General features: G+C 44.3%; 5 protein-coding genes and 3 long non-coding RNA genes across 19 annotated transcripts; 4 read left to right on the plus strand and 4 right to left on the minus strand.

The window, feature by feature from the left end:
- Positions 1–6,880: 6,880 nt before the first annotated feature.
- abhd17c (abhydrolase domain containing 17C, depalmitoylase) lies at positions 6,881–83,672 on the minus strand. The gene is made up of 3 exons (XM_043677618.2): positions 82,663–83,672; positions 43,275–43,454; positions 6,881–8,530 (listed from the first exon to the last, which is right to left on the minus strand). The coding sequence occupies exons 1-3, from the start codon at positions 83,223–83,225 to the stop codon at positions 8,311–8,313; spliced, it is 963 nt and encodes a 320-aa protein (XP_043533553.1). The 5' UTR covers positions 83,226–83,672; the 3' UTR covers positions 6,881–8,310.
- A 32,501-nt stretch (positions 83,673–116,173) lies between these two features.
- On the plus strand, positions 116,174–123,023 carry LOC122540863 (uncharacterized). 2 transcript variants are annotated; one of them, XR_006309434.2, is made up of 3 exons: positions 116,174–116,692; positions 117,591–117,744; positions 122,961–123,023. It is a non-coding gene; the product is annotated as an uncharacterized LOC122540863 (long non-coding RNA). The 2 variants fall into 2 exon arrangements; XR_015753796.1 differs by lacking the exon at positions 122,961–123,023 and adding an exon at positions 121,365–121,508.
- Positions 123,024–123,187: 164 nt separating this feature from the next.
- Positions 123,188–147,327, plus strand: LOC148138667 (uncharacterized). Its single transcript, XR_015753798.1, has 3 exons — positions 123,188–123,347; positions 146,155–146,371; positions 146,968–147,327. It is a non-coding gene; the product is annotated as an uncharacterized LOC148138667 (long non-coding RNA).
- An 87,498-nt stretch (positions 147,328–234,825) lies between these two features.
- Positions 234,826–254,447, minus strand: LOC122541091 (uncharacterized). 2 transcript variants are annotated; one of them, XR_015753822.1, is made up of 4 exons: positions 254,322–254,447; positions 240,646–240,711; positions 239,197–239,367; positions 234,826–235,247 (listed from the first exon to the last, which is right to left on the minus strand). It is a non-coding gene; the product is annotated as an uncharacterized LOC122541091 (long non-coding RNA). The 2 variants fall into 2 exon arrangements; XR_015753821.1 differs by lacking the exon at positions 240,646–240,711 and having other exon boundaries at positions 254,322–254,440.
- An 11,562-nt stretch (positions 254,448–266,009) lies between these two features.
- Positions 266,010–742,842, minus strand: arnt2 (aryl hydrocarbon receptor nuclear translocator 2). 9 transcript variants are annotated; one of them, XM_087981306.1, is made up of 20 exons: positions 742,699–742,842; positions 703,737–703,784; positions 691,646–691,663; positions 686,083–686,296; positions 680,589–680,802; positions 604,010–604,112; positions 573,265–573,330; positions 567,067–567,152; positions 514,403–514,479; positions 486,101–486,235; positions 482,935–483,009; positions 452,189–452,340; positions 424,439–424,514; positions 424,107–424,230; positions 369,296–369,395; positions 359,338–359,479; positions 336,031–336,199; positions 278,462–278,607; positions 272,914–273,045; positions 266,010–271,104 (listed from the first exon to the last, which is right to left on the minus strand). In XM_087981306.1, the coding sequence occupies exons 1-19, from the start codon at positions 742,830–742,832 to the stop codon at positions 272,947–272,949; spliced, it is 2,178 nt and encodes a 725-aa protein (XP_087837432.1). In that variant the 5' UTR covers positions 742,833–742,842; the 3' UTR covers positions 266,010–271,104; positions 272,914–272,946. The 9 variants fall into 9 exon arrangements, with proteins under 9 accessions (XP_087837432.1, XP_043533556.1, XP_043533557.1 ...); XM_043677621.2 differs by having other exon boundaries at positions 266,010–272,313; XM_043677622.2 differs by having other exon boundaries at positions 266,010–272,335.
- On the plus strand, positions 428,556–452,096 carry LOC148138668 (uncharacterized). Its single transcript, XM_087981198.1, has 15 exons — positions 428,556–428,647; positions 435,779–436,080; positions 440,725–440,923; positions 445,136–445,248; positions 448,064–448,293; positions 448,340–448,525; positions 448,558–448,875; positions 448,925–449,148; positions 449,190–449,333; positions 449,435–449,620; positions 449,770–450,004; positions 450,174–450,667; positions 450,807–450,987; positions 451,293–451,439; positions 452,037–452,096. Exons 1-15 carry the CDS (start codon positions 428,556–428,558, stop codon positions 452,094–452,096), a joined length of 3,111 nt encoding a protein of 1,036 aa, XP_087837324.1.
- A 239,493-nt stretch (positions 742,843–982,335) lies between the features above and the next one.
- On the plus strand, positions 982,336–1,035,488 carry ctxnd1 (cortexin domain containing 1). Of its 2 annotated transcripts, XM_087981174.1 has the most exons (4): positions 982,336–982,436; positions 982,580–983,111; positions 985,343–985,416; positions 1,034,658–1,035,488. In XM_087981174.1, exon 4 carries the CDS (start codon positions 1,034,712–1,034,714, stop codon positions 1,034,889–1,034,891), a length of 180 nt encoding a protein of 59 aa, XP_087837300.1. In that variant the 5' UTR covers positions 982,336–982,436; positions 982,580–983,111; positions 985,343–985,416; positions 1,034,658–1,034,711; the 3' UTR covers positions 1,034,892–1,035,488. The 2 variants fall into 2 exon arrangements, with proteins under 2 accessions (XP_087837300.1, XP_087837301.1); XM_087981175.1 differs by lacking the exon at positions 985,343–985,416.
- A 33,656-nt stretch (positions 1,035,489–1,069,144) lies between these two features.
- fah (fumarylacetoacetate hydrolase (fumarylacetoacetase)) lies at positions 1,069,145–1,127,125 on the minus strand. Its single transcript, XM_043677625.2, has 14 exons — positions 1,126,976–1,127,125; positions 1,122,560–1,122,670; positions 1,110,008–1,110,129; positions 1,108,226–1,108,275; positions 1,104,455–1,104,545; positions 1,101,786–1,101,883; positions 1,100,228–1,100,280; positions 1,097,326–1,097,425; positions 1,095,000–1,095,130; positions 1,088,642–1,088,717; positions 1,082,542–1,082,588; positions 1,075,799–1,075,900; positions 1,072,721–1,072,838; positions 1,069,145–1,070,652 (listed from the first exon to the last, which is right to left on the minus strand). The coding sequence occupies exons 1-14, from the start codon at positions 1,127,054–1,127,056 to the stop codon at positions 1,070,579–1,070,581; spliced, it is 1,254 nt and encodes a 417-aa protein (XP_043533560.2). The 5' UTR covers positions 1,127,057–1,127,125; the 3' UTR covers positions 1,069,145–1,070,578.
- Positions 1,127,126–1,144,799: the final 17,674 nt, after the last annotated feature.

The following is a 1,144,799-nucleotide window of genomic DNA, read 5'->3' on the forward strand; positions in this document are numbered from 1 at the left end:
GGAGTTCTGGTTTGAATGCAATGCCTCTAAGAATTCTTGTGCATGTCTTTGTTTCACCTAACTGAGAATGTGTGTGTTGTCCCAGTCAAAGTGGTGTCCTTCTTTGTCTGCATGTATAGTCACTAGTTTCTATACATACAGACAAAGAAGGATACCACTTTGGGAGCACATACACATCCTAGGACAGGCGAAGCAAAGACACGCACGAGAATTCTTAGACGCATCAGATTCTAACCAGAACTCCATCAGTAAACACATCGATTTAGACCCTATCTACCTTCCCCTGAAAAAAAAGAACTGGAAATGACATCACCCACCTTGAGAAACCAAGACCTATAAATAGAGAGACGGGATATACCGCCAGCACTCGGAGACTCTCACTGATGATGTTACCTAGTATGGTGATGAAACCTCTGGAAAAAAAGCCTTCCAGCTCAGCAAGCTAACTTACATACTTATCATCAACCTGAGCTACAAATCTTCTCAAAAATCGCAAAGAACATACTATCTCTCAACTCTCGTTATCTCATTTTTGAAGGCTTCCCATTTTCCAGCTGTCCCTTTACCTACAAAGTAGATTTTTTTTGAATTATCATTAACTTCATCCGCCAAGGACATCTCATATCCCCTCTTTGCCTTCCTGATTTCCTTCTTAAAGAGCCCTACACTCTTTATACTCTGAGCAGTTCAGTTGATCTCAGTTGTTTATATCCAATATGTGATCCTTTTATTTTTGACTAGAACATCAATATCTTTATTCATCCATTGTGCCCTACTCTTACCAGCCTTGCTTTTCACTCTAACAAAAACACAATGCCTCTGAATTCTCATTATCACATTTTTGAAGGCATCGCACTTGGCAGTCATCCTTTTCCCTGCGAACAGATACTCCAATCAACTTTTGAAAATTTCATGTGTCATACCCTTAAAATTTGCCTTATTCCAATTAAGAAGTTTAACTTTTATGGAAGACTTATCCTTTTCCATAACTATTTTAAAACTAATAAAAATCTGATCACTCATCCCAAAGTATTCCCCTATTAACACTTCAGTCACTTGTCCTGCCTTATTTCCCAAGAGAAGATCACCTTTTGACCTTTCTCTAGTAGGAACACTTACATATTGATAAAGAAAATTTTCTTGAACATATTTAACAAATTCTTGGCCATTTAAAGCTTTAACACTATGGCAGTCCCAGTCAATGTTTGGAAAATTAAAATTCCTTATTACAACTTTATTTTTCTTACATATATTTGAGATCTCCTAGATACTTGCTTCTCAATTTCCTTCTGACTATTGGGGGCCTACAATACAATCTCATCCCTTTATTTTAATCCATATAATTTCACTAAATGATCCCCCAGAAACATCTTCTCTAATTACAGTAGTAATGTTTGCCTTAATCAAAAATGTAACTCCTCACCCTCTCTTCCCTTAATTGTTTAGAGAAGGGAGGTGGGAGCTTCCTAAAAGTTTACAGGCTCCCAAAATAGAACTAGCAAATCTCCCCACCAATATATTACGAATATTCCAACAATTCAACCAATGGAATCACAGAATTCCTACACTGGAAAGAGGTCATTCAGCCCATTGAGTTTGCACCAACCTTCTGAACAGGATTCCACCCGGACCCAGCTTCCCACTCTATCCTGGCACATCTTTGGATTGTGGGATGAAACCGGAGGAAACCCACAAACACGGGGAGAATTTGTAAACTCCACGTAGACAGTCACCCATGGCTGGAATCAAACCCAGGTCCCTGATGCTCAGGCAGTAATACTAACCACTGAGCAACTGTACCACTCAGTGCGTTGAAAGAGAAATAAAGGTTGTACGCTTAAGTATTAGATCTGAAAGACATTAATTAATATAAAATATACTCATGAGAAACAGAATAGAGAGTTGAAGAATGGAGAATTGGAAACATTAATTTGAAGAAAGAACAGGAGAGGGGGGGGAACTGACCTGCATGCTGACAAATTGGGAGGAACGATAGGTTAATCAACTCCTTGAATTTATTCCAACATTTCATTAAGATCACGGCTGACCTAATTATGGGTCTCAATTCTACTTTCCAGCCTACCCGTTATACTCATGACACTCTTGTTAATCGAGGAGGTATCTTAGTCTACTATCAAGATTTTCAACCACCTCCACTGTTTTTTGAAGAGAGTTCCATATACTGTCAACACCCAGAGAAAAGAATTCTTCTACTCCTTCGTCTTAAAGGCCTTATTCTTACCTTATTTGTAAACTTTGTCACTTTGTTGTTCGAGTCGCTCCCATAGGAGGAAGCATACTTTCAGCATCAGCTCTGTCAAGTCCCTTCAGGACTTTAGGTTTGTCAGTAACATTTTGAATAATGTAGGGTTATCCTGAGCTTAGAAAATTAATTGAGGGTAATCAGTGAATCAGTTAAAGCTCAGAAAGTAACATGAGGGGAAATTGGATCACTACAATTATGATGAAATATCATATGATGGTGAAAAATTAAGTATATGAAGCAGAACTTGCCAAATGCAAGATGTCCTAAACACTGACTAACAATGCAGATGTTATGAATAAAATACCAGACTTGAGCAAAAATGAGAAGTTTAGGTTGCCAAGATCAGGTTTTCAATGAGGAAATTAAAACTTAATAGGTTTACTCATGCATGACTGAAAGTTGAAAAGTTAGACAGAGTTATCAAGTTTAGAGGGTTATATCGATATCAAATGAACTTAATGAAATTAGAGAAATTCTGAGCTACTGGAGATCAAAATTCATTAATTCAAGGAGTTATATTTGAGCAAAATGGATACAAACCACTGGATTTAGTTTTGGAAATTGGCACAGAAATCATTGGAGAGGAATTAGCAGTGAAGAGTTAGAAAAAGATGAACATTTGGTTTTGGTGAGAGTAATGAACAATCATGAACTTCGGTTTGAATAAACAGTGAGGAATGGGAGCAAATGAATACTGACAGAATTAGATTCAAGAAAGCAAATGATGTAGTGGACACAGTTTTAAGTGTCTTGATGTTTTCTTGCTGTAAGAGAAACCTTGGCTCAGTGTTACCACCCATGTCTCATAATCAGATAGTACAAACTCAAATCCCATCCCGATCGGTTATATGCCCTGCATTAAAATAAATACATTTCAGACCCACTATGTTTATTAACTTGGCCCTGCCTGTTCTCATTAAACTTACTTGATTTAACCTCTCCCTTCCTCTCAATCACTCCACATATTGACATCCTGCTCTAGATCTCCAACACACACCAATCTCCACCTGTCTATCTCACACACGCAAACATATACTATATTCAGGATTAAAGTAATCGACAAGTCCCTAGAATTCTACAAATTCACAACCCTCTGAGTGAAGAAATTTCTCATTTCATTCCTAAATATTTAAAATCCTCGATCTAGAGACAAAGTCCCCAGTTTCAGTCACTTTGTTCGGTCATTATCTTGTAGCTATTTGTGGGACCTTGCTGTACACATATTGGTTGCCATATTTTACTGACAACAATAGCTGAAAACTACTTCAATGCCTGCATTTTTGGGATGCTCAGGATTGTGAAAAGCGATATTTAATGTAAAGAAAACACATTGATTATTTGCACAAGTGTCCAAACCTTGCAGCTATTGATAGAACCACTTCCTAAAGTGAACAGGGTACAGCTCCTAACAAATGTGTGTGACTAAACCATAACAAATGATGCAGCTGGAAAAAAAATCTTAAATGTCACAGGAATTACATTGAATACAAGTCAATCAGATTTTCAAATCTTGTAGAGGCTAATAGTTTCCATCTCAGTTGTGTTTCAAACTTGCTCACCATAAACTACCCAGACAGTTTTTTTTGTGGATTATGGCACTGGACTTTGGCAGGAAACTATCAAAATTTTGGGAACTCTACATAACCCTCAAGAACACAACGACACAGTTATGAAGAGTTACAAATTTAGTTATGAGGATAGATTGGATGGACTGGGGTTATTTTCCTTGGAGCAGAGGAAACTGATGGGGCACATGATTGAGATATGTAAAAATATGAGGGGCACAGAGACAGTAGACAAAGAGGAACTTTTTCCCTTAGTGACTAGGGACATAGATTTAAGGAGCAAGAGGTTTAGAAGAGACACGAAGATATTTTTTCCACCCAGAGGGTATCTGTGAGGGTAGTAGAGGCAGAAATGCTTATAATATTAGTAGATTTTGATATGTATTTGTGGTGTCAAAGTGTGCCAGGCTATAGGCCAAGTGCCACTGGCATGGGCTCAATGAGCCTTTTTCTGTGCTGCAGACCTCTACAACTGTAATTCTCATCAAAACACTAACTAGGTTTTACCTGCCCTAGACAATCAGCTGCTTTATATTTCCAAAGATAGTGATTACTTGTGCCAACTAGTGAATCTCACCAAACATTTTAAACAAAAACTCCAGCCTTGAAATTACACGAAGGGATTATTCCTCTACCATTTTGATAAGGCCCTAAACCATTTAAGATCAACAGGCTGAAACTCCTGAAAAGGAACTTGTAATTTCAAATGAAACATTTCTAACTGGTATCCTACAGAGCAATTTGAAAGCACCAGTGTCTGTCACATTTCCAGGTCCTGGTAGCTTCACTTAGTTAGGAACTGATATGGAGGCTTGTCTTTTAGCTGGATACATAATGTAAGGCAAGTGACAGCTGTACTGTGAGAAATCTGAATTGGAATCACTTGATGACTGAATAACATGCTTTGAAGGACGTATATGTAATTTCTGGCTGTCTTCAAGTCTGAATAGCAGTAAGGAAAGGAAATTAAAATGTTGTAAGTCATTATTCATTTTCTACCAATGTATTAAGACAGCACCATTTTATTTGACTGTTGACTTAAAAAGTTTCACATCAAAAAGGCAATCCACTGGGATAACCAGAAAGATCTTAGCTAATAGACATCAATTCTGGCTAACAGACAAGTTCTGTTCATTACTTTTAGTTTGTACATTCTACTTGCAACATTATAATCCTAGAAGATTGTGAATTATACACGAATACAGGGAGTAATGAATTTGTTTAAAGAATTTCTAACTAAGACAACATTGGCACAAGTTTGGAAAATACTAATGTTGAAAAGCCATTCCAAACATTAGCTGTTTTTGTTTTTAGGTCATCATATGTCAAACAATTGCTATCGAAATGGCCACTTAACATCTACATAAGGATGACTTTTTAAATAGGTTTTCAAAAAAAACCATAAAAGACTTATTGGAAATTGTCATTCATTATTTTGTTACTGGCCAATAGTCATGAGATACAAGCAGTGTAGACAATCAGTACATGTACACACTGTTACAGGGATTTTGTTATTCAAGCAATGGGTTGCTGGATCACATCAGCATAACCAATATAGTAGTTTAACTTTGTTCATTAAAGCAGGCAAGTCCAAGTTCTCAATCAGATTCAAGCTTAATCCCTGAACACTTCCAGTTTGACAAGGAACACAGCTATGAATAAGCTGTTTTCAGGTCACCCAGAGTTAATGAAGATTTAACATTGAGCAGCCCACTCTAAGATTTAAAGGAAGCTGCAACTTGGTGAAAGTTCAATTCAGATTCACTGAAGACTCACTCGAAACTTCACATTTAGGGGCCAATTTTCCACCCATATTTCTGGATTCAGATTTTAAGTCGAGACAAATACATTTTTATTGCAGGTACTCTAGCTGTGGGAATATAGTTACAGCTGCAATTTGGAAGAAAGGTTTAGCACTGACAAAAAGCAGCAGCTAAAAAGCCTACAATGATCCTATCTAAGAAAGAAAAAAATAATTTATCTCCTTTGATCTTCTGGCTTTTACTGACTCGCTTGCTTGAATCCTTCTTGAAATGGATGCTCTTCCTAACATTTGGAAGGATTGGAATAGGAAAGTGCAAAGGAAATGCTGGTTCCACCAAGCCCCATACTGTGTAATTACCATGGCTTGCCCCTACATTGAATGTACCACAGGATCAAATGGAATCATGGGGAAGTAGGTCTATTTTCCTCATCAACCCCTATCACTTTTGCAAACTGGAGGAGAGTATTCAGTGAGCATGTGAAAATAGCTCATTATTTAAATGTCAGGGATTTTAGTTAATCATAAAATAGAATCATAGAATCTCTACAGTGTGGAGACAGGCCTTTCAGCCCAACATGTCCACAAGAACCATCCGAAGAGTATCCCACCCAAACACATTTCCCATTACTCCACTTTTACCCCTGACGAATGCACCTAACCTACACATCCCTGGCCACTATGGGCAATTTACCTAACCTACACAACTTTGGACTATGGGAGGAAACTGGAGAACCTGGAGCAAACCCACGCAGACACAGGGAGAATGTGCAAACTCCACACAGACAGTCGCCTGAGAATGGAATCGAACCTGGGTCACTGGCACTGTGAGGCAGCAGTGCTAACCACTGAGCCACCGTACCGCCCTAAAAGGGACCAGTTAGTTAGAACATGGATCAGATTACCAAGGGGTTCTGTCCAAAGTAGATATGAGACCTGTCTCTGTATTCAAACTGTTGCAAAGACAAAATCTCAGTACTTTGTCATTGGCCAGTGAGTAATCATTAAGGACCTGCCTTTGCACAGAGAACTGGGGAAGACAGTACAGTACAGACAGCTATTCAGCCCATTACAATTAAAGTAGGTCTTGAAAAGAAACCCTGCTCTTTGCCGACAACTGTGCAAATCTTTCCCCGAGGTACTCCTCCACCTGTGGATACATCAGAGCTCAAATGTAAAAGAAAAAAAGTTACACAAGAAAATTAGTACAATAAGTACAATTTTCTTGCTTTTCTAAAGAAATCAAAGAAATTGAAAAAAGAACTGTGCAATTAATAAAAAGACAACTTTTGACAGTATATTCAATGTTTAATCAGGTTTTAAAGTCACATTTTTTGACTGATCACACCACATGACATTTTGAAATTGTGTGACATTGTTTCTTCTGGCTTTTTACTGTACGCAAACAGTTCTAATTTAAATTCCAAACCTAGATTCCATGCATCCTTTATTCCATTGCTACGTATTGTCGCCTACCTGCAACTTACAACAATGAACTACTGAAACCAAATATACAGCAGAGGCTTACAGTACATTTAAGGCTTTGATTTGTTTGTCCAGTTACGTTATTCCTCATGTCTTGCATTATTTATATACATTTCAATGTAATTCCAGTGTCACAATCATAACGTCAAATCACTGGTTATTGCAACTAAAATTAAATTACATCTGTTACTGTACAAAATACAGATGTGTAAATTTATGAAATTTAAATGGTAACAGATTTTTTAAGAAGTTGTTAAGTAATCAAGAATAAAAATAGTTATACTCACAAATAAAACACATTTCACCATTTAAAACATACAAATTAGGCAGTTATCACATCTAATCTCACCATTTTTGAAACAAAAAATATTTCTATAACCTTGCAAGACACCATATACAAACACTGCAATTTATGAAGATATAACAGTTATTTTAGGAATTGCAATTGAAAAGTATTATATTACCTACCCTGAAAACAATATACATTGAAACTTTAAAACAGTCAAAATAGTTCATAAATGTACACATTGGTGAAAAATAGTTTATGGCTACATGCCATATTCTGCACCATCAGGGATGTACTTGAGGTATTGTATCACATTTTTAACATGGAAAAAAAAACTCCACGCATATTGGAATATTAAGAACATTTACAAAAGAACTGTGTTCTTTAGCAAATAAGTGGAAAATGTATTTCCAAACTCACTGAGTTCTACAAATACTGAACAGTACTTTGAGGCAATGTTAGAAATACTAAGAATGCAACAAACATTTTGATCACTTTCTTAACATTGGGTTGGTCCTTCAAATGAAGGGCTGTTTCATCTACAAAGCCACAACCAATATGACATGTCATGCTGCATCAAACAAAAAATCCATTTTATGAGCTAGTTACAATACTCAAAACAGATAATTGTGGCAAATATTAAAACAAAATTCTATATCTCTGATGAATCAAGAAATGGAACAAACAAAACAGAATGACAGGATTGATAACCATTCAAAACTGCTTGAAAGTTACAGTAGATGAACATTATTTCATGTGCAAGGTATATGAATCACATGAATTTTTCTGGTATAAAAAGAAGTTTTGTTCATAGTTTTAAATAACTCAGCCTGAAAGTTGGTAGCTTCTGTAATGTTGAAAATTAGTTATCCAGTTAAAACCATGTGCAAATTACGTCACAGTTCTTCCATTCACATTTACTGAGAAAACATCCTTACAATAGTTTTCAGGAGATGGATATCTCGTGATCTATGAACTGTTTCAGTCTTTCCACATACTGTGCATAAAGCTCAATGTCATTGTGTCCTGCTCCCTCGACCCAGAGAGGTTCCACTGCTCTTGGACATTGCTCATACATTGCAAGGCCATGGGAAAAATCAATCACCTCATCTGCGGTGCCATGAATTACCAGCACAGGAGAAGATACCTTGGTGATCTTGTCAATGCTGAAAGAGATTTAAAAAATGAGAAATAAAAGGAATAATGCACTATTAAAACAGTAAAGGGGACTAGATTTCATTATAGATTTGTTAGACAGTCAAGTGTTAATGATGAATATTGCCTCTAGGCTGTGCTGGTACATGATTACAAAGTAATGCACAGCACACCATGCAGGGGACAAACAGGCTGTATATAAAGCAGTGGTCCCTTAAAAATGCACACATGGTGTGACAATTTCTAAGAAACCATACTGAGCAATAAACTGACTGGGTGCAGCAAAGGGAAATTAGAGGGAACAATAGTTAAGGTCAGGACAAACTAAAAAAAAAATTAAACATAATTTTAATTAGAAAATATACTTCTTAAACATCACTCAGTCACATCACTCTTGCAGGGGTCTGAGTTGTATGTTTATGCCTCAACTCAAACACTTGAGCAAATAATCCAGGTTGATATTTTCAATACAGTACCAAACACAACTCAAGACACTCTCAAGGCAATACTTATTGCTTAACCAACACCATCAATTACCTTGGTTATCTGTTTCAGTGCTGATTTTGGAATCTTATTGGGTGAAAATGACCTGTCTCGATTCTCTACATTTCAACGACTAAACTTCAAAGCTGCTTCATTTGCTGTGAGATTACAATGTCCTGCGGAGAGGTGCTACTTAATTGCAGTTTATTTGCTTTTGTTTTTGGATTCAAAAAGCTAATAGTTGGACAAAGCAAGGTATGCTTAATTTTGCAGAAAGCCTCAACAGATTTGCTCACTGAGCTGGAAGGTTTGTTTTCAGATGTTTTGTCATCATACTAGGTATCAACAGTGAGCTTCCGGATGAAGCACTGGTAAAGCCTGCTTTCTATTTGTGTGTTTGGGTTTCCTGGAGTTGGTGAGGTCATTTTCTATGGTGACATCATTTCCGGTTCCTTTTCTCAGGGAATGGTAAATGGGATCCAAGTCAATGTGTTTGTTGATAGAGTTCCAGTTAGAATGCCATGCTTCTACGAATTCTCATGCGTGTCTCTGTTTGGCTTGTGCTAGGATGGATGTATTGTCCCAGTCGAAGTGGTGTCCTTCCTCATCTGTATATAAGGATACTAGTCAGAGTGGGTCATGTCATTTTGTGGCTAGTTGATTTAATTTATCCTAGTGCCTAGTTTTCTGCCTGTTTGTCCAATGTAGTGTTTGTTACAGTCCCTGCATGGTATTTTGTAGATGTTAGTTTTGCTTGTTGTCTGTATGGGGTCTTTCAAGTTCATTAGCTGCTGTTTTAATGTGTTGGTGGGTTTGTGGACTAGCATGATGCCAAGAGGTCTGAGTAGTCTGGCAGTCATTTTCTGAGATGTCTTTGATGTAGGGGAGAGTGGCTAGGGTTTCTGGACGTGTTTTGTCTGCTTGTTTGGATTTGTTGCTGAGAAATTGGTGGACAGTGTTCATTGGGTACCCGTTCTTTTTGAATACACTGTATAGGTGATTTTACTCTGCTCATCACAGTTCCTCTGTGCAGTGTGTGTTGGCTCGTTGAAATAATGTTCTAATGCAGCTTTGTTTGTGGATGTTGGGATGATTGCTTCTGTAGTTCAATACTTAGTCCGTATATGTTGTTTTCCTCTAGCCACTGGTTTGAAGTTCCCCATTGGCTGTTCGCTCTACTGTGACATCTAGGAATGGCAGTTTGTTGTTGTGCTCCTCCTCTTTAGTGAATTTTACGCCAGTAAGGGTATTATTGTTGGTCTTGAAGATTTCCTCTAATGTGTTTCGTTTAGTGATGACAAACGTGTCATCTACATAGCAGACCCAAAATTTGGGTTGGATGATTGGCAGAGCTGTTTGTTCGAGTTTCTGCATTACTGCCTCTGCTAAGAACCCTGATATCAGAGACCCCTTGGGTGTTCCGTTTGTTTGTTTGTAGGTTTTATTGTTGAAAGGTGAATGGGTGGTAAGGTATAGGTCCACTAGCCCCACCCCCACCCCCCACCCTCCTCTAGCTTACCTCTCCATGCTTCAGGCTCACTGCCTTTATTCCTGATGAAGGGCTTTTGCCCGAAACGTCGATTTCGAAGCTCCTTGGATGCTGCCTGAACTGCTGTGCTCTTCCAGCACCACTAATCCAGAATCCACTAGCTTGACGATACTGTCCTTGCTGATGAAGTTAGTGGTGTTTGGTGTATGTGTCTTTGATTCTTCTAATAGTGTAGTCAGTGTTACATTGTGAGTAAAGATTTTTGGCGCAAAGTTTCCTGGTTGTATTTATGGAGCTGTTGTGGGTATCATTAATCATTTCTCGAAGCATTCTGCGGCCGTTTTGCTCTGTTATTCTTTTAGCCAGTGCGGTGTTAGGGGGAGGTTTATATTTAAGACATTTAGGTAGTACCCATTTCCTTAGGCATCATACAGGAAGTACAGCTGTTCACCGGTGGCACTCTGTCGGATGGCATTGGTTTCCCATTTTCGGGCCAGTTTTAGCGTATTGCGTCAATAGGTGTTAGCGAGTTTTGAGATTTGTAGTTCAAGTTGAGGTCCTGGATGTAGGTTTGCTTGCTGAGCTGGAAGATTCTTTTTCAGACGTTTCGTCACCATACTAGGTATCATCAGTGACCCTCCGGATGAAGCACTGGTGTTATGGCCCGCTTTCTTTTTGTGTGTTTGGGTTTCCTTGAGTTGGTGATGTCATTTCCTGTTCTTTGTCTCAGGCGGTGGTAAATGGAATCCAAGTCAATGTGTTTGTTCATCCGGAGGTTCACTGATGATGTTACTTAGTATGGTGACAAAATGTCTGAAAAACGAACCTTCCAGTTCAGCAAGCAAACCGACATTCAGAACCTCAATCCGAGTGACAAGTCTTCTCAAAATTCGCTAGCCTCACCAGAGTTAAATTACCTAATTTTTCAATGTTGTTAATACAAATTTCTATTTTATACCAGAGGGTGTATAATATCACCAATGGAAAAATGTAAAACACCAAATTCATTAAATATTGACATCCAATAAAGAACCCACTAGCTACATATTGAGTCCAACTTTTATTTTCTCTGTTTGCATGCTATGTTTGACATTCTGTTGTGACGCATTCCCTCCAGGACACCTTGGTTCACTCCTCCTCCATCTCCTCACACCCTCATGGCACCTTCCATGTTACAGCTGACCATTTACCTGCTGACTCCTAATCATCTAAGGCCCCAAATGTACCTTTCAGGTGAAGCAGCGACTTACCTGGACTTCATTCAATCTAATCTACTGCGTTTGCTGTTCAGTGTCATCTTCCCTTCATTGGGTGGGACATAGTAAAGGCTGGGTGAGCGCTTTGCAGAACACCTACATTCTGTCTGCAAAAATGACTCCGAGCTTCAAATTGCCTGCCACTTCAACACACCAGCATGTTGCACGTCAACATTTCTGTTGCAGGCCTGCTGCAATATTCCAGTGAGCCTCACTGCAAGCTCAAAAAACATCTCATTTTCCACTTGAAGATCCTGCAGCCTCTAGGATTCAACATCGAATTCAAAACTTTAGAGCCTGAATCCATCCTTCCATTTTTTTTTACTCACCCCACACCCGGTCATGCATGGGTTGCTTTTAGCACGTGACCCATTCTCACGTACTCCTAGGCCTATTATCACATTATAAGGGTTGCATTCGGTACATCTCATCCACTTTATCCTACTCAACTCTTATTATGACTTATTCAGCTTTTCTTCTGTCCTGACCAGGTATCCATAATCTCATTTACCTATCCCTTTCATGTCTCTCTCAGCTCCATCTTCAACTATCCCCCTGTCTCCCGCCATTCCAAACTTCAGATTCAGCATAAATACTACTGTTTCCTACTTACTAACAGTTCTGATGAAGAGTCACTGGACTCAAAGTATTAACTCTGCTTTCTTCCCATAGATGCTGCCAGACCTGCTGAGCTTCTCCAGCAATTTGTTTTTGTGACCCTTCCACAACTGTGCTTTTCTTCCCAGTTCAGATCATGAAGTTTGAATTCCAGCGCAATTATATACTGAATTCTCCCAGTTCAGTTTGTTTTTTGGCATCAACCTTTTGTTTTCATTGCAAAATGCTTAATTAACTTAATGCTGAACAGAGATTTTAGTGCTCCTGCCAGAGTTAGTTAATCTCTATTCTTCCACTACATAACCCACCAGCTCAGGATTTGAAAATAATGCATTACTGGAGTGCTCAATATCTATTGTCTCAACTTTTTAGGTCATTACTAATGACTGAAAGGGATTATCTTTACTGCATAAAATTCAATCCAAATTTCACACAAACATGGAAATGTAGAGGTCTTTGCGCACATCAAATGAAGAAGGAGGCTTATATCTGGCATGTACAATGTTTTCTTGTGTTACAAAGATGAAGCTAGGTTCCTTTAAGGTCAGAAAATTAACCTTAAGTCATTGGTTAATGAAGAAATGACAAATTAGAAGTGTTTCTAATTTTCAGGCTCTGGGCTAAATGCATTAAGTGAATGTCATTTTTTTATGATGTGGAGGTGCCAGTGTTGGACTGGGGTGGACAATGTTAAAAATCTCAACGCCAGGTTATAGTCCAACAGATTTATTTGGAAGTACTAGCTTTTGGAACACTAGCTGATGAAGGAGCAGCGCTCTGAAAACCTGTTCTTCCAAATAAACTTGTTGGACTATAACCTGGTGTTGTGAGAATTTTAACTTTGTCAATTTTTAAATAATTTATTTTGTGTCTGTGATACTGGACATAAAAGTACATACTGGATGCAAAACACGCCCAAATTTTCTGCAGCATAAGCAATATTTCACATTTCTTGGATTGTCACAATAAAGGTTATAGTTCCTCACGACCACGGTACTGGTTCAGCATCCCGCGGCAACAGTTTAAATTTTTGACCATGAAATGCTTCCTGTTTAGTGAACCAATTATTGATTTGTTACAATAATGACCTGAAGCAAAGAGTCTTACAACCACTACCTGTTCTTGTTTACAAAAACTAAAGTAACTGAGGTGGCTGCAAACCATTACATAGAAATAGAAAAAAAAATAGAATCACAGAATCTCTACAATGTAGAGAGGCCATTCAGCCCATCAAATCAGCACCAACCTTCCAAAGAGCAATCCACCTAGACCCCAGCCCCTACCCTGTCCCCATAATCCACATTTACCACCTAGTCTGCATATCCCTAGACACTACTGCGTAATTTAGCATGGCTAATCTACCTAGCATTATTTCATTTGACTGTGTGAGGAAACCAGAGCACATGGAGGTAACCCATGCACACACAGGGAAAACATGAAAACGCCACACTGCCAGTCACCCAAGGCTGGAATCAAACCCAGGTCCTTGGGGATATGAGGCAGCAGAGCTAACCACTGAGCTACTATGCCTCCCAGCAGAGCACGTAAAGAACTTAGTGGGCTGGATAGTAGCAGAAGGAACCATTTTATTAGGAGAAAGTGAGGACTGCAGATGCTGGAGATCAGAGTCAAGAGTGTGGTGCTGGAAAAGCACAGCAGATCAGGGCAGCATCCGAGGAGCAGGAGAATCGACACTTTGGGCAAACACCCTTCATCATGCTTATGCCTGAAATGTTGATTCTCCTACTCCTCAGATGCTGTCTGACTTGCTGTGCTTTTCCAGCAACACACTCGTGACATTTTATTTATTAGCAGACTTATAGAGGATTAGAGTAATATAAATCGTATGTTTATAATGCATGTTTATCACAGGGGTGTAACGTTGCAAAAGGAAGCCGATCACCCCATCACGTCTGCACCAACGCTCCAAATGAACCAAGTGTGGGGAATAAAATTTGTGAGGTACAAACTCAATTCTCCCTGTGAAAGTATGATAGAGTGGCAATAATAAAAATGTGGCTTCAAAATAGTGAGAGCGGAGTGTTTAGTATTCACATATACTAAGAGTACACTAAGCTAGGGAAAGAAAAAGACAAGTTGATCAGCAGTACTGAATAAGGAAGATATGGTAATGTTGGAAAGAGAGGATATCCTTGAACAGGCAAAAATGAAAGCCACTTGGCTGGAGTCGTAGAACAAAAAGGACACGATCGCATTACTCAGGTATTGTGTGTTGTGAATTGAGAGAGAGAAAAAAAGATAGAGCATCACATATCTAAGAAATCATAGATGTGCAAGATCTGAGCAGTATCTGGCTGAATATGGTATCCACAAACACAACGGAAGTCAATAGGAATCAAGGGTTGATAGGTGTGATTCCAACCAATCCTAAAGGAAGATGGTTGCAGTTGTTGGAAGGCAATCATCTCAGTCTAAGAAATCATAGCAGTAGTGCATCAAGATAATATTCTAAGACCTACCTTCATCTGCTTCAATAATGACCTTCCCTCCATCAGGTCAGAAATGGGATGTTTGCTGATGATTGCACAATGATTAGCACTACTCATGACTCAGTAGACACTGAAGCAGTCTGGTTCCATATGCTGCAAGCTGTGGACAACTCCCAGGGTTGGGCAGATAAGTGGCTGTTTCCTCCCACAGTCAAATGAAATAATATTCATGCCATAAAAGTGCTAGGCAATGATCATCAACAACAGAGAATCTAACCATTGCCCACTTTCAATGGCATTACTATTGCTAAATGCCTGACTGTCAATATCCTGGGGGTTGCCATTGAGCAGAAGCTGAACTGGACCAAACAAAATTCGTCCTATTCTTGGGAAATAGGGTAGGGTAGGTGACCAAAGTGACATTGGGGGAGCACTTTGGGATCAGTGACCATAGTTGTATTAATTTTAAAATAGTTATGGAGAGGGACAAAACGGTCCGCAGGTTCAAGTTCTGAATTGGGGCTAGGCGAATATTAGACAGGAGCCTCCAGGCTTTGATTGGAGTAGTTTGTTTGCAGGCAAAGAGATCTCTGGCAAGTGGGAGGCCTTAAAAAGTGAGATAGCTAGAGTTCAAAGTCTATGCATTCCTGTGAGGGTGAAGGGCCAGGAATAGAGAACCCTGGAGGACAAGAGATATTGAGGCTTTGACCAGGGACAAAAAAAAAAGGTGTGGCTCAGGTACCGGGAACTGGGATCAAGGGAATCCTTGGAGATATAAAGGAATTTACTGAAGGAAGAAATCAGGAGGGTAAAAAGGAGGCGCGAGATAGCCTTGGCTGAGAAGATTAAGGTGAATCCAGAGGTACTTTAAGTATATTAAAGGAAAAAGAATGACTAGAGAGAGAATAGGGCCGCTCACGGACCAAAGTGGACATGTGTAGAACCGCAGGAGATGGGCGAGGTTCTCAAAGAACATCTCTTCTCAAAGACAAAGACTTGGGAAAGTTAGTGGTGATATCTTGGGAACAGTCCATATCACAGTAGAGGTGGTATTAGATGTATTCAAATGTATGAAAGTGGATTAATCTCCTGGTCCTGACCAGATATATCCAAAAACACTGCAAGAGGCTAAAGAAGAAATTGCAGGGGCCCCCGCTGATATTTTTGCATCATCATTAGCCACAGGTGAGGTCCCGTAAGATTGGAGGGTAGCGACAGCTGTGCCATTATTCAAGAAGGGCTTCAAAGAAAAGTCTGGGAACTATAGACCAGTAAGCTTAGCATCTGTGGTGGTAAGTGACTTGAAAAGATTCTGAGGGATAAGATGCACATGCATTTGGAAAGGCAGGGTTTGATGAGGAGTAGTCAGCATGGCTTTGAGAGTGGGAGATCATGACTCATAACTTTGTTAGAGTTCTTTGATAAAGTAACCAGGAAGGTTCGAGGGCAGAGCAGTACACATAGGCCTTACTAAAATCCATGTAGACTTTGTTAGGGCTCCACGTGGTAGGCTGTTCTGCAAGGTTAGATCATATGGAATCCAAGGGGAGCTGGCAAATTGGTTACAAAATAGACGGTGGTAGGAAGCAGAGGGTTTCAGTGGAAGGGTGCTTGTCAGACTGGAGGCCTGTGACTAGTGGAGTGCCTCAGGGGTTGGTGCTGGGCCCATTACTGTTTGTTATCTAGATCAATGCTTTGGATGAGAATGTACAAGACATGATTAGTAAATTTGTTGATACACCAAAATAGGCAGTATAGTGGGCAGTGAGGAAGGTTATCAGAAATTGCAGGAGGACCCTGATCAGCTGGGGATGTGGACCAAGAAATGGCAAATGGAGTTTAAAATAGATAGTGTCGGAAAAGATCTGCCACCCTGCCAACCCACAATAGGCCCACAAAAGCAAAATTGGCCAAACTGTACCAAAGCTGAAAATGTGTTGCTGGAAAAGCGCAGCAGGTCAGGTAGCATCTTAGCCGGCTGGACAAACTTTCCTCATTCCTGAAGAAGGGCTTATGCCCGAAACGTCGATTCTCCTGTTCCCTGGATGCTGCCTGACCTGCTGCGCTTTTCCAGCAACACATTTTCAGCTCTGATCTCCAGCATCTGCAGACCTCACTTTCTCCTCAAACTGAACCAAAAAACACCCAGAATGCCTCAGCATGGACCAAGCAGGCTGACAAACGAAACTAGACAGTACTCGTAGACAAATGAATACACCTCAAGCACCCACTAACAACGACAGAGCACCACAGCTATCCCAAAGCCCAGAGGGCAGTTTCACAACCCAGCAACACCAAAGCCACACAAAGAACAGGTCAGACAGAGAGGCACCAGCAACAGCACTACACCAGGACAGGACAATGGAAGCACCTCACCGCTTCAGAGGAGACATTAGTACCTACCTACGAAGAGGAATGGGAGCTCTGGACCCATCGACACAGCCAGAATGTTGTTTTGTGTAGAGAATTAGGACATTCCTCTGCTAACAGTTTTCCGATTAGCATCATTGTAACTAGATTACTCCACTTCCAGATACGTTATATTTTGCCCCATTTCTAATTGGCCCTATTGTACAGGATTGTTATAAAAACTGGTTTCTTCCTCAGCTCGAGGAAGAGAAATTCTCGGCTACCTGGGCAGACTGTCTGTGCTGTTTCAGATTAGTCAATTTCTCTTCAGCGATATCGCTTGTAATAAGCAGCATGTCAATTTCACCTGGTCTGGTTTGTGTGGTCTCTACTTTTTTGGGCAAATTTATCTGACATAGTGTGAGGTCTTGCATTTTGGAAAGTCAAATCAAGGTGAGAGTTTCATGGTGAATGGTAGGGCCTTAAGGAGTGTAGTGGAACCAAGGGATCTTGTAGTTCAGGTGCAAGGTTCTCTGAAAGTGGAGTCACAGGTATACAGGGCAGTGAAGGAGGCTTTTGGCACACTGGCCTTCATCAGTCAGGGCTTTGAGTATAGAAGTTGGGAAGTTATGTTGCAGTTATACAAGACGTTGGTGAGTCCGCACTTAGAGTATTATGTTCAGTTTTGGTCACCTTGTAATAGGAAAAATGTTATTAAACTGGAAAGAATGCAGAAGAAATTTACAAGGATGTTGCCTAGACTCAATGACCTGAGCCATATAGTGAGGTTGGACAAGGTAGGACTTTTGTTTAGAGCATAGGAGACTGAGAGGGGACCTTATAGAGGTGTACACGGTCATGAGAGGCATCCATAGGATGAATGCACACAGTCTTTCTCCCAGGATTGGGGAATCAAGGACATCAGTTTAAGGTAAGATGTTAATGATTAATAGGGAACCTAAGGAGCACCTTTTTTTACATAGAAAGTGGTACATATATGGAATGAGCTGCCAGTGGAAGTGGTTAAGGTGGGTACATTAACAACATTTAAAAGGCAACTGGACAAATACATGGATAGGAAAGGATAAGGATATGGACCAAGTGCTGGGAAACGAGGTTAGCATGGATGGACATTTTGGGCCAAAGGGCCTGTCTCCATGCTGTAAGACTGACTCTATACAAACACTGCAGCACAAAAATCAGTTCGAAGCTAGAAATTCCGTAACTAGTAACTCACTTCCTGTTTCCCTAATGTCCACCATTTACAAGGCACACATCAAGTGTGGTGGAATAATTCCCACTTGCCTGGATGAGGGCAGCTCCAATAACACAAGAAATTCAACACAATCCAGGACAAAGCATTCTATGTGATTATTTGGCACCTCATCCACTTCCTTCAACATTCATTCCTTTCATCATCAATGCAAACCATGTGCAAATTCACTGCACAAACTTACTGAGATTCCATCCCAATCAACGAACACGATTAATTGCAAGTTCCTCTTCAAGTCACACACCATCCAGACGTGGAACCATATGACCATTCTTTCACTGTCACCAAATCAAAATCCTGGAATTTCCTTCCAGCAGCACAGAGGATTTCTCCCAAGCACTGCAGCAGCTCATGAAGGTTGCTCAACACAACATTCAAAAGGAATTAAGGATAGGCAACTAATGTTAACCTAACCAATGTTGCACAGTTTCATGAATTCAAAAATGGAGAAAGAGCTGGTTTCATATACAAGATAAACTCAAAGGGAAATTAAAGCAAATAGGAGTGAAACTAGTGGAACTCTAATTCGGGACTGGGTCAGGGTGGCTGGGGAAAAACAAGAGAATCAGCAAACACAGCTGAACATATGACTTCAATTAGGCCCTTGCACTTCTTTGTGAAAATAGATAAAGTATTAATAATAGTGGGAAAAAGCTGAGCACTGTCTCTAGCATGCCCTTACAACACAGGGTGGTTTTAGCAACAGTGTTAAAGGTGAGCTATTTGGATTTTAGATTAGATTAGATTACTTACAGTGTGGAAACAGGCCACACTGACCCATTCCCCTACATTTACCCGTGCACCTAACACTACAGGCAATTTAGCGTGGCCAATTCACCTAACCTGCACATTTTTGGACTGTGGGAGGAAACCAGACCACCCGGAGGAAACCCACGCAGACACAGGGAGAATGTGCAAACTCCACACAGTCAGTCGCCTGAGGCGGGAATTGAACCCGGGTCTCTGGCGCTGTGAGGCAGCAGTGCTAGCCACTGTGCACAGTGCACACTGTAATGTAATCTAATCTAACCAAAAGGTGGTGAGTCACTTGACTAGAAATGTTACTTAAATGTCAAAAAGCATGCAATTATAATGCAAGAAATACATGTCTCAAGGTGCATTGCATGGTTCTTCATGGTGCGTCATTTTCTAAAATGAATTATACAGAAAGGAGCTCAGTGTTATGCCCTGTAATACACATTATCTTACTTTTAACTTATGTAGTTTAATTATCATCTTAAGTAAACTCAGACTGTGGTAAATAAGAGTTCAATTATTTGGTGAAGAAATCACGTAGGAGTAGTAGCTTTTCTGGTTGCAGGACAGAGTACAAGAGGAATTGTCTGGCTTTCATTTTTCTTTTCTCTTCCCTCCCACCACCCCTCAGAGTTATTGTTATCATCAACATTTAACAAATGGATCCTGATTGCCTGCATTCTTTTAATAAATTATCTTCGGTAGGTGGGAGAACGTCTCTGTTCATTTTAAGCAACTATCTTGCAGAAGAAAAACACCCATTAGAAGAATTGTTTGCATTTGATTCAAACAATGGAACAAGAATGCCTAGAATAGATTTGTGTGCCTATAATTTTGACTCAGAGGGCAAGACCAAGTGCATGCTATGATGGAAAGAACATCATTTCGTGTAACCAAATAGAAAGAGAAATGGACATAAAGCTGTAACAAATGTTACATTACAGAGTTTAACCTCACAAGTTCACGGTTAGTTGGACACTTTAGGAGATGGTTGTTTTTGTAAAGTAGCATTAACAGGCACAAGACTCTCAGCACTGGGCCAGCCATAAGATCAGAGAACACTGGAGTCCCCACCTAAATCAGAAGGCCTGGATTCAAGTCTCACCTGTTCCACAGGTGTGTCGTAACATAGGTTGGTTAAAATATCTCAAAGCACTGGCAATTTGGCACAGCATCTGGTAATATTGGGATGCAGCTTCTGATTGTCAAGCTGTGGTAGTTATTTTAGCAAATAGCAAAATTGGGAGCTGGGAACCATGATTTGAGATTTTTGGAATGAATGATCTGCTGTTAGCCCAATTCAAACCATCGGGTCCCAAACCACAAACTTTATGGTCAGTCAGTCAATCTCTGGACATCTTCAATCCTCAAAACAATCACCCTAAACTTCCTTCCCCAATGTCTGCTGATGCCTGACATGATATTCCTGGTAAAGCATTAAAACACAAATTTCATATGACTAAAAATTATAAATTGGGCAGGCTCAACTTCCATAACCTGGACCATAAGAAATAGAAATAGATTTCTTAGATTCCCTACAGTGTGGAAACAGGCCCTTCAGCCCAACAAATCCACACCGACCCTCCAAAGAGCAACCCACCCAGACCCATTCCCTTACATTTACCCCTGCACCTAACACTACGGGCAATTTACCATGGTCAGTTCACCTAACCTGCACATCTTTGGATTGAGGGAGGAAACCAGAGCACCCGGGGGAAACCCATGCAGACACGGGGAGAATGTGCAAACTCCACACAGACAGCTGCTCGAGGTGGGAATTGAACCCGGGTCCCTGGCACTGTGAGGCAGCACTACTAACCACTGAGCCACCGTGTCGCCCCAATAGGAGAAGGCTGTTCTGCCCTTTTGAGCCTGCTCTGCCCATTCAATAGGATCATGGCTGATCAGACACTTCTCATGTCCATTTTCCTGCCCTTTTCCTCAATCTTGATTCTCTTCCTGATCAAGAATCTATGTCAGCCTTAAATACACAAAGAGGAGAAAGTGAGGACTGCAGACTGGAGATCAGTCAAAAAGTGTGGTGCTGGAAAAGCACAGCTGGTCAGGCAGCATCCGAGGATCAGGAGGGTTGATGTTTCAAGCATAAGCTCTTTATCAGGAATGAGGGAATGCCCAAGGGGGCTGAGACATAAATGCGAGGGGGTGGGGGGGGGGGGGGGGCTGGGGCTGGGAAGGAAATGTAGCTGGGAATGCATTAGGAAGATGAAGGTGGGGGGTGGTGGTGGTGATAGGTCAGAGCGGAGGGTGGAACAGATAGGTGGGAAGGGAGATGGACAGGTAGGACAATTCAAGAGTGCGGTGCTGATTTGGAGGGTTGGATCTGGCATAAGATGGGGGAAGGGGAGATCAGGAAACTGGTGAAATTGACATTGATTCAGTGTAGTTGGAGGGTCCCAAGGCGGAGGATGAGGTGGTCTTCCTCCAGATGTTGGGTGGCTAGAACTTAGCGATAGAGGAAACCCAGGACTTACATGTCGTTGGTGCAGTGGGAGGGGGAGTTAAAAAGTGTTCAGCCACAGGACAGTGGGGTTGATTGGTGCATGTATCCTGACGGTCATCTACCAATCGCATTCCCAGCTCACCTTCCCCCAGCCCCATCCCCTCCCCTCTTAGCCCCTTTGGGCACACACCCCACATTCCTGATGAAGAGATTTATGCTCAAAACGTTGACTCTCTTGCTCCTCAGATGCTGCCTGACCAGCTGTGCTTTCCCAACACCACACTTTTTGACTTAAATACACAAAGACTCTGCCCTCAAAGCTCTCTATGGCAAGGAGTGCCAAAGGCTCCCAACCCTCAGAAATTCCTCATCTCAATTTTAAGTTGATGCTCTTTAATTCTGAGACTATGCCTTTGATCCTAGACTTACCCATAAGAAACACCCTCAGCATTTACCCTGTCAAGCCCCTTAGAATCCTGTACATTTCAACTCAATCACCTCTTATGTTTCTACACCCCAGTGAGTACAGTCCCAAACTGTTTAACCTTTGCGCATAAGACAATCCCTCCAAACTGGAAATAACCCATGCAAATGTTCTTTTAACTGCTTCCACTGAAATTGTATCTTTCCTCAAATAAAGGGATCAAAACTGCTCTCAGTACTCCAGATGTTGAGTGATCAGCACCTTATACAGTTGCAATAAGACTGTCCCTACTGTTATACTCCAACCCCATTGAAATATGAGCCAAACTTCCACTAGCCTTTCTGATTACTTGCTGCACCTGCGTGCTAGTTTTCTTTTTGTGCACGACTACCCCCAAATTGCAGCTTTCTACAGTTTTTCTCCATTTAAGTAATACTGTTCTCTTGTTCTCCCTTCCAAAATGAACAACTTCATCTCTTCTCACATTATACTTCATATGCCAACTTTTGGCCCACTTTCTTAACCTAGCAATATCTCTAAATTGTATCCTTCTTGCAACCTGCCATCCCACCAGCTTTTGTGTTTCATCTGCAAAATTTGGCTACAGTCCATTCACTTCCTTCCCCCAAATCATTAACATGTATTGTAAATAGTTGCAGTCTCAGTGCTGGTCCCTGTGGAACCCCACTGGTCACAGGTTGTCAACCTGAAAAAGGAATCTTCATCCCAACTCATTGGTTTGTGCCCATTAGCCAATTCTCTATCTATGCCAATATACTACTGCCAACACCATGGAGTCTTACCTTGAGTTACCCTTTTGTGAGGAACCTTTTGGATGCCTTCTGGAAGTCCAAATACAACACATCTACTGACTCCTATCTATCCACATTGGATGAGACTTCCTCGAAAATAATAAATTAATCAGATATGATTTCCCTTTCATAAAGCCGTGCTAACTCTGCTTGATCAGATCATGATTTTCCAAATGTTCCACTATTATTTCCTTAATAACAGATTCCAATTATTTTTAACAATAGATTTTAGACTAATAATGTTTAGGCTATTTTAGGCCTATAGATACCTGCATTGTTCTCCACTCCCTTTTTGAATCAGGATGTCACATTGGCAGTTTTTTTTAATCCTCTGGTACTTCAAGAATGGGGATTTTTGGAAACCTATAAATAATGCATCCATTATAGAACATAGAACATAGAAGAATACAGCGCAGTACAGGCCCTTTGGCCCTCGATGTTGCGCCGATCCAAGCCCACCTAACCTATACTAACCCACTATCCTCCATATACCTATCCAATGCCCGCTTAAATGCCCATAAAGAGGGAGAGTCCACCACTGCTACTGGCAGGGCATTCCATGAACTTACGACTCGCTGAGTGAAGAACCTACCCCTAACTTCTGTCCTATATCTACCCCCCCTTAATTTAAAGCTATGCCCCCTTGTAATACCCGACTCCATACGCGGGAAAATGTTCACACTGTCAACCCTATCTAACCCCCTAATCATCTTGTACACCTCAATCAAGTCACCCCTAAACCTTCTTTTCTCTAATGAAAACAGCCCCAAGTGTCTCAGTCTTTCCTCATACAATCTTCCTTCCATACCAGGCAACATCCTGGTAAACCTCCTCTGCACCCGTTCCAGTGCCTCCACATCCTTCCTATAGTATGGCGACCAAAACTGCACACAATATTCCAGATGCGGCCGCACCAGAGTCTTATACAACTGCATCATGACCTCAGGACTCCGGAACTCAATTCCTCTACCAATAAAAGCCAGTACGCCATATGCCTTCCTCACCGCACTATTTACCTGGGTGGCAACTTTCAAAGATCTGTGTACATGGACACCAAGATCCCTCTGCTCATCCACATTACCAAGTATCCGACCATTAGCCCAGTACCCCATCTTTTTGTTATTCTTCCCAAAGTGAATCACCTCACACTTAGCTACATTGAATTCCATTTGCCACCTTTCTGCCCAGCTCTGCAGCTTCTCTATATCCTGCTGTAACCTGCCACATCCTTCCTCACTGTCAACAACTCCTCCGACTTTCGTATCATCCGCAAACTTGCTCACCCAACCTTCTAACCCCTCTTCCAGGTCATTTATAAAAATGACAAACAGCAATGGTCCCAAAACAGATCCTTGCGGAACACCGCTAGTGACGGCACTCCATGAAGAAACTCTGCCATCAACTATTACCCTCTGTCTTCTTCCATCCAGCCAATTCCTAATCCAAACCTCCAACTCACCCTCAATGCCATATCTCCGTATTTTCTGCAGTAGCCTACCATGGGGAACCTTATCAAACGCCTTACTAAAATCCATATATACCACATCTACCGCTTTCCCCTCATCAACCTCCTTCGTCACCTTTTCAAAGAATTCAATAAGGTTTGTGAGGCACGACCTGCCCTTCACAAAACCATGCTGACTATCCTTGATCACATTATTCCTACCCAGATGTGCATAAATCCTATCCCTTACAATTCTCTCTAAGACTTTGCCCACAACAGAAGTGAGACTCACCGGCCTATAGTTACTAGGGTTATCCCTACTCCCCTTTTTGAACAAGGGAACCACATTTGCTATCCTCCAGTCTTCTGGCACTACTCCAGTAGACAAAGAGGACATAAAAATCAAGGCCAATGGCTCTGCAATCTCCTCCCTTGCTTCCCAGAGAATCCTAGGATAAATGCCATCAGGCCCAGGGGACTTATCTATTTTCACCTTTTCCAGGATTTCCAACACCTCTTCTCTACATACCTCAAAGCCAGCCATTCTACTTATCTCTTCAGCTTCCTCTTTTAGGATCCTAGGATGCAAGCCATCATATCCAGGGGATTTATCTGCCTTTAGTCTAATTTTTTTGTCTCATATAACGTCTCCAGTGACGGTGATGGTACTTAATTTCTCCTGTGTATTCAAGTATTAATGGGCTATTTGAAGCATCTTCCACTGTCAAGACTAATACAATATATTTGTTTAACTCTGTTCCATTTCCTTGTTCCCCAAAACTGTCTACCTAGATTAATTTTCTAAGGGAACTATGCTCACAGTTTTCTTTTTAGGAAATAGCTTCCTTTTTAGCTATTTACAAAGAAGTTCTTAAAGTCAGTTCTTATATTCATCACTAATTTGCCCTCAGTTTATTTTCTGTCTTTATTACCTTTTTAGTTCTCCTTTGTTGGATTCTGAATTTATCCTGGTCTTTGGGGCTATCACTGACTTTTGTCTCTATTCTGCTTTTTCTCTCAACTTAATACTATCCTTAACTTGCTTGGTTAGCCATAAATGATTTATTCCTCTCTTAAAATCTTTCCTTCTTACTGGGATATATATCTTGCTGTGAGAGACAAATTCCCTCCTTAAACATCTGCCAGTGCTTGTTTACTGCCATTCCTGCTAATCTATCCCACCCAGTTCATTTTAGCCTAAAGATTTTTCCTTATTTCATTATAATTCCCTTTGATCAAAGTAAACACAGTTGATTCTGACCTAAATTTATCACTCTCAAACTGAATATTAAATTCTATCATGTTATGATCATGACTTCTTGGGGAGCTTTTACCATTTATGAAACTTGCTTTATCCAAGATAATCTGCTCTGTGGCTAACTCCATGACATATTGCTCAAGGAAACTGGTTCATGTTCCTGGTATGTACCAAGCTTGTGGCCTGTGAAACATTCTGCGCTATTAGTACAAATGTTAGCTGATGTAGTCTTTAATAAAATCATTTCTGTGATCAAAAATGACCATTTATAATCAAGTAATGATCGATCTCCTGAATTTTAGAGAAAGAAAATCATCATTTTTCATACATCTCACATTTACATCGAGCCCTGATTTTCAGCTAAACTCAAGCTCTTTATGCTTACCAACTACTCAGTGAAGTCAAGAATTGCCCTGGTGCAAACTTACTCATTGATGGAATCATAGATCATCATTAAATGTTTAGCTCCTTCCTTTGTGTACATCAACAAGATGTCAAGGATACCACCTCACTGGTATGTGCTGTGTTCCCACCAATCCTGCCTTTCAACATGGCAACATGGTTCAAGAAGGAACAGGGCGAGGTATCTATTGTTCAAGATTGCAGAGCACAAATACTTATGCAGCAAGAGAATCTAGATGCTGGAGACTGGAGAAAATTTGTTACACAGCTTAGAGTTAAATGTGTAGGCAGAGAAAAGCTGAGCACATTGCTGCCACTGCAAGACAAAGTTGCAAAATATATCAAGGAAAATTGACAGAAAGGGCTCTCTGTTCCTTGACAAGCTGCTTGAATCTTTACCTTAAGAAAAGGAAAAAAATTAGTATTTCAAATTTTAAAGCCCACTTGAATGCTGCATGCGGTATCTAAAGAGTAATAATTTGTACTGTGTCAGAAGACTCAGCTTTCACAGCAAATAAAAACCAAGTATTAAGACACAGGGAAGCCAAACTAAATCAGCCTCATTATCACTGGATTCACAACACCATGAAATTCAAACAGTGATCCTTCAAACTGCCCAACTGTTTCTAACCAGTCTTTATGGATAACAAATTTTGGACACCAAGTTTAAAACTCAAAAATTAACAACTAATTATTAGTAATTAACTTTAACAGAACACAGATGACAAGGTAATCAAATTAATATCCATGAACTCAAGCCAAATCTTCTTCAATTAGAACCCCCACTCAGAAGTCACAAAGAGACGGACAGTTAAGGGATAATTAAAAAGTAAAAGAATTATAATTTGCCAATTCAATAAACAGCTTCCAACAATTGATAGCAGCAAAATAGCACTTCAGCACAATCTGCAACCTCATTGCCCAACATATCCCCAACTCAGCAATAACCATCAAGTCATGGGATCAACCCTGGTTCAATGGAGTATACAAGAAGATTTGTCAAGAACAACGCGAGGCATGTCGAAAAATGATGTATCACCCTGGTGAAGTGACCAAACAGGACCACCTGCATAAATAGCAGGTGGTGTACACAGCTAAATGATCTCACAACCAACAGCTCAGATTTTCAGTCCTGCTTCATCCAGTTGTGAATGGTGGTGGACAATTAAACAAGTCATTGGAGGAGGTGACTGCTCCACAAATAACCTCATTCTCAAACATTAGGACAAAATATAAGGCTAAAAGCATTCACCACATTGTTCAGCTAAAAGTGCTGAGTGGATGTTCCATCTCATCCTTCCCCAGTGGTCCCCAGCTTTACAGATACCAGTCATCAGTCAATGCAATTCACTCCATATTATACCAAGAAATAGCTGGCATGGTGGCTCAATGGTTACTGTGGTCAGCACCAGGGATCCCAGGTTCAATTCCATCCTTGGGTGACTGTCTATGTGGAGTCTGCGCACATTCTCCCTGTATATGCATGGATTTCCTCCGGAGGCTCTGGTTTCCTCCCACAGTTCATAGATGCGCAGGTTAGGTGGATTAGCCATAGTGTCCAGGGATGTGCCAGCTATATGGATTACCGATGGGAAATGCAGGGTGAGGGGATGGAGGTGTGTGTCTGGGCATGATGCTCTTCAGAGTTTTAGTGTGGACTTGATGGGCTGATAGGCCTGCTTTTACACTAGGAATTCTAAAATTCTATGAACAGAATTGCCAGAATGCCAAAGTCACCAGTTAATACAAATAAATCTGGCAGATTAGATTACTTACAGTGTGGAAACAGGCCCTTCGGCCCAACAAGTCCACACTGACCCGCCGAAGCGTAATCCACCCATTCCCCTACATTTACCCCTTTACCTAACACTACGGGCAATTTAGCATGGCCAATTCACCTGATCTGCACATCTTTGGAGTGTGGGAGGAAACCAGAGCACCCGGAGGAAACCCACGCAGACACGGGGAGAACATGCAAACTCCACACAGTCAGTCGCCTGAGTCGGGAATTGAACCCAGGTCTCTGGCGCTGTGAGGCAGCAGTGCTAACCACTGTGCCACCGTGCCGCCCAAATCTGGCAGACTTGAGAAATATTTACTTACTTCTTACTGACTTGGGATCTTTTCTCAGAACCTTCAACAATTCAGTGACTAGAGAGAAATTGGAGAGAAACTAATAAGAGAGCAAAACCAAGCAGCATAACTCTCTGGAAGGCTCCAGAAAATCTCACTGCTTCTTGTCAAAGCCTAGTCAGAACGGATTCTCTCTGACTGACCAATTCAACATCCAACCAGCTTCCAGCACTAAGCACAGGAACAGCTCAATACTGATTTGTCTGCAGTACCCTTACATAATACAACTTAATTGATTATCTTTTCAGGCCAGTTACCAACGGAAAACATCTTTGTTCTCTTTTAAAATCAGTTGTTGTTCCAAGTTCAGAGTTCATTTCTTAACTTCAACTCAGTTCCAAACCATAAAATGTTTTTTAAAAAAAATAGCGGTGGCCTCTTCAAAAGTACTGCACATGCTGGAGATCCGAAATAAAAACAGAAACTTAGCAGCTGTGGCATCATCTGTAGATAGGAACACAAAGTTAAAATTTCAAGTCCGACTTGAATTCTTTGGACTGTAAAATAATAGTTTTTACCCTGTTGACAAAAAGGGACGAGAAAGAGTAGAATGAATGAGGGTGCGCAGAGCCAAATCAAAGGGAAGCCAAATGGTAGGCGATCTACACAGATGCAAAATAGATGCTAATCAGGTTATAAAAAATAGAAAAAAGTCAACCTCAGAGTTGTGTTCACCAGCTCTCATGCCTCCTGACAGCACTGTTGAAGTGGGGTCCTCATTTTCAGGTACTCAGTATCTGATAGAGGAATCCAACAGGAGGAAAAGGTGCAACATTTACCTCCAAATCCTCTCTCCCATTATCTCCATTCTGCCTCAATCACCATTCATATGGTGTTCCTTGACAATCCTAGGCCTCTTGTGGACACAATGCCAATTTGTACCCGCTTTGTGGTTTAGAGTCAGAGATGTACAGCATGGAAAAAGACCCTTCAGTCCAACCTGTCCATGCCGACCAGATATCCCAACCCAATCTAGTCCCACCTGCCAGCACCTGGCCTGTATCCCTCCAAACCCTTCCTATTCATATACCCATCCAAATGCCTTTTAAATGTTGCAATTGTACCAACCTCCACCACTTCCTCTGGCAGCTCATTCCATACACGTACCACTCTGTGAAAAAGTTGCCCCGTAGGTCTCTTTTATATCTTTCCTTTCTCACCATAAACCTACGCCCACTAGTTCTGGATTCCCCGACCCCAGGGAAAAGATTTTGTCCATTTATCCTATCCATGCCTTTCATAATTTTATAAACCTCTATAAGGTCACCCCTCAGCCTCCGACGCTCCAGGGAAAACAGCCCCAGCCTGTTCAGCCTCTCCCTGTAGCTCAAATCCTCCAATCCTGGCAACATCCTTGTAAATCGTTTTTGAACCCTTTCAAGTTTTACAACATCTTTCCAATAGGAAGGAGACCAGAATTGCACACAATATTCCAACAGTGGCCTGGACTTCAACAGTTTCCCCTTCCCCCACCTCACCCTAGTTCTAAACTTCCAGCTCAGCACTGTCCCCATGACTTGTCCGGACTTGTCCTACCTGCCTATCTCCTTTTCCACCTATCCACTCCACCCTCTCCTCCCTGATCTATCACCTTCATCCCCTCCCCCACTCACCCATTGAACTCTATGCTACTTTCTCCCCACACCCACCCTCCTCTAGCTTATCTCTCCACGCTCCAGGCTCACTGCCTTTATTCCTGATGAAGGGCTTTTGCCTGAAACGTCGATTTCGAAGCTCCTTGGATGCTGCCTGAACTGCTGTGCTCTTCCAGCATCACTAACCTAGACAATGTGCTGTATAGGCGCAACATGACCTCCCAACTTCTGTACTCAATACTCTGACCAATAAAGGAAAGCATACCAAACGCCTTCTTCACTATCCTATCTACCTGCGACTCTACTTTCAAGGAGCTATGAACCTGCACTCCAAGATCAGCAACACTCCCTAGGACCTTACCATTAAGTGTATAAGTCCTGCTAAGATTTGCTTTCCCAAAATGCAGCACCTCGCATTTATCTGAATTAAACTCCATCTGCCACTTTTCAGCCCATTGACCCATCTGGTCAAGAATATTGAAGGTTTAAGGAGTGTCTCTAGTAAAATCACTCACTGAGATACTAAGAGACAAAATAAATTAAGGTTATTTCTCATACCACACAAGGTAATTTGGGAAACTGACTGTGTGGAGTTTGCACATTCTCCCAGTGTCTGCGTGGGTTTCCTCCGGGTGCTCCAGTTTCCTCCCACAGTCCAAAAATGTGCAGGTTAGGTGAATTGGCCATGCTATAATTGCCCATAGTATTAGGGGCAGGGGTAAATGTAGGGGAATGGGTCTGGGTGGGTTGCGCTTCGGCGTGTCGGTGTGGACTTGTTGGGCCGAAGGGCCTGTTTCCACACTAAGTAATGTAATCTAATCTAATTTTATCTGTAAGGGATAAATATAAATGCAATTTGGCCAGTAACGTAGAAACAAATTTTAAGATCAATGAAGAGACAGCCAGTGAAGTCAGTGACAAAGATTTTGATTATTTATGATAAATTTAGATGGTGATCATTTTCTAAAAGTTACATGATGTATGATGTGAGTATAACAGACCACATGATTGTGCTGTTTACTGGGAGTTTCTGGAATTCATTGTATTTTATATGTCCAAAAGAAGATAATATCGGAGGCGGTGAGGAGAGAGAGTACTGTATTTTGAATATTTTGTAAATATGCTCCAATAGAACATGTCATTTTAATTCAGGCAATTTGGCTGAAACTTTTATAGCTGAAAGAAAATGTGTAAAATTTGTGTACCCATGCTGCATAATTAATTTTGTCCTGTTCTTAAAAAAGAAGTGTAATATTACCATATAAAGTAGACTTTATAAAGTTGGAGTAAGGAATTGCTCCATTAGGAATTTCAAAATTGAAGGTCAGCACATCCTGTATCTTTTTCTCCTGGTGCATCACAAAGGCTACCCTTCTATCTTTCATTCTAAAGATTTGTTTCCCGAAAATATTTTTAAAGCAGCTGTAATTTTTTAAAAATCTCATAACTCAAGCAACTGAGGTTATCAGGTGACACAGTGTGATTGACATTAGCAAGACGTTATCACAATGAAACTCACAGCTGCATCAAAAATAACAACAGTGTGAAAACCCCAAAAGTATTTCCATGCCAGACAGGTAGAAGAGGTTTGAGACTTGTGGAAATGGGCTCCCAACTCTTTGAACGTCCACAATGTTTTTAGAGCAACAGGTTTCATTTTGGAAGAGCCTCTCACCATTTATGTAGCACGTTTTTAGCATATTTAAATTATGCTGCCACATGCATTAGGAAGGAGAAAGTAAGGACTGTAGATGTTGGAGATCAGAGTTGAGTGTGTGGTGCTGGAAAAGCTCCAATGAAGGGCTTATGTCCGAAACGTCGATTCTCCTGCTCATCGGATGCTGTCGAACCTGCTGTTTTTTTCCAGCACAACACTCTCGATATACATTTGGAAGGCTGATTTTAATAATAGTTGCCAAGCAGGTTCCCAAAGATTCAGAAAATCCAGCAATGTAAAGGACACAGGGGCCTCCTGTATTGAAGGTTGCTCATTGCTCCAATTCATGTGGGAGCAAAGAGAAGCATGGTTGTTCCACCAACCAAGGAAACCTTCAACTTTCATTCTGCATTCACATCCAAACAATTTCCATCCTCAAGAACACCCTGGCACTGATGTCTCACTCTCTCCCATCATGGCTCATTTTTGCCATTCACCGCCAACTATTCCCACCTACCTCACCCAATTTATCGTTCCTTCCCTGTCCTATTTGGAACCATTCCTTGGGTCCCTATTTTAGATTCCGGTTGTCAGTTTTCCCTTCCAACAATTTATTCAGATGTTAACCAGGGAATTTAGAAAATAAATCGAAAGTTTTCCTTTATATTAAAAAAGGCAGGGCCTCCATGTTCCTGACTTTGTTGGTTTGCCCTCATGCTGTCGTAATTCTCTGCACCAACCCCACCTCTGCATAAACATCAGACCAAAGTATTTTTTTCCAAATTGCTTCTTTGGCTGCTTGGATATACAGTAAGTTAGCTTTTGCATCCAATTATGAGATACAAATGGACTGAATTTCAAAAATATTTATGGACCAAAGTGTCAGAGTGACATTTAGAGGACCTACTTATAAGTTGACATATTTGGACCTGCACTTTAAACAGATATCATAATGTAAGTAACTACTAATTCAAGTTTGAACTCCAGTCTTTAAAACAAATAGATAATAGAATTCCTTTCACTGAAGCTGTCGAGCTATGAATAATGGCCACTTCTGACTGGAAACATTAGCTGTGCTGAAGAATCTCCATTTGTGCACAGAAAATTAGAAATAGGACTTCAATACATGACACAGCCATTATTCCCAGATAACTCTAAAAGAAAAGATAATACATATTTGTAGACAGTCACCTAGAGTAGAGGAAAGAAAGGAATGGTGTAACTTATCATTCAACAGTATGCTGTATCCACAGAGAAGGAAGAATGCATATAAAGTATACTGGACCTCTACACAATAATTACTGATTGCTTCTATTTAAAACTGCATGCAATGGAGAAAAGAAATTATGATTATGATAGTCATGACTAACTATGATTCGGAGATGCCGGTGTTGGACTGGGGTGTACAAAGTTAAAAATCACACAACACCAGGCTATAGTCCAACAGGTTTAATTGGAAGCACACTAGCTTTCGAAGCGACTAACTATGTTCTCCTTAACCAAAGGGAATAGGTCCTTCCTATCCACTTTATCTCTACTCCTGATAATTCTGTACATTTGCTTTGTTACGCACTTCAACTAGGTCTCCCCTCAGCTTGGTCTGTTTCAAAGAAATAAATTTATCTGATTTTTCCTCATAACTACAAATCATAAATATACTCTGTACCCTCTCCACCACAATTGTATCCTTAGAGTGTGACAATCAGTACTACACAGATATTCTAGGTGTGACTCATGTTTTACATCAGCAAAACTTCCCAGCTCTTATATTTGATATCAAGACAGACAGTTGAATACCTGCTTGACCATGTTATCTACTGGACTTGCATCACCTCAAGGAATCAATGGAGAGATTTCCAAAGTCCCTCTGTTCCTTTAAGTTAATTAAATCTAACAAAAAGAAACTAAAAAACCTATTTTCTTTGCAGACTGTTTATTGACCATACCAATCTAGTGGTTCTCTATATTAGTGCCAGATGTTCTTCCCTTCCCCGGATTAAAAAAAAAACTTTCTTTTATATAAAATCTGTTTAGATATTTTACAACATATTTCAATGGTAGGTGGGATTTGAACAAGGGGATTTTGGTCCAAAGGTAGGGGCACTATCACTATCATATGACCCTTAAAAGGTGAATTTTAACAGTGGGCTATATTCACAATATACATTCCTAGTATTCTACAGACCATGTAGTCACTTGCCTGGTTAGTCTTCTGCAAATGCATTAATGCATACTTCACTGAACACCATTGTCACTGTCAATCCATCTAATTTGCCCATTGAAACAGTTTTCAGTTTTCTTCTTTGACAACCAGAGTAATTTTTTGTATCATCTACAAATCCTTGCAGTGTGGAAGAGGGGGCATTCGGCCCATCGAATTCCAACTGATCTTCTGAACAGCATCCTGCCTAGACCTAACTCCCTACCCTATTCCTGTAACCCTACATTATCTACGGCTAATTCCCAGTCTGCATATCTTTGGACTATGGGAGGAAGCCCACCCAGACATGGGGAGAACGTGCAAATTTCACACAGACAATTACCAGAGACTGGAATCAAACCCGGATCTTTGGTACTGAGACAGCAGTGCTTCCCACTGAGCAACTATGCCTCCCCAAATGTCTTAGTCATTCCCCCAAATTCATGTCCAAAATAACCCCATTCAAAAAAACTTTTCGTCATGTTACCCTTTGTATATGGTGTGTCTGCACTAACTTTGACTTGCCACTTCACTTTAGATCCCATGAATTCTTCCTTTTGTGACAGTCTGTCATGAGGAACTTTATCAACAGCCTTGCTAAAATTCATAAAATCCACTACATCAAATGCAATACCCTAATCAACTCTTCTTGTCACCTCATGAAACAATTCAACTATATCAGTCAGACATAACATACTCATAGCAAATCCAAGCTGTCTGTATTTGATTATCTGTAACTTTCTAAATACTTATCGTGTCCCTCAGTTTTTCCAATAATGCTTCCAAAGTTAGGCTGATATGTTGCAATTATCAGATCTTGATCAGATGGGCCAGTCGGCTGAGTGCCAGATGGAGTTTAATTTAGATAAATGAGGTGCTGCGTTTTGGAAAGACAAATCAGAGCAGGACTTACACCCTTAATGGTAAGGTCCTAGGTAGTTTTGCTAAACAAAGAGACCTTGGAGTGCAGGTTCATAGTTCCTGGAAAGTGGAGTTGCAGGTAGATAGAATAGTGAAGAAGGCGTTTGGTATGCTTTCCTTTATTGGACAGAGCATTGAGAAAAGGAGTTACGAGGTCATATTGTGGCTGTACAGGACATTGGTTAGGCAACTTTTGGAATATTGTGCGCAATTCTGGTCTCCTTCCTGTAGAGAGGATGTTGTGAAAAGATTTACAAGGATGTTGCCAGGGTTCGAGGCTTTGAGCTATAGGGAGAGGCTGAAATGGGCTAGGACTGTTTTCTCTGGAGCGTCAGAGGCTGAGGGGTGACCCTATAGAGGTTTAAAAAATCATGAAGGGCATGGATAGGGTAAAGAGACAAAGTCTTTTCCCTGGGGCAGGGGAGTCTAAAACTAGAGGGTATAGGTTTGAGGTGAGATGGGAAAAATTTAAAAGGGACCTAAGGGGCAACTTTTTCATGCAGAGGATGGTGCGTGAATGGAAAGAGGTACCAGAGGAAGTGGTGGAGGCTGGTACAATTACAACATTTAAAAGGCATCTGGATGGGTATATGAATAGGAACGGTTTCAAGGGATATGGGCCAAGTGGTGGCAATGGGAATAGCTGGTCCGCATGGATGAGTTGGACCGGAGGGTCTGTTCCCTGCTGTACACCTCTATGACTCTCAGTTTCTTGCTTTTGAAATAGAGAAATAGAAAATAACAGGCAGAGCCTCTGGTAGTTCTTCTCTTACTTCCCTTGAAATATATTTGATCTAGTACCTGGGAATGAACACATTTTCAAGTATGTTAAATCCATTAATATTTCTTCTCACTGTTAATTTCAAATAATAATTGACAGTCCGCCTCTGTATACCATCCCATTTTTTTTGTGAAACAGGCATAATGTATCCATGTCACCATCCTCTGCCTTCATATATGTTCTCCTTATGGTACCAAATAGATTGTTTTGGGGTTTCCCTTGATTTTACTTGCCAAATTCCTTCATCCCCAATGCTTTCTTAAAAATGATGCTTGAACTCCATGTTCAAAAATTACTTTCTCATCTCTTTTTTTAAAAAGAATCACCTTCTCAAAATTGAACCAAAAACCTATTTACCTTGATTTTAGAATTCCAAATTCATAAACTATCGTATTGCATATCAAAAATTAAGATTCAACCATTTTACCTTCAAAAACAATTTTACAGAAGCCAAACCTCAGTGAAAGGACACTGTGCTTTCACTTAGAAGTGCCTTCTTCAGTTGATACAGCTGTACTTGGTTTCTTTTTGGCACACTTCTGTACTCACCTGATGCTAGTTTCTTCTTCTTGAGATCCTGAAACAAACTGCTGACACAGCTCATTTATTTCTTACGACCAATCCCTTGAACTCTTCTTCTGCAGTTTGCTTCTGGAAGTTCAGACATTCCCTCTCCTGCACTAATCATTGTTGAAGACTGCTAAGCTGCACTGCTGTTAGCTTAGGTTTTTTTCTAAAAGAAGCATGCGTATTTGGGAGGCAACAGCCTAGTGGTATTATCACTGGTCTATTAATCCAGAGACCCAGGTAATGTTCTGGGCACCCAGGTTCAAATCCAGATGGTAGAATCTGAATCCAATAAATATCAGGAATTAAAGAGACTGATGATGACTATGAATCCATTGCTGTTTGTCGAAAAAACCCATCTGATTCGCCAATAACATTTGGGGAAGGAAACTCCCTTCCTTACCTGGTCTGGCCTACATGTGACTCTAGATCCAAAGCAATGTCGTTGACTCTTAACTACCCTCTAGGCAATTAGGGTAATAAATGCTGGCCTAGCCAGCGACACCCTCATAAATTTTTAAAAGTTCCCTGAAAAGAAACCTACCCACACAGGCCTTCTTAGATTAGATTAGATTAGATTAGATTAGATTAGATTACTTAGTGTGGAAACAGGCCCTTCGGCCCAACAAGTCCACACCGACCCGCCGAAGCGCAACCCACCCATACCCCTACATTTACCCCTTACCTAACACTACGGGCAATTTAGCATGGCCAATTCACCTGACCCGCACATCTTTGTAACTGTGGGAGGAAACCAGAGCACCCGGAGGAAACCCACGCAGACACGGGGAGAATGTGCAAACTCCACACAGTCAGTCGCCTGAGTCGGGATTTGAACCCGGGTCTCTGGCGCTGTGAGGCAGCAGTGCTAACCACTGTGCCACCGTGCCACCCACCTTGTTGGTTCTCTCTTTAAAGAATAATTTTCTTGTGTCATAGGACCTCTTGTTGCTGTACAACTATTTTTTTTCCCCTCTTCTACTCTTGTTGCTAAGCCACTGAACAAATCATTTCAACTGTTTTAAAAGCCTCATGTAAACAAATTTCAGACACTGTGGTGCCATTCATAGAACTAAACAATAAAATGTACATTAGGTCCTTCTCTTTTTACCCATGCTACATAGAACTACAATCAAATGTTAAGCTATGCATGGCAATACCATCTTTAGGACACATAAATTATAACAAATCATGAAATTTACTGCACTCTGAATACTCACCATCTCGGACTACCCACTGACCTAAAACTGATTTACCTTCAAGTAGCTGTTTCCAGTCTACTTTAGCTAAATTATATTCCAGCTCAGTAAAAGTTATTTTTCAAATTTGTCAGCGAATTGAGAATTATTATTCTTGGTCTCTTGCCTAGTCAACAACTAAATTAGGTCTAAAAGCGTATCTCAGCTGATAGTTTTGAGAGTTAAAATTGGGCAGATGAAAGTAGGTTCAGAAACACCCCCTTTCTTGCTGGACTTGCTAAAAAGATTCTGTCTGATGCATTTTAAGAATTCTGTTGCCCCAGTGCCTTCACACCAATTTATCCCAGTTACTAGAAGGGCAGTTGCAATCCTCCACACACTGCCTTACTGTTTTCATACTTCTGAAAAAGGCTACACATTTGTTCGTAAGAACGCAGGAACAATAAAAAGAATAGGTCATTTTGTCCTGTCATACAATTATATCATGCTTGATCTGTATCTTATTTTCATCAATCCACTTGGATTCTGTAACCTTTAACATCCTATCAAAAACTAACAATCTGTTTTGAAATTTAATTGGCCTAACCTCAACAACCTTTCGGGCAAAAGAAACCCATATTCCTACTTTTTATTTTTACACACATGTTTACCAACTCTGAACAGCCTACGTCCTGATGGATAAGGTTATATCTTCTTGTTCTGGATTCTCCCATCAGAGGAATTTTTTTCTTCTCATCAAACCTCCACAACAAATCTCATTGGTGTAATCTATTCTCATTATTTTATCCCTTATTGTCAAGGCCTAACCATTACAGATCCAGGCTGGCTTTCGCAATTACTCATTTGTCCAACTGTTCAGATACCATGTCTCCAGTAATAGATTGGAATAAATCCCCAATAATAGGTGTTAAACTACTAGGTCTATAAACCTTTCTTATGGTGAAATGACATTGACAATGTTTCACATCAAGGTCACTTCATGACATGCTTTGTCAAGCCAGGATTAACAATTTTCTTACCACTTCTTTTTATTACAGGGTAGAAAGTCCTCAAACTGCCATTACCATTTTTAAAAAAGTTATACAGAATCAAGTTAGTTCACCTTGATTTATTTTTTTCTCCAGCATATTTAGTTTCTACTGTGAGGATTAATATAAATAAATTAGTTAAGTGGCTGTCATTTTTTGGGAAAAACCAGTCAAAATCAGTTGATTATCTGCTGAAGAAAACAAAAGATTTATGCTTCAGAATCAATGGAAAAAAGGAACTTATACATTATATAAACTCTGGACAATTGAACGTGATTTGCATTGCCCAGAAAAGGGAAGAAATAACATTCGTACTCAGAAAATGTTTCTTACATTCATTTGCAACAGATGCCAACAACAAAATGATAAAGCATCTTTAGGCAATGCTACAGAAAGTTCACTATGAAGGTTTAGAAAGATGATATAGCTACTGGAATTAGTAGTGTGTCATCGTCCATTTGAATGTTATTTGCACCACATTTTTAAAAAGTTGTTTAAGGCAAACCACAATGAAAGACCTAAGATCACAGTAAAATAGCAACAGGGCTAAACAAATAGGATGTACATTTTATAATAGGATGTACATTTTATAAAATGTGCAAAGATATTTTAATGCGAGCTTTTGTGAATGAAGTGGGAGAATAATGACATAACTGAAGAGCCTCAAAACCTAATCCTCTTGGTTCGAGCTATCCAACTCATTAAACAACAGTTCACCTAAAGCAAACAGAACTGTTGTTCCATACAGGAGCTAGTTCATCAAATCTGAGCCAACAGAAACTTGCATCCCAAAATTTATCATGAGTTTTAGGAAGTTCTCACTAAAGGGAGCCTTTATTAAATGATGAACGAATAGATTAAAAAACACCTATACAGCATTGACATTTTCGCTGCCATACAATGAGGCCAATGAAAGAAATATAAATTACTAGGACAACTCAAGAGGTCTGGCAGCATGTGTGGAAAGAAAGCAGGGCTAATATTTCAGGTGCAGCAAAGGAAAGGGTCTTAGGAGCACTTGTACGTGAAACAAAAACTATCACACAGGTTCAGCAAGGAATCAGTTCAATATTAATTTTTTAGTTACTGATCAGAAATACAATTAGTCACATTTGCATTCCCAATTAGTCAAAAGTGGCTAGTGATCAACAGTTTTGACAATGAGCTTGTTGACTTGCTCACTGAGCTGGTTAGTTTGTTCGCAGACGAATCGTCACCACGCTAGGTAACATCATCAGTGTGCCTCCGGTGAAGCATTGGTGTTCTGTCACACTTGCTATTTCTGACCCTGATTCTGCTAGGGTTTGTGGTGTCATTTCCAGTTTTGTTGTTGGTGAAGTTAGCCAGTCGGGTACAAGAACACCAACTAGCCACCAAGAGACATGACCACCCATCACTTGTATCACTTAACACTTCAGACAATGAAGGACACCAATTTGTTTGAATCAATGCATCCATCCTAGGTCAAGCCAATTTGGTCCCCATTTGGACATGGGGTCCAAATCTACTTGTTTGTTAATGGAGTCCATGTCAAGTGCCAGGATTCCAGGAAAATTCCCAACTTCACACTTTCCAAAATTATACTCCATTTGCCAACTATCCTTAGTAACCACACACGCAGATGACAAGCAACATGAGTTGGACTGGGACAACGCTACTATTATAGGACAAGCCAAACAGAGAACAGCCAGGGAATTCCTAGAGGCATGGCACTCATCCACAGATTCTATCAACAAACAATCGACCTGGACCCAATATATCGGCCACTGCAGCGGACAGCTGGAACTGACAACCGGAAGCGGCAGAGACAAACCACTATAAATGCCGAAAGAAACAACACAGAAGCGCTTCACAGGAGGCTCCCAAGCACTGAGGATGTCACCTAGATAGGGGACGAAACGTCTGCAACACAAATTCCCAGCTCGGCGAACAGAACCACAACAATGAGCACCCGAGCTACAAATCTTCTCTCAAACCTTGCCAACGTTTTGCCTACTACTTAACCTATCTCTAAACCACCTGTATCCTTCTCGTAAACTGCCTTTCCACCTATTTTTGTGTCACCTTCAAATTTGGCTATTGTACATTCACACCCTTACTCCAAGTTTATTAATATATATTGTCAATAGTTGCAGTTCCAGCACTGATCGCTGTGGAACACTACTGGCCACAGGTCATGGGTGTGGCTTGTCAATTGTGAAAAATCGAGTGAGATCAGCAGAAACTAGATTCTCAACATCAAGTGCAAAACATTGGATTCTGCAATGAAGTGTTGAACAGTGAGACCGAACTTATGAGTGAATGGTGAGCGACTATTTGCATGCAAAAACATGTCATTATTACCAAGCTTATACACTGTTTCCTTTTTTCCACCTGCTGGACAGAAACTAGGTGGTTCCAGTTAAGATAGCTCTTGACATTGAAGTCAGTGAGGGTAGCTAATGAATCCAGTTCACTACTTGCATCTCCCGGCTTTCAACTTGAAATGCCCAGCAGCAACACCTCAGGACGCGCTCCACAGACAGTGACCACCTGCACCCTCTGTCAACAGACACTGGCAGTGAACATGTACCAGACTCAACATATCCTCAAGGCACAAATCCAACATACTTACAGTATGTTTCTACACTTCAAACATTGTACTTTGGGGTACACTGGAATCTTTCATTCTAAGACTGCTGCCAGGCCATGTTGAGTGCAGTTTCAGGCACCCAACTCATTGGTTCGACTAGGATACATCTCAGGGCTGCTCACTTGCTCTCATGATGCTCACTCACTTTGCAGTTACAGTAGATCTACCAGACTTGCCTTGCCTTTGTATACTTTCTCCCCTCAGCTAGAGTGTAAAGTCTCGTGTCTTGCTTTGCTTTAAGTGCAGACAAAAAGACAGACAGCTTGTCATAGCTGTCAGAGTCAGCAATCATGGGAATAGACATGCTGCGATAATGAGTTGAAAAATGTGATGCTGGAAAAACACAGCAGGCCAGGCATCATCCGAGGAGCAGGAGAATCGACGTTTTGGGCATAAGCCCTTCTTCAGGGCTTATGCCCGAAACGTCGATTCTCCTGCTCCTCGGATGCAGCCTGGCCTGCTGTGTTTTTCCAGCATCACATTTTTCAACTCTGGTCTCCAGCATCTGCAGTCCTCACTTTCTCCATGCTGCTATAATGAACCAATTTCAATCCTGCAACATGTGACAGCAGTGTAAGCTACAAACAAATTGCATGCTTTTCAACCAAATGCCCAACTCTCAAAGCACAGTATGTCAAGGGCAACATAGCAAGCAAGAATGATTCAGAGCAAGAAAGAGAGAGTAAGAAAGATGTGCATTTGTGTTTACAACGAAGCATCACTTGTGAAGTGTTGTGTTTTGGTTCCCCTCCCACTCCACTGTGCACAGTGAAGTGAAACTCTTGGCTTGACCTGGCGCAGGCTGAGCTTTAAAAATGCTTCAGCACAAGGAATCCCAAGGGTCCGATGAGTGGCAATATTTCCACCTCTGACAAGAGGGAAAATAGGACAAGAGAGGAGCTATAGGACATGGTGCATAGCTAATAATGTGACTTTCGGGGAATAGTGAGAGAAACCTCGCTACAGTTGACAGAGAGGAACCCTCCATAAAACTGGCTGAAGTTGGCAACCAGTCAATTGCTGACAAAATTCAGCCAAACATTACCAGTTCACTGGTGCCTTTAAATCAAGCAACATTTACTACCAAAAGAAAGTTTATGGCACATTCAACATAAAATATAATATTTACAAAAAGAGAGACCATTGTGTGCTTGAATAGCAAATAATATCGCTTGTGTGCAAAAACTTTAACTTGGAGCTCATGGGGTTTCTCCCTATCATCATAATCAGTTGAACTCAAAAGGCTGCGACAGGAAAATGTCCCACAATTGCACTTTTTTTTGGAAGCACCAACATGGACGATTGATAGAACATTTATCAAATCCTACAAGTAGGAACCAATTATTTCAAGGAGTTATGGTTATTTGACTATTTATATGAAAATTAAGGGAAAGAAAAAATAATCTTGTATTTATAAAGTGGCACTGATGCCTTCTGAAACAGTAATGAGTTAAATGCTGAAGTATGTCATCACACTTGATACAATGACAGCTTGTCTGTGACTTTGTTTCCCAGGATGACAGTGGTATAATATTTTGACTGATTAATGGTAAATTTGTTGCCAATGAAACATCCTAGGTACGGTCATGACACTTCAAGATTTTCCATTTCATTAAGCTTAATGGCAGCTATGACCTGAATAAAACACTCAATTCTGTGTTCAAATTAACTAGCTGTTGAATATTGTACATGATCCTCATAAATGATTTTAAGCAGTAAAAAAATTAATTTTTGCTAATAACTAACTTCACATTAATGCTCAAAAATCCAGGTTTAGAGGGGACATAAATCCTTTATTTTAAAAATTCAAACTAATTATTTCACAAAAACCTGAGCCGCAAACCTTTTTGGTCAACATGGGAGAAAGAGGAAAGCTGACAAACTAGAAATGAGAACAATTTGAAATCACTGAAGTAATGGATTCCTTACAAACGGACATGGTCTGTCAAGCTTAATTGACTCGTGTCATGAAACTTGAAAGGGTTCAGAAAAGATTTACAAGGATTTTGCCAGGGTTGGAGGATTTGAGCAATGGGGAGAGGCTGAATAGGCTGGGACTGTTTTCCCCGGAGCGCAAAGGCTGAGGGGTGACCCCATAGAAGTTTATAAAATCATGAGGAGCATGGATAGGCTAAATAGACAAAGTCTTTTCCTTGGAGTGGGGGAATCCAGAACTAGAGGGCATAGGTTTAAGGTGAGAAGGGAAAGATATAAAAGGGACCTAACGGGCAACTTTTTCACGCAGAGGGTGTGGCATGTATGGAATGAGCTGCCAGAGGAAGTGGTGGAGGCTGGTACAATTGCATCATTTAAAAGGCATCTGGATGGGTATATGAATAGGAAGGGTTTAGAGGGATATGGGCCAAGTGCTGGCAAATGGGACTAAATTAGGTTGGGATATCTAGTTGGCATGGACAAGTTGGACCGAAGGGTCTGTTTCCGTGCTGTACACCTCAATGGCTATAACTCTAAACGCAACTTTTCAGTACTTTAATTGTTACCAATTTACATCGTGCACAAATTATAAAGTTTCACTACTTCAAGATGTCAACATCAATTACACTTACCTTGGAAATGCATCAAAACAGTAAGTTTTCCTGGTATCAGGGAACGCCACTCGCAAGCCAGACATAAGAGGGGAATGAAGAATAACAGCTGCACATTCATAGCGTGATGCAAGATCTACCGTTGGGACAGTACCGATGCTTTGACCATACAGGATGATGTTCTCTGGACTAACAGCATATCTGAAAAAAAAATACAAGACACAGGCATTTGAATAAAATAATAAAACACGACAATACAGTTATTTAAAATACAGTGCTGAATTTCACACCACTCCTGGATGGTACTGATACATGGTTATACAGATAGTGGTCATCTTCAATGAGTTGTTCAAGTTTCTGTTTTTCCAAGAATGAGATATTCAAAATATTACTTTTTTCTTTTAAACTGAAGGCGCAGTCTCGTTCAATTCAGGGGTCCCTCAAGTTTTGCTTGTTTTTCACACGAATAAACACCGCATATATACATGTACATGTAAAATACCACTAATTTGTTATTTACTCGATGTGAACATCTTTCAAATTGCACATGTTCAGAACATAGAGGTTTCATTCACCTTCATGTAAATATTTATTTTCAAGATTTCGTTAATTTTTTTGTAAATCGGTTAAGTATAATGTTGTTTCTTTAAAATTATTTAAATACTTCATGTCTTTTAGAAGTACAAATACTTTTCTTTGATGATTCAACATAAGCCATTTATTGACAATCTTGAACATCCAAGCTCATAGAGAACACCAAACATCTCTACTGTGTTCTCAAAGTTACTCACATTTGAGATAACCATTATTTTTCTTTAACTCCTATTGCATAATACTTCAATGCTGTCCACAAAACCTCAAGGTAGTTGTATATTTTAAACAGGGCCAAAACAAAATTCAGTGGCAGCTGTATCTTCTCACCTTTAGTGTGCACAACCTTCTAGCCTATATTTATTAAGAAAAACTTATATGCCTTTTCAGGGGGTTGGAAAAGATCTCATGACATTCTGATAAACATTCAATCCTCAATGCCACTAAAAGTGGACTAACTGATTGATCATGAATGCTTGGAGGAACTTGCAGCATACAACTGATAGCAATTTCCTTTTAAAGTGACAAAACCTCAAAAGCTGATCATTTATTCTCAAGTTTTTTGTGGATTCAGAAGATACAAATGTCATTACGTGAACCCAAGTTCTTTATTACTAGAGTCAACCTTACACAGAAATCCTCCCTTTCATTTGAAATGGAAAATGTGCCAATCCATGTGCTTTTCCACCAAGAGATCCCCATTCACAATTCGAGTACCTGGTGGCATTTTTAAACAAAGAAAATTATTATAACTCCACCAAATTAAGACTGACAATTTTTTAATTTTAGATTGAATTTTTCACAACAAGGTTATAATGTCGACTATAAAGAATATAACTGGCAATGATTTGGAGATGCCGGTATTGGTCAGGGGTGTACAAAGTTAACAATCACACAACACCAGGTTATATTCTAATAGGCTTTGGAGTGCCACTCCTTCACAACCATCTGGTGAAGGAGCAGCGCTCCAAAAGCTAGTGTGCTTCCAATTAAACCTGTTGGACTATAACCTGGTGTTGTGTGATTTATAGCTGGCAATGTTTTTAATTGTACCCCTGGACTAGATAAAAGGTTCTTGAACATAGGAGCTGTGCGGCAAATAGCTTTCTTAATAATCTCTGAGGAAAATTTGTATCTGGAAAGACACTGCTTGATTAGGGACAGCCAGCACGGATTTGTGAAGGGTAGGTCTTGCCTTACAAGTCTTATTGAATTCTTTGAGGAGGTGACCAAGCATGTGGATGAGGGTAGAGCAGTGGATGTAGTATACATGGATTTTAGTAAGGCATTTGATAAGGTTCCCCATGGTAGGCTTATGCGGAAAGTCAGGAGGCATGGGATAGAGGGAAATTTGGCCAATTGAATAAAAAACTGGCTAACCGGTCGAAGTCAGAGAGTGGTGGTAGATGGCAAATATTCAGCCTGGAGCCCAGTTGCAAGTGGAGTTCTGCAGGGATCAGTTCTGGATCCTCTGCTGTTTGTAATTTTTATTAATGACTTGGATGAGGGAGTCGAAGGGTGGGTCAGTAAATTTGCAGATGATACGAAGATTGGTGGAGTTGTGGATAGTGAGGAGGGCTGTTGTCGGCTGCAAAGAGACTTAGATATGATGCAGAGCTGGGCTGAGGAGTGGCAGATGGAGTTCAACCCTGCCAAGTGTAGGTTGTCCATTTTGGAAAGACAAATAAGAATGCGGAATACAGGGTTATTGAGGAACAGAGGGATCTTGGGGTCTATGTTCATAGATCTTTGAAAGTTGCCACTCAGGTGGATAGAGCTTGTAAGAAGGCCTATGGTGTATTAGCGTTCATTAGCAGAGGGATTGAATTCAAGAGTCGTGAAGTGATGTTGCAACTGTACTGGACTTTGGTTAGGCCACATTTGGAGTACTGTGTGCAGTTCTGGTCGCCTCACTTTAGGAAGGATGTGGAAGCTTTGGAGAGGGTGCAGAGAAGATTTACCAGGATGTTGCCTGGAATGGAGAATAGGTCGTACGAGGATAGGTTGAGAGTGCTAGGACTTTTCTCGTTGGAACGGCGAAGGATGAGGGTGACTTGATAGAGGTTTATAAGCTGATCAGAGGAATAGATAGAGTAGACAGTCAGAAACTTTTTCCCCGGGTGCAACAGAGTGTTACAAGGGGACATAAATTTAAGGTGAAGGGTGGAAGGTATAGGGGAGATGTCAGGGGTGGGTTCTTTACCCAGAGAGTGGTGGGGGCATGGAATGCGCTGCCTGTGGGAGTGGTAGAGTCAGAATCTTTGGTGACCTTTAAGCAGCAATTGGATAGGTGCATGGATGGGTGCTTAAGCTAGGTCAAATGTTCAGCACAACATCGTGGGCCGAAGGGCCTGTTCTGTGCTGTATTGTTCTATGTTCTAAAAGGTAAATAGTCATTTTTTCACTTGAAGACATGTGTTAAATTAATATCAATTTGTACTCAAAGAAAAACCTGGTGGAAGCCAAAGATGATTAATTTGTACCAAGAAACTGCAGCTTTCTGAACTGACATGGAGACAGCCATTTTGAGGTCAATGATAAATTAGCAGTACCATATACAAGTAGTCTCTGTATAATGTTAAGCAAGGTTCCACATGTTCAGAAATGTGTTCCAAGTTCCTCCAACTGGCCTTCAGCTTACTTTGTAATACAAGCTTGGTCTCAACTCTGCACTTAGAATTTAAGCAAACATTGTATGAAAAACAGTCAGCCCCATATACTGAAGAAAGTGCTACTGAAAATTTCTCCTGCACTCACAAAAATAACTGATGCAAGCAGTGAAGATAAACTGATGAAAATAAACTGGTAAGAGCCAACTCTTGATAGTTATATACAGTACACAAATATTTATATCCCAAAAGCAAAAATAATCTAAATGTTTACATACATGACGGTGAATAGAAAGGCATAAGAAAAATAGACTGTACAGTTTAACCACTTTAGACAACTTCATTGCCAAGAAAATATTGTAAAGAAACTATACAAATGAAAATTGAAGAGTGAATTTTAAGAAAATACCTTTTCCAATCATATTATTCATGGAACAAATTCATTTGGTGCATGATTTTACACTAAAAACAAAGACAAACATTTGAAACGTGAACAAGGAACAAAGCAGTCACATTCCAATAGGATACAAAACGTATTTTTCAAACTTGTCTGATAAATTTGGTATATCTGTCACTTCAGCAATGAATCAGAATATGAACAAAAAGCTTATGTTGAGACTTATTTAAAATTCTGTTGCTGATCTGATATTCAGTGGAAATATTTTGCCGACATGCACTGTTTGCATGGATTCCAATCCAAACCGCATTTTCCTTCAGTAAATACTGGAGGAATTGGATTAGTAGCATGCTTTATTAAATATCAAATTCAATTAATACTAAACACAGTGAAGGAATCACAAACCACATTACAGCAGGTAACTTGAAGTTACACAAATGACTAAAATATCTTTAAAACAGAGTAAAAATGCAGCTTCAGAGACAGAAGACACCAAATGTGTTGCAATGGACTAACTGAGGAAGGCAGTAGCATAGTGCTGATGTCATTGGATTAGTAATGCAGAGACCCATTCAAATGCTCTGGGTACATGCATTCAAATCTCACCATAGCAAATGGTAAAATGAATTCAATAAAAATCTGAGATTAAAAAGCTGCTCTCATGGCAACTTTGCAACCATTGTTACAAAATCTAAAGTCCTTGAGGGAATAAAATATGCCACCATTAGCTGGTCTGGCTTGCATATGACTCCAGACCCACAACAATGTGGTCAACTCCTAGCCACCTCCTAGGCAATTAGGGTAGGGCTATATCAGCTTCACCAGCAATGCCCACATCTCAGGAAAAAAGAAAGAACAATTCATTAAGTGCATCTCTTCTTGATGCCAAAAGACATCAACTTACTCACGTCTCTACTTCTGGCAGTTCAGAGATGTAGAAAATTAAGTAACTAACAAGTTTTACTCAAAAAAGATAACAATCCAAAAGAATATCATTCATTTCAAATTGAGCAAAAAAAGCTACGAAAAACCCCAACAAGGTTCACAATGTATAGGGACAGTGGATGAATTCAACCTCAAAAGCACAAAATATAGCATGGAAAAACAAAATAAAACCAAAACTGGGTGAAAAAGGAAAGTCACCCTGATGTATATATTTGTTTCCAGTATAATTTCCCTGTAGTCGAAACGGAGCTGAACACTTAAAAGTGGAGTCTTCATTCTAAGTGGAAAAATAATGCACTGCTTGGAATGTAGTAGCAGTGCAGGACAGATAAAATCTGAGTGGTGAGCTATTCAATTACACTTTGTTTCTCCCCTACTCACTATTGCCATCTTCTAATCACAGGTTCTGTCTTTGCTGCACACCCTGAGCCAAAAAACATGATTGGAAGGACAGCAAATCCTGAAGAAGGGGTAACTTTGAATGAAGAGCAGGAGCAATTATTTTAGCTCATCTGCTAAGCAAGAGACACATGTGCATCTTTACACATCATGACAAGGCTAGGGAAATGCTGCTATAAACAAAACAAAAAACAACAACATTGGTGGCCAGAATCTTTTAATGAAGCTGGGACAGACAAGATCTGGTTATTAGCTGAGTTATCACCATTTTGCAGTGGCACAGCCCAGAGAGATTTTCTTTTAATGGAGATAAGAAATAGTGAAAATTTGCAGAAGCAGGTTAATGAGGGGGTGAGAACTCCAGATGTGGTTCAAGGTCTGGTGTTATTCGTTATTTGATAGTCAGCTTGGAGTTTCAGCATCCATTTATATGAATTCCTCTTGTTGCAGTTAGAGCTGGCGAGAATGAGAAATGAACAAGGAACAGCAAGGAAAAGACTGGAGAGTTTCAGTTATTAAGAATGACTGGATAGAGGGAGTTGTTTCTCTTTGAGCAGAGGAGACTGAGGCAGGACATGACTGAAATGTATATAAGTATGAGGGTGCTGGGAATCTGGAGCTCACTGCCTGTTAAGATGATAGAGGCAAAAATCTTCATACCATTTGCGGAATACTTAGTTGTGCACTTGCTATGCATGGTATTGAAGGTTATGGGCCAAGTGCTGGAAAAGGGAATTAGAATAGTTAGGTGGCTGTTTTTGCTTGGCACAGTCTCAATGGGCCAAATGGCCTTTCTCTGTGCTGTAGACTCCTACGACTCCATGTCTAGAAAATGCTGTTATTTAACGGATTGACGTAGGTGGATATTGTTAGCAATTAGAAGCTTGATTTCTTGCAGTGGTTCTTATTTGAAAGAAGAGCAAAAGAATAAGTTCTGCATAAATCACAACATATTTCAGGTGAACAGTGAAACATGAGACAGGAAAGGAAAACATTGTACTGGAATCATAATACTGTTCGGATCTCATTTCAACAGCAGTAATAGGCTCTTGACAGGTGTATAAATAGACTTTAAACAGTCTTAAAGAGCTTTGCAATTTCTTAAATTGCATTTTTATGGAACTTACATACAGAAAAATGGAACAGCACAGAATAGGAATTGGATAAGATTAAAAACACATTATACCTTTCTATGTGGCATCTAATTGATAGTCACTGCTTTTTCTCCACTTTTTAAGTGTATGGTGCTTTCTGGTCTCATAAACCCACTTGTATCACAAACCAGCTACCATAGAGAATTCGGAAACAGAGGGCCTCTCAGTCTGTAGCAAAGGTAAATTGCTAACAAATCAGTCATTTTATTTTGTAGTACTCTCACTTTCAGTTGAAGACTTTTTGCTAAATTAACTGACCAATATCAGTTATCCCTCTCGCCTCAACAACTAACACATGGTATTCATTTCAGAAGTGTTTCCAATGGTGCATTCTGGCCCTTGGACGTCATCAAAATGGACTTTTTGGTAAACTGATAGTAACATTCTGGAGTTGGTCATTCCCATTCGAGTGAAAATCGACAAAGCTTGGGTGGCTGTGGAGAAAACTGGTCGCCTCCTGTATGGGGCAGTGGTTAACCTTTCCCTTTACTTTCATTTTAAGCACCATACTAAATCAGATGGTACTAAAGTATTAATACCTTGCAAGTCATTTAACACAACAGCTGCATGCTCTCACTTGCAAGAAACTGAAGTTTGACAGAAATCAAATGAAATCAAATCAGTCATCCAAACAAAAAGAAACTGCATATTGTTCTATAGATCAATCCAAAAGCCTGAAGCAGGATTTGGGGTAAAGCAAATTCAGATCTGTAATCCAAAGCAAGTTATACACCAATGATACATCACAATTTAAAAATGCACAGTAAAAATTCGAATCTTCAGGAACATTTCTGTAACAGTCAAACTCTCGCAGCAAGTGCTGGATTAGAAGTAATTTGTCCAGAGTCAAATATCTTACAGAAGGTAAATCTACACCCTAATAGAACTCCAACATGATTTTTTTTATTAACCCACTTTTCTAAATGAACCTGTTCAGAGATGTTATTACACACTTCTGGAGCAAGTGAGACTTGAACCTGGTCTCTCAGTTTAGGGGTAGGGACATTGCCACTGCACCACAAGGTCTAACTCCAACATTATTAAAGTAGTCATTCAGATCAAGTGGTATTCATTACCTTCACAAAGTATTGAAAATTAAACTTGACTTAAAAGTATATAAAATGTCTGTTAGTCTACTACACCAAATGAGACCAACGTGAATAGAACCAGCCTAAATCTGCAAAGTTTTCTTTCACTAATCATTGATTTATAAAGAAGGTACAAGTGCTCAGATCATAGACGCCAACCGGTTAAACGTTACACAAGTGAGAAGATTGCGGGTTCAAATTTCAGGCCAGTTATTTGAGTACAGAATCTGTGTTGATATCAGGGAGAGAGTAGTTAATCAAATATATCATTAAAATGAGATCTAACTAGCACATTCAGGTGGTAAAGATCCATGAACTAATAAAAGGAGGTGATGAAATTTCTCCAAGTATCTGCTATTCGTTATGTTGCATCTGAGGCTTCAATGTATACAAATTGGCTGCTGCATTTTTCTACATTGTAACACTGATTATAGTTGACAAGTTGTAAAAAGCACAAAACTCTTTACAGTCTTCAATACTTGGGAGTTTTTTTCTCAGTCCAATCCAAGAATTTTCCTAAATAGGTGAGCACAAAACACAAGAAACAATGAATAGACACTATGCTGGGTTCCAAAATGATTCTGTTAAGCTCCTGATCACATTGCAGTTGTACCTTAAAAGGTAGCTACCGTGAACATAAGATCACTGATTTCAACCTGATTTATAAAGCACTCCTTCAAAAGTATCACACATAGCACAGCAGCAAAGGAAAGGCTGGTAAAAAGAGGACACATAGGATATCTGGCAAAAGAAATAGAGGTCAAACGAAGAAAAGCTAGTTATGATGGTCTGGAATCCATTTCCTGAGTGGATGAAGGAACATTCCATAATAATTTTTAAAGTGAATTGGATATATATATATATATATATATATATATATATATTCGAACAGGGATTTTTTTTCCCCAGGGTAAGAGAAGGGAATAGAACTATCTGGATAGTTCTTTGAAAGAGCTTGCGCAAAGATGATGGGCAGAATGTACGCGCTGCGTCATTATATAGTTCCAAGCAATTTGTGTTAAAACATTTGGCTATAATAATTTTTAGCTACAAAAGTGCAAGGAGATAATAATAGCCGGTATGTCACCCATTTATTCAAATTAAAGTAATATCGCACTGTGAAAACACTCTATAAAAAGATCATTTCAAAAATATGGAATACCTAGACACAACTGAGGACAGGTACTTCTGTAATGATCCTAAGTCATTACTGGAAATCCACATGATGATATTATACAACCAGGCTCTTGGGGTGATTTAGGCAAAAGTGAGGACTGCAGATGCTGGAGATTAGAGTAGAGTGTGGTGCTGGAAAAGCACAGCAGGTCAGGCAGCATCCGAGGAGCAGGAGAATTGACATTTCTGGCAAAAGCCTGATGAAGGGCTCTGGCCCAAAACTTCGATTCTGCTTCTCGGATGCTGCCTGACCTGCTGTGCTTTTCCAGCACCACTCTTGACTCTTGGGGTGATTTACTTGATAATCACTATCTGAATTGTTGTAGGATTTCAAATGAAATGCTGTAGTTAATTAATTAGAGTATATGTTTATGTTGTACTGGATGAAATGTATATAGTTTGTAATGCTACGAAACAAATAAATGGTTAAAGAATTAGGATGAATTCTTGAGTGTTATTGGTTTTTACTTTATTCCACTGAGATGACTTTTTTTGTGGGGATGGGTGGAATTAAGTTTGCATGTTAATCCCTCAAAAACACCACCTGTGTAAAAAACACACTGACCACCTGACTTCTTTGCCCCCACGGGGGCGGCACGGTGGCACAGTGGTTAGCACTGTTGCCTCACAGCGCCAGAGACCCGGGTTCAATTCCCGCCTCAGGCGACTGACTGTGTGGAGTTTGCACATTCTCCCCGTGTCTGCGTGGGTTTCCTCCGGGTGCTCCGGTTTCCTCCCACAGTCCAAAGATGTGCAGGTAAGGTGAATTGGCCATGCTAAATTGCCCGTAGTGTTAGGTAAGGGGTAAATGTAGGGGTATGGGTGGGTTGCGCTTTGGCGGGTCGGTGTGGACTTGTTGGGCTGAAGGGCCTGTTTCCACACTGTAACGTAATCTGTAAATGTCTCCAAAAAATGCCATTTACACAGTATATGTTCTTGCATGTGATGTGATTAGTCATTTGTTGTATAGATGGTGTTCTAGAATTCAACAGGCTGTTTTCCTGAAAATTGTCAGTCAAGTGTTTGCCAAAAGAAACTGACAATCTTGGAATTTATTAAACTAACTATTTTGTAGTGTGATTATACTATACAGCATATTGCACATTTATACTTCTTTTGGCACTGGCTCACTAAACACTTTGGCTTGTTAAGTATCTAACCTTAAAATCATTATATTTAAGAGTCTCTCCATAAAGCCAGAGAGAAATCAAAGCCTGTAGAATATGATTGCACTTCCTTAGGATCCTACCCAATTTTACTTAAATCCTCTGGATTTGTATAAGTCAGCATTGTTTTAAAATCAGAATTTCTAAGTATGCACACAGTACCGCTTTAACTCAGCTACCCAAAATCAAACAGTTCCTCAGTACTGCAATGCAAATTTCCCATAACTGGTATTTGACCAAAGTGAGTCACTCCTCCTACTAGGGCTTCCTAGGTTTTCTGGAGAAAAGTTATTCTGCCATGTACTATTAGTGAGCCAGTGCCAAAGGAAGCATAAATGTACAAGGTGCTGTATAGTATAATCACACTACAAAATAGACAGTTTAATAAATTCCAAGATTGTCAGTTTCTTTTGGCAAACACTTGACTGACAATTTTCAGGAAAACAGCCTGTTGAGTTCTAGAACACCCTCCATACAACAAATGACTAATCACATCACATGCAAGAACATATCATCTCATGTAAATTGCATTTTTTTGAAATACTTTGGGGCAAAAAGTCAGATGGTCAGTCTTTATTTGCTCGCATGTCAAAGTTCAGTGTTTCATCCATTCTTCCAACACAGGCCAATTGATGGGCACTCCTCTCTTAATAGTGATAGAAAAATGGTAAAATTTGATGAGTTTAATCTCAAGTTCAAGTGGCCGACAGAGAAATTTGCATTTACTGATTGAATAAATCGTACTTTTAGTAAATTTTGTACGTGACCTTGAATTCCAAAATATCTTTCTTTATCTCAGTCTGTTTGTTCTGTTAGTGATAATATGACTATATTGCTGATGCTTATTAACACACTGCCATCTTTTTCTACAGTTTAAATTGAACTATGTACTTATGACTCTTTCTTAAAGACATTGTGATAAATCATGTGGTACATATTACTTTTGTGGACTGGTGAAGGAAAATCTAAAAAGGTCCCCATGTGTCCCTTTAAATTAACAAATGGTAGTACATAAGTGGGCAATTAATACTCAATGTTTGATGTGTGGAAAAACAAGGGGCAACTTCTCTAGTGGGGGATGTGAAAAATAGGGCCAAGTCTCGACTTTTACAAAAGAGCATATATGAACTTACTAAATATAAATTACACACCAAGGAGCACTGTTTACAAGGATGGTTTCACTGTGAAAGTAAGAGATCCCTTTGAAGTAGTCAAGCAGCCAATGTTAACACTTGCCACTATGATAGACAATGTGGTAATCGCACATAATAATTACATTTCCTTTCAGTATTTTCCACTAATGTTGTCAGAAATGATAAACCAAAATTACAGACCTTCGTCAAAATGCAGCATTAGGATTTTAAACTTCTTCCCTCCCAAAGATAACATTTTATCAGGAAATTTATGGGTATAAACTGTAATTGATGAAGAAGTGGTATCTATGGCCTGTATTTTGTACAAATTAGAAAGGCAGACAGTATCCTAAGCATTCTGAGTTTCACAAAAACAAAAAAAAAAGTTTTAACCTTATCTTGAAAGATTTATAGACTCTGGAAGGAAAGTTCATCACGAGAACAGAATCAGAGTCAAGCATTTTGCAAAATGTGCCCTTTGGCACATCATGCCCATGCCAATCATCAAGCTTCTACTTTAATCCAATTTTCCAACATTTCACCTTTAGTTTTTTGTTACTGCAATTCAACTTTCCGCCTAAATACTTCTTAAAATGCCACGAGGGCTTCGGCCCCCAACACCTTTCCAGGCAGTGAATTTCAGGTATTCCCCACCCTTTCGATGAAAAAAAATAGCATTTTACTCAAATCCCCTCTAAACCTCCTGGCCTCCTCAAGTCTTTGCACCCTGATTACTGATTGCACTACTCAGTGGCAAAATTTCTTCCTATCCACCCAAACTATTCCCCTCATAAAACCGTACACCTCAATCAGATCCTCGCTCAGTCTGCTCTATGAAAAACAACCCCAGCCTATTCAGTTCTCTTCATAGCTTTAAAAACACCTGCCCAGGCAGTATCATAGTGAATCTCCTTAGCATGCTCTCTGGAGTGATCACTTCGTTCCTGTAGTGCGACGAACCAAACTGTACCCAGTCCTCCAGTTGTGCTTGAGCTAACATTTTATACAGCTCTTGTTCTTATATTAATGGCCTCAACTAACAAAGGCAAGTATTCCAGATACTTGTCCTGCTGCCTTTGAAGATCTATGGACATGCACACCAAGTTTCTTCTGATCATCTGTAATTCATTGTGTATTCCCCTGCCTTACAAGTCCTCCCAAAAGTGTCTCTCATTTTTCAGAATTAAAGTCTATTTGTCACTCCTCTAACCACTTGACCAGCCAGTCTACACCCATTCTCTTTTCCAAGGCTTTCTACTTCATTATTGATCACATTTTTGTGTGTATCATCTGTGGACTCACTGATCATATCTCCTATGTTTTTTTTTTAAGAATAGCTGCTCCTGGGACGTGGCATCATTGGCTTGGCAAACATTCATTTTCCATCCCTAAGAAGGTGGTGATGAGCTGCAATTTTAACTTACCGCAGTCCATGTGCTGTAGGTTGACCCACAATGCCCTTAGGAAGGGATTTCCAGAACTTTGACACAGCGACAGTGGAGAAATGGTAATATTTTTCAAGTCAAAAAAAAACATGCAATCACGCTTCATCTATATCAATTTTAAATACAATGAAATAAAAATGCAAAATGATGCCAGAACAAAACTCCTGCTGCAGGCAAAGAAGTTTGTTTCATGAGTCGAGTTGTTAAACTAATACTAAGCTGATCACTGAAATAAATAGTTAAGATACAAGGAGGAAGGCAGGAGTTGGGACATTTTCTGACATTATAATCCTGCCCCCAACCCACTCACACTATCTTTGTGGTGGGGAAGTAAGGTGGGCTGGAAAATAAGCTGCTGCCTCCAGAAACAGGCCTTTGACAGGAGTGGAAATTGGTTGATGCAGAGGGACAATGGCCCACATCAGTAAATCGGTGCAAGGCTCCATAACACTGAAAAACCACTTTAAAAAATTACCCTATTAATTGGTGATAAGACTCCATGACCATGTGCTCAGTCCTCTTGACAACAATTTCAATAACCCAGCTGAACTAAATTCCTGAGTTTCACCATACATTTGCAAAGAGCAAAATATGTTAAATGTTTTGAAGGCAGCTTGAGGTTTAGCCATCTGTCAAAACTTGGATATAGTGAAAGATGTGGCTGAACTAAAATTAACTGGTAGGTTTAAAGCCACAGGGGACAACTGGCAGACAATTCTGAAGACCATTTTATCCAGTGGGTAAAGTATTCTAATGCACATGAAAACTTGATAAAATTGCAGAACTCTGGTCAACTTAATGACCACTGATCTTTTAAAAACAATCATGTATTAAAAAATAATTTATCATACAGTACTATATTTCATTATGACATGTGTGAAGTCCTCAACATTTAACTTCACTGCCAAAAGGTTCCCAGATTCAGAACATGGTCCAAGACACCTTGGACGTAGTGTGAACCAACAGCATCTTCAAAAGCCTATGACCATGTTGTGGATCTGAAATGCCTACTCCTGCAATTGAACTGGAATCATTAAGACAGCTGAAAGTGAGTTAGTAATTCATTGCCTTGTGCCAAGCATTTCAAAATTACAGGCAGATAGAGATGCCAAAATCAGGTGTCACCCCACATGGGTTGGCCTCCTGTCAGAAAAAGTAAACTCAGACTGAAGAATCTTACCAGCTTTCTTCCAGTTTATTCATTCCAATACTGTTTTTATCTTTTGTGGTCAACCTAATTTCTTGTGCTTTGTATAGAGAAGCTGCAACAGATTTGCAGATTCTCATAATACATTATTTGATAACAACATATAGTTGTGAACTTACCCCTCTGAAAGACTACGAATCTATATTGAGACGTCCTTAATTCAACTGGTATGTAGCCTAGGTGTCAATGCTAGAAGAGATTCAGATTAAAAATCAACAACCAAAGCTACTGACAATTTATAACTACTAAATTTAAGCCGCCTTTGCTGGTTAGATTTTGATTTCTTCACTGAAGATGAAAGAATGAGATCTCCAGTACACAATACTGGAGATACTCCACTGTTTAAAGCAATGGAGAAAAATGGTCAAGCAAATCAAATGGGAGATTAAATTTAGGGGCTCTGTGGTAATTCCATAAATAAAGAGATTGCGAATTGAAACTGACAGCCAAATTCGAGAAAAGTTTAGGGTGTTGCATTTTAGAGGGGATTGCAAACCAAGGCCCCATATACTTTATCTGCTGAATGTGAAAGATTGCATGATATCATCTGAAGGATAGCAAGAAGTTATTCTGATGTCCAGACCAACAATCTTCCCTGAAGCAAACTATCAAAAACAGACTATTTGATTCGTCAGTCATCGACTTTGTTACTTGTGGGGCCTTGTACAAATATGGATAGCTGCAACTGGCAACTAATAGTAAACGCACTCCAAACATTAAAGAGACTAACAAGTAAAATCCAGGCCTAGACATCATATTTTACAGCTGCAAAACCATACTTTAAGATGCTGAAAATGTCTGGTTAAGACAAAAAAAATCTATTAATTGCTTACAGAAGACAATGAAAGTGAGAGCATGACAATGTGAAAAGATAAGCATTTAATGTACATTCCCATTATTGTAACTCTAAAGGGCTGACATTAAGGGGTATGTAAAGATTTTTTTTCCACTGTTTCAACTGTTCTAACTGTTGAACAGTATATATTATATATTAGTGTGTGAGAGAGACAGTGTGAGTGTGAGAGAGAGAGGGAGAGAGAGAGAAAACGTACGTACGTACACACAGACACACAGAGAATGAATACTCAATCTATGCCAGTTAAATTTAGTACCACTGAATGAAAGGAAGCTCAGTTAGCTGCTATGGGAAACTACCTAGGAAAGAAGGGCAAATGTTGAATATTTGCTCACTTCATTACTTGATGATGATGATAAAATTACAACAGAATCAAATAAGTGAAATTGTTAACCTGAACTTTAATCAAAACAGAGGCAGCTGAAGACTGCAGTAGTCTCTAGTGCTTATGCAATATACCAGTTACAACCTTCATTATAGCCACTAAAATGATAAGCTGAAAAATAGATCTCTCAAAATGGGCAAGAACCCTATAACTAGAATCTTAAGACATATATTGAAAAATTAGTGTTCCAGGTTCAGAGCCATCAAAACACAACGATCCTAAAACAAAACTCTCTTCATCTTGATTCGGAGATGCCGGTGTTGGACTGGGGTGTACAAAGTTAAAAATCACACAACACCAGGTTATAGTCCAACAGGTTTAATTGGAAGCACACAAGCTTTCGGAGCGACGCTCCTTCATCAGGTGATTGTGGAGGGCTCGATCGTAACACAGAATTTATAGCAAAAATTTGCAGTGTGATGTAACTGAAATTATACATTGAAGAATTGATTGTCTGTTAAGCCTTTCATCTGTTAGAATACAGTGATAGTTTCACTTCTTTCATGTGTAAATCACAAACCCTTTTTTTAAAATGTTGCATTCTCGAGTTAGCTGTTAACAATGGTGATAGCTAGACAATATGTTGAATATGCTAGACAATATTGTCTAGCTATCACCATTGTTAACAGCTATCACTGTTAACAGCTATAACAGCTATCAGTGACAATCACCTGATGAAGGAGCGTCGCTCCGAAAGCTAGTGTGCTTCCAATTAACCTGTTGGACTATAACCTGGTGTTGTGTGATTTTTATCTCTTTATCTTGGTACTAAAGTGATTATGGAGCTTTCCCTTTATTATTTGGAAGAGTGCTCATGATTCTGTATGCAAAACTCAAGACCTCTTAAATTTTCATATACAACTTCAGGACTGTCCTCTGTCTGAAAATATAATTCCATACATTGTGATAGTCAATTTTCTTTTTCATTCTGACCTCTTACACATCTTTTAATAAAGTGAAGGATTCAAACTCCATGGGATCAGCAGGATGATCACAGGGGTTGGTAAGATCAACTGTCATTAGTTTGATCTTTCAATTTGTTGATGTGTTAGCATTTGACTGTCATTGCCATATATTTTTGGCTTTTGTTTAAATAACAAAGTCATCTGTTGGCATGAATAATGATGAATCACTATACTCTTCTGCATGGTCAAAGGTTGGGACTAACAGATCTTGAGTGTCCTCTGATTGAATGAGAACAACTACATTGCACTCCAGGGTACCTGTGTCTAGAAAGGCAGTTTTTTGGGGGGGGGGGGGGGGGGGGTGGTGGTGACTGAAGGCAAAAGTCCAAATGTTGCTTACACTTGATACTTGTCTTAATTGCAAAGGTTTCAGGTTTATTGGCTATTAGCTAAATATTAAGTAGAAGGCCTTTGACTCTCATATTTTACCCCCTAAACCTGCAAAGGAAATTACTTCATTTTACTTATGAAAGACAGATCACAGTCAGACTTTGCTCTACGTATTCAGAAACTCCTCCAAATGGATGCCTTCATCAATGTACAAAATTAGACAGGTCCTTATGTCATTCTATCTCATTTATGTACAATTTAAGTCTGATTTGGGAGCAATTTCATAGGAAATGATCAAATTTGATCGTACAGCCACAATGTGCTTGTTGCTTTGTTACAAGTACTTTATTTGGCATAAACATGAGATATATTGTCTATTATCCTTCCCTTCTCAAATGTCTTCAAACTTTTCCCTTTCATTTATATTTAAATAGTGGCTTTTCAAATGCCAAAATATGCTAAAGCATTTCACATGGGCAGAAGGGAACTGTTCCTACTGACAGAAAAGATTAAACAAAGGATTGTAGATTTAGGATTATCAAACAAAGAATAAACATTAGAGGAGTGAAAGTTGTTTTTAATACTATGAGTTACTAACATCTTGAATGTTCCTATCTTCCTAATGTTTAATGAAAGGAAGTTGCAAGTCTCCCAACAAGTAATGACAAACAAGTAATCTGACAGCTCATGTGAACCTGTTGAGTCACATGACAGAGCTCTCAATCAACGGCATGTGGAGGTTGAGCCCTTGGCTGTTATGTTGCAAGAGAGCACATGTAGAAGCAGAGGTAAGGATGAACTCCCTGGGAGATGCCAGATATCACAGAAGTGGGAACACAGTTGACTTGTTCGCTTTATCCACCTTTATCAATAGACATGATGTGCTAGTAACAATGTTCAGTTATCTATTCTTTCTAAATTAATGTATTTTTCTCCATTTAGACTGAACTGTTACCCTTATTATTACATTATTCAACATTCAGCATCTACTCTTTACAAGTCTTTACTAATTTTTTGCACTTGAAGAGTGAAAATGTTAGGATAGACATGTTCTTCTTTTAAACGAGCAAGTGGCTTTTTCTTAGCTTGACAAATTTGCCAGTTTATGGACTCTGGATCAAATCAGCCAACAACACCCAGAAGCCCAAACCTGGATGAAAAACTCAGAACAGAATGACCAATACAAACAGAAAACAAAGGAGTCTTACAAGAGTAAACAAGTTTTATCAGAATATTTTTAAAAACACAATATTTATAGCAAGAATATGTAGCATAGGCACTAAATAAATACTCTTCACTACATTTTTGGAAGAGCTAACATTTAAATTGTACCCTTCGCAACCTCAGAATGCTCCATTTTACATTGCAGCTTACTCACTCTTGTAATGAGCAGAAATACAACAGGCAACTTGCACACAATAAAGTCTGAAGAACAGTAATGAAAGGATTGATTTGATCATCAGTTAAGTTTGAATTTAGGAACAAAAATTGGCCAAGACACAAGGAGAACTCCTTTGCTTATATTTGTATACTGCTGAGAGATCTTCTATGTCCAGTTGTTAAACTAAATTTGCATCTGTTTTCATTTAATTCAACTGATAGCACTTCCAACAGTGCTGCATTCCCTCAATGTTGCACCAGTTTGTCAGTATAGAGCAGAGGTGGGAATCTTTTCATGTTGGAAAGCCGCATTATGTTAGTTGTAATTCTAAAGTTAAACTAACCTTTTAATGACTTTGTTGTGACTGCTTTTTGTAGGAAAGCATTTGAATATTTGGTTGCAGCATGGAGGTCTGTGGTTTTAGCTGATCCTCGAGATGGGTATCCGTCATTTGTGACCTTAAGGGTGTCTTGATTTTGGTTAAGTAGGAGAATGTAGATTCGCAGCAATAAGTGGTTGAAAAGCAAGAAAGCATTTCTTGTGCATGTTGCCGAAGGCATGGGGATTCATTCAAAAGGCCACACACAATGGCCTAGAAGGCCACAGGTTCCCCATCTCTGGTATAGAGTATGAACTCAAGTCTCCAGAAACAGTTTTTAATGTACAACCCCCCCACTTGAGAGGTGATAATTCTATCACTGAGCTAAGGCAGACACCTTAAATCAGGAAAACTTGCTCAATACGTTGAATCCTCAGCTCATCAACACAACCCCCATCCGACCCAGCCCTCAGGTTGCCACTGTGCTTAATGTTCAGCCCGCTATCCCACTTGGCTATGAAAACTATAATGCTGAACAATATTATGAGGCTAAAAGAAATAGTTCAAACTCAAGAAGCTGCACAGAGAAATATTAGAAGAGTCTTGCTGAACAAAGAGATCTTGGAGTGCAGGTTCATAGCTCCTTGAAAGTGGAGTCACAGGTAGATAGGATAGTGAAGACGACATTTGGTTTGCTTTCCTTTATTGGTCAGAGTATGGAGTACAGGAGTTGGGAGGTCATATTACAGCTATACAGGACATTGGTTAGGCCACTGTTGGAATATTGCGTGCAATTCTGGTCTCCTTCCTATTGGAAAGATGTTGTGAAACTTGAAAGAGTTCAGAAAAGATTTACAAGGATATTGTCAGGGTTGGAGGATTTGAGTTATAGGGAGAGGCTGAGCAGGCTGGGGCTGTTTTCCCTGGAGCATCAGAGGCTGAGGGGTGACCTTATAGAGATTTACAAAATTATGAGGGGCATGGATAGGGTAAATAGGCAAAGTCTTATCCCTGGGGTCAAGGAGTCCAGAACTAGAGGGCATAGGTTTAGGGTGAGGGGGGAAAGATATAAAAGAGACCTACGGGGCAACATTTTCACAGAGGGTGGCATGTGTATGGAATGAACTGCCAGAGGAAGAGGAGGCGGCTGGTACAATTGCAACATTTAAGAGGCATTTGGATGGGTATATGAATAGGAAGGTTTGGAGGGATATGGGCTGGGTGCTGGCAGGTGGGACTAGATTGGGTTGGGATATCTGGTCGGTATGGACAGGTTGGATCGAAGGGTCTGTTTCTATGCTGTACAGCTCTCTGACTCTAATCATCCTGCAGTTGTTATATCTTTGAGCTGCTCAATGCCATGGTCAGTCCCAAACTTTGATATATGCAGCTACCTTCACCTCTGGCAGTGATGGTGTCGGCACTGTGACTGCTTGGCAGTGAGTGCACCCCTTCAATTGTAGCTGCAGCAAATGCAGTCTTCTGGAAAATTTTGCACATAAGACTCCTTTACCCAAAGGCGATGAGAATCAACTGGATTTTATTGGTGCCATACCAAAACTAGCAAATTTTATAAGAATCAACTGAATGACTTACCGTGATAGAATTTTAAATTTGAATTATGAGCAAGTTCAAATGCACACATTTTACCAATTAAAAAATGAAAACTATAAAGAAATATGTGAAATATTAATATTTCCAGAAATTAAATTTAATGCCTGGTTACATGAAGATACTTCATAATGCATACAGCACAATGTAAAATTCTAAAATAACCTGGGCCTCCAATCTAATAAGTTAAAAAATTCAATTAATTAATCTTCCAAACATTCCACATTGAAAGAGAGAATAGGAGGAGTAGGCCATTTTGCCCTCAACATGATCATGGCTGATCCTATATCTCAACACTCTCCGCAGTCTCCCCATACCCTTTGAACTTCTGGAAATCTATCTTTTTCTTAAGTGCATTCAGTGACTTTGCCTCCATAGCATCCAATGGTTGTGGATTCCACAGGTTCAGCACACGGAGTGAAGCAGGTTCTCCTCATCTCAATCCAAAATGGCCTATCACTTATAAAGTTCTAAACTGGAAGGCGGCTAAGTTTGAAACTATTGGGCAAGAACTTTCAAAAGTTGACTTGGGGTAGATGTTCGCAGGTAAAGGGACAGCTAGAAAATGGGAAGCCTTCAAAAGTGAGATAGCAAGAGTCCAGAGACAGTATGTTCCTGTTAGGGTCAAGGGCAAGGCTCGTGGGTGTAGGGAGTGCTATATGACTAGAGAAATTGAGGTTTTGGTAAAGAAAAAAAAGGAAGCATACATCATGTATAGACAGCAGGGATCGAGTGAATCCCTAGAACAGTACAAAAGGCAGTAGGAGAATACTAAAGAGGTAAATCAGAAGGGCAAAAAGGGGACATGAAATAACTTTGATAAATAGGGTTAAGGAGAATCCAAAAGAATTTACAAGTACATTAAAGACAAAATGGTAACTAGGGAGAGAATACAGCTCCTTAAAGATTAGAAGGTCACCTATATGTGGAACCGCAGGAGATGGGGGAAGATACTAATTAAGTATTTTGCATCAGTGTTTACTGTTGAGAAAGACATCGAAGATATAGATGAAAACAATGACTGCATACGCGGGAAACCAGATTCTGGATTAGTGGTGCTGGAAAAGCACAGCAGTTCAGGCAGCATCTGAGGAGCTCCTCGGATGCTGTCTGAACGGCTGTGCTTTTCCAGCACCACTAATCCAGAATCGAAGATATAGAACATGGGGAAACAAACAGCGACATCATGAAGAAGGTCTACATCACAGAGGTGGTGATGCTGGATGTTTTAGCATGCATAAAGGTGGATAAATCCCTGGGATCTGATCAGGTGGATAAATCCCTGGAACTCTGTGGGAAGCTACAGAAATGAGCTCAGGGCCCCTAGCCAAGATATTTGGATCATCGATAGTCACAGGTGAGGTGCCAGAAGACTGGAGGTTGGCTATTTACAAAAGGTGGTCAGGAAAAGCCAGGGAACCATAGACCGGTGAGCCTGACATCAGTGGTGGGCAAGTTGTTGGGGTCAATCCTGAGGCACAAGGTTTAAATGTATTTGGATAGGACAAGGACTGATTAGGAACAGTCAATATGGCTTTGCGCATGGGAAATTATGTCTAACTTGAAAGAGGTTTTTGAAGTAGTAATGAAAAGAACTGGTGAGGGCAGAGTGACAGATGTGATCTATATGGACTTCAGTAAGGCATCCAACAAGGTTCCTTAAGTTAGGCTGGTTAGCAAGGTGAGATCATAAGTAATACAGGGAGAACGAGCCATTTAGATACAGAACCGGCTTGAAGGAAGAAGACAGAAAGTGGTGGTAGCGGGTTGCTTTCCAGACTGAAGGCCTATGACCAGTGGTGTGCTACAAGGATTGGTGCTGGGTCCACTGCTTTTTAATAAATGATTTGGATGTGAACATAAGAGGTGCGGTTTGTAAGTTTGCAGATGACATCTAAATTGGAGGTGTAGTGGACAGCAAAGAAGGTTATCTCAGAGTACAACAGGATCTTGATCAGATGGGTAAATGGGCCAAGGAGCTGCAGATAGAGTTTAATTTAGATAAATGTGAAGTTCTGCATTTTGGAAAGGCAAATCAGGGCAAGATGTATACACTAAATGGTAGGGTCAGGGGGGGTGTTGCTAAACAAAGAGACCTTGGAGTGCAAGTTCATAGTTCCTCGACATTGGAGTTGCAAGTAGATAGGATAGTGTAGATTGTGTTTGGCATGCTTTCCTTTATAGGCATTGAGTGTAAGAGTTGGGAGGTCATGCTGAGGCTGTACAGGACATTGGTTAGGCCACTTTTGGAGTCTTGCATGTATTTCTGGTCTCCCTCCTATAGGAAGGATGTTGTAAAACTTGAAAGGGTTCAGAAACGATTTACAAGAATGTTACCAGGGTTGGAGGATTTGAACTATAGAGAGAGAGGCTGAATAGGCCTCTGGAGTGTCAGAGGCTGAGAGGTGTCCTTACAGAGGTTTATAAAATCATGAGGGGCATGGATAAGATGAACAGGCAAGGCCTTTTCCCTGGGGTGGAGGGGGAGTCCAAAACTGGATGGCATAAGTTTAAAGTGAGGGGAGAAAGATATAAAAGGAACCTAATGGCCAACTTTTTCTCAGAGTGTGGTGCATGAAATCAGCTGTCAGAGGAAGTGGAGGCTGGTACAACTACAACATTTAAAAAGGCACCTGGGTATACAAATAGGAAGGGTTTAGGCAGAGATGGGCCAAATAGGTGAATTGGCCATGCTAAATTGCTCGTTGTGTTAGGCGAAGGGGTAAATGTAGGGGAATGGGTCTGGATGGGTTGGTCTTCGGAGGGTCAGTGTGGACTTGTTGGGCCGAAGGGCCCGTTTCACACTGTAAGTAATCTAATCTAAATGCTACAAATGGGACTAGACTAATATAGGATATCTGATCAGCACGGATGAGTCGGACGAGAAGGACCTGTTTCCGTGCTGTACATCTTCCTGACTCTATATCCTGAGACTGTGATACCTTGTGCTGGACTCCCACCTCCACCCCCTGACAAGGGAAACATTATCTCTGCGTTCAGTCTGACCAGCCTTGTCAAAATCTTTTAAGTTTCAATGAGATCCCCTCATTTTTCTGAACTCTAATACAGGCCTAGGCAACCAGACCTCACCTTGGACAACAAATCTACCTTGTCAGGAATCAGTTTGTTAAGACTTCACTGTAATCCCTCTATGGCAAGCATTGCTTAGGTAGGCAAACCAAAACTACATACAATACTCCAGTTGTGGTTGCACCAAGGACCTGTACAGCTCCACTAAGACTTCATTGCACTTACTCAAACCGTCTTGCAATGAAGGCAAACATATCATTTGTCTTTTAACTGCTTTCTGCACCCACACTTACTTTGAAGGACCACAGTATAATGACACTTTGGTCCTTTTGTACATCAAGCTCTCCCAAGTTATTACCATTTAACAAATTCTCTGTCATTCTGTATTACCTACCAAAGTGAACTTCATAATTATTCATACCCTTGAATGTGCGGTTCCCAGCCTTGGTCACTCCACAGCAATCACAATCATATTATGCAGGTGTACAATTAATTTTGCACCAATGCGTCTTATTGCAAATGCTCCTTGCATTCAGTCATAGTTAGTCTTTGACATGTTTTACACTTTTTTTTGGCCTGCAGTCCTACATACTGCTAGCCCTTGCTTCCTTTACCTTTTATGTCTGTTTTCTACTTACCAATTTTTATTTCCATCTTTGTTTTCCTTATTCTTATCTCTCCACTCAGGTTCCCATTCTGTTTGTTGTCAATGTTCCTGAGAGAACATTGGCCCCCAGCCCTGCTGGTTCAACTTGTGCAGGGTACATCTCCCTTTAAATTAGTCCAAGTACCTCAAGAAACTAACACTGTTCCTCTAGCCATGCCTTAATTCAGTCTGTTCTCCCATTTCTGAGGCAAAAGTGAGGACTGCAGATGCTGGAAATCAGAGTCTAGATTAGAGTGGTGCTGGAAAAGCACAGGCCAGGCAGCATCCGAAAAGCAGGAAAATCGACGTTTCGGGCAAAAGCCCTTCATCAGGAATGAGGCCTGTGTCTTACAATTGTGTACTCCACAACCACCTGATGATGGTGCGGCGCTCCGAAAGCTAATGCTTCCAATTAAACCTGTTGGACTATAACCTGGTGTTGTGGGATTTTTAACTTTGTACACCCCAGTCCAACACAGGTATCGCCAAATCACAAAGATCTCAGCCTTGCAGATACTCCACAGTGACTCTAGCTGTCATTGTCGATCTGAAATGCAGATTTACAGTAGCTGCAGACGCCTTCTGCACATATCACCCCAGGTACTGATTTTCCACAATAAACAGGAGCAGCATTCTGCCAGACCTTTTTGCTTGCCATAACTGATCTCAAATTATTCTGTGTGTTATTTTCTCTAGTTTAAAAAATATTAAATATATAGTCAGGGCCTTAACATATTTGCTTTGCATTAAACATTAAATCGAAAGACCAATTCTTACTTTAAAGACTGGACAGTAGAAATACTTACTGGGTCTTGCTTGCTAAGATCATCACTTGGCCTGCACTGGCTCCCGCTCTGGATTGTTAAGGTTATGTTTTCTTTATGATGCCACTTGAATATTTTCAAAACTCACCCACCTTATTTAGCTTTCTCTGATCTCCTTAAGTTTCCCAGTGATGTCACACTACTGATTTTATGACGACTCCCAAATCTGAAATCTCCACCATTCTCTTGCCTTGTTTTAAACCTCTCTGATCTAATTCTGGTTCCTATTCTTTTCTTATTATGTTTGCCTCTTGCATATTTTGTTACCTTTACCACCACCTCCTAAACACGTAAAATTTAACAATACAGAAGTCTTTAATCATTTACCAGAGACTCAAACAAATAGCTCCTTTCTGAAGTTCTGAAGAAGGGTAACTGGGCCCAAAACATTAACTCTGCTTCCTCTCCACAGATGCTGCCAAACCTGCTGAGTTTTTCCAGCAATTCATGGTTTTGAGATAATTACTTTCTCTGGAGTGGAGCAAAAACCAATTTCAATCAGTTCATCAAGCTATACATCATACTGCATGGCAGAGTCTTCATCTCACCTGCTCCTTTCAGTGATGCTAACTGCCTATCTCAGGATCCTCACCTTAATTACATCTCGATGATGCTAACTGCCAAACCCAGTCCCTTACCTGTCCTATTTACAGAATATATTACGGGGAACAAAGAAATGGCAGAGGAATTAAATGGATACTTCAGATCTGTGTTCATTGGGGAAGACGCAAGCAATCTCCCTGAGGTAACAGTGGCTGAAGGACCTGAATTTAAGGGAATTTATATTTGCCAGGATTTGGTGTTGGAGACACTGTTAGGTCTGAAGGTTGATAAGTCTCCGGGGCCTGATGGTGTCAATGGTGAGCACCAGTAAACCTGCTGCCTCAGGTCTCTTTCTCTTTTTACACACCCCCAATATGAACAGAGTTTTGCTCCTTGATTCAGAAGCAAAAACAAACTAGTATTCTAGCAATGATTGAATACGGAATTTTAAGAAACAAGTTTTTTGTTTTTGCAGTGATGAAAACACTTTTGGCTGACAAGTTACCTTCGTTCTTCGTAGTGGTAGTATACAAAGAATTAATAATTGTTTACTAGAAATTGATGTAAACTGCAAAGCATATATATTTTAATCTGGCACATTGAATGCATTCTTTTGCAGATGTTTACCTTGTTTTCATTGAACAATATTTAGAACATTACAACACAGGATCAAGCCCTTCAGTCCAGCATGTTTGTGCCAACCATGATGCACTAAATAAATCCAACTCCCTGCACGTAATCTGTATCCCTCTATTCCATGCCTGTTCTTATGAATTGTTGCTAAAGTAAAATGTTGGTACGAGAGCCTGTCTTATCGTTGTCCTTTTTGGAAAAGAACAATAGATTACAACACTCAACTGAAATACTTTACAATTGCACAAATGCGTTTATGTGGAAAAATGTAATTTTTAAGACCAACAATATTAAAATCATAGTCGAAATATGGCATAATTTGGTCATTAACATATTTGAATGTATTTAGAGTCAGAGAGTCATAGAGATGCACAGCATGGAAGCAGACCCTTCGGTCCAACACGTCCATGCCGACCAGATATCCCTCAATCTGGTCCCACCTGCCAGCATCCAGCCCATATCCCTCCAAACCCTTCCTATTCATATACCCATCCAAATGCCTCTTAAATGTTGCAATTGTACCAGCCTCCACCACTCCCTCTGGCAGCTTATTCCATACACGTACCACCCTCTGTCTGAAAAAGTTGCCCCTTAGGACCCTTTTCTATCTTTCCCATCTCACCCTAAACCTATGCCCTCTAGTTTTGGACTCCCCGACCCCAAGGAAAAGACTTTGTCTATTTATCCTATCCATGCCCCTCATATTTTGTAAACCTCTACAAGGTCACCCCTCAGCTTCCGACACTCCAGGGAAAACAGCCCCAGCCTGTTCAGCTTCTCCCTATAGCTCAAATCCTCCAACCCTGGCAACATCCTTGTAAATCTTTTCTGAACCCTTTCAAGTTTCACAACATCTTTCCAATAGGAAGGAGACCAGAATTGCATGCAATATTCCAAAAGTGGCCTAACCAATGGCCCGGACAGCCACAACATGACACCCCAACTCCTGTACTCAATACTCTGACCAATAAAAGAAAGCATACCAAACACCTTCCTCACTATCCTATCTACCTGTGACTCCACTTTCAAGGAGCTATGAACCTGCACTCCAAGGTCTCTTTGTTCAGCAACACTCTCTAGGACCTTACCACTAAGTGTATAAGTCCTGCTAAGATTTGATTTCCCAAAATGCAGCACCTCACATTTATCGGAATTAAATTCCATTTGCTGCTTCTCAGCCCATTGGCCCATCTGATCAAGATCCTGTTGTAATCGGAGGTGACCTTCTTCGCTGTCCACTACACCTCCAATTTTGGTGTCATCTGCAAACTTACAAACTGTACCTCTTATGCTCACATCCAAATCATTTATGTAAATGACAAAATGACAACACCGATCCTTGTGGCACTCCACTGGTCACAGGCCTCCAGTCTGAAAAACAACCCTCCACCACCACCCTCTGTCTTCTACCTTTGAGCCAGTTCTGTATCCAAATGGCTAATTCTCCCTGTACTCCATGAGATCTAACCTTGCTAACCAGTCTCCCATGGGGAACCTTGTCAAACGCCTTACTGAAGTCCATATAGATCACATCAACCACTCTACCCTCATCAATCTTCTTTGTTACTTCTCCAAAAAACTCAATCAAGTTTGAGAGACATGATTTCCCACACACAAAGCCATGTTGACTATCCCTAATCAGTCCTTGCCTTTCCAAATGCATGTACATCCTGTCCCTCAGGATTCCCTCCAAAAACTTGCCCACCACCAACATCAGGCTCAATGGTCTATAGTTCCCTGGCTTGTCCTTAATACCCTTAAAGAGTGGCACCACATTAGTCAACCTCCAGTCTTCCGGCACCTCACCTGTGACTATCGATGATACAAATATCTCAGCAAGAGGCCCAGCAATCACTTCTATAGCTTCCCACAGAGTTCTAGGGTACACCTCATCAAGTCCTGGGAATTTATTCACCTTTATGCGTTTCAAGACATCCAACACTTTCTCCTCTGTAATATGGATATTTTGGAAAGTGTCACCAACTATTTCGCTACTTTCTATATCTTTCATTTCCTTTTCCACAGTAAATACTGATGCAAAATACATGTTTTGTATCTGCCCCATCTCCTGCAGCTCCACACAAAGACCGCCTTGCTGACTCTCTCCCCTAGTCTCTCCCTAGTTACCCTTTTGTCTTTAATGTATTTGTAAAAACCCTTGGGATTCTCCTTAATTCTATTTGCCAAAGCTATCTCATGTCCCCTTTTTACCCTTCTGATGTCCCTCTTAAGTAAACTCCTACTGCCTTTATACTCTTCTAAGGATTCACTCGATCTATCCTGTCTATACCTTACATATGCTTCCTTCTTTTTCTTAACCAAACCCTCAATTTCTTTAGTCATCAGCATTCCCAATACCTATCAGCCTTTCCTTTCACCCTAACAGGGATATACTTTCTCTGGATTCTTGTTATTTCATTTCTGAGTGCTTCCCATTTTCCTGTTGTCCCTTTACCTGCGAACATCTGCCCCCAATCAGTTTTTGAAAGTTCTTGCCTAATACCATCAAAACTAAAGTAACATACTAACAAAAGTAGGGATGCAGCTCACTAATAGTCATCATTGTAAAGACAGAAATAATCAGAGCAAGTGAGAAACTGTACAGTAATGTAGATCATGAAAGAAACAAAAGAACAGTGCTTGAAGGATCAGTTTTATATTAAGGTTGATACAGAAGAGGCTACTGTTTAAAACATTAACTTACATTTGTCTAGTATCTTCAATATATTAAATCATCCCATTGCGCTTTTCAGGAGCAAAATTAGACAAAAATAATGAGTGCAATGAGTCCAAACTTAAAAGGGACAGATTTTATAGAGTGGCTCAAAGGAAAGGTGGGGTTAAGAGGTTTAGGAAGGGGTTTCCAAAGTTTAAGATTAAAAATCAGAACAACAACAGTGAAACTTGAAAGAATGCAGCGTTCTTTGAGGGTTGCAAGACAACAGATCAACTTGAACACAAAGATAATTTTTTTTTAAATTGAGAGCCAGTGTAAGTCAGCTAGCACTAGCAAATGTGTGAAAGCAATTAGAAGAGGTTTGGGTGAGTTCAAAGTAGCCACTCAGGAGCATACTTGATAGGTCAGATCTGAAAGTCACAAAAAGTGAATTAGTGCTTTAGCTACTTGTGAACATCGGGAGCACCAATTACCATTGGCTTCTTTTCATCCTATCAACGGATGTCCAAAAGAGTAGGATAGTTAAGATTTGAGTCAGAATTGCATATTTATTAGAATGTTGCCTATAGAGTCAGAGAGTCATAGAGATGTACAGCACGGAAACATACCCTTCGGCCCAACCTGTCCATACCAACCAGATATCCAAAACTAATCTAGCCCATTTGCCAACACACGGCCCATATTCCTCCAAACCCTTCCTATTCATATACTCATCCAGATGCCTTTTAAATATAGCAATTGTACCAGCCTCCACCGCTTCCTCTGGCAGCTCATTCCATACACCTACTACCCTCTGCATGAAAAAGTTGCCTCTTAGTCCTTTTATATCTTTCTCCTCTCACCCTAAATCTATACCCTCTAGTTCTGGACTCCCCCACCCCAGGGAAAAGACTTTGTCTATTTATCCTATCCATGCCCCTCATGATTTTGTAAATCTCTATGAGGTCACCGCTTAGCCTTCGATGTTGCAGGGAAAATAGCCCCAGCCTATTCAACCTCTCCCTACTGCTCAAATCCTCCAACCCTGGCAACATCCTTATAAATCCTGATGAAGGGTATTCCTGATGAAGGGCTTTTGCCCGAAACGTCGATTTTACTGCTCCTCGGATGCTGCCTGAACTGCTGTGCTCTTCCAGCACCACTAATCCAGAATCTGGTTTCCAGTATCTGCAATCATTGTTTTTATCTAACATAAACCTTTTCTGAAACCTTTCAAGTTTCACAACATCCTTCTCAATATATATATGCACACAGGTGGGAGGATAAGAGTGTGTGGGAGGGACTGGGAAGTTTTGTAATGTCAAATTGCTGTTTAAGATTAAAGAGGCCACAGAATTTTTTCATGACAAAAGGAGGAAGGATTTATGTAATTTTAGAGAGAACTGAGCACAGCAGGTCAGTGTGTGGCTTTTTCATCAGGGCCCTGGGTTTCAATGCAATCCTGACATGGGATAAATAGAATGGAACAGATTTAAGTTGCCTTTGGGCAACTCTCCAACCACTGCTTATTGGAACAAATTTGGAATACTGGCATTGACTAACATTAAATCATCAGTCTCATTCAAAAGAGAAATGATATGGATGACAGGTATGATCACTGGAGAAAAAGAAAAATCACACACACTTGTAAAAGTTGAGTAGTGTAACTTTGGACTGCATCTGCTTACTGCTACATTAGACCTGGAAATACTTACTCCTTCCAATGTCCCTGGTGAGAAATGATAAAAGCTCATTTTCTAGACATCTCACAGCACCTTACAGCTAACAAAGTACAGTATTTCTGCAGTGTATGGCTGGTAGCTGGGTGGCCAATTTGGTCATGGTGAGACGACCAAACTACAAACATGATAAAAAGCCATTTTTCTTTGTGGTAACACAGGCAAAATACTTCAGATGCTAGAAATCTGATATAAAAACAAAGTGCTGGAGAAATTCAGCAGGACTAGAAGCATCTGTGAAATGAGAAACATTTCATATTTTTTGTCCAATACGACTCTTCTTTAGAATTGTTCCTGCAATTTGATTTTTAACATCTTGGATTCTTAAAGACTTACAAGTCTACAGCATAGAAACAGACCCTTCGACCCAATTTGCCCATGCTACGCAGTTTTCACAATATAAAACTTATCCCATTGGCCTGCATTTGGTCCATTTCCCTCCATACCTATCCAACTTATGTACCTGTCTACATAGTTCTTAAATGATTAATTTGTATTCGCTTTCACCACTAATTCTGCAGCCCATTCCAGACACTTACCACCCTCTGCAAAATAAAAAATTGCCCCTCTGGACTCACATTAAACAAGAGAACAATAGTTGTGCTAAGAATTTATCTTAATCTAAGATCAATCTAACCTACACACCCTTCAATTTACTGCCGCCCATGTGCTTGTCCAGCAGTTGCTTAAATGTCCCTAATGTCTATAATTCTATGCCCTCTAGTTTTAGACTCTCCTACCATGGGGAAAAGCTGTCAGCTATCTACCTTACCCATGCATCTCATGATTTTATACACCCCCACAAATGTCATCCCTCAGTCTCCTAAGCTCCAGTAAAAGAAAAGTCCCAGCATATCCAACATAATCGTATAACTCAAACCAAGCCACAGTAGCATCCTAGTACATCTTTTCTGCACTCTTTCTAGTTCAATACTTTCCTTTCTACAGTAGGACAACAAGAACTGCACGCAGTACTCCAATTGTGGCTTCACCAACGTCTTGTACAGCTGCAACAAGATATCTCAACTCCTATAGTCAATACTCTGACCAATGAAAGTTACATGTTGAAAGCCTTCTTCACTGCCCTATTTATCTGTGACTCCATTTTCAAGATGCTGTGAACTTTCACCCCTAGATCTCTTTGTTCTACAACACTCCCTAGTGCTATACCACTGACTAGTCCTGCTCTGTTTTGCCTTATCAAAATGGAATATCTTGCATTTATCTAAATTAAACTCCATCTGCCATTCCTCAGCCCACTGGCACAGTTGATCAAGATCTCGCTGCATTCCCAGATAACCCTCTTCATTATCCAGTATACTCATCATTCTGCTGTAGTGCTTGTTTCATTAATGCAAATTCAGTAATGTGATTGACAAATTGGGAACACAGTTTCAAAAGTGCTAACTTTTTAAACATGTTTGGCTGTAATGCGATTACATCACCAACTCTAAGCACTGTTTCTAAAGCACGAGTTTTCTACAATGCAGGGTTGGACAAGAGGATTTAACCTTATTCAACAATCTACCATGCAGTACCTTGTGAAAAGCTTTGCTAAAGTCTATGTAGACAATGTCTACTGCACTGCCCTCACTGACTTTCTTGGTCATCTCTTCAAAAAAGACTCAAACAAATTTATAAGATATGACTTCCCCCACACAAAGCCATGCTAACTATCCCAAATGAGTCCGTGCCTCTCCAAATGCCTATAGATCCTATCTCTCAGAATCTCCTTAAACAGCTTACCCACGACAGACGTTAGGCTCACCGATCTGTAATTCCCAGACATTTCCCTGCAGCCTTAAATAGCGGCACAACATTGGCCACTCTCTAATCTTCCAGCATTTCACCTGTGACTGTCGATATTAGTTTAGGGAGAAAGTCAATTCTTTTCAAATACTGCTAGAGCATTTTTTCACCCAACAGATTGGAATGCACGGTTTCTGTTCAAATTCATTGAAAGATGGCATTAGCAATAATAAAACATACTCTCAAGATTTGCATTATTGTGCCAGCAAAATTATATGCTTAAGACTCAGAATGACGCTTAAACCAACAAAATCGGATTCAAACATGAAAGAAACCAGGTGAGCTTAGCTGTTATTTCTTATATTTTGATGCCCAGTATTTAATGTACAAAAGAAATCTTTAAAACTGAGTACCAAGGAAAGTTATATAATCACAAAGAACTTGATAATCAAGTGGTACGAAGTATGACTTATTTCAACATGCAAGTCTTCTTTTTAACCAGAATGTTATGGACCAGGCCAGGCCCTTTAAAACATTTCAACAAGGTTGCCCTGTCCCTAACTTTGCTAGTTGTTTTAAGCAGGTGTAAAGTGGATATTCCAGGAGAGAATCAGCTGGTCAAACCATATAGTTTTAAACAAAACAGAATTTATTTACAAAATTATTGAATGAAACACAAACAATAGAAAACAGAATATCGAATAACTTAATCACTCCGAAAATCCAACTTAATGATGCTGTTCCAAATACTTGTAACAATCCCCATAAACATCCCTTGGCACAAAACATAAAATCAAACACAGGTTCTTAGATGATTCAAGCCAGCTTCTTTGGTCCAGCAGCTTTTTTCCACGCTACTGTTTAAAACCAAACCAAACCAGAGAAAAGCGGAGTTGGGTGAACTGGCCAGTCCCCTTTCATTGTACTACTTTTTTTTTAACTTGAAAGGCTTCTGCCTGAGTCAGTAACTGTTAGCAATTAACAATTTGGCCCTAAAACCTTTCAACCCCAGACTTTTCACAGACCGTCATTCATGACCTCTCTGAAAACAAAAAGCCAAGGACAACATAACCTTGTTAAAGAAGCAGCTATGTCACAAGATTAATAAAATTCCTGTACCTTATAGCGTGATTTGCAGCTGCAATTGTAATTTTATTTTTCTCCAATTAAGGATTTTGTTAGATCTTCCTAATCTGTCAAGAGTCAATAAGTCATTGCATTTCAAGCAGCTGGAATTTGAATCTGTCTGTCTGATTTTAGTTTCCCACATGAAAAACTTATTTTGCAAAAAATATGCTGATCAAACCTCAAAACATTGCAAATGAAATGCAACATTCAATGTTCTGAAGCTTAAACACTAACATTTGTATGAAACAGATTTAGGAACTGAATTTTATTCTGCCTATTAGGTTACAGAAGGTGCTTGGAGAAGGCAGACTGAAGGAGGTTGTTACACAACTCTGTTAATATCTTTGTCACACATATTACTTCTGCCCAACCATTCACTTGGTTCCTGCACTGCTATTTCCAAGCAATATAAATGATGCAAAAATAGAAACGAGTTACCTTACTGATGCCACAGAACTATGTCGCAAATCTAAAAGGGGTGGTTGGGCTTCATGCAATTCTTCTTCTTAAAAAGATGCTAGCTCATTCCAGTAATTATGGAGGGTACCTCTTTAGCTGAAATTGAAAACCTCTCCTGAAGGCAGACCACTGTCCTCTTTCTAGCTTTCGAAGCGACAGACTACAGCCAAGCTATTACTAGCTTTCAATTTGATGAAATTTCTGTACAGTGTCAAAAGTTTTGATGTTCAGTACAGGATAATATGCAAAATTTAGTTAAGGTTGTGTTTCTGAAGATGTTTTAGGCTCTGAATATAATACAATAATCTTATTAGATAAATCTGCCACATTAGAACTGAATTTGAATTTACTGTTCATCTACAACTCCAAGTGAAACAGTACAACTATTCAAACATTGTTTTCATTCACATTCATAAAGTGAAATGTCTAAATGTGACACGGTTGCCTTGAGTAGTGAGTAATATACAAAGACAGTGGGATGTTACTAACGTATCAAGGCATCCAATCCAGAAGTTATACACTTCCACTATTTATTCAATGCAAGATGTGAGAATCTCCCAACTCCATTTCTTATTTACTTCCAAAATAAGTTACAAGTTGGACATTTTCTAATCAAAACAAATTCTAGTCAAACTGGACACCTAGTATCACTGTCGGAAGTTATATTTTCTGTCTTCCTTGAGATTAATATATGATCTCTCTCAGGGCCAATTTTACTGTATATTTATTTATGAGAAAGTGATTCACCTCAGACTAACCCTAATCAAAATGGATGACATGTTCGGAAGAAATTTAGGTTAAGAAATTGTGAAGCACCTTGTAGGGAATGAAATAGCCTTAATATTGTCAGCGCATGGTAAAGGAAACAGAAACCAGCTATCTTGAAGGTAAGTCTGGCCAGGTCAAGGAAAAGATACTGAGTGTTCAGAACAGAGTGAGTGTATTCCATTAAATACCATAAGACCATAAGACCATAAGACATAGGAGTGGAAGTAAGGCCATTCGGCCCATCGAGTCCACTCCGCCATTCAATCATGGCTGATGCGCATTTCAGCTCCACTTACCAGCGTTCTCCCCGTAGCCCTTAATTCCTCGAGACAACAAGAATCTATCAATCTCGGCCTTGAAGACATTTAGCGTCTTACAAAGGATAAAGGAACGAAATAACCTCATGTCTGAAACTGAGGGATCAATACTATGGAAAGTCTAAGGGGAATATTACAAATGCAGTAATTAGTTTTTAAAAAAATAATTTAAACAGAAATGAGGAAAGGAAAGAGTGGGCATGAAAAAATAACATCAAGTAAAATAAAAAAAATCCCGATTTCTTTGATAATTTCAGAGAGGAAATAACTAAAGAATGAATAGGGTTTATAAGGTATCATAAGGGCTACCTCAGTGTGGAGAATTGGGTACGATTCTTAATGTTCTTATTGGTTCTTGTATCTGGGGACAATATAGACATAGGGATCAAGGAGGAATTTAAAATGTTATTAGCTTATTGAAGGAGGAAGAATTAAGTGGCTTAAACATTTGAAACTTGTTAAGTCCCCTAGCCCTGTCAGAATGCATCCTGAGCTGCTAAAGGAAGCATGAGGAGAAATAATTAACACTCTAATTACCAACTTTACACAATGAGCATGGTGCCAGAGGACCAGAGAATAGCTAACATTGTACCATTGATTTAAAAAGGTAGAAAGGGATCAGCTGAGTTATTACGCTCCTGGTGGTAGGAAACTTATTGGGAAGAATTCTGAGAGATACCCTTTCATGTCGATAGACACAGATTAATCAAAGACAATCAGAAGCATTCATCACAAAAATGTTGCGAATTACTAACAATAGAATTTTTGAGAGGCAACAAGGTAAGTTGATGTCACATACATGGATTCCAGCAAGGCTTTTAATCAAGGTCCCACGAGACATTGATCTCAAAAGTAAAATTCCATGGGATTCAAGACAAAGTGGCAAGTTGGGTCTAAAATTGGCTGGGATGGGTATTTCTGTGACTGGAAAATAGTTTCTAGTGGAGTACTACATGGCTTTGATATATACACCTTGATAAATTACAAAGGTTTGGACTTGAAGGTGTGGGGAACAATGAAAAAGGTTGTAGATAGCAAAATAAAATTGGCAGGGTGGCTTGTTCTGAAGAAAACTGTCGACTACATGAATAGATCAATGGACTGGTGAGATGGCCAAATGGAACACATGGAATTTAATCCAGAGAAGTGAGAGGTAATGCTCTTTGGGAAGGCTAACAACGCAAGTGAATACATGCTAAATGTTAGAATACACGGTAGCCCAGTGGTTAGCACTGCTGTATCACAGTGCTAGGGGCCAGGATTCAATTCCAGTCTCGGGCAATGGTCTGCATGGAGTTTGCACATTCCCCCCTTGTCTGCGTGGGTTTCTTCGGGGCTACCGTCAGTCCAAAGATGTGTAGGTTAGGTGAATTGGCCATACAAATTGCCCATAGCATTCCAGGATGTGTAGATTAGGTGCATTAGTCAGGGGAAATGTAGGTTCATAGGGTAGGGGAATGGGCTGGGTGGGATACTCTTCAGAGTGTTGGTGTGGTCTTGTTGGGCCCAATGGCCTGTTTCTATATTGTAGGGATTCTGCAGATCACTAAAGGTTGCCACAAAGGATAAGGTGGTCAAGAAGGCATATGGGATAACTTATTAACTGAGGCACAGCATATAAGAGCTGGGATATCATGCAGAATATGTATAAACCATTAATTAGACCAGAGCAGAAGTATGTGTAGTTCTGGTCACTGCACTTTACAAAAGATGTCATTGCACTAGATACAGCACAGAGAAAATGTCCAAGAATGTTGTCTAGACAGGAGAATTTTAGTTATGAGGAAAGATTAGTTAAACCAAGATTGATTTTCTTTGGAATAACTGAGGCTGAAAGTTGACTTCTTTGAAGAACATAAATTAAGATGTCTGGATAGAATGAATAGACTTGCCCAATTCTCCTTGGTTTAGAGGTTTATTGCTAAGGATTTAAGCTAAGAGGTTGGAAGCTATAGAAGGGTTTTGATGAAAACTTTGTCACCCAGAGCGTGGAGGAGATCTGGATGCCATTCACTGAAAGGGTTTTAAAAACTGTAATAAGATTTAAAAAGGACCTGGATGTGCACTTGAAATAGAATAAGCTACAAGGTTATGCATCAACAGCCTGGAAGGTGAGATTAAGTTGGATAGCTACTTAGCCACAATACACAGAGTCATAGAGATGTACAGCATGGAAACAGACCCTTCGGTCTAACCCGTCCATGCCGACCAGATATCCCAACCCAATCTAGTCCCACCTGCCAGCACCCAGCCCATATCCCTCCAAATCCTTCCTATTCATATATCCATCCAAATGCCTTTTAAATGTTGTAATTGTACCAGCCTCCACCACTTCCTCATCATCTGGAAGGATAAGGGCAGCAGATATATGGGAACACCTTCACCCACAAGTTCCCCTCCAAGTCAGATACTACCCTGGCTCGGGAATATATCATCGTTCCTTCACTGTCATTGGGTTAAAATACTGGAATTCCCTGCCTAACAGCTTTGTGGGTGACCCTGAACCAAGAGGACCACAGCGGTTCAAGTAGGCAGCTCATCACCACCTTCTCAGGGGTAACCAGGGCTATGCAATAAATGCTGGCCAGCCAGTGACACCCACATTTCTTGAATGAATAAATAATGAATTAAATGTCCACCTGTGCTGCAAAGGTCTATAACTCTCAGCCAAAAAAAAAAGTGTTGGTCTGCCATAGAATGGACAAGTACCCTTCACATGTGCAACATTGTTTAATCATGTTTCACTTTTGTACTGTGCACCATCAGACAAGCATTGGGAAGAATCCTAATATGAAGCTTTCATCAAGATGCTACAACTTTGCGTCAGAATCTATTCAGCCATAAAATAGCGAGGAACTAGAGACAGTGTAATATGGAGTTCAGGAAAATGAAACACGTAGAGCAAATTCCCAACATAATTCAAGTGGTAGCACTTCAAAAAATATATCAATCAGGAAGCCACTTTTATTAAGCCTTGTAATGTTATTCCTTTACACTCAGAATATCCAAATCACTTCATAATCAACTAATTGTTCAAACAAAGTTCTAAACCATGTTGGCAAACGCAGCAGCCAGTTTGTACGCAGCACAATTCCACAAAAGCAAACAATGTAGATGATCGTTTAATCTGTTTTTGGTGGGGCTTGAGGAAAGTTTGTTGACCAGAATACACAATTCTCCCTGAATTAAAGCTCAAAATCTTTTACATTCCAATGGAACCACCTTGTGATTCACCCAAAAGGTGGAGTTTTTGACAAGGCAGCAGTTCCACTGTGGGGGTTAGTTAGCTGGATGTTGGCTTGCACTGCACAGTAATGGCAACAGCTTGGGTTCAATTCTCACACTAGCAGAGGTTACCATGAAGGGCTCTTCTCAACCTTTCGCTTCACTTGAGGTGTGGTGACTCTCAGGTCAAACCATCACCAATCTCTCTCTAATGAGTAGCCTATGGTCTGTTGCACTCCCACTGTACATTTCGCAAAGATGCATCAGATGGAGTAGGATTGCAACCTTCAACTCTCAAGAGAAGAATGCTAGGTATTTGTTCAGCTACTTGTTTGTAGTTGAAAAGGAATTAGGAAATACTAATTTAAAATAAAATTGAACCAGACCACTTTCTATTATCTTGGTAGTTGCACAATGCAACCATAATGAAGTTCTTAATTCTGGCAGTTAATCTCAAAGTAATCCAAAACAAGCCAACACAAGGTGAGAAAATTTTGGAAAACATTAAGATTGGTAAGTCCCCAGGGCCAGACCAGATTTATCCTAGGCTGCTCCAGGAAGCGAGAAAAGAGGTTGCTAAGCCCCTAGCGAGGATATTTGCCTCCTCACTCTCCAGGGGAGTCGTACCGGAGGATTGGAAGGAGGTGAATGTTGTTCCTCTTTTCAAGAAAGGTAATAGAGAAATCCCTGGCAATTACAGACCAGTCAGTCTTATGTCTGTGGTCAGCAAAGTTTTGGAAAGAATTCTGAGGGATAGGATTTATGACTATTTGACAAAGTATGATTAAAAGCAGTCAGCATTGCTTTGAGAGGGGCAGGTCATGCCTCACAAATCTTGAGTTCTTTGAGAAGGTGATGAGGCAGGTTGACGAAGGTCAAGCAGTGGATGTGGTATATATGGATTTCAGCAAGGCATTTGATAAGGTTGCCCATGAAAGGCTCATTCATAAAGTCAGGAAGTATGGGATACAGGGAGATTTGGCTATCTGGATTCAGAATTGGCTGGCTGACAGAAGGCAGAGAGTGGTTGTAGATGGAAAGTATTCTGCCTGGAGGTCAGTGTGGAGTGGGATCCCACAGGGCTCTGTTCTTGGGCCTCTGCTCTTTGTAGTTTTTATAAATGACTTGGATGAGGAGGTTGAGGGGTGGATTAGTAAATTTACAGACGACACAAAAGGTTGGTGTTGTCGATAGTATAGAGGGCTAATACAGGCTGCAGCATGACATAGACAGGATGCAGAGCTGGGCTGAGAAATGGCAGATGGAGTTCAACCTGGATAAATGCGAAGTGATGCATTTTGGAAGGTCAAACTCAAATTCTGAACATAAGCTTAAAAGACAGGATTCTTGGCAGTGTGGAGAAACAGAGGGATTTGGGTGTGCAAGTACATAGATCCCTCAAAGTTGCCACCTTAGTGGATAGGGTTGGTAAGAAAGTATATGGTGTTTTGGCTTTCATTAACAGGGAGATAGAGTTTAAGAGCCACGAGGTTTCACTGCAGCTCTACAAGTCCCTGGTGAGACCACACTTGGAATATCGTGTCCAGTTCTGGTCGCCCTACTATAGGAAAGATACAGAGGCTTTGGAGAGGTTTACCAGAATGCTGCCTGGACTGGAGAACTTGCCTTAAGAAAGGTTGAATAAGCTCAGACTTTTCTCTCTGATCGAGGTATACAAAATAATGAGTGGCATAGAAAGAGTCAATAGCCAGAGACTTTTCCCCAGGGCAGGGTTGACTAGTACGAGGAGTCATAGTTTGAAGATATTAGGAGATGGAAATGTGTTGCTGGAAAAGCGCAGCAGGTCAGGCAGCATCTAGGGAACAGGAGAATCGACGTTTCGGGCATTAGCCCTTCTTCCTGAAGAAGGGCTAATGCCCAAAACGTCCATTCTCCTGTTCCCTAGATGCTGCCTGACCTGCTGCGCTTTTCCAGCAACACATTTCCATCTCTGATCTCCAGCATCTGCAGACCTCACTTTCTCCTTGAAGATATTAGGAGGAAGGTATAAAGGAGACGTCAGAGGTAGGTTCTTTACGCAGAGAGTTGTGAATGCATGGAATGTGTTGCCAGCTGTGGTGGTGGAAGCAGAGTCATTGGGGACATTTAAGCGACTGCTGGACATGCACATGGATAGCAGTGAGTTGAGGGGTGTGTAGGTTAAGTTACTATATTTTACGTTAGGGTTAAACCTCGGCACAACATTGTGGGCCAAAGGGCCTGTTCTGTGTTGTACTTTTCTATGTTCTAAAATTCCAGTGGTAAGCATCTTTGGGTACCATAGGTCCAAAGTCACTTATTTCCTTCCTTGCAGATTACTATATACCAATAAGTGTTTGAAATGACACATATATTGTACCATTTTCTGAAAGCTTAATTAAATTGAACAAATCAATAGTAGCTGTTGGAATTTAGATCTCCTTAAACCCACTGGGCAAGCAACAGTGTGATAAGTATTCAGAGATGCAGTCTCTTCAGTGGCACACTGCAGTCAGTAGAGATCGGACCCTCCAGTTCTGACCCTGCTCCACTGACCTTGTCCTGAGTGCCGTCCACGCCGCCTCAATGTCCGAGTAAAGGTTTCTCTCGGACGGTTTCCCATTGCTGGCCCCGTAGCCCGAGTAGTCATAGGAGAAGATGTTGCACCTAATGCGGTTGCCGAGGCCGATGTAGAAGCTGCACATCTGGCCCAAGTCCACTGCGTTGCCATGGGAGAAGAGCAGTGTATAGCGGCTATCGGGCACGCAGCGGGCGAACATGCAGGCCAGGCGGTTGCCGCGCCCGCTGCGCACGAAGAACACCTCGAGCAGCTCCAGCTCCCGCTCCGAGAACTGCCAGTCGGCCCGCTCCGACAGGTGTAGGCTGCACAGGCTGCTCGACTCTTCCGTCAGCACCGTGTAGGTGGGCTCGGGCGGCAGGAAGGCCAACTTGGCCGCGATCCGGCTTGGGCAAGGGGGGCAGCAGAAGAGCCAACACAGCTCACCGAGCGAGAAGCCATTCATCCTGGGGGAAGGGGTGGGGTTGGGAGAGGGAGAGGAGGAGGAGGAGGAGGACGAGGAATGCTCCTCGTCTCCCTGCTCCCCGGCCACAGTCGGCATGGGAGACGGTTGCCAGGAAACAGGCGCGAGCGAGATGGGCGGGACCTACGAGGGGGATGTAGAGCCCGGGAAGAAGCCGGAGATGTGGAGGGCGTGACAATACGGGGGTGGGCGGGGTCTAAGCGGCGGTGTCGCTCGGTGGGCGGGGCGTGGTCCAGTCGGCGGTTTGCTGAATGGGTGTGAAACAGGAGCAGAGTGGCGAGATAGGGAGGGGGCGGAGCCGGGGTGAAGTGGGCGGGGCTTTAGCGTGAGACGTTTTGCCGGGTCCAAGAGGAGGAGGCGGTTCTCGAATGGTGAGAGGGCGGTTGAGAGTAGGCGGGGTTTAGCTGGAGGGGCGGGGCGGTTCAATGCGCAGGATGGGCCGACCTCGCTGTGGGCGGTGACTAGGAGGAGGGTCGGGGTGTATGGAACAGGCGGGTCGAGTGTTGGGCGTGGTTAGGGCGGGTACGGATGCAGCTCCTGAGCATCGGTCAATGGTTGGGTCGCCCCATGTTGGTAGCCGTGGCGAGAGCTTCTTGTCGGGTATCGTCTGTCCGGTAACGACGGGTGTGTGGCTGAAATTAACATCGAGAGGCGTTGAGGCACTGCTGAAGCGGAGCCTTCCACATAACGGCGGCCATCAACGAAGCTTCTCCTGCCAAGTAGGCCGGCCAGCCAGCCAGCACTTCCGGGTCACTCGGGGGTCAGCGTCACCCCAGCACTAACAAAGGGACATGTGGATGTGAGTCTATCATCCAAAAAAGGACAATTATTACATTTATACAGCAACTTTCACGATCTCTGGATGTCCCAAAGTATTTTAAATATTCATAATGTAAAACAGCAGGAAATGTTGAAAATGCTCAGTAGGCTTGTGGAGAGAGAAGCAGATCCAATGACCTATCATCAGAACTTGGAGTTCTTACAACGTAGAAAGAGGTCATTTTGTTCCATTATGTCTGAACCAGTGCTCAAGCAGCTATCTACTCTCTACCCATTTACTAGAACTTGGCCCATGGCCTTATTTGGTATGGCATTTCAAGTATTCATGTCAGTACTTCTCAAATATGATGGTTCCAGCTGTTTTCACCCGTTCATGCAATGAGTTTCATCTATCTACCATCATCTGGGTTTAAAACATTTTCCTTAAATCCTCTTGAAACTTCCATCATAGAATCCCTACAGTGTGGAAGCAGACCATTTAGCCCACTCCATCCTCTGTAGAGCATCCCACCCAGCCCCATCCCCCTACCCTATCCCAAATTTCCCATGGCTAATGCACCTAGCCAGCACGTCCTTGGGCACTGCGGACAATTTAGCATAGCTAATTCTCCTAATCTGCACATCTTTAGACTGTGGGAGGAAATCTGTGCAGATACAGGGAGAATGTGTGAACTCCTTACACACCTGAGGCTGGAATCAAATCCAGATCCCTGGCACTGTGAGGTAGCAGTGCTAACCACTGAGCCACCATGTCTTAAACCTCTTATCTTAACTGTTTGCACCTTTGTTATTGATTCCTATACTAAGGGAAAATGTTTCTTTCTATCTACCTTCTCTACGCCCCTCATAATATCGTACTCAATCAAGTCCTGTCTGCTGTAAGGAAAATATCCCCAGTTGTCTAGTCTCTCTTCAGCCCAGGCAACATTCTGATGAATCTCCTCTGCACCCTCCCTTCCTATAGTGTGGCCACCAGAGCTGCACATGGTGCCCCAACTGTGGCTCTTCTATTTGATGCCTTGAGTAATAAAACATGCGTCCTTGCACTTGAGGTGTAACCTTTGTTCAGTTCAGAAGGTACCAGATTCAGTGCAGAAGCAAGTTTTAATCCTGTCCTTGGTTTATTCAATGGGAAAAACAAAATGTGTCTTGGGCATAATCCACATAGGAAGTCTTTCTATTGAGCAGAGATAGTCAATCCCTTGTGTGTAGTTACAAGAGATCACAGTCCAGTCTGGTTGAAGCTTCTTAGTCACCTTTAGATGTTACATCCCATTGGTCCCACACAAGTTTTGCCAGCCAGCCACTGAATTTATACCTACAGTTATTTTATCTCTGTAGCAATCATTTTGGGATTAATTTTGGGATTAAGGATTAAGAACACCTGTAATAATTTGGAATTCTGATCCATCATTGTGGTACCTTTCATTCAGGAGAAAGTGAGGTCTGCAGATGCTGGAGATCAGAGATGGAAATGTGTTGCTGGAAAAGCGCAGCAGGTCAGGCAGCATCTAGGGAACAGGAGAATCGACGTTTCGGGCATTAGCCCTTCTTCAGCCCTTCTTCTACCTTTCATTCAAACAATCAAATATTTTATTGACAAAGAGATAAAAGCTGAACCCACAAAACGAAAAGCAACTATACATATCAAGAAGATACAGTGACAGAAAACTTGAAGAATAATAAATATGATGAGGAATTCCAAAAGGACATTGAGAAGTTGGTGGATTGGTCAGGTAAATGCAGATGAGTTTCAATGCAGAGATGTACATTTTGAAAGTAAGAACATTGAATGACAATATAAATTAGGGGGTATAATCCTTAATGGGAGGGAGACATAAGCAGATGGATCTGGGTGTTTAAGTGTACAGATTATTGAAGGTGACAGGGCAGGTAGAGAAGTATGTAAAGCATACAGTATCCTCAGGTTCATTAATAGGAACATACAGAATGAGAGCAAGGTGACAATATTATTGAACTTGCATAAGAGACTTAGACTCAGGGATGTACAGAACAGAAACAGATCCTTCATTCCAACTCGATCATGATGACCAGATATCCTAAACTAATCTAGGCCCATTTGCCAGCATTTGGCCCTTCTATTCAAATGCCTGCTCAGATGCCTTTTAAATGTTGGAGCCTCCACCACTTCCAGACATGCATCACTCTCTGCAGGAAAAAGCTGCCCCTTAGGTCCCTTTTATATCTTTCTCCTCTTACCTTAAACCTAGTTTTGGACTTCCCTACCCTTGACTATTCACTCTACCCATGCCCCTCGTGATTTTACAAACCTTTATAAGGACACCCCTCAGCATCTGACGCTTGGGAGAAATAGCCTCAGCCTATTCAGCTTCTCCTGAGCTCAAACCTTTCGGCCCTGGCAACATCCTTGAAAATCTTTTCTGAATCCTTTCAAGTTTAAAAACACCTTTCCTAAAGCAAGGAGACCAATATCGAATGCAATATTCCAATTGTGACCTAACCAATGACCTATACAGCCCCAACATGACATCCCGATTCCTAAACTCACCAGCAATTTGCATGGAATCTCCACATTGTGGAAACAGGCCATTCAACCTAGCAAATCCACACCGACCCTCCAAACAGCATCCCATCCAGACCCATTCCCCGAACCTTTCCCTGTAACCATGGTTAATGCACCTAACCCACACATCCCTGAATACGGACAATTCAGCATGGACAATCCACCTAACTTGCTAATCTTTGGACTGTGGGAGGAAACTAGAGCAACTGACAGAAACCCACACAGAAACAGGAAGAACGTGCAAACTCCACACAGACAGTCGCCTGAGGTTGGGATCGAATATGGGTCCCTGGTGCTGTGAGGCTGTTTGGTGTCATCTGAAAACTTAATAACCATTCGTCTTCTATTCACATCCAAATCAATTATACAATTGACAAAAAGCAGTGGACTCAACACTGATCCTTGCGACACACAGCTGGTCTAGTCCGAAAAACAGCCCTCCACTACCACACTCTGTCTCCTACCTTCAAGCCAATTTCGTATCCAAGTGGCCAGCTCTCCCTGTATTCCATGTGATCTAAACTGGTCAACCAATCTACCATGAGGAATTTTGTTGAACACCTTACTGAAATCCATATAAATAACGCCCACTGCTCTGTCTTCAGTCTTCTTTGTAACTTCAAAAAATTCAAACGAAGCCACGCTGACTCTTCCTGATCATAACTTGCCTTTCCAAATATATGTAAATCCTCTCCCTCAGTGTCCCCTCCAACAACTTGCCACCACTGACATCAGGCTCACCAGCGTATAGTTCACTCACTTTTCCTTACCACCTTTCTTACATGTTGGCACTACATTAGCCACCCTCCAGTCTTCCAATGCCTCACCTGTGGTTATCGATGATACAAAACAGCCCAGCAATCACTTCCCAGCTTCCCACAAAGTTCTGGAATACAGTTGATTAGGTCCTGGGGATTTATCCACTTTTATGCATTTTAATATGTCCAGCATCTCATCCTCTGTCATATGGACACTTTTTGAGATATAATTGTTTATTTCTCCAAGTTCTCTAGCTGCCACGTTCTTCTCCACAATAAATGCTGATGCAAAATACTCATTTAGTATCTTATTAGAATTCAGCTGGAGTATTGTATACAGTTCTGGATGCCACATTATAGAAAGTGTATGATGCATTAGAGAAGGTGAAGAAGCAGTTTACAAGAATGGTTCCAAGGATGAGGTTATGAGGGCAGAGGTTCTGATAAAAGAGTTTAAAAATCATGACCAGACTGGATAAAGTAACTGGGGAAACACTATCCTGCTTTTAAAATGAATAAGAAGAGGACGTAAATTTAAAATGTTCTGCCGATGAAGCACAGCTGAATTGAGGAAATACTTTTTCACTCAATGAGTCATTAGGATATGGAATGTACTACCTGGAAATGTAGTAGAGAGAGGTTCATTTGAAGCATTGAAAAGGGCATTAAATGATTATTTAGATAAAAATAATGTGCAAGGGTATAGGGAAAAGGCAGGAGATTGGCAGTAAGTAATGATGTTCATTTAATGAGCTGGTGCAGGCACAATAGGCTAAATGGCCCCCTTTTGTGCACTTCTACAATTCTGCTATAATCCTGAGTCTCTTCAAGTAATAAGGTTCAAAAGTAACTATTTAATAATCATATATACTTCAACAAAATGACAAGATTAATTGATTATTAATTACTAAATAATTAATTTACTAAATATAGTACTATTATATTTGAGCTATACTCCTTTATATCTAAATACAAACACCAATAAAACACCAAAGACAGTTTTATACAATGATTATACTTTTCCCTATCCATAGTATAAGAAGACATTTCTGCATCACCTGTCTAGACCACAGAAGTATACTGGGTGAAAGTGTGGACTGTAGATGTTGGAGATTAGGGTCGAGAGTGTGGTGCTGGAAAAGCACAGCAGGTCAGGCAGCAAATGAGGGACAGGAAAATCAACATTTCAGGCAAAAGCCTTTCATCAGTAATGAGGTTGGGAGCCTCAGGAGTGGAGAGATAAATGGGAGGGGGTTGGGGCTGGAGGGAAGGTAGCTGAGAGTGCAATAGGTGGATGGAGGTGGGGGTAATGGTGGTAGGTCCGAGGGGAGGGTGGAGTGGCTAGGTGGAAAGGAAGATGGACAGATGGAATATGAAGGCGGAGCTGAGTTGGAAGGTTGGAACTGGGATAAGGTGGGGGGAGGGGAAATGAGGAAACTGGTGAAGTCCACATTTATGCTATGGGGTTGGAGGGTCCCGAGGAGGAAGATGAGGCATTCTTCCTCCAGGTGTCGGGTGATGAGGGAGCAGCGATGGAGGTGGGCCAGGACCTGCATGTCCTTGGCAGAGTGGGAGGGGGAGTTGAAATTTTTGGCCATAAGGCGGCACCTGCACCATCCAACCCCACTGCCCTGTGGCTGAACACTGACGCCTGGAGGAAGAACGCCTCATCTTCCTCCTTGGGACCCTCTAACCCCATGGCATCAATGTGGATTTCACCCGTTTCCTCATTTCCCCTCCCCCCAACCTTTATCAGTTCCAACCTTCCAGCTCAACACCGCCTTCATGTCCCATCTGTCCATCCTCCCTCTGACCTATCACCATTACCTCCACCCACTGCACTCTCAGCTACCTTCCCCCCAGCCCCACCCCCTCCCATTTATCTCTCCATCTCCAAGGCTCCCAGCCTCATTCCTGATGAAGGGCTTTTGCCTGAAACGACACATTTCCTGCTCCTCGTTTGCTGCCTAACCTGTTGTGCTTTTGCAGCACCACACTCTCCACACAGAAGTATACTGGGTTGTTCTCACAATCCTCTTTATTCCTATTGATGTTTTCACAATGTAATCTGCAAAGCAACGAACTGTCTTTACTTCACTGGCTAATCAGTTGGACATGGAGATCTTTCCTTTCCCTTTTAGAATTATTTCCTTAAGTGTTTCTGAATGTCAGGTTTTGTTTTGCCTCTCTTTTGACAGTGAAAGAGAACACACAACAAAGGAGTCAGAGGGCTGTGTTGGAGCTGTCTCCTGATGGTTTCAGTTTGATTGTCACTCTCAGGGTTTGTGCTAAGCTGCAGCCAGACTCTTCAAAAAATTGTTAATACGCTAAGGATCCCTAAACGTACAACAGATGGTGTCGATGTTTCTGTATTCACTGTGCAAAAGAAAGAACATTGTCTCACATGCATCACTTGCTTTATTTTTACAAGTTGTAAACAAACTCCTTGATTTTTAAAAAAAATTGTCAATTTTCCCCATTTACAATCCAGAATCCAAAATAAAAAGATGGAGTAATATGTGCACATACAACTTGTATTCTAAGATTCTGAATTAACCTGAAATTATATGGGTAATAGATAAAAATATTGTTGAGCTCCCCATAAAGAATATCAATAAAGAATATTAAATACATTAAGTTCTGCTGTAACCTGGTAGTTCCGTTCTCATGCGATCCTGTGTTATAAGAAAATCATGTAATAGCAGCACCATTTTCACGTTATAACCAATACATGCTTTAAAGGTTCGCGCTAGAGAAACAGTGTCCCCAATTCGTCAATCGCATTATAGTGAATTTGCGATAACGAAACACACGTTATAGCAGAATGACCTGTAGTAAATGTAGTCAAAACAGATCGCACTGATTTGTTTTCCTTATTTTTCTGCTTTGTACCTAAAATTCTATATCTTTGTACCTAAGGTAGTGCTGTAAGTGGTGACTTGTAAACTTTTGACTGTGCATATGTGAGTATGTGACAATAAAGCTCATTCAATTCAAATCCAGACATTAGTGACACTGGAAGTCATCAAATCAAATTAATACTTTACAAGAGTTTCCAATTTATTTCAAATATTTCATTTTGAAATTCTTTCAAAAGCCACTGTGTCACAGTATACCTTAACAAATGCTTATGTTCAATCCCCATTCTCAGCAGTTCTGAACTGCTAGTGGTGCACAGCTTCTTACGAGCCCAACTATAACATTTAGCTGCCTCCAGACTCCTAGAATGTCTCCCAAATTTCTCATTGCGCACATTTACCCAATTGATCTTAACATCTAACTTGGCCCCAGCTAATAAAACTAGTGTTACTCAGTTGCTTTCTGAACAGTTCAGCTAAACTGTTCTTATCCGAATGGAGTCTGCTTTCACGTTTTTCAGTCTTCTAATTCCAATTAACTGACTTTTGAACTACTCTTTGAACTGTTTTAAATGACTTTTTAAAAATGTTGCAACAAGCCCCACCCTTATAGGCAGAATTGAATGTAACTAATATATTTTAGAACACCAATTTCTCTTACATCATTCGCATATTGTTGGCATAAATAGTACAAAACAGAGACCAATTGAAGGAGTGAATCATGGATATTAAACTAAGCATTGATTTGAGATCTGATTGCAGATGTTACATATGAAATCATTGTTGGTGACGTGAGTGACAGCACTGGATTTGGAGAGTGCTTGCGTGTCCTGTAAATAAGTGACTTTGTTCTTCTCAAATGTTGAGTTCACAGAGACTTATCAATTTGTCCAGGATTGTATTTCTCTCCCCATGTAGTAATGTCCAACTTATGCATCCTGAGATTATTTTTCAGAATGCCTTGCCTCTGTATGTAAATCTTATTTGGATGTCCTCTGGGTGGTTTCCTATGCACATTTGGTTATGTAATAGCACTTTGGTATGTGGGAATCCTCCATGTGAAGGACATCCCAATCCAGCAAAGCTGAGCTCTGGTGAGCATGGTCTGTATACCAGGTATGTGGCACCTTGCAAGAATTTTGTGTTTTATCCTGTCACTTGATATTGCACTGAAAGTGGGTTGCATCTGGCTGCTTTATGTGACACCATGAACTTGGTTGTCCATGCCTCATAGCCATAGTGAAATGATGTGAGAAACTCTGTCTGATGGACTTTGATCTTTGATTTTAGGTAAACTGCATGTTCTCACCAAAACCTGTGGGTGAGTCTGCTGAACACTGTGATCTGAACTTGCTTTTGACAGGTGATGGGCAACTTAATGTTCCAACATGGTTATTTTAGAGAGAATATTCCCAATGTAGCAGAACTGAGTTGTGGCATTGCAGTCTTGGCATTTGTGGTGAGGAGCAGGTTTTTATGAGATCTATCTTTTTTAGACTTATAAAACTGAAACATTCTGAATTTTGGCCAAAGCATTGAACAAGCAACTGGATGTCCTTCAGAGCATGTGATGAAAGCTTCAATATTGGCAAGCAACAGTTCTGTTAGTAGCTACTGTTGGACCTTTATTTAAAAAAAGCTAAAATAAAGCAGAAAAGTGTGAATGCTGGAAATCTGAAACAAAAACAGAAGTTGCTGAAGAAATTCAGCAACACCAACGTTCCATCTACAAAATGACTTCCTGCTCCCTGCCATTTTAACTCAGCAGTGTGTTCCCTGGCCAACATTTCTGTGTCAGGCCTGCTGCAGTGCTGCAGCAAAGCTCAGCGCAAACTGGAAGAACAGCACCTCATGTTCCATTTGGAAACCCTGCAGCCTTGAGGACTTCAATATTGAGTTCAATAATTTTCGGCCTGAGTACTTTCTTCCATGTCCTTTACCCACCCCCACATCCCAGTATGGGCTGCTTTCAGAACAGCAAACCTATTTTCACTGACATTTGGTCCCTATTATCAGCTTGTTCCCTGGCACACCATTATCCATCCTTTTTTCAGTCAATTCTTTTTCTCTCCATGTGGGCTCCATCTCTCATCCCTTTATCCCCATATCCCTACCCCATGTTTTCAGCATGCATACCACCTATTCCTTGCTACTACTAGTTCTGATGAAGGGTCACTGGAAACATTGACTCTGCCCTTTCTCCACAGATGCTGCCAGACCTACTGAGTTTCTCCATGAAGTTCTGTTTTTGTTTGATCTTCGTACCTTGAGCCTTTGAAGACTGAAGATTCCTATCTATCCTGAACTGAATGTGCACTCCTATGTCAGAATCTTCGAGTGCATGCAAAACATGGCCAAGAAAAATAGATGGCACATAGATCAGAAGCCAATATATGGCCTGGCTTGTTGCCAGGAAAGACCAGTGATAAGGCACCATTGTGCACCATTCATATCATCGTGAAATGAATGGGTGGCCCTGCTGATCTTTTCATGGAAGCCATGTTTAGACAGTACCTTCAACAGGCCTTTAATGTTTGCTGAGTCAAAAGGATTGGTTAGCTCATTGAATATCATGCAGCCATTACTGGGTCCTTGTCCACGTTGGAGGGTAGACTTGATTTAATGCAGTGATCTTTAACTTTTTTAAGCACGGTATCACTTTTTGGATTTAACTGCACCCAAGATCTACCTGAAGAAAATGTAAAATAAAAAATTTATTCTTAGTGCTATATAAATGTATATGTACAACAGTGATTGCAAGTTATCTGCTAGTGACTTTAACTCTTGGTTGGACTGTTAAGACTGCTAGTCATATACAGTCATCAAATAGCCCTTGATTATCTCATTTTGGGAGAATATTATCTTACAGAGGTATGTAGAGTTAAAGTAAACTTTCACTTCAAAAGCTCAGGATGATAGGAGTAGGTATTTTTTTCTGTTTACTAGTCCCCAAAGATTGCTGTACCTTGATCTGACTTTCCAATCTAGATCAGAAGTCCATATAGACAAGTAATGTTGTGATTATTTTCAGCAATAAACTAGACTAAATTGATCTACACTTCAAACCACAGTGAATGGAATTGTGTCACTCCACTCCACTCTTGAAGAGACCCTGAACCTTACTCCAAAGAATTTGAGAATTTGGCTAAATTTTCCAAATGCATCTCCTCAGTGCAGAGCCTCACGTGTCTTCCATCTTTGAATAAAAAAAGGATGATGGGGACCATGCACAAAAGAGTGGAATTACATAATTTACTCTGGTTTGAAATGTAAATCAATTTAGTCTAATGCTGAAAACAACTCTTGCTGCATATTCCAACTTCAGAAGAGTACAATTAGAAACATTATTTATTGTATATTAAGTTCTTCCAATTTTCTGACCAGCATGTATCTTTCAACCAATACTCAAAACAAGTTTCCTGCTCGTTTACATGGTTGCTGTTTGTGGGAAGTATATGCATTGACTGCTGTGTTTTCTGCATTATAACAGTGATTAAAGTTAAAAATAGTTAATTGATCTGAAGAGCTCTGGGAAGTACCAAGACTCCGAAAGATGCTGTATAAATAAGTCTACTTGAAGGAGAATTTTATAAAATTTATTTTACAATTGGTGTGCACTCTTAAAAGTGCATTTTCAACATTTTCAAATCTACTATAGATTCCAAAGATATTTTTAAACAATGACAATTTTTTCTTAATGTGCAATTTCTGGATTAAAAGTCATCACGACAAACCAAATTCAGCATCCTAAGTCAATACTCCCTGTTACTGAAGTGTTGCCTACCTAGGTCATATACAGTGTCGAGTGCCATTTTGAACTCAACCTGTAGAGAGGCACTGAGATAATCCAATACCAATAAAAGAAAAGCATCATTACAAATGCCCCCAGGAGGAAAGGAACACTGGTATAAATGGCCCATTGAAAGAGCTGTGTACATTTTTTTTAAAAAACAAAACACTCATAACCTATTTTGCATTAATAATATAGTTGAGCTCCTGCAGTGCCCACTGATTCAATAGTTTTCTGTTCCAATCTCGGCTCAATGTTCTTTTTGCTTGTCTAATTTAGCTTCAATTATTTCTCTGTCAATGTGTGTTCTTACTCATTAGCCTTCTTACTCATGATCATGGAAAAAACAACTTTCACTGACAGCCCATATTCCCTAAGATTAGATATTTATGCTCTGTGCCTCCTTGCCCTTTACTGTGATATTTTATTCAGGAGGTAGAGTAGATTATTAACTATGCTGTTTTGTACCTTCCAAATGGCAGAACATATCATGCCAGATCACATCATTCAAACTAAAGCCAGTCACTGAACTTACTTACATGATTAACACATGAAAGAGACTGTTTACAACCGTGAAACAACATGGGGTTGGAAGTAACATAGTATAATTTCTCCTGTCTGACTTAATTTACTTTTGCTAATCTTTTCCTTTTCACATTTTTGTAAAAGATGCAATGTTGGTATCGTGGGAAGATGACTGGCCTAGTACTCCAGATACCAGAGCTAATACTCAGGGGATGAGAGGTCAAATCCCACGAGGCAGAGTATGGAATTTCCATTCAATTAATTAATTAATCTGGAGTCAATCAAGCAACAAACTGAGGTATCCATACTCTCGAAAAACAACGCTGATTCTAAACTCAAAGAAATCTCACAGTATCAGATAAAATATAAGTAAGAAAATTCCTTCGTGATTATTATCCACCACACGCTCCCACTGATACGTTAGTATGACCTCACCTTGAACAACACTTGAAAAAACCTCTGAGGGCAATAAGAATGCACTTTGGGTGGGGACTTCAATTTCCACTACCAAACATAGATGGCAGCGCCACCTTGAACGAGCTGGCCAAATCCTGAAGGACATCTTGCAAAATGATCCCAGGCAGGTAGTGAATGAACCAAATAGAAGGAAAATCCTATTTGACCATATGATCATCAATTTCTCCCAGAAGCATTGATTCATTGATGAGGAGTACCCACTTCAATCCTTGCGTGAACAAAGTCCCATATTTACTCTGCTGGCATCCTATATCAAGTGGTGTAGCACTATCACTGCTGACTGGGACAGTCTTTGAATACATATAGCAGCTCAAAGGTGGACATCTATGAAGTTGCTTTGGATCAGCAGCAGCAAAATTATATTCAACCACAATCTGTAACCACATGGCCAGGTATATCCTTTACTCTATCATTACCATCAAGCCAGTGTGACAGCTCTGGGTATGAGAGACCATTCCAGGAGTATCACAAGGACATACTAAAAAAATGAGATGCCAAATTGGTAAAACAAAGGTAAAGAATCATGTGTCTGCTAAAAAGTGAAAGTGGCCCCATGATCTATGAATTGGATAATAATTCTGCAATCTTGCCACATCCAGACACAATTGTTGGTTGACAACTAACAACTAAGAAGGCACAAAATGGCCAAATAAAATATATAAATGACATATTGTGCAGAATAACAAAATAATAAATTTCTAGTTTGTGTACATTAAGTTACAAATGTCTTTTTCCAATATTTATACTAGTTTGTTAGAGTTTGTTCCTTTGTAAAGTAATCAGGCACCTGACTGCTGCTACCCACCTATCTTTAGATGAGATTACTCCATTTTCCAGCATCTCTTTTAAAATGCCAATGTCAATCCTCAATCTTTTGTCATCCATGCAATTTATTTAATGTATTTTATTCTATTGTGACTTATTATCATTATAGCACTCATTGATGCTGCCGTTAAATCCCTTTTTAGATATTATTCCAATATTTTCACTAAAAAAGGCACATGTCCTACCAAGAATTTCTGCTGCAAAGATACTTTTTTCTACTCTTCTGATCCATTTAGCTTTCCAAGCTAAAGGCAACATGTAGCTTGCTTTCTCAAAAGAAAAATAATAAATCCCTCTGCAGTACAGAAATCACCATCACTAAAACCAATAAGTTTCATGTTCCTGGCGCCTTCTAATGTTGGAAATTTCAAAAACACCCAATTTTGAATTCTGCTTTCAGCCCATTTATGATAGTGTTTTTAAATTCAATGTTCCCACCCCACTAAAAAATCAGTAACGTGCATCATAAAGATGGCTGCTGCCCCTCCTCCCCACCCCTGCCACTGTAAAACAGCAGGGTCTGCTTTCAACTGGAAACAACTGAATGTTGATATGACAGACCTTACTGAGAAGTACCAAATTCTAGAGTACCAAATTGGGTATCAGGTTTCTGGATTGGAAATCAGGCAGAATTGATCTAGTGTCATTTTGCAAAAATGACCTTATTTAGAAAACAGTAGCTACATTGCAATCAATCAAAGTAGGATCGAATGAAAAGATGCAGTGGTCTCAAAATCTGAAATGAACTGAAATTTCAAAGTCTAATTGGACAGCTGACTTGGCTGGACACCTGAAATGAGGCCAGATGCCAGTTTTGAGGTCTTAGAGTGGAGGATGACCACGAAAAAGCCCAAGATGGAAGATATTATTCAGGCAAACAAGCCAATGAACTGTTTAAAATGGAACATGTGTTTTTGAAATTTCCAACATTAGAAGGTGCCAGGAACATGAAACTTATTGGTTTTAGTGATGGTGATTTCTGTACTGCAGGAGGATTTATTATTTTTCTTTTGAGAAAGCAAGCTACATGTTGCCTTTAGCTTGGAAAGCTAAATGCATCCATGTATTTATCTTCCAGACTGCCCCCAATCCATTTGGTTCCTCTATTGGAGAACAAAAGAAACACTTCATTTTGAGCTGATCTCCATCCAAAAATGCAGTTTGAATATCAATTGATCTACATTCCCAAGTATTTGTTGCTTACAATACCGGGAACATTTAAAAAAAATACTTTTTGCAGGCGATAAATCTATTCTTATGTTTCAATCCACAAGTTTTTTAAAAAATCTAATTCCAATAGTCTTGAATGAGAAGTCCTTCAGAAGACATCTTATCTGATCATATCAATCTGTATGATAGGACAGGTGTACAACCCAAAATCTCTCGCCATTCTTGCTCTTTGACAGCTTCTAGTATCTTGCATCTAATTTTACATCACTGCCACAAAGAATTGTAGATCACATGGACTTCTCCTCCTGGTGGTGTTCCTGGTCTGAACTATATTCCTTGACCTTGTTAAGCTGTGTTGTCTAATTTCCTGCTGTCTCTTCTGTACTTTTGCTGTTGGATGCTGCCTCTTACTAATGGGATATATTTCAATGATTCATAATGGTTTATAGGTGGCACAGTGGTTAGCACTGCTACCTGACAGCGCCAGAGATCCAGGTTCAATTCCTGCCTCAGGCGACTGACTGTGTGGAGTTTGCACGTTCTCCCTGTGTCTGCGTGGGTTTCCTCCGGGTGCTCCGTTTCTTCCCAACTCCAAATAATGCGCAGGTTAAGTGTATTGGCCATGCTAAATTGTCTATAGTGTTAGGTGAAAGGGTAAATGTAAGGGAATCGGTCTGGGTGGGTTGCACTTCGGCGGGTCGGTGTGGACTTGTTGGGACGAAGGGCCTGTTTCCACACTGTAAGTAATCTAATCTAAAAAAATCTTTCTGACACAGGTTTCCTCTTGGACCCACTCTTTGAGCTTACACTGCATTTTCTTGCCTTTCATCTTTGTACTTCATGCTCCCAAACCATGGACCTAACCTCCAATCCCTCATTCTTCCCTTATCCAGCTTTACAGTGGCCTTCCTTGCTCTACTGGAATCTCCATTTCTCCATTGACTAGCCCCTTCTGGGAAATATTTGACTTCAGCCTCCACTTTTGGTCATTGTCCTTAGAGACCATTGAGTCCACCTTTGCAGAGCGTGCCACCAAGACTCCCCCCTCCAGTTTTGTCCCTGTAACCCTGAATTTCTCATGACTAATCCATCTAGCCTGCACATCCCTAGACTCTATGGGCAATTTAGCATTGCCAATCCACTTAACCCGCACATCTTTGGATTGTGGAAGGAAACCCACACAGACAAGGAGAGAACATACGAACTCTACACAGGCAGTTGCCCAAGGCTGGCATTGAACACCAGTTCCTGGTGCTGTGAGGCACCAATGCTAATCACTGCCCACAATTATCTCCTTCTGTTATCAGTAGGAAATTTGGCTGATGGTCTAAATTCAATCCCTGTTAACTTTTCCTTGACTTTATCCACAATTATTTTCTTGTCTATACTATACATGATTGTCAACTGACTAAATCTAGTAGCCAAATCTACAAAACGTAATGTGAAGGTTTTTTTTAATCCCCACTTTTAAATCCTCAGCCACTATCTCACTGAATTCCTTCACTAAGGGTAGTCTTAGTGTAGGCCATGACAATGCCCTGTAGTAAACTTTTGCAAATCTCACATCTATCACTTATCGCTTCTATGTGCTTATTGTAATCCTCATCTCTTTTTCTTGCAACCCCTACCAAAATGTTTAACCCTTTGGGGATAGCTAAGTAAGTTGCCCACATAGTTTTCGTAAGACTCCCCACAGTGTGGAAGAGGACATTCAGCCCATCAAGTCTGCACAGACTCTCGAAAGAGCATCCTATCCAAACCTAGACCCCCTCCGTATTCCCGTAACTCTGCATTTACCATAGCTAATCCACTGAATCTGCATAACCCCAGATGTTACAGGGCATTTACCATGGCCAATCCACCTAACCTGCACATCTTTGGACTTTGTGAGGAAATTGGAGCACCCAGCAGAAACCACACAGAGATGGGTAGAATGTGCAATCTCCACACAGCCAGTCACCCAAGGTGAGAATGAAACCCCATCACTAACACTTAGAGGCAGCAGTGCTAACCACTAAGCCACCACGCCATCCATTTTAACACAATTATATTTTTGTCTTTTAAATTTCTGCCTTTTGAGTTTAATAAAACGTCATTAATTTTTTTTAGTGCAGACTTATGGTTCTATTAAAGAGATTAAATAGTATCCTGATTGTGTAAGTTGCAAATTCACAGATTTTCCATTTACAATAGTTTTGTTATTTTCTCCATCGAGTTTCATCTGCAATTTTGTCATTGATGGCCTCCTTAGGGTAGCACGGTGGCTCAATGATAGGGCAGCACAGTGGCTTAGTGGTTACACTGCTGCCTCACAGTGCCAGGGAGCTGGGTTTGATTCCAGCCTTGGGCCAGTGTCTGTGTGGAGTTTGCATATTTTTCTCTTGTCTGCATGGGTTTCTTCTGGGTGCTCTGGTTTCCTCCCACAGTCCAAAGATATGCAGGTTAGGTGAATTAGCCATGCTCAATTGCCCATAGTGTTCAGGGATGTATAGGTTGAGTTCATTAGTCATGGGAAATGTAGGGTTATAGAGTAGGGAATGGGTCTGGGTGAGATACTCAGCGGAGGATCGTTGTGGACTTGTTGGGCCTAATGGCCTGTATCCACACTGTTGGGATTACAGGGTAACCTCGGTTATCCGAGTGATATGGGTGGGGATTATTTTGTTCGGATAATCGAATGTTTGGTTAACACAGTTTACCCAAGCATCAGGACCTTGAGATCTTGTTCAAATTATCCGAAATTTGGATAATTGGTGTTTGGATAACCGAGGTTGCACTGTATATGGTAATTACATTTCACTGGATATTACGTAGTGCAAATGAAATGATTGATTCTGGCTAGTTTACTCTTTTTAATAATTTTAATATGTTACCATCTCCAAATCTGGAATGGTGGAACGCTCACATTTCCTAAAATTGTTCTAATCCTTTTACTTCAAGTCAGTCTATCTCCCACATAAATAGATGCACATCCATTGTCCCATATGGCACAATTTAAAGACTCTGACACCAACATATTCATATCTAGCTGAAACTTCTAACCAATACAATGCCATCACTTTGAACCACATGTCCGTTTTCTTCTGGTGAATTTTCCATTTCATGTTGAGTTTAGTATATTCAGTGAGTACATTTGGGACAGTTCAGGCGTAATGTTACTTTGAATCACATCTGAAACATTGATTGACTTCACCCTGGGTATTTCTGGAGTTCATTCTTTCATTGTAAGTCTCAAGTTATCTTTTATTTTTAAAATTGTAAAACATTTCTGTCCTCCTTTCTGTTAGTCAAAACATTTCTTTCATACTGTCACCTATGGACTGTATCTAATTGGTCTCATCATCTTATTACCATTGTGTCATTCATATTTTGATGCCTGGTCACTCTTGGAGTGGAATGCCTTTCATAGATCATTTAAGTGCTTCTTATATATTTTACAGCAATGTGTGTTTCTCTGCAAAATTAACTCCCATTAAAATTTAAAGTCTGCCTAAACTTTACATTTTGGCACAGTTTAATAACTTAAATGCCAGCACAGATTGGGGAATTTCCAAATAAAATTTCTTGATTAGTCTTGATTACAATCTATGAGATTCCATTCTTCTAAGGAAATCTTCACTGATTCTGAATTTGTCAATATCTGACAATGCCTCATAAGCATTTTTCAGAATAATCTTCAATAATCTTAAATAATCTGCAATTCTGGGGAAAAAAAATTGCTTCTTATACTACTTTAGTAAAATAGCGATAGAGCCAAGACCATACCTTGTTTCCTATGCAGTAAGGAAGTGTCTTGAGTGCACATGGTTATTTCACTCTTCCACTGGTTATAAGTCTTGCATTCCAAAAGCCAGAGTGGGTAATCACATTTGATTCAGCCATCTCTGTAAAGTTTTCTCCAAATCACTGTTTGGTTTGGGTAATGCTTATATTTCAATCTTTGACTTGCAAACAGCTGACTGTCCTCTGCTACCACTGTTAAATATTAAAGGTTGGTGAGATAGAGCCCAGACTATAATTTTCTAGTCAGAATTTTGTTTCAACTTACACAGCACAAAAATCCATATCCCATACCCCCAAACAAGTTCTCACCCAGTTATCTAATTCATTAATATCTAATAAAATTTTTCCTTATTCCATTTGGTGTCAAACATCTCTTTGAGACTCAACTGGATGTTAACAAGAAGTGGGTTGTTTATTGCCGATTATACATTATTGAATACTATTTTGTACTCCTGATATACTGAAGCATACTGTGTCTCCATGCAGAAAAATATGGGTGACATTCTTCCTAGGACTAATAAGTGGTAAAGTGACATTTGCATCACACAAATGCCGGGTTATCAGAGGAATCTAATCATCTTCCCTTGATTTTCAATCACCTCTTGATTCCACAAATCCTGCCCACCATCTACAAGACACAAGTCAGGAGTATGAAGGAATACTGCCCCAATCAACCCCCACCCTTTCCTGAATGAGTGCAGCTTCAACAACATTCAAGAAGACCAACACCATTAAGAACAAAGGGGTCCATTTGATGGATAGCTCATCCAACACTTTAAACATTTACTTACTTCACCAACAATAGATGTGGCAATAGATCATACCATCTGCAAAAAGCACACCAAACCTCTTTCAACATACTTTCCAAGTCCAGAACCATCTATTTTCGAGAACAACAAAAGCAGCAGCCCTACAGAAACACCACCATTTGCAAGTGCTAATTCATGGCACAAACATTATGACTTGAAAGGATATTGCCTTTCCGTCGTTGTGTTGGACCATAATCTTGGAATTCTCTCTCCCTAACAATACAGTGGCAGTACAGTATATTATTCAGTACAGTATATGTTTTTATTATTCTGAATTCCCTAGATTATAGAAAGATTCCTGCATATTGGAATGTGATACTGCTTCCTCCACCATACAAACAAATGACCGGGTTGGTGGGGAGATGGGGGAGGAAGAAAGAAGTACAAACTGGTTAGTCTGAAATCAGTGACTGTGAAAACACTACAAACCACTATTGAGGATACCAACAGGATTAGATAGAGTCAGCACAGTTTTGTGAAAGAGAACACATGCTAAACAAAGCTATTTGAGGTAACTAGTGAGGTGAATAAAGGGTATGAATGAATGTAGTATACTTGAAGAAGGAAGAAAGTAAAAGGAGTAGGTCATTCAGCCCCTCAAACTTGTCCCACCATTTGGCTTGGATGCAGAGACTAGTTCTCATAAAAAGCACACTGGAAAGAGCCCTTTCACCCATTAGTTAAAAATTTATAAAAGAGAAGTGTCTGGTCCCACAACAATCAAAACTTATCAAATAAACCTATATAGGTATACTGAAATTATAAATGCAACTAACAAACTACCATGAAGAAATTTAGCTGAATTCCTTTAAACAAATGGCTGTTGGTAGTAGAGAGAAGCCCCCATCCCATCAGAAAGGAGAATTAAATGACCATTAATGTAAACACCAAGGACTGGACGCCATATGACAACTCGTATAAACATCATGGACCGGATGATGTATAACAAAGGGTATAAACAGGTAATCTTGTGAAAGGACACCAGAAAACAGAAAGTATTGTAAGGGGGAAATTGCAAAACATTACTTAGTCATTATAATCTCAGGAAAATACACAACTGTGACTTCATAAGATACCAGACAGCACCCACTCAGTATGATGCAGCTGGCAAATGTCTGGGGAGGGGCATAACAGTCAGAGGGAAGGTGGCAAGCAGTGATGTCAATGTTACATGTAATCTTTGTAATGTGAAATATATAAATATCCTGTACTTTACTGGGAGAGTGGAGAGTGTCTTCAGAGACCTCTCCAGGCTGCATTGGTAAGGAGCTCCAAATAAAGATCAATTCATGCTGCTGAACATGGAACTCAAGACTCCTCTTTGAAATCTCTCCCCAGCAGTGACCAAACTCCATCGTCAAATTTTGTTTCAATGTACCTTCACACTTTTGGCAATCAAAAACCTATTAGTTTTAGTTTTAAGATTAACAATTAATCTAGCATTGTTAATGCTTGTGGAGGACCATTGCAAACTTTTATCACCTTTTAAGTGAGGAAAAGTTTCCTAATTTCACCCCCGAATGTTCTGGCCCTAATTTTTGGAATATACCCTCTGGACCAGGGCTCCTAAGCTACAGAAATTATTTATTATACACTATCAAGTTTATTTGTCTTAATACATTGATTACTTTGATTTAATGAACATTTTCTAAATCATTGGTTTGTTTAGTATTACCTCATAGTTTAACTCTTGGAATCCATTTTGGGAAAGATTTACAGCAATCTTTCTGAGGCCAATGTATCTTTCCTCAAATATAATGCCCAGATCTGCTTACAGTACTCCAGGTGTTGTGTTACCAGGATTTCTGTAACTGAAGCATGGCCTCTGCTAATCTAAATAATCTAAATCACTGGTGCAATCTCTGGATATGGGACCAATCACTTAGAATTGAGATGAAACCTCTTCACTCAAATGATTGTGAATCTTTGGAATTCTACACTTCAAAGAGTTATGGATACTCTATCATTGAATAGATTTAGGGCTGAGTTGGAGTGAGATTTGGTCTCTCAGGGACTCGAGATATAAGGGGAGTAGGTGGAAGAATGGAATTGAAGCCCATGATCATATTAAATGGTGGACAAGCCGTTAAATCTACTCCTGCTGGTATTTTTTGTGTGTTCCATTCCTGTTACTAGTTCTTATGTTGTTTAATGCATCCATCATTGATCATTTAGAGATGACTATTGCAACACAGAGAAAACTTCTAAAAAGCTGCATCAGTGGTCCTCTCACCTTAGTTCTCAGCTTTCACACTCTCTGCATTTAGCACTGCCTTTAATGTGTTTTTAATGATGTGATCCTAATTAGCATTATTCACCATGGCAATCCTACCAGAGGGAATCTCTAATTTCCTTTTGTATACTTCCTGTATTTGATTGATTATGGACACACATAAGACAACAATTTCCTCGGTGCCTATGTATGGTGTTTTATTTCTTCCATCGTACTTTCAACACATTAATTTAATTCTATCCAGAGGAGAGTAAACCATGTATGTCCAGTTCTCCTCCAGCTTGGAAACAGTTTTCCCCTGCAGCTCTAGCTCTGCAACTGAGCATCTAGCTCCAATTTTCTGTATTAAACAAAGAACAGTGGAAGCTGGAGATCTGAAATATAAATAGAAATTGCTGGAGCAATTGTGAACAGAAAGCAGAGAGGATCACTGGACTCAAAACATTAAGTATTTTTTCTCTCTCCACAGATACTGCCAGACCTGCTGAGTTTCTCCAGCAATATCTACTTTTGTTACAGACCTCCAGCATCTGCAGTTCTTTGTTTTATTTATAGATAATTTGAGTTAGATGCTGAGCTGCTGAGCAATTTCAGTTTTGTTTCAATTGTCTATCATTGATGTGGATCCACCTGAAGACACCTCGGTGAAATGGAAGCTCTTAACAAAAAGATTTTTATTCAGTTTGTCATGATGGAGCATCAACCAGGAAAGGAAAAGCCCCAGTGAAGAGTTGTGGATGGTATGTACTCAACTGAGTGTCCTCTTCATTTGTTCATGTGTGACTGAGAAAGTAAAAAAAGTGGCTGCTGATATAATGAACTAAGTATTCAATTTTACCACCTGGATGTAAAGCATTGCCTGATTGCAATTTAGGGAGAACAAACTTTGACAATGAGGATATCACGCCCCTGTCAGTGCCTACACCATTTTCCTTCTGATGTCTAAATTTAAATTAATCCTGTAGGAATTTAGAAAGTATAACATATTACCTACTGTATCTATCTGCGCAGAAAAATTTCACAAATGCCAGTAGACAGCTTGTCTAATGGTAATATTAATTCAAAAACAGTCACTAAGAAGACACAATGTTTATTGATGTGTTGCTGATTTCTTTTTAATGGAAATTTTAATATGAATGAAGGAGGTTTTTTCTGGCCATCAGAGATGTCAAACAGTAGTTGATGACATTCCAAGAATATCAAGTTTGCTAAACATCCATCTTAGAAGAATAACTTGTTCCTTCCAAGACTACCACATTTTTAATGTACTGTGTATATTAAATATTGCACATTTTCTGGCAGCTTTAGCAAAATATTTCTTACCTGTGTATTTGGCCATCCTCATTTTTTTTTTGATTTTCTCAGATCAGTGTCCCTGTGATTGTTACAAACGACTGTATGAAAGAAGATTTTGCAATTACACCTCTGCTCCATCGTTTTACGGTTCTGGGAAGAGCAGTTGCCATACCAGGCTGTGATGCATCCAGATAGAATGCTCTCTATGATGCATCTATAAAAATTGGGAAAGGTCTTTACATTATGAATCAGTTCCAGTCTAAGGAATGGATAGTCAACAGTAAATAGCGTAGAAGCTCAATAGTGCCAATTGCATCCAACAAGCAGACATAAAGGGTGAAGAGCAAGGGAATGCCGGGGCAGGGAGGAAATGTGTTTTGGATGGTTTTTGAACTTAATTTGGGAGGCACACATAAAGTATACCGCAGAATCTGAAGGTCAAAGATTTACAAAACCCTGGACCTCATTAGTATATTGCTGGAGATCTGCACACACTGTCTGAGACAGCTGGCTAGTCCCACAAGGCTGAAACTGGGGGTTTGGCCACCTACAATCACAGCCTACATTAATTAGTGAGTGGCACACCTCTTGTTACAGATTGTGTACAACACCCACCACATTGAACATAAAGGCACCACTTTTGCCTGTGTAAGCGGTGCAGCATCAACTAATTTCAATGCCAGGGAGCTGGACCTGAGATTTGTTAGCTTATATTTAAATAATTTGGAACTGAGCTAAAATGAAGTTGACCAGACTGCCCTGAAGAAAATTTCCAGAAATGTGCAACCTTATTGGAAGTGCATTGCCATTTGCACTTAGTGTTATCTATTCATTTTCATGCTGTTGGCCCACTGATCACAGTAACAGCACCTCATGCAACTGTCAGAAACTAGCCCTCAGATGCCAACTGAGAGCTGACCAGTGCTCTGTTGGATTTTAGTTATGCTTCCTCGCTTTTGTGTTCTGAATCACTTAGATCATAGAATCCCTACAGTGTGAAAACAGGCCATTGGCCCAACAGGTCCATACTGACCCTCCAAAAAGTAATCCTCCCAGACCCATCCCTATTAATCTACATTTCCCCTGACTAATGCATCTAACTTACATATCCCTGAACACTATGGGCAATTTAACATGGTCAATTCATCTAACCTACAGATTTTTGGATTGTGGGAGGAAGCAGGAATACCCGGAGGAAACATGCAGAGAGGGGGAGAATGTGCAAACCTCACAAAGAGGTTGGAATCAAACATGGGTCCTTGGTGCTATGAGGCAGCAGTGCTTACCACTGGGCCACCATGCCACCCTGTGATGAACCCTGAGCTAGAATTTTGTCAGTTCATTGAAGATAGGCTCAAAGATAGGAACAGTGTTAAAATGGCTGCAAAAGGCATCAGGTAGGGAGCACAATACATTCCTGTCACCAAGGGATGATCTCAGCAACACAAATGGTGGAGGTAGGGGGTATTTAATCAGGCAAGAAGGTGGAAGGTAGGGATCCTACGACCTTCCCACCTCCACTTCAGGCATTTCAGGGCCCCTAGAGGGAAGGCCTTTGAAAGGCCTTGCTGCTCTGCCACCAATTGGCAACTGAGACCTGTATTTTTACCAGTAGGTGCCCACAGTAAGATTCGGACCATTTATGAATATTTCAACTTTATCAAAATGTTTTAGCATTATGCATTCATCTCGAAGTGTTTCATATTATTTAAGTGTTTATGTTTTATTTAGACTTATCTTTTGTGTTTTTAATGTCAGCAATTCCCTCTAGGTCCTTGTCAGGCGATGATTTGTCTCATTTGTCCCTTTTTGTATTGTCAGATCAGGTAGGTTTCTTTGCTGAGTCACAACATAATGAACAGTCTCTAGACATTAAGACAGTCAGAAGCTAAGGCAGAGACACTGAGAAACGAGTCACAATTTACATATTCAATTAAATGATAACAGCCTTCTATATAGTTAGATTATATTTTTTGCCAAGCTTGACCATGTATCTGCCAGAAATACAGCTGTTAACACCTGTACAATTCCTCTTCAAAATATGTTCTTCTGCCTACACTCAGCCTTTTCTTTTGCCCACTTGACACTGAAGATGATTTTAGGATAACTTCCCTTTGTCGCAACAGGAAGTGGACCCAGCAGATGGAAGCTTTCGTGATCACACAGTTGATGAAGATGCGCCATTTCTCCATGCAAGCATCGTCATTACAGTCTTGGAAAATATCATGTGAAGGGAACCTTTGCAGTTAGGCAGGGACTTTCTGGGGAATGTCCATGTGAATGTCCATGTCACCTTGTTTCCATTTTGAAGTTCCTTGTTCAGTGCACAGCTGTACTTGGTTTCCTTCCAGCAAACTTCTGTAGTTGTCCGATGCTATCTTCTTTAGTGAATGTCCATTCATTACACCTTTAAAGAAACTTCTAACATGTGTTCCTTGAACTCATCCATACAACAGCTTTGTTTCCTCCTGTTTCTTGACCTTTTCTCTTACTAGCATCAGTGCCACTCAGGACTTTTTTCCATCTGCCCTGACAGTTCTGAAGACTGTTAAACATTTATTTCTGAATGACATGCTACTTTCTGAAGGAAACATGCATACTCACCGAAGGGTTCTGTTTTTCTAAAATAACTTTTCTCTGCCTCTGCCCCCCGCAATGGGATAGGACACATAGTTGCAACTGTCTTCCTTTCTTCTGCCCTTGTTTTCCAAAGCACTAAGCTATTCACTTTAATGCTTTCTAAAATAAAACGTAATTTAAGTACACAAACACGTTTCCATGCAACCCAGTACCAGTCAGAGAACTCCATAATGAAAATAAAACTTTGGGGGCGGCTAAGTGGCTCAGTGGTTAGCACTGCTGCCTCACAGCATGAGGGACCCAAGTTTGATTCCAGTCTCGGACAACTGTCTGTGTGGAGTTTGCACATTCTCCCTGTGTCTGCGTGGGTTTCCTTCGGGTGCTGTGGCTTCCTCCCAGACCAAAAATGTGCAGGTCAGGTGAATTGGCCATGCTAAGTTGCCCATAGCGTTCAGGGATGTGTAGGTTAGGTGCACTAGTCAGGGGTAAATGTAGGGGAATGGGTCTGGGTGGGTTACTCTTTAGAGGGTGTGGAATTTTTGGGCCAAAGGGCCTGTTTCCACACAGTAGGAAATCTATTCTATTCTGTTCCATAAGTATATTCTTCCCTTCTTCACATACATAATATAGAAATAGAAATCAAAGTTGTAAGTGGTTCTGTCCTCTTTAGAATCCAAGTTTCCAAATAATAATATACAATGAACCTTCATCAACCACTGTTGATTGGAATGTAAGTTGAAAGCAGCTGGAGATCCTATTCAGGAGATCTAATTTTCATCAGGATCTCTAGAGTAGGTTTTGTGTGAGAAATCCAGGCTCAACTACCATAACTGATATCTATGATAACGTTCTGTACCAATGGCATTTCAAGCCTGGGGGTTCTGTACCAACCTTAATCATATTTCTTTCATGTGGTTATGTTGATGGAAGACAACTGTTCACTGAGCAAAGCGAGCTTATGCATTGTTTTTTTTATCAATGATCTGCATTCAGAGATTGAGTGCAAACAATACCATCCTTAGCGATCTCTGGTTTATTGGAAGAAAGCTATGCATAACTTCTTACCTGAAGCCATTTAGTGGAACACTTCGAAAGTTGAACACATTTGATTCCGTTTGGAGCAAAGAAGGAATCAGTGTAAAGGTAGTCCCCCTGTGGAACTGTGGTTTACTGCAAAAGTTAGCATCATGAACGTTGCACATCTTAATGGTAGTTTGGTTGTGCTAATTGCAAACATGCAGTACAATTTATAGAAGCTGATAGGTGTTACATCAGGGCCTTGAGAATGTTAATGGGTCTCACAGGAATCATAGGGAAACCCTTCAATCTGCAACAGCAACTGAAACAGGTGGAAAACCAGTGAAGAGAATAAAGAGGCCTTTGTGGTTTTTCACTGGAAAACTATGATTTAAGGAAGGAGCTGTTATTGGCGACGTGTATGGTGTTCCTCTAAGAGTAGTTAGGCAGCTCTCCAGGTTTTACTTTGAGTTGAAGTATCTGCTAAATCCTTACAGCATTAGTAGATATGAATACATAGTTTATCAGAGGATATGATTTGGAGATGCCGGTGTTGGACTGGGGTGTACAAAGTTAAAAATCACACAACACCAGGGTCTAGTCCTACAGGTTTAATTGGAAGCACTAACTTTCGGAGCGTCGCTTCTTCATCATGTGATAGTGGAGGGCTCAATCACCACCACCTGATGAAGGAGCGACGCTCCGAAAGCTAGTGCTTCCAATTAAACCCGTTGGACTATAACCTGGTGTTGTGTGATTTTTAACTTTATCAGAGGATATTTATTGTAAAGCGACAAAACTTTATCATCTTCCTTCCATGGTCCATCAAACAGTATATGGTATACTAACTGCAGAGTAAGGCTTTTATATTACTCTGTCTCTGTGTTGTGTGGCATTCTACCTGAGTTCTACCAGTACAATGTGTCTGCGAGTTGGGTGTCTGGCTTCAGCGGTGTACAGGTCAGTGTGCCCCCCCACCCCCTTGTCCGCTGATTTGATAGTGAGGTTGGGGTTGGAGCAGAGGGAGTGAAGGGCTACGCGTTGTGAGGGTGAGAGGTTGGAGTAGGTGGGGGGGGGTGATGGACAGGTTGAGGCAGTCAATGTCGCAGCAGCAGTTAGAAATGAAGGGATCGAGGGTGGGGCAACAGACCAGCATGGGTTGTCCAAGTGGGTGGACTATGTTGGAGGCGGAGGAAGAAAAATTCAATGTCACGACATGTGTTGAATTCATTGATGTGGGAACATAGCAGGACAAAGGTGAGGCCTTTACTGAGGATTGATCGTTCATCTTCAGTGAGGGAGAGGTCTGTGGGGGATGGTAAAAACACAGCAGGGCTGGGAGCCAGACCCTGGTGTAGAGCTGGAGTTGGGAGTATGGGTGGAGACTGTCCCTGAAGCGGGCGTGGTCATGGTATCGTAGGTGACATCACCAAAGGAAGTGATGCACACCATGGGGGTCAGGGGGTGGAAGTGGTGCATTCGGTGGCATTCGCGGGGGCAGAAGTGATGTTCTGTGTGACGTTCGCGATGTCTTCGGCGGCAGCTGCGTGTTCGCTGGCAGTGTTCCGGTGAGTGACGTCAATGGGGGCGGAAGTGGCTGAGGTGGTGCCAACTACAGGGATGGAAATGACGTGATGGGCAGTTTTTGTGGTGATTTTGGTGGCGGCAGCAGATGCAGTGGTCTTGATGGTGATCGCAGAGGTGGTATAATCGGTGGTGGCTGCGGCCTGTGGGGCAGCGGGACCGGAAGTGATGGTCACGTTTGCTGTGGTGGCGGTGGCTGTAGCGGCTGCGTGGCTAACGGCATCCGTGTGGTTCCGGAGGCCGGAAGAAGGTTCTGGAATGATCAAGAAATCCCGGGTTTGGAGGTAAGTACGTGAAAGTTTGGTATACCTGTGTTCCTTGATGTCTGATAAGCTGGAGACAAAGCAATTGTTGAGTGTGGATTCTTCTAAGGATGAAGAACAGCAGAGGTCCTTTGCAGTTTGGGGAGAGTGTGCCCCTGAGCTAGGGCAGGGCTGACTGCAGGGAGAGTAGGTGGTAGTGCATGGCTGTGAGCATAGAGCGGAGGATCCAGAGGGAGAACTGTTTCTGGAGGCTTTGGATTTGTTGGAGGTAGTGTTTGTCCTGTTCTGGTCCAAATTGTGATGGTCTGAATGTAGTCTGGAGTCCATGTGGGATCAGTCGGTTGCAAAGGCAGGCACTGAGGAAGGAGGTGTGGCTGTAGTTGTGACTCTGTTTCAGGACGTGGCTGAAGAGCTTCAGGCAGAGGAGACGACCTGAGGAGTGCAGTGAGAATGAGACTCACTGAGATCCTTGTAGATGGAGGAAAACTTATTCAAGGTAGGCATCCTTGGAAGAGGCTTCGCAGTAAGGTTATAATCGACTAGGAGAAAGTGAGGACTACAGATCAGAGTCAAAATGTGTGGCGTTGGGAAAGCTCAGCCAGTCAGGCAGCATCCAAGGAGCAGGAAAGTCAACATTTTGAGCATAAGCTCTTCATCAGGAATGTGGGGGAGGGGGCCCAAGGGGGCTGAGAGATAAATGGGAGTGGAGTGGAGTGGGGCTGGGGGGAAGGTAGCTAGGAATGCGATAGATAGATGAAGGTGGGAGGTGATGGTGATTGGTCAGAGCAGAGGGTGGAGCAGATAAGTGGGAAGGAAGATAGACCAGTAAGACAGTTCAAGAGAGCGGTGCTGAGTTGGCAGGTCCTTGCCCCCCCCCCACCAACCCCACCTCCACTCCCGGCTCCTTCTCTTGGCACCTACGCTCACAGCTCCCCCCTCACCTCCATCCAAGCCCACAATGGATCCTTCCAAATTCGGCAGAGATTTTCCTGCACCTTCACACATGTCATCTACTGTGTCCGTTGCTCTCAATATGGTCTCCTCTATATTGAGGAGACAGGGCGTCAATTTGCAGAATGTTTCAGAGAACATCTCCAGGACACATGCACTAAACAACCCCTTCACATTCTGAATGACCACTTCAATTCCCCCTTCTGGATTAGTGGTGCTGGAAGAGCACAGCAGTTCAGGCAGCATCCAAGGAGGTTCAAAATCGACGTTTCGGGCAAAAGCCCCAATTCCCCCTCCCACTCTATCAAGGACATGCAAGTCCTGGGCCTCCTCCATCACCAAATCCTAGCTACACGGCGACTGGAGGAAGAATACCTCATCTTCTGCCTTGGGACCCTGCAACCACATGGAATCAATGTCGATTTCACCAGTTTCCTCATCTCCTCTCAACCCCACCTTATTCCAGATCCAACTCTCCAACTCGGCACCGCCCTCTTGAATTGTCCTACCTGTCCATCTTCCATCCCACCTATCCGCTCCAACCCATTGCCATCACCTCCCACCTTCATCTACCTATCGCATTCCTAGCTACCTTACCCCCTCAAACTCTCTCCCATTTATCTCTCAGCCCCCTTGCCGCACCCACATCCCCCTCCACATTCCCGATGAAGAGCTTATGCTCGAAACGTCGACTCACCTGCTCCTCGAATGCTGCTTGACCCGCTATGCTTTTCCAGCATCACACTTTTTGCCATTATTGGAATGGCCAGGGATAACTTGCCGGATCTTGAATTTGTATTTGTTGCCTCTAACCATGTTGAAGCTGATTAAAAATGTATTAAGACAGCACTAGTTTTGCTAAGTTCAGCTGTCAAACATCCACCTTTGAAGTTGTCACCTTGCAGATGAAGATGTATAAAATCCTAGGCGTGAGAAATTTCAATCTATTTTGTCTTTTTTATATTCCTATAACTCTATAATAAATGGGAACAGGAGTAGGTCCCTTGTGCCTGTCCTGCCATTCAATAGGATCTTGTATGATCCAACATTTGTCATGTCCACCTTCCTGCATTTTCCCTGAAACCCTCCATTCCCCGACTGATCAAGAATCTGTTTATCTCAGCCTTAAGTATACACAAGGATGCTGTCTGACAGATCTCCGTGGCAAGGAATTCGAACAATTCACAGAGAGAAGAAATTCCTCCTCACCTTGGTCTTTAATTGGTGCCCCTTTCTTCTGAGACTGTGCCCTTTGGTCCAGGAGTTTCTCATGTGGAAACATTCCCTCAGCATTTACCCTGTCAAGCCCCTTAAGAATCCTGTATCCCTTCCTATTATATTTCAATACTGATTTCCCTTGCCTGATGTTGGTGTGTTGGGAGAAAGTGAGGAGTGCAGATGCTGGAGATCAGAGTAAGATCATGTGGTACTGGAAAAGCACAGCCGGTCAGGCAGCATCTGGGCAGGATTAGAGCCAAATTGCCCATAGTGTTCAGGGATGTGTAGGTTATGTGCATTAGTCACAGGAAATGTACAGTAAAAGGGTAGGGGAATGAGTCTGGGTGGGTTACTCTTTGGTAGGTCGGTGTGGACTTGTTGAGCCGATTGGCCTGTTTTCACACTATAGGGATTCTATTCTAATGAAGAAAGAATTCAAAATGCAAATTCACCATGGAAAGTACATTGAGAGATTTGCTGCTTTTGAGGGCTGCAATAGTACTGCACATTCCAGAAAGCTCAGGTATACTGGGACATGGAAATTGTGGTGTTTTGAAGGGAATTGGGGAAGGCTAGGCTGTAGGTCCCAACAAGACTGATTAGTGCATAAATTTGGGCCGTTTACCTGAGACTTGCAATATTACTAAAGCTTATTTATTTAGGGCCACTCTGAGCAGTGTAAAGCCTGCTCAGTATTGCAGCCCTTCAATTTAGTAAAGATCTCTGAACAATCTTGCAACCCTAGTTTCTCTGGCACTGCTTGCTGCACTATCACCCCTTTGCCTCAGCTTTGCTGCACTTCTCCTACCCCATTGTCCCAGACCTGCTCACTGCCCATACCTCCTTCTTCCCTCATCCCCACGCTCTCCTCCACTATACCCTCAGCTCCCCAGTGCTCTGACATCAGACTCAAACCAAAGGGGGAATTGGTTATGAGCTGTACCAGGGACAGCTGCGGGGCTGGTGGCAGGGGTGTTCCAGGGTTGCTGAGTCTAGAATTAAAAGTTGAATGAAAGCAACCTTGAAAGTCCTAGTAAACACCCATGAGCACTTGTAAATACTGGAAACCACTGGTAAACACTGGAAACCCACCGGTAAACACTTAGAAACACTTAAAACCAGACTTGTAAGAGTAATTGAAAGTGTTTACAATTTTGAATTAGTAAACAAAAACTGCTTTAAAGCTTTTTTTTTAAATAGAACCTACCAAAACACTGAAACATTGTATAACATCAATAACCTGCATTCCTCCAATGAGGTGAAAGAGTGCTTTGCTTCGTTGCTACTGCCCTTTGCCACTGAGCCTCAGGAATCTCCTGTCACCCCGACTGCAGCCAGGTGTGAAAAGATCCAACTGCAGTGTTTGCAAAAGGTAAAAATATGCTTTTAAATTTCAAAAAATACTGTGAACAAAACAAATCAAAGAACTGCAGGTGCTGAAAATCAGAAGCAAAAGCAGAAACTCAGCAGGTCCAGCAACATCTGTGGAGAGAAAGCAGAGTTAATGTTTTGGGTCCAGTGACCCTTCAGAGCTTTAGAAAATATAGTGGATACCTTCAGAAGCTTGATAAACGAAAACAATGAACTCAACAATATGAGGAGCGTAATTACATGGCAATAAAGTGGCCAATTTATCAATGCACTGACAGATGATTTTCAGACTTCAAAATTTAGATTCACAATTTTATTCTCTAAGAAAATTATTGTCAATGTCAGGTACAACGTCCATTGTGATGATGCCGTCTTTCACAGTCAAGCATGGAGTGTGACATTTTTACTTTAAAATCAAACTGCTTTGGAGATTTGATGCTTAATATTAGATTAAGCAAACACAGCTGTATTAATACATTATACAGCGTGCCTTGCCAGGCAGAAATATGGATCTGAATCTGAATTATATTGTATCTATCCCAGCTCCTGTAGAATTAAGATCAACTTTCATGCAGCAATTTTCTATTAACATTTAGTTAAATGTAGGGCTGGGGCTACTCATTCTGGTAAGTACAATATCATGTTGTACCTTAACCCATTTAAAGTAAACATGTTATAGTCAATATTTATGTATATTACGTGTACATACACAAACAATGCACATTTCAAATTGGAAACCGATCACAAAAATCTTAAGAATTGTAAAAACAACCTTTGCACAGGATCAAAAGGGTTAAAATTGCAAACCAGTTAACTGTGAGTATAATTGCTGGAAGCAGAGAAGGATAAGGGCTTTTTCCTCTATTTTCCATTACAAGGGTCACTGACGTAAAAAGGATCTTGGAAGTGTGGAATTATTGTTTTGGACAGGATATAAAGTTCCAACATGACAATTCCTCATGCAGGCTGTTGTAGTTGAAAATATTGTAAGTTGAATTCAGTGATCTTGTGTTCGCAGGTTGAGACTCATTCTAAAAGAGCTGGGATAGATAGAGGACCACAACATAAATCCTGATAATCAGATCATATTTTAGTCCAGGCGGGCTGTCTGCTGGGAGCTGGGTGAAGTGGTGTTTATGACCATGCTGCCACTTTAAAAAGATTATTTTGTCCTTGTTTTCTTTTGAGGTGAGGTCGTAAAGGCAGAGGTGACAAAGAGTCTAGGGGTTAACAGCTAAACAATGGAAGGGACGTGGCCAGTACTCCCAGTTCAGATATTTTCTAGTTTTGTTTAGCTGTAGAAGTCAGAAGATGTTGGAATCCAGAAGTGTTGCAAGCTTCAGTAAAGGATTCCTCTGACTTTCTCTGAGACCTCTTTCTGGATACTGTTCCCTCCTGCCTGTGAGAATCTGAACATGAGTTTACATTTTGCCAAGGGGTGTTTATGGGATGTCACTGTATTGGAACAGTTAATGAGTAAAGTTGCTGTATCGGGTCAGTTAAGTTTTCCAATAGTTAAGGTATCCTAAGTTCCACTTCTTTTTGTTTATGTTTTAACTGTAATGTTTAAATACATTCTGTTTCATTTAAAGCCGTATGGTTGGCCAGTTGCATCACACGTGGAACACCTACTTCACACCTGCCTTTAAAATAAGGCTTAAAATGTTTTGAAGGGGTTTAGCCTAGCCCATAACATGGTATAGTGGTAATGCCACAGGCCTAGTAATCCAGAACCGTGGGCTGCTATTCTGGGGTTGTGGGTTTGAATCCCATCATTGTAAAATTTAATCAAAATCTGGAATTAAAGTAGTTAACTTAATTGTGATCATTTAACCATTATCATAAAACCCATCGGATTCATCCATATCCTTTAGAGAACAAAATCTGTTGTCTTTACCTGGTCTAGCCTACTGACTCCAGATTCGTAGCAACATCTTTGACTCTTAACTGCCCCATTGGGCAATTAGGAGTGGGCAAGAAATGCTGGACTAGCCAGTAATGCCCTTACACAATGAATGACTGAAAAACCTACATGGCTGAATGGAGCCTTTTCTCCATATCATAACTGAAAATTATAAATGATGATTTCTCTCATTGTACATGACTGTCGTTTGGATATAGGATTGAAATTTCCAAACAATATTAAAACAGGCAGAATACGTAATTCCTTAGAAAAGCAACAAATCTGCAGATAAATGTTTGTAATTTAGAGAAATGGGTTAAAAGTAGAAAATCCAATGAAGTAACAATTAGTATGTGTTATGGGGGTGTACAACATGAACGCAAAGCAACAGTATGGCCTGTGCCAGGTTTGTTGCCATCATTTTTAACTGATGCCTAAATCAGGTGTTTGGCTCCTTGAATATATACATTAGGGACCGACTACCTGGGAACTGAACTCCTCAACAAAATTATCCCAGCTTAACATCTTAATTGAAAGATGGCACCTTTGACAGTGCACAACTCTTTCAATATTTTACGGAACTTCAGCCTAAAATATGTACAAACGTCTTTGGAGTTGTCAAAGGTCACGTTAATTCTGTTTTCTCTCCACAGGGAAACCCGAGCTGTTGAGTATTTCCTGTTTTTATTTTGATTTCTCAAATGCATAACTTTCTGACCCAGAAGCTAATGTGAGAGCTTCAGTGTGTTGAGAAGAGCACCCAACTTTGTCTAATCAACTTCAACTCGATTTCTTGGCTTCCCAACACAGTGAGTACACCAGCTACATCCTTGTGATGCAGGCATTATTCCAGTGGTAATGTAGGTAAGTCTTCCTGACTGCCTATCCAAAAGTGTGTGGCAAATCTTGAGTATTGATGGGAGAAAATTATTCAAGATTTGAAAACAATTACCTTAGATGAAATTAATGCATTTACTAAGTCCTATTATATGCAATGGGCTAAATATTAAGTTTCTTTGGCTAAGTGTCAGTTGTGTCAGTTTTTTGGTTGGGTTTTTCACTGTGAGGCCTAGTGAAATCACTCAACATTGCTGTGGGTTCCATCTTGTGTGATTCTAGGCCCATCTTACCACACTTTGTTCCCAAAACAACTCACCACCAAAGATATCCCTGAGGCCTGTCCCATTTTTAAAAGGCTGCTGAACATCTAAATGACTGTGGCATTCCAAAGCTGCCCTGATCAGTGAGGATATTTAGTTGGAACATGTTGGAGAAGGGCAGATGGCATGAGGTTATGTCAAGTGGAACATGGAGGAGTGGGTAGCAGAGGGCTGGCGGAGAGGCCATGACACCAGACTCTGGCAATCTGGCCCAAGATGGCCACCTGGGTCAGGATAGTTTCTACGGTCCAGAGGAAAGGTAAACAGTTGTAATGACTTTCTCTGTTCTACCAGGCTAAGTGTCATGCTCTTCTCTTTTCTCACACTCACTCTATCTTTGCCTCTGTACCCTCTTCCCACCAGAGCCCATGTTCTACCACTGTCACTGTTATCTGCAATATCTTCCTTCACTTGCTCTCATTCCCCTCCAACCTTCCACATCATTAATGAGTTGTTTGCTCAGTCACCCAGGAAACCTCAGCATCAGCATGAGCACTAACTTTCACCATTTCCATCTCACTTAGTCCTTCCCTTTCTCTCATTCCAGGAGCAGACATCTACAGCAGAATGGACCAGGCAGGTGGTGGGTTGCCCAACATCAGGCTCCTCACCCCCCTACAAGGAGAGAATCCTAGCCCTGGCAAGAGAACACTGGGACTGTTCTTGCAGGGATGCAGAGACATCCATGTCTCACCAACTGAGTAAGTACCAGTCTTCAGTCTGCTCCATCTCTTCCAGTAACCCCACTGTCAGGATCATTATTTCTAATACGCTGTGATGCCTTCTCTCTCGGTGACTAACCTGCAAGTACCAGTGGGATGTCCATGACTTTGCTAAGCCACCTCTCCAACTTCTGAAGAAGAGAATACCAAGATCTCAGAGGAAGCACTGACAAGTCTGCCTCCCACGTCCTGCAGCAGCCCAGACATGGAAACCTCAAGGAAAACATCAGGCTTAGAAAGTTGGAGACCACAAGCTGGTGAACACCTCAGTACGCCAGTTCTGCAGGTGGCAATGGGAGAAATGCCTCGGACCACTTGCACTCAGAGGAATGCCAGAGACCAGGCTTCTGCTCTGCCCCAGGCAGGAGAGGATTATCTGCTGTTGGCAATCAGGGACTTCATCCACCTGTACAAGGAGGGCTAGGAGCAGCAGGGGAGGTGATGACCTAGAGACCGAGGTTCAAATCCTGCTATGGCAGATGGTGGAATTTGAATTCAGTAGAAATTAAGAATTGTCCTAAAAACACATCTGGATCACTAATTCCCTTTAGAGAAGAAAACTGCTGCCTTTCCCAGTCTAGTCTACATGTGGCTCCAGACCCACATCAATGTGGTTGACTCTTAACTGCCTTCTAAGCAATTAGGAATGGGCTATAAAAGGAATGGGTGTCTCTACAGCTAGTGACACCCAACTCCTATGAACGAAGAAAGCAGACAGGAATGTCATTGCCCTGAAGCTTCAATAGTGAATCAGCAACTTTCTAGCTGCCTCCATGGACAGGTTGACAGTACCATGGAGAGTCAAGTCCAGCATCCTCAGGGGCTACAAGAGAGGGGCACACATCTGCACTCTATTGCCCCAGATATTGGCCCTCAGGACTGAAGGCATAGCAACAGAAGTATAGGGAGCCTAGTCAGCACTCTAGGGGCCTTTCCTTCAAGGGCAAACCAATCAGAAGATGAACAACATTACAGAAGTCTTCTCTCAGGTCTCTCAAGAGATAGCCAAGCACTCCACCTATAACCTGCCTGCCCTCTTCTGACCATTAGAAACTCAACATAAGGAGTATTTACTTCCTTTGGCAAAGGAGAGCTTTGCAATTAAGGACCGTTCAGACACAAATGCCCCCAGGGTCACCTGACCAAACATCCAGAGTCAATGGCCTCCGTCGCTGAGAGGGCTTCCTCCAGCCCAGCTGCAAAACCAGGGACTACACTAAGTTATAGTGGCTAGGAAAGAAAGAGAAAAAAAACCTTTTCAAAGAATTCGGTGACATGAGTGACAACTCATTATATTTCCATAAAGCAGTCTGTGTAGACCAGACTGTAACTGTGCTAGTATGATGCTTAGCCTCATGTCCACATGGGATATACCATGGATTGATATATGTTGAGAGGTTGCTGCAGCCTATGGAAACAAGAGGAGCAAGGTTTTTACAGAACAATGGGTTCAGCTGGTATCATTGTTCCTCTTCATCAAACCTCCCTATTCTCTCCCTGGACTCTGTATGTAGTAGCATGGCTGTAAATGTAGTGGTCAGCAATATCTGGGGCAGTGAGATGCCAGCAAATAGGAATCTAATGTATTAGAACAGTCAGGGTTTAGGAACCCCACAGTGCACTGGTCTGTGTAAAATGTTTTCTTTTAAAGGGCCTCCCTTTAAATTGATGGGTCCCCTCCCTCACGGATTGAGTCACTTATTCCATACAGGCTGGGTCTGGTTGCTTCCAATTTCTTCCCAATTCTGTACATTTGATTTCCAGCATGATTGAAGACAATAGCAAGCATTCCTCAGTCGGCGGTTACCAGCCTCCATCACTACATGTTGGTAATGTTCTGCACATCAAAATCCACTCCCTTACAGCCCTTGCCATGACTCCATAGGCCTCACAGCACCCCAGTACCCTACCCAAGTGACTCCACCTGGCCAGATTTACCCCTGGCCTATGAGGTGACCTTGTCAGGTTTGCTAATATACTTTATTTCCTTACAGCCAGGGTGCTCCTGATCATAGACGAGAATCTCTTCTATCCTGTTTCTGTCCATATTTTATTGGGTCCTTTCCTTACAAATACAGTCGCCCTCCTTCCTTCAAACCTACATTCCCCAAATCCCAACAAATAGGTTCCCAGTTCTCCTTCCCATGGCAACAACCCCTCTTGACTGACCTTTACCCTTAGTTTACCCTTAGTTTCTCCTGACAAACCTGACAGATTGGGTCGGGCCCACCTCCTTGACCACACAGCCCTGGACAAAACGTGCCCTGCCCTCCCTTTTGGTGGCTGTACATCTCCCACACCACCTTAGTCCTACACCCCCTTCCCCTAACATACTACCCACTATGGAGGTACAGGACTGACTATGACCCACTCCCCAGATAGCAAAGGCATGACCCCCTGACCAAGATCATCCTGACTGTACTAAATCCCCTGGACTGGTACAGGAAGTTGCATTTGACTTTCTGTACTGGAACCACCAACTGATGTGTCCCCATTGACTCCTCATTGGGAGAGGGTTGAGGAAAGTTTGTGAGAAGATTTGTAGCTCGACCAGCTATCCTTAGTAGCCACACACACAGATGATAAGCAACATGAGTTCGACTGGGACAACACTACTATTATAGGACAAGCCAAACAGAGAACAACCAGGGAATTCCTAGAGGCATGGCACTCATCCACAGATTCAATCAATTAGCACATCGACCTGGACCCAATATACCGACCACTACAGCGGACAGCTGGAACTGACAACCGGAAGCGGCAGATTCAAACCACTACAAATGCTGGAGGGAAGATCACAGAAGCGCTTCACAGGAGGCTCCCAAGCACTGAGGATGTCACCTAGATAGGGGACAAAATGTCTGCAACACAAACTCCCAGCTCGGCGAACAGAACCACAACAACAGGGTTGAGGAAAGGTCATCGGACTCAAAATGTTAACTTTGATTTCTCTTGCCAGACCTGTTGAGCTTTTCCAGCAACTTCTGTTTTTGTTTCTAATTTGGAGCATCTGCTGTTCTTTAGGTTTTTTATTAAGAAATATAACCCCTTGACCAAGGGCTGCTGAGCAACAAGGTAAGCAACAGGTGACTGGGTAAATTGGTAAGACAGGCAGGGCGGGGCAGGGCAGTCATGTGAGTGTGCAGGTAGCGCTAAGTGAGCGAGCACAAAGAAATCAAGTGAGCACGCATCCCTGAGATGCAACCAAGTCTGATTCCTGAGCTGGGTGGCTGTCCCAATGTGCAAAGTGTCCTCGCAGCAGGTTTTCAATGATAGTTAGAAATACACCCTGTGATGCAGGTCTGTGCTTCCTAAGCATCTTGTAAGTGTACCAGAGAGATGTAATGAGGATCCTGAGTGTTGGCAAATATCAGATACCCATCTCTATGAATGTGGCTGGTGCCCTGAGATGCTGTTTGGTGTTAGTTCATGAAGGTTGTTCACAACTAGTAGTGAATTGAAGTCGCCAAGTTTCACTTCCATGTCAAGAATTCACGATGTCTAGTTTTCAGTTTGTTGGTAAAATAGGTAACTATGTACTAATGAGGTGAGATGTGTAGTTAACAAGGTGTTTACGAAGCTATATTCCCTGTTAATAGGCAACTTGCAGCTGCTGAGCAAGAAACTTTCCACATTCTCAGCAAATGAATAAAAGATGCAGTGGGTTGCTCCTGACGACGAGATGGGCCTCAGCAGAATTCTTGTGTGATTCTGCCACAAATCACACTACAGACCTCATCACTCAGGCCCCTATAAGATTCTGCTCAGTAAGTGAAAGGATGCTATTAATCATTCAGTAATATGAAAGAAAGTGAGAATCAACTGAAATCTAACAGACTATTGGAGAATGGTGATAGTTTGTTATCTTCTTAAAATCTAATTTAGTACAACATTCCAGGAATGAAAATGGATGTTCCATAAATGTTGAATTATGCAGTAATTTAGAATTGTCCTTTGATAAATCAGAACTACTGTACTGGAGATTGAGGGGAACAGAAGTATTCATATTAGTAGTGCCATGGAAACAACATGTCACATTTGGAGGAAGGATTTGTTGGAATTAAGAGACAAGCATTTAATGTGGCTTTAGAAAGTTGAATGAAAATATTTGGTGAGCCTGAGGTTTCTGATTTACACTCTTACAGAGTAACTACTGAATATTGGCATTTTTGAGGCCTGAAACACCTTGCAGAGATGTTGCAAAAACCTTATGTTTGATGTGTTTGAGAGCCCAATTTCAACAGAAGGTGAAGTTTTATTTAAGTAATTTTGTTTTATTCTTTTTATGACATAAAACACCGCTGAATTGTGGTGACAAAACACTTTCCATTGTACCTTCAAAATATATGCGATAATAAATCATTCATTCATTAATATGCAATTAGCAGATCTGTCAAGGCTGTTCCAAACTCACTTTGTATCCAAAACTGTTACAAGCATTTTTTGTCCCAGTGGGAGTTTTATGGAGAGAGTAAAATGTCAGTTACTGCTATAGCCATTTAAGGAATAGAGCAGTGATGGGATTCAGTAAAGTTTGCGCTGGGAAAAAAAAATTTAAACAACTATTAAATATCAATTGAAAGTAAAACAGAAAACAATAACGAGATTGTGCACAGCTTTGGGCTGAAAAAGATTTTCAATGAGATAAACACAATCATTTACAAAATTAAATATGAAGACAACAAATAAAGCTGATGGTTGCATAGCACAACAAAATGCTCTAAGCTCCAAACCACCGTCCTTCCTCATTGATGAACTGGGAGTGCCACTGCTTGAAGTTATTACGTGGGTAATTTCTTATGTGGCACTCCAGGCCACTATTCCTGAAAGAAGGGAATGCAAAATGCTTTGCCAGAGGCCGCAACTACTCAGTTTAATACCAACAGAATCCAAAAATAGAAATGAAGGTAGATTATAGATTGGGAAGAACTGCCAATAAGCACCAATCACCAGCCTCATGGCTCGTGCCTGTGTACCACATGGTGCTATCTGTCCACTTATCACACATTCACTGCTCACCCTCAGACAACCCTTACCATCCAACCCATGTTGTTATAAATTATTATATAACCTTCTCAGTAAATTCATATCCTGATAACATTGGTTTAGTGCGTTCCAAGATTTAACAACCAAATCCCCCTGAAGGCCAGCCAGAAGAAAGAACATTAAAATAGTATTTCTCATAACTACTGCAGGTGATCATCAGGCTCAAATGGACATTTTCCCACATAAATACAGCTGGCAAGCAGATACAAACCATGAGTAACTCCAAAATGGAATGATCAGTTCCAAACACTTTGAATGACCTCAACTATATAGTAATTCTGTAATCACATATGTGTAGTGTACAGCACTAACCAATTCTAATTCTGGCAAGCAGAAAAGGGAGGTAATTGCTGAGTGATTTGTTCACTAGGCTGTTAATCCAGAAAGAAGGAGAAAGTGAGGACTGCAGATGCTGGAGATCAGAGTCGAGAGTGTGGTGCTGGAAAAGCACAGCAAGTCAGGCAGCGTCCGAGGAGCAGGAGAATCGACATTACGGGCATAAGCCCTTCATCAGGAATGTTAATCCAGAAACCCAGGTAATGTTTTGTGGACCTGGGCTCTAATCCTGCCAATGCAGCTAGTAGAATTTGAATTCAATAGAAATCTGGAATTAAGAATCTGATGATGACCATACGATTGTCAGAAAAAATCTATCTAATTCACTAATGTCCCTTCAGGAAGGAAACTGCCATCATTACTTGACCTGGCCTTCATGTGACTCCAGACCCACAGCAATATGGTTAATTCTTAACTGCCTCTGGGCAACTAGGACTGGGTGTCTCTGGCTGGTCAGCCAGGGACACCCTTGTCCTGTGAGTGCAGGAAACAAAAAGACTCCATGGAATAATAGACTAAATGCATGTTGCATCATTGATCAAATGCTTGGTCAATAGAATATGCAGGTATTGTGATTGACCAGTCATGTGCTGCTGTACTGTTTTTTTTTGGAACAGGATAGGCTTTAACTAGCTCAAACAAGGGTAAGTCTCAATGGGCAGAGCATCCTCCAGCACATTACACAGCTCATCATTCCCCCTCCTCTCTCTGAAAACCTAGGCTCTAAGTAATGGTAAGTGATTTAAATGGAGGAGATGTTATTACTGAGCCTGTTCTCTAAGGCACACTGTCAATACATGAATCACTGCAGAGTGATCATGAATGGGAAATTTGGTTACGGTTTTTCACTCTCACCAATCAATTAGCGACCATTGTTGACCTGGCTGATGTCAGCCAACGTGCAGAATGATTTACTTTTACTCTGGGACCTACTTTTGAGTAGAAAGAACTGCGGATGCTGGAAATCAGAAACAGAAATTGCTGGGGCAACAGCAGGTTTTCCCAGCAATTTCTGTTTTTGGCAATGAGCAATGTTGCAAGACACTTTTGCAAGGCTGTTGACTCCTAAAGGTTGCTGCTCTTTGTTCTGTAAGCTAAAGCTGAGAACCTGTCACTACTAGCTTACTAAAGCAATAATTTAAACTAAATGAACAAATCAGTTCATAAAATTTAAAAAACCGTTCATAAAACCTTAATCAAATAAATACATTTAGTTAACTGGGAATGGCAGGTATATCATAACTGCAGCTTATTTGAGTTGGTGAAGATCAGTGTGCCAACCCCAGTGTATACAATACAAGGAACTTTGTTCAGCTTGTCTTGGAACAATGGTCATTGTGATGTGTCAGAGTGGGGGAAGAGTTGTCTATATACTTTGGGGTCAGGTCACACCTCTTAGGTTAGTTAGTAGATTAGGTTTGGTCAGTAGTCAGTGATGGGAGGGTGTGACTGCGAGTCAGACTACTTGGAAGAAGGGAAGCAAGAGTCCAGGCCTTTGATCTTGTCCAATCAGCACAAGGTGTTTGCTACCTTTATGGATGGGATTAAAGACTTCAAAGGAACTTGCGCAATCTGACCACAGAACCTAGGAACAGGTATAAATCAGATTTAAAACAAATGTGGTTGTGATAGGATGTGGAGGTGCTGGTGTTGGACTGGGATGGACAAAATTAAAAATCACACAACACCAGGTTAATAGTCCAACAGGTTTATTTAGAAATACAAACTTTTCGAGCATTGCTCCTTCAACAGATAACTAGTGGGGCAGGATCATAGGACACAGAATTCATAGTAAAAGATCAAAGTGTCATACAATCGATGCGATGTATTGAACAATTCTAGATTGCTGTTAAGTCTTCAATCACTTAGAATGGGGTTGCAAGTTTTGATTCATTAAAATGTAAACCTCAGAACTTCTTTCAAGATGGACAGGATGTTCCCTCCCAGTCGGGGAACATTCAGCGGTCAGGGACATTCAGCCTGGATCTTCGGGTGACCGTCCTCCAAGGCAGACTTCAGGATACGCAACAACTCAGAGTGGCCGAGCAGAGGCTATTAGCCAAGTTCGGTACCTATGAGGATGGCCTTAGCTGGGATCTTGGTGACCCCACTACACTATACATTCTCTCACACACATGCTTACACATGATCATACATGCACTCACACAGACCCTCTCTCATACACATGCTCTCCCTCAGACACACACATACACCCTCTCACAGGCATATACTCCATGACACTCGCGTACACATTCTATCAAGCACAGACAGACACTCTCCCCCCACTCCCAACAAACACATGCACGCACACACGCACACATACATATAAGCCTATGGGGTGAATTTGCATTTGCAGATTTGTGTTTGCAGATACATTCTATTTTGTTCAAAAAGCACACAATCTGTAGGCAGTCAGTCCAAATGACATTTTATAAATTTCTACTTTAGAAATAGAGCCAATCTGAATCAAGGCTGGAATTCAGTCAGACATCAACCTCACACCTTTAAAGCATTGTCTGAGCTGAGATGTCACCTTTTTTTTTATAAAACCTTAAGTTATCTCTGGAATGTGACTTGGAAAAGGTTCCGGGATTTACATATTAATGAATCAAAACTTGCAATCCCATTCTAAGGATTGAAAACTGAACAGCAATCTAGGTTTGTTCAATACATCGCATCCGTTGTATGACACTTTGATTCTTTACTTTAAATTCTGTGTCCTATGATCCTGCCTCACTAGCTATTTGGCAAAGGAACAGCACTCTGAAAGCTTATACTTCCAAATAAACCTGTTGGACAGTGGGTGGGAATTCCACAGATTCACAATCCTTTGAGTGAAGAAGATCACCCTCAACTCAGTCCGAAATCAGCTGCCCCCTTATTTTGAGGCTATGCCTCCCAGTTCCAATTTCACCTGCCAGTGGAAACAACCTCGCTGCTTCTACCTTATTTATTCCCTTCTTAATTTTATGTTTCTATAAGATCCCTCTTTATTCTTCTAAATTTTGGTGAGTGTCACAATCTGGTGTTGTGTGATTTTTAATGATGTGGTAGGAAACAGTATAGTTGGCAGGACTGATACTGTTCTCTGCTGCCATCACTGGGCATTCTTAAGGTACTGTTTCTTGAGGTTTAAGTGCCTGAAAATAGGAAATGTCCTTGTGCCGGAAAAGCATTTTGGAATATGAAAGGGAAGACCCAGTTATCATGATCTACTTTACAAACGACATAGGCAGAACAAGAAATAAGGTTTCATTAAAGGAATCTGAGGAGCTCAGGTTCAAATTAACAAGCAGGAACTCGGGAATCTCTGCGTGAGCCACATGGAAATTAGAATGGAGCAAACAGATTAGGGATGAAGATGTGACAGAGATATAGCTGTGAGAGATATCGATTTTGATTCAGGGACACGGCAGAAATATTCCACTTATTTGGAAAAAACTTCACTTTATCCAGGCTGGTACCTGTCTCCTGATGAATTATGTAACAAAGGGCATAGATAGGGCTCAAACAGCAAAGTGGAGCAAGGAGAGTTTGGGTGAGTGAAGGTTTATAAATACAAAGAGAAAAGCCAAGGCAATGATGCAATGCAACAATTTGGACACAGAATAGTGTGTCAAAAGGAGACAGAGAATATAAAGTTTCCGGTACGTTAGGCCAAATCAGGGAAACGTGTTTGAAAGTTAGAATTAAAGCCACTTTGTCTTGAAAGGGTGATTTTAACCCTATATTCCCTCTTAGACCAGCTGAAACCTAGGTTTCTTTGTTTAAATGTTTATTCATACACGAATGGAAAATGTGTGTATCAAAATGTTCAGCTCAAAAACAAAGGGGTTTTTTTACTATATTTTACAAATAACAAGCTTCCAATAAACATTTCTACAGATAATAATTTCCAATGGAAATTTCCGATGGAAATTATTCACCCATTTTTTTTAACAGTGTCCACACAGTCTATTCTAGGTTAGTACATGTGATTGGATTATTTAATCATATTCAGACTAATGCATGTATTATGTTATCCAATCTTCTAGTCATAGGTACATTTTGTAACTGTTGGTGCTTACTTGTGATTACCAGAAAACCTTTACTTCCAATAACCCCCTTTCAATATGAATGCACAATGCATTCATATAATGATGAGGTTGCAAGGTTGGAAATTTAAATGTTCCAGGGCACATGGTGTTTTGAAAATTGAGAAAAAAACATTAAAGGACAGTATGGCCTGATGATTAAGAATTAAATATGTAGCAAGAAGGAACTTAGGTTGGAAGTTCAGGAATAAAATCAGTTTGAGGTTAGATAAATAACAAGAAACATTGAACATTGAGAGGATTAATGAATGGTGTTGTACATGATTATGAAAGGGTTAATATGTGCTTGAGTGCAGTCAGCACCACCCCGTGATGTCACGGGGACTTGGATAAAGCAAAAATGAGTTTGTAAGAGTCGGTGCTAAGGCTAATGTCTCCAAACAGCCTGCGTAGTATTGTAGTCATGCACAAATAGCTGGAACTATGAAATAGCTTTTAGAGCATAGAACATAGAACAATACAGCACAGAACAGGCCCTTCGGCCCACGATGTTGTGCCGAACATTTGTCCTAGCTTAAGCACCCATCCATGTACCTATCCAATTGCCGCTTAAAGGTCACCAAAGGTTCTGACTCTACCACTCCCACAGGCAGCGCATTCCATGCCCCCACCACTCTCTGGGTAAAGAACCCACCCCTGACATCTCCCCTATACCTTCCACCCTTCACCTTTACAATTACAATTTATGTCCCCTTGTAACACTCTGTTGCACCCGGGGAAAAAGTTTCTGACTGTCTACTCTATCTATTCCTCTGATCATCTTATAAACCTCTATCAAGTCACCCCTCATCCTTCGCCGTTCCAACGAGAAAAGGCCTAGCACTCTCAACCTATCCTCGTATGACCTATTCTCCATTCCAGGCAACATCCTGGTAAATCTTCTCTGCACCCTCTCCAAAGCTTCCACATCTTTCCTAAAGTGAGGCGGCCAGAACTGCACACAGTACTCCAAATGTGGCCTAACCAAAGTCCAGTACAGTTGCAACATCACTTCGCGACTCTTGAATTCAATCCCTCTGCTAATGAACGCTAATACACCATAGGCCTTCTTACAAGCTCTATCCACCTGAGTGGCAACTTTCAAAGATCTATGAACATAGACCCCAAGATCCCTCTGTTCCTCCACCTCACTAAGAACCCCACCGTTAACCCTGTATTCCGCATTCTTATTTGTCTTTCCAAAATGGACAACCTCACACTTGGCAGGGTTGAACTCCATCTGCCACTCCTCAGCCCAGCTCTGCATCATATCTAAGTCTCTTTGCAGCCGATAACAGCTCTCCTCACTATCCACAACTCCACCAATCTTCGTATCATCTGCAAATTTACTGACCCACCCTTCGACTCCCTCTTCCAAGTCATTAATAAAAATTACAAACAGCAGAGGACCCAGAACTGATCCCTGCGGAACTCCACTTGTAACTGGGCTCCAGGCTGAATATTTGCCATCTACCACCACTCTCTGACTTCGACCGGTTAGCCAGTTTTCTATCCAATTGGCCAAATTTCCCTCTATCCCATGCCTCCTGACTTTCCACATAAACCTACCATGGGGAACCTTATCAAATGCCTTACTAAAATCCATGTACACTACATCCACTGCTCTACCCTCATCCACATGCTTGGTCACCTCCTCAAAGAATTCAATAAGACTTGTAAGGCAAGACCTACCCTTCACAAATCTGTGCTGGCTGTCCCTACTCAAGCAGTGTCTTTCCAGATACTCATAAATCCTATCCCTCAGTACCCTTTCCATTACTTTGCCCATCACCGAAGTAAGACTAACTGGCCTGTAATTCCTGGGGTTATCCCTATTCCCTTTTTTGAACAGGGGCACACCATTCGCCACTCTCCAGTCCCTGGTACCACCCCCGTTGACAGTGAAGACGAAAAGATCATTGCCAACGGTACTGCAATTTCCTCTCTTGCTTCCCACATAATCCTAGGATATATCCCGTCAGGCCCGGGGGACTTGTCTATCCTCAAGTTGTTCAAAATGTCCAACACATCTTCCATCCTAACAAGTATCTCCTCTAGCTTACCAGTCTGTTTCACACTCTCCTCTTCAACAATACGGTCCCTCTCGTTCGTAAATACTGAAGAAAAGTACTCATTCAAGACCTCTCCTATCTCTTCTGACTCAATACACAGTCTCCCACTACTGTCCTTGATCGGACCTAGCCTCGTTCTCGTCATTCTCATGTTTCTCACATACGCATAAAATGCCTTTGGGTTATCCTTGATCCTATCCGCCAAAGATTTTTCATGCCCTCTCTTAGCTCTCCTAATCCCTTTCTTCAGGTCCCTTCTGGCTATCCTGTATCCCTCCACTGCTCTGTCTGAACCCTGTTTCCTCAACCTTATGTAAGCCTCCTTCTTCCTCTTTACAAGACATTCAATCTCCCTCGTCAACCAAGGTTCCCTCACACGACCATTTCTTTCCTGCCTGACAGGTACATACATATCAAGGACACGTCGTATCTGTTCCTTGAAAAAGTTCCACATTTCCACGACATCCTTCCCTGACAGCCTATGCTCCCAACTTATGCTCCTCAGATCCTGTCTTACAGCATCGTAATTACCCTTCCCCCAATTGTAAAACCTACCCTGTTGCACGCACCTATCTCTCCATAACCAAGGTGAAAGTCACAGAATTGTGGTCACCATCACCAAAATGTTCACCCACTAACAAGCCCATCACTTGTCCCGGTTCATTACCGAGTACCAAATCCAATATGGCCTCCCCTCTGGTCGGACAATCTACATACTGAGTTAGAAAAGCTTCCTGGACACACTGCGCAAACACCGCCCCATCCAATCTACTTGATCTAAAGAGCTTCAAATCAATATTTGGGAAGTTGAAATCGCCCATGACTACTACCCTGTGGCTTCTGCACCTTTCCAAAATCTATTTCCCAATCTGTTTCTCCACATCTCTGCTGCTATTGGGGGGCCTATAGTAAACATCCAACAAGGTGACTGCACCTTTCCTATTTCTGACTTCAGCCCATACTACCTCCAAAGGCAGATCCCCCTCGAACTGCCTTTCTGCAGCCGTTATACCATTTCTAATTAGCAACGCCACCCCCCCTCCTTTTTTACCACCCTCCCTAATCTTACTGAAACATCTGTAACCAGGAACCTCCAACAACCATTCCTGTCCCTCTTCTATCCACGTTTCCGTGATGGCCACGACATCGTAGTCCCAGGTACCTATCCACGCCTTAAGTTCACCCACCTTATTTCTGATACTCCTTGCGTTGAAGTATACGCACTTGAACCCATCTCTGTGTCTGCAAGTATTCCCTGTCAGTGCTACCTTCTTCACAGCCTCCCCACACAGTTGGACATCCTGACAAACAGCTAGCCTACTTGCTGGACTACAAGTCCAGATCCCATCCCCCTGCCAAATTAGTTTAAACCCCGCCGAAGAGTGCTAGCAAACCTACCCCCCAGGATATTGGTGCCCTTCTGGTTCAGGTGCAAATCGTCCTGCTTGTACAGGTCCCATCTTCCCCAGAATGCAGTCCAATTGTCCAAATACCTGAAGCCCTCCCTCCTACACCATCCTTGCAGCCACATGTTCAACTGCACTCTCTCCCTATTCCTTGCCTCACTGTCACGTGGCACCGGCAACAACCCAGAGATGACGACTCTGTCTGTCCTAGCTTTTAGCTTCCTGCCTAACTCCCTGAGCTCTTGAATGACCTCCCCACCCCTCTTCCTACCTATGTCGTTGGTGCCAACGTGCACCACGATTTCTGGCTGCACACCCTCCCCCTTAAGGATTCTGAAGACACGGTCTGAGACGTCTCGGACCCTGGCACCTGGGAGGCAACAAACCATCCGAGAGTCTCGCCCATGTCCACAGAACTGCCTGTCCGTCCCTCTAACTAGAGAGTCTCCTATAACTAGCGCTCTCCTCCTCTCCCCCTTTCCCTTCTGAGTCTCAGAGCCAGACCTCGCACCACAGACCCAGTCACTGCAGCTTACCCCTGCGACCCCAACAGTATCCAAAGCGGTATACTCATTGTTTAGGGGAACAACCACAGGGGATCCCTGCACTGCCTGCTTCCTCCCCTTCCCACTTCTAACTGTTACCCAGCTACCTCTGTTCTCTGGCGTAGCTATGTCCCTGTAGCTTCTATCTATCACCCTCTCAGCCTCTCGAATAATCCTCAGTTCATCCAACTCCAGTTCCAGTTCCCTAACTCGTTCTGTGAGGAGCAGGATCTGACTGCATTTCCTGCAGATGAAGTCGGCAGGAGTATCGGTGGTCACTCCTACCTCAAACATCCTGCAGGAGGAACATTGTTGTCTAAAAAGATTATTCCAGTTAGTCCAGAAAGGTGGGTATCCCCATGCTTGCTATACTACTTGGGAGCTTGAATGAACCGACATACAATAAATGCGGATTCTAACAGTAGCTGTAGTGTTACTCAGCTACTGTTAGAAGTGGCATGGTGGCTCAGCGGTTAACACTGCTACCTCACAGTACGAGGGACCCACATTCGATTCCAGCCTTGGACGACTGTCTGTTTGGAGTTGTACATTCTCCCCTGTGTCTGCGTGGGTTTCCTCCGGGTGCCCGGTTTACTCCACGGTCCAAAGATGTGCAGGTCAGGTGAATTGGCCATGCTTACCTGAACCATCTCAGGGCCCTTCCTCAACCTCTTCACCTCCATTTCTGGCAATCGACTCAATAGGGACATCCACTGCAAACCCACCGACATCTACAGCTACCCGGACTACACCTTCTCCAACCCTGCCTCCTGTAAAAACGCCATCCCTTATTCCCAATTCCTCCCTCTCCGCTGCATCAGCTCCCAGGAGGACCAATCCCACCAAAGGGCATCCCAGATGGCCTCCTCCTTCAAAGACAACAATTTCTCCTCCCATGTGGTTGATGATTCCCTTCAGTGCATCTTCACCACTTCCCACACCTCCGCCCTTGAACCCCACCCCTCCAATTGCAACAAAGACGGACCCACCCTGCTGGTCCTCACTTTCCACCCCACCAAACTCCAGATACATTGCATCATTATCCGCCATTTCTGCCATCTACAAACAGACCCTACCACCAGAGATATATTTCTGTCCCCACCCCTATCTGTGTTTTGAAGAGACCATTCCCTCCGCAACTCCCTTGTCAGGTCCACATCCCCTCCAACCCGACCCTCCCATCCCAGCACCTTCCCCTGCCACTGCAAAAATTACAAAACTCCCCTCAGCTCCATCCAAGGATCCAAAGGATCCTTCCACATCCAACAGAAATGTACCTGTACTTCCACACATGTCAATTACTGTATCCGTTGCACCTAGTGTGATCTCCTCTGCATTGGGGAGACTGAACCCCAACTTGCTGATTGTTTCAGAGAAATCTCTGGGACACAGGCATTAACCAACCCCACCGCCCTGTGGCTGAACATTTTAACTCCCCCTCTCACTCCGCCAAGGACATGTAGATCCTCGGCCTCCTACATCACCAATCACTAACCACCCGATACTTGAAGGAAGAATGCCTCATCTTCTGCCTGGGGACCCTCTAACCACACAGAATCAATGCGAATTTCACCAGTTTCCCCATTTCCCAATCCCCACCTTATCTTAGTCCCAACCTTCCAACTTGGCACCCTCCTCTTGAACGGTCCTACCTGTCCATCTTCCTTCCCATCTATCTGCTCCACCTTCCACTCCAATCTATCATCTTCAACTCCCACCTTCATCTACCTATTGCATTCACAGCTATCTTCCCCCCAGCCCCACTGCCCCCTCCCATTTATCTCTCAGCCCCTTTGGCCCACAAACCTCATTCCTGATGAAGGGCTTATGCCCAAAATGTCGATTCTCCTGTTCCTTGGATGCTGCCTGACCTGCTGGACTTTTCCAGCACCACACTCTAAATTGCCCATAGTGTTCAGGGATGTGTAGGTTAGGTGTGTTGTTCAGGGGTAAATATAAGATAGTAGGGTAGGGGAATGGGTCTGGGTGGGTTACTCTTCGGAGGGTCAGTGTCAACATGTTGGGCTGAAGGGCCTGTTTCCACACTGTAGGGATTCTATGATTCTGTAGGGATCCTACAGCTAATTAATCACAAAATAAGGGGAGCTTGTAAAAAAGGCAACATTTAATTTAGCATTTGCCACATGTCAGTTTACACTTGGCTCAGAGATTCCGAACATCCTGCTCTTTAATTTGAATCTTAGCTTTACACCTTCTGGTGTTCGCAAATCAAACTGGCAACATTAGTTTAGGGCTGGAAATGTGTTGCTGGAAAAGCGCAGCAGGTCAGGCAGCATCCAGGGAACAGGAGAATCGACGTTTCGGGCATAAGCCCTTCTTCAGGAATGGGGTCCATCTTCCTTCCCATCTATCTGCTCCACCTTCCACTCCGATCTATCACCTTCAACCCCCACCTTCATCTACCTATTGCATTCCCAGCTATCTTCCCCCCAGCCCCACTGCCCCCTCCCATTTATCTCTCAGCCCCTTTGGCCCTTAGTTTAGGGTCAACTTGATGTATTGCATTTAAGATGTGTCCCTAGAACAATATATATGCCATCCTATTTTGGATCTGTCTTGTGTGATAACAAACAGTCAATTAATTGCCTGATAGTAAGGCATCTTCTGTTGAAGAGTGATCATAATATGAAACAAAATCACATTGTGTTCAAGAGTGATCTATTCAAGTCAGAAACTAGCAGCTGAAGCCACGTGAGAGATGAGTTGGTCAGGCAGATTGGAAAATGGGATTAAAAGGAAAAATGGTGGAACAGCAATGACAAATATTTCACAATTCTCAGTGAACATTACATTGAAAAATGTAAACTCAATGGGGAAAGGATCTGTCTACAGATTTCCAGAACAACTGAAATCCTGACTACAGTCAGTTCTTCCATAACACAATGGTTGTGTTGTTATGCAACCCCATGTATAGATGAATCATGCTTTAGAAACCTGAAGTGTTGGCTCTGAAATCGCATTACAGTCATCACACATTTTATAAGTTCGCATTGTAGAAACAGCATCCCCATTTTGTCAATCACATTACAGCGTATTCATGTGATGAAACACGCGTTAGAATGATCTGTATTGTGTTAGTGTGATGTACCAGTGTGGACTCATGTGCTGTGAAGGACACAGCTTGAGGACAGGCATGAGAACCCCCTGTATTGCAGATAAAGAAAGATTCTCACTCTGATTGCTGGAAGCCAAGCAATGTACTGAAATAACTGTTGAAAAAGAAATGGGGTACAAGCCTGTCATATAGCTCGCAGAGCCATGAATCTCAAAATCAACTACCCATATCACTGTTACAGGTTTCAGCTAACTTAACAGTCACAACATTCAACCATCTCCTCTTCAATGAACCCTGAAACTGATTTGTATATCTTTTAACTATTACCTTTTTATTCCAATCACATTTCTAAACTTGATATATGTTGGTCATGTTTTATTATCCTTTCTTACATTTGATAGCTAATAAACTCACCTTTCCTTTAACTAAAGTAGAGCGTTAGAGAAGCTCAGCATGTCTGATAGCTCCTGTTGAGAGAAAGACAAGGCTTAATGTTTCGAGTCCAGTGATCATTCATCTGAGTGGAGGACTCAAAACTAGACTTGAAACGTTAACTCTGTTTTCTCTCAACAGATGTTGTCAGACCTGCGAAGTATTTCCAGCACTGTCTGCTTTTGTTTTAGATTTCTAGCATTCATTGCTCTTTGTGTTTATTTCCTTTCACTCTAGAAAGCCTGGTTAAATGGATCTTTTTAAAACATAAGTACAGTTGGATTAGAATCCTTGAAGGAAGGGGTCCTTTTCAAGTTAACTTTGTTGCAGCTGACCAAGAGAAAGCTTAAATTAAGAAAATGGGCCAGTTCATCCTTTCGAATCATCTCTTCCAGATTTATAATGAATTAGGTGCCATCACCCACCAATCAAAGATAAACAGTGCTTATCCAAAAAGAGTAGAGTGTAATGTTGCTTGCTGAGTTACAGTACCATTGGTGTTTCACCATCACCACAGGAGAAGTCCTGTTCTTCCCAGTCGGCTGTATAGGCTTTTCCTCAAAGGGAGGAGTTTAATATACAGCACCCTCCACAGACCTTAACCAGTTATGAGCCAGTTTTCCTGCAATGAAAAACATGAGCATAAGGACATGAGTATGCATAACCATGTGAGGTAGTGAGGTGTCCCACTGAGGGACACAGCAAGCACAGCAGACAGGAAGAGTCAGCGGTTTGAGGTTGCGATGAGGGTGAAAACTTGAGTGTATATCATGCATGTACGCTGAGACATCATCCTTTGTGTAATTTGTGCGTGCAGGGTCAGAGTTAGACTGAGTTACAGCCTCAGCAGAGAACTGATGATATCATGTGCCCTTGCAGAGCACAGGAGATCATTGACTTTTCTTTTCCTCTGCTGCTTGCTATCCCTTTTGTGAGGACCAATGGTGTTGACTTGCCCTCTCATCTCTGCCTCAGCTGGATGGCTCTGATGGGTTTGTATTCTGGTGCCTTTCCCTGGGAAAAGGTTGTTCCTCTGTCAGTGACCCTGTCCAGTAATATCTGCAAGGCAGCCGCAGTAAGCCAGGGAGCCTGCAGATTTCTCTTGCCTAGCTATTTCTGAGTCAGCCATATAAGTTTAGGGGAAGCTTCTGGCATGCAGTGGTGTCCAGCTGGCCTTCAAATATGACACCAGCACCTTCGATCCTACCAGTGGTGAGATCATCAGGCTCACTCATTATGTGATTCTCTGAATAACTCACACAACATTTCACTTGCATGGATAATAAGTTGAAATGCATATCATTACATGACAATGGAGGATATGGCGACATCCAGCACACCTGACACCATACTTTAAACTTCAAATGGAAAATTCTGTTTATAGAACTCAGAAACATAAGGCTGCAGTAGGCTATTCGGCCCCTCAAACCTATTCTAGATCATGGCTGATCATTTATTTTAACATAATTCTCCCATGCCACCCCATAGCCCTTGCTATCCTCAGCATCCAGAAACCTATCAATCTCTGTCTTGAATATGCTCAATGGCTGATTTCCAAAGCGCTCTGGGGCAGAGATTATCAAACAGAAAGTCTCCCTTCATCTCAGTTTTAAATGACTCACCCCTTATTCTGAGTGGTGTTAATCTGAAATAAATTAGGAGGCTATTAATCTTTTTTTTAACAACTTGTTAACATATGTTTCTAATCAACCCATTCAGCCATGTTAGTACACACCTCTGCAGCAAGTGTGATTTGAACCCAGGCCTCTTAGTCCTGGAGTTCTTGCACTGTCACCATACCAATCCCTGAAAGAAGTTACCAGGTAATAATATTACTTTTCAGTTTTATCATGTACAATTTATTTCTATGTTAATAACCTAGAACTGAATACTTTGTTTAAACTGAACATTAAATCAGAGTTTTTTTAAAAATACACTAATTTAGACTAGGGCAGACAATTTGCCCTGGTAAGGAATGAGTTAATATTCCTGAATAATAACTATATTTTTTAAAATGAAATGTTATTGAGGTATTTGTATTCCGAAACAGGAAGAGGATATGAAACAGATCAAAAGTCAGATTGTATCAATTTATTTCCATTTGGCTTGTTCCTCCAGCTGCCATGTGTTAAAACCACTTTTAGCCAGAATTGTCAATCATTGAGGTAAAATCATAAACTGAAACATGCTGATGTGGTTTGACAGTTTTCTGTTCATGTTTTTAAATATTCAGATTGCCGTATTTTATCATTGGGACTGTGTTTTTCAGCATTTAAACAGAAAATATATCTTGACCAGAAAGTGACTTTCAAAAAAAGCTGATTTGCAAGGTTATAGTTTGTAAAATATGGTTCTTCAATATTTACAAGAAGGTTATTTCTAATTCCTGATCCTGATTATTTCAAAAGAGAGTTAATGGTCAGAATATACTACAGAGAATTAGGGCCAGTATTTAACAATGCAAGGACTGTTTTAATGGCAAGATTGACTTATGTGTAAAATTATTCTAACTCAGAGGCCCAGAAAGGGTATAAATAAAATTATGGTATCTTATTCCGGCAGGTACTAAGTTATTCTTGAATTTAAATATTTAAATTTAATAAATATTTATTTTATTACTTTACTTTTCTTTCCTTTTATTCTCTGATTTTTAATCCAGTCTTTCGTTTGCTCTCTTTATATATCTGTGCCTAATTTGACTCTAACTCATCTTAATCTCTTTTCCTTGTTCCACTGTTTCTTTCTGTATCCTTATATTGAACTATTAAAGAGGTATACAGTTGATCCTTAGTTCACTAAGGCCCCAGATAACCAATCGCCCTTGTCATAACATCCTTACTTTCGGCAGCTTGCAGCTCAAACATTTTTCAAACTGAAGGGTTGGAGAAAATATCCAACTCACAGCATTGGCCACGAGATGTCCTGCTCAACAAACTGAGTCAATCGCATTTGGGAACATTTTTATGAAATATAGATTGTATAAAGGTGTCCCAAATTATAATCTATTCAGGTTAAGCATCTGGAAGCTTTCGTTTACTTATGTAATGCGGTTACAGGCAGCAAAATAAATGTGAAATCCTTTGGTTGCTGTAAATCTGAAAAAAAAATCAAAGTGGTAGAAATACTCTGTAGTTTGACTGTATCTATAGAAAGTTCAAAATCACACAACACTAGGTTAAAGTACAACAATTCTATTTGGAAGTACTAGCTTTCAGAGCTCTGCTCCTTCATTAGGGCTAGTTACCAAATACCTCAAAATAAGCTTGTTGGACTATAACCAGGTGTTGTGTGATTTTTAACTTTGTCCACCCCAGTCCAACGCCAGCACCTCCACATCATGTATCTGTAGAGTGAGAAGCACAATTAACATTTTGTGTTGAATATAACTGTTCTTCTGAACATTCAGCAAATGATGGTTAAATAAATAAACTCCACAAAAAAAACCCTCTGTGTGCTGTATACTATGCTCATAGGACAATAATCAAGAATGGAACCATTCAAACATGGTAAACTACCTGACAATCGGAATATTTCAGAGAAAATCCATACTATTCACTTTTAAGGAGAATTTGAGTTCTCACCCTAGCTGACTTAAATTACATTATCAGACTATCCAACTAGCTGTACATAGCTTCCTGATTGAGAACATGTGCTTTCACCCATTTGTTAGTGATTTGTAAACAACATATCTCAAAATCTATCAGTCAAATTTCAATGAAACTTGGCAGGGTATGGACCAAAGCAAACCCGATTATTTTAGAATGTTCTAGGTTGCCTGAGCTGCAGAAGTGGAGTTAGTCACAGCTGGCAAATGTGAACAGACTAGACAGAGCAGGTTGTTGGACCCGGTTTGACCTGAACCATCCTCAGTGAAATGGAAGCTCTAAATAATTTTTTGTTTTGTGGTTACAGAGCATCAATCCGGCAGAGAAAACCTAAAGGAAAAACTGTGTAATTGTAATAAATTTGAGTTAACAGGACATAGAAAAGGCAGTCCTGATGAAGGGCTTTTCCCCGAATAGTCAATTTTCCTGCTCCTCGGATGCTGACTGACTGGCTGTGCTTTTCCAGCACCACTTTAATCTAGGTCTGCAGGACGTAGAAAAGGTCTGCTCTACTCGGTGCTCTCTTCACTTGTAATGCTTTCAGTCATTGAGCTTTTATCACCTTGTTGAGAAAAATCTTTCTTTAAGGCAAACTGGATTGTCAGTGAATAATTTGTCTTAAGGCTTTTATCACAAAAATTACTGTGTTGTAATATCCATGCATTTTCCAAAGCACGAGTCTATCCTTCTACAGTTCTCGCTATGTTCACCAATCTTGTGAGAATACAATGTCTTTAAGTGGTGTATTTTGTCTTAGCTTTTTTATAAAGAGAGGTTGAGACAGAGATGTCCAGCAGTTTGTTCCAAGCCATTGCAGTTAACAGCTTGTGAGGCCTTGAGTTCTTTTTAAATTGGAACAATAGAAGCAGCATTAGAGGTGGGGTCAAGCTGCCACGGAACCAAAATTTTAGTTTTACTTTCAGCAGTTGCTGGGGTCTTGAAGCTGGAAATGGGAACTGTTATTCCTCTCTCTAAAGCTTAAAGCTTGGGTTCTCTTCCTGCTGCAAGAATCGCATGTGAAACAATCTGTTTTACTGAATTTGCCTTTGCTAAGGATGTTTATGGGGTGTTACTGTATTGGAACAGTTGCTGTTTAGCAGTTAACTAATTTATTATTCTGTCAAGTTTTCCAATAGAGTTAAGTTTTTCCAATTCTTCATTCTTTGGTTTATATTTTAACTATAGGATTGAACTATAGAATAAAGTATGTTTCACTTCAAACCTCGTAGTTTGGCCAATTGAATTGTATCTGAAACACAACACCTTTACAAAATATGAAAAAGTTGGGGTCTAGACTATCTTCTTAATATAGTTTAAGGGGGTTTGGTCTAGTCCATATCAAACTCCACTGGCTCCAGCAACATTTAGATTTAAAAATTCTGTTCCTTGTTTTCACACGCCTTCAAGAATACACTCTTCTTCTCCCTGTAATTTTCCCCAGCCCCACAACTCTTCCAGATCTCTATACTCCTCTTTTCCTACTCCCACTTTAATTGTTCCTACATTGTTGGCTATATCTCCAGCAGCCACAACCCTACTCCCTGGATTTTTTTTCCAAACATTTACACCTCTCTAATGTTCTCTTTTACTTTGAGGTGCTCCTTAATACCTACCTCTTGCACAAGGTTGTTATAATTGGCAGTCCTTCATAGAGGTGACAGTGATCTCACTTTCCAGCTGTAAACCATTTTTCCTACTTCTGAAAAGCTGTCTTGTGCACTTAAGTTGCCAACATCAGGCCTTCCTCTGAATTAAGGACCCCAGAGTTAGAAATCCAGTCCATCAGAGGCCAAGATCTCAGCAAAGTGGGCAGCTAGAGTTGTGTCAACTGTGCACACCAGGATCACCCAGGCCTCAGGTGAATGAGGGTAGGATAGAGGTCATGGAGGACAGCGATGGAGGTGGCTGTCAGTTGCTACAATCCTGTCTTTGAACAAGGATCGTCTTATAAGCCTATGAGTAACCCTGACTGCCTCACCTGCCACTAATTAAATCCCCAAAATTGTAGGTTGAGGCACTTATTCATTTGAGGGCCTCAATTGATATTCGGAATGCAATGTCACCTTTGAGCCATCCTGTCCTGGAATTTATTGAGGCGGAGACAGGAAGAAGGCTGGGTTCACAGCTGGGACCATCTTGCCCGGCTAAATGCCGTTTGATCAGTTGTGATCATAATGGAATTAAATGCCCTACTGCCACCAAACATACATTGGGCATTAAACTGACAACATGGCAAATGTAGCTTCACAATGCTGTAAAGTATCTTGGGAAGTTTTACAATGTTAAAGGCATGGTGTAAATGCAAATTATTGTTGTCGTTATATTTCAAAGCATGAAAGCTATAACAAAAGGAAAACAGAATGTTTTTGAGGGTTTAATATATTTTCCATTCTCCAAGGATGGGATCCAAGCATTTATAGAACCAAGTGCTATATATACATGTCTGTTAGCAATAAGCCTCCAAATGACCTGGATAGACAACTTCTCCATTGGCAGAACAATGAAACAATGTTAGAGATAGTCCAGGTGAAAGACAGCTCCATCAGAATAGCTAAATATCACAGTTGTGATCCAGATCTCAGGTTACCAATGAAAATGCCTCAAGGCTTCAGCTAATATTTACAGAAGTGTGTTTTCACGCCTTAAACTTGAACTTTTATAACATGTAAGTAAGAGATACATGTCTTTACCTACGTAATTATATTTAGTTGGTGCACATCCTCTGTAAGTAATTCATCACATTACACTCTGTCTGTGCCTAATATGTGTGTGTATTTTAGGTCACAGTCCTTTCAGAGCTGAACTTTCTTATTACTAGCCCATATTTGTGAACCTGAAAATCTGCATTCATTGCCTAGTGCTAGTTGCTGTTGAGGCCATAGAGTCCAACAAATAGTTTTACAAATTGAAGTGGTGGGATTTGTACTCGCAGAGGTAGAAGTGCAGTATCATAATCCAATCTACTTTACACGTTACATGTTAATGACATTATAAACACACCATTACAATTCCCATTGGTGAAAATTTCTAATGAAATTAGAGTAGCAGTATTTTTATTCTTGCAAAGTTGCTTTTTTAGCTTTACTGCCAGAATGTAACATCATTCAGTTGGAAGTGTTATTTAAAATTGGTTGCAGTTCCTAACACTGCTTAACAAAGGGACACCTGCAAATTTCTATGACTGATTTCCATCTGTTGCACGTCAACAAATTTTAGTTTCCACCCAAAACAAAGCTGAACTTGCAGAAGGTTCCTCTGATTAAATAAGGTAGTGTCAAATTCCCATGCGTTACAGAACCATTTCCAACCAAGTTAAATTAAACTTGTTTAAATACCACTCACTGAACTTTTAATGTAGAGTGCATGAGGTACAAACAACTTTAAGTAGATTTTGGAAATGCTCGAGGAGTTTAGCAAGGTAATGAAAAACAAAACGTTTCACAGCTGCAATCATCTACCTTAAAAAGAAGCTGATGTGTCACAATAAACAGTTCTTGCTGGGTAAATATGGTGCAATAATGATCACACTTACAGTTCAGGCCCAAGGAGAGGACAAACTGTAAAAGGAAAATATGAAAAATTGAAGCAACATGATTGAGAATTAGACAGATTTATCACACTTAGATGGATTGCTGTTTCCTTTGAACGTAGAACAGGTAATTTAATCGGAAAGGATAGCCAGTTTTGTTTTTTAATTTGGAAACAAGATTTAATAAAGACCTGACTCAACCAGTCAGACTGAAGTCAAATCACAGCCCTTTATCTGAATAAACAATGTTAGAGAGTAACTGAGTCAAGATCTAATGTACTTCAACAAAAGTCACATTATTGAAACATAATAGATTCGTTATCCTTTTAATGAATGCACAGATGGTGTAGTGACCATACAACTGGCCATGAGCTGACAAGCCCATGTTGTTTGCAATTTTCTTAATGTCTGATGAGATCAGCAGTTTAGGGAGTAATTGTGTCCAGCTTACAATTACCAAATTTCTGGTTGGACTTATACCCAATCAGAAAATTGACATGATTTCTATTCCAGATTTATTATTTGAAATATTAAATTTCACCAGCTACTCTATGGGTTTTGAATCATTTCCCATCAACATTTCCCATCAACCAGGGCATTTGAATTACTAGTCCAGTGTTATTAGCATGACACCACCTTCTACCCAGAGTTTTGGGCGTCTTCATACGAACATATGAATTAGTTCATAAGTTCATAAGATATAGGAGCAGAATTAGGCCATTCAGCCCATCGAGTTTGCTCTGCCATTTGATTATGGTGGATATGGTCTTCACCCCACCTTTTTCTGCTTCTCTCCACTACCAATTAAGAATCTGTCTAACTCTCCCTTAATATACCAACTGTCCCAAAATCCACTGCACTTTGGGGTAGCAAATTCAACAGATTCACAACCTTTTGGGAGAAGTAGTTTCTCTTCAATTCTGTTGTAAATTTGCTAGCCCTTACCCTAAGATTATGACCTCTCATCCCCAGAAGAGGAAGCATTTGCTCCACGTCTAGTTTATCCACACCTTTAATCATTCTGAATACCTCAATTTGACCTTCCCTCATTCTTCTAAATTCCAGAGGGTATACATCTAAACAGTTCAATCTGTTTTCATACAACAAACCCATCATCACTGGGATCAATCTAGTGAACCTATGCCAGTGTATCTTTCCTCAAATAAAGGCATCAAAACAGTGCACAATACTCCAGGTATGGTCTCAGCAATGCCTTGTATAGTTGCAACAATACTTTCTTACCTTTATATTCTATTTCTTTGAGGAGAAGTGAGGTCTGCAGATGCTGGAGATCAGAGCTGAAAATGTGTTGCTGGAAAAGCGCAGCAGGTCAGGCAGAATCCAGGGAACAGGAGAATCAACGTTTCGGGCATAAGACCTGAAACGTCGATTCCCCTGTTCCCTGGATGCTGCCTGACCTGCTGCGCTTTTCCAGCAACACATTTTCAGCTCTATTCCATTCCTTTAGCTATAAAAGCCAACATTCCAATCGCTTTCTTTATTATCTGCTGTACTTGCATGCTAGTTTTCTGTGACTCATGAATGAGGATATCCAGATTTCTCTATACAGTAGCACCTCAAAGTCTCTCTCCATTTAGATAATAGGTCGCCTTCCCATTTTTCCTAACAAAATATATGACCTCATACTTACCTGACACATTTTAGTCCATTCTCCTAACCTCTATATATCCATTTGTAAGGTTCCTATTCCTCATTGCAATTTATTATCTGGCCTATTTTTGGGCCATCTACAAATTTGGCTACAGAGCCTTCCATCCCTATATCCATGTCATTAATGTAGATTGTAAATAGCTGGGGCCCAAAGACTGAACCCTGTGGCACCCCAATAGTTACTTCTTGTCATCCAGAAAAAAAACATTTTCCCTGACTCTCTGTCTTGTCAATCAGCCAGTCACCTATCCAAGCTAATAAATGACCCCTAATCCCATATGATCCAACCTTGTGAATTAGCCTTTTGTGCAGCACCTTATCAAACACCTTCAGGAAGTCCAGATATATTACATCTACAGGATCCCCATTATCCACTTGTTAGATCTTCGAAGAACTCTAGCAAATTAATCAAGCATGATTTGTCCTTCACAAAACCATACTGACTCTGATGGATAGCTTTTTGACTTTTCAAATATCCTGATCTTGCTTCCTTGATAATTGATTCTAACTGGTCTGTAACTTCCCACATATTGCCTACCGTCCCTTTTTGAACAAGTGAGGAGCAGGAGTAAGTCCTTTGGCCATTCAGCCTGATCTGCCATTCAATAAGGTCATGTCTGATCTGACTACTTCATATTCTCAGCTAGCCTGGTAAACCTTCTTGATCAAGAATCTATCCATGCCTACTTAAAAATGTTCTGATTTTACTGCCTTTTGAGGAAGAGAGTTTCACAAATTCAAAGAGAAAAAAAGAAATCCTTATCTTTGTATTAGATTGTGACCCCTGAGTTTTAAATTGTGAGCCCTGCTTCTAAATTCTACCACAAGAAGAAGTGTGCTCTCCATATTCACACTGACAAGACCCTCAGATCTACAATCAAGCCACCTCCTACTCTTCTAAACTCCACAGAGACAATCCTAACCTATCCATCCTTTCCTCATAAGACAGCAGGTAAGGCAGCGTCCTGGGAGCAGAAGAGTTGATATTTTGGGCATAATTTCATCAGGCTTACGCCCAAACCTCGACTCTCCTGCTCCTCAGACGCTGCATGAACTGCTGTGCTTTTCCAGCACTACTCTCTTTTCAGGCATTAGTCTGGTAAACCTTTTCTGAACTATTTCCAACACAGTTACATTCTTCCATAAGTAAGGTGAATTTCTTCATTCAGAGAGTGGTGACCTATGGAATTCTCTTCCACAGGAAATTATTGAGGCCAAATCATTGAAGAAAGATGGAGATATTGTTTTTTGAACTGAAGGAATCAAAGATATTAGGAGGGAGCTGAGATGGGTGATCAGCTATAATCTGATTGAATGGCTCAGTAAGTTTGAGGGAGGAATGGCCTACTCCTAATCCTATTTTATACATTTCTATGTTTCAGATCTGTACACAGTGTTATCTAGATATGGTCTCTCCAGTGCTTTGTATAACGGCAGCATAACCTCCCTGCTTTTGTATTTAATTCCCCTCTCAATAAATTATAACATTCTATTTATTTTCCTAATTACTTACTATAATTTCAATACATGCCCTTTAATGCTTATGCCCTAAGACGCCAGATCCTTCTACAGCTCTGCACCGTGTCACCATTGAGATAACACACTTTATTATTTCTGTCAAAATGGCTAACTTTACATTTTCCAACATTGTATTCCATTTGCCATATCTTTGCCCACTCACTTAACCTATTTATATCCCTTCATAGGCTGTTTTGTGTTCTTCACAGTTCACTTTCCTACTTATCTTTGTGTCATCGGCCAAATTAGCTACCACACCTTCAGTCCCTTGCTCCAAGCAATTTATATAAATTGTAAAAAAATGTGGCTGCAGTACTGATCTCTGTGGTACACTATTTGTTACATTTTGCCAGCCCATTTATATCCACTCTCTGTTTCTTGTTAGCCATGTAATCTTCATTTCATTATACATTAGGTAATATGTGCTGACATAAATTCATCTGGAAGTTGTAGTCTTTTCTTTTGTTGCTCAACAAGGCAACAGAGGCCATCTCCAGGTTCTCCACGTTGTCACTCTGGTCTGTTTGGGGCATATATTCCTGCTTCCTTGATTATAGTTGGGTCCAAATTCTATAATCCCTTATGTAACAGTATCAGCATCATTGAAATGGGCAATAGCTGTTCCAGAAGGAGCTCATCACTATCTCCAAACTGTGATTAAGGATGGGAGTAGTGTCATAGAGATGCACAGCACATAAACAGACCCTTTGGTCCAAATCATCCACGCTGACCAGATATCCTCAACTAATCTAGTCCCATTTGTCAGCATTTGGCCCATATCCCTCTAAACCCTCCCTGTTTGTATACCCATCCAGATGCCTTATAAATGTTGGAATGATACCAGCCACCACCATTTCCTCTGGCAACTCATTCCATACACGTTCCACCCTCTGCATTGTGCTACTGCTGGATTAAGAATACAAAAAATTTAAACAATGCTTAAGGGTGCTGTGAGCAATGATGGGCCAGTACCCTAGCATTCTGGCAGGTTAATGAAAATGCTAGAGTTCCTAGATCAGGGACACCTATACCTCTGTAAATTCTGTATTTCTGAAACAATTTGTCTTTCCTTTATTCCAGAACAGACTCTCCAGAGTGAATACAACAAAGTCCAAAAGCAAGAAAACATGTGCAGATCTAATTATCCTGAAGCTCAGTCTCTCACTTCACCAGGGAATTGCATGTTTGCTCTGGCAAGCTGAAATCCTCAATGTAACCTCAATTATTTCTAGGTGGAAACTACATCCTTATGTCCCAGCAACTGTAAACATTTGTAACAAAGTTGGTGTAATATCCAGTAAGCAGACATTATTCCTTTTGTCGTTACACCAAGTGCTGTTGGCTAAACTACAATGATTGCAAGTTCCAACCTAATTACACAACATATTTTCTAGATTAGAATTGCATGTCTTTTATTTATGCAGTTTGCTTCAAATACGCCTACACTTTTGTACTACTGCGTCAAAGTTTCAACCAGAATCGAATTGATTGGTCATGAGACATACTTTCAGGGTTAGTTAGAATGTTCATAATTTGGGTTTGGAATAAAAGGTAATGCTGGACCTTTATATTTATGGTACAAGTAAATTTCACTAAATAAGTAAGTTTATGAATTTTTAGAAATATATCCTGCAATATTTGACACTGTTAGTCAGTGACCGTGTGTTGCAATCAATACTGCTTTAGGACACTACAGGAGTTAGGCAACACACATTACATTATTCAAGGTCATTTATTTACAATAATCTCATACTTGCCCCATAATATTCTGAAATGTTTGAAAAACAATACCATAATTATTTTTTATAGTGAATGCTGTAAATGTATTTTATAATCACTTTTATCCCTTTTTCTGTCCATTTAGTCTTGATTTATCACTCTAATGAATTCTAGGATCTACAGAAGCTGGAATGCAACATATAGAAGATTAAGTGGAGCGTACAGACCTAAAATAACAACTGATGGAGACTGATTAACCCACTGTGTACTTCCCCATTTTTGTACTTGCATTTCAGATGTTCAGTGTTTGTTTGGAACATTGAATTTTGCTTCAACTGAGAGAATCCTTGCTGCGAAAAGTATTACCAGGGCCAGGACTAGGAAAGGCTGAAGGAATATAATTTCCAGAGTTTCCCCCAATCTGTTTTTGTAACCTTGGCTGAAGATGTATGGGAAGATGCTGTGACTGGTTGTTATTACATAACTTGGAATCGTACAACAAGTTGGGCATTTCAAATAATTGCTCGTCGGTCAAAATCATTTCATTAGCTCTCTCTCCCTCTCTCTCTCTGTAACAAGTACATTTCTTCCAATAAACAAAATAAGTGAGAAAATACTGTAATTAGGGCATCCATTCGAAACTGGTCTCACACCATGGAGGTCCCGGACTTGCTTAAATCTTATGGCCAGTGGGGAAGCAGATTGTATTTTTAGAGGAGTCTACTAGTGAGCAGATTGGCACTGGCTCAGTTACTCTGAATCCATGTGCATCATTTCTATTCAAATAACCATTCAGTGCCCTCCTGAATCCCTCAATTTAACCTGCCTCCACTATATTTTGAGGCAGTGCATTCTATATCCTAACTATTTGTTATGTGAAAAAAATCATTTTAAGTCTATACAGTCTTGTTTGTTTTTCTTATGTGAATGAGATCAGCATCTTCCTATTTACTGGGTCCTATCCATTCATGATTTTGAAAACCTCAATCAAATCTCCATTCAGCTTTCTTCTCTCCAAGCACAAAAGTTCAACTTCTCAAATGAAGTTTCTCATTCCTGGAACCATTCTTATAAACCACTTCCACTTTACAATGTGTTCACATCTTTCCTATAACATGGTGCCCAGAACTATACACAATACTCCAGCTGTGATCTAACAAGCGCCTTGCATCAGTTCAATATCATCTCCCTGTTCTTATATGCAACATCCCTATTAATGAAGCCAAGGATACTGCATGCTTTATTAAGTGTGCTGTCCACCTGTCCTGCCACCTTCAATGATCTGTGTCCCTTTGCTCTTGCACCCCATTTAGAATTGTTTCCCCTATTTTTATTGTCTTTCAATGTTATTCTGACTAAAATTCAACATCTCACACATCTCTGCATTGAACCTCTTCCACCATCTACCCACTTACTCCACCAACTTGTCGGTGTGCTTTTGGATTTCCACACTGTCTTCCTCACAAATTTAGTTTTATCTGCGAAATTTGCAGTTATCCCCTGTGCACCAGATCAAGATCATTAATATGTACATCAGGAAAATCAAGGTTCCTTAAAACAACTCCTGTGGAGCTCCATCACAAATGGACCATCCCGTCTGTACTATGGTTCAACCCATCTCTTGTGAGTGGATTGATTACTGGGCCCTTCTTGTGCCTTTATTGCTGATATTAGGCGGTTTAAAGTGCAATATATTCCTAGTTCAGATTTATAGGCTTGAAGGGCTCATGCCCGAAATGTCGATTCTCCTGCTCCTTGGATGCTGCCTGACTTGCTGCGCTTTTCCAGCAACACATTTTCAGCTCTGATCTCCAACATCTGCAGTCCTCACTTTCTCCTCTTAACATCTTACAGCCATTTTTAGGAGGAGATGCTGGGTTAAATTCCCCAAATTGTATTCATAAACTGTTGACAAACATTCATGGGGGAGCCAATGAATATCATGGAGACACCATTGGATTGTAAATATGACACCGCGGCAACTAGTTTCAGGAAAGCTACATTTACAGGAATAAATCTATTAACCTTATGTCAATAATTGACAAAGTAGTAGAATGACCAAGAACAAGGTATACAATTCGTGAACCATTCTTGTTCTTGAAAGGACCTTCCCACAGAGCTACCTTTGTGACTTTTATTTATAGAAATGGCATAATGGCATCCCAAGTGGATTTTCCAAAGGTATGAGGTGATATGCGCTTGAATTGTTGGACATGCCTTGATAAAGTCTCATTTGAAACTCTTCCTGGTGTCCAAAGGCAGTTGCAGTGTTGTTCTAGATTAAATATAAACCTGATGAAGAAACTGGTTGCAAGAGAGAATATGTAGGTAGCAGTTAGGGCAGTCATGTCAAGCCATGCAGATGCACTGAGGGGAGTTTCCTTGGATCACTGCTGGGAACCTAATTGCTTCCAATCTAAATAATCAAGCTGGATAGAGGAACACAACAAATTTGTCAGATTCACAGATGTTACTAAACTAGGAGGAATTTGTTAAACCATGCAAAGAGCTACAGAGGCATAGATTTAAAGCAAATGAATCCCAAAACAGGTAAGTACAAAGTGTTATATATTGGAATAAAAATGGATACAGACTTACATGATGAATGATGTTGAACTGCCTAGAAGGGAGGGAACTGACAGTGAAATCAACACAGACTGCATCTCATGTTGGTAGAGGAGCAATAAACGTAGAATTTAGCACTGCTGCCTCACAGAACCAGGGTCCCAGGTTCGATTCCAGCCTCGGCGACTGTGTGAAATTTGCATATTCTCCCCGTGTCTGTGTGCGTTTCCTCCGGGTGCTCCGGTTTCTTCCCACAGTCCAAAGAGGTGCCGGTCAGGTGAATTGGTCATGCTAAATTGCCCATAGTGTTAGGTGCATTAGTCAGAGGGAAATGGGTCTGTGTGGGTTACTCTTCGGAGGGTCAGTGTGGAACATAGAACATAGAACATAGAAGAATACAGCGCAGTACAGGCCCTTCGGCCCTCGATGTTGCGCCGATCCAAGCCCACCTAACCTACACTAGCCCACTATCCTCCATATGCCTATCCAATGCCCGCTTAAATGCCCATAATGAGGGAGAGTCTACCACTGCTACTGGCAGGGCATTCCATGAACTCATGACTCGCTGAGTAAAGAACCTACCCCTAACATCTGTCCTATACCTACCCCCCCCCCTTAATTTAAAGCTATGCCCCCTTGTAATAGCTGACTCCATACGTGGAAAAAGATTCTCACTGTCAACCCTATCTAAACCCCTAATCATCTTGTACACCTCTATCAAGTCACCCCTAAACCTTCTTTTCTCCAATGAAAACAACCCCAAGTGCCTCAGCCTTTCCTCATACGATCTTCCTACCATACCAGGCAACATCCTGGTAAACCTCCTCTGCACCCGTTCCAGTGCCTCCACATCCTTCCTATAGTATGGCGACCAAAACTGCACACAATACTCCAGATGCGGCCGCACCAGAGTCTTATACAACTGCAACATGACCTCAGGACTCCGGAACTCAATTCCTCTACCAATAAAAGCCAGTACGCCATATGCCTTCTTCACCGCACTATTTCCCTGGGTGGCAACTTTCAAAGATCTGTGTACATGGACACCAAGGTCCTTCTGCTCATCCACACTACCAAGTATCCGACCATTAAAGTTTGTGAGAAGATTTGTAGCTCGGGTGCTCGTTGCTGTGGTTCTGTTCGCCGAGCTGAAAGTTTTTGTTGCAAACGTTTCGTCCCCTGTCTAGGTGACATCCTCAGTGCTTGGGAGCCTCCTGTGAAGCGCTTCTGTGGTGTTTCCTCCGGCATTTATAGTGGCCTGTCCCTGCTGCTTCCGGTTGTCAGTTTCAGCTGTCCGCTGTAGTGGCCGGTATATTGGGTCCAGGTCTATGTGTTTGTTGATGGAGTTTGTGGATGAGTGCCATGCTTCTAGGAATTCCCTGGCTGTTCTTTGTTTCGCTTGCCCTATAATGGTAGTGTTGTCCCAGTCAAATTCATGTTGCTAACGATCCGCATTCACGAACATCAAGTAGCCACGAAACGACACGACCAGCTATCCCTAGTAGCCACACACGCAGACGACAAGCAACATGAATTTGACTGGGACAACACTACCATTATAGGGCAAGCGAAACAAAGCACAGCCAGGGAATTCCTGAAGTGTCTATGACTGTAATAGCCCAGGAACTGTGATAAATATCTGCTAAATCTTCCATTACCACTTTGTCCACTTTTAGTTCTTTGGCAGTTTTTGTTGGCACCTTATAGAGCCATAGAAATGATTCAGCACAGAATGGGACCATTCGGCCCATCTTGTCCATGCCAACCTAATGACAGCCAGATGCCCTTTCTAATCCCATCTTCCTGCACAAAGCCCATTACAAATCTTACGATGTGCAGGTTAGGTTGATTGGGCGTGCTAAATTGTCCATAGTGTCCAAATTAGTCAAACATGATTTGACCTCCAAAAATCCTTGCTGGCTCCAACAGACCACATTTTGTCTTCCCACTTGTCCTCAGTAATTAGCCATGGGAAATGCAGGATTACAAGGATGGGATGGGTTTGGGTTGGAATTCTCTTTGGAGGTTCGGTGTGGACTCGATGGGCTGAATGGGCTGCTTCCTCACTGTAAGGATTCTTTGATTAAGGTGCAGACCCAGGCACCTTTTAAAAGATCTCTGCTTCCAACATCAACTCAGGCAGTGAAGTCCAAATGCCCATCACCCTCTGTGTAAAAAGGTTTTTTATCACGTTGCCTCTAAGCCTCTGCTACTTTGCTTGAGTCGAAACTCCTGGTTTTTGAACTCTCTGCTAAAGGAAACAGATTCCTCCTGCCTACTCTAACCCTTACAATTTTGTATATCTCAACCATATCACCCAACAACCTTCACTGTTCCAAGGAAAACAACCTCAACTTCTCCAATCTCTCCTCGTAGCTATAATTCTCTAGCCTGGCAACATTCTAGTAAATGTTCTCTACACTTTCTCCAGAGCAATCCTTCCTGTAATATGGTGACCAGAACTGCAACTTACCAAATGTGTTCAGAAGTCAAGATATACCCTCATTACCATTTTGCTTGTTACACCTTAAAAGAACTCTCGCAAATAAGTCAAATATGATTTGCCCTTCACAAATCTTTGCTGACTCCAATGGGTTACATTTTGACTTTCCATACATCCTGTTGTTATGTCCTTAATAATAGATTCTAACAATTTCCCAGTGATAGATATTAAACTAACTGGTCTATAGTTTCTACTTTCTGCCTCCCTCCTTTCTTGATAAGCATGTTGCATTATCTTTTTTCCAGTCCACTGGAGTCTTTCCAGAATCTGGGGAATTTTGGAATGTTATAACCTTGCATGCACTATCTCTGCTAACATCTTTTTTAATACCCTAGGATGTAAGCCATCAGGTTCTGGGAGCTTGTCTGCGTTTAAACCCAATAGTTTGCTCGGTGTTTTATTCCTAGTGATGATAATTTTCTATAACCTCTGCATTACCCATAATTATTGGAATGTTTTCAGTTTCCTCCACCATGAAAATTGAGGAAAATATTTATTTATTGCTTTTGCCATTTTTGTATTCCCATTATTTATGCCCCAGTTTTGTCTGACAAAACAACATTCACTTTAGCTACTTTCTTCTTATTTTTATACATACAGAAGCTTTTTCTATCTATTTTTATATTTTCTTTTATAATTTATCCTTTTAGTAGCCCTTTATAAGTTTCTCAATCCGTAGACTGCCACTGACTTTTGCAATAAGATATATCGTAATTTTTGGCTTTATGTTATCTTTAACCTTCTTGCTTAGCCATGGATGGTTTCTCTCCCTCTTACAATCTTCCTCTCTGGAAAATATTTTAGTTGAGGGGAATTGACGATCTCCTTCAATGTCTGCCACTACTCATACTTTCCTACATTTTGGTCTTTCTGCCCAGTCCACTAGGGCCAAATCTGACCTCATACCTATGTAATTGCGTTGGTGTAAAATCAGAACATGAGCGCAAATATGTTGTCCTCAAACTGAATTTAAAATTCCAGCATGATATGGTCTCTTTTCCCTAGGGGATGCTTTACTATGAGATCATTAATTAATCTCATCTCATTTCACAATACTAAATCCAAAATAGCCTGCCCTCTGATCAGTATTATTGCTCTAAGAAACAATCTCTAGTACACTCTACGAAATGTCCTTCGAGGCTATGTTAGCCAATTTGATTAATACACATACAGACTGTCTATACACAAATTGAAATTATCCATGATTATTGTTGTAACTTTCTTACAAACCCTCAACATTTCCTGGTTTGTACTGTGCCCCACAGTGGGCCTACTGTTTGGAGACCTGTAGATTACTCCCACCAGGTACTTCTATCCCTTGCTATTTCTCCTTTCTATCCAGACTGATTGTATGTCTTGATCTCCAGCGCCAAAATAATCTCTCACTATAGCACCAATCCTTTCTTTTAGTAACAAGGCTACACTACCTTCTTTTCCTTTCTGTCTATTCTTGCAGAACCCTGGGTACTCTTGGATATTCACTCCCAGACCTGGCCTCCCTACAATCACATCCCAGTAATCATCGCCATATCACGCCCATTGTGTCTATTTGTGCTACTATCTCATTAAATTTATCTGATACAGAGCCTTTAAGTTTGTCCTATTATCAATTTTTTCAACTCTTGTATAATTGTTTGGGGCAATATGATGCTTACATGCTCCCTCCCTTCTTTTCATTTTTTGATTAACAATCAGCTTCATCACTAAGCTGCACTCCTACTTTCTACTAACAGTTTTACTTTTTAATCTTTCCATGCAACTGAACCCTAAACCACTATTTAGTTTAAAGCCCTGTTTATAGCTTTAGATATTTGTCAAGACTCTGGTCTCAGCATGATTCAAGTGGAGTCTTTCACATCAGAACAGTTCTCTCCTTCCTCTGTATATGTGCCAATGTCCCATGAAATCAAACCTGTTTCTCCCATAACAATCGTTGGGCCACACTTGTTTAATCTTACTGCCCCTGTGCCAGTTAGCCCATAATACAGAAATCATTACCTTTCTCATTCTGCTTTTTAATTTAATCCCTTGCTGCTTGTGCTCCTACAGCAGAAGCTCTTTCTTCATTCTCACCTAGATTAGATGCCCTTCGGCCCAACCAGTCCACACCAACCCTCCAAAGAGTAACCCGCCTAGACCCATTTCCCTCTGACTAATGCACCTAATACTATGGGCAATTTAGCATGGCCAATTCACCTAACATGCGCATCTTTGGATTATGGGAGGAAACTGCAGACGCAGGGAGAATGTGCAGACTCCACACAGACCGTTGGTCGAGGCTGGAATTTAACTTGGGTCCCTAGCACTGTGAGGCAGCAGTGCTAACCACTGAGCCACCGTGCCACAACTTATTGTTGGTATCTGAATAAACTACAGCAGCTGAAACTTTCCTCTCCCACTCCAAACTCCTCTGTAGCCCAGATGAAATATGTACCACATGTTTATGGTTTTGCTCCTAATTTTTACCCCTGGGCATATCTAATTCTTATCAGCCATGGCAGAGCAAACTCGATGGGCCGAATGGCCTAATTTCTGCTCTTGTGTCTTATGGGAGTACACAGCCTTGTTGTACTCCTCCCTTCACTTCAAACATGTTGAATTGTTTCTCTGGCAGCCTAATGCTGGTTCCAGTATAAACCCTGGATAGACCTTGCACCTTTGGTCAAATTAAGGCATACCAAATCAAGATATGGTGGCACAGTGGTTAGCACTGCTGCCTCACAGCGCCAAAGACCCGGGTTCAATTCCAGCCTTGGGCAACTGTCTGTGTGGAGTTTGCACATTCTCCCCATGTCTGTGTGGGTTTCCTCTGGGTGCTCCAGTTTCCTCCAACAGTCCAAAGATGTGCAGGTTAGGTAAATTGACCATGCTAAATTGCCCATAGTGTTATGTGAAAGGGGTAAATGTAGGGAAATGGGTCTGGGTGGGTTGCTCTTCGGAGGGTCGGTGTGGACTTGTTAGGCCGAAGGGCCTGTTTCCACAATGTAAGTAATCTAATCTAATCTTAAAATATTGTGTGGAAAAAGTAAGAGACCTCCCAAATTCATTAAGAGTGTCAACTCAGAAATGAACCTAAGAAATTTAATTCCAAATATTGTATACAGGGGGATACTATAACAGAAACCCTGCTAATCCATCTCTAAAGGTCACTTCTCCTGAACACTCACCTTTGGACTCCAACAGTAAGAGTTAATCTGTGCCCCTGTCATCTACAATATGATGCTTTTCACATCTATCTTCAATGCTGTATTCTTAGGCATTAATGAACAATCCAATCACAAAAGGAAATGGTCCATACATTATCTGAGTTGAATAAGAATGCAAGACCACATCTGGGAGTTAAACTCATTTTATTTCAGGGAGATTTGCCAACTTATATTTCTTCACATTTCTTTCAACTTCAGTCCTCCAAAATAAACATAGCTTTACAGATTGCATTTCAATAAAAGCTGCTTCAAAAGTAATTGCAACATCCTAAGAAGAGTTGAACAGAAAAGACTTGAGCCTCTGAAACTGCTTTGCCTGCATGTGAGCAGGGCTCTGCAGACAGTGCTGTTGGAAGAAAATGCTCCTTGAGCATTCATAAATTATGTTTTTTTTTGGTATATGAAGAGAGACTGGATCAGTTAGGAATTTAGAATAATGAGAGGAGATCTGTTAGAAATTGATAACATTTTAACATGACTGGACAGATCGCATGCATGAAGGATGTTCCCAATGACTGGAGAGCCCAGAATGGAGGATCACAGATCAAGGATATGGGATAGGATACTTAAGACTGAAATTGGGAGAAATTCATTACTCCAGTAGTGGTGAGCCTGTGGAATCACCTACCACAGCAATTAAGCCCCGTCAAGCCCAAGACATTGAATGTTTTCAAGAAGGAGTTAGATACAATTCTTAGGGCTGAAGGGATCAAAGGGTATGAGATGAAAATGGGAATAGGATATTGAGTTGGATGATCAGCCATGATTATATTGAATGGTGGAACATGTTTGAAGAGCTTAATGACCCACATCTTGCAACTAATTTCAGTTTCTATTTTCCAGGAGTTATATAAACCAGGGTAATATCAACAGTTGGAAAACTGAAGCCTTTGCAGTGTTGGCCTGCTTACTTTATCCATTGGAGAAGTACCGTGTTAAAAACCACAAATTCATCACATTCCTGACCAGAATGCTCTGAATTTAAACTAAGTTCTAATAAAGTACAATGAGATCCATGTGCTAAGTTTCAAACTATCATCAATGTTCAATGAATGTTACACAGTTTGGAAAATGTAAAAAGAAAACAAATCAAACACGTTCCCGATTGAAATATATCCCCAACTCTTAAAATTCCACAGAATCATACAGCATGGAAACAGACCTTTCAGTCCAAATAGTCCTTGATGACCTGGCACCCCAATTTGACCTAGATCCATTTGTCAGTATTTGGGCCATATCCCTCTAAACCCTTCCTTTTCATGTATCCATCCAACAGCCTCCACCACCTTCTCTGACAGCTCATTTCATATATGCACCACCCTCTTTGTGCAAAAGTTACCCCTCAGGTCCTTTTTAAAACTTTCCCATCTCACATTAAACCTATGCTCTCTTGTTTTGGACTCTCCCATGCCAGGGAAAGACCTTGTTTATTTAACTTATCTATGCACCTCATGATTTTATAAATCTCTTTAAGGTCACCTCTTAGCCTCTGAAGCTCTAGGGAACAAAAGCCCCAGTCTATTCATCTTAAAGCACTTTTGCGTCTAAGCACAGTGTATTGCAGTGGTCAGAAGTGACTCAGTGGTAGTGCTCACATCTCTGAGTCAGCAGGCTCAGAATTCAAAATCCATTCCTTAATTTTGAGCATATAATCAGCTGAGATTTCGGTGCATTACTGTGTGAGTGTTGAGGCTATACTGGTAAAGGAGTAATCTTTCAAATGGCACATTAAACACAGGTGGTACCTACTTTTACACTATTCTCCAGGTCTCCTGGACAACATTTTTCCGTCAGAGAACCTGTTACTGATTTATTTCATTACTGCTTACCACATTTCCAGTGTTATATCAGTGACTATTGACAATAAGTACGTCATTGGCTATGAAATGCTTTGGGACATCCTATGGTTGTGAAAAATGCTGATTACAAGTAAGTTCTTTTTGAAACAGTTCTGCTTCTGATAGCCATTCTTAGACCTGTGGAAATGTGAACATATTTCTTATTTGAGACATTACCCTTGATGGCCAGTAACTACACAATCTGTAGAAAATAAAGCAATTTGCAGAATAGTGGTGGTTCACCTCCATTTGGGAATGGGTAAAAACAATGACTGCAGATGCTGGAGACCAGATTCTGGATTAGTGGTGCTGGAAGAGCACAGCAGTTCAGGCAGCATCCGAGGAGCAGTAAAATCGACATTTCGGGCAAAAGCCCTTCATCAGGAATAAAGGCAGAGAGCCTGAAGGGTGGAGAGATAAGCTAGAGGAGGGTGGGGGTGGGGAGAGAGTAGCATAGAGTACAATAGGTGAGTAGGGGGAGGCGATGAAGATGATAGGTCAGGGAGGAGGGTGGAGTGGATAGGTGGAAAAGAAGATAGGCAGGTAGGACAAGTCATGGGGACAGCGCTGAGCTGGAGGTTTGGAACTAGGGTGAGGTGGGGGAAGGGGAAATGAGGAAACTGTTGAAGTTCACATTGATGCCCTGGGGTTGAAGTGTTCCGAGGCGGAAGATGAGGCGTTCTTCCTCCAGGCGTCTGGTGGTGAGGGAGCTGCGGTGAAGGAGGCCCAGGACCTCCATGTCCTCGGCAGAGTGGGAGGGGGAGTTGAAATGTTGGGCCACAGGGCGGTGTGGTTGATTGGTGCGGGTGTCCCAGAGATGTTCCCTAAAGTGCTCTGCTCGGAGGCGTCCAGTCTCCCTAATGTAGAGGAGACTGCATCGGGAGCAACAGATACAATAAATGATATTAGTGGATGTGCAGGTAAAACTTTGATGGATGTGGTAGGCTCCTTTAGGGCCTTGGATGGAGGTGAGGGAGGAGGCGTGGGCACAGGTTTTACAGTTCCTCGGTGGCAGGGGAAGGTGCCAAGATGGGAGGGTAGATTGTATGGCGGCGTGGACCTGACCAGGTAATCACGGAGGGAACGGTCTTTGCAGAAGGTGGAAAGGGGTGGGGAGGGAAATATATCCCTGGTGGTGGGGTCTGTTTGGAGGTGGTGGAAATGTCGGCGGATGATGTGGTTTATGCGAAGGTTCCACATCCACATCCCGCACCTCCACCCTCAGCCCCACCCCTCCAACCGTAACAAGGACAGAACGCCCCTGGTGCTCACCTTCCACCCTACCAACCTTCGCATAAACCAAATCATCCGCCGACATTTCCGCCACCTCCAAAAAGACCCCACAACCAGGGATATATTTCCCTCCCCACCCCTTTCCGCCTTCCGCAAAGACCATTCCCTCCGTGACTACCTGGTCAGGTCCACGCCCCCCTACAACCCACCATCCCATCCTGGCACCTTCCCCTGCCACCGCAGGAATTGCAAAACCTGCGCCCACGCCTCCTCCCTCACCTCCATCCAAGGCCCTAAAGGAGCCTTCCACATCCATCAAAGTTTTACTTGCACATCCACTAATATCATTTATTGTATCCGTTGCTCCCGATGTGGTCTCCTCTACATTGGGGAGACTGGACGCCTCCTAGCAGAGCGCTTTAGGGAACATCTCCGGGACACCCGCACCAATCAACCAAATCGCCCCGTGGCTCAACATTTCAACTCCCCCTCCCACTCTGCCGAGGATATGGAGGTGCTGGGCCTCCTTCACCGCCGCTCCCTCACCACCAGACGCCTGGAGGAAGAACGCATCATCTTCCGCCTCGGAACACTTCAACCCCAGGGCATCAATGTGGACTTCAACACTTTCCTCATTTCCCCTTCCCCCACCTCACCCTAGTTCCAAACCTCCAGCTCAGCACTGTCCCCATGACTTGTCCTACCTGCCTATCTTCTTTTCCACCTATCCACTCCACCCTCCTCCCCACCCCGACCTATCACCTTCATCCCCTCCCCCACTCACCTATTGTACTCTATGCTACTTTCTCCCCACCCCCGCCCTCCTCTAGCTTATCTCTCCACCCTTCAGGCTCTCTGCCTTTATTCCTGATAAAGGGCTTTTGCCTGAAACGTCGATTTTACTGCTCCTCGGATGCTGCCTGAACTGCTATGCTCTTCCAGCACCACTGATCCAGAATCCAATTTGGGAATGCCATTCTGAACTATCGATTGCATTCAATTAACCCTAATGCAGACCAAATTCAATTTGGCCCCTAAAATCAGAACAATTTCTGGATTAGTGTGGATAAGACTATCTTGGCAACAGTACTTCACTGCTGGAGGGGTAGAAACAGGAAATATATTTTGGAGAAGAGGGAATTTGCAAATAAGTTAAAAATCGACTGAAGACCATACATATGGATGAGTGGTACCCCAAATAGAGCAAAGTGACTTCCTGCCAGGTTCCATTACAATATGTGACAGTCACCACGATAACTCTCTCAGCACTTCATTTGATTCTTCTTCCTCATTGCACTGGCATGTGCAAGGATCTCCTCATACCTAGAGTAGTAAGCTCAGGTTTGAACCTCATTGTCTGAGAGTAAAATAAGAAATTCCATCCAGGCAGTAAGGTAGACTCTAATGGAAATGTGAATCCAAGATTTTCTGAACTATGGTCCCGTAAGGGAAGGTTTCCCACTGGGTTGCTGAGTTTAGATAGCTATCTCAGAACTGAAGAAGAGTCATACTCACGCACAGATGGTCCCAGACCTAAAGCTGTGTTTTTGTATGGAAGTAAAAAGCTGTGGTGAGATTTGGATGCATACCTAAAGTGTATAACAATATATAAATTTAAATTGTATTTCGCATATTAAGAAGAGGGAAGCATGGCTTTAAAGTTATAGAGTCAAAGAATTATACAGCACAGAAACAGACCCTTCGGTCCAACTTGTCCATGCTGACCAAGTTTCCCAAAGTATGGACCAAGTATTTCAATTTGCCTGCATTTGGTCCATACCCCTCCTTTCTTATTCATGTACCGTTCTAAATGTCTTTTACATATTGTAACAGTACCTGCATCATCACATCCTTTGGCAGTTCACTTCACATACGAACCATCCTCTGTGTAAAAGGTTGTCCTTCAGGTCCCCTTTAAATTTTTCTCCTCTCACCTTTAAATTATACCCTCTAGGTTTGGACTGCCCCACCCGAGGGAAAAGACTTTTGTTACTCACCTTATCTATGCCCCTCATCATTTTATAAACCTCTGTAAGGTCACCCCTCATACTCTACACTTCAGAGAAAAAGGTCCCAGCCTATCCTACCTCGCTTTATCACTCAAACACTCCAGGCCCATGGTGAGAAAGTGAGAGAAGAACCAAAGTAAGAATGTCAAGCTGCTTTTAAAATTACATTGAATTACAGGGCATTAAGAGTACTGGAATAAAACGAAGAACTGTGAATTCTGAATATTTGAAACAAAATCAAAAATTGTTGTTGGGAGCTTGGTGTAGAGAAGTCTGGTGGCTTATATGTTCCTGTTTATTTTTAATGAGCTATTACAGGTCTTGCAATTGGAATCAGGATTCCAATGAATTAAAACAACATGACACTGTGATCTTTTCCTATAAATTCTGTGTCTTTTGATCCTGTCTGAGCTGTTCCTGGAACAATCCTTCTTTCGCTGTTACACCAGCACTAGATCCCACCTTTTCCTCTGCTATGTGGTTAATGACGGTATCAGTGCTGCCTTGTGCTCCCACAAGGAACTCAAACAGTTCATCAACTCATCCACACCTTCTACCCTGACCTCAAATTTATCTGGACCATCTCTGACACCTCCCTCTCCTTCCTGGACCTCTCTTGTCTTTATCTCCGTGAACTGACTTGGCACTGACATCCATTTCAAACTCACCGACTCCCACAGCTACCTCAACTAAACATCCTCTCACCCACCATCCTGCAAAAATGTGATCCGATGCTTCCAATTCCTCTGACTCCGCCGCATCTGCTCCCAGGATGAGGGATTCAATTCCAGAACATTACAGATGTCCTCCTGCTTCAAAGACCATGATTTCCCCTCTCTCGTGATTAATAATATCCTCAACCACATCTCCTCCATTTCCTGCACCTCTTCCCTCAAACCCCCTCTCCTCCCCAGCCACAATAAGGATAGTGTCCCCCGGTCCTCACATATCATCCCACCAACTTCCGAATTCAATATATCATCCTCCGCCATTTTCGTCACCTGCAGTCAGACCCCACCACCAAACAGCTATTTCCTTTCCGCAGGGACAGTTCACTCCATGGTTCCCTCGTCAGTTCCACACTCCCCTCCAACCCCTCCTCCCCACCGGGAACCTTTCCCTGCAACCGCAGAAAATACGGCATTTACCCTTACACCTTCCCTCTCACCGCTGTCCATGGTCCCAAGCAATCATTCCAAATCCAGCAGAGATTCACCTGCATCTCTTCCAAACTGGTCTACTGCATCTATTGCTTCTGGTGTGGTCTGCTCTACATCAGAGAGACAAAGTGCAGACTGAGGGATGGGTTCACAGAGCATCTGCACCCTGTACACTCCAATCAACACCACCTTCCTGTTGGCAGCCATTTTAACTCCCATTACCTTGGCTACATGTTCATCCTGGGCCTCCTCCACTGCCAAAATAAGGCTGCACACAAACAAGGAACAACACCTCATATTCTGACCAATAGCCTTAACATAGAGTTCACCAGCTCCAAAATCCCCTTACCCCTAACCTCATTCTATGCCCAGCTTTCCCTCTCCTCACTGCCTCCTTGACCGGACCTAACCTGTCTATCTTCCTCCTCACCTATCTGCTTCACCCTTCCCACTGACCAATCACAATAACCCCCTACCTGCATTCACCTATCACCATCCCACTTACCTTTCCCCAGTCCCAGCCGTAGCCCCCTCTCTGTATTTATTTCTCAACTCCCTTCCACCACCCCCAGTCCTGATGAAAGTTCCCGACTCAAAACGTTGTCTTCCCTGTACTTCCGATACTGCCTGACCTGCCGTGCCTTTCCAACTCGACATTTTAGCGACTCACAAAGAAAATAAATAGGTAGAGCTATTTAATTAAGTGACATTGAGGTGGATGTCTTAATGAGTTAAGTTCAATGTCCCACTGACAAGTTAACATTGGTATTCAATGTCCTAATAATATCATATATATCAACATTCAGGATTAGATTGGATAGATGGATGACAGGAAAAAATATAAAGAGAATGGGAAAAGTGATTAGGATTATTTGTTGACAAGAACAAATTCTTGTTTCTTCAGGGATCTCTCCAAATCACAATCTAATTAATACTGTCCATGGCTCTGTTACACCCTAATGATGGGTAATGTTGCGGATAACCCTTCCAAAATACCTTTCATTCCATTTCCTGGAGTCATTTCATTCAGCATCTGTATTTGATCTCCATCACCATTTGTAATAATGGACATTTTTCAAGATGTCACCATCTATTTCCCCACCTTCTATACCTTCCATCAGTAAATACTGATGCAAAATACATGTTTAGCATTTCTTCCATCTTCTACGGTTCAAAAAATAGGCTACCTTACAGATCTTTGAGAGGCCCTATTCTCTCCCTAGTTATCCTTTTGTCCTTAATGTATTTATAAAATCCCTTTGGATTCTCCTTGTTTGCCAAAGCTAACTCATGTCCCCATTTTGCCCTCCTGATTTCCCTCTTAAGCATACTCCTACTGCCTTTATACTCTTCGAAGGATTCACTCAAACTCTCCTGTTTATACCTGATATATGCTTCCACCTTTTTCTTAACCAAACTCTCAATTTCTCTAGTCATCCAGCATTCCCAACACCTACCAGCTTGCCCTTCACTTGAACAGGAACATACTGTCTCTGGACTCTCATTATCTCATTTTTGAAGGCTTCCCATTTTTAAGCCGTCCCTTTACCTGCGTACATTCACCCCAAATCAACTTTTGAAAGCTTTTGCCCAATAACGTTAAAATTGGCTTCCCTCCAATTTAGAACTTTTAGATCCAGGCTATCCTTTTCCATCACTATTTTAAAACTAAAGCTCTCCCCACTAACACCTCAGTCATTTACCCTTATCTTATTTCCCAAGAGTAGGTCAAGTTTTGCATCTTCTTTAGTAGGTACACCCACATACTGAATCAGAAAATTGTCTTGTACCTGCTTAACAAATTCCTCTCCATCTAGACCCTTCACACTGCGGCAGTCTATATTTGGAAAGTTAAAATTCCCTTCCAATACCACCCTATTATTTCTACAGATTACTGAGATCTCCTTACAAATTTGTTTCTCAATTTCCTGTTGACTATTGGGGGGTCTATAGTACAGGCCCAATAAGGTGATCATTACTTTCTTATTTCTCAGTTCCACCTAAATAACTTCCCTGGATGTATTCCCAGGAATATCCTCCCTAAGTACAGTCATAAGTACATGCCTTATCAAAACACCACTCCTCCTCCTCTCTTCCCTTCCTTTCTATAGCATTTGTATCATGGAATTCCGAAGGGACAGGATTAAAATGCATTTGGATAGGCAAGAACTGATTAGGGATAGTCAACATGGTTTTGTACATGGGAAATCATGTCTCACTAACTTGATTGAGTCTTTTGAAGAAGTAACGAAAAGGATTGATGAGGGCAGAGCAGTGGACATGATCTAAATGGACTTCAGTAAGGCATTCAATAAGGTTCTTCGTGGTAGACAGGTTAGCAAGGTTAAAATCACGTGGAATACAGGGAGAACTAGCCACTTGGATACCGAACTGGCTCGAAGAAAGAAGATGGAGGGTAATGGCGGAGGGTTGCTTTTCAGACTGGAGACCTGTAACCAGTGGAGTGTCACAAGGATTGGTGCTGGGTCCACTGCTTTTCATCTTTTATATAAATGATTTGGATGGGAACATAGGAGGTATAGTTAATAAGTTTGCAGATGATACCAACATTGAAGGTGTAGTGGACAGTGAAGAAGGTTATCTCAGATTACAATGGGATCTTGATCAGATGGGCCAATGGGCTGAGCAGTCGCAGATGGGGTTTAATTTATATAAATGTGACATGCTGCATTTTGGAAATCAGGGCTGGACTTACACACTTAGATCCTGGGGAGTGTTGCTGAACAAAGAGACTTTGGAGTGCAGGTTTCTTGAAAGTGGAGTCGCAGGTAGATAGGATAGTGAAGAGAACATTTAGTATGTTTCCTTTATTAGTCAGAGCATCGAATACAGGAGTTGGGAGGTCATGTTGTGGCTGTACAGGTCATTGGTTAGGCCACTTTTGGAATATTGTGTGCAATTCTGGACTCCCTCCTATCAGAAAGATGTTGTAAAACTTGAAAGGGTTCAGAAAAGATTTACAAGGCTGTTGCCAGGGTTGGAGGATCTAAGCTACAGACAGTAGTTGAATGGGCTAGGGCTATTTTCCCTGGAACATTGAAGGTTGAGGGTAATGTTATCGAGGTTTATAAATCATGAGGGGCATGGATAGGGTAATTAGAAAAGGTCTTTTGCCTGGGGTGCGGGAGTCCAGAACTAGAGGGCATAGGTTAAGGGTGAGAGGGGAAAGATTTAAAAGGGACCTAAGGGGCAACGTTTTCATGCAAAATGTGGTGGGTGTACAGAATGAGCTTCCAGAGAAAGTGATGGAGGCTGATACAAATACAACATTTGTCAAGCATATGGATGGGTATATGAATAGGATAAGGGGCAAGTGATGGAACTAGATTAGGTTCGGATATATTTTCGGCATGGACATGTTGGACCGAAGGGTCTGTTTCTGTCCTGTACATCTCTATGACTCTATGACCATCTGACAGAGTCCCAAACCACAATAAATGTTTCAAACATGTTAAATATTGTTTATTATAGTTTTACTTTACTGCAAATTGACTGTGTAAATTAATTCCCTTCCCATTACTTCTTGTATCTTGCGGTGAATAGGAATGTGTTCTGCTCTCTCTGTAACCCTTGGATTTTATTTTGGTTACAGAGAGAAACAGTCAATGATCAGATTTCACATCCCAGGGTGCTTTCTGTTCAATGACAAGATCTTACATCACTCTTGTTTATTTGGAATGTTAAGTATTTGATTGTGACAGGTCACAGATCTTTATCTGTTATTAATATCCTTTTGTACTTATCCAATTGTTTCAACATTATTTGTATGCATGCACAATGGTGGAAGCAGGAGGTACTGTAACACATGCACTAACTGTAACACATGCCATCATGAAACACCAAGCAACAGCATTATTTTAAACACAGTTCATTGTAATAACTAGCTAATAATTAAAAAAAATTCAGAATGAACATTAATGCTGATGATTGATACAATGAACTCTGACCTCAGTGTCTTTCTGTTGAAGGGTGTGTCTGCAGTTCCTGTCCATATGTCCCTGTCAATGTGAACCGACAGCACAATTAGCCTGAAACTGACTACTCTCTGGCAATAACTGAGCCACCACTTCTGACCTGCAATGGCAGGGTGAGTTCAAACAATTTTCTCTTGCACAGCAGGAAGATCTGCTCTCATTTGAGAAATACTTTAAAATTTTCTAAGGTTATTTCTTGCAAATTATTGCTGACAGCAGCTGGCCAAATAAAATCGATTTAGAATTTAAAACACAGGAAAAACCGTTCTAGTGAATGTGGTTGCAATTTGTTACAAAACTAAGAGTTAACATTTTGAGAGGAGGCGTAGGTTTGATGTCAAAAAGCCTTTTTGAGTCATAAAATTGGTTAAATTCTTCAAAAGAAAAGTAATAATGAACCAAAGAACAAAGAATAGATTGATAGGAAGACAACAGAGTAATGAAAATTACAATTCCTTATCTAACCAAAATCAGAACTCGGCCTGCCTTCAATCTGCGAAGCTTCCAAATCAGATTTTAATCATCTGCAAAATTAGATTCCTGGTTTGTCAGCTCGGTGAGGTCAGCACATTTGCTGACATCACCGTTGTGATCCATCTCTAATTTTCAACAGAAAAAATAGTTCTTCAGTAAAATTCAGGAGGATCCTCAAGTCTTGTTGCTAATCTCAACTGTGAAACTTTCCTCTTGAAAAGTTGGTGGGATCAGAGTTCTTGAATATTTTGAAGGGAAATAAAAGATCATGGTAATCCAGTCGGGTGAAAGGTTACTGGGGTAGGAGGAAATACAAATGTGGACTGAGGTGACAATCAGATCAGCTCTGACCTTATAGAGCTGCTCCTCGTTCATATGCTTGTATGTAAGGAACATATCCGGTCTAATGCAGTAAGTCTTCTGCTTCTAGCTGGTTTGACTCAGTTACCACTGAAGTTGTCATTAGAAGGCTTATTCAGTTCTTAAACAATGGCAGTGTTTAGTAAAAGCAAATCTTCCCTTATGAACAATCTCCAATATATTTCTTTTTCCTAAAGTTTCAGGGCAAGCTATAAATATAGAAGGATGAAAGTACAAATTCTACTTCATTGTCATAAATGCAGCAAAATAGGTTTTGTTCCACCTTGGTAAGTGGTTTAATTTTATTCATTCAAGGGATGAAGGCATCACTGTCTAGGCCAGCGCTTATTGCACAGAGAGCAGTTAAGAGTCAACCACATTGTTGTGGATCTGGAGTCTCATGCGGGATGGACCAGGTGAAGATGGCAGTTTTCTTCCTGAAACGACATTAGCAGACCAGATGGGTTTTCTCCAACAATTGGCAATGGTTTCATGATCATCATTAAACTCTTATTTCCAGATTCTTGTTGAACTCAGATTCTACTATCTGCTGTGGTAGGATTTGTACCTGGATCCCCAGAGCATTGCCTGGGTCAACAGTCCAGCAATAAAACCACGCGGCCATTACTACCACTAAGTAGTGTGGGAATTCCAGCATCATGCTTGTATAAAGTAACCAGTGCTGAAAATGTGTTGCTGGAAAAGCGCAGCAGGTCAGGCAGCATCCAGGGAACAGGAGAATCGACGTTTCGGGCATAAGCCCTTCTTCAGGAAAGGGCTTATGCCCGAAACGTCGATTCTCCTGTTCCCTGGATGCTGCCTGACCTGCTGCGCTTTTCCAGCAACACATTTTCAGCTCTGATCTCCAGCATCTGCAGACCTCACTTTCTCCTTAAAGTAACCAGTGACCCTGTCACTCTGTTGCATGTCTTCTGGATGGGTAATGTGGCTTTTTCACTATGTGTGGTCAAAGCTTTTCCATTGAAAAGAGTATTTAAATGTAAACACAGTCCCCGTTATCTTATGCAGTGCTTAGGATGGGATCGGGATTTGAGCAATTCATGTAGGACACATTTATGCTGTTCCACTGGACTTCTCAGTGTTCTGTTCATTCAAGGCAGGAATATCAAAGAAGGACAGAATTCGGTGATGCCATCAGCTCAGCCATTGGCACTTCAAACTCCACATTTGTCCTGTCCTCTTGGTGATTTGCACTTCACATGAATGGCTCTCATTCCCTCCCAGTAGCAAAGTGTAACAATCAACCTCAATCTGAAGTCATTCAATTTCATTTCTCAACTAAAGGATTCTCTCGAGATGTTAAGCGAGCACCATAAAAGAGACATCAAGTAACTGTGTAAAAATCTGTAAGTTGTAGTTCTATATAAGTGACTTTCCTTCCTTGTCTTCTTGAATTTTTGCATGAGGATAAATAAAAATGATTGTTTCATACTAACATTTGGCATTTTGTCAAAGTTCACTGAGAATCAGCTCCCTCGATCTACACAATTGGCTTGGTGATTTTTTTCTGCTCTGCGCAATGCAGAAAATCATGTCTTTGTGATGCATTCCTCATGATCAATGGTGCAAGGAATAAACCTTGTACAGTGTCAAGACGAAAAAATGTTTTTCTTATGCCCTTCCTGCCTAAGGAATATTTAGCGACAAGATGCTGAGAAAGGGAAAAGAAATGCAAGCAAATGAAACAAAATAATTTCCCTTTATATAAGTTCAGAAAGGGGAACCAATTGTCTACCAGAAATGTACCTTTTAAATTATATTTTGTTCAGCAATATTAAAAGGCTTTTAAATTCCTGAGTACAATTCACAATGGAAATAAAGTGAGACTAAAAACTTCCAGGCATTATTCTATGTATTATAAAATACAATGAAACCAATTTTGTATAATTTTGTTCCATTTAAAACATTACATAATTCAGAAATATGCCATTTTATAGTTTAGGATAAAAAGACAAGTGCAACTTTAATTAGAGAAATGACACAATGAAATTCATTGAAATTCAGTGAATTATGGTTAATTACAGGTTATTCGGGGGAGGGTGAATTACTTACAATTATTCATAAAGAACTTGATCACTTATAATGTGTTATCGTGCCCTCAGAATGTTGTAAGTAATTTTACAATTGATTAACAATTTATTGAACATTGTTAAGGGTAAAGCAGTAGCACATCTGGATGCAAGAAATGAACAGCCAGTTAAGGAATCAGAAACTGCCAGAAACATTCAGCAGGTCTGGCAGCATCTGTGGAGAGAGAAACAGAGACAATGTTTCAGTTTGTTGTTGGTTTACAGAGGAACATTGGCCAGGGTACAAACTAACCAACCCAACCACTCCGTGGCTCAACACTTCAACTCCCCCTCCCACTCCACCAAGGACATGCAGGTCCTCCATCGCCAGACCATAGCAACACGACGGTTGGAGGAAGAGCGTCTCATCTTCTGCCTAGGAACCCTCCAACCACAAGGGATGAACTCAGATTTCTCCAGTTTCCTCATTTCCCCTCCCCCCACCTTGTCTCAGTCAAATCCCTCGAACTCAGCACCGCCTTCCTAGCCTGCAATCTTCTTCCTGACCTCTCCGCGCCCACCCCCACTCCGGCCTATCACCCTCACCTTGACCTCCTTCCACCTATCGCATTTCCAACGCCCCTCCCCCAAGTCCCTCCTCCCTACTTTTTAACTTAGCCTGCTGGACACACTTTCCTCATTCCTGAAGAAGGGCTCATGCCCAAAACATCGATTCTCCTGCTCCTTGGATGCTGCCTGACCTGCTGCGCTTTTCCAGCAACACATTTTCAGCAGGATACAAACAGACCTTTTCAAATAGTCCAATAGAACTTTCTGTACTAATGTAAACTAGCATATTGGACATTGCTTTCATGTCTCATCTGAACAAAGTAACCTTTGATAATGAAGCTTTTGCATTATACTTGCCGATCTGCTCAACTCCTGGACAGGTACTATTTTCTGGGTCTGTACAATGTGAAGGAGCAAAGGTGGCCTTAAGTAGAGTGATGTGCTCTTCCTGTTGGATGTGGGAGATGAGGGAGAATTTCCATGTTACTGATGATTATATCTGCAGGAAGTGTTTTTGGTTGCAAATCCCATCAGATTGTATGGATTGGTTGAAGCGGCAGTTAGAGGCAATGAAGAATTTACAGGACCTAAGGGGTGTGATGGATGGCAGCTATAGTAAGAGAGAAAAGCCGCAGATACAGTTAGGTAGATGGGTTATCTCCAGGAAAGGGAGGAGAGGGAGGCAGGTAGTGCAGGAGTCTCCTGTGGCTATCCCCATTTCAAACAAGAATACTGTTTTGGAAAATGCCAGGGATGATGGATTCTCAGGGGAAAGTAGCCAAGTTTCTGGTATCAAGACTGGCTCTATTGTAACGAGTGGTACATCAGGTTCCAAGCAATTGTGATAGTGGAGTCTCCAGTCAGAGGCACAGACTGACGTTTCTGTGGCCGGTAGTGAGAAATCAGAATGGCGTGTTGTCTCCCTGGTGCCATAATCAAGAATATCTCGGAGAGAGTGCAGAATATTCTCAAAGGAGACAGGGACCAGCAGGAGGTTGGAAACTAATGACATAGGAAAGGAAAAGGATGAGATTCTGAAAGGAGAGAATAGAAAGTTAGGCGGGAATTTAAAAAGTAGGTCCTTGAAAGTAGTAATATTTGGATTACTCCTGGTGCTACAAGCTAATGAGAGTAGGAATAGGAGGATAGAGCAGATGAATGCTTGGCTGAGGAGCTGGTGGAGGGGAGAAGGGTTCACATTTTTGTATCATTGGAACCTCTTCAGGGATAGAAGTGACCTGTATAAGAAGAATGGATTGCATCTGAATTGGAAGGGGACTAATATACTGGCAGGGAGACTTTGCTAGAGCTGCTCAGGCAGATTTAAGGTAGTAAGGTGGGAGGGGTGGGACTCAGGGAGATAGTGAGGATAGAGATCAGTCTGAGACTGGTACAGTTGGGAAAAGGAGTGAGTCAAACAGTCAGGGCAGGCAGGGACAAGTAGAGAACAAGGTAGGACTGATAAATTAAACTGCATTTATTTCAATGCAGGAGGCCTATTCTAACTCAGGGTATGGTTAGGAATATGGGATTTGGATAACATAGCAATTACAGAGACATCCTCACTTTTGCAGTCCTCACTTTTGCCGAGTTACAGACATGGCTCAGGGATGGACAGGACTAGCAGCTTAATGTTCCAGGATACAAATGCTACAGGAAGGATAGAAAGGGGGGGCAAAAGAGGAGGAGGAGTGCCATTTTTGATAAGGGATAGCATTACGGCTGTACTTCGGGAGGATATTCCTGGGAATATATCCAGGGAGGTTATTTGGGTGAGACTAAGAAACAAGACAGAGATGATCACCTTATTGAGATTGTACTATACACCCCCCAATAGTCAGCGGGAAATTGAGAAACAAATTTGTAAGGAGATTTCAGTTATCTGTGAGAATAATAGAGTTGTTATGTTCGGGGATTTTAATTTCCCAAACATAGACTGGGACTGCCATAGTGTTAAGAGTTTAGATGGAGAGGAATTTGTTAAATGTGTAAAAGAAAATGTTCTAATTCAATATGTGAATGTACCTACTACCGAAGGTGCAAAACTTGACCTACTCTTGGGAAACAAGGCAGGCCAGGTGACTGAGGTATCAGTGGGGGAGCACTTTGGGGCCAGCGACCATAGTTCTGCTAGTTTTATAATAGTGATGGAAGAGGATAGACCAGGTCTAGAAGTTGAAGTTCTAAATTGGGGAAAGGCTAATTTTGACAGTATCGGGCAAGAACTTTCAAAAGTTGATTGGGGGAAGACGTTCACAGGTAAAAGGACAGCTGGAAAATGGGAAGTCTTCAGAAATCAGATAACGAGAACCAGAGAAAGTATATTCCTGTCAGGGTGAAAGGGAAGGCTGGTTGGTACAGGGAATGCTGGATGACTAAAGAAATTGAGGGTTTGGTTAAGAAAAAGAAGGAAGCATATGTCAGGTATAGACAGGATAGATTGAGTGAATCCTTAGAAGGGTATAAAGGCAGTAGGAGTATACTTAAGAAGGAAATCAGGAGGGCAAAAAGGGGACATGAGATAGCTTTGGCAAATAGGGTTAAGGAGAATCCAAAGAGTTTTTACAAATATATTAAGAACAAAAGGGTGGAGATCCAAGATGGCGGCAGTCTGAGTGGTCCGCTGTGCTGGGCTATGTGCCATATCCCAGGCTAGGTGGACCTTTACCCCCCTAATCAACCACCCCCAGGAGAAAAAAGTATTAATTTAAACGTGCTATTTGGAGCTGCTGAAACCGTCTGGGACAGCTTTAAGGCCAGGATGAAGTCGAATAAAGGAAAGGGGTCAAAAGAAGCACAGCAGATAGGGCACTCCCCTACTGCATCAGGGTGTATGCAGCCAGTGTTCAAACTCCCGGGGTGGCCCCTTTGGATCTAGCAGGACAGCAGCATTTACTCTCAGTTTGCCAAACTCCGAGTGTGGACTCAAGCAGCAGTTGAGCCACTATGTGCTAAAAAAGCATGAGCAGGAAATCCAGCTGCCAGATCGAAGAATGGAGGCAGCGGAGGAAAGGACCACGGCATTGGAGACCATGACGAAGGTCTCGGGAGGAAGGATCCAAATGCTGAAAGACCAAGTTCAGGAGCTTCAGGATCAAATCGATGACCTGGAAAATAAAAATAAAAGGAAAAACTTATGGATTGTGGGTCTCCGGAATGCGAGGAAGGCAAGGTCCTCATTGGCTTTTTGCAGGGATGGCTCCCGAAGTTCCTGGGACTGGAGTTGGAGTCGGGCCTGGTAATCATGGAGCGGGCCCACCAGATCGCAAAGATCACCGGTCCAGGCCGGAATCACGTCCCTGCACGGTCCTAGGGCAGCTCCTGTATTATAAAGAAAAACAGTTAATAATTGAAACAGCAAGATGACTGGGAAGAAATTCACAAGTTTTAATGTACAAAGGCTCAAATGTAATTTTTTTTAGGACTTTTCAGGAGCCCTAATTAATGGGAGAAGGACATTTGATGATGTCAAGAAAGAATTAAGGTTGGAAGCTCAGAGTTAGAACGAACAGAGTTGTTGTCTCTGGTTTGTTACCCGTGCCACGTGATAGAGATTCGAGGAATAGGGAAAGAGAACACTTAAATGCGTGGCTACAGGGATGGTGCAGGAGGGAGGGATTCCGGTTTTTGGATAACTGGGGTTCTTTCTGGGGACGATGGGACCTCTATAAACAGGATGGTCTACACCTGAACCTGAGGGGCACCAGTATCCTTGGGGGGAGGTTTGCTAGTGCTCTTGGGGGGGGTTTAAACTAACTCTGCAGGGGCATGGGGACCCAGATTGTAGCTTCAGGGTGCAGGGCCTGGAGTGTAGGGAGGTTAGGAACATGGCATCAATTTCCAAGGAGGGTGTCTGTAAACAGGAAAGTGGCTTGAAGTGTGTATACTTCAATGCAAGAAGTATACGAAATAAGGTAGGTGAACTTGCAGCGTGGGTTGGTACCTGGGACTTCGATGTTGTGGCTATTACGGAGACATGGCTAGAACAGGGACAGGATTGGCTGTTGCAGGTTCCAGGATTTAAATGTTTTAGTAGGGTCAGAGGTGGGGGTAAAAGAGGGGGAGGTGTGGCATTGCTTGTCAAAGATAGTATTACAGTGGTGGAAAGGACGATGGATGAGGACTTGCCATCTGAGGTAGTTTGGGCTGAGGTTCGGAATAGGAAAGGTGAGGTCACCCTGTTAGGAGTCTTTTACAGGCCTCCCAATAGTCCTAGAAACGTAGAAGAAAGGATAGGGAAGGTGATTCAGGAGATGAGTGACAGTAATAGGGTGGTTGTTATGGGGGACTTTAACTTTCCTGATATTGATTGGGAAAGCTATAGCTCGAGTTCGTTAGATGGGTCAGTGTTTGTTCAATGTGTGCAGGAGAGTTTCCTGACACAATATGTAGATAGGCCAACAAGAGGTGAGGCCATACTGGATTCGGTTCTGGGTAACGAACCAGGCCAGGTGTTAGAATTAGAGGTAGGTGAGCACTTTGGGGATAGTGACCATAATTCGGTGATTTTTACTCTCGTGATGGAGAGGGATAAGTGTGTACTACAGGGCAAGAGTTATAGCTGGGGTCAGGGAAATTATGATGCGGTGAGGCATGACTTAGGATGTGTGGCTTGGAAAAGTAGACTCCAAGGCAAGAGTGTAAATGATATGTGGAGCTTGTTCAAGGAGCAACTATTGTGTCAAGGAGTGTCCTTGATAATTATGTACCTGTCAGGCAGGGAGGAAAGGGTCGTGCGAGGGAGCCGTGGTTTAATAAGGAATTGGAATCCCTTGTTAAATGGAAGAGGGCGGCCTATCTCAAGATGAGACGTGAAGGTTCAATTGGGGCGATTGAGAGTTATAGGGTAGCCAGGAAGGACCTGAAGAGAGAGCTAAGAGCAGCAAGGAGGGGACATGAAAGGTCCTTAGTCGGTAGGATTAGGGAAAACCCTAAGGCTTTCTATAGGTATGTTAGGAATAAAAGAATGACTAGGGTAGGAATAGGTCCAGTCAAGGATAGTAGTGGGAAGTTGCGTGTGGAGGCGGAAGAGATTGGGGAGACACTGAATGAATACTTTTCTTCAGTATTTACTCAGGAACAGGGCATTGTCGTCGAAATGAATACTGAGTCACAAATAAGTAGAATGGATGGCTTTGAGGTATGTAGAGAAGAGGTGTTGGAAATCCTGGAAAAGGTGAAAATAGATAAGTCCCCTGGGCCTGATGGCATTTATCCTAGGCTTCTCTGGGAAGCAAGGGAGGAGATTGCAGAGCCATTGGCCTTGATTTTTATGTCCTCTTTGTCTACAGGAGTAGTGCCAGAAGACTGGAGGATAGCAAATGTGGTTCCCTTGTTCAAAAAGGGGAGTAGGGATAACCCTAGTAACTATAGGCCGGTGAGTCTCACTTCTGTTGTGGGCAAAGTCTTAGAGAGAATTGTAAGGGATAGGATTTATGCACATCTGGATAGGAATAATGTGATCAAGGATAGTCAGCATGGTTTTGTGAAGGGCAGGTCGTGCCTCACAAACCTTATTGAATTCTTTGAAAAGGTGACGAAGGAGGTTGATGAGGGGAAAGCGGTAGATGTGGTATATATGGATTTTAGTAAGGCGTTCGATAAGGTTCCCCATGGTAGGCTACTGCAGAAAATACGGAGATATGGCATTGAGGATGAGTTGGAGGTTTGGATTAGGAATTGGCTGGATGGAAGAAGACAGAGGGTAGTAGTTGATGGCAAAGTTTCTTCATGGAGTGCCGTCACTAGCGGTGTTCCGCAAGGATCTGTTTTGGGACCATTGCTGTTTGTCATTTTTATAAATGACCTGGAAGAGGGGTTAGAAGGTTGGGTGAGCAAGTTTGCGGATGATACGAAAGTCGGAGGAGTTGTTGACAGTGAGGAAGGATGTGGCAGGTTACAGCAGGATATAGAGAAGCTGCAGAGCTGGGCAGAAAGGTGGCAAATGGAATTCAATGTAGCTAAATGTGAGGTGATTCACTTTGGGAAGAATAACAAAAAGATGGGGTACTGGGCTAATGGTCGGATACTTGGTAGTGTGGATGAGCAGAGGGATCTTGGTGTCCATGTACACAGATCTCTGAAAGTTGCCACCCAGGTAAATAGTGCGGTGAGGAAGGCATATGGCGTACTGGCTTTTATTGGTAGAGGAATTGAGTTCCGGAGTCCTGAGGTCATGATGCAGTTGTATAAGACTCTGGTGCGGCCGCATCTGGAATATTGTGTGCAGTTTTGGTCGCCATACTATAGGAAGGATGTGGAGGCACTGGAACGGGTGCAGAGGAGGTTTACCAGGATGTTGCCTGGTATGGAAGGAAGATCGTATGAGGAAAGACTGAGACACTTGGGGCTGTTTTCATTAGAGAAAAGAAGGTTTAGGGGTGACTTGATTGAGGTGTACAAGATGATTAGGGGGTTAGATAGGGTTGACAGTGTGAACCTTTTCCCACGTATGGAGTCGGGTATTACAAGGGGGCATAGCTTTAAATTAAGGGGGGGTAGATATAGGACTGAAGTTAGGGGTAGGTTCTTCACTCAGCGAGTCGTAAGTTCATGGAATGCCCTGCCAGCAGCAGTGGTGGACTCTCCCTCTTTATGGGCATTTAAGCGGGCATTGGATAGGTATATGGAGGATAGTGGGTTAGTATAGGTTAGGTGGGCTTGGATCGGCGCAACATCGAGGGCCAAAGGGCCTGTACTGCGCTGTATTCTTCTATGTTCTATGTTCTATATAATTAAGGGACCTGAACGTTCAATCCTCCTTGAGGTACCCGCCCGTGCTGCGTTTCACCCATGGGGGGGGTGCAATATATAACTTTGACTCCGCAGAATAGGCAAAGGACTTTGTGAAGTCTTTGAATTGAAGGACCTGAGTTGGGATGGGAGGGGACGGGGCTTCGTTGCAGACAATGGTATGGGGTTTCTTTTAATTATCCTTTTTTTACTTTCCTCTCCTCCTTTCTTTTTTGTGGCTATTGGTTTTATATGTACAGCTTTGTTGTAAAATTGGAATTATTTTATGTATCGGATGGTTGGGTATTATTTAGGACTCCCTTTTTTATTGCTGTCCTTTTGATTTTGAATTGGAGGTGGCTATTTCTGTGGTTAAGATGAGTGTTGGGGGTAGATGGGTATCCATTGTTAGCTTTCAGAATGTAAATAACAGGTTTTCCTCATTTGTGAATTGCCAGTGGCGAGGGCACGGCCTCAGCTAGAGGAAGTTGAGATGATGGTAAGGATTGGGAGGGGTACCCCCTATGGGCAAGGGGGAAGATCTCAAGCGAATTGGAGGTTATTTGGGTGTTTGCTTCAGTTAAATGCAGTGTTTTTTTTAGTTGTCGTTGTTTTATAGAAATAAATTTTAGATCTCATAGAGTTAATATCTTTGTAGCTCATCGTGCCTCAGATAAGCTTCTCCCTCCTGGGAAGCCATGGGCTGCTCTGGACGACCATGGCTAATGATTTGTTCAGGTGGTGCACCTGGAATGTAAAATGGAGCCATTCTCCTATTAAAAGAAAGAAGGTCTTATCAAGCCTCAGGAAGGAAAGGGTGGACATTACCCTGCTGCAGGAGATGCATCTAACTGATAAGGAACATCTGAAACTGCAGCTGGGGGTTATAACAGGGTATTTTTCTCATCCTTCAGCTCTAAGAGTAGACGAGTGGCTATACTGATAAGAAGGAACCTCCCTTTCCAGGTAACGGAGCAGATTAAGGATGAACATGGATGGTTTATCATTTTTAAAGCTTTAATACATGGAGAAGAGTATGGCAACTTGAATGTATATTGTCCCCCAGTGCACCCTCTTAAATTTCTAATTGATGCAATGGCTGAATTAATGAATGTTGGAGTAAGCCGTACGATTATAGGAGGGGGTTTTAATCACCTAATAGATTCAGAGATTGACAGGGTGCCAAAAGGCATGGCAAGGACGCTCACGCAGACTAAACAGTTGGTGGACATGTGTGATGAGTTGGGACTAGCGGATGTGTGGAGCTACCTCCACCCAAATGGAAGAGACTTCACATTCTATTCCATACGCGTATTGACATGTTTTTCATGCCAACTGATGCTTTGGACAGAACATTGGCATGCAAAATTGGAAATACAGCTGTTTCCGATCACACACCAGTGTATTTAGATGTTAAAACCAAAGGTAGTGGAATGGCTGCACGTCACTGGCTCATGGATCCATTTTTGTTAGGGGATAGCAAATTTGTTGAGTACAGTACAAGAGAATTCAGGGCCTTTTGGGATATCAACTCAGGTATGGCTAACAATCCAGTAATACTTTGGGAGGCCACTAAGGCATATTTACGAGGCCTGATCATTTCATATTCGATGATTAGAAAGAGGCAGAGGGAGGAGCAGTAACAGATGCTGGACGCCCGGCTAAGGTAGCTGAGAAAACATATTACAATAGGCAGTCATTGGTTAAGCTGCAGCAGGTCACAGCTCTTCGGACAGCTCTCGACTTATTACACACACAAGTGGCTAAAAAAGAGGTCTCCTTTGCCAAACAAAGACTGTTTGAATTTGGAGATGAGCCTGGTAGATATCTGGTTTATTTGACTAGGAGGAAAAAAGCTTCCCAATCTAAAATGTCTGTTAAGGAGAAGGTTGGTACGATTACCCGTGAATTGAAGAAGACCTCAATGTTAGGTTTAGGGAATATTTTGCAGAACTACATCGGTCGGAATGGGCGAACAAGGTACAATGGGAATGCTTTGACAAAGGGTCAGTTAGACTCCAAACATCAGCTCTTTTCTCTCCTTACAGATGCTGTCAGACTTGCTGAAATTTTCTAGAATTTTCTCTTTTTTGGTCTCCACGGTGGGAATGCAGTCCATTTTTGAAAATCTGGACCTCCCCAATATAAGTATGGAGCAGGCTTCCCGTTTGAATGTGCCTATAATGGTACAAGAAGAGTAGGAAGCAATATGGCATTTCCAGGGTGGCAAAGCACCAGGGCCAGATGGATTCCCAACTGAATTCTATACGGAATTCATAAACATGTTAGTGGAGCCACTTCTGGGGATGTCATAAAAGTAATAGAGTCATAGAGATGCACAGCATGGAAATATACCCTTCGGTCCAACCCGTCCATGCCAACCACATATCCCAACCCAATCTAGTCCCACCTGCCAGCACCCGGCCCATATCCCTCCAAACCCTTTCTATTCATATACCCATCCAAATGCCTCGTAAATGTTGCAATTGTACCAGCCTCCACCACATCCTCTGGCTGCTCGTTCCATACACGTACCACCTTCTGCGTGAAAAAGTTGCCCCTTAGGTCTCTTTTATATCTTCCCCTCTCACCCTAAATCTATGCCCTCTAGTTCTGGACTCCCCGACCCCACGGAAAAGACTTTGTCTATTCATCCTTCTATGCCCCTCATAATTTTGTAAACCTCTATAAGGTCACCCCTCAGCCTCCGACGCTCCAGGGAAAACAGCCCCAGTCTGTTCAGCCTCTCCCAGTAGCTCAGATCCTCCAACCCCTGGCAATATGCAGATGCTGTCAGACTTGCTGAAATTTTCTAGCATTTTCTCTTTTTTGGTCTCCACGGTGGGAATGCAGGCCATTTTTGAAAATCTGGACCTCCCCAATATAAGTATGGAGCAGCACGGGCGGCACGGTGGCACGGTGGCTAGCACTGCTGCCTCACAGCGCCAGAGACCCGGGTTCAATTCCCGACTCAGGCGACTGACTGTGTGGAGTTTGCACATTCTCCCCGTGTCTGCGTGGGTTTCCTCCGGGTGCTCAGGTTTCTACCACAGTCCAAAGATGTGCGGGTCAGGTGAATTGGCCATGCTAAATTGCCCGTAGTGTTAGGTTAAAGGGGTAAATGTAGGGGTATGGGTGGGTTGCGCTTTGGCGGGTCGGTGTGGACTTGTTGGGCCGAAGGGCCTGTTTCCACACTGTAAGTAATCTAATCTAATGTAAGTAATCTAATCTAATATCCTTGTAAATCTTTTCTGAACCCTTTCAAGTTTCACAACATCTTTCCGATAGGAAGGAGACCAGAATTGTACGCAATATTCCAACAGTGGCCTAACCAATGTCCTGTACAGCCGCAACATTACCTCCCAACTCCTGTACTCAATACTCTGACCAATAAAGGAAAGCATACCAAACACCTTCTTCACTATCCTACCTACCTGTGACTGCACTTTCAAGGAGCTATAACCTGCACTCCAAGGTCTCTTTGTTCAGCAACACTCCCTAGGACCTTACCATTAAGTCCTGCTATGATTTGCTTTCCCAAAATGCAGCACCTCGCATTTATCTGAATTAAACTCCATCTGCCTTCTCAGCCCATTGGCCCATCTGGTCCAGAACGTGTTGTAATCTGAGGTAACCCTCTTTGCTGTCCACTACACCTGCAATTTGGTGTCATCTGCAAACTTACTAACTGTACCTCTTATGCTCGCATCCAAATCATTTATGTAAATGACAAAAAGTAGAGAGCCTAGCACCGATCCTTGTGGCTCTCCACTGGTCACAGGCCTCCAGTCTGAAAAACAACCCTCCACCACCACCCTCTGTCTTCTACCTTTGAGCCAGTTCTGTATCCAAATGGCTAGTTCTCCCTGTATTCCATGAGATCTAACCTTGCTAATCAGTCTCCCATGGGGAACCTTGTCGAACGCCTTACTGAAGTCCATATAGATCACATTTACTGCTCTGCCCTCATCAATCCTCTTTGTTACTTCTTCAAAAAACTCAATCAAGTTTGTGAGACATGATTTCCCACACACAAAGCCTATTGTACAACTATTCTCATACACAGGATTGTCTGCCGCCTTCTCTTCGGGAGGGTAATATCTCCCTCATTTTAAAGAAAGGGATAGACCCAGAAGAACGTGCTTGATACAGACCAATTTCACTGTTGAATGTAGACTTCAAACTTTTATTCAAGATGCTGGCTCTGAGGTTGGAGAAGGTCCTGCCCCATATTATAAAAGAAGACCAGACAAGCTTTGTTAGCTCCTTCAACAATATCAGGAGGATACTGGACATAGTGCAGGTATGCCAGCAAAGACTGATTCCGGGTTTGGTGGTCTCCCTAGGTCCAAAGAAAGTGTTTGATCGGATAGGGAGTGGCCGTATCCATTTGAGGTCCTAGAGCGGTTTGGTTTGAGGGAATCCTTTGCCAGATGGGTAATGATCCTGGTACTGTATAATGATCCTGAGGCAGCAGTTATTACAAATGGTGCTAAGTCCGATAACTTTATTAACGGAAGCAATAGTTGACAGGGGTGTCCTTTATCACTGCTGTTGTTCACCTTGGCGATTGAACTATTAGCTGAAGCTATCAGGAATGATCCTGAAATAGTAGCGCCAAAGGTGGGAATGGGCGAGTATAAGATCACCCTATATGTTGACAATGTCCTTTTGTTTTTGGCCAATCCGGAGAAGTCTGTTCCTCGACAGATTCAAACAATTAATTCATAAGGTGTTTTCTCTGGTTATAGGATCAATTTTACAAAATCGGAAGCCATGCCGGTCGAGGGATTAGTGGAGGTGCCTAATCTGAAGGATGGAAGGCAGTTCCTGTTTAGACGGTTGTCAAAAGGTTTTTTTGTATCTGGGAATTTTTATTACCCCTTCATTCCACCAGCTGTATAAAGCTAACTATGTACAACTACTAGAGAGGATAAAGCAGGATTTGCAGCGGTGGGAGGGGTTACCATTATCATGGTTGGGCCGAATAGCCCTGATTAAGATGAATGTTCTTCCCCAGCTGTTGTACCCCATGAGAATGCTCCCGTTGTTGCTACCCAGACGAGTGTTACGGGGGCTCAATGGTTGGCTAGGGGCCTTTATTTGGTGCCACAATAGTCCTCTAATTAAATTCACTAAATTGCAGCTTTCACAGGCTGAGGGAGGGGTGGATCTTCCGGATTTGAAGAAATACCAAATAAGTGCCCTGTTAACGTATGTTGGTGACAGGGTACGGGGGAATTCAGAGTCGAATTGGCTTGATATTGAAGCCTCGCAGTCGAGATGTCCTTTAATTAATTTATTATTCCTGGTCAAGATTAAATCCGTGACCCAGCAGTGTAAAAGTCCAATTATTTTAAATACGGTGAAAGCCTGGAGGATAATGAGGCAAGACGAGGTCTAAGACCTCGCTGTTTACCTCACTGGTGGGTGTCCAAGGATTTAACCCTGGGACAATAGACTCCAGCTTTAAGGTATGGGAGAACAGGGAAATCTTCTGTCTGGGGGATTTATTCGAGGGGGAGATCCTGATGTCATTTAGTCAGATAAGTCAGAAATATGGATTGTCTAATAGGGACCTTTTCCGATATTTCCAGATAAGGGATTAGATCCAGAGGAAGACCACGCTCCTGGTCCAGTGTTACAACTCAGACATGGAGAAAAGAGTACTCTGGTGTATGGGTCCTCTTTCACTCAGTACTTTATATCACTTACAGAAAGGTCGCGCCCTGGGGGACACGGAAGGACTCTGTAGGATATGGAATTGAGAGTAAGGGGAGGATATTTCATTGGAGGTATGGGAAGACATCTGGGGGTGTGTACATATGTAACAGAGTGCAATTGAAGATCTTACATAGGGCTCATATGATGCCAGAGAGGCTAGCTAAGTTCAAGAGAGGAGCGTCACCAGTGTGTGCCAAATGTCACATTAGTATCGACACTCTCACACAGTGCTACTGGTCAGGTTGTAAGATCCAGAGCTACAGGAGTGCTATAGGAAGGGAGCTAAAGGGCATCCTGGGGATTGAAATTAGCATGGAATCAGTAATTCTTCTTTTGGCTTTGCCAAATTTGCCCTCTCTGGGGGAACACAGGAAGAGATTGTGTAATATTCTTACCCATTGTGCGAGAAAGAACATTCTACTGAATGGGACGTCAGAAAAACCATCAGGTCTTATGGGGTGGCGTAAGCTGGTGATGGAGCATCTCCCCAGGACTACCTCACAAATATGGAGCACCACAAAATGGAACAGTTTTACAAGACGTGGTGGCCCTTTCTAAATTATATTGATGCTGACTAATCAGCAATATTAATTAGGGCCGTGGTATAGCGTGGGAATCAGTATGGGTGCCCATGGGGTCCCGGGAGGGGGAGGCTGGGGGAAAAAGAATACGGGTACTGTAGATGGTACTCCCAGGGATGGGAGCCTCAGTGGATGATGAGTGAGATAGTCGTGAGATATTATTTAAGTTATTTGAATTTAGTTTAAGTTAGCATTTATTTAATATGTTTGTAGTTTAGTTTACGTTAAGTAGATATGTTTGTTCTGGTAGAATAGTAGGTCATTCATTAACAATTCTGCTGTGTTATGCCTTGTTGTACTGCCTTTTTTCTGTTTTTATGTGTTATTCTTTATTTTGTATGAAAATGCTTTGTAAAAGATTTCAAAAGGTTTTCAATAAAAATGTTTATAAATAAAAAGAGCAAAAGGGTAGCTAGGGAGAGAATAGGGCCACTCGAGGATCAGCAAGGCATCCTTTGTATGGAGCCACAGGAGATGGGGGAGATACTAAATAAGTATTTTGCATCAATATTTTACTGTGGAAAAGGACATGGAAGATATAGAATGTAGGGAAATAGATGGTGACATCTTGAAAAATGTCCATAGTACAGAGGAGGAAGTGATCAATGTCTTAAAACACATAAATGTGGATAAATCCCCACCTGATCAGGTGTACCCTCGAACTCTGTGGGAAGCTAGGGAAGTGAGGGACAGGATGTACGTGTATTTGGAATGGCAAGGACTGATTAAGGATAGTCAACATGGATTTGTGCATGGGAATCATGTCTCACAAACTTGATTGAGTTTTTTAAAGAAGTAACAAAGAGGATTGATGAGGGCAGAGCGATAGATGTGATTTATATGCACTTCAGTAAGGTGTTCGACAAGTTCCCCATGGGAGACTGGTTAGCAAGGTTAGATCTCACGGAATACAGGGAGTACTGGCTATTTGGATACAGAACTGGCTCAAAGGTAGAGGACAGAGGGTGGTGGTGGAGGGTTGGTTTTCAGACTGGAGACCTGTGACCAGTGGAGTGCCACAAGGATTGGTGCTGGTCCTCTACTTTTTGTCATTTATATAAATGACTTGGATGCGAGCATAAGATCCTTTTTAAGAGTATTGTCTTATGATTTATTCATGCCAAACTATAGTTAGTAAGTTTGCAGATGACACCAAAATGGGAGGTGTAGTAGATAGCGAAGAAGGTTACCTCAGATTACAACAGGATCTGGACCAGATGGGCCAATGGGCTGAGAAGTAGCAGATGGAGTTTAATTTAGATAAATGTGAGGTGCTGCATTTTGGGAAAGCAAATCTTAGCAGGACTTATACACTTAATGGTAAGGTCCTAGGGAGTGTTGCTGAACAAAGAGACCTTGGAGTGCAGCTTCATAGCTCCTTGAAAGTGGAGTCACAGGTAGATAGGATAGTGAAGAAGGCGTTTGGTATGCTTTCCTTTATTGGTTAGAGTATTGAGTACAGGGGTTGGGAGGTCATGTTGTGGCTGTACAGGACATTGGTTAGGCCGCTGTTGGAATATTGCGTGCAATTCTGGTCTCCTTCCTATCGGAAAGATGTTGTGAAACTTGAAAGGGTTCAGAAAAAATTTACAAGGATGTTGCCAGGGTTGGAGGATTTGAGCTGTAGGGAGAGGTTGAATAGGCTAGGGCTGTTTTCTCTGGAGCGTTGGAGGCTGAGAGGTGACCTTGCAGATGTTTATAAAATCATGAGGGGCATGGATAGGATAAATAGATAAAGTCTATTCCCTGGGTTCGGGGAGTCCAGAATTTGAGGGCATAGGCTTAGGATGAGAGGGGAAAGATACAAAAGAGACCTAAGGGGCAACTATTTCACACAGAGGGTGGTACATGTATGGAATGAGTTGCCAGAGGATGTGGTGGAAGCTGGTATAATTGCAACATTTAAGAGGCATTTGGATGGGTATATGAATATGAAGGGTTTAGAGGGATATGGGCCAGGTGCTGGCAGGTGGAACTAGTTTGGTTTGGGATATGTGGTCGGTATGGACGGGTTGGACCGAAGGGTCTGTTTCTGTGCTGTACATTTCTATGACTCTGTGACTATAAATCTTTCAGCTCAGGTTTAAGAAAATACTGCAGAACATTATTAATTACACTTAACCATCTTTATGTTATTGTTGCTTTATCACAAGTGTGACGTTTTTTAACAGGATGAGGATGATGCTGACGAGGTGAGCATTTATTGCTTATCCCTAATTGCCCAGAGGTTAGTTAAGAGTCAACTGCAATCTGTGGGTCTGGAGTCGCATGTAGGCCAGACCAGGTAAGGATTGTAATTGCCTTCCCTGAAGTGCATTAGTGAACCAAATGGGTTTTTTTTTTCTCCTTGAACAACTCCAGGGTGTTGGTCGACACCGCGTGCTCCTTCTCCAAGGACACCCGGGGGGTCCCTGTTTATTTTATTTTATTTTTTTTCCTTTTTTTTAAGGGTAGTGCTGTGTGATAATCTCCTGTTTATTTATTTTTTCTTTTTTTTCCTTTTTAACCCCCACATTACCGCCTAAGTGCGGTAGTGCTTATTTTATCCCCAGCACCCATGGTGTGTGTGTGTGCAGGTGTGAGACACAGTGAAAGACACAAAGTGCACAAATCTTTATTCAAATTCCACCACCAGGAAGATAGGAAAACACCCAAGTGACCAAATGGGTTTTTCTGACAATCGACAATTGATTCAAGGTCATCGTTAGACTCATTAATTCCAGATCTTTATTGAATTCAAATTAATGATAACAAAATCTAAGTATAGAGTAAGTAGGAACAGAAAATTGAGTTTGATGATCAGCCATGATCATATTAAATGGGGGAGCTGGCACACCTGGACAAATGGCCTATTTTCTGCTCCAATTTTCTATGTTTCTATAATCCAATTTGGCATGAATAAATCATAAGACAATACTCTTAAAAAGGATCTGCAAATGGTTTGAGAACATATTCAGAAAGGAGGTATTGAACCCAATTGAAACTGTTGATTGTTTTTTTTCCTGAATGTTTTCTGATCTGGGTCACAAGTTTCTAAACTGATCAGATTTGAAATGTGTTAGTAAAGGGATGGTCATCTTGAAGGTCTCCCAAAGCACTCTCAGTAAATAAAATAACATAAATGCTATTAACACAACTGCTCAAAAATCTGCATACCCACTGGCTAAACAGACAGTCAGCTGTGCTATAAAACTACAAAAACTCAGTAGGTTCAAGATTTTATCTCTGACTTTGCTGATTTGTTTATATTTTAGAGCCAAGCCATGCGAAACCAGTTTAGGCAGTGGCAAGCCTACAATGACTTTGGAAAACATTTCGATCTGGAACCCATCTCTTATTCTGAAGCAGGTTTTCAGCTTTAATTGACAAGTAGCATTTAGGAAGCCTACACAGTCATTGATGTTTTCAAATCCATAATAATCATACCTCAATCAACATTACAAACCAAAATCATCAGACCATTATCACATTCCTGTTTGTGGGAATGTACTGCGTGTGATGTTGGCTGCCATGCTTCCTACATTATAACTATGACTACACTTCAAGAGTTCTACATTGGCTGGAAATAGCTATGGAGTGTCTAGAGATTAGGAAAGTGCTGTGGAAATTAAATATTTTCTTTTATATTTTTAATGTGGACTTAAAAAGGGCATGTAATAAAATCCCCATGACAGATTACTAACTAAAGTTGGCGGTCGTTATATTGAAAGAAAATTATTTGTTAAGAAACGAGGTGAGTGCAGGTGACAGAAAAAGTGCACTCAGCAGGCTGTGAATGGGCAAATAGGGATCTATATTGGGACTTTAACTGTTAGCAATATTTACTAACAACTTAAATGATAGCATAAGAAGCCTCATATCCAAGTTTGCTGGCAACACAGAGACAGGTAGCACTAACGAAAGTATAGCTTACATATAGACATGAATTAATTAAGTGAATGGGGAAAATCTCTGGCAAATGGGGTTCAATACGTGTAACAAGAAGGTTATTCATGGACCAAAGAGGAGATACCGGAATACTTTTTAACTGGTGAAAAGTAAAGGCCCAAAAATACTTAAGGGTCCACATCAAGGAAACATTATAACGTCATTAGCAGGATCAGAACAAAAAGGTCAAGCAATTGTTGGCCCTTATATCCAATAGATTAGAAAGTAAGGAGGTAGAAGGTATGATACAATATACAAAGTCCTAGTTAGACCTTTGTTTTGAATTGATTTATTATTGTTCCATGTGCCTAGATACAGTGAAAGATTTTGTTTTGCGTCAAGAACAGGCAGATCATATCATTCAAAGTGAATTAGGAATGAAGTGAGGAATGTAATGTTACTGCTGCAGAGAAGGTGCACAAACAGCGAAATCAACATTAAATGTAAAATTTGAGAGGTCCATTCAGAGGTCTAACAACAATGGGGAAGATGCTGTTCTTGAGTCTGTTGGCATGTATTTAAGCTTTTGTACCTTCTGCCCATTGGAAGAGGTTGAAAGAGATTATAACTGGGCTGGCAAGGGTTTTTGATGATGTTGGCTGCCTTGCTGAGGCAGTGAGAAGTCTAGATAGAGTCAATGGATGGAAAGTTGGTTTGCATGATGGACTGTGTTCACAACTCTCTGTAGTTTCTTACAGTCCTAAGCAGAGCAGTTGCCATACCAGGCTGTGATGCATCCAGATAGAATGCTTTCTATGGTGTATCTATAAAAATTGGTAAGAGTTTTTATGGTCATGCCGAATTTCCTTAGCCTTCTAGGAAGTAGAGGCATTGTTGTTTCTTCTTGACAGACTTATTAGTTGTTCTGAATATAACACCTTAAGCAAGATACACTATCATTGAAGGGAGTACTACAGAGAACCATGGAGTCTTGTGGTCAGCTCGAGGAGAAGTTACGTAAACTACTCTCTTATTTCTTTCAATTTAAAAATTAAGGATGACATGGCCAAACTTTTCAAGACATTTAGAGAAACACTGTTTTGGGAATTGATGAGGAGGGAGTACCGCTTGAAAATTAGTGCCAGCCCTTTCAGAAGGGAAATTAAGAAACATTTTTACAAACAAAGTATGACATTAATTTGGAACACTCTTGAAATTACAAACTAAGTTTATGCTAGGTTAATTAGCAATTTTAAACCAGAGTTTGGTAGAGTTTTCTTAACCACAGGTACTTATAAATATGGAAAAAGGATTGAAGTGTGACATTCAGTCACAGGACAGCTATGATATCATTGAGGGATGGATCAAGATGGAGGAGCTGAAAAGCTAACTCCTGTTCCTGCATAACTATGTTCATTCTTAATATTGCACTAAGGGTATGTGAGTGAAGGTGATATGCTGAAGAAGTGGTTCGATGCTGGTAGTTTTTGCTATTGTTTCATCTGGTTGCACATGCTGATGTTGTATAAGAGATGTCCTGTTGTGAGGATCAATTTACACAACAGTATTGTACCTGCATGTGATAGCCATGGCAACTTCACTTACAGAGGTATCTATAACAATTCCACCGAAGTTCATGTCAAGTACTAATGTCAATGAGTTCTTACAGTCCCATGATTCTGAGATTCCAGCAAGTAGAATTTTTCTGTATGGAGGCAGAGAGATTTGACTAATCTATTTGTTGTCCCTATTACAAAACCGAATGACTTTGATTCAATTCCAGCAACGTATAAACTAACATTATTTCAGTTAAATTCCTGCATTAGAATTGGAGAGTGAAATAACAGCCTCTGGCAGAGTTAGATTACAGAGATTTTTTTCTGCATTCTTTAAAGGGCTTAGTCTCTCTACTTTAGAAAACAAAATCTGTAGCAGCAATGTTCTGTTTGCATGCCAACATTTCTTATTGCCTCAAGATAGAACTCCTGCGTGGCTGGTTCAGGAGTGCAGCAGAACATCAAGCAGCTCAAACTTATATGACCCCAATTTTCCTACATTGCATTGCACAAAGTTCCCTGCATTTCATTCTTCTCTCGCTTTCAGGCATAGTTTAGTCAAAAGTCAGAAGGATATGGGCTCAAGTCTCACTCTTCCAGAATAAGTCTGCACCACAGACCCGAGAACTTCTATGAAGTTGGAGGTGCCATCTTTCAGATGAGACATTAGACTGAGGTATTACCTGCCTTCTCAGGAGAACATAAAAGAATCCATGCCACTATTTTGAATGGGAGCTGAGGAATTCTCCCCAATGCCCAGGCTGATAGTTATCTCTAAATCAATAGCACAAGTTATTTGATTATTTATCTCATTTCTGTTTGGGGAAGAACCTCACGTTCAAAATGGCTCCCATGTTTCCTAGTATCATATTTCCTGTAGTGAATGAATCTCAAAACAAAAGATTGGAAAATCTTCCATCCCAAGATTATATTACATGCCTCTCTGTACCAGCTTTTCCACATTAGGAGCTCCATCCCAGAGTTAGCCTACTCAATCCTTCAACTAACTTGTATGTAATTGGATGCATTGCTGCAAATACACTCAGAAACTCCAATGATTTAAAGGATTGAGGTCTACGTACACAAAGCAGACAGTACTAAAAATTCATTGTGGTAATGTGGGCATTGCCAGTAAAGTCAGAATTTAGTTGGAAAACCTAGTTACTGTTAGTGAATGATGATACGTCTGAATAAATTACTTCAAAGTAGCATGGGTGACATGGTGAGCACTGCTGCCCCACAGTGTCAGGGACCTGTCAATTCCAGCCTCAGGAGTCTGTGTGGAGTTTGCATGTTTTCCCCGTGTCTGCATGGGTTTGTTCTGGTTTCCTCCCACAGTCCAAAGAAATGCAGGTTAGGTGGATTGGCCAAGCTAAATTGCCCACAGTGTCCGGGGATATGCAAGCTGGGTAGATTAGACATGGGAAATTCAGGGTTTCAAGGATAGGGTAAAGGGGCTGGTTGTGGGTGAGATACTGTACGAAGGATTGGCGTAGACTCGATGGGCCAAATGGCTTTAGTGATTCTATGAACCACATGGTGAGGTTGGGATCCCATATATTCCAGCTGGCTAAGGACAGCCTGTCTCCATCCCAAAAAAATGTTATTAAGCCAGTTGTTTTTTTCAATAATTTGCAAGAGTAATCCTCAATTTAAAATAAAAGCTGAATATGTATTCTTGAATGGAAGGTGAACTCAAAGTAGTTCAGTCTAATGGATTACTCGTCGAGTAATCTGACAATGGACTACTGCATTCTTTGTTCTGATACTCTTAAAACAATATAAAATAAATCAAGGATAAGAAAAGGTTGTAAAGAGTGTAAAAGTTCATCCTCCTGAACCCCATAATAACGTTTAGAGTTATAGAGTCAAAGAGATGTACAGCACAGAAACTGACCTTTCAGTCCAACTTGTCCATGCCGACCAGATATCCTAAATGAATCTAGACCTCTTTGCCAGCATTTGGTCCATATCCCTTCAAATACTTTCTCTTCATCTACCCAGCCAGCTGCCTTTATTCTAATTCCCAGATTAATTCATAATTGATCACTTTTTGGAGTTGACATCGCAAGTTACACTATTGTTTTGTTGAATTTACTCATATCTTAATCTTAACTGCTGAGTACTTGTCACTGTATGTTGTAATTTATTGCTGTTTTATGTTATTTATTGTTTCATGATTTTAAGACAGTTCAGTTTATACAGTACACACTCCTACATTATCACTCGCTCCTCATGTAATCTGAACTGATGCTCCCTATGGGCTGGAAAAGTGGCATCTCAACACAGACAATGCATTAAAGGTGTAAGGTTTGTATTTGCAGATACATTCTACTTTGCTCAATAAATGCACAATCTGCAGGCAGTCAATGCAGGTAGTCAATTCATGTAATATTTTGTAAATTCCATTTTTGAAATAGAATCAGTCTGACTCAAGAATGGGATACAGACAGACTCTAACCTCACACCTTTAATGCATTGGCTGAACTGAGATGTTACCTTTTGTTATAAAACCTTAAGTTATCTCAGGAATGTGGCTTAAAAGAAGTTCTGGGATTTACATATTATTGAACCAAAACCTGCAAACCATTCTAAAAGATGAAAGACTGAATCTAGGTTTGTTCAATATATCATTTCAGTTGCATTATTCCTGACACTTCTTGCATTAAAATAGACACACTTCAACCCATCACACTGACTGCAACTTTGCCCTATCAACGGTTTATGCCTCCTTTGCCTGTTCACCAGCTACACCATCCTCTCATCCATGGCTCTGGTTCCCAGTCCCCTGCCAAACTAATTTAAACCCCCCTGAAGAGATGTAGCAAACCTCCTGCCCAGTTCAGGTGCAATCTGTCCTCTTTGTAAAGGTCCCACCTTCCCCAGAAGGTATCCGAATGATCCACATATCTGAAGTCCTCCCTCCTACACTAGCCCCACAGCCATGTGTTTAACTGCACTTGCTCTCTGTCCCTAGCCTCACTAGCCCATGGCACCAGTAACAATCCTGAGATTACTATTCTGCGTGTCCTGCCTTTTAGCTCCCAACCTAACCCCGTAGGCTGTTAAAGAAAGGATTAGAGTCAGGATTAGGATTGGGGTTGAGGTTAAGGTCAGGATTAGGATTAGGGTAAGGACTAGAGTCAAGGTTAAGGTTAGGGTTAGGGTCAGGATTAGGATTAAGAACAGGGTTAAGATCAAGGTTAGGATCTGGCTCGGGGTTAGGGTCAGGATAAGGTTCAGAATTAAAATCAGGGTCAGGATCAGCATCAAGGTCAGTATCTGGGTTAGGATTGGAGTTAGCATCAGGATCAGGGTTAGTGTCAGTGTAAGGATCTGAGTTAGTGTCAGGGTCAGGATTAGGATCAGGTTCAGGGCTAGGATCAGAGTTAAACTCAAGGTGGAGGTGATGATCATCATTGGATTTAGGATAATCTTACTGTCACAAAATGGAAAACATATAAAGTACTTACCACTTGCATTCCGTCACCCTTCCCTCCCATGTCCGAGCATGTCGAAGGCTTATGCCCGAAACGTCAATTCTCCTGCTCCTTGGATGCTGCCTGGCCTGCTGCGCTTTTCCAGCACCACACTTTTCAACTCTGGTCTCCAGCATCCTCACTCTCTCCAAGCCCATTAGCCCTGTCTCCTTCTCCAGTGGATCTTCACACCACTTTGCCAACTTAGTGCCTGCTTTTACGCTTGCCCCCGCTCTCGCCATGCCACACCGTACACTGGTGCATCTCAGTATTACTGAGAAAGATCAACACCATTCAGAATAACGCAGCCTACTTGATCATCACCTCATCTAACACCTTTACTATCCACTTCTCCACCACTGAGATACATTGACATCACTGTGTCCCATTTACAAGGTGCTCTGCAACAACGCACCAATGTTCCTTGGATAGTACCCTACAGACCTGTGACCTCTACCACCTGGAAACGACAAGGGTGATCATACATGGAAGAAGCACTATATTCCCTCTAAGCCACTCACCATCACTGCCTGATGCCTATTTCTGAGCTGTGCAGTATAATGTTGCTTTATGAGGCAGTGAAGGGAAAAGAAATTGGAGACTGAGTGGCACTTCGAATCTTTTGTGTTAAGAAAATTCTGTCTGGTGACATACCTCTGACTGGTTGAGCTGCTATGTACGAAACACTATTAGTGCCAACGCAGCAGAGAAACTTCGAGAGCTTACAAGCAAAACACAACCATCCCACCTTCATTCACTATCTGTGAGGAAAAGACAGTAAACAAAGAAAACTTAAATAAAAGAATTCTGACAAGATCTAGGTTTATTAAATCTCAGAAAGATCAGCATCTTTCAGACAGCAGCACGTCATTAGTGTTAAAAGTCAAAAAACGTATTGTGTGAGACAATTTAACCCACTCTTGGAATCTGGACTTGTGATATTCAGAATGTTGTTGTACCTGTCAATATTATTTTGCCACCCATCATATCTGAACTAAATCATTTGTCATTGGTCTGTCTTAAGTGTGAACGAGTGTGTGAGCATTTTGTGGGTTTTTTTGAAGGGGTATTGTTTAAATTGCATAGTAGTAGATTAGATTTATTCTTGTTTTTGTTAAAGTTGTGTGTTGCAACAAATAGTTTTCTTCTCTGTTGATGTGAATTGATCTTGTCTTCAACAGCAGTCAGGCCAATTGGTCATTTTGATAGTCTAATTGAGATTTGTACATTTTGCGACGGACTGTGGAAAACAGGGCATTAATGTTGGTTTAAAAAACACTGCCGATGCTGAAAATCAGAAACAAAGGCAGAAATCTGAAGAAGGGTCACTGGACCCGAAACGTTTACTCTGCTTTCTCTCCACAGATGCTGCCAGACCTGCTGAGCTTTTCCAGCAATTTCTGATTTTATTTTTGTTGCTACAGTATTATTGGTGCACTGTTCCCAGTTAAGACTTTGTCTGATTTAATGCCACACCCTTTTCCCCAGAACCTGCAAATGATTTCTCCCCGAGTAGATGTTCCTCACTCTATGACTGTTTCTATGAAAGTTATTTTCACCAGCCACATTTGCTTTCCATAGCAGAACAGCCCTCTGTGTGAAATAATATCTTCTCATTTATGTTGCCAGGCATGGATATAGTAAGGTCATGGAGGGATTATCACATGATGACTTGGATTTTAGAATAATCTTCATTCCTCTGTTGACTTATGCTTAAATTTTAAAAACATTCATTCGTGGAAAGTTTTCTATTAAATTATAAGGCATAGAATTGATCTTCACAAAATGGATAATGACTGGGTAGCCCCTTTAAACATCATACTGATTTTAAAATGGCATTTTCGAGCAGTTAAGCATAATTTTCTTTAGTCCAAAAACTTTAATTGCTCAACCATTTTCTCTGCAGCCTCCTGAAGAGCAAAAATGTAGAATTTTCCTGCAAAAGCAGCAGGTTTTCAAAGTTGTGAAACTCAATTATTTTCTTTAAATCCAATCCAGTTCCCAGGATAAGTCTGATCTAATGAATGTCTGCCTCCAATTATACTTATTTACTCAATATTAAAGAGCTGGTGGAGTCCACTTTGAATAATGCAGTTTGAACCGCAAGGGGACATATTGCAGCAGTTTCACTGCGTGGGTAGGTTTACTATAAACACTTCCAGAAAAATCCATAACTCACAGCTACTGTCTGATTACCAGACATGAATTTCCTTCAGTTAATTAAAATTGAGTATTTAACATTGAATCTGCCAATCAATACTCTGCAGTTTCTATTCCATCTAGCTCTTAAATTAATTTTATTTTCACTGTTACAATGAAAGAGAGGAGGAAAAGAATTAATCTGCATTCACATAGCACCTTTGGTAGAGCCATGGTCACTTGCATCACTGAAGGACATTCAATTCAGTGAGTCCATGTTGATTCCCTGTGGAGCAATCTAATCATCCTACTCTCTTTCTTAGTCCCCTGCAACTTCATTTCTACCCAATGTCCATCCAATTTTGTTTTGAAATAGTTGATTGTCACCACTTCTACCATCTTGGAGAACAGTGTGCTCCTGGTCATGTTGTTTAGAACTTGCCTGGTGTGTTAACTGGTGATCACAGAAGGATCTGAATGTGAGGTGGGATAAACACATAGGGCAAGAACATGGGGACAGGGGGCACCTTGTGTTAGCCAGCCCTTAAATACTGACTTAGCCTCAAACATTGACTAGGCGGAAGTGGGTACTGCAGATGCTGGAGATTAGAGTCAAGATTAGAGTGATGCTGGAAAAGCACAGCAGGTCAGGCAGCATCTGAGGAACAGGAAAATCAATGTTTCAGGCAAAAGCCCTACATCAGGAAAGATGCTGGGAGCCTTGGGGTGGAGAGATAAAATTTTTTATCTCTCCACCCTCGAGGCTCCTAGCCTCATTCCTGATGAAGGCCTTTTGCCCGAAATATTGATTTTCCTGCTCCTCAGATGCTGCCTGAACTAATGTACTTTTCCAGCATCACTCTAATCTTGACTCAAAACATTGATATCAATTTGAAATGCTAAGAATCAGCCATTGTGCTGTATCAACAATTAATAATTTCAAATCCATTAGTTTCTCAGATGAAATGTTTCTGGTAAAAAATATTTTTTTCAGGAAGTTATAGAGCAAAACCAATTAGAACATAGTGAAAATTTCACTGTGGATAATTAAACAGTGTACAAAATAAATTACAAGCTCCATCTTTCTCAGATTGATGAGCAATGTATTGTCATCAAGCGGGTTATTATTCTAATATGAAAATAAATGTTAAAATGCATACATTATTCTTGAAAATTTAATGTAGTATAAGGCAATACAGGGATGTAACTAGTGGATTTGATAAGGTGGAACCAATGATGCTTCCTGGGATTTTTAGGTTTTCAAAAGACCTCACATAAGACACTAGCTTGTAATATTAAAGTGCATAGAATTGGGGACAGTGTACTAACATTGATAGAAAACTGGTTGGCAGACAGGAAACAAACAGTAGGAATAAACATGTCTTTATCTGAGTGGAGGTGTAGTATGCAGAGAAGAAGGTTAGCTCAGAGTACAATGGGATCTTGATCAGATGGGCCAATGAACCGAGGAGTGGCAGATGGAGTTTAATTTAGGTAAATGTGAGGTGCTGCATTTTGGAAAAGCAAATCAGAGCAGGACTCATACACTTAATGGTAAGGTCCCTGGGAGTGTTGCTGAACAAAGAGAACTGCAGGTTCATAGTTCCTCGAAAGTGGAATCGCAGGTAGATAGGAGAGTGAAGAAGGCATTTGGTATTCTTGCCTTTATTGGTCAGATCATTGAGTATATGAATGGGAGGTCACATTGCAGCAGTACAGGACATTGGGTTAGACTGCTTTTGGAGTAGTGTGTGCAATTGTAGTCTCCCTCCTAAAGGAAGGATGTTGGGAAACTTGAAAGGGTTCAGAAAAGATGTACAAGGATGTTGCCAGGGTTGGAGGATTTGAGCTATAGGGAGAGGCTGAGTAGGCTGGAGATGTTTTCTCTGGAGTGTCAGAAGCTAAGGGATGACCTTTACAGAGAGTCATGAGGGACATGGATAGGGTAAATAGGCAAGGTCTTTTCCCTGGGGTGAGGGAGACCAAAACTAGAGGGCATAGGTTTAGGGTGAGAGGGGAAAGATATAAAAGAAACCGAAGAGACAACTTTTTCACACAGAGGATGGTATATGTATGGAATAATTTGCCAGAGGAAGTGTTGGAAGCTGGTACAATTATAACATTTAAAAGGCATCTTGATGGGTATATGAACCGGAAGTGTTTAGAGGGATATGGGCCAAATGCTAGCAAATGGGATGAGGTTAATTTCGGATATCAGGTCAATATGGTGAAGTTGGACTGAAGGGTCTGTTTCCATGCTGTACAGCTCTGTGACTCTATGGCAAGCAAGTGACTTTGTGGGGTGCTGCAGGGATCAGTGCTTGGATCTCAGCTATCCATGTCATATATCAATGATTTGGATGAGCGAACTAGATGTAATATCTCCAAGTTTATAGATGACATAAAGTTGGGTGAGAGGGTGAGCTGTGTAGAGGAATGCTTCAATCTGACTTGGTCAAGCTGGAGTCGTACCTGAGGACTGGAGAGAGGCAAATGTAATTCCTCTCTTCAAGAAAGGAAATAGGGAAATCCCCGGCAATTACAGACCAGTAAGTCTCACGTCTGTTGTCTGCAAGGTGTTAGAAAGGATTCTGAGGAATAGGATTTATGACCATCTGGAAGAGCATGGCTTGATTAAATGCAGTCAACACGGCTTTGTGAGGGGCAGATCATGCCTCACAAACCTTATCGAGTTCTTTGAGGGTGTGACTAGAAAAGTTGATGAGGGTCGAGCTGTGGATGTGGTGTATATGGACTTCAGCGAGGCATTTGATAAGGTTCCCCTTGGTAGACTCATTCAGAAGGTCAGGAGGAATGGGATTCAGGGGAACATAGCTGTCTGGATACAGAATTGGCTGGCCAACAGAAGACAGCGAGTGGTAGTAGAAGGAAAATATTCTGCCTGGAAGTCTGTGGTGAGTGGTGTTCCACAGGGCTCTGTCCTCGGACCTCTACTGTTTGTAATTTTTATTAATGACTTGGATGAGGGGATTGAAGGATGGGTCAGCAAGTTTGCAGATAACACAAAGGTTGGAGGTGTCGTTGACAGTATAGAGGGCTGTTGTAGGCTGAAGTGGGACATTGATAGGATGCAGAGATGGGCTGAGAGGTGGCAGATGGAGTTCAACCTGGATAAATGTGAGGTGATGCATTTTGGAAGGTCAAATTTGAAAGCTGAGTACAGGATTAAGGATAGGATTCTTGGCAGTGTGGAGGAACAGAGGGATTTTGGTATGCAGGTACATAGATCCCTTAAAATGGCCACCCAAGTGGACAGGGTTGTTAAGAAAGCAAATGGTGTTTTGGCTTTCATTAACAGGGGGATTGAGTTTAAGAGTTGTGAGATCTTTGCAGCTCTATAAAACTTTATTAGACCGCACTTGGAATACTGCGTCCAGTTCTGGGCGCCCTATTATAGGAAAGATGTGGATGCTTTGGAGAGGGTTCAGAGGAGGTTTACCAGGATGCTGCCTGGACTGGAGGGCTTATCTTATGAAGAGAGGTTGACTGAGCTCTGACTTTTTTCATTGGAGGGGATCTAATTGAGGTATACAAGATAATGAGAAGCATAGGTAGAGTCGATAGCCAGAGACTATTTCCCAGGGCAGAAATGGCTAACACGAGGGGTCATAGTTTTAAGCTGGTTGGAGGAAAGTATAGAGGGGATGTCAGAGGCGGATTCTTTACACAGAGAGTTGTGAGAGCATGGAATGCGTTGCCAGCAGCAGTTGTGGAAGCAAGGTCATTGGGGACATTTAAGAGATTGCTGGTCATGTATATGGTCACAGAAATTTGAGGGTGCATACATGAGGATCAGTGGTCAGCACAACATCGTGGGCTGATGGGCCTGTTCTGTGCTGTACCGTTCTACGTTCTATGAATGAAGTATAATGTGGAACAAAGTGATGTTATCCACTTCGGGAGCAAAATCAGGAAAGAAGATTATTGCCTGAATAGCATTAAAAATCACACCACACCAGGTTATGGTCCAACAGGTTTATTTGGAATTAAACCTGTTTGACTATAACCTGTTGTTGTGTGATTTTTTAACTTTGCCCACCCCAGTCCAACACCAGTCATGCCCGAATAATGATAGATTGAGAAAGAGGGAAGTGAGTTGGATGATGAGCTATGATCATATTGAATGATGGAGGAGATTTGAAGGGCCAAATGGTTTACTCCTAATCCTATTTTCTCCATTCTGTAGCACTGCATAATACTAGTCCATATTAATTTTAATTTGTGTTCTGTTTTAATTAGTGACTAAGATATTATGTTAAGAGAACAGAATGCACAAGAAATGAAGCCTGGAAATAATTTCAACTAAATGTTTATGATGGTTATATTGAGATGAACAGAATTACATTGATATGGCATTAATCAACATGATCTCTCCATTGAAAATTATCTTTGATTATGTGGCAACTGCTTTACCATCAGTGAATTATTTTCAAAATGTCATCACCACTGCAGCAGCCAGTTTGTACACAGTTTGGAGTTAGTAAAAGGAGGAAGATTGACTAGGGAACTGGGAGAACAATTCCCTCCACTTTCAGAAAGTACTCTGGGTTATTTATATTGACATGGAGCTGCAGAGAAGGTTAAATGTCCCAAGTCAAAGACAGCACCCTTTCCTTTTGGAAATCGGGAAGATATTGAAGTGTTACCTTGAACCATTCTCACAATGCCTGAGAGAAACCTGAAGCTGACATTTTCTCATTCAGAGACAAAAGAAGCAAGCTGACTACCAAAATGTTGTAACAATAGGAAAGACAGATGTACATGTGTCAATAATGTCCAACTCAATTCATAAAACAAACCATAAATCAATTGCCTGCAATAAGTGTCATTCTCTAAGACTGCATTTCCAGGAGACTAACCTATTTAGAATTTGCATCAGAAATACACAGTATACTGCAACTGAACTCATAGAGTCATTGAGCTCAGAAACAGGTCCTTCAGTCCATCTCATGCCGACTAAGTTCCCAAGCAAAACTAGTCCCACTTGCCTGCGTTTGGCCCATATCTTTCTAAACTGTTCCTATTCATGTACTTATCCAAATGCCTTCTAAATGTTGTAACTGTACCTGCATCTACCACTTCCTCTGGTAGTTCAGCTGATGCCTGAGTGAATTTATTGCTTAACAAAAGTGCCAATGTGATCTATTAATAATGATTAATAATTGTTTATTAAAGTTTATGGATAATGGTTTATTAATTTGATTTATCAAAATAATTACAATTTATTAATCATGATATATTAATTATGGTTGATCCAGTTAAGTATCTGGCTCCAGAATGAAAATATATTTCATTGGTAACCTGGACTTATCACCTTAGAGCAGAGAAGGTTAAGTGGAAATTTGATAAATGTTTTCAAAATCATGAATAGTTTTGATAAAATAAATAACGAAAGGCTGTTTATGATCAGTTACCAGAAGATAGTAAGGCTCATGAGGCACTGTGGTAGGGCCCCTCCCTCAGGATCAGGAGGCCTGGGTTCATGGTCCACCTTCTCCAGGGATGTGTAATACCACAGCCAGAACAGGTTGCTTAGAGGGGAAAAGAAAATCTAACAAATTGAAGGTAATTGACAAAAGAACTTTGGCAACATGAGGGTTAGGATTACCTTTGAGACAGCTAGCAGAGGGCTGGCAAATACTGAGCTCTGTGCCTGAACCTGCTTTGGAAGGAAGTGACCAGAAAGATGAGTCCTTCTTTGTTGGGAGTAGGAGGGGGAATGAGGTTGCTATGATCAGGCCAGCTGACCCATGGGAGTCTGCTAGATGTGAAGGTGACCGTTTTAAGAAGTGCAGATTCACACCACCCTTTTAGTGAAAATTAGCATGAATGAGCTAATGTGTAACAAATATTCCTCTACCCAAGTCATTGATTTATTTTGTAGAAAGCTGTACAAATTCCTGAGGAAGGCACAATTTGTCACATCCCACAAATCACTTCACCTCAACTAATTACCTACTTGTCTCAAAAGGTTGCCTCTAAATAAATTTATCTAATTATCTTGTGTAGAACCTTCTCAAATACCATCTGGAGGTTCACCATCTTTGTGTGAAAGATTTAAACAAAAAAAATTGTCCTTCACAAATCATTGCTGAATTTCATGACAAATCTCATATTGTTCCAAGTGCTCTCCCACTTGGACTTGCTGATAGATCTCGGTAGTCAGATCTGGCTATGCTGTGAATTACTTGCAGATTGAGTTGTGAATGTGTTTAATGAAACCTTCCGTGTCATGCCAGGGGTGGAAGTACTTTAAGCATGTTTTAAATTCATTGCCTTTCCTGAGAGTTTAACAGTGTGCAGGGATTGAGTCATGCTCCAGCACCAAAAATCATTGATCACACGTCATGTTCAGCAGCCAGCATTATCAAACTGGCTGATGGTGGTGTCTCAGACAGATCCATGCCTGATCTTAGCCAGTGTTAACTCCAGGATTGTGCAGGGATGCTTGTCTAACCTTCCCTCAAACAAGAGCCCTTCACTAACTCATTGCCATTCCCTAAAGCCACACACTCTCTCTCTGAGGACTTGCTCCCTAATTCTCCAGCATTGCCATCACCATTCCCACACAAATATCCTAACCTGGATTCTTCCCTCTTGTCCATTTACTCATACAAACTCTAATCCCTGTCATATGGTGCCAGAAGGTCCAGTCTTTAAAACACTCCACAATACTGATTGTTTCTGATCGAATGGTGCTAAATCAATATTCCATCATTATCATTCCTGGCACATATCCATAATAACAGGAACCTTAATGTTTGGAAAAGAGTCCCATCCACCACTAATCCTTCAATTGGAGGATTATTTGTTACATTTTCCAGCCTTTCCTTTCAGAACTCATTCCTCTGAAGAGTTGTTTTAAACAGGAAAATAAAAGCAGCTATCCAAAAGATGAACTTTACAACAGAAGTTAAAATAAATGTGTTAACACTATCTTGCTGCAATAACAGAAAGAACCAACAAACAAACCCATCGACTGTTCATCCACTTAAATCAGCAACAATCTTTTCAAACCTGTCTTGTTCATTTCTACCCGTCAAAAAGGTTTATTTTCTTATACTGAGAATAAATGTTGTGACACACACCTACAAGGACTGAAAAAATAAACAATACGGAAACATACTGTAATTTATGCTCCCTGTCTGAGTGTCTCTCCATGTTTCCTGTGGATGCTGGCGGCTGTGATTGAGATGCTGTGAGTTTCTCTCCAGTTACTCCAGGGATTCAAAGTTACTTCAAACATATAAACAAAAACAAACTGAAGTGTCTCAGTTCATGAACATCTCCAGAAGCTGCCATTTCTAGAGGCCAGCAGAGAATCCCTACAGTGTGGAAACAGGTCATTTGGCCCAAGAAATCCACACCGACCTTCCGAAGAGTAACCCACCCAGACCCATTCCCCCTCCCCTATTATCAAGATGTACCTCTAACTAATGCACTAACCTACACATCCCTGAACACTATGGACAATTTACCATGGCCAATTCACCTAACCTACACATCTTTGGCTTGTGGGAGGAAACCAGAGCACCCAGAGGAAACCCACACAAACACAGGGAGAATGTGCAAACTGCAAATAGACAGTTGCCTGAGGTTGGAATTGAACCCGGGTCACACCATGTACCAAGCCATTCCATAGCAGTAAGGTTACCGTAATCCCACCAGACCATAAGGTTGCTCAATTAGAGAGAGATAACTGGTGGTACTTTAACCTGAGGGTCACCATACCTCAAGTGAAGGAGAGTCCTTCATGGCAACTTCAGCTGCTGTGGGAATTGAACCCACAGTGTTGGTATCAATCACACCACAAATCCAGCCAACTGAGCTAACCAACCACACCCATCCACATCATGTACCACATTTTGCACAGCACCATGTGCCATTCCAGTACATAGCATGTATCACCCCAGTTCATGTCATGTACCACATCAATCCACACCATATATTGCAAGATCTTCTTCAAGCCACTCACCATCCTGACCTGGAAATGTAACACCATTCCTTCACTGTCACTAGGTCAAAATCTTGGGAATCCCTCATTCCCTGCATGGTCTGCAGCAGTTCAAAAAGATGAGTCCCCACTACCTTCTCAATTAGACAAGGGCAATGGACATAAGTTAAAGTTCTTAAAAAGTGTTTTTAGCAAATAACTTGCTGTTGAACACTTCCCTGGGAAATGACCATTCTCCTAAAAACCCTCTATTGGCTACAGCTAATATTTTATTTCATTGTAGCATTCCTCACTTCAATTATACTACAGTTCCAGTCAAAATTCGAGAGACGTTTACAAACTGTCCCTGAGTGAAAAAAAGTAATATTATTAATTACCAACACTGAGTACAAATTAAAAACAGAACATTAAACATAAAAATCGTAGGTAAAAAATCAAATAAGAGGCGAATGTTTAACACAAAAAAAAGCAAAGACATATTCAGTTTAAAAGTCCTTAAGGTCCTTGAAGTGTTAGGCTTTAATCTGTGCCTATGATTGGTTCATCGATGTCTTGTAACTTGCAGGGTCAGAATGTTCTGGATATCTTCAAGTTCTTGATGAATGGATGTTTCTCCAGTTGACTTTATCACTGGGCATTATCTTTTAAGAGGATGAGAAAAAGCAGGCAGAGATAGATAGTTGTTCTGTTATTATAATCCAGTTTTCTCTTTCTCCTGCTCTGTCAAAGCAATTCTTGAAATTCGTTCATTCCCATTTCTGGCTTCTTTGTTTTCCATGCTGGGTAATTTTCTGGCTAGTCTTTATCTAAATATATGAAATGTATCCATATCAGTGTAAGTCAAACAGGAAAACAGATCTGAGTTTCAATGCCTTTTGATGATGAGGTTAATTCGGGGTCAGACTGGTTCCTGTTTATTGATGGTTTCATGATCCTTGTTGCTGCAGCCAGTCGAAGTCATGAGTTTTTCCTTGTTAAAACCCATTAAGGCTCTGGGAAAATCAGATGGTGAAAATAGAAAATTTAATCAATATTTTACCACTATTGTAACAAAACAAAGACACCTGTCAATCTCAAAGACCTTTAGCTGATTTCAAAATTTTTCTACCATGTCGTCAGTTCCAAAAGAAATGATGTAAAACAAAGTATATGCTAATGTCTGGTTATTCAGGAGTGCTTAAAGTTTTCTTATTATTGAATAATGGAATTAGAGTGTTACTAACAAGAGCACCATTTCTTGCTCTAATTTATTTCTCTAATTGGAGAAGGGGGGTAGTGCATTCTGATTGAGTCAATGCAGAGAAATTGTTTCCAGCATCTGAAGGGTTAGCAACCTGAGGACACAGATTAAAGTGACAGGTGATATTTGGAAACACTTTCTTTAGATTAGATTAAATTCCCTACAGTATGGAAACAGGCCCTTCGGCCCAACAAGTCCACACTGACCCTCGGAAGAGTAACCCACCCAGACCCAGACCCATCCCCCTACCCTACATTTACCCCTGACTTGGCACTTTAACATGGCCCATTCACCTGACCTGCACATCTTTTGGACTGTGGGAGGAAACTCACACAGACGCAGGGAGAATATGCAAACTCTACACAGTCACCCGAGGCAGGAATCGAACCTGGGTCCCTGGCACTGTGAGGCAGCAGTGCTAACCACTGAGTCACCATGCCTGCCCCACTGTAAGTTTTATGCAGTGAGTTGGTAATGATCTGAATGGACTGCCTGAGTGATTGGTACCAATACATCAATGGTAGCTTTGAAAAGAGGATTGGATAATCAGTTGAAAGGGGAAAGCTGGAGTGCCTCAGTGAAAGAGCAGGGAGTACGACTAATTGGATAGCTCTTTGAAAGCAGTAGTACTGGCACAATGGGCCAAATGGCTTGTTTCTATGATCTAAATTCCATGATAAGTCTTCCATTACAAATAACAGGATAACCAATTGGTTCCATGAGCTTCAGGTTTATTGTCTGATTGGTTCTGACAGCCACCAATTGTACTTTAAAATATTTTTATTTTTTATTTTGATGTTTCTTCATGTAAAATTGACATTTGATCTGATGAGCCAATAGCTATCTGAAAATATTGCTTCATTATCAAGAAATCCTATTTTAAATCTTTGAACAGCTTTCCAAAATTGAGCACTTAATATTAATTGATAGAGTTCACTATAGTCTGTTCCATTATCCCCCTCTGACCACAGTTTTCAAATATTTCCCAAATTTTATCACCAGTGTTTTTATGAGTTCCATATGGAGCGTTCCAGAGTCTTTTTCTTGTGCATGATTCAGGTCTAAAGTCATCATCAGTATAAAGGAAAATATGTTAGAATTTTATACTCCAGGATATACGTTATATCCACACATGGGATCAAAGAATAATAGACAACAGAAATAGTACATTCAGCAATCATGCCTGTGCTAGCCTTATGAATGTTTGCAAAATTTTACCGTTGAAGTAAACTTTGAATTTCATTTATTGAACCTATTTCGACAGCCATTTCATGGCATCATAGAATCCTATAGAGTGGAATCAGGCCATTTAACCCATTGAAACTACACCAAAGAGCATCTCACCCCACATTTTCCATGGTTAACCCACCAACCATGGACACTATGGGACAATATAGCATTACCAATACCACTTAACTTGCACATCTTTGGACTCTGTGAGGAAACTGGAGGGACCAGAGGAAACCCATACAGACACAGGGACAACGCGTGAATTCCACACAGACAGTCACCCAAGAGTGAAATCAAACCCAGGTCCCTCGTGCTGTGAGGCAGTAGAGCTACCCATTCCAGGCAGAGCATTCCAAATCAAAACATTCTCCTCATCTAACCTCTGGTTCTTATAGCAATGATCTTATAAATATTCAGTGAGTACCGCTACCTCCGTGTGGTAATAGTCTTTCTACCCAAACTCCCTTGTCCTGAATTCTATATTTGTAGTTGCTTCCTTGTAATCCCAAAGCCCCTAAGACCTAGTCATTCTTTCGTTTAAATTTGGTACACTTTTGGATTTAATTACAAGCAGATTTTGTGAAGATCTGAATCAGCTGACTCCTTGTTTACCTCACTCAGGGCCAACTTAGTTTTACTCTCCTCCCAGTGTGGGTTTCTGTTCATTGAATTCATTTTGCAGCCTTCAGCTCTAACTGGCCGACATAACCATGTCCTCCTTTGTTAATTTTTCCACTTGTTACTCTGCCAATTCCAGTTTATTTTCAGCGGCCAATTTCTCTATCAAGTGAATGATTTTTGACTTTAAGACTAGGGCAATTTCAACACAATTGGAGACCATTCTGCACAGAACTTCATAGGAACTGGGAGAGGTCATTCAGCCCCTTTCCCTGTTCTGCCATCGGACAATCCACACCTTAACTTCATTTGACTACTGTCATTACGTTGGTATTACAGCCATATAAAGGCAACTATGGAGGCACAAGGGAGGAGCTGGGTAGAATTGGCTGAGACAGGAACCTAAATGGAAAGACAGTGGAACAACAATAGCAGGAGTTTCTGGGAGTAATTCAGGAGACAGCTCCCTGTAAGCATGGTCACAGGGAGGATGAGGGCTGACGAGGGAGGTCAGCAATACCATGAAAGCAAAAGCAAAAGCATATAATGTGGTGAAGGGCAGTGGGAAGCCAGAGGATTGGGAAACCTACAAAGACCAACAGAGGGCAACAAAAAAAAATAAGGAGGGAGGGTAAGCTAGCCAGCAAAATAAAGAAAGACTGTAAGAATTTATTTAGATATATAAGGGGCAAAAGGGAGGCAAAGTTGGCAATGCATTGCTGGAAAATGATGCTGGAGAGATAGAAATGGGGAGCAAGGAAATGGCTGAGGAACTGAATAATTACTTCACATTAGTCTTCACGGTGGAAGACAAGAGTAATATCCCAATAATTCAAGAGAGTGAGGGGGCAGAGCTGATTATGGTAGCGTCACCAAGGAGAAGGTGCTAGAAAAACTGAATGGCCTGAAGAAAGGGAGATCATTGAGGAGAGTTTGTCTACTGAGTCAATATGGATGGAAGTCAGAAACAGGAAAGGAGCTGTCATTTTGTTAGGGGTTTTCTATAGACCTCCCAGTTGCAACAGAGACACAGAGAAGCAGATTGTGAGGCAGATTTTGGGAAGATGCAGAAGTAACAGGGTTGTTGCCATGGGTGACTTCAACTTCCCTAATATTGATTGGAACCACCTTAATGCAAAAAATTTGCATGGAGCAGATTTTGTCAGGTGTGTCCAGGAAGGATTCCTGACTCAATATGTAGATAGGCTGACTGGGAGGGAGGCCATATTGGATTTGGTGCTTGTCAGCGAACAGGACGGGTGACAAATCTCTTGGTGGGACAGCATTTCAGTTGATAGTGATCACAACTACCCCTGACTTTTACTGTAGTCATGGAGAGGGTATGGGAAAACATTTAATTGGGGGAGGGGGAATTACATTGCTATTAGGCAGGACCTGTGGAGCATAAATTGGAAACAGATGTTCTTAGGGAAATGCACAACAGAAATGTGGAGGTTGTTTAGGGAGCACTTGCTGAGTGCTGGACAGGTTTGTCCCACTGAGGTAAGGAAGGGATGGTAGGGTGAAGGAACCGTGGATGAGAAGAGATGTGAAACATCTAGTCAAGAGAAAGAAGGAAGCCTACTTAAGGTTGAGGAGGCAAAGATCAGACAGGGCTGTGGAGAGTTACAAGGTAACCAGGAAGGAACTGCAGAATGGACGTGGGAGAGCTAAAAGGCGGCATGAAAAAACTTTGACTAGCTCCCTCAACCTAGGAGTTAAGGTAGTATTAAGGAAAACCCCAAGACATTCTATACTTGGGTGACAAACAATAGGATGGCCAGAGTGAGGGTAGGGCCAATCATGGATAGTGGAGGGAACGTCTGCCTGGAGTCAGTGGAGATAAGGGAGGTCCTTAATGAATACTTTGCTTCAGTATTCACTAGTGAGAGGGACCTTGTCATTTCTGAGGACAGCATAAAAAAGGCTGGTATGCTCAAACAGGTTGATGTAAGAAGGAGGATGTGCTGGAAATTTTGAAAAATATGAGGATAGATAAGTCCCAGGGCCAGACAGGATATACACAAGATTACTACAGGAAGTGAGGGAAGAGATTGCTGTGTCTTTGGTGATGATCTTTCCATTCTTACTGTCCACTGGAGTAGTGCCAGATGATTGGAGGAAAGTGATAACCCTGGGAATTATACACCATTCAGTCTTACATTAGTGGTGGGCAATTTATTGGAAAGGATTCTAGGAGACAGGATTTATGATTATTTGGAAAAGCATAGTTTGATTAGAGATAGTCAGCATGGCTTTGTGAGGGGCAGGTCATGCCTCACAAGCCTTATTGAATGCTTTGAGGATGTGACAAAACATATTGATGAAGGTAGAGCAGTGGATGTGGTGTACATGGATTTTGGCAAGGCATTTGATAAGGTTCCCCATGGTAGACTCATTCAGAAAGTAGGAGAAAGTGAGGTCTGCAGATGCTGGAGATCAGAGCTGGAAATGTGTTGCTGGAAAAGCGCAGCAGGTCAGGCAGCATCCAGGGAACAGGAGAATCGACGTTTCGGGCATAAGCCCTTCTTCAGGAATGGGGAAAGTTTGTCCAGCAGGCTAAGATAAAAGGTAGGGAGGAGGGACTTGGGAGAGGGGCATCGGAAATGTGATAGGTGGAAAGAGGTCAAGGTGAGGGTGATAGGTCAGACTGGGGTGGGGGCGGAGAGGTCGGGAAGAAGATCTCAGGTTAGGAAGACGGTGCTGAATTTGATGGATTTGACTGAGACAGGGTGGGGGGAGGGGAAATGAGGAAACTGGTGAAATCCGAGTTCATCCCTTGTGGTTGGAGGGTTCCTAGCCGGAAGATGAGGCATTCTTCCTCTAACCGTCGTTTTGTTGTGGTCTGACGATGGAGGAGTCCAAAGACCTGCATATCCTTGGTGGAGTGGGAGGGGGAATTGAAATGTTGTGCTACAGGGTGGTTGGGTTGGTTGGTCCGGGTGTCCCAGAGGTGTTCTCTGAAATGCTCCGCAAGTAGCCGGCCTGTCTCCCCAATATAGAGGAGGCCACATCGGGTGCAGAGGATGCAATAGATGATATGTGTGGAGGTGCAGGTGAATCTGTGGCGGATATGGAAGTTTCCTTTGGGGCCTTGGAGGGAGGTGTGGGCGCAAGTCTTGCACCTCCTGCGGTTGCAGGGGAAGGTGCCGGGAGTGGAGGTTGGGTTGGTGGGGGGTGTGGATCTGACGAGGGAGTCACGGAGGGAGTGGTCTTTACGGAATGCTGATAGGGGAGGGGAGGGAAATATATCCTTGGTGGTGGGGTCCGTTTGGAGGTAGCGGAAATGACGGCGGATGATGCGCTGTACATGGAGATTGGTGGGGTGGTAGGTGAGGACCAGTGGGGCTCTGTCCTGGTGGCGGTTGGAGGGGCGGGGTTCAAGGGCGGAGGAGCGGGAAGTGGAAGAGATGCGGTGGAGGGCATCGTCGACCACGTCGGGAGGGAAATTGCGGTCCTTGAAGAAGGAGGCCATCTGGGTTGTGCGTTTTTGGAACTGGTCCTCCTGGGAGCAGATGCAGCGGAGTCGAAGGAATTGGGAGAATGGGATGGCGTTTTTACAGGGGGCAGGATGGGAGGAGGTGTAGTCCAGGTAGCTGTGGGAGTCGGTCGGTTTGTAGTAGATGTCCGTGTTGATTCGGTCACCTGAGATGGAAATAGAAAGGTCGAGGAAGGGGAGGGAGGAATCTGAGACTGTCCAGGTGAATTTGAGGTCGGGGTGGAAGGTGTTGGTGAAGTGGATGAACTGTTCAACTTCCTCGTGGGAGCACGAGGCGGCGCCGATACAGTCATCGATGTAGCGGAGGAAAAGGTTGGGGGTGGGGCCAGTGTAGTTGCGGAAGATGGATTGTTCCACACATCCTACGAAGAGGCAGGCATAGCTGGGGCCCATGCGGGTGCCCATGGCTACTCCTTTCGTTTGGAGGAAGTGGGAGGATTGGAAGGAGAAGTTGTTCAGGGTGAGGACCAGTTCAGTCAGTCGAAGGAGGGTGTCAGTGGAAGGGTACTGGTCGGTACGGCGGGAAAGGAAGAAGCGGAGGGCTTTGAGTCCTTCGTGATGGGGGATGGAGGTGTACAGGGACTGGATGTCCATGGTGAAAATAAGGCGTTGGGGACCGGGGAAGCGAAAATCATGGAGCAGGTGGAGGGCATGGGTGGTGTCCCGAACGTAGGTGGGGAGTTCTTGGACTAAGGGGGACAGGACTGTGTCGAGGTATGCAGAGATGAGTTCGGTGGGGCAGGAGCAGGCGGAGACAATGGGTCGGCCGGGGCAGTCAGGTTTGTGGATTTTGGGCAGGAGGTAGAAGCGGGAGGTGCGGGGTTGTGGGACTATGAGGTTGGAGGCGGTGGATGGGAGGTCCCCTGAGGTGATGAGGTTATGGACGGTCTGGGAGATGATGGTTTGGTGGTGGGGGGTGGGGTCCTGGTCAAGGGGGCAGTAGGAGGAGGTATCTGCGAGCTGGCGTTTGGCCTCAGCGGTGTAGAGGTCGGTGCGCCAAACTACTACTGCGGCTCCCTTGTCTGCTGGTTTGATAGTGAGGTTGGGGTTGCAACGGAGTGAGTGGAGGGCTGCGCGTTCCGAGGGTGAGAGGTTGGAGTGGGTGAGTGGGGTGGGGGAGTTCAGGTGGTGGTTAATATCGCGGCGGCAGTTGGCTATGAAGAGGTCGAGGGCAGGTAGGAGGCCAGCACGGGGTGTCCAGGTGGATGGGGTGTGTTGGAGGCGGGAGAAGGGGTCGTCAGAGGGTGGGCGGGAGTCTTGGTTAAAGAAGTAGGCACGGAGGCGAAGGCGGCGGAAGAATTGTTCGATGTCACGCCGCGTGTTGAATTCATTAATCCGGGAGCGTAGGGGAATGAAGGTGAGGCCCCTGCTGAGGACTTCCTCCAAACGAAAGGAGTAGCCATGGGCACCCGCATGGGCCCCAGCTATGCCTGCCTCTTCGTAGGATATGTGGAACAATCCATCTTCCGCAACTACACTGGCCCCACCCCCCACCTTTTCCTCCGCTACATCGATGACTGTATCGGCGCCGCCTCGTGCTCCCACGAGGAAGTTGAACAGTTCATCCACTTCACCAACACCTTCCACCCCGACCTCAAATTCACCTGGACAGTCTCAGATTCCTCCCTCCCCTTCCTCGACCTTTCTATTTCCATCTCAGGCGACCGAATCAACACGGACATCTACTACAAACCGACCAACTCCCACAGCTACCTGGACTACACCTCCTCCCATCCTGCCCCCTGTAAAAACGCCATCCCATTCTCCCAATTCCTTCGACTCCGCCGCATCTGCTCCCAGGAGGACCAGTTCCAAAAACGCACAACCCAGATGGCCTCCTTCTTCAAGGACCGCAATTTCCCTCCCGACGTGGTCGACGATGCCCTCCACCGTATCTCTTCCACTTCCCGCTCCTCCGCCCTTGAACCCCGCCCCTCCAACCGCCACCAGGACAGAACCCCACTGGTCCTCACCTACCACCCCACCAATCTCCATGTACAGCGCATCATCCGCCGTCATTTCCGCTACCTCCAAACGGACCCCACCACCAAGGATATATTTCCCTCCCCTCCCCTATCAGCATTCCGTAAAGACCACTCCCTCCGTACCTCCCTCGTCAGATCCACACCCCCCACCAACCCAACCTCCACGCCCGGCACCTTCCCCTGCAACCGCAGGAGGTGCAAGACTTGCGCCCACACCTCCCTCCAAGGCCCCAAAGGAAACTTCCATATCCGCCACAGATTCACCTGCACCTCCACACATATCATCTATTGCATCCTCTGCACCCGATGTGGCCTCCTCTATATTGGAGAGACAGGCTGGCTACTTGCGGAGCGTTTCAGAGAACACCTCTGGGACACCCGGACCAACCAACCCAACCACCCTGTAGCTCAACATTTCAATTCCCCCTCCCACTCCACCAAGGATATGCAGGTCTTTGGACTCCTCCATCATCAGACCACAACAAAACGACGGTTGGAGGAAGAACGCCTCATCTTCCGGCTAGGAACCCTCCAACCACAAGGGATGAACTCGGATTTCACAGTTTCCTCATTTCCCCTCCCCCCACCCTGTCTCAGTCAAATCCATCAAATTCAGCACCGTCTTCCTAACCTGAGATCTTCTTCCCGACCTCTCCGCCCCCACCCCAGTCTGACCTATCACCCTCACCTTGACCTCTTTCCACCTATCACATTTCCGACACCCCTCTCCCAAGTCCCTCCTCCCTACCTTTTATCTTAGCCTGCTGGACAAACTTTCCCCATTCCTGAAGAAGGGCTTATGCCCGAAACGTCGATTCTCCTGTTCCCTGGATGCTGCCTGACCTGCTGCGCTTTTCCAGCAACACATTTCCAGCTCATTCAGAAAGTAAGGAAGCATGGGATACAGGTAAATTTGGGTGTCTGAATACAGAATTGGCTGGTCCATAGAAGACAAAGGCTGGTGGTAGATGGAAAGTATTCAGCCTTGAGCTCAGTGACCAGTGATGTTCCACAGAGATCTGTTCCGGGATTTCTGCTCTTTGTTATTTTATAAATGACTTGGATGAGGAAGTGGAAAGGTGGGTTAATAAGTTTGCCAAAGGCATGAAGGTTGTTGGAGTTGCAGATAGTATGGAGGGCTGTTGTAAGTTGCAACGGGACATTGACAGGATGCAGAGCTGGGTTGAGAAGTGGCAGATGGAGTTCAACCTGGAAAAGCGTGAAGTGATTCATTTTGGAAGGTTGAATTTGAACGCAGATTACAGGGTTAAAGGCAGGATTCTTGACCGTGTGGAGGAACAGAGGGATATTGGGGTCCAAGTCCATAGATCTCTCAAAGTTGACATCCAAGTTGATCGGGTTGTTAAGAAAGTGTATGGTGTGTTGGCTTCTATTAGCAGGGGGATTGAGTTTAAGAGTAGCAAGGTTATGCTGCAGCTCTATAAAGCCCTGGTTCGACTACATTGTGGAACATTGTGTTCAGTTCTAGTAACTTGATTATAGGAAGGGTATGGAAGCTCTAGAGAAGGTGCAGAGGAGATTTACCAGGATGCTGCCTGGACTGGAGGGCATGTCTTATGAAGAAAGGTCAAGGGAGCTAGGGCTTTTCTCATTAGAGCAAAGAAGGATGAGAAGTGACTTGATAGAGTGTGCAAGATGATGAAAGGCATTGATAGAGGGGATAGACAGTGATGTTTTCCCAGGGCAGGAATGGCTATGACGAGGGGTCATAACTTAAGGTGATTAGAGGAAGGTTTAGGGAAAATGTCAGAGGTAGTTTCTTTACACAGGGAGTGTGGGTGCATGGAATGCAGTCGTAGTAGAGTCAGATACATTAGGGACATTTAAGTGACTCTTGGATAGGCACATGGATGATAGTAAAATGAAGGGTATGTAGGCTAGTTTGATCTTACAGTAGGATAAAAGATTGGCACAATATCGATGGCCAAGGGTCTGTACTGCGCCGTACTGTTATATGTTCTATGTCCTAAGATGGATAAATCACCTGGACCAGATGGACTGCACCCCAGAGTTCTGAGGGAGATAGCTGAAGAGATTGTGGAGGCATTAGTGGTGATCTTTCAGGAATCGTTAGAGTTGGGGAGGGTCCCAGAGAACTGAAAAATTGCTAACGTGATTCATCTGTTTAGAAAGGGAGTGACGCAAAAGATGGAAGATTACAGATCAGTTAGCCTATCCTCAATCGTGGGTAAGATCCTGGAATCCATTGTGAAGGATGCGATTTCTGAATACTTGAGTGTGGCAAAATAGGGCAAAGTCAGCATGGTTTCATCAAAGGGAGGTCATGTCTGACAAATCTGCTAGAATTCTTTGAGGAAGTAATGAGCAGGTTAGACCAAGGCGAGCCAATGGATGTTATCTATCTGGACTTCAAGAAGGCCTTCAGCAAGGTGCCACATAGGACGTTACTGAGTAAGATAAGGACCGATGGTGTCAGAGGCAAGGTGCTAGCATCGATAGAAGCTTGACTGTCTGGCAGAAAGCAGAGCGGGGTTAAAAGAGTCTTTCTCAAGGCTCAGTGCTGGGACCACAACTTTTCACTTTCTACATTAACGATCTAGATGAATGAACTGAGAACATTCTGGCTAGGTTTGCAGACGATACAAAGATGGGTAGAGGGACAGGTAGCATTGAGGAGGTGGGGAAGCTGCAGAAGGATTTGGACAGGTTAGGAGAGTGGGCAAAGAAGTGGCAAATGGAAAATAACGTGGGAAAGTGTGAGGTCATGCACTTCGGTAGGAAGAATAAAGGCATGGACTATTTTCTAAATGGGAAGAAAATTGAAATGTAAAGAGACTTGGGAGTTCTACTCCAGGATTCTCTCAAGATAAATCTGCAGGTTGAGTCAGCAGATAGGAAGGGAAATACAGTGATGGCATTTGTGTTGAGAGAACTTGAATATAAAATCAGGGATGTACTTCTGAGCCTCTGTAAAGCTCTGGTCAGATCACATTTAGAGTATTGTGCACAGTTTTGGGCCCCATATCTCAGGAAGGATGTACTGGGCATATAGCATGTTCAGAGGAGAATTGTCCCATGAATGATAAGCTTAACATATCAGGAACATTTGAGCTCTCTAAACTTGATGGAGTTTAGAAGGGTGGGGGTGGGGGATCTAATTGAATCTTACAGGATATTGAATAGCCTGGACAGAGTAGATGTTGGGGAAGATGTTTCTATTGGTAGGAGAGCTGGAAATGTGTTGCTGGAAAAGCGCAGCAGGTCAGGCAGCATCCAGGGAACAGGAGAATCGACGTTTTGGGCATAAGCCCTTCTTCAGGCTTATGCCCGAAACGTCGATTCTCCTGTTCCTTGGATGCTGCCTGACCTGCTGCGCTTTTCCAGCAACACATTTCCAGCTCTGATCTCCAGCATCTGCAGACCTCACTTTCTCCTATTGGTAGGAGAGCCTGGGACCTGAGGGAACAGCCTAAGAATAAAGGGAAGACCTTTCAGAATGGAGATAAGGAGAAACAACATCATCCATGCAGTAGTGAATCAATGGAATTCATTGCCACAGAAGGCTATGGAGGCCAGGTCATTGAGTATATTTAAGACTGAGGTGGATAGGTTCTTGGTTGTTGGGGGGGAGTCAAGGGTTACAGGGAGAAAGCAGGAGAATGGGGTTGAGAAACCTATCCACTATGATTGCATGGTGGAGCAGACTCAATGTCTGAATGGCCTAATTTCTGCTCCTATGTCTTATAGTTTTATGGTCTTATTCCACATCTCTTGGTGTTGCAACCAAAATATCGATCACTTTCAGTCTTGAAACTTTGAATTGACTTGCAGCAGCTTATGAGAGAGACAGATTCAAGTTGAAGTTTAATAAGAAGACCACAATGGTGTAAACATCTGGCCAGGAGCCACTATAGCACACAATTCTGATGGAATTTGTGGGATTGTGTACATGGTGGGAATGTGTTCCTCATGGTATTGTGAGGCAGGCCCATGCAAGAACAATACTTCACCCTGCACCCTACCCCACCTTCCGGTTCTCCCTCCCATATCAGCTCCAATCCCTTCAGGTTGAGGTGGTCAGTCAGGGCTCCCTGTCTCAGCAATGTTGTGTCTCTGTAGATTGAGAGAGCTGGTGCTGGTTCAGAGATGGGGTAACCGACCTCCTGGGCCATCCAGAAATGTCTTTGGTAATTTGCAAACTGCATTCCCTCCATCTCCTGCTTGACAGCCTCCATCAGGTAACCTCCACCATTGCATCCTCCATGTTATCTACCTGATAATATTTATGCCCCCCACCACCTCCATCATCATTCCCACCTCTTCACAATAATATCTTGCCACAGACAAAGTGTGGCTCCATGTTAGTGAAGCCATTTGGGATCTTCTCCAGGCTTTTTTGGGAATAATGAGTAGTGCTCTTGCCCAGTGATGGGAATAAGAGACTTGACCAGGGAGACCAGGATGGAGATCACAGACAGACACATGAACAGACAAGATATAGAGGGATATGGACCGTGTGCAGGCAGATGGGATTAGTTAAGGATGGTATCATGGATAGCACAGACATGGTGGACTGAAAAGCCTGTTCCTATACTTTACTATCCTATATTCAATGTTCGCAGACATTGGCATTCAGCAAGTACCAGCCTCATCAAATCATTATGGCACAGTCAGGCTAGATTGTGCCATACACTCCTATTTGTGTGACTGGAGGCCAGTGTGCAGTGGTGTACCACAGGGATAAGTGCTGGGTTTCTCATTGTTTGTGATATTCATAAATGATGTAGATGAGAACCTGGGGGATGATAGGTAAGCATGGATGACACAAAGATTGGCTGGGCACTTGACAGGAAGGTATTAGGGTTATAGGAGGATATAGACAGATTGGTCAGATTGGCAGATCAATCGCAGACAGATTTAATTCTGATAAATGTGAGGTGATGCACTTTGGAAGAAAGAATCAAGACAAAGGAGTACTCAAAGAATGGCAGGATACTAGGAAACTCAGAGGAACACAGGGATTGTGGGATGCTTGTCCACAGATCTCTGAATGCGGCAGGACAGGTTAATTGGGTAGTTGGGAAGGCCTATGGGACACTTGCCATTATCAGTTGTGATATAGATTATAAGAGTAGGGAGGTTATGTTAAAGCTGTACAGGACTTTGGTTAAGCCACAGCTGGTGTACTGTGTGCAGATCTGGTCACCATATCATAGGGAAGATATGTTTGCACTGGAGGGGATGCAGAGGAGATTCACCAGGATGTTACCCAATGTGGAACATTTCACGAGAGAGGCTGGATAAGCTCAGGTTGTTTTCTTTGGAGCAGACGAGTTTGAGCAGGAACCTGATGAAGCTGTATAAGACAACGAGGGGCTTGGACAAGATGAACAGAAAGCAGCAATTCCCTTTATTTCTCAGTCCTTGGATAAGCAAATGGATAGGTTAGGGGGATGGGCTTCGATGAGTTCACAGGTCAGTGCAAGATCGAGGGCCGAATGGCCTATTCTGCGCTGTATTGTTCTATGTTCTATTTTAAAATGGACTTGCAGGTTGAGAGGATAGTGAAGAAGACACTTTGTACGCTTTCCTTTATTGGTCAGAGCATCGAGTATAGGCATTGGGGGATTATGTTTGCAGCTGTACAGGACATTGGTTCAGCCACTTTTGGAATATTGCGTGCAATTCTGGTCTCCCTCCTATCTGAAGGATGTTGTGAAACCTGAAATGGTTCAGATAAGATTTACAAGGATGTTTCCAGGGTTGGAGGATTTGAGCTATAGGGCGAGGTTGATTAGGTTGGGGCAGTTTTCTCTGGAGCATCGGAGGCTAAGGGGTGACCATGTAGAGGTTTATAAAATCATGAGGGGTGTGGATGGGGTAAATAGACAAAGTCTTTTCCCTGGGGTGAGGGAGTCCAGAACTAGAAGACATAGGTTTAGGGTGAGAGGGGAAAGAAATAAAAGGGATCTAAGGGGCAACTTTTTCACTCAGAGGGTGGTGCATGTATGGAATGAGCTGCCAGAGGAAGTGGTGAAGGCTGATACAAATACAACATTTAAAAGGCATCTAGATATGAATAGGCAGGGTTTAGAGGATGGGCCAAGCACTGGCAAATGGGATTAAATTAATTTAGGACATCTAGTTGGCATGGGCGAGTTGGACCGAAGGGTCTGTACCGCGCTGTACAACACTATGACTTAGTTGAAGGATTAATAACAAGGAAGCATCATTTTAAAGTGAGAGGCAGGAAGTTGAGAGGGGACATAAAGGAGAATCTTTTCTTCCAGAAGGTGGTGGGTTCTGGAATGCACTGCCTGGAATGGTGGTCGAGGTGAGAAATCTCACAACCTATAAAAAGTACTCAGATGAGCACTTGAAGTGTCATAACATTCAAGGCTATGGACCTAGTGCGGGATAGTGGGACTAGTGTCGGTAGTAGTGTCTTTTTGGCAGTATAGACCTGATGGGCTGAAGGGCCTCTTCAGTACTATACAACTCTATGAAGAAGGAACTGAATTACTCCATCTAAAGATTAATCTTTCCAAGTAGCTGAGTCATTGTCCAGGGGAGGGATATCATTTCACTAGATGTGGGCTATGCTGGCTGAGACAACATTTATTGTGAACTCCCAATTGCCTTCAAGAAGGTGGTAGCGGGTTACCTTCTTGAACCGCTTGCAATAAATGGGGTGTAGAGACACACTCAATGAAGTTAGAAAGGGCATTCCAGGATGGGCTGAGAAGTAGCAGAATGAGTTTAATTCAGATAAATGCGAGGTGCTGCATTTTGGGAAAGTGAATCCTAGCAGGACTTATACACTTAATGGTAAGGTCCTAGGGAGTTTTGCTGAACAAAGAAACCTTGGAGTGCAGGTTTATAGCTCCTTGAAAGTGGAGTCACATAAGATAAGATAGTGAAGAAGGCATTTGGTATGCTTTCCTTTATTGGTCAGAGTATTGAGTACAGGGATTGGGAGGTCATGTTGTGGCTGTACAGGACATTGGTTAGACCACTGTTGGAATATTGCGTGCAATTCTGGTCTCCTTCCTGTCGGAAAGATGTTGTGAAACCTGAAAGGATTCAGAAAAGATTTACAAGGATGTTGCCAGGATTGGAGGAGTTGAGCTATAGGGCTGGGGTTGTTTCCCTGGAGCATTGGAGGTTGAGGGGTGACCTTATAGAGGTTTACAAAATCATGAGGAGCATGGATAGGATAAATAGGCAAAGTCTTTTCCCTGGGGTGGGGAGTCCAGAACTAGAGGGCATAGGTTTAGAGTGAGAGGGGAAAGATATAAAAGAGACCTAAGGGGCAACGTTTTCGCACAGAGGATGGTATATGTATGGAATGTGCAGCCAGAGGAAGTGGTGGAGGCTGGTACAATTGCAACATGTAAAAAGCATTTGGATGGATCTATGAATAGAAAGAGTTTGGAGGGATATGGGCTGGGTGCTGCAGGTGGGACTAGATACGGTTGGAACCAGATTTGTCCTCGGCTGCTTTGGGAAACGAGAAATGCAATTGCTTCACCACTTGCGAAGATCTTTGCATCCTCGCTCTCCACTGGAGTCATACCTGAGGACTGGAGAGAGGCAAATGTAATTCCTCTCTTCAAGAAAGGAAATAGGGAAATCCCCGGCAATTACAGACCAGTAAGTCTCACGTCTGTCGTCTGCATGGTGTTAGAAAGGATTCTGAGGGATAGGATTTATGACCATCTGGAAGAGCATGGCTTGATTAAATGCAGTCAACACAGCTTTGTGAGGGGCAGGTCATGCCTCACAAACCTTATCGAGTTCTTTGAGGATGTGACTAGAAAAGTTGATGAGAGTCGAGCTGTGGATGTGGTGTATATGGACTTCAGCGAGGCATTTGATAAGGTTCCCAATGGTAGGCTCATTCAGAAGGTCTTTGAGGAGAAAGTGAGGTCTGCAGATGCTGGAGATCAGAGCTGAAAATGTGTTGCTGGAAAAGCGCAGCAGGTCAGGCAGCATCCAGGGAACAGAAGCAAGTTTGCAGATGACACAAAGGTTGGAGGTGTCGTTGACAGTATAGGCTGCAGTGGGACATTGACAGGATGCAGAGATGGGCTGAGAGGTGGCAGATGGCTGTTGTAGGCTGCAGTGGGACATTGACAGGATGCAGAGATGGGCTGAGAGGTGGCAGATGGAGTTCAACCTGGATAAATGCAAAGTGATGCATTTTGGAAGGTCAAATTTGAAAGCTGAATACAGGATTAAGGATAGGATTCTTGGCAGTGTGGAGGAACAGAGGGATCTTGGTGTGCAGGTACATAGATCCCTTAAAATGGACACCCAACTGGACAGGGTTGTTAAGAAAGCATATGGTGTTTTGGCTTTCATTAACAGGGGGATTGAGTTTAAGAGTCGTGAGATCTTGTTGCAGTTCTATAAAACTTTGGTTAGACCGCACTTGGAATACTGCGTCTAGTTCTGGGCACCCTGTTATAGGAAAGATGTGGATGCTTTGGAGAGGGTTCAGAGGAGGTTTACCAGGATGCTGCCTGGACTGGAGGGCTTATCTTATGAAGAGAGGTTGACTGAGCTCGGATTTTTTCATTGGAGAAAAGGGGGAGGAGAGGGGATCTAATTGAGGTATACAAGATAATGAGAGGCATAGATAGAGTCGATAGCCAGAGACTATTTCCCAGGGCAGAAATGACTAACACGAGGGGTCATAGTTTTAAGCTGGTTGGAGGAAAGTATAGAGAGGATGTCAGAGGCGGGTTCTTTACACAGAGAGTTGTGAGAGCATGGAATGCGTTGCCAGCAGCAAGGTCATTGGGGACATTTAAGAGACTACTGGACATACATATGGTCACAGAAATTTGAGGGTGCATACATGAGGATCAGTGGTCAGCACAACATCGTGGGCTGAAGGGCCTGTTCTGTGCTGTACTGTTCTATGTTCTATGATATCTGGTCGGCATGGACGCGTTGGACCGAAGGGTCTGTTTCCATGCTGTAGATCTCTATGACTCTAACTGACAGTGAAAGAATGTCAATATATTTCCAAGCCAGGATGGTGAGTGGTTGAAAGAGATTTTGCAGGTGGTGGTTTTCCCATGTATCTGCTGCCTTTATCCTTCTGGATGGAAGTGGGTTGGGAAGTTATTGTCAAGAAACATTCATGAATTCCTGTGCTGCTATTGAGGGAGTGAGTGTCAAAGTTGTTCAATGTCATGCCAATCAAGTGGGCTGCTTTGTCCAGAATGTGTCAGGTTTCTTGACTGGTGTTGGAGCTACACAATCCAGGTAAGTTGTGAGTTTTCCATCACACTCCTCGCTTGTACCTTGTGGTTAGTGGACAGGCTCTGGGGAGTCATGAAACTCACTGCAGAATTTGCAACCTCTGACTGCTCTTGTAGCCAGTTTCTGATAAATAGTAATCACTAGTATATTGATAGTGAGGAATTCAGTGATGGTAATACGATTATGAACAGACCTCTCATATTAGAGTTGACTTTTCTTTGTACCTTCTCTGGAGCTGTATCTCTACATTCTGCATTCTGTTCTATTACTCAGATGTACTGATGTAAGGTATGATTTGTCTGGTTAGGACGCAAAACCTTTCACTGTATCTTGGTACATATGACAATAGTAAATCAAATCAAATAGAATGCTAAGGGTCAATTGTTAGATACTGCCTTGTTGGAGATAGTCATTTGTTTGACATGAATGTTACTTGCCACTTATCTGCCTAAGCTTGTATATTGTCCAGGTCTTGGTGCATTTTTGACATGAATTGCTTCAGTATCTAAGGAGTTGTGAATGGTGCTGAACATTGTACCATCATCAGTGAATATCCCCACTTCTGACCTTATCATGGAGGGAAGGTCATTAATGAAGCAGCCAATGATGGTTGGGCTAATATAGAACCCTGAGTAACTCCTGCAGAGATGTCCTGGAGCTGAGATGACTGACTCCAACAATCACAAGTGTCTTCTTTTGTGCCAAGTATGACACTAATCAGCAGAGAGTTTCCCCCGATTGCATAGAAAGGTAGAAAATAGGAGTTGGAATTGGTCATTCTGCCCCTCAAGCCTGGTTTCCCATTCAATATAATCATGGCTGGCCATCCAACTCAAATTCCCACTTTTCAGTTTTGCTAGGGCTCCTTGATGCCACACTGGGTCAAAGTTAAATTGATGTCAAGGGTAATCACTCTCATTTCATCACCTGAGTTCAGCTCTGTTGTCCTCATTTGGATCAAGGTTGTAATAAGGCCAGGAACAGATTCTAGAACCACTGCAGTCAACATCCTGTAGGTAGACCCACAAGTGCCCTTAGGGAGGGAATTATAGGATTTTAACCCAGTGACAATGAAAGAACTGAATATATTTCAATAGACAATAAACAATAGGTGCAGGAGTAGGCCATTCTGCCCTTCGAGCCTGACCACCATTCAATATGATCATGGCTGATCATCCTTAATCAGTATCCTGTTGCTGCCTTATCTCAATAACTCCATTTCCACGTAAGGATGGAGAGTGGCTTGAAGAGGAACTTGGAGTTCTTGCTGTTCCCATGTATCAGCTTCTTTGGTGAATTTCTGCAGTGTATCTTACAGAAAGTACACACTGTTGCTATAGAGCGTCGGTGGTGGAGGGAGTGGATGTTTGTGGATGTGGTGCCAATCAAGTGGGTGGTTTGTCCTGGATGCTGTCAAGCTTCTTGAGTGCTGTTGGAGCTGCCCCCATCCAGGCAAGTGGGGAATATTCCATCACACTGCTGACTTGTGCCTTGTAGATATGGACAGGTTTTTGGGGAGTCAGGAGGTGAGTTACTCACTGCAGTATTCCTAACACCTGACCTGTTTTTATAGTCACTATGCTTATGTAGTAAGTCCAGTTAATTTTCTAGTCAATGTCAACCCCTCGGAAGTTGAGAGTGGTGGAGATTCAGTGATGGTAACATCATTGAATGTCAAGTGGCAATAGGTTATATTGTCCCTTAGCTGAAGATGGACAATGCCTCGCATATGTGTGGCATGAATTTATTTGCCACTTGTCAGTCCAAGCATGGGTATTGTCCTGATATTGTGGCATTTGATCAAGATTAGATTGAAATCTTATGTTTTTGGTATGTCTGATACTGCTGCCCTCCCTCATATTTCATTATTCAGTGGATTTCTGAATCATCTCTGTGACACCATGATCTGAGCTGAGTTACAAATAACATGTTTTAAAATCAGATTGCAAGTCCGTCTGTGCCTGAGGCTACTGGACAAAAGTGTTGATAAAATCTTGGACTGAGGACCTCAGGAATCAAAATTATCAGATAGTTCTCAAGTTTGACAATACTGCAGCTCCGAGTGTTCAGCACAGGCGCAGGGGAACAGGCGCACTGCCAATGCAGTGCACATTGCTTGTCACACAGGGCCAGGTCACTGTATGTTGAGAATGCAGCTTCAATAGAGTTCACTACCATTATTCCTGCAGTATAAGGTGGGATTTTGTTTTGTTCAATACTCAAAGAATATCAGCTATTTCTTGAATAGTTTTTGAATGTGGACCCATAGCTTGTTCCATTTCTTTGCCAGTTTCCATTGCAACCTCTCATTCCCAGACCACACACACTCTGCACTGTTTTCACCAATGTCTTTCATCTTTGGCAGGAATTTGCTATTTTGCAGGTCCACACCCTTGTTTTCCCCTTCTTTGCTTTTGATCTCCAATGTTAAAATGCCTCATAGTTCATTTTACCTCTGAAGTTTCAATTCTGTGAACTTGACAGACCTTCAGTTCAAATATATTACCTTCATTTGTTTTGAGGCTGTTATAACTTTTTCTGCTATAATTTACATGAATATTCATGCCATCTATTGCCAATCAGATGAGACCAGTTTTTGGTCAATTTCAACTGATCAACCTTACTCCTGTAAAGACCAGGAACAAACTGATCCAGAACAAATAGCGTCTGTCAATGTAATGTTCAGGTCCCAGTGTGAGTTATACAATCAAATGAATACAATACAATTGATTAGTAAGTTTGTGGGAAAAAAAGGCAATAAATGTGGTGCAGACTGATCAGACATTACCTCAGTGAACAGCACAGCAAAACTGATTGGAAAGGATTGTCCTTTTAAGAGATTCTTTTGTTATAAATTGCTTATAACTGACAAGAGTATCCCATCTAACTGAATAGGAAATGATCCGAGAAGTAGACCTCAACATACAACATTATGTAAGTAACTGTATGTGTAATGTCTCATCTCACTGGGGGAAAGCACAGGAGATCAATCCCCGCTATTCCTAGAGTCAAGATAAAAATTAAAGATTTTATAATTGCATGCAAAATTCTCCAAGTTGTCTTTGAGAATCTATAAGGCCATAGAAAATAGGAACAGGAGTAGGCCATTCAGCCAGCCCCACAAGTCTGCTCGGCCATTCAATAAGATCATGGCTGATCCAACATTCGTCATGCTCACTTTCCTGTCTTCCCACCATAACCCTTGATTCCCCGATTGATCAACAATCTATTAATCTCAGCCTTCAATATACACAAGGACTCTGCCTCCACAGCTAACTATGGCTAGGAGTTATAAAGATTCAACCCTCTGAGAAAAGAAATTCCTCCTACCATCAACCTTAAATTAGTATCCCTTAATTCTGAGACTACGTCCTCTGGTCCGAGACTCTCCCATGAGAGGAATCATATTCTCAGCATTTACTCTGTCAAGTCCCTTAAGAATCCTATATGTTTTAATGAGATCACCTCTCATTGTTCTAAACTCCAGTCAGTAGAGTCCCAACCTGTTAAGTCATTGCTTATAAGGCAATCCCTCCTTACCAGGGATCATCCTAGTGAACCTTCTCTGATCTGTCTCCAATGAAATTATATCTTTCCTTCAAGGACCAAAGCTTCTCTCAGTACTCCAGATGTTGTCTCACAGTCACCTTGTACAGTTGCAGTAACGCTTCCTTGCCCTTATACTCCAACACCCTTGAAATAAGGGCCAACATTCTATTAAGCTTCCTGATTACCTGCTGCACTTGTGTGCTAGCTTTCTGTGTTTCTCTCACAAACTAAGTCCCTTTTTGTTGTAACTTTCTGCAGTTTTTTCAATTTAAATATTACTGTTCTTTTGTTATCTCTTCACATTTTCCACATTAAATTCCATTTGCCAACTTTTTGTCCACTTTCCTAACTCGTCAATATTTCTCTGTAAACTGTCTGTATCTGTCCCACAACCTGCCTTCCCACCTATTTTCATGTTGTCTGTAAATTGGTCTGTAGTACATTCACTTCCTGTGAGTTATTCCTTTTTTTGCTGGGACCCAATCCTGGTTTTTAATTTATCCTGTTACAGCAAGGATTCCCACACTGCATGCAAAAAATAACTCACACTGCTCCAAAATAATAGAAATATATATTGGCTTGGGCGCAGCATTGCCCTCTGAGAAGGTCACCATTTGTCACTGGCCAAAGGGGTGTTTCCTTTCTTCCTGGTGGTGGGAATTGAATAAAGATTTGCACACCTGTTATCTTTCACTGTGTCTCACACCTGCACACACACAACATGGGTGCTGAGAAAATATAAGCACTACTGCAGTTAGGCGATAGTGTGGGGAAAACAAAATATAACCAGGAGATTGTATTGTGCAGCCAACTACAGGTCGTCGAAAACCACATTGGGGAACTGGAGCTGGAACCGAATGAACTTCGGATCATTCAGCAGGTGGAGGGGGTCATTGAGAGGAGTTACAGGGAGGTAGTCACACCTCAGGAGCAAGAAAAAAGATGCAAAGGGAACCAGCAGGCAGTGCAGGGATCCTCTGTGGCCATTCCCCACAACAACCAGTATACCGTTTTGGAAACTGTTGGGGGGATGACTTATCGGGCTAGCTAATGGGGGACAGGTCTCTGGCACAGAGTCTGTCCCTGTTGCTCAGAAGGGAAGGGGGAAGAGGAACAGAGCATTAGTCATCGGGGTCTCCATAGTTAGGGGGACAGAGAGGAGGTTCTGTGGGAAAGAGAGAGACTCACAGTTGGTGTGTTGTGTCTCAGGTGCCAGGGTTCGTGATGTTTCTGACCGTGTTTTCGGGATCCTTGAGGGGGAGCAGCCCCAAGTTGTCGTCCACAGAGGCACTAACGACATAGGAAGAAAAAGGGATGGGGATTTAAGGCAGAAATTCAGGGAGCTAGGGTGGAAGCTTAGAGCTAGAACAAACAAAGGTGTTATCTCTGGTTTGTTGCCCATACCAGGTGCTAGCGAGGTGAGGAATAGGGAGTGAGAGGAGTTGAACACATGGCTACAGGGTTGGTGCAGGAGGGGGGGTTTCAGATACACGGATAATTGGGGCTCATTCTGGGGTGGGTGAGACCTCTACAAACAGGATGTTCTACACCTGAATCAGAGGTAGACCAACATCCTGGGGGGGGGGGGGGTGGAATTTGCTAATGCTCTTCAGGTCTGTTAAAACTAATTCAGGAGGGGGATGGGAACCGAAATTGTCATTCTAATATACAAGAGGTCAGAAATTAGGTTTCAAGGTTGCAAGAGTTCACCGGCAAGCAGGAAGGTGATTTGAAGTGTGTCTACTTCAATGCCAGGAGCATCCGGAGTAAGGTGGGTGAACTAACAGCATGGGCTGATACCTGAGATTTCGATGTTGTGGCCATTTCAGAGACATGGATAGAACAGGGACAGGAATGGCTATTGCAGGTTACGGGATTTAGATGTTTTAGTACGAACAGAGAAAATGGTAAAAGAGGGGTAGGTGTGGCATTGTTTGTCAAGGATAGTATTACGGTGGCAGAAAGGATGTTTGAGGACTCATCTACTGAAGTAGTATGGGCTGAGGTTAGAAACAGGAAAGAAGAGGTCACTCTGTTGTGAGGTTTCTATAGGCCTCCAAATAGTTCCAGGAATGTAGAGGAAAGGAGAGCAAAGATAATTCTGGATAGGACTGAGAGTAACAGGTTTGTTGTTATGGAGGCTTTAACTTTCCAAATATTGACTGGAAATACTATAGTTCAAGCACTTTAGATGGGTCAGTTTTTGTCCAATGTGTGCAGGAAGGTTTCCAGACACAGTATGTAGACAGGCCAACTGGGGTGAGGCCACATTGGATTTGGTACTGGGTAATGAATCTGGCCAGATGTTAGTTTTGGAGAGAGGTGAGCACTTTGGTGATAGTGACAATTCAGTTATGTTTACTTTAGCGATGGAAAGGGATAGATATATACCGCAAGGCAAGTTTTATTGCTGGGGGAAAGGCAATTATGTTGCGATTAGGCCAGATTTTGGATGCATAGGGTGGGGAAGGGCACAATTGAAATGTGAAGCTTATTCAAGGAACAGCTACTGTGGATCCTTGATAAGTATGTACCTGTCAGGCAGAGAGGACGTGGTCGAGTGAGGGAGCCGTGGTTTCTAAAGAAGTTGAATCTCTTGTCAAAAGGAAGAAGAAGACTTATGTTAGGATGAGATGTGAAGGCTCAGTTAGGGTGCTTGAGAGTTACAAGTTCGCCAGGAAAGACCTAAAGAAGGAGCTAAGAAGAGCCAGGAGGGCACATGAGAAGTCATTGGCAGATAGGATCAAGGAAAATCTTAAAGCTTTCTATAGGTATATCAGGAATAAAAGAATGATTTGAGAAAAATTAGGGCCAATCAAGGACAGTAGTGGGAAGTTGTGCGTGGAGTCCGAGGAGATAAGGGTAAGTGCTAAATGAATAATTTTTGTCAGTATTCACACTGCAAAAAGACAATATTGTGGAGGAGGATACTGAGATACAGGCTACTGGACTAGACAGGATTGAGGTTCACAAGGAGGAGGTGTTAGCAATTCTGGAAAGTGTGAAAACAGATAAGTCCCCTGGGCCGGATAGGATTTAGAGTCGAGAGTGTGGTGCTGAAAAAGCACCGGACATTCCTGATGAAGGGCTTATGCCAGAAACATCAGTTCTCCTGCTTTGGATGCTGCCTGACCTGCTGTGCTTTTCCAGCACCACACTCTTGACTCTGAACTCCAGCACGTGCAGTCCTCACTTCCTCCTCCCAGATAGGATTTACCCTAGGATTCGCTGGGAAGCCAGGGAGGAGATTGCAGAACCTTTGGCTTTGATCTTTATGTCGTCATTGTCTATAGGAATCGTGCTATAAGACTGGCAAGATAGCAAACATTGTCCCTTGTTCAAGAAGGGGAGTAGAGACAACCCTCGTAATTATAGACCGGGGAGCCTTACTTTGGCTGTGGGCAAAATGTTGAAAAAGATTATAAGAGATAGGATTTACAATCATCTAAAGAGGAATAAGTTGATTAGGGATAGTCAACATGGTTTTGTGAAAGGTATGTTGTGCCTCACAAACATTATTGAGTTATTTGAGAAGGTGACCAAACAGGTGGATGAGGGTAAAGTGGTTGATGTGGTGTATATGGATTTCAGTAAGATGTTTGATAAGGTTCCCCATGGTAGGCTATTGCACAAAATACAGAGACATGGAATTGGCTAGCTGAAAGAAGACAGAGGGTGGTGGTTGATGGGAAATATTAATCCTGGAGTTCAGTTAGTAGTGATGTACCTCAAGGATCTATTTTAGGGCTACTGATGTTTGTCATTATTATAAATGACCTAGATGAGGGCATAGAAGGATGGGTTAATAAATGTGCAGATGACACTAAGGTCGGTGGAGTTGCAGATAGTGCTGAAGGATGTTGCAAGTTACAGAGAGACACAGATAAGCTGCAGAGCTGGGCTGAGAGGTGGCAAATGGAGCTTAATGCAGAAAAGTGTGATGATTCACTTTGGAAGGAGCAACAGGAATAAAGACTATTGGGCTAATGGTAAGATTCTTGGTAGTGTAGATGGCAGAGAGATCTCGGTGTCAATGTGCATAGATTGCTGCAAGTTGCAAACCAGGTTGTTAGGTTTGATAAGAAAGCAGATGGTGTGTTAGCTTTTCTTGGTAGAGGGATTGAGTTTCGGAACCACGAGGTGCAGCTGTACAGAGCTCTGGTGTGGCTGCACTTGGAGTATTGCATAGAGTTCTGGTCACTGCATTATAAGAAGGATGCAGAAGTTTTGGAAAGGGTTCAGAGGAGGTTTACTAGGATGGCGCCGGGTATGGAGGGAAGGTCTTATGAGGAAAGGCTGAGAGACTTTGAGGCTGTTTTTGTTAGAGAGAAGAAGGTTGAGAGGTGACTTAATTGAGACATATAAGATAATCAGAGGGTTAGATAGGGTGGACAGTGACAGACCTTTTCCTCGGATGGTGATGGCTAGCACAAGGGAACATAGCTTTAAATTGAGGGGTAATAAACATAGGGCAGATGTCAGAGGTAGTTCTTTACCCTAGTAGTAAGGGCATGGAACACGCTGCCTTCAACAGTAGAAGACTTGCCAACTTCTAAGGCCATTTAAATCGTCATTGGATAAACATATGGATGAAGATGGAATAGTGTAGGATAGATGGGCTTCAGATTGTTTTCACATGTTGGCGCAACATTGAGGACCAAAGAGCCTGTACTGCGCTGTAATGATCTATGTTTGAAGTGTCCTATTAGATTACTTACAGTGTGGAAACAGGCCCTTCGGCCCAACAAGTCCTCCAAAGAGCAACTCACCCAGACCCATTCCCCTACATTTACCCCAGAAGCAGTTAATGCATTCCCAGGCCTAGAAACCACGCTACATTACCTTCAGGCTGCAGTGCACCACTGGGATCTGAGCTCCATCTTATTATTTGGTTTAAATGAGCACCTTTTTCTCCAGAAACCTGAGGTTTCTGTTCTATTCCAGTCCTTTTCAGTTCTATTCTAATACCTTTCCTATAGCCCGAAGGTTAAGTTTTCCTTTCTGAAATTGAGGAGAGACTGGATAGACTGAGTTTGTTTTCCGTGGAGCCGACGAGGCTGAGAGACAATTTGACTGAGGTATACAAACTTATGAGAGGCATTGGACAGAGTAGATCATGGCAGGTGTATCTAAAACCAGAGGGTGTAAATTTAATATGAGGTGTAAGTGGTTTAGAAGGGACCTGGGAGAAAACAAAATTCATCCAAATGATGATAGAAATATGGAACATGTTGAAATTTCCATTTCAGTTTGTGTTCTGGTCAGTCATTAAAGAATGCACGCTTTGAAACCATGGACCGGATCAGTAGTCAAAGTTTCAGACCCTAAACTTGACTCTGACACTGTTTACCTTAGTTATTCCAGCATCAAGATCCTAATGTGGGAAAATCAGCTCTCGTTGGTCAATTAATTAGTAATTACATCAATAAGCCCAAATTGAAAAATAATTCTCATGGGAAAGTTCTTTGGTGGGAATTATAGTAAATCAGAAACACTCAGGAGCTAAGAGAACATGGGAGGCCTGTGTTTGGCTTTTGCTTCTGAATCATGCAAGGATCCAAACCCCAATACCACAGACAACTCAACAGTTCAACAAAGCCATGTGTTTTTCCACTGCTGCTTCCTAGAGTCAGAAAACAGTCAGCATCAAAGCTAAAACACTTCAACATGCTTTTACTCAAGACTTTGCTTTCTCAGTAGCTGTCAGTTATAGTGGAACCTGCCAGCCACTGCTCTTAATGAAACATACACTCTTGTTCTCTGCTGGCAAGTCTGGTCTCTGCCATATCAGCAGGGAAATTGTTACAAGCAACTGACGAACAGGAGTTGCTTAAATCTTGATGTTGAAATTCATTGTTTCACTATTATTCTTCACTGAAGAGGAACATTTGATCAGTGAAAGTAAGAACTCTGCAGAGGGGTTTAGACAGGTTAAGAGAGTGGGCAAAACCTTGGCAGAGGGAATATAATGTGAGAAAATGTCAGGTTATACACTTTGCAAGAAGAATGAAGGAGCTAAGAATTAGTCATAGAATCATACAGTTTAGAAACAGGCCCTTCGGCCCACCAAGTCAATGCTGACCAACAAACACCCAAGCTACACTAATTCCATTTATCTGCATGTGTCTATGATGTCCTAGCAGTTTAATTACTCATCCAGAGGCTTGAGGACCTGTCCTTAACACATTCTCAGCACATGCCATATTTTTAACCATCTTCTGGATGAATATTCTTCTAAACCACTTACTGCTCTTAAATTCATGCACTCTGGTCTTAGACACAACTACCATGGGGAAGAGATTCTCATGATCTACTCTGCAAATGCCTGTCATAATTTTGTATACCTCAGGAGATCCCCTCTCAGCCTCCTCTCTCCATGGAAAACAAACCCAGTCTACCCAGTCTCTCTTCATTATGAGACTTTTTATAGAATTTCATAGAATCTCTATACTGAGGAAAGAGGCTATTTGGCCCATTATGTCTGTGTTGGCCCTCCGAAAAGCATCCTACCTAGAACCTGAATCCCAACCTATCAAACTATCTGTAACCCCACATTTCCCATGGCCAATCACATAAGCTGCACATCTTCAAATTTTCCCCCAGGACACCTGGAGGAAATCCATGCAGACACAGGGAGAACATACAAACTCCCCATTGTCACCCAGGGCTGGAATTGAACCCAGATCCCTGGCATTGAGAAAGACCTCTCAGCAAGAGGGCAAACAGAGACTACAGTCTATCTTAGGCAGATGGAATCAAGGAAAATACCCAAAACAAGGAGAATTACCTGGATGTTGCCTGAGCTCACCATTCTCTCTAATACAATCATGTCCTTCCGATAGTTTGGCAATGAGAACTTCACACAGTATTCTATCTGTGGCCTATAGAATGTTTTATAAAGTTGTAACAAGTCTTCCATGTTCCTATATTCTGTGCACCATCTAATGAAGGTGGGCATCCTGTATGTATCTTTCACCACACTGTCTACCTATGCTGACAACTTCAGGGTTCTGTGGAATTGTACACCAAGGTCCCTATGTTCCTCAGTGCTCCCTAGGGACCTACCATTCAAGTGTATACCATTCTCTTATTAGACCTCTCAAAATGATCTCCTCATACATACCGGGATTAAATTCCATCTGCCATTGTGCTGCCCAATTTATGAGTTGATCAATATCAGACTGTAGCCTGAGACCATCCCCCTCAGCGTTAACATCAACCCCACATTTTCATGTCATCTGTAAACTTACTAATTATATCTTCTACATTCATATTCAATTCGTTAATGTACATAACAAACAACAAGGGTCCCAGCACCAGTCCTTGTGATACACCGATGGTCACAAGCTTTTAACCACAAAAAAAACCTCCACTTTTACCCTCCTATTTGCAAGCCAATTTTGGGAACACTTTTCCAACCTGCCTTGGATCCCCTGGTCTCTTACCTTTTGGACCAGTCTTCTAAGTGGTACCTTGTCAAAGGCCTTACTGAATTCGACGGAACCCATATCAAATACTTGCCCTTCATCAATATATTTAATCATCTTTTCAAAAAAACTCAATTAAATTAGTCAGACAGGACCTCGCTCACACAAATCATGCCGACTGTCTCTGATCAATCCTTACTTTTCCAAGTATTGCTTAATCCTCTCCATCAGAACTTGTTCCAATAATTTCTCTACCACTGATATCAGGCTAACTGGCTTGTAATTCCTGACCTATCTCTGCTGCCTTTCTTGAACAAAGCAGCCACATTAGCTATCCTCCAGTAATCTGGCACTTCACCTGTGCCCAGCGAAGTATTTAATATCGCCACCAGGGCCCTAGAAATCTCCTCCCTTGCCTCCCATAGCAGCCTGCGATACATCTCATCAACCTCTAGGGATTTATGTATCTGTATCCCCACTAAAACATTTAACACACCCCCTTTATTAATTCTAACATATTTTAGAACCTCACCTTCACAACTGAAACCTCCAGCTTTCTCCTCTGTGAATAATAATGAGAAATGTTCATTTAAGACCTTATACATTGGCTCCATACACAGGTTGCCCCTTTGGTCTCTAATAGGCCCCAGTCTTTCTTTGGTAATCCTCTTGCTCTTAGTATACTTATTAAAAAGCTTTGGCTGTTTTCCTTGATTCCATCTGCCGAAGATAGACTCTGGCCTCTGTTTGCCCTCTTAATTTCTTATCAATTATCCCTCCACATTTTCTATGCTCTTGAAGGGTTTCCTCTGCTGTTCGTGTGCTGTACCCAACATATCTTTCCTTCCTTTTCTTTTTCAAGTTCACTGTATTTCTTGACATCCTGGGTTCCCTGGACTCACTGGCCCTGAACTCTCACTCTTCTACTTTTAAAAGAATCCCACTTTCCAAATGCAGACTTACCTGCAAGTAGCTACACCCAGTCTATGTTTGGCAGATCCTGTCTAATGGTATTGAAATTGGCCTTTCCCCAATTTAGGCACAACTTCTTCAATATCCTTAACTCTTCCAATAATAACTTTGAAACTTACTGGGTGATGGTCACTATCATGGAAATGCTCGCCCACTGAAACTTCAACCACTTGACTAGCTTCATTCCCTAGGGTTAGGTCTAGCACTACCCCATCTCTAATTAGACCATCTACATACTGGCACAAAAGGTTCACCTGGATGCACTTTAAAAATTCCATCCCGCCTAACCCTTTCACACCAAAGTGATCCCAATTAATGTTAGCAAAACTGAAATCCCCTACAAACTATCATTGTGTTTCTCCCACACCTCTCTGTGATTTGCTAACATATCTTCTCCTCTATTTCCCTCTGACTATTGGGAGTATAAGTCGAAAAGTGTGGTGATGGAAAAGCACAGCCGGTCAGGCAGCATCCAAGGAGGAGTAGAATCAACGTTTCGAGCATAAGCCCTTCATCAAGAATCGCTGGTAACGCCGACTCTCCTGCTCCTCGGATGCTGCCTGACTGGCTGTGCTTTTGCAGCACCACATGTTTCGACTCTGATCTCCAGCATCTGCAGTCCTCACTTTTAACCTACTGGGAATATAATCCCAGCTAAGAAATTGTCACTTTTTTTAACTTCTAAGTTTACCCAGATGTCCTCATTTGAAGACACTTCTAAAACATCCACCTTCAGTCCAACAGTGATAGGTTCCTTTATGCAATCCCTCCATCTTCACCCCCATCACACCTGAACCTTCTACACCTTGGAATGTTGAGCTGCCAGTTCTGCCCTTCCTTCAATCGTGTCTTAGTGATTGCAATAATATCGTATTGCCACATGCTGATCAAGGCTTTTAAGTTCATCTTCTTTACCTTGCATTAAAATCGATATAATTTAGCTTTCTGGACCTTCCATGTGCCTTATCCTGCCCATGTCTTCTCCACCAGCTGGACTGTCTAGTATTCCTTCTATACCTGATTGTACGTTGCTCCTAACGTCACATCTACTCTGTGCCCCATCTCCCTCCCAGATCTGTTTAAAATCTCCAGCAGCATGAGCAAACCTCCCAGCAAGGATAATGGACCCGCTCTGGTTCAGGTGTAACCTGTCCAGCTTGTACATGCCCCACCTACCCCCGGAGCTGTCCCAATGATCCAAAATTCTAAGGCCTTGGCTCTTTCGCCATGTGTCCACCTATCTTCCTATCCATAAATCAGTGCTGTGTGGCAGTGGAAGTTATCCAGAAATTACAACCTTAGTAGACTTTCTCTTTAATCTACTACCTAACTCTCTAAATTTCTTCTGCATGATCTCATTCTTTTTTACCTATGTTGTTGATATGTACTACTGCTGCCTGTTGATTACCCTCGCCCTTCAGCTGCTCTGAGACATCCCTGATCCTGGCACCAGGAAAGCAACATACCAATCAAGAATCTCATTTGTTTCCACAAAGCCTCCTGTCAATTCCCTTACAATCGAGGTCCCTATCACTAAAGCTCTCCCAGTTGTTTTCCTCCCCTGCTGTGCAGCAGAGCCAACTATGGCTTTCCCAGAGGGGCCAACTCTGCAACTGGATCCAACACCATCTATCTGTTTGGGAAGGGACGGCCACAGGGCACTCCTGCTCCACCTGCCCATGTTTACTGGTCTTCCAGTGATTACTCAATGCTTTTCTGTGTAGCCCTTGCTTGTGGTGTGACCAGTACCCTAAACAGGCTCTCCTTGATGTCTCAGCATTACAGACACTCCATAGTGAGTCTATCTGCAGCTCCAGCGGTCAGTCAGCAGCTGCAGCTGAACACACTTCCTGCACACATGGTCACCGAGGAAACTGGAGAAAGATTGCAGAAAGCAGCTGTACATAAGAATTTTGGAGTCCTTGTCCATGAATCACAAAAACGCAAGCATCCAAGTTCAGCAGGTAATAGGGAAGGCAAATGGCCTTTATAAGTTCATAAGATACACGCGCAGAATGAGGCCATTCGGCCCATTGAGTCTGCTCCACTATTCGATCATGGCTGACATGCTCCTCACCCCCATTTTCCTGCTTTCTCTCCGTATCCCTTCAACTCATTACCAATTAAAGACCTTTCCAACTCCTCCTTAAATTTATTCACTGTCCCAGAATCCACTGCACTTTGGGGTGGGGAATGCCACAGATTCACAACCCTTTGGGAGAAGTAGTTTCTCCTTAACTCTGTTGTAAATTTGCTGCCCCTTATCCTAAGACTATGACCTCTCATCCTAGAATGCCCCAAAGAGGAAGCATCCATTCCACATCTATTTTATCCACACCTTTTATCATCCTGAATACCTCAATTTGATCTCCCCTCATTCTTCTAAATTCAAAAGAACATAAGAACTAGGAGCAGGAGTAGGCCGTCTGGCCCCTCGAGCCTGCTCCACCATTCAATAAGATCATGGCTGATCTTTTAGTGGCCTCAGCTCCACTCACCCACCCTCTCACCATAACCTTTAATTCCTTTACTGTTCAAAACATTATCTTTCTTAGCTTTAAAAACATTTACTAGGAAGTCTCAACTACTTCACTGGGCAGGGAATTCCATAGATTCACAACCCTCTGGGTGAAGAAGCTCTATCATTCACCTTAATGTCAAGAGAGTATCGGCTTGAACTGTTCAATCTCTCTTCATATGACAAATCCCTCATCTATGGAATCAATCTAGTGTACCTCCTCTGAGCTGCCTCCAATGCCACTACATCTTTCCTCAAATAAGGGGACCAAACTGTGCGCAATACTCCATGTGCGGTCTCATCAATGACTTGTATAGTTTCTTTAGGGATGGAGTATACAAGTAGGGAAGTTTTGTTAGGTCTATACAAAGTGTCAGACCACAGCTGGAATACTGTGAACAGTTTGGCCCCCTTATCTAAGGCAGGATATACAGCACTGGAATCAGAACAGAGAATGTTAAGTAGGTTGATACTGTAGGTGAAAAGCCTTGTCTTATGAAGAAAGGTTGAGTCAGTTGGGCCTGTACTCATTGGAGTTCAGAAGAATGAGAGACGACCTTATTAAAATGTACAAAATTCTTAGGGAAATTAACAGGGTAGATGAAAAGAGTTTGTTTCCCCTTGTGGGAAGGCATAACCTTAGAATTAGAAATCACCTATTTATGATGTTTATGAAATAAGGAGGAATTTCTTCTCTCAGACGGAACTATTTACCACAGGGGGCTATTGAGGCTGGGTGATTAAGTATGTTCAAGGTTGAGATAGACAGATTTTTAAACAATAAGAGAGTAAAGGATTATGGGGAAAAGGCAGGAAAGTGAACTTGAAGATTATCAGGTCAGCCATGATCTTATTGAATACGAGTAGCAGACTTGATGGGCTGAATGGCCTAATTCTACTCCTACATCTTATAACGTTATTTATACAGTAGTTTTCTTGACCAGAGGATGGTCCAAGGCACTCTAAAGACAATAATGTACAGTCACTGTTGATTTGTGAGCGTATGTTTGTGCACAGCAAGCTCCCATAGCAGCAATGAAATATGACCAGATTGTCTGTTTTAGGTGATGGGTAAAAGGTAAATATTAATTAGAACACTGGGGAGGTCTCATTCAAAGTCATCCTTCTGAAAGGCAAACAGGCGCTTGTGTTCACATTTTAAATAAAAATGCTGCTTCCCACAATGCATCATTCTCTCAGTATTATACTGAAACGTCAACCTGTAGTACTTGTTCAAGTATCTGAAGTGAGATTTGAATCCACAACTTTCTGAGACAGAGGCAAGAGATCCACTGAGCCCTGACTGATACCAAACAATGTGGAACTCAAGGCTGCAATACAATCAAATGATGGAACAAATCAGGCTACTCTTGTTTCTAATATTTCAATGATGTTTGATCCATGGATTTTCCTGTAAGTTGAAGAATTCATGAAAACATCTGCTGCTGTTTTTAACTACCTGGATGAGTTAGGAGCCTCTCTTGATTGCCTTGGGTCGGATGTAAGACCACAGCAGTGGATGGTTGATACAGGCTACACGTCTGTAACCTGGCAACCTTTGGATCTAGGCCTTTACTGGAATAGAGAATTTACTGGAACATGGGCCCACATGTCATGTTTAAAAAGCAGTTCATGCTGTTCACAATCCTTCTTCAAAGAGTGAGGTTAACCTTTATTTCCTCTTAGACCAGATGAAACTCTTTTGTTCAAATATTTATTCATGCATGTGTGGGAGCTGTACCCTTCATGAAAATGATGTATTAAATTCTTTACTGCAAAAACAAAGATTTTATATCATTTTTACAGATAACAAACTTCCAATCAAAGGGTTACATACATACTCACCCCTATCTGTACCCAACCATATTGGAATAGTCTACATTCCAGATTAGTGCACATGACTATATTATCCAATCACATCACTACATGTTCACATCTCCTAACTGCAATACATACTTGTGATTACAGAAAAACTATGCTGTTCAGCTTTTTTGCCCTATCATGTTGGCATTTAATTATGAGATTCAATTAAAGTGTTTTTTGCTATAAACAATATTTTGAAAAATAAATGCTCCTCAGGTTCAGCACCAAATCACAGGCCATCCAGACCAGTGTTCCTTGTGTAGTTCGCAGACACTCTAAGGTTCCTCAGAGGTATCTGTGCACTGAAAAAGAAATTTGAGAGAGTAATGATATGGACTTGGAATGTATCCCCTCCCCATCAACATTGTGGGTGGCCCTACACTAATGGATTGCAGTGGTTCAAGATGGCAACTCCCAGCTCTGAGGCTGGCTCTGAACACCTGGGAATATCCACTTTTGGCTTCTCTGTTGATGCTGCATCAGGTGTTTCATTTCATCTCCAGGGCAACTGGGGACAGACAATCAATGCTGGCCCAGCCAGCAATGCCCACAATATCAATAACAAAAAAACTGAGAAGGATAAAATTGTGTAAGTACCATCAGCACCAGAGGCATTTGGTCCTGGTGAGGTTGAAGCAATTCATTTTTTATGTCTACCATCACCCAGCTGTGAGTAACAAAATAAATCCATCGACCAAAGGGTCCAAAAACACTCAGAACTATTGCAGGTATTTAAGGAGAGCTGGGGGATGTTGGGGTATGTTAAGGAGGGCTGGGGTAGGGAGGGAGTGGGGTAGTGTTTGTGGTCAAGATAACCCTTTACCTGATCGTGGAGCCATTATTCACCAACACCCACTCACTCCTGTCTCTGGATAATTGGTTACTCAAGTTCAAGTTTTCAATTTGTCCTCAGGAGAAAGGGAATGAAATGTTACTCGAACAATAGAGCTGCCACAAACAGCCAAGTGCAAGGGCTTCTGACTGATTTATAAACCAGCCCCCAGTGAGGGGACATGCTAATCAGACTCAGTTGTTCAACACTGTCCCAAGGTATCAAGAATCGTCAAAACCAAACTGACACCAAATGAAACATCCAATGCAGCATTGATATTCCCAGGTGTTGAGAGTGAGCCTCAGAGCTGGGAGATGCTCCATGTGATCAGGTAAAAGAAGGTTCTGAGAGGGGAACAAAGAAAAATGACCACACACTGCAGAAAACAAAGAATGGGAAGATGGTGAAATGGCAAAAGTGACACCTGGAGATAAAACAAGATATTTCAAAGACATAGGTGAGAAACCATGCATTTGTACGAAGAGCTCACAGTCTAAAGCCCAGAAGACTGAGGAGCCCAACAAAGCCTAACAAAGCAGAGCAGTGGGCTTAGGGTTTAGTGACAGAATAAAATAATAATGATGGAGTTTAGAGAGCAGTTTGAGGTGGAAGTGAGAAATGATTCTTATCAGACAGAAGCAAATGGTTTTGCAACTCATTAGTCTTAACAGGGGAAAGGCCACACCAGGAAAGCTGACGTACTGACATGATGAAATACACAGCTCCCACACTGGCTTATTGCTTCAAGTAAACCTGGTTTTAATCCAGAAGTTAAAATAATGAAGAAACCAGCAGCAATTTAATACATAGCAGAGATCCTATCCACACTGACTGTAGTGTCTGTTTAAAGTCAGTAGGACCCAATGAATTTAGGGGAATTTGGGAAGTTTGTTACACTGATTAAACTTTAACATAATGCCCAAAGCAGAGAGTCACAGGTAGAACATTAGAATATAAGAAGCAGAAGGATGAGTGGACTATTTGGCCCCTTCAGCCTATTCTGCTATTTGACTCAATCATGGCTGATCTTCAGCTTCAAATTTACTTCCTCCTAATCTAAGATCTGAGTTGTTCTCTGAGTGATCAAAATATTTTGCCTCTCCTGGCCATAACTATATTTAACGATGGAGTATTCTGAGCCCTCAGGGCTGAGGTTTCCCCAAAAACACATAATCCATTGAGTGAAGACATTCCACTCCATCTGAGTCTTAAATCATTCTCTCCTTGTCCCTAAAGTGTGCCTGCATGGTCTCAATTCTCAAGCCGCAGGAAATAAATGTCTCTCAGTGCATGCCTTTCTGAATGATGCAGCTTGCAATCAGGTCGCCTCTCATTCTTCTAAACCCCTGACAATGTGGACCTGCTTCTCATCATAGATCAACCCTTTCATCCCAGGAATCAATTTCATGAATCTTTGTTGGACTGCTTCCAATGTAAGTGTCACCTTCAATAAACATCAAGAACAAAATTACACACTGTATTCCAGGTGAGTTCTCACTAAAACTCTTTAAAATTGTAACAAGACTTTATTAGTGAAGACTTTCACGACTAAAATGCCCTTGCAATAAATACCATTGACTAATTTTTTCCTAACTATGAGCTGTCCCAGCATTCTAACTTTCTGTGTTCCAAGTCTCTCTGAAAGTAAACATTCAAAAGGTTCACATCCCTTACAAAATAATCAGCTTTTCTGTTGTGGCCAAAGTGAATAAACTTTTTACTTCTCTACGTAATGCTATAATAACCTTATCTTCTTCTCAGGCAGTCCCTTGGGGTCCGGAGTGCCTTGCTTTCATCTGGTTTGGTGGCTGGTGAGACCAATCTGAGACCAGACACAATCTGCAACATCATATCTGAGTGGGGGCCTGAATTTGCATTTTGATTAATGGTTTAAAAGGCAATGAAAGGATTAAATATCTTTGCTGTCATTTGTAAATAGAATTTTTCTTTATATTTATGGCAGGTTGATCAGTTGAGGAGATTTACAATATAAAATTGATTTCTTAATTGATAGCTGTACTCAGTACCAAACGAATACGAGTGACCTAAAACAATACAGATGTTAGTGATTGAAAATAAAAACAGGAAGCACAGGGAAAACTCAGCTGGTTTGGCAGAAACTGTGTGGAGAGAAACAGTGTTAAAGTCCATATGACTCCAGTTCAGAACTGAACAGCAGTGAAAATATAATGGGTTTTATTCTATGAAAGAGGAGGGAGGTGCAAATAGAATCAAAGGGTAGGGAAGTATGAGTTTAAAGTGCAAGGAAGATTAAAGATAGAGTCATAGAGATGTACAGCACGGAAACAGACCCTTTGGTCCAACTCGTTCATGCCGACCAGATATCCCAACCTAATCTAGTCCCACCTGCTATCACTTGGTCCATATCTTTCTAAACCCTTTCGATTCATATACCATCCAGATGTTTTTTTAAATGCTGTAATTGTACCAGTCTCCACCATTTCTTCTGGCATCTCATTCCACACACACATCACCCTCTGTGTGAAAACATTGCCCCTTAGGTCCCTTTTATATCTCTTCCCTCTCACCCTAAACCTATGCCCTCTAGTTCTGAACCCCTCCAACCCAGAGAACAGACTTTGTCTATTTATCCTATCCATGCCCCTCATGATTTTATAAGCCTCTATAAGGTCACCCCTCACTCTGACATGCAAGGGAAAACAGCCCCAGTCTATTCAGCTTCTCCCTATAGCTCAAATCCTCCAACCCTGGCAACATCCTTGGAAATCTTTTTTGAACACTTTCAAGTTTCACAACATCCTTCTGATAAGAAGGAGACCAGAATTGCACGCAATATTCCAAAAGTGGCCTAATCAAAGTCCTGTACAGCTGCAACATGAACTCCCAACTCCTGTACTCAATACTCTGACCAATAAAAGCAAGCATACCAAACACCTTCTACACTATCCTATCTACCTGCAACTCAACTTTGAAGAAACTATGAACCTGCACTACAAGGTCTCTTTGTTCAGCAACACAGCAACGTATCATTAAGTGTATAAGTCCTGCTCTGATTTGCTTTTCTAAAATGCAGCACCTCGTATTTATCTAAATTAAACTCCATCTGTCACTCCTCAGCCCATTTGCCCATCTGATCAAGATTCTGTTGTACTCTGAGGTAACCTTCTTCACTATCCACTACACCTCCAATTTTGGTGTCATCTGCAAACTTATTATCTATACCTCCTAATTTCACATCCAAATCATTTATATAAATGATGAAAAGCAGATGAAAGATTTCAAAGAACAAAAGAGAAAAGGAGTGGTTATGGATGTTAAAGTGCTGTTAATAGCATAAGTCTAGATCAGCTTTGACTGAAAGCAGAAACATGAATCTAAACCACACACAAGGAAAGATGACTAAATTATCAAAATGGAGAAAATAATTCATGACTTACCAGTCTTTACTCCCCACATGCATGGCATTCACACCTTCATTCACCAGCCTGATGGAGTACTTGTTCCTGAAGGGAGGAGTGAGGGAGGCTGCAGAAGGATCTAGACAGTTTGGGAGAGTGGTCCAGGAAATGGCTGATGGAATTCAATGTGAGCAAATGCAAGGTCTTGCACTTTGGAAAAAAGAATACAAGCATGGACTACTTTCTAAACGGTGAGAAAATTCGTAAAGCCAAAGTACAAAGGGATCTGGGAGTGCTAATTGAGGATTCTCTAAAGGTAAACATGCAGGTTGAGTCCGTGATTAAGAAAGCGAATGCAATGTTGTCATTTATCTCAAGAGGGTTGGAATATAAAAGCACCGTTGTGCTACTGAGACTTTATAAAGCTCTGGTTAGGCCCCATTTGGAGTACTGTGTCCAGTTTTGGTCCCCACACCTCATGAAGGACATACTGGCACTGGAGCGTGTCCAGCAGAGATTCACACGGATGATCCCTGGAATGGTAGGTCTAACATACGAGGAACGGCTAAGGATCCTAGGATTGTATTCATTGGAGCTTAGAGGGTTAAGGGGAGATCTAATAGAAACTTACAAGATAATATATGGCGTGGAGAGGGTGGATGCTAAGAAATTGTTTTCGTTAGGCGAGGAGACTAGGACCTGTGGACACAGCCTTAGAATTAGAGGGGGTAAATTCAGAACAGAAATGCAGAGACATTTCTTCAGCCAGAGAGTGGTGGGCCTGTGGAATTCATTGCCACAGAGTGCAGTGGAGGCTGGGACGCTAAATGTCTTCAAGGCAGAGATTGATAAATTCTTGATGTCCAAGGAATTAAGGGCTACGGGGAGAATGCAGGTAAGTGGAGTTGAAATGCCCATCAGCTATGATTCTGGATCAGTGGTGCTGGAAGAGCACAGCAATTCAGGCAGCATCCGAGGACAGGCAAAATCGACGTTTCGGGCAAAAGCCCTTCATCAGGAACAAAGGCAGAGAGCCTGAAGCGCGGAGAGACAAGCTAGAGGAGGGTGGGGGTGGGGAGAGAGTGGCATAGAGTACAATAGGTCAGTGGGGAGGGCTTTTGCCCGAAACGTCGATTTTGCCTGTCCTCGGATGCTGCCTGAATTGCTGTGCTCTTCCAGCACCACTGATCCAGAATCTGGTTTCCAGCATCTGCAGTCATTGTTTTTACCTCATCAGCTATGATTGAATGGTGGAGTGGACTCGATGGGCCAAATGGCCTTACTTCCGCTCCTATGTCCTATGGTCTAAAGCACTCTGTTCTCAGATCACCAAGAGATGGGTCAGGGATTGTGGAGAAGGATGAACCTGAAGGGTAGTTTCACTGATTTAGTTTATGAGGCCTGGGGCCACAGGACTAACCTCCCACGGCTACAGAGCCTCCTGTAACCTCACGTCAGAGTCTCTTGGGCACCCTGACTCTCACTCACCTCCCATAAGCTGGCAGGAAGCCCAAGGCTATCAGGTCACCAGACATCTGCATCCTTTCACTCTTCCTAAAAATGAAGTAAACCAGCAGCATTTAAATGGTGTCCGTGGCTAAATCTAACATTGGTTTTCTCCTGCTAATGGTGGGGGAGGGGTTGGTGAAATTTACCAGGTCCATCCTGGAATCTCACTCCCAGTTAATGCCTGTCACCTTACACACTGTCGCAGGGGAGAGGGGCAGACATTAATGCCTAGAGTATTTAAAATGCTAGTGTACAGCAAAAAAAGGAAAGAAATACTGGAAAACAGAAACAGAAATTGCTGGAGAAACTCAGCAGGTCAGGCAGCATCTGTGGGGAGAAAGCGGAGTCAACGTTTGATATTTGTGGTATTTATATAAATACCAGCCTTTTCCTAGTTCCGGTCAACTCTGAAGAAGGGTCACTGGACCCAAAATGTTAATTCTGATTTCTCTCCACAGATTCTCTGGCAATCTCTGTGACTCTTCAGTGACTGGTGTCAACTTTGACAAATATAATATGGGGTGAACTTTGTAGAAAATCTAAGAATGCAAACAGCTTGCTTCTAAGTATTGACATCCATTCCATACCCCTCTGTCTTCCTGATCATCTTATCTCGCCCTGGCACTCAGAGGAACAGTATTACTCATCTGGAATAATTGCTAGTTATGAGCATGGTTTTTACACCCTTAATTTATTGTGTCACTTGTCTGCATCAGTATGCTGCTACCTCACTCATGTTTCCATCCTTCCGGATTCTCCTGTAAAGTTATACTCAGCAAGATCTGGACAAAACCTTTCATTCAACACAATGCAAATATCACCAGAGGTTTCATTGACACCAAACACAATGATATATCCTTAACTCAGGGGCTCAAGGGAACAAGAAACTGGAGTTTTAAAGTCAGTAACAATAGAAAATAGTGGCGACAAAGTGGGAGCAAGGTGGTCACTTCTTGCTAAAGTCAGTTCACCTTCTCCAAAGAATTAATCAATGTCAGTTCCAATTACTCAATTTATACCATAGGTTTCACAGCATTTTCACTGGCTCATATCATATAGTCTGGGTACAAGGCAATAAAGCGACCAAATAATTACTGAAGTCAATAACAGCAATATATCTCCATGTGTAACCTGTCTCTGTGTTTTAATTATTCTGTTACAATCACAACTGCACATTTACAAATTGCTGGCAGATGATACGGAGAGGGTATCTTGCTGGAGACAGTACACAGGTGCCGAGTGACTATGAGGAACATAGCTACTCACATTGGCTACATTCATGAGCCCCTAGTGTTCAGTCTGTCTGGAGCATGTGGATATCTGAGGTGACGGCAGTAAATCAGAAATGGGGTCAAGATTTTAAACTGTCTCCTGGGTTAGCCTCAGCTGCCAGTTTATTTTGCATTTTACAAATGTGCAGGCAAACTATTGAGGACATCAATAATTCAATTTAAAATCCTTTACCGAGAGGTTTAAGACTTGGAACATAGAACATAGAACAATACAGCACAAAACAGGCCCTTCGGCCCACGATGTTGTGCCGAACATTTGTCCTAGCTTAAGCACCCATCCATGTACCTATCCAATTGCCGGTTAAAGGTCGCCAATGATTCTGACTCTGCCACTCCCACAGGCAGCGCATTCCATGCTCCCACCACTCTCTGCGTAAAGAACCTACCCCTGACATCTCCCCTACACCTTCCACCCTTCACCTTAAATTTATGTCCCCTTGTAACACTCTGTTGTACCCGGGGAAAAAGTTTCTGACTGTCTACTCTATCTATTCCTCTGATCATCTTATAAACCTCTATCAAGTCACCCCTCATCCTTCGCCGTTCCAATGAGAAAAGGCCTAGCACTCTCAACCTATCCTCGTACGACCTATTCTCCATTCCAGGCAACATCCTGGTAAATCGTCTTTGCACCCTCTCCAAAGCTTCCACATCTTTCCTAAAGTGAGGCGACTAGAACTGCACACAGTACTCCAAATGTGGCCTAACCAAGGTCCTGTACAGCTGCAACATCACTTCACGACTCTTGAATTCAATCCCTCTGCTAATGAATGCTAATACACCATAGGCCTTCTTACAAGCTCTATCCACCTGAGTGGCAACTTTCAAAGATCTATGAACATAGACCCCAAGATCCCTCTGCTCCTCCACCTTACTAAGAACCCTACCGTTAACCCTGTATTCCGCATTCTTATTTGTCCTTCCAAAATGGACAACCTCACACTTGGCGGGGTTGAACTCCATCTGCCACTCCTCAGCCCAGCTCTGCATCATATCTAAGTCCCTTTGCAGCCGACAACAGCCCTCCTCACTATCCACAACTCCACCAATCTTCGTATCATCTGCAAATTTACTGACCCACCCTTCGACTCCCTCTTCCAAGTCATTAATAAAAATTACAAACAGCAGAGGACCCAGAACTGATCCCTGAGGAACTCCACTTGTAACTGGGCTCCAGGCTGAATATTTACCATCTACCACCACTCTCTGACTTCGACCGGTTAGCCAGTTTTCTATCCAATTGACCAAATTTCCCTCTATCCCATGCCTCCTGACTTTCCGCATAAGCCTACCATGGGGAACCTTATCAAATGCCTTACTAAAATCCATGTACACTTCATCCATTGCTCTACCCTCATCCACATGCTTGGTCACCTCCTCAAAGAATTCAATAAGACTTGTAAGGCAAGACCTACCCCTCACAAATCCGTGCTGGCTGTCCCTACTCAAGCAGTGTCTTTCCAGATACTCATAAATCCTATCCCTCAGTACCCTTTCCATTACTTTGCCTACCACTGAAGTAAGACTAACTGGCCTGTAATTCCCGGGGTTATCCCTATTCCCTTTTTTGAACAGGGGCACAACATTCGCCACTCTCCAGACCTCTGGTACCACCCCTGTTGACAGTGAAGACGAAGAGATCATTGCCAACGGTTCTGCAATTTCCTCTCTTGCTTCCCACATAATCCTAGGATATATCCCGTCAGGCCCGGGGGACTTGTCTATCCTCAAGTTGTTCAAAATGTCCAACACATCTTCCTTCCTAACAAGTATCTCTTCAAGCTTACCAGTCCGTTTCACACTCTCCTCTTCAACAATACGGTCCCTCTCGTTTGCAAATACAAACTTCTTCTGCTTCTTATTAAAGGGAAAGAGTTACAATGAGCAACCATTAGGAAAACTGCCTTCCTCTTTAAAAAGAGAAGAATTTCATCCTAGGGACAAGTGCTCATCAGTATGAATGATAATGATTCTCCATTCCCGGGAGGCAGGGAGCTGTAGCCATATCAATCAACATGTGAACAAAAACAAGCTGCGACCAGCTAGACATACAGTCTGGCCAGAAAAGCAGAGTTACAGTTTGGGAACCTCACTGGAGAACAGGAAACAGCACAGAGATTGACAATTAAACACAGGAGAATTAGATCAGAGAGTGGGCTATGATTTGTGGAGTGGAGAGTTAGTGATTTGAACAAATTATACCGGGGGTTGGTGGAAAGAAAGACGAAGGAGAATTTGAACAGGATCAGGTACTTGAGGAGACAGAACTGCAACATGTATTTGTTTGCTGTAACTTTTACACAATAATGAATTTTGAAACGATCCTTAGAGTATCTTAAAATCCTGATTGTATAAGGGGGAGAAACACAAAATAAACATAAATAATATGAAGAAATGGAATGAGACCAATTTGATCAATGGTTTTGTAAACTCCTGATTGGATCAGATTAACAGCCCCAATCAGGGAACTCATATTCCATGAGATCCAGCTGGCTAACCCCATTAAAATCACGACAGTATTACAAATTCCTGGGCCATTCCCGGCTCCACCTCATGCAGAATGATCTGTGCTTGCTCTCTGAATTATTTTATGAAACTGTTTTTGTTTCCTGTTTGACCCATAGCAGAAACTACTCAAGTTATCAGATCTTGCGCTGACTATGTAGTGCAACCGGACTTTAAAATTGAAGCATCTTTTATATAATGTTACTTGTTTTTTCAAAACTGATTTAACAACATATTGATTTAAAGTACTCTGCTCCCGAGTTTCTCAAAGAGAAGAAAAGTGAAGCTCTCAGCAACAACTTGAGGCTCTACTGAGCACAGCAGCCTGAGTAGGGCCTTGTCTGTGCTGCACAGCATTGTGGGTGAAGTACTCTTCATATGTATAAAACCACAGGCATGTGGCAGCAAAATAGGTTAAGAAAATAAAAAATTGTACTTCTGCCTCCATTAGCAACAGTTTCCAAGGATCCATGTTCCATCAGTGGCTCAGCAACTGCCCCAGTACTGTCTTCGAAGGCAATGCTTCTTTCAGCAAGAACACCAGAAGTTTCACTGCTCTGAACTCAGATTAGCAGTTGGTGGGCTCACAGACCTCATTCAGTGATTCCTATTGTAACCAGTGGTGAGGGAGCTGTAATCGTGGACAGGAAACAAAACTAGCCGAGGTTTCCTGTTCCTGATTAATGGAATCATATCCACTACTCCAGATTGTGCTTGCTGATGATGTTTTCCCCTCTATCCCATGGCAGTAGGTAGCCTGTCATAACACAACGTCTAAGCTTGTAGAAGAAGAATGATCAGTTGGACAAAACAATGAAAATCCACCTATGCCAACTGAGGATCAGTGCACAATGAGGGACAGTGCCCCAGTGAGGGCAGTGTCCCAGTGAGGGCAGTGTCCCAGTGAGGGCAGTGCCCCAGTGAGGGCAGTGCCCCAGTGAGGGACAGTGTCCCAGTGAGGGACAGTGCCCCAGTGAGGGACAGTGCCCCAGTGAGGGCAGTGTCCCAGTCAGGGCAGTGACCAGTGAGGGCAGTGTCCCAGTGAGGGCAGTGTCCTAGTGAGGGACAGTGCCCCAGTGAGGGACAGTGTCCTAGTGAGGGACAGTGACCAGTGAGGGCAGTGTCCCAGTGAGGGACAGTGCCCCAGTGAGGGCAGTGTCCCAGTGAGGGACAGTGCCCCAGTGAGGGCAGTGTCCCAGTCAGGGCAGTGACCAGTGAGGGCAGTGTCCTAGTGAGGCACAGTGCCCCAGTGAGGGACAGTGTCCTAGTGAGGGACAGTGACCAGTGGGGGACAGTGTCCCAGTCAGGGACAGTGACCAGTCAGGGACAGTGACCAGTGAGGGCAGTGCCCCAGTGAGGGACAGTGATCAGTGAGGGACAGTGACCAGTGAGGGCAGTGTCCCAGTGAGGGACAGTGACCAGTGAGGGACAGTGACCAGTGAGGGCAGTGTCCCAGTGAGGAACAGTGCCCCAGTGAGGGCAGTGACCAGTGAGGGCAGTGTCCTAGTGAGGGACAGTGCCCCAGTGTGGGACAGTGCCCCAGTGAGGGACAGTGACCAGTGAGGGCAGTGTCCCAGTGAGGGACAGTGCCCCAGTGAGGGACAGTGACCAGTGAGGGACAGTGCCCCAGTGAGGGCAGTGTCCCAGTGAGGGCAGTGACCAGTGAGGGCCAGTGTCCTAGTGAGGGACAGTGACCAGTGAGGGACAGTGTCCCAGTCAGGGACAGTGACCAGTCAGGGACAGTGACCAGTGAGGGCAGTGCCCCTGTGAGGGACAGTGACCAGTGAGGGACAGTGACCAGTGAGGGCAGTGTCCCAGTGAGGGACAGTGACCAGTGAGGGACAGTGTCCCAGTGAGGGCAGTGTCCCAGTGAGGGACAGTGACCAGTGAGGGCAGTGTCCCAGTGAGGGACAGTGACCAGTGAGGGCAGTATCCCAGTGAGGGACAGTGACCAGTGAGGGCAGTGTCCCAGTGTGGGCAGTGTCCCAGTGAGGGACAGTTGGCCCAATGAAAGTGAGTAGCCAGTGAGGAACATTGCCCAGCGAAGGACAGTTGGCCCAATGAGAATCAGTGCCCAGTGAGGGTCAATGAGGGTTACTGGCCCCAGTGAGTGGCAGTATCCACTGCCTTCAATGTCAGTTGGGAGACCTTATAGTAGGTACAATGACCTATTTTCTTTCAACATCTGCCTTCAATAAAATGAAACATCTCAAGGTAACACCAAGCCACGTAAGGAGATGTTGTCACAGAGGACCATGAGCTTGGTCAACGAGAGAGATTTTATAGACCTTGGAGTACAGGTTCATAGATCTTTGAAAGTGGCGTCGCAGGGAGATAGGATAGTGACGAAGGCATTTGGTATGCTTTCCTCTATTGGTCAGAGTATTGAGTACAGGAGTTGGCAGGTCGTGTTGCAGCTGTACAGGACATTGGATAGACCACTGTTGGAATATTGCATGCTATTCTGGTCTCCTTCCTATTGGAAAGATGCTGTGAAACTTGAAAAGGTTCAGAAAGGATTTACAAAGATATTGCCAGGGTTGGAGGATTTGAGCTAGGGAGAGGCTGAACAGGCTGGGGTTGTTTTCCCTGGAGTATCGGAAGCTGAGGGGTGACCTTATAGAGGTTTACAAAATTATGAGGGGCATGGATAGGATAAATAGGCAAAGTCTTTTCCCTGGGGTGGGAACTAGAGAGCATAGGTTTAGGGTGAGAGGGGAAAGATATAAAAGAGACCTAAGGGACAACTTTTTCACACAGTGTATGTGTGTGGAATGAGCTGCCAGAGGATGTGGTGGAGGCTAGTGCAATTGCAACATTTAAAAGGCATTTGGATGGGTATATGAATAGGAAGGGTTTAGAGTGATATGGGCCAGGTACTGGCAGGTGGGACTAGATTGGGTTGGGATATCTGGTCGGCATGGACGGGTTGGACTGAAGGGTCTGTTTCCATGCTGTACATCTCTATGACTCTATATAAGGGATTAGGGAAAATGCTGGAGATTGTTAGAATGGAGTAGAACTGATGTAGGCTCGATGGGCCAAATGGTCTCGTGCTGTAGCAATTCTGTGATTAACTATATTTTTAAAAACTGCGGCTATAAAGTGCTTCAGAACATTGTAAAATGCTCTTGTTCTGGCTAAACTAAGTTCCTTTACTATTTTATATTTAATAGTAAAGGCAGACTGGGAGTAAGTTCAGTAATGTCAGGCTGGCAATAAGAACCTGTACTACAAGTGAGTCAGGTTTTACAATTAGTGCTGCATCTGCCTCCCTCTGGTGTCAAGCTCAGTTTTCTGATCAGTGTTTCTCACATTAATAAGCTGAGAAACAGAACTGGTTTTAATAATTCACCTCCTCTCTCATAGCATGGGTCATGTTAAAAGTGAGAACTTATAAAGCACCTTTTAAGACCACACGTCCCATAGCACTTTATTGCAAAATAAGTACTTTGTAGTGTAGGGTAACCTGGGAGCTAATTTTTGAATAGTAAGAGTCCCCAAACAGCAATATGTTCATGACCAGATCATCTACTTTCAGATATTTGTGCAGAAATAAATATTGGCCAGGATAATTCCAGAATTCTTCCAATAATGCCATGTTATCTTTTACTTGAGAAAGCACGTTACCATCTCACCTCAAAAGCAGCAGTGCGGCACTCGCTCAGTACTGACCTTCTGACAGTGCAACACTCCCTCAGCACTGACCCTCTAACAGTGCGGCACTCACTCAGTGTTGCCCCTCCGACAGTGCGGCACTCTCTCAGCACTGACTCTCTGACAGTACAACACTCCCTCATTACTGACCTTCTGACAGTATGGCAATCCCTCAGTATTGCCCCTCTGACAGTGTGGCACTCCCTCAGTACTGACCCTCTGTCAGTGCTGCATTCCCTCAGCACTAACCCTCCAATAATGCAGTGTCGCCTCAGCACAGGCTCTCCAACATTGCAGCAGTCCCTCAGTACTGACCCTCTGACAGTGCAGCAGTCCCTCAGTACTGACCCTCTGACATTGTAACATTTCCCCCAGTGCTGATTCTCTGACAGTACTGCACACCCTCAGTACTGACCCTTCAACAGTGCAGTGCTCTCTCAGTATTGACCCTCTGACAGTGCAGCACACCCTTGGTGCTAGTTTATTTTACCAGTTCAAATCTTTGGAGTGTATTTTGAATAGAGAAAAGGCTGATTCCTATTTGATATAATTCAATGCTGTTCACAGCAATCAAATATGTTACTTCAATGTTTTTCTGTAACTAAGGGTATTTTCTAACCATAGCATCCCTAGCATAGCATTCTGGACTTGGGAAATCTGCATTCATAGGAAGGTCCAATTCCTCCAGCACTCCATCTAATTTACAACTTCATTTCTTTAGTAGGTTCGTTGTCAGCTGAGAGTTATTAAGGTCAGCACGTGGCCTGGCAACAGATGCACAGCTGATGCTCCAAGTTTTGAGCTTCCATCAGAGTATCAGAGATGTTTAATCAGAAAACTGACTAAAAGCCCCTAATCATCTTCAACTGTAATCACTATTGTGAGTGAGAATATTCTTTATGAAATAACATTGAAAACCAAACATCTTTCTCATCAACAGTTTACAGGTACATCAGGTGTCTTCCTCAGAGCCTGTGACGGTGACAGAGGTGCATTTAACTATTTAGTTCATTAATTTCTGAAATAATTTGTTGAAAACCCAAACTTGTTTAAGTTGTGCTTAATAGAGGTTTCATCTTCTCCCAATCAATTAATGTATAATTATAAAAGAAATCTACTCTTAACTGAACTACCGACAGATACTTTCAGTGTATACACACAGCGAATGTTTCTGAGCTTTGGATGTTAAAAAACAAGTCGATGTGTCTCCAAATGCTCACTGAAGTGAACATCCTTCTATTTGAGTATGTTATTAGGTTTAATAGGAATAAAATGTCAGCCTGCTTCTCCTACCATCTTGCTTTTTATTTTAAATTGATTAAAACATTAACACTGTGACTGTGTTTCATAACACTGTGGATCAACCTTAGAAGACTGGAGGCTAATATGTTCTTAATTTGTTCATGGGATGGGCACCATTGACAGGGCCAGCATCTCTAATTGCCCAGAGGGCAGATAAGAATTAATCACATTGCTGTGGGTCTGGAGTCACATGGAGGCCAGACCAGGTAAGGATGGCAGATTTCCTTCCCTGAAGAACATGGGTTTTATGACACGTGACAGGAGTTTTGTGGTTGCCACTGGAATTGCTTTTTGTTGAATTTGAATTTCACAAGCTGCCATGGTGGATTCAAACCCAGTCCCAAAACATTGGCCTGTGGCTCGAGATTACTAACCCAGTCTCAGTGGTTAGCACTACTGCCTCACAGCATCAGGACCCAGGTTTAATTCCAGTCCTGGGTGATTGTCCGTGTGGAGTTTGCACATTCTCCCCGTGTCTGCGTGGGTTTCCACTGGGTGCTCCAGTTTCCTCCCACAACCCACAATGTGTAGGCTCGGTGGATTAACCATGCTAATTGCACAATTACAGGGATGGGGTAGGTCTAGATGGGATGTTCTTCAGAGGATCAGTACAGACTTGATGGGCTGAATGGCCCCCATCTGTACTTTACAGCTTCTATGACTATCACCCCCACATTGTGCTCTTCAAAAACGTTTAAAGAAAATACCATGGCAGCAAGAATTTTTAAAGTGACAAAAGTTTTGTTTATTGGCATTTAAAGCACATTTTCAATGCAATGTTACTGCTATTGATGAAAGCATCAAGCCTCTCCTCCATTCTCTCCCCAGATGTCCTGGAGCTGCTGTTTCTTGCATTTTTCTATTCTTCACTTAATAGATCAGCAACACTTTTTCCTCTTTTCCTACTGTGTTAATAGAGCAGCTGCTTAATGACACTGTTGTGCTCCAATTCTCAAAGTGCAATGGTCAATGATACCTGCTATAAACATTACCAGATTTGTTCCAATTGTTCGGATGTGTGAAACCCTCAGAAAATGCTGATTCGATGAGTTTGTTCTTGTAAGTTGCAGCAAAAATACACACATGTGAAACAGTGTGGACGAGCTGTAAGATTGCCCACAGCCTTGTGAAGAAGACAGGCTACAAGACAACATTTTGCGGCTTGGAATGTACTGTGGCCCAGTACATGGTACCTTAAAATGTTCCTCAGTGTATCCCATAGGGTCTTCAACTCCAAATACAATGTCAATAATGCACATCACCTTCTGCCAGTCCAGGTGTCCAGCTATCGTGGATTGGAGAATTCCTGCCCCACATATTTCTAATGAGGCCATCAGTCAACAGTTTGGTGAGTTGTCCAAGGGGTGGGTCAATGTCAGTCCTAGGGAATCCATCCACAAAAGGTTGAAGGTAAGGCTATTGGGCCACTGCTGCGGGAGGGAAGCTGGGAGCTGAAGTATGGGTGTCAGAGGTAGCATACTGGGTTATAGAGGCAGAAGTGGCGGCACGGTGGCTCAGTGGTTAGCACTGCTGCCTCACAGCACCAGGGTCCCAGGTTTGATTCCAGCCTCGGGCGACTGTCTGTGTGGAGCTTGCACATTCTCCCCGTGTCTGTGTGGGTTTCCTCCGGGTGCTCCAGTTTCCTCCCACAGGTCCAAAGATGTGCAGGTTGGGTGAATTGGCCATACTAAATTGCTGGAAATGTGTTGCTGGAAAAGCGCAGCAGGTCAGGCAGCATCCAGGGAACAGGAGAATCGACGTTTCGGGCATAAGCCCTTCTTCAGGAATCCTGAAGAAGGGTTTATGCCCGAAACGTCGATTCTCCTGTTCCCTGGATGCTGCCTGACCTGCTGCGCTTTTCCAGCAACACATTTCCAGCTCTGATCTCCAGCATCTGCAGACCTCACTTTCTCCCCATGCTAAATTGCCCATAGTGTTAGGTGCATTAGTCAGAGGGAAATGGGACTGGGTGGGTTAATCTTCAGAGGATCGGTGTGGAGTTGTTGGGCCGAAGGGCATGTTTCCACACTGTAGGGAATCTAATCTAAAGTCACATGACACCAGGTTGTAGTCTAACAGGTTTACTTGAAATCACAAGCTTTCGGAGTGCTGCTCCTTAATCAGGTGCAAAAGCTTGTGATTTAAAATAAACCTGTTGGACTATAACCTGATGTTGTGTTACTTCTGACTTTGTCCATCCTAGTCTAACACCGGCACTTCCACATCAGGGATACAGAGGGGATAACAACTGTGAAAGGGAATAAATCAACATTGGGATGGGGAATGACACTAGAGCAGAGGAATGACAGGTGATGCTGATGAGGGGTCACCGACAGAGGGTCCCTGACAGCATTACTCTGACTTCAATGAGGTGGACAATGCATTGTCTGGCACAGTGCTTTAACATGGCCGTGGCTCAGGGGATAAGTACAGAAATGAACAGTGGGGGAGTGGGGGAGCAACACAACATTGATGGGAAAGTTGAATAAAAAGAGAATATGAAGATTTAGAGATCACCCTGACTGAGAAGCTGATGATGTGACTCACTCTGTGAAGCATGACCACCATTTCCTTCCATCTTGATCCAAATATCAAGTGGTCAATGGAGATGAAAATGACTGACAACACACCTGGAGTGGGTGGGCAAAATGTTTTGTTCTGTGAGGCACATTCATGCCTCTTCAGTGGGCAATAGCATTAAACAGACACCCATACAATCCAGGTGAAAGACACCTGCATGTAATAAATGCTGTATGTAATCTTCCGGCCGTGATCTACTGTGTGGAGTCCAGATCCTGATCCTGAGCTCTCTCCACCACATCAGTGCAGAATCAGGAATCAAACCTACTTATTACTGGAATGTAGGCACCTAGAATGTGGACTAGAAACATTGATCTGAGTTGCCAAAGTGGCAAGTACCTTCCAAGGTCCCACAGCCTCTGTGTGGTTCACTCACTTCATACCTTGGGCTATTAAACATGGTGTGGCACCAAGAAAGACCAGGAAGAAGTAAGGACTGCAGATGCTGGACATCAGAGTTGAGAGTGTGTTGCTGGAAAAGCACAACAGGTCAGGCAGCATCCGAGGAGTAGGAGAATTGACGTTTAGGCCATTCCTGATGAAGGGTTCTTGCCTGAAACATCAGTTCTGCTGCGCTTTTCCAGTACCACACTCTCGACAAAGAAAGACCAGGCAGTGTTCCTTCATTCTTATTGTTGTGGTTGGAGTGACGTTTGTTCACACAACTTATGATTAACTGTGAACATATATTTGCAGATGTAGAAATGTATTGATAATGAAGTTTCACCCATGCGTCCTCAGATGATTATCGCATTCCTTTCCCTCCTCTATGTCTTGGTGCAGTACCGCTGGACGGGAAGGGGACTGCCCAACAGTGGATTCGATTTGCCTTGGAGTTTTGGTCAGGTTAGTCTGGGGCATTTGTGACTAGAGGCTTTAGAAATGGTGAGTGTGTCCTGACCAGAGGCAGGTTTACACTTGTTGGCTCGAACACCCACGGGCTGGGGGGAGGTGTGATGTGTGTAGGTGAGGGTGGGGAATGGACGTGGAAAACCCAGTCATGTCTGGAGTCTCCTGAGGGGCCTATGTGTGTGCCCTTCCTCGGGCAAGAAGCCTCCTGGCACAGTTCCTGTCTCTTTGTGAGGAAGGAATACCTGGAGTGAGGGCAAGGTCCCTCGTCACCCTCTTGCCTTGCTGTTGGTGCTGAGCATCAATGGCTAGACAGACAGAGTGCAGATCCGTGTTTAAACCCAGCAGACCATCAGGGGGCTGGACCTGACTCTTCATGGACGATGCCAACCTGCCCATGCAGTCAAACAGAGACACTGCATTACAGAGGCAGCACGGTACAATTAGCACTGTTAATGCTCTGTAACCACTGAGTCAGTTTGCCCAGTGTCCCGATAAGCCTACCTGCTGCTCCTGTGTCTATTTCTACATTTCAATGAAGTTCTGAACTGTCGACACCACAGGCTCCTCTCCTACTTTACGCTGAGCTGGTACCTGGTCTCTGACAGTCCTTCTCCAAATATGGCATCAGTGCCAGGAATCTGGGGATGTTCCTAGCAGGGTGTATTGCTGCCTGAGGCGAGACAGAGAGTGCTGAGTGGGTACCATAGGGAGCATGGTGTACAGGCACTGAGGTCAGTTTTGCAAAATAATGTGCAAAGTCTTGCTAAGTCCCACACAGAGAAACCCTTCATGAAACTCAAAATATTGAACCTTGTGAATTTCTGATAAAGTTCACCCCTCAGTTGTCCTTATACACTCAAGTTTCCCTGAACTGCAACTCCCGGCACAATCTCATCCCATTCCAAACTTTCCTATAGTTCTGTTCTTTTGGCCAAAGTGAATATTTCCCATATCACACTCCACCTACCATCTTGCTAACCACTTAATTAACCTGCCTATATCTTTTTGAATACTCCTCACAGATAATATTCCAATCTAACATTGTATTGTGAGCAAAATTCATCAATCACTCTTTTCCTTTTCGTCTACGTTACTAATAAAGATGATTGTTAATGACTAGTTTTAACTTTCAGATTATTCCACATTCCTTGGCAAAAATCTATCATAGTCAGGTGTATCAAATTAGGCACCAGATTAACCACAAAGTTGTTGCCCGGTGGAAACAGGTTCAAGGGCTGACGTGATCTCCTGCTTTTCCTAAACCACAGAAGGTCTGATCACAGGAACTACACAAGGTGACTTGTTAGCATTGAGACTACATGGTGCTCTCAATGTCATTTACTCATTAAATATATTCTTTACCGACTGCAGTTTAAACAAATCCATTCCTTTTGTCGGTCTGAACTCCTTCCAATGCAGGAAGTATCTTTGAGTCTCACGGGAACTGGTTATGTTCAGGATTGTTACCTCGGTCATTCAGTTGACATCAGAACTGTATTCTCTCAGCAACTCCCCTCTGGTTACTTTCCAAGGAGCCAGTCCTCCACATTAGGTTCATTCACCTTCTTCTTCCGTTTCAGTCACTGAAGCAAATCCTGAACGCACTGTGACAGGAAACGGAAGAGCTTTCAGGAGATGGCGTGGCCTTTGTACAACTAAATCATCTCGAAAGCTACACAACTCACTGCAATCTGTTACTTGTGAAAGCTATTCCATCATTAGTCATTTGGCAAGATTCAACAATTTGTCCAGGTGCAAAGCTGCTAAACAGAATTAACACTGGGCACAAATCAGAGTGAAAAACTGTATCCTGTCAAAATGGAACTTTTTAATGATTTGTTTAGCCATTTCTTCACAATATGTATAACACTGAAACAGCCCATTAAAAAAGCAGAATCTGCACTCTCACCACTTTCAAGATGAAAAAAACTGTGTCCTGAATACTGTATTTTAATTAGTCACTACTTTATGTTTGCCTCAGTTTCAAGTGGACTGATTAGGGATAGTCAACATGGTTTTGTGAGTGGGAAATCATGTCTCAAAACTTGATTTGAGTTTTTTGAAGAAATACCAAAGAGGATTGATGAGGGCAGAGCAGTAGATGTGATCTATATGGATGGAAATGTGTTGCTGGAAAAGCGCAGCAGGTCAGGCAGCATCTAGGGAACAGGAGAATCGACGTTTCGGGCATTAGCCCTTCTTCAGGAATGAGGAAAGTTGGTCCAGCAGGCTAAGATAAAAGATAGGGAGGAGGGACTTGGGGGAGGGGCGTCGGAAATGTGATAGGTGGAAAGAGGTCAAGGTGAGGGTGATAGGTCAGACTGGGGTGGGGGCGGAGAGGTCGGGAAGAAGATTGCAGGTTAGGAAGGCGGTGCTGAAGGCGGTGATCTATATGGACTTCAGTAAGGTGTTCGACAAGGTTCCCCATGGGAGACTGGTTAGCAAGGTTAGATCTCACGGAATACAGGGAGACTAGAGGTCATAAATGTTGGAATTGTACCAGCCTCCACCACTTCCTCTGGCAGCTCGAATAAGCTGCCAGAGGAAGTGGTGGAGGCTATTACGATTGCAACATTTAAAAGGCATCTGGATGGGTATATGAATAGGAAGGGTTTGGAGGGATATGGGTCAAGTGTTGGCAGGTGGGACTAGATTGGGTTGGGATATCTGGTCGGTGTGGACAGGTTGGACCGAAGGGTCTGTTTCCATGCTGTACATCTCTGTGACTCTTTGACTCTATAAGTGAAATGTCATCTCTGCACAGAACTTACCAAAGCCATTCCTCAATTTTATTGGCTTATAAATCACCTTCAATACCATAAAATGACTCAACGATATTCACGATCTTTAACAAACAACATTTTGACACCACCACAGACATTAGCGCAGATGATTAAAAAGTGTCTTAAAGAGGAAGTAAGAAAATATTTTGGAAAAGAATTCCAGCCTTAGATCCTTGCAATGGATCATCAATGGCTGAGTGATCAAGAGACAAACTCGAGGAATTGAAAGAGACTTTGGACGGTTCTGGGGCTGATGATGATTACAGAGATAAGGAGGCCGTGGAGGAATGTGAAAAGCAGGACATGAAACCACGATCCAAGGAAGTGATACATGAACAGAGGTGAGACAGGACATTATAGGGGAGATTTTAAACAGCTTTATTTACAGAACGTAGAACAAGGGAGACCAGCAAGCATCGGGATACTCAAAACAAGAGGTAAGATAGGAAAGAAAGACATGCAGGGGTGGAAATTGGTTTCAGTGAGGGAACAGATATGTTTGGAAGCTGAACGTGATGATTAGCTTGGCTTAGTTTCAGACAGTTGCCAAAGAGCCAGAAAGTCAATAGTTAGGAACACATTTAGTGACACAGAGTGAAGATAATAGGCAGAATTCAGATGGAAGTGTGAATGACGTGCGCTATGGCGAGAAAGTTGGGAGAATCACATGTGAAGTTGAGTAAGGTCAATATCAACATTGGAAACAACTCATTGCATTTTCCAACTAAGTTCCAGATATCAAGAGGAGATTTTTGCTAGGGAGCTGCGAGATGCTTAAGAACTGGGATTATTGCTTGCTATCAGCCTCATTAATTGCACGTCTCGCCACATTAATATGCAAATTCCTATCCTACCAATCGGTGAAAAGAGACAAGACATCAGAATTTCTGATATGAAATTGCCAGCTGGAACCTGGTGACTCCTGCTTGCCCCCTGCTCCTCCATCTTGGACACCTGATCCCAGGATCTCATGGGCAGCAACTGCACATAGCTCATGTTCAAAGAGGGTCGCATCTGATATGTGCCAGCCTCAGTGCTCCATTGTGGCACATCTCCCATCCACTTACAGTATAGCTCTATACTTCAATGCTGCAACTTGGTGGGCACTGCCACCTTTCAATGCCTTTGCTGCCAGGACACTTTCACACAGGAGCAAGTTCCCAGCTGCCCCCCTCAGTCTCTTTGTGCTCACTCACTTAGCACGCACCTGGATGCCCACAGCATCCCCTTTGAGTATGTTGGTTCCTCAGTCAGAGCTTAAAGGCTCACAGTACATCTGCCTTGAATTGCTGTTTGGTGCAGACACAGAGCCAAGCTATGTAACAGCACTGATCAGTCAAGGAGCTGCACATCTTGCTGTATGGCTCTGCGATACATTAATCTCACATTTACAGCAATGTACAAACACACTGCACATGCTTCAATAAAATGGTCAGTTCTCAAAGGCTGTGAGTAGAAGTCCTTAGCTGAGTCAAGAGGGTCTGTTGTTAGTCAAGGGGTCCTGGTACAGTCAGTCCAGAGCAATATCTGCACACAGTCTCGGGCATGGGGTCAGTTGTCTATTTTGGATGGTCAAGGTTAGTGGTTACTTCAGACTAGAGATGGACTACTGTCAGTTATGTAGGTCTATTGCAAGCAGTAATGTAATGTAATGTAAAAATGTAATCTAATGTAATGTAATGTAATCTAATCAGTCAAAGATTTGAGGATCACCAATCTGGAGTTCTAATGAGAACTGTTATCATCCTGCTGCACTCAGGGGCTGGATGCTTTATAATGCCAGAGGACAAGGGCTATACACTGCGACCATGGTTGATTAGATTACTTACAGTGTGGAAACCGGCCCTTCGGCCCAACAAGTCCACACCGACCTGCTGAAGCGTAACCCACCCAGACCCATTCTCCTACATTCACCCCTTCACCTAACACAACGGGCAATTTAGCATGGCCAATTCACCTAACTTGCACATTTTTGGATTGTGGGAGGAAACCGGGGCACCCGGAGGAAACCCACGCAGACACAGGGAGAATGTGCAAACTCCACACAGAGAGTCGCCTGAGGCGGGAATTGAACCCAGGTCTCTGGCGCTGTGAGGCAGCAGTGCTAACCACTGTGCCACCGTGCCGCCCACACTCCATTATGCTATGCCCTGACTGAGGCAAAGTGCAGATACATTGCAAACAATGCCATGTGGGAGCAATGCTTGGCCAGCTGAGCATGAGGATCTGCTGTTTGGACTGGTCTGATGGGGCCCTCTAATATATTCCAGACATGGCTTGCTGAATCATTCTAGCATGCCGTTTTGTGCATACTGGAGAGGGAAAGAGAGGATGGGATGGATGCTGACAGACTGGGAGAATAAGAGCAGAAAATGAGGACAGGAGGAACATCATCTTGCACATGAAAGAGCACAGCAGCATTGGACAGAATCACTACGTCAGACAGAACTTACGGACACCAGATTCTAGGAGACATGAGGTGAATGCTGCAAATAATCATCGAATGAAAGATAAGTTTTTTTTCAACACGCAAGCGCATCATCTGTACTGTGGGAAAAGCAGGCAGCTTCTGTTTGTTTGCTTTCTGTTTACCTTTGGTGTTTGCAAATAGAAGGTAATCATTTTAAGTGTGAAGGCCCCCTCGCTGAATACTGATAACACACTGAAAGAAAAGTGGGCATTGTGGAAAAAAATAGTAGAGATATAGAGAGGTTGGTAAGATGAGATGTGGGTAAGGACAAGTAAATGCTGTGCCTTACTGGCTAAACAGAGAGTGGGGTAAGCAGATGGAGCTATGTGAGACAAACTATCAGCTATGGCAACTATGTGCTACTAGCAGGGTGGGTTTGTGGCTGCTGTGTGACTACGTTGGCAATGAAGGGTAACTCAGGGTGGTCAGTGCCAGGATAGCCAGCCTGTGGTCAGATCTTTGGACTATGGTGAGCAAGAGAATCAGGCTAGTATTGGACAAGAGGGGCACCACAACAATGGGGTAGGAGTGAATAAGACCAAGAATAGGATTCGGCTGTTTGGCCTATGATTCAATAAGATCATGGCTGCTCTGACATTCCTCATGTCCACTTGTTTTCAACGTCCCTGGAACCCTTGATTCCCTGACTGATCAAGAATCTATCTCAATGTTAAATATACACAAGGACTCTGCCCCACTGCTCTCTGTGGCAAGGAGCTCCAAAGACTCAAAATCCTTTGAGAAAATAAATTCCTCCTCATCTCAGTTTTAAATTGACAACACTTTACTCTCAGACTATGCCCTCTGGTCCTGGGCTCTACCATGAGGGGAATCATCCTCTCAGTATTTCCTGTCAAGCTCTTTAAGAATCTTACATGTTTCAGTGAGATTATTGCTCATTGTTCGAAACTCCAGTGGGTAGAGGCTTTAGCCTTTGCTCATGAGACAATCCCTTCACATCAGAAATCATCCTAGTGACCCTTTTCTGAACTGACTTTAATGAAATATCTAAGTGGACCAAAACTGCTCACAATGCTCCAGATGTGGTCTCACCACCACCTTGTACAGTGGCAATAAGACTTCCCTGCTCTTATACTCCAACCCTCAAAGTATGGGTCAATATTCCATTTGAATCGAGAGTGTGGTGCTGGAAAAGCCCAGCAGGTCAGGCAGCATCCGAGGAGCCAGAGAATCGACATTTCTTGAAGAGTCCTTTGGAATCAATGGTGCTAATGTCCATGAACTTGAAGATGTTCTCCTACACTAATCTTTAAGCCATGCATTCACCTCTTCAATCATGGTGTGCCTAATTTGCTTTTGGCTGAAGTAGTAATTTGGAGATTATTACCTTTTTAATTCTGTTTTCAAGTTTTCCTCGTAGCTGCTCATAATTCCTCTATCCAGAGTAGGTCTCTAAGTGGGCCACAGCAACTGGATCTTTCCCCTCCTGCTCCAAGTTCCCCTGCAGCTCAGATGAGATACCAGTCAGGCAACACAGCCTTCAGACTCTTGATCTTAGCAACAAAGAAGTGTTAATTCCCTTCACTGTACATTATTCACCCCAATTACAACTATATTTCTCTTTTCTAACTCTCTTCAATGACTCCCAGAATGGTGCTATGGTCAGTTTGCTCATCCTCCCTCCAGCCCCTACCTCTCATTCACACAGGGAGCTAGAAGAAAATCTGTCAGACAAGCTGAAGGGTTGAGGCTCCTTCAGCACTACCTCCTGGATCCCTCTAACTGCCTTGCTCGTAGTCACACTCTTTTGTCCTTAACCAGTGACCAAATTCAAGGTAGTTAATCTAGGGAATGTGACTGCCTCCTGAACCATAGCATCCAGGTAGTTCTCCCCATCCCTGATGTGTCTCAGTGTTCAAAACTCAGACTCCAACTCATCAACTCTGAGCCAGTATTCCTCAAGCAACCAATATTTGCTACAATTATGGTCACCATGAACCACATGGGATCTAGCATCTCTCCCATCATGCAGCACACCACCTGGCCAAGCTTCTCGATTTTATTTACTTAGTTCTCAATTTCATTTTTAAAGAAGTCCAACTGATGTTTTAGCTTGTAGCCTCAAAATATTTCCTCTATTTATTGTCAATCTGAAAGTAGCCAAATACTAGCTATTACCAACCAATAAACTCATGATTTTCCTGTGATGTTAGTCTTTGTGGGGCCTCTCAACCTGGGCTTCAATGTATTAAGTTAAAAAAACCTTACAAACAATGAATCAAAAAAGTAAGCAAAAAGCACCCCTTCCCCTTTGTACCAGACTCCCATTCTGCTCCACATTCCCTGAACTATTTGCTCACTTGGGCTGTGTCTCAGTCTGGATGTGATCTCTCCTTCCTGACTGTGTGAAGCTAACTGAGTTTAATGATATAAGTTTAGGATGATAGTGCAAGTAAACTACAAGGTTGCATGGGGAGAACCCATCATGACTCTCAATGAAAACAACAGACAAAATATCATAACGTTCAGCCCATAGTTATTAGTTTTCCCAACACTGAGGTGGAGAGAAATTTCTGCTGATGCAGCACCAAATCCCAAACAATTATTCTGACAGTTTAGAGATGGGGAGGGGTCAGGAAAGGTCGTCCAACAAGTTGTAGCAAAATCCTTCAAATGTTCAGTTGAGCCACAAATCCCACAATAGTCTCCATGCTTCTTTTTTATTTACATTTTTTCATGGGATCAGAGTGCCAATGGCAATGTCACCATTTGCTACCCATCTATAATTGTTCTTTAAAGCCAGTTAAGAGTCAATCGTACTGCTGTGGATCTGAAGTCACTTGGAGGGCAGACTAGGCAGAGATGGCAAATTTTCTTCCCTCACTGACATTAGTGAATCAGATGTGTTTTTTAATCAATATCAAGCCAGCATTCTGTCCATTCGTGTCTTCTTATTAGAATCTCTGCCAATTGAGCAACAATGTAGCATTGCTGGAACAGCTACATTTCAGGTGAGATGTTAAACTGAAGCTCATCATGGAAACATTGAAAATAGGAGCGGGGTAGACTATTTGGCCCTTCAGTAAGATAATGGCTAGTCATCCAACTTAATACCCTCCTATTGCTTTCTCCCAATATCCTTTGATCCCTTTAATCCGAAGTGCTTTATTCAACTTCTGCTTGAAAACATTAAATGTTTTGACCTCAACCACTTTCTGTAGCAGAGAATTCTAAAGGCTTACCACTTGCTGGTGAAGAAATTTCTCCTCTTCTCTGTCTTTAAAAGTTCACTTCCTTAACTTAGACTGTGACCCTCTGGTTCTGGACTCTCTGGCTATACCCTTCCTGCATTAGCTTTGTGTAATCCTTTTAGAAATTTATAGGTTTCTCCGACATCTCCTTAATTCCTCTAAACTTAAGTAAACATCGTCCTAACCAATCCAGTCTCTCCTCATATCTCAGTCGTGCAAACCCAGGAATTAGTCTGGTTAAACCCTTGTTGCACACCCTCCATAGCTAGAGCATCCTTCTTACCAAGGCCCTATATAATTGTAGCAAGATATCCGTATTCCTATACTCAAATTCTCTAAATATGAAGGCCAACATACCATTTACCTTGTTTACCACCTGCTGCACATGTATGCTTACTTTCAATGACTAGCATGCAAGGACTCACAGATCTCACTGCACCTGCCCTTTTCCAATTTATTGCCATTCAGTCAATAATCTGCCTTCCCGTTTCATCTACTTGGATGGATAATCTCACATTTATACACATTATACAGTATGGGCCATGTATTTACCCATGAAATTAACTTGTCCCAATAACAATTATTTGCTTCTTCCTCACAGCTCACCCTTCCATTCAGCTTTGTGTCATCTGAAAACGGACAAGATATTACATTTAGTTCCCTCATGTAAATCATTAATATGTATGTTGAATAGGTGGGGTCCAAGCACTGATCCCTGTGGTACCGCACCACCCCTGCCACTTGGAAAAAGACCCATTTGTTCCTACGTTTTGTTTCTTACCTGCCAACCAGTTCTCAATCCATGTCAATATACTACGCCAATCCCATGTGCTTTGATTTTTCACATTAACCTCTTATGTGGGACCTTAATGACAGCCTGCTGAAAGTCCAAGTAAACCACATTCACTGGCTCCCCCTTATTCACCTGATTATTTAAATCCACAGAAAAGTCTAGATTTGTTTAGCACTTCTTAAAGTTGTGTCCTCTTTTGCCACTATCTTTAAACTGCTTTGCTATTATATCCTTTATAAGAGACTGTAGCATTTTCCCACCACTGTTGTCAAGTTAACTAGTCAATAATTTGCTATTTTCTCTCTGCCTTCCTTTTTAAACAATGGGGTAATATTCATTCCCATCTATCCTGTCAGGGGGATGTGGAAGATCTCTCAACTGTTCAGAGAGGAGCAAGAAGAACAAACAAATTCTCCCCAGAGACCCTCAACTGATATTGCTAACTAATTAACGGGTCACTGTCACATGTAAAAGCTTGCCTTGTGCAAAATTAGCTGCTGTATCTTTACATAACAAAATGTGAGTGTAATTAAAATGTATTCACTGAATGTAACAACCTTTGGGCGTCCCGAGTGCATGAAGAGTGTAATTGCTTATTCGGTGTCTGATTGTCATACTTACTCTCCTAGTGAAGAACACGTTCAGTAAAGAGAGTGTCAGCTTTGTTCCAGGTAATGTTTGTGTAATGTCCTAACTGGCTGAATTAGAGACAGCAAACATGCTTGCAAGCGCAGGCAGAAGCTGCATGGAATTGGAGAGGGTAGATTGGGAAAAGGGGAGGTGCAGTGAGACCTGGGTGTCCTTGTACATTAGTCGTTGAAAGCAATGAACCAACATTTCAGGGTGGGTGAAGTCAGAGCCAGGCAGTAGAAAATTATGATGGAAACAATAGCCTGATTGGAGTACACAACTTCATATAGCGCATATGTGTATATCTTTCCTTCACATTCTAGATAGAAATTGACCTGTCTGCTGTAACCTTGATAGTCATCAACCTTCACATTCTACGCCCTCTGCCATCATTTTGAGATACCACCTCCTGAAAGAAAATTATCAGCCTGATCTGGTATATCTACCTTAGACTATTTTGATCTTCAACCACCCACACACTTAAAATGCACAACAATGCACACTGAATGCCATCATTGTGCGTGTGTGTACGGGTGGTGGTGGTGGTGTTTGAGGCGGTGGGGAATGATGAGCAATTACAATGTTTAAGTGAAACAAGGTCAGAAGGAAAATGTCAATGGTTGTATTTGTTTCAAAGACACAAAGATTTATGAGACACCACAGAAAAACGGACAGGAAACATTTCAAAGCTGCACAGGAACACTCAAACTCTTGGGTTAAAAGTTACAGCCAGCAACCTTGAGTTCACATTGAGGCAGCAAACAGCAGGTTCTCTGTCAAGTTCAGATGAATATGGTTTCCTTTCTGCCAACTCCCCATAGTTGCAGTCTTTATCCAACATCCCATTCAGGACTGATTCATAACTGTGAGCAAGGGTCAATGTCTGATTGGACTCTACAGGTTCCATGTTCTCATTGGCTGACTTCTATACATCGAATAGTTTATGACCTGCCTGGAGTGGAAACATTTATCCTATCTGCTGAGACTGAACTGCAAAGTAGGTGCATGAGGTGAAAGGGCAGTGTACCATCCACTGTTACATACAGGTAGCCAATGCTGAAGATTAACATGTTCTTGATGTCAGATTATAGAAATAATGGCAAAATTTCATATATCATGGCTGGACGGACAGCATTTTCTATATTCATCACTAACTAAACAAAGCACGTTAATGAATAATAAATTCTCATGTAGCAAATACTTTCTAAAGAAATTGCATTTACAATTTCAAATTCAAAACGTCTTTAAATAAATGCTTCTAAGTGTTTAGAATCAACATACAATTGTACTAAAATAGGCAGAATAAATCAGAAACTCGCTTGCATTTAAATAATGATTTCTAATACAATTAGTATAAACTGAAATTCAAAACGAAGTCTAACTGTATTCAGGAAGTGAATAAACTAGCATTTAATGCCCACCCCTTTATGTTCCTGAAGCACAGCAGTTTTCTTGGGAAGGTACTCCGAAAGCATTATCAGATAAGAGTACTGCAGAGTTTTGACCAGTCATGATTGAAGCAGCAGTGATGTACTTTAAAATCAGAATGGTGCGTGAGTTAGAACGGAACTTGGAAATGGTGTCTCTCCTGATTGAGAAATTGTTTCTTTGGGTTGGAAAATTGCCAAAGACAATCCATTGTTTGAGAGTAGGGTGATAATCTCGGAAATTATAGGCTCATTATTCTGGCATCTGTTGTGGGAGAGTTACCGGAATTTGTAATTAAGGACATCAATTGAGTACTTGGCTAAACGTGAACTAATCACAGAGGGCGTGTACAGATTTGTAAAGAGAAAGTCACTTTTAAAGAAACTAATTGAATATTTTGAGATGGTAACTAGTGTTGTCATTAAAGGAGTAATGATGAACATATTTTTATATGAACCTCTTATAGGCATTTATTAAAAAATATTAGTGTGCATATACTTTGGAGGAATCTTACTGGCCTAAGTAGTGAATTGGTTATGAGATAGAATAGGAGAAAGTGAGGGCTGCAGATGCTGGAGATCAGAGCTGAAAATGTGTTGCTGGAAAAGCGCAGCAGGTCAGGCAGCATCCAAGGAACAGGAGAATCGATGTTTCGGGCATAAGCCCTTTCGGGGGCTTATGCCCGAAACGTCGATTCTCCTGTTCCTTGGATGCTGCCCGAACTGTTGCGCTTTTCCAGCAACACATTTTCAGGTATGAGATAGAATAGACAGAGTTGAGATAATTAGCGAAGAATGTGTTTCACATTTCCATTGACCTTTAAGTGAAATACTTCTTGACATAATCCTGAAATGACCAAGCTCACATTTGAAGGTAATGCTCCCAACATAAGAAATAACTTCTCACTATCTAACCTATTAAATCATCTGAAATACAATTAGATCACTGGAACCTTTCAAAACTTGAGAGATTACAAGCCTCTCCAGAATAATCTCTCTCAATTTGGTACCACCCTCTTGAATTATCCAATCTGTCCATCTTTCTTCCCACCTGTCCTCTCCACCCTCCTCTCCGACCTATCACCATCACCCCCTGCATCTACCTATCACCTTCCCAGCTACCTTCCCCCAGTCCCAGTACCACTCCCCTCTTATTGATCTCTCAACCACACACCATCCCCCACCCCCTGCACATTTCTGATGAAGGGCTTATGCCTGAAACATCGATTCTCCTGCTTCTTGGATGCTGCCTGAGTTGTTGTGCTTTTCGAGCGCTACCCCTTTCCAGGGAGTAAGGTATTATAAGCAGAGGCCTTAACAGGAACAAGACAATAATTATGCTCTAATCTTCAGTTTAGCGACTAGCAATGCTACAGATGTTAAAATGTATATCCTGATGTTTATACAGTATTACTCAAGGGTGAATCTTCTCAGTAGCCCAACTTGAAAAGTTGGTATTTGATGCACGCTCAGCAGAGTAAACACTTAATGGAGAAGACAATCTTAGACTATAACTATAACATAAACCCCAGCAGTTGACAACTTGATATTGATCTGCTTCCATGTATCTAGCCCTCTGACTCTTAGACAACTAAAAGGTCAGCTTCATCAATATTTCACTCTGCTGGAAATAAATACATAAAAACAAACCACTGCAACTTTTGACAAGAGTTACATTCATGTGAGTAACTATTATCTCAACTGATTCCTTAGCAATGAGAAACAGGCTCCTTCATAACATGCAGGGAATCTCCTGATCTTGTATTCAGCCATGGGATACTGTTGAATGTAACAATAATATGACCAAGTTTCTGCACACAAAAACAAATAAACAGACAAGTGCTACTCATTTGATTTTATTAGTAGTATTACACATACACCACAAAAATGACATTTGTAACTTCTGCTTCCAGATATTTTTAGCGTGTTCTGTCAATGATCCAAAATCACATGATATGAACAACTGCAGATAATCAGAGATTTATTTAATCACCATAAATTTTAATAACAGATGAAACCCAATTTGCTTTGTCCAAACACTGCAAATTAAACCTTTACAGAGAAACATAATGAACATAAATACTTCGATAACCCCATTAGGGTTATATTGAAACACAGGGTTCATGATCTTAAATGTATTTTATTGAAAAACCATGGGCTATTGTAACAGATGACTCAGGGAAATTCATCACTGAACATCTAATGTAAAAGAAGGAAGGCTTTGTGTTAAGCTTTCACACACTCTAGTACCATATTTGAATATTTAAGAACTGTGAATTTGCGCCATTTTAATAGGCAAATTTTAGTTGCATTAAAAACTAAATAGTGAAGGTTAAAATCTATATACATAAATATCACTGTTAAAAATAGCTTGATAATAATTTCAGATAGTAATATGCATTTGGGTTATGAATCCATTTACAATAGAAAATTGTCTGAGAAAGATTACAGTTATTATATTTTGCCCAGGGGCTCTATACATTTGGCCGGGTATATTCTTGAAACAGTTTTTGTGGAATGAAGAAGGATTGCCCTCAATGGCCAACAAATAATTTGTACAAATGTTTTTTTTTATACAGTCTTAATAATACGATTAGAAATAACTGAAACACAATACACCCAAGTTTGGTGGGGTAAATTGCTATATATTTTACCCATTCTACACTCTCAGACATTATAAACTCCTACTTGATCTTCCTTCCCACTGAAGTTAATGGAAAAGAATATACAATTGGTGGCCAATTCACACTCCCCAAAGTTGGATTTTATTTCAATGTTAATAATTAGTCACAGTAAACTGCTCCATTGAAATAGTTCTACACGTGTAAAGAAATAGTTATTCAAATTATTCCTATACTAAACCTTTCTGCACAATTACATTTACAACTATATTGACTGGATAAACATTATATTCACCCAACAGTGAAGCTAAATTTCTTCCTCAAATGAAGTTAAATGGCATTGCAGTGTACAAAAATAACAGCACTTTAGCAGAAATTAGAATGCTACATTACATGAAATTACATCAAAAATACTTACAAAATGCTGAAAATACAGAATATTTCCTAAAACAGCAAGTTCACTGCACATCTAATACAACTATTTACATTTACACTTTACTATTCATCTCTGCATTGTTTCTAAGGTAACCAGCAGAAGCATGAACACTAGACGTCTTTAATATGTCACACTTAACATTTGCTACACTTCATGGGTCAACTTGACAATAACATTTTAATAAAATTCAAGAAGAATGCTTAGAACAATAATAAAATTATTCGACTTTCACACTTTTAAGGCAAAGGTCCTTTTATGGGTATTGGTTCTCTTAACTAGGTCCATGTGGTGTTTATACTGTTTGTACTTTCTGATTGACCAAGGAGAAGCCACAGTTGTAAGTAGTGTTTCAGAATCAAAGATTTTGTCATGATCCCTCATCTCTATTTGGGGCAGACTCAGAAACAGTGATGATTAAACTGGTTAACTGCTCAAAACTACTCATGTTCAGAGCAGCTTAGAAAACAGAATGAAACCATAACATGGCTTTAGGGCTGGGTTGATTTTGGTTTCACTTTTACAGCACTTTTAAAAAATAACAGTATTAATGGGATGTAGGTATTTATTGCCTAATTGTCCTTGAGAATAGCTAAGAGTCAATCACATCGATTCTAGCCTTAGGTGTCTGTCTGTGTGGAGTTTGCACATTCTCCCCGTGTCTGCGTGAGTTTCCTCCGGGTGCTCCGGTTTCCACCCACAGTCCAAAGATGTGCAGGTTAGGTAAACTGGCCATGCTAAATTGCCCGTAGTGTTAGGTGCATTAGTCAGGGGTAAACATAGGGTAGGGGAATGGGTCTGGATGGGTTACTCTTCGGAAGGTTGGTGTGGACTTGTTTGGCCTAAGGGCCTGTTTCCATACTGTAGGGAATCTAATCATTGCTGTGGATCTGGAGTTACAAGTAAAACAGATTATCAAAGACAGCAGATTTCCTTCCCTAAAGGAAATGAGTGAACTAGATGGATTTTAATTGTAATTGATAGTTTCATGCTTACTGTTAACTCAAGTAGAACTCCAACAGCTGCATTAGACCATGTGATCATCTTTGATTAGATTAGATTACTTACAGATTAGATTAGATTAGATTACTTACAGTGTGGAAACAGGCCCTTCGGCCCAACAAGCCCACACCGACCCGCCGAAGCGTAACCCACCCATACCCCTACATTTACCCCTTTACCTAACACTACGGGCAATTTAGCATGGCCAATTCACCTGACTTGCACATCTTTGGACTGTGGGAGGAAACCGGAGCACCCGGAGGAAACCCACGCAGACACGGGGAGAACGTGCAAACTCCACACAGTCAGTCGCCTGAGGCAGGAATTGAGCCCGGGTCTCTGGCGCTGCGAGGCAGCAGTGCTAACCACTGTGCCACCGTGCCACCCACGGTGTTTAGATTCATGATTCTGAAACAGTTAATGTTGGAGACTGCATTAAACCTCCATCCAATCTGATGATGTTGGCTGGGGAAAAGACAGAAAAGCTTAGGATCTTGTAAAGAGAAAACCTATATCCTAGGTCTCTTTGTCGTCCCAGTTTGAGTGTCCAGCTTACTAATGTAAGTTTTTCCTGATTGCTATAGTGTAACAAACTACATCTTTGTTTAAGCCAAGAACCTTGTCCCATTAAGATTCACTAAAGGTTTTCCTCTACTTGTGTAAATCTATTAGACCCTAACTTCAAGTCAGTGAAAGGGGATGATAGCATCAAACTTCCCAACTACAAGCAGGTATTCATTGGTATTGCAATTAATTATAGAATCATAGAATCCCTACAGTGTGGAAACAGGCCATTCAGCTCATTGAGTCCACACCAAACCTCCAAAGTGCATCCCACCCAGACCCACCCCATCCCTATAACCCTGCTTTTCCCATGGCTAATCCACCTAGCCTGCACACCCTGGACATGATGGGCAATTGAGAATGGCCAATCTACCTAACCTGCACATCACTGAACAGGGGAGGAAACCCACACAAACATGGGGAGATTGTGACAACTTCCCAAAGACAGATCCCATTGGTGGAATCAAATCCAGGTCCCTGGTGCTGTGAGACAGCAGGGCTAACTACTGAGCCACCATGCTGTCCTATTAGTAATTCATACAACAATTACTAGTCCACTGCTACTTGATTACTATGTTTTGCCTGACCCCATTAAATTGGACCTCACTGATTTACAATGGCTTCAGGGCAAGCAATGGCTTGATTTTAAATCATTATTTTTATGTTCATTTCCCCTCAAGGTCTTGGACTCTCCCCATCTTTAATGACCCTCTCCAGTATTATAATGTTCTGAGTTCTCTAGCAATTCTCGTCAATTGCTCAACCTTGATTTCAATTGGGTAAAAATAATGACTGCAGATGCTGGAAACCAGATTCTGGATTAGTGGTGCTGGAAGAGCACAGCAGTTCAGGCAGCATCCAAGGAGCAGCAAAATCGACATTTCGGGCAAAAGCCCTTCATCAGGAATCAAGGCAGTGAGCCTGAAGCGTGGGGAGATAAGCTAGAGGAGGGTGGGCATGGGGAGAAAGTAGAGTTGCAGTGGGAGAGGGCCTCCCTGAAATTCTTGTAGAGAGAGGAGGAAAACTTCTTCAAGGCAGGCATCCTTGCAAGAGGATTCGCAGTAGGGTTAAAATCAACTAGGTAAAAACAATGACTGCAGATGCTGGAAACCAGATTCTGGATTAGTGGTGCTGGAAGAGCTTGATTTCAATTGTTCCACCGTCAGCAGCTGTGCCTTCAGCTGCCTGAACCCTGGCCTCTGCAATTCCCTCCCTAAACCTCTCTGCTTCGCTAGCTTTCTTGTTCTTAAGACCAAATGTTCTGGCAAGTTTTTGCTCAACAATTTTGTTCAATAATGATTCTGTGAACTGCCCTATCTGTTAATATTATGCTAAAGGTACTACAGAAATGCAACTGTTGTTTCAGTACTACAGTAAAGCTTCATTATTGCATTTCCATTACAAATTGAACAAAAGGTTGAGTACAGCCAGGTTTGACTGCATATTATTGTGAGGGCCTCGAAGATGGAAATAACTCAAATATAACAAGGATACCTAAAGAATATTTAACATAAATTCCACACTGCATGCTAACTTTTTTTTTTAAAAGAGATCTTTTTTCCCTAATGTACATAGCTGAATTCTGAGTATCTTTTGACACTGGTGAGCAAAAGGAAATACTTTGAGAGATTTTACTTCATTGATATCATGAGAAATTTGTACCAAGAGTATGAAAACCTAATATTATTCTGGTTTTAATTATCTTTTACTTTGTTGGATAGAAAGGAAATGTTTCAAGGGGAATGTCATGTTGGGACACAATCACCCCAAATATATATAATTTTAAGTGATCAAAATACTTCATTAGGAGAGTTTGGTTATATAAAACTGATAAACGGTAGCTCACCAGCTTGGAAGGAATATGGATCAGCTTATGCTGAACCTCTCAACCTCCCTAAATCTTTTTTCAGTTATCTTCTATACCTGTTACTTTGTGTACAGTTAGCTTTATTCATTGGCTAACTACTAGTACTAGAGGGCTATTCTATTAGATTTTATCTGTGGAGAGAAAAAGAGTTAACTGCTCCAAAAGTGACTCAAAACGTTAACTGTGTTTTCCTCTCTTCACAGATGCTGCCAGACTTGCTGAGTTTCTCCGGCACTTTCTGTTTTTATTTCAGATTTACACAGACTGCAGCATTTTGCTTTTGTTCTGTTGGATTCTATGACCTGTTTCCTGAGGTTTAACCTCAGGAAACAGGAAAGTTAAAGAATTTATTTTAATTGGCAAAGGGTACTTCCCTTGGTCAGCAGATTTTAAAAGTACTACATTGTTCAGCAAAGTAGTAAAGACTGAATCCACATCTTTAAAGTTTCTGTAAATCAAATAAAGAAAGATTTTTTTTAACAATACTGGAGTGAAATTTTGATCATTTGATGCTGATCTCGAATGAACAGAGATATTTATCTTTGACAATTTATTCTATACATAATTTGATAAAGTTCTAATTGAACCAAACTATAGTACCTTCATACACCCATGGTGCTATCTAAACAAAATTAGAGAAAAGATTTTAAAAGCTGCTGTTGAGACTTTATAGATAGCCCTGCCAGGAGATGTGCTGTCATGGTATGTCATTGTATGTTTTAGAGCAATAATTGCAATTTTCATTGTTCTTAAAACAATCTTTTCAAGTGCCTGTAGACTTACCAGACTGAAACAAGGTTGGAAATTAACCCAGCATTGAGTATTGTTAGCTTCACACCAGACCCGTAACTGTGATGATGTAATTAAACCACAAAATTAATAATCATGTACATTTCAGGGACTGGTATGTTTTTGGACACAAATAGGTGTATAGTAAAGGACAGTTTCTTAACATTTTAAGCTGTTATTTGTGTTAATTCATATTGGTTTCTAAATCATATTTTGGACGAGTATACATTATAATCACCCAACCTCTGCATATTTAATATGATGGGTTAAGAGGGACCACCATCCCCTACCATTATTGTCAATGTATAGCACTGTAGGACGCAATGCCTTCCCTAACTTGATCCATTTTTACAAATAACACCTGCTGTTTTCTTAGTTCTATTGGTACTGACAAACCTAATACAAGAATAGTCCATGTTATAAATGACTAAGACACAACACTGAAGACTTGCCCATAACACAGCAAAAGTTACACGAGTAATAGTGTCTACAAGATATTAATATTAAGGCATGAATCTGAACATCAAATTGCAACATTTATAATTTTAATAATGAATATAAACGTGGAACATGTAGAAGTACACTGATTATAAACAGTCTAATACAATCTAAGCCAATAGTAAAATGCAAAACCCTGGTGAGGCATGGGATATTACAGAATGGCACACTCACATTGATCTGCTTGGTAAGGTAAGAGAAAAGAAGGGAAGGATTTTGATAGTTCCTCCCTTCCTCTCTGACATTTACACTGTCAAGATAATAGGAACGTTCCTCTTTTAAATTGACAGAAAATACTCCAGTGGTGATACTTGACTGGCTTCAGTTTTCAAGAGATCTGGACCATGCTGGAACTTGCTGGCGAGATGATCTATAATCCAAAGATTAAACCTCTGAAGATTGAGTGTTTGAACACATTGGATCAGATGTAGGAAGAAAATGGTCACTCATACTGAACAACGACATTGTAAAACTATAGCGTACAGTTTAATATGTATCTTTTGGTTGAATGTTTCTTCAGCTCATAGTTATGTTTCATTTTTAATTTAGCTTTAAAGTATTTGTTTATTCAACAAATATGTAAGAAGACAAGATTATAATCTTCCTTTTGTTGGTTCACATCACTCAGACCCTTTTATTCTGTGTTGCCCAATTCTACGGCAGTGTATATCTACTGTTAAGCATGTTTACATTTTTGACATGTATATTTGTGTCCTAACTGCTAACATCTGGTTATGGTAAATTTTTTTCCCCTCATGAAGTTAAGGGGATGATCTAATAAAGTTTGGTTAGACTGTGGTATTCATTACACTGCATACATTTGCTCTAGTTTTCCCAATTCACTGCCTGGAATGTGTGACATAGTTTGCTAATGCTACTGAATTGAATCCATTTGGTTTTATTTAAACAGCTCAAATTTTCTCAAAAGGATTCCTTAAGCCAAAAATTCCTTCTGTAATTATATGCTCACCTCTCAGTGATCAACCACCAGCTTATTAGCCATTTACTCAGAAAATGATGGGAACATGCTGAGATCAGCAAAGTCCTCATTGTTGTAATTGCCAGTCCCCTGTGTTGGATCTCCAAGCATGGACAACATATCCTGCAAGTACAAACCGACTACAGCTTAGAGTCTTGAAAGATCCACGTGCAGAAAATATTAAGCTTTCTCATAATGCAAATATTAAGCTTTATGAAAATATTACCACAAAACATCTGGAATAAAAGCATGTAACTTAAGAGATGCAGCTAAAAATGATTAACAAATGTAGAAATGTAATCGATACAGATGAAAAGCCGCTGGATGGTGTGGAAGGCACAACTAACATTTTTGTCCAATGTCGGTGTAAAAGATCACAAAATTTGGAGTATAAATTGTATAACAACTCACACTTTTGTGAGGTTTGTACTGATTTTGAAAATCTTCCTTTAGAAGTAGACCTCACTCACCAAAATGGCCCACTGTGAATAAATCATCTTTGGAAGATTTTATTTTATTAATGAAGGGGTGTGGACTTGACTGTCCGGGCCTGCGTTTATTACCTACCTCTAGCTGCCTAGGGAAAGGTGATGGTGAGCTGCATCTTGAACTGATGTAATCTATGTGGTATCAGCACATCTGCAATGCTGTCAAAGAGGGTGTTCTAGAATTTTTGTCCCCGCGACGCTGAAAGAATGGTAATACGCTTCCAAGTCAGATAGTGAATGACTTGGGAGGGAAACTACAATTGGTGGGGTTCTTATATATTTGCTGCCCTGGATTGTTTAGATGGCAGTGGTCATTAGTTTTGAAAATTATGCCTAATGAACTTTGGTGTTGTTATGCAGTGCATCTTGCAGGTAGTACAGACTGCTGCGACTGAAAGTCAGTGGTGGAAAAGGGAGTAAATGTTTGTGAATGCCAATCAAGTGGGCTGTTTTGTCCTTAATAGTGTCAAGCTTCTTGAGTTGTTGGAGATGCACTCATCCAGGCAAGTTGGAAGTATTTCTTCACACCCTGACTTGTGCCTTGTAGATAGTGATTAGGCTTTGGGGAGTCAGGGGGTGAGTTACTCACTGCAGGATTCCTCATCTCTGACCTGCTGTTGTAGCCACTGTATTTATATGGTGAGTCCAGTTCTATTTCTGGTCAATGGTAACCTCAGGATGTTGATAGTGGGATATCCAGTGATGGTAATGTCATTGAATATTGTTAAATTGTTTCTTACTGAGATGGTCATTGCATGGCATTTATGAAGCATGAATGTTACTTGCCATTTATCAGCCCAACTCTACATAATAGTGTTCAGGTCTTACTGCATTTGGATTCTGTTTCAGAATCTGAGTTGTGAATAGTACTGTATATTGTATAATCATCAGCGAACATCCCCATTTCTGACCTTATGATGGAGGAAAGGTCAGAGGTGAAGCTGCTGAAGTAGTTTGGGCCTGTCCATTACCCTGAGGAACTCCTGCAGAGTTGTCCTGGAGCTGAGATGACTGACCTCTATCAATCAGAACGATCTTAATTTGTTCTGAAGAAAGGCCACTGGACCCAAAACGTTGACTCTGATTTCTCTCCACAAACGCTGCTAGATCTGCTGAGCTTTTCCAGCAATTTCTGTTTTTGTTCCAATCTTCATTTGTCCTTGGCATGACTCCAACCATGAAAGAGTTTTCCCTCTGAGTCACACTCTCTCTCGTTTTGCTAGAGTTCCTTGATGCCACACTCGGTCACAGTCAGTCAGTCACCTCACCCCTGGAATTCAGCATTTTTCCCACATCTGAACCAAGGCTGTAATGAAGTCAGGAGTGGAGTTGTATTGGAAGAACACAAACTGAGTGTCAGTGAGCTGGTTATTGCCAAGTCCTGCGTGTAGCACTGTTGATAACCCCTTTCATCATTTTTTTGATGATCAAGAATAGAATGAAACAGCAGTACATATGTTGGTTGGATTATCCTGATTTTTGTAGAAGAGTCATATCTGGGCATTTTTTCAGTGTCAGATAGATGCCAATCTTGTAACTGTACTGGAACTTGAACAGTTTCAATAGGGGCATGCTGGTTCTGGAGCACTGTCTTCCCTATTATTGTCAGAATATAATTTGGGCACATAGCTTTTGAAGGATTCAGTTTAATCAGCCATTTTTTTGAGGTCACGTGGAAGGAATCCAATTGGCTGAAGACCGGCATCAGTGATAAACTGAACTAAGCAATCCCATACCAATGGTTCAGTTCTAAGTTATGAAGTCCTGGTGCTCTTGATATCGAATTGGCTGAAGATTGGAATCTGTGATGCTGGGGACATCCAGAGAAGGGCAAGATGCATATTCTCCTTCACATGCTTGGCTGAAGATAGTTACAAATACTTCAGCCTTTAATTTTACAGTGATGTACTAGGCTCCCCATCATAAAGAATGGGGATGTCTGTGAAGCCTTCTCTGCCACTGAATTGCATAATTGTCCACCACTATTCAAGCCTGGAATTGGCAGGATTGTAGAGCTTTGATCTGATTCATTGGTTATAGAATCACTTAGCTCTGTCTATCACTTGCTCCTTATGCAGTTTGACATACAAGTAGCCCTGTGTTACAGCTTCACCAGGTTGACACCTCATTTGTTGTTCTCCTGATGCTGCACTTGCATGCTGTTCGGCACTTTTAATTGCATCAGAATTGATCCTCCGGCTGGATGGTAATGGTTGAGAGGAGATATGCAGGCCCTGAGGTCGTAGAGAGGAGATATGCAGGCCTTAGGTTGTAGAGAGGAGATATGCAGGCCTTAAGATTGTACAGAGGAGATATGCAGGCCTTGAGGTTGTAGAGAGGAGATATGCAGGCCTTGAGGTTGTAGAGAGGAGATATGCAGGCCTTGAGGTTGTAGCTTGTGTTAGAATACATTTTGGCTGTTGTTGATGGCCCACAGCACTTCATGAATACCTAGTCTTGAGTTGGTAGATCTGTTCAAAATCTATCCATTGAACAATGTAGTAGTGCTACTCCACATAACAGAGGGTATTCTCAATGCGAAGATAGGACTTTGTGCCCATACGAACTGTGTGGTAGTCACTCTTATTAATACTGCCATAAACATCTGCATCAGGCAGATTGATGAGGATGAGGTCAAACATGATTTTGTCTCTCGTTGGTTCCTCCACTATCTATTGCAGACCCAGTCTAGCAGCTATGTCCTTTAGGACTCGATCAACTCAGTAAGTGCTGCTGAACCTTGATGATGAACATTGAATTCCCCCATCCAGAATACATTCTGTGCTCTTGCCCACCTTAGTGTGTCCTTTTAAGTGGTGTTGAAGATTGAGGAGGACTGTTTCATCAGTCAAGTATGTGGTAATCAATAGAATGTTACCTTGCCTATGTATGATTTGGAGATGCCAGTGTTGGACTGGGGTGTACAAAGTTAAAAATCACACAACACCAGGTTATAGTCCAACAGGTTTAATTGGAAGCACACTAGCTTTCGGAGTGACACTCCTTCATCAGGTGATTGTGGAGGGCTCGATCGTAACACAGAATTTATAACAAATATTTGCAGTGTGATGTAACTGAAATTATACATTGAAAAATTGATTGTCTGTTAAGCCTTTCATCTGTTAGAATACGGTGATAGTTTCACTTCTTTCATGTGTAAATCACAAAACCCTTTTTTTTAAAGTTGCATTCTCGGGTTAGTGTTAACAGCTGTTAACTTATCATGTTATAGGAATTCATGTGGTTCAGAGTCAATATTGAGGACACTAAACATCTTCCTCCTGACTGAATACTACTGTGCCACCACCTCTGTTGGATATGTCCTATCCCAATGGCAGGATGGTGAGTACATTGTCTGGGAAATTGTAAGGCCATTCTGTGAAAATGAATATGTCAGGCTGATGCTTGACCCATCCATGAGATGGTTCTCCCAATCGTGGTACTGGTTCACAGATGTTTGTCAAGAGGACTTTGCAAGGTCAACATGGATGATTTTGCCATTGTAGTTTCCAGTGCCTAGGTCGATGCCAGGTGATCTATTGGTTTTGTTACTTTTTTTGAGGCTTTTAAATGTTTCATACAACTGAGTCACTTGCTAGGCAGGAGGTATTTAGGTGTTAATGACATTGCTGTGGGTTGGAGTCACATGTAGGCCAGCACAGGTGGCAGATTTCCTTCCCTAAAGGGCACTAACTGGACCAGATGGGATTTTATGACAATAAGCAACAATTTCATGGTCATCATTAGATTTTTAATTTTAGATATTTTTGTTTGAATTAAAATTCCAACATCTGGCATGGTGGGATTCAAACCTGGGCTCCAGAACATGAGTTGGATCTCAGGATTACTTTCCAGCAACAATGCACTATGCCACACCACCCACTTTCCATTCCTTGCTTTCAATTTCTTTCCTTCATAAAATCTCCAAAAACTAAATTTGATTATTTGGGTGCAAGCACACTAGTAGTTATGTTTAAAATGTTCCAATTGTTTTAAAAATATTCGATGGATCTGACTACAATTACCTGATAGAAAATAATTTTGTTTTTTTTTCCCAAGGCATTTTCAGACAATTAAAATTGGGTTACTCTCAGGTGTTGGACTGGCAGTGATTTAAAACATTTTTTGTAGTAAACCCAATTTCAAATGTATGAATCAAACTGGAAAACATCCTACTTTTAAGGATACCAAGAACACCTTTTAAAAAAAAATTGCTGTTTAAAATGTTACATGATTACTCTGGATAAAGGCAGGTTTTCCATTTGTTCTTTATGTAGAGTCATAGATCATGGAAACTTCGGTCCAACCACTCCATGCTGAACATAATCCCTAACTAGTCCCACCTGCCTGCTCCTGGTCTATATCCCTCCAAACCTTTCCTGTCTTTTAAACATTGTAACTGTGGCCAAATCCACCACTTCCTCAGGAAGTGTATTCCACATGCATAAAAAAAATTGGCCCCATGTCTTTTTTAAACCTCTCTCCTGTCACCTTAAAAGTATGTCTCCATAAATGAGTTTGAGTGGAAACACAAAGCATTTCAAAAACATGGGCGTAATTCTGTACTACTAATTGTGCCCAAATGTTTGGTCCAAGGAGAATACAGAAGATGGTATTTAAAACGGGATTTGAGAACCTCGACCAGTGCACAGACCAAGGGCCCAGGTGGAGGTTGGTAGCAAGAGCAGGGCACAGCCCGCAGCAGGTGCCCACCCCTTCCAAATGCTGCTGGGAGCCCACAAGTGAACCCAAAGGGTTTTGATTTTTCGGCTTATTGCACATCTGCTGCTGCTGACTGAATATCTGAAGGGACGGAACAAGGCTCTTGTTTATTGGGCAGCACTGGGCATAAGGGCAAGTCATGAAAACAGATGACAGTGATGCTGCTTGGAGTAAATTAATTGTATGATGATGATGTGATTTTATGGTTGCCACTAATTGTGTGAGAATTTCACAATAGGTTAATTTCTATCTGAATACTAGAGTGAGTAGAAAGTGTAAAGCAAATGAGTGAAATTTCAGAAATAGATGAACTTCATGCAGACCCTCACCTGAAAGACCTCTGGTTGTCCTGGTTGTTGATGTGTATGCTGTTCACTTGCCTGTTGATTATGATGCTGGCCTTGCCACTGAGACCATACAGCTGAACCTTCAGATGACCTTCCCTGGAACTGTCCGCTACTCTGTCCACTCTCAGCTGTGGGCAAGATGTTGATGCATATCAAAAACAAATACTGGCTATTTTTAGAAAATGTACAGTAGTTATCACAAAAATGCTTCCTCCCACAACAAATTAAAAACTCAATGAACAAACTGAGTAGTTCATTTCTTTACAACTGCTTCCTTTTAGAAGCTAATGAATTTACTGTGACATTATTCTCACAGTACGTTGAGGACAATACTGAGGGGATGGGTCTGGCTGCTGGATGGTAGTGAGAAACATCTGTAGCATCCAAGGGTTTGCCAGGAAGAAAACTAGCAGTCACACTAGGAACTGAGATCAGGCAATGATGACCAAAAGGTTAATGAGAAGACAACATGGGCGAATGGGCAGCACTGCTGTCTCACACTGACAGGTACCTTGGTTCAATTCCAGCCTCAAGCGATCGTCTGTGTAGAGTTTGCACATTCTTCCCACGTCTGCGTGGGTTTTCTCTGGATGCTCCAATTTCCTCCCACAATCCAAAAGATGCGCGGGTTAGGTGAGTTGCTCCATATTATATTGCCCCTCGTGTTCAGGGATGTGTAGATTAGGTGCATTAGTCAGGGGTAAATGTAGAGGAATAGGGTAGGGGAATGGGTCTGGATGGGTTACTCTTTGGTGGATCTGGGTGGACTTATTGGGCCAAATGGCCTGTTTCTACACTGTAGAGATTCTATGATTCTATGAAGACCCAAGGCTAAATGTGGGGCCCTAAAAATCTCAGGCCCCAGTTAAGAAAACCTCATTAAACATGTTCCCAATAAGAATTGGATAATTTTATGAGTTCCAATTCTTTTTCTAATTTTTCTTTAATCTTAATACAAACTTTATCATCCAATATGTAATGGTCAAATGAAATAGGATGGTAACACGGTAAGCTTCTGCAGCTAATGCAATATCACATACGCATACTCTGCTTTCTTAATAGAAAGTGGATTGAAAAGCACTCCCACTAGGCATGATTATAAACCAGTTGACTTAAACTATATATATTAAAAACCTGAACAAGCAGAATACAACGTTCAGTGTGTGGTCAGATAATGCCATATATGCCTTGGATAATGGGAAAGAAATAAGACACAAAACTTGATTTAAATGTAGGTATTAGATCACTCTCAAACCAGTTAAATGTTTTAGTTTTCAGGATGCTAGGGCTAATGAGCCCATTCTGTGTGTGACAGACAGAAAGGGTGAGAAAGAGAGAGAGAGAAAGTGCTGAAGTTCAGTGACCTCTACCTGAAGTCCATGTGGTTACTTACTGAACTGGAACCATGGGCTGCAGTTTGGCCATCTTTTCAACAATTTAATTAAGCAAGGACAGTTGGTGGTCAAAATGAGAAAAAGCAATCCTTTTCCTAACAAGATTCCTAGGCTGCCAGCCATGCTGATAATTTTGAATGATTGACATCCCAGGGTCAACCTATTGCTTTGAAGGTTCAGAAATTTGTGAAAGTAAACAGCACTAGTGTTCAGCATGTCTCAGCTGTGGCTCCTTGTTTGGGTAGCTTTAAATTCCCATGGCTACACTCTGATTTAATTTTCAACAACTTAACATTAAAACAACAAGCTGAATTTAACCTTTCCAAATTTTAAAAATTAGAAAATTGATTTTGTTGAGTTAAGACTGGTAAAAACCAAGTTGTTACAATACAATATTTTCTGTCTGTAGAATCAGCTTTAGCCATTCTAGAATCAGAGAAATCTACAGCACAGAAAAAGGCCTTTCAGCCCATTGCATCTGTGCTGGTCAAAAATAACCACCTAAATATTTTAATCCCATTTTCCATCTTTTGACCCATAACTTTGTATGGCTTGAGTACATCTAAATACGTCTTTAATGTTATTCTTCTGTCATTGCAACTATAATTTTGTGATTTTTCAGTAATTGCAACTTAAAATCCTTCGTTAGTTTTTCCCCTCTGTATGTTTGTAAACTTACAGCCCTGTGAGATTTCTGCACACCTACAGTTTAGCCTCATCTCCAAGCCTGATCTTCATTGCTTTACCACTGCTGTCAGTATTCTTAGCTGCTGAGGACCTACTCTGACAGTGACTTTGTCTCCCTCTGTCTCTTCCCCTAAGCTACTCCTTAAAATCTCCTTCTTTGACCAAGCTATGATAATCTGTCCTAAAGTTTCCTTACGCGGTTTGGTGCCAAAGTTTGGTTGAAAATGCCTCAGGATGCTAAAGCACCTTGGGAGGTTTAACTGTGAGACAAACAGATGCATGTTCTTTATGGGAGCTGACTGCTAGCTTCCAATTCTGGGTTTGTAGTTTTTGTAGTATTTGCAAATTGTTCTCTGATATGTTCCTACATGTTCAGGTATGCTTTAATGTTGTTTGTGAATATTTATGTTAAATCTTTCATGTATTTTGCTTGTGTGGCACTTTCAGAAGCAACATTCACTAAAATAACTAAGGGTGGGCAGAAGTGTTCACACAAGGAATTTGTAGAAGTCTGAAAGGTGGCTTTTGAGGCAAAAGCTATAAAATTATTCAGAAAGAACAGTATTTGAGAAGGAAGAACATGAAAAGATAGGCAGATAATAACAAGAAATGGGAGTTCAGTACTTAGATTTACTGGGAAAGCTGGCAAGTGATAGTTTGGCTCAATCAATAGCATTTTTATCCAAGTCACAGTTTGAGAGTTGAAGTCCCATTTGAAGATTTGACCAAGTGTATGACTCTAAGTGATCAAAGCCATTTTTTGAGCAAAGTGCAGCACTATAGATCAGCTTTGATCTCAGTGAAGGGCAGAATGACTCAAGGGGCTGAACTGCTCATTTCTGTTCTTATATCATTGCTTGCTAGGCACAGATTTAACTGCTGAGTTTGCCCACACAACAGCAACTTAACTTTGAAAGTATTTATTTGGGTTTGGTACATTCTGAGGCCAAGAATGACATTACACTAATGCTACAACACTAGTTTTCTTTAGTACAGGGATGGGTTTTCCTGGACAGTAAATGTTTTGTAAAGACTGGAATAGGGAGAAATGAACTCTGGTATAACAATAGATAGTTATTGAGAATGATTTTTGATTGCAGCATGTACGTTTCCTTTGTTTTTTAAAAACTTTTCTTTTGCTACCAGGCGCTGTTCTAAAGACACATTACAGTAATATAATACTGGAATCTCTAGATTTTATTTCGCAATTTCATGGTTTTCTTCCCAAAACAAAAAATCAGCAAACCAATCAGCAGTGGCTTCACAGACATCATCAGATATTTCAATTACAGATTTTTATTAAATTCAAATTCCACCATCTGCCATGGTAGATCCCTAGAACATTACCTAGGTCTCTGGATTAACAGTCCAGTGATAATACATAAGAACGTAAGAACTAGGAGCAGGAGTAGGCCTTCTGGCCCTTCGAGTCTGCACCACCATTCAGTAGGATCATGGTCAATCTTTTCATGACCTCAGCTCCACTTACCCACCCTCTCAGTATATCCCCTAATTCCTTCACTGTTCAAAAAAAACCTATCTTAGCTTTAAAAACATTTACTGAAGTAGCATCAACTACTTCACCGGGCAGGGAATTCCCCAGATTCATAACCCTCTGGGTGAAATTCAGTCCTAAATCTGCTTCCCCTTATTTTAAGGCTATGCCCTCTTGTTCTAGTTTCACCTGCCAGTGGAAACATCTTTTCTATGTCTATCTTACCTATTCCCTTCAATATTTTCATATGTTTCTATAAGAACCTCCTTCATTCTTCTAAATTCCAATGAATATAATCCCAGTCTACTCAGCCTGTCCTCATAAGCCAACTCCCTCAACTCCAGAATCAACCTAGTGAACCTCCTCTGCACCCCCTCCAATGCCAGTACATCCTCTCTAAAGTAAGGAGACCAAAACTGCACGCAGTACTCCAGGTGTGGCCTCACCAGCACCCTGTACAGCTGCAACATAATCTCCTTGCTTTTAAACTCAATCCTTTTCGCAATGAAGGGCAACGTTCCATTTGCTTTCCTAATTTCCTGTTGGACCATAAGGCCATCACCTCCCCTCTGTCCACTGTACTTATTTCAAGGTACATGTTCCTAAATATTTAGCATGCGATTGGGACAAGGCCACTAAGGAATTCAGTGACTTCATAGGACTATACCTGTATTTAGTTTTCTCTTTTGTTAACAGACTGATGTAATTATGCAATTTATATTTCTCAATTTTCACATCAATAAAACAGTGACTGCAGTTCCTCCACTGTCACTGTCAGCCACAAGTAATTAATTTAATTAAATATTTTGAAATGCTTTGATGACATATGGTACCAAAACCAAATACTTCTTCCTTCGTACTTCCAACATGACCTAACATGACGAACAATTAATTTAGCTGAGGCACCAGTCAAACTCATTCAACTTCAAAACAAATAAATTCTTCAGCTCAGCCCAATTCAATCAATAAGAACAAAACAAAAAGCATTCAAAGCCTCTTAATTCAGCAAAGTCCATTACACATCAGCATTATATCAAAAAGATGTTGCAGGGATCAGTGTACTTGTGGCATTTTGATGGAGCAGTATTGCTTCAAGGCTATTGATAACTTTGTCATAGAGTCACAGAGTTGTTCAGCACGGAAACAGACCCTTCGCCCAACTCATCCATGCCAACCAGGTTTCCGAAATTATACCAGTCACATTTATCTGCTTTTGGCCCATGTCCCCCGAAACCTCCATAAAAACCAAAAGACCTGCGAAAGCTGGAAATCAGAAACTAAAACAGATATTGCTGGACAAGCTCAGCAAGTGAAATCAGAATTAATGTTTGAGTCCACTGACCCAAAGAGACTCCTGAAGGAACCCAAAGGGTTCTGAAGAAGGGTCAATTTACCTGAAACGTTAACTCTGATTTCTCTCCACAGATGCTGCCAGACTTGCTGAGCTTTTCCAGCAGTATTTTGTTTTTGTTCCCTCTAAACCTTTCCTACAAAATGTACCTGATCAAATGTCTTTTGAATGCTGCAATCGTACCCAGTTCCACCATTTCCTTTGACAGCTCATTCCACACAGGGACCACCCTCCGTGTGCCCCTCAGGTTTCTTATAAGTCTTGCCTCTTTCACTTTAAACCCATGCCCTCTAGTTTTAGACTCCCCTACCCTGGGGAAAAGACATTGGCTATTCCCCTTACCTGTGCACCTCCTGATTTTATAAACCTCTTTAAGGTCATTCCTCAGCCTCCTACACTCCAGGAAAAAGAGTCCCAGCCTATCCAGCCTCTCCTTATAACTCAAATCCTCCAATCTCAGTAACATCCTTGTAAGTCTTTTTTGCACCCTTTCTAGTGATGCCACTTTGAAGGAACTATATACCTGCACCCCTCGGACTCTGTTTGACAACATGCCCCAGAATCCTACCATTAACTGCGTCAGTCCTGTCCTGATTTGTCTTACCATAATACAAAATCTCGCATTTATGTAAATTAAACTCCACCTACTATTCCTGGTGCCACTCGCTCAGTTCATCAAGATCTCATTGTACTCATAGATCACCTTCTTCACTGACTACTGTACCACCAATTTTGATATCATATGCAAACCAAATCTCCTATATTTGCACCCAAATCATTTGTACAAATGACAAACAACAGTGGACCCAGCACAGGGCCTTGCAGCACAGCACTGGTCACATGCCTCCAGAACATACACCCACCACTACCCTCTGTTTCCCACTGTCAAGCCAATTCTGTCTCCAATTGCTAGGTCTCCCTGGATCCCACCTTACTAACCAGTCTACCTTGCAAAATTTTGTCGAAGGCCTTCCTAAAGCCCATGTAGACAACGTCTACCGCTCTGCCTTTATCTATCTTCTTTGTCACCTCTTCAAGAAACTCAATCAAGTTTGTGAGACAGAACTTCCCAAGCACAAAGCCATGATGACTATTCCTAATCATGTTTCCAAATTCATATTTTCCTGTCTCTCAGACCTCCAACAACTCCCGCACCACTGACATCAGGCTCACCAGTCTGTAGTTCCCAGGCTTCTCCTTGCAGGAAAATCCTTTTTTCTTAAATAATAGCACAACATCAGCCAACCTCCAGTCTGCCAACACCACACACATGACGGTCGATAATAGAAATATCTCTGCTTTGGGCTCCACAATTTCTTCCCTAGCTTTCTACCATGTCCTGGGATACACTCGATCAGGTCCTCGGGATTTATCAACCTTTGAGTTTTAAGACCTCCAGCACCTTCGCTTTTGTAATGCAAACTCTTTTCACGACATCAGTATTTATTTCCCTAAGTTCTGTAGCTTCCATGTCTTTCTCCACAGTAAATACCGACGTGAATCTCATCCATCTCTTGTAGTTCCACACATAGATGGCCTCATTCATCTTTAAGAGGTCTTATATCCCCCTAGTTACTCTTTGTGCTTATACTTGTAGGATCTCTTTGGATTCTCCTTAACCTTATCTGCCAAAGCTGTTTCATGTTCCCTTTCTGATGTTGCTCTTAAGTGAACTCCTATACCTACTATACTCAAGAGATACACTTGATCCCAGCTGACTATACTTGATAAATGCCTCCTTTTTCTTGACCACAGCCTCATTCAATGATCCAGTGTCCCCTTCTCCTGCCAGCATTTCCTTTATGCTACCAAGTGTTGAAGAAGTTTACATTTCACAAGATATCTGAACAATGTGCCTCCCCTCTCATAAAAAACACCCATACATATAAAAACTTAGTATTAAAATCTACACTTCATGAACCGAGAAAGATAAAGGTGGAAAATCTTTAATGATACATTGAGTGTTGCAAAAAATAAGGCAGTCATCCAAATGAATAACATCTCAAGGTGATATGTCTGTTAAGAGTTTTCCATTTTGTTTATCTCACATGAGTAACATGATTTTTCTCCTGACAACGAAATTAAGTACAGTCGAACCCCTGTAACTGCGGATTCCGTTTCCGCAATTTACCATGGCTGAAAATATTACATGGAACATACCATAAATAATTCCAGGGGGCTGCCAAGGAGGTAAATTTCCCATTTAAATGATAGGGTTCACTCCTATCTGTGGTTTCAGGCATCTGCAGTCGGTCTTGGAATGTATCACCCATGGATACGGGGGACACCTGTGTTGTTCTGCATTCTCTCCTCAATCAGAAATAGGGCGATGCCAAGGATAATATCAAGTTACTAAGAAGACAGGAAGAGCTTAAAACGTTGCATCACATTTTCTTTGCCCTTTTAATAATTCCTGTGCATACTACAACAACAAGCACTTATACTGAACCTGCAATATAACAAAATACTTCACAAGAGTATTTATGTTAAAATTGATTTGGAGACAAATATAAATATTTAGTCTGATCGCTAAAAACTTCATTAATAAGGAAGGTCTTAAGCAGAATATTAATGGATGAAAGAAGTAGAGAGATACAGAGAGGAAGCTCCAAATCTTAGGGACTAGACGACTGAATTTCACAAAAGAAATAAGACACTTTCTAATTCCAGGTGAAAAACATTCTGATGCTCTAACATACTTCATAACACAGACTCAACAAGATTTTAAATAAAATAAATTATGGTGCAGAGTAAACTGTGCTTTTCCTAACACTGTCTGAAAGTTATTGAGCAGTAAATGAACACAACTGAAATCAGTTTGAATGAAGATTATGAATCAGCAAAGGGAATAAGTCACTGGTGGGACAGTAACTAATACCAAACTTTTGCCAATAGTGGCTATGCTTAGAACAGACTATATGTTAATAAATAAAATAAATTGTAAGTGGGGGCTGCAAGAATCACATGTGATTTTTAGCTTCATGTAGATTGAACAAATTAAACTGGCCAAGGTAGCCTTAGAGGATGAATTCATAGTGTGTATATGGGAATTCATAGTGTGTATATGGGACATTTTAGGGAACCAGGGAACGGGTCAGTTTAGACTCAGTAACGTGTAATTAGACAGGATTAATATCCATATCGTAAAGATTCCAATATGCAAAAGAGATCACAATATGATAGAATTTCAAATGCAGTTGGAGGTGAGAAATGTAGCTCTAAAACATAAATCCTAAACAGCTACCTTCCTGCAATTTCCCTAGAGCTCTTAATTCTTTAGATTAATCTATGTTTTCTTTAAAATCTTGTTGAGTCTGTGTTATGAAGTATGTCAGAGCATCAGAATGTTTTTCAACTGGAATTAGAAAGTGTCTTATTTCTTTTGTGAAATTCAATCGTCTAGTCCCTAAGATTTGGAGCTTCCTCTCTGTATCTCTCTCTACTTCTTTCATCCATTAATATTCTTAATCTATGGGCGGCACGGTGGCACAGTGGTTAGCACTGCTGCCTCACAGCGCCAGAGACCCGGGTTCAATTCCCGCCTCAGGCGACTGACTGTGTGGAGTTTGCACGTTCTCCCTGTGTCTGCGTGGGTTTCTTCCGGGTGCTCCGGTTTCCTCCCACAGTCCAAAGATGTGCAGGTTAGGGTGGATTGGCCATGCTAAATTGTCCGTAGTGTTAGGTAAGGGGTAAATGTAGGGGTATGGGTGGGTTGCGCTTCAGTTGCAGTAAGACTTTCACATTCTTGTACTCCAAGACTCTTGAACGAAGCACTAACATTCCGTTCTGATTTCCTGCTGTACCTGTATTCTGTTTCATGTACAAGTACTCCCCAAGTCTCTTTGCGTTGCAGCTTTCTGCAGTTCTCTCCATTTAATACTTCGTTCTTTTGCTCTGCCTTCCAAAACGAACAGTGGTCTCAACAATATCCTGTACAACTGCAGCAAAACTTCCCTACTGTTATAGTTTATTTCCCTTGCAAATAAACAATGGTCATCATCTGGTGAGTTGAGAATGGAGCTGAGCATCGAACAAACATCAGTGAGATTCCTCAGCAAGCATTCCTACATCGAATCTTATGATGGAGGGCAGGGTAATTGATGAAGCCGCTGAAGATAGCTGCACTGAAGACACTGCCCTGAGGAACTCCTGGACCGAGAATCGAGATGATTGGATTCCTACAATCACAACCATCTTCCTTTGGACTAAGTCTCACTCCAACCAATGGAGAGCTTTTCATTTTTGATTTCTATTAACTTTAAATTTGCTAGTACACCTTGATGCCAGAATTGATCAAATGCGGCTTTGATGTCAAGGACATTCACAGTCACCTCTCTTTACCTTTGGAATGAATCTCATTTTCCCTATTCAGATCAAAACAATATCATCAAGACTAATGGCCCTGATGGAACCCAAGTTGAGCACTGGTGAGAAAACTGTAAAGTGTGCCAAAAATGGGTCATATTTGAAAAGGTCACATTTTAAAACACTTTAAACGTCAGATGGATTTCCAGTGAGGAAAAAGCAATGCATGAGAAAAACAAACTTTTTTTGTGTTTACTTGCAACAGATGATTGTTGGCATGAATGCCAACAGTGCAATGAATTTACAAAGAATGGGGAAATGTCATTTGATCAAACTGACAATCCCCAGTTTATATTATTAAAAGGGACAGCAAACCTATGATTGCTTTTTCTATCTGGTGACAGATATCCTATTTGTTTGCACTGCTTGAACGAATGTGCAAGAATGAAATATCTAATGAAAATACATGTAACTTTCTCAAATCGAATGCTCCTATAAGTAATGTCTTTTAGCCTTTAGACAGTTCAATTTTAAAAGGGATGAAGCAATAGAAGTCTGGAGGTTAACATAAATCTTTGAAGCTTGCAGGATGAAAGTTGGGGCAGCATGGTGGCTCAGTGGTGAGCACTGCTGCCTCACAGTGCCAGGGACCTGGGTTCGATTCCAGCCTCCACCAACTATCTGTGTGAGTTTGCACATTTTCCTTGTATTTGCTTGGGTCTCTTCCGGTTTCCTCCCAAAATCCAAAGATGTGCAAGTTAGGCGAATTGGCCATGCTAAATTGCCCATAGTGTTGAGGGATATGTAGCTTAAGTGCATTAGTCAGGGGTAAATGTAGAGTAATAGGGTCTGGGTGGGTTAATCTTCAGAGGGTTGGTGTGGACTTGGTTGGTGTGGACTTGGTGTGCCGAAGGGCCTATTTCCACACTGTAGGAGTTCTATATATAAGTTGACAAGACTGATCAGAAAAAAAAATGTAAAAATGGAGGCACAGAGCAAGCAAACTAAACCTTTATAAAATCATGAGTTAAGCCACAACTGAACTTGTAGTGATTTTTAATGCAATGTGTTATGGACCACATCAGACCCCCTCAAAAAATTTGAAGGAGGTAGCGTAGATCCTAACTTTTTCTTATTTTAAAAGTAGATGTGAAGTGTGTGTTCCAAATTCGAAGCGACTGGTTAAACTACTTGACATTAAGCAAAACAACTCATTTAAACACTGCAGTGAAAATACAAACAAAAGAAAGAAGAATTTAGATTAACTTAACTATTGAAAAACTAAACAGAACCATAGATACAGTAACATCCCATAAACTTACCCCTTGGCAAAAAGGCAAATTCAGACATTCTCCAATCCAGGAGGGGAAAAAACATCAAGAGAAAATTCAGAAAGAACAGCAGCTAGGAGGCATTCACTGAAACTTCCAACTCTTTTAGAGACCCCAGAGATGGCTCTGCCTTACCACCTCATTTCAAAAACCAGAAAAAATAATCTCAAAGTGACAGCATCGTCACAAACATGCTGATCTAGAACACTATTCCTGAAATAGTGTTGGAAAGAGAGTCTACAGTGATTTTCAAAAGGGAACTGCATAAAAACTTGACAGGATAAACATACTGGCAAAGGCCAGGGTATTGGGAGTAATTCAAAGACCTTTTTAACGGATCAATCAGGAATGATGGGCTAACTATGTGTCTCCTACATTGAAATGCTTCATGAGTTTGCAACACTAAGTTGGCTCTTTTTAAAATCATTCTCTGATCAGTTGAGTATGGGACTGAACATACCGAAAGAGATATTCAAGTTATGAGCAGTCTGAATATTACTGATACAAATTTAAGATAATCCATTTGAACACAAAGCAATTCAGACAAATCCAACAGAGGTAAGCCTACATTTGAGGAAGAGAGTAGTAGTGTAAGATTGTTAAATATTAAAATTATTGGTGTGTCGATTTATTCCTAGATGTCCAAAGATTCAATTCACTGTGTTTATTTGCATATCCAAATACCAAAGACCTATAATTCTCTGGTTTATTTCTTTGCAGAGATATTCTCTGATAATTCACTCAGAGAATGCATGATTTGATAATTGCAGTTTTTATCCAACTTATTTATGATGCCAATGCTTGATCGACTTTAACACATTAAATTTCTGGGCATGTTGTAACAAACTACAGTTTGTAAAGAATACATCCAAACAATTCTGAGGAGTAAATAATCTGTGAAATTGTAAAAATCTATTTACCACAGGAAGTGAAGCATGATCATGTCAAGAAATCAAGTTGCCCGGCAAGGAATTCAAAACTGGTATGCAACATTTTGTTCAAACCATGGGAGTTTAATTGATATGTTTTAAAGCTGATTTAAACGCACTGGGGCTATCCTGTTATGCTTGCATTTTGTGTCTGAGCATTCTGATTTCCAAAGGCGACCCAAGGATCGATTAACAGAAGCAAAATATTGTGGTGTTCGAAGTTTGAAATAAAACCAGAAAATGCTGCAAGTACTCAGCAGGCCTGGCAGCATCCATAGAGAAAAGAACAGAGTTAACACTCCAGATCTATGACTTTAATCAGAATTGAAAAGAGTGTGTGATTTACACAAACACAAAGCAGTGAAAGGGGTGAATTATTTGGGAGGGGGTGGAGAGAAAAGGGAAGATCTGTGATAAACCGGAAAGCAGGAGAGGCCAAATAATATGATGATGTGTTAAATATTTGATGATGCAAAGAAAAGGGAGTGGCTATGGGACAATAATAAACAAAGGTGTGGTGTGCCTAGAGTTCTGAATGAATCATGATGGGGAGGTACCTGAAAACAAAAAATGAGCAAAGGCAACTAAATGGGAGTGCAGAGGTTATAATCTCAGATTGTTGAATTTATTGTAGAGTTTGAAAGACATAAAAGTGACCTGTTTCAAGATAAGATGCTGTTTCTCGAGCTTACATTGAGCTTTGATAGAACATTACAGGTGCCAGGGATAGACAAATTGTTTGGGGCAAAGTGGAGAGTCAAAATGAATGAGTTACCCTTACGTAAAGCAGACACCAAATCTGTGTTTGACTTCCAAAATTTAAATAAAATGAATCTAAATCTTCACCACGTTCTGAGTGAATAGTGTGCTCTCAGCTCCTGACTAACCTTTCTACCAATTACTTGCAATCTGTGCCCCTAGATATTGCTGTCTCTGGCAACAAAAGAATAGATTCTTCCTGTCCACTCTACCTAGTGCCCTCACAATGGCCCAGATCTTCAGGTCTCTGAATAGCCAGAGACAAAGCCCGCTCCGCTGCTGTGAGGCACTGAGAAGCACGGTTCTCTTGTGACAGTCCAGCACATGCTCAGTACCAGGCACTGCTTGTATTGCAGAGTTGATAAAGAATGGCGCTGGAAAAGCACAGCAGGTCAGGCAGCATTCGACGAGCAGGGGAGTCGATGTTTTGGGCATGGCCCTTCATTAGGACTGGGGAGGGGAAACGGGGCTGAGAACTAAATGGGGGGGTGCTGAGGCTGGGGCCAAGGTAGATGGGACGGTGATAGGTGGATGTAGGTAGGCCATGATTGGGATCTTCGTAGGATACATGGAACAGTTCCACTTCTACAACTACACTGGCACAAACCCCCACCTTTTCCTCTGCCACAACAGGTACTGGAGGGAGGGCTTCAGATACTTAGACCATTGGGATGTCTTCTGGGGAAGGGTGGACCTGTACATGAAGGACGGGTTGCATCTGAACTGGAAGGGCATAAACATCCTGGTGGGAGATTTTCTCGCATGGTTCGTGAGGGTTTAAACTAGTTTGGCAAGGGGGGGGAACCAGAGCTATATATCTGAGGGGGGGGGGGGGGGGGGGTAGATGTAGATGGGGCAATGACGGGATGTAGTGAATCTATTGGGAAGATTTCTCACGCCATGAAACAAAGGGATTGGTTAAAGTTTGTCTGCTTTAACGCAAGGAGTATCAGAAATAACAGTGATGAACTTAGAGCATGGATCAGTACTTGGGACTATGATGTTGTGGCCATAACAGAGATGTGGGTTTCACAGGAGCAGGAACAGTTGCTCGATGTTCAAGGTTTAGAACTTTTAAAAAGAACAGGGATGGTGGAAAATGAGGATGAGGTGCAATTTTGCTAATCAGAGAGTGCATCACAGCTACATAAATGAAGGTTGTCATAGAGATGTACAGCACGGAAACAGACCCTTCAGTCCGACCTGTCCATGCCGACCAGATATCCCAACCCAATCTAGTCCCACCTGCCGGCACGTGGCTCATATCCCTCCAAACCCTTCCTATTCATATACCCTATTCATATGATTCCTGAAGAAGGGCTTATGCCCGAAACGTCGATTCTCCTGTTCCCTGGATGCTGCCTGACCTGCTGCGCTTTTCCAGCAACACATTTTCAGCTATTCATATACCCATCCAAATGCCTCTTAAATGTTGCAATTGTACCAGCCTCCACTACCTCCTCTGGCAGCTCATTCCATACACGTACCATCCTCTGCGTGAAAAAGTTGCCCCTTAGGTCTCTTTTATATCTTTCCCCTCTCACCCTAAACCTATGCCCTCTAGTTCTGGACTCCCCAACACCAGGGAAAAGACTTTGTCTATTCATCCTATCCATGCCCCTCATAATTTTGTAAACCTCTATAAGGTCACCCCTCAGCCTCTGATGCTCCAGGGAAAACAGCCCCAGCCTGTTCAGCCTCTCCCTATAGCTCAAATCCTTCAACCCTGGCAACATCCTTGTAAATCTTTTCTGAACCCTTTCAAGTTTCACAACATCATTCCGATAGGAAGGAGACCAGAATTGCACGCAATATTCCAACAGTGGCCTAACCAAGGTCTGTCTATTGATTCAGTGTGGGTAGAAGTTAGGAACAGTAAGGGAGCAGCTACCTCATTGGGGATTTTCTACAGACCCCCTAATAGCAATAGGAAAATTGAACAACTCATAGGCTGTCAGATTTTGGAAAAATGAAGATGTAGCAGGGTTGTTGTTATGGGGGATGTCAACTTTCCCAATATTGACTGGTACCTCCTTAGTGCAGATGGTTTGGATGGAGCCGTTTTTGTCAGGTGTGTTCAGGAGGGTTTCCTTACTCAGTATGGAGATAGGCCGACAAGGGGAGAGGCCATTTTGGATTTGGTGTCCAGCAATGAGCCAGGACAGGTGTCAGATCTCGCGGCAGGAGAACACTTTGGTGACACTGAACACAACTGCCTCACATTTACCAAAGGAGAAAGTGAGGTCTGCAGATGCTGGAGATCAAAGTTGAAACTTTATTGCTGGAACAGCACAGCAGGTCAGACAGCATCCAGGGAACAGGAGATTCGACGTTTCGGGCACAGGCCCTTCTTCAGGAAGGGCCTGTGCCCGAAACGTCGAATCTCCTGTTCCCTGGATGCTGTCTGACCTGCTGTGCTGTTCCAGCAATAAAGTTTCAACTCACATTTACCAAAGCCTTGGAGAGGGAAAGGAGCAGTTACTAAGGGAGGATATTTAATTGGGGAAAAGGAAATTATGATGCTATCAGACAGAAGTTGGGAAGTACAGATTGGGAGCAACTGTTTCACAGCAAGGGCACAACAGACATGTGGAGACTGTTTAAGGAGCAGTTGTTGCAAGTGATGCATGTATTTGTTCCTCTGAGACAGGCAAAAAGGGGTAAGATTAAGGAACCTTGGATGATGAGAACAGAGGAGCTTCTTGTCACAAGGAAGAAGGCAGGATCTAGCACAGTTTTAGAGGATTACAGGCTTATTAGAAAGGAGCTCAGAAATGGAGTGAGGAGAGCCAGGAGGGGGCATGAAAAAGGCTTGGCAGGAAGGATTAGGGAGAACCCAAAGGCATTTTACTCATGCGTGACAAATCAGAGAATGACCAGGGAGAAGGTAGGGCCAGTCAGGGATAGCTTAGGGAACTTGTGTGCGGATAGGGGAAGCCCTAAATGAGTTTTTTGCTTCAGTTTTCACTAAGGAAAGGGACCTTGTTGTGAATGAGAAATTTGAGGACCTGGGAAACAGGCTTGAACAGATCAAGATTGATGAAGTTGATGTGCTAGAAATTTTGGCAAACATTAAATTGATAAGCCCCCAGGGCCAGACTAGACTTATCTCAGGCTGCTCCGGGAAGCCAGAGAGGAGGTTGCTAAGCCGCTGGTGAAGATCTTTCCTTCCTCACTCTCTGTGGGAGTCGTACCGGAGGATTGGAAGGAGGCGAATGTTGTTCCTCTTTTCAAGAAGGGTAATAGGGAAATCCCTGGCAATTACAGACCAGTCAGTCTTACGTCTGTGGTCAGCAAAGTTTTGGAAAGCATTCTGAGGGATAAGGATTTATGAATATTTGGAAAAGCATAGCATGATTAAAGGCAGCCAGCATGGCTTTGTGAGGGACAGGTCATGCCTCACAAATCTTATTGAGTTTTTTGAGGAGGTGACGAGACAGGTCGACGAAGGTCAAGCAGTGGATGTGGTGTATACGGACTTCAGCAAGGCATTTAATAAGGTTTCCCATGGTAGGCTCATTCATAAAATCAGGAGGTATGGGATACTGGGAGATTTGGCTATCTGGATTCAGAAGTGGTTGGCTGACAGAAAGCAGAGAGGGGTTGTAGATGGAAAGTATTCTGCCTGGAGGTCAGTGGTGGGTGGTGTCCCGCAGGGCTCTGTTCTTGGGCCTCTGCTCTTTGTAGTTTTTATAAATGACTTGGAGGTTGAGGGGTGGGTTAGTTCATTTGCCGATGACACAAAGGTTGGAAGTGCTGCTGATAGTATCGAGAGCTATTGTAGGTTGCAGCGCGACTTAGACAGGATGCAAAGCTGGGCTGAGAAATGGCAGATGGAGTTTAACTTGGATAAATGCGAAGTGATGCATTTTGGAAGGTCGAACTTGAATGCTGAACATAGGATTAAAGACAGGATTCTTGGCAGTGTGGAGGAACAGAGGGATCTTGGTGTTCAAGTACATAGATCCCACAAAGTTGCCACCCAAGTGGATAGGGTTGTTAAGAAAGTATATGGTGTTTTGGCTTTCATTAACAGGGGGATCGAATTTAAGATCCGCGAGGTTTTGCTGCAGCTCTACAAGACCACACTTGGAATATTGGGTCCAGTTCGGCTCGTCGTATTATAGGAAAGATACAGAGGCTTTAGGAGAGGGTGCAAAGAAGGTTTACCAGGATGCTGGCTGGACTGGGGGAGAGGGGGGGTTGCCTTACAAAGAGAGGTTGACTAAGCTCGGACTTTTCTCTCTGGAGAGAAGGAGGAAGAAAGGTGACCTGATCAAGGAATACAAGGTAATGAGAGGCATGGATAGAGTCAATAGCCAGAGACTTTTCTCCAGGGCAGGATTGACTGGTATGACAGGTGACAGTTTTAAGATATGAGGAGGAAGGTATAAAGGAGGTGTCAGAGGAAGGCTCTTTACGCAGAGAGTTGTGAATTCATGGAATGCGTTGCTAGCGGTTATGGTGGAAGCAGAGTCATTATGGACATTTAAGCAACTGCTGGACATGCACATGGACAGCAGTGAAGTGAGGAGTGCATAGGTTAGGTTATTTTATTTTAGATTAGGAATAATCCTCGGCACAACATTGTGGGCTGAAGGGCCTGTACTGTGCTGCAATTTTCCATGTTCTATGTTGTACATTGATGACTGTATCAGTGCTGTCTTGTGCTCTCCTGACGAGTTTGAACAGTTCATCAACTATGCCAACACCTTCCACCCTGACCTCAAATTCACCTGGATGATCTCCAACATCCCCGTCTCCTTCCAAGATCTCTTTGTCTCCAGATAACTGACTCAACATGGACATCTACTTCAAATCCACTGACTCCCACAGCTACCTGGACTACCTCTCAACTCCGCAGCCCCCATCCCCATCAATATGTGATCCCTTACTCCCAATTGTTTTGCCTTCACTGCATCTACTCCCAGGATGATTCATTCCACTCCAGGAAATCCCAGGCGTCCTCCTACTTTAAGGATTATAATGTTCCCTTCCCTGTGATCAACAACGTCCTCAACTGCATCTCCTCCATTTCCTGCACCTCCACCCTCAAACCTCAGTCCCTGCAACCACAAGAATAGACTCTCCCTGGTCCTCACATTCCATCCCACTAATCTCCAAATCCAGCGCATCATCCTCCGCCATTTTCACTACCTGCAGTCACACTTCACCACCAAAAATATATTTCCCTCCCCACCCCATTCTGCAGGGACTGTTCCCTCTGCAAATCCCTCATTGGGTCCACACTCCCCACCAACCCCTTCTCCACACCTGGAATCTTCCCCTTGCCGCTGCAAGGGTTGCAAAACCTGCACCCACACCTGTCCCCTCACCTCCATCCATGGCCCCAAAGGATCATTCCAAATCCAGCAGGCACTTCCTTGCATATCCTTGAACCTCATTTACTGCATTCATTGCTCTCGATGTGGTCTCCTCTACACCAGAAAGACCAAGCACAAACTCATGGAACGGTTCAGGAAACATTTCTGGTCCGCATGCACCAACCACCCTACCTTCTGGTGACCATCCAATTCAACTCCCCTTCCCAGTCTCCCGATGACATGTCCTTCATCACAATCACCTCCTACCTGCATCCACCTATCAGTATCCCACTTACCTACCTTTACCCTAGCTCCAAAACAACCCCCCATTTATTTCTCAGCCCCCTTCCCACTCCCAATTCCAGATAAAGGGTCCTGCCTGAAACATCAACTCTCCCGCTCCTCGGATGATGCCTGACCTGCTGTGTTTTTTCCCCCAGCACCACACTTTATCAACTCTGATTCTCCAGCATCTGTAGTCCTCATTATCTCCGAGCCACTGTTAATATTGCAGCTATATCCACAAAGATTATGGAACATAGAGTGAAGGAGTTCTGGGAATTTGGGTCAAGAAGGGTTCGAAAAGCTTGGAAACAGGGGTAGCTGAGAAGACGTACTGAGAGGGAGTTTTCAGAGCAGGTTGCTGGGAAGGAAGACAGGGAGGTTACTGAATTCAGTGGATTTCCCAACTGCAAAGAGATCCCCTGGAGAAAGTACTCAACTTTTCTTTCTACCATTTTATAAACTTTAAAAAAAAAAGTCCTGCCTAGCTCTGCCCATTCCAGACAAAGCTTGGCTTTTAATAATGCCAATTGGCCCTTATTTATTTACACTCAGTTGGCAGGCTGCTGATTTTGGTGCTTGCTCACTGTCTGTTTTAAGGATATGAGCTTGGGGTGGGTGGGAAGGAGGTGTGCTTGTCACCCAGCCAAATTGCTTGCCTATCCACTGAAAATACAACTGGTGGAAACATGCAATATTAAACCCAGAGTTTCCGACCCCAACTGGAAGATCTGGGTCAATATCATACACTTACATTAGCTCTAATTGACCTTCCAGTCTCAAAGAAAATATACCTTATATATTCAATCATACCTCATAGCTAAAAACTTTGATTCCTAGAAACATCCCATGAATTCCTCTGTATCTGGGCAGAAGTGGATGCTGCAGATGCTGGAGATTCCACCCCAGCAACCTCCTTATACATTCCATCATCCGCCAACATTTCTGCCACCTTCAAACCGACCCCATCACCAGGAATTTATTTCCCTCCACACTCCTATCCGCTTTCCGCAAAGACCGTTTCGTCCGTACTACCTGGTCAGGTCCACACCCCCCCCATAACCCACCCTTCCCTCCTGGTACATTCCCCTGCCACTGCAGGAATTGCAAAATCTGCGCCCACACCTCACCTCTGTCCAAGGCCCGAAAGGAGCCTTCCACATCCATCAAAATTTCACCTGCACTTCCACACGTCATTCATTGTATCCGTTACTCCCGGTGAGGTCTCCTCTACATTGAAGATACCAGACGCCTTCTTGCAGAACACTTCAGAGATCATCTCCGGGACACCCGCACCAATCAACCCAACCGCCCCGTGGCCGAAAATTTCAACTCCCCCTCCCACTCTGCTGAGGACGTGCAGGTCCTGGGCCTCCGCCACCGCCTCTCCCTCACCACCCGACACCTGGAAGAAGAACACCTCATCTTTCATCTTGGGACCCTCCAACCCCATGGCATCAATGTGGACTTCACCAGTTTCCTCATTTCCCCTCCCCCCACCTTACCCCAGTTTCACGGTGGCACAGCGGTTAGCACTGCTGCCTCACAGCGCCAGAGACCCGGGTTAAATTCCCGCTTCGGGCGACTGACTGTGTGGAGTTTGCACATTCTCCCCGTGCCTCTGTGGGTTTCCTCCGGGTGCTCCGGTTTCCTCCCACAGTCCAAACATGTGCGGGTTAGGTGAATTGGCCATGCTAAATTGCCCACAGTGTTAAATGAAGGGGTAAATGTAGGGGAATGGGTCTGGGTGGGTTGTGCTGCGGTGGGTCGGTGTGGACTTATTGGACTTATTGTTTCCACACTGTAAGTAATCTAATCTAAATCTAATCTAAAATCTAAGCTCCGTATCATCTTCATGACCTGTCCTACATGACAATCTTCCTTCCCACCTATCCGCTCCACCCTCCTCTCTAACCCATCACCTTTACCCCCATCTCTATTCACCTATTGCACTGTCAGCTACCTTCCTCCCAGCTCTACTCCCCTCCCATTTATTTCTCCACCCCCAAGGCTCCCAGCCTTATTCCTGTCGAAGGGCTTTTGCCCAAAACATCGATGTTCCTGCTCCTCGGATGCTGCCTGACCCGCTGTGCTTTTCCAGCACCACTCTAATCTTTCTCTGTATCTGACTGAGTACAATCACATCCTTCCTATAATGCATTGGTAAGAATTGTACCCTATACTCTAGTGGTGCTTATACAGTTTTAATGCAATAATTCTAGAGTATTCAGACTTCAAGCATCAACTATTAAAGGGGCCATCTGGACTCTTATACACTTGCCCTGCTACCTTTAGAGATCTATCGCCATACAATCCAAAGTCTCTCCATTTCTTCACAGCTCTCATCAGTTATTGTATATTCTCTTGTCTTATTTGTCCTCCATAACGTATTACTTCATATTTCTTAACTTCCATTTGACAATTTTCTGTCCACCTGCTCGTTTCCTCATTAACAATTTTGCAGCTAATTTTCAAATCATCTGCAAACATTTTTGTCATGTCTCTACATCTGGGTCTAAATCATTGATATAATCCACATTCAGCAAACACCTCTGTGCTGTGGAAACTGATTGGAAATGCCATCCAGACATAAAACCATAATCTTTTGTCTTTTGGCTCCACTGAGGCAATTTTGTATCCAACTTGCCATTTTCCTCTGGATGCCATGAGCATTTAACTTGCTGACCAATCTGCCTTATGGATCCTAAAATGCATCTGGACTACATCAAACATATTACCTTCATTAGCCCTCCTTATTCTATCAAATTAAGATTGACGTTCCCTTAACAAATGCACGATCACTGCCCTTGAACAATTCACGGCTCTTCAATGACAGATGCTGTCTTTCAGAACTTTTTCCAATAATTTCTCCACGTCTGAGGTTAGGTGGTCTGGCCTGTCATTTTCCCTTTGTTCTTTTTTAGAGAATGGTAATCCTCCAATTCCCCCAGCAATGTGCCTGTAAAGCAAACAGTATTGGCTAAATGGTCACAGCCTGTTATTTGCTCCCTTAGCAGTCTGGGATATATTTAATGTGGTAAGTTACCCAGTTTGAAAGATGTTGCAATGCTGACGTGCAGCTTCTAGCCTCGTGCCATTTTAATTCTCCACCTTGCTTACACTTGGACCTCTCTGTCCTTTGTTTCCTGTAGTGTTTACAATGAGTACCAATGAGATACAGCACCTCATCTTTTGATTGGTCACTTTACAATCTTTCGACCTCAGCACTTGGAAGTAGGACCCTGTTGGGATTCTTAAAGTGCCAGGCATATTGGCAGTCAATTTGCTTGCTGTCCTTCGATGGGTGTCCAACAATGTCTTAACAGTGTGGGCGTCACAGTGGTTAGCACTGCTGCCTCACAGAGCCAGAGACCCGGGTTCAATTCCCGCCTCAGGCGACTGACTGTGTGGAGTTTGCACATTCTCCCCGTGTCTGCGTGGGTTTCCTCCGGGTGCTCCGGTTTCCTCCCACAGTCCAAAGATGTGCAGGTCAGGTGAATTGGCCATGCTAAATTGCCCATAGTGTTAGGTAAGGGGTAAATGTAGGGGTATGGGTGGGTTACGCTTCGGCGGGTCGGTGTGGACTTGTTGGGCCGAAGGGCATATTTCCACACTGTAATGTAATCTAATAAAAGCTTGTACATTTGAGGTGGTAGTTGTTAAAATCTGCAGAAGAGACTGTGCCTCCAACCTGAGGTACCCTCTGAACTCTTCTTTAAAATGTACAAAATAGAAAAAGACCAAAGCTGTTAGTCTGTCTCTTCATAGAACGGCTTGTGGCCACAGCTGAGACTATCATGGGTTGGCAGTTCTGAGGGGGTGGTGTAGGGATAGTTTAAACATATTATTGGGGTACTGGCTAAAGTAGAGGTCAGCAGGTCTGGCAGCATCTATGGAGAGAAATCAAAGTTCGCGTTTCGGGTCAAGTAACCCTTCCACAGATCAAGGAAAGTGTGTCCAGCAGGCTAAGATAAAAGGTAGGGAGGAGGGACTTGGGGGAGGGGCGTTGGAAATGCGATAGGTGGAGGGAGGTCAAGGTGAGGTTGATAGGCCGGTCTCCCAGAGGTGTTCTCTGAAACGTTCCGCAAGTAGGCAGCCTGTCTCCCCAATATAGAGGAGGCCACATCGGGTGCAGCGGATGCAATAGATGATGTGTGTGGAAGTGCAGGTGAATTTGTGGCGGATATGGAAGCGTCCCTTGGGGCCTTGGAGGGAAGTAAGGGGGGAGGTGTAGGCGCAAGTTTTGCATTTCTTGCGGTTGCAGGGGAAGGTGCCGGGAGTGGGGGTTGGGTTGGTGGGGGGTGTGGACCTGACGAGGGAGTCACGGAGGGAGTGGTCTTTTCGGAACGCTGATAGGGGAGAGGAGGGAAATATATCCCTGGTGGTGGGGTCCGTTTGGAGGTGGCGGAAATGAGGGCGGATGATAAGTTGTACATGGAGGTTGGTGGGGTGGTAGGTGAGGACCAGTGGGGTTCTGTCCTGGTGGCGGTTGGAGGGGCAGGGCTCAAGGGCGGAGGAGCGGGAAGTGGAGGAGATGCGGTGGAGGACATCGTCGACTACGTCTGGCGGGAAATTGCGGTCCTTGAAGGAGGAGACCATCTGGGTTGTATGGTTTTGGGCAGAAGATGAGGCGCTCTTCCTCCAACCGTCGTGTTGCCATGCAGAAGATGAGGCGCAGAAGATGCAGAGGAAGAGCACCTCATCTTCTGCCTGGGAACCCTCCAACCACAAGGGATGAACTCAGATTTCTCCAGTTTCCTCGTTTCCCCTCCCCCCACCTTGTCTCAGTCAAATCCCTCGAACTCAGCACCGCCTTCCTAACCTGCAATCTTCTTCCTGACCTCTCCGCTCCCACCCCACTCCGGCCTATCACCCTCACCTTGACCTCCTTCCACCTATCGCATTTCCAACGCCCCTCCCCCAAGTCCCTCCTCCCTACCTTTTATCTTAGCCTGCTGGACACACTTTCCTCAATCCTGAAGAAGGGCTTATGCCTGAAACGTCGATTCTCCTGTTCCTTGGATGCTGCCTGACCTGCTGCACTTTTCCAGCAACACATTTTCAGCTCTGATCTCCAGCATCTGCAGCCCTCACTTTCTCCTTCCACAGATCAGCCCATTGACCCGAAATGTTAACTCTGTTGGTCTCCACAGCTAAAGTCAGACCTGCTGAGCTTTTCCAGCAATTTCTATGTTTTTTCTTTTATTTACAATATCTGTGGTTCTTCAGTTTTTATTGGAGTACTGGTCCCTGGGATCCTCATTCTACTGCAGTCAGCAGTTCCACTAATTCAATATTTCCACCAAATAAGTGGAGCTGCTGGACAAAAATCTTAATATTCTGTCCATTAATCATGAACAAAATAATGATTGATAATTTTTTCAACAAAAATTACTGTTCCCTAATGCAATCTGCAGCAGCTGTAAAATTGAAAGTTAGCTCTCATGTTTCACTACCTCAAGGACCTGTTGGCTGATTGGAAAATTCATTGGCACAAGGGACGTGTCTTTCAATTTACTTTATTGGCTAGTCACCTCTTTTCAGGAGGGTAGCTGTTCAGTCCCCAGCCCATCCTTTCTCAAAATAGTTTGAGGTTGGAACTGCGCTGGCTGCAACAGCAAATTCAGGACCCACTAGCCTCCTCTCTGCTGGATCTTAGAAATGTGTCCTGTGAACTTGTTTTACTCTCAAAAGATGCGAAATGACCCTTAGTTTTTCTATCATTTTCTGTTTATGTTACTAACGATAGATTACTTCTGCTTGCCTTCAGACTGGGAATGTCAGAGGGGTATATCAACACTTAAACAAAAATCTCTAATTTCCTTATCCTTCAGAGTGCCTCTATTTTCACAGGATGAATCTGGTGAGGTGAAGCAGACGGACTGTCCATGGCCTGAGTTCCATGACATTTACACAGGAACATATGAACTTTCTCAACATAAAAATAAATAGCTATGTCTTTTTGGTGAGCAGAATGGGCATCAATCAGCATTTTCAGATAAGCGGCATACCTAACTGAAAGTTAGAACACCTAAGTGCATTGGTCACTGAAAAGAGTCACAGGCAAACTTGGACAGAAATGTGACAGACACAATAATTTCACTTGGAGGATGTCTGGTGCTATGGCTTGCAGAGGACCAATTAACCTTGAAATCTACAATCAAGTCTCATTCTCCTGTAATAGTAACTAACAGCCGTAGAAGAGCCTTACTTAGTACTCTGCTACAGATAACAAGTATCAAATACAACTACATCATTGAGGACATTTTTCTTTACCAGGGACCAGCATCAAAATAATTGTACTGCTACAGATTTGGCTGTGTGCAAAGTTATTCTACACGGGCAGGAACAAAGGGAAGCAGACAGAATAATTAACTGATCATAATAACCCACTTCCTGAATTCACATACACTTCAATAAACATGAATACAAGAGTCCAGAGAAAACACTGTCTCTAGGAGGTCTGGTATTCTGCAATAACTGGGACAGGATTTTAAAAATTCTTTGATGGGACATTGGCATCAATTACTGGGCCAACATTTATTGTGCATCTCTAGAGAAAGTAGAAGTGAGCTGCCTTCCTGACCTGCTGCAGTTGATTTGGTGTAGGTAGACCCACAGTGCTGTTTGGAACAGAGTTCGAGATTTTCGACACAGCAAGAAGAAACAGCAATAAAGTTCAAGTCAGGATAGAGTCACTGCAGGGTGCGATGCTCCCACATGTCAGCTGTCCTTGTTTTTCTTGGTGCAAGGTTGTGTGTTTAGAAAGGGCTGTTGAAGGAGGTTGGGTGAGCTGTGGCAATATTTGCTGGAGTAAATCAATCAGGCAGCCTCTTTTTAAAAAAATACTCCCATTAAATACACTTACAATAAAACCCATGAGTGAAAAGAGAGTGTAAACTGGGGAAAGAAAAACATCGTTTGAAAGAGAAGAGCAAGTGAAGAAATCAATAACAGGTTTAGAGGGGAAGAGATAAGTGGGAAAAGTGGCTAAAAGGAGCATTGGAAATGGTGGAGAAAATTATTAGAATAAATTATGAACCCTACATAAAGTAAGACATATAATGGAATATAAAGGTAAATGTTGTAAGTATTTTTTTTTCTTTCAGGAAGGCAAACTGGGTATTTTTCTAATATTGTGGGCTTATGACACCAACAGTTCAGACAAATCACTTGAGTTCTACCCTGACTTTGCCATTGAGCTGCTCTCACACTTTGCATGTCATCTTAAAAAATGATGCCTTTGCCTTAATTAGAAAGGTGGCAAGTAGGGTCTGACTCTTCATTTCGGCCTATGCTTTTGCCTTGCATATAGCCATCGCTTCAGCAACTGAAGATTTTCATTCGCTTTCATCAGGGGAAGAGGGGGAAGCCAATCCGTCTCCCAAACCTGTTCCACCATTCAATCCAAACATGGTTAATTGGTATCTGAACTCCATCTACCTGACTTGTTCCATTACCCATATCTATCAGTTGCAATTGCCCTCAGTTATAACAGTTTTAGGGAAGAGTTCTGGATTTGATCTATCCTTTGTGTGAAGCATTTCCCAACATCACTTGTGAACAGCATAAGTTCTAATTTTAAAATATTTTCATTTATCTTGCATTTTGAGGAGTAAACTGCAGAGTCAGAGTGAGAGAGACTTTGTTAGAGTGAGATTGAGACAGAGTGAGTAACTGAAATTTTGGGTTAAAGTGGGAATTTGAGGCGGGGGGGGGGTGAAAGAGGTGCTTTAATTAAGGTTTCCTGCAAGAAATAAAGCCTCCAGAGTGGTGGCTAACAAGAGAGGGAACAACGCCTGGATTGAACAGCTTATCTGCAATGAGACCATTGTCAGCGTGATGTCATGAATTCAGGGAAAGCAGTTAATTGATGAGTAGGTTTATTCAGTATTTCTAATTTTTAAAGTTGGATAATTTATTTATTTAAATCTTTAGACATTTTTTCTCTTTTCAGGGGAGTTTTCGTAGCAAGTTCATACTTATTCCAAGGGAAATGAATAGTTTTTAGAGTTATAGGATGGCAGGTCAGCAAGGCCAAATAGAGAGTACATCCTACAGTGTCTGTAAAGTCATGAACATCTCATATGTCCCAGACAAACACATTGGAAGGAAATGTCACTGGCTACATGAGCTTCAGCTCAGTGCTTTGGATCTTGAGCAGCAGCCAGATTCACTGTTGTGCATCCCAGTGTGTTGAAAACGGTAGCTATAGAGATAGTCCATGCAATGATAATTATCTTCAAAATTCTATATATTCTGAAATGATTCCTGCAGACTGGAAGGTAGCAATGTCATCCCAATATTTAAGAAGGGAGCAAGAGAGAAAACAAAGAACTACAGACCTTTTAGCCTTATATCAGTAATTGTGAAAATATTTGTTTGCCACTGCAACACAGGTATGTTTAAACTAAGTAGTGGGGGGGGGCACACTGTAAATTCAAAGAGGAAGTTAAAGGGAAAGTCAGAATAGAGAAGTTAAGAAAGACAACAGAATCAACGGAGCAGAAAACTCAAGAAAGAATCATACAGTATGGTCAAATGAAATAGGGATTGATAGGAAGGGTGAGGGGAGTAACAAATTTAAAATATTATATATGAATGCACGAAACATAAGAAATAAGGTGGATGAGCTTGAGGCTCAGTTGGAAATTGGAAGGTACAATGTTGTGGGGATAACAGAGACGTGGCTTCAAGTGGACTGGGCCTGGAAAATGAATATTCAAGGCTATACGTGCTATACAGACTGATGGGCAGAGGGAGTAGGGGTGGCCCTGTTGGTGAGGAATGATATTCAGTCCCTTGTGAGAGGGGACATAGAATCAGGAGATGTAGAGTCAGTATGGATAGAGCTGAGAAATTCTAAGGGTAGAAAGACCCTAATGGGAGTTATCTAAAGGCCCCCAAACAGTAGTGTGGATGTAGAGTGTAAGTTGAATAAGGAGTTGAAATTGGCCTATCGCAAAGGTGTTACTGCAGTTATTATGGGGGATTTCAACATTCAGGTAGACTGGGAGAATCAGGATGGTACTGGACCCCAGAAAGGGAGGTTGTGGAGTGCCTCTGAGATGGTTTCTTAGAACAGCTTGTACTGGAGCCTACTAGGAAGAAGGCAATTCTGGATCTGATGTTGTGCAACGAACCGGATTTGATCAGGGACCTTGAAGTAAAGGACCCATTAGGAGGTAGTGACCATAATATGATAAGTTTTAATCTGCAATTTGAGAGGGAGAAGGGAAAACTGGAAGTATCAGTATTGCAATTGAACAAAGGGAACTATGGAGCTATGAGGGAGGAGCTGGCCAAAGTTCAATACCTGAGCAGGGATGGCAGTGGAACAACAATGGCAGGTATTTCTGGATATAATGCAGAAGGTGCAGGATCAGTTCATTCCAAAGAGGGAAGAAAGATCCTAAGGGAAGGCAGGGACGGCCGTGGCTGATGAGGGAAGTCAAGGACTGTATAAAGATAAAAGAGAAGTATAACATAGCAAAGATCAGCGGGAAGCCGGAGGACTGGGAAACCTTTAAAGAGCAACAGAGGAAAACTAAAAAGGCAATATGCGGAGAAGAAATGAGGCACAAAGACAAACTGGCCAAAATGTAAAGGAGAATAGTAAAAGCTTTTTTAGGTATGTGAAAAGAAAAAAAAATGGTTATGACTAAAAGTGGGTCCTTGAAGACAGAAACGGGTGAATTTATTATGGGGAACAAGGAAATGTCAGAAGAGTCGAACAGGTACTTTGGATCTGTCTTCACTGGGGCAGACACAAGCAACCTCCCAGATGTAACAGTGTCTGAACGACCTAGGGTAATGGATGAACTGAAGGGAGTTTATATTAGGCAGGAAATGGTGTCGGATAGACTGTTAGGTCTGAAGGCTGTTAAGTCCCCTGGTTGATAATCTAATTGGGCATGGTCAACATGGATTTGCAAATAGGAAACTGTGTTTGATAAACTTGCTGGGAATCTTTTGAAGCTGTTACTAACAAAATTGAGAAGAGACAGCCAATGAATGTAGCATAGTTAGATTTTTGAAAGGCTTTTGATAAAGACCCCAAAGAAGGCTGATTAGAAAAATTAAAGAACATAGGCTAGGAGATAATAAAGCAGCATGGATCAATAATTTGCCAACACACAGAAAACAGAAAGTGGGAATAAGTGGATCATTCCTGCAGTTCCAGTGTATATAGTGTGATACCATGAGGATCAATCCTTGGACTTCAGCTGTTCACAATATCTATCAATGATTTTGAGATGGGAACTGAATGTAGTATTTCCAAATTAGTAGATGATACAGAGCTAAGTGGGAATGTGTGCTGTAAGGAAGATGTACAGTGGCTTCAGGAGCATTTGGGCAGGCTTAGTAAAGGGGAAGAATATGGCAGAAGGAATGTCATATGCAAAACATGTGAGGCTATCCACTTTGTAGGAGAAACAGATAGGCAGAGTATTTCTCAAATGATGAGAGGTTGAAAAAGGTGCAAAGGGACTTTGTCTTTATTAAGTCACTGAAGGCTGACATAAAGGGGTAACAAGCTATTAGGAAGGCTATTGGAATGTTAGCTTTTCCTGGAAGAGGATTGACTGTAACAGTAGTGAAAACTTGCTGCAGTTGTAAAGGAACATGGTTAGACAGGACCTGGAAAGCTGTGTGAGTGTTTGATCTCCTTATCTCAGGGAAGATGTTATTGCCATAGCGGGAGTGCAATTAAGGTTTAGCAGACTTGTTCTTGGCATGGCAAGACTGTCCAATGAGGAGAGATTGGGCAAATTGGGCCTGTGTTCTCTAGAGTTTTGGAGAATGAGAGGTGACCTCATTGAAACTTACAAAATACTGAAAGGGATAGAAGGATAGATGCAGATAAGATGTTTCCCTTGGTTGGAGAGTCTAGAATTAGGGGCTCAATTTAAAATGATGAGAATGCTATTTCAGGGAAAAATAAAATCACAATACGCTTATCAGACCATAAAGGCTGCTCTCTCATTGGGACGAAGATGAGGAGAAATTATTTTATTCAGAGGATAGTGAACTTTTGGAATTTCCTCCAAAGGAGGGCTGTGGCGGCTCAATCTTTGAGAATGTTAAAGGTACATATGGATAGATTTCTGGTTAATAGTCACATAGAGGGTTTGGGGGATGGGGTGAGTAAAAGACATTGAAATATTCGAACAGCCATTATTGTATTGAACATCAGGGCAGACTCCATTAGGTTAGACTAGATTCCCTACAGTATGGAAACAGGTCTTTCGACCCAACAAGTTCACACCGACTCTGTGAAGAGTAACCCACCCAGATCCAATCCCCTACCCTATATTTATCCTGGCTAATGCACCTAACACTATTGGCAATTTAGCACGGCCAACTCAACTGACCTGTACATCTTTTGGATTGTGGGAGGAAACCAGAGCACCCGGAAGAAACCCATGCAGACATGGGGAGAATGTGCAAACTTCACGCAGACAGTCACCTAAGGCAGGAATCGAACTTGGGTCCCTGGTGCTGTGAGGCAGCAGTGCTAACCACTGAGCCACCGTGCCGTCCCTTAATGATACATCATGGGCCTGAATGGCCTACTCCTGTTCCTATGTTCTTTCATTACTACTCACTGTTTACTCTATCATAGCCTTTCATCATTTTAAAACAGCTCGGTTTGATCATCTTATAAATTTCTATGCCAAAGAGTACACAGACCTCTTTATTTATCCTGCCCTTATAACATGACACTTAGAGCTCTTGTGGCACAGAGGTAGTGTCCCTAACTGTGGGCCAGAAGGCCCGGATTCAAGTTTGACCTGCACCCATTATGTGTCCAAAAATGTCCAAACAGGTTGGTGAAGATAACCATAACATACCCTTATGGTTTGGTGATTTGGCATCGCACACCCTCCAAGTCACGCATACTTCCAGAGGGGTGGTGCACACATCTCCAGATGCAGTCTAATCAGAGCTTTTACAGCTGTAACATAAATTCCACATCTTTGTATGAAAGCTGGGATAAGATAAAGGCCAACATTCCATTATGCTTTTTTTTTTCCATATCTGCTCACTATCTTTTACTGAGTTTCAAACGTGGAATGTTAAATTCCATTGCTCCTTTACAGTTTCTAGACAATACTCTGACTTGACTTTATTGTTTGCATGGGCAAGAGAGGCAGATTAAATAATAACTTTCTTGAGGAAGCAATAACAAAAATAATTTGTATCTATCTCTAGGACAGCTTTAACATACTGAGTTGTCCAAAGGAGCATTGCAAAGCAAAATTTGATCGCATATTACATACTAAGGAAGGTATTCAAAAGCTTAGTCTAAGAGGTACTTTGTAAGGGGTGTGCTATAGGAGGGAGCAGCAATGCCGAGAAGTGGAGGTTTAGTGAGGGAATTTCAGAGCTGTTAGCTCAGTCAGCAGTAATTGAATATTAAAATCTTTGGATGGTGGGAAATGCTAAAGAGACCTGAGTGAGAAGAGTAGGATTTTTGGGACCACAGACCTAACAGGACAAGTTCACAGAGAGATTTGAAACATGGAAGAATCAGGATGTTGCTTTACTGGGAATGTATGTTAGTGAGCATAGAAATGCTGGGCAAAGGGTACTTGGAGAGGGTAAAGATGTGGTTATCAGAATTTTGGGATAACCTCAAGTCTATGGAGGATACAGCCTGAGAAGGTGATCTGCTACCCATTGGAATTGTCAAATCTAGAGGTAGAAATGCACAGACGAGATTTTAGTAGCAAAATGAATGAACAGAGGGGTGGTAGCAGACAATGTTAGGGAGGTGGGAATTGGGGTTTTTAATCTTGGTAGATGTGGTAGGAAACTGAAACCAGGGACAAATATGAAACCAAAGATGTGAACAGTCTGGTTCAACCTAAAACAGCTTCTGAGAGAGGGATTAAGCTTGTGGCTAGGGCACCCCAAGTTTGTGGTGCAGGCAAAGACAATGCGTAACATCCAGTTGATTGCTGTTCATCTGTTACTGGTTATTGGACAAGAAACCTGACAACTTAGTGATGGTGGGGGAATCAAGAGGGGTTGTGGTAAGGCAGAGCTGGATGTCGCTAGCAAACACATGAAAAATGACACTATGGTTGTAGACGATATCAGAGTTGAGAGTGTGTTGCTGGAAAAGCACAGCAGGTCAGGCAGCATTAAAGCAGCAGGAAAATCGACGTTTCAGGGCCAGAGCCCTTCATCAGATTTTCTGTTCCTTGGATGCTGTGATTTTCCAGCAACACACTCACAACTCTGATCTCCAACATCTGCAGACCTCACTGTCTCCCTTTAGACAATATCAGCCAGTGGTTGTGTGCAGATGAGAAATGGGGCGGGACAAAAGCAGATCTCTGGGAACACTAGAGATAATGCTGTGAGAGTAGAAAGTGATGCCACTTATAGATAATCCCTTATGATTAGATAGATAAGAATGGAACCAAGCAATATCCCCAATCAGGTTGATGGTGGTGGAGGGGAACTGGAAGAAAATGGTACAGTCAACTGTGTCAAAAGATGCAGAAAGGTTGAGAAGATAAAGGAAGGAACAGCTTACTTTTGTCAGTTGTATACTTATAACTGTGAAAATGCAGGTTTGGTACTGTGGCAGGAGAAGAAACCAAATTGGAAGAATTCAATCATAGAACTCCAAGAAATATGGTCAAACACTTTGGAGAAGAAAGAAAGTTCAGAAATGGGCAATAGATTGAGAAAAGCGGACCAGTCAAGGATTTCTTCAGGAAAAGGTTGATGATGGCAGATTTGATGGACAGATGGCTAGCATTTGAAGTGAGAGCAGTTAACAATATCAGCTAAAATTGAATCAGATGCAGATTTGAAAGTAAGAATTTTGCAGCTCACTGTGGAAAGAGTGAGAAAATGGATCTAATTGGATAGCTGTTTCAAAGAGCTGGCTCAAGCACAACGGGAAATATGCACACATACATTCCAATGAATTGCTTGGTTGAAAGAAAGTGCAATCATACTATATGAATCGTTCAGAATATGATTCTTTAGCCCAACACTAGGCCCATTATGAAATACTCAAAACTTGAGTTTGTGACTTTCAGCCTGTTGTGGCTTTCGCTTGTAGCACTCCCTTATCGCACTAAAATGACTATACAAAAAAAAGTTTTAAAGTGTCAATGGTGATTGTGCAGTTGGGCCTGCAAAATCTCATTCACAGGAATTTCATTTGCACATACTCCCAAATAATTTCCCAGAACCTCTGGGACTGAGGGGAGAATAACAGAAATATCAGTGGCTGACCTAAAGTAATTGGGACTTATCCCTAAGCAACCGCAAGCAGATTGCGAGACCTCATTTTCTCATTATGCTGTGTTTGAAATGTTGTATCCATATCATTACTTCAAACAAGTAAACTTCAAAAATGAGAAACAAAAAAATGAAAACTTGTTTTTGTAGCATTCTTAGTGAACTATAAAATGAATGCAGGCTCTTCTGGCTGCTGATCAAAAATACTTGGAATAAAACTTTAGCATCTCAAAGTCATTAACTGCTGTCAGCATTCTCCCAGTTGAACTGACTTTAGGTATGTTTTTGATACACTGTAGTAATGCCAAATACTGATAGAAGTGCTCCTGTATAATGTGTAGGCAGTGCATCTACATTTTTCTGATTCCTTTATTTTACTCACTCTGAAGGGAGTTGTGCAGTTATTGAAATAGAAGCTCTGATCCAGCAGGGAGGCAAGTTTGGCAAGGTGGAAAGATTGGTATAGATGGACATCTGGGATCAGTATTTTTTAAGTAACTGCTGGAGGTCAAAAGGTAATGACAAATTACTAACTACACAACTGGTTGAAACATCTTGCTTTCACATGGCTGACACTTTTTAGTATGGTAATAAAGGCGCAATGGACTATAAAAAACGTGGAGTAATACTGTAAAGAAGGGACATCATTATACGCTTTGTAGCCTAATAGCTGGCAAAAAATGAATTTTGAAAATATTAAAAATTTCATGATGACAATCTAGCGAACATGATCAGACTGAATTGTATGCTCAGTTTGCATCTTTCATAGTGAGAAAATAGATTGTGAAAAAAAATGAAAGGTCAAAAGACAGAATGTTAAAATAAAAAGCTAAAATATTAATACAGAAGGAAAATTAGTCTATGATAGAAAGCCAGCCAGAAATATTAAACCAAACAGGATGGGTTTGGGTCCACTACTTTTCATCATTTATATAAATGATTTGGATGTGAACATAGGAGATATAGTTAGTAAGTTTGCAGATGATGCCAAAATTGGAGGTGTAGTGGACAGTGAAGAAGGTTACCTCAGATTACAATGGGAACTTGATGAAATGGGCCAATGGGCTGAGGAGTGGCAGATGGAGTTTAATTTAGATAAATGTGAGGTGCTGCATTTTGGGAAAGCAAATCTTAGCAGGACATATACACTTCATGGTAAGGTCCTGGGGAGTGTTGCTGAACAAAGAGACCTTGGAGTGCAGGTTCATAGTTCCTTGAAAGTAGAGTTGCAGGTAGATAGGATAGTGAAGAAGGCAATTGGTATGCTTTCCTTTATTGGTCAGAGTATTGAGTACTGGAGTTGGGAGGTCATGTTGTGGCTGTACAGGATGTTGGTTAGGCACTTTTGGAATATTGCGTGCAATTCTGGTCTCCGGCCTATTGGAAGGATGTTGTGAAACTTGAAAGGGTTCGTAAAAGATTTACAAAGATATTGCCAGGGTTGGAGGATTTGAACTATAGGGAGAGGTTGGATAGGGTGGGGCTGTTTTCCCTGGAGCATCGGAGGCTGAGGGGTGACCTTATAGAGGTTTACAAAATCATGAGGGGCATGGATAGGGTAAATAGATAAGGTCTTTTCCCTGGGGTGGGGGAGTCCAGAATTATAGGGCATAAGTTTAGGGTGAGAGGGAAAAGATATAAAAGGGACTTAAGGGGCAACTTTTTCATGCAGAGGATGCTGCGTGTATGGAATGAGCTGCCAGAGGAAGTGGTGGAGGCTAATACAATTGCAAAATTTAAAAGGCATTTGGATGGGTATATGAATAGGAAGGGTTTGGAGGGATATGGGCCGGGTGCTGGCATGTGGGACGACTAGATTGGGGTGGGATATCTGGTTAGCATGGATGAGTTGGACAGAAGGGTCTGTTTCTGTGCTGTATACCTGTATGATTCTATTTGAAGACAAGAAGTGTTAACAGTGCGAACTCTGCTACTCTAGAAAGTAAGACTGGAGAATTAATAATTGGAAATAAGGAAATGGTAGCTGAGTTCATGTATTTTGTATCATTCTTCACAATGGCAGAAATGAGTAAAACCTCAGAAGTAGCAATAAATCAGAAAGTGGAAGAGAGGGAGAAACTCAGAAAAACCACAATCATCAGAAAAGTGATAATAAATAGATTTTTAGGTTGAGAATCTACAAATGCCCACAGTGCAGATGGACTTCATCCTAGAGTTTTAGAAGGGGCTACTGAGACAATAGATGCATTGGTTTTAATTCACTAAAACTATCTTGATTCAGGAAGATTAGATTGGAAGTCAGCAAATCTAAGTATTTTATTCAAAAAGGAGGGAGACAGAAAACAGGAAACTATAAGCTTAACTTCTGTCATGGAGTTGCAGTATTATACAGCATGGAAATAGAACCTTTGGTCCAAATCATCCACACCAACCAGATCTCCTAACCTGACCTAGTTTCATTTGCCAGCATTTGGTTTCTATCCCTCTAGACTATTCCTATTCATGTATCCATGCAGATGCCTTAATGTTGTAATTGTACCAGCCTCCACCTCCTTTCTTGAACCAATCTCTGTGTGGAAAAAGTTGTTCCTTTGGTTCCTTTTAAATAGAATAGAATAGCCTTTTCTGTCACACGCACTCAAATCAGTGCAATGAAAAGTTTGTTATGTTGCCTCTTGGCACCATCTTACGTAAGGGTACCTAGGTTCAGATTCTTTAAGTGTTGTTAGAGAATTGAAATAGCCAAAAAAAATGACCAGCATGCGAATACAGAGTTTAAAAGTCCAGAATGAGAATAAAAACTGTCTTTAAAGTACTCAAGCGGTAGTCCTTTAAAACTTTCCAATCTCATTCTAAACCTATGTCATCTAGTTTTGGATTCCCCTACCCTGAGAAAAAGAACTTGGCTATTCACCCTATCCATGCCCCTCATGATTTTATAAACTTCTATAACTTCAGCCTCTGACACTCCAGGGGAAAAAAAAATTCTATTGTAGCTCCAACGCTCCAATCCTGGTAACATCCTTGTAAAAGCTGGGAGATCAGAATTGAACGCAGTACTCTAAAAGTGGCCTCACCAATGTCCTGTACGGCTACAACCAACTCCTGCACCCAATACACTGAATAATGAAGGAAGGGTGCCAAAACGCCTTATAGGGGAAACATTAAGAACTATGATTAAGAAAGGTACTTGGAGAGGTTCAAGGTAATCAGGCAAAGTCAACTTGGCTTTGGAGATGGGAAATCATGCTTGACCCATCTATAGGAGCTCTTTGAGGATATAACATGTGCCATGAATAAAGGGGAACAGTTGGATACACCATAAGTAGATTTGCAGAAAGTGTTTGGAAAACAAATGTCATTGCAGGAAATAGAAACCCATACTTAGTACTTAGTTCTGACTTCAGGAGGCAGAAAGGATCTTTTACGGATATAAAGATGTAGCAAATAGTGTGCCACAGGGATCAGGGATGGGATGTCACATGTTTAAAATTTAAATAAGCTATTTGGATGAAGGGTCAGAAGGTATGATTGACAATGCCTTGATGACACAAAGGTAAATAGGAAAGTAAGTTGTGAAGAGGATATAAGGACACAGAGATATTTTGGATGGCTTAACTGAATGACAAAGGTATAAAATGTGGGAAAGTGTGAAATTGTTTATTTTGGCAGGAAGAGTAAAAAAGCATAATATATAAATGGTGAGAGATTGCATAACTCTGGGGTGCAGAGGGATGTGGTTAGTATGTTAATAATTAGGAAAGCTAATAATATTTATCACAAAGGGAATTAAACACAAAAGTGGGAAAATTATTCTCAGTTATACAGGGTACAGAACCATGTACAGTACTGGTCCCTCTTATTTAAAGATGGATGTAAATGCATTTGGACACAGTTCAGAGAAAGTTTACTGAACTAATGTCTGGAATGGGTAGTTCCATGAGGAATTGTTGGGATAAGATAGGTCTGTCTATGCTGGAGTTTAGAGAGGTAAGAGACGATTCAATTGTGTTATAAGCCTTGCTGATTTTTCATCATTTTTGAATTTATCAATTTTGAATTAAGAACTTGAATTGACAGGAGGACATTGGGACAGATGTGGTAAAAGGAAAAGAACAGACTAAACAAGCAAAGCTTGTTTGTAAGGCCAGGCCGGGGCTAACTGCAAGCTGAGCCTTGATTAAAAAGGTTCAAACAGACACAGCAAAATTAGAAAAAGCTTTGTGTTTAAACAGATAGCAGAACTGGCTATTAATGAGGTCACTATCTGGAAATTGGTTCTGAGAAGTCTGGAAGAGACCCTATGTTCAAGCAGGTAGGAGTTGCTGAACCATAATTGATGACTGGGATGGAGTCGATCATGGTGGAACCAAAGTTTTTTTTAACACTATATTTTCTGAGAGATACTTTTGGGCTGATGCTGAGAAGGCATTAAAATTTGAAAGCTCTGTTCTCAACCTGATACACCAGCTTCCGGAAAACCAAAGAATAGAAACCTTACTTAGAAATATTGCTGCCTTTAGCTGGGTGAACAGAGAAGGTGACCCTGATCAACATTTCAGAAAAGCTGTCAAAAATTCCACGTTTATGCCTTTGTTATTTTCTTTTACTTACTCCTTAACTATGTTTGTTTGTCTGTCTGTCTGTCTTTTGTGTAAATGGGAGCTGAAAACAAATGTTTTGGGTTAAAAGCATAGATATTAATAACCTCACTGTGTTGCTTACTGACCTCTGCTAAAGTTATTGTACATTTAATAAATAGTTACATCTTTTGTTTAAGATATAAAATGGTGTCTAAAATTAATTATTCACAAAGTTTGGGACAAGTTTAGATTAGATTACATTACAGTGTGAAAACAGGCCCTTCAGCCCAACAAGTCCACACCGACCCGCCGAAGCGCAACCCACCCATACCCACCCCTACATTTGCCCCTTACCAACACTACGGGCAATTTAGCATGGCCAATTCACCTGACCTGCACATCTTTGGACAGTGGGAGGAAACCGGAGCACCCGGAGGAAGCCCACACAGACACGGGGAGAACGTGCAAACTCCACACAGTCAGTTGCCTGAGGTGGGAACTGAACCCGGGTCTCAGGCGCTGTGAGGCAGCAGTGCTAACCACTGTGCCACCACGCCACCCACAAAGACTCTGAATGGGAATCACTCCAGTGACTATCTGGGGTCTTTGACTGTTTAACTTTACTATGTTGCTAATACAGAGGCAGAAAGGTTGGTTGGCTGTCTGTGTTGTAACAAATGAAACACACAAGATCCTGGGTAAAGTAGATGTGGAGAGGCTGTATTCTCTTATGGCTAGAAGTAGAAGTCACCGTTCAAAAATCAGGGGCTGCCCATTTAAAACAGATGGGTTAAAATTACTTCCATGGAGGTTACGAGTGTTTGGAATTGTCTTCTTGAAAAGGCTCTTTGAATGTTTTTAAGGGAGAGGTAAATAAGTGTGGGGGGATTGGGAAGATGGGTAAGTTATCAGGGGGAGGCAGGAATTCACATTTAAAGTCCCAATCAGATCAACAATGGTCTTATTGAATGATGGAGCAGGTCAGAGATGCTGAATGACCTACTCCTGCTTGGAATCATGTCTGTCTGTTCTTATGAGGAGTAACTGGGGCAATATAAGGTGGGAATGCCAATTTCACAATGTGTTTTTGGTCCACCAGTATTGTACCGTCAATATAAAGAGAAGTTGATTGGAGTTCAAGAGAGGTACATTCCTGTGAAAATGCAGGATCGAAATGGCAAGGTTAGGGAACCATGGATGACAGGTGAAATTGTGAGACTAGCTAAGAGGAAAAAGGAAGCATACATAAGGTCTGGGTGACTGAAGACAGACAAAGCTTTGGAAGAATATTGGGAATGTAGGACCAATCTGAAAAAAGGAATTAAGAGGGTTAAAAAGGGTCATGAGATATCTTTAGCAAACAGGGTTAAAGAAAAGCCCAAAACCTTTTATTCATATATAAGGAACCAGACAGTAACTAGAGAAAGGGTTGACCCACTCAAGGACAAAGGAGGGACGTTATGCGTGGAGTCAGAGAAAATGGGTAAGATTCTTAATGAGTACTTTATATTGGTATTCACCAAGGAGAGGGACATGACAGATGTTGAGGTTAGGGATAGATCTTTGAGAACTGTAGGTCACGTCGACATAAGGAGGGAGGAAGTGCTGGGTATTCTAAAAGGCATTAAGGTGGACAAGTCCGCAAGTCCGGATGGGATCTATCCCAGGTTACTGACGGAAGCAAGAGAGGAAATTTTGGGGCTTTAACAGATATCTTTGCAGCATCCTTGAACACGAGTGAGTTCCTGGAGAGTTGGAGAATTGCTAATGTTGTCCCCTTGTTTAAGAAGGGTAGGAAGGAATAATCCAGGTAATTATAGACCAGTGAGCCTGATGTCAGTGGTAGGGAAGCTACTGGAGAAGATACTGAGGGATTAGATCTATTCTCATTTGGAAGAAATTGGGCTCATCAGTAATGGGCAGCATGGTTTTTTGCAGGGAAGGTCATGTCTAACAAACCTAATAGAATTCTTTGAGGAGGTGACAAAGTTGATTGATGGGAGAAGGGCTGTAGATGTCACATACATGGACTTTAGTAAGGCATTTGATAAACTAAAGTCGAATGGGGTCCAGGGTGTTCTAGCTAGATGGATAGAGAACTGGCTGGGCAACAGGAGACAAAGAGTAGTAAGTAGAAGAGAGTTATTCAAAATGGAGACCTGTGACCAGTAGTGTTCCACTGTTGTTTGTGATATATATAAATGATTTGGAGGAAAATATCGGTTGTCTGATTAGCAAGTTTTGTAGATGACAATAAGATTGGTGGAGTAGCAGATAGTGAAGGGGACTGTCAGAGAATATAGCAGGAAATAGACAGATTAGCGAGTTGGGCAGAGACTCATGGTTGGTGTGTTGCCTCCCAGGTGCCAGGGTTCGTGATGTCTCTGATCGTGTTTTTGGGATCCTTAAGGGGGAGAGGGAGCAGCCCAAAGTCATGGTCCACATAGGCACCAACGACATAGGTAGGAAGAGAGATGGGGATTTAAGGCAGAAATTCAGGGAGCTAGGATGGAAGCTTAGAGCTAGGACGAACAGAGTTGTTGTCTCTGGTTTGTTGCCCGTGCCACATGGCAAGGAATATGGACAGAGAGGAGTTGAACACATGGCGACAGGGATGGTGCAGGAGGGGGAGTTTTGGATTCTTAGATAATTGGGGCTCTTTCCGGGGTAGGTGGGACCTCTCCAAGCAAGATGGTCTTCATCTGAACTGGAGGGGTTCCAATATCCTGGGGGGAAAATTCGCTAAGGCTATTGGGGTGGTTTAAACCAATCAAGGAGGGGGATGGGAACAAAAATTGTAGTTCGAGAATAGAAAAGGTTGAGAGTAGGGAGGTCCAAAATCAAGTTTTAGGGACGCAAGATGGCACCGGCAAGCAAAAAATTGGTTTGAAGTGTCTACTTCAACGCCAGGAGCATCCGGAATAAGGTGGGTGTACTTGCAGCATGGGGTGGTACCTGGGACTTTGATGTTGTGGCCATTTCGGAGACACGGTTAGAGCAAGGACAGGAATGGTTGTTGCAGGTTCCAGGATTTAGATGTTTCAGTAAGAACACAGAAGATGGTAAAAGAGGGGGAGGTGTGGCACTGTTGGCCAAGGACAGTATTGCAGTTGCAGAAAGGATGTTTGGGGACTCGTCAACTCCTGTGTTGACGGAAAAGCTCCTGTGTGTCCTAGATATGTACCTGTCAGGCAGGGAGGAAGCTGTGGAGCACGGGAGCCGTGCTTTACAAAGGACGTGGAATCTCTGGTCAAAAGGAAGAAGAAGGCTTGTAATAGGATGAGATGTGAAGGCTCAGATAGGGCGCTTGAGGGTTACAAGGTAGCCAGGAAAGACCTGAAGAGAGAGCTCAGAAGAGCCAGGAGGAGACATGAGAAGTTGTTGGCGGATAGGATCAGGGTAAACCGTAAGGCTTTCTATAGGTATTTAAGGAATAAAAGAATGACGAGAGTAAGATTAAGGCCAATCAAGGATAGTAGTGGGAAGTTGTGTGTGGAGTCAGAGGAGATAGGGGAAGCACTAAATGAATATTTTTCAACAGTATTCATTCTAGAAAATGACAATGTTGTCGAGGAGAATACTGAGATACAGGCTACTAGACTAGGTGGGATTGAGGTTCACAAGGAAGAATTAGAAATTCTGCAGAGTATGAAAATAGATAAGTCCCCTGGGCCGGATGGGATTTATCCTAGGATCCTCTGGGAAGCCAGGGAGGAGATTGCCGAGCCTTTGGCATTGATCTTTAAATCGTCATTGTCTACAGGAATAGTGCCAGAAGACTGGAGGATAGCAAATGTGGTTCCCCTGTTCAAGAAGGGGAGTAGAGACAACCCTGGTAATTATAGACCAGGGAGCCTTACTTCAGTTGTTGGTAAAGTGTTGGAAAAGGTTATAAAAGATAGGATTTATAATCATCTAGAAAAGAATAATTTGATTAGGGATAGTCAGCACGGTTTTGTGAAGGGTAGGTCGAGCCTCACAAACCTTATTGAGTTGAGAAGGTGACCAAACAGGTAGATGAGAGTAAACCAGTTGATGTGATGTATATGGATTTCAGCAAGGCATTCGATAAGGTTCCCCACAGTAGGCTATTGGACAAAATGCAGAGGAAAGGGATTGTGGGAGAAAAAGCAGTTTGGATCAGTAATTGGCTTGCTGAAAGAAGACAGAGGGTGGTGGTTGATGGGGAATGTTCATCCTGGAGTCCAGTTACCAGTGGTGTACCGCAACGGTCAGTGTTGGGTCCACTGCTGTTCGTCATTTTTATAAACGACCTGGATGAGGGCTTAGAAGGGTGGGTTAGTAAATTTGCAGACGACACTAAGGTCGGTGGAGTTGTGGATAGCGATGAAGGATGTTGTAGGTTACAGAGAGACATAGATAAGCTGCAGAGCTGGGTGAGAGGTGGCAAATGGAGTTTAATGCGGACAAGTGTGAGGTGATTCACTTTGGTTGAAGTAACCGGAATGCAAAGTACTGGGCTAATGGTAAGATTCTTGGTAGTGTAGATGAGCAGAGAGATCTCGGTGTCCAGGTACACAGATCCTTGAAAGTTGCCACCCAGGTTGACAGGATTGTTAAGAAGGCATACAGTGTTTTAGCTTTTATTAATAGAGGGATCGAGTTCCGGAACCATGAGATTATGCTACAGCTGTACAAAACTCTGGTGCGGCCGCACTTGTACAGTTCTGGTCACCGCATTATAAGAAGGATGTGGAAGCTTTGGAAAGGGTGCAGAGGAGATTTACGAGGATGTTGCCTAGTATGGAGGGAAGGTCTTACTAGGAAAGGCTGAGGGACTTGAGGCTGTTTTTGTTAGAGAGAAGAAGGTTGAGAGGTGACTTAATAGAGACATATAAGATAATTAGAGGGTTAGATAGGGTAGACAGGGAGAGCCTTTTTCAAAGAATGGTGACGGCGAGCACGAGGGGGCATAGCTTTAAATTGAGGGGTGATAGATAATAGGACAGATGTCAGAGGTAGTTTCTTTACTCAGAGAGTAGTACGGGTATGGAATGCTTTGCCTGCAGCGGTAGTAGATTTGCCAACTTTAAGTACATTTAAGTCGTCATTGGACAAGCATATGGACGTACATGGAATAATGTAGATTAGATGGGCTTCAGATTGGTAAGACAGGACGGCGCAACATCAAGGGCCGAAGGGCCTATACTGCACTGTAATGTTCTAATGTTCTAAAAAAAAAAGGCAGATAGAGTTCAATCAGGGCAAATGCGAGGTGATGCATTTGAAAGATCCAATTCAAGAGCGAGCTATACAGCAAATGGAACAGCCTTGGGGAAAATTGACGTACAGAGAGATTTGGGTGTTCAGATCCATTGTTCCCTGAAAGTGACAATGCAGGTCAGTAAAGTGGTCAAGAAGGCATACAGCATGCTTTCCCTCTTTGGACAAGGTATTGAGTACAAGAGTTACGTTGTATATGGTCATGTTACAGTTGTATAGGACTTTGTTGTGGCCGCATTTGGAATACTGCGTACAGTTCTGATTGTCACATTACCAAAAGGATGTTGATGCTTTGGAGAGAGTACAGAGGAGATTCACCAGGATGTTGCCTGGTATAGAGGGCACTAGCTTTGAAGAGAGGTTAAATAGATTATGATTATTTTCATTAGAAAGACAGAGGTTGAGGGGGGAACCTGATTGAGGTCTACAAAATCATGACACGTATATACAGGGTAGATAGCAAGAGGTTTTTTTCCCCATAAGCAGAATTCAATTACTAGGGGTCACGAGTTTGAGTTCAAAGTGAGATGGGAAATGTTTGTGGGAGATATGCATGGAACGTTCTTTACGCAGAGGGTGGTGGGGGCCTGGAATGCGTTGCCAGCGGAGGTGGTAGAGGCGGGCATGATTGTGTCATTTAAGATGTATCTAGACAGATACATGAATGGGCAGGGAGCAAAGGGATACAGATCCTTAGAAAATAGGTGCAGGTTTAGATAGAGGATCTAGATCAGCGCAGGCTTGGAGGGATGAAGGGCCTGTTCCTGTGCTTAATTTTCTTTGTTCTTTGTTCTTAATATCTGGCTTTCAATAATATATTGTTATTTTACTTGTGCTGTCATTTTGCACTTAGAAATTTATAGCTTTTTGAATGCATCCACTGAAAATGATTTAAGAACTTATTCCCTGCTTTTCAATCTCAAGGCCATTCATACAGTTAATCAATATTACCAAGGCAACCTCAGTTTTTAGTCAAAAACACCACTGTGAATGATATTCTGTCCAAAAACAATAGATGAAGGAGAAAGGAAGATGACAGTGTACTGTTGCAAAGTTGTAAATTGGGAGTCAGGAAGTTAGAAATCGGTATTTGTAAAATTGTAACATGGGGAAAGCATTGTGTGGCCCCTTTAAAAAGATGGGGCCTTTTCTGTGCTTACAGATTTAAAATTGATGTCTATGTGTAGCAGCTTTAGAGCCTGCAATTACACAGAGAGCCTGAACTGAAACATTTGAATTGAAAGACCATACAGTTGGCAGGCCAAGCAGCAGTTTTTACCAAGACAACAGAGTTTTGAATTTAGCCAATCAATTTGAACCAGGCACTTAAGATACCAAAACCTATTAAATTTAAATCTGATGGTTTTGACAATATAGGACCAATGCTATTGTAAGAAATATTTATATGTCATCAAGGGTATAAAAGAAGGGACCTCAGAGACAGCTGCCATCTGCCAGAGCTAACGGTCCTCAGCTCTTAAGAGAGAATCACTGGCTCTCACAGCCTCATCTATGTCTTAGAGAAGGCACTATCTAAATAACAATGGCACCAATGACAGAGAAGGCATTCCTGATAAAAGATTTGACGGAGAAGGCCCAGAACATTCCAGAAGACACATAACCTAGATGTAATTTTGAAAGACTAAATTATATCTTTGTTATATGAATGGGAATGTATTTATTGGAACAGCATACCCTTAGAATCTTGTTTCAGTCAGGAATAGTTAATAGCGAGAAAGGATTTATTCAGTTTGTTAATAGTTTAGTTAATTTGTTCACTGTTAGAGTTAGATAAATAAATTGTTACTTGTTAATCTTAAAGTGAGTGATATGGATTTATTTTATTTAAGCATTAGAGGTTGCTGTTTACAGATTAGAGGGCGAGGTGCTTCTCTTTGATTATTTCAGTTTTAGATTTGGGGGGGGGTCAACTTATACTTTATAGCAGTACCTAAACTTAGGCTAAATCTAACGGTGTCCAGACATATATTGGAATTGTGGAAAAAATGTCATCTTATAAGACCATTTCTCTGCTCCCCAGGACCTTCTGCTAAAGTCTATGACTTGGAGTTAGATTTGAAAACTTTGGACAGCCTCGTGATACTTAACTGGGTGGTTTCCAGCAAACATCACATACATTCAAACCTAGGGGCAAGTGAGGACTGCAGATGCTGGAGATCAGAGTCAAAGAGTGTGGTGCTGGAAAAGCACAGCCGGTCAGGCAGCATCCAAGGAGCTGGGGAATCGATGTTTCAAGCACCCTGACGAAGGGCTTATGCTCAAAATGTTGATTCTCCTGCTCCTTGGATGCTGCCTGACTGGCTGTGCTTTTCCAGTACCACACACTTTGACACGTTAAAATCTAGTCTATTATCCGGGTAACTCCACAGCTAACTCCCTAATTACTCCTTCAACCCTCTGACTACCACCTTGACCAACCTTGCAGGCCAACTAAACCTGTCTATCCTCCTGAACAAAACCCAATTATCCTCCCAATCAAACCTAACTACTTCCTCAACCCATTTACCTCCTCGAACATTCAACTATACTCCAACCTGATTACTGTCTGACCTGACTATCCATTTACCCACTTTCTGCCTTATCCAACCCTCCATTTGTCTACCTCACTCACCCTATCCATCTATCCATCCACCTACACACTCATCCATTCATTAAATTTTAGACTACACCTTTAAACTTATGATACGACAGCTGGTGATGTGAAAACAGGCTTCCCCTGAATTTGTTTCATCAGAACTACCTGATGCACAGATGTCGCACATATTTGTGAAAAAGAAATATACAGGCAATCTCTGGGTTGTGAACAGGTTCTGTTCTTGAGTCTGTTTGCAAGTCAATTCTTACAAAAGTAGGAACACAATGCAGGACAACATAAAGCAATTCATAAATACAGGAAATGTTTGCATATTGGATCTTTAAAGATTACAGCCTTGTAAGTACAAATGTTTGTAAGTCAGACAGTTGTTTATCAGGGACTCACTGTACGGCAGTTGAGTCAGGGTAGTTTTCAAACATGGCTCAATCTGACTATTTTTGCCATGTGATCCAGGCTGTACTTATTCTATTACTTTTTTTAAAACAAATGTTTTACTAATCCATTAAGAGATATGAGAATATCAAGTAGAAAATGAGAAAGATAATTTGGCCCCTCAGATTTGCTTCTTTTATGAACCAAGCATTACCTGATCCTATCCTCGGCTCTACTCTGACCATATCGTCTTACGTCAACCTTGCTCTATACTTTTCTTTGAGCATGACAAACCAACAAATACTGAATTTTGCTTTGAATGCATTACTTTTTCTTTTTGCTCTTGGATAAATGATTGTAGGAGAAAGTGAGGACTGCAGATGCTGGAGATCAGAGCTGAAAAAGTGTTGCTGGAAAAGCGCAGCAGGTCAGGCAGCATCCAGGGAACAGGAGAATCGACAGGATAAATGATTGTAACCTTAAGTAACCAGTTCAGTGTGCTTTGGAAGGCATACCCAAATCTCTCCGTTGACTAACAGTTCCCGATTAAGGGCTTTTGCCCGAAACATTGATTTTCCTGCTCCTCGGATGCTGCCTGACCTGCTGTGCTTTTCCAGCACCACTCTAATCTAAGCTCTGTTTTTGCCTCAGTGTTGAGTTTTCCTGGACCTTCGTGAAATGCATTGAGACTTTTTTGTGGAAGTGTCAGATTCACACTGCTTTATAAATAATGAATTCAAGCCTCATTCTAAAGTTTTGAGCATACAATACTGATAAAACCTTAAGTTATGTAGGGCCAGTGACTTGAAATAATTCTGGGATTTGCATATTAATCAATCAAAACCTGCACCTCCATTCTAACTGATTAAAGTCTTAATAGCCACTTTAGATGTGTTCAATTCATTTGCATTAGCTGTATGACCCTTTGATCTTTTACTTATGAATTCTGTGTCTAAGGTCTCCCTCTCTCACTAGCACCTGAAAGAGGAGTGAGGTTCTGAAAGCTTGTGTTTTCAAATAAACCTGTTGGGCCATAAGTGGTGTCATATGATTTTTGACCCTGTCCAACCCAGTCTAACACCAGCACCTCCACATAATATAATCTGGGCCAACATTTTAGCAGGCATTGAGAGAAAGTTGAAAAATATTTATCCCTCAACCAACAAGTGAAAAACAGATCATTACTACATTGTCCATTACACTGCGTAATTTGCCAGTCTTTTTCCTACATTTCAACAAACAGTGACTATACTATAAAAACTACTTAGACTGGCGACCACTTTACAGAATACCTACATTTTATCTGCAAGAATGACCCCAAGCTTCCAGGTGCCTGCTCACTACTGTAAGGCCAACATTTAGGTCTTAGGTTTGTTGCAGTTCTCCAGCAAGGCTTGGTGCAAGCTAGAATAACAGTGTCTTGTTTTCTGCTTGGGGAGCCTGTAGCCTTCTAGGACTCAATACTGAATTCAATATTTTCAAGATCTAAAATCTTTTTTCCACATCCTTTATCCAAATCATTTCAAATATGCAAAAATATCTAATTACCCTTCTTGAAAAATAACACATACATAATCGCCTCCAAGACTGAATAAAATACAACTCTGCAGTATGGAAGTAACAGTAAATTAAGAAAAGATTTAGTCACAGTTTGTGGTTTCATATTTTAGTTGCTTCATTATTCACGAATTGTTCAATTAGGTCTGCAGCCAAAGTCTTGGGAAGCCTTTGGTACTGGAGTTTCTTCCTGGATCAGTTAAGGCTGGTTAAATTTTTTTTACTGGAGACTGAGGTGCAAATTCAGATAATTTTGAAAACTTGCCACTTTGGTGTCAAGACCTTCCAATGCATTTTCAACTCTTAGACAAGATAACCTCAGAGGAAGAGAGAGTGGGCTAAGTCTGTGGCACGTTCTCTCTGATTGTCCATGCTTAAAATCATTTTCTAAAACACTGACAAACTAGATCATGTGATAGCCCTTTGAAAGACTGTCTCCATCTAAACAGCTTATTCTTTGCAAATGCAACACTGTTGCTGTAGCCAGTGACTTTTGCCTTAAAAAGTGTTCTTTGCAAAAAGTTCAAAATATTAATACATACACGTCCTATCAATGAAATTATGAATTAATATTTTAGACAATACATTGCACAGTTTGTATCCAACACAGCCTATGATCAGTCATTGTCTGTGCAGGAACTTGTAACACGCTATTCTGCTTAAATTACTTCAGATGTACATTCAACCAGAATTGGAACTTGAAGTTTAGATTTTTTTTGGCAGGTTTCTGTCTTGTGAAATGATAACTTGTTGCCATGGTGGTCAACCCTGTTTTAAGCATCATCTAGTGGGGCTCAAGAGCCTGACTCTGGTCTGAAGTATCTGTCAAATTTGCTTGTGTTGGAAAACAGTGGGCTGAAAAAGCACAAGGGAGTTACCAAGGGAGGAACCGGTGGGGGATGCTGGGTCTGGGTGAAATGCTGTTCAGAGGGTCGATGCAGACTCGATGAGTTAAATGGTCTTCTTCGACACTGTAGAGGTTGTATGATTCTAGAATACACAAACCTCCATGTTGCTTTCACCTTCTCCCTGAGAACATTTGATTGGCCAAACTGGGAAGCATGAGCAGATCGCTTTTGGCATGCGGTTGAGGAGATATGACAGGTGTTCCCATCGGTCTCCAAAACAATAGTTTCACTCTGCAACATATAATGTGAACAGCATGGAGTGGTGAAGAACAAAAGAGAGAACATTTGCGAACTCTTTTCAGGTCCACTCGATCACACTTACAAAAGACAGATGTTGAATGCTTGTTCTCTAGGGCCCACACATTGCTGCAATATTGTGTAATGTGCAGAATTAGAATTGATTAAACTCCCAGAGATCAATTCATAACATGACACAATCCCCAATTGACTGCAGCACAGAAAGAGGCCATTCAGGCCATAATGTCTCTGCTCACTCTCCGAAGGAGCAATTCACCCATGCCACTCCCTGGCCTTCTTCCATACCCCTGCACATTCTTCCTTTTAAATACTGAACCAATTCCCTCTTTGGCGGTGCATTCCAGATCCTAACCACTCACTGTGAAAAATCTTTTCTTCAATTTACTATTGTTTCTTTTACATATCGTCTTAAGCCTGTGCCCTCTCAAACTTGATCCTTCCACCAAAAAGAGCATGTTTCTCCTTATCTATGCTTTGCCCAGACCCCTTGTGAATTTGACCACCTCGACCAAATCTCATCTCAACTTTCCCTTTTCCAAGGAAAACAAGCAAACTTCTCCGATTTATCTACATAGATTAAGTTCCTCATTGTCGGAAGCAATCTCTCAACCTTTTAAGCATTGGATTGATGTCTTTCACATACCTCTGAAACTATGGTGCCCAGAACTGGAAACAATACTGTAGTTGATGCTGAATCAGTGTTTTATTACTAGTTTAGGAAAACCTTTTGCTTTTGCCTCTATTAATAAAGGCTAGGATACTGTATGTTTTATTAGCCATTCTCTCAATCTGTCATTGAGTCTTAGAGTCGTACAAAACCATTCAGCCACCTTCAATGATTTAAGCACATACACACCCAGATCCCTGTGCTACTTCAACCCCCTTAGAAGTTTAAAATTCCTTGATAGCAAATAAAAAAAGCAGCTAAATGAAAGCTGAGAAAGGGATGAACCTTTAAGTTTTTGGGAAGAATACAATGAAACATCCTGGTTTGGTAATTTGCCAAGTGAAAGATTTTATGCATGATTCCACATCATCATACACTATGATCAAATGCTTTTGCGTGACTTAGTGATAGGAAGAATATTATTAAATTGAAGAGAGTGCAGAGCAGATTTACAAGGATGTTAGCAGAACTGGAGGGTATGAGTTCTAAGGAGAGGCTGGATAGGTTGGGACTTCTTTCACTGGAGAGTATGACTTGATGGATGACTTTATAGAGGTTTATAAAATCATGAGGGGTATAGATAAAGTGAATAGCAAAGGTCTTTTCCCTAGGGTAGGGGTATTCAAAACTAGAGGGCTTAATTTTAAGGTGAGAGGCAGAAGATTTAAAAGGAACCTGATTAGATTAGATTAGATTACATTACAGTGTGAAAACAGGCCCTTCAGCCCAACAAGTCCACACCGACCTGCCGAAGAGCAACCCACCCATACCCCTACATTTACCCCTTACCTAAAACTACGGGCAATTTAGCATGGCCAGTTCACCTGACCTGCACATCTTTGGACTGTGGGAGGAAACCGGAGCACCCGGAGGAAACCCATGCAGACACGGGGAGAACGTGCAAACTCCACACAGGTGGGCCACCTTTTCACACAGAGCTGCAGAGAAAAGTACAGTTATCACATTTAAAAGATATCTGGATGGGTACCTGAGTAGGAAAAATTTAGAAGGATGTGGGCCAAACACAGGCAAATAGGATTAGTTTAGTTTGAGAAACCTTGCGTAATGAAACAGCCAAAATGTGGGACCATGAAGCAGGCAAGAAGAAGGTAGAGAACAGTCTTTAGGTACATGTAGTTAAAGTAAGTATTGAAGACTACTGTCTAATTGTAAGTTCGGTCCTTCGCTCTGTTATGGGATATAAGTATCACTGGCAAGGCCAGCTTTTTTTAACCTATCCCTAATTGCCCTTAGATAGCTCATCTAACTATTTCAGAGGTCAGTTAAAAATTCAGCTAAATGTTTTAGATCTGGAGTCACATCTGGGTAGGAGATTTCCTTCCCTAAAGGACATTAGTGAATCAGGCAGGATTTTATAACAATCAGTGGTGGTTTAATGATTGTCATTGAGACTACCTTCTTATTCCAGGATTATTAACTGAAGTTAAATTTCATCAGCTACCATGTAGGATTTGAAACCGGGTCCACAGAGCATTAACCTCAGCTTCTGGATTACTAGCCTTATCACTGGATTGTAATTGGTATTACAATATACAGTATTGTGGTAAATCTATAGGAGGCAGTGATGTACTGGTTATGTCATTTGACTGGTAATCTAGAACACCAAACATCCTATCCATGAAAATAAAGAAGATACACGTCTGGAGTTTTAGATTCCCCAAGGACAGATATTTTATCTGAGGAGAGGAAGACCAAGTTCCAGATTTTCACGATGATTTGAGTGAAAGAAAATCCCTGATTTCATTCACGATTGGCCTTTCTTTAATTTCACTCTATTTTGGATTCTCTTATCAGAGTTAACAGGTTTTTGTATCCACCCTATTGAACTCTTATCATTTTATGTGCACTGATTAGGCCATATCTCAACTTTCTAATCTGCAGCAACATAAGCCATACTTATGAAAGCTGCCCTCATAACTGAACACCATTATTGTTCTGGTGAATTTGCCCAATACCCCCTCTGTGTATCCTACTTGAGCCTTAGTGACCAAAACTGAACCCAAACTCCAGAAGTGACTTGACTAATGTTTCATTTAGCTTAAGCACAATTGCTATCTCTTTGGGTTTCTGCTCCTTTAGAAGATAACAAGCAGTTCCATCAGCCAATTTGATTGTCTTTGACCACATGCACAGCTATTACTGGGCTGGGTTTCCTGGCAACCTCATGCAGTTTGCCACTTAGCCCCTTCTTATAGAGTCATTTAGCATGGAAACACATCCTTCCATCCAAGCAATCCACACCAAACATAATCCTAAATTAAGTTTGTCCCACCTGCCTGCTCCTGACCCATATTCCTCCAAACCCTTCTTATTCATTTACCTCTCCAAACATCTTTTAAATGTTATAATTGTACTCACATCCTTAACAAAAGCGGGTAGCTCCAAACTTCTGGCAGGATATTCAACTCAGGACACCATCATAAATGTGGAGCCATACTTCCATTCTGATGTTCTCTTACAACACAACTGTCAGAGGAAGGCCCCCTTTTCACTGCAGTCAGCTGCCATACTCTGAATTATAAAGGTCCTGACAGACACTTTGACAGCTGTTCTCAAATCCTAGGTACATCAGATAATTGGGATGTTAGAATGCTGGGAGGGTAAGGTACTTGATGGGTATGATGGGTAAGGCGATGCCGACTAGGAAGGATCCAGTGGAGGCAAAGGAGGTGTCAGGTCACATCTGAGGTCAAAGAGTTCAGGTTGGAACTAGCAGGGGAAAAAGACTGTCCCAGAATTTTGGGGGTTGGGAATGGGGGTGTCTGGTCGGGTCAGAACTAGTGGGTCAGAAGTAAGGTTGGATCCCTTGGCACGCTGGGTCAGGACTGGGGAGGGGAGGGGGGTGTGCGTGTGTGAGGTTAGTATCAGGTCAGTGTAATTGTTAGTCAGGAGTTACACTATGCAATTTTAATTCTCTAAAAGTTTTCCTAAGTAACTATTTTATCTAAGTTCACTGGGATCAGCTGAAGTATCCAATTTAAATGGAGACTTTCGAAAGGTTCCAGGAATAGTGGAATTACTAAGCGAAATGCTCAATTTCCCAGGCAATTCCTTTGAAGAGTATTACAATGGAGATTCTGCAGGGTCCTGATGTACAACATCCCTCTATGCTGTAATACCGACAGTTGAGCCAGTGGAAAATCTGGGCTAATTTTTTTTATATTTGCTCATGGGATATGACTGTTGTGGAAAACTCATTTATTGCTCATCCCTAATTTCCCTTGAGCAGATGGACTTCCAAATCTCTTTGTTACTGCAAACTGCTTGGTTTCTGAGCATTGAGAATACACTCTGATCTATCCTCTCCTTATAACCAAATTGATGACCTCACAATGATCCAAATTTAATTCTATTTGCCATTGCTTTGTCTGCTCCTTTACTATCAACCTGTAAGGTTAGATACACAAATCCATCAGCCAAATTATAAACAAATTTGCTGAAAAGTTATGGCCCAGGAACAATTTTGTGCATTTTAATATATTTAACAGCTTGAGACAACAATGATCAAGGTGAATAGGATAGTATTTTGAATTTGGTTTAGTTAAAATTCCCAGGGTTTATTCTGATGTTTAGCATCTGGTCCAGGTAGCATCCAGATTTAATCCTCTTGCTATAATGGACTCTAAGTCGGTACGGAACAGACCAGGTTTGAGCATCATTGTTAGAGAGAGGACTTGATAAGCTAGTGTTCTTCACGACAAAGAATGGTATATGTGTCACGAAACCTTTGCAGTAGAGTAATAAGACTCAGGTCAGAGACATCAATTTATGCATGCACAGGAAATATTTGATTACATGGAGAGGATTAAATCACTGGAAAGGGTTGGCAGCCAGAGTGATTGAGGTCAGGATACTACATTCATTTAGGAAACACAATGCTGAAATGGGAAGACCCACAGGGTTGGTATTCTGCAAGGACGAAATAAAATTAGCTGAATGGTGTCCTTCAGCAGAACCTATCAAAGTAAATTATTTTCCTGAACCCCCTTTCTGTATTTCTCTTCACCTTCAACTGTCCCTTTGAATAAGCCAATGGAAAACATTGCGTGCTGTCTCATGGGGTGGGGGGGGGGGGGGGTGGGGCTGGGGTGGATTGTGAAGACACCAAATAGAAGTTTGAAGAGTTACTAATTTATAATGTTAAAAGGTGCTATACCAGTCAATCCTGTTACAAGAGCAGAGCAGGATCAGTCAACCATGTTGTCTTTGTACTTAGCATCTTGTACGTTGTTCCGTTTGCTACTCAAAATTGTTCAAATGTATTTTCATCTAAATAAATGAATAGTAAACCTATTGTGTTATTGTAATATGACTGATGGTAGTCAACCTCAATGCTCTCAGCTCAATGAACAGCTGACTTCTACTCAATGCTACACAGTCCTATTTAACAAGAGGTGCTCAGCAATTTTATCATGCATCCTTCTTTGCAACCCAAAGAAACCCAAACATATAAACAGAAAACAGGAATTATCAGCAGTGCTTCGCTTGGAGGCCCACTGAAGATGTTACCTCGTAGGGTGACGAAACATCTGGAAATGAACCTTCCACCTCAGTGAGCAAACCCACATCCAGAACATCAACCTGAGCTACAAATCTTCTCAAAGCTCGCTTCCTCTGATCTTCAGCATGAACAAAACAACATTTTAATAAATGTTTTAATAATCTGCCTCTGTAGCTCAGAGAGTCATATGTATTTAGCTGTAAATGAAAAGATCAGTGGCACATGTTCACCTGGATCCAACTGACTGAACTTTATATAAGTGGTTTAAAAGAAGTATAGAGGGCTACATATCCACTGAGTTAGCTGGCACAACAAGTAGTTCAGATTGGAGAAAAAAGTTGTAAAATGATATTAATAGTCTAGGTGCAGCCAAAACTGTGGCAGATGGAATTCAATGTTTGGAAAGTGTAACATCATCTACTCAGGACCCAAGAAAAATAAGGCAGCAGTGAGAAAACAGGAACTGAGTAGGATCAGAGAAGCATACAGAAATCTCCAAAAGCTAGCAAACAGGCTTCAAAGAAGTTTATAAAGCGTCAACCTTTATTTCAAGGAGGTTGCAATATATAGGTTTGGGAGTTAAAATTGAAAATTGAGACTATATTCTTTGGAACTAGTTAACAAATTGAGGGCTGTGGAACCGGAGGATCAATGCCAGATTGGATAAAACATTGGCGTAAGGGCAGAAAACAATGAGTCATGATAAATAACGATTTTACCAGATTGAATTATGGCAGACAGCGGCATGCTTCAAGAGTCAGTGGTAGGGTCACAACATTTTTGATTGATGCAAATCACTTGGATATTGTAATTCAGAGTAAAATTTCAAAATTTGCTGTTGATACCAATCTTGGAAGTAGGGTAAACAGTGAGCTTATTACCAGTTGACTGTAAGGAACCACAGGTAGACTAACAGAATAGGCAGAAGAATGGCAGATGAGATTTAATTCGGAGAAGCGTGAGGTGATGCACTCATGGCTGAAAAAATAGAGCGAGACATTATATACATCATGGCACAGATCTAAAACATATGCATGGACAGAGACATCACGTGTATAGATTTTGAAAGCAATAGGGTACTACCAGTAGTTAGCACTGCAGCTGGGAATCTTGAGCTTCAGTACTTAATACTTGTGTATAAGATCAGGGATGGTTCACTGAAACTTTACAAAACTCTGGTAAAGGTAAAGTTGCCACGGTACCAGAGGACCATAGCGCTGCTCTCTCATTAGAGCAAGGTGGTAGGTTTAACCTGAGAGACTCCATGTCTCAGGAAAGGGGTAAGGTTGAGAAGGCAGGACCTTCATGGTAATGGAAGGAAATAACAAGGATCCAATTCTGGTCATGACATTTTAGGAAGGATGTGATGCTCCTTGAGTGGGTGAAGTAAAGATTTGCAAGAGTAGTCTTAGTGATGAGGAAATATAGCATCAACATTAGGTTGAGAAAGTTGGTGTTGTTCTCTCTTGGCACAAAGAAGATTCAAGTTCTAGGGCTTCTGCCATTTTGACCCCTTCCTTTTTCTCTCAATCCATTGCTGTACATCCCTCTATACAGGGCTCACAGGATTTGATAGCCCCACCCTTTGTCTTTATTGGAACATATTGGCCCTGTACTCTCCATATTTCCTTCTTGATTTAATCCCACTGTTCTGAGACAGATTTACCTGAAAGTTGCTGCTCCCTCTCCACTCTGGCTAAATCATCTTTGATTTTAGACCCAGCCTAACCCTTTTCCATAATAATCTTGAATCTTCTTTGTGGAGAAAGTAAGACTACAGATGTTGGAGATCAGAGTCGAAGAGTGTGGTGCTGGAAAAGCACAGCCATTCAGGCAGCATCCGAGGAGCAGGAGAGTCGACGTTTCGAGCATCAGCCCTTCATGAAGAATAAAACTGATGAAGGGCTTATGCTCTCAGCTCAATGGACAGCTGACATCTATTCAATGCTACGCAGTCATATTTAACAAGAGGTGCCCAGCAATTTTATTATGCTTCCTCTGATCTTCAGCATGAACAAAATAACCTTATTATAATAATAAACGTTTTAGTAATCCAGTGTAGCCTCATTCCTGATGAAGGGCTTATGCTCGAAACGTCGACTCTCCTGCTTCTCGGATGCTGCCTGACCGGCTGTGCTTTTCCAGCACCACACTCTTCAACTCTGATCTCCAACATCTGTAGTCTTACTTTCTCCACAAAGAAGATTCAAGATTATTATGGGAAAGGGTAAGGGTAGGTCTAAAATCAAAGATGATTTAGCCAGAGTGGAGAGGGAGCAGCAACTTTCAGGTAAATCTGTCTCAGAACAGTGGGATTAAATCAAGAAGGAAATATGGAGAGTACAGGGCCAATATGTTCCAATAAAGACAAAGGGTGGGGCTATCAAATCCTGTGAGCCCTGTATAGAGGGACATACAGCAGTGGATTGAGAGAAAAAGGAAGGCATATGGCAGGGGTCAAAATGGCAGAAGCGCTCGAGGAATACAGAATGTGCAAAAGGGAACTTAAAAGTTCGATTTGGAGAGATAGAGGAGGATATGAAAGGATACTTGCAAGTAAATTCAAGCAAATTTCTCAGATCTTTTATCGGTATATTAAGTGTTAAAGTATAACAAGGGAAAGAGTAGGGCCCATTCAGGACCACATTGGTAATGCGTGTATGGAATGAGAGGATGTAGGTAGAGTTCTAAATGAATACTTTGGGTCAGCGTACACTAAGGAGGGGAACAATCTGGGTTTAGAAATCAGAGAGAAGGTCTGTGATACAATTAAAGAAATTAGCATACAGAGAGAGAGGAGATTTTGAGTGGACTGACAGGCTTAAAAGTAGGTAAATCTTGCTCCAGACAGAATATAAGCCCAGTCTCCTCAATTTGTTTGCATAGGATAGATCCACAATCCCAGCAGTTGGTCCAGTGAATCTCTGGTGCATTCATTTTAGAGCAAGTATGTATTTGCTCAGGCAAGGGGACCAGAACTGCGCATGATACTCCAGGTGCAGTCTCATGGAGTTTAATATAGTTGAAACATTTTTACTCCTGTGTACTTGACAAGATGGACCAAATGCACTGTAATATAGAAATATAGAAGACAAGAGCAGGAGCAGGACAAGGCCATTTGGCCCTCTGAGCCTGTTCTGCCATTCATCACGATCATGGCTGATTGTCCAACTCAATAGCATAATCATGCTTTCTCCCCAGGTGCTAGATCTAGTCGCCCATTGAATACAATTTCAATGTTTTGGCATCAATTACTTCCTGAGGCAATGAATTCCACAGGCTCACAACTCTTTGGGTGAAGAAATGTCTCCTCATCTCTGTAACAAACCTGTGATTCAATCAACATCACTAAAACAGATTACTGTTTATGACATTGTCATACAAAAATTGGCTTCTCACATTACAAAATTGACTATACTTCATTTGTTGTAAAGTGTCCTTTGAGTTTTTGAGTCACGCAGTGTTCTATAAATGTGGAATTAGGTTTCTTTTATTTCTTTTCTTCCTTCTTTCTTCCTGTGATTGCAGTGAGGTGTGTTTGACTCTTGATTTTTGACTTCACAACAAGAATGCACAAGCAGTAATTCTTTCAACTCCCTTCTGTAATCTCAATTCTGACCATCATCAACTCTTGCTTCCTTACTTCCATCTATATTCAATTGCAGTATTCATCTTCAACCCATTGCCACCCATTTTCCAGTGTATCCTCACTTTAAAAAAAAGGAAGGAGGAATTAAGAATAGCAGGGTAAAGGAACGCATTTTACAGTGAAGTGGCAGAGAGTGGAGACACAGCAACAAAAGATGCATGCATCATTGAGAAAGTGTGAGGAAATGGTCCATCACACTGGCCACAGATGGTGAAAAGGAGTGTGGAACATAAAAAGCATTCCACTTTGTGGCTGGGTGCCAAGCTTTGGAATACCTTTCCTCTACATCATTCCTCTCTACCTTGCTTTCCCCCTTTAAAAGACACCTTAAAAACAAAGATTGACTCGTATCTTCTTATACATCTTAATGCCATCCTTTGTTTTATGATAAATCTCAAGGCACACTTAACAGAAGTATGTTAAAGATGTTCTATATAGAAAACAGGAGCAGAAGTAGGCTATTTGCCGTTCAAACCTGCTCTGCTATTCAATATGATCACAACTGATGGTCCAACTCCGCACCCTGTTCCTGCTTTCTCTCCTGATATTTTAATCCCTTTCACCTAAAGAACCACAGAAGCAGAGAAAACCTGAGTAGGCCATTCGGCCCTGATCTGTTGTAGTATGTTGTTTGACTCTCAGGGATTTAGTTGGTTCTCATCTAATTGTTACATTGCGTTGGCAATAATAATCTACAGTGGTAACATAACTCTTGACATAGTACAAATATATAACAAGGAAGTATTAAGGACTCCAATGAGGAGAAAAAGACTTTGGTAAAATTCATTACCAAGCTGCAAATGACTAAAGACTAAAATGGAAATGGGAGTCGGATTCAGCACATGCAATTATACAGCACAGTCTATCAGCTATTTGTAATCAGGAACAGAAAATAATTCTGTGCCTGAATAGCATATTTAGCATCTCTCTCCTACACAAAGGTCCAAGAACAATTGTAGAGAAGTACAGCTGAAATTTGACTTATGTTAAATACATGTCTTAAGCACATACTAATGTAACACAATAATCTATTAATCTGGGAAGACGCTGACTGAATTATCTTGCTGGTTACAATTAGGTATTCTTACCAAAACCAGTGGATCGATTTGCCAGACTGGTATAAGAAGGTCCTCCTGGTGAAGATGTAGACACAGGACTGGACAGGGGACTGAAAGTAGATGGGTCTGCTGGGAAGGTGTGACTTGATCCTATGGCAAAAGGTGGTGATTGAGCCTTACTGGACTGAGAGGTTACTTGCTGCAAGAGATAATGATATTTTTAATGTGCAATTACCTTAAGTCTAAGAAAAAGCTTGCACTCTAAACAGCAGACATTCAATACATAAATATACTTTGAAATCTTAGCAAAGCTGGATAATGTAATACCAACAAGATGAAAATAATACGAATTGTACGTATCAGAGTGCAGTTCCTTAATAATATCTAAACAATATGCGTGGCTGATACCTACATGCCAACATCGACTGGAATTGAATTCTCGTGTTCTAATTTTAATATCAATTTACATTATTTAAAATAACCTAAATAAGATCATTAACATTACAACATAAGAATTTTCAATCCCATTTTTAACAAAGCATATTTTTCATAAACTTATTATTATTTTTGTTGGACGAACTGTTTCAGGTATTAAGTCCTCTTCACACGTTGTTAATTTATCAATGGTAAGGTACCAGATATTATCATTTTTCTTTTTGTGTATTCCTTTAGACAGCTAATATGCTCTAAACTAGTTCTTTGTCCAATATTTTCATAGCTTACAATTTACCTCTTTTTATGAATGAAACCCATACAGGTGTTTTAATTTTCCAGTTCCTTTTGGCTACAAGCCTTTTCATACCTCTTGTATTGTATTTTCACCACCCTTCACCAATACACAGGTACTGAACTGAAGACAGGAGAAATAAAAGCAGGAGCCTTTCAGCCCTTGAGCCCGCTCTGACACTCAATAAAATCACAACTAATTTGAACATGCGCTAACTCCATTTTCCTACCTACCATTCTGGGTCCTAATAATTCTTGACCGATTTTTAGAGCAAAATTCTATCTAACTCAGTCTTCAATCTTACAACAACTGCTCAGCTCCATCTGAAATGGTGACCTCTCATTTGCTCAATCTTTCCTCATAAGATAACCCCTTCATCCCAGAAGTCAGATTAGTGAATCTGGTCTGAACTGCCTCCAATGCAAATACATCCCTCCTTATAAAAAGGAGACCATAACTGGATGTTGTACTTTAAATGATGTCTCACCAACAACAAGCACGTTTGCAGAAAAACTTGCCAACTTTTATACAGCAAGCTTTTGCAATAGAGGCCAAAATGTTATCTGCCTGCCTCATTCCTTGCCGTACACATGCTACCTTTTTGTGATTTATGAATAAGGGTATCCAATTCCTTGTTAACTATAGCATTCTGTGGTCTCTCTCTATTAAATAATACTTCAATTTTCTATTCTTCCTACATAGTAGATAATCTCATATTGTCTCACCTTACAGTCCATCTGCAAAACTTTTGCTCTCTCTTAAGCAATTCATATGCTCTTTGCAAACACTTTACGTTTTTCTAATTAACTAGCTTTCCCACCCAATTCTGTCGTCAGCAAATTAGGCTACAATGCATCCCTTCAATCAAGTCACTAATAAATACTGCAAACAGCTGAGGCCCCAGACTGATCCCTGTGGCACCCTGCTAGTTCCACTCTGCCAACCTGAAAATCGCTCATTTATTCCTGTTAGTTAGCAACTGCTTTATACATGCTAACAGATTAAACTTAACACTTATCTTCCATGGTAACTCTTTATGTGGTACCTTATTGATTCATTTTGGAAACCAAATACTCTACATACTGGTCTTTTTCCATCCAGCTAGTTACATCCTCAATTAAGTCGAATAAACTTTCTGCCTTTTGAAAATTAATTCTCCAGTCCCAAATTTGAGGGAGCAATATTCAGTTTGGTATCCTCTTTTTTTTATCTGATTGTAGAAGCTTTCCTGCTTGTTTTATATTTCTTGTTAGCTTACTCTTATATTTTACTATCTCTCTTATTGTGACATTGTAAGCCCTTTAATTTGATACCATCCTCAACTTCTTCAATTATATTTGGATGGTTCATCTTTCCACAGTTTTTTTAAATTCAGAATTCTGAATGGAAAACTCCTTTGCTGGGGCTTCTGAAATATTACTTTACAAGCCTGCCACTGCTTCTCTATCCTCCACTGCACCATCTCCATTCCCTGTTCCACTATTCTAAACCACACCTCCTAATGCAATAAAGACACCCCCTTGTCCTCACCTACTACCCCACCAGTCTCCGCATTCAATGCATCATCCTTAAATACTTCCACCAACTCCAACCAGATCCCATCACCAAGAACATCGTTCCCTTCCCACCTCTCTCTGCCTTCCGCAAGAACCCTTCCTTTTTACAGTTCTTGGTTTGAGCCACTCTCCCTACCAACTCCCCCCCCCGACTGCCAGGTAGCTTCCCCTGCATCCGAAAAGATGCAAAACCTGATGGCACACCACACCCCTCACCTCCATCCAGGGCCCCAAACAATCCTTCCGGGTGAGACAGAGGTTTACCTGCCTGTCATCCAACCTAGTTTACTACATCAGGTGTTCCCAATGTGATCTTCTCTACATTGGGGAGACCAAATGTAAACTTAGGGAATGGTACGTTAGGCATTTCAGCTGGGCCGCAGGGGCCGACCGGACCTCCTACTCACTGGCCAATTTAATTCCCCTAACCACTCCCTTTCTGACAAGAACATCCTTGGGCTCCTTCATTGCCAAAGCAAACCACACCGCAAATTAGAGGAACAACGCCTCATCTTCCGCCTGGGCAGCCTACAGCCCAGAGGACTCAACATTGAGTTCTCCAATTTCAAATAACCTCCCATCCTATCCATCGACTCTCTTCCCAGACCCTCTACCTCCCTTCCACCAACCGGTTCATTCCTCCCATTGACTAAACAGGTCGTACCCTCTGCCTGTCCTCACCTATCTCCACTTCACCACACTGCTCCCGCCACTCCCTTTATCTGCAGTTTGCCCCATACCCACCCCCAGTCCTGAAGAAGGGTTACACCTGAAGCGTCGACTTTTCCACCTCCTGATGCTGCCTGGCTTGTTGTGGTCTTCCAGCCTCCTGCCTGTCTATTTTGGATTTCAGCATCTGCAGTTTTTTTTGTCTGTAATTGCTTCTCTATCGCCTTATTTTTTAATCTATTTTTCCCTTTCCACATTAGCCACCCTGTCTCCATACCTTTGCAATACTATTCTTTAAGATTAAGAAACTTATTTCAGACCCAAATTTCTCAACCTCAAACTGGAAGTGTATGTTATGATCAGTGTTCTCGAGAGGACTCCTTACCATGGGATAAACAATTAAACCTTAATATTGCATATCCACGTCTAAAATATCCTTTCTTCCTGGTTGATTTCACAATGATTGTCTTAAGAAACTGTCATGAATAATTTCTATGAACTTGGCCTCAAGACTACCTTTGTCATTTTGATTTGCCCAATTTAACTGACGATTAATACCACCGATATTTATTGCAATTTCTTATGCCGTTATTTCTTGATTTATATTCTGCATATTTTTAGTGCCCTGAATGCCTGCCTTAGTCAGAATACCAACCTCAGCTGAGAACAGGGTCATAATTGGAACACACTGGGCTAGCTAAATTCAGATTCACACTGGTTAACAATCACCAATTTATGAAAGTAACTGAAATTAACGACAACAAGAAACCAAAGAAATGTAGATGCTGGAAATGTAGATGCTGGAAATCAGAAATTTCTGGAACAACTCAGATTTATGGAGAGAGGGCAGATTTAATATTTTGGGTCCAGTGACTCTTCTTCACAACTTCAAGGGTCACTGGCCTGGAAACACTAACTTTGCTTTCTTTTCACAGATGCTGCCCGACCTGCTGAGTTTTTATATCAGTTTCTGATTTTGTTAATAACAAGGGTCAATAAGGAAGAGGCATAATTTCAAATGAAAGGCAAGAGGTTTACAGGGAATTTGAGGAAAATTGTTTTAACCCAGAGGGTGGTTGGGGTAAGGAATAGACTGCTGGCAGGGTATTTGAGGTGGGAAACCTCAACTTTTAAAAAGTACTTGAATGAGCACCTGAAGTACCTTCAGGCTAGGGCCTAGTGTGGGAAAGTGGGATTAGTGCAGGTAGCAATGTATTTTTGGTTTTGCCAAGTCCTGTGTGACACATCTTAGCGCAGCTGAGGTTCCTCCACCAAACGTTGCCCAAGCTGACCTGATTGTGACTCTTTTGCAAGGAAGGAAGGAAGGGAGGGAACTTAGTCATTGGAATTCTGACAGCTTGTGGCATCATCATGCCTGCTTATGACAGAGGTATCAATCTGTTTCAATTAAGTGGAGATCAGAGGTCTTGAAAAATGTTTTGCTTTCATTACCACAGTAAGGAAAAAAATGAAATGATTGGGAAAAAGCATAGTGCTTTTGAGCAGGATCTTTAAAAGGTTGAGTGTGACTTTGAGATTTTTTCTACACTAGAGACGTATTTCTAAATTGTTCCAATGTAGAAGCAACGTGAAGGCCTTCCAATCTGATATGCTAAATACCTAATTGAGTATTCATTCAGATCTGCTCCAAAATTAATTTCAAATCCTAGTCTTCACAGAAGTCGAATTAGTTGCTTGAATAATATTACATAAAGCTACAATAGACATGGGTCTGGCTGAGAAAGGATACATTACATAGTGAGTACATCAATATAGGGAAATTGATGTGTATTGTCCTCCAGTCGAGAGTGAGTTTTTATTTTCTATAATTGTGAATCTTTAGTTAGAAGTAACTTTTTATGTAACACCCACTTTGGCAATTGTGCTGGAAATGGGTCATACGTATATTTATATAAATTGTTAAATGAGTTTAGCATGAAAATATTCCATACATTGGTTCTTTTCATGTACCATTAAAGAGCCAGGAATCGGAATGTTCATTTTTGTATGTAAATAAGGTTGTGATACTTACTACGAATTTTACAAAATTGGTTGAAGTCATGTACTCCTTAGAAAAAAAATTTTGCAACCTTGATGGTAATAATTTAGGTTATTGAACCTATCTTGTTATTGCCATATTGCTCCTGCTTTATTACTGATATCAAACAGAAGGCATGAGATATCTATTGTATTAAGAATTATATTTTGATCGAACATCAATTGTCAAACTGAACCCAGTACTGAAGTTCAAACCTTGTTTGAACTGGTATGAGAGTTTTCTTGTTAAAATTACTTCATTAAGTATTCTACCACTTCCCCTCTCCCATCTTTCCTGAATATTTGATTAATGAATGGAGCCAGATTGTGCTGGTGGCACGGCCTTGCACAGTACACCATCATATGCTGAATTGCTCATCAAGCTCACATACCTTGTCTTCACATCAAGTAGCTATCACACTTATTGATCTGAAAAGTTCACGGAGGAAAGAAGCTGACATCTGGTAAAATGTCATTACCATAGGATTGTTCTCTCTCTAAATCATGTAGGTATTTATTGTCAAGTATGTTTTACCCATGAGTACACTAATACAGATCATTTATTCTGTGTAAGGACATACTTTAATGCAAAACATATGTGAGCATACACTAGAAAAAAGGAAGAGGCTTAGAAAGCTGAGAAAGCAATTGTGAAATTTTTCCCTAATGTTTTGGTAGATACATTTAACCATAGTTTCCTTATATAGAAATCCAGAAAACATAAATACAACAGTACTAAGTGTCAATTTACATAAGCAGTATTTCAACAGGTTTTTCCATTGAAAACTGATGTCAGTCATTCATTATAGCTTTTCACTTTAATGAAATGGGCCCTATTTACATTCATTACATTTAATCAAAACAGATTATGTAGAGTAAATACCTCATATAATTGCACAATCAAGTTATATGTCATATGCCTAAACAATTCACGAAAGAATGAGTATTGATCATGCATTTTTTGTGGTTGGAATAATTTAGTCCAGTAAGTAGTGTGTTCATGTTTATCTAAATGGAAAGATATTTGTCTCTTTCCAACCATACTATGCACAATTAGCACTGATTTTGTTCACTCAGCAATTGGTGCATGTAATTTGCTGGGCTGGCTGGAGTACAGAGCTCCAATCATTAAAATGGCCAAATCTTGCCTCTAAGGTCGGATGTGATCTTTCAAGAGATTTTTGTCTTTCATAGAAAAATCTTGCTGTAATAAATATGCTGAAAATTCTACAACACAGTTCACTTCAGGTCTTAAATGGTTATATTACAGTACAGTATGATCACTAAGCCCTGTTTGGGCTTAGACACACTGACTAATTGGAATTCTGATTTGGAGATGCCGGTGTTGGACTGGGGTGCACAAAGTTAAAAATCACACAACACCAGGTTATAGTCCAACAGGTTTAATCGGAAGCACACTAGCTTTCGGAGCGACGCTCCTTCATCAGGTGATTGTGGAGGGCTCGATCGTAACAGAATTTATAGCAAAAATTTACAGTGTAATGTAACTGAAATTATACATTGAAAAATTGATTGACTGTTAAGCCTTTCATCTGTCAGAATAAGTGATAGTTTCACTTCTTTCATGTGTAAATCACAAAACCTTTTTTAAAAGTTGCATTCTCGGGTTAGCTGTTAACAATGGTGATAGCTAGACAATATGTTGAAGGTGTTGGCCCCTTGTGTTCTCTGTCTATGCCATGATGTTTAGATTGATTCTAATTTAAAAAGTGAGATAACAGAGTCTTACATAAATTCATGCAGTTTTTGAGCTCAGAGTTCTACATGACTGCATGCAGTTTTTGAGTAAAGTACAATGTAACTCTGCAAGTACAAATTCACCCCACAAAATATATGTGTGCATGTGGGTCTTTGTCGGTCTGTGTGTGTGTGTGTGTGTGTGTGTCTGTCTGGGGTGGGGGTTGTGAGTGTAAGAAAGTGTGTGTGTGTGTGTGTGTGTGTAGTGAGTGCAGAGTGTCTTAAGTCTGTGAGGGGGTGCATGTGTGAGTGTGGGAGTGTGTGCGTCTATAAGGGTGTGTGTGGGTGTCTGTGTGCGCATCTGTGTGTACCTGTGTCCGTGTGTATGTGAGAGTGTGTGTGTGTAGGAATATCTGTGTGTGTGTAGTGCAATGGTGATCACCTGTAATGTGACATGAACCCAAGGTCCCAGTTGAGGCCCTCCCTCTGGGTACGGAACTTAGCTATCAGCCTCTGCTTGGCCACTTTTCTCAGCTGCCTGTCCCGAAGTCCACCTTGAAGAATGGTCACCCGAAGGTCCGAGGCTTAATGTCCTGGACCACTGAAGTGTTCCCCAACTGGGAGGGAACCCTCCTGTCTGTTGATTGTTGTGCGGTGCCCATTCATCCATTGTCATAGCCTTTGTTCGGTTTCCCCAATGTACCATGCCTTCCTGAAGAAGGGCTTATGCCCGAAACGTCGATTCTCCTACTCCTTGGATGCTGCCTGACCTGCTGCGCTTTTCCAGCAACACATTTTCAGCTCCGGGCATCCTTGCCTGCAACGTATAAGATAGACAACATTGGCTGAGTCACGTGTACCTGCCATGTACAAGGTGGGAGGTGTTCCCACGCGTAATAGTGGTATCTATGTCCACAAGCTGACACGTTTTGCAGCGTCCACCGTGACTGGGTTGTATGGAGTTGTCCAGAGAGCAGGGCAGTTTGCTACGATCAATGATCTGTTTGAGGTTTGGTGGTTGTTTAAAGGCACGTAGTGAAGGCATGGGGAAGGTCTTGGTGAGGTGCTCATCCTCATTGATAATGTGTTGCAGGTCACGAAGAACATGGCGTAATTTTTCAGCTCCTGGGAAGTACTGAACAACGAAGGGTACCCTGTCGGCTGCAGCACGTGTCTGTCTCCTGAGGAGGTCATTACGGTTCCTTGCTGTGGCACGTCGGAACTGCCGGTCGATGAGTTGAGCATCGTACCCCTTTCTTGTGAGGGCATCCTTGAGTACTTCCAGGTGTCCGTTCACGTTCCTCCTCATCTGAGAAGATCCGGTGTATGCGTAGGGCTTGTCCATAGGGAATGGCTGTTTTAATATGTTTTGGGTGGAAGCTGGAGAAGTGTAGCATTGTGAGGTTGTCTGTGGGTTTGCGGTAGAGTGTGGTGCTGAGGTGTCCATCCTTGATGGAGACGCACGTGTCCAAGAATGAGACAGACAGTTGAGAGTAGTCCATGGTGAGTTTGATGGTGGGATGAAACTTGTTGATGTCACTGTGTAGTTTTATCAGTGACTCCTCGCCATGGGTCCAGAGGAAGAAAATGTCGTCAATGTACCTGGAGTACAATGTTGGTTGGAGATCCTGCATAGAGAAGAAGTCTTGTTCGAACCTGTGCATAAAAATGTTGGCATATTGGAGTGCAAATTTGGTCCCCATGGCTGTTCCGTGTGTCTGAATGAAGGATTGGTTGTCAAAGATGAAGAGGTTGTGATCGAGGATAAAGCGGATGAGTTGTGGGATGGTGTTTGGAGACTGGCAGTTGTTGGTGTTGAGTACTGAGGCTGTTGCCGCAATGCCATCATTGTGGGGGATGCTGGTATAGAGTGCGGAAACGTCCATTGTGACGAGGAATGTTCCCGGTTCGACTGGTCCGTGGATGCTCAGTTTCTGTAAGAAATCCGTAGTGTTGCGACAGAAGCTGGAGATCCCCTGTACAATAGGTTTCAGTAATTGGAGTTCAGTAGTGATAAATGCTGTGATCATCTGGCACAATTCTGCTCCTTGGAAGAGTGTTCCCATCAGATATTTAGGCTAGCTAAAACTTCCAAGTTCTCAGCTGGGAATTAAAACATAGATCAGTTTCCTAGCTAGAATGTGAATGAAAGGAAGTAAAATTGGGTGTGAATATTCTTTCCATTCTTCAAGATAGTTGTCTTTTGTTGATCTGTGTCAATTGAAGCATATTGCAACAAAAACTTATAAAAATCCAAAATTGCTATTTTTGTTCAATCATTTGTATTCTACAAAATAAATCAGCTTTACAACTCAAATGAAGGAGGCAGATTTGGTATTTTAGATTGACATCAATGGAATTGTAAATAGATAAAGTAAGGTTTTGATTCCTAGTATCAAGTGTTAACTATCATACCAAATCTGCATCCACTCCGAGTATAGAGCTGTTGACCTTCTGGAAATGCTGCTACTCACCTACATGGGCCAATTTTGTATGCTACATTGGATAAAATCTTGCATAAACATGGCTTTTACTTTTGATTGGAGAAAGTGAGGACTGCAGATGCTGGAGATCAGAGCTGAAAATGTTGCTGGAAAAGCGCAGCAGGTCAGGCAGCATCCAAGGAACAGGAGAATTGACGTTTCGGGCATAAGCCCTTCTTCAGGAATTCTTGAAGGGCTTATGCCCGAAATGTCGATTTTCCTGTTCCTTGGATGCTGCCTGACCTGCTGCGCTTTTCCAGCAACACATTTTCAGCTTTTAATTTTGATTGTCAAACACTGAGTGGTGATCTGACCAAGGTGTTTACAATGACAAGTTTGGAGGCAGATGAGGGGTCTTTAATCTGACTCTGACCTGATTAAGGGATGAAGCAATTTTAAAACAAGAATGAGAACTGCAAAATTGAGGTACTGATTAACTGGTTGTCAGTGTGGATCACAGAACACTGGAGTGATGAGGGAATGGAATTTGGTGTGACTGAGGATATAGGCAGCATCGTGGATAACCTCAATTTTATGAAAGACAAGACTGGCTTGCAATACATTGGACCAGTTAAGAGGTTTAAAAAAACGGCATTGAGGATTCAGCAGCAGAGAAGCTAAGCCTGATAATTTAAGGTTTTACTTTTAGTGTTTTATTTTTGATGCGCAAATATATGGCTTAATTTGGGGTCAAATACATTAAGGTTGTGAAAAGTCTGATTCTGGAGAAAATTTCTTCTATTTCAACAATTTTTAAGTTATTCTTTCATGGGATGTCAGCATTGTTGTCAAATCATTGCAAATTACTCCCAAAATGAGTGGCTTGCTAGGTCTTTTCAGAGGACAACTAAGACAACTGCATTGCTGTGAGTCACTTGCAGACCAGATTAGATAAAGACAGCATGAAGGATAGGGAATCAATGAGGTTTTTATGGCAATGAAGAATCAATGACTATCTTTCAATTCAAGATTTATTGATTTAGTTTAATAATTAATCAAATTTAAATTCCACCAGTTTCCGTGGTTGAGGTAGTAAACCAGAGTCTCCCTATCATTAGTCTGGGACTCTCGACTACAGGCTTACCACTATGCCACCATTACAGGGATAGACATGAAATCAATGTCAAAATTAGATCTTATCAAATGAATAAGAAGGCTTGAAGGGTTAAAGGGCCTATTGCAGAGGGATGGTCATTGACAAAGTAGCTAAAGATACTTAGGAACTCAGTGATATCCTGAGGCTGAGATCCTTCACCTCCAATAACCACAATTATTGTCCTTTGTGCCAAGCATGACTCCATCCAGTTGATAGTTTCCCCAATATACATTGTCTTTCATTTTCTCATGATTCCTTCATGTCATTCTCAGTCAAATGTTGCCCTGATATCAATAGCATTATTCTCGCTGGACCAACGTCCTCTTTTTGGTGGAAAGGACACAGCCAGTCTAATAGCTATACTGTTGTGTAGTAGTGTTGCAGCTGTATTTGAAAACAGCTTGGTCAGAAGTGTAGCCAGTCCTGGAATCTTCAGTACTAATTCTGCAGCCATGTCTCGATGTCATATGAATTGAGTTGACAGAATTTTGATATCTGTCAAACTGGGGACTTTAGGAGGAGGCCGAGATGGATTAACCACTCAGCACTTCCAGCTGAACATGACTGTAAAACATTTCAGCTTAATCTTGTGGACTGATAAGTGAACCGCACCATCAATGAAGATGGGGATATTTATGCAATCTCCCCTTTCTGTTAACTGTTGAATTATCCACTGTGATTCATTATTATATGTGGAAGGACTGCAAAGCTTTTATCTGATTTACAGGTTTTGGCAGCTTAGCTTGTGTGGTCTGGAATACATGTGATCAATTCTTTGGTTCACCAAGTTGCTACTACATCCTTAGATATGGCTGGTGTTAGTCCCAGCAAGCTCTTCGACACTTCTCATTTAACCATGATTGATCCCTTGGCTTGAATGCAATATAGTGGAAGAAATATGCGGAGCCATGAGCTCTGGACATGAAGAGAGAAGTTCATTTTCACAAGGACCATGCAGTGGTCTCCTTAACCAACACTGATATGGGTTAATGATCTGCAAAACAGAAATTTTAAGGACTAGGTCAAGAACTTGGTTCTTCCCCCTCCTTGCTACCTGCTACAGGTCCAGACTGGCAGCTATGTTCTCCAGGACATGACCAGTTCAGCAAGTAGTAGTGCTGTTAAGCCACTTTTCATGGTAGTCATTGATGTTCCTGATCTAGAATATATTCTGTGCTCTTTGTACCCTTGATGTTTCAGTCAAGTCAATGCAAGCAATGAATCATCAGTAGTAGTGGTAGTCGTGGAGAGGGGGTTTGCACTGTGGTAAGTGAAACAAGCAGCAGGTTTCCTTAAAACTTTGACCTGATGCCATGAGACCTCATGGTGTCTGTTCAGTGTTTAGGTTTCTGCCATTTTTACAGTACATCCTTGTGCTACCACTTCTGGCGGGATTGGATACACTGAGAGAATGGTACAGAATTCAGGACATTGGCTGAAAAGTATTATTCAGCGAGTATAGTTATGTCTGGCTGTTGCTTGACTTGTTTGTGGATGGCTCTCCAAAATTTGGCACATATCCCCAAATGTTAAGGGGAATTTTCCACTGGAGACCAGGCCAGTTGCTAATGCTCACGTTGAAGCAGTGATGAATTTAATTGCAATTCTTATGCTCTGTTTTAGTGATTTGATGTAAACGAGTGACTTGTCAGGATAAGTCAGAGGACAATTATCGTCAACCACATACTGAGGTCTGGAGTCACATATCAGCCAGATTCCTTCACTAGAGGAAATTAGTAGATCAGAAGGCATTTTATGAGAATCCAGTTGTTTCATATCAAAACTATTAGCTTTTTATTTCAGATGTTTTAATTAACTGACTTTAAATTTCCCAGTTTATAATTTATCTCTCCAAATCGTTAGAGCAGGCCTCTGAATTACTCATAATGGTAACATTACGAATAAGCTCCTATATTCTGCTTCATAAAGTAGTCTCTGTTCATGAATCTGAGAAGCAAACCTTCTGAAACCAAAGCATTCTTTTTCCATGAACTAAAACATTATGTGTTCCAATGTTTTGAAAAAAATCAGTTGAAGCAATGACACATTTTGAAATACTTAAAAGAAGTAAATGAGTTCTTCTTCTTGGCTTGGCCTCAGCTCCCAACAAAATCTGAAAGTGGAAACATCTTTTCTATGTTATCTGAGATGGTTTCCATGTACATTAAACTCAGAAGTGGCAAAAGGCACTAGGTTCAAATGTCTGCTGAAACATATATTGTCACCAACAGCCACCCAAAGACTCAGTGAACTGACCTCATGCTAGAGAACTTTCTGGAACCAAATTTCTTTTCAGTCTTTTTTATAGTGTGGAAACAGGCTATTCAGCCCAACAAGTGCACACTGACCCTCTGAAGAGTAACCCACCCAGACCCATTCCCCTATATTTACCCCGAACTAACACCTAACCCAGGCATCCTTGAACACTATGGGCAATTTAGCACCGCCAATTCACCTAACCTCTGCATCTTTGAACTGTGGGAAGAAACTGGAGCAACCCCACGCAGACACGAGTTGAATGTGCAAACTCCACATAGACAGTCGCTTGAGGCTGGAATTGAACCTGGGTCCCTGGTGCTGTGACGCAGCAGTGCTAACCACTGAGCCACCGTGCCACTCTTCAGTTAAAAATCATTTGGTACATTTCAAATGAACAACCTCACTGACATCACTCAGTTATATTCCAAGTTACACAAATTTTATTATTTATTAAAGATGTGCAGATATAATCAAACTATGTTGCGAAAGTAGTCCTATCAAAAGAAAATACTTCGAAAGCAAATCAACAAGAACTTGCAATTATAGAATTAAAAATCACACAACACCAGGTTATAGTCCAATAGGTTTATTTGGAGGTACAAGCTTTTGGAGCGCCTGATGAAGGAGCGGTGCTGCGAAAGCTTGTACTTCCAAATAAACCAGTTGGACTATAACCTGATGTTGTGCGATTTTTAACTTTGTCTACCCCGGTCCAACACTGGCACCTCCACGTCATTGCAATTATATAGTAGCTCTAATGTAGAAAAAAGTTTAAAAGATTCTTATAGGTATATACTTAGAAAAATACTCCACTTATTTTTGCACAAGAAGAGTAGATATTTTTTCTTTAGACTCTCTGCTTGGGTCACTGATAACACCTTCAGATGGACTGGATTAAATTTACTTGGAAACAGCATTCTGGCAGAAATTGAGTGTGTGGTGCTGGAAAAGCACAACAGGTCAGGCAGCATTCAAGGAGCAGGAGAATTGACATTTCAGGCATATTCCTGATGAAGGGCTTATGCCCGAAACGTCGATTCTCCTGCTTCTCGGATGCTGCCTGACCTGTTGTGCTTTTCCAGCACCACACTCTCAACTATGATCTCCAGCAATTGCAGTCCTCACTTTCTCCTTCTGGCAGAAATTGGATGCTTCGCCTATGTAATGTCAAGTAGACATGAAAGAGATCACAGTATTTTAAAGCTATATTTCCTTGTTTAATTTTTGAAATGGACTAAAGCATGGCTGCGGCCAATTATAAGATGCAAGCTGACTACAAATTCTGCAAACTCCAATCAGCAATTACCAGGTCAGAGGTTAGACAAGACATCTTTTTGAAACCTTTTATATTAAATTGGACTGCATCTTGTATTGTGTAGAAATTGCAGTCAACAAATACAAAGGTACACAAAACAATTATAACTCCCTAGCAGGGGGCTGGTGATAAAGAGTCCTCTCAAAACTCATGCAAAACACTGAAAGCAAATCAACAAATATAGAGTTAAAAATCACACAACACCAGGTTATAGTCCAACAGGTTTGACAACTCAAAACCCTCTGCAAAGGGGCTACAGCCCACCAATTATCTCATACATTGAGCATGGTTGTTGACTAGGGGGTATGGAAAATTGTCTTGTTTTAGTTATGGCTGTGGTAATAGCCCTATCTATTTCCTAATATGAATAATTGCTCCTTGCCCAGAGATACAGAAACTAATTGTTAAGTTGAAACTGACTCCTTAATGGATCCATCATATGACCAAAAACGTTTTTTTTGAGAAGCTTCCCTTATATATTTTTGAAACATTAGCTCAGCCTACCAAGAATCTAACTAGCTGTTAACACAACAGCCTGGTTTCAGGTTAAAACCAAGCCAAGTTCAGGTCCAAGTAAACTTCCTTAAAACCTCATTCTAGAAGAAAAAATATATATTCAGCTGAAGAGAGGAACAATTTCGAAATGCAAACTTCAACTGCTGTGACTTGATAAATTTTAAAAGAAATTCTATAACTCCTGCCTTGGCTGTACAAACCCGTCTGAATTTAAGTCCCTACAAATGAAAGGATCCTCTTTAGACATTAACTTTCCAGACTCTAGAAAGCACATGAAATAATTTATAAGTTATTCAGAATTATAAACTCTTTTCTTTCATTCTTCTTCCTTGCATGTTTATTGGTGCAAGCAGGTACTGCAACACTCATCTCCTGGGTATGAATGCCACAGTTAGAGTACTATGTCCAGTTCTGTAGGAGGGATGTGATTACACTGGGAAGGGTGCAAGGGAGATTGACCAGGATGTTGCCTGGGCTTGCCTAAGAGTTTCAGTTATGGAGAGGTTGGACAGACTGGGGATGCTTTCCTTAAAACAGAGGAGATCGAGAGGCGACATGATTGAGATGAATAAAATTGTGAGGGGAATAGTTAGGGTGGACAGGAAGAAACTTCTCTCCTTCATTGAGTGATCAAAGACCAGAGGCACAGATTTAAGGTAAAGGGCTGAAGGTTTTGAGGATATGCGAGGAAAAACTTTTCACTCAGAGGGTGGTGAGAAATCTGGAAGGGTGGTTGAAGCAGAAATCCTCTAAACATTTAAGAACTATTTAAGTGAGTACTTGCAATGCCAAGGCATACAAGACTGGAAAATGGGATTAGAATAGTTCGGTCATTGTTTTTGACAAGCACAGCCATGATGGGCTGAAGGGCCATTTTCTCTGCAGTAGATCTCTCTCACTAGTGATGAATTTAATCCGAGGTTCAGTGTGCCTCAGGCGAAGGACAAAGTGATCACGTAATGGTAACCTGAGCCAGTATATGGAATTGAGTCCATGCTGTTGATGTCACTCTGTTTCGTAAACCTGCTGTTCAGCTAACTGAGCTAACTTGCCCCATATACATAATAGGTGCATATAGGTACAGACACACACCCACATACACTCTCTCTCACTCACTACTAGGTGCACAATTCAGGGGGGTAATGCTAACATTCATAGAATCAAAGCACAAGCATAAACCATTTGGAGTACTGTGAGAATGTGGCTCATTGATTAGAATTATCCAGTTTACTCTCACTTGCTTGCACCCCTCGTAACCGTGAATTGTTTTGATTATTTTTTAAGTATTGATACAAGTTACTTTTGCAATTGCAGCAACCTTTCTTTTGGGTAGCGTTTTTCAATTAGCTACATAAAAAATTCTGATCTCGGCCTGGTTATCAACCTCCTGCAATTGGAAATTCCTCCCAAATATTTCATGATAGACTTTTTCTGCTCTATGGAGAATGATCCCAGTTTCTCTGGTTTCTCCAAGTGTAAGCAACAATCCGTGGCATTGTTGTAGTAAATATTCTCCGCACCTAGTCCCAGAATCTAAAAGCCCCTTTAAAGTGTGGCGCCCATAATTGGACACAATATTCTAGCTGAGACCTGACCAGCAATAATAAACATCTGGCATCATTCCCGTTCTTTTATATCTTGTACCCTTATTTATAAAGTGGTCAAGGACATTCAGCCTCGGATCTTCGGGTAAATGCCTTCAAGATGGATTTTGGGACACGGAACAACACAGAGTTGCCAAACAGAGGTTCAGGATAGGTATCCATGAGGACAGCCTCAACTGGGATCTTGGGTTCATGCCACATGACAGGTCATCCCACCAGACTATACACTCTCACACATGGATGGACACACGCACCCACACTCTCTCTCTCTCACACACACACACACACACACACACACACACACACAAATTTATGGGGTGAATTTGCATTTACAGATTTGTATTTGCAGATACATTCTATTTCGTTCAAAAAGCACATGATCTGTACACAGTCAGTCAATGTGGCATTTTAGAAATTCTTACTTTGGAAATAAAACCAGTCTGACAGGTACAAACAGACTTGAAACATGGCCTCACATCTAAAATTCAATTTCTGACCAGAGGTGTCACCTTTATTCTGATAAAACCTGAAGTTATCTTGGGGCAGTGACTTTAAAGAAATTCTGGGATTTACATATTAATCAACCAAAACCTGCGCCTCCATTCTAACGGATTAAAGACTTAATAGCCATCTAGGTTTGTTCAATACATTCGCATCAGTTGTATGATCCTTTGATTGTTTACTTATAAATTCTGTGTCCGATGTATTCTCTCTCACCAGCTGCCTGTGAAAGGAGTGGGCTTTGAAAGCTTGCGGTTTCAAATAAAACTGTTGGACTATAACCCACTGCAGTGTGATTTTTGACTTTTTCTGAACATCTTTTTTTTCAAAAAACAATTAAATGAGACTTGACAAAATTAAAATGCACTTTAACTACTTTGCAAAGTGCTTTGGGCTTCTGAACCATGTTAAAGTGCATGGTATTTGAGTTTTAGGTTGTTACTGCACTGGGTCATGACAGAATTCTAGTTCCGTGTCCGAGGAGATAAAATGCAGAAAGTTGTTATTTTTATTATTTCTTTGGTAATTTTATGACTAGGTCACAGGACACACTGGATGTAACTGGCACATGTGTATAATTAATTCTTTTTCTTAAGCATTGATTGTGCAAAAGTTCTAAGCAGAAACTAAATAAAGCACAAGTGATATAAATGTCATTTTTTTTTAATGTGAATCATGTACGCACACCTCTCTGAGCTAGACCTAAGTAAAATAAGAAAATGAAATGTATGGTAAAAAAATAGCCTAATTTAATCTTTGAATTTTTTTTTGTAAATTAGTTGGTAAAAGAAAGAAACATCAATTCTGTTATTGAATGAGGGATGGCATGTATTGGAATTTGAAAGGAGAAAAATAAACAACCTTTATGTAGGCTTTCTAAAGAATTCTTAGTACAAAAAGAAGAAAGCGTGCATCTTGTAATTAATTTTGCTTGAGTCCTCTCTAAATGAAAAATGAAGCATTTAAATATAGATTTTACCCAAAGAAAATCCTTCAAAATTCTTTCTGCAGTTTTGTTTCAAATTATTTTCAAAAAAATTAGGAGGAGAAGAAAACACATATCAAGCTCACATGAATTAACTTGCTAAAGAATTCAGTAAAATGCAGCAGCAACAGGCATTGATGTAGCTGGGAACTTTACAGATTATTGGCGCTTATTGCAGAGCCATTGCTCAATGTTCAATTCAGGCGTTTCAGAGTGATTTTTAAATCTTATCAGAGTGAATCTTATATTCTTTCTGCTAAGTTTAAATTCATCAGGTTTTTTGCTGTATCTTTCCAAATTTGCCTCATCAATGACCCTATGACTTCTCTCACATCCAATTCTGGTTTCATTGTACTGTTCCTAAAACAACTTGCCACTCAGCAGATACTCCGCAATTCACCAGCTTCCTTTGCACCTGTGCCATCTCCAATAGACCTTCGTCCACCCGGACAAGCACTGCCGGACCAGAGGTGCCCTGCACAGTTCCTGACTTTAGCCCTGAACATAGCAGAGGGGAAATTGGTGGCTCACGTGAGGCAGGGACCTGAAGGTCCTGCACAATGGGATGGTACAGAGCTGGGTTGTCCTCTTTCCCAGCATTAGCAGTGAAGGTGACATCACCAGAGAATGCCAGCCTGCTCTGAGGATGATGCTGAAAATGTGTTGCTGGAAAAGTGCAGCAGGTCAAGCAGCATCCAAGGAGCAGGAGAATCGACGTTTCGGGCATGAGCCCTTCTTCAGGGATGAGGAAATTGTGCCAAGCAGGCTAAGATAAAAGGTAGGGAGGAGGGACTTGGGGGAGGGGCGTTGGAAATGCGATAGGAGGAAGGTGGTTAAGGTGAGGGTGATAAGGTGAGGGTGATAGGCCGGAGTGGGGGTGGGGGCAGAGAGGTCAGGAAGAAGATTGCAGGTTAGGAAGGTGGTGCTGAGTTCGAGGGTTGGGACTGAGACAAGGTGGGGGGAGGGGAAATGAGGAAACTGGAGAAATCTGAGTTCATCCCTTGTGGTTGGAGGGTTCCTGGGTGGAAGATGAGGCGCTCTTCCTCTAGCTGTCGTGTTGCTATGGTCTGGAGATGGAGGAGTCCAAGGACCATTGTAAAGGACCAGGTAAAGTTCATCCACTTTACCAACACCTTCCACCCCGACATCAAATTTACCTGGACCGTCTCAGACTCCTTCCTCCCCTTCCTAGACCTCTCCAATTCTATCTCGGGCGAACAAATCAACGCAGACATTTACTATAAACCGACCGACTTCCACAGCTACCTAGATTACACCTCCTTCTACCCTGCCCCCTGTAAAAACACCATCCCACATTCCCAATTCCTCCGTCTCCGCAGCATCTGCTCCCAGGAGGACCAGTTCCAATACTGAACAACCCAGATGGCCTCCTTCTTCAAAGACCGCAATTTCCCCCCAGACATGGTCGACGATGCTCTCCACCGCATCTCCTCCACTTCCCGCTCCTCCGCCCTTAAGCCCCACCCCAATTACCACCAGGACAGAACCCCACTGGTCCTCACCTCCCACCCCACCAACCTCCATATACATCGTATCATCCGTCGTCATTTCCGCCACCTCCAAAGAGGCCCCACTGCCAGGGATATATTTCCCTCCCCTCCCTTATCAGCATTCCGAAAAGACCACTCCCTCTGTGACTCCCTCATCAGGTCCACATCCCCCACTAACCCAGCCTCTACTCCCAGCACCTTCCCCTGCAACCGCAAGAAATGCGCCGACACCTCCCCCCTCACTTCCTTCCAAGGCCCCAAGGGATCCTTCCATATCCGCTACAAATTTACCTGCACCTCCACACACATCATTTACTGCATCCGCTGCACCCGATGTGGCCTCCTCTACATTGGGGAGACAGGCCGCCTACTTGCGGAACGTTAGAGAACACCTCTGGGACACCCGGACCAACCAACCCAACCACTCCATGGCTCAACACTTCAACTCCCCCTCCCAGTCTACCAAGGACATGCAGGTCCTTGGACTCCTCCATCTCCAGACCATAGCAACACGACGGCTGGAGGAAGAGCGCCTCATCTTCCGCCTAGGAACCCTCCAACCACAAGGGATGAACTCAGATTTCTCCAGTTTCCTCATTTCCCCTCCCCCCACCTTGTCTCAGTCCCAACCCTCGAACTCAGCACCACCTTCCTAACCTGCAATCTTCTTCCTGACCTCTCCGCCCCCACCCCCACTCCGGCCTATCACCCTCACCTTATCACCCTCACCTTAACCTCCTTCCTTCTATCGCATTTCCAACGCCCCTCCTCCCTATCTTTTATCTTAGCCTGCTTGGCACAATTTCCTCATTCCTGAAGAAGGGCTCATGCCTGAAACGTCAATTCTCCTGCTCCTTGGATGCTGCCTGACCTGCTGCGCTTTTCCAGCAACACATTTTCAGCTCTGATCTCCAGCATCTGCAGTCCTCACTTTCTCCTGCTCTGAGGATGATACCTGGGATAAGGCAGTCTCCGCCTTCTGAAGGAATCCAAAACACTAAGAAGAAGATTAATGTCCTTTTTCACTCCACTTGGGCAAGTTCCACCATCTTCTCTGATAGCTCACACTCGCTCTGCTAGTGTACCAATCTCCCATCAAGGCTCGGCCTCTACCACTTTCACTAATGCCTTCCACATCTTTGTCACTTACCTATCCCAATCTCACAACACCAGTAACCCTGCATGCTCTGAGCTGTGCCAACAAATTTCACCTCCCTTCATGCTTCTCTTTCATTCCAGGAGGAAAAGAGCCCACAAAAGGGCAGAGAGACTCAAGATAGATGGCGGTCTGGCCAACATTCAGCTCCTCACCTCTTGTATAGAGAGCATACTTACTCATGGCCACCTTGAGTGGCTATCTGACTGACTGTTTTCAAGCCATGGATTGGCATGAGAGCACGCCCTTGATTTATTGTGCTGGGAACCCGAGTGAAGGCTGAGTCTTGAGGCCTGACAGCCCATAGACTTGTGGTCAACCATGTCAATATTGTTTCCTTTGTGTCTATGCTGAACAGCAATGCAAAGCAAGAGTATTATGAGCCATGCGTTTCTGACTGAAAGTGGCAAAGTGCAGAACGTCAATGCAAGGCAGGTAGGTTCTGAGTGATTGAGCACTATGGCAGCAAGTGAAGAGTCTGGCGATACAACCTGGTTCAGTCCTTAAGCTGACTGTTGAGTGCAGAGTCTTTGTTGCTGCATTATAAAAAGTAGTTGCTGGTAAAGACCAAGGTGCAGAACTGAAGTTAAGAAGCATTCTCTAAATGATTATGGATGTGCCAGATGGTTCTTAAACAGACACATATTGGATGCTAATGTCCATGGACACTGGGTGCTTGTGGCCAGTAACCATAGAGTGTGCCTTGAGATGATGGCCCAATAATGAGACCATTTGGAGCAAGCAGCAAGCTGAATTTGCCAGGTACCCACTCTGGTTTCCAAGGGCTTACTTGTTTGGTGAGTTGAATATTAATAAGGTGAGTTGGACCATTGATCGTCTGAGTTCATTCAGTGCTTAATCGTTTCTTGGTTAGGGAACTGTGCCAGTTACAGGTTTAACTCAGAAATACACAGCATGGTGCTGCTCATGGTGACTCAAGAAAAATGCTGCTTTATCCCATGTAAGATACAATGCATTATACATATTAGCCATTATACATATGAGACTGAATAAATTTGCATTTATATTGAGTATTATTAATGTTATCATAGATTCATAGAATCCCTACAGTGCAGAGAGGCGCCATTTGGCCCATTGAGTCAGCACTGACCCTCTGAACAGCATCCCCCCCCCTCAACCCACCTCCCACTTATCCCCATAATTCCACATTTACCCTGGCCAATCTACCTAACCTGCACATGTTTGGGATGAAACAGACAGACACAGGGAAAATGTGCAAACTCCTCCCAGACAGCTGGAATTGAACACGGGTGTTGACCACTGAGCCACTGTTTTTTCTTCATTTTCGAGTGACTGTGATGGTAATGGTTGGCTACCTCTCTGCTGGACAGGGCTTTCGTTATTTTGAAGAGATTTATTAGGTCACCGCTCAGCCTTCCTTTTCCAAGAAATAAAAGACCCAAACTGTCAATCCTTTCTTTATGTGCATACCCACAGTTTTCTAGTATCACTCCTGTAAATCTTCTCAGCATGTCTCCAGTAATTCATATCCTTTTTTTTTAAATTGGTGACCAGAAAACAACCAAAGTTCAAAAGAGGTTTAGCATAACATTCTCCAGATCCCTTCAGAAATAAAGCTTAGCTGCTTGATATTTTCCATGGCTTGGTAACCTGCGGTGCAACTCTAAGTGATTTTGTAATGGTGCTATGTGATGACTTTGTTTATTTACCCACTCAGAATGCTCTCCCTATTGTTTATCCCAGCATGTATTATCTCACGTCTATTTGTATTGGGTTTCATTCATTTTATTGGTGTTTGGAAGTTCCTGAGGCTGTGAAGGATTTTAAATAAATGCAACTGTGTTACTTCATTGTCTTATCTATTCCTTTTAAGAGATGATGATGTTTTCTTCTTTTAATCCTGTCCCAAGGGCTCTGACAATGTTCTTGGAAAGGCAGAGTATTGCAGGTAGTAACAGGGGGTGTGCCTGTCCTTTGCACCTCTAGAGGTAGGGAGCACCCATTGTCAATATTAAATAAACCTGGCCTCGATCTGGGACTAGGTCACAGGCAGGTTAGTGAGTGGATGCTTTGTGCTTCCTTGCTGGATTGTCATTGATTTCTGTAAGTTATAGTCCATTATGTTAAAAGTTTATACAGAAGGGAAAGAAAAAGTGCACTTTGTTCAAATGTAGGCAACACAGAAACTAACACCAAGCTTCAATATCTTATTGCACAGGAATCTATACAGGAGAATTAAATATTCTGGCTGTTGCTCCATGCACCAAATTCAAACTCACTCCTCCTAACACTTCAATGGAAGGATGTTGCATTACTACAGCTGGTTGACTCATGTTCCTCAGGAAAGATAATCTGCTCCTGTTAATTCAATATGACTTTTATATTCTGACTAAGTGCTTGACTTTTGACAATGGCAGTAAAATGCAATCTTCCCAACAGTGCCCACACCTTCAGAACAAAATTTACATTCAAGACTGCAAAATGAACATCCATCTCCCATTACATGAATCAACAAGTGCGGAAAAATCTCAAGAAATGATACTTATCCATTGAAATTTTAAATCATGGTGACAGTGATTTCGTTTTGCAAACCTGGGCTGAAGTGCTATAACGATTTAAAACACAACATATATTAGATTTTAGATTAGATTAGATTACATTACATTACAGTGTGGAAACAGGCCCTTCGGCCCAACACGTCCACACCGACCCGCCGAAGCGAAACCCACCCATACCCCTACATTTACCCCTTACCTAACACTATGGGCAATTTAGTATGGCCAATTCACCTGACCCTGCACATCTTTGGACTGTGGGAGGAAACCGGAGCACCCGGAGGAAACCCACACAGACAAGAGGAGAACGTGCAAACTCCACACAGTCAGTCGCCTGAGGCGGGAATTGAACCCGGGTCTCTGGCGCTGTGAGGCAGCAGTGCTAACCACTGTGCCACCGTGCCGCCCACTGTGCCATTGTGCCGCCCACAGAAAGTATATCCGGCAGAAAGTCAGGGCATTTAGTTCCATTAACAGCATTATTGATGGTAGTGTTGGACCAGAATTCACTATAAGAAAGTAAACCCATAATTTACAATTTAAAAATAATCTACAAATTATGTGATAATAAACTAAACATAATCGAGCTTTCAGTATAAATCATTAACTGCACATGTAACCATATCCTAGTTTGTCATTCAGAAACCAACTATTTAAAACTTATCCATCAAAAATGTGATACAGCACCTGCCCCGGGAAAGGTGGTCGACTCCCAGTCCAGGATGTTGCAGAGACCTGATTCGCATTTGATTGGCGAGATATCTGGGCTAAAATCTGGCCTGCTGAGGATGTTTGCTGAATGATGTTTCCACCGGGTACCATTGACGTGCTGAATAGACAGGATCACAAATCTGTTACCAAACAACTAACCATATCCTCAAAATCATTCATTTATACAGTGTCTTTAATGCAATATAACAACCCAAGGCACTGCACAGGAGTGTTATCAGAAGAAATTTGAAATCATGGTCGAGAGTGTAGTGCTGGAAAAGCACAGCAGGTCAGACAGCATCCGAGGAGCAGGAGAATCAATGTTTCAGGCATAAGCCCTTCATCAGAAAATTTGAAATCTATATTAGGAAATATTAAGCCAGTTGAGAAAAGCCTCAAGGCAGTAGGCATTAAAAAAGAGGAATGTAAGAGGTGGAGAGGTTCATGAAGGGAATTCAAACTTCTTGTGCTTAAGCCTTGTCAAGTGAAAGTAAAGATAAAGGTAAAAATTGAAGGAAGGAGAAAGTTGTCATCATCCTACTGTTTCCTTTGACAGGAATGATTGGGAGTGGTTTGGTGGTCCTCCTGCCTCAGGAGAGGGGAGTGGCTGAAAAGGAAAGTCCGTCATGATAACCTCTGCCAGTGCAGGAACTGAACCACTGCTGTTGGCATCACTCTGCATTGCAAACCAGCTATCTAGCCAACTGAGCTAACCAACCCTCTTGTCATTACTGGTGAAGAGTTAAATTAGGAATATACAAGAGGCTAGAAATGGAAGAGAACTGAGATCTTGGAAGGCTTTTAGGGATGGACCCGATTTGGGAGAATGATGCCTATAGAGGGATTGGAAAATAATTTTGAGAATTTTAAAATGGTAACCAGAAGGGAACTGATATAGTCATGAAGCGAGTCAGTATTGGGTAAGTGAGGCTTAGTGCAAGCCAGCACACAAGCAGCTTTGGAACTACTAATTTTGAATCAATATCTAACATCAATAAGGCCAGTTGAGAAATAATTACTCTTTTACATGTATTGTACTTAAAATATACAGGAGGTTGAAGGAAAATGATGTTTATAGGTGAATTTTGATGAAAATTTCAATAATGAATTTACGACCATAATTGACTTCCACATCATAGAAAAATAAAATTCAATCAATAAGAGGTCTCTTTATGTATGTTCCAAAATGAAAATGATCTGCAGACAGTCAAGGTTGCTGGTCAGCTATTGGATTTTTAAAAGTGTTTACAACTTATTCCAGAATCTTTTACTGGATCCACTGAAATAAGCAAATGCTTATCTTTCTTACACAACACATCATTCAGCACATGATGAGTCATAAACAGTGAAAAAAGGCTTCCTCAAAATATCTTAAAAATAAATTGTATTTTTAAGAACACACCTCATCCATGTGTTAACATTATCAGGGTGAGACCACAGGTTTCTAGTCGGAAAACACTCTTCAATCTTCACCCTCTGCTTCCTGCCATATTTTGCATCTAATTTGTTATATTGCTCTGGAACCCATAGGCTCTTAACTCCTTAACCAACCTGCCAATGCAAAACCTTCTCAAAAACTTTTCTCAAATCCATGTAGACTACACTAACATTTTTTTAATTTCAAAAATACACTTTACTCATATGTTCTTTAAAATATGTTCATATACTTGTATCGATACTACAGTAGTTCGATTCTGTACAGTCCTTACATATGGAGAACAAACAAACCCAAGACATTTTTTCCTTACACATGGGAATATTTACATATATTTGAGACATCAGGTGAGTCTGTTAACTGAACTTTGGTCGAAAGACAGCTGCCACCCCCACGCTGATTGATGATGTCACTTCCGCCCCCATCATGGCCACTCCCACAACCACTTCCACCCCTCACAATTCCTCATGCATCACATGTGACATCACTTCCGCCCCTCACATCATCGCTGATGCCACAAGCTCAGTGACTTCCGCCACCCCTATTGCCGTTGTCACCACCACTTCCGCCCCCACCAGCGGCACTCACCTGCATTCTGCTGACACGCCCCCCACAGACCCCACTGTCACTATCCCCACCCCCCCAGAACCCCGAGGGGAACACTACCCCTGCTCATGACTCCACTCCCATTACCCCGACCATCATACCCACTCCAGTTACAGGTCCTGCCCCCACTCCCAGCTCTACACCCACACCAGATCCGAGCTCAGCCCTGCCGTGTTTTCACCACCCCTCCAGACCTTCCCCTCACTGAGGACGAATGATCAGTCCTCAGTCCACGCATCAATGAATATAATACACGCCGTGACATCAAACAATTTTTCCGTCGCCTCGGCCTCCGAGCTTACTTTCACAATCAGGACTCCCGCCCACCTTCCGAGGACCCCTTGCCCACCTCCAACACACTGCATCCACCTGGACACCTCGCGCTGGCCTATTACCTGCCTTCGACCTCTTCATTTCCAACTGTCGCCGGGACATTAACCGCCTCCACCTGTCTACTCCCTCCCCCACTCCAACCTCTCACCCTCACAACACGCAGTCCTCCAATCCCTCTGCTCCAATCCCAACCTCACCATCAAGCCAGCGGATAAAGGGGGCGCAGTGGTAGTCTGGTGCACTGACCTCTACACTGCTGAAGCCAAACATCAACTCGAGGACACCTCTTCCTACTGCCCCCTCGACCATGACCCCACCCCCCATCACCAAACCATCATCTCCCAGACCATACAGAACCTCATCACCTCAGGAGATCTCCCACCCACAGTTTCCAACCTCATAGTCCGGGAACCCCGCACTGCTCAGTTCTATCTCCTTCCCAAGATCCACAAGCCTGACCACCCTGGCCGACCCATTGTCTCAGCATGCTCCTGCCCCACTGAACTCATCTCTACCGACCTCAACACTGTCCTATCCCCCTAGTCCAGGAACTCCCCACATATGTTCGAGACACCACCCACGCCCTCCACCTCCTCCAAGACTTCCGTTTCCCCGGCCTCCAATGCCTCATCTTCACCATGGATATCCGATCCCTCTACACCTCCATCCGCCATATCCAGGGCCTCCAAGCCCTCCGTTTTTTCCTCTCCAGACGTCCCCAACAGTACCCTTCCACCAACACTCTCATTCGTTTGGCCGAACTGGTCCTCACCCTTAACAATTTCTCCTTTGAATCCTCCCACTTTCTCCAGACCAAAGGGGTAGCCATGGGCACACGTATGGGCCCCAGCCATGCCTGTCTCTTTGTGGGCTACGTAGAGCAGTTGATCTTCCGTAATTACACCGGCACCACTCCCTACCTCTTCCTCCGCTACATTGATGACTGCATTGGTGCCACCTTGTGCTCCCGCGAGGAGGTTGAGCAATTCATCAACTTCACCAACACATTCCACCCTGACCTTAACTTTACCAGGACCATCTCTGACACCTCCCTCCCCTTCCTGGACTTCTCCATCTCCATTAATGACGACCGACTTGACACTGACATTTTTTACAAACCCACCGACTCCCACAGCTACCTGGATTACACCTCTTCCCACCCTACCTCTTGCAAAAATGCCATCCCGTATTCCCAATTCCTCCGCCTCCGCCGTATCTGCTCCCAGGAGGACCAGTTCCACCACAGAACACACCAGATGGCCTCCTTCTTTAGACACCGCAATTTCCCTTCCCACGTGGTTAAAGATGCCCTCCAATGCATCTCGTCTACATCCCGCACCTCCGCCCTCAGACCCCACCCCTCCAACCGTAACAAGGACAGAATGCCCCTGGTGCTCACCTTCCACCTTACCAACCTTCGCATAAACCAAATCATCCGCCGACATTTCCGCCACCTCCAAACAGACCCCACCACCAGGGATATATTTCCCTCCCACCCCTTTCCGCCTTCCGCAAAGACCGTTCCCTCCGTGACTACCTGGTCAGGTCCACGCCCCCCTACAACCCACCCTCCCATCCTGGCACTTTCCCCTGCCACCACAGGAACTGTAAAACCTGCGCCCACACCTCCTCCCTCACCTCTATCCAAGGCCCTAAAGGAGCCTTCCACATCCATCAAAGTTTTACTTGACATCCACTAATATCATTTATTGTATCCGTTGCTCCCGATGCGGTCTCCTCTACATTGGGGAGACTGGACGCCTCCTAGCAGAGCGTTTTAGGGAACATCTCCGAGACACTCGCACCAATCAACCACACCGCCCCGTGGCCCAACATTTCAACTCCCCCTCCCACTCTGCCGAGGACATGGAGGTCCTGGGCCTCCTTCACCGCCGCTCCCTCACCACCAGACGCCTGGAGGAAGAACGCCTCATCTTCCGCCTCGGAACACTTCAACGCCAGGGCATCAATGTGGACTTCAACAGTTTCCTCATTTCCCCTTTCCCCCACCTCACCCTAGTTCTAAACTTGCAACTCAGCACTGTCCCCATGACTTGTCCGGACTTGTCCTACCTGCCTATCTCCTTTTCCACCTATCCACACCACCCTCTCCTCCCTGACCTATCATCTTCATCCCCTCCCCCACTCACCCATTGTACTCTATGCTACTTTCTCCCCACCCCCACCCTCCTCTAGCTTATCTTTCCACGCTCCAGGCTCACTCTTTATTCCTGATGAAGGGCTTTTGCCTGAAATGTCGATTTCGAAGCTCCTTGGATGCTGCCTGAACTGCTGTGCTCTTCCAGCACCACTAATCTAGAATCTGGTTTCTAGCATCTGCAGTCATTGTTTTTACCTCAGTCTTTACCCACTGCCTGTGGCAGCAGCTGCCCCAAGCTTTAGTGCGTCCCTCAACATATACAGTCATAGAGAAACAGACCCTTCGGTTCAACTCTTCCATGCCGTCCACATATCCTAAATTAATCTAGTCCCATTTGCCAGCATTTGGCCCATATCCCTCTAAACCCTTCCATATACCCATCTTGATGCAGCTCATTCCATATACACAGCACCCTCTGCGTGAAAAAGTTTCCTTGACGCCCCTTTTAAATCTTTCCTTTCTCTCACTCTAAACCTATGTCCTCTAGTTCTGGATTCACCCACCCCAGGAAAAAGACATATCTATTTACCCTATCCATGCCCCTCATGATTTTACAAACCTTTATAAGGTCACCCCTCAGCCTCCTAAGCTCCAAGGAAAATGGCCCCAGCCTGTTCAGCCTCTCCCTATAAATCAAACCCTCCAAACCTGGCAACATCCTTGTAAATCTTTTCTGAACCCTTTCAAGTTTCACAACATCCTTCCGATAGGAAGGAGAGCAGAATTGCATGCAATATTCCAACAGTGGCCTAACCAATGTCCTGTACAGCTGCAACATGACCTCCCAACTCCTGTACTCAATACCCTGACCAATAAAGGAAAGCATACCAAACGCTTCTTCACTATCCTATCTAACAGCGACTCTACTTTTAAGGAGCTATGAACCTGTACTCCAACGTCTCTTTGTTTAGCAACACTCCCCAGGACCTTACCATTAAGTGTGTAAGTCCTGCCCTGATTTGCCTTTCCAAAATGCAGTACCTCTCATTTTTCTAAATTAAACTCCATCCGCCACTCCTCAGCCCATTGGCCCATCTGATCAATCTGTTGTACTGAGGTAACCTTCTTCACTATACCTCCAATTTTGGTGTCATCTGCAAATTTACTATCTGTACCTCCTACGTTCACATTCAAATCTTTTATATAAATGATGAAAAGCAGTGGACCCAGCAGTGATCCTGTGGCACACCACTGGTCACAGGCCTCCAGTCTGGAGAGCAACCCTCCATCATCACACTCTGTCTACTATCGTTGAGCCAGTTCTGTATCCCACTCCTGAGCCTTGCCACATATTCACTATCCTCCCCCCCCCCCCCCCCCACAACCTCAAACCCTCTGAGGCCGAATGGTGTGTCCTAAGTAAAGGGCTCGTTTGTGCCCCTCCGCCGCCCCCCCCCACCACAACGAATTCCACATGTGCCACGACGTAGAGCTCTTCTTCTGCCACCTCCACCTCCTTGCCTTCTTCTTTGACAAAAACTCCCAACCTCCCCCAGAGGACCCCTTCTCCCACCTCAACCTTCCCCCTCCACTTAGTCATTCCCTACAGGCCTTGTACCTGCCCTAGACCTCTTCACTGCTGACTACCGACCACCTCAATTTTTCCACCTCCCTCACCGAACATGCAGCACTCCACTCTCTCCACACCAACCCTCGGTTCACCACCAAACCTGCTGACAAGGGCAGGGCCGTGGTAGTCTGGACAACAGACCTCTATTCCGCAGAGGCCGAATGCCAACCCTCCGACACCACGTCCTACCTCCCCCTTGCCCATGATCCCACCGTGACTCATCAGGACACTTACATTGTCCGTGCCCTCATTGCGTCCAGTGATTTTCCCTACACTGCCTCCAATCTCATAGGCCCCTGTACTGCCCGGTTCTACCTGCTCCCCATGATCCACAAGCCCAACTACTCCAGCTGACCCACCGTCTCGGCAATCTCCTACCCCACTGAACTCATATCATTGCTATCTTGACTCCATCCGTGGGCGGCACGGTGGCACAGTGGTTAGCACTGCTGCCTCACAGCGCCAGGGACCTGGGTTCAATTCCCGCCTCAAGCGACTGACTGTGTGGAGTTTGCACATTCTCCCCGTGTCTGCATGAGTTTCCTCCGGGTGCTCCGGTTTCCTCCCACAGTCCAAAAATATGCAGGTTAGCTGAGTTGGCCATGCTAAATTGCCCGTAGTGTTAGGTGAAGGGTTAAATGTAGGGGAATGGGTCTGGGTGGGTTGCGCTTTGGCGGTCAGTGTGGACTTGTTGGGCTGAAGGGCCTACTTCCACACTGTAAGTAATCTAATCTAATCTAATCCTCTCCCCCTTGGTTCAGGCACATCCCATCAACCATGCCCTCCACATCTTCAGTAACTTCCAGTTCCCCGGACCCCAGCGCTTTATCTTCACTATGGACATGCAATCGTTATACATGTCCATACCCCACAAGGATTTCCTCCAGGCTCTCTGATTCTTCCCCTCCAATAGACCCATCCAGTCCCCTTCCACCAATACCCTCCTCCACCTCGCTGAACTGGTCCTCACCCTTTTCCTTTAATTCCTCCCATTTCCTCCAAATCCAGGAGGCGGCTGTGGTCACCTGGATGGACCCCAGCTATGCCTGCCTCTTTGTTAGCTATTTCGAACAGTCCCTCTTCAGTTCCTTCACAGGCACTCTGTCCCAACTCTTCCGCTGTTACATCGATGTTGAAGTGGTGTAGCTTCCTGCACCCACACTGAACTGGAGCAGTTCAGCGACTTCACCCACAACTTCCACCCCACCCTCAAATTCACTTGGTCCATCTCTGACACTTCCCTTCCCTTTCTTGACCTCTCCATTTCCATCTCTGACAAAAGTTTCCAGACGGACATTTACTATAAACCCACAGTCTCCCATAAATACCCGGACTATACCTCCTCCCACCCTGTATCCTGCAGGAATTCCATCCCGTTCTCCCAATTCCTCCGCCTCTGCCACATCTGCTTGGACAAAGAGACATTCCACTCCCAAGTATCCCAGATGTCCACCTATTTCGAACAATGTGCTTTTGCCCCCTGTCATCCAGACAGCCCTCCACCACAATACTTCCATTCCCTGCTCTACTGCTCTAAACCCCCCCTTCAAACACAATAAAGGCAAGAGTCCCCCATGTCCTCACCTACCACCCCACCAGTCTCCGTATCCAAAGCATCATTCTTAAACACTTCCGCCCACCACCAAGTTCTTCTCCTCCCCACCCCTCTCTGCCATCCGCAAGGACCATTCCCTTTGCTAGGCCATGGTTCATACCATTCTCCCCACCAACACCCCTGAACCCCTAGGTATCTTTCCCTGCAACCGGAAAAGATGCAAAACCTGCTGGCACACCACCCCTCACCTCCCTCCAAGGACCCCAAACTGTCCTTCCAGGTGAGACAGAGATTAACCTGCCTCGCCTCAAACCTAGTTTAGTGCATCAGGTGCTCCTGTGTTGTCTTCTCTACAGCAGGGAGATCAAATGTAAACTTGGGGAATGGTTCGCCGAACATCTCAGCCAGGCTCGAAGGGGCCAACCAGACCTCCCAGTCATTGCTCATTTTAATTCCCCTTCCCACTCCCTTTCCGATATGCCCATCCTTGGCCTCCTCCATTGCCAGAATGAACCAAATGGCAAATTGGAGGGACACACCTCATCATCCACCTGGGCAGCCTACAGCGCAGAAGCCTGAACACAGTTTTCCAATTTTAAATAATCTCCTTTCCCATCCCCCCCCCGACTCCCTTCCTGCACCCCCCCCGCCAACCTCCCTTCCATTCCTCCCTGCCACCTACCAGATTCATTTCTCCCATTGACCAACCAGGTCATACTCTGTACCTGCCTTCACCTATCCCCTCTTCACCACCCTGCCCCTGCCACCCCCTTTATCTGCAGCACCCCTTACACCTAGACTAGTCCTGAGGAAGGGAAACACCCAAAACGTTGACTTCTCCACCACCTGATGCTGCCTGGCTTGCTGTGCTCTTCCAGCCTCCTGCTTGGCTACCCTGTATCCAAATGGACAGTTCTCCCTGTATTCCATGAAGTCTAACCTTGCTAACCAGTCTACTATGAGGAACCTTGTTGAATGCCTTACTGAAGCCTATACAGATCACGTCCACCACTCTACTCTCATCAATCCTCTTCATTACTTCTTCAAAAAATTCAATCAAGTTTGAGAGACATAATTTCCCATGCACAAAGCCACGTTGACTATCTCTAATCAGTCCTTGCCTTTCCAAATACATGAAAATCCTATCCTTCAGGATTTTCTCCAACAAACTGCCCACCTCTGATGTCAGGTTCATTGGTCGATAGTTCCCTGGCTTTTCTTACCATCTTTCTTAAATAATGGCACTACGTTAGCCAACTTCTAGTCTTCCTGTGACTATCAATGATACAAATATTTTAGCAAGGGGTCCAGCAATTACTTCCCTAGCTTCCCACAGAGTTCTAGGGTACACCTGATCAGGTCCTGGGCATTTATCCACCTTTGTTTTAAGACATCCAGCACCTTCTCCTCTGTAATATGGGCAGTTTTCAAGATGTCACCATCTACTTCTCCACATTCAATACTTCCCATGCCCTTTATTTTTAAAAATTAGTAAGAGACAGATCTCAATAAAACATATAATCAAAAAAAACCCACTGTACTCACTATTGTAGATTTACAGAGAAAAAGAACAGCAAGATACACTTAAAAACAATGCACCTCATTGCTCCAGTGTTGTGAGCTCTCCTACACATGTTCCTCCAAAGTCAGCTGTGAATTTCACTGTTTGTTAATTTTTCAAATTTTTTTAGTAAGTTTTAAAGATTTTTTAAAAAGCTTTAAAAAAATAATTATAGTCCTGGACCTTGGAATGTACCAGTCTGCAACACTCAGTCGAGGTCAACTCCTTGCTCAGGAAGACCAACAAGTTTTGGGCAGACCAAAGAGCATCATCTGCCCTTGTTGAGGAAGTTGAAATCCTCTTCTAATATTACTCTATTATTTTCACACTTCTCTGAATTTGCCTAACTCTCTCTCCTTGCCTGCCTGAGATAACATAGTACACACCCAGCAAAGTGTTTGTACTTCTTTGTTTTAAGTTCTATACACATGGTGTCATTGAGGTACCTTGTAAGATATTGCCTCTTGTTACTGCAGGACTTCACTTCTTGTCCAACAATAGGACACAACCTGATCTTTTAAACCCCCCTGCAATCATTTCGCCTGGAGATTCCTTAACACAGAATATTGAACTGTCAGTCATGTCCCTCCCTCAAACTTAACTCTGTGTCAGCAATAACACCACATCCCCATGTGTTAATCAGCACCTTTAATCGTTGCATGAAATACATACCATCCAGTCTTGCCATTAAACTGCGAGGCCCATGAATTTACCTGAATGTTTGTCCTGTTCGCCCAGGCTGGAATGAACCTCCTTGTGAGTAGATCTGTTGGCTTCCTGCAGATGATGCTGTAGACATTGTCTTCTTTTCACCTGTATTAGTACAATTAGGGTGGCATCTAGATTAAAATGTTGGTCATAGACTGTTTATTTAACGTAAGTCGGAGTGTAATTTTAGAAAACCTATTGCTATATAGCAGCTAAACAGAAGTTGTGAAATTGATATCTGACACCAAATCTCTATAGAACAGCAAACACATTTCAGGGATCCAAATATGAATCAAGAGCATCTTAAATTAATTTGCCAAACTTGTTACTGTGTAAAAATAGATTCAGTTGGCCATACAGTCCTTATGAAGGCCTGACTCACATTGAGAATACCCTGCATTATGCTGTATGGCACTATCACCCATACGAAATGGGACAGACATCAGACAGATCTAGCAACTCAAAACTGGGCATCCATGAGGCACTGTGAGCCATCAGCAGCAGCAGAATTGTACTGCAACACAATGTGTAACCTCAGCGCCTGGGATATCTTCCACTGTATCATTACCATCAAGCTGGTTCAACGTAGTGTAAAGGAGCAGCACAAGGCATACTAAAAAATGACTTGTTAGCCTGGTGAAATGATAAAATAGGACTACTTGTATGCCAAACTGCATAAACAGCAAGCAATTGATTAAGCTAAGCAATTCCAAAACCACCAGCTCTACAGATCTTCCACATCCAGAAGTGAACAGCAGTGGACAATCTAACAACTCACTACTGGAGACAGCTCCACAAGTATCCCTACCCTCAACAATGGAAGTACCAGAACATCAGTGCAAAAGATAAAGCTGAAGCATTTACAACAACCTTCAGCCGCAGGTGCCAAGTGAATTATCTATCTTGGCCTCCTCCAGAGGTCTCCAGCATCGCAGGAGCTTCTGCAACTTTATTCATTCCGAGAAATGGCTGGAGATACTGGATACCATAAACGCTATGGACTCTGACAACATTCTGACAAAAGTACTGAAGATGTGTGCTACAGAACCTGTGATTATGAAGCAGTTCATGTTCAAATACAGCTAGATTTGGATAATATCAAACTCCAATTACAGCCTACCCACCCAGAACATCTTTCCCTCCCACCCCTCTCTGCCTTCCACAAGGACCATTCCCTTCGCCATTCCTTGGTTGGCGAAGGGAACCCATACACCACTTCCCTCACCTCCATCAAGGGCCCCAAACTGTCTTTCAATGAGAGACAGAGGCTCACCTGCATCTCTTCCAACCTAGTCTACTGCATCCGGTGCTCCCGATAAGGTCTTCTCTACATCAGGGAGACCAAACGTGGACAAGGTGACCGTCTCATCGAGTGTCTTTTCCAGTCCTGAAATGGCCAGCCTCACTTCCTGGCCACTGCCCATTTCAATTGCCCCCTCCCACACCCACTCTGACATGTCCATCCTCGGCCTACACTATTGCCACAGTGAATCAGACTACAAACTGGAGGAACAACACCTCATCTTTCACCTGGGTAGCCTCCAGCTCAGAGGATTTAACATTGAGTTCTCCAATTTCAAATTACCTTTCTACCCATCCCCTAGCTCCCCTTCCAGCCCTGCCTCCTCTCTTCCATTCTACCTCCTGCTTCACTAACTCCCCACCTCCAATCTCATCCCATGTCCAGTCCTTACTCTCCTTCCAGCTTCCTTGATCTGACCTTACCTGCCTATTTTCCTTCCCACTGATCTATCACAACAACCCCCTTCCTGCATCTACTTAATTGCTATCCCACCTACCTTTTCCCCAGCCCCTTTCCCCTCCCTCTATTTATGTCTGAGCTCCCCTCCTTCCCCAGTCCTGAAGAAGGATCTCAACCTGAAACATCGACTTTGCCACCCCTGATGCTGCCTACCTTGCTGTGTTCCTCCAGCCTCCTGTTTGTCTGCTTTGGATTCCAGCATCTGCAGATTTTTTAAAAATCTCTAACCAATATCCAGGTTTGGGCTGACAAGTGATAAGTAATTTTATCTTTTAACCTATTTCTCTAATCAAACATATTCAGAGATCTTAGTGCACACATCTGAAGCAGGTGGGATTTGAACCCAGGCCTCCTGGTACAGAGGCAGGGACATGACTACTGCAATACAAGAGGGTCCAAATAATATTTGCACCACAAGTGCTAGACAATCATCTCCAATAAGAGGGAATCTATGACATTCAATGGCATCACTGAATTCCCCATTAACAATGTTCTGGGTGGTTATCAGAAACTGAACAGGACTAGCCATTTCAATACAGTGGCAACAAGAGCAGCTCAGATATTTGGAATCCTGTAGCAAATAACTAATCTCTTCAGTGCTCAAAGCCTATCCACAATCTACAAGGCACACATCAGGAGTGCGATGGAGTACTCCCCACTTGACTGGACAGCAGTTCCAACGACACTCTAGAAGTCTGACACCATCCAGGACACAGCAATTTGCTAGACAGGCATCACATCCACAAACATTCACTCTCGCCATCACCAATACTCAGTAGTATCAGTGTGCGCCATCTACAAGATACATTGCAAAAATTCACCAAGGACAATACCTTCCAAACCCACGACCGCCATCATCTTGAGAGACAAGCAGCAGCATGTAGAACATCACCACCTCCAAATTCCCCTCCAAACTACTCACCATCTTGACTTGGGGTGTTTACAGCCCAATGGCCTCAATATTGATTTCACCAACTTCAAAATCTCTCCACCCCCAGCCTTATCCCATGTCCAGCCCTCTGCTTCCTCCTCGCCTCCCTGATCTGACTCAACCTGTCCTTCTTCCTACTTATCTATTCCACTCCACCCTTCCCACTGACCAAACACTATAAACCCCTACCTGGATCCACCTATCACCATTCCACCTACCCTTCTACCAGCACCCCCCAACTCCCCATTTGTTGAAGTGGTCAGCCACAGGGCGATGGGGTTGTTAGGTTAGTGTGTAGCAGACATGTTCCCTGAACGGCTCCGTGAGTTGGTGTTATGTCTTCCCAATGTAGAGGAGACCACATCGAGAGCAACGGACACAGTGGATGAGGTGGGTGGATGTGCAGCAAAATCTTTGCCAGATGTGAAAAGATCCTTTGGGATCTTGGACAGAGGTGAGGGGGGAGGTGTGGGCACATGGTTTACACCTGTTACAGTGGCAGGGGAAGGTGCCAGGAGTGGAGGCTGGGTTGGTGGGGGGGACGAACCTAACGAGGGAGTCACAGAGGGAGTGGAAGCATATGCAAGTCCAGGGTCACCTCCACCACCAAATTCAAGCCACCCAATGACTGGAGGAAGAACGCCTCATCTTCCGCCTCGGGACCCTTCAACCACACGGTATCAACGTCAACTTCACCAGTTTCCAAATCTCTCCGCCCCTACCTCATCCCAGATCCAAACCTTCTAACTTGGCACCGCCCTCCTCATCTGTCCTACCTGCCCATCTTCCTTCCGACCTATTGTTCCACCCTCCACACCCACCAGCAGGATCACCACCCCCACCTGCATCCACTTAGCGCCTTCCCAGCTATCTCCCTCCACCCTCACCCTCTACTTATCTCTCAACCCCTTTAGAACATAAGAACTAGGTACAGGAGTAGGCCGTTTGGCCCCTCGAGCCTACTCTGCCACTCAATATGATCATGGCCAATCTTTTTGTGGACTCAGCTCCACTTACCTGAGTTTTCACCATATCCCTTAATTCCTTTATTTTTCAAAAACGTATCTACTTTAGCTTTAAAAGCGATTACTAAAGTAGCGTCAACTACTTCCCTGGGTGAGGAATCCCCTTCTTCCCTTCCCCCCTCCACATTCCTGATGAAAGGTCGATTTTCCTGGTTTTCAGATGGTGCCTGACCTGCTGTACTTTTCCAGCACCACATTTTTGGACTGTGACTCTCCAGCATCTGCACTCCTCACTTTCTGTCTTAGCCATGTTAAATTGCCCTGTAGTGACCATGGATGTGTATGTTATGTGGATTAGCCTTGAGAAATACGGCACTACGGGGATAGGATGGGGGTAGTCTTGGTGGAATGGTCTTCAGAGAGTTGGCACAGACACAATAGGCCTAATTAGCCTCTATCTGCACTGCAGGGATTCTGAGAGTCTATGGTGACTATGACAAGTATTAACTGTTATTATCGATTATATTCAAGAGCGAGATGGATATTTTCAGATTTTAAAAGCATCAAGGAAAATGGGAAGAAAGCCCAGGAATATGGGTCCATTAGCTCCAGTCGCTTCACTTCAGCAGCAGGAGTGGAGAGAGCATGAGCAGGGAACAGCCAGGAAGGTAAGTTTGAACTTAAAATACTTATACCGTGAATCAGCGGAGCGAAGGCTGAACAGGAGCAGGAGGGGATGTGGGGACTGCTGGGTAAGTGAACTAATATATTCGGGCAGTGGCTAAACCCGATACAGTACATGTGCAGTGTCTCCGACCCATCCTCCTGAAACCAAAAAAAGGACTGTGTGTGGAGGGTTGGTAAGGTAATTTTTTCTTTAAATCTCTTTTGGCAATTTGGAGCAGAGGAGATGGAGGCTAGGGCAGTTGCATGCTCCTCTTGCAGGATGTGGGAGGTAAGGGTCACCACTGGTGTCCCTGCTGACTTCACCTATGAGAAGAGCACCCAACCCCAGCTCACCACAGACAGCCTTAGGGAACTGAAGCTGGAGCTGGATGAACTTTGGATCACTTGGGAGGCTGAGGGAGTGATAGAGAGGAGGTTGAGGGAGGTAGTCACACCTAAGTTACAGGATAAAGGTCAGGAAGAGGCAGTCAGTGCAGGGATCCCCAGTGGCTGTTCCCCTCAATAATAAGTATACCGTTTTGGATACTGTTTGGGGGATGAACTACCAGAGGAGAGTCACAGCAGTCAGGTCTCTGGCACGGAGTCTGGCTCTGTGGCTTAAAAGGGAAGGAGGGCAGACTAGGAGAGCAATAGTGATAGGAGATTCAATCGAGAGAGGAACAGACAGGAGATAATGTGGTTACGGATGGTATGTTACCTCCTGAGTGCCAGGGTCAGGGATGTCTCGGTTCGAGTCGACAGGAGGGTGAGCAGCCAGAATCTGTGGTACACATCGGTACCAATGACATAGCGAGGAAAGAGAGGAGGACCTGAAAAGCGAATATAGTGAGTTACGTTGGAAGCTAGAAGGCAGGATGAGGAGTAGTAATCTCAGGATTGCTACTGGTGCCACGGGCTAGTGAGGCTAGGAACAGAGAGCAATTGTAGCTGAACACGTGGCTGCAGGGCTAGTGTAGGAGGGAGGGCTTCAGATATATGGATCATTGGGATACCTTCTGGGGAACATGGGACCTTTACAAGGAGGATGGGATGCACCTGAACTGGAGGGGCACCAATATCTTGGGCAGAAGGTTTGCTAGAGTTCTTCGGAAATGTTTAAGTTAATTTGGCAGGGGAATAGGACCCAGAGCTATTTTTCAGAGGATGGGTTAGCTGGTGAACAGGTAGGTACAGCATACAGTGAGTCTGTGAGGAAGGATAGACAGTTGATTGGGCAAAGATGTATTCAATGTCATGGGTTGAAGTGTGTCTATTTTAACACTAGTAGTATAAGGAATAAGGGTAATGAACATGGAGCATGGATCAGTACTTGGAGCTAAGATGTTGTGACCATTACGGAGACTTGGATATCACAGGAGCAGGAATGGTTGTTGGATGTTCTGGAGTTTAGGTGTTTCAAAAGGAATAGGGAAGGAGGTAGAAGAGGTAGGGAGTGGCATTGCTAATCTGCAGAAAGAGAGGTTGTCAAGGAAGGTTTGTTTACTGAGTCAGTATGGATGGAGGCCAGAAACAGGAAAGAAGCAGTCACTTTATTGGGAGTTTTCTATAGACCCCCCAATTGCAACAGAGACATGGAGCAGCAGATTGCAAGGCAGATTTTGAAAAGCTGCAGAAGTAACAAGGTTGCTGTCATGGGTGACTAATTAGTGCAAATAGTTTGGATGGAGCTGATTCCTGACTCAATATGGAGATAGACTAACTAGAGGGGAGGCCATATTGGATTTAGTGCTTGGCAACAAACCAGGTCAGGTGTCAGATCTCTTGGTAGGAGAGCACTTCAGTGATGGTGATTACAACTCCCTGACCTTTACTATAGTCACGGAGAGGGATAGTAGCAGATGCTACGGCTAAGTATTTACAGAGGAACCTCAACTATCTGAATATAAATTATCCAAATTTCGGATTATCCGATGAAGATCTGAAGGTGCCGATAGAAACATTACATCAAAAAGGTGTTACCAACATTGATCACTTCTTTTGTTTACAATGATTAAAAGCGAATTCAGCTTACTGAAAGGTCCCTTACACACAACTGTGTGTCTCTGCTCAGAAACAAACCCTGAAACAGAGAGGGGGAGCAAGGCAGGCAGAGCGAGGAAAAAGGAAACTTCAGTAAACTCAGAGTCCCAGAGGAGAGGCATTGAATCAGTTATCCGAACAATCAATTATCTGAACGAAATACTGCCCGCCCATCTCCTTTGGATAATCAAGGCTCCTCTGTAATTGGGGAAGAGGAAATTACAATGCCAATAGGCAGGAACTGTGCAGCATAAATTGGGAACAGACACTCTCAGGGAAATGCATGACAGAAATGTGGAGGTTGTTTTGGAAGTACTTGCTGCGAGTGCTGGATAGGTTTGTCCCATTGAGGTGAGGAAGGGATGGTAGGGTGAAGGAACCTTAGATGACAAGAGATGTGGAACATCTAGTCAGGAGGAAGAAGGAATCTGACTTAAAGTTGAGGAAGCAAAGATCAGACAAAGCTCTAGAGGGTTACAAGGTAGTCAGAAAGGAACTGAAGAATGGACTTAGAAGAGGTAGAAGGGGGCATGAAAAAGCCTTGGTGGGTAGGATTAAAGCAAATCCCAAGACGTTCTACGCTTGTGTGAGGAACAAGAGGGTGCTCAGAGTGAGGGTAGGGTTGATCAGGGATAGTGGAGAGAACTTGTGCCTGGAGTCAAAGGAGATAGGGGAGGTCCTGAATGAATACTTTGCTTCAGTAGTTACGAGTGAGATGGACTTTGCTTGTTGTAAGACATTGTGAAAGAGACTGATATGCTCAAACAGGTTGATGTGGAGGAGAAGGATGTGCTAGAAATTTTGAAAAACCTGAAGTTGGATCAGTCTCCTGGGCTAGATGGGATATACCCTAGGTTACTATGGGAAGCGAGGGAAGAGATTGCTATACCGTTGGTGATGATTTTTGCATCCTCACTGTCCACTGGAGTAGTACCAGATGATTGGAGGTTGGCAAATGTCATTCTCTTGTTCAAGAAAGGGAATAAGGATAACCCTGGGAATTACAGACCAGTCAGTCTTACGTCAGTGTTGGGCAAATAATTGGAGAGGATTATGAGAGACAGGATTCATGATTATTTAGAGATAGTTAGCATGGCTTTGTGAGGGGCAGGTCATGCCTCATAAACCTTATTGAATTCTTTGAGGATGTGACATAACACATTGATGAAGGTAGAGCAGTGGATGTGGTGTATATGAATTTTAGCAAGGCATTTGATAAGGTTCCCCATGGTAGACTCATTCAAAAAGTAAGGAGGCATGGGATACAGGGAAATTTGGCTGTCTGGATACAGAATTGGCTGGTCCATAGAAGACAAAGGGTGGTGGTAGATGGAAAGTATTCCGCTTGGAGCTTGGTGACCAGTGGTGTTCTGTAGGGATCTGTTTTGGGATTTTTGTTCTTTGTGATTTTTATAAATGAGTTGGATGAGGAAGTGGAAGGGTGGATTAGTAAGTTTGCCAAAGACATGAAGGTTGGTGGAGTTGTGGATAGTATGGAGGGCTGTTGTCGGTTGCAATGGGACATTAACAGGATGCAGAGCTGGGGTGAGAAGTGGTAGATGGAGTTCAACCTGGAAAAGTGTGAAGTGATTCATTTTGGATGGTCAAATTTGAATGCAGATTACTGGGTTAAAGGCAAGATTCTTGGCAGTGTGAAGGAACAGAGGGATCTTGGGGGTCATGTCCATAGATCTCTCAAAGTTGACACCCAAGTTGATTGGGTTGTTAAGAAGGCATATGGTGTGTTGGCTTTCTTTAGCAGGGGGATTGAGTTTAAGAGCCGTGAGGTTATGCTACATCTCTATAAAGCCCTGGTTAGACCATACTTGGAATATTGTGCTCAGTTCTGATTGCCTCAATATAGGAAGGATGTGGAAGCTTTAGAGAGAGTGCAGAGGAGATTTACCAGGATGCTGCCAGGACTGGAGGATAGGTCTTAAGAAGAAAGGTTGAGGGAGATAGGACTTTTCTCACTGGAACAAAGAAGGATGAGAAGTAACTTGATAGAGATGTACAAGATGATGACCAGTATTTATAGAGTGGATAGCCAGAGACTTTTTCCCAGGCAGAAATGGCTATCATGAAGGGGCATAGTTTTAAAGTGATTGGAGGAAGGTTTCGGGAGATGTTAGAGGTAGGTTCTTTACACAGAGAGTGGTGGGTGTATAGAGTGCACTGTCAGCAAGGGTAGGAGGGTCAGATACATCAGGGACATTTAAGCGACCCTTGGATTGGCACATGGATGATAGTAAAATGAAGGCTATGTAGGATAGTTTGCTCTAGAATAGGATAAAAACATCAAGGGCCAAAGGGCCAGCATTGTACACTACTGTATTGTTCTATGGCAATAAGATAGAGGATCTGCTATGATTATACTGAATGGTGGAGCAGGTTTGAAGGACTGAATGGCCTACATCTGCTTTTAGTTTCTCTGTTTCTGAGTAAAAGCTCAAGTGTTCTCTAATGTCCTCTAAAGAAGGAAATCTGCCAACTTTACTTGATCTGATTTACACTTGACTGTGGTCCCACAACAATGTGGTTGTTTCTTAACTGCACCCTGAAATAGACATGCAAGCCACTACATTCAAAGGCAATTAGAAATGTGCAACAAATGCCAGCATCACCCACATCAAACCTGTTCCAAACATTTACATGTTTTCAGCATAAAAATTCATCCCAACTCAATTGACCTTCAGGCTCACTGACATTGATTTCCTGGATTAGCATGAAGTAAAACTCTAGTGCTGACATTTGTATGCGTAACCACATTCCTTTTAGATTGTGGAGTTAAATCTTCCTGACATGCTCCTCATAGTCCCCTGACTTTACACTTGGGATCAGTCCTACCACATTTCTCTTCAATGCTTTGCAATGTTTTTGTGGCTTAATAACCAGAATTGAACACAATGTCTCAGTGGGAAACATATCTGTAATGCTGCATGCAGCCAAATCTCTCTCAAGTTTCATAATGGGTACCTTCAAAGTGTACCATCGCTCCCCCCCACCCTCATGTATTTTTACTGAATCTTCTAGTTGCTGCATTTTACTTTGTTGTTAAAATCCATTCACAAAGTCAACTGTCAACTATTAGGCTCAATAATTCACTTTTGTTAATTATTCAGTTACATCTTATATTTTCTGACATGTATCTGTCACTTTATATTTATTAGTGTAAAATATCATATTGGATTTTCTTTCATAATTACACAGAATATTGCCTTGTCAGTGCTGAAGAAACTGCAATGGCATTGATGTCTGTGAGTAGTCAGATCTTCTGTGCTTTTGAATCCACCATTCTTTCTATACGACGCAAGTTTTATGCTGTAATGTTTCTTTCGAGGTCTGTAAGACTGCTGCTTTTCTCTTCAGGTGTGATGAAGTTTCCCATCTGCAAAAGTTTGGTGCTTACACTTTTTGATCTTCAACCTCGTTTTTGTTAAACCAGTTCACAACGAATTAAATTGTACTGGAAATAGCTAAGTGAGAGTTTCATGGAGGATTTCTTTCCACAAGGGACGAAATTTCTCACTCTACCTTCCAAAAAACACTGCCTGTGACATTACCTATTCACTATACCACTATGGCATCTGTTATGGACCAGGCCAGACCCCCTCAAAATATTTCAAGAATGTAGCCTTCACCCTAACTTTTTCTTATTTTTAAAGGTGGATGTGAGGTGGATATTCCAGGTGTGATGCAGCTGGTCAAACCACTCTGCTTTAAGCAAAACAGAATTCACTTAAGTTGAAACAGAATTTATAATAACTTAACTATTGGAAAACTTAACCAACCTAGTACAGCAACTTAACTAATTAGCCGTTTCCATCCAGTAACATCCCATAAACACCCCTTGGCAAAAAGGTAAATTCAAACACAGATTCTTACAGGCAGGAGGGAACAACTTCCTGAGAGATTTCAGAAGAGTTATTTAGTGAAGCCTGCAAATCCCCTGGACTCTCACATCTTGTGACTGCTGCAGCTAAAAACAGCTAAAACAAACCCTGAACTGGGAGAACTGGCCACTCCCCTTCCACATCCCTATGCAGTTCCTAGACTGTTCGGCACTTTTGTCTTTACGAACCCTCTTGAAAAAAAGGACAAAATAACCTTTTTAAAATGACAGCATCGTCACACCACTCCCCCTTAAAAAAAAACCATCAATATACAAAGATAGCTTCATTTTAAACCCCTTAGTCTTACTCTGTTAATACACGACAACACATATGTATTACATTGACTCTAAGCATGCAAACAAACGTTCACTACTACATTCAATTTCAATCCATTTACTCCTGCCAATGAATGCTTCTTTATTTTCATCCTCCTCCTGCCAGTGTATAACTTTCAAATTGAATGGTTGCAATAATAAGTTCCATCTAATTTTTGTCCTTAAATTTCTCCAAGAACTTTAATGAGTTATGATCAGTGTATATAATTGTCTCAGACACATTACTGGCAATATAAATGTGGAAATGTTGTAACGCCAACACCTAGCACAAGGTCTCCTTCTCAACCGTAGAATATTTCTGTTGTTGAATATTCAAGTTTCTGGAGAAATATCCAATAGGTCTTTCTATCTTCTTGCTGTCTTCTTATAAGAGTACAGTACCGACACCCACATCACTCGCATCAATAGCCAAATTGGCATTGCATAATTCGGTGTGGCTAACACTTGGGCAGTGGTTAACACAGTTTCTGACATTTCTCTGTCCTCTGAAATTTTCTGCAAGGACTGGTTAGTCTTTGAAATGGAACTGGCGTATTTTTCATACCAAATGGCATGACTTTAAATTGGCATAGCACATTCAGTATTTCAAAAGCTGAAGCTGTTTTCGCTGTTTCTGACAAAGGTACCTACCAATATCTTTTGAGTAAGTCCAACTTCAAAATATAAGTTGCTTGTGCCATGTTCTCAACACAGTTTTCCAAATATGGAATCGGATATGAATCAGACTTTGTAACTGCATTGACTTTGTGGATAGTCTATACATAACTGTTGGATACCATCTGGTTTTGCCCCCTGTAGTGGGTGAGCTCCAGTTGCTGCAGCTCACTTCGATTATGTTGCCTTGAAGCACGTGTTCAATCTCTTTTTGAAGCTATGCCAGCTTTAGAGAGGGTTAAGCATTTCCTATATCTACATAATGTATCATTAGATTAGTAATTCTCAGCTTCTTCCCACATATCTCCCTATGCAATAGCAATAACTTTCAGGTTACTTAGATTTTCCTCTGGAAGGCAACTCAATAATTTATCACAATTTTTGAGAATGTCCTCATTGTCCAATTTTATTGAGGAATGTCCAACTCACAATCCTCTAAATTTGGTTCTTCAGTCTGTGTTATACTAGTAACACATTTTCCTTTTGCTTTCCTTCCTTGTCAAAATGCCTTTTCAGCATATTCACATGACATACTGTGAGATTTCTTTCGATCTGTAGCCCTTACCAAATAACACCAGGTTATAGTCCAACAGGTTTATTTGGACGCACTAGCTTTCGGAGCGACGCTCCTTCAATCAGGTGATTGTGGAGTATAGGAGCAGTGCTCCAAACGCTGGTGCTTCCAAATAAACCTGTTGGACTATAACCTGGTACTGTGTGATTTTTAACTTTGTACACCCCAGTCCAACACTGGCACCTCCAAATCATCCTTATCAAATAATTCACCTTACTCAATCTCCTTTCAACTTGTTAAGGATCACTAAATCCTACTTTTAAAGGTTCACCTATCGCTGGAAGTAACACTAACATTTTATTTCGTGAACAAAAGTGAGAGATTTTGATTTGTTGTCGGCTTCCTGTTTCATTGTATGCTGCGATAGGTTTAAATGCTGTCTAGCTAACTCCCCCACTCTATTTAATTGTTCCCTAAAATTTGACACACAATCCAAGTATGTGGTCTCTGAATTCTGGCTCACCAATTTCTCCTTAAGTAATTTCAGTGGTCCTCTCACCTCATGCCAAAAAACTAATTCAAATAGACTGAATTTGGTCAATTCATTTGGCGCATTCCTAATGGCAAAACATACAAATGGAATTTCCTTATCCCAGCTGTCTGGATTGACTTGACTATAAATCCTTAACATGGTCTTTAACTTTCAATGCCACCTTTCTAACGCTCCTTGCGATTCTGAATGGTACACTGTGGATTGGAATTGTTTTATTCCTAAACTATCCATAACATCCTTGAATAAATTGATATAAAATTTGACCCTTGATCTGACTGTATTTCTGTGGGTATCTAGTAAAAAATTTGAGTAACACTTCGACAATCCTTTTAGCTGTGATACTGTGCAATGGGATGGCCTCTGGAAATCTAGTGGACACATCCAATATTGCTAACAAATACTGATTCCAACCTTTTGTTTTAGGTAGGGGTCCCACACAATCAATTAAGACTCTTGTAAAAGATTCCTCAAATACAGGAATGGATATTAAACATGCTGATTTTATTATTGCCTGAGGTTTGCTAATAGTCTGACAAGTATGATACCTCTGGTAAAATTCAACTACATCCTTATGTAATCCAGGCCAGTAAAACTGGTTTTGCATTTTAGCTTGAGTTTTTCATTCCCCTAAGTGACCTCCTACTGGTAATTCATGTGCTACCCACACTACCTCCTTTCTATAACCCACTGACAATACAACTTGATGAACTTCTGCCCATTTCTCATCTTCTTGAATACGTGATGGTCTCCATTTCCTCATCAAAACATCATTTTTTCAGATAGCAATATTTCAGAATACACTCAGATTCAGCATACGTCTTTTGATATAATTGTTTCAGTTGTTTGTCTTCTCTGTTGTAACTCAGTTAATTTCTTGGAGCTAAAAATTTCTCCTCCAGCTGTTCTTGTTTTGTCTCAACCAATCAAACATGGTCTGTTAATTCTACTTCAACTTACTTATCTATATTCTTTGATTTCTCCTCCTGTTTCAACTGGTGGCTTTGTGACCTTGTTACCACACAGTCAGGAGAAGTCCCATGGGCACACTTCCTGTAATGCCTCAGTTGCCTGATTTTCTACTGGCTTTTCAACCATAGTGGGCAGCACTCCTACTCGTGATTCAGCTATATCATAAACAAGGACAAATTGTATTCCTGGAGCCAAGACGTTCTCCTGTATTCCTACCACCAATTCTCCATTTTTTAACTCCAATCTCACTCGACACGGGGGAACACTTCTTGCCTCACCATGAATTCCACATAAAGGTTGTTCTGCTATAATGCGAGTTTTGTTAACGTGAATGCACTGTAATGAGATTGATGAATTGGATCACTGTTTATAAAGCGCAAACTTTTAAAATATGTGTTAGCTGGAATATGACAACACTTTAAGCTCTGTTTCTAAAGTGCAATTTTTCTATAATGCAGGGCTGCAGAAGAACACAACCATCGCATATAGAAGAATTACCTGTACTAGCATTTTTTCTGGCGATAGTCTTTCGGAATTACACATCTCCTCATCCATCAACATCAAGGATTGACGTGATCCCATATCTCTTAATACTATGATTCCTTTACCTTCTCCTCTTGGCATATGCAAGTAAACCTTACCTTTGCAGGTAAATGGTTTAAGATGATCTGGCATTTTGTTTTCAACCAACCTTCGACCAGGATGTACACTCTGGTGCAACTTTTCAGCCTCCACTGTGTTTTCCTTTTACAAAATTCTCTGGCTTATCCTGTTTCCCTATAATCTGTCTTCCCTGTCTTTTTCTAAACCAACACCGTAACTTCATGTGGCCTGCTTCATTGTAGTGAAAACAACAGAGCTTTTTAACTTCTCTTTCCACTTCATCAGTTTCCTTTTTACCCTGTGGTAAACTATCTTTATTACCTTCATTGAGATCTACTGAGGATTCTTCTTTTCCTCAATTTCTATCCCTCTGTCGGAAGTCAAACTTTGATTTATGAACCAACTCATAATCGTTAACCATTTCAGTTGCTATATCCCACTCATCAAACTGTCTAATTGGTGGGAGCTCCTGGGATTCCAGGTTCCAATGCCATAGTTAAAATGCAGTTGTGCATATGGTCAAGTGCTCTTAGCCTCCCAGACATGGTGAACAAAAGGATATTGGCATCTTGCTTTGCTGAGAGGACTAGGAAGTTCTGGTGAATGGAATGATGTGGAAGTACTCATCCCTCAAGGCTGGCAGAAGATTCCATGTCACCAGACCCTCCCACCCTGGTCAGACATTGCCACCTCATCAGTGCAGTTTCCACACTCCAGATAAAGGTCAGCAATGCTGCAAGAAGGCCAATAACCTTTGGTGCTTTGTAAGGCTAAGTGTCACAATTTTCTCTCCATTACTCACTCTATGCCTGTTACTGCATAATTCACAACAAGGCTCATGGTCCACTCCTCTCACCATTCTACCTCACTCGCCATCAACCACTCAATACCACTGCACTATTAACCCTCCACACTCTCTGCACTGCCTACTCACTCACTCACTCAGGACAAACCACCAGCTCTTCCCCACTTACACCAGCATTGTGTCAGCCATTTTCATCACACTCAATTCTTTACTTTTGTCTTATTTCAGGGGAAAACTCTCCATAATGGGGCCAAGAAAGTCAAGGTGGATGGTGAGGTGTCCTATGAGGACAGGATCCGGACCTTGGCCAGTAAGAACCACAACCATTCATGGTAATTCCAAAACCTCTGTATACTGACAATTTAAACGCTCAAGCAACACAGGAGCAAGCAGGCACAGCTGGAGTTTTATTGGAGGCAGCAAGCAAACTGATTCAAAGATTGGAGCACTCCACGAATGCTGTTTGCAGAATACTGTCTTTGGCATATTAGTATCTGCTTGCTCCATGGATGGGTTAGTGGCTGCCAGGGGGAGTCAGGTTCAGCACACTCAGAGTCTGCGGGATATAAGCACAGATCTGCACTCCATCTCTCTTACCACTGTTGTTTAGTACCAACAGCAAGGCAAAAGGGAGAGGCACTGACCTCATTCCAGGTGCCTGTTGCTCATGAGGAGACGGGACTATACCAGTAGACATCCATCTGGATGACAAATCAAATACAGGCCTCCAGATCTCCACTCATGACACTCCAGAGGTGGCTAGGTGTTCCAAATCCATCTTACTTGCTAAAGTCAGCCCTGTGGGGTTCGAGCTGATGAGGGTAAACCTGCCTCTGGCCATGACACACTCACCATTTCGAAAACCTCCAGTCACAAATGCCCCAGACTAGCCTGGCCAAAACTCCAAAGCAAATAGAATCCACTGCTAAGTCAGGCTCCTTCTAGCCCAGCTGTGGAGCCCGGGACCGCAGCGACACATTATAGGAGGGAATGGAAGATGTCAACCATCTGAGGACACATGGGTGAAACTCCATTGTAAATATATTTCACACCATGTTTAATGGCCCAAGGTATGAAGTGAGTGAACCATATATAGGCTGTGGGACCTTGGAAGGTGCTTGCCACTTTGACAACTAGGGCCAATGTTTCCAGGCCACTAGATATTGCCTATGCATCTCAAACATCTTCCTCAATTAATATGTTGAGTTGGCCCCCACTTCACAACTGTTGTTCCCCCCCCCCCCCCATATCCCAGAACACTGCTTCAAATCTCCAAAACTAAGTTCCCCAACTTCCTTCCTGCAGGAGTGGCCCCAGTGATCCCCTATTGACTTTTCGTAAACTGACCCTCAGACTGACAATGGCCCAGCCCCTTCATCAACTTAGACAGACAGCCTCAACTCATGACTGACCAGATTCCTGTCTGATTTTTGGCAGCTTGCCAAATACTTTATCGTTTGACTCCATGGACTGCATTGGATCCACAGTGCTTACCGTACCCACGTTCCAGACTGGAGAGGCGTGGACACCCTCACCCTGGATGCCCCAAGTGAACAACTGATCATGTTCAAGCCCCGGACTGATGTTGGAGATTGCCTTGACCTTTTGTGCTGGATCCCCTTACTGAAAGGTATCTCCCTTAACTTGACTGAGATTTTCTTCCTTACACTTTCAGACATGGCTATGTGATTGATACACATGCACTGTATTTGCCATGCATGCTGCTGGCACCAATGTCGGTGTGAGACTGACACAGCACTGTGACTGATGATTACAGACAACTAAAACCAACTGCTTTCCGTCTGTGCTAAAAGGCAAGGCAACACAGAGGCAGTGTGAAACTGTAAAATCTGGCTGACATGTCAAAGCACTAAAAGGCAAGGATGGTACTAAGATGCATTAAGGCTGAAAGGTAACAGCACTGAGATGCACTGGTCTAATCCATAAGTTTGATGTCTGTCCCTGTGAACAAGGTGTCTTTGGAGCAGCATTGCACTGAGAGGTCCAATGTGTAGCACTGATGTGCAGACCATATTGCAAGTCAACTGCAGATGTGCCATGATGCGGTGATGCTGGGAGGTGTCCAAATGCCAACGCCTGTGATGGGGGTGGGGGTGTCCTGAGATGTTGGCAACTAATATCCACTACTAAGGCCAGAGGAGCAAGTGGTAGCACTTTGACTTTCATTTTATTTCTTATCCAGTGGGTGAGAGAATGGGAAACTGCATATACTGTATACAGGTATACTCACGTAAACGTCGACATGTTATTTTTGGCAAAAGTATCTTGTATTTCCCATATATCTCGTGTGAACGTCGAGCCTACTATACTGCTATATCGCTTTGTAAACCTCTTACAAAAAAACTGCACGTTCCCTTTAACCCACTTAAACAAAATCACATTCATTCATTCATACCGGTAACTCTACTCATCGCTCTTTGTTTACTGTATCGTCCGTCGTCCATTCATTCATCTCCTTAGCCCACTTGGTTTAGATTCATTCATTCATTCAGACCAGTACGTCTATCATTACTTACCGCACTTTATTCACTACACATCCAAAAGTTAATATCGTTAAAAAGTTAATCATTTTAGTGGTGCCATTATATCCAAATAAAATTGAGATATATTAGCTACATAGATCTTTAATTCTTTGACAAATTTGTGAATGTTACTGAAGTTCATAACATAGGAGAGTAAATGGGAGAGAAACGGAAGAATTTGGTGGGAAAGTTCAAGACGCTTAAACAGTCAGCATTTAATAAATGTTTCATTTTAAGGGTGCCATTATATCAGGCCATGATGATGTTGAACAGTGTGATTTTAAAGGATTTCACTGAATCTTTGACAAGTTAAATTTTCGTAACAGTATCTAAGTAAAATTTACTATCAGTAATTTACTCGTTTCTCTTGCTTTTATCCGGTAATTCATTGTTTTTCTTCTTTACTCAGGATTAGTTGAGCGATCAAATTGACTTCTGCCAATAATATGGTATTTCAAACTGCAGAATGAACTTCAGCCCCTCAAAACTAGTGCCCATATAATAATCGACCTTATAAATTGAACCTTTAAAAATAGTCTTAAAAATCTGACTTTTACACAAGTATATATGGGTAAATGAGAGGAGATAAACTAATAATGAGATGTTAAGGCATGCCAATGCATGCAAATAAGCCTCTCAGTGCTCACCAAAGAGATTCTCACTTTGTCAATCAACACTCATTTCAAGAATTGGACTTCTTGATCTTTACATCCTTACTGCTGATCTCACGCAATTTACCAGCTCTCTTATCAATGTCAGTGGCTAGAAAGATTGCACGTAGTGTTCCCTTGTACAGATGGCTGTTATGGCAAACTTTCAGGTCATTGAGGCACCCTGGGCACACTATTGTGTGTGGTTGCTGGAGATTGTTAGTGACATGCTGATTTAGATGGGCTGCCTTAGATGATAATTTTCTTGTAGCATTGCTTCTCCTGCCTCCATTGTTTGGAGCCAGGCTGACAGAGAAGTAGATTGGATGAGGCAGTGATGGATCAAGCAGTGGTCAGAATCTGCTTTGGCCCAGGTGATATGGGCGTCTCTCTGGCGTGTAAAAACCGAAAGAACTGTGGATGATGGAAATCAGAAAGGAAAACAGAAATTGCTGGAAAAGCTCAGCATGTCTGGTAGCATCTGTGAAGTCATCTCTTGGCTTTTCTGGCAATTTCTGTCTTTGTTGCATATGGTATGTATATCTCCCTTGATAACCGATGATGGAGACAAGTAGGTGTCAGTGTTTGGACTGAGAATGTTGCCATAAGGTCTTGTGTCTTTCTGGTAGACCAATGTATTGTTTTTACATGGTCATGTTCATTTTATCAAGAGGAGGGCTCTGTTGAAATTATCTATAGTCTAAGTACTTAAGGGATTACCTGCTGAGATCCAAGCATTTGGGGAGGGTGGGGTGGTGGGCTTTTCCTCACTGGAGAGAGTTTTATGAAGAACTGTTCAAGCTAGACTCTGCCTTTCACTATCAAATTTGGTAGTCTCATGTGGGATCGTAACAATGGAAAATGTATGTAAATAAAAAACTGAAATTTGAATGTTGTGATTCTTATTAACCGTTAATTTTTTTTTAAAAAAAGTGTATCCATTTTGTGGGATGTGAGTGTTGCTGGCTGGCCAGCATTTTTAGTCTGTCCCTCGTTGCCCTCAAGAAAGTGGTGGTGAGCTGCCTTCTTGAACTGCTGCAGTCTACCTGCTGTGGGTTGACCATAATTCCATTAGGGAGGGAATTCCAGGATTTGGACCCAGCAACAGTGAAGGATGTACCTCCAAATCAGGATGGTGAGTAGCTTGGAGGGGAACTTGAAGGCGGTGGTGTTCCCATATATCTACTGCCCTTGTCCTTCTAGATGGATGTGGTCATGTGTTTGGAAGGTGCTATCTGAGGATCGTTGGTGAATTTCTGCAATGCATCTTGCACTGCTCCTGAGCATCAGTGGTGGAGGGAGTGGATGCTTGTGGATGTGGCGCCAATCAAGTGGCTGCTTTGTTCTGGATGATGTCAAGCTTCTTGAGTGTTTTTGGACTGCACTCATCTAAACAAATGGGGAGTATTCCATCACGCATAGTGGGCAGGGTTTCAGGGGTCAGCATGTGCGTTACTTGCTACAGTATTCCTAGCCTCTGACCTGCTCTTATAGCCACTGCATTTATGCGGTAAGTCTAGTTTCTGATCAATGACAACTCCAAGGATGTTGATTATGGGGGACGCAGTGATGGTAACACCACTGAATATCAAGGCATGGTGGTTAGATTGTCTCTTATTGATGACGGTCGTAGCCTGGCATTTGTATGGCACCAATGTTACTTGCCACTTGTCAGCCCAAGCCTGGATATTGTCTAAATTTTGTTGCATTTGGACATAGGCTGCTTCAGTGTCTGAGGTTTCTTAAATTGTGCTCAACATTGTGCAATCATTTGTGAACATCACCACTTCTGACCTTTTGATAAAAGGTAATTGAAGAAGCAGTTGAAGATAGTTGGGCTGAGGACATTAGCCTGAGGAATTCCTGCAGAGATGTCCTGGAGGTGAGATGACTGACCTCCAACAACCATGACCATCTTCCTATGTGTTAGGTATGACTCTAACCACTGGAAAGTTTGCCCCCGGTACCCATCGATTCAAGGTTTGTTAGGGCTCCTTGCTGCTACTCTCAGTTGAATGCAGCTTACCTCATCTCTGGAATTGAATCAAGGCTGCAATGAGATCAGGAGCTGAGTGGCTCTGGCGAAACCCAAACTGGGTGTCACTGAGCAGGTGCTGCTTAATAATACTGTTAATAACACTTTTCATCACTTTAATGATGTTCAACAGTAGACTGACAGGGTGATAACTGGCTGGGTTGGATTTGAAAAACGTGTTGCTGGAAAAGTGCAGCAGGTCAGGCAGCATCCAAGGAGCAGGAGGATCAGGCAGCATCCAAGGAGCAGGAGAATCGGCAGCATCCAAGGAGCAGGAGGATCAGGCAGCATCCAAGGAGCAGGAGAATCGGCAGCATCCAAGGAGCAGGAGGATGCTGCCTGGCCTGCTCTGCTTTTCCAGCAACACATTTTCAGCTCTGATCTCCAGCATCTGCAGTCCTCACCTTTCTCCTGGGTTGGATTTGTCCTACTTTCTATGTACAGGACATACTTAGCAATTTTCCACATTGTTGCGTAGATGCCAATGTCTTAACTGTTAATCCAATAGTTACACATTTTACTAGAGATTTATTAAATCTGAAATTATTTCATGTCTTTACAAAAAATAATTCAATTTAAATGTAAGGTGTTCTAATGTAAGAAGATTCAAGAACAGTACTTGTGATTGGTTGATTTAAAACATAAATCTCTTAATTGGATTTGTGCAAGGGAAAATATATGTTATTCTTAACCCTATTTTTAAAACAAAGATGTCCTGGTGTATTTATTAAAATCCCACATTAAAGCATCAAGAGAGTGAGGCTCCAGTTTCTTAAATGCTAGTTTATTCTAAACTCCAACAGTACATGTAAAATTTTACTTTCCTGGGGTGCCTAATACAATATAGGTTTGCTATTAAAAAAACTGCTTCTTTTACAGTTAGTTATTTAAACATTATTCCTTGCGCTTGTAAGCTGTAAGTTTCTCAATTTATTATTCAGCCATTTTTGGAAAAGAAAGCGCATGCTCCACTGCATGAGTAACAAACTATGGGGATTGTTACTGCGTGACAAAAGTGCAAAAGGATCGGTACCACAGGAAAACTGATTGCCCTTTGTCAGTCATTCTACTGAAAATCAGATTATGTCAGTTTGGTTGATTTAAAACACATATCAGCCAAAGGGATTTCTAAAAAAGGAAAAGGTGGAGTGCACACTAATCAGGAGCGGACACAGGGCTTATATTTGGGTGGTTGCTTTCCCCAAAACACTGCTCGGGTAATGTCTCCCACCCGTCCTCCTCCTCTAATCAAAACAAAAGGTTGTGTGCGCCAGATTAATAAGGTGACTGGTTTCTTTATTTTTGTTTTAGTTTTTCAGGAGTCTCATTGGACATTTAGAATAGTGGGAATGGAGGTTAGGGCAATTGAATGCCCCTCCTGTAGAATGTGGGAGGTAAGGGTCACCATTAGTATCCCTGCTGACTGCATCTGTGGGGGGGGGGGATGCACCCAACTCCAGTGCCTCGAAAATGCAATAGGGAACTGGAATTGGAACTGGATGAACTTTGGATCATTCGGAAGATGGAGTGTGTTATTGAGAGGTGTTACAGGGGAGATAGTCACACTTCAGGTAAAAGAAGGAAGTAGATGGGTTAACAACAGGGGATGGAAAGTGAACCGGCAGGCAGTGCAGGGATCCCCTGTGGCCGTTCCCCTCAATAACAAGTATACCATTTTGAATACTGTTTGTGGGGGGGGGGGGGGGGATGACTTATCAGGGGTGAGTAATTGGGGACAGGTCTCTGGCACAGAGCCTGTCCCTGTTGCTCAGAAGGGAAGGGGGAAGAGGAACACAGCATTAATCATTGGGGACTCCACAGTTAGGGGGACATATAGGAGGTACTGTGGGAACGAGAGAGACTCGCTTTTTATGTGTTGCCTCCCAGGTGCCAGGGTTAACGATGTCTCTGATCGTGTTTTTGTGATCCTTGTGGTGGTGAGGTGGGGAAGGTGAGCAGTCCTAAGTCATGGTCCACATAGACACCAAACAACGTAGGTAGAAAAAGGGATGGGGATTTAAGGCAGAAATTCAGGGTGCTAGGGTGGAAGCTGAGAGAACAAATAGAATTGTTATCTCTGGTTTGTTGCCCGTGCCACGTGTTAGCGAGGTGAGGAATAGGGAGTGAGAGGAGTTGAACATGTGGTTACAGGGATGTTGCAGGAGGGAGGGTTTTGGATTCCTGGATAATTGGGGCTCTTTCTGGGGTAGGTGGGATCTCTACAAACAGAACCAGAGGGGTACCAATGTCCAGGGTGGGTTTAAACTAACTCAGCAGGGGGATGGGAATCTAAACTGTAGTTACAATATACGGGAGGATGAGAGTAGTGAAGTCAGAACAAAGGTTTCAAGGTCTCAACAAGGCACTGGCAAGCAAGAAGTTGGTTTGAAGTGTGTCTACCTCAACTCTAGAAGCATCCGGAATAAGGTGAGTGAATTTGCAGCATGGGTTGGGACCTGGGACTTCGATGTTGTGGCCATTTCAGAGACATGGATAGAGCAGGGACAGGAATGGTTATTGCAGGTTCCGGGGTTGAGATATTTCAGTAAGAACGGAGAAAACGGTAAACAATGTGGCATTATTAGTCAAGGACAGTATTACGGTTGCAGAAACGACCTTTGAGGTCTTCTCTACTAAGGTAGTATGGGCTGAGGTTAGAAACAGGGAAGGAGCGGTCATCCTGTTTGGAGTTTTCTTATAGGCCTCCGAATAGTTCCAGATATGTAGAGGAAAGGATTGGAAAGATGATCCTTGATAGAAGTGAGAGTGACAGGGTAGTTGTTATTGTGGGGTCTTTAACTTTCCAAATATTGACTGGGAATGCTATAGTCCGAGTACTTTAGATGTGTTAGTTTTTGTCTAATGTGTGCAGAAGGGTTTCCTGACACAATATGTAGACGGGCCAACAATGGGTGAGGCCACATTAGATTTGGTACCGGGTAGTGAACCAGGCCAGGCGTTAGATTTGGAGGTAGGTAAGCACTTTGGTGACAGTGACCACAATTTGGTTATGTTTACTTTAGCAATGGAAAGGGATAGGTATATACTGCAGGGCAAGAGTTATAGCTGGGGGAAAGACAATTAAGATGCAATTAGGCAAGTTTTAGGATGCATAGGATGGGAATGAAACTGCAGGGGATGGGCACATTTGAAATGTGGAGCTTATTCAAGAAACAGCTACTGCGGATCCTTAATAAATTTGTACCTGCCAGGCAGAGAGGAAGTTGTTGAGCAAGGGAGCCGTGATTTACTAAGGAAATTGAATCTCTTGTCAAGAGGAAGAAAGAGGTTTATGTTGGGATGAGATGTAATGGCTCAGTTAGGGCACTTGAGATTTGCAAGTTAGCCAGGAAAGACATAAAGAGAGAGCTAAGAGGAGCTAGATGGGGACATGAGAAGTTATTGGCGGATAGCATCAAGGAAAACCCTAAGCTTTATACAGGTATATAGGGAATAAAAGAATGACGAGAGTTAGATTAGGGCCAATCAAGGATAGTAGTGGGAGGTTTTGTGTGGAGTCAGAGGAGATAGGGGAAGTGCTAAATGAATACCTTTTGTCAGTATTCTCACTTTAAAAAGACAATATTGTCGAGAAGAATACTGAGATACAGGCTATTAGATGAGATGGGATTGAAGTTCACAAAGAGGAGGAGTTAGCAATTCTGGCAAGTGTAAAAAATAGATAAGGGTCTAGATCAGAGTGGTGCTGGAAAAACACAGCAGGTCAGGCAGCATCCGAGGAGCAGGAAAATCAACAGTTCAGGCAAAAGCCCTTCATCAGGAATAGAGGCAGGGTGCCTGCAGAGTGGAGAGATAAACGAGAGGGAGGTGGGGGTGGGGAGAAAGTAGCATAGAGCACAATAAGTGCATGGGGGTGGGGATAGAGGTGATAGGTCAGAGAGGAGGGTGGGGGAAGGTAGCAAAGAGTAAAATGGGTGAATGGGGGTGGGGATGAAGATGATAGGTCAGAGAGGAGGGTGGAGTGGATAGGTGGAAAGGAAGATGGGCAGGTAGGAGCAGTCATGAGGGTGGTGCTGAGCTGGAAGGCTGGAGCTGGCATGAGGTGGGGAAGGGGAAATGAGGAAACTGGTGAAATCTGCATTGATGGGGTTGAAGGGTTCAGAGGTGGAAGATGAGGCGTTCTTCCTCCAGGGGCCGGGTGGTGAGGGAGCGGCGGTGGAGGAGGCCCAGGACCTGCATGTCCTCAGCAGAGTGGGAGGGAGGAGTTGAAATGTTGGGCCACAACCACCACAATGTAGAGGAGACTGCATGGAGCAATGGATACAATAAATGATATTGGTGGATGTGAAGGAAAAACTTTGATGGATGTGGAAGGCTCCTTTGGGGCCTTGGATGGAGGTGAGGGAGGAGGTGTGGGCGCAGGTTTTGCAATTCCTGCAGTGGCAGGGGAGGGTGGGTTGTTGGGGGGCATGGACCTGGGGGGCATGGAAGGAATGGTCTTTGCGGAAAGTGGAAATGGGTGGGGAGGGAAATATATCCCTGGAGGTGCGGTCCATTTGGAGATGGCGGAAATGTAGTTGGATGGTGTAGTTTATGCGAAGGTTGGTAGGGTGGAAGGTGAACACCAGGGGGTTTCTGTCTTCGTTACAGTTGGAGGGGTGGGGTTTGAGGGCAGAGGGTCAGGATGTGGACGAGATGCGTTGGAAGGCATCTTTAACCATGTGGGAAGGGAAATTGCGGTACCTAAAGAAGGAGGCCTTCTGGTGTGGAACTGGTCCTCCTGGGAGCAGATATGGCGGAGGAAGTGAGAATACTGGATGGCATTTTTGGCAGGAGGTAGGATTGGAAGAGGTATAATCCAGGTAGCTGTGGGAGTTGGTGGGTTTGCAAAAAATGTCAGTGTCAAGTCAGTCGTCATTAATGGAGATGGAGAGGTCCAGGAAGGGGAGGGAAGTGTCAGAGATGGTCCAGGTGAATTTAAGGTTGGAGTGGAATGTGTTGGTGAAGTTGATGAATTGCCCAACGTCCTCGTGGGAGCATGAGGTGGCACCAATGCAGTCATCAATGTAGCAGAGGAAGAGGTGGGGAGTGGTGCCGGTGTAACTATGGAAGATGGACTGTTCTACGTCACCAACAAAGAGACAGGCACAGCTGGGGCTCATACGTGTGCCCATGGCTACCCCTTTGGTCTGGAGGAAGTGGGAGGATTCGAAAGAGAAATTGTTTAGGGTGAGGACAAGTTCAGCCATATGAATGACAGTGTCGGTGGAAGGGTACTGTTGGGGATGTCAGGAGAGGAAAAAACGGAGGGCTTGGAGGCCCTGGTCATGGCAAAGATGTAGAGGATTGGATATCCATGGTGAAAATGAGGCATTGGGGGCCGGGGAAACGGAAGTCTTGGAGGAGGTAGAGGATGTGGGTGGTGTCTCGAACGTATGTGGGGAGTTCCTGGACTGGGGGGGATAGGACAGTGTCGAGGTAGGTAGAGATGAGTTTGGTGGGGCAGGAGCATGCTGAGACAATGGGTCGGCCATGGTGGTCAGGCTTGCGGATCTTGGGAAGGAGGTAGAACCGGGCAATGAGGTTGGAAGCCGTGGGCGGGAGATGTCCTGAGGTGATGAGGTTCTGTATGGTCTGGGAGATGATGGTTTGGTGACTGGGGTGGGGTCATGGTCGAGGGGGCAGTAGGAGGAGGAGTCTTCAAGTTGGCGTTTGGCTTCAGCAGTGTAGAGGTCAGTGCGCCAAAATACCACTGCCACCCCTTTATCCGCTGGTTTGATAGTGAGGTTGGGTTTGGAGCAGAGGAAGTGGAGGGCTGTGCTTTGTGAGGGCGAGAGGTTGGAGTGGGGGAGGGGGGTAGACAGGTTGAGGCGGTTAATGTCTCAGCGGCAGTTGGAAATGAAGAGGTCGAGGGCGGGTAATAGGCCAGCACGGGGTGTCCAGGTGGATGCAGTGTGCTGGAGGGGGGCAAAGGGGTCCTCGGAAGGTGGGCGGGAGTCCTGATTGTAAAAGTAAGCTCGGAGGCGGACGAAGTGTTCGACGTCACGGCGTGTATTAAATTCATTGATGTGTGGACGGAGGGGGATAAAGGTGAGGCGTTTGCTGAAGACTGATCGTTTGTCCTTAGTGAGGGGGAGGTCAGGGAAATGGTGAAAACTCGGCAGGGCTGGGAGTTAGGACCTGGTGTAGGTGTGGAGCTGGGAGTGGGGGCGGAGCCTGTAACTGGAGTGGGTGTGGTGTTGGGGGAATGGGGGTGGAGTCATGAGCATGGGTGGTGTTCCCCTCAGGGTTCTGAGGGGGCGGGGATGGTGACAGGATCTGCGGGGGGGGCGTCAGCAGAATGCAGGTGAGTGGTGTTGGCGGGGGCGGAAGTGGTAGCAAACACGGCGGCGGCGGGGGGGGGGTAGCGGATGACACTGAGCGAGTGACAGTGATGCCGTGAGGGGCGGAAGTGATGTCACGTGTGGTGCATGAGGAATTGTGAGGGGCGGAAATCCTGTGGAAGCTGCGATGATGGGGGGGCGGAAGTGACGTCATCCATCACCGTGGGGATGGTGGCTGCAGCATTCACATGGTTAATGGTGTCCGAGCAGTTCCATAGGGCGGGGGAATCTTCTGGAATGTTTGAGGAGTGCTGGTTATGGAGGTGGGTAGATAAGAGTTTGTTGTACTTACAGTTTTTGATGTTTGAGATGGTGTTGAAATACTGTTTGTTGAGAGTATGAATTCTCCTGAGAATATAGTACAGAAGGGGTCCTTTGCAATTCTGAGAAAGTGTGGCCCTCAGCTGAGGCAGGGCTGACTGTAGACTGTGTCGGCGCATGGCTGCGAGTGTGGAGTGAAAGATCTTGAAGGAGAACCATAGCTGGTGTTTTTAAAAAATAGATAAGTCTCCTAGGCCAGATGGGATTTATCCTAGGATTCTCTGGAAAGCCAGGGAGGAGATTGCCAAACCTTTGGCTTTAGTCCTTATGTCGGCAATGCCTACAGGAATAGTGCCAGAAGAGTGGGGGATAGCAAATGTTGTTCCCATGTTGAAAGAGAGTAGAGACACCCCTGGTAATTATAGACCAGTGAGCCTTACTTTGGTTGTAGGTAAAGTGTTGGAAAGGGTTATAAGAGATAGGGTTAACAATCATCTAGAAAGGAATAAGTTAATTGGGGTTAGTCAACACAGTTTTATGAAGGGCAGGTAGTGCCTCACAAACTTTATTGAGTTCTTTGAGGTGACCAAGCAGATGGATGAGGGTAAAGCATTTGATGTGGTCTATATGGATTTCAGTAAGGCATTTGATAAGGTTCCCTATGGTAGACTATTGAACAAAATACGGAGGCATGGGATTGAGGATGATTTAGTAGTTTGGATTATAAATCTACAGCTGAAAGAAGACAGTGGGCGGTGCTTGATGGGAAATATTCATCCTGGAGGGTCTACTGCTGTTTGTCTTTTTTATGTGACCTGGGTGAGGGCATAGAAGGTTGGTAGTGTTGTGGATAGTAATGAAGGATGTTGTAGATTACAGAGGTACATAGATAAATTGCAGAGATGGGCTGAGAGTTGGCAAATGGAGTTCAATGCAGAAAAGTGAGAGGCGATTCACTTTGGAAGGAGTGACAGGAATAAACAGAACTGGGCTAATGATAAGATTCTTGGTAGAGTAGATGAGCACAGAGATCTTGGTGTTCAGGTACATAGATCCTTAAAATTTGCCACCCAGGTTCTTAGGGTTGTTAAGAAGGCATATGATGTGTTAGCTTTTATTGGGAGAGGATTGAGTTTTGGAACCATGAAGTCATGCTGCATCTGTACAAAACTCTGGTGCGACCGCACTTGGAGTTACGTACAGTTCTGGTCACTGCATTATCGGAAGGATGTGGAAGCTTTGGAAAGGGCTCAGAGGAGATTTACTAGGATGTTGCCTGGTATGGAGGCAAGGTCTTATGTGGAAAGGCTGAAGGACTTGAGGCTGTTTTCGTTAGAGAGAAGGTTGAGATGTGACTTAATTGAGAAATGTAAGATAATCAGAGGGTTAGATAGGCTGGATAGTGAGAGCCTTTTTCCTCAGATGGCGATGGCTAGAACAAGGGGACAAAGCTTTAAATTGAGTGGTGATAGATTATAGGACAGATGTCAGAGGTAGGTTCTTTACTCAGAGAGTAGCAGGGGCATGGACCACACTGCCTACAACAGTAGTAGACTTGCCAACTTTAAGGGCATTTAAATGATCATTAGATAGGCATATGGACGAGAGTGGAATAGTGTAGGATAGATGAGCTTCAGATTGGTTTCACAGGTCGGTGCAATGTTGAGGGCTGAAGGGCCTGTTACCGTGCAGTAATGTTCTATGTTCTAAAATATAAATGATTATTAACACTTCTTTTGAAAACAGAGGTGAAAAAGTGAGGTATTGCACAGCACTTCATTTTCACCATTCCAGATCATATCTTCGGATCTGTACAAAATAAAAATCAGAATTAAAAACTCGTGATCGTTGACATGACTCTGACGTTAACTGGAAGCGGGCAGGTTGGAGGGAACAGGTAATCAAGCAAAAAACCGGATCAATTAACAAAATGAACCTGGATCTTCATGGTACCGCTTCAGACTGTTATTGGCTTTCCCAGCTGTTGGCCAGCAATCTGTGGGGACAGTGAACCTGCACTCAGAAGAAAATAACTCCAGGCTGTCCAACTCTGGAGATTGCGATAGGTGGGAGTTTTAAACCTTTTGTGCTGTTGCTGTGTATGATGTTGGAAATTCTGCTTCCAGATCAATCTTTGCTTTGCTTCTCTTTTACAGCTCTTAGCTGTGTTTGAGAATAAAACTAATTTAATCAGCCATCAGAAAGACTTTAAAATTTGTACCTACATGGATATTAGGACTGATGACCCTGCATATCTCATTCCAATCCAGTCAAACAAAAATTGTAATAACAAACAAAAAACATGAAAGTGGTTGAAATACTGCCAAAGAATAATGATTAAAATGCAATGGAAACAAGGAATTTCACCCACATTGCTTTAAAGGTTAGCATTTAATAACATTTCCTCCACTTTTTCCACTTGCGCAAGAAACTTTAAAACTGGCTTCAGCAGCAGAACTCAAGAGCAGCCAGGGATCCTGATCCCCAGCTTCCAGCCAAAGGACGGCTGAGGTCTTATAAGGAAATCCAGTCCCTTTTCCTAAAGTTATGCCAGAAATAGTGTCCTATATGTTCGCCAAACTAAATCATAATGCTTGAAAAATACGTGAGCAATACTCTACACATTCAATTTAGAGGCACCATCAGTGGAAACTTTATGAAGAATGTCCAGAAAGTGACAGAGGAATAGATGCTTAAAATAACCTTCAACTGGAGTTCTGGCAATATCTGCATCGAGGAGAATTTCCATCTGATAATCACCTATCTTTTCACAAAAACATAAATTGCTGGAAAAACTCAACAGGTCAGGCAACATCGGTGGAGAGAAATCAGAGTTAATGTTTCAGGTCCAGTGACCCTTCTTCGGAACGCAATTTACTGGCAGAACACAAACTACATAAGTTACTGTGAGCAAATACCACTACTAGCACACTAACAATACATACAGATTCCAATAAAATAAACATTTTAGCTGTTTTTAAGACATTCAAACATTAATTTGTTAATTACGTTCTCAATTTAAAACCAGAAAAGGCCTTCCTAGATGTATATCATGTACAAAATGAATTTGTTTGAATGATTACAAGAAACCTTGAACTGAAGTGAAACTCGTTTTCAACCTAAAATTAGCTGATGGAGAAACCTTAGAACATCATATGCCCCACATGGCAGCACCAGCTGACTTTGACACACAATCCTACAAACACACCATTTAACACAGTGAGGACGATTTGTACAAAGTGCAGTTACCTCCGAGGAGTAGAGCAGAACATGGAAGGGAAATTTGAATTGAAGCTCAGTTAAACTATCACCACTCACCTCTCTTGAGTGACAGCTACTTCATCAATGACCTGCTTCTATCATAAGGTCAGAGGTGGGGATATTTGCCAATGATTACACAATGTTCATTACCATTTGCGACTCCTCAGATACTGTTGCAGTCTAAATTCAAATGCAACAAAACCTGGATAATATCCTAGCTTGGGCTGACAAGTGGCAAGTAACATTCGTGCCACACAAATGCCAGGCAATGTCCATTACTAGTAAGAGACAATCTAGTCACCATCTCATCACATTCAATGGTGTTACCATCACTCAATCCCCATGATCAACATTCTAGGGTTTACCATTAACCAGCATCTCAACTGGGCTCACCATATAAATACACTGGTTACAAGAACATGTTAAGAATACTGTAGTGAGTACCTCACTCCTGACTCCCTAAAGCCTGTTCTAGAGTCACAGAAATGTACAGCATGGAAACAGACCCTTTGGACCAACTTGTCCATGCCGACCAGATATCCTAAATAAATAGCCCCATTTGCCAGCCTTTGGCCCATATCCCTCTAAACCCTCCTGATTCATGTACCCATCTAGATGCCTTTTAAATGTTGTAATTGTACCAGTCTCCCATCACTTCCTTATTCCATACACACACTACCCTTTATGTGAAAATATTGCCCCTAGGTCCCTTTTATATCTTTCCCCTCTAACCCGAAACCTATGCCCTCTAGTTCTGGAGTCCCCCAGCCCAGGGAAAATACTTTATCTATTTATCCTATCCATGCCCCTCATGATTTTATAAACCTCTAACAGGTCACCTCTCAGCCTCAGAAACTCCAGGGAAAACAGCCCCAGCATATCAGCCTCTCCCTACAGCTCAAATCCTCCAACCCTGGCAACATCCTTGTAAATCTTTTCTAAACTCTTTCAAGTTTCACAACATCCTTCCGATAGGAGGGAGAGCAGAATTTCACACAATATTCCAAAAGTGGCCTAACCAATGTCCTGTACAGCCACAACATGACTTCCCAACTCAAAGCTCTGACCAATAAGGGAAAGCATACCAAACACCTTCTTCACTACCCTCTCTACCTGAGGCTCCACTTTCAAGTAACTATGAACCTTCACCCAAAGGTCTCTTTGTCCAGCAACACTCCCCAGAACTTTACCATTAAGTGTCTAAGTCCTGCCCTGATTTACCTTTCCAAATGCAGCACCTCACATTTATCTAAATTAAACTCCATCTGCCATTCCACGGCTCATTAGCCCATCTGATCAAAATCCCGTTGTATTCTGAGGCAACCTCCTTCGCTATCCACTACACCTCCAAATTTGGTGTTATCTGCAAACTTACTAACCATACCTTCAACATTCACATCCAAATCATTTATATAAATGATAAAAATTAGTGGACCCAGCACCGATCCTTGTGGCACACCGCTGGTCACAGGCCTCCAGTTGAAAGGCAACCCTCCACTACCACCCTCTGTCTTCTACCTATGAGCCAATTCTGTATCCAAATGGCTAGTTCTCCTTGTATCCCATGAGATCTAACCTTGCTAACTAGTCTACCATGAGGAACCTTGTTGAACGCCTTACTGAAGTCCATACAGATCACTTCCACTGCTCTGCCCTCATCAATCCTTTTCGTTACTTCTTCAAAAAACTCAATCAAGTTCTTGAAACATGATTTCCCTACACACAAAGCCATGTTGTTTATCCCTAATCAGTCTCTGACTTTCCAAATACATTTTGGATGTAGGTTTGCTCACTGAGCTGAAAGGTACATTTCCAGATGTTTCATTACCTTACTAGGTAACATCTTCAGTGGACTTCAGGCAAAACAATGCTGAAACTTCCTGCTTTCTATTTATATGTTTGGGTTGGTGATGTCATTTCCTTTGGTGATGTTATTTCCTGCAGTGAAGTCACTTCCTGTTCCTTTTCTCAGGGGGTGGTAGATGGGGTCTAACTCGATGTGTTGGTTGATCGAGTTCTGGTTCCAAATACGTGTAAATCCTGTCCCTCAGGATTTCCTCCAACAACTTGCTCACCACCGACGTCAGGCTCGCCGGTCTATAGTTCCCTAGCTTTTCCTTACCACCTTTCTTAAATAGTGGCACCACGTTAGCCAACCTCCAGTCTTCCGGCACCTCTCCTGGGACTATCGATGATACACATATGTCAGCAAGGGGCTCAAGCAGTCACTTCCCTAGCTTCCCACAGTGTTCGAGGGTACATGTGCTCAGGTCCTGGGATTTATCCACCATTATGCATTTTAAGACATCCAGCACCACCTCCTCTGTAATATGGGCAGTTTTAAAGATATCATCATCTATTTCTCCACATTCTATATCTTCCAAGTCCTTCTCCATAATGCAAAACTGATGCAAAATACTCATTTAGTATCTCCCCCATCTCCTGCAGTTCCAAATATAGGCTGCCTTGCTGATCTTTGAGGGGTCCTTTTCTCTCCCTCGTTATCTTTTTGTCCTTAATGTAGTTAGAAAATCCCTTTTGGATTCTTCTTAACCCCATTTGCCAAAGCTATCTCATGTCTGATTTTTGCCCTCTTGATTTTCCTCTTAAACATACTCCTACTGAATTTATACTCTAAGGATTCACTCTCTCTCTCATCTAGAAGGCACAACTCAGGAGAGTGATGTATTACTCCCGACTTGCCTGGATCAGTGTAGCTTCAACAACACTCAAGAAGTTTGAAGCCACCCAGAACAATGCAGCCTGCTTGATTAGCACTACACCTACAAGCATTCACTCCTTCCACCGACGGTCAGTAGCAAGAGTGTTATCTGCAAGATGCAACACAGAAATTCATCAAAGATCCTCATCAAAGACAGCATCTTCCAAACCCACAGAAACTTCTATCTAGAAGGACAGGGGCAGCAGATATATGGGAAACGCCGCAAGTTTCCCTCCAAAGGACTCAGCATTCTGACTAGGAAATATTTTGCTGCTTCTTCAATGTCGCTGGGTCAAAGTCCTGGAATTCCTTTCTTAAGGGCATTGTGGGTCAATGTGGACTGCAGCGCTTCAAGAAGGCAGCTCACCACCACTTCTCAAGGGCAACTCGGGTTGGACCATTATTGCTGGCCAGCCAGCGACGCCCACATCCCACAAGTGAATAAGAAAACAAATAATGAGAGAGTAGGCCTACAGTCTGGTAAGACAATTGCCCTTTATCTTTACAATATAAGAACAGGTGTAGATCGGACTGATACAGGAGTTTTAGATTCCACAACTAGGGGAACAGCTTACCTGCATTTAACCTGTTCATCCCTTTAAGTATTCTGTAAGTTTCAATGAAATCTCTCTTCATTCTTCAATAATCTGAAGAATACAGGTACAATTTTTCAACCTCTCTTCACAGAACAGTCCCTTCATTCCAACAATAAGTCTAGTGAACCTTGATAGAACTCCCTCTATGACAAGTAATATCTGTGCCCAGGTAAGGAGGCCAAAGCAACACACAGTACTCAATGTGCAGTATAACCAAGTGCCTATACAACTGAAGAAAGACTTCACTGCTCCTTAATCAAATCCTTCTGCAGTAAAGGCCAACATTCCACGAATCTTGCTAATAGCTTGCTGCACCTCCATGTTAGTCTTCAAAGATTATGGACAAGGACAACTAGGTCCCCTTTTACACCTACACTTTTCAATCTCTTACCAGTGAAAAAATACACTGCATATCTGTTCTTCTGAACTATGCGAATAATGTCACTTTTTTTTTAACATTACATTCTATTTGCCAATCCAATAAGCCTGACAAAATCCTCCTGAAGTTGCTTTTTACATATTCCTCAGAACACACATTCTCACAGTGCATTGTACCACAAAGTTGCAAACATTACAGTTGGTCTCTACCTCCAAATCACTGTGAATAGCTGGGACTCAATGTAATTACTTAGCTTCTCACCATTTCTCTATTCCCCATTAGAAATTAGAGTCATAGAGTCATAGAGATGGACAGCATGGAAACAGACCCTTCGGTCCAACTCATCCATGCCGACCAGGTTTTCCAACACAATCTAGTCCCACCTGCCAGCACCCGGCCCATATCCCTCCAAACCCTTCCTATTCATATGCCCATCCAAATGCCTCTTAAATGTTACAATTGTACCAGCCTCCACCACTTCCTCTGGCAGCTCATTCCATATATGTATCACCCTCTGTGTGAAAAGGTTGCCCCTTAGGTCTCTTATATTTTTCCCCCCTCACCCTAAACCTATGCCTTCTAGTTCTGGACTCCCCAACCCCAGAGAAAAGACTTTGTCTATTTACCCTATCCATGCCCCTCATATTTTGTAAACCTCTATAAGGTCACCCCTCAGCCTCTGACAGTCCAGGGAAAACAGCCCCTGCCTGTTCAGACTCTCCCTATAGCTCAAATCCTGGCAACATCCTTGTAAATCTCTTCTGAACCCTTTCAAGTTTCACAACATCTTTCTGATAGGAAGGAGACCAGAATTGCATGCAACATTCCAACAGTGGCCTGACCAATGACCTGTACAGCCGCAACATGACTTCCCAACTCCTGTACTCAATACTCTGACCAATTAAGGAAAGCATACCAGACACCTTCCTCACTATCCTATCTAGCTGTGACTCCACTTTCAAGGAGCTATGAACCTGCACTCCAAGGTCTCTTTGTTCAGCAACACTCCCTAGGAATCTTAGCATTAAGTCTTGCTAAGATTGCTTTCCCAAAATGCAGCACCTTGCATTTATCTGAATTAAACTCCATCTGCCACTTGTCAGCCCATTGGCCCATCTGGTCAAGATCCTGTTGTAATCTGAGGAAATCCTCCTCGCTGTCCACTACACCTGCAATTTTGGTGTCATCTGCAAACTTACTAACTGTACCTCTTATGCTCGCATCCAAATCATTTACGTAAATGACAAAAAGTAGAGGACCCAGCACCGATCCTTGTAGCACTCCACTGGTCACAGGCCTCCAGTCTGAAAAACAACCCTCCACCACCACCTTCTGTCTTCTACCTTTGAGATAGTTCTGTATCCAAATAGCTAGTTCTCCCTGTATTCCATGAGATCTAACCTTGCTAACCAGTCTCCCATGGGGAACCTTGTCGAACGCCTTACTGCATATAGATTACATCTACTGCTCTGCCCTCATCAATCCTCTTTGTTACTTCTTCAAAAAACTCAATCAAGTTCTTGAGACATGATTTCCCACACACAAAGCCATGGTGACTATCCCTATTCAGTCTTTGCCTTTCCAAATACATGTAAATCCTGTCCCTCAGGAATCCCCCCAACAACCTGCCCACCACCGAGGTCAGGCTCACCGGTCTATAGTTCCCTGGCTTGTTCTTACCACCCTTCTTAAACAGTGGCACCACGTTTGCCAACCTTCAGTCTTCTGGCACCTCACCCATGACTACCGATGATACAAATATTCAGCAAGAGGCCCAGCAATCACTTCTCTAGCTTTCCACAGAGTTCTCAGATACACCTGGTCAGGTTCTGGGGATTTATCCACCTTTACCCGTTTCAAAACATCCAGCACTTGCTCCTCTGTAATCTGGACATTTTTCAAGATGTCACCATCTATTTCCCTACAGTCTATATCTTCCATATCCTTTTCCACAGCAAATACTGATGCAAAATACTCATTTAGTATCTCCCCCATTTTCTGTGGCTCCACACAAAGGCTGCCTTGCTGATCTTTGAGGGGCCCTATTATCTTTCTAGTTACCCTTTTGTCCTTAATATATTTGTAAAAATCCTTTGGATTCTCCTTAATTCTATTTGCCAAAGCTATCTCATTTTGCCCTCCTGATTTGCCTCTTAAGTATACTCCTACTGCCTTTATACTCTTCGAAGGATTCACTCGATCTATCCTGTCTATACCTTACATATGCTTCCTTCTTTTTCTTAACCAAACCCTCAATTTCTTTAGTCATCCAACATTCCCTATACCTTCCAGCCTTTCCTTTCACCCTGACAAGAATATACTTTTTCTGGATTCTCATTATATTATTTCTGAAGGCTTCTCATTTTCGAGCCATCCCTTTACCTGCGAACATCAGCCCCCAATCAGCTTTCGAAAGTTCTTGCCTAATACCGTCAAAATTGGCCTTTCTCCAATTTAGAACTTCAACTTTTAGATCTGGTCTATCCTTTTCCATCACTATTTTAAAACTAATAGAATTATGGTCGCTGGCCCCAAAGTGCTCCCCCACTGACACCTCAGTCACCTGCCCTGCCTTATTTCCCAAGAGTAGATCAAGTTTTGCACCTTCTCAAGTAGGTACATCCACATACTGAATCAGAAAATTGTCTTGTACGCACTTAAATTCCTCTCCATCTAAACCTTTAACACTACAGCAGTCCCAGTCTATGTTTGGAAAGTTAAAATCCCCTACCATAACTACCCGATTATTCTTACAGATAGCTGAGACCTCCTTACAAGTTTGTTTCTCAATTTCCCTCTGACTACTGGGGGGGTCTATAATACAAGGAGAAAGTGAGGTCTGCAGATGCTGGAGATCAGAGCTGAAAATGTGTTGCTGGAAAAGCGCAGCAGGTCAGGCAGTATCGAAGGAGGGCTTATGCCCGAAACGTCGATTCTCCTGTTCCCTGGATGCTGCCTGACATGCTGCGCTTTTCCAGCAACACATTTTCAGGTCTATAATACAATCCTAATAAGGTGATCATCCCTTTCTTATTTCTCAGTTCCACCCAAATAACTTCCCTGTATGTATTTCCAGGAATATCCTCCCTCAGCACAGCTGTAATGCTATCCCTTATCAAAAATGCCACTTCCCCTCCTCTCTTGACTCCCTTTCTATCCTTCCTGTAGCATTTGTATCCTGGAACATTAAGCTGCCAGTCCTGCCCATCCCTGAGCCATGTTTCTGTAATTGCTATGATATCCCAGTCTCATGTTCCTAACCATGCCCTGAGTTCATCTGCCTTCCCTGTTAGGCCCCTTGCATTGATATAAATGCAGTTTAATTTATTAGTCCTACCTTGTCCCTGCGTGTCCTATTCGATTCGCTTCTGTTCTCAACTGTACCAGTCTCAGATTGATCTCTTTCCTCACTACCTCCCTGGGTCTCACCACCACCACCACCATCAACATTCCCCCCCCCACCTTACTAGTTTAAATCCTCCGCAGTAGAAAGTGAGGGCTGCAGATGCTGGAGATCAGAGCTGAAAATGTGTTGCTGGAAAAGCGCAGCAGGTCAGGCAGCATCCAGGGAACAGGAGAATCGACGTTTTGGGTCCTGAAGAAGGGCTTATGCCCGAAACGTCGATTCTCCTGTTCCTTGGATGCTGCCTGACCTGCTGCGCTTTTCCAGCAACACATTTTCAGCTCTAAATCCTCCGCAGTTCTAGCAAATTTCCCTGCCATTATATTAGTCCTCTTCCAATTTAGGTGCAATCCGTCCTTCTTGTACATCTTCTGACTTTGCTTGTAATGGACCTATTTTCATTTTAGGAGAAAGTGAGGACTGCAGATGCTGGAGATCAGAGCTTAAAAATGTGTTGCTGGAAAAGCGCAGCAGGTCAGGCAGCATCCAAGGAGAAGGAGAATTGACGTTTCGGGCATAAGCCCTTCTTCAGGAATGAGGAGGGTGTGCCAAGCAGGCTAAGATAAAAGGTAGGGAGGAGGGACTTGGGGGAGGGGCTTTGGGAATGCGATAGGTGGAAGGAGGTTAAGGTGAGCGTGATAGGCCGGAGAGGGGGGTGGGGGCGGAGAGGTCGGGAAGAAGATTGCAGGTCAAGAAGGCGGAGCTGAGTCTGAGGGTTGGGACTGAGAAAAGGTGGGGGGAGGGGAAGTGAGGAAGCTGGAGAAATCTGCATTCATCCCTTGTGGCTGGAGGGTTCCTAGGTTCCTTCCACCCCGACCTCAAATTTACCTGGACCGTCTCAGACTTCGCCCTCCCCTTCCTAGACGTCTCCATCTCTATCAGCGACGACTGACTCAACACGGACATTCACTATAAACCGACCGACTCCCACAGCTACCTAGATTACACCTCTTCCCACCCTGCCCCCTGTAAAAACGCCATCCCATATTCCCAATTCCTTCGCCTTCGCCACTTCTGCTCCCAGGAGGACCAATTCCAATATCGAACAACCCAGATGGCCCCCTTCTTCAAAGACTGCAATTTCCCCTCAGACATGGTTGACGATGCTCTCCACCGCATCTCCTCCACTTCCTGCTCCTCCTACCTTGAACCCCGCCCCTCTAATCGCCACCAGGACAGAACCCCACTAGTCCTCACCTACCACCCCACCAACCTCCAGATACTTCGGATCATCCTTCGTCATTTCCGCCACCTCCAAACGGACCCCACCACCAAGGATATATTTCCCTCCCCACCCCTATCAGCGTTCCGGAAAGACCACTCCCTCCGCGACTCCCTTGTCAGATCCACACCCCCTACCAACCCAACCTCCACTCCCGGCACCTTCCCCTGCAACTGCAAAAAATGCAAAACGTGCGCCCACACCTTCCCCCTCACTTCCCTCCAAGGCCCCAAGGGATACTTCAATATCCATCAGAAATTCACCTGCACCTCCACACACATCATTTACTGCATCCACTGCACCCGATGTGGCCTCCTATACATTGGGGAGACAGGCTGCCTACTTGCAGAACGTTTCAGAGAACACCTCTGGGACACCAGCACCAACCAACCCAACCGCCCCGTTGCTGAACACTAACTTCCCCTCCCACTCCGCCAAGGACATGCAGGTCCTTGGCCTCCTCCATCGCTAGACCATGGCAACACGACGTCTGGAGGAAGAGCGACTCATCTTCCACCTAGGAACCCTCCAGCCACAGGGGATGAATACGGATTTCTCCAGCTTCCTCATTTTCCCCTCCCCCACCTTTTCTCAGTCCCAGCCCTCAGACTCAGCACCGCCTTCTTGACCTGCAATCTTCTTCCTGACCTCTCCGCCCCCACTCCCCTCTCCGGCCTATCACCCTCACCTTGACCTCCTCCCACCTATCGCATTCCCAACGCCCCTCCCCCAATTCCCTCCTCCCTATCTTTTATCTTAGCCTGCTTGGCACACCCTCCTCATTCCTGAAGAAGGGCTTATGCCCGAAACGTCAATTCTCCTTCTCCTTGGATGCTGCCTGACCTGCTGCGCTTTTCCAGCAACACATTTTTAAGCTATTTTCATTTTAGTCAAACGTTTCCTTTTAATGTATGTAAAGAAGCTTTTATACTCCATTTTATGGCTTTTGCTAGACTGTATTCATAGTCTATTCGCCCTTTGCTTATTAGTATTTTGGTCCTCCTTTGCTGTATTTTAAGAAACATCTCAATTCTCAGAACTACTGGTATGTTTGGCAACTTGATGGACCTTTTCTTTTAATCTTATAGAATCCCAAACTTCCTTTGCCAGTTATGATGGTGACACTGGACAAATCAGATTCCAGACTGAAATGTACCCAACAGATCATGTGTTTATGTTTTGCAGGTGGTTCTCATGGTGTTAAGTGACTGAAATATATTCACATGAGGACACTGATATTCTTGAAAAACAGAATATGTTTATGACACAAAAATAAAGAACAACAAAACATAACCTTTGATACCCTTACTGATTAAAAAGTTGTCTATATCAGCCTTGAATATATTATTGAACCACCTTCAACAGCCTTTGAATTCCACAGATTCAAAACCTCTCAAAGAAGAAATCCTTCCTCACTTTGCCTTACATGTATGACCTCTTATTCTGAGATGATGTCCTCTGATCTGAGACCCTCTCACAAAAGGAAATCACCTTTCTGCATCTACCCTGTCAAGTGCTCTAAGAATCTTGTATGTTTCAATAAGGTTGTCTCTCATGCACCTCTGATTTACAGTCAGAAACAAGGCAAGTTATAATAGGCAACAAAGAGATGGCAGACCAATTACTACGTGTTTTGGTTATGTCTTCACAAAGCTGGACACAAACAATATCCCAAAATCACAGTCTAGTCAGAGAGAGGAACTGAAGGATATCAGTATTAGTAGGGAAATGCTGTTTGGGGAATTGACACTTAATCCCCAGGGCTTGATAAATCTACATCTTAGAGTACTTAAAGAAGTGGCCCTAGAAGAAGAAGCATTGACAGCCATCCTTCAAGATTCTATACTCTGGGACCATTCCTAGAATTGGAGGATAGTTCATGTTACACTCCCATTTAAGAAATGGAGGGAGAGAAAGTTAGCCTGATATCTATAGTCGGGAAAATGCTCGGTTCCATTATTAAACGTTTAATAGCAGAGTACTTGGAAACAAAATGCCAGGATTAGACAGAGTTCGCGTGGATTTATAAAAGGGAAATCATGCCTGACAAATCTGGAATATTTTGAGGATTACAACACAGAGTCCAGTGAATGTGTCTTCCTTGGATTTTCAGAAGGCTTTAAATAAATTCCCAACAAGAGACTAACATTTAAAATTGGGATTGGGGGCGGGGGGGGGGGGGGGGGGGGGGGGGGGTAGGGGGGTAATGTACTAACACGGGTAGAGAACTGGTTGACAGACAGAGAGCAAGGACCAAGAATAAACTAGTCTGTTCCTGAGTGAGAGGCAGTGACTAGTGGGCAAACAGAGGGATCAGTGCCAAGAGCCCAAGTATTCACAACATAGATAAATAATGTAGATGAGGGAACTCTAAGTTTGCAGATGATACAATCTGGGCACAAGATTGAGCTGTGAGGTAGATGCTTCAGTGTGATTTGTACAAGTTGAGTGAGTGGGCAAATGCAAAACAGATGAAATATAATGTGGACAACTGTTGAAGTTATCCACTTTAGTGGCAAAAACAGGAATGCAGATTATTATCTGAATGGTGATAGATTGGGAAAGGGGGAGGTGCAACAAGACCTGGGTGACCTTGTCCACCAGTCATTGAAAGTAAGCAGGCAGTGAAGAAGGTAAATAATATGTTGGCTTTCATTGCGAGAGATTTTAAGTACAGGCGCAGGGATGCCTTGCTGCAATTATACAGGGCCTAGAAGTGCAACCACACTTGGAATACTGTACACAGTTTTGGTCTCCTTTTCTGAGGAAGGATGGTGGAAGTAAAATGAAGATGCAGCAGATTGATTCCTGGGATGCAGGACTGCACGACATATGAGGAGAGACTGATTGGTTACGACTATATAGACTGGAGTTTAAAAGAATTGGGTGGGGGGGGGGGGGGGGGAAGTTTTACAGAAATCTATTCTAAAGTTCTATCAGGACCAGACAGGGTAAATGCAGGAAGGATAATCTCGATGTTTGGGAAGTCTAAGAACACCGGTTCAGCCATTTAGTACTGAGATGAGAAATCTCTTCACCCAGTGGAGAGGTCGTGGAATTATCTGTCACAAAAGCAGTTCAGGCCAAAACATTGAAAGTTTTCAAGAAGGAGTTAGTATTAATTCTTAGGGCTAAAGGGATCAAAGGGTACTAGGAGAAAGTGGGAACATGGTCCAGAGTTGGATGATCAGCCTACTGAATAGTGGAGCAGGCTCAAATGGCCAATTGGCCTACTCCTGCTTCTATTTTCTATGTTTCTGAGTGTCAGATGCAAAATGGAGAAAATGAGTCTGTTTGGCTGACCCGATGGTTTGATGTCACTCAAAGCAATTGGGGATACAGAGGAAGTCGCCAGGATCTGGTAGTATTATTCGGAAAACAGAAATACTGCAAAGACACAGTCACTTAGGTAGCAGTTTTAGGGAAACAGAGCTATCATTTCAGATGCTACCTCATCTACAAGAGCTTAAGACATTTGCTACTTTTTATTTCCGATTTCCAACACCTGCCTTATTTTGGTCTTGTTCTGATAGTGCTGAAACAAAGGCATGGTCTGGCAACTTTGATGGGAGGAGAGTTGAGAACTTTGAACTTGAGCTACCCCTTACTTATTTTCAATCATTGGCTCTTCTGCCACTACATTCCTGACTTCTTCTGGGTCCATTTCAGAAACTAGACAATTCACCATTTGCTTTTTGTTTCATCAGCATCAAAACCAAAAGTGTAAAATAATGAATTTTCTGACCTAGATTGTCTTTATTAAACTAAAAACAACTGATTGAAGCAAAATTACAATTAGATAGTTTTTAAATATAATACAACACAAATGCTTCATTGTCTTTCTCAGGGGGATTGTTTTCTAACTCAAACTGGAGGCGTTTTGATAAGGGGAACTGTCATTAACCAAATCAATAGTTAATCACTAAGAACCACAAACATTCAATTGAATCTCGTGTTATTTATCATTTGCATAAAAAAAGTGAAATCCTCTTCAACTTTTCGAGTAAAGTGAGGATAAGAAATTCATTCTCAATTTTGACATCTTTTTTGTTTTGCCTTCTAAAGGTCAAAAGAAACCCGAACTTGTTAATCACAAATTCCAACTAAATGTCAATATAAAACTTGGGCAAGAGGTGGCAAAGAAAAGTAGCTTTTAATATTTCAGAGGTGAAACTTGTTGCAATAATAGTTTGCGAGTCCAATCTCCTGGGTGCGTCAAAGCTTTTTGGAAAAGATGATGATACATGCAGGTTAACGCAATACACACTTTAACTCAGAGAAACCTACTGATGCATGCGGACAAATTTGGCAACCTACTCATATTCTACAGATGTGCGTGGTAACTCTAACTGTTCAAAGAAGAAAACAGCTGAAACTAATGTTTTTCTGTATATATTGTTTTGATATTAACTTCCAAAGTGAAGGTAACAGAAGTTACAAAATAACATTCAGTAGCAAAATTGAATCATGTTGATGTGAAATAACTAATTTTACTTTTTTAAAACCTAATTGGTTACAATTTACGTTACAAGCCACTCAGCACAAAACCTATTTACGTGACACAAAAACCTCCTCCTAACTTGTCTTTCTCATCCTACCAGACATTCCTTTCTCCCTCACATAGTTCATCTGAAATCTAAGAAATAAATGATCTGCTGCATGCTGTGATGGAAGGTCACTGACCTGAAAAGTTAGCTCAGCCTACTCTCATATTGGAGAAACCAAAAACAGACTGGGTGACCACTCTGCAAGATGTCTCTGGTCAGCGTGCAAGCATGCTCCCGACCTTCCAGTAGCTAGTCATTTTAACACAGCATCCTGCTCGCATGCCCACGTGCCTGTCCTCAGCCGGCTGCAATACTCTAGCGAATCACAGCACAAATCTGAGGAGCAACTGCTCATCTTCAAACTAGGCACTTTAGAACTTCTGGGCTCAATGTTGAGTTCAACATCTTCACACTGTGAACCCACTCCCGTTCCTTCCCTTTCTTTTAGCTTTACTTATTGCATTCTGTCACATGTCCTCTCCCCCTCTCCCCACTCCAGTGGGAACATCTGTTCTTTCCAGTCTGGTACTTAGACACATCATTGTTCTGCCATTCTCATATTCCAATCACTTAATCTGCATTATCAACATCCTTTCTCCCTCGGCACTTTACCCCCTAATCACCTCCCCCCCCCAACTATTGCATACATGTTGTCCCCTCCACACTTCACGTCAGCTCTGCTGAAGAGTCACCTAGACTCGATATGTTAGCTTTCTCGCTCTCTCTGTGGATGCTGCCTGACCTGCTGTGATTTCTATGTTAGCTCAGTTTCTCTCTCCTTAGATGCTACAGGCATAATGTCATACCAATCGAGTCATAGAGTTGTACAGCACAGAAACAGCACACACCCTCTGGTCCAACTCACCAGTGCCGACTAGGTATCCTGAATTAATCTAGTCCCATTTACCAGCATTTGGCCCATATCTCTCTACACCCTTCCTATTCATGTGTCTATCTATTCTAAATGTTGTTATTGCACCCGCCCCCACACTTCCTCTGGCAGCTCAGTACGTGCACACACCACCCTCTGCATAAAAAAGCTGACACTGAGGTTCCTTTTAAATCTTTCCCTCTCACCTTAAGTCTATTCTCTCTAGTTTTGAACTCCCCTATTCTGCGAAGAAGACTTTTGCTATTCTCTCTATCCACGCCCTTCATGATTTTATAAACTTCTACAAGGTCACCCTTCAGCTATTGACATTCCAGAAAGAATAGCCCCAGCCTATTCAGCCTCTCCACATAGCTCAAATTGTCCAAACCTGTCAACATCCTTGTGAATCTTTTCTGCACTCTTTCAAGTTTCACAACATCCTTCCTAAAGGAGGGAGACCAGAATGTTGAGTTTTTCTAAGTGGTACAAAGTAGGAGAAAGTGAGGACTGCAGATTCTGGAGATCCGAGTTGAGTGTGTGGTGCTGGAAAAGCACAGCAGGTCAGGGTGCATCCAAGGTGCAGGAGAATCAACATTTCGGGCATAAGCCCGTTATCAGTCCTCCTGCTCCTGAGGCGCTGCCTGACCTGCTGTGTTTTTCCAGCACCATACTCTCAACGATGATAAATGGTACAAGTGTCAGTTTCTTAATATTTTTGACTGGCTAATGCCTGCTGACCAGCTAATTTACAATTTGTGGATTTCCTACACTTAACAACTTCGCACTGGTATTTTTCGACTCACTTTTTGAGAGTTTGCTAATTATTTAGATCTGGTTTATTGTAACTCAACTTTGAGTAACTAGATGTGACAATAAAAATATGACAATTATAATTGAATGGGAGGTGCAAGACATTATCAGGTTGAGTGAAATGCCATGAGAAGTTAAGACCCAAACTGTAGTCTCCCTGTATTAGATCATTTAGAATAATTAGCCTCAGGTCCAGATGTCTTTCTATCCCTATTTTGAAGCCAGACAACCATCCTTTATTTTTGTAAATGTTATTTTAAATTAAATAATAATGCCTACAGCAATTGGGGAGCAAAGAAAGTCATGAAAAGTAAAGGAGAAAGTTGTTCTGCAGTTTTGGTGGGGATCCCGGGAGACACAGAAAAGAGACGTGCTGCATAGTCACTAGTGTTAAGAGGACTGTATTCCTATAAGTAGTTTCCTAACATAAAGGAATTAAGGGTTATTTTAATAGTCAAGAAATTAAGGAATTATGGAATTAAGAATTAAAGGAATTAAGGGTTATGGTGAGTGGGCAGGTAAGTGGACTTGAGTGTATGAAAAGATCAGCCATGATCTTACTGAATGGTGGATCAGACTGGAGAGGCCAGATGGACTATTCCTGCTCCTATTTCTTAGGTCCTAATATATATTGACATAGGAAGTTGTCTTCAGACAATACTCAGTGGAAGCACTCTGGCATCTGAGTCTGAAGTCTGTGAACTCAAGTTCTACTTCAGAGAAATTTAGGCTGACATTTCAGTTTAATATAAATTTAACAATATCAATAAAGTTTAATTTGTCAGTTCAGCCATTTCTGTTTTTGTGGTATCTTGATTTCTTGGATTTTCAAAATTGCACCAGTAACCACACATCGCAAGCATTTAATTGGCTGTAAGATACTCCATTTTAATTCAAGAATTTCGTCAGTAGAAACCAAAGTTTGTGAGAAGATTTGTAGCTTGGGTGCTCGTTGTTGTGGTTCTGTTCGCCGAGCTGGGAATTTCTGTTGCAGACGTTTCGTCCCCTGTCTAGGTGACATTCTCAGTGCTTGGGAGCCTCCTGTGAAGCGCTTCTGTGATCTTTCCTCCGGCATTTGTAGTGGTTTGAATCTGTCGCTTCCGGTTGTCAGTTCCAGCTGTCCGTTGCAGTGGTCGGTATATTGGGTCCAGGTCGATGTGCTTATTGACTGAATCTGTGGATGAGTGCCATGCCTCTATAGGAGTTCCCTGGCTGTTCTCTGTTTGGCTTGTCCTATAATAGTAGTGTTGTCCCAGTCGAATTCATGTTGCTTGTCATCTGCGTGTGTGGCTACTAAGGATAGCTGGTCGTGTCGTTTCGTGGCTAGTTAGTGTTCATGGATGAGCATCTGTAATCATTACCTGGATCATTCTGAATCCGTTCTGTCTGGCTCTGTTATTGATATGACAAGACTAATTTGAATAGGAGCAAAATTTTTTTTTAAAAAAAGCATCACTTCTGAAGCATTCAGCTGAATTCTCACTGCCCATCCCAGAGATTTTACAGAAGTGTGTGAGGGAAGTTTAATTGAGTAGGAGACAAAACTTCAGTGTTTCATCTGTGGTTATAATCTTCTCACAAACTTTGAACACCTACGGGCGAGAGACATTAAGACAAGCCAGGAAATGGGAATCCTGTGCCAACCACCTAAGCGCCACATACGAACAACTCCAGTTCCTGCATGAATGCCGAAAAAATCGAATCCTTCCACCATGTGTCAGATACAGACCACCGGTCAACAACCCACAAGCCAGGGACACAGCCAGACAGAACGGATTCAGGATGATCCAGGTAATGATTACAGACGCTCATCCATGAACACCAACTAGCCACGAAACGACATGACCAGCTACCCTTAGTAGCCACACACGCAGATGACAAGCAACATGAATTCGACTGGGACAACACTACTATTATAGGACAAGCCAAACAGAGAACAGCCAGGGAATTCCTAGAGGCATGGCACTCATCCACAGATTCAATCAATAAGCACATCGACCTGGACCCAATATACCGGCCACTGCAACGGACAGCTGGAACTGACAACCGGAAGCGGCAGATTCAAACCACTACAAATGCCGGAGGAAAGATCACAGAAGCGCTTCACAGGAGGCTCCCAAACACTGAGGATGTCACCTAGACAGGGGACAAAACGTCTGCAACACAAATTCCCAGCTCGGCGAACAAAACCACAACAGAAGAAACCAATTGCAAGTTCTCACCCACATTCCAGTGAAAATGAACCATACTGACGTTTGAGTTCCAGCTATTCTCCCTTTCCTGCCAGACTAATCTGTTGATGAAATTTACTAACACTATAAGAAAGTCAACATCATAATGGTTTCCTCAATGCCTTCCCATCTCAAAAACTATCACCACTGCAAAGTATATCAAATGTGCATTATATCCAACTAGAAATGTTGATCAGCTATCCTTGAGAGCCCAACTCCTTTCATCTTGGGACAAAATGGGCAGTTTACAGCACAGGGGTTTTGCTGAAATTGTACAAGGCACTCGTCAGACCATAACTGGAATCCCAAGAGTAGGTTTTGGCCCATTATTCAATGGCATTGGAGGTAATCCAGAGAAGTTCAACTAAACTGATACCAGGTATGGAGGACTATATTATGAAGAGAGGTTGAGTAAATTAGACCTGTACTTATTAGAACATAAAAGAACGAGGATGTGTTGTGTCTTCTTGTTTAGGTCTGTTGCTTAGGAATCAGCGGACTGTGCTTATCGTGTACCCATTGTTCCTGAATATGTAGTTTTGTGTGTGTGTGTGTGTGCGTGCGCGTGTACATGTACGTACACTCGCGTGCGAGTCACAGAGAGAGGGAGTGTGTGTGTGTGTGGGAGAGAGGGAGAAGGAGTGTGTGTGTGTGGGAGAGAGGGAGAAGGAGTGTGTGTGTGTTTATGGGAGAGAGTCTATACGCTTGCGTGTGGGAGAGGGAGTGTGTGTGTATGGGGGGGAGGAGGAGTGTGCATGGGAGAGTGTATAGTGTGATTGCGTCACCTGTAGTGCAACATGACCCCAAGACCCCGGTCGAGGCAGTCCTCACGGGTACTGAATATGTCTATTAAACTCCGCCTCAGAGGACATTTACCTGAAGATCCAAGGCCAAATGTCCTTGACTGCTGAAGTGCTCTCCCACTGGATCTTCAGGTAAATGTCTTTCGAGGCAGACTTTGGGATAGACAACAACGCAGAGTTACCGAGCAGAGGCTGATAGACACGCACACTCCTTCTGCCTCCCCGTGCAACAAAGGGTACTCTATTGGTCATATCCCTGTCGGTCTTACGAGGAGGTCATTCTGGTTTTTTGCTATAACACTTCGAAACTGCCGATTGATGAGTTGAACATTGTATCCCATTCTTATGTGGGCATCCTTCAACACCTTCAGGAGTCCAGTGTGTTCCTCCTTGTACGAACAGATCCTGTGTATGTGTGGTGTAAAATTATGTCCCAATACATGTGTGAATCATAATGTAACACATGTATTGGGCCAAGCAGTGGAATGTGGTGAAACGGTTAAAAATTATGTCCCAATACATGTGTGAATCTAACCGGAATGGAGGTGTTGCTTAGTCCCGTGTGAATCTTATTACACACCTCCCCGTGTGAATCTTCTTATCTGTATGTAACCAGAATGGAATGTGTTTTTTAGCCTTGCTCTGCTGTTCACATGAATGTTTATATCTGGAAAAGAGTATATCAGCTGGAAAAGTCTCCAGTTCGGTGAGTCTGCTCCGGGGTTACGTTTAACCGCCGAGCGTGGGTTGTTGGCAACCGCTCTACGAGAACTGACGGCTCCCAGTTCCGGTAACATGTAGAGTGAGTATAAGCCAGACCCGGGAGTCTGCTCCGGGGTTACGTTTAACCGCCGAGCGTGGGTTGTTGGCAACCTCTCTACGAGAACTGACGGCTCCCAGTTCCGGTAACATGTAGAGTGAGTATAAGCCAGACCCGTTGTATGAGACCTGGTTGTGGCGACGCTGCGGGGAATAAAATGCCCATATTCTAGCAGACTCGCCTCTTGGTCGTTTGTTCTGTGTCAGACTACTCTCCTACGAACCTGACCTTGAGAATTTTTTAAAACAGTATGGCACAGGGCTTATCGGTAGGGGATGGCTTTTTTAATATGCTTAGGGTGGAAGCTCGAGGAATGCAGCATCATGAAGTTATTAGCTTGCAGTAGAGCGAGGTACTGAGGTGCCCATCCTTGATAGAGATGCCTGTGTCCAAGAATGAGACTGATTCGAAAGAATGGTAAGTATGAAGGTGGGATGAAACTTGTGGATATAACTATGAAGGTTTTTCAGTGATTCCTCGCCATGAGTTCAAAGGAAGAAAATGTCATCAATGTATCTGATGTATAATATTGGTTGGAGATCTTATGCAGCAAAGAAGTCTTGGTTGAACTTGTGTATGAAAATTATGGCATATTGGGGTGCAAACTTGACCCATGGCTGTTCTGTGTGTCTGGATGAAGAACTGATTGTCAGAGGGGAAGATAGTGGGGTCAAGGATGAAGCAGATGAGTTGTAGGATGGTGCTTGGAGTTTGGCAGTTGTAGGACTTGTGGACTGAGGCTGTTGCCATGATGGCGCCATTATGGGTGTTGCTGGTGCACAGTGCGGAAACATCCATTGTGACGAGGAATGTTCCTGTTTCAATGGTCCGTGGGTGCTGAATTTCTGTAAGAAATCTGTAGTGTCATGACGGAAGCTGGGGATTCCCTGTACAATGGGTTGACACACCCAGAGAGGTCCTTACACAGGGTCCCATTGTCTGATTCGGTGAGATGTCCAGGTGTGAAGACAGTGTAAGTCTGCTACATGAGAAGTGTGTGGGATGAGAATGCATAGGGTACTCTGAACGACTGGACCAAAAGTCTTGATCAGTCTGTTGACTTCACGGGTATGTTCTTTGGTCAGATCGGCCTGTAGTGTTCCTGGTTGTTCAGTTCTGGTACACTTCCTTGCAGTAATCTGTTCTATTCTGTATGACGATTGTTCCTCCTTTGTCTGCTAGTTTGATGACAATGTTGCGATTGGTTTTGAGAGCATGGTTGGTGTTGCATTGTGATCAGGTGAAGTACTGCTCTACCTTGGGAGTGCGGCTGATGAATCTGGCGTTCACGCATTTCCTGATGGTTTGAGTATACATGCTCAGCCCAAGACAACAGCCCTCCAGAGGGGTCCAAATTGATTCCTCCTTTGGTCGATCCGCCAGAGATACTTCTGTCAACTGTTCTGGTTCATTTGTTGTCTCACTGCTGACATCTTGGAAGAATTCTCGAAGCCTCATTCGTCTGATGAATTCCTCTGCATCTGCCACAAGACCAATGGGGTCCATTTTGGTGGCGGGGCAGAAATTGTGCCCTTGGCTGAGAACTTCAATCTCATCTGGTTGAAGGGTGTGGTCAGGTAAGTTGACGATTGATTTCCCCGTGGTGATACTGTTTTCAACTGTGGTGCCAGAGAGGTCTGGCTACCGCTGGTGGTGATGCCATGTTTCTCCAGCTTCTCGTTCTTCGTATGTATGCAGATGGTGTAGTTCCATTGCCTCGTCTGCTTGGCAGTGTCTAAGAACTGTACCGGTGTGTCATGTGGGTAAGCTAAGATATGGATTCTATGTCAATTTCAAGGCTATGGTCCCTGCTGTGAAGAGATGATTGAGGAGATTCCGAGAGGCGTGATGGCAAAGTTAAACGGAACAGCCATGGGGACCAAATTTGCACCCCAATAATACCAACATTCTCATGCACAAGTTTGAACCAGACTTGTTTGCTGCACAGGACCTCCGACCAACACAATAACACCAGATATATTGAAGATATTTTCTTCCTTTGGACTCATGGCAAGGAATCACTGAAACAATTACATAGTGATAACAGCAAGTTTCATCCCACCATTAGAATGACCATGGGCTACTCTTTAGAATCAGTCTCACTCTTGGACACATGCATCTCCATCAAGGATGAACACCTCAATACCTCACTCTACTGCAAGCCGACAAGTAACTTTACAATGCTGCACTTCTCAAACTTCCGCTCTAAACATATGTTAAAAACCATCCTCTTTGGACAAGCCCTACACATTCACAGGATCTATTCAGATGAGAAGAACGCAACAGAATAGAACAGATTACTGCAAGGAAGTGTACCAATAACTGAACAACCAGGAACACTACAGAACACTTTCATTCGAACGGGATACAATGCTCAACCCATCAATTGCCAGTTCTGACATGCCACTGCGAAAACCATAATGACCTGCTCAGAAGACAGAAATGGGATGCGATCAATAGGGTACCCCTCATTGTCCAGTACTTCCCAGGAGCAGACAGACCACACCATGTTCTTTACAGCCTGCAACACATCATCTATGACAGTGAGACGTCGCCAAGATCTTCCCTAGGCCTCCACTTCTCATCTTTAAACTACTGCCATACCTTAAACAGACCATTGTTCGCAGCAAACTACCCAACTTTCAGGATAACATTGACCATAACATCATACAACCCTTTAGGGGCAGCCTCTGCAAGACCTGTCAGAGCATCGACATGGATACTATCATTACACATGGGGACAGCACCTCATGCATGGCAGGTACTCATTTGACTTGGCCAATGTTGTCTATCTCATAAACTGCAAGCAAGGATGCCCTGAGGTTTTGTATATTGGCAAATTCATGCAGTCATTACAACAACGGAAGAACGGACACTGTGCAACAATCGCCAGACAGGGATGTTCCCTCCCAGTGGCGGAGTACTTCAGCGGTCAAGGACCTTCAGCCTCGGATCTTCAGCTAAACGTTCTCCAAGGTGGACCTTGGGATAGACAACAACGCAGAGTTGCCAAGCAGAGGCTGATAGCCAGGTTTGGTACCCATGAAAACTGCCTGAACCGGGATTTGAGGTTCATGTCGCACTACAGGTGACCCCACCACACAATACACCCTCTCACAAAAACACACACTCTCTCTCACATGCGTATACTCCCTCACACTGGCACCCACACACAAGCTCTCACACACATGCATGCACACACACTCACAAATACACAAACTCTCTCTCCCATACACTCTTCTTCTCTCTCTCTCTCTCACACAAACACGCACACACACATATCTATGGGATGAATTTGTATTTGCAGATACATTCTATTTTGTTCAAAAATTTGTATTTTTATAAATTCCTACTTTGGAGATAAAACCAGACTGACTCCAGGTTAGGACACAGACAGACTCTAAACAAGACCTCATACATAAAATACATTGTCTGACCTGAGATGTCATCTGTTTTATACTGATAAAACTGAAGTTATCTCGGGGCAGTGACTTGAAAGAATTTCTTTCATTTGCATATTGATCAATTGAAATCTGCATCCCCATTCTAACTGATTAAAGATTTCACAGCCATCTTAGGTGTGTTTGATTCATTTGCATCAGTTGTAAGATCCTTTGATCTTTTATTTATAAATTCTGTGTCTAAGGTCTCCCTCTCTCACTCGGACCAGGAGGAGTAAGGCTCCAAAAGCTTGGGTTTTCAAATAAACCTGTTAGACTATAACCTGGTGTTGTGCAATTTTTATTCTTCTCCAATCTCCAGTCTTAGTTGGCCTTCTCATGCTAACTATACTCATCAACCCTTTTGGTCCCGGAAGTTTTTGTCTTGATCTAACTCATTTATCCTCCAGCAGATCCTAAGCACATCGCCTCATGCCCAGATTTCATAATATGTTATCTCCCCCTCATCCTCATTCTTTAGAGGCCAACCCCCTCCACGCTAATATCAAAATCTGAAGATACAGTTTCAAAGTATAACAATCTCATAAACATAACTGTATCCTATGATTTGGAGTGGGTTCAATCTGTACTCTCTGGAGAACATCCAAACCCAATGATCTTAACACCAAGTTTATTTGGTTCTTCAACTGGTGGAATCCTTTATTCTTTTACGGGATATGGATATCACTGGCAAAGTCAGCAGTTGCTGTCCATTCCTAATCGCCCTTGAATGGCTTGCTTAGCCAATTTAAAGGACAGCTAAGAGTCACCCACATCACTGTGGGTCTGCAGTCATATGTAGGATGGCAGATTTCCTTTTATATAGGACATCGGTGAACTCGCTGGGTTTTAATGACAACTGATGTTAATAGTTATATGTGCAGTGTTACTGAAACTATCTTTATATTCCAGATTTATTGATGGAATTTGAATTCCATTAGCTGATGTCACACAAACTGAATTCATGCTTCAAGGCATTAGCCTGGGTGTGTGAATACCAGTCCAGTGACAGTACCAGTGTAGCATATATCAGTAGCATTCAGTATGAAGTGTAAGATTACATAGATATTAGCTGGTTGATATTAGCCTGATTGAATTGATATCACTTGATCAGGTGGTGGGGAGTTATTGTCACAATTTACATCTCAAGCCACACCTAGCTGACAGTTTAGTTCATTTATAGGGATTGATGAATTGCTGAAAATGCTGTTTTCCGGAACATAGAAAATGTTTTGCACTAAATTATCTATTCAAGTGAATGTAAACGAATCTTGGCAGAACACTGGAACTGGTCCAGGCCTACATCATTCCTCCCTCCATAGGCATCAAATAAAACATAGATTAACTGGCTATTTACCCCAGGACCTATTTCTGGGATCTTATTCTGTGCATTTTCTTACAGGTAATTGTTGCAATTCGAATCTAAGTTGTAGTTCTGAAATGCTTTAGGACATGTCAAGGAAATAAAGGAAGCTACTTGACATTACAGAACTTAAGTATTACTGAAAAGGAGAGACATGCTGTCGAACCATTTCCTCCTGCATACTTCAGGACAGACATAAGAATGCCAAATTTCAAAGGGAGAATTCAGAAATGGTGCAGGGATTTGTCTTTTGCAGAAATTGTGCCATTAAACAAAAGCTTAGGTAACAATCATTCTTTCAAGTATTTACCATGGCAATGCTTTGAACAATCAGACTTGACTTCCTAATAAACCAGCACCTTTTCTCTATGCAGTATAAATATTACCACCTTTGAAACTTAGCATTCTTGTGTCTGTCCTGATGAATGCCAGACTATAAACTTCAACAGCAATACATAAGGAGGCACAACACTGATGCCAGTGTATACCATCATACCTCTAGACTATCTTTGGGAATCAGTCTTTCAATATATATTAATGATTCGGAGATGCTGGTGTTGGACTGGAGTGTACAAAGTTAAAAATCACACAACACCAGGTTATAGTCCAACAGATTTAATTGGAAGCACACTAGCTTTCGGAGCGACGCTCCTTCATCAGATGATAGGTGATCGCCTGATGAAGGAGCGTTGCTCTGAAAGCTAGTGTGCTTCCAATTAAACCTGTTGGACTATAACCTGGTGTTGTGTGATTTTTAACAATATATATTAACGTTTTCTGAACTTCTTCATGCTGATGAGAAATGTTGGAACAGCAGAAGCTTGACTCTGTAATTTTTGCAACTCTTGATCCTTCTGCAGCAGCCGTTAAAGTCTTCTATTTGAAAGTCACAATACCAGCAACAGACAAAAAAAACATGCAAACATAGACAACACAAGATCCAAGAGTCTGGAACTGCTTTTCCATGAATTCTCAAACAGCTCAGAATTGCTGTCAGTGATTTATGAGTCACCAATGGAAGACAAACATACTTGACTATCAAGCAAATAAACACAAACAGACAGAATAAATTATATTCAGGATTACAATGCATTTCCAAGAGCAGAAGTTTACTTTGAAAAACTGAATTCTTTGTTCCACAAGCTTACAATGAAGTTAACATACTTTAATTAAGTATTCCCTAAACTTCTATTATGTCTGCTTTGTTTGAAAACATAACTGAAAGTCACAGATCTAGCTGGTGACACTCTGACCACAGGTTTGAAAAATGAATTGTAGAATAGAAATGGGCAATTTTCGATAATAGTTATTTAACAAATACCAAAGTTCTACTTCTTTGAACAAATTGTACAGGGTTAATGTTTGAAATTTTGAAAAACATCCTTGTCTGCTTTTTATAGCAGGTAATTTTAAGGAGCATTCCTTTAGAAAAATAAAAAAATAGCTTTTAAGAAGGAGGAAAGTATGTAACATTTTGGTTTTCTGTTTGAACACAACTATGAAGTTTTCATTAATGCTTGTTTTGTGTTTTAGGTTTATGGCTGTTGAAACATTTCAGCTATCATTGACACAAACTTCATAATTCAACTTAAAAACAGAAATTGCTGGAAAAAACTCAGCAAATTTGGCAGCATCTGTGGAGAGACAAACAGAGATAATGTTTCGAGTCCAGTTACTTTTCTTCAGAGTCATACTTGACTCAGAATGTTAACTCTGTTTCTCTTTACAGATGCTGCCAGATGTTCTGAGTTCCGCAAGCACTTCCAGTTTTTACTTCAGATCTCCATCATTTGCAGTATCTTGCTTTCATCATAACTCAACTTACCAGGAGAAATACCAGTGTAGATATCTGTGAATCTGGGGTCTCTGTCCTGAGAAAACAGCGGGTCAGTTTTATCAATTGACTTTCCATGTTCTTGGACACCAGCAGATACAGTTGCAACGGGCACCTTGTAAAATAAATAGTTATATGAAATCTACTATAGCCACCAATTCTTTCAGTAATGCAGACATTCATTGCCTAGAATATATTTTTTATGTGATAGTTATACAATTCAACATGTTGAACAATGCATCATCTGCTTAAGTATACAGTGTTATGCCATGGGCTAGGCCAACTTTGAAGTATTGCTTGTATAAATTCTTTGTATCTATTACCTGGGAAGGGTCATAGGAAGGTAGACCTTCTCTTGAACCCACTTCAAGCTCAGCTTGTTGCTGCTGCTGGAGTTGCCTAGAACATAGAACATAAACACATTGGGAAAAAACAAGTCACAACAGCACTCAGTGTAAGTACCTGCACTTCCAAGGGCAGAACTGGGGCTGCAGATCTTTACAAATGAAGAAACACTATCTCTTCTAGTCAAAACCTAACTTCTAAATGATTACCACTTCCCCCTGCCCCCTGTAACAGCTGTAATCACAAACCAGCACACTATTAAAATATCGCATTCTGCTTTTATATCTGGTCTCAAATTTGAATTCCTTAATATTTTTTCAAAATCTATTAGAAATGTCTCTAACTACATTTCAGTAAAATATGCAATATAAATTAACATTTCAGCTGAGAGATTTTTAATTATAACTCTTATCAAAATCACTTAATTGAATAACTTCATATTAATATGCAGGTCCTGTTGTTCCCCGGTGTTTGCTACACTTGCCTTACCAAGAGATATAGGTGGCAGGTTTGTAAAGAACTATCAAAGGAGGCTTGATGAGTTACAGCAATGCATTGTGGAGATAGCATATACTGTTGCCATTCTGCCCTGGTAGTGTTTAAGGTGGCAAATGGGTGAGAATCAAACAGGGTGCTTTTCATGGGTGATGTCCAGTTTAAGCATTGTTGGGGCTGTGCACATCGAGAAAGTGGAGAGGACTCCATCGCACAACTGATCTGTTTCTCGTTTGTGGTGAAAACACACTGGAGAATTAGCAAGCTAAATCGGTTCAGAATTACCATTATTGAGGCTGGCACATTTTCCCAGCATGTTTATGTGTTGTAGTATACTAGGTGGTAAACAATGAAGAAGCAGCCTGTACTGTGCTGTACTGTTCTACATAACACTGGCCTTGATGAAAACAGTCCTAAAGTAGGTCAAGGGAGCTATAGCTCAGATCTTCCCATTCCAGTTTCAATCTGTTGACAAGGTCATGACAATGACGTAATCAAGCAAGACAATCATGTTGAAGTATTCTCCCTGACTACGAGCCAGGAAGTATAAAGCACTACATTCCTTCACTGTCCATGGCTAAATTTTACAGGTAAGCAAGAAAATGATTGAGTCTGACACAAGGGAGTAAGGTAGAAGCTAAAATATTATAAACAAACCTTAGGAATTTTTGTTTTAAAGTCAGAGTCAGAGTCAATCTACACTGAATCACAAATTTAAGTCAATCAATTAAAATAATTCCTCATACAGTTTCCTTGAAAACACTATACCATTTGTAGTATTTGATAATAATCCAAGAAGGCTATTTTGAAACTCCATTCTGCAATGTGTTGCAAAAGACATGCAATAATAACAATTCTAATCTATTGCTATCAAAGTGTGGAGTGATGTTGGACTGGGTGAACAAAGTTAAAAAATCACATAACACCTGGTTATAGTCCAACAGGTTTGTTTGGAAGAATAAGCTTTCAAAGCACTGCCCCTTCATCAGGTAGCTAGTAGGGCAGGATCAGAGGACATAGAATTTATAGTAAAATATTAGATTAGATAACTTACAGTATGGAAACAGGCCCTTCGGCCCAACAAGTCCACACCGACCCGCCGAAGCGTAACCCACCCATTCCCGTACATTTACCCCTTTACCTAACGCTACGGGCAATTTAGCATGGCCAATTCACCTAACCTGCACATCTTTGGACTGTGGGAGGAAACCGGAGCACTCGGAGGAAACCCACGCAGACACGGGGAGAACGTGCAAACTCCACACAGTCAGTCGCCTGAGTCGGGAATTGAACCCGGGTCTCTGGCGCTGTGAGGCAGCAGTGCTAACCACTGTGCCACCGTGCCACCCACAAGTGTCATACAACTGATGCAATGTATTGAACAAACCTAGATTGTTGTTAAGTCTTTAATCACTTAGAATGGGAAATGCAAGTTTCGATTCATTTATGTCTGTGTTAACCCCAGAACTTCTTTCAAGTCACAGTCCCAAAATAATTTAAGGTTTCATTAAAAAAAGGTGACATCTCAACTCAGACAATGCATTAAAGATGTGAGGTTAATCTGTCTGTATCCCAACCTTGAGTTAGACTGGTTCTATTTTCAAAGTGGGAATTTTTAAATAAAATATCACATGGACTGACTGCCTGTAGATAGTGTGCTTCTTAAACAAAATAAATTGCACCTGCAAATGCAAATTCACCCCAAGACATATATTTGTGTGTGTATATGCATGTAAGAAAGACAGAGAAAGTGTGAGTGAGAGTCTGTGTGTAGGGGAAGGGGGGGGGGGGGCAGGAGAGGGAGAGAGTGTGTGAGTGTGCATGTATGCATGCTTGATAGTGTGTGTGTGTGTGTGTGTGTGTGTGTGTGTGTGTGGGGGGGGGGGGGGGGGGGTTGGGGGAAGTGTGATGGAATATATGCCTGTGAAAGGGTGTATGTGTGAGAGCGTGGGCGTGCTTGTGTATGTATGGCTGTGTGTGTGTGTGTGTGTGTTGGGGGGGGGTGTCTGAGAAAGCGTATGTATGAGAGAGATCTGTATGAGAGTGAGTGTGATTGTCTGTAAAAGAGACAGACTGTGTGTGTGTGTGTGTGTGTGAGAGAGTGAGTGAGTGAGTGAGAGAGAGAGTGCATGCATGTGAGAGAGAGGGAATTAGCGTGTGTATAGTGTAGTGGAGAGTTATATTTACAGATGCATTCTATTTGTTCAAAAAGCAACTACAGGTGACCCCACATACACAAACACACACTCGCTTACACACAATCATACTCACACTCTCACACAGACCCTCTCTCATACACACGTACACAAACACCCCCATACTTATACACACACTCTCTCACAGGTATATACTCTGTCACACCCACGGGTACCCCAACAGCACTCTCCTCCAGTATTTACGGGACAAATCCAAAAAGGAAAACACTACACAACCAGACACGATAGGGACCATACATACATCAAAGACATATCAGAGATAACTACCTGACTACTCAGAACTGTGGGAATCTTAGTGGCCCACAAACCAGTAAACACCTTCCACCAGCCCCTCACAAAGTTAAAGATCCGACACACATATCCAACAGGAACAACATTATCTACAAGATACTCTGAAAAGACTGTGAAAACACTACATAGGACAAACAGAAAGAAGATTGACCAAACAAGTGCATGAACATCAGCTTGTCACTGCCCGACATGCCCAGTACTCCCTAATTTCCAAAACAGACGACAAAGGACACAAATTCAACTGGGATGATGTAACCATCCTAGCAGAGGCAAAACAGAGACACGCCAGAGAATTCCTTGAAGCCTGGCACTCCAACTGGAACTTAATCAATAGACACATTGAACTGGACCCAGTATACAAACCACTCAGATACAGAACTGGAAGTACCAACAAACAGAGACACATAAATACCAGGCGGGACAGACCACCTCCATCTTATCAAAGGCGCACTGATGATGTCATGCTGCGAGGTGACAAAACATTTCCAGAAAAACATACACCTCAGTGAACGAATCTACAACTTCATCCACAACCTGAGATACAAATCTTCTCAAGAACTCTAGCAATTTAGGTTTGTTCAATACATTGCATCATTTGTACAACACTTTGATCTTTACTATAAATTCTCTGTCCTACAATCGTGTTTGTACCCTGAAAGCTTGTACTTCTAAAATAACTATAACCTGGTGTTGTGTGTGATTTTTAACTTAGTGCTATCATGTCTCATCATATGAGACATTGAACAAATATAAAATTATCCTTTCATTTTCATTCAGTAGAATGAATTCAGTTCAACATTGAACACCCAGTTATACCTCATTTAACAAGCACGACTTATTCATGAATTGTCACAGAAAAACCAAGAATACATGAGTGGGCATTTTCATCAGTTCAAAGATGTTCCACTGACAGTAGTCTGAGGGGACCTCGACAGCATAGAATCACCGAGTGGAATTTCCACAGTCCCTTGGTGGTAGATAGGATTAAAGGTGAGACCAGGAGGAAATGCACAAAACGTGGTTTTGGGTCAATGCTGACACACCTCTGGGTGACCTTCCCTGAGGGGTATCAGCTGATAAGCAGGTGGCCGATATGCTTAGTAAGCAGCCTATTTCTAGGCTGCCTGGATCGTCGTGGCAGCAGGTTGGCCCCCTACTAAGCACAGAGTCCACAGGTGCTTGGAGGTAAGTTGTTAGTGGACTGGAATGAGGGCACTATGAGATCTTCGACACTCCTCTCAACCACCAACGCTGTAACCATCACTGGGCTACTCCCATTGGGAGTGTTCTTTAGTTGGGCCTCCCAACCACAGGATGGCATTGCAACTGCAGTTTTTAATTTTACTAATTGGAATACCTCTCCAAAGCTCCTGTCAACATCAGGTGCCCACATAATTTCCTCCTGCAGTGGGTCAGGGAGCCTCTTAATGGGCAACCTCTGTGAAGATATCCCTGGCAAGTGTCCTGACAGCGACTCTGGGCTTGAGATCGAGAAATGGTTGTGAACATTGTATTCTCTTCAAAAGAAAGTGGAAGGTGACATCATAGGTCTTTAAAACTTGATATAGCAGACATCAAGAATTATGGTTCCATTAACAGAAAAAGAACAATGGTATTTATTTTAATATGAAACAGTCAGTAAGAAATCAAATAAGAAATTCAGAAGAACTTTTTTTAGCCAGAGAGTGCTCAGAATGTGGAAACCACGACCACAGGTAGTGGTTGAGGTCACTGGTATTTGTACAATTATTGGGAGACTAGTTCAGTGTTTCAGGGAAAAGGGAACAAGGGGTTATTCAGAGGATAGTAATGAGAAAAAGCACAAATAAAGAACCACATGAACTGGTGAGAAAGAATGGTTTATGTGCAATATATTCTATTCCACCATCAGAGTCCTGCACTTGATTGGCTAGAGAAACCATTCCACTCAAACCCTGAGGGTTCATGTGAAGAGTAAAAGTGAAGCTGACATTAAGACACTGTGCATGTTGACACGTCAATTCCTCTCTGCCCTGACATTGGCTTTCTCCACAGTATTTTGTCCAGTTTTGGCTCCACCTGCTTTATCCTGCCAAGGCCCCCATTGCTTTGGCTTTGCTCCCATTGAGGGAAATTATTGCAGGAAATTGAACTGAAGGAAGTCAACACAGTAGGCAAAGATTGCGAGAATAACAATGACCTGAAGCAATGAAAGGTTATAGAAATATAAACAGAGACTCGAAAAGCAAAATGATAAAGAGAGAAGGAAATTGCAGAGTAATAAAGTATAATAGAGAAGAATAAAGGGAACTTGGGTGCACCAACTTGCTTTGATCTAGTGCTTTATACTGTAGTAAAACAGCTCAAGGTATGTTTCAGAGAAAATTTCATGCCAAACTACATTAAGTTGTAGGAGAGGTGACAGGGACATATTTTATGGAATGCCAAAAGCAGGAAAGAAACAGAGCAATGGAGAGATAAGGGAGGCAATTCCATTGCGAATGGTTTAGTTAACTGGAGGCATCACTACGAATACAGGGGTGAAGGAAACCAGGGATACACAAAGAAACAGAATTGAGGTAATGTGTGCAGGATTGTTAGGCTGTAGGGTATGGCAGGGATAGGGAGGGATAATGTTATCGAGGGACATGAACACAAAGATGCAGATTTTTAAAAATGTAGAGCAGCGAGCACAATAGTGATGACTAAATTGTACTTGGTGTTAATCAATTTATGGACAGAGCTTTGGATAAGCTCAAGTTTATCAAATTAAACGTAAGGTTTGCAGAGATGGAAAACTGAAAAAATGGGCATAGGCAATATAATGAAGTAATTCATGGCAAGAAATCAATAGAATCATAGAATCCCTACAGTGTGGAAACAGGCCCTTCAACACAACAAGTCCAGAATGACTCTCCGAAGAGCAACCCACCCAGATCCATTCCGCTACTCTTTATTTACCCCTGACTTTTGCGCCTAATCTTCACATTCCTGAACAACTTGGACAATTTAGCATGGCCAATTCACCTGACCTGCACATATTTGGATTGCGGGAGGAAACCGGAACACCCAGAGGAAATCCACGCGGAGACGGGGAGAATGTGCAAACTCCACACTGACAGTCTCTTGAGGCTGGAATGGAACCCAGGTCCCTGGCTCTGTGAGGCAGCTGTGCTAACCACTGACCCACCGTGCCACCCATGGTGCAGAGTGAGTGAGAGTGAGTGTGAGTGAGTAGGTGTGATAGGTGTAATTAGGTGTGAGTGAGAGAGAATGAGAGACAGAGTGAGAGTGAGTGAGAGAGAGTGAGAGAGTGAGTGAAAGTGTGAGAGTGAGAGAGAAAGTGAGAGAGTGTGAGCATGAGTGGGCGAGAGAGAGAGGATGAGAGAGTGAGTGGGAGTGAGTAGGAGTGGGAGTGAGTGGGAGTGAGTGGGAGTGAGTGGGAGTGAGTGGGAGTGAGTGGGAGTGAGTGGGAGTGAGTGGGAGTGAGAGGGAGTGAGAGGGAGTGAGAGGGAGTGAGACGGAGAGAGAGGGAGAGAGAGGGAGAGAGAGGGAGAGAGAGGGAGAGAGAGGGAGAGAGAGGGAGAGAGAGGGAGAGAGAGGGAGAGAGAGGGAGAGAGAGGGAGAGAGAGGGAGAGAGAGGGAGAGAGAGGGAGAGAGAGGGAGAGAGAGGGAGAGAGAGGGAGAACAAGTGAGGGAGAACAAGTGAGAGAGAGCAAGTGAGAGAGAGCAAGTGAGAGAGAGCAAGAGAGTGAGAGAGAGTGGGCAAGGGAGAGTTGAGAGTGTGAGAGAGTGTCAGAGTACGTGAGAGAGTGAGAGTGAGAGGGTAAGCAAGAGTGAGAGGATGAGAGAGCGAGTGAGAGTGAGTGAATGTGTAAGTGAGCAAGAAAGTGAGAGAAAGTGAGTGAGTGAGTGTGAGAGCGAGAGTGTGAAATTATGAGACACTGACTGAGAGAGAGAGAATAAGAGAGAGAATGAGAGAGAGAGAGAAAGCAAGAGAGAGTGAGAGCGTCAGAGAGTGAGAGAGAGTGAGAGTGAGAGAGAGTGAGAGAGAGTGAGAGAGAGTGAGAGTGAGAGTGAGAGAGAGTGAGAGTGAGAGAGAGTGAGAGTGAGAGAGAGAGAGTGAGAGAGAGTGAGAGAGAGTGAGAGAGAGAGTGAGAGTGAGAGTGAGAGTGAGAGAGAGTGAGAGTGAGAGTGAGAGAGAGAGAGTGAGAGAGAGTGAGAGTGAGAGAGAGAGAGTGAGAGAGAGAGTGAGAGAGAGTGAAAGTGAGAGAGAGAGTGTGAGTGAGAGAGAGAGTGAGTGAGTGAGACAGTGTGAGTGAGAGACTGAGCGAGAGTGGGTGAGTGAGAGAGAGAGAGGGTGAGGAAGAGAGTGTGAGTGAGCGAGTCAAGCACAGTCAGTGAGCGAGTGAGAGAGACTGAGCAAGAGTGGGTGAGAGAGAGAGAGAGTAGAAGAGAGAGAGAGAGAGAGAGAGAGAGAGAGAGAGAGTGAGTGAGTGAATGAGAGAGTGAGAGTGAGTGTGTGACAGTGAGTAAGAGAGCGAGTGAGAGTGTGTGAGTGAGAGCGAGAAAGAGTGTGAGAGCGTGTGAGGGTGAGTGAGAAAGTGACTGAGAGTGGGTGTGAGAGTGTGAGTGAATGTGTGTGTGAGAGAGAGAGAGAGAGAGAGAGAGAGAGAGAGATTGAGTTAAACACGAAAATAAACAGCAAGGGAAGAGCAACCTAGCCCCTGGAAATGCAGGGAATTAATTTTCATGCATTCTCAAGTGTCTGAAGTAGTCCTTCATATTGGGTATCTCCAGATAACTGACAAAATTCCCCATGCCACAACGTTCACCATTTAGAAAACACAAAGATCTCCCAGTGCAGAACTGGGAAACTAACCAAGTCCTGGATGTATGGGTCTCAGGTCTGGAAATACCCAGTTCTGTTCTTACTGAAAAGCAGAAGGCTCAAGCGACAGGTGTAAGGATTTGCCAAGAAGCAGAGGCCAAGAAAAGAATCATATACCAAACAGCTTATTCCACTTCTTAAACTAGTCAGAAGCAAATGCATGAAAAGTCTATTAGAAGATTTCTTTCAAAAACAAACAGAAAATGTATTTATTTTCCATTTCATAGAGTACAGAACTTTAAAGAACTGTAAAATGCTTGACTCAAGCCAAAATGTCAATCTGCACTGAGTCACAAATTTAAGTAAATCAATTAAAATAATCCCATCATACAGTTTCCTTGAAAACACTATGCCACATGTAATATATGGTAATATTCCAAGGAGGTTATTTTGAAACTCTGTTCTGTCAAATGTTGCGAAAGGCATGCAGTAATAACCACAATCCTGACACAGTGCTATGCTACATTAGTCATCAGGAGCCGAGAGTTGGATGACTAGGCAGGAGCCAACAAAATCCTAATTACCCAAAAGTTATTTGAAAGAAACAAGTTATGTAATATTCTAATTAAATATTTTTAAAAAGCTTATAAGTTTACTGGGAATAAGTTAAGAACATGCACAGGGAATCATACGCTTTCTAAAATTTGTTTGCATTACTTATCTTTCCATAATGGCATGCAACAAGGTTTCACAAGGATTGGCAATCTTAGAAACTGTTAAAATGTTTCTCCAACTATAATTAAACAATTCTCAAATCAAGATCAAACAAACTAAATAAACTAAAATTAGCTCCACGCATAATATTGTATTGGTTATGTTAGTGTTCTTACACAACCTGAACTGTTCCCATAATCTAAATTAACTTCAAAAGGTCATGGTCACTATTTTTTGGACAAAACAATTCTAAGTCACATGGGGGATGATTACAGCATTCAGAAAGTATTCTGATAGAATCTGATCACATAAATTCACCGGAACAAAGCAGCAAGTGAGGTCAGGTTGATAGGACAGGACAGTACATTGAGATACTCATGACCTACGTCACCAAGTTTATGTTTTATTTTCTTGAATGTCCCATTACCTCCTACCACCAAGATACATTTGAGCCTGGACTGTTAACGTTTCTCATTAGAATGATAAAGTCATACAGGGCTACAGCACGGAAAAAGGGCATTTGGCCTAATCTGTCCAATCTCTCTTCATAACTAAAACTTTCCAGCCCAGGCAACTTCCTGGTAAATCTCCTCTGCACCCTGTCCAGTGCAATCACAGCCCTCCAGAACTGCAAACAATTGTTTTATACAGTTCCAGCATAACCTCCCTGTTCTGAAACTCTATACTTTGGCTAATAAAATCAAGTATCCCATATGGGGCCTTCTTTATTTAGCCGTCTCCCTATTTTAAATAACCAGTGGACATGCACACAAAGTTCCCTCTGATCCTTATTGGTTCCCAGGTCCTACTGCTCATCATGTATTCTCTTGCCTTGTTTGTCCTGCCTAAGTGCATCAACTCCCATTTATCTGGATTGAAGTCCATTTGCCACTGATCAGCCCATCTGACCAGTCCATCTATATTCTCTTTTTATCTAAGGCTTTTCTCCTCACTATGTATCATCCCATCAATTTTCATATCATCTGTAAACTTACTTACCAGCCCTCCTACATACAACTCTAAATTGTTTAGATATATCACAAACAGCAAGGGCCACAACATTGATCCTTATAGATCCCCACAGTCACAAAAACACCCTCAACTACCTCCCTTTGCTTCCAGCTACTCATAAAATTCTGGATCCATTAGCCAATTGCCTTGAATTCAATGGGTTCCTAGCTTTCCTTTGAGTCTCCCATGCAGGACTTTATCAAAAGCCTTGCTGAAGTCCAAGTAGACCATGTCAAATGCAGTGTCCTAATCTACACAGCTGGTCACCTCTTCAAAAAATTCAGTCAAGGTGGTCAGACATTACTTGCCCTTAACAAACCATGCTGACTGTTTTTGATTAATCCTGGCCTCTCCAAGTGCAAATTAATTCTATCCCTTGGAATTGCTTCCAATAAATTTCCCACTACTGACATGAAATTGACTGACTTGTAGTTTTCTGTTTTATCCCTTACTTCCCTCTTGAATAACAGTACCACAAAGGTAGTCTTCCAGTCCTCTGGCACCTCTTCTGTGGCCAGATAGGAATTGACAAGTATTGCCAGCAGTCCTGCTATTTCATTCCTTGCCTGGAATACATATCTCGCCAGTTTGGAGATTTATCTACTTTTAAGCTTCCTGGTTCACTCAGGACTTCTTGGTGTTGAGTATAGTGGCTTTTTATTTGTTATTTCTACCATATACAACTGTTACAGTAAAAATGAAACAGCGTTCCTCCAGGATCAAGGTGCTACATGGACAGCACAAACTACACAATCGTATGCAGCAAAAAGTGCATAAGAAGTGCAAATCACACAAGTTATAGTGTAAAAGAAGAATGATAAATAATAGACATTTTTCTAGTAGCAATTTGACGTTGTGCAAAGAATTTCAGATGGGAAAGAGTTTGATCATACTACGTTAGGGAGCCTGATAACTTGGGGGAAGAAACTGTTGCACAGTCTGGCTGTGAGAGATCGAATGCTCCAGATGGCAGGAGGGAGAAGAGTTTGAGTGAGGGGTGTGTGGGGACTTCCACAATGCTCTTAGCCTTTTGGATGCAGCATGTGGTGTAAATGTCAGTAATGGAGGGACGAGAGACCCCAATGATCTTCTCAGCTCTCCTCACTATCCAATGGCAGTGATGCAGCAGCTCAGGGTACTCTCAATGAACCCTCTGCAGACTGTGGTGAGGATGGGGGGCGATGGGCTTTCCTCAGCATGTGCAGAAAGTAGAGACGCTGCTGGGCATTCTTGGCTGTGGAGCTGGTGTTGAGGGACCAGGTGAGATTCTCTGCCAGGTGTACACGAAGAAATTTGGAGCTTTTCATGATCTCCACGGGGTAGCCGTCGATGTCCAGCGGAGAGTGGTCACTCTGTGCCCACCCTGAAGTCAACTATCTCTTTCGTCTTGTCGTCTTGTTGGCTCCGCACTTGTCTGTTAGCTGCTGCAGCTCCTGTCTGTATGCCCACTTGTCGTTCCTGCTGATGAGACTCACTACAATCGTATCATCAGCAAACTCAATGATATGATTTGAGCTGTGGTGTGTCAGCAGGTGAACAGCAGTGGACTGAGCACACAGTCCTGGGGAAGGGGCCCCATGCTCAGTGTGACGGTGTTGGAGATGCTGTTCCCAATCTGGACTGACTGAGGTCTCCCAGTCAGGAAGTCTAGGATCCAGTTACAAATGGAGGTATTTAGGCCCCGCAGACTCAGCTTCCAATCAGGTGCTGAGGAATGATAGTGTTCAATGCAGATCTGAAGTCTATGTCAGTAATCTGACCTAAGTGTCCTTCTTCTCCAGGTGGGTCAGGGCCCAGATGGAGGATGGTGGAAATGGCATCATCTGTCGAGTGGTTGGGTCGATACGCGAACAGCAGGGTGTCCAGTGGAGGTGGGGGGTGAGGGGGCGCAAGGTCTTTATATGCCTCATCACGAACCTCTCGAAGCACTTCATGATGATGGGTGCAACTGGGCGGTGGTCATTGACTCAGGATAATGAACACTTCTTCATCATGGGGACAATGGAGGTACCGGCCCAGAAGCTCATTGGAACTATGGCGCAGCTCAGGGAGATGTTGAAGATGTCCGTGAGAACATCCACCAGTACATCAGAGCATCCTCTGAGCACTCTGTCAGAGATGTTATCTAGTCCAGCAGCTTTTGTGGGTTGACTCTGCGTCGAGTTTTCCTCACATTGGCAACAGTAAGACACACCACCTGGTGATTGGCACCGGGGTGGGGGGTGGTGGACTTCGCTGCCAGGTCATTTCGTGCCTCAAACCCGTACATATAAGTTGTTCATCTGGGAGGAGGCATCACCAACACAAGCAGGCGATGCTGTTAGGTGGTTGGTGATGACCTGGATGCCCTTCCACAAGCTCCATGCATTGCCGCTGTCCTGAAAGTGGCTGTGTATTCTCTATGCGTGTGCACGCTTTGCCTCTTTGATGGCCTGGGTTAGGTTGGCCCTCGCTGTTGTTAGGGCCACCTTGTCACCTGCTCTGAAGGTAGAATCACGGGGCTTCAGCAGCATATATACCTTTGTGATCACCTACGGCTTCTGGTTGGGGTGAGAAGTGGTGGTTTTGGACACAGTGACGTCATCAATACACTTGCTAATGTAGCAAGTCCCTGACACTGTGTACTCCTCTAAGTTGATGGAATCCCCATCAGTTGCTGCCTTCCTAAACATGTGCCAGTCAGTGTGCTCAAAACAAGCTTGAAGAGCAGAAATGGCTCCTGCCGGCCAGGTTTCCACCTGCTTCTGAACCGGTTTGATACGTCTGATGAGCGGTCTATATAACAGAGAGGTGGTCTGAGGAGGCAAGGTGGGGCCGGAACTCTGCACTGGATGCGTTGGGGATGTTCGAATAAACCAGGTCCAGTGTGTTCTCCCCTCTCGTTGCAAAGTCCACATGCTGATGGAACTTAGGGAGCACAGCCTTGAGATTCTCATGAAATATCCAGCAACAATAAACAATAAACACCCGTCAAGGTGTGCGTTCTGCAATCCGCTAATAGCTCTATGGAGTTTACAGAGTGCCTCCTTAGCATTAGCACTGGGAGGAATATACACCCTGACTGTAAGGACGGTGTGAATTCCCGTGGCAAAAATGGTCAGCATCTAACACTTGCAGACTCCACCATTGAGGAGCAGTAACTGGAGATGAGCATGGAGTCCTTGCTGGCAGACCCCCCACCCCAAGCCTTACCACACGGAGCCGCATTTCTGTCGGCCTGAAACAAGGCAAGCCCGTCTAGCTGGATGGCGGTGCCTGGAACTCTGTCGCTGAGCCACACTTCCATGAAAACAAGGTTGAGCAATCTCTGAATTTACACTGAGGTACCTGCTGCAGTCAGGTTCCATCCAGTTTGTTGTCCAACGAGCAGACATTGGAGAGCAGGATGGCTGGGAGTCTGTCTGTGCTAATTTCTTAAAGTATTTAACAGTCCTTTTCCCTGATTTTTTACACTTCCACGTCTCCCCTCTCACTTGTGGACACTGACACAATTTTCATTTAGAGATGTACCTATGTGCTCTGACTCCATACACGCTGTGTTCCTTAATAGCCTAGTTATCCTTTTATTCTAATGCACTTGTAAAATAACTTTAGATTTTCCCTGATTTCACCTGCCATTATCCTTTCATGCCCCTTTTTGGCCTCCTCCTTTCCTTTTTAAGTATCCACTTGCACATTCTGTCCTCCACCAGGACTTCTGCCATAAGCTTCCTTTTTTCTCCTTATCAAATCCTGTATACTCCTTGACATCCACAGTTCACTGGATTTGTTGGTCCCACCCTTTATCTTTATTGGAACATCTTTATTTCAAGGGTCCATTCTTTTATATTATTCTTTTATGTGTTGCAAGATTTTCCAGCTAGTCCAATACTTTTTATTCATCATGAGCAGCCCTTGAGAAGCTGCTTGGCCATATGCTGTAGGTACATCAGTAATACTGTTAGGATGGGAGTTTCAGGATTTTGAACAAGTGTGAACAGCAATATAGTTCCAAATCAGGACAGTGTGGGGCTTGGAGGGAACTCGCAAGTTGTGGTGTTTTCATATACCGGCTGCTCTCATTCTTCTGTTTGGTAAAGACATGGGAGGTACTGTTGCAGAAGAAGTTGCTGTAGTGCATCTTGTAAATGCTACAAACCACTGCTCTGTGCATGGGTGAAGGACAGCATAAATGCTGAAGATGGTGAATAGTGCCACGGTGGCACAGTGGTTAGCACTGCTGCCTCACAGCGCCAGAGACCCGGGTTCAACTCCCGCCTCAGGCGACTGACTGTATGGAGTTTGCACATTCTCCCCGTGTCTGCGTGGGTTTCCTCCGGGTGCTCCGGTTTCCTCCCACAGTCCAAAGATGTGCAGGTTAGGTGAATTGGCCATGCTAAATTGTCCATAGTGTTAGGTTAAAAAAAGGGGTAAATGTAGGGGTATGGGTGGGTTGCGCTTCGGCAGGTCGGTGTGGACGTGTTGGGCCGAAGGGCCTGTTTCCACACTGTAAGTAATCTGTAAGTAATCTAATCTAAATGGGCACCTGGATGGTGTCAGGAATGTTGATTGCTGGTGGAGCCACTTTCAGCCAGGTACGTGGACAGCATTTCATCACACACCTGACTTGTGTCTAGTAGATTGTGGACAGGCATTTGGGAGTCAGGAGGTGAAGGATTCCTGGTCTCGACCTGCTCTTATGAATACTGCAAGTTTATGGCTGGTCTCGTTCAGTTTTCAATTACTTGTACCCTCTAGGATGTGGATAGTGGGGAATGCAGCGATGGTAATGCCACTGAATTTTAAGGAGAGATGGTTGAATGTTAAGGAGAGCTGGCTGAATTCTCTTGTTGAGATAATACTTGCCTAGTACGAATGCTACTTGCCACTTGTCAGCTCATAGAATCCCTACAGTGTGGAAACAGGCCCTTCAGCCTAACAAGTCCACACCGGCCTACCACAGAGTAACCCATCCAGACCCAGTCCCCTACCCTATTATCGTATACTAATCCCTGACCTACACATCCCCGAACACTATTGGAAATTTAGCATGGCTAATTCCTGTAACCTGCACATCTGGCTCAAGCCTAGTTTTTGACCAGATCTTATTGCATTTGAAAATAGACTGCTTCAGTATCAAAGGAGTAGGGAATGGTGCTCAACATTGTGCAGTTATCAGAAAACATCCCAGATTTGACCTTATTAATGAAACAGCTGAGGATTGTTGGACCTAGGACACAACCCTGAAGAACTTGTGCAGCAATGTTTGGGACTGAAAAGACTGACCTTCAACAACCAAACCATATTCCTTTGAAAACAGTATGATCCAAACCAGTTGAGAGGTTCCTCCTGATTCTCACCAAATCCAATTTTGCTCCTTAGTGTTGCATTCAGTCAAATTTTTGTTTGATATTAGAGCAGTCACTCTTACCTCCCCTTTAAATTAAGCTCTTTTGTCCATGTTTGGACCAACGCTGCAATAAAGACGCATCGAGTGGCTGATTGTATGGAAAGTAAGGCACTGTCAACAACCCCTGCTTCTACTTTGCTGATGATTGAGAGCAGACTCAAGGGGTGCTGGGTGGCAAGGTTCAATTTGTCCTGCTTTTTGTGGACAAGAAATACCTGGGCAGTTTTTCAGATGCCGGTGAAACTATCCTGTTTAGGATGAGTAGGATAAATGTTAGTTTCCAGGTCATGTACTCTGTAGGACAAAAATTTTAAAAATAAAGAAAATCTCAGCTCATGAGCCACATAGTATCTTTTGTAAATTGAAAAGCACGTTGAAATTAAGAATGTAAATTAGTAATCATTTGTGGGAAACAAAGTGAAAGAATTGTCAATCGTAGAACAGGCAGACCAATTACAGTTTCATTGATTGAATTTATTGTCACATGTATCTAAGCACAATGAAAAGTTTAATGCTTTGCTTTGCGTGCAGTACAGATAGATCATAACATACAAAGATCATAGGGTGATTGTGATTGAACAGAGCGAGAAGTACAAAGTTACGGCTGCAAAGAAGATATACAAAAAGCAAGATCAACATTAGACTTAAAATTTGAGAGGTCCACTCGGAAATCTAATAATAGCGGGGAAGGAGCTGTTCTTGAACCTGTCAGTACATTTTGTATCTTCTGCCTGATGGAAGAGGTTAGCAGAGATTAGAACCGGGCTGGAAAAGTTCATTGATGATAATGGTTGCCTTTCTGAGGCAGTTAGAAGTCTAGATGGGGACAAGGGATTGGAGGTTGGCTTACTCGATGGTCTGAGCTGTGTTCATAACTTTCGTTATGGACAGTTACTGTACTAAGCCATGATACATCCAGATAGAATGCTTTCTAGTGTGCATTAATAAATGTCGATGGGACATTAATGGACATGCTGAATTTCCTCAGTGTAAACTAATGAAATAGTAATACATACAGATGCAGAATAAAAACAGAAATAAAAGCAGAGCTCCAGTCTCAGAGTGAAAAGAAAAACATACATGAGAATGAACTGCACAAATGGGACTGCAGATGAAGAACAAGTGTTGATTGGAGAGCAGGGACGATGATACAGTGGTAGAGTGGGCTTCCATTCAGTGAAACCCAAATCCTATGGAAACAGGCCATAACTTGGTGCAAACATAAATATTGAGCCATGACTTAATTCAAATTTTCAATAACAGGAAGAAAGTGGTTTTTATTGAAGCTTATCATGAATTGTAATGTAGGGCTCTGTATACTGTGGACTGTTCCCATAGATACAAATGACAAAAGCCTCAACTACAGCAGAAGGACCATCAGCTTGGTGAAAGAAGCTCTCTGGGTTGCCTGCAATGTGCTGGTCTTGCAGTGTAAAGAGCTGTCGAGGACAGAGTATGGAAGACTGACACACTCCAAGGTCCAGGTTTATGTGCTAAGGAATATGCTAAAGTATGCAGCAACTACTGAAAAGCCTCAGTGAGGAAAGGCCACTGCTTAAAGCCTCTTGTCACAGTACTCACTGGAAATTGTGTAAGACCCCTTTATTGCAGGCATCAGAGAATGTTCATTATAAATATTTAAAAAAATAGTAATTTTTACAAAATATAGATGTGTAATAATAAGTATTATTAGGCAATGTACTGTATGGAAAGAAACTGATCTATGTTGTGGTTTATGTATTAACAACATTGAACTACTATACTTGTACTGTATTTATATAATACTTAAGACAAAAGTGGACTTCTCAAAAATAACTATACAAAGTAAGGGGCACCTCAGTGGCAAGGCCATTCCAGCACTTCTGCCCTTTTGTGTTTCGGGGAGGGGGGGTGGGGGAGGGTGGATCTGGAAGGGAAAAGTCAATGAAGCAGCACTTGAAAAGCAGTAAAGGATGAAATCATAGTTACAGCAAAACTAGTCCTATTGGTTAGTCAATGGGTACTGTTAAACATCCGAAGTCATTCACTTCTTATTAACCTATGAGAAAATGTAGTAAGTATGCATTTTAAGCTTCAAAAATGCAGATGGGAACAGGTTTGTTATAGGAGAAAGTGAGGTCTGCAGATGCTGGAGATCAGAGCTGGAAATGTGTTGCTGGAAAAGCGCAGCAGGTCAGGCAGCATCCAGGGAACAGGAGAATCGACGTTTCGGGCATAAGCCCTTCTTCAGGAATGGGGAAAGTTTGTCCAGCAGGCTAAGATAAAAGGTAGGGAGGAGGGACTTGGGAGAGGGGCGTCGGAAATGTGATAGGTGGAAAGAGGTCAAGGTGAGGGTGATAGGTCAGACTGGGTTGGGGGCGGAGAGGTCGGGAAGAAGATCTCAGGTTAGGAAGGCGGTGCTGAATTTGATGGATTTGACTGAGACAGGGTGGGGGGAGGGGAAATGAGGAAACTGGTGAAATCCGAGTTCATCCCTTGTGGTTGGAGGGTTCCTAGCCGGAAGATGAGGCGTTCTTCCTCCAACCGTCGTTTTGTTGTGGTCTGACGATGGAGGAGTCCAAAGACCTGCATATCCTTGGTGGAGTGGGAGGGGGAATTGAAATGTTGAGCTACAGGGTGGTTGGGTTGGTTGGTCCAGGTGTCCCAGAGGTGTTCTCTGAAACGCTCCGCAAGTAGCCGGCCTGTCTCCCCAATATAGAGGAGGCCACATCGGGTGCAGAGGATGCAATAGATGATATGTGTGGAGGTGCAGGTGAATCTGTGGCGGATATGGAAGTTTCCTTTGGGGCCTTGGAGGGAGGTGAGGGGGGAGGTGTGGGCGCAAGTCTTGCACCTCCTGCGGTTGCAGGGGAAGGTGCCGGGAGTGGAGGTTGGGTTGGTGGGGGGTGTGGATCTGACGAGGGAGTCACGGAGGGAGTGGTCTTTACGGAATGCTGATAGGGGAGGGGAGGGAAATATATCCTTGGTGGTGGGGTCCGTTTGGAGTTGGGGAAATGACGGCGGATGATGCGCTGTACATGGAGATTGGTGGGGTGGTAGGTGAGGACCAGTGGGGTTCTGTCCTGGTGGCGGTTGGAGGGGCGGGGTTCAAGGGCGGAGGAGCGGGAAGTGGAAGAGATGCGGATTACATGGAGATTGGTGGGGTATATTTCCCTCCCCTCCCCTCCCCTATCAGCATTCCGTAAAGACCAGTCCCTCCGTGACTCCCTCGTCAGATCCATACCCCCCACCAACCCAACCTCCACTCCCGGCACCTTCCCCTGCAACCGCAGGAGGTGCAAGACTTGCGCCCACACCTCCCCCCTCACCTCCCTCCAAGGCCCCAAAGGAAACTTCCATATCCGCCACAGATTCACCTGCACCTCCACACATATCATCTATTGCATCCTCTGCACCCGATGTGGCCTCCTCTATATTGGGGAGACAGGCCGGCTACTTGCGGAGCGTTTCAGAGAACACCTCTGGGACACCCGGACCAACCAACCCAACCACCCTGTAGCTCAACATTTCAATTCCCCCTCCCACTCCACCAAGGATATGCAGGTCTTTGGACTCCTCCATCGTCAGACCACAACAAAACGACGGTTGGAGGAAGAACGCCTCATCTTCCGGCTAGGAACCCTCCAACCACAAGGGATGAACTCGGATTTCACCAGTTTCCTCATTTCCCCTCCCCCCACCCTGTCTCAGTCAAATCCATCAAATTCAGCACCGCCTTCCTAACCTGAGATCTTCTTCCCGACCTCTCCGCCCCCACCCCAGTCTGACCTATCACCCTCACCTTGACCTCTTTCCACCTATCATATTTCCGACGCCCCTCTCCCAAGTCCCTCCTCCCTACCTTTTATCTTAGCCTGCTGGACAAACTTTCCCCATTCCTGAAGAAGGGCTTATGCCCGAAACGTCGATTCTCCTGTTCCCTGGATGCTGCCTGACCTGCTGCGCTTTTCCAGCAACACATTTCCAGCACAGGTTTGTTATAAACAAATGTAAAATACAGTACATTCCAGCTGGAAACAGGAAATCTTATAGTCTCCAGAATTTAGCTTATAATATTCAGCATCTGTAGTCAGACAATTTTCTATAACTATATAAATCAAGTTCAAAGACACTGCTTAGGGCATTCAAAGTGAGAGTATGCTCCGACAGTCCATTCTTTGCTATTTAGAAAAGCCATTTGAATTTCTACAAACAATCCTCATTTTTGTGCAAAATAAATTATGGATAAAAAAAAAATCGATCTACTTGTCTGACCACCTATGATGGTCACTCTACACAGTGCCAGGTGATGATTGTCATAACCCACACTGCTGTATGGTGATGGTCTGGACCCCCAGTCCTGCGTGGTGATGATCACAACCACCAGCAAATCATTTGTTTCTTTACTTGACATTGCCATGACCTACTGCCCTGCATCCTTTTACCCTCTAATCTCTCCTGTCTGTTACCCAATCATAGATCCTTCTTTTTATTCCTTGGCCCACTCTGCCTTTTCCTGTCTTGTACATAAACTACTCCAACACCAAACATTCTCAGATCTGATAAAAGATTGTCAATGTTAGCTTTGTTCCTCTCATCTTAGATCTGGAAGACAAATTGAACATTTGTAATATTTTCTATTTTTATCGCATTATGAATAAAACTATTCTCAAGTAAATCACTAAAAAAAATTGATTACCATGTGTATGATTAAAAGAGTTTAAATATATTCCACACAGAGAAGCAAGATGGCGGCAGAGTAAGATGCTCCTACCAGAGCTCCTCTGCTTCACCTGTTGTTTTTCTTTTCCCCTTTTATAGAGTCAGCGACATACAGCATGGAAACAACTTGTCAATATCCCAACCCAATCTAGTCCCACTTGCCAGCACCCAGCCCATATCTCTCCAAATCCTTCCTATTCATATACCCATCCAGATGCCTTTTAAATGTTGCATTTATACTAACCTCCACCACTTCCTCTGGCACCTCATTTCATACCTGTACCACCCTCTGCGTGAAAAGGTTGCCCTGTAGGTCTCTTTTATATCTTTCCCCTCTCACCCTCTAGTTCTGGACTCCACCCTCCCCAGGGAAAATACTTTGTTTATTTATCCTATCCATGCCCCTCATGATTTTACAAACCTCTATAAGGTCACCTCTCAGCCTCCTATGCTCCAGGGAAAACAGCTCTAGCCTATTCAACCTCTCCCTATAGCTCAAATCCTTCAAACCCTGGCAACATCCTTGTAAATCTCTTCTGAACCCTTTCAAGTTTCACAACATCTTTCCAGTAGAAAGGAGGCCAGAATTGCACGCAATATTCTAACCAATGTCCTGTGCAGCCGCAACATGACCTCCCAAGTCCTGTACTCAATACTCTGACCAATAAAGGAAAGCATACCAAACGCCTTCTTCACTATCCTATCTACCTGCGACTCCACTTTCAAGGAGCTATGAACCTGCACTCCAAGGTCTCTTTCTCCAGCAACATTCCCTAGGACATTACCATTCAGTTAATAAGTCCTGCTAAGATTTGCTTTCCCAAAATGCAGCACCTCATATTTATCTGAATTAAACTCCATCTGCCACTTCTCAGCCCATTGGCTCATCTGATCAAGATCCTGTTGCATCTGAGGTAACCTTCTTTGCTGTCCACTACACCTCCAATTTTGGTGTCACCTGCAAACTTACTAACTATACCTCATATGCTCACATCCAAAACATTTATATAAATGATGAGAAGTAGTGGACCCAGCATCTTTTTTGCAGGAGTGGACAGCGAGTCCTGGAGCAACATGAAGAGCAGCAGCCAGAGAGTAGCACAGTCAGCAGGACCCAAAGTGAGCCCAGGAACGGTCAGGGGGGCAGCGAGCCCAGGAACGGTGAGGGGGGGACAGCGAGCCCAGAAACGGTGAGGGGGGCAGCGAGCCCAGGAACGGTGACGGGGGCAGCGAGCCCAGGAACGGTGACGGAGGCAGCGAGCCCACGAACGGTGACGGGGGCAGCGAGCCCACGAACGGTGACGGGGGCAGCGAGCCCACGAACAGAGAGGAAGGCAGCGAACCCAGGAACAGTGAGGGGGGCAGTGAGCCCAGGAACAGTGTGGGGGACAGTGAGCCCAGGAATGCTGTGGGGGACAGTGAGCCCAGGAACAGTGAGGGGGGCAGTGAGCCCAGGAACAGTGAGGGAGCTAGTGAGCCCAGGAACGGTGTGGGGGACAGTGAGCCCAGGAACGGTGTGGGGGCAGTGAGCCGAGGAATGCTGTGGGGGACAGTGAGCCCAGGAACGGTGTGGGGGACAGCGAGCCCAGGAATAGTACAGGGGCAGTGAGCCCAGAATCAGTGAGGCGGTAGTGAGGCCAGGAACGGTGAGGGGGACAGCGAGGCCAGGAACGGTGAGGGGGGCAGCGAGCCCAGGAACGGTGACGGGGGCAGCGAGCCCAGGAACGGTGACGGAGGCAGCGAGCCCACGAACGGTGACGGGGGCAGCGAGCCCACGAACGGTGACGGGGGCAGCGAGCCCACGAACAGAGAGGAAGGCAGCGAACCCAGGAACAGTGAGGGGGGCAGTGAGCCCAGGAACAGTGTGGGGGACAGTGAGCCCAGGAATGCTGTGGGGGACAGTGAGCCCAGGAACAGTGAGGGGGGCAGTGAGCCCAGGAACAGTGAGGGAGCTAGTGAGCCCAGGAACGGTGTGGGGGACAGTGAGCCCAGGAACGGTGTGGGGGCAGTGAGCCGAGGAATGCTGTGGGGGACAGTGAGCCCAGGAACGGTGTGGGGGACAGCGAGCCCAGGAATAGTACAGGGGCAGTGAGCCCAGAATCAGTGAGGCGGTAGTGAGGCCAGGAACGGTGAGGGGGACAGCGAGGCCAGGAACGGTGTGGGGGATAGCGAGCCCAGGAACGGTGTGGGGGACAGTGAGCCCAGGAACGGTGTGGGGGACAGTGAGCCCAGGAACCGTGTGGGGGACGGTGAGCCCAAGAACGGTGTGGGGGACGGTGAGCCCAGGAACGGTGTGGGGGACGGTGAGCCCAGGAACGGTGTGGGGGACGGTGAACCCAGGAATGGTGGGGGGGGACGGTGAGCCCAGGAACGGTGTGGGGGACGGTGAGCCCAGGAACGGTGTGGGGGACGGTGAGCCCAGGAACGGTGTGGGGGACGGTGAGCCCAGGAACGGTGTGGGGGACGGTGAGCCCAGGAACGGTGTGGGGGACGGTGAGCCCAGGAACGGTGTGGGGGACGGTGAGCCCAGGAACGGTGTGGGGGACGGTGAGCCCAGGAACGGTGTGGGGGACGGCGAGCCCAGGAACGGTGTGGGGGCAGTGAGCCCAGGAACAGTGAGCCCAGGAACAGTGAGGGGGGCAGTGAGCCCAGGAACAGTGAGGGGGGCAGTGAGCCCAGGAACAGTGAGGGGGGCAGTGAGCCCAGGAACAGTGTGGGGGGCAGTGAGCCCAGGAACAGTGAGGGGACAGTGAGCCCAGGAACGGTGCGGGGGACAGTGAGCCCAGGAACGGTGCGGGGGACAGTGAGCCCAGGAACGGTGAGGGTGTCAGTGAGCCCAGGAACGGTGAGGGTGTCAGTGAGCCCAGGAACGGTGAGGGGGACAGTGAGCCCAGGAACGGTGCGGGGGACAGTGAGCCCAGGAACGGTGCGGGGGACAGTGAGCCCAGGAACAGTGTGGGGGACAGTGAGCCCAGGAATGCTGTGGGGGACAGTGAGCCCAGGAACAGTGAGGGGGGCAGTGAGCCCAGGAACAGTGAGGGAGCTAGTGAGCCCAGGAACGGTGTGGGGGACAGTGAGCCCAGGAACGGTGTGGGGGACAGTGAGCCCAGGAACGGTGTGGGGGCAGTGAGCCGAGGAATGCTGTGGGGGACAGTGAGCCCAGGAACGGTGTGGGGGACAGTGAGCCCAGGAATAGTACAGGGGCAGTGAGCCCAGAATCAGTGAGGCGGTAGTGAGGCCAGGAACGGTGAGGGGGACAGCGAGGCCAGGAACGGTGTGGGGGATAGCGAGCCCAGGAACGGTGTGGGGGACAGTGAGCCCAGGAACGGTGTGGGGGACAGTGAGCCCAGGAACCGTGTGGGGGACGGTGAGCCCAAGAACGGTGTGGGGGACGGTGAGCCCAGGAACGGTGTGGGGGACGGTGAGCCCAGGAACGGTGTGGGGGACGGTGAACCCAGGAATGGTGGGGGGGGACGGTGAGCCCAGGAACGGTGTGGGGGACGGTGAGCCCAGGAACGGTGTGGGGGACGGTGAGCCCAGGAACGGTGTGGGGGACGGTGAGCCCAGGAACGGTGTGGGGGACGGTGAGCCCAGGAACGGTGTGGGGGACGGTGAGCCCAGGAACGGTGTGGGGGACGGTGAGCCCAGGAACGGTGTGGGGGACAGCGAGCCCAGGAACGGTGTGGGGGCAGTGAGCCCAGGAACAGTGAGCCCAGGAACAGTGAGGGGGGCAGTGAGCCCAGGAACAGTGAGGGGGGCAGTGAGCCCAGGAACAGTGAGGGGGGCAGTGAGCCCAGGAACAGTGAGGGGACAGTGAGCCCAGGAACGGTGCGGGGGACAGTGAGCCCAGGAACGGTGCGGGGGACAGTGAGCCCAGGAACGGTGAGGGTGTCAGTGAGCCCAGGAACGGTGAGGGTGTCAGTGAGCCCAGGAACGGTGAGGGGGACAGTGAGCCCAGGAACGGTGAGGGGGACAGTGAGCCCAGGAACGGTGAGGGGGATAGTGAGCCCAGGAACGGTGAGGGGGACAGTGAGCCCAGGAACGGTGTGGGGGACAGTGAGCCCAGGAACGGTGTGGGGGGCAGTGAGCCCAGGAACCGTGTGGGGGACGGTGAGCCCAAGAACGGTGTGGGGGACGGTGAGCCCAGGAACGGTGTGGGGGACGGTGAGCCCAGGAACGGTGTGGGGGACGGTGAACCCAGGAATGGTGGGGGGGGGACGGTGAGCCCAGGAACGGTGTGGGGGACGGCGAGCCCAGGAACGGTGTGGGGGCAGTGAGCCCAGGAACAGTGAGCCCAGGAACAGTGAGGGGGGCAGTGAGCCCAGGAACAGTGAGGGGGGCAGTGAGCCCAGGAACAGTGAGGGGGGCAGTGAGCCCAGGAACAGTGAGGGGGGCAGTGAGCCCAGGAACAGTGAGGGGGGCAGTGAGCCCAGGAACAGTGTGGGGGGCAGTGAGCCCAGGAACAGTGAGGGGACAGTGAGCCCAGGAACGGTGCGGGGGACAGTGAGCCCAGGAACCGTGCGGGGGACAGTGAGCCCAGGAACGGTGAGGGTGTCAGTGAGCCCAGGAACGGTGAGGGTGTCAGTGAGCCCAGGAACGGTGAGGGGGACAGTGAGCCCAGGAACGGTGAGGGGGATAGTGAGCCCAGGAACGGTGAGGGGGACAGTGAGCCCAGGAACGGTGTGGGGGACAGTGAGCCCAGGAACGGTGTGGGGGGCAGTGAGCCCAGGAACCGTGTGGGGGACGGTGAGCCCAAGAACGGTGTGGGGGACGGTGAGCCCAGGAACGGTGTGGGGGACGGTGAGCCCAGGAACGGTGTGGGGGACGGTGAACCCAGGAATGGTGGGGGGGGACGGTGAGCCCAGGAACGGTGTGGGGGACGGTGAGCCCAGGAACGGTGTGGGGGACGGTGAGCCCAGGAACGGTGTGGGGGACGGTGAGCCCAGGAACGGTGTGGGGGACGGTGAGCCCAGGAACGGTGTGGGGGACGGTGAGCCCAGGAACGGTGTGGGGGACGGTGAGCCCAGGAACGGTGTGGGGGACGGTGAGCCCAGGAACGGTGTGGGGGACAGCGAGCCCAGGAACGGTGTGGGGGCAGTGAGCCCAGGAACAGTGAGCCCAGGAACAGTGAGGGGGGCAGTGAGCCCAGGAACAGTGAGGGGGGCAGTGAGCCCAGGAACAGTGAGGGGGGCAGTGAGCCCAGGAACAGTGTGGGGGGCAGTGAGCCCAGGAACAGTGAGGGGACAGTGAGCCCAGGAACGGTGCGGGGGACAGTGAGCCCAGGAACGGTGCGGGGGACAGTGAGCCCAGGAACGGTGAGGGTGTCAGTGAGCCCAGGAACGGTGAGGGTGTCAGTGAGCCCAGGAACGGTGAGGGTGTCAGTGAGCCCAGGAACGGTGAGGGGGACAGTGAGCCCAGGAACGGTGAGGGGGACAGTGAGCCCAGGAACGGTGAGGGGGACAGTGAGCCCAGGAACGGTGTGGGGGACAGTGAGCCCAGGAACGGTGTGGGGGACAGTGAGCCCAGGAACGGTGTGGGGGGCAGTGAGCCCAGGAACAGTGAGCCCAGGAACAGTGAGGGGGGCAGTGAGCCCAGGAACAGTGAGGGGGGCAGTGAGCCCAGGAACAGTGAGGGGGGCAGTGTGCCCAGGAACAGTGAGGGGGGCAGTGTGCCCAGGAACAGTGAGGGGGGCAGTGAGCCCAGGAACAGTGAGGGGACAGTGAGCCCAGGAACGGTGCGGGGGACAGTGAGCCCAGGAACGGTGAGGGTGTCAGTGAGCCCAGGAACGGTGCGGGGGACAGTGAGCCCAGGAACGGTGCGGGTGACAGTGAGCCCAGGAACGGTGAGGGGGACAGTGAGCCCAGGAACGGTGCGGGGGACAGTGAGCCCAGGAACGGTGCGGGGGACAGTGAGCCCAGGAACAGTGTGGGGGACAGTGAGCCCAGGAATGCTGTGGGGGACAGTGAGCCCAGGAACAGTGAGGGGGGCAGTGAGCCCAGGAACAGTGAGGGAGCTAGTGAGCCCAGGAACGGTGTGGGGGACAGTGAGCCCAGGAACGGTGTGGGGGACAGCGAGCCCAGGAATAGTACAGGGGCAGTGAGCCCAGAATCAGTGAGGCGGTAGTGAGGCCAGGAACGGTGAGGGGGACAGCGAGGCCAGGAACGGTGTGGGGGATAGCGAGCCCAGGAACGGTGTGGGGGACGGTGAGCCCAGGAACGGTGTGGGGGACGGTGAGCCCAGGAACGGTGTGGGGGACGGTGAGCCCAGGAACGGTGTGGGGGACGGTGAGCCCAGGAACGGTGTGGGGGACGGTGAGCCCAGGAACGGTGTGGGGGACGGTGAGCCCAGGAACGGTGTGGGGGACGGTGAGCCCAGGAACGGTGTGGGGGACGGTGAGCCCAGGAACGGTGTGGGGGACGGTGAGCCCAGGAACGGTGTGGGGGACGGTGAGCCCAGGAACGGTGTGGGGGACGGTGAGCCCAGGAACGGTGTGGGGGACGGTGAGCCCAGGAACGGTGTGGGGGACGGTGAGCCCAGGAACGGTGTGGGGGACGGTGAGCCCAGGAACGGTATGGGGGCAGTGAGCCCAGGAACAGTGAGCCCAGGAACAGTGAGGGGGGCAGTGAGCCCAGGAACAGTGAGGTGGGCAGTGAGCCCAGGAACAGTGAGGGGGGCAGTGAGCCCAGGAACAGTGTGGGGGGCAGTGAGCCCAGGAACAGTGAGGGGACAGTGAGCCCAGGAACGGTGCGGGGGACAGTGAGCCCAGGAACGGTGCGGGGGACAGTGAGCCCAGGAACGGTGAGGGTGTCAGTGAGCCCAGGAACGGTAAGGGTGTCAGTGAGCCCAGGAACGGTGCGGGGGACAGTGAGCCCAGGAACAGTGAGGGGGATAGTGAGCCCAGGAACGGTGAGGGGGACAGTGAGCCCAGGAACGGTGTGGGGGACAGTGAGCCCAGGAACGGTGTGGGGGGCAGTGAGCCCAGGAACGGTGTGGGGGGCAGTGAGCCCAGGAACAGTGAGCCCAGGAACAGTGAGGGGGGCAGTGAGCCCAGGAACAGTGAGGGGGGCAGTGAGCCCAGGAACAGTGAGGGGGGCAGTGTGCCCAGGAACAGTGAGGGGGGCAGTGTGCCCAGGAACAGTGAGGGGGGCAGTGTGCCCAGGAACAGTGAGGGGGGCAGTGAGCCCAGGAACAGTGAGGGGACAGTGAGCCCAGGAACGGTGCGGGGGACAGTGAGCCCAGGAACGGTGAGGGTGTCAGTGAGCCCAGGAACGGTGAGGGTGTCAGTGAGCCCAGGAACGGTGCGGGGGACAGTGAGCCCAGGAACGGTGCGGGGGACAGTGAGCCCAGGAACGGTGAGGGGGACAGTGAGCCCAGGAACGGTGCGGGGGACAGTGAGCCCAGGAACGGTGAGGGGGACAGTGAGCCCAGGAACGGTGAGGGGGACAGTGAGCCCAGGAACGGTGAGGGGGACAGTGAGCCCAGGAACGGTGAGGGGGACAGTGAGCCCAGGAACGGTGTGGGGACGGTGAGCCCAGGAACAGTGAGTCCTGAAGCAGTGTGCTGGGAAGCAGCCCCAAAGCAGAGTGGGCAGCAAGTCCCAGAGCAGCACATGGTCAGCAAGTCCCAGCTTAACACGAGGCCTGAAAGTTCTGGAGCAGTGCGCAGGCAGCGAGTCCTCAGTGGAGTCCGGCGCAGGTGAGGCAGTCCTGGAACTTACCTGGGATCAGCTGAGTGCCAGTATGGAGTGGACCGGAGGCTTGGAGTGGAGCAGGAATGGCTGATGGACTGGAGTCCGGGGTCTGCCGCAGGCGGTCAGGTCATGTGTGGGCACCCTGCGCTGAGCTGCTCCAACGGTGTCTTATTTCTAACCTTTTTTTTTAAACACTAAATTGATACAACTACTTTTTATTTCTCTTTTGCATCCAAAATTTGTACCTCGGTCCTTGTAGCTGAGATGGTGCAGACATTGTAAAAGCTATCACTGTACTTCTACAGTGGAGAACACGTAACAATAAAGGATATTCTATATTTTAGTTCACTTTATACGATTCTAACTTGGCTACATCAAAACAAAACATACCACTTAACTACAGACACTTACTTTACATTGGTGTTGGTGCAGATAATATATTCAATTTCATCGGAATAGGGATTCTGAAAAGTAAAACTGCTTGTCCTTATCCACAACCAATCTCTGCTTTTTGTTCGGAAACGGTACATCACTGATAGCACCTGCCCTTTCAATTTCACAACCTTGAGAAAAGAAAACAATTATTACATATATGCAGCTTATTCCAAGATAAATGGATATGAACTAATGGACAATGCAGAATATGAACTTCGATAAAAACGTATGACTGAGATTACATGGACTTTGCTTGTACAATACCCTGCTTTGGAATCAGTAGGAATATTGAACTCAGTCGTTTTGGTATGAAGTATCCTCACACTGTGGGCAATAGTGAGGCTTTGGAAAGGGCACAGTCTAGGTCTACTTCGCAAGTTCCCAGCGTGAGTATCTCGGTTATTAAGATGGACTAACACAGCCAGGTTTCTATACTTTTGAGACACAGGTGGAAATCTGACTGAAGATTTATGTGAAGCAATTAAATCATGTTTCAGTCGACAGTTTGTTCCATTTGAATAGGTTTTGAATGAGCACAGATTATAATGTTATATCTGGAAGCCAAATCCTGGTTAGGTTATCAGGGAATTGTTCTTCCTGCAAGAGAATAGTTGATCATTGGAACAAATTGCCAACTGGCATAGTGGATGCTGAATCAGTAACTTCCTGAAAGTGAGACAGGACCTGGTTCTGGCTAGGGGGAAGATCACCTCCAAACAAAAATTTGGTGTTTCAGCAATTACCGAGGCCAAAGCAACTTCCTGGACTAGGTTTAATCACATTGTGGAACCATAGTTAAATGTTTCAAATGTTTCATCCAAAATTAAGTTTGGATTTTTGGTCTGGTTTTCTCTTCCAGGTGGTCACACATGTGAACTGGGTGAAGAGTGTATATATCAGGAAATCATTACCATATGGAACAAGTAGGACGGATTAGAATCTTTTTTTTCCTGTCTGTCACTGTTGGGATGACTTGTGCTTTAGATCCGAATCTATGCAGTCATCACTAGCCTTTTTAGTTGCAATAATTTTTTTTCAGGTTGCTCCAATTGTCTGGGTGTCGGATGTAAGTTGAATCAGGAGCTGAAATTGGCCTGTCGCAAAGATGTTACTAAAGTTATTATGGGGGATTTCAACATGCAGGTAGACTGGGAGAATCAGGATGGTATTGGACCTCAAGAAAGAGACTTTGTGGAGTGCCTCCGAGATGGATTCTTAGAACAGTTGGTGCTGGAGCCGACCAGGGAGAAAGCAATTCTGGAACAGGTATTGTGCAACGAACCAGAATTGATCAGGGACTTCGAAGTGAAGGAGCCATTAGGAAGTAGTGACCATAATACAATAAGCTTCAATCTGCAATTTGAGAGGGAGAGGGTACAATCTGAAGTGACAATATTTCTGTTAAATAAAGGGAACTATGGAGCTATGAGGAAGGAGCTGGCCAAAGTTCAATGGTGCAATACCTTAGCAGGGATAACAGTGGAGGAACAATGGCAGATATTTCTGTGTATAATGCAGAAGATGCAGGATCAGTTCATTCCAAAAAGGAAGATAGATCCTAGGAGGAGGCATGGGTGGCCGTGGCTGACGAGTGAAGTTAAGAAACATATAAAGTTAAAAGAGAAAAAGTATAACATAGCAAAGATAAGTGGGAAAACGGAGGACTGAGAAGCTTTTAAAGAACAACAGAGGATTACTAAGAAGGAAATATGCAGAGAAAAAAATGAGGTACAAAGATAAACTGGCCAAAAATATAAAGAAGGATAGTAAAAGCTTTTTTAGGTATGTGAAAGGTTAACACTAAAATTGGGCCCTCGAAGACAGAAACAGGGGAATATATTACGGGGAACAAAGAAATGGTAGAAGAATTGAATTGATACTTCAGATCTGTGTTCACTGGGTAAGACACAAGCAATCTCCCTGAGGTAACAGTGACTGAAGGACCTGAACTGAAGGGAATTTATATATGCCAGGAATTGGTGTTGGAGAGACTGTTAGGTCTGAAGGTTGATAAGTCCCCGGGGCCTGATGGTCTACATCCCAGGGTACTGAAGGAGGTGGCTCGAGAAATCGTGGATGCATTGGTGATTATTTTCCAGAGTTTGATAGATTCGGGATCAGTTCCTGCGGATTTGAGAGTGGCTAATGTTGTACCACTTTTTAAAAAAGGTGGGAGAGAGAAAGCAGGAAATTATAGACCAGTTAGTCTGACCTCAGTGGTGGGAAAGATGCTGGAGTCTATTATAAAGAATGAAATTACGACACATCTGGATAGTAGTAACAGGATAGATCAGAGTCAGCATGGATTTATGAAGGGGAAATCATGCTTGACCAATCTTCTGGAATTTTTTGAGGATGTAACTATGAAGATGGATGAGGGAGATCCAATAGATGTAGTGTACTTGGACTTTCAGAAAGCTTTTGATAAAGTCCCACATAGGAGGTTAGGGAGCAAAATTAAGTCGCATGGTATTGGGGGCAAAGTACTAACTTGGACTGAAAGTTGGTTGGCTGACAGGAAACAAAGAGTAGTGATAAACGGTTCCATTTCGGAATGGCAGGCAGTGACCAGTGGGGTACCGCAGGGATCAGTGCTGGGACCGCAGCTTTTTACAATATATATTAATGATATAGAAGATGGTATTAGGAGTAACATTAGCAAATTTGCTGATGATACTAAGCTGGGTGGCAGGGTGAAATGTGAGGAGGATGTTAGGAGATTACAGGGTGACCTGGACAGGTTAGGTGAGTGGTCAGATACATGGCAGATGCAGTTTAATGTGGATAAATGTATGGTTATCCACTTTGGTGGCAAGAACAGGAAGGCAGATTACTACCTAAATGAACCAATTTAGGTAAAGGGGCAGTACAAAGAGATCTGAGTATTCTTGTACACCAGTCAATGAAGGTAAGCATGTAGGTAAGCAGGTAGTGAAGAACGCTAATAGCATGCTGGCCTTCATAACAAGAGGGATTGAGTATAGAAGCAAAGAGGTGCTTCTGCAGCTGTACAGGGCCCTGGTGAAACCACAACTGGAGTATTGTGTGCAGCTCTGGTCTCCAAATTTGAGGAAAGACATTCTGGCTATTGAGGGAGTGCAGCGTAGGTTCACGAGGTCAATTCCTGGAATGGCGGGACTACCTTATGCTGAAAGACTGGAGCAACTGGGCTTGTACACCCTTGAGTTTAGAAGACTGAGAGGGGATCTGATTGAGACATATAAAATTATTAAAGGATTGGACACTTTGGAGGCAGGAAACATGTTTCCGCTGATGAGTGAGTGCCGAACCAGAAGACACAGCTTAAAAATACGGGGTAGACCATTTAGGAAAGAGATGAGGAGAAACGTCTTCACCCAGAGAGTGGTGGCTGTGTGGAATGCTCTGCCCCAGAGGGCAGTGGAGGCCCAGTCTCTGGATTCATTTAAGAAAGAGTTGGATAGAGCTCTCAAGGATAGTGGAACCAAGGGTTATGGAGATAAGGCAGGAACAGGATACTGATTAAGGATGATCAGCCATGATCATATTGAATGGTGGTGCAGGCTCCAAGGGCAGTATGGCCTACTCCTGCACCTATTGTCTATTGTCCAGAAAGACTGGTGATATAACGTGCTCAGCCCTTTATTTACCATTCAACGTGTTCAACTGTGGATTACCTGGTATGTGGCACTTTCTGATCAACAACAGAAAGACTCCTGGTTAGTTTAAGTTAAACCACATATGTGAAGTCGCCATAGTCCCAGAGGACCACAGGCTGCTTTCTCATTAGACAGAGATGACTAGTAGTTTAACCTGAGGTCACCACACTTCAAGCAAGGGATGACTTGGAGAAGATAGGGCCTTCATGCTGACCTCAACTGGTGCAGAATTGAAGCTGCGTTATGGCATCATTCTGCACCATAAGCCAGCCAGCCAATCACTGATAAGCCCTTTAGCAAGCAAAACAAATGAGTGTCCTCACCAACACAAAACTACAATATCATACAATGGAAAACACAGGAATAGGAAAGGGAGTGTTGTTTATCATGGGAAGACATACACCTACATGCCCAAATGACAGGTTTACAAGGCAGTTCATCACTCCTGAGATAACAGACTCAACAGTGGAAAAGACATTTAATTGTATCAAGGTCACTCGAAAATACAAAGGATTTTGTAAACTGTCTCCAAGGCCAGTACCAGCTTTAGGAGAGGCTTCCCAGCAATTGAAAGTCCTGTAGTTTAATATGATGTCCAGAGGAATCCAAAGGGTGATTGCAAGTCCAAATCAAAACTTGCAACTCATATTTTGTGTAAATTTTCTTACATTTGAAACTCTAAACTTTTCATTGATACATCTAGTAGTTTTCCTAAGTGTTTTGAGAAGATTTATAGCTCAAGTTGAGGTTCTGGATGTAAGCTTGCTCGCTGATTTGGCAAGTTTGCTTTCAGATTTTTTGTCACCCTACTAAGTAACATCATCAGTGAGCTTCCTGTAAAGCGCTTGTGTTATGGCCCGCTTTCTATTTATGTGTTTAGGATTCCTTGGGGTGGTGATGTCATCTCCTGTTCTTTTTTTCAGAGGGTGGTAGATGGGATCCAAGTCAATGTGTTTGCTGATAAAGTTCCGGTTGGAATGCTAAGCTTCTAGGAATTCTCATGCACATCTCTGTTTGGCTTGTTCTAGGATGGATGTGTTGTCCCAGTCGAAGTGGTGTCCTTCCTCATCTGTATGTAAGGATACTAGTCAGAGAGGGTCATGTCTGTTGTGGCTAGTTAATTAATGTTCATGTATCCTGGTGGCTGATTTTCTGCCCGTTTGTCCAATGCAGTGTTTGTTACAGTTCTTGTAAGGTATTTTATAAATGACGTTCAGTTTGCTTGTCTGTATAGGGTCTTTCAAGTTCATTAGCTGCTGTTTTAGTGTGTTGGTGGGTTTGTGGGCTAGCATGATGCCAAAAGGTCTAAGTAGTCTGGCAGTCATTTCTGAGATGCCTTTCATGTAGGGGAGAGTGGCTAGGGTTTCTGGGAGGGTTTTGTCTGCTCGTTTGGTTTGTTGCTGAGAAATCGGTGGACTGTGTTCATTGGGTACCCATTCTTTTTGAATACGCTGTGTGTGTGATTTTCCTCTACTCTGGGTTGCCATGTGGCTCATTGAAATAATGTTCTAATGTAGCTCCGTTTGTGGGTGCTGGGATGATTGTTTCTATAGTTCAGTATTTGGTCCGTATGTGTTGTTTTCCTATAGACACTAATTTTCCTACATAATCATTATTCATGTGGAGTTCAGATACAAACTGACTATTTGAGGGGGCATCATACTCAAAATTCTAATCCCATCCTTACAGGCACCCAAATACGCACACTTTCTAAAGAAAGGTCAGTCACAAGAACTGTCCAACCCAAGATTGTTCAATACATAATTAATTGTCCATCTACATCTTGGACTATTACTTAAATGGCTGTAAATTGAGAGGGGCATGTATGTCCTTGTGTACCAATTGCTGAAAGTGAAGGAATAGGTGCAGCAGGTAGTCAAGGTGGCAAACCATATATTGGTCTTCATGGCAACAGGACTCAAGTACAGTTACAAGGATATTTTGCTGCATTTATACAGGTCATTGTTGAGGCTACACCTGGAATAGTGTATGCTGTTTTGGTCTCCTTCTCTGAGGAAGAATATCTTTGCTATATAGGGAGGGCAGTGAGGGTTTACCAAATTGTTTCCTGGGATGGCAGGAAAGGAAAAAAGAGAGATCGAGTCTGTTAGAATTTTATTCACTGGAGTCTGGAAGAATGAGGAAGGATCCCATAGAAACCTAGAAAATATAACAGGACTTTGGTTGTAGGAAGGATGTTTCCAATGGTGGAGGAGCCAAGAACCAGGAGTCATAGTTTAAGGATAAGGGATACATGCTTTAGGACTGAGATCAGGATAAATTTCATCACCCAGAAAGTGGTGAGTCTGTGGAACTCACTAACATGGGAAGTGGCTGAGGCCAAAACGTTATGTGTTTTCAAGGAGGAGGTAGATATTGTTCTTGTGGCTCAAAGGATATGGAAGGGTGAGCGTAGGATCAGCCACAGTCATATTGAATAGTGGAGCAGGTTCAAGGAGTAAGTGGTCTTCTTCTTGCTTCTATGTTTGAATGATAGTTGCACAATGTCAGCAGTATTTGCAATTCCCCATATGCTGAAACAGTCCTTTACCACATGCAGCAGGACCTGGATAACATCTAGACTTGGGTGATAAGTGGCAAATCACATTTGCATCACACTTGTGCCAGGCAATGACCACTTCTCTAACATGGGAGAATTTAACTATTGCTGCTTGGCATTACTATTGGTAAATAACCCACTGCTAACATCCTGGAGGTTATCATTGACCGGACCTGAACTGGACCAGCCACACAAATGCCATGCTATAACAGTTGATCAAAATTCTGTACTAAGTAACTCGCATCTAGTCTCCCAGGTGCCAGTCTACCACTTTGAGGTGCATGTCAGGAGTGTGATAGAATGTTCTTTCATTGTCAGGATGAGTGCAGCTCCATCAACACAAGAAGTTCGACATCATCCAGGACAAAGAGTCACCCCATCTAATTCATTTGCTCCACCACCACACACACTGACAGCAGCAGGAGTATGTACCATCTATAGTGCACTGCAACAACTCATGTAGGCTGTTTATACAGCATCTTTCAATCCCGTGACTTCTGTCACCAGAGGCAGCAAATGCATCTCCAACAAGTTCCACTGAAAACCACACATCATTCTGACTTTGAAATATATCACAGTCCTTCAGTGTATTCTGGACCCTACCATCCACTAGGTATAGTTTTTTTTTCCCCCTCAAGTCCCCACTAAATCTCCTGTCTTTAACCTCACAATTCTGCTGCCTCGATATTGACAATTCAGCTTAGAGGAACAATTGCTTTGTATTCACCCTATTCATGCCCCTCAATTTTGTGCACATCTATGAGGTCACCCCACCCACCCCCAACCTTCTCTGCTCAGAGAAGATAAAGATAACAAGCATAGAGTTACAGAGATGTACAGCATGGAAATAGACCCTTCGTTCCAACTTGTCCATGCCGACCAGATATCCAAAATTAATCTAGTTCTATTTGCTGGCATTTGCCCGATATCCCTCTAAGCCCTTCCTATTCATATACCTAGCCAGATGCCTTTTAAATGTTGAAATTGTACCAGCGCCCACCACTTCCTCTGGCAGCTCATTCCATACACGCACCAGGCGCTGCATGAAAAAGTTGCTCCTTATGTCACTTTTAAATCTTTCCTCTCTCACCTTAAAGCTATACTCTCTAGTTCTGGACTCCCCCAACCTGGGAAAAGACCATGTCTATCCAACCTCTCTTCATGGAGAAAGTGCTCCAACCCAAGTAACATCCTGTTGTGTCTCCTCTGCACCCCTCCTTCAGAGCAATTACATCCTTCCTATCATGTAGTGACTAGAACTGCACACACTACTCCAGCTACAGCCTACCAAAGTCCTGTACAGCTCTAACATAACCTCCCTGTTCTATGTCTATGTTGCAACTGATACAACTGATAATTGCATGTGTCCTGTTTGCCTTAACTACCTTATTAACCCACTCCGTGGCCAAGCACCTCAAGATCGCTCTGTTCCAATGAGTGTACTTGTATCTTGCCTTTCATTGAGTACTCCCTTGTCTTATTACTGCATGTACTGGAAATAATTCAGACAGATGCCAAAGCTTGTGCCCTAAGGAGGCCAGTGTACCTGCCTTCAAACTCAATCTTGCAATATCACCATCCATGCAAATGACCTTATATGAATGTATGGAAAGGCTGATCTTAAACATTAAACAATTGAGTACATGAGTAACACATGATACCATAACATTCCACAATGGAAGGAATGAGAATTGCCAGAATAGCTGTATCAACAACCTCTGTGACTCAGGAACTATGCACAGCACAGCACTATTTCAAAATACAGATGGGTTTTGTTAGACAATAACAACCATTGCTGTAAACAACCTTCTGTGGTTTAACAGAGACATTGCAATTATGTTTGGAATAGATTTTAATATCAGTCTGCTTAAAAAAAGAAACTCAAACCAGCAAACTTTTCCTATCCTGATCTATTGCATCCGTTGCTCCCAATGTGGTCTTCTATATACTGGGGAGGTAAAAACAATGACTGCACATGCTGGAAACCAGATTCTGGATCAGTGGTGCTGGAAGAGCACAGCAATTCAGGCAGCATCCGACGAGCAGCAAAATCGACGTTTCGGGCAAAAGCCCTTCATCAGGAATAAAGGCAGAGAGCCTGAAGCGTGGAGAGATAAGCTAGAGGAGGGTGGGAGTGGGGAGAGAGTAGCATAGAGTACAATGGGTGAGTGGGGGAGGAGATGAAGGAAATAGGTCAGGGAGGAGAGGGTGGAGTGGATAGGTGGAAAAGGAGCTAGGCAGGTCGGACAAGTCTGGACAGGTCAAGGGGACAGTGTGGAGCTGGAAGGTTGAAACTAGGATGAGGTGGGGGAAGGGGAAATAAGGAAGCTGTTGAAGTCCACATTGATGCCCTGGGGTTGAAGTGTTCAGAGGCGGAAGATGAGGCGTTCTTCCTCCAGGCACCTGGTGGTGAGGGAGCGGCAGTGAAGGAGGCCCAGGACCTCCATGTCCTCGGCAGAGTGGGAGAGGGAGTTGAAATGTTGGGCCACGGGGCGGTGTGGTTGATTGGTGCGGGTGTCTCGGAGATGTTCCCTAAAGCGCTCTGCTAGGAGGCGCCCAGTCTCCCCAATGTAGAGGAGGCCCCATCGGGAGCAACGGATACAATAAATGATATTAGTGGATGTGCAAGTTAAACTTTGATGGATGTGGAAGGCTCCTTTAGGGCCTTGGATAGAGGTGAGGGAGGAGGTGTGGGCACAGGTTTTACAGTTCCTGCGGTGGCAGGGGAAAGTGCCAGGATGGGAGGGTGTGTCGTGGGGGGGGCGTGGACCTGACCAGGTAGTCACGGAGGGAACGGTCTTTGCGGAAGACTGTTATAAACGCTGACTTGGGGATGGGTTCATGGAGTGTCTGCGTTCTGCATGTATCAATCAACCCAGCCTTCCAGTTGCTATCCATTTTAATTCCCCCTCCCACTCCCAGCAACATGTCCATTCTTTGCATCCTCCACTGTCAGACTGAGGGAAAATGTAAACTGGAGGAAAACCTGATATTTCGCATGGAGTCCTTACAGCCCAATGGCCTCAATACTGACTTCACCAACTTCAAAATCCCTTCACCACCAGCCTTATCCCATGTCTAGGCCCCCCTCCTCCTGATCTAACTGTCCATCTTCCCATTCAACTATCCATTCCACCCTTCTCACTGACCAATATCAGTAACCCCTATCCACCTATCACTAGCCCCAACCCCCTCCCCCTCCATGGAGTTTCGGTGAAAACATTGACTTTCCTGCTCCTTGGATGTTATCTGACCTGCTGTGCATTTCTAGCTCCACATCTATAGATATTTCCTAATGGCAGGAAATTGTGATAGTCACTATTGTGATGTAAAAGGTGGGCTTCATATCTAATTTTAATACTAATTTATAGTAAGTTTGGATTTCTGTTTGAGTTCGTAACTGGTGGGTTTCTATGCACCTGAAGTTGACACTTAACTGTAGCATAGTGATTTCTTTTAAAACAGTGTTTGAAGACTGGCTTTAGAGTGAATGGGATTGTGTGCATCACTAATTAAATTTTTCATTTATTTTAGATTGTTGTGTGACCCGTCAAAGTAAATAATGGTGCCTTGAGAATTGAAAGAGATTTCTGGACCTTTTTTTAAGCTGATGGGTCACACCCATTGCTTAGATTCGGAGACTTTTCAGTTTCAATTTTTACTGTAAGTGGAGCATTCCTGTGAAGTCGGAGGAATAAGATGGCTGTATAGAGCAAAAAGTGCTCCTGAGAAGTGTAGGATATATAGGAAACTACGTAACCTTAATGTGAGGATTTTGAGTTAGCCCCAAACCAGATGTGTTCTGATAAAACCTTTAGATATACTTAAAGTTGAGTACAATGAAACACAGGTGTATGACGACTCCACAAAAAAGCCATCTGCAATTTCAGTCGAAACGCTAAGTCATAAGTGACTTAAGCATCCAAGATGTTAGATACAGGACTTTGGGTGTGAATGCTGTATAAGTGGTGTTTTCTGTATTGTACCAGGCTGTGTTTTGGGTTCAATATAAAAGCAGTCAGCTTCTTTTCCATTTATGAAGGAGGAGTGTTTACTAATAGGATTCTACTTTTACTGTATGTTTAAAAATATTTGAATTTGTATTACAAGTGGTTTATTTATTTTATGTTCATTTCATTTCTTCAAAAACTTGTGTTTTATTGTTAAAGCAGAAGCTGCAGCATAGACCGCCTTTATTTCAGCATAAGACCACTTCAAAATAAACAAAATGAATCAAAATATGATCCATCAAGACAGACTCCCCAGTAACAACATCAGGTGGGATCATCCGTTAGAAATACTGCTGCCATCACAACGACTGCCCGAGACACCAGGGGCAGTACTTTTGCCTCAGAGGCAGGACATACAATCTGGATCTGTTTTTGTGCCAGAAACCCAAGTCTGGTGGGAAAGTATCCAAAGTCTAAACTTTTGGGGCATGAGCACTTACTTAGAGCAGAGATGGGATTTCTGCCCAATTAAAGTTAGTAGGAGTAGAAGTGGATCCCAGACACTAAAGCCAGCCATGACAGAGGCTGGTAGTTGTCTTGAAGGAGAGCATTTGAGGCAAAACTTGCACTGCACCAAAGAGAGACAGTATATCATGGAAAGGAGAAAGTGAGGACTGCGGATCCTGGAGATCAGAGTCAAAAAATGGGGTGCTTGAAAAGGCAGCATCTGAGGAGCAGAAGAATCAATGCTTTGAGCATAAGGTCTTCATCAGGAATGTGGTGGGGAGAGGGGGAAGGTAGCTTGGAAGGCAATAGGTAGATGCAGGTGGGGGATGATGGTAATAGCTCAGAGCAGAGAGTGGAGCAGATAGGTGGGAAGGAAGATGGACAGGTAGAACAGTTCAAGAGGGTGGTGCCAAGTTGGAGGGTTGGATCTGGGATGAATGGGGAGCAGGGGAAATGAGGAATCTGGTGAAATAGACATTGATGCCATGTGGTTGGACAGTCCCAAGACAGAAGATGAGGTGTTCTTCCTCAAGGTGTTGGGTGGCCAAGATTTGGTGGTGGAGAAGGCCCAGGACTTGCACATCCTTGGCAGAGTGGAAGGAGCAGTTGAAGTGTTCGGCCACACGGCAGTGGGATTGTTTGGTACTTGTGTCCCAGAAATATTCTCTGAAATGTTCCACAAGTTGGTGTCCTGTCTCTCCAATGTGGAGGGGACCACATCGAGAACAACATACACAGTACATGAAGTATTTGGACGTGCAGAAAAATCTCTGCCAGATGTGGAAGGTTCCTTTGGAGCCTTGAATGAAGGTGAGGGAGGAGGTGTGGGCGCCTCCTGCAGTGGCAAGGGAAGGTACCGGGAGTGGAGGGTGGGTTGGTGGGGCAGCATGGACCTAACGAGGTATTTGCAGATGGAATGATCTCTGTAGAGGTCTGACAGGGGTGGGGAGGGAAATATCTCTCTGGTGGATGGGTCTGTCTGTAGGCGGCGGAAATGGCAGAGAATGATGCATTGTATCTGGAGATTGGGGGGGGTGGAAGGTGAGGATCAGGGGTGTTCCATCCTTGCATCCTTGTTGCATTTGGAAGGTTAGGGTTCAAGGTGGAGGTGCAGGAAGTGGAGGAGTTGCGCTGGAGGGCACTGTTGACCACGTGGGAGGGCAATTGCAGTCCTTGAACCAGGAGACCATCTGGGATGTTCTGGAGTGTAATTGCTCCACCTGGGAATGGATACGGTGGAGGTGAAGGAATTGGGAGTAAGGAATAGCGTTTTTACAGGACGGGGGGGGGGGGGGGGGGGGGGGGAGGGGTGGAAAGAGGTGTAGTCCAGGTAGTTGTGGGCGTCAGTGGGTTTGAAGTAGATGTCCATGTTGAGTCCGTCGCCAGAAATCAATTTGTATCCGTGAGATCCCCTTCCCAAAGTTTGGCACAAGGAGGCCAACTGCCACACAGCAAGACGTATGACTTGAGAGGTGCCTCAAAAAAACACAGTCAGCACCTCAAGTAACAACACTGCAGCATTATCAAATAATAGCCAAGTAAGGAGAGATTAGGACAGATACACAAAAGGTGGGTCCAAGAAATTAGTTTTCTTCAAGGAGTGAAAGAAAAAAAAACATAGGGTTGATTGAAGAAAAAATTCCAGAGCTTGGAACTAAACAGTTAAAACCAAGAGTGTGGTGCTGGAAAAGCACAGCCAGTCAGGCAGCATCAGAGGAGCAGGAAAGTCAACATTTCGGGAAAAAGCTATTCACCGGCGACACGGTGGCACAATGGTTAGCACTGCTGCCTCACAGCACCAGAGACCCGGGTTCAATTCCCGCCTCAGGCAACTGACTGTGTGGAGTTTGCACATTCTCCCCGTGTCTGCGTGGGTTTCCTCCGGGTGCTCCGGTTTCCTCCCACTGTCCAAAGAGGTGCAGGTCAGGTGAATGGGCCATGCTAAATTGCCCGTAGTGTTAGGTAAGGGGTAAATGTAGGGGTATGGGTGGGTTGCGCTTCGGCGGGTCGGTGTGGACTTGTTGGGCCGAAGGGCCTGTTTCCACACTGTAATGTAATCTAAAAAAAATCAGGAATGAGGCTAGGAGCCTCGGGGCTGGAGGGATAAATGGGAGAGGAATGGGGCTGGGGAGAAGGTAGCTGAGAGTTCAATAGGTGGATGGAGGTGGCGGTAAAGGTGATAGGTCGGAGGGGAGGGTGGAGTGGATAGGTGGGAAGGAAGATGAACAGATGGGATGAAGATGGTGCTGAGCTGGAAGGTTGGAACTGGGGTAAGGTGGGGGAGGGGAAATGAGGAAACTAGTGAAATCCACATTGATGCCATGAGGTTGGAGGGACAAGAGGTGGAAGATGAGGGATTCTTCCTCCAGGCATCTGGTGGTAAGGGAGTGGCAATGGAGGAAGCCCAGGACCTGCATGTCCTCAGCAGAGTGGAAGGGGGAGTTGAAGCTTTTGGCCATGGGTCGGTGGGGTTGGTTGGTGCGGGTGTCCCAGAGATATTCTCTGAAGCGCTCTGCAAGTAGGCATCCTGCTTCCCCAGTGTAAAGGGGACCTCATCAGGAGCAACAGATATAGTAAATGACATGTGCAGGCAAAACTTTGATGGATGTGGATGGCTCCTTTGGGGCCTTGGACGGAGGTGAAGGAGGAGATATGGGCGCAGGTTTTGCAATTCCTATGGTGGCAGGGGAAGGTGCTGGGAGGGGAGGGTGGGTTGCCAGGGGGCGTGGACTTGACGAAGTAGTCTTGGAGAGAACGGACATTATGGAAAGTAGATGGGGTGGGGAGGGAAACATATATCTGGTGGTGGGGCCCGTTTGAAGTTGGTGGAAATAGTGAAGTTGAAGCTAAACAGTTAAAGTACAGCCACCAATGTTGGAACAATGAGAGTTTGCAATGTACAGGAGCAGAATTAGAGGACTGCAGAGAGACTGCCAGGATTGAAGAAAGCTACAGAGATGTGAGGGAGAACCCAGAGAGGGATTTGAAAATTACAAAGTAAATTTTAAGAATTGCGATCATGTCAAATGTAAAGCATACACAAGATGCCTGCTCTCTGTAATAGCAGATATGAGTAAGGAAACTCAGTAGGTTTCCCTGGATGCTGCCTGACCTGCTGTGCTGTTCCAGCAATAAAGTTTCAACTCAGTAGGTCAGCCAAATGTCTGGTTAGTGCATGCATATAGAACTCAGGGAAACTGCAGTGAAGTTTCAGTGGGATTTCAAAACGGTGCTTAAGCACAAAAACTGGGGACGGTACAATGACATTGTTGTTGGATTAGTAATCTAGACCAAAGAAAAGTTCTAGCAATTCAGGTTTGAATCCTATCACGATGGATGATGGAATTTCAATTTAACAAAATTTGGAATTAAAAGACCATAAAACCATTCTTGTAAAAACCCATCTGGTCCACTAGTGTAGTTTAGGGAAACAAATCTTTTGTTCTTATCTGGTCTGGCCTAAACTCTAGACTGATGATGACATGATGGACTCTTAACTGTCCTCTGAAATGGCCTAGAAAGACACTCAGTTATACCAAACAGCCGAAGAGTCTCAAAATCTGGCATCAACCTAAGTCGTCAACTGCCAACTTAATCCTGTTGTTTCTGCTAAGTCCGCTTTACTAATATCTGGGGGCGAGTGCCAAAATTGAAAGCACTGTCTCACAGACTTGTCAAGTAACTGCTCAACATAGTCATACTCACACCATCATTCCTTTCAGACAACGACCAGACAACACCATCAACATCCAAGTCAGACTCTGCAGAAGTGGCAGCACAGCTGTATATAGCAGGAGATGCTCTAAGAGTCTTCAACTTTGACTCTAGAACCTATGAAGTGTCCTGGCATGAGGTCATATATAGGTAAGAAAGTATCCTGTTATAACATTTCATATTCTGCTCAGCTGATGGATCAGTTCTATTCCACACTGAACGCCACTTGGAAGAAACAAGAAGTGTGGCATGGGTGCTGAATGTTCTTTGGGGTGGGGGTGGTGGATTCATTATCCAAAACTAAGTATCAGTTGGCAACACCATTGCTGACTGACTCCTAAAGAGAACAGCTGCTAGCCCATGCTGCCACAAGTGGTGAGGGAACCGACAAAGATATAAAAACAGAAATTGCTAGAGAAACTCTGCAGGTCTGGCAGTATTTGTGAAAATAAAACGCAGAGTCAATGTTTCAGGTCCAGTGATCCTTCTTCAGAATGGACTTGAAGGAAAAAGCATACTTGACTTTATCCTCATCAATCTCCTTTCTGCTGATGCACCCGTCTCTGGCAGTATTGATAGGAGTGACTACTACATTGGTTTTGTGGAGATGATGATGATGGAGCTCTGTTTTTACATTGACGATGTCCTACAACATGTTGTGCAACAGTGTCGGCATGCTAGATAGAATAGATTTTGCACAGATCTAGCACTTGAAGACTGGGCATCCAAACAGCGCTGCACACAGCTGAAATGTTTTCTTAACACAATCTGCAAACTCATGTCTTGATATCTCCCACACTATCATTGCCATTTAGTCACGGGATCAACCCTGGTTCAATGAAAAGTATAAGAGGGCTATATCCAAAAATGAGTGCGAACCTGGTAAAGATACATCATAAGATGACTAGTGAGCCAAACAGTATAAGCAGCAAGTGATAGATAGAGCTAAGTGATCCCACAATTCCACACTAGATCAGATCTAAGCTCCGCAGCCTGTGATATCCAGTCATGAATGGTGGTGAACAATTGAAGAGCTCACTGGAAGAGGAGGCTCCACAAATATTGGCATCCTCAATAAAGGGACATTAGTACATTAGTACAAATGATAAGGCTGAAACAATTGCCGAGAAGATGATCAATCTTGGTCCCTTCTAGCGGTCCATTGCATGTGTCAGTCTTCAGCCAACTTAGTCATAGAGATGTACAGCACGGAAACAGACCCTTCGGTCCAACCCGTCCATGCCGACCAGATATCCCAACCCAATCTAGTCCCACCTGCCGGCACCTGGCCCATATCCCTCCAAACCCTTCCTATTCATACACCCATCCAAATGCCTCTTAAATGTTGCAATTCTACTAGCCTCCACCACTTCCTCTGGCAGCTCATTCCATACATGTATTACCCTCTGCATGAAAACGTTGCCCATTAGGTCTCTTTTATATCTTCCCCCTCTCACCCTAAATCTATGCCCTCTAGTTCTGGACTCCCCAACCCCAGGGAAAAGACTGCCTATTTACCCTATCCATGCCCCTCATAATTTTGTAAACCTCTATAAGGTCACCCCTCAGCCTCCGACGCTCCAGGGAAACCAGCCCCAGCCTGTTCAGCTCTCCCTATAGCTCAAATCCTCCAACCCTGGCAACATTCTTGTAAATCTTTTCTGAACCTTTTCAAGTTTCACAACATCTTTCGAACAGGAAGATGACCAGAATTGCATGCAATACTCCCAACAGTGGCCTAACCAATGTCCTGTACAACCGCAACTTAACCTCCCAACTCCTGTACTCAATACTGATTTACTCCACATGATAATCAAAAAATAAATGAAGGCACTAGATTGTGCAAAGACTCTAACAACATTCTGGCAATAGCATCAAAGACATCTGTTCCTGAACTTGCTGTGCATCTAATCAAACTGTTCCAGCACAGCTACAACACTGACATCTACCCAGCAATGTGGAAAATTGCCCAATATGTCTTGTACACAAAACACAGGACAAATTCAACCTGGCCAATTACTGCCCCATCAGTCTGCTCTTGATCACCAGAAAAAATGAAGCAAAGGCTGATCCACAGTGCTATCATGCAGCACCTGCTCAGCAATACACTTCTAACAGAAAAGCAATTTAGATTCTACCAAGGCCACTCTGTTCTAAAGAAGGATCACTGGATCTGAAAATTAACTCTGATTTCTCTACACTGAAGATGCCAGACTTGCTTAGCTTTTCCAGCAATTTCTGTTAATATTTCATTCATTTCCTGACCTGGTTATAGTCTTGGTTCAAAGACAAAACAGCTAAATTTCAGAATTTTCAGTATTTCAGACACCTTCAGCTGCTTCATCAATTAACTCTCCACAGGTCAGAATTAGGCAACATTTGCTGATGAATACATAATGTTCAGTACCATTTACAGCTCCTCAGACACTGAAGCAGTTCATGTCCAAACATAGCAGTTCGTGCTCAATATCTAGGCTTGGGCTGACAGGTAACATTTACGCCATACAAATGTCAGGTAATGATGGAGAGAGAATCTAAACACCATCCATTGATATTAAAAACTATTACCGTTGCTGAATTGCCCAGCATCACATCTTGGGGGTTGCCATTAACCAAAACCTGAACTGGTTTAGCCATAAAAATACTGTGGCTACAAAGAACAGGTCAGAGGCTCGGAATACTGCAGTGAGTAATTCATCTCTGGATTTCCCAAAACTTGTCCACCATTTACAAGACACAAGTCAGGAGTGTGATAAAATACTGTCCAGTTGCCAGAATGAGTGCAGCTCCAACAATAATCAAGAAACTTGACACCAACCAGGATAAAGTTGCCTGCTTGATTGGGACAATTATCTACAAACATACACTCCCTCAACCTCCGATGCTCAGTAGCAATGTGCCTATCTACAATTTGCAATGCAAAAATTCACCAAGTAATCCACGATTACTACCAATGAGAAGCAATATGGGCAGCAGATACATGGGGAATACCACCAACTGCAAGTTCCCCTCTAAATGCCTCACTATCCTAACTTGGAAATACATCACCGTTCCTTCAGTGTTACTGAGTCAAAATCAAGAGGGCAGCCCATCATCTTCTCAAGGTAACATTCACAAATAAATAAGAAAAAGATTACTTATCCAAATCAGATCCATTTAAGGAGAAAATGTTAGCTCCACTGTTTTATCTATTTGACTCAAATACTTACTCTCCAGATGGATTACATAATGGATTTGCTTTTGTTTAGACAGTTGTGATTAAATCCTTGAAAAAGCTTTCTTCTTTTCAGGTCACAACCAACACCCTTCTTTCAACAGTAACATATGCCCCACCCTATCAAGAGTCGCAAAAGATACAGAGTTCATACAAGTATCCAAATCTGGGGCTTCCGATTACATGATAGATAAAACAAGCCCTGGAACTAATGATATAGTCTCGATGTTATTTTTGGCGCTGGGTATGACACACAGGCCCAAGTTTCCCACTGCAGCTCATGTCTTTATCTCTCCTTGGGAAGGAAACCTGTGCATGATGCTCACAGGTTCAAAACCAGATCTGCACTAGTTTTAATAGCCTCACTTTTCTGAAAACATTATCAAATCCCTGATAACACAAACAGCAGAGAGATCAAAAACAATTTTATTGGCTTCAGACGAAAGAATACATTCTCTCAAAAATAACAGGCTAAACTCAGATTCACAAAAGTTTGTCTTCTCATTATATTGTAATGTTAGTAAAAATAAACACTGACCTACAGTGTTACTCCCAGAGCTAAGCAATGATGTTACTCATATTATCATTGGTAGGTGCTTAGGAAAAACCTTAAAGGTACATGTTTAAAATATTATGGTGCAGAAGTACTGCTGGAGGTGCCATGTTACATATAAAGATTTTCTTTCACTGAAACGTAAGATTATAACATATGCAGGAAAATAGGAATGTTCATCTCCTCCAGAGAAAACAAAATCAGTCAAATGGAAGCTATCTGCCCAATTCAAATTTAAACGCTTAAATTTTCTTCATGATATTCCGCTCTTCCTCTTCTAGGGTATGCAAAAACCCAGTTGCACTATGAAGTAGATAAGAGAGGCATTAGTCCTTAATCCAAGTGTTGGCTGCTCATGAGTGGCATGGGACATGTATTTGCATTAAGATAATCAGAAGTTAAATTGCCAGTAAGGTTGAGCTACCAAGCTGCATGCCATGAATCAATGAAAAATAAACTGATGGATTACTTGAGGATTGATGTACTAGATAGCCCCAAGCGTTCTATATAACATACAAAAAGAATACAATGAACCAGGGCAGTCACTGTTCATGACTGGAGTGGTTTCTTCTAATAAGGAGTTGCACACTCTTGTCCCGAACTACCAGCAAAAAGATTTTGCTAAGTGGAACAGTAGTTCGCTGAATGTACATCTTTGGATAGATACATAATAGTATTGAATAAAAGAATGTTAATTATACCAGCACAAAATCACAAGATGAGTCAGTTGTCACAGGAGATACACCTAAATGAGCAGACAATTGTGGCAAAAGTCAGACAGATGTGGTGGTTGAAACGTGCAGGACAGAGTCACTAATGAGAATTTTTAAGTCCATCGAAAATACTTTTCTCTAATGGCGTGCCTTTTAATACATGCGAAATCTAACTGAGAGTGCAAGTACTGTCAACAGCACCATCTGCAGTACTGTAGTGTCACCTGTAGTTACAACACTCCACTTGCCACGTAGTTCCTCCAGCTGATTGGAGAATGCAATCATGTTATTGTAAAAGATAAAAGTCAATAACCCAATCTGTTGAACTTTTAGAAAGATTCCCACAAGCAAAAAGGCACGATAAAAAGCAATTTGTGACACAATAACAACTCAATAGCCTGGCCCATGCATCAGTGCTCTGAGGCAACAACTAAGATTAGATTACTTACAGTGTGGAAACAGGCCCTTCGGGCCAACAAGTCCACACCGACCCACCGAAGCGCAACCCACCCATACCCCTACATTTACCCCTTACCTAACACTACAGGCAATTTAGCATGGCCAATTCACCTGACCTGCACATCTTTGGACTGTGGGAGGAAACCCACACAGACACGCGGAGAACGTGCAAACTCCACACAGTCAGTCGCCTGAGGCGGGAATTGAACCCGGGTCTCTGGCGCTGTGAGGCAGCAGTGCTAACCACTGTGCCACAGTGCCGCCCATAAACTAATTTAAATTCTTGCATATAAAATGTATCTGTTGCATTACACAACAGTTGGGAGAATACTCGTGTGTGTTACATATGCAAATGGTTTTAATTAAATATATCCAATTATAAATACAGATATAAGACAGAGAAATGTATCCTGTTTCAACATTTACCCCTCACAATTATAACCACATTGCAGCACGAGGTGGAACATTTGCAAGTAACAGTACTGTAAAGAAACCACATTCCAAAGTAAAGAATTTTTCTAGCATTTTTTGCAATCTAAGCAGCTAATAAGAAATTTTGTGCGAAAAGAGTTGTTTGAAATTAGGTCAATGTTTACATTACTGCAGGAGGGAGAAAAAAGATTCCACCAGAGAAGCAGTGATGCCTTTGATAATTATAAGACGTCGAAAAGAATGTTACAGACAAGTAAAAACTTTAGTTCACTTATACAATGCAGGCACAGAATAATATAGTGTGAAATGAAAATATTTTTAAAATCGTATTTTCAAATATAAAATCAAAATACCACAAATATTGGAAAACTGAAATAAAAACAGGAAATAGTGAGAAGATTCAACAGTTCTGGCAGCATCTGTGTAAATCATAGAATCTCTACAGCGTGGAAACAGGCCATTTGGCCCAACAAGTTCACACCAACCCTCCAAAGAGTAATCCACCCAGACCCATCCCCATACCCTATTACTCTACATTTACCCCTGACTAATGCATTTAATCTACACATCCGGGAACACTATGGGCAACTTAGCATGGTCAATTCACATAAACTGCACATCTTTGAGGTTATGCAAACTCCACACAGGCAGTCGCCCAAGGCCAGAATCGAACCTGGGTCCCTGGTGCTGTGAGGCAGCAGTGCTAACTACTGAGCCACCATACTACCTCTTAAATGCTGCACAGAAACAACTTCTGATTAAAAGAGCAGCAAGCAGAGTAAGAAAGAAAGAAAATTAAGCAAGTGAACCACTGGAAAATACTTTGGCCAGGAAAGGAATTGGGGAAGGGGGAAGCGCCCTGCATATGGCAGCATGGCCCAAAGGGGATGGGTATGGGGGGGGACCTTAACCTGGAAAGCCTCTTGGTCTGACCTATTCGGCACAGGAGCCACATGATGAGTTCCATCTGCCTGACCAGGAAGGGATGAGGCCACCAGTACAAAAATCAGATAGAGTCATAGAGATGTACAGCATGGAAACAGACCCTTCAGTCCAACCTGTCCATGCCGACCAGATATCCCAATCCAATCTAGTCCCACCTGCCAGCACCCAGGCCCACATCCCTCCAAACCCTTCCTCTTCATATACCCATCCAAATGCCTCTTAAATGTTGCAATTGTACCAGCTTCCACCACTTCCTCTGGCAGCTCATTCCATACATGTACCACCCACTGTGTGAAAACGTTGCCCCTTAGGTCTCTTTAATATATTTCTCCTCTCACCCTAAAGCTATGCCCTCTAGTTCTGCACTCCCCAACCCCAGGGAAAAGACTTTGTCTATTTATCCTATCCATGCCCCTCATAATTTTGTAAACCTCTATAAGGTCACCCCTCAGCATCCGACACTCCATTGAAAACAGCCCCAGCCTGTTCAGCCTCTCCCTGTAGCTCAGATCCTCCAACCTTGGCAACATCCTTGTAAATCTTTTTTGAACCCTTTCAAGTTTCACAACATCTTGGGCGGCACAGTGGCACAGTGGTTAGCACTGCTGCCTCACAGCACCAGAGACCCGGGTTCAATTCCCGCCTCAGGCGACTGACTGTGTGGAGTTTGCACATTCTCCCCGTGTCTGCGTGGGTTTTCTCCGGGTGCTCCGGTTTCCTCCCACAATCCAAAAATGTGCAGGTCAGGTGAATTGGCCATGCTAAATTGCCCGTAGTGTTAAGTGTAGGGGAATGAGTCTGGGTGGGTTGCGCTTCAGTGGGTCGGTATGGACTTGTTGGGCCGAAGGGCCTGTTTCCACACTGTAAGTAATCTAATCTAATCTTTCCGATAGGAAGGAGACCAGAATTGCACGCAATATTCCAACAGTGGCCTAACCAATGTCCTGTACAGCCGCAACATGACCTCCCAACTCCTGTACTCAATACTCTCACCAATAAAGGAAAGCATACCAAACGCCTTCTTCACTATCCTATCCATCTGCAACTCCACTTTCAAAGAGCTATGAACCTGCACTCCAAGGTCTCTTTGTTCAGCAACACTCCCTCGGACCTTACCATTAAGTGTATAAGTCCTGCTAAGCTTTGCTTTCCCAAAATGTAGCACCTCACATTTATCTGAATTAAACTCCATCTGCCACTTCTCAGCGCATTGGCCCATCTGGTCCAGATCCTGTTGTAATCTGAGTAACCCTCTTCGCTGTCCACTACACCTCCAATTTTGGTGTCATCTGCAAATTTACTAACTGTACCTCTTATGCTCACATCCAAATCATTTATGTAAATAACAAAAAGTAGAGGACCCAGCACTGATCCTTGTGGCACTCCACTGGCTACAGATAGGTTGTGCCTTTGAATGCTGAAGGATTGAATAGTGGAAACGAGAGGAACTCTTTCATGAGAGAGAGGAGAGGAATGTAAGCAGAAATGAAACAGATATTGTCAAGTGTGGTGGGAAGATGTCTTGTTCCAGAAGAAAAAAGAAGAATCAGTATGGAAGAGTATATAGTTAACATCTGAAATAGAAAAATTGTGGGAATGCAAGAGACTCCTAATGTGAAGCATCATGTGAGATTTGATTTATCATTATCACCTGTACTCAGATACAGTGAAAAGTATTGTTTTGCATGTTATCCAGACAAATCATACCTTCAAGAAAGTACACCAGGGTAATAGAACAGAATGCAAAACAGTGTTACAGCTACAGAGAAGGTGCAAAGAAAGATCAACTCTATCATATATCAAAGTAAGTTCAGAAGTCTGATAACAGTGGGGAAGAAAATGTTCTTGAATCTGTTAGTACGTGTTTTCAAACTTCAAAGTAGCTATGCAAAGTAGTTGACAGCTTGTCCTCTAAAATGGAGACAGAATAGTTAACATGGCGATGAGAAGCATCTGAAATGGGCCATGTGGAGACAAGAGATCACTGAAAATTGGGGAAAAAATGATAAATTTTCCAGTTCAGGCAAAAGCAAGAAACTGTACTGATACTTTTTTGGTAACTGAGGGAGAGACACAGTGAGTACCTCACAGTAAGACAGCCTTAGCTAAGACCAAGGTAAGACCAAACTGAAACAAACCAACCATATAAATACAGAGACTATAAGAGCAGAACAGAGACTAGGAATCCTGCAGCGAGAAACTCATCTCCTGACTCCCTGGAGCCTGTCCAATAACTACAAGGCACAAGTCAGAAATGTGTTGCCTGGATGAGTGTGGCTCAACAACACTCAAGAAGCTTAACACCATTTTGATAGACTCTCCTGAAGATAAATAAATCCCCAGGCTAAGATGAGATGTATCACAGGGTTGCTATGGGAAGCAAGGGTGGACATTGCAGGGGCTTTGACATCAATTTTCAAATCTTGTCTACATATGGGAGAGGTGCCAGAAGTTTTGAAGACAGCTGATTTTGTACCATTATTCAGGAAGAGAGTGGTACAAATAAACCAGGGAACTACAGGCCAGCAAGTCCAATGACAGTCATAATGAACTTTTGAAATTTATTCCCACTTAGAGGAATAAGAATTAATCAAAGATAAACATGGCTTGTTCAGGGGGACAGTATGTCTAACAAATTTGATTGAAAATAGCCTCAAGTCCCTCAGCCTTTCCTGATAAGACCTTACCTCCATACCAGGCAACATCTGATTAAATCTCCCCTGAACCCTTTCCAAAGCTTCCACATCTTTCTTATAATGCAGTGACCAGAACTGTATGCAATGCTTCAAGTGCAGCCGCACTAGAGTTTTGTACAGCTGCAGCATGACTTCATGGTTCAGAAATTCAATTCCATCGACCAATAAAAGCTATGCCTTCTTAACAACTCTATCAACTTTCAAGGATCTATGTACATGGACACTGAGATCTCTCTGCTCATCTACACTAGCAAGAATCTTACCATTAGCCCAGTACTATGCATTCCTGTTACTCCTTCCAAACTTTTCCGCATTGAACTCCATTTGCCACCTCTCAGCCCAGCTCTGCAACTTATCTGTATCCCTCTGTAACCTACAACATCCTTCGTCACTATTCATAACTCTACCGACATTAGTGTCACCCACAAATCTACTAACCCATCCTCTATGCCCTCACCCAGGTCATTTATAAAAATGACAAGCAACACTGGCCCAAAAACAGATCCTTGCAGTATACCACTAGTAACTGAACTCTAGCCTGAATATTTCCCATCAGCCACCACTCTGTCTTCTTTCAGCTAGCCAATTTCTGATCCAAACCGCTAAATCACCCTCAATCCCATACCTCTGCATTTTGTGCAATTCTCTACCGTGGGGAATCTTATCAAATGCATTACTGAAATCCATATAAACCACATCAACTGCTTTACCCTCATTCACCTGTTTGGTCACCTTCTCAAAGAGGTGGTACCTCACAAATAAGGTTTGAGAGGTATGACTTACTCTTCACAAAATCGTGTTGACTATCCCTAATCAATTTATTCCCCTCTAGATGTCTATAAATCCTATCTCTTATAATCCTTTCCAACAGTTTACCCACAACCAGGAGACCTCTCCTGTCGCTGGTCTATATATACCAGGGTTGTTTCTACTCCCCTTCTTGAATAAGGGGAACAACATTTGTTGTCCTCCAGTCTTCTGGCACTATTCCTGGAGACAATGACAACATAAAGATCAAAGCCAAAGGCTCGGTAACCTCCTCCCTGGCTTCCCAGAGAATCCTAGGATTAATCCCATCTAGCCCAGGGGACATATCTATTTTTACACTTTCCAGAATTTCTAACACCTCCTCCTGTGAACCTGTCTAGTCTAGTAGCCTGTATCTCAGTATGCTCCTCGACAACATTGTCTTTTTCAAGTGTGAATACTGATGAAAAGTATTCATTTAGCACTTCCCAGATTCTCTGACTCCATGCACACCTTCCCACTACTGTCCTTGATTGGCCTTAATCTTACTCTCACTGTTCTTTTATTTCTGATATACCTATAGAAAGCTTTAGGGTTTTCCTTGATTCTATCCACCAACAATTTCCCCTCCTGGCTCTCTTTTTCAGTCTTTCCTGGCTAACTTGTAACTCTCCCTAACTGAGCCATCACATCTCATCTTAACATAAGCCTTCTTCTTCCTCTTGACAAGAGATTCAACTTCCTTAGTAAACTACAGCTTCCGCGCTTGACAACTTCCTTTCTGCCTGACAGGTACAAACCTATCAAAGATCCACAGTAGCTGGTCCTTGAATAAGCTCCACATTTCAATTGTGTCCATCCCCTGCAGTTTCCTTTCTCATCCTATGCATCCTAAATCTTGCCTAATCGCATCATAATTGCCTTTCCTCCAGCTATAACTCTTGCCCCGTGGTATATACTTTTCCCTTTCCATCGCTAAAGTAAACAAAACTGAATTGTGGTCACTATTACCAATGTGCTCACCTACCTCCAATTCTAACACATGGCCGAGTTCATTACCAAGTACCAAATCCTTTTTGGCCAGTCTACATATTGTGTCAGGAAGTCATCCTGCACATATTGGACAAAAACTGACCCATCTAAGATACATGAAATATAGTATTCCCAGTCAATATTTGGAAAGTTGAAGTCCCCCAAAACAATTACCCTGTCACTCTCGCTCTTATCGAGGATCATCTTTGCAAAGCTATCAACTACATCTTTGGAACTATTCAGAGGCCTATAGAAAACTGCCAACAAGGAGACCTCTCCTGTCCTGTTTCTAATCTCAGCTCAGTAGATGAGTCCTTTCTGCATCCGCAATACTGACCTTCAGTAAAAATGCTGTCACCACTGCCGCCCTCCCCAACCAACCCCACCCCACCAACATATCATTTTCTTTGTTCTTACTGAAACATCTAAACCCTGGAACGTGCAATAACCATTCATGTCCCTGCTCGACCCATGTCTCCGAAATGGCCACATCGAAATCCCAGGTATCAAACCCATACTGCAAGTTCACCCACCTTATTCCGGATGTTCCTGCCATTGAAGTAGACACACGCCAAACTAACAGAGGCTGATGGTTGAAGGTTATTTGTGTGACTAGAAGCCTGTGACCAGTGGTGTACCACAGCATTGTGGTTTTGCCTGCACCAGATGGACTGCAGCAGTTGAAGAAAGCAGCTCACCATCACCTTCTCAAGGACAACCAGGCTGGGCAAAGAAATGCTGGCCTGGCCAGCAATGCACACATCCCATGAATGAATCAAAAACAAAAATCCCAGCAATTGAATTGTACTTACTTCAATTTAGCATACAGTATTCACTACTGATGAAGTTGTCTCCTGTGGTGTGATGAGGCCAGACGAAGATTGATTTGATACAGAGTGACATGCAGAACATTCAGTCTTTGCAAACAGGACGCCAAGATTTTGGTCACCTTTGAATTTAATTCCCCACACCAGTCCCAAACTAAACCAACTCTGTCTTCAGTATTCTGTAGTGTTCCAAAGAAGTTCAGAGTAAGTTCTAGACATAGCACTTCAACTTTTGATTGAGAATTTTTCAGCCTTTTAGATCCAGCATGGAGTAATTTCAGATGTAATCGCTGCATGTATTTATTTTGTTTTTCATTCATTCCGTATTTTATTTTCTTTGGTTCTTTTTGCTTTCAGATTGCATCTGTTCCCTATTCTGCCATTCACATCTCCTCCATTAGCATCTTTTGTTTCTTGATTTGATCCAGTACACTCCATTTGTCTTTGCACCATTCATCCCTTTTGCCATTTCACCTTTCTTGCCTGCCACCTATCACTGGCATTCCCTTTGTTACTTCTCCCCAGTAACTCCCACCTTTTTCTTGCTTAAATCTTAGAGTCAGAGTCACACAGCATGGAAACAGACCCTTCGGTCCAACCTGCCCATGCCAAACAAGTTTCCCAAACTAAACTAGTCCCACTAGCCTGTGCTTGGCCCATATCCTTCCAAACATTTCTTATTCATGTACTTATCCAAATACCTTTTAAACATTTTAACTGTACCCTCAGCCACCATTTCCTCTGGAAGTTCATTCCACACAAATCACTTTCTCTGTAAAACAGTTGCCCCTCATGTCTTTTTAAAATCTTTCTTCTCTCACCTCATAAATATGCCCCTAGTCTTGAATTCCTTGCCCCTTAGGAAAAGATGCCTGCCATTCACCTAATCTATATCCCTCATGATTTTATAAATCTCTATAAGGTCACCCCTCAAACTCCAACAAAGAAAAAAATCCCAGCCTATTCAGCCTACTTTTGTAACTCAAACCTTCCATTCCCAGCAATATCCTGATGAATCTTTTCTGAACCCTCTCCGGTTTAATAATTTCCTTCCTATAATAAGGCAACCAGAATGGGGCAAAGTATGCCAGAAGTGGCCTCACCAACATCCTGAACAACCTCAACATGATGTCCTAATACTGAATGTTACCTTGCATGAACCTCACAGCAGCACATCCACATTGTCAGACATCCAGATGCTGCTCTGAGCCTAGTCTAGCAACATCCTTTCATTTATCTTTGTCTGGTCCTGAAGTAACCTCTCCATATATCAACGAGATCATTTCTCATTCATCTAAATTCCAGTGAGTACAGTCCAAACCTGTTTAGCCTTTGCTCATTAGAACAATCCTTCCTCATAACGGATCATCTTACTGAACCTAGTGACTCCAATCTTTTCTTAAATAAGGAGACCAATATCACTCATGGTACTGCAGATCTAGTCTCATCAGCACCTTGCACAGTTGCAGTAAGACTTCCCTACTCTTATTCTTCAAACCCCTTGAAATAAGAGCCAATAGTTCATGAGACTTTCTGATTACCTGCTGCACGTTTTATTTTGCATAATCAAATAAGTTATTTAAAAGCCTAGTTCTCATGGAATTCTTTACATAAAATGTGCATTGGGGTACATATTTATGTGCACAGTCATGGTGCTCATATACGAACATACTAATAGGAGCAGAATTGACCATTCAGCCCCACAGGCCTGCATCACCATTCAATAAGATCTCGGCTGATCTGCTTGCGTTTCAACTTCCACATTCACACCAACTCCCAATAACCCTTAATTACCCCGGCTATCAAAAAATGCTGGAGATCACAGCAGGTCAGATAGCACTCAAAGAAAGAAAGCAAGCTAATGTTTCGAGTCTTAGATGACTCTTCATCAGAACTTATCCACCTCTATCTTAAAAATATTCAATGACTCCACTGCTTCTGATGCATAGAGTTCTAAAGTCCCAAAACCCCCAAAGTAAAAAGTTGTCTTCAGCTCTGTCTTGGAAGAACAACCCCTAATTTTAGAACAGCACCCTTTCTTCTGGCACATCCTATCAAGACCATTCAGGAACTTGCACACTTCAATCAAGTCATCTCTAACTCTTCTAAACTCCTGTGAAAGCATGCCCAGCCTATTGAACCGCATCTCATTTATCAACCTGCTCATTCCAGGTGTCAATCGAGTAAAGCACCCCTGAACCACCTCAATCCATTTAAATTCTTCCTTAAATAAGGTGACCAAAATTGTACACAGTTTTTTTTGCTGTGGTCTCACTAATTTCCTGTATAACTGAACCAGTGGCTCAGTGGTTAGCACTGCTGCCTCACAGCTCCAGGGTCCCATGTTCGATTCCAGCCTTGGGAGACTGTCTGTGTGGAGTTTGTACATTCTTCCCGTGTCTGCGTGGGTTTCCTCCCACAGTCCAAAGATGTGCAGGTCAGGTGAATTGGCCATGCTAAATTGCCCATAGCGTTGAGTGCATTAGTCAGAAGGAAATGGGTCTGGGTGGGTTACTCTTCGGAAGGTCGGTGTGGACTTGTTGGGCTGAAGGGCCTGTTTCCATAATGTAGGGAATCTAATCTAATCTAATCTAATCATAACATTCTTACTTTTGTTTTTAACTCTTCTCTTAATAAAGGATAGCATCCCTTTAGCCTTTCTGATTACATACTAAACCTGCAGTCATGCAACAGAACACAAAAACCCCTCCGCAGCTTGGAATTCTGCAGTTGCTATCCTGTTCTTTCTGTTCTTTCATTCTTCTTGCCAAAATGAACTATTTCACATTTTTACACATTATGCTCCATATGCCAGATTTTTGCCCACTCAATCAATCTATCTTTATCCATCTGCAACTTCCTTATATCTTCTTCACAAGATATTTTCCTATCTTGGTGTTGTCTGTGAGTTTAGATTCCTGGCCTTTAATCCTCTCATTTAAGACATCGATGCAAACTGCAAGTTGAGACCCAACACACATCCTTGCAAGACTCCGCTTGTCACATCCTACCAATCAGATGAAGAACCATTTATGTATACTCAGTCTTCTACCACCCAAAGTGCCAATCTTTAACCATGCTACCTCTATTCCACGAGCTCTGAGTTTCCACAATAATGTGGCATCTTAGAGTCAGAGAGTCATAGAGATGTACAGCACGGAAACAGACCCTTCGGTCCAACTTGTCCATGCCGACCAGATATCCCAACCCAGTCCCACCTGCCAGCACCCAGCCCTCCAAACGCTTCCTGTTCATATACCCATCCAAATGTCTTTTAAATGATGCAATTGTACCAGCCTCCACCACTTCCTCTGGCAGCTCACTCCATACACGTACCACCTTCTGCATGAAAAAGTTGCCCCTTAGGTCTATTTTATATCTTTCCCTTCTCACCCTAAACGTTTGCCCTCTAGTTCCAGACTTCCCGACCCCAGGGAAAAGACTTTGTTTATTTTTCCTACCCATGCCCCTCATAATTTTATAAACCTGTGTAAGGTCACCCCTCAGCCTTCGATGCACCAGGGAAAACAGCCCCAGCTTATTCAACCTCTCCCTGTCGCTCAAATCCTCCAACCTTGGCAACATCATGATAAATATTTCTGAACCCTTTCAAGTTTCACAACAGCTTTCCGATAGGAAGATCAGAATTGCACGCAATATTCCAACAGTGGCCTAACCCATGTACTGTACAGCCGCAATATGACCTCCCAATTCCTGTACTCCATACTCTGACCAATAAAAGAAAGCATACCAAACGCCGCCTTCACTATCCTATCTATCTGCAACCCCACTTTCAAGGAACTATGAACCTGCACTCCAAGCTATCTTTGCTCAGCAACACACCCTAGGACCTTACTGTTAAAATTACACTGACTCTAGTTTAGATTAGATTACAGTGTGGAAACAGGCCCTTCGGCCCAACAAGTCCACACCGACCCGCCGAAGCAAAACCCACCCATACCCCTACATTTACCCCCTACCTAACACTACAGGCAATTTAGTATGGCCAATTCACCTGACCCTGCACATCTTTGGATGGTGGGAGGAAACTGGAGCACCCAGAGGAAACCCACGCAGACACGGGGAGAACGTACAAACTCCACACAGTCAGTCGCCTGAGGTGGGAATTGAACCCGGGTCTCTGACGCTGTGAGGCAGCAGTGCTAACCACTGTGCCACAGTGCCGCCCACATGAGATTTTCCATACATGCAGCTCAAATCTCTAATGATGGATTCTAACACCTTTCCAATGAGACATAAAGCTAATTGGTTTATGGTTTCCTGCCTCTGGCCTTTTTCAATAGGATTACATTTGCTACTATCCAGTCTGACAGAGCCTTTCCGAAATTGAGAGAATTTTGGAAACTTAAACACCAACAGTTCTAACAGCTCCTCGATCATCTGTTTTATGAGCCCAGAATAAAGTCCATCAGACTCAGAGACTTGTCAGTCCACAGTTCCATTAGCTTATGTGGTACTGCTTTCCTCATGATTGTAATTTCATCAAGTTTCACTCACCTTTCCACATCCTGATTACAAGCGGTTACTAGAACAAACTAGAAATGTCATCATAAAGTCATCCTTTAAATGCAAAATAATAGATGTCTTCGCACTTCACAGCATCAAATCAAGACTGTTTATGTTTAAAGAATTAAGAGGAGTATAGAAAATTCATTAAAAAAATGCATGAAAAATTATCAGAGCCTGCTGCTGTGTAATTCAATGCTGTAAATACCTGCTGAAAACTGTCTCGCACATGGCTTTGATCTTCGGGATGGCAAAACTCGACAATATCCTTTCCCAGTAGCTCCTGATAAGAGAAGATGAATAAAAAGTATTTAAGTCAACAGAACAAGATTATTTGTCTCAGTGGTAAGCCAAGCTTGCAAATGGTTTCATTCTTACTGATTATAGTTAATTGGGTGGTTAATTGTATTCAAAGGTTGTGCTTTAACTGGTGTTCACTTTTGCACACGCTTTGGAGTAGACAGCCCAATAAATGATTTTCAATTTAACCCAGATCGCCATTTCCCTGAAGCTTTAATACCTTCTCTTGCCTTGGAAGCCTTGCTGGACTATAAATTAGAACTGCTCTATTCAATACTGAGTTACATGGAATACAGTAGACCAGATTTTCGCTACTGAGACTGACAGTTTGAGTTGGGAATTTTCTGACTCAGTAGAATCGCTTCAATTTAAGGGGACAATCAGACCTGATTTTTGCCCTTGGAGACAGGAACCAGATAATGTTGAGTCTTCTAACCCCAGGAGAGTGAAGCCATGCCACAGAAATAGGAAAGTGGCATGGCTTTATTCCATTTAGTTTAGAACTGTTCCTCTAGCTTTCATTCCTCAAATTCCTCAGTTGGCATGATCCATCATGCCAACTCATATACCCTCACCTACCTCCAGGCTCCCTCATTCACAACCCACACTCTGTCTACTCACGTACCTCACCCCTTCTGTTCCCCTTCATATTCCCTTACCATCTTCATAAGTCACTCATCTTTCACAGACCAGAGGAGCTGCACAAAGATGAAAATATAGCTGAAAAATTTAATACAGCCCTCACTCACATTTGATAGGTGAGAAAACCTCTCAATCTTGAAATTCAAAGATTTTAAAGCTTAAGGGATTAATCTGTCATAAAATCAAACATACGTTTATCAAGTAACTAACATTTAGAAGAGATAGTGATCTTATGCCATAATACATGTTTCTTTCCCACAACTTTAAAATAAGGTTGAAGCATTCGCTGTGCATTACAGTCACTGTATTTATACTATACTCCCAATATAGTCTCTCAACTAAAATTAAAAAATTTAAGAAATATGATAAGGAACATGCCATTCAGCCCACTGAGCCAGATCTGCCATTCTATCGGGTCACGGCTGATCTGATTGTGGCTTAACTCTACTTTCTTAACTCTCTTGTAAATCAAAGATCTGTCTAGCTCAGCTCTGAATATATTCAATAACCCAGACTTTAATGTCCTCTCTGGAAAAGTATTCTATAGATTAATGATCTTCTAAGAAAAGACATTCCTCCTCAACCTAATTTTTAATGGCCGATACTGTATTTTTAAACAGTGCCCCTAAGTTATTGATTTTCCTAATAGGGGCACATTCTGTTCGTCTCAATGCTGTCAAGAAATACAGCTTTTCTGATTAGTTCAGTTATGAATATTAAAGTCCCTTTTGTTAAAATGAGGCTGGCAGTTATAAAATTTACATGTAGTCTCAATAAGAACCATAAAAAAAAACAAACAGATAGGAACTATCTTTTATACAATTGAATCTTCATCAAGTAGATTTTAGTAATCTTCTGGAAATTCAAAAGAAAAAAAGCATTGTGAGCACTTAATAAGCAATATCAGTTTCAATCTGTTCTGTTGAAAGATCACTGGACTTGAAATGTTAACTGTTTTCTCTCTGCGGACCTGTTGAGTTTCTCCAGTAATCTGTTTTTATTTCATTTTTTCTTGAACAGGTTGACCTTCAGTCATTCTGCTCTTCAAACAGATATGTGGAAGAATTCAGATGAGAAGTGATCATCAGGTTTTTGGAAAAAAATATACATTGATGGGGGGGGGGGGGGGGGGGGGGAGCGGGGGGTGGTGGAGCTTAGATTTTCCTTTCATACAGTGAGTTGCTAAATACTAGAAAAGGAAGCATTTGTGGCTAAGAGAAAAGAAAAGGAGAACAGGACAAATTCAGCCTGGTCTCAGTCTGTGCTGGACAATTCTGTGGGGATCAAAGGTAAACTTCTATAGATAGCAGAATAATATCACTCACTACAAAACAACTGAAAGAATGTTGGCACAGAAGTCATCTGAAGTAAATACAGTATTTACATTTAGTGCATTCTGGATCTCCATCACCCTTAAACCTTTCCTCAGCACTATCCAAGCATGTGTCAGGGGTCCGTGAACAAATTGCAGCTTCATAGTTTCTCTGTTGACTTCAGTAATTGACAATAGGAACCATCTTTCTAGATGCGACTAATCAATATCCTTTGGTCTGATTAGGACTTACTGATTTTTGTAAACTGCTGACATAATTGTCCTCTGGGTGCACATACTCTGCACTACCTTGGAAAGTTTCATTATGCTGAAGGAACTACATAAATACAGTTGTTTTTGCTATTATAAGCCCTCAAACATTTTAAGCATTTTGAATAATGCAAAAACAGCTGGAGAAACAGAGTTAACTGCAGAAATAGAGTCAGCTAAATGCTGGTTCCTTTCAGGAAAGTTAGTTTTCCACAGAAAACAAAAATATTTGAGATTTTCTAACATATGATATTAGCCACAATTATTTTTGGCTTTATCCTTGCTTAAGTGAACAGCAAAACATAGTTCAAAAGAATTGCTCGGGAACAGATGACTGATCCAATATTATATGCACATATTGTGGCTTTGAAAAGATTAAGGATGATCAGTATGTTATAACCCACTTGGAAAAATCTACACTTCTGAAATTTCTCCAACTGAAAAAATTGAATCATTTATAGCTTTTTTTTTGGTTGCTTGATTAAAATTAACTAGAGCTAGTGTTTTGTTGACTGTTATCTGCATCTGGCTCATTGATGCTTGTTTTTGCTAACATCCTTGATGACTTGATTTGTCTAATGTTCAAAGCAATATAGTGATTTACTACTCAGCAAATTCAAGAAACACAGAAATTTGGTCTTTTATTGAAATTACAGTGTGTAATTTTTCCACAGCCATGATTTTCTACTGGATCTGGTTATTAATTGAAATCTGTTCATGAGGTCCTCATGATGCATTACATTTGCATAAAATGTAGCTGAAATTTCAGGTATTGCACTTACATGAAAAGTCCTTCAACCAATAATGAGATCCTCAAATGATCCTGCAAATAGATGAGCAAGGAACTAACCTGTGGCTGATAGCCAATGACTGTGATGCATCTATGATCCACAAACGTAAAGAGTCCATCCGAATTATGTCTCGACAGGAATTCTGTGGGAATGGCAAGACCATTCATATCCATGCACACTGGCGAGCTGGTTACCTTAGAAAGTGTATCAGAATTAAATATAAGTATCTTGCTCCTCCTTTCCTCAAATAGCACTAAGAAGTGACAGTAATGGTTTGTCTAGTTTGTTGCACTTTTTTTTTCCCCAAAGTTCCAAAACAATACAACAGCATATAAAACAGTAATTGCAGCTCCTGGAATTTGAGAAAATCACCTCCAACATCTAAATTACCTCAAAAAAAAAAGGAGCAGCTCTTACAGCCAGAAATTTTTCCCATCCTCCATCTTGGATTACCCAGAATCCTCTCTTGGCAGTATTAGGCAAATACTTTCGAAAGCTGATTGGAAGCAGATGTTCGCAGGTAAAGGGACGGCTGGAAAATGGGAAGCCTTCAGAAATGAGATAACAAGAATCCAGAGAAAGTATATTCCTGTCAAGGTGAAAGGGAAGGCTGGTTGGTATAGGGAGTGCTGGATGACTAAAGAAATTGAGGGTTTGGTTAAGAAAAAGAAGGAAGCATATGTCAGGTATAGACAGGATAGATCGACTGAATCCTTAGAAGAGTATAAAGAAAGTAGGAGTATACTTAAGAGGGAAATCAGGAGGGCAAAAAGGGGACGTGAGATAGCTTTGGCAAATAGAATTAAGGAGAATCCAAAGGGTTTTTACAAATACATCAAGGACAAAAGAGAAACTAGGGAGGGAATAGGGCCCCTCAAAGATCAGCAAGGCAATCTTTGTATGGAGCCGCAGAAAATGGGGGAGATACTAAATGAGTATTTTGCATCAGTATTTACTGTGGAAAAGGATATGGAAGATATAGACTGTAGGGAAATAGATGGTGACATCTTGCAAACTGTCCACATTACAGAGGAGGAAGTGCCAGATGTCTTGAAATGCTCAAAAATGGATAAATCCCCAGGTCCTGATCAGGTGTACCCGAGAACTCTGTGGGAAGCTAGAGAAGTGATTGCTGGGCCTCCTGCTGAGACATTTGTATCATCGATAGTCACAGGTGAGGTGCTGGAAGACTGGCGGTTGGCTAACGTGGTGCCACTATTTAAGAAGGGTGGTAAAGACAAGCCAGGGAACTATAGACTGGTGAGCCTGACCTCGGTGGTGGGCAAGCTGTTGGAGGGAATCGTGAGAGACAGGATGTAATGTACTTGGAAAGGCAAGGACTGATTCGGGATAGTCAACATGGCTTTGTGTGTGGAAAATCATGTCTCACAAACTTGATTGAGTTTTTTGAAGAAGTAACAAAGAAGATTGATGAGGGCAGAGCAGTAGATGTGATCTATATGGACTTCAGTAAGGCATTCGACAAGGTTCCCCATGGGAGACTGATTAGCAAGGTTAGATCTCCTGGAATACAGGAAGAACTAGCTATTTGGATACAGAACTGGCTCAAAGGTAGAAGAGAGAGGGTGGTGGTAAAGGGTTGTCCTTCAGACTGGAGGCCTGTGACCAGTGGAGTGCCACAAGGTTCGGTGCTGGGCCCTCTACTTTTTATCATTTACATAAATGATTTGAATGCAAGCATAAGAGGTACAGTTAGTAAGTTTGCAGGTAACATCAAAATTGGAGGTGTAGTGGACAGCAAAAAAGGGCTACCTCAGATTACAACAGGATCTGGACCAGATGGGCAAATGGACTGAGAAGTGACAGATGGAGTTTAATTCAGATAAATGCGAGATGCTGCATTTTGGGAAAGCAAATCTTAGCAGGACTTATACACTTAATGCTAAGGTCCTAGGGAGTGTTGCTGAACAAAGAGACCTTGGAGTGCAGGTTCATAGCTCCTTGAAAGTGGAGTCACAGGTAGATAGGATAGTGAAGAAGGTGTTTGGTATGCTTTCCTTTATTGGTCAGAGTATTGAGTACAGGAGTTGGGAGGTCATGTTGCGGCTGTACAGGACATTGGTTAGGCCACTGTTGGAGTATTACATGCAATTCTGGTCTCCTTCCTATCGGAAAGATGTTGTGAAACTTGAAAGGGTTCAGAAAAGATTTGCAAGGATTTGCCAGGGTTGGAGGATCTGAGCTACAGGGAGAGGCTGAACAGGCTGGGGCTGTTTTCCTGGAGCGTCGGAGGCTGAGGGGTGACCTTATAGAGGTTTACAAAATTATGAGGGGCATGGATAGGATAAATAGACAAAGTCTTTTCCCTGGGGTCGGGAAGTCCAGAACTAGACGGCATAGTTTTAGGGTGAGAGGGGAAAGATATAAAAGAGACCTAAGGGGCAACTTTTTCACGCAGAGGGTGGTACGTGATTGGAATGAGCTGCCAGAGGATGTGGAGGAGGCTGGTATAATTGCAACATTTAAGAGGCATTTGGATGGGTATATGAATAGAAAGGATTTGGAGGGAATGGGCCTGGACGCTGGCAGGTGGGACTAGATTGGGTTGGGATATCTGGTCGGCATGGACGGGTTGGACCGAAGGGTCTGTTTCCATGCTGTACATCTCTATGACTCACATTGTGATTGGAAGGATGATGATGCTTGGGGAGGATGATAGAAAGAGGAAGAGGCCACTCAATCCCTCCATCTTGTTTCATAATTCAACTACTGATTGATATCTTGCCTCCATCAACTCATCTTGATTTTATAACCCTTATCACCCTTACCTAACACAATTAATACTGGCAATTAGCAGAAAGGAGGAACCAAAATAGAAACATAGGAGTAGCAGAAAAACAAAAAAAAAAATCTAATTTACTCTTGACAGATTAGTGAACTATAAGTGTAACAGTGAATGCTGCATGATTTCACATGTGGGATATGTGTTGGACTCCAGCCTACAAATGCAGTAATGAACATTTTATGAAGAAGGCAGTACATAATTTGTTCAAAAGAATCTAATTCCTTGTGGCTAAGCCCACAATCTGTGTAAGGGAGACAATCCTCAGACATTTCTAAATGTTTGAAAACAGGAAACTACAAATACAAAATCTTATTTTGTTGCTCCCCGAGGTCTCTTCTGGAGGATTCTGAGAAACCAGATACCACATGGAAGAGATCTTATTGAACTGCCATTTTTGTTTCTTGATGAATACTCTGGTAAACAACTGTCAAACATCAACAACAGCAATCTAAATATGGAGATAGCGAGGACTGCAGATGCTGTAACGTTGACTCCACTGCTCCTGTGCTGCTTGACCTGCTGTGTTTTGTCCAGCTCCATATTTTCTCAACTTTGAACAGATGCTTATAAAAAGGATGAAAGGTAATTGACAGGTGCAGAGTTTCAAATCTATCCTGACTGCCTCTTTATGCTGAATAAAGTCCTCTGTGAAAGGGATATGGTCAGGTTCAACCCAGTAGTGGTGGATAATAAATCATAAAATTATCAGAATTATTTGGCAATCTTGTCAGACTAGCTAGAATAGGAAATGATAAAGACACCGCATTATATTCTAAGACTGCACAGTGTAGATCTAACCCATGTTACACATGGTATGAGCATACATGACATAGGCATGGACTATAAAATTACTTTTTGTTTTCCATTATTCACCTTGCCCTGCATATAAATTAGAAGTCTTAACAAAAGACATTGAAATGCTAAAATCAATAATCTTGATTTATATTAAAAAATAAAAGAAATTTTGTATTAAAATTCCACATTTGGAAATAAGTTTACCTTCATGACAACAGGTAAAGAAGGCGGTGCTGAGTCTGAGGGTTGGGACTGAGAAAAGGTGGGGGGAGAGGAAATGAGAAATCTGCATTCATCCCTTGTGGTTAGAGGGTTCCTAGGTGAAAGATTTGCCTAGAAACACTCCAACCACAAGGGATGAATGCAAATTTCTCCAGCTTTCTCATTTCCCCTCCCCCCACCTTTTCTCAGTCCCAACCCTCAGACTCAGCACCGCCTTCTTTACCTGCAATATTCTTCACGACCTCTCCACCCCCACCCCCTCTCCGGCCTATCACCGTCACCTTAACCTCCTTCCACCTATCGTATTCCCAACGCCCCTTCCCCCAAGTCCCTCCTCCCTACCTTTTATCTTAGCCTGCTTGGCACACCCTCCTCATTCCTGAAGAAGGGCTTATGCCCGAAACGTCGATTCTCCTGCTCCTTTGATGCTGCCTGACCTGCTGCGCTTTTCCAGCAACACATTTTTAAGCTCTGATCTCCAGCATCTGCAGTCCTCACTTTCTCCTATAACCTGGTGTTGTGTGATTTTAACTGTACACCCCAGTCCAACACTGGCATCTCCAAAAAAAATGACAATATTGATGACTTAGACAACAAGCAGACAGCCTAAGGATAAACAATACTGCTCAGAATTGTCGTAGGTTCTATTCTTAGTCTTGGTTGTGGCTACAGTTAAAGCAGCCTTAACATTCCAGGACTAAGGAAGAAATAAACATACGATTTCTTGCTCATGTACTGTTTAGTAATGCTATTGGAAAGTGCTGTCATATGGACATTGGCGAGGAGAAGATTGGGCTTGATTATCAGTGCTAGCTGTCTGGGCTCACAGGTCAGAAAAGGAATGTGGGTAAGGTAAAAGGACCACTCTACAGGAGAGAAGGGAAAACAGCTGGAATTTTTTTTTTAAGGAATTAAATAAATTCCCAAGTTCACCTCAGGGTGCTTTACTCCACCTCTTAGAGACTGGTTCTAAGAAAGTATTAGCGGAGAACTTGGTGAGTGTCTTGAATTGGTGCGGTGTTCAGCATCAGAACAAATTTGAAGGATAACCATAAATTAAAATAGGCTAGAAAATAAAGTCAACACAAGCTCACACTCAACAACACTGGTTGTCCTTTGTTCAGCAAACTGTCGCACAGGAACGTCATGTACAGGACGCTCTGATACAATAAGATTTGCAGGGCCATCCAAAAGTTAATTAATAAATTTGATTTCAATTTTGCTGGATTCCTTTTCAGTTTGTGTGCAATTATAGATCCACAGGAACTTACAAAAATCTGAACTGGCAGCTGCTTTAGGGGTCAAAGAAGCTTTTGAAAAAGGAGATTAAAAGCACATGGTGTAGCCAGTTTTCATGCTCGAAAATAATTGAGTGAACTGCAGAATTTGCGACAAAATATATCACCAGTGGCAAGTAGTACAATAGGTGACTTAATTAAAACATAAGAGCACAAAATATCATCAAGTCAAGCAGATAATGACTACACGTTGCCGGATTGGGGGTAACAATATCAAATATAAATAAAAATAGGATTACACAAAACTGGTAATTGAAATCGCAAAACATATTAAAGAAAGTAAAAGAAAACAAGTAATGTTGTATTTTGCATGGAAGCACCTCCCTTTCACAACTATTCTCCTGAATAGCGCAGTTCTAGAAGATAAAGACATTTGAAGGACAACTTCATACAAGTTCACTATGTGTGTTAAATGTAGACAGTAAGGACTTTGAAGAGAATGTTCCATACAGTCCGGGTTCTTTTCCATTTCATCAGACAACCTCCCAGAACTCTTATCTTGTGACGTTTTGAGTGGTTGCATGCTGCTGTGCACAGTTGGTAGGAATCTTTAGATTTTAGATTACATTACAGTGTGGAAACAGGCCCTTCGGCCCAACAAGTCCACACCGACCCGCCGAAGCGCAACCCACCCATACCCCTACATTTACCCCTTACCTAACACAATGGGCAATTTAGCATGGCCAATTCACCCAACCTGCACATCTTTGGACTGTGGGAGGAAACCGGAGCACCCGGAGGAAACCCACGCAGACACGGGGAGAACGTGCAAACTCCACACAGTCAGTCGCCTGAGGCGGGAATTGAACCCCGGTCTCTGGCGCTGTGAGGCAGCAGTGCTAACAACTGTGCCACCGTGCCGCCCACGATGGGACGGTCGTGGGCGGCACGAATCCTTGCAATATCAGAGATTTCTGCCGTATGCAGCAGCATGAATGGATTGCCACCACAACAGAAAACATAAGCAGTGAGGGAGCAGTATTCCATGGAGACGGGAGAATCCAGGTACAGCACTTCGAAGGGAAGGAAACAGAGGAAGATCACAGCATTAACTAGATTAAGAGAAAAAGTACGTCCTCTTCAACTGTGGGGGCAACAAAAAAGGTTGTTAAGCTGAATTGAGGAGGGTAAGAGAGGAGAGTGATGAGAGCAGAATTGTCGGACTGGATTGTGAGGAGAAGAACGGAGAGATCTGCAGTTATATAAAATAGAATATTTTGACAAGTGCATCAGATGCCTCTGAATTGGGAGGAATGATCATTAAAGTATGTTTTGGGAAACTCAGTTCTGATTGGTCTGTTGGAAACTCATTTTAATTCATTTCCTCAAGATTTACAAAAAAAGTTTGATGGGTGTACAAAAGTCCCAGTAGATTAGGAGAAGTAAAAGCCCCACTGCACTTTCAGTGTAAGTACCCACTTTAACATATGAGTTTATAATTTGCAATTGCTACTGCTTCTCTCTTACCGGCTGTAACAATTTTTACCAGCTAAGTTCATGTTTATGAACAGACAACGAATATTTTGCTTTCATTAACCATTTCCCTTTTAACCAAGGACGATTTTCCCTCAACACTGTTTCAACACAGCCTCTGTCACAAGCTGGACCCCTAGGTCATGCATGGATACAAATCACTAATCTAAAATCTGATGATTTTATTTGCGGCGAGAGCTAAGGTTCTGGTGTACACCTGATCTTGTGGGCAACATCCAACCTGACATGAAATGGTCAGTATTGGCATTATTTAGCATTGACTACAATTTAGATCTACATTTGACATCAACAGAAAGAATTAAAAACTATTTAGAAAACTGCACAGGCAGATAACAGATATTTTTTACATTCCTTAATTTTACTTATCTATTTACTGAGTTGCACTGGGCATTTGATAAAGTACCACATAATGACTACTAAGAAAAATGGAACCATGGAAAATGTAGGGGATAATAGACTTTCAGGGGAATGTAGCACGAACAGCCAAGTTTCTGATATCGAGACAGAGTCTAATATAATGAGGGGTATGTTGAGTTCCAAGCGATTGATTGTGTTAGGGGACTTCCTAGGAAAAGACTTAGACAAATGCTTCTGTGGCCAGCAGCGAAAAATCAGAACAGTGTAATGCCTCCCTGGTGCTAGGATCAAGGATGTCACAGAGAGGGTACAGAATGTTCTCAAAGGGGAGAGGGACCAGCAGGAAAGTCATTGTATACATTGGAACCAACGACATAGGAAAGGAAAAGGATGGGATTCTGAAGGGAGAGTATAGAAAGTTAGGCAGGAATTTAAAAAGGAGGTCCTCGAGGGTAGTAATATCTAGATTACTCCCATTGCTCGAGCTAGAGAGGGTAGGAATAGGAGGATAGAGCAGATGAATGCGTGGCTGAGGAGCAGGTGCAGGGGAGAAGGATTCACTGGAATCTTTTCTGGGGTAGAAGTGAACGGTACAAGAAGAATGGATTGCACCTGAATTGGAAGGGGACTAATATACTGGCAGGGAGATTTGGTAGAGCTGTTCAGGAGAATTTAAACTCCTGAGGTGGGAGGGGGATGCAGGGAGATACTGAGGAAAGAGATCAACCTGAGACTGGTCCAGTTGAGAAAAGAAGCGAGTCAAACAGTCAGGGCAGGCAGGAACAAAGCAGAGAACAAGGTAGAACTGATAAATTATGCTGCATTTATTTCAATGCAAGAGGCTTAACAGGAAAGGCAGATGAACTCAGGGCATAGTGAGGAACATGGGACAGGGTTATCATGGCAATTATAGAAACATGGCTCAGGGATGGACAGGACTAGCAGCTTAATGTTCCAGGATACAATGCTATAGGAAGGATAGAAAGGGATGCAACAGAGGAGGGGGAGTGGTGTTTTTGATAAGGGATATAGCATTACAGCTGTGCTGAGGGAGGATATTCCTGGAAATACATCCAGGGAAGTTATTTGGGTGGAAGTGAGAAATAAGAAAGGGATGGTCACCTTATTTGGATTGTACTATAGACCCCCTAATTGTCAGCGGGAAATTCAGAAATAAATTTGTAAGGAGATCTCAGCTATTTGTAAGAATAATAGGGTGGTTATGTAGGGGATTTTAACTTTCCAAACATAGACTGGGACTGCCATAGTGTTCATGGTTTAGATGGAGAGGAATTTGTTAAAAGTTGACAAGAAAATTTTCTGATTCAGTATGTAGATAGTTCCCAACCTTCTGCCATACTAGGTTTAAACTAGTATGGCAGGGGGGGTGGGAACCTGAGCTGTATGCCGGAGGTAAGAGTTGATGCAGATGAGGCAATAGCAAGAGGTAGACCAGCTAGTGGGAAGGATTTTCCTGGGAAGGAACCAAGAGACCAGTGTTTGCTTTAATGCAAGGAGTATCAGAAATAAAAGTGATGAACTTAGAGCATGGATCAGTACCTGGTGCTATGATGTTGTGGCCATAACAGAGACATGGATTTCTCAGGGGCAGGAATGGTTGCAGGATGTTCCAGGGTTTAGAGCATTTCAAAAGAATAGGGAGGGGGGAAAAGGAGGAGGGGGTGTAGCACTACTAATCAGAGAGGGTATCACAGCTACAAAAGCTTCCATTGTTGAGGAAGATCTGCCTACCGAGTCAGTATGGGTGGAAATTAGGAACAGCAAGGAAGCAGTCACCTCGTTAGGGGTTTACTACAGGCCCCCCAATAGCAGCAGGGAGATGGAAGAAAGCATAGGTCGGCAGATTTTGGAAAAGTGTGGACGTAGTAGGGTTGCTGTAATGGGTGACTTTAACTTTCCAATATTGATTGGAACCTCCTCCAAGCAGAAGATTTGAATGGAGCTGTTTTTGTAAGGTGTGTTCAGGGGGGTTTCCTAACTCAGTACGTTGACAGGCCGACGAGGGGAGAGGCCATTCTAGACTTGGTGCTCGGAAACGAGCCGGAGCAGGTAACAGATCTTGTGGTGGGAGAGCATTTTGGTGATAGTGACCACAACTGCCTCACATTCTACATAGCTATGGAGAAGGAGAGGATTAGGCCAAATGGGAGGATATTTAATTGGGGAAGAGGAAACTATGATGTGATTAGATATAAGTTAGGAAGCATGGATTGGGAGCAATTGTTCCATGGTAAAGGGAAACTGTTTAAGGAACAGTTGTTGCAAGTGATGAATAAATATGTCCCTCTGAGACAGGCAAGAAGTGGTAAGATAAAGGAACCTTGGATGACGAGAGCGGTGGAGCTTCTCATCAAAAGGAAAAAGGTAGCTTTCATAAGGTGGAGGAAGCTAGAGTCAAGCTCAGCTCTACAGAATTACAGGCAGGCGAGGAAGGAGCTCAAAAATGGTCTCAGGAGAGCCAGGAGGGGGCACGAGAAAGGCTTGGCAGAACGGATTAGGGAGAACACAAAGGCATTTTACACTTATGTGAGGAATAAGAGAATGGTCAAAGAAAGAGTAGGGCCGATCAGGGATAGCATAGGGAATTTGTGTGTGGAGTCTGAGGAGGTAGGGGAAGCCCTAAATGAGTTTTTTGCTTCTGTCTTTACGAAAGAAACGAACTGTGTAGTGAATGAAACCTTTGAAGGTGTGCATGCTGGAATGGATAGAGGGAGAGGAAGTTGATGTGCTGAAACTTTTGTCAAACATTAAGATTGACAAGTTGCCAGGCCTGGACCAGATTTGTCCTCGGCTGCTTTGGGAAACGAGAAATGCAATTGCTTCGCCACTTGCGAAGATATTTGCATCCTCGCTCTCCACTGGAGTCGTACCTGAGGACTGGAGAAAGGCAAATGTAATTCCTCTCTTCAAGAAAGGAAATAGGAAATCCCCGGCAATTACAGACCAATAAGTCTCACGTCTGTCGCCTGCAAGGTGTTAGAAAGGATTCTGAGGGATAGGATTTATGACCATCTGGAAGAGCATGGCTTGATTAAATGCAGTCAACATGACTTTGTGAGGGGCACGTCATGCCTCACAAACCTTATCGAGTTCTTTGAGGATGTGATTAGAAAAGTTGATGAGGGTCGAGCTGTGGATGTGGTGGATATGGACTTCAGCAAGGCATTTGTGGGTGGCACGGTGGCACAGTGGTTAGCACTGCTGCCTCACAGCGCCAGAGACCCGGGTTCAATTCCCGCCTCAGGCGACTGACTGTGTGGAGTTTGCACATTCTCCCCGTGCTTGCGTGGGTTTCTCCGGGTGCTCCGGTTTCCTCCCACAGTCCAAAGATGTGCAGGTCAGGTGAATTGGCCATGCTAAATTGCCCGTAGTGTTAGGTAAGGGGTAAATGTAGGGGTATGGGTGGGTTGCACTTCAGCGGGTCGGTGTAGACTTGTTGGGCCGAAGGGCCTGTTTCCACACTGTAATGTAATCTAATCTAATTTGATAAGGTTCCCCATGGTAGGCTCATTCAGAAGGTCAGGAGGAATGGGATACAGGGGAACTTAGCTGTCTGGATACAGAATTGGCTGGCCAACAGAAGACAGCAAGTGGTAGTAGAAGGAAAATATTCTGCCTGGAAGTCTGTGGTGAGTGGTGTTCCACAGGGCTCTGTCCTTGGGCCTCTACTGTTTGTAATTTTTATTAATGACTTGGATGAAGGGATTGAAGGATGGGTCAGCAAGTTTGCAGACGACACAAAGGTTGGAGGTGTCATTGACAGTATAGAGGGCTGTTGTAGGCTGCAGCGGGACATTGACAGGATGCAGAGATGGGCTGAGAGGTGGCAGATGGAGTTCAACCTGGATAAATGTGAGGTGATGCATTTTGGAAGGTCGAATTTGAAAGCTGAGTACAGGATTAAGGATAAGATTCTTGGCAGTGTGGAGGAACAGAGGGATCTTGGTGTGCAGGTACATAGATCCTTTAAAATGGCCACCCAAGTGGACAGGGTTGTTCAGAAAGCATATGGTGTTTTGGCTTTCATTAACAGGGGGATTGAGTTTAAGAGTCGTGAGATCTTGTTGCAGCTCTATAAAACTTTGGTTAGACCGCACTTTGCATACTGCATCCAGTTCTGGTCGCCCTATTATAGAAAAGATGTGGATGCTTTGGAGAGGGTTCAGAGGAGGTTTACCAGGATGCTGCCTGGACTGGAGGGCTTATTTTATGAAGAGAGGTTGACTGAGCTCGGACTTTTTTCATTGGAGAAAAGGAGGAGGAGAGGGGACCTAATTGAGGTATACAAGATAATGAGAGGCATAGATAGAGTCGATAGCCAGAGACTATTTCCCAGGGCAGAAATGACTAACACGAGGGGTCATAGTTTTAAGCTGGTTGGAGGAAAGTATAGAGGGGATGACAGAGGCGGGTTCTTTACACAGAATTGTGAGCGCATGGAATGCGTTGCCAGCAGCAGTTGTGGAAGCAAGGTCATTGGGGACATTTAAGAGACTACTGGACATGCTTATGGTCACAGACATTTGAGGGTGCATACATGAGGATCAGTGATCGGCACAAAATCGTGGGTTGAAGGGCCTGTTCTGTGCTGTACTGTTCTATGCTCTATGTAGATGTACCTAATAGAAATGGTGCAAAACTTGACCTACTCTTGGGAAGTAAGGCAGGGCAGGTGACTGAGGTGTCAGTGGGGAAGCATTTTAGGGCCAGTGACCATAATTCTATTCATTTTAAACTGGTGATGGAAAAGGATAGACCAGATCTAATAGCTGAAGTTATAAATTGGAGGAAGGCCAATTTTGATGGTATTAGACAAGAACTTTCAAAAGCTGATTGGGTGCAGATATTTGCAGGTAAAGTGACAGCTGAAAAATGGGAAGCCTTCAAAAATGAGATAACGGGAGTCCAGAGACAGTATGTCCCTGTTCGGGTGAATAGAAAGGCTTGCAGGTGTAGGGAATGCTAGTTGACGAAAGAAATTGATGGTTTGGTTCAGAAACAGAAGGAAGCATATGTCAGGTATGGACAGAAGAGATCAAGAGAATCATTAGACAAGTATAAATGCAGTAGGAGTATACTTAAGGGGGAAATCAGGAGGGCAAAAAGGGGACATGAGAGGGCTTTTGCAAATAGGGTTAAAGAGAATCCAAAGGATTTTTACAAATACATTAGGGACCAAAGGGTAACTAGGGAGAGAAGACCAACAAGACAGCCTTTGTGTGAAGTCACAAGAAATGGGCAAGATATTCAATGAATATTTTGCATCAGTGCTTACTGTGGAGAGGGACATGGAAGATATAGAATGTAGGGAAAATAGATAGTGACATATTGAAACATGTCCATGCTGCGGTGGAGGGAGTGCTGGATGTCTTGAAACGTATAAAGGTGGATAAATTCCCAGGACCTGATCAGATGTACCCTAGAACTCTGTGGGAAGCTAGGTAAGTGACTGCTGGGCTCTTGCTGAGATATTTGCATCATCAATAGTCACAGGTGAGGTGCCAGAAGACTGAAGGTTGGCTAACGTGGTGCCACTGTTTAAGAAAAGTAGTAAGGACAAGCCAAGGAACTATAGACCAGTGAGCCTGACGCCGATGGTGGGCAAGTTGTTGGAGGGAAGCCTGAGGGACAGGATTTATATACATTTGGAAAGGCAAGGACTGAGAGGGGAAAGATATAAAAGGCACCTCAGGGGCAACCTTTTCACGCAGTGTGGTGCGTGGATGGAAACCAGAAGAAGTGGTACGATTGCAACATTTAAAAGACATCTGGATGGGTATATGAATAGCAAGGGTTTAGAGGGATATGGCCAAGTGCTGGCAAATGGGTCTAGATTGGGTGGCGTATCTGGTCGGCATGGATGAGTTAGACCGAAAGGTCTGGTTCCACACTGTACATCTCTGACTCTACGACTTTATAAGGGCAGCATGAATCCAAGCAGCCAAGGACAGACAGATCAGAAAAGATCTGAATGGCCATATTTCCGACCGGACAGAAGTATGCAGAGATGTCCTCCCGGCTTGGTGTTAAGTATTAGGCATGGCATCAATTACATCCACAGAATATATAATTTCAACATTTACAGATGACAAATTTTGGAATTGTGATGAGCTCAGAGGAAAGCAATTTAGGATGCCACAGACTGGTGAAATGAGCAGGTGAAATTCAATGTTGACAAATGTTAAATGACATCTTTTGGAAGAGAAAGAGGTGATAAAGCATGGCACTGAAAAAGGCACAGCAAGTCAGGCACCATCTGAGGAGAAGACAGTCGATGTTTCGGGCATAACTCTTCTTCAGTCCTCATTTTCTCCGAAGAGAAAGAGTAAATTAATGGTATAATTTTAATGAGTGTGCTGGAATGGGGACACAGGAGAGTCCACAAACCTAGAGCAGGCATTTGGTATCCTGGACCTTATCAACACAGGCAGGGAGTACAAACACACGTAAACTAAAAGAACAAGTTTATAAATCATCAGTTAAACCTCAGTTGGAGTATTGTTCATAAAGCAGTGATACCAATTGCTAAGAAATGTCAAAGTCTACAATTATTCTCCCTAAAACAGAAACAATTGAGAAAGAGGGAGCTGTATAGAGTTGTTAGCAAAAAAACCTTGTCGGCTTTTAATGGGAGGGGAGTTATTAACCAGAAAACCCAGATTTATGATAATTGATAAATTCTAGGGTTGGAGGAGAACGCCAAGCAACCTTCTTAGTGAAATGTTATGGTCAAGAGTAAAATTCCGAAGAGGGTAGTGAAATAACATTTAATAGCAATGTCAGAAATAGAATTAGATATCTCCTTTAGAATGGGAGATTTGGCAGTGCTAAGGGAACAAAAAACAGAACTGGGACTAATCAGATAGCTCTTTCAAAGAGCCTGAATATGGTGTATTGCATAATTCTATGTTAAAAATCTGCTACTTCTAACAGAACAAGGCAGTAACCATTGCCAATTACAACGTAATGCTTAAACGATTAGTGGAACTTGTTCTTAATTAATTACACAACAAAATGATTCTAGGATTTCTGAAAAGTTGCCTGGTATTAAATTTTGGATTCTGTTCTTAATTTAGAACCAACCGCATCGGAGAACCTCGACATTTAAGAAAACAACAAACTTTAACAAATTTCATTAAAGCCAATTTGCAACTTTGAAGAAAAACATTTTAGAAGACCAAAAATATTTAGAACAGCACTGCATTGTGGTTATTCACAACAAAGCAAACAACTATGTGACAAAGAAATTTTAATCTTTGGTAATCAAAACTTCCTCCCTATTTGTTGATAATTTCTTTTCTTTAAATGTGATGGCATAGTGCCTCAGGAACATTTTATTTGTTATGCACAGAATTGTCAAATATCATACAAATCCTATCTTTCTGAGCTTCCATCCCCTTTAACAAGTGTGTCTCTGAAACCGAAGACTTGGATTGGCTAACTATCATTTTATTCCCAAATTGCTCCTCTTTTCAATACACTATCATTTAATGAAAAATCAATATTATGATTGCAGCAATGGTTAGTGTGATTTTACAGTTGTTTTTCTCAAAACAAACTTTGTACATTCATTTTCACCTCTTGGCTCTATTTGATTAAAATGATACCAAAAAAGAGCAGGAATAGCCTTATGGCCTGAGTCTGCTCTAACATTCAATGACTGGGGTAATCTTGGAACTCAATTCCATTTTTCTGCAAAATACCCAAATCCCCATTTTTCCCAGTCAAAAAAAAATCTATACATTTCAATTTTGAGTATATGCATCAACTGAATATCTATGGCTGTCAAGGATAGAAAATTCCAATGATTCATAACATTTTAACTGAAGAAAGTTGGTTATCTCTCATTCTTAAATGATTCATTCCTTATCTAAGACTTTGGTCCCTAGTTCAACAATGTCTACCCAGGAAAAACAATGTCCAATTTCCAAAGAATGTTATAGTCGCATTATGATCTCCACCTATTTTCCTAAATTCCAGAAGTATCAGCCTAACAAGGAGGTCATGTGACACAGTGGTAGGTGCTCTGCCTGAGTCAAAAGCTTTGGGTTTAAGTCCCACTGCATGACCTGACAGCCAGAGGTGTGTCATGCTGCTGCCAAACTGATGGGAGTATCAATGTGTAAATCCTTGCAACATACAACAGTGATAAGCAGTTAGAACAAGGGAATTTCTTGGTCAGTCATGTGATGTAAAGAAATTTTAACCTCTATAATGATTGTTCATAGCTCCAGGCTACAACATTAATGCAAAATAATTATACAAGACTACTTGGAAACTAATGTGGATCAGAGTTAAAAGGTGTGGCACTGGAAATGCACAGCTGGCCAGGCAGCATTCGAAGAGCAGAAGAGTCGACATTGCAAGCATAAGCTCTTCATTAGCTGGTGCCAACAGCATGCATTTCATTCCTCAGGGTGGATTTGGGACCTGTCTCCTTGACTGTGGGTGGAGACAGTGGATCAGATCAGTCTAGAGACAGAACTGAGAAGTGGAGGGTCGGTCAAACTGTTCAATAACTCAGAAGATAAAATTTTCATCCACTTTGCTGCCTTCAAGACATGTATATCCTTTCATAGATTAGATACCAATTTTGTGCATTGCATGTGTCATCTCATCACGACTAGCAAGATTTGCATACTCTAATATAGAGTCATAGATGTACAGCATGGAAACAGACCCTTTGGTCCAACCTGTCCATGCCGACCAGATATCCCAACCCAATCTAGTCCCACCGGCCAGCACCCGGCCCATATCCTTCCAAACCCTTCCTATTCATATACACATCCAAACGCCTTTTAAATGTTGCAATTATACCAGCCTCCACCACTTCCTCTGGCAGCTCATTCCATACACGTACCACCCTCTACATGAAAAGGTTCCCCTTTGGGTGTCTTTTATATCTTTCCCCTCTCACCCTAAACCTATGCCCTCTAGTTCTGGACTCCCCAGCCCCAGGGAAAAGACATTGTCTATTTATCCTATCCATGGCCCTCATAATTTTGTAAACCTCTATAAGGTCACCCCTCAATCTCCGACACTCCAGGGAAAACAGACCCAGCCTGTTCAGCCTCTCCCTATAGCTCAAGTCCTCCAATCCTGGAAACATGCTTGTAAATCTTTTCTGAACGCTTTCAAGTTTCACAACATGTTTCATATAGGAAGGAGACCAGAATTGCACGCAATATTCCAACAGTGGCCTAACCAATGCTAGCCACTTTGCAAAAAAGGTCAAGATATCAACTTAGACAAAGAATATGTGTAGTTATTAGTTAATAAAATCTCAATTTTTATTTTGCACAAATCTAATTTAGTTTCTAGTTAGCAAACTACAGTGGCGCACTGGGCCAGTGGCATAATGGATAAGGCATGTGACATCAGATCAGAAGATTGTAGGTTCAAGTCCTACCTGGTTCGAGTGTAATGTGCTACTTTGACCGCATTGCAGTCAGTGGTTAGCAATGCTGCCACACAGCGCTAGGGACCAGAGTTCAATTCCCGCCTTGGGCAGCTATCTGTGTGGAGTTTGTTCATTTTCCCTGTGTTTGCCTGGGTTTCCTCCGGGTGCTCCAGTTTCCTCCCACAATCCAAATATGTACAAGTCAGGTGAACTGGCCATGCTAAATTGCCCATAGTGTTAGGTGCATTAGTCAGGGGTAAATCTTGGGCAGGGGAATGGGTCTGGGTGGATTACTCTTTGGAGGGTCGGTGTGGCTTGTTGGGCCGAAGGGCCTGTTTCCATACTGTAGGGAATCTAATCTAATCGAAACACCTCATGTAATTGGAGTTCTGTAGTTGCCAGTTTTAAGCTGGATATTACAAAGCTTTCAACGAAAGAACAGCTTTCTTAAGAGCCAGCTGAAACTGGATTCTCATAAGTGAGTCAGAAAGGGCTTTTGTCTTAGAAACTTAGAAATTCAGTCAGCAAACACAGTTTGACTTAAGACTGAGTGTGTAGTTGTTGAGTAAGAAAGTTTAAGTTTTTATTTCATACAAATCTAATTTCACTTGCGGTTGGCATTAAACTGAAATTTAGCACTTAAATTATTGAGTTGTCAGCCAAAAGCAGGGTTTAAACCAGGCTTCCAGTGAAAAGTTAGTTTAATTAACAACCAGCTAAAACTGGTATAAAGACAGTTTGTTTCTATTGAAAAAAGAACAGTTTCAAAAACAAAAGACTGAAGGATTGCTGCATGTTTGAATGCAAATAGCCTGACGTTCATTGTAAGCATCATTTATGTAGCTGTTTGTGAACTAGGAGAACAAGTCTGTAAACAAGCTGGAACCAAGGATTTATGTACAAAGTTTTGGTTAACAACAAGAAACTAAATATGGACTAGCGACCAGTTATCGATGATTAAGGACTTCTGCCTGCCAATAACCATTTGATTCATTCTTGGCTAACTGAACAGCGCAGGGATGTGAATAACATACATAGAAGCATTCGGACCACCAGCAACTCAGGAGCTCTCTCTATACTCTGCAGAAAATGCCACTTTAAGACTGAAGAAAACCAATATATCTTTCGTTCAGCAGTTGTTATAAGTGGTAACTTAATACGTCAGAAGCCTTTCATAAGTGAACCAGCCACCTTATGCCTCTCACAAACTAGTGAAAGTATGGAGAGGGATTACTCAGAAGCAGTGTTCTGATCAGTAGAAGGTCATAACAATCATCCTCAGCGATCTTCGTGAACAGAAATAACTGAACCACTTCCCTATTTTTCCCTCTGTCTATAATCCTTGTGATCAGGTTAGGATTAGTGAGCGAGTGCATTTGTGTGTGCACGTGCACGCGCATACGTGTACAAAGGTGTTAAGAGTTATAAGTAGTAAAATTATATGCTAACAATTCATAATTGTTTACCTGCAGCTACAAGCCAATTACATGAAATAAATAGTAATTCTTTGTTAGGTACAGAAACCTGTACATGTTTTTTGTCAACGTGGTCTAAAAGAGAAGTAAATAGGGACATTTTTAAAATCTACAACTTTTATGATAATTCCAGGAAGATGGGGATCAATTTATAGCATGCTACCTCACTGAGGTGTCCGACTGGATCCTTATTAAACGACTCAGAAAGGCCTTTTGTCTCAGCAGCCTATTTGTTATGAAGTTGAAGGTGTGTACTGTCTCAGAGTACTAGAAAATTGAAAAAATGTAAAATTTGGCTGTGAAATAGATATCTGAGTTGGTTATTGTTTTGACAACTATTCGAATTTAACCAGCTTAAATTATGCCCCAGGATACTAAAACCCAATCGAGTTTGAAATTATTGTTTTGCCAACTTCGAACCAATGAGATGATCTGATGCTGGTGATATAAAAAAAAGGCAGGCTTTTTGAAAATCAGACAGAGCAACTTCCATCAAAAGAGAAATACCCAAGACGTTGAAATACTCTCTCCATCAAAGGTACCTTTTCGTATGAAACATCTTCACAGTAAGAAGAAAGATGACGACTCAGGGAGATCTTCAGCCGGAAGAAGAAAGATATTGAAGATGAAAGCCGCTGTATGATTTTGAAATTAAGTTGATATAATTTTAATAAGTGTTTTACTGGAACAGTATATTGTTATTGAGTTGGAGGCTGGTAATAAGCAGTTAAGAGAAAGGAGGGCTTAGAGTTGTGAATAGTTGTTTAATGTTCATTTTTAGAGTTCAAGAATAAATTGATATTTTTTTCTTAAATAGAAGAACAGATTACAAGGCAAGGTGAGCTTTACTGGGTGTTTAGTTGAATAAACAGTAGGATTCACTGCCATGTCGTAACAATATAAAACTAGCCAAGTTAGTGCGGACTTGCAATAGAGTGTGGCAATTAAGTGATTAAGGAAGTTCAGGGGAGGAAGGGAAAGAGGTGTTCTGTTGCATTTATTTTTCCTAAATTCTTTCAGGAATTGTTTCTGACTCTGCTACAGGAGAAGCTAGTTATTTGGGGAGGATCTGGTAAGTGACTAAGATTTATTCAATTCCTAAGCCATTCCTGATGAAGGGCTTATGCCCAAAACATTGACTCTCTTGCTCTTCGGACGCTGCCTGACCTGCTGTGCTTATCCAAGGCCACCCTTTAAGACTCTAACTCTCCAGCATCTGCAGTCCTCACTTTCTTCTACAGCAATACGGTATATAAAAATATATCTAAATATGAAATTGAATAAATTAAGTAGCTCCTTAGAACACATTAGGGGCTCAGTGGTTAGCATTGCTATAGCGCCAGGGACCTGGGTTCAATTCCAGCCTCAGGCAACTGTCTGAGTGGGGTTTGACAATCTTCCTGTGTCTGCCTAGGTTTCCTCTGGGTACTCCAGTTTCCTCCCACAGTCCAAAGATGTACAGATTAGGTGAATTGGCCATGCTAAATTGCCCATAGTGTACAGGGATGTGAAGGTTAGGTACATTTGTCAGGGGAAATGTAGAATAATAGGGTAGGGGAATGGGTCTGGGTGGGGTACTCTTCAGATGGTCTGTGTGGACTGGGGCCAAATGATCTGTTTCCACACTGTAGAGATTCTATGACATTAAGGACGGCATAATGGTAATGAATAAGCTTCGCATGGTCAGGAAGGAGAGGTCAGATCTGGAGTGAGACACAGCCTGAGTAAAAGTATAGTTCAGGGAATTCAGAGGCAGTATGGGAATTCGGTGTAGAGGCAAAATGGTACCTTTCGCTAGCTTTTTTGGCTCATATCCTGTTTAAAACAGGATAAGTTGAAGCCCAGAAATAGGGACCCAGCAAAGAAGAGTAACTTCACAAGTAGACCATAAGGTTATCTGTTAGTGACAGTCAAATTAGTAGCTTTCTATTGGTTACTTTCAGATTGAAGGTAAGTAAGGAAAATGTTTATAGGCTACAAACTAAAACATCATTATGAAATCATTAAAACTCAAATTGAGAACTAAGTAATTAAATGGAGATATAGCGCTAGACAATATGTTGTAACTGCATGATGTGGGAGCTGGTGGGCCCAATTGTGGTTCATAGGTTCATCTGTAGCAAATGTTGGTTGCTTGAGGAACTCTGACTCAGAGTTGATGAGCTAGAGTCTGAGGTTTGAACACTGCAACACATTAGGAGGAGGAGAGTTTCTAGAGGCAGTCGCACACTTTAGATTAATTACCTTGAATTTGGTTAGTAGTCATGGACAGGAGAGTGTGACTACAGGTAAGAGTTGAGAGTGTGGTGCTGGAAAAGCACAGCAGGTCAGACAGCATCCGAGGAGCAGGAGAATCGATGTTGCAGGCATGAGCCCTTCATCGGGAATGAGGCTTATGAGAGATAAATGGGAAGGGGTGGGGCTGGGGAGGGCGGGTAACTGAGAGTGTGATAGTTCGATGAAGGTAGGGGTGATGATAGATTTGAGAGGAGGGTGGAGCAGATAGGTGGGAAGGAAGGTGGAAAGGTTGGAAAGGTCAAGAGGGTCATGGCGGGTTGGAAGGTTGGATCTGGGATAAGGTGGAGGGAAGGGAAATGAGGAAACTGGTGAAATCCACATTAACACTGTGTGATTGAAGGGTCTGTAGGCAGAAAATGATGCATTCTTCCTCCAGGAGTTGGGTGGTTAGGGTTTGACGATGGAGGCGGCCCAGGACCTGCATGTCCTTGGCAGAGTGGGACAGGGTGTTGAAATGTTTGGGTTTATTTTGTGCGTGTATCCAGGAGATGTTCTCTGAAGTGTTCTGCAAGTAGATGCCCTGTCTCCCCAACGTAAAAGAGACCACATCGGGAGCAAAGGATACAGTAAATGACATGTGTGGAGGTGCAGGTAAATCTCTGATGGATGTGGAAGGCTCCTTTGGGACCTTGGATGGAGGTGAGGGGAGGGAGGTGTGGGCACAAGTTTTGGAATTCTTGTAGTGGCAGGGGAAGGCGCCAGGAGGGGAGGGTGTGGTGGTGTGGGGCATGGACCTGACAAAAGAGTCACAAAAGGAATGGTCTTCATGGAATGCAGATAAGAGTGGGGAGGGAAATATACCTCTGGTGGTAGGGTCTGTTTGTAGGTGGCAGAAATGGCAGGTTCTGTCCTTGTTGCGGTTGGAGGGCAGAGGTGCAGATACGGCGGAGGCGGAGGAAATGGGGATAAGGGATAGCGTTTTTACAGGAGGCAGGGTGGAAGGAGGTGTAGTATAGGTAGCTGTAGGAGTCGGTGGGTTTGTAAAAAATGTCAGTTTCAGTTGGTCACCGTTGATGAAGATGGAGGGGTCCAGGAAGGGGAGGGAGGTGTCTGAGATGGTCCAGGTAAACTTAAGGTTGGGGTGGAACGTGTTGGTGAAATTGATTAACTGTTCAATCTCCTTGTGGGAGCACAAGGTGGTGCTGATGCAGTCATCAATGTAGCGGAGGAAAAGGTGGGGAATGGTGCCAGTGTAACTGCGCAAGGTGTACTGTTCCACGTAGAAGAGATAGGCATAACTGGGGCCCATGTGGGTGCCCGTGGCTACTCCTTTGGTCTGGAGGAAGTGGGAGGATTCAAAGGAGAAATTATTGAAGGTGAGGACCAGTTCAGCCAAACAAATGAAAATATCAGTGGAAAGGTATTGATGGGGACACCGGGAGAGGAAGAAACATAGGGCTTGGAGGCCTTCATCATGGCGGATAGTGGTGTACAGGGACTGAACGTCTATTGTGAAGATGAGGTGGTTGGGCCCAGGGAAGAGTAAGTCATGGAGGAGCTGGAGAGCATGGGTAGTGTCCCAAACGTAGGTGGGGAGTTCCTGGACATGGGGATAGGACAGTATCAAGGTATGTGTAGATGGGTTTGGTGGGGCAGGAGCAGTTACGACAATAGGTCTGCCAGGCCAGTCAGGTTTGCGAATCTTGGGTAGGAGGCAGAACCGGGCAATGCGGGGTGAGACTACGAGTAAGGCAGGTTGATAGGCCCCGGAGGTATCCAACAGGTTTGAGGTCCTTGCTCCCTGTGTGGATGAGGGTGGGGCTGTGGGTAGGATGAGTAAGTTGACCATAGCACAATGGCACATGAAGCCATTTAAAAGGGGAGGAGAAAAGAAAACTATAGTTGTAATTAGGCAATAGACGCTGTTCTTTGTGACCAGGACTGAGTCTTGATGGCTGCGTTGCCTTCCTGGTGCCCTGGTTCAGGATTTCTCACCTGGGCTGCAGAGGAACTTGGAGTGGGAAGGGAAAGATTCAGTTGTCATGGTCTATGTAGGTACAAATGATACAGGTAGGACAACTAAAGACATTCTGCTAAGGGAATATGAGCAGAGAGGGTCCAAATTTAAAAAAGCAGAACCAAAATCTCTGGGTTACTACCTAAACCTAAGCTAATTGGAATCAACTAGACTAAAGAGCTAAATGCATTGCTCAAAGACTGGTATGTGAGAAATGGGTTTGAATTCATGGGATATTAGTGCCAGTACTCGGAAAGAAGGGAACTGCTCCGAAGGGATGGTTTCCAACTGAATCATGCTGGGACAAGCATCCTGGCAGATTGCATAACAAAGCCTGTGTAAATGGCTTTAAACTAAATTTAAACTAAGCTCAGGGTGAGCGTGCACAGCAGAGGTCAAAATTTCCAGAACAAGTAATAGGACAGAGAGTTTGAGAAGGGTCAGGAATCTAACTTCAGCAGAGCAGATGACGAGACTACTGAGTAAGGAGCCATCAATGCAGGACTGAGAGTTTTATATTTAAATGTTTGCAGCATACAAAATAAGGAGAAAAAGCTTGTAGCGCAGATTGAAATAAGCAGGTACAATGTTGTGGGTAACACAGGGACACGGCTGCAAGGGGATCAAGGCTGGGAACTAAATATTCAAGAATATACATGCTATCAAAATGACACTCAGGTGGGCAGTGAGGGCGGAGTTGCCTTGTTAGTAAGAAACAAAATTAAATTAATGGCAAGAAGTGATATAGAGTTGGAGGGTGTAGAATATAAAAGAGTAGAATTGAGGAACCACAAAGGAAGAAAGACTCTGGTGGGAGTTGTGCACAGGCCTCCTATCAGGAGATAGAAAAACATGTAAGAAAGACACCAATACAATATTCATGAGAGACTTCAAAATGAAGGTGGACTGGGAAAATCAGGTTTGTAGCAGATCCCACGAAAAGGAATTCATGGAATGTCTACAAGATGGTTTTTTGGAGCAGCTTGTGGTAGACACCACTGAACTCACCCTATGTTTTGAGAAGAAGCTTGATTGAAATGTTACGATATTACAATTGAGTACTGGTGGTTCTGTTGTAACACGCATTTCATTAACTCTGATTTGATAGAACACGATTGACAAATTGAGGCATCATTTCTAAAGCGTGAACGTTTAAAGCGTGTGTTGGCTGTAACACGATTACATCACCAACACTAAATGTTGTTTCTAAAACATGGATTTTCTAAAACAAGGGGTTGCACAAGAATGCAACCATTGTGTTAGAGAGGAATGGTCTGTAAAGGTAACTACAAAGACATGAGCGAGGAGCTCACCAGAGTTGATTGGAAAGGAAGCCATGGAATGAAAATGGTGAAGCAGCAATGGCAGGAGATTCTGGGAGTAATTTGAAAGGCACAGCAGACATGTATCCCAAGGAAAAAGAAATAGACTAAGGGTAGGACATGGCAACCATGGCAGTCAAGTGAAATCAGGAACAGCATAAAAGCCAATAGAAAAAAACATAGAAGGTGGTGAAGTTTATTGGGAAGCTATTAAAAATCCAACAATAACTAAATAAGTAATAAGGAAGGAGAAGATGAAATGTGACAGCTGGTATCATAGAAAACGTTTAGCAAGAACTTTTGTAGATATCAAAAGATAAGAGGGGGGCAAGAGTGGACATTGGAGCAGTGGAAAATGAGAATGGAGAAGTAACAATAGGGAATAAAGAAATGGTGAGGAAGTGAACTTTGCATTGCTTTTAATAGAAGACGACATCAGCAACATTCTAGCACTTCAAGGAAGTCTGGGAACAGAGGTCAGTATAATAGCCATCACTAAGAAGGTGCTGTGGAAGCTGAAACTTCTGAAAGTCCAGACCAGATAGATTATACCCGAGTTTTGTGGGAAATAGCTGAAGAGATTGTAAGATGATCTTTCAGGAGTCACTGGAGTCACGGATGGTCCCAAAAGACTGGAAAACTGCTAATGTAACAGCCCTGTTTAAGAGAGAGGCAGAAGGCAAGAAATTATAGGCTACTTAGCCTGACTGTGCTTGCTGATTAAAATTTTAGAATCCACTGAGTTTGCAGAGTACTTGGAATTGCATGGTAAAATAGGGCTGAGTCAGCATGGTTTCATCATGTATAGGTCATGCCTGACAAATCTGTTAGGATTCTTCAAGCAAGTAATGAGCAAGTGAGACAAAGGAGAGCCAGTGGACATGATCCATTTGGATTTCCAGAAGGCCTTTGACAAGGTGATGGACAGGAAGCTTCTAAATGAGGTAACAGCCCATGGTATTAGGACCAAGGTACTGGTCTAGATAGAGGATTGGACGGCTGACTGGCAGAAGGCACAAAGTAGGGATAAAGGAGTCTTTATCAGAATGGCAGCCAGCAACTAATAGAGTTCCGCAGATGTCAGTGTTGGGACAACTATTCACATTACATTAACAGTCTGGACAAAAGAACTGAGGGCAAGATAGGCAGAGGAATAGATGGTGTTGAGGAAACAAGGTGGCTGCAGAAGAACTTGGACAGGTTAGAAAAGTGGGCAAAGAAGTGGCAGGTGGAATACAATGTGGGAAAGTGTGAGGTTATGCACTTTGAGAGGAACAATAGAGGCATAAATTATTTTCTAAATGGGGAAAGACTGCACAAACCTGAATCACAAAGAGAGTTAAGAATCTTAGTTCAGAATTCTCCAGGTCAATATGCAGGTTCAATTGGCAGTTAGGAAGGTAAAGGCAATGTTAGCATTCATTTCAAGAGGGTTAGAATTCAAGAGCAGAGGCTGTATTGCTGAGGCTGTATAAGGCTCTCATCAGACGGCATTTGGAATTTTGTGAACAATTTTAGGCCCCATGTCTAATGAAGGGTGTGCTTTGGAGAGAATTCCAGTGAAGGTTCAAAGAATGATCACAGAAATGAAGGTGTTGTTGTATGAGGAACAGTTGAGGAGTCTGTACTTGGAGCTTATAAGGGAGAGGGGTGATCTCATTGAAACTTACAGAATACTGAGAGACCTGGATAGAGTGGACATAGAGAAGATGTTTTCACTAGGAGGAGACACTAGGTTCAGAGCGCACAGCCTCACAGTGAAGGAATTACCCTTTTTATCTGAGATGAATGGGAGTTTCTTTAGCCAGAAGTTGGTTACCCTATGGAACTCATTGTCACACAGGACTGTGGAGACCAAGTCATTGAGTGTATTTAAGACAGAAATTGATTGGTTCTAGATTAGTAAGGAGATCAAAGATTATGAAGAAAAGGCAAGAGAACAGAATTAAGAAACAAATTGGCCATGATTGAATGGCAGAGGAAACTAGATAGGCAGAATGGCCTAATTCTACTTCATCATCATAAAGTCTTGTGATAGCCAGGTCCAACCGCTGATTACTGCTGCCTCTGAAAATGCAGTTTACTCCTAAGCTTTACATAGAACATAGAAAAATACAGTGCAGTACAGGCCCTTTGGCCATAGATGTTGCGCCGATCCAAGCCCACCTAACCTACACTAGCCCACTGTCCTCCATATGCCTATCTGATGCCCGTTTAAATGCCCATAATGAGGGAGAGTCCACCACTGCTACTGGCAGGGCATTCCATGAACACACGACTCGCTGAGTAAAGAATCTACCCCTAACATCTGTCCTATACCTACCACCCCTTAATTTACAGCTATGCCCCCTCATAATAGCTGACTCCATACGTGGAAAAAGGTTCTCATGGTCAACCCTATCTAAACCCCTAATCATCTTGTACACCTCTATTAAGTCACCCCTAAACCTTCTTTTCTCCAATGAAAACAGCCCCCAAGTGCCTCACTCTTTCCTCATACGATCTTCCTACCATACCAGGCTTTGTTTCCTCTCTGCAGCTATTTTTCTGTCCATGTCAGTATGCTACACCTAATCCTATGCACTTTAATTTTATATTTTAATCTCTTATGTGGGACCTTACAGAAAACTTTTTGAAAGTCCAACTACATAAATTCCCCCATATGAACTCTACTACTTACATCCTTGAAATATTCCAACAGATTTGTCAAGCATAATTTCCCTTTTGTAAATCCATGCTGGTTCTATTCAGTCCTGTCACTATTATCCGAGTGGTCTGCTATCAATTCTTTAATAATGAACTCCAGCATTTCCCTGCTACTAATGTCAGTCTATAATCACCACAGAACACACCAGATGGCCACCTTCTTTAGAGACCGCAATTTCCCTTCCCACGTGGTTAAAAATGCCCTCCAACGCATCTCGTCCACATCCTGCACCTCCGCCCTCAGACCCCACCCCTCCAACCGTAACAAGGACAGAATGCCCCTGGTGCTCACCTTCCACCCTACCAACCTTCGCATAAACCAAATCATCCGCCGACATTTCCGCCACCTCCAAACGTACACCACCACCAGGGATATATTTCCCTCCCCAACCCTTTCCGCCTTCCGCAAAGACCATTCCCTCCGTGACTACCTGGTCAGGTCCACACCCCCTACAACCCACCCTCCCATCCTGACACCTTCCCCTGCCACTGCAGGAATTGCAGAACTTGCGCCTACACCTTCTCCCTCACCTCCACCTAAAGGAGCCTTCCACAACCATCAAAGTTTTACTTGCACATCCACCAATATCATTTATTGTATCCGTTGCCGCCGATGCGGTCTCCTCTACATTGGGGAGACTGGGCGCCTCCTAGCAGAGTGCTTTAGGGAACATCTCTGGGACACCCACACCGATCAACCACACCGCCCTGTGGCCCAATATTTCAACTCCCCCTCCCACTCTGCCGAGGACATGGAGGTCCTGGGCCTCCTTCACCACCGCTCCCTCACCACGATGCCTGGAGGAAGAACGCCTCATCTTCCGCCTCGGAACACTTCAATTCCAGGGCATCAATGTGGACTTCAACAGATTCCTCATTTCCCCTTCCCCCACCTCACCCCAGTTCCAAACTTCCAGCTCGCACTGTCCCCATGACTTGTCCTACCTGCCTATCTTCTTTTCCACCTATCCACTCCACCCTCCTCCCTGACCTATCACCTTCATCCCCACCCGCACTCACCTATTGTACTCTATGCTACCTTCTCCCCACTCCCACCCTCCTCTCATTTATCTCTCCACCCTTCAGGCATTCTGCCTGTAATCCTGATGAAGGGCTTTTGCCTGAAACGTCAATTTTACTGCTCCTCAGATGCTGCCCGAACTGCTGTCTTTTTTCAGCACCACTCTAATCTAGAATCTGGTTTCCAGCATCTGCTGTCATTGTTTTTACCTAGTCTATAATCACTGTTTTATATCTACTCCATTTTGTAAAACAGTGGAATTACATCAGTTACTTTCCAATCCATTGGAACTGTTCCAGAATCTTGAAAGATGACTATCATGCATTCACTATTCCTAGGACATGGTCTTAACTACTCCATGATGGAGATTATCAAGCCCAGGGGATTTATCAGCCTGTAATCCCATCAGTTTCTCGAACACCATTTCCATACTCATACTGATTTCCTTTAGTTCCTCCCTCTCACCGGACTCCGTGTTCGCCAACACTTTTGGGATGTTAATCATGTCCTCCTTTGTGAAGACAGAACCAAAATATATTCTGAATTGGTCTGCCAACTCTCTGTTCCTACTATAATTTCCCTTGTTTTGGATCACAAGGATCCTACATTGGATTTCACTTACCTTTTTCTCTTTACGTATTTATAGAGGCTTTTATAATTAGTTTATACATTCCCTGCAAGCTTACTCTTGTATTCTATTTACCACCTCTTAATCAATCCCTCTGTCCTCCTTTGTTGAAGTTTAAACTGCTCCCAATCCTCAGGTATGCTGCTCTTGTTGGCCAATTTATATGCTCCTTCCTTAGATCGAATACTATCCCTAATTTCCCTTGTTAGCCATTGCTGGGTTAACTTTCTTGTTTTCTTTTTGTGCCAGTGATGAACAAGTGTCGCAGTTCCTTTCTGCATTCTTTAAAACATCACCATTGCCTGTCCACTGTCATCCCTTTAAATGAGGCTCCCCAATTCTTTTACATTCTCAAAATCTTTGCTCAGTTCTTCAGTTATGGTTGTTAAATGCAAGTTTACTTCATGCAAATTAAATATTAATTTTGTAAAGTTACATATAATTTTAACATTTTCCTTCTCTTGCAGTGATCTGAAATAAAGCAGAATTGGTAAGAAGTTTGTACCTTGCATTGGGGAAAAGATATAACCATATGATTCTCCTCAATAAGTACTAAGGTACCTGAAGGCGTCCAATTGCAACAAGGCAAAATTTACTGCTTTGTCCACCATCTGATTCCTCCTCTGGAAGGGTCATTCCTGTCAAACAAAGAAGAGGTCACCGTGTTATTATTATTAAGAAACTTTAGGACTTGCAATATCACTTTATTCTCATTGAACCCTCTGAAACTGTCCATTTTGTTCAAGGTACCAAACAGGTTAATCCAATGTAGTGAAAATCTCTAAATTGTTTATGCAGCAGAGTAACTTTCCAGCCTAAAATTCATTGGGATATGTTGTCTTTGTCAAATAAAGTAGCAAAACATGATTACTGGCAACCACTGCTCCAGTCGTGATGCAGTTCAGGTATGCACCATTGCAGTAGGACATCATATGGGCCTTTGCAAGGCCAACGTGTGGTGGGTCAGCAATCATCTATAAAATATTTCCTTACATATATAATTTTTTTTTAAATGAACAAAAATAATGCTCACAGAAGGTTTTCAAGGTGAACCAGAAGCCTAGTCCAATTACTTGGTGATAAAAAGGGTATTCAAGAGGAAGACAGAGGTATTACAGAGCAAAATACTGTGTGCAGTCATTGTAGCTGAAGACACAGACGCCACCAAAAACAAAGCTGAGCTACAGTGAATACACATGGTCTCAAAGACAGTGGATCAAAGTGTTTGGAAGAATGGGTGGCATGGTGGGGGGGGTTGGATCGAGGCAATGACAGTCTGGGGTATGAAGAACATTCCCTAAGGGAAAGGCAGAGAAATCTGGCTGGCAGCAATGATGCACCTGAGAGAAGACATTAGATTAAAACTGCTCTCTGATGAGACAAAATTCACCAATGGGGATCTAGTCTTTAAATCTTCTAGGCCAGCTTTTACCAACTTGAATTCAGCTTTGCACAGGAGCATAAAGAAGGAGGAATTAACAGTAGTTTCACAGGATGGATCATAAAAAGATACTAGGCTGTTTCTGAACACCACTGCACAGAGCACTTAAATAACAAAACATTAAAATTGTAATATCCAAGATGTAAAACCAATCAGAAGTAATGCACCATATGCATTCACTTTCATAGGTCAGGTGCCCTCAATTTAGGAACCAAAGCCAAAGTGCGTACCTATTATTTTTTCAAGCAACCCACCAGAAGTATTCAAATATAAAGAAATTAGAGAGCATTTGCAAAAGTAGTCAGTACAATCCAAGAAGATGAAAAGAAACTGAGCACAGTTTTTTTTTACTAAATGGAAACAATTACACAGTGTTTAAATACTATTTTGCTGAACCAATCAGACGGAGCTCATAGTGTATGTAAATAAGAAATCATAAGAAATTATCCAGGCCAGAATTATTTATAGATAAAACAAGCAGTGAAAAAGGTCTTTTTGTTGGGGCTGCAGAGTTCAGGCCTGGCTTAACTGGAGGTAATCAGATTCAACCCTATTAGCAGTTCCACAACTCTCTGAGAACTCTACATTTTTCCAGCTTTGGCCTCACAATTTCGATTTTCTTCAACTCACCATTGGCAGGCCTTCCTTAACGATCAAAACAGGAAGTTCTGGAATTCTCAGTGCGAGTCTTTCTCTCCCCACCACTGAATGGTCTATTTCCATCACCCATTTAACTGCCTGTGTTTCTGGTCCAATTACTAATTTACAGACAAAGCCTGTCAGGGGGCAGTGTAATGACAAAGGTGGGGGAGGGGATTGAATTACAATGGAATAGGATTTAGGACAATTCTTAACTGAGCTTTTATTGACCTGCCCTCATACCTTTTTAAATTTGTTCTTGGGATGAGGATGTTGCTGGATTGCTCAGATTTATTGCCCATCTGTGATTGTTAAGAGTCGGCCATAATGCTGTGGAGGCTAAACTAGGTAAGGTTGACAGATTTGCTTCCCTTTTGGACATGAGTGAACCAGATGGGATTTTACAACAATCATTAAGAGGTTAATTTTTAATGCCAGATTTTATTAAATTCATATTTTACTATCTATCATGTGGGATTCACTAACATCCTCAAAACATTGGTCTGGGTTTTATTCATCCAGGAGATGTTACAACTATGTTACCACCTCCTACCTTCCTTTGGCTGTATATGAACTTTTGCTTGATTACATACCTGTCAAGTACCTTATGAAACGTTTCTGTATTCAAGTGTATTGCATAAATATACATTGCTTTTACTTATCAACAAAAATTGAGAGACAAATAATAAAGTTTGTTCTTCCATTTAAAAAAATGTTCGAACTTCAAGCATGACAATTTCAAAATTTCTTATCTCCATACATACGAATCAAGTATCAATTTGATATTTTCTTAAAAATTCATCTGCCATATTAATTAAAGAATGTTTCATGAACATCGGAGTTCTGAAATTAAATTTTCATTCCAGGGCAGCAATCCCAAACCAGGCTGAACTGTAGGACAGAAACCTGGAACTGCCAGCAGTAGGACTCTGTAGCAATTTTTGCAACTTGAGGATCCCAACAGAGGATGGTTACTGGCCACCATAGATGCCTTCCATCAATCGTTTCTATATAGTTGGAGGTGAAATTGTAGAAGAAAGTGGTGGCCTTTCAGTCTGGCCAGATCTCAGCCCCAGCAGGTGACCTGCTACCAACTGGAAAATTTCAGTCAGTATCGGAAGAATGAGCTCCATAGATCCTTTAGGTTTCCCAACAGGATGCTCTCAACATGTAGGCAGGTAGCGAAGACGCAGCTCAACCCCCACCGATTTGACCCATTCAAAACAAACTAGAAGCAGGAAACTGTAGACAATCCTGCTGTTGTCTTGCCTCCCCAACCCTTATAAAAACCTGACCCTAATGCTTAGTTCATTTTGGATCTAGTCCAACTGGGGAAGTTTAAATGTTTTTATGATAGGATAAGAAGTATTTTTTAAACACGAGTATTTAAAATAAAAGTCATGAGAAATAGGAACTTTAAATAAACAATGATGTATGCATTATTATTTCATTCTGGCCATAGCACACAAACAGACCACCAAACTAAACATTTCTTGGTTGAGTTTAATTAGTCAACATTCTTTGCTGATTTATTTCCAATAGCAAAAGGAAATAAATTCCTTTCAAGCGTAAGGGGATATTTTTTAAAAATCTGAATTCTTTAAGTTTTTTTTTCCAGTGATGTAAAGTAGAATATTTGTGGTGGGCCAAGGGAGATCAAATGGGGAGAGGATTAGAGAAAAAACATAATTCTATGGCTTCCTTAACAATTTGCACATGTTTAAAGGACCAGTAAATATCTATGCAGTCCATTTCAGCAATAAGTTAAACTGCTCAAAATAGCACTTATAGAGACAGAAAACAAAAATGAAACCCAAGAATATTTGAAATGTTGATTCTAACAGCTTAAGCTCAGCAATTCAGGATCCCTTTTCTATATTTTAATCTTAGTAATGATTTAAAGTATGTCTATTAAGCAAACACTAAGTGGCTTGGGAACTAAGTAAAAATAATGGCAATCAAATGTTTACAAATAGTCTTGTGATCAAACAGGAAAGAAAATGCAGGGTGGCATTGTGGCTAATACTGCCACTTCACAGTGCCAGGGTCCCAAGTTGGAATCCAGCCTCGAACGACTGTGTGTATGGAACTTGCACACCTCCATGTGTCTGCATGGGTTTCTGCTGTGTGCTCTGGTTTCCTCGCTCAGTCCAAAGATGTACAAGTTGGGTGGATTGGCCATGCTGAATTGTCCATAATGTCCAGGGATGTGCAGGCTAGACAGATTAGCAATGGAAAATGCAGAGTTATGGGTATAGGGGGTTGGGGGAGCTGGGTCTGGGTGGAATGCTTTTTGGAGGGTCAAATGGCCTCTTTGTGCACTACAGGGAAACTGCTCTATCAACACAGACATGTGAAATATGGAAATAATTAAGCGCTGGAATGTGAGTAGATAAATTATACAATGTGTATATAGTCAAATCACACCATAGAAGTAGCAACACAGAAAATAATGAGAAGCCATTGTTCTGCCACACAATAAGATCATGACTGATGTGTGAATCAACTCCCTACACATTCATCCCATATCACCAAATAGTTTTGGTTAATTGTATCAATTATCATATGGGGAAAACAGTTCCAAACTTCAAGTAATAATTGCATGCATAAGTGTTTCTCGACTGCACTCCTGAGACACTTGTCTGTAATTTTTAAACAATCTTCCTGACCAGTTCTAAACTCCCCAATGAGTGGAAATAGGTTCTCGCTTTCTTCAGACCAAATATATGGCTATGGACATCCATATGAGCCCCAGTTATTCCTGTCAATTTGTGAGGTATGTGGAACATTCCTTGATCCAGTCCTACCCAGGTGCCTCAATATCCACTACAAATCCACTGACTCCCACAGCTACCACAACTATACATCCTCACATCCTGCTTCCTGTAAGGACCATTCCATTCTCCCAGTTTCTTGATCTCCGTTTCAACCATTCCGATGACAACAACCGCAAGAGGTCTCTGAAATGTCCACCTTCCCCTCAAGTGGGGATTCCCCACCACTGGAGCTGACAGGGCCCTCAGCCGTTTCTGAAACATCTCCTGCCCTACTAACTTCATCCTTTCTCTTCCCTCCCACAACAGTGATAGGGTCCCCCTGGTTATCACTTACCACCCTACCAATATTCACATCCAAAGGATTGTAAACCCCATTTCTGCCACCTCCAACAGGATTACACCACTAGACACATACTCCGCATCCCTCCCTTGTCAACCTTCTGCAGGGACAGTTCCTATTGGGACACCTTGCTCCACTCCCAAAACCTTCCACAGCTCCTGGCATCTTCCCATTTACTTCCTGTAACACCTGCCAATTTACTTCCTCCCTCCTCACTATTCAAAGCTCCAAGATTAAGTAGCATGTTACCTGCACTTCACTTAATCTAGTCTACAGTATTCGCTGCTCACAATATGGTCTCCTCTACATTTGGAACTTGAAGCTCAGTCTGGGCAACCTCTTTGCAGAACATATACATGCTCTCTGCAAAACATTCTGTGAGATCGCTGTTACCCTGTCACATTAACACACCACCATGTTCCCTGGTCAATACCTCTATCTCGGGTTGGCTGCCTCGCTCCAGTGAAGCTCAATTCCAGTTCGAAGAGCAGTATCTCATTTTCTGCTTGAGGAGCCTGCAGCTTTCAGGACTCAATATCAAGTTCAATTATTTTTGGGCTTGAGTACCTTTTCCCACATCCTTCCCCCAAACCCCACCCACCAGACATTTTCATCACCAGGATCACTAGCACAACAACCCATTGTCAGCCCCATTCAAGGTCCCGATTAACAGCTATTCATTTTCCTAGAATGATCTTTACCCATTTCTTTATCTGACCAATGTTGCGCTCGCGCTCTCTCTCTCTCTCTCTGGGCTCCATCTCCACCTATCGGTTACTCCTTCCCCCACACCCCCATCCTGCAATTCTATATTCAGCATAAATACCACACTTTTCATAGCTATAATCAGTTCTGAAGAAAGGTCACTGGATCCAGAATGTTAACTCTACTTTCTCTCCACAGATGCTGCCACCCCTACTGCATTTCTCAGCAATTTCTGAACTTAAAAGTGAAAACAGGTTTTTTTCATTTACTTGAAAATTTTACTTCAATTTCCTAAATTCCAGAAAATGCAACGCTAGATTGTGTAATTTCTCCTCTATGAATAACTGTAATTAAATAATGGATTACCTGTCAATTAAAACGATAAAACGGTTTATGGCTTTACAGGTATGATCTAACCATGCTTTGTACAGCTCTAGCAAACCTTCTATCTGCTTGTGTTCATGACACCTGCACATGAAGCCCATCAGTCCATCGGCCTTTATTTTATTTTCTGTTTTTCCCCATGATGTTTTAATGATTTTTCTGTGTAGACAACCCACCAGTTTCTTTGAACATCAATTGTTTCTACCTCTGCCTTTATGGGGAAATTACCAAAACCAAATTCAAGGAGGAGGTAAGAGTGCAGAGCTCAGGAGGGGTTATTAAAATCTCCAGCACAGGCACATGTAGGACAGAGTGTATGGAAAGGGTTAGCAATCAAACTTCATGCACACTGGACAAATGAATGACAATGAGAAAAGGGATGGTTAATACAAGGTTGAAGATATTATAACTGAGTCTTAAGGAAGAAGGTAAATGAGCTTGTGACGCAGATCAAAATTAGCAGGTATGTTGTGGTGGGCATCTCAGAGACATGGCGGCAAGGGGATCAGGAATGAGAGCTCAATATTCAAGAATACATATCCTATCAAAAAGATAGGCAGGTGGGTAGAGGGAAAAAGTGAGATGCAGATGCTGGAGATCAGAGCTGAAAATGTGTTGCTGGAAAAGCGCAGCAGGTCAGGCAACTTCCAAGGAGCAGGAGAATCGACGTTTCGGGCATGAGAGCCCTTCTTCAGGAATGAGGAAAGTGTGCCAAGCAGGCTAAGATAAAAAGGTAAGGAGGAAGGACACCTCCCCCCTTACTTCCCTCCAAGGCCCCATAAGATCCTTCCATATCCACCACAAATTCACCTGCACCTCCACGCATCATTTACTGCACCCGATGTGGCCTCCTCTATATTGGGGAGACAGGCCGCCTACTTACGGAATGTTTCAGAGAACACCTCTGGGACACCCGGACCAACCAACCCAACCACTCCGTGGCTCAACACTTCAACTCCCCCTCCCACTCTACCAAGGACATGAAGGACCTTGGACTCCTCCATCGCCAGACCATAGCAACACGACGGCTGGAGGAAGAGTATCTCATCTTCCGCCTAGGAATCCTCCAACCACAAGGGATGAACTCAGATTTCTCCAGTTTCCTCATTTCCCCTGCCCCCACCTTGTCTCAGTCCCAACCCTCGAACTCAGCACCGCCTTCCTAACCTGCAATCTTCTTCCCGACCTCTCTGCCCCCACCCCACTCCGGCCTATCACCCTCACCTTGACCTCCTTCCACCTATCACATTTCCAACGCCCCTCCCCCAAGTCCCTACTCCCTACCTTTTATCTTAGCCTGCTTGGCACACTTTCCTCATTCCTGAAGAAGGGCTCATGCCCGAAACGTTGATTCTCCTGCTCCTTGGATGCTGCCCGACCTGCTGCGCTTTTCCAGCAACACATTTTCAGGGGGGTAGAGGGGGTGGGGTTGCCTTATTAGTAAGAAATGAAATTAAATCAATATTAAGAAACAAAGTAGGGAGAGATGGTGTAGAATCTGTGTGAGTAGAATTGAGGAATTGCAAAGGTAAAAAAGCCATAGTTGGAGTTATGTACAGGCCTCTAAATAGTAGTTAGGAGCCAGGGCGCAAGATACACCAATAGATAGAAAAGATGTGTAGGAAAAGCTAAGTCAGAGTTCCGAGGAGTAATTCAGGAGACACAGCAGAGGTACATCCCGAATAAAAAAGAAGCATGTTTACAGGGAGGATGAGGCAACCATGGCTGACTAGGAGGGAAGTCAGGGATAGCATAAAAGCAAAAGAGAAAGCATATAATGTGGCGAAGCACAGCTGAAAGTCAGAGGATTGGGAAGCTTACAAAGACCAACAGCTTACAAAGACCAAAGAACCCCACTGGTCCTCACCGACCACCCCACCAATCTCCATGTACAGCGCATCATCCGCCATCATTTCCGCCACCTCCAAATGAGCCCCGCCCCTCCAACCGCCACCAGGACAGAACCCCACTGGTCCTCACCTACCACCCCACCAATCTCCATGTACAGCGCATCATCCGCCGTCATTTCCGCCACCTCCAAACGGACCCCACCACCAAGGATATATTTCCCTCCCCTCCCCTCCCCTATTAGCATTCCATAAAGACCACTCCCTCCGCGACTCTCTCGTCAGATCCACACCCCCCACCAACCCAACCTCCATTCCCGGCACCTTCCCCTGCAACCGCAGGAGGTGCAAGACTTGCGCCCACACCTCCCGCCTCACCTCCCTCCAAGGCCCCAAAGGAAACTCCCATATCCGCCACAGATTCACCTGCACCTCCACACACATCATCTATTGCATCCTCTGCACCCGATGTGGCCTCCTCTATATTGGGGAGACAGGCCGGCTACTTGCGGAGCGTTTCAGAGAACACCTCTGGGACACCAGGACCAACCAACCCAACCACCCTGTGGCTCAACACTTCAACTCCCCCTCCCACTCCACCAAGGATATGCAGGTCTTTGGACTCCTCCATCGCCAGACCACAACAACACGACGGTTGGAGGAAGAGCGCCTCATCTTCCGCCTAGGAACCCTCCAACCACAAGGGATGAACTCAGATTTCACCGGTTTCCTCATTTCCCCTCCCCCCACCTTGTCTCAGTCAAATCCATCGAATTCAGCACCGCCTTCATAACCTGCAATCTTCTCCCTGACCTCTCCACCCCCACCCCAGTCTGACCCATCACCCTCACCTTGACCTCTTTCCACCTATCACATTTCCGACGCCCCTCCCCCAAGTCCCTCCTCCCTACCTTTTATCTTAGCCTGCTGGACAATCTTTCCTCATTCCTGAAGAAGGGCTTATGCCCGAAACGTCGATTCTCCTGTTCCCTGGATGCTGCCTGACCTGCTGCGCTTTTCCAGCAACACATTTTCAGCTCTGATCTCCAGCATCTGCAGTCCTCACTTTCTCCTCAAAGACCAACAGAGGGCAACAGAAAAGTAAGGCGGGAGAAGATTAAATCTAAGGGTAAACTAGCCAGTAATATCAAAGAAGACTGTAAGAGTTTCTTTAGATATATAAAGAGGAAAAGAGAGGTAAAGTTGGACATTGGGCCACTGGAAAATAACACTGGAGAGATAGTAATGGGGAATAAGGAAATGGCTGAGGAACTGAATCATCACTTCATGTCAGTCTTCATGGTGGAAGACATGAGTATAATCCCAAAAATTCACGAGATTGAGGGGGCAGAGCTGAGTATGGTGGCCATCACCAAGGAGAAAGTGCCAGAAAAACAGAATGGCCTGAAGATGGATAAATCACCTGGACCAGATGGACTACACCCCAGAGTCTAAAGGGGAAAGCTGAAAAGATAGTGGAGGTGTTAGTGGTGATCTTTCAGGAATTGCTAGAATCAGGATGGGAAAATCGCTAACGTCACACCTCTGCTTAAAAAGGGAGTACGTCAAAAGACAGAAAACTACAAACTGATCAGCTCATCCTCAGTCGTGGCAAGATCCTGAAATCCATTGTGAAAGATACAGTAAAAAATGACAAAGTCAGCATGGTTTCATCAAGGGGACGTTTTGCCTGACAAATCTGCTAGAATTCTTTGAGGAAGTAATGAGCAGATTAGATTAAGGAGAGACAATGGATGTTATCTACCCGGACTTCAAGAACGTCTTTGAAAAGGTGCCACACAGGAGGCTACTGATTAAGATAAGAGCCCATAGTGTCAGAGGCAAGGTGCTAGCATGGATAGAAACCTGGCTGTCTAGCAGAAAGTAGAGAGTGAGGATAAAAGGGTCCATCTCAGGATGGCAGTCGGTTACAAGTGGTGTTCTGCAAGGCTCAGTGTTGGGACCACAATTCTTCACTTTCTACATTAACAATCTAGATGAAGGAACTGAGGGCATTCTGGCTAAGTTTGGTAGGTAGAGGGAGGGATGCTGCAGAAGGACTTGGACAGAGTGGAGAAAAAAAGTGGCACATGGAGTACAATGTAGGAAAGTGTGAGGTCATGCAATTTGATAGGAAGAATACAGGCAAAGAATATTTTCTAAACAGGGAGAAAAATCAGAAGTCCAAAGTGCAAAGAGACTTGGGAATTCTAGTCCCGGATTCTGTCAAGGTAAACTTGCGGGTTGAGTGAGTAGTTAGGAAGCCAATTGCAATGATTGTATTTATTTAGAGAGGACTTGAATATAAAAGCAGGGATGCACTTTTGAGGCTCCATAAAGCTCTGATCAGACCACATTTGCAGTATTGTGCACTGTTTTGGGCCCCATATCTCAGGAAGGATGTACTGGCTTTGCAGTGTGTCCAGGGGATGTAGACGAGAATGGTCCCAGGAATGAAAAGCTTAATATGTGAGGAACATTTGAGGTTTATACTTGGAGTTTAGAAGGACGTGGCGGGGTGGGGGAAGAATCTAATTAAAACATACAGAATACTGAATAGCCTGGAAAGAGATGTTGGGAAGATGTTTCCATTGATAGGAGAGACAAGTACTCAAGGGCATAGCCTTAGAGTAAAGGGAAGTTATAGAACAGAAATAAGGAGAAACCTCTTCAGCCAGAGAGTGGGGAATCTGTGGAATTCACTGCCACAGAAGGCTGTGGAGCCAGGTCATCGAGTGTATTTAAGACTAAGATAGATAGGTTCTTGAGTATCTCGGGGACCAAAGGTTATGGGGAGGAAGCGGGAGAATGGGATTAAGAAATTTATCAGACATGAGTGAATGGCAGAGCAGACTTGATGGGCTGAATGGCATAATTTCTGCTCCTATGTCTTATGGTCTTATTGTCTTTTCATCAGTTAGCCAGATCCCTGGGCTAAAATAAAACAAAGAACTACGGATACTAGAGATCTGAAACAAAAAGAAGGGTCTGCTTCTGAAGAAAGGCCATTGCTCTTGAAACATTAACACTGTTTACTCTCCACAGATGCTGCCAAACCTGCTTTGTCTGTAAGGTGGGACAAAAGTTCCCATCAGATACCCTGGAATAAAACCCTCTGAACATGGGACAGGAGTTTGTGGAGTTCACATTTGAACTAACAGTCAGAGCTCTCTGGCTCAGACAGACTAGGCAATATACAAGCCTAGGGACAGCTGCCTGGAACCAGGGTTTAGCTTATAAAGCTAAGGGCAGACCCCCACAAATGTCTCAGCTAAAAGACAATGAACACCAGCCTGCGCAGCAAACAACAGAGACATTCTGGAGCCTACAAAATTGTGAAACCATTCAACTTTTAGTCATTTGCTCACCCGCAGAGATACAGAACATTCCACACCATTGTACAACATGCAAACCTGTTTGCCTTGAATGGAAAGGCCTTCACACTATCAGCAACACCTTAACCTACATACATCTAAGAGGAATAATGGGCATTCAAAATTATCAGAAATCCACTCACTAATTGGAGAACCATTCACATCTTAACTAATACACAGGAAGCTCATTCATCCTGGAGAAGAGGAACAACATTCTGGATCAGTGGTGCTGGAAGAGCACAGCAGTTCAGGCAGCATCCGACGAGCAGCAAAATTGACGTTTCGGGCAAAAGCCCTTCATCAGGAATAAAGGCAGAGAGCCTGAAGCGTGGAGAGATAAGCTAGAGGAGGGTGGGGGTGGGGAGAAAGTAGCATAGAGTACAATAGGTGAGTGGGGGAGGAGATGAAGGTGATAGTCAGGGAGGAGAGGGTGGAGTGGATAGGTGGAAAAGGAGCTAGGCAGGTCGGACAAGTCTGGACAGGTCAAGGGGACAGTGCGGGCTGGAAGTTTGAAACTAGGATGAGGTGGGGGAAGGGGAAATGAGGAAACTGTTGAAGTCCACATTGATGCCCTGGGGTTGAAGTGTTCAGAGGCGGAAGATAAGGCGTTCTTCCTCCAGGTGTCTGGTGGTGAGGGAGCGGCGGTGAAGGAGGCCCAGGACCTCCATGTCCTCGGCAGAGTGGGAGGGGGAGTTGAAATGTTGGGCCACGGGGTGGTTTGGTTGATTGGTGCGGGTGTCTCGGAGATGTTCCCTAAAGCGCTCTGCTCGGAGGCGCCCAGTCTCCCCAATGTAGAGGAGACCGCATCAGGAGCAACAGATACAATAAATGATATTAGTGGATGTGCAGGTAAAACTTTGATGGATGTGGAAGGCTCCTTTAGGGCCTTGGATAGAGGTGAGGGAGGAGGTGTGGGCACAGGTTTTACAGTTCCTGCGGTGGCAGGGGAAAGTGCCAGGATGGGAGGGTGGGTCGTAGGGGGGCATGGACCTGACCAGGTAGTCACGGAGGGAACGGTCTTTGCTGAAGGCGGAAAGGGGTGGGGAGGGAAATATATCCCTGGTGGTGGGGTCTGTTTGGAGGTGGCGGAAATGTCGGCGGATGATTTGGTTTATGCGAAGGTTGGTAGGGTGGAAGGTGAGTACCAGGGGCGTTCTGTCCTTGTTACGGTTGGAGGGGTGGGGTCTGAGGGCGGAGGTGCGGGATGTGGACGAGATGCGTTGGAGGGTATCTTTAACCACGTGCGAAGGGAAATTGCGGTCTCTAAAGAAGGAGGCCATCTGGTGTGTTCTATGGTGGAACTGGTCAACAGCTCAGTGATCAAAACCAGATTTGGTGGGAGATAAGGGAAACAGACATTCAGTATAACTGTGGAACCCTAATCTCTGGGGTTGTTCAGCAAGAGATCCAGCCAGCATCAAGAGAATCAGCCACAGCCAGTCACAGGCTCAGGAAAAGAACAGTGAGTGATCTTCTCATTCACAAACCCCCATGTATTGACGAGAAGTGACTGGAGAGCCAAAAAACAGACTGGGCACAGCGCCAGCAACATCCAGCACCAAATAAACTAACAGAAGCCACTTTGGGGGTGAACATGAAGTATCAAGACCCTCTGTCCCAGCTCAGTCAGACAGGTTAGGAAGGGTGGGCTTCGGGGCCAATGATACAAGGCACTCCCCAGGGAAGGGGGACAGGATAGGACCCCGGGATTCACGTTTCGTCGCTCTCTCTTTTCTCCCTTGTCACCCAGTAAATAACAGCTCTCTGAAATTTAAAACTCACTGTACCAAGTCAGGGCTGCAAGGATTTACTGGGCTGTTTGCAGCTGTCAGACAAGACTCATTTCTCTTGATGTACAGCATTGTGTGTTTTTAAAATATTCATTTTCTTGTCAGGGAATACATATATTCTCAATTTTACTTGTTTTAATAAAACCAGAGTTCCTTTGCCTCTGAAGCATCTGCCTTCTGTCTTTTTCACTACACCACATAAGCCCAGTGTCAGAACCAGGGAGCTGCTGCACAATAAATTGGCCAACACTCCCTACATGTCTTCTAGGCTGTCCTTTTTGGAATCAAAATGGATGACCTCATATTTGCTGATAACGTAATCTGTTTATTACAAAGCTATAGAGTCATACAGCATAGAAACAGCCCCTCTGATCCAACTTGTCCATGCAAATCAAGTTTTCCAAACTAAACTAGTCCCATTTGCCTGGCTTTGGCCCCTATTCCTCTAAAGCTCTATTTATTACTAATGATTTTTATATTGTAATGATTCTTGCCCCTTTGAAGAAAAATTGATATTTTGTTTTAGCGACATGTCCCCTTTAGTCCAAAGCAGAAGTGAAGTTCTTAGGTTCTGAGAAGTTCGACACTGGTTGAGGTTGGTATAGTGATAGGTTGCAGCCTGTTTTGTGCTAGCTGGTTTAAAGAGTCACAGTTCAGAACATGGAAGTCCTATTAGGGCTAGCAAGCAAAGCACAGTGATAACCTGTTTCTCGTTTGGCAGCTAGAAGACAATATGACTTCAGAAACTCTTAGTGAAGCCACATGCAAGAAAGCTAAGGGGAATCAAATCCAGAAATTGGAATGCATAGTTTAGAAATGCTAATGAGCTGAATGTGTAAGAGAACCAGCTCTGTGAGTTGGTCACTTGGGAAGGAACTCTGCAAAGCTACAGTATCAGGAGAAAGTGAGGACTGCAGATGCTGGAGATCAGTTCAAAAAGTGAGGCGCTGGAAAAAGACAGCTGGTCAGACAACATCCGAGGAGCAGGAGAGTCGACATTTCGAGCATAAGCTCTTCATCAGGAATGTGTGTGTGTGTGTGTGGGTGAGAGACAAATGGGAGGGGTTGGGGCTGGGGGGAAGGTAGCTCGGAATGCAATAGGTAGATGAAGGCGAGGGGTGATGGTGATAGATTGGAGTGGAGGGTGGAGCAGATAGGTGGGAAGGGAGATGGACAGGTACGACAGTTCAAGATGGCGGTGCTGAGTCAGAGGGTTGGATCTAGGATGAGTGGGGAAAGGGGAGATGGGAAACTGGTGATGGAAAACCAACATCAGTGTGGTCGGAGGGTCCCAAGGAGGAAGATGAGGTATTCTTCCTCCAGTTGTCAGGTAGTTAGGATTTGGCGATGGAGGACGCCCAGGTCTTGCATGTCCTTGGCGGAGAGGGAGGGGAGTCAAAGTGGTCAGGCACAGGGCGGTGGAGTTTTTAGTGCGTGCATCCTGGAGATGTTCTCTGAAAGGTTCTGCAAGTTGGCATCCTGTCTCACCTATGTGGAGGAAACTACATCAAGGGCAATAGACGCAATAGATGAGTCGTCCAGATGAGCAGGAAAATCTCTGCCAGATGTGGAAGGAACCTTTGGGTACTTGGATTGAGAGGAGAGTGTGAGTGTGGGCACACTCTCTTGTGGTGGCAAGGGAAGGTACCGGGGGTAGAGGGTGTGTTGGCAGGTAGTTGTGGACCTAACGAGGGAGTCGTGGAGGGAATGGTCTCTCCCGAATGCTGAAAGAGGCGGGGAGGGAAATATATCTCTGGTGGTAGGGTCTGACTGTAGGTGGTGGAAATGGTGGAGGATGATCTGTTGTACCTGAAGGTTGGTGGGGTGGAAGGTGAGGTCCAGGGATGTTCTATCCTTGTTGCGGTTAGAGGGTGGGGCTCAAGGGTGGAGGTGCATGAAGTGGAAGAGATGAACTGGAGGGAATTGTTGATCATGTGGAAGGGGAAAGTGTGGTCATTGAAGTAGGAGGCCATCTGGGATGTCTATGGTGGAATTGGTCCTCCTGGTAACAGATGCTGTGGAAGCGGAGGAATTGGGAGTAAGGGAAAGCATTTTTACAGGAGTGGGACTGGGTGGAGGGGTAGTCCAGATAGCTGTGGGTGTCTGTGGGCTTGAAATAGATGTTCGTGTTGAGTCGGTTCATGGAAAAGGAGATGGGTGGGGTCCAAAAAAGGGAGGGAGGTGTCCGAGATGTTCCAGGTGAACTGAGATCAGGGTGGAAGGTGTTTGTGAAGTTGATGAACTGTTCAACCTTCTCATGGGAGCACAAGGTGGCACCAATACAATCATCAATGTAGTGGAGGAAAAAGTGGGGAATAGTGCCAGTGTAACTGCAGCCAACCACTTCCACCTCTCCCACTCCGCCAAGGACATTCAAGTCAAATCCTAACCACCTGTCCCTATCTTGGGACCCTTCAACCACACTGAATCAATGTCGATTTCACCAGTCTCCTCAAGTACCCTCCCCCCTCATCCCAGATCCAACCCAGCACTGCCCTGTTGAACTGTCCTACCTATCCATCTTCCTTCCCACCTATCTGCTCCACCCTTCCCTCTCATCTATCACCATCACCCCCTCCCCCCACCTTCATCCATCAATCGCATTCTTAACTACCTTCCCCCCCAACCTCACCCCCTCCCATTTATCTCTCAGCCCCCTTGGGCATCTCCCCCCTCCACATTCCTGATGAAGACCTTATGCTCGAAATGTCAACTCTCCTGCTCCTTGGATGCTGCCTGACCCGCTGTGCTTTTCCAGTGCCTCACTTTTTGACTTTGAAAAGCAATGGTATCAGAATAGGACAATGAGAAATGGTTCATAGACATGCACCTGATCAATGTCAGCAGTGTCTAAGTCTCACAGATAGAATCTGACTGCTGATGAAAGCAACTCGAGTGCCAAATCCACCAAGTGAGTAAAGCGAGAGATCCTTAATACAAGAGACTAAATTGGAAAGATTGCGAGATGGCATATGGTACCACATTTGCACGAAGTGATACAGGTACTTGTAAATGTTTACAATGTATGTTTGGTGTTCAATTAGTTAAACAAAAATGTATATTTTTTATACAAAATATCAGCAGCTCATTAATTAGTGATCTTTGTTGGTTTGTTACAGTAAAATTATTTTTAAAAGTGAAATTTTGTTTTTGATGATTTCTGTTGGTATGGTGAGGATTCCTTGATTTGCACAAGGTTATCCATCTCTACAAGGATCATAACAGTACACTGATGGTGTAAGCTACATAGTGGGCGGCACAGTGGTTAGCACTGCTGCCTCACACCGCCAGAGATCCGGGTTCAATTCCCACCTCAGTCGACTGACTGTGTGGAGTTTGCACATTCTCCCCGTGTCTGCGTGGGTTTCCTACGGGTGCTCCGGTTTTCTCCCACAGTCCAAAAATGTGCAGGTTAGGTGAATTGGCCATGCTAAATTGCCTGTAGTGTTAGGTGAAGGGGTAAATGTAGGGGAATACGTCTGGGTGGTTTGCGCTTCGGCGGGTCGGTGTGGATTTGTTGGGCCGAAGGGCCTGTTTCCACACTGTAACTAATCTAATCTAATCTAATAGGCTAAGTTAAAATGGACAATACTACAAGACTATGAATGGTCATTGTGCATGAGTAGGTGAGAAGATACAACAGGATGAGGCACAGCTCGTCCAAGAGAAAATTGAGGGCATTGGGGAAGCAAAGTGTAGACTGGGTGACAGCTTTGCAGAACACCTATATTCTGAACACCTGAGCTTTCATTTGCCTACTTTAACATACCACCCTGTTCCCAGGCCAACAATCTGTCTTAGCCTTGCTGTAGTGTTTTAGCAAAGCTCAGTGCAAGCTGGAAGAACACCACCTTATTTTCCACTTGGGGACCTTGCAACCGTCTAGATCAATAATTTTAGGGCCTGAACTCTTCCATGTTCTAGCTCCCAAACCCACACAACAGTTCTTGTTATCACATTACCTACTTAAGGTCAGGGTGGAATGTGTTGGTGAAGTTGATGAATTGCTCAATCTCCTCGCGGGAGCACGAGATGGCGCCATTGCAGTCATCAATGTAGTGGAGGAAGAGGTGGGGAGTGGTGCCGGTGTAATTACGGAAGATCAACTATTCTACGTAGCTTTAGAGATGCTTTAGAGAGGGTGGCATCAGTCGACCAGATGTTTAGGCTCTTGGATGGTGAGCTGGGAGGAGATGAAGGGGCAGGTGCTGCACCATCTGCAGTTACATGTGAAGGTGCTGTGGAGATGGGGGTGTGGTGTTGATGGTTGTGGAATGGACTGGAGTGTCCCAGAGGGAATGATCCCTGCAAAATGCAAAGGGAGTGAGGGGAAGATGGATTTGGTGGTGGCGTTCTGCTTGTGAGATTGCGGATTGTCTGAAATTGCGGAGAATGATCCTTTGAATACAGAGGCTGGTGTGATGAAAAGTGAGGGCGAGGGAACCCAATCACACTGTTGAGAGTGATGGGAAGGGAAGGGAGGAAGCACGGATGATAGGTCAGATGTGGTTAACGGCATGGTCAACCACAATGGGTGGGAAAACACGGTCATGGAAGAAGCAAGCCACGTCAGCAGCGCTGTTTTGGAAGGTGGCATCCGTTGAACAGATGAGACGGAGGAAAAGGAACTGGGAGAATAGGATGGAGTCTTTGCAGGACGTGGGGTGTGACTGCTATGGCAGTCCACAGCTTTGCAATGAATAGCAGCGGACAGTTTTTTCCCCAAAATGAGATAGAGGGGCCAATGAAAGAAAGGAAGTGTCAGAAATGAACAATGTGGAAATTATAGAGGTGGAAATTGGAGACAAAATGAATGAAGTTTTCAAGCTCCTGGCAGGAGCATGAAGTGGCACCGAAGCAGTCATCGATGTACTGCAAAAAAAAAAGTTGTGGGAGGGGGCCAGTGTAAGGCTGGAACAAGGATTGTTCTACATAACTCAAAGGTGCAGGCATAACTGGGACCATGCGTGTGCCCATAGTTACTCTTTTGACTTGGCAGAATTGCGATGAATTAAAGGAGAAATTGTTCAGTGAGAGAACAAGTTCAGCCAGGTGGAGGAGAGTAGTGGTAGATGGGGATTATTCAGGCTTCTGGTTGAGGAAGAAGCCAAGAACTCCCAGACCATCCTGGTGGGGAATGAGAGGGATTGCACATCCATGGTGAACAGGAGGCAGTTCGGGCCAGGGAATTGGGAATTGTCAATAGGATGGAGGGCATCAGACGAATTGTGGATGTAGGTGGAAGGCATCTGGACAAGTGGAGAGAGGATGGAGTCAAGGTAGGAGGAAATTAGCTCAGTTGGGCAAGAACAGGCTGATACGATGGGTCTACCCTGAACAGTCTGGTTTCTGGATTTTGGGAAGGAGGTGGAAGTGGGCTGTCTGGGATTGGGAGTCTACTAGGGTGGACTCCCTAGTAGTGGAGGGAAGATTCCCAGAGGTAATGAGGTCAGTGGCAGCCCTGGCAATGTAAACCACCAACATCTTTTCTCCGCCAACACGCTATACCTACTACCCCTACCACCACCACCACCTCCACCAACCCCTGCTCCCACCCCCTCCCACAGAACTATAGCATAAATGCTGTCCCTTCACACTTCACTTCAGCTCTGATGATAAGTGATCCAGACTCAAAATGTTAGCTTGCTCTCTCCCCATGGATGTTGCTGCCTGACCTGCTGAAGTTTCCAGCATTTTTGTTTTCTGTAGAGAGATGAATGTGTGGCTTAAAGACTGGTATAAGAGAAGTGGTTCCTGATTGTGGGGCATGCACCAATACTGGGGAAAGTACGATCAATACTGTTGGGATGGTCCACAACTAAGCAGCACTGGGACTGGGGCTATTATGAACCGCAAAATTGATGATTTACAGCAACTTTTAAACTCAATAAATGGGGGCAAGGGCCCAAATTTGGGAAGTTGTGATGAATCAAAAAATGGGGAAAATGCAACAGAGCAAAGAATTATTTTGAGAAATGATAAACAGATCGATATTCTTTGTCCCATCATTGTTGAAGAGTAAATCAACAGATAAAAGTAGACATTAAAAAAAACAAAAGGTCAAAACAGAAGATGCTGTGTTTTAATACACTAGCATTCAAAACAAAACAAGAATTAGGAAGTAGTACGAATTGAGATGATGAAGTATGATCTAGTGCCATAACAGAGACATGGCTGCAATTGACCTTACTGGGACCTGATTATAGAAGACCATGAGACATTTAGAAAGGACTGGAAGCTAGGAAAGGGTAGAGGAGTGGCACTGTTAATTAAAGATGATACTAACACAATCGAGAGGGATTAAACAAGGGCAATTATTAGCATTTGAAGGTAGAGCTAGTGAACTGGCAATTTAGATTCAGGGATAGGACAATAGAGACGCAGTGGCAAACCTGTGAAGGGGTATTTTAGAAAGCTCCAAGTGGGCATGTTTCAAAAAATAAGTAAAATTCTAAGGGTCTGACCTACCATCTGTGGTTAATTGAAGAAAGTCAATTGATATCAAAAGACATATAATTGTGTAAGGATATGTGGCAGGTGGGGAAGCAATGGTTTAATGGTATTATCACTGGGCAGGTAGGGATGGGCCTGTAGTATAGGCCTGGCCAGCGATGTCCACATTCCATGAATTAATAGAAAGAGGTTAGAATATTGGATAGAATAAAAAAAACTAAAAGATTTTTAAGGACAAAAGAATTATTGGTTCAAGTGAAATGGTCAGAAAGACGGTATGGTTGGTGGAGAGGTAGGGAATCCAACATGGCGAGCAGCATGTACCATCTGCCACATTTGTATGGGCAGCAAGAGGGACATGCAGGGCTCAGGTGTTTGACAGTGTAAAGCAGGGGTCTAACCCACTTCCTTTACCAAGTTGTTTGTCCTCAATATGGCTGGTGCCAGCTATTTAGCAGATGTGCACCTTGGGTGACATCAGATTCCCCCTCTGCCCTACCAATTTGTGGCTGCTTGAAACTGAGACTTGGAGTAACAGGCACATGAATAGGAAAGGTGTAGAGGGATATAGGCCAGATGCAGACAAGTGGAACTAGTTTAGTTTGGGAAACTTGGTTTGCATGGACAAGTTGGACCAAAGGGTCTCTTTCCAGGATGGATGACTCTGACTAGGAGAGAAAGTTGGCCAAAAATATAGAATTAGATTGGAAAATTTCTTCAGACATTTAAAAAGAGTCCTATATAAAATCTGGGGAATTGGCAATGGAGGATCCAGAGATGGCAGATGGATTGAATAGATATTTTGTTGGTCTCCACTAGAAAGAATGTAGAGTTAAGGTTAAAAGCAGGTCAGCCATGCTCTTATTGAATGGCAGAGCAGGCTTGAAGGTCAAGTGGCCTCCTCTTGTTCTTTGTTTGTTTGTTAATAAGATTATGGGGATCCAACTAGTCTGTGATAATAAACCAGCAAACAACATCTAAAACCAAAACAGAAATTGCAGGAAAGACTCAGCAGGTCTGGCAGCATCTATGGAGAGAAATCAGAGTTAACCTCTCAGGTTTAGTGAGCCTTCCTCAAACAGCATCTAAAGATGACTTCGCAGTGAAAATAAAAGCATTATCCACTGGAAGTCTGGAAAGCCTTAGAATCATGATGTAACTATAGAGACAAAGTCATAGAGACACAGAGATATAAAAAGTCAGTGGATTGTCAATTTCGGGGAGTTTCATGGAGGGTTTCACTCTGTGAGCTCTATTTAAGTTATTTCACAGAATTCCCTCCTGCTCACTGCATTATGTATTCACCAAGTCCCTATGGCACCATGCTCATGCTGTCATGCACTCACCACCCCAGTGGTTACTTGCTGCTGCTAGGACCTTCCAGGTGTCACAGCGATTAAAGCTCAGCTGTGCACCAAGTTAATTGCTGCCAGCCAAGAATAGACCTTCACAGAAAACGTAGTCATGGGAAAGGATATTTCTGAGGGCACATAGTTGACATTTCATTACAAACACAAGCTCACCTTTGTTAGTCACAGTGTCATAGAGATGACTCGGTCCAATCTGTCCATGCCGACCAGATATCCCAACACAATCTGCTCCCACCTGCCAGCACCTGGCCCACATCCCTCCAAACCCTTCCTATTCATATATCCATCCAAATGCCTCTTAAATGTTGCAATTGTACCAGCCTCCACCACATCCTCTGGCAGCTCATTCCATACACGTACCACCCTCGGAGTGAAAAAGTTGCCCCTTGGGTCTCTTTTATGTCTTGCTTCATAACGTCATTGCATGTATTGTCTGTCAAAGTATTTGCAACAAGAAGAATAAACCTATAGAAGCTCCATACCTTTGCGCCATCTCATCTTAGAACCCTGTCTGAGGGAGTACTAAACTTTGCCTAATGCTCACTGTAGCATAACATCTTGTCACTGATCAATGTGTGAGCATCACATGTCATGGTCAATGTTCCAGCTGCTCAATATTCTCACCATCATCCTTGGAAGATGGCTGATACAAACATTGGAACCTCATGTACAGGAGGTCCTAGAGGAAGAACAGGCTGCACTTTAAGATTGGCCTTAGGCAGGGGCTGTGGTTGCAGAGACTACACCTTATTTCCCAGCAAACATCTTTGTAAGGCATTCTGAAATGAAACAAGGATATAGGCATCATGATAGCTCCCAGATTATTTTGCAGAGACCTCTAAGATGTGGCACTGATGATCTCACACATGACTTGTACTGAATGGAAGCCTTTTCTATCAATGAAGTCTGCCATGCAATGAGATGCCACTAGGAGAAAGTGAGGACTGGAAATGCTGGAGATCAGAGTCGAGTGCGTAGTGCTAGAAAAGCACAACAGGTCAGGCAGCATCAGGTCAGATGAAGGGCTTAACCCTGAAACATCGATTCTCCTGCTCCTTGGATGCTGCCTGACCTGCTATGCTTTTGTTGGTCTCCACTAGAAAGAATGTAGAGTTAAGGTTAAAAGCAGGTCAGCCATGCTCTTATTGAATGGCAGAGCAGGCTTGAAGGTCAAGTGGCCTCCTCTTGTTCTTTGTTTGTTTGTTAATAAGATTATGGGGATCCAACTAGTCTGTGATAATAAACCAGCAAACAACATCTAAAACCAAAACAGAAATTGCAGGAAAGACTCAGCAGGTCTGGCAGCATCTATGGAGAGAAATCAGAGTTAACCTCTCAGGTTTAGTGAGCCTTCCTCAAACAGCATCTAAAGATGACTTCGCAGCACCACACTCTCAACTATGAGATACCACTGTCAACATAACGTATAGGAGAAAGTGAGGACTGCAGATGCTGGAGATCAGAGCTGAAACATGTGTTGCTGGAAAAGGGCTTATGCCCAGAACATCGATTTTCCTGCTCCTTGGATGACCTGCTGCGCTTTTCCAGCAACACATTTTTCAACATAATGTATATACAGGTTCAAAGTGCTCTGCACCGGGGAGAACCCAGCTTTGATGGCAAAGCTATTGTTCAGTGTGCAGCACAAACTTCATCACAGGGAAATGAGATGAAGTGATTTGATCTATCTAAAACTGTATTTGCATGTTGTGCATTGAACGCTATGACATCCAAACTGGTCCCCAATGAATCCTGGGAATCCTGATGACCAATAAGATAGGACAGCCACCCATGTCTTCAGGTCACAGGTCCTGCTTCAGTTCCTGGGACATCCTCATTCTGCGATGGCAATGTGCCTCACTCATTTGGAGGAAATGGCATCTGACTGGGCATTAACTTCACTTTTCCAGTTGTCTCTCTGAACCCTGGACTCCCTTGTCAATTATAAATATGATATTTTTTAATTGCTCATCAGGCCACCACTTCTTGCCATCCCAAGTTGTCCTTCAGAAAATGGTGGTGAACTGCCTTTGATGAGCAACTGCATTCCTTGGGCTGTAGAGATACCTAGAGTGCTGTTAGCGACAATCAAGGAACTGCAACAGAGCTCCAAGTCAAGAGGGTGTGTGTAGCTGAGAGGGAACTTGCAGTTGATATTCTAACATATTCAACAACACATCCTCCCAAAGATTCTGAGAGAGATTAAATTCCTTCGCATATTTGAAATGAATGGAAAAACCCTTATATTTAAACTGTGTCATCTTGTTCTAGATTCCCCATGAAGAGAAGTACATGGTTGCTGTTTCCACGGGGAAAAAGGACAAGTAGCTAGAGGATATGGATGAAATTAATTAGCAAATGAACAAAAAAACTTCACAGTGAGTTATTACAATATGGAATTCATTGCTTGAACGGTGTTGGGAGGCAAATTCAACAGTGACTTGCAAAAGAAAACCTGCAGGGCTACAAGGAAATACAAATGATTGGAGTGACCCCCTTTTATACAGTAAGATTCTATGAGTATAAAATTGGAACAATCAATGAAATAGCTGCCAATATACAAACTGAGTTAAAATCAAATATATATTAATATGAACAATGATATATGAAACTGAACATGAGTAACATAAAACTGCTGCACACTGGATGAGAAACAGATTTATACAGGTGCTCACTAAATGGTGTCATCAAGTGACATGTGAAATGGGAAGAAATCTAGCTGAGTGAGTAGGCTGAGAACTCCAAGTGTGAAGTCACGATGCAGTGGAAATTAGCAAAATTACAGAATTAGAACATTGAAGCAGTAGCTTATCAGCTAACCACTTACTAGTATTGTAGTAACACATCATGAGATCAACATTTTTAAAAACTTTAATCACAGTATGTGGGCATCACTAGCTAGGTCATCACTTATTGACCATCCCTAATTTGCCCAGAGGACAGGCAAGACCAGGTAAGGGTGGTAGTTTCCTTCTGTAAAGCACAGGAGTGAACCAGATGTTTTTTTTCAATAATTAACAACAGTCATCATTAGACTCTAAATTCCAGATTGTTATTGAATTCAAATTCCATCATCTACCAAGGCTGGATTCAAATCAAAGTCCCCAGACATTATCTAGGTCTTTGGATTAATAGCCTAGTGATAATACCACTAGGCCATCAAACCTTCACAATCTGGAAGCAGTGCAGAGAGTACTATAAAGCTGATATGTGATGTAAAAGAATTGAGTATGAAGCAAGACCCATTCCCCTACCCGATTACTGTACATTTACCCTTGATAAATACACCTAACCTACACATCGGGCAATTGAGCATGGCCAATTCACCCAGTCTATACATCTTCGGATTGTGGGAGGAAACCCGCGCAGACACAGGGAGAATGTACAAAGTCCACACAGACAGTCACCCCATGCTGGAATCGAACCAGGGTCCCTGTCGCTGTGAAGATGCAGTGCTATCCACTGAGCCACCATGTCATTCTAAGGGGTAGAAAAAAAATGAAGAATGCAAGATAGTAGAATATAGCATAAAGTCAAGAAACATGCAGTAACATATTCTAAAAAAGTTACATTTATACTTTGAATGGAAAGAGACTGAGTGATGAGGTAGAGCAGTGGGATTTTGGAGTTATACATTCACGGGAAATTAGTAACTGGATAAACCCAAATAAAACCAATGGGAGCAAAGTTTTATGGTAAGATGTACCGGAAAAAAAAAGATCAATCCATATAAAACCTTACTAGGGCCATCTTGCAATACAGTGTCCCTACCTCTGGATCGGGAGGCTCAGGTTCAAATCTCACCTGCTTCACAGCTGAGTAAAAACATCTCTAGTAACAAGGTGATTAGAAAATACATCAATTAAAAAAAAAGAAATGACCTATAAAACTAAGACTATGGAATACTGTGTGCAGTTTTGGGGTCCAATTGAAGGGAAAACTGTTGAGGTAATGTGTGGGTATACTGCTGAAAGTGCAAGGAAGACTTGCAAAAGTGGACTGGCACATTAGAAAAGGAGCTTAAATTTTCAAAATTTTAAGCTTTAACAAAAGTGGTTAATACTAGAAAGGAATAGAACAGAGAAATTAAAAGCAGAATTTTCACTATGATTAAGTTAGTTAAGGGACAAATGGATATAGTGGTAATAATAGTCTTACAATGATAAAGTGCTTTCCAGGCCTCATGACATCCACAGTGCTTCACAGTCAATGAAGTACTTTTGAAGGTTAGTTACTATTGTAATACAGGAAACAGCAATCAACTTGCATCTAGCAAGGTCCCACAAACAGCAACTAGATACTGAGCAGATAATCTGTGTTTGTGATATTGACTGGAAGTTAAATATTGGTCAGGTACCAGGGATGACTTCTTCAAAAATACTGACAAGAAATTTTTTTGGCCCACCTTGATTTAATATCTCACCCAAGAGGTGGCACCACGAATTACATAGCCGGTGAGTGACTAGCTACAGACCTTGAATTGCTAAATGTTAAGCACTATTCAGAGCTAATTAGTCAGACAGAAAGATACCAGGTCAGGCTAGGTGGATCACAGATTAGCTATAACAAAGCAGAACAGAGAAGTTAACATAAATGTAAAAAAAGATAAATTTTGGTTATTGTGGGTTAATATTCAACAGAAAACAGTCATTAATGAATTATGTAAAACTAAATTAACACATTAGGGAATGAAGCACAATAGTCCAAGAAACTTTGAATAAAAAAAATTCTGACTTTCTGGCAATATGTCGGCTCGAAAATCAGAAACATCGTAAGGTAGTTAACTTTCGAATCAAGTTCCAGGAACATAGAACAATTCTTCACAGTAAATCATTCAGTTTGAGTTTTTATATATAATTGTGTGCATTCATAATAATCAAATTAAAGAATCTTTAGATGATGAGTGCAATATTGTTTTAAACTAAATAGGTGATTAAAACCAGTATTACCCAAGATTAGCAATGATTAGCCATGATTTTTAAAAAAGATAACTTGGCAGTTCAATTACTTGCAAGTTTATGAGTTGCAAAAACAATCTATATTACTATGGACACAGCACAATTGGCTGATATATCACCCATGGTCTGAGTGACCCATAACTGAAATATTTGTCCAAATTCCTACAAAGGATAGCAGTGTAGCAGACATCTGTTGCATCGTTATGTGATAACTGCCTGCAACTATTTATCAATGACAGATGGTCTATTATAGGGTTTACCTGTTTTTTTTGGTATGGTGTATATTTAGTACGATCATTAAATTTAGACAATTTCATCTACAATTCATCATTACTAAACATAGACAAAAAGAGCATGCAAAAGCGTCAAATTTCCATAAACACACAAACCCAGTCTCTCCATGCGCAACCCATCCAGATTTACTGGGTAATGTATAGTACATTCCAATTCAACATCCTAATCACAACACCTAATCAATCAATTAAATTTCAGGATAAATGGTTGCTTATAAATACCATTTTCTGTTCCAAAAAAAATACTTTCTGATCATCATAGAAACACTTGGCAAGAACTTATATATTTCTATTGAAATTATTGCATTCCAGTACTAACCTTGGAATTTTGACAATTTGCTTAACTAGTTAAACTGACATTGAGATATGCTGGAAAAATGTCTACAGCTCCCCTGTTATTCTTGGTTTGGATGCTGAAATTTAATTATGTCACTGGGTAAGAGGTGAAGAACAAATCATAGAAAATAAATACCTATCTTTGCCCTTTAAATTCTAAGTATTTGATTCCTACATTTCTGGAATTGTTTCATGTGCCTCATTTCTACTTAGTTCATTATTCTTCAGATTTTTCAGTCCAGGAAACAACCAAACAGCTTTTAAATTATGACTGAATGGTGCATGCATTTGTATTTGTAAACACAACCTGTCCAGAGATTCAGCTTTCAGGGCTAAAAACGATATGCAGCTATATATGATACTCTCAGAGCTGACTCTGAGCCTGGATTGTAAAGCTGCAAAGCTTCTGTACAATAAAACCAAGAACTGCAGATGCTGGAGTTTTGTAACAACAAAAACAGAAATTGCAGGAGAAACTCAACAGGTCTTACATTTGTGGAGAGAGAGATGGTAGGTGTTTTGAGTCCTGTGCCGTTTCCTCAGAGTTCTGAAGCAATTTCTGCTTTTGCTTGTTTCAGAACCTTTGTACAATTTGATCTGGTGCATCTGGAGAGCACAGGAATGAGTTGTACAGTATATAGACAATGTGTTTATAGCAATTCATATTTATGTTGTAAATGTAATGTGGTAAAACATTCCATGCGTTTTTTGGGCTCGCAAATTATTCAAAATTTGACAGGAAGCCAAAGAAAACAACAGGACAGGCAAGCTATAGCTTGGTTCAAAAATCCAGGAACCTGAATTGAACTCAAAATGTTACCTCTCCACACCTTCTGCCAGACCTGCGGAATCTCTTTAGCCTGTTTATTTTTATCTTGGAAATCAATGCTGGCCAGGAAGCATAGAGACAATGTGTGAACACAATTTAGAACAGACAGCAGACTTTTGGACAAGCTCAAGTTTATAAAGCATTTTGGAAGCCTTTTTGAGGTTATGTCATCAGAAGTTCAGCTCAGGGTCAGAGAAACAGCATAGTTCAACTTGACGTTAATGATGGATGAGAATGGAATCATTGGCTTGGGGGAGCTGAGTAAATGATAGCAATAAAATAGCGTTCAATCTCCCAAATTTTTAGCTGATCCGAAGCTGGATGTAGATAAAATCTAAGAAGAGCTTCTGAACTTCATAAATCAGCTACTCACATGGCCAGCAATAAGTTGTATGATCTATTGATCAGCCACTCATCTGCCTTTATGCTGCTCGCATTTCATCAACATCCTTGAATCAAAAACAAAATACTGCAGATGCTAGAAACACAAGCATTCTGGAGAGGGTACGGTATGATTTCTTCAGAACTCCAGATAAAAATCATTAACTCTGTTTCTCTCTTCACAGATGTTGACAGATCTGCTGAGTTTCTCCAACATTCTTTGTGGTAATCTAAATTCTTTATAGCTCAGTAATATTGGCTGGTTTGAATATTACTTTGTCTATTCCTAGGGTCTTGCAGCACAAGAGTGTGATATATTTCAGAATGTTAAAATAATTCAAAATAATTTTTTTTGGACTTTTTTTCCTTTTAGAAATAAGGCATACCTAGTTATAAAGAAGTGTTTTCCCCAGAAATTAAAAGTTTACAAACTTATCAGGTTGACAAGGTTACTCAAACATAAAAAAAATACACTCATTGTATTGGAAATCAATTATTCCTGGTCTGTTCCTGAACAGAGGATTATATTTATAAATAGAAACAAAATGGGCAAGGATTTTGGAATTAGAAAGTCAAAAAGGCTGTTAGGCTTGTTGAAGAGAATGATATCAGGGTTTTGAAACATTGTCAAAAGTCACACGACATCATGTTATTATCCAATAGGTTAAAATTTGAAATCACTATAACCTGGCGCTGTGTGACTTTTGACCTTGTCCAACCCGGTCCAACACCGGCACCTCTACATGTTTCAGACATTGGTAGGTAGTTCAAAAGAGCCATCTTGTTTCGGTCAAGTAAAATGCCATAAATGTCGACTCTCCTGCTCCTCGCATGCTGCCTGACCTGCTCCGCTTTTCCCCTATTATGGCATTAACTTTTTTTGGATAATTAAATGTGGGTATGTTCTGTATATAGTATTAAGAAAATTTGATCATAGCAACTACTATCATTGTATTATAAAATAAAACAGATTAAGAAATTGTATCTGGTTACATCTCACCCAGTTGGTCCCCATCAATCAAGTTGGCAAAGTTTATGTGGAAAAGCTGAATATCTATGAACTATGTCACAATCAGGTATTGTTGCTACATCCTTTGACTACATTACTGGGAAAATAAATATAGAGCATTCATACAATTTACAGGAGAAACTGATGACAATGAACCAGAAAAATTATGTCCTGTAGATTCAAATTTAGAACATGAAACCATATTCTGGTGATCTAAATTCTGGGGAGATTGCAATTCTTACCCATAACATGAAATTGCTTTCCCTCCATACATCTACATTTTATTTTGAATAAGATTTACAAAATGCATCTGGAAACCCAAATATGGAAGTTGACTACCTGAAGTCACAGAGCTGTTCTTGTTGGGGACCCCACACCTTTTGAAGCTCGCTGCTTGTTTTATCTCACCAAACTTGTTGCTCTTCATCATTTAGCTTTAAATCCATGACTACTTATTAAAGCAGCATCTGGAGACAACATGCTGCATATGTAGCATCAAATTACTAAAGACCAGTTTTCAACATTCCAAATATGGTCATTTTAAATTAATGCAAATTTAACAATTGCTTTTTAAAAGGGCCATTGAGAATGAATGGACAGATACCTAATCTGTTTGTAAACCCCAATGTGTGACTATGGTCACTTTTTCTTCACTCCTGAAACTACAGTAGCAGCTGCAGATGGTGATAGCCAACTCTTACAGGAAAAATGTTTTGGTTAATTCTTTTTTTTCCACGTCAAACAGTATATCCAAGTACAGGAAAGAGAGAAGGAGATTTCACAGCTGTTTTTCTTTTAATATTTCAGTTTAAGTGATCAGTATTGAATGAAATGCATACCTTGGATAGTAAAAAGGAAAATATTTTCACAGTTAATATCATATCAGTTTGCTTTTCCAAGTGATTAACATGCTTGAAGATAAATTTCAAAATTTATTTTAAGAGAAATTTCATAGTAAAAAAAATTATGAAATTGCATTTTCTTAAAAATAACTTGAAGAGGTAAGGCCAAGACAAAAAGAAAAGTAATTGTCTGACTGATGTCTATCAAGAATTCCAAAATATGATTTGTTTACAGAAAGTCTTATCACTAAGTTTCATTGCATGATAAAAAAATGCTTCATTGGTCGCGGCTTTGCTGTGGAGGGTGCATCAGTGTGTCCAATGCTTTTTGTTTAATTCAATTAGAAGTCACAATGCATGGAGGCATTTCTTTTGCTTGGAGAGGACAAGTCCTCGCTCACTTTAGTATTATTAACACATTTGGAAATAAACCCTAGAAGTGAACACAAATTTGGGTGCTGATTGTTGCTCCCTTTAAAATGTGGCATGACGCTCAATAAGAAGCTTCAATAGCATGCTTCTTTTCTCAGCAATACTCAAGTAGTACCAAGTGATTATTTGTGCACCCAAAGTATAATCAAGACTAAATTTGGAATACTAATAAGACAATGCATGCACTTGGAGAAATTTAGCAAATAACTTACCTATTTCCAATAATCACTTTCACAGTAGATTCAGTGTAGGAGGAGAAAGTAGAAGTTCTGATGGTAGATCCTTCTATAATAGTGTCTCAAAGTTGTCTTCTGTTTTTTTTCCAGCCAAGGACCTGCATTCCTCCCCAACACTATACTGTATTTGAGATGGTTCTCAATCACATGTCATTTTTCCTGCACATCTACTCTCATGCTTTATCCTCCCTCCCAACATCACGATAGGGTTCCTCTTGTCTTCATCGTCTACCTTAGCAGCTTCCACTGTTATCAGATCTTTTCATGTAATTTCTGCCATCTCCTGCATAACACCATCAAAATCATCATTCTGAAGGGACTGTTTCCTCAGATTTTCTGGTCCTCTCTTCAGTCATCCCCAACACCCTATCCACTTCTCACTGCATCTTGCCATGCAAATAGAGGAGGAGTAACCCCTGTCTTTTTTTCTCCTAACTCCTTATCATCCAAGACTTCAAAAATTCCTTACAGGTGAAGCAGCAATTTACAAGTACTTCGTTTAAACTAGGAGAAAGTGAGGAATACAGATGTTGGAGATCAGACTTGAGAGCGTGGCGCTGAACAGCAGAGCAGATCAGGCAGCATCCGAGCAGCAGGAGAATCGACATTGAGCATAAATGATAAAGGGCTTTTTTTTTAAAAAGATTCCCTACAGTGAGGAAACAGGCCCTTCAACCCAATCAGTCACACTGACCCTCCGACGAGTAACCCACACAGACCCATTTCCCTCTGACTAATGCATCCAACACTATGGACAATTTTAGCATGGCCAATTCACCTGATCTGCACATCTTTGGACGGTGGGAGGAAATCGGAGCACCCGGAGGAAACCCACGCAGACATGGGGAGAATGTGCAAACTCCACACAGTCACCCGTGGTTGGAATCGAACTTGGGACCCTGGTGCTGCGAGGTAGCAGTGCTAACCACTGAGCCACCATGCCGCCCCCTAAAAGCCCCTTATGCCCAAAATGGTGATTCTCCTGCTCCTCAGATGCTGCCTGACCTGCTGTGCTTTTCCAGCAACACACTCTCAACTTCTTTCAAACTAGTCTACTACATTCACAATTCATAAACCAGTGCCCTGATTAGTTGGGAGGACAAATACAGACTGAGTGACCATTTCCTCAATGGAGTGACACCCCGCCCCCCCACACTTCATAGAACACACACACAATATGTAAGTATGACCTCGATGTCATTTTATTTCTCCACTTTGCACTCACACTAACATTGCTATTCTTTGTTTGCTGCTCTGTTCTAGTGAGCCTCAAAATAGGCTTGAGAAGCAGCACCTCAATCTGGTTAACCGCTTTACTGTCTTCAGACTCAACATGGATTTGAACAACTGCAGATCAAAATCCCCCATTTTTTTCATTTCTTAGTTTCCTTTGTTTTTTCTCCAGCCCCCACCCCACCACCTCCATCAGAAGCAAACCTGCTTGAAGCACTTTTTTTATCATCGAATCATACAATCCCTAAAGTATGGAAGCAGGTCATTTGGCCCATTGAGTCCACACTGATCCTCTGAAGAGCACTCCCCTACTCTATCCCTGTATTCCTGCATTTCCCGTGACTAACCTATCTAAGCTGCATATTTTTGGACTGTGGGAGGAAGCTGGAGCACTCAGAGAATGTGCAAACGGAACCTGAGGATAGTAAGTTGGCAGATGACACTAAAATAGTGAGGAAGCTTATCAGAAATTGCAGCAAGACCTTGATCAGCTGCAGAACCGGGCTGAAAAATGGCAAATGGAGTTTAATATAGATAAGTGTGAGTTCTTGTTTTTTGGAAAGTCAAATCAACATAGGAATTTCATGGTGAATGGTAGGTCCTTAAGGAGTGTGATGGAACAGAAGGATCTTGGAGTTCAGATGCATGGTTCTCTGAAAGTGGAGTCACATGTAGACAGGGCAGTGAATTAGGCTTTTGGCACACTGGCCTTCATTAGTCAAGGCATTGAGAAGAGCAGTTGGGAGGTTTTGTTGCAGTTGTACAGGATGTTGGTGAGGCCGCTCTTGGAGTATTGCGTTGTTTTGGTCACTTTGTTATAGGAAACATGTTATTATACTGGAAAGAGTGCAGAAAAATATACAAGAATGTTGCCAAGGCTCAATGGTCTGAGTCATAAGGAGACGTTGAACAAGCTGCAACTTTTTTCTTATACAGCGTAGGAGACGCAGGGGGGGTATCTTAAAGAAGCATATAGGATCATGAGGGGCATCGATGGGGTGAAGGTACTCAGTGAAGGCCTCAAGGGATCCTTCCACAGCAGTCAGAAACTTACCTGCACCTCTACCAATGTCACCTACTGCATCCATTGCACCTGGTGTGGCCTCCTCTAAATTGGGGAGACAGGACGCATTCTTGCAGATTGTTTCAGAGAACATCGAGGACACCTGCATCCACAAACCACACTAACTCCTCCTCCCACTCTGTCAAGAACATGCAGGTCCTAGGCCTCCTCCACCGCCAAACCGTTACCACCTGACGCCTGGAGGAGGAACTCCGCATATTCCGCCTTGGGACCCTGCAACCAAAGGGGATAAATGTGGATTTCAACAGCTTCCTCATTTCCCCTCCCCCAACATTATCCCAGTCCCAAGCGTCCAACTCGACACCACCCTCCGGACCTGTCCGTCACTCCCCCCTCTGACCCATCACTTTCTCCCTCACCTTCATCCACCTAGTATTTACTGTGGAAAAGGATATGGAAGATATAGACTGTAGGGAAATAGACGGTGACATCTTGCAAATTGCCCAGATTACAGCAGAGCAAGTGCTGGATGTCTTGAAACAGGTAAAGGGGGATAAATCCCCAGGACCTGATCAGGTGTACCCGAGAACTCTGTGGGAAGCTAGAGAGGTGTTTGCTGGGCCTCTTGCTGAGGTATTTGTATCATCGATAGTCACAGGTGAGGTGCCAGAAGACTGGAGGTTAGCAAACGTGGTGCCACTGTTTAAGAAGGGTGGTAAGGACAAGCCAGGGAACTATAGACCAGTGAGCCTAACCTCGGTGGTGGGCAAGTTATTGGAGGGAATCCTGAGGGACAGGACATACATGTATTTGGAAAGGCAAGGACTGATTAGGGATAGTCAGCATGGTTTTATGTGTGGGAAATCATGTCTCACAAACTTGATTGAGTTTTTTGAAGAAGTAACAAAGAGGATTGATGAGGGCAGAGCAGTGGAGGTGATCTATATGGACTTCAGTAAGGAGTTCAACAAGGTTCCCCGTGGGAAACTGATTAGCAAGGTTAGATCTCTCAGAATACAGGGAGAACTAGCCATTTGGACACAGAACTGGCTCAAAGGTAGAAGACAGAGGGTGGTGGTGGAGGGTTGTTTTTCAGACTGGAGGCCTGTGACCAGTGGAGTGCCACAAGGATCGGTGCTGGGTCCTCTACGTTTTGTCACTTACATAAATGCGATCATTAGAGATACAATTAGTAAGTTTGCAGATGACACCAAAATTGGAGGTGTAGTGGACAGCGAAGAGGATTACCTCAGATTACAACAGGATCTTGACCAGATGGGCCAATGGGCTGAGAAGTGGCGGATGAAGTCGCAGGTAGATAGGATAGTGAAGGCGGCGTTTGGTATGCTTTCTTTTATTGGTCAGAGTATTGAGTACAGGTGGTCATGTTGCGGCTGTACAGGACAATGGTTCGGCCACTGTTGCAATATTGCGTGCAATTATGGTCTCCTTCCTGTTGGAAAGATGTTGTGAAACATGAAAGGGTTCAGAAAAGATTTACAAAGATGTTGCCAGGGTTGGAGGATTTGAGCTATAGGGAAAGGCTGAACAGGCTGGGGCTGTTTTCCCTGGAGCGTCGGAGGCTGAGGGGTGACCTTATAGAGATTTACAAAATTACGAGGGGCATGGATAGGGTAAATAGGCAAAGTTTTTTCCCTGGGGACAGGGAGTCCAGAACTAGAGGGCATAGGTTTAGGGCGAGAGGAGAAAGATATAAAAGAGACCCAAGGGGCAACCTTTTCATGCAGAGGATGGTACGTGTATGGAATGAGCTGCCAGAAGAAGTGGTGGAGGCTGGTACAATTGCAGCATTTAAGAGGCATTTGGATGGGTATACGAATAGGATGGGTTTGGAGGGATATGGGCCGGGTGCTGGCAGGTGGGACTAGATTGGGTTGGGATATTGGTCGGCATGGACGGGTTGGACCAAAGGGTCTGTTTCCATGTGTACATCTCTATGACTCTATCGCTTTCCCTAAACCCCACCCCTTCCCATTTACCTCTCAGCCCTGACCCACAAGCCTCACTCCTGATGAAGGGCTGAAACGTCGATTCTCCTGCTCCTTGAATGCTGCCTGACCTGTTATGCTTTTGCAGCACTGCACTCTCGACTCTGAATGCACTCAGCCTTTTTCCCAGGGTTGGGGAATTGAGGACTAGAGGGCATCAGTTTACGGTTAGAGGGGAAAGAATAAAAGGGAAATTCCTGAAGAAGGGCTCATGCCCGAAACGTCGATTCTCCTGCTCCTTGGATGCTGCCTGACCTGCTGCGCTTTTCCAGCAACACATTTTCAGCTCTGATCTCCAGCATCTGCAGTTCTCACTTTCTCCTCCAAGAACCTCAGACCTACTGGAGAAGGGCAATGGCTGAGGCTCCTTCAAACTAAATTCTGGAAGGCCACACCTGTCTCACTCAGTCCCTTACCTTGGATCAAATTTGAGGTAATTAATAGGTGAAATATATTGTCCAGATACTTCTCCTCCTTCCTGATGTGTCACAGTGTCCACAGCTCAGACTCCAGCTCATCAACTCTGAGACTAAGTTCCTCAAGCAGCCAACACATACTTCAAGCACGGTAACTGTAAATTGCACTGGCAGCACCAGTTCCCATGTACTACAACTGCAACACATGACATGCCAGCAACCTTACTCAATTTAATTAACAAGTTTCAATGTTAACTATTTTAAAAGTGAATTTCTTAAGTGTTCTGTTCAATTGTATAAGTATTTCCTGATTTAACCCACTCGATCAATCTTTATTAACATAGAAAAAATATCCAGCAATCATCTACCTGTTTCCTGGGACACTTCAGTTTTGACAGATTGTACCCTTAATCTGGTTCTCTGTCTTTCAACTGCAAAAGAAATGTGGTGATTAAAGGTGACCACTACACATTTGCTTCTTCGATCCTGCCAAGATTTTTAACCATGTGGTCAGAAGCAATCATATTTAAGTTTGAACAGAAAAGTTGCCACGTTTTAAAGGTGCTCAATATTTTCTTTATATAGCAAATTGATGGGAAAGATCGAATAAGATAGGGCAACATTGGAGTCTGTTGCTCCTGGAGTAGGGTCAAAAAGCACTGATAATTTTCAGCATGTTCATGTAGCTACCAGACTGAGAGGATCATGTTTATTTGTTTGCCTGCTGCCATGGATTCCATCCCCCTGTTAAACTGACACTGTAAACTCCAAGTATTGTTGAAGCAAACAGATCATGGCACATCAGCACCTTAAAGCTTCAGGGATGTCTGAGTTGATGGGGAGATGGTGATTAACAGTGGGACACAACGATCAATCCCACCATTAGCAACAGAGCTTAGCAAGTGACCTTTACATCAATTAATTCAGGATTATCCCTGTAACTGGTCTAACTTACAATGAAGTTTAATTTAGATTTGGGGAGGCAAACCAGTACAGGACTGATACAGTTAATGGTAGGCCTCTGGAGAGGGTTGCTGAACAAAGAGACCTAGAACATAGAACAGTACAGGCCCTTTGACCCCTCAATGTTGCGCTGACCTGTGAAACCAATCTAAAGCCCACCTAACCTACACTATTCCATTATCATTCATATGTTTATTAAACGACCATTCAAATACCCTTAATGTTGGTGAGTCCAAAACGGGGCAGGGCATTCCTCGCCCTTACTACTTTCTGAGTAAAGAACCTACCTCTGACACCTGTCCTATATCTATCACCCTCAATTTAAAGCTATGTCCCCTTGTGCTGGCCATCACCATCCAAGGAAAAAGGCTCTCCACCCTATCTAATCTTCTGATCATCTTGTATGCCTCTATTAAGTCACCTCTTAACCTTCTTCTCTCTAATGAAAACAGTCTCAAGTCCCTCAGCCTTTCCTCAGAAGACCTTCCCTCCATAGCAGGCAACATCCTGGTAAATGTCCTCTGAACCCTTTCCAATGCTTCCAATCCTTCCTATAACGCAGCAACCAGAGCGATACACCATCCTCCAAATGTGGCCTGACCAGAGTTTTATACAGCTGCAGCATGACCTCATGGTTCTGAAACTCAATACCTCTACCAATAAAAGCTAACACACCCTACACCTTAACACCACTATCAGCCTGGGTGGCAACTTTCAGGGATCTATGCACATGGACACCAAGATCTCTCTGCTCATTTATAGTACCAAGAATCTTACCATTAGCCCAGTACTCTGCATTCCTGTTACTCCTTCCAAAGTGAATCACCTCACACTTTTCTGCATTAAACTCCATTTGCCATCCTCCTGCAGCTTATCTCTGTCCCTCTGTAACCAGCAGCAGCCTTCCGCACTGTCCACAACTCTGCCGACTTTAGTATCATCTGCAAATTTACTAACCCATCCTTCTACGCCCTCATCTAGATCATTTATAAAAATGACAAACAGCAGTGGATCCAAAACAGGTCCTTGCAGTACACCACTAGTAACTGAATTTCAAAATGAACCATTTTCCATTAACTGCCACCTCTTCTTTCAGCTAACCAATTTCTGATCCAAACAGCTAAATCACCCTCAATCCCATAACTCCGTATTTTGTGCAACAAACTACTGTGGAGAAGCTTATCAAATGCTTTACTGAAATCCATATACACCATACCAACTGCTTTACCCTCATTCCCCCCTGTTTGGTCACCTTCTCAAAGAACTCAATAAGGTTTGTGAGACACGACCTACTGTTCACGAAACCATGTTAACTATCCCTAACCCAATTATTCCTTTCTGGATGATTATAAATCCTCTCTCTTATAATCCTTTCCAAAACTGCCCACAACAGAAGTAAGGCTCACTGGTGTATAATGACCAGAGTTGGCTCTACTACCCTTCTTGAACAAGGGGACAATATTTGCTATCCTCCAGTTCTCTGGCATTATTCCTGTAGACAATGATGACATAATGCTGCCTGAACTGCTGTGCTCTTCCAGCACCACTAAACCAGAATAAAGACAATGATGCCAAAGGCTTGCCAACTCCTCCCTTGCATCCCAGAGAATCCTAGGATAAACCCCATGCAGCCCAGGGGACTTATCTGTTTTCACACTTTCCAGAATTTGAACCTCAATCCCATCTCATCTAATAACCTGTGTCTCATTATTCTCCTTGACAACATTGTCTTTTTTTTGTGTGAATACTGACGAAAAATATTCATTTAGCGCCTCTCTTCGGACTCCATGCACAACTTCCCACTACTGTCCTTGACAGGCCCTAAACTTACTCCCGTCATTCTTTTATTCGTGATATACGTATAGAAAGCTTTAGGGTTTTCCTTGATCTTACCTGCCAATGATTTCTCATGTTCCTTCCTGGTTCCTCTCCACTCTCTCTTTAGGTCCTTCTTGATTAACTTGGAACGCTCAAGAGCCCGAACTGAGCCTTCACATCTCATCTTTAGTTAAGCCTCCTTCTTCCTCTTGGCAGGGGATTCAACTTCTTTAGTAAACCACGGCTCCCTCACTCTCCCTGCCTGACAGGTACAAACTTATCAAGGACATGCAGTAGCTGTTCCTTGAACAAACTCCATATTTCAATTGTGCCCATCCCCTGCAGTTTCCTTCCCCATCCTATGCATCCTAAATCTTGACTAATTGCATCATAATTTCCTTTCCCCAGCTATAACTTTTGCCCTCCAGTGTATACAAATCCCTTTCCATCGCTCAAGTAAAGTTAACTGAATTGTGGTCACTATCACCAAAGTGCTCACCTACCTCTAAATCTAATATCTGGCTTGGTTTATTACCCAGTACCAAATCCGATGTGGCCTTGCCCATTGTTGGTATGTCTATATACTGTGTCAGGAAACCCTCCCGCACACATTAGACAAAAACTGACCCATCTAAAGTACCCGAACTATAGCATTTCCAGTCAATATTTGGAAAGTTAAAGTCCGCCATAACAACTACCCTGTTACTTTCAATCCTATCCAGAATAAACTTTGCAATCCTTTCCTCAGTGGTTAGCATTGCTGCCTTACAGTGCCAGGCACCCGAGTTCGATTCCCGCCTCAGGCGACTGTCTGTGTGGAATTTGCACATTCTCCCTGTGTCTGCATGGGTTTCCTCTGGGTATTCTGGTTTCCTCTCACAATTCAAGATGTGCAGGTCAGGTGAATTGGCCATGCTAAACTGCCCAGAATGTTAGGTGAATTAGTCAGGGGTAAATATAGGTTAAGGGAATGGTCTGGATGGGTTACTGTTCAGAGGGTTGGTGTGGACTTGTTGGTTCAAACGGCCTATTTAATACTGTAGGGAATCTAATCTAATCTCTGCAATGTTTTGGAGGCCTACAGAAAACACCCAACAGGGTGACGTCTCCTTTCTTGTTTCTAACCTCAGCCCATACTACCTCAGTGAATGAGAATTCATCAAACATCCTTTCTGCCACCGTAATACTGTCCTTGACTAACAATGCCACATGTCCCCTTCTTTTACTACCTTTCCTGATCTTACCAAAACATTTAAACACTAGAAACTGCAACAAATCATTACTGTCCCTGTTCTACCCATATCTCCGAAATGGCCACAACATTGACATCCAAGGTATCAACCTATGCTGCAAGTTCATCCACCTTATTCCGGATGCCCTTGGCATTGAAGTGGACACACTTCAAACCACCTTCCTGCTTGCCGGCAAACTCCTGCGACCTTGAAACCTTATTCATGAACTCACTACTCTCAACCTCCTGTGTACTGGAGCAACAATGCAGGTTTTTATCCCCCTGCTGAATTAGCTTAAACCCACCCGAAGAGCATTAGCACCCCCACAATAATAGTACCCCTCTGGTTCAGGTGTAGACCATCCTGTTTGTAGAGGTGCCACCTATCCCAGAATGAGCCTCAATTATCCAGGTATCGGAATCCCTCCCTCCTGCACCATCCCTGTAACCACATGTTCAACTGGTTTCTCTCCCTATTCTGAGCCTCGCTGGTACGTGGCATGGGTAACAAACCAGAGATGATAACTCTGTTCTAGCTATAAGTTTCCACCCTAGCTCCCTTAATTTTTGTCTGACATCCCCATTCCTTTTCCTATCTATGCGTATCTGGACCACAACTTGGGGCTTCTCTCCCTCCCCCTTAAGGATCCTGAAAACACGAACAGAGACATTGTGGGGTGCAGGTGAGAGTTCCTTGCAAAATGGAGTTGCAGCTAGACAGTGTGAAGGCAGCAGCATATGGCACTCTTGGCTTTTACTAGTCAGTACATTGAGGAGTTGTGACATCATGTTGCAGCTGTACCGGACAGGATGTTGTTAAATTTGAAAGGATTCAGAAAAGGATGTTTCGGTGATTAAAGGATTTGAACTATAGAGAGAAGCTGAATAGACAGGGGTATTTTTCTTGGAGCTTTGGAGGCAGAGAGGTGACCTCGTAAAGGTTTATAAAATCATGAGGAGCATGGGCAAGGTGAATCATCTTTTCTGCCAGGGTAGGGGAGTCCAAAATTAGGTTTAAGGTGGAAAGGGAAAGATTTAAGAAGGGGATCTGAGGGGCAACTTGTTCAAGCAAAGGGCAGTGTGTGTATGGAAATGAGCCACCAGAGGAAGTGGTGGAGGCTTTCTTTTCTCTTTGTTCTTTAATAGGATGAGGGTATCACTGGCTAAGCAGCATTTATTGCCTATCCCTAATTGCCCAGAGGCACTTTGTTGTGGGTCTGGAATCACATGTAGGCCAGACCAGGTAAGAATGGCAGTTTCCTTCCCTAAAGGACAATGAGTGAACCAGCTGGGTTTTTCTGACAATTGGCAATGGACTTATAGTAATCATTAGATATTTATTGAATTCAAATTCCACATTTTGCCATGATGGGATTCGAACCCGGGTCTCCAGATTAATAGTCCAGTGATAATACCACTAGGCCATTGCTTCTCCATCAAAACTGACAAATTACTATATTTAAAAGGCATCTGGATGGGTACATGAATAGAAAGATATGGGCCAACTGCTAATAAATGGGACTAGGTCAGATTGGAATATCTGGTCAGCATGAGTAAGTTGAACCGAAGGGTCTGTTTCCGTGCACATTTTGTGCACAGAAATGAATTGGCTTCAACTGTGATTGCGACAGAGTGAAGGAGTTGTGGATGCCACTACATGACTCAAAGCTGGAGTGTCCTAACGACAACGCAAACATCTATTTTCAAACACAAGCCTGGCACATTTTATAGAGATTCCGGGCTGCCAAAAGTCAAAGTCCCCTTTTCCACCTCCTCAGTTGGTCCAAAGGAATGCAAAACATTAAGTTTCGCACAGGCTTGGTTGCAAGAATTGCCAGAAAAGTGACATATTTAGACACCTTTAGACTCCACTCAAGAATTATCTTGTCAGGGTTTACTCCCTTAACATTCAGCTTTCCCAAGGCATCCACAAGACAGTGGAAGCATCTGCCCATAGCTGAGTGTTCAGGGTATCAGGGTGCGTCAAAATAATGGTTGGCCTATACACAGCATCCAGCATTCCTCAGAGTTCATCTGTACCTTTAGCCTGGGGTCATAAAAAACCCAGTCTCTGCCTATCGCATGAGAAGGCACAGCTGGGGACGTCCCTATAGGCAGGCTCTGTACTGTTGGGAAGAGCCTTACACATTTGGCTTTCTTTTTCACATTGCTGGTAGCTAACAGTGTAGGCTGAAAATGAGGGGCAAATAAGCACACCAAAGTGGAAAGCACGTTAACCATCTTCATTCACACACTGAATACATTGCATTAACTAGTTATCATCAATCATTCTCCTGCAAAATTCTGAGTGCAACAATGCTCTGTTTGGTAGAGAGTCTCACCTGCAAATTTCATGAATAACTAATCTTTACTGAATCATTTTGTGCATAAGAAATAAACTGGCTTTCACGGCGGCACAGTGGTTAGCACTGCTGCCTCACAGCGCCAGAGACCCAGGTTCAACTCCCGCCTCAGGCGTCTGACTGTGTGGAGTTTGCACATTCTCCCCGTGTCTGCGTGGGTTTCCTCCGGGTGCTCCGGTTTCCTCCCACAGTCCAAAAAAAATGTGCAGGTCAGGTGAATTGGCCATGCTAAATTGCCCATAGTGTTAGGTGCAGGGGTAAATGTGGGGGAATGGGTCTGGGTGGGTTGTGCTTCGGCGGGTCGGTGTGGACTTGTTGGGCCAAAGGGCCTGTTTCCACACTGTAAGTAATCTAATCTAATCACTGTGATTGCGACAGAGTGAAGGAGTAGTAGATGCCACTACATGTGATGTTTTCATCTTCTGCTTCAGGATCTGGCAAACGCAATCAAAAGCGAGAGAGAAAATAACATGAAAAGAAGAGAGGAAAAAAAGGGGAAAAGATGCTTCAAATCCAATTTAGAAATATTAGTGGAAAAATGAGTTAATTAAGTTAATGTCATTAAGAGATTAAAGCAAGAAAGATTTCATGACTTACAAAGCAAGTAAAACTACAAAGTACTTATAGCATTATCCAAGATAGAAAATTAACCCTCTCTTCCTAGTCTTTAAAAATTAAATGAAAAATGTATTTTTCATCAAGAATGAATTTTTATCTCATGACTGATAAAGAGTAACAAGCCCTTTGTTTTCTAAAGCAGAATACCCTCAGATCGCACAGAATGAATAACTCTTTTGAAGTCTGCAAGAGAAGGCTAATAAGTAAGGTGCTTCCTGCTTTTTTGTCAGGCGTTAGCTCAGTTTCCTTCCGTAGTGACTAATGACCCTGTTATATTGACATCAGAAGCTGCAGATTGAAGAAGTTGGGAAGAATTATGTTAATCTTACTGATATACAACAGCATTTCCTCACAGGCAACTGCAGTAAGTGCTATTTTATATCTGTCAATGTGCCCACATCAAAACGGTTGTGGTCTCCTAGAAACTAGTGTGGGTGCTGGAAAAGCAGAGCTGGTCAGGCAACATCCAAGGAGCAGGAGAATCGATGTTTTGGGCATAAGCCCTTCATCAGGAATGTTTCATCAGGCCTATGCCCAAAACATCGCTTCTCCTGCTTGCGCATCTTCAGGTACTAAGACTTTAATATATAGAAACGGGAGTAGGCCGTTTGGTTCCTTGAGCTTATTTTGCCATTGAATAGGATCATAACACTCCAACATTCCTTAAGGCTACTTTCTTGACTTTTCCACACCACCTTTTATTCTCAGACTGATCAAGAATCTGCCTTGAATTTACACAAGGACTTTGCCCCCACAACTCTCCGTGGAAAGGAGTTCCAAAGACACTCAACCTTCTGAGAGAAGAAATTCCTCCTTATCTCGGTCTTAAAATGGTGCCCCTTTATTCTGAGAGAAAGTGAGGACTGCAGATGCTGGAGATCAGAGCTGAAAATGTGTTGCTGGAAAAGCGCAGCAGGTCAGGCAGCACCCAAGGAGCAGGAGAAGCGACGTTTTGGGCATGAGCCCTTCTTCCTGATTGTAGATTCTAACATGAGAGGAATCATCCTCTCAGCATTTACTCTGTCACGCCCATTAAAAATCTTATATATTTAATGAGATCAACTCTCATTCTTCTGAACTCCAAGAAGTAGAATTCCAGCCTGTTTAGTCTTTGCTCATGGAAGACAATTCTTCCATACCCGAGATCATCCTAGTGAACTGTCTCTAAACTGAAATGATATCTTTTCTTAAATAAACCGCTCACAGTACAGCACTTCGTACGATTGCAGTCAGACCTCCCTACTCTTATACCGAAGAACCTCAATTATCCGAAGGACTCGGGCAGGGACTACTTCGTTCAGTTAATCGAATGCCGGACAACAGTTAGCCACATATCGGAACCTAGCCATCTCGTTCAGATGATCCGAAATTCAATTAATCAAATGCCAGATAATCAGGTTCCTCTGTACATAACTGCCTTTGGCCCAATTAGTCTGTCTAATACTACTTCGCCACTGATGGATTTAATCCTAAAGTCTTAAAAGAAGTAGCTAACAAGCTACTTGGTTTGGTGTTTCCAAACTCATTTAATTCAAAGCCAAGGTTCCTTTAGATTGGAAAATAGCTGACATAACCCCTTCATTCAAAAAGAGAGGCAGAAAGCAGTAAACTATAGGCCCGTGAGCTTAACATTCATCATAAATAATAGATTCCAGCATATTCTTGAAGACATTATAATGGATCGCTTGGATAAGTTGAATGTAATCAAGCAGAACCAACATGATTTTGTTAAAGGGAAATCATGTTGAAATAATTTATACAAGATTTAGAGGTGCCGGTGTTGGACTAGGGTGGACAAAGTTAAAAATCACACAACACCAGGTTATAGTCCAACAGGTTTATTTGGAATCATTAGCTTTCGAAGCGCTGCTTCTTCATCACGTGGTTGTGACAACAAAGCAGCACTTCGAAAACAAAATGCTAACAAATAAACCTGTGGACTATAACATGGTGTTGTGTAATTTATTCAAGTTCTTTTAACGTGTGCTGTAGATAATGGGAGCAGAATGTATTTAGGATTTCCATAATGCTTGATAAGATGCCACATATTAAAGTTTACTAGAGAAAAAAAAATCATGATGTTAGCTGTAACGAACTGGCATGAATAGAAGATTGGCTGGCCAACAGGATACAAAGTGTAGCAGTAAATTGGTCTTTTTTCAGCTGGCAGGATGTCACGAGTGCTGGGGCCTCAACTCTTTCAGTTTACATAAATTTAGATGAGGGAACCAAAGGTATGGTAGCTAAATTTGCTATGTTTCTATAACTCAAAGATAGATAGGAAAGTTATGGATACAAGGAGCCTACAAAGACATATTGATAGGTTAAATGAATGGGCAAAGATGTGGCAAATGGAGTACAGAGTGGGGAAAGTGTAAAATTGTCCATTTTGGCAGAAAGGAAAAAACATATGATTTAAAGACTGAGATGTAGAGATGTGGGTGTCCTAGTACATGAATTGCAGGTTAGCTTGCAGCTACAGCAAGTAATCGAAAAAACTGATAGAATGTATTATTGTGAGGGAAATTGAATGCAGAGCAGGGATGTGATGCTTCAGTTATTCAACACATTTGAGAGACTGCATTTGGAGTAATTTGTACAGAACTGGTCACTGTATTTATGGAGGGATGTTCAGAGAAGGTTTGCTTTATGAGGAAAGGCTACGTCCTCTGGAGTTTAGAAGAGTTTGGGTAAGTTAATTGAAACATATAAGATCCTGAGGGAACTTTGCCAGATGGATGTCGTCAATCTTCCTGCAGGAGAATCTAGAACCTGGAGTCATAGTTTAAAAATAAAGGGTCGCCTGCTTAAGACAGAGATGAGGAGACTTCTTTTCGGAGAGTCAAGAGTCCTTGGAAACCCTTTCCTCAAAAGTCAGTGGATGCAGAATTATTAAATAGTTTTAAGTCAGAGGTGGTCTGTATTATCAAAGGAATGAAAGATTATCAGGGATCTGCAGGAATGTAGAGTTAAGGTTAAAATCAGACCAGATTTTATCGAATGGCAGAGCAAGATTAAAGAGCCGAGTGGTCTACTCTTTGTTCTTTTATGTATGTTTATTGATGCAGCCTCCATCAGGGAGTTGTTTTAACAATTCATCATCATTCAGGATTGAATCTGGCAGGACTGCAGATCTTGGATCTGTTGCACTGATTGTGGAATTGCTTAGTTGAATATTGCAAGCTGCTCATGTTTTTTGGCTCATAAGGAGTTCTGTGTTGCAGCTTCACCAAGTTGATACCTCAATTTTTGATATGCTTGCTGCTGCTCCTGGCATGCTCTCCTACACCCTTCATTGACCAGGGTTGATTTCATGACTTGACAGTAATGGTAGAGGGGAGAGCGATGCTGGTCCATGAAGTTATAGACGATGTTGGATATAACTCTGCTGCTGCTACTGCTGAAACTCTCAGTGCCTCAGGGATGCCCAGTTTTAAGTTGCTGGATCTGTTCGAAGTCTACTGCATTTAAGACAGCAATAGTGCCATATAAAACACAACTGCATATATTCAAAGTGAAGATGGAACTTTGTGTACATGGATGGATGCATCTGTGACAGGGAAAGTAGGTTTTTCCCTGGAATGATATATTACAGTAGTGGCTCTTCTGCCCATCAAGTTTGTGGTGGCAAAGCTACACTCAAACTACACCAGTCCTACCTTTCAGCGTTAAGTCCATAGCCTTGAATGTTATGACATTTCAAGTGCTCATCCAAGTAATTTTTAAATGTTGCGAGGTTACCCACTCTCCCAGACAATGCATTCCAGACCCCCACCATCCACTGGGTCAAAATACTTTTCCTAAAATTCCATCTAAACCTTCTGCCTTTCACCTTAAAATTATGCCTTTGTTATTTGTCCTTTGTCTAAAGGGAACAGCTGCGTTATATTCACCCTGTCCATGAACCTCATTATGTTATTCACTTATCAAGTCCCCCTCAACCTTCTCTGATCCAAACAGAACAATCTTAGCTTATCCAGCCTCTCTTCATAGCAAAACTATTCCATCCCAGGCAACATCCTGATGAATCTAATAAAAAAATATAAAATAAGTAAGTACAGATGCTGGAGATCTGAAACAAAAACAGAAATTCAGGATCAATGGAGCTGAGGTGGAGAGGGTTGAGAGCATCAAGTTCCTGGGAGTGATGATAACGAACAATCTGTGCTAGACCAGCCATGTTGATGCAACAGTCAAGGCGGCACATTAACACCTCTTTTTCCTCAGGAGACTTAGAAAATTCAGCATATTCATAAGGACCTTCACCAACCTTTACAAATACACCATAGAAAGCATTCTATCTGGGTGCATCACCCCTTTGCACAGGACCGTAAGAAACTAGTCAGTTGTGAACACAGCCCAGACCATCACGCAGCCAATCTCCCATCCATGGACTCCATGTATGTCATGAACTGCCAGTATTGAACGCAAAACAAAACTTTTCACTGTACTTAGGTACATGTGACAAAAATAAATCCAAACAAATTGCTGGCAAAACTCAGCAGGTTTGAGAGATCTTTAAAGCAGGGTTAATTTTTTTTTTTGAGTCCAGTGACTCTTGTTTTGAAGCAGGGTCATTGGACCTAAAATGTTAACTTTGCTTTCTCTGTACAAATGCTGTCAGACCTGCTGAGTTTTTCTAGCAATTTCTGTTTTTGTTTTATCCCAATTAAAGTTGGGAAATTTGACATCTCTTTTTAATGTTTTTACGTAACTCGGTGAATTGTCTAAATATTTGCCTTTCAATTGCCTGGTGACTCTTTGGGGGTCTATGACACACTCCCAGCACACTGATTATGGCCTAACAACAATGCTAGTACACCAAAGCCTCTGCAGGAAGACTGGTATGTTAGCTGGTGAAGCAGTGAGGATGGCAAGGGCATAGAATGTACTCCGATTTGGGAACTTCAATGTCCATCACTATCAATGACTTTATAGCACCACTACTGACTGAACCAACTGAGTTACAGAATCATACAGTACAGAAGAGGCTGTTCAGCCCATCAGGTGATAATTGGATGATCAGCCATAATCATATTGAATGGCAGAGCAAGCTTGATGAGCCTATTCCGCGTTCTATTTTCTATCTTTCTATCGTGTTATTGCTTGTCATGAGACAAATGAAACATCAGACAAATGTGAAGAGGTATGAAAGCCTTCAACAATTATTTCAAACCTCAATTAATAAAATTCTTGAAAGGGCAAGATTCAACAAAGGACTGCAATATCTAGATTAATTCATACATGACATCATTAATGATCTCTACAGGCTATTACAGAGATGTAACTGAAGTGACTTGAAGTTAAAATTCATGAGACTGGATGCTTGTAGGCATTACTAATAAGTCATTGTCAAATTTACTACAATTTAAAGTTTACCCAACACTGGAAAATTAACTCTATGCACTTCAGAAACAAGAATTTTCTGTCCCGAATAAAGGGTATGTACTGACCTCAATCTCCTGAAAATATGGAAGAGGTTAAGTAATGAGGGGTCAAACAAAAGCTGTAGAAAATTTTGCTGAGCTCTTTATGCTTCATAAGAGATGAGGAAATAGAAACAGAAGTAGGCCATTCAGCTCCTCAAGCCTGTTACATCATTCAAGTAGAATCATGGCTGATCTAAAATTCCTCACAAACACTTTCCTGTAACCCTTGATTAGCCGACTGATTAAAAATTAAATTGATGCGGTACCAAACAAACACCGGGATTGTTTGAGGTTAGTTATGTTGGAATTAAAATAAAATGGTTCATTGCACATATGAGATGGAAAGCTTTGACAATATTGGTTTGGTTAAAATGGTTTCCACTGCTATCAAAGCTAAGGAGAGTTTCAACTTCAAATGGCAATCAGGTTTGGGATGAAGTGCAAGCAAGGAGGCACAACTGACAGTTAATGTAAGCATCTTCAATTAAATTGCATCAGGTTGCCACATCACACAGTAAATAATTACCAACTCCAAACTCAACTCTATCATTAGGGACCAAGATATTTAGGAAAGGACATGTTCACGCAGAGTCTTCAACTTCTCCAACTTCCAAAATAACATCTTCAACAAAAAAAAAGTTAACACATCATGCGAGAATTAATCTTCAAGTGAGGAAGTGAACATGTTGGTTTCATGAATAATTAAACCTACTCTATCAAAACTGTTCAAAGTTTAAAAACACTGCATTAAATCACCATTTAACCTCAATGAAGAAGAGGTCTTGCTTATCTTATCTCTTCAGATATCCAAGACCTTTTATCCCTTGTGTTATCCTTTAAGACCTCTTTGCACATTGCAACATGGGCATTTAACTGACAAATTAATTTCAACATAGATATGAATAAGAAGTTACACTTTGTGAAAATAATGAGGCCATTTGTAACTTGAAAAATAAGTATCTAAATTAGTATTGCTGTAGAAAAGATATACTGTTGAAGCTTTTTACTTTGTACTCATCAGGACAATTCAAAAGAAATACCAATGTAAAGGGAAAACAATATTCACACTGAATGAGAGGAGAATGCTGACTGGTGAGCAAGGGGACTGAAATACTAGGACACGCCAGGCCCTTATGGCAGTCTGTGATAGAGTTTTGATATGGTTGTGAAAGTGAAGAACTGGAATCTCTTGTAAAGAAGACAAAATTAACTTAAATTTGGGGACTTTTAGTGTTATTGCCATAGAGTCATAGATATATACAGCATGGAAACAGACTAAATTAGATTCCCGAGAGAATAGATTCCCTACAATGTGTAAACAAGTCCACACCGACCCTCCGGAGAGTAACCCACCCAGACCCATTTCCCTTTGACTAAATCACCTAACACCACGGGCAAGTTACCTGACCTGCACATCTTTGGACTCTGGGAGAAAACTGGAGCACCCAGAGGAAATCCACACAGACACGGGGAGAATGTGCAAACTCCAACAGACAGTTGCCCGAGGCTGAAATCGAACCCAGGTCCCTGGCGCTGTGAGACAGCAGTGCTAACCACTGAGCCACCGTGCCAATCTGACAGTCCACCTCGTCCATGCCGACCAGATATCCTAAATTAATCTAGTCCTATTTGTCAGCACTTGGCCCACATCCCTCTAAACCCTTCTTATTTAGATACCCATCCAGGTGCCCTTTAAGTGATAAAATTGTACCAGCCTCCACCACTTCTTCTGGCAGCTCATTCCATATACGTATCACCCTCTGCATGAAAAAGCTGCCTCTTAGGTCCCTTTAATATCTTTCCTCTTTCATCTTAAACTTATGCCCTCTAGTTTTGAACTCTCCCACACCAGTGAAAAATCCTTGTATATTTACCCTATCCATGCCCCTCATGACTGTATAGACCTCCATAAGGTCACCCCTCAGCCTCCAACGCTCCAGGGAAAATTGCCCCAGCATATTCAGCTTCTATAGCTCAAATCCTCCAACCCTGGCAACATCCCTGTAACTCTTTTCTGAACTACTTCAAGTTTCACAACATCTTTCCAAAAGGAAGGAGACCAGAATTGCACACAATATTTCAAGAGAGGCCTTACCAATGTCCTGTACAGCCACAACATGACCTCCCAACTCCTATGCTCAATGCACTAAAGGCAACCATACCAAACACCACCTTCACTATCCTATCCACCTGTGAGTCCACTTTCAAGGAATTACGAACCTGAACTCCAAGGTCTCTTTGTTCAGCAACACTCCCCAGGACCTTAGCATTAAGTGTACAAGTCCTGCCTTGATTTGCCCTTCCAAAATGCAGCACCTCACATTTATCTAAATTACACTCCATCTGATCAAGATCCTATTGTACTCTGGAGGTCATCTTCTTTGCTTTACACCTCCATGTTTGGTGCCATCTACAAACCTACTAACCACACCTCCTGTGTTGCCATCCAAATCTGAATTCTGGGGAGTCAAGATAGAAACCATAGAAAACAACATTACAAATAGGAGGCTTTCGGCCCACTATCTGCCCTCAGTTGAATAATCTGCCCATCCATCCGTTTCGACCTCCTGCCCAAAATCCACAAACCTGACTGCCCCGGCCGACCCATTGTCTCAGCCTGCACCTGCCCCACCAAACTCATCTCTGCATACCTCGACACGGTCCTGTCCCCCTTAGTCCAAGAACTCCGCACCTACGTTCAGGACACCACCCATGCCCTCCACTTCCTCCATGATTTTCGCTTCCCTGGTCCCCAACGCCTTATCTTCACCATGGACATCCAGTCCCTGTACACCTCCATTCCCCATCACGAAGGACTCAAAGCCCTCCGCTTCTTCTTTTCCCGCCGTACCAACCAGTACCCTTCCACTGACACCCTCCTTTGACTGACTGAACTGGTCCTCACCCTGAATAACATCTCTTTCCAATCCTCCCACTTCCTCCAAACCAAAAGAGTAGCCATGGGCACCCGCATGGCTATGCCTGCCTCTTCGTAGGATATATGGAACAGTCCATCTTCTGCAGCTACACTGGCACCACCCTCCACCTTTTCCTCTGCTACATCGATGACTGTATCGGCGCTGCCTGGTGCTCCCACGAGGAGGTTGAACAGTTCATCCACTTTACCAACACCTTCCACCCCGACCTCAAATTCACCTGGACCATCTCAGACTCCTCCCTCCCCTTCCTAGACCTTTCCATTTCTATCTCGGGCGACCGAATCAACACGGACATTTACTATAAACCGACCGACTCCCACAGCTACCTAGACTACACCTCCACCCACCCTGCCCCCTGTAAAAATGCCATCCCATATTCCCAATTCGTATTCGCCGCATCTGCTCCCAGGAGGACCAGTTCCAATACCATACAACCTAGATGGCCTCCTTCTTCAAAGACCGCAATTTCCCCCCAGACGTGATCGATGATGCCCTCCACCGCATCTCCTCCACTTCCCGCTCCTCCGCCCTTGAGCCCCGCCCCTCCAATCGCCACCAGGACAGAACCCCACTGGTCCTCACCTACCACCCCACCAACCTCTATATACATCGTACCATCCGTTGTCATTTCCGCCACCTCCAAACAGACCCCACTGCCAGGGATATATTTCCCTCCCCTCCTCTATCAGCGTTCTGAAAAGACCACTCCCTCTGTGACTCCCTCATCAGGTCCACACCCCCCACCAACCCAACCTCCACTCCCGGCACCTTCCCCTGCAACCGCAAGAAATGCAAAATTTGTGCCCACACCTCCCCACTTAGTTCCCTCCAAGGCCCCAAGGGATACTTCCATATCTGTCACAAATTCACCTGCACCTCCACACACATCATTTATTGCATCCGCTGCACCCGATGTGGCCTCCTCTATATTGGGGAGACAGGCCACCTACTTGCGGAACGTTTCAGAGAACACCTCTGGGACACCTGGACCAACCAACCCAACCACCCTGTGGCTCAACACTTCAACTCCCCCTCCCACTCAGATTTCTCCAGTTTCCTGATTTCCCCTCCCCCCACCTTGTCTCAGTCAAATCCCTCGAACTCAGCACCGCCTTCCTAACCTGCAATCTCCTTCCTGACCTCTCCCCCCCCACCCCCACTCCAGCCTATCACCCTCACCTTTCGCATTTCCAACCCCCCCCCCCCCCCCCAAGTCCCTCCTTCCTACATTTTATCTTAGCCTGCTGGACACACTTTCCTCATTCCTGAAGAAGGGCTCATGCCCGAAACGTCAATTCTCCTGCTCCTTGGATGCTGCCTGACCTGCTGTGCTTTTCCAGCAACACATTTTCAGCTCTGATCTCCAGCATCTGCAGTCCTCACTTTCTCCATCCATTCTAATCCCATTTTCTGGTATTTGGTTCATAGTCTTGAAGGTTACAGCATTTCGGGTGCAGATAAATTTCATTAATTTAAATTGATTGGCAAATTTTGGCACGGGGAACTAAAAACAAACATTTCATGACTTCAGTATTACCTGAAAATTTTCACAGCTGGTTTAAGTATTTTTGAATTGTAGTCACTGCTGTAATTTAGGGCAAGTGCAACCAATTTATTCACAGTAAAATCCCACAAGCAATAACATATTGCACACACAGGTCACTGCAGTGATGTTACTGAGAGGGGGGATACTGACCAAGACTACTTCCTACTCCTTCTTTAATAAGGTTAGGGGTTCTCTTCCCTAAATGCACAGAAAAACATATTGACAGCATACATTCCTTCAATGCTGCACTAAGAGCAAACCAAAACTTGCAATGCTTTTCTAAGACATCAATTATTATACCTTTAAGAACCCAGTTAGAGCATGAAGCAATCCAGAGGTGCAAGACCATGAACAGTGTGAGATTTTCACAAATTAACAATGATTGAAATTGGTTGGAGATAGGGTGGGGTGGGATTAGAATGTCTGTACCAATCTTAACACATTCTTTTCGTCATAGAATTGGTTCCAAAATTTGCATTCAGTCTCGGAGTATATCAGCAGGGAACAAATTCTGACATTCCATCAGTATTCCACACTGTTACAAAAAAGCTTAGCATGGCTCAGTACAAATTAACTGATGCTACTGTATACAGGTTTGTGCTTTCTGGAAGAACAGGTTCAAAGTGCATTATGAGGTCATTCATAGGAAATGCTAGATTATCTGGAAATTCCAAACATGGTTGTTAGTTCCAAAGTAGGCAAGCCATTCCATTTTCTTGAATTCCTATACAAATATAAGCAAATGTAACAAAGAAATGCAAACAGATTATCTTTCAGTTACATATCTCAGAAATGATTAGGGTTAAGGTACAACATTGGGAGAAGAATAAGTTTTGATCTGCTGCCACTCATCCTTCTTGTCCCCACTGAACTCTTCTCACAAATAGCATAACTTTTCAAGTAGAAAAGTTACAAGAAGAAGAGAAAGAATTATCAGCTTTAAAAAAAAGTTTACAAGTAAGACATCAGAGAAAATCAAAAGTAATGATATGGGGATATGAAGTGGTGGAAGCCAGAAACAAAAAAATGCAAATAGCATGACAGCAGACTTTCTGCACACAGGTTTTATAGCATCAGTATCCATGGGGTAGTTGGTCACCAAAAGGTACAAGAACATTTTGTTTGGACCACATGCAGAATAATAAGCTTTAACTGCTGCAACGGAAGAAGAGACACTAAATTACCATTGAATTAATTTACCTGCTGGTGGCCAAGCTTTGATGTATCCAGTGCAGTGCACTACAGAATACTGAGACTCTCCTTCCTTGACAGGTCCCAAGCCATTTCTAGGAAAACATCAATGGCACATTCATTGTTAATTTGACAACATTAATCACAGAGGAACATAAAAAGGGTTACAAAAAAAAAATGAAATACATTTTTAGGATGGTCATATAGTGGTAATGCCACTGGGCTGGTATTCCAAACTCTCAGACTAATGTACTGGGAACATGGGTTTGAATCCCACCATGGCAGATGGTGAACATAAGGGCTAGGAGCAGGAGTAGGCCATCTGGCCCATCGAGCCTGCTCCACCATTCAATAAGATCGCGGCTGATCTTTTTGTGGCCTCAGCTCCACTTACCCATCCTCTCACCATAACCTTTAATTCCTTTACTGTTCAAAAAATTATCTTAGCTTTAAAAACATTCAATGAGCAAGGCTCAACCAGTTCACCGGGTAGGGAATTCCATAGATTCAGAACCCCGAGGGTGAAGAAGTTCCTTCTCAATTCAGTCCTAAATCTGCTCCCCCTTATTTTGAGGCTATGCCCTCTTGTCTTAGTTTCACCTGCCAGTGAAAACATCCTCTCTACCTCTACCTTATATATTTTCCCTTCATAATATTAAATGTTTCTATAAGATCCTCCCTCATTCTTCTAAATTCCAATGAATATAATCCCAATCTATTCAGTCTCTCCTCATAAGCCAACCCCTGCAATTCTAAATCAACCTAGTGAACCTCGTCTGCACCCCATCTGGTGCCAGTACATTCCTTCTCAAGTAAGCAGACAAACTGCATGCAGTACTCCAGGTGTGGCCTCACCAGCACTCTATACAACTGCAACATAATCTCTCTGCTTTCAAACTTCATCTCATTTGCAATGAAGGACAAAATTCCATTTGCCTTTTTAATTCCCTGTTGCACATGCAGACCAACCCCCTGTGATTCATACACAAGGACATCCAGGTCACCCTGCAGAGCAGCATGCTGTAATTTTTTTTACCATTCAAGTATTAGTGCTTTTCCCTGCGAAGTTCCACAGTCCTCTGCACACTTTGCTCTACCACTCATCTCAGTGTCATCTGCAAACTTTGACACACTGCATGTGGTCTCAACTCTAAATCTTCTCTGTAAATTGTGATGTGGAGGTGCCGGTGTTGGACTGGGGTGGACAAAGTAAAAAATCACAACACCAGGTTATAGTCCAACAGGTTTATTTCTAAGTAATAGCTTTAAGAGCACTGCGCCTTCATCAGGTAGCTGTGGAGCAAGATCATACAACACATTGTTTACTATAAATTGTGTCTTATGAACCTTCTCCACAGCTACCTGCTGAAGGTGCAGTGCTCCAAAAGCTAATACTTCCAAATAAACCTGTTGAACGGTAACCTGGTGTTGTGTGATTTAACTAAATAATTTGTGAATAATTGCAGTTCCAACACGGATCCCTAGGGAACACCACTAGTCACTGATTGCCAACCAGAATAGCACTCAGTTATTCCCACTCTTAGTTTCCTGTCAGTTAACCAATCCTCTATCCATGCGATACATTGCATGTAACACCTTGCATCTTTATCTTATGCAGCAGCCTTGTGTACAGGAACTTGTTTAATGCCTTTTGGAAATCTAGATACACCACATCTACTGGACACCCGTTGTCCACCATGTTTGTACTGCTTTCATAGAATTCTAAAAGATTAGAACAAAGAATAAAGAAAATTACAGCACAGGAACAGGCCCTTTGGCCCTCCAAGTCTGCATCGATCCAGATCCTCTATCTAAACCGGTCACCTATTTCCTAAGGATCTGTATCCCTCTGCTCTCTGCTCATTCATGTATCTGTTTAGATACATCTTAAATGATGCTATCGTGCCTGCCTCTACCACCTCCGCAGGCAATGCGTTCCAGGAACCCACAACCCTCTGCGTTAAGAACTTTCCACGCATACCTCCCTTAAACTTTACCCCCTCATGTTGAACTCATGAATTCCGGTAATTGAGTCCCCCTCTGTGGGGAAAAAGCTTCTTGCTACCCAACCTGTCTATACCTCTCATGATTCTGTAGACCTCAGTCAGGTCCCACTTCAACCTGTCTTTCTAATGAAAATAAAGCCACTCAACCTCTCTTCACAACTAGCACCCTCCAGACCAGGCAACATCCTGGTGAACCTCCTCTGCACCCTCTCCAAAGCATTCACATCCTTCTGCTAATGTGGCAGCCAGAACTATCTGCAGTATTCCAAATGTGGCCGAACCAAAGCCCTACACAATCATAACATGACCTGCCAACTCTTGTATTCAATACCCCGTCTAATGAAGGAAAGCATGCCATATGCCTTCTTGACCACACTATTGACCTGTGTTGCCACCTCCAGGTTACAATGGACCTGAACGTCCAGATCTCTCTGTACATCAATTTTCCCCAGGACTTTTCCATTTAACATGTAGTTCGCTCTTGAACTGAATCTTCCAAAATACATCACCTCGCATTTGCCCAGATTGAAATCCATCTGCCATTTCTCTGGTCTATCTATATTCTGCTGCATTCTCTGCAAACTTGCTAATCAGACCACCTATACCTTTTTCCAGATCAGTTATGTATATCACAACCAACAGTTATCCCAACATGGATCCCTGTGGAACACCACTGGTCACAGTTCTCCATTTTGAGAAACATCCTTCCACTACTACTGTCTCCTCCTGCCCAGCCAGTTTTCTACCCATTTAGCTAGTACACCCTGGACCCCATGTGATTTCACTTTCTCCATCAGCCTACCATGGGGAACTGTATCAAATGCCTTTCTGAAGTCAATGTATATGACATCTATGGCCCTTCCCTCATTCATCAACATTGTCACTTCCTCAAAGAATTCTATTAAGTTGGTGAGACATGACCTTGCCTGCACAAAACCATGTTGCCTATCACTGATAAGCCCATTTTCATCCAAATGTAAATAGAGCATATCCCTTAGTAGCTTCTGCAGCAGCTTCCCTACTACTGACGTCAGGCTCTTTGGTCTATAATTACCTGGCTTATTCCTGCTACCCTTCTTAAACGGGGGACAACATTAGCAATTCTCCAGTCCTCCGGAACCTCACCCGTGTTCAAGGACACTGCAAATATATCTGGGGGTAGGGGTGGGGGTGGGAGTGGGGGTAGGGGTGGGGTTCGGGGTGGGGGGGGGTTTGGGTGGGGGTGGGTACCCTCTTGGTACCCTCTTGCTCCTTACATACGATTAAAAGGCTTTGGGATTTTCCTTAACCCTGTTTGCTAAAGATATCTCATGACCCCTTTTCGCACTCTTAATTCGCCATTTCAGATTGGTCCTATTTCCCCAATATTCTTCTAAAGCTTTGTGTTTTCAGTCACCTAGACCTTACATATTCTTCCTTTTTTCTCTTAGCTAGTTTCACAAATTCACCGATCATCCATGGTTCCCTAATCTTGCCATTTCTATCCCTCATTTTCACAGGGATATGTCTGTCTGAACTCTAATCAACCTCTCTTTAAAAGCCTCCCACATAACATATGTGGACTTACCTTCAAATAGCTGCTCTCAATCCACATTCCCCAGCTCCTGCTGAATTTTGCAATAGTTGCACTTCCCCCCAATTTAGCACTCTTTCTTTAGAACCACTCTCACCTTTGTCCATGAGTATTCTAAACCTTACAGAATTGTGATCACTATTCTCAAAGTAATCCCATACTCAAACTTCAATACCTGGCCGGGCTTATTCCCCAACGCCAGGTCCAAAATGGCCCCTTCCTGAGTTGGACTATTTACATGCTGCTCTAGAAAACCCTCATGGATGTCCAGGGCCACGTGGTGGCTCAGTGGTTAGCACTGCTGCCTCACAGCACCGGGGACCCAGGTTCGATTACAGCCTCGGATGGAGTTTGTGCATTTTCTCTATGTCAGCGTGGGTTTCCTTCAGGTGCTCCTGTTCCCTCCCACAATCCAAAGATGTGCAGGTTAGGTGAATTGGCCATGCTAAATTGTCCATAGTGTTCAGGGATGTGTAGATTAGATGCATTAGTCAGGGGTAAATGTAGAGTAATTGAATAGGAGAATGGATTTGGCTGGGATACTCTCCGGAGGGTCAGTGTGGACTTGTTGGGCTGTAGGGCCTGTCTCCACACTTATAGGGATTCTATGGTCCTTACAAATTCTGTTCCATCAGACCTCTAACACTAAGTGAAGCCGAGTCAATGTTGTGAAAATTAAAATCTCCTATCACCACCACACTGTTGCCGCTACGTTTTTCCATAATCTGTCTACATATTTGTATCTCTATCTCACGCTCACTGTTGGAAGGCCTGTAGTACAGACCCAACATTGTTACTGCATCCTTCCTATTTCTGAGTTCTGTCCATATTGCCTCACTGCTCGAGTTCTCCATAGTGCCCTCCTTCAGCATAGCTGTGATATCCTCTCTGACCAGTAATGCAACTCCTTCACCCCTTTTACTTCCCTCTCTATATCGCCTGAAGGATTTATATCCTGGGATATTTAGTTGCCAGTCATGCCCTTCCCTCAACCAAGTCTCAGTAATAGCAATAACATCATAGTCCCAGTTACTAATCCAAGCCTTAAATTCATTTGCCTTGCCTACTACACTTGTTGCAATAAAACAAATGCACCTCAGACTACTTGTCCCATTGCGTTCAGCAACTGTTCCCTGCCTACTCTTCCCCTTAGTCACGCTGACTTAATTATCTAGTTCCTTACAGGCTTTAGTTATTACCTCCTTACTGTCCACTAATAGTTAAACATGACCTGCCCTCCATGAATGCTTTGTGCATCTGCCCAATGGGACAACTTCTATCTAGATGCTTTACTATTTCTTTCTTGATAATAGACTCAAGCATTTTCCCCACTACAGAAGTTAAGCTAACCAATCTATAATTATCCATCTTTTGTCGACCTCCTTTTTAAAATAATGGTGTCACATTTGCTGTTTTCCAATCTGCTGCAACTGCCCCACAGTCCAGTGAATTTTGGAAAATTACCACAAGTGCATTTGCTATTTCTCCCGCCATCTGTTTTGGCTCTCTAGGATGCATTCCATCAAGGCTCGGAGACTTGTCTACCCTTAGCTCCATTAGCTGGCCTCTTTCATGACAATGATTGTATCCAGGTCCTCACCGACCTTCACCTCTTTGTCATCAATTACTGGTATGTTATGCATGTCCTCCACTGTGAAGACCGACACAAAATACCTGTTCGATACCTCGGCTATTTCCGCATATCCCATTATTAAATTCCTCTTCTCAGACTCTAAAGGACGAACGTTTACCTCAGCCACTCTTTTTTTGTTTAATATGCTTATAAAAACTTTTGCTATCTGTCTTTATATTCCGAGCTAGTTTTTTTTTTCTCATAATCTATTTCTTTACAGCTCTTTTAGTGGCTTTCTGCTAACCTTTAAGCTTTTCCAATCTTCTAGTTTCCCACTGATCATAGCCACTTTTTATGCCTTCTCTTTCAATTTGGTAGACTCCTTTATTTCCTTAGACACCCAGGGCAGACGATCCCTTTTCTTATAGTCCTTCCTTTTCACCGGGATATTCTTTTGCTGAGTATTTTGAAAAATTGCTTTCAAAGTCCTCCACTGTTCATCAACTGTCCTACCATAAAGTCTTTGCTTCTAGTCTACTTTAGCCAACTCCTCCCTCATCCTACTGTAGTCTCCCTTGTTTAAGCACAGGATTCTGGTGTTGGATTTTACCTTCGCACTTTCCATTGGTATACTAAATTCAACCACATGTGATTGCTCCTTCCAAGAGGATCTTTAACCATGACATCATTAATTATTCCTGTTTCATTGCACAGGGCCAGATCTAGGATAACTTGCTCTCTCATCGGTTCCATTACATACTGTTCAAGGAATTTAATTTCAATAAAAATGTAGAATATTGGTGACCAGGTAACCATTGCTGATTGTTATTAAATAGTCATCTGGCTCATGTAGGGTAGGAAATCTGCCATCCTTACAGAGTCTGACCTACTTGTGATGCCAGACCCACAGAAATTTGCTCTTAACTATTGTCAAGGCAAATAAATGCTGCCCGTGCCAATGATGCCCATATTCCATGAACGAATGATAAAAAAAAAACTTGTCATGCAGCTAAAAAAAATTAATATTTCATATTTAAAATAGATTAGAGTATCACCTATATCTCTTGCGTAGAACGGTCAGCCTGCTCAATGAGATATGTTCCAAGGGAGCGGTTCCACACCTGCATTTAAAAATCCATTAGTTACGTTCAATTTTGGTACTGCTTTGTACTTTAAGCTGTCTGAAAAACTATAATTTCTGTTGACTGAACTGCAAAGTTACTGTTACAGTCTAGACAGCATTCTAGGATTATAACTTAAGCACAACATAAAAGGTCAATTCCCCTTAGTAATACAAGGCCTTTGAAGAAATAAAATTTGATACGATAAGAACTTTACCTGGTTGTGTGCCACAAAGTAAATGGTTTGCAGCACGAATAATAAAGGTAATTGCTATACATTTATCAAGCAAAAAATGTTTTTTATATCGTGCTCTTAAATTAAATAGTTTCATAACTAGACACAGAATATACAGATGCTAAGCGTGAAACACATTTGAATTGACTGACAATCTCATCAAAAGCATCAGGTTTTTAAAAGGTATACTGAACTGGAAAGAAGCAGACATCAACACAAATCAAAATATCAGACAAATGCAACTGAACATTCTACCACAAAAGAGAACATGCAAAAGACCAGAAGACCAGAAACCAGACAGGAGAGAATAGAGACTGGGGAAGATTGCAGAAAGAAAGCAGGACATAGCTATAAATGTATTTACAAGGATAAAGATTAAAATTTATCGGAATGTGGTGAGGAGATTCAGATTAAAGACTAAATCAATGAAGACAGTGCCAGGGTGAGCGAGACACAGAGCAATACAAAGCAGCAGAAATTTAGAGAAACTGGAGTTGTTGAAGTTGGAAATAGAAAGCTATGAAGAAGAAACTTTAAGTAACGAAACATGGATAATGGCAAGTACAAGGGTTTCAGTAACAGGAGGATGGCACAGAAAGCAGTCAATGTTGCAAGGTCAAATCAACAGATTTACTGATAGGGTGAATCTGTAAGACCCAAGAACAAGACTACATAATTAAGGTTACTAACCTACTATGAAGTTTATTGTAAAAGGTTATATCATACATCAGCAGAATTATGTCAAATTACACAACACACAATGTTTAGCATTTCCTTTATTGGTTACAACATACAACATGCTTCAATTTAAATCGAATGGGAAGAGGCCTCTTTTTAAAATGTTTAGAGGGGTTTGTTACAGAAGATTAATATTTTAAAGTGGATTGAATCCATTACAATGGTGTACTTTGTCAAAGGCACTGGTTGTGTATTTTAGAGGGGAAAAATATTGTAAGAAAGAGGAAGATATAAGGGCAAGAGGAAAGAATGGCACGTTGAGATTCATTATTGATTCTTTGTGCAAACAGTGACCATCAACACGCAGACCAAATAGTCTCTTCCCATTTTGCAGAGATCTTATAATTTTAGGAAATTATAAACATGGCAATTGTAATCCATGGAGCCATTTCCCAATCACCCAATGTGCAATACAAGAGAGAACAACACAAATTGATCTACTGTAATGTTGCCACACTTCATTTCAGATTCAGACAATTTCTAGTCATAGAACTGCTTGAACAATTCTATAACAAAAACAACATATTAAACAGAAATGCTGCTTTATCACAGAAAAACAGTATCCTTAACTGATAAATTATTCGATGAAACAAGATTACATAATCTCTTACAATCTAGTTGCATTCTCAGCAGGTGGCTTTGAGTAAAAAGGCCACTTTAAGTTCAAACATTCCATTCACCAATTTAAACTAGTAACGCGTTAGTAGAAACTTAATGGATCCTCACAACTATAATAACTCAGAACTGAAATAGAAGCTTTGAAGAGAAAAAAATTCAACTCTGGTTGCATTTTTTAAAAGGCAGAATGTTAAAGTATTAGCATATACAGTAGGTCTATTAGGAGAGAGTAGGGTAGCGAAAAAGCGTTTTGGATTACTTTAACATTGCTGGCACAGGAATACGGGCACTACTGTTCCTTCACTGAAAAGGCAGTGGAAGAATGGATACAACCTATACTAGAGTCAGTATAGTAACAGTGAGTGGCTATTTTTCAAACTGGAAATGTCCCCCACAGATCAGTATTAGGATCACTGCTCACTTCGATACAAATTAATGTCCTGGTTTTGGGTAAAAGAGCAAAATTTCAAAATTCACAAATGATATGGCATTCAAAAATGTACTAAACAATGAGGATAGCAACAAACCTTAGAAGGGTTGAAGTGGAGAAACACATGAAAAATAAAATTTCACACAGAAAAGAAACATGAAGTGATGCATTTTGGTTGGAAAATTGTGGCGTTTTCTTCTGGGGAGGGAGGAGGGGTGAACACTAGCCTTATCAGCCTGGACCAGCAGAAAGGCCTTTGACAGGATATCGCACACATTCATGAGGGACGTACTCTCCCAACTAGGCTTTGGGGAGGGAACCTGCAATTAGATCTGATTGCTCTACATCAACCTCATTACTGCAGTCTCAATCAATGGATTGGAATCAGAAGGCTTCCCAATCAGATCCGGAGTCAGGCAGGGCTGCCCACACTGCCGTCTCTTGTTTTTCTGTTGTATAGCTCTTTGCTGAGTCCATCAGGAAAGATGGGAGCCTGAGAGGGATGACTATTCCAGGCAGCAGAGGCCAGCAGGTCAAAGCCTGTTGTACATGGATGAATGACATCGCCATTTTCTGCTCAGATCCACTATCAGTGCACAGAATCATGAGCATCTACAATCAGTTCAAACTGGCCTTGGGAGCCAATGTCAATCGAGGCAAAAGCAAGACCATGTTGTTTGGGGTCCTTCATTCCCTTCATCATTAGGACAGATTACTTGAATATGCTGGGAATATGGTTTGGAGGGGCCAAGTAGTGCACAAAATCTTGGGAGAAGCACATTGCCAAAGTGAAGCAGAAACAGCTCCTTTGGAAGCACCACTCCCTCTTCATTGTGAGTAAAACCATGGTCATCAGGTGTGAGGCACTCTCTTTGTTGTCGTAGCCTGGCCCATCCTCCAAACCTGAGCTGTTTCAGTCACCTGAGCCAACTTTCATTTCATCTGGAAGCTTAAGATGCAGGGCGTGCAGGGATTCCATGCACAAAATTCTGGATAAGGGGGAGAACACACCCAATGTTGCCCTCATCCTGATGGCCACCTTTGTATGTGGCTTCATCAAGCAAACACAAGTGTCACTACCTACTGAGGTTCTACCTATCCTCGGTATTACGAAGGATGGAACTGCCCCTGCTTCTGCGGAATGCTCCAAGTGGTTGGACCGTTCCATATCACCTGTCCTTCAAGGAGAAATTTGCAAAGAAAAACACCTATGACGATAAGTCCATCAGGAAGTGGTCAGCATGTAGCGTCCTCGAGACCCTGTGGGAAAAGGAGAGGGTGGGTCCTGTCGGAATGTTCCCTGAGCAGCCTGTCAAAGTCATTTGGCATATTACCTCATCATCAGAACTTTCCAACAAGCACAGCCATTGTGTGGCTGGTGATGAGAAGGGCACTACCTGTTCGATCCTTTATATCCACCCAGTCAGCCTTCGCCACCACACACTGCCCTCGAAGTGGCTGCGGAGGGAGGGGAGGGGTTGAGACTGTCACATATCTCCTTCTGGAATGTGCCTTTTCAAAAGAAGTCTTGTACTGAGCAGCTCCATGTCTTGGGACTCTGTGCTCTCGTCTATTCCCCAGGTTGCACACCGAGACAAAAACTGACTGCGTCTGGAGAGCCATCACCTAGGTGATATATGCTCCTTGGTCTGAGTGATCCTTTTGGTCTTCCAAATCAAGGAGTTGACCCCGACTGAGTGCGGCAGTTTGGCGATCCATGCACAAGGACAACAAGATTAAGCTGCACAACACAATGCTGCATTTTTTTTAACCATTCAATAATTCTTTTTGTTGTTATTCCTACCAAAATAGATGACTTTCACATTTATCAACATTGTACTCCTTCTGCCAGACCTTTGCCCACTCAAACTATCTATATCTATATCCCTCTGCAAACTTTCAGAGTCCTCTGCACACTTAGCTCTACCACTCATCCTAGTGTCATCCGCAAACTACACGTGGTCTCCAAATCCAAATCATCTCGGTAAATAATAAACAATTGCAGTACCAACACTGATCCGAGGCACACCAGTAGTCACTAACTACCAACCGAAAAACACTTATCCCCACTCTTTGCTTCCTGTTAACTTACCAATCAACTATCCATGCTAATACATTACCCATAATACCACACAACTTTATCTTATGCAGCAGCGTTTTGTGAGGCGCTTTGTCGAATGTTTTTTGGAAATCCAGATACGCTATCTACTGGGTCCCCATTGTCCACCGCGATTGTAATGTCTTCATAGAATTCCAGTCAATTAGTTAAACATGACCTGCCTTTCTTGGTAAGTCTGCCCAATGGAATAATTTCTATTTGGATGTCACGCTATTTCTTCCTTGATGTTAGATCCAAGCACTTGCAACAATACAGAAGTTAAGCTAACTGGCCAATAATTCTCTATCTTTTGTCCACCTCCTTTTTTAAACAGTTGCCTCACATTTGCTGTTTTCCAATCTGCTGGAAGTGCCTGAGCCCAGCGAATTTTAAAAAATTACCCCATGCACATTGGCTATTTCTCCTGCCATCTCTTAGTACTCTGGAATGCATTTCATCAGGGCCAGGAGACATGTTTAATCTTCTATTAGCTTGCCCAACTAACATTTTCACGAAAATGATTGTTTCCAGGTCCTCACCTACCTTAGTCTTCTAGTCATCAATTACTAGCATGTTATTTGTGTCCTCCACTGTGAAGACCCATGCAAAATACCTGTTCGCTATTTCTTCATTTCCAATTATTAAATCTCTCTTCTCATCCTCTAAGGGACCAATGTTTACCTTAGCCACTCTTTTTCATTTCATACATTTGTAGAAACCTTTGCTATCTGTCTTCATATTGTGAGCTAGTTTATTCTCATAATCTATCTTAATTTTCCTTATAGCTTTTTTGTGGCTTTCTGTTGACCTTTAAGCTTTCACATTCTTCTAGTTTTCCACTGATCTTGTTACTTTGGATGCCTTCTCTTTCAATTTGATAACCTCCCTTATTTCCTTAGATATCCATGGTTGATTCTCCCTTTTCCCTGGTATATACTTTTGATAAGCACTTTGAAAAATTGCTGTGAAAGTCCTCCACTGTTCCTCAACCGTCCCACCATAAAGTCTTAGCTTCTAGTCTACTTTAGCCAACTGCTCTCTCATCCTGTTGTAGTCTCCTTGTTTAAACACAGGATCCTGGTATTGGATTTTATCTTCTCAGTTTCTATCAGTACTCTAAATTCAACCATATTGTAATCACTCCTTCTAAGATCCCTAGAGGATCCCTAACTATAAGATCATTAATAATTCCTGTGTCATTACACAGAATCCGATCTAGGATAGCTTGCTCCTTCATCAGTTCCACCACATACTGTTCAAGAAAACTATCATGGGTATACTCAATGAACTCCTCGTCAAGGCTGCCTTGATCGACCTGGTTTGACCATTCAACATGAAGATTACAATCCTCCATGATAATTGTCATACAATTTTTACAGGTATTAGTTATTTCTTTGTTTAATGCCTGTCCCAATGTGATATATTTGGTTGCCTGTAGACTATGCCTATCAGTGACTTTTTCTTAGACTTTCTAATTTCCACCCAAATGGATTCAGCCTTATTCTCATCTACATTAGCTCTCACTACCGCCTTGATGTCATCCTTAAATATCAGAGCTACACCACCTCCCTTACCTTCCTGTCTGTCAGTCTTCCCAAACAGTCTGATACCGCTGGATATTTCATTCCCAGTCCTGACCATCCTGCAACCATGTCTCCGTAATGGACTCATTCGGAATGATCTCTGTCGTTATTAATCTAGTTTGTTTCAAAGGCTATGAGCATTCAGGTAAAGTGCCCTTATGCTAGTTTTTATACCCTCTTCTTGAATTTTAACAACTCCATTAATATCATCTCCTGAGCTTTCCTTCCTTTTAACTTCTTTCATAGCCTGATGTTGTTAAACCCTCTTGCACAAATATTAACCTGCTGCTTTCTTTTCTATTTACCAGTATACTTCCTGTCTCCTCCCTTCCCACCAATTCACTAGTTTAAAGTACTAGTGACCACCCTATTTATCCTTTTCGTGAGAACACTGGTTCCAGATCAATTCAGGTGGAGAGCATCTAAATGATACAGATCCCTCCTGTTCCAAAACTGATGCCAATATCCCATGAAATGGAACCCATCTTTCTCACATCACTCCTTTAGCCACGTGTTTACTTCCCTAACTTTCTTATCCCTAAGCCAATTTGCATGTGGCTTGGGAGTAATCCGGAGATTATAACCCTTGAGGATCTGTTCCTGAATTTTGTTCCTCGTGCCTGATAATCCCCAAACAGGTCCTCCTTCCTAGCCTTACCTATGTTGTTTTGTCCCAGTGTGGACCACAACAACTAGATCATCACCCGCCTGCTCCAATATCCATTCAAACTGGTCAGAGATGTCCCTCACCCTGACACGGGGGTGAATTTTCATACTTGTTTTTCTAGGACCAACACTCAGTTTGTTACCTTTTTTTATAACGTATTTATAGAGTCACCAAAAATCTGTTCATATATATCTGGTTAGGTTGTTATCATGCTTTAGCGTTTCCCTCCTTACTAATGTTTTAGTCATTTTTGCTGTTTTTACATTCTGTCCAATCTTAAGATCTGCCATCTGTATTTGCACAAATCAAATGTTTTTGCTTAGCGTTTGATACTATCTTTAACTTTTTTTCGTTAACCACATTGGATTTTTTTTCTTTCTTGTTGGAATGTTTCTACTTTGTGCATTCTGAAATATCCCTTTATATGTCTGCCATTACATCTCCAATAACCTATGCCCTAAAGTGATTTGCGAGTTCAATTTAGCCAGCTCTGCTTCTCTGCCTTCATAACGGCCCTTATTTAAGTTCCCAAATTTGATTCCTTGCCTTCACTATTTATTTCAAAATCTTTACTTCCTTGTTTATGTGATTCACAAGAACTTTGGTCCCCAGTACCATTCAGATGCAGACCATTCCAATAGCACAGATCCTGTTTTTGTCAGAGATGTTGCCAGTGTTCCATGAGCTGCAATCCACTTCTCCCACACAAGTCTATGAGCCATGCATTCATCTCTCTAATCTGATTTGTACAGTGCCAATTTGCATGTGGTTTAGTTAACATTCCAGAGATTATGACCTTTGAGATTCTGCTTCTTAATTTGGCACCAAGCACCTCATACTGACTATGCATAACCTCCTTCTTTCTCCTGCTTTTTCTCATTGGTATGTAAATGGACATCACTATGAAAGGATTGTCTCTTCTCTCTTCTCCCTTTGAACAGATGATCCAAAGCCTGCTGCAGTGCAGGCAACAGAACCATCCAGGCCCATGTTTAATCTGCATAGAACTATTCATTCTCTTCACTATATTGTCCCCTATTGTACTGCATTCCTTTTTGCTCCCCACTCTATAACAATGTGTTCCTGTACCTATGTGCCATAGCGAGTTAGCTCAAACCCCACCCTGCAGTTCATGCTATTAGCCAAATGAACTTCAAATTTTTGGACACTTGCAAAAATTCAAGCTCTTGGACTCAAAGTTCTTACCTGCCTCAACAACAGTCACAACAAAAACAGAAATCGCTGGCAAAACCCAGCAGGTTTGACAACATCTGTGAGAATAAAGCAGATTAATGTTTTGACTCTGGTGACTCTTGACAAGAACTGATAATGCTAAAAAAAGCTGATACTTATGTTGAAGACAAGGTGGGGGTGGGGGTGGGGGTGGGGGAGAGAAAGGTGACCGAAATGCTGGGGATGGAGCAGAGAGAGAGAGAGAGAGAGAGAGAGAGAGAGAGAGAAGAGAGAAGAGAGAAGAGAGAGAAAGAGAGAGAAAAGGAGAGAGAGAAAAAAGAAGAGAGAGAGAGAAAAATATAAAAGGGGTAGATAACCAACAGGATTATGGACAGGCCAGGATAGAAGAGAAGCTGAGTAAGTGATAATGAGAGCTGAGGATAGCAGAGAATGGATAATCTGTGCTGAAAACAAATCACATGTGGTAACAGGTCTGAGAGTAGGTTAGAAGGGTTGGCTGTATAAAGGTAACCCATACCATAACAGTGGTAGTGGCTAAAAAAAAAATGGAAGGACAGAATCAGGCTCTAAAGCTATTGAACCTTTTGAGGTATTTTAGGTGCTGGAGGTAGTTTCCTTGAATTCCAGGAGCAGCAATTCTTGTTTCATATGCTGTTGCATTGTTTTGGAACTTTGGAAAAAAAAAGTCAAAACAACAGCAGTTTTAAAAGGGAGAAGAACAGACAAAGGGAGCACATGGTGAGGACAGTGCAGGACAGAGAGAGAGAGAGAGAGAGAGAGAACCTGCACCATTACTGTCATTGCTGTTTTGAAGTCATGTATCGCTGGACATCAGAGTGCGTCTGGGAAAATTAACGAACAGTGAAATTCACAACTAACCTTGGAGGAACCTGTTTGGGTGAAGTTCACAGCACAGAATCAGATACGTTAATTATTGTTTTAAGTCTGTCCAACAGAAAGGCTGCAGTAGAGAGTAGAGTGGGTTCTTTCTTGATTATATATGTTTTTGGACATATGTCTCTTGAATAAACTTAAAATATAAGCCATAACTATTAATTTAACCTGGGGCAGTGTTTTGTAGAGGAATAAGACGGTGTTATTTTCTGGGTCTGCAGATTGTGAAGGAGCAAAAATGGCCATTAGTACAGTGATATGTACTTCTTGTCAGATGTGTGAGTTTAAAGAGAGTTTAAGGGTTACTGTGGATTATATCTGCCATAAATGCTGTTGAATGCGAGTGTTATCAGATCGAATTGATCAGTTGGAGACAGTTAGAAGCAATGAGGAATTTGCAACAGCAGCAGTATGTGATGGATGGCAGTTATAGGAAGGGGGGAAAGTCTCAGATACAGTCACATAGATGGGTTAACTCCAGGAAGGGTAAGAGAGGTAGGCACCTAGGGCAGGAGTCTTTTGTGGATATACCCATTTCAAAAAGGTAGCTGTTTTGGAAAATGTATGGGGTGATGGATTCTCAGGGAAAAGTAGCATGAACAGCCAAGTTTCTGGTATCGAGACTAGTTCTAATGCAACGTGGGGTACGTCGGCTTCCAAGAGATCAATTGTGTTAGAGGATTCTGTAGTCTGAGGTACAGACAGACGTTTCTGTGGCCAGCAGCGAAAAAGCAGAATGGTGTGTTGTTTCCCTGGTACCAGGATCAAGGAAGTCTCAGAGATGGTGCAGAATGTTCTCACGGGGAAGAGGGGCCAGCAAGAGGTCATTGCCCTCATTGGAACCAACGACAGGGGAAGGGAAAAGGTTGAGATTCTGAAGGGAGATTACAGAGAGTTAGGCAGGAATTTAAAAAGGAGATCCTCGAGAGGAGTAATATCTGGATTATTCCCAGTGCTACGACCTAGTAAGGGCAGGAATAGGAGGATAGAGCAGATGAATGCATGGCTGAGGAGCTGGTATATGGGAGAAGGATTCAAATTTTTGGATCATTGGAATCACTTCTGGGGTAGAAGTGGCCTGTACATGAAGGACAGATTGCACCTAAACTGGAAGGGGACTAATATACTGGCAGGGAGATTTGCTGGAGCTGCTCCGGAGAATTTAAACTATAAAGGTGGAGGAATGGGACCCAGGGAGATAGTGAGGAAAGAGATCGATCTGAGACGGGTACAGTTGAGAACAGAAGCGAGTCAAACAGTCAAGACAAGCAGGGACAAGGTAGGACTAATAAATTAAACTGCATTTATTTTAATGCAAAGGGCCTAACAGGGAAGGCAGATGAACTCAGGGCATGGTTAGGAACATGGGACTGGGATATCATAGCAATTACAGAAACATGGCTCATGGATGGGCAGGACTGGCAGCTTAATATTCCAGGATACAAATGCTACAGGAAGGATAGAAAAGGAGGCAAGGGGGGGGGGGGGCATTTTTGATAAGGGATAGCATTACAGCTGTGCTGAGGGAGGATATTCCCGGAAATACATCCGGGGAAGTTTTTTGGGTGGAACTGAGAAATAAGAAAGGAATGATTACCTTATTGGGATTGTATTATAAACCCCCCAATAGTCAGAGGGAAATTGAGAAACAAACTTGTAAGGAGATCTCAGCTATCTGTAAGAATAATAGGGTGGTTATGGTAGGGGATTTTAACTTTCCAAACATAGACTGGGACTGCCATAGTGTTAAAGGTTTAGATGGAGATGAATTTCTTAAGTGCTTACAAGACAATTTTCTGATTCATTATGTGGATGTATCTACTAGAGAAGGTGCAAAACTTGACCTACTCTTAGGAAATAAGGTAGGGCAGGTGACTGAGGTGTCAGTGGGGGAGCAATTTGGGGCCAGCGACCAGAATTCTATTAGTTTTAAAATAGTGATGGAAAAGGATAGACCAGATCTAAAAGTTGAAGTGCTAAATTGGAGAAAGGCCAATTTTGACAGTATTAGGCAAGAACGTTCGAAAGCTGATTGGGGGCTGATGTTCGCAGGTAAAGGGACGGCTGGAAAATGGGAAGCCTTCAGAAATGAGATAAAAAGAATCCAGAGTAAGTATATTCCTGTCAGGGTGAAAGGGAAGGCTGGTAGGGATAGGGAATGCTGGATGACTAAAGAAATTGAGGGTTTGGTTAAGAAAAAGAAGGAAGCATATGTAAGGTATAGACAGGATAGATTGACTGAATCCTTAGAAGAGTATAAAGGCAGTAGGAGTACACTTAAGAGGGAAATCAGGAGAGCAAAAGGGGACATGAGATAGCTTTGGCAAATAGAATTAAGGAGAATCCAAAGGATTTTTACAAATACATTAAGGACAAAAGAGAAACTAGGGAGAGAATAGAGGCCCTCAAAGATCAGCAAGACAGCCTTTGTGTGGAACCGCAGAAAATGGGGGAGATACTAAATGAGTATTTTGCATCAGTATTTACTGTGGAAAAGGATATGGAAGATATAGACTGTAGGGAAATAGATGGTGACATCTTGCAAAATGTCCAGATTACAGAGGAGGTAATGCTGTCTTGAAACAGGGAAAGGTGGATAAATCCCCAGGACCTGATCAGATGTACCCTAGAACTCTGTGGGAAGCTATAGAAGTGATTGCTGGGCCTCTTGCTGAGATATTTGTATCATCGATAGTCACAGGTGAGGTGCCGGAAGACTGGAGGTTGGCAAACGCGGTGCCACTGTTTAAGAAGGGTGGTAAGGACAAGCCAGGGAACTATAGACCATGAGCCTGACCTCAGTGGTGGGCAAGTTGTTGGGGGGAATCCTGAGGGACAGGATGTACATGTATTTGGAAAGGCAAGGACTGATTAGGGATAGTTAACATGGCTTTGTGCATGGGAAATCATGTCTCACAAACTTGACTGAGTGAGTTTTTTGAAGAAGTAACAAAGAAGATTGATGAGGGCAGAGCAGTAGATGTGATCTATATGGACTTCAGTAAGGCGTTCGACAAGGTCCCCCATGGGAAACTGATTAGCAAGGTTAGATCTCATGGAATACAGGGAGAACTAGCAATTTGCATATAGAACTGACTCAAAGATAGAAGACAGAGGATGGTGGTGGAGGGTTGTTTTTCAGACTGGAGGCCTGTGACCAGTGGAGTGCCACAAGGATCGGTGCTGGGTCCTCGAGATTAGATTAGATTAGATTAGATTAGATTAGATTAGATTACTTACAGTGTGGAAACAGGCCCTTCGGCCCAACAAGTCCACACCGACCCGCCGAAGCGCAACCCACCCAGACCCATTCCCCTACATTTACCTCTTCACCTAACACTACGGGCAATTTAGCATGGCCAATTCACCTGACCTGCACATTTTTGGATTGGGGAGGAAACCGGAGCACCTGGAGGAAACCCACGCAGACACGGGGAGAATGTGCAAACTCCACACAGAGAGTCGCCAGAGGCGGGAATTGAACCCGGGTCTCTGGCGCTGTGAGGCAGCAATACTAACCACTGTGCCACCGTGCCGCCTTATGACTTTTTGTCATTTACATAAATGATTTGGATGCGTTAATAAGAGGTACAGTTAGTAAGTTTGTAGATGACACCAAAATTGCAGGTGTAGTGGACAGCGAGGATGGTTACCTCCGATTACAACAGTATCTTAACCAGATGGGCCAATGGGTGGAGAAGTAGCAGATGGAGTTTAATTCAGATAAATGCGAAGTGCTGCATTTTGGGAAAGCAAATCTTAGCAGGACTTATACACTTAATGGTAAGGTCCTAGGGAGGGTTGCTGAACAAAGAGACCTTGGAGTGCAAGTTCAAAGCTCCTTGAAAGTGGAGTCACAGGTAGATAGGATAGTGAAGGAGGCGTTTGGTATGCTTTCTTTTATTGGTCAGAGTATTGAGTACAGGAGTTGGGAGGTCATGTTGCGGCTGTACAGGACATTGGATAGGCCACTGTTGGAATATTGCGTGCAATTCTGGTCTCCTTCCTATTGGAAAGATGTTCTGAAACATGAAAGGGTTCAGAAAAGATTTACAAAGATGTTGCCAGGGTTGGAGGATTTGAGCTACAGGGAGAGGCTGAACAGGCTGGGGCTGTTTCCCCTGGAGCGTTGGAGGCTGAGGGGTGACCTTATAGAGGTTTACAAAATTATGAGGGGCATGGATAGGGTAAATAGGCAAAGTCTTTTCCCTGGGGTCGGGGAGTCCAGAACTAGAGGGCATAGATTTAGGATGAGGGGGGAAAGATATAAAAGAGACCTAAAGGGCAATGTTTTCACACAGAGCATGGTATGGATATAGAATGAGCTGCCAGAGGAAGTGGCGGAGGCTGGTACAATTGCAACATTTAAGAGGCATTTGGATGGGTATATGAATAGGAAGGGTTTGGAGGGATATGGGCCGGGTGTTGGCAGGTGGGACTAGACTGGGTTGGGCTATCTGGTCGGCATGGACGGGTTGGACTGAAGGGTCTGTTTCCATGCTGTACATCTCTATGACTCTAACTCAATGTTGAGTCCCAGAAGCTGCAGGTCCCCAAATGGAAAATGGGATGTTGTTAAATGAATTTGCGCCAAGACTCACTGGAACACTGACAGAAATATTGGTATGGGAACATGGTGGTGTGTTGAAGTATCAATTAACTGGAAGCTCATTTTCTATTTGTAAAAATGACCCAATGTGTACTGCAAAAGCAATCACACAGTCAACATTTCATAACCCCAGTGTAGAGCAGACCACATCATGAACAGCAAATACAGGAGACTAGATGCGATGAGGATGTTGGGAATGGTGGAGGAATGGCCCAGAGTGTCTTGGAGGGAACGATCCCTCTGGAATGCTGACAAAGGAGGGGAGGGCAATGTCTGTCTGGTCATGGCACCCTGCTGGAGATGACGGAAACAGTGGCTTACAGACCTTTGGATGAAGAGGCTGGTGGGATGCTAAGTGAGGACCAGCGGTCTCCACCGCTGTTGAGGGAATGAAGAGAAGATGTCAACGCAGAAGAATGGTAGTTGGGCTGGACACAGTTAAGGGTCCTGTTGACCACAGTGACAGGGAATCCTCAGTTGAGGAAAACGGAAGGTGGCATTATCAGAACAGATGCTACGGGGATGGAGAACCTGGGAGAATGAGATGGAGTCCTTACAGGAAGTAGGGTGTGAGGAAATATAGAAGAAAGTGAGGACTGCAGATGCTGGAGATCAGAGCTGAAAAATGTGTTGCTAGAAAAGCGCAGCAGGTCAGGCAGCATCAAAGGAGCAGGAGAATCGACGTTTCGGGCATAAGCCCTTCTTCAGGAAATATAGTCCAGGTAACTGTGGAAGTCAGTGGGCTTGTAGATATTGGTAGCCAGCCTATCCGCAGAAATAGAAATAGAGAAGTTAAGGAAGGGAAGGGAGGAGTTGGAGATGAACCAGATGAAGGAGGTGAAGGCAGGATGGAAATTGGAAATTGATAAATGCTTCCAGGTCAGAACAAGAAGCGGAAGTAGCCCGTTTAGTGTCATCGACATATCAGAGAAAGAGTTGTGGGTGGGGGCTAGAGTAGGACCGGAACAAGAAATGCCCAACATATCCATAAAGCAATAGGCATAACTGGGGCCCATGCAGGTACCCATGGACACAGCTGAGGTGAAGGACGTGAGAAGAGTTAAAGGAGAAGTTGTTCAAAATGCGAGTGAGCTTGGCCAGACGGAGAAGGGTGGTGGTATGCAGGAATATCAGGCCTTTTTTCCAGGAAGACGTGGAGAGCCCTGAGATCATTCTGATGAGGAATGCACATGTAAAGGGACTGCAGCATGTCCTCAGTGAAGAGGCAGTGGCTGTTGCCCACAAATGGAAATTTTGAAACAGGTAAAATACAATTAGAATTGTGGATAGAGGTGGGAATGGACTGGAAAAGGCAAGAAAAAATCCAGTCGCGATAGGAAGAGGGGCTGTAGGATTGGAGCGGGCAGAAATAATGGGTCTGTCTGGGCAGTCCTGTTGTGGATTCTGGGAAAAAAATGGAGAAGTGGGCTATATGGGGTTGGTGGACCATAAGCTGGAAGGTGTTGAGGGGAGATTCCCAGATGAGATGAGGTTGATAGTCATGGCACAAAGGCCTGATGCTCAATGGTGGGGGATATGGGAAGAGGTGTCAGAGAGCTGGCACTCAGCCTCTGCAATGTAGACGTCTACACCAGACAGACAACAGCACCACCCTTGTTGGCAGTCTCAATTACAAAGTCAGGCTTGGATCTGAGAGCACAGAGAGCAGGCAGTTCATGGGGAGATAGGCTCGAAGAGTGGGTGAGGGAAGGAGATAAATTAAGGCAACTGGTGTCACTTTGGCAGTTCTCAATGAACAAATCGAGTGCAGCTAAACAGCCAAAAAGAGGAGTCCAGGCAGAGGGAGAGTGTTTGAGACAGGTGAAGGCATCTGTGGGAAGAGAAGAGGACTCCTGTCCAAAGAAATGGTCACAGAGTGGGAGGTAATGGAAGAAGTGTTCAATGCCATGGCCAAAATCTATTGAGATGGGGGTGCAGAGGGATAAAACGAAGGTCTTTGCTGAGTACAGAACACTCAGCATAAGAGAGCAGGAGGGAAAGTAAATACACGACAGGAGGTGGGGTTGGGAGAAGGGATGGAATCCGAGGAAAGGGGAGGGGAGGAAGGTTCTGGTGGGGTGCGGTTATCTCTGAGCTGTTGTATTTTTTATTCCTTAATGCCTAAAAAGAGGAGGAAAATGTTTCTTGTTAGAACATCAAATAGGCTGCAGAATTAAGCAAAAGTGGGGTGTGGGGGCAGGGCAGCTGAGTCAGCATGAGGCAGTGCTGATGGAGTGAGAAAGGTCAAGAGTGTGCATATGGTAGCGCATAGCACTCAGTCAGGATCTCAGGATGTAGCACGTATTGCTGTCTGAGGAACACTGAACATCACGGAGATATCTGTGGCCCTGAGTGGATTCAAAACATGAAGGATGAAGCTTCAGTCAGAATCCACATGGGGTGATCCTGAGCCGGACACAGTAACTGAGGAAAGAGATGTGGCTGTCGGAGTAGGTTTGTCAGATACAAGGAGAAAAAGTGAAAGTAATGATGAAGAATAGGAAGAAAAGTTAAAACAGAAATCCTGTCAGAGCAGAACTTCTTCAAGGTGGGCATATTGGAAGAGATGGGACAGCAAGTTAAATGCTAAATTAAACAAAGAACTGCAGACACTAGAGATCTGAAATAAAAACCAAAATTGCTGTTGAAACTCAGCAGGTCTGGCAGCATCTGTGAGACATGTTGCCATTCTCCTGTGCCTTAACAAATGACTAAATCAGAAGATTGTTTCATAAGAGTTGTGACTACCTTCTGGTATATAAAAACAAAAATAATGTTTTCCCTGATGACTTGCAGTTTTAGTAGTTCAGTCTTGAGCTTATAAACTCTGAGTTGAGGCTGCTAGAATTTCAAATGTTTACTGTAGATTGGTATGTCCTTGATCTAACCAGCAGCCAGAAGTTACCACATTCTGCAGCTGTGATACATTACTCATCCTACCATCCTTGATGTGTTCTAATTGCTTAATTATTTTATTTAATTATGTATTAATGACTTTTTATATTTTATTAACCTTAATGATCTGTTGCCATAATGTTGTGAACCTTATGAATAAATCTTAGTCATTTACAAGATACTACAAATCACTCTGCTAAGGAGAAGCTAGTTATTACAGCAACATAGAAGCCATACAGAATGGAAGCAGGCCATTCAACCCATCAAATCCAAACCAACTCTCCAAACAACATCCCACCCACACTCACCCTCCTACCTATCCCCATAACCCCACATTTCCCATGCCTAATCCAACCAACCTGCACATCCCTGGACACAATGGGCAATTTAGCCTGGCCAATCCACCTAACCTGCACATCTTTGGACTGTAGTAGAAAATTGGAGCACCCAGAGAAACTCAGGCAGACATGGGGAGAATGTGCAAACACTACACAGACAAATGCCTGAGGGTGGAATCGAACCCTGGTCTCTGGTGCTGTAAGGCAGCACTGCTAACTAGTGACCAATTCCTGAAGACTGATAAGTTTTAAAAAGATTTTCTTCCTCTTCTAACTTCCTTAATCACCCAAAATCCAGCATTCAGATGTAAGTTTCACACACTATTTCCCTAAATCATCCAATGTTCAGCATTCTAAATAATACTCAAGTGCAAAGTCACATTCATTTTACACTAGCCTAATACAAAAGGTCTATCTGTTCCAGTTACAGAGGAACCCAATTTCAGCTGCTTTGTTAATTAACTCAGGTCCACTGCTCTTCCAGTGGAAATCTTGTTAAAACCCTGTTTAAGCCTGGGAACTTTAGGATTAAAACTCTATGTTTCTGTTAAATGCTAACTACAAACAAATTAAGATCACACAAAAAGATGAAGCCAGGGAAAGATAATCTCCAACAAGAGAGAATTGAACTAGCTCTCCTTGATGTTTAACATCATTCTTGAATACTCCATCAACATCCAAGGGGGTTAGCATTGGTTGGGATTAGCCACCCCCGCTCATGCCCCTCATGATTTTATAAACCTCTACAACGTCATCCCTCAGCCTCTGATGCTCCAAGGAAAACAGCCCTAGTCTATTCAACCTCTCCCTATAGCTCAAATCCTCCAACCCTGGCAACATCCTTGTAAATCTTTTCTGAACCCTTTCAAGTTTCACAACATCCTTCCGATAGGAAAGAGACGAGAAATGCACACAATATTCCAACAGTGGCCTAACAATGTCCTGTACAGCTGCAACATGACCTCCCAACTCCTGTACTCAATACTCTGACCAATAAAGGAAAGCATACCAAACACCTCCTTCACTACCCTATCTATCTGCGACTCCACTTTTAAGGAACTATGAATCTGTATTCCAAGGTCTCTTTGTTCAGCAACATTCACAGAGACATTAGCATTAAGTGTATAAGTCCTGCTCTGATCTGCTTTTCCAAAATGCAACACCTCGCATTTATCAAAATTCAATTTCATCTGCCCGGTTAACTTTGTTTTTGTTTCCACACTTCTCACCTGGAGGAATTTAAAAGCACCAAGTGCAACAAATATTATGCATTTTTATCTAACATTTACAGCTTTATTGTGCCATTGAGGTTTAGGCACAGTGTTATCGTGATCATTCTCAGATCAGTCAGACGGCTGTGCATTGAAACTTCACTGCGTGACTTGAGAATACAATCTGGACCAACATCCCAGAGTAGTATTGTGGGTGTAATTCACTAATGGGTGTGTTACTTTTTAGATAAGTCGTTAAGCTGTCTGTTTAAGCAGGACAGAAAAAAAAAATTACTCGAAGAGAAGGGAGTGCTTCCTGAGTGCTGCCCACAACTGTCAGCATTGATTAGTACTCATGGGAACTTGGTTGCCCGGGAACAATAGTGCCCAGACTTTAAAGAAGTGCTTCATTTGCTGAGATATCTTACAAATCAAATGATGCCATAAAAGTTTGTCTTCCTTTCAAAAATGTTACAGTAAGCTGTTCCAGTCCAGCATCTCCCAACACTGTACATAAATAGCAGGACAAATCCAACGCAGCCAATTACTATATTTGAAAGTGGATAAATGTGAGGTGCTACATTGTCGTAGTGCAAATCCGGGCTAGACTTATAAAATTAATGGTAAGGGCCTGGGGAGTGTTGCTGAACAAAGAGACCTTTGTTCATTATTCCTTGAAAGTAGAGTCGCAAGTAGACAGGATAGTGAAGGTGGTCTAGGCAAAAGTGAGGATTGCAGATGCTGGAGATCACAGTCTAGATTAGAGTGGTGCTGGAAAAGCACAGCAGGTCAGGCAGCATCTGAGGAGCAGGAAAATCGACATTGCGGGCAAAAGCTCTTCATCATGAATAAAGGTAGGTAGCCTCTGGGGTGGAGAGCTAAATGGGAGGGGGCTGGGGAAAAGGTAGCCAAGAGTAGAATAGGGGGATGGAGGTGGGGATGAAGGTGATAGGTCAGAGAGGAGGGTGGAGCGGATAGGTGGGAAGGAAGATTGGCAGGTAGGACAGGTCATAAGGATGGTGCTGAACTGACAGGTTGGAACTGGTGTAAGGTGGGTGGAGGGGAAACGAGGAAACTGGTGAAGTCCACATTGATGCCCTGGGGTTGAAGTGTTCCGAGACGGAAGATGAGGCATTCTTCCTCCAGGCATCGGATGGTGAGGGAGTGGCGGTGGAGGAAGCCCAGGACCTGCATGTCCTCAGCAGAGCGGGAGGGGGAGTTGAAATGCTGGGCCACAGGGTGGTGGGGTTGATTGGTGCGGCTGTCCCTGAGATGTTGTCTAAAGCGCTCTGCGAGAAGGCATCCAGGATCCCCGATGTAAAGGAGACCGCATCGGGAGCAACAGATACAATAAATGACATTGGTAGATGTGCAGGTGAAACTTTGAAGGCTCCTTTGGGGCACTTGGATGGGGTGGTGGGGGATGGGGGGGGAAGATGTGCGCGCAGGTTTTGCAATTTGTGTGGAGGCAGGGGAAGGTACCAGGAGGGAAGGGGGAGTTGGTTTTTTTTGGGTGGTGGGGGAAAGGACTGTAATCACGGACGAAACTGTCTTTGCAGAAAGTGGAAAAGGAGGGGGGGGGGCAGGGAAATATATCCCTGGTGGTGGGGTCCATTTGGAGGTGGCGGAAATGTCGACGGATGATGCGGTTTATGCGGAGGTAGGATGGAAGGTGAGGACTGGGGGGATTCTGTCCTTCTTGCAGTTGGAGGGGTGGGGTTTGAGGGCGGAGGTCCAGGACGTGGATGAGATGCGTTGGAGGGCATCTTCAACCACATGGTAGGGGAAATTGCAGTTTTTAAAGGAGGAGGCCATCTGGTGTGTTCTGTGGTGGAACTTGTCTAGGACAAGTGAAGGATTAATGAATTCTGGTCTGGGAGAAAGTGAGGACTGCAGATGCTGGAGTACCAGAGTTGAAAAATGTGGTGCTGGAAAAACACAGCAGGCCAGGAATTCAGGAATTCCTGAAAAAGGGCTTATGCCCGAAACGTCGATTCTCCTGCTCCTCGGATGCTGCCTGGCCTGCTGTGTTTTTCCAGCACCACATTTTTCAACTCATGAATTCTGGTCTCCCTGTTATAGAAAAGATGTTGTTAAACTTGAAAGGGCTCAGAAAAGATTTACAAGCATGTTTCTGAGATTGAAGAACTATAGGGAGAGGCTGAATTGGCTGGGGTTGTTTTCCCTGGAGCGTCAGAAGCTGAGGACTGACTTTATAGAGGTTTATAAAATCATGAGGGGCATAGATAGGGTGAACAGTCAAGGTCTTTTCCCCAGGGTAGCAGAGTCCAAAAGTAGAGGGCATAGATTTAAGGTGAGAGGGTAAAGATTTAAAAGGGACCCAAGTGGTAGCGTTTTCAAACAAAGGGTAGTGCGTATATAGAATGAGCTGCCAGAGGAAGTGGTGGAAGCTGATACAATTACAATATTTTATGGGCATCTGGATGGGTACACAAATTGGAAGGGCTTAGAGGGATATGGTCCAAATGCTGTCAAATGGGATTAATTTAGGATATCTGATCGGCATGGACAATTTGGACCGAAGGGTCTGTTTCCATGCTGTACGTCTCTATGACTCTACAGAAAATGGTAAAAACAACTATGTAATTTGTTCCTAAATATTAATTTAGGACTGGAAATTCCAAAGGAGCAGACTGCTTGACCCCTGGAAGTAATGTTGGAAGTGAACTTCTCAATCAGGAAGAAGCTCACCATGTTCAAGTGCTGCTGTGTGGGACTCTGCCACTCACTGGGGTGAAAATCTCATGCTCTAGAGCTTTTTCTTTTTATTCACTGGTGGGGCGTAGGCTGGCCAGTATTTTATTGCCTATTCCTAATCGCCTTTGAGAAAATGTGGTAAACTGCAGTACACCTGCTGTGGTTCATGCACAATGCCATTAGGGAGGGAATTCCAGGATTTTTACTGAGTGACAGTGAAGGAATACATATTTATACATATACTTCCAATTCAGGGTGGGGAGTGGCTTGGAGGGGAATTTGCAGGTAGTAGTGTTCCATATATCTGCTGTCTTTGTCTTTCTAGATCAAAGTCATCGTGGGTTCAGAAGGTGATATCTAAGGATCTTCGTGAATTTTTGTAGTGCATCTCGTAGAAAGAACACACTGCTGCCACTGAGGGTCAGTGGGTGGAGGAAGTGGGTGCTTGTGGATGAAGTGCCAATCAAACTGGTTGTTTTGTCTTTGATGGTGTCAAGCTTCTTGAGTGCTGTTGAAGCTGAACCTATCCAGGCAAGTGGGGAGCATTCCATCACAGTCCTGACGTGCCTTGTAGATGGTGGGCATGCTTTGGGGAGTCATGAGGTGTGTTACTTGCCACAGTATTTTTAGCCTCTGGCCTGCTCTTGTAGCCAATGTGTTTTTGTGATGAGTCCAGTTGAGTTTTGGTTCAATGGTAACCCCAAGAATGTGATAGTGGGGATTCAGTGATGGTAACAACATTGAATGATAAGGGGCAGGGATTAGATTCTCTCTTATTGGAGATCATCATTGCCTGACATTTGTGTGGCATGAATGTTATTTGCCACTGGTTAGCCCAAGCCCGAATGTTGTCCAGATCTTGAACACAGATATGTTCAATCAAATTGACCAGCAGCTCCATCAGTGCTACAAATTTAGCAATAGTGCTGCCAGTACTGGAGACACACCCTTCAAAAAAACAACATGGTTTCTCGCCTCAAGTAAATCAGGAGCATTGGGTCGGGGGATTTGGAAAGCTTATGGAGGTTGGTCGAGAGCGGTCATAGAGTTATAGAGATTATACAGCATGGAAACAGATCCTTAGGTCCAATTCATCCATGCCGACCAGATATCAGAAATAAATTTAGTCCCATCACCAGTGTGGGAGAAGGTTTTGCAGCCGGCAAAGAAGAGGGTAGTGTCTTCAGGAAAGCATCCCTGATGTACATAGCTTACCCCTGAAAATCATACCTCACCCTTTCTTCCCTTTCACCCTTTTCATCAACTTTGTAAATAAGACAGCCTGCATACTCCCACTCAACTGCACATACCTTCAATACTGTGATTTGGGAAACATATTATCAGCATCAAAACAGCTTTTAACAAACTCGTTTAGTCTTTAATTACAAATTTATATATGGTGTGGAGCCTACCCATTTCAGAGCCCACTCACCCTCCATATTATGGGGGTGAGCTCGGAGTGTAGAGGAACTTGGTGAGTTGGACACCCACCTTAGATTACATACCTTTCTTACAACCCCACTTTACACAGATCTTACAACTTGTATCCTCATTAATCTGCATCCCTTACTCAATGCGAGCAATATATTTCGATGCAGTTTAGCAATGCCTTCATAAATAGTATCCACATTTAGTCTATGCTTTTGTGCCCTACATTCACATTCTTTGATACTGGATTGCAGATTATCACATGTAACAATGCAATGTTAATCCAGCTGAGACACATAGCATTTCTCTGTCTCACGTAACACAGAGACAGTGTTACGTGAGACATCAATAAGTGCCTGCCATGCTCTGACCTTTACATGCTTCAAAGTCACTGGCTTTGGCTGCGCATTCCATAGCCTCACAAGTGTGTATTAAACAGCTTCCTCTGCTCTATGTCCTAGATCACAGTTCTATTTTATATCATATCTAGTCATACTAACTATCAGTAAAGCAAAGGTTGACAGGCCGATGAGGGAAGAGGCCATTTTGGATTTGGTGCTCGGCAATGAGCCAGGACAGGTGTCAGATCTTGTGGTGGGAGAACACTTTGGTGACAGTGACCACAACTGCCTCACATTTACCATAGCCTTGGAGAGGGAAAGGAACAGTTACTGAGGGAAGATATTTAATTGGGGAAAAGGAAATTATATCGCTATCAGACAGGAATTGGGAAGTACAGATTGGGAGCAATTGTTCCACAGAAAAGACACAATAGACATGTGGAGACTATTTAAGGAGCAGTGTTGTGTGTGATGCACAAATGTTTCCTCTGAGACAGGCAAGAAGGGGTAAGGTTAAGGAGTCTTGGATGACGAGAACAGAGGAGCTTCTTGTCAAAAGGAAGAAGGCAGCTTACATAGAGTGGAGGAAACAAGGATCTAGCACAGCTTTAGAGGATTACAGGCTTACTAGAAAGGAGCTCAGAAATGCACCGAGGAGAGCCAGGAGGGGGCACAAAAAAGGCTTGGCAAAAAGGATTAGGGAGACCCAAAGGCATTTTACTCATACGTGAGGAATAAAAGAATGATCAGGGAGAATGTACGGTCAATCAGATATAGCTTGGGGGCTTGTGCGGGGAGTCTAAGCAGATAGGGGAAGCCCTAAATGAGTTTTTTTGCTTTGGTTTTCACTAAGGAAAGGGACCTTGTTGTGAATGAGAACTTTGAGGAACTGGGATACATGCTTGATCAGATCAAGACTGATGAAGTTGATGCGCTGAAATTTTGGAGAATATTAAAATTGGTAATTCCCCAGGGCCAGACCAGATTTATCCCAGGCTGCTCCGGGAAGCGAGAAAGGAAGTTGCTAAGCCGCTGGCGAAGATCTTTCCTTCCTCACTCTCCACTGGAGTCATACCTGAGGATTGGAGGGAGGTGAATGTTGTTCCTCTTTTCAAGAAGGGGAATACGGAAATCCCTGGCAATTACAGACCAGTCAGTTTTACATCTGTGGTCAGCAAGGCTTTGGAAGGAATTCTGAGGGATAGGATTTATGACTATTTTGAAAAGCATAGCATGATTAAAAACAGTCAGCATGGCTTTGAGAGGGGCAGGTCATGCCTCACAAATCTTATTGAGTTCTTTGAGGAGGTGACAAGACAGGTCAACGAAGATAGAGCAGCGGATGTGATGTACACTGACTTCAGCAAGGCATTTGATAGGGTTCCCCATGGTAGGCTCATTCACAAAATCATAAAGTATGGGATTCAGGGAGATTTGGCTATCTGGATTCAGAACTGACTGGCTGACAGAAGTCAGAGAGTGGTTGTAGATGGAAAGTATTCTGCCTGGAGGTCAATGGTGAGTGTTGTCCCACGGGGCTCTGTTCTTGGAGTTCTGCGCTTGGTAGTTTTTATAAATGACTTGGATGAGGAGGTTATGGGGTGGGTTGGTAAATTTGCAGATGACACAAAGGTTAGAGGTGCTGTTGATAGTATCGAAGGCTATTGCAGGCTGCACTGCGACATAGACATAGACAGGATGCAGAGCTGGGTTGAGAAATGGCAGATGGAGTTCAACCTGGATAAATGCAAAGTGATGCATTTTAGAAGGTTGAACTTAAATGCTGAATATAGGATTAAAGACAGGATTCTTGGCAGTGTGGAGGAACAGATCCCTCAAAGTTGCGACCCAAGTGGATACAGTTGTTAAGAAAGCATACGGTGTTTTGGCTTTCATTAAAGGGGATCATGTTTAAGAGCTGCGAGGTTTTGCTACAGCTCTACAAGTCCTTGCTGAGACCACACTTGGAATATTGTGTCCAGTTCTGGTCGCCCTACTATAGGAAAGATACAGAGGTTTTGGAGAGGGTGCAAAGAAGTTTTACTGCATGGACTGGAGGGCTTGTCTTATGAAGAGAGGTTGACTAAACTCGAACTTTTCTCTCTGGAGAGAAGGAGGAAGAGAGGTGACCTTGTGGGTGGCACGGTGGCACAGTGGTTAGCACTGTTGCCTCACAGCGCCAGAGACCCGGGTTCAATTCCCGCCTCAGGCGACTGACTGTGTGGAGTTTGCGCATTCTCCCCGTGTCTGCGTGGGTTTCCTTCGGGTGCTCCGGTTTCCTCCCACAGTCCAAAACATGTGCAGGTCAGGTGAATTGGCCATGCTAAATTGCCCGTAGTGTTAGGTGCAGGGGTAAATGTAGGGGAATGGGTCTGGGTGGGTTGCGCTTCGGCGGGTCGGTGTGGACTTGTTGGGCAGAAGGGCCTGTTTCCACACTAAGTAATCTAATCTAATTGAGGCATACAAGGTAATGACAGGCATGGATAGAGTCAATAGCCAGAGACTTTTTTCCAGGGCAGGATTGATTGGTACTAGGGGTCATAGTTTTAAGATATTAGTAGGAAGGTATAAAGGAGACTTCAGAGATAGGTTCTTTACGCAGAGCTGTGAATGTATGGAATGCGTTGCCAGTGGTGGTGGTGGAAGCAGAGTCATTAAGGACATTTAAGCGACTGCTGGACATGCACAGCAGTGAGTTGAGGGGTGCGGAGGTTAGGTTATTTTATTTTAGATTAGGAATAATCCTCAGCACAACATCATGGCCCGAAGGGCCTGTTCTGTCCTGTACTTTCTATGTTCTATGTTCTATAAAAGTATCAAACTGGTATTGATGTTTATTCCCTAGAATAAAATCTTATCACCTTCTGAGAATATAGCAAATCTAGGCAACTCTTCCATTTTCTTGGATTCCCCAAACTCCTAGTCAACACTGATGCTTTGACTCAAGGTGATTCCTGGCCATCAACACAAGATCAAAGAAAGTTAATGCTGCTTTACCAGATAGATAGGTTTGTTTTGATACAATTCCCTACATTTGAAATACTTCGAAAAGGCAATTCCTAATCTATAGCTTTGATTAATTATAGCTGGCAAGACCTAGTCAGAAATAAATACAGATACAATGTTTAACCTACATCAATCAAGCCAATTGGTAAAGCCGCTGATATCAGGCAATATACACTTCAAATTACTGGATAACTGAAGGACGGGATAGGGAATCATGGAACGCTGAAGGATGTGTCACATTCAAAGATGGCTAATTATAAAGACGATTGTGGAAAACTCAGCTTGCCTCACCCTCTAGTTGAGCCTATGACCCTGAACCTATCAATGTAAAAATAGTATTCCAACTAGTAAAATGGAGTTTTATACATTACTTGGAGGAGTAGATAAGGAGAGCCTGAGTAGTGGAGCGATTCCAAATTTGAGACTAGGGCACAAGAATATACAAGTCAGAAATAATATGGATCGGGGATTTGAGAATACTGGAGTAGTAAAATGAAAGGTATATAACAAATTTCATCATAATTTTTGGAAGTTGAATTTTAAAATTTAGGCTGAGGGACTTTGGTCAGTTTGTGAGGGTTTCTTTATAAGGTCAGAAAGACAGTTTTGATCACTGATCCAAACACATCAACACTAAAAAAGCCCAGGATTGAAATCAAGAGCTTGGGAGAATCTCTATGGTGTTAATGGGTAAAATGATTATCCTGATGAAGTGATGTCAGATAGAGTAAACAGAACAAAGCCATTGATGTTGTTTCGAATTCAGAGCAGAAGAGCAAAAGTCTTTAGCTCAGAGGGAACACAAGAATTAGTTCAGTTCAGGGCAACCAGTCAGCTCTGCATGAAATGATTTCAAATCTGTGAAATTTCTAAGCTGGGGGAACTTGTATAGAAATTTTTTAAGTTTTTAAAATTGAAAACGTTTGAGGCTTTAGAACTGACAAAGGTTCATGCCAGCAGACACAAAAAGGAATCATACAATTGTCTCCGCAGTGCAGAGGAGTCAGTTAAATCAAAACATGATGGTGGGAGTATAATCTCTTTGGCTTGAGATTTTAGGAGAGATAGAATTGGGAAACAGGGTGCAATTTTATTTTGCTTTTAGTGTTAAGATCTTTCTGAACCGATTTCTATTATCTAAGTCACTTGCAGCAATCCCTCTAATTTTCTTTCCAACTAAGCATGCCTCTGAGGTCCATGGGTGACAGTGATTTCCAGAAGTGGAAGTCAATGCTGAACAATGTGTGTGGAACCTTAGAATGCAGCATGCTTTGATCCTTTTATTTTACGTAATACAGTTGTATTTTGTTATTAAAGAACAGTATGCAATCCTGTGTAAATGTTTCCATGACTATCATGTTAACTAACTAAAAATAAGTTAAACATCTAATTGATCAAGCTAGATTTCATTCTAGGACCTTGTCCAGTAGTAGCATCAGCTGGGATCATAAAACTAGAAACAAATTAAGGGTGTGCTTGATCATGGAGTCAGTGCCTTTATGGAAAGTGATTAGGTAGAACTTGGTAATAAGCAGAAGTACAGTGAATACTGGGGAGGAGAAGTATACTGCTCGAACAAAGCCTCCTTGCACACTAGGTTAAAGTATCTCAGTTAGCATAGCTGTACTAAGTTAATTACTAAGTTAAGTTGTACTAACTTCAATTAATTATAGAAGATGACTAACAAAAATGCGATTAAATTAGTTATTTTAAAACCTATCATGTGTGATTGAAAGATTTTAGAAAAAGATGTAGACAGGTTAAGAAAACAAACAAAAATTTGACAAGTCGAGTATTATGAGGAATAATGTGAACTTACACACTTTGGCCAGAAAAACAGTGGTGATATTAAGGTAATATCATACTACAAGCGGCACAGTGGTTAGCACTGCTGCTTCACAGCCCCAGAGAGCTAGGTTCGATTCCAGTCTCAGGTGACTGTCTGTGTGGAATTTACATGTTCTCCCAGTGTCTGCATGGATTTCCTCCGGATGTTCCGGATTCCTCCCACAGTCCAAAGACGTAGGGGTTAGGTGGATTGGCCATGTTAAATGCAAGGTTACTGGGATAGAGTGGGGAGCCGGAGCTGGGTCTGGGTCTGGGTCTGGGTTTGGATTGGATGCTTTTCAGAGGGTTGGTGCAAATTCAATGGGCTGTAAAGCCTCTTTCCACACTAGAATAGATAGAATCTACAGAGATTCTATGATAAGTAACTTAGAATTCCAGGCTAATGTTCTTGGGAAATGGGTACAAATCCCACCATGTCAGGTGGTGAAACTTTAATTAAATTTTTAAAAATCTGGAAATAAAAGCTAGTCTAATGGGGATCATAGAGCCACTGTTGATTGCTGTAAAAACCTATTTGGTTACTAATATCCGTTAGAAAACGAAATCTTTTCATTATTTGGTGTGGTATGTATGTGATTCCTGACCCACAATAATGTGGTTGATTTTTAACTGCCTTTGAAATGGCTGAGCATGTCACTCAGTCTTAGCAGTCTGCTACAAAGTCAAAGGAAAGGAAAGAAACTGAATGGACTATAGTACCTAGAACAATCCTAGACATGGGATATGACAACAGCAAACTGAGGCTTGTTGATACTGATCCTTCTGGTCCTCCTTACCAACATCTGGGAGCTTGTGCCAAAATTGGAACAGCCGTTCCACAGATCAGTCAAACTACAGCATGCCATGGTCATACCTTACACTCTACATCTGAGAAATCACTACCATCATCCATGACCATTTCCTGTTCCACTGGGATGACAGACTCATTAGAGATGGCTGCAGAGTGATATTGTCAGGAGTGAGGTACACTAGGAGCCCTGAGCATTGTTTCCAAACCTCATCAGATCTGGTCAAACAGAAGCAAGGAAATCACCTACTGATGGCCACCTATCACATCACTGCAGATGCCTCTTTATCAGAAGGACGATAGCAATTCGAGAACATAGCTTTCTTGCACTTTAACCAAGGTAATAGGTAACGCTAGTCTAGCTTGTTAAACCCGTATGACAGAATAAACAGAAATATAAAAACAACACACTATTTAAATAGAGATTACAGAAAATAGTAGTGCAGAGAAATTGAGTGTTCTGTTATGTGAATCACAGAGTTTGTAAGCAGGAGCAGTATGTATTTAAGACAAAAATTTTTTGTTTAATTAACTCTTGGGCCTTCAGCTTTGCTGGCTAGGACCAGCACTTATTGCCTGTCTCCAGTTGTTCTTGAAAAAGTGGTGGTGAGCTATCTTCTTGAATTGTTGCAGCCCATGTACTGTAGCACCACAGTGCCATTTTGGGAAGGAAATTCCAGGATTTTGACCCAGTCATAGTGAAGGAACGATGATGTATTTTCAAGATAGGATAGTGAATGGCTTGGAGGGGAACTTGGAGGTATTGGTGTTCCCATGTATCTACTGCCCTTGTCCTTCTAGAAATTCCTGGGTGTGGAAGGTCCTGTTTAAAGAGCTCTGGTAAAAGTCTGCACTACACAGTGCTGCTACTGAGCATCGGTAGTGGAGAGAGTGGAAATTTGTAAATGTTTTGCCAATTAACCTGCTGCTTTGGTCTGGATATTGTCAAGCTTCCTAAGTGTTGTTGGAGCAGCACCTATCCAGGCAAGTGGGGAGTATTCCATCAGAAGTCTGACTTGTGCCTTATAGATGGTGGACAGACTTTGGCAGTCAGGTGATGAGTTAGTCTCTGCAAGATTCCTAGCCTCTGACCTGCTCTTGTAGCCACTATGTTTATATGGTTATTCCAGTTTAGTTTTTGGTCAATCGTAAATTGTTGATGGTGGTACCAAGTAGCACTTACAAAAGTATAAGTTGCTCATATGCTTAGTTTGGGTTTCACCAGGGTCACTGGGATCCTGAATTAATTGCAGCCTTGGTCCAAACATGTCAAAAAAGGTTAGATGAAAATCACTGCCCTTCACATCAAGGTATCAAGTTTAAGATTGATAGTGGGGGATTCGGTGATGGTAATGCCACTGATTGTCAAAGATGGTGGTTAGATTGTCTCTTATTAGAGATGCCACTGCCTGTTTTTTGTGTAGTGTGAATGTTGCTTGCCACTTGCCAGCCCTAGCCTGTTATGTATCTAAGGAGTTGCAAATGGTGCTGAACATTGTGTAATCATCGGCAAATATCCCCACTTCTGATCTCATGATAGAAGGAAGGTCATTGATGAAGTATCTCAGGGTGTGTGGCCCGAGAACACCATCCTGATTATCCTACAGAGATTTCCTGGAGCTGAGATGATGACCTCCAACAATCTCAACCATCTTTCTACATGCTACATATGACTCCAGCCAGCGGAGATTATGTCCCGATTCCTACCAGCTCCAGTTCTGACAGGGCCCCTTGATGTCTCATTCAATCAAATGCAATCTTGATGTCCACAGTATTCACTTTCACCTCCTGAATTAAGCTGTCTTGTACATAAATTTAACAAGTGTTTAACAAGGGGCATGGAATATTAAAGTAGAAATATTTACTGCAGTTGGCTTTGATGAGATTACATCTGGAGTAATCTGTACAGTTTTGGACTAATCTGAAAAAGTATATAATGCATTAGAAGCACTTGAGAGAAGGTTAACTTTTTAACTTTACTAACATGTGATTCATATGCCAGAACACACAAGTCATTTTGTGCCAACGAGTTCTGAAATCTTTCTCAATTTAAATTGTACACCACTTTCCTTTTATCTCACTTATGGGATGTGAGTTCCTTATTTCCTGTTCCTAATGGCCCATTACTGGAATGAAGAGCTATTTTCTGGTGCAAGGCTGGACAGGTTGTTAGGAGTTTAGAAGAAATGGGGATGATCTTGCTGAAACATACAATAGCCTAAAGGGACTGCCCATTGGATACTGGGTTGGATGTTTCATTTTGTTGAGGAGATTAGAATTAGGGGACACAGTTTAAAAATAAGCAGCCTTGGTCTTAAGACCAAGTGAGGAGAAACATTTTCCACAAGTGGGTTGTTGGCCCGAAACTTCGATTCTCCTGCTCCTCGGATCTTGCCTAACCTGCTGTGCTTTTCCAGCACCACATACTCGACTCTGATCTCCAGCATCTGCAATCCTCATTTTCTTCCATTGTATTCACCTGCCTAGAAAGCAGTTGAAGTTGGAATAGGAAAGGGAGTCAAAGGTCATGAAGGGCAGGCAGCTAAATGGAATGGAGACTGCAATCGGATCAGCCTTGATCTTATTGATGACAGATCAGGCTCAAAGGGCTTATTCTTGCTCCTAAGTGCTATGTTCCTTGAATTGATAGCCAGAATCTGTTACACCTAATCAAAAGCTACTACAAAAATTCACCTGAAAATGTAGTACTCCAAACCAATTTTAAAAATCAAGGAATAAAAAAAAATCTGATTAAGTGTGAGAACGAGAGAGGAGTTTGACCCAACTTGAATCCTTGTTTGTATGAATGTTATTTGTATCAGCTTTTTCATAGAAACTTTCATAGATCAAAGCTATTAACGAAGCAAATCCACAACAGTTTGCAATTATACATACATATAAACAGAAATAAACACTAATATTTCATTTGAAAAGAATAATTTCATTTAGAATCTATGCACAATAACTACAAGGTTTATTGTTTAATTATGTAAAAAGCTAAGAGGAAAAGCTCAGTTCATGTTCTTAGTCTGTGTCCTTACCTCATTCTACAAATAAAAGAGCGTCTGGATCCCATGCACATTCTCATTGAAGACTGTTGCCCTTCTTTTTTAACTGTCCCAGTCTTGAGATCCAGTATACGACCTGTGTTTTAAGAGGAAACAAAAATAAATGATACTAAATGAAGATTACTGCATAGTGTTTTCAGATCGAGGTTAATGTGGAATATGGATCTGCCCTTTGTAGAGCCAGACCCATAGGGACTGAGAGGTGGAGATGGATTTCAACATCTTGATGTGGATTCCAACAGCTGCACTTACAGTAGAAAAGCATTTCATAGGTGCTTTTTCAAACAAAATTTAACTCATGTCAGGTGATACTAAGGTAAATGGTCAAAAGTTTAATTGAAAACATCGAACATTTCAAAGATGATTGAGGTGGACACGTTTAGGGAAGGGGTTTCAAAGCCTATGGCCAAGATAGCTGAAGCATGCCATCAAAAGTGGAGCATCTAAAATCAGATGTGCAAGCAATCATGAGACCTCAAAGGAATGTAGCTACTGGAAGATTAACAGAGGTAAGAATGGATGAGGCCATGGAATGATTTGAAAAAAGGGATAAGAATTTTAAAATCAAGTCATCTATGAAGAGAGATTGGTAGACTGGGGTTGTTTTCCTTATAACAGAAGAGATTAAGAGAGAACATGATTGAGATGTGTAAAATTAGGAGGGGCATAGATAGGGTAGACAGGAAGAAACTTTCGCTTGATTAATGACCGAGGCCATAGATTTAAGGTAAAGGTTTAGAGGAGATGTGAGGAAAAACCTTTTCACATAGAGGGTAATGGGAATCTGGACTCACTCCTGAAGGGAGAGGCAGAAACCTTCATAGCAGTTAAGAAATATGGAGGAGATGTGCACTTTGATTTGATTTATTGTAGTCAAATATATCTAAGTACAGTAAAAAGTTTTCTTTTGCAAGCAGTACAGGCAGATCATAGCAAACATGGACACACAGTTCATAGAATGCTTAGACAGAGTGAGGCATAGGAGCTTATGGCTGCACAGGAGCTGCGCAAAGCAAGATCAACATTATTTGAAGTTAGAGAGATCCATTAGCAGTCCAACAGCAGGGAGGAAGCTGTTCTTGATTCTGTTGATGTGCGTGTGCTCAAACATTTGTACTTTCTGCCTGATGGAAGAGGTTGGAAGAGAGCAACACCAGGGTGTGTGGAGCCTTTGATGATGTTGGCAGCCTTTCCGCAGCAGTGAGGTGAAAACAAAGTCCACGGATGGGAGGTTGGCTTGCGTGATGGTCTGGGTTTTGCACACAACTTTGTGGTTTCTTATGGTCCTGAGCAAAGCTGTTGCAATACCACACCATTATGCAATGAAAGACATACTAGGCTATGGGCCAAGTGCTGGAAATTGAGATTAAAATAGTTAAGTGGATGTTTTTGATCAATGTGGACACAATGGGCCAAAGGGTCTTTATCTATGCTGCAGGCCTCGATGATTCTAATGCATTGATGAATCCAGAGTCCATGTAGGACAAGTGAGCATTAGGCAAATGGGACTTGCCATGCATTTGGATAGATGCAATAGAGATTTCAATGAGCTCAAGCTTACATCCATCGGAAATTAGCAAAGTAGCCAGGACAGCCATTCCCGCTTCATGTGTAGCCATTGCACATGAAGTGTTCACACAACTACTGGATTTACCCATAATTATCATGTCAGAATACTTCAACCATAAACAGATATTTTTACGGAAGGAAAAACACTTATAACAGTAAGAAAAGTCAGTTTGGTTAATAATCCCAAAATCCCACATGATTTCATCAACCTCAATCTGTGGGAACCATTAGTGTGCTTATATATTCCATAGTATTGGATATATTCACACATTTTTTGATTGGCTTCGCAGTGCTGAGAAAGTATAAGTAAGAGATTGTAACAATCTCAAATTTCTATGTAAAAAGAACTCAATATACATAATTCAAGCAATGGCCATAAAAGCAACAATATAAAATGCTGGAAACCACTCAGCTGCTCAGGCAGCAACATAGAGAAAAACAGAGTCAATGATTCTGGTTCTGTGACCTGTTCTACACTCGTTTTAGATTGTCTATATTCATAGTATCTTGCTTTTACATTAGTCAAAACTGGCTTAGTCCAGTTTCAGTTTTCAAAATCTTAATGACATATATAATTTGCTAAAATGGTTTACATTAGCAATTTAAAACTTCTAAATAAATGTCTTTCGAAATGGGAGGCTGAGGCTTCAGATCAAAAAATTTTCAATTTATAAATAGTCACTAATGAATTCAGCCATTACATCTACGCCTATTTAACAACATTGTATTAGAGTCCTAGAGTCCTGCAGCAAGGACACAGACTCTATGACCCAAACTGGTCCATGATGACCAGAATGTCCATCCACACTAACCCAATTTCTCTGCAATTGGCCCACATCTTTCTAATACTTTCCTCTTCATGTACTTGTCCAAATGCCTTTTAAATGTTGTTAATGTGCCCACCTCAATGACTTCCGCTGCCAGCTCCTTCCATACGTGTACCACACTGTGTAAAAACGTTCCCTTTTATTATTTCTCCTCTAACCTTAAACTGATTCCCTATAATCCTCAATGCCCAATCCTGGGGAAAAAGATTGAATGCATTCACCCTATCCATGCCTCTCATGGTCTTACATATTTGTATAAGATCCCCCTCAGTCTCCTATACTCTAAAAGGAAAACAAGTCCTAGCTAGAAATTTACAAGGCAACATCCTTGTAAATTTCTTCTGCACTCTTTCCAGTTTAATAACATCCATCCAATAACAAGGTGAGCAAAACTGGACACAATACTCAAAATGCAGCCTCACCAACATCCTGTACAACTGCAATATAACTTCCCAACTGCTATTCTCAACTCCCTGACTAATGAAGGCCAGTGTGCCAAAAGCCTTCTTCACTGCCCTGTCTACCTGTGACTCCACTTATATAAATGATTTGGATGAGAACGTACAAGTCGAGTGTGTGCTGCTGGAAAAGCACAGCAGGTCAGGCAGCATCTGGGGAGGGCTGATGAAGGGCTTATGCCCGAAATGTTGATTCTCCTGCTTTTCAGATGCTGCCTGACTTGCTGTGCTTTTCCAGCATCATACTCTCGGCTATGAGATGCCACTCTCAACATAGTCATTGGACAGGTTCAAAGTGCTCTGCACCTGAGGGAGCCCAGCTACGATGGCAAAGCTATTGTTAAGTGTGCAGCATAAACTTCATCACAGGGAAATAAGATGAAGTGTCCGAAACATCGAATCTCCTGCTATTCCTGATGAAGAGCTTATGGCCAAAACATCGATTCTCCTGCTTCCTGGATGCTGCCTGACCTGTTGTGCTTTTCCAGCGCCACACTCTCAACTTGTACATTCTCATCCCAATCATTGATATAGATAACAAATAGTAATGGGCCCAGCATCAATCCCTGAGACACTCCACTAGTCATAGGCTTGCAGTCTGACAAACATCCTTCTACTATTACCTCTGCTTCCTACCTTCAAGCCAATTTTGTATCTAACTTGCCAGTGTGCCCTGGATTCCCCACAATCTAACCTCCCAGAGCAGCCTACCATGTGGAACCTTATCAAAGGCTTTAATGAAATCCTGGTCACTTCATAAAAGAATTCAAACTATTTTGTGAAGCATGATCTCCCACTCACAAAGCCATGCTGACTACTCTTAAACAAACCCTATCTTTCCAAATGCATGAACATCTTATCCCTTAGAATTTTCTCAAGTCTCTTATTTATCACAGATATTGAGCTTAGTGGTCTCGAATTCCCAGGCTTTCCTATGTAAACCTTGTTGAATAATGGCACAACAGTCGCTACCCACCAGTCTTCTAAAACCTCACCAGTGGCTAACAATGGTGCAAAAATATCAGCCAGGCCACTGCAATTTCTTCTCTAGCCTCTCACAGTGTTCTTAGATATATCTGGTCAGGACCAGAAGATTTATTCACCTTCATGCATTCTAATACATGCAACACCTCCTATATTGTGATATGAACTGTCCCCAAGAAATCACCACTAACGTCCCCAAGTTATCATGTCTTTCTCCACAGTAAACACAGAGGAGAGATGTTCTTTGAGAACCTCGTCCATGCCCTGCGGTTCTACACATACATGTATACTTTGGTCCTTGAGGCGCCCTATTCTCTATCTAGTTTTTTCTTTTTCCTTTAATATACTTAAAGTACCTCTTTGGATTCACCCTAATCTTCTCAGCCAAGGCTATCTCGTGCCCCCTTTTCACCCTCCTGATTTTTTTCTTCAATAATCTCCTGTATTCGCTGCATACTTCCAGGGATTCCCTTGATCCCAGCTGCCTTTACCTGAGCCACACCTCCTCCTTTTTTCTGGTTAAAGCCTCAATATCTCTGGAGATTCAGGGTTCCCTATTCTTGCCAACCTTGCCCTTCACCCTTACAAGAATATATAGACCCCAAGCTCTAGCTATTGCACTTTTAAAGGCCTCCCACTTGCAAGAGGTCCCTTTGCATGCAAACAAACTACTCTAATCAACCCTGTATGCTCCTGTCTAATTCCATCAAAGTTCGCCTTGCCCCAATTTAGAACTTGAACCTCTGGAACAGTTTTGTCTTTCTTTCTAACTATCTTAAAATTAATAGAACTACGGTCACTGGCTCCCAAAGTGCCCCCCCCCACTGTTACCTCCATCACCTGTCCTGCCCTATTTCCCAAGAGTAGGTCAAGTTTTCCCCCTTCCTGGATAGAATCCTCAATATACTGCTTGACGAAACTTTCTGAACACATTTAACAAATTCCACCCCAACTAAGCACAACTTAACACTCCAGCAGTCCCAGTCTATGTTAGGAAAATTAAAATCTTCTAATATTGCTCCTGCAAGTCTCACCAAACTCCCTGCAGTTGTTCCTCTAATTCCCATTGACTATTTGGAGGCCTATAGTACAACCCCAAGAACATCACCATCCCCTTATTTCTTAGCTCCACCCACTGGACGATCTTTCAGTTATTTCATCTGACTACTGCTGCGATGCTCATCTTAATCAAGATGCAATTCCACTCCCTCCCACACTCCTTACACCATCTCTGTCCCACCTAATCCCTAACCGAAATAACTCACTCCATGCCTCCCCCTAGAGTCCAAGGACATCAGCAGTTCTTTTTCTTGTAGCACCACCTGGGGTGTTTTAGCACCAGATCAGTTTCCTCAGACTCCACCTCGAACACGGGCTGTACGTAAGGCACAGTAGCTTGTCTCTTGTGTCCAGAACATCCTACATTCTTTCTGACTGCTCTGAGGAGCTAGGCACATTTTGCTCCTGTATCGTAGCTTTCGGACGGCCAATGTGCTTGTTCAGGATGGTTGCAACTACCCAAACTTTATACATCTTGGACCTGATCTTGCAGCGACCATGTCTCTTACCCAGACAGGGTTACTCCCGTGGCTCCTACACTAAACTTCATCCCATGAAGCAAACTGTCTCACACTTAGCAGAGTCTTGTCGATGTCATTTCACAGTCCACCCTATGTTCAGGAAGATCAAATTTAATCTGGTATGGAGTCTTCTCCCCATTAAAAACGTTGCTGGAGCTATCCTTGTAATTGTAGGACGGGTGGTCCTATAATCAAATAAGAACAGGGACTGTTTGTTTTCTAGTGAAGCTGTAGTCAGTTTCTTTAAGTGTGCATTCAAAGTTTGCTCTTTCTACCAGACATTGGATGGTAGTTGGCATGGAGCTGTCGTTATATGTCAAATGGCATTTGACTTTTGGAAATACTCAGACTGATCGATTTATTTATTGTCACATGTATCAAAGTACAGTGAAAAGCTTTGTTTATCAGCATTCAGGCAGATCATGGTAAGCAAGGATGTACAGATCAAAAAGACTTAGAGCCATACAGAATTACATTGCACAGGGTGTGCACTAGATGACATCAACATTAGCTGAGACCAACACAAAGTCCATGTATTTCAAAAAATGCAGTTTTTCTATTGTTGTCCCCATGTTGATGAATGAACGCTATGCACAGCCAATAACTTTGAGTGAGAGCTTACAGTGACTAAGAACATTGAGCCCACGAAAGGGCCTGCACAATCGATGTGTAACAGAGTCCAGGATTTACCTGGTTAGTTCTGTCTTTGTTGGCACTTTGGATACTGCCCCACCAATATGGCTATGTCTGCATCCCCCCCAATTCTGGCCACCAGACATAGCTTCTTGCTAACAACTTCGTTTTGGAAACCCCTGAATGACCCTGATGGAGTTTAGCCAGTATCTGGCAGCAATTTCTGCTTGGGACAATCACTCTTGCTCCCCATAACATGTTGTCATCCACTGTGATCTGGTCTCTCCAGGTCCAAAAAGGTTTCAGTTCTGGTTGTGACAGCTCTATGGTTTCCCCATTACCATTAGCTGTTTCAGTTTTGCTAGGATCAGGTCTTTCTGCGTCCAAAGTAAGATGGTGTCAGCTGTGTCCAGAAACCTTAGGACCAGTACAGACCCTTCCAGTAGCAGTCCCACCAGTAGTGTATCGGCCTGTGGGAGGCAGCTCAATGCATCCACATCCGTTACTTGGCCATCTGGATGGTGTCAAAATGTGCGGTGCTGGAAAAGCACAGCAGGTCAGACAGCATCCCAGAGCAGTAGAGTCGATGTTTTGGGCATAAGCCATTCATCAGGTGATCTCACGTGTAATTATACGCACTTAGTATTACAGCGCACAGCTGAATTTGGCCTGAAGCTATGGGTGGCATTGTTCAGGATGGTTGCACCTACCCAAACTTTATAGATCTTGAACCTAATCTTGAACCTGATCTTGCAGCGACCATGTCTCTTACCCATGTCCTCTCTAAGTAGACCTTTTCAGGTTTGGTGGTCCATTATTATTACAAATGGCCGCAAGCAGATGTCTTTTAAATGTTGTAATTAAAGCAGCTGACACCTTATTACACACATGCATCACCCTCTGCATGAAAAAGGTGTCCCTTAGGTCCCTTCAACCTCTCTCTATAGCTCAAACCCTCCAATCCTTGTAAATCTTTTCTGAACCCTTTCAAGTTTCACAACATTATTCCTACAACAGATTGAAATATTTCAAAACACACTGCTTTTAAATACAGTGACTTGTGGTGGAGAAACAGAGTTATTCTTAGGAGGGGGGTTCGGTGCCAAGAACATTCTCCAAACAGCAATCAGATCAATGGCCAATTAATCTGTTGTTTAAGTAGCATTTTCTGAAGGACAAAAGCTGGCCAAGATTTGAATCAAATTCCTTCAAAATCAGGCAGTAATGTTCAATAACCACATTAATGAATTGCCAGGCAGAATGTCGGTTTAATATTTCTTTGATGCATAGTACTGATCTGCAAAATCTCCTCATTAGAAGTTTAAAGTTCAAGCAGTTTCAGGTCAAAGTTTCTGAACTGAAGGTTGAATACAGTCTGCAACACATTATGGAGGGGAAGGTTACCTGGATTCTCACACCAGGAGCCAGTCACAGTACTTAAAACAGTGAAGTCTGATTATTCCGTCCCTGACTACAGACCAATGTGACCTGGCAAGTAAAGACACCCAGACAGCAGAAGTGCGGAGTGTCAGTTTTTGCAAATGCCTAATAGGTATGGGGTTCTCACAGCCTGTTTGACTGAGAGTGAAGGTTGCAAGTTAGATAAGCAAACTGACCATGATACAAGAAGCCATTCAAGTGATGGTGGGGGGGGAAAACAAAGAAAGAAATCAAAATTGCTGGTGGTATAATGAGAAGGATTGACATTTGCTCTATGCAGCAAAGTTTGAGAATCACATAGTTGTGTTGCGTCCCAATGTCAGGGTTTGGGACAACTGGGAGAAAGTGAGGACTGCAGATGCTGGCGATCAGAGCTGAAAATGTGTTGCTGGAAAAGCGCAGCAGGTCAGGCAGCATCCAAGGAGCAGGAGAATCGACGTTTCGGGCATGAGCCCTTCTTCAGGAATGGGACAACTGCTCAGGATTGGAAAGGAAATTGCAATGGGAGAGGGAGGGTCCAGTAGTCATTGTCCACATAGGATCAAACAACAAACACAGAACTAGGAAAGAGGTTCTGCATAGGCACTAAATTAAAAAGCATGTTGTAATTTCTGGATTATTACCTAAACTGAGTGCAAATTGGGATAAGATACATAAATTTAAAGAGAGATGAATACATGATTAAAGTGTGAGAAGCGAGGTTCTGGTTCATGGGCCACTGGTAACAGTACTGGGAAAGTGGGAAGTTGAATCATTTAATTGTCTACACCTGAACAATGCTGGGGCCACTGTTCTTGAAAACTGCATAACAAGGGAAATTGAGATGGCTTTAAACTAAATAGTGGGGCAGGTATCAGATGTTGAAAGATAAAGTATATGAAAGAGTACAGTCAAGGTGAGAGACAATCACAATTAAGACGCATCATGAGTTCAAACTTCAGGATGTGGTTTAAGCCTAACACATGCATTAGAGATTATAATGCTTACTGATTCAACTCCATATAAAACTCTAAACGCCCCATTTAGTAAACCCAAAGTCTTTCATATGAAAAAGTGAGAATACACTTCAAACTAAAAGTCATTTTAGTTTTCGATATGAATAATAGTACAAATAAGAGCACTTTACCTTCATGAGGATCAAGTTGAAGATAAGATAGTTTAGAGGTGATTTGAGGAAAATCTCGTCATTTTGGAGGGTGGTAGGAATTTGGGATGCACTGCCTGAGAGGGTAGTTTGACACAGGAAACCTCACAGCACTTAAAAAGCATATTAATGAGCACTTGAAATAAATGTAACATTCACAGCTATAGGCGGAATGCCGGAAGGTGGAAATAGTGTGGAATTAGAGTAATTTTTGTCATTGCTGTCTCAATGAGTCAAAGGGCCTCTTCTGTACTGTATGAGTCAATGATTCTACATTACTGTAAGTTTTATAAGAATCTAATTACAATCTCTGGCTTTGTCTCTCTGCTGCATTATCCAATAAAACAATTATGCAAATTACCCAAAGACCATAGCAAAGTACAGTACAGGAATGGACCCTTCGGCCCACGATGTTGTGTCAAACATGATGCCAAATTAAACTAATCCCTTCTGCATGCCTTAGCCCATATCCTTCCATTCCTTGCATATTATAAAGAGTCATAGAGTTGTACAACATGGAAACAGACCCTTTGGTCCATGCTGACCAGATATCCTAATCTCATCTAGTCCCATTTTCCAGCATTTGGCCCATTTCCCTCTAAACCCTTCCTACTCATACACACACCCAGATGACTTTTAAATGTTGTAATTGTACCAGATTCCACCACCACTTCTGGTAGCTCAGTCCGTACATGCACCACCCTCTGCATGAAAAAGCTGCCCCCAGGTCTCTTCCCTTACCTCTCACCCTAAATCTATACCCTCAACTTTCAGACACCCCCACCCCAGGAAAAAGACCTTGTCTATTTACCCTATCCATGCCCCTCATGATTTTATAAACCTCTACAAAATCACCCCTCAATCTCTGATGCTCCAGGAAAAAAAGCCCCAGCCTATTCAGCCTCTCCCTATAGCTCAAACCGTCTAACGTTAGCAACATCCTTGTAAATCTTTTCTGAACCCTTTCATATTTCACAACCTCCTTCCTATAGCAGGGAGACCAGGATTGCATGCAGTATTCCAAAAGTGGCTTAACCTATGTCCTCCTGTACAGCCGCAACATGACCTCCAAGCTCCTATGTTCAATGCACTAACCAATAAAGGAAACCATAGCAAACACCTTCTTCACTATCCTATCTATCTGTGACTCAACTTTCAAGGAAATATGAACCTGCACTCCAAGGTCTCTTTGTTCAGCAACACTCCCCACCACCTTACTATTAAGTGTATAAGTCGATCCTTGATTTGCCTTTCTAAAATGCAACACCTCACATTTATCAAAATTAAACTCCATCTGCCACTCCTCAGCCATCTGATCAAGATCCCATTGTAGTCTGAGGTAATCTTATTTACTGTCCACTTCACCTTCAACTTTGGTGTCATCTGCAAACTTACTAACTATACCTTTTATGTTCACATCCAAATCATTTATATAAATGACAAAAAGCAGTGGATCCAGACAGGTCCTTGTGGCACATCACTGGTTAGAGGCCTCCATACCGAAATACAATCCTGATTTGCCTTTCCAAAATGCAGCACCTCACACTTATCTAAATTAAACTCTGTCTAGCACCCCTCAATCCATTGATCATAGTCCTGTTGCACTCTAAGGTAATTTTCTTCGTTGTCCACCATACCTCCAATTTTGGTGTCATCTGCAAAATTACTAACCAGACCTTGTATGTTCAAATCCAAGTAATTTATATATATAAGTGTCAAAAAGCAGTGGACGCAACACATCCTTGTGGCACACTGCTGGTCACAGGCCTCCTAAATACAACCCTCCACCATCATCTCTGTCCTCTACCTTCCACCAGTTCTGTATCTAAATTGCTAGTTCTCCCTGTATTCCATGTGATCTAACCTTGCTAACCAGTCTACCATAAGGAACCTTGTCGAATGCCTTACTGAAGTCCATATAGATCACATCGACTGCTCTGCCCTCATCAATCCTCTTTGTTATTTCTTCAAAACAAAACTCAATCAAGTTAGTTCACGTGCTTATTGAAACGTCCCCATCATATCTGTCTCCACCATCGCCTCTGGCAGTGTGTTCCAGACTCCTAACCACTCTCTACGTAAAACAATTGCCACTCATGTCTTCTTTAAACTTTTTTCCTCTCATCTTAAATGCGTGCCCTCCAGTATTAGACATTTCAACTCTGGAAAAAGGATTCTGACCATCAACCCTATCTATGTATCTCTTCATTTTATAGATTTATATCAAACCTCCTCTCAGCCTCCGCTGGTCCAGAGAAAACAACCAGAGTTTTTCTAGTCTCTTTTTATAGCTCAGAGCCTCTAATCCGGGCAGCATCTTCTTAAACCTCTTCTACACCCTCTCTAAAGCTTCCACATCCTTCCTGTAATGTGGCAACCAGAACTGAACGCAATACTCCAAGGCCTAACCAAAGCCTTATAAAGCCGCAACATGACATCCTGACTCTTGCACTCAATGTCCAACCAATAAAGGCAAGCATGTCGTATATTTTGGTACCATCCTATCTACTAGTATGGTCACTTTTAGGGAGCTATGGACTTGAATCCCAAGATCCATGTACAGGGTCATGCCAGTAACTGTACACTTTCCCTTAACATTTGATCTCCCAAATTGCAACATCTCACACTTAGCCGGAATAAACTCCATTTGCCATTTCTCCACCCATATCTGCAACTGATCTATATCCTGCTGTGTCTTTTGACAATCTTCTACATTATCCACGACTGCAAATTTACTAATTCAACCACCTACATTTTCATGTAATGATATAATCTGATAGATTCTACCTGCCTGGTGAAGATAGATATGGTAGGGACGTTTAGATAAGCACATGAACTAACTTGATTGAGTTTTTTTTAAAGAAATAACAAAGAGGATTGAGGAGGGCAGAGCAGTCGGTGTGATCTATATGGACTTCAGTAAGACATTATTTAATTGGCAATTAACTGCATTTGTTATCTGCCGCAACATCTTTCTCCATCAACAACCAAACAGTATAAAAGAAAAATCAAATCTATGTCCATAAGTGCAAGAGAGGCAATAAGCCAGTAATATTATCACTAGACTATGGATCTAGAAACTTAGAGAATGTTACACAGAATATGGAAAATAGGAACAGGAATAAAACATTCTACCCCATGAGGCGAAAGTGAGGTCTGCAGATGCTGGAGATCAGAGTCAAGATTAGAGTGGTGCTGGAAAAGCACAACAGTTCAGGCAGCATCCGAGGTGCAGGAAAATTGATGTTTTAGGCAAAAGCCCTTCATCATTCCACTCTAACCCATTCAACCCCCTGAGCCTGCTCCATCATTCATGATCATGATTGATTGCCAAGCTCAATACCCTAATGCTACCTTCCCCTCCATATACTTTAATCCCTTTCACTAAAAGATCTATATCCACTTCCTTCTTGAAAACGCAATGTCTTGGCCTCAACTACCTCTCTGGGTGAAGAAATTTCTTTTCATCTTATTCCTAGATTGTTTACCCTTATCCTTAAACTATGACCCCTGGTTCTGGACTCCTCTGCTGCCTTGCATTTAACCTATCTCATCCTGTTAGAATTGTATAGGTTTCTATGAGATTCCTCCTCATTCTGTGAAATTCCAGTGAATACAATCCGAACTGACTTAATCGTTCTTCAGGCATCAGTCCTGCCATCCCAGGAATCAATTTGGTAAACCTGTGCTACACTCCCTCTATAGCAAGAACTAGATAACGAGAGCAAAAGTACACACAGTATTCCAGGTGTGGCCTCACCAAGCCCTGTATAACTGCAAAAAGACATCCTTGTTCCTGTACTCCAATCTTCTCACTAGGAAGGCCAACATACGTTTTCCCTTCTTTACTGCCTGCTGCACTTGCCTGCTTACTTTCAACAATTGGTGCAAGAGGACACCCAGTTCTCATTGAACATTCCATCCCTCAATTTACAGCCTTCTTATTTTTTGGCATTCATCCACATTATTTTGCATCTGTAATGCATTTGCCCACTCAGCCAACATCTTTGCATCCCCCTCAGAGCTCACCCTTTCTCCCAACTTTGTGTCCTCTGTAAATTTTGAGATATTACACTTCCCTCATCTAAATCATTGACATATAATGTAAATAGCTGGGGTACCAGCACTGATCCTTGCAGTACAATTCCTACCATTCAAAAAAAAGACTCATTTATTCCCACTGCTTGTTTCCTGTCTGCTAAATAACCTTCCATCCATCTCAATACATTAATGTGTAAAATTGGAATTGTGGGTAATCTCTTCAGTCTTTGGACTTTGTCGAAAGCATTCTGGAAGTCCGAATACACCAGATCCACTGATTACCCCGATCATTCCTACTAATTACATCCTCCAAGAAATCCAGTAAAACCACCAAGCATGACTTCTTTTGCAAATCCATGCTGTGTCTGATTCTCTCAGATTTTCTAAGTGCTCTGCTACAAAATCATTGATAATAGACTCTAGCATCTTCCCCACTCCTGAAGTCAGACTCATTGGTCTATAATTCCCTGTTTTTTCTCAGCTTCCCTTTTCAAATGGTGGGGTTACATGAGCTACCCTCCAACCTGCAAGGACAGTTCCAGGGTCTAAAGAATCGTGAAGAGAATCACCAATAAATTCACTATTTCTTGGGCCATGGCCTAATTACTCTGGGGTGCAGATTATCAACCCTGGGAATTTATCAGTCTTCAATCCCAATAGTTTCTCCAAAACCATTTCTCTACTAATACAGATTGGTTTCATTCCTCCCTCTCACTAAACCGGGTATTCCCTGTTTCATTTCTGGAAAATTATTTGTGTCTTCCTTTATGAAGACAGAAGCAATTTAATGTGTTGGCCATTTCTTTGCTCCCCATTATAAACTTCCCCCATTTCTGACTGAAAGGGATCTACAATAGCATTCACCAATCTTTTTCTCTTTATATACTTCTACATACTGAAACATCTACAGTCTGTTCTTATATTCCCCTCAAGCTTACTCTCCTTTTTGACTTCTAAATTGTTCCCAATCCTAGTATGTCTTTTTTTGTATTTAATTCTACTTCTAACTTCCCTCATAAGCCATGATTTGGCCACTGTTCTTTGGATTCTTGTGCCAGACAGGAATAAATAATTTTTGTAATTCACCCCATACGCTATTTTAATGCTTGTCTTTGCCTATCCACTGTCATTCTTCTTCAGCAACATTTTGCCAAAGGCACAGAGCACCTGACATTGGCCCAAACACAGATTTAAAAAAACTGAATACTAGAGTTGAGCTGAAAATGACTGCCTTTGGTATCAAGGAGCCTGAGCAAATGTTGAGTCCATAAGATTCAGGGAGATAACTCTCTGCTGGCTGCAGTCATATCTGGCACATCGGAATATGGCTGTGGATGTTGGAGGTCAGTCACCTCAGCTTCAGGACATTTCTGCAAGAGTGCCTCAGGGCAGTGTCCCAGACCCAACCATCTTCATCTGCTTCATCAATGACCTTTCCTCCATCATAAGGTCGTAAGTGGGGATGTTCAGTGATGATTGCACAATATTCAGCACTATTTGAGATTCCTCAGGTACTGAAGCAGTCAACATCCAAATGCAGCAAGCCCTGTACAATATCCAGGTTTGGGCTGACAAGTGGAAAGTAATATCTGCACCACAAGTGCAAAGCAATGACCATATCCAACGCAAGAGAATCTAACCATCGCCTCTTGACATTCAATGGAATTATCATTTTTAACCACCTTCCTCCACCTCTATCAACATCCTAGGAATTAGCATTGAACTGGACTTGCCATATAAATACTGCGGCTATAAGAACAAATAAGCAGCTAGGAGTTTTGTAGCAAGTAACTCACCTTCTCACTTCCCAAAGCCATACTCCCCGCTTGTCTGGATGAGTGCAGCTCCAACAACGCTTCAAAAGCTTGACACCATCCAGGACAAAGCAGCGTGCCTGATTGAAGCCACGCACAAAAATATTCACTCACGCCACCATTGACACCCAGGTTACACAGCATGTACCATCTACAAGATCCACTGCAAAAATTCACTAAGACTCCGTCAACAGTGCCATTTTAAACACATGATCACTACCATCTTGAAGGACTAGGGCAGCAAATACATGGGAATACCACCATCTGCAAGTTCCCTCTAAACTGTTCACCATCCTGACTCGGAAATATATCCCCATACCTGGAGTATCGCTGGGACAAAATCCTGGACCTCTCTTCCCAGCAGAAGTGTGCATGCACTTCAAGTGAACTGCAGTAGTTCAAGAAGGCAGCTCACCACCACCTTCTCAACTAGAGACAGACAATAAATACTGGCCCAGCTAAGATGCCACATCCTGAGTAAAAGAAAATCTTGCTCTTTCCTTTATATTTTGTTCATTCTCATTCTTTGATGTTTTTTTCCTGCCTTTTTTACTTTTCCTACTGTAATCTGCAAATTTATGTCAAAATTAGGAGACGCCTGAAAGCCAAAACAAGAAAATTGCAAGTTTATGACAGCTTATTATTCAATAAAAATTTGTGATGTGTCAAATGTCAGCAATGGCTCAATGGGCAGCACTCTCACAGTTCAGTCATATCACTGAGTTCAAGTATCTTTCCAAGACTTGAGCACAAAAATTGAGACCGATAGTCAATGTCTTGTTGTTTTGAATGTGGATCCTCTGCATTTGGTTTTGTTACAGAAATGATTGAAGTGGTACATTACCTATGTAGAAGTATGTTTAGCATCATAAATACAGTAATTAGTGTAGATCAACTTGCATTAGTCAGCATTTAGCTCTCAGGATAGAAAATTATACTTTCTCAACCACTGTAAATTATAGTGATTCTGTTCTGCAGTACATTGTAAGCATCTCTTTAAAACATACATTAAGGCAAATATAAAGTTTCCCTCACCCAAAAAGATGCATTCCATCTCTGTTTTTTCAGGAATCAAATCAAAGGAACTCTTCATGAAGAGTCACCCAGCAAAACCACAGAATACCACTGCAGTATACCATGAAATCAAACCAAAAACTTTCCACTTCTAAAGAAAATATCAGCAACATATTTTAAAGCAGAAAAAGTGACAATGCCTTTGGGAAAGATGAAAACCAAGCATTTGATGTTGATTCAGAAATAATGGAATAACATGGGAAATTTAACACCAGTACATCGGAAAGACTAGGAAGTAATACAGCCAGTCAATAGTGTCTTGCTGCTCCTTTTCAGAAAAGATATTCACAATCAAAGAATTAAGCATATTTTACAGATACTTATTCTAAGGTAAAAGTAAACAACAGCTGAATCAGGATCACTGACATTTTACATGATAGTTCACATGTACTATACATACACAGTAACTGTTTAGCAATGGTATGAAATGCTAGGAGGCTTGATTAAATCATTTCTTCTTGATTGAAGTCCAAAATAAATTGATCTAAGTGGATTTTCTTTTCAGGTTTGAATTCAAACAAAGCATGCAAGATAAATAATATGACTTTTCTTCACTCACAAACTCTCTAGTTATTTTGAAATAGTTTTAAAATATCTCTCCAGATACATGGTTGGGATAACATGATAACAGATTAGTTACTCCTCCTGGAAAATCCACAAGATTTGCTATTTCACACACAGTGATCATCCTGGTGATTTTAGTTAGGGAATGAGACTACCATTCATGGTGAGTTGCACTTTGGACCAATCTGGAAATTATCTGGAACTGCAGAAAATTACAAATAAACAACTTACAACACAGACATGTCTAATTCAACCCAATTGGCCTATGTCTGCCTTTCTGCTGTACACACACTTTTTTTTCTACTTTCATTCATCTAACATTATCAGGATGCCTTTATGCAAACTTCTTCCAGACATATTTCATTAGCTTCCTCTGAAATGCATCCATGCAATTTGCTGTAATTCTACCCTGCTTTACCCTTAATACCTGCTTACTTTGTTGAACAATATCTGCCCCGTCATACACTCAGGTAGTGTACGTCAGATTCTAACTATTTGCAGGGTAAGGAAGAGTTTCCTTGTGACACAAGAACAAAAGGAATAGGAACAGGCCATTCAGCCTTGTGAGCTTGTTCAGTCATTCACTAAGATCATGGCTGATCTGACTGCAACCTCAACTATACTTACCTTCTTGCTCCCTAACCCTCGACCCTCTTGTATTCTCAACTATCCCAATGCACTTCACGTTGTTCTCCTACATTCTATCTATTTAAAATTGAGGGCCACTCAAAACCCTGCTACCCATGTTTTAACTTTCAGTAATTCCTGCTCCCCTAACAATCCAGTGCTCAATGATGTACACTGGCTCCTGGTCAGGCAATATTCTGATTTTAAAATTCTCATCATTGTTTTTAAATCCTTCCATGGTTTCACCCTCTCCCCTCCCTACCCCTGTATTTTTTTGTTTTTTATTTAACCTATTTCTCTGATCGACCTGTTCACAGTTGTAATAACACACCGCTGGAGCATGTGGCCCCAGGGCGCTCGGTCCAGGGGGAAGGACACAATCACTACACCATAAATAGGGCCCTTCTACCCCATACTTCCTCATACTCCACAGCCTAATAAGCCTACGTCCATCTAATTCTGACCTCCTCTGCATTCCCATTTGTAACTGGACCACCAATGATGGCCATGTTTCAGTTGACTGGGCCTCAAGCTCTAGAATTCCCTCCTTATGTCTCTCTGCTTGTCAAACCCTATCGCTTTTGACCAAACCTTTGATTATTTGATTTATGTGGCTGAGTGTCATACTGGTTTTATAATGCTATTGAAACACCTTGAAATGTTTCACTACATTAAAGGCACTAAAGAAATACAAGTTACTGTTATTGTAAATTATAAATCTGTTGATCTCTGTCTTGATTATAGTCAATGAATGATCCACTGCTCTTAAAACCAATGAACTTCACATATTAACAACTCCCTGAGAGAAGAAATTCCTCTTCACTTTAGTCATAAATAGGAAATCACTAATGTATGACTATCTTATGGATGGGAAGCAGTTAAAATACAACGTGGGGATAACAATCTATTCAAATCCTTCAGCTGACACAGTGTGAATGAATGCAATGATGTTAGGAATGGATTGTTCAGTTCAGGGGTTCAGTCTATGGGTGACTTGGATGACCATAAATATTGTACCATCTATTCCTCATGTTCCACTACAGAGCAAATAGCCACAGTTCCTTGGTCAGTTCTCAAGAAGTTGAAGGTTACCCAGAATTTCCATCCAAAGCCTTAGAACTTCATCACTCATGGCAATCCCCAAGTTACAACTGATAATATTAAACTGATGATATTAACAGATAAATAGGACAAGCACCATCAAGTGGTGGGTATTGAGAAGTGCATTTCAACCCTGATTACTATCTCATGGTCCTTGCTGGAAGTGTGCTTATGTGAACTTTGCTGTCATAGTCCAACAGGCTGTCAGTACATGGGTTCATACATAAATAACAGCCCATTGGCTGAGTGATTCAACAGTAATCATGGAATTAACCCCTTCATGTCAAAACACTTTGCTGCTTTCTTGTAATAAACCATATAGATAAGCTAATTTCATACTTGAAAGGGAAAGACATCTGCAGGATTACAGAGAAGTAGAAGAGGAATGATATAATTGGATAACTCTTAAATGACTTCCTTCTGTCCTGCACAATTTTAAAAGAACATTTCTCTGCACAGAAGTTGTATCACCAATTAAAAACTCATATTTACTCAACATGAAGACAGAACAATTATTCCATGAATGTGAGAAAAAAAACTAAGAACAGAGAAATTATTTGTCTAAAAATAGAAGATTAATAGCAGAGCAGCACATAGCAAAAATGCAAGGGAACTAGCATGGTCATTATGAACAAACAAAGTACTGACCTCATGAAACCCCCGCTATTCAATGTGCGTAATACTTCAACAAAGCAATAAGATGATGTCCTGCACAAAACTTTGATATTAGACATGAGATCACAAGACAATATTAATGAATTTGCCAGTGCATATTTTTCTTTTCTTTTTTTCCCTTTATCGTCTCCTTATTTTTCTTTTTTCTTATTCATTAAAGTGATGAGAGTGTATCTGGTGAGGTCAGCATTTACTGCCCACTCCTCGTTGCCTTGGAGTAGATGATAGCAAACCTCTTTCTTGGCATGACAGTCCTTAGGATGCAGGAACATCCAAAGTGCTGTTAGAGGGGAGTTCCAGTATTTTGACTCAGTGACAATGAAGAAATGGTAGAGTGTTCCAAGTCAGGTCAGTGTGTAGCTTGGAGGGGAAGTTGTAGGTGATGATGTTCCAAAGCATTTTCTGCCCTTGTCCTTCTAGCTGGCAGAGGTGATGGCTTTGGAAGGTACTGTCGAAGGGGCCTTCATGGTTAATGCAGTGCATCTTATGAAATTGAAAGGAGCGAATGCTGAAGGTGGTGGATAGGTTGCCAAGCAAATCAGCCTACTTTGTCCTGGATGATGTCAAACTTTGAGGGCTGATAGCACTGCACCCATCCAAATAAGTGGAGAGCTTAGCTTCTTCTAAATTTGCAACAGTCTGCCTTTATATGGGGCTCTGGCATTCAGCTTTAGATTTAGAATCAGTGACACTCATCTTATTTGCAATTACTGAGACTCAAGCATGTGACCAGCATGGTCATGTGGTCACAGATGTTCAACAATTTCTCAAGGACCAAGGTGCAATGGCTGAAACATAACGAAGAAAGTTTATTCCTTCAGATAATGAATCCATCCTGTCTGAAATTATGATCTGCACATCTCTGCTGATCGAGTCACAATGTAGCAAGCACTTATTAAAAAGGTTTTATATGCAGTAAAAAGCTTTTTTGTTGATTATCGAATCATCTTTAAACCTATTAATTTATGCTAAATGCTTCAAATTCAAAGAAGTCTCAATTCTAGCTGCTGGTTAATTTCAAAACATATTTCTACTGTCAAACAACTCCACGGACTCCTGATTTAAACCTGTCCAGGTTTGTTGGCTGTATTACTACCCTGCTAAAATGCAGTAAAACCAAAGACAAATTTTGATAAATATCTAAAGGTTCATGTCTAAAATTATGATAAAGACCAACTTCATATTGCTCAGTACAATTAAGTGATACATATTGCTTGTTTTACGTAATACAGACTACCGAGAGACAATCTTGCATTCAAGCAATATAAGTGGTGGAAAACCACAAGAGTGAACACAATTACCCTCAAAATATTCCAGCAATATTACATAAATTGTACTTACTTCTCTATGTGATATTCCTGATAGGTACTTTGGTTAATGAAAATACCTACTATGGTTTTATACTAAATGACCACTTAAAAGTAAAATTCTAATCAAGCAATGTTTTGACAGTTACAGCAGGTCTTCTCATTTCCTGATTGTCACTTCAAAACACACGCCTTCCATCTAACAGATTTTTTTTTTCCTCAAAGGTATTTAGAGTTCATAGTCAAAGCAGTCTTCATACAAATATGAAGAAATACATTTCACACTAAACTAAAGGCAACTGTTGAACATTCAACTCCTCTCACCTTTCACTATGTCCACGTGCAGCTCTTAGTTAATAGGATGAAGAGGGTTAATCATGAGGTTAGCTCAGCAAACTCAAGTTTCAACTCAACAGTGTCACAAAGCACTTCAAAGTTAGAAGAACTAAATATTTTATAAATTAAGTACAGTACTGCAACTTTATCTTTTATGAATGATTGTTCTTCTTTATGGAGATAGTACAATGCTGCCATGCTACAGACAGAAGTGTGAAAAACCAGGAGCCAAGAATTAACTAACAGGTTAGCCAATGAATCACCTTGCTTTGATTTAAAGGAAATTATCATTACCCTTTTCCCCTGTACAATAGTGTCCTAGCTCGTAAAATAAAAACTGAATATACTTGAAAGTAAACATGCAGAAGATCAGTTGCCAGAAATTTCAGCTACAATTAATGTAATTCTTTAACCACTGCACAAGGGACGAGAACTGGTTAGCTCATTTGAGAGCCAATGGAAACAGAATAAAATGAGGATGTGATGAGGAGGAGAAAAATGTGCACAAAATGGCCAGTGGTAGAAAGAAACAGGAATAGGAATGGACTATGCTGCCTCTTTCCTCTCTCTGTATTTGGCACATACACCAATAGCATTTTTTCAGCTTTGTTCCTCTTGTCAAGTGTCAGAAGCACTGTTGTGCCACTTTCTCTATCATATGCATCCACTGCCTTCTGATAACTCATGTTTGCCCATTCCTTGATGCTGATTGTCCAAAAAAAAAAACCTCTTGGTCTTCCTGTACTTTTACCATTGATGAGGCCTCCCAGTAAAAGGTTCTGTGTATTGTCGGGCCTTATTGTCAGGTGGCCAAAATAGCACATTTAGCTTTCAATGAAGACTAACATGCCTGTTCTGGAATTAATTCTCCCTTGGACATTCTTATTGTCTACTCTGTGTTTCCAAGATATTCTCCGTATTCTTCTAAATGTACACATTTCAAAGTCTTTACATCAGTTATTGTCCAGATTTGACAGCCATGGAGAAGTCTGAACCAAACTTAATATTTGAACAAACATTTTTGTATGCACAAGTTTACCAAACAAGTATCTGTCCACATCATTACTAACATCTCTACTTCTGCTGCTAATTTCTACAGAATATCCAGCCATGTGGGAGAAGAACATTCTATACTATTACAAACTAAAACTGATGTCTCTCAATGGCATTCACAGGGACTGTAACCAAGTCTTCTTGTCATCTTCATACCTTTGCAGCCTTTGGAACTGTTGACTCAACCATTCTTTCAAAATTTCTTCTCCTACAGTCTGGCTCAATGAGACAGCCAACTTGTTTCACTCTTATCTGCCCAAACATAGCCACAGCATCTACAGAAAATGCTCTATTCTTGCCAACATGATGTTATGTCCAAAGTCTCCCAAGACATACAATTTCAACTCTCCTCCATTTCCTCATCTGTGAATCAGATTCTACATGTATAACACCCATTTTATTCTCTCTGCTGGCACACCATTACCAAACAATTTCTCCGTATTTAATTCTGAATACATCTGTAATTTCTAGGACCTTGGATTTAAGCTCCTACCACAAAATCCATAGCACCACAACCAAATCCAAGCCCTTCCTGGATTCTTCTTAGATTGAATCAAGACTGTTAGTAATCTTAGCATTCGATTCAACCGAGGGAGAGATCTGATTACATCTCCGCTCAATCCCAAAGACCAACTCCAGCCTACCTTCATAGATGAGACAATTGTGCAGCTGAACATTCATCTAAATACTTTCACCTCCAACTTCGACTCCTCTCATGCATTCCTTGTCAGACCTTGTCAGACTGACATCTGCAGAATTTAAACCGTAGATTTCAGTTGAGTGTCAATTACAAACTAAGTTAGGTTTGAACAAAATAAAAAATTATACTTCCTTATCCAACAATTGCATTCACTCAGTCTTCACAACAAAGTCACATACAAACGTACATCCAAGGAAAAAGAAAAAAAAGGAGAGAAGTTACAAATTGGCAAGCCCCAAATGACATAAAATCAAAGATATTAGAGTTATTTCACATGAATTCAAAAGTCCAGTAAGTAAATTTCCAGAGGTCATCGTTCAGTTGGCTGTGCACTGAAGGTGAAAGTGAGGTCTGCAGATGCTGGAGATCAAAGTTGAAACTTTATTGCTGGAACAGCACAGCAGGTCAGGCAGCATCCAGGGAACAGGAGATTCGACGTTTCGGGCACAGGCCCTTCTTCATTCCTGAAGAAGGGCCTGTGCCCGAAACGTCGAATCTCCTGTTCCCTGGATGCTGCCTGACCTGCTGTGCTGTTCCAGCAATAAAGTTTCAACTGTGCACTGAAGGTACTTTCATGGGGGTAAGATACAATCAAATTGCTGATGATTGATAGTAGTTGTTTAATATGAATTGGTTCACTCTGCAAGTGAAACACAAATCTCATTAACAGAGGCAGAATTTTGAGCTTTAATTTTAGCAAGCCTGGAAATGCCTACTGTTCTAGTGTTATAACCAGTTGAACAAACAAAAGTCAAAGCTGGATAATTAAATGGTGATTCGAACAAACCAGCAGTTTTAGTCATATAAGGATGTGGAAGCATTGGAAAAGGTGCAGAGGATTTGCCTGGTCTGGAGGGAAGATCTCACGAGGAAAGGCCAAGAGACTTGGGTCTGTTCTCATTGGAAAGAAGGAGGCTAAGAGGGGATTTGATAGAGACATACAAAATGACCAGAGGATTAGATAGGGTAGACGGTGAAAATCTTTTTCCTAGGATGATGATGTCAGCTTGTACAAGGGGACATAACTACAAATTGAGGGGTGATAGATTTAAGACAAATGTCAGAGACAGGTTCTTTAATCAGAGAGTGATAATGGCATGGAATGCCCTACCTGCCAATGTAGTTAACTCAGCCACATTAGGGAGATTTAAACAATCTTTGGATAAGCACATGGATGATGATGGGATAGTGTAGGGGGACGAGCTGAGAATAGTTCAAGGGACGGCGCAACATCGAGGGCCGAAGGGCCTGTTCTGCACTATATTGTTCTATGTTCTATATTCTATAATTGAGACACTTTTGACTTATAGTTTTGATACTCCCGCATGAGAAGTCATTGTATTTTATGGCAGATAACTGTGTAAACTAACCAAGTTAAGTAATAATGGGTTTTGATGGTCTCTTTTGTTCATGACAAGCTGAGGTAGACATCTCATCTACTTGCTGACATGTTTATAGAATGCAAGGAATGCCACATTCCAGAAGGTGATGAGTTCACTTTTGCCCAAAGTGCTATAAATCTTTGGGAACAATGAACTTGCTAATTCTGTGTGTTAAAACCTGGCACGAGTCCATTTAAATACAAATGTAAACAAAATAGTAGTTTTTATTTTAAAAATCAGATTAGGACCTCTCTTCCTGCCATCTGACCATTACTACCCTTGACTGAGTATGGTGTCAAGAAGCCTAAGCAAAGCTAGACTCCGTGGGAATCAGGGGAAACTCTCCATTGATTGGAGTCAGAGTTCACAGAAAGATGGCTGTAGTTACTGGAGGTGAGTTATCTCAGCTTCTGGACATCTCCTTAGAATAGTGTCCTAACTACAACCATTTCCAATTGCTTCCTCACTGATCTTCCCTCCATTAAAATGGATTTGTTCACTGATGACTGCACCAGCACCACTCACTCCTACTCAGGTACCAAAGCATTCCTTGTCCATATATAGGAAGATTTGGACAATACCCAAGTTTGAGCTGACAAGTGACAAGTAACATTCACGGCACAGAGTACCAGGCCATGACCATCTCCAACAAGAAATCTGCATTGTCATTAAACTTTCACTATACTGTCATTATTGTATCAACATTTTGGGGCTTGCCAATGACCAGAAACTTAACTGGACTAGCCATATAAATAGTGGAACTGTAAGAACACTCTTACTGATAATGTTATGGACAGATGCATCTGACTTGGCAGATTGGGGAGGATGAGATTTAGTATGAATTTCTCTCTTATTTGTTCTCTCACCATCTGTGGAGGCCCAGTCCAACAGCTATGTCCTTTAGGACTCAACCAACTTAATCAGTGTTGCCACTGCTGAGCCACTCCTGGTGGTGGACATAGAAATTCCCCACCGAGAGCTTGCCACCCTCAGTGGTTCCTCCAGATAGTGTTTAAAGTAGAGGAACACTAATTCAACAGCCAAGGGAGGATGAGACATGGTCATCTACACAAGATTTATTTGCCCATGTTTGGATGAGACTCGATGGTATGCTGAGTCAATGTTGAGGACTCTTGAAGTTTTCTCCCAACTATGTTCCATATGTTATCACATCTGCTGCATCTGTCCTGGTCAGAGGACATATACAGGGATAGTGATGGTAATGATGGTACCTGGATAGCTTGACTAGCCTGTGAAGTAGCTCTCCCAATTCTGTCACTAGCCCCCAGTATTAGCCAGGAAGCCTTCTTAGGGTCAGCAGGGTTGTTTTTCCCAAAGACATTTCCATTACCCAAATCAATGCCAGGTAGTTTGTCTTTAGAGCATAAAAAAAAGTACAGCACAGGAAAAAGTCATTTGGCCAACATGTCTGTGTCAAGCATGATGCCATTCTAAACTAATCCCATCTGCCTGAACATGGTTCATATCCCTCTAAGTACTTCGTAAACATTGCTATCATCTCTGCTTCTACCAACTCCTCTGGCAGCGCATTCCAGGCATTTACCACCCTGTGTATAAACAATCTTTCCTTGCACAGCTCCTTTAAATGCTTCTCCTCTCACCTTAAACTTATGTCCCTAGTATTTAACATTGCCACCCTGGGAAAAAGAATCTGACAATCCACCATATCCATACCTCATTATTTGATATACTTCTATTAGGTTGCCCCCTCAGCTTCTGACATTCGAGCAAAAACAATCCAAGTTTGTTCAACCATTCCAAGCTAATACACCCCGATCCAGTCAACATCCTGTTAAACCTCCTTTGCACCATCTCCAAAGCCTCCACATCATTCTTAGTGTGTTAGAACTGTGGCTGAACTAAAGTTTTATACAGTTGAAACATGACTTGCCAACTTTTATACTCAATGCCTCAACTGATGAAGGCAAGCTTGCTGTATACCTTCTACTGTATACTACTTGTGCTATTTCCAGAGAAGTATGGACTTGTACCCCAAGACCTCTGCATTTTAATTTCCTAAGGCTCTTGACATTTACTGTATACTTTCCTCTTGCATTTGACCTCCCAAAATGCATCACCTCACACTTGTCCAGATTAAACTCCATGTGCCATTACACCACCCAACTTTCCAAGTGGTCTATATCCTGTTGTATCTTTTGATAAAACTTCCTCACTATTCACAGGTTCACAAATTTTTACGTCATCTGCAAACTTACAAACCATTTTCATCCAAGTCATACTTATATTACAGACATCAGAGGCCCCAGCACTGATCTTTGCAGAACACTACTCGTTACAGACTTCCAGTCAGAAAGACACTCCTCCACAACTACACTCTGTCTTTTATGGCCAAGCCAATTTTGTACTCAACTTGCCAACTCACCATGGATGCCATGTGACTTAATCCTCTGGACCAGCCTACCATGAGGGAGCTTGTCAAATGCTTTAGTAAGGGCCATGTAGACAACATCCACTGCCCTCCTTCAATCATCTTCATTACTTCCTCAAAAAAACTCAATCAAGACTTAACAATGCATAAAGCATGTTATCCCTAATAAGTCCATTCTTCTCCAAATGTGAGTAAATCTACCACTGATGTAACGCTCACTAGCCTAAAATTTCTTGGATTAACCTTGCTGTTCTTCGTAAACAAAGAAACAACATACTATTCTCCAGTCTTTTTGGAGCCTCACCTGTGGCTGAAGAGGGCAGGCACAAAGATCTCTGTTAAGGCCCCAGCAATCTCTTCCATTGATTTCTTCTGTATCCTTGAAGAGATCCCATCAGGCCCTGGGGACTAATCTACTTTAATGTTTTTCATGACACTCAATATCTCCTCCTTAACAACAATATGACCCAGAATGTCAACATGCCCTTGTTAATCTGACCATTGTCCCTTTCAGAACAGCACAACACAGTCCAGGCCCTTCAAATCTTGATGTTGGGCCGACCTTTTATCCGACTCTAAGATCAAACTAACCTACATACCCTTCACTTTACTATCCTCCATGTGCCTATCCAAGAATCACCTAAAAAGGTTCCTAATACATCTTACTCTACTACCACCACTGCCAGTGCATTCCATACACCCATCATTCCCTGTGTAAAGAACCTACCTCTGACATCTCTCCTAAACCTTCCTCCAATCACTTCAAAATTATGACCCCTTGTGATAGCCATTTCTGCCCTGGGAAAAAGTCTCTGACTAATCATTCAATCAATGTCTCTCATCATCTTGTACACCTCTATCAAGTCACTGCTCACCTTTCTTCGCTCCAGTGAGAAAAGCCTTAGCTCCCTCAACCTTTTTTAATAAGACATAGCTTCAAGTCCAGGCAGCATTCTGGCAAATCTCCTCTGCATTCTCTCTAAGGCTTCCACATCCTTCCTATAATGAGGCAACCAGAACTGAACACAGTATTCCAAGTGTGGTCTAACCAGGACGCTACACAGCTGCAGCATAGCCTCACGGCTCTTAAACTCAATCCACCTGCTAATAAAAGCCAACACACCATATGTCTTCTTAACAACCCTATCAACTTGGGTGACAACTTTGAGACATCTATGGACATGGACCTCAAGATCCCTCTGTTCCTCCACATTGCCAAGAATCTTGCCGGTAACCCTGTCATCTGCATTAAAATTCAACCTTCCAAATTGAATCACTTCACACTTTTCCAGGATGAACTCCATCTGCTATTTCTCAGCCCAGCTCTGCATCCTGTCAATGTCGCGTTGCAACCTACAACAGCCCTCCACACTTGTCCACCAAGCCACCAACCTCCGTGTCATTAGCAAACTAACCCACCCTTCCACCTCATCCAAGTCATTTATAAAAATCACAAAGAGCAGAAGTCCCAGAACAGATCCCTGTGGAACATCACAGCTCCAGGCTGAATACTTCCCATCTACTGCCATCCTGTCTTCTATGGGTCAGTCAATTCTATCTCCAGATAGCCAAATCTTCCTGTATACCGTGCCTCCTTATTTTCTGATTGAGCCTACCATGGGGAACCTTACTAAATGCATTGCTAAAACCCGTGTACACAACATCCACTCCTCTATCTTCATCAATGGCTTTTGTCACATCCTCAAAGCACTCAGTAAGGCTTGTGAGGCATGACCTGCCCCTCACAAAGCCATGCTGATTATCTCCATTCAAACTATGCTTTTCCAAGTAATCATAAATCCTCAGAATCCTCTAATAATTTGCCCACCACAGATGTAAGACTGACTAGTCTGTAATTCCCAGGATTATCCGCATTGCCCTTCTTGAACAAGGGAATAACATTTTCCACCCTCCAATCATCTGGCACTACTCCAGTGGACAGTGAGGGCTCAAAGATCATTGCTAAAGGCGCAGCAATCTTTTCCCTCACTTCCTGTAGTAACCTTGGGTATACACTGTCTGGCCCAGGGGACTTGTCTATCCTTATGTTTTTCAAAATTTTCAGCACATCCTCCTTCTTAACATTAACCCTTTCCAGCATAAATGTCCTTGGTCAATACCACTGTAAAGTGCTCATTAAGGACCTCATTAACGTCCTCTGACTCCAACGTAAATTCCCTTCTTTGTTCTTGAACGGACTTGTTCTTCTCCTAGCTACCCTCTTGCTCCCAATATCTGTATAAATTGCCTTGGTATTCTTCTTAATCCTACCTGCCAAGGATATTTCATGTCACCTTCTAGCCCTCCTAATTTGTCTTTTTTTTTTCTGCTTCCTTTATACTCAGGTGCCTTGTTTGATTTCGGTTTACTGAAACTTACATATGTTTCATTTTGCTTTGACTAAACTTTCAATATCACTTGACATCCAGGTTCCCCAATCTTGCCATCTTTAATGTTATCCTTACAGGAACATACATGTCCCTGATCAACTGCCTTTAAAAGATTCCCACATTTAATGTGTAGATTTAGTCTCAAACAGCTACCCCCTCCTAATTCCCCCAGTTCCTGCCTAATACTGTTGTCATTAGCCTTCCACAGATTAGCACCTTCAATCAAGGATCAACGATTGGTCCAACTCTTCATACAACTGTGTTATTCTCCTTCATCAGTAATGCGATTCCCCCACCACTCTTATACCTCTCTCTTACTCGCATAAAATATCTGAACCCTGGAACATTGAGCTGCCAGTTTTGCCCTTCTAGGTAAAAACAAGGACTGCAGATGCTGGAAACCAGATTCTAGATTAGAGTGGTGCTGGAAAAGCACAGCAGTTCAGGCAGCATCCGAGGAGCAGGAAAATTGACGTTTCGGGCTTTTGCTGCTTGATTTTCCTGCTCCTCAGTTTTGCACTTCTCTCAACCAAGTTTTTGTAATGGCCACCATATTGTGGTCCCATGTACTAATCCAGGGTCTGAGCTAATCTGCTTTACCTATAATACTCCTTGCATTAAAATAAATGCACTTCAGACCACTAGTTCCATACTGTTCATTAACCTGGCCCTGCCTATTCTTTCTATAATTTACTTGACTTAACCTCCGCCTTCTCCTCAATCACTTCACATGCTCTGGTTCCCATCTCCTGACACACTAGTTTAAACCGTCCGAAGTGGTGCCAGCAAACCTCCCTGCAAGAATGTTGGTGTCCATCCAATTTAGGTACAGGTCCCATTTGCCATGGAAGAGATCCCAAAAATCCAGATATCTGAAACCCTCCCTCTGACACCAGCTCTTTAACCATGTATTCAACCGTATTACCTTTCTACTTTAGGCCTCACGAGCATGTGATACATGGAGTAATCCCAACATTACATCCCTAGAGATCCTATTTTGCAACTTCCTACCTAACTCCTTAAATTGCCTTTGCAGAAACCCATCTCTCTTTATGCCTAAGTCATGACCTCTGGCTGCTCACCCTTCCCTTTCAGAATATCCTGGGCCCACTGAGAGACATCCTTGACCATGATATGTGGAAACAAGACCCTAATCTGGAGTTTCACTTATGGCCACAGAAATGCCTATCTGTGCTCCTGACAATACAGTACCCTAACATTAATGTTCACCTATGCTTTTGCCCTTCCTGCTGTACAATGGAACCAACTGAGGTTCTACTGATATGGCTGCTGCTGTTATTTCCCCTGAAAGGCCAGCCCCTCCAAAAGTATTCAGAACAGTATATTGGTTTGAGAAGGGAATGGCCACAGTAGATTCTGCACTGCCTGTCTAAGTTTACGAGTCTTCCTGGCAGTCACTCAATACTTTGCTATCTGTGCAGCCCTTGTCATGTGACCAGCTCACCAAATATGCCATCCACAATATTCTCAGCATTACACATGTTCCATTGAGTCCATTCACAGCTTTAGCGCTTCATGCAACAAATCAGGAACTGCAGCTGAACATACTTCCTGCATACATAATCACCATAGATACTGGAAGCATTCCTGATTTCCCATATATTACAGGAGGAGCACTCCATGGGGCTAAGTTCTCCTGTCATTGTGGCCCTCAGATAATAAACTAATTACATTACTGTTCATGTCTTTTTTGAGACTTTGTAGCGAGTGTCACAATTGAATGGCTTGATAGACCATTTTGAAGGGCAAAATTAGGGTGGTGCTGGAAAAGCACAGCAGGTCAGGCAGCATCCAAGGAGCTGGAAAATCAACATTTCAGGCAAAAGCCCTTCATCAGGAATGAGATGAAGAAGGGCTTTTGCCCGAAATATCGATTTTCCTGCTCCTGGGATGCTGCCCGACCTGCTGTGCTTTTCCAGCACCACTTTAATCTTGACTCTAATCTCCATCATCTGCAGTACCCATTTCTGCCATTTCTAAGAGCAGTTAATGTCAATCATATTGGATCTGCAGACAAATGTCAGTAGTAGACTCGCCAACTTAAAGGGCATTTAAATGGTCATTGGATAGGCATATGGACAGGAATGGAATAGTGTAGGTGAGATGGGCTTCAGATTGGTTTCACAGGTTGCTGTAACAGAGGGCCAAAGGGTCTGTACAGCGCTGTAATGTTCTGTGTAGATCAGTTCAGAAGTGGGGATGTTTGCCGGTGATTGCGCAATGTTCAACACTATTCAGTAGTCCTTGTGCAAATGCAGCAAGATCTGGACAATATCCAGGCTTGGGCTAACAAGTGGTAAGTAATATTTGTGCCTTGCAAATGTAAGCAATGTCCGTCTCCAATCAAAAATTATCTAACCACTGCCCCCTGAAATTAAATGGTGTTACCATCACTGAATCTCTCACTATCAATATCCTGGGGAGTTACCATTAACCAGAAATCGAACTAGACCACCATACTGCGTTAGTAACTCACTTCCTGGCTCCCCAAAGCTTGTCCATTGAGTACAATGTCCGCCATTACCAACACTCAGTAGCAGCAGTACGTACCATCAACGAGATGCATGGCAGAAATTCACCAAAGATTTTTACATAGCACTTTCTACCCTATAGCTATCACCATCAAATTTCCCTTTCATTCACTCACAGGCTGTGGGCAGCTCTGACTAAGCCAGCATTTATTGCCCATTACTAATTAATCAGAGGGCAGTTAGAGTCAATTACATTGGTGTGGCTCTGGAGTCTCATGGTCATCATTAGAACCTTAATTCCAGTTTCTTTTTTCTGTTACTGAATTGAAATTCTATCTGCCATGATAGGATTTGAATTTGGGTCCCCAGAACATTATCTGGGTCTTCTAGATTAATAGTCTACTTTTAATACCATTTGACCATGACAAGGATTTGCAGATACATGGGAATACTATCAAGTTCCCCTCCAAGCCACTCATCATCCTGCGAAGGAAATATATTGCCATTCTTTCAGCATCAATGGGTCAAAACCCTGGAATGTCCTCCCTCACAGCTTCCTAGGTGTACCTAGAACCCACGGACTGCAGCACTTCAAGAAGGTAATTAGGGATGGCAATAAATGCTAGCACAGCTAGCAACAACCAAGCCCCACATATGAACTGAAAAAGCATCAGAGGTAAAGACTGCTGCACCGAGTAACTGCAGTGTTGATTTTCTATAGCCTGTCCACCATTTACAAGGCACAATGTAGGAGTGTGATGGAATGCTCCTTACTTGTCTTGATGAGTGCATCTCAAACAATGCTCAAGAAGCCTGCTTTCCTGGCCACACTATCACAAATTCACTGCCTCCATCACTAACACTCAGTCGCAGCAATGTATACCATCAAACACCTGGAACCTATATCAGCATTGGGGGTTTATCTACAGGGACTGCAGTGGTTCAAAAAAAAAAGCTCACCACCACTTTCTGAAGGGCAACTTGGGATGCCAGCCAGCAACACACATCCCATGAATGAATAAAAAAAATCATTTTCAGCCTTTAATCCTTAAATCTACAACGTGTACGTCCCCTACAAAGACTCATCCCTTTTTAAACACACCTCATTCACCCAGCATTTTGGGAAGCCTTCTGAATACCTCCTTCTGTGACCAAGCATCCATCTTATCCTCACTGCATCGCTGTGAAATGACTGGCAGTCTTTCCCCAAGTTATTGAGTGTACTGTGTTCCCCAAGTTATTGAGTGCATGCTTGAATACCTTTGATAACGTTTTTTTTTGTCTTCAGGTCCTTGGTTTCTTTCAAAGCTTAAAATTCCATAACTTTCACAACCTCTAAGGGATTTGCCAAGCAATTTGTGCCTCCAAAAGCCCGACATTCTGAGATTCTAGAGAGAAGTGAGAAGATATCCTAACACACATCTATATGATTTTCTCAACAATAAGTCCCAGTTTTTCTGAGGTAACTATGATTACTCTGTGGCAAATTATATATTTATCTGTTTTTTCCAACATATTTGAAAATAGGGCATACAATGAATTGTAAAAGCTATGTGAGAACTTTAAAAAATGTAAGTTAACATAGAATATTTAAATTCAGAGACTGATAGACACATATAAAACCATCTAATTAAAATCACCTTTGATTTTATCATTACATTTAAACAACTATAATTGTGTGAAAAATACTTAAAATTCTTCCACATGTAACAGAATTTCTCATTACCCAAAGGCTTTCAAATGACTTGAAAGAAGTACAAGATACATTTTTAAAGTTTTTATTGGTAACATTTCAGAGGTTGCACCTCAAAAATATGCAAAGTTGATGGGAAAGACTAAAAACTCATTGCTTACAGAAGCATATAATCTTACAGTTGTGCTGTCTTCAATGTCTATTTTGTCTATTCTGGCTTTATTTCAGAGTTTTAACATTAGCAGTTCTTTCTTTTCATTTCTTGTTATTTATTTATCCAGCTGCAGTAGGTAAGAGCATGAAAGCAAGCTTGAGCAAAGATTTTCACATTAAATTGAATATGAACAGCTTGAATATGGCCACTCTTGTTCCCAGGGCTCTCCCTCCCATTGGTAGGAGACCTGTTAATAAACCAGCATGCTATTATATACTTTCTGTATTTGAGCATCAAATTTTGATGCCATCCTTAAACAGACTAACTACATGCTAATTTACAACAGTTTATTACTTGAAAATAAAATTTATTCTAGCAACAATATGATTCTTTTGGGCAATGGGCTACTATCCTAATTTTTTGGCAGGGATTAAAAATACAAGATCGTACATAATTGCCTCGAAAAACAATAGTTCAGATTTTACTAAAGCAGGAAATTTTGAAGTGTACCCCATTATGTTTTTGTTACAGCAACTTTGTGCTCATATTTTTTGTTGCATTTAAATCAAACTCTCAAATGATAAACACAATTTGCACCTTCCTAATTGTTCCAACCAGAAAATATCCTACAATTCTCCAATGTAGTGTGTCTTAAAAGATAAACCAACTGGGCACAGCTAACACTGATTCTAAAAGAAAATATTATGCTTATTAAACTTCATAGTTCTTTATGGATGTTTATATAAAGTGGATGGATGAAATGCCTCATTCCTGATGAAGGGCTTCTGCCTGAAACATCGATTCTCCTGCTGCCTGACCTGCTGTGCTTTCCCAGCAACACACTCTCGACTCTGATCTCCAGTATCTGCGGCCCTCACTTTCTCCCACTTACTACACCAGCTAATTTATTCTGAAAGCTCTTAGAGTCATAGAGATGCACAGCATGGAAACAGACCCTTCAGTCCAACCCATCCATGCCGACCAGATATCCCAGCCCAACCTAGCCCCACCTGCCAGCACTCAGCCCCTATCCCTCCAAACCCTTCCTATTCATATACCCATCCAAATACCTCTTAAATGTTGCAATCGTACCAGCCTCCACCACTTCCTCTGACAGCTCATTCCATACACGTACCACCCGCTGTCTGAAAAAGTTGCCCCTTAGATCTCTTATATCTTTCCCCTCTCACCCTAAACCTATGCCCTCTAGATCTGGATTCCTGACCCCATGGAAAAGACTTTGCCTATTTACCCTATCCATGTCCCTCATAATTTTGTAAACCTCTATAAGGTCACCTCTCAGCCTCCAACGCTCCAGGGAAAAGAGCTCCAGCCTGTTCACCCTCTCCCTATAGCTCAAATCCTCCAACCCTGGCAACATCCTTGTAAATCTTTTCTGAACCCTTCCAAGTTTCACAACATCTTTCCGATAGGAAGGAGACCAGAATTGCATGCAATATTCCAACAGTGGTCTATCCAATGTCCTGTACAGCCGCAACATGACCTCCCAACTCCTGTACTCGATATTTTGACCCACAAAGGAAAACATACCAAACGCCTTCTTCACTATCCTATCTACCTGCGACTCTACTTTCAAGGAGCTATGAACCTGCACTCCATGGTCTCTTTGTTTAGCAACACTCCCTAGGACCTTCCCATTAAGTGTATAAGTCCTGCTAAGATTTGCTTTCCCAAAATGCAGCACCTCGCATTAACCTGAATTAAACTCCATCTGCCACTTCTCGGCCCATTAGCTCATCTGGTCAAGATCCTTTTGTAATCTGAAGTAACCCTCTTCGCTGTCCACTACACCTCCAATTTTGGTATCATCTGCAAACTTACTAACCTCTTATGCTTGCATCCAAATCATTTATGTAAATGACAAAAAGTAGAGGACCCAGCACTGATCCTTGTGGCACTCCACTGGTCACAGGCTTCCAGTCGGAAAAACAACCCCCCCCCACCACCATCTTCTATCATCTACATTTGAGCCAGTTCTGTATCCAAATGGCTAATTTTCCCTGTATTCCGAGATCTAACCTTAATTAGGTTCAGGGTTCAAAACCATTGTTTTCACCATTTACTCCACTGTGAATTTCCCATGTAACTGGAGAAAGTTCACTGCCAGAACCACAAATGTAACTTCAGACAAAACGCAAATTTTCCAGTGATACTGGCAGCTTTCTGAATGCGGTTGGTGTTACAGGGAAAATTCAGAACAGGACTGCTGAAAGAGGTGGCAGTAATTTTCACATAACAAGTATTATCGCACAACTAAAAACAAAATTGCTGGAACTACTTGTCAGATCAGACATCATCTGTGGAGAGAAACACAGATAACATTTCAGGTCGATGATCCACTGTCAGAACATTAAAAAAAAAGATGGAACTACCTTCAACTCTCTAAGTTCCTTTCCAAGTCACATTATCATCCTGACTTGAACATACATCATTGTTTCTTTATTATCTCCAGGTCAAAGTCCAAAAATTCCCAAATTAATAGTGCTCTTCACAACATGGAAAGCAGTGGTTCAAGCCAACAGTTCATAACCACTTTCTCAAGAGTCACTTTGACAGATTCACCAATACTACTTACAGTCAATGAACTGAATGGGACATGGTATTTACAGCAAATAAAGAATCTCTTTACATTGACTTATTTTTGCAGTTGTTACAGTGAGAAAGCAGACCATTTGGCCTACCAGATCCACACTGACTCCCCAAAAACATCCAAACCAGATATCCCCACAACCCTATCCTCCCCTTGTACCCATACATTTTCCCCATGTTAATCCACCTAGTCTGCACATTACTGGGCACTAGGAGCAATGTAGATTGGCCACTCCACCTAACCGGCAGATCTTTGGCCTGTGGGAGGAAATTGGAGCACCCGAAAGAAACTCACACAGACATGGGGACAACGTGCAAACTCCACACAGACAGTCACCCAAGGGTGGAATCGAATCCAGATCCCTAGCACTATGAGGCAGCTGTGCTGACCACTCAGCCATCGTGCCACCCTGTCTGCTCTGTGGCTAGAGATTCTCTACAAACTTTAACAACACATAAAATTCATCACCAAAACCACTTCCCCTGACAGAAGAGGAGTTATTTTGAAAGGTGGAGCTCAAGAGCAGGATAAAGACAAAATTACCACACGTCCAAAGATTCAGCCCAACGTAGTCACAACTATTGCATTCTTATCCTCACATTCTTCGAGCCAGGTCTCCACCTTTACTAGTATATCACAGTCCTATGTGGTAACATCTGCCAGTGGCACACCAACCTTATTTACAATGCTATGTGCATTTACTTAAATGCACTCCAGAGCCTTATTTGCACCCTGTCTAATTCATCCAAAATCTGAACTACCCTTTATGCTATTGCTACATGACTCATCCAGCCCTCTGTACAACCTACTTTCCCTCCCTGATGTTTCATCTTGATGCCATCTCCCTGCCAAATTACTCAACACTGGTCCCAAAGTGCAATGTACCACCTCACCCCAAAAGTTCAACCATTTGTCCCATAGTAGAAATACTCAAGCTTTTGCTCGATGTATTACCACGTTAACTGGTTTTCAGCTGTGGAAACTAGTTTGAAAGTGCCACATTTCCAAATGATTCGGGCTTTGGCTGTCTCTTCATACCCTGCCGAATGGTCACCAACTTACTACTTTACTGAAATCTGTGGATGCACAGTGATCACCTTCTGGAACATGAGTTCTAAGAAATTCTTAGTGACCAATATTCCCTGCTGTGATTCCAATAGCTCTTTAATCGCAGATAGAGCTTGAATTTAAATAAAATCAAAACTCTTAGATAACCACTTGTAAATTATGATTTCCTAAATAGCACAGGCATTGTAGTAATAGATTTTGGGTGTTACCATCATAGCATCAATTTACTTAAATAATTATCTACATATGTTGTGTGTCTATTTTTACTTTACTATCCCCTTGTTTTTATTCATTATCTAAATATGGATGCGTACATGTAGTGACTTCCTAATCTGGTAGCACAGCATTTTTACATCATTCCTTTGTTTACTCCTTACTGTACTTCTGTACCTTTAACTGCCTCTATAGCAGAGAAATGCCTAGAAATCTTATTTGCTACATTGCAAAATGCTAGAACCACTGTGTATTCTTCAGAAAACAAGAAAAACTGTGGGTGTCAGGACAGAATGTGCCAGATGAGGGATGAACAACCTGTACTAGACTTTAATGCACTTCCATCCATCTTTAATCCTTTATCTAGCTAATTTAAATTTGATTCCCTTAAATCAAATTGGTTGCAAATTTAGATGCTGGCTTACATATGAATGCTTTTGGTATGAGGTTCTTAGTATTTCGTTCCCTCATCAATTAAATTCATATCGTTGTTCCCTATAGCATTCTCCCAACTCAGGATATAGATGGATATGATTAAAAATAAGATAATTTATGTAAAACTTGACTGAAATCCCACTACGCATAATTCTGATCTCTATATTATGAAATGGGATATAGGAGCTTTGGAAAAGATATCAAATGATTCACAAAGATTATATAAAAACTGACAAAATAAATGTATCTGTACTGTGGAACAGGGGACATGGCATATGGGGAGGTGATGTCAGCCAAACTGGAGGTCATCACTCTAAAATAATCACTAAATAAACCCAGGGTGAATTAAAGAAAAAAATCATTTAGTCAAAAAATGGTAAGATGGGGAATTGAGAGTTGAGGTGAATACTATAGATAATTTGAATGGAAACAAAGATAAACGCATGAAGAGGAATTAATAGAAGGTTGTGACATTGGATTTAGATAAAGAGGCTGAGAGAGGATTTAGTAGAGTCTAAACATTGGCACTGACCAACTGGGGCATATGATCTGTTTATATGCTGTAGACTCAATGCACATCTATGCATAGAGAATGTTCTCTCTCAAACGTTTCATTAACCTCTGCAATTCAACATTATTAGTTGCAAATAAAAACAGGAAATGCTGTCAAAAATCGGCAAAAAAACCATTAACATGGGAAACATGATGGCAGCATGGTGGCTAAGTGGTTAGCACTGCTACCTCACAGTGTCAAGGACCCGGGTTCAATTCCAGCCTTAGGTGTGTGTGGAGTTTGCACATTCTCCCAGTGTCTGCGCAGGTTTCCTCTGGGTGCTCTAGTTCCCTCCCACAGTCCAATAATGTGCAAACTAGGTGGATCAGATATGGGAAATGCAGGGTTACAAGGATAGATTAGGGAAATTGGTCTGGGTGGGATGCTCTTCAGAGGGTCAGTACTGACTTGATAAGCCAAATGGCCAGCCTCCACATTGCAAGGATTCTATGATTCTAACTCTGATTCTCTCCACAATGCCACTAGACCCGTTTAGTTTTTCTAGAATTTTGTTTTTATTCCAGATTTTCAGTATCAAGCGTATTTTGCTTTTGCAATCAACATTAAATTAACCCAACTACCAGCACAAGCAAGCTATTGTAAAGCAGTGCTGGTCCCCAGTCTAGACAAATGGGAAGGGAGGAAGGCATCAACTATAAACCACCCACCAAATCCAAAATAGCTGAAAAAGCGATCAACCAGCACTGTGACAAACCCCTACGTCACATGGGAAAAGCCAAAAGAAAAAGGAATCGAATTAGCCTCATATTATGTCAGGGCTTCTTTTTGAAATGGGATATTAGCATTGATGGCAAGGTTTGTATTGATTGCCCACATTAACAATCCTTGAGAAGGTGGTGGCGAGCTGCCAAATACACCTTGCTGTTTTAAAGAGCCAGTCTATTTGGGATCCGAATAATCACAACATGCCACACAAAAAGGTAGATTAGTATGAAAAGTATGGGAATAAAGACAAATAGCAGAGCTATAATAGACACATTCAGACATCAACAAACTAATTACTATGAAATTACACACAAACAGCCAGAACACAGCATTCAGACTTACAAACACATAAATACCCAGAAGACTTATCACAATAAAGAAACAGGGACAAGCATTTGTCAGAGATAAGAAAACATCAAACATGTTAACAAGTGTAACCATCAACAGCAAACACATCAACAATACTGAAGACATAGATAGACACGCTCAGAACTCATTGTGAACATATCGAAGGAGATATACCCCAGAAGCCACACACAAAAACAGAAAATGAGCCAATGCACCCAATCCAAGGAGAACATTACCCAGAAGGGGAAATACCCAGTTTGCTCTGATTGCAATTAGCCTCCAACTGGCCTTAAAGTTTTACAGCAGATGCAACAGGGGGTTTCAAGAAACACACCCTTCTGCAGCACATCACACAATCCTCCTGCCCTTTAAAATAACTTTTCCTTGTTTAATATTAACTCATTATGACTGTGCTTTAAATGAAAAGGGATCATAGAGATGTACAGCACAGAAACAGAACCTTCGGTCCAACCCTTCCATGCTGACCAGTTATCCCAACCCAATCTAGTCCCACCTGCCAGAACCCGGTCCACATCCCTCCAGACCCTTCCTATTCATATACCCATCTAAATGCCTTTTAAATGTTGCAATTGTACCAACCTTCACCACTTCCTCTGGCAGCTCATTCCATACACGTACCACCCTCTGTGTGAAAAAGTTGCCCCTCTCAAAGTTCATCAACTCAACACGGAAAAAAGACACAGGTTGGAGGAAAGAGAAGGTAAGGTTGAAGTGGTTACAGGGATAGGACAAGGTGAAGCCACAAAGGTATTTATAAAAGATTTTTAATCTGAGTTGTTGGGGATGGGTGAACATATGCAAACCCATAAAATGTATCATCAATACAGTACATGTTCACAATTATTTTCAAGGAAGAAACAATAGACTCAATTTTGTCATATTTTGGCTGTGTTAATTTTATCAGGTACCATAGAAGGTTTCTTGCTGTGAGGTCTAGCAAGATTTCTTAGCATATCGTCCAAAACGTACCTCCTTAACCAAACAAACTGTCAGCCAACTCTCTCGACCAATGCTAGCCAGGATTCTACCACACACCATACCCAGAGGAACTCACCACTGTTGGGATATCACTGAATAGAATATCATCCCTGGTGCCCCTCCATTTTTAAAAACCATTGTACATGTGGTCAAACACAATCAGTTCAGAGCTGCCCTGCACATTAACTGACATTTGCCTCAATCATGTCAAGGGAATTGACTCTTCACTTTGTGGATAGAGACCTGGAGGTCATGGTGGACCATGTGATGCAGGGGAGGGCTATCTTCATTCCCTTGGGCCAGCCATGACACCAGACCCTGCCCACTTTGGCCAAGGTTGCCATCCACATCAATGTGGTCTCAGCTATCTGGAAGAATTCCCATTAGTATGAGGAGGTCAGGTCCACCAATGTAATAAATACTCTTCTCTCCATTACCCCACTCTCATTTTATCTCTGAGGCTGCACCCAACTCCCATCAAGGCTCATGTTCTACCACTTTTCACCATTAAATATGATATCTTGGTTCACTAACTCACTCTCAACCAACCCTGCCGGACAACTCACCACTCTTTCCCTCATCTGCACCAGTATTAGTAGATGTGACACCCATTTTCAACTCTTTCAATCCCTCTGCGTCTCTCATCCAAGAGAAAATAGCCCACCAAAGAGCAAAAAGAGCCAAAATGGGTGTTGAGCTGCCTGACATTCAGCTACTCACCCATATGAGAACAGGATTCTGACTCTGGCCACACCATGTGGCTGACTGACTCTGTCCAAGCCCCTGATCTTGACTTACTGCACTGGGTCTCCCTGACTGTAGGCTCTCTCCCTTGACTGCGGACTGCTAACAATCATCATTTAAAAGACACAAACAGAGGTGAATGACTACATATAACTGCTATTAGATAATCATGGCTGTATGGTGACCAGAATGAGAATTGAACATCCAACAAATGCAACATTTAGGAAAGACAGACAAGAACATTGTCTGGTATTGCACTGATAATGAGAGGAGATGTGTGCAACTGTAAAGGTGGATCTCAGACTGGAAGACCAATGTGTGGAATCTGTTTGAGTAGAACTCAGAAACAGTAAAAGACAGCAGATATTTGTTAGAGCTATTTATAAGCCAGCTAATAGCAGTGGCAATGTGGTATTAATCAGGCGGATAGAGAAGCATGTAGCACAGGTGAAACAATTACCATCATTGACTTCAATCAGCATATACATGGGAAGGAGTGACACTGGCGGGGATGGGAGCAGAGTGAATGTGCTGCAGGAAGTATGGACACTGGCGGGGGAAATGTGGATGGAGGAGTGAGGTCTGGGACATGAGTGAGGGCGATGAGGATGCAGGAAGGGCGATCCAGGTTATACCTAAACATAAACCTGTTTAACTGCACATGCATTTAAGTGGTGCACAGTGTATGTGCTGGTGTCAGCAAATGTATCTAATTTATAAAGGGAAATAGAGAAGTGGAAAAGAAGCTAAATGATTACTTTGTGTTTGTATTGACTGAGGAATATGCAACAAATCTTCCGGAATCAAAGGTCCAATTGTCTAGGGAGCATAAGTTGACAAAAATTAGTAAGAAGGCTATTCCAGAAAAAAAAGTGAAAACTCTCATCTATCCTTGTCTTCAAAACTCTCCACATACTCATCCAAACTCTAATCTCCTCCCGCCTCAAAAACCTGTACCCATTTAATTGCTGTGTCTCAGAAACAAAAACAGAAATTGCTGGAAAAGCTCAGTAGGTCTAGCAGCAACAGTAAAGAGAAATCAGAGTTAACTTTTTGGGTCCAGCGACCTTCCACTGAACAGCTTCCCCACCACTGGTTCACGGGCCTGTAATTACTTTGGATTATCTGTTTCCCTTCTTAAACATAGGAACATTAAGCGAGTGAGCACATGAGCATAGAGAGATCGAACTTGTGAGAGTTGATAGGAGCAGCAGAATTTTGGATGACAGAGGATCAATCAGGAAAGCATCTGAATAGTTAAGTATGGAGCTAACAAAAGTATTGGTAAGCATTTCAATGACATACAAGGTTCGACAATGTTAGGTAGGTGCAAACAGCGTATTTTGGGGATGGAGGGAGATCGCTCAGTGAAGCTCATGGACCTCAGTGCTTTGCATGTGGTCAAAGTTTACAAATTAGGCCCATAAATCATGCTTCTCCTCTTTTTTATATTTGTTGATTTATAGTTTAGACAGTAAAACAGTAAACATATCAAACCTATTTCCAATGACTGAAGGATCAATAACAAGATAGAACACTTGGCAAAAGAACCAGGTTGAAACTTTATTGCTGGAACAGCACAGCAGGTTAGGCAGCATCCAGGGAACAGGAGATTCGATGTTTCGGGCACAGGCCCTTCTTCAGGAATGAGCAGAGAGTGTTCAGCAGGAGAAGATAAAAGGTAGGGAGGAGGGACTTGGAGGAGGGGCGTTGGAAATGTGATAGGTGGAAAGAGGTCAAGGTGAGGGTGATAGGTCGGAGTAGGATGGAGGCGGAGAGGTCAAGAAGAAGACTGCAGGTAAGGAAGGCGGTGCCGGGCTGGAGGGATTCGGCTGAGACAAGGTGGGGGGAGGGGGTATGAAGAAACTGGTGAAGTCCAAGTTCATCCCCTGTGGTTGGAGGGTTCCCAGTCGGAAGATAAGACGCTCCTCCTCCGACCGTCGCGTTGTTGTGGTTTGGCGGTGGATGAGTCCAATGACCTGCATATCCTCGGTGGAGTGGGAGGGGGAGTTGAAATGCTGTGCTACAGGGTGGTTGGGTTGGTTCGTCCGGGTGGCCCAGAGGTGCTCTCTGAATCGCTCCGCAAGTAGGCGGCTTGTCTCCCCAATATAGAGGAGGCCACACCGGCTGCAGCGGATGCAGTAGATGATGTGGGTGGAGGTGCAGGTGAATCTGTGGCGGATATGGAAGTTTCCTTTGGGGAACCAGAGCAACATAAAGAAAAACCTTTTCATACAATGAGTTGTTAGGAACTGGAATGCATTACTTGGTAAGGTAGTGAATTCAACATTAACCTTCAAAAGGAATTTGAATAAATAGCTGAAAAAAATCACATCAAAATTCGGAAAAAGCAGGGAAGTGTTAGTAATTGGAGTGCTCTTCAAAAGAGTCAGAGTCATAGAGATGTACAGCACAGAAACAGACCCTTCCTTCCAACTTGTCCATGCTGACTGGATATCCTAACCTAATCTAGTCCTATTTGCCAACACGGAAAAGTGCAAAAAAAAACAACAGCACATGTAGGACTTCCTGAATGCTTGATCCCATAGTCTAGTTACTTAATCAATGAAATTTAAAACTAAAGGAACAGGAAAGTACAGATGGAAAATAAGAGAATTACAGTCCATGAGAAAAAGCATTATCTTCTCCATCAAGCGAGGGGATCAATTCTGTTTCAATAAAGAATGCAAGAGAACATACATGGAGCAGCACAAGACTCTCCTAAAATAAGGGGGACAACCTGGTGACGTTAGAACATTGGACCAGACACACACGAAACATCAAAAGCAGCACATGATACATTGCACAACCAATGGATCATCTCAATGCTCTATTGTCCTGCCCTATTCAACCATGAATAGTGATAGCTAATTAAATAAGAGAAGATTCCACAATCCTCCCATTTTTCAGTGAATGAATGATTTTATTGTCATGTGTATTTTATAGTGAAAAATACAGTAAAAAGCTTCCACTATCACCATGATTCCAGTACCATTTTGAATATTTTATAAATAATAAAAATATGCTTAAAGAGAGTCCGTAACCCTTCCACCACTGCTTCGCTGGCACCAGTGATAGACCCAGATGTTGATATCACCATTCCTTCGGTGCAATCTTTCACCTCTGGGCCTACCTTACTAAGATGCTTCCACCAATGTAGCAGCCGAGACTGGGTCCTGTGCTCACTAATCTGCCAGTCGCCTCCTCCCAGCCATCCACTAGAATCCCGCTCTGAGCTCACCATCTGGCAGTGTAGCTCCAGGCTCACCAGTCTCCTTGGTACCGCTGCCTAGAGTCCCATTCCAGGCTCACCAGCCGCCGCCACCATGTTCTGGACCCCAGTGAAGCCACCTTCCTACCGCCTTCCTCAATGATGCCACTGATGCCACCATGACTGAGCTCTCCCCAGAAGGCAAGTAGAAGCAAAAACTAAAAAAAAAGAAAATGAGAAAAGAAAAAAAAAACAAAATAAAGTTGATGCGGATCGAGTGGACCAGCCCTGGGCACAGGAGCCTGGACAATGCCTAGTCCGCCACCACCATCTTGAATACGATGGGGAAGCTAAACACAAGAGTGCAAAATCCAAAGCTGATGTATGTGTAACCAGAAGTACTGAATGGATGATCCATCTCAGCCTCATTCTGAACTCACCATCATCGTAGAAGCCCAAATTTAACTTATTCAATTCACTTTGCCATCTTAAAATTCCACTGAATTTACCATCAGCACAATTGGAAGCAATGTGCATCATAAGCAGGATGCAGTGTAGCAACAAGCCAAGTCTTCTTCAACAGCATTTTCCATATCCAGAACCATCTTCATCTAGAAGCGTAAAGATCAGGCAATACATGGAGGCATCGCCCCCTCAACATCCCCTCCATCAAAGTATTTTGCTGTTCCTTCCATAAAGGAGATTAGTGAACCAAAATGTGTTTTTGCAATGATCAACAGTGGTTACATGGGTCACCTTTACACTCGCTTTTAATTTCAGATATTTTTTGAATTCATATTTTGCTATCTGGCATCGGGATATTTAAATCTATACTGTCAGAATAAAAGCCTGGGGTTGTAGATTATTAGTCCATTGACATGATCATTTTGCCATCCCTTCCTTTATTCGTTGAGATTCACTGAGAATTATAAAACATTTATGCATTACTCAAGATTCTCTTGCCTGGAGCTCAGCAATGGAGTTATCAGAGGAGAAAAAGTTTGACAGGATCCCGTAAACATTGCAGTTTGGAAGAATGAGAGGTGATCCTACTGAAACATAAAAGAAACTGAGGGGAACTGACAGGATGCCTCCACGTCAGGGGGAGACTAGAACTAGAGGACTCCATTTAAAAATAAGGTGTCCCATTTAAGATAGAGATGAGGAAACATTTTCCTCTCAACGGGCTATTAGTCAGTGGACTTCTTTTGCCTTGAGACCAGTGGAGGCAAGATAATTTAATATGTTAAAGCTGATTTAAGAGAGATTCTAAACTGACAATGGAATCAAAGGGTACAGTGGGCCAACAGGAAAGTGGAATTAGGCCATGATCTTGCTAAATGACAGAGTCAAGTAAAGCAGCTGAATGTCTCACTACTTTTTCAAAAAACTCAAATCAAGTTAATGAAGAGAATTGATGAGGGCAGAGCAGTGGACATGAGCTATATGGACTTCAGTAAGGCGTTCGACAAGGTTCCTCATGATAGACTAGTTTGCAAGATTAGACCACATGGAATTGAGGAAGAACTAGCCATTTTTTAAATAGAACTGGCCCTAAAGGTAGAAAGACAGAGGGTGGTGGTAGAAGGTTATTTTTCAGACTGGAGACCAGTGACCAGTGGTGTGCCACCAGGATCCATGCTGGCTCCACTGCTTTTTGACATTTATATAAATGATTTGGATGTGAACATAGAAGGTAAGATTAGTAAGTTTGCAGATGACACCAAAGTTGAAGGTGCAGTGGACAGTAAAGAAGATTACCTCAGAGTACAATGAGATCTTGATCAGATGGGCCAATTGGTTAAGGAGTGGCAGATGAAGTTTAATTTAGATAAATATGAGGTGTTGCACTTTGGAAAGGCAAATCAAGGATGGACTTATACACTTCATGGTAAGGTCCTGGAGATTGTGGTTAAACAAAGAGACCTTGAAGTGCAGGTTCATAGTTCCTTGAAAATGGATTCACAGGATAGTGAAGAAGGCGTTTGCTTTGCTTGCCTTCATTGGTGAGTGTAGAAGTTGGGAGGTCATGTTGCAGCTGTACAGGACATTGGTTCGGCCATTATTGGAATACTGTGTGCAAATCTGATCTCTCTGTTACAGAAAGGATGTTGTGAAACTTGCAAGGATTCAGAAAAGATTTACGAGGATGCTGCCTAGGTTACAAGGTTTGAGTTATAGGGAGCGGCTGAACTGACTGGGGCTATTTTCCCTGGAACATCAGAGGCAGAGGGGTGACCTTATAGACATTTATATTTCTTAAAAAGAACAGAAAAAATTGAACCTTGAATATTTAAGGAGCAAGGGCTTAAAGAGTGTCCTGCTGCTGATAATGACCCCAGAAAGACTTTGTATGAGCACAGTGGGTGGTGATGGAGGATTCAGGTCAGCGAGGAATGGTTGATCTCAGTCGAAGAATTTTGAGAGATTTTTGGATTGCTCTGTAATTCAAGATGTGCTCAAAGCATTGTGTAGAGATTTTCTTTTCCCAAGCTGTGTACCGTTTCACTGCGAGCTAACTTTTCAATTCTAATTTTATTTCGTTTGTTACAGTAAAAGTTTCACAAATGAAATCTTGCTCCCCAGTTAGTTCTATTGCATCACTTTGAAGATACATCTTTTATTTTTTACTCTCTACTGGGTAGAGAGAAAATCCCTGATATGCCTTTGCAAAATGCATCACCTCACATTTATCTAAATAATAACAAGTCTATTCCTTTATTATAACAACAAGCATGTTACATCTATAAGAGTTAAACAAATGACAAAGTCCTCACGTGTTCCTTGAAGATGAAATTTGAGATATTTCAGGTTGCAATTAATTTGGCTACTGTGCTTACACAGCCAATGTGCAGGATATTTACATTTACCTCCAATTTATATTACATTATTAATCAATAACTCACTCTAATTTGGGGTTTTCCCTTTAGTATGTATTCTTAAAAAGGTTTAAACACATATTTCTCAGTTTCAATCTTTTGTTTCGGAATTCTGGATTCCCCATACCACAAAGAAATTATCAAAGTAGCAGAGATACGGGTCAATAAACAGATGATTATTTTTCGTCAATTGCTTCAAATTGTTCTTGTTGAAAGGAAGATAACAGGAAATAGGCAGTCCTTACATTAAAAGTGCACATTGTTTTTTCCAATCCCTAACACATGACTCCAATTGACCTTCAGTTTCTAACTTTTAGCAGCTTACAAGTCAAATACTTACAAGCATCCCACAGACAGGAATACTGACAGAGCTGTTTGTATTGCATGCAATTTATTTTCACAGCAGACATTGATTAAGACCCACGCTATCTACCCAGTGCCAAATGATAGCATTACACATATGGGAATTAAGAGAATCCAGGCTTTTCCTTGCATTTGAGTTCTGAAATGGAATAAAATATTATAGGTCTTATTAGTTGTATAGCACATCACTTACTTAACCTACACACTCACTGAATCCACCTGCATCCATCGCATTATTGCTAATCTAATAACTTTCAACCTTAGTAAGCATATTTAACTCAAGGGAAACATTGAAACAGTTTAAGTTACCAATGCATAACTATGGATGTATCCAAGGAATCATTACTTTTCAGAATTTGAACATTTGCTGTAAAATTAGAAAACATCTCATGTGCTGTGTGCAATAGTTCAGGACCAGCAAGTTTGTTTGATAGAGTTTGGCTACAGGTGAAGTTTCACAGCTCTACCACGGCAGTGCAGCAGAATCTCAAAGCAAAGTCATGCATTGTTACTGGTAAGAGGTTAAATATACATGCCACACAGATATTGAAAGGTACCAGACCCTTGAGTGAAATATTTGTGAAACTACATATCGAGCATTTTAAAAACACTTGCTTGACATACAAGTAAAGGATTGATTCTTCTCTCTTCTCTTAATTACTGTGTTATAACTTGCTCCCTATATTGCTCTTGTCAAAATGGCAGCACCTAAGTGGTTAAATTCCACAGGAGCTGAGTGGACAGTACTGCAGCCATGATACAGTTCTCACACACCAACACTCACTGACCATTCAAAATGAGCTGAAACTCCAGGTAAAGCAATGGCGAAGCTCCGGGACTGATGTAAAACTCATTTCAAAGACAGAACATGTTTGTGTAGAATAAACACCTATGCAGCATTTCTAAAACACAAAGAATAATTTTAATCCTTATTCTAAGCAATTTTGTTTCCAGAATTATTATTTTAAAGTGAATATATTGATCCAATTGAAATAGTAAAATATCATCAAAGGTTTTAAAAAACTGTTGGCACAATTTTATTGTCTCTTGCTGTTGTTGATTGGCTATAATAAATAACAGATATTTGAAGAAATTAAAGGTTAACAAAACAGAATCAATATCTAAACCAATGCTTCAACTTTAAAAAACTGAAAGTGCGGCATTCAGTTAAAAGTTTGCGACACTCAAAAATTAAAATCAGATAAGTAAGTTATGTTCGAATTATTTTAATTTTTGAACAATGACACAATCAACTTGATCATAAGAAGAAAGTTTTGTAACTTCAGCAAAAGAACAGTACAACAGAACAGGATCACAACTTATACTACTGAGATACATATTTAGGGAGACTGAAGTAAAATCAGATATTATAGCCATGGTAGTCTCAGCATTATTAAATTTCCCAAAATAAGCATGCATGCAGCAGCATACAACACAGTTTTACTTGCAAAGTAAGCCAAGATAAAGCTCTGTCCAGATTGAAAAAAATCTCTTCAGTTTATTATAAAAGATTCTTTGCATGAAAGTTTAGCAGTGACAACCTTACCACCCAGCTCCTAGTGGGCTTTATTCAATAACAGAGAACATACCTGAATTTAGCAAACCTATGCAGAGGGGCACAGATGTCAGATGGAAAGAGAGAGAAAAAAAGCCTCTTTACAATAGGTATATTCCCCTAATACGTGGGAAATATGCTCTCAATCAAAAAACCGACACCGCTATACCTCCTCTTCATCAACCTGCATGTTGTGTCAAAGTACTTGAATGCACTAGCGCTTACCAGATCCTTAGTTATATGTCCCGCAGCTCCTTATTTGAACCATGTCCATTAGGTTTATATTGCTTCCATAAAAACCAAAATCAAGTATGACATTCACTGATGCTTTACAAGTTTCATTAACCCTTTTATGTCCTCCCCTAATTAATTACGGCCTTTACATCAATATACAACACTACTCTGCTCTGGAATTACTTAACCATTTTGTCAGATTTTCACAACAAGGAGCATAATCTCAAAAGTAGAGCTAAACTAATTAGAAGTGGAAGACAGAAGTGCCTTTTCGTCTAAATAAACAAACCTGGAGCTTACTGTATGCAACCTCCAACTCCCACCCCACCCCAAAACAAAGTGCTAATTGATAACCCCATAAACTTAGAACAGCTTGATGGAATTTTTGGTGCATATATGAAATAAAACAGCAATTTAAAAGGCAGACGATAAGTATACACAGAAAACGGTCTGATAATGTAAGATGTGGATGTTCAAAGAAATAATGCAACCCAATACAGCATTAGAACAAGGACCTAGTAGAGCAGGGTCAATTTGGGGCAGACTGGAGTGAGATACAGCCAATAATTTTACCATTTCAACCTGCCATTTAGACCGCTGCAATTGGCTAAGTCAGACAGAGCAGGATTCCGGTAAGTAGGGACTGGGACACCAAATCGAAAATAAGTGAGCATTCCTTGCCTAATATGCTTTTCAAATTATTGTATCATTGCCTGGTAAGACAAAAGTCAGACTACTGGTAGGCAGAAAGATGTAGTTGCAGCACCCTCAACCCAGTACATTCAGAATGTCAGATCTAATTTTCAGCAAGTTAAGCCACTTGTCAAGAAATATATAACAAGTATCATTTACCAAAACAAAGTATTAGAAGTCACAATAATAACAGTTCTACTGCCAACACTAGCCAATATATCATGCTGTAGTTCAGCCACATGCAAATGAACAAACTGCATCAGATCACACAGAACAAATTTATTTCATTACTCCTCAGGTAACATATTGAATATACAGTAGCTCTCATTTGTAACTAAAATGTTTTCTATATGATGGCAGATTAACAGTAAGGATATGGAGATTACTGTCAAGTCAGTCTGTCTCAACCAACAGATAGGGCTTGTGTCACCAGTTGACTGCACTCAGGTACAACATTGCTCATTCACAAATTTGCCGTTTCAGACAAGATGCATGGAAAATTATAAAGAGAAGGCCACTCTTGCTAACTGCAAAGTCACAGATATTTTAATTTAGTTTTGAGACAGGTCTGGAACTCAAGCAGACCTTCAGGATATCATTCCAATACTACAACCTGCATCACTCAGATACACTGTGTTGCTTCTTAATTTACAAGTACAGGTCTAGATGCAGAAGTGATCCCATGGATCATTTGGTCTTCTGCCTGCACTTGTACAGATGACCTTGAATTTTACCATTAAAGAGAAATTTGACAAGCTCCAGTTTGGAAAACAGAATAAACAACACAGTGATTGTCCTTGATGTGATGCTCCTTCCCTCTCTGTAATTTCCAGTATAATGGAGGGTCATGTAAGCTGGTTCTGAAAGCAATAACCAAGGTTAAAAGCTTGCTTTGAACTGGGCTAGCAAGGATAAGTCATCAAAACTCAACTAGTTTGACCCACAAAACACAATTAGTCAATGCTGGTTCATTCCAGTTAAAAGTCTTTCAGACAACAGAGGTATGCAGAATGCATCAATAAGCTGGACTTCATTACCAGAAACACCAAGGCATTCGCCTTAAAATATTTTCTACCACATGATATAAAAAAGGTATTAGATTAAGTTTAAGTTACCATCATAAAAGAAGAACAGGCAGAAAATAAAGAACACACAATTAATAGGTTCATTAGTTGGTAGGTCAGGTAAGATGGAAAAGTACTTCAAACATTTAAAACTCAAAATAGTACTGTTCCCCTCAAATTGGAAAATAAGCACTACCAATAATTAAAGTTGAAGCAGATGGTTTTCAAAAAAAAAACACCTGCATTAATTATGAAAGCAATGACTGATTTATAAAGGACATCTGTAAAGAATTTAGAAAAGGTTAGACTACAATTCTGGTTAGATGCAATGACTCACCATGTAAATCAAGTTAAAAGAAATCAAAAGTATATGGAAGATACTTAAACACAACAAACTCAAGCTAGATCTGTAAACATTTAAAAATACGCTTTATAGCAACCAATGAATTCCAATTAAAACAAACAAATGCAATTTAAGTGTCAAAAGACCTCAGGTTATTCACATCAGCAATACCTGCAAACATCCTTGGTCCATGTTTCCATATGCAAAGTACATAAGTTCAGTAAGTTATGAACACAACTGAAATTATAAATTAATACTGAATTTGATTTTTCAAACTTTAAAAACATATTGACTACATTCAACAAAAGGTGCTAGAACTAGAACATAGAATAATACAGCACAGGAGGGGGCACTTCAGCCGACAATGTTGTGCTGAACATTAAACTAAGCCTTTCTGCCTGCTCTTGGTCCATATCCCTTAATTCCTTGCAAGTTCATGTGCTTATCTAAAAATCTCTAACACACCTGCCTCTACCACCACCCCTGGCACCACATTCCAGACTCCTACACTGTGTAAAAAAACAAAACCCTACATTTCCTTTGAACTTTCCCCCCCTCACCTTAAATGACCCTAGTTTTAGGTATTTCAACTCTGGGAAAACAATTCTGACAATTCACCTTATCTATGCATTTCATAAATTTTATACACTTCTATCAAGTCTCTCCTCCAGAGGAAACAACCCTAGTTTTTCTAGCCTCTCCTTATAGCTCATTCCTTCCAATCCTGACAACATCCTGGTAAATCTCTTCTGCATATTTTCCAAAGCCTCCACATCCTTCCTGTAATGTGGCAACCAGAATTGAATGCAATACTCTAAGTGCGGCCTAACCAGAGTCATATAAAGTTGCAACATGACATCCTGACTCTTGTACTCAATAGCTTAAAAATGTGTTGCTGGAAAAGCGCAGCAGGTCAGGCATCTTCCAAGGAGAAGGAGAATCGACGTTTCTGGCATAAGCATCTGCAGTCCTCACTTTCTCCTTTTTTCTTGTACTCAATAGCCTGACCAATAAAGGCAAGCATGCCATATGCCTTCTTTACCACCATGTTTACTTGTGCAGCCACTTTCAGGGAACTATGGACTTGAACTCCAAGATTCCTGTGTACATCAGTGCTGTTCAGGTACCTGGCATTAACTGTATATTATTCTTTAACATTTGATCTCCCAAATTGCAGCACTTCACACTTAGCCAGATCAAAAACCACCTGCCATTTCTCCACCCATATCTGCAATTGATCTATATCAAAAGATCTTAACATAAGGGAACACTTAGGAGGTAGCAATCATAATGTGTTAGAATTCAGTCTGCAGTTTGAAAGAAAGAAGGCAAAATCTGATGTAATGGTGTTACAGCTAAATAAAGGCAATTAAAGGGGCATGAGAAAGGAAATGATGAAGATCGACTGGAAGCAGAGTCTAGCGGGGAAGTCAGTACAGCAACAATGGCAGAAGTTTCTGGGGATAATTGAGGAGAGTCAAGGGGTACAGTTGAGGATGGCAGCCATTACAAAACAGGAAGTACTAGAAAAGCTAAAAAAGGTCTAAAAAATTGATAAATTTCCTGGCCTCTGTGGGCTACATCCTAGAGTTCTGAGGGAGGTGGCTGAGGAAATAGTTGTGATTGGTTGGAGGCATTGGTTGTGATCTTTCAAAAGTCACTGGAGTCAGTGAAAGTCCCAGATGATTGGAAAATCGCTGTTGTATACCCCTTGTTCAAGAAAGGATCAACACAAAAGATGGAAAATTATAGGCTGATTAGCCTAACCTCAGTTGTAGATAAAGTTCTAGAATCCATTCTTAAGAATGAAATATCTAAATACTTGAAAGGGAACAGTCAGATTAGAACAAGTCAACATGGATTTAGTAAGGGAAGATCATGCATGATAAAACTGTTAGAATTCTCTGAAGAGGTAACAAATTGGTTAGGGCTGGAAATGTGTTGCTGGAAAAGCACAGCAGGTCAGGCAGCATCCAGGGAACAGGAGAATCGACGTTTCGGGCAGAAGCCCTTCTTCAGGAATGAGGAAAGTTTGTCCAGCAGGCTAAGATAAAAGGTAGGGAGGAGGGACTTGGGGGAGGGGCGTCGGAAATGTGATAGGTGGAAAGAGGTCAAGGTGAGGGTGATAGGTCAGACTGGGGTGGGGGCGGAGAGGTCGGGAAGAAGATTGCAGGTTAGGAAGGCGGTGCTGAATTCGATGGATTTGACTGAGACAGGGTGGGGGGAGGGGAAATGAGGAAACTGAGGAAAATGACTCCGCCACATCTGCTCCCAGGAGGACCAGTTCCAAAAACGCACAACCCAGATGGCTTCCTTCTTCAAGGACCGCAATTTCCCCCCCGACATGGTCGACGATGGCCTCCACCGCATCTCTTCCACTTCCCGCTCCTCCGCCCTTGAGCCCCGCCCCTCCAACCGCCATCAGGACAGAATCCCACTGGTCCTCACCTACCACCCCACCAATCTCCATGCACAGCGCATCATCCGCCGTCATTTCCGCCACCTCCAAACGGACCCCACCACCAAGGATATATTTCCCTCCCCTCCCCTATCAGCATTCCGTAAAGACCACTCCCTCCGTGACTCCCTCGTCAGATCCACACCCCCCACCAACCCAACCTCCACTCCCGCACCTTCCCCTGCAACCGCAGGAGGTGCAAGACTTGCGCCCACACCTCCCCCCTCACCTCCCTCCAAGGCCCCAAAGGAAACTTCCATATCCGCCACAGATTCACCTGCACCTCCACACACATCATCTATTGCATCCCCTGCACCCGATGTGGCCTCCTCTATATTGGGGAGACAGGCCGGCTACTTGCAGAGCGTTTCAGAGAACACCTCTGGGACACCCGGACCAACCAACCCAACCACCCTGTGGCTCAACATTTCAATTCCCCCTCCCACTCCACCAAGGATATGCAGATCTTTGGACTCCTCCATCGTCAGACCAAACAAAACGACGGTTGGAGGAAGAACGCCTCATCTTCTGCCTAGGAACCCTCCAACCACAAGGGATGAACTCGGATTTCACCAGTTTCCTCATTTCCCCTCCCCCCACCCTGTCTCAGTCAAATCCATCGAATTCAGCACCGCCTTCCTAACCTGCAATCTTCTTCCCGACCTCTCCGCCCCCACCCCAGTCTGACCTATCATCCTCACCTTGACCTCTTTCCACCTATCACATTTCCGACGCCCCTCCCCCAAGTCCCTCCTCCCTACCTTTTATCTTAGCCTGCTGGACAAACTTTCCTCATTCCTGAAGAAGGGCTTCTGCCCGAAACGTCGATTCTCCTGTTCCCTGGATGCTGCCTGACCTGCTGCGCTTTTCCAGCAACACATTTCCAGCCCTGATCTCCAGCATCTGCAGACCTCACTTTCTCCCCTAACAAATTGGTTAGACCAGAGAAACCCAGTGGATGTTATCTATTTAGACTTCCAAAAGGCCTCACGGAAGGCTGCTGAGTAAGGCGAGGGCCCATGGTTTTTGAGGTGAGCTACTGGCATGGATTGAGGATTGGCTCTCTGACAGAAGGCAGAGGGTTGGGGTAACAGATTCATTTTTGGAATGACAGCTGGTGACAATTGGCATCCCGCAGGGTTCAGTGCTGGGACCGCAGCTGTTCACTTTACATATTAATGATCTGAATGAAGGGACAGGGTGCACTCTGGTGAAGTTTGCCGATGATATGAAGTTAGGTTGATAATCAAGCAGTACTCAGGCAGTGGGGAGGCTGCAGAAAGATTTAGACAGTTTAGGAGTGTTATCCAAGAAATGGCTGATGAAATTCAATGTGAGCAAATGTGAGGTTTCGTACTTAGGAAAAAAGAATACAGACATGGACTATTTTCTAAACAGTGAGAAAATTCATAAAGCCAAAGTACAAAGGGATCTGGGAGTGCTAATCCAGGATTCTCTAAAGGTTAACTTGCAGGTCGAGTCTGTGGTTAAGAAAGCAAATGTAATGTTGTCACTTATCTCAAGAGGGTTAGAATATAAAAGTAGCAAAGTGCTTCAAGACTTTATAAAGCTCCAGTTAGGCCCCATTTAGAATACTGTGTCCAATTTTGGGTTCCACACCTCAGGAAGGACATACTAGCACTGGAGCGTATTCAGTGGAGATTCACACAGATGATCCCTGGAATTACAGGCCAAACATATGATGAATGGCTGAGGATCCTGGGATTACATTCATTAGAGTTCAGAGGTTGAGGGGAGATCTAATAGAGACTTATAAGATAATAAATGGCTTAGAAAGGGTGGACGCAGGGAGTTGTTTCTGTTAGGCAGGAGACTAGAACCCGTGAGCATTGCCTTAGAATTAGAGGAGATGGAAATGTGTTGCTGGAAAAGCGCAGCAGGTCAGGCAGCATCTAGGGAACAGGAGAATCAACGTTTCGGGCATTAGCCCTTCTTCAGGAATGGCTGAGGATCCTGGGATTATATTCATTAGAGTTCAGAGGTTGAGGGGAGATCGAATAGAGACTTATAAGATAATAAATGGCTTAGAAAGGGTGGACGCAGGGAGTTGTTTCTGTTAGGCTAATGCCCGAAACGTCGATTCTCCTGTTCCCTAGATGCTGCCTGACCTGCTGCGCTTTTCCAGCAACACATTTCCATCTCTGATCTCCAGCATCTGCAGACCTCACTTTCTCCTTAGAATTAGAGGGGGTCAATTTACAACAGAAATGAGGAGACATTTCTTCAACCAGAGAATGGTGGCCTACGGAATTCATTGCCACGGAACGCAGTGGAGGCCGGAATGTAAAATGTCTTCAAAGCAGAGATTGATTAATTCTTGATCTCGCAAGGAATTAAAGGCTACGGGGAGAGTGTGGGTAAGTGGAGTTGAAATGGCCAGCAGTCATGATTAAATGACAGAGTGGACCCGATGGGCCGAATGGGCTTACTTCCACTCCTATGTGTTATGATCTTAAATCCCACTTTAACAACCTTCTACACAACTCCACAGATGTTTGTATCATCTACAAACTTACTAGCCCACCCATCTACATTTTCATCGAAGTCAATAATATATATCGCAAATAGCAGATGACCCAGTACAGATCTTTGCGGACCACCACTACTCATAGATCTCCAACCAGAAAAGCACCTTTCAATCACCACCCTCTGCCTTGTATGGACAAGCCAATTCTGAATCCATGCAGCCAAGCCATCATGGATGCATGCATCGTGATCTTCTGAATGAGCTGACCATGAGAGACCTTGTCAAAAGCCTTATTAAAATCCATGTAGATAACATGCACTGCTCCATAATCATCGATCACCTTTGTTTTTGTTTGAGGTGACGACAATCAGGTGAGCTCCTGCATTTAAGCTGTGGAAATAACCTACAATAGTCTAGCATTGCAAAAGTTGTCAGGATATAGCTTGTAGAAGTTTAAAAACCTTGTACGAAACTAGCAACTTAACAAAGCTCACTCTGAATTTTCAGAGTAAATGTTATTACCATCTTGAAAATTAAATGTTTATTAAGTAAAGAAAATTAGGCTGGTTGAAGAAAATGACTTGAATAAACAGTGAGATCTCTGACTTCATTAATAAATTACACCATTTTCTGACCATTATACACGACAGATTCTTTATCACCCACATATTCAGAAGATGATATTAGCAATTTTAGCAATACCTATAAAGTTTCTAAAATGATGCAAAAAGATCCAAATTCAGGAGTTTGTCCTTTACGCTAAATCTGCCCAAAATGTCTCTCATATCAGTTGGCTTAAATGGATGTTAGGTCCCTTGCATATAATAAAGGAACTAATATCTGTAAAAGCATCCCACTTTGGAAAGTAAGAACATTGACTTTCCAGACTACCTTTCAGTTAACCAAGCAAAAATTTAAGGGGCAGCTGAAGATCATCAACAAGATTTCTTTCTTTTTAAACTTGGCTTAGTGTGCATCCAAAACAAGAACAGGTCCTGCCAGTTCCACAACATGACTGCAGGACTGCATTCACATGCCTTATTATTAGATTACTTACAGTGTGGAAACAGGCCCTTCGGCCCAACAAGTCCACACCGACCCAAGCGCAACATAGTTACAAAAATCTTATAGTTTTGTCAGTGCAGAATCTGTACCATCCCAAGGTCAATAAGGAGAACTCGCTGACTTCATCCTCAAGAGTAACGTCTAGAAGATGCACTAGAATACGATGCTTTCACACACTTTCACAAAGGCAAACCTCCAAATGAAGAGTCACTGACAATGGCACAGACATTCTTGAACTAATTTAATAAGAAGTTAACTACTAACAATCATGGCTAAATGATAACATTCTCACCTGTGTGGACCCAAGCTTAACTCTAAAAACTTGAGCACCTAGGCTAATACCACAATTTTTAAAAATGATATGGTCAATATTTTCATCTTTTGATGCAGTGATGCATCAGCCTAATGAAATTTCTCTGAGCTGCTGCAATGTCAGTATACCTTTCCTTACATTAGGTGCCCAAAACTGTACAGAGTTTCCAGTGGAGACCACAGACTATGATAACACTTGTTTAGATTAGAGTGGTTCTGGAAAAACACAGCAGGTCAGGCAGCATCCGAGGAGCAGGAAAATTGACATTTCGGCAAAAGTCCTTCATCAGGAATGATGAAGACCAACATTTCATTTAGAACATTCCTGATGAAGGGCTTTTGCCCGAAACGTTGATTTTCCTGCTCCTCGGTTGCTGCCTGACCTGCTGTGCTTTTCCAGCATCACTCTAATCTAAATTCTGGTCTCCAGCATCTGCAGTCCTCACTTTTGCCTCTATGATAACACGGTTTTCTCTCCATAGATGGTGCCAGACCTGCGAGTTTCTCCAACAACTTCAGCTTTTGTTTGAGATTTGATTAGTCTCTTGTACAATTTTAGCAAAACCTCCCTACTCCCTAAAGACAAATATTTCATTTAAAACATAGAACATTACAGCACAGTACATGCCCTTCAGCTTTCCATGTTGCGCCGCCCTGTGAAACCAATCTGAAGCCCACCTAACCTACACGATTCCATTCTCGTCCATATGCCTATCCAATGACCATTTAAATGCCTGTAAAATTGGCAAGTCTACTACTGTTGCAGGTAGTGCGTTCCATGCCTCTACTACTCTGAGTAAAGAAACTACCTCTGACATCTGTCCTATATCTCTTACCTGTCAATTTAAAACTATGTTCTCACGTGCTAACTATCGCCAACCGAGGAAAAAGGCTCTCACTGTCCACCTGATCGAACCCTCTGATTATCTTATGTCTTAATTAAGTCACCTCTTAACCACCTTCTCTCTAACAAAAACAGCCCAAGTCCTTCAACCTTTCCTTGTAAGACCTTCCCTCCATACCAGGCAACATCCCAGTAAATCTCCTCTGAACCCTTTCCGAAGCTTCCACATCCTTCCTATAATTCGATGATCAGAACTGCAAGCAACACTCCAAATGTGGCTGCGCCAGAGTTTTGTACAGCTGCAGCATGACCTCGTAGTTCCAAAACTTGATCCCTCTACCAATAAAAGATATTACACCATATGCCTTCTTAACAGCCTATCAACCTGGGTGGCAACTTTGAGGGATCAATGTGCATGGACACAGAGATCTCTCTGCTCATCTTCACTACCAAGAATCTTTCCATTCACCCAGTACTCTGCATTCCTGTTACTCCTTCCAAAGTGAATCACCTCACACTTTTCTGCATTAAACTCCATTTGCCACTTCTCAGCCCAGCTCTGCAGCTTATCTATGTCTCTCTGTAACCTACAACATCCTTCAACGCCATCCACAACTGTACCAACCATAGTGTCATCCACAAATTTACTAACCCATCCTTCTACACCCTCATCCAGATCATTTATAAAAATGACAAACAGCAGTGGACCCAAAACAGAACCCTGCAGTACACCACTAGTAACTGAACTCCAGGATGAACCTTTCCCATCAACCACCACCCTTTTCTTTCAGCTAGCCAATTTCTAATCTAAACCATTAAATCGTCTCAATCCCATGCCTCTGTATTTTGTGCAGTAGTCTATCATGGGGAGCCTTATCAAATGCTTTACTGAAATTTGTCCTTCCCATTAACCACAACTTGGATGCTAGCTTTTTGTGATTCATGGATGTGGATTCTCAAATCCCTCTGCTACATAGCATTCTGTAGTGAAAGGCTTGAGAAGGTTTGTAGCTCAGGTTGAGGTTTAGGGTGTAGGTTTGCTCGCTGAGCTGTAGGCTGGATATCAAACCCTAGGTAACATCATCAGTGGAGACCTGTATTCTGTAGTCTTTTCCATTTAAATCTTTTTAATATTTTTCCTGCTAAATTCCATAACGTCATGTTTCTCGACACTATATTCCATTCGCCCTTTTTTATCTGCCCACTCACTTAGCCTGTCTATATCCTGTAATGGACCATACCAAACCCCCCCAAAGTGTTTGAAAAAGATGGCCGAGGCTCCAATCTTTTCTTAATTCTAAAGGCAATTGTAAGACATTGTATTCTGGATACAATTCAATTAGTCAGACTGCCAGACTTGAAGCAAAACACACTTTATTCTTACCCTGTAGTTAAAATATGAACCAAAGAATAAAGAATTGGAATAATGTAACTTTACTGGATATTTTAGCAGAATAATAGATAATTTAACTACTAAACAGCAACTGTTCCAATATAGTAACACCCTTGAAAAGGCAAGTCCAATAAACAGACAGCCTAACATGCAATTCTGGCAGCAGGAAGAGAACCCAAGCTTATAGCTGTAATAGAGAGAGGAATAGCTTCAAGAACCCAGCAACTACTGAAAATTAAACTAAAATCTGATTCTACAGGAGCTTAACTCCACCCATACATGCCGCTTCTATTGCTTCAAGTTATAAAAAAACCCAAGACCTCACAAGCTATTTACTTTATTGACTTGGAACAGAATGCTCAGAATCTCTGTCTCAACTTCTCTTCATGACAAAATGGATGAATTATTTCTTAAAGCCCATAACATCATCGAAGTCCCTCTGCTGATTCTTTGCATCATCCTCACCACTTGCCTTCCCACCTTGGCTGTAATACACTTGCTATCCTCATCCAAGTCATTAATATATATTGTAAACAAGTGTGCCCCCAGCACCAGTCCCTGTGGCATACTGCTAATTACAGGTTTCTATTCTAAAAATGGCTTCCTTAACCCAACTCTGTCTTCTATTAGTTATTCAATCATGTATCCATGCTAATATACTACCTCTATCACTTTATTAAACCCCCTAATAAATCAGTGGGAAATTCAGAAACAGATTTGTAAAGAGATTTCAGTTATCTGTAAAAATAATAGGGTGATTATGGTATGGGATTTTAACTTTCCAAACAGACTGGGACTGCCACAGTTTAGATGGAGAGGAATTTGTTAAGAGTGCACAAGAATATTTTCTGATTTATGTATGTGGATGTACCTGCTAGAGAAGGTGCAAAACTTGACCTACGCTTGGCAGGGCAGGTGACTGAGGTGTCAGTGGGGGAGCACTTTGGGGCCAGCAACAATAATTCTATTGGCTTTAAAATAGTGATGCCAAAGGATTGGCCAGATCTAACAGTTGAAGTTTTGAATTGGAGGAAGGCTAATTTTGATGGCATTTCAAAAGCTGATTGGGTGCAGATGTTCTCAGGTAAAGGGACAGCTGGAAAATGGGAAGCCTTCAGAAATGAGATAACAAGAGTCTAGAGACAGTATATTCCTGTTAGGGTGAAAGGAAAGGCTGGCAGGCGTAGGGAATGCTGGATGACTAGAGAAATTGAGGGTTTGGTTAGTAAAAAAAAGGAAGCATATGTCGGTATAGACAGGATAGATCAAGTGAATCCTTAGAAGAGTATAAAGGCAGGAGGAGTATACTTAAGAGGGAAATCAGGATGGCAAAAAGGGGACATGAGATAGCTTTGGCAAATAAGGTTAAGGAGAATCCCAAGGGTTTTTACAAATACATTAAGGACAAAAGGGTAACTAAGGAGCAAATACGACCCCTCAAAGGTCAGCAAGACAGTCTTTGTGTGGAGTCGCACGAGATGGGGGGCATACTAAACAAGTACTTTGCATCAGTATTTACTGTGGAAAAGGATATAGAAGATATAGAATGTAGGGAAATAGATGGGGACACCTTGAAAAATGCCCATATTACAGAGGAGGAAGTGCTAGATGTCTTGAAACACATAAAAGGTGGATAAATCCCCAGGACCTGATCAGGTGTATTCCAGAACTCTGTGCGAAGCTAGGGAAGTGTTGGGCCCCTTGTTGAGATATTTATATCATCGATAGTCACATGTGCGGTGTCAGAAGACTGGAGGTTCGCTTACATGGTGCCACTGTGTAAGAAAGGTGGTAAGGAAAGGACAAGCCAGGGAACTATAAACCAGTGAGCCTGACGGGTGGGCAAGTTGTTGGAAGGAATTCTGAGGGACACAATGTACATGTATTTGGAAAGGCAATCACTAATTAGGGATAGTCAACGTGGCTTTGTGCGTGGGAAATCATGTCTCTCAAACTTGATTGAGTTTTATTGTAAAAGTAACAAAGAGGGCAGAGCGGTGGACGTGATCTATATGGATTTCAATAAGGTGCTCGACAAGGTTCCACATGAGAGACTGGTTAACAAGGTTAGATCACATGGAATACAGGGAGACCTGGCCATTTGGATACAGAACTGGCGCAGAGGAAGAAGGCAGAGGGTGGTGGTGGAGGGTTGTTTTTCCAGACTTGAGGTCTGTGACCAACGGAGTGCCACAAGGATTGGTGCTGGGTCCACTACTTTTCATCATTTATGTAAATGATTTAGATATGAACATAGAAGGTATAGTTAGTAAGTTTGTAGATGACATCAAAATTAGTGGACAGCGAAGGAGGTTACCTCAGAGTGCAACAGGATCTTGATCAGATGGGAAGCATGTTGTGAAACTTGAAAGGGGTCAGAAAAGATTTACAAGCATGTTGCCAGGGTTGGAGGATTTGAGCTATAGGGATAGGCTGGGGCTTTTTTCCCTGGAGCGGCAAAAACTGAGTAGTGACCTTATAGAGATTTATGAAATTATGAGGGGCATAGATAGGATAAATAGACAAAGTCTTTTCCGTGGGGTGAGGGAGTCCAGAACTAGAGGATATAGGTTTAGGGTGAGAGGGGGAAGATATAAAAGGGACCTATGGGACAACGTTTTTACGCAGAGGATAGTGAGTGTATGGAAAGAGCTGCCAGAGGAAGTGGTGGAAGCTGGTACAATTGCAACATTTAAAAGGCATCTCAATGGGTATATGATAGGGAGGGTTTAAGAGGGGTATGGGCCAAGTGCTGGCAAATGGGACTAAATTAGGTTGGGATACCTGGTCAGCACGGATGAGTTGGACCGAAGGGTCTGTTTCCGTGTTGTACATCTCGATGACTTTAGGTTCATTTTAATACATAGCCTAGCCCATAGTACCTTCTCAAATACCTTTTGAAAATTCAAATAGAGTACATCCACTACTTGCCCTTTATCTATCCTGCTTGTTACCTCCTCAAAGTATTCCAATAAGTTTGACAGGCAGGACTTCCCCTTAAAGGCATACTGACTGTTTGATCATATTATGTATTTCTAAACACTCTGCTATTACATTCTTTGTAATAGGCTGTAACATTTTTCTAATGAGAAGTTAAGCTAACTAACCTGTAGGCACCTTCTTTTGCCTCCTTTCATTCTTAAATAAAGGCTTTCATTAGCAGTTTTCCAATCTTCTGAGGCTTTTCTAAAATCTAAAGGTTCCTGGAAAATTACTATTAGTGCATACACTATCCCTGTAGCTCCTACTTTTAATGTCCTAGGTTGTTGCATCCCATCAGCTCCAAAGGATTTTCATCACTAGTTTCCCCAAAACATTTTCTCTAGCAGATTATGTTTATTTCCTCTTTTCCTTTTGCCTCTTGAAAATGTAATAAATTTTCAAATGCTTTTAGTGCCTTCTACATTGAAGAGTGATGCAAAGTATTTATTCAATTCCTTAATATTTTCCCAGCCTCATTCTCTAAGGGGCTTTTGGAGCTTAGCTTTGCAAAATTTAACCCATAAAACCTTTTAGGTTAATTGCTCGTTGTTTTAACTGCAATTTCTAATAGTTATTCAATAGTTAAAAAAGAACTTCAATTACTACAAATGTAAAGGTAAAAAAGCTAGTCACATTTTCCATGGATTCCAGGGTTCTTTCATCTCTTGAGACAGATTAAAACTCCTGCTCCAGTACTCAACTCACAAGGACTAATAAGACACCGTTCTCCTCTTCACCCCTTTATTTCCTACTAATAAATACACAATTACATCATAAAGATTGTGAAGTGAAATTATTAAAGCAGATGGGAATAAAAAATTGTAATTAACAATTTGGAAAAATTATAACGAATCTGATTTACTTCCAGCTGCTGATTTTTCAAAGATAAAAACAACAAATATGCAAACAGTCAGCTTTAGCCAATAAACTACAAAGAGATCCCGAATTATTGAAATAACTGAAAGGACTTTGCCTGAGAAGTTGCCATTCCTGGTGCCCAAGCGATTTTCCTTAAAACTGCTAATAGAGTCTGAACATCTTAAAATATCACATTTTTACTTTTTGGCAGTTAAATTGCATTAAGAGCTGTGATAAATCTAAATAAACAAATGCATAACTTTGCATTTTCACTTCATTATAGCATTAAACTTTCTTTAAATATCATAAAACATTTGTAAGTTGATCAAAGCAGCACGTAACAATAACTATTATGTATATACTACGCTTTGCGCAGCAAAAGCTCCAAAAGCACTTCTCATGTTACTAAGCCATGTAAGGATGCACTAGGACAGATAACCAAATGCATGGTCATAGATGCATTTTATAGATCTCTTAAAGAAGAAAGAAAGAGAGAGAGGGAGAGAGAGAATTAGTGATGGAATTCCTGAACTTGGATTTTGGGTACTCGAAGGCATTATCACCAACAGTACAGAATTTAAAAGGAGGCTCTGCGAGATGCCAGAATTGGACGGGGTACACATATCTTGGAGGGCTATAGGTGGTTACAGAGATTGACCATAGAAGGATTGGAAAACAAGTTGAAAACTTTAAAGCCAAGCCATTGTTTCAGGAGGAACCTCTAACATCAAGAAGCACAGGACTGATAGGTGAATATATTTTAGACTATGTTTGGATAGCAGCAGTACAGATGAACTTAAATCCACAGAGGGCAAATCATAGAAGACCAAACAGCTGTATGTAGGACATGAACTCAACAAGCATAATTTGTTTTCACTTTTCCCTTGTGGAACTCCTATCCCAGCAATATAGAATGCATGCGAATTTGGAGATGATTTGTAGCTCAGTTTGTAAGTTTGCTCACTGAGCTGGTTGACTTGTTCTCAGACGTTTCGTCACCATGCTAGGTAACATAATCAGTGAGCCTCTGACGAAAAACTGGTATTCTAGCCCACTAGCTATTTATTTGTCTTGGTCTTTTCTGAGAGGTGGGTAGAGTCCAAATCAATATGCTTGTTAACAGAATTCTAGTATGTGTCTTTGTTTAGTCTGTCCCAAGATGGATGTAATGTCCCAGTTGAACTGGTGTCCCTCTTCATCTGTGTGTATGAATACTAGTGATAGTTGATCATGTCTTTTCGTGGTGAGTTGGTGCTTACGTAACCTGGTGGCTAGTTTCCTGCCCATATGTTCAATGTGATGTCTGTTTTAGTCCTTGCGGGGCATTTTGTACAGGACGTTCATTCTGCTGGCTGTTGGTACAGGGTCCATTAAATTCATCAGGAGCTGTTTCAGTGTGGTGGTAGGTTTGTGGGCTACCACGATGCCTAAGGGCTTGAGTAGTCTGGTCATCATCTCCGAGATGTCTTTAATGCATGACAGGATGGCTAGAGTCTCTGACGTGTTGTGTCTATTTGCTTAGGTCTGTTGTGTCAGAATCGGCAGACTGTGCTTATCGGTTATCCATTGTTCTTGAATACATTGAATGTGTTTCTCCTCAGCTTCTCGTAACTCCTGAGTGCTGCAGTGTATTGTGGCTCATTTAAATAATGTCCTGATGCAGCTCAGTTTGTGGGTGTTGGGATGATTGTGCCTGCAGTTGAGTATCTGGTCAGTGTGTGTGGCTTTCCTGTAAACATTGGTCTGCAGGTCTCCATTGGCTTTTTGGCTCCAGTATAGTAAGATACACATTGCATCACAGAAATGAACTTAAAGCACTCTGGCAGAACTGCTTATATCCTTTCTCAAGTAAAGAGTTCAAAACTGTACACAAGACTCCAGATGTGATCTTACTAAGATCCTGTACGGCTGCAGCACATCCCAACTTTTATATTCCACTCAGTTTGCAATAAAAGTTTTCCATTTGCCTTACTAATCACTTCCTTCCTGCCTAGTAACATTTTGTGATTCACTTACCAGAACACTCAGATTCCTCTGTACCTCCAAGTTCTGTAATGTCACTCTATTTAAGTACTTTACTGCTTTTTATTTTTACTGACAAAGCAAACAAATTCACATTAGCCTACATTGTACCCCATATACCAAATATTTGCCCATTCACTCAAAGATCCTGCAAAGGGATGCAGATTGCCTAACAGCTTAAACTCTTACCTAGTTTGTTGACATCAGAAAATTTAGCCACCATATATTTGGTCTCTTCATCCAAAGAGATTGACATAATTGAGGCACGACTATTTATTCCTTTTCGACCCCACTAGTTACAGCATGACAACCTTAAAAAAAGGTCCATTTATACCTATACTCTGCTTCCTGTTAGCCAGCTAATCCTTGTTAATGTTCATGTTAATACGTTATTTACACTATCAGTTCTTAACTTGTGCAGTAGCCTCCGAGATATGTTACTTGTATAGCTCTTCCAAAGTACACCATCAAATACTTTTGGAAATCCAAGCACGCTACATCTACAGATACTTCTTTGTCAACCTTACTTTATAATCACACAATTAAGTCTAATAAATTCATTAAACATAATTTCCCTTTCCCAAAACCATGTTGACTCTGCATACTCTCATTAAGACACAACCTCCTGAATACTAATTCTAGCAATTTCCTTGTGATGTTAGGCTAATTAGCCTATAGTTTCATTTTCTGTCACGCACCTTTCCAGAAAAGAAGAATTATATTTGTTATTTTCCAATCACTGGCATCCCTCCAGACTCTAAGAAAGTTTGGACGATTGTAACTTAATAGCTGATAACTAGGGGAAAGGGGTAACTAGAGAAAGGGTAGCGTCCATTAAGGGCAACAGTGATAATTTGCGCTTGAAGCCAGAGGACATAGATAGGGTTCTAGATGAATACTTGAATGTGTTGGTATTCACTGGTGAGAGGAATGATAAGACTATAAGACATAGGAGCGGAAGGAAGGCCATTCAGCCCATCGAGTCCACTCCGCCATTCAATCATGGCTGATGAGCATTTCAACTCCACTTATGGGTATGGAAATCAGGGAGAAGGTCTGTGATACAAATAAAGAAATTAGCATAGACAGAGAGGAGATTCTGAGTGATCTGGCATGCTTTAAGAGTAGCTCACTGTATGAAATGAGGCCGTAGGAGAGATGCCAAAGGACTGAAGGATAGTCGATGTAGTACCGTTATTCAAGAAGAGAACAGGAATAAACCAGGAAACTACAGGTCAGTCAGTGTAACCTTAGTGGTAGGGAAACTGAGGGTGGCACGGTGGTTCAGTGGTTAGCACCGCTGCCTCACAGCGCCAAGGACCAGGGTTCAATTCCAACCTCGGGTGACTGTCTGTGTGGAGTTTGCACATTCTCCCCGTGTCTGCGTGGGTTTCCTCCGGGTGCTCCGGTTTCCTCCCACAATCCAAAAATGTGAAGGTTAGGTGAATTGGCAAAATTGCCCGCAGTGTTAAGGGATGTGGTTAGGGGCACTGGTTAGAGGAAACGTAGTGTTATAGACTAGGGAAAGTGGCCTAGGTGCGATATTCTTCAGAGAGTCAGTGTGGACTTGTTGGGCCAAATGGCCTGTTTCCACACTGTGGGATTCTAAGAAAGTATCGGAAGCATGGTTAGCAAGTTTGCGGATGACAGCAAAATTAGTGATATAGTAGACAGTGAGGAAGGTTATCTAAGAGTACAAAGGGATCTTGATCAATTGGGTACTGAGCTCAGTGGCAAATGGAGTTCAATTCAGATAAATGCAAAATGTTGAATTTTGGTAACACGAACAAGGGCAGGACTTACACAGTTAATGGCAGGGCCCTGATGAGTGTTGTCAAACAGAGAGATCTAGGAGTTCAGGTACATTGTTCCTTGAAAGTTGCATCACAGGTAGACAGGATTTGGTACACCTGCTTTCATTGCTCAGACCATTAAGCTATAGGAGTTGAGAATTTAAGGCCAAATTGGAGTACGATGTACCCAGTTCTGGTCACCATGCTATTGGAAGGATATTATTAAATTGGAGAGGGTGCAGAAAAATTTACAAGGATGTTACAGGGATTGGAAGACTTCAGTGTAAGGAGAGGCTGGATAGTCTGGGACTTTTTTTCACTGGAGCATAGAAGATTGAGGTGTGACCTTATAGTGGTTTACAAAATCGTAGGGGCATAGATAAGGTGAATTGCAAAGGTTTTTTCCTTAGACTAGGGGAGTTCAAAGCTAGAAGACATAATTTTCAGGAGGAAGATTTAAAAGAAACCGGAGGGGCAACATTTTCACACAAAAGGTCATTCATATGTGGAAAGAGCTGCCAGAGGAAGTGGTGGAAGCAGGTACAATTACAACATTTAAAAGATATTTAGGTAGTATATGCATAATAAAGGCTTAGAGAGATATGGGCCAAACACAGGGAAATGGTACTAGTTTAGTGTGAGAAACCTGGTCAACATGGATGAGTTGGACTGAAGGTCCTGTTTATGTTCAGTTTGACTCTACGACTCTACAATTAATCTGCACTTTAGGCAGGAGGGATTAGTCAAGAACAGTCAAAATGATTTTGCTAAGGGGAGATCACTTCTGAACAACTTGGTTGACTTTTTCAAAGAGTTGACTAGGTGAGTGGATGAGGGTAATGCCCAGTAGTTAAAAGCCCACGAGTTCCAAGTAAATTTGGCTAATTAGATCTAGAATTTGGTAACTTGCATGAAGCAGAGAGTGATTGTTGTGAGGTGTTTTTGTGACTGGAAGCCTATGCCTAGTGGGGATTTGCAGGGATCAGTATTGTGACCCATGCTGTTTTGTGGTATATATGTGATTTAGACGTGAATGTAGGAGAATAGATCATTAAGTTTGCAGATGACATGCAATTGGGGTGGGGGGGGGCGGGGGGGGGTGGGTGTTAAGGGTGGTAAATAGTGAGGAGGGTAGTCTCATATGGACGGGTTAATCAATGGCAAATGGAATTCAATCCAGATAAATGCAAGCTGATGCATTTGTACAGAACAAAGACGACAAGGGAATACATGATGAAGCATGTACCCTGAGAAGCATCAATAACCAGAGGGACCTTGGTGTGCATGTTCACCAGTCCTTTGAGATATTGGGACAGGTAGATAAAGTGGTTATGATGATACATGGGATATTTGCCTTTATTAACCAGGGCAGAATTTAAGAACAGGGAAATAATGGGGGATCTATATAAAATGTTGGCAAGGCCGAAGCTAGAGTGTTGAGAGTCTGGAGTCCACGTTATAGGGAAGATGTGATTGCACTTGAGAGGTTGCAAAGAGATTTACCAGGATGTTGCCTGATCTGGAGATTTTTGGCTATCAAGGGAGATTGGATAGACTCTGCTTGTTCTCTTTGAGAAGAGGAGCATGAGGGGGATGATTGAGATGTATAAAATAACAGAGGCCATAGATAGATGGTGGAGGGAACAATGAACAGTTAAGTTTTCCAATAATTAAGTTACTCTAAATTCTGTTTTCTTTTGTTCTTGTTTCAATTGTCGCGTTTAAATAAATTCTGTTTTGCTTAAAGCCAAGTGGTTGACCAGTTGTATCATACCTGGAACACTCACTTCACATCTGCCTTTAAAAATAAGAAAACGTTAGGGTCTAGGCTACCTTCTTAAAATATTTTGAGGGAACCTGACCTGGTCCATAACAATATTATTGACTAATTTATTACAGAAAGCCAGAATTATATATTATTTAGAGTCACAGAGTCATTCAGTCATATAAAATGCAAACAGACCCTTCGGCACAACTCATCCATGCCAACCAAATATTCCAAACTAAACCAGTCCCACCCGTCTGCATTTGGCCTGAATCCCTGCAAACCTTTCCTATTCACATATTTATCCAAATGTTTTTTAAAGGTTATAACTGTACTTGCATCCGCCACTTCATCTGGCAATTCATTCCACACACCAAGCATTCTGAATAAAAGTTGCCCCTCGTGTTCTTTCTCCTTTCACCTTAAAAATATGTGTCCTAGTTTTGAACTCCACCAACTGAGGGAAAAGACCTTTGCTATTTACCTTATCTATGCCCATCATGATTTTATAAATCTCTGTAAGGTCACGCACTCAACCTCTTACGTTGCAAAGTAAGAAGTCCCAGCCTATTTTTACTCAAACCCTCCATTCCTGGCAGCATGCTTTCATATGATGAGGAATACATTGTTCTGTAGAAGATTGGCTAGTGTGTCCATAAAGCTATTATTCATTTAGTCTACATTTGGAATAACCTACACATTTATTTCTATAACATTCTCAGTGTCTGTACTTTCAAGCTGAATTTTTGCCTGTTCCATAGATTTTTCTACATAAAGCTTGTTGCCTAGACAAGCTATTTATGAAATTATTATCTCTGCCCAGAAATGGCATTAAGGAGACTTGTTTTATATATGATATACTTGATTCAACCTAGGGATAATGTTAAATGATAACCTTGCCTGCACTGAGAAAGAATAAAAAATAAATGTGTGACTAGCCAGTGCCACCTCCTGGTTATATTATAAAGTAACACAGCTGTCATTTAATGAAACAATATCATATAAATAATTAAATAACTTCAAGGTTCATCAGCTTACTCTGATAGGAGTATTTTTCCTGTTTGGCCTTCTCTATGTTCTACAGCTATTCATCACACTCCACCAGCAAAACTCATCGCCAGCTTAAAAAAAGGAAACCACCCATTTCCTTATAAGGACCTTGCACATGCTCTGCACTATGTTATTTCAATTGTTTTAGAACAAAGAGGCTAAAATAGAGGTCATGTCACAGTCACATGTTCCTGAGCTTCGAAGCTGGATTCATAAGTACAATCATCTAATTCAGCACAAATTCTTTCAAATTCCAACTCAATTCTTTTCTTAATTTTAAGCTCTGAAATTGTGCTTTTTTTTAGTGAAGGTGTAAGCCTCTAATATCAAAATATCCATTTCTCTCAACACAGATGCTGACTGACCTGCAGAGACTTCCAGCATCTTCTGTTTCTATTTCAGATTTCCAGCATCTGCACTATTTTGTTTGTGTGTAAGGCCTTTTATGTTCCAAGGACACTGTACCACTTATCTCAAAGCCAGTTCCATGGTAGTCTTACTCAAAGGATAAAGTCTGATAGTTCAACTGGGAAATAAACAGTGATCTTAAATTCTTTTAAATAGAACATTAAAAAAATACAGCACAGTATAGTATAGGCGCATCAGTCCTCCATGTTGTGCTGGCCTTTTATCCTACACTGAGATCAAACTAACCAACATACCCTTCATTGTACTAACTTCCATGTGCCTATCCAAGAGTCACTTAGTTGTCCCAAATGTATCTGACTCTACTACTGTTACGACACGAGGTAAACCCCTCTGCTAACTTAACCCTGACACACAGAGTTAAAGCTCACCTTGTGTGTAATCTGTTAAGTTGAGAAGCAAAGAACGATCCCAGATCTATTTAAATTAAAATTAACAATTTTATTATTTAAATCCAAAAGAGATCACTAAAACAACAGCTATTTACAACTCCTTTCTCTTAAACCTATCTTTTACCTCCCACTCTACAATACTGGTCAGATAAAAAAACCCTGATTAAGATTTAGAAAAAAAATTAAATTTCAAAACCAGCCAGCCTTTTCGATTCTCCTTTGTAGATTTTCCTCTGTACTTTTCTGTTTCGTCTTCTCTTCGGTCTTCTGCTACACAACTTTCCTTATGGACAGGTACCTTTCAGAGAGCTATTCAGCTGACAGTCTGTTGTTGTTGGTGCTCTTTGATGTTCTCCCGCAAACTATTCAAAATGTCTTATTTTATACCCCAAAACATCGGATCATTTCATTGTTTTGATGTGATCGCAAACAGTAAAATTTAAATTAGATTGGATTTTGATATCTGGGGCGTAATTTAAACTGATTGGCCGAATTTGAATTTGTTTTTGTTCCATGACAACGCAGCTCCACCTATTTGTTTCAATCAAATGTTACATTTTTTAAATTGTTCAGCACACTCTGTGCTTTCAGTCAGTCCTCACCAATTTCCTCTCTTTCAAATGTACAGTACGCACCTACACCTTCATAACAACCACCATTGCTGTCACTACATTCCACGTACCCGCCATTCTCTGAGTGAAGAACCTATCTCTGACATCTCCCCTAAACCTTCCTCCAATCACCTTAAAATTATGCCTCCGCATGATAAGACATTTCTGCAGGGAAAAAATCTGTCTATCCACATCTCTCAACATCTTGCACACTCTTAAGTCACTGCTCATCCTTCTTCACTCCAATGAGAAAAGCCCTAGCTCCCTCAACCTATCTTCATAAGGCATGCCCTCCAGTCCAGGCAGTATCCTGGTAAATCTCCTCTGCACCCTCTGTAAAACTTCCACATCTTTCCTACAATAAGGTGACCAAAACTGAAAACAAGTGCAGTCTAACCAGGACTCTACACAGCTGCAGTATAACCACGTGGCTCTTAAACTCAATTCCGCCTGCTAATGAAAGCTAACACACCAGATGCCTTCTTAACAACCCTATCAACCTGGGTGGTAACTTTGAGGGATCTATGGACATGGACCCCAAGATCGTTCTGGTCCTCCACACTGCCAAGAATCCTGCCTATGACCCTGTATTCTGCATTCAAATTCGACCTTCCAAAGTGAATGACTTCACACTTTTCCAGGTTGAACTCCATCTGCCACTTTTCTGCCCAGTTCTGAATCCTGTCAACATCTCGCTGCAACCTACAAAAGCCCTCAACTATCCACAACTCCACCAACATTCGTGTCATCAGCAAACTTACTAACTCACCCTTCCACTTCCTCATCCAAGTCATTTACAGAAATCACAAAGAGCAAAGAGCAGTGGTCCCAGAACAGATGCCTAGGGAACACCACTGATCACCAAGCTCCAGGCCGAATACTTTCCATCTACCACCACCCTCTCTCTTCTATGGGCCAGTCAATTCTGTATACAGACAGGCAGGTTTCCCTTTATCCCATGCGTCCTTACTTTCTGAATGAGCCTACCACGGGGAACCTTTTGTCAGATACCTTACATCTCTGCCCAGTGCTTACATTTTTTTTAAAATGTTCATGGGATGTAGGTGCCAGTTGGCTGGGCCAACATTTATTGTCCATTGCTTATTATTCTGAAGAAGGTGATGCAGAGATATCTTCATGAACCACTGCAGTCCTGGATTCTTTTGCCAATAGAAACAATTTCGCCTCTAGTTTTGTTTAGTTCACACTTGGGACTTGGGCATTGCCAGCTTGCAGCATTTATTGCCTGTCACGTCTGCCTTCTTGACCTGCTGTGGGTGGACCCACAAAGCCCTTGGGTACAGAATTCTGCTCACAATATTGAATTCCTCTGTCAAATCTTTTCTTAGGCCTTTTTGCTCTAAACATCAGCTTCTCCAGTATATCACATAAACTGATTGTTAAAACATGGAGATTCCTAAGTTTATGATGTTTTCAGACTTTATTTTCAAATGTAGGGTGCACAGAAGAAACCATGTGATCTGCGTTGGAATCAGCCTGACAGTACACCTGGGGTTTAGTTGTTAGAGATCAAAGTACTGAGATTGTTTTATTGAGAGGGAGCTACATGATATTTATGCTTGGAAACAAATTGCAGCAATTCTTAGGTAGCTGGGGTGGCACGGTGGCTCAGTGGTTAGCACTGCTGCCACACAGTACCAGGGAGCCAGGTTCGATTCCAGCTTTGGGCAATTGTCTTTGTGGAGTTTGCACATTCTCCGTGGATTTCGTCCAGGTGCTCCAGTTCCTCCCACAATCCCAAAGATTGCAGGTTAGGTGAATTAGCCACGCTAAATTGCCCATAGTGTTCAGGGATGTGTAGGTTAGGTGCAGAATGCAGAATAATAGGGTAGGGGAATGGGTTTGGGTGGGTTACTCTTCGGAGTGTCACTGTGGACATGTTGAGCCAAAGGGCCTGTTTCCATTCTGTAGCGATTCTATAAAAATAGTCTACAATGAATAGACACTGAATATTCCAAGCTCCCAGAAACATATAATGAACATCAAGTTGTAAACTGTTGTGTTGCAAACTGTCCTTTTACTTGTAAGAAGAGGGAGATGGCAATTAAAGATAATTGATTTGCATTTCTACTTGGAGACAAAGCTAATATGGTTCCTTTTGCCATGGAGAACAGGGAAGGCGGCGGCATTCTGTTTCCATACTACTGATGACCCTTTAACCCCAAGAGCTACAATTTGCTAATAGGTCCATTGTGGCACTACATCAAATACTTTTTGGACATTCATAAACACATTAACCCAAATGAATGCCGGCAATCCTCTTATTTATTTAAATAAATCAATCAAGTTAATCAAAAACAATTTATCTTCACAACCAATGTTTCCTTTTGTTGTTATGACTTCACACTTTAACAAGTGCCACCTGATTTTGTTCCCAATTACTTTACTTAAAGTCATCTCACTACTGATATTCTATTGGCAGGCCTGCGGTTGTTGGGTTTAGCCCCCTCCCCATCACCTATGCAACTCTATGGACAACTTCCCTACATTACAACAGTGACTGCACTTCAAAAGTACTTCACTGACTTTAAACACTTTGGGATGTCCTGAATTCATGAAACACATTATATCGATATAAATCTTCTGTCTTTAGCTTTGTCATCTCTCCTCCAAAAGGCCATTTTTCTTTTGAAGATGATTCCAAGATATGAAACAAAAAACCTAAATGTTTATGAGGAAAACCTCACAGAATGCAACTTGTTTTTATTAGCGATAATCCTGAGGATATGAGTCTGAAGGGGTGGATTAAAACTTCAGCAAAAATAGTATCAATTTAAACAGCACAAATAATCATATGTAACATCAGTAACAAACTGCCTAACTAGAGTCGACAGGCTTAAAACAGTAGTCAAAGCAAAAGGGCAATATTAAAAAGGAAATTAGAAAATAAAACAGCATGAAAAAATATTGGCAAGTAAAATCAAGGAAAACACAAATAACGTTTATAAACACAGCAAAAGGTTGACTAAGGAAACAGCATGATCGATTACTTACTAGAGTGGTGCCAGAAGACTAGAAAATTGTAAATGCTACAAAGATTTTCCTGCCACTGCATTAACAGAGGAAATCAGCACCGCTAACATAATTAAATGTGCACCTAGAGCTGGAAACAAGTACCAACTCCACCCATACGCACACATGTTGTGCTACTGATGTCCAAGGATGTCTTGCAACCCTCACTCCACTTGGTATTCCTTAACGTAGACATCTCGATGTTGAGTCACTGGCAGTAACATCACAGGCCCTGTGGCTATTCAGGTGGTGCGTGCACAATATGCAGTTATAGTGACAATATATACAGCCTATGGATAAACCTTACAAATAGAAGCCAGTTAATTTAACTTTGGTTGTGGAAATACTTTTAGAACCAATAATCCAAGACAAAGTTAACTGTCATTTGGACAAATGTGGAGGTCTGAATGAAGTTTCCTCGAGCTCAGTACTAGAAGTCCTGCTTTTCCGAATGAATATTATTGACCCAATTGTGTGTGCATAAGGTAATATTTCAAACTTAGCAGGTTACACAAAACTTGCAAATCCGTCTACTGTAAGGAGGATTGTAATAGGCTTCAAGAGGACAGACAGGTTGGTGAAGCACAGGCACATGTTTAAGAAAATTTAGTGATTTACTTTTGTTGAATGAAGGAGGAAAGTCATTATCAAATAATTCTAAAGGGTGATGGAGCAGAGATATCTGGAAATTTGTGTGCAAAACTGGTGGCAGGAGATGTTGAGAAAGAGACACCCTTGACTTTACAAATAGCACCTCACAGTACAATAGCAAGGAAGTTGTGATAAATTTTATAAAATGTAGGTTCAACCTCAACTGAATACTGTATTCAATTCTGGGCACTATATTTTAAATAGAATATGAAGGTTCAGAGACAGCACAAAGAAGATTTAAGAGAATCCAGGAATAAGCAGCTTCAGATATGTGGATATACACTACCAGTTGGAGTTGACCTCCTCTGACAAGAGAAGGTTGAAAAGACATTGGATGGAGGCATTCAAACTAATGTGGGGTTGAAAGATTGTTCCCATTGCTGAAAATGTGTTGCTGGAAAAGCACAGCAGGTCAGGCAGCATCCAAGGAACAGGAGAATCGACGTTTCGGGCATGAGCCCTTCTTCAGGAATGTCATCCTGAAGAAAGGCTCATGCCCAAAACGTCGATTCTCCTGTGCTTTTCCAGCAACACATTTTCAGCTCTGATCTCCAGCATCTGCAGTCCTCACTTTCTCCTCAAAGATTGTTCCCATTGGGTTTGCTTTCTTTGAATCAGAGAAAACCAAGTGGAGATTTATTTGAGATGCATAAAATTATGATGGCAGGGTTACATTGTATAGGAAAGACCCATTTCCCTAAACAGAAAGACCAATAACCTAAGGAATGGTACCATGGATTCAGAGATTTGACGTAAGTGGTGGATAATTTGAACAGAGTTGAGGAATAATTTTGTCCAGTGGTGGATCTACAACCAACTAATGAAAAGGGAAGGAGAAACAAAACCCTTAATTGCATTTAAAAACAAACTTGAATGCACACGTGCAGTGTTTTAACCTGTAGGGTGATGGCAGAAGAAGGAATTAGAACATAGAACATAGAAGAATACAGCGCAGTACAGGCCCTTTGGCCCTCGATGTTGCGCCGATCCAAGCCCACCTAACCTACACCAGCCCACTATCCTCCATATGCCTATCCAATGCCCGCTTAAATGCCCATAATGAGGGAGAGTCCACCACTGCTACTGGCAGTGCATTCCATGAACTCACGACTCGCTGAGTAAAGAATCTACCTCTAACATCTGTCCTATACCTACCACCCCTTAATTTAAAGCTATGCCCCCTCGTAATAGCTGACTCCATACGTGGAAAAAGGTTTTCACGGTCAACCCTATCTAAACCCCTAATCATCTTGTACACCTCTATCAAGTCACCCCTAAACCTTCTTTTCTCCAATGAAAACAACCCCAAGTGCCTCAGCCTTTCCTCATATGATCTTCCTACCATACCAGGCAACATCCTGGTAAACCTCCAATGCCTCCACATCCTTCCTATAGTATGGCGACCAAAACTGCACAAAATACTCCAGATGCGGCCGCACCAGAGTCTTATACAACTGCAACATGACCTCAGGACTCCGGAACTCAATTCCTCTACCAATAAAAGCCAGTACGCCATATGCCTTCTTCGGCACTATTTAACTGGATTAGATGAGGATTGGCTTTCTTCACTAGCACAAACACAATAAGGTGAATGTCTTCCTTTTGTGCTGAAATCTGTCCACGCTTCTGTGATTCACCCAAAACCTATTCACCCTCTTCGTTGTGAAAGACCTTTGTGAACTTGTGTAATGTGAATCAACATGTAATCAAAGTTCAAATGTAATCTATTCTCAGTCATTTCATTTATTAGATTTGCTGTTATATTTAACTAATTTCTAAAAGTTGAGTGATATTTATAATCATGCAGGTATTTATTGGTCAAACGCAGAACTACTTTGGTAGATGGCAAGGCAGTTCTAATACTTAGCTACTTTCAAGCAACCTCTGACATACCAGATTTTCATTACCAAGCAAATACATACCGGTCATGGAACTTTCTGATGTAGACAGCTGCTCTCTCAGTTTTTCGACATCATCCGGATGAACCTGATCATACAAGGTACTTCCAAACCATTCAGATTGTGGATGATTTAAAACAGGTGTAACAGAGTCTGAAACATAGATGATTCTTCCAGTCTCAGCTGCAGCTACAAAAAGGAATCCATCTGCTGCCTCCAAAATCAAATGTTTCAACTCCTGAAAGAGAAGGGAAAATATGTAAGTTAAAATTCAGAATCACATTTCACTACCATGAGGGTTGTTTAGTTTAGACATTTCAATGAAGATCTACCATAAAGAACTAATAACTTATTCTCCCTCATTTGCAGACTAAGAGAAACACTAAATTCAATCCTGGAATGAGAAGGCTGTCCTATGAGGAAAGACTGAGTAGAATGGGCCAATATTCTCTGCAGTTTAGAGGATTGAGAAGTGACTGCATTCAAACATATAAAAGTTTTCAGTAATTTTCAGAGGTGGCTCATTCCACTGACTACAGAGTCCAGAAATGAGAGTCATAGTCCTTGAACAAGTGGCAAATCATTTCTGATTGAGATTAAGATTAGATTAGATCAGATCACTTACAGTGTGGAAACAGGCCCTTCGGCCCAACAAGTCCACTCTGACCCTCCGAAGAGCAATCCACCCAGACCAATTCCCCTACATTTATCCCTTCACGTAACATTACGAGCAATTTAGCATGGCCAATTCACCTAACCACATTTTTGGACTGTGGGAGGAAACCCACGCAGACATGGGGAGAATGTGCAAACTCCACACAGATAGTTGCCTGAGGCGGGAATTGAACCCGGGTCTCTGACTTGGCTAACCACTGTGCCGCCGTGCCGCCCAAGAGAAACTTCTTCATCGCGAAATTTGCAAATCTTAAGAATGATCTATTTCAGAGGCTTGTGGATGCTTGAGCATTTTCAAGTCTCTGATTGATAGGCACTAAGGGGATAAAGGAACAGGATAGAAGCATAGTAAAGTCAGCCATGATGTAAATGAATGGCAGAGCATGGTCCAGGGATGTATGATGTACTCCAGCTCTTTGTCATGTTCAAGTCACAGTTCAACATATTTTCTATGTCCTTATATGAAATCTGTAATTAAAATTCTCCAATCTTTATTATACCAGTTGCCAGTTGCGTGGCACTCTTTACTCAAGAATGACACTCTCCCCATGTGCTTCTATTCAACTCCAATTGACACATTACTTTATTAACTTTTGCTTTAAAACAAACGTCATGTAGAAGCAACACTTGTGGTGTTCAGTTTGTAGGGGTTATGACGAACAGCAAAATACATTCAAACTATTTATCTTTGAAACACTTCAAAACCATGTTGCAAGTTTGCTCGCTGAGTTGGAAGGTTTGTTTTCAGGTGTTTTATCACCATGCTAGGTAACATCATCAGTAAGCCTCCGATGAAGTGCTGGTGTTATGTCCTGCTTTCTATTTATATGCTCGGTCTCTTAAGGTGGGTGATATTTCCGGTTCTTTTTCTCAGAGGTTGGCAAATGGGGTCTAAATCGATGTGTTTATTGATGGAGTTCCAGTTTGAATGTGAGGCCTCTAGGAACTCCCGTGCGTGTCTCTATTTAGCCAGGATTCAAAACCAGAACAACATCAATAAACACATCAATTTACCACAGTACCTTTCATTCTCTTTTGTTCTCAGGAGTACAGTCCCAGCTTTTCCAACCCAACTTTGTAGCTAGAATCCTTCACCCATGTAACCTTTCGACTAAATATTTTCTGCACTCTCTCAAGAATTCTGGTATCCTTCCTCGTGCGGTCCGGAACTGGACACAGTATTCTAGGCATGGCGTAACCAAAGCTTTACATTGGTTCAGCATAACTTCTCCGCTTCTATCCTCAATTCCACAACCACAAGACTCCATATGCTTTCATAACTCTCACTTACAAATATTATTATTATTCAAGCAGAAGGGCCATCATTGAGCAATGGTAAAAGTGCTCTCAAAGACACTGTAGTACCAATGACAATCCTCCTAAAACTGCACTTGAAGTTATGTATCGTCGACAAAGAGTGTGGTGCTAGAAAAGCACAACCAGTCAGGCAGCATTCAAGGAGGAGAGTTGACGTTTCGACCATAAGCTCCTGATGAAGAGATTATGTTCCTCAAATGCTGTCTGACCGGCTGTACTTCTCCAGCACCACACTTTTCGACTTGGATCTCCAGCATCTGCAGTTCTCACTTCCTTCTTGAAGTTATGCATGTTAAAGCACTTTACTTTCAATACCAAGCTTGTATAATCACAGCAAGACTTCATTATACCAATAAATGAAGGGTAAACAGAAACACAAATTATTCAAATTTACCACAGGTTAAATAGGACACAAACATTTTTATTGACAACATATTAAAAATCTCCAACACAGCACCATGATGTGGAGGAGCCAGTGTTGGACTGAGGTGGACAAAGTTAAAAATCACACAACACCAGGTTATAGTCCAACAGGTCTATGTGGAAGCACTAGCTTTTGGAGAGCTGCTCCTTCATCAGGTAGCTGATAAAGAAGCAGCGTTCCAAAAGCTAGTGCTTCCAAATAAACCTGCTGGATTATAACCTGGTGTTGTGTGATTTGTTTTAACAATTAACACCACAAATTTAGGTCATTAAATTGATATTTAATCTCAATCGATGGAATCTAAATCTGAGGTCAAAGACTAACGGAAGTGCATCTCAACACCTCCGCTTTAACTAGACTTTTGTTTATGATAGCTGAAAAATGTGTTGCTGGAAAAGCACAGCAGGTCAGGCAGCATCCAAGGAGCAGGAGAATCGACGTTTCAGGCATAAGCCCTTCTTCAGGAAGAAGGGCTTATGCCCGAAACGTCGATTCTCCTGCTCCTTGGATGCTGCCTGATCTGCTGCGCTTTTCCAGCAACACATTTTTCAGCTCTGATCTCCAGCTGAAAGATGGAGATCAGTCCTCACTTTCTCCTTTTGTTTATGATATTCAAGATTAGTGTGACTTAACAGAATTAGTTTTATTCAGCACATCTGACATTTGGCTAACATTAAGGTTGACACCAACATCCACCTTCATAGGTGATTGGATGCCATGACAACGGGGCATTCTGTTACTCTTAGGGATGCTCAAGATTTTGCCAACAGGGGCATCTGGGTCATTGACAGTAGCTTCTTTCTTTGGTTGTTATCTCATTCACCAACTTGTTTTTCACCACTGCTTTGTCATTTTTCTTCCCTGCATTTTAAGACTAAGCTGTGTTAGCGATTTTTGAGAAGATTTGTAGCTCAGGTTGATAAGTTTGTAAGTTAGCTCGCTGAGCTTGAAGGTTTGTTTTCAGACGTTTCGTCACCATACTAGGTAACATCATCAGTGAGAGTCTCCGGTGAAGGGCTGATGGTATGCCCCCCTCTATATTTCTAGGTCTTGGTTTCTGAAGGTGGGTGATGTCATTTCTGGTTCTTTTTTTTCCAAGGGAAGGTAGATTGAATCCAAATTGTGTTTATTGATGGAGTTCTGGTTAGAATGCCATGCCTCTAAGAATTCTTGTGCTTGTCTTTGCATCACCTGTCTGAGGAAGTGGGCGTTGTCCCAAAGTGGTGTCGTCCTTTGTCTGTATCTATGGAAACTAGTGAGAGTGGGTAGTGTCTTTTGGTGGCCAGTTGGTGTTCATGTATCCTGGTGGCAAGTTTCCTGCTAGTTTATCCGATGTAGTTTTTTTTTTACAGTTCTTGCATGGCATCTTGTAAATAACGTTAGTTTGTTTGGTAATACCTCATGGATCCTTTAGGTTCATTAGTCGCTGGTTAAAGTATGTTGGTAGGTTTGTGGGCTACCATGATGCCAAGGAGTCTGAGTAGTCTGGAAGTCATTTCTGACATGTCTTTGATGTACGGTAATGTGGCTATAGTTTTTGGTTGCGTTGTGTCTGCTTGTTTGGGTTTGTTTCTGAGGAATCAGCAGATTGTGTTTATTGGGTACCCGTTTTTCTTGAAAATGTTGTAGATATTTTACTTGTGCTTTTTGTAATTCTTCGGTGCTGCAGTGTGATGTTATCTTTTCTGATGAAGTTGGTGCTGTCTGGTGTTTGTGATCCTGTTTTTCCTAGTAGTGACTAGGATGTGATAAGGGCTGTAACGTCAAAGAAGACCATTATTTAGTCCTCTATTTTGCTGTCTTTGATGGCATTCAGGAATTCTTGGGTGGAATGAATGGAGTGGCGTGAATCTTCAATTAGGTGTTTTAGCTTTTGATGGAATTCTTTGGCTAGTCTGTATGTTGGTGTTTTTAGTGTTCAAGATTTCAGAAGATCATTGCAGCTTCTTTTAATCTATCTTTTCCCAAACCCCATATGAACATCTGACAACTACAAAACAATGACTTTATATACTTTAGCTTTCCCAAAGAAAATTCCACTATAGAACATGACCAATAAAAATTAGTTGCTCAGATTATTTGGAGCTATTTGAGAGGAGCATTCAACAAGGTAGCCACACATTAGAAATGATTGTTGCTTGATTTTCATTAGTTTAAAAAAAAAACATGAATTGCTGTTTAGTTGATTACAGAAATCATGACAAAAGATATATCTTTTCCAATATTAAAGCTCTTTCCCTTGAGGACTGTTAAGCCATCTAGCTGAGCACATTACACAATAGCACATCAATCAATAATTTGGTGGGCTTCTTTGTCAGACTCCGATCAAAGGTGGGAGCAGAGTTTAACTGGAAATGTGTGCTGCACTAGTATGTTTTTCTGCAGTCAGGATTTCTCAGTGTAAGGATTTTCCTTCTCAGTATCCTTCGAAAAGCTGAAGAGAAGTTTTCATTTTTGCACCTCGAGTTCAGAGTGATGACAAAGAATCCCAAGCAAATAAGTAACTGAAGCTAAAATAGATGATTAAGATGAAACACAAATTAGCATCTTATGGAGAAAACAGACACACGACAGCAGTGCAGAGCCTCCTTTTCTGTAAGGAATTTTCTTTTCCTGGAAGAATGTCACCATTTAGGCCACCTCAGCAGTAGATGCACAATTTATATGTTCCATTGTCTCCCAGCTACATACCAAAATCTTCTAAACACATTGTTTAAATCTCTCCATCCTAGTTTCTGCTCCTCTCACAGGATTACAACTGTCTTGGCCAATGTTACACTCTATAGGTATGATTGAGCATCCCTATTTACTCATCCCAGCTTTCTGCATACTTGATAACATTGCTCAAATTAGATCCCCAGTCCTCCAAGAATGGAAACAAAGAACTTTCTTGGTTTTCCACTGTTATCACTACATAAGAGAGTACTAAATGTAATTCCAACTCAACAAATTGAAAAACATCCCACACTAAATGTACATTATGCTTAGTTAAATAGATGTAGGTGACATAATTCAAAACGCCTGAAAAGTAAATGCTATCTTCTTAACATTTTCAGGATTCACCAAATAACTTTTAATAAAACTTCTAATCTGAACACAAACCTTTTCTGTTAGAAATGAAGGCTTATAGGCACCATCAGTGGAAGTATTTCCTGTCCCCCTTAACGACTTCATATGTGACACAGCCATCCGTAGAATGGTCAGTTTATCAGGTTTACGTGCTAAAGCACTGCATGTTGGCACCATATCCGACAATTCTGTGATGTAGGCAGTCATCTTGTTTCGACGCCTTCTTTCAATTTCACTGTGGTTCTCTCTGCAGATTATAACAAAATATTAATTATAATACTGAAATTAGAGGAAAATTATAAAAACAAAACAATTCTAGTTAGCAGTCAATAAATTATTTCCAGTGACATTGCAATATTTCAGGACTTCTGGCTATTCTGATATGGAAAAGGTGCCATAATTATTTTGTTATTCAGCAGTCATAGTGAAATACCTATTCATAATACGACAGTTAAAGTTATCTCTCAAAAGTTAAGGAGAACAAGGTGAAACAGAGTGGGGACATCAATTTCATAAAGAGCAGAAGAGAGTCGTGATAGTAGCTTCTCAACAGCCACGACAGCATGGGACAGCAGCTTCTGAAACACAGACGCAGCAGGGTCAGCAGTTTCATAAAAGAGCAGGAGAGAGGAGGAAGAGCAGCTTCTGAAACAGTGAGGGAGAGAAAGCAGGAACTGAAGCTCTCAGCTATGAATCAGCCAAGAGTGTGCAGGTTAGCATCACCTGAAACAGAGTGCAAAAGCAGCAAAATCATAGAGTAGAAGAGCGAGTAGGAGAGCATGGGCACAGCAGTTTCATATAAAGCTGGAGAGAGAAAGGGCCAGGGCTTTTCTACAGCATGAGATAACATGGGGACAGCAGCATCATAAACAGAAGAGCCCAGTTGCATGAGAAGGACAGTGGCGGTGGTAGATAAAAACCAACAGAGTGCCTATAACCTGTTTCTGCATGTCAGAGCTGAAAGTTAATAGGTGATTGGTAGGTATTTCCTCTATATCACTTTTGATTGGTCAACCAATTTAAATCAAGAAACATTACAACTGAAGAGTAAAATTAAGATATTCACTTAAAATATTTAACATCCTAATTAATTAAATAAAGACAGCTCGGCAGGCGATGTGTCACAGCTGTAGTATATGGTATCTGGTCAACACTAGTGCATGTACAGTGAACACATCTGCACAAGCATCGGTTCTCTAGGAACTTGGGTTCAGAGTTGTTGAGCTGGAGTGAGGTACCTAGACACTGTTTCAGGAGACAGTCACACCATTAGATTAATTAAGTCAAATCTGGGACATCTGTGGTCAGTGACAGGAGGCTGTGACTGAGGCAGAGAGATGGGGATACAGAATAATGTGGACAAGAGCTCAGATGGGCCAGGGATATCCACACTGACCACAGCACCAGGATACAAAGCACCATGCAATTTGTGGGAGGAGGAGAGATAAGATAGCACAGGTAGGGAAATACAGCAACTATTCGGTGCAGCCAAAACAGATAATCCCAAAGGCTGTGCTGCCTACTTAGTGCCAAGGATCAGAACAATGCTTTTGGGCTGGAGAGCCCAAATACCTGCCATTCGTCCATATCCCTTAATATCTTTGCTTAAGAAAAAGATCTCAGATTTAAAAGTAACAACGGTCATTTGTGATACAGAGTTCCAAATCTCTGTCCTAACATCTCTCTTGAATGGTCTAGCCCCAATTCTCAGATTATGCCCCTAGTTCTAGAATCTCCAACCAATGGAAATAGTTTGTGTATCTACTCTGTTTTTTCCTGCTAGAGAATAACATAATAACATTAGAGAGAAAAATGTGTGGTTTGAAGCTTGGTGGGGATGAAATGGGGTCCAATGAGACACTGACAACAGTACTGGGGAGAGGATGGGCTTCATTTCAACAAAGTTGGGGCAGCGTCCTGGCAAATGACATATAAAGGCTGTATATTGGGATTCAATTGAATTATTGGGGGGAGAATGATTCAATTGAAAAGGTTAAAAAAAAACAGACAGCAGAGATGAAAGGTAGTGAAAAGGCAAACAATAATGAAGTGTAGAAAACAAACGCAAAAGAGCGCAACAGAAATTAGCACCAGAGTAAGAATAGTGAAAAGTCAAAGTTGAATGCAAGCAGCATTTATGAAAAGATTGAGTTGGCAGCACAAATAGAAATGAACGAATATGACTTGCTAGCTAACAGAGACATGACTGCTGGATGACAAAGATCGAGAAGTCAGAAATAAGGAATAGCCAGGGAATGAAGTCATGGGTGACAATCATCTACAAGCCCTAAAAGAGTTGCCTTATTGTAGGACAAATTATAAATCAGGAAATAATATTTGTCCATAGGAGGGCATGACATCCATCATGGCTGATTTAATCTGTATATTAACTGGACAAAGCAGATAGGCAAGGGTAACAAGGAAAATGAATTTGTAGAGTGAATCAGGAATTGTTTCTTAGCACATTACATTGTAGGACCTGCTAGGGGACAGGCAATGTTGATCAAATAATGTGTGATGAGATGGGTTAATAAGAGGTCTTTTAGTAAAAAGAACCTTTAGGGGGTAGTAATCACAATGTGGTAGAATTTTAAATTCAGTTTGGGCAAGAGCAATTCAGATCTCAAACCAGTGTCCTCAAAACATATAAAGGAAATGACTAAGAAAGAGTTGTCCAGAGCAGGTTCAAAAAATAGACTAAGGTGAAGATCAGTGAAATTCAGTGGTAGACTCTTCAGCACATATTCCATAACAGTCAGCTAAAATTTTTTCCAGGCAAAAAGAAAGAATCAATGAGAAGAATGATCCACCCATGTGTCCATGAAGTGTGGACAGTAAGAGTCCATTCAGAAACAGAGGAATACAAAACAAAAACTAATGGTAGGCCAGATGACTGGACATTTACTTGTAACCAGCAATGAATGACTAAAAAGCTAATGAAGGAGTAAATTGATTATGAGAGCAAATTTACAAGAAGTATAAAATCAAACAGCAAGAGCTCTATAGATATATTAAGAAAGTGTAGTATGGGACCCTTGAAGGATATAATTGGGTAATTATTAATGGGGATCAAGGAAATGGCAGATAATTTAAACCAGTATTTTGTATTGGTCTTCATGGAGGAGACTATAAATATCTCAGAAATAAAAGATAAGTAAGGAGCTAAGGGGAGAAAAAAAATCTCCTAACAGTCTGTATAACGAGGGGCAAGGTATTTGACAAACTATTGGGGCTAAAAGTGTCAAGTTGCCGGGACTTGAAAGCCTGCATCCAAGAATTTTAAAATATGTCATTCCAGAGATCATGGAAGTATTGGTCAATTCTGAGATGGCTCCAACAAATTGGAAAACAATTAATGTGATGCCTTTGCTCAAGAAGGGAGCAAAATAAAAAGCAGAAAACTATGGGCCAGTTAGCCTAACATCAGTTGATGGGGAAACAGAAGACTCTATTACCAAGGAAGAAATAGGAATTTAGGAAGGCCTAATATAATCAAATGTGGTTTTGTGAAAGGGAAATGGGTGAATGTTCTTTGTGGATAATAACAAGCATAGCTGATATAGGGAAGCCTGTAGATTAACCTCTTTGAATTTCCAGAGGTATTCGATAAGGTTCCAAATAAAAGATTATTTCACAAAACAGAAGCTCATACTATTGGGGTGACACATTAGAGTATGGATTGAGGATTGGGTTACCACACAAGACAGAATTGGGATTGACAGTCTTTTTAAAGTTGGAAAGACACAACTAGTTGGAGTGCAATTAAGATCAAACTAAGGGCCTCAATTATTAACTATCTGTACTATGGCCTTCAAAGAGAGGACAGAGTGTAATGTATCCAAATTATCTAATACAAGAATAGGTGGAAGAGCATGTCGTAATGAGGACATAAGGAATCTAAAAGGCGATACAGACAGGTTGAATGAGTGGGATGAAATTTAATGTAGGAAATTGCGATTTTTGTTTACTTTGGCAGGAAAAATATTCAAAAAGGTGTAGTACAGTGTGATCTGGATGCCCTTTTGCATGCAAAACACATTAGGATGGCGGTGCAGCGAGTAATTAAGATGATAATGGTTTTGGAGTCAACCATATTGCCGTGGGTCTGGAGTCACGTAAGCCAGACCAGGTAAGAATGGCAGCTTCCTTCCCTCAATGACATTAGTGAACCAGATGAGTTTTTCTGATAATTGGCAATGATTTCATAGTCACCGTTAGACTCTTTCTTCCAGTTTTTTATTTAATTCAAATTCCACGATCTGCCTGGCAGGGTTTGAATCCTGGTGCCCAGACCATTGCCTCCCCCAAAGAAGGATGCACTGGCATTGAATGCACTTCAGAAGAGGTTTTCTAGATTGGGAGGAGTGACTTATTAATCATGGCTAAACAGACTCAGTCTTTATTTATTTATTTGTTAGGGTTCAGAAGAATGAGAGGTAATCTTATTGAAACAAACAAGATTCTGAGGGAGATTGATGGGGTAGATGTTGAAAAGTTTATATTAGTCAGGGAATCTTAAACTAGGGAACACAGTTACAGAATAAGGGTATACCAAACTACAACCGAAATGCAATTGAATTGCTTCTTCAAAGGAATAGTGAATGGCTGGAAATCTCTACCCCAGAGGATTATGGAAGCTAGATCATATAAGATATTTGAAGAGGAGATGGACAGATTTTTTTTTTAAATATCAGAGCACTGAGGGCTAGAAAGAACTGGCACAAAAGGGGAGTTGGGGCAGACCAGCCATAACATTATTTAAGGTTGGGATAGGCTTGATGGGCCAAATGGTCCAGGTGCTTGCATGACGAAAGGACTTTAATATATTGAATTCAGGTAAAACATTTCAATTACCATGCTTCAAACAATGAAGGTCAGTTTCTGACGTTACAGTCATCATTCACTTCTATCTTGGTGGAGATATTTTAATTCATCAGAGCTATTAGGGTAGTTGCCAGGGTGATCTTTCGTTGACATTAAAAATTAACAAAATAACGAAAAAAAACATTAGACTGACCGTCAATCAGGTCTAATAGTTTGCTAGAAATTGACCTAGGAATTTAGTTCTCCCAGTGAGAAGCAAACCCATATGGAAATAAAGCAAAAAAAAGTGTATTGCATTTGCTAGTCAAAATAATATAGTCCTCTCTATGTTATGTTGTACTTTTACAGAAAGTATAGACTAATTGAAGTGTTCTACATTTATTTTGCTTCTCATAACCAATGAACCAGTTTTTTAAAAATTTATCATCCATTTGTCTTACTGGAAAGCTTATCAATGCCAACAAATGAGTGTGTAGCGCACGTTGGCCAGTATGCACATCTTGTAAATACTAAAGGGATGAAATAATAGATAGGTACAGATAGGTATTTGGTAGTACCAACTTAGTGCAAAATGCAAACAGCAAGAAGTATGCAAATGACAGTTATTTATGCTAGGAAGCTTGTGAGAATGTCTCAAAAATTGTAACAGACCACGGAGTTGATTTATTTTTGAATATGGAAAGCACGTCACAAAATTGTGTAACCAAATTTAAGTCATCAACTTATTCAAAATAATAGTATTTGCATTATTCTATTTTGTATTGGTACTTACTTCATAATGCCTAATTCCCTATACAAATGAAGCATGTAAATAACATAATTTAAAAACAATTATTGACTTTCATAATTTTACACATGCAACTTATTCCAGTTTGCACAAATGCTGACAAATGAGCTCTCTCATCACACATTACATACGCTTCCATTTTTTCAACAATTTGCTAAACTAGTTTACATGATACTGGCCTTCCACCAAAACAAGTTCTTGGATATTTTAAAATGACAGGTCTTGACTTTTATACCATTATTCTATGGCAAACAAGACTGCCTTCAAGCGAATAGAATGAGTATGTACTGTGATAGCTCCCATTGATGGGAACAAAGCTTATAACTCATAGGTGCAGTTTGTGTCCCATTCAGCCATTCACTGCACCTTGTATACACATAATGAATCTATTGAACTTTTAGTAATATAAATCACCGCAAAAATTAAAGCAATTAGAGAATTTACAAAATGAAAACTTGTTCAGAGACATCATGGAAGAACGGAAACAAAACATAACAATTCAAACATCTGCACACACAATGAATAGCTACAAATACACTACTGTTGAACAGGTGAAAAAAGGTGAAAACCACATTTAATTCATCCTCGTGAAGCAGCAATGTATACTTTATACAAGATGCACTGCAGAAATTGCTTATGCACAGCAAAATCTCACAAAAACAGGAAGAAGAATTACAAGTGAATCTGCTTTTGATGCAACAGTTTAAGGGAGTAATGTTCCCTATCAGGAAAACACACTGGTTCTCTTCTAATAGTACCACCTGAATCATAGTGAAAGGCAGACAACATTTCAGTTTAGTTTAACAGTCAAAGCGATTTTGGCAATGCAGAAGTAAGTAGGTACTGTGACTGAAAAGTCAGCCTAGTCTGCGTACTCATGCCTTTGAGTGTATGCCTTGAAGCATACAGTTTGAAACAATGCCAGGTGTGCTAATGACTGCTGAAGATTCTAGATAACCACATTTAATTCATCCTCGTGAAGCAAAGAATGCCATTCTTGGAGCTTTTCAATTCAATTTAATCACCAAAAGGTTAGAACGTTATTATGTTCAATTCAAAAACTACTGTCAATAGGTAAACCAATGCAATACACTAAAACTTACAGGATTTTAAAAATTTGTTCACATGATGTAGGCATCACTGGCTAGGTTGGATTTATTGCCCATCACTAATACCCTTGAGAAGATAGTGAAGTGCTGCCTTGGTTGAACCATTGCAGTCTATTTAATGCATTTACACTCAGTGGTGTTAGTAATGAAGTGCCAGGATCTTGATCCAGTGACAATGAAGTAATAGCGATATATTTCCAAGTCAGGATGGTGTGCTACTTAGAAAGGAACTTGTAGGATGGTACTCCTATGCAATTGTTGCCCTTGCTGTTCTAGGCAGTAGAGGTCACTATTTGAAAGGTGCTTTCAAGGAAACAAAATGAGTTTCTACAATACATCCTGCATACAGTTACCACTATCCATCATTGATGGAGGAATTGAATGCTGAAGATGCTGGATGGGATACCAACCAAGCGACTGTTGTGCCCTGAATGGTGTAGAACTGCATTCATCTAGGCAATACGCCATCACTCTCCTGATTTGTGCATTTGAATGATGGAAAGGCTCTGGGGAGTCAAGAGGTAAGTTACTCACCAGTGAATGTTTAGTACCTGACTTAATTCTTGTAGTCAATGTATTTATATGCCTTGTCTAGTTCAGTTTCTGGCCAATGGTAAACTCTACCAAGGTAGAAGACACAATCAGGACTGTGATGGAACACTTTCCATTTGCATAGATGAGTGCAGCTCCAAAAACACTCAAAAATCTTGACACCATCCAGAACAAAGCAGCCCACTTGATTGGCACCACATCCACAAGCATCCACTCCCTCCACCACTGATGCTCAGTAGCAGCAGTGTATACTTTATACAAGATGCACTGCAGAAATTGCTTAGGCAGCACCTTCCAGGTGTTCAAAGGACAAGGGTAGCACATACATAGGAACACCACTACCTTCAAGTTCCTCTCCAAGCCACTCATCATCCTGACTTGGAGATAGTGAGGATTGCATATGGTGGAAAGTCAGAGTCGATAAAGTGTGGAGCTGGAAAAAGCACAGCAGGTCAAGCAGTATCTGAAGAACAGGTGAGTCAACATTTTTAGGTTAGAACTTTCCATCAGGACTTGGAAATAGATCACCGTTCCTTCACTGTCACTGGGTCAAAATCCTGGAATTCTCTCCCTAACATAGACTGTAATGGTTCAAGAAAGCAGCCCATCATCCCATTCTCAAGGGTATCCAGGGCAGGTAATAAATGCTGGCCAGCCAGCGATACTCATGTCCCACAACAGAATTTTTTAAAAAGTTAATACTGAAACATTCAGCCATGGTAATGCCATTAAACATAAAGATGCAATAGTTGGATTCTCTCAAGTTGTAGATGATTAGTGCCTTGGCACTTGTGTGATGTAAATGTTACTTGCCACTTATCAGCCCAAGGCTTACATTATCCAGGTCTTGCTGCACAAGAACACAGACTGCTTCAGCACCTGAGGAGTTGCAAACAGTGCCGAGTATTGTATAATCACCAACAAACATACATAATTTGGTCCATGTTGATGGAGAGGTGGTCAGTGAAGAAGCAGCTGAAGACAATTAGACATAGGCTACTATTCTGAAGAAGTACTGCAGTGATGTTCTGGAGCTGAGATGATTAACAACCGACAACACCATCCATATTCATTTGTGCTAAGTATAACTCCGACTAATGAAGGTTTCCCCCAAAGCTCCCGATTCCCATTGACTTCTCTTTTGCCAGGGCTCCTTAATGCCATGCACAGTTGTGTGTTGCCCTGTTGCCAAGAGCAGTCCAGTCACTCTCACTTCACCTCTGGAGTTCTGCTGTTGTCTGTGTTTTAACCAAGATGTTACACATCAAATAAAATAACAATAAATACTATCATACCTTAGGAAAAATGTCATTGCGTCTTCCAACAAGTCTGATTCAACACCAAACTCAGCCAACAAGTCAGTCTACCTATCTAAATTCTTCAAGCTATAATATTTTCAGATACAAAGATGGTACCATATATCTTTACTCTTTAAAGGAACATTAATCAGGTTCCATTGGTAATTGGTATATCAAAGGTAATTCAATTCATATAATTATTACATTTGTAGCTTGCAATTGCTAATGCTGTATGATTTAGAAAATTCTACAATGGTTACTGTACCTATCTTTCCAATTAATATAAGTTATCGTTACTTTCCATGTAAAAATAATTGCTACATTTTTATTTATTAACATTGTTGACTCCAACAAGATTTAAAAACAGATGATAGCATTGTTTTGGCTGCTTTTTGCTCGTCCCTACCTGTCTAGTTTTCCTGGTCATCAGCACTGAGGTCATCTAACTTGGAAACAAAATCAACTCTATACACTAGAGACAGTAAGTCGGCTTTGTGGGCAGAGGATGAAACGACTTGATTTGTCTCGTTGCTAAACCCATCAGAGTTACTCCTACCTTGTACATTTTTCTTTATCATCGGGGATCTGCATACCTAGAGAAACAAAAAGGTAGTCAACTCAAAATGAACCAAAAGCAAATCTATGTATATTGAATATTAGTAAGAATAAAATGACACAAAATAATACGTTCAACTATCTAATTCTTAGAATTAGAAACCAACCTCTGAACAATGCCACGATGGACAGATATATAATCAATACTCAGTCACATTATGGTTACAAAGGGCATAGAGAAATAAAATGTAATCTGTTGAACTAAATTAATCTAAACATTTTTAAAACATATAATCAGGGGTTGCTTATGTGATCCTTCTGATGAACTATTTAGCAAGATATGGAAAGAACTGGAAGCAAATTGCTTGTTGATCCAGAAACCAGTACATGGTATGGTGGAAAAACTATTGAAACAACCCACTTTACAGCAATTCCACTGATTCAAAAACATGCAAGACTGCTTTAAATACCCTGACTGCATGTAGTAGTTAGCACTTTTAATTAGAACAATAATGTAGTATAGTTTCATTTCAGACCTAATTACAATCAGAAAAATTAGAACGGTTATATTTTATTAACTATAGCCAGAGTTGAAAGCAAAGTCAATAGCACTTCCAGTATAAAAATCAAGACAGGGTCCAGATCCACATGGCAGGAATCTTCATCAAGCCACTAACTTACTCAGGATAAGACCTCTATCCTGATGTGGGAGAAATCCTGCCTATGAAACCTTTAAGCCAATCAGATGGCAATCAGTTCACTGGTCTTAGGAAGCTGGGACTGCAGCTTATCCATTAGAAGAAAGTGAGGACTGCAGATGCTGGAGATCCGAGTCAAAGACTGGAAAAGCACAGCCGGTCAGGTAGCATCCGATAAGCAGGAGAATCAACATTTCGAGCATAAGCCCTTCATCAGGAGCAACAGTACTGGAAGCTGATACAAGGAATGGGAGGGAGTGGCCCCAAAAAAAGAATTGGGGAAGGTGCATTTGGAAACACAACGGGGAAACAAACAGTAGCAGGATTACTGTTTCATAGGAGGCTTTTGGCCACAAGGGAGGCTAGTGACCACACCACCCCATAGTCAGGTCTCACCATATGGCATAGACCCCATTCCCTGCCATCATTTTATTAATTGCAGCAGAAGTCACTTAAGTGGCCACTTAAGGTCCTAAATTTGTCCAAGAACAGCCAGGCTGCCTCAAACTCTACCCTGATATTGGTAAAATTCCAGTAGAGGCAAGTAAGGATTGATATGGTGCTCTCTTCAGTGCTATCTGATTTTACTAATGCACATCCATTATATCTGAGCACACTCCAAGGGGTTTGGGGCCAGGAGAGGGGAAGAGTTAAAAAATTCAAACCCATGTCCCAGAATTTTCCCAGAGCTGCTCACTGAACACTGAACACTGAACAAATTTGCTAACAATACAAATATAGGGGCAAAGAAGAAAAATATTCTCTATTTAGATCTCATCCATTTAAGTGGACTACTCATTTACTATATCCATGCATATGTCAAATGTACCATACATCCACTAGAACAAATCCATAATAATTAAAAAAACTGAAAAGGTAATTGGAGAACAACCGTAGGAACAGATCCATGGATTTACATAATGTTAATCTTGTTGAAGCACATTAGGTTTCTACTGGCATCGTCTCCAATGAAACCTTTTTTGTTTACTTAAGGGACATGGGCATCATTGGCTGGGCCAGCATTTATTGCCCATCTCAAGTTGCCCCTTGAGAAGATGGTGGCGAGTGTCCTTCTTGACCCACAATGGTTGAAGAGCTTCAGGGCAGAGGAGATGACCTGGGGGTTGCAGTGAGAGAGAGAAATTCACCGACATTCTTGTAGAGAGGGGAGAACTTCTTCAAAGTAGGCATCCTTTTGAAGGGCTTTTGCCCGAAACATCGATTTTCTTGCTCCTCGGATGCTGCCTGACCGCTGTGTTTTTCCAGCGCCACTCTAATCTAGACCTTGACCCACAATGCCATTAGCGTGGGAATTCCAGGTTTTTGACCAGGTGACACGGAAGGAATGGTGCTATAATTATAAATAAGGATGGTCAGTGGCTTGGAGGGAAGCTCACAGATGGTGGTGTTTTTAGGTATCCACTGCTCTTGTGCTACTAAGCGATAGTGATCACGTGTTTGAAAGGTGTTGTCTATGGAGCCTTTGTAAATTTCTGCAATGCATTTTGTAGATGGTAGACACTGTTGCTACTGAGCAGCTGATAGAAAGAGTGAATGTTTCTGGATATGTTTTGTTGCAGAAGGTCATTACCTGACACCGGTTTGGTATGAATGCTGCTTGCCATTTCTCAGCCGAAACTGATATTGGCTATGTCTTGCTGCATTTGGTCATGGAATTAAATGTTCCTTTTTTTTCTTTATTCTTGATGGGATGTGGCTTTATTGAATTGATTGACTCTCTAGGTCTTTTCAGAGATCAGTTACAAGCCACCCACATTGTTCTGGGTCTGGAGTAACATGTAGTTCAGAGAAGGTGGGAATAACAGATTTTCTTCTTTAAAAAGGACATTAGTGCACCAGATGTGTTTTATGACAATTGACAATAGTTACTTGATCACCATTAGACCAGCTATTCAAACAGGATTGTAATGAATTCAAATTTACTATCTGCCATTGTGGGATTGTGTCATGTGCCATAGCCCAGAATAGGAGTCTCTGCATCACTAGTCCACTGACATTACTACTACACCACCACTTCCACTGCCCTTCATGTGCAAGCCTTAAACATCATCATGCAGTGAATGCATATTCTATTATAATCTAAGACTTGCATTTATTTAGCGTTTGTAAAAGTAACAACCACCCGCAACAATTCACAGGAGTGTTATAAAGCAAAGTTTGACATTGAGTCACATGAGATTTAGGTCAGATCACTAAAAGTTTAAACAAAATGGTAGGTTTTAAAAAGTATCACAGTGAAAGAAAGAGTTCAAGACAGTCAGGAACAGTTTTGGGTGTGAATTCCAGAATGTCAAGAAACTGAAATCATAACCACCCATAGTGGAAGGGTGAAAATCAGAGACAGTCAAAAGACCAGATATGATCACAAATATTTCAGGAGTTGATAGGCTAGACGAGATTATAGATATAGTGAGGTCACCGAGGGATTCGCAAATAATAATAAGAATTTAAATTCTTAACCAGAAGCCAATGTAAGTCACCAAGCACAGAAGCGACAGGACTTGGTGCAATTTAGGGAATGAATAGTTACAAAGCCTTGGGAAACCTTAAGTTTATAGAGGGTAGCGTGTGGGAGGCTGACCTAACATACATTGGAAAAAAATCAGGTCACGTGGTAACAAATGCTGAAGTGAGAGTTTCAGATGAACTGAGACTGCCATGGAGCTAGGTAACATTATGAACATGAAATTAGACAACCCTAGAGATAGTCTTCAGGTCAAATATGATACCAAGGTTGTCAATGATCTGGCTCAGCTTCAGACGGTTGCCAGGATGAGGGATGGAGTTTGCATGGTTTCAAATGTCATTGGTAACATTATTGTTAGTATCAGAAACATTGATCAGACTGAAAAGAATACCCTACTGAAAATTTTTGAACAGTTAGGAGCTAAAAGTAGAAACTCAAAAGGTAATAAATTCAGGATACCACCGGAATCACGGACAAACTCACTCAGGGTAAATAAATGAGTTAAATGTGTCGCTTAAAGCTTGATGTGAGAGGAATGGGTTTCAGATCATGGTGCACAGGTATCAGTTTTGGGCTAGAAGGGAGGTATAGAAATATAGAATCCCCACAATGTGTGAACAGGCCATTTGGCCCAACAAGTCCACACCAAACCTCCAAAGAGCATCCCACCCAGACCCTATCCCCTTAACCTATCCCTGTAATCCTGCATTTCCCATGGCTAATGCACCTAACCCACACAGCCCTGAACACTACAGATAACTTAGCAAGTCCAATCCATCTAACTTGCACATCTTTGGACTGTAGGAGAAAACCGGAGCACCTAGCGAAACCCACACTGACAGCTGCCCAAAGCTGGAAGTGAACCCGGGACCCTGGCAATGTGAGGCAGCAGTGCTAACCACTGAGCCACCATGCCGTTCCTAGGTGCTTCGGTTGGACAGGCTTTAACTGAACTGTGTTAGAGTCGGCGTCTAGCCAAATCGAATAACTAGGGTTCTAAATAGGGACCTCCTCAGAAGGGTAGATAGCTAGGTGAACAAAGCAAAAGGATTTGGCAGGATGATAGGGCAACTGCTCTGATAATGATACCCAGATTGGGACAGGGAGGGACAAAGCTTACAAGCATAAAAATTACTCCAACTAATAGGGGCAAAGAGGGAATAAATATAGGGATAGGGGTGGGATTAAACTAAAAAAGACGTTTAGCAGAAACCACAGCCGAGAAACCATGGCAGACGATCTAGAAAATAGTTTGCGACTCAAAAACAAATATATTCCATTAAGAAAGAAGGACACTAGAAAATGGATAAAATGATGATTAACTAAGGAAGTTTAAGGATTATATTAAGTTGAAAGAAAAAACATACAATATTTTAAGTGCTAAAGCAGAGGGATGGGAAAGCTTTATAATCCAACAAAAGAGGATCGAAAAATAATAAAGAGGGGGAAAAAAAACAATAAAGACAAACTAGCAAATAATCTAGAAACGTATAGCAAGAGCTTATTTAAGGTGTATTAAGAGGGGAAAATAAAAGAGGCCAAAGTAACGACAGGCCCCTTCGAGAACCACGCTGGGGAAACAATATTGGGCAAACCAGGAAATGGCAGAAAGTTGAATAAATAAATACTTAACAGTTGAAGACATTAACAACATTCCAAAAATACTACACAATCAAGAGACTAAAAGGGGAGATTTTTTTCTTACTCATTCATGGGATGTGAGCATGACTGACTACACCATTACTTATTGCACATCCCTATTGCCCAGAGAACAGTTAAAATAAACCATATTATTTTAAGTATGGAGTCACATATAGGGCAGACCAGATAATGGTGGCAGTTTCCTTCCCTAAAGGAAATGAGTGAACCAGACGGGTTTTTCCAACAATCAACAATAGCTTCATGGGCATCAGTAGACTCTTAATTTCAGATTTTTATTGAATTCAAATTTCATCATGTGGCAGGTTTTGAACACCAGGTCCCCAGAGCATTACCTGGGTCACTGGAATAACAGTCTTGCAATAATAGAACCAGGCCATCATCTCCCTCAATATTATTCAAAAATAAAATTGGGAAACTAATCCGGGTAAGGAAGAGCAAGTACCCCAGACCTTGTTAATTGCATCCCAGTTTTTTTTTAAGGAAGTAGCTACAGAGACAGTACATGCACTGTTCGTAATCTTGTAACAGTCCTGTAAGATTCGGGGAAAATCCCAAAGAATAGAAAACGGCCAATGTAATACTCTTTCAGAAAAAAGGATGACAAGAAAAATCAATGAATGAGCAAGTTGTCTTAGCATCTGTTGCTGGGAAAATATGTGAGTTGACTATCAAGGATGTATAGCACACCATTAATAAAACAAGATACAATCAGAATCGACTTAACTTCATAAATGAGAACTCATGTCAGTCAAATTTATTACAGTTCTTTGAGGAAAAAACAAACAAGATAGATAAAGCGGAACCAACATACTTAATATTTTGGATCTCCAAAAGGCATTTGATAAGGTACCATGCATAAGGCTACTATGCATGGTGCAGTCTGTGATGCTGGGGTAGTATATCAGCATGGATACAGAATGGTTAACCAATAGAAGACAGACAGTTGCAATAAACGGGGTATTTTCAGGACGGCAAGTTGTCACTACTGGAATATCTCAAGGATCACTGGGGCCAAAATTATTTACAATACAGCTTAGTGACTTGGATGAGGGAATTGAACGCGCAGTAGCCAAGTTTGCGGATGGCACAAAGATAGATGGGTAGGCAAGAACTGAAGATGACAATGAATTGGGGGTCCTTGTGCATGAATCATAAAACTCGAGCATCCAAGTTCAGCAGCAAGGCCAATGGGGTGTTGGCATGTATTTTAAAGGGAATAGAGAATAAAAATAGGTAGGTCTTGCTAAAACTGTAAAAGGCACTAGTCAAACCACACCTGGAATACTGTGAATAGTTTTGATTCCCTTATCTAAGGATAGACATACTGGCATAGGACCGATCCATATAAGATTCACTAGTTTGATTCAGAGTATAGAGGAATTTTCTGATGAGGAGAGGTTGAGTAAGTTGGGCCTGGACCTGTTGGGAGTTTAGAAGAGTGAGAGGAGACCTTATTGAAACACACAAAATTCATTACGAACTTGACGGGATAGATGAAGACTGGTCATTTCCCCAAAGGACAGTTTGGGCTCAGAGGGCATAATATCAGAGTACGGGTCTGCTCATTCAAAACAGAGATGAGAAGGGTGTTTTTGTCTCTCTACTGAGAAGGTAGCGAATCTTCAGAATTTTTTTTTTTTAAATCACACAGGGCTTTCAAGGCTTAGTTATTAACCAAAAATCTGCCTATGTCAGCCTTGGATATAATCAGTAGGGAAATCAAAGGTTGTGGAGATATGGTAGAAAAGTGGAATTGAGGACAATCAGATCGGACATGATCTCACTGAACGGTGGAGGAGACTTGATGGGCCAAATGGCCTACTTCTACTCTTACATCTTATAATATTGCTGAAGGAAAGCACTTAGCAGGAAAATACCGTGTGGAAGTAAGAAGGAAAATCATTACAGGGAATTCTGTGGAAGGAAATAAAAAGGGGAATAAACCTAACCTGCTTCCACACCTGTATATCTGGGATTTCCAAAGAAGTGCCCCTAGTTCCCTCCTCTCTCTCATCTACATGTTGCTTTTTGGTGATGTCATTTGAACATACATGAGTTCCATGCATACTCCCTGTGGCACAAATACCTCTGATATGACATACTGTTTACTTGACATCCTGTACTGGGTCAGCAAAAATTTCACCAAATAAATATTGGAAGCATGGAAGCTAAGTTTTTAGTCCGCAAACCAAGCTCATTCCTTCATGAGTGACATGGGCTATCTTTCCGCATCGATTGTAACCCTGGCATATTATTGGACTTCAAACTAGGCTTCCAGCTTCACATACTTTCCAATCACCAAGAACATCTATTTCCACCTCCATAACATCACCCATCTCTACCTCTGCCACTTCGTTTGCTCATCTGCCACTAAATCTCTCAGCCATGTCTTTGTTACCTGCAAGGCTTGATTCCTTATCTGGATTCTACCCTGCACCTTCTACAACTTCAGCTCATCTAAAACTTGGTCAATCCCCTAAACTCAAATCATGCCCCATTCACCCTTCACTTCCTGAAGAAGGGCTTTTGCCCGAAACGTCGATTCTCCTGCTCCTCGGATGCTGCCTGGCCTGCTGTGTTTTTCCAGCATCACGTTTTTCAACCCCATTCACCCTTCACCCCGACACTCACTGATCCACACAGCTCATAGCGTTTTAAAAGTCTTATGTTTGCTTTTCAGTTCCTTCATGACCTCACCTCTCCTTAACGTCTCCAGACCTACACCCCTCCACTGCCTCTGGACTGTTCCAATTTTGGTCTCTAATGTAATTCAGTTTTCATCACTCCACTACTGGCAGGCATGCTTTCAAATACCTGCGCATCTTTGAGACTGCCTCTCTCGTCCTCTCCACAGCACTACTCCACTCCTTAAAACTTACCTCCTTGACCACTCAGACTAACATTTTGTTCTATACATCAGTATCAAATTTTGCTTGACATTGCTCCTGAGTCGTCCTGGGTCAGTTTAGAATGATACAAGTGCTCTATAAATGCAAACTGCTATTATTCATCAATTAAGATTTTTGTTAATACTCAAGAGAACAACTAAGATTGCCATTTTCAACATGCTCCAAGGTTTCTCTACCTGTTTTCATAAATCTTTTTCTGTCTTTATTCCAAACCTTTTTTTTTCCTGCATTCACTCATCATCCACTACTGTGCAAGTGCAAATTTTCATCTTCAGGATTGATGAGGTAGGCAAAAAGTGACTTTCCCCACAAAAAAGGAACTGAGGGATAAATAGAAATGAATGCTAATCTGACAATTTAGGGGTCATCTGCAGCCCACATTCCCAACTTTTAAGTCATCACATTTCTTCTGATTTAGAGAGTAATCATTGTCTTTCACGTGATGCCATTTTGAGGTTTACTAAATCATTTCTTCATCATTTATCATGCTGCAGGTTCTTTCGACTTTCTTGATTATGAAATTTCTTTTCAGGAACTCAAACTATAGACAAATATGCTAGTTTAACCACCCAAATGCTGCTGAGGAATATTGCCAAAAGTTTGGCAAATCATTACGTATTAACAATCATTACACTTTTATTTTATTCAAATGACTCAGTGTTTGTGACAAAAAAGGCTATGTCATATAAAACAGAACTTGCTATTTTAAAACAAATAAGAGTAATACTGGCCAAAATGTAAGTGGCAATGAACATCAGACAATGCATGGAAAATACTTCAAAGCCCCAAATTTCAATTCACTTACCTTGAAAATTTGCTAGGCCCTTCTCCATCTTCATCATCAAATTCCAGTCTAAGGAAAAATATATTTTAATCAACATTTTTGATCTTTAATAAATAAAGCAAAAACTTGCAACATACCTAATCACCAGGTATTGGATAGATAACAGAAATGCCATTTTACACTTTTTTTTTAAATTCATTCACAGGATGAAAGCATCACTGGCTTGGTACATTTACTGCCCATTCCTAATTATTGAAAGTCAACCACATTGTTGTGGGTCTGGAGTCACATGTATGCCAGACCAGGTAAGGGTGGCAGTTTCCTTCCCTAAAGGGCATTAGTAAAGGAAACTGCCATCCTTACTTGGTCTGGCCTACATGTGACCCCAGACCCACAACAATGTGGTTGACTCTTAACTGCCCTCTGGGTAATTAGGGATGGGCAATAAATGCTGCCTAGCCAGCAATACCTTCATCCAATGAATGAAGTGGTAAAAAAAAATGCCATTTTATACTATTGTTACCATTTCTCACTGTGCAATTTCAGTCATGCCAGGCTTAATGTTCTCAATTTGAAACGCATATTTCAGCAAACATATCTTGAACTGAGAAATGTCAAAACTCTAAATAAATGCAAATAGAAATATGTTTTACATGAGAGTGTGATTTTGGTAGCCATTGAGCACGCATGTGACATTTGTAACAGTTTTGCAATTTGTTCATGGAATGTAGACACCATAGGCAAAACTGCCCTTAAGAATTTGGTGATGAACCAACCTTTTCAGCCACTGTAATCTATGGTCTTGCTTTAGTTGCGTCAGCATCACAGATAAATATCCACATTCTGCCAAAGCTCCTATAGATAGCAGGTATGACCTGCCAAGATTGTAATCCTGAAATGAAATTTTTAAATTGAAATAATCTAGAGGCAGGCCGTAAAGGTTTCAAGTAATATGGCTGAGACTTTTTTCTTTGGCAGCTGGTTTCAATTTGGATTTGTCCTTGTAAGAAGATTATTAATCCGCTGTTTTGAAAAGCGGTGGTCTTTGCAGTTTGTGCAGATGACTACTTTGTATTATGACATTGCTGAAGGGCACCAAATACTTTCTTCTGTCAATTCACCACAGCCTTTAAGTAACATGAAGAATCCAGTTGTCTTCCTCCTTTACTGTAGTGTTTCCCATTCCAAATATTCAATCACGGCATGTGACACTTGAGTATTTCCCATAGTGATTCATGCAGAACCCCGCAGCAAGTCTTTGGATGACTTCAATTGTCTTTGCATCTCTTGCCCTATAAGGATCCCAGACAGACCTACCATATTCCAGGACTGGAAACACCTATCTGGTAAATTATATTGGATTCTAGCTTCAGGCGACTGTATGTGGAGTTTGCATGTTCTCCCCATGTCTGTGTGGGTTTCAAGCTTTATGGCTTGAAGACAAATTTGCACGTGATGATGTTCCTAGTGACCTGTTCCCTTGTTTTCCTACATAGTAACAGATCATACGATTGGAAGGCACCAAAGAAGCTTTGGTGATTGGCTGCCATGCTTCTTGTAAGTGTTGCATAACACTGCAATTGGTAGAGCCACCGAATGTTTGCAGTGCAGGTTGCTTTATTTTGAATGTTAAGTTTCATAAGAGTTTTGGAGCTGCACTCATCTAATGCATTCCATCAAACTGCTGACTTATGATCTGAAGATGGTGGCTAGGTTTTTTGAAATCAGAAGGAGAGTTGAATTCACTGTAGAATTCACAGCTCTGTCCTGCTCCTGCAACTACAGTACCTGGATCCCAATATGTTTCTAGTCAATTTTTGATTTGATTTATTATGGTTACTACATATACCTAGATAGTGAAAAGTTTTATTTTGCATACAGGACAGGCAGATCTTACCATACAAAGTACATAGGGTAAAAGAACAGAGTGAGGAATACAATGTTATGGTACCAGAGAAAGTGCACAATGAGCGTGGTCAACATTAAATTTGAAATTTGCAAGGTGCATTCAGAAGTCTAATGACAGTAGAGAAGAAGCTGTTCTTGAATCTGTTGTTGCGTGTCTTTAAACTTTTGTATCTTCTGCCTGACAGAAAAGAGGTTGAAAGACTATATAACAGGGGTGGGAGGAATCTTTGATTAAGTTGGCTGCCTTTCCGAGGCAGCAAGAAGTATAGATGGAGTCAATGGATGGAAGGCTGGTTTGTGAGATGGACTTGGCTGTGTTCACAACTCTTGTAGTTTCTTATGGTTCTACGCAGAACAGTTACCATACCAGGCCATGATGGACCCAGATAGAATACTTTCTACGATTCATCTGTAAAAATTGGTTGCAGTCTTTATGGACATGTCAAATTTCCTTAGCGTTCTGAGGAGGTAGAGGCATTGTTGTTTTTTCTTGATCGTTGCATTAATAGTTGTTGTTGCTGATCATCTCTCCTAAGAGCTTGATGCTCTCGACCGTCTTCATTGACGTACACAGGAGCTGCCCTCCACCTTGCTTCCTGATGTCAATGACCAGCTCTTTCATTTTGTTGACATTGAAGGTGACAGATATTTATGTTTACACCAAACCACCATACACTCTCTCTCTTTCCTGTATTCTGTTTCGGTATTGTTTGATATCCAACCTACAACAATGGTATTGTCAGCAAACTTGTAGATGGCATTAGAATGCAATTTGGCCACACAGTTATGAGTGTGCAGGGAGCATAGTAAGGGGCTTAGTACACAGCCTTGCGGTTCACTGGTGTTGAGGATTGTCGTAGAGGAGGTGCTGTTGCCTGTTCTCACTGATTGCAGTCTGTGGGTCAGAAAGTCAATGATCCAGAGGTAAAGGCAGCAACAGAGATGTAGGACTCAGTTTGGAGATTAGTTTGATTGGAATTACAATGTTGAAGGCAAATCTATAGTCAATGAGTAGGAGCCTGATGTAGATATCCTTGTTATTCAGATGTTCCAGGGATGAGTGTAGGGTGAGGGCGATGGGATCTGCCATGGACTGTTTAAACAGTGGGAATTGCAAGGGATCAAAGCAGGCTGACAGGCTTGAATTGATATGTACCATCATTGTCAATGATAGCACCCAGGATAGTGAAGGTAAGAAATTCAGCAATGGTAATTTGTTGGAGACTGCTACTGCTGTTACTACATGAACGTTGCATGTCACTTATCAGCCCAAGCCTGAATGTTATCCAGGTTTTGCAGCATGCAAGCACAGACTGCTTCAGTACCTGAAGAGTTGTGAATAGTAGTAAAATCCTGCAACAGCAAACAGCTCCATTCTGACCTTGCACTTTTTTTTCCCCCCTAATAGAGCAATGAAAACTTTGCAAGTGATTATGATTTATGTCCACCAGCTTGCACTTTGCCATGTTCAGCATTTTAAAGAGGTCATGCTTGGAGAAGCATGAGTAAATTAACATACAACATTTTTTAAAAATCAATTACTTACAAGGCAATGAAAATCTGTTGCACATTTCAATAAAACATTTTAAATACAAGTAATGAAATAAACAACAGTTCTCAAACCTTCAGCATCATGAGCACAAACACCAAACAAGACCCCCAACAGAAAAACATTGTTTTTTTAATCATTGACCAGATAATGTGATCTTAAAATAATCATGTTCAATTCTATTATTTAAAATACTAGTCTTGAGAAATAATCCACAGGATTATAGATATTAGATATTCAAATGTTTGATAATTTTTTATATGCCAAATAAAGTGTTTAAAAACCTAAATTATCCATATAATGCATGTAGTGACATTAGTGTCATTAAATGTTCAGTTGACACTTTTAAAGAAAGTGAGGACTGCAGATGCTGGCAATCAGAGTCAAGAGAGTGGTGCTGGAAAAGCACAGCAGGTCAGGCAGCATCCGAGGAACAGGAGAATCAACGTTTCAGGCAAAAGCCCTTCATCAGGAACATAGTTTGCTGAGAATACTATTCATAAACCAGATTCCCACACCACATGAGACCAAACCACATGGTCAGCACAAACTAATTTGGAGAACTATACTTGAGAAAGAGCACAAAAGGTCCCAGAGAGAGACAGTGAAAGAAAAAGTATACATGAAACAGTGAGAGCAAGAAAAAGAAAAACAAACAGAAAGAATGGGAGAGAGAGAAAAAATCCAAAAGAAGAAAGCAAGAGAAAGAAATTTGGCTCGAACATAGTTGAACATGCATTTCATTTAATTCCTGGGTTTCAGAAACCCACTTCTTAATACCATCTTCCTTTGTGTGAAATTTTACTCCAACCAGCAGAGAATTTTAATTCCCACTGAATCCATTTGCTAGGGTTCCTTGATGTTGCACTTGGTCAAACATTGCCTCAAAATCATGGGCAGTCGCCCTCACCTCATTTCTAGATTTCAACTCATTTTGTCCAAGTTATTATTGGTTGTAATGAGATCAGGGGAGAAGTGGCATTGGCTGAACTGAAATTGAGCATCAGTGAGCAGGTTATGATGAGTAGGTATTGCCCAATATAACTGTCAACCAATGTTGATCCTCCAACATATTCTGCATTCTATCATTCAGGTATTCAGGACAATACCCAAATACCACAAACAATTCAAGGCAAAGCAGCCTGCTTGATCAACACACCTATTCCTCAAACTGAACACTGCCTCCAAGGTCTGTACATGACAGTGGCATCTGGAACTAGGAATCAATGTCACAATCAATGTGATGACGCTGCTCCTCAATAGCACTATCATTGACACCTTCCATCACTTAACTGATAATTGAGAGTATAGTGATGGGGTGGTATTTCACTGGATTGAATTTGTCCTTTTTTTTGTGAACAGCTATGTCTGGGCAATTTTCCAATGTCAGGTAGATGGCAGCATTGGAGCTGTACTGGAAACGCTTGGGTCTGCGTGCAGCCAGTTCAGGAGCACAATTCTGAACATTACTACCAGAATGCTGATGGGTCCATTAAAATTCCATTTCAGTTATACTGATTTCAAAGTAGGTTTACTTGCCAAGCACAGATTTTGTTCACTCCTGGCAAAAATCAATAATTTGACCTTTACTTCATGATCCTGGTCCCCAGCATACAATACAAATCTAAGAACAGCTTTTCCTCTTTAATTTGATTTCTGATCCCAACCAAATCAAAAACCACATACCTGAAAAACGCAGATTATATTTTTATTTAGCAAAGCTCTCATTGTTGCAATGTATAAAAGTCATATTTGAGATAGTGCACTGTCAGCAAACATGAAGCAAGCTCAGAAGGTGACTTTCGTTAAGCAGGGACATGATTGTGCGCTGGCTGCCAAGATTTTGATAAATTGAAGAGAAGACTAGTTAATGCAAAGATCAATGAACAGAATAGGCCTTTCGCTTCTGACATCAGAATTACAGCAAAATGTCAAGATTAACAGGCCACAGATTTATTCTGCATAGATAGAGAATCAATCTTTTTCATCACTACTGGCTATAATTCAGTAGATGCAAAAAAAATTAAACTTGGTTACTAAATTTATCAACTACAAATTGAAATGTCAATTGTGAATCAAACCATTTTTTGAAATGTTTTTTTTAATACTTGGAGTTTGGAAATTTGTTTGGAAAACCGGTTTACTTGGGTATCCCAAACAGAGCACTGAGAGGTTCTGGGGCTGCTGCATGGTTCCACTAATGTTAGTGCTTGTCCAACCACCAGAGGGTGCAAAATAAGTTTTTTTTGTACTTTTCCTATAGATTGGCACCACATCATTTCTTACTTTCTTGAAAGATGCACCAAATGAGGTTTCTGGAATAGATACACAGTGGGATACATATATCTATACTACATCAGCTACCTTGGAGTCCAAATGGCATCTGTTATAGCTGCAAATCTCTTTCTTGTTGCAACCTTCAAATTTCGAAAACTACACACTCTCAGGCACTTAAAAACAGGTTGCATTTATCTGGATTTGGAGGTTTTTCACCATTTGTTCAAACAAGTAATTTAACAGTAGGAGCAATTAAAGTAAAGAAATTTCAACTATAGAAGCGAAATATCATAACAGTTCTCCAGCTTACATATGAGCATTATCTTACTTCTACAGTAAATCAGATTGGTAACAATAATGGAATTATGCATGGAAATGACTAATTTATGCAAAGTAAAGATTAGGAAATCTTGAAAGGTCAACAGAAAGTCATGAGAAAATCTATAAGGAAAGGTAAGAGATTATCAAGTAAACTAGCTCAGAATATGAAAACAGACAGCAAAAGTTTGCAGGTTAGGTGAATTGGTCATGCTAAATTGTCCATAGTGTTCAGGGATGCGTAGGTTACGTGCATTAGTCAGGGGTAGATATAGGGTGGGAGGGCAGGTTATTCTTCGGAGGATTGGTGTGGATTTGTGGGTAAAAGGGCCTGTTTCCACACTGTAGGGATTCTATGGAAATCAAAAAAAAGTGGCCAACGGAACCATTGACCCTTTAGAGGAAGGGAAATGAGGAAATGGCCAAGGGATTGAACAGGTATTTTGTGATGGCCTTCACAGTGGAAGAGACAAATAACATGCCATTGACAAGTAATTGATGTCAAAGAGGTTATGGCAAGTGAAGATCTAGAAACAATCATCACTAAAGAGGTTGTATCAGGCAAGCAAATGAGGCTAATGGTAGACCAGTCTCCTGGCCCTGATGAAATGCATCCCAGGGTACTAAAAGAGTAGGCGGGGAAATAGCAAATGTGCTCGTAGTAATTGGCCAAATTTTGATGGACTCTAGAGCAGTTCCGTCAAGATTGGAAAACACTAAATGTGACACCACTGTTTAAAAAAAAGGTGGACAACAAGTGGGTAACTATAGGCCCATTAGTTTAACCCAATGTAGTGGGGAAGATCCTCAAATCTATCAAGGAAGAATTAACGAGGCATCTGGTGTAGAAATTGCCCCATTGGGCAGATGCAACATGGCTACATGATAGGTCATGTTTAACTAATTTCCTGAATTTTTTTTAAAAGATTCCCCACAATGTGGAAACAGGCCCTTTGGCCCAACCAGTCCACACCGACCCTCTGAAGAGTAACCCACCTAGACCCATTTCCTCCTGACTAATGCACCTAGCACAATGGACAATTTAGCGTGGCCAATTCACCTGGCCTGCACATCTTTGGACTGTGGGACGAAACCGGAGCACCCAGAGGAAACCCACGCAGGCAGAGGGAGAATGTGCAAACTCCACACAGAGTGCGGTGGACAATGGGGAGCTAGTGTATGTGGTGTATCTGAATTGCATGGCGGCATTTGATCAGATGCCGCACAAAAGGCTGCTGCATAAGATAAAGGTTCACAGCATTATGAGTCACGTATTAGCATGGATAACTAACTAACAAAGTCAATAGTGGGGATAAGTGGGTGATTTACTGGTTGGAGATCATTGGCTAATGATGTGCCTCGGGATCAGTGTTAGGAATGCAATTGTTTACAATTTATATAGATGATTTTGAGTTGGGGACTAAGTGTAGTGTGTCAAAGTTCACAGATGACACCAACATGAGTGGTAGAGCAAAGTGTGCAGAGGACACCAAAAGTCTGCAGAGAGATATAAACAGGTTGTAAATGGGCAAGGGTCTGGCAGATGGAGTGCAATGTTGGTAAATGTGAAGTTACCCAATTTCATAGGAGTAATTGCAAAATTGACTATTATTTATTATAAATGGTGAAAAATTGCAGTATGAATCCTCAAACATGAATCACAATAGATTCATGTAGGTGCAGCAGGTAATTAAGACAGCAAGAGGAATATTGTCCTTGCTTGCTCGAGAGATGGTGTTTAAAATTAGGGAGGTTATGCTGCAGCTGTATAGGGTGCTGGTGAGGCCACACCTGCCTGGAGTACTCCTTACTTGAGAAAGAATGTACTGGCACTGGAGGGATGTAGAGGAGATTCACCAGGTTGATTTCAGAGTTCAGGAGAGTTGGCTTATATGGACAGATTGAGTAGACTGGGACTGTACTCATTGGAATTAAGAAGAATAAGTGAGGATCTTTTAGAAACATATAAAATTATGAAGGGAACAGATAAAAAGCAGGTGAAACTAGAACAAGGGGTTATAGCCTCAAAATCAGGGGAAGCAGCTTTAAGACTGGGTTGAAGCAGTATTTCTTCACCCAAAGTGTTGTGAACCTGTGGAATTCCGTACCCAGTAAAGCAATTCAGGCTACCACATTGAATGTTTTTAAGGTAAAGATAGATTTTTGAACAGTAAAGAAATTAAAGTTATGACGAAGTGGCAGGTAAGCAGAACTGAGTCCACAAAAAGATCAGCCAAGATCTTATTAAATGGCAGAGCAGGCTTGAGGGGCAGATTGACCTACTTCTGCTCCTAGTTCTTATGTCCTTCCTACCAAAATGCATCACCTCATACTTCTCTGCATTGAAACCTACCTGCAAAGTCAAATTCTGCTTTCATGAAATGAGATTTTAACTGTCACTTTGGGAATCAAGGCAATGCAAACTGAAACTTGCAAAGTTCTTACAGGACGTGACAGAGTTGGTGTAAATAGGATGTTTCTCCTTAACGTCGGTCTAGAGTCAGGAGTATTCTTTTCGTTCCTTCATTGGATGTGGATGTCACTGGCTAGGGCAGCATTTATTGTCCATCCATAAGTGACCTTGACAGAAGGTGATAACAGTTTGCCTTCTTGAAAAGCTGCAGTCTTTGGAGTGTAGGAACATCCATACTACTGTTAGAAAGGGACTCAAATAGTCAAGGAACAGTAATATAGTGCATGTGCATGTGATTCGGCAGAAAATTTACTATTGGTATTGCTCCGCATGCATCTGTTGCCCTTATCCTTCTGGTTGGTAGAGGTAACAAGTTTGGAAAGTACTGTTGGAGGAACCTTAGTGACATCTTTTAGATGGTACACACTGCTGCCACTGTACACTGGTGTGAAGGGAAAGTTAGTGGATGGGCTGTCAATTAAGCATGCTACGATATCCTACATGGTGTCCAGCTTAAATTGTTGTTGGAGCTACACTTATCCAGGCAAATGGAGAGTATCCAACATACTCTGACTTGTAAGCCCTGAGAAGAGGTGCAGAATTCTTAGGCTCAAGACAAAGGAACATCGATCGGCCTACAAAACCAAAGTCAAAAGTCAGCTGCCCAACTACCAAAATCAATGTTTCTGGTAGCCTCCACTTGCAGCAACCATAAAATTTAATAGTCTGCCATTCATAAACAATAGTGACTGACCCATCCATCCTTTTTTTAAAGTTTCACTTTTCTGAAAACACCCCTTATTTCTAATCTGTGTGTATGTGCGTTCTTTTACTAATCCTTCTCACATTCAGTCCTCATCACCCAGGGGCTTAACGGTTTGGGGTATGCTGTCTTAAATCAATACAAATTAAGAACTTCACCCGGGTCTAATTGAAACAAATTGGGTGCTCTTCCTGTGATTTTAATCCACATAGAAAACAAAATAATCCTCATCAATTGTCACTTTGAAACCAATTTCAAAAGAAAACATTGTCTTGAGTTTACATTACTACAATATAGAAACATCTATATTCAAAGCTAGAATGTTCCTAGCAGGATTGGTAAATGTACTTTCAAGGATTTAAACGGTTAAAATAATTTAGCAAGGCTTTTGGATTAGAATTTCACCCAAAAGCCAGTGTTACGACATAGAGACGAAGAGCCAAACTAAAATCGGTCTTTCTACCTCTATGCGCAAACACAGTAAAAATTAAAACCTTCAGAGACCCTCAGAATTGACCTCAATAGTCCCGAACTAGACTTCAAAATAACCTATCCCAGACTCGGAATAATGAATTCCAGATACTGGTTTGTAGCTGAAACAAAAAATCTTAGCATTGTATGCACAACAACAATTAAAGCATTTGAAAGACATCTGGATGGATTAGAATAAGAAAGGTCTAGAGGGATATGGACCAAGTGCTGGCAAATGAGACTAGATTTATTTAGGATATCTGGTCAGCATGGACGAGTTGAACCAAAGGGTCTGTTTCCATGCTGTACATCTCGATGACTCCATAACAATAATTCTAGAAGAGCAAAAATTAAACAACAAATTTAATTGATTATGTTTTAAACTGAACAGCTTTAGTTTTCACAAACAGAAACTAAAATTGCTGGAAAGATTCAATGGGTCAGATAGCATCCCTGGAGAGAAAGCAGACTTAGAATTTGAGTTCAAAGTCACCTTGGGAGTACAAATAGCTGCTAATAGGGACCTTCAGTAGCTGATGTTAGGTCGTTTCCAGTGGCAGTCCATGTGATGACAAGGCCTGGTGTATGGGGTTTGGGGGTAAGGACAGGGGAGAAGGTGCCTCAAGTCTGAAAATTGTTGAGCTTGAAATCACATCCAGAAGGCTGCAAGGTTCCCAGCAGAAAATGAAGTGCCGTTCTTCCAGCTTACGCTGAGCTTCACTGGAGCACTGCAGTCCTTCCCTGACCCTTCACACGCCAGGCCTTGTCATCACATGGACTGCTACCACAAACAACCCATTGTCTACCACAATTGGTCCCCTTTAGCAGCTATTTATTCTCACAGGCAGACCTTTACCCACTCATTCGTCTGCCCAACTGTTTCTCTCTGTGTCTCTCTCCGGGCTCCATCTCCACCTATAGTTTATTCCTCCCCGCGCTCTATCTTTTTCTAGCTACAATTAGTTCTAAACACCTCGACCTAAAACATGGACTCTGCTTTCTCTCCACACACGCTGCCAGACCTGCTGAGTTTTTCCAGCAATTCTTGTCTTTTATTTCTGACCTCCAGAATCCGCGGTTTTTTTTTTGTTTAACTTTAGTTTTCAGCCCCATTCACACAAAAGACAGACAAACAAACAGTAACGACAAAGCATCTGCAGAACCTTCTAATCAGGAACCAGCCTGCAATTAACTTTAAGGCCTGGCATTACAAATAAACAACAGCTTATTTGATCTGTTTTCCTTTTCAATCAAGCTGTTACACACAAACCCAATGTCATCTTCAGCTCACAGTTCCCAGTTTTAAACCAAAATTTATAAAAGAGAGGGCCATAACACCAGAAAATCTGAAGTTTTAAATAGATGGAAACGGAGGGCAATGAAGCAGATAAAGTAGCGGAAACAGATTAAAATTGGAGCTGAAGATACTAAAAATTAATGAAAAAAGAGAAGAAACAAGAAAGAAACAGAGGGGTGGGATGAAGAGGAGAGGAGAGAAATGACAGGAAAGGAAGTTAAAACTAAGACAGCTTCAGCTGAGGAGAAGGATCCTTACTGAATCCCATGAAGACTTCAATGGCTTAGAGGCAACAACTCAGTTTGCATACTGAATCTCTAAGTCTGAGATGGCAGAGGTAGAAGCTTTCCTTATTTCTTTTCAGCAGGTGGCACAGCAGTTAAAGTGGCCCAATATTGCTCCTATCTATTGCAGAGTAACCTTCAGGAAAAGCACTCAAAGTTTACTTGCCTGAGGAAAGTATCACTTACAACTTCGTAATCAAAGAGGCTATTTTCCAACACAAAGGTGAGTGTCTTTTACAAGTTTTTATCTTACTTGTCAATGCTGGGGACATACTTCTATTAGAGAAACCTCATCAATGATGAGCAGAGGACTGGGGTTAGGTACCACATTGAGTTGGACACCCCTTCGAAGTTAGTAAGCATGACGTTCTTTCACAAGTGAATCATGGAGCAGAGTGTTATTCTGGTTAACAGTCCAAGGACTTTGACACCACTTGACTCTATAATTGTTGTGCTAGTAACCTGCCTTTTTGTGAATTCACCACCATAATTTTTTATTATCTCTGCCACCATATTTGCATCCCATGTAAATGCATACACCACCTTACCTCAGACAAAACACTGTACCCCTGCACAGAGGGCCAGTGTTAACCATTGCCAGCTATGAGCTGGGTGATTATTTCTCACCTAGGAGAAAGTGAGGACTGCAGATGCTGGAGATCAGAGTTGGAGAGTGTGGTGCTGGAAAAGCACAGCCAGTCAGGCAGCATCCAAGGAGCAGGAGAGTCAACATTTCAGGCGTAGGCCCTTCATCAGGAATGAGGGTTTATGCTCGAAACATTGAATCTCCTGCTCCTTGGATGCTCCCTGATCAGCTGTGTTTTTCCAGCACAACAATCTTCAATTATTTCTCACCGTCTTACCTGGTAATAAAGACCTGCAACATTTCAAGCATCAGCGATATCATTAATCATGAGATCCGCTAGGCAACTGATTTGCATCTTTGAATTTTTACGAATCTCATGAGGCTGTAAATAAGCTATGGCTAATTGCTTCTTGCGATCAGTGCACAGCCAAAGTATTTCAGCCCCAGTCAATTCTGTCATCACTGATCCAAGGTGTATACTTGAGCTTTTCTTCCTATTTCTGCTCTAGTGCCTTGTTATCATCCTCATATTGGACTGTGATTTTCACCACCACAACATAGTGGCCCTTTGGGTTTCTAGAGGATGGTATCACAAGCTTTCAGGAAGAAAGTGAGACTGCAGATGCTGGCGATCAGAGTCGAGAGTGTGATGCTGGAAAAGCACAACAGGTCAGGCAGCATCCGAGGAGCAGGAGAATCAATTTTTTGGACATAAGCATTTCATCAGGAATGAAGGGCTTATGCCAGAAACGTTGATTCTCCTGCTCCTTAGACGCTGCCTGACCTGCTGTGCTTTTCCAGCACCACACTTTTGATCACCAGCTTTCAGTCTTGATTCAAGGAAGGTGTATAGCCACAACCGGAGACAAACTGCTGACGTTGATGTGCAGCAGCTGAGAGCCAAAGTGGAGTGGGCTGGAGGCATGGAACGGAGCTGCGATGGTTGTTGGACTGGGGTCCAGCACAGGCAGTCAGCGGCTTGCAAGGCCAGTCAGACAACGTGTGAAAGCCCCTCTTATTGATCAACCACAATGTAATATTTATCTAAGTTAAAAATCACAACACCAGATTATAGTCCAATGGATTTATTTGGAAGTACAAGGTTTCAGAGCACTGCTCCTTCGTCAGGTAGCTGGAATAGGATCATAGGACACAGAATTTATAGCAAAAGATCATAGTGTCATACACTGATGTGATATATTGAACAAACCTAATCTAGCATCCTGAAAAAGCAGTGCTCCAAAAGCTTGTACTTCCAAATAAACCTGTTGGACTATAACCTGGTATTATGTGAATTTTCTTTTACTTTGTTCACCCCAGTCCAACACCGCACCTCCACATCATATCTGTGATGTTTATCTGACTGTAATGCTCACCTTTTTGAGTATGCCTTATTTCTAACTCATACAATGAATCACTAAGGCAATGCAACATTTTTTCCTCTTGATTCCTATTTTTGTTGCTAAGATTTATACCCAGGTACTTAAAATGGTGCCATGACAGGCAGCATAGTAAACTTTTCAGTGTCCTTCTGTACTTGAGTACAAGTGACAATAAAACCATTTCTATCATAAAACCTAATTCTTTTGTGGCACTTCCTTTTTCACAGGCAGTACCCTGAAATTTGGGCTTCATTGGAAGCCTCGCATTTCCAGCAGGATTGGTCATGTGAGGTTGAACCCATGCCAGGATTGACCTGTGATTGACCAAAACTCAATGATGAAATGAAAGTCTGATAAACACGCCACAGTCCAAACCTTTCAGCCAGGAAACTATGTGTTAGTGCTTCTACCAACAATAGGTGAACTCTTTAAGTCCAGGTTCAGTGGCCCATACAGAGTGACCAAGACGCTTGGAAGTGAATTATCTGACTGAGACCCCAGACTGGGGGGAAAAAAGCAAATACTCTGACACGTCAACAAGATAAAGCAATACAAGCATCGAGAAGGGGACAGACAGCCAGAAGTTTGACTCACTGCCACCATACTAGAGAACGTGGGGAGCAGCAGGGATGACTTGGAGGGAGACATTGGTGAGGCGCACTGTGAACATGTTACTACCCGGCTAAACAATACAGAAATACTAGCAAATACTTTGCTCACTTAGATGCAGAGCAGCCAAGAAGCTATCCAAGATTCAAGAGGAGATTAACCACATATCATGTGTTGAAGCACCAATTAATAAAGTCTGACAGCAACAGCTTTAACCTCCCAGGTGTGCTAATGCCCAAGCTGGATGGCACCACAAAGCCCTATACTGACTACTAAAATATTAACACAGTGATCATAGCTGGATATCCTGGCTGTAATATTGTACTGACAGAGTAGGTAAACAGTTTATGTTACCAGGATTTATTCAAGGAGTACTGGTAGAGGTCCTCCCCCTTTACCTGTGCAAAGGAATCTACACATTCGTAGGTGCAGATATTTTATACCAATTTCATATCACGGACTGCAAAATGCCCCAGCCACCTTTCATAGCTGATGAGCAGATTGTGATAGGTTTATTGAATTGTGTCATGTATCTAGATCATCTCTGAGTGTACAGAGTCACACAGGAAATGCAATTAGAACAACTGGAAGCCCTCTTGCAGGAAATTTGGTCAGCTAACCTGGTAGTCAAATTTCATGAAGAATGAGTGCAGTAAGCCTAAGTGGCCTGCTTAGGATACTTAGTTAGTTAAGGATGCATACTACCCAGGATTGCAGAAGTAGAAGCAGTAGCACAATTCCCCATTTCCACAACAAATGGGAAATTATGATTTTGGATATGTGTGGGGTCTACCAAGATATTGTACCAAACTTCAATACCGTAGCTATGTGCTGACAGAAAAAAAAAAATCAAAGGTAGTATAAAGAGACAAATGCCAAGCAGTTTTTGAAAAGTTGAAGGCCAATTCAACAAGCGAACGTGCGCTTGTAGCTTCAAGCACTTAAAGTAATCTTGTTGGACTGAATGGCCTGTTTCTATACTATAGAATTGTTAATTCTAATTCTAGTCATCATTGCGAGTGACATTTAGGGTAGGAGCTATTCTCCTTCAGGAAACCTAATCAGAGTCATTACAAAAGATTTTTAAAAGAATGCACAGAATTCCCCAATTTATCTATCTTTTAGCAGATTGAGAGAAAGCATGGAAGAGGTTACTGTATTTTGTTTTTCATCCAGGGGTCTAAAGGATGTCTTCACTTCAGAAATATGCTTTTGATAATAAAAACACTTTGGAATTCCAACAGTTTCACATTCAGTATGAACTACCTGTACTAACTCATTTAACTCTGGAGCTACTTCCTGAGCCTCAATTAATAAAGACATGCCAAACATTTCTTTTGAACGATCTTCAATCTTAAATAAAATTTCAGATACCTGCTTGCTGTATTACTACAGTGAACCTCAGGTGATTGGACTTTGTTTAGCCATTGCTCAGGTCACAATGAAAAAATATGAAAACCTGTTTTGGAAACTATTCCATCATTTTACCTTTAATTGGACTTTGTGGTTATAGGCTAGATCATTCGCCAGGAATAAATCAACTCTATCCATGGGTAATTTCTTAACTACCTCTACTACCATTCCATACTGAATGCTTCCAATATTGTTAAATGGCTCTACATAATGAATGCTTTTCCACCTTGTTAGCCCATTACCCTTTCCTCCAGCACCCCATTGTTCTTATCTGATCAGAGTGAAGCTCAGCTGAACCTCTTGTTTCTCAAAAGTTCTCTTTCCTTACCTACTCATACCCTATACACATTCACATTCCCTCCTTTTATAATTTCATGATAACCACCAAGATGGCACTACCAGCTTGTATAAAACAGCAAGTTATTGACACACAGCATACAATGATTATAACAACAAAAATTACTAATCCATTACAGTAACCAGAATTTGAAGAATCCTCCCATGTAGAAAAAAATTCACAGTAAAAGTTCTTAAACTAACAGTCCTTCGTGACTACTCCATCCCCTCCAAATCAAGTGGAAACAAGCCAGTTATCAAAAATCTCCTTCAATAAAGTCCAACCTGACAACAAAATTCAGTCTGTCCTGGTGCATCACTCCACAGAGAAATCTGAATTCTTGGATAAGGGCAGTTAAATACTCCACAAAACTGACGAGACTTCCATCCTTCTGGAGATGCTTCAGATGGAGGATACCAGCACATCTGAGCGTGCAGTAGCAGGCGCGGTGAACGCAGCATTCTTGGCTGCTTCAGCTCCCGCTCTGCTGTTAAATGTAACAAAGCCAACTGACTGTTCTGATGTTAGGTTAATCAGTGAACCTTCATATCCCTTAAACTGGAAAACGGGAAGCCTTCAGAAATAAGATAACGAGAGTCCAGAGAAAGTATATTCCTGTTAGGGTGAAAGGAAAAGCTGGTAGGTATAGGGAATGCTGGATGACTAAAGAAATTAAGGGTTTGGTTAAGAAAAAGAAAGAAGCATATGTCAGGTATAGACAGGATAGATTGAGTGAAGAGTATAAAGGCAGTAGGAGTATACTTCAGAGGGAAATCAGCAGGACAAAAAGGGGACATGAAATAGCTTTGGCAAATAGGATTGAGGAAAATCCAAAGGGTTTTTACAAATACATTAAGGACAAAAGAGTAACGAGGGAGACAATAGGGCCCCTCAAAGACCTGTGGCCTTTTTGTGGAGCCGCAGAAAATGGGGGAAGATACTAAACGAATATTTTGCATCAGTATTTACTGTGGAAAAGGAAATGGAAGATATAGAAAGTAGGGAAATACATAGTGACACCTTGAAAAATGCCAATATTACAGAGGAGGAATTGTTGGATGTCTTGAAACTCAAAGGTGGATAAATCCCCAGGACCCGATCAGGTTTACCCTAGAACTCTGTGGGAAGCTAGAGAAGTGATTGCTGGGCCTCTTGCTGAGATATTTGTATCATCGATAGTCACAGGTGAGGTGCCGGAAGGCTGGAGGTTGGCTAACGTGGTGCCACTGTTTAAGAAAGGTGGCAAGGATAAGCCAGGGAACTATAGACCTGTGAGCCTGACGTCAGTGGTGGGCAAGTTGTTGGAGGGAATCCTGAGGGACAGGATGTACATGTATTTGGAAAGGCAAGGACTGATTAGGGATAATCAACATGGCTTTGTGTGTGGGAAATCATGTCTCACAAACTTGATTGAGCTTTTTGAAGAATTAACAAAATGGACTGATGGGGGCAGAGCAGTAGATGTGATCTATATGGACTTCAGTAAGGCGTTCGACAAAGTTCCCCATGAGAGACTGGTTAGCAAGGTTAGATCTCACGGAATACAGGGATAACTAGCTATTTGAAAACAGAATTGGCTCAAAGATAGAAGACAGAGAATGGTGGTGGAGGGTTGCTTTTCAGACTGGAGGCCTGTGACCAGTGGAGTGCCACAAGGGTCGGTGCTTTACCTCTACTTTTCGTCATTTACATAAATGATTTGGATTAGAGCATAAGAGGTACAGTTAGTAAATTTGCTGATGACACCAAAATTGGAGGTGTAATGGACAGCGAAGAAGGTGACTTCAGATTGCAACAGGGGTTCTTGATCAGATGGGCCAATGGGCTCAGAAGTGGCAGGTGGAGTTTAATTTGGATAAATACGAGGTGCTGCATTTTGGGAAAGGAAATCTTAGCAGGACTCATACACTTAATGGGAAGGTCCAAGGAGTGTTGCTGAACAAAGAGACCTTGGAGTGCAGGTTGATAGCTCCTTGAAAGTGGAGTCGCAGATAGATAGGATAGTGAAGGCGGCGTTTGGTATGCTTTCCTTTATTGGTCAGAATATAGAGTACAGGAGTTGGGAGGTCATGTTCCGGCTGCACAGGACATTGGTTAGGCAAAAGTGAGGACTGCAGATGCTGGAAACCAGAGATTAGATCAGAGTGGTGCTGGAAAAGCACAGCAGGTCAGGCAGCATCCAAGAAGCAGGAAAATCGACGTTTCAGGCAAAGGTCCTTCATCAGGAGTAGAGGCAGGAAGCCTCCAGGGTGGAGAGATAAATGGGGGGGGGGGGGGGAAAAAAGAGAGGCGGAGGGCTGGGGAGAAGGTAGCAAGGAGTACAATAGGTGAATGGGGGTGGGGATGGAGGTGATAGGTCAGAGAGAAGGGTGGAGCGGATAGGTGGGAAGGGAGATCGACAGGTAGGACAGGTCACGAGGACAGTGCTGAGCTGGAGGGCCACTGTTGGAATATTGCGTGCAATTATGGTCTCCTTCCTATCGGAAAGATGTTGTGAAATTTTAGATTAGATTAGATTACTTACAGTGTCGAAACAGGCCCTTCGGCCCAACAAGTCCACATTGACCCGCCGAAGCGCAACCCACCCAGACCCATTCCCCTACATTTATCCCTTCACCTAACACTACGGGCAATTTAGCATGGCCAATTCACCTAAGTTGCACATTTTTGGACTGTTGGAGGAAACCGGAGCACCCGGAGGAAACCCACGCAGACACGGAGAGAATGCGCGAACTCCACACAGTCAGTCGCCTGAGGCCGGAATTGAACCCGGGTCTTTGGCGCTGTAAGGCAGCAGTGCTAACCACTGTGCCACCCTTGAAAGGGTTCAGAAAAGATTTACAAGGATGTTGCCAGGGTTGGAGGATTTAAGCTATAGGGAGAGGCTGAACGGGCTGGGGGTGTTTTCCCTGGAGCACCAGAGGCTGAGGGTTAATCTTATAGGAGGTTTATAAAATTATGAGGGGCATGTATAGGATAAATAGACAAAGTCTTTTCCCTGGGGTGGGGGAGTCCAGAACTAGAGGGCATAGATTTAGGGTGAGAGGGGAAAGATATAAGAGAGACCTAAGGGGTAACTTTTTCACACAGAGGGTGGTACGTGTGTTGAATGATCTGCCAGAGGAAATGGTACAATTGCAACATTTGAAAGGCATTTGGATGGGTATTTGAATAGAAAGGGTTTGGAGGGATATGGGCCGGGTGCTGGCAGGTGGGACTAGATTGGGTTGGGATACCTGGTTGACATGGACGGGTTGGACTGAAGGGTCTGTTTCCGTGCTGTACATCTCTACGACTGGCGTACTGATTGAATCCGTTGGATCAGGTTGAGGAGGCAGTGGTCCGAAGGCATGCTTTACCTATAAATGGAGAAACTCTAGAAACGATGTTAGCTGTTGAAAGTATCTCTGCATTTCTTCTCTCATTCCTTCCTTGCCAAGGTGGTTATCAGTATGAAGACAGTCACACATTTAACTACACTAAGTTGTGTCTGCCTACTTCAACATTCTCAGTCGTCTTGATGTCTGTTATTCTGCTCAATATTTATGACATTATTAAGTTTCATACAATCCATAAACTTCTATACTGTACTGCCTAAACAATTCAGTCAATTATCAACAACAATGGTGCTAAAACCAAACCCTCGGGGGTCCTCCATTCAGGTTATTCAAAAATTACTTTCCTTTAACAAATTAATTTTTAGCTAATGTGAAAGCTGTCAGAAAAAGTATTTCAGAAATCTGGAACAGCAAGAAAACAAAACGTTTCCTGCACTTTAGCAATTCAAGAGGCAGTTTCAGTTCAGATTTAGATCTCAAATATTCATGGAAAACAAATGCAGAGTATTTTAAAATATGTTCTCCAAATGAAGCTTCCCAAATAAAACAGTCAGAATTACAGTGGCAACTTTGGGAGAGATCAACATTCTTTGAATTTGCAATATGAAGGGGCCAATGAAGTCTTACCAATAATTAACAGAACTGAAACAGCTCAGCCTCAAGTTCTAATATCCTCTAAAATCTTAAACATCAAAATTAAAATGCACTTTTCTTTTTGTGAACGCTCTGCATTAAAAACACAAAGATTTTTTAATACAATACTCTCATCTGGCTAAAGCAGGACCACTGACCCAACAGCTTTTTTTAAACAGGCATTGTAGAATTTCAAACAAATCAGGGGCTCAAGGCACTCGATCAATTTGCTTTCAGGTGACAAGTTTGATAATTTTAAGAAGGACATAACGTTGTACAATTTCAATGTAAAAGCAAAATCTGCCCCATTACATAGCCCAAAAAACACACTGAATTGAGATTCTGATTCTAATAAGGCAAAACAGTTACTTAAGGGGATTTTTTGAACCAGTATTTTAACAAACCAAAACATTTAAACATTGAACACTCACAGCATGGCACAATTTACATTGAAACTGCCTTTTTTGACCCAAGTATTAGTACAACCCTAATTTCAGCATTTCTTGTTCTTATTTATATTTTTCCATCCTCTCACTGAAATTACTTATAAAAAGAAAAAGCCCTTGCAGCAGGCCACATGGCAATCCAAGCCACTCTCTCCATCCCTGAACAAAGACTCGCAGAGCCTCAAATTTCTCCACTCGGGGACTTTAACTCCTTTCTCACTTGACTCCTCATGGAGGCTCAAACCCCAATGAAATAGAGAGAGCTTAAGCCTCGTTTAAACACAGAGCACGAACCGCAGCACAGTGCAGATAACTTGAACCTCAAATCAAACCCACCCCAGGGGACTCGAACCCCAGTACCATGCGGAGGACTCGAACCTCCATCACACCTACCCCCAGGGGACTCTAACCTCAAATCACACACCCCTCCCCCCAATGCAGCACAGAAGACTCGAACCTCTGCCTGCTAGCATGCTTGTGAAACTGTGTCTCTCGACTGAACTAATTACCATTCGAGGAATCCATAGAATAGAGCGCGATCAAGCGAGGGGACCATTTCTGGCACATAAGAATATCGAAAGGGACCAAAATTTAAAATCTTACCTTGTGGGCCCATCCATCTCAAGACACCAATGTTCCAGGCAGCTGCTAACACTGTCTGATCGTAACTATCCGTTTGGATCCTGCCGACTACGTCAATATTGTTGTCCCATTTACCCCCCACCTCAGTCAAAGCAAAACACTTAGAGACACAGTATAGATTTACCTCCTTCATCTTTATTCCAGGCCCTGGATGGAGAGAGAACGATTGCCCATGTGCACAGACACATGAGTTCGCAGTCTTCCTTGGAACAGCAGTTTCTTAGTGAATTACAGTAATTTTACAGGTAAGAGCATCCAGGTAAGGCAACATACTTATTGATTGGGTGACCATTACAATCAGTGAGCATTGATAGTAAAGATTAAGCCAGCTGCTGTTACATAATGAGTGTTCTTAACCTTAAGCGGCTTCACATAATGAATACTTTGCACCTCATTAAGTGACCTTACACACTGAATGCTTCCAATATTGTTAAATGGTTCTACATAATGAATGCTTTTCCACCTTGTTAACACATTACCCTTGCCTCCAGCAGTCCATTGTTAACTGTCAGTTCTTAACTGATCTGAGTCATGCTCAGCTGAACCTCTTGTTTCACAAAACTCAGAACTTAACTCTTTCCCTGCCTGCTTATACTCTACATACATTCTCATTCCCAATACACTTTCTCACCATGGAGTTCAGACAAGTCATGTTCCAATTAGACTTTTGTACATTCGACCTGGATATATGCTCCATCTATCCTATTTACTCACACTTTGGATTACATTGCTCTCCAGAGAGAAAATTACTTGTTTTCCAGCAAGAAAGTTTGAGTAGACCCTGTTATGGGTTTTGATGCTTCCTTTAAAAGGAAAAGGAATTATTTTCCCCTTTGATAAAAATCCTTCATATCTCTTATCTACCCTTATGTACTTCTTCTGTACTCAGTTTTTTTAACCTTCATCTGATACTCATATTTCTGCATTTCCTTTTCACACCAGTTCCATTATGCACCCCCACCCAGAGTTTCCCTCTCAAGTTCCAGAATGAACATGTCCCATCTTGCTACAATGGAAACATCTCAGCTTCCAATTTTCATCTCTACCCTTCGTACTTCCCTTCTAAAATGAGGCGGTGGCCTTGGGACATTCCCAGCTATACATTCCTTACCTTAGCTATTCACATTTATTTCACTCCCCATTTTCTACTTCTTTGAAATTTATGAGAAGGGTGATAAAAAAGGTTCCAGTTGTAGGAATTCAGTTAATAATTGTCAGTCATTATTGAGGACCAAAGGGTTGTAGCTGCTAGACAGGCAGTGATAAAGGGTGCGTATTATGCAAATAGTAAATTTTAGAGAGATTATTCTCTTAAGAGCTTCATTTGCAAAGTTTGGGTGAAGATTTGTAGCTCGGGTGCTCGTTGTTGTGGTTCTGTTCGTCGAGCTGGAAATTTTTGTTGCAAACGTTTCATCCCCTGTCTAGGTGACATCCTCAGTGCTTGGGAGCCTCCTGTGAAGCGCTTCTGTGGTGTTTCCTCCGGCATTTATAGTGGCCTGCCGAAGCGGCAGGGACAGGCCACCATAAATGCCTGAGGAAACACCACAGAAGAGCTTCACAGGAGGCTCCCAAGCACTGAGGATGTCACCTAGACAGGGGACAAAACGTTTGCAACAAAAATTTCCAGCTCGGCGAACAGAACCACAACAGCTTCATTTGCAATTTCAGCTACTAGTGGTCACATCTGCCTGTCAAAATTACTTTGCTTAACTATTTCAAAGTCAATATACCTTTGCCCAGCCTACTCCCTTAAATTCTAGAACCTTTGCCTGTATGCCTCAGGCACTAAATCTAATGCAGCCAATACTGTTTTCTTTGTAATGCTGTAATCCTAGGCAACCTCCTCCGTTAGTGAAGCATACACTTCCTGTACTGTTCCTTGTCAACTTACTCTGCATGAGCAATGTCCAGTCCTCTTTTTCATCCAATTAATTTGTCTCTCAATTTTATCAAATGACTCAGAATGCTTCCACATCCTTTTGCTCAAATTTTGGTACCACCCGTGCTTACTTAAACACCTCCTTCTTGGACTTAAATTTACAACTTGAATTTTCACTCCAGGGCCTGAATCAGTATCCGATGCCTTCTGTTTCAATTTGCATCTTTTGAAACCTCCTCCCTCTTGCAGTTCAAATTCTAGTTTGCTCATTTCCATTCCTTTCAATTCTCTTTTCTATTCCTGCTAGCTGTCATTTCTTCACTGCCTCCTCATACTCAAGCTGCCTTACCTACGACGGAATATCATCCAGCTCTGATGTTTCACGACAGGATACCTAGCTTCTTTCACATCTCCTCTAACCTCAAGTGCCATGCATGTCCTCAATTGTCCTTGCCTTTTTAGCTATGTTATGCAATTCCACCTCCAGTTTACCCACCAATTCAATCAACTTGGTCTTTGAAAGTCCTCTTAACAGTGACGGGAACAACTGTGCCAACTGCAGGAAAGCCTTTGCTCTTACCAGTGTCATGTCTTACATGCAGTACAGAACATGGCATTCTTTTTCACCTGTGTTACTTAACAAAACCACACCCAAATCTTTGTTACTTCTGTCTCAAATAAATCTCAGATAAGCCCCCAAACTTTGTTACACACCACCTCAGTACTATCCTAGTCCTTGTATCATCACAGAAGTTGAAGATTGCTGAGAGCATGAAGAATTCTTGAATTGACCTGTCTTTTAGATCCAGGTTGACAGAAAGCACAAACCAGATTACTGTACTTAACAAAAATTATCAAATGTAATAAACAGACTCAAGCCACAGGTAGACAATTATGAACTGTCAGCATTTTACTCACTTGGTTAAAACTTTAACCCACCTTATAAACTCCCCTTTTCACACATATAGACAGACACAAAAGGAAAATAGCATAGGTGCCATGGGCACAGAGAGATTGGGAAAGCCATGCAATGATATCTGTTCCAGAATGTGCTGAGATGATTCTTATGCTTATCAGAATGCTGCTTTATGATCTTCCTTCTCAACACGCTTTCACTTATTTGCAGGAGACATAGGGTGTCTGGTTCACACTTCTAAAAATCTTTAAAATTAATAAAAGTCACAGCTAATAGCAACTGTAGACTTAAAGTGTTTTTATACTGTAGAAAACAGAGACAGATAATGTCCTTGATGGCTTCTCCTATCCTGATCATAGCCCCAAACTTTTCAGCTACCTGGGAACCGATCACATAATTATCAGCAGGGAGAAGACCTTCATAATCAATAACTGGTCACTAGTCCACAGACCAATCAGCTACTCATTGCCAGCTGAATTTCTATTTGTACATAGCCCTTGGCTCCAGATCATCTGCAAATTACCTGAACCATTAGCTGTGTAAACAATACTTAGAGTCAGGTTACCTGATTTTATAAATTGCGGTAATTCTTCAGCAATCTTTGGTTTTGAAAACAGTTCTTTTCCCATATCATAATCAGAAATACAGAAAGGAGACTTTTTTTTTTACACTAAAGAAGTTCTGCCTGATCATGCTCAGTTTATAAACTGCAGCTCAATCAAAGTTGCACATACAAAGAGAGTAGAGACAGCCAGAGCATTGGAGCTGAAAGAATCAATATTTTTCTCCTCCTCAATGTTGGGAAAAAAAGATGAAAGGAAAATAAAAGAAAGCATTCTAACAAGAAAAGGCCTAGGTCTACAACATCAACAATCAAAGTGAAGACTAACTATCACTTGACAAATAGCATTGTGTTATCAGTGCTGAAGTCAAGAGGAACACGATTTAATTCATCATTGAAATCTGCACTTTGATCTTCAGAATTTTGCTTCCCCTATTTTCACCCATAATATTGGTGTCAAACCAATCATTTTCAGTCCTAATCATGAATCACGAGTACACATTTAGGGGTTTAAAGAGGGTATATTTTATGGCGGGTAGTAGTAAATTTGAAATCCTACATTTTCTCTGTAACTTGTTGCGTTACAATAGCTGGAAATATTTGCTGTAAATGACAAAACCTTATGCCTTGGATAGCAGTCAGTCAGGCAAATTAGACCACCAAGCTGAGCAACTGGGGCTTTATACATTGTGAGACTTGTGAAACATTGGGCATGACTATATGCGTACTCATCCCAGTTATGACATTAAGTAATACTGGGTTCCGATCCATCAACATGACAGAACATATGTACAGGAATAGCCCACAACATCCTCTGAATTCTTCGTGCAGAATTTCAAATGCTCTACTGCAGAAAAACATCAGTGATTCATTTCTCAGCAAATGAGAATGTATAGTATCAGGATGAGGCTATTTAGTCCATCAAGTGTAATCCACTAGTATAAAGATCATCGTTGACCTGCAAACTGACTTCACACACCGGCTTTTGCCCTATTTTCCTGGATAACAAAAACTATAGAGTTCAGATTTAAAACATACAATTGACCTAGCATCAATTGCCATTTGTCGAAGAGAATTTCATTATTCTATCATTCAAAGTAGAACTGTTCCCTGAATAAGGATTCTATGAAGGGCATAAGACAACCATTGTTGACCAAGGGGTTGCTACCAAATTGAAAGAGAAAACAAACAATGTGATAAAGTAAATTGATAAACCCGAACATTGCAAAAATTTCAAAAATCAACTAAACATCACAGAAAAGGTAGAAATATACAATGAAGTCAAACCAGCAAAATATATTGCAAGAGCTTCTTTATATATGAGAGAGAGGCCAAAATGAAGATGGACCCCGAGATTACAAGGTCAGGAAAATAATATTGGGGAACCAAGAAATGGCAAAGAAGAATAACTATTACTAATTAGTTTTCAGATAGGGGACAGTAACAGCATTCCAAAAGTAAAAAATCATCAAGGGGCCCTAAGGACAGGGCAGTGGCGAGAGAATAAACAATACCTAATATTAGAAAAAAAAAGCTCATGAAATGAATGGGGTTAAGATTAGATTACTTACAGTGTGGAAACAGGCCCTTCGGCCCAACAAGTCCACACCGCCCCGCCGAAGCGCAACCCACCCATTCCCCTACATTTACCCCTTACCTAACACTACGGGCAATTTAGCATGGCCAATTCACCTGACCTGCACATCTTTGGACTGTGGGAGGAAACCGGAGCACCCAGAGGAAACCCACGCAGACACGGGGAGAATGTGCAAACTCCACACAGTCAGTCGCCTGAGTCGGGAATTGAACCCGGGTCTCTGGCGCTGTGAGGCAGCAGTGCTAACCACTGTGCCACCGTGCCGCCCTAAGGGTCGATTAGTCTCCTGGATGGGATGAGTTGTAGACCAGGCTTACAAAAGCAGCAGCTACACAGACAGTGAGGCATTGGTAGTAAGCTTTCAAGACTCCTTTGATTCTGGAATATTCCCAGATAATCAGAAAACTGTCAAATAGTGGGAGGGAGACAGAAAATAGCACATAACTATAGGCCAGTTAACTTAACAACTGTCATAGAGTCATAGAGTTATACAGTTTGAAAACAGACCCATCCAACCCATCCATGCCAACCAGACATCCTAAATTAATCTAGTCCCCTTTGCCAGCATTTGGCCCATATCCCTCTAAACCCTTCTATTCACATAACCATCCATATGCCTTTTAAATTTATTTTACCTTCTTCCACCACTTCCTCAAGCAACTCATTCCATATACCCACCACCCTCTGCGTAAAAAGTTGGCATTAGGTCCTTCTTAAATCTTTCCCCTCTCACCTTAAACCTATGTCCTCTACTTTTGGACTCCCAAGCCAAGGAAAAGTGCTTGTCTATTTACCCTATCCATGCCCTTCATGATTTTAAAAACCGCTATAAGATCACCCCTCAGATCAAATAGTCCCAAGCCTATTCAGCCTCTCCAATCCTGACATCCTTGTAAACCTTTTCTGAACTCTTTCAAGTTTCACAACATCCTATAACAGGGAGACCAGAATTGAATGCAGTATTCCAAAAATGGCCTAACCTACATCCTGTACAGCCATAACATGACCTCCCAACTCCTACACTCAATGCAGTGACAATAAAAGCAAGCTGACCAAACGCCTTCTTCACTATTCTATCTACCTGTAACTCAACTTTCAAGGAACTGTGAATTTGTACTCCAAGGTCTTTGAAACATCGACTCTCCTGCTCCTCGGGTGCTGCCTGACCTGTTGTGCTTTTCCAGCACCACACTCTTCGACTCTGATTCTCCAGCATCTGCTGTCCTCACTTTTTCCCCAGTCTATAAGTCCTGCTCTGATTTGCCTTTCCAAAATGCAGCAGCTCACATTTATCTAAATTAAAGTTCCATCTGCTACTCCTTTGCCCATTGCCCAACTGATCAAGGTTCCTTTATACTGAGGTAACCTTCTTCATTGTCCACTAACCCTCTAATTTTGGTGTCATCTGCAAACTTACTAATCATACCTCCTATGTTCACATCCAAATCATTTATATAAATGATGAAAAGCAGTGGACCCAGCAACAATCCTTGTAGCAAACCGCTGGTCACAGTTCTCTAATCTGAAAAGCAACCCTCCACCACTACCCTCTGTCTTCTACATTCATGCCATATTCCATGTGATCCAACCTTGCTAACCAGTCTATCGTGAGGAAGCTTGTCAAATGCCTTACAGAAGTCCCTACATATCACATCAACCCTCTGTTAATTCTTCAAAAAACTTAATCAAATTAATGAGACATGATTTCCCATGCACAAAGCCATGCTGACTATCCCTAATCAGTCCTTGCCTTTCCAAATACATGTAAATTCTGTTCCTCAGGATTCCCTCCAACAGCTTGCCCACCACCGACATCAGGCTGACAGGTCTTTAGTTCCCTGGCCTTTCCTCACCACCTTTTTTAAATAATGGCACTTCCATTTTCTGGCACCTCATCTGTGGCTATTGATGACTGTTTTGGGCGGCACGGTGGCCCAGTGGTTAGCACTGCTGCCTCACAGCGCCTGTAGACCCGGGTTCAATTCCCGACTCAGGCGACTGACTGTGTGGAGTTTGCACATTCTCCCCGTGTCTGCGTGGGTTTCCTCCGGGTGCTCCGGTTTCCTCCCACAGTCCAAAGATGTGCGGGTCAGGTGAATTGGCCATGCTAAATTGCCCGTAGTGATAGGTTAAAGGGGTAAAGGTAGGGGTATGGGTGGGTTGCGCTTCGGCGGGTCGGTGTGGACTTGTTGGGCCGAAGGGCCTGTTTCCACACTGTAAGTAATCTAATCTAATCTAATCTAATTAGATTACTTACAGTGTGGAAACGGGCCCTTCGGCCCAACAAGTCCACACCAATTCACCGAAGCGCAACCCACCCAGACCCATTCCCCAACATTTACCCCTTCACCTAACACTAAGGGCAATTTAGCATGGTCAATTCACCTAACCTGCACATTTTTGTACCGTGGGAGGAAACCGGAGCACCCGGAGGAAACCCACGCAGACACGAGGAGAATGTGCAAACTCCACACAGGCAGACAATCGCCCGAGGCAGGAATTGAACCCCGGTCTCTGGCACTGTGAGGCAGCAGTGCTAACCACTGTGCAGCCCAAGGGGCCAGCAATCACTTCCCTAGCATTCCACAGAGTCCTAGGGTACACCTGGTCAGGTCCCAGGGATTTATCCACGTTTATGCATTTTAAGATATCTAGCACCTCCTCCTCTGTAATATGGACATTTATCAAAATGTCGTTATTTATTTCCCCACATTCTCTATCTTCCATATCCTTCTCCACAGTAAACACAGATGCAAAATACTCATTTAGTATCTCCCCCATCTCCTGCGGTTCCATACATAGGATGCCTTACTGATCTTTAAGGGGTCCTATTCTCTCCCTAATTGCTCTTTTGTCCTTTATGTGTTTGTAGAATCCCTTTCTGTGGAAGTTTTTTATTTAAACTTTGTCCTTTCACCTTATTTATAAGTTTTGAACTTCCCCCATCTTAAGGTAAAGACCCTTGGCTATTCATCTTTTCTATGCCCTTTGTGATTTTATAAACTCTATAAAGTCACCCCTCAACCACCTACATACCAGTCTATGTTTACAACACAAACCCTCCATTCCCAGAAACATTCTTGTCAATCTTTTCTGAACCTTTTCCAATTTAATAATATCCTTCCTATAGCAGGGCGACCAGAACTGCATACAGTACTCTAGAAGAGGCCTCACCAACATCCAGTACAACGTCAACATGCTGCCTCATTTCTATACTCAAAGATCTGAGCAATGAAGGCAAGCATGCTAAATGCCTTCTTAGTCCTAACACTGATCCCTGCAGTACTCCACTAGTCACAGCCTGCCATTCTAAAAAAGACGTTTTACATTCCTACTCTGTTCCCCGTCTGCCAATCGTTTGCTATCCCTCTCAATACACTAACCCCAATCCCATGTGCTTTAATTTTATAAACACACACACTCACGTGGGATTTTTTTGAAAGCCTTTTCAAAGTCAAAATAAACCACATCCACTGGCTCCCCATCATCAACTCTACTAGATACATCCTAAGTGTGACATCAAGTAGCATTTATTTGTACAATTTATCGATGGAGGAGGAGGCCATTAGACATCTCAAGCTTGCTACACCATTTAATAAGATAATAGCCGATCTGCTTGTAACCTCAAATTCCTCTTAATGTTTCACCTCCTTGATTAACAGGAATCTAACTCTGCTTTAAAAATATTCAAGGCCTCTCAAGGAGAGTTCAAAAACTTTCAATCTTCAGAAAATGTATCATTTTATCTTTGTTTTAATTGAGCGATTTTTGAACAGTGACACTAACTCCAAGCTCTCTCATAAGAGGTACTATCCTTTCCACATCTAACCTGTCAAGATTTTATGTTTCAGTCAAGTCACCTCTTACTCTTCTGAACTCCAGCAGAAATAAGCCTAGTCTATCTGATTTTTCATCATTAGTCGACCATTTCAGGTACTAGTTTCGTAACCCTTTCCAAACCTTTTGGGTGGCACAGTGGCTCAGTGGTATGCACTGCTGCCTTACAGCACCAGCGTCCCAGGTTTGATTTCAGCCTCGGGCAACAATCTGTGTGGAGTTTGCACATTCTCCCTGTGTCTGCGTGGGTTTCCTCTGGATGCTCCAGTTTCCTCCCACAGTCCAAAAAATGTGCAGGTCAGGTGAATTGGCCATGCTAAACTGCCCATACTGTTAGGTGCATTAGTCAGAGGGACATGGTCTGGGTGGGTTACTCTTCAGAGGGTTGGTGTGGACTTGTTGAGCCGCAGGGCCTGTTTCCACACTGTAGGGAATCTAAAAAAAAAACTAATTCTGCACAATCACATCCTTCCTTAAAAAAAAGGGCCAATATTACAGATGGGGTCTCTCAGGTCCCTTGTATAGCTGAAACAGTCCCATATTTTTGCATTCAATTTCCTCACAATAAATTTTATTGGTTTTCCTGCATACTAACCTTTTACAATTCATGTACGAGGACAATTATATCCCTGTGCATTCTCCCACCGTTTAATAATGTACTTTTTTAAACTTCCTGACAAACAAACAATTTCACATTTTTCACATTATACTTCATTTGCCACATCTTATCTCATTTGCTTAATATCTTTTAACAAAATCCAAATCAATAGGTATTGGAAGGGACAAGTCCCTACGCCCCAGGTGGCAATTATTTCAGCCCCAACATAACACTTTCGGAGTTTAATCAGAGTAGTCTCAAAGGCTTTAACACCTTCAGTTCCTTCAATAACTTTATTTCCAAGGTCAGAAGAGGGAACATTCATTCATATTTGTACTCTTTCAACACCACTTGCAACTCCTCAAAACCTGCAACAGTCCATGCCTAATCCAGCAAGTCCTGAACAATGGCAAGGAACATACACATCATACAAGTGCCAAGCAAAGACCACCTTCAACAAGAGTGTATCTAACCGAGGCAATATTACATTAAAAGGCATCGCCATCACGGAATCCCCACCAACATCTTATGAGTTACGCATGGCCAGAAACGTAATTGGGCTAGTATTACAAATATTTTTAGAGTACAAGAGTAGGTCAGAGATTTGGAACACTTCAATAAATAACCAATTGCCTAACTCTCAAAACTGGGCACTATTAAGGAGTGTGATGGAAAACTTTCTACTTGCCTGGATGAGTGCAGCAAGATTCAAGAAACTTTAAAACATCCCGGACATAACAGCCACTTGAACATATCTCAGAATTGTTACAATGCAAAAGGAAGCAATTCTGACCATCACATTTTCACTAGCTATCAGCATTTTAAGTTAATGCCAATTCCCTGCCTTTTCCCTACTTGCCACCTTAAACATTTACCACTTTCACCACTGATGCAAAGTGACAGTAGTGTACACTAGGGCACAGGTTTTTTTGAGGATTCTTCTTGAGATGTTTTCAAGAGGAAGGTTTTGATTTTCATGAGCTCCGTATTAATTCTTACCTCATCCTATCAGATGGTGCAGTCATGAAACAACAATAATCCCTGTATGTGTTGATATACAGTATCTGGACTCATGTAGGAGTAGAATTAGAAGAATTCGGTATTAGGCAACAACTTTCAAAAGCTGATTGGGGGCAGATGTTCTCAGGTAAAGGGACAGCTGGAAAATGGAAGCCTTCAGAAATGAGATAACGAGAGTCCACAGACAGTATATTCCTGAAAGGGTGAAAGGAAAGGCTGGTAGGTGTAGGGAATGCTGGATGATTAAAGAAATTGAGGGTTTAGTTAAGAAAAAGAAGGAAACATATAATGTCAGATATAGACAGGATAGATTGAGTGAATCCTTATAAGAGTATAAAGGCAGTGGGAGTATATTTAAGGGGGAAATATAGAGGACAAAAAGGGGACATGAGATAGCTTTGGCAAATAGGATTAAGGAGAATCCAAAGGGATTTTACAAATACATTAACAATAAAAGGGTAACAAGGGAGAGAATAGGGCCCCTCAAAGATCAGCAAGACGGCCTTTGTGTGGAGCCACATGGGATGCAGGAAGATACTAAACAAGTATTTTGCATCAGTGCTTACTGTGGAAAAGGACATGGAAGATATAGAATGTAGGGAAGCAGATGGTGACATCTTGAAAAATGTCCATATTACAGAAGTAGTAGTGCTGGATGTCTTGAAATGCATAAAAGTGGATAAATCCCCAGGATCTGATCAGGTGTACCCTAGACCTCTGTGGGAAACTAGGGAAGTGATCTTTTCTGAACCCTTTCAAGTTTCATGACACAATCAATCAAGCTTGACAGATCATGTATCTCCTCCACAGGCTTGCAGCATTCCCCTCTTTGAAGACTATCCCTTTTGAAGCCTTCTGCAATACCACCCTCAACCCTCCAATAGACTTTTCTTCACTGAAACCACTGCATTGCTCCTCCATTTCCTTGCAATCACATTCCTCACCCCCTCCCTTTAGCAACATTTTCCCACTGGCACACACCAGCTCACCACATCCCACATCCTCATGACAACCTAACAGACTCAATTCCTGATAATGTCTCCCAGTCCTAGATTCCCTGATAAAAATGCATCCCAGCAAAAGGCTCACTATGAACCTATTACAGTAAGCATGAGAGAGAACCGAACACATGATAGGAAGAGCCCCTCCTCACCAATATTGCCCATTCTACTTATACCAGCAACTTTTCTCTGACTGACTGCCCCCATGTTAGAATTTTCCCAGGCTTTTTGGGAATATTGAAAATAAATTGACCTACTGGCCCCTTGTATTTTGAGTGCCTGTGTTTGTCCTCCACAACATAGATGCAATAATTTGCAAGGATTCTTCAAACAGCATCTTCTAAACCCAACTAGCAAGCTCCTCTCCAAGTTACATGCTATCCTGACTGGTAACTATACTGCTGTCAAAATCCTTGAACTTTCTCTCTCACAGCGGTGTTGCTATAACTTCACCAGTGGTTCATGACAGCAGCTCAGTGTGCTCAAAGGTTGGATGACAAAAGTGATGAAAAACAAAGCTTAATAAATACTTGTGCAAAAAACTGATTTTGTTAAAACTAAACCAATTATTCTCACCCACGTGCTTTCTACAGGTCACAAAAAGAATATACTACAGCAAGGAATGGCCTAGTGATATCATTGGACTGTTAACCAGAAACCCAATGGGGAACCTGGGTTCAAATCCTATCATGGCAAATGGTGGAATTTGAGTTCAATAAAAAACATTTGGAATTAAAAGTCTAATAATGACCATGAATCTGCCCATGAATCCATTGCTGATTGTTGGAAAAACCCATCTGGTTCACTAATGTGCTTTAGGGAAGGAAACTGAAATCCTTACCTGGTCTGACCCGAATGTGATTCCAGACCCACAGAAACATGGTTGACTCCTAACTGCCCTCTAGGCAATTAGTCATGGGCAATAAATGCTGCCTTGCCAGCAATGCCATCATCCCGTAAATTTAAAAAAAAGTGATTACTCAAAGCACTGGGAAGCACGTTAATTTTGAAGCACAAAAACGCCCAAGACAAAAATACAAGAAAAATAAAGCACTGTCTGCTCACAGGCTCCCTTTCAGAATGTTTGACTCTCTCGCACAAAGTACATGAGCTTACACATTCAATGTAAAACGAACTATCCAAAATATTCAGTTTCATGGGTTTCTAAGGGGCACAGAATCCAATATCATTTCTGTGATAGCGTCAGAGATATTGTTAATAGACGAAAAGAGTTTCAACAGGATAGGATACGAATGATTTTTATCCTGTACCTTATTACCTTGAGATATTTTTAAAATCTTGATAGCCATTTGAGTCGGTCAAAACTACAATCCCTTTGACAGTCTCAATCTTCCTAAAATGATGGAACAGAACACCTGGCGACACTTAATGCATAGCAGTAAAAACATTAGAATGACTGTTAATGGGTGCAGGTCACTGAAGAGATTCAAAGATGAAAAGATAATGGATTTCATATGTATGGAACTTAGTTTTCTTGTACAGAGTATTGAGAAATCTTTAGCTCTAAAATTGTGGTTGTTTTTCCTAAACACATGACAGCACAAACTTAGAAGAAGTAAATATGGAAATAAATCTTTCAGATCATTTTTAGATTACTTTACAGTGTGGAAACAGGCCCTTCGGCCCAACAAGTCCACACCGACCCGCCGAAGCGCAAACCACCCATACCCCTACATTTACCCCTTACCAAACACTACGGACAATTTAGCATGGCCAATTCACCTGACCTGTACATCTTTGGACTGTGGGAGGAAACCCACGCAGACACGGGGAGAATGTGCAAACTCCACACAGTCAGTCGCCTGGAATTGAACCCGGGTCTCTGGCGCTGTGAGGCAGAATATGGAATATCAGTAATACTTGGAGTGAAGCACAGTCTGTAACTCAAAAACAAACTCACTTCAAGAACAAAAACATGACACTTGACAGGATAGCACATCCTTCCACAAGAACACAAAACAGTGTGAAATTAATTACAGTTAATGTATGAATGAATGGAAAAATGCTCATTAGGTAACCAGCAAACTTCCAGAACAAAGCCAAAACCTGGGTGAGGAATACATCATCCCTGTAAACCTCACATATTGAGTACTTCAAAATAGAATACTGTTTCTTAAAGTAATGACATGCACTTTGTCAATTGAGTCAAATGAGAATTCAACATATTCAGAAATTAAATACCATGATCGAAAATAGACACGTTGCCAAAGATTTTTGTCTTGCAATGAAAAAGGACAAATGGAAGAATGCCAAATTTCAAACCATCAATTTTGAACAACTCATACAAAAGGAGAAAAAGGGAGCTCATTAATGCTCAAGGGTAAAGTAGCTCAAAAAGTTTAGCTTCAACTATGTAAGAGATATTTTCCTCTAACAGGATGTTGCCACCAGTTCAACCTTCCAACTATTCGAACGGACAATATATTGAAAGTGTAATGTCATGTACGTATTGTAGCAATTAGTTGAGCGAATAAAGTGGCAATTTAGTTGTTCATAATAGATATAAACAATACTCACCAAATGACAGTTGCAAAACTCAAGACAAAACACCTACTGTTAGATGCAATTGGGAAACACTTGTTGAACAATCCTGCCACTAATTTAAGATAATCAGTTGATCTTATTAATTGCATATTCATAATGTACTCAATCTCTGCAAAAAAAAAACTTATGAATGACCTAGGAGTCTATTGTTCCCCATTGCTTTCTTCATGGGAAAAACTCAGAAAATTAGTCATTTGACAACCGATCAGCAACCCTTTCTCCTGTAATGAGATGCGAATTCAAAACATAAATAACGATGGATCTTTTGTTAGTTTGACTGTACCTTATTTATAAGTTACCTCATTGCCTCAATGACTTGTGGCCAAAATAAAATTGGTTCTAGTCACTGAATTTGTTTGGTTACCTTCCTATTCATTTTATCTCTCTTAAAATCTGCAAATAAAACATATTTTTGAACAGAGGAATTTCTTATTTTAGACTTGAAACATTTGGCTCTAATTTTTTAAGTACACCTTCTTGCCCGAGAATTGCCAATTAGTGAAAACAGTTTCTCTATATCCATACAATTTGTTTGTTTTAATAATTTGAAAACTTTGATGAAGTCATCGCTTACATCTAAATTTCAAGTAATACACCCCTACTTTTTCTCCAATAATTTAACCCTAGCAATTCAGGTATCATTCTGGTCAACACTTCCTTAACAGTTTTGTCATACAGTGGTAGTGCCCCTGCCTCTGTGCCAGAATGTCCAAGATCAAGTCCCATCTATAGTGGAGGAGTGTCATAACATGTCCAAACAAATTGATTAAAAATAATTTTTTACACACGGTCTACTCTTCCTACAGTATGGCATCTAGACCAGCTCACCATCCCTCAGATGTGGTCTTGACTGGGTTCTGTATAATTAAAAAACACAACACCAAGTTATTTGGAAGTACTAACTTTCAGAGCACTGCTCCTTCATCAGGTACCTAGTGGGGCAGGATCACAAGACGCAGAATTTATAGCAAAAGTTCAGTGTCATGCAATTGAAACAATATATTGAACAAACCTAGAATGCTGTTACCGTATATACTTGTGTAAAAGTTGAATTGTTTAGACTATTTTTAAAGGTTCAGTTTGTAGGGCCGACTATTACACAGGCACTAGTTTTGAGGGGCTGTAAATCGTGCTGCAGTTTGAAATACCATATTATTAGCAGATACTATGTTTGATTGCTCAACTAATCCCAGGTAAAAAAGAAAAACACAATGAATTATGGTAAAGGTAATTACCAGATAAAAGCAAAAGAAACAAGAATGAATTACTGTTAGTAAATTTTATTTATATATACCAGTACAAAAATTTAACATGTCAAAGATTCATTAAAATCATGCAAAATCACACTGTTCAACATCGTCATGGCCTGGTATAGTGGCACTCAAAACGAAACATTTATTAAATTCTGAATGTTTAAGCATCTTGAACCTCCCCACCAAATTCTTCCGTTTCCCTCCCATTTAATCTCATATGTTATGAACCTCAGCAACATTAGCAAATTTGTCAAAGAATTAAAGATATATGTAGCTAATATCATATTTTTATTCAGATATAATGGCACAATTAAAATTATTAATTTTTTAATGATATTAACTTTTGGATGAGCAAAGAGTAGAGTTACCAGAATGAATGAATGCAATTTTGTTTAACTGGGTTAATGGGAACATGCAGTTTCCTTTGTAACAGGTTTATAATGCAATATAGCAAGGTCAACTTTTACATGAAATATATGGCCAAAATTAAGGGGTTGACTTTTATACGAGATCAACTTTTACACACGTATATACGGTAAGTCTTTCATTAATCCGAATCCCAATCTTGAGTCAGTGAGAAACTGTAATGACCTCCTCAGGAGACAGACATAGGATGCAACTGATATGGTACCCTTCGTTGTCCAGTACTTCCCGGAAGCAGAGAAACTACACCATGTTCTCCGCAGCCTGCAACACATTACCGATGATGGTGAGCACCTTCCCAAGACCTTCCCTAAGCCTCCACGTTTCGCCTTTTAAAAAAGAAACCCACCAAATCTTAGACTATTACCCGCAGCAAACTGCCCAGCCATCAGAACAACATCGACCACAACACCGTACAAACTTGTCATGGCAACCGCTGCAAGGCATGTCAGAGTGTCAATACGGACGCCATCACTACAGATGGGAACAGCACCCACCATATACAAGTCAGGTACTCATGTGACTCGGCCAACTTTGTACATCTCATACGCTGTAGGCAAGAATGCCCCGAGGCATGATAGATTGGTGAGACCAAGCAGATGCTACAACAACGAATGAATGGATACTGCACAACAATCGCCAGACAGGGATGTTCCCTCCCAGTGGAGGAACACTTCAGCGGTCAGGACATTTGGCCTCGGATTTTCGGGTGATCATCCTCCAAGGCGGACTTCAGGATATGCAACAGCGCAGATTTGGCGAGCAGAGGCTGATGGCCAAATTTGGTACTCATGAGGATGGCCTCAACCGGGACCTTGGGTTCATGTCACACTACAGGTGACCCCACTGCAGCACACACACACGCGTCCATGGGGTGAATTAGCCTTATGATCCAGCCCCACTAGTTACCTGATGAAGGAGCAGTGCTCCGAAAGCTAGTACTTCCAAATAAACCTGTTGGATATAACGTGGTATTGTGAGATTTTTAATTTTGTCCACCCCAGTCCAACACCAGCACCTCCACATCATGGGGTTTTATATAGATGAAGCATAATTTCTAGCCCATTGTAATTCTAGTCCTATAGTTAGAAAAACCACATATCATTAGTTTTATTCATTATTGTGATGACTTAATAGCATATATACTTGGGCTTCCAGTTCCTTTTGGACCTCTACTGTTTTTAACCTTTTCACAATTTCAAAATGACTCTCTTCGCCAATTTTAGATCTAAATAGATTAAATCATATTTGTCTGCAGCTTTTCCCCTTAATTTATCAATACCTCTTGTAATAATTTGGTACTATGTACATTGCTTGTAATGCCACCTACCTTTACATCATTGACAAATTTAGATGTGTGGCTTTTTATTGATCTTTGGGAAACACTGCATCATAATAATAAAGTATCTGCCCTATTATCCCTATTCTCTGCCTCTGGGCACTAAGCCAAATTTCTAACCAGATTAATAATTTGCTTTCAATTTCATGAGTTTCAACTTTAATGTTTCAGTTCCTTATGGAGGGCATTAACAAATGTAACCAGGAATCCAAATGAATATCATTAATAGGCATTCCCTTATCCGCTATCAACCAAATGTTCTATCATTCCTTGGTTTTCCCCTTTCACTTTGTAATGGAATGCCATACACAAACTTCCAATCTAAGGAAAGGGATCAGAGATAACAGAACTTTGGAAACTTACTGTCATCTGCATATTTTAAAATTACAGGACAGAAATCACCTCAGTCGGGGTATTTATCAATGATTACAACTACTTTTATTCTTTTGTTTACATTAATTTGTGTCTATCCCTTATTCAATGTCAGAATTCCTGGATTGAAGACCACAGGCTGACCACTTCCTTAAGGGAAATGCTAAATCAAAATTATAATTCAATTAATACTTTATTTACTTTTGTTCAATGACAGGGCCCACCTTGTGGTTACCACTCTACTTCTCACAGTCTTGTTGTTCAACCTTGATATCCCTTACAAATTGTCCAACTCGTCACCAAACTTCCTTTTCCAAACAGGTTGCCTCAACATTCCATCCACAAGATATAATCCTACTGCAGCTGTAACCACTGTGACTCCTCTCTCAGTTAACCTTAACTATCCATAACACTAGTCCAATGACCCTGGCTCCTTTCCACAGACACTCTCATACCCCACTTCGTTATTGGCCCACTTACCAAACATCCCAGACATTTGCATCAAACCTGAACATACCCACATTTCCAGGCCCTTCCCATTGACCTGAACCACCCTTGGTTAACAGCACCGCCCCAATCGCCGAAGCCCCGCCCCAAGTTACCCTGGCTCCTCCCTTAGTTGCCCCAGCACCACCCAAGTTATCATAGGCCCGCCCTCGTTAGCATGGCCCCCACGAGTTACCCAGGCTCGTCCCCTGGTTACATTAGTCCCGCCCATAGTTACCAGGGCCCTCACTGGTCTCCATGGCTCTCACTAGTCAACATGGTTTTGGTTCCCTTAACCTTCACCTCTAGTTACACTGGCTCCGCCTCTAGTTACATTAGCTCCACCTCTAGTTACCCTGGCTCCTCCCCTGGTTACTCTAGCACCAATCTCTCAGTTACCGCCGCTCTGCCCGCTCCTGGATCTGGGTTTAAATGGAGCTGAAGCCGGGGGTACGTTTAAAGGTCTTACCCCGAGCGCCGCTTCCCTCCGCGGGCAGGCACTGCTCCGATCACCCTCACCTGCCCGGGTCCAGGTGTCACAGGGTTACTCGGTGCTGTCAGAGCCACCGGTTCGGGAACCTCAGAGCTCATCTCGGCGGCCATGGCCAAAGCGAGCACAATAAGCAGCGTGCACTGCGCAGCCGCGGAGCTGCCGTCAGGACCCGGATCGGAGTGGGCGGCGCTGCGGGTGGGGGGTGGGGCAAGTGGATTGTTCTCGGGGGCAGGGGCGGCATAGATTGTTCCCTGAGTGGGAGGGGGAAATTCTGGATTGTTCCTGGGATGGGGAAATCTGGAATGTTCCATGGGGAGGAGGGTGGTTTCAGGAGTGTCCCCCAGGGGAAGGGGATCTGGATTGTTCTGGGGGGTAGGACAGGGGTATCTGAATTGTCCCCATAGGGGCAGGGGTATCTAGGTTGTCCCCATAGGGGGAGGGGTATCTGAATTGTCCCCATAGCAGGAGGGGTAGCTGAATTATCCCCATGGAGGGGGGTGTGGTGAAGGAGGGGGAGATCTGGATTGTCCTCCTGGGAGAGGTGGACTGGGATTGCCCCCCAGGGGACGATGGATCAAGATTGTCCCCCCCGGGAGAAGCGGAATCTGGATTGTTTTCCCGGGAGAGGGGGATTCTGGATTGTTTCCCCAGGGAAGGAGGGTGATTTCTGAGGGGAGCAGATTTTCAGGAGTGACCCCGGTGGGGGAGGAGAATCTGGATTGTCCCCCAGGGAGAGGGGAATATGGATTATTTTCCCAGGGGAGGGGTATCTGGATTGTCCTGTCAGGGATGGAGATTGGGATTGTCTCCCAGGGGAAGATGGATCAGCATTGTCCCCTCTGGGGGAGGGGGAATCTGGTTCCAGTCGTTCCAGATTGTCCCCAGCAGAGGGTGAATGTTAGTAATCTGGGGTAGTATTCTGTATGATAACAAATTCTCTTTCAACATTTTTTGCTTCTTATTGATAAAAATATCATCCTTGGGAAAGAAATGATTGTTGGACTGATCAATAATACATCAGAATAAGTGATTCCAAAAGGATTTAGAAATAAGTTAGCTAGGTGCATGTATCCAGAAGAGCAGGTCACTACCACCGTACCAAAACAACACTGTCATTGGGTGGATTAGATTAGATTCCCTATAGTGTGGAAACAGGCCCTTTGGCCCAACAAGTCCACACTGACCCCCTGAAGAGTAACCCACCCAGACCCATTTCCCTCTGACTAATGCACCTAACACTGTGGGCAATCCAGAATAGCCAATTCACCTGGCCTGCACATCTTTGGACCATGGGAGGAAACCCACGTAGACACAGAGTGTGCAAACGTCACGCAGTCGCCCAAGGCTGGAATTGAACCTGGGTCCCTAGCACTATGAGGCAGCAGTGCTAACCACTGAGCCACCATGCTGCCCTATGGGTTAGCCATTAATTGCCCATAGTGTCCAGGGATGTGCTGACTATTGGAATTACCCATGAGAAATGCAGAGGTGCAGGGAAAAGGTAGTGCAGTGGATTTGGCAGGATCCTCAACATGGGGGGGGGGGGGGGTGCGGTGTGGACTTGCTTCCTGGTACACACGGTAGGGATCTTATGATCACACAGCACATGGAGAAATATTCAACATCAATAATGTCTCTGGGGAAAAGTCTAACTATTTTGGACACCTCACAGAGGTGTACTGCATGGAAACAGATCTTTTGGTTCAACTCGTCCATGTCGACCAGATATCTTAGACAAATCTAGTGCCATTTGGCACATTTCCATCTAAACTCTTCACATTCATATACCCATCCAAATGCCCTTTAAATGTTGTCATTGTATCAGCCTCCACCACTTCCTCTGGCAGCTCATTTCATACACATATCATCCTCTATGAAAAAGTTGCCCCTGAGGTTCCTTTTCAATCTTACCTCTCTACCTTAAACACATGCCATCCACTTTTGGACTCCTCCACCACTCTAGAGAAAACAGCCCCAGCCTATTCAGCTTCTTCCTGACAACTCCAACCCTGGTAACATCCTTGTAAATCTTTTCGGAACCCTTTCAAGCTTCACAACATCCTTCATATAGCAGAGAGACCAGAATTGCACACATTATTCCAAAAGTGGCCTAACTAATGTCACTTACAGCCACATAGTGACCTTCCAACTCCTACACTCAATGCACTAACCAATAAAGGCAAGCATACCAAACACCTTCACTGCCACTTGCCAGCCCACTGGCCAATCTGAACAAGATCCCATTGTACTCTGAGTTAACCTTCTTTGTTGTCAACTACACCTGCAATTTTGGTGTCATCTGCAAACTTACTACTTCACCTCCTATGTTCACAGCCAAATCATTTATACAAATGATGAAAAGCATTGTACCCAGCATACCACTGGTCACAGGCCTCCAGTCTGAAAAGCAAAACTCCATCACCATCCTCTGCCTTCTACCTTTGAATCAGTTCTGTATCCAAATGGCTCATATTCCCTGTATTCCACCTTCTAATCAGTCTACCATGAGGAACCTTGTTGAATGCCTTACTGAAGTCCATGCAAATCACATTCACCACTCTGCCTTCATCAGTGCTCTTTGTTACTTCTTCAAAAAAACTCAAATCATGTTAGTGAGACACGATTTCCCATCCACAAAGCCATGTTGACTGTCCCTAATCAGTCCTTGCCTTTCCAAAGACACATAAATCCTATCACTCAGGATTCCCTCCAACAAGTTACATACCATTGGACCCCATTTACCACAGTCTGAGAAAAAGAACAGGATATGATATCACCACAGGAAATGGCATCACCAACCCAAGGAAACCTAAACACATAAATAGAAAGCAGGTCACTAACACCAGTGCTTCACCAGATGCTCACTGATGATTTTACCTAGTATGGTGATGAAACATCTGTAAACAAACCTTCCAGCTCAGCGAGCAAGCTTACATCCACTTATCCATGACTGATGTTCGGCTCACTGGTCTATAGTTCCCTGGATTTTCCTCACCATCTTTGTTAAATAATGGCACCATGTTAGCCAACCTCCAGGCTTCCAGCACGTCACCTGCGGCTATCAGTGATACAAGTATCTCAGCAAGAGGGCCAGCAATCACTTCCCTAGCTTCCCGCAAAATTCTATGGTACACCTGGTCAGGTCCCAGGGATTTATCCACCTTTACGCTTTTTAAGACATTCAGCACCTCCTGCTCTGCAATATGGACATTTTTCAAAATGTTGCTATTTATTTCCCTACATTCTTAATTTTCCATATCATTCTCCACAGTAAATATTGTTGCAAAATATTCATGGTTCCACACATAGGTTGCCTTGGTGATCTTTAAGGGACCATTTTCTCTCCCTAGTTACCCTTTTGTCCTTAAATATATTTGTAGAATCCCTTTAGATTCTCCTTAACCCCAAAACTATCTTGTATCCCCTTTTTACCCTCCTGATTTCCCTCTTTCGTCCACTCCTACTGCCTTTATACTCTTCTAAGGATTCACTCAATCTCTGCTGTCCATACTTGACATATGCTTACTTTTTCTTGATAAAAACCTCAATTTCTCTAGTCATCCAGCATTGCCTATACCTACCAGCCTTGCCCTTCACCCAAACAGGGACATACTGCCTTTGGATCTGGTTATTTCATTTTTGAAGGCTTCCCAATTTTCAGCTGTCCATTTACCTGCGAACATCCGCTCACAGTCAACTTATGAAAGTTCTTGCCCAATATCATCAACACTGGCTTTCCTTCAATTTAGAACTTCAACTTTTAGATCCAGTCTATCATTTTCCATCACCATTTTAAAACTAATAGAATTATGGTCATTGGCCCCAAGCTTCAGTCACCTGCCTTATTTCCCAAGACTAGGTCAGGTTTTGCACCTTTCCTAATAGGTACATCCACTCGCTAAATCAGAAAATTTTCTCGTACGCACTTCACAAACTCCTCTTCATCCTAGCCCTTAACACTATGGCAGCTCCAGTCCATGTCTAGAAAGTTAAAATCCCCGACCAAAACCGCCCTATTATTGTTACAGATAACTGAGATCCTCTTACAAATTTGTTTCCCAATTTCCCACTGACTATTGCGGGGTCTATAGTACAATTCCAATAAGGTGATCCACTCAAATAACTTCCGTGGATGTATTCCCATGAATATCTTCCTTAAGTACAGCTTCTGGCAACCGCAAGATATAACAGGATGGCAACAAGTGTGTCTGTAAGTAAAAGTTCTCAGTTATGACAATGCTGAATTCAGTTCAGAAAAAAGTCAACCAGAATTAGAGCAGCTGAGTGACTTGTATGAAAAACAGCTTCCTGATGATGTGACATTACAACTAGGAAATGATACTCACTGCTCAGCTTGAATACCAAAAAGTGGAGCTCCAGTACCTTTATTTTTCAGTTTTACTGGTTGTGAAGTGCTTTTTGCCAGGAGTCAAAGCTTTGAGAAGCACTGATATTAGAAGTTTTCTAAAATATTTGTGGAGAGTAAATGGTGAACTACATTTATGGACAGAATATTAGATGATAAAAGTAAATTACTACGGATGCTGGAATCTGAAACCAAAAGAGAAAATGCTGGAAAATCTCAGCAGGTCTGGCAGCATCTGTACGGAAAGAAAAGAGCTTACGTTTCGAGTCTAAGGGTCAGTTAGACTCAAAACGTCAGCTCTTTTCTCTCCTTATAGATGCTGCCAGACCTGCTGAGATTTTCCAGAATATTAGATGAGTTTAGTCACCAAGAGATCAGTGAAGATCATAGTGAAATCCTAAAAGACATTTTTGAGAGGTTCAGTGCATACCTCCAGGAAAAAAATCAACTCAGCAGGTCCATTGAGACAAATTTCACAGCCTGAGTCAGGAACCAAGTGAGCCCATTGATAATTTCTCAACAAAACTAAACAATGTAGCCAGCAAGTGTAAATTCCTGGAAATGGATAAGTAGTTGGTAAAATAGCTCATTTTGTTGCTCTGTACAGCCGACCGTACAAACATGTCTCATTGGAAAAGACAATCAATACCACAAGCTACTAGTCCACATGAAGCCACAAATAGAACTGAGATGCTGACTCCCAAAAAGTTAGTTTTAAATTTAGCCGAGAGAAAGGTAGCAAGGTCAATGCAGTGAAACAGCAAAGGAATGCACACCATTCAGAGAGAAAGATGTGTAAGATCTGTGAACAACCATATTTGTTCATAGACATAAAGAAATGTCTTACAAACAGAACAAACCACAGATCTTCTAGAAAGCCCAATCACTTGAAAAGTATGGAAAGAACAAATAAAAAAGATGTTACCACGAGCAGAATAAGGAACCAAAATATCCATGTTTTTGGTAGATGGTGAGTTTGTAGACAAAATAAGCATTGGAAGAATGCAACTGCACAAAATGTGTGGATGTGATACATCCCAAAGAAAAGAAATTTAGACAGCCATTTGAATCAGAAAGAAAATGAAAACTAAATCTGAAGATTGATGTGAGAGCACAGATATGCAATAACATGATCCTGCTCAGTCGATAACAGAAGATCATTACTGAAATTTTGAAGGAAAATAGATACTAAAATAAGATGCTCTAAACCACAGAATGACATTCTGTATACAGAGGAAATGAGATACAACAATCAGGCACAACCCAAAACAGAGGGATACACAGACAGTGTGAACATTGCTGAAAGACATAATCTTGCTATCCTGTAGATGAACAATTGTAAAGAGTTGCAGCCATGAGAGTCAACAATAAAATGAAGGATATGTCATTGAGGGTTGAAGGTAGAACTCTTTATTCATTCACAAGGGTGTCACTGACTAGGTAGCATTTATTGCCCATCCCTATTTTGCCCAGATTGCTGTGTGTCTGGAGTCACAAGTAGGCCAAACCAGTTAAGGATGGCAGTTTTCTTCCCTAAAGGGCATTAGTGAACCAGATGGGTTTCTCCAACAATGGATTCATGGTTGTCATTAGACTTCTAATTCCAGATATTTTTATTGAATTCAAATTCCACCAGCTGCTGTGACAGGATTTGAACCAGGTCCCCAGACAGTAGCTGGGTTGATAGTCCACGCATAATACCACTAGGCCATCACCTTCCCATCAGTACATCCTCCAATCAGAAGCAAGAATGCCTATAGACAGTTTTACCAAGACAGTTGGATGCTTTAAAGATGTGAGTACCATATCACAATTGATCCAAAGAAGAAACCAATTATTCATATCTACATAAAGTACTGATCAAATTGAAAGGAAAGATAGAAAGAGAACTCCAAGAATTGAAAGAAAAAGAAGTGATTACCAGAGTGATAGAGCCCACAAAATGGGTAAGTTTCATTTGTGGTGAGGCAGCAGCCAAACGAAAGCTCAGAATTTTCCTAAATTTCAAAGATCTTATGCAATATAGAAAAATCATTAACCCATTCAAATACTAGCAGTGATAGAAGTGTTCAGCAAACTTGAGGCCAGAAACAGATACTGAAAAGTGAAGCTTTATGAGGAACTTTCACTGTTGACAACATTAAAATACTCTTCAGTCATTGCAAACTCCTGCATTTATCTTTTCGGCCTTAAGTGAACCAGGCTATGTTTCAGTAGAAGATGGACAGGTTGCAAAAGAGTAGTTAGCTTATCCAAATCTGTGACGTAGTTGAGGAAAATCATGACCACCATTGGATTGAAGCCAGGGAGAGAACTAAGAACGCCGGAATTGAGAGCAATGCACCATAAAGTTGGCCAGATGTTAGTACATCCGAATACAGGTACTTTACACAATTTATGGAGTCAAGCTGAGTCCTGAAAAGATCACAACTTACCTATAAGGTCATGTACAATAATCATTCATGGAAATCTGACATCACATCACCACAAAAATTCATATATCAAATTACTAATTTGTGAGGTAGGCATAAAAACAACCAAATGTTAAACAGAGTGTTCAACATTAGATGTGATCCCACAATTGATAGTAGTTGCTAAATAACCTTGAGTGTGATATGAATTTCACAGAAAACCAAACAAATGTTTATACAATGTAGAGCTAGTTCAGAATTGACTGTGTCACCAGCTGAACAAAGCTGATCCTTATAAATGTTATTGCAGTCATTTACATCTGTAGAAACTATAAGTACTATTGATGTTCTCTGGATGAAAAGTCAGAGCTGATTAGTTTTGTTTCACTATTACAGTTTGGCATTAACATTACATCACTGCCAAAGTTCAATAAATGCTATGTGCCCAGTAGAAATGAGGAACATTGAGCAGAAATATTGCTTCTCAAAAGAAGATGGAAGAAATTAAGAAAAAAATGAATGTAAGGGTTACAATTGGAAGTAAGCTACACTTCCTAAAAACCTTAAACTCAATAAACGACAACGACGCCTCTTCAAAAGAGCTGTTTTGCTTTGCGCCACACTTCTATCTTTTGTAATTCTGTAATCTCCTCTTCTGCGATTATCTGTCCAATTTCTTTTTTTCAGGTAAAGCATTCAAAATCCTAAGAACCTTCTAGGTGAAATAAATACTATTCTCATTTTTTCTGGATCTTTTGCCAAACTTGTCAACCAATCAATAATCTTTCCACCTGCAATTATTATGATGATCTGAAATTTGGCATTCTTGAATTTTTTGTGATGAATGTGAGACAGAAGCTTCAGCAACATGTCTCTCTAATCAACAGTATTCAAGATTTTAAATATATGATCTCACTTTTTGCCCCACTCACCAGAGGAAATTGCTTTATCTCTACACTCAACTAAAACTGCATCTTGAAAACTTCTTATTAGGTAATCTCTTGACTTTTCTGATCCAATAAGAACAGTTCTAACTTTTCCACCGTCTCCCTCAACTCAGAAGATTCAGATAACTAAAATGTAAGAAGAAAATGTATACTAGTAGATGAATACAGTACAAAAGCAGTGAAGTTATGCTGAATCAGTAACATCTGATTTAAGCCTCTGTAAGGTCTAATCCATCTATTTCTCGGCCACTATACTTTAGGCAGGATGAAGTGAGGGTCCTTCACAGGGCACAAAAGAGATTTAACAAAGATGGTTCCAGCAATAAGGGATTTTTGTTACAAGGTTAGCTTGGAGAAGCTCAGTTATTCTTGGAGCAAAGGAGATTGAGGGGGAGATTGATTGAGGTGTCCAAACTTAAAACAGGTTTAGATAAGGGAGACAAAGTAAACCTGTTCCTAGTAGCTGACAAGAACAGATTTAAAATGTGAGAAAGAGATGGATGGAGGTGCATATATATATACGCAAGTGATAATGGCCTGGAACTTTTTGCCTATGGTGGCAAATTTGATGAGGGGGTGAGGAACTTGAGAGGAAATGAACATACCAGATTATAAGGAAAGAGCAGAAAAATAGGGCAGAATTTCTGTAGAAAGCTGGTGGAATTAATTGGACCAAATGATATCCTTCTGTGCTATAATACCTGAGTGATATCATGATCTATAAACTGTACATGCTGCTGGTGTGTGCATGGAAATGCCTGCTCTGATATCCTTCCAAGAGTACAATGGACCTCACTGAATGGCCAGAAGAATTTCAGCACCATTTTGGGTCTCCATCTTGCTACTAGATTAGATTAGATTAGATTAGATTAGATAGATTAGATTAGATTAGATTAGATTACTTACAGTGTGGAAACAGGCCCTTCGGCCCAACAAGTCCACACCGCCCCGCCGAAGCGCAACCCACCCATACCCCTACATTTACCCCTTACCTAACACTACGGGCAATTTAGCATGGCCAATTCACCTGACCTGCACATCTTTGGACTGTGGGAGGAAACCGGAGCACCCGGAGGAAACCCACGCAGACACGGGGAGAATGTGCAAACTCCACACAGTCAGTCGCCTGAGGCGGGAATTGAACCTGGGTCTCTAGCACTGTGAGGCAGCAGTTTAATTTTTTCAGTCCTGGAAATTTACTTCCAATGCCATTTTGAACAATTTGCTATTCTGTGGCCCTACATCCCTTTATATTTCAACTTACCCCACTGAGGCCTCCTTCTCCTTCCCATCAAATTAAACCACCTCACAATTATCTACATTAAGTTTATTTGTCACTTACATGCCCATTCCACATGTTTGTATCTATTTGTATTTTTTTTTCAATCTTAATTTCATACAACTAACTGCATGGAACTAGATCACTTGGCTAAAGAGGCATACACCGACGTTGATGCTTCACATGAGCCTTCACCGACCCAAAGTCTTTTGATTTTCATATGTCAGAGCATCCTTCCACTCCTTTCTCTTTCATGGGTTTCCCAGCTTCTCCTGCAATACTTCTTTTGCTCCTCATCCCAATCCACCCATGTTGCATTGAATTCACTCTCACTTTTTAATGGCCAAATACAGTGTAAGAATTTATTGAACTGTCTGAAGTAATCAACATGTTTGATACATGGTAAGTATTTCCTTTGTAATTAACACCTATGAATGATGGGAAATGGTTGATGCCAGGTTGGTGGTGAGGGGAGTGGGGAGAGAGGTGTTGGTGGGGAAAGCAGCTGCTCTAGTTAAACATTAATTATTCCAGTATAAAATGTTTAATAAACTCCTGAAGAAATTAGTTTTTCAAAAAAATTACTTAGAAATAGAGATAAAGCTCTTGATTAATGGATTTCACATGTGATTGAGAATAAATTACATTTGCATGCACACCAGTCACTTCTTTTGTATTCTTTTCATGGTAAAATTTGCATTTTTCTTAAGGGCTTAATGTGATTTATTGACAGAATACTAATTTGTATTTAAGGTGCTGGCGTATAGATGACTCCACTTCTTCCATGCCATTTATTTCTTCATTCCACTGCAGACCAAGCGTCATATTGAGATGGCTTCACCAATCAGAGGACTGAACTTGTTTCTGACTCCTGGGATTAAAACTGTCTTGAGGTCCATTAACACTAACTGTTACCATGGTATCAGGATCCAGCAGTTTGTGAGAATGAAAAATTAACCTTATTTGACATTCATTGGTCTTTCTGACAGAAGATAGAAATTCCAAGTGGAAATTGTGCTCACAGTTATACAGACATTAGCCAACAACATTTTGATCAATTATGTTATGCAGCTGTGTTGCAAACAGTACTCCACCCCACCCCCTATTCTGTTTCAGTGTATGGCCTTTGTAATGGCAAGAGAATGACTGCATCCCCTCAGCTGTTCCTGTTCTCTCCTGTTCCCTCCAACCCAATGACCTTGTGGAGGTTTATAAAATTGTGAGAGGCATGGATAAGGTGAATTGCCAAGGTCTTTGCCCCAGAGTAGCAAAGTCCAAAACTAGAGGGCACAGGTTTAAGGTAGGAGGGGGAGGATTGAAAAGGGACGTGACGGACAACTTTTTCACACAAAGTTAAAAATCACACAACACCAGGTTATAGTCCAACAGGTTTAATTGGAAGCACACTAGCTTACGGAGTGACGCTCCTTCATCAGGTGATAGTGGAGGGCTCAATCCTAACACAGAATTTATAGCACAAATTTACAGTGTGATGTAACTGAAATTATACATTGAAAAATTGATTGTCTGTTAAGCCTTTCATCTGTTAAAATACTCCAAATCATTTTCACACAAAGGTTGTACGCATATGGTATCAGCTGCCAAAGAAAGTGCTAGAGGCAGGTACAATTGCAACATTGTAAAGGCATTTGGACAGCTACATAGATAGGAAAAGTTTTGAGGGATTTGGGAAAAAAACATGAGCTAATGGGACTAGTTCAGTTTAGGAAAACTGGTTGGTCTGTACAAGTTGGACCAAAGACACTTTGTCCGTGTTGGATGACTTGATGGCTCTATGTTTAACAAAATCAAACAAGCTTGAGTGGTACTTTACTATAATGTCAAAGTTCAACCGGGAAAGTTGTCTTATTGATGGAAAAGGCATTAGTTAAAGCTTATCTGGTTTTCTGATCCTCAGTTTGCCATCTGAGAGCAACAAGAATATTCTTATATGTCAGAAATTGTGACACAGAACAGTTTACTGACCATCACCCCATTTCCCATGATGGTGGATGGAAAGTGTGCAAACTGTTGAGATGGACTAACTGCTTAAAGGATACAGAAAGTTATTTTTAGTTTATTCACTCATGGGACATGGACATTGCTGCCTGGGAATTTTTGGCCATCCCTAATTGCTCTTGAATCCAGCATCCAGCAAACAGACCAACAGCAGTGGGAAATAACATACTTAAAGCCTTGACATACCCAACTTCCATTTTGAATCATCCAGTCATTCATTCAAATTTGATTGACTGCCAGCTGCCTTGCCCCCCTCGCCCCCCTCTCCCCCCCACACACACCCCCACCCCCACCGGTGTCACTAACAGAAAGGTCCCCTCAACAGTGATGATTAAAGATTTATTCCAACGCTTAACATATTAGTTGTTCATTGCTCAGAAGAGGTTGAGAAAAATGTTCTTCTTTGTAACTTCTTTGTAACCTCAGCTAGTGCTGAAATTGAATCCAAGCTATTGGCATCACTCTCTCTCCGCAGTATTTATATTACAGGACTCTATTAAAACTTTCTGACTCACAAGTGTCGAGTGCTACCCATTTCAATACAGGTTCAATATCCATTTCATAAATCTCATAATAAGGATCAACAGAAGGTTAAAAATTGAGCAGATAGAGCCAGAGAGTCATAGAGATGTACAGCATGGAAACAGACCCTTCGGTCTAACCCGTCCATGCTGACCAGATATCCCAACCCAATCTTGTCCCACCTGCCAGCACTTGGCCCATATCCCTCCAAACCCTTCCTATTCATATACCCATCCAAATGCCTTTCAAATGTTGCAATTGTACTAGCCTCCACCACCTCCTCTGTCAGCTCATTCCACACATGTCCTACCCTTTGCGTGAAAAAGTTACCCCTTAGGTCTCTTTTATATCTTTCCCCTCTCACCCTAAACCTATGCTCTCTAGTTCTGGACTCCCCGACCCCAGGGAAAAGACTTTGTCTATTTATCCTATCCATGCCCCTCATAATTTTGTAAACCTCTATAAGGTCACACCCCTCAGCCTCTGACGCTCCAGGAAAAACAGTCCCAGCATGTTCAATTTCTCCCTATAGCTCAAATCCTCCAACCCTAGCAACATCCTTGTAAATCTTTTCTGAACCCTGTCAAGTTTCACAACATCTTTCCAATAGGAAGGAGACCAGAATTGCATGCAATATTCCAACAGTGGTCTAACCAATGTTTTGTACAGCCGCAACATGACCTCCCAACTCCTGTATTCAATACTCTGACCAATAAACAAAAGCATACCAAATGCCTTCTTCACTATCCCATCTACCTACGATTCCACTTTCAAGGAGCTATCAACCTGCACTCCAAGATTTCTTTGTTCAGCAAAATTCCCTAGGACCTTACCATTAAGTGTATAAGTCCTGCTAAGATTTGCTTTCCCAAAATGCAGCACCTCACATTTATCTGAATTTAACTCCATTTGCCACTTCTCAGCCCATTGGTCCATCTGATCAAGAACCTGTTGTAATCTGCGGTAACCTTCTTTGCTGTCCACTACACCTCCGATTTTGGTGTCATGATTAGATTAGATTACTTACAGTGTGGAAACAAGCCCTTCGGCCCAACAAGTCCACACCGACACGCCGAAGTGCAACCCACCCAAACCCATTCGCCTACACTTACCCTTCACCTAACACTACAGGCAATTTACCATGGCCAATTCACCTAACCTAAACATCTTTGGACTGTGGAAGGAAATCGGAGCACCCGGAGGAAATCCACGCAGACACGGGTAGAATGTGCAAACGCCGCACAGACAATTGCCTTAGGTGGGAATTGAACCCAGGTCCCTGGCGCTGTGAGGCAGCAGTGCTAACCACCGTGCCGCCCAAACTTCAAATGTAAGAATTATACCTCTTTTACTCACATCCAAATCATTTATATAAATGACAAGAAGTAGTGGACCCAGCACCGGTCCTTGTGGCACTGCACTGGTCACAGGCCTCCAGTCTCAAAAAACAACCTTCCACCACCCTCTGTCTTCTACCTTTGAGCCAGTTCTGTATCCAAATGGATCCCTATATTCCATGAGATCTAACCTTGCTAATCAGTCTCCCATGGGGAACCTTGTCGAATGCCTTACTGAAGTCCATATAGATCACATCTGCCCTCATCAATCCTCTTTGTTACTTCTTCAAAAAACTCAATCAAGTTTGTGAGACATGATTTTCCATGCACAAAGCCACGTTGACTATCCCAAATCAGTCCTTGCCTTTCCAAATACATGTACATCCTGTCCCTCAGGATTCCCTCCAACAACCTGCCCATCACCAATGTTAGGCTCACTGGTCTATAGTTCCCTGGCTTTTCCTTACCACCCTTCTTAAACAGATCCTTAATTCCACTTTATTAATTAATATTTAGATGAGAGGCTGAATTATTCCTTCACCTGGCTTTAGGGCAGCACGGTGGCTCAGTGGTTAGCACTGCTGCATCATAGTGCCAGGGGCTTGGGTTCAATTCCTGCCTTGGGCAACTGTCTGTGCAGAGTTTGCACATTCTCCCCGTATCTGTGTGGGTTTCTTCCAGCTGCTCTGGTTCCCTCCCACAGTCCAAAGATGTGCAGGTTAGGTGAATTGGCCATGCTAAATTGCTCATAGTGTTAGGTGCATTAGTCAGGGGTAAATGTAGGGGAATCTGTCTGAGTGAGTTACTATTTGGAGGGTCGGTGTGGACTTGTTGGGCCAAAGGGCCTGTATCCGCACTGTAGGGAATCTAATCTACTCTGGTAATTACTGAGCATGCTGCTAGCAATCGGAACCAAGGAAACAAAACACCTCACTCTGCTGATTTTAATTAAAGAACATTAGCTCAGATCAGAACCCATGGGTATCTGTGAAATACTGACCATACATAACAGAGTTTGGTTTTGATATTGCAGACAGGTACAGAAAATTTGCTTATGGAGACTTGTTCTGAATTGTTATCATTAAAAGACTAAACAGAGGAATTATTAAACAAAAATAGAATAATATTGCTCCACTTTATCTTCCACCATCCTGGTAGTCACATGACACAACAGCAATTGAATCGCTGAGTAATCACAGTGATCAATTTCTAATCATCAGGCTACAGCATACCCAGAAATGAGGCAAAGAAAACTGTCAGCAGAGGGAACTGTAAGTCCAAAGTCATCTTTTTCCTCCAAGGTATTCCAAAGTTACCACATCTTGTCTGAAATATTTCATATACTTTATCTTGCATTTTTCTGAAATTAATCAATCTCATTTACATTTGAAATTATGGTTACCACTCAGGGCACAACCAGCAAATCCAACTTGATAAAAGTCAGTGTAGTAATATTAAACAAAATTCCAATTCAGGGCATTTGAAATATGTCTCCTTTAATATCTAACCTTGCTAGTTTTCTCCCTTCCCCTTCTAGGCTTCTATTCTAACCACTATTTCCCAGCCAAGAAGATAAGCTGTGAATATCTCCCAAACACTGTGAAAAAGAAATATATTTGGAAATGTCACCAGGAAACCCAAACATTCCTGATGAGGGCTTATGCCTGAAACATCAACTCTCCTCAGATGCTGCCTGACCCTGCTGTGCTTTTCCAGCGCCACACCTTTCGACTCTGATCTCCAGCATCTGCAGTCCTTGCTTTCTCCATGAACCCAGATCTTTTGACCCAGACTGAAAACAACAAATGTTGGAGGTGACGGCGGGTCAGATTGCATCCATGGAGTTAGAGAAAGCTAATGTTTCGAGTATAAATGACACTTATCAGTCATCTAGACTTGAAACGTTAGCTTGCTCTCTCTCCATAGATGCTGTATGAGCTGCTGTGATCTCCAGCATTTGTTATTTTCATTACAGATTCCAGCATCTGCAAGTCATTTTCTCTTGTCTTTTGACCCAGAGATTGGAACACAACAACGACACCATAATACCTCTCACAACCACTATATTTAAACAAAAAATATATTTTGAATATATATCAATCTTTTTGACTTCGAGGCAGTGGGTACATGAACTCAGACTAGGTACATTACAAGACTTGTCCCAATCACCATGTATTATCAGATACCAACCAGTGTGCACTGGAATTGTGGCAAAGTGATGGACATAATGTAAAGCAATATACACTGGGGAAAAAAAACAGGAAACTGGTGTACATGGTAAAAGATGAAGAAGCAATCTAGTTATGATCTTCCACTGAAAGTTTTACACTGACGGAAGCTGTTTCTTGCAAAGATGCATTGGCTTATTAGTAGTTTGTGATACTATGAGTGTCACAAATTAATTAATCAATGGGATGAGAATTGTGTGGGCTTGACAATAGGCAGGTGTTCCACTACATCAGATTACTACCGAGCTGGTGAGTGAAAATTAGCCCTTATATCTTCAATATTGTCTGTAAATTTTATATACACTACAACAACTTCAATTTATAATGTAAGCTTATAATGCAGGCTAATTTACCAAGGCCCTTCACAGAAGGGTGAGGAATAAAATGTTTGGATTGATCTCCTTAAAATAGAGAAGGTTGTGGAAGATTCAATGGAGGTGTTGAAAATTATGAGAATTTTTGATGAGAATTCCTTTAAGGAGAGAGTCAGTAACAAACGAACATAGATTTTAAACATCTTGCAAATTAAGATGATGGGAGAGGAGGAAGTTGTCGTGACCATTGCCTGAAATGTGGATAGAAACAGATTCAGTAGAAACATTCACAAAGGAATTAACTTTATACCTAAGGAGAAAGAAATTGTTGTGATATAGGGGAAGTACATGGCGTAGTTGTGATAAGGTCAGCCAGGTGGATCTCAGAGGCTGTTAACCTGGTCCAATCAGGGAGCCTTAGCTGACAGATATAAACAGGAGTGTCAGAGGGTCCTTTCACTCGGAGAGCTGGCTCTGAGGAAGCCGAACCAGAGTGTCAAATACTATGCACGTGTAAATAAAGGGTGACTTGGTTACTGAATACCAGAGCTGAAAATGTGTTGCTGGAAAAGCGCAGCAGGTCAGGCAGCATCCAAGGAACAGGAGAATCGACGTTTCGGGCATAAGCCCTTCTTCAGGAATACCAGCCTCTGCTGACTTATTACAGTACAGAGGAATGGAACTAATTGGAAACCTTTTTCAGAACTGGCTGCAGCATGCTGAACAAATTTGTTTCCTTTGTGCTGCCTAATTTGATGATTCCTTAAGAGGGATGTGCAGAAGTGGAGGAGATTGAGAAAAGGATTTCAGAAACTGGGATCCAGGCAACTGGAACAGAGCTCTCTGCATATAGGAGGAGCAAGAATTGCTACAACATAGAGTCCTTAAAACAGAGGCTGTTGATATTATTAGATTTTTGTTAGTTTTGTTTCCTAGTTACTGATTCTATCCTTCTCCCTGGATCATAATATCACATTATGCCATAGCTCACGTTATGCTGACTCCTTCATTCTGTGTTTATTACTTAAAAGTGGACTACTATTAGCAGCCACAAATGTTCAATAAACTTATATCAATCCAAAATTCTGCTACCTGTATGCTAACTTGTGCTATTCACCTATTACACATGTACTTGTTGATTTGCATTGTTTCCCAGTTTAGTAACACTTTGATTTTAAAATTTTCAAATTGCCAGTCCCTCCATGACCTTGCCTTTCCCGATCTCAGTAATTTCCTGCCAACACTACAACTATCTGAGCTAGCTGCCCTCTTCTAATTCTGGTTTGTTTCAACATTCCCAATTTTAATCACTTCACTATCGGTGGCCGTCCCTTCAGCTGCCTGTGGCCCAAATTCTAGAATTTCTTTCTTTGACTTCTCCATCTCTCTTTCATCCTTTAAGACACTTGTACAAACTCTTAACCAAATGTTTAAGAACCATCTCTAATATCCCCTTGTGCAGCGCAGTGCCCTGATATTATGCTGAAGATGCTATATACAGGAAGTAAATGCAAGTTATTTTTTGCCAATATTTATTCCCTAATTAGTACCACAAAACCAGATTATAAGGTCATTATTACAATGCGACTTATGAGACTTTGTTGTGTAGAAAATTTTAGGCTTCTGGCCTATATAATGCATATGGCCTGTTTTGGTGCTGGAGCACAGAGGCTGTAGGATTATCCTGAGAGTTATGAAGAATTCAGTGAAGGTCTGTAATTCAAGCCAGTTTCAGGTTTTCTTAGGCACGGGTCCACACTAATCAATAACCACAGCATCCTGATTCCACTGACAGGGACACATTTTTATCCAATTGGGACAAAATTATCCAGTGGGAATCCCCCTTCGGATACCACCGATACTTGGGACCATGTGATTTTAACTCATACTAAGTAAAATGAAGTGTTTTCACTATTCAAAAATACCCAAATAATTCAAAGATAAGATGTAGGATGCCAAGGCAGAATTGGGAGCAGGCAACTAAACAAGACTTAATAACTGACAAGATGGGGTCCAGGGAGGAATGTAGGATCCCGATCTTCCCATAGCCAGTCATTTTAACACAGCATCCTGCTCACATGCCCACATATCTGTCCTCAGCATGCTGCAGTGTTCCAGTAAATCACAGCACAAACTGGAAGAACAACATCTCATCTTCAGACTAGGTACTTTACAGCCTTTTGGACTTAATATTGAGTTCAACACCTTCAAATTGTGAACATTTCTTCCCTTTCTTTTAGCTTGATATCCCAGTTATTGTACTTTCAAGTCTGGCAGGTGACATTCTATTGTTCTACCATTCTCACATTCTGATCACTTAATCTGAACTATCAACATGTTTTCTTCACTAGCACCCTATACCCACTACCCCCAGTCCCCAACACCCTCCCCCTCCAAACTGTCCCCTCCACATTTTACTTCAGCTCTGATGAAGAGTGATCTAGACTCAAGCTTACCTTGCTCTATCTCCATGGACGTTGTGATCTCCAACATTTATTGTTTTCAAAACTTTATCACAGCCTGAATGAACAAGAACCTCCAGGTATGTGCTCATTGTTGCAAATAATTAAGTTGTCCATAATCACTTGTATTGTGTGCTTTAATTATGTATTCAACCTACAAAAGTACTAATACAGCAACTTCCATACAGCTGACAATACAAAACCAAAGTCTATACCATATAGCTATGCTGCATCATGGGTTTGTCATGATTTAATCTGCAGTTCAAGCCGACATTTCATTAGTTGCGAAATGAAATATTGTGTCAAAATGCACCATTATTTTCTCTCATTGTCTGTGAATAATCTCCTTCCTGTCTGGGTCATATGATCACTTCTCACTATCCACAGCCTTTTTCCTGGTATTCGTGGTCTTGTCACTTTTAGCTCTGCTCTTCTGCTAACTATGCATCGAAGCCATATGACTGACATCAATCACTTCCTGTAATTTAGTGGAATCATACAACCTTCTCACATTGCTGATCCTGTAGAATTAGGAAATTCAGAATAATGTGTGAGCTGACCTGGATAAAACTGCTGTTGCCTGTGGAATGAACAAGAGGCAATATCAAAGCCATGGTCTCCTTGAGGACCACTGTCAACACTATTTCTTTGTTTGGTGCATATAAAAACTAAAGAAATGGTACAGGAGGAAGGTCTTGGGGCATTGAGGTTATTTTTAGAGCAGGAAGGAGCAGCTAACAGTGGATGGACTGCACTTTAACAAACCTAGCACCAGTCTGATTGCTAGAAGTTTAGTTAGTGATTATGGTGGGCTCCAATTAGTTTAGCAGGATCTGGGGACTGAGATAAAACATTAAAAAGGAGAAACAAGGTGCAAAAAGAAATGACAGAGGAAAATAACACTGCAGTAAAATCTAGTTCAGAAGTTGGATGAAATAGGCTGGACGGGGGAGATGAAATGAGAAGCAGACAAAAATTGCTTTGGAGTTTGTTTATGTGTAAATTAATGGCGCATACTGAATTAGATTGGTTAGCTGTAAGCACAAATTGTCATGTGAGACTATGATAAAGTAATAAGAACAGAAATCTAATTCAGAGGTTTGGATGCGAACTTACTGGCCTGAATTTTCATTTTTGGGTTGCATGGCAAAAGTGAAAATTTTCAATTTTGTACACGCAGTTCAGAGGAAAGTACCAGCAAAACAGATCTTCACTGCCAGTGGTGGTGATGGTGGTCGGATTATGGGGTGGGAGTTGTAATCATGCCAGCCAACCACAGTAAAAGATTAGTCGTAGCCTCTGGTTAGACTGTTTAAGATTGAGGTGTATTGTTTAAAAGGCTCACTTCAGTGCTGCTGGATACCATCCCAGTTATAATAAAAAAAGTAAGGCTTCAGGCTCCATCCATGCCCCTCATGCATCCCCTCTCTACCCCTACCTAACAAGGCCATGCTCCACATCCACTCTCCATGTTCCCTTATGTCCCCATGCCAAGCTCTGCTCATGTTCATTGATTTGCAATGTCCCATAAAGCTTTGGTATGCATTATTGGCTGAGAATGAATGTGTTTGAACACCTAAACTCCAAAATAAACTGTGTGTACAGTTTCTGCTATTAATACTTTAAAAGCAGATGATTGACATTTTTATTGCCCTGTAATGAAAGGACTTTTTCAATACATTGGCAAGTTGTTAGATAATGACTTTTTAAAGCATGTTTTTACACATCCTAATGTCACCATAACATTTACTGGTTCTATACAATAAAGGCAGGGTCCCCTTTGTTCTCACCTACCACCCCACCAGTCTCTGTATCCAATGCTTTATCCTTAAACACTTTTGCCAACTCCAACTAGACCTGGACCACCAAGAACATCTTCCCCTTCTCACCCCTCTCCATCTACTGCAAAGACTGTTCCCTTCGCCAATCTTTGGTTCGCACCACTCTCCCCACCAACCTCCCCAAACCCCCAGGTGCCTTCCCCTGCAACCAGAAAAGATGCAAAACCTGCTGGCACACATGCTCCTCCCCTCCATCCAGGGCCCCAAACAGTCCTTCCAGGTGAGACAGAGTTTCACCCGCCTCTCTTCCAACCTAGTTTACTGTATTCAGTGCACCCAGTGTGGTTTTCTCTACATCGGGGATACCAAACATAAACTAAGGTCATGTATTGCCAAGTATCTCAGCTGGACCCTCCAGGTGACCTCCCAGTCACCATCGATTTTAATTCCCCTTCCCACTCCCTTTCCAACATGACCATCCTTGGCCTCATCCATTGCACAATGAATCATAACGGCAATTTGGAGGAACAACAGCAGATTCCACTTGGGCAGCCTACAGTCTAATTCCCTTCCCAGCTCCTCCCCTTCCCTTCCATTCCTCTGATCAACCCTTCCTTCCAGCCAGGAGAAAGTGAGGTCTGCAGATGCTGGAGATCAGAGCTGAAAATGTGTTGCTGGAACAGCGCAGCAGGTCAGGCAGCATCCAAGGAACAGGAGAATAGACGTTTCGGGCATAAGCCCTTCTTCAGGAATGAGGAAAGTGTGTCCAGCAGGCTAAGATAAAAGGTAGGGAGGAGGGACTTGGGGGAGGGGCGTTGGAAATGCGATAGGTGGAAAGAGGTCAAGGTGAGGGTGATAGGTCAGAGTGGGGTGGGGGCGGAGAGGTCAGGAAGAAGATTGCAGGTTAGGAAGGCGGTGCTGAGTTCGAGGGATTTGACTGAGACAAGATGCAGGGAGGGGAAATGAGGAAACTGGTGAAATCCGAGTTCATCCCTTGTGGTTGGAGGGTTCCTAGGCGGAAGATGAGGTGCTTTTCCTCCAACCGTCGTGTTGTTGTGGTCTGGCGATGGAGGAGTCCAAAAACCTGCATATCCTTGGTGGAGTGGGAGGGGGAGTTGAAGTGTTGAGTCACAGGGTGGTTGGGTTGGTTGGTCCGGGTGTCCCAGAGGTGTTCTCTGAAACGCTCCGCAAGTAGGCGGCCTGTCTCCCCAATATAGAGGAGGCCACATCGGGTGCAGCGGATGCAATAGATGATGTGTGTGGAGGTGCAGGTGAATTTGTGGCGGATATGGAAGTTTCCTTTGGGGCCTTGGAGGGAAGTGAGGGGGGAGGTGTGGGCGCAAGTCTTGCACCTCCTGCGGTTGCAGGGGAAGGTGCCGGGAGTGGAGGTTGGGTTGGTAGGGGGTGTGGATCTGACGAGGGAGTCACGGAGGGAGTGGTCTTTACAGAACGCTGATAGGGGAGGGGAGGAAAATATATCCTTGGTGGTGGAGTCCGTTTGGAGGTGGCGGAAATGACGGCGTACATGGAGATTGGTGGGGTGGTAGGTGAGGACCAGTGGGGTTCTGTCCTGGTGGCGGTTGGAGGGGCAGGGCTCAAGGGCGGAGGAGCGGGAAGTGGAAGAGATGTGGTGGAGGGCATCGTCGACCACGTCGGGGGGGAAATTGCGGTCCTTGAAGAAGGAGGCCATCTGGGTTGTACGTTTTTGGAACTGGTCCTCCTGAGAGCAGATGCGGCGGAGACGAAGGAATTGGGAGAATGGGATGGCGTTTTTACAGGGGGCAGGGTGGGAGGAGGTGTAGTCCAGGTAGCTGTGGGAGTCGGTCGGTTTGTAGTAGATGTCCGTGTTGATTCGGTCGCCTGAGATAGAAATAGAAAGGTCGAGGAAGGGGAGGGAGGAATCTGAGACTGTCCAGGTGAATTTGAGGTCGGGGTGGAAGGTGTTGGTGAAGTGGATGAACTGTTCAACCTCCTCGTGGGAGCACGAGGCGGCGCCGATACAGTCATCGATGTAGCGGAGGAAAAGATGGGGGGGTGGGGCCAGTGTAGTTGCGGAAGATGGACTGTTCCACATATCCTACGAAGAGGCAGGCATAGCTGGGGCCCATGCGGGTGCCCATGGCTACTCCTTTTATTTGGAGGAAGTGGGAGGATTGGAAAGAGAAGTTGTTCAGGGTGAGGACCAGTTCAGTCAGTCGAAGGAGGGTGTCAGTGGAAGGGTACTGGTTGGTACGGCGGGAAAGGAAGAAGCGGAGGGCTTTGAGTACTTCGTGATGGGGGATGGAGGTGTACAGGGACTGCATGTCCATGGTGAAGATAAGGCGTTGGGGACCGGGGAAGCGAAAATCATGGAGGAGGTGGAGGGCATGGGTGGTGTCCCGAACGTAGGTGGGGAGTTCTTGGACTAAGGGGGACAGGACCGTGTCGAGGTATGCAGAGATGAGTTCCCACCCTGCCCCCTGTAAAAACGCCATCCCATTCTCCCAATTCCTTCGTCTCCGCCGCATCTGCTCCCAGGAGGACCAGTTCCAAAAACGTACAACCCAGATGGCCTCCTTCTTCAAGGACCGCAATTTCCCCCCCCCCCCCCCCCGCCGTGGTCGACGATGCCCTCCACCTCATCTCTTCCACTTCCCGCTCCTCCGCACTCCCCATCCCCTTTATCTGCAGCTCACCCTATACCCACCCCCAGTCCTGAAGAAAGGTTACACCTGAAACATTGACTTCTCTACCTCCTGATGCTGCATAGTTTGCTGTATTCTTCCAGCCTCGCTTGTCTACACTGGAATCCAGCATCTGCAGTATTTTTGTCTCCATACAATTTCATTGGCATGAAAGTGCTATCGTTTGGTATAGGGGATATAAGTGTCCATGGAGGTGAATGGAGATGAATAACTTTGCATGAGGGCATCAAGACCCAAGCGGATAACAGTGCAGTCAAAAAGTTATTATAGAACATGATAACAATGTTGTAATTGAAGGACCAAAGGCAGAGTCCATTTGTTTAGAATTATGGAAGAATAAATCAGCTATTATGTGACGAGTTACATATTATAGGCTGAAAATGTGTTGCTGGAAAAGCGCAGCAGGTCAGGCAGCATCCAGGGAACAGGAGAATCGACGTTTCGGGCATAAGCCCTTCCTGAAGAAGGGCTTATGCCCGAAACGTCGATTCTCCTGTTCCCTGGATGCTGCCTGACCTGCTGCACTTTTCCAGCAACACATTTTCAGCTCTGATCTCCAGCATCTGCAGACCTCACTTTCTCCTCACATATTATAGGCTATCAAGCAAGAGGAAGGCTATAGGAAAATGTATTTTCAGACAAATTACAGAATGGTGCAAGACCTACAGAGTAGTGATAGTTGGGGAATTAATTTATCTTAAAATGAACTGGGACTGTAACAGAGTAAATGGCAAAGGTAGGGTGAAAATTCCTGAAAGGTATACAAGATCAATGTGTTTACAGACTACTGAAGAAACAGACCATGCTGGATCTACTTCTGGGGAAAGAAATGGGGCATTTGAAACATGTTTCAAATACGTGAGAAAACATTTATGACCAGTGAAAATAATATTATCAGGTTTAGTGCTGTTATGGAACAGTAAAATATACATTCACTTGTTAAAATATTCAACTGGAGAAGGGCAAACTTCAAGCTAAAATGCAATCTAGTCCAGGTGGAATAAAAAATTATAGTAATTGAATGATATGAGGCCTCCAAAGAGGAGATGGATTAATCATAAAATTGACACATTTCCATGAAAAAGCATCGAAATCCAGAAATGCCTAAGCCATGAAATTTTGTAGTTTTTGGCTGAAAGATAGGTTTTCCTTTACCTTCCCAACCCTACACCATATTGTGCTGTCTTGGAAAAGCCTTGGTTGAAACACGTATATACCTTGTTAAGGTTGTGGTCCCCATTAATGGAACTGCAGGAGAAATGTATTTTCATGTGCTGGTACAGTCTCTGTCAGACCTGAACAAAAATGCAATTCCTTGAATAATTGTGACCGCTGGGGGAAGACTGCAGAGAAGCCAGGGACATTTTGAAAGGTTATTGTAAATGGCTTGACACATTCAAATGTCACTATTAGACACTTCATTATAATTTATCTGTGTTTTAAAGCAATGATTCATCTTAGAGATTTTTCACAAAGGTCAAGTTAACCCTTACATTAATCAGCATTGCATAATTGTTGTCATGCATCATTGTAACTTTCCAAATGTCAAAAGTGTCACTCTGCACTAAAATGTGAAAGGAAAGTCCTGTTAACTTCTGCCTGTCATGGCTATGCTGTGATTTAAGTTTACTGACAGCTTTATCTGTTTAAAAACCTGCTTTTTAAAATTGAAAGAAACATTTTACTCAGTTCCTTGTCTCCGTGGATTGACAGGCACTCTGCTTTCAAGTGGAAAAAGGAGACTATCTGTTGTGCAAATTTCAGGTAATGTAACTGGCAACTTTAGATATGACACTTATTTCCTTTATGAATGTTTGGCTGGGTTTCAAAACATTTGTGGGTTTTTGTTTGTTTGTAAAACAAAAAGGCATTTAAAGGATTACGGTTGTTTCTTGTAAAGGAGTAGAGTTTTTTGTTCTTTGACACTTGGTAGTATTTTTGAATTCAAAGTTTTATCAAATTGTTAGTAGATTAATTTGCTCAATGATTATGTAATATTTCCCATTGCTATTGTATAGATGCTATGGACTATACACAGTGCATATTGGGTGGCTGGCCAGCCAGGATACCTGGGAGCATGCAGGTCACATGGAGTGGCATGGGGATGTGAATGGCATGGGCCGGTATTGGGGTGATGAGGGGCATATGGTGACATGGGTGATCTCAGGTGGCATAGCATCTGGGGTTTGGGTATAAGAGGAGCCTATAACTATCCCTAGAGGATCCCTGAAAGGAGCCAGCAGTTCAACACAGTGGTGATTTTCACTGCCACTGGCATTAGGTGACATCTGACTCCAATTGGTTGCAGTTTGTGTGCAACATGGCACATAGATCAACAACCGTGTTCCTTAATGGCCATAGTCTTTGTTGACACTGGTTCTTCAACACCTAAATATGGTTCTGACAAGTCTGGCCTATGATTGTCCCTGGTTTGAGGTAGGAACCAGCTGGGGACTGGCTTACTTGCTGCTGTTGATGCCTTCCCCTTCCTGCCATTGCTCTGCATCTACCCAGGATGGGAGTCCAGTAGAAGTGGCTGAATATATCTCACATCTGCTTCTATCATGTATTACCTTTACAGGAAAGGCTGTCTGGTCCCAAGCCTAGTCAATATCCCTCCTAGACCCTTTGCCAGTTCTGCTGAGAGTTAATGACCACAATCTGAAACTTCTAACTCTCAGGCTGACCAAAACGTTCTTGCCTGTCAGAGCTGACCCAATACCTCTAAGCTCCAGTTAGAGGATTCCTACATTCCTGTGACAGAGGTCTTATCTTCCTTTTCATTCATTTATAGGATGTGAGCAGCACTGGCTGGGCCAGCATTTATTGCTCATCCCTAATTGTCCAGAGGGCAGTTAAGAGTGACAACTTTTCTATGGGTGTGGAGTCACACATAGGCCAGGCCAGGTGAGGATGACAGATTTCTTTCCAAAGAATATTAGTGAACCAGATGGGTTTCTCCTGACAATCAACAGTGAATTCATGGCCATCATTAGAGTCTTAATTCTAGATTTTATTGGATTCAAATTCCACCATCTGCCGTGATAGGATTTGAACCCAGGTCCATAGAACTTTATCTGGTCTCTGGATAAATAGTCTAGTGATAATTTAATTCAACCATTGCCTCTGATATGAGGGCTTACCCACACAAATCTGATGTGTTATGGAAATAGCTAGCTTTAGGTGATTGAAGATCTGACAGCCCGAGATCCATGTTCACTGATTGTTAAATTTGAAATGGTACATTAAACTATATTTAGTTTCATTGAAAGCATTGTTCAAAACACCTGTAGTGTGTGGTTGCCTGAAATGGTTTTAACTCCTGGCAATGGGGAGATGCATGGTTGTCACCTCTTTCTGTGCATCTGTATAACACTCACCAGAATATGTCAAACATGTCTACAACAAAGCCCATCAAAGTTAGTCTAACTTTGTATGCTGGAATAAACTAATATAGTATCCTTCACATAGTGCTGCAAGTCTAAACTTTACAATATAGCAGAAGCCTGGTCTGTTTCTCAACAGCTGCTGTACCTGCTACAGAGATCCAATTTAATGAAGCAACTCCTTCCACCAATCCCAGTTGCCTTTGCTTGAAGAGGAACTTTTGGCGGTATTAAAGATCCATGGGCAGAGAAATGTTGGATATAATCATCATGTCACTCATTCCACATCACTTCCACACCTTCTCCAGCTTCTAGCGCCTCAGATTATCTTGAGATCCATCTCCACAGCCCCCTTCATCAGCATCACCATGACAACAAAAGACACCTCATTCTTCTTTCCTGTGGGCAGCCCTGTCTGTACTAATCATGTTGAGGTGGAGATGGTCAAGATCTTCAAATTCCTAGGAGTAAAGCTCACCAACAATCTGTCCGGATCTATCCAAATTGGTGCTCCGGTTAAGAAAGGCTAAGGAAATTCAGCATGTCCACAATGACTGTTACCAATTTTTATGGATGCGCCATACAAAACATCCTATCCAGATGCATCACAGCTTAGTATGGCAACAGCTCTGTCTATTACCACAAGCAATTACAGAGAGTTGTGAATGGAGTACAGTCCATCACACAAACCAGCCTTCTATCCATTGACTCTGTCAATACTTTCTTGGGAAAGCAGCCAACATAATAAAAGACCCTTCCACTCGGTTATACTCTCTTCCATCAGGCAGAAGATACAAAAGTTTGGAAACATGAACCAAAATCAGTTTCTTCCCTGCTGTTATCAGACTTTTAAATGGACCTCTCATATATTAAAGTTGATCTCTCTCTGCATCTTCTCTGTTGCTGTAACACTATATTCTGCATTCTGTTCTATTCTGCTGATGTATTTATGTAAGTTATGATTTGCCTGGATAGCATGTAAAACAATACTTTTCACTGTATCTCAATACATGTGACAATGATAAAATAAAAGAAAATCAGTGAACAAGTGAACATTACAAATAAAACAATTCTAATTTCTAGTAAACAAAATATGATGATAATTTTATGACACTGTAACTTTAACTGTCCCTTAAACTTCTACATGCATGTGCAGACAGGTACAACAAAAATGCAGATATTTTGGGGGGGGAAACATTAGGGGAACATAGTTCAATAGCACCAATCCACAAGATTCAATGAGGTGTCCTTTAGTTTCTTCCAAGCCCATCTGATCTCTGACCTTTTTTTGTTCCAAGTCCCTTCAGTTCTTTACTGAAGATGCAGAGTGGTTGACAAACCAATGGTTCAATCTCTCAGTCCCTGGTTATAGGCAGCAGCTGATTGGCACATGGTGATTAAGAATAACTAGCTAACTATCATCTAATTTTTTGTTAATTCTCTGCAAGGGCAGAGAGAGAACTTTTTAAAAACAGTCTGAGGCTTTGTGCTGCCACATTGTTCACACATGATTGAAAAAACTATTGCAAACTGTCTTTGGGCAAAGCTGACCAGATCACATACAGTGCTAAAGCAACAGTGTAAATACAACTTACAATGAGTTCCAGTAAATTGTTTTAAAACTGCAACATTTCCTTCCACAGATTTCTTGGTTTAAAGCAATTATCATTTTCTACAATCCATAAATTAAGGAACAGTAAAAAGATGTGGTCTTTATAGATGTAATTTTGGATTCTCAGAAATTCCATTGCCATGTTGAAGAATATGGCCTTGTCTGTGCTTGGCCTTCTGTCACATTCTCTTTATTTCATTTTATTCACAGACTGTTTACACCAATTATCAAACCAAAATTCAGATAAAGACACAATAAGGTATTGGTTTTCAATGCAAAATAAATCTTGTGGTTTTTGAGACCAGAAAATCGATGAATGAGCAGTTAGGTTCACTTGAAAATGAGATGATTACAAATCATTGTCTGGATTACTAAAAAGTTCTGACCTAAGTTTTCTTTTAACATGCCCCCGATGATTGAGCAAATATTGCACTTTCTGAGAAGAATTAAGTGTTAAATAACTTCTTACCGGCCAGTGGTAGGTGGCTACCTCATAACATGGAATGAGAGTGATGACAGAATTCATAAAGGACTCTGGGATTGACAAACTCAAGGAAACAGTAAAACAGATTTGTGTGGTATCCAAATGCTAGGAAGAATATCAGAGAGAAATGCTGGATTTTCCATTCCGATTGCACCTCAGGTTGGGCAGTCTTGAAAATGTCAGAAGCGAGAATGATGGAAGTGAATGTGAGTTTTCGAATGGCCCCTGTCACTTAGAGATTTCCAGCAAGGGAACTGATGAATGGTGAACATTGAGGGTGCAAAAAATGCATTAAAAATGGAAATGAATTAACCTGAACACTGTCCTGTGTTCAGGGAGTAAAATGTAAAATCTAAACCAATGTTTTTATACATGTTTTATCAGGTGACTAATCCAGATGAAGGGATAAATTGGTGATTTCACCAAGGTGCTGGCAGCAAATTTCGGAGAAATTTGTGATTTTGAACATCTCTATCAAATATCCTCATTGTCATCTCTGCTCTCAGAACAATCCTAGGTTCCATCCAGAACAATGACTTCCCTCATCCCTCAAATCATTCTGATTAATCTCTTCATCAACCTTCCAAAGACCTGGGCATCTATCCAAAAGTGTGTTGCCCACATTCGAATACAATACATGAGGCCTCACAAATGTTTTAGAAATGTTTGGCATATCTTCCTGCACTTGGAGGAAACCCGTGCAGACACGGGGAGAATGTGCAAACTCCACACATTGCTTGAAGCGGGAATTGAACCCGGGTCTCGGCACTCTGGCGCAGCAGTGCTAACCACTGTGCCACCGTGCTGCCCATATTGCAATGCATCCAGCAATGTTGGGCAATTGGTCAATACATTCATTTCAGTAGTTAGCAACCATTTATTGAAGAGTCTATTATCTTGCTGAGGGGCCACAGGCACCAAACAACCCTAACAACCACTCCTGACTACTCTCGTACTTTATCTACAGCTCATCCACAAACAAAAGACAGAAGGGTAGGTAGTCATTATGCAATAGGATCAGCATGACATTTTAATTTTGAGATAACAAATGAGCAGTCTGGATTCAAGATGGCGGCAGTCTGAGAAGTCTGCTGTGTTGGGCTCTGTGCCATACTCCAGGCAAGGTGGGCTCCTACCCATCCCCCTTTAATCGCCACTGAAGAAATTTTTTTGTCTAAAATAGGTAGACCACCTGGAACCCCTTTAAATTAGGATTTGGAGGTTTTGGAGTTGAAATGATGACATCTAAAGGGAAGGGAGCTGGGGGAGTGCAGTAGGCAGACCACTCCACTACTGTGTTGGGCACACCCGCAGCTGCTGCTTCGATTTCCATAGCAGAGCCTTTACGTTCGGTGTAGCAGCAGCATCTACTCACAGGGTTTGCAAAACTCCATGAAAAATATCGAAACGGTGCTGGAACCGATTATTGCCTTGCTGACAAACCATGAGCAGGAGATCCAAGCTTTGGGTCAGTGCGTGGAAGCGGTGGAACAAAGGACCTTTTCAACGGGACTGGCACCATCAGCCATCACCTCAGATTCTCTGATCTAACCACCTGTCACTGCAGTGCATCTCCTGCCCCTGATTTGTTGGTGAACACAACTTTACAATATATACTGCCTGCCTCCAGGAAGATTGTGCAGGCAAATAAGACCACAGACTCCAATCGATTGGATCCTAAATATGATCCTAATGCTTTAAGAAAGTTTAAAGAACAGAACAGGGGTGACATAGTGTCCCAGTGGTTAGCACTACTGCCTCACCGCACCAGGGACCCGGGTTTGATTCCCGCCTTGAGTGACCGTCTGCGTGGAGTTTGCACATTCTCCCTGTGTCTGTGTGGATTTCCTCCCACAGTCCAAAGATGTGCAGGCCAGGTGAATTGGCCATGCTAAATTGCCCATTGCATTAGTCAGGGGTAAATGTTGAGAAATGAGTCTGGGTGGGTGCTCTTTATTAGCTTACTTACAGTGTTGAAACAGGCCCTTCAGCCTAACAAGTCCACACCGACCCACCGAAGCGCAATCCACCCAGACCCATTCCCCTACATTTACCCCTTCACCTAACACTACGGGCAATTTACCATGGCCAATTGACCTAACCTGCACATTTTTGGATTGTGGGAGGAAACCGGAGCACCCACACAGACACGGGGAGAATGTGCAAACTCCACACAGAGAGGTGCCTGAGGTGAGAATTGAACCCAGGTCTCTGGCACGGTGAGGCAGCAGTGCTAACCACTGTGCCACCGTGCCGTGCCTCTTTGGATGGTCAATGTGGGCTTGTTGGGCTGAAGGGCTTGTTTCCACACTGTTGGGAATCTAATCTAAAAACATTTCACCCTAAGCATCTTCTAATAAATTAAGAAGTCCCATACACTTTATTTAAACAGTCTTCTCAACATGCCCAGTAGCCTTCAAAGACTACATTCATTGTAGTATGGGTTCACAATGCCTCTCCTCATTCTTTCCAACAACAGTATCACTTCACATTTTTCTACATTAAATTTCATCTGTCGTGTATCCTTCATTTCATCAGTCAGTTTACATCCTCCTGAGGTATGTTTCCATTTTTCACAATGTTTACTGTATTAGTTATTGATCATTCTTTCCAGTTGAATTGTTTTTAAAAGACTTTGAGGGCCTTTTCACCTGAAGGATGCAGAACACTGAACGGTAATTATTTTGTTACTGTTTAATACTGGCATTGTCTTCTTTAATTGGCTTGAATATTCAAGGAGTTGAATATTCATTTATCTGGCTTAATTTATTACACTTGAATAAAAGCAAAATAATGCAGATGTTGGAAGTGTGAAATAAACACAGAGAATGCTGGAGAAATTCAGCAGGTCTGGCAGCATCCATAGAGAGAAAGAAAAATTAATGTTTTGAGTCAAGTATGACCCTTTTCCACTAGTGAAAGGCATTAGAAAATCTTCTTTTACACATACTTTTGACAGCGATGGGGAGGAGCAGAAGGGCAGATGATGTTGTGGCACAGTACAAAAGGCAAAAGGTTGTTAATGGTGGAGGAATCAAAAAAAGAAATGTAAAATGAGTATAAAGTACGATATGAAAGAAAGAGAAGGTTTCCTAACGACTAAGAGCAAAGTAGGCAAGACACAAACAAGACAAGGCTATGCGGGTGAGCACAGGGATAGACTAAAAATAAGAATAATGGAGAGCACAGCTAATCCAGTCACTTTCTGAAGTTGTGGAACTCAGTGTTGAGCCCTTGGGACTGTAAAGTGCCTCACTGGAGAATGAGGTGTTTTTTGTTTCTGAAGTTTGTATTGTATTTCATTAGAATATGGCAGTAATCCCCTGACAGAAATGTTAGCATGGTGGTTTATTGGAATTGCAAGCAATTAGGTGGTCAGGGTATTTCATTTAGTGTGGAGGTGCCCTGCAAAGTGGTCACCCAATCTATGTTTGGTCTCACCAATGTAAAGGAGGCCACATTGTAAGCAGCAAATGAAGTAGACTAAATTGAAAGAAGTACAAGGAAAATGCTGCACCAAATGGGAGGAGTGTTTGGGGCCTTGGACAGTGAGAATGGAGGAGGTGAAGAAGGAAAGATATTATATCATCTGCAATTTCATGGGAAGGTGCCATGGAGGAATGAGGAAGAATTGCAGTTATGGAAGAGTACACTAGGGTATTACAGAGGGAATACTCCCTGCAGAATGTTGATAGTGGAATGGAGGGGAATGTATGTTTCATGGTGGCATTCTACAGGCAGAAATGGCTCAGGGTAATCCTTTGAATGTGGAGACTAATGAAGTTAAAATAAGGAGAAAGGGAAACTTATAATTGTTCTGGGGAGAAGACAATTGGGTATGGCTGAAGTGGAGCAATGGGTTAAATGTAGCTAAAGGCCCTGTAATCAGAACAGAGGGGAATCTACAGTTGAGGAAAAAGAAAGTCATGGAGGCAGCTGGTGGAAGATGGCATCATTAGAATGATACAACATGGAGATGGAAAAACTGGGAGAATGGAATGGAATCCCTGCAGGAAGCAGGGTGTAAGGAGGTGGAGTGGAAGTGACTGTGGGAGCAATGGATTTTGGTGGACAGCCTATCCTCAGCAATGGAAACAGTGAAGGCAAAGAGGGGAAGGAAAGAGTCAGAGGTGGACCAGGTGAAGGATGAAAATTGGAAGCAAAACTGTTGAAATTTTCCGGTTCAGATGAGACTGGAAAGCAGCAGCAAAGACATAATTGATATTATGGAAAAGTTGTGTGTGGGGGTGTCCATGCAGGACGAGAACAAAGAATGTTCAACATATTACATAAAGAGTCAGGCATAACTGTAATCCATACAGGTACCAATGGCCACAACTATTGACTTGGAGAAAATTGAATAAGCTGCAGGAGATGTTGTTCAAAGTGAGACAAGCTCAGGCAGATGAAGGAGGATAGTGGTGGATGAGGAATGCTCTGGCCTTGTTTCAAGGACAGTCTTCAGACTATTGTGATGGGGAGATGGACATGTACAGGGATTGGGCGAAAGTGAGGACTGCAGATGCTAGAGATCAGAGTCAAGATTAGAGTGGTGCTGGAAAAGCACAGCAGGTCAGGCAGCATCCAATGAAAATCGACGTTTCGGGCAAAAGTCCTTCATCAGGAATGAGGCTGGGAGCTCCGGGGTGGAGAGATAAATGGGAAGGCGGTGGGGCTGGGGAGGAGGTAGCTGAGAGTGCACTAGGTGGATGGAGGTAGGGGTGAAGGTGATAGGTCGGAGAGGAGGGTGGAGCGGATGGGTGGGAAGGAAGACTGGCAGGTAGGACAGGTCATGAGGATGGTGATGAGCTGGAAGGTTGGAACTGGGGTAAGGTGGGGGGAGGGAAAATGAGAAAACTGGTGAAGTCCACATTGATGTTCTGGGGTTGAAGTGTTCCAATGTGGACGATGAGGTGCCGGTGGTGAGGGAGTGGCAGTGGAGGAGGCCCAGGACCTGCATGTCCTCAGCAGAGTGAGGGGGAGAGTTGAAATATTCGGCCACGGGGCATTGGGGTTGATTGGTGCAGGTGTCCCGGAGATGTTCCCTAAAGAGCTTCATGGTTTGCACATCAATGGAGAAGAGAAGTTGGCTTCGACCAGAAAACTGGAACTTGTGAACTAATATAAAGTGTCAGAAGAATCATTAATGTAAGTGGGAAGGGGTTGAACAAGGGGGTAAAATAGAGTCAAGATACAAAAACTACTTTCAGTGGGGCAGGACAGACTGAAATAATGAGTCTGCCTGGGCAGTTCCATTTATGAATTTTGGGAAGGAGATAGAAGCAGTCTGTGTGGGATTGCAGGACTATGAGATAGGAAGTTGTAGAGGGGAGATGAGGTTTGTGACTGTTCTGGAAACTTCAGCCTGATGATCAATGCTAGGAATGTGATCTGGGGGAGAGAACAGGAAGTGTTTGAGAGTTGGTGCTCAGCCTCTGCCAGGTGGAGATCAGCACACTATGCAACAAAAGCACCACCCTTAGCAGCAGGTTTAATAACAAGGGCAGTACTGGACCTGAGGGGACAAGGTGCAACAAGTTCAGAGTGAGACAGATTAGAGTGAGGTAAGGGGTGCAGAGAGACTAAGGTTCTCAATGAAAAGATCAAGTGTCAATAAATGGCCAGAGAGATAGGTCCAGGTGGTGGGGCGAATATTGGAGACAGTGAAAGGGTCTGTGTGGAATGGAGAGGACTCCTGTCCAAGGCAGTGGGTGCAGAGGCGAAGATGACAGAAGAACTAAGCTTCAGGCTGTGCATGAAATTCATTGAGGTTAGAACATAAAGAGATAAAGCTAAGTTCTTTGCTGAACACAAATGTTTCAACATTAGAGAGGGCAAGGTTACAGGGTGTAGTCTATACACTTGCAAGGGTGCAATTCGATAAGGAAATGGAGTTGAAAGGAAGGCGGGGGAAGAAAGATTCACAGATTCATCAGTGCCCTTAGAACATAAGACCATAAGACATATCTGCTCAATCAGGTCATTCAATCCATCGAGTCTGCTCTACCATTCAATCATGGTTGACATGTAATCCTTGATCTCCTTATAAATCAAGAAACTGCCTACTTCTGTCTTAAGGACACTCAATGAGTTGGTTTCTGCAGCCCTTTGTTGCAATAACATCCACAGATTAACCACCCTCTGATTGAAGAAATTCCTCCTCTACTCTGTTCGAAAGCATCATCCCCTCACTCCAAGGCTGTGCGCTCAGGTCCTAGTGTCTCCTGCTAGTGGAAACATCTTCTAAATGTACACTCTATTGTGACGATGTTGCTTCTTTAACAAGATTATGTTGTTGGTTTTTTTTCAAGAGGAGTTGTAAAAAGCAGAGGTTCTGATTTGTCAGGGATAAGTCGCTTTGCTAATGGCTAACAGATACTGCCCAAGACAACAATCAGGGAAAGATCTTTTAAGTTTTTTTATCAAACACTTGTACAATGAAAGGGAAGTGGCAAGTTCTCCCAGTTCAGGGATGTTTCTAGTCTGGTTTAGCTTTTAGCTGGGGACCTAGGGAAACAGCTGCAGGGTGTGAAAAGAGGTTCTATGCTGATTTACTCTAACATCTCTCCTCAAGAACTTGGGTTTAAATTTACCTTTTTTGTCATGGGGATGTTGCAGGAAATTGAAACAGCATTATTAAGTTGTGATGAGTCGGTTGGGTTTTCAGATAGGTTAAGTTATTCAAATTATGTTCTCTTTGTTCATGTTTCATTTGGTAGTTTGTAAAATAAACTGTTTTGTTTAAAACTGAGTGCTTTGACCTGCTGCATCACTCCTGGAATATACACCTTACATCTGCTTAAAACAACTATAAATGTTAGGGTCTGGGCAATTTTCTTAAAATGTTTGGGGGGTGGGGTCTGGCCTGGTCCAAAGCACTATCCAGGCCTCTCAAAATTCTCTAACTTGCAATCAGATTCCCCCTCATCCTTCTAAATTCCAGAGAGCACAGACCCAAAATCCTCAGGTTCTCCTCATATGGCAAGCCTTCATCCCTATGATAATTCTTGTGATCTTGTCTGGATCCCCCTTCAAGGCCAGCACATCTTTCCTTAGACGTGGGACCCAAAACTGCTCACAATATTTCAAATGTGATCCAAACGGAGCTTATACAACCTCAGCAGCTAAGGTTTTGGAGCTTATGTTCCTTAACACCTGAAAGGAAGAGGAAACATTTCTTATGAAAGCATCAAAAGAGACAAAGAATGAAATGAAAATGAAGCCTGGAACTGCTTTGAGATGGTGTGAGGTGATGCTGCAGGAGAGAAAGATGGACTTATGTGTATGTGGTTGTGTGACGCTGAGTGTGGACAGATGATGTCACAGTAGCAACTGTCTGAGGAGTTTTGTATGTGTCTGAAATTCCTGTATTCCTGGGTGGGTTTGAAACATGAAGGATGGAACTTCAGTCAGAATCCCTGTAGAGTAAGATGGACTATCACTGAAGAGGTGAAAACAAGTTTTAAAAAAACACTTTATCTAACTGTAGGAGGGAGATAGAAAACAATGGAGATGAACAATAGATTAGAATAGAAATCCTGTTGGAGAGACAAGCAGAAGTTTTCAAGGTGGGCATTTCTGAAACAGCAGTAAATTAAATACTCAAATAAAAGCAACATATGGCTGAAATCTGAAACAAACACAGAGAATGCTGGAGAAATGCAGCAGGTCTGGCAGCATCTGCACAGAAAGAAATGGTTAATGTCTCGAGTCCAGTATGATTCTTCTTCAGAACTGGAAGGATCGGAACATATTTTTTCACTTTTGACAGAGGCCAATATATTGATCACATATTTCAAAGGTCAGTTAGCTCAGTTGTCTGGACAACTGGTTGGTGATGCAGAGTGCTGACAACAGCGTTGGCTCAATGGTTGAGGTTACCATGAAGGACCCTCAAGCTAAACAACCACCAGTCATCTCTTTTTAATGAGAGAGCAGCTCCTGGGGAGATAATGGTCTCGTGATATTTTCACTAGACTATTAATCTATGGATCCAGGTAATATTCTGGGGACCTGGACTTGAATCCCACAATGGCAGATGATGGAATTTGAATCCAATAATAACCTAAAATTAAGAATCTAAAGATGACCTTGAAGCTGTTTTCGATTGTTGGAAAAAACATCTGGTTTACTAGGGTCCTTTAGGGAAGGAAGCTGCCATCTTTACCTGGTCAGGTCTACGTGTGACTCCAGGCTCACAGCATTTTTAACTGCCCTCTGGTCAAAATTATTGATGAGCAATAACTGCTTGCCCAGACAGCTTCTGCAGTTCACAACAGGCAGGCTTTTGACTGTAGTCAAGCAGCCTGTTTTTGCAAAACTCAAAGGTCCAACATTTGAAGTGATTCTTCAACTGAGCAGCACTCAATGAATAATATGGAAAATCCCAGAAACTAACAAACAATTTAAGTTTATCATTCAGGCTCACAAAGTGGCTGACAAAGAAGCTACACAAGGCCAAGTTCTCTGCAGCACTACTTGCAAATTAAACAGCATCTGCAGCAAGTGATAGACAGGGTTAAGTAATTTCTAATGGATGAAAGTAAAGAATTGCAGTCTTGCCACATCCAGCCATGCACAGTGGCAGGTAATTAATCAACTCACTGGAGGAAGAGGTTTCACAAGTGTCCCCATCTTCAATCATGGGAAACTCCAGAATATCAGCACACAAGAGAAGGTAGAAACATTTGCAACAATCGTGGTGAGTGGATTCATTAGAGGCTTGACAGGGAAAATGCTGAGAGGATGATTCCCCTCATGGAAGAGTCTAGGATCAGAGGGCACAATCTTCAGATAAAATGGCATCAATTTAGGACTGAGGTGAGGAGGAATTTCTTCCATCGGAGAGTTGTAAATCTTTGGAATTCCTTGTCGCAGACAGCTGTGGGGGCAGGAGTCCTTGAGTATAATTAAGGTTGACATAGATAGATTCTTGATCAGTAGAGAAATCAAGGGTTATGGGGTAAAGGTCGAAAAGTTGACATGAGTTGGATCAGCCGGATCCTATTGAATGGTGGAGCAGGCTTGAGGGGCCGAATAGCCTAACCAAGTTCCTATTTCTTATTGCTATCTTGGCCTCCTTCAGAGGTCTCCAGCAAATTTCTTCAGTCAACTTGATTCACTCCCCATGATAGACAGGAACAGTTGAAGGCACTGGATACTGCAAAGACTTTGGGCCATGACAACATTGCAACAATAATAATGAAGACTTGTGCTCCAAACTTGCTGCACCTTGAGCCAAGCTCTTCCAGTACAGTTACAACATTGACATCTACCTGACAATGTCAAAAATTGCCCAGGATTTTCCTCTGCACAAATGCAGGACAAATCCAAACCAGAGAATTACCATCCCAGCAGTCTACCCTGGAAAATGATGAAACAGGTCATCAACAGAGCAATAACCTGCTCACTGACGCTGAATTCGGTTCTGCCAGGACCACTCAGCTCCTGACCTTTCTACAACCTCAGTTCAAACTTGGGCAATATAACTGAATTCCAGAGGTATGGTGAGTGTCCTTAGCACCAAGATTGCATCAAGGAGCCTGAACACAACTTTGACCTCTTTTTCTCAGTCTGCTTTTAACTTCAGGGCAGAAAACAGCCAAGCAGCTCTAATATTAGCTAAAAGCCGACCTTTTGTCCCAAACTCTCTGAAAACCTGACTTCCAGGATGAATATTGTATTTTCCCTAAAATGCAAACTAATTCCAGCCTACAAGAATCATATTGCTGTGCCTTCAACTGCATCCACCTGCATCCAAATTCCTGTGAAAAGGAATTCTGTCTGACCAGTCAACTGTAAGAATTCACGGAACATTTACTTACTGGCCTCTGCTTTACGAGAATTAATGCCAATACCTTTGATTTTTATGTAATTCATAATTGTACCTTCTTTCCTTTCCGTTTTTCTTTCATACTTCTTTGTAAGCTTATTTGGGAGTGTGTAGTTGTGTTCCTCCTGTCCACTCACACTTTCCTGGGTTTTGAATACATCAGTAATTGCATGGCACATGCATTAGCACTACTGCCTCACAGTGCAAGGGACCTGGGTTCAATTCCACCCTTGAACAATTGTCTTTGCACATTCTCCCTGTGTCGGCATCTGTTTCCTCCCACAATCCAAAGATGGGCAGGTTAGGTGGTTTGCCATGCTAAATTGCCTGTAATGTCTGGGGATTTACATGTTAGGGAGATTGGCCATGGTAAATGCTGGGTTACAGGGATAGGGGGTGGGATGCTCTTCGGAGGGGCAGCGTGGACTCAATGGGCTGAGTAGTCTGCTTCCGGCACGGTTGGAATTCTATGATTCTAAACCTCTTGTATTAAAAAATTGCAGTGCATTGTTTTAAAAGTGATCTTCACAAACAAGATTTGGGATAACAAACCCTGATTTATTTCAAAAGGGAAATACGTTAGAAAAGAAAGTCAAGATCACCTCTGTTAGACACAGAAGTGGAGGATTGTAAAAATCGCTAATTCACCTCTCCTTTATGTCTGTATAAAACACTTCGAAAATTCATTAGTTATAAGTCATTTTGAGATATCATGAGGGTGAGACGTGGTGCTGCATTAATACTTATTATTTCTAATTTTTAAATTCAATGCCCTTACAGTTCTCACAATCCATTTTCTGCTGTCCTTCTGAGGATTTCATTAACAGTCATCAAACATAACACAGGGATATTTCCAGCCGAGGTAATTAGCTTGACTCACTGCGATCACAGTGAATATAGAAAGGCTCTAGTCCAATATTCCGTGACTTGAATGACTGACTTGATGATCAATACTAATCATGCATGGTCTAAAAATTGCTTTTCTGCAGATCAGCAGTTTCCCCTTGAGTGTTTGTGTTCACAAGCTGTTCATGCTTCAGTTGCTGCAACTTTTAACCTTTTGCTACTTAATGAAGAAATTTTATCCTCTAAACCTCTCGTTAATTTTGGCTTGATTTTAGCTCTAGCATTAAGTAGTAATAATCAGATGTAGTGGGGGAGGATAAGACAATTCACCACTACTTTCCTGCTTCAATGGTGCTGAAAACAATTTTCAATCCCAGATGGGAAAACGATAGTATTGAACTAGTCAAAGACCTGTACCATGGGAATTGAGGCGAAAGGAGAATACTGGTCTTGAAACCAGGAACACTGGTCATTGCACCAGTAATACAGGCCATTGTGTCAGTCGTATGGTCAAGGTGCCCATCACGTTGCAGATTATGCCCAGATAGATTCTTTATATTTTACTGGGGTCTAATAAACTAGATATAAAAGTTACATGGATGGGAGTTTGTACTTATGCGCATTTGGCAACATCAATTGTGGCACTCATTTAAGAATTACATCATTTACAGTAGTTATTTAAGAATTTGAAAGATGTTTTATTGAGAATGTAAGTGCAAGTACAAAGTCAATGAAGAAAAAGACAGTGTAAAAAGTACAAAAAAGAGCTACACCACCACCCCCCAAATAAACACTGCTTGCTGGCTTCCCTCCAATGGGCAAAATTAACTAAATGATTCAAAAGAAAACCTTGAGCCTTCCCTGACCTGGCTTACCCTTCTCCAGACCACTCAGGCTTATTCCGTTACTGGGCAGTTACTGGGCTCCAAGCTGAACAAAACGATGCGAGATGCAACTGAGGGCAAGAATTGTTCCTTCATCAGTCATCGCCTTGGGACATAGGTGACAGCCAAGCCGAATCAAACTGCAGACGGGGAGAAAAGAGGGAGAAATAATTAATGGCTGTAAACACAACAAAGTTAACTGAGGAGCACTAAAAGCTGAGATATTGGTCCAACATATTGTAAAAAGGAATCAAAGGCATACAAGTGAACTACAACTGTTTGCAGTAAAGCTTATCTTTAACAGCATTCAGCTTAACAGGAGAAAATGCACATTGGAATTGTCCACCTTGATGACATGGGCACACATTCAGCTATGGATCAATCTATTGCAGAATATGTCTGAGCCCTACACAGCGGGTGCCAGGATCTTGAGCAAGCTTCTGATGAAGACTCACTGCATCTGAAATGTTTAACCCTATTTTCTCCCCACAGATGCTGCCAGACCTGCTGAGTTTCTCCAGCAATTTATGTTTTTGTTTTGTCTTGACAAACATTGTGTTTGTCTTGGAGCCAAGAGCAATATTTTCTTTGGAGTTTTATGATCTCCAAATCACCATGCAGTTCCATCTGTTGGGAAAAAGGGCATACCTGTTTTCTGCCTTGGAAATCTTGGAAGTTTTCAGACTAAAGTATGAATGCTCTGACTACACGGACACAGAGCCAGAGGAACTCTGAGAAAATCCTATCGTCAGCACCCAATCTATATTAGATCTGAACAGATCAAACAGATCTTGGAGCTTAGTGATGCATTTTGTGATATCTTCGTATCCTAGGCCACAGACTACATACCACAAATACTGACTTCTTGTCGAGTCAGATATCTTCAAGTTTGTTAACAAACTGTTTGCAATGCTACAATATTTCAGACTTCGTGATAGTTTTGGTTTATGCTTACTTATGTTTTAACTATGTTACACAACCAGGTGATTTTGATTTGGTTTCATAGAGGTTTCATACTGGGTTTTTCCACTCTAGGATTTATGGCAGATACAAAAGGGGCATCTAAGGGACTTTTAGATAAGCACATGAATCCACAAGAATGGAGGGAAATGGACCAAGGTCAGGCAGAAGGGTTTGGTTCATGTTAAGCTCAACATTGTGGGCCTAAACACCTATTCCTGTGCTGTGCCGTGCTGTTCTATGTTGTGTATTTCTATGACTTCAGGCACTAAATTGGTGGGGACCTCTGTAGTTTGCAAGTCAAGCTCTGATGATCTGAGCTCAATGTTCTGTTTGAACTGGAAATGAGATCTATGTGAGCTTTGATTGTTTCCCTTTTAAACCTACTGAGAGTTAAGACGAGGCGCATAACAGAAGGAATGTTTTCAAAATTAACCAAGTAAGTTGCAAGGAATCCTTGAGCCTTCTCTGACGTGGCTTACACTTCCCATTGGCGTACAGGTCTATTCTATACTGGGCAGTTATTAGGCTCCAGTCAGAACTAAAGAATGCACATACACATTGTTTGCTACAGTCCTGGAAGGAGGTTTTTATTCTACAAACTGGAACTCTGTAAAATCACAAAACAAGTCTGAACAAGCCTGCAACCTGGCTGATGACACACCAGTACTCATGTGACTCATCTCTTAAAGGGACAATGTCATATACCTAACATATACAAACCAGAATACATAACAAGGATATACACCAGTGTCTGTTCTCCTGGTTGCTAGTGGTATTTTTGAATCTTGGCCCATAAACCACATATCACAAATTCTTGCTGAATCAGATATCTTAAAATTTGTTCACAACACTGTTTTGCAATGCTACAATATTTCAGACTTCCAGGTAGTCTTAGTCTATGCTTACTTGTGTTCTAACTATGTTACGTGACTGTAAACACTACACATAACTGGCTGCAATGACTGCACACTGCCATGTATCTATTCTGTGGATCCCATTATGCAGATATGGAATGACTAAAGGTGACGAGGGTTCCTTTATACTGTAACATCAAATATTGTGATATATGACTTATCTGTGAACTAATTTGTGTAAACATATGTCCCTCTTTGCCCTTTAATGAATGGAAACACTTCTCAGAAGTTGCACTGAGTTTTTGAGAACTTTTCACGTGAGGGCAGTTGGGTTTTCTCAGTAACTACATGCCCCATCCCTCATTATCTGTTACATCAAATTCTCGCCACATCTTACCAGATGCTGTTCCCAGAACAACTCACTACTCAGTGAATATCCACCAAAAGATCAGCATCCTTTGCACCCAGCTATCAATATTTACTGTGGAAAAGGACATGGAAGATATAGAATGTAGGGAAATAGATGGTGACATCTTGAAAATGTCCATATTACAAAGGAGGATGTGCTGGATGTCTTGCAAAGCATAAAAGTGGATAAATCCCCAGGACCTGATCAGGTGTACCCTAGAACTCTGTGGGAAGCTAGGGAAATGATTGCTGGGCCACTTACTGAGATATTTGTATCATCAATAGTGACAGGTGAGGTGCTAGAAGACTGGAGGTTGGCTAATGTGGTCCCACTAATTAAGAAAGGAGGTAAGGACAAGCCAGGGAACTATAGACCAATGAGCCTGAGGCAGTGGTGGGCAAGTTGTTGGAGGGAATCCTGAGGGACAGGATGTACATGTATTTGGAAAGGCAAGGACTGATTAGGATAGTCAACGCAGCTTTATGTGTGGGAAATCATGTCTCACAAACTTGATTGTGTTTTTTGAAGAAGTAACAAAAAGGATTGATGAGGGCAAAGTGGTGGACGTGATCTATATGGACTTCAGTAAGGCGTTCGACAACGTTCCCCATGGGAGACTGGTGAGCAAGGTTAGATCTCACTGAATACAGGGAGAACTGGCCGTTTGGATTCAGAACTGGTTTGAAGGTAGAAGACAGAGTGTGGTGGTGGAGGGTTGTTTTTCAGATTGGAGGCCTGTGACCAGTGGAGTGCCACAATGATCGGTGCTGGGTCCACTACTTTTCATCATTTTTATAAGTGATTTGAATGTGAGCATAAGAGGTGTCATTAGTAAGCTTGCAGATGAGGTGTAGTGGACAGCAAAGAAGGTTACCTCAGACTACAACATGATCTTGATCAGATGGGCCAATGGGCTGAGAAGTGGCAGATGGCGTTTAATTCAGATGAATGTGAGGTGCTGCATTTTGGGAAAGCAAATCTTAGCAGGACTTATACACTTAATGGTAAGGTCCTAGGAAGTGTTGCTGAACAAAGAGACCTTGGAGTGTAGGTGCATAGCTCCTTGAAAGTGGAGTCACAGGTTGATAGGATAGTGAAGGAGGAGTTTGGTATGCTTTCCTTTATTGGTCAGAGTATAGAGTACAGGAGTTGGGAGGTCATGTTGCAGCTGTACAGGACATTGGTTAGGCCACTGTTGGAATATTGCGTGCAATTCTGGTCTCCTTCCTATCGGAAAGATGTTGTGAAACTTGAAAGGGTTCAGTAAAGATTTACAAGGATGTTGCCAGGGTTGGAGGAACTGAGCTAGAGGGAGAGGCTGAACAGGCTGGGGCTGTTTTCCCTGGAGCATCGGAGGCTGAGGGGTGACCTTATAGAAGTTTACAAAATCATGAGGGGCATGGACAGGATAAATAGACAATGTCTTTCCCTGGGGTCAGGGAGACCAGAAATAGAGGGCATAGGTTTAGTGTGAGAAGGGAAAGTTATAAAAGAGACCTAAGGGGCAACGTTTTCATGCAGAGTGTGGTACGTATATGGAATGATCTGCCAGAGGAAGTGGTGGAGGTTAATACAATTGCAATATTTAAAAGGCACTTGGTGGGTATGTGAATAGGGAAGGTTTGGAGGGATATGGGCCTTGTGCTGGCAGGTGGGACTAGATTGGGTTGGGATATCTGGTCAGCATGGATGGGTTGGACCGAAGGGTCTGTTTCCGTGCTGTACATCTCTATGACTCTATTTTTAAAAGACGGGAGCACTGGTATTTTGAAACTACCCTGCTTGACCAAGGACAATCCTAGACGATGTTGGAGAAGAGGACAATAACGCTGCAATTCTCCAATACGAACCTGGAGGACGTGGGAGATGGCATATCCTAAAAGACAGGAGTTCTCTTTCCAAAGGACTAGCAGAGGTGGCCAAGCCACCAGACCATGACAGCCTGGTCTGAGGCTTCCAGCCCATGTTGGTATGCTGTCTCTGCAGTGCAGAGCAATGGCCTGCAGGGTCCCAGGAGTAAGTGCCATGCTCTCCTCCCTGCTACCATCTACTCACATGTTCAGTGCTACTGCAAATATCTCCTACCAATGTTCACGCTCTGCCTGCAACATCTTCCTTTACCCTCTCTCAACCTCGGTTCTGACCTCCCATAGCTCTGATCCTGCATGCCCTATTCAGTTGCTTGGAACACCTTAGCACATCAGGTGAATTGGCCATGCTAAATTGTCTGTGGTGTTAGGTGCATTAGGCAGGGGTAGATCTAGGGTTGGGGTGTGTTATGCTTCGGAGGATTGGTGTGGACTTGTTGGGCCAAAACGCCTGTTTCCATACTATAGGGAATCTAATCTAATCTAATCACCTTGTGTCCTCCTGTACCAGGACTAATAGCTGCATCTTATTCAGTTTCTTCAGTGTTGTCATCGCAGGAGTAGACAGTTCATAACAGAGCAGAGATAGCCATGGATGTAGGGGTGCCTGACATTAGTTTCCTCACTCCATACAAGGAGAGAATTTTAGTCCTTGCAAAAGAAGACCGGGATCCCGCCCCCCCCCCCCCCCCCCCACACCACCAATGAGGGTGTTAAAATATCCATGTCCCACCAAGCAATAAGTACCAGACATCATGTTACTGCATCTCTGCCAGTTACCCCACTCTCAGTGTCATTCATTACACATCATTTTGAACCACTGACAGTGACCCCTTCTCTCTCTTTTGTCTTTTAGCTGCTGCCAGCGTGCCCACCAGCTCCATCCTTGATCACTGTGGACAAGGGAACCGTGGTCTCCGAGGGAGCATCAGGAAGGCTGCATCTTGCACCGCCCACCAGCTTACCTCATTGGGAGCGTTCAGCCTCAAAACTGTGGGTATCCGGTGAACTGCCACATCTCTGCAGTTGGCAGAGGGAGAAATGCTCCATGCTGGAATTCAGAGGAATGCTGGAGACCAGGCCCTTGCTCAGCCCCAACTAGGAGAAGAGCTTGTGGTGTGGGCAATCAGGGACACACACAGGGAGGGCCTGGAGCAGCAGAAACATTGGTCCCCATTGCCCAGAGGCTGCGGCAACACAGTGAGTAATGCTGCCTCCATAGAGAGGTTGGCAGAGCCCACTCCAGGTACCCCTTCCACACACAGAGACAGGGTGGTGTCAGGAGGAACCCAGCTGGAAGAGGGACCACAATCAGGCCCCTCAGGAGAATCTTGCCAGGGCATTTCAGGTCCCCCAATCCCACCTTCACCCAGCGTGCCCTCCTGCAATCGTTTGAGGTTCACATCAGGGCAGGCCCACTTGGATCTGGCAAGTCCGCCTTGGCACGTCTGTTTCATCCAGATCTTGGGGTTACCCAACCAAAGCTCCAGGCCCAATGGGTTTCACTGTTATGCAGGCACCCTCCACCCCAGCTATACCCCACAGAGTACGTGACCACACAGTGACAGGGAGAGGAAGAAAAATGATCAAAATCTCTTTGGGTGTACAGGTGGCAGTGCATTGTACATATTTTATAAAAGACAAATTTTTCACCTTATACCTGGTGAGTCTTGTCTCTGTCTACCTCCAAAGAGGGATTAGTTCACTCACTTGGTTGGTTGGCTAGTTTGCGATGCAGAGCACACCAGATAAGATTACCAAGAAGGACTTTCCTTCTCAACTAGTCCCCTCACTTGAGGCGTGGTGACCCTCAGGTTAAACCATCACCAGTCACCTCTGTCTAATGACAGAACAGCCCTATGATCTGATAAGACCATGGCAGCTTGACCTTTATAGCTCCAAATGTAACCATTCCAGCATGAGGCATATTGCTCCATGAATCAGTATCTGTGCTGACAGCCTACTCCGGCATGTGGAAACAAGAGGAACAAAGTGTTCCCAGGGCAAGGGGTTTCAGCTGACACCCTTTTTGCCCTTGTCTTACAACATTATCTCTACATTATCTCTAGACTCTGCATCTAAATAACCTGCTTAGCATATGCTGCTGATGTGAGATTGACAACAGCACACACTGTCATATAGCAAGATGTATGTACTTGACAGAGGGCTGCTAACCAACAAGGCAAGCTTCCTGATTGTGTGACAATGCGAATTGGCTTGGCAAGGCATGGAATGTATGGTGTGAGCTTGCAGGTTGGCAGTGAGAGGGCTGTAAGAGATCCATAAAACAGCCCTAAGATGCAGTCTGGTCCAATTCTTGAGCTGGGTCTCTGATGGTATGCTCAAAGAATCCCAGCTATAGCCTTTCAGTGCTAGTCACTGGTGTGCTCTGCAATGCAAATCTGGGTTTCGGGAGCTGCCTGACAGTGTATTGGAGAAATGCAATGATGGTCCTGAGGGTTTTGCAAATGCCAGATACCATTGTCTGTGGATGAAGTGAGCATGTGGCTAATGCTTGTGGATCGTGCCTGAGATGCTGTTTGTTGCTCAGCAACATAGAGGTCCTTCAGAGCAAGCAATGAGCCTAATTCCACTCTGATTTCTGTGTCAAGTTTTCTCAATGTCTAGTTTGTTTGATGTATTTGCTGAGGTAACATGCTGAATATTTATGTGGAGATGGGCTCCTAATAAGGCATTAAACAAGCAATTATCCCCTTCATTGGGAACTCACCACTGCCTCATGAGAAACTCACTTTGCTCCAAGATAAAAGCACAAAAGATGTAGCGAGATGCTCTTGATGTCGAGAGCGGCCTCATCGGACTCCTGGTCTGATTCTGCCAGAAATCCCACCATAACCCATGCCACTCAGACCCCTATAATATTCAATCTATTCTGCACCTTTATACTTTAAGACAATTTGACAGTGTAACTTCACTCTGCAGAGTACTGTCTGTCATCAAGATGGATGTGCATCATTTGTTGTAGGTGCATAATTATGTTTTCTTTAAGGTATCTTCCAGTATGATGGAAAGTTGGTCGCGTACAACTTAAATGTGTCATTTGTTTTGCTGTAAGATTATTGTTTGTGATCATGTTGAGCATTGAGTTTGGACACAATGACAGTATCTTTGCATGAACCCATATGTTCATCAAAAGTCTTGAATTCTTATACTTCGTCCAGGTTCAATGTAGGATATTTGCTTGTTGATTGTTGTCATGCGGGAGGGAAGGTTTGTGTGGTTTCTGTCCCCCCAGTTATGAGAGAGCAGCCATAGATTTAACATTACTCTCTTAAAAAGCTTGGTTTTAAAGTACAAACAATATATTCTGGAAGACCATTTGACAGAACAAAGTGAGGAGGAGAGATAATGACAATGCCATTCCCAGCACATAGGCCATAAAACAATTAGATATAGGAGCAGAATTAGGCCATTCATCCCATTTAGTCTGCTCTTCCATTTGATTATAGCTAAGTATCTCAATCCTATTATCCTGCCTGCTCTCTGTAACCTGAGATCCCCTTGCTAATCAAGAACCTATCTATCTTTGTCTTAAATGCACTCAATGACTTGGCCTCCATAATCCTCTGCGGCAATGCGTCCAACAGATTCAACACCCTCTCACTAAGGAAAATCTTCCTCATCTCAGTTCCAAATGGTTGTTGTTCACTCTGAGGCTCTGCCCCAGGTTCTGGTCTCTCATATTTGTGGAAACATCGTCTCCATGTCCACTCTATCCAGGCCTCTCAGTATTCTCTAAGTTTCGATCAGATTCCCCTTAGTCTTCTGAATTCCATCAAGTACAAACCCAGAGTCCTCAACTACTCCTTATATGCCAGGCCCTTCATCCCTGGGATCATTCTTGTAAACCTCCCCTGAACCTCTTCCAATGCCAACTCATCTTTCCTTAGATACAGGGCCCAAAACTGCTCACAATATTCCAAATGCAGTGGGACCAGAGCCTTATACAGTTTCAGCAATACACCTTTATTCTTGCATTCTAGCCCTCTTGAAATGAATGTCAACATTGCATTTGACTTCCTAACTGTAAACTGAACCTTCAGGAAATGCTGAACTAAGACTCCCAAGTGCTTTTGCACTTCAGATTTCTGAAACTTTTCCCTGTTTAGGAAATTGTCTATTCTTCCTCCCAAAATGTATAACCTCACACCTTTCCACATTGTATTCCATCTGTTTCTTCTTGGCCTGTACAAATCCTTCTGCAACCCCCTCACCTCTGCAACATTACTCGTCCCTCCACCTATCTTTGTGTCGTCTGCAAATTTAGCAGCAATGCTGTCAGTTCCTTTCTCTAGGTCATTAATGTATAAGGTGAATGGTGTGGGCTCAACTCGGACTCCTGCGGAACTCCACTACTAATGGACTGTCATCCTGTAAAAGTCCCCTTATCCCCATTTTTTGACTTCTGCCAGTCAGCCAACCCTGTATCCAGACCAGTATCTTGCCCTTAACACCATCTTACCTTATTTAGCAGCCTCCTGTGTGGCACTTTATCAAAAGGTGGAAATCCACATAGATTTCATCCACTGGCTCACCTTTGTCTAACTTGCTCATTACCTCCTCAAAGAATTCTAACAGATTTGTCAGGGATGACATCCCCTTGAGGAAACCATGCTGATTCAGCCCTATTTTACCATGTACTTTAAAGTACTCTGCAATTTCATTGTTAATAATGGACTCTAAAACCTTACCAATGACCAAGGTCAGGCTAACCAACCTATAGCTTCCTGCCTTCTGCCTCTCTCCCTTAAACAGAAGTGTTACATTAGCCATTTTCAAGGCCTCTGGATCCCTCCCTGACTCCACTGATTCCTGAATGATCATTGTTAATGGTGATCCTTTACAATTCCTTCAGATATCTCCTTTAGAATCCTCGGATATAGTCCATCTGATCTGGGTGATTTATTTGCCTTCAGATTTTTCAGCTTTCCTAGCACCTTCTCCTTGGTGTAATGATGTAGTCAGGGTGGCATGGTGGCTCAGGGGTTAGCACTGCTGCTTCACAGCACCACTACCTGGGTTTGATTCCTCCCTCAGGTGACTGTCTGTATTGGCACATTCTCCCCATGTCTGTGTGGGTTTCCTCTGGGCACTCTGGTTTCCTCCCACAGTTCAAAGATGCACATATCAGGTGGATTGGCCATGCTAAATTGCCCATAGTGTTCAGGGATGTACAGGCTAGTTAGATTAGTCACGGTAAATGTAGGGTTACAGGGATAGAATGAGGGTGGGCCTGGGTTGGATGCTCTTCAGAAGGTCGGGTGTTGACTTGATGAGCCGAATGGCTTGCTTCCATATTGTAGGGATTCTAAGACAATGTCGCACAAACCCAGGCTGTCTATTATTAATAAGTGCTTTTGCTTCTAAATGCTTATAGACCTTGTGTCTGAGAATCCTTTTTAATAATTTCCCTACCACTGAACTGAGACTCACAGGCCTGTAATTTCCAGGATTATTCCTGCTATGCTTCAGAAACAGTGGGACAACAGCCTTGGGATTCTCCTTAATCCTGTTTGTTAATGACATTTCATGACCCATGGAATACAGGGAGAACTAACCATTTGGATACAGAACTGGCTCAGAGGTAGAAGACAGTGGTGTGGAGGGTTGTTTTTCAGATTGGAGGCCTGTGACCAGTGGAGTACCACAAGGATCGGTGCTGGGTCCTCTACTTTTTGTCATTTACATAAATGATTTGGATGCGAACATAAGAGGTACAGCTAGTAAGTTTGCAGATGACACCAAAATTGGAGGCGTAGTGGACAGTGAAGAGGGTTACCTCAGATTACAACAGGATCTGGACCAGATGGGCCAATGGGCTAAGAAGTGGCAGATGGAGTTTAATTCAGATAAATGTGAGGTGCTGCATTTTGGAAAAGCAAATCTGAGCAGAACTTATACACTTAATGGTAAGGTCCTAGGGAGTGTTGCTGAACAAAAAGACCTTGGAGTACAGGTTCATAGCTCCTTGAAAGTGGAGTTGCAGGTAGATAAGATAGTGAAGAAGGCGTTTGGTATGCTTTCCTTTATTGGTGAGAGTATTGAGTACAGGAGCTGGGAGGTCATGTTGCGGCTGTACAGGACATTGGTTCAGCCGCTGTTGGAATATTACGTGCAATTCTGGTCTCCTTCCTATCGGAAAGATGTTGTGAAACTTGGAAGGGTTCAGAAAAGATTTACTAGGATGTTGCCAGGGTTGGAGGATCTGAGCTACTGGGAGAGGCTGAACAGGCTGGGGCTGTTTTCCCTGGGGCGTCGGAGGCTGAGGGGTGACCTTATAGAGGTTTACAAAATTATAAGGGGCATGGATAGCATTTAAGAAGCATTTGGATGGGTATATGAATAGGAAGGGTTTGGAGGGATATGGGCCGGGTGCTGGCAGGTGGGACTAGATTGGGTTGGGATATCTGGTCGGCATGGACGGGTTGGACCGAAGGGTCTGTTTCCATGCTGTATATCTCTATAACTCTATGACTCTATGACCCCTTTTAGCCCTTCTAATTCCTTGCTTAAGTTCTTTCCTACTTTCTTTATATACTTCAAGGGCTTCATCAGTTCCCATTTTCTTTTCCCTTACGTATGCTTCCTTATTCTTTCTGACTCCAGTTATAACATCCCTGGTCATCCAAGGTTCATGTAATGTGCCAAATGCTGCTCCATCCAAGCCCTGAGTACACAGTGAGTCCCAGTCAATAAAGGGGAAGTTAAAATCGCCCACCACAACAACCATGCTGTTTTTACATTTTTCCACATATTCTCTCCTCTATCTCCTGCTGGCTGTTGGGAGGCCTGTAGTATACCCCCAGCATTGGTCATTTTGTAAATACATTCATGGTAAAAGGATATATAGGTAATGGTAAGACAATTAAAGACCACAGTAGTAATTTGTGGATGAAGCTGGAGAAAGTAGGTAGGGTACTATCAATATTTTAAGACCATAAGACATGGGATCAGAAATTAGGTTATTCAGCCCATTGAGTCTGCTCTGCTTATTTAATCATGGCTGATAGGTTTTTCAATTCCATTTTCCTGCTTTCTCCCTGTAACCTTTGATCCCCTTGGCAATCAAGAACTTATCTATCTTAAATATACTCAATGACCTGGCCTCCACAGCCATTGTGGCAACAAATTCTACAGATTCCCCTCTCTCTAGCTAAAGAAATTTCTCCTTATCTCTGTTCTAAGTGGTCTTCCCTTTATTCTTAGGCTATGCACTCAGGTCCTAGTCTCCCCTACCATTGGAAACATCTTCCCAACATCCACTCTGCCCAGGCTGTTAAGTATTCTGAAAGTTTCAATCAGATCCCCCCTCATCCTTCTAACCTCCATAGGGTATAGTCCCAGAGTCCTCACACGTTCCTCATATGTTAACCCTTTCATTCCTAGGATCATTCTCGTGAACCTCCTCTGGACCCCCCCAGGACCTTCGGTGTGGGACCTAAAGTTGCTCACAATATTTTAAATGTGGTCTGACCAGAGCCTTATAAAGCTTCAGAAGTACATCCCTGCTTTTATATTCTAGTCCTCTCCAAGATGAATGACAGCATTTTATATACTTTCCTAAGTACTGACTCAACCTGAAGTTTATTTTAAGAGAATCCTGAACTAGAACTCCCAAGTCCCTTTGCACTTCAGATTTATGCATTTTCTCCCCAGTTAGAAAACAGTCCATGCCTCTATTCTTTCCACAAGCATAACTTCACACTTTCCCACTTTGTATTCCATCTGCCACATTTTTGCCCACTCTCCTAACCTGTCCAAAACTTTCTGCAGCCTTCCCGCCTCCTCAAAACTACCAGCCACTCCACTTGTCTTTGTATCATCTGCAAACTTGTTCATAATGCCCTCAGTCCCTTCATTCTGATCATTAATGTATAAAGTGAAAATTTGTGGTTCCAACACCGATATTTGAGAACACCACTAGTCACCACCTTCTATCCTGAGAAGGAGCCTTTTCTCTCAACTCTTTGCCTTCTGCCAGACAGCTAAGCTTCTATCTATGCTAGTACCTGGCCTCTAACCTTATCTTACTCAGAAGCCTCCTGTGTGGCACCTTATCAAAGGCCTTCTGGAAGTCTATATAGATAACATCAATTGGATCACCTTGGTCTAACCTATTCATTATCTCCTCAAAGAGTTCTAACAGATTTGTCAGGCATGGCCTCCCCTTGAGGAAACCATGCTGATTTGGCCCTATTTTACCTTGCACTTCCAAGGATACAGAAATCTCATCCTTCACATGGACTCCAAAATTTGACCAATGAGGTCAGGGTAATCAGCCTATAATTTCCTGTCTTTTGCCTTGCTCCCTTCTTAAACAGGGGGTTACATTAACGATTTTCCAGTCCTCTGGAATCCTCCCTGACTCCAGTGATCCCTGAGAAATCACTACTAAAAGCTCAACTATCTCTTCAGTTCTCTCCTTCAGAACTCTCAGGTGTAGCCCATCTGGTCCAGGTGATTTATCTACTTTCAGATCTTTCAGTTTTTCTAGCACCTTCTACTTGGTGATGGTCTCTGTACTCATCTCTGCCCCACGATTCTCTTGAACATTTGGGATATTGCTAGTGTCTTCCACTGTGAAGACTGATGCAAGGTATTAATTCAGTTCCTCAGCTATTTCTTTGTTCCCCATTACTATCTCTCCAGCATCATTTTCCAGCAGCTCAATGTCCACTTTAGCCTCTCTTTTGCCCTTTATATATCTAAAGAAACCCATGCAATCTTTCCTAATAATACTGGCTGGCTTCCCTTCATATTTAATCTTCTCCCTCCTTATTTCTTTCTTCATTGTCCTCTGTTGGTCTTTGTAGCACGGCCCTCCCTCCAATCCGCTGACTTCCAACTACACTTTGCCACATTATATGTTTTTCCTTTGCTTTTCTTCAGTCCCTGACTAGCCCAGTCAGCCGTGGTTGCTTCATCCTCCCTTTACCATACTTCTTTTTCCTCAAGATGAATTTTTGCTGTGTCCCTTAAATTAGTCACAGAAATTCCTGCCATTGGTGTCCCACTGTCTTTCCTGCTTGGTTCTTCTTACAGCCAATTATGGTCAGCTCCTCCCTCTTGCCTCTGTAGTTGCCTTTATTCAATTCTAATACCGTTACATTTGATTCCACCTTCTCCCTCTCAAACTGCACAGTAAATCCCAACATATTATGGTCACTGTCACCTAAGGGTTCCTTCACCTTAAGCTCCTTCATCAAGTCTACTATTTCCCAGGGCAGAAATAGCTAACACGAGGGGTCATAGTTTTAAGCTGGTTGGAGGAAAGTATAGAGGGGATGTTAGAGGCGGTTCTTTACGCAGAGAGTTGTGAGAACATGAAATGCGTTGCCAGCAGCAGTTGTGGAAGCAAAGTCATTGGGGACATTTAAGAGACTGCTGGACATGCATATGGTCACAGAAATTTGAGGGTGCATACATGAGGATCAGTGATCGGCACACAATCGTGGGCTGAAGGGCCTGTTCTGTGCTGTACTGTTCTATGTTCTATGTTCTACCTCGTTGCACAACATTAAATCCAGTTTTTCCTGTTCCCTAGTGGGCTGTACCACAAGCTGCTCCAAACAGCCAGATATAGACATTCCACAAATTCCTTTCCTTGTGATCCACTACCACCTGATTTTCCCAGTCCACCTGCATGTTGAAATCCCCCATGATCACTGTAACCTTGCCTTTCTTGTATGTCTTTTCTATTTCTTTGTGTATGTTATGCCCCAAATCCTGACTTTGTTTGGAGGCCTGTAAATAACCCCCATTATGGTTTTTTACCTTTGCAGTTCCTCACCTCTACCCACACTGATTCTACATCAGCTGACCCTACTTCATTTATTGCTATTGATTTAATTTCAATTTTCATTAGCAAGGCAACCCCACCCCTCTGCCCATCTGCCTGTCTTTTCGATAGGATATCTATCCTTGGATATTTAGCTCCCAGTCCTGATTCCCCTGTAGCCACGCCCCCGTGATGCCCACCACATCATACCTATCAATTTCGATCTGTGCCACAAGCTCATTTACATTAACTTATATACGGTGCACATTCAGATACAACACCTTCAGTCCTGTACTGATCTTTCCTCTTCTCATTGTTATTCATTTATCCAGTGTGTTTAAAGTTTGATTCCTAACCCTTCCCAAACACTTTGTCCTGTTTTGTCTGATGGAGACTTTAATAACCTCTCCTGAGTTCTCCTTTCGTTTAATTTTTTTTTCATATTTTTCAATGCAGTTGAATCCACCCTCACAGATGTTAACCTGCAGCTTTGCTTCCTATTGGAGTTTTATGCTGTGCCCACTACCACCCCTCCCCCTCACTTTCTAGTTTAAAGTCCTAGTGACCACCCTGCTTACCCTTTTCACGAGAACACTTGTCCCAGCTCGGTTCAGGTAGAGACCGTCCCAACGGCAAAGATCCCTCCTGTTCCAATGCTGATGCCAGTGTTATGAAATTGGAGGTGTACTGTACCTTTAAGAGAGTTGAAAGGCTAGCAAGGACTTAGTAAGCATACACAGTACTGGAAATTTTAAAATGTAATATTTGGTCGAACAGCTAGCAGTAGCTGGGTTGCTATGAGACAAAAACAAATTCAAAATCAGCCAACCAGTTTAAATTATGCTTCAAGATACCAAATTCCAATCAGGCTTGAATTTAGTATTTTGATAATATTAAAACCAATGAAACGATCTGAATGTTTCGGAGTATAAATATCAGACATTTTGGACAGTTAGCCAGAGAAGCAAGCCACCAACTAGTACAGATTGCCAGCAGAATGGCTCTCTAAAAGGTACCTTTATCTATCAAAGACCTGTGAAGCAAAATCCTGAAGAAGCAGATGGAAAAATCTATCAAGGAAACTTGGCAAAGCTGACTGGTTTTGAAATGTGTTTCATTTTGTAAATTGTATTCGGGATTTTTTTTAACTAGTATTGTAGAGGGGGAGGTAAAAGATAGGTTTAAAAGAAAGGAATTGTAAATAGTTGTTAGCTAATATTCTCTGTTAGACCTAAAGAATGAAGTTGTTAATTTTTACTTTAAATAGTGACTTTTGGGATAGTTCTTTGCCTCTCAAATTGTAACAGATTGCAGCATGGGTTAAATCTTACCTGTATTGCTGGTTTAAATTAGCAGAGGGGTTAACCCCATCTTGTAACACCGGTGCACCATGAAAAGGAACCCCTCTTTCCCACACTACTCCTTTAGCCATGTGTTGACTTCCCTTATTTTCATGCCCCTATGCCAATATGCACATGGCTCTGGCAGCAATCTGGAGATTATAACCCTTGAGGATCTGTTATATAATTTGATTCCTAGTTCCTGATAGATCCCTAAACAGGTCCTCCTTCCTAGTCTTGCCTATGTTGTTTGTCCTAACGTGGATCACAACAATTGCGTGTTGGTGTTCACTGGTGAGGGGGATGATATGGGTATATAATTCAGGGAGAATGATTGTGATATAATTAAAGAAATTAACAAAGACAGAGAAGAGGCTCTTCATGGTCTATCAGGTTTAAAAGTAGATAAATCTCCAGGGCCAGAAGAAATGGATCCCAGGCTGTTGAGTGAGGCAAGAGAGGAAATACCGAGGATGCTGGCAAAAACTTTCAATTTCTCTCTAGCCACAGGAGAGGTGCAGGGGAGCTGGAGGATAGCCAATATATACGTTATTCAAGAAAGGACAAAGGGATAAACCAGGACACTGCAGGTCAGTCAGTCAGTCTGACCTAGGTAGTGGAGGAACTATTGAAACTATTATGGGCGGCACGGTGGCACAGTGGTTAGCACTGCTGCCTCACAGCGCCAGAGACCCGGGTTCAACTCCCGCCTCAGGCGACTGACTGTGTGGAGTTTGCAAGTTCTCCCCGTGTCTGCGTGGGTTTCCTCCGGGTGCTCTGGTTTCCTCCCACAGTCTAAAGATGTGCAGGTCAGGTGAATTGGCCATGCTAAATTGCCCGTAGTGTTAGGTAAGGGGTAAATGTAGGAGTGTGGGTGGGTTACGCTTCGGCGGGTCAGTGTGGACTTGTTGGGCCGAAGGGCCTGTTTCCACTCTGTAATTAATCTAATCTAATCTAATCTAAAACCAATTCTGTAGGAGAGAATTATTGTGCATTTGGAAAGGCCGGGATTAAACAAGAATCATAGCGTCGCACAGTATGGAAACAGACCCTTCGGTTCAAACAGTCTATTTCAAACATAATCTCGAACTAAACTAGTCCCATCCCACCTGCCTGCTCCTGGTCCATATCCCTCCAAACCTTTCCTATTCATGTGGTTATCCAAATGTTTTTTTTAAATGCTGTAATTGTACCTGTATCCATCACTTCCTCAGGAAGTTCATTCCACACACAAACCACTCCTTTTGTAAAACAATTGCCTCTCATGCCATTTTTAAATCGTCTCCTCTCACCTTTAAATAATATCTCCTAGTCATGAAATCCCACATCCTAGGGAAAAGACAACTATCATTAACTCCTCATTATACCTCTCATTATTTTATAAACTTCTATCAGGTTGCCTCTCAACCTCCTTCACTTCTGTGAAAAACGTCCATTTCCACACTCTACACCAGCATCCCCCACAAGGATGGCATCTTAGCAACAGCCTCAGTACTCAACACCAACAACTGCCAGTCTCCAAACACCATCCTACAACTCATCCGCTTTATCCTCGATCATAATGCCTTCACCTTTGACAACCAATTCTTCATCCAGATACACAGAACTGCCATGGGGACCAAATTTGCACTCCAATATGCCAACATTTTTATGCACAGGTTCGAACAAGATTTCTTCTCTATGCAGGATCTCCAACCGACATTGTACACCAGGTACATTGATGACATTTTCTTCCTCTGGACCCATGGCGAGGAGTCACTGATAAAACTACACAGTGACATCAACAAGTTTCATCCCACCATCAAACTCACCATGGACTACTCTCGACTATCTGTCTCATTCTTGGACACGTGCGTCTCCATCAAGGACGGACACTTCAGCACCACACTCTACCGCAAACCCACAGACAACCTCACAATGCTACACTTCTCCAGCTTCCACCCAAAACATATTAAAACAGCCATTCCCTATGGACAAGCCCTACGCATACACCGGATCTGCTCAGATGAGGAGGAACGTGACAGACACCTGGAAGTACTCAAGGATGCCCTCACAAGAACGGGGTACGATGTTCAACTCATCGACCGCCAGTTCCGACGTGCCACAGCAAGCAACCGTAATGACCTCCTCAGGAGACAGACACGGGCTGCAACCGACAGGGTACCCTTCGTTGTTCAGTACTTCCCAGGGGCTGAAAAATTACGCCATGTTCTTCGTGACCTGCAACACATTATCAATGAGGATGAGCACCTCACCAAGACCTTCCCCACACCTCCACTACTTGTCTTTAAACAACCGCCAAACCTCAAACAGATCATTGTTCGTAGCAAACTGCCCGGCTCTCAGGACAACTCCATACAACCCTATCACGGTGGACGCTGCAAAACGTGTCAGACTGTGAACATAGATACCACTATTACGCGTGGGAACACCTCCCACCGTGTACATGGCAGGTACTCATGTGACTCAGCCAACATTGTCTATCTAATATGTTGCAGGCAGGGATGCCCGGAGGCATGGTACATTGGGGAAACCGAGCAAAGGCTACGGCAACGGATGAATGGGCACCGCACAACAATCAACAGACAGGAGGGCTCCCTCCCAGTTGGGGAACACTTCAGTGGTCCAGGACATTTAGCCTCGGACCTTCGGGTGACCATCCTCCAAGGTGGACTTCGGGACAGGCAGCAGAGGAAAGTGGCCAAGCAGAGGCTGATAGCTAAGTTCGGTACGCATAGGGAGGGCCTCAACCGGAACCTTGGGTTCATGTCACATTACAGGTGATCACCATTGCACTACACACACAGACAGATATTCCTACACACACACACTCTCACATACACATGGACACAGATACACACAGATGTGCACACAGACACCCACACACAGCCTTATAGACACACAGACTCCCACACATGCACCCCCTCACAGACTTAAGACACTCTGCACTCACTACACACACACACACACACACACACACACTTTCTCACACTCACAACCCCCACCCCAGACAGACACACACACACAGACAGACAGGGTATTCTTGTGACTGGAAGCCTGTGTCCAGGGATCAGTGTTATGGCCTTTGCTGTTTCATAGAGTCATAGAATTCCTATAATGTGGAAGCAGGTAATTCGGCCCATCAAATTTACACCAACCCTCCAAAGAGCACCCACCCAGACCTAGCCTCCTACCTTATTCCTGTAACCCTGCATTTCCCATGGCTAATCCACCTAGCCTGCATATCCTTTCACATGATGGGAAATTTAGCATGGCCTGGATTTGTGGTTTATATAAATGATTGAGACTTGAATATTGGAGATCAAACGTGAGTTGAGATTAGATTGGAACGTCTTCCAGTCTTATGGCAAAATCTTGATGTAACCAAGAGTGAAACAAGAAACCTGAACAAATAAAGGATGTAACCTCCCAAGTGCTGCAGAAAGCAATGATGAAAGAATGGCCAGAAACAGTCAAGTGGTATCTATTGCTATAAGTGAATGTTAAATTATAGAGATGAAGTGATTATCCAAGGCAAGATTTTGTGCAAAGCAAGAAGAGCCATTATACCTAAGGAGATGAGAAAAGAGATGGGAAGCATATCCATGCAAGCCATCAATGAACTGAGTCCAGTCTGAGAAAGGCAAAATAAATGCTCTACTTGCTAAACTTGAGCAATGAGATGGATGATCAGCTGAGCCTGTGTACAGTTTGTAATTATTATTCAGACTAGATTGATATCATGACCACCAGTGAGATTGTAAAATCCCAGAAAAGCACACTTCAGACATTACTGCATTCAACTCATTGTGTTGAGTGATATTGATCTTCAATTCAAAGTGATGAATTCAGGTGTGTCGTAAATGATTGGGAAATTCAGTATAATACAGATCTCCACACTATCCCCAACAAATAGAGAGGCTGAGGTGTGAGGAAACCTCACCAAAGGCATCATTAAAAGATTGTATACTTGGCAAAACTACACCGGAGAATGACACCAATTGAAAGCACTGGAAGTAGTTTAATCCAATAACTAATGTCATACTGCATCCAAATGACCCTTCCAATAGAAAAAATGGGTAGCAGTCAGTGTCAAAATCACAGTGGAAAATGACAGAAAGTCAAATTTCACTTTGATTAAATTGCCAAATCATTGCTAGAGCTGAGAGCTATAGATGGACATTAAATGCTGACCTAGTCAGCAATGCCCTTACCCCTTTAATGAATGAAAAAAAAGAGTTGGAGAGCCAGTCAGAATGCAAATATTCAATGCTATCAACAAAAGTCAGCACACTTGGTAACTTGGGACCTGTGTGAAGTTGTCATCTTGATTATACATGGTGCATGTGAATGACGAGCAATATCAATGCGACTGTGAGAAATACAACAAGCTGAAGAAGCTGCTGCTTCGCTGCAAATAGCTACAATGGAAATGTAATGTCACCAGCTGCACAGAATACATAAATGGCCATCAGTCCCAAAGTTTCCCAACAAGACAATGGGATTGACATCAGCATATATTATAGCAGCAACACTTGCCACTATAATGACATTTTGTGTAGAAATAAAATCATCCCAGAAACAAGCTGATACCAGATTAACAGCCAACAACAAACTATATGCATTCCACTAGAACCACTGAAATCACTTAAAGTTTATGCATGTAATGCACATGGAGGAACATGAGATAGACGAGAATGAACAAAGAACTTTCATTAATAAGTGATCATTCTTCATAGACCATGTTTTTTGAGTAACTTGCACGTGAAAATGACAGTATGTGCAATTTCTTTTGTCTTTTTTACAAATGCATTTGTTATCTGTAGCTTGTACACTGTAGCTTCAATAGTCATCTGACCTCTAATGTAGTTACTTTCTGTAGAAACTATTAAAGCCAGCACATGGAAAACCGATCTTCTCATTGCTTGCAATTTCAATTCTCAAGCCCACATATCTGTCCTTAGCCTGTTGAAATGTTCCAGTGAAGCCTAGCAGTGAAGAACAGCACTTTATCTCCTGATCAGGCATTTTACAGCTTTCTGGTCTCAACAACTTCGTAAAGTGAATTCTATTTTTTTCCCTCAAATGCTGGTTTGAATATTGTTTCCTTTTTTTGCTTTCGCACACAGTTCGCTTTCATTCTGCCATTAACACTTACTCTAACCAATGCTTTGTTTCTTTATTGGCAACCATTGTCATTCCCTTTGCCTTTTATTCCATGATATACTTGTGACTTCATCTCTTCTGCTCTCGCTCCCCATATGACCTGCTTTTTTGATATACCTGACCCTTCCACTTTTCCAGCAACATCAAACACGTCACATTTCTACCTCTTTTTCGGTTCAAATGAAGTCATGTTGGATTTGAAATGTTAACTCTCTCCACAGATTCTGTCAGGCTTGTGGATTATTTCCAGCATTTTCTGACTTTATTTCATGTTTTCAGCATCAATGGTATTTGCTTTTCTAGACTAATTGGTAGCATCACCCAAATACACTTCCACACTTTAAAATGATTTATTTATTAATTCTTGTGATTGCTTTTTCTCCTTTTCCTTACAGTTAAATCTCTGGATAAAATCTGACCTTCCAAACAAATGTAATTGCTTATATTTATTCTACTTTATTTAATGAAAAATGTGTATATTTATCGTCTAGCAATTTGTCTTTGCAATATCCACTTTTTTGCTGCTGAACAGCATCTTAAGGTTTCAATCTGACAGAATTGAATTGTGAGCTCATTATGATCTGGAACTGCACTGTCCACAGTATTGGTAATTGTCAAAATATCATTGTCCAGGTCACGTTGCATTTGCGGTTGTTAAATCATCTTTCTGCAAGATTCACAACGACACAGCAACACAGCTAAAAAGAAAAAAAATAATTATTAGCATAAGCACATCAGTCACTGCGGCTTTCTAATGCGGCTCACCAGAGACAAACTCCAAGCTACATGTAATCCTTGATGTATTACACATTCCTCCTCACTGTGTATCCTGTATCGCGAATCAAGCCCTACGCATTTTGTGCCAGTGGTACATAAATGAATCACTATGTGACTAAGAATAACTAATTAAAAGATAATAAAATCAATTCATTCTTTAGTAGTCTTCAAATCCTGACCTGAATTTATGATTAATTTTATTCTTTGGAGGGAGAAGAGTTTCTTTAGCCATTGGATTAAATTAAATTAAATTTCACTTGTCAACCTAAAGGCCAATAACATTTGAAAAAGATTAATTGTTTAGTCTCATTCAAACCAGGTTATGTTTTGCTTGCCACATTCAGCCAGCGTTACCGGCAGCCCTGGAGTTATCTATAAATAAGATGACAGTCCTGAATATTACAGTCCTGCATCCTGAGGGGGCCCACCAGTGTTGACTCTACTAGAGTTTGTTGGGCAAGAATTAGAGCCAAAGGCTGATTCAGGGCAGAGGGTACAAGCACCATAAAGATTGGGCTTTGATCAGATCGGCTGGCTGGCTGGGCAGTAATCTTGCAGAAGCAATCAGATATGTTTTCTCATCATTGCTCATACATGTAATGAAGGTAGAGGTTTTAGAAATTGTTTAATCATACTGTTCGGTGATGTTATCCCACATCAGTGGAGCAGGTGGAATTTGAAGCTGGGCTTCCTAGCTGAGAAAAACAGAGATTTTGAGCTCAGCTGATGGTTTTTAAAAATCATAGTTGGGACTGAATCAAGGTGGCTTTGGTCACTATTTTTAGGGCTATTTGCCTGACATTCAGTATTTGATGAGCAGACATTTCATCCAAATAAATATTTCAAACATGGAAGCCATTGTCTTCAGATGCTGCGATAATCTCCATCACTGAAATTCCATTTCCTGGATATTGTCTAAGGCTGAATCTGTTTGCTTGCAATCTCTTATTGGACCCTAAGCTTCCATCAGTGAATCCTCTCCATCAACAAAACAGTCTACTTCAGTGCTTTAACATTGTTAATATCTGCCTCAGCTCATTTGCTACTGAAATCCCCATCCATTGAAACATAGAAAATGGAAGGTTTTTCAACCGTTCAGGCTGCTCTACCTTTCAATATTTTCATGGCCAATTACCAAACGCGGTCCCCTGTTTCTGCTTCCAACCCATATCCTTTGATCCGTTTAACACCAAGAACTAAACCCAACTCCTTCTTTAAGACATTCATTGTTTTGGCCTCAAACATCTTCTGTGGCAGAGAATTCCAAAGGTTTTCAACTTGCTTTGCAAAGGAATTTCTCTCCGTCTCAGTCCTAAATGGCCTCCCCTATATTCTTAGACTGTGGTCTTTGGTTCTGGACTTCCTGGTCATCAGGAACATCCTTCCTGTGTTTGCACCATCTTGTTCTGTTACAATTTGATAGGTTTTAATGAGATCCTGCTTCATTCTTCTAAACGCGAATGAATATAGTCCTAACTGATCCAGTCTTTTTCATGCATCATTCCTGCCATCCCAGGAATCAGCCTGGCATTTTGTATTATATCCATCTTTATTACTTCCAGTCTCAGTTCTTTTAATACCATGCTGGTCATGTTCATAAACTAGAGCTCATCCAAAACTCTGCTGTTTGGATTCTAACTCCCACCGGGTCCAGTTCCTCCATCATTGTTATGTTTGTTGACTACATTGGCTCCCAGTACTGGCCTAATTTGATTTTAACATTCTCATCTTTGTTTTCAAATTCACCTACAGTCTCTTACCCTCCCTATCCGCTAACCTCCCCAGTTCCACAACCTTCCAAGAGCTCTGGTTATGGGCTTTGATTTTAATTATTCCACCACTGGTTGCTGTGCCTTCATCTGTCTGAGCCCTAAAATTCAGAATTACTTCTTTAAATCTCCCCACCATTCTCTCCTCCTTCCATTCTCTCCTCCTTCCACTCTCTCCTCCTGCCTTTAAAATCTACTCATTGAGTGAGCTTTGTGCTAATACATCTGTGCTAGTGTGGTTCAGTATCAAATTCTGTTTGTCAGTTGTCTGTAATAGCAAATCAGCCTTTTCCGGTAAGCTGTGGGAAGATTTTTCATTTTCCATTTTCATTTTATGCCCAACTTTTATTATATGTGAGCTTTATGTTTATTAGAACTAAGTCTATCCTTTTTTTGTAACAGAAGGAGGGTATTCTATGATGTCAATGCATTAATTAGGTTCACCTCTATAATCACATCATTGTAGTTACAGAATAGTTAGCGTTTGCATATGCAATAGGCTGTGGATGAGAATGGATAAGATTCAGTTAATTGAAAAATAAATTGCAGTGACAGTCCCCTATAACAGAGAATGAACATGATGTGTCTCAATATTTGAGTTGGGCCTTATACCTATTTTCTTATTGTAGCTTACTAACATCAGAGAATGGATCCAGAAAATTGCTTGATTTTCATTTTGTTTCATCTGAAGTATTAGAGGATATTAATATTTCAAATGGACTAAATCTTTCCATAGACATAACAACCCAATGTCAATATCAGATGTGGATCATGAACTCACACATGGTTTCAGACCAACTTTACAGAGCATTTTTCATTCGTTCGCAGGATGAGGGGTTCACTTGGCTAGGCCAGCATTTATTGCCCAGAGGGCAGTTAAGAGTCAACCACTTTGCTTTGTATCTGGAGTCATGTGTAGGCCAGAAAAGGTAAGGATGGCAGTTTCCTTCCCTAAAGGTCATTAGTAAACCTGACAATTGACAATGGATTCATTGTCATCATTAGACTCTTAATTCCAGACTTTTATTGAATTTAAACTCCACAATCTGCCATGGCAAATCCAGGTCCCCAGAACATTACCATGGTATCCGGATTAACAGTCCAGCAATAATACATTAGGTCATCACCTCCTCCTCCTCCTAATTAGCTACTTGCATGTTCACCATTGAACTGAAGATGGTTGAGACCTTGTGAGGAGACCAGATGAGCAGCGGCCCCACAAGGAGAGGTAGGTGCAACAAAAGGTAAACAGGCATGAAGACACTTCAAAATGGCGGCACTCTAATATGTTTGCTGAACACGTTAAAATAAAAAAGGCCAACAGGAGTTAGAGTCATCAATATGGGGGAAGAAACCCTATCACTGGAATGATTTTCACTGTTTGATAGCCCTCTGATATGCTGTTCCATGCAGTATTCAGGTTTTGTCTGTAATCAGGCGGGGGCACACCAATGGCACAAGTCATAATTGGAGCTATTAGTTACCTAACTTTGAGGAATGGGCTTCTGATCCCATTAGCAGCAGAACAAGTCCACCAGTGGACGAACAGTTTTGGGGAACCTGACCAGATTTTCCCCGACCTTCCTGAGAACTTGATTCCATGGGGCCAGGAAAATGAAGCCCATTGTTAAAACTTACTATAAAGCTTTATTTGTCTCCCTATGACATTGATGTTTCGAGCAAAAGCCCTTCATCAGGAATCTTAATTCCTGATGAAGGGCTTTTGCCCGAAACATCGATTTTCCTGCTTCTCGGATGCTGCCTGACCTGCTGTGCTTTTCCAGCACCACTCTAATCTTGACTCAACAAAAAGTTCATCAGATCAGATGGGATGCATCTGAAGTGGTTGAGGGAAGAGAGGATGAAAATTGTCCAGGCACTGACTGTAATCTTAATTTTTTAAGGTACAGAGATGGTTCTAGAGGACTGGAGAATTGCAAATGTTTCACCACTGTTCAGAAAAGAAAGTAAGGATAAACCCAGCCATTATAGCTCAGTCAGTTTAACCTTGAAGGTGAGTGATATACAGGGTCAAAATTAACAGTCACCTGGACAAACATTAATTAAAGAAATTAACAAGGTGGCATCAGCAAGAGGTTTTCTTGCCAAGTTTGACTTGATGTCATGAGATTTGTTAAAGTTGAGAACTGCCAGAGAGCTCCTTCGTGATCAGTGTGCTGCCTTCTACCTGTGGTGGGATTATGATGGAGGAAGCTGAGGTATGATGCAATGTATATGGCTATGTCAGCTTTTTGCTTGACTGGTCTATGGGTCAAAACTCCCAGTCTTGGCACAAATCTCTAGATGGAAATGTAGAAGGTTTTGCATGGTCAACTGGGCAAGTTGTGCATGGTTGTCATTTCCAAGATTGAGGTCAATTCCAGGTGAACCATTTAGATTTACACTAAATTACCTTTGCTGTCAAAGCTTAGTACAACTGAGTGACTTGCTAAGCCATTGTGGAGAGGAGTTCAATCATGTTGCTGTCCATCTGGAATCACAGCAAGGCCAGACCACATAAGGATAGTACAATTTATAGTATTTTGAAACGTGGGCTGAGATTTCTTTTTTTACACAGTGAGGAGTTAGGATATCTGACAGTGTGTTGGAAGAAGGTTCAATTGAGACATTCAAGACAGAATTAAGTGATAATTTAACTAAAATAATATATGAGGTGATGGAGAAAAGGCAGGAGATTGACAGTAAATTAAAATGCTCAGAGAGGGTGCAGACACAAAGGGCTGAACGGCCTCCTTTTGTATTTTAACAATTCTGTGATTTCAAAAAGGTATGGACAATTGTTAGTTTCAATTGTTAGTGTCAGGAACATCACTGCAGCAAATAACTTCACTCTATTCTCAAGCTGATGCTGAAATATCTTAATGCATAGGTTCCTATGTGAAAGATTTGTCTTCTTGAGAACTGCACATACTTTATAATCCCTGAATCCACACTGAGACATTATACCCACAACCAGATAGATGGTCTCAGTCAGGCCAGTAGTCTTATGCTGCTCACTATTCAGATGCATAATAACAGGAATCTGTCCAAATATATGAAACCATTTTGCATTGAATGGCTACTCTGCAGCTGTATGACCTCAACAAAGTAGCTGTGTCCAAAATACCATCAATCCATAATGAAAGGAATAGTTGCATTTATATCATCCTTTATTTTTCCTTTCATAGTAATGTTCCAAAATGCTTCACAAACACCAGGTGGCTCTGCCATATAGTTGGAATATTTTAAAATTATTTAACTGGCCAATATCTTTGTGTTTAATTTGAAAATGTTATAGCAGTAATAAATTACAGGGAAATCCTAAAGTTGTTTCTATGTTTGAATGAGAAAAAGGATCGTGGTGACTACTTGCCAATAGCCCAGATATTGCAACCCAAAGATTGCCCATTTTTGGGTTTGCGTGGAGAGTGAAAGAAAAAACAGAAGAAATAATAAACAGGGCAAACATCAAAAAGTGTGGCTTCACCAAAAAGTCAAGGTTTTATACATGCAGGTTTGCCCCATTGCCTTACCTTGCACTTTGCCGCTGGACTGGTGCTTCCTGACCTGTATATGGCCAATTGTCTTTTTGTAATGGAAAGATGGCCCTTTCCAGAGTATGGTTAATTACTGACTGAGAATGCAACCAATTTCCCCTTCAGGACAAAGTCTTTCTCTGTGAAGGAGGGCTTCAGCAGCTACTTGATCGTATAGAGGTCTGGAGCTGTTTGATCCACGGATTGGAAACACGTTGTGCTGTTTTCTTAGGTCAAAGCAGGCTCTGAAGGTAGTCAGAGCCTGGGAATCAGGCTGTATTATTTTCATAACACCTTTCCATTTAATATACCTTGGAAAACCATTTCCAGACTGTGTGATTGGCATGAATTAAAGAACATTTATAGATTAGATTAGATTCCCTACAGTGTGGAAACAGGCCCTTCAGCCCAACAAGTCCACACCGACCCTCCGAAGAGTAACCCACCCAGACCCATTTCCCTCTGACTAATGCACCTAACACTAGGGGCAATTTAGAATGGCCAATTTACCTGACCTGCACATTTTTGGACTGTGGGAGGAAACAGGAATACCTGGAGGAAACCCCCGCAGACACGGGGAGAATGTGCAAACTCCACACAGTCGCCCGAGGCTGGAATTGAACCTGGCACCCTGGTGCTGTGAGGCAGCAGTGCTAACCACTGAGCCACCGTGCCACCTTATAAATTATATGCAGCATTATATATAAATTATATATATAAATTATAAATCATAAATTATATAACAGCATTTGTACATAAATTATAAATGCTGTTGTAGCCACTGGGCTTTGTGGCAAAAGTAACCATGCAGAAAAAGTCTGTAAAAGTTGGCAAATATATCATGGGTGGATATGGAAGGTGTTTAGTATCAGCTGAATGTTTGTACCCTTTTGATAGTTTTAATCAAAGGAGGAGCGTGGCCGTAAGACCAAAGATCTTTCTGCTGTTCTCCATTTGAGGAGTTACATTTCTCAGACTTGTCCACACTGCATGGCTGTAGCTTTGCCAGAACCACCTCACATGCACCAATCAGAGTTCTGTCAAATTTAGGGTCAAAGGATGTTAACATCCAACTCAACCGTTGAACAGGCAAATAGAGCCTCTTAAAAATTTATAATCTGGCCATCTCTGGTTTATTACTGTATCTGTAAATCAGAAAAGTGGGGTGGCACAGTGGTTCAATGGTTAGCACTGCTGCCTCACAGCACCAGGGACGCAGGTTCAATTCCACCTTTGAGTGTTTGTCTATATGGAATTTGCACATTCTCCCAATGTCCGCAAATGGTTCCTCTGTATGTCCTCATTTCCACCCACAGCACAAACTCTGATCTTCAAAAAGCTGTTCACATTGTTACAACTGAACCCATTGGTGACGAGAACAAACTGGTTTGATGCAGGAATCCTGGTCATTCTTGTATGATAAACTTGTCAAGAAATGTTTGGCGGAAGAGAATTTCTGTGTGAGCCTTTTAGGATTTTAAACTGAAATGTAAAATTGTGTATTTATTCTATTTGCTGATCTACACTGCCATGAGCCCATTCACTTCTTCATAGCCAGCACATTCTCATCTGTCATCCATAAGCAAGATTCTGCAGTTTACCTGAAGCTTCTCTGATGTTCAAGCATTACAAATCTGACATGCTGCCTGTTAATGGTAACAGTTCCATTTCTGGATATCATACCATGAGCCTCACCAATTCTTTATTCTCTTTGCATGAATTGAAACTGGTGATTTGAGAGCATGTTGTTATGATTGAGCAATTTCATTCTGGATTGCTTCCATGAGTTTTGATGATTTTAAGGTCAAGCTTTGTTGATAACCACAGGGATTCTTGCACAATGACACAAGAACTTGTAGTTTGAGATCAACCCAATATAACATTGGAGATCAAATGTCTTTGTGAAAATTTCAAATCTAAATAGTTCTCACTGTAATTTTGATTTCAGTCTTTTCAGTTTATCAAAGCAATTCAATTTTTTAATGTTCAGGTGCAGCTTTATTAAACAATAGATAGAAACACAGGAATTGCTTAATGAAAAAAAGCCAAGTTCCATTTATTTGCTTTCAACTAACTTGACGGCAGCATGATATAATGATAATTGAGTTCCTGACAAATCATGGCAATTATCTATTCCAATTTGTCTCCAACAGAGAAGTTATGAGCAAAGAAAATCTCAGTGAGATGGAGAGATTAGGAACCATTGGTCGAAAGTCACCTGTTCCTTGCAAGCACAATACCCTCATCATATATGTCTCAATTTGGCTTGTACTTTGTCTCAAAACTTTATTTTCTAAAAGAAAGTAATCTGAATTGTATTTGTAAGAATCAACTCCATTTACTTCCACTCTCTCCCTGGAGTCAATTGTTAATAGTCATATTCAGCAGTGTGTGAATATGGAAAGGGAGGGTAAGTTTTTCTGACCAGTGAAAAATTAATGAAATTGTATAGAGAGTGAGCTAAAGAATGCAATGAGGCTTACATGAAGAAAACATTGCATCGTACTTGAGAGACTTAATGCCTCATTTCTGTCCTGGAACCTTCTAGATTTTCTGATTATTTTGCCAAGGCTATCAAAAAAAATACCAAATGGAAGCAATTTTTTATGTTGGCTGAAAAACATGCTGGATAAACATAAACCTGCTGATCAAAGGATCTGTGTTTAATAAACAGGAAGACAGAGAATGTTGCTATTTTTAAACAACTTGATTCCTGATGCTAAATATTAGAGGAAGTTGTTTGTTTGTCTTACTGTTATGAACAGCAGTTTCTTTACCAATTTGTTATGCTCCATGACATCAAATTAAACTCACAAAAACAAAAATGAACATTACTGTACTAAGCTAATCAAACCTGTGCCTTTTACATGCAGTTGTTGCAATGGCACAGAGGCATAGAGTTAACAGGCAGGGGGGTTATGCTAGAACTGTATTACGTGTTAGTGTAGAGTATTGTGTTCAGTTCTGGAATCCACATTATAGGACGGATGTGATAGCACTGGAGAGAGTACAGAGGAGATTTGACCAGGATGTTTTCTGGGTTAGAGAGTTCTAATTATGAAGAGATTGGATAGACTGGCGTTGTTTTCTTACAGCAGACCAGATTGAGGTGGGTTATAATTGCAATGATGAGAGACATGGGCTGGTTAGACAGAAAAAAACAGTCCCCCTTGGTGGAGGGATCAATGACCAGGGACATTGATTCAAAGTTAAGGGTAGTAAGTTTTGAAGGGAAATTAGGGAAATGGTTTCAACTCAGAAAGTGATGGGAATCTGGATCCCATTACCTAAAAAGGTGGGAGGAATAGAAACCCTTGTAGCATTTAAGTTTTAAATGTGCATTTGTGATGCCAAGGCATACAAGGCTATAGGCCAAGAGCTGGAAATGCGATTAGAATAGATAGAGTGTTGTTTTTGACTGATGCAGACTCGATGGATCGAATGGCCTTTTTCTTTGCTGTAGATCTCTATGACCTTCAATGACAACACCTACAAACAAATCAACAGGACATCCATGGGATCACCAATATCAGGATTCTTAGCAGAAGCAGTAATACAGAGACTAGTATGAACAGCCCTCCCCACGATCCAACCCAAGCTTTGTGTCCACTGTGTGGATGACATCTTTGTCATCACAAAACAGAACAAATTAGATGAAATCTACAGTATCATTAACAACATCCTTACCTGCATAAATTTCAGCAAAGAGGAAGCAAACAACAGACTCCCCTTCCTAGATGTTACAGTGGAAAGAACAGTCAATGGAGAACTGCGGACCAGCATCTACAGGAAAGCAACACACACAGACCAGATAGTTAACTACAGAAGCAATCATCCCAACATCCACAAACAGAGCTCCATCAGGACATTATTTAAATGGGCCACAACACACTGCAGCACCCAGAAACTATGAGCAGCAGAAGAAAAATACCTATACAGCATATTCAAGAACAGCAGATACCCAATAACCACAGTCCCACCAATTCTTAAACAACAAATCCAACAAGAAGACACAACATGCCCAGAGACTCTAGCCATATTACTATAATCAAAGATTTGGAGATGCCGGTGTTGGACTGGGGTGTACAAAGTTAAAAATCACACAACCCTAGGTTATAGTCCAACAGGTTTAACTGGAAGCACTAGCTTTTGGAGCGACGCTCCTTCATCAGGTGATAGTGGAGGGCTCGATCGTAACACAGAATTTATAGCAAAAATTTACAGTGTGATGTAACTGAAATTATACATTGAAAACTTGATTGTCTGTTAAGCCTTTCATCTGTTAGAATACAGTGATAGTTTCACTGCTTTCATGTGTTAATCACAAAACCTTTTTTTTAAAGTTGCATTCTCGGGTTAGCTGTTAACAATGGTGATAGCTAGGCAATGTGTTGAACAATATGTCGCTCCGAAAGCTAGTGTGCTTCCAATTAAACCTGTTGGACTATAACCTGGTGTTGTGTGATTTTTAACTTTATATATCAAAGACATCTTGGAAATGACTACCAGAGTACTCCGATCTCTTGGCGTCATGGTAGCCCACGAACCTACCAACACACTGAAACAGCTACTGATGAACCCAAAGGACCCTATACCAACAACCAGCAGAATGAACGTCATATACAAATACCCTGCAAGGACTGCAACAAGCACTACATCAGACAGACAGGTAAGAAACTAGCCACCAGGATATACGAGCACCAACTAGCCCCCAAAGACATGATCAGCTATCACAAGTATCCTTACATATAGATGAAGAAGGACACTACTTCAACTGGGACAACACATCCATTCTAGGACAAGCCAAACAGAGACACACACAGGAATTCCTGGACCTTAGCGGACTAAGACACGTCAATAGCAAACAGGACAGAACACCAGCGCTTCATCAGAGGCTCACTGACGATGTTACCCAACATAGTGATTAAATGTCTGAGAACAAACCAACCAGCTCAGCGAGTGAACTTACAACCTGATCTTTATGACTCTATATTAGCAAGCAACAAAAGAATTACAGCAAAGGTAATCAAGTTAGTGTATTTTAATTCATGGAACACAGTAACACAAATAAACTATTCAGTGCCTTGATGTTTCACCATTCAATTAGATCATAGTTGATCTATACTTGAACTCCATTTACTTCTCTATTGTTCCCCATCAGTTGATATCTATTGATCTTAGTCACGAAAGTTCCAATTATCTCTGTAAACACAGTGTTTTGTGGGAAAGAATTACAGATTACTACTCCCTTCTCATGAAAAAGCGCTTTCCAATTTCCCTCCGGTATAACCGAGTGTGAATTTTAAGATTCTCGAGTATCCCATCAGAGGATACAGTTTTTCTGCATTGATCATATCAAACACATTTAACATTTTAACCACTGAGATTAGATCAGCCATCAATCTTATAAACTCAAGTGAATACCTGCCAAGCTTATGCAGCTTGTTCTCTCAATTTAATCTTTAAGCTCTTGTACTGATCTGAAGAATTGTTGTGAACGATTCCAGCTCTTTCCCTCATGGCTCCTCAAGGTCAGCTCAGGGTCACATTAAATGTGGTTTACTGTTGCTGAGCCCTGAAATAGCCAGAAAGCCATTCCCATGTCTTGAATGTCTCCTGGCACCATGGTGCTGTGGTCAGTTTGCTCATCCTCCCTACAGATTCCACTGAGAGACCAAGAATCTCAAACCTTTTAGACAAGCTCAAGGGCTGAGGCTCCTTCAGCACTACCTCCTGGATCCCTCTTCTTGCCTCGCTCGTAGTGATACAGTCCTGTCCCTGACAACTGGCTGAATTTGAGGTATTTAAGCGAAGTGATGTGACTGCCTCCTGAAACACAGCATCCAGGTAATTGTCTCCCTCCTTGATGTTTCGCAGTGTTTGAAGCACAGACTCCAGCTCATCAACCCTGAGCCGGAGTTCCTCAAGCAACCAAGATATAGTCACTAGGAACCATAGCTCCCACATCATTCAGGAGCAACACATCACCTGGCCTGGCATCTCTATTTTAAGTACTTAGTTCTTAATCTGATGTTTGAAAATTTCAATATGGTGTTTTAATTTGTAGTCTGTAAATATTTTCCATATTTACTTTCAATTTGAAAGTAACCTTTCATCAAATTAGTAGCTATCATTAATGAATGTGACATCACTCTTTTGTGCTGGGCCCCTCATCCTGACTTTAACTTATCCTGTTTGAAAAAAAAACTTACAAACTATGAGCCAAAACAAAGCTGCTAAAGCGCAAATAGATTGCTAACTTGACCAAACAGCAAGGGATGCTGAGTATATTGGCCAAGTAAGACTCTGAAATCACAAAGACCCACACACCAGAATTGGTGCAAGCCAGCAACTAGGTGCTAATCACATCAGAATAATGTCAAAGGCAGCAGTTATCCTGGACAGTCATAACCCCAACAATTTATCCACAAAACAAAGGACAGATCAGATGGAAAGGCATCTTTGGTACACAAAGAAACTAACAGCAGCATGCCATCTAAATGATTGGCACTACTTCAAACTATTAGGTGTGTCTCCCTGATTGGCCAGAAATATAGAAAGTTCTAGAAAACCATCCAAAAGGTATAAAAACAGGGTTCACCTGCAAACCTCTCGCATGAATCGTCTGAGGCCTTCCAAGGAGACCTGCATGGCAACAGGTAGAGATCAGCTGACCATCCAGAGATAGAGGAAGAAAGCAGCTTTGCAGACCCAGAGACAGAACCAGAAAGAGAGAGTGACTGCATAAATGTGCAAGAGACTCGGGAAGTATTGTAACCTTAATAGGCCAAATAAGATTGGAGATAGTATGTTTAGTATTAAAGGTTGTTGTAACTTTGTTCCTAATAAAGTTGGGACTATTTTGCATTGGCATGGACTTGTGTTTATATTGATTTGACTGCTTCGGTATCGTAGGACACCTGAGCAAATTCATTCATAACATTCTGGTCAGAGTTGTCTAACTTGTTTAAGGATGATCTAGACAACACCACATTGCCTCCAAATTCCCTGAACTATCTACTCACTCGGGCTGTGTCTCACTCTGAATGGGATCTCTCCTTCCCTACCACATGAAGTTTCCTGATTCTATGAGAGTCACAAGCCTTTGGAATTCTCTACCCCGGCAAGTCAGGGTGGTGGGGTGTGGTATCATTGAATAATTTTAAGAAAATGGTAGATCGATTGTGTCACAACGAAATCAAAGAACATGGGGGTTGGCATATTGAGTTGAGTCAGCAATCAAATTAGCTAAGATCTTATCCAATTGCAGAGCAGCCTCAAGGGACATTCTTTGAATTGTATCTAATGTATTTACATCCTTCCTTAAACAAGACGACCAAAGCTGTCCACTGTACTAACCAAACAAAGCTCCGCCACTTTCGTCAGTTACAAGCCAGGGACTCCTATGAGTCATCCGATATGTTTAACCTCCTCAGGGATAATTGAGGACATCCCAAAATCATGTCCACGCTCTCCTGGGAATCTCCTGCCATTGTTGAATTCTGGGTAGAGCTGTTGGGTCAGGAGGCTAGTGCCAGGCATATAGGGAACACACCCCACCCTGTAGAATGCGAGCAATTAGCAGCTTGCTGAGGAATAAGTCGGCTTTGGAAAAGTTAAAAATCACACAACACCAGGTTACAGTACAACAGGTTTAATTGGAAGCACACTAGCTTTCGGAACGTCACTCCTTCATCAGGCAGTAGTGCGACGCTCCGAAAGCTAGTGTGCTTCCAATTAAACCTGTTGGACTACAACCTGGTGTTGTGTGATTTTTAACTTTGTACACCCCAGTACAACACCGGCATCTCCAAATCATGGCTTTGTTATTGAAGTACCTTTACTGCCATGGAATCAGGGCTGGAAGAGGCAGACAGCAAATCCAGTAACTGGAATCAATTGTGGGGCAGCACTATCAAAGGAAATGAATCAGTCAGGCATTTCCCAACTGTTGGATGTGGGCTGCTGTCATCGTGTTGCAGTACAATTGCCAATCACGGTCACAAACAGCTTCCCACATCTCAAATGTTTGTGCAAGTGGCTACGATCAGAATGAACTCTGTTTCAGAATGCAAAGATTGTTCAAGGTACAACCTCTGAAATGAAGATGAACAAAATTATTGATCCGAATCATTCATTCCAGATTTGGTGCATCAAATCAAAATGAACAAGATAATTTATTGTTAGAAACAAACAGATGGCGAGAGGCAGGGTGGCACAGTAGGGAAGATTATTTACTTTTTGTAAATAATGTTTATTTTTGAAGCTGATATTAAGAGAACAAAAGTCTGCACCTTCTGTCAGTTAGAAGCATCCCAAATAAAATTAGTTTGGAAAGTCACATAGCAGTAGGATGTGGGTAAGAGTTTACAAGAATAACTCAGCATTAATTGGCACACAATTTCACACCAGTATCATTGGAGTTCTGCATTTCGAAAAGTGAGGACTACAGATGATGGAGATCAGAGTCAACAAGTGTGGTTCTGGAAAAGCACAGCTGGTCAGGCAGCATCCTAGCAGCAGGAGATTTGATATTTCAAGCATAAGCTCTTCATCATCCTAATGAAGAGCTGATGCACTAAATGTCAACTTTCCTGCTCCTCAGATGCTGCTTCACAGGCTGTACTTTTCCAGCACCATACCTTTTGACTAGGAGAGGCTTTGTCTTGTTGTCAGCCTTTGATGTATAGAACATGGAAGTGTTTAATGATGAAACTGATGACGTGAAATTCAAAAATATTTCTCAAGCTGATTTGTTGCGATACTACATCGAGTAGAGAGATGGTGGGAGGAAAGAATGCAAAATGAAAGGAAATTCCTTGGATTGGAAACGTGAGTGTCGCTCCTTAGAAATTCATGTTGGTCTCATTCTAATTTTCTGAAAATATAAATATTTTGATTTGGAAATCAAGGGTATGGGACTGAAATTTGCAGATGGCATCGTTTGTGAGGTGGTAAGATTTTGTCACAATTATGAAAAACTGCAGAATGGCACAGATCAGATGGCAAGATGGATGGTAATGGAAATCAAAATAGAGACATGCAAAACAATATGTTTTGGAAATAAGAATAGTGACAGGATGATGGTAATATTTTAAAAACTGACCTTGGTGTGCAGATGCATAGGTGATTAAAGTTGACAGCAGAAATGAATAAGGCCACAGATGAAGAAAATAAATATCCAAATCCTTGGTATCCAAACACATGAGATAAGGATGGATAAAAATCCATTCATCAAGCCTGCCCTACTCAGATATGTTGAATCTACACAACTGACTCAGTTCCCTAATTGTACAGTCACCCAGTAAATTAAAATAAGGAAATGAAAAGGCCCACTTTAACAAAATCTCCAGGAAATCATTCCCGAATTCCCTAAGGTGTTCAAGCAGAACTCTTTTGCATCTCACAGTTTACAACTATATGCGTTCTGCTTTTTCAGGAACTAATCTATGTCTTTTTAGAAGCACTGTTGCATGATTCAGTAATCTGTAGGTGTAGGAAACTTTAGTGAAATTTTAAGGAAAGTATTCATAGCCTGACTTTCTAACATCCTACCAATCAACCTAAAACCTGTTTTTCCTCGCTATGGACTTTCCTAAGCATCCTTAAAAACACATCAGTAATCTGAAAGACTGAGGTCAGAAAGTGCACGGGAACACCATCACCTCCACAATCCTCTTGAAGACATTGTTCGGAATTGTCATTGATCGCTCCTTCCACATCACTGTGTTAGAATCCTCGAACTATCTCCTGACAACACAGAGGCAGCAGAGTTGAAGAAGGCAGCTCACCACCACATTCACAAGGGCAATTGGGAATGGACAATCAATGCTGGCCTGGCCAAAAAATGCCTAAATCTTGAGAATGAAGATAAAAAGTACAACATATGCAGCTTCAATAACTAATCAAAAGTATCTACTTCTTGATCTGTAATATTTTTGAGTATTTTGCATGCATGAGCTGATTAGCTTTCTAATTTAATGCAGAAATCTGGATAGGAACGTACAAACAAAAATTAGGAGCAGGGCAGGTCCCTTGAGCTGCTCCGTCGTTTAATAAAACCACAGTCAATCTAATTGTAGCCTCAGCCCCATTTTCTTGCCTGTCTACGTAGCCTTGAACTCTAACCATTTACCTATCTCTGCCATTAAAAAATTCAACTAGCCCATGTGCACCATTTTCTGGGGTAGAGCGATCCACTCTGAGAGTAAGCAGTTCTCTTATCTTACGTTAAATCTGAGACTCCTAATTTTTAAACTGGGATCATCAATTCTAATCTCCCATAAATGAAAATATCCTCCCAGCATCTATCTGGTCAATTACCCCAGAATCATATAGATTTTGAAGTGATCTCTTTCCAATTTCTTCTAATTTCTAATGAATTCAACTGCAACTTGTCTAACATTTCCCCATAAGATAATCCACTCAATGCCGGGATTTAGTTCAATGAACTTTCTCTAAATTGCTCTTAATACAATTATATTATTTTTAAATAAAGTGACCAAAATAGCACACAATACTCTGGAATAAATCAAAAATCTGCAAATGCTGGACTTAAAGAACAGAAATCTCTGGAGAAACTCAGCAGATCTGGCAACATCAATGGAGAGAAAACAGAGTTAATGTTTTGGGTCCAATACCCTTCTTCAGTTCTGTCTGTTCTCCACAGATGCTGCCAGACCTGCTGAGTTTCTCCAGCAATTTCTGTTTTCGTGGCAGTACTCTGGATATGGTCTTACTAATGTGCTGTATAACAGTAGCAGAACATTCCTATTTTATACTCCACTTCCTGTGCAACTTTAAAATCCCTCCAGCACATTTAAAAGAATCAGCCATGTGCTGGAAAGATATTTAGGAAGTAATTGTGCTGCACGGCTTCAGGAAAATGGATAAGAAGCTGAATATGAAACCGGCACTCACTGAGGGGGAGTAAAAGGTAGGTCACCTCAAGGCTCAGGAAAAACTGTTACTAATATGGGTTTTATAATCACTCTATTAAATTCTACAAGACAATCCCAGAAAATACTAAATACCACTACACTCCCAGTTGCTCTTTTACGTCAAGTACATTAGCCCATATCTACCAGGAGAGGATAACCATTGCAGCAGTGTAGCTGGAGCAGCATGTCAGTACCATGCAGATATCCCAATATAACTTTGCTGGAATAGTCTGAGGAGTTTAAACATCCAGTGAATAATTTATTGGCACTTGGAGCCTTTGATATAGCCCCAAATTTGAGTTAAAGTCAGAGACTTTGAAGTGTTCTAACTGATTTACCTGAACAGTTAGCCGGAAAAGGTTCGCAGAATTAAGACTTACTGTAACTCCTGGTCAACCACTAAACTGACTCTTGATTTACCAGTGACCATCACCCCCCACCCTCTTCCCCCCATATCCCACAGACTACCCTTTGACCTCCCTGCATGGTCAACCAAACTCCTACCTTGTCCCTTGATTCAACCCAACACCTCCCACAAAATCGCATGGACACTTAACAATACCCTTTCCCCTCAGGGGGAACATCCTCCTCAATATGACCCTCAACAACCCACTGACCTGATCTCTCTCTGACTACTCTTAACTGCACCCCCCCCCCCCCCCCCCCCCTCCAATTCAGCATCTCTGACTGCTCTCCCAGATCTGAACTGACACCCTCACCCAATCCCATTAACACTCCTCCTGGCTAGACCTAATCTGACAATCCCTACAGCAGTCCCCCTTCCCCCAATATCCCTCCCCAATCCCTATGATACAACGCCTAACTAGACAAGTGATGATAGCCCTGAGTGCCACATCCTCAAACCTAACCTCAGCTCTCACTCACTTAAACCTGCCACCATGACTCCACCAAACTGGCACTTGTACCTCCACTCACCTACCCCACCCTATCTTGCCACTTGCCTGTCACCTTTATCTCACCCTCAGCAGTCTGGCAATCTTATCAATTCACTGGGTACTCTTAATCCCTCATGCTCCCGATACTTTATATCTCTCTCATCCACTTGGTACCCTACTGTCTCTCATGCACCTGACACCCTACCTCCCAAAGTCCCACAAACACCCCAATACCCCTATGACCTGATTCACCTCCATCCACCCATGGACCTGACACACTCTCAGCTTCCCCATCCCTTCAACTGCCACCCAGTTCCCAACTGATTCCCCGTAGGCCATATTCCATCCCAGACACCTTACAGATACCCTGCAGGTCCCCAATCTGTCCTGCAATGCCACCTCAACCCAGCCACAGAACCTGTCTGGACTCCACCACTACCACCACTTGACCTGACCTGACATCTCCTGACTTTCCAAGATCCTGACCCACCTCCCCTGCCGATCAGATCTGAACTGACATCCCTCACTCCCTGACTCCCAAGAACCACTAGATCAACGGATCTACCATTTCTCGCTACATACCCTGAACCCTCATCTGATTTCCTCGCACCCTAGCCCCCCCACTCATTGGACACATGCATACTGGACACCCCTCACTATCCGTGTCACGGATGTGACCAGGTTCCAGCTCAAACTCCTTGCTTGCTTACTTACCAGTCACTGACTCTGCACCTGCCTGGAAGCTCTCAACATCTTGGCCTTGCCTTGCTTTGCTGCTTAGCTGGGAAGGCTGTCAAAATTGTCAGCAGTGATCAGTCAAGGCAATGGATATATTACCGTATGGCACCATGCAGTGTCAATCTCATGCCTGCAGCATATCATAACATCTAATGTGGCAAACACATTGTATATGCATCAACCAAATGGCCAAATCTCATAATCCTCAGTCATGTCAAGGGAGACAGCCGAGCCATCCCTGGACACTATGGGTAATTAACATGATCAAACCATCTAATGTGTACATCTTTGGACTGTGGGAGGAAACCCACTCAGACACAGGGAGAATGTGTAAACTCCACACAGACAGTCGTCCGAGGCTGGAATCGAACCCGGGACCTTGGCGCTGAGGCAGCGGTGCTAATCACTGAGCCATGGTGCCTCCTTATGTCCTTTGATATCTCCAGCCACAATTGCTATATTTTAAGATGTCTGTAGTAGTGAATTCCACAGGCTTAGTCACAGCATCCAGCCACAGCAGGGATTACTGTCACTGTTGCTCTGCAATGCAACAATGGTGCAGAGACATTGACAAGAAACAGGTTCGCCGGCAAGGCCAGGACCAATAGCAACTTCCAGCAGATTCCAAACAGCCTTCACTTGAAGAAGTTGCAGCTGAATGTCCCCTCAGGATGTGGAGGAGGTACAAGAGGCCTAGCATCTAATGTCTGCAATGCCATTCCCTCCAGGCATGTTAGGCAGAGTGAAACCACACACTGAGGGTGTACCTGGACACTTTCACAGACTATGCCACCTGCTAGACTGGAACTTGCAACTTTAATATAACTAGCTGCTTTCAAAGATCCACAGGGGCATAAAGTGGGATCTCACAACTTTCAACACCCAAATTTTACAAGGCTGTTACCAATCCAATTTGTGCCAGATCATGTTGTTTCATTTCATTTCCCTGTGATGAGGTCAGTGCTGCAGCCTGGGCAGTGCCTTTTCCAACATAGCTGGTTCCCCAGGTGGCATGGACTGCACACACTTTGCAATGAGAGCACCATATCCCAACATGATGGCTTAATGAACTGAAAAGGATTTCACCTCATCAACGTACAAGTCATCACTGACTATTGAAATCACATCTTAGAAGTCTGTGCCAGGTACCTTGAAAGCTTCCATGATGTCTACCTCCTTGAGAACTCTCATATTCCTGTTTCTTTTCAAGGGCTGGATGCCTTACAAGGTTACTGGGAGCCAAGGGCTATCCTCTGCAACCATTGGTTGATGACTTTCTTATGCATTTCCCTGACTGAAACCAAAGGAGGTAAAATTCAGCCCATTCTTCCATCAGGGCCACCATGGAGCACCTGGTCGACCTGCTGAAGGTGACGTTTCAATGCTTGAATCAGTCTGGGGAGAAGGCAGTTTGGAGTACAGTTCAAAGGGAGTATTCTGCATATTCCTAGCACAATTCGAACAGGCAAAAAGGGAGATGTAATGAGCTCTGAAGAGCTGGGAAAGCAGCAGCAGTCTCTGAGAAGGAAGATGAAGAGATAGAACATAGAACAGTACAGCAAGTACACCCCTTTCGGCCCTCAATGTCCAGCTGGCATTTTATCCTACTCTAAGATCAGACGAACATACATACCCTTAATTTTGCTATCGATCATGTGCCTATCCAAGAGTCGCTTAAATGTCCCTAATGTATCTGACTCTACTACCACTGCTGGCAGTGCATTCCATAAACCCACCACTTTCTGTGTAAAGAACCTACCTCTGACATCTCCCCTAAACTTTCCGCCAGTTACCTTAAAATTGTGCCCCCTCGTGATAAGACATTTTCACCCTGTGAAAAAGTCTCTGGTTATCCACTATTTGTGCCTCTCATCATCTTGTACACCTCGATCAAGCCACCCCTCATCCTTCTTCGCTCCAATGAGAAAACCCCTAGCTCCCACAATCTTTCTTCATGAGACATGCCCTCCAGTCCCAGCAGCATCCGGGTAAATCTCCTCTGTATTCTCTCTAAAGCTTCCACATCCTTCCAATAATGAGTCGACCAGAACAATATTCCAAGTGTGTCTAACCAGGCCTCTATAGAGCTGCAGCATAATCGCCTGGCTCTTAAACTCAGTCCCCCTGCTAATGAAAGCCAACACACCAAATGCCTTCTTAACAACCCTATCAACCGTGGGGGTAACTTTGAGGGATCTATGGACATGGACCCAAGATCCCTCTGTTCCTCCACACTACCAAGAATCCTGCCTTTAACCCTGTATTCTGCATTCAAATTTGACCTTCCAAACTGAATCACTACACACTTTTCCAGGTTGCAACTCCATCTGCCACTTATCAGCCCAGCCCTGCGACCTACAACACTCCTCCGCACTATCTACCTCTCCACTAACCATCGGAAAACTAACTAACCCACCCTTCCACTTCCTCATCCAAGTCATTTCTTCACTTTTTTGGGCGGCAGTTGGAGTGGGAGGAGTGACAGCGAGGACCAGAGGCCCGACAGGAAGGTCAATTTTAAAAGCTATGAAGGTTTACCTCGTGTATAGCCGGAGCGCACACTGAGCAGGAGCGGACACCGGAATGCTGGGTAAGTGAGGCTTTATACTTGAGTGGTTGCTTTACCCGAAACACTACTTGGGTACAGTCTCCCACCCATCCTCCTCCTTTAACCAAAAAAAAGGGTTCTGTGCACTGGATTCTTAAGGTGACTGGTTTCTTTTTGTTTTGGTTTTCCGTTGGAAATTTAGAATAGTGGGAATGGAGGTTAGGGCAGTTGAATGTTCCGCCTGCAGAATGTGGGAGGTAAGGGTCACCACTACTGTTCCTACTGACTGCATCTGTGGGAAGTGCACCCACCTCCAGCTCCTCGAAAACCATGTTAGGGAACTAGAGCTGGAGCTGGATGAAATTTGGATCATTCAGGAGGCAGAGGGGGTTATTGAGAGGAGTTACAGGGAGGTAGTCATGCCTCAGGTAAAAGAAGAAGGGTTACCATCAGGGGACAGAAAGAGAACTGGCAGGCAGTGCAGGGATCCTCTGTGGACGTTCCCCTCGACAAATACTATACCGTTTTGGATACTGTTGGGGGAGGGCAGCATAAGAGTATCAGGGGTAAGCCATGGGGCACAGAGTCTGTCCCTGTTGCTCAGACGGGAAGGTGGAAGAGGAAAAGAGCATTAGTCATAGGGGGACAGAGGGGAGATTCTGTGGGAACGAGAGAGACTCACAGTTGGTGTGTTGTGTCCCAGGTGCCAGGTTTTGTGATGTCTCTGATCGTGTTTTCAGGATCCTTGAAGGGGAGGGGAAGCAGCCCCAAGCCGTGGTCCACATAGGCACCAACGACAGAAGGAGGAAAAAGGATGGGAATTTAAGGCAGATATTCAGGGAGCTAGAGTGGAAGCTTAGAGCTGGGCGAACAGAGTTGTTATCTCTGGTTTGTTACCTGTGCCACGTGCTAGCGAGGTGAGGGTAGGGAGAGAGAGGAGTTGAACACGTGGCTACAGGGATGGTGCAGGAGGGAGGGTTTCGGATACCTGGATAATTGGGGCTCTTTCTGAGGTAGGTGGGACCTCTACAAAAAGGATGGTCTCCACCTGAACCAAAGGGGTACCAATAGCCTGGGGGAGAAATTTGCTAATGCTCTTCGGGTGGGTTTAAACTAATTCAGCAGGGGGATGGGAACTGAAATTGTAGTTAGAGTATACGGGAGGATGAGAGTAGTGAAGTCAGAACTAAGGTTTCAAGAAGGCACTGGCAAGCAAGAAGTTGGTTTGAAGCATGTCGACTTCAATGCCAGGAGCATCCGGAGTAAGGTGAGTGAACATACAGCATGGGTTGGTACCTGAGATTTCGATGTTGTGGCCATTTCAGAGAGATGGAGGAACAGGGACAGGAATGGTCCTGGGATTTAGATGTTTCAGTAACAACAGAGAAAATGGAACAACAGAGGGAGAGGTGTAGCATTGTTAGTCAAGGACAAAATTATGGTGGCAGAAATGACATTTGGGGACTCATCTACTGAGGTAGTATGGGCTGAGATTAGAAACAGGAAAGGAGAGGTTACCCAATTAGGAGTTGTCTATGAGCCTCCGAATAGTTCCAAAGATATAGAGGATAGGATTGGAAAGATGATCCTCGATAGGTGTAAGAGTGACAGGGTAGTTGCTATGGGGATTTAACTTTCCAAATATTGACTGGGAATACTATAGTTCAAATACTTTAGATGGATCAGTTTTTGTCTAATGTGTGCAAGAGGTTTTATCGACAGGCCAACAAGGGGCGAGGCCACATTAGATTTTGCACTGGGTAATGATCCGGGCCAGGTGTTAGATTTGGAGGAAGGTGAGCACTTTGGTGATAGTGACCACAATTTGGTTATATTTATTTTAGTGATGGAAAGGGGTAGGTATATACAGCAGGGCAAGAGTTATAGCTGGGGGAAATGTAATTAGGCAAGATTTAGGATGCATAGGATGGGGAAGGAAACTACTGTGCTTGGGCACAATTGAAATGTGGAGCTTATTCAAGAAGCAGCTACTGTGTTGTCCTTGATATGTTTGTACCTGTCAGGCAGGGAGGAAGTTGTCGAGTGACGGAGCAGTGATTTACTAAGGAGGTTTAATCTCTCTTCAAGAGGAAGAAGAAGGCTTACGTTATGAGGAGATGTGATGGCTCGGTTAGAGCATTTGACAGTTACAAGTTAGCCAGGAAAGACCTAAAGAGAGAGCTAAGAAGAGCCAGAAAGGGACATGAGAAGTCATTGGTGGATAGGATCAATGTAACCCTAAAGCTTTCTACAGTTATATCAGGAATAAAAGAATGATTGGAGTAAGATTAAGGCCAATCAGGGACAGTAGTGGGAAGTTTTGTGTGGAGTCAGAGGAGATAGGGGAAGTGCTAAATGAATACTTTTTGTCAGTATTCACACAGGAAAAAGACAATGTTGTCGAGGAGAATACTGAGATACAGGCTACTAGATTAGACGGGATTGAGGTGCATAAGGAGATGTTAACAATTCTGAAAAGTGTAAAAATAGATAAATCCCCTGGGCCAGATTGGGATTGATCCTTGGATTCTCTGGGAAGCCAGGAAGGAGATTGCTGAGCCTTTGGCTTTGATCTTTAGGTTGTCATTGTCCACAGAAATAGTGCCAGAAGACTGGAAGATAGCAAATGTCGTTCCCTTGTTCAAGAAGGGGAGTAAAGACAACACTGGTAATTATAAAGCACTTTGTTTGTGGATTTATAATCATCTAGAAAGGAATAAGTTGATTATGGATAGTCAGCATGGTTTTGTGAAGGGTAGGTCATGTCTCACAAACATTATTGAGTTCTTTGACAAGGTGACCAAACAGGTAGATGAGGGTAAATTGGTTGATGTGGTGTATATAGATTTCAGTAAGACATTTGATGAGGTTCCCCACAGTAGGCTATTGCACAAAATACAGAGACATGAGATTTAGTGGTTTGGATCAGAGATTGGCCAACTGAAAGGAGACAGAGGGTGGTGGTTGATGGGAAATTTCATGCTGGAGTTCAGTCACTAGTAGGGTACCGCAAGGATCTGATTTGGGTCCACTGTTGTTTGTCATTTATATAAATGACCTGGATGAGGGCATAGAAGGATGGGTTAGTAATTTTGTGGATGACACGAAGGTCAGTGGAGTTGTGGATAGTGACAAAGAATGTTGTAGGTTACAGAGAGACATAGATAAGTTGCAGAGCTGGGCTGAGAGATGGTAAATGGAATTTAATGCAGAAAAATGTGAGGTGATTCAGTTTGGAGTAACAGGAATGCAGAGTACTGGACTAATGGTTTGATTCTTGGTAGAGTAAGTGAGCAAAGAGATCTCAGTGTCCAGGTACATAGTTCCTTGAAAGTTGCCATCCAGGTTATGGTTGTTAAGAAGTCACATGGTGTGTTCACACTTATTGGTAGAGGGATTGAATTTCAGAACCATGAGATCATGCTGCAGCTATACAAAACTCTGATGCGCCCACAGATCTGGTCACCACATTATAGGAATGATGTGAAAGCTTTGGAAAGGGTTGAGAGGAGATTTACTCGAATGCTGTCTGGTATGGAGGGAAGGATGGGAGATGTGAGCCTGTTTTCATTACAGAGAAGAAGGTTGAGAGGCGACTTAATTGAGACATATAAGATAATCGGAGAATTAGATAGGGTGGACAGTGAAGCCTTTTTCCTCGGGTGGCGATGGCTAGCACGAGGGGACATAGTTTTAAATTCAGGGGTGGTAGATATAGGACAGATGTCAGAGATAGTTTTTTAACTCAGAGAGTAGTAGGGACATGGAATGCACTGCCTGCAACAGTAGTAGACTCGTTAATTTTAAGGGCATTTAAATGGTCATTGGATAAACATATGGACGAGAATGGAATAGTGTAGGTTAGATAGGCTTCAGATTGGTTCCACAGGTCGGTGCAACATTGATGGCTGAAGAGCCTGTGCTGTGCTGGAATGCTCTATGCTTTATTTATAAAAATCACAAAGATCAGAGGTCCCAGAACTGACCCTTGTGGAACACTACTGGTCACCAACCTTCAGGCTAAATATTTTCCATCTATCACCACCCTCTGTCTTCTATGGGCCAACCAATTCTGTATCCAGACAGATAGGTTTCCATGCATTCTCATGCCTCCTTACTTTCTAACTGAGTCTACCATGGGGAACCTTATCAAACATATACTCCACATCCACTGCTCTACCTCCATCAATGTGCTCCTCAAAGACTTCAATAAGGTTTGTGAAGCATGACCTGCCCCTCACAAAGCCATGCTGACTATCTCTAATCAAACTATGATTTTCCAAGTAATCATAAATCCTATCTCTCAGAATCCTCTTCACTAATTTGGCCACCATTGACGTAAAACTGACTGGTCTGTAATTCCCAAAATTATCGCTATTCCCTTTCTTAAACAACGGAATAACATTTGCCACCCTCCAATCATCTGCTACTAATCCAGAGGACAATGAGGATGCAAAGATCATTGCCAAAGGTGCAGCAATCTCTTCCCTCATTTCCGGTAGTAACCTTGGGTATATCCCGTCTGGTCCAGGGGGTTTATTTATCTTCATGTTTTTCAAACTTTTCAGCACATCCTCCTTCCAATTCAGAACATCAATCTGGTCTACCATAGCAGCCTGTTTCACACAGTCCTCAGAAACGTCAAGGCACCTCTCAGTAGTGAATACTGAAGCAAAGTATTCATTAAGGACCTCTCCTACTTCCTCCGACTCCAGGCACAAGTTCGCTCCACTATCCCTACTCGGCCCTACCCTCACTCTGGTCATCCTCTTGTCCCTCACATAAGTGTAGAATGTCCTACCTGCTAAAGGTTTTTCATGCCCCCTTCTAGCTCTCCTAAGTCCATTCTTCAGTTCCTTCCTGGTTACCTCGTCACCCTCTAAAGCCCTGTCTGATCGTTGCCTCCTCAATCTTAAGTAAGCTTCCTTGTTCTTCTTGACGAGATGTTCCACATCCTTTGTTACCCAAAGTTCTTTCAACCTACCAATGCTTCCTTGCCTGTGGTATGGACTGTGTTATGGAGACACAGGGCAGTGTGTGCTATGTTATGGAGGCACAGGGCAGTGTGAGCTGTGTGTTGGGGACACAGCAGTGTGAGCTGTGTTATGTGAACACAGGGCAATGTGAGCTGTGTTATGGGGATGCATGCAGAGTGAGCTGTGTTATGGAGACGCAGGGCAGCGTGAGCTGTGTTATGGAGGGGCAGGGCAGTGTGAGCTGTGTGATGGGAATGCAGGGCAGTGTGAGCTGTGTTATGGAGACACAAGGCAGTGTATGCTGTGTTATGGAGACGCAGGGCAGTGTGCGCTGTGTTATGGGGACGCAGGGCAGTGTGAGCTATGTTACAGAGACACAGGGCAGTGTGAGCTGTGTGATGGGAACGCAGGGAAGTGTGAGCTGTGTTATGCGGACGCAGGGCAGTGTGAGCTGCGTCATGAGGACACAGGGCAGTGTGAACCGTGTTATGGGGACGCAGGGCAGTGTGAGCTGTGTTATGGGGACGCAGGGCAGTGTGAGCTGTGTTATGGGGACACAGGGCAGTGTGAGCTGTGTTATGGAGACACAGGGCAGTGTGAGCTGTGTTATGGGGACGCAGGGCAGTGTGAGCTGTGTTATGGGGACACAGGGCAGTGTGAGATGTGTTATGGGGATGCAGGGCAGTGTGAGCTGTGTGATGGGAACGAAGGCCAATGTGAGCTGTGTTATGAGAACGCAGGGAAGTGTGAGCTGTGTCATGCGGATGCAGGGCAGTGTAAGCAGTGTTATGGGGACACAGGGCAGTGTGTGCTGTGTTATGGAGACGCAGGGCAGTGTAAGATGTGTTATGGGGACACTGAGCAGTGTGAGCTGTGTTATGGAGACACAGGGCAGTGAAGGCTGTGTGATGGGTACACTGGGCAGTGTGAGCTGTGTTATGGGGGCGCAGGGCAGCGTGAGCTGTGTTATGCAGACACAGGGCAGTGTGAGTTGTGTTATGGGGACACAGGGTTGTGTGTGCTGTGCTATGGAGACGCACGGCAGTCTGAACTGTGTTTTGGGGACACAGGGCAGTGTGAGCTGTGTTATGGGGACACAGGGCAGTGTGAGCTGTGTTATGGGGACGCAGGGCAGTGTGAGCTGTGTTATGGGGACACAGGGCAGTGTGAGCTGTGTTATGGGAACACAGAGCAGTGTGGGCTGTGTTATGGAGACACAGGGCAGTGTGAGCTGTGTTAAGGGAACACAGAGCAGTGTGAGCTGTGTTATGGGGACACAGTGCAGTGTGAGCTGTGTTATGTGAACGCAAGGCAGTGTGAGCTGTGTTATGGAGACAAAGGGCAGTGTGAGCTGTATTATGGGAACACAGAGCAGTGTGAGCTGTGTTATGGGGACACAGCGCAGTGTGAGCTGTGTTATGGAGACGCAAGGCAGTGTGAGGTTTGTTATGGGGACACAGGGCAGTGTGAGCTGTGTTATGGAGACGCAGGGCAGTGTAAGCAGTGTTATGAGGATGCAGGGCAGTGTAAGCAGTGTTGTGGGGACACAGGGCAATGTGAGCTGTGTTATGCGGAGGCCGATCAGTGTGAGCTGTTTTATGTAGACACAGGGCAGTGTGATCTGTGTTATGGGGACACAGGGCAGTGTGAGCTGTGTTATGGACACACATGGCAGTGTGAGCTTTGTTATGGGGACACCGGGAAGTGTGAGCTGTGTTATGGGGACGCAGGGCAGTGTAGGCTGTGTTATGGGGACACAGGGCAGTGTGAGCTGTGTTATGGGAACACAGGGCAGTGTGAGCTTTGTTATGGGGACACCGGGAAGTGTGAGCTGTGTTATGGGGACGCAGGGCAGTGTAGGCTGTGTTATGGAGACACAGGGCAGTGTGAGCTGTGTTATGTGGACGCAGGGCAGTGTATGCTGTGTTATGGGGACACAGGGCAGTGTGAGCTGTGTTATGTGGACGCAGGGCAGTGTATGCTGTGTTATGGGGACACAGAGCAGTGTGAGCTGTGTGATGGGAACGCAGGGCAGTGTGAGCTGTGTTGTGGGAACACAGGGCAGTGTGAGCTGTGTTATGGGGACGCAGGGCAGTGTGAGCTGTGTTATGGGGACACGGGACAGTGTGAGCTGTATTATGGGGACACAGGGTAGTGTAAGCTGTGTTATGGGGACACAGGGCAGTGTGAGCTGTGTAATGGGGAAGCAGGGCAGTGTGTGCTGTGTTATGCAGACGCAGGGCAGTGTGAGCTGTGTTATGGAGACACTGGGCAGTGTGAGTTTTGTTATGGAGACGCAGGGCAGTGTGAGCTGAGTTATGGGGACACAGGGCAGTGTGAGCTGAGTTATGGGGACGCAGAGAAGTGTGAGCTGTGTTATGGGAGCGCAGGGCAGTGTGAGATGTGTTATGGAGACTCAGGGCAGTGTGAGCTGTGTTATGGGGACACAGGGCAGTGTGAGCTGTGTTATGGGGTTGTAGGGCAGTGTGAGCTGTGTTATGTGAACGCAGGACAGTGTGAGCTGTGTTATGGGGACGTAGGGCAGTGTGAGATGTGTTATGGAGACACAGAGCAGTGTGAGCTACGTTATGGGGACGCAGGGCAATATGAGCTGTGTTGTGGGGATGCAGGGCAGTGTGAGCTGTGTTATGCGAACGCAGGGCAGAGTGAGCTGTGGTATGAAGACACAAGGCAGTGTGAGCTGTGCTATGGGGACACAGGGCAGTGTGAGCTGTGTTATGGGGACGCAGGGCAGTGTGAGCTGTGCTATGGTGACACAGGGCAGTGTGAGCTGTGTGATGAGAATGCAGGGCAGTGTGAGCTGTTTTATGATGATACAGTGCAGTGTGAGCTGAGTTATGTGAACGCAGGGCACTGCGTGCTCTGTTATGTGGATGCAGGGCAGTGTACGCTGTGTTATGGGGACGCACTGCAGTGTGAGCTGTGTTGTGGGGTCACAGGACAGTGTGAGCTGTGGTGTGGGGACACAGGGCAGTGTGAGCTGTGTTATGGGGATGCAGGCCAGTATGAGCTGTGTTTTGGGACACAGAACAGTGTGAAATGTGTTATGGAGACACAGGGTAGTGTAAGCAGTGTTATGGGGATGCAGGGCAGTGTGAGATGTGTTGTGGAGAGACAGGGTTGTGTGAGTTGTGTTATGGGGACACAGGGCAGTGTGAGCTGTGCTATGGGGACACAGCAGTGTGAGCTGTGTTCTGTGAACGCAGGGCAGTGTGAGCTGTGTTATGGGGATGCAGGGCAGTGTGAGCTGTGTTGTGGGGACACAGGGCAGTGTGAGCTGTGTTGTGGGGATGCAGGGCAGTGTGAGCTGTGTGATGAGCATGAAGGGCAATGTGAGCTGTGTTATGGGGATGCAGGGCAGTGTGAGCTGTGTTATGGGGATGCAGGACAGTATTAGCTGTGTTATTGGGACACAGGGCAGTGTGAGCAGTGTTATGGGTTCACAGCAGTGTGAGCTGTGTTATGGGGACGCAGGGCAGTGTGAGCTGTATTATGGAGACACAGGGCAGTGTGAGATGTGTTATGGAGACACAGGGCAGTGTAAGCAGTGTTATGGGGATGGAGGGCAGTGTAAGCTGTGTTGTGGGGACACAGGGCAGTGTGAGTTGTGTTATGGGGACGCAGGGCAGTGTGAGCTGTGTTATGGGAATGCACGGCAGTGTGAGCTGTGTTATGGGGACACAGGGCAGTGTAAGCTGTGTTATGGGGACGCAGGGCAGTGTGAGCTGTGTTATGGGGACGCACTGCAGTGTGAGCTGTGTTGTGGGGTCACAGGACAGTGTGAGCTGTGGTGTGGGGACACAGGGCAGTGTGAGCTGTGTTATGGGGACGCAGGGCAGTGTGAGCTGTGTTGTGGGGACACAGGGCAGTGTGAAATGTGTTATGGAGACACAGGGCAGTGTAAGCAGTGTTATGGGGATGCAGGGCAGTGTGAGATGTGTTATGGGGATGCAGGACAGGGTGAGCTGTGTTATGCGGACACATCAGTGTGAGCTATGTTATGGGGACGCAGGGCAGTGTGAGATGTGTTCTGGAGACACAGGGCAGTGAGTTGTGTTATGGGGACACAGGGCAGTGTGAGCTGTGTTATGGGGACACAGCAGTGTGAGCTGTGTTCTGTGAACGCAGGGCAGTGTGAGCTGTGTTATGGGGACACAGGGCAGTGTGAGCTGTGTTGTGGGGACACAGGGCAGTGTGAGCTGTGTTGTGGGGATGCAGGGCAGTGTGAGCTGTGTGATGAGCATGCAGGGCAGTGTGAGCTGTGTTATGGGGATGCAGGACAGTGTGAGCTTTGTTATGGGAATGCAGGGCAGTGTGAGCTGTGTTATGGGGACACAGCAGTGTGAGCTGTGTTATGGGGACGCAGGGCAGTGTGAGCTGTGTTGTGGAGACACAGGGCAGTGTGAGATGTGTTATGGAGACACAGGGCAGTGTAAGCAGTGTTAAGGGGATGGAGGGCAGTGTAAGCTGTGTTGTGGGGACACAGGGCAGTGTGAGCAGTGTTATGGGGACGCAGAGCAGTGTGAGCTGTGTTATGCGGACACAGCAGTGTGAGCTATGTTATGTGAACGCAGGGCAGTGGGTGCTCTGTTATGGGGACGCAGGGCAGTGTGAGCTGTGTTACTGGTGCGCAGGGCAGTGTGAGCTGTGTTATGGGACGCAGGGCAGTGTGAGATGTGTTATGGAGCCTCAGGGCAGTGTGAGTTGTGTTATGGAGACACAGCGCAGTGTGAGCTGTGTTATGGAGACACAGCGCAGTGTGAGCTGTGTTATGGAGACACAGGGCAGTGTGAGCTTTGTTATGGGGACACAGGGCAGTGTGAGCTGTGTTATGGGAATGCAGGGCAGTGTGAGCTGTGTTATGGGGATGCAGGGCAGTATTAGCTGTGTTATTCGGACGCAGGGCAGTGTGAGCTGTGTTGTGGGGACACAGGGCAGTGTTTGCTGTGTTGTGGGAATGCAGGGCAGTGTGAGCTGTGTTATGGGGATGCAGGGCAGTATTAGCTGTGTTATTCGGACGCAGGGCAGTGTGAGCTGTGTTGTGGGGACGCAGGGCAGTGTGAGCTGTGTGATGAGAATGCAGTGCCGTGTGAGCTGTGTTATGGGGACACAGGGCAGTGTGAGCTGTGTTCTGGGAATGCAGTGCAGTGTGAGCTGTGTTATGGGGACAAAGGGCAGTGTGAGCTGTGTTATGGGCACACAGGGCAGTGTGAGTTGTGTTTTGGGGACGTAGGGCAGTGTGTGCTGTGTTATGGGATGCAGGGCAGTGTGAGCTGTGTTATGGGGACACAGCAGTGTGAGCTGTGTTATGGGGACGCAGGGCAGTGTGAGCTGTGTTATGAGAACGCAGGGCAGTGTGAGGTGTGCTATGGAGACTCAGGGCAGTGTGAGTTGCGTTCTGGAGACTCAGGGCAGTGTGAGCTGTGTTACGGGGACACAGGGCAGTGTGAGCTGTGTTATGGGGACACAGCAGTGTTAGCTGTGTTCTGTGAACGCAGGGCAGTGGGAGCTGTGTTATGGGGTGCAGGGCAGTATTAGCTGTGTTATTGGGACGCAGGGCAGTGTGAACTGTGTTGTGGGGACACAGGGCAGTGTGAGCTGTGTTGTGGGGACGCAGGTCAGTGTGAGCTGTGTGATGAGAATGCAGGGCAGTGTGAGCTGTGTTGTTGGGATGCAGGACAATGTGAGCTGTGTAATGGGGACACAGCAGTGTGAGCTGTGTTATGGGGATGCAGGGCAGTGTGAGCTGTGTTGTGGAGACACAGGGCAGTGTGAGCTGTGTTATGGGGATGGAGGGCAGTGTGAGCTGTGTTATGGGAATGCACAGCAGTGTGAGCTGTGTTATGGGGACACAGGGCAGTGTAAGCTGTGTTATGGGGACGCAGGGCAGTGTGAGCTGTGTTATGGGAGCGCAAGGCAGTGTGAGATGTGTTATGGAGACTCAGGACAGTGTGAGTTGTGTTATGGAGACTCAGGGCAGTGTGAGCTGTGTTATGGGGACACAGGGCAGTGTGAGCTGTGTTATGGGGTTGTAGGGCAGTGTGAGCTGTGTTATGGGAATGCACGGCAGTGTGAGCTGTGTTATGGGGACGTAGGGCAGTGTGAGATGTGTTATGGAGACACAGAGCAGTGTGAGCTATGTTATGGGGACGCAGGGCAATATGAGCTGTGTTGTGGGGATGCAGGGCAGTGTGAGCTGTGTTATGGAGACACAAGGCAGTGTATGCTGTGTTATGGAGACGCAGGGCAGTGTGCGCTGTGTTATGGGGACGCAGGGCAGTGTGAGCTATGTTACAGAGACACAGGGCAGTGTGAGCTGTGTGATGGGAACGCAGGGAAGTGTGAGCTGTGTTATGCGGACGCAGGGCAGTGTGAGCTGCGTCATGAGGACACAGGGCAGTGTGAACCGTGTTATGGGGACGCAGGGCAGTGTGAGCTGTGTTATGGGGACGCAGGGCAGTGTGAGCTGTGTTATGGGGACACAGGGCAGTGTGAGCTGTGTTATGGAGACACAGGGCAGTGTGAGCTGTGTTATGGGGACGCAGGGCAGTGTGAGCTGTGTTATGGGGACACAGGGCAGTGTGAGATGTGTTATGGGGATGCAGGGCAGTGTGAGCTGTGTGATGGGAACGAAGGCCAATGTGAGCTGTGTTATGAGAACGCAGGGAAGTGTGAGCTGTGTCATGCGGATGCAGGGCAGTGTAAGCAGTGTTATGGGGACACAGGGCAGTGTGTGCTGTGTTATGGAGACGCAGGGCAGTGTAAGATGTGTTATGGGGACACTGAGCAGTGTGAGCTGTGTTATGGAGACACAGGGCAGTGAAGGCTGTGTGATGGGTACACTGGGCAGTGTGAGCTGTGTTATGGGGGCGCAGGGCAGCGTGAGCTGTGTTATGCAGACACAGGGCAGTGTGAGTTGTGTTATGGGGACACAGGGTTGTGTGTGCTGTGCTATGGAGACGCACGGCAGTCTGAACTGTGTTTTGGGGACACAGGGCAGTGTGAGCTGTGTTATGGGGACACAGGGCAGTGTGAGCTGTGTTATGGGGACGCAGGGCAGTGTGAGCTGTGTTATGGGGACACAGGGCAGTGTGAGCTGTGTTATGGGAACACAGAGCAGTGTGGGCTGTGTTATGGAGACACAGGGCAGTGTGAGCTGTGTTAAGGGAACACAGAGCAGTGTGAGCTGTGTTATGGGGACACAGTGCAGTGTGAGCTGTGTTATGTGAACGCAAGGCAGTGTGAGCTGTGTTATGGAGACAAAGGGCAGTGTGAGCTGTATTATGGGAACACAGAGCAGTGTGAGCTGTGTTATGGGGACACAGCGCAGTGTGAGCTGTGTTATGGAGACGCAAGGCAGTGTGAGGTTTGTTATGGGGACACAGGGCAGTGTGAGCTGTGTTATGGAGACGCAGGGCAGTGTAAGCAGTGTTATGAGGATGCAGGGCAGTGTAAGCAGTGTTGTGGGGACACAGGGCAATGTGAGCTGTGTTATGCGGAGGCCGATCAGTGTGAGCTGTTTTATGTAGACACAGGGCAGTGTGATCTGTGTTATGGGGACACAGGGCAGTGTGAGCTGTGTTATGGACACACATGGCAGTGTGAGCTTTGTTATGGGGACACCGGGAAGTGTGAGCTGTGTTATGGGGACGCAGGGCAGTGTAGGCTGTGTTATGGGGACACAGGGCAGTGTGAGCTGTGTTATGGGAACACAGGGCAGTGTGAGCTTTGTTATGGGGACACCGGGAAGTGTGAGCTGTGTTATGGGGACGCAGGGCAGTGTAGGCTGTGTTATGGAGACACAGGGCAGTGTGAGCTGTGTTATGTGGACGCAGGGCAGTGTATGCTGTGTTATGGGGACACAGGGCAGTGTGAGCTGTGTTATGTGGACGCAGGGCAGTGTATGCTGTGTTATGGGGACACAGAGCAGTGTGAGCTGTGTGATGGGAACGCAGGGCAGTGTGAGCTGTGTTGTGGGAACACAGGGCAGTGTGAGCTGTGTTATGGGGACGCAGGGCAGTGTGAGCTGTGTTATGGGGACACGGGACAGTGTGAGCTGTATTATGGGGACACAGGGTAGTGTAAGCTGTGTTATGGGGACACAGGGCAGTGTGAGCTGTGTAATGGGGAAGCAGGGCAGTGTGTGCTGTGTTATGCAGACGCAGGGCAGTGTGAGCTGTGTTATGGAGACACTGGGCAGTGTGAGTTTTGTTATGGAGACGCAGGGCAGTGTGAGCTGAGTTATGGGGACACAGGGCAGTGTGAGCTGAGTTATGGGGACGCAGAGAAGTGTGAGCTGTGTTATGGGAGCGCAGGGCAGTGTGAGATGTGTTATGGAGACTCAGGGCAGTGTGAGCTGTGTTATGGGGACACAGGGCAGTGTGAGCTGTGTTATGGGGTTGTAGGGCAGTGTGAGCTGTGTTATGTGAACGCAGGACAGTGTGAGCTGTGTTATGGGGACGTAGGGCAGTGTGAGATGTGTTATGGAGACACAGAGCAGTGTGAGCTACGTTATGGGGACGCAGGGCAATATGAGCTGTGTTGTGGGGATGCAGGGCAGTGTGAGCTGTGTTATGCGAACGCAGGGCAGAGTGAGCTGTGGTATGAAGACACAAGGCAGTGTGAGCTGTGCTATGGGGACACAGGGCAGTGTGAGCTGTGTTATGGGGACGCAGGGCAGTGTGAGCTGTGCTATGGTGACACAGGGCAGTGTGAGCTGTGTGATGAGAATGCAGGGCAGTGTGAGCTGTTTTATGATGATACAGTGCAGTGTGAGCTGAGTTATGTGAACGCAGGGCACTGCGTGCTCTGTTATGTGGATGCAGGGCAGTGTACGCTGTGTTATGGGGACGCACTGCAGTGTGAGCTGTGTTGTGGGGTCACAGGACAGTGTGAGCTGTGGTGTGGGGACACAGGGCAGTGTGAGCTGTGTTATGGGGATGCAGGCCAGTATGAGCTGTGTTTTGGGACACAGAACAGTGTGAAATGTGTTATGGAGACACAGGGTAGTGTAAGCAGTGTTATGGGGATGCAGGGCAGTGTGAGATGTGTTGTGGAGAGACAGGGTTGTGTGAGTTGTGTTATGGGGACACAGGGCAGTGTGAGCTGTGCTATGGGGACACAGCAGTGTGAGCTGTGTTCTGTGAACGCAGGGCAGTGTGAGCTGTGTTATGGGGATGCAGGGCAGTGTGAGCTGTGTTGTGGGGACACAGGGCAGTGTGAGCTGTGTTGTGGGGATGCAGGGCAGTGTGAGCTGTGTGATGAGCATGAAGGGCAATGTGAGCTGTGTTATGGGGATGCAGGGCAGTGTGAGCTGTGTTATGGGGATGCAGGACAGTATTAGCTGTGTTATTGGGACACAGGGCAGTGTGAGCAGTGTTATGGGTTCACAGCAGTGTGAGCTGTGTTATGGGGACGCAGGGCAGTGTGAGCTGTATTATGGAGACACAGGGCAGTGTGAGATGTGTTATGGAGACACAGGGCAGTGTAAGCAGTGTTATGGGGATGGAGGGCAGTGTAAGCTGTGTTGTGGGGACACAGGGCAGTGTGAGTTGTGTTATGGGGACGCAGGGCAGTGTGAGCTGTGTTATGGGAATGCACGGCAGTGTGAGCTGTGTTATGGGGACACAGGGCAGTGTAAGCTGTGTTATGGGGACGCAGGGCAGTGTGAGCTGTGTTATGGGGACGCACTGCAGTGTGAGCTGTGTTGTGGGGTCACAGGACAGTGTGAGCTGTGGTGTGGGGACACAGGGCAGTGTGAGCTGTGTTATGGGGACGCAGGGCAGTGTGAGCTGTGTTGTGGGGACACAGGGCAGTGTGAAATGTGTTATGGAGACACAGGGCAGTGTAAGCAGTGTTATGGGGATGCAGGGCAGTGTGAGATGTGTTATGGGGATGCAGGACAGGGTGAGCTGTGTTATGCGGACACATCAGTGTGAGCTATGTTATGGGGACGCAGGGCAGTGTGAGATGTGTTCTGGAGACACAGGGCAGTGAGTTGTGTTATGGGGACACAGGGCAGTGTGAGCTGTGTTATGGGGACACAGCAGTGTGAGCTGTGTTCTGTGAACGCAGGGCAGTGTGAGCTGTGTTATGGGGACACAGGGCAGTGTGAGCTGTGTTGTGGGGACACAGGGCAGTGTGAGCTGTGTTGTGGGGATGCAGGGCAGTGTGAGCTGTGTGATGAGCATGCAGGGCAGTGTGAGCTGTGTTATGGGGATGCAGGACAGTGTGAGCTTTGTTATGGGAATGCAGGGCAGTGTGAGCTGTGTTATGGGGACACAGCAGTGTGAGCTGTGTTATGGGGACGCAGGGCAGTGTGAGCTGTGTTGTGGAGACACAGGGCAGTGTGAGATGTGTTATGGAGACACAGGGCAGTGTAAGCAGTGTTAAGGGGATGGAGGGCAGTGTAAGCTGTGTTGTGGGGACACAGGGCAGTGTGAGCAGTGTTATGGGGACGCAGAGCAGTGTGAGCTGTGTTATGCGGACACAGCAGTGTGAGCTATGTTATGTGAACGCAGGGCAGTGGGTGCTCTGTTATGGGGACGCAGGGCAGTGTGAGCTGTGTTACTGGTGCGCAGGGCAGTGTGAGCTGTGTTATGGGACGCAGGGCAGTGTGAGATGTGTTATGGAGCCTCAGGGCAGTGTGAGTTGTGTTATGGAGACACAGCGCAGTGTGAGCTGTGTTATGGAGACACAGCGCAGTGTGAGCTGTGTTATGGAGACACAGGGCAGTGTGAGCTTTGTTATGGGGACACAGGGCAGTGTGAGCTGTGTTATGGGAATGCAGGGCAGTGTGAGCTGTGTTATGGGGATGCAGGGCAGTATTAGCTGTGTTATTCGGACGCAGGGCAGTGTGAGCTGTGTTGTGGGGACACAGGGCAGTGTTTGCTGTGTTGTGGGAATGCAGGGCAGTGTGAGCTGTGTTATGGGGATGCAGGGCAGTATTAGCTGTGTTATTCGGACGCAGGGCAGTGTGAGCTGTGTTGTGGGGACGCAGGGCAGTGTGAGCTGTGTGATGAGAATGCAGTGCCGTGTGAGCTGTGTTATGGGGACACAGGGCAGTGTGAGCTGTGTTCTGGGAATGCAGTGCAGTGTGAGCTGTGTTATGGGGACAAAGGGCAGTGTGAGCTGTGTTATGGGCACACAGGGCAGTGTGAGTTGTGTTTTGGGGACGTAGGGCAGTGTGTGCTGTGTTATGGGATGCAGGGCAGTGTGAGCTGTGTTATGGGGACACAGCAGTGTGAGCTGTGTTATGGGGACGCAGGGCAGTGTGAGCTGTGTTATGAGAACGCAGGGCAGTGTGAGGTGTGCTATGGAGACTCAGGGCAGTGTGAGTTGCGTTCTGGAGACTCAGGGCAGTGTGAGCTGTGTTACGGGGACACAGGGCAGTGTGAGCTGTGTTATGGGGACACAGCAGTGTTAGCTGTGTTCTGTGAACGCAGGGCAGTGGGAGCTGTGTTATGGGGTGCAGGGCAGTATTAGCTGTGTTATTGGGACGCAGGGCAGTGTGAACTGTGTTGTGGGGACACAGGGCAGTGTGAGCTGTGTTGTGGGGACGCAGGTCAGTGTGAGCTGTGTGATGAGAATGCAGGGCAGTGTGAGCTGTGTTGTTGGGATGCAGGACAATGTGAGCTGTGTAATGGGGACACAGCAGTGTGAGCTGTGTTATGGGGATGCAGGGCAGTGTGAGCTGTGTTGTGGAGACACAGGGCAGTGTGAGCTGTGTTATGGGGATGGAGGGCAGTGTGAGCTGTGTTATGGGAATGCACAGCAGTGTGAGCTGTGTTATGGGGACACAGGGCAGTGTAAGCTGTGTTATGGGGACGCAGGGCAGTGTGAGCTGTGTTATGGGAGCGCAAGGCAGTGTGAGATGTGTTATGGAGACTCAGGACAGTGTGAGTTGTGTTATGGAGACTCAGGGCAGTGTGAGCTGTGTTATGGGGACACAGGGCAGTGTGAGCTGTGTTATGGGGTTGTAGGGCAGTGTGAGCTGTGTTATGGGAATGCACGGCAGTGTGAGCTGTGTTATGGGGACGTAGGGCAGTGTGAGATGTGTTATGGAGACACAGAGCAGTGTGAGCTATGTTATGGGGACGCAGGGCAATATGAGCTGTGTTGTGGGGATGCAGGGCAGTGTGAGCTGTGTTATGCGAATGCAGGGCAGTGTGAGCTGTGTTATGAAGACACAAGGCAGTGTGAGCTGTGCTATGGGGACACAGGGCAGTGTGAGCTGTGTTATGGGGACGCAGGGCAGTGTGAGCTGTGCTATGGCGACACAGGGCAGTGTGAGCTGTGTGATGAGAATGCAGGACAGTGTGAGCTGTTTTATGGTGATACAGTGAGTGTGAGCTGAGTTATGTGAACGCAGGGCACTGTGTGCTCTGTTATGTGGATGCAGGGCAGTGTACGCTGTGTTATGGGGACGCACTGCAGTGTGAGCTGTGTTGTGGGGTCACAGGACAGTGTGAGCTGTGGTGTGGGGACACAGGGCAGTGTGAGCTGTGTTATGGGGACGCAGGGCAGTGTGAGCTGTGTTTTGGGGACGCAGAGCAGGGTGAAATGTGTTTTGGAGACACAGGGCAGTGTAAGCAGTGTTATGGGGATGCAGGGCAGTGTGAGATGTGTTGTGGGGACACAGGGCAGTGTGAGCTGTGTTATGGGGACACAGGACAGGGTGAACTGAGTTATGCGGACATAGCAGTGTGAGCTATGTTATGTGAACGCAGGGTAGTGTGTGCTCTGTTATGGGGACGCAGGGCAGTGTGAGATGTGTTGTGGAGACACAGGGCAGTGTGAGTTGTGTTATGGGGACGCAGGGCAGTGTGAGCTGTGTTATGGGAATGCACGGCAGTGTGAGCTGTGTTATGGGGACACAGGGCTGTGTGAGCTGTGTTATGGGGACACAGGGCAGTGTGAGTTGTGTTATAGGGACGCAGGGCAGTGTGAGCTCTGTTATGGGAATGCACGGCAGTGTGAGCTGTGTTATGGGGACACAGGGCAGTGTGAGCTGTGTTATGGGGTTGTAGGACAGTGTGAGCTGTGTTATGTGAACACAGGACAGTGTGAGCTGTGTTATGGGGACGTAGGACAGTGTGAGATGTGTTATGGAGACACAGAGCAGTGTGAGCTATGTTATGGGGACGCAGGGCAATTTGAGCTGTGTTGTGGGGATGCAGGGCAGTGTGAGCTGTGTTATGCGAATGCAGGGCAGTGTGAGATGTGTTGTGGAGACACAGGGCAGTGTGAGTTGTGTTATGGGGACGCAGGGCAGTGTGAGCTGTGTTATGGGAATGCACGGCAGTGTGAGCTGTGTTATGGGGACACAGGGCTGTGTGAGCTGTGTTATGGGGACACAGGGCAGTGTGAGTTGTGTTATAGGGACGCAGGGCAGTGTGAGCTCTGTTATGGGAATGCACGGCAGTGTGAGCTGTGTTATGGGGACACAGGGCAGTGTGAGCTGTGTTATGGGGTTGTAGGACAGTGTGAGCTGTGTTATGTGAACACAGGACAGTGTGAGCTGTGTTATGGGGACGTAGGACAGTGTGAGATGTGTTATGGAGACACAGAGCAGTGTGAGCTATGTTATGGGGACGCAGGGCAATTTGAGCTGTGTTGTGGGGATGCAGGGCAGTGTGAGCTGTGTTATGCGAATGCAGGGCAGTGTGAGCTGTGGTATGAAGACACAAGGCAGTGTGAGCTGTGCTATGGGGACACAGGGCAGTGTGAGCTGTGTTATGAGGACGCAGGGCAGTGTGAGCTGTGCTATGGCGACACAGGGCAGTGTGAGCTGCGTGATGAGAATGCAGGGCAGTGTGAGCTGTTTTATGATGATACAGTGCAGTGTGAGCTGAGTTATGTGAACGCAGGGCACTGCGTGCTGTGTTATGCGGATGCAGGGCAGTGTACGCTGTGTTATGGGGACGCAGGGCAGTGTGAGCTGTGTTATGGGGACGCACTGCAGTGTGAGCTGTGTTGTGGGGTCACAGGACAATGTGAGCTGTGGTGTGGGGACACAGGGCAGTGTAAGCTGTGTTATGGGGACACAGGGCAGTGTGAGCTGTGTTATGGGGACACAGGACAGGGTGAGCTGTGTTATGCGGACACAGCAGTGTGAGCTATGTTATGTGAACGCAGGGTAGTGTGTGCTCTGTTATGGGGACGCAGGGCAGTGTGAGATGTGTTTTGGTGACACAGGGCAGTGTGAGTTGTGTTATGGGGACACAGGGCAGTGTGAGCTGTGTTATGGGGACGCAGCAGTGTGAGCTGTGTTCTGTGAACGCAGGGCAGTGTGAGCTGTGTTGTGGGGATGCAGGGCAGTGTGAGCTGTGTGATGAGCATGCAGGGCAGTGTGAGCTGTGTTATGGGGATGCAGGACAGTGTGAGCTGTGTTATGGGAATGCAGGGCAGTGTGAGCTCTGTTATGGGGATGCAGGGCAGTGTGAGCTGTGTGATGAGCATGCAGGGCAGTGTGAGCTGTGTTATGGGGATGCAGGACAGTGTGAGCTGTGTTATGGGAATGCAGGGCAGTGTGAGCTGTGTTATGGGGATGCAGGATAGTATTAGCTGTGTTATTTTGACACAGGGCAGTGTGAGCAGTGTTATGGGGACACAGCAGTGTGAGCTGTGTTATGGGGACGCAGGGCAGTGTGAGCTGTGTTATGGAGACACAGGGCAGTGTGAGATGTGTTATGGAGACACAGGGCAGTGTAAGCAGTGTTATGGGGATGGAGGGCAGTGTAAGCTGTGTTGTGGGGACACAGGGCAGTGTAAGCTGTGTTATGGGGACGCAGGGCAGTGTGAGCTGTGTTATGCGGACACAGCAGTGTGAGCTATGTTATGTGAACGCAGGGCAGTGTGTGCTCTGTTGTGGGGACGCAGGGCAGTGTGAGCTGTGTTACTGGTGCGCAGGGCAGTGTGAGCTGTGTTATGGGACGCAAGGCAGTGTGAGATGTGTTATGGAGCCTCAGGGCAGTGTGAGTTGTGTTATGGAGACACAGCGCAGTGTGAGCTGTGTTATGGAGACACATGGCAGTGTGAGCTGTGTTATGGGGACACAGCAGTGTGAGCTGTGTTCTGTGAACACAGGGCAGTGGGAGCTGTGTTATGGGGATGCAGGGCAGTGTGAGCTGTGTTATGGGAACGCAGGGCAGTGTGAGGTGTGTTATGGGGACACAGGGCAGTGTGAGCTGTGTTATGGGCACACAGGGCAGTGTGAGTTGTGTTATGGGGACGTAGGGCAGTGTGTGCTGTGTTATGGGATGCAGGGCAGTGTGAGCTGTGTTATGGGGACACAGCAGTGTGAGCTGTGTTATGGTGACGCAGTGCTGTGTGAGCTGTGTTATGGGAACGCAGGGCAGTGTGAGGTGTGCTATGGAGACTCAGGGCAGTGTGAGTTGTGTTCTGGAGACTCAGGGCAGTGTGAGCTGTGTTATGGGCACACAGGGCAGTGTGAGTTGTGTTATGGGGACGTAGGGCAGTGTGTGCTGTGTTATGGGTTGCAGGGCAGTGTGAGCTGTGTTTTGGGGATGCAGGGCAGTATTAGCTGTGTTATTCGGACGCAGGGCAGTGTGAGCAGTGTTGTGGGGACACAGGGCAGTGTTTGCTGTGTTGTGGGGACGGAGGGCAGTGTGAGCTGTGTGATGAGAATGCAGTGCCGTGTGAGCTGTGTTATGGGGACACAGGGCAGTGTGAGCTGTGTTATGGGAATGCAGGGCAGTGTGAGCTGTGTTATGGGGACACAGGGCAGTGTGAGCTGTGTTATGGGCACACAGGGCAGTGTGAGTTGTGTTATGGGGACGTAGGGCAGTGTGTGCTGTGTTCTGGGATGCAGGGCAGTGTGAGCTGTGTTATGGGGACACAGCAGTGTGAGCTGTGTTATGGGGACGCAGGGCAGTGTGAGCTGTGTTATGGGAACACAGGGCAGTGTGAGGTGTGCTATGGAGACTCAGGGCAGTGTGAGTTGTGTTCTGGAGACTCAGGGCAGTGTGAGCTGTGTTATGGGGACACAGGGCAGTGTGAGCTGTTTTATGGGGACACAGCAGTGTTAGCTGTGTTCTGTGAACGCAGGGCAGTGGGAGCTGTGTTATGGGGATGCAGGGCAGTATTAGCTGTGTTATTGGGACGCAGGGCAGTGTGAGCTGTGTTGTGTGGACGCAGGTCAGTGTGAGCTGTGTGATGAGAATGCAGGGCAGTGTGAGCTGTGTTATTGGGATGCAGGACAATGTGAGCTGTGTTATGGGGACGCAGCAGTGTGAGCTGTGTTATGGGGACGCAGGGCAGTGTGAGCTGTGTTATGGAGACACAGGGCAGTGTGAGATGTGTTATGGAGACACAGGGCAGTGTAAACAGTGTTATGGGGATGGAGGGCAGTGTAAGCTGTGTTGTGGGGACACAGGGCAGTGTGAGCTGTGTTATGCGGACACAGCAGTGTGAGCTATGTTATGTGAACGCAGGGCAGTGTGTGCTCTGTTGTGGGGACGCAGGGCAGTGTGAGCTGTGTTACTGGTGCGCAGGGCAGTGTGAGCTGTGTTATGGGACGCAAGGCAGTGTGAGATGTGTTATGGAGCCTCAGGGCAGTGTGAGTTGTGTTATGGAGACACAGCGCAGTGTGAGCTGTGTTATGGAGACACATGGCAGTGTGAGCTGTGTTATGGGGACACAGCAGTGTGAGCTGTGTTCTGTGAACACAGGGCAGTGGGAGCTGTGTTATGGGGATGCAGGGCAGTATTAGCTGTGTTATTCGGACGCAGGGCAGTGTGAGCTGTGTTGTGGGGACACAGGGCAGTGTTTGCTGTGTTGTGGTGACGCAGGGCAGTGTGAGCTGTGTGATGAGAATGCAGTGCCGTGTGAGCTGTGTTATGGGGACACAGGGCAGTGTGAGCTGTGTTATGGGAATGCAGGGCAGTGTGAGCTGTGTTATGGGGACACAGGGCAGTGTGAGCTGTGTTATGGGCAGACAGGGCAGTGTGAGTTGTGTTATGGGGACGTAGGGCAGTGTGTGCTGTGTTATGGGATGCAGGGCAGTGTGAGCTGTGTTATGGGAACGCAGGGCAGTGTGAGGTGTGCTATGGAGACTCAGGGCAGTGTGAGTTGTGTTCTGGAGACTCAGGGCAGTGTGAGCTGTGTTATGGGGACACAGGGCAGTGTGAGCTGTGTTATGGGGACACAGCAGTGTTAGCTGTGTTCTGTGAACGCAGGGCAGTGGGAGCTGTGTTATGGGGATGCAGGGCAGTATTAGCTGTGTTATTGGGACGCAGGGCAGTGTGAGCTGTGTTGTGTGGACGCAGGTCAGTGTGAGCTGTGTGATGAGAATGCAGGGCAGTGTGAGCTGTGTTATTGGGATGCAGGACAATGTGAGCTGTGTTATGGGGACGCAGCAGTGTGAGCTGTGTTATGGGGACGCAGGGCAGTGTGAGCTGTGTTATGGAGACAGAGTGCAGTGTGAGATGTGTTATGGAGACACAGGGCAGTGTAAGCAGTGTTATGGGGATGGAGGGCAGTGTAAGCTGTGTTGTGGGGACACAGGGCAGTGTGAGTTGTGTTATGGGGACACAGGGCAGTGTGAGCTGTGTTATGCGGACACAGCAGTGTGAGCTGTGTGATGAGAATGCAGGGCAGTGTGAGCAGTGTTGTGGGGACACAGGGCACTGTTTGCTGTGTTATGGGGACGCAGGGCAGTGTGAGCTGTGTTATGGGAATGCAGGGCAGTGTGAGTTGTGTTATGGGGATGCAGGACAGTATTAGCAGTGTTATTGGGACACAGGGCAGTGTGAGCAGTGTTATGGCGACACAGCAGTGTGAGCTGTGTTATGGGGACGCAGGGCAGTGTGAGCTGTGTTATGGAGACACAGGGCAGTGTGAGATGTGTTATGGAGACACAGGGCAGTGTAAGCAGTGTTATGGGGATGGAGGGCAGTGTAAGCTGTGTTGTGGGGACACTGGGCAGTGTGAGTTGTGTTATGGGTACGCAGGGCAGTGTGAGCTGTGTTATGGGAATGCACGGCAGTGTGAGCTGTGTTATGGGGATGCAGGGCAGTGTGAGCTGTGTTATGGGGACACAGGGCAGTGTGAGCTGTGTTATGGGGACACAGGGCAGTGTGAGTTGTGTTATAGGGACGCAGGGCAGTGTGAGCTGTGTTATGGGAATGCACGGCAGTGTGAGCTGTGTTATGGGGACACAGGGCAGTGTGAGCTGTGTTATGGGGTTGTAGGACAGTGTGATCTGTGTTATGTGAACACAGGACAGTGTGAGCTGTGTTATGGGGACGTAGGGCAGTGTGAGATGTGTTATGGAGACACAGAGCAGTGTGAGCTATGTTATGGGGACGCAGGGCAATATGAGCTGTGTTGTGGGGATGCAGGGCAGTGTGAGCTGTGTTGTGCGAATGCAGGGCAGTGTGAGCTGTGGTATGAAGACACAAGGCAGTGTGAGCTGTGCTATGGAGACACATGGCAGTGTGAGCTGTGTTATGGGGACACAGCAGTGTGAACTGTGTTCTGTGAACACAGGGCAGTGGGAGCTGTGTTATGGGGATGCAGGGCAGTGTGAGCTGTGTTATGGGAACGCGGGGCAGTGTGAGGTGTGTTATGGGGACACAGGGCAGTGTGAGCTGTGTTATGGGCACACAGAGCAGTGTGAGTTGTGTTATGGGGACGTAGGGCAGTGTGTGCTGTGTTATGGGATGCAGGGCAGTGTGAGCTGTGTTATGGGGACACAGCAGTGTGAGCTGTGTTATGGTGACGCAGTGCCGTGTGAGCTGTGTTATGGGAACCCAGGGCAGTGTGAGGTGTGCTATGGAGACTCAGGGCAGTGTGAGTTGTGTTCTGGAGACTCAGGGCAGTGTGAGCTGTGTTATGGGCACACAGGGCAGTGTGAGTTGTGTTATGGGGACGTAGGGCAGTGTGTGCTGTGTTATGGGATGCAGGGCAGTGTGAGCTGTGTTATGGGGACACAGCAGTGTGAGCTGTGTTATGGGGACGCAGGGCAGTGGGAGCTGTGTTATGGGGATGCAGGGCAGTATTAGCTGTGTTATTCGGACGCAGGGCAGTGTGAGCTGTGTTGTGGGGACACAGGGCAGTGTTTGCTGTGTTGTGGGGACGCAGGGCAGTGTGAGCTGTGTGATGAGAATGCAGGGCACTGTGAGCTGTGTTATTGGGATGCAGGACAATGTGAGCTGTGTTATGGGGACGCAGCAGTGTGAGTTGTGTTATGGGGACGCAGGGCAGTGTGAGCTGTGTTATGGGGACGCAGGGCAGTGTGAGCTGTGTTATGGAGACACAGGGCAGTGTGAGATGTGTTATGGAGACACAGGGCAGTGTAAGCAGTGTTATGGGGATGGAGGGCAGTGTAAGCTGTGTTGTGGGGACACAGGGCAGTGTGAGCTGTGTTATGGGGAGACAGGACAGGGTGAGCTGAGTTATGCGGACACAGCAGTGTGAGCTATGTTATGTGAACGCAGGGTAGTGTGTGCTCTGTTATGGGGACGCAGGGCAGTGTGAGATGTGTTGTGGAGACACGGGGCAGTGTGAGTTGTGTTATGGGGACACAGGGCAGTGTGAGCTGTGTTATGCGGACACAGCAGTGTGAGCTGTGTTCTGTGAACGCAGGGCAGTGTGAGCTGTGTTATGGGGATGCAGGGCAGTGTGAGCTGTGTTGTGGGGACACAGGGCAGTGTGAGCTGTGTTGTGGGGATGCAGGACAGTGTGAGCTGTGTTATGGGAATGCAGGGCAGTGTGAGCTGTGTTATGGGAATGCAGGGCAGTGTGAGCTGTGTTATGGGGATGCAGGACAGTATTAGCTGTGTTATTGGGACACAGGGCAGTGTGAGCAGTGTTATGGCGACACAGCAGTGTGAGCTGTGTTATGGGGACGCAGGGCAGTGTGAGCTGTGTTATGGAGACACAGGGCAGTGTGAGATGTGTTATGGAGACACAGGGCAGTGTAAGCAGTGTTATGGGGATGGAGGGCAGTGTAAGCTGTGTTGTGGGGACACTGGGCAGTGTGAGTTGTGTTATGGGTACGCAGGGCAGTGTGAGCTGTGTTATGGGAATGCACGGCAGTGTGAGCTGTGTTATGGGGATGCAGGGCAGTGTGAGCTGTGTTATGGGGACACAGGGCAGTGTGAGCTGTGTTATGGGGACACAGGGCAGTGTGAGTTGTGTTATAGGGACGCAGGGCAGTGTGAGCTGTGTTATGGGAATGCACGGCAGTGTGAGCTGTGTTATGGGGACACAGGGCAGTGTGAGCTGTGTTATGGGGTTGTAGGACAGTGTGAGCTGTGTTATGTGAACACAGGACAGTGTGAGCTGTGTTATGGGGACGTAGGGCAGTGTGAGATGTGTTATGGAGACACAGAGCAGTGTGAGCTATGTTATGGGGACGCAGGGCAATATGAGCTGTGTTGTGGGGATGCAGGGCAGTGTGAGCTGTGTTGTGCGAATGCAGGGCAGTGTGAGCTGTGGTATGAAGACACAAGGCAGTGTGAGCTGTGCTATGGGGACACAGGGCAGTGTGAGCTGTGTTATGAGGACGCAGGGCAGTGTGAGCTGTGCTATGGCGACACAGGGCAGTGTGAGCTGTGTGATGAGAATGCAGGGCAGTGTGAGCTGTTTTATGATGATACAGTGCAGTGTGAGCTGAGTTATGTGAACGCAGGGCACTGCGTGCTGTGTTATGCGGATGCAGGGCAGTGTACGCTGTGTTGTGGGGATGCAGGGCAGTGTGAGCTGTGTTATGAGCATGCAGGGCAGTGTGAGCTGTGTTATGGGGATGCAGGACAGTGTGAGCTGTATTATGGGAATGCAGGGCAGTGTGAGCTGTGTTATGGGGATGCAGGATAGTATTAGCTGTGTTATTTTGACACAGGGCATTGTGAGCAGTGTTATGGGGACACAGCAGTGTGAGCTGTGTTATGGGGACGCAGGGTAGTGTGAGCTGTGTTATGGAGACACAGGGCAGTGTGAGATGTGTTATGGAGACACAGGGCAGTGTAAGCAGTGTTATGGGGATGGAGGGCAGTGTAAGCTGTGTTGTGGGGACACAGGGCAGTGTAAGCTGTGTTATGGGGACGCAGGGCAGTGTGAGCTGTGTTCTGGGCACACAGGGCAGTGTGAGTTGTGTTATGGGGACGTAGGGCAGTGTGTGCTGTGTTATGGGATGCAGGGCAGTGTGAGCTGTGTTATGGGGACACAGCAGTGTGAGCTGTGTTATGGGGACGCAGGGCAGTGGGAGCTGTGTTATGGGGATGCAGGGCAGTATTAGCTGTGTTATTCGGATGCAGGGCAGTGTGAGCTGTGTTGTGGGGACACAGGGCAGTGTTTGCTGTGTTGTGGGGACGCCGGGCAGTGTGAGCTGTGTGATGAGAATGCAGGGCACTGTGAGCTGTGTTATTGGGATGCAGGACAATGTGAGCTGTGTTATGGGGACGCAGCAGTGTGAGTTGTGTTATGGGGACGCAGGGCAGTGTGAGCTGTGTTATGGGGACGCAGGGCAGTGTGAGCTGTGTTATGGAGACACAGGGCAGTGTGAGATGTGTTATGGAGACACAGGGCAGTGTAAGCAGTGTTATGGGGATGGAGGGCAGTGTAAGCTGTGTTGTGGGGACACAGGGCAGTGTGAGCTGTGTTATGGGGAGACAGGACAGGGTGAGCTGAGTTATGCGGACACAGCAGTGTGAGCTATGTTATGTGAACGCAGGGTAGTGTGTGCTCTGTTATGGGGACGCAGGGCAGTGTGAGATGTGTTGTGGAGACACGGGGCAGTGTGAGTTGTGTTATGGGGACACAGGGCAGTGTGAGCTGTGTTATGCGGACACAGCAGTGTGAGCTGTGTTCTGTGAACGCAGGGCAGTGTGAGCTGTGTTATGGGGATGCAGGGCAGTGTGAGCTGTGTTGTGGGGACACAGGGCAGTGTGAGCTGTGTTGTGGGGATGCAGGACAGTGTGAGCTGTGTTATGGGAATGCAGGGCAGTGTGAGCTGTGTTATGGGAATGCAGGGCAGTGTGAGCTGTGTTATGGGGATGCAGGACAGTATTAGCTGTGTTATTGGGACACAGGGCAGTGTGAGCAGTGTTATGGCGACACAGCAGTGTGAGCTGTGTTATGGGGACGCAGGGCAGTGTGAGCTGTGTTATGGAGACACAGGGCAGTGTGAGATGTGTTATGGAGACACAGGGCAGTGTAAGCAGTGTTATGGGGATGGAGGGCAGTGTAAGCTGTGTTGTGGGGACACTGGGCAGTGTGAGTTGTGTTATGGGTACGCAGGGCAGTGTGAGCTGTGTTATGGGAATGCACGGCAGTGTGAGCTGTGTTATGGGGATGCAGGGCAGTGTGAGCTGTGTTATGGGGACACAGGGCAGTGTGAGCTGTGTTATGGGGACACAGGGCAGTGTGAGTTGTGTTATAGGGACGCAGGGCAGTGTGAGCTGTGTTATGGGAATGCACGGCAGTGTGAGCTGTGTTATGGGGACACAGGGCAGTGTGAGCTGTGTTATGGGGTTGTAGGACAGTGTGAGCTGTGTTATGTGAACACAGGACAGTGTGAGCTGTGTTATGGGGACGTAGGGCAGTGTGAGATGTGTTATGGAGACACAGAGCAGTGTGAGCTATGTTATGGGGACGCAGGGCAATATGAGCTGTGTTGTGGGGATGCAGGGCAGTGTGAGCTGTGTTGTGCGAATGCAGGGCAGTGTGAGCTGTGGTATGAAGACACAAGGCAGTGTGAGCTGTGCTATGGGGACACAGGGCAGTGTGAGCTGTGTTATGAGGACGCAGGGCAGTGTGAGCTGTGCTATGGCGACACAGGGCAGTGTGAGCTGTGTGATGAGAATGCAGGGCAGTGTGAGCTGTTTTATGATGATACAGTGCAGTGTGAGCTGAGTTATGTGAACGCAGGGCACTGCGTGCTGTGTTATGCGGATGCAGGGCAGTGTACGCTGTGTTGTGGGGATGCAGGGCAGTGTGAGCTGTGTTATGAGCATGCAGGGCAGTGTGAGCTGTGTTATGGGGATGCAGGACAGTGTGAGCTGTATTATGGGAATGCAGGGCAGTGTGAGCTGTGTTATGGGGATGCAGGATAGTATTAGCTGTGTTATTTTGACACAGGGCATTGTGAGCAGTGTTATGGGGACACAGCAGTGTGAGCTGTGTTATGGGGACGCAGGGTAGTGTGAGCTGTGTTATGGAGACACAGGGCAGTGTGAGATGTGTTATGGAGACACAGGGCAGTGTAAGCAGTGTTATGGGGATGGAGGGCAGTGTAAGCTGTGTTGTGGGGACACAGGGCAGTGTAAGCTGTGTTATGGGGACGCAGGGCAGTGTGAGCTGTGTTCTGGGCACACAGGGCAGTGTGAGTTGTGTTATGGGGACGTAGGGCAGTGTGTGCTGTGTTATGGGATGCAGGGCAGTGTGAGCTGTGTTATGGGGACACAGCAGTGTGAGCTGTGTTATGGGGACGCAGGGCAGTGGGAGCTGTGTTATGGGGATGCAGGGCAGTATTAGCTGTGTTATTCGGACGCAGGGCAGTGTGAGCTGTGTTGTGGGGACACAGGGCAGTGTTTGCTGTGTTGTGGGGACGCAGGGCAGTGTGAGCTGTGTGATGAGAATGCAGGGCACTGTGAGCTGTGTTATTGGGATGCAGGACAATGTGAGCTGTGTTATGGGGACGCAGCAGTGTGAGCTGTGTTATGGGGACGCAGGGCAGTGTGAGCTGTGTTATGGGGACGCAGGGCAGTGTGAGCTGTGTTATGGAGACACAGGGCAGTGTGAGATGTGTTATGGAGACACAGGGCAGTGTAAGCAGTGTTATGGGGATGGAGGGCAGTGTAAGCTGTGTTGTGGGGACACAGGGCAGTGTGAGCTGTGTTATGGGGAGACAGGACAGGGTGAGCTGAGTTATGCGGACACAGCAGTGTGAGCTATGTTATGTGAACGCAGGGTAGTGTGTGCTCTGTTATGGGGACGCAGGGCAGTGTGAGATGTGTTGTGGAGACACAGGGCAGTGTGAGTTGTGTTATGGGGACACAGGGCAGTGTGAGCTGTGTTATGCGGACACAGCAGTGTGAGCTGTGTTCTGTGAACGCAGGGCAGTGTGAGCTGTGTTATGGGGATGCAGGGCAGTGTGAGCTGTGTTGTGGGGACACAGGGCAGTGTGAGCTGTGTTGTGGGGATGCAGGACAGTGTGAGCTGTGTTATGGGAATGCAGGGCAGTGTGAGCTGTGTTATGGGAATGCAGGGCAGTGTGAGCTGTGTTATGGGGATGCAGGACAGTATTAGCTGTGTTATTGGGACACAGGGCAGTGTGAGCAGTGTTATGGCGACACAGCAGTGTGAGCTGTGTTATGGGGACGCAGGGCAGTGTGAGCTGTGTTATGGAGACACAGGGCAGTGTGAGATGTGTTATGGAGACACAGGGCAGTGTAAGCAGTGTTATGGGGATGGAGGGCAGTGTAAGCAGTGTTGTGGGGACAATGGGCAGTGTGAGTTGTGTTATGGGTACGCAGGGCAGTGTGAGCTGTGTTATGGGAATGCACGGCAGTGTGAGCTGTGTTATGGGGATGCAGGGCAGTGTGAGCTGTGTTATGGGGACACAGGGCAGTGTGAGCTGTGTTATGGGGACACAGGGCAGTGTGAGTTGTGTTATAGGGACGCAGGGCAGTGTGAGCTGTGTTATGGGAATGCACGGCAGTGTGAGCTGTGTTATGGGGACACAGGGCAGTGTGAGCTGTGTTATGGGGTTGTAGGGCAGTGTGAGATGTGTTATGGAGACACAGAGCAGTGTGAGCTATGTTATGGGGACGCAGGGCAATATGAGCTGTGTTGTGGGGATGCAGGGCAGTGTGAGCTGTGTTGTGCGAATGCAGGGCAGTGTGAGCTGTGGTATGAAGACACAAGGCAGTGTGAGCTGTGCTATGGGGACACAGGGCAGTGTGAGCTGTGTTATGAGGACGCAGGGCAGTGTGAGCTGTGCTATGGCGACACAGGGCAGTGTGAGCTGTGTGATGAGAATGCAGGGCAGTGTGAGCTGTTTTATGATGATACAGTGCAGTGTGAGCTGAGTTATATGAACGTAGGGCACTGCGTGCTGTGTTATGCGGATGCAGGGCAGTGTACGCTGTGTTGTGGGGATGCAGGGCAGTGTGAGCTGTGTTATGAGCATGCAGGGCAGTGTGAGCTGTGTTATGGGGATGCAGGACAGTGTGAGCTGTGTTATGGGAATGCAGGGCAGTGTGAGCTGTGTTATGGGGATGCAGGATAGTATTAGCTGTGTTATTTTGACACAGGGCAGTGTGAGCAGTGTTATGGGGACACAGCAGTGTGAGCTGTGTTATGCCACGCAGGGTAGTGTGAGCTGTGTTATGGAGACACAGGGCAGTGTGAGATGTGTTATGGAGACACAGGGCAGTGTAAGCAGTGTTATGGGGATGGAGGGCAGTGTAAGCTGTGTTGTGGGGACACAGGGCAGTGTGAGCTGTGTTATGGGGACGCAGGGCAGTGTGAGCTGTGTTATGCGGACACAGCAGTGTGAGCTATGTTATGTGAACGCCGGGCAGTGTGTGCTCTGTTATGGGGACGCAGGGCAGTGTGAGCTGTGTTACTGGTGCGCAGGGCAGTGTGAGCTGTGTTATGGGACGCAGGGCAGTGTGAGATGTGTTATGGAGCCTTAGGGCAGTGTGAGTTGTGTTATGGAGACACAACGCAGTGTGAGCTGTGTTATGGAGACACATGGCAGTGTGAGCTGTGTTATGGGGACACAGCAGTGTGAACTGTGTTCTGTGAACACAGGGCACTGGGAGCTGTGTTATGGGGATGCAGGGCAGTGTGAGCTGTGTTATGGGAACGCGGGGCAGTGTGAGGTGAGTTATGAGGACACAGGGCAGTGTGAGCTGTGTTATGGGCACACAGAGCAGTGTGAGTTGTGTTATGGGGACGTAGGGCAGTGTGTGCTGTGTTATGGGATGCAGGGCAGTGTGAGCTGTGTTATGGGGACACAGCAGTGTGAGCTGTGTTATGGTGACGCAGTGCCGTGTGAGCTGTGTTATGGGAACCCAGGGCAGTGTGAGGTGTGCTATGGAGACTCAGGGCAGTGTGAGTTGTGTTCTGGAGACTCAGGGCAGTGTGAGCTGTGTTATGGGCACACAGGGCAGTGTGAGTTGTGTTATGGGGACGTAGGGCAGTGTGTGCTGTGTTATGGGATGCAGGGCAGTGTGAGCTGTGTTATGGGGACACAGCAGTGTGAGCTGTGTTATGGGGACACAGGGCAGTGGGAGCTGTGTTATGGGGATGCAGGGCAGTATTAGCTGTGTTATTCGGACGCAGGGCAGTGTGAGCTGTGTTGTGGGGACACAGGGCAGTGTTTGCTGTGTTGTGGGGACGCAGGGCAGTGTGAGCTGTGTGATGAGAATGCAGGGCAGTGTGAGTTGTGTTATGGGGACACAGGACAATGTGAGCTGTGTTATGGGCACACAGGGCAGTGTGAGTTGTGTTATGGGGACGTAGGGCAGTGTGTGCTGTGTTATGGGATGCAGGGCAGTGTGAGCTGTGTTATGGGGACACAGCAGTGTGAGCTGTGTTATGGGTACGCAGGGCAGTGTGAGCTGTGTTATGGGAACGCAGGGCAGTGTGAGGTGTGCTATGGAGACTCAAGGCAGTGTGAGTTGTGTTCTGGAGACTCAGGGCAGTGTGAGCTGTGTTATGGGGACACAGGGCAGTGTGAGCTGTGTTATGGGGACACAGCAGTGTGAGCTGTGTTCTGTGAACGCAGGGCAGTGGGAGCTGTGTTATGGGGATGCAGGGCAGTATTAGCTGTGTTATTGGGACGCAGGGCAGTGTGAACTGTGTTGTGGGGACACAGGGCAGTGTGAGCAGTGTTGTGGGGACGCAGGGCAGTGTGAGCTGTGTTATGGAGACACAGGGCAGTGTGAGATGTGTTATGGAGACACAGGGCAGTGTAAGCAGTGTTATGGGGATGGAGGGCAGTGTAAGCTGTGTTGTGGGGACACAGGGCAGTGTGAGCTGTGTTATGGGGACACAGGACAGGGTGAGCTGAGTTATGCGGACACAGCAGTGTGAGCTATGTTATGTGAACGCAGGGTAGTGTGTGCTCTGTTATGGGGACGCAGGGCAGTGTGAGATGTGTTGTGGAGACACAGGGCAGTGTGAGTTGTGTTATGGGGACACAGGGCAGTGTGAGCTGTGTTATGCGGACACAGCAGTGTGAGCTGTGTTCTGTGAACGCAGGGCAGTGTGAGCTGTGTTATGGGGATGCAGGGCAGTGTGAGCTGTGTTGTGGGGACACAGGGCAGTGTGAGCTGTGTTGTGGGGATGCAGGACAGTGTGAGCTGTGTTATGGGAATGCAGGGCAGTGTGAGCTGTGTTATGGGAATGCAGGGCAGTGTGAGCTGTGTTATGGGGATGCAGGACAGTATTAGCTGTGTTATTGGGACACAGGGCAGTGTGAGCAGTGTTATGGCGACACAGCAGTGTGAGCTGTGTTATGGGGACGCAGGGCAGTGTGAGCTGTGTTATGGAGACACAGGGCAGTGTGAGATGTGTTATGGAGACACAGGGCAGTGTAAGCAGTGTTATGGGGATGGAGGGCAGTGTAAGCTGTGTTGTGGGGACACTGGGCAGTGTGAGTTGTGTTATGGGTACGCAGGGCAGTGTGAGCTGTGTTATGGGAATGCACGGCAGTGTGAGCTGTGTTATGGGGATGCAGGGCAGTGTGAGCTGTGTTATGGGGACACAGGGCAGTGTGAGCTGTGTTATGGGGACACAGGGCAGTGTGAGTTGTGTTATAGGGACGCAGGGCAGTGTGAGCTGTGTTATGGGAATGCACGGCAGTGTGAGCTGTGTTATGGGGACACAGGGCAGTGTGAGCTGTGTTATGGGGTTGTAGGACAGTGTGAGCTGTGTTATGTGAACACAGGACAGTGTGAGCTGTGTTATGGGGACGTAGGGCAGTGTGAGATGTGTTATGGAGACACAGAGCAGTGTGAGCTATGTTATGGGGACGCAGGGCAATATGAGCTGTGTTGTGGGGATGCAGGGCAGTGTGAGCTGTGTTGTGCGAATGCAGGGCAGTGTGAGCTGTGGTATGAAGACACAAGGCAGTGTGAGCTGTGCTATGGGGACACAGGGCAGTGTGAGCTGTGTTATGAGGACGCAGGGCAGTGTGAGCTGTGCTATGGCGACACAGGGCAGTGTGAGCTGTGTGATGAGAATGCAGGGCAGTGTGAGCTGTTTTATGATGATACAGTGCAGTGTGAGCTGAGTTATGTGAACGCAGGGCACTGCGTGCTGTGTTATGCGGATGCAGGGCAGTGTACGCTGTGTTGTGGGGATGCAGGGCAGTGTGAGCTGTGTTATGAGCATGCAGGGCAGTGTGAGCTGTGTTATGGGGATGCAGGACAGTGTGAGCTGTGTTATGGGGACGTAGGGCAGTGTGAGATGTGTTATGGAGACACAGAGCAGTGTGAGCTATGTTATGGGGACGCAGGGCAATATGAGCTGTGTTGTGGGGATGCAGGGCAGTGTGAGCTGTGTTGTGCGAATGCAGGGCAGTGTGAGCTGTGGTATGAAGACACAAGGCAGTGTGAGCTGTGCTATGGGGACACAGGGCAGTGTGAGCTGTGTGATGAGAATGCAGGGCAGTGTGAGCTGTTTTATGATGATACAGTGCAGTGTGAGCTGAGTTATGTGAACGCAGGGCACTGCGTGCTGTGTTATGCGGATGCAGGGCAGTGTACGCTGTGTTGTGGGGATGCAGGGCAGTGTGAGCTGTGTTATGAGCATGCAGGGCAGTGTGAGCTGTGTTATGGGGATGCAGGACAGTGTGAGCTGTGTTATGGGAATGCAGGGCAGTGTGAGCTGTGTTATGGGGATGCAGGATAGTATTAGCTGTGTTATTTTGACACAGGGCAGTGTGAGCAGTGTTATGGGGACACAGCAGTGTGAGCTGTGTTATGGGGACGCAGGGCAGTGTGAGCTGTGTTATGGAGACACAGGGCAGTGTGAGATGTGTTATGGAGACACAGGGCAGTGTAAGCAGTGTTATGGGGATGGAGGGCAGTGTAAGCTGTGTTGTGGGGACACAGGGCAGTGTGAGCTGTGTTATGGGGACGCAGGGCAGTGTGAGCTGTGTTATGCGGACACAGCAGTGTGAGCTATGTTATGTGAACGCCGGGCAGTGTGTGCTCTGTTATGGGGACGCAGGGCAGTGTGAGCTGTGTTACTGGTGCGCAGGGCAGTGTGAGCTGTGTTATGGGACGCAGGGCAGTGTGAGATGTGTTATGGAGCCTTAGGGCAGTGTGAGTTGTGTTATGGAGACGCAGCGCAGTGTGAGCTGTGTTATGGAGACACATGGCAGTGTGAGCTGTGTTATGGGGACACAGCAGTGTGAACTGTGTTCTGTGAACACAGGGCAGTGGGAGCTGTGTTATGGGGATGCAGGGCAGTGTGAGCTGTGTTATGGGAACGCGGGGCAGTGTGAGGTGTGTTATGGGGACACAGGGCAGTGTGAGCTGTGTTATGGGCACACAGAGCAGTGTGAGTTGTGTTATGGGGACGTAGGGCAGTGTGTGCTGTGTTATGGGATGCAGGGCAGTGTGAGCTGTGTTATGGGGACACAGCAGTGTGAGCTGTGTTATGGTGACGCAGTGCCGTGTGAGCTGTGTTATGGGAACCCAGGGCAGTGTGAGGTGTGCTATGGAGACTCAGGGCAGTGTGAGTTGTGTTCTGGAGACTCAGGGCAGTGTGAGCTGTGTTATGGGCACACAGGGCAGTGTGAGTTGTGTTATGGGGACGTAGGGCAGTGTGTGCTGTGTTATGGGATGCAGGGCAGTGTGAGCTGTGTTATGGGGACACAGCAGTGTGAGCTGTGTTATGGGGACGCAGGGCAGTGGGAGCTGTGTTATGGGGATGCAGGGCAGTATTAGCTGTGTTATTCGGACGCAGGGCAGTGTGAGCTGTGTTGTGGGGACACAGGGCAGTGTTTGCTGTGTTGTGGGGACGCAGGGCAGTGTGAGCTGTGTGATGAGAATGCAGGGCAGTGTGAGTTGTGTTATGGGGACACAGGACAATGTGAGCTGTGTTATGGGCACACAGGGCAGTGTGAGTTGTGTTATGGGGACGTAGGGCAGTGTGTGCTATGTTATGGGATGCAGGGCAGTGTGAGCTGTGTTATGGGGACACAGCAGTGTGAGCTGTGTTATGGGCACACAGGGCAGTGTGAGCTGTGTTATGGGAACGCAGGGCAGTGTGAGGTGTGCTATGGAGACTCAAGGCAGTGTGAGTTGTGTTCTGGAGACTCAGGGCAGTGTGAGCTGTGTTATGGGGACACAGGGCAGTGTGAGCTGTGTTATGGGGACACAGCAGTGTTAGCTGTGTTCTGTGAACGCAGGGCAGTGGGAGCTGTGTTATGGGGATGCAGGGCAGTATTAGCTGTGTTATTGGGACGCAGGGCAGTGTGAACTGTGTTGTGGGGACACAGGGCAGTGTGAGCAGTGTTGTGGGGACGCAGGTCAGTGTGAGCTGTGTTATTGAGATGCAGGACAACGTGAGCTGTGTTATGGGGACACAGCAGTGTGAGCTATGTTATGGGGACGCAGGGCAGTGTGAGCTGTGTTATGGAGACACAGGGCAGTGTGAGATGTGTATGGAGACACAGGGCAGTGTAATCAGTGTTATGGGGATGCAGAGCAGTGTAAGCTGTGTTGTGGGGTCACAGGGAAGTGTGAGCTGTGTTATGGGGACACAGGACAAGGTGAGCTGTGTTATGCGGACACAGCAGTGTGAGCTATGTTATGTGAAAGCAGGGCAGTGTGTGCTCTGTTGTGGGGATGCAGGGCAGTGTGAGCTGTGTAATGGAGACTCAGGGCAGTGTGAGCTGTGTTATGGGGACACAGGGCAGTGTGAGCTGTGATATGTGAACGCAGGGCAGTGGGAGCTGTGTTATGGGGATGCAGGGCAGTATTAGCTGTGTTATTGGGACACAGAGCAGTGTGAGCTGTGTTATGGAGACTCAGGGCAGTGTGAGCTGTGTTATGGGCACACAGGGCAGTGTGAGTTGTGTTATGGGGACGTAGGGCAGTGTGTGCTGTGTTATGGGATGCAGGGCAGTGTGAGCTGTGTTATGGGGACACAGCAGTGTGAGCTGTGTTATGGGGACGCAGGGCAGTGTGAGCTGTGTTATTGGGGCGCAGGGCAGTGTGAGATGTGTTATGGAGACTCAGGGCAGTGTGAGTTGTGTTATGGAGACTCAGGGCAGTGTGAGCTATGTTATGGGGATACAGGGCAGTGTGAGCTGTGTTATGGGGACTCAGCAGTGTTAGCTGTGTTCTGTGAACGCAGGGCAGTGGGAGCTGTGTTATGGGGATGCAGGGCAGTATTCGCTGTGTTATTGGGACGCAGGGCAGTGTGAACTGTGTTGTGGGGACACAGGGCAGTGTGAGCAGTGTTGTGGGGACGCAGGTCAGTGTGATCTGTGTGATGAGAATGCAGGGCAGTGTGAGCTGTGTTATTGGGATGCAGGACAATGTGAGCTGTGTTATGGGGACACAGCAGTGTGAGCTGTGTTATGGGGACGCAGGGTAGTGTGAGCTGTGTTATGGAGACACAGGGCAGTGTGAGATGTGTTATGGAGACACAGGGCAGTGTAAGCAGTGTTATGGGGATGGAGGGCAGTGTAAGCTGTGTTGTGGGGACACAGGGCAGTGTGAGCTGTGTTATGGGGACGCAGGGCAGTGTGAGCTGTGTTATGCGGACACAGCAGTGTGAGCTATGTTATGTGAACGCAGGGCAGTGTGTGCTCTGTTATGGGGTCGCAGGGCAGTGTGAGATGTGTTATGGAGCCTCAGGGCAGTGTGAGTTGTGTTATGGAGACACAGCGCAGTGTGAGCTGTGTTATGGAGACACATGGCAGTGTGAGCTGTGTTACTGGTGCGCAGGGCAGTGTGAGCTGTGTTATGGGACGCAGGGCAGTGTGAGATGTGTTATGGAGCCTCAGGGCAGTGTGAGTTGTGTTATGGAGACACAGCGCAGTGTGAGCTGTGTTATGGAGACACATGGCAGTGTGAGCTGTGTTATGGGGACGCAGGGCAGTGTGAGCTGTGTTCTGTGAACACAGGGCAGTGGGAGCTGTGTTATGGGGATGCAGGGCAGTGTGAGCTGTGTTATGGGAACGCGGGGCAGTGTGAGGTGTGTTATGGGGACACAGGGCAGTGTGAGCTGTGTTATGGGCACTCAGGGCAGTGTGAGTTGTGTTATGGGGACGTAGGGCAGTGTGTGCTGTGTTATGGGATGCAGGGCAGTGTGAGCTGTGTTATGGGGACACAGCAGTTTGAGCTGTGTTATGGTGACGCAGTGCCGTGTGAGCTGTGTTATGGGAACGCAGGGCAGTGTGAGGTGTGCTATGGAGACTCTGGGCAGTGTGAGTTGTGTTCTGGAGACTCAGGGCAGTGTGAGCTGTGTTATGGGCACACAGGGCAGTGTGAGCTGTGTTATGGGGACACAGCAGTGTGAGCTGTGTTATGGGGACGCAGGGCAGTGTGAGCTGTGTTATGGGGATGCAGGGCAGTATTAGCTGTGTTATTGGGACGCAGGGCAGTGTGAGCTGTGTTGTGGGGATACAGGGCAGTGTTTGCTGTTTTGTGGGGACGCAGGGCAGTGTGAGCTGTGTGATGAGAATGCAGGGCAGTGTGAGTTGTGTTATGGGGACACAGGGCAGTGTGAGCTGTGTTATGGGCACACAGGGCAGTGTGAGCTGTGTTATGGGGACACAGCAGTGTGAGCTGTGTTATGGGGACGCAGGGCAGTGTGAGCTGTGTTATGGGGACACAGAGCAGTGTGAGCTGTGTTATGGGGACGCAGGGCAGTATGAGCTGTGTTTTGGGGACGCAGGGCAGTGTGAGATGCGTTGTAGGAACAGGACAGTGTGAGCTGTGTTATGGGAACGCAGGGCAGTATGAGCTGTGTTATGGGGACACAGAACAGTGTCAGCTGTGTTATGGGGACGCAGGGCAGTGTGAGCTGTGTTATGGGGCACAGGGCAGTGTGAGCTGTGTTATGGGGACACAGCAGTGTGAGCTGTGTTATGGGGACGCAGGGCAGTGGGAGCTGTGTTATGGGGATGCAGGGCAGTATTAGCTGTGTTATTCGGACGCAGGGCAGTGTGAGCTGTGTTGTGGGGACACAGGGCAGTGTTTGCTGTGTTGTGGGGACGCAGGGCAGTGTGAGCTGTGTGATGAGAATGCAGGGCAGTGTGAGTTGTGTTATGGGGACACAGGACAATGTGAGCTGTGTTATGGGCACACAGGGCAGTGTGAGTTGTGTTATGGGGACGTAGGGCAGTGTGTGCTATGTTATGGGATGCAGGGCAGTGTGAGCTGTGTTATGGGGACACAGCAGTGTGAGCTGTGTTATGGGCACACAGGGCAGTGTGAGCTGTGTTATGGGAACGCAGGGCAGTGTGAGGTGTGCTATGGAGACTCAAGGCAGTGTGAGTTGTGTTCTGGAGACTCAGGGCAGTGTGAGCTGTGTTATGGGGACACAGGGCAGTGTGAGCTGTGTTATGGGGACACAGCAGTGTTAGCTGTGTTCTGTGAACGCAGGGCAGTGGGAGCTGTGTTATGGGGATGCAGGGCAGTATTAGCTGTGTTATTGGGACGCAGGGCAGTGTGAACTGTGTTGTGGGGACACAGGGCAGTGTGAGCAGTGTTGTGGGGACGCAGGTCAGTGTGAGCTGTGTTATTGAGATGCAGGACAACGTGAGCTGTGTTATGGGGACACAGCAGTGTGAGCTGTGTTATGGGGACGCAGGGCAGTGTGAGCTGTGTTATGGAGACACAGGGCAGTGTGAGATGTGTATGGAGACACAGGGCAGTGTAATCAGTGTTATGGGGATGCAGAGCAGTGTAAGCTGTGTTGTGGGGTCACAGGGAAGTGTGAGCTGTGTTATGGGGACACAGGACAAGGTGAGCTGTGTTATGCGGACACAGCAGTGTGAGCTATGTTATGTGAAAGCAGGGCAGTGTGTGCTCTGTTGTGGGGATGCAGGGCAGTGTGAGCTGTGTAATGGAGACTCAGGGCAGTGTGAGCTGTGTTATGGGGACACAGGGCAGTGTGAGCTGTGATATGTGAACGCAGGGCAGTGGGAGCTGTGTTATGGGGATGCAGGGCAGTATTAGCTGTGTTATTGGGACACAGAGCAGTGTGAGCTGTGTTATGGAGACTCAGGGCAGTGTGAGCTGTGTTATGGGCACACAGGGCAGTGTGAGTTGTGTTATGGGGACGTAGGGCAGTGTGTGCTGTGTTATGGGATGCAGGGCAGTGTGAGCTGTGTTATGGGGACACAGCAGTGTGAGCTGTGTTATGGGGACGCAGGGCAGTGTGAGCTGTGTTATTGGGGCGCAGGGCAGTGTGAGATGTGTTATGGAGACTCAGGGCAGTGTGAGTTGTGTTATGGAGACTCAGGGCAGTGTGAGCTATGTTATGGGGATACAGGGCAGTGTGAGCTGTGTTATGGGGACTCAGCAGTGTTAGCTGTGTTCTGTGAACGCAGGGCAGTGGGAGCTGTGTTATGGGGATGCAGGGCAGTATTCGCTGTGTTATTGGGACGCAGGGCAGTGTGAACTGTGTTGTGGGGACACAGGGCAGTGTGAGCAGTGTTGTGGGGACGCAGGTCAGTGTGATCTGTGTGATGAGAATGCAGGGCAGTGTGAGCTGTGTTATTGGGATGCAGGACAATGTGAGCTGTGTTATGGGGACACAGCAGTGTGAGCTGTGTTATGGGGACGCAGGGTAGTGTGAGCTGTGTTATGGAGACACAGGGCAGTGTGAGATGTGTTATGGAGACACAGGGCAGTGTAAGCAGTGTTATGGGGATGGAGGGCAGTGTAAGCTGTGTTGTGGGGACACAGGGCAGTGTGAGCTGTGTTATGGGGACGCAGGGCAGTGTGAGCTGTGTTATGCGGACACAGCAGTGTGAGCTATGTTATGTGAACGCAGGGCAGTGTGTGCTCTGTTATGGGGTCGCAGGGCAGTGTGAGATGTGTTATGGAGCCTCAGGGCAGTGTGAGTTGTGTTATGGAGACACAGCGCAGTGTGAGCTGTGTTATGGAGACACATGGCAGTGTGAGCTGTGTTACTGGTGCGCAGGGCAGTGTGAGCTGTGTTATGGGACGCAGGGCAGTGTGAGATGTGTTATGGAGCCTCAGGGCAGTGTGAGTTGTGTTATGGAGACACAGCGCAGTGTGAGCTGTGTTATGGAGACACATGGCAGTGTGAGCTGTGTTATGGGGACGCAGGGCAGTGTGAGCTGTGTTCTGTGAACACAGGGCAGTGGGAGCTGTGTTATGGGGATGCAGGGCAGTGTGAGCTGTGTTATGGGAACGCGGGGCAGTGTGAGGTGTGTTATGGGGACACAGGGCAGTGTGAGCTGTGTTATGGGCACTCAGGGCAGTGTGAGTTGTGTTATGGGGACGTAGGGCAGTGTGTGCTGTGTTATGGGATGCAGGGCAGTGTGAGCTGTGTTATGGGGACACAGCAGTTTGAGCTGTGTTATGGTGACGCAGTGCCGTGTGAGCTGTGTTATGGGAACGCAGGGCAGTGTGAGGTGTGCTATGGAGACTCTGGGCAGTGTGAGTTGTGTTCTGGAGACTCAGGGCAGTGTGAGCTGTGTTATGGGCACACAGGGCAGTGTGAGCTGTGTTATGGGGACACAGCAGTGTGAGCTGTGTTATGGGGACGCAGGGCAGTGTGAGCTGTGTTATGGGGATGCAGGGCAGTATTAGCTGTGTTATTGGGACGCAGGGCAGTGTGAGCTGTGTTGTGGGGATACAGGGCAGTGTTTGCTGTTTTGTGGGGACGCAGGGCAGTGTGAGCTGTGTGATGAGAATGCAGGGCAGTGTGAGTTGTGTTATGGGGACACAGGGCAGTGTGAGCTGTGTTATGGGCACACAGGGCAGTGTGAGCTGTGTTATGGGGACACAGCAGTGTGAGCTGTGTTATGGGGACGCAGGGCAGTGTGAGCTGTGTTATGGGGACACAGAGCAGTGTGAGCTGTGTTATGGGGACGCAGGGCAGTATGAGCTGTGTTTTGGGGACGCAGGGCAGTGTGAGATGCGTTGTAGGAACAGGACAGTGTGAGCTGTGTTATGGGAACGCAGGGCAGTATGAGCTGTGTTATGGGGACACAGAACAGTGTCAGCTGTGTTATGGGGACGCAGGGCAGTGTGAGCTGTGTTATGGGGCACAGGGCAGTGTGAGCTGTGTTATGGGGACACAGGGCAGTATGAGCTGTGTTATGGGGACGCAGGGCAGTGTGAGCTGTGTTATGGGGACACAGGGCAGTGTGAGCTGTGTTGTGGGGACACAGGGCAGTGTGAGCTGTGTTGTGGGAACACGGCAGTGTGAGCTGTGTTATGGGGACGCAGGGCAGTGTGAGCTGTGTTATGGGGACACGGCAGTGTGAGCTGTGTTATGGGGACACAGAGGAGTGTGAGCTGTGATATGGGGACACAGAGCAGTGTGAGCTGTGTTATGGGGACGCAGGGCAGTGTGAGCTGTGTTATGGGGACGCAGAGCAGTGTGAGCTGTGTTATGGGGACACAGAGCAGTGTGAGCTGTGTTATGGGGACGCAGGGCAGTGTGAGCTGTGTTATGGGGACACGGCAGTTTGAGCTGTGTTATGGGGACACAGAGCAGTGTGAGCTGTGTTATGGGGACACAGAGCAGTGTGAGCTGTGTTATTGGGGCGCAGGGCAGTGTGAGCTGTGTTATGGGGACACAGGGCAGTGTGAGCTGTGTTATGGGGACGCAGGGCAGTGTGAGCTGTGTTGTGGGGACACAGGGCATTGTGAGCTGTGTTATGGGGACACAGGGCACTGTGAGCTGTGTTGTGGGAACACGGCAGTGTGAGCTGTGTTATGGGGACACAGAGCAGTGTGAGCTGTGTTTTGGGGATGCAGGGCAGTGTGAGCTGTGTTATGGGGACACAGAGCAGTGTGAGCTGTGTTGTGGGGACACAGGGCATTGTGAGCTGTGTTATGGGGACGCAGGGCACTGTGAGCTGTGTTGTGGGAACACGGCAGTGTGAGCTGTGTTATGGGGACACAGGGCAGTGTGAGCTGTGTTTTGGGGATGCAGGGCAGTGTGAGCTGTGTTATGGGTACACAGAGCAGTGTGAGCTGTGTTATTGGGACGCAGGGCAGTGTGAGCTGTGTTATGGGGACACAGAGCGGTGTGAGCTGTGTTTGGGGACGCAGCGCAGTGTGAGCTGTGTTATGGGGATTCAGGGCAGTGTGAGCTGTGTTATGGGGACGCAGGGCAGTGTGAGCTGTGTTATGGGGACGCAGGGCAGTGTGAGCTGTGTGATGGGGACACGGCTGTGTGAGCTGTGTGATGGGAACACAGGGTAGTGTGAGCTGTGTCATGGTGACACAGGGCAGTATGAGCTGTGTTATGGGGACGCAGGGCAGTATGAGCTGTGTTATGGGGACGCAGGGCAGTGTGAGCTGTGATATGGGTCACAGGGCAGTGTGAGATGTGTTATGGGGACACAACAGTGTGAGCTGTGTTATGGGCCGCAGGGCAGTATGAGCTGTGTTAAGGGGACACAGGGCAGTTTGAGCTGTGTTATGGGGACGCAGGGCAGTGTGAGCTGTGTTTTGGAGGCGCAGGCCAGTGTGAGCTGTGTTATGGGGACACAGGGCAGTCTTAGCTGTGTTATGGGAACGCAGGGCAGTGTGAGCTGTGTTATGGGGACACGGGGCAGTATGAGCTTTGTTATGGTGACACAGGGCAGTGTGAGCTGTGTCATGGGGACACGGGGCAGTATGTTCTGTGTTATGGGGACACAGGCCAGTGTGAGCTGTGTTATGGGGACGCAGGGCAGTGTGAGCTGTGATATGGGGCACAGGGCAGTGTGAGCTGTGTTATGGGGACACGGGGCAGTGTGAGCTGTATTCTGGGGACGCAGGGCAGTATGAGCTGTTTTATGGGGACGCAGGGCAGTGTGAGCTGTGTTATGGGGACACAGGGCAGTGTGATCTGTGTTCTGGGGACGCAGGGCAGTATGAGCTGTGTTTTGAGGACGCAGGGCAGTGTGAGATGTGTTATGGGAAGACGACAGTGTGAGCTGTGTTATGGGGACGCAGGGCAGTATGAGCTGTGTTATGGGGACACAGGACAGTGTCAGCTGTGTTATGGGGACGCAGGGCAGTGTGAGCTGTGTTATGGGGATGCAGGGCAGTGCGAGCTGTGTTGTGGGGACACAGGGCATTGTGAGCTGTGTTATGGGGACGCAGGGCACTGTGAGCTGTGTTGTGGGAACACGGCAGTGTGAGCTGTGTTATGGGGACACAGAGCAGTGTGAGCTGTGTTATGGGGACGCAGGCCAGTGTGAGCTGTGTTATGGGGACACAGAGCAGTGTGAGCTGTGTTATGGGGACACAGAGCAGTGTGAGCTGTGTTATGGGGACGCAGGGCAGTGTGAGCTGTGTTATGGGGACACGGCAGTTTGAGCTGTGTTATGGGGACACAGAGCAGTGTGAGCTGTGTTATGGGGACACAGAGCAGTGTGAGCTGTGTTATTGGGGCGCAGGGCAGTGTGAGCTGTGTTATGGGGACACAGGGCAGTGTGAGCTGTGTTATGGGGACGCAGGGCAGTGTGAGCTGTGTTGTGGGGACACAGGGCATTGTGAGCTGTGTTATGGGGACGCAGGGCACTGTGAGCTGTGTTGTGGGAACACGGCAGTGTGAGCTGTGTTATGGGGACACAGAGCAGTGTGAGCTGTGTTTTGGGGATGCAGGGCAGTATGAGCTGTGTTATGGGGACACAGAGCAGTGTGAGCTGTGTTGTGGGGACACAGGGCATTGTGAGCTGTGTTATGGGGACGCAGGGCACTGTGAGCTGTGTTGTGGGAACACGGCAGTGTGAGCTGTGTTATGGGGACACAGGGCAGTGTGAGCTGTGTTTTGGGGATGCAGGGCAGTGTGGGCTGTGTTATGGGGACACAGAGCAGTGTGAGCTGTGTTATTGGGACGCAGGGCAGTGTGAGCTGTGTTATGGGGACACAGAGCGGTGTGAGCTGTGTTTGGGGACGCAGCGCAGTGTGAGCTGTGTTATGGGGATGCAGGGCAGTGTGAGCTGTGTTATGGGGACGCAGGGCAGTGTGAGCTGTGTTATGGGGACGCAGGGCAGTGTGAGCTGTGTGATGGGGACACGGCTGTGTGAGCTGTGTGATGGGAACACAGGGTAGTGTGAGCTGTGTCATGGTGACACAGGGCAGTATGAGCTGTGTTATGGGGACGCAGGGCAGTATGAGCTGTGTTATGGGGACGCAGGGCAGTGTGAGCTGTGATATGGGTCACAGGGCAGTGTGAGATGTGTTATGGGGACACAACAGTGTGAGCTGTGTTATGGGCCGCAGGGCAGTATGAGCTGTGTTAAGGGGACACAGGGCAGTTTGAGCTGTGTTATGGGGACGCAGGGCAGTGTGAGCTGTGTTTTGGAGGCGCAGGCCAGTGTGAGCTGTGTTATGGGGACACAGGGCAGTCTTAGCTGTGTTATGGGAACGCAGGGCAGTGTGAGCTGTGTTATGGGGACACGGGGCAGTATGAGCTTTGTTATGGTGACACAGGGCAGTGTGAGCAGTGTCATGGGGACACGGGGCAGTATGTTCTGTGTTATGGGGACACAGGCCAGTGTGAGCTGTGTTATGGGGACGCAGGGAGGTGTGAGCTGTGATATGGGGCACAGGGCAGTGTGAGCTGTGTTATGGGGACACGGGGCAGTGTGAGCTGTATTCTGGGGACGCAGGGCAGTATGAGCTGTTTTATGGGGACGCAGGGCAGTGTGAGCTGTGTTATGGGGACACAGGGCAGTGTGATCTGTGTTCTGGGGACGCAGGGCAGTATGAGCTGTGTTTTGAGGACGCAGGGCAGTGTGAGATGTGTTATGGGAAGACGACAGTGTGAGCTGTGTTATGGGGACGCAGGGCAGTATGAGCTGTGTTATGGGGACACAGGACAGTGTCAGCTGTGTTATGGGGACGCAGGGCAGTGTGAGCTGTGTTATGGGGCACAGGGCAGTGTGAGCTGTGTTATGGGGACACAGGGCAGTGTGAGCTGTGTTATGGGGACACGGGGCAGTGTGAGCTGTGTTATGGAGACACGGGGCAGTGTGAGCTGTGTTATGGGGACGCAGGGCAGTGTGAGCTGTGTTATGGGGACGCAGGGCAGTGTGAGCTGTGTTATGGGGCACAGGGCAGTGTGAGCTGTGTTATGGGGACGCAGGGCAGTGTGAGCTGTGTTATAGGGACACGGCAGATGAGCTGTGTTATGGGGACACGGGGCAGTATGATCTGTGTTATGGGGACACGGCAGTGTGAGCTGTGTGTTGGGGACACAGGGCAGTGTGAGCTGTGTTATGGGACACAGGGCAGTAAGAGCTGTGTTATGGGGACGCAGGGCAGTGTGAGCTGTGTTATGGGGACGCAGGGCAGTATGAGCTGTGTTATGGGGCGCAGGGCAGTGTGAGCTGTGTTATGGGGACGCAGGGCAGTGTGAGCTGTGTTATGGGGACACAGGGCAGTGTGAGCTGTGTTATGGGGACGCAGGGCAGTGTGAGCTGTGCTATGGGGACACGGGGCAGTGTGAGCTGTGTTATGGGGACACGGGGCAGTGTGAGCTGTGTTATGGGGACGCAGGGCAGTGTGAGCTGTGTTATGGTGACGCAGGGCAGTGTGAGCTGTGTTATGTGGCACAGGGCAGTGTGAGCTGTGTTATGGGGACGCAGGGCAGTGTGAGCTGTGTTATAGGGACACGGCAGTGTGAGCTGTGTTATGGGGACACGGGGCAGTATTATCTGTGTTATGGGGACACAGGCCAGTGTGAGCTGTGTTATGGGGACGCAGGGCAGTGTGAGCTGTGTGATGGGGACACGGCAGTGTGAGCTGTGTGTTGGGGACACAGGGCAGTGTGAGCTGTGTTATGGGACACAAGGCAGTAAGAGCTGTGTTATATGGACGCAGGGCAGTGTGAGCTGTGTTATGGGGACGCAGGGCAGTATGAGCTGTGTTATTGGGCGCAGGGCAGTGTGAGCTGTGTTATGGGGACACAGGGCAGTGTGAGCTGTGTTATGGGGACACAGGGCAGTGTGAGCTGTGTTATGGGGACACAGGGCAGTATGAGCTGTGTTATGGGGACGCAGGGCAGTGTGAGCTGTGTTATGGGGACACAGGGCAGTGTGAGCTGTGTTATGGGGACGCAGGGCAGTGTGAGCTGTGTTATGGGGACACGTCAGTGTGAGCTGTGTTATGGGGACATAGGGCAGTGTGAGCTGTGTTATGGGGACACAGGGCAGTGTGAGCTGTGTTGTGGGAACACGGCAGTGTGAGCTGTGTTATGGGGACGCAGGGCAGTGTGAGCTGTGTTATGGGGACACGGCAGTGTGAGCTGTGTTATGGGGACACAGAGCAGTGTGAGCTGTGTTATGGGGACACAGAGCAGTGTGAGCTGTGTTATTGGGGCGCAGGGCAGTGTGAGCTGTGTTATGGGGACATAGGGCAGTGTGAGCTGTGTTATGGGGACACAGGGCAGTGTGAGCTGTGTTGTGGGGACACAGGGCAGTGTGAGCTGTGTTATGGGGACGCAGGGCACTGTGAGCTGCGTTGTGGGAACACGGCAGTGTGAGCTGTGTTATGGGGACACAGAGCAGTGTGAGCTGTGTTATGGGGATACAGGGCAGTGTGAGCTGTGTTTTGGGCATGCAGGGCAGTGTGAGCTGTGTTATGGGGACACAGAGCAGTGTAGGCTGTGTTATTGGGGCGCAGGGCAGTATGAGCTGTGTTATGGGGACACAGAGCAGTGTGAGCTGTGTTTGGGGACGCAAAGCAGTGTGAGCTGTGTTATGGGGATGCAGGGCAGTGTGAGCTGTGTTATGGGGACACAGGGCAGTATGAGCTGTGTTATGGGGACGCAGGGCAGTGTGAGCTGTGTTATGGGGACACAGGGCAGTGTGAGCTGCGTTGTGGGGACACAGGGCAGTGTGAGCTGTGTTATGGGGACGCAGGGCACTGTGAGCTGCGTTGTGGGAACACGGCAGTGTGAGCTGTGTTATGGGGACACAGAGCAGTGTGAGCTGTGTTATGGGGACACAGGGCAGTGTGAGCTGTGTTTTGGGCATGCAGGGCAGTGTGAGCTGTGTTATGGGGACACAGAGCAGTGTAGGCTGTGTTATTGGGGCGCAGGGCAGTATGAGCTGTGTTATGGGGACACAGAGCAGTGTGAGCTGTGTTTGGGGACGCAAAGCAGTGTGAGCTGTGTTATGGGGATGCAGGGCAGTGTGAGCTGTGTTATGGGGACACAGGGCAGTATGAGCTGTGTTATGGGGACGCAGGGCAGTGTGAGCTGTGTTATGGGGACACAGGGCAGTGTGAGCTGTGTTTTGGGGACGCAGGGCAGTGTGAGCTGTGTTCTGGGGACGCAGGGCAGTATGAGCTGTGTTATGGGGACGCAGGGCAGTGTGAGCTGTGATATGGGGACACAGGGCAGTGTGAGCTGTGTTATGGGGACGCAGGGCAGTGTGAGCTGTGTGATGGGGACACGGCAGTGTGAGCTGTGTGATGGGAACACAGGGCAGTGTGAGCTGTGTTATGGGACACAGGGCAGTAAAGGCTGTATTATGGGGATGCAGGGCAGTGTGAGCTGTGTTATGGGGACGCAGGGCAGTGTGAGCTGTGTTATGGGGACACAGGGCAGTGTGAGCTGTGTTCTGGGGACACAGGGCAGTATGAGCTGTGTTATGGGGACGCAGGGCAGTGTGAGCTGTGTTATGGGGACACAGGGCAGTGTGAGCTGTGTTATGGGGACACAGGGCAGTGTGAGCTGTGTTATGGGGACACAGGGCAGTATGAGCTGTGTTATGGGGACGCAGGGCAGTGTGAGCTGTGTTATGGGGACACAGGTCAGTGTGAGCTGTGTCATGGGGACACGGGGCAGTATGATCTGTGTTATGGGGACACAGGCCAGTGTGAGCTGTGTTATGGGGACGCAGGGCAGTGTGAGCTGTGATATGGGGCACAGGGCAGTGTGAGCTGTGTTATGGGGACAAGGGTCAGTGTGAGCTGTATTCTTGGGACGCAGGGCAGTATGAGATGTTTTATGGGGACGCAGGGCAGTGTGAGCTGTGTTATGGGGACACGACAGTGTGAGCTGTGTTATGGGGACGCAGAGCAGTATGAGCTGTGTTATGGGGACACAGGACAGTGTCAGCTGTGTTATGGGGACGCAGGGCAGTGTGAGCTGTGTTATGGGGCACAGGACAGTGTGAGCTGTGTTATGGGGACACAGGGCAGTGTGAGCTGTGTTATGGGGACACGGCAGTGTGAGCTGTGTTATGGGGACACGGGGCAGTGTGTGCTGTGTTATGGGGACACGGGGCAGTGTGAGCTGTGTTATGGGGACGCAGGGCAGTGTGAGCTGTGTTATGGGGACGCAGGGCAGTGTGAGCTGTGTTATGGGGCACAGGGCAGTGTGAGCTGTGTTATGGGGACGCAGGGCAGTGTGAGCTGTGTTATAGGGACACGGCAGATGAGCTGTGTTATGGGGACACGGGGCAGTATGATCTGTGTTATGGGGACACAGGCCAGTGTGAGCTGTGTTATGGGGACGCAGGGCAGTGTGAGCTGTGTGATGGGGACACGGCAGTGTGAGCTGTGTGTTGGGGACACAGGGCAGTGTGAGCTGTGTTATGGGACACAGGGCAGTAAGAGCTGTGTTATGGGGACGCAGGGCAGTGTGAGCTGTGTTATGGGGACGCAGGGCAGTGTGAGCTGTGTGATGGGGACACGGCAGTGTGAGCTGTGTGTTGGGGACACAGGGCAGTGTGAGCTGTGTTATGGGGACGCAGGGCACTGTGAGCTGTGTTGTGGGAACACGGCAGTGTGAGCTGTGTTATGGGGACACAGAGCAGTGTGAGCTGTGTTATGGGGACACAGGGCAGTGTGAGCTGTGTTTTGGGCATGCAGGGCAGTGTGAGCTGTGTTATGGGGACACAGAGCAGTGTAGGCTGTGTTATTGGGACACAGGGCAGTAAGAGCTGTGTTATGGGGACGCAGGGCAGTGTGAGCTGTGTTATGGGGACGCAGGGCAGTATGAGCTGTGTTATGGGGCGCAGGGCAGTGTGAGCTGTGTTATGGGGACACAGGGCAGTGTGAGCTGTGTTATGGGGACACAGGGCAGTGTGAGCTGTGTTATGGGGACACAGGGCAGTATGAGCTGTGTTGTGGGAACACGGCAGTGTGAGCTGTGTTATGGGGACGCAGGGCAGTGTGAGCTGTGTTATGGGGACACAGGGCAGTGTGAGCTGTGTTGTGGGAACACGGCAGTGTGAGCTGTGTTATGGGGACACAGGGCAGTGTGAGCTGTGTTGTGGGAACACGGCAGTGTGAGCTGTGTTATGGGGACGCAGGGCAGTGTGAGCTGTGTTATGGGGACACAGAGCAGTGTGAGCTGTGTTATGGGGACACAGAGCAGTGTGAGCTGTGTTATTGGGGCGCAGGGTAGTATGAGCTGTGTTATGGGGACACAGGGCAGTGTGAGCTGTGTTGTGGGGACACAGGGCCGTGTGAGCTGTGTTATGGGGACGCAGGGCAGTGTGAGCTGTGTTATGGGGACACAGGGCAGTGTGAGCTGTGTTGTGGGGACACAGGGCAGTGTGAGCTGTGTTATGGGGACGCAGGGCACTGTGAGCTGTGTTGTGGGAACACGGCAGTGTGAGCTGTGTTATGGGGACACAGAGCAGTGTGAGCTGTGTTATGGCGACACAGGGCAGTGTGAGCTGTGTTTTGGGCATGCAGGGCAGTGTGAGCTGTGTTCTGGGGACACAGAGCAGTGTGAGCTGTGTTATTGGGGCGCAGGGCAGTATGAGCTGTGTTATGGGGACACAGAGCAGTGTGAGCTGTGTTTGGGGACGCAGGGCAGTGTGAGCTGTGTTATGGGGACACAGGGCAGTGTGAGCTGTGTTATGGGGACACAGGGCAGTGTGAGCTGTGTTATGGGGACACAGGGCAGTATGAGCTGTGTTATGGGGACGCAGGGCAGTGTGAGCTGTGTTATGGGGACACAGGTCAGTGTGAGATGTGTCATGGGGACACGGGGCAGTATGATCTGTGTTATGGGGACACAGGGCAGTAAGAGCTGTGTTATGGGGACGCAGGGCAGTGTGAGCTGTGATATGGGGCACAGGGCAGTGTGAGCTGTGTTATGGGGAGAAGGGTCAGTGTGAGCTGTATTCTTGGGACGCAGGGCAGTATGAGATGTTTTATGGGGACGCAGGGCAGTGTGAGCTGTGTTATGGGGACACGACAGTGTGAGCTGTGTTATGGGGACGCAGAGCAGTATGAGCTGTGTTATGGGGACACAGGACAGTGTCAGCTGTGTTATGGGGACGCAGGGCAGTGTGAGCTGTGTTATGGGGCACAGGACAGTGTGAGCTGTGTTATGGGGACACAGGGCAGTGTGAGCTGTGTTATGGGGACACGGCAGTGTGAGCTGTGTTATGGGGACACGGGGCAGTGTGTGCTGTGTTATGGGGACACGGGGCAGTGTGAGCTGTGTTATGGGGACGCAGGGCAGTGTGAGCTGTGTTATGGGGACGCAGGGCAGTGTGAGCTGTGTTATGGGGCACAGGGCAGTGTGAGCTGTGTTATGGGGACGCAGGGCAGTGTGAGCTGTGTTATAGGGACACGCCAATGAGCTGTGTTATGGGGACACGGGGCAGTATGATCTGTGTTATGGGGACACAGGCCAGTGTGAGCTGTGTTATGGGGACGCAGGGCAGTGTGAGCTGTGTGATGGGGACACGGCAGTGTGAGCTGTGTGTTGGGGACACAGGGCAGTGTGAGCTGTGTTATGGGACACAGGGCAGTAAGAGCTGTGTTATGGGGACGCAGGGCAGTGTGAGCTGTGTTATGGGGACGCAGGGCAGTGTGAGCTGTGTGATGGGGACACGGCAGTGTGAGCTGTGTGTTGGGGACACAGGGCAGTGTGAGCTGTGTTATGGGGACGCAGGGCACTGTGAGCTGTGTTGTGGGAACACGGCAGTGTGAGCTGTGTTATGGGGACAAAGAGCAGTGTGAGCTGTGTTATGGGGACACAGGGCAGTGTGAGCTGTGTTTTGGGCATGCAGGGCAGTGTGAGCTGTGTTATGGGGACACAGAGCAGTGTAGGCTGTGTTATTGGGACACAGGGCAGTAAGAGCTGTGTTATGGGGACGCAGGGCAGTGTGAGCTGTGTTATGGGGACGCAGGGCAGTATGAGCTGTGTTATGGGGCGCAGGGCAGTGTGTGCTGTGTTATGGGGACACAGGGCAGTGTGAGCTGTGTTATGGGGACACAGGGCAGTGTGAGCTGTGTTATGGGGACACAGGGCAGTATGAGCTGTGTTGTGGGAACACGGCAGTGTGAGCTGTGTTATGGGGACGCAGGGCAGTGTGAGCTGTGTTATGGGGACACAGGGCAGTGTGAGCTGTGTTGTGGGAACACGGCAGTGTGAGCTGTGTTATGGGGACACAGGGCAGTGTGAGCTGTGTTGTGGGATCACGGCAGTGTGAGCTGTGTTATGGGGACGCAGGGCAGTGTGAGCTGTGTTATGGGGACACAGAGCAGTGTGAGCTGTGTTATGGGGACACAGAGCAGTGTGAGCTGTGTTATTGGGGCGCAGGGTAGTATGAGCTGTGTTATGGGGACACAGGGCAGTGTGAGCTGTGTTGTGGGGACACAGGGCCGTGTGAGCTGTGTTATGGGGACGCAGGGCAGTGTGAGCTGTGTTATGGGGACACAGGGCAGTGTGAGCTGTGTTGTGGGGACACAGGGCAGTGTGAGCTGTGTTATGGGGACGCAGGGCACTGTGAGCTGTGTTGTGGGAACACGGCAGTGTGAGCTGTGTTATGGGGACACAGAGCAGTGTGAGCTGTGTTATGGGGACACAGGGCAGTGTGAGCTGTGTTTTGGGCATGCAGGGCAGTGTGAGCTGTGTTCTGGGGACACAGAGCAGTGTGAGCTGTGTTATTGGGGCGCAGGGCAGTATGAGCTGTGTTATGGGGACACAGAGCAGTGTGAGCTGTGTTTGGGGACGCAGGGCAGTGTGAGCTGTGTTATGGGGATGCAGGGCAGTGTGAGCTGTGTTATGGGGACGCAGGGCAGTGTGAGCTGTGTGATGGGGACACGGCTGTGTGAGCTGTGTGATGGGAACACAGGGCAGTGTGATCTGTGTTAAGGTGACACAGGGCAGTATGAGCTGTGTTATGGGGATGCAGGGCAGTGTGAGCTGTGTTGTGGGGACGCAGGGCAGTATGAGCTATGTTATGGGGACGCAGGGCAGTGTGAGCTGTATTATGGGGACACAGGGCAGTGTGAGCTGTGTTATGGGGACGCAGGGCAGTGTGAGCTGTGTTCTGGGGACTCAGGGCAGTATGAGCTGTGTTATGGGGACGCAGGTCAGTGTGAGCTGTGATATGGGTCACAGGGCAGTGTGAGCTGTGTTATGTGGACGCAGGGCAGTGTGAGCTGTGTTCTGGGGACGCAGGGCAGTATGAGCTGTGTTATGGGGACGCAGGGCAGTGTGAGCTGTGTTATGGGGACGCAGGGCAGTATGAGCTGTGTTATGGGGCGCAGGGCAGTGTGAGCTGTGTTATGGGGACACAGGGCAGTGTGAGCTGTGTTATGGGGACGCAGGGCAGTGTGGGCTGTGTTCTGGGGACGCAGGGCAGTATGAGCTGTGTTATGGGGACACAGGGCAGTGTGAGCTGTGATTTGGGGACACAGGCCAGTGTGAGCTGTGTTATGGGGACGCAGGGCAGTGTGAGCTGTGTGATGGGGACACGGCAGTGTGAGCTGTGTGATGGGGACACAGGGCAGTGTGAGCTGTGTTATGGGACACAGGGCAGTAAGAGCTGTATTATGGGGACGCAGGGCAGTGTGAGCTGTGTTATGGGGACACAGGGCAGTGTGAGCTGTGTTATGGGGACGCAGGGCAGTGTGAGCTGTGTTCTGGGGACTCAGGGCAGTATGAGCTGTGTTATGGGGACGCAGGGCAGTGTGAGCTGTGATATGGGTCACAGAGCAGTGTGAGCTGTGTTATGGGGACGCAGGGCAGTGTGAGCTGTGTTCTGGGGACTCAGGGCAGTATGAGCTGTGTTACAGGGACGCAGGGCAGTGTGAGCTGTGATATGGGTCACAGAGCAGTGTGAGGTGTGTTATGGGGATGCAGGGCAGTGTGAGCTGTGTTATGGGGACACAGGGCTGTGTGAGCTGTGTTATTGGGGCGCAGGGCAGTGTGAGCTGTGTTATGCGGACACAGAGCAGTGTGAGCTGTGTTTGGGGACGCAGGGCAGTATGAGCTATGTTATGGGGACGCAGGGCAGTGTGAGCTGTATTATGGGGACACAGGGCAGTGTGAGCTGTGTTATGGGGACGCAGGGCAGTGTGAGATGTGTTATTGGGACTCAGGGCAGTATGAGCTGTGTTATGGGGACGCAGGGCAGTGTGAGCTGTGATATGGGTCACAGAGCAGTGTGAGCTGTGTTATGGGGACGCAGGGCAGTGTGAGCTGTGATATGGGGACACAGGCCAGTGTGAGCTGTGTTATGGGGACGCAGGGCAGTGTGAGCTGTGTGATGGGGACACGGCAGTGTGAGCTGTGTGATGGGGACACAGGGCAGTGTGAGCTGTGTTATGGGACACAGGGCAGTAAGAGCTGTGTTATGGGGACGCAGGGCAGTATGAGCTGTGTTATGGGAACGCAGGGCAGTGTGAGCTGTGTTATGGGGACACAGGGCAGTATGAGCTGTGTTATGGGAACGCAGGGCAGTGTGAGCTGTGTTATGGGGACACAGGGCAGTGTGAGCTGTGTTATGGGGACACAGGGCAGTGTGAGCTGTGTTATGGGGACACAGGGCAGTATGAGCTGTGTTATGGGGACGCAGGGCAGTGTGAGCTGTGTTATGGGGACACAGGGCAGTGTGAGCTGTGTTGTGGGGACGCAGGGCTGTGTGAGCTGTGTTGTGGGAACACGGCAGTGTGAGCTGTGTTATGGGGACGCAGGGCAGTGTGAGCTGTGTTATAGGGACACGCCAATGAGCTGTGTTATGGGGACACGGGGCAGTATGATCTGTGTTATGGGGACACAGGCCAGTGTGAGCTGTGTTATGGGGACGCAGGGCAGTGTGAGCTGTGTGATGGGGACACGGCAGTGTGAGCTGTGTGTTGGGGACACAGGGCAGTGTGAGCTGTGTTATGGGACACAGGGCAGTAAGAGCTGTGTTATGGGGACGCAGGGCAGTGTGAGCTGTGTTATGGGGACGCAGGGCAGTGTGAGCTGTGTGATGGGGACACGGCAGTGTGAGCTGTGTGTTGGGGACACAGGGCAGTGTGAGCTGTGTTATGGGGACGCAGGGCACTGTGAGCTGTGTTGTGGGAACACGGCAGTGTGAGCTGTGTTATGGGGACAAAGAGCAGTGTGAGCTGTGTTATGGGGACACAGGGCAGTGTGAGCTGTGTTTTGGGCATGCAGGGCAGTGTGAGCTGTGTTATGGGGACACAGAGCAGTGTAGGCTGTGTTATTGGGACACAGGGCAGTAAGAGCTGTGTTATGGGGACGCAGGGCAGTGTGAGCTGTGTTATGGGGACGCAGGGCAGTATGAGCTGTGTTATGGGGCGCAGGGCAGTGTGTGCTGTGTTATGGGGACACAGGGCAGTGTGAGCTGTGTTATGGGGACACAGGGCAGTGTGAGCTGTGTTATGGGGACACAGGGCAGTATGAGCTGTGTTGTGGGAACACGGCAGTGTGAGCTGTGTTATGGGGACGCAGGGCAGTGTGAGCTGTGTTATGGGGACACAGGGCAGTGTGAGCTGTGTTGTGGGAACACGGCAGTGTGAGCTGTGTTATGGGGACACAGGGCAGTGTGAGCTGTGTTGTGGGATCACGGCAGTGTGAGCTGTGTTATGGGGACGCAGGGCAGTGTGAGCTGTGTTATGGGGACACAGAGCAGTGTGAGCTGTGTTATGGGGACACAGAGCAGTGTGAGCTGTGTTATTGGGGCGCAGGGTAGTATGAGCTGTGTTATGGGGACACAGGGCAGTGTGAGCTGTGTTGTGGGGACACAGGGCCGTGTGAGCTGTGTTATGGGGACGCAGGGCAGTGTGAGCTGTGTTATGGGGACACAGGGCAGTGTGAGCTGTGTTATGGGGACACAGAGCAGTGTGAGCTGTGTTATGGGGACGCAGGGCACTGTGAGCTGTGTTGTGGGAACACGGCAGTGTGAGCTGTGTTATGGGGACACAGAGCAGTGTGAGCTGTGTTATGGGGACACAGGGCAGTGTGAGCTGTGTTTTGGGCATGCAGGGCAGTGTGAGCTGTGTTCTGGGGACACAGAGCAGTGTGAGCTGTGTTATTGGGGCGCAGGGCAGTATGAGCTGTGTTATGGGGACACAGAGCAGTGTGAGCTGTGTTTGGGGACGCAGGGCAGTGTGAGCTGTGTTATGGGGATGCAGGGCAGTGTGAGCTGTGTTATGGGGACGCAGGGCAGTGTGAGCTGTGTGATGGGGACACGGCTGTGTGAGCTGTGTGATGGGAACACAGGGCAGTGTGATCTGTGTTAAGGTGACACAGGGCAGTATGAGCTGTGTTATGGGGATGCAGGGCAGTGTGAGCTGTGTTGTGGGGACGCAGGGCAGTATGAGCTATGTTATGGGGACGCAGGGCAGTGTGAGCTGTATTATGGGGACACAGGGCAGTGTGAGCTGTGTTATGGGGACGCAGGGCAGTGTGAGCTGTGTTCTGGGGACTCAGGGCAGTATGAGCTGTGTTATGGGGACGCAGGTCAGTGTGAGCTGTGATATGGGTCACAGGGCAGTGTGAGCTGTGTTATGTGGACGCAGGGCAGTGTGAGCTGTGTTCTGGGGACGCAGGGCAGTATGAGCTGTGTTATGGGGACGCAGGGCAGTGTGAGCTGTGTTATGGGGACGCAGGGCAGTATGAGCTGTGTTATGGGGCGCAGGGCAGTGTGAGCTGTGTTATGGGGACACAGGGCAGTGTGAGCTGTGTTATGGGGACGCAGGGCAGTGTGGGCTGTGTTCTGGGGACGCAGGGCAGTATGAGCTGTGTTATGGGGACACAGGGCAGTGTGAGCTGTGATTTGGGGACACAGGCCAGTGTGAGCTGTGTTATGGGGACGCAGGGCAGTGTGAGCTGTGTGATGGGGACACGGCAGTGTGAGCTGTGTGATGGGGACACAGGGCAGTGTGAGCTGTGTTATGGGACACAGGGCAGTAAGAGCTGTATTATGGGGACGCAGGGCAGTGTGAGCTGTGTTATGGGGACACAGGGCAGTGTGAGCTGTGTTATGGGGACGCAGGGCAGTGTGAGCTGTGTTCTGGGGACTCAGGGCAGTATGAGCTGTGTTATGGGGACGCAGGGCAGTGTGAGCTGTGATATGGGTCACAGAGCAGTGTGAGCTGTGTTATGGGGACGCAGGGCAGTGTGAGCTGTGTTCTGGGGACTCAGGGCAGTATGAGCTGTGTTACAGGGACGCAGGGCAGTGTGAGCTGTGATATGGGTCACAGAGCAGTGTGAGGTGTGTTATGGGGATGCAGGGCAGTGTGAGCTGTGTTATGGGGACACAGGGCTGTGTGAGCTGTGTTATTGGGGCGCAGGGCAGTGTGAGCTGTGTTATGCGGACACAGAGCAGTGTGAGCTGTGTTTGGGGACGCAGGGCAGTATGAGCTATGTTATGGGGACGCAGGGCAGTGTGAGCTGTATTATGGGGACACAGGGCAGTGTGAGCTGTGTTATGGGGACGCAGGGCAGTGTGAGATGTGTTATTGGGACTCAGGGCAGTATGAGCTGTGTTATGGGGACGCAGGGCAGTGTGAGCTGTGATATGGGTCACAGAGCAGTGTGAGCTGTGTTATGGGGACGCAGGGCAGTGTGAGCTGTGATATGGGGACACAGGCCAGTGTGAGCTGTGTTATGGGGACGCAGGGCAGTGTGAGCTGTGTGATGGGGACACGGCAGTGTGAGCTGTGTGATGGGGACACAGGGCAGTGTGAGCTGTGTTATGGGACACAGGGCAGTAAGAGCTGTGTTATGGGGACGCAGGGCAGTATGAGCTGTGTTATGGGAACGCAGGGCAGTGTGAGCTGTGTTATGGGGACACAGGGCAGTATGAGCTGTGTTATGGGAACGCAGGGCAGTGTGAGCTGTGTTATGGGGACACAGGGCAGTGTGAGCTGTGTTATGGGGACACAGGGCAGTGTGAGCTGTGTTATGGGGACACAGGGCAGTATGAGCTGTGTTATGGGGACGCAGGGCAGTGTGAGCTGTGTTATGGGGACACAGGGCAGTGTGAGCTGTGTTGTGGGGACGCAGGGCTGTGTGAGCTGTGTTGTGGGAACACGGCAGTGTGAGCTGTGTTATGGGGACGCAGGGCAGTGTGAGCTGTGTTATGGGGACACGGCAGTGTGAGCTGTGTTATGGGGACACAGAGCAGTGTGAGCTGTGTTATGGGGACACAGAGCAGTGTGAGCTGTGTTATTGGGGCGCAGGGCAGTGTGAGCTGTGTTATGGGGACACAGGGCAGTGTGAGCTGTGTTATGGGGACGCAGGGCAGTGTGAGATGTGTTGTGGGGACACAGGGCAGTGTGAGCTGTGTTATGGGGACACAGGGCACTGTGAGCTGTGTTGTGGGAACACGGCAGTGTGAGCTGTGTTATGGGGACACAGAGCAGTGAGAGCTGTGTTATGGGGACACAGGGCAGTGTGAGCTGTGTTTTGGGGATGCAGGACAGTGTGAGCTGTGTTATGGGGACACAGAGCAGTGTGAGCTGTGTTATTGGGGCGCAGGGCCGTGTGAGCTGTGTTATGGGGACACAGAGCAGTGTGAGCTGTGTTTGGGGACGCAGGGCAGTGTGAGCTGTGTTATGGGGACGCAGGGCAGTGTGAGCTGTGTGATGGGGACACGGCTGTGTGAGCTGTGTGATGGGAACACAGGGCAGTGTGAGCTGTGTATGGTGACACAGGGCAGTATGAGCTGTGTTATGGTGACACAGGGCAGTATGAGCTGTGTTATGGGGACGCAGGGCAGTATGAGCTGTGTTATGGGGACGCAGGGCAGTGTGAGATGTGTTATGGGGACACAACAGTGTGAGCTGTGTTATGGGGATGCAGGGCAGTATGAGCTGTGTTAAGGGGACACAGGGCAGTGTGAGCTGGGTTTTGGAGGCGCAGGCCAGTGTGAACTGTGTTATGGGGACACAGGGCAGTCTTAGCTGTGTTATGGGAACGCAGGGCATTGTGAGCTGTGTTATGGGGACATGGGGCAGTATGAGCTTTGTTATGGTGACACAGGGCAGTGTGAGCTGTGTCATGGGGACACGGGGCAGTATGAACTGTGTTATGGGGACACAGGCCAGTGTGAGCTGTGTTATGGGGCACAGGGCAGTGTGAGCTGTGTTATGGGGACACGGGGCAGTGTGAGCTGTATTCTGGGGACGCAGGGCAGTATGAGCTGTTTTATGGGGACGCAGGGCAGTGTGAGCTGTGTTATGGGGACACAGGGCAGTGTGAGCTGTGTTCTGGGCCGCAGGGCAGTATGAGCTGTGTTTTGGGGATGCAGGGCAGTGTGAGCTGGGTTATGGGGACACAGAGCAGTGTGAGCTGTGTTATGGGGCACAGGGCAGTGTGAGCTGTGTTATGGGGACGCAGGGCAGTGTGAGCTGTGTTATGGGGACACGGGGCAGTGTGAGCTGTGTTATGGGGACACGGGACAGTATGAGCTTTGTTATGGGGACACAGGGCAGTGTGAGCTGTGTTATGGGGACACGGGGCAGTATGATCTGTGTTATGGGGACACAGGCCAGTGTGAGCTGTGTTATCGGGACGCAGGGCGGTGTGAGCTGTGTGATGGGGACACGGCAGTGTGAGCTGTGTTATGGGGACACGGGGCAGTATGATCTGTGTTATGGGGACACAGGCCAGTGTGAGCTGTGTTATGGGGACGCAGGACAGTGTGAGCTGTGTTATGGGGACGCAGGGCAGTATGAGCTGTGTTATGGGGACGCAGGGCAGTGTGAGCTGTGTTATGGGGACACAGAGCAGTGTGAGCTGTGTTATGGGGACACAGGGCAGTGTGAGCTGTGTTATGGGGACACAGGGCAGTATGAGCTGTGTTATGGGGACGCAGGGCAGTGTGAGCTGTGTTATGGGGACACATGGCAGTGTGAGCTGGGTTGTGGGGACACAGAGCAGTGTGAGCTGTGTTATTGGGGCGCAGGGCAGTGTGAGCTGTATTATGGGACACAGGGCAGTGTGAACTGTGTTATGGGGACGCAGGGCAGTGTGAGCTGTGTTATGGGGACACAGAGCATTGTGAGCTGTGTTATTGGGGCGCAGGGCAGTGTGAGCTGTGTTATGGGGACACTGGGCAGTGTGAGCTGTGTTATGGGGACAAAGAGCAGTGTGAGGTGTGTTATGGGGACGCAGGGCAGTGTGAGCTGTGTTTTGGGGACACAGAGCAGTGTGAGCTGTGTTATGGGGACACAGAGCAGTGTGAGCTGTGTTATTGGGGCGCAGGGCAGTGTGAGCTGTGTTATGGGGACACTGGGCAGTGTGAGCTGTGTTATGGGGACACTGGGCAGTGTGAGCTGTGTTATGGGGACACAGAGCAGTGTGAGCTGTGTTATGGGGACGCAGGGCAGTGTGAGCTGTGCTTTGGGGACACAGTGCAGTGTGAGCTGTGTTATGGGGACACAGAGCAGTGTGAGCTGTGTTATGGGGCGCTCGGCAGTGTGAGCTGTGTTGTGGGGACACACGGCAGTGTGAGCTGTGTTATTGGGGCGCAGGGCAGTGTGAGCTGTGTTGTGGGGACACACGGCAGTGTGAGCTGTGTTATGGGGACGCAGGGCAGTGTGAGCTGTGTTATGGGGACATGGCAGTGTGAGCTGTGTTTTGGGGACACAGAGCAGTGTGAGCTGTGTTATGGCGACACAGAGCAGTGTGAGCTGTGTTATTGGGGCGCAGGGCAGTGTGAGCTGTGTTATGGGGACACTGGGCAGTGTGAGCTGTGTTACGGGGACGCACGGCAGTGTGAGCTGTGTTGTGGGGACACAGGGCAGTGTGAGCTGTGTTATGGGGATGCAGGGCAGTGTGAGCTGTGTTGTGGGGACGCAGGGCAGTGTGAGCTGTGTTATGGGGACGCAGGGCACTGTGAGCTGTGTTATGGGGACGCAGGGCAGTGTGAGCTGTGTTATGGGGACACAGAGCAGTGTGAGCTGTGTTATGGGGACACAGGGCAGTATGAGCTGTGTTATGGGGACACAGACCAGTGTGAGCTGTGTTTGGGGACGCAGGGCAGTGTGAGCTGTGTTATGGGGATGCAGGGCAGTGTGAGCTGTGTTATGGGGCACAGGGCAGTGTGAGCTGTGTTATGGGGACACGGGGCAGTGTGAGCTGTATTCTGGGGACGCAGGGCAGTATGAGCTGTTTTATGGGGACACAGACCAGTGTGAGCTGTGTTTGGGGACACAGGGCAGTGTGAGCTGTGTTATGGGGACGCAGGGCAGTATGAGCTGTGTTTTGGGGACGCAGGGCAGTGTGAGCTGTGTTATGGGGACACAGAGCAGTGTGAGCTTTGTTATGAGGACACAGAGCAGTTTGAGCTGTGTTATGGGGACACAGAGCAGTGTGAGCTGTGTTATTGGGGCGCAGAGCAGTGTGAGCTGTGTTATGGGGACACAGGGCAGTGTGAGCTGTGTTATGGGGACGCAGGGCAGTGTGAGATGTGTTGTGGGGACACAGGGCAGTGTGAGCTGTGTTATGGGGACGCAGGGCACTGTGAGCTGTGTTGTGGGAACACGGCAGTGTGAGCTGTGTTATGGGGACACAGAGCAGTGAGAGCTGTGTTATGGGGACGCAGGGCTGTGTGAGCTGTGTTGTGGGAACACGGCAGTGTGAGCTGTGTTATGGGGACGCAGGGCAGTGTGAGCTGTGTTATGGGGACACGGCAGTGTGACCTGTGTTATGGGGACACAGAGCAGTGTGAGCTGTGTTATGGGGACACAGAGCAGTGTGAGCTGTGTTATTGGGGCGCAGGGCAGTGTGAGCTGTGTTTTGGGGACACAGGGCAGTGTGAGCTGTGTTATGGGGACGCAGGGCAGTGTGAGATGTGTTGTGGGGACACAGGGCAGTGTGAGCTGTGTTATGGGGACGCAGGGCACTGTGAGCTGTGTTGTGGGAACACGGCAGTGTGAGCTGTGTTATGGGGACACAGAGCAGTGAGAGCTGTGTTATGGGGACACAGGGCAGTGTGAGCTGTGTTTTGGGGATGCAGGACAGTGTGAGCTGTGTTATGGGGACACAGAGCAGTGTGAGCTGTGTTATTGGGGCGCAGGGCAGTGTGAGCTGTGTTATGGGGACACAGAGCAGTGTGAGCTGTGTTTGGGGACGCAGGGCAGTGTGAGCTGTGTTATGGGGACGAAGGGCAGTGTGAGCTGTGTGATGGGGACACGGCTGTGTGAGCTGTTTGATGGGAACACAGGGCAGTATGAGCTGTGTTATGGGGACGCAGGGCAGTATGAGCTGTGTTATGGGGACGCAGGGCAGTGTGAGATGTGTTATGGGGACACAACAGTGTGAGCTGTGTTATGGGGACGCAGGGCAGTATGAGCTGTGTTAAGGGGACACAGGGCAGTTTGAGCTGTGTTATGGGGACGCAGGGCAGTGTGAGCTGGGTTTTGGAGGCGCAGGCCAGTGTGAACTATGTTATGGGGACACAGGGCAGTCTTAGCTGTGTTATGGGAACGCAGGGCATTGTGAGCTGTGTTATGGGGACATGGGGCAGTATGAGCTTTGTTATGGTGACACAGGGCAGTGTGAGCTGTGTCATGGGGACACGGGGCAGTATGATCTGTGTTATGGGGACACAGGCCAGTGTGAGCTGTGTTATGGTGCACAGGGCAGTGTGAGCTGTGTTATGGGGACACGGGGCAGTGTGAGCTGTATTCTGGGGACGCAGGGCAGTATGAGCTGTTTTATGGGGACGCAGGGCAGTGTGAGCTGTGTTATGGGGACACAGGGCAGTGTGAGCTGTGTTCTGTGGACGCAGGGCAGTATGAGCTGTGTTTTGGGGACGCAGGGCAGTGTGAGCTGTGTTATGGGGCACAGGGCAGTGTGAGCTGTGTTATGGGGACGCAGGGCAGTGTGAGCTGTGTTATGGGGACACGGGGCAGTGTGAGCTGTGTAATGGGGACACGGGACAGTATGAGCTTTGTTATGGGGACACAGGGCAGTGTGAGCTGTGTTATGGGGACACGGGGCAGTATGATCTGTGTTATGGGGACACAGGCCAGTGTGTGCTGTGTTATCGGGACGCAGGGCAGTGTGAGCTGTGTGATGGGGACACGGCAGTGTGAGCTGTGTTATGGGGACACGGGGCAGTATGATCTGTGTTATGGGGACACAGGCCAGTGTGAGCTGTGTGATGGGGACGCAGGGCAGTGTGAGCTGTGTTATGGGGACACAGGGCAGTATGAGCTGTGTTATGGGGACGCAGGGCAGTGTGAGCTGTGTTATGGGGACACAGAGCAGTGTGAGCTGTGTTATGGGGACACAGGGCAGTATGAGCTGTGTTATGGGTCGCAGGGCAGTGTGAGCTGTGTTATGGGGACGCAGGGCAGTGTGAGCTGTGTTGTGGGGACACAGGGCAGTGTGAGCTGTGTCATGGGGACACGGGGCAGTATGATCTGTGTTATGGGGACACAGGCCAGTGTGAGCTGTGTTATGGGGCACAGGGCAGTGTGAGCTGTGTTATGGGGACACGGGGCAGTGTGAGCTGTATTCTGGGGACGCAGGGCAGTATGAGCTGTTTTATGGGGACGCAGGGCAGTGTGAGCTGTGTTATGGGGACACAGGGCAGTGTGAGCTGTGTTCTGGGGACGCAGGGCAGTATGAGCTGTGTTTTGGGGACGCAGGGCAGTGTGAGCTGTGTTATGGGGCACAGGGCAGAGTGAGCTGTGTTATGGGCACACGGGGCAGTGTGAGCTGTGTTATGGGGACACGGGACAGTATGAGTTTTGTTATGGGACACAGGGCAGTAAGAGCTGTGTTATGGGGACGCAGGGCAGTATGAGCTGTGTTATGGGGACGCAGGGCAGTGTGAGCTGTGTTATGGGGACACAGGGCAGTGTGAGCTGTGTTATGGGGACACAGGGCAGTGTGAGCTGTGTTATGGGGACACAGGGCAGTGTGAGCTGCGTTATGGGGACACAGGGCAGTGTGAGCTGTGTTGTGGGGACACAGGGCAGTGTGAGCTGTGTTGTGGGGACACAGAGCAGTGTGAGCTGTGTTATTGGGGCGCAGAACAGTGTGAGCTGTATTATGGGACACAGAGCAGTGTGAGCTGTGTTATGGGGACGCAGGGCAGTGTGAGCTGTGTTATGGGGACACAGGGCAGTGTGAGCTGTGTTATGGGGACGCAGGGCAGTGTGAGCTGTGTTATGGGGACACAGAGCAGTGTGAGCTGTGTTATTGGGGCGCAGGGCAGTGTGAGCTGTGTTATGGGGACACTGGGCAGTGTGAGCTGTGTTATGGGGACACAGAGCAGTGTGAGCTGTGTTATGGGGACACTGGGCAGTGTGAGCTGTGTTTTGGGGACACAGAGCAGTGTGAGCTGTGTTATGGGGACACAGAGCAGTGTGAGCTGTGTTATTGGGGCGCAGGGCAGTGTGAGCTGTGTTATGGGGACACTGGGCAGTGTGAGCTGTGTTACAGGGACGCACGGCAGTGTGAGCTGTGTTGTGGGGACACACGGCAGTGTGAGCTGTGTTATTGGGGCGCAGGGCAGTGTGAGCTGTGTTGTGGGGACACACGGCAGTGTGAGCTGTGTTATGGGGACGCAGGGCAGTGTGAGCTGTGTTATTGGGGCGCAGGGCAGTGTGAGCTGTGATATGGGGACGCACGGCTGCGTGAGCTGTGTTCTGGGGACACAGGGCAGTGTGAGCTGTGTTATGGGGACGCAGGGCACTGTGAGCTGTGTTGTGGGAACACGGCAGTGTGAGCTGTGTTATGGGGACACAGAGCAGTGTGAGCTGTGTTATGGGGACACAGGGCAGTATGAGCTGTGTTATGGGGACACAGACCAGTGTGAGCTGTGTTTGGGGACGCAGGGCAGTGTGAGCTGTGTTATGGGGATGCAGGGCAGTGTGAGCTGTGTTATGGGGCACAGGGCAGTGTGAGCTGTGTTATGGGGACACGGGGCAGTGTGAGCTGTATTCTGGGGACGCAGGGCAGTATGAGCTGTTTTATGGGGACACAGACCAGTGTGAGCTGTGTTTGGGGACACAGGGCAGTGTGAGCTGTGTTCTGGGGACGCAGGGCAGTATGAGCTGTGTTTTGGGGACGCAGGGCAGTGTGAGCTGGGTTATGGGGACACAGAGCAGTGTGAGCTTTGTTATGGGGACACAGAGCAGTGTGAGCTGTGTTATGGGGACACAGAGCAGTGTGAGCTGTGTTATTGGGGCGCAGGGCAGTGTGAGCTGTGGTATGGGGACACTGGGCAGTGTGAGCTGTGTTATAGGGACGCAGGGCAGTGTGAGATGTGTTGTGGGGACACAGGGCAGTGTGAGCTGTGTGATGGGGACGCAGGGCACTGTGAGCTGTGTTGTGGGAACACGGCAGTGTGAGCTGTGTTATGGGGACACAGAGCAGTGAGAGCTGTGTTATGGGGACACAGGGCTGTGTGAGCTGTGTTGTGGGAACACGGCAGTGTGAGCTGTGTTATGGGGACACAGAGCAGTGTGAGCTGTGTTATGGGGACACAGAGCAGTGTGAGCTGTGTTATTGGGGCGCAGGGCAGTGTGAGCTGTGTTATGGGGACACAGGGCAGTGTGAGCTGTGTTATGGGGACGCAGGGCAGTGTGAGATGTGTTGTGGGGACACAGGGCAGTGTGAGCTGTGTTATGGGGACGCAGGGCACTGTGAGCTGTGTTGTGGGGACACGGCAGTGTGAGCTGTGTTATGGGGACACAGTGCAGTGAGAGCTGTGTTATGGGGACACAGGGCAGTGTGAGCTGTGTTTTGGGGATGCAGGACAGTGTGAGCTGTGTTATGGGGACACAGAGCAGTGTGAGCTGTGTTATGGGGACACAGAGCAGTGTGAGCTGTGTTATGGGGACACAGAGCAGTGTGAGCTGTGTTATTGGGGCGCAGGGCAGTGTGAGCTGTGTTATGGGGACACAGAGCAGTGTGAGCTGTGTTTGGGGACGCAGGGCAGTGTGAGCTGTGTTATGGGGACGCAGGGCAGTGTGAGCTGTGTGATGGGGACACGGCTGTGTGAGCTGTGTGATGGGAACACAGGGCAGTGTGAGCTGTGTATGGTGACACAGGGCAGTATGAGCTGTGTTATGGGGACGCAGGGCAGTATGAGCTGTGTTATGGGGACGCAGGGCAGTGTGAGATGTGTTATGGGGACACAACAGTGTGAGCTGTGTTATGGGGACGCAGGGCAGTATGAGCTGTGTTAAGGGGACACAGGGCAGTTTGAGCTGTGTTATGGGGACGCAGGGCAGTGTGAGCTGGGTTTTGGAGGCGCAGGCCAGTGTGAACTGTGTTATGGGGACACAGGGCAGTCTTAGCTGTGTTATGGGAACGCAGGGCATTGTGAGCTGTGTTATGGGGACATGGGGCAGTATGAGCTTTGTTATGGTGACACAGGGCAGTGTGAGCTGTGTCATGGGGACACGGGGCAGTATGATCTGTGTTATGGGGACACAGGCCAGTGTGAGCTGTGTTATGGGGCACAGGGCAGTGTGAGCTGTGTTATGGGGACACGGGGCAGTGTGAGCTGCATTCTGGGGACGCAGGGCAGTATGAGCTGTTTTATGGGGACGCAGGGCAGTGTGAGCTGTGTTATGGGGACACAGTGCAGTGTGAGCTGTGTTCTGGGGACGCAGGGCAGTATGAGCTGTGTTTTGGGGACGCAGGGCAGTGTGAGCTGGGTTATGGGGACACAGAGCAGTGTGAGCTGTGTTATGGGGCACAGGGCAGTGTGAGCTGTGTTATGGGGACGCAGGGCAGTGTGAGCTGTGTTATGGGGACACGGGGCAGTGTGAGCTGTGTTATGGGGACACGGGACAGTATGAGCTTTGTTATGGGGACACAGGGCAGTGTGAGCTGTGTTATGGGGACACGGGGCAGTATGATCTGTGTTATGGGGACACAGGCCAGTGTGAGCTGTGTTGTCGGGACGCAGGGCAGTGTGAGCTGTGTGATGGGGACACGGCAGTGTGAGCTGTGTTATGGGGACACGGGGCAGTATGATCTGTGTTATGGGGACACAGGCCAGTGTGAGCTGTGTTATGGGGACGCAGGGCAGTGTGAGCTGTGTTATGGGGACACTGGGCAGTGTGAGCTGTGTTATGGGGACACAGGGCAGTGTGAGCTGTGTTATGGGGACACAGGGCAGTGTGAGCTGTGTTATGGGGACACAGGGCAGTATGAGCTGTGTTATGGGGACGCAGGGCAGTGTGAGCTGTGTTATGGGGACGCAGGGCAGTGTGAGCTGTGTTGTGGGAACACGGCAGTGTGAGCTGTGTTATGGGGACGCAGGGCAGTGTGAGCTGTGTTATGGGGACATGGCAGTGTGAGCTGTGTTTTGGGGACACAGAGCAGTGTGAGCTGTGTTATGGGGACACAGAGCAGTGTGAGCTGTGTTATTGGGGCGCAGGGCAGTGTGAGCTGTGTTTTGGGGACACTGGGCAGTGTGAGCTGTGTTACGGGGACGCACGGCAGTGTGAGCTGTGTTGTGGGGACACAGGGCAGTGTGAGCTGTGTTATGGGGACGCAGGGCAGTGTGAGCTGTGTTGTGGGAACACGGCAGTGTGAGCTGTGTTATGGGGACACAGAGCAGTGTGAGCTGTGTGATGGGGACACAGGGCAGTGTGAGCTGTGCTATTGGGGCGCAGGGCAGTATGAGCTGTGTGATGGGGACGCAGGGCAGTGTGAGCTGTGTTATGGGGACACAGGGCAGTGTGAGCTGTGTTATGGGGACACAGGGCAGTGTGAGCTGTGTTATGGGGACACAGGGCAGTGTGAGCTGTGTTATGGGGACACAGGGCAGTATGAGCTGTGTTATGGGGACGCAGGGCAGTGTGAGCTGTGTTATGGGGACACAGGGCAGTGTGAGCTGTGTTATGGGGACACAGGGCAGTGTGAGCTGTGTTATGGGGACACAGGGCAGTATGAGCTGTGTTATGGGGACGCAGGGCAGTGTGAGCTGTGTTATGGGGACGCAGGGCAGTGTGAGCTGTGTTGTGGGGACACAGGGCAGTGTGAGCTGTGTTGTGGGAACACGGCAGTGTGAGCTGTGTTATGGGGACACAGGCCAGTGTGAGCTGTGTTATGGGGACGCAGGGCAGTGTGAGCTGTGTTATGGGGACACTGGGCAGTGTGAGCTGTGTTATGGGGACACAGGGCAGTGTGAGCTGTGTTATGGGGACACAGGGCAGTGTGAGCTGTGTTATGGGGACACAGGGCAGTATGAGCTGTGTTATGGGGACGCAGGGCAGTGTGAGCTGTGTTATGGGGACGCAGGGCAGTGTGAGCTGTGTTGTGGGAACACGGCAGTGTGAGCTGTGTTATGGGGACGCAGGGCAGTGTGAGCTGTGTTATGGGGACATGGCAGTGTGAGCTGTGTTTTGGGGACACAGAGCAGTGTGAGCTGTGTTATGGGGACACAGAGCAGTGTGAGCTGTGTTATTGGGGCGCAGGGCAGTGTGAGCTGTGTTTTGGGGACACTGGGCAGTGTGAGCTGTGTTACGGGGACGCACGGCAGTGTGAGCTGTGTTGTGGGGACACAGGGCAGTGTGAGCTGTGTTATGGGGACGCAGGGCAGTGTGAGCTGTGTTGTGGGAACACGGCAGTGTGAGCTGTGTTATGGGGACACAGAGCAGTGTGAGCTGTGTGATGGGGACACAGGGCAGTGTGAGCTGTGCTATTGGGGCGCAGGGCAGTATGAGCTGTGTGATGGGGACGCAGGGCAGTGTGAGCTGTGTTATGGGGACACAGGGCAGTGTGAGCTGTGTTATGGGGACACAGGGCAGTGTGAGCTGTGTTATGGGGACACAGGGCAGTGTGAGCTGTGTTATGGGGACACAGGGCAGTATGAGCTGTGTTATGGGGACGCAGGGCAGTGTGAGCTGTGTTATGGGGACACAGGGCAGTGTGAGCTGTGTTATGGGGACACAGGGCAGTGTGAGCTGTGTTATGGGGACACAGGGCAGTATGAGCTGTGTTATGGGGACGCAGGGCAGTGTGAGCTGTGTTATGGGGACGCAGGGCAGTGTGAGCTGTGTTGTGGGGACACAGGGCAGTGTGAGCTGTGTTGTGGGAACACGGCAGTGTGAGCTGTGTTATGGGGACATGGCAGTGTGAGCTGTGTTTTGGGGACACAGAGCAGTGTGAGCTGTGTTATGGGGACACAGAGCAGTGTGAGCTGTGTTATTGGGGCGCAGGGCAGTGTGAGCTGTGTTATGGGGAAACTGGGCAGTGTGAGCTGTGTTACGGGGACGCACGGCAGTGTGAGCTGTGTTATGGGGACACAGGGCAGTGTGAGCTGTGTTATGGGGACGCAGGGCAGTGTGAGCTGTGTTATGGGGACACAGAGCAGTGTGAGCTATGTTATTGGGGCGCAGGGCAGTGTGAGCTGTGTTATGGGGACACTGGGCAGTGTGAGCTGTGTTACGGGGACGCACGGCAGTGTGAGCTGTGTTATGGGGACACAGACCAGTGTGAGCTGTGTTTGGGGACGCAGGGCAGTGTGAGCTGTGTTATGGGGATGCAGGGCAGTGTGAGCTGTGTTATGGGGACGCAGGGCAGTGTGAGCTGTGTGATGGGGACACGGCTGTGTGAGCTGTGTGATGGGAACAAAGGGCAGTGTGAGCTGTGTTAAGGTGACACAGGGCAGTATGAGCTGTGTTATGGGGATGCAGGGCAGTGTGATCTGTGTTGTGGGGACGCAGGGCAGTGTGAATGTGTTCTGGGGACGCAGGGCAGTATGAGCTGTGTTATGGGGATGCAGGGCAGTGTGAGCTGTGTTATGGGGACGCAGGGCAGTATGAGCTATGTTATGGGGACGCAGGGCAGTGTGAGCTGTATTATAGGGACACAGGGCAGTGTGAGCTGTGTTATGGGGACGCAGGGCAGTGTTAGCTGTGTTATGGGGACGCAGAGCAGTATGAGCTGTGTTATGGGGACGCAGGGCAGTGTGAGCTGTGATATGGGTCACAGGGCAGTGTGAGCTGTGTTATGTGGACGCGGTGCAGTGTGAGCTGTGTTCTGGGGACGCAGGGCAGTATGAGCTGGGTTATGGGGACACAGAGCAGTGTGAGCTGTGTTATCGGGACACAGGGCAGTGTGAGCTGTGTTATGGGGACGCAGGGCAGTGTGAGCTGTGTTCTGTGGACGCACGGCAGTATGAGCTGTGTTATGGGGACACAGGGCAGTATGAGCTCTGTTATGGGGACGCAGGGCAGTGTGAGCTGTGTTATTGGGATGCAGGGCAGTATGAGCTGTGTTATGGGGACGCAGGGCAGTGTGAGCTGTGTTATGGGGACACAGGGCAGTGTGAGCTGTGTGATGGGGACACGGCTGTGTGAGCTGTGTTATGGGGACACGGGACAGTGTGAGCTGTGTTATGGGGACACAGGGCAGTATGAGCTGTGTTATGGGGACGCAGGGCAGTGTGAGCTGTTATGGGGACGCAGGGCAGTATGAGCTGTGTTATGGGGACGCAGGGCAGTGTGAGCTGTGTTATGGGGACACAGGGCAGTGTGAGCTGTGTTATGGGGACACAGGGCAGTGTGAGCTGTGATATGGGGCACAGGGCAGTGTGAGCTGTGTTATGGGGACACAGGGCAGTGTGAGCTGTGTTCTGGGGACGCAGGGCAGTATGAGCTGTTTTATGGGGACACAGGGCAGTGTGAGCTGTGTTACGGGGAGGCACGGCAGTGTGAGCTGTGTTGTGGAGACACAGGGCAGTGTGAGCTGTGTTATGGGGACGCAGGGCACTGTGAGCTGTGTTGTGGGAACACGGCAGTGTGAGCTGTGTTATGGGGACACAGAGCAGTGTGAGCTGTGTTATGCGGACACAGGGCAGTGTGAGCTGTGTTTTGGGGATGCAGGGCAGTGTGAGCTGTGTTATGGCGACACAGAGCAGTGTGAGCTGTGTTATTGGGGCGCAGGGCAGTATGAGCTGTGTTATGGGGACACAGACCAGTGTGAGCTGTGTTTGGGGACGCAGGGCAGTGTGAGCTGTGTTATGGGGTTGCAGGGCAGTGTGAGCTGTGTTATGGGGACGCAGGGCAGTGTGAGCTGTGTGATGGGGACACGGCTGTGTGAGCTGTGTGATGGGAACACAGGGCAGTGTGAGCTGTGTTAAGGTGACACAGGGCAGTATGAGCTATGTTATGGGGACGCAGGGCAGTGTGAGCTGTATTATGGGGACACAGGGCAGTGTGAGCTGTGTTATGGGGACGCAGGGCAATGTTAGCTGTGTTATGGGGACGCAGAGCAGTATGAGCTGTGTTATGGGGACACAGGGCAGTGTGAGCTGTGATATGGGTCACAGGGCAGTGTGAGCTGTGTTATGGGGACGCAGGGCAGTGTGAGCTGTGTTCTGGGGACGCAGGGCAGTATGAGCTGGGTTATGGGGACACAGAGCAGTGTGAGCTGTGTTATGGGGACACAGGGCAGTGTGAGCTGTGTTATGGGGACGCAGGGCAGTATGGGCTGTGTTATGGGGACGCAGGGCAGTGAGAGCTGTGTTATGGGGACACAGGGCAGTGTGAGCTGTGTTATGGGGACACGGCTGTGTGAGCTGTGTGATGGGGCACAGAGCAGTGTGAGCTGTGTTCTGTGGACGCAGGGCAGTATGAGCTGTGTTATGGGGACGCAGGGCAGTGTGAGCTGTGTTATTGGGGCGCAGGGCAGTGTGAGCTGTGTTATGGGGCCACAGAGCAGTGTGAGCTCTGTTATGGGGACGCAGGGCAGTGTGAGCTGTGTTATGGGGATGCAGGGCAGTATGAGCTGTGTTATGGGGACGCAGGGCAGTGTGAGCTGTGTTATGGGGACACAGGGCAGTGTGAGCTGTGTGATGGGGACACGGCTGTGTGAGCTGCGTGATGGGGCACAGAGCAGAGTGAGCTGTGTTATGGGGACACAGGGCAGTATGTGCTGTGTTATGGGGACGCAGGGCAGTGTGAGCTGTGTTATGGGGACGCAGGGCAGTATGAGCTGTGTTATGGGGACGCAGGGCAGTGTGAGCTGTGTTATGGGGACACAGGGCAGTGTGAGCTGTGTTATGGGGACGCAGGGCAGTGTGAGCTGTGTTCTGGGGACGCAAGGCAGTATGAGCTGTGTTATGGGGACGCAGGGCAGTGTGAGCTGTGATATGGGGCACAGGGCAGTGTGAGCTGTGTTATGGGGACACAGGGCAGTGTGAGCTGTGTTCTGGGGACGCAGGGCAGTATGAGCTGTTTTAAGGGGACGCAGGGCAGTGTGAGCTGTGTTATGGGGACACAGGGCAGTGTGAGCTGTGTTCTGGGGACGCAGGGCAGTATGAGCTGTTTTATGGGGACGCAGGGCAGTGTGAGATGTGTTCTGGGAACACGACAGTGTGAGCTGTGGTATGGGGATGCAGGGCACTATGAGCTGTGTTATGGTGACGCAGGGCAGTGTGAGCTGTGTTATGGGGACACAGGGCAGTGTGAGCTGTGTTCTGGGGACGCAGGGCAGTATGAGCTGTGTTATGGGGACGCAGGGCAGTGTGAGCTGTGATATGGGGCACAGGGCAGTGTGAGCTGTGTTATGGGGACACAGGGCAGTGTGAGCTGTGTTCTGGGGACGCAGGGCAGTATGAGCTGTTTTAAGGGGACGCAGGGAAGTGTGAGCTGTGTTATGGGGACACAGGGCAGTGTGAGCTGTGTTCTGGGGACGCAGGGCAGTATGAGCTGTTTTAAGGGGACGCAGGGCAGTGTGAGCTGTGTTATGGGGACACAGGGCAGTGTGAGCTGTGTTCTGGGGACGCAGGGCAGTATGAGCTGTTTTAAGGGGACGCAGGGCAGTGTGAGCTGTGTTATGGGGACACAGGGAAGTGTGAGCTGTGTTCTGGGGACGCAGGGCAGTATGAGCTGTTTTATGGGGACGCAGGGCATTGTGAGATGTGTTATGGGAACACGACAGTGTGAGCTGTGGTATGGGGATGCAGGGCACTATGAGCTGTGTTATGGTGACGCAGGGCAGTATGAGCTGTGTTATGGGGACGCAGGGCTGTATGAGCTGTGTTATGGGGACGCAGGGCAGTGTGAGCTGTGTTGTGGGGACACAGGACAGTGTCAGCTGTGTTATGGGGACACAGGGCAGTGTGAGCTGTGTTATGGGGCACAGGGCAGTGTGAGCTGTGTTATGGGGACGCAGGGCACTGTGAGCTGTATAATGGGGACACAGGGCAGTGTGAGCTGTGTTATGGGGACACGGGGCATTATGAGATTTGTTATGGGGACACAGGGCAGTGTGAGCTGTGTTATGGGGACACAGGGCAGTATGATCTGTGTTATGGGGACACAGGCCAGTGTGAGCTGTGTTATGGGGACGCAGGGCAGTGTGAGCTGTGATATGGGGCACAGGGCAGTGTGAGCTGTGTTATGGGGACACAGGGCAGTGTGAGCTGTGTTCTGGGGACGCAGGGCAGTATGAGCTGTTTTAAGGGGACGCAGGGCAGTGTGAGCTGTGTTATGGGGACAGAGGGCAGTGTGAGCTGTGTTCTGGGGACGCAGGGCAGTATGAGCTGTTTTATGGGGACGCAGGGCAGTGTGAGATGTGTTATGGGAACACGACAGTGTGAGCTGTGTTATGGGGACGCAGGGCACTATGAGCTGTGTTATGGTGACGCAGGGCAGTATGAGCTGTGTTATGGGGACGCAGGGCAGTATGAGCTGTGTTATGGGGACGCAGGGCAGTGTGAGCTGTGTTATGGGGACACAGGACAGTGTCAGCTGTGTTATGGGGACACAGGGCAGTGTGAGCTGTGTTATGGGGCACAGGGCAGTGTGAGCTGTGTTATGTGGACGCAGGGCAGTGTGTGCTGTATTATGTGGACACAGGGCAGTGTGAGCTGTGTTATGGGGACACGGGGCAGTATGAGATTTGTTATGGGGACACAGGGCAGTGTGAGCTGTGTTATGGGGACACAGGGCAGTATGATCTGTGTTATGGGGACGCAGGCCAGTGTGAGCTGTGTTATGGGGACGCAGGGCAGCGTGAGCTGTGTGATGGGGACACGGCAGTGTGAGCTGTGTGATGGGGACACAGGGCAGTGTCATCTGTGTTATGGGACGCAGGGCAGTATGAGCTGTATTATGGGGACGCAGGGCAGTGTGAGCTGTGTTTTGGGGATGCAGGGCAGTGTGAGCTGTGTTATGGGGACACAGGGCAGTGTGAGCTGTGTTATGGGGACACAGGGCAGTGTGAGCTGTGTTATGGGGACACAGGGCAGTGTGAGCTGTGTGATGGGGACACGGCTGTGTGAGCTGTGTGATGGGGACACAGGGCAGTGTCATCTGTGATATGGGACACAGGGCAGTATGAGCTGTGTTATGGGGACGCAGGGCAGTGTGCGCTGTGTTATGGGGACACGGGGCAGTGTGAGCTGTGTTGTGGGGACACAGGGCAGTGTGAGCTGTGTTATGGGGACGCAGGGCAGTGTGAGCTGTGTTATAGGGACACGGCAGTGTGAGCTGTGTTATGGGGACACAGAGCAGTGTGAGCTGTGTTATGGGGACACAGAGCAGTGTGAGCTGTGTTATTGGGGCACAGGGCAGTGTGGGCTGTGTTATGGGGACACAGAGCAGTGTGAGCTGTGTTATGGGGACACAGGGCAGTGTGAGCTGTGTTATGGGGATGCAGGGCAGTGTGAGCTGTGTTCTGGGGACACAGAGCAGTGTGAGCTGTGTTATTGGGGCGCAGGGCAGTGTGAGCTGTGTTATGGGACACAGAGCAGTGTGAGCGGTGTTATGGGGACGCAGGGCAGTGTGAGCTGTGTTATGGGGATGCAGGGCAGTGTGAGCTGTGTTATAGGGACACAGAGCAGTGTGAGCTGTGTTATTGGGGCGCAGGGCAGTGTAAGCTGTGTTATGGGGACACAGGGCAGTGTGAGCTGTGTTCTGGGACACAGAGCAGTGTGAGCTGTGTTATGGGGACGCAGGGCAGTGTGAGCTGTGTTATGGGGACGCAGGGCCGTGTGAGCTGTGTTATGGGGACGCAGAGCAGTGTGAGCTGTGTTATGGGGACGCAGGGCAGTGTCAGCTGTGTGATGGGGACACAGGGCAGTATGAGCTGTGTTATGGGACACAGGGCAGTAAGAGCTGTGTTATGGGGACGCAGGGCAGTGTGAGCTGTGTTATGGGGACACAGGGCAGTATGAGCTGTGTTATGGGACACAGGGCAGTAAGAGCTGTGTTATGGGGACGCAGGGCAGTGTGAGCTGTGTTATGGGGACACAGGGCAGTATGAGCTGTGTTATGGGGCGCAGGGCTGTGTGAGCTGTGTTATGGGGACACAGGGCAGTGTGAGCTGTGTTATGGGGACACAGGGCAGTGTGAGCTGTGTTATGGGGACACAGGGCAGTATGAGCTGTGTTATGGGGACGCAGGGCAGTGTGAGCTGTGTTGTGGGGACACAGGGCAGTGTGAGCTGTGTTGTGGGGACACAGGTCAGTGTGAGCTGTGTTGTGGGAACACGGCAGTGTGAGCTGTGTTATGGGGACGCAGGGCAGTGTGAGCTGTGTTATGGGGACGCAGGGCAGTGTGAGCTGTGTTATGGGGACACAGAGCAGTGTGAGCTGTGTTATGGGGACACAGAGCAGTGTGAGCTGTGTTATTGGGGCGCAGGGCAGTGTGAGCTGTGTTATGGGGACATAGGGCAGTGTGAGCTGTGTTATGGGGACACAGGGCAGTGTGAGCTGTGTTGTGGGGACACAGGGCAGTGTGAGCTGTGTTATGGGGACGCAGGGCACTGTGAGCTGTGTTGTGGGAACATGGCAGTGTGAGCTGTGTTATGGGGACACAGAGCAGTGTGAGCTGTGTTATGGGGACACAGTGCAGTGTGAGTTGTGTTTTGGGCATGCAGGGCAGTGTGAGCTGTGTTATGGGGACACAGAGCAGTGTGAGCTGTGTTATTGGGGCGCAGGGCAGTATGAGCTGTGTTATGGGGACACAGCAATGTGAGCTGTGTTTGGGGACGCAGGGCAGTGTGAGCTGTGTTATGGGGATGCAGGGCAGTGTGAGCTGTGTTATGGGGATGCAGGGCAGTGTGAGCTGTGTGATGGGGACACGGCTGTGTGAGCTGTGTGATGGGAACACAGGGCAGTGTGAGCTGTGTTAAGGTGACACAGGGCAGTATGAGCTGTGTTATGGGGATGCAGGGCAGTGTGAGCTGTGTTGTGGGGACGCAGGGCAGTATGAGCTATGTTATGGGGACGCAGGGCAGTGTGAGCTGTGTTCTGGGGACGCAGGGCAGTATGAGCTGTGTTATGGGGACGCAGGGCTGTGTGAGCTGTGTTATGCGGACGCAGGGCAGTATGAGCTGTGTTATGGGGACGCAGGGCAGTGTGAGCTGTGTTATGGGGACACAGGGCAGTGTGAGCTGTGTTATGGGGACGCAGGGCAGTGTGAGCTGTGTTCTGGGGACGCAGGGCAGTATGAGCTGTGTTATGGGGACGCAGGGCAGTGTGAGCTGTGATATGGGGACACAGGCCAGTGTGAGCTGTGTTATGGGGACGCAGGGCAGTGTGAGCTGTGTGATGGGGACACGGCAGTGTGAGCTGTGTGATGGGGACACAGGGCAGTGTGAGCTGTGTTATGGGACACAGGGCAGTGTGAGCTGTGTTATGGGGACGCAGGGCAGTGTGAGCTGTGTTATGGTGACACAGGGCAGTGTGAGCTGTGTGATGGGGACGCAGGGCAGTGTGAACTGTGTTCTGGGGACTCAGGGCAGTGTGAGCTGTGTTATGGGGACACAGAGCAGTGTGAGCTGTGTTGTGGGAACACGGCAGTGTGAGCTGTGTTATGGGGACACAGAGCAGTGTGAGCTGTTATGGGGACACAGGGCAGTGTGAGCTGTGTAATGGGGACGCAGGGCAGTGTGAGCTGTGTTATTGGGGCGCAGGTCAGTGTGAGCTGTGTTATGGGACACAGAGCAGTGTGAGCTGTGTTATGGGGACGCAGGGCAGTGTGAGCTATCTTATGGGGATGCAGGGCAGTGTGAGCTGTGTTATAGGGACACAGAGCAGTGTGAGCTGTGTTATTGGGGCGCAGGGCAGTGTGAGCTGTGTTATGGGGACACAGGGCAGTGTGAGCTGTGTTATGGGGACACAGAGCAGTGTGAGCTGTGTTATGGGACACAGAGCAGTGTGAGCTGTGTTATGGGGACGCAGGGCAGTGTGAGCTGTGTTATGGGGATGCAGGGCAGTGTGAGCTGTGTTATGGGGACACAGAGCAGTGTGAGCTGTGTTATGGGGACGCAGGGCAGTGTGAGCTGTGTTATGGGGACGCAGGGCAGCGTGAGCTGTGTGATGGGGACACGGCAGTGTGAGCTGTGTGATGGGGACACAGGGCAGTATGAGCTGTGTTATGGGGACGCAGGGCAGTGTGAGCTGTGTTATGGGGACGCAGGGCAGTGTTAGCTGTGTTATGGGGACGCAGAGCAGTGTGAGCTGTGTTCTGGGGACGCAGGGCAGTGTGAGCTGTGTGATGGGGACACGGCAGTGTGAGCTGTGTGTTGGGGACACAGGGCAGAGTGAGCTGTGTTATGGGACACAGGGCAGTAAGAGCTGTGTTATGGGGACGCAGGGCAGTGTGAGCTGTGTTATGGGGACGCAGGGCAGTATGAGCTGTGTTATGGGGCGCAGGGCTGTGTGAGCTGTGTTATGGGGACACAGGGCAGTGTGAGCTGTGTTATGGGGACACAGGGCAGTGTGAGCTGTGTTATGGGGACACAGGGCAGTATGAGCTGTGTTATGGGGACGCAGGGCAGTGTGAGCTGTGTTATGGGGACACAGGGCAGTGTGAGCTGTGTTGTGGGGTCACAGGGCAGTGTGAGCTGTGTTGTGGGAACACGGCAGTGTGAGCTGTGTTATGGGGACGCAGGGCAGTGTGAGCTGTGTTATGGGGACGCAGGGCAGTGTGAGCTGTGTTATGGGGACACAGAGCAGTGTGAGCTGTGTTATGGGGACACAGAGCATTGTGAGCTGTGTTATTGGGGCGCAGGGTAGTGTGAGCTGTGTTATGGGGACATAGAGCAGTGTGAGCTGTGTTATGGGGACGCAGAGAACTGTGAGCTGTGTTGTGGGAACACGGCAGTGTGAGCTGTGTTATGGGGACACAGAGCAGTGTGAGCTGTGTTATGGGGTCACAGGGCAGTGTGAGCTGTGTTGTGGGGACACAGGGCAGTGTGAGCTGTGTTATGGGGACGCAGGGCACTGTGAGCTGTGTTGTGGGAACACGGCAGTGTGAGCTGTGTTATGGGGACACAGAGCAGTGTGAGCTGTGTTATGGGGACACAGGGCAGTGTGAGCTGTGTTTTGGGCATGCAGGGCAGTGTGAGCTGTGTTATGGGGACACAGAGCAGTGTGAGCTGTGTTATTGGGGCGCAGGGCAGTGTGAGCTGTGTTATGGGGACACAGAGCAGTGTGAGCTGTGTTTGGGGACGCAGGGCAGTGTGAGCTGTGTTATGGGGATGCAGGGCAGTGTGAGCTGTGTTATGGGGACGCAGGGCAGTGTGAGCTGTGTGATGGGGACACGGCTGTGTGAGCTGTGTGATGGGAACACAGGGCAGTGTGAGCTGTGTTAAGGTGACACAGGGCAGTATGAGCTGTGTTATGGGGATGCAGGGCAGTGTGAGCTGTGTTGTGGGGACGCAGGGCAGTATGAGCTATGTTATGGGGACGCAGGGCAGTGTGAGCTGTATTATGGGGACACAGGGCAGTGTGAGCTGTGTTATGGGGACGCAGGGCAGTGTGAGCTGTGTTCTGGGGACTCAGGGCAGTATGGGCTGTGTTATGGGGACGCAGGGCAGTGTGAGCTGTGATATGGGTCACAGGGCAGTGTGAGCTGTGTTATGGGGACGCAGGGCAGTGTGAGCTGTGTTCTGGGGACGCAGGGCAGTATGAGCTGTGTTATGGGGACGCAGGGCAGTGTGAGCTGTGTTATGGGGACGCAGGGCAGTATGAGCTGTGTTATGGGGATGCAGGGCAGTGTGAGCTGTATTATGGGGACACAGGGCAGTGTGAGCTGTGTTATGGGGACACAGGGCAGTGTGAGCTGTGTTATGGGGACGCAGGGCAGTGTGAGCTGTGTGATGGGGACACAGGGCAGTGTGAGCTGTATTATGGGGACACAGGGCAGTGTGAGCTGTGTTATGGGGACACAGGTCAGTGTGAGCTGTGTTATGGGGACGCAGGGCAGTGTGAGCTGTGTGATGGGGACACAGGGCAGTATGAGCTGTGTTATGGGGACGCAGGGCAGTGTGAGCTGTGTTATTGGGACGCAGGGCAGTATGAGCTGTGTTATGGGGACGCAGGGCAGTGTGAGCTGTGATATGGGGACACAGGCCAGTGTGAGCTGTGTTATGGGGGCGCAGGGCAGTGTGAGCTGTGTGATGGGGACACGGCAGTGTGAGCTGTGTGATGGGGACACAGGGCAGTGTGAGCTGTGTTATGGGACACAGGGCAGTGTGAGCTGTGTTATGGGGACGCAGGGCAGTGTGAGCTGTGTTATGGGGACACAGGGCAGTGTGAGCTGTGTTCTGGGGACGCAGTGCAGTGTGAGCTGTGTTATGGGGACACAGGACAGTGTGAGCTGTGTGATGGGGACACAGCTGTGTGAGCTGTGTGATGGGGCACAGAGCAGTGTGAGCTGTGTTATGGGGACACATGGCAGTATGAGCTGTGTTATGGGGACGCAGGGCAGTGTGAGCTGTGTTATGGGGACGCAGGGCAGTGTGAGCTGTGTTATGGGGACGCAGGGCAGCGTGAGCTGTGTGATGGGGACACGGCAGTGTGAGCTGTGTGATGGGGACACAGGGCAGTGTGATCTGTGTTATGGGACGCAGGGCAGTATGAGCTGTGTTATGGGGACGCAGGGCAGTGTGAGCTGTGTTATGGGGACACAGGGCAGTGTGAGCTGTGTTATGGGGATGCAGGGCAGTGTGAGCTGTGTTCTGGGGACGCAGGGCAGTATGAGCTGTGTTATGGGGACGCAGGGCAGTGTGAGCTGTGATATGGGGACACAGGCCAGTGTGAGCTGTGTTATGGGGATGCAGGGCAGTGTGAGCTGTGTTATGGGGACGCAGGGCAGTGTGAGCTGTGTGATGGGGACACGGCAGTGTGAGCTGTGTGATGGGGACACAGGGCAGTGTGAGCTGTGTTATGGGACACAGTGCAGTAAGAGCTGTATTATGGGGACGCAGGGCAGTATGAGCTGTTTTATGGGGACGCAGGGCAGTGTGAGCTGTGTGATGGGGACACGGCAGTGTGAGCTGTGTTATGGGGACACAGGGCAGTGTGAGCTGTGTTATGGGGACGCAGGGCAGTGTGAGCTGTGTTATGGGGACACAGGGCAGTGTGAGCTGTGTTATGGGGATGCAGGGCAGTGTGAGCTGTGTTCTGGGGACGCAGGGCAGTATGAGCTGTGTTATGGGGACGCAGGGCAGTGTGAGCTGTGATATGGGGACACAGGCCAGTGTGAGCTGTGTTATGGGGACGCAGGGCAGTGTGAGCTGTGTGATGGGGACACGGCAGTGTGAGCTGTGTGATGGGGACACAGGGCAGTGTGAGCTGTGTTATGGGACACAGTGCAGTAAGAGCTGTATTATGGGGACGCAGGGCTGTATGAGCTGTTTTATGGGGACGCAGGGCAGTGTGAGCTGTGTGATGGGGACACGGCAGTGTGAGCTGTGTTATGGGGACACAGGGCAGTGTGAGCTGTGTTATGGGGACGCAGGGCAGTGTGAGCTGTGTTATGGGGATGCAGGGCAGTATGAGCTGTTTTATGGGGACGCAGGGCAGTATGAGCTGTGTTATGGGGCGCAGGGCTGTGTGAGCTGTGTTATGGGGACACAGGGCAGTGTGAGCTGTGATATGGGGACGCAGGGCAGTGTGAGCTGTGTTATGGGGACACAGGGCAGTGTGAGCTGTGTTATGGGGACACAGGGCAGTATGAGCTGTGTTATGGGGACGCAGGGCAGTGTGAGCTGTGTTATAGGGATGCAGGGCAGTGTGAGCTGTGTGTGGGGACACAGGGCAGTGTGAGCTGTGTTTTGGGGATGCAGGGCAGTGTGAGCTGTGTTATGGGGACACAGAGCAGTGTGAGCTGTGTTTTGGGGATGCAGGGCAGTGTGAGCTGTGTTATGGGGACACAGAGCAGTGTGAGCTGTGTTTTGGGGATGCAGGGCAGTGTGAGCTGTGTTATGGGGACGCAGGGCAGTGTGAGCTGTGTTTTGGGGATGCAGGGCAGTGTGAGCTGTGTTATGGGGACACAGAGCAGTGTGAGCTGTGTTATTGGGGCGCAGGGCAGTGTGAGCTGTGTTATGGGGACACAGGGCAGTGAGAGCTGTGTTATGGGGACGCAGGGCAGTGTGAGATGTGTTGTGGGGACACATGGCAGTGTGAGCTGTGTTATGGGGACGCAGGGCACTGTGAGCTGTGTTGTGGGAACACGGCAGTGTGAGCTGTGTTATGGGGACACAGGGCAGTGTGAGCTGTGTTTTGGGGACACAGGGCAGTGTGAGCTGTGTTATTGGGGCGCAGGGCAGTGTGAGCTGTGTTATGGGGACACAGAGCAGTGTGAGCTGTGTTTGGGGACACAGGGCAGTGTGAGCTGTGTTGTGGGAACACGGCAGTGTGAGCTGTGTTATGGGGACACAGAGCAGTGTGAGCTGTGTTTTGGGGATGCAGGGCAGTGTGAGCTGTGTTATGGGGACACAGAGCAGTGTGAGCTGTGTTGTGGGAACACGGCAGTGTGAGCTGTGTGATGGGGACACAGGGCAGTGTGAGCTGTGTTTTGGGAATGCAGGGCAGTGTGAGCTGTGTTATGGGAATGCAGGGCAGTGTGAGCTGTGTTATGGGGACACAGAGCAATGTGAGCTGTGTTGTGGGAACACGGCAGTGTGAGCTGTGTTATGGGGATGCAGGGCAGTGTGAGCTGTGTTATGGGGACGCAGGGCAGTGTGAGCTGTGTGATGGGGACACGGCTGTGTGAGCTGTGTGATGGGAACACAGGGCAGTGTGAGCTGTGTTAAGGTGACACAGGGCAGTATGAGCTGTGTTATGGGGATGCAGGGCAGTGTGAGCTGTGTTATGGGGACGCAGGGCAGTGTGAGATGTATTATGGGGACACAGGGCAGTGTGAGCTGTGTTATGGGGACGCAGGGCAGTGTGAGCTGTGTTCTGGGGACTCAGGGCAGTATGGGCTGTGTTATGGGGACGCAGGGCAGTGTGAGCTGTGATATGGGTCACAGGGCAGTGTGAGCTGTGTTATGGGGACGCAGGGCAGTGTGAGCTGTGTTCTGGGGACGCAGGGCAGTATGAGCTGTGTTATGGGGACGCAGGGCAGTGTGAGCTGTGTTATGGGGACGCAGGGCAGTATGAGCTGTGTTATGGGGACGCAGGGCAGTGTGAGCTGTGTTATGGGGACACAGGGCAGTGTGAGCTGTGTTATGGGGATGCAGGGCAGTGTGAGCTGTGTTCTGGGGACGCAGGGCAGTATGAGCTGTGTTATGAGGACGCAGGGCAGTGTGAGCTGTGATATGGGGACACAGGCCAATGTGAGCTGTGTTATGGGGACGCAGGGCAGTGTGAGCTGTGTGATGGGGACACGGCAGTGTGAGCTGTGTGATGGGGACACAGGGCAGTGTGAGCTGTGTGATGGGGACACAGGGCAGTGTGAGCTGTATTATGGGGACGCAGGGCAGTATGAGCTGTTTTATGGGGACGCAGGGCAGTGTGAGCTGTGTTATGGGGACACAGGGCAGTGTGAGCTGTGTTATGGGGACACAGGGCAGTGTGAGCTGTGTTATGGGGACACAGGGCAGTATGAGCTGTGTTATGGGGACGCAGGGCAGTGTGAGCTGTGTTATGGGGATGCAGGGCAGTGTGAGCTGTGTGTGGGGACACAGGGCAGTGTGAGCTGTGTTGTGGCAACACGGCAGTGTGAGCTGTGTTATGGGGACGCAGGGCAGTGTGAGCTGTGTTATGGGGACACGGCAGTGTGAGCTGTGTTATGGGGACACAGAGCAGTGTGAGCTGTGTTACTGGGGCGCAGGGCAGTGTGAGCTGTGTTATGGGGACACAGGGCAGTGTGAGCTGTGTTATGGGTACGCAGGGCAGTGTGAGATGTGTTGTGGGGAGACATGGCAGTGTGAGCTGTGTTATGGGGACGCAGGGCACTGTGAGCTGTGTTGTGGGAACACGGCAGTGTGAGCTGTGTTATGGGGACACAGAGCAGTGTGAGCTGTTATGGGGACACAGGGCAGTGTGAGCTGTGTTTTGGGGATGCAGGGCAGTGTGAGCTGTGTTATGGGGACACAGCGCAGTGTGAGCTGTGTTATTGGTGCGCAGGGCAGTGTGAGCTGTGTTATGGGGACACAGAGCAGTGTGAGCTGTGTTTGGGGACGCAGGGCAGTGTGAGCTGTGTTGTGGGAACACAGCAGTGTGAGCTGTGTTATGGGGACACAGGGCAGTGTGAGTTGTGTTTTGGGGATGCAGGGCAGTGTGAGCTGTGTTATGGGGACACAGAGCAGTGTGAGCTGTGTTGTGGGAACACGGCAGTGTGAGATGTGTGATGGGGACACGGCAGTGTTAGATGTGTGATGGGGACACAGGGCAGTGTGAGCTGTGTTTTGGGAATGCAGGGCAGTGTGAGCTGTGTTATGGGGACACAGAGCAATGTGAGCTGTGTTGTGGGAACACGGCAGTGTGAGCTGTGTTATGGGGACACAGAGCAGTGTGAGCTGTGTTATGGGGACACAGAGCAGTGTGAGCTGTGTTATTGGGGCACAGGGCAGTGTGGGCTGTGTTATGGGGACACAGGGCAGTGTGAGCTGTGTTTTGGGAATGCAGGGCAGTGTGAGCTGTGTTATGGGAATGCAGGGCAGTGTGAGCTGTGTTATGGGGACACAGAGCAATGTGAGCTGTGTTGTGGGAACACGGCAGTGTGAGCTGTGTTATGGGGATGCAGGGCAGTGTGAGCTGTGTTATGGGGACGCAGGGCAGTGTGAGCTGTGTGATGGGGACACGGCTGTGTGAGCTGTGTGATGGGAACACAGGGCAGTGTGAGCTGTGTTAAGGTGACACAGGGCAGTATGAGCTGTGTTATGGGGATGCAGGGCAGTGTGAGCTGTGTTATGGGGACGCAGGGCAGTGTGAGATGTATTATGGGGACACAGGGCAGTGTGAGCTGTGTTATGGGGACGCAGGGCAGTGTGAGCTGTGTTCTGGGGACTCAGGGCAGTATGGGCTGTGTTATGGGGACGCAGGGCAGTGTGAGCTGTGATATGGGTCACAGGGCAGTGTGAGCTGTGTTATGGGGACGCAGGGCAGTGTGAGCTGTGTTCTGGGGACGCAGGGCAGTATGAGCTGTGTTATGGGGACGCAGGGCAGTGTGAGCTGTGTTATGGGGACGCAGGGCAGTATGAGCTGTGTTATGGGGACGCAGGGCAGTGTGAGCTGTGTTATGGGGACACAGGGCAGTGTGAGCTGTGTTATGGGGATGCAGGGCAGTGTGAGCTGTGTTCTGGGGACGCAGGGCAGTATGAGCTGTGTTATGGGGACGCAGGGCAGTGTGAGCTGTGATATGGGGACACAGGCCAGTGTGAGCTGTGTTATGGGGACGCAGGGCAGTGTGAGCTGTGTGATGGGGACACGGCAGTGTGAGCTGTGTGATGGGGACACAGGGCAGTGTGAGCTGTGTGATGGGGACACAGGGCAGTGTGAGCTGCATTATGGGGACGCAGGGCAGTATGAGCTGTTTTATGGGGACGCAGGGCAGTGTGAGCTGTGTTATGGGGACACAGGGCAGTGTGAGCTGTGTTATGGGGACACAGGGCAGTGTGAGCTGTGTTATGGGGACACAGGGCAGTATGAGCTGTGTTATGGGGACGCAGGGCAGTGTGAGCTGTGTTATGGGGATGCAGGGCAGTGTGAGCTGTGTGTGGGGACACAGGGCAGTGTGAGCTGTGTTGTGGCAACACGGCAGTGTGAGCTGTGTTATGGGGACGCAGGGCAGTGTGAGCTGTGTTATGGGGACACGGCAGTGTGAGCTGTGTTATGGGGACACAGAGCAGTGTGAGCTGTGTTACTGGGGCGCAGGGCAGTGTGAGCTGTGTTATGGGGACACAGGGCAGTGTGAGCTGTGTTATGGGTACGCAGGGCAGTGTGAGATGTGTTGTGGGGAGACATGGCAGTGTGAGCTGTGTTATGGGGACGCAGGGCACTGTGAGCTGTGTTGTGGGAACACGGCAGTGTGAGCTGTGTTATGGGGACACAGAGCAGTGTGAGCTGTTATGGGGACACAGGGCAGTGTGAGCTGTGTTTTGGGGATGCAGGGCTGTGTGAGCTGTGTTATGGGGACACAGAGCAGTGTGAGCTGTGTTATTGGTGCGCAGGGCAGTGTGAGCTGTGTTATGGTGACACAGAGCAGTGTGAGCTGTGTTTGGGGACGCAGGGCAGTGTGAGCTGTGTTGTGGGAACACGGCAGTGTGAGCTGTGTTATGGGGACACAGGGCAGTGTGAGTTGTGTTTTGGGGATGCAGGGCAGTGTGAGCTGTGTTATGGGGACACAGAGCAGTGTGAGCTGTGTTGTGGGAACACGGCAGTGTGAGATGTGTGATGGGGACACGGCAGTGTGAGATGTGTGATGGGGACACAGGGCAGTGTGAGCTGTGTTTTGGGAATGCAGGGCAGTGTGAGCTGTGTTATGGGGACACAGAGCAATGTGAGCTGTGTTGTGGGAACACGGCAGTGTGAGCTGTGTTATGGGGACACAGAGCAGTGTGAGCTGTGTTATGGGGACACAGAGCAGTGTGAGCTGTGTTATTGGGGCACAGGGCAGTGTGGGCTGTGTTATGGGGACACAGAGCAGTGTGAGCTGTGTTGTGGGGACACAGAGCAGTGTGAGCTGTTATGGGGACACAGGGCAGTGTGAGCTGTGTTATGGGGATGCAGGGCAGTGTGAGCTGTGTTATGGGGACACAGAGCAGTGTGAGCTGTGTTATTGGGGCGCAGGGCAGTGTGAGCTGTATTATGGGACACAGAGCAGTGTGAGCTGTGTTATGGGGAGGCAGGGCAGTGTGAGCTGTGTTATGGGGATGCAGGGCAGTGTGAGCTGTGTTATAGGGACACAGAGCAGTGTGAGCTGTGTTATTGGGGCGCAGGGCAGTGTGAGCTGTGTTATGGGGACACAGGGCAGTGTGAGCTGTGTTATGGGGACACAGAGCAGTGTGAGCTGTGTTATGGGACACAGAGCAGTGTGAGCTGTGTTATGGGGACTCAGGGCAGTGTGAGCTGTGTTATGGGGATGCAGGGCAGTGTGAGCTGTGTTATGGGGACACAGAGCAGTGTGAGCTGTGTTATGGGGACGCAGGGCAGTGTGAGCTGTGTTATGGGGACGCAGGGCAGCGTGAGCTGTGTGATGGGGACACGGCAGTGTGAGCTGTGTGATGGGGACACAGGGCAGTGTGATCTGTGTTATGGGACAAGGGGCATATGAGCTGTGTTATGGGGACGCAGGGCAGTGTGAGCTGTGTTATGGGGACGCAGGGCAGTGTTAGCTGTGTTATGGGGACGCAGAGCAGTGTGAGCTGTGTGATGGGGACACGGCAGTGTGAGCTGTGTGTTGGGGACACAGGGCAGTGTGAGCTGTGTGATGGGACACAGGGCAGTAAGAGCTGTGTTATGGGGACGCAGGGCAGTGTGAGCTGTGTTATGGGGACGCAGGGCAGTATGAGCTGTGTTATGGGGCGGAGGGCTGTGTGAGCTGTCTAATGGGGACACAGGGCAGTGTGAGCTGTGTTATGGGGACACAGGGCAGTGTGAGCTGTGTTATGGGGACACAGGGCAGTGTGAGCTGTGTTCTGGGGACGCAGTGCAGTGTGAGCTGTGTTATGGGGACACAGGACAGTGTGAGCTGTGTGATGGGGACACAGCTGTGTGAGCTGTGTGATGGGGCACAGAGCAGTGTGAGCTGTGTTATGGGGACACATGGCAGTATGAGCTGTGTTATGGGTCGCAGGGCAGTGTGAGCTGTGTTATGGGGACACAGGGCAGTGTGAGCTGTGTTATGGGGATGCAGGGCAGTGTGAGCTGTGTTCTGGGGACGCAGGGCAGTATGAGCTGTGTTATGGGGACGCAGGGCAGTGTGAGCTGTGATATGGGGACACAGGCCAGTGTGAGCTGTGTTATGGGGACGCAGGGCAGTGTGAGCTGTGTGATGGGGACACGGCAGTGTGAGCTGTGTGATGGGGACACAGGGCAGTGTGAGCTGTGTTATGGGAGACAGTGCAGTAAGAGCTGTATTATGGGGACGCAGGGCAGTATGAGCTGTTTTATGGGGACGCAGGGCAGTGTGAGCTGTGTGATGGGGACACGGCAGTGTGAGCTGTGTTATGGTGACACAGGGCAGTGTGAGCTGTGTTATGGGGACGCAGGGCAGTGTGAGCTGTGTTATGGGGATGCAGGGCAGTGTGAGCTGTGTGTGGGGACACAGGGCAGTGTGAGCTGTGTTGTGGCAACACGGCAGTGTGAGCTGTGTTATGGGGACGCAGGGCAGTGTGAGCTGTGTTATGGGGACACGGCAGTGTGAGCTGTGTTATGGGGACACAGAGCAGTGTGAGCTGTGTTATGGGGACACAGGGCAGTGTGAGCTGTGTTATGGGGACACAGGGCAGTGTGAGCTGTGTTATGGGGACACATGGCAGTGTGAGCTGTGTTATGGGGACGCAGGGCACTGTGAGCTGTTATGGGGACACAGGGCAGTGTGAGCTGTGTTTTGGGGATGCAGGGCAGTGTGAGCTGTGTTATGGGGACACAGAGCAGTGTGAGCTGTGTTTGGGGTCGCAGGGCAGTGTGAGCTGTGTTGTGGGAAGACGGCAGTGTGAGCTGTGTTATGGGGACACGGCAGTGTGAGCTGTGTGATGGGGACACAGGGCAGTGTGAGCTGTGTTTTGGGAATGCAGGGCAGTGTGAGCTGTGTTATGGGGACACAGAGCAATGTGAGCTGTGTTATGGGAACACGGCAGTGTGAGCTGTGTTATGGGGACACAGAGCAGTGTGAGCTGTGTTATGGGGACGCAGGGCAGTGTGAGCTGTGTTATGGGGACGCAGGGCAGTATGAGCTGTGTTATGGGGACGCAGGGCAGTGTGAGCTGTGTTATGGGGACGCAGGGCAGTGTTAGCTGTGTTATGGGGACGCAGAGCAGTGTGAGCTGTGTGATGGGGACACGGCAGTGTGAGCTGTGTGTTGGGGACACAGGGCAGTGTGAGCTGTGTGATGGGACACAGGGCAGTAAGAGCTGTGTTATGGGTACGCAGGGCAGTGTGAGCTGTGTTATGGGGACGCAGGGCAGTATGAGCTGTGTTATGGGGCGCAGGGCTGTGTGAGCTGTGTTATGGGGACACAGGGCAGTGTGAGCTGTGTTGTGGGGACACAGGGCAGTGTGAGCTGTGTTATGGGGACGCAGGGCACTGTGAGCTGTGTTGTGGGAACACGGCAGTGTGAGCTGTGTTATGGGGACACAGAGCAGTGTGAGCTGTGTTATGGGGACACAGGGCAGTGTGAGGTGTGTTTTGGGCATGCAGGGCAGTGTGAGCTGTGTTATGGGGACACAGAGCAGTGTGAGCTGTGTTATTGGGGCGCAGGGCAGTATGAGCTGTGTTATGGGGACACAGAGCCGTGTGAGCTGTGTTTGGGGACGCAGGGCAGTGTGAGCTGTGTTCTGGGGATGCAGGGCAGTGTGAGCTGTGTTATGGGGACTCAGGGCAGTGTGAGCTGTGTGATGGGGACACGGCTGTGTGAGCTGTGTGATGGGAACACAGGGCAGTGTGAGCTGTGTTAAGGTGACACAGGGCAGTATGAGCTGTGTTATGGGGATGCAGGGCAGTGTGAGCTGTGTTGTGGGGACGCAGGGCAGTTTGAGCTATGTTATGGGGACGCAGGGCAGTGTGAGCTGTATTATGGGGACACAGGGCAGTGTGAGCTGTGTTATGGGGACGCAGGGCAGTGTGAGCTGTGTTCTGGGGACTCAGGGCAGTATGGGCTGTGTTATGGGGACGCAGGGCTGTGTGAGCTGTGATATGGGGCACAGGGCAGTGTGAGCTGTGTTATGGGGACGCAGGGCAGTGTGAGCTGTGTTCTGGGGACGCAGGGCAGTATGAGCTGTGTTATGGGGACGCAGGGCAGTGTGAGCTGTGTTATGGGGACGCAGGGCAGTGTGAGCTGTGATATGGGTCACAGGGCAGTGTGAGCTGTGTTATGGGGACGCAGGGCAGTATGAGCTGTGTTATGGGGACGCAGGGCAGTGTGAGCTGTGTTATGGGGACACAGGGCAGTGTGAGCTGTGTTATGGGGATGCAGGGCAGTGTGAGCTGTGTTCTGGGGTCGCAGGGCAGTATGAGCTGTGTTATGGGGACGCAGGGCAGTGTGAGCTGTGATATGGGGACACAGGCCAGTGTGAGCTGTGTTATGGGGACGCAGGGCAGTGTGAGCTGTGTGATGGGGACGCAGGGCACTGTGAGCTGTGTTGTGGGAACACGGCAGTGTGAGCTGTGTTATGGGGACACAGAGCAGTGTGAGCTGTGTTATGGGGACACAGGGCAGTGTGAGCTGTGTTTTGGGCATGCAGGGCAGTGTGAGCTGTGTTATGGGGACACAGGGCAGTGTGAGCTGTGTTATGGGGACACAGGGCAGTGTGAGCTGTGTTATGGGGACACAGGGCAGTATGAGCTGTGTTATGGGGACGCAGGGCAGTGTGAGCTGTGTTATAGGGATGCAGGGCAGTGTGAGCTGTGTGTGGGGACACAGGGCAGTGTGAGCTGTGTTGTGGCAACACGGCAGTGTGAGCTGTGTTATGGGGACGCAGGGCAGTGTGAGCTGTGTTATGGGGACACGGCAGTGTGAGCTGTGTTATGGGGACACAGAGCAGTGTGAGCTGTGTTATTGGGGCGCAGGGCAGTGTGAGCTGTGTTATGGGAATGCAGGGCAGTGTGAGCTGTGTTATGGGGACACAGAGCAATGTGAGCTGTGTTATGGGAACACGGCAGTGTGAGCTGTGTTATGGGGACACAGAGCAGTGTGAGCTGTGTTATGGGGACGCAGGGCAGTGTGAGCTGTGTTATGGGGACGCAGGGCAGTATGAGCTGTGTTATGGGGACGCAGGGCAGTGTGAGCTGTGTTATGGGGACGCAGGGCAGTGTTAGCTGTGTTATGGGGACGCAGAGCAGTGTGAGCTGTGTGATGGGGACACGGCAGTGTGAGCTGTGTGTTGGGGACACAGGGCAGTGTGAGCTGTGTGATGGGACACAGGGCAGTAAGAGCTGTGTTATGGGTACGCAGGGCAGTGTGAGCTGTGTTATGGGGACGCAGGGCAGTATGAGCTGTGTTATGGGGCGCAGGGCTGTGTGAGCTGTGTTATGGGGACACAGGGCAGTGTGAGCTGTGTTATGGGGACACAGGGCAGTGTGAGCTGTGTTGTGGGGACACAGGGCAGTGTGAGCTGTGTTATGGGGACGCAGGGCACTGTGAGCTGTGTTGTGGGAACACGGCAGTGTGAGCTGTGTTATGGGGACACAGAGCAGTGTGAGCTGTGTTATGGGGACGCAGGGCAGTGTGAGCTGTGTTATGGGGACGCAGGGCAGTGTGAGCTGTGATATGGGTCACAGGGCAGTGTGAGCTGTGTTATGGGGACGCAGGGCAGTATGAGCTGTGTTATGGGGACGCAGGGCAGTGTGAGCTGTGTTATGGGGACACAGGGCAGTGTGAGCTGTGTTATGGGGATGCAGGGCAGTGTGAGCTGTGTTCTGGGGTCGCAGGGCAGTATGAGCTGTGTTATGGGGACGCAGGGCAGTGTGAGCTGTGATATGGGGACACAGGCCAGTGTGAGCTGTGTTATGGGGACGCAGGGCAGTGTGAGCTGTGTGATGGGGACGCAGGGCACTGTGAGCTGTGTTGTGGGAACACGGCAGTGTGAGCTGTGTTATGGGGACACAGAGCAGTGTGAGCTGTGTTATGGGGACACAGGGCAGTGTGAGCTGTGTTTTGGGCATGCAGGGCAGTGTGAGCTGTGTTATGGGGACACAGGGCAGTGTGAGCTGTGTTATGGGGACACAGGGCAGTGTGAGCTGTGTTATGGGGACACAGGGCAGTATGAGCTGTGTTATGGGGACGCAGGGCAGTGTGAGCTGTGTTATAGGGATGCAGGGCAGTGTGAGCTGTGTGTGGGGACACAGGGCAGTGTGAGCTGTGTTGTGGCAACACGGCAGTGTGAGCTGTGTTATGGGGACGCAGGGCAGTGTGAGCTGTGTTATGGGGACACGGCAGTGTGAGCTGTGTTATGGGGACACAGAGCAGTGTGAGCTGTGTTATTGGGGCGCAGGGCAGTGTGAGCTGTGTTATGGGACACAGGGCAGTGTGAGCTGTGTTATGGGGACGCAGGGCAGTGTGAGATGTGTTGTGGGGACACATGGCAGTGTGAGCTGTGTTATGGGGACGCAGGGCACTGTGAGCTGTGTTGTGGGAACACGGCAGTGTGAGCTGTGTTATGGGGACACAGGGCAGTGTGAGCTGTGTTTTGGGGACACAGGGCAGTGTGAGCTGTGTTATTGGGGCGCAGGGCAGTGTGAGCTGTGTTATGGGGACACAGAGCAGTGTGAGCTGTGTTTGGGGACGCAGGGCAGTGTGAGCTGTGTTGTGGGAACACGGCAGTGTGAGCTGTGTTATGGGGACACAGAGCAGTGTGAGCTGTGTTTTGGGGATGCAGGGCAGTGTGAGCTGTGTTATGGGGACACAGAGCAGTGTGAGCTGTGTTGTGGGAACACGGCAGTGTGAGCTGTGTGATGGGGACACAGGGCAGTGTGAGCTGTGTTTTGGGAATGCAGGGCAGTGTGAGCTGTGTTATGGGGACACGGCAGTGTGAGCTGTGTGATGGGGACACAGGGCAGTGTGAGCTGTGTTTTGGGAATGCAGGGCAGTGTGAGCTGTGTTATGGGAATGCAGGGCAGTGTGAGCTGTGTTATGGGGACTCAGGGCAGTGTGAGCTGTGTTATGGGGATGCAGGGCAGTGTGAGCTGTGTTATGGGGACACAGAGCAGTGTGAGCTGTGTTATGGGGACGCAGGGCAGTGTGAGCTGTGTTATGGGGACGCAGGGCAGCGTGAGCTGTGTGATGGGGACACGGCAGTGTGAGCTGTGTGATGGGGACACAGGGCGGTGTGATCTGTGTTATGGGACAAGGGGCAGTATGAGCTGTGTTATGGGGACGCAGGGCAGTGTGAGCTGTGTTATGGGGACGCAGGGCAGTGTTAGCTGTGTTATGGGGACGCAGAGCAGTGTGAGCTGTGTGATGGGGACACGGCAGTGTGAGCTGTGTGTTGGGGACACAGGGCAGTGTGAGCTGTGTGATGGGACACAGGGCAGTAAGAGCTGTGTTATGGGGACGCAGGGCAGTGTGAGCTGTGTTATGGGGACGCAGGGCAGTATGAGCTGTGTTATGGGGCGGAGGGCTGTGTGAGCTGTCTAATGGGGACACAGGGCAGTGTGAGCTGTGTTATGGGGACACAGGGCAGTGTGAGCTGTGTTATGGGGACACAGGGCAGTGTGAGCTGTGTTCTGGGGACGCAGTGCAGTGTGAGCTGTGTTATGGGGACACAGGACAGTGTGAGCTGAGTGATGGGGACACAGCTGTGTGAGCTGTGTGATGGGGCACAGAGCAGTGTGAGCTGTGTTATGGGGACACATGGCAGTATGAGCTGTGTTATGGGGACGCAGGGCAGTGTGAGCTGTGTTATGGGGACGCAGGGCAGTGTGAGCTGTGTTATGGGGACGCAGGGCAGCGTGAGCTGTGTGATGGGGACACGGCAGTGTGAGCTGTGTGATGGGGACACAGGGCAGTGTGATCTGTGATATGGGACGCAGGGCAGTATGAGCTGTGTTATGGGGACGCAGGGCAGTGTGAGCTGTGTTATGGGGACACAGGGCAGTGTGAGCTGTGTTATGGGGATGCAGGGCAGTGTGAGCTGTGTTCTGGGGACGCAGGGCAGTATGAGCTGTGTTATGGGGACGCAGGGCAGTGTGAGCTGTGATATGGGGACACAGGCCAGTGTGAGCTGTGTTATGGGGATGCAGGGCAGTGTGAGCTGTGTTATGGGGACGCAGGGCAGTGTGAGCTGTGTGATGGGGACACGGCAGTGTGAGCTGTGTGATGGGGACACAGGGCAGTGTGAGCTGTGTTCTGGGGACGCAGTGCAGTGTGAGCTGTGTTATGGGGACACAGGGCAGTATGACCTGTTTTATGGGGACGCAGGGCAGTGTGAGCTGTGATATAGGGACACAGGGCAGTGTGAGCAGTGATATGAGGACACAGGCCAGTGTGAGCTGTGTTATGGGGACGCAGGGCAGTGTGACCTGTTTTATGGGGACGCAGGGCAGTGTGAGCTGTGTTCTGGGGACGCAGTGCAGTGTGAGCTGTGTTATGGGGACACAGGGCAGTGTGAGCTGTGTTATGGGGACGCAGGGCAGTGTGAGCTGTGTTGTGGGGACACAGGGCAGTGTGAGCTGTGTTATGGGGATGCAGGGCAGTGTGAGCTGTGTTCTGGGGACGCAGGGCAGTATGAGCTGTGTTATGGGGACGCAGGGCAGTGTGAGCTGTGATATGGGGACACAGGCCAGTGTGAGCTGTGTTATGGGGACGCAGGGCAGTGTGAGCTGTGTGATGGGGACACGGCAGTGTGAGCTGTGTGATGGGGACACAGGGCAGTGTGAGCTGTGTTATGGGACACAGTGCAGTAAGAGCTGTATTATGGGGACGCAGGGCAGTGTGAGCTGTGATATGGGGACACAGGCCAGTGTGAGCTGTGTTATGGGGACGCAGGGCAGTGTGAGCTGTGTGATGGGGACACGGCAGTGTGAGCTGTGTGATGGGGACACAGGGCAGTGTGAGCTGTGTTATGGGACACAGTGCAGTAAGAGCTGTTTTATGGGGACGCAGGGCAGTGTGAGCTGTGTGATGGGGACACGGCAGTGTGAGCTGTGTTATGGGGACACAGGGCAGTGTGAGCTGTGTTATGGGGACACAGGGCAGTATGAGCTGTGTTATGGGGACGCAGGGCAGTGTGAGCTGTGTTATGGGGACGCAGGGCAGTGTGAGCTGTGTTATGGGGACACGGCAGTGTGAGCTGTGTTATGGGGACACAGAGCAGTGTGAGCTGTGTTATTGGGGCGCAGGGCTGTGTGAGCTGTGTTATGGGGACACAGGGCAGTGTGAGCTGTGTTATGGGGACACATGGCAGTGTGAGCTGTGTTATGGGGACGCAGGGCACTGTGAGCTGTTATGGGGACACAGGGCAGTGTGAGCTGTGTTTTGGGGATGCAGGGCAGTGTGAGCTGTGTTATGGGGACACAGAGCAGTGTGAGCTGTGTTTGGGGACGCAGGGCAGTGTGAGCTGTGTTGTGGGAACACGGCAGTGTGAGCTGTGTTATGGGGACACGGCAGTGTGAGCTGTGTGATGGGGACACAGGGCAGTGTGAGCTGTGTTTTGGGAATGCAGGGCAGTGTGAGCTGTGTTATGGGGACACAGAGCAATGTGAGCTGTGTTATGGGAACACGGCAGTGTGAGCTGTGTTATGGGGACACAGAGCAGTGTGAGCTGTGTTATGGGGACGCAGGGCAGTGTGAGCTGTGTTATGGGGACGCAGGGCAGTATGAGCTGTGTTATGGGTACGCAGGGCAGTGTGAGCTGTGTTATGGGGACGCAGGGCAGTGTTAGCTGTGTTATGGGGACGCAGAGCAGTGTGAGCTGTGTGATGGGGACACGGCAGTGTGAGCTGTGTGTTGGGGACACAGGGCAGTGTGAGCTGTGTGATGGGACACAGGGCAGTAAGAGCTGTGTTATGGGGACGCAGGGCAGTGTGAGCTGTGTTATGGGGAACTAGGGCAGTATGAGCTGTGTTATGGGGCGCAGGGCTGTGTGAGCTGTGTTATGGGGACACAGGGCAGTGTGAGCTGTGTTATGGGGACGCAGGGCAGTGTGAGCTGTGTTATGGGGACACAGAGCAGTGTGAGCTGTGTTATGGGGACGCAGGGCAGTGTGAGCTGTGTTATGGGGACGCAGGGCAGCGTGAGCTGTGTGATGGGGACACAGGGCAGTGTGATCTGTGTTATGGGACACAGGGCAGTTTGAGCTGTGTTATGGGGACGCAGGGCAGTGTGAGCTGTGTTATGGGGACGCAGGGCAGTGTTAGCTGTGTTATGGGGACGCAGAGCAGTGTGAGCTGTGTTATGGGGACGCAGGGCAGTGTGAGCTGTGTGATGGGGACACGGCAGTGTGAGCTGTGTGTTGGGGACACAGGGCAGTGTGAGCTGTGTTATGGGACACAGGGCAGTACGAGCTGTGTTATGGGGACGCAGGGCAGTGTGAGCTGTGTTATGGGGACGCAGGGCAGTATGAGCTGTGTTATGGGGCGCAGGGCAGTGTGAGATGTGTTATGGGGACACAGGGCAGTGTGAGCTGTTTTATGGGGACACAGGGCAGTGTGAGCTGTGTTATGGGGACACAGGGCAGTTTGAGCTGTGTTATGGGGACGCAGGGCAGTGTGAGCTGTGTTATGGGGACACAGGGCAGTGTGAGCTGTGTTATGGGGACACAGGGCAGTGTGAGCTGTGTTATGGGGACGCAGGGCAGTGTGAGCTGTGTTATGGGGACGCAGGGCAGTGTGAGCTGTGTTATGGGGACACTGAGCAGTGTGAGCTGTGTTAAGGTGACACAGGGCAGTATGAGCTGTGTTATGGGGATGCAGGGCAGTGTGAGCTGTGTTGTGGGGACGCAGGGCAGTATGAGCTATGTTATGGGGACGCAGAGCAGTGTGAGCTGTATTATGGGGACACAGGGCAGTGTGAGCTGTGTTATGGGGACGCAGGGCAGTGTGAGCTGTGTTCTGGGGACTCAGGGCAGTATGGGCTGTGTTATGGGGACCCAGGACAGTGTGAGCTATGATATGGGGCACAGGGCAGTGTGAGCTGTGTTATGGGGACGCAGGGCAGTGTGAGCTGTGTTCTGGGGACGCAGGGCAGTATGAGCTGTGTTATGGGGACGCAGGGCAGTGTGAGCTGTGTTATGGGGACGCAGGGCAGTGTGAGCTGTGATATGGGTCACAGGGCAGTGTGAGCTGTGTTATGGGGACGCAGGGCAGTATGAGCTGTGTTATGGGGACGCAGGGCAGTGTGAGCTGTGTTATGGGGACACAGGGCAGTGTGAGCTGTGTTATGGGGATGCAGGGCAGTGTGAGCTGTGTTCTGGGGACGCAGGGCAGTATGAGCTGTGTTATGGGGACGCAGGGCAGTGTGAGCTGTGATATGGGGACACAGGCCAGTGTGAGCTGTGTTATGGGGACGCAGGGCAGTGTGAGCTGTGTGATGGGGACACGGCAGTGTGAGCTGTGTGATGGGGACACAGGGCAGTGTGAGCTGTGTTATGGGAGACAGTGCAGTAAGAGCTGTATTATGGGGACGCAGGGCAGTATGAGCTGTTTTATGGGGACGCAGGGCAGTGTGAGCTGTGTTATGGGGACACAGGGCAGTGTGAGCTGTGTTATGGGGACACAGGGCAGTGTGAGCTGTGTTATGGGGACACAGGGCAGTATGAGCTGTGTTATGGGGACGCAGGGCTGTGTGAGCTGTGTTATAGGGATGCAGGGCAGTGTGAGCTGTGTGTGGGGACACAGGGCAGTGTGAGTTGTGTTGTGGCAACACGGCAGTGTGAGCTGTGTTATGGGGACGCAGGGCAGTGTGAGCTGTGTTATGGGGACACGGCAGTGTGAGCTGTGTTATGGGGACACAGGGCAGTTTGAGCTGTGTTATGGGGACGCAGGGCAGTGTGAGCTGTATTATGGGGACGCAGGGCAGTGTTAGCTGTGTTATGGGGACGCAGAGTAGTGTGAGCTGTGTTATGGGGACGCAGGGCAGTGTGAGCTGTGTGATGGGGACACGGCAGTGTGAGCTGTGTGTTGGGGACACAGGGCAGTGTGAGCTGTGTTATGGGACACAGGGCAGTAAGAGCTGTGTTATGGGGACGCAGGGCAGTGTGAGCTGTGTTATGGGGACGCAGGGCAGTATGAGATGTGTTATGGGGACACAGGGCAGTGTGAGCTGTTTTATGGGGACACAGGGCAGTGTGAGCTGTGTTATGGGGCGCAGGGCAGTGTGAGATGTGTTATGGGGACACAGGGCAGTGTGAGCTGTTTTATGGGGACACAGGGCAGTGTGAGCTGTGTTATGGGGACACAGGGCAGTTTGAGCTGTGTTATGGGGACGCAGGGCAGTGTGAGCTGTGTTATGGGGACACAGGGCAGTGTGAGCTGTGTTGTGGCAACTCGGCAGTGTGAGCTGTGTTATGGGGACGCAGGGCAGTGTGAGCTGTGTTATGGGGACGCAGGGCAGTGTGAGCTGTGTTATGGGGACACTGAGCAGTGTGAGGTGTGTTATGGGGACACAGGGCAGTGTGAGCTGTGTTATGGGGACACAGGGAAGTGTGAGCTGTGTTGTTGAGGCGCAGGGCAGTATGAGCTGTGTTATGGGGACACAGAGCAGTGTGAGCTGTGTTTGGGGACGCAGGGCAGTGTGAGCTGTGTTATGGGGATGCAGGGCAGTGTGAGCTGTGTTATGGGGACTCAGGGCAGTGTGAGCTGTGTGATGGGGACACGGCTGTGTGAGCTGTGTGATGGGAACACAGGGCAGTGTGAGCTGTGTTAAGGTGACACAGGGTAGTATGAGCTGTGTTATGGGGATGCAGGGCAGTGTGAGCTGTGTTGTGGGGACGCAGGGCAGTATGAGCTATGTTATGGGGACGCAGGGCAGTGTGAGCTGTATTATGGGGACACAGGGCAGTGTGAGCTGTGTTATGGGGACGCAGGGCAGTGTGAGCTGTGTTCTGGGGACTCAGGGCAGTATGGGCTGTGTTATGGGGACCCAGGGCAGTGTGAGCTATGATATGGGGCACAGGGCAGTGTGAGCTGTGTTATGGGGACGCAGGGCAGTGTGAGCTGTGTTCTGGGGACGCAGGGCAGTATGAGCTGTGTTATGGGGACGCAGGGCAGTGTGAGCTGTGTTATGGGGACGCAGGGCAGTGTGAGCTGTGATATGGGTCACAGGGCAGTGTGAGCTGTGTTATGGGGACGCAGGGCAGTGTGAGCTGTGTTATGGGGACACAGGGCAGTGTGAGCTGTGTTATGGGGACGCAGGGCAGTGTGAGCTGTGTTCTGGGGACGCAGGGCAGTATGAGCTGTGTTATGGGGACGCAGGGCAGTGTGAGCTGTGTTATGGGGACGCAGGGCAGTGTGAGCTGTGATATGGGTCACAGGGCAGTGTGAGCTGTGTTATGGGGACGCAGGGCAGTGTGAGCTGTGTTATGGGGACACAGGGCAGTGTGAGCTGTGTTATGGGGATGCAGGGCAGTGTGAGCTGTGTTCTGGGGACGCAGGGCAGTATGAGCTGTGTTATGGGGACGCAGGGCAGTGTGAGCTGTGATATGGGGACACAGGCCAGTGTGAGCTGTGTTATGGGGACGCAGGGCAGTGTGAGCTGTGTGATGGGGACACGGCAGTGTGAGCTGTGTGATGCGGACACAGGGCAGTGTGAGCTGTGTTATGGGATACAGTGCAGTAAGAGCTGTATTATGGGGACGCAGGGCAGTATGAGCTGTTTTATGGGGACGCAGGGCAGTGTGAGCTGTGTTATGGGGACACAGGGCAGTGTGAGCTGTGTTATGGGGACACAGGGCAGTGTGAGCTGTGTTATGGGGACACAGGGCAGTATGAGCTGTGTTATGGGGACGCAGGGCTGTGTGAGCTGTGTTATAGGGATGCAGGGCAGTGTGAGCTGTGTTATGGGGACACGGCAGTGTGAGCTGTGTTATGGGGACACAGAGCAGTGTGAGCTGTGTTATGGGGACACGGCAGTGTGAGCTGTGTTATGGGGACACAGAGCAGTGTGAGCTGTGTTATTGGGGCGCAGGGCAGTGTGAGCTGTGTTGTGGGAACACGGCAGTGTGAGCTGTGTTATGGGGACGCAGGGCAGTGTGAGCTGTGTTATGGGGACACGGCAGTGTGAGCTGTGTTATGGGGACACAGAGCAGTGTGAGCTGTGTTATTGGGGCGCAGGGCAGTGTGAGCTGTGTTATGGGGACACAGGGCAGTGTGAGCTGTGTTATGGGGACGCAGGGCAGTGTGAGATGTGTTGTGGGGACACATGGCAGTGTGAGCTGTGTTATGGGGACGCAGGGCACTGTGAGCTGTGTTGTGGGAACACGGCAGTGTGAGCTGTGTTATGGGGACACAGGGCAGTGTGAGCTGTGTTTTGGGGACACAGGGCAGTGTGAGCTGTGTTATTGGGGCGCAGGGCAGTGTGAGCTGTGTTATGGGGACACAGAGCAGTGTGAGCTGTGTTTGGGGACGCAGGGCAGTGTGAGCTGTGTTGTGGGAACACGGCAGTGTGAGCTGTGTTATGGGGACACAGAGCAGTGTGAGCTGTGTTTTGGGGTTGCAGGGCAGAGTGAGCTGTGTTATGGGGACACAGAGCAGTGTGAGCTGTGTTGTGGGAACACGGCAGTGTGAGCTGTGTGATGGGGACACAGGGCAGTGTGAGCTGTGTTTTGGGAATGCAGGGCAGTGTGAGCTGTGTTATGGGGACACGGCAGTGTGAGCTGTGTGATGGGGACACAGGGCAGTGTGAGCTGTGTTTTGGGAATGCAGGGCAGTGTGAGCTGTGTTATGGGAATGCAGGGCAGTGTGAGCTGTGTTATGGGGACACAGAGCAATGTGAGCTGTGTGATAGGAACACGGCTGTGTGAGCTGTGTGATGGGAACACAGGGCAGTGTGAGCTGTGTTAAGGTGACACAGGGCAGTATGAGCTGTGTTATGGGGATGCAGGGCAGTGTGAGCTGTGTTGTGGGGACGCAGGGCAGTATGAGCTATGTTATGGGGACGCAGGGCAGTGTGAGCTGTATTATGGGGACACAGGGCAGTGTGAGCTGTGTTATGGGGACGCAGGGCAGTGTGAGCTGTGTTCTAGGGACTCAGGGCAGTATGAGCTGTGTTATGGGGACGCAGGGCAGTGTGAGCTGTGTTATGGGGACACAGGGCAGTGTGAGCTGTGTTATGGGGATGCAGGGCAGTGTGAGCTGTGTTCTGGGGACGCAGGGCAGGATGAGTTGTGTTATGGGGACGCAGGGCAGTGTGAGCTGTGATATGGGGACACAGGCCAGTGTGAGCTGTGTTATGGGGACGCAGGGCAGTGTGAGCTGTGTGATGGGGACACGGCAGTGTGAGCTGTGTGATGGGGACACAGGGCAGTGTGAGCTGTGTGATGGGGACACAGGGCAGTGTGAGCTGTATTATGGGGACGCAGGGCAGTATGAGCTGTTTTATGGGGACGCAGGGCAGTGTGAGCTGTGTTATGAGAATGCAGGGCAGTGTGAGCTGTGTTATGGGGACACAGAGCAATGTGAGCTGTGTTGTGGGAACACGGCAGTGTGAGCTGTGTTATGGGGATGCAGGGCAGTGTGAGCTGTGTTATGGGGACGCAGGGCAGTGTGAGCTGTGTGATGGGGACACGGCTGTGTGAGCTGTGTGATGGGAACACAGGGCAGTGTGAGCTGTGTTAAGGTGACACAGGGCAGTATGAGCTGTGTTATGGGGATGCAGGGCAGTGTGAGCTGTGTTATGGGGACGCAGGGCAGTGTGAGATGTATTATGGGGACACAGGGCAGTGTGAGCTCTGTTATGGGGACGCAGGGCAGTGTGAGCTGTGTTCTGGGGACTCAGGGCAGTATGGGCTGTGTTATGGGGATGCAGGGCAGTGTGAGCTGTGTTGTGGGGACGCAGGGCAGTATGAGCTATGTTATGGGGACGCAGGGCAGTGTGAGCTGTATTATGGGGACACAGGGCAGGGTGAGCTGTGTTATGGGGACGCAGGGCAGTGTGAGCTGTGTTATGGGGACGCAGGGCAGTGTGAGCTGTGTTTGGGGACGCAGGGCAGTGTGAGCTGTGTTGTGGGAACACGGCAGTGTGAGCTGTGTTATGGGGACACAGAGCAGTGTGAGCTGTGTTTTGGGGATGCAGGGCAGTGTGAGCTGTGTTATGGGGACACAGAGCAGTGTGAGCTGTGTTGTGGGAACACGGCAGTGTGAGCTGTGTTATGGGGACACGGCAGTGTGAGCTGTGTGATGGGGACACAGGGCAGTGTGAGCTGTGTGATGGGACACAGGGCAGTAAGAGCTGTGTTATGGGGACGCAGGGCAGTGTGAGCTGTGTTATGGGGACGCAGGGCAGTATGAGCTGTGTTATGGGGCGCAGGGCTGTGTGAGCTGTGTTATGGGGACACAGGGCAGTGTGAGCTGTGTTATGGGGACGCAGGGCAGTGTGAGCTGTGTTATGGGGACACAGAGCAGTGTGAGCTGTGTTATGGGGACGCAGGGCAGTGTGAGCTGTGTTATGGGGACGCAGGGCAGCGTGAGCTGTGTGATGGGGACACAGGGCAGTGTGATCTGTGTTATGGGACACAGGGCAGTTTGAGCTGTGTTATGGGGACGCAGGGCAGTGTGAGCTGTGTTATGGGGACGCAGGGCAGTGTTAGCTGTGTTATGGGGACGCAGAGCAGTGTGAGCTGTGTTATGGGGACGCAGGGCAGTGTGAGCTGTGTGATGGGGACACGGCAGTGTGAGCTGTGTGTTGGGGACACAGGGCAGTGTGAGCTGTGTTATGGGACACAGGGCAGTAAGAGCTGTGTTATGGGGACGCAGGGCAGTGTGAGCTGTGTTATGGGGACGCAGGGCAGTATGAGCTGTGTTATGTGGCGCAGGGCAGTGTGAGATGTGTTATGGGGACACAGGGCAGTGTGAGCTGTGTTATGGGGACACAGGGCAGTGTGAGCTGTGTTCTGGGGACACAGGGCAGTTTGAGCTGTGTTATGGGGACGCAGGGCAGTGTGAGCTGTGTTATGGGGACACAGGGCAGTGTGAGCTGTGTTGTGGGGACACAGGGCAGTGTGAGCTGTGTTGTGGGAACACGGCAGTGTGAGCTGTGTTATGGGGACGCAGGGCAGTGTGAGCTGTGTTATGGGGACGCAGGGCAGTGTGAGCTGTGTTATGGGGACACTGAGCAGTGTGAGCTGTGTTATGGGGACACAGGGCAGTGTGAGCTGTGTTATGGGGACACAGGGCAGTGTGAGCTGTGTTGTGGGGACACAGGGCAGTGTGAGCTGTGTTATGGGGACGCAGGGCACTGTGAGCTGTGTTGTGGGAACACGGCAGTGTGAGCTGTGTTATGGGGACACAGAGCAGTGTGAGCTGTGTTATGGGGACACAGGGCAGTGTGAGCTGTGTTTTGGGCATGCAGGGCAGTGTGAGCTGTGTTATGGGGACACAGAGCAGTGTGAGCTGTGTTATTGGGGCGCAGGGCAGTATGAGCTGTGTTATGGGGACACAGAGCAGTGTGAGCTGTGTTTGGGGACGCAGGGCAGTGTGAGCTGTGTTATGGGGATGCAGGGCAGTGTGAGCTGTGTTATGGGGACTCAGGGCAGTGTGAGCTGTGTTATGGGGACACAGGGCAGTATGAGCTGTGTTATGGGGACGCAGGGCTGTGTGAGCTGTGTTATAGGGATGCAGGGCAGTGTGAGCTGTGTGTGGGGACACAGAGCAGTGTGAGCTGTGTTTGGGGACGCAGGGCAGTGTGAGCTGTGTTATGGGGATGCAGGGCAGTGTGAGCTGTGTTATGGGGACACAGGGCAGTGTGAGCTGTGTGTGGGGACACAGGGCAGTGTGAGCTGTGTTGTGGCAACACGGCAGTGTGAGCTGTGTTATGGGGACGCAGGGCAGTGTGAGCTGTGTTATGGGGACACGGCAGTGTGAGCTGTGTTATGGGGACACAGAGCAGTGTGAGCTGTGTTATTGGGGCGCAGGGCAGTGTGAGCTGTGTTATGGGGACACAGGGCAGTGTGAGCTGTGTTATGGGGACGCAGGGCAGTGTGAGATGTGTTGTGGGGACACATGGCAGTGTGAGCTGTGTTATGGGGACGCAGGGCACTGTGAGCTGTGTTGTGGGAACACGGCAGTGTGAGCTGTGTTATGGGGACACAGGGCAGTGTGAGCTGTGTTTTGGGGACACAGGGCAGTGTGAGCTGTGTTATTGGGGCGCAGGGCAGTGTGAGCTGTGTTATGGGGACACAGAGCAGTGTGAGCTGTGTTTGGGGACGCAGGGCAGTGTGAGCTGTGTTGTGGGAACACGGCAGTGTGAGCTGTGTTATGGGGACACAGAGCAGTGTGAGCTGTGTTTTGGGGATGCAGGGCAGAGTGAGCTGTGTTATGGGGACACAGAGCAGTGTGAGCTGTGTTGTGGGAACACGGCAGTGTGAGCTGTGTGATGGGGACACAGGGCAGTGTGAGCTGTGTTTTGGGAATGCAGGGCAGTGTGAGCTGTGTTATGGGGACACGGCAGTGTGAGCTGTGTGATGGGGACACAGGGCAGTGTGAGCTGTGTTTTGGGAATGCAGGGCAGTGTGAGCTGTGTTATGGGAATGCAGGGCAGTGTGAGCTGTGTTATGGGGACACAGAGCAATGTGAGCTGTGTGATAGGAACACGGCTGTGTGAGCTGTGTGATGGGAACACAGGGCAGTGTGAGCTGTGTTAAGGTGACACAGGGCAGTATGAGCTGTGTTATGGGGATGCAGGGCAGTGTGAGCTGTGTTGTGGGGACGCAGGGCAGTATGAGCTATGTTATGGGGACGCAGGGCAGTGTGAGCTGTATTATGGGGACACAGGGCAGTGTGAGCTGTGTTATGGGGACGCAGGGCAGTGTGAGCTGTGTTCTAGGGATTCAGGGCAGTATGAGCTGTGTTATGGGGACGCAGGGCAGTGTGAGCTGTGTTATGGGGACACAGGGCAGTGTGAGCTGTGTTATGGGGATGCAGGGCAGTGTGAGCTGTGTTCTGGGGACGCAGGGCAGGATGAGTTGTGTTATGGGGACGCAGGGCAGTGTGAGCTGTGATATGGGGACACAGGCCAGTGTGAGCTGTGTTATGGGGACGCAGGGCAGTGTGAGCTGTGTGATGGGGACACGGCAGTGTGAGCTGTGTGATGGGGACACAGGGCAGTGTGAGCTGTGTGATGGGGACACAGGGCAGTGTGAGCTGTATTATGGGGACGCAGGGCAGTATGAGCTGTTTTATGGGGACGCAGGGCAGTGTGAGCTGTGTTATGAGAATGCAGGGCAGTGTGAGCTGTGTTATGGGGACACAGAGCAATGTGAGCTGTGTTGTGGGAACACGGCAGTGTGAGCTGTGTTATGGGGATGCAGGGCAGTGTGAGCTGTGTTATGGGGACGCAGGGCAGTGTGAGCTGTGTGATGGGGACACGGCTGTGTGAGCTGTGTGATGGGAACACAGGGCAGTGTGAGCTGTGTTAAGGTGACACAGGGCAGTATGAGCTGTGTTATGGGGATGCAGGGCAGTGTGAGCTGTGTTATGGGGACGCAGGGCAGTGTGAGATGTATTATGGGGACACAGGGCAGTGTGAGCTCTGTTATGGGGACGCAGGGCAGTGTGAGCTGTGTTCTGGGGACTCAGGGCAGTATGGGCTGTGTTATGGGGATGCAGGGCAGTGTGAGCTGTGTTGTGGGGACGCAGGGCAGTATGAGCTATGTTATGGGGACGCAGGGCAGTGTGAGCTGTATTATGGGGACACAGGGCAGGGTGAGCTGTGTTATGGGGACGCAGGGCAGTGTGAGCTGTGTTATGGGGACGCAGGGCAGTGTGAGCTGTGTTTGGGGACGCAGGGCAGTGTGAGCTGTGTTGTGGGAACACGGCAGTGTGAGCTGTGTTATGGGGACACAGAGCAGTGTGAGCTGTGTTTTGGGGATGCAGGGCAGTGTGAGCTGTGTTATGGGGACACAGAGCAGTGTGAGCTGTGTTGTGGGAACACGGCAGTGTGAGCTGTGTTATGGGGAAACGGCAGTGTGAGCTGTGTGATGGGGACACAGGGCAGTGTGAGCTGTGTGATGGGACACAGGGCAGTAAGAGCTGTGTTATGGGGACGCAGGGCAGTGTGAGCTGTGTTATGGGGACGCAGGGCAGTATGAGCTGTGTTATGGGGCGCAGGGCTGTGTGAGCTGTGTTATGGGGACACAGGGCAGTGTGAGCTGTGTTATGGGGACGCAGGGCAGTGTGAGCTGTGTTATGGGGACACAGAGCAGTGTGAGCTGTGTTATGGGGACGCAGGGCAGTGTGAGCTGTGTTATGGGGACGCAGGGCAGCGTGAGCTGTGTGATGGGGACACAGGGCAGTGTGATCTGTGTTATGGGACACAGGGCAGTTTGAGCTGTGTTATGGGGACGCAGGGCAGTGTGAGCTGTGTTATGGGGACGCAGGGCAGTGTTAGCTGTGTTATGGGGACGCAGAGCAGTGTGAGCTGTGTTATGGGGACGCAGGGCAGTGTGAGCTGTGTGATGGGGACACGGCAGTGTGAGCTGTGTGTTGGGGACACAGGGCAGTGTGAGCTGTGTTATGGGACACAGGGCAGTAAGAGCTGTGTTATGGGGACGCAGGGCAGTGTGAGCTGTGTTATGGGGACGCAGGGCAGTATGAGCTGTGTTATGGGGCGCAGGGCAGTGTGAGATGTGTTATGGGGACACAGGGCAGTGTGAGCTGTGTTATGGGGACACAGGGCAGTGTGAGCTGTGTTCTGGGGACACAGGGCAGTTTGAGCTGTGTTATGGGGACGCAGGGCAGTGTGAGCTGTGTTATGGGGACACAGGGCAGTGTGAGCTGTGTTGTGGGGACACAGGGCAGTGTGAGCTGCGTTGTGGGAACACGGCAGTGTGAGCTGTGTTATGGGGACGCAGGGCAGTGTGAGCTGTGTTATGGGGACGCAGGGCAGTGTGAGCTGTGTTATGGGGACACTGAGCAGTGTGAGCTGTGTTATGGGGACACAGGGCAGTGTGAGATGTGTTATGGGGACACAGGGCAGTGTGAGCTGTGTTGTGGGGACACAGGGCAGTGTGAGCTGTGTTATGGGGACGCAGGGCACTGTGAGCTGTGTTGTGGGAACACGGCAGTGTGAGCTGTGTTATGGGGACACAGAGCAGTGTGAGCTGTGTTATGGGGACACAGGGCAGTGTGAGCTGTGTTTTGGGCATGCAGGGCAGTGTGAGCTGTGTTATGGGGACACAGAGCAGTGTGAGCTGTGTTATTGGGGCGCAGGGCAGTATGAGCTGTGTTATGGGGACACAGAGCAGTGTGAGCTGTGTTTGGGGACGCAGGGCAGTGTGAGCTGTGTTATGGGGATGCAGGGCAGTGTGAGCTGTGTTATGGGGACTCAGGGCAGTGTGAGCTGTGTGATGGGGACACGGCTGTGTGAGCTGTGTGATGGGAACACAGGGCAGTGTGAGCTGTGTTAAGGTGACACAGGGCAGTATGAGCTGTGTTATGGGGATGCAGGGCAGTGTGAGCTGTGTTGTGGGGACGCAGGGCAGTATGAGCTATGTTATGGGGACGCAGGGCAGTGTGAGCTGTATTATGGGGACACAGGGCAGTGTGAGCTGTGTTATGGGGACGCAGGGCAGTGTGAGCTGTGTTCTGGGGACTCAGGGCAGTATGGGCTGTGTTATGGGGACGCAGGGCAGTGTGAGCTGTGATATGGGGCACAGGGCAGTGTGAGCTGTGTTATGGGGACGCAGGGCAGTGTGAGCTGTGTTCTGGGGACGCAGGGCAGTATGAGCTGTGTTATGGGGACGCAGGGCAGTGTGAGCTGTGTTATGGGGACGCAGGGCAGTGTGAGCTGTGATATGGGTCACAGGGCAGTGTGAGCTGTGTTATGGGGACGCAGGGCAGTATGAGCTGTGTTATGGGGACGCAGGGCAGTGTGAGCTGTGTTATGGGGACACAGGGCAGTGTGAGCTGTGTTATGGGGATGCAGGGCAGTGTGAGCTGTGTTCTGGGGACGCAGGGCAGTATGAGCTGTGTTATGGGGACGCAGGGCAGTGTGAGCTGTGATATGGGGACACAGGCCAGTGTGAGCTGTGTTATGGGGACGCAGGGCAGTGTGAGCTGTGTGATGGGGACACGGCAGTGTGAGCTGTGTGATGGGGACACAGGGCAGTGTGAGCTGTGTTATGGGATACAGTGCAGTAAGAGCTGTATTATGGGGACGCAGGGCAGTATGAGCTGTTTTATGGGGACGCAGGGCAGTGTGAGCTGTGTTATGGGGACACAGGGCAGTGTGAGCTGTGTTGTGGGAACACGGCAGTGTGAGCTGTGTGATGGGGACACAGGGCAGTGTGAGCTGTGTTTTGGGAATGCAGGGCAGTGTGAGCTGTGTTATGGGGACACGGCAGTGTGAGCTGTGTGATGGGGACACAGGGCAGTGTGAGCTGTGTTATGGGGATGCAGGGCAGTGTGAGCTGTGTTATGGGAATGCAGGGCAGTGTGAGCTGTGTTATGGGGACACAGAGCAATGTGAGCTGTGTTGTGGGAACACGGCAGTGTGAGCTGTGTGATGGGGACACAGGGCAGTGTGAGCTGTGTTTTGGGAATGCAGGGCAGTGTGAGCTGTGTTATGGGGACACGGCAGTGTGAGCTGTGTGATGGGGACACAGGGCAGTGTGAGCTGTGTTATGGGGATGCAGGGCAGTGTGAGCTGTGTTATGGGGACGCAGGGCAGTGTGAGCTGTGTGATGGGGACACGGCTGTGTGAGCTGTGTGATGGGAACACAGGGCAGTGTGAGCTGTGTTAAGGTGACACAGGGCAGTATGAGCTGTGTTATGGGGATGCAGGGCAGTGTGAGCTGTGTTATGGGGACGCAGGGCAGTGTGAGATGTATTATGGGGACACAGGGCAGTGTGAGCTGTGTTATGGGGACGCAGGGCAGTGTGAGCTGTGTTCTGGGGACTCAGGGCAGTATGGGCTGTGTTATGGGGACGCAGGGCAGTGTGAGCTGTGATATGGGTCACAGGGCAGTGTGAGCTGTGTTATGGGGACGCAGGGCAGTGTGAGCTGTGTTCTGGGGACGCAGGGCAGTATGAGCTGTGTTATGGGGACGCAGGGCAGTGTGAGCTGTGTTATGGGGACGCAGGGCAGTATGAGCTGTGTTATGGGGACGCAGGGCAGTGTGAGCTGTGTTATGGGGACACAGGGCAGTGTGAGCTGTGTTATGGGGATGCAGGGCAGTGTGAGCTGTGTTCTGGGGACGCAGGGCAGTATGAGCTGTGTTATGGGGACGCAGGGCAGTGTGAGCTGTGATATGGGGACACAGGCCAGTGTGAGCTGTGTTATGGGGACGCAGGGCAGTGTGAGCAGTGTGATGGGGACACGGCAGTGTGAGCTGTGTGATGGGGACACAGGGCAGTGTGAGCTGTGTGATGGGGACACAGGGCAGTGTGAGCTGTATTATGGGGACGCAGGGCAGTATGAGCTGTTTTATGGGGACGCAGGTCAGTGTGAGCTGTGTTATGGGGACACAGGGCAGTGTGAGCTGTGTTATGGGGACACAGGGCTGTGTGAGCTGTGTTATGGGGACACAGGGCAGTATGAGCTGTGTTATGGGGACGCAGGGCAGTGTGAGCTGTGTTATGGGGATGCAGGGCAGTGTGAGCTGTGTTGTGGCAACACGGCAGTGTGAGCTGTGTTACTGGGGCGCAGGGCAGTGTGAGCTGTGTTATGGGGACACAGGGCAGTGTGAGATGTGTTATGGGTACGCAGGGCAGTGTGAGATGTGTTGTGGGAACACGGCAGTGTGAGCTGTGTTATGGGGACACAGAGCAGTGTGAGCTGTTATGGGGACACAGGGCAGTGTGAGCTGTGTTTTGGGCATGCAGGGCAGTGTGAGCTGTGTTATGGGGACACAGAGCAGTGTGAGCTGTGTTTGGGGACGCAGGGCAGTGTGAGCTGTGTTATGGGGACTCAGGGCAGTGTGAGCTGTGTGATGGGGACACGGCTGTGTGAGCTGTGTGATGGGAACACAGGGCAGTGTGAGCTGTGTTAAGGTGACACAGGGCAGTATGAGCTGTGTTATGGGGATGCAGGGCAGTGTGAGCTGTGTTGTGGGGACGCAGGGCAGTATGAGCTATGTTATGGGGACGCAGGGCAGTGTGAGCTGTATTATGGGGACACAGGGCAGTGTGAGCTGTGTTATGGGGACGCAGGGCAGTGTGAGCTGTGTTCTGGGGACTCAGGGCAGTATGGGCTGTGTTATGGGGACGCAGGGCAGTGTGAGCTGTGATATGGGGCACAGGGCAGTGTGAGCTGTGTTATGGGGACGCAGGGCAGTGTGAGCTGTGTTCTGGGGACGCAGGGCAGTATGAGCTGTTTTATGGGGACGCAGGGCAGTGTGAGCTGTGTTATGGGGACGCAGGGCAGTGTGAGCTGTGATATGGGTCACAGGGCAGTGTGAGCTGTGTTATGGGGACGCAGGGCAGTATGAGCTGTGTTATGGGGACGCAGGGCAGTGTGAGCTGTGTTATGGGGACACAGGGCAGTGTGAGCTGTGTTATGGGAATGCAGGGCAGTGTGAGCTGTGTTCTGGGGACGCAGGGCAGTATGAGCTGTGTTATGGGGACGCAGGGCAGTGTGAGCTGTGATATGGGGACACAGGCCAGTATGAGCTGTGTTATGGGGACGCAGGGCAGTGTGAGCTGTGTGATGGGGACACAGGGCAGTGTGAGCTGTGTTATGGGGACACAGGGCAGTGTGAGCTGTGTTATGGGATACAGTGCAGTAAGAGCTGTATTATGGGGACGCAGGGCAGTATGAGCTGTTTTATGGGGACGCAGGGCAGTGTGAGCTGTGTTATGGGGACACAGGGCAGTGTGAGCTGTGTTATGGGGACACAGGGCAGTGTGAGCTGTGTTATGGGGACACAGGGCAGTATGAGCTGTGTTATGGGGACGCAGGGCAGTGTGAGCTGTGTTATAGGGATGCAGGGCAGTGTGAGCTGTGTGTGGGGACACAGGGCAGTGTGAGCTGTGTTGTGGCAACACGGCAGTGTGAGCTGTGTTATGGGGACGCAGGGCAGTGTGAGCTGTGTTATGGGGACACGGCAGTGTGAGCTGTGTTATGGGGACACAGAGCAGTGTGAGCTGTGTTATTGGGGCGCAGGGCAGTGTGAGCTGTGTTATGGGGACACAGGGCAGTGTGAGCTGTGTTATGGGGACGCAGGGCAGTGTGAGATGTGTTGTGGGGACACATGGCAGTGTGAGCTGTGTTATGGGGACGCAGGGCACTGTGAGCTGTGTTGTGGGAACACGGCAGTGTGAGCTGTGTTATGGGGACACAGGGCAGTGTGAGCTGTGTTTTGGGTACACAGGGCAGTGTGAGCTGTGTTCTGGGGACGCAGGGCAGTATGAGCTGTGTTTTGGGGGCGCGGGGCAGTGTGAGCTGTGTTATGGGGACGCAGGGCAGTATGAGCTGTGTTATGGGGACGCAGGGCAGTGTGAGCTGTGTTATGGGGACACAGGGCAGTGTGAGCTGTGTTATGGGGATGCAGGGCAGTGTGAGCTGTGTTCTGGGGACGCAGGGCAGTATGAGCTGTGTTATGGGGACGCAGGGCAGTGTGAGCTGTGATATGGGGACACAGGCCAGTGTGAGCTGTGTTATGGGGACGCAGGGCAGTGTGAGCAGTGTGATGGGGACACGGCAGTGTGAGCTGTGTGATGGGGACACAGGGCAGTGTGAGCTGTGTGATGGGGACACAGGGCAGTGTGAGCTGTATTATGGGGACGCAGGGCAGTATGAGCTGTTTTATGGGGACGCAGGGCAGTGTGAGCTGTGTTATGGGGACACAGGGCAGTGTGATCTGTGTTATGGGGACACAGGGCAGTGTGAGCTGTGTTATGGGGACACAGGGCAGTATGAGCTGTGTTATGGGGACGCAGGGCAGTGTGAGCTGTGTTATGGGGATGCAGGGCAGTGTGAGCTGTGTTGTGGCAACACGGCAGTGTGAGCTGTGTTATGGGGACACAGGGCAGTGTGAGCTGTGTTATGGGGATGCAGGGCAGTGTGAGCTGTGTTATGGGGACGCAGGGCAGTGTGAGCTGTGTTATGTTGACACGGCAGTGTGAGCTGTGTTATGGGGACACAGAGCAGTGTGAGCTGTGTTACTGGGGCGCAGGGCAGTGTGAGCTGTGTTATGGGGACACAGGGCAGTGTGAGCTGTGTTATGGGTACGCAGGGCAGTGTGAGATGTGTTGTGGGGAGACATGGCAGTGTGAGCTGTGTTATGGAGACGCAGGGCACTGTGAGCTGTGTTATGGGGACGCAGGGCAGTGTGAGCTGTGTTATGGGGACACAGGGCAGTATGAGCTGTGTTATGGGGACGCAGGGCTGTGTGAGCTGTGTTATAGGGATGCAGGGCAGTGTGAGCTGTGTGTGGGGACACAGGGCAGTGTGAGTTGTGTTGTGGCAACACGGCAGTGTGAGCTGTGTTATGGGGACGCAGGGCAGTGTGAGCTGTGTTATGGGGACACGGCAGTGTGAGCTGTGTTATGGGGACACAGGGCAGTTTGAGCTGTGTTATGGGGACGCAGGGCAGTGTGAGCTGTATTATGGGGACGCAGGGCAGTGTTAGCTGTGTTATGGGGACGCAGAGTAGTGTGAGCTGTGTTATGGGGACGCAGGGCAGTGTGAGCTGTGTGATGGGGACACGGCAGTGTGAGCTGTGTGTTGGGGACACAGGGCAGTGTGAGCTGTGTTATGGGACACAGGGCAGTAAGAGCTGTGTTATGGGGACGCAGGGCAGTGTGAGCTGTGTTATGGGGACGCAGGGCAGTATGAGCTGTGTTATGGGGCGCAGGGCAGTGTGAGATGTGTTATGGGGACACAGGGCAGTGTGAGCTGTTTTATGGGGACACAGGGCAGTGTGAGCTGTGTTCTGGGGACACAGGGCAGTTTGAGCTGTGTTATGGGGACGCAGGGCAGTGTGAGCTGTGTTATGGGGACACAGGGCAGTGTGAGCTGTGTTGTGGCAACTCGGCAGTGTGAGCTGTGTTATGGGGACGCAGGGCAGTGTGAGCTGTGTTATGGGGACGCAGGGCAGTGTGAGCTGTGTTATGGGGACACTGAGCAGTGTGAGGTGTGTTATGGGGACACAGGGCAGTGTGAGCTGTGTTATGGGGACACAGGGAAGTGTGAGCTGTGTTGTTGGGACACAGGGCAGTGTGAGCTGTGTTATGGGGATGCAGGGCACTGTGAGCTGTGTTGTGGGAACACGGCAGTGTGAGCTGTGTTATGGGGACACAGAGCAGTGTGAGCTGTGTTATGGGGACACAGGGCAGTGTGAGCTGTGTTTTGGGCATGCAGGGCAGTGTGAGCTGTGTTATGGGGACACAGAGCAGTGTGAGCTGTGTTATTGGGGCGCAGGGCAGTATGAGCTGTGTTATGGGGACACAGAGCAGTGTGAGCTGTGTTTGGGGACGCAGGGCAGTGTGAGCTGTGTTATGGGGATGCAGGGCAGTGTGAGCTGTGTTATGGGGACTCAGGGCAGTGTGAGCTGTGTGATGGGGACACGGCTGTGTGAGCTGTGTGATGGGAACACAGGGCAGTGTGAGCTGTGTTAAGGTGACACAGGGCAGTATGAGCTGTGTTATGGGGATGCAGGGCAGTGTGAGCTGTGTTGTGGGGACGCAGGGCAGTATGAGCTATGTTATGGGGACGCAGGGCAGTGTGAGCTGTATTATGGGGACACAGGGCAGTGTGAGCTGTGTTATGGGGACGCAGGGCAGTGTGAGCTGTGTTCTGGGGACTCAGGGCAGTATGGGCTGTGTTATGGGGACCCAGGGCAGTGTGAGCTATGATATGGGGCACAGGGCAGTGTGAGCTGTGTTATGGGGACGCAGGGCAGTGTGAGCTGTGTTCTGGGGACGCAGGGCAGTATGAGCTGTGTTATGGGGACGCAGGGCAGTGTGAGCTGTGTTATGGGGACGCAGGGCAGTGTGAGCTGTGATATGGGTCACAGGGCAGTGTGAGCTGTGTTATGGGGACGCAGGGCAGTATGAGCTGTGTTATGGGGACGCAGGGCAGTGTGAGCTGTGTTATGGGGACACAGGGCAGTGTGAGCTGTGTTATGGGGATGCAGGGCAGTGTGAGCTGTGTTCTGGGGACGCAGGGCAGTATGAGCTGTGTTATGGGGACGCAGGGCAGTGTGAGCTGTGATATGGGGACACAGGCCAGTGTGAGCTGTGTTATGGGGACGCAGGGCAGTGTGAGCTGTGTGATGGGGACACGGCAGTGTGAGCTGTGTGATGCGGACACAGGGCAGTGTGAGCTGTGTTATGGGATACAGTGCAGTAAGAGCTGTATTATGGGGACGCAGGGCAGTATGAGCTGTTTTATGGGGACGCAGGGCAGTGTGAGCTGTGTTATGGGGACACAGGGCAGTGTGAGCTGTGTTATGGGGACACAGGGCAGTGTGAGCTGTGTTATGGGGACACAGGGCAGTATGAGCTGTGTTATGGGGACGCAGGGCTGTGTGAGCTGTGTTATAGGGATGCAGGGCAGTGTGAGCTGTGTTATGGGGACACGGCAGTGTGAGCTGTGTTATGGGGACACAGAGCAGTGTGAGCTGTGTTATGGGGACACGGCAGTGTGAGCTGTGTTATGGGGACACAGAGCAGTGTGAGCTGTGTTATTGGGGCGCAGGGCAGTGTGAGCTGTGTTGTGGGAACACGGCAGTGTGAGCTGTGTTATGGGGACACAGGGCAGTGTGAGCTGTGTTGTGGCAACACGGCAGTGTGAGCTGTGTTATGGGGACGCAGGGCAGTGTGAGCTGTGTTATGGGGACACGGCAGTGTGAGCTGTGTTATGGGGACACAGAGCAGTGTGAGCTGTGTTATTGGGGCGCAGGGCAGTGTGAGCTGTGTTATGGGGACACAGGGCAGTGTGAGCTGTGTTATGGGGACGCAGGGCAGTGTGAGATGTGTTGTGGGGACACATGGCAGTGTGAGCTGTGTTATGGGGACGCAGGGCACTTTGAGCTGTGTTGTGGGAACACGGCAGTGTGAGCTGTGTTATGGGGACACAGGGCAGTGTGAGCTGTGTTTTGGGGACACAGGGCAGTGTGAGCTGTGTTATTGGGGCGCAGGGCAGTGTGAGCTGTGTTATGGGGACACAGAGCAGTGTGAGCTGTGTTTGGGGACGCAGGGCAGTGTGAGCTGTGTTGTGGGAACACGGCAGTGTGAGCTGTGTTATGGGGACACAGAGCAGTGTGAGCTGTGTTTTGGGGTTGCAGGGCAGAGTGAGCTGTGTTATGGGGACACAGAGCAGTGTGAGCTGTGTTGTGGGAACACGGCAGTGTGAGCTGTGTGATGGGGACACAGGGCAGTGTGAGCTGTGTTTTGGGAATGCAGGGCAGTGTGAGCTGTGTTATGGGGACACGGCAGTGTGAGCTGTGTGATGGGGACACAGGGCAGTGTGAGCTGTGTTTTGGGAATGCAGGGCAGTGTGAGCTGTGTTATGGGAATGCAGGGCAGTGTGAGCTGTGTTATGGGGACACAGAGCAATGTGAGCTGTGTGATAGGAACACGGCTGTGTGAGCTGTGTGATGGGAACACAGGGCAGTGTGAGCTGTGTTAAGGTGACACAGGGCAGTATGAGCTGTGTTATGGGGATGCAGGGCAGTGTGAGCTGTGTTGTGGGGACGCAGGGCAGTATGAGCTATGTTATGGGGACGCAGGGCAGTGTGAGCTGTATTATGGGGACACAGGGCAGTGTGAGCTGTGTTATGGGGACGCAGGGCAGTGTGAGCTGTGTTCTAGGGACTCAGGGCAGTATGAGCTGTGTTATGGGGACGCAGGGCAGTGTGAGCTGTGTTATGGGGACACAGGGCAGTGTGAGCTGTGTTATGGGGATGCAGGGCAGTGTGAGCTGTGTTCTGGGGACGCAGGGCAGGATGAGTTGTGTTATGGGGACGCAGGGCAGTGTGAGCTGTGATATGGGGACACAGGCCAGTGTGAGCTGTGTTATGGGGACGCAGGGCAGTGTGAGCTGTGTGATGGGGACACGGCAGTGTGAGCTGTGTGATGGGGACACAGGGCAGTGTGAGCTGTGTGATGGGGACACAGGGCAGTGTGAGCTGTATTATGGGGACGCAGGGCAGTATGAGCTGTTTTATGGGGACGCAGGGCAGTGTGAGCTGTGTTATGAGAATGCAGGGCAGTGTGAGCTGTGTTATGGGGACACAGAGCAATGTGAGCTGTGTTGTGGGAACACGGCAGTGTGAGCTGTGTTATGGGGATGCAGGGCAGTGTGAGCTGTGTTATGGGGACGCAGGGCAGTGTGAGCTGTGTGATGGGGACACGGCTGTGTGAGCTGTGTGATGGGAACACAGGGCAGTGTGAGCTGTGTTAAGGTGACACAGGGCAGTATGAGCTGTGTTATGGGGATGCAGGGCAGTGTGAGCTGTGTTATGGGGACGCAGGGCAGTGTGAGATGTATTATGGGGACACAGGGCAGTGTGAGCTCTGTTATGGGGACGCAGGGCAGTGTGAGCTGTGTTCTGGGGACTCAGGGCAGTATGGGCTGTGTTATGGGGATGCAGGGCAGTGTGAGCTGTGTTGTGGGGACGCAGGGCAGTATGAGCTATGTTATGGGGACGCAGGGCAGTGTGAGCTGTATTATGGGGACACAGGGCAGGGTGAGCTGTGTTATGGGGACGCAGGGCAGTGTGAGCTGTGTTATGGGGACGCAGGGCAGTGTGAGCTGTGTTTGGGGACGCAGGGCAGTGTGAGCTGTGTTGTGGGAACACGGCAGTGTGAGCTGTGTTATGGGGACACAGAGCAGTGTGAGCTGTGTTTTGGGGATGCAGGGCAGTGTGAGCTGTGTTATGGGGACACAGAGCAGTGTGAGCTGTGTTGTGGGAACACGGCAGTGTGAGCTGTGTTATGGGGACACGGCAGTGTGAGCTGTGTGATGGGGACACAGGGCAGTGTGAGCTGTGTGATGGGACACAGGGCAGTAAGAGCTGTGTTATGGGGACGCAGGGCAGTGTGAGCTGTGTTATGGGGACGCAGGGCAGTATGAGCTGTGTTATGGGGCGCAGGGCTGTGTGAGCTGTGTTATGGGGACACAGGGCAGTGTGAGCTGTGTTATGGGGACGCAGGGCAGTGTGAGCTGTGTTATGGGGACACAGAGCAGTGTGAGCTGTGTTATGGGGACGCAGGGCAGTGTGAGCTGTGTTATGGGGACGCAGGGCAGCGTGAGCTGTGTGATGGGGACACAGGGCAGTGTGATCTGTGTTATGGGACACAGGGCAGTTTGAGCTGTGTTATGGGGACGCAGGGCAGTGTGAGCTGTGTTATGGGGACGCAGGGCAGTGTGAGATGTGTTATGGGGACGCAGAGCAGTGTGAGCTGTGTTATGGGGACACAGGGCAGTGTGAGCTGTGTTATGGGACACAGGGCAGTAAGAGCTGTGTTATGGGGACGCAGGGCAGTGTGAGCTGTGTTATGGGGACGCAGGGCAGTATGAGCTGTGTTATGGGGCGCAGGGCAGTGTGAGATGTGTTATGGGGACACAGGGCAGTGTGAGCTGTTTTATGGGGACACAGGGCAGTGTGAGCTGTGTTCTGGGGACACAGGGCAGTTTGAGCTGTGTTATGGGGACGCAGGGCAGTGTGAGCTGTGTTATGGGGACGCAGGGCAGTGTGAGCTGTGTTATGGGGACACTGAGCAGTGTGAGGTGTGTTATGGGGACACAGGGCAGTGTGAGCTGTGTTATGGGGACACAGGGAAGTGTGAGCTGTGTTGTTGGGACACAGGGCAGTGTGAGCTGTGTTATGGGGATGCAGGGCACTGTGAGCTGTGTTGTGGGAACACGGCAGTGTGAGCTGTGTTATGGGGACACAGAGCAGTGTGAGCTGTGTTATGGGGACACAGGGCAGTGTGAGCTGTGTTTTGGGCATGCAGGGCAGTGTGAGCTGTGTTATGGGGACACAGAGCAGTGTGAGCTGTGTTATTGGGGCGCAGGGCAGTATGAGCTGTGTTATGGGGACACAGAGCAGTGTGAGCTGTGTTTGGGGACGCAGGGCAGTGTGAGCTGTGTTATGGGGATGCAGGGCAGTGTGAGCTGTGTTATGGGGACTCAGGGCAGTGTGAGCTGTGTGATGGGGACACGGCTGTGTGAGCTGTGTGATGGGAACACAGGGCAGTGTGAGCTGTGTTAAGGTGACACAGGGCAGTATGAGCTGTGTTATGGGGATGCAGGGCAGTGTGAGCTGTGTTGTGGGGACGCAGGGCAGTATGAGCTATGTTATGGGGACGCAGGGCAGTGTGAGCTGTATTATGGGGACACAGGGCAGTGTGAGCTGTGTTATGGGGACGCAGGGCAGTGTGAGCTGTGTTCTGGGGACTCAGGGCAGTATGGGCTGTGTTATGGGGACCCAGGGCAGTGTGAGCTATGATATGGGGCACAGGGCAGTGTGAGCTGTGTTATGGGGACGCAGGGCAGTGTGAGCTGTGTTCTGGGGACGCAGGGCAGTATGAGCTGTGTTATGGGGACGCAGGGCAGTGTGAGCTGTGTTATGGGGACGCAGGGCAGTGTGAGCTGTGATATGGGTCACAGGGCAGTGTGAGCTGTGTTATGGGGACGCAGGGCAGTATGAGCTGTGTTATGGGGACGCAGGGCAGTGTGAGCTGTGTTATGGGGACACAGGGCAGTGTGAGCTGTGTTATGGGGATGCAGGGCAGTGTGAGCTGTGTTCTGGGGACGCAGGGCAGTATGAGCTGTGTTATGGGGACGCAGGGCAGTGTGAGCTGTGATATGGGGACACAGGCCAGTGTGAGCTGTGTTATGGGGACGCAGGGCAGTGTGAGCTGTGTGATGGGGACACGGCAGTGTGAGCTGTGTGATGCGGACACAGGGCAGTGTGAGCTGTGTTATGGGATACAGTGCAGTAAGAGCTGTATTATGGGGACGCAGGGCAGTATGAGCTGTTTTATGGGGACGCAGGGCAGTGTGAGCTGTGTTATGGGGACACAGGGCAGTGTGAGCTGTGTTATGGGGACACAGGGCAGTGTGAGCTGTGTTATGGGGACACAGGGCAGTATGAGCTGTGTTATGGGGACGCAGGGCTGTGTGAGCTGTGTTATAGGGATGCAGGGCAGTGTGAGCTGTGTTATGGGGACACGGCAGTGTGAGCTGTGTTATGGGGACACAGAGCAGTGTGAGCTGTGTTATGGGGACACGGCAGTGTGAGCTGTGTTATGGGGACACAGAGCAGTGTGAGCTGTGTTATTGGGGACGCAGGGCAGTGTGAGCTGTGTTATGGGGACACAGGGCAGTGTGAGCTGTGTTGTGGGGACGCAGGGCAGTGTGAGATGTGTTGTGGGGACACATGGCAGTGTGAGCTGTGTTATGGGGACGCAGGGCACTGTGAGCTGTGTTGTGGGAACACGGCAGTGTGAGCTGTGTTATGGGGACACAGGGCAGTGTGAGCTGTGTTTTGGGGACACAGGGCAGTGTGAGCTGTGTTATTGGGGCGCAGGGCAGTGTGAGCTGTGTTATGGGGACACAGAGCAGTGTGAGCTGTGTTTGGGGACGCAGGGCAGTGTGAGCTGTGTTGTGGGAACACGGCAGTGTGAGCTGTGTTATGGGGACACAGAGCAGTGTGAGCTGTGTTTTGGGGTTGCAGGGCAGAGTGAGCTGTGTTATGGGGACACAGAGCAGTGTGAGCTGTGTTGTGGGAACACGGCAGTGTGAGCTGTGTGATGGGGACACAGGGCAGTGTGAGCTGTGTTTTGGGAATGCAGGGCAGTGTGAGCTGTGTTATGGGGACACGGCAGTGTGAGCTGTGTGATGGGGACACAGGGCAGTGTGAGCTGTGTTTTGGGAATGCAGGGCAGTGTGAGCTGTGTTATGGGAATGCAGGGCAGTGTGAGCTGTGTTATGGGGACACAGAGCAATGTGAGCTGTGTGATAGGAACACGGCTGTGTGAGCTGTGTGATGGGAACACAGGGCAGTGTGAGCTGTGTTAAGGTGACACAGGGCAGTATGAGCTGTGTTATGGGGATGCAGGGCAGTGTGAGCTGTGTTGTGGGGACGCAGGGCAGTATGAGCTATGTTATGGGGACGCAGGGCAGTGTGAGCTGTATTATGGGGACACAGGGCAGTGTGAGCTGTGTTATGGGGACGCAGGGCAGTGTGAGCTGTGTTCTAGGGACTCAGGGCAGTATGAGCTGTGTTATGGGGACGCAGGGCAGTGTGAGCTGTGTTATGGGGACACAGGGCAGTGTGAGCTGTGTTATGGGGATGCAGGGCAGTGTGAGCTGTGTTCTGGGGACGCAGGGCAGGATGAGTTGTGTTATGGGGACGCAGGGCAGTGTGAGCTGTGATATGGGGACACAGGCCAGTGTGAGCTGTGTTATGGGGACGCAGGGCAGTGTGAGCTGTGTGATGGGGACACGGCAGTGTGAGCTGTGTGATGGGGACACAGGGCAGTGTGAGCTGTGTGATGGGGACACAGGGCAGTGTGAGCTGTATTATGGGGACGCAGGGCAGTATGAGCTGTTTTATGGGGAAGCAGGGCAGTGTGAGCTGTGTTATGAGAATGCAGGGCAGTGTGAGCTGTGTTATGGGGACACAGAGCAATGTGAGCTGTGTTGTGGGAACACGGCAGTGTGAGCTGTGTTATGGGGATGCAGGGCAGTGTGAGCTGTGTTATGGGGACGCAGGGCAGTGTGAGCTGTGTGATGGGGACACGGCTGTGTGAGCTGTGTGATGGGAACACAGGGCAGTGTGAGCTGTGTTAAGGTGACACAGGGCAGTATGAGCTGTGTTATGGGGATGCAGGGCAGTGTGAGCTGTGTTATGGGGACGCAGGGCAGTGTGAGATGTATTATGGGGACACAGGGCAGTGTGAGCTCTGTTATGGGGACGCAGGGCAGTGTGAGCTGTGTTCTGGGGACTCAGGGCAGTATGGGCTGTGTTATGGGGATGCAGGGCAGTGTGAGCTGTGTTGTGGGGACGCAGGGCAGTATGAGCTATGTTATGGGGACGCAGGGCAGTGTGAGCTGTATTATGGGGACACAGGGCAGGGTGAGCTGTGTTATGGGGACGCAGGGCAGTGTGAGCTGTGTTATGGGGACGCAGGGCAGTGTGAGCTGTGTTTGGGGACGCAGGGCAGTGTGAGCTGTGTTGTGGGAACACGGCAGTGTGAGCTGTGTTATGGGGACACAGAGCAGTGTGAGCTGTGTTTTGGGGATGCAGGGCAGTGTGAGCTGTGTTATGGGGACACAGAGCAGTGTGAGCTGTGTTGTGGGAACACGGCAGTGTGAGCTGTGTTATGGGGACACGGCAGTGTGAGCTGTGTGATGGGGACACAGGGCAGTGTGAGCTGTGTGATGGGACACAGGGCAGTAAGAGCTGTGTTATGGGGACGCAGGGCAGTGTGAGCTGTGTTATGGGGACGCAGGGCAGTATGAGCTGTGTTATGGGGCGCAGGGCTGTGTGAGCTGTGTTATGGGGACACAGGGCAGTGTGAGCTGTGTTATGGGGACGCAGGGCAGTGTGAGCTGTGTTATGGGGACACAGAGCAGTGTGAGCTGTGTTATGGGGACGCAGGGCAGTGTGAGCTGTGTTATGGGGACGCAGGGCAGCGTGAGCTGTGTGATGGGGACACAGGGCAGTGTGATCTGTGTTATGGGACACAGGGCAGTTTGAGCTGTGTTATGGGGACGCAGGGCAGTGTGAGCTGTGTTATGGGGACGCAGGGCAGTGTTAGCTGTGTTATGGGGACGCAGAGCAGTGTGAGCTGTGTTATGGGGACGTAGGGCAGTGTGAGCTGTGTGATGGGGACACGGCAGTGTGAGCTGTGTGTTGGGGACACAGGGCAGTGTGAGCTGTGTTATGGGACACAGGGCAGTAAGAGCTGTGTTATGGGGACGCAGGGCAGTGTGAGCTGTGTTATGGGGACGCAGGGCAGTATGAGCTGTGTTATGGGGCGCAGGGCAGTGTGAGATGTGTTATGGGGACACAGGGCAGTGTGAGCTGTGTTATGGGGACACAGGGCAGTGTGAGCTGTGTTCTGGGGACACAGGGCAGTTTGAGCTGTGTTATGGGGACGCAGGGCAGTGTGAGCTGTGTTATGGGGACACAGGGCAGTGTGAGCTGTGTTGTGGGGAAACAGGGCAGTGTGAGCTGTGTTGTGGGAACACGGCAGTGTGAGCTGTGTTATGGGGACGCAGGGCAGTGTGAGCTGTGTTATGGGGACGCAGGGCAGTGTGAGCTGTGTTATGGGGACACTGAGCAGTGTGAGCTGTGTTATGGGGACACAGGGCAGTGTGAGCTGTGTTATGGGGACACAGGGCAGTGTGAGCTGTGTTGTGGGGACACAGGGCAGTGTGAGCTGTGTTATGGGGACGCAGGGCACTGTGAGCTGTGTTGTGGGAACACGGCAGTGTGAGCTGTGTTATGGGGACACAGAGCAGTGTGAGCTGTGTTATGGGGACACAGGGCAGTGTGAGCTGTGTTTTGGGCATGCAGGGCAGTGTGAGCTGTGTTATGGGGACACAGAGCAGTGTGAGCTGTGTTATTGGGGCGCAGGGCAGTATGAGCTGTGTTATGGGGACACAGAGCAGTGTGAGCTGTGTTTGGGGACGCAGGGCAGTGTGAGCTGTGTTATGGGGATGCAGGGCAGTGTGAGCTGTGTTATGGGGACTCAGGGCAGTGTGAGCTGTGTTATGGGGACACAGGGCAGTATGAGCTGTGTTATGGGGACGCAGGGCTGTGTGAGCTGTGTTATAGGGATGCAGGGCAGTGTGAGCTGTGTGTGGGGACACAGAGCAGTGTGAGCTGTGTTTGGGGACGCAGGGCAGTGTGAGCTGTGTTATGGGGATGCAGGGCAGTGTGAGCTGTGTTATGGGGACACAGGGCAGTGTGAGCTGTGTTATGGGGACACAGGGCAGTATGAGCTGTGTTATGGGGACGCAGGGCTGTGTGAGCTGTGTTATAGGGATGCAGGGCAGTGTGAGCTGTGTGTGGGGACACAGGGCAGTGTGAGCTGTGTTGTGGCAACACGGCAGTGTGAGCTGTGTTATGGGGACGCAGGGCAGTGTGAGCTGTGTTATGGGGACACGGCAGTGTGAGCTGTGTTATGGGGACACAGAGCAGTGTGAGCTGTGTTATTGGGGCGCAGGGCAGTGTGAGCTGTGTTATGGGGACACAGGGCAGTGTGAGCTGTGTTATGGGGACGCAGGGCAGTGTGAGATGTGTTGTGGGGACACATGGCAGTGTGAGCTGTGTTATGGGGACGCAGGGCACTGTGAGCTGTGTTGTGGGAACACGGCAGTGTGAGCTGTGTTATGGGGACACAGGGCAGTGTGAGCTGTGTTTTGGGGACACAGGGCAGTGTGAGCTGTGTTATTGGGGCGCAGGGCAGTGTGAGCTGTGTTATGGGGACACAGAGCAGTGTGAGCTGTGTTTGGGGACGCAGGGCAGTGTGAGCTGTGTTGTGGGAACACGGCAGTGTGAGCTGTGTTATGGGGACACAGAGCAGTGTGAGCTGTGTTTTGGGGATGCAGGGCAGAGTGAGCTGTGTTATGGGGACACAGAGCAGTGTAAGCTGTGTTGTGGGAACACGGCAGTGTGAGCTGTGTGATGGGGACACAGGGCAGTGTGAGCTGTGTTTTGGGAATGCAGGGCAGTGTGAGCTGTGTTATGGGGACACGGCAGTGTGAGCTGTGTGATGGGGACACAGGGCAGTGTGAGCTGTGTTTTGGGAATGCAGGGCAGTGTGAGCTGTGTTATGGGAATGCAGGGCAGTGTGAGCTGTGTTATGGGGACACAGAGCAATGTGAGCTGTGTGATAGGAACACGGCTGTGTGAGCTGTGTGATGGGAACACAGGGCAGTGTGAGCTGTGTTAAGGTGACACAGGGCAGTATGAGCTGTGTTATGGGGATGCAGGGCAGTGTGAGCTGTGTTGTGGGGACGCAGGGCAGTATGAGCTATGTTATGGGGACGCAGGGCAGTGTGAGCTGTATTATGGGGACACAGGGCAGTGTGAGCTGTGTTATGGGGACGCAGGGCAGTGTGAGCTGTGTTCTAGGGATTCAGGGCAGTATGAGCTGTGTTATGGGGACGCAGGGCAGTGTGAGCTGTGTTATGGGGACACAGGGCAGTGTGAGCTGTGTTATGGGGATGCAGGGCAGTGTGAGCTGTGTTCTGGGGACGCAGGGCAGGATGAGTTGTGTTATGGGGACGCAGGGCAGTGTGAGCTGTGATATGGGGACACAGGCCAGTGTGAGCTGTGTTATGGGGACGCAGGGCAGTGTGAGCTGTGTGATGGGGACACGGCAGTGTGAGCTGTGTGATGGGGACACAGGGCAGTGTGAGCTGTGTGATGGGGACACAGGGCAGTGTGAGCTGTATTATGGGGACGCAGGGCAGTATGAGCTGTTTTATGGGGACGCAGGGCAGTGTGAGCTGTGTTATGAGAATGCAGGGCAGTGTGAGCTGTGTTATGGGGACACAGAGCAATGTGAGCTGTGTTGTGGGAACACGGCAGTGTGAGCTGTGTTATGGGGATGCAGGGCAGTGTGAGCTGTGTTATGGGGACGCAGGGCAGTGTGAGCTGTGTGATGGGGACACGGCTGTGTGAGCTGTGTGATGGGAACACAGGGCAGTGTGAGCTGTGTTAAGGTGACACAGGGCAGTATGAGCTGTGTTATGGGGATGCAGGGCAGTGTGAGCTGTGTTATGGGGACGCAGGGCAGTGTGAGATGTATTATGGGGACACAGGGCAGTGTGAGCTGTGTTATGGGGACGCAGGGCAGTGTGAGCTGTGTTCTGGGGACTCAGGGCAGTATGGGCTGTGTTATGGGGATGCAGGGCAGTGTGAGCTGTGTTGTGGGGACGCAGGGCAGTATGAGCTATGTTATGGGGACGCAGGGCAGTGTGAGCTGTATTATGGGGACACAGGGCAGGGTGAGCTGTGTTATGGGGACGCAGGGCAGTGTGAGCTGTGTTATGGGGACGCAGGGCAGTGTGAGCTGTGTTTGGGGACGCAGGGCAGTGTGAGCTGTGTTGTGGGAACACGGCAGTGTGAGCTGTGTTATGGGGACACAGAGCAGTGTGAGCTGTGTTTTGGGGATGCAGGGCAGTGTGAGCTGTGTTATGGGGACACAGAGCAGTGTGAGCTGTGTTGTGGGAACACGGCAGTGTGAGCTGTGTTATGGGGAAACGGCAGTGTGAGCTGTGTGATGGGGACACAGGGCAGTGTGAGCTGTGTGATGGGACACAGGGCAGTAAGAGCTGTGTTATGGGGACGCAGGGCAGTGTGAGCTGTGTTATGGGGACGCAGGGCAGTATGAGCTGTGTTATGGGGCGCAGGGCTGTATGAGCTGTGTTATGGGGACACAGGGCAGTGTGAGCTGTGTTATGGGGACGCAGGGCAGTGTGAGCTGTGTTATGGGGACACAGAGCAGTGTGAGCTGTGTTATGGGGACGCAGGGCAGTGTGAGCTGTGTTATGGGGACGCAGGGCAGCGTGAGCTGTGTGATGGGGACACAGGGCAGTGTGATCTGTGTTATGGGACACAGGGCAGTTTGAGCTGTGTTATGGGGACGCAGGGCAGTGTGAGCTGTGTTATGGGGACGCAGGGCAGTGTTAGCTGTGTTATGGGGACGCAGAGCAGTGTGAGCTGTGTTATGGGGACGCAGGGCAGTGTGAGCTGTGTGATGGGGACACGGCAGTGTGAGCTGTGTGTTGGGGACACAGGGCAGTGTGAGCTGTGTTATGGGACACAGGGCAGTAAGAGCTGTGTTATGGGGACGCAGGGCAGTGTGAGCTGTGTTATGGGGACGCAGGGCAGTATGAGCTGTGTTATGGGGCGCAGGGCAGTGTGAGATGTGTTATGGGGACACAGGGCAGTGTGAGCTGTGTTATGGGGACACAGGGCAGTGTGAGCTGTGTTCTGGGGACACAGGGCAGTTTGAGCTGTGTTATGGGGACGCAGGGCAGTGTGAGCTGTGTTATGGGGACACAGGGCAGTGTGAGCTGTGTTGTGGGGACACAGGGCAGTGTGAGCTGTGTTGTGGGAACACGGCAGTGTGAGCTGTGTTATGGGGACGCAGGGCAGTGTGAGCTGTGTTATGGGGACGCAGGGCAGTGTGAGCTGTGTTATGGGGACACTGAGCAGTGTGAGCTGTGTTATGGGGACACAGGGCAGTGTGAGATGTGTTATGGGGACACAGGGCAGTGTGAGCTGTGTTGTGGGGACACAGGGCAGTGTGAGCTGTGTTATGGGGACGCAGGGCACTGTGAGCTGTGTTGTGGGAACACGGCAGTGTGAGCTGTGTTATGGGGACACAGAGCAGTGTGAGCTGTGTTATGGGGACACAGGGCAGTGTGAGCTGTGTTTTGGGCATGCAGGGCAGTGTGAGCTGTGTTATGGGGACACAGAGCAGTGTGAGCTGTGTTATTGGGGCGCAGGGCAGTATGAGCTGTGTTATGGGGACACAGAGCAGTGTGAGCTGTGTTTGGGGACGCAGGGCAGTGTGAGCTGTGTTATGGGGATGCAGGGCAGTGTGAGCTGTGTTATGGGGACTCAGGGCAGTGTGAGCTGTGTGATGGGGACACGGCTGTGTGAGCTGTGTGATGGGAACACAGGGCAGTGTGAGCTGTGTTAAGGTGACACAGGGCAGTATGAGCTGTGTTATGGGGATGCAGGGCAGTGTGAGCTGTGTTGTGGGGACGCAGGGCAGTATGAGCTATGTTATGGGGACGCAGGGCAGTGTGAGCTGTATTATGGGGACACAGGGCAGTGTGAGCTGTGTTATGGGGACGCAGGGCAGTGTGAGCTGTGTTCTGGGGACTCAGGGCAGTATGGGCTGTGTTATGGGGACGCAGGGCAGTGTGAGCTGTGATATGGGGCACAGGGCAGTGTGAGCTGTGTTATGGGGACGCAGGGCAGTGTGAGCTGTGTTCTGGGGACGCAGGGCAGTATGAGCTGTGTTATGGGGACGCAGGGCAGTGTGAGCTGTGTTATGGGGACGCAGGGCAGTGTGAGCTGTGATATGGGTCACAGGGCAGTGTGAGCTGTGTTATGGGGACGCAGGGCAGTATGAGCTGTGTTATGGGGACGCAGGGCAGTGTGAGCTGTGTTATGGGGACACAGGGCAGTGTGAGCTGTGTTATGGGGATGCAGGGCAGTGTGAGCTGTGTTCTGGGGACGCAGGGCAGTATGAGCTGTGTTATGGGGACGCAGGGCAGTGTGAGCTGTGATATGGGGACACAGGCCAGTGTGAGCTGTGTTATGGGGACGCAGGGCAGTGTGAGCTGTGTGATGGGGACACGGCAGTGTGAGCTGTGTGATGGGGACACAGGGCAGTGTGAGCTGTGTTATGGGATACAGTGCAGTAAGAGCTGTATTATGGGGACGCAGGGCAGTATGAGCTGTTTTATGGGGACGCAGGGCAGTGTGAGCTGTGTTATGGGGACACAGGGCAGTGTGAGCTGTGTTGTGGGAACACGGCAGTGTGAGCTGTGTGATGGGGACACAGGGCAGTGTGAGCTGTGTTTTGGGAATGCAGGGCAGTGTGAGCTGTGTTATGGGGACACGGCAGTGTGAGCTGTGTGATGGGGACACAGGGCAGTGTGAGCTGTGTTATGGGGATGCAGGGCAGTGTGAGCTGTGTTATGGGAATGCAGGGCAGTGTGAGCTGTGTTATGGGGACACAGAGCAATGTGAGCTGTGTTGTGGGAACACGGCAGTGTGAGCTGTGTGATGGGGACACAGGGCAGTGTGAGCTGTGTTTTGGGAATGCAGGGCAGTGTGAGCTGTGTTATGGGGACACGGCAGTGTGAGCTGTGTGATGGGGACACAGGGCAGTGTGAGCTGTGTTATGGGGATGCAGGGCAGTGTGAGCTGTGTTATGGGGACGCAGGGCAGTGTGAGCTGTGTGATGGGGACACGGCTGTGTGAGCTGTGTGATGGGAACACAGGGCAGTGTGAGCTGTGTTAAGGTGACACAGGGCAGTATGAGCTGTGTTATGGGGATGCAGGGCAGTGTGAGCTGTGTTATGGGGACGCAGGGCAGTGTGAGATGTATTATGGGGACACAGGGCAGTGTGAGCTGTGTTATGGGGACGCAGGGCAGTGTGAGCTGTGTTCTGGGGACTCAGGGCAGTATGGGCTGTGTTATGGGGACGCAGGGCAGTGTGAGCTGTGATATGGGTCACAGGGCAGTGTGAGCTGTGTTATGGGGACGCAGGGCAGTGTGAGCTGTGTTCTGGGGACGCAGGGCAGTATGAGCTGTGTTATGGGGACGCAGGGCAGTGTGAGCTGTGTTATGGGGACGCAGGGCAGTATGAGCTGTGTTATGGGGACGCAGGGCAGTGTGAGCTGTGTTATGGGGACACAGGGCAGTGTGAGCTGTGTTATGGGGATGCAGGGCAGTGTGAGCTGTGTTCTGGGGACGCAGGGCAGTATGAGCTGTGTTATGGGGACGCAGGGCAGTGTGAGCTGTGATATGGGGACACAGGCCAGTGTGAGCTGTGTTATGGGGACGCAGGGCAGTGTGAGCAGTGTGATGGGGACACGGCAGTGTGAGCTGTGTGATGGGGACACAGGGCAGTGTGAGCTGTGTGATGGGGACACAGGGCAGTGTGAGCTGTATTATGGGGACGCAGGGCAGTATGAGCTGTTTTATGGGGACGCAGGTCAGTGTGAGCTGTGTTATGGGGACACAGGGCAGTGTGAGCTGTGTTATGGGGACACAGGGCTGTGTGAGCTGTGTTATGGGGACACAGGGCAGTATGAGCTGTGTTATGGGGACGCAGGGCAGTGTGAGCTGATTTATGGGGACGCAGGGCAGTGTGAGCTGTGTTATGGGGACACGGCAGTGTGAGCTGTGTTATGGGGACACAGAGCAGTGTGAGCTGTGTTACTGGGGCGCAGGGCAGTGTGAGCTGTGTTATGGGGACACAGGGCAGTGTGAGATGTGTTATGGGTACGCAGGGCAGTGTGAGATGTGTTGTGGGGAGACATGGCAGTGTGAGCTGTGTTATGGAGACGCAGGGCACTGTGATCTGTGTTGTGGGAACACGGCAGTGTGAGCTGTGTTATGGGGACACAGAGCAGTGTGAGCTGTTATGGGGACACAGGGCAGTGTGAGCTGTGTTTTGGGCATGCAGGGCAGTGTGAGCTGTGTTATGGGGACACAGAGCAGTGTGAGCTGTGTTATTGGGGCGCAGGGCAGTATGAGCTGTGTTATGGGGACACAGAGCAGTGTGAGCTGTGTTTGGGGACGCAGGGCAGTGTGAGCTGTGTTATGGGGACTCAGGGCAGTGTGAGCTGTGTGATGGGGACACGGCTGTGTGAGCTGTGTGATGGGAACACAGGGCAGTGTGAGCTGTGTTAAGGTGACACAGGGCAGTATGAGCTGTGTTATGGGGATGCAGGGCAGTGTGAGCTGTGTTGTGGGGACGCAGGGCAGTATGAGCTATGTTATGGGGACGCAGGGCAGTGTGAGCTGTATTATGGGGACACAGGGCAGTGTGAGCTGTGTTATGGGGACGCAGGGCAGTGTGAGCTGTGTTCTGGGGACTCAGGGCAGTATGGGCTGTGTTATGGGGACGCAGGGCAGTGTGAGCTGTGATATGGGGCACAGGGCAGTGTGAGCTGTGTTATGGGGACGCAGGGCAGTGTGAGCTGTGTTCTGGGGACGCAGGGCAGTATGAGCTGTTTTATGGGGACGCAGGGCAGTGTGAGCTGTGTTATGGGGACGCAGGGCAGTGTGAGCTGTGATATGGGTCACAGGGCAGTGTGAGCTGTGTTATGGGGACGCAGGGCAGTATGAGCTGTGTTATGGGGACGCAGGGCAGTGTGAGCTGTGTTATGGGGACACAGGGCAGTGTGAGCTGTGTTATGGGGATGCAGGGCAGTGTGAGCTGTGTTCTGGGGACGCAGGGCAGTATGAGCTGTGTTATGGGGACGCAGGGCAGTGTGAGCTGTGATATGGGGACACAGGCCAGTATGAGCTGTGTTATGGGGACGCAGGGCAGTGTGAGCTGTGTGATGGGGACACAGGGCAGTGTGAGCTGTGTTATGGGGACACAGGGCAGTGTGAGCTGTGTTATGGGGACACGGCAGTGTGAGCTGTGTTATGGGGACACAGAGCAGTGTGAGCTGTGTTACTGGGGCGCAGGGCAGTGTGAGCTGTGTTATGGGGACACAGGGCAGTGTGAGATGTGTTATGGGTACGCAGGGCAGTGTGAGATGTGTTGTGGGGAGACATGGCAGTGTGAGCTGTGTTATGGAGACGCAGGGCACTGTGATCTGTGTTGTGGGAACACGGCAGTGTGAGCTGTGTTATGGGGACACAGAGCAGTGTGAGCTGTTATGGGGACACAGGGCAGTGTGAGCTGTGTTTTGGGCATGCAGGGCAGTGTGAGCTGTGTTATGGGGACACAGAGCAGTGTGAGCTGTGTTATTGGGGCGCAGGGCAGTATGAGCTGTGTTATGGGGACACAGAGCAGTGTGAGCTGTGTTTGGGGACGCAGGGCAGTGTGAGCTGTGTTATGGGGACTCAGGGCAGTGTGAGCTGTGTGATGGGGACACGGCTGTGTGAGCTGTGTGATGGGAACACAGGGCAGTGTGAGCTGTGTTAAGGTGACACAGGGCAGTATGAGCTGTGTTATGGGGATGCAGGGCAGTGTGAGCTGTGTTGTGGGGACGCAGGGCAGTATGAGCTATGTTATGGGGACGCAGGGCAGTGTGAGCTGTATTATGGGGACACAGGGCAGTGTGAGCTGTGTTATGGGGACGCAGGGCAGTGTGAGCTGTGTTCTGGGGACTCAGGGCAGTATGGGCTGTGTTATGGGGACGCAGGGCAGTGTGAGCTGTGATATGGGGCACAGGGCAGTGTGAGCTGTGTTATGGGGACGCAGGGCAGTGTGAGCTGTGTTCTGGGGACGCAGGGCAGTATGAGCTGTTTTATGGGGACGCAGGGCAGTGTGAGCTGTGTTATGGGGACGCAGGGCAGTGTGAGCTGTGATATGGGTCACAGGGCAGTGTGAGCTGTGTTATGGGGACGCAGGGCAGTATGAGCTGTGTTATGGGGACGCAGGGCAGTGTGAGCTGTGTTATGGGGACACAGGGCAGTGTGAGCTGTGTTATGGGGATGCAGGGCAGTGTGAGCTGTGTTCTGGGGACGCAGGGCAGTATGAGCTGTGTTATGGGGACGCAGGGCAGTGTGAGCTGTGATATGGGGACACAGGCCAGTATGAGCTGTGTTATGGGGACGCAGGGCAGTGTGAGCTGTGTGATGGGGACACAGGGCAGTGTGAGCTGTGTTATGGGGACACAGGGCAGTGTGAGCTGTGTTATGGGATACAGTGCAGTAAGAGCTGTATTATGGGGACGCAGGGCAGTATGAGCTGTTTTATGGGGACGCAGGGCAGTGTGAGCTGTGTTATGGGGACACAGGGCAGTGTGAGCTGTGTTATGGGGACACAGGGCAGTGTGAGCTGTGTTATGGGGACACAGGGCAGTATGAGCTGTGTTATGGGGACGCAGGGCAGTGTGAGCTGTGTTATAGGGATGCAGGGCAGTGTGAGCTGTGTGTGGGGACACAGGGCAGTGTGAGCTGTGTTGTGGCAACACGGCAGTGTGAGCTGTGTTATGGGGACGCAGGGCAGTGTGAGCTGTGTTATGGGGACACGGCAGTGTGAGCTGTGTTATGGGGACACAGAGCAGTGTGAGCTGTGTTATTGGGGCGCAGGGCAGTGTGAGCTGTGTTATGGGGACACAGGGCAGTGTGAGCTGTGTTATGGGGACGCAGGGCAGTGTGAGATGTGTTGTGGGGACACATGGCAGTGTGAGCTGTGTTATGGGGACGCAGGGCACTGTGAGCTGTGTTGTGGGAACACGGCAGTGTGAGCTGTGTTATGGGGACACAGGGCAGTGTGAGCTGTGTTTTGGGGACACAGGGCAGTGTGAGCTGTGTTCTGGGGACGCAGGGCAGTATGAGCTGTGTTTTGGGGGCGCGGGGCAGTGTGAGCTGTGTTATGGGGACGCAGGGCCGTATGAGCTGTGTTATGGGGACGCAGGGCAGTGTGAGCTGTGTTATGGGGACACAGGGCAGTGTGAGCTGTGTTATGGGGATGCAGGGCAGTGTGAGCTGTGTTCTGGGGACGCAGGGCAGTATGAGCTGTGTTATGGGGACGCAGGGCAGTGTGAGCTGTGATATGGGGACACAGGCCAGTGTGAGCTGTGTTATGGGGACGCAGGGCAGTGTGAGCAGTGTGATGGGGACACGGCAGTGTGAGCTGTGTGATGGGGACACAGGGCAGTGTGAGCTGTGTGATGGGGACACAGGGCAGTGTGAGCTGTATTATGGGGACGCAGGGCAGTATGAGCTGTTTTATGGGGACGCAGGGCAGTGTGAGCTGTGTTATGGGGACACAGGGCAGTGTGATCTGTGTTATGGGGACACAGGGCAGTGTGAGCTGTGTTATGGGGACACAGGGCAGTATGAGCTGTGTTATGGGGACGCAGGGCAGTGTGAGCTGTGTTATGGGGATGCAGGGCAGTGTGAGCTGTGTGTGGGGACACAGGGCAGTGTGAGCTGTGTTGTGGCAACACGGCAGTGTGAGCTGTGTTATGGGGACGCAGGGCAGTGTGAGCTGTGTTATGGGGACACGGCAGTGTGAGCTGTGTTATGGGGACACAGAGCAGTGTGAGCTGTGTTACTGGGGCGCAGGGCAGTGTGAGCTGTGTTATGGGGACACAGGGCAGTGTGAGCTGTGTTATGGGTACGCAGGGCAGTGTGAGATGTGTTGTGGGGAGACATGGCAGTGTGAGCTGTGTTATGGAGACGCAGGGCACTGTGAGCTGTGTTGTGGGAACACGGCAGTGTGAGCTGTGTGATGGGGACACAGAGCAGTGTGAGCTGTTATGGGGACACAGGGCAGTGTGAGCTGTGTTTTGGGCATGCAGGGCAGTGTGAGCTGTGTTATGGGGACACAGAGCAGTGTGAGCTGTGTTATTGGGGCGCAGGGCAGTATGAGCTGTGTTATGGGGACACAGAGCAGTGTGAGCTGTGTTTGGGGACGCAGGGCAGTGTGAGCTGTGTTATGGGGATGCAGGGCAGTGTGAGCTGTGTTATGGGGACTCAGGGCAGTGTGAGCTGTGTGATGGGGACACGGCTGTGTGAGCTGTGTGATGGGAACACAGGGCAGTGTGAGCTGTGTTAAGGTGACACAGGGCAGTATGAGCTGTGTTATGGGGATGCAGGGCAGTGTGAGCTGTGTTGTGGGGACGCAGGGCAGTATGAGCTATGTTATGGGGACGCAGGGCAGTGTGAGCTGTATTATGGGGACACAGGGCAGTGTGAGCTGTGTTATGGGGACGCAGGGCAGTGTGAGCTGTGTTCTGGGGACTCAGGGCAGTATGGGCTGTGTTATGGGGACTCAGGGCAGTGTGAGCTGTGATATGGGGCACAGGGCAGTGTGAGCTGTGTTATGGGGACGCAGGGCAGTGTGAGCTGTGTTCTGGGGACGCAGGGCAGTATGAGCTGTGTTATGGGGACGCAGGGCAGTGTGAGCTGTGTTATGGGGACGCAGGGCAGTGTGAGCTGTGATATGGGTCACAGGGCAGTGTGAGCTGTGTTATGGGGACGCAGGGCAGTATGAGCTGTGTTATGGGGACGCAGGGCAGTGTGAGCTGTGTTATGGGGACACAGGGCAGTGTGAGCTGTGTTATGGGGATGCAGGGCAGTGTGAGCTGTGTTCTGGGGACGCAGGGCAGTATGAGCTGTGTTATGGGGACGCAGGGCAGTGTGAGCTGTGATATGGGGACACAGGCCAGTGTGAGCTGTGTTATGGGGACGCAGGGCAGTGTGAGCTGTGTGATGGGGACACGGCAGTGTGAGCTGTGTGATGGGGACACAGGGCAGTGTGAGCTGTGTTATGGGATACAGTGCAGTAAGAGCTGTATTATGGGGACGCAGGGCAGTATGAGCTGTTTTATGGGGACGCAGGGCAGTGTGAGCTGTGTTATGGGGACACAGGGCAGTGTGAGCTGTGTTATGGGGACACAGGGCAGTGTGAGCTGTGTTATGGGGACACAGGGCAGTATGAGCTGTGTTATGGGGACGCAGGGCAGTGTGAGCTGTGTTATAGGGATGCAGGGCAGTGTGAGCTGTGTGTGGGGACACAGGGCAGTGTGAGCTGTGTTGTGGCAACACGGCAGTGTGAGCTGTGTTATGGGGACGCAGGGCAGTGTGAGCTGTGTTATGGGGACACGGCAGTGTGAGCTGTGTTATGGGGACACAGAGCAGTGTGAGCTGTGTTATTGGGGCGCAGGGCAGTGTGAGCTGTGTTATGGGGACACAGGGCAGTGTGAGCTGTGTTATGGGGACGCAGGGCAGTGTGAGATGTGTTGTGGGGACACATGGCAGTGTGAGCTGTATTATAGGGACACAGGGCAGTGTGAGCTGTGTTATGGGGACACAGGGCAGTGTGAGCTGTGTTATGGGGACGCAGGGCAGTGTGAGATGTGTTGTGGGGACACATGGCAGTGTGAGCTGTGTTATGGGGACGCAGGGCACTGTGAGCTGTGTTGTGGGAACACGGCAGTGTGAGCTGTGTTATGGGGACACAGGGCAGTGTGAGCTGTGTTTTGGGGACACAGGGCAGTGTGAGCTGTGTTATTGGCGCGCAGGGCAGTGTGAGCTGTGTTATGGGGACACAGAGCAGTGTGAGCTGTGTTTGGGGACGCAGGGCAGTGTGAGCTGTGTTGTGGGAACACGGCAGTGTGAGCTGTGTTATGGGGACACAGAGCAGTGTGAGCTGTGTTTTGGGGATGCAGGGCAGTGTGAGCTGTGTTATGGGGACACAGAGCAGTGTGAGCTGTGTTGTGGGAACACGGCAGTGTGAGCTGTGTGATGGGGACACAGGGCAGTGTGAGCTGTGTTTTGGGAATGCAGGGCAGTGTGAGCTGTGTTATGGGGACACGGCAGTGTGAGCTGTGTGATGGGGACACAGGGCAGTGTGAGCTGTGTTTTGGGAATGCAGGGCAGTGTGAGCTGTGTTATGGGAATGCAGGGCAGTGTGAGCTGTGTTATGGGGACACAGAGCAATGTGAGCTGTGTTGTGGGAACACGGCAGTGTGAGCTGTGTTATGGGGATGCAGGGCAGTGTGAGCTGTGTTATGGGGACGCAGGGCAGTGTGAGCTGTGTGATGGGGACACGGCTGTGTGAGCTGTGTGATGGGAACACAGGGCAGTGTGAGCTGTGTTAAGGTGACACAGGGCAGTATGAGCTGTGTTATGGGGATGCAGGGCAGTGTGAGCTGTGTTATGGGGACGCAGGGCAGTGTGAGATGTATTATTGGGACACAGGGCAGTGTGAGCTGTGTTATGGGGACGCAGGGCAGTGTGAGCTGTGTTCTGGGGACTCAGGGCAGTATGGGCTGTGTTATGGGGATGCAGGGCAGTGTGAGCTGTGATATGGGTCACAGGGCAGTGTGAGCTGTGTTATGGGGACGCAGGGCAGTGTGAGCTGTGTTCTGGTGACGCAGGGCAGTATGAGCTGTGTTATGGGGACGCAGGGCAGTGTGAGCTGTGTTATGGGGACGCAGGGCAGTATGAGCTGTGTTATGGGGACGCAGGGCAGTGTGAGCTGTGTTATGGGGACACAGGGCAGTGTGAGCTGTGTTATGGGGATGCAGGGCAGTGTGAGCTGTGTTCTGGGGACGCAGGGCAGTATGAGCTGTGTTATGGGGACGCAGGGCAGTGTGAGCTGTGATATGGGGACACAGGCCAGTGTGAGCTGTGTTATGGGGACGCAGGGCAGTGTGAGCAGTGTGATGCGGACACGGCAGTGTGAGCTGTGTGATGGGGACACAGGGCAGTGTGAGCTGTGTGATGGGGACACAGGGCAGTGTGAGCTGTATTATGGGGACGCAGGGCAGTATGAGCTGTTTTATGGGGACGCAGGGCAGTGTGAACTGTGTTATGGGGACACAGGGCAGTGTGAGCTGTGTTATGCGGACACAGGGCAGTGTGAGCTGTGTTATGGGGACACAGGGCAGTATGAGCTGTGTTATGGGGACGCAGGGCAGTGTGAGCTGTGTTATGGGGATGCAGGGCAGTGTGAGCTGTGTGTGGGGACACAGGGCAGTGTGAGCTGTGTTGTGGCAACACGGCAGTGTGAGCTGTGTTATGGGGACGCAGGGCAGTGTGAGCTGTGTTATGGGGACACGGCAGTGTGAGCTGTGTTATGGGGACACAGAGCAGTGTGAGCTGTGTTACTGGGGCGCAGGGCAGTGTGAGCTGTGTTATGGGGACACAGGGCAGTGTGAGCTGTGTTATGGGTACGCAGGGCAGTGTGAGATGTGTTGTGGGGAGACATGGCAGTGTGAGCTGTGTTATGGGGACGCAGGGCACTGTGAGCTGTGTTGTGGGAACACGGCAGTGTGAGCTGTGTTATGGGGACACAGAGCAGTGTGAGCTGTTATGGGGACACAGGGCAGTGTGAGCTGTGTTTTGGGGATGCAGGGCAGTGTGAGCTGTGTTATGGGGACACAGAGCAGTGTGAGCTGTGTTATTGGTGCGCAGGGCAGTGTGAGCTGTGTTATGGGGACACAGAGCAGTGTGAGCTGTGTTTGGGGACGCAGGGCAGTGTGAGCTGTGTTGTGGGAACACGGCAGTGTGAGCTGTGTTATGGGGACACAGGGCAGTGTGAGTTGTGTTTTGGGGATGCAGGGCAGTGTGAGCTGTGTTATGGGGACACAGAGCAGTGTGAGCTGTGTTGTGGGAACACGGCAGTGTGAGATGTGTGATGGGGACACGGCAGTGTGAGATGTGTGATGGGGACACAGGGCAGTGTGAGCTGTGTTTTGGGAATGCAGGGCAGTGTGAGCTGTGTTATGGGGACACAGAGCAATGTGAGCTGTGTTGTGGGAACACGGCAGTGTGAGCTGTGTTATGGGGACACAGAGCAGTGTGAGCTGTGTTATGGGGACACAGAGCAGTGTGAGCTGTGTTATTGGGGCACAGGGCAGTGTGGGCTGTGTTATGGGGACACAGAGCAGTGTGAGCTGTGTTGTGGGGACACAGAGCAGTGTGAGCTGTTATGGGGACACAGGGCAGTGTGAGCTGTGTTGTGGGAACACGGCAGTGTGAGCTGTGTTATGGGGACACAGAGCAGTGTGAGCTGTGTTTTGGGGATGCAGGGCAGTGTGAGCTGTGTTATGGGGACACAGAGCAGTGTGAGCTGTGTTGTGGGAACACGGCAGTGTGAGCTGTGTGATGGGGACACAGGGCAGTGTGAGCTGTGTTTTGGGAATGCAGGGCAGTGTGAGCTGTGTTATGGGGACACGGCAGTGTGAGCTGTGTGATGGGGACACAGGGCAGTGTGAGCTGTGTTTTGGGAATGCAGGGCAGTGTGAGCTGTGTTATGGGAATGCAGGGCAGTGTGAGCTGTGTTATGGGGACACAGAGCAATGTGAGCTGTGTTGTGGGAACACGGCAGTGTGAGCTGTGTTATGGGGATGCAGGGCAGTGTGAGCTGTGTTATGGGGACGCAGGGCAGTGTGAGCTGTGTGATGGGGACACGGCTGTGTGAGCTGTGTGATGGGAACACAGGGCAGTGTGAGCTGTGTTAAGGTGACACAGGGCAGTATGAGCTGTGTTATGGGGATGCAGGGCAGTGTGAGCTGTGTTATGGGGACGCAGGGCAGTGTGAGATGTATTATTGGGACACAGGGCAGTGTGAGCTGTGTTATGGGGACGCAGGGCAGTGTGAGCTGTGTTCTGGGGACTCAGGGCAGTATGGGCTGTGTTATGGGGATGCAGGGCAGTGTGAGCTGTGATATGGGTCACAGGGCAGTGTGAGCTGTGTTATGGGGACGCAGGGCAGTGTGAGCTGTGTTCTGGTGACGCAGGGCAGTATGAGCTGTGTTATGGGGACGCAGGGCAGTGTGAGCTGTGTTATGGGGACGCAGGGCAGTATGAGCTGTGTTATGGGGACACAGAGCAGTGTGAGCTGTTATGGGGACACAGGGCAGTGTGAGCTGTGTTGTGGGAACACGGCAGTGTGAGCTGTGTTATGGGGACACAGAGCAGTGTGAGCTGTGTTTTGGGGATGCAGGGCAGTGTGAGCTGTGTTATGGGGACACAGAGCAGTGTGAGCTGTGTTGTGGGAACACGGCAGTGTGAGCTGTGTGATGGGGACACAGGGCAGTGTGAGCTGTGTTTTGGGAATGCAGGGCAGTGTGAGCTGTGTTATGGGGACACGGCAGTGTGAGCTGTGTGATGGGGACACAGGGCAGTGTGAGCTGTGTTTTGGGAATGCAGGGCAGTGTGAGCTGTGTTATGGGAATGCAGGGCAGTGTGAGCTGTGTTATGGGGACACAGAGCAATGTGAGCTGTGTTGTGGGAACACGGCAGTGTGAGCTGTGTTATGGGGATGCAGGGCAGTGTGAGCTGTGTTATGGGGACGCAGGGCAGTGTGAGCTGTGTGATGGGGACACGGCTGTGTGAGCTGTGTGATGGGAACACAGGGCAGTGTGAGCTGTGTTAAGGTGACACAGGGCAGTATGAGCTGTGTTATGGGGATGCAGGGCAGTGTGAGCTGTGTTATGGGGACGCAGGGCAGTGTGAGATGTATTATTGGGACACAGGGCAGTGTGAGCTGTGTTATGGGGACGCAGGGCAGTGTGAGCTGTGTTCTGGGGACTCAGGGCAGTATGGGCTGTGTTATGGGGATGCAGGGCAGTGTGAGCTGTGATATGGGTCACAGGGCAGTGTGAGCTGTGTTATGGGGACGCAGGGCAGTGTGAGCTGTGTTCTGGTGACGCAGGGCAGTATGAGCTGTGTTATGGGGACGCAGGGCAGTGTGAGCTGTGTTATGGGGACGCAGGGCAGTATGAGCTGTGTTATGGGGACGCAGGGCAGTGTGAGCTTTGTTATGGGGACACAGGGCAGTGTGAGCTGTGTTATGGGGATGCAGGGCAGTGTGAGCTGTGTTCTGGGGACGCAGGGCAGTATGAGCTGTGTTATGGGGACGCAGGGCAGTGTGAGCTGTGATATGGGGACACAGGCCAGTGTGAGCTGTGTTATGGGGACGCAGGGCAGTGTGAGCAGTGTGATGGGGACACGGCAGTGTGAGCTGTGTGATGGGGACACAGGGCAGTGTGAGCTGTGTGATGGGGACACAGGGCAGTGTGAGCTGTATTATGGGGACGCAGGGCAGTATGAGCTGTTTTATGGGGACGCAGGGCAGTGTGAACTGTGTTATGGGGACACAGGGCAGTGTGAGCTGTGTTATGGGGACACAGGGCAGTGTGAGCTGTGTTATGGGGACACAGGGCAGTATGAGCTGTGTTATGGGGACGCAGGGCAGTGTGAGCTGTGTTATGGGGATGCAGGGCAGTGTGAGCTGTGTGTGGGGACACAGGGCAGTGTGAGCTGTGTTGTGGCAACACGGCAGTGTGAGCTGTGTTATGGGGACGCAGGGCAGTGTGAGCTGTGTTATGGGGACACGGCAGTGTGAGCTGTGTTATGGGGACACAGAGCAGTGTGAGCTGTGTTACTGGGGCGCAGGGCAGTGTGAGCTGTGTTATGGGGACACAGGGCAGTGTGAGCTGTGTTATGGGTACGCAGGGCAGTGTGAGATGTGTTGTGGGGAGACATGGTAGTGTGAGCTGTGTTATGGGGACGCAGGGCACTGTGAGCTGTGTTGTGGGAACACGGCAGTGTTAGCTGTGTTATGGGGACACAGAGCAGTGTGAGCTGTTATGGGGACACAGGGCAGTGTGAGCTGTGTTTTGGGGATGCAGGGCAGTGTGAGCTGTGTTATGGGGACACAGAGCAGTGTGAGCTGTGTTATTGGTGCGCAGGGCAGTGTGAGCTGTGTTATGGGGACACAGAGCAGTGTGAGCTGTGTTTGGGGATGCAGGGCAGTGTGAGCTGTGTTGTGGGAACACGGCAGTGTGAGCTGTGTTATGGGGACACAGGGCAGTGTGAGTTGTGTTTTGGGGATGCAGGGCAGTGTGAGCTGTGTTATGGGGACACAGAGCAGTGTGAGCTGTGTTGTGGGAACACGGCAGTGTGAGATGTGTGATGGGGACACGGCAGTGTGAGATGTGTGATGGGGACACAGGGCAGTGTGAGCTGTGTTTTGGAAATGCAGGGCAGTGTGAGCTGTGTTATGGGGACACAGAGCAATGTGAGCTGTGTTGTGGGAACACGGCAGTGTGAGCTGTGTTATGGGGACACAGAGCAGTGTGAGCTGTGTTATGGGGACACAGAGCAGTGTGAGCTGTGTTATTGGGGCACAGGGCAGTGTGGGCTGTGTTATGGGGACACAGAGCAGTGTGAGCTGTGTTGTGGGGACACAGAGCAGTGTGAGCTGTTATGGGGACACAGGGCAGTGTGAGCTGTGTTATGGGGATGCAGGGCAGTGTGAGCTGTGTTATGGGGACACAGAGCAGTGTGAGCTGTGTTATTGGGGCGCAGGGCAGTGTGAGCTGTATTATGGGACACAGAGCAGTGTGAGCTGTGTTATGGGGAGGCAGGGCAGTGTGAGCTGTGTTATGGGGATGCAGGGCAGTGTGAGCTGTGTTATAGGGACACAGAGCAGTGTGAGCTGTGTTATTGGGGCGCAGGGCAGTGTGAGCTGTGTTATGGGGACACAGGGCAGTGTGAGCTGTGTTATGGGGACACAGAGCAGTGTGAGCTGTGTTATGGGACACAGAGCAGTGTGAGCTGTGTTATGGGGACTCAGGGCAGTGTGAGCTGTGTTATGGGGATGCAGGGCAGTGTGAGCTGTGTTATGGGGACACAGAGCAGTGTGAGCTGTGTTATGGGGACGCAGGGCAGTGTGAGCTGTGTTATGGGGACGCAGGGCAGCGTGAGCTGTGTGATGGGGACACGGCAGTGTGAGCTGTGTGATGGGGACACAGGGCAGTGTGATCTGTGTTATGGGACAAGGGGCAGTATGAGCTGTGTTATGGGGACGCAGGGCAGTGTTAGCTGTGTTATGGGGACGCAGAGCAGTGTGAGCTGTGTGATGGGGACACGGCAGTGTGAGCTGTGTGTTGGGGACACAGGGCAGTGTGAGCTGTGTGATGGGACACAGGGCAGTAAGAGCTGTGTTATGGGGACGCAGGGCAGTGTGAGCTGTGTTATGGGGACGCAGGGCAGTATGAGCTGTGTTATGGGGCGGAGGGCTGTGTGAGCTGTCTAATGGGGACACAGGGCAGTGTGAGCTGTGTTATGGGGACACAGGGCAGTGTGAGCTGTGTTATGGGGACACAGGGCAGTGTGAGCTGTGTTCTGGGGACGCAGTGCAGTGTGAGCTGTGTTATGGGGACACAGGACAGTGTGAGCTGTGTGATGGGGACACAGCTGTGTGAGCTGTGTGATGGGGCACAGAGCAGTGTGAGCTGTGTTATGGGGACACATGGCAGTATGAGCTGTGTTATGGGGACGCAGGGCAGTGTGAGCTGTGTTATGGGGACGCAGGGCAGTGTGAGCTGTGTTCTGGGGACGCAGGGCAGCGTGAGCTGTGTGATGGGGACACGGCAGTGTGAGCTGTGTGATGGGGACACAGGGCAGTGTGATCTGTGTTATGGGACGCAGGGCAGTATGAGCTGTGTTATGGGGACGCAGGGCAGTGTGAGCTGTGTTATGGGGACACAGGGCAGTGTGAGCTGTGTTATGGGGATGCAGGGCAGTGTGAGCTGTGTTCTGGGGACGCAGGGCAGTATGAGCTGTGTTATGGGGACGCAGGGCAGTGTGAGCTGTGATATGGGGACACAGGCCAGTGTGAGCTGTGTTATGGGGATGCAGGGCAGTGTGAGCTGTGTTATGGGGACGCAGGGCAGTGTGAGCTGTGTGATGGGGACACGGCAGTGTGAGCTGTGTGATGGGGACACAGGGCAGTGTGAGCTGTGTTATGGGACACAGTGCAGTAAGAGCTGTATTATGGGGACGCAGGGCAGTATGAGCTGTTTTATGGGGACGCAGGGCAGTGTGAGCTGTGTGATGGGGACACGGCAGTGTGAGCTGTGTTATGGGGACACAGGGCAGTGTGAGCTGTGTTATGGGGACACAGGGCAGTGTGAGCTGTGTTATGGGGATGCAGGGCAGTGTGAGCTGTGTTCTGGGGACGCAGGGCAGTATGAGCTGTGTTATGGGGACGCAGGGCAGTGTGAGCTGTGATATGGGGACACAGGCAAGTGTGAGCTGTGTTATGGGGACGCAGGGCAGTGTGAGCTGTGTGATGGGGACACGGCAGTGTGAGCTGTGTGATGGGGACACAGGGCAGTGTGAGCTGTGTTATGGGACACAGTGCAGTAAGAGCTGTATTATGGGGACGCAGGGCAGTATGAGCTGTTTTATGGGGACGCAGGGCAGTGTGAGCTGTGTGATGGGGACACGGCAGTGTGAGCTGTGTTATGGGGACACAGGGCAGTGTGAGCTGTGTTATGGGGACACAGGGCAGTATGAGCTGTGTTATGGGGACGCAGGGCAGTGTGAGCTGTGTTATGGGGATGCAGGGCAGTGTGAGCTGTGTGTGGGGACACAGGGCAGTGTGAGCTGTGTTGTGGCAACACGGCAGTGTGAGCTGTGTTATGGGGACGCAGGGCAGTGTGAGCTGTGTTATGGGGACACGGCAGTGTGAGCTGTGTTATGGGGACACAGAGCAGTGTGAGCTGTGTTATTGGGGCGCAGGGCAGTGTGAGCTGTGTTATGGGGACACAGGGCAGTGTGAGCTGTGTTATGGGGACACATGGCAGTGTGAGCTGTGTTATGGGGACGCAGGGCACTGTGAGCTGTTATGGGGACACAGGGCAGTGTGAGCTGTGTTTTGGGGATGCAGGGCAGTGTGAGCTCTGTTATGGGGACACAGAGCAGTGTGAGCTGTGTTTGGGGACGCAGGGCAGTGTGAGCTGTGTTGTGGGAACACGGCAGTGTGAGCTGTGTTATGGGGACACGGCAGTGTGAGCTGTGTGATGGGGACACAGGGCAGTGTGAGCTGTGTTTTGGGAATGCAGGGCAGTGTGAGCTGTGTTAAGGGGACACAGAGCAATGTGAGCTGTGTTATGGGAACACGGCAGTGTGAGCTGTGTTATGGGGACACAGAGCAGTGTGAGCTGTGTTCTGGGGACGCAGGGCAGTGTGAGCTGTGTTTGGGGACGCAGGGCAGTATGAGCTGTGTTATGGGGACGCAGGGCAGTGTGAGCTGTGTTATGGGGACGCAGGGCAGTGTTAGCTGTGTTATGGGGACGCAGAGCAGTGTGAGCTGTGTGATGGGGACACGGCAGTGTGAGCTGTGTGTTGGGGACACAGGGCAGTGTGAGCTGTGTGATGGGACACAGGGCAGTAAGAGCTGTGTTATGGGGACGCAGGGCAGTGTGAGCTGTGTTATGGGGACGCAGGGCAGTATGAGCTGTGTTATGGGGCGCAGGGCTGTGTGAGCTGTGTTATGGGGACACAGGGCAGTGTGAGCTGTGTTATGGGGACGCAGGGCAGTGTGAGCTGTGTTATGGGGACACAGAGCAGTGTGAGCTGTGTTATGGGGACGCAGGGCAGTGTGAGCTGTGTTATGGGGACGCAGGGCAGCGTGAGCTGTGTGATGGGGACACGGCAGTGTGAGCTGTGTGATGGGGACACAGGGCAGTGTGATCTGTGTTATGGGACACAGGGCAGTTTGAGCTGTGTTATGGGGACGCAGGGCAGTGTGAGCTGTGTTATGGGGACGCAGGGCAGTGTTAGCTGTGTTATGGGGACGCAGAGCAGTGTGAGCTGTGTTATGGGGACGCAGGGCAGTGTGAGCTGTGTGATGGGGACACGGCAGTGTGAGCTGTGTGTTGGGGACACAGGGCATTGTGAGCTGTGTTATGGGACACAGGGCAGTAAGAGCTGTGTTATGGGGACTCAGGGCAGTGTGAGCTGTGTTATGGGGACGCAGGGCAGTATGAGCTGTGTTATGGGGCGCAGGGCAGTGTGAGATGTGTTATGGGGACACAGGGCAGTGTGAGCTGTGTTATGGGGACACAGGGCAGTGTGAGCTGTGTTATGGGGACACAGGGCAGTGTGAGCTGTGTTATGGGGACACAGGGCAGTGTGAGCTGTGTTGTGGGGACACAGGGCAGTGTGAGCTGTGTTGTGGGAACACGGCAGTGTGAGCTGTGTTATGGGGACGCAGGGCAGTGTGAGCTGTGTTATGGGGACGCAGGGCAGTGTGAGCTGTGTTATGGGGACACTGAGCAGTGTGAGCTGTGTTATGGGGACACAGGGCAGTGTGAGCTGTGTTATGGGGACACAGGGCAGTGTGAGCTGTGTTGTGGGGACACAGGGCAGTGTGAGCTGTGTTATGGGGACGCAGGGCACTGTGAGCTGTGTTGTGGGAACACGGCAGTGTGAGCTGTGTTATGGGGACACAGAGCAGTGTGAGCTGTGTTATGGGGACACAGGGCAGTGTGAGCTGTGTTTTGGGCATGCAGGGCAGTGTGAGCTGTGTTATGGGGACACAGAGCAGTGTGAGCTGTGTTATTGGGGCGCAGGGCAGTATGAGCTGTGTTATGGGGACACAGAGCAGTGTGAGCTGTGTTTGGGGATGCAGGGCAGTGTGAGCTGTGTTATGGGGATGCAGGGCAGTGTGAGCTGTGTGATGGGGACACGGCTGTGTGAGCTGTGTGATGGGAACACAGGGCAGTGTGAGCTGTGTTAAGGTGACACAGGGCAGTATGAGCTGTGTTATGGGGATGCAGGGCAGTGTGAGCTGTGTTGTGGGGACGCAGGGCAGTATGAGCTATGTTATGGGGACGCAGGGCAGTGTGAGCTGTATTATGGGGACACAGGGCAGTGTGAGCTGTGTTATGGGGACGCAGGGCAGTGTGAGCTGTGTTCTGGGGACTCAGGGCAGTATGGGCTGTGTTATGGGGACGCAGGGCAGTGTGAGCTGTGATATGGGGCACAGGGCAGTGTGAGCTGTGTTATGGGGACGCAGGGCAGTGTGAGCTGTTTTCTGGGGACGCAGGGCAGTATGAGCTGTGTTATGGGGACGCAGGGCAGTGTGAGCTGTGTTATGGGGACGCAGGGCAGTGTGAGCTGTGATATGGGTCACAGGGCAGTGTGAGCTGTGTTATGGGGACGCAGGGCAGTATGAGCTGTGTTATGGGGACGCAGGACAGAGTGAGCTGTGTTATGGGGACACAGGGCAGTGTGAGCTGTGTTATGGGGATGCAGGGCAGTGTGAGCTGTGTTCTGGGGACGCAGGGCAGTATGAGCTGTGTTATGGGGACGCAGGGCAGTGTGAGCTGTGATATGGGGACACAGGCCAGTGTGAGCTGTGTTATGGGGACGCAGGGCAGTGTGAGCTGTGTGATGGGGACACGGCAGTGTGAGCTGTGTGATGGGGACACAGAGCAGTGTGAGCTGTGTTATGGGATACAGTGCAGTAAGAGCTGTATTATGGGGACGCAGGGCAGTATGAGCTGTTTTATGGGGACGCAGGGCAGTGTGAGCTGTGTTATGGGGACACAGGGCAGTGTGAGCTGTGTTATGGGGACACAGGACAGTGTGAGCTGTGTTATGGGGACACAGGGCAGTATGAGCTGTGTTATGGGGACGCAGGGCAGTGTGAGCTGTGTTATGGGGATGCAGGGCAGTGTGAGCTGTGTGTGGGGACACAGGGCAGTGTGAGCTGTGTTGTGGCAACACGGCAGTGTGAGCTGTGTTATGGGGACGCAGGGCAGTGTGAGCTGTGTTATGGGGACACGGCAGTGTGAGCTGTGTTATGGGGACACAGAGCAGTGTGAGCTGTGTTATTGGGGCGCAGGGCAGTGTGAGCTGTGTTATGGGGACACAGGGCAGTGTGAGCTGTGTTATGGGGACGCAGGGCAGTGTGAGATGTGTTGTGGGGACACATGGCAGTGTGAGCTGTGTTATGGGGACGCAGGGCACTGTGAGCTGTGTTGTGGGAACACGGCAGTGTGAGCTGTGTTATGGGGACACAGGGCAGTGTGAGCTGTGTTTTGGGGACACAGGGCAGTGTGAGCTGTGTTATTGGGGCGCAGGGCAGTGTGAGCTGTGTTATGGGGACACAGAGCAGTGTGAGCTGTGTTTGGGGACGCAGGGCAGTGTGAGCTGTGTTGTGGGAACACGGCAGTGTGAGCTGTGTTATGGGGACACAGAGCAGTGTGAGCTGTGTTTTGGGGATGCAGGGCAGTGTGAGCTGTGTTATGGGGACACAGAGCAGTGTGAGCTGTGTTGTGGGAACACGGCAGTGTGAGCTGTGTGATGGGGACACAGGGCAGTGTGAGCTGTGTTTTGGGAATGCAGGGCAGTGTGAGCTGTGTTATGGGGACACGGCAGTGTGAGCTGTGTGATGGGGACACAGGGCAGTGTGAGCTGTGTTTTGGGAATGCAGGGCAGTGTGAGCTGTGTTATGGGAATGCAGGGCAGTGTGAGCTGTGTTATGGGGACACAGAGCAATGTGAGCTGTGTTGTGGGAACACGGCAGTGTGAGCTGTGTTATGGGGATGCAGGGCAGTGTGAGCTGTGTTATGGGGACGCAGGGCAGTGTGAGCTGTGTGATGGGGACACGGCTGTGTGAGCTGTGTGATGGGAACACAGGGCAGTGTGAGCTGTGTTAAGGTGACACAGGGCAGTATGAGCTGTGTTATGGGGATGCAGGGCAGTGTGAGCTGTGTTATGGGGACGCAGGGCAGTGTGAGATGTATTATGGGGACACAGGGCAGTGTGAGCTGTGTTATGGGGACGCAGGGCAGTGTGAGCTGTGTTCTGGGGACTCAGGGCAGTATGGGCTGTGTTATGGGGACGCAGGGCAATGTGAGCTGTGATATGGGTCACAGGGCAGTGTGAGCTGTGTTATGGGGACGCAGGGCAGTGTGAGCTGTGTTCTGGGGACGCAGGGCAGTATGAGCTGTGTTATGGGGACGCAGGACAGTGTGAGCTGTGTTATGGGGACGCAGGGCAGTATGAGCTGTGTTATGGGGACGCAGGGCAGTGTGAGCTGTGTTATGGGGACACAGGGCAGTGTGAGCTGTGTTATGGGGATGCAGGGCAGTGTGAGCTGTGTTCTGGGGACGCAGGGCAGTATGAGCTGTGTTATGGGGACGCAGGGCAGTGTGAGCTGTGATATGGGGACAGAGGCCAGTGTGAGCTGTGTTATGGGGACGCAGGGCAGTGTGAGCTGTGTGATGGGGACACGGCAGTGTGAGCTGTGTGATGGGGACACAGGGCAGTGTGAGCTGTGTGATGGGTACACAGGGCAGTGTGAGCTGTATTATGGGGACGCAGGGCAGTATGAGCTGTTTTATGGGGACGCAGGGCAGTGTGAGCTGTGTTATTGGGACACAGGGCAGTGTGAGCTGTGTTATGGGGACACAGGGCAGTGTGAGCTGTGTTATGGGGACGCAGGGCAGTGTGAGCTGTGTTATGGGGATGCAGGGCAGTGTGAGCTGTGTGTGGGGACACAGGGCAGTGTGAGCTGTGTTGTGGCAACACGGCAGTGTGAGCTGTGTTATGGGGACGCAGGGCAGTGTGAGCTGTGTTATGGAGACACAGGGCAGTGTGAGCTGTGTTATGGGGACGCAGGGCAGTATGAGCTGTGTTATGGGGACGCAGGGCAGTGTGAGCTGTGTTATGGGGACTCGGCAGTGTGAGCTGTGTTATGGGGACACAGAGCAGTGTGAGCTGTGTTACTGGGGCGCAGGGCAGTGTGAGCTGTGTTATGGGGACACAGGGCAGTGTGAGCTGTGTTATGGGTACGCAGGGCAGTGTGAGATGTGTTGTGGGGAGACATGGCAGTGTGAGCTGTGTTATGGGGACGCAGGGCACTGTGAGCTGTGTTGTGGGAACACGGCAGTGTGAGCTGTGTTATGGGGACACAGAGCAGTGTGAGCTGTTATGGGGACACAGGGCAGTGTGAGCTGTGTTTTGGGGATGCAGGGCAGTGTGAGGTGTGTTATGGGGACACAGAGCAGTGTGCCTGTGTTATTGGTGCGCAGGGCAGTGTGAGCTGTGTTATGGGGACACAGAGCAGTGTGAGCTGTGTTTGGGGACGCAGGGCAGTGTGAGCTGTGTTGTGGGAACACGGCAGTGTGAGCTGTGTTATGGGGACACAGGGCAGTGTGAGTTGTGTTTTGGGGATGCAGGGCAGTGTGAGCTGTGTTATGGGGACACAGAGCAGTGTGAGCAGTGTTGTGGGAACACGGCAGTGTGAGATGTGTGATGGGGACACGGCAGTGTGAGATGTGTGATGGGGACACGGCAGTGTGAGCTGTGTGTTGGGGACACAGGGCAGTGTGAGCTGTGTGATGGGACACAGGGCAGTAAGAGCTGTGTTATGGGGACGCAGGGCAGTGTGAGCTGTGTTATGGGGCGCAGGGCTGTGTGAGCTGTGTTATGGGGACACAGGGCAGTGTGAGCTGTGTTATGGGGACACAGGGCAGTGTGAGCTGTGTTATGGGGACACAGGGCAGTATGAGCTGTGTTATGGGGACGCAGGGCAGTGTGAGCTGTGTTATGGGGACACAGGGCAGTGTGAGCTGTGTTGTGGGGACACAGGGCAGTGTGAGCTGTGTTGTGGGAACACGGCAGTGTGAGCTGTGTTATGGGGACGCAGGGCAGTGTGAGCTGTGTTATGGGGACGCAGGGCAGTGTGAGCTGTGTTATGGGGACACAGAGCAGTGTGAGCTGTGTTATGGGGACACAGAGCAGTGTGAGCTGTGTTATGGGGACACAGGGCAGTGTGAGCTGTGTTGTGGGGACACAGGGCAGTGTGAGCTGTGTTGTGGGAACACGGCAGTGTGAGCTGTGTTATGGGGACGCAGGGCAGTGTGAGCTGTGTTATGGGGACGCAGGGCAGTGTGAGCTGTGTTATGGGGACACAGAGCAGTGTGAGCTGTGTTATGGGGACACAGAGCAGTGTGAGCTCTGTTATTGGGGCGCAGGGCAGTGTGAGCTGTGTTACGGGGACATAGGGCAGTGTGAGCTGTGTTATGGGGACACAGGGCAGTGTGAGCTGTGTTGTGGGGACACAGGGCAGTGTGAGCTGTGTTATGGGGACGCAGGGCACTGTGAGCTGTGTTGTGGGAACACGGCAGTGTGAGCTGTGTTATGGGGACACAGAGCAGTGTGAGCTGTGTTATGGGGACACAGGGCAGTGTGAGCTAGATTTTGGGCATGCAGGGCAGTGTGAGCTGTGTTATGGGGACACAGAGCAGTGTGAGCTGTGTTTGGGGACGCAGGGCAGTGTGAGCTGTGTTATGGGGATGCAGGGCAGTGTGAGCTGTGTTAAGGTGACACAGGGCAGTATGAGCTGTGTTATGGGGACGCAGGGCAGTGTGAGCTGTATTATGGGGACACAGGGCAGTGCGAGCTGTGTTATGGGGACGCAGGGCAGTGTGAGCTGTGTTCTGGGGACGCAGGGCAGTGTGAGCTGTGATATGGGTCACAGGGCAGTGTGAGCTGTGTTATGGGGACGCAGAGCAGTGTGAGCTGTGTTCTGGGGACGCAGGGCAGTATGAGCTGTGTTATGGGGACGCAGGGCAGTGTGAGCTGTGTCATGGGGACGCAGGGAAGTATGAGCTGTGTTATGGGGCGCAGGGCAGTGTGAGCTGTGTTATGGGGACACAGGGCAGTGTGAGCTGTGTTATGGGGACGCAGGGCAGTGTGAGCTGTGTTCTGGGGACGCAGTGCAGTATGAGCTGTGTTTTGGGAACGCAGGGCAGTGTGAGCTGTGATATGGGGACACAGGCCAGTGTGAGCTGTGTTATGGGGACGCAGGGCAGTGTGAGCTGTGATATGGGGACACGGCAGTGTGAGCTGTGTGGTGGGGACACAGGGCAGTGTGAGCTGTGTTATGGGACACAGGGCAGTAAGAGCTGTGTTATGGGGACGCAGGGCAGTGTGAGCTGTGTTATGGGGACGCAGGGCAGTATGAGCTGTGTTATGGGGACGCAGGGCAGTGTGAGCTGTGTTATGGGGACACAGGGCAGTGTGAGCTGTGTTATGGGGACACAGGGCAGTGTGAGCTGTGTTATGGGGACACAGGGCAGTGTGAGCTGTGTTGTGGGGACACAGGGTAGTGTGAGCTGTGTTGTGGGAACACGGCAGTGTGAGCTGTGTTATGGGGACGCAGGGCAGTGTGAGCTGTGTTATGGGGACATGGCAGTGTGAGCTGTGTTATGGGGACACAGAGCAGTGTGAGCTGTGTTATGGGGACACAGAGCAGTGTGAGCTGTGTTATTGGGGCGCAGGGCAGTGTGAGCTGTGTTATGGGGACACAGGGCAGTGTGAGCTGTGTTATGGGGACGCAGGGCAGTGTGAGATGTGTTGTGGGGACACATGGCAGTGTGAGCTGTTTTATGGGGACGCAGGGCACTGTTAGCTGTGTTGTGGGAACACGGCAGTGTGAGCTGTGTTATGGGGACACAGAGCAGTGAGAGCTGTGTTATGGGGACACAGGGCAGTGTGAGCTGTGTTTGGGGACGCAGGGCAGTGTGAGCTGTGTTATGGGGATGCAGGGCAGTGTGAGCTGTGTTATGGGGACGCAGGGCAGTGTGAGCTGTGTTTTGGAGGCGCAGGCCAGTGTGAGCTGTGTTATGGGGACACAGGGCAGTCTTAGCTGTGTTATGGGAACGCAGGGCAGTGTGAGCTGTGTTATGGGGACACGGGGCAGTATGAGCTTTGTTAAGGGGACACAGGGCAGTTTGAGCTGTGTTATGGGGACGCAGGGCAGTGTGAGCTGTGTTTTGGAGGCGCAGGCCAGTGTGAGCTGTGTTATGGGGACACAGGGCAGTCTTAGCTGTGTTATGGTGACACAGGGCAGTGTGATCTGTGTCATGGGGACACGGGGCAGTATGATCTGTGTTATGGGGACACAGGGCAGTGTGAGCTGTGTTATGGGGACGCAGGGCAGTGTGAGCTGTGATATGGGGCACAGGGCAGTGTGAGCTGTGTTCTGGGGACACGGGGCAGTGTGAGCTGTATTCTGGGGACGCAGGGCAGTATGAGCTGTTTTATGGGGACGCAGGGCAGTGTGAGATGTGTTATGGGGACACAGGGCAGTGTGAGCTGTGTTCTGGGTACGCAGGGCAGTATGAGCTGTGTTTTGGGGACGCAGGGCAGTGTGAGCTGTGTTATGGGGCACAGGGCAGTGTGAGCTGTGTTATGGGGACGCAGGGCAGTGTGAGCTGTGTTATGGGGACACGGGGCAGTGTGAGCTGTGTTATGGGGACACGGGACAGTATGAGCTTTGTTATGGGGACACAGGGCAGTGTGAGCTGTGTTATGGGGACACGGGGCAGTATGATCTGTGTTATGGGGACACAGGCCAGTGTGAGCTGTGTTATGGGGACGCAGGGCAGTGTGAGCTGTGTGATGGGGACATGGCAGTGTGAGCTGTGTTATGGGGACACGGGGCAGTATGATCTGTGTTATGTGGACACAGGGCAGTGTGAGCTGTGTTATGGGGACACAGGGCAGTGTGAGCTGTGTTATGGGGACACAGGGCAGTGTGAGCTGTGTTATGGGGACACAGGGCAGTATGAGCCGTGTTATGGGGACGCAGGGCAGTGTGAGCTGTGTTATGGGGACGCAGGGCAGTATGAGCTGTGTTATGGAAACGCAGGGCAGCGTGAGCTGTGTTATGGGGACACAGGGCAGTGTGAGCTGTGTTATGGGGACACAGGGCAGTGTGAGCTGTGTTATGGGGACACAGGGCAGTATGAGCTGTGTTATGGGGACGCAGGGCAGTGTGAGCTGTGTTATGGGGATGCAGGGCAGTGTGAGCTGTGTTGTGGGGACACAGGGCAGTGTGAGCTGTGTTATGGGGACACAGAGCAGTGTGAGCTGTGTTCTGGGGACACAGAGCAGTGTGAGCTGTGTTTTGGGGACACAGAGCAGTGTGAGCTGGGTTATGGGGACACAGAGCAGTGTGAGCTGTGTTATTGGGGTGCAGGGCAGTGTGAGCTGTGTTATGGGGACACAGAGCAGTGTGAGCTGTGTTATGGGGACACAGAGCAGTGTGAGCTGTGTTATGGGGGCGCAGGGCAGTGTGAGCTGTGTTATGGGGACACAGGGCAGTGTGAGCTGTGTTTTGGGGATGCAGGGCAGTGTGAGCTGTGTTATGGGGACACAGAGCAGTGTGAGCTGTGTTATTGGGGCGCAGGGCAGTATGAGCTGTGTTATGGGAACACAGAGCAGTGTGAGCTGTGTTTGGGGACGCAGGGCAGTGTGAGCTGTGTTATGGGGATGCAGGGCAGTGTGAGCTGTGTTATGGGGACGCAGCGCAGTGTGAGCTGTGTGATGGGGACACGGCTGTGTGAGCTGTGTGATGGGAACACAGGGCAGTGTGAGCTGTGTTAAGGTGACACAGGGCAGTATGAGCTGTGTTATGGGGATGCAGGGCAGTGTGAGCTGTGTTATGGGGACGCAGGGCAGTATGAGCTATGTTGTGGGGACGCAGGGCAGTGTGAGCTGTATTATGGGGACACAGGGCAGTGTGAGCTGTGTTATGGGGATGCAGGGCAGTATGAGCTGTGTTATGGGGACACAGAGCAGTGTGAGCTGTGTTATGGGGACACAGGGCAGTGTGAGCTGTGTTATGGGGACGCAGGGCAGTGTGAGCTGTGTTCTGTGGACGTACGGCAGTATGAGCTGTGTTATGGGGACACAGAGCAGTGTGAGCTGTGTTATTGGGGCGCAGGGCAGTGTGAGCTGTGTTATGGGTAACAGAGCAGTGTGAGCTGTGTTATCGGGATGCAAGGCAGTATGAGCTGTGTTATGGGGACGCAGGGCAGTGTGAGCTGTGTTATGGGGACACAGGACAGTATGAGCTGTGTTATAGGGACGCAGAGCAGTGTGAGCTGTGTTATCGGGATGCAAGGCAGTATGAGCTGTGTTATGGGGACGCAGGGCAGTGTGAGCTGTGTTATGGGGACACAGGACAGTATGAGCTGTGTTATGGGGACGCAGGGCAGTGTGAGCTGTGTTATGGGGACGCAGGGCAGTATGAGCTGTGTGATGGGGACGCAGGGCAGTGTGAGCTGTGTTATGGGGACACAGGGCAGTGTGAGCTGTGTTATGGGGACGCAGGGCAGTGTGAGCTGTGTTCTGGGGACGCAGGGCAGTATGAGCTGTGTTATGGGGACGCAGGACAGTGTGAGCTGTGATATGGGGCACAGGGCAGTGTGAGCTGTGTTATGGGGACACAGGGCAATGTGAGCTGTGTTCTGGGGACGCAGGGCAGTATGAGCTGTTTTAAGGGGACGCAGGGCAGTGTGAGCTGTGTTATGGGGACACAGGGCAGTGTGAGCTGTGTTCTGGGGACGCAGGGCAGTATGAGCTGTTTTATGGGGACGCAGGGCAGTGTGAGATGTGTTATGGGAACACGACAGTGTGAGCTGTGTTATGGGGACGCCGGGCAGTATGAGCTGTGTTATGGTGACGCAGGGCAGTATGAGCTGTGTTATGGGGACGCAGGGCAGTATGAGCTGTGTTATGGGGACGCAGGGCAGTGTGAGCTGTGTTATGGGGACACAGGACAGTGTCAGCTGTGTTATGGGGACACAGGGCAGTGTGAGCTGTGTTATGGGGATGCAGGGCAGTGTGAGCTGTGTTATGGGGACGCAGGGCAGTGTGAGCTGTGTTATGGGGACACAGGGCAGTGTGAGCTGTGTTATGGGGACACGGGGCAGTATGAGCTTTGTTATGGGGACACAGGGCAGTGTGAGCTGTGTTATGGGGACACAGGGCAGTATGATCTGTGTTATGGGGACACAGGCCAGTGTGAGCTGTGTTATGGGGACGCAGGGCAGCGTGAGCTGTGTGATGGGGACACGGCAGTGTGAGCTGTGTGATGGGGACACAGGGCAGTGTGAGCTGTGTTATGGGACACAGGGCAGTATGAGCTGTGTTATGGGGACGCAGGGCAGTGTGAGCTGTGTTATGGGGATGCAGGGCAGTGTGAGCTGTGTTATGGGGACACAGGGCAGTGTGAGCTGTGTTATGGGGACGCAGGGCAGTGTGAGCTGTGTTATGGGGATGCAGGGCAGTGTGAGCTGTGTTATGGGGACACAGGGCAGTGTGAGCTGTGTTATGGGGATGCAGGGCAGTGTGAGCTGTGTTATGGGGACACAGGGCAGTGTGAGCTGTGTTATGGGGACGCAGGGCAGTGTGAGCTGTGTTATGGGGACACAGGGCAGTGTGAGCTGTGTTCTGGGGACACGGCTGTGTGCGCTGTGTGATGGGGCACAGAGCAGTGTGAGCTGTGTTATGGGGACACAGGGCAGTATGAGCTGTGTTATGGGGACGCAGGGCAGTGTGAGCTGTGTTATGGGGACACAGGGCAGTGTGAGCTGTGTTATGGGGACGCAGGGCAGTGTGAGCTGTGTTATGTGGACACAGGGCAGTGTGAGCTGTGTTATGGGGACACAGGGCAGTATGAGCTGTGTTATGGGGACGCAGGGCAGTGTGAGCTGTGTTATGGGGACACGGGGCAGTGTGAGCTGTGTTGTGGGGACACAGGGCAGTGTGAGCTGTGTTATGGGGACACAGAGCAGTGTGAGCTGTGTTATGGGGACACAGAGCAGTGTGAGCTGTGTTATTGGGGCACAGGGCAGTGTTGGCTGTGTTATGGGGACACAGAGCAGTGTGAGCTGTGTTGTGGGAACACGGCAGTGTGAGCTGTGTTATGGGGACACGGGGCAGTGTCATCTGTGTTATGGGACACAGGGCAGTATGAGCTGTGTTATGCGGACGCAGGGCAGTGTGAGCTGTGTTATTGGGATGCAGGTCAGTGTGACCTGTGTTATGGGGACACAGGGCAGTGTGAGCTGTGTTATGGGGCGCAGGGCAGTGTGAGCTGTGTTATGGGGACACAGGGCAGTGTGAGCTGTGTTATGGGGACACAGGGCAGTATGAGCTGTGTTATGGGGACGCAGGGCAGTGTGAGCTGTGTTATGGGGACACGGGGCAGTGTGAGCTGTGTTGTGGGGACACAGGGCAGTGTGAGCTGTGTTATGGGGACACAGAGCAGTGTGAGCTGTGTTATGGGGACGCAGGGCAGTGTGAGCTGTGATATGGGGACACAGGGCAGTGTGAGCTGTGTTATGGGGACACAGGGCAGTGTGAGCTGTGTTATGGGGACACAGGGCAGTGTGAGCTGTGTTATGGGGCACAGGGCAGTGTGAGCTGTGTTATGGGGACGCAGGGCAGTGTGAGCTGTGTTATGGGGACGCAGGGCAGTGTGAGCTGTGTTCTGTGGACGTACGGCAGTGTGAGCTGTGTTATGGGGACACTGAGCAGTGTGAGCTGTGTTATTGGGGCGCAGGGCAGTGTGAGCTGTGTTATGGGTCACAGAGCAGTGTGAGCTCTGTTATGGGGACGCAGGGCAGTGTGAGCTGTGTTATGGGGATGCAAGGCAGTATGAGCTGTGTTATGGGGACGCAGGGCAGTGTGAGCTGTGTTATGGGGACACAGGGCAGTGTGAGCTGTGTGATGGGGACACAGCTGTGTGAGCTGTGTGATGGGGCACAGAGCAGTGTGAGCTGTGTTATGGGGACACAGGGCAGTATGAGCTGTGTTATGGGGACGCAGGGCAGTGTGAGCTGTGTTATGGGGACGCAGGGCAGTATGAGCTGTGTGATGGGGACGCAGGGCAGTGTGAGCTGTGTTATGGGGACACAGGGCAGTGTGAGCTGTGTTATGGGGACGCAGGGCAGTGTGAGCTGTGTTCTGGGGACGCAGGGCAGTATGAGCTGTGTTATGGGGACGCAGGACAGTGTGAGCTGTGATATGGGGCACAGGGCAGTGTGACCTGTGTTATGGGGACACAGGGCAGTGTGAGCTGTGTTCTGGGGACGCAGGGCAGTATGAGCTGTTTTAAGGGGACGCAGGGCAGTGTGAGCTGTGTTATGGGGACACAGGGCAGTGTGAGCTGTGTTCTGGGGACGCAGGGCAGTATGAGCTGTTTTATGGGGACGCAGGGCAGTGTGAGATGTGTTATGGGAACACGACAGTGTGAGCTGTGTTATGGGGACGCCGGGCAGTATGAGCTGTGTTATGGTGACGCAGGGCAGTATGAGCTGTGTTATGGGGACGCAGGGCAGTATGAGCTGTGTTATGGGGACGCAGGGCAGTGTGAGCTGTGTTATGGGAACACAGGACAGTGTCAGCTGTGTTATGGGGACACAGGGCAGTGTGAGCTGTGTTATGGGGCACAGGGCAGTGTGAGCTGTGTTATGGGGACACAGGGCAGTGTGAGCTGTGTTATGGGGACGCAGGGCAGTGTGAGCTGTGTTATGGGGACACAGGGCAGTGTGAGCTGTGTTATGGGGACACAGGGCAGTGTGAGCTGTGTTATGGGGACACGGGGCAGTATGAGCTTTGTTATGGGGACACAGGGCAGTGTGAGCTGTGTTATGGGGACACAAGGCAGTATGATCTGTGTTATGGGGACACAGGCCAGTGTGAGCTGTGTTATGGGGACGCAGGGCAGCGTGAGCTGTGTGATGGGGACACGGCAGTGTCAGCTGTGTGATGGGTACACAGGGCAGTGTCATCTGTGTTATGGGACACAGGGCAGTATGAGCTGTGTTATGGGGACGCAGGGCAGTGTGAGCTGTATTATGGGGATGCAGGGCAGTGTGAGCTGTGTTATGGGGACACAGGGCAGTGTGAGCTGTGTTATGGGGACGCAGGGCAGTGTGAGCTGTGTGATGGGGACACGGCTGTGTGAGCTGTGTGATGGGGCACAGAGCAGTGTGAGCTGTGTTATGGGGACACAGGGCAGTATGAACTGTGTTATGGGGACGCAGGGCAGTGTGAGCTGTGTTATGGGGACACAGGGCAGTGTGAGCTGTGTTATGGGGACACAGGGCAGTGTGAGCTGTGTTATGGGGACACAGGGCAGTGTGAGCTGTGTTATGGGGACACAGGGCAGTATGAGCTCTGTTATGGGGACGCAGGGCAGTGTGAGCTGTGTTATGGGGACACAGGGCAGTGTGAGCTGTGTTATTGGGGCACAGGGCAGTGTTGGCTGTGTTATGGGGACACAGAGCAGTGTGAGCTGTGTTGTGGGGACACAGGGCAGTGTGAGCTGTGTTATGCGGACACAGAGCAGTGTGAGCTGTGTTATGTGGACACAGAGCAGTGTGAGCTGTGTTATGGGGACACAGAGCAGTGTGAGCTGTGTTGTGGGAACACGGCAGTGTGAGCTGTGTGATGGGGACACAGGGCAGTGTCATCTTTGTTATGGGACACAGGGCAGTATGAGCTGTGTTATGGGGACGCAGGGCAGTGTGAGCTGTGTTATTGGGATGCAGGTCAGTGTGAGCTGTGTTATGGGGACACAGGGCAGTGTGAGCTGTGTTATGGGGCGCAGGGCAGTGTGAGCTGTGTTATGGGGACACAGGGCTGTGTGAGCTGTGTTATGGGGACACAGGGCAGTATGAGCTGTGTTATGGGGACGCAGGGCAGTGTGAGCTGTGTTATGGGGACACGGGGCAGTGTGAGCTGTGTTGTGGGGACACAGGGCAGTGTGAGCTGTGTTATGGGGATGCAGGGCAGTGTGAGCTGTGTTGTGGGAACACGGCAGCGTGAGCTGTGTTATGGGGACGCAGGGAAGTGTGAGCTGTGATATAGGGACACGGCAGTGTGAGCTGTGTTATGGGGACACAGAGCAGTGTGAGCTGTGTTATGGGGACCCAGAGCAGTGTGAGCTGTGTTATTGGGGCACAGGGCAGTGTGGGCTGTGTTATGGGGACACAGAGCAGTGTGAGCTGTGTTGTGGGAACACGGCAGTGTGAGCTGTGTTGAGAAAGTGAGGTCTGCAGATGCTGGAGATCAAAGTTGAAACTTTATTGCTGGAACAGCACAGCAGGTCAGGCAGCATCCAGGGAACAGGAGATTCGACGTTTCGGGCACAGGCCCTTCTTCAGGAACGAGCAGAGAGTGTTCAGCAGGAGAAGATAAAAGGTAGGGAGGAGGGACTTGGAGGAGGGGCGTTGGAAATGTGATAGGTGGAAAGAGGTCAAGGTGAGGGTGATAGGTCGGAGTAGGATGGAGGCGGAGAGGTCAAGAAGAAGACTGCAGGTCAGGAAGGCGGTGCCGGGCTGGAGGGATCCGGCTGAGACAAGGTGGGGGGAGGGGAGATGAAGAAACTGGTGAAGTCCAAGTTCATCCCCTGCGGTTGGAGGGTTCCCAGTCGGAAGATAAGACGCTCCTCCTCCGACCGTCGGGTTGTTGTGGTTTGGCGGTGGATGAGTCCAATGACCTGCATATCCTCGGTGGAGTGGGAGGGGGAGTTGAAATGCTATGCTACAGGTTGGTTGGGTTGGAGTTGAAATGCTGTGCTACATGTTGGTTGGACATGGGGACACAGAGCAGTGTGAGCTGTTTTGGGGACACAGTGCAGTGTGAGCTGTGTTATGGGGATGCAGGGCAGTGTGAGCTGTGTTATAGGGACACAGAGCAGTGTGAGCTGTGTTATTGGGGCGCAGGGCAGTGTGAGCTGTGTTATGGGGACACAGGGCAGTGTGAGCTGTGTTATGGGGACACAGAGCATTGTGAGCTGTGTTATGGGGACGCAGGGCAGTGTGAGCTGTGTTATGGGGATGCAGGGCAGTGTGAGCTGTGTTATGGGGACACAGAGCAGTGTGAGCTGTGTTATGGGGACGCAGGGCAGTGTGAGCTGTGTTATGGGGACGCAGGGCAGCGTGAGCTGTGTGATGGGGACACGGCAGTGTGAGCTGTGTGATGGGGACACAGGGCAGTGTGATCTGTGTTATGGGACACAGGGCAGTATGAGCTGTGTTATGGGGACGCAGGGCAGTGTGAGCTGTGTTATGGGGACGCAGGGCAGTGTTAGCTGTGTTATGGGGACGCAGAACAGTGTGAGCTGTGTTATGGGGACGCAGGGCAGTGTGAGCTGTGTTATGGGGCACAGGACAGTGTGAGCTGTGTTATGGGGACACAGGGCAGTGTGAGCTGTGTTCTGGGGATGCAGGGCAGTGTGAGCTGTGTTATGGGGACGCAGGGCAGTGTGAGCTGTGTTATGGAGACGCAGGGCAGTGTTAGCTGTGTTATGGGGACGCAGAGCAGTGTGAGCTGTGTTATGGGGACGCAGGGCAGTGTGAGCTGTGTTATGGGGACGCAGAGCAGTGTGAGCTGTGTTATGGGGACGCAGGGCAGTGTGAGCTGTGTTATGGGGACGCAGAGCAGTGTGAGCTGTGTTATGGGGACGCAGGGCAGTGTGAACTGTGTTATGGGGCACAGGACAGTGTGAGCTGTGTTATGGGGACACAGGGCAGTGTGAGCTGTGTTCTGGGGATGCAGGGCAGTGTGAGCTGTGTTATGGGGACGCAGGGCAGTGTGAGCTGTGTTATGGAGACGCAGGGCAGTGTTAGCTGTGTTATGGGGACACAGAGCAGTGTGAGCTGTGTTCTGGGGATGCAGGGCAGTGTGAGCTGTGTTATGGGGACGCAGGGCAGTGTGAGCTGTGTTATGGAGACGCAGGGCAGTGTGAGCTGTGTTATGGGGACACAGAGCAGTGTGAGCTGTGTTCTGGGGATGCAGGGCAGTGTGAGCTGTGTTATGGGGATGCAGGGCAGTGTGAGCTGTGTTATTGGGGCGCAGGGCAGTGTGAGCTGTGTTATTGGGGCTCAGGGCAGTGTGAGCTGTGTTATGGGGACGCAGGGCAGTGTGAGCTGTGTTATGGAGACGCAGGGCAGTGTGAGCTGTGTTATGGGGACACAGAGCAGTGTGAGCTGTGTTCTGGGGATGCAGGGCAGTGTGAGCTGTGTTATGGGGATGCAGGGCAGTGTGAGCTGTGTTATTGGGGCGCAGGGCAGTGTGAGCTGTGTTATGGGGACGCAGGGCAGTGTGAGCTGTGTTATGGGGACGCAGGGCAGTGTGAGCTGTGTTATGGGGACACAGGGCAGTGTGAGCTGTGTTATGGGGACACTGGTCACAATTGCTAATAACGTGTATTCGGATCACGGGAGCGTCCATAACAACTACAGGCTGTGCCCCCTTCCCGGCTTGGCGCTGGGAAACCCCACCTCAGGCCTGTCTCGGCCCTGGTTGAATCTCCGGGGGGGGTATGGGTGGGGGGAGGTGGGAATCGCAGAGGAACTGTGTTGACCAATCGCTGGTGAAAGCAGCCGCTCAGTGGATCCCTGGAGCGTTCCAAACTGTCAGCAGTCCCTCAGGGCTCCCGGAAACCTCGGTCCTGATGTGTTGGCCAGCTGCTAGTGCCTTCTGCCTTTAACCATTCAGAAACCGCACATCGCTCCAAGCTTTCAACACCAGCCGCCCCTCTGACTCTGGACAGCTTACAGACGGTAAGCGCGCTGTCTTGTTAACTCTCTGATCTCGATGCTTTTCAAACATCATTCCTTTCTGTGTTTTTTCTTTGCTTTCTGCAGAAACAGCTGAAAATGACATTCTCTGAGCGGAGCCTCCTTATTCCCTTTTCTTGTTCCAGTGTTTCCCAGCGCCAGCAGCTATGGAGAGCTCAGTGTGGAGCTGGAGCTGCAGCCGGCAGCAGCAGCAGTGAGCTAGCAGGTGCTGAATGAGTGAACGGCCTCGGGATGTGGGGCTGGGAGCGGCGGTTACTGCGGAGTGCACCGAGCAGCCAATGCAGTAAGTGGCAAGCCGGGTTTTAACTGAGTTACTGAAAGCGGGTGGACCCACCAGGGGAGGAGTTACACCCTGTCACTGCTGTCCTTCTGCTGTCCGTGACTTGGAAATGAGTGAGGCAGTTTCTGCAAATAAAGACTGATCTTTTCAGTTGCAGAGAAACTTTCCCCAGACGGGTCAGCCGCTTTTTGTTTTAAATCTGTATATGTTTTCTTTAGTTAGTTGGGACAGATTGTTTGGAGATGGAATCCGGCTTGTAGGAATGATGAACATTTAAGATGTGCATCATCAAAGTGTCCTGCTGTATTTTGGAGCTACCGCAGTCATTAGTTTCTGGGAAGAAACACTGGCTCGTCCTCCAGTTTGAAAGTTGTCTGGTAAGTCTGAATTTTCAGCTCTGAATCCGCCGCTCTCTGCTTCAAGTTAAATAATTTTTTGTAAGAACTGGTGGTGGATCTTGTTTGGAATTTTGCCATGTGTCCGTGTGTCTGAGTGTGTGTCTGTATGTCTTAGTGTGAATGTGTGTCTCCATGTGTGTCTTCTGTATACTACTGTGCGTCTGTTTCTGAATGTGTATATGTGAGTCTGAATGTGTCTCTGTGTGTATATCTATCTGTGTGTATGTCTGTGTATCTGTATCGCTGTATATATGTGATATATATCTGTATATCTGTCTGTGTATGTTTCTGTGTATGTGTATATATCTGTGTGTGTGCCTGTATGTGTGTGTATGTGTTTCTATGTGTGTCTCTGTGTGTGCATATCTGTCTATGTGTCTCTGTCTGGTATATCTCTGTGTCTGTGTGTGTAAATATGTGTGTGTATGTCTCTCTGAGTGTTTGTGTGTATATCTGTCTGTGTATGCATCTCTGTGTATCTGTATGAGTGTATATCTGTTTGTGTATGTCTGTGTGTGTATGTATCTGTCTGTATATGTCTCTCTGTGTATCTGTGTGTGCATCTGTCTGTCTGTGTATATCTGTGTATGTTTCGCTGTGTGTGTGTATATCTGTCTGTGTATATGTCCGTGTATGTCTGTCTGTGTGTATCTGTCTGTGTATGTCTCTGTGTGCATATCTGTGTGTATGTGTGTATATATGTCAGTGTATGTTTCTGTGTGTGTAGATCTATCTGTGTATGCCTGTGTGTGTGCCTGTATGTGTGTGAGGGTCTGTGTGTGTATAACTGTATGTCTGTGTGTATGTGTGAAGCAATTGCTGCCGCCTGTTCCTCAGTCTGCTGGATCCTAAGAATGAAACAGACCAAGCCGATATGCGTCACTTGGCAAACAATTGGAAAGGAGTTCGGGTTCTAAGTTCTGAAAGCTGAAACGTCCCAGCGTCTTGGAGGATTGATTTTTGTTATAAAATCCTGTTGCTGTCCCAGACCAGGGTGAGGGTTTGTGTGAGACATAGAGATATGAATAGATGTGAATCCTATTCCCCCCAAATCGCTGATCCCCTCAGGACACACTCGGCACACAAACTCAGTATGGTCTCAGCATCGATTTCAATTTTGTCGAGGGTTAGAGGGCCACTGGCCCATAAACAGTTAATAGGGACATATTTATTAAGTGGCCGCTTGGTGGATGTTGTAGTTTATAAAATGCACCTCGGGGGGAAATTAAACGAAGCGCTAACCATAGACTTTAGACTTTGTTCTCCTTTGGGTTAACGCACAGCTCATCAGAGACCTTCACACATATGACAAACAGCATGTTTCTTTCAGTTTAATCAATATCAAATGTGCATTCATTTCTGATTGGAAAATGGAAATTGAGAGATTATTTAAAGTGGTGAGGCTTTCACAGAATCATGTTTTGCCTAAATACTTAGTCTCTGCTGTAAAAAGGGGTGTCTTGCGCTGGGAAGTCCCTAGCCCAAGGTACTGGTCCTGTTTGAAGCTCCTACAAGCCGCTTCTTGTTTCCTGAAAGTGTCGTGGCAGCCTCAGTCTGTCTCCGAGTTAAGTGGGCGATGGTGGGCATGTCCTGCCTGAAACCAGCCGGGGTGGGATTGTTGCCAGGGAGGTGGGAATCGAAGGTCTTTCCTGAAGGCCGGAAATATTGTCAGTGCCTGAGGTCTGTCACAATGTTTCAAGATGGTGGCTCACCATCACCACCATTTAGTTGGATGAAAGTTCTGTTTTGGTTCTTCTCATAGAATTGCAGGAAAATACAGCATGAAAGTAGGCCATTTGGTCCCTTGAGTCTTTTTTGATTCCTTATCCATCTGTTGATCCATCTATCTACTTTGGAAACTCAATGGATGGACACGGAGTGAGAAGCAGGATCTGTGGAATTATCTTCAACAGTAAGCAGTGATGGCTCAGCATTGGATTTATTCAAAACGGACTTTTTGATGGACAAAGGGTTGTGGGAACAGGCAATTCAGACATGATCATGCTGGTTTGCAGAGCAGGCTTCTGGGGTCAAAAGACCCTACTCCTATGTCCTGGATTCAGTTGCCCTTCCATTTTCAGGACTATCAGACTAGTGGATTAAAACTGTTCCATCAGCCAAGATAGATCTGATAAAAAGTGTGCTTAAAGGTTTAAAACTTCAACAGAACGTTGTCAAAAGACGATTAGTTTCTCAATGATCTGTTGCAGCACTCTGGTTGTGACATTGAAAGAACGTGACAGATTATGCAGAAACAGATGGGCTCATTTGGACTGTAAACCTAGTAAGTATAAAATAACATTCTCTGATATATATTGATTAGCCCAACTGCAACTATCAGACTACCTGAGCAACTGCACCTACCTGAGCACACCATTGCTGTTCAATCCCCAATCTCACTGACATCTCCATTCTTACATCCTTCACTGTTCAAGTACTGCTTCTCATGTACCTGACACACAAAATACTAAATGGTCTGTTCTCTCTCCAAGTTAGATATTAGTTTTACTTTTACATTTTGAAAACACAAGTTTTCAACTTGAGTGCTGTTTGATACAAAGTGCTGGGAATGTCAGTAAAGGTGGGGCTGGGGGTGATGGGTTTTGGACTTCAGCTGATTATGTCTTCCTGCAATCTGCTGCTATCCTGCTATCCTCTGTTGTCAAATTTTGTAGCATTTGTAAGCTTCACAACTGTACATTCTGAAATGCAAATCCATGTTATCAATCACACAAAAAGCAATGCTCCCTGGGTAACTCTGCTGCAGGCTCCCATTCATCCAAAGAAACATTTGTTCAGCCTCCTAACTCTAAGACAGTTTTATATGTAGTTATTACTGTTCCTTTTGTCCCATGTGCTTAAATGATTCTGATATATGACAATCTACTAAACATCTTTTCCTATCTGCCACATCCACAGTTCTACCTTTGTTAACATTGAATCATGGAATCTCTACAGTGTGGAAATAGGCAGTTCGGCCCATCAACTCTCTGAAGAGCATCCCACTCTGGCACAGACTCCACCACCCTATCCCCATAGCCACACATTTCCCATGGCTAATCCACCTAACTTGCACATCCCTAGACACCACAGAGCAATTTAGCAATCCACCTAAGCTGCACGTCTTTGGAATGTGGAAGGAACTCAGAGCATCTGGAGGGAACCCAGACAGACACAGGGAGAATGTGCAAACCCCACGCTGACAGTTGCCCAAGTCTCTGACACTGTTAAGGCAGTAATGCTAACCACTGAGCCACCACACCACCTGTTAAATAGACTGTGTTCTTTCAACAAAGTCCAGCACTAACTCAGCCATTTACACCTACTCAATGTCTCTTAAATGCTGTAACTTCTTGCATGATATTTCTTTTATTGTAATATCATTTAATCATCTCCTGCTTTACATTTAAAATTTTACAAGCCATTCTGCTTCAATTTCTTCTGTTCCTGTTTAAGTGCTGGTTTTCTCTAATCTCCTCCCGTCCTGAGGCAAGATCCATAGCTAAAACCTCAGCTTTTTTTTGTCCTTTTTAAATGTTGAATGATCTGCTGAGTGTTTGTGTATCTGTTTTGTGATAGCCTTACTGTAATAATTTGTCGATGTCATGGCCAAGAACACTGGCTGAAACTGAAGGATATTTAGGGATTGTCAATGTGAGTTGATGAATGTAGTTTTGTAGCCACTGTTCCAACACTTTGAGAATAAAATATAAATTAAGATAAATTTCCCATACTAGCATTTGTTCAACTGTTGGAAATTTGGAAGCAATTAGTTTGCATTGATGGTGAAACATTGGATGTACATTTGTATTAGAAATGAGCTACATTTATACAGTGCTATCCACATTCTACAGATGTGCCTTTGTACTTTATAATTATACTGCAGAGTCAGTGTTGTAATTGTAGATGAAACAGCAGCTACATGTGCACAAGAAGATCTCACCAGTAGCAGGTTAAATACATGACTGATTAACCAATTTTAAATATTGGTTCGGTCACTTTTGGAATATTGTGTGCAATTCTGGTCCTCCTCCTATTGGAAGGATGTTGTAAAACTTTAAAGGGTTCAGAAAAGATTTACAAGCATGTTGCCGGGGTTGGAGGGTTTGAGCTATAGGGAGAGGTTGAATATGCTTGGACTGTTTTCCCTGGAGCATCAGAGGCTGAGGGGGGAACCTTTCAGAGGTTTATAAAATCATGAGGAGCAAGGATAGGGTAAATAGACAAGGTTTTTTCCCTGGGTGGAGCAAAAGTTGCCCCTTAGGTCCCTTTTAATTTTTTTCCCTCTCACTCCAAACCTATGCCCTCTATTTCTGGAAGGTATAAGTTTGGAGTGAAAGGGAAAAAAATTAAAAGGGTCCTAAGGGGCAACATTTTCACACAGAGGGTGGTGCATATATGGAATGAGCTGCCAGAGGAAGTGGAGGAGGCTGGTACAATGCTGTCTGTCAGACGTTTGTGCGTTCAAGCCCCATCCTAGAGCCTTCACTATATAATCCAAATTATTATGCAGTGCAGCACTAAGAAAGTGCTGCATAACTACAGGTGCTATCTTTCTGATGATGAAATGGCCTATCTACATGTTCAGCTTGATATAACAAGACATGCAGCTATCCCTCAACCAACATCACTAGAGTCATCGAGATGGACAGCACGGAACCAAACCCTTTGGTCCAACTCGTCCATGCCAACCAGATATCCTAACCTAATCTATGCCCATATCCCTCTAAACCCTTCCTATTCATATACCCATCCAGATGCCTTTTAAATGTTGCAACTGTACCAGCCTCCACCACTTCCTCTGGCAGCTCATTCCATGCATGCATCACCTGTTGCGTGAAAAAGTTGCCCCCTAGGTCCCTTTTATATCTTTTTCCTCTCACCCTAAACCTATGCCCTCTAGTTCTGAACTCCCCCACCTTCTTCTGAAGATGGCAAACCATTTGAGAATTTCAACATGTATTGAAGTGCACTTGGCTGTTGATAAAGGTAATTTTGTGACTGAGGAGTGAAATCAATATTTATTGCAATAGTTCTGATCTAAGAACATTTCTAATAAAAACATTCAGGGTGACGGGCTATTGTTAATGGATACTTCTGGCTGAGAGAAACTCTGGGAGTTAACAGATTATTCTCTGCAACGTCTGGTCAACACAATGCCTGCAGTTCATTTGGGAATATTTTCAAAGTTCCAGCTGAGGCTACAACCCAATAAGGGCCTGAAAAACAAGTAGGTGCAATCTCAGTGTTGGAGATAAGCAGCTATTATTCATGCACTGAAGCAAATCTGTGAACAGGCAAATTGTCACAATTTCAATTAATGCTTAGACAGGCTGAGGGCAGAGCCAGTGTAACATTCCAGAAAGTATGATGCTGCCACTGTTCAAAAAGCTCTAACTCAGCATAGTGTTTGACAGCCTATAAAGGACATGTCCTTTAATAAAGGAGACATCACAACCTTCAAATCTAATCTAACTCCACTCGCTGAGCACAGTTCCTTCAAAACGCCTTCCCATCCAGGAATTTCATTTCACTTTGTTCCAACAGAGGGTATAAGGAGAAATTGTTCCATCTGGTAGAAGGATTGGCAGCCTCTGGCACAGAATTTACATCATTGGTAAAATAAACCAAGAAAGGAAATAAGATTTGGTTTTGCACAGTGAATTATTATGATCTGGAATGTGCAGATTAAAAAGATTAATTTATAACTTTTAAAAGGAAATTAAATGTGTCCACGGAAATGAAAAATTCTCAGGCTGGTGGAAATGAGCAGAGGGGCTGAGCTTCGATAGCTCATTCAAAGAATTAGAAGAGGCATAATGGTCCAGTGGTCTCCTTCTACTCTGTGAGACTCAGCAAATCCATGATCAAGTGATTTTGTTTTTGTTTCACAGTTTATTTGCTTGTTTTTTGCCTTTCCTGAAAATACTGACTCTGTAATCTGGCTGTACATTCCTCTGCGACCTTACCCAGGTGTTGAAACGTCATATAAACACATTGAACAAAGGGAGCCAATTTGCACAATCCCCTCCTGAACCTCAGACTCGTGGCTATTGGTAGTTAATGAGAAAGTGTAAGTACATGCTGGCTTTCTTTTCCTCCAGTCAGTCAGGGCGAGTATACGCAAGTTACTGCCCTCAGTGAGATCAGCTCAATCAGGAGTTGGACCTGGGCCTTTCTTCTCTAAATTGGCTCATAAAGCCATTTTGGGAGACTGTAAAAGTTTTGAAAAACTACCATTACATTATTCATTTCTTATCTTTCTTTTGGATTCCTCCGTTCCTTTCTTTCAACCCACATTACTACATTACAACTGTGACTACTCTTCATGAGTACTTCATTGGCTATAAAGTGTTTTGGCATGTCAGGGAGTCACCAAAGGTGTTATATAAAGGCAAGATTTTCTCTCATCCGCAATGCTGTACAGATCTAAAATTTCTGTAACTAAGGCCTAAAAGTTTGTTCTACAGTTATGAGTGCATTGTCAGGACAAGTCCAACTCAGTGCAAGCTCCATACAGACTATTGCCGAAGAGTGGAATCGATCTCTGGTGCCTGTAAGGCAATAGTGCTAACTACTGAGCCACTAGAAACAGATCAGAAATGGTACCTTATCAGTGAACCCATCTGCCAAATCTGAATGACCAGGAGTATAAACTTCATTATTTGTGATTTTGTATGGATGAAATAAATTAATGGGTTAGGAGATGAGGGGTTCTGGTAACATTCCAGGGAGACTGCTCCCTGATGCAGCCCACTGCTGGGAAAGTGTCCGTGTGGCTGGAATGACATTGGCTCAGCTACACACTGCATAGAGGCAGGCAGCCATTTTGAGAACTGAAAGGCCCAAATAGTTTCTCTTCTGCAGCCATTTTGCTGTTACCACCAGCCCCACTGCATCAGTGGGCTATTTGATGCAAGGATGATGCTTCCCTGCTGTATCGGGGCTGTGGTGGGGTAGAGACCATCAGAGTCAAATGTACTGTAGCTCAAGGAGGCCTCTGCAGCCACAGATCCACCATTTCTCTCCAATTGCCACACCCTTCCTGATTAGCTGCACTTGCTGGTATTGTGGGAAGGTCCTGCCAGCCAACACCCTCCCCCCTCACCCACAGCATACCTCTCCCTCTCCCCAATGAGCTGAGGTGCCAGCCTCCCAAAATACTCCCGAATATCAGAATTTTCCAATCCTCACTCTTGGGAAGATCCTTCTCAATGTTTCTTGAGCATTTCAATATTATTTTCTAGGCATTTTTTTTTGTACCTATAGCTAGCGTTTTGCTGTGAAATATATTTCACTGTGTGGACCTCTGGTCACCTCTGATTCCTCATACCTGAGGTGAACAATGACAAGAATTGCATAAAGTTTAAGCAAATATCCAATTGAAATGGCCAATGAAGCAGCTTTGCACAAAATGTGAAGCAAGTCCAACAAAAACAATTCCCGCCTGTATGGAGTTTCTACATTCTCCCCGTATCTGCGTGGGTTTCCTCTGGGTGCTCCAGCTTCCTCCCACAGTCCAAAAATGTGTAGGTTAGATGAATTGGCCATGCTAAATTGCCCATAGTATTTGGTGAAAGGGTAAATGTAGGGTAATGGGTCTGGATGGGTTGCGCTTCGGCGGGTCGATGTGGACTTGTGGGGCCGAAGGGCCTGTTTCCACACTGTAAGTATTTTAATCTAATCTAAAAAAAACAGAAATATCTGGAGAAATGTGAATTTGGAAATATTTGCAAGTCATCTTGAAGTATTTTGTGCCAAAGTCCATGTAATAAAGAAACTCACGCAAGGGTCGGAGAGATGATGTAATTTACAAAACAGTAAGACTTAGGCCTAGGCTGTTGATCTTGTCTCTATTGAATGGACAAATAGTGCAGGATACCTCTGATTGTAACTTGTACAGGATATTGATAGAAATGTAACTTCCATTGCAAATGTAGTCTTCAGGGTGTGCTGCATAGCAGGAGGCACAGTCATTTGCATGGCTGAATCTGGAATCACTTTGCTGTTTGTGGGCTCTTGTGGTGCGCATGCTGACTGTTGTGTTTCCCTCTGTTACAGCAGTGACTACACGTCAAAGATGCTTCACTTGACTGTGAAGTGATTTGAAATGCTCCAAAATCATGAGAGTCTCTTCGCTTAGATCGTCAATAATATGGAACATCAATCAAATTCAAATTATACCGGGAGCTATTTAATGGAAGCTTAAATTTGAAAAAAATATTTCAACATTTTGGGTTATGAAATATAATAAAGTTTCCTGAATTTCTTGGCCAGAGATTCTCATTCCTATTGCCTGTGAGTCAGAGGGAGAGACATAGTGAATCAGGTTATTTCTGATTCTAATTTAATTTCTTTTTATAAATAAAGCAAATTGAACTTTGAAAGGTAACAAGGTGCCTTTGAGGAAGCAAGAAAAAAATTGAATTGAAAATACTGGGGCTCTGGTCTTTCATCCCCTTGCTATTGGGAATTGTGAATGGGGGATTGACTGCAGGATTCGAGGTGAAGTAATAGGGGAGTAGATGGGAGTGGATTGGTAAAGAGTTTAGCAGGTAGTTGGTAGGGGCATCTGAACAGTGGTGATAGTTACGAGGGTACAGAGGAATGATTAGTTAGAAAGTTTGAAAAAATAAAGGTGCCAAGTCAAGAAAGAGTGATTGGGGAGGGTATAAGACGTAAGACCATAGTTTTAGTGAAATCTCTATTAAAACTGCAGCCATTAGGGATCTCCCCCATTTGCCACATTTTGCCTCACTTCAGGCCTGAATAAACAAAAGGAAAAACTTTTCTTACAATTCTTCGCATGTATGTTTAATTATTAATTGATTAATTCTTCTGCAATAAATGCAAATAAGATAAAGGTTCTGAAAAGGTTAATGTTGGAGACTGCATTAAGCGAAATCCCAGTCTGATGATGTCATAATATCTTGGGTGGTAATAATGCAAAATTGCTTAGAATAATGCAGAGTGAAGACCTACATCCTAGGTCTACAAAGTTAAAAATCACACAATACCAGATTATAGTCCAACAGGTTTAATAGGAAGCACACTAGCTTTCGGAGCGACGCTCCTTCATCAGGTGATAATCTTAGGTCTTGTGATAGTCTCAGTAACAATATCAATCTGAGCTATACAACTTGTAGCTGATTGCTTATGTGCAAAATAAACTGCATTGTGCTGAATACAAAAGCCTCTTCTCATTAAGATTCATTTAGTGACAGCAAACTATCCATAAGACCATAAGACCATAAGACATAGGAGTGGAAGTAAGGCCATTCGGCTCATCGAGTCCACTCCGCCATTCAATCATGGCTGATGCGCATTTCAGCTCCACTTACCAGCGTTCTCCCCGTAGCCCTTAATTCCTCTAGACAACAAGAATCTATCAATCTCGGCCTTGAAGACATTTAGCGTCCCGGCTTCCACTGCACTCCGTGGCAATGAATTCCACAGGCCCACCACTCTCTGGCTGAAGAAATGTACCCCAACCATAATCTGCCAGTGGTTGACATTTGAGGATCAGACTTCGATTCAGTTGTATCATACAACAAGTTAACAACAGTGACAATTCCAGTCAACCCAAGAGCACTGAGTTCCAGTGGACCCAGGAGCAGTACTGGACATTTACAACTTAAAATACTTTATGCCTTTCAGAACTACTTGCAGTTGGTAGATGTTACTAAACAGTGAAAAAGCCTACAGAGCACCTTGTGAAAAGATCAGCAAGGAGGAGAAACAGCACTTAATATTAAAAACCCTTTACTTCAGAGCTGGTAAGGAGCTCTGAGGTAAATAAAAGCTAAAACCTAGTCCCACCTGACCATTACAGATTTCATCGGGAAGTTGGAGCAATAGGAGTGGTACCATGTAGAAGTTTCAGGTGGGAAGTGAACTGGTTTCAGAGCTCTGTGAGTCAAGTTAAAAATTCCCTGGTCAGCAAGTCAAAGCTTTAGGTTAATAGCATGTAATAGTCTGAATGCATATAAGTTAAAAAGGAGTACTTACAGCTCACAACAAGCACTGCACCATTGTCTGAAGAGACTATGAGACATGGCTACAGGAGGCAAATTGTTTAAATCAAGGTTGCAACACAAATAATGTTCAGAGCTTAAAAATGTGTTGCTGGAAAAGCGCAGCAGGTCAGGCAGCATCAAAGGAGCAGGAGAATCGACATTTCGGGCATAAGCCCTTCTTCAGGAAAGAAAGCTCATGCCTGAAATGTCGATTCTCCTGTTCCTTTGATGCTGCCTGACCTGCTGCGCTTTTCCAGCAACACATTTTTAAGCTCTGATCTCCAGCATCTGCAGTCCTCACTTTCTCCTAAATAATGTTCATAGCCAAAATAAAAGTGACAAACAGGTAATTTAGAAGCAGACGTAAATTGAGTCTAATAGAAAAATGGTAATATGAATATGTTTGAGGCTACAAGCAGAGTGGGAGACCCATGACTTAAACTTCTGTTCCAATGAGAAGAAATTATTAAAGCCAAAGAACCAGCTTTTATGTGGGAAAGTTGTGGAAAATTAGACTATGAAAGGCAGGAAATAGTGTATTTTACCCATGAAAATGTGGGTAACCTCCATCTTAGCTATGCATGATGGGAGAAGTACAAAATTATGTCACAGAATGAAATTGCCTTTAAAACTAGGAACATTAAACAATATTACTGAAATGAAGGAAGAATCTTTTTGGGAAAGAGAGTAGTGCTGCATTTAGATATTTTAGAATTAAAAGCCTTCAGAGTAAGAAAAATACATATCACAATAGAAAAATGGCAGGAGAAATAATACTGCCTATCAGATATAGTTTCCAAGAAGGGCCAAATAGAACAAAAGATTGGACATCTTGTAGAAAACAGTTGCTAAGGTACGGAATTACTTCCAAGCTGCACACTAAATTATGAGCTGAACAAATAAATACAATGATATATTTTGTCAAGGCATAAAAGAAGGCTTAGATATTATGACAATTGTATACTTGCAGAGCTTTGTAAACAGAAGAACTTTAAAAAGAAACATTGCTGTTTGAACTACTGATGCAGCTCCACCAGATTTATTGTAGTCTAAAGACAATTTGACTTTGAAGAAAGCTATAGAAGAATCACAGCCAAATCCTAGCTTAGTGAATAATTCGGCTAGACTTATAATTCAGAACCCCAGGCCCTAATGTACTGGGAACGTGGGTTCAACTCCCACCACGGAAAAATATGGGATTTGAACTCAATAAACATCTGGGAATTAAAAAGGCTGCTAATGGTAACCAGGTAACCACTGTTGACTGTCAAAAAAAGGCTGGTTCACTAATGTCCTTTAGGGAAGAAAATCAGCTAACCTTACCTGCTCAGTCCTTCATGTGACTCCAGATACACACCAACATGGTTGACTCTGAACAGCCTTGAAATGACCCAGAAAGCCACTCACATCCAGTGCAGTTAGGAAAAGGCAAAATATGCTGCTCTGACCAACAATAGCCACATAGATGAGTTGATGTTTCCAATTTTGTCTTTCTTTCTAACTGCAAGGAATGTAACTGAACAGCATTTATAACAAGGGTGGAAGGAGCGGGATGCAGGTGGAGTCAGGACAGTGAAGGAGGTTATCCAATACCTGACTTCTCTGCAGAAGGACAACTTTCTTATCATGGCAGTTACAGGGTAGCTTCCTGTTGAGTGTTTGATATATTTGCTGTTATTCTCCTGCTGTACTCTGGACCCAATGAGCCTGCTCCACCTCAGGACCTGGCTGCCCACACCTCCAGGAACCATCAGTAACCCCTCCCCACCCCTACTGGACCTGATATCTCAGTCTGACTCCAACTAATCCTAAACAATGTATAATTTAGCTGGCTCTCTCATGATATTGCCCACTTGGCACCATACCCATTTGGTACCTTCCCCTTCCAGCACCCTCACACTTATGTACTTGCTAATGTGTAGTAACTTTCAAAGTGGCTGTCAGTGATGCTGGCTCTTTAACTTTCAGAACTTGGCAACTGACTGCTGTGAAAAGGGGCATGGTTTGCCTTCCTCTGCCTGTTCTACTTTGTGAATGATCTGTCAGAATGGAAGTACAGCTTCTTACTTCTGAAGGAGCCCTGATCCCCAGGATCTCCTGTCCGAAAAATGCAGTTCTTTAGTTGTGGAAACATGAAGCAGAGTGACAGTCTGCATGAGAATGTCACTGTTCAGAATATTAAGAGTTGCAAATTTGATATTTCTACCAGAAAATATAAGTATAACTGGGTCAAGTAACACTCATCCCCCAGAATACAATCTTCAGGTTTCAATGAAGACATTAACAATCTGAGTTTGTAGTGATATTTTCCCGGAGACCTGTACCATCAGATTGGTGTATGTGCATCATGCAGCGTGACCATAAAAGCCCCAGGAAGCAATAGTCAATGAGGTCATGGTCTGATAATATCTCTCCAATCTTCATTCCACTTATTGGCACAATCAATATTTTGATCTTTTAAACACTTAGACCCGATGAGATAAGGAGCTTAAAAAGGTAGCTTGGGAGTTTATTCATGACAACATCAAATCTTTGCATAAAATGCTTCAGTTAAAAGAAGGAATGGTCTGGAGTTTATTTTTATTTGTTTTTAGGGAGTTAGGAAATGAGTTATTCACTACAGAATTCCCTACTCTCTAACTTGCTTTTATTGCCACAGTATTTATATTAGTTGTTCATTTCAGTTTCTGGTCAATGGTAAACCTAGGATTTCGATAGTGGAGGATTCAGCGTGAAATTGCCATTAAATGTCAGATAGGTGGCTAGATTCTATCTTATTGGAGATGGTTATTGCCTGGAACTTGTGCAGCATGAATGATAACAGTCACCTAGCAGCCCAAGCCTTGCTGTGTAATGACACAGACTGCTTTAGTATCCAAGAAGTCTTGTAAGGAACTTAACACTGTCATCATCAGCAAACATCTGATCTTTTGTTTCATGATAAAGCAGCTGAAGATAGTTGAGCCTGTGTTTGAGGAATTCCTGTTGTGTTGTCCTGGGACTGAAATGATTGACTGCTAACAATCACAACATCTTTCTTTGAATTGGGTATGACTCCAACCAGCGGAAAGCTGCCCCCCCCCCCCCGGTTCTTACTGACTCCAGTTTTGCGAGGGCTTCTTGATACTACTTTTGGTCAAATGTAGCCCTTAATATCAAGAACAGTCACTCTCACCTCACTTCGGGAATTCAGCTCTTCTGTCCATGTTAGGACCAAGTCTACAATGAGATCAGGAGCTGGACCTGGCAGAACTCACACTGAATGTCAATAAGCAGATATTACTGAGCAAATTCCACTTGATAGCATGGCTGGAGGCACTTTCCATCTCTCTGCTGATGATTGAGGGAGTGATCTGATAGGGCAGTAATTAACCAGGTTGGATTTGTCTTGCTTTTTATAAATTGAACATGTCTGGCAATATTCCACATTGTCAGATAGATTGCAGTGTTGTAGCTGAGGCAGCTTGGCCAGTTCAGAGATACAAGCCTTCAACAATAGAATCAAGATGCTCTCAGGACTCATAATCTTTAATGTATTCAGTATCTTCAGCCATTTCTTGATATCACATGGTAAATCAAATTGGTTAAAGTCTGAAACAAACTGAGAAAATGCTGGAGAAACACAGAGGTCTGGCAACATCTGTGGAGAGAGGAACAGAGATAATGTTTTCAGTCTGAAAAAACTCTTATCCAGAACTCAAAAATTCTTCAGAACTACAGTTCTAAGAAAAGTCAAATTGGATTTGAAACATTGACTCTGTTTCTCTTTCCACTAATGCTGGCACTGAGTTTTTCCAGCACTTTCTGTATTTCTTTTCAGATCTCCAATATCTGCATTATTTTGATTTATTTAAAGTCAAACATGCTGTAGATCTCAGTAAAAGGCTGAGACAGATATTCCACTTGGTATTTCTGGCTGAGGACAATTGCAGGTGCATTCGGCTTATCTTTGGCATTGGATGTGCTGAGTTTTCTCATCATTGAGGAAGGGGATATGTGTGGAACTCCCTTCTCTAGTTAGTTATTCTTCCCTGCTGCTATCAGACGTTTGAATGAACATCTCAAATGTTAATGTTGATCTCACTCTCTCTCCTCTCTCTCTCTGTTCCTTCTCTGCAGTTGGAAAGCTGTATTCCACCCTCTGTTCTGCGACCATGATGCACTTTGTATGGTATGATCTGCCTATAGAACATGCAAAACAACATTTTCACTGGTTCTCAGTGCATATGATCACAATGAATAAAATCAGATTGAATAATTGTTCACCACCATTGTGGATGGACTGCACAGCTTTGATCTGATCCATCAATTGTGAGATCCTTATTGCTGTCGATGCTGCTTCTCTGCTAAGTATTCAGATGTTGAAGCTTCACCAGGTTGGCATGGCACTGTTATATACATAGGGCAGAAGTTGGAAATAATATGCTTGCCTACACTTTTCATTAAACTAGGACTCATCCCCTACCTTGATGATAATGATAGAGTGACAGTTATGATATGTAGTTGTGGACAATTGTGCTGCTTCTGCTGACCCTCAGCATCCCTCAGAAGCCCAGTTTAAATCTGGTAGCTGTCTTCTGATTCTATCCCATTTTGTGTTAGTGTCAAATAACACAGTGGAAAGTGTGCTCAGCCTAAAACGGTATTTCGTTTCCACAAAGACTTCGCTCCTATCAATACTGTCATGACAGGCATACTGGTGACAGGTGAGGACTGGGACAAGTGAGTTTTATCCCCCTTGCTACCTCTCACCACCTGCAGATAATGTATTTTAAGTTTCCATCAGCTCTGTGATATTGACCTGGTCTTGGTGCTTGGCAATGAAATCCCACAGTGAGAGCACATTCTATGCTTTTAGTGCTTCTTCCAATGTGCAATATGGAGAAGTACTGATTCATCAGCTGCATGAGCCTGGTATGTAGTGATGAGCAGGGGTTCTCCTCTATTTTGACCGGATGCCACGCGATATCATGGTGTTCACAGTCAATGTTGCGGACCCTCAGGGTAATTCCCTCCTGTCTCTACATCACTCTCAATCACTGCAGATACTTTGTGCCACTATTTCAAAGTGAAAGGACATTTTTAATAATGGTGAATTATGTTGTTACAATGCCACTTTATCTGAAAGCCCAGAAAGCAAGCAACTGGAATTGAATTTTGAAATATTGTTCTTACTTTTCCTTTGTCTCCTTTCTGAATCCAACTGTCCTTTTCTCTCTCCCTTAGTTATGTTTCTGTACTTGCTAATTGACCTTTCCCCCTCGGTTATGTAAGTGTGAGGTGCTGCACTTTGGGAGATCAAATGCTGAGGAAAAGTGAATGGTTAATGACAGGACCCTGAACAGCATTGATGTGCAGACGCATCTTGGGGTTCGAGTCCTTGGCTCCCTGATACGGTGGTAAAGAAGGTGTATGGCATGCTAACCTTTATTGGTCAGGTTATTGAGTACAAAAGTCAGGATGCCATGTTGCAATTTTAAAAGACATTGGTTTGGCCACATTTAGAGGATTGTATTCAGTTCTGGTCACCATATTACAGGAAGAATGTGAAGGCTTTGGAGAAAGTGCAGAAGACATTTACCAGGAAGCTGACTGGATTAGAAGATATGAGCTATAAGGGGAGAGTAGAAAAACTTGGGTTGTTTTCTCTGGAGGGGTGGAGGCTGAGGGGAGACTTGACAGAAGTCTATAAAATTATAAAATGCATTGAATCGTTTTTGCAGAGTTGAAATCTCTAAAACTAGGGGGCATGCATTTAAGGTGGGGGGGAGTTCAAAGGACATGTGAGGAGCAAGTCTTTTACACAGAGAGTGGTAGGAGTTTGGAACGTGTAGCCAGGGTTGGTGGTGAAGTCAGGTATGATGGGGGGGAGGTGGTTAAAGGGACTTTTAGATAAGCACATGAATATGCAAGGAATGGACAGATATGGACCAAAAGCAGGCAGAAGGGATTAGTTTAATTTGGCATTTTGTTTGGCACAACACCATGGGCTGTGCTGTACAATTCTATGTTCTATCTTCTATCCTCTATTTATTTCTCGATGCTAAATCTCATTAAACAGTTGGATGATTAGTCCCACCATACCCCAGATTTAGGATGTCTCATTGTCCATTCCACATCATTATTTACAAGTGTTTCCAGAAGTTTAATAGAGAAAAAATTGTTCACAGTGAAGTATGCAGGAAAATACCAAATAGGTACGTTATAGAATGGACCACTGTATCAAATTCTGAGGCAATCTTTCTGAAGTAGTGACTGGCCTTGACACCTAAGTCCATGTGATAGGACATCTCTCTGATAATTGGTTCGGTCTTTCCAATTCTCCAGTGCAGTGTGTTTTAATTAGAAACACAGGAAAATGTGAAATCAGTTTTGAAAGATGGAATCCGAAAAAATTTGGGTGTACTTCGCAGGTCTTTCTGTTACAGGAAAATCTGGGACACTATCCTAACTGTAAACTTAACTTAAACTTCAGGACTATGACCTTAGATCTGCAACGGATTGGGGAAAGTAAGATTACAGGTCATTGCAGTTTAAACGATTTTCCGCTTAATTTAGCATCTTCAAAAAATAAATGAGCTTTCAATTTGCCAAATTATCATCAAAATATTAACTTGAGGTCTGTGCATATTCATAACACAGTGACACGGAGCTTCAGAAGCATTTTATCTGATCATGGCTAATATGTGTCAAATATAACTTTCCATTAAAATGCTAATGAGGTTGCCGTGACTACAGTCTCTAAGAGACCATAATAGCATTCCAGTGATTACTGCAGCTGTAAACTAACAGCCAGGGACGTCACAGACTTAAAGAAGAAAAGAATTCAGGAGAAAGTGCTGAATGGTTTTATAAAATCATAGAATTTTGCAGCGCAAAAGGAGGCCATTGTGTCTGTAGCGAGTCCTGAAAGAGCTACCTATCTCGTCCCACTCTCCAGCCTTATCGCTGCAGCCCTTTAAATTCTTCTCTTTCAAATATACATCCAGCTTTCTTTTAAAACCTCCTATGGAATCTGCCTCCACTACTTTCCTAGGCTGTGGATTCCAAATCCTAATAACTCTCTGCGTAAAGAAGTTTCTCCTCATCTCATCTTGCTAACAATCTGGAAATCATGACCCCTAGTTACTGACATAACAACAAGTAGAAACAGAATAGCCTTCTCTATCCTTCCAAAATTGTTCATAATTTTGAACATCCTTAACAAGGTCACCTCTAATTTTCTCTGCTCCAAGGGGAACATGCCCAACCTCTTTAATCTTTCCTTGTATTTAAAATCCTTCATTCCTGGTATCATTCTAGTAAATCTCTTTTGAACTCTCCAGGGCTTTAACTTCTTTTCTTAAATAAGACTGAACACAATACTTCAAATGTAGTCTGACCAATGATTTGGAAAGGTGTAGCATCACTTCCTTGTTTTTGTACAAAGTCAGAAGTCACACGACACCAGTTATAGTCCAACAGGTTTATTTGAAACCACAAGCTTTCAGAGTGTTGCTCCCTCTTTGGCTGAACTTCACCCGACAAAGGGAGCAGCACTCCGAAAGTGTGTGATTTCAAATATACATGTTAGACTATAACCTGATGTCATGTGACTTCTGACTTTAAACAAAGGGATCACATTTGCAATCCTCCAGTCCCCTGGTCTAAGCCTGGATTCAGAGAGGCCTGGAAATTTTCTGTCAATAGCCCCATAGCTGGCTCCCTTAACTCTCCCAGCAATCTAGGACGCATCCCATATGGGCCTGGCAACTTCTTTGTTTGATCAGCTTGAAGTTTTAATAAACTGTTGATATAAACAAAGTTGTCAGGAATGGTTTCATGGAATCTTGATTCACTGTTCAGAAAACACTGCAGAAATCCAACAAAAGGAACATTCTAGCAAACACTTGTAAATCCCTCTCTGCATTGCTCATTAAGACAGTACCTTCAAAACCTACAACCAGTACCTTTTAGAAGGACAAGAGCAGCACACATATTGGGAACACCACAATCTGCAAGTTCCACAACAAGCCACTCATCATCCTGACTTGGAAATATATTGCTGATGCTTCAGTGTTGCTTCATTAAAATCCGGGAATTCCCTACCGAAAGGCATTGTGGGTTTACATGTGGAAAAGTAACAGCAGCAGTGAAAGGAAGTTGCTCAACATCATCTTCTCAAGGGCAACCAGCAATGGGCAGTATACAGTAGCCCAGCCAGTGATGCCCATGTCCCAAAAATAAATTAAAAACTATTGTATCTTCTATTTCACGTGGAGCATCTTCCTATAAAGAGATGATCTAATTTTAGTTATATTGCTAGCCTGGTGTCATGGTGTAATGTGTTTGACCTAATTCTAGAGGTAATTTGAGACTCGCCCTCAGCCTGAAAGATGCTTCTCAAACTGTTTGACTCTTACATAGCATGGGGCACAACCCATGAATCAGCTTTAATATGTTAGCATTTTCTCATTTCACACGAGCTCTTTCAAATACATTCAGAAAATAAGTAGTGTACTACACATCCTTAAACAATAAGCTGTTTTGAAGTATGGATGTAAAGTCGTGGTCCACATTGGCACCAACGACATAGGTAGGAGGAGGGCTGAGGATGTTAGGCAGGCTTTCAGGGAGCTAGGTTGGAAGCTCAGAGTTAGAACAAACAGAGTTGTTGTCTCTGGTTTGTTACCGGTGCCACGTGATAGAGAGTCGAGGAATAGGGAGAGAGAACAGTTAAATGCGTGGCTACAGGGGTGGTGCAGGAGGGAGGGATTCCGGTATCTGGATAACTGGGATTCTTTCTGGGGAAGGTGGGACCTCTATAAACAGGATGGTCTACACCTGAACCTGAGGGGCACCAGTATCCTTGGGGGGAGGTTTGCTAGTGCTCTTGGGGGGGGTTTAAACTAACTCTGCAGGGGCATGGGAACCTAGACTGTAGCTTTAGGGTGCAGGACCTGGAGTGTAGGGAGGTTAGGAACATGGCATCAATCTCAAAGGAGGGTGCCTGTAAACAGGAAAGTGTCTTGAAGTGTGTATACTTCAATGCAAGAAGTATACGAAATAAGGTAGGTGAACTTGCAGCGTGGGTTGGTACCTGGGACTTCGATGTTGTGGCTATTACGGAGACATGGGTAGAACAGGGACAGGATTGGCTGTTGCAGGTTCCAGGGTTTAAATGTTTTAGTATGGTCAGAGGTGGGGATAAAAGAGGGGGAGGTGTGGCATTGCTTGTCAAAGCTAGTATTACAGCAGTGGAAAGGACGATGGATGAAGACTCGCCAGCTGAGGTAGTTTGGGCTGAGGTTAGGAATAGGGAAGGTGAGGTCACCCTGTTAGGAGTTTTCTACAGGCCTCCTAATAGCCCTAGAGACGTAGAAGAAAGGATTGCGAGGATGATTCAGGAGAAGAGTGAAAGTAATAGGATGGTTGTTATGGGGGACTTTAATTTTCCAGATATTGACTGGGAAAGCTATAGCTTGAGTTCGTTAGATGGGTCGGTGTTTGTCCAATGTGTGCAGGAGGGTTTCCTGACACAATATGTAGACAGGCCAACAAGAGGTGAGGCCATACTGGATTTGGTTCTGGGTAACGAACCAGGCCAGGTGTTAGAATTGGAGGTAGGTGAGCACTTTGGGGACAGTGACCACAATTCGGTGACTTTTACTCTAGTGAAGGAGAGGGATAAGTGTGCACTGCAGGGCAAGAGTTATAGCTGGGGGCAGGGAAATTATGATGCGGTGAGGCACGACGTAGGATGCGTGGCTTGGAAAAGTAGGCTTCAAGGCATGGGCACAATTGATATGTGGAGCTTGTTCAAGGAGCAACTATTGAGTGTCCTTGATAAGTATGTACCTGTCAGGCAGGGAGGAAAGAGTCGTGTGAGGGAGCCGTGGTTTAATAAGGAATTGGAATCCCTTGTTAAATGGAAGAGGGTGGCCTATGTAAAGATGAGGCATGAAGGTTCAATTGGGGTGATTGAGAGTTATAAGGTAGCCAGGAAGGATCTGAAGAGAGAGCTAAGAGCAGCAAGGAGGGGACATGAAAAGTCCTTAGTTAGTAGGATTAGGGAAAACCCTAAGGCTTTCTGTAGGTATGTCAGGAATAAAAGAATGACTAGGGTAGGAATAGATCCAGTCAAGGTAGTAGTGGGAAGTTGCGTGTGGAAGCTGAAGAGATTGGGGAGACACTGAATGAATACTTTTCATCAGTATTCACTCAGGAACAGGACATTGTTGCCGATGTGAATATTGAGTCACAATTAATTAGAATGGACGGCTTTGAGGTATGTAGGGAAGAGGTGTTGGAAATTCTGGAAGGGGTGAAAATAGATAAGTCCCCTGGGCCTGATGGCATTTATCCTAGACTTCTCTGGGAAGCAAGGGAGGAGATTGCAGAGCCATTGGCCTTGATTTTTATGTCCTCGTTGTCTACAGGAATAGTGCCAGTAGACTGGAGGATAGCAAATGTGGTTCCCTTGTTCAAGAAGGGGAGTAGGGATAACCCGAGTAACTATAGGCCGGTGAGTCTCACTTCTGTTGTGGGCAAAGTCTTAGAGAGAATTGTAAGGGATAGGATTTATGAACATCTGGATAGGAATAATGTGATTAAGGATAGTCAGCATGGTTTTGTGAAGGGCAGGTCGTGCCTCACAAACCTTATTGAATTCTTTGAGAAGGTGACTAAGGATGTAGATGAGGGTAAAGTGGTAGATGTGGTGTATATGGATTTTAGTAAGGCATTTGATAAGGTTCCCCATGGTAGGCTACTGCAAAGAATTCGGAGGTATGGCATTGAGGGTGAGTTGGAGGTTTGGATTAGGAATTGGCTGGCTGGAAGAAGCCAGTCAATTTAGTTGATGGTAAAGGTTCATCTTGGAGTGCAGTTACTAGCGGTGTTCTGCAAGGATCTGTTTTGGGACCATTGCTGTTTGTCATTTTTATAAATGACCTGGAGGAGGGGCTAGAAGGCTGGGTGAGCAAGTTTGCGGATGATACGAAAGTCGGTGGAGTTGTTGACAGTGAGGAAGGATGTGTCAGGTTACAGCGGGATATAGATAAGTTGTAGAGCTGGGCAGAAAGGTGGCAAATGGAGTTCAATGTAGGTAAGTGTGAGGTGATTCACTTTGGTAAGAGAAATAAAAAGATGGGGTACTGGGCTAATGGTCAGATAATTGGTACTGTGGATGAGCAGAGGGATCTTGGTGTCCATGTACACAGATCTCTGAAAGTTGCCACCCAGGAAAATAGTGCAGTGAAGAAGGCATATGGCGTACTGGCTTTTATTGGTAGAGGAATTGAGTTCCAGAGCCCTGAGGTCATGTTGCAGTTGTATAAGACTCTGGTGCGGCCGTATCTGGAGTATTGTGTGCAGTTTTGGTCGCCATACTGTAGGAAGGATGTGGAGGCACTGGAACGGGTGCAGAGGAGGTTTACCAGGATGTTGCCTGGTATGGTAGGAAGATCGTATGAGGAAAGGCTGAGGGACTTGAGGCTGTTTTCATTGGAGAAAAGAAGGTTTAGGGGTGACTTGATAGAGGTGTACAAGATGATTAGGGGTTGAGATAGGGTTGACCATGAGAACCTTTTTCCACGTATGGAGTCAGCTATTACGAGGGGGCATAGCTTTAAATTAAGGGGTGGTAGGTATAGGACAGATGTTAGGGGTAGATTCTTTACTCAGTGAGTCGTGAGTTCATGGAATGCCCTGCCAGTAGCAGTGGTGGACTCTCCCTCTTTATGGGCATTTAAACAGGCATTGGATAGGCATATGGAGGATAGTGGGCTAGTGTAGGTTAGGTGGGCTTGGATCGGCGCAACATCGAGGGCCAAAGGGCCTGTACTGCGCTGTATTTTTCTGTGTTCTATGTTCTATGTAAACCTCTCCTGATTGGAAGAGTTTAATATGAAAGTAGGGCCAATCAAGGATAGCAGAGGGAACTTGTGCGTGGAGTCTGAGCAGATAGGGGAAGCCCTAAATGAGTTTTTTGCTTCAGTTTTCACCAAGGAAAGGGAACTTGTTGTAAATGAAAACTTAGAGGAGCTGGGATACAGTCTTGACCAGATCAAGATTGATGAAGATGATGTGCTCGAAATTTTGGAAAACATTAAGATTGATAAGTCCCCAGGCCCAGACCAGATTTATCCTAGGCTGCTCCGGGAAGCAAGAAAGGAGGTTGCTAAGCCGCTGGCGAGGATATTTGCCTCCTCACTCTCCACGGGAGTCGTATCGGAGGATTGGAAGGAGGCGAATGTTGTTCCTCTTTTCAAGAAGGGGAATAGGGAAATCCCTGGCAATTACAGACCAGTCAGTCTTACGACTGTGGTCAGCAAAGTTGTGGAAAGAATTCTGAGGGATAGGATATATGACTATTTGGCAAAGCAAAGTGTGATTAAAGGCAGTCAACATGGCTTTGTGAGGGGCAGGTCATGCCTCACAAATCTTATTGAGTTCTTTGAGGAGGTGTCAAGCCAGGTCGACGACAGTCGAGCAGTGGATGTGGTGTATATGGATACAGCAAGGCATTTCATAGGGTTCCCCATTGTAGGCTCATTCATAAAGTCAGGAAGTATGGGATACAGGGAGATTTGGCTATCTGGATTAAGAATTCTAGCTGACAGAAGACAGAGAGTGGTTGTAGATGAAAAGTATTCTGCCTGGAGGTCAGTGTGGAGTGGGGTCCCACAAGGCTCTGTTCTTGGGCCTCTGCTCTTTGTAGTTTTTATAAATGACTTGGATGAGGAGGTTGAGGAGTGGGTTAGTAAATTTGCAGATGACACAAAGGTTGGAGGTGTCATCGATAGTATAGAGGGCTACTGCAGGCTGCAGCGCGACATCGACAGGATGCAGAGCTGGGCTGAGAAATGGCAGATGGAGTTCAACCTGGATAAATGCGAAGTGATGCACTTTGGAAGGTTGAACTCGAATGCTGAATATAGGATTAAAGACAGGATTCTTGGCAGTGTGGGGGAACAGAGGGATCTGGGTGTGAAAGTACATAGATCCCTCAAAGTTGCCACCCAATTGGGTTGTTAAGAAAGCAAATGGGGTTTTGGCTTTCATTAACAGTGGTATCGAATTTAAGAGCCATGAGGTTTTGCTGCAGCTCTACAAGTCCCTGGTGAGACTTGGAATATTGTGTCCAGTTCTGGTCGCCCTACTATAGGAAAGATACAGAGGTTTTGGAAAGGGTGCAAAGAAGGTTTACCAGGATGCTGCCTGGACTGGAGGGCTTGCCTTATGAAGAAAGGTTGAATAAGCTCGGACTTTTCTCTCTGGAGAGAAGGAGGAAGAGAGGATACATGATCGAGGTGTACAAAATAATAAGAGGAATAGATAGCGTCAATAGCCAGAGACTTTTCCCCAGGGCAGGATTGACTGGTACGAGAAGTCATAGTTTGAAGATATTAGGAGGAAGGTATAAAGGAGATGTCAGAGGTCGGTTCTTTACGCAGAGAGTTGTGAATGTATTGGGGACATTTAAGCGACTGCTGGACATGCACTTGAATAGCAGTGAGTTGAGGAGTGCGTAGGTTAAGTTACTATATATTACATTAGGATTAAGTCTCGGCACAACATCATGGGCCTCAGGGCTTGTTCTGTGCTGTACTGTTCTATGTTCTATGTTCTAAGTAGGAAAGACCAATACATTTCTAAACTGGCCAACCTCTGTGGCTCCCCACCCAGCATCCTTAAATCTTCTCTCTGCCCACACTGTGCTGCATCTATAAGATGCCATGCAGGAATCTGGGGAAGCTCGTTCACCAGCACCTTTAACTGTCACCAGCTAGAAGGACAAGGCCAGTAGGTGCATGAGAACACCACCATCTCTCAGTCACATATTGTCCCATATTAGACACATACCACTGTATTTTTATTGTCATTGGGTCAAAACTCTGGAATTTTCCAAACAGCATTATGAGAGTACTTTCACTGCACGGACTGCAGTGGTTAAAGGAACCAGCTCACCATCACCTTGTCAAGTGCAATGTGGTTGGCTCCAACTTGCCCTTGAATATGGGTAATAAATACCAGAGCAGCCAGCCACACCCTCATCCCATGAATGAAAAAAAAAGGAAAGGCAATAATTGTCAATCTTATGAGTGACCCCCACCTTCAAGAATAAATCTTAAACATAAGATGCTCAGAGTAAAACCTATATGTACCTCTAATTTAAAGTAGAAAATGTAATTGCCCACTCCACATTTTCCTGAGATTTAAGTCATAACATCACAACAACTGGTAGATTTCAGTGATTTCTACAGTTCTGTCATTGTTTCAAATATCCTTAATTCATCCAGTTTGATGAATTTCGCATTTGAATTCTGTGTAATTTCTAAATGGAAACTACTGTTGAAGTAAACTCAATAATTTGGAATTTCAAGAAAAGTGATTATTTTAAGACCTGATGTCTGTTCATCAAGATTTAAATAATCAGATGACTTTAGTTATAAAACAGGGAAGGAACATTCACCATCTCCTTTGCCAAACACTGCTACTGAAAGGCACTGAACCTTAGACCCTATATGATTCTTCGTTCTTGCCTATGACTGATCAATGCATTAATTTATTAGTTATCACTTCATTGCTACCCCTCTACATAGCTTACAGGCTTTCCAAAGTTTAGCTTTAAACCATTGGGCAGCTGTTTCTGACAGGAGGATGTATTGGGAATTCGGACAGAGGTCAGTCATTCTGATTCTCTTGATATTCTGTCTACCCAGTTGTTAGAAATTGGAGTCACTCATCTTCATTTCAAAGTTCAACAAGTTTACATCTAAAATTTAAAAATAAAATAATATCTGGACGTGGAAATTATTAACAAGACCAACAACAATTGTACATTCTTACGGCTGAATCTTAGTTATTTTACTAAATGCAAGTTGTGTCAAGGTTTTTTGAGAGATTTCCACTGTGAGACTTGAAGGATTTTCTTGCCGTATTTTACTGACTGTGCCTCACACCCTCCCCCACCCCTAAGGCATCCCTAGCATCCAATTCCGTCTTCAACTTACAATGCAACATTCCCAGAACTACTTGCCATTCAGCAGATATCTGCCAAAGACTGACACTCCTTATAGACATGTCATCTTTTAAGTGGCCACTGTAAACCTGGATGAGCACTGGCTTCTGCAGCTGCTCAATTAAGGGCATTTAGTGAAATGACTAAGCTGGTGCTGCAACTCTCTGACAGGAACCTGGAAGTCCTGGTCAAGGGGATGATGAAAAGGAGAGGAGTCCTCTTCCCACAGGACCAGCAGAGGAGGCCATGCCACCAGACTTTGACAGTCTGGTCTAAGATTGCAGCCCGGGTCAATACCATCTCCACAGTCTGGAGAAACGATTAGCAGTGCTTAAAGATGTTAATGAACCTCCCCACTGTGCGAGGGTAAGTGCCACCCTCTTCTGTTACCTTACATCTCTGGTACTGTACTCTCCTGGCACGAATACTAATGCTCTCTGACTGTCACTGTTGACTTCAAGAACTTGCCTCACTCACACTCTCCCTCTCTTAACCTCCCACAACATTAACCCTGCCTCTATACTGACTCCTCATTACCACAGAATATCTCACTAACTTTCACTCACCTGTACTAGCAAGTGTGCACCCACTTCCATCTCACTCAGTCTTTCCTTTCCTCTCATTACAGGAGAAACAGTCCACAGAGAGAGACCACATATTAGGCTCCTCACCCAAAAAAGAACAGAATCTAGGAACAGCTCCTGCAGGGATGCTGAGATATAAATGGCACTATTTCCATCTTACATCTAGGTATTTGTATCTCTGTGGAGTCCTAAAGGTAACCACTCTAGCATGAGGCTAACCTCACGGCCTTACAATCTGCCCCATGGATCAGTGTCTGTGTTGAGAGCTTATTGCACCATGCTCCAAGAGGAACAAAGCGTTTACAGGGTGAGGATTCCAGCTGACACCTTTTGACCCCCTCCCACAACATCCCTATTTTTTCACTAGCCTCTGTATTCAAACATATTGGAATGAATGAGTTGGTTCATGATGTCTGTGGCAGGGAGATGCACAGGCAGCCAATACATTAGGGTGGCCAGGCGTTAGGAACCTGGCAGGTCTGTGTCCTGTACAGAGCATGTCTCTGTGTGTATAATGTTGTTTCTCTTTAAAAGTACTCACATTGTTGGGTCCTGCAACTCCCATCACTCACAGGTTGTCATTAACCTCACCTATTCTGACTATTGTTGCTGTGATCTTCTTTTCTAGTGGCTCCTCCCTAATATCTTCAAGTTTCTTCCCCTAAGTATCAGTGAGTATCCAGCAATTTAAATCCCCTTCCTGTAAAACCCACCTGATTCACACATCTCTGGGTCCCCAACCCATCTATGTGAGCCGCTCACCCATCCCCCTTTCCCAGATGCCAATTCCAGGTGATCAAACCATGTTGGACATTCACTGATGTCCCCATTTGGAACCTCACCATGAACCCTCCAGTCCTGCATGATACCCCTTCCTACCCATGGTTTACTGTAGCTTTGCACCCCCTTCATAATTGTATTCCCTCGTTCCCCTATAAGAATAGCTTGCTGAGTTTCCTTCCTGCGACATGACCTCTTACTCCCCCTCTTTGTCCTTAGACAGACCCAACGGACTGTCCATTGCCCCCCCCCCTTGAGTGGCTTAGCTTGAGAGCCCCAGATGAGAAGTGCATGGACCCCTGACTACAGTCCTGGCTGTATACTTTCCTAGCCACATTAGTTCCACGCCCTGGACACAAGGCTGACTGTGACACTCTGCCTGGTATGTAAAGGCATGGACCCTCCTGACCAACAGCACTCAGAATGTTGGCTGACTGGAGTGATATGGGACACTTCCCTTGACTTACTGTGACAGGACCCCCTGACTAATGGACTCTGGTGTAAACTATTCCCTAAGACTTGAAATTCTAGTTGCCTGCTTGCTGCCCATGCTGTGTGTTTACTGTGTAAGGTGCTGGGATATGGTGCTGGTGTGAGATTGACATTATACATTTCTGTCCAGCAAGAGATGTGGCCCCTTGACTACAGGCTGCTGAGCAGCTGCCTGGTTGTGTGACTGTGCCAGTTGGTAAGCCAGGGTAGAGCATGCACGTTGCGAGTAAGCAAGTGGCACTAAATGAGGGAATATTGAGAGATCAAGCAAGTACCCCCGAGATGTAGCGTGGTCCATTCCATGAGCTGTGTGCAAAGTGTTCCGACTGTAGCCTTTCAATGCTAGTAGCTGATACTCTCTGCAAAGTGAGTCTGTGGTTCTGTCCTGCCAGTCTACTGGAGAGGTGCCATTTGGATTGTGAAGAGTTGGCCAATTCTGATTGCCAATGTCCATGGATGAGACATGTGTGCAGCTGGTGCCTGTGGATCCTGTCTGGTCCTGAGCAACATGGAGATCCGTCAGAGCTGATACACACACAGATATCCATGTCGGGTTTTTCAACCTCTACCGCATTTGTTAAGATGTGTGGTTCAATATCAATGAAGCAACTTGGGCCATTAAATTTAACAAGCAATAATCCTCCTAAATTAACAACCTGCAATTGCCCAGCAGGAAACATGCCTTGAAATTCATGGAAAACATAAAAGGTGGACTGAGATGGACTGAAGTATGCTCCCAACTCCATGGGAGGCCTTGGCAGACCTCTCGCCTGATTCTGCTATAAATTTTACCCAGCTCATGTTGTTCAGTCCCCTGTAGCATTTCATCCATGGTGATGGTGAAATGGAGCAGACTCTGTGGTGAAGGTCCACCCACAGTGCTGTTTAGGGAAGAAATTCTTTGATTTTGGCCCAGCAATGATGACGATACAGTGACTTAGAATAGTGTGCGCATACTGCCCCTGTCTTCCTGGGTGGTAGAGGATGTAAGTTTAAGAAGGATTGTGGAACAATGCATCTGTGAAATTCTGTACTGACATCACAGTATACACCTTGTACAAGTAAAAAAAAATGGTTAAGACTAAATCATTTTAAAGGCAATATCTTCTCCTTAATAGTCCAAGAACATTAATTCTTCGACATTATACAATGTAATTAATGAGAAGTGGGAGTATTTATCACAGGAAATTTGTTACAGAAATGTATATAAAATACAAAGATGCACTTGATATTTGTTCCCAGCAGGAGCATATGTTCATAAGTGTAGCTCTGATTCTACTTTTGTTATGAGGCACAGTGAGCTGAAGAGGATAATTAAAACCGTAGACTTTTAGATACACAACACTTGTTGGTATTGTACTTAATTCCGTTTGTACACAATTTTCAATTAAACTAGTCAGCAACTGCATAAAAATAGTATACAGGAACATTTCATGTTGTTCTTGACTAGATGAAACTAAAGCTTTATAGTATTGATTAGCTTTCCTCCACTAGCTTGACTCTGGACCCTTAGCTGAAACATTCTATAAATCTCAAACGAAGAGTTCCTGATGAAGGGCTTATGCCCGAAACATCGATTCTCCTGCTCCTCGGATGCTGCAGCACCACACTCTCGACTATAAATCTCAAATACCAAGTGTACCCTCTAACTGAAAAAATATATTTCTATTATCATGATACTTGTTTGTGCACTTCTATCAATGTACAGCATTGAAAATTGCCTTGTAAACATTCTCCATTCTGTTTTCCTGTATCAGATTGGCTTTGGCTTCAGATTGGTTTCATGGATCAGCGCAACACTGAGGGCCGAAAGGCCTGTAATGTTCTATGTTTTATGTTCAGTAGTCACATTGTAGCTGTACCTTTCAGCACGAGATTACTTCTGAAGTGACTTTCTCGAGTATGTCTCCAACTTCTATCTTGAGACAAAAATTGTTGTTCATTAATTGACCATACCCCATGTTGGAAGCAAATCACTTGTAACTTGTATCTGTGAAGATTCTGCAAAAAAATAGTCAGTTGTTGCTCAGCTTTTCATTCAAAGCTCAATCAGTTTCCAATTCCTCAAAGAGATCCAGTCTGCCCCCACCTATCAACCTATTACTCTATGCTACTTTTTCTGTCAGGATGCTTCGTGTTATCTGAACAGTCCATTACAAAAAGGACATTAAAATCATAGAATGTTCAACCTAGCTTCACAAGGGTGATGTGAGAGATTGGAGTTTGGAATTACTAGGGGCAATGACTTCCACCGAAGCACAGAAGGCTAAGAGGAGATTAAATTGAGGTTTCAAAAGACAATTGATAATGTCAATAGACTATTTCCTCTGGCTGATTAAGCGGAGGGAAGTGGTCATCAATTCAGAGTTGTCACTGAAAAGAATGAGAAAATTATTTCTTTACGGAGAGATTTATTAGAGCAAGGAATGCTTTGCCAAAGTAAATAGATGTGACATTGTGCTTTAGAATCAAAAGTTGGGTAGAACTATGGCTAGTGACACTATAGACAATATATGTACTTGCTGAGCACTGTTAGAGAGACTCAGGGTGAAGCTGAAATAAGTTAAAGAATAGATTTGAGGCTAAACATGTCAAACCTATACAGAACAGCAATCAACAAAATAACCAAAAAATGCTAAATTACAATTCTAAGACGTTGCATTTAAATAGCAGTCTTAATGTCATAAAATGTTAAAAGGCTTTTCAGAATTCAACACCAAACCATTCAAAACATGAGAAAAAGCTCCACCAAAGAGGTAGATCTTTAGAACTGCCTTAAGAATCAAAGTGAGGTAGACAGGTAACAAATTTGATGGAGGGAATTACAGAGTTTATGGTACGGCTGTTGAGGGCGCAGCTGTTAGTGATTAAGCAATTAATTTCAAGTCAGGAGGGACGTGGCGGTGAAGTGGTAATGTCACTGGCCTGGTAATCTAGTCATAAAGTGGGAACATAATTGATAGATTAATCAAATTTGGAGACAAAACCATTAGTCTGAATGGTTATCTGCTCACCATACTAAAGTTTAGGGCAGAGATAGCACAGGCACTAGTTTAGTTATGCAATTACACCAAGTCCATACAATTCTATGCATATCACTGGTGAGATAGACAATGAGAAGCTGTATGAGGCAAGGCAGTAGATATTGCTTAGTCATAGAAGACAGAAAGTAGTGGTGGTATAGTGTTTTTTGATAGGAGATCTGTGACCAATGGTGTTTCGCAGGGATCAGTGCTGGGACCAATGGATTAGTGAAAGTTGGACAGTAAGTTGTGAATATTTGTGTTTAAGTATGCATCTCTCACTTCTGAATTGTTGTATTCTTTATAGGTTATTAACTGTGAGCACCATTAGCCTTGCAGACAACAAAACCTTCCTGTAATTTTGACATGTAGCAAAATCTAATACTCAATGGCTTAAATAAAAAATAGTCATTACTAAATCCTATATTCAGGTGAAACCTCTCATAAAGAAGTTGAGTATGAAACCTGTTACCACATAAAGTAACTGAAGTGACTAGCACAGATGCTCTTAAGGGGAGACTAGTTGAGTGGATAAGGGAGAAAGGAATAACAGAATATGCTGATTCAGTTAGTAAAATAGATTAAAGAGATTATTGTGGCATATAACACCACCAAGTTGTTCTGTTTTTGTGATGTAAAGACTCTAGAATGAAGTTTGAACCTACAAGCCTCTGAGTCAAAAAGTGTGGTGCTAGAAAAGCACAGCCGGGCAGGCAGCATCTGGTCAGGCAACATAATGCTCGAAACATCAACCCACCTGCTCCTCGGATGCTGCCTGATCGTCTGTGGCTTTCCCAGTACCTCACTTTTTGACTCTGATCTCCAGCATCTGCAGTCCTCACTTTCTCCTACAAGCTTCTGGCTCAGGTAAGAGTGACATAAGATGTCTTCCAGTGACATAAGATTAAGTAAGCATCTAATAGAACATTTATAGACCATTGTATAGACAGTTTGAAACAGAAGTGGATAACTGCTTGAAAAGTGAGAACATGAAAGGATATGGGATAGGAAAGGAGAATGAGACTGGAATGGTAAGTGTTAATTGAGCCACCATAGGTAGAGGCAATATGGAGGGAAGGGCTTCCTATGACAGTGCAAGTTTTATAATTTATCTTCAGTTTTGAATGCTTGGGTTTGCTGCCAAACAACTGCTCTGGGAAAAAGATCCTGACTATCCATTCTATCCATGCCTCTCATAATTTTGCAAACTTTTATCAGGTTGCCCCTCAGCTTTCGATGTTCAAGTGAAAACAAATTAAATTTGTCCAATCTCTCCTTATAGCTAATACCCTCCAAACCAGGCAACATCCTGGTAAAGTGTTTCTGTACCCTCTCCAAGATCTCCATGTCTTTCTGAGCTACATGCAATGTTCCAAATATAGCATAATTAAAGTTCTATGTCTGCAATCAGCCCACCTACATTCCCCTCCATATCATTTTTATATATATATATATATATATATATATTATAAATAACAAGGGTCCCAGCACTGATCCCTGCGAAACACCATTGGTCACAGATCTCCTATCAAAAAATACTATACCACCACTACTTTCTGTCTTCTATGACTAAGCCAGATCTGTATCCAATTTACCAGCTCACTGCGTGTGAATTCATCTTTTCTTTCAACCTGCCACGAGGGATCTTGTCAAAGATCTTTCTAAAAGCTGTGTAGACAATATCTACTGCCTTGCCTCATCAATCATCTTTGTCACTTCTTCAAAACATCAATCAAGTTTTTGAGACATGATCTCCCCTGCACAAAGCCATGCTGCCTATTGCTAACAAGTTTATTTTCTTCCAAATGTGAGTCAATCCTATCCCTGAGAATCTTCTCCAATAATTTCCCTACCACTGGCATTTGCTACACTGGCCTATAATTTCCTGGATTATCCCTGTTGCCCTTCTGAAGCAAAGGAACATCATTGGTTATTGCCCAGATCTCTGGGACTTCTCCTGTGACTAAAGAGACATTCACTTTCTTCTTTACAATGGAACTGGTTAACATTTTACATCAACTCCAATTTAAAGCCTTGTCCTCTCGCATAAAGTCTTGGGTTTTCTATTCCTTTGAGTTTAGTAGAACTAATCTTCAAGTTGATTTAATAAACTTGGAGGTTCATTGAACCAAACCTGTCTTGTTGGCCATCTCAATGTCCCATTCCCAACTATTGACCCATCGTTGGACAGTGATCAAAGCAGCAATGAGGAGTGGAGGATTGTGGAGGGCCAGTGAGTGAGGGGAGTACACCATCAACCTCCTGTCCCAGTGTGTTCCAGAAGAACAGTGGCTAATATGGGATTAAATTGATAAATAATTCAGGGTTATTGCCAATGGTTGATGAATCATTCTCCAAATTACGTAAATTTAATATTCCCATTGAATGCATATCTTTTTGCAAATCATTTCTGCAATGTTTAATGTTTCACCACTGGAGACAATTAACATAAATCAATTCAGGTATCCAAAATTTGAAAAGCTCCAAAATCCTAAGCTTTCTTTGTGAAGTTTTTATCTCATTAACAAGGTTGTTTGACGTGCAAACAGTTAACCCAACTCCGTACCCACTCAATACATGTCACTCAGATGAGAAGTGGGAGGCAGGGGGGAGTGTGACCCAGCACTGGCAAGCCTCAATTCTGTCTCATGGCCCATAATACTCATTGTGAGTCTGCTGTCCAGTAAGATTTTTAAAAATTTCACCGTCAAACTGTCACTTATCCCAAAATTCGAAACATTTTGAGTTCCAAAAGCTGAGTATTTCGGATAAAGGATTGTGTACTTGTACAACATTTAAAAGGAAATTTCTTTAAGAAATTGAAGGAAAATATTAATGCACAGATAGAAGAGCTGTATTTTCACGTATGTTGTAGACCACAAAGGCACGACATATAGTATTCCAATATATACCTTCAGACACTCTATCTTTGTCATGGAGTAAGTATAGTGTTGTCATTCAGTCAGCTATGTGTACATGATGTATAGTAACATCAATAAGCACAGAACCCAGACAGTGTGTACATCTGTGATATTGTAGCCCTGTAAGTAATTAATGTTGTTAATAAACTCATAGACACCTGACTCAACAAGATTTGATTCTGTGTTATATGCTTCTGTGGGTTAACATATGGAAAAGCCATGAAGTGCATCAGAAAGAGCCAGTGAATAGGATTAATGTAGTTTCTCGCAATGGCACTGTTTTAGTAGACCAAAAGACTCCAAGACAGAGAGTGGTTAAATCAATTTTTTAAAGTTCTTCAGGGGGCCTAGGTAAGCATTGAGCAAGTAAGGGATAAAAGGTTGTGATGATAGGTTTATATGCACAATGATTGGAGGAGGCTTGGGAGGAGAAGAATGCATGTTTCTTTGCTGTATATCCAAAGCAATCCTCATTCGTGTGTTGATATTTCTGTGATACTGAATTGTAATCATCATTGGTTGTTTGCTTCTTGACCTGCACAGATGACCCTGAATTATAGTTGCTGTTTTGAGAGCTGTAGCTTTAGGCCTTGTTTGACCTGTGCCTGTTTTATTATTTAAGACCATAAGACCATTCATCATAGGAGCAGAATTAGGCCATTTGGGCCATCAGATCTGCTCTGCCATTCAGTCATGGCTGATATGTTTCTCAACCCCATTCTCCTGCCTTGTCTCCGTAACCTTTGATCCCCTTACTAATCAAGGAGCTATCTGTCTCTGTCTTAAATATACTCAATGTCTTGACCTCTGTAGCCTTTCACGGCAATGAGTTCCACAGATTCACCACCCCCTGAAGAAATCTCTCCTCATCTCAGCTCTAAAGGGTTGTCCCTTCACGCTGAGGCTGTGCCCTCGAATTTTAATCTGTTCTATTAGTGGGAACATTTTCTCCACTCTATCCAGGCCTCTCACTATTCTGTAAGTTTCAATAAGCTCCCCCTTCATCTTCCTAAATTCCTTTGATTACAGACCCAGAGTTCCCAAACCGCTCCTCCTTTTACAAGCCCTTAATTCCTGGGATCATTTTTATGAAGCTCCTCTGGACACCCTCTAATGCCAGCATATCCTTCCTTAGATACGGGGCAAAAAGCAGCTCACAATATTTCAACTGCGATCTGACCCAAGCCTTATACAGCCTCAGCAGTATATCTCAGCTGTTGTATTCTAACATAGAATTATGTAAATATTTTTATGTAATTAGCCAATCCATTTCCATAAAAACAGAAAATGTTGGAAACACTCAGCAAAGCAGACAGCTTCTAGCGAGAGATACAGTTAATATTACAAGCCAGTTTGACCTATGTTTATGGTCTCCTGGGGTTCTTTCACTCAAAGGTTCTTTCCTTCAGTTGTTGTTGAAGACCAGCCATTGGGATGGGCAATATTGGAAGCCATCCCTCTGTCTTTGCAAGTAAATATCGTAAACACCCCTCCCTTTAATGTGCAAAAATCTTGCGAGCATTACTTTAGATTGCTCTGCAATCCCAGACCTGTGTTGGATGCAATTCAAGAAGCAGCCAGTGCCTCCCTGTGGGCGCTCCTGAGCAATTGAGCTACTGGCCTTTGATTGGCTTGTATCTTTCAGTGGGTAGGGCCTGTCACCCCTTCACCTTCACATGCTCCAGTCCATTGTGACTGTACTCTGAGGCAACTCATGGGCCTCTTGCCCTTCTTTAAAGAACAATTGCTGCTTAATCCTCTCTATTCACTGTTTTAAAGGTCTGCTGATTTCAGACAAACTGACATGTTAATTAAGCATCTTTCATGCTTTTAGATTAGATTACATTACATTAGATTAGATTACATTACAGTGTGGAAACAGGCCCTTCGGCCCAACAAGTCCATACCGACCCGCCGAAGCACAACCCACCCATACCCCTACATTTACCCCTTACCTAACACTACGGGCAATTTAGCATGGCCAATTCACCTGACCTCCACATCTTTGGACTGTGGGAGGAAACCGGAGCACCCGGAGGAAACCCACGCAGACACGGGGAGAACGTGCAAACTCCACACAGTCAGTCGCCTGAGGTGGGAATTGAACCCAGGTCTCTGGCGCAGTGCTAACCACTGTGCCACCGTGCCTCCCTTCAGACTGTATCCTCAGTATTGCAGTGTATGTTGGATGTAACTGAGCAATGGGATCCGCTCATTGTAGTTTATTGTTCTGATTCTCTACTGCAGGGTCTTGATGGCTGTGGATGTTGCTGATGGTCTTTTGGGACAGCCAGTCGAGCGTGACTGACACTGCTTTCATTCTGCATTCTCTTCTTCATGTCATTGCTGCAGATGGCACAAGCAGTTTTCACTTCCAATGCAGGGTCAGGAACCGAGCTCAGGGATTTCACCAGGCTGCATCTCACAGGGCTGCTCACTCTCTAAACACTAAATCACTTTTCACATATCTGGATGCCCTTTGCTTTTTGGTATTTTACCCCCTCAGCCACACCTTTATAGCTCACAGTATTTCTGCCTTGAGGGGTCTCTCAGGTCAGACACAAAGTCCAGCAGTTCGGCATGTTTGTCAGCAGCGATCAGTCAAAGGGTGGACATGTTGCTGTGCAACATCATTGTTACCCCATACCATGTGCCAGTTCTGTACATCAAGCAAATAGCGAAGTCGCAGACTCTAAGTCCCCAAAACACAGTCAGGGAGCTGCATAGATATCAGGAAAGGGACTGGTAACTCTTCGCTCAGTACTGTTAACTAAATCCAGGTCTGGACGGTGGTCAATCCAGTAAAAGACAAACGATGGGGGTTATTAGGAGCCGCATGCTGTGGGTGGGAAGCAGGGGAATTTAATTGTGGGTTGCAGAAGGTTTTTTCTTTATATACTGTCGCTGGGAAAAAGTGAGGACTGCAGATACTGGAGAGTTGGTTGATGAAGTGTGGCGCTGGAAAGGCACAGCAGGTCAGGTTGCATCTGAGAAGCAGGAGAGTCAACATTTTGGATATAACCCTTCTTCAGGACTGCAGAGGGGGAAGGGGGCTGAGAAATAAATGGGGGGACAGGGTTATGGGAAAGGAATGTGGAATGGTGATAGGTGGGGTAAGGTAGGAGGTGATGGTGATAGGTGGGGTAAGGTAGGAGGTGATGGTGATAGGTTGGTGGGAAGTGTGGAGCGGATAGGTGGAAGGAAGATGGGCAGATAGGTCAGATCAAGGGGGCAGATCTGAGTCAGGGGGTTGGATCTGGGATGGGGAGGGGAGATTTGGAAATTGGTGAATTCAGTGCTCATGCCGTGTGGTGGTAGGCTCCTGAGGCAGAAGAAGAAATGTTTCTCTTCCAGTTTGAGGGTGACCTTGTGCCTAATTGAACCACTGCAAACTGTCTTCTCAGGGGCGGCTAAGGATGGACAATAAATGCTGGACCAGCCAGCAATGCCTACATCCGGGAATGAATAAAAAAAATGGGGAAGGGGCAGCTCAATGTACATATAAAGTGGGGAGACAATAATTCATTAAAGGGAAAATGGTAAGGTGTGAGGGGAGGCTATTGACTTTAAGCAGCTCCCAGCTTCAATGGAGGACAGTGCACCACAGGAGCTGGTATGTTTATTCAAGGTATCTCGGGCTGAGGGGGAAAGGGGACAGATAAAGATTTAGATAGACTGGTGGGGTGGGAACTTGGGAAGGTTCACAGCCAGTTGTGTTGACAGGAATTACTACCGAGAAGAGAGCGTGTACCTTTGTGGGTTGACCCCAGGATGGAGGGCTGAGCCTGAGACTCACTGTTTGAGGAATGGTCACTGTCACCTTCCATCATGCTGTAAATAAGAAGGGTCCAATGGAGATGGAAATGGCAATGACCACACCCAGAGTTAACGGGGTGAGGGTTTCATTCAGCAACAATGCACAGATCCCCATTCACTGAAACTGAAACCCACCCAGAACCACCTCATGCTGAATGTGAACCGACTGTGTACAGGACAAATCCTCAGCCCAGGTCCTCTCAGCCACAGCATGTCACATTATCAATCAATCAATCCCACTAATGGCTCAGACACATTAGTAATGATTTGCTTCCTAGAAAGATTGGTGCTGGTTGTGAAAGTAGCAAAATTACCTGCCGTTTCCCCAGAGGCAGCGCATGGTGCAGGAGCTGCTCCCTTCATACCTTGAGGCATGAAACATGCTCAGGATGGCTGGGCTCATTGGAACTGGTTGGACATCGCACACTCACAGTTGGTGCAGAATGGGACATTTTGCCAAATATGATAATGTATTTACAGTGCCCTGTCATTGTGCCACCTCTGTGCCCTCAGTAGGTTTTCTCCTTTCTGTCCTACCCACCACGCCTTGGTGCATTTCCGGCTCTGCCACTGGAGTGGACAGATTCAGCTCGACAATGGAACCCGTTGGCCTTGGAAGGTTCACTGGGTGACCCCGGGAGGGCACTGGTCTTTCGAGGGTGCAGACGTGATGTGTGTGTCCTATCCAGAGACAGGTACAACCTCTTCAGCTTGAACTTTGACAGGGCAGAGGTGGGTGTGGGCAGGGTAGAGATGGAGGGCTCAGCCACCTCTGGAGTGTATGGAAAGCCCGGGTGTGGTTCCTCCTCTGACTGGTGCCCACAGGTACCATCCTGCCTCCTTGTGAGGACGGAGGGGGACACCTGGAGTGAGGTGAAAACCCCATGTCATCCTGTCATCTCACCATCGGTGGTGGCTAGGTCAATGAAGTGCAGGCCTGAAGCGTGTGTATTGATATCCAGCAGACCCTGAGACTACTGGACCTAGGTCTCCATGGCAGGTGACAAACTGTCCATAGAGGCAGCCAGACACTCGCATGCCTGAGGCAGCAGCGTCCCAACTGTTTTGCTGCATTCCTGCTATCTCTGTACCCAGTGTCACTGATAAACCCGCCTGCTGCGCTTGTGTCTGTTTGTGCACGTCAGTGGGCTCTCTGAGCAGGTGCATGGTCTCTAGCAATCCCATGAGTGTCAGTGACCTGGGGTGATTCTTCCTCAGCCAGCTGTGGAGATGTGGCCTAGCTGCTCCTGACTCGGAGCTAAAAAATATACCCTTCGAGGTGTCAGGGGAGCAGCCTCTTCCTTAGAGCTGGACGAGGGGACATGTTACAGTGTCGGTCCCTCGACCAGGAGATTGCAGACATCCCGATGGTACCTGCAGGAGACAAGCAAGAGAATATGTCATGTTCAGTGGGTAGAGGCAGCGTTGTGTTAAATGTATAGTGGGGGTAATAGGACAACAGCAAGACAATGGGCAATGCTTCTTCCTTGGTTACAGGGTGATGGAGGTTTTGACATCTTCACATGAATGGTGTTGGTTTTCAATGACCAGTACCAAGATCCTCACCTCATAGAGGGTAAGGAACTGAATGTCTGACCCTGTTAGAATCTGTTTTTTTCCTGAAATGAGAGAAAGGTAGAGATTAAGTGAGATGAAAGAGGGTTTCACAGCTATTTAATGTTGGTGCTGATTGGAGAAAAGAGGTGAGGTGTCCTGGGTGAGTGAATAGACAGCATACAGGCCAGGCAGGGTTAGTCATGTGGAGTTTTAGTGGAGGGTTAGAATAAGTGAGGGGAGGTATTACAGGCAAGCATGGTAGAAGATAGAATGTTGAACATTACAGCCCAGTACAGGCCCTTCGGCCCTCAATGTTGCACCAACCTGTGGAACTGATCTGAAGCCTATCTAACCTACACTATTCTATTCTCATCCATATATCTATCCAATGACCATTTAAATGCCCTTAAAGTTGGCGAATCTGCCACTGTTGCAGGCAGAGCATTCCATACCCCTACTGCTGCCTGGCCTGCTGCACTTTTCCAGCACCACACTTTTGGTCTCCAGCATCTGCTGTCCTCACTTACATCCCTACTACTCTCTGAATAAAGAAACTAACGCTGACATCTGTCCTATATCTATCACCCCTCAATTTAAAGCTATGTCCTCTCGTGTTAGCCATCACCATCCAGGAAAAAGGTTCTCACTGTCCACCCTATCTAACCCTCTGATTATGTTATATGTTTTAAATAAGTCACCTCTCAACCTTCTCTTTAATGAAAAAAGCCTTAAGTCCCTCAGCCTTTCTTCATAAGCTCCATGGAAAAAGTGAGGACCAAAGATGCTGGAGATCAGAGCTGAAAATGTGTTGCTGGAAAAGCGCAGCAGGTCAGGCAGCATCCAAGGAGTAGGAGAATCGACGTTTCAGGCATAAGCCCTTCTTCAGGAATCATCTTCATAAGCTCCATACCAGGCAACATCCAGGTAAATCTCCTCTGAACCATTTCGAAAGCTTCCACATCCTTCCTATAATGTGGTGACCAGAACTGTACACAATACTCCAGATGCGGCTGCATGGCCGCAATTCAATTCCCTCTACCAATAAAAGCTAACACACCCGTATGCCTTCTTAACAACCCTCTCGTTCTGGTGGCAACTTTCAGGGATCTATGTACATGGACACGGAGATCTCTCTGCTCATCCACTTTACCAAGAATCTTACCATTAGCCCAGCACTCTTTATTGCTGTTGCTCCTTCTACACACTCATCTAGGGCATTTATGAAAATGACAAACAACAGTGGACCCAAAACAGATCCTTCAAGTAACTGAGCTCCAGGGTGAACATTTCCCATCAACAATCACCCTCTGTCTACTTTCAGCTGGACAATTTCTGATGCAAACCGCTAAATCACCCTCAATCCCATGCCTCCGTATTTTGTGCAATAGCCTACTGTGGGGAACCTTATCAAACGCCTTACTGAAATCCATATACATCACATCAACCACTTTACCCTCATCCACCTGTTTGGTCATCTTCTCAAAGAACTCAATAAGGCTACCAAGGTATGACCAACCCTTCACAAAACCGTGTTGACTATCTCTAATCAACTTTTTAGATTAGATTAGATTACTTACAGTGTGGAAACAGGCCCTTCGGCCCAACAAGTCCACACCGACCCGCCGAAACGCAACCCACCCATACCTCTACATTTACCCCTTACCTAACACTACGGGCAATTTAGCATGGCCAATTCACCTGACCTGCACATCTTTGGACTGTGGGAGGAAACCAGAGCACCTGGAGGAAACCCACGCAGACACGGGGAGAATGTGCAAACTCCACACAGTCAGTCGCCCTGAGGCGGGAATTGAACCCGGATCTCTGGCGCTGTGAGGCAGCAGTGCTAACCACTGTGCCACCATGCCGCCCACAACAAAACTTATTCCTCTTTAAATGATTATAACTCCCATCTCTTATAATCTCTTCCAGCACTTTGCCCACAACCAAAGTAAGGCTCACTGGTCTATAAATACAGGGCTGTCTTTACTCCCCTTCTTGAAAAAGGGGACAACATTTGCTATCCTCCAGTCTTCTGGCACTATTCCTGTGGACAATGACGACATAAAGATCAAAGCCAAAGGTTCAGCAATTTCCTCCCTGGCTTCCCAGAGTATCCTAGGCTAAATCCCATCCGGCCCAGGGGACTTATCTGTTTTCACACTTTCCAGAATTGTTTAAAACCTCCTCCTTGTGAACCTCAATCCCGTCTAGTCTAGTAGCCTGTATCTCAGTATTCTCCTCGACAACATTGTCTTTTTCCAATGTGAATACTGATGATAAGTATTCATTTAGCGCTCCTCCTATCTCCTCAGACTCCACACAAAACCTCCCACTACTGTCCTTGACTGGCCCTAATCCTACTCTAGTCATTCCTTTATTCCTGATATACCTATAGAAAGCTTTAGGATTTTCCTTGATCCTATCTGCCAATGACTTCTCATGTCCCCTCCTGGCTCTTCTTAGTTCTCTCTTTAGGTCTTTCCTGGCTAACTTGTAACTCTCAAGCATCCTAACTGAGCCTTCATGTCTCATTCAAACGTAAGCCTTCTTCTTCCCCTTGACAAGAGATTCAACTTCTTTAGTAACCATGGCTTCCTGGCTCGACAACTTCCTCCCTGCCTAGCAGGTACATACTTATCAAGGATCCGCAGTAGCTGTTCCTTGAATAAGCTTCACGTTTCATTTGTGCCCATCCCCTGCAGTTTCCTTCCCCATCCTATTTCTTGCCCAATCACATCATGATTTCCTTTCCCCCAGCTCTAACTCTAGCCCTGCAGTACATACCTATCCCTTTCCATCGCTAAAGTAAGCATAACCGAATTGTGGTCACTATCACCAAAGTGCTCACCTACCTCCAAATCTAACACCGGGCTGGGTTCATTACCCAGTACCAAATCCAATGTGGCCTCGCACCTTTTTGGCCTGTCTACATACTGTGTCAGGAAACCCTCATGCACACATTGGACAAAAGCTGACCCATCGAAAGTACTCAAACTATAGTATTTCCAATCAATATTTGGAAAGTCAAAGTCCCCCATAACAACTACCCGGTTATTCTTGTTCCTATCCTGAATCATTTTTGCTATACTTTCCTCTACATCTCTGGAACTATTTGGAGGCCTTTAGAAAACTCCCAGCAGAGTGACCTCTCCTTTCCTGATTCTAACCTCAGCCCATACTACCTCAGTAGATGGGTCTTCAAATGTCCTTTCTGCCACCGTAATACTGTCCTTGACTAACAGTGCCACGCCTCCTCCTCTTTTACCATGTTCCCTATTCTTACTGAAACATCTAAATCCCAGAATCTACAATTCCTGTCCCTGCTGTATCCATGTCTCAACATTGAAGTCTCAGGTACCAACCCATGCTGCAAGTTCACTCACCTTATTCCGGATGCTCCTGGTGTTGAGATAGACACACTTCAAACCACCTTGCGACCTTGAAACCATATTTCTGACCTTACTACTCTCAACCTCCTGGACACTGGAACTACAACTTGGGTTCCCATCCCCCTGCTGAATTAGTTTAAACCCTCCCAAAGAACATTAGCAAATCTCCCCCCTCCAGGATATTGGTATTTCTCTGGTTCAGGTGATGACCATCTTGTTTGTAGAGGATCCACCTACCCCAGAATGAGCCTCAATTATCCAGGTATCCAAACCCTCCCTCCTGCACCATCCCTGTAGCCACGTGTTCAACTCCTCTCTCTCCCTATTCGTTGTCTCGCTAGCACGTGGATGTTTCTTGGTGGGAGGTGTTTGCAATGCTGGAGATAGTGAATGTGTGAGGTCGCAGTGAAGATTGGGGTACTTACCTGGAAAAGTGGAGTATGTCACTGATCTTTTTGTGGCAATGCTGAACACTTCTGCAATATTTGAGGTCATAGTGTCCTGGGCAGTAACCTTGACTGGGACTGGGAGGGTCTGGTGTTACGACCTCCTCTCTGATCCTGGGGGATGAGCATGTGCCACCTTGTCCAGCAGGACACCCCTGCAAAGTGGGCACCAATTTCCCCTTGTCTGCCATGTCCAGGCAAATGTTCCCAACTATGCAGGCAACTCTGGGTCCTAATGCTTGACTGGGTGCACAATAGACTTTGACACATGGCGTCAGTGCCAGTGATCCCAGAATTTCTCAATAGTGGTGAGTACTTCCACCTCCTGCAAGTGGGAGAATCGAGCTAGCATCGGACAAGTGGGCTGCCATTGGGCATGGACCTAGTAAATGAGGCAAGCTTGGGACAACCACATGAGAAGGCTCACAAAGGATGCACAATGGCTCAGTGGTTAGCACTGCTGCCTCACAGATCCAGGGACCCTGGTTTGATTCCACCCTTGAACAACTGTCTGTGTGAAGTTTGCACATTCTCCCCATGTCTGTGTGGGTTTCCTCTGGATGCTCTGGTTTCCTTACACAGTCCAAAGATGTGCAAGTTAGGTGAATTGGCTGTGCTAAACTGACTGAAGGGCTTTTGCCCAAAACGTTGATTTTGCTGCTCCTTGGATGCTGCCTGAACTGCTGTGCTCTTCCAGCACCACTAATCCAGAATCTGGTTTCCAGCATCTGTAGTCATTGTTTTTACCTCCTAAACTGACTGAAGGGCCCAGGGATGTGGAGGTCAGGAGAATTAGCTGTGGTAAATGAGGGGATACAGTAGTGGGTTGGATCAGTAGAAGGTTGATGTGGGCTGAATGGCCTCTTTCCACATTGTAGTGATTCCACAGAGAGAAACCCTCCATGAAACTCATTAGTTAACTGATTGCTGGTAAGATTCAGCCCTTAGAAATGAGTATACTAAAGCTCCATTTTGAAGTTTGTAAGAGGAATTGGACAAGTATGTTACATTTGCCAGTTTCATTGTTTATTTTCCATTTGGGAAGTGGAATTCAAACCCATGACCCCAGAGATTTATTAATCCAGTGACATTACTACTGCACCATCACCTCCCTTGGCCAAGCGTAGAGAAGCGAGCTGGACAAAAAAAAAATCACACACACATTATGGACATTCAAGAGTTTCAACTTGAATTCCTGCTTTGAGTTCAGCTGAAGCCCGAAATATGCTTCCCATACAGATATACCATGTGCAGTATTTTCAGATTCAGGAGGAAAACTTGTAAATGAAATAGTGTAGTGGATCCGGATGAAAAGAAGAAGTTAGGGAAGCAATGCAGCTGGAAGATGTGACAATGGTTCGATTCCCACCTTGGGCGACTGTCTGGGTGGAGTTTGTACATTCTCCCCGTGTCTGTCTGGGTTTTCTCCCGATGCTCCGGTTTCCTCCCACAATCCAAAGATGTGCAGGTTATATGAATTGGCCATGCTAAATTGTCCACAGTGATCAGGGATGTGTAGATTAGGTGCATTAGTCAGGGATAAATGTAGGGGAATGGGTCTGGGTGGGCTAATGTTCAGAGGGTCGGTGTGGACTTGTTGGGCCAAATGGCCTATTCTCGTACTGTAGGGATTCTATGAAATAGAAGATTAATATTTCAAATCAGGATCCATCAGTGGGCATTGGAGAGTTTTTAAAAGTGATTATGAATCCATAAAAGTTTCTGAATGTACCAAAATATATTCAATTCAGATTGTTTTCCTTTACAGTGGAAGGTCAAGAAGCTATGATTCACTGGATTCAACTTGGCTTGGTTCACAAAGTCTTTGTGCCAGTAATGATCCAATGAGGTTGAGATGATGACACTGTAACAGGCTGGAACTTGGCACAGTCCATCCTTTAATGTAATGTTGTCGTGTCGTGGAGAATTTGATGGGTTTTACTGTTAATTATTCTGAAACTGTTTGGCTCTGACTCCTCCATAACTTGCAGAAAACCATCATGCTCTTTAGCACTAGAGAGCACTTATGTTTTGGCTGAGTGGTATACATAGACAGCCTCCCCACTAGTAACAATGCAACTCCTGCCCAGGGATGAGGCTAGGATTCTTCATTACTCCACAGCCATCATCCCCAGTCTGTGAAGCTCTAACAGAAACACTGATGTGGGTTCAAGGCTTTAAATGCTGAAATGGATGTAAACTTGAGAGTTTGATATGGAAGAGGGTGGGAGTGAGGTGCTCCTTTTCCTAATGTTGTCGACAAACAGAGTGTGGGAGTTAAAAACAAGAGGGTACAGAAAACCAGCAGGAAATCAGTTCCATAAACATCCAAACTGAATTCGGTTGAAAATGAAATTGCTTGTTTGGTATGTATTTTCCTCATTTGCCTTATCTTTTAAACCTCAGGAAATGTATTGGTAATTGTCAGGTTTCATTAGTATTAGTAAAGTTTATGAACAGTAGTGGATATTATTGGTAGTAGTGTACTTTATTAATTATAAATTAGTTAATAAAAATTAAATTGATTAAAACATAATACAGATGATAGGGGAGGTGATGTATAGCAACTGCAAAGTATGGGAACTTCTGGATGCCACTGTGATCCAAGGCAAATGTGTCTGTGGTAAGTGCCTATAGCTCGAGGAACTGAAGCTCATAATTTATAGCAGATATTGTGATGCATCAGAGTGCGCGGGGAGTGCTGTCTCGATACTTTATTCCCAGAGGTGATTGTACCCCTGCAGATAGGCTGTTCTACTTTGATCAGTGGTCAGGTTCAGAAAAGTGTGACTGTGAGTGAGGTACCTGAAATTCTGACTGTATTTAGTCCTGGTAGCTCTGACTTGATGGAGTAGACAGTGAGGAATGTAAATCTAGGACACATGGACACAGCATCAGGACAAGGTGGCAGCACAGTGGTATGGTGATTAACAATGCTGTCTCTGCACCAGGGACTGTTTCGATTCCAGCATTGGGTGATTCTCTTCTCCCTACGTAGGTTTCTGCCAGGTGCTCCAGTTTCCTCCCACAATCCAAAGAAGTGGTTAGGTGGATTGGCCATGCTGAACTGTCCCATAGTGTGCAGGCTCGGTGGGTTCCCCATGGGAAATGTAGGGTTACAGGGATAGAACTAGGTCTGGGCTGGATGCTCTTTGGAAGATCGCTTCAGATTCAGTGGGGCAAAAGGCCTGTTTCTGCACTGTGGGGATTCTATTTACCATGGAGATAAGGAGAATTTTCTTCACTCAGAGAGTTGTGAATCTTTGGAATTCTGGCCCCCAGAGTGTGATAAATGCTTTATTACTGAATATACTGAGTTGGCAAATGTGCTCTTTCAAAGAATTAAGGGATATGGGTGTGTGGGCGTATTAAGGCAGAAGATCACTAACAGGTCAATAATGAGGGGCATAATTTTAAGGTGAAAGGCAGGAGGCTTAGAGGGGATTTGAGGAAAATTATGTTCACCCAGAGGGTGGTAGGAATCTAGAATGGGGAAGGTAGTTGAGGCAGGAAACCTCACAACCTTTAAAAGGTAATTGGATAAGCATTTGAAATGTCATGACATTCAAGGCTACGGGTTCAATTCCAGCCTTGGCCAACTGTTTGTGTGGAGTTTGCACATTCTCCATGTCTGTGTGGGTTTCCTCCAGGTGCCTTGGTTTCCTCCTACAAACTAAAGATGAGCAGATTAGGTGAATTGGCCATGCTGAATTGCCGATAGTGTTCAGGGATATGTAGGCTAGGTGCGTTGGTCAGGGGTAAACGTAAAGTAATAGGGTAGGGGATTGGGTCTGGGTGGGTTACTCTTTGGAGGGTCAGTGTGGACTTGTTGGACCAAATGGTGTCTTTCTACACTGTAGGGATTCTATTATTCAAATGCTGGGAAGTGAGATTAGTGTAGATTTCAAGTAGTTTAGTCAGTGCAAACTCAATGGACCAAAGGCCCTTTTCTGTACTGTATAATTTGGTGATCAGTGATGATTGTTTTGAGTGGTGGGACAGGATCAAGGTGAGGTTTCCTGTTCTTATTTCTTGTATTCTTAAGGATACAGCTACTTTATGAATGCTTCTGTGTTTAATATTGACTAAGGCATTCAAGAGGGATGATTATTTAAATAGAAACAATATTCAAGTTTATAGAGAAAGCACAAAGGTTTGGCACACGCTTAAAATGCCAGAGAGCTGGTGCAGACACAAAGGGCTGAGTGGAGAAAGTGAGGACTGCAGATGCTGGAGATCAGAGCTGAAAATGTGTTGCTGGAAAAGCGCAGCATCCAAGGAGCAGGAGAATCGACGTTTCGGGCATGAGTACTTCTTCCTGTGTATTCTAATACAAAGGGCTAAGTGGCATCCTCTGCCCCATGACAAATTGTGTGATTCTGTGAAATTTGCCTCCTTCTGGAACTACAGGCTAATTGATTTACCTCTGAGATTATGTGGTTAAGAATATTCAAATTAGTTTTGATCTGGTTGATTTCTAATATTTTTTTAAATTCCATTTAAGCTAACCTTTAATAACCTCATCCCATGCGAGGTAACAACTCAAATATTAAGAGCAGCTGTAACAACAAATATTTCAATTTTTTAAGGTGAGAGGAGAATAATTTAAAAGGGACATGAGGGCAAGTGTTTTTGCACAGAGAGTGGTTAGTGTGTGGAATGAACTGCCAGAGAAAGTGATGGATGCAGATATGGTTACAATATTTAAAAGACATTTGGATAAGTTCATGAATAGGGAAAGCTTGTAGGGATATGGGCAAAATGCAGCCAAGTGGGACTGGTTTAGTTTGGGTACGAGGTTGGTGTGACTAGTTGGACCAAAGGGCTGTTTTCAGGCGGTGTGACTCTAATACACAGTTGTGGCCTTCAGTTCCTTCCTCTTTTTCCATCCTTTCTTGAATTCCATCCTTTTTCGGAATTTGTCAATTTTTAATCCCTTAAGTTCCTTCAATACATTTTCTCTTTAGATATTAATTGCTTTAATTTCTTCAGTTTTATTAGCCCCTTGTGTTCCTTCTACTGTGAAACACATGCAAAATATTACATAGAATCCATAAAACCCTTCAGCCCACTGAGTCCATACTGACCCTTTGAAGAGCGTCCCACCCAGATTCACCCATAACCCTGCAATCCCCATGACTAGCCCACCTAACATACACATTTCTGGATGCTATGGGGCAATTTAACATGGCCAATCCACCTAACCTGCACAGTGGGAGGAGACCAGAACATCCAAAGGAAACCCATGCAGACATGGGGAGAATGTGCAAACCCCACACAGACAGTCACTTAAGGCTGGAATCAAACCCGGGTCACTGGTGCTGTGAATCTGCAGAGCTAACCATTGAGTCACCATGCCACCTTTTTGTCCAACTTTTTTACCATTTCCTAATTTATCATAATAATTTCTCCTGTCTTTACCCCTGATAAGCGATAACTCCTCCAGCTACTCTCTTCCTTTTCTTATAAAAGCTTTTAATATAATTTTTTATATTCCTGGCTCATGTATTCTCTTCTCCTAGGTTTTCCTTTTAGCAACATTTTGAATCACCCTTTGCTGGTTCCTAAAACTCTCTGTCTTTAGGCTTACTACTGTTCTTCACAACATGATTAACTTCTATTTCTTTCCCAATAAGGAACTGATGCACTTTTCTCATTGATTATTTTTCTGATTTTTAATGGTACATATTTTTGATAAACATATTTTGAATAAATTCTTTAAATGTTTTACATTGATTATTTATGGCCATCCTTTTAGTGTTTTTTAATCAATCAACCTTAGTTAGCTTTCGCATCACACCTATATAATTAGCATTGTGTACGTTGAAGAATCTGGTTTGGGAAAAGAGTGTGTTACTTTCAAAATTGATATAGTATAAAAGGAAAAATATTACTTTTTCCAGCACAGCTGTACTATACAATACTAGATCTAAAAGAACTTTGTCCTTAGTTGGTTCCACAACACATCTGTATTTTTCCAGTGAGTAGTTGCAAAAGCATTCTATAAGTTCACCATTCTGTCTATCTTTGCCAAACTAACTTTTCTATTCTATAAAAAGATTAGAAATACCATGATCATTATGTTGCATTTGTTACAAGCTCTGATTATTTCGTACTTAATGCTCTGTTCAGTGGGATAATGACTACCTGGGGGGGGGCCTTATAAACTGCATATGCCAGCAATTTCTGACCCTTGTTATTCCTGTTCTCCACCCTCTGAACCAAGATCCTATTTTATTCTTGTCTTTTTGTCATGCTGTATTATCAGGTGTTCCCCTCCTCCCTTTTCCATTCCATATGTTCATTTAAATAGCTGTGCATCTTGCCATATTTTTCACTCTTGGTCACCTGTAACCAGCTGGTTTAGTAATAGTTGTTCAGGATGAATATTGATTCTCTAGCTGTTCTTCAAATAGTAGCAACAGATATTTCTCATCCACTGAGAAACAAAAGCAGTTCTTTGATTTAGTAACTCATCTAAAAGATGACATTTTTGACACTGTAGTTTCCCCTCAAGTACCACGATATACAAGTGACAGGAGTGGAGTATATATACGTGACAATTTGTATCAGAGGTAGACTAATTTTCAACAGTTCAAAACATTTCTAGAATACTATGAACCTTTCTTAATTCCCCACAGAAGAGTACCATGATAAATGTTGTGATGATTATATGTGATGTGTCGGTTTGAAGCATCTTCTAATCCATTTAAAGTTAAGCTCCTTTAAGAGTAGAAGGTATCTTATCTTTATGAATAGAATTTAATCAGTGAGGAATCCAGGTGACCAGCATCAACCAACCATAGGCAACAAATGCTAGATATAGATTTCAATCCAATGCTTTAAGTAATGATGCCTGCAGTCTTTGTAAAATATAATTCACTTGGCTCTTTCGACAGACACCAGATATGATTGATTAAATTGGTTTGAGATCACAACAAATGTGCTTTGAAGAATGCAATGAATCATATCCCAAACCTTTTCCCTAGAAGTTCAGTGCTTCATTAAAATGTAATTATAAAGTTATCTTCAGCTCAAAGTGTTTGAATAAATCCCTTTGAGCATTGTCTTCTGAAATTTTGTTTGGAGTAGAAAGGATTACTGAAGTACTGATAACTAATTGATTTTGACTGCTTGCCAAATGATAAAGAAAACTCAATCTTCTCTGGATAAACCAACTAATGCAACAGGGGAAATATGAATGTGAACTGCTCTTGTGTAAAACTGTGTAGATTTTGCTGCTGTGTCTTCAGTTGAAGTCATCGATAGCTGCATACATTCATTACCACTACCCAGTCCTGAACTGGGGAGAATGCACAGTCAATATTGGAAAAAGATAATTCCTTTGTTTCTAATAATTGGTTAAATGTGGGATAGCAGAACACAATTCGTGAACATGCCTATCTTTCTCTTTCTCTCATCTCTGAGTACAACCAGCAAGATGTCATATTTTGGAAATCAGTATGGTCTCCATCTTGATCCCTGATTGAATGGAGAAATGAACATTCAAGGACATGTTTCCAGATGGTGGCCTTCCATGTTGTGAGAAGTCTAGACTTCCTGCAGCGAAAGGAAGAAGCCAGCCAGGTTCCAAACTCCATGGGAGGTGCTGTCTCACCTTATGGTACAATCTGCACACTAGTTTAAGGCCAGCTTCCTTCCAATGGCAATTGGAGCTGGGGAAATGACATTAATGACTGCGAGAAAGACTCAGCATTTGCAGATGGTACTAGGACTTGCTGTTAGTAAGACCCACCCACTGTTCCTTTTTCTGTGATTAGTAGTATGAACTAGGAACCTCAAGCAATGTAAACTAGGTTCAATTAATAACAAGTTTTTGGCACAGAATCATATATTGATTTTTAGGGGGTCTGTGATCACAGTTAGGCAGTCAATGATTCGTGGCAATGTTTTGATAATTTATTGAGTTTGTTAAGAAGCAGCAGTTTAGATATGATACATTTATTAATTAGACAAAGGACTAATATGATATGACTATGATAATTGCAGATGGTCTACTGATACCAGAGGGCAAACAGACTGTTGGTACAGAGATTGTTGTTCTCACTAAACTTGTAGGGACAACATTCTGTTCTCTAACCACGGTGTTAGGGAACTCTTCCATGGATCTTGCTCCTCTTCTTCTGGTCTCTCACCATCTGGAGACAACAACTCTCTGAAGATTGTCTGATGAGGCTCTACTCAATGAAGAGTGACCTCTTCCCCTGAGCACTTGCTGATATCCCATATTTCTAGGGGCACATAACTGCCACTGTCAGTCAATTGTCTGAATCCTCTTGACCAATGGCCATAAGACAACTAGCCATGACATCAGTCATTTTACCCACCTCCATTTGAAGGTTCATTTTCATTTCTTCTCAGAACAAGACCCTTCATATTTCAAAAATATTGCACTCATAATTGGGTAGTGTAATGCCTGATAAATCATTTGTTTATGCTGGCAGGAGGCTTGTCACGACTGTAACACAGTTAAGTGAGGTTTCATGCTACATAGGAAGTACTAAATATTGAATACTAAGAGCACAGCAATTTCCAATACATCAAAACAAAGTTAGAACATTATTTGAAGTAACAGGTTTGTGCACAATCAGCTCCAAGAAACAGCAGTTAGATAATGACAAGATAATTGTAGAGGAATATCAGAGCAGAATTAGACCATTCACCCCTTCTAGTCTGCACTGCCACTCGAGATTGTGGCTGGTCATCTACCTCAATATTCCCACACTAACCTTGGAACCCTTAACGTCATTAGAAGTTGGGAAACGATCAATCTTTGTCCTGGACTTTATGACTGAGCCTCCACAATCCTCTGAGGCAGAGAAGTGCAAAGATTCACCAAGTTGGCTTCTGTGTTTACTACTTTGCAAAAGTACAAAAAGGTATTATTAAGCTGGAGAGGGTTCAGATGACATTTACCAGGATGTTGCCAAGAATGGATAGGCTGGTACATTTTTCACTGGAGTGTAGGAGGTTGAGGGTTGACCTGATAGAGGTTTATAAAATTATGAGGGGCATAGATAAGGTGAATGGCGTTTTTCCCCTAGGGTGGGAGATTTCAAGACTAGAGGGCATATTTTTAAGATGAGAGGAGAAAGATTTAAATAAGACATGAGGACCAACTTTTTTACTCAGGGCGTAGTTCCTGTGTGGAATGAACTTCCAGAGGAAGTGTTGGATGTGGGTCCAGTTACAACGTTTAGAAGACATTTGAATAAGTACATGAATAGGAAAGGTTTGGAGGGATATGGGCCAATCACAGACAGGTGGGACTAGTTTAATTTGGGATTATGGTCAGCATAGACTGTTTGGCCGAAGGGTCTGTTTCCATGCTGCATGACTCTCTGACTCCAAAGTTCAAAAGAGAATCACTTCATTAGCTTTGGGAATTCCCAAAGATCATGAAATATGCAAAACAAAAGCACACCTTTATTTTTGTTCAAGATTATTTCAATTTTTTTGCAATTTTTTGTCAGGACTTTCAGGATGGTAGCAGTGATGAGAGAGGCTGATGCAGAAAGTCCAAAGCAATGGAGAATGCCACACCTGAACCAATGTACGTTGACGTGGACAAAGGATTGACATTGGCCTGCTTTGTTCTCCTGTGCCTCTTCCTGATTATGATGATTATCCGCTGTGCCAAAGTGATCATGGATCCATACAGTGCCATCCCCACATCAACCTGGGAGGAGCAGCATCTGGATGACTGAACGAAATGCAAGCACAGGGGCATGTTTAAAAGATTCCTCATGCTGCCACGAGATAAAGATGCCCAACTGACATGTCTGCTTGTGCAAACAGCACTCATTACAAATACTGAACTTAGTTGTCAAATCTCGTGAACGTCTTTACTGGAAGTTGCATGTGTATAAGTGCCTCAGCAAAGATTATGTTTGTCTTAAATGACCTTTTATGTTTATATCATACAGTTGCACTGGTTCAATAGAACTGTATATCTTACACATATCAACAGTAGTCTTAGGGTAGCATAGGATAAATATGAATCAATTATCTGCTATTAGATATTAAGGCATATGACAATGTCTCAGCCTTTGCCTGCTAAATCCTATGTCTTAAATCCCTAATTCTCTTTAAGCAATATATAAATGGTATCAGTTTGAAAGGCATTGTGAAAATATCTGTTTTCTGAAAATTGTTTACAATTGCTGGTGCTTTCCTTGACCTGTAACCTTGCGATCTCTCATTACAGCTTCAATCGCTAATGTCCTTTAAAAACAACTTATGGTTTGTGTTTACACCAGACGAGTTTTTGATTGACATGTCTGCTTCATTCCACAGAGTGGCACCCAGTGTTTTCTCACAGTTTGGCTCCGTTAAATCAACCGGTGATGGTACGATTATCATTTGTTTGCACCCTGGACCAAAACACATCAACTGAGAGTAATACGCTGTGTATCAATTGTCAGTTATGCATCCTCAGTCTTAATGTCATGTCTACAAGGTTTCTGCCTCCTGACCCCAATAGCAGCTTATAGCAACTGTGAGGAAGAGGAGCTAATGGCCATATCCATATAGAACAAACTTAAAAATAAAGTTCCATTTTTAAAAACTTCAACATGATTCACTCATTTTATGGGATAATAGGTCAGGAATACTGACTGCATTTCTCTAGGTGTCCAAGGATTCCTCTGAACTTGTCCTTTGCATTTTTTAATGGGCTTGTTCTCCAGGATGAATATAAAGAATCCAGGATCTAGTTCTCGGTTCCCTCTCTGAATCCATCCAGTCAATTCCCCTCAGGATCTTATATGTTTCAATAAGCTCACCTCTCATTCTTCCAAACCATGCAACGGGCAAATACCAAACGTCCATCATAAGATAACACCCTCTGTTAGAGACCTCTCCCAAAATATTTTACGGAGATAGCCTAGATCCTAACTTTTATTTTGTTTTGAAGGCAAATGTAAGGCGCTGTGTTCCAGATAAGATTCAATCAGTCTACAAATAAGTTTTAAACAAATATAACTTTATTCACATACATAAGAAAACAATATATTATTTAACCACTAATCATCAACTGTTCTAATAAAGGGCAGCTTTTGTAATGCAGAAATATAGTTATGATTCTCATGTCCTGTCTCTCTGCAATCCAGTAGAGAAAAGCATTAAAATAAACAATGTGCTTCTTCTGATTTCTAAAAAGAAAATTCTCTATCTGAGTCCTCAGTCGAGCAGCAAACAGAACTGTAGCTATCTGCTCTAGCAGATAACAAAAGTATCCGCTAAAACAAAACCAAAATCCTCAGGGTCTGTCTGAGCCTGACCCAACTCACTCATGATTCTTTGACTCATTCTGAAAAAAAACCCAGGGAGAAACCCAAAGCTATTTGCAAACTGCCTGCCTGGTGCCACTGTGACAAAACCCCTCTGTAAGAGAAACAGGATAGAACACATCCCTTAAAGGTACAGTATTGTCACATCTCAATATCCCACATTTCTATAGGCAGCTTCCTCGGCCAAATATGCACAAGTGATCAGGCCCCATAAAACTGCTCGATGTTGTTTACAGCTCCTCAGCCATTTTCACATTGAGGGAGATGCTTTCCATCATTGGAAAAACCAGCACTAATATTTTATAAATATACAATGAATAGGAGAAAAGAATAATGCCAATTAGAAAACAAAATGGCAGAAGACACAAGGTTAGTTCTGATTGAATATTTTAAATGTTTTTCACAAAACAGTGGGACAACACAGATATCCTAGTTAAGGAGGAGAAGTATCTAAGGCTACACCCACAATACTGACAGGAAGAGAGTTGCAGATTTCTCACCCACTGATAGTGAAAGAACACTGATATAATTCAAAATCAGAATAAGAAGTGACTTAAATACAGGCAATATACTGTGGATGCTGGAAATCTGAAGCATACACAGAAAATGCTGGAGAAACTCAGCAGGTCTGGCAGCACCTGAAGAAGTCAGACTAGATTTGACTCTTTGGTCCAATTTGTCCATGACAACCAGGTATCCTAAATTAATCTGGTCCAATTTGCCATCACTTGGCCCATATCCCTGTAGACCGTTCCTATTAATATACCTTTTAAATGTAATTGTACCAACCTCACCACTTCCTCTGGCCGCTCATTCCATACGCTCACCACCCTCTGCATGAAAAGGTTTCGCATTAGGTCCCTATTATATCTTTCCCGTCTCACCTTAAACTTATGCCCTGTACTTTTGGACTTCCCCACCCTGTGAAAAAGACCTTGATTTTTTCACCCTATCCATTCCCCTCATGATTTTGTAAACCTCTGTAAGGTCACTCCTTGGCCTCCGACGCTCCAGGGAAAATAGCCCTGGAAGCAATCATCCCAACACCCACAAACAAAGCTGCATCAGAACATTGTTTCAATGAGCCAACACACACTGCAGCACAGAGGAACTATGTAGAGCAGAGGAAAATCACCTATACCATATATTCAAAAAGAATAGATACCCAATGAACACAGTCCGCTGATTTCTCAGCAACAAACCCAAACAAGCAGACAAAACATGTCCAGAAACCCTAGCCACTCTCCCCTACATCAAAGACATCTCAGAAACCTTCCAGCTCAGCGAGCAAACCTACATCCAAAACCTCAGCCTGAGCTACAAATCTTCTCAAAACTCACTGAAAATAGCCTCAGCCTATACAGCCTCTCCGTTTGGCTCAAACCCTCCAGCCCCAACAACATCCTTGTAAATCTTTTCTGAATTCTTTCAAGTTCAACAAATGTTTCCTATAGCAAGGAGACGAGAATTACAAACAGAATTCCTAAAGTGTCCTAACCAATGTCCTGTACAGTTGCAGTATGACCTCCCAACCCCATACTCAATGCATTGACCAATAAAGGCAAGCATACCAAACACCATCTTCACCACCTTGTCTACTTGTGACTCCACTTTCAAGGGACTATGGACCTGCACCACAAGGTCTCTTTGCTTGACAACAGTCCCCAGGACCCTACCATTGTAAGTCCTGCCCTGATTAGTCTTCGCAAAATGTAACACCACACATTTACTTAAATTAAATTCCTTCTGCCATGCCTCAGCCCATCATCCCATCTGAACAAAGTTCCATTGTACTCTGAAATGAACTTCTTCACTGTCCACTATACCACCAATCAGGAAACACACTACCCACCTATGGTGGAAATCTTTTGTCCCACAAATATGTATTATTCATAAAATACATAGACATGCATTTCAGAACATTAAATAAAGTACAAGCCAAATCAATTTATTTCAAAGCTGTTATTTACTGCATTTACAATTACAGTTAATATTTATAATGTTCACCCTCAATGGAAGTGGATGTGTGAAGTTCACAAATACAGTTTTACAAAGCCATTAGTTCCATTGTGGTTATTGTATCTACTTTACATGCAGAAGGTCCTGGGTTTAGGCAGGTTCAGACCAGTGGATCCAATGTTCAAGGCTCTCTTGGCACAGTCCTGGCACATTCTGACATCTAGGCTAGGAAGTCCCGGTTAAAATATTACTTGCCATGCAGATGTGCCATAACATGTCTGAACATAATGATCTAAAATATTATTCCACAAGCAATAAGCTATTTTGTGCTTTCAGCCGAGGTCAGGTTATGGTAATCAGCAATGAACCCCACCCACCACCCAAATTACTATTAAAACCATACCTTCAAACAGGATGAGAAAAGCAGAATATTGCAGAACTTAAAAGTCTGAATTAAAAAAAGCTGGAAATGCTCCACAGATTATGGCAGCAAAAATGTCTTATTAGGACAACACCTGCTTATAATACTTTCATCAAAACAAAAATTGCAGTTACTCCAGGGAATGCAGGTTTAAAATGAGATTTCATTCCCTTCATTTATTCTTGTGAATGAATTTGAAAGCATCCTAGCTCTCTTCAATTGTCACCAGGATACTACACATAATACTTACATTTTCATAAAGAAATACAAATTAAACTCCTGCATCTTGTTCCCATGGGAGATAGAATTCATCCATAATTCATCATCTGTAAATTGCATTTTTGTTGTTGAACATAATGCATAGTCCTGAGAAACAGCAAAGGATTCATTCTGAATTCCATGAGCACTCCCATTAATTGTTTCCCCCAGCATCAATCACTTTAACATCTTGCAAGTATGATGCTGGTGTAAGAATGCAGCAGTTATATTAGCAGAGTGCTACTTCAAGAACTGAACTGAAATTGCCTCAGAGTTCTTGAATAGTGAAACCAACTATAATTTCGCCATGGGTTGTGAAGGTGTCACATAGACCACCTGGATATAAGTGTATCTCGTCCATCAGAGCCTGTTTAGTCAATCCGTCACCTCATTATTTTGCTTTCAGATTTCCCGAGTAATCAGTGAAAGTGAACGTGATGTGGATCCTCAAGATGTGGTCAGGGGTCACCCCAAAGATGCGAGTTGGAGAGTTTTGGAGGAGCAAAATGGAGTCAATGGAAAGGCAAAGACTTCCCCTTGTTCCTTAGCATTTTTGCTTCTGGCAAGACCAGCATTCATTACCTTTGAGAAGGAGATGATTATCTGCCTCTTTGAATGGTTCCAGTCCTTGGGGTATATGGACATCCTCAGTGCTGTGAGGGAGGGAGATCCAGGATTCAGCAGCACAATTGTACTCCAGCACTATCTGCAATGTCATGGCCTGACATCTCCCCCACTCAACCATTACCATCAAGACAGGGGATCAACTCTGCTCCAATGGAGAGTGCAAGAGGGCATGTCAGGGACTGCACTAAGCATATCTAAAAAAAAGGCTTCAACCAGATATAACAAACAAACAGGACTACTTCATGCCAAACAGCATAAGCAGTCAGTGATGGACAGAGCTAAGTGATCCCACAACCTATGGCTAAGATATGAGCTCTGTAGTCCTGCTACATCCAGTCGTGAATGGTAGTGGACAATTAAACAACTCACTGGAAGAGGAGGCTCAACAAATATTCCCATCCTCAATGATGGAAGAGCTCAACACATCACTGCAAAAGACAAGGCTAAAGCATTTGCAGCAATCTTCAGCCAGAAGTGCCGAGTTGATAATCTATCTCAGCCTCCTCCAATGATTTCCAGAGTTACAGGTACCAGTCTTCAGTCACTTTGATTAATTCCACATGATATCAAGAATCTTTTGGAGGTATTCGATACTGTGAAGGCTATGAACCCTGACAATATTCTGGCAATAGTACTGAAGACTTGTACTCCAGAATTTGCCGGTCCCCTAGCCAAGCTCTTCCAGTACAGTTACAACACTGATATCTTACCTGATAATATGGCACATTGCCCAGGTGTGTCCTGTACAGCAAAAGCAGGACAAATCTAACTCAACCAGTTATTGTCCCATCAGTCTACTGTCAATCATCAGTTAAGTGATGGAAGGTGTCATCAACACTGCCATTAAGCAGCAGCTCTCAGCAATAACCTGTTCAGGGATGCCAAGGTTGGTTTCACCAGGGCCTCTCAGTTGTAGCCTTGGTTCAAACATAGACAAAACAAACTGAATTCCGGAGGTGAGGTGAGAGTGACAGCACTTGACATCAAAGTTACATTCAACTGAGTGTGACATCAAAGAGCCCTAGCCAAACTGGAATCAATAGGTGTCAGGGGTCAAACCTCTGATGGTTGGAGTCATACCTGGCACATAGGAAGATGATATTAGTTATTAAAGGTTAGTCAACAGGAGTTCCTCAGGGTAACGTCCTCGGCTCAACTATCTCCAGCTGCTTCATCAATGACATTCCCTCTAACATAAGGTTAGAAATGGGGATGTTTGCACAATGTTCAGCATCATTTGTGACTCCTCAGATACTGAAGCAGCCCATGTTCAAATGCAACAAGATCTGGCTTGGGCTGACATGTGGCAAGTAACACTTGGCCACACAAATGCCAGAGTATGACTATCATCAATAGGAGACAATCTAACCACCACCGTCTCACATTCAATGGTGTTACCATCACTGAATCCCCTACTATCAACATCCTCAGGATTACCATTGACTAAAAATTTAACTGGATGAACTACATAAAGACAGTGCTGTAAAAGCAGGTCAGGGGCTAGGCACACTGCAGCGATTAACTCTCCTCCTGACTCCCCAAAGTCTGTCCACCATCTACAAGACACAAGTCAAGAGTGTGATGGAATACTCCCCACTTGTCTAAATGGGTGCAGCTCCAACAACACTTTCGAATCGTGACACCTTCCAGTACAAAGCAGTCCTCTTGATTGACATCACATCCACAAGCATCCACTCCTGCTACCACCAATGCTCAGTTGTGGCAGTGTGAACTATCTACAAGATGCACTGCAGAAATTTACCAAAGATCCTTAGGCAGCTCCGTCCAAACCCACAACCACTTCCATCCAGAAGGAAATGGACAGCAGATGCATGGGAACATCAGACCCTGCAAGTTACTCTTCAAACTGTTCACCAAGTTGACCTGGAAATATAAAAGAAATGAAAATGATGAAAACAATTTGATTGTCACATATATCTAGGGAGATACAAGAAAAAGTGTTTTGACGTCACAATTTAACTCCATTGCTGTTCCTTCACTCTTGCTCGGTCAAAATCCTGGACCTCCCTCCCGAACAGCATAATGGGTCTACCTACAGCACACGGACTGCAGTGGTTCAAAAAGGCAGTTCACCACCACCTTCTCAAAGGCAACTAGGGACAGACAATAAATGCTAGCCAGCCAGGGACACACACCTCCCATGAGTGAATAAAATAAAAAATTTGGACCTAGTGATATTGACGTAATGGTGATAAGCATCCAAGGCACAATAGTTAGGGATTGTGAGGTGACCTGGAGGGAAACTTGCAGGGATTGGTGTTCCTGTGCTGTTGTCCTTGCTCTTCCAGATGGTTGAGGCCATGGGTTTGGAAGGTGCTGTTGCAGGAGCTGGATGCGTTAGCATCATACCCAATGCTAAGAAAGATGGTTATAGTTGTTAAAAGCTGATCATGTCAGTCTAGGATATTGAGACTGAGTGTATAAGATTATGAGGGGCACGGACAGGGTGAATAGAATGCAGCTGTTCCCTTTAATCGGAGGGTTTTGAAGTGACAGGCAGGAGGTGTAGTGGTGATTTGAGGAAAGATCTTTAACATTCAAGGTTATGGGTCTAGTATCAGAGTGTGGGACTAGAGTAGATTTAGTGTGGCTTTGGCAGTTCAGGTCATACAGCTATAACGTGCATTTTGTCAAAGCGCTTTGGCTGTAACACGTTTGGTGAATTGGGGCATGATTTTTTTAAAAATGTGAACTTCCATTAGCTATTACATGGTTCCATCCCTGGTTACCTTTAGTAACTCTAGGCATTTATTTCAGGTCAAGCAAAAGTGGTTGGATTACATGGCAAATTTTTTTCTGACCTTATTGTTGATGTTTTCGAGGATAATTTTAGAAATTATTGCAGGAAAAAACATTTGGATTTCAAAATTCTCCCCATTCTGGACAATGCACCAAACCAGCCCAACCAGCATTGGGGAGCTTTCTGAAAACATCAAAGGGCTATTTCTACTTCTATACACAACCTCTCTCATTCAACCCCTGGACCAGGGTGCAATAGCAGATTTTAAAGCTTATTTTTTAAGGCACATTCAGGAAACTGATTGCAGCTCCTGAGGGGAATAATGAGGACAGCTCTTCCAATTTTGGAAGAGCTTTAACATTAGGAATACTATTGGCATCATTGTGGAGGCCTGAGGTGATGTCAGTAAGGACTGCTTGCATGTTGTTTGGCAGAAACTGCTCCCAGATTTTCTTCATGATTTTAAAGGCATTGAACCATCAAAGGAGCTTCCAGCAATCAAAGAACATTGTGTTGTTCTTGCAAAGCCAGTGGATTTGAAGAAGTGGAGACTGATCTACAACAACTTGTTGCTGGGGTTGGGGGAGTCAAAGCTTGAGATGAAGATGATGGAGTCCAGGATGCAGCACCACGAGTGCTTTCTTCTTGTCTTTTGTCTTCTATCCCGAGGGAAGTTGAGAAGCCATTGTAGCTCTTAGAAGGCAATGGCTACAATGCAGAACACAGCAGGATAGCAGCTCATGGCGTACAATCTTATCTGGCCCCCTCTGAACAGGTTCTTCATGAAAGAAGAAAGATGGCGAAGCAGCAAAAAAGAGATGCCAACACCCAAGAAACAGTCTGAGGACAATGAACCACAGCCATCAATTCCTGGATTGAATATTTTCTTTTGTTGTAAACCTACACCCAGAACTGTACCTGAAAGTAACGATGGTGCTGATGATGACCCTCAGCCCCTGTCTTAATACAGTGCAGTCACTCAGCCAACTCAGAAACTCCTTAAAGTGTTACATTTATTACATTATTTCATTAAAGGATATGATTTTAACATTTACTTACACTGTGTTCGGCTAACTACTACTTTTGTTTCAATTTTTACTGATGTTTGTCTCAACTCTGTTTTTCCCATAGGCCCCATTGCATGATTTACTATCAACATGAGGTTGCATGACAACACAACTGCCGTTTTACACCAAGTGTAGACTTGATTGGTTGAAGGGCGTAAGCCCTGATGAAGGGCTTATTTCTAAAAGGTCAACTCTCCAACTCCTCGGATGCTGCGTGACCTGCTGTGTTTTGCCAGACTCCGAAGGGCCTCTCTGTATTGTATGATTCTATGGTATTATTGCAGGAGTTCCTCAGGGTAGTGTCCTTGGTCAGGCCATCATCAATGACCTTCCCTCCATCATAAGATCAGAAATGGGGACTTTTGCTGATGATTACACAATGTTCATCATCATTCACAACTCCTCTGAGAGTTACTGAAGTAGTCTATATCCATATGCAGCAGAACCTGGAAAACATTTAGATTTGGTCTGATAAATGCAATGATTATTTTATCTATCTGCAACACACAGTAAATAGATTCTGTTTACTTGCTGATCTCTAAAGGATTTGTTTACAGTTAAAGCTGGTATACAAAGTACACATCCTTGGTCTCAGGTGCCTCGGTGTAGACTGACCATAGTTCCTGGACATGTGATGACATCTGGGTACTTGGCTCACCTGCACGTTAAATTTCTTAAAGGGATGTTAATCTTAACATGATAACTCAGCAATAGAGGCAATTAATGTTCACACCACAGAAGGACTAGGCAATGCCTCCTCTAAAAAACAGAGAATCTAGCCATTTCCCGGAATATTCTATTACTTAAAATCCCCAAAACAACAGCTGATGGAGACTGAGATGACTTGGAAGGAGATAAGGTCCCTGTTGACAGGAGGTAGATGACTTTGGGGGTAACCATGAAGATTAGATTGGAGGTATGAAGGAAATCAGCAGCAGGAGCACATGGCCACACACCTGGGTTCAGTGCAGAAAGGAAGTTTAGAGAGTGAGCAGGTTAGATAGTTAAATGACACATTCACATGCATCCTGCATAACATCCTATTCCTTCACAGTGCTTTCTCAAGCCCACTCCTCCACATCATTCCCTATACTCTGTATGCCTCCTTAATTAAAATGGCAGATACCTGAGTTTTCTCAGTCTCCATCAGCTGTTCTCATAGAACATAGAACATAGAAAAGTACAGCACAGAACAGGCTCTTTGGCCTATGATGTTGTGTTGAGGATCAATCCTAATGTAAAATAAAATAACTTAACTTACGCACCCTTCAACTCACTGCTATCCATGTGCATGGTCAGCAGTCGCTTAAATGTCCCTAAAGACTCTGCTTCCACCACCACCACTGGCATTGCATTCCATGCATTCACAACTCTCTGTGTAAAAAACCTACCTCTGACGTCCCCTCTATACCTTCCTCCTAATATCTTAAAACTATGACCCCTCATGCTAGTCAATCCTGGCCTGGAGAAAAATCTCTGACTATTGACTCTATCCATTCCTGGCATTCCTGAAGAAGGGCTTATGCCCGAAACGTCGATTCTCCTGTTCCTTGGATGCTGCCTGACCTGCTGCGCTTTTCCAGCAACACATTTTCAGCTCTGATCTCCAGCATCTGCAGTCCTCACTTTCTCCTATTATCTTGTATACGTCAATCAGGTCACCTCGCTTCCTCCTTCTCTCCAGACAGAAAAGTCCAAGCTTAGTCAACCTCTCTTCATAAGGCAAGCCCCCCCTATCCTCCAGTCCAGGCAGCATCCTGGTAAACCTTCTTTGCACCCTCTCCAAAGCCTCTGTACCTTTCCTATAGTAGATCGACCAGAACTGGACACAATATTCCAAGTGTGGTCTCACCAGGGACTTGTAGAGCTGTAGCAAAACCTCATGGCTCTTAAACTCTATCCCCCTGTTAATGAAAGCCAAAACCCCATATGCTTTCTCTACAACTGTATCCACTTGGGTGGCAACTTTGAGGGATCTATGTACTTGAACACCAAGATCCTTCTGTTCCTCCACACTGCCAAGAATCCTGTCTTTAATCCCATCTTCAGCACTCAAATTCGACCTTCCAAAATGCATCACTTTGCATTTATCCAGGTTGAACTCCCTCTGCCATTTCTCAGCCCAGCTCTGCATCCTGTCTATGTCGCGCTGCAGCCTGCAATACCCCTCTATATTATCGGCGACACCTCCAACCTTTATGCCATCTGCAAATTTACTAACCCATCCCTCAACCTCCTCATCCAAGTCATTTATGAAAACTACAAAGAGCAGAGGTCCAAGAACAGAGCCCTGTGGGACCCCACTCAACACTGACCTCCAGGCAGAATACTTTCTTTCTACAACCACTCTCTGCTTTCTGTCAGCCAACCAATTCTGAATCCAGATAGCCAAATCTCCCTGTATCCTATACCTCCTGACTTTATGAATGAGACTATCATGAGGAACCTTATCAAATACCTTGCTGAAGTCCATATACACCACATCCACTGCTCAACCTTCATCAACCTGTCTTGTCACCTCCTGAAAGAACTCAATAAGATTTGTGAGCAAGACCTGCCCCTCACAAAGCCATGCTGGCTGCTTTTAATCACGCTATGCTTTTCCAAATAGTCATATATCCTATCCCTCAGAATTCTTTCTAAAACTTTGCTGACCACAGACCACTGACTGGTCTGTAATTGCCAGCGATTTCCCTATTACCCTTCTTGAAAAGTGGAACAACATCCGCATCCTTCCAATCCTCCGTATGACTCCAGTGGAGAGTGAGGAGGCAAAGATCTTCACCAGCGGCTTAGCAACCTCCTTTCTCACTTCCCGGAGCAGCCTGAGATAAATCCGGTCTGGCCCTGGGGACTTATCAATCTTGATGTTTGCCAAATTTCCAGTACATCAACTTCATCAATCTTGATCTGTTCAATCCTGTATCCCAGCTCCTCAAAGTTCTCATTCACAACCAGGTCCCTTTCCTTCGTGAAAACCGAAGCAAAAAACTCATTTAGGGCTTCCCCTATCTGCTCAGACTCCACGCACAAGTTCCCTCTGCTATCCCTGATCGGCTCTAACTTCTCCCTGATCTATCTCTTATTCCTCATGTATGAATAAAATGCTTTTGGTCTCTCCCTAATCCTTCTTGCCAAGCTATTTTCGTGCCCCTTCTTGGCTCTTCTCAATCCATTTCTGAGCTCCTTTCTAGCAAGCCTGTAATCCTGTAAAGCTGTGCTAGGTCCTGGCTTACGTAAATGGCCTTCTTCCTTGTGACAAGAAGCTCCTCTGTTCTCATCATCCAAGCTTCCTGAATCTTACCCCTTCTTACCTGTCTCAGAGGAACAAATTCGTCCATCACTCGCAACAACTGCTCCTTAAACAGTCTCCACATGTCTGCTGTCCCCTTTCTGTGGAACAATTCCTCCCAGTCTGTACTTCCCAACTCCTGTCTGATAGCGATATAATTTCCTTTTCCCCAATTTCCTTTGCCCCAATTAAATATGCTCCTTTCCCTCTCCAAGGCTATGGTAAATGTGAGGCAGTTGTGGTCACTGTCACCAAAGTGCTCTCCCACCACGAGATCTGACACCTGTCCTGGCTCATTGCCGAGCACCAAATCCAAAATGACTTCTCCCCTCGTCAGTCTGTCTACATACTGAGTAAGGAAACCCTCCTGAACACACCTGACAAAAATGGCTCCATCTAAACCATCTGCACTAAGGAGGTTCCAGTGGATATTAGAAAAGTTGAAATCCCCCATAACAACAACCCTGCTACATCTGCATTTTTGCAAAATCTGCCCGCCTATGAGTTCTTCATTAATCTTCATTCACTTCTCTGTCGTAAAATGTTCTCCAGTCTAGCGGTGCCAGTGAAGTGCATTTGGACAGTGAGAGGAACAATGATGACAGTTAATGGGGTCTTCAATCAAAGTGTTTGCAGTTGTCCCCTACAGCCTCACCTCTTCGCCAGTACCTAACATGCTCCCTCACCTCTGTCCCAATTGTCAGCTTAATTGTTGCACAGGTTCTACTTTAGCACAATTAGTTGGGAATGTGGATCTCAAAATCCAACACAACAGTGAATATTGCAATTTATTTTTCTTCTTTGGAGCAGCAAATCGTCACTTGGCCTCTGAAGTGTGCTTTTCTATTCAGTCAGAGTTCATCTCACCTTAATCTCATTTACCTGCTTTTGCACCATACCCCAAGAATCTATCAATTCTAATCCTCAAAGCTACGACTGGCCTTTGGAAACCACTTGGGATGAAAGGGCTCTCTGTGGCCGTGACTGTGTTACATGAAGATCTCTCTGCAGACACCACTGAGAGATTTTGAACTCATAGAATCCCTAGAATGCAACAAGTCTACATCGACCCTCCGAAGAGTAACCCACCCAGACTCATTCCCCCCAACTAATGCACCTAACCTACACATCCCTGAACACTATGGGCAATTCACCTAACATGCACATCTTTGGACTATGGGAGAAAGCCCACACAGACACAGGGAGAATGTGCAAACTCCACACAGACAGTCACCCGAGGCTGGAATCGAACCCAGATCCCTGGCGCTGTGAGGCAGCAGTGCTAACCACTGAGCCACCATGCTTTGTCTAATGTTCAGGGTCTGCCCCTTCTTCTAGACTGTCCCTAAGAAGTGAAATTATGTTTTCTCTCTTTCTACACTACCAAATCCTAGATCACCTCTTAATTGTCTGTACTGTAAGGCAGACAAACCAGATTTATGCAACCTAGTTTTTTGATTTAACCCTTTTAGCCCCAGCACCAATCTGGTGAGTCTAAGCTGTATTCCCCCTGAAGTCAACACATTCTTCTTGAGCTGTTGTGCCCAGAATTGCAGTTTACGCTAGACCTGCAGGGGGTGCAATTGCTTCTTCTGTTTCCAAGCACAGGCTGAACCTTATTCAAATCATGTGGAGGTAGCTAAGGCCTCAAACTACCCCCTCCCCCAAACAAATAAATCAAAGAGGATTGCAATGTCCAATTTATACAGGGACAGATCTCAATGGGTGGATTGAGTGAGTAAGGGTAGGGTGTGATGGGATGTATGGTGTGGGATGGCAAATGCTAATATTAAAATTATTAAAATCAGACAACAGCAATTGTCTTTGTTATGGCCAGACGCCATGTAAGGTTTCCAGATTAATACCCCGGAGAGGGTATCCCAAATCATTAAGATCCCAACTGAGGAGGGATGAGCCCTCTCCTTCATTCACACAGCCTCTCAGTCAGTCACAAGGTTCATTTAAAATGATTAGCTTCCTTTGAGAACAACTTTCTCCTGGACCCAAATGAACTTCTGTTTGAAAATGACCCAATTTAACCAGACTTTCTTGAGTTAACAAAAGAGTGAGTTTATTAATTACTAAATTAACTACTGTTAATTACACTCATTACTAAATGTGAGAAAAATTAGTCACATCACGCACACACACACACATACACACACACTCTCTCCCTCAAGGAATGAAAGGTGCTCTAACAAAGATAAAAGTGTAAAGAAACAGACCAGTCTCTGAATTGCTCACACAGAGTGGATAGTTGTATTTTGCAGTTGTTGCAGACGGGTTACTCATAGAATCCCTGCAGCGTGAAAAGAGGCCATTTGGCCCATCAATTCTGCACCAACCCTCTGAATTGCATCGCACCCTATCCTTAGAACCCATGCATTTACCATGGCTAATCTATCTAGCCTGCACGTCCCTGGATGCTGCTTTGGATTGTAGGACAAAACGAGAGCACTCAGCAGAAACTCATGTAGACACAGGGAGAACGTGCAAACTCCACACAGACAGTTACCCAAGGCTGGAATCAAACTGGGATCCCTGGCACTGTCAGGCAGCAATGCTAACTATTGAGCATTCATACCACCCAGTTACTGGCAGTGATAGAATTTAAAATTGAACATCAGTTTTATGACACTTAGTTTTGCAAATCGGTTGAAGTTCTGTTCTGATTCCTTTTTTTAAAATGGGTTTGCAAGATTCAGAATGACAGAGGCTCTTTCCTTTGTCTGATTGCTAAGTGGCTGACCCCTATCACTCAGAAAAAGAGTGAGTGTTTACTTGTAAAACTGGGATAATTAGAGAACAATTCTTCAATTGTGGCCTTTATGACATGCTAATACTTAAACCAAGGCTGGTACACAAGAGTGTTCAGTCCCACTTGTAACCTTCAGTAGAGTTGAGAGTGGCTTTTAGCTTCTATTCTTGTCTATTCTTCAAAGGGAAAAACACAAAATATGTCTGCGGTTTCAGTCATAGAGCCAGATTTTGTGATTGTCATGCGGATTGCTACTCTAGCCTTTCTTTAATGTGGAAGAAGAGACCTCCACATTTCTGAAATGGAGAGCTGTACTTCCATTCTGATAGTTCTCTCATAGCATAAAACTGATGAAAGAAGACTCCCTTTCACTACAATCAGCTGCCACATTCTGAAATATAAAGGTCCTGAGAGATACTTTGACAACTGCTATCAAACAATAGATTCAGAAGTTAAGTGTGAGGTTAAGGAAAGAGTAGGGTATTGTGTACTAACATACAAATGAGGAACAAGAGTAGGATGCTCAGCCCTTCAAGCATGTTCTACCATGTCAAGAATATCAGGCCTGATCTGCCTTTAACCTTAATCCCTTCAATCCTGCATGTCTCTGATAATCTTTCATTCCCTCGGTAACTATTTTTGCCTTAAAAGTATTCAAAGCTTCTGCATCTGCTGACAGGTAGGTAAGGACACCAGCTGCGGAGGGGTGAAGATGCCATATGTGGCGGGTTTAGGGTGCCAGGTGTGGAAGGGTGTATGGTGCCAGGTGTGGAAGCAGGTAAGGTCACTGGTGGGGAGGGGTATGGGTGCCAGGTGTGGAAGGAAGAAAGGCCACTGGTGGGGAGGGGTTAGAGTTCCAGGTGGGGTGAGGATAGGGTGCCAGATGTGGAAGGGGGTAGAGTGCTATGTAGCAAGGTAGGGGTCAGGTAACTGTTTAGGGCTGGGCAGGGTGGGTATTGGGTCTGGGAAGTGAGGAGATCAGGTCTGGTCCAGCAGAGGCAGGAGGCAGGGTGGGTGTGCGCAAGTTGGGATAAGAGTGGAAGCTCCTGGTGACTGGTGTCTGTTTACAATGGGGAGGAGTGTGAGGGAACGGAGCAGGAAGTGGCTTTCTTCTTCTACACTAACACTAAACCAAGTAACTCATTGGATCACTCCACCTTCAGTGGTTCATTCTTCTAAGATTGATCAGTCACTGCTTTTTCTGTTTGCTCAGTGGGACCCGGACTGGTTTATCGATGGTATGATAATGTGAGCTGACACACATTAAGTCATTAGCAGAGTGGTCTCCATTACAACAAAAGACTTAATTAGTTTCAAAGACAGATCAAAATAAAGAATCTCCATGACTATATGAAGCAATGATTAATCAAGATTACACTATCAGATTTTGTCAAGATCTTTACCTAATTTATTACTCAATCAAATCCCAGAGTTGAGATGCTTTCGTTTTCTACAGCACTCTGTACCCATCAGATGAAACCAACCAGTGATGCTGTTAAAAAATAAGCCCCTTTTGTTTTGTTTGAGTGGAGCTGTCATTTGAGGCTCAGGACTCTAGATGTTAACATTGGCTCATGGCTATGGGGCTCGAGTGATGCGAGAGTCTGAGCGTTGGTGAAAAGGTAAAGTCCATGTGAGCTCTGTTCTCAGTGTACCCCAAGGCTTCTGGGCCGACAATATGTGCAAAATATGAATCCTCATTCATTTTACTGACCGAAACATAATATCCCTGTTTCCTAAGATGAGTTGAGTTTATTGAGTTAAGGAAAATAAATTCATAATAATTAGTGAAACAGATTTGAATAATAGGAATCACAATGCCTGCTCAATCAGTGGATGTAATATCCCAATCCTTCTGCTTCGAATCCTCCTCTTGCAAAAATCCAACCCAAATCTAGCTCCAACCAGAGAGTCCCAGCTGGCCAAAGATTAATCGGATGATATGGCATACTGCCCGAAAAATGTCAGTTTGTGAAAGGAGACAAATTGCTCCTGGAAACTCTGGAGAATAAATCACAGAAAGTTGAATATTTAAGAGATGATTAGATTTATTCTGCACCGTGGCAATTATCCAAACAAAGCATCAAAAGCATGTACATTTGTTCCACTAAAGATCAATGAATGAAGATGCATGACACGTGCCATCTGGCTCTGAATTTGTGTTATTTTTAAAAAAAGTGATAATGTTTACAAGATGTTGCACAGCGCAAATATTTACAGCCACATTGTTTTCCAAACTACCAGTCATAAGAAATCTGTGTCAATGAAATCCATTAGTCTTACATCTTTTAATGAATTAATTTCCTTAGAAACAACATGAGAGACTTAGAGTCATAGAAATGTACAGTATGGATACAGACCCTTTGGTCCTACTCGTCCATGCCGACCAGATATCCCAACCCGATCTAATCCCACCTGGCCCATATCCCTCCAAACCCTTCCTATTCAGATATCCATCCAGATGCCTTTTAAATTCTGCAATTGTACCAGCCTCCACCACTTCCTCTGGCAGCTCATTCCTTACACATATCACCCTCTGCATGAAAAAGTTGCCTCTTTGGTCTCTCTTATATCTTGCCCCTCTCATCCTAAACCTATGCCCTCTAGTTCTGGACTCCCTGATCCTAAGGAAAAGACTTTGTCTATTTATCCTATCCATATCCCTCATGATTTTATAAACCTCTATAAGGTCACCCATCAGCCTCCTATGCTCCAGGCAAAACAGCCCCAGCCTATTCAATCTCTCCCTAAAGCTCACATCCTTCAACCCTGGCAACATCCTTGTAAATCTTTTCTGAACCCTTTCAAGTTTCACAACATCTTTCCGGTAGGAAGGAGACCAGAATTGGACGCAATATTCCAACTTCCCTTTGTGTCTGGGAGTAAGCAGTCTGGATGCTTCACTAAGATGGACATGAAATTGTCTGTTGGTAAAGGCAACAACACACATTTGAGGGAGGTAACTGGTGCTGGTTTACCCTGAGGGGCACCACAGCTCAGGTGAGGGGAGAGGTTGTGTAGGAGAGTCCTTAGGATAGCCTCACTTGTGCAGGAATTGAACCCATGCTGTTAGCATTACTTTGCATTATAAATGAGATCTCTATCCAGATGAGCTAACTAGCCCCCTTCAGAACTGTCTTCAATTGTCCATCAGTTAAAGATACATCTCTAAACACTACGTGAACATCCTGGGCACTGTCAATTATAAAACATTTAGAGTGAAAGCTATTGGAATGGAAATGCTCGACAGGTTTGAGATGGTTTCAATTTGGTGTTCACCGCCCAGCTGTGTCAGAAGTCACAGTGGAACTCTTTGGTGAAGGCACAAGCCGGGTAGCAGGAAGATGCCAGTGTGGACAGAGTCTCGGGACTGGCAAGGGTGAATCAGTGGTGAGGGGAGTTTGTGGATTGGAGTTAGTGGCAAGGGAGTAGGATCAGGAGGAGCACATAGGGTGGGGTTAGGGGGCTGGAGGAGCAAAGTGAGAAGGGTCTGGTTTCATGGTTGGGGAGGGGGAGGGAGGGCTTCGTGGGGTCAGTGATGAGAAGAAAATAAGCAACTTATGTGTCAGTTCAGTCGACACATGGGTCTATCTCAGGATGTTGGCTAACATTGTCATTTCAGGGAGTGGATATTTCCACAATATTTTAATTACTACAATACCCATTATTTCAATACCCACAATATTTCAATTGCTCCTGGTGAGACAGCATTTAGACAGTGTCCTTTATGATGCTCTAAAATGTTGAACACAACACGGGACACTACCGTGAACATTCAAGAAAAAGTGACCAAAGGAGTTTCTTTCATGAGCTGCCTGGAGGTGCAGCAATGTCAGCTGATGGCCGGTTTTACCAAGGAGCAGCTTCCCCCCACTTCGCACTCACATTTTACCGGCCCCACGATGCAGGCAATTTGAATTTGAAACATAATCAGCAGGGAAAGATGAGAAGAGGGTAAGTGGAAGAGATACACAATTCCAATTCAGACAAAGGGATAACACAATGTCCTGGCCAGGGTTGATTTTTCAACGCAGAACTCCCTCAGGACTAAGAGCAGCAGCAGGACAAATTACTATAGAGTCTAACAAAATCAAACTGGCATTATGAAACGGAATAACAACAGTAATTGTTGGAAAATCTCAGCAGGTCTGGCAGCATCTATGGAGAGAAAGCAGAGTTAACATTGTGTTTGACAAATTTATCTGAGGATGTAAGAAGAAAAGTAAATCAAAGAGGTCCTGTTTTTATTTAAAAGAAATAGGATTTCCAAAAGGGACATGAGTGGTTCTTATACCAGAGAAATTGCGTTGGGGATAACTGTTTTGGTATGAAAGGAGCATTGGTTAATGAGCAAGAGAAACAGAGAATCCAGATGAACAGGCCATTTTGAGGTTGGAAAATGGTAAAGAAGGCAGTGGGACACGGATCAGAGATGGGGTCCTTCTGTTTCTAACCTACATTAATGGTGTGGTTGAAGGGACTAGTTGAAGGGCTCTTGTGACACAGTGGTAGTGGGTTAGGGGATCTGGGTTCAGGTCCTACCCACTCCAGAGGAGTTTAATGTCAATATGAAAAATTCACATCTCTGAACAGGTTGGTTAGGAAACTGTCTAGATGAAGGGGCTGATTGTATTTTTGATGATAAAAGGAAAAGCAAAGAGTCTGTAAATGCATTATGAGAAGTTAAGTAATGGCAAAAACCTGGCAGATGAAACATAATGTTGGAAAATTGTGAACTATCCACTTTGGCAAGAAAATAAGAGAACCAAAATATTATTTAAACAGACAAAAATAACACAATATGTTGTAGGGATCAGTCCTTTTACATAAAACAGAAAAGGTTAGCTTGCAGAAAGCAATGAGGAAAGCAAATCCAATAATGGCTTTTGATGCAAGGAGGAATGCAGAATAAGAATAAGCAAATCTCACTCTAACTGCTTCAGGGCACGTTTGTGATCAATCTGGGTGCATACCATTTGTTCTCCTTATTTAACAAGGGACATACTTAGATTGAAGAGAGTTTAGAGAAGTTTCCCGTAACATGGGGTGGTCTTATGAGGAAAGTTTAAGCAGGTTGGGCTATATTCACTGGAATGCAGAAGAATGAAAGTTAATCTTACTGAAATATTTAAGACTCTGAGGAGGTTTTGATGAGTGGGCTTTGTTCCTCAGGATTCAATGGAAGGAGAAATCAAGAACAGGGGAGTGGATATACTTTCAAAACAAACATTTAAGATGGAGATAAGGAGGATTTTTCTTCTCTCAAAGGTCAAAAATCACATGGCAACAGGTTATAGTCCAACAGGTTTATTTGAAAACACTAGCTATCGAAGTGCTGCTACTTCATCAGATTTAGTGAGACAGGAAGACCTTTGACATTCTCTCAGAGGGTGGTCAGTGTTCAGAATTCTCTACCCTAGAATCAGTGGAGGCTGCAACATTGAATTAGATTGATTTTCGATCATCATGGCTAATGGAGAACAGACAGAAAAGTGAGGTTGAGAGTGCAATCAGATCAGTTATGATTTTATTGAAAGACAGAATGGGCTCCGGGAAGTGGGTAGAAACAAACATGAAACTTTATTGCTGGAACAGCACAGCAGGTCAGGCAGCATCCAGGGAACAGGAGATTCGACGTTTCGGGCACAGGCCCTTCTTCAGGAATCAGGGCCTGTGCCCGAAACGTCGAATCTCCTGTTCCCTGGATGCTGCCTGACCTGCTGTGCTGTTCCAGCAATAAAGTTTCAACTTTGATCTCCAGCATCTGCAGACCTCACTTTCTCCTAGAAACAAACAGCCTCTTGTAGCAATTTCTTATGTTGCAATCAGAGCTGAAAATGCTTTCTTTTTTGAGGACTCTTTTTTGAGATATTATCGACTTATTGATTGTCCAAGGGCTACTTTTTCATTTGTAATAGTCCCTTTCTCGTGCTCATTAATTCCTTTCTTAGATTAACATCTAAGTAGCAAGAACATTTACTTCTGTGTTAGTGTTGAAATAATTTGTGAGTTTTCTTCTTTAGATAAAAAATGTAACCATAATCATTAAACATTACTAAGCCTTTGAACTGAATCTCAAATTAATAAAAGCATCATATTTAATGGTAAATAAAGCTTCCAAATTCTATTTCTATACTGAGATTATGGAAGACTGATCCAGTTGACATTGAATGGATCAATTTAGTAAATAATGAACTGTGCCAGGAGTTTCCGATTGAAAATCTGACAACTAAATAAGAATGGAATCAATTTCAATCCATTTCTCAAGTTCAAATAAATGTTATTCATTAGTTTTCATGCAGAGCACAAAACTCAACCCTTCATCCCCACAAGTCCCTCTTCTAATCCTCGCTATCTCTCTCATTCTGCAGAGACAGGATCCATTGTCGCCCCCTCCAATGGCCAACTGTTGCTAAACAAAGATAATCAAGATTTTATTGGACATTGGACTCCACCATATATTGATTCTGCTATGGAACGTCATTGAAGCACAGTGTTCTGAATGGGTTAAATATTCTGAAATCACAGTCACCTAGCCATAATTGCAGCACAGTGTTCTGAAAGGATTAGATATTCTGAAATCACAGTCACTTAGCTACAAGTTCCACTCTTGGTACAACAGAGAATCAATCCTTTTTGATCTCACCGCTGGTCACAGAACTGGTGAATATTTCTATTCTTTAAAGTAAAAATCAGGTCTTCAGTTTGTGTTTTAGGTCTCCAGTGTTTTCTTCTTTCTTTTCTCAGAAGTAACTACTTAAGGATTAAATTAATACCTGTGAGTTTTTATTTTCTACAAATGAAATATTACTATAGTAAAATGTAAAGGGCAAGGAATTGAGAGTAATTAATATATAAATGGCAGGACAGGTGATGTGTTGCTGCTACAGCATGTGGAAGCTCCTGGACACCAATGTGATCCGGTGTAAACACACCTGTAGTAAGTTTCTCAATCTCAAGAAACTTCTGCTCCAAGTTATGGAGCTGCAGTCTGAGCTTCAGATGTTGCGCCACATCAGGGAGGGGGAAAGATATCAGCACACTTGTTCCAGAGTGGATCACACCCCCTTCAGATTGAGTTATTCAAACTTGGTCTGTGGTCAGGGACGGGAGAGTATGACTGCAGGTGAAGCGGGTATGGAGACCCAACAGATTAATTTGGAGGAGCCTTGGCCACTAATACAGGTTTTTCTTTAGATTACTTACCGTGTGGAAACAGGTCCTTCGGCCCAACAAGCCCATACCAACCCTCCAAAGAGCGACCCACCCAGACCCATTCCCCTACATTTACCCCTTCACCTAACACTACAGGCAATTTAGCATGGCCAATTCACCTAACCTGCACATTTTTGGACAGTGGGAGGAAACCCACGCAGACACGGGGAGAATGTGTAAACTCCACACAGACAGTTGCCTGGGGCAGGAATTGAACCCGGGTCTCTGGCGCTGTGAGGCAGCAGTGCTAACCACTGTGCCACCTGGGGGTCAAAGACTGTACTCTGTATCATGTGGGTGAGTCCCAGAGGATGTGCTGGCTTCCTGATGCCAGGGTTAAGGACATCTCCTCAGTGCTGGAGAAGGGCGTAGAGAGAGAGGAGATGGACCCAGTTGTCCGCACTGATACCAGCCATATTGGTCAGTCTGAAAAAGGTGGTTTTGCTGAAAGGTTTTGAACAGTCAGGACAGAAATTAAAAATCAGAACTTCCAAGTTAATAATCTCAGGAATACTAGCTGAGCCACGGGCAAACTGGTAAAAGATAAATAAAGTCAAGGAGCTAAAAGTTAAAGATTAATGTGGGGAGATCTAAGATGGCGGCGTTCTGAGAAGATCACACTGCAGAGCTTCGCATCGCAGCAGGAGCAGGACGGTCCTTTAACCCGCCCAACCCAGGTCATCAGGATTTCTTCGGGCGTTGTAAAGATTGTGGAGCCCCACGAAACATTTAAAAATTGACTCCTGTATTTTCAGCTGTCCAGAAATGCCTAAAAAGGGAGGAGGAGCATCCGAGGTCGAGTCTGCAGCTCAGTCTGCAGCAGTCTCGGAGCCGATTACACTCCAGGACCTGGTGAACCAGCTCCCGAAATCTCGCGAGATGTTGGGGAAACAGATTGAAGAGAAGCTGGCTCCAGTCTATCTCATGCTGCAGAAGCATGAGCAGCAGTTGGGAGACCTGGAGAAGAGGACGGATGAGGTGGAGCAGACGGTCACAGTGGTGGAAGCTGATGCCAGTTCATTCAAGGAAGAGATCCAAACCCTGAAGACGCAGATTCATAATTTGCGTGACCAAGTGGATGATCTTGAAAACAGGGGCAGAAGAAAAAACATTTGGATCATCGATCTGCCTGAGGGTAAGGAAGGTGAGTGACCTGTGGAATTTGTTGAAGATTGGCTTCCGAAATTCCTTGACTTGGAGACTGGCATGAGAGGATTGAAGATAGAGAGGGCTCACCGGGTCGCGGCGTGGAGGTCGGGTCAGGGTCAATGCCCTCGTCCTTTCCTGGTGCGGTTCCATCATTACCGGGATAAGGAGAGAGTCATGGAGGCTTCCAGACTCAGGGGAAGGATCCAAAGGCCCTAATTTATGAGGGGTCTAAGATCATGTTTTTTCAGGACTTTTCAGCGGCGGTGATCCAGAAATGAAAATCGTATGATGGTGTTAAGAGGAGATTGAAGGAGCTTGGGATTCAGTACTCCCTGAGATATCTGGCAGTGCTTCGGATCACCTTAGATGGATCCATGCATCTCTTTGACACATCGGAGAAGGCAAGAGACTTTGTGGACAAACTAACCTAATTTAAACAATTGCAGCATGTATAAATATTGTTGCTTGAGTATGCATTTATCATTCTGTAAAAGAAATGGAGGAAATCCGGTTGGAGCTTTGTTTTTCTCCTTTTTTTTCCTCTATTGATAATTTGGTTCAAACTATGTCTGGCGGGGGTTAAGATGTACATTTTAAATTTCTAAGTTAGGACATACCAAAGGATAGATGGGGTATTTATTCCCTTTTTTTTTATAAAAGAATGCTTTTTTATTCATATTGATATTCTATGGGGTGTTTATTCTTTTTAGCTTGTGCTTGCGATGCGGCTCTAGCTGGGAGAAGTGAAGGTGGTTGAGATGGTTAGATGCCTATTTATGGGCAGTTTGGGACGGGTAGTTGCCCCCTCCAGGCAGGGGGTGAGTTCCCCTACTCAGCGCTTTTGGCGCTTTATATGTTGGTTTGTTTTCTGGTTTTTGTTGTTTTTTATTCTTAATAATTTTGTATGTTTGTTCAATGTAGTGGTTTTACTTTACGTAGTTTTTATATTTGGTGGACCATGTGACACTAAGGCTCAGCAATTTGTGGTTTGGGTTCCTCCTCTCTGGAATTTAAATGTAATTGCAGAAGATTATGGCTAATGATTTGATTAAATGATGTACCTGGAATATCAAGGGAAGTCACTCACCAATTAAGAGGAAGAAGATACTCTTGAATCTTAGAAAGGAGAAGGTAGATATTGCTTTGTTACAGGAGATACATTTGGATGACAAGAAGCATCTGAAATTACAGCAGAATGGCTTTGACCGAGTTTATTTTTCATCATTTAATACCAGAGGTAGGGGAGTGGCTATGTTGGTAAGGAAAAATCTCTCATTTAAATTGTTGGAATGTGTTAAAGACACATATGGGAGGTTTGTAATTCTTAAAGCCTTGATAAATGGGGAAGAATATGGTATTTTAAATGTTTATTGTCCCCCAGCTCATCCTCTTAAATTCTTGGTAGATGTTTTTTCTAAATTGATAAGTCTCAAATCTCAGCACATTATTATAGGGGGAGATTTTAACTGCCTCACGGACCCCACAGTAGACAGGTTGCCTAAAGGTCCCTCGATACCTCTGCACAAACTAAACAGTTGTTGGGTTTGTGTGGGGAATTGGGGTTGGTGGACGTCTGGAGGTGTCTCCACCCTACAGGTAGGCATTTCACATTTTTCTCCAATCCGCATCGATGTCACACGAGGATTGATTTTTTTCTGACCCCTGCGGTAACCCTGGATCTGGTGGCATCCTGCACGATTGGTAGTATTGCCATGTCTGATCATGCTCCAGTGTACCTCATGGTTAAGATTAAGGATGTTACAGTGGATTCAAGGTACTGGCGAATGGACCCCTTTATTCTCATGGACAGTAAGTTTGTGAAGTATTTCCCTAGGGAATTTCAGGCATTCCCAGACATCAACATAGGCTCGGTAGATAGCTCATCTGTTCTCTGGAAAACTGCCAAAGCTTATGCCAGGGGGTTAGTTATTTCATATTCCACAAGTAGGAAGTGACAGAAGGGTGAGCAGCAACATCTCCTTGGAGCACGGTTGAAGGCAGCCGAGAAGGCCTATTTTGACAGACCCTCGTTGGTCAAACTACAGAGGATTACGGCACTGCGGTCTGCACTAAATTCCGTGCTCATGCAGACGGCAAAGAAGGAGCTGACTTTTACAAAGCAAAGGTTATACGAGCATGGTGACAAGCCAGGCAAATACTTAGCATACCTTGCCAGAAAGAGAAGTGCCCCACAAACCATTACAGCGATTAGGGAAGGGTCTGGGAACCTAACATGTGATTCTAAAAAGATTAATGTGGCGTTCCAGAGATTCTACTCTAAGTTATATCAGTCTGAGAATTGTGAGGAGGAGTAGGCCAAAATGGAATCCTTTTTTTAGAGATCTGAAGCTCCCGGGTGTGACTCCTGAACAACAGTCCTTTCTCAATGCCCCATTATCAGAGCAAGAATTGCAGGAAGCTGTGAGGCAGCTTCAGCGTGGAAAGGCGCCCGGTCCTGATGGACTTCCCAGTAAATTCTATAAGGAATTTATAAGTATACTGCCAGGCCCGATGCTGAATATGTTTAATGATTCATACAGTCATGTTTGTCTCCCACCACCTCGGAGAGGCCAATATTTCACTTATCCTTAAAAAAGGGAAGGATCCAGAAGACTGTGCTTCATACAGGCCCATCTCGCTCTTAAATGTGGACTTTAAGATCCTCTCTAAGACTCTTGCGTTAAGGCTGGAGACTGTGTTACCCTCTATTATTAAAGAGGATCAGACGGGCTTCATAAAGGGTTGCAGATCCTCCAATAATGTTAGGAGGCTGCTTAACATAATTCAAGCATGCCAACAGCAGTCAATACAGAGATTGGTGATTTCTTTAGATGCAGAGAAGGCATTTGACCAAGTTGAATGGCAGTTCCTTTTCTATACTCTAGACCGGTTTGGTCTGGGCGAAGTTCCCATAAGATGGGTAAAGGTTCTCTACAGTGTACCTCTCACGGCGGTCATTACCAACGGGGTACGATCAAGCAATTTTAATATTTCTAGGGGCAGCCAGCAGGGCTGTCCCCTTTCACCATTACTTTTTACGTTGGTGATTGAACTGTTGGCAGAGGCCATTCGTGAAGATCTCAGTATATCAGCTCCAGAAGTGGGGTCAAAATTACATAAGATCTCGCTGTATGCAGACGATGTTCTAATTTTCTTGACAAATCCAGCAGTTTCAGTGCCTTGCCTGATACAATGCATTCATGCGTTTGGCGCTTTTTCGGGGTATAAGATTAATTTTGCTAAATCAGAGGCTATGCCTATGGGTGGTCTTACGAAAGAGTTGGCTCTTGAGAGTGACTATAGATTCCCATTTAGGTGGTCACAGAGGGGCTTTGTGTATTTGGGCATATTCATTACTCCAGTTCTGGATTGGCTGTTCAAAGCCAATTTTACTCAATTATTTGAAAAAATTAAACAAGACCTCCAAAGATGGGAGGCACTTCCAGTCTCATGGTTGGGTTGGATAGCGCTTATTAAGATGAATATTCTCCCTCGTTTGCTGTACCCTATACGGATGTTCCCCTGATTTTCAACAAACAAACACTCAGGAGACTGAACAGTTGGTTCAGCTCCTTTATCTGGCATCGTAAACGGCCCTTCATTAAATTAGCCAAACTGCAGTTGCCTCACAGATTGGGGGGAGTAGACCTTCTGAACATTAAAAATTACCAATTACGCTCGCTTTTGACCTAAGTAAGTGATTGGGTTTGTGGGGACCCTCTTTCAATATGGCTAGATATCGAAGCCTCCCAGGCAAGGTGCCCCCTTACCAGTTTGCTATTTTTGGACAAGGTGAGGACAGTTAGGGAATATTGTCATAACCCAATAGTCATCAATACTGTTAAAGCATGGAGGGCAATTCGGCAGAGGGAAGGTAATATTGGCAAAACATCTTTATTTACACCTTTAGTGGGTATGCCGGGTTTTCAACCGGGTATGATAGATTCAGGATTTAAACGTTGGGCAGCTAGGGTATATCTTGCCTGGGTGATTTATTTGAGGGAGATGTAATGACGTCCTTCGATCAGTTAGTACTGAAGTACGAGTTACCTAATAGAGACCTCTTTCGTTTTTTTCAAGTTAGCGATTTTATTTAAAAAAAGACCACACTTTTGACTGATCCTTACGAATCTGACATAGAAAGAGGGGTACTAAGGGCTAAGAGTACACTCTCTGTCAGTACTTTATATCACCAATTGGGGAGTTCCACCTCAGATGAGACTGATCGACTCTGCAAGATGTGGGGGAGAGAGCTGGGTGTTGAAGTTTCTTCAGAGTCAGGGGAGGATATTTGGGAGAATGCAAGGAAAATATTAATTTGCAAAGGACCCATGCTTTACAGCTGAAGATTCTCCACAGGGTCCACTTAGCCCCAGACCGTTTGTCAAAACTTAAACCAGGGGTATCTTCATCAAGTCCCAAGTGCAAGGTCTGCACGGGCACTCTTACCCATTGTCTTTGGTCTTGTGACAGGCTTCAAACATATTGGAGCACTGTGGTGGGTGCAATGGAAAGGATTTTAGGTGTAGGGGTGGAGAAGGACCCTATTTCTCTCCTTTTGGGCCTACCCATTGTATTTCCTGCAAACGTGCATAAGAAAAACTTTTCAATATTCTTACGTTCTGTGCAAGGAAGAATATCTTGTTAGGTTGGATATCAGAAAACCCCCCCAGGCCTGTCGGGTTGGCGGAAGATTGTTATGGAGCATATTCTCCTGGATTTTCTCACAAATATGGTACACCACAAAACTGAGAATTTTTACAAGACATGGCAACCATTTTTGAAATACCTGGACACAGATTTATCTGCAACACAAACAAGGGCTTTTATATAGCTGTAACGATTGTGTTTCATGAGTCCAATATCCAGGGAGGAGGAACTGTGAATGTATAAGTGTTTTGTTTGGCTGGGCTGAGTTATTATTATTTATTTGTTTGTTGTTAGGTATTTATTTATTTTGTTGAATAGCTAGTTTAGGTTTTTTTTGTAATTTTATACTTTCTATATTGATACATTCGTATAGGAGGGTGGGTTGGGGCATTTTTTTTATTATTTGGGTTTAGTTTTGTACTATTTTTGTACTGTTTTGAATTGCATTGTTTTGTATTTATTGTAATATTTAAAAATCTATTTTTTCTGAATAAAAATATATTATAAAAAAAAGATTGATGTGGGTTAATGGATTACAGTTCATGGGCACTGGCACTGGTACTGGGGAAGAAGGGAGCTGTTCCAATGGGATGGGATGACAGATTCATATCGTTGGGGGGGGAGGAGGATAATCATACTGAGCGATCAGAACCCTAATTACTTACGAACATATTAAAATTTTAATTCCAATATGTTTTTTTTTCTTAACAGAATGCAGCTGCTGCCAAAATAAAACATTGGGGGATGTAAATGCATTGACTATCTGGCAGAGTCTTCTGTGCACCCATGGGATGTCAGGCCAGTACTGACTCAGGAATATTTCAAAGACAGACACTAAAATGGAATAATGAGAGGCTGATTACCCACCTGCCTCTCAGCAGGAAGTCCTCTCCTACAGACAACTGCAGTAGTTTAACTTTAACTTTTGTGTGGGTTAGCTGTGATACAGTTCAATTCCAGTCTCGGGTGACTGTCTGTGGGGAGTTTGCACATGCTCCCTGAGTCTGCAGGGGTTTCCTCCTGGTGCTCCAGTTTCCTCCCACAGTCCAAAGGTGGGCAGGTTAAGTGGATTGTCCTTGGGAAATGCAGGGTTACAGGATATTGTAGAGGGGAGTGCGTCTGAGTCTGGATGGGATAGTGTTTGGAGGGTCAGTGCAGAGTCAATGGGCTGAATGGCCTCTTTCTGCACTGTAGAGATTCTATGATTCTTGAAAACGGAACACTGTCAATTACTCTGTGGCTAATTGACAAAAGTGATTCTCGGTGTAGATCATATAACCAATGAAATTTCAACAACATTTGAACTTACTTACAACTTTTGGAAGCAATGTGATGCAAAAACTCAACTGCCTGCTCACTCATGTGTAAAAATATTCCCAGCACTATATCGATGAAGAGCAGGGAATCTCTGTCCTGCACAACATGAAATCCAAAGCCAACCTCACTGAAACAGGTTGTCATTACTATTTGTGGGAGATTCCTGTGTGCAAAATTAAATGACACTGTTCCTACATTGTGATAGTGACTGCACTGCATAAGTACTCACAGACTTGGCATCTCTGAACAGGTTGGTTCAAAAATCTCTTGAACACAAACAATCCACATACAGATTGGGAACTGATTTGGGTTGTCTGTTTCTAAATGCAATTCCTTATCATTATTTTTCCCTGGTGTGACATCCAAGCAAATGAACAGGTGACTGACTTTTCTGAAATAACTCCATTATTTCCCATCACCAAGTTACCCTTTATTGACACATGCTTAGTACATGACACTGACCCAGCTAGCTCAGAGCCAGCTCCCAAAGGGAGCAGAACCCTTAACATTCCTGTTTACTTTTTTTTCCTCTATCATTCCTGCTTTTTTTTATTCCACCCACACTACCGCCTAACTGCGGTAGTGCTTATTTTTTCCCCCCAACACCCAAGTTGTGTGTGTGCAGGTGTGAGACACAGTGAAAGACACAAGGTGTACGAATCTTTATTCAATTTCCACCACCAGGAAACATTCCTTTTTATTATTTTTTTAACTGCTAACCCCCACTCTACCGCCTAACTGTGGTAGTGCTTATTTTTTCCCCAGCTCCCATGTTGTGTGTGTTCAGGTGTGAGACACAGTGAGAGACACAAGGTGCGTGAATCTTTATTCAATTTCCACCACCAGGAAGATAGGAAAACACCCGAGTGGCCTGTGACAAGCAGTGCCCTTCACAAAAGGCAATGCTGTGTGATCAAACAGTGAAGGGGAGGGCAGGGATTAAATCAAAATAGAGTTGGAAACACCCCTTTTTATTTTTTTTTAAATAGGAAAACACCCAGGTGGCCAGTGACAGAAACTCCTGTTTGTTTTTTTTTCCAAGGTGTTAATTCTCTGTTTTTTTTTGTTTAAGCAGTGCCCTCCCTCCCCCCTTTTTCTTTTTTTTTTCTCTTTCACACTACCGCCTAACAGCGGTAGTGCTTATTTATTCCCCAGCACCCATGGTGTGTGTGTAGGTGTGAGACACAGTGAGAGACACAAGGTGTACGAATCTTTATTCAATTTCCACCACCAGGAAGATAGGAAAACACCCAAGTGTCCAGTGAAACACTCCTTTTTATATCTGTCAGCCAGGACACCCTGATTGGACCAGATCAACAGCTCCAATCAGGGAACTCATATCAGGGCTCTCCCCCTCTACCTGGCTGACCTCGTTCCAATCACCCCTTTAAATCCTGAGATATCGGCCCATTCTTTTTGCTGTAACTTCTCCTGGGGTGTTTTCACAACAGGTCTGCTTCCTCTGACTTTGCCTCAGATACTGCTGACGTGTACCGGATGTGTAGCCCACTTCTTGTGTCCGAAGCATCTAGGCCGAATTTCATCTGATGGTAACATCATTGAGACTGTAACATTTGTCAGGTCCATCTTGTCCTCAGAGATTTCTTCAATGCAAGGTGGAGGGGGAGAACCCGCAGGTTCTGACAACCTTGCCCAATGTTCTGAGGGGTTGGGTATGTTTTGCTCCTGTCCTGTTTGTGAGGTTTCAGCTTTCTTGTGGTCCACTTGCTTGTTGAGGCCCACCTCTCTGACCTGAACTTTGTTCATCATGGGACCTGACTTCACGTCGACCATGCCTCTTCTCAGGCAGGGCCATTCCTGTGGTTTTGGCATCAAACTTCCTGAAGTAAACTGCCTCTCTCATTTGAAGGAGTCTAGTGTCTGGTATTGGTGTTCCTGATGCCGTTTCACCCTCCCCTCCAAGACCTGGGAAGATCAGGTTTAATTTGATGCGGAGTCTTCTCCCCATTAGAACTCTGCTAGAGCTGAACCCATAGCTGTGTGAGGGGTGGTCCCGTAATCAAACAGGAATTGGGACAGTTTGGTACTGAATGTGCTCTCAGCTATTTCTTTAAGGCTGCCTTCTACATTTGTGCTGCTCTTTCTGCCAGATCATTGGATGATGGATGGAATGGACCTGTTCTTACATGCCAGATGCCATTCGACTTTAGGAAATACTTGAATTCCTTGCTGGTAAATGAGGGCCTGTTGTCTGTGACCAACGACTCTGATGGTCCGTGTATTGCAAAAGATGCTCACCACTTTTCAATCATCATCTCCGTGTTTGATGAATGAACTCTCTGTACATCCAACCACTTTGAATGGATATTCACAATGACTAAAAACATTAAGCCCATGAAAGGACCTGCACAGTCGATGTGTAACTGACTGTTCCCACGAATTTGGGGGAGCCGCTTGTGGTATTTTTTGTCCTTATTGGTACTCTGGGCACTGACCCACTAAGCTGCTATATCAGCATCTAAGCCTGGCCAACAGGCATAACTTCTTACCCACATCATCATTTTGGAAATCTTGGATGACTCTGGTAGAGTACTGCAGTGACCTTTGCTCAGGATAATCACTCTTGTTCCCATATTAATATGCCTATGGTGATCTGGTCTCACCAGGTCCAAAAAGGTTTCAGTTCTGGTTGTGATGGCAAATTAGTTTCCACCATCACCACCAGCTGTTTCAGTTTTGCCAGGACAGGATCTTTTTGAATCCATGGTCCGATATTGTCAGCCATGACTGGAAGAGAGGAGAACGGTGGTGGTGGTCTCCTAGTGGTAGCACCACCGGTAGTGTATCCACCAGCAGGAGGTGGATCAAGGTATTTGTATTTGCCACTTGGCCTCCCTGCACTGACAATAAGAGCCCACTGCTGTATTTGACCTGAAGCTATGAGTGGCACGGCCCTGTCCTCTTTAAGTAGACCTGGCAGGGGTTTGCAGTCCATGACTATTCCAAATTTACATCAATAAAGGTATTGGTGGAACTTTCTCACACCTTAAATGACCACCGAACCTTCCTTCTCTATCTGGGCATATCTTCGTCTGACATCAGCCAAAGTTTGGGAAGCCTATGCAATCCGGCGTTCCTCTCCACTGGGCCACTGATGAGCCAACACCACCCTGATACCATAGGGGAGGCATCGAGTGTCTGCACATTTCGCTTGGGATTGTAGTGTGCCAACACTCCATTTCCCTAAAGGCTACATCTTGGCAACGAGATGGCAATTTCCAAGGCTGATCCTTTTTCAGTAGCAGATGTCAGGGTGCCAGGATGGAGGCTACGTAATGAATAATTCGCCAACTCAAGGACAGACCTAAGCTCTGGTACAGACTTGGGAGCCAGGGCACCTGTGATCACCTCCTCACCTTTTCTTCCAACAAGTCTAACTAGGTCTTGCTGATTCTGCAGCCCAAGTAAGTCATTTGGTGTGCCTGGAACACAAAGTTTTTTCTCCTGAGAAACACTTAAGCATTATGTCCAAGTTCTCTAAATGCTCTTTATTGGTCCTCCCAATAAATGGTGATCTGGAGCAGACTTGGTAAAACGTTCTCCATCATCTGCTGGAAAATGGCACAGGCTGATGATACCTCAAAAGGCAGTCTTGTATCTTGGTACAAACCCTTATGGGTATTAATTGTAGCATACTTCTGGGAATTCTCATCTAACCGCAATTGCAGGTCTACATGGCTCATGGCCAGCTTCATGAAGGACTGCTCCCCTGGCCAGTTTGATATATATGTACTTTGTGTGAGGGACTGGGTATTTATCCAGCTGCGAGAGGTGGTTTACTGTTGGTTAGAAATCCCCACAAAAGCAAACCGACCTGTTGGGCCTCACAATGGTACAAACGGTGCTGCCCATTCCGCAAACTGGACTGATTTGGTGATTCCTTCACTTTCCAGCCTTCTGATTTCTGCCTCTACTTTCGCATGTCAGGCAAACAGCACAGGGCGGGCCATACAGAATCATGGGATTTCTTCCTGAAAAATGTCTAGGTTTTTAATTAGGACCTCACTCAGGCAACCATTTCTAATCCAAAAATGTTAAGCCAATCAAATTGATTCTTTCGCAACCAATTTCACCCTATCAGGCTTGGGCCCAAGCCTTTTACTACAATCAATGTTAACTAAACCAGCTGCACCTCATACAACACTGGAACCAACATTGTACCCTTAATCTGTAAAGGTTCCCCAGTATAGATTCTCAACCTGGTTAAGGGCTTACACAAATGTAAGAGTTGAAGTACAGAGCAAATTTTCGTAAAGACTGGTTATACAATCACTGTCTGGTATCGACCTCCATTAGAACAGGGTGACCATTTAACCAGACATTTATTTTGATCAGTAACATCCAAATCTGAACCAAACAGTCTAACTGTTCCAAACCAGCTGTAAGTGGACTTTCCCAGGTATGTACCCTCCTCGATACTGGCCTATGAATTCACTTACTCGATTCAGACCAAATGGAAACCTTTTATTGTCTCGGGTCCACATACCAACAGCAACTACAATGGCCTGCCAGCCCAGACCCATGACAAAATTTTAACCATTTGGTCAAGGCTTAGCTTTGTTTTGGGGTTTTGCTGTGAGCTGACCTCGAGGACTTCTGATCAGAATATGTCCTGAGTGAGGCTATGCAATTGCCATCACTCAAGTGGTGTGCCCCAAGCTCAGTCAGCCTGGTGAGGGTGCCCACTTCCATCAGTGTACCCTACAACTCATACGCACTACTTGCTGCATTTTGTAATGACAAAGGTAGTTGTAGTGTCTGTCTGAAATCCAGTTGGGCTTCAGTTAGTAGGTGCTTTTGCATGGTCACATAATTAATTTCACATTCCAAGTGGTCTCTCAGATCTCAATTTTGGTTAAAAAACCAAATAATAACTGGTGCCTCAAAGAAAGTTTGGCCTCACATAACCAATAAAGATACAGCTTCCACAAGTTGCCAGGAGAATTACTTTTTGCTTTTCATCTGCCCCACTATCATTTGCCCAGAAAATGTAATACATTCCTTCCACACACTGGGCCGGTCTTCAACAGCAGGATCAAATGAGTCAAATTTCCCAAATAGCAGCATGATGCCAGAAATGCTTACCCCAATTCAAAGATGAATGTTGCAAGCAAATCTCTTCAGGGGCATGTTTTTCTGTTGTCACCACTGAAATGACTCCACAAAGGCCAGTATCCTGTTACCAAGTCAACCCTTTAATTACATGTGCATTGTACATGACACTACCTCAGCTAGCTCAGGGTCAGTTCCTAGAGTGAACTGCTGTCACTCCTGTCAGCTCGGGCTCCCTGATTGGACCAGGTTAGCGGCCACAATCAGGGAACTCATACTCTATAAAGTCTACCTGGCTGACTTTGTTCCAATCATTGCACTTTCAGCGGCAGTTATTATTGAAATGGTATATTTTCATACAAATTAATCTGGTAAAAAATACTTTGAACATCTTACAGAGTCAGCAGTGAGAAAATTAATGTTGACTAGTAAATTAACTATTATTATAAACCACTAAAAATCAATGGGATTCGGAGTAAATTGGTGAGATGGAAACAAAATTGACTTGATTGGAGAAGACAGAGGTTAGTGGTGGATGAGTAGTTTTCAGAATGGAGACCAGTAACTAGTGGTTTTCCACAGAGATCAGTCTTAGGTCCTCTGTTGTTTGTATGATATATAAATGATCTGGAGGAAAATGTGGGTGATCTGATTAGTAAATTTGTAGATGACATGAAGATTGGTGGAGTTGCTGATAGTGCAGGTGGCCAAGGTGATTAAGAAGGGATATGGCATGCTTACCTTCGTCGGCTGGGGCATGGAGTACAAGAGTTAGCAAACCATGTTGCAGCTATACAAAACTCTTGTTAGGCCGCATTTGGAGAATTGTGTACAGTTTTGGTTGCCACATTACCAGAAAGACGCGGAAGCTTTGGAGAGAGTGCAGAGAAGGTTGACCAGGATGTTGCCTGGTTTCGAGGGCACTGGCTATGAGGAAAGGTTAAAAAGACTGGGATTGTTTTCACTGGAAAGATGGAAGCTGAGAGGAGAGCAGGTCTACAAAATTATGAGAGGCATAGATATGATGGATAGTCAGAGGCTTTTTCCCAGGGTTGAAGTTTCAAATACAAGGGGATACAGGTTCAAGGTGAGAGGGGGAAAGTTTAAGGGAAATGTGCAAGGGAAGTTTTTTATGCAGAGAGTAGTAGGAGTCTGGAACACACTGTCAGAAGAGGTGGTGGAAGCAGGCATGTTGGTGATATTAAAAGAAGCATCTGGATGGTTACCTGAATAGGGAGGGAGTAGAGGGATATGGACTGAATAAGGGCAAAAGGTTTGTCTTTTAGTTTAGTTAGGGCATGATGATCAGCACAGTCTAGGAGGGCTGAAAGGCCTCTTCCTGTGCTGGACTTCCCTTTGTGCTTTGTATTATTAAATGCAATAGTGACAAGAATTAAGTTGTGAACGAACTTGGAAGTCCTCCACTGATTAGTGTAAAATTTCTAATTGGAGATGGGATGAGGGGAATATTTGATTGCAATCAGTTCCACTAAATGGTTAAAGCAGGAGAAATATGATGACATTCTGTATTTCCCATCCAGAACATACTCAGTGCATTACAAATTCGCTGGAAGCACTTTTCCGGTACATTCCCCAAAGCCAATTCGATAGCCATTGCCCTGGCAATAACCTACAATAAAAAGAAGAAATTAGCGTTCATGCAGTTAAAAATCAGATTAAAGCTTACGGTAAATCCCACTTAAATACTCTCACATCGATGATATCTGTTTTATTCACCATTCTATTTGATCCCCATTCTGCTCTCCCTGTCTCTATTCATGTCCCTTGGACACCCAGTGCTGAAGTCAGCTATAACACATGTAGCTTGTTAATACTTCACGTCAATATTTCACATTCCATTGACTGCAAATGGCATAAATGGAAAACATCAGTTTCAACAGTGCTGTGCCACTTGTACTGTGTGCTTCCCTGGCCCCTGGTGTTGCTTTGCTGCTTCTTATTGTATCTCAACATCAGGAACTGGTGCCCTGGCAGTCAGCCAGGACAAAGGAACAGCTCCCAGGTACGGAGCCAGGTACCAACCTGTAAGTGACCTGAATGCAGGTGAGCAGCATTTGCCTGCCGTAACCATTAGTTTGGAAGTTGCTGCGTATTCAGTGCTGAGAGAGTGCTCTCAAACCATAGCATCCTTACTGCGTGGAAGCAGACCATTCAGCCCGAGTCTGTACCAACCCTCCAGACAGAATCCCACCCTGACCCATCCCATCTTTGCAACCCTGCATTTCCCATGGCCAATCCACCTGACCTGCACATCTTTGGACTATGGGAGGAAACCAGAGCACCCAGAGGAAACCCACACAGACAGAGGGAGAATGTGCAAACTCAACACAGGCCAAGGGTGGGATCAAACCTGGAATCCTGGTGCTGTGAGGCAGCAGTGCCAAACCATTGAGCTACTGTGCCGCACTTTCAGATGAGGTGATAAAACAGAGTCTGCTGGAAATGTGAAAGACGCCTCATGCTATCTTGAATAAGAAAAGCGGTCTCACAAAAATTGTCCTTCAACACCAAACAACAGATTCCTGTTCCTAATTATGCTACTGTTCTGAGGAGCATGCTGTTCACAAATTGGTTACTATATTGACCACATTAAACCAGTGACTAAACTTCAAAAGTATAACAAAGGACATGAAAATACATGTAAATCACACTGGGGCACCATGTGGCTGTATAATACATTATGGCACAGTCTCTTAGTCTTTAAAATGTCGGGGTAAGTGTGTCAGGTGGTGACTGATGTACTGTCTCTACCAATGAGATAACTTACCAATCAGCTCATGAAGAGCTGAGAGGTTTTTGAAGATGGGCACCACCCCCATTATAGGTTCCAACTGGCATCCTATGATAATATCGTGCAGAACGGGATTCCTGTTCCTCTATGGGTGCCAGTAGACACCAATCAGTTGGGTCAGCAGCTTTAGGCAGAGCTGAAGCTCAGTCCCAGGACAAACAGTCCAATGACAAACAGACCCAGGCAATGGAAGGGCATTGGATGGGGAGGGTTGGGAATCTCAGAAAGGGGAGGACAAGGAGATCGGAGGTGGAGATTACATTCTGCGTGAGATGGAAGGAAGGCAGGTATTGTTTTGTGTTAGTCTTCCCAATGCACAAAGAGCACCATTCAACGATAGAAAGACTCCTCGTTCCTGGATTTCTAAACGTTTGTAAAAATAAAATGAGCTGCCCACTCCTGCCTCCCTGCTCATGCCAACTATTGTATGGTGTGGGCAGGATAACTCTGGGGTGACATAAGCATTTAAAAAACTCAATTGACCCTTAGTTATTGATTTACACATGATGGACAGCAACCAATCTAGGCAGCCAACCACCTTCTGTATTAAGAGGATGAGCGCAGGAGTGATGTGCAAACGAAGCAAGGGTAATGTGAGTAAAACATTTTTCACACAGTGCTTGGTTACAATTTGGAATATACTGCCATGTAATATCTAGCCCTTTGTCCTCTCTCTCCACAGATGCTGTCAGTATTGCTGTGCATTTTCAATTTTATTTCCAAATTCCCGTATCCGTTGTATTTTGTTTTTATTTTATAGTTAAGTCTTTACATACCACAAGTGTCTGCGCAGCCCCAGAGAACTCTTTGTTAGTCAAGACTCTGATTCAGTTAACCATACAAGGACCTGCACCACTGGATCTCATTCAGATAGAAGGGGACTTACCAGTCAAGGTAACTTCATCACCATCCTGAAGGAATTTGCGGGTATTCTCATTCCCAAGGTTGATAACTTTTGTTCCCTTCCATGACAACTCCAACATTGAGCCAAAACTCTCTGGGGTCTGGAAAGCATAACCATAAATAATCTATTACACAAATGCCCTTTTAAACTTACACAACTGGACAGCCAATAAGCTAACAAAACAATCGAAGGTTGAAAAATATTCATGTTAAAATGTACTCATAACACGACCTATAGCATTGTTTCATAATCAATTATTGAATTGGATATTTTGCATAGGAATTTGCAGGACCCATTCAGCTTGCATAATGCAATTTGCACCAACTCTCTACAGGACTAGTAAGCTCCCAGCTGCTTCAGTCCCTTTGAGTATTTCTGAAAGTGTTCTGTTTTGTGTATGATCTCCAGCAATACTACATAGAAGCTTGTTTGCAGTTATCAGAATAGTACTAGGGCTGACAAATTCTGAGATATATTGCATTGTCTATGCTTTAATTCCTTTGAATGTAGAAAACTGCTACTTTAGTTTGGAATCTGGATTTGTATCTTCTCGGCTGCCTTCTGGTGAGGAACCTAGAGTATCCACATTCAGAGCAGGAACAGGCCATTCAACCCATTGAGCCTGCTCCACATTTTATTAAGATTATAACTGATCTGATTAGGCTCTCAACTCCACCTTCCTATCATCCCACTATTATCTTTGACTCCTTTGTCATGTAAGATCCACCTAAATATGAGAAAATATTTAATAGAGTCATTCAACATGAAAAGAGACCCTTCGGTCCAATTAGTCCACATTGACCATGTTCCCAAACTAAACTAGTCCGACCTACCTGTATTTTGCCCACATCCCTATAAACCTTTCCTATTCACATACTTATCCAATTGCCTTTTAGATATTGTAACTGTACCTGCATCCACCATTTCCTCTGGCCGTTCATTCCACACATGAATCCCTCTCTATGTGAAAGAGTTACCCCTTATGTCCTTTTCAAAAGTTTCTTGTCTCACCTTAAAAATATGCCCCCCCTGTTTTTAACTCCCCCTCATCTATGCCCCTCATGATTTTATAAACCTCTATAAGGTCACCCTTCAACCTCCTATGCACTAGTGAAAAAAGTCCTGGTCCATCCAGCCTATTTTTATAACTCAAACCCTCCATTCTCAGCAACATTCTGGACAACCTTTTCTGAACCCTCTCCAATTTAATAATATCCTTCCTATCGCAGGGCGAACAAAACTGCATACAGTACTCTAGCAGAGGCCTCAATAATGATCTGAACAACCTCAACAGGATGTCTGAACTCCTACACTCAAAGGTCTGAGCAACGAAGGCAAGCATGCTCAATGTCTTCTTAACTACCCTGTCAAACTGTGATGCAAATTTCAAAAAAATTATGCACCTGAACCCCAGGTCTCTCTGTTCAATAACACTACCCAGGGCCCTACTATATAAGTCCTACCCTTGTTCGTTTTACCAAAATGCAGCAAGTTGCATTTATCTAAATTAAACTCCATCTACCACTCCTTAGCCCATTGACCCAATTGATCAAGATTTCTTTGTAACCTTAGATAACCTTCTTCACTATCGTAGTTGTGGCTTTGTTCACTGAGCTGGAAAGTTGATTTGCAAATGTTTTGTCCCCTGTCTAGTTCACATCTTCAATGCTTTGGAGCCTCCAGCGAAGCACTGCTGTACTGTGCTTCTGGAATTGATTTGGTTCTGTTCCTGCTGGTTCTGGTTCCTAGTTCCAGTTGGTTATTGTAGTGGTCGGTATATTGGGTCTAGGTCAATGTGCTTGCTGATGGAGTCTGTGGATGAGTGCCACGTTTCTAGAAATTCTCTGGCTATCCTATATTTAACTCGACCTATGATTGTTGTGTTGTCCCAGTCGAATTTGTGATCCTTGTCATGTGTGTGTGTGTGTGGCTACCAGGGACAGCTGGTAGTGGCTTCACAGGAGTCTCCAAAACGCTGAAGATGTCACCTAGACAGGGGGCAAAATGTCTGCAAATCAGCTTCTTCCCAGCTCAACGAGTGCGCCCACAACTATGACAACCAACACCGGAGCTACAAATCTTTATGCAAACTTTGAACCTTCTTCACTGTCCACTATTTTGTTGTTATCTGCAGATTTAATAACCATACATCCTATATTCACATCCTTCTGGTAATGTCAGTTTGAGTGCCGCTGAAGTTAATGAGTCACACCAGTTTTGGAAATCTCTCAAAAGGTGGGGACAGCAGAGCTTTTCTTGCTTTTTAAGGCAGAGGTAGAGAGATTTGTGGTAAGCTGAGGGTGAAAGATTATCGGAGGGAGTAATCTGATGAGCTGTGATCTTAGTGAGTTGTGGAGCAGGTTCAATGGGCCAAGTGGCTGACTCCTACTGCTAATTTGTATGTTTATACATTTACTTTGGAAATGCAAACAATAGGCATGGTACCAATAATGATCTAATCATGCCTTATTATAGAAATACAGATTTCTATTAAACATACATATCTGAACATAAACTCAATTTTAAATACAGAAATAAATGTAAAAGGTGGTTACTTATCACTGAACAAAGAAAATGTCAGCACAGGGACAGGCCCTTCGGCCCTCCAAGCCTGCACCGATCTGGATCCTCTATCTAAATCTGCTGCCTATTTTCTAAGGATCTGTATCCCTCTGTTCCCTGCCCATTCATGTATCTGTCTAGATACATCTTAAATAATGCTCTTGTGCCCACTTCTACCACCTCCGCTGGCAACACATTCCAGGCCCCCACCACCCTCTGCATAAAGAACTTTCCATGCATATCTCCTCTAAACTTTTCCCCTCTCACCTTGAACTCATGACCCCTAGTAACTGAGCCATCATTCTGGGGAAAAGCTTGTTGCTAACTACCCTGTCTATATATGTCATGATTTTGTAGATCTCAATCAGGTTCCCCCTTCAACCTCTGTCTTTCTAATGAAAATAATCCTAATCTACTCAACCTGAAATTAAAATAATTATCATTTAGATGATGCCAAGTTTGATACATGTCACGAAATGAAAGGAAAAGTTAACTTACAGGGCCACTGATCGTTCCAGAAGCCAGCAAATCTCCAGGTCTCACATTGCACCCATTAACAGTGTGGTGAGCTAACTGTTGCTTCATGGTCCAGTACATATGCTGAAGAGAAGTGAAAAAGCAGTGAATGAAGATGTATTTATTGTAAAACAGCAAGTTGTATTTAAATATCATCTTTAATGTAGTAAAATTAGCTTCACAAGACAAGCTCAACACTTCAGATCAAGCCACATGAAGAAATATTAAGACAAGTCAACTGAAACTGTGAATGACTTGAAGAAAACAGAGACAGAGAGGCGGGGGGGGGGGGGGGTTGGGGGCGGGGTGGTGGTGGAGAACAGAGGGACAGAGGTGGGAACGTTTAGGGAGCTGTTTAGGAGCTTGTCAGCTGAATGTTGCAGTGGTAATTATCTGACATGATCAAGAGGGCAGAATTGGGGGAGGCCATCTTGAGGGTTTGCAGGACTGGAGGAGAAATTCTCAGTGTAATCCAGTCCATGGATAACCTGGGCCAAAGTGTAAGTTGTTTCAGTTGTCTATGCAGTGACATCCTCTCCTCTGTCAGCATGGTATATGTGTGGTCACGTTGGGTCAAACCATATGAGATGCCTTGGGTAGATTCGCTGCCATCAATTCTCTTACTGGTATTGTTACACATAGCAAGTGGGAGGATACCTACAAGTCTACTGACTGCCTTAAAACATTCACCACAGCTGAGACAATATAAGAGAACAGCCCAGTATTCCTCATGACCACCATCGCTTGCGTGGCATTATATAAGCAGACTGGCTCCTACATGCCTGACAGAAGGTGAGCACCAGAAAAGTTGTTCTGTTGGCAGGTATTAAGCTCTAGTTGATTTTATTTCATTAGAAGAGATGTAAGACAAGTACTGTATCAGTTTCAGGTACAAAGATTGCTATGATGCTCTTACAACATATTAGAATATTTCAAATAAACATGATTTGGAGACGCCTGTGTTGGACTGGGGTGTAACAAAGTTAAAAATCACACAACATCAGGTTTTGCTCCAAAAGCTAGTGCTTCCAAATAAACCTGTTGAACTATAACCTGGTGTTGCATGATTTTTAATCAAATCAATATGTTCTCTTGTAGAAGTGATGTCAGATGAAAATTCCGACACTTTCTGTTCAGCATGAATTTGTGATTAACTTATGATATTTATTTTTAAATTGTTATGCTTACTAGTAAAATTTGGTGAAATGTTTATACCTTCCATAAGTTCCCGTTAATTCTGATACTTTTTTGCTGCCCCAAGTGGTGGTGAGTGGGGTAATATCAATTGGTGCACAGTGGGGTCTTGTACAAAACAAAACTGGCAACCATTGGGATTACGATAAGGAGGGAGGAGTCATTGAAGGATTTGAAACTAAAGATCAAAATGTTAAAATCAACATTGCAAATGTAGAAAACTCTTCTGATAAGTGGGGAAAAAAATCCACTGATGGATAAAAAAGTACAATATATTTCATTCTATTGAAGGTATCCTAGTATGATAACAAAGTGTAAATGTTTAACCTTTTCCCATGTCTTATTCATAACTGCAGTTAGAAATAACAGTTCTGAGGTCAGTTTCTTTAAGTGGAGAGTTTTGTGGGCTCTTCGCTGTAAACCAAACATTTCACAAATGCTTGAAGAGTCAGAAGAGATATGGGCTATTCAATGGCTTCCAAATGTTATAATAGGTCTTGTGAACTCTGTTCATCAAGTGGACAATTGGTGCAAGGGATAAGAGTTAGTTTGACCAGAAGATTTACTTTTCTATAGATTGTGAGGCCTTTCCAATACAATGCAACTCTGTCAATGATTACATTACATTAGAAAAAACAGGCTGATATTTGTTGGGAACAGAACCTGGTCCAGAATCATCCCACTTCTAGTGACAGGCCCATCTCCAGATGAAAAAGTCTGCAGTAGTGAGTTGAGTGGATTCTTTCTTGATTATATGTTTTTGATTAAACTTAAAATATAAGCCATAACTATTAATTTAACCTGGGACAGTGTTTGTAGAAGAATAAGACAGTGTTATTTTCTGGGTCTGTAGATTGTGAAGAAGCAAAAATGGCCTTTAGTAGAGTGATATGTGCTTCTTGTCAGATGTGGGAGTTTAAAGAGAGTTTAAGGGTTACGGCGGATTATATCTGCCATAAATGCTGTTGGTTGAGAATCTTGCCAGATTGAATTGGAGAGATAATTAGAAGCAATGAAGAATTTGCAACAACAACAGAATGTGATGGATGGCAGTTATAGGAAGGGAGAAAAGTCACAGATACAGCCACATAGATGGGTTAACTCCAGGAAAGATAAGAGAGGTAGGCAGATAGTGCAGGAGTCTTCAGTGGCTATGCCCATTTCAAACAAGTATGCTGTTTTGGAAAATGTAGTGGCAGGGGGGAGGAATGGATTCTCAGGGGAACGTAGCATGAACAGCCAGGTTTCTGGTATTGAGACTGACTCTAATGCAATGAGGGGTACATCGGGTTCCAAGAGATCAATTGTGTTAGGGGACTCTCTAGTCTGAGGTACAGACAGACGTTTCTGTGGCCAGCAGCGAAAAATCAGAATGGTGTGTTGTTTCCCTGGTGCCAGGATCAAGGATGTCTCAGAGAGGGTGCAGAATGATCTCACAGGGAAGAGGGGCCAGCAGGAGGTCATTGTCCACATTGGAACCAATGACATAGGAAGGGAAAAGGTTGAGAGTCTGAAGGGAGATTACAGAGTTAGGCAGGAATTTAAAAAGGAGCTCCTCAAGGGTAGTAATATCTGGATTACTCCCAGTGCTACTAGCTAGTAAGGGCAGGAATAAGAGGATAGAGCAGATGAATGCATGGCTGAGGAGCTGGTGTATGGGAGAAGGATTCACATTTTTGGATCATTGGAATCTCGTTTGGGGTAGAAGTGACCTATACAAGAAGGATGGATTGCACCGAAATTGGAAAGGGACTAATATACTGGCAGGGAGATTTGCTAGAGCTGCTCAGGAGGATTTAAACTAGTAAGGTGGGGGGAGCGGGACCCAGAAAGATAGTAAGGAAAGAGGTCAATCTGAGACTGCTACAGTTGAGAACAGAAGCGAGTCAAACAGTCAGGGCAGGCAGGGACAAGGTAGGACTAATAAATTAAACTGCATTTATTTCAATGCAAAGGGCCTAACAGGGAAGGCAGATGAACTCAGGGCATGGTTAGGAACATGGGACTGGGATATCATAGCAATTACAGAAACATGGCTCAGGGATGGGCAGGACTGGCAGCTTAATGTTCCAGGATACAAATGCTACAGGAAGGATAGAAAAGGAGGCAAGAGAGGAGGGGGAGTGGCGTTTTTGATAAGGGATAGCATTACAGCTGTGCTAAGGGAGGATATTCCTGGAAATACATCCAGGAAAGTTATTTGAGTGGAACTGAGGAATAAGAAAGGGATGATCACCTTATTGGGATTGTATTATTGACCCCCTAATAGTCAGAGGGAAATTGAGAAACAAACTTGTAAGGAGATCTCAGCTATTTGTAACAATAATAGGGTGGTTATGGTAGGGGATTTTAACTTTGCAAACATAGACTGGGACTGCCGTAGTGTTAAAGGTTTAGATGGAGAGGAATTTGTTAAGTGTGTATAAGACATTTTCTGATTCAGTATGTGGATGTACCTACTAGAGAAGATGCAAAACTTGATCTGCTCTTGGGAAATATGGCCGGACAGGTGACTGAGGTGTCAGTGGGGGAGCACTTTAGGGCCAGCGACCATAATTTTATTAGATTTTAAATAGTGATGGAAAAGGATAGACCAGATCTAAAAGTTGAAGTTCTAAATTGGAGAAAGGCCAATTTTGACGGTATTAGGCAAGAACTTTCGAAAGCTAACTGGGGGCCGATGTTCGCAGGTAAAGGGATGGCTGGAAAATGGGAAGCCTTCAGAAATGAGATAACGAGAATCCAGAGAAAGTATATTCCTGTGAGGGTGAAAGGAAAGGCTAGTAGGTATAGGGAATGCTGGATGACTAAAGAAATTGAGGATTTGGTTAAGAAAAAGAAGGAAGCATATGTCAGGTATAGACAGGATAGATCGAGTGAATCCTTTGAAGAGTATAAAGGCAGTAGGAGTATTCTTAAGAGGGAAATCAGGAGGGCAAAAAAGGGACATGAGATAGCTTTGGCAAATAGAATTAAGGAGTATCCAAAGGGTTTTACAAATACGTAAAGGACAAAAGGGTAACTAGGGAGAAAATATGGCCCCTCAAAGATCAGCAAGGTGGCCTTTGTGTGGAGCCGCAGAAAATGGGGGCGATACTAAACGAGTATTTTGCATCAGTATTTAAGGTGGAAAAGGATATGGAAGATATAAACTGGAGGGAAGTAGATGGTGACGCCTTGCAAAATGTCCAAATTACAGAGCAAGAAGTGCTGGATGTCTTGAAACACATAAAGGTGGATAAATCCCCAGGACCTGATCAGGTGTACCTTAAAACTCTGTGGGAAACTAGAGAAGTGATTGCTGGGCCTCTTGCTGAGATATTTGTATCATCAATAGTCACAGGTGAGGTGCTGGAAAACTGGAGGTTGGCTAACGTGGTGCCACTGTTTAAGAAGGGTGGTAAGGACAAGCCAGGGAACTATAGACCAGTGAGCCTGACGTTGGTGGTGGGCCAAGTTGTTGGAGGGAATCCTGAATGACAGGATATACATGTATTTGGAAAGGCAAGGACTGATTAGGGATAGTCAACATGGCTTTGTGCATGGGAAATCATGTCTCACAAACTTGATTGAGTTTTTGAGGAAGTAACAGAGAGGATTGATGAAGGTAGAGCGGTAGGTGTGATCTATATGGACTTCAGTAAGGCGTTTGACAAGATTCCCCATGGGAGACTGATTAGCAAGGTTAGATCTCACGGAATACAGGGAGTACTAGCCATTTGGATATAGAACTGGCTCAAAGGTAGAAGACAGAGAGTGGTGGTGGAGGGTTGTTTTTCAGACTGGAGGTCTGTGACCAGTGGAGTGCCACAAGGATCGGTGCTGGATCCTCTATTTTTTGTCATTTGCATAAATGATTTGGATGCGAGCGTGGAGGTGTAGTGGACAGCGAAAAGGGTGACCTCAGATTACAACAAGATCTTGACCAGACGAGCCAATGGGCAGAGAAATGGTAGATGGAGTTTAATTCAGATAAATGCGAGGTGCTGCATTTTGGGAAAGCAAATCTTAGCAGGACTTATACACTTAATGGTAAGGTCCTAGGAAGTGTTGCTGAACAAATAGACCTTGGAGTGCAGGTTCATAGCTCCTTGAAAGTGGAGTCGCAGGTAGATAGGATAGTGAAGAAGGCGTTTGGTATACTTTCGTTTATTGGTCAGAGTATTGAGTACAGGAGTTGGGAGGTCATGTTGTGGCTGTACAGGACATTGGTTAGGCCACTGTTGGAATATTGCGTGCAATTCTGCTCTCCTTCCTATCAGAAAGATGTTGTGGAACTTGAAAGGGTTCAGCAAAGATTTACAAGGATGTTGCCAGGGTTGGAGGATTTGAGCTATAGGGAGAGGCCGAATAGGCTGTTTTCCCTGGAGCGTTGGATGCTGTGGTGTGATCTTATAGCGGTTTACAAAATTATGAGGGGCATGGATAGGGTAAATAGACAAAGTCTTTTCCCTGGGGTTGGGGAGTCCAGAACTAGAGGGCATATGTTTAGGGTGAGAGGGGAAAGATATAAAAGGGTGCTAAGGGGCAACTTTTACACCCAGAGGGTGGTACGTGTATGGAATGAGCTGCCAGAGGAAGTGGTGGAGGCTGGTACAATTGCAACATTTAAGAGGCATTTGGATGGGTATATGAATAGGAAGGGTTTGGAGGGATATGGGCCAGGTGCTGGCAGGTGGGATTAGATTGGGTTGGGATATCTGGTCGGCATGGACAGGTTGGGCTAAAGGGTCTGTTTCCGTGCTGTACATCTCTATGACTCTATAATTAAAGCCTCCAATGCCAGAAGATTCATTGCCCCCCAAATTGAAGTCAGTATTAACGCCAAATCTGACCTGCAGCACAAAATCACGCCCTGGGTTTTTGTGTGTTTGCTTGTTCTGCTAAATTTCCCACCAATGATGCAATGGGAGATTAGGGGAATCTGTGGAGAATTTCAGAGCTTATTTGTCCGACCTGTTGAGGAACCATTTTCTTTCAAACTAGAAGTATCCTTTGGCTGTTAATTTGAATAGGTTATTTAGAATATGACAGGAAGCGCTTGAAGAGGGTGTACAGGGGATTTCTTGAAAGGTGCAAGGGATAAAATGCATCAGGTAACTTGGGGGATTGGAGAAACTAGGGTTGTTGGCTTTTGAGCAAAGAAAGTTGAGGAAGGATTTAATAGAAATGTTCAAGATCATGAAAACGTTTGAAAATAAACTGGCAGGATGGATGGCAACTAAAGGACAGATAATTGGCAAAAGAATTACAGTAGCAAAAACAGGAATTTATTTTTTAGTCCATAGCAAATGATGATGTGGATCACACAGCCTGGAAAGATAGTGGGGAAGCAAATTCAATTGTAGACTTCCAAAAGGAATTGGAAAATTACTTGAAAAGAAAGTTTTATAGGGTGATCGGATGAAAGATGGATAAATGGATAGTTCACGCAAAGAGACATGAAGGACTGAATGGCCTCCTTCGGCAGATTGAAGATCTGTGATTGTAACTTATTTTAGAAAAAAGGCATCATTGGACACTGAGCTCACCTTGAAGTTGGACCGACAGATTGTCGCCTTTTCAGTCATTGCCTCACCTGCCATGAAACACACAAAGAAAATTCTTGAACCATAACAAAGTCAACATTTTAAGCAAATTTGAAATGGTAACAGGGGAGGCAGTTTATTGCTGACGAATAATCCCAGAGACCCAGGTAATGTTCTTGGGAGCCAGGTATAAATCCCACCATGACAATCATGTGGGTATTATAGTGGCTCAGGGTTAGCACTGCTGCCTCACAGTGCCAGTGACCTGGGTTGGATTCCATCCTCAGATGATTGTGTGTGGAGTTTGCACGTTCTAGTATTTTTAGGACAGAAATTGACTGCTGCACAAAACCACGAGATGCACATTACATCTGACCTTCCTCTTCCTTTTCACCAAGAGCATCCAATGAAACAACACTCAACATGCTTTTGTTAAATCCAATGAGGTTCAAGTGCTACTGGATGCATGTTAATGCAGATCCATAACTGAATCAAAGATATTACAGCAGAAAATGATGCTATTCATCCCAATGTTTCTGGGCTAGGTTCGCAACAGTGACAGAAATAACTAAATTAATAGCTGTATCTGAATGGCCATAGTATTTGTAATAAAACAGCTGAACTATCATCTCAAATAGGAATTCAAATATATGGCTTGACAGCCAGTACAATTCCTGATAAAGGGCTTTTGCCCAAAAAGTCAATTTTCCTGCTCCTCGAATGCTGCCTGACCTGCTGTGCTTTTTCAGCACCGCCTTCTCCACTCCAGCCAGTACAATGGCATGGTTACAAGAAAGCTAAAGCTGGGGCCCTTTAATTCCAAAGTGACAATCTGGAAGGACAAGGTGCTAGGGAAAAGGCGATGAGGTGGTTCTCTTAACCATTGTACTGCAGTGAGAGAGGACCATTATTCTAAATTTCAAAATGTAGAATCAGTTTTGGGTTGAAGTAAACAGCAAAGGGCAGGCAGCTCAGGTGAGAAATATGTACAGGACACTAAATAACAGAGCTGAAAATGTGTTGCTGGAAAAGCACAGCAGGTCAGGCAGCATCCAAGGAGCAGGAGAATCGACGTTTCGGGCATGAGCCCTTCTTCTGATCTCCAGCATCTGCAGTCCTCACTTTCTCCACTAAATAACAGAGGTCAAAAATCATAGCATAAATCAGGAAATTAGAGATGTGAGTGATAAGGGTGATAATATAATTATGAGAGGTTTCAATCTATGTATAAACACAATAAATTAGTACTAATGTTGTGGATGGATGGCTTCATGGAAAGTAAGTAAAATGATTTTCTAAAGCAGTACATTGACCAACTAACTAGGGATTGGGTTATTTTAGATCTAGCGTTGTGCAATGATAAAGGGCTAATTAACAATCTTGTTTTAGAGAAAAGTGAGCATAACATGATAATATTTTACATTAAGTTTAAAAGTGATGTAGTTCAATCAGAAACTAGAGTCTTTAACCTAATCAAAGTAAACTATGAAGCCACGTGCGACAAATTGGCCTAGGTAGCTTGAGAAACTGTGTCAAAAGTTATGACTATAGGCAGATAATGGCTAACATTTAAAGAATGAATATGTAGTTTACAACAAAAATACACTGCTTTAATACATAAAAATCGAGGAAGAAAATTTTTCTAACTGTGGCTACCAGGAGAAATCAAGATCCTGTTAGATCAAAGGTTGTCCAAAAAATAACAATCCTGAGACTGGAACCATTTTAGAATTTTGCAAAGGAGGACCAAGAAAAAGAAAAGAGAAAGAAGGAACATTAGAGTAAACGGATGAGAATTTTTAAAATGAATGGTTAAAGCTTCTCTGGGCATGTAAAAAGCAAAAATAAATGTGATTCCATTTCCGAAGTCAGAAGAATTTACAATGGGAATAATGAAATGGCACAGAAACTAAACAAATATTTGTCTGTCTTCACAAAGAAAAGTACTAAAAACCTCCCAGAAATAAATGGAGAATCTAGTGACTAGTGTCAACAAGAAACTGCAAGGCATTAACATTAATAGAAGAACAGTACTGGAGAAAATAATGAGTTTTGAAGAAGCTAAATCCTCTGGAGCCTGATGATCCACCTCCTCGAGTGTTTAAAAAGATGGCTGTACAGACAGTAGATGCATTTGGAAATTCTATAGAATTTAGAATAGTCCCTTCAGATTCGAAGACACCAGATGTAACTCCACATTTAAGAAAAGAGGGAGAGAGAAAGTGGGGAATACCTGTTAGGCTAACATCAGACATAGGAGAAATGGTAGAATCTGTCTTAAAGGATGTTATATAAAGACAGTTAGAGAATAATGATAGGATTAGACCATCCACTGACTCCATCTACACTTCTCATTGTCTCAGGAAGACAGCCAACATAATCAAAGACACTTCCCAGCCCAGTTATAATCTCTTCCAGCCCCTTCTGTTGGGCAGAAGGTACAAAAGCTTAAATACACATAACAAATTTGAGAACAGCTTCTTCCCCACTGTTATTAGACTTCTGAATGGACCTCTCAAATTTAAAATTTAATGCTGATGTCGCTCTTTGTACACTTTCTCTGCAGCCAGAACATTGTATTCCTTGCTCTGTTCTATTACCCTGATGCACTTTGTACGGTATGATCTGCCTGTACTGCACACAAAACAAAACTTGAATTGAATTGAATTGAATTTATTGTCACGTGTACCAAGGCACAGTGAAAAGCTTTGTCTTGCGAGCAATACAGGCAGAATACAGGCACATAGGTACATGTGACAATAATAAATCAAATCAAATCAAATAGGCAGAGCCAATATGGATTTATAAAAAGAAGTCATTTTTCACAAGCCTATTTTCTGAGTTTTTGAGGATGTAACGAGCAGAATTGATGAGGAAAAACTAGTAGATGCTTTATTGTTTTAACCAATAGATATTTAGATTTTCAAATACTTTCGGTAAGGTTCCACATAACAGGATTGAAAGTAAAGTTCCAGAGCATGAGATTTGGGGAGTATGTACTGGCAAGGGTTGATATCTGGTAATTTGACACAAAACAGAGGGCAAACTCTTATAGGGGTCCGAACAAAATGGGTTATGTTGGAATTTGTGGCAGAATCAGATGCAAAGTCTAACGAGGCCTGGCTTGATGCCATTGCACGTCCAATGCTTTTGCCAAGTGGTATGATGAATTTCTCACCAGGTACTCAGGAATTGTCGTTAAAGGAAGATTAGCACTTGTTAAACACTTCATTAATAACAAAATAATCTCATTAGTATTCAGCTTCCTATCTTACCAAATACATCAAACAGGCTGGACATCAAGAACTCTCAGCATGGAAGTCAGAGCAGGTACCTGGCAACTTCAACTTACTAGTGGCTGGAAAGTGGCTTCATATTGGACACTGGGCACCAAACTCTCCAGGACAAACTCCATGGGCATTTGCCACATGGTGCCCATGTCTACAGACACTGGTATTTGGCATGTGCCATGCACTAAGAATCCTCAAGGTACATCTCCGATCCACTTACAGGACACATCTGCACTTCAATGCTGCACCAGGGCTACAGAAGGAACGCTCATTGTAATGCTGCAGCAAGGACATTGCGTACCCAGGGACACATACCCAGCTCATGGACTGGCACCAGTCTGTAAGCCATGACTCTTCTCTCACTCTCATTGACTCTGAGCCGACCTGGATGTTCACAGTCTCTCTGCCTTGCATTGCCTTGCCTTTTAGTGCAGACACAAATCCCAGAAGCTTGTCCTGGTTGTCAGCAGCAGGCCTCAATCGAGTCAAAGAGGATAGCTTTGCTCAGGGGCTCCTTGTGCAATAAAGAGTAGCCTCTGATACCAATCCAGGAGATTGGACATGGTCAGTCACTTCGGGTGATCAGATTTAGGACCCTCTTCACACAAGGGGTGAGGATCTGAATACCAGGCAGCTCCCCCAACTATCTTGACTCTTTTAAAAAAAAAAGATGTCTATTAATTGGTCTGCATTCTCCACACTATGTAAGAAAAAGGGGCGGCACGGTGGCACAGTGGTTAGCACTGCTGCCTCACAGCGCCAGAGACCCGGGTTCAATTCCCTCCTCAGGCGACTGACTGTGTGGAGTTTGCACGTTCTCCCTGTGTCTGCGTGGGTTTCCTCCGGGTGCTCCGGTTTCCTCCCACAGTCAAAGATGTGCAGGTCAGGTGAATTGGCCATGCTAAATTGTCCGTAGTGTTAGGTAAGGGGTAAATGTAGGGGTACAGGTGGTTTGCGCTTTGGCGAGTCGGTGTGGACTTGTTGGGCCGAAGGGCCTGTTTCCACGCTGTAAAGTAATCTAAAAAAAAAAATCTTTACCAGGCAGCTCCCCCAACCATCTTGACTCTTTTACCAGGCAGCTCCCCCAACCATCTTGACTCTTTTACCAGGCAGCTCCCCCAACCATCTTGACTCTTTTACCAAGCAGCTCCCCCAACCATCTTGACTCTTTCTATCATATCCTTCCCCGCCCCCCAAGAATGAGAGGCAGCTTACTCCCTGTAAGCTGCTCAGCTCCACGCATGTGCAGCCACTCCATGTTCCGTGTGTGCTCAGCACGTCTGTTTCAGTTCTGGAAGGTGCTGGGACCTCGGAGCACACACAGCCGGGACGGGAATGACAGGGAATGCTGCAGGCAGGCATCATGAGATATGGAAGCAGGTGGCACAGCTGTTATTGTTGGAGGGAAGGTGCCCCGAGTCAGCGAGTTGGCAGTGATAGGGCATGCAGGGTTAGTGATGTTGGGGATTGGGTTGAGTGGTAGGCAAAACTGAGGATTGCAGATGCTTGAAACCAGAGTCTAGATTAAAGTGGTGCTGGAAAAGCACAGCAGGTCAGGCAGCATCCGAGGAGCAGGAAAATCTATGTTTCGGGCAAAAGCCCTTCATCGGGCTAGTCATAGTGAGTGATAGTGAGTGGTACTCAAGCAATCCAATTGGGAAGATGAATCTCACCATGCTGAAAGACTTAAATGCAACACTCTATCAAAGTTAAAATGGCTGCAGTGAATGTGGGGGAGTGAAGTTTTGTCTTGAGAGAAGGAATTTCTTCACCTAGATCAGAGAATCACAGAATCATAGAATCCCTACAGTGTGAAAAGAGGATATTTGGTCCATCAAGTCTGCATCAACTCTCCAAAGAGTGTCCTACCCAGACACAGTCTTTCCCAAGAAGCTATCCCTGTGACCCCACATTTACTGTGGCTAATCCACTGATCCTACATATTCCTGTGGATGGTGGTGAATCTTTGCCTCAGAGGTAATGGAGGCCTCAGTCATTGAGTGTGCTCAAGAAACAGGCCGATTGATTTCAAGGGATATTATAGGGATAGTGTAGGGAAAAGGTGTTGAAGTAGAATGTCAGCCAAGATCTTACTGAGTAGTTGGGTGGACTTGAAGGGCTGAATGGTCTCTTCCTGCTCCTATTTCTTAACTGAATCTGTCTACCCAGAGCAGAAAATTGGTACAGAACAGAAAGAATCCATTGTGTCTGTGCTAGCTTTCTGAATAACACATCTAGAGCCATTCCTCTCTCTTCCTATTCTGGCCCTGGCAGAGTTTCCCTGTGCTCTGTTTCCAAATGACACCCGAGAAATGGAGCACAATTCCAGGGGAGGAAACAAGACCCAAACTTTTCAGATTGTGAGCGGGGAGCAGTAAATCTTTCCTCATTGCTTTTTCCAGAGACAGCACTTGACTCTTCCTGAAGAAGGGAACAAGGCAACATGTTTGTAAACTATCTGCAGGGTATATTCCAGTCTAGAGCAGATAGGTCTGCATATGGATTGGTCCCTTTAACCACATGGGTGAGGCTAACATTTAGTGAATTTCACCAGAATTTTACTGATTTCCTGTCGGTTACAGCCACTGATCAGACAAATCAGAAGGAAATTCAAGGCCATTGTGGAAATGAGCATTCAGAATAAACACACTTCATCAGAGACCCAAAGGATTCGTCAGTCACCCAGGACACTGAATGCATTTATAAAATAAAAGGCACAAGGCCATCGTTTTAAAGAACTGCCTTTAAACGTTCTTCTCATGAATTTATGAAGGAGTACACAGACGTGTCAGCAGTCACTAGGTATAACTCACCTTTAATAGAAACAGAAAGGTTGATGTCGAAAGTGTACGGGTCATCACTGCACAGATACGGCAGGGGCTTGGGATTCTGCACAATCAAAAGAATATGGATTTAAGTGTAACTAAAGGCATTCTGACAACCCAAGGCCCATTCTATTTTCTGTACTCAACATTTACTCTTCCAGAATCAGGAGGGAGAAAGTGAGGATGGCAGATACTGGAGATCAGAGCCAAGAGTGTGGTGCTAGAAAAGCACAGCAGGTCAGGCAGCATCAGAGGAGCAGGAGAATCGACGTTTCAGACATGAGCTCATTCCTGATGAAGGGCTTATGCCTGAAATGTTGATTCCCCTGTTCCTTGGATGCTGCCTGACCCGCTGTGCTTTTCCAGCACCACACTCTCTTCCAGAATCAGTCACATTCCCACAAACTGACCAGAGATGATTTATATAACTGGGCTTGCTGAAATTAGGAGAATAAGCTACCTGAGTGCAGCCAAAAGGGAACAGATTATAAAGAACTGTTCTGTCCCCCTTTCTTTCAGCACATTTCAATGACAGAGCTTGAATTTAAAAACATTTTAATAAAGACAAGAGGCCAGTTTTCAATCAATAGTATTGAAATAGGACTGCTCAACAATGACAATGCTTTAAGCAGTTTGAAACACAATTAAACAAACTGAATGTTGGAGAGTTGTGTTCTCCGACCAGATCGCAGTAAATCAACTCTCAGTTAAAATGTCCATTCTTGTCACTGTAGCTGCAAATTCAACTTCAGTGGTGACTGGAGCGACCCACATCTGCACTTTTCTCTCTCTCTCAACCAGAACCTGCTTTCATGACTACTAAGCTGCCTGAGGGAACACAGTCTGGGCACAGAGTGAACAGCAGCAGTCTGTAACCTGGCCTCATCACCAGCACCTCATCCCAACAAGAACAACCTCTTCCTCCACCTCCACTCTGCCCTAGCTAGGGAAACACCTCAGTCATAGAGATTGGCACCTTGTTCTCAGAATGGCCACATGACCTCAACAGCTGGGTGTGAAATGAATGAAAGAGATTTGCTTGGATTGTGATTGTGATTAACCACATCAAGCAATTCCGCTTATCGTGCGGTTTATAGAAACTTGTGAATCTGTCTGGCCCAAATGATACTGATATGACGAAAGGGGTTGAACATTCCTTGATAGACAATAAGAAAATTGCATCTCTTGAGTGCAGAGGTCATGTTTCTACCCCCATGGACCAGGATGCCCAGGTTCAAGTCTCACCTGCTCCAGAGGTGTGTAATAACATCTCTGTACAGACTGATTAGCAAAATAGGTTAAATTTTTTTAAAAAAGGAAATTAGAAAGAATGTCATGATGGTATTTAGCAGCAGAGTTACTGTAGGTTTTCAGTGCAGGAAAATGAGCAGGGTCCAGAAAGACTGAACAATTAATCATTCCTCATATCTCTGCGTATAAGCAGTAAAGGTTCTCTCTCCTTGATGATTCCTCATCAGCTTCTTAATTCTTCTTGTCTAATCATCCAACAATCTTTCTTGTCCGAGCATGTTTATTGAGACTTGGCTGAGAGCCCAGCCAGCTATTAGGCTTCTGAAACAGCTTTGTGCAAGGGAACGTTGCTTGACAGCGTTTTGCCTTGGACCTAATTTGTTCACACACGGTGCTTACTTACACAAGATAAAGAGCTCTAGGGTGCTTGTAGTCTCTGCCCTGAGACTTTAAAGGCCTGGCTGATTGAGATTTTATAGGGCTGTAGTAAAAGCAGCTTTTAAAAAGAAATTAGAAATGAATAACTTATTAAAACATTCTACGCATGCTACTTTTACTGTAGGTTTCTTTGGTACAGGGTGCAGATTGGATGATCAGACATGAAAGTGGCACAAACTGGCACGGGGGCATGAGAAGCTTTGAATTTACCTTTCAAAATATTTCTTTATCCAGCCTATGGTTCACAGCATCTCTGAAAGACCATGAACCATGTATCCAGGTTCATAGGAACTGCAGGGAGCTAGGAGGTGCCTATTCTCACAACAGAGGCCGGCTGGTTAGAGGGCAGAAGTTGAGCTGGCAAACCCCAACAGCTGCACCTTGAACGTACCTTGGTGAAAACTGGAATTGCTGGGAATGGAGCTGAGAATCCTGGACTCAGGTGCTATCCACCATCTTTAAATTTCAGGGGGTCTCCCCAAATCCAGAAAAATCCAGTCCAATGCTTTACACCTGAGACCCATCACCACAATTCTGATGAAAGGTCACGAATCAGAAATGTTAACTCTGTTTCTCTCTCCGCACATGCTGCTGGAGTTAAAAGAGTCACTCTTTAATCAGCAGGGTGTACTGCAACACATTGATGTTTGTAATGGAATGGAAAAATGAAGTCATAGAGAGCTGGGTTAGCAAAGCAAAAACACTGGGGAATCATAGAGCAAAATAAGGAAGAACCTATATCAAGCTGTTTCATTGAGATACTAAATATTAATATAATTAGTATTTCAGATATTACCTACACTGAGTACAGCAGTTTGTTGTTGAATCCGAATAACATTTAGACTTTTACTTTTGGAATGGTTGAGACCGTTGCATCTTTTAAGGTAAAAGAGGTAAAAACAGGACTATGAAGACAGCACACCAAAGAGCGAGCAGTTCTGGCCAATTTTAATTCTTCAGTCAACATTACTAAAACAGTTTACCTTGTTACTTCACTCAGTGCTGTTTGTGGAAGTTTGCTGGGTTTGAATTGACTGCCACTGCAAAGATCTGACTTTCTAAGGTGCAGTGATCTCTGTAAGATTGCCATTCTGCTCCTATTCCTTTTCCACTGTGACCGAGCTCAAAATGCTTTGGCTACAGTTTCCAGTGGACACGCAGAAAAGTAGGAACATGAATAGGCCATTGGGCCCAGTGACTCTGCTCAGCTATTCACCATGGTTATGGCTGATCCTCCAATTCATTGCCATACATTCACTGACTCTCCACACCCCTTGATGCCGTTAACATCTATTTCTTTTTTTAAATGTATTCAGTGATTTTACTGTCACAGCCTCCTGTGAATTCCACAGGTTCACCACTCTGAACAAAGACATTTCTCCAAAACTCAATCCAAAATGGCTGATTATATATCCCAAGACTGTGATAATTTGTTCTGGGCTCCCACCTCAACCCCCAACAAGAGAAACATTATTTCTGTATCCAGTCTGTCCAGCCCTTGTTCAATGAGATTCTCTCTGATTTTTCTAAACTCCAGGCAATCTAATCCTTGCTCAGATGATAAACCTGTCATCTCAGGAACCAGTCTGGTGAACCTTCACTGCATTCCCTCTATGGTAAGTATATCTTTTCTTAGTTTGAGGGGTAGGGAACCAAAACTGCACACAATATTCCAGGTATGGTCTTACCAAGACCCTGTACAAACCATAAGACAATAAGATATAGGAGCGGAAATTAGGCCATTCAGCCCATTGAATCTGCTCTGCCATTCAATCATGGCTGATAAGTTTCTCAACCCCATTCTCCATGTAACCTTTGATTTCCTTAACAATCATGAACCTATCTATCTCAGTCTTAAATTTACTCAATGACCTGGTCTCCACAGCCTTTGGTGACAATGAAATTCCATAGATTAACCATTCTCTGGCTGAACAAGTGTCTCTTCATTTCCGTTCTAAACGGTTTTACCTTTTCCCCTAATGCTGTGCTCTCAGGTCTTAGTCTCCTGCTAATGGAAACATCTTCCCAACACCCACTCTATCCAGGCCATTCATTTTTCTGTAAGTTTCAGTTGGATCCCCCCCACATCCTTCTAAACTCTGTCGAGTATAGACCCAGTGTCCTCAAATGTTCCTCATATGTTAAGCCTTTCATTTCTGGGATCATTCTCGTGAACCTCTTCTGGACCTGCTCCAGGGCCATGATGTCCTTCCTGAGATATGGGGCCCAGAACTGCTCACAATATCTAAATGTGGTCTGACCACAGCCTTATAAAGTCTCAGAAATACATCCCTGCTTTTATATTCTCGTCCTCTCGATATAAATATCAACATTGTATTTGCTTTCTTAATTACCCACTCAACCTGCAAGTTAGCCTTAAGAGAATCCTGGATTAGGACTCCCAAGTCCTATTTTCTGAATTTTCTCCCCATTTAGAAAATAGTCCATGCCTCTATTCTTCCTACCAAAGTACACAACCTCACATTTTATCACATTATATTCCACCTGCCACTTCTCTGCCTACTCTCCTAACCTGGACAAATCCTTCTACAGCCTCCCTGCCTCCTCACCTATCTTTGTATCACCTGCAAACTTAGACAGAATGCCCTCAGTTCCTTCATCTGGATTGTTAATGTATAAAGTGAAAAGTTGTGGTCCCAACACTCACCCTTGCAGAACACCACTGGTCACCATCTTCCATCCTGAGAAGGACCCTTTTATCCACACTCTCTGCCTTCTGACAGACAGCCAATTTTCTATCCATGCTACTGCCTGGCCTCTAACACCATTGGCCCTTATCTTACTCAGCAGCCTCCTGTGCAGCACCTTACAGCTTCTGGAAGTCCAAGTAGATAATATCCATTGGCACTCCTTTGTCTAACCTGCTTGTTATCTCCTCAAATAATTCTTACAGAGTTGTCTGGCATGACCTCCCCTTGATGAAACCATGCTGACTTTGCCCTATTGTACCATGTTGTTCCAAGTATTCAGAAATCTCAGCCTTCACATTGGCTCCAAAGTTTTACCCATGACCGAGGTCAGGCTAATCAGCCTGTAATATCCCATCTCTTGCATGGTCCCTTCTTAAATAGTGGGGTTACAGTAGCAATTTTCCAGTCCTCTGGGCCCTCCCTGACTCCAGTGATTCCTGAAAGGTCACTACTAATTCTCCAATATCTCTTCAGCCATCTCCTTCAGAACTCTGGGGTTTAGACCATCATGGATTCTTCAGGTGGGTGAGGGAAGTGGGCAGGGTGGTCGGTGGGTTGATTTGGATGAAGCTGTAAGGTTGTGTCATGAGGGGCAGTCAAGGGACTGTTGGTGGAGTCTGGGTCCTGGTATGTTGGAATTCTCCAAAAGAGTTGGAGATTGTTTTTGAGGGTCTTGGAGTGGGGAAGCATGGAATGCTTGATAAAAGTTATAACTTCCTGGGCAATTCCAACCAAGTGAGTGCATCTGGATTTTTCATGGGACCCTGATAACACCTTTCTGATTTACCATAAATTCTGTGCCCTTATGATCCTGCCCAACTAGATACCTGATGAATGAGCAGCGCTCCGAAAGTTAGCATTTCCAAAAAAAACCTGATGGACTATAACCTCGTGTTGTGTGATTTTTAACCTCTCTGATTGTACATCCAGTCTCTAATATTCCATTGAATGGAAGATCTGGACCAATCTCACAATTTTAACAATACCTTAATCCTGCGTTATTTGCTGTAGAGCTTGTGGGGATTAGATTAGACTCCCTACAGTGTGGAAGCAGGCCCTTTGGCCCAACAAATCCACACCGACCCTCCGAAGAGTAACCCACGCAGTCCCATTCCCCTCTGACTAATGCACCTAACACTATGGACATTTTAACATGGCCAATTCACCTGACCTGCACATCTTTGGACTGTGGGGGGAAATCGGAGCACCTGGAGGAAACCCACTCAGACACGGGGAGAATGTGCAAACTCCACACAGTCGCCCGAGGCTGGAATCGAACCTGGGACCCTGGTGCTGTGAGGCAGCAGTGCTAACCACTGAGCCACCGTGCCGCCCTTAAAGTTGCAGGGATGTCCTGCAACTTAAAAAAGCACAAAAGACATGATTCTCATTCCATTGAGCCAATGGCATCAGATGTCATGGTGCACAGTCAAAGGCTGTAATTCTTTGCCCCAGTTGTCACACCCACCAGGAGTGGGCTGGCAAAGGGTGTTCAAATTGGTTCAGATGGCCGGGAGTACTGTGTGCCACACCCACCCTTCTACTCTACCAGTGGCTGGATAGAGTAGCCAGGAGTTACCCATCCTCAGACTCACTGAAGATGGTCTGGCCCTCTGCTCTCACCAGGGCCTGCCTGACTGGGCCTGGAAATCTTGTCATTCACCTCCTTCTCTGGCCTCTATCACTGGTGTCAGACCCAGGATCTGCTGCAAGTGGCCTGTACTTCCTGGCTTTGAGGGGGAGGGGGGGGTCAGTGAAACTGGGTTCGATTCCCTCGCCCCTCCAGCACACTCCAACCCCCAACCATCCCCCTTCCCCTCCCCACCACCCGATTTACTAGCCAGTAGGGTGTGCTCCTTCCACTTTACATTCTGAACAATTATTTCAGCTTTACATTTAACATCCACATGGAACACATCGGGTGAGTCTGTCACCTGCCAAGTTACCTGGATAGGATTGGCCACAATGAATGGCGACAGAGCTTCCATCGATACAACCCAAGGTGAAATTGTCGTTCCAAAACTCTTCCCTAGGAATGGTCCCAGTGGAACATATTCCCATTTCTGAATATCACGAGCTGCAAGCACACCAAAAGTGATGTCAGTCTCAAGCCAGATTGTCAATGCTTACCTCTGAAATGATATAATGAGTCAGATGCACCAACAACACTCTCTTCTACTTTTTCCTTCTAATGGCTAATGAAGCTTCAACATCGAAACTGTTCACAACAAAATATATTTGGTGCTGAATTGGAGCTTTCCTTAAAGGGATGTTTCAGTTGAGACTGGAAACTGATGGACGAAATAGATGTTATATAACAGGCAACGTTACCAGTATTTCAGACATACATTGAGTACAGATGCACAGCTAAGACTATAGATTGGGCAAGTATAGTACCCAAATTGATATTTTCTAACAAACCTATTCAGAGATGTTATTGCACACCTCTGGATCAGATAGGGCATGAACCGAGGCCTCCTGGCTCAGAGGTAGGGACATTGCCACCGTACTACAAGAATCATAATAAATGCTCAATCTCTTGCAGTAATGGCTTATAAAAAGAAAACAGATTTAATCCAGGTGATTACAGTTCAATTTTCTTCACATTTGTCACAGGAACATTTGACAGTCTCTAGTTGAGAGTGGAATGTCCCCTCCTGCAAAGAGAAAATAGTTAGAAATGGCCAGTTCTTGTTTGAAAAGATAAAACCATGATCGAAAATCTCACAGGATTCTCTTTGAGGAGGTAACAGATTTTCCAGAAAGGAGAGTCCGAGCACTGTGACGAGGCAATATGAAGGAAAGAGGACCATGGGCATGGAAATAGTGGGAGAATAATTGACTGGATTGGACAGGGAAGAGGCAGCAGGTTTCCAACATTGCTGGAAGAGGGAGGTGAGGCTGCACAGGGTTCAGTTCTGTATTCAGTGTAAATCCATGATGTTGAAAGACTTGAAGGAGTGGTTTGCAGCTGGTACAAAAATAGGAAGAAAAATACCTTCCAAAGGAAGATGCAATGGGATAATAGTGAGGTTAGGGAATGGGCTAAATGTGACAGAGTAAATCACTGCCAGTAAATGTGTAGTAATAAAAGAATTAAAGCTGTAATTATGCTCTGACTGATGTAGACTCAGCGCTGTGGACAAATAGTGGGAGTGGGGAGAGGGGACAGATTAACGGAATAGTAAAGACAGCACACCGCCCTGAACCCTAGCCCCCATCTCCACCCCAGCAGACTGGTAAGGCTGTAAAACAGTCTCGAATTCCAGATTATGTCATAATGCGTAGAATACAAAGCCCCAAGATAATGATTGTTGAAATACACAACAATTACTCCTACCTCCTCTTCATAATGAATAGAAAATTGTTTGTTCAATTATGTATAGTGTCAAGGATAAGGAGCCACAGATACAAGATTTCTTGTCATGGATTTCCGAAAGAGCAGAAACTGCTTCCTGAAGAAGGCTCATGGCTGTCTGATTCACTTGCTGGACCAATGGTTAAAGCAGAAATGATCCAGAAATTGGAGAGGCAGATGAAGTTAAGGGAGATGGATAAATGTGATTGGACTAAGCAACATTTAACAAAGCAACCTGTTTTCATTCTGTTTTCCTACTTACAACCAGATGAGGGAAACAATCACTAGGTCTTTTTCTCAAGCAGCATGCTCTGGGATTTTTCCACATTTTCTGTTTGTGTTTTCTGGAACATTAAGTCCTTGGTCAGCAACCTGGGCTTGATTTTTATGGGAAAGTGGAAACGCCATTTAAAGCAGGACTGTCAAAGAGATAATAGGCGAAACAGACAGATACTGGCCCATACAGTTACCAATAACAGGTACCATACCCGATTTCACAGCAAGCACACCCACGGCAAATTGTTCTAGAGTATAGAAAACTTTGTCACTTTCCACTTTGAGCCAAATAGCAGTGTGCAGCTTTGGTGATTCCTAATTTGAAAATCACCTCCTTGGCCATCTCCAACCATGAACAAACTCCTTGAGGAGCTTTACATAAAGTTAATTGCAAGTGACTAGAATCTAGGATCCCCCCCCCCACCCAACAGTACCACCAGCCTTCCTTTGAAAATTGTGTCGCATTGTGGAGATTTTGGGAATCTCCAGAAATTGAAGTTTTACTGCTGACTCCTCCTGTAAGTGAATGTTAATCTATTGTGTTTAAGTTCTTTGTCCTGTTTGAGGATAGTGACCTTTGCCCAACTTGATATCAACCTTGAGTGACGGGCAAGTTAAAAATAAAATGTCAGTCTTACCACTCCAGTCATTCATAAGAACCATCCCAAAGATATGTTCGTGCGCCCGGGATATATCGATTCTCTCTCCTAACTTGGTGCCTGGTGCCACAAAAAAAGCCTAGTTTAAGAAGAAAGGTGCAATGAAAGTTAGAATGCAGTTTATCTTCCAGATCATTCCCAGCACAGAGTGTTCTCGTTTGCGCAGCTCCTGTCGACGTAAAGTGGGAGGCACAGCAAGGTATTGTTTGGAGTAAGGCTGGATTCATGCGTTCTCCAGGGTCCAAGCTTTTAAGATAACTGCTTTGGAAAGAAATTCTAAATGAGATTGCTTCCCAGAGTTGACCTGTACACAGAGGAGTTTGAATGAACTTACAAAAAGAATTCCCCTGCCTATCAGCAGACAGGGCTTCTTCACAAAGAGTATGGACAGGCCCTTGTTTTACCGTTCATTCACAAGATGACACCTCTGACGGTGCAGCACTTAGACTCATCGAGTTGGACAGCACAGAAACAAACCCTTCGGTCTAACTTGTCCATGCTGACCAGATATCCTAAACTAATCTAGTCCCATTTGCCAGCACTTGGCCCATATCCCTCTAAATCCTTTTTATTCATTTATCCATCCAGATGTCTTTTCAATAGTGTAATTGTGCCAGCCTCTCCCACTTCCACTAGGCAGTTCTTTCCATACACGCAACAAGCAATCCGTGCGGGCGGCACGGTGGCTAGCACTGCTGCCTCACAGCGCCAGACTACCGGGTTCAATTCCCGCCTCAGGTGACTGACTGTGTGGAGTTTGCACGTTCTCCCCATGTCTGCGTGGGTTTCCTCCGGGTGCTCCGGTTTCCTCCCACAGTCCAAAGATGTGCAGGTTAGGTGAATTGGCCATGCTAAATTGCCCATAGTGTTAGGTAAGGGGTAAATGTATGGGTGGGTTACGCTTCGGCGGGTCGGTGTGGACTTGTTGGGCCGAAGGGCCTGTTTCCACACTGTAATGTAATCTAATCTAACCCTCTGTGTAAATTTTTTCCCCTCTCACCTTAAATCATTTTATAAACCTCTATAAGATCACCCCTCAGCCTCTGACGCTCTGGGAAAAATGCCTCAACCTATTCAGCCTCTCCCTACAACACAAATCCTAAAATCACAGCAATAGCCTTCCTCAGTATCACACTGGTTGGGGGTGGGGGGCTGGATTAGAAACCCAAATCACTGAAGAGGTATCAAACCTTAGACCTTCTGTCTCCCAGGTCTGACCATTGGGTTCAGAGGAGCCATATCCCTTCCAATTAATTTGAGGTTGTCCAATCTTCAAAGTCAGGTATCAAACCTTACTGGAAATAATATACTTTCTCATATTAATCTGGAAATCCTGGTTATAGGGATGGCAGAGTCTTGGGATGAGCTGTTCTCCGAACTGTATTGGCAAACATTCTAAACAACTTTGTGGCTAATTGCTGGTAATTTATTTTAGAACCTTTGATTTGGCCCCTTAGTGACCGGAAAGGTCAGACAGCACAGTGCTCACTATCCTACAACAGGAAAGGTTAGTGTGCACGATGGACGCTTTACCCCTTTATATCTGAAAATAAAGCAGTGTAGGACACTGATTCGCAGAGTAGACCCAGTTCTTTCTGTTTAACTTGTGGAGGCTGCAAATGATAGCTGCCCACACTGAGGTCTGCTCCATTGTAATCACACAAGGTGGGTCTTGGGCATATGACACTGTCGCCATTTCTCTGCCCTTTGCACCCAGACATTGGTGCAGGCAGTGGGTGAAAATTGTTATCATTGACTTGTATTCCTCCTGTCTCTGAGAGAACACCATTAGACTCTGCCCATTGCGAAACATGCAGATGGATTGGGAACACATTGCCATATGGAACTGGGTCCCAAGTCACACACCATTCTGACTTGGGCATACTGTCACTATCTGTTCATTATCACTGCATCAAAATCCTGGAAATCCCTTCTTTACAGCATCATGAATGAATGGACACCATATCGACCACAGCTCACTCACCACCACCTCAAGGGGCAGTTATAGATGAGGAACAAATGCTGGTTATTTAGACTTGAACTAGAACAGAAATGCTTAGTTTCATGTCAATCATGTCCAGAGCCCACACTATTGTAAATGATTTGGACTTATTAACAGATATCAATTGTATCAATACCTTTGTCTTACTCTGTATTAATCAGTTTGCCTAGATTAGGAGAATGTATGGTAGTTTACAGTAACATTCATTTGACGTAAGTCATAGATTCTCCCTTTTAAATAAACATGATAAACTCTAATAGTGCACTATTTACATAGACTCTGTAGACTGTAGAAGTGCACTGTTTATATATACTGTGTAGACTCTGTAAGCTGGAGTATGGGAGAGATGGTGGTGTGGTGGTAATGTCACTGGGCTACTAATCCAGAGGTGTAGGTTAACGCTGTGGGGACAAGGTGCAAATCCCATATGGTAGCTAGATAAGTGATGTCCAATTGTGCCACCATTAGAACGGTAAGATCCATCCCATTCCTCAAGGTAGTTGCTAGACAGGAAAACACAGGGTAAACTCTTTAACTCATAGACTGTACTGGAGAACTGTTTAAACTTGGTTTGCTTCGTTATGTGCTGAGTAAATAGATCTTCCTTGGTGTAATATCAACCATTGTGAATCCTGCCATAAGACCCACCCTGTGTTCATGTTTTCTCATTAACCTGTTCAGCGAAATTGTTACACAGTTCTAAAGCACTTGAACCTGTGACCTCTTGACTCAGAAGTGGGGACACTGTTACAAGTCCCACAACTGCCTTCCCCGGATATTCAATTTATTGGTTGAAATATTGGTGTGAACAGACACTGATAACTATAAGGCTTCGTAGTGATGTGTAACCCAAGTTTAAACAAAATAAAATAAACATACCATTTCCAGCTCAAAGTCTAGAAGTTTGCTGGGTCCAAACACAGGCGGTTTCGCTGTAATGAGAATGTTTGTAGCAATCAGTTGAACATTTAAGATTATGGAAAACCAAGAATTTGGTTAAGAGGGGAAAATAGAATATGTTAGTAAATGTGTAAGCAACATAAAATTGGACTGTAAAAGTTTCTATTGGTATTCAGAAAGAAGAAGATCATGGATGAAAAGGTAGGTTCCTTTTAGTCCAAAATGTGAGAATCAATAACAGAAAACAAATACATGACACAGAAATTAAACAACTGCCTTATATTTGTCTTCATGGAAGAAGACACATAACTTTCCCGAAGTGCTGAGGAGCCACAAGTCCAGTGAGAAGGAGTCTGGAGAAAGATGAAAAATCCCCAGAGACCAACAGATCTGTTGACTGGGAGTGTTGCAGGTACTACCCTCACCTGAGACTTAGGATCAGTGCTGGATCCAGGGCCACAGGGAATGATAGTAATGGGGATCTGGTGGGGAGCTTCCAACATCATAATCATTCCAACACCAAGACTGCCTATTTTAGCCAAAGTAACAGCACCTCAGATTCCACTCCCGATTCAGTTCATCTCCTGCTGAAATCCTAACCCATAAGCTAACTGTAGAGATGCCTACTCCAATGTTGACCTGGCTCATTTCCTACCTTTTACACTGCGATAAACCTGAACTCACCCAAACCTCTGCTGCCTGTATGCTAACCCACACCATGCCATTCACCCATTCCACCTGCTTAGACATATTGTATCTCTGAATAGTAACACCTCAACTTTAATTTTCTTAGAATGGTTTTCAACTCCTGCTTTGTTTCCTATGACTGTAACCTCCTCTTGTCTTACAACCCTTCAATATCTTTGCAATCCTCCCATTCTGGTCTTGTGAGCCTCTGCAGTTTTCAATATTGTTGGCTGTACCTTTAGGTTATCAAGATCCTAACCTCTGGATCCCAGGCCACACATCCTCTCCTTGTTTAAGAAATTCCTTAAAACTTACTTCTTTGACAAAACATTTGGTCACCTGATTTACAATCACCTAATGCTAATTTTGTTTGAAACATTCCTGTGAAATGCCTGGGATGTTTTATTACACAAAAGATCCTAATTGAATACAATGTATTGTTGCATACATACCAAATAAAGAATTTTACTAAGGGCATGATCCCTTTGAAGAAGTGTCACCTCCTCACCAACTGCTTACAATCATTGTAATGGATTTGATTAAATGGTGTCAGTCAGCCACTGTCACTATCTCACATGCTCCTGAGCTGCTGCAGAGCTTACAGGAAAATCAATAGGATAATATCATTCAGATCTCAAAACTATGACATCAACAGAGTTTCAATCTCTTCAGTAACATTAATGCATTACAGCTTTTGAATGGAATTTTTCTGATGTCAGTATTTTGAAGAATTATTGGAGAATAAACAATTTCTACCCAATTTGTTTAGACTAACATTTTGAACTTCAAACTATTTCTCACCATTCAGCATTTAAGTCAGCCAAGTAATTCCACACGGCCTCATACTTACCTTCATCTGAGTTTGTCTGTCCCATGGGCCTTCTGATGGGAGTCCCAGACACAACGACAGATGACGCACGGCCATTGTAAGCAACAGGTAAGTGCAACCTAGGAGTGGTACATAGAAATATAGTTTAAACTCTGCCCATCTCCACATTGCAAGACTTTATTTTGCGTCCATGGATGTTGCTCTATTAATCTTAACTAATCTCTGGCATGTGTATGTCCTGAATAAGATGGGTCCCTCACAAGTTGATTTATGTTGGAGAGGTTGCTCAGCTCAACTGGAAAAACAGCCAATAGCAAATTTCGACTGGTCTCAGTTGGTTTCACCCAGAGGTAACTGGTCCAGCTAGTTCCTATTGTGTGGCTACGCCAGCTCACTGTGCTGTGTAAGGCTGCTGCCTGCGATGAAGATTGGTGTCATCATCCATTTAAAATAGATTACACTCCAGGGTCTGCTTGGTCAAGTGGGGGGGGGGGGGGGGGTGGGGGAAACCACATTAAACAAATAGAGAAGACTGAAGAAACTCAGCAAGTCTGGCAGTATCTGTCAAGAGAAATGCAGTTAACATTTTGAGTCCAGTATGGCCCTTCTTCAGAGGAAAACCACTTATTGATTTAACCCAAAGCTATTTTTGTTGTTAACAAGATATAGTGTGTTGCACGTTAATGGTTAGTTACAGGTTATAGTGATTTCATGACAGAGACTTTGATGAGAACTAGATGTTAGGTCTCATTCCTTTGAGATCATGAGCTGTTTGCTCTCAAGTCCATATAGAGCCATATGGCATGGAAACAGACCCTTCGGAACAACTTGTCTATGCTGATCAGGTTTCCCAAACTAAACTAGTCCCACTTGCCTGTGTTTGGCTCATTTCTCTCTAAACCTTTCCTATTCATATATCCATCCAAATGTCTTTTAAATGCTGGAACTGTACCTGCATCTACGACTCCCTCTGGCAGTTCAATGCAAATATGCACCATCCTCAGTGTGAATGTTGTCCTGCAGGTCCCTTTTAAATCTTTCCCCTTTCATCTTAAACCTATACCCTCTAGTTTTAAATTATCTCATTATAGTAGGTAATGCTTAATGTACACCTCACAATGAATCCCTTCAGACCAATGTGCAACAGCTTCAACTGGATCCATGAGGAATGACTGTAACTGTGCTGAAAGCCTAGTTGGAACTCCCAACATATTCAGTTGACACTGGTATTTGATCCCCCAGACTTTAACTAGAAACAACTGACTTGTTAATTGGCTCGACTGAAACTAGTAATCTTATCTGCTGGGTGCAATGGATCGAGTTGATACACTGAGCGATTTAACTGCAGCATCTTCACTCCTGTGGACATCTTTTCCATGTGCATATCTCTCTGGGTGAATAAACATTCTCATATTAGCCTGAAATTTGCCATTTGTTTACTAAAGTCTGTGTCCCCATGTCCAATTTTCTTCTTGTAGTTTGAGCTACATTTCCAGAAATATCTCATCTTATTACTTTATAAATCTTTACCAGAATACCTTCCATCTTCTCCTTCCATGGTCAATATCACAAATTTCTTCAGCTTCTCTTTCTAAATTCTTGATCATTTCTGAATTGCCTTCATTATTGGGCATAACACTGGACACAAATAGACCAAGGTTCTTAACTACGTATCTCAATCATTAGAACATAACAGTTGAGGCTAATTTTATTTTCTATCAAGGATAAACACCCCAATCCACGTCAACTCCTTGGGCAACATGGTGATTTGTTAATTAGAAATAATCTATCCATCTTTATACATTTCAGTTAGAAGCTTTTAATACCAGATTTTTATGAAGCCAAGTCTCACTATTGGCCATTGATGGGATTCAAACTCATGTCCACAGAGCATGAGTCTGGAATACTGGATTCAGTGCATTAGTTCAGGAACAATTCCATTGTGCCACTGCTTCCCCCTACAGTCAGTTGTTGGGATTCACATTAGCACAGGCATCAAAGAGGCATCACAGGCTGCCACGGATAAGATTCGGGAGCTGACTGACCACTTACACCCAACACTGACACTGAAACATCCCAGAGTTAGCAATCGAAAATCCAGCTTTTGTGTGAATATGGAATTGCCAACACTGTAGGAATATCCTGGAATCTCCAAGATTGAAAATTAATCTTGAGGATATTGCTGAGAAAAATCAGAGGTTTTTAGAAGTAATGTATACCTCTCATCCTTTGAAAACCTTTTTGTGAATTTGTTCCACAAACAATTATGTTTGGGGATGGCAGGTCTTCAGGAATACGTCTGACCAGACTTGGCAACCTTTACTTGGAAACCTTCAACCAGGCACCAGAGTCCCCCAAATAGCCACAGCAGAGCTTTTTTATTATTCATCTGGGGTATGTGAGTGTCATCATTTATTGCCATCCCTAGTTGCCATTGAGAAGGTGAGGGTGAGTTGCTTTCTTGAATCAATGTGCTGTACGTAGACCCACGATGCCATTACGGTGAGAATTCCAGGAGTTTGATCCAGCAACAGTGAAGGAATGGCAAGATATTTCCAAGTCAGAATGGTGAAGAACTTGGAGGAGAACTTGCAGGTGCTGGTGTTCCCATATGTCTACTGCCCTTATCCTTCTACTTCGAAGTGCCTGTGGATTTGGACCCACGGGAGGATTACAGAATCATCACTCACCAGTTAGGCATGAGAGCATTGTCCTTTCCTCGAAACATGATTCCAACATTTGTTGCATGATGAAGGGATGAATAAAAATCTGTGTAATCCCCTGAAAATAAAACATATTAGCAAAATACAAAACAACTGTCCACTTAATTTAGTTGATATTTTACTTCTCTGTTGGTCTTTGATTAACAGTGCATTAATAAACACCTCTATTTCCTTCCCACAAGCTGCACACTGCTATGTTTGGAGCAAAATAGCCTGGAACCCTGCCCTACCTTGCTTGACTGACGGTTCAGGGCACATTCATCTGCTCTCTGCTGCCCCTCACTGGACAACATGAAAAGCAATTTCCAATCCTACATATGCTCCAGAGAAACAAAAGGCTGACAATAGCCAATAGCCCAGAGGGTCTACATGATTCCAACAGCAACCGTCATGAAAAATATCTGAAGTGTTGAATTTGTCAAATTAGTGGCATTAACGTTAATAAGACACAACCTGACCAGTAATACCTTGTGTGGGAGAGCATGGAGACATGTCTCTAGGGGCAACAAGTTGGTGGGGGGTGCAGAACATTGTCTTTCGCAAAGATGTGCGTGATGTCTGTGCTCTAGGCTGAGGCGAGGGCAATAGAAGGTCAGAGGAGTGGGTACAAGGAGCTGCTGGGATGATGAACAAGGCCTGGGAAAGACGGTGTCCTGCTTTAGTGGGTCCAGACTCAGGCAGCACTGCCACTCATTCTCAATGACCTTGCAAACATGGTTGCAGAGGGCATTCCATTCCGGATGAGATTGCAGTTCTTGAGAGCCGGTTTACACAGAGTGGGACCGATGTCCGTGTGGCTATTGATTTGGCAACCAAATCCATTCTGGGTGATGTTGCCCACCTGATGGAGACTTGGGGAGTCTTGGTGTCGTTCAGTGTGTTCTCACTTGGCCACATACCCTCCCATTCAGGGTTAGACTCACTAGAATCATAGAAACCCTACTGTGTGGAAACAGGCCATTCAGCCCAACCGTCTGAACACCTAAACCCATTCCCCTACCCAATTACTCTACATTTCCCCTGACTAATGCACCTAACCTACACATCCCTAAATACTATGGGCAGTTCAGCATGTTCACCTAACCTGCACATCTTTGGATTGTGGGAGGAAACCGGAGCACCCGGATGAAACCCAAATAGACACGGGGAGAATGTGCAAACTCCACACAGATTGTCACCTGAGGCAGGAATTGAACCTGGGTCCCTGGTGCTGTGAGGCAGCAGTGCTAACCACTGAGCCACCGTGACACCCAGTAGGAACATCAAGCGTCACTAAGGATCAGAATCCCCACAGGTCCCCAAACCAGGACCCAGGAACATCTGAGCACAAGGTGACCAACAATCTCATCATAAATAGCAGCAAACAGGTTCGGTGGTGAGCCTTATCAGCAGCAAGCACAGGACAGAAAGACTCTGTGATTGGACAGGAGCAAATAGTGAGGGAGTTCCTGCTAACTTTGAGTTAGTCAGCAAATGTGGAGTAAAGAAAACTTGTTATTATTAAGAAAACGGATTTCGAGCAAATTAATGTGAAACCTCTAGCTTTCGGCTGATATGGTCTGAGGCTAGTTTCTGGGGAACGTTTAATGGATGCACCAGTAATGAACACTGTCAAACTTATTAAGGCTAAATCGGAGATGCAGTAACAATAGTAACAAACTGTTCAAAATCTTCCAGTTTTGCAATGGAAATTAATAAATCATGACCTCACCAATCTGCAGAAGGTATGTTTAAGGTGATGGCATTTTATATTTAGAAGTGTGTCAGTTACTTTGGGGAAAAAAACTTTTGTTACTCATTTAAGCCTGTTGTGTTGTACTAATGTAAATACTGGAGTGCCTAGGAATTCTAAGGTTTTCCTTGTGTGTTGTAGTTTCAAATTTAATAGAGTGGTGGTGATTATCGAAGATATTTCTGAATTCTTCTAATTCTGCTTCTGTGAGAGCCGTAATGTATCACATACCAACAAAGTGCAGATGGCAATGTTACCATATGACTGTATCATCTGATAAGTGGGTTATTGAGAATGAAAAGGGACCCCCTGGAAATCAAACTGTGCCCCATTTCCAGCATCTGCAGTATTTTGCCCTCCTGTTATTTTCCTGTATGTCTTGCAATTATTAAGTATGACTGGTTACAATTTAAAATAAGAAAATACTTATCATTCAGTGACAACTTTTTTTTTGTTATCAAAGCTAATTGTGCAGACAAAAATAGCACATTCTTGCATGCGAATGGGTTGATTCTAATTCCCTGGAAGCTTTTTTGCCATTTTTGAAATTTGAAGTGAAACCAGGAATTGCAATCATAGAATATGCCACGACTAGTTCAAGACGTAATCATTGAACATGGGATTATTATTTATGCTCCTTGTTGTGACATACAAATCTGTTACGAGCTGTTGCTGCCTGGACACTACATCAGGCCAAGTTAAAGGAGTAGAGCAGGTTGCACAGTGCGAACAATTAAGTTGTGTGTAATTGTCTGATGAAGTCTTGGTTGTCCAGTGTATGATACAAAACTGTGTTTTCTATGGACTTTATAAATAGAGGCATAGAGCATAAAGAAGAGGATTTGCTAACAGAAACAAAGTGCTTGAGAAGTTCAGCAAATCTGGCTTCATCTGCTAAAAAGGAAAATGAAGGAACGTTTTGAGTCCAATTATGACTGCGTTTGAACTGGCTTTGCTCAACCAGTATAAAAAGTTTGATAGAAAGTGAGGGCTGCAGATGCTGGAGATCAGAGCTGGAAATGTGTTGCTGGAAAAGCGCAGCAGGTCAGGCAGCATCCAGGGAACAGGAGAATCGACGTTTCGGGCATAAGCCCTTCTTCAGGAAAGTTTGATACCATAGTGACTATGGTTCCTGATTCAGGGCACCTGTAGGATATGAAGAGGAAGATTAAATATGAGGGGGGAGGTCAATAAGGGGCCCTAGTACAGGGAAAGAATAAAAGCCCATGATTTCTCTCTCGATGAGCTATTACTGTAATGGGTGGAACAGTAGGTCAGCAGTTAGTAGGGGAAGTGGGTCTGGGTGGGATGCAGTTTGGAGGGTCAACATAGACTCGATGAGCCGAATGGCCTGCTTCCACACTGTAGGAATTCTAATATGATGTATAATGTAAGAAGTTTCTGTGTGCGGCAGAATGAGGGGGAGGGGATGTTTAAACATCCCTGTTTAAAAGAATGTGGTGAGAACAGTAGAGTGATAAGGAATTCTACAATTACCTTTCCAATGTGCAGTGTTCCCAAGGTTCAAATCTTTTAGATGTGCTTGTTGTTGGTCAGTTACTGCATTGGGCAGAAACATTGAACTTGAGGCATCAGGAGTCTATATGTTCCAGTGACACTGGGCAAGGCAGAGAGTGACTCTGCTGTTACCCTGTCTCCAGCCTATCAACTGAGGCTCCATGCTGGGACTGCTGGGTTGATGAGACCACAGGCTTTGGGAATTCTCAGATTAGGCCCATTAAGATAACCTTGAAGGTAATGCTTCCTCAAGATCTACTTTCATGATATTGCGGCCGAGTTAGAGGAGGAAAACAATCCCACCTGGTGGAAACTTCAAGGGGCTGGTTGGGACAGGCTGAAAGAGTCATTCTTTTTCCCTGCATTTCTGTAAGTTTCAGTTCAGGAAAATTCATTACATGGGATTTAGAACATTGGCCATTTGACCTATCAGAGACTAAATAGATCTCCTCTCTGTCAGTTGAAATGTATTTCTAGATTTAACATACCGATCTGCGCAGGGAGATGCATGGTGGCTGAAGCCTGGGGTACAAATGCTCTGTAAAACAATAAAGCAAACGTTTGTATATACACATACGTAGACCCAATGAGAGCAAGAGGTGACATGAAAGGCTTTGTTTTTACACAAAGCCTCTAACTCTTCAATCAAGGTCAGAATTCATCATCAATCCCATTTCAATTCCTGCATTTAAATAATACGTTGAACAGTACAGCACAGTACAGGCCCTTTGGCCCTCGATGTTGTGCCAGCCTTTTATCCTACTCTAAGATTACACTAACCTACATACCCTTCATTGTACTAACTTCCATCCAAGAGTGACTTAAATGATCCTAATGTATCTGACTCTACTACCACTGCTGGCAGTGCATTCCACACCCCCACCACTCTCTGTGTAAAGAACCTATCTCTGGCATCTCCCCTAAACCTTCCTCCAATCACCTTAAAATTATGCCCCATAATGCTGCTTTCTCCCATCCTCTCTCCCAGGGTTTGCTGGTGCAGGGCAGAGAAGAAAAGTATAGTGGGACTTGGGGCTTTCATGGATTTGTGTTTCATTTCTATTTCTAGAGGTTTCTTAAGAGAGTGTGGAGACCCCATCCCTCAGGAACAGACAGCAGTGTTCAAATGACATGGTAACAAGGAGAGTGTAGTCTCCTGGATACAGTAACACCATCAAGATATGAGATGTGTGGTCAGCCACCGAGGAATGGGGAATCTGAGGGGAAGGCAGACAGAAACCTGACGGAGGCTTGAAGTGATGTATTTCTCTCCCAAGTCAAAAACCTTTCCAAGGAGATTTCACACCCAAGAGAGCACTGGGATCACTACTGACCTAAATACTAATCAACGGTTAATTGTACGAACTTTGGATAGGGCATATCTTGGTAGCAGCTTCACCCATGTTCAAACATTGTATTTCTTTCAGAAGTTGCAGATTATTAGATTACATTACAGTGTGGAAACAGGTCCTTCAGCCCAACAAGTCCACACCGACCCGCCGAAGCGTAACCCACCCATACCCCTACATTTATCCCTTGCCTAACACTACGGGCAATTTAGCATGGCCAATTCACCTGACATGCACATCTTTGGACTGTGGGAGGAAACCGGAGCACCCGGAGGAAACCCACGCAGACACGGGGAGAACATGCAAACTCCACACAGTCAGTCGCCTGAGGCGGGAATTGAACCCGGGTCTCTGGCGCTGTGAGGCAGCAGTGCTAACCACTGTGCCACCGTGCCGCCCACCATATGGGGCATATTGTGACCCTTCTGTATTTCTGCAATCTCCTACAGTATTATAACCATCCAAAACTTCAGCCCTCTTCCAATTCTGGCCTCTCCGGCATTACTGCTCCACCATTCGTGAACATGCGTTCATTTGTGCGGGTCCTCAGCTCCAGAAATTGCTCCTTAAGTATTTTCATTTCTCTTTTATCCTTTAAGGCACACCTTAAAATCTACCTCTTTGACCAAGGTTTGGGTCACTTGCCCTGAAGTGGCTCAGTGTAAACTGTTGTGTGATAATGTTCCTTTGATGCTTTGCCCTGTTAAAGACACTATCTAAATGGAGCTTGTTGTTGTAAGGAGTTATGCAGAAAATGCAGAATTTGTTATTTGGACCCAGAGCAACCTACCAACCAGCCCCTGGACACTCAACACACATCAGGCACCCAGCATTCATCCAAGCACACAAGATTTAAAAGATTAATTTTAACAGCATTCAGTAAAAACTTATTGTGGCCAGGTCGAGGTAATGATTCCTTACCTTTGCCTCAGTTCTTTGTTATCCCGCAGTGTTGCTTCACCAGCCGACAGGAGCTGCTGCAGAAAAGCTCGAGCTTCCCTCCAGGCTTCATGGCCAAGAGCCATGAAAGAGTTAAGGGTCGGCTGCAACACAGACATAGACAACGTTTGACAGCCATTGGTTTCTTACAAGTGCAGGAATATAATACAGGCGTGGTGGGCAAACAGTCTCCTTCTCTAGCAGATCATCCCATGTTTCTAACTCATTATCATTGCTGGTAACTAAGTCACTGGAAATGTTCTGATGTACAGAAGAAATCTCCACACATTTGCAATCATTTGGGAGATTTGGTAGACCTTTAGACTGTATTTATATTGTTGGGTGTGCACCATTGCAAGTCAGGTTGAGACCATGCGCTGGGTTTTTAGAAGTGCGTGTGGTCCCTCAGATTGAGCGTAGCACTTGCTCATAGCAGGAAACTGCACAAAGAACAAAGAACAGAGAACATTACAGCACAGGAACAGGCCCTTCGGCTCCCCAAGCCTGCACCGATCCAGGTCCTCTACCTAAACCTACTGCCTATTTTCTAAGGATCTGTATCCCTTTGCTCCCTGCCCATTCATGTATCTGTCTAGATACATCATAAATGACACTATCGTGCCCATCTCTACCACCTCCACTGGCAACGCGTTCCAGGCCCCCACCACCCTCTGCGTAAAGAACTTTTGACGCATATCTCCCTTAAACCTTTCCCCTCTCACTTTGAACTCATGACCCCTAATAATTGAATCCCCTACTCTGGTGAAAAAGCTCCTTGCTATCTATCCACCCTGTCTATACCTCTCATGATTTTGTAGACCTCAATCAGGTCCCCCCTCAACCTCTGTGACTCTCTCTGTATGTCAATTTTCTCCAGGACTTTTCCATTTACTGTATAGTTTGCTCTTGATTAGAATCTTCCAAATGCATCACTTCACATTTGCCTGGATTGAACTCCATCTGCCATTTCTCTGGCCAACTCTCCAAACTATCTGTATTCTGCTATATTCTCTGACAGTGTGCTCAGTGGTTAGCACTGCTGCCTCACAGCACCAGGGTCCCAGGTTCAATTCCAGCCTTGGGCAACTGTCTGTGTGGAGTTTGCACATTCTCCCCGTGTCTGCGTGGGTTTCCTCTGGGTGCTCCGTTTCCTCCCATAGTCCAAAGATGTGCAGGTTAAGTGAATTGGCCATGCTAAATTGTCTGTAGTGTTAGGAGCATTAGTCAGAGGGAAATGGGTCTGGGTGGGTTACTCTTCAGAGAGTTGGTGAGGACTGGTTGGGCCGAAGGGCCTGTTTCCACACTGTAGGGAATCTAATCTAATCTTCACTATCTGCAACTTCGCCAATCTTAGTGTCATCTGCAAACTTGCTCATCGGGCAACTGATACCTTCCTCCAAATCATTTATGTATATCACAAACAACAGTGGTCCCAGCATGATCCCTGTGGCACACCATTGGTCACAGGTCTCCTTCCACCACTACTCTCCATCTCCAGTTCTCTATCCATTTAGCTAGAACACCGTGGACCCCAAGTGACTTCACCTTCTCCATCAGCCTACCATGGGGAACCTTATCAAAAGCCTTACTAAGGTCCATGTGTATGGCATATACAGCCTTTTTCCCATCAATCAATTTTGTCACCTCCTCAAAGAATTCTATTAGGTTTGTTAGACATGCCCTTCCCTGCACAAAACCATGCTGCCCATTACTGATAAGCCCATTTTCTTCCAAATGAGAATAGATCCTATCCCTCAGTATCTTCTCCAGCAGCTTTCCTACCACTGACATCAGGCTCACTGGTCTATAATTACCTGGAGTATTCCTGCTTAAACAAGAGGACAACATTAGCAATTCTCTAGCTCTCCGGGAACTCATCCTTGTTCAAGGATGCTGAAAAGGTATCTGTTAAAGCCCCAGCTATTCCCTCTCTCACTTCCCTCAGTAACCTGGGGTAGATCCCATCCAGACCTGGGGACTTGTCTACCTTAATGCCTTTTAGAATACCCAAGTCTTCCGCCCTCCTTATGCTAACTTGACCTAGAGTACTCAAAGATCTATTCCTAACTTCAACATCCTCCATTTCCCTCTCCTCGGTGAATACCAATGTAAAGTATTTGTTAAGAATACGCATAACTTCCCTCCTTTGTCCTTGAGTGGGCCAACCCTTTCTCTAGTTGCCCTCTTGTTCCTTATATATGAATAAAAGGCTTTAGGATTTTCCTTAACACTGTTTGCTAAAGATATCTCATGACCCTTTTTAACCCTCTTAATTCCTTGTTTCAGATTGGTCCTACATTCCCAGTATTCTTCCAAAGCTTTGTCTGTCCTCAGTCGCCCAAACCTTATGCATGCTTCCTTTTCCCTCTTAGCTAGTCTCACAATTTCACTGGTCATCCATGGTTGCCTAACCTTGCCATTCCTATCCCTCATTTTCATAGAAGCATGTCTGCCCTGCACTCTAATCAACCTCTCTTTAAAAGCCTCCCACATAACAAATGTGGATTTGCCTTCAAACAGCTACTCCCAATCACATTCCCCAGCTCCTGCTGAACTTTGCTATAGTTGGCCTTCCCCCAGTTCAGCACTCTTTCTTTAAGACCACTCACATCTTTGTCCATGAGTATTCTAAAATTAATGGACAAGTGCACCTGGAGTCTTTTAATGCTGGGAGCTTGCAGCTACCACACAGCCCTGCCTGACTGTGGTCAGCCACACCGTGTGGTGTGTTGCCTGGCCAGTGCCAGGGGGCAGGACATCTCCGACCAGCTTGAAAGGATATTGGAGCGGGAGGGAGAGGATCCAGTTATTGTGGTCTACGTTGGCACAAACAACATAGGCAAGGCTAGGAAGGAGGACTTGTTTGGGAAGTATGAAGCACTAGGAAGGAAATTGAAGAACAGGTCTTCGAGGGTCATAATCTCTGGATTACTGCCTGAGCCGTGTGCTGATTGACATAGGGATAAGAAAATTAGGGAAGTAAACATGTGGCTGAGAGATTGGTGCGGGGAAAGAGGGATTCCATTTCATGGGACATTGGCATCAGTTTTGGAACCGGAGGTATCTGTACCAATGGGACAGTCTCCACCTGAACCGATCTGGAACCAGTGTTCTGGCTAAAAGGATAAATAGGTTGGTGAGTCGAGGGGAGGGAATGAGAAAGCAACAGGGAGTATGGAGTCAACTAGAAAGATAAGCAGCAGGTTAGCATGTGTGCAGGGTTTAAGTTCGAAGCAGACTAGGAATGAAGAAAAGAGGAAGGATAACTTAGGACATATCACTAGAGGCGATGGAAATCCTGAGGATATGAAAATTAACATCAAGGTGCTTTACTTGAATGCTCGTAGTATTTGTAACAAAGTAGATGAATTAACAGCACAAATCATTGTGAATTATTATAATGTGTTAGGCATCACAGAAACATGGTTACAGGGGGTTAAGGACTGGCAATTAATCATCCAAGGATTTACAATTTATTGAAAAGACAGGGAGGTGGGCAGAGGGGGCAGGGTTGCCTTGTTAGTTAGGAATGAAATGAAATGAAATCTATGGCTCTGAATGACATAGGGTCAGATGATGTGGAGTCCGTGTGGGTGGAGTTGAGGAACTACAATGCCAAAAAAGCCATACAGAGTTACGTACAGATCTCCCAGCAGTGATCAGGACCCAGGGGCGCAAGATGTACCAGGAAATAGATAGGCATGTCAGAAAGGCAAGGTCATGGTGATCATGGGGAACTTCAATATGCAAATGGACTGGGTGAATAATATTGCCGGTGGATCCAAAGAAAAGGAATTCATGAAATGCTTACAGGATGGCTTTTTGGAACAGCTTGTGATGGAGCCCACAAGGAAGCAGGCTATTCTGGACATAGTGCTATGTAATGAGCCAGACTTTATAAAAGATCTTAAAGTAAGGGAACACTTAGGAGGCAGCGATCATAATATGGTAGAGTTCAGTCTGCAGTTTGAAATAGAGAAGGCAAAATCAGATGTAATGGCGTTACAGTTAAATAAAGGTAATTACAAGGGCATGAGAGGAACTGACGAAAATCGACTGGAAGCAGAGCCTTGTGGGGAAGACAGCACTGCAACAATGAGTTTCTGGGTATAATCAAGGACATAGTACAGAGGTTCATCCCAAAGAAAAGAAATATTATCCGGGGGAGGATTAGACAGCCATGGCTGACAAAGGAAGTCATGAAATATATCATAGAAAAAGAGAGAGCCGATAAGGTGGCCAAGAGCACTGTGAAATCAGAAGATTGGGCAGACTACAAAAACAAACAGAGGATAACAAAGAGAGAAGGAAGGAGAGGATCAAATATGAAGGTGAGCTAGCCAGTAATATTAGAAATGATAGTAAAAGTTTCTTTCAATATAAAAGAAACAAATGAGAGGCAAAAGTAGAAATTGGGCCACTCCAAATTGATGCAGGAAGGCTAGTGATGGGAGATAAGGAAATAGCTGAAGAACATAATAAGTACTTTGCGTCAGTCTTTACAGTGGAAGACATGGGTAATATCCCAACAATTAAGGACAGTCAAGGGGCAGAGTTGAGTATGATATCACCCTCACCTTAACCTCCTTCCACCTATCGCATTCCCAATGCCCCTCCCCCAAGTCCCTCCTCCCTACCTTTTATCTTAGCCTGCTGGACACACTTTCCTCATTCCTGAAGAAGGGCTTATGCCCGAAACGTCGATTCTCCTGTTCCTTGGATGCTGCCTGACCTGCTGCGCTTTTCCAGCAATCATTTTCAGCTATGGTAGCCATTACAAAACAGGAAGTGCTAGAAAAGCTAAAAGGTCTAAAAATTGATAAATCTCCTGGCCTGGATGGGCTACATCCTAGAGTTCTGAGGGAGGTGGCTGAAGAAATAGTGGAGGTGTTGGTTGGAATCTTTCAAAAATCACTGGAGTCAGGGAAAATCCCAGATGATTGGAAAAATCGCTGTTGTAACCCCCTTGTTCAAGAAAGGATCAAGACAAAAGATGGAAAATTATAGGCCGATTAGCCTAACCTCGGTTGTAGGTAAAATTCTAGAATCCATCGTTAAGGATGAGATTTCTAAATTCTTGGAAGTGCAGAGTCGGATTAGAACAAGTCAGCATGGATTTAGTAAGGGGAGATCATGCCTGACAAACCTGTTAGAATTCTTTGAAGTGGTAATAAGTAGGTTAGACCAGGGAAACCCACTGGATGTTATCTATCTAGACTTCCAAAAGGCCTTTGATAAGCCTTATGGGAGGCTGCTGAGTATGATGAGGGCCCATGGTGTTTGAGGTGAGCTACTGGCATGGATTGAGGATTGGCTGTCTGACAGAAGGCAGAGAGTTGGGGTAAAAGGTTCTTTTTCGGAATGGCAGAGAGTGACAAGAGGTGTCCCGCAGGGATCAGTGTTGGGGCTGCACTTTATATATTAATGATCTGGATGAAGGGACTGGGGGCATTCTGGCGAACCCTCCAACCCTGGCAACATCCTTGTAAATCTTTTCTGAACCCATTCAAATTTCACAACATCCTTCTGATAGGAAGGAGACCAGAATTGCATGCAATATTCCAAAAGTGGCCTAACCAATATCCTGTACAGCCGCAACATGACCTCCCAACTCCTGTACTCAATATTCTGACCAATAAAAGAAAGCATACCAAATGCCTTCTTCACTCTCTTATCTCCCTTTGACTCCAGCTTCAAGGAGCTATGAACCTGCACTCCAAGGTCTCTTTGTTCAGCAACACTCCCTAGGACCTTACCATTAAGTGTATAAGTCCTGCTCTGATTTGCTTTTTCACAATGCAGCACTTCGTATTTATGTAAATTAAACTCCATCTGCCACTTCTCAGCACATTGGCCCACCTGATCAAGATCCCATTGTACTCTGAGCTAATCTTCTTCACTGTCCACTATGCTTCCTATTTTTGTGTCATCTGAAAACTTAATAACTATGCCTCCTTTGTTCACATCCAAATCATTTATATAATGACGAAAAGTAGTGGACCCAGCACCGATCCTTGTGGCACTCCACTGGTCACAGGCCTCCAGTCTGAAAAATACCATCCTCGATCTTCTACGTTCGAGCCAGTTCTGTACCCAAATGGCTAGTTCTCCCTGTATTCCATGAGATCTAACCTTACTAACCAGTCTCCCATGAGGAACCGTGTCGAATGCCTTACTGAAGTCCATTTAGATCACATCTACTGGTCTGCCCTCATCAATCCCTTTGTTACTTCAAAAACTCAATCAAGTTTGTGTGACATGATTTCCCATGCACAAAGTCATGTTGACTATCCCTAATCAGTCCTTGCCTTTCCAAATACATGTACATCCTGTCCCTCAGGATTCCCTCCAACAACTTGCCCACCATCGATGTCAGGCTCACCGGTCTATAGTTCCCCTGCTTGTCCTTACCACCCTTCTTAAACAGTGGCACCACATTAGCCAACCTCCAGTTTTTCGGCACGTCACCTGTGACTATCGATGGTACAAATATCTCAGCAAAGAGGCCCAGCAATCACTTTCCTAGCTTCCCACAGATTTCACGGGAACATCTCATCAGGTCCTGGGAATTTATCCATTTTTATGCATGTTTTGAGAAGATATGCAGCTCAAGTTGAGGTTCTGGATGTAGGTTTGCTCGCTGAGCTGGAAGATTCATTTCCAGACGTTTCATCACCCTACTAGGTAACATCTTCAGTGGGCCTCAGGCGAAGCACTGCTGATAATTCCTGCTTTCTATTTCTATGTTTGGGTTTCTTTGAGTTGGTTATGTCATTTCCTGTGGTGAAGTCACTTCCTGTTCTTTTTCTCAAGGGGTGGTAGACGAGATCTAACTCAATGTGTTTGTTAATAGAGTTCCGGTTGGGATGCCATTCTTCTAGGAATTCTCATGTGTGTCTCTGTTTGGCTTGTCCTAGGATGGATGTGTTGCCCCAGTCGAAATGGTGTCCTTCCTTATCTGTATGTAAGGATATTAGTGAGAGAGGGTCATGTCGTTTTGTGGTTAGTTGGTGTTCATGTATCCTGGGGGCTAGTTTTCTGCCTGTTTGTCCGATATAGTGTTTGTTACAGTTCTTGCACAGTATTTTGTAAATGACATTAGTTTTGCTTGTTGTCTGTGTTGGGTCTTTCAAGTTGTTATGCTGCTGTTTTAGTGTGTTGGTGGGTTTGTGGGCTACCATGATGCCAAGGGGTCTGAGTAGTCTGGCAGTCATTTCCAAGGTGTCTTTGATGTAGGGGAGAGTGGCTAGGGTTTCTGGACATGTTTTGTCTGCTTGTTTGGGTTTGTTGCTGAGAAATCGGTGGACTGTGTTCATTGGGTACCCATTCTTTTTGAATACATGGTATGGGTGATTTTCATCTGCTCTGCGTAGTTCCTCTGTGCTGCAGTGTGTGTTGGCTCATTGAAATAATGTTCTGATGCAGCTTCGTTTGCGGATGTTGGGAAGATTGCTTCTGTAGTTCAATATTTGGTCTGTATGTGCTGTTTTCCTGTTGCCGCTGGTTTGAAGATCCCCATTGGCTGTTCGCTGTATTGTGGCATCTAGAAATGGCAGTTTGTTGTTGTTTTCCTCCTCTTTAGTGAATTTTATGCCAGGAAGGGTATTATTGATGGTCTTGAAGGTTTCCTCTAATTTTTTTCGTTTAGTGATGACAAACGTGTCATCCACGTAGCAGCCCCAGAGTTTGGGTTGGATGGTTGGCAGAGCTGTTTGTTTGAGTCTCTGCATTACTACTTCTGTTAAGAACCCTGATATCGGAGATCCCATAGGTGCTCCATTGGTCTGTTTGTAGATTTTATTGTTGAAGGTGAAGTGTGTGGTAAGGCATAGGTCCACTAGCTTGATAATATTCTCCATGTTGATGAAGTTAGTGGTGTTTGGTGTATGTGTTTTTAGGTCTTCTAATAGTGTAGTCAGTGTTTCCTTGGCCAGGTTAATGTTGATTGATGTAAACAGGGCTGTTACATCAAAGGAGACTATTATTTCATCCTCTCCTATCTTGGTATCTTTGATGGTCTTCAAGAATCCTTAGGTGGAGTGAGTGGAGTGGTGTGAGTCTTCTATTAAGTGTTTTAGTCTTTGGTGTAGCTCCTTGGTCAATCTATAAGTTGGTGTTCCAGCTAGTGAGACTATGGGTCTGAGGGGGGCTCCTGGTTTGTGAATTTGGGGTAATGTGTAGAAGCGTGGTGTGTTGGATCCATCTGGTTTCATTTTTTGGAAGTCGGTCTTATTTACTTCTCCAGATTTCTGAAGTTTTTTGAGTAGGGCTGTGATTGATTCTCTAGTTGTGGGGTCAGGTCTATCACCACTTGTTGGTAAGTGTTGGTATCTGTAAGTAGTGTGTTCGCTTTTTCAATGTAGTCTCTTCGATTTAGAATGATTGTCAAACGTCCTTTGTCTGCAGGTAGGATAACAATGTCTTTATCTTTTTTTAGTCTTTCCAGTGCTTTTCTTTCTTGTGTCCTGAGTGTATTTCCTTCCTTTTTTCTGCTTAATGTTGGTGTGACTATCTGTCTGATAGTTTGCTGGGTGACGAAACATCTGGAAATGAACCTTCCAGCTCAGCAAGCAAACCTACATCCAGAACTTTTATGCATTTCAAGACATCCAGCACCTCCTCCTCTGTAATATGGACATTTTTTAAGATGTCACCATCTATTTCCCCACATTCTATATCTTCCATATCCTTTGATACAGTAAACAATGATGCAAAATACTCGTTTAATATCTCCCCCATTTCCTCCGGCTCTATACATCGGCAGCCTTGCTAATCTTTCAGGGGTCCTATTCTCTCCCTAATGTCCTTAATGTATTTTTTTACATTACATTACAGTGTGGAAACAGGCCCTTCGGCCCAACAAGTCCACACCGCCCCGCCGAAGCGCCAACCCACCCATACTCCTACATCTACCCCTTACCTAACACTACGGGCAATTTAGCATGGCCAATTCACCTGACCTGCACATCTTTGGACTGTGGGAGGAAACCGGAGCACCCGGAGGAAACCCACGCAGACACGGGGAGAATGTGCAAACTCCACACAGTCAGTCGCCTGAGGCGGGAATTGAACCCGGGTCTCTGGCGCTGTGAGGCAGCAGTGCTAACCACTGTGCCACCGTGCCGCCCACAAACGATTTGTAAAATCGTTTTGGATTCTCCTTAACCCTATTTGCCAAAGATATCTCACGTCCCCTTTTTGCCCTCCTGATTCCCTCTTAAGTATATTCCTACTGCCTTTATACTCTTCTAAGGATTCACTCGATTTCTCCTGTCTATACCTGTGACCAGCCTTAGTTGCCCTTGAACTGAATGGCTTGTTAGACCTTTTCAGAGGGCTTCTGAGAATCAACCACATTGCTGTGGGTCTGGACTCACAAGTAGGCCTGAATAGGTAAGCATGGAAGATTTCCTTTCCTGAAAACATTAATGAGTTCGGTGGGTTTTCCAACAATCAGCAGTGGTCATCAGTAGATTCTAAGTTTTAAAACTGTATTCAAATTCCACCATCTGCTGTGGCGGGATTTGAACCTATGAATACCAGTAGACCATCACCTGTGTCTATATCCTAATCAGCAGTTCCCATCTCATTGTATGATAGGTGGTTCCCATTGATGAGTGAGTGCTGGAGGGCCTTCCATTGGCTGTCCAGTGCCATTGCCTGATCTCACTCGCTGGGCTTTAATTGGCACGAGGCATTGAAGATTGTGTTAGCCTGCCCATATCAGGATCAGAATCCAGATGGAGCATCCACTTCCAGTTCCCAGCCCTTGATTGAAAATCCAGCTCCTTATCTCGCTGCTTGTAATTTTTAAATGACATGCAGAGTCAGGAAAGAGAATTTGATATTGCTCATTGCAGGAAAAGGTGAGGCACACATGACTCCAAGTTAATATAGCTTGTGTTCATGAGCAAAACCACAACAGGTGCCGGTCTCAAGAAGTAAAAAAAACCTCCTCTCCAGGCACATTGTGTCTTGAAAATTACCCAAATTATCTTTAAAGGAAGCTTTCATTTTGGTATCTTCTGTTGTGTGGTCTGCCCTCTAAACACAGAGTGATCTTATGAGCCATACAGTCAGATTCTGACAAAGGTGACTCCTTCCCCACTAGATTTCACCTCTCACTGATTTAAAATGAGAGGGTGAATTACTGATTGACTGTGTTTATTCATCCTTGGATGAGTAGGGCACTCCAAGTCAATATTACAAGTTGGAATGATAACCTGAATTTCAGACTCTATGGGTTAGTTTCCAAACTCCTTCCTGTCATTACACAGTGTCAGATGTTGTGTCAAGCATGCTTTCCAAAACCAGTTTGTGAATAACAAGGAATCACTATGATACATAAAGAGTGACAAGCATGACGAATTGAATGACCACAGTGCTGAGTCACGAGACTGCATGGCATCTAATCTAATCTAATCTAATCTAATCTAACAGAGTGTTGCAATAATTTGCATTGAACAAACACCAGCAAAGGCAAGAGAGGGATGGCACAATCTGATGGAGAGTCCCTGTGTGAGCATTGTCATCCATCATTTCAAAGCATATCGAGGGGCTTTCCAAGTGTGTGTTTCGTTTCTTCTGACTAGCTCTATCTGAAGATTGTACGTTGCTCAAGGATCCCAATATACTGTAGCATGATATGGCAACAGGTATGTCACCCAGCTGATGCACCTGAATAGGTGGAATTTATTTAAAACATTTGGAAAGGATGTTGGCCAACTAACCCACAGTATTGCTGATAAATCCAAACAGCGGATATGTGGTCAAAGCTCCTTACTTATTTTCACAACCTACTTTAATGTTAATTTGAATTAAATAATCATTTACTGAAACTCTCCACAAGTCCATACCAGGTAATAATCTAAATCGATATGTACTTTCTTTTAAGATGTTAGCCTGGCTCAGTGTTAGCATTCTTATCTCTGAGAATTATCAGCTCAAGACTCTTTTTAGATTTGATTACTTACAGTGTGGAAACAGGCCCTTCGGCCCAACAAGTCCACACCGACCCTCCGAAGAGTAACCCACCCAGACCCATTCCCCTACTCCCTACTAATGCACCTACCACTATGGGCAATTTAGCATGGCCAATTAACCTGACTTGCACATCTTTAGACTATGGGAGGAAACCGGAGCACCCGGAGGAAACCCACTCAGATACGGGGAGAATGTGCAAACTCCACACAGACAGTCGCCTAAAGCTGAAATTGAACCTAGGTCCCTGATGCTGCGAGTAGCAGTGCTAACCACTGAGCCATCATGCCGCTCATGTTTTTAACCATTCCAATATGCTAGCTTTTACATATAAGCTTTTGTTTTCCATAATGCAATACATCAGCAAATACCTTTTCGAAACAAGTACAGTATATCCAACAGTTTCCAGTTACCCACAGCAAGAGCCATCTTTTCAAAGGACTGCAATAGACTGATCAAACATGATTGCATTTTCTTAAAACCATGTTGTTACCCAATTACCAAGTGCTCTAAACTAATCTCTTCAATAACAGTTTTATTGCATATTCCCTATTACAGATGTTAAGCTAACCGGCATGTATCAACAACAATATATCTGGCACTGATTGAAAGAACTGTTAGACTATAAGTTTTTTTGAATTTTAGCCTTAATGAAGAAGTGGCTTCTATTTGACAATCCAATTAAGAAAATGAGACTAATTTTCTCACACCAAGCCTACAACATCACCCTTCAACAGACTTAAAACTTTGAAGCTGTTCTTCCAATACTTTTATAAGGATACTTGGCAATCTATTCCTAAGAACTACATCTTATTCAAAGTTGCACTGCTGTCACAATGACATGATCACATGGTTTCTCTAATGAAGATCAGAAGCAATAGATCTTGGACATGATTGCTGCCAGGTTAGCCATCACCAGCCATAAACAGGTTAACTCCAAAAATCTATAAATGAGTGCTCAGGTCCTTGCTCAACATTTCTGAAAATAGTACATCCACAATAAACAGAATGCATCAAATTAATTGTTCCACTTTAGTCTGACTCCATATACCACCAAAGTTAATTGCACATGGATGCTTTCATATGGGGTGAAGTTCGTCACTGATTACTACAAAATCAGTAACATAACATGAAAAGCCCACTTATGTAGAAAATGGTGAAAAAGCCCAAAGTCTGCTGATAACTCTTTGTACAGAATTAAACACGAATCCTAGGTGGTGGAGATACCTGTCAGTTGAGACATTGAACTGAGATTCAGTTGCTGAATGATTCTACACTGCAATTTAAAGATTCCCCCCAATATTTAACCCTCAATCCCTAAAGGGATTGTCACAATCCCATTGCTACTCACTGTTCTGCAATACTTATATTGACTACACTTTGGAAAAGCATTTCACAAGCGGCAAAGGACATTATATAGTGCCAGTGATTGTGAATGACACTATAAATACGAGGAGCAGCTTGATAATTACCCAGCCTTTATATGGGCTTGAAGGGAGTAGAAATTACTTCACAGAAGACTAGCCACTAATTCCAGCTCGTGGTACACCTTACCTGGCTGAAGACATGTTGATGTTTAGAGAGAGCTGAGCCAGTGAAGAAATGTTTAACAACATTGAGATCTAAGATCTGGTCTCCAATAGCAACACCGATTCTATGGGTTGGCTGAAAGGAAAAATGAAAGCAGAGATAACCAAAATGAAACTAGATACATACTCAAAGCAGGTAGAAAGTTCCATTTTGAGGACTAGCTCTGGAACAGATACAACTGAGAGTATGATCTGTCTGTGTACAGTATTGTCATTTCTACTATCCTCAATTATTCAAATGTCTGTAGCTGAACATTTCACACAGTCACAGAGAGGCTAGTTAACTATTCATGAGGGTCCCCATGCTGAGCTGGTCAGTAGCAACACACATAGCCCACAATAACTTAGAAATAAACAGAGTGGAACCCAGAAACTCTTGCTCACAGTCCAATATTCCTGCTCAGAAAGTACTATCTTGAGTCATTTCACACATCTCCTTGAAACTCATGATGTTGTACAAAGTACCAGTACCTATCTGATACATCACGTTCACTTGATGCTGTTCTTCTGCAGTCATCATTCTAACAGTCATAAACGATAAGTACCTTTACACCTGACAACGGCAACCTATTGAAAGATACATAAGAAACATTGTCTGACGTATCTTCAGCATCTGACTCTCCCTGTGGGCTTCCTTTGCTTCTTTCCACCTAAACACATACAGTTTCTTGCAGTTAGAGCAGTGTTTCCCCACACTCAACATGCTTCCTTTATGTGATGCCCCCCACAACATTTACATCCTGCTCTGGTTTTAATCGTTCTGCCCACTTTTCTGCAAATATTTACTTTTTTCCCCAGTTTATTATTCTCATTCAGCCTAGAAAGTCTCTCAGTATAAGACAATATCTCACCTCTTCTCCCATGAATACATTTGAGCTAATGACTGACAACCACAGAGCTTCTGCACATGTTGAAATAAACATGCCTACATCTTCTAACTTTGTACTTTTGGTCTTTCCTTAAGGGTTATCGTTCTGCTGTTCATGTATTTTTGAATTTTCTTTTTAGTTTGCTTGCCAATATCTTTTCATGCAACCTCTTTGTTTTCCTAATGTGATTGCAAATGTCACCCTGCATGTTTTATACTGCTCTAGATTTTCTGCAGTACAGGGACGAGCTTCCCCTTTTTGAACCTTGTCCTATTCTACATGCTCTTTAATATCTGAAAACCTTTCCTTATTCTTTCTGTGATTACATTTGTTTTGAGCACTCTCTTTCTACTTGAATTCTTCCCACTGCTCACTGTTTTCACTACTCATTGATCTCCAATAAGATATGATCGAACCACTGCCCTTGACATTTAATGCTACCACCATTGAATCCCACACCATCTACATCCTGGAGGTTACCATTGACCAGAAACTCAACTACACTCACCATATAAATACAGTAGCTCCAAGGACAAGAGGCTGGGAATACTGCAGCAAGTAAATCACCTCCTGACTCCCCAAGGAATAGTTAGGAGTGTGATGGAACATTTTCCACTTTCCTGGATGAATGCAGCTCCATGGACACTCAAGAAGCTTGATACAATCCAGGGCAAAGCAGCCCATTTGATTGGCAACACATTAACAAGCATCCACGCCCTCCACCACCAAAGCTCAGCTGCAGCAGTGTGTACTATTTACAAGATACACTGAAGAAATTCACCAAAGCACCTTCCAAACCCACAACCACTTCCATCTAGAAGGAAAAGAGCACAGATATAGTAGAAATACGATCACCTGCAAGTTCCCCTCCAAGCCACTCACCATCTTGATTTGGAAATATATCATCATTACTTCACTGTGGCTGGGTCAAAATTCTGGATTTCCCTCCCTAAGAGCATTGTGGATCTACCTACAGCACGTGGACTGCAGTGGTTCAAAACGGCAGCTTGTCACTACCATCTCAAGGGCAACTTGTGGGCGGCACGGTGGCACAGTGGTTAGCACTGCTGCCTCACAGCGCCAGAGACCCGGGTTCAATTCCCGACTCAGGCGACTGACTGTGTGGAGTTTGCACGTTCTCCCCGTGTCTGCGTGGGTTTCCTCCGGGTGCTCCGGTTTCCTCCCACAATGTGCGGGTCAGGTGAATTGGCCATGCTAAATTGCCCGTAGTGTTAGGCTAAAGGGGTAAATGTAGGGGTATGGGTGGGTTGCGCTTCGGCGGGTCAGTGTGGACTTGTTGGGCCGAAGGGCCTGTTTCCACACTGTAAGTAATCTAATCTGTAAGTAATCTAATCTAAACTAGGGATGGGTTATAAATGCTTGCCAGCCAATGATGCCCATTGCCCACTTAATGAATTTTTTTAAATATAAATTATCTACAACACCTACAATTGTTTCCAGGCTACTTTTGTCAATCACATCTCAGTTTAGTAACATTGTTTTTGGTCTACTGTGCACTTTTCTGTAACTATTTCAAATCAACTGAATTGTGATAGTGACCATCATTATATTCCCCTTCCAATATCTCTTCTATCTACCCAGCTTCATTTCCTAAAACTAAATCCCTTTCTTCCTGGCCTTGTTATCTTCTGACATAAAATATTTTTCCTGATTGCATGGTCTCTGGTGTTCTGCATTCTCTGTATCTGCTCCACTGAAATATTCCCGGTTAATTTTCAGGTGGAATATTAGCCCCATCGGCCCCACTGTTACTGTCCAATTGCATCATCACTTCTCAGCAATTTGCTGACAGATTTGCTTTTTTCTGTCCCTCTAACTGTTTGGCGGTCTATTGAATACTATTGGCAGTGTGATTTCCCCTTTTTTTTAATTCCTTGGTTCAATTTGTGTGAACTGACGTGATCTTCTCAACTGTCATTCTAGCCATGATTGTTTCTTTAGCCAATACTCTGAGCCCCATGCCCCCATTTTCTCTGTCTCAAAGCAAGGTAGACAAATACAGAGCGGTCATTCCTGGCTTTACTTGAGCCACATTTCACATAAAAGTTGTAAATCATTAACATATTTTCAGCAGTAGTCTTTATTTCCTATAATTTTAAAGATCTTGTTGACTTTTCTGACAATGATTGGTGAAGAAATTTGTCTCCTGATTGCAATCCAAGGTCATCATAACTCTGCTGATAGAGGTCTCTGATCCAGGGCCGGTGAAGGTCAGTGTAGTGTTGGCAGGAACTGCTGGTTCATGACACTGCTTGACTGTGACCCTTGACTTAACTGACAAGTGGATGCCCTTGATCTATGCAATTGTATCATTCTTTAAATAATGTAAATTTCTTCAAACACGCTCTTTTGACCACATTGCTAAACTGTTTTTCGCATGTTTCTGATACTGATTATGGTTTATTTACAATCTTGTGAAATCTCTGGCCAATTGTTATCGCATTTTGAACATCAGGTTCCTGCAGTGGACCTGTTTTGCATCTTCTCGAAAACAGACACTGAGATTTTTCTTCACTGGTTAGAACATGCTCACGATATATTGTCTGCAGTTATGTAGCTTTCCCTTGAGTGCATGTTCACCCTCTCCATAACCTAGCCTTATCCTTGCTCAACCCCTCCGTGTCACGTCCAAAGGAAGTCTATTGTACCATGATGACACTGGCTATGGATCTGTAAACCAGAGGGTCTACGCTGGATAAGCTTTGCAGTATTCTCTCTCCTAGGCCTACACCTCCCACATAGTACTGAGGTGAACTGTCATTTGGCCCCGTTTTTGCGTTGGATGTTAAATCAAGGCATTATTTGTCCTCTCAAGTGGACATCCAAAGATTACATACGACATGGAATCTCATACAATGAAGTTTTCCCTGATTTTCTGCTCAATATTTATCCTGAAATCAATATCATTAAAAACACATGATCATTTACCTCATTGCTGTGCCTGAGGAATGTTCTGACTAATACAATGAGACATTGCTACAATGAGTACCTTTGGGAAATATTTCACTCCGGACTGTGCTGAGACTGAAAGGCGCTATGTAAACACTGTTGAGGAAACTGCATATTATGGTAGACACTTCATCAAATATATCCCCAAACTAAACACACTGATTAGAAAGTGACAAAAACACTGGGGTGTAATCCAGGCACCTTCTGAGAATTTTTACTGCTCAGTGTCACGGGAAAAAAATTACATTAGAAAGCAGTGCTGTACTGCGTGTGTGGTTCACAGCCCAGACGTCAACACTAATGCAAAATACTGCATAAGCGACTCTGTGTTGGAGATCTTAAACAGGGAGTACTGTACTGGCAAGCTCAGCATCTCTATGAAGAGACAGAAACAGAGTTGATGTTTGGAATCCGAGACAGTAGCTGCTGAGGTTCCCTGTCACTTTGAGTTTCTAGGCCACGTATCCACTTCAAACTGAAACTGATACCGCTCCTTCCAAAACTCATCCCCTTCCCCCGCCCCTTTGCGTGAAGTAACTTACGTTATCCGGAGTGGAAAACACACCGAACGGGAGGTTCTGGATCGGAAAATCGGAATGTGCTCCCACTTTCAGGAAGGACATGTTTCGAGTAGACAGGCTGACAGGATGACTGGGAGGGCGCCTCCTTGCCCATGTTTAGCACACAGCTGAACCAATACCAGAGTCAGATAGAGATTCACCGCCCAGATGGAGCTGGTCAATTGACAAGATACAAAGTCCAACCAGACACCAGAACACTCCGCAGTATTTTTAACACGAAATTCTGCTATTCAATCCATTCTGTATTTCTATAATATCGGCACAATCACACTTCCGGATTGAATTTACTTTCCATTAGTTCCATGCGCCATGCAGTTTTCTAAATATTACATCACGGAAACAGGCCACTCGGCCCAAACAGTTCATGCCTCACCCTCTCGAGACTGTTAACATATTCTCTCCTGCACCCTGAGTCCCTCCTTCTACCCAGCTTCAGCGGTGGCGAGTTGCACATTCTCTCCACTCCCTGGGTAAACAGGTTTCTCCCAACTTCCCTATTGGGTTCATTAGTGATTGTCTGTGGCCCCTAGTTTATCACCCTTCAAATAGAAACATCATACTTTCACCAGATTGAGCCCTTTCTTAAAGTGTTGGCTGGACCCAGGCACTTAGGCGGGCAGTGTACGTTACTTGTGCGTATTCTCTCCCCCATCCGTCTTAAACTAAACAACTAGGTTGTGAATGCATTGTGCTGGCATTCTGGTGGCCTCAGGCAGTGTCTGTATTTGCTCTGCTGTCTCTCTCCATATTGTGGTCTGGCGGCCATCTTATGTGTCAAGTGGCCAATTGATGGCTCAGCGGCCATCTTGTATGTCCGTGTGCCTAGTGTCACCTTGCCCCGTGCCATCTCCCACTTCAACAGTAATCTTGGTTTGTTGAATACGTCACCTCAGTTGAATGACACTTTGATCTTTTACTGTACATTCTGTGTCCTATGAACCTTCCCCACTAGCTACCTAACGAAGCAGCAGCACTCCAAAAGCTTGTACTTCCAAATAAACCTGTTGGACTGTAACCTGATGTTGTGTGATTTTAACTCAATCGAAGATCCTCCCAAAAGGGCACGAAGACTTCTAAGTACAAGAGTCACCAAAACACCACCCTCAGGAATGTTAACTCAAGACCAACCACCGTGAAGAGAAGACACCCCAGGACCACTGGGAGAAGAAGACCAGATGATCATCACCACGTGGATCAAGATCTACTGTGATGGTATATGATCATCCAGAGTTAATTTGAAGCACAAGATAGTTGATTAGATTTGTAAGGTAAATTGTTATATTGCAGTGTATTTTGTTATTATAGTATTAATTCTGTTAAATAAATAAATATTATTGTTGTGGTTCTGTTCGCCGAGCTGGGAATTTGTGTTGCAGACGTTTCGTCCCCTGTCTAGGTGACATCCTCAGTGTTTGGTAGCCTCCTGTGAAGCGCTTCTGTGATGTTTCCTCTGGCATTTATAGTGGTTTGAATTTGCCGCTTCTGGTTGTCAGTTCCAGCTGTCCGTTGCAGTGGTCGGTATATTGGGTCCAGGTCGATGTGCTTATTGATTGAATCTGTGGATGAGTGCCATGCCTCTAGGAATTCCCTGGCTGTTCTCTGTTTGGCTTGTCCTATAATAGTAGTGTTGTCCCAGTCGAATTCATGTTGATCTACGTGTGTGGCTACTAAGGATAGCTGGTCGTGTCGTTTCGTGGCTAGTTGGTGTTCATGGATGCGGATCCGCATCCGTGAACACCAACTAGCCACGAAACGACACGACCAGCTATCCTTAGTAGCCATACATGCAGATGACAAGCAACATGAATTCGACTGAGACAACACTACTATTATAGGACAAGCCAAACAGAGAACAGCCAGGGAATTCCTAGAGGCATGGCACTCATCCACAGATTCAATCAATAAGCACATCGACCTGGACCCAATATACCGACCACTGCAACGGACAGCTGGAACTGACAACCAGAAGCGGCAAATTCAAACCACTATAAATGCCAGAGGAAACATCACAGAAGCGCTTCACAGGAGGCTACCAAACACTGAGGATGTCACCTAGACAGGGGACGAAACGTCTGCAACACAAATTCCCAGCTCGGCGAACAGAACCACAACAACGAGCACCCGAGCTACAAATCTTCTCACAAATATTATTATTTATTACTATTAAGAGCCGACTCACCGTTTCTTTGCTAGATATGCGTTAAAACACACTGTGTGGCAGGTACAACAACATCATCTGATATGAGCATTTTATAAATCATTTTTGATACTTTTACCAAATTGTTGAGCTAAATCGTGATATTTCCAGGTGAGGTGGGGTGATTTACTCTCCTCGTTTTACCGCCACGGTCAACAGCAACAAATACTGTTATATCCTTTCCACATGTAGTTATCACACTTCAATTAAACTCAGTTGATCAGATGAAAAATGAAAGTCAGGCAGTTGTAAGATTTGCAGAAGTGAAAGAAAGCAGCATTTTATTACTTATTAAACCTGAGAAAAATAAGAAGATGCAGGATTGCAAAGACCAAAGTCCAACCTACCTTGAGTGATCTCTGATCTTTTAGTTTGACAAAAAACTTTATTCGCAAATTATCTACAAATATACTATAAACAGTTCAAGTTGGTCATTACAGAAAATAAAGTAACAGTATCACATTTGGTACCGTACAGTACAGTCCAACTGCTTAGAGCATTTGCAGCAATGTGACCAGGCACATGGTTTATAACACTGGAGACAGGTAGAACCTGATCACATAGTGACACTTGGTGTTTGTGTACTGAGGGTCTACGCACATCAGAGTGACAGTCAGGTTGAGGATAACATTGGTTACATTCTTCCTGCCTCTATCCAGAGATTTGTGTATAGCTTCCCTGTGGGAACGATCCAGTTTTGACGTCAGGTGAAGTAGAAGCTGGTTTGGGTGACCTCTGTAGCACAGGGAAATGGGCCAGAGCCAGGCTACATATACTAAAACGTGGTGACCAGGTTTACATCTGCCGTGGAGATGGTGCAGCACTCCCACACAGCCAGTTCCTGCATTACCTCAGTGATATGCTCCTGCTAAGTTATAGCACATGGACCCAACCCTTCTGAACCCGAAATGAAGCACATTCAGGCAACATGACCTGATGGCGAAAGGAAGAAAGGATCAGTCAGCCCAGTTCTCAAAGAACATGGCCTCGCTCTTGCCTCAATTTACCTTGACTCCAGAGGCCAGTTCAAACTGGTTGCACATGCTCATGAGTCAGAGCACAGACAGTGGGTCCCAGCAGAAAACAGCTATATCATCCGTGTAGAAGGAGGCTTTGAGCTGCAAGCCTTACCCTCTCAGGCTCGCATCCTTCCTGATAGTCTCAGCAAAAGACTTTATACAACACACAAACAAGGCAGGAGAAAGTGAGTAGCCCTGCCTGACTCCGGATCTGATCGGGAAGCTTTCTCATTCCCACCGATTGAGACTGCCTGACTGATGGCAGTGTAGAATAGTCGGATGTAATTGTAGATTTCCTGCCCAAAGCCCATTTTAGAGAGCACATCCTTCATGTAGGTATGCAATATCCTGCTAAAGGCTTTCTCCTGGTCCAATGACCATTTAAGTGCCCTTAAAGCTGGCATGTCTACTACTGTTGCAGGCAATGCGTTCCACGCCCTTACTAATCTCTGAGTAAAGAAACTTCCTCTGACCTCTGTCCGATATCTATCATCCTGCAACTTAAAGTTATGTTCCCTTGTGCTAGCTATCACCATCTGAGGAAAAAGACTCTCACTGTCCACCCTATCTATTCCTCTGATTATCTTATGTCTCAATTAAGTCACCTCTCAACCTTCTTCTCTCTAACGAAAACAGCCTCAAGCCCCTCAGCCTTTCCTCAAAAGACCTCCCCTCCATACCAGGCAACATCCTAGTAAACCTCCTCTAAACCCTTTTCAAAGCTTCCACGCCCTTCCTATAATGCGGTGACCAGAACTGTACGCAATGCTCCAAGTGTGGCCGAACCAGAGTTTAGTACAGCTGCAGCATGACCTTGTGGCTTCGAAACTCAAACTCTTTACCAATAAAAGCTAACACACCGTACGCCTTCTTAACAATCCTATCAACCTGGGTGGCAACTTTCAGGAATCTATGTACATGGACACCAATATCTCTCTGCTCATCTATACTACCAAGAATCTTACTATTAACCTAGTACTCTTTATTCCTGTTGCTCCTTCCAAAGTGAACTACCTCATACTTTTCAGTATTAAACTCCATTTGCCACCTCTCAGCCCAGCTCTGCAGCTTATCTATGTCCCACTGTAACCTGCATCATCATTCTGCATTGTCCTCAACTCCACATTTATTGTGATCTCCCTCATTCTTCAAAACTTCAGTAAATACTGTCCTACCCGATCCAATCTCTCTTCATTGGTCAGTCCTGCTATCCCAGGATTCAGTGTGGTAAACCTATGTTCCATTTCCTCCATAGCCAGCACATCCTCCTTGGTGAGGAGCCAAAACTGCACACAGTACCCCATGGTTTACACATACATCTGGTCAGGATGGGAGACCCCAGAGCAGACTTGACCTGTGAGTGATAGCCTCAGACAAACGTTTGTGTTCAACATTCAGCAGTGAGATTGGTTGCCAATTCTTTACATTCTCCCAGTGCTCCTCCTGTTTGTAGATAGATTCACACATGCTACTGGCCAGAAGCAAACTCTAGCTCTTCCAGAGAGAGAGGTTTGTCCAGATTCTCCCACTCACTGTTATCTAAGACCTCCGTGATAGATGATAGGAAAAACTCGGAGACTCTCCGTGGGTTTCACGTCATTCAGCCTGATATAAAAAGCTCCTTGTTTCCTCTGTACTGGCAAAGTTGCAGTGTCCTGGAGCTCTCAGTGAATGGTTGTTGTTGTTCCAACTTACTTTTCATCAGCTAGGTTTTGAGCTTGAGAACTAGAGAGCAAGAGATTTGTTATTATTGCAAAAATATGCATCGTTCATAAAAGAGTTATAACTACTACAAAAAGTTTCTTATTCTGTTCTGTAGAATCTTTCTATTGAGGAATAGAAACACAAACAATAGATTGTAATTTTATATCCTACAGAGCTATCGTGCAGTTGCAATAACAAGGACATTTTTAATTCATGCAGGAAGAAAATATTTGCATTGTGAGGCAAAGAGGGGGGTCTGACAACTGAATGGACCCCTATTGTACTTTGGCAGAAAGACTTTAGGTGGTGGTTTTTCCCACTGTGCCTTGGCAGCAGTTGCTCAAAGCTTCAATGTGTCTCTTCACACATAGTCCTCGACCTTGAAATGTGCCAGTCTACAACATTTGGTTGAGAGCAATTCTTTACACTGGAGGACAAACAAGCTTTGTCCAAAGATGAAAGAGCATCTTTCACCGAGTTGATGGTGCTTCAGGCGCAGTTGATGTTTATCTTGATGTGTGCCCCAGGGAACAGACTAAAGAACATAGAGTCCTGTGTCACAAAACTGCTCAGGGTGAATCTTGACAAAAAGCATTGCAACTCTCTCCAAGACTTCTTTGAAAGGTACATTCCAGAAATAGATGCATGACAGTCACTTGCACCTCGCAGCTGTTGAGGGCAGCATGTGATGTTGCACAGAATCTCAGCAAGCCTGAAGGAGCAGACGGGGTACCCTTCTCGCCACCAGTCAAGTTACATCTAGGTGCTTGTTGCAAATTTCGGGCACTGAGGCTTTCTGTCAAAAAGCTTTGACAGTCTGCTTAGGGATGACAGGATCCATCCTCTCCTTTTCCTGCAGGGTCCTGAAAACATTACTTGCTCATCACGGCCTGATGGACTTGTGGTCAAATGTGTTTGCTTTAGCAAACTTCTCTGTGAGGAGCAGGTGAAATGGAATGGTCCAACTACTTGCAAGAGCAACAAGTCCTGCAAGAGATGTTGCAAAGTTCACGGTTATCAGGGCATGCTGCTTTCTCTCTTTGCTTTAAGTTAAAAGTCACATAACACCAGATTATAGTCCAACAGGTTTATTTGGAAGCATTAGCTTTTGGACCACTACTCCTTCATCAGGTAGCAAAACAGCAGGATTATAAGACACAGAACTTATAGCAAAAGATTAGTGTCATGCAACTGAAATGATGTAGTTACACGTGGTGGTGAGCCCCTCTGTTAATTAAACTAAAAAGCTCACGTCGCCTCCTAATCTGTTAAAATATGAGTGACAGAGAACTCCCAAATTTCATTATTTAAAGAAAATAATATCAATATATTCTTTAACTCAAAAAAGTGAACATAAAACAATTATTCATAACTCTAAGCCCCCCCATCTCTTAACTGTTTATTACTTGCCTCCAACTCAATAACAATATTCTGTTTCAATAAAATACTTATTAAAATTACATCAACTTAATTTCAAAACCATACAACGGCTGTTGTCTTCAGTGTCTTTCTTCTTTTGGCTGAAGATCTCCCTGGGGCATCTTCTTTCTTCTTACTGTGAAGATGATTCATATGAATAGGTACCTTTCATAGAGAGTGTTTCAATGTCTTGGGTCTCTGTCTCTCAATGGCAGTTGCTTCATTTGACTTTCAAAATGCTTGCCTTTTTTACATCCCCAACATCAGTTTGTTTCATTGGTTCAATGTTGGCAAAACAATAAGTTCAATCTTGATTGGGTTTTAGTATCTGGGGCATAATTTAAACTGATTGGTCAAATTTGAATTGTTGTCAAAACAACAATCAACTCAGGTATCTATTTCACAGCCAAAATTTACATTTCATGTTACATATTCTCTGGAAATAAAATTCTGCAAAAGCAAATTCATCCTATAGATGTGTGTGTGTGTGTCATATCCATTCATCCATTGTCATAGTGTCTGCTTTGTCTCACCAATGTAGCATGCCTAGGGGCATCCTTGCTTGCAGTGTATGAGATAGACAACGTTGGCTGAGCCACATGAGTACCTGCTGCATACATGTTGGGTGTTGTCTACACGTGTAATGGTGGTATCCATGTCAATACTCTGACACATCTTGCAGTGGTTGCCATGACAGGGTTGTACAGTATTGTGGTTGATGTTGTCCTGAAAGCTAGGCAGTTTGCTGCAAACAATGGTCTGTTTAAGGTTTGGTGGTTGTTTAAAAGGTGAGGAGTGGAGGTGTAGGGAAGGTCTTGTCGAGGTGCTCAACCTCATCGATAATGTGTTGCAGACTGCAAAGAACATGGTCCAGTTTCTCTGCTCCTGGGAAGTACTGGGCAACAAACGTTATCCTATGGTTGCATCCCGTCTCTGTCTCCTGAGTAGGTCATTACGGTTTCTAGCTGTGGCACATTGAAAGTGGCGATCAATGAGTTGAGCATGATACCTTGTTCTTATGAGGGCATCCTTGAGCACTTTCAGGTGTCCATCGCGTTCTTCCTCATCTGAATAGATCCTGTGTATCCTGTGTTTATTATGTTTTAAGTGGAAGTTAGAGAAGTGTAGCATCATGAGGTTATCCATGGGTTTGCGGTAGAGTAAGGTACTGAGGTGCCCATCCTTGATGGAGATGTCAGTGTCCAAGAATGAGACAGATACTGAAGAGTAGTCCATGATAAGTCTGGTGGTGGGATAAAACTTGTTGATATATCACAGTATAGTTGTTTTAGTGATTCTTTGCCATGGGTTCAGAGGAAGAAAATGCCGTCAATATATCTGGTGTATTGTGCTGGTTAGAGGTCCTGTGCAGCAAAGAAGTCTTGCTCGAAACCTGTGTATGAAAATGTTTGGCATATTGGGCTGCAAATCTGGTCCCCATTGCTGTTACATGTGTCTGGATGAAGAACTGGTTGTCAAAGGTGAAAACTTTGTGGTCGAGAATGAAGCAGATGAGTTGTAGCACGGTGCTCGGCAGTTATTGGTATTGAGGACTGAATCTGTTGCAGCGATGCCATCATTGTGGGGAATGCTGGTGTATGATGCTCAACTCTGAGCTGAAAATGTGTTGCTGGAAAAGCGCAGCAGGTCAGGCAGGATCCAAGGAACAGGAGAATCGACGTTTCGGGCATAAGCCCTTCTTCAGGAGAGCCTGGAGAAGGGCTTATGCCCGAAACGTCGATTCTCCTGTTCCTTGGATGCTGCCTGACCTGCTGCGCTTTTCCAGCAACACATTTTCAGCTCTGATCTCCAGCATCTGCAGCCCTCACTTTCTTATGATGCTCAACTCACCAATCACCAGTTCTGATGTGCCACAGCAAGAAACCCTAATGAATCCTCAGGAGACAGAAACGGGATGCAACCAATAGGGTACGCTTCATTGTCCAGTACTTCCCGGGATCAGAGACACTATGCAGTGTTCTCTGCAGCCTGCAACACATTATCGATGAGTATGAGCACCTTGTCAAGACCTTCACTTTGCCTCCACTTCTCACCTTTAAACAGACCATTGTTCACAGTACATTCCCTGTGGCCCTCAATATCACGCGGACCTGAACTCTTTGCTTTAAGGCTGTTGTTGACATACCATCCCTTTGTGGATTCTAGTGTCTGTCACTATTTCATTCCAGGCTGTAGTTGTAGACACCTTTCATCTCTTAACGGGTGCAGTAATCATGCAAGTGTGAGTAGAACAAGAAATGCAAATTTCTTGACACTTTAGAGTTTCAGTGCCTCTTGATTATAATGGCATTTCTACTGTAGCTGTCTTTTTATATTCTATGAATAGAGCAGAGCTGGGCATTTTACGGCCCGCAGGCCATATCCGGCCCTTTGGTCGTTCCTGTCCGGCCCGCATGAGGTCAATCTTAAATTAGAACATAAATGAAAAAGTATTTACACCATGCATGCAATATAACTGTGTTGCTTTTGTTTTGAAAAGGTTGCTTTTTTTATTTATGTATGGATGCACATGCACGTATATGTGCACGTATATGTGCGTGCGTGAACAATTAAAAGTGATGCTTGCTGGCTGCCCTCAAAATGTCAGCTCACGCCAAGACAAGTTACGTCATATCCCACAAAATCGCCAGAAACAGTAAACCGTTTTCTGCTGGAGAGTTTATTAAGGAGTGCTTGTTGGACTCTGCAGAACTAATATGCCTGGAGAAAAAGGAAGCATTTGAGAACATCCCCCTCTCCCGACGTACTGTAACGAGAAGGATTGGGGACATCGCAAGAAATCTGGAGCTTCAGCTGCAGCACAGAGTGATCAACTTTGACTTTTATTCCTTGGCTTTGGATGAGAGCTGCGACGTATGTGACTCAACACAGGTGTCAGGTGGCTCATCCTGGGCAAAATGCTGAAAACTGTATGGGACCTGAGAGAAGAGATTCAAGATTTCTGTGTGAAGAGGGGGAATGGCATTCCACAGCTTTCAGATGCAGACTGGATTGCAGACCTTGGTGTTGCTGTTGATGTGACTGCACTTATGAATGAACTAAATGTGAAACTGCAGTGAAAGGGCCTTTTTGTGCATGAAATGTACAACTTGGTGAGGGCTTTTATGAGAAATTTGCAGCTTCTCTCAAGCCAAATGTACATTCTCACCCACTTGCCAACACTGAAGGAAGCCGCACCTTCAGTTGATCACCTCCACAGGTACTCATCTATGTTAGAAGCACTGCATGGTGAATTTTCAAGGCAATTTCAAGACTTTAAAAAGGTTGAGAATGAAATGCACATGATTTTTTCCCCCATTTACATGCAATGTGGAGAATGCACCTAGTGATGTTCAGCTTGAACTCATTGACCTGCAGTCTAACACACTTCTGGCAGAGTACTTAGGTCAGTCTCACTGCTTGATTTTTACTCTTCCCTCAAAGAAGAGAACTTTCCACACATGAGGAGGCATGCTCAGAAGATTCTAGTCCTCTTTGGATCTACCTATATAGGCGAACAGACGTTCTCAGTGATGAAGTTCAACAAATCCAAATACAGATCCTCTATCACTGATGATCACCTCTCAGCTGTCCTTCACATATCCACTTAGACATTCAAGCAGAAATGAACTGAAAAACATCAAAAGCACTTATTGCTTTTTGTATAGATTTGTTTGATGTTTGTAATACTGAACAATAATGAAACAACTTTTCATTATTGGTTTGTGAGATTAACATGTTAAAAATAAAATGAAATACTGAAATTATTGTTTTTACTGTTTATTTCTTCTATATTTGACCTACTCCACAATTTCATATCTTTATTGTAACAGAATATCCTTATTCTTTTGATTATAAGTTTCAGTGCAAAATGATATAATTTAGCATTTTTTACAATGGGAGAAAATGAATACTGAACAGAATTATGTTCAACTTATTGTTGGTTCTGTCCTCCAACACAACTCAGTTTTCTCATGTGGCCCCTTGAAAAAATTAATTGCCCACCCCTGATATAGAGGGTGGCATGGTGGCTCAGTGGTTAGCACTGCTGCCTCACAATGCCAGGGACCCAGGTTTGATTCCAGCCTTGGGTGACTGTCTGTGTGGAGCTTGCACATTCTCCCTGTATCTGAGTGGGTTTCCTCCCACAAACCGAAGATCTGCAGATTAGGTAAATTTGCCATGCCAAATTGCCCATAGTGTTCAGAGATGCGTAGTCTGAAGTAAATGTAGAGTAATAGGGTAAGGGAATAGGTCTGGAAAAGCACAGCTGGTCAAGCAGCATCTGAGGAGCAGGAGAATCGACATTTCAGGCATAAACTCTTTATAAGGAATTTAAGCCTTCAACAACGATTCTCTTTCTGGATCCTCCACTCCACACTAGCAACCATGCATTGTCACCTACTCTACCTGCAGTCAGCCTTGCCTCAGCTCAGGGCCACTCTCCACGAGACCTGCAACAGACCTCTGCTGTTCTACATCCTCAGAGGATTTTATACGCTCAACAAACAGTTCTGCCCCACCATATCAGACATAAAAGAACAAACTTTCACATACTTACCTCGATACATGGATTTCTTTGACCATTTCAGAGCCTTCTCCTGGCTTCTGGAACTGATCAGATGCCATTAGCCACGCGGCCACTCCTTCCACAATCGCCGCAGCGAATGATGACATCACTTCCACCCCACCACCCCACAGACCATAGCCACTGCCAACCACACCACCTCCGCGATTGCTGTCCAGACAACCACCTCTGCGATTGCTGGGAAGATAACTGCCTCCGTGACCACCACAGGATCCACCACCGCTGTTAGATTCACTGTCTCCAGCACAGACTTGATCCTACACTGCACGTCACTTCCACGCCACTTCATTTTGGGCGGCACGGTGGCACAGTGGTTAGCACTGCTGCCTCACAGTGCCAGAGACCCGGGTTCAACTCCGGCCTCAGGCGACTGACTGTGTGGAGTTTACATGTTCTCCCCGTGTCTGCGTGGGTTTCCTCCGGGTGCTCTGGTTTCCTCCCACAGTCTAAAGATGTGCAGGTTAGGTGAATTGGCTATGCTAAATTGCCCGTAGTGTTAGGTAAGGGGTAAATGTAGGGGTATGGGTGTGTTGCGCTTCGGCGGGTCGGTGTGGACTTGTTGGGCCGAAGGGCCTCTTTCCACACTGTAATGTAATGTAATCTAATCTTAAACCTCCATTAATCACCCCCAAGTTGCCGCCGCAGTTACTTCCACCCCCAAAGATATCCCTCACCAGGACCCGGATGGCTCCATCGCCTACATCACTTCCACCACCAGTGACGTTAATCATTGGGAACCAGTCCGCAACGTCACTGCCATCACGTGATGTAACTTCCGCCCCCACGGACACTGTTATAGGCCTCACATCCACCCACATGGTGAGTATCACTTGCACTAGTGATATCACTCCTGACCTTATAATCTTGCCCACTTAAGTGACTATCTCCACCCCCACACCTAGCTCCAGCCCCATTGAAGGTCCTACCTCCCCACCCTGCCGTGTCTTTACTAATCTCCCAGATCTTCCTCTCACTGAAGATGAATGTTTAGTCCTCAGCGAAGGCCTCAATTTCATCCCACTATGCTCATGGATTAATGAGTTGGGCACACGTCACAACCTTGAACATTTCTTCCGCAGCCTCCACCTCTGGGCCCACTTTTTCAATCAAAACACCCACCCACTAAGGACCCCGTTGCCTGCCTCCAACACACCCCATCCAGGCTTGCTACCCACCCTCGATCTCTTCATTTCTAATTGCCACCGTGACATCAACCGCTTCAACCTGTCAACCCTCCTCACCCAGTCCAACCTCCTGCCCTCACAACATGCAGCCCTCCACTCCCACCCCAACCTCACCATCAAACCCACCGACAAAGGGGGTGCAATGGTAGTAAAAGCTCATTCTTGATGAAGGGTGTATGCCCGAAACGGTGATTCTCCTGTCCCTCAGATGCTGCCTGACCTGCTGTACTTTTCCAGCACCACACTCTCAACTCTGATTTCCAGCACTTGCAGTCCTCACTTTCTCTTAGGGGAACAGGTCTGGGTGGGATTCTCTTTGGATGGTTGGCGTGTACTTGTTGGGCCAAATGGCCTGTTTCCACGTATAGGAATTCTACGTGGGTTACATGGGCTTATCAGATGATTACAGCAGCCATTTTAACAAAGCAGTGCCCTTGTTAAAAGCATTTTTTAGTCCATGGAAGTCTTAGGTATAAATGTCAAATGAGGAACTTTGAATATGGATAGTGATCGCCACAATGGAAACCAACAACAATCTTGCTATCAATCCCTGTGGAACACTACTTCCTGTCTTTTGTTAGTCTAACTATAGGTAACTCTTGTTCCCTGCTTTCTATTTTTTTTCTCTTTTTTTACCCGAGTGGCCAGTGACAAGCAGTGCCCTTCACAAAAAAGGGCAATGCTGTGTGAAATCTCCTGTTCATTTTTTTTTTCCTTTAACCCCCACACTACCACCTAAGTGCGGTAGTGCTTATTTTTTTTCCCCAGCACCCATGGTGTGTGTGTGTGCAGGTGTGAGACACAGTGAAAGACACAAGGTGCACAAATCTTTATTCAAATTCCACCACCAGGAAGATAGGAAAACACCCGGGTGGCCAGTGACAAACACTGCCCTTCACATCAAAGGGCAGTGCTGTGTGATCAAAACAGTGAGGGGGAGGGTAGGGACTAAATCAAAATAGAGTTGGAGGGAGAAATTATGTACTCCACTCCCTGCGGCACCCACCTCTCCCTGAACAACTCCAGGGTGTTGGTCGACACCGCGTGCTCCTTCTCCAAGGACACCCGGGCTCTAACGTAACCGCGGAAGAGGGGCAGGCAGTCGGCCCTAACGACCCTCTCCACAGCCCGCTGCCTGGACCTGTTGTTGCAGTAAGCTTATTATTGATCTATTTGATCTCTGAATTCTAAATATCTCAATCACCTGACGAAGGAGCATCGCTCCGAAAGCTAGTGTGCTTCCAATTAAACCGGTTGGATTATAACCTGGTGTTGTGCGATTTTTAACTTTGTGCAGGAACTGGTTTGGCTGCTATAGCCACTATAGTTATTAACTGACCGCGTAATACTTATTTACTGCTAAATGATGTTCCTATGCCGATGCTGCCCTTGTTCAAGGTGACAATTCTCACGGGCACCAGTGTATGGTAGTTTTTATAGGTTTAACAACGTATGACAATCGTAGGTGCAATATATCATGCAGCCATCAGTTACTAGTTATTATCACATCTTGGAATGCTTATTGCACTCCAGAGATTCCACACACAAGTGCTCATTAGTTTCCTGTTGTCCTCTACTACTACTGCAGACAGTGAGAATGTGGAACCACCTAACACAAGGCATGGTTGAAATGAATAGTAGCAACATTCAGAACAAGCTAGATAAGAATTTAATGGGAGGGATTATTGCAAGGGAAGATTTAAGTGAGGTGTAAACACTGAAATAGACTGTGTCGTAAATACTATTGTAAACTTCCCAGACTTAATTTATTAGCACTTTCATAAATGGCTAATAAGTTAATATCACAAATATATTGTATACACATGGCAGAATGATCATTTATATGGACCTACCTTAAAAGCTGATGGTCAACTCTATCTTGTTCACTTTTAAGTTAAAGCAAATCACAAAATTTTACATTACCAATTTGAATTTTATTCATACATTTTTAATAAAAATCATGTCTGGATAATGCACATTTACATCATGTATTATACAGTATAGCTGGGCCAGCCTGGATTAATAAACTTTTTAAAATTTAAACAACCCAGGTTTTCATAATCATTCTTCATTTAAATTCCTCCAGCTAATACAGTGCAATTTGAATTCCTACCTCTAGAGCATTTGATCTGGCTTTTACATGACTACTTCAGTAACATTACATTACTACTTTTCATGAATTCATGCAGTATCTTAAACATAAAATAGCCCAGGATACTTTATAGGAATGTTGTGTGTGACATGGTAACAGGACTTACAGCAGATTAAAAGATGGGTAGAGATTTACCCGATTTCAAGTTTACATTTCTTTCCTGACAGTCATCAGTTCTTCCAAGTCAGGTCCTGCACGTTGCATCTATGCTTATCATAAAAGCAACCAATCTGTAGAATTACCTAGTGCTATACAAGTGCTGAATACAAAAAGTAATAGGGGATCCAAACACTTATTAATGCTGGAGAATGGCAGCAAAAGTATTACAAAAGCTTTACTTTGGAGGCATAAGCTGACAAATGGTGTAAAGACAGTTGAGAAACTAAACAGTGAAAAAAAGATCTGTATTTAATTAGCATCCTTCAAAAGGATATCCTAAAGCACTTTTTACAAGCAAATACATTTGAAATGCAGCCACTGTAACACAGTAGGCACTGCAGTAGCCAATTTCTGCACAAGATGCCACAAACAGAAATTAAATCTGTTTGTAAACATAATATCTAAACAAAATAATGCTGGAAGAGTATACATTTGGTAGGTCAGAGGTAAGATGTACTCTGCCATTAAAATAGGTACATTTACATGCTATCAAAAAAAAAAGCAGTTTAAATTTCCTTACAGGAAAATAGCAAATTCCACAAGTCTTTTCAGCAAAATTTGCATGTTTATGGTAGAAGTGACATACGACAAAACTGACAATTACTTGCAAGTCCTGACTGAGGTTAGTTGGAATTCTTACTGTCTATTTCAATGCCAGTAAAGCCACCATACCAGACCAAATATAAGACTAAAACTAAAATCAAAAGTTTATTTACAAGTATTATACAGAAGCAAAAATACACAAAAAACTAATACAATATTTGTCTTATGCAAAAAGAATGCTTGCAAAGCCCAAATTCCTTGTTTGTTTCAGTAGCTTTCAGAGTATCGATTATTGGAAATTGAGAATCATTCACCAACTCTCCTCAAGGCAATGTCCAACTTAATTGATTCTTCTCAATGATCCATTGATATCAACTATTAGCTACTTCTTGCAAACAGCATGTCAACAGTCAATCTCAACCAATCCTAATTGGATGTTCAACTTATTTTTATACTCTTAAATTGGCTTAAAGAAAAAATAATAGCAGAGCTGTTTAGAGGGAAACAGGTCAATAAATTTTATATTTTGCCAGGAATGGGAACAATTCCTCAATTGAAATGTCAACTCCAAATTTGGCAGATACCTAATGCCTTTTGAAATGAGCAATACTTTGATAAGCTGCTAAAACCTAGCTTCTGTACAGTACTCTGTAAGCAGCTGGGCTCTGGACTGCAATTTGAAGTTCAGTAGGAAGACTGTGACCTTAATAGTAATTTCTAAAATACATTAACCTTGGCTATCTACAGTTATATAAAAATATAATACAGAAATCACATTTTCGGAAAGTGAAATTTTACAAAATACATAATCACACTCATGCTTGCCTTCAAGTTGAAACTGACTGCAGAGTAATCAGATACATTCGAAAGATGGCTGCTTAGACAATGAAAATCCTTTCAAGACTTGATATTCAGATCAAATGATATCCAAGTGAATTCCCATGAAATGTACTTATTGTTATTTGTGGAAGCACCGATTGGTATGCCAGAAAATAAATCAAATAAAAAACATATAATTTGAGAAATTGTTTAATGGTGGGTAATGCTGTTGCTTTGGAAACATGTTAAAATCAGGTTCATGTCAATGACCTTAGCAAGAGTTTGACATAGTGCTTCAGTTTTCACATCAAACATGATGTGCTTGGATAAGGGGGACCTGTCAGATCGGAATGCTAAAACAAAACAGAACCGATTTTAAGGAAGTTTTGAGAACCTGAATGCAGAGTGCTTTTAAATAGACAGGCAGACAAAATGCTCTTCTGGTCTTCAGAGCTGGATTTGTGACCACATGGCTAGAGATTACAAATCACAGTGGTGATTTACTGATCTGAGACTTTATTCCCTATACTGAAGTAAAATGTTAGAATAACCTAATAATTTGATACTACTGCTCAGAAAATGGCAAAACAAAACCTTGTTGCTATCGTGTTGTTCCACAGGTTATGATACAATACACCTGTTTTTTCTTAATATTGTTCTAAAGATTTTACTTCAGGATGGCATAGGCTGAATTGCTAAATGCTCCTAAGTCATTCAACATTATTTCTGGAGATGCTAGAATCAGAATAAGTATTCAATTTAGGGAGGAACGAAAGAGTGGGTTGAGGTTCCTGCTCATTATTCCAGCTGCAAAATATACATAGATGCAGCAAACAAGAATGGGCTTGGCTGTTATATACTTGACTAGGTCACTGTATCTAAACCTCCAGAGTCATAAGACAGACAGCCAGCCATTGCTGACTACAGAATCATGCTTAAACATTACTGATCACTTACAGGACTGTGTCAGTGGGAAATAAAGAAAAGACGCCTGCTGCTTTCAACTTGCTATTTAAGTTGTTTTACTTTGTTGCTACTTCAAATCAACATTATCACCTGAAATAAAAACTCCCACCATCATTACTTCTTTCCAACATTGCACATGTTTAGTTCATATTTTTATTCAGTCCCCTCGAAACAAGTGTGACATAGCCAAGTGCTCAATGTCAAGATTTCCAGGAAGAACATCATAAGGCTCTATTTTTGACCATAATTGTTTAAATCAACAAGCCATAAAATGCATTATAAAGAATTAGGGAGTTAAACCCTAGTGCTTAAACCAAATCCCCCTATAAGCACCAAACCAAAAAAATTGGCAAAGAATATTGTTTCAGAGTAACTAACATGAACACTTTAAAATACAATCCTCTTTGAATATGTATCCACATGAAATACACTTCATTGTTGGTTTAGTAGCATTATGAACTGGTCCACATTTGCAAAGCTTAGTTACACAAGTCAAAAACTACATATAATGGTTTCTATACTGGATACAATCTGTAGGGTTTAGTAACTAGTGAATTTACTCACATACAAAAATAATTAGAAACGTCATCATGAAAATGGATGATGGCAGGGTGTATGAAAGGAATATTTCGACCAAAGTCCCATATGCATATATTGCTGAGAAAAGACATGCTGTTCAGACATTTGTCTCATCAGGACAATTGCAAGAATGTCAAATTGTCAAAACAATTCAGACAGCAGGAGAAACATATGTTGATTGACTGACAAATTGACTCTGATTGGCTGAGAAAGCAATGATAGGGTCTCCAAGCCCCTAGATAATTTAAAATGGGCAAGGCTTGAACATGTATTCCTTTTCTTTTCCCCTGTGCAACATGGCTCCCTGAGGACTGCTATAAGTAACATACATTATGCATTGGGACCATTTCTCTGCAGAGAAAGGGAATATTCCCAAGCCTTGCTTTGAATTACCCATGAGTCTGGGACACCTACAGTCATGGCCAGGAATGACTTGCCAAATAAAGCAACATCCTT

Source organism: Chiloscyllium plagiosum, unplaced genomic scaffold, assembly GCF_037043375.1.
Source record: "Chiloscyllium plagiosum isolate Xiang-an unplaced genomic scaffold, Cpla_swu_hap1 HiC_scaffold_39, whole genome shotgun sequence".
Lineage (NCBI taxonomy): Eukaryota > Metazoa > Chordata > Chondrichthyes > Orectolobiformes > Hemiscylliidae > Chiloscyllium > Chiloscyllium plagiosum.

Coding starts and splice junctions, on each gene's coding strand:
- abhd17c (XM_043677618.2), bottom strand. CDS start 83,225: ATGCCGACTGTGGCCGGGGAGCAGGGAGACGAGGAGCATTCCTCGTCC. Junction 43,455..82,662: donor TGGACGGCACTCAGGACAAG/GTCAGTGGAGCA, acceptor TTTTTTTTTCAG/ATATGCTGTTAGTCCAGAGA. Junction 8,531..43,274: donor TGTTTTGATGCATTTCCAAG/GTAAGTGTAATT, acceptor AATCTCTTTCAG/CATTGACAAGATCACCAAGG.
- LOC148138668 (XM_087981198.1), top strand. CDS start 428,556: ATGCTTAGTAAGCAGCCTATTTCTAGGCTGCCTGGATCGTCGTGGCAG. Junction 445,249..448,063: donor GGGCAGCGAGCCCAGGAACG/GTGAGGGGGGGA, acceptor TGAGGGGGACAG/TGAGCCCAGGAACGGTGAGG. Junction 450,668..450,806: donor CCAGGAACGGTATGGGGGCA/GTGAGCCCAGGA, acceptor GCCCAGGAACAG/TGAGGGGACAGTGAGCCCAG.
- arnt2 (XM_087981306.1), bottom strand. CDS start 742,832: ATGGCCGCCGAGATGAGCTCTGAGGTTCCCGAACCGGTGGCTCTGACA. Junction 604,113..680,588: donor ATCAGAAAGTTCCATGACCG/GTATGTATTTGC, acceptor CTTAAAACACAG/GTCGTATACTGGATCTCAAG. Junction 359,480..369,295: donor CGAACAGGACAAACATTCAG/GTAAATTCATGG, acceptor CTGTCTATTCAG/CACGTCAATGGTACCCGGTG.
- ctxnd1 (XM_087981174.1), top strand. CDS start 1,034,712: ATGGAGAATGCCACACCTGAACCAATGTACGTTGACGTGGACAAAGGA.
- fah (XM_043677625.2), bottom strand. CDS start 1,127,056: ATGTCCTTCCTGAAAGTGGGAGCACATTCCGATTTTCCGATCCAGAAC. Junction 1,110,130..1,122,559: donor ATCAACATGTCTTCAGCCAG/GTAAGGTGTACC, acceptor TCTGTGTTGCAG/CCGACCCTTAACTCTTTCAT. Junction 1,075,901..1,082,541: donor TCTGTCGGTCCAACTTCAAG/GTGAGCTCAGTG, acceptor ACTTCTCTTCAG/CATATGTACTGGACCATGAA.